We start from the raw sequence: 1,153,433 nt of genomic DNA on the forward strand, positions 1-1,153,433 counted from the left end.
ATCGCTTGAACCCAGGAGGCAGAGGCTACAGTAAGCCAAGATGGCACCACTGAACTCCAGCCTGGACGACAGAGCTAGGCTCTGTCTCTAAATAAACAAATAAATAAATACAAACTCCCTAGGTTCTCTGTAATATGCAGTATATGAGCTGAAAGATTTGGGAATCTAAAACACATCTATCTCAGGGTTTCAAATGAGAGATTGAGAACTGGCAAGTAAATGTAGGCTCAGAGAGGTTCAGTAATTTGCCCAAGGTCAGCTAGTAATGGTAATGCTAGAATTAGAAATATATGTGAGGCTGGGCAGCTAGTCAATGGTAATGCTAGGATTAGAAATACATATGATGCTGGACACGGTGGCTCACGCCTGTAATCCTACCACTTTGGGAGGCCCAGCCAGGCAGATCACCTGAGGTCAGGAGTTGGAGACCAGTCTGGTCAACATGGTGAAACCCCATCTCTACTAAAAATACAAAAAAACAAAAAATTAGCTGGGCATGGTGGTGCATGCCTGTAATCCCAGCTACTTGGGAGGCTGAGGCAGGAGAATCGCTTGAACCTGGGAGGTGGAGGTTGCAGTGAACGGAGATTGCACCATTGCCCTCCAGCCTGGGTGACAAGAGCAAAAACTCTATCTCAAAAAAACAGAAAAGAAAAGAAATAAATATATTTGAAACTGAAAAAAAAAATATTTGGAGCACATATGACAGACTAAGGATTAATTTTTCTGAAGGCAAAAATATGAAGTGACAGTTCATGGTGGAAGTAAAAGAAATAACTTGTAAAGATATGGAAAAAGCGTTAAATCTTATAACAAGAAAAATTAAAATTACAATGAGGTGATATTTTAATCTGTCAAAATTGGCAAGTAATGGCCGGACATGGTGGCGGGCACCTGTAGTCCCAGCTACTCGGGAGGCTGAGGCAGGAGAATCGCTTAAACCCATGAGGTAGAGGTTGTAGTGAGACAAGATCGGGCCATTGCACTCCAGCCTGGGGTACATAGCGAGACTCTGTCTCAAAAAAAAAAAAAAAAATTGGCAAGTAGTATAACAGTTCAGTAACACTGCTTTGGAGAAGATGTGAAAAAACAGCCAGTCGGCCGGGCGCGGTGGCTCAAGCCTGTAATCCCAGCACTTTGGGAGGCCGAGACAGGCGGATCACGAGGCCAGGAGATCGAGAGACGATCCCGGCTAACACGGTGAAACCCAGCCTCTACTAAAAAATACAAAAAAAATAGCCGGGCGAGGTGGCGGGCGCCTGTAGTCCCAGCTACTCGGGAGGCTGAGGCAGGAGAACGGCGTAAAACCCGGGAGGCGGAGCTTGCAGTGAGCTGAGATCCGGCCACTGCACTCCAGCCTGGGTGACAGAGCAAGACTCCGTCTCAAAAAAAAAAAAAAAAAAAAAAAAAGAAAAAACAGCCAGTCATATATTGTTAGCAGTAAGGTAAATTGGAATAATTTATTTCTATAGAGGACAACAATTTGGTAATCTCTCTCAAAATTAGAGATTAAAATCTCTCAAAAGTCTCAAGATTAGTATACTCAGAAATTTCACTTCTAGGAATTTATTTATTTTAATTTATTTTTATTTTATATATTTTTTAGAGACACGGGGGTTCCCTATGTCACCCAGGCTGGTCTTGAGCTCCTAGGCTCAAGCAATCCTCCCACCTACCTCAGTCTCCCAAAGTTCTGAGCCACCACACTGGCTAGGCATGAGCCACCACATCGGCTAGGAATTTTTTAAAGCATTTTTTTGGAAACAGGCTCTTGCTATGTTGCCCAGGCTGGCCTCCAACTCCTGGACTCAAGCAAGCCTTCTACCTGTCTTTCCAGTCACTGGAATTATAGGCAGGTACCACCATGCCTGGCTAGGAGTTTATTTATTTATTTATTATTTTTATTTTTTGAGACAGAGTTTCACTCTTGTCGCCCAGGATGGAGTGCAATGGCGCAATCTCTGCTCACTGCAGCCTCCACCCCCCTCGGCCTCCCAAAGTGCTGGGATTACAGGCTTGAGCCACCACGCCCAGCCAGAATTTATTTTTAAAATAACTCACACACAGTGCTGGGCGCAGTGGCTCACACCTGTAATCCCAGCACTTTGGGAGGCTGAGGCGGGTGGATTCCATGAGACCAGGTGTTGAAGACCAGCCTGACCAAACCCGGCCTCTACTAAAAATACAAAAATTAGCCAGGCGTGGTAGTGTGGGCCTGTAATCCCAGCTGCTAGGGAGTCTGAGGCACTAGAATCACTTGAACTGCAGAGGGTTTCAGTGAGCCGAGATCGCGTCACTGTACTCTAGCCTGGATGACAGAGGGAGACTATCTCCAAAAAAAAAAAAAAAAAAAAAGAAAAAAAAGATAACACACATGTGCACAAAGATGTATGTAAATGGATATTGTAAAATTGTTAGTATTATCAGATGACTGACTCTCTAGGGATGTAACTTTGCAATTGCTAAAGCCCATTTTACAGCTCTCTAACACTGATAATGGTGGATGATTATTTTTCTGTCCAGCAGAAGAGAACCTGAAAGGTTATTATTTTTACCGTGTGGAACATTAACTAGTTTTGTATCAAGCTTAGCAATTCAGAATTTCTTTTTTAAAAAATCAGATATCAGATTACAAGCTTCAACAAAATTTCTTTTTATCCATTGACTTTACTCATCTCAATTTTTTTTTTTTTTTTTTTTTTTTTTGAGACAGTCTTGCTCGGTCGCCCAGGCTGGAGTGCCGTCGTGTGATCTCGGCTCACTGCAAACTTCACCTCCCAGGTTCAACAATTCTCTTGCCTCAGCCTCCCGAGTAGCTGGGACTACAGATGTGTGCCACCACGCCCAGCTAATTTTTGTGTGTGTGTATGTGTGGTTTTTTTGTTTTGTTTTGTTTTGTTTTTTGTTTTTTAGCAGAAATGGGGTTTTACCATGTTGGCCAGGCTGGTCTTGAACTCCTGGTCTTAAGTGATCTGCCTGCCTTGGCCTCCCAAAGTGTTGGGATTACAGGAATGAGCCACTTCTCCCAGCCTTATCTCAATTTTCATATTCTCTTTTGAAATGACAATTTCTCTTTTGAAACAACAATTCTACCCACAGTCCATTGGTCAAAGAAAATCATATGGTCGGCCGGGCGCGGTGGCTCAAGCCTGTAATCCCAGCACTTTGGGAGGCCGAGACGGGCGGATCACGAGGTCAGGAGATCGAGACCATCCTGGCTAACACGGCGAAACCCCGTCTCTACTAAAAACACAAAAAATTAGCCGGGCCAGGTGGCGGCGCCTGTGGTCCCAGCTACTCGGGAGGCTGAGGCAGGAGAATGGCGGGAACCCGGGAGGCGGAGCTTGCAGTGAGCTGAGATCTGGCCACTGCACTCCAGCCTGGGCGACAGAGCGAGACTCCGTCTCAAAAAAAAAAAAAAGTAAAAAAAAAAGAAAATCATATGGCCAACCACAAAGTCAAGAGTGAAAGGAAGTCATACTCTATCTTCTTTACTGATAGAGTATCCAAAGTTACAGAGCAGAGAGCATGATATATAACCTACCATAAGGAGTAGCAAACAACAATCCAGTCTATTATAGTGCTCGGTAAATATGTGTTGAATGAATGAATGAAGAGTAAACAAACTCTAGGATTTAAATGCAAGAAAAACATGCTACACAACAATTGTACAAAGTATGCCATCATTTGTTTTAAAATATACACTTATGGCCAGGCGCGGTGGCTCACGCCTGTAATCCCAGCACTTTGGGAGGCTGAGATGGGCAGACCGCCTGAGGTCAGGAGTTCGAGACTAGCCTGACCAGCATGGTAAAACCCGTCTCTACTAAAAATACAAAAATTACCCAGTCGTGGTGGTGGGCGTCTGTAATAACTGTGGTTGCTGCTGGAGAAGAAAACGGGGAGACTGGAGGTTAAGGATGAAAGGGAGCCTTTCCATTTAGTATCATGTGTATGCATTGCTATTAAACAATAAATTCTCTAAGGAGAGAATAGAAAGAACAACCAAAGACTGATTATAGGGTCCACGCCCTAAAACCCTCTTCTATACACTATTTTGATTAAGTATGGATTTCTTCTTCTTTTTGTTATTAATTCATTGCAGACACACTGAGCATAGGATCTCTTCTGTCTCTAGTTCCTCCAGACTTACTTTTTTTTTTTTTTTTTTGAGACGGAGTCTCACGCTGTTGCCCAGGCTGGAGTGCAGTGGCGCGATCTCGGCTCACTGCAAGCTCCGCCTCCCGGGTTCCCGCCATTCTCCTGCCTCAGCCTCCTGAGTAGCCGGGACTACAGGCGCCCGCCACCGCGCCCGGCTAATTTTTTTTTTTTTGTATTTTTAGTAGAGACAGGGTTTCACTGTGGTCTCGATCTCCTGACCTTGTGATCCGCCCGCCTCGGCCTCCCAAAGTGCTGGGATTACAGGCTTGAGCCACCGCGCCCGGCCTAAGAGTAAATTTGTTTCCCATGATTCCTTCAACCAGATTAGCTCTTTTAGCTATGCTGCTCCTGAGTAAATAAAACCATTCTTTTAGGCCAGGCTTGGTGGCTCACACCTATAATCCCAACACTTGGGGAGGCCGAGGTGAGCAGACCTCCTGAGGTCAGGAGTTCAACACAAGCCTGGCCAAGATAGAGAAACCCCGTCTCTACCAAAAATACAAAAATTAGCCAGGCGTGGTGGCGCACACCTGTAATCCCAGCTACTCAGGAGGCTGAGGCAGGAGAATCGCTTGAATCCAGGAGGCAGAGGTTGCAGTGGAGCCGAGATCATGCTACTGCACTCCAGCTGGGGAGACAGAGTGAGACTCCCTCTCAAAAGAAAACAAAAAACAACAACAACAAAAAACCCGTTCTTTTAATAGTGAAACATGGCAATGACTGTGGCTTCCTCATACTTTGTGGGTGTGTATAGTCAAGTGTAGTCCATGGGCACTCCCAGAACTTCAGATATAGTACCTCTCAGAGAGTAGCAATAAGGAAAATCAAAATATGATGGAAGAGATTAAACATCTACACAAAAGATTCACCTTGTCAGCAAGTAGGTGGCTAGAGATTTGGAGCCATCTATATCCAGTCACAGGGATTAGGGCATAATTTTTAGGCCCTAATTTAAGAACAATTGTATATGCTATTGTATCCAAAGCTGTAAAATATTCTAGTCTCTGAGTGAATCCATTGTATTGTATATTGTCTGAAGAATAGCCTCATGAACTACTGAGGTATCCCAGGGAAGAATAAAAACATCACAGCTGGCCGGGCGCGGTGGCTCACACCTGTAATCCTAGCGCTTTGGGAGGCCGTGGCAGGCGGATCACAAGGTCAGGAGATTGAGACTATCCTGGCTAACATGGTGAAACCCCGTCTGTACTAAAAATACAGAAAAATTAACCGGGCGTGGTGGTGGGCGCCTGTAGTCCCAGCTACTCGGGAGGCTGAGACAGAATGGCGTGAACCCAGGAGGGGGAGCTTGCAGTGAGCCAAGATCGCAGGCGTTAGCCACCACACCGAGCTGAAAAAAGTGATTTCTGCAGAGCAAGAATTTCAGCCAGGTGCAGTGGCTCACACCTGTAATCCCAGCACTTTGGGAGGTCAAGGCGGGTGAATCATCTGAGGTCAGGAGTTCAAGACCAACCTGGCCAATATGGCAAAACCCCATCTCTACTAAAAATACAGAAATTATCTGGGTGTGGTGGCTTCCACCTGTAGTCCCAGCTACTTGGGGGCTGAGGCAGGAGAATTGCTTGAAACCAGGAGGCAGAGGTTGCAGTGAGTTGAGATTGTGCCACTGCACTCCAGCCTGGACGACAGAGCAAGACTTTGTCTCAAAAAAAAAAAAAAAATTATCTGGGCATGGTGGCATGACCCTGTGGTCCCAGCTACTCCAGAGGCTGAGGTGGGAGGATCTGTCACTTGAGCCTGGGAGGCTGAGGTTGCAGCGAGCCAAGATCATGCCACTATACTCCAACCAACCTGGGCTGACAGAGTGAGACCCCATCTGAAAAACAAAAAAAATTTAAAAAAATAAAACAGAGCAAGAATTTCTCCAACATGGCAGAAAATATCCTGCCACAGTCTCAGGTATTTCATTTGGCTTAACTGGTTATCCCTACAGAGGAACTGAACAAATCCAGCTAGGTACTATCTTTTAAGGTCATCCAACTCACGTCTTTATTATACCCTTGATTTTCAAGTGTAACTTAAGGTTCTAACTGGGCTCACCAACATGTATTTCTTTTTTATTTTTATTTTTTGAGACAGTCTCTCTCGTTCACCCAGGCTGGAGTTCAGTGGTGCAATCTCGGCTCATTGCAACCTCCACCTCCCGGGTTCTAGTGATTCTCATGCCTCAGCCTCCTGAGTAGCTGGGATTTCAGGCGCCTGCCACCATGGCCAGCTAATTTTTGTATTTTTAGTAGAGATGCGGTTTCGTCATGTTGGCCAGGTTGTTCTTGAACTCCTGACCTCAGATGATCCGATTGCTTCAGCCTCCCAAAGTACTGGGATTACAGACGTGAGCCACCATGCCCGGCCTCTGTGACCTGTTTTTGAACAGTGTTGATTTACTAATTTGTAAGCTTAATTGTTGCTTTGGTCTGCCCAGCACTGAGGCCCAGGCTCCCAACAGAGGTTCATCAGACAACATGACACACAAGATCAACTGAGATGCAGAGGTGAGAGTTTAAACAACAGCTCAGACCAGTGTTCTACCACGGCAGAGTGCAGACTCATTGCATGGCCAGCTACTTCTCCTTTCTGCTGCATTCTCCTTCCCTTGACTGGGCTCTTCCTTCTTTGAATGAAACATAAATAGGTCCATTTCATTTAGTCAAATGACAATATCATCTGCTGTCCTAGCAGCTTGACTGACCAGACTTTTATTTTAGCTTCGCTGCCTGGTGGGACTATTCCACCTCCATCAGTTTTGCAGGGTGATGAGCAGTCTATGCAGGCAGGGTAACATTGGGCCCCCACGGAATTGGGCAGACTTTAGATCAATTAGGACAGCAGTTCTCAGCCTTGGTTGTATATGAGAATCACCTGGAAAGCTTTTGCAAACTACCAGTGCCACGCATGCCCTACTCCTAGGCAATTCTAATTGCCTTAATTGGTCCAGGATAGATTCTGGTCATGGATGCCTTTATTATTATTTTATTTTTTGAGACAGAGTCTTGCTCTGTCACACAGGATGGAGTGCAGTGGCATGATCTCGTCTCACTGCAACCTCTACCTCCTGGGTCCAAGGGATTCTCCTGCCTCAGCCTCCCAATTATCTGGGACTACAGGCACCCACCACCAAGCCTGGCTAATTTTTGTATTTTTAGTAGAAATGGGGTTTCACCATATTGGCCAGGCTGGTCTCAAACTCCTGATCTTGTGATCCGCCCACCTTAGCCTCCCACAGGGCTGGGATTACGTGAGCCACCACGCCCAGCCATGGATCCCTTTAAAAACTCCACAAGTGTCCAGGCACAGTGGCTCATGCCTGTAATCCCAGCACTTTGGGAGACTGAGGGAGGAGGATCACTTGAGGTCAGGAGTTTGGTACCAGCCTGGCCAACATGGTGAAACCCTATTTCTACCCAAAATACAAAAAAAAAAAAAAAAAAAAAAAAAAAAAAAAAATTAGCTGCTTGCAATGATGCACACCTGTAACCCCAGCTACTCAGGAGGCTGAGGCAGGAGAATCATTTGAACCTGTGAGGCAAAGATTGTAGTGAGCCAAGATTGTGCCATTGCACTCCAGCCTGGGTGACTGAGCCAGACTCTGTCTCAAAAAAAAAAAAAAAAAAAAAAAAAAAAGCTCCACAAGTAATCAGTGATGAGGACCATGGGCTTGGGATCTTCTATTCAAAGGGCAAATTTAAAGCTGACAAAATTTTCTTCTAAGCCTTCTGGTCTGAAGTGCACTTCAATCATCTGCACACGTTCCATTTTGCAATTAACCTACACACATATTTGCAGAAAGCTGGAAAGTAAAAATGTGTTCATGATACAATGCCATGCTCCATGGAGTGCAAGACATTTTCTCATATATTCTCTCATTTAACCCTTAAAATAACTCATTGAGGTAAGAAGGGCAAGGTATTATTATCCATAATTTTCTGGTAAGGAAATTAGTATCGTGAGTCAAAGGAGGATCCAGACTTCTGGTTTTTGTTCAGTGCCATTTAATTATATCATACCTACTCTACAGTGACAGTGAATAACCTCGACTGTCACTGTCACACGTGGGAGGAAATATTGCCAAAGAGTTAAGAGCGAATATTTTGATTTTATTTTAAGACAGAGTTAAGCCGGGCGCGGTGGCTCAAGCCTGTAATCCCAGCACTTTGGGAGGCTGAGACGGGTGGATCACGAGGTCAGGAGATCGAGACCATCCTGGCTAACACGGTGAAACCCCGTCTCTAATAAAAAATACAAAAAACTAGCCGGGCGAGGTGGTGGGCGCCTGTAGTCCCAGCTACTCGGGAGGCTGAGGCCGGAGAATGGCGTGAACCCGGAAGGCGGAGCTTGCAGTGAGCTGAGATCCGGCCACTGCACTCCAGCCTGGGTGACAGAGCGAGACTCCATCTCAAAAAAAAAAAAAGACAGAGTTTTGCTTTTATTGCCCAGGCTGGAGTGCAATGGCATGGTATCAGCTCACTGCAAACTCTGCCTCCCGGGTTCAAGCAATTCTCCTGCCTCACCCTCCCAAGTAGCTAGGATTACAGGTACCCACCACTATACTTGACTAATTTTTGTATTTTTAGTAGAGACAGGGTTTTGCCTCCCTGTTGGCCAGGCTAGTCTCAAACACCTGACTGCAGGTGATCCTCCTACCTTGACTTCCCAAAGTGCTGAGATGACAGGCGGGAGTCACTGTACCCAGCCAAAACCCAGGTCTTAATGTCTCATTTAAAAATATTCTCTCTTGGCCGGGCACGGTGGCTCACGCCTGTAATCCCAGCCGTTTGGGAGGCTGAGCAGGCAGATCACCTGAGGTCAGGAGTTCGAGACCAGTCTGGCCAACAGGGTGAAACCCCGTCTCTACTAAAAATACAAAATTAGGTGGGCGTGGTGGCCGGCACCTATAATCCCAGCTACTCAGGAGGCTGAGACAGGAGAATCCCTTGAACCCGGGAGGCAGAGGTTTCAGTCAAGATCGCACCACTGCACTCTAGCCTGAGCAACAGAGCAAGACTCTGTCTCAAAAAAAAAAAAGAAGACCTGGGTTTGAATTTTAGTTTTATCACTTGCTGGCTCTGTGATCTTGGCAGATTCATAATCTCTTCGAGACTCAATTTTCCTCATCTGAATATGGTACTGGGATATAGTATCAACTTTGAAGGGATAGCAATGAGATACAATACTTGTTACTCACCTCATTCACCTCATATGATCATGCCACTTTTACACACCTGTTAGAATAGAAAGAATTATTTAAAGTAGTTAAGCCAGGCATGGTGGCTCATGCCTGTAATTCCAGCACTTTGGGAGGCCAAGGTGGGCAGATCACTTGAGGTCAGGAATTCAAAACCAGCCTAGCCAACATGGTGAAACCCCATCCCTACTAAAAATACAAAACTTAGCCAGGTGTGGTGGTGTGTGTCCCTAATCCCAGTTACTCAGGAGGCTGAGGCAGGAGAATCGCTTGAACATGGGAGGTGGAGGTTGCAGTGAGCCAGATGGAGCCATTGCACTACAGCCTGGGCAACAGAGCAAGACCCCATCTAAAAAAAAAAAAAAAAGGCCAGGTGTGGTGGCTCACACCTGTAATCCCAGCACTTTGGGAGGCCGACACGGGCGGATCACCTAAGGTTGGGGGTTTGAGACCAGCCTGACCAACATGGAGAAACCCCATCTCTACTAAAAATACAAAATTAGCTAGGCATGGTGGTGTATGCCTGTAATCCCAGCTACTCGGGAGGCTGAGGCAGGAAAATCGCTTGAACCCGGGAGGCAGAGGCTTCGGTGAGCTGAGAATGCACCATTGCACTCCAGCCTGGGCAAGAAGAGTGAAATTCTGTCTCAAAAAAAAAAAAAAAAAAAAAGAATTATTTAAAGTAGTTGGACTTCTTTATTCTATTTGTGGGGAAAACAGAGATCAGACTGTTACTGTGTCTATATAGAAAGAAGTAGACATAAGAGACTCCATTTTGTTCTGTATTTGAGATGCTGTTAATCTGTGACCTGTCCCCAACCCTGTCCTTGCAAGAGACATGTGCTGTGGTGACTCAAGGTTTAACGGATTTTGGGTTGTGCAGGGTGTGCTTTATTAAACAAGTGACTGAAGGCAGCTTGCTAGTTAAAAGTCATCACCATTCTCTTAATCTCAAGTACCCAGGAACACATACACTGCAGAAGGTCGCAGGGACCTCTGCCTAGGAAAGCTAGGTTTTGTCCAAGGTTTCTCCCCCATGTGACAGTCTGAAATATGGCCTCGAGGGAAGGGAAAGACCTGATCGTCCCCCAGCCTGACACCCGTGAAGGGTCTGTGCTGAGGAGGATTAGTAATAGAGGAAAGAAGGCCTCTTGGTGGTTGAGATAGAGAAAAGCATCTGTCTCCTGCCCGTCCCTGAGCAATGTAAAACCCGATTGTATGTTCTATTTACTGAGATGGGAGAAAACCACCTTAGGGCTGAAGGTGGGACACGCTAGCGGCAATGCTGCTCTTTATGTGCTAAAAAGGTTTAAGGAGATGTTTGCATGTGCATGTCAAGGCACAGCACTTTTCCTTAAACTTATTCATGTCACAGAGATCTTTATTCATATGTCTTACTGCTGACTTTCTCCCTACCATGATCCTATTATCCTGCCACTTCCCCTTTTCTGAGATGGTAAAGATAATGATCAATAAATACTGAGGGAACTCAGAGACCGGTGCGGATGCCAGCGCGGGTCCTCTGTATGCTGAGCGCCAGTCCCCTGGGCCCACTTTTTCTTTCTGTATACTTTGTCTCTGTGTCTCATTTCTTTTCTCAAGTCTCTCGTTCCACCTAATGAGGAATGCCCACAGGTGTGGAGGGGCAGGCCACCCCTTCACTGTTTAAAGTTTTTTTTCTTTAGTGTCAATCTTTGCTTTTCCTAACTGATACTGCTGCATAAAGTGAAAAGATGGATTCGTTTGTGAAGGTGGCGTTTCCCATGACAGTCACCAAATGATTCCCTTTAGATCACCAATCAGATTCTAAGGCTGGGTATGGTGGTTCACACTTGTAATCCCAACACTTTGTGCAGCCAAGATGGGGGGAATCCCTTGAAGCCAGACTGGGCAACATAGCAAGATCCCATCTCTACACAAAATAAAAATAAGAAAATTAGCTAAGTGTGGTGGCACACACCTATAGTCCCAGCTATTTGGGAGGCTGAGGTGGGAGAATTACTTGAGCCCAGGAATGCGAGGCTATGTGAACTATGATCATACCACTGCACTCGAGCCTGGGTGATGTAATGAGACGTGAGTAAAAAAAAAAAAATCAGAATTCTAGGAAATGCATCATTTTAAAGCCTTCTTTGCTTATTTTACCAAGGCAATACTTGATCAGATGCTTTAAAAAAATTAATAGACAATTTTAGGCCAGGCGCAGTGGCTCATGTGTGTAATCCCAGCACTTTGGGAGGCCGAGGCGGGCAGAACACCTGAGATCAGGAGTTCAAGACCAGCCTGGTCAACATGATGAAACACCATTTCTACTAAAAATACAAAAATCAGCCAGGCGTGGTGGCGGGCGCCTGTAATCCCAGCTACTCGGGAGGCTGAGGCAGGAGAATTGCTTGAACCCGGGAGGCAGAGGTTGCAGTGAGCCGAGATCATGCCAGCCTGGGTGAAGAGTGAGACTCTGTCTCAAAATAAAATAAAATTTGAAGGGTGGCCTGCCCCTCCACACCTGTGGGTGTTCCTCATTAGGTGGAACGAGAGACTTGAGAAAAGAAATGAGACACAGAGACAAAGTATACAGAAAGAAAAAGTGGGCCCAGGGGACTGGCGCTCAGCATACAGAGGACCCGCGCTGGCATCCGCACCGGTCTCTGAGTTCCCTCAGTATTTATTGATCATTATCTTTACCATCTCGGAAAAGGGGAAGTGGCAGGATAATAGGATCATGGTAGGGAGAAAGTCAGCAGTAAGACATATGAATAAAGATCTCTGTGACATGAATAAGTTTAAGGAAAAGTGCTGTGCCTTGATATGCATATGTAAACATCTCCGTAAACCTTTTTAGTGCATAAAGAGCAGCATTGCCGCTAGCGTGTCCCACCTTCAGCCCTAAGGCGGTTTTCTCCCATCTCAGTAAATAGAACATACAATCGGGTTTTACATTGCTCAGGGACGGGCAGGAGACAGATGCTTTTCTCTATCTCAACCACCAAGAGGCCTTCTTTCCTCTATTACTAATCCTCCTCAGCACAGACCCTTCACGGGTGTCAGGCTGGGGGACGATCAGGTCTTTCCCTTCCCTCGAGGCCATATTTCAGACTGTCACATGGGGGAGAAACCTTGGACAAAACCTAGCTTTCCTAGGCAGAGGTCCCTGCGACCTTCTGCAGTGTATGTGTTCCTGGGTACTTGAAATTAAGAGAATGGTGATAACTTTTACCAAGCATACTGTCTTCAAGCATACTGCCTTCAGTTAAACAAAGCACACCCTGCACAACCCAAAATCCGTTAAATCTTGAGTCACCACAGCACATGTCTCTTGCAAGGACAGGGTTGGGGGTAGGGTCACAGATTAACAGCATCTCAAATACAGAACAAAATGGAATCTTTTTTTTTTTTTTTTTTTTTTTTTTGAGACGGAGTCTCGCTCTGTCGCCCAGGCTGGAGTGTAGTGGCCAGATCTCAGCTCACTGCAAGCTCCGCCTCCCGGGTTCGGGCCATTCTCCTGTCTCAGCCTCCTGAGTAGCTGGGACTACAGGCGCCCGCCACCTCGCCCGGCTAGTTTTTGCCACCTCGCCCGGCTAGTTTTTTGTATTTTTTAGTAGAGACGGGGTTTCACCGTGTTAGCCAGGATGGTCTCGATCTCCTGACCTAGTGATCCACCCGTCTCGGCCTCCCAAAGTGCTGGGATTACAGGCTTGAGCCACCGCGCCCGGCCCAAAATGGAATCTCTTATGTCTACTTCTTTCTATATAGACACAGTAACAGTCTGATCTCTCTTCGTTTTCCCCACAAAATTAAATTTAAATTAATAGACAAATTTTAGAGCAGTTTTAGATTTACAGAAAATCTAAACAGCATATAGAGTTCTCATATAACCCTGCCCTTGACATAGTTTCCCCTATTATTAATACTGTATATTAGTGTAGCACATTTGCTGTAATTATGCAGATTTCTTTAGTTTTTACCTAATGTCCTTTTTTCTGCTCTATTATTCCAGCCATGAGATAACTTTACATTTAGTTGCCATGTGTCCTTGGGCTTCTCTTGGTTATCATAGTTCCTCAGACATTCCTTGGTTTTGATGCTGGTGTTTTGTTTTTGTTTTTTGTTTTGTTTTGTTTTTTTGAGACAGAGGCTCGCCCTGTCCCCCAGGCTGGAGTGCAGTGGCATGATCTCGGCTCAATGCAACCTCCGCCTTCTGGGTTCAAGTGATTCTGCTGCCTCAGCCTCTTGAGTAGCTGGGACCACAGGCACTCGCCACCACGCCCAGCTAATTTTTGTATTTTTAGTAGAGATGGGGTTTACCATGTTGGCCAGGCTGGTCTTGAACACCTGATCTCAGGTGATCCGTCCGCCTCGGCCTCCCAAAGTGCTGGTATTACAGACGTGAGCCACCGCGCCCGGCCAGTTTTGATGGTCCTGACAGTGTTGAGAAGTTCTCATCAGGTATATTGCAGGCTGCGCCTCTCTTAGGCTTTGATGCTTTTCTCATGACTAGACTGGGGTCATGTGTGTTTTGGGGGGATGACACAGAGGTAAGGTGCCATTTTCATGACATCATATCAAGTGTACATACTATCAATATGATATATCAGTGTTGATGTTCTCCTGGATCACATGGCTGATTGTCAGGTTCCCCCACTGTAGTGACTCCTCCCACTCCTTGTCATACTCTTTGGGCAGAGGTCACCATGCACAGCTTACACTTAAGGAGAGAGGAGTTATACTCCCCTCCTTTGCAGTATAGTAGTTACATAATTTATTCGGAATTCTTCTGCATGGGAGATTGATCAACTGCTTTAGTGTGTAAACCTGCTGTCAGCATCCACCAAGTCATAACAATCTATTTGGTGGCGCCCGTAGCCCTGTATTTTCAAGATTAGAACCATAATGGGGTCTAGGGAGACCTCTCGTGGTAAAATAAGGGCATAACAAGCCAGCTACATGCTCTCATTTTATGCCATTGACTTTCCTTTAGTGCAGTGCTTCTCAATCAGGGGCAATTTTGCCCGCCCAGCCCCAGGGAATATTTGACAATATGTGGAGACATTTTTGGTTGCTGCAACTTTTGGAAAACCATGTTATTGGCACCTGGCAAGCAGAGACCAGAGATCCTGCTAAACATACAGTGCTTAAGACACAAACAACAAAAAATTCTCTGAGTCAAGATGTCAATAGTGCTGAGGTTTAGAAACTCTGCGGTGAACAGCTTTATAAGTTACAGATAATGTTCAAAGGGACACATTATAATGAGAAGGAGGAAAAGACCTTATTTTGTGAAAAAGGATGAATTCTTAAAAAAAAAAAAAAAAAAAAAAAAAAAAGCCGGGCGCGGTGGCTCAAGCCTGTAATCCTAGCACTTTGGGAGGCCGAAACGGGCGGATCACGAGGTCAGGAGATGGAGACCATCCTGGCTAACACGATGAAACCCCGTCTCTACTAAAAAAAAAATACAAAAAACTAGCTGGGCGAGGTGGCGGGCGCCTGTAGTCCCAGCTACTCGGGAGGCTGAGGCAGGAGAATGGCGTGAACCCGGGAGGCGGAGCTTGCAGTGAGCTGAGATCCGGCCACTGCACTCCAGCCTGGGCGACAGAGCGAGACTCCGTCTCAAAAAAGAAAAAAAAAAAAAAAAAAAAGAAGTACATCTGGAAGGGTAGCAGAATATGTTACACCAAAATATGCCATTTCAGCATATTAACTATTTTGAGCTGAAGACAACTCAGAAGAAGCAAATACAAGGAAAATTCTCTGCTCTCCCCATATTTGTCTAGAAGCAGATCATAAATTTGTAAAGGTGGCCCCTCTCGTGAGACAGAGTCTCTCTCTATTGCCCAGGCTGGAGCACAGTGGCATCATCATAGCTCACTGCAGCCTTGATCCGCCAGGCTCAAGCGATCTTCCCACCTCAGCCTCCTGAGTCACTGGGCCTACAGGTGTGCACCACCAAGCTGGGCTAATCTTTCTATGTCTTGTAGTGACTGGGTCTCCCTATATTGCCCAGGCTGGTCTCGAACTCCTGGACCCAAGTGATCCGCCTGCCTTGACCTCCCAAGGTGCTGTGATTACAGGCATGAACAACTGCACCTGGCCAATTTATTTTTGAGTCAGGGCCTCACTCTGTCAATGGGGCTGGAGTGCAGTAGCATGATCATAGCTCATAGCAGCCTTGAACTTCCAGGCTCAAGGAATCCTCTCTCCTCAGCCTACCAAGTTGCTAGGGGCTACAGGCACTTGCCATCACACATGGCTAATTTTTATTTTATTTTATTTTATTTTATTTTTGAGTCGGACTTTCGCCGGTTTTTTGTTTTTTGAGACGGAGTTTCGCTCTTGTTGCTCAGGCCGGAGTACAATGGCGCAATCTCGGCTCTCTTCAACCTCCACTTTCCGGGTTCAAGCGATTCTCCTGCCTCAGCATCCCGAGTAGCTGGGATTACAGGCATGCGCCACCATCCTGGCTAATTTTGTACTTTTAGTAGAGATGGGGTTTCACCATGTTGGCCAGGCTGGTCTTGAGCTCCTGACCTCAGGTGATCCACCCACATTGGCCTCCCAAAGTGCTGGGATTACAGGCCTGAGCCACCACACCTAGCCTGGAGTTCCGCTCTTGTTGCCTAGGCTGGAGTGCAATGGTGCAATGTCATGCGATTATTGGCCGCATGTATGTTTTCTTTTGAAAAGTATCTGCTCATGTCCTTTGCCCACTTTTTAATGGAGTTTTTTTCCCGTAAATTTGTATAAACATTATTTTTAACCATACCAAGCTCCTATCCTGATTAGGTTTATAGTTGAGAAGTTTACATTTTTATTTATCACTGTTTTATGCTCCTGTACTTCTCAAAATCCTCCACCCATTTCGCTTTCCCCATCTTTATTGAGGCATAACTGACAAAAAGTACATACGTTTAAGGTGTACAACTTGATGTTTTGATATATGTACATCCAAATTATCACCATAATTAAGCTAATTAATGGACCTATCACCTCTCATAGTTACCATTTCCTTTTTCTTTTGTGGTGAGAATACTTAAGATCTATCCCTTTAGCAAATTGCAAGTATACAATGCACTATGGTTAACTACAGTCATGTTGCTATACATTAGACTTCCAGAACTTATTCATCTTGCATAACTGAAACTTCGTATCCTTTGACCAACATCTCCTCAATTTCCCCTCCCCACAGCCCCTGGCAACCACCATTGCACTCTCTTCTATTATTTTCACTATCTATTTTATTTTATTATTTTTTAATTGTTTTAGAACCAAAGTCTCACTGTGTTGCCCAGGTTGGACTCGAACTCTTGGGCTCAAGGGATTCTCCTGCCTCAGTCACTGGAGTAGCTGGAACTATAGGTGTGTCCCACCACACCTGGCTATTTTATTTTATTTTATAGTAGGAAAAATATGGTGTTTTTTGTTGTTGTTTTGTTCTGTGAGATGGAGTCTCGCTCTGTGGCCCAGGCTGGGGTGCAGTGGCACGATCTCGGCTCACTGCAAGCTTCGCCTCCCTTGTTCACGCCATTCTCCTGCCTCAGCCTCCCGAATAGCTGGGACTACAGGTGCCCGCCACCATGCCCGGCTAATTTCTTTTTGTATTTTTAGTAGGGACGAGGTTTCACTGTGTTAGCCAGGATGGCCTCCATCTCCTGACCTCGTGACCCGCCCTCCTTGGCCTCCCAAAGTGCTGGGATTACAGGCCTGAGCCACTGCACCCAGCCTGTTTCCTTCTTTTTAAAGGCTCAGTAATATTCCACTGTATATGTATACCACATTTTCTTTATCGATTTGTCTGTTGATGGACATCTAGGTTGTTCCCATATCTTGGCTATTTTGATAGTGCTGCAATCAACATGGGAGTGCAGCTATCTCTTTGACATGCTGATTTCATTTCCTTTGGATATATATACCCAGAAGTGGGACTGCTGGATCATAAGATATCCTATTTTTAATTTTTTTAGGAACCTCCTTACTATTTTCTGTACTGTTGGCTGTACCTACCCATTTCATTTTTCACATCTACATTCTTGCATTTAAATTCCACCTTAAACATGATGTTAAGGAATAAGCCAGGAACAGAAAGTTAAACAATGTGTGATCTCACTCATATGTGGAAGCTAAAAAAAAAAAAGGTGATCTCATAAAAGTAAAAAGTAGAACAGAGGATGCTATAGGCCAGATAAGGTAGGAGGAAGGAAGGGATAGAAAGCTAGATAGGAGGAACAAGTTCTAGTGTACCACTATAGGATGACTATAGTTAACAGTAATATGTAGTTTCGAGTAGTTAGGAGAAGGATATTGACCAGCCTGGGCAACACAGTGAGAAGAAAAGAAAAGAGTATAAGAGAAGAGAAGGGAAGAGAAGAGAAGGAAAGGAAGGCGGGAGGGAGGGAGAGAGAGAGGGGGGAGGGAAGGGGAAGGGAGGGGAGGGAAGAAAAGAAAAAGAAAAAGAAAAAAAAAAATTAGCCAGGTATGGTGGCACACACCTGTGGTCCGAGAGGCTGAGGCCAGAGGATCGCTTGAGCCTGGGAGATCGAGACTGCAATTGGCTATGATTATGCCACTGCACTGCAGCCTGGGAGACAAAGTAAGATCAGGTCTCACAAAGAAGGATATTGAGCATTCTCAACACAAAGAAAGGATAACCGTTTGAGATGCTGGATATGCTAATTATTCTCACCTGTGCGCTATACATTATATGTATTGAAACATCACTATGTCCTGTGCAAAACACAAGTGATAGAAAACAATGTTTTAAAAAGGAAAAAAGGTAACATTACTATGTGCTGTATGAATATGTACAATTATTGTCAATTAAACACATACATAAAATAAATTCCACCTTAAGAAAAATTTCTTTTTGTTGTATATTCCTTATCCTCTCCTTGTGTTTTACCTTTCAAATCAAAAAGAGCATTTTAGATCTGGAGGGACCATTTCCTCTACCTGTATATGTCACCCTATAAATATCACATTTCTCTTTTTTTTTTTTTTTTGAGACGGATTCTTGCTCTTGTTGCCCAGCCTGGAGTGCGATGGTACAATCTCGGCTCACCACAACCTCTGCCTCCCGGGTTCAAGAGATCCTCCTGCCTCAGCCTCCTGAGTAACTGAGATTACAGGCATGCACCACCATGCCTGACTAATTTTGTAGTGTTAATAGAGACAGAGTTTCTCCATGTTGGTCAAGCTGGTCTCGGACTCCTGACCCTGTCAGGTGACCTGTCTGCCTTGGCCTCCTAAAGTGCTGGTATTACAGGTGTGAGCCACCACGCCCAGCAATATCACATTTCTTAAGATTTGCTTTCCTAATTCTGTCTGATTCCAGGGTCAAAGTCCTTGACTATAGCACAAGCAGTTTAGCTTAGGAAGACCGTGGCTTATTCATTTTCCTCTTTCTCCACTCTATTGCCTTCTTAGATTTGGGTTCAGAAGTCAACCATTTAAATCTCAGTGCCTGCAACACATGAATTGATATCATTGTCCCCAAACCCATTTTGCAATCTGTGATCAACTGTTAAATTAGTCATAGTGCTTATTATCAGGAAAGGGGAGTATTTCATGTCCAGACAAAAACTAATTTGTAAGTGGATCTAGAGCTGAAGCTGCAATATAACAATTCATTTATTTAACAAATATTTATTGAGACCTTCTATGTGCAAGCATTGTTCTAAGCTCTGAGATAAGGCAGTAGCCAAAACAAATTCCTTACGGTTATGGACTTATATCCTGGTGAGAAGAGACAGATAATAAACTAGCAAATATATCAATATATAAAAAATATGTCAGCTAGTGATATGTGCTATGGATAAAAATAAAACCAGATAAGGGTGAGAGATAATGAGAAGGTATACAGGGCTATTTCAGATGAGTACGTTTGTTTTGTTTCTTCCTTCCTTTCCTTCCTTCCCTTCCCTTCCTTCCCTTCCCTTCCTTCCCTTCCTTCCTTCCCTCCCTTCCCTCCCTTCTTTTCTTTTCCTCTTCTCCTCTCTTCTCTTCTCTTGTCTTCTCTTCTCTTCTCTTTTTCTTTCTTTTTTGAGACAGAGTTTCATTCTTGTTGCTCAGGCTATAGTGCAACGGCCGGATCTTGGCTCACTGCTGCCTCCGCCTCCTGGGTTCAAGTGATTCTCCTGCCTCAGCCTCCTGAGCAGCTGGGATTACAGGAACCCATCACCATGCCTGCTAATTTGTTAAATATTTTTAGTAGAGACGGGGTTTCACCATGTTGGCCAGGCTGATCTCCAACTCCTGACCTCAGGTGATCCGCCTGCCTCTGCCTCCCAAAGTGCTGGGATTACAGGTGTGAGCCACTGCACCTGGCCTTCTTTCTTTTATTTTTCATTTCTTAGTTATCAAGGGTTGTGGCATTGTAGGAAGTAAGAAGATGCTGGGCGAGGTGTTAGAGCCCCGGCATCGAAAAGTGGTCAACCCGCCGGTTGGTAAGAAGAATTGACAGACAACAGTACAGGTTTGATAAAGGAACGTTGTATTAGAAACAAAGAACACTGCAGAAGAGGCCAATGAGGTGCCTCAGCAAGAAAGGACTTGGATTTTCCTTAGAAACATTTATGGACCTTAAGGCAGAAGCTCGAGGGTAATTTGGACCATATTAGCCATGTAGGCCATGATAAATGATTACGTTTGTAGCTATTTTGGTGCCTTAATGTCAGCAACGATTGTATAATGAGTTTCCACATGGCATTCTGGAGATGTATAGAAATTCTGGCTACTTAGAAATTGTTTGAAAGACACCTGAAACCAGATGCAGACTTTAGATACAAGGGAAGTTTAATTACTTCTAAATTCTCCAGGTAAGGAATGTTTGTCCCCAGTGCCTGCTTGATCACCAGGTGATCTTTGCTCTCCTCAGAAGGGATCGCATTCTGGATACATTTTGAAGGTAGAGCTGACAGGGTTCTTTGATGGCATTGAAGTATAAGAAAAAGGGAGTATCGGCCAGGCGTGGTGGCTCACACCTGTAATCCCAGCACTTTGGGAGGCCAAAGTGGACGGATCATGAAGTCAGGAACAAGAAAAAAAAGAAAAAAAAAAAAAAAAAAAAAAGCCGGGGGTGGTGCGGGGTGGAAGGAGTATCAGGCATGATTCTAAGTTTTCAGACTTCAGCAGGATGTGATTGAACCCAGGAATTCTTTTGTTTTATTTTGTTATTTTATTTTATTATTTATTTTAGACAGACTCTCACCCTGTCGCCCAGGCTGGAAGTGCAGTGGCACGATCTCAATTCACTGCAACCTCCGCCTCCCAGGTTCAGGCGATTCTCATGCCTCAGCCTCATGAGTAGCTGGGATTACAGGTGCCTGCCACCATGCCCAGCTAATTTTTGTATTTTTTTGTAGAGACGGGGTTTCACCATGTTGACTAGACTGGTCTCGAACTCCTGACCTCAAATGATCCACCCAGCGCCTGGCCTTATTTTGCTATTTTATTTATTTATTTACTTATTTATTTTTAGAGATGGGGTCTCACTATATCGGCCAGGGTGGCCTTGAACTCCTGGCCTCAAGCAATTCTCCTGCCTCAGCCTCCCAAAGTACTGGGATTACAGACGTGAACCACCATGACTGGCCTTTTTCAATTTTTAATTTTTATTTCTTTTTTTGAACCCAGGTCTTCTGTACAAACTTTTTGTTACTGTCGATCACACAGAGAAACAAGCAGGAATCACTCCTCCAAACCTCAATTCCATAACATCCAGTTTAGGAACTATTCCATGTGACAAGGCTTTGCCAACCTTGAACCTACTTCTACCTGTAACCAAAAAGTCACTTCTACTGGAGGAATGCCAGTTTACAAAGATAAGTGACGAAGAGTGGCTGTGTTTACAAATCTCCCCCAAGGGCTCTACACATTTCACAAATCTCCCATGGCCAGTTACTTGCCTGGAAAACAAAGTCATATCAAAAGCAGATAATTAAGAGGTGTGAAAGAAGCAAAAGAATCTAGATCAGAAAAGCTAAAACCTTCTCATATGAAAACAGCACAGAGCTATCTTGCAATTCTTACTTAAGGTAAATAGAGCTCTGGGTCTTTCAAAAGCGCACAGAAATGATCCAGACAGGAAACAAAAGTACTCCTCTTGCTCCCAGAGCAAATCTACCGGAATTGCTTAGGGCGTTCACAGAATGATATGATCTTGGTCAATAAAATGTTCAAGATGAATATTAAATTTGCACAACAAATTTACTGTTTTACTTTCTTGGAGAATTATCCGAAATGCTTATGAGTCAGTTTTCCTATAACTGCCCTAATTATGGGGGTGAGGAGCATGTTACAATTTGTGTTACCCTGCTCCGAAAAAGTGGAATTCAAAAACTTTCCAGTGGCCGGGTGCGATGGCTCATGCCTGTAATCCTAGCACTTTGGGAGGCCGAGGTGGGCGGATCACTTGAAGTCAGGAGTTCAAGACCAGCCTGGCCAACATGGTGAAACCCCGTCTCTACTAAAAATACCAAAAACTTATCCAGAAATATCTTGAACCCCGGAGGTGAAGGTTGCAGTGAGCCAAGATTGCACCACTGCACTCCAACCTGAGCAACAGAGCGAGGTTGTCTAAAATAATAATAATAATAATAATAATAAACTTGCCAGTGACTGAATGTGGATAATCATCAGTAAGCTATACTAGAAATGGAAGCATGAGGAAATGGCATCTTTCATTGGCTTCTTCTGGTGACAATAATGGCCCACATCTTCAAGTTACCAGCAAGAAATGAGGGCAGAATTTGATATTGCAACAGGTTCACCTGTGCAAAGGTAACTTGATCTTTCACATGAGGATTAAATCCACAGCCTCGGCCTCATCACCAGGTCCGGATTAACTGAACTAACCAGTCCTTTGTAGCAGGGATTGTCAAACTATGGCTCACAGGCCAAATCCAACCTGTCTGTAAGAATGGATGTTATATTTTTTAGATGGTTAGAAAAAATCAAAAGAAGAATAATATTTTGTGACACATGAAAAGTATATGAAATGCAAATATACACTGGAACACAGCCCCACTTATCTATTTAGGCAAGATCTATGGTTGCTTTTGTACTGTAATGGCAGAGTTCAGTAGTTGTGACAAAGACCCTATAGCCTGCCAGACCTGATACATTTGCTATCTAGCTCTTTACAGAAAAAGTTAGCCAACTCCCATCTCAAGGCTTGGCTCGGTGGCTCACACCTATAATCCCAACACTTTGGGAGGCTGAGGTGGGAGGATAGCTTGAGCTCTGGAGTTCGAGGCAAGCCTAGGCAACATAGTGGGACCTTCTCTCTAATATTTCCAGCTCAACATTATAAATATTATACTATGTATAAAAGGCAGAAATAACAGTTGAAAGAACTTATATTTCCAAAATGCAGTTAAGGACACATCCTGGAAATGGAAAAGCACAGAGATAAAATTGGTTAATGTTGCATGTGTATAGCTTCCACTTTCAGCACTTGGCATTCATTCTTGCCAGGCAAGAGAAAGGAGAATGATTGCTTTTCCAAAAAGGAAAGGAATACTAATCCGTTTAATAAATTAGAATCAGATACCATTCATGTTTTCTGCTGTTAGATTGTTCTTTTCTGTGGGGACTTAATAAAAAAAGGGTGCTGAGGCCAGGCATGGTGGCTCATGCCTGTAATCCCAGCACTTTGGGAAGCCAAGGCGGGCGGATCATTTGAGGTCACAAGTTTGAGACCAGCCTGGCCAACATGGTGAAATCCTGTCTCTACTAAAAATTCAAAAATTAGCCAGGCGTGGTGGCACATGCCTGTTACTTAGGAGGCTGAGCAGGAGAATCCCTTGAAGCTGGCAAGCAGAGGTTGCAGTGAGCCGAGATCGTGCCACTGCACTCCAGCCTGTGCAACAGAGTGAGACTCTGCTTCAAAACAAACAAAAAACGTGCTGAGTCAGATAAAATACAATGGTGGTTTAGTCAACCTGCACACAAGTTGGATTAAAATTTCAGAATGGACTTTCAGAACAGGGACCTTGTCTACCTTTTTCACTACTGTATCCATAGAACCTAGCACATTGTAAATACTAAAATATATAGATATTTTAGGAGACGGGGTCCCACTATGTTGCCCAGGCAGGTCTCAAACTCCTGGGCTCAAGCAGTCCTCCCACATCACCTTCCCAAAGTGCTGGGATTACAGGTGTAAGCCACCATGCCCAGCCTCAAATAATTTTTTTTTTTTTTAATTGGGAGAGAGTCTCACCCTGTCGCCCAGGCTGGTGTGCAGTGGCTTGATCCTGGCTCACTGCAACCTCTGCCTCCTGGGTTCAAGCAATCCTCATGCCTCAACCTCCAGAGTAGCTGGAACTACAGGTGCCCACCACCACGCCTGGTTACTTTTTGTATTCTTAGTAGAGACGGGGTTTCACCAGGCTGGCCAGGCTGGTCTCAAACTCCTGACCTCAAGTGATCTGCCCACCTCAGCCTCCTACAGTGCTGGGATTACATGTGTGAGCTACCGTGCCCAGCCAAATGTGTGTGTGTGTGTGTGTGTGTGTGTGTGTGTGTGTGTGTGTGTGTCTGACAGAGTCTTGCTCTGTCCCCAGGTTGGAGTGCAGTGGCGCCATTTCAGCTCACTGTAACCGTGACCTCCAGGGTTAAAGCAATTCTCCAACCTCAGTCTCACAAGTAGCTGGGATTACAGGCACCCACCATCACGCCCAGCTAATTTTTGCATTTTTGGTAAAGGTGGGGTTTCACCATGTTGGCCAGGGTGGTCTTAAACTCCTGACCACAGGTGATCTGCCCCACTCAGCCTCCTAAAGTGTTGGGATTACAGGCGTGAGCCCTGCGCCGGGTCCTGGCCAAATTTTTAAACTAAAAAATGGGCCGGGCGCGGTGGCTCACGCCTGTAATCCCAGCACTTTGGGAGGCCGAGATGGGCAGATCACGAGGTCAGGAGATCGAGACCATCCTGGCTCACCCGGTGAAACCCCGTCTCTACTAAAAAATACAAAAAAACTAGCCGGGCGAGGTGGCGGGCGCCTGTAGTCCCAGCTACTCCGGAGGCTGAGGCAGGAGAATGGCGTGAACCCGGGAGGCGGAGCTTGCAGTGAGCTGAGATCCGGCCACTGCACTCCAGCCTGGGTGACAGAGCGAGACTCCGTCTCAAAAAAAAAAAAATAAATAAATAAATAAATAAATAAATAAACTAAAAAATGATAAAAAGCTTTCTGCACCACCTCTGAAGAAAGTCATCTACCCCAGATTAGGTCTTCTTCAAGCTGTATCACAGAACCATTGTGGTCTTGGCCTCTTATTACCTTGAGGAAACTGAAGCAGCAACCCTTGATAGCTCTGGTCAACCTCAGGATTAGAGACCTGAAAAATCTAGGGGCCCTAGGTCCCCTCTTTGTACTTGTATCTAAGGGCAAATACAGCTCTTATTTAGTGAAGTCGCAACTGGAAGATCTGGAAGATTCTTGGGTTGGACAACATCAGCTAGGACTGGACCTGTATGAGCAGAGTCATGTTTACAACCTTGCTCTCCTCCCCTGGAGTCAAAGTTCTTTCCTCCTTGAAGTGTGTTTCAAAGACTGCTGATTATTTTATTGATTGATTGATTGATTGATTTTGAGACGGAGTTTTGTTGTGTTGCCCAGGCTAGAGGGCAGCGGCATGATCTCAGCTCACTGCAACCTCCGCCTCCTGGGTTCAAGCGATTCTGCTGCCTCAGTGTCCCGAGTAGCTGGGACTACAGGTATGTGCCACCACGTCCGGTTAATTTTTGTATATTTTAGTAGAGACAGGGTTTCACCATGTTGGTCAGGCTGTCTCAAACTCTTGACCTCAGGTGATCCTCCTGCCTCGGCCTCCCAAAGTGTAAGGATTACAGGTGTGAGCCACTGCGCCCGGCCAATTGAATGTTTGGTTTTTTTTTCTTTTTTGAGACAGAGTCTAGCTCTGTCACCCAGGCTGGAGTGCAGTGGCATGATCTCGGCTCACTGCAACGTCCGCCTCTAGAGTTCAAGCAATTCTCCTACCTCAGCCTCCCGAGTAGCTGGGATAACAGGTGTGCACTGCCACATCCAGCTAATATTTGTATTTTTAGTATAGACAGGATTTCACTACATTTGCCAGGCTGCTCTTGAACTCCCAACCTCAAGTGATCCTCCTGCCTCGGCCTCCCAAAGTTTTGGGATTACGGGAGTGAGCCACCACACCCAGCCTTCAGCATTTTTTTTCTTTTTTCTTTTTTGAAACGGAGTCTTGCTCTGTCTCCCAGGCTGGAGTGCGGTGGCGTGATCTCGGCTCACTGCAAACTCCGCCTCCCGGGTTCATGTCATTCTCCTGCCTCAGTCTCCCGAGTAGCTGGGACTACAGGCGCCCGCCACAATGCCCGGCTAATGTTTTGTGTTTTTAGTAGAGACAGGGTTTCCCCGTGTTAGCCAGGATGGTCTCGATCTCCTGACCTTGTGATCCACCCGCCTTGGCCTTCCAAAGTGCTGGGATTACAGGCATGTGCCACTGCGCCCGGCCTTTTTTTTTTTTTTTTTTTTAGTCAGAGTCTCACTCTGTTGGCCAGGCTGGAGTGCAGTGGCACTATCTTGGTTCACTGCAACCTCCGTCTTCTGGTCTCAAGCAATTCTCCTGCCTCAGCCTCCGAGTAGCTTGGATTACAGGTGTGTGCCACTATGCCTGGCTAATTTTTGTATTTTTAGTAGAGACGGGGTTTCACCATGTTGGCCAGGCTGGTCTCCAACCTTCTGACCTCAAGTGATCTGCCCACACTGGCCTCACAAAGTGTTGGATTACAGGCGTGAGCCACCTCGCCTAGCCCATCAGCCTCTTTTTTAAAAGAATTTTTATTGTTTCATTTTCTTGATATTTAAATCTTTGTTCCATTTGAGATTTGTTTTGTTTTGTTTGTAGAGATGGGGTCTCCTTATGTCACACAGGCCAGTCTCGAACTGCTAGGCTCGAGCCATCTTCCTGCCTTGGCATCTCAAAGTTCTGGGATTACATGCCTGAGCCACTTCGTCCAACTAGGTGTAGTTTTAATATCAATGTTGGCCGGGTGGGGTGGCTCATGCCTGTAATCCCAGCACTTTGGGAGGCCGAGGAAGGAGGATCGCTTGAGGCCAGGATTTCTAGCCTGGCCAACATTGTGAAACCCTTGTCTCTACTAAAAATACAAAAATTAGCCCAGTGTGGTGACACGTGCCTGTTAATTCCAGCTACTTGGGAGGCTGAGGCATGAGGATTGCTTGAATCCAGGAAGCAGAGGTTGCAGTGAGCCAAGATTGCACCACTGCACTCCAGCCTAGGAAACAGAGTCTGTCTCCAAAAAAAAAAAATATATATGTAAATATCAGTTGGCCAGTTTATACATAAGTTTATCAAATTTATTTTGACCTTTTGTTTTTCTTTTGGGGACAGCATCTCTGTTGCCCAGGCCAGAGTTTAGTGGCATAATCATGACTCACTGTAGATGACTGGCTAATAAAAAAAAAATTGGTAAGACCTGGGGTCTCGCTGTGTTGCCCAGGCTGTTCTGGAACTCCTGGCCTTGAGCCTTAGCCTCGTAAAGCACTGGGATTACAGGCATGAACCATCGAGCCTGGCCTATTTTTTGTATTTTTAAAATAGTGGCCATTCTTACAGGTGTGAGTGGTTCTAATAACTTTAAAAAAATGTTATTTGGGAGAAGTTATTCCGAAGATGAATGAATTTAGAAAACTATAACATTTTCCCTAGGGAAGTGTCATACTTCTCAGCTTTCCTCATCTGAGTCAAGAGGTTTCTTTCTTCTAAGGGGATATCGTTTATCTTAAGTTTCTGATACGTTAAATTTGGATTGTTGTTAGTGATCAGTAGGACCAGGTGCATCCTGTTATATTTTGCAAAAGTGCCTAAATGTTTCTTATTTCAGAATCACAAGACCTAGAAAATGATGACTGCAGGCATATCCATCAAAAAGGGAAATGAATCAGCTACAGAGGAGAAGGGTGTTTATCAGGCATGGTGGCTCGTGCCTCTAATCCCAGCACTTTGGGAGGCCGAGACAGGCAGATTGCTTGAGCCCAGGAGTTTGAGACCAGCCCGGACAACATAGGGAGACCCTGTCTCTACAAAAACAAAACAAAACAAAACAAAACAAAACAAAAAACCAACAAAAAATTAGCCTGGGTATAGTGGCACATGCACCTCCCAATACTTGGGAGGCCAAGGCAGGAGGATCACTTGGGCCTGGGAGGTCAAGGTTGCCGTGAGCTATGATGGTGCCACTGCACTCCAACCTGGGTGACAGAGTGAGATCCTGTTTAAAAACATTAAAAATAAAAAAAGAGAAAGAGAAGGGTTAGGAAAGAACTTCTGAAGGATTATATAGTTCATCTGTACTTTCTGCATAAGTAGACACAACTATAGACTCATCATCGGTAAATTTTACTATTTGACCTCAAAGAGAGCAGAAGACAGAAAAGGTGAAATGCCTGTATTTTAAAAAATTCAAATTTCTTTCTTTCATAAGTATGATGAAAATGGTTAGAATGAAGAAGTGAAAAAAATTCCATAACACCATACAGCAGTTGTATTAGACATCAACGTTAATACTAAACATTAAGCATCAGACGTTAGTGTATTTAATACAAAATCTTACTTGGAAGAGAAAAGAAAACAATCACATGTTTTTAAAGAGAGTTGTCCAGGCTGGACATGATCATAGCTGACTGCAGCCTCAAACTCCTTGACTCAAGTGATCCTCCTTCCTCAGCCTCCCGAGTAGCTCTGACAACAGGTGTGCACCACCATGCCCTGATAATTAAAAACAAATTTTTTTGTAGAAAGGCTGGGCACAGTGACTTACGCCTTTAATCCTAGCACTTTGGGAGGCCGAGGCAGGTGGATCACGAGGTCAGGAGTTCGACACCAGCCTGACTTATATGATGAAACCCCTTCTCTACTAAAAATACAAAATTAGCCAGGCATGGTGGCATGTGCCTATAGTCCCAGCTACTTGGGAGGCTGAGGCAGGAGAATAACTTGAACCTGGGAGGTGGAAATTGCCGTGAGCCGAGATCGTCCCACTGCACTCCAGCCTGGGTGACACAGAGAGACTCTGTCTCAAAAAAAAAAAGAGTTTTGTAGAGATGGAGTTTTGCTGTGTTGCCTAAGCTGGCCTCGAACTCCTGGCCTTAAGCAGTCCTCCTGCCTCGGCCTTCCAAAGTACTGGGATTATAGGCATAAACCACTGCATTCAGTCAAATTTTATTTCTTTTACGTCACTCTTTCCATAGTATTATTTAAGAAGTTTAGTGATAAAGGTTATGGAGAAAGAATAGCAGTCCTTATGGTGAAAACAGCTTTGATCTTGCTCTCTCAAGATTTAGCATTAAAGGCTAGGGACGGTGGCTCATGCCGGTAATCCCAGCACTTTGGGAAGCTGAGGTGGGCAGATCACTTGAGGTCAGGAATTTGAGATAAGCCTGGCCAACATGGTGAAACCCCGTCTCTACTAAAAATACAAAAATTATCCAGGCATGATGGCGAGCACCTGTAATCCTAGCAACTCAGGAGGCTGAGGCAGGAGAATCACCTGAATCCGAGAGGTGGAGGTTACAGTGAACCGAGATTGTGCCACCGCGCCCCAGCCTTGGCGACAAGAGCAAAAACTCCGTCTTGAAAAAAAAAAAAAAAAAGGACAGGTTTGAACACCAGGTTTGTCACCTTACTATCTGTGCAATTCTGTGTGTCACTCAACCCATCTGAGCTTCTATTTCCCCATCTGTAAATCAGAAATACTACTACTTATCTCACAAGACTGTGGTGAAGATTAAATAAGATGATGAGTGTGATAGCCACCTGGCATACAAAAGGTACTAAATAAATGTTAACTGAATTCCTTCCTTCAAAGTAGGGTTGAAGTTTTCTAGTCATTTTGTAGAGCCTAAGGTATGCATACTTGGGCTTGGGATGTCTCTTACTTGATCTTAGCCAAAAGGCTGAGAAGCGATGGATAATGTTTCTCAAAATGTGAATTGAATCAGAATGTTTCACATTCCCATTGGAAATCTGTTTCCTTCTCAGTTTTCTCCATCTCAGTAAGTGACCCCACCATTCATCTATCTAGTTGTATAAGCCAAACCAATTCTGGGTGTTTAATGACAAATGTTTAATATTACTTTGTTCTTACCTGGGATTTCTTAATTTCTCAAAAAGGTAGTGGTATAGTTTTCCATCTGTTCCCACAGGCAGTGGTTTCCGTTATTCATGGGAATAGCAGCTTGATTCCCATCTCCACAAATGCTATTAATAGTGTTTAAATTAGGGAACAAGGGAACAGTAAGTACATTTGGCACATGGGACTCTTCTGTTTTGTAGCTTTCATTTGGAAAGTTCACTTTCTATAGCGTAACATTGCAACTGCCCTTTCTCCCAGCTGTTTACATTTCTCTCAGCATTGAATGGTGAATGGAAAACAAATCAGAAAAGTCAGAGTGGGTGGGAAGGTTAAGGAGACCCAACCACACCGATTCTAGCCAGGTGACCCTGTACATTCCCTTTGAAGTCATCATGTAACTTACAGTTTCATATAAAAAACAGGAAGGTGGGCCGGGTGCGGTGGCTCATGCCTGTAATCCCAGCACTTTGGGAGGCCAAGGCGGGCAGATCACGAGGTCAGGAGGTCGAGACCATCCGGGCAAACACGGTGAAACCCCGTCTCTATTAAAAATAAAAAATAAAAAAAAATTAGCCGGGTGTGGTGGCGGGCACCTGTAGTCCCAGCTACTCTGGAGGCTGAGGCAGAAGAATGGCGTGAACCTGGCAGGCGGAGCTTGCAGTGAGCCGAGATTGCACCACTGCACTCTAGCCTGGGTGACAGAGCGAGACTCCGTCTCAAAAAACAAAAACAAAAACAAAAACAAAAACAAAACCAGAAAGGTGATCATCTCAACTACTCTGCCAGGTTGTCATAAGAAACACAGGAATACATGTAAATGTGAATAAAAATTTAAACTTCACATAAATGTAACATTTACCATTATTTAACAATGCCCAAACTTTCAAACTCACTATTCCTCAAATTAATCAGAATTTAAACGTTTGAGACTGGGTGCGGTTGCTCATGTCTGTAATCCCAGCACTTTGGGAGGCCGAGGTGGGTAGATCACTTGAGGTCAGAAGTTTGAGACCAGCCTGGCCAACATGGTGAAACCCATCTCTACTAAAAATACAAAAATTAGCAGGGCGTGGTGGCACATGCCTGTAACTCCAGCTACTCGGGAGGCTAAGGCAGGACAATCACTTGAACGTGGGAGGTGGGGGTTGCAGTGAACCGAGATCATGCCACTGCACTCCAGCCTGGGTGACAGAGTGAGACTATGTCTCGAAATAATTTAAACCTTTGAAAAGTTTATTTCCTCTCCCTAGTGATCTAGATTGTTATCAATACTCCAAATCTCCAAGTAGGTATCCTAGGAAACGAAGAAATACACAACTTCTTTCTGACAATCCTTGGCTACACTAGACTTCTTCTCTCTCGTAACCCTTCTGTGGTCAGCTGCCAAGGGCTTCCTTTTCCCTCCTTCCTTTTCCTTCCTTTTCTGCCTCCTCTCGCACATAACCAATCTCCAGCTCTCCACTTTGACCCCCATCCCCACCTGTTATGAACTAAATTGTGCCCCCCACGCCCCCCTCCCCCACCAAATTCATATGTGTAAGCCCCGACCCCCAGTGTGACTGTATTTGAAGACTGGGCCTTCAGCAGGTAATTAAGGTTAAGTGAAGTCATAACGGCGGGCCCTAATCCTATAGGACTGATGTCCTATAAGAAGAGTAACAGACCACACTAGTCGGCTTTGCTACTGTATCCTCTTTCAAGTGCAAATCATCCCAGTTTTTTTTTTGTTTTGTTTTGTTTTTTTTGAGATGGAGTTTTGCTCTTTTTGCCCAGGCTGGAGTGCAGTGGCACAATCTTGGCTCACTGCAACCTCCACCTCCCAGGTTCAAGCAATTCTCCTGCCTCAGGCTCCCAAGTAGCTGGGATTACAAGCCTGCACCACTACACCTGGCTAATTTTGTATTTGTAGCAGAAACAGGGTTTCACCATGTTGGCCAGGCTGGTCTCGAACTCCTTCCTGACCTCAGGTGATCTGCCCGCCTTGGTCTCCCAAAGTGCTGGGATCACAGGCGTGAGCCACCGTGCCTGGCCCATCCCAGTCTTTCATACTTAGCTTCCCATCCTTTCTTGAAGTATATATATAAAAAGATACTTCTTCCTTCTCTTCTCTCTGGTCTGGATTGCTTAACTAGACCATAAGAACCAAGGGCAGGAAATGTTTGGTATGATTCACAGCTGTGACTCAGGTGCTTGGCAAGGCAGGCATTCAACGAATCTACTGATTCGTTGAATAAATTACAAGCCACACAGTCTTGAAGAGATCATTGATCACATGTCCTCTCTCTCCAATATCTCCAATCTCTCCACTAGCGCCTTCTTGTTTTCACACATTTATAAGCCTCCCACATAGAACACAACTCACTTGATACCGCTGCCCTTTCAAATGTCTTGATTTTCTAATTCCTGTGAATAAGTGGCTGATTTTTACTAGCCTCATTTAGTATAACTCAGTCCTCTTGATTCCTTTGCAATATCATATCAGTTCCATCAACTATAGAGATAAATGAACCATAGTTACAGAGGCCTCCTTTTGAAACAAATGCAGGCCAGGTGCGGTGGCTCACGCCTGTAAACCCAGCACTTTGGGAGGCCAAGGAGTGTGGATTGCTCAGGAGTTTGAGACCAACCTGGGCAGCATGGCGAAGCCTCATCTCTACAAACAATACAAAAATCAGCCAAGCGTCCTGGCGCACACCTGTAGTCTCAGCTACTGTAAAGGTTGAAGTGGGAGGGTCGCTTAAGCCTAGGAGGTCAAGGCTGTAGTAAGCCATGAGGATGGCACTGCACTCCAGCCTGGGTGACAGAGAGAAACTGTCTCAAAAAAAAAAAAAAAAAAAAAAATGCAGTTATCTCTTTTCTGGCCCTTGCCTTCTTTGATCTTAGTATTCTATTTTGGGCACTGATGATAATCACCTTCTTTCTTTCTTTTTTTGAGATGGAGTCTTGCTCTGTTGCCCAGGCTGGAGTGCAGTGGCACGATCTCAGCTCACTGCAACCTCCTGAGTTCAAGCAATTCTCGTGCTGCAGCCTCCCAAGAAGCTGGGATTACAGATATGTACCACCACACCCAGCTAATTTTTTGTATTTGCAGTAGAGACCAGGTTTCACCATGTTGGTCAGGCTGGTCTTGAACTCCTGATCTCAAATGATCCGCCCACTTCAACCTCTCCAAGTGCTGCGATTACAGGCTTGAGCCACCGCGCCCAGCCTACCTTTTCTCTTAAATTCTGTTTTCGTGGGGTTGAAGACGTACTCTCCCTTGCTTCTATTTCTCAGACCACACTTTCTCTTCCTTGGACATATTTTAAACTTGACTTTCTGGGTCATTCTTTTTCCTTCTGAACTCTTCCTTCAGCTTTTTCTCTTAATTTCAATGATCAACTCTTTTGTTGATGACTTGTGAAATCACAACTGAGTTGAATGATTTCATCATATTTATTTCTGTATTTATATATTTATTTTTTTGAGACAGAGTCTTGCTCTGTTGCCCAGGTTGGAGTGCAGTGGTGCAATCTTGGCTCACTGCAAACTCCGCCTCCTGGGTTCAAGCGATTCTCCCACCTCAGCCTCCCGAGTAGCTGGGACTACAGGCACCCACCATCATGCCCGGCTAATTCTTCTATTTTTGTAAACACAGCATTTCACCACATTGGCCAGGCTAGTCTCAAACTCCTGACCCCAGGTGATCCACCCGCCTCTGCCTCCCAAATTGCTGGAATTACAGGCGTGAGCCTTCTTACCGCAATTTTGAAAAAACACTATTAACACTGGCAGATAGCATTTCAGACCTTTAAGATGAATATTTTTTATTTACACAATACACAATTTTGTGGCTTAGTGTTTACACTTAATTTTCTCATATCAGTAGATATAGAACAGTCATATTTTATAAGGATCTGTCACAATTTATTTAACCAGTCCCTTGTTTTTGGGTTTTGTTGTTGTTGTTGTTGTTGACTATTATGAAAGTTTGTTTAACAAAATGTCTAATGTGAAAATGTACGTGACCTAATTTTTACATCATAGTAAAACAGGCCCTATGGAGAGAGGGCATGGGTTTCCCTGCTGAACAGCCATTATTTTTACTCATTCCAAGGCTTCTAACATGGTACTATTTCCTCATATTACCACCGTTCCATTATTGTTCTGTTGCCCACTAGTCACCATCTCCACACATTCATCTATCACAAGATTCATAAAGGGATCAAATCTCCACAATATTTCTTGGACATGTCTGCCACCATTTAATTTCAATGATAATTTCTTGTTCATAAATTTTTTCAACTGGGGAGGGTGAGCTTTTCTCATGGTGTCTGCTCTGTGGGCTCACAGATGCCTTGGAATGGAATGCACTGCCTCTCTCACTGTTTTGTTTCTGTTTTTTGTTTGTTTGTTTGTTTTGAGACAGAGCCTCGCTGTGTTGGCCAGGCTGGAGGACAGTGGTGCGATCTCGGCTCACTGCAACCTCCACCTCCCAGGTTCAAGCAATTCTCCTGCCTCAGCCTCCCAAGTAGCTACAGGAGCCCGCCACCACGCACGGCTAATTTTTTTGTTTTGTATTTTTAGTAGAGACAGGGTTTCACTATGTTGACCAGGCTGGTCTTCAACTCCTGACCTCATGATCCGCCTGCCTTGGCCTCCCAAAGTGCTGGGATTATAGGCATGAGCCACCATGCCCGGCCTTCCTCACTGTTTTTTGTTTTGTTTTGTTTTGTTTTGTTTGAGATGAAGTCTCATTCTGTCACCCAGGCTGGAGTGCACTGGTGTGATCTTGGCTCACTGCAACCTCCGCCTCCCAGGAGGTTCAAGCGATTCTCATGCCTCAGCCTCCCAAGGAGCTGGGACTACAGGCCTGTACCACCACACCCATCTGAATTGTTTTTGTATGTTTAGTAGAGATGGGGTTTCACCATGTTGGCTGGTCTGGAACTCCTGGCTTCAAGTGATTTGCCCGCCTCAGCCTCCCAAAGTGCTGGGATTACAGGTGTGACCCACCATGCCTGGCGTAACCAGTCCTTCAATGTTGTATATTTAGGTTGTTTCCAATTTTTCATTCTGCATGTGTATCTTTGGACATTCATCCTGTTTTTTTCTTGGAATATTATTCCTGGCAGTGGAATTTCTGATGAAAGGATGTGTTTGAAGGTACTGTCAAATCTATCCTCTAAGTGTTCTGCCAAGGCCGGGTGTTGTAGCTCACACCTATAATCCCAACACTTTGTGAGGCTGAGGTGGGCAGATGACTTGAGTCCAGGAGTTTAAGACCAGCCTCGGCAACATAGCAAAACCCTGTCTCTACAAAAAAAAAAATACAAAAATTAGCCGGCATGGTGGTACATACCTGTAGTCCCAGCTACTCGTGGGTCTGAGGTGGAAGGATTGCTTGATTCCAGGAGGCAGAGGTTGCAGTGAGCTGTGATCATGCCACTGCACTTCAGTCTGGGCAACAGAGCAAGACTCTGTCTTAAAAAAAAAAGGGGGGGGGCGGGTGGAGGGGTGGGCTCTGTCGATTTATATTCCTACCAACAGTTTATGAGTGCTTGTTCTCCTATCCTCTCACCAACACTCATTCTTGCCTACCTGAGAGTCGGGAATTGGTATCATATTCATTATCATTTCATTTTGTAAGTCTTTTATTATGAAGGAGGTTAAACATTTTTCATGTTTCTTGGCTATCGACACTTGTGAATTAGCTGTTATATCCTATGCCTGTCTCTCACCTCTCCTTCCCCACCCATTGGTTGTTCTTGAGAAGTTTCTGACCAGAAAAAAAAAAATAAATCATAAACCATTAAGGGAACTGACTGACTTTTTTAAAGGCTTAGAGTGAGTTATCAGGGAAGGAAGGGAGGGAAGAAGAAAGAGAGGAAGAGGAGGGGAGAGAGGGAGGTTCTAAAGTCCAGAGGGGAAAAATCTTAGATCAAAGATTACAAACGCAAAAAAGGTTTTTTTTTTTTGCAGAAAATTCCTATTTCAAATCAATTTTATGTGGAACTCATATACAAAACAGAAAAAAATGGAGCAGCTTTCATCAAAGTGAGAATGGGTAACCTGCTACACCTGCTCAGCCTCCTCTTGCCTGGGAGAGGCTATCCAGGACCTGCCTTGTTATTTTAAGACTTTAAAAAACTAAATTTTAAAACTACTCAACAAACAAGACTAATGTACTTGTATTCTTTTCATAAATAATGCGATGAGTTAAAATTATGCCTGTTTTGGCTGGGCGCAGTGGTTCATGCCTGTAATCCCAGCACTTTGGGAGTCTGAGGCAGGTGCATCACTTGAGGTCAAGAGTTCGAGACCAGCCTGGCCAACATGGTGAAAGCGCATCTTCACTAAAAGTACAAAAATTAGCCAGGTGTGGTGCTGTGTGCCTGTAGTCCCAGCTACTTGGGAGTCTGAAGCAAGAGAATCGCTTGAATACAGGAGCAGAGGTTGCAGTGAGCCAAGATCGTACCATTGCACTCCAGCCTGGGAGACAGAGTAAGACTCCATCTCAAAAAAAAATAAAAAAAATTATGTCTGTTTTGATAGAGCTCTCTACTTTTGAAAGAAAAAGGCATAAATGAGATCATTTGTTATGTTGTACATTATCATTCCATCTCACTAGGGTATGAACCCATGCTATTCACAACCTAGGCATCTGGTGGCATGGTACTATTCAAATTGCAAGTAGAATACTGAGAAGCAACTAATATCACCTCTAAAGAGCAACTTTGCAAATTCATACCTATGAAGTACAGGAAATTCCTAAATCTATTCCTCCAGATTTAGCCTTTCAGCCAAGGACTAATATGTCTAAAGCATAGCCACTCAAACTTCTTTTTGCTCTTTCAAACTCAAGTGCACCCACATTCATCATCTTTACCACCACATTGTTTCCCTTCTCCAGTTCCCCATTTTTTTTTTTTTTTGCAGCTTTGTGACTTTCCCTTCTTCTTTTAAGCTTATCCAGTCACTAGCTCTTATTATTTTTTCCCTTTTTATTTATTTATTTATTTTTTTGAGACGGAGTCTCGCTCTGTCGCCCAGGCTGGAGTGCAGTGGCCGGATCTCAGCTCACTGCAAGCTCCGCCTCCCGGGTTTACGCCATTCTCCTGCCTCAGCCTCCTGAGTAGCTGGGACTACAGGCGCCCGCCACCTCGCCTGGCTAGTTTTTTGTATTTTTTTTAGTAGAGACGGGGTTTCACCGTGTTAGCCAGGATGGTCTCGATCTCCTGACCTTGTGATCCGCCCGTCTCGGCCTCCCAAAGTGCTGGGATTACAGGCTTAAGCCACCGCGCCCGGCCTATTTTTTCCCTTTTTAAATTTTTATTTATTGAGATGGAGTTTCGCTCTTGTTGCCCAAGCTGGAGTGCAATGCCATGGTCTTGGCTCACTGCAACCTCCGCTTCCCGGGTTCAAGTGATTCTCCTACCTCAGCCTCCAGAGTAGCTGGGATTACAGGCGCCCACCACCATGCCCTGATAATTTTTATATTTTTAGTACAGACAGGGTTTCACCATGTTGGTCAACCTGGCCTCGAACTCCTGACCTCAGATGATCCACCTGTCTTGGCCTCCCAAAGTGCTGGGATTACAGGCGTGAGCCACTGTGCCTGGCCAAATTTTTCCTTTACAGAGACACATAGATTTATTGTTTTCCTACTTATGTTACCATGTCTGTCTGTCTTTCTTTTTCTTTCTTTTCTTTCTTTCTTTCTTTCTTTCTTTCTTTCTTTCTTTCTTTCTTTCTTTCTTTCTTTCTTTCTTTCTTTCTCTCTCTCTCTCTCTCTCTCTCTTTCCTTCCTTCCTTCCCTCCCTTCCCTCCCTCCTTTCTTCTTTTCCTTTTCTTTCCCTCCCTCCCTCCCTCCCTTCCTTCCTTCCTTCCTTTGTTTCGAGATGGAGCCTTGCTCTGTCGCCCAGGCTGCAGTGCAGCAGCGTCATCTTGGCTCACTGCAACCTCCACCTCCTGGGTTCAAGTGATTCTCCTGCCTCAGCCTCCCAAGTAGCTGGGACTACAGGCGCGTGCCACCACGCCTGGCTACTTTTTTGTATTTTTAGTAGAGACGGAGTTTTACTGTGTTAGCTGGGATGGTCTCCATCTCCTGACCTCAGCCTCCCAAAATGCTGGGATTACAGGAGTGAGCCACCATGCCTGGCCTTTTTTCCTTTTTGAGACAGAGTCTCACTCTATTGCCCAGGCTGGAGTGCAGCAGTGCCATCTCAATTCACTGCAACTTCCGCCTCCAGGGTTCAAGCAATTCTTGTGCCTCAATTCTTGTGTAATCCTGAGTAGTTGGGATTACAGGTATGCGCCACCACACCTGGCTAATTTTTTTTTTTTTTTCAGTAGAGACGGGGTTTTGCCATGTTGGCCAGGCTGGTCTTGAACTCCTGGCCTCAAGTTATCTCCCTGCCTCGGCCTCCCAAAGTGCTGGAATTACAGATGTGAGCCACTGCACCTGGCCACCAAATTTTTATGCAATCTAATGGCAATTTAGATTTATATGAACCTGTTTAGACTTCTGACCTGGTTTCTGGACTGTTCTCTGCTCTAGGCTTGTATTTTTCTTTCAGATTATAGGATGATCAACTTTCCAAACATTAATTTTTCAATGCTATCTAAATGAGGCACAGAAAATGTCTTAGTATGCTCCCAGCATTTTGATTTCCTCTCTGACGCTTGCAACTGACTTCTTTAGTTCTGCTTTTGTTTTGGGGCCTGGTTACAGACTGTTCTTTACATTTTTCTTTTGGGACTGAAATCATTATGTCGTATTATTGCCTAGCAGTTTTGGTTCTTGTTTTTATTGCCTCAAGTTTAGCCATCTACTTGAGTTTTATGACTTTCAGTTTAGAACAAACTCTTCAACCTGGCATTCATGGCCACCCTTGACTTGTCACTCTTATCTATTGCAGAATCTCTTTTGATTTTTTTTTCAATGGATTTTTTCTGGGGTCACCATGTTGCATAACTTTAGGCAAAATCATTGATTATATTATATGTTAATGGTTTCCCATACTGGAGCATACTATGATTTATGATTTATGTTCTGTTTTCTCAACCCATCACAGCCATTCTTTTTTCACAGTGTGGCCATGAGATGACTCCCTATAGTCCTGCCCCACTCCTCAATTTCTAGAACTGACCCTTGCCAGAAATTAGAGCTTTAAGAAATTCTGAGGCCGGGCACATTGGCTTGTGCCTGTAATCCCAGCACTTTGGGAGGCCAAGGTGGGCAGATTGCTTGAGCCATGGGCAACATGGCTCAACCTCGTCTTTACAAAAAAACACAAAAATTAGCAGGGTGTGGTGGTGTACTCCTGTAGTGGCAGCTATTCAGGAGGCTGAGGTGGCTGAGGTAGGAAGATCACCGGAGCCAGGGAGATTGGGGCTACAGTGAGTGGAGACTGAGCGACTGCACTCCAGCTGGGGTGGCAGAGCAAAACCCTGTCTCTCTTTTTTTGTTTGGTTTTTTTTTTTGAGATGGAGCTTTGCTCTTGTTGCTCAGGCTGGAGTGCAATGGCATGATCTTGGCTCACTGCAACCTCTGCCTCCCAGTTTCAAGCGATTCTCCTGCCTCAGCCTCCTGAGTAGCTGGGATTACAGGCATGTGCCACCACGCCTGGCTAATTTTGTATTTTTAGAAGAGACAGGGTTTCTCCATGTTGGTCAGGCTGATCTCAAACTTCTGATCTCAGGTGATCCGCCCACTTCAGCCTCCCAAAGTGCTGAGATGACAGGCATGAGCCATGGTGCCTGACTGTGTCTCTAAAAACAAACAAACATGATGCCCCTATCAGAAAGCAGAATTCAGATGTTAACTGAATGATGATCAACTTCCTTGTTATAAATTACTATGTTTTTATTAAGAAAATTAAAGTCACCTTGACTATAAAATCACCAAACTTTTGAAACATTATTTTCCAAACATCTTTACCTTGTTGGGTACTTTATCTTCTACTGGTTTACGTAAGATATAAGCTGGCCCTTTAATATGATCTCCTCTGAATCATAACAAAGCAAAATTTAGAAAGGAGAAATAACAAAAAGAATTCCATCAAAGATGATCAAAATGATCCCTAGCAGCTATAACCATAAGTTACAATAAGTGAAATTGAAAATGACTGATTCAATGGATTATCCGCCCAAGTTATTTGTTCAAATGCCAAGAAGTAACTTTCTTACCATAAAAGTGTTTCCATATTTTCTTTTATTTTTACTAGAGCGAAATCTCAGGTGCATTTATTATTCATATGATTAAAGCATCACCTCATTAAATTCTGCAAAAAAAAAAATCTACAAAGCATATTTGGAACTAAAACTGAAAAAAAAAATGAAGAACCCTTACTTTGTTCTTGGAAAATTTATTTGAGTTTAAACAACAAAGCAAATGATATTTATGTCATCTAGGGACAGATGGGGGAGTACAGTCATTCTTCATAGCTGTTTCATTGCCAAACTCCAAATGAGAGACGTAATCTAGGTAAAAGACACTTATTATTCCAGGTTACATTTACCTCACAATCTGAGATCATGAAAATTAGTCAAATATATTAGAAACAGATGTACACGAAGTCTCTTCAGATAAACTGAGAAAGCGATGTCTAATGCTTTGGAAAATTCTGTTTCTACTTAGTACTCAGATTAATGAATTTTAAAGATCAGGAACATCTTTATGGGGGTTCATAAGTGTTAGGAACAATCATATGCAGTTTCATCAGTTTAATATAATTATTAGGATTCAAGATGGTATTTAAAATCTAGATGTAGGCTCAGTTAGTCAATGCCAAAAGTGAAAATCTTACATTTTTTTAGAGGAAACACAAAAATAGAACTATTTGGATCTTGTCTTAATTTATAACTGATAAGTTCATTTTTAATGCTTAAAAAAATGGACATGGTAGAATTGTTACACACCTGAATAAAGGTCTCAAATAGAATGTTCCATTAACAACATCAACTCAGAAATCTAATTCACTCTACAGATTTTATTTCTGATCAACTAATCAACTTTTATTTTCTTGAGCCTGACTGCTGCTAATTATGTATAACTTGCCAGATAACTACACATCACTGATTTCCAAGCTTTTTCCATTTTATTTTTCCCCTTTAACTAAGATGCACCTAGAAATAACAAGACACTAACAAATAGCTGCAGTGGCCTTCAAAATTTCTTTTACTGGCCAGACGCAGTGGTTCACACCTGTAATCCCAGCACTCTGAGAGGCCGAGGTGGGTGGATCACCTGAGGTCAGGAGTTCGAGACCAGTCTGGCCAACATGGCAAAACCCTGTCTCTACTAAAAATACAAAAATTAGCTGGGCATGGTAGTGGGCACCTGTAATCCCAGCTACTCAGGAGGCAGAGGCAGGAGAATAGCTGGAACCTGGGAGGCAGAGGTTGCAGTGAGCCAAGATGGTGCCACTGCACTCCAGCCTCGGCAACAGAGGAAGACTCCATGTCAAAAAAAAAAAAATTCTTTTACTAACTAACTGATTGTATTCCAGTGAAGGCTAATGCCATTTTTGTGTGTGTGTGTGTGACAGAGTCTCACTCTGTCTCCCAGGTTGGAGTGCAGTGGTGCTATCTTGGCTCACTACAGCCTCTGCCTCCCAGGTTCAAGCAATTCTCGTGCCTCAGCCTTAAGAGCTGCTGGGATGACAGACATGTACCACCACGCCTGGCTAATTTTTGTATTTTTGGTAGAGATGGGGTTTTGCCATGTTGGTCAGGCTGGTCTTAAACTCCTGACTTCAGATGATCTGCCTGCCTCAGTCTTCCAAAGTGCTGGGATTACAGGCGTGAGCCACCCACTCAGCCCAATGCCAAATGTATCCAACAGTCTTTGATTCCAGAATTACTTATAATAGAACACTACATCATCTACAGAAATCTTGATCAATAACCTAGATAACCTAGTTTCTAGATTATTGATCAAGATTTCTATAGATGATGTAGTATGTACATTTCTGTGTATGTTATTAATCAAGATTTCTGTGTAAGATCTAGAAACTAAAATGCATATTAAGAAATTAAAACTTACATCTCATAACCAATTATCTTTCTAAACAATTTACAAACATAAAATATATAATATTATTTAAAATAAATATACATATAATATATAGTTTCTACATTCTCATACAGGCTTAAAAATGAGGTAATAAAAACTGATTAAACCTTTTACCATTCTGGAAATGGCTTAGGGAAATGATGATGAAATTTTTTTTCTTAGGTCTTCATTTTTTCCTTCAATACTTCTAAGTACCTCTTTTTCTATGCTGAAAAGTTATGCAAAAAATCCTTAAGCTTTGTTGGATAGTCTGTCATCACCCCAGTTGCTCCCAAATCAAAAGCTCTTTTGTATTCTTGTTCTTCATTTAATACCCAAATATACACCTGAAAATTAGAAGTGTGAGAAGGATGAGAAGAAATGTTAAAATAGAAAATTATTTTTATAACAGTATTTATCCACTACAATCTTGGTACATTTAGAAATAACCTTTTAAAGCTATCATTTAAATAAATCATTAGATCCTTTTTTAAAAGTTCACTTTGTTCCTTACAGGAATGAGGGGTGTTAAAAAAAAATTCACAGTGCTTATTAAATATACACTCTCCTGGCTGGGCACAGTGGCTCACGCCTGTAATTCCAGCACTTTGGGAGGTCAAGGCGGGTGGATCATCTGAGGTCAGGAGTTCGAGATATGCCTGGCCAACATGGCAAAACCCAGTCTCTACTAAAAATACAAAAATTAGCCAGGTGTGGTGGTGCGCGCCTATAATCCCAGCTACTTAGTAGGCTGAGGCATGAGAATCACTTGAACCGGGGAGGTGGAGGTTGCAGTGAGTCAAGACTGCACCACTGCACTCTAGCCTGGGTGACACAGCGAGACTCCATCTCAAAAAAAATAAAATAAAATAAAATAAATATATATATATACACACACACACACACACACAAACACTGGCCCACCTCTCTGGCAACAGCTATTCTGTACATAAGAGGAATCTAGATCCAGAAATGCCAATGCTTTATTGCTAACTGTATAGGAAGAGCTTAAGGTCCTCATTTGTGGATCAGTAAAGCAGCAGTATCAGAGTCAAGGGCCAAACTAAGTCAGTTAAAAGTTCTTGCCCTTTATATTTGTGTTAAACTGGTGAGCTATGCTGCTTCCAAAATGCATCATTCCAGAAACTTACTTGAATGCCTCGAGCAGTTAGGTGGTCAAACAAAGCTTTCCTCATTAGTAAGCTAGAAAAGAAAAAGCATAAATGATTTAGGAATCTAGTCTTTAGTCCTAATTTAGTCAATTTAGAGTTTAGTAATTCCTAGTTAATTTAATCCCAATGCTTCAGCAATAAAAGAAATGGTCTCAAGTAATAATGGCTGTTGGGAATTAATTTATGTCTTAATTGCTGGATCTCCTTTCATTGCAGGCTGCTGGTTGGTGGACAACCAGAACCTCCTTTCTACTCCTTACTGCTACCAGATCTGTCGGAGACCCATTCTTGTTGACATAGCTCAATAGAAAAGAGGCTGCCTCATTTTCACTGCTGAAGAAGGAGAAAGAGCTGGCTTTCCTTTCTTACTATTAATATGTGTTCCTAACTTTCCAAGTTAAAATAAGTCAACAAATGCAGGTCAATTTCTATAGCATCATAGTTCATTACACAATGGATTAGTCTTTTGTAAGCTATGTTAGAAGCATTATGTCCATTAATTACACTATCCTATGTCTAGGGAAAAAAACATTTTTTTGTTCCAAGTGACTCACTGATAAGTGAACTTTCAAAATACAAATCTCTTGAGCAAGATAGGAATTCACTGCGCTGGAAAGACATTATTTCTATTCTGTTATGTCTATTAGAATGATTAAATAACAGAAACTAGAAATCATGTGCTTTTGACACAAATTAAAAATGCATCTTGTCAGTTAATAGGGTTGAAAAAAGAAAAAAAATGCATCCTGGTTTTACATGAGCACAAAAAAAAGGCATCCTTGAAAAACTAGAGCTTAAATCAAGAATAAAGCAAAAAAGAATAAACACTGACACAGAGAAAAGATAAAACTAATTGTTTAGGACTCTTTGAAAAAGGTGTTAAGGCTGGGCGCGGTGGCTCACACCTGCAATCCCAGCACTTTGGGAGGCTGAGGTGGGCAGATCACTTGAGGTCAGGAGTTCAAAACCAACCTGGCCAACATGGTGAAACCTTGTCTCTACTAAAAAATACAAAAGTTAGCCAGGCATGGTGGCAGGAGCCTATGGTTCCAGCTACTCGGGAAGCTGAGGCAGAAGAATCACTTGAACCCCGGAAGCGGTGAGCCAAGATCACACCACTGCACTCCCTGGATGACAGAGCAAGACTCTGTCTCAAAAAATAATAATAATAATTAAAAAAAATAATAAATAAGAAAAGAAAAGAAAAAGGCATTAAATAATAAAAAGTTGTGATTTGGGACTATTAAAATATTTAAGCATGCCGGGCGCGGTGGCTCAAGCCTGTAATCCCAGCACTTTGGGAGGCCGAGACGGGCGGATCACGAGGTCAGGAGGTCAGGAGATCGAGACCATCCTGGCTAACACGGTGAAACCCCGTCTCTACTAAAAAATACAAAAAACTAGCCAGGCGAGGTGGCGGGCGCCTGTATTCCCAGCTACATGGGAGGCTGAGGCAGGAGAATGGCGTAAACCCGGGAGGCGGTGCTTGCAGTGAGCCGAGATCCGGTCACTGCACTCCAGCCCGGGTGACAGAGCGAGACTCCATCTCAAAAAAAAAAAAAAAAAAAAAAAAAAAAATTTTTAAGCATTCAAGGTTCCATCTTAAAGCAAAATATAGTACAATTATTTTGTGATTTTTACTAAAATTAAACTCAACATGTCTAAATTAAGGCATTTTCTTTAAAGTTGATATCCACTCTATAGGTGAGATTTCCTTTCTGCTAAGTCTTGGTGCAGAGCAGATTTTTCTGAGAAACGTGCTGTAGGCAACATATACTTTTATATATATGGTGTTGTTACACGTCTTTTCACCATGCTTGGTGGAAACAGCAAGTAAGAAAAAGGGAATGGTTCTTTAACCTAGTTCTGCTACTAACTAGCTAGACAACCCCAAGTAAATAATTTAACTGGGTATATGGTGGCTCAGTTTTCTCATGAAGTTGGACAAGATTATCTCTCAAGATTCTTCCTAAGGTTTTGTGATTAGTAATTAAGATATTTCTAAATGATTCATACACATTTTACATAGCAGGTACTCAATTTGCCCTTGTTATAAATTACATGTGGAAAGCTTGCACTAAATTTTAAGGGTAGTATTTAATAGCTGAAGCAATAACTTGCATATTAAGAAATTAAAATTCTTACAGATCAGAAAGCCAGATGAGAAATTTCTGACTTCTGGACATGGTGTGTGGTTCTTTTAGCCTAGGGTAAAATAAAGTTTGAATTACAAATTAGAAACACAGAAATATATCAGTGTGATGAAACAGATTCGAAAATGAAAACAGTGCCTTGTACTTTGTATATTCTCAAAAATATTTGTAAAAAGGACAAAAATAAAACAAAGGCCAGTTGGGTTCTGTTTGCACTGGTCTCAAGCTAACTTTTTGCCATCCCTATTCAAAAGTTAAAAATAAATAAATAAATACATAAATAAATACATAAATAAATAAACAAATACTGTCTTTCCAGAGACCCTGGTGCCCTAAGCTCATATCTCCTTTCTTTTTTGGTGAAATCTTTCTCCTGCTTTGTCTGCTACAATTTAGTATGTGGCAGATTTAAACATATAACAGAACTGTATTATAGATTAAAGTAAGCTGTTTACCATGTGTTTTCCTTTCCTTTAAAATATCTGTAGGCCGGCCGGGCGCGGTAGCTCACGCCTGTAATCCCAGCACTTTGGGAGGCCAAGATGGGCAGATCACGAGGTCAGGAGATCAAGACTATCCCGGCTAACACGGTGAAACCCCGTCTCTACTAAAAATACAAAAAATTAGCCAGGCATGGTGACGGGTGCCTGTAGTCCCAGCTACTTGGGAAACTGAGGCAGGAGAATGGAGTGAACCTGGGAGGCAGAGCTTGCAGTAAGCCAAGATCGCGCCACTGCACTCCAGCCTGGGCGACAGAGTGAGACTCTGTCTCAAAAAAAAAAAAAAAAAAAAAAAAAAAATTCTGTAGGCCAGGCACGGTGGCTCATGTGTGTAATCCCAGCACTTTGGGAGGCTGAGGCTGGTGCATCACCTGAGGTCAGAAGTTCCAGACCAGCCTGGCCAACATGGCGAAACCCCGTCTCTACTAAAAACATAAAAATTAGCCAGGCATGGTGGCATACGCCTGTAACCCCAGTTACTTAGGAGCCTGAGGCAGGAGAATCGCTTGAACCCAGCAGGCAGAGGTTGCAGTGAACCAAGATTGTGCCACTGCACTCCAGCCTGGGCGACAAAGTGAAACACTGTCTCAAAAAAAAAAAATGTACTAAATAAAGTACAAGTCCTTTTTTCCATAACTCTGGCCCCAGTGGAAAGTCCTGGTTGCAATTTCAGGAATCTTAGGGATTTAGTAGCTCAAATACTGACTACCTCATTAAACAATCACTATATTGTCTTAGAAAATATCCACTGTCTTCCATAGAAGTATTAAAACACACAAAAGATATCCTACTTGTGTCTTAATCCATAATCAGTTTCTCTAAAAACTTTTAGAGAAAATATTAATTCCATGGAGTTTGTTCTTAGGTCTGTATTTCAGCAATATTTGCTTCTAAAAGGAACACATGAAGATAAATACAGAGCAAACAGTCCACTCCAGGCCAGATGAAAGCTAAGTACTTTAGGAATAAATGTTTTATTTATTTATTTAGAGGCAAAGTCTTGCTCTGTCGCCCAGTCTGGAGTGCAATGGTGCAATCTCGGCTCACTGCAACCCCCACCTCCCGGGTTCAAGCGATTCTCCTGCCTCAGACTCCTGAGCAGCTGGGATTACAGATGTGCGCCACCATGCCCAGCTAATTTTGTATTTTTAGTAGAGATGGAGTTTCACCATGTTGGCCAGGCTGGTATGGAACTCCTGACCTCAGATGATCCTCCTGCCTCCGCTTCCCAAAGTGCTGAGATTACAGGCAGGAGCCCCTGGCCCGGCCAGGAATAAATGTTTAGGGATAATTTTAATCTAGCAAATAAAATAGGGTTTTGTTTTTTTTTTTTTTTTTTTGGTAGACAAGAAGTGTTTTCTATTGTTTTGTCTGAGAAACAGCCACAAAGACTGTTCATAAATATAATTTAGGAATAAATAAACATGTTCATCACTAAGATACTGAAATTGGAAAACAGGCATGAAATAGAAGTTGAGCACAAGAGTACTGACTAAATTGTTTTTCTTTTTGTTTTTTTTTTGAGATGCAGTCTTGCTCTGTCGCCCAGGTTACAGTGCAGCGATCTTGACTCATTGCAACCTCCGCCTCTGGGGTTTAAGTGACTCTCCTGCCTCAGCCTCCTGAGTAACTGGGATTCTAGGTGCCCACCACCCTGCCCGGCTAATTTTTGTATTTTTAGTAGAGAAGGGGTTTCACCATGTTGGCCAGGCTGGTCTCGAACTCCTGACCTCCCATAGTGCTGGGATTACAAGCATGAGCCACCACGCCCAGCCAATTGTTTTTATTTTTTTTTCTTTTCTTTTTTTTTTTTTGAGAAGGAGTCTCGCTCTGTTGCCCAGGCTGGAGTGCAGTGGCGCAATCTCGGCTCACTGCAACTTCCGTCTCCCAGGTTCAGGCAAGCCTGGCTAATTTTTATATTTTCAGTAAAGACGGGGTTTCACCATGTTGGCCAGGCTGGTCTCAAACTCCTGACCTCATGATCTGCCCACCTCGGCCTCCCAAAGTGTTGGGATTACAGGTGTGATTGCACCTGTAATCCCAACATTGCACCTGGCCTGCTTTTCTTACCAATATTGTTTGATGACTGCTACACTAACGATCAGCTTGATGTTTTCCCCCAAGTAATTAGCTTTATTGAGACATGCTATAAAAGAGGAAAGCTCTTCAGCTCGATTTTTTAAAGTTCTGTTGGATATGAAAAGTGTTTTCATACAAGTAAAATCACATTTAAATGATCTCCCCAACAATTCCAAATTCCTTTGTCATAATTCAGTTATGAATCTACAGCTAGAAATCACATTCTAAGTGTGTAGAATTTTGAGATGAAGCTATCATTCTTTATAATAACAAAGATAACAATAAAAGCTATCACTTATGAGTGCTTAGTATTTATCAGGCAATCTAAGTGTTTTTATGTACCTATGTATTTTTACAATCTATGTATTTTTATCTTTCTAGTAAATTAGCAAGTGAAATGCAAGGCTTTTCTGGTAGAGGAATTATGTAAATATAAAAGGATCCTGGCTGGGCAAGGTGGGTCACGCCTATAATCCCAGCACTTTGGGAGGAGGTGGGTGGATCACCTGAGGTCAGGAGTTCGAGACCAGTCTGACCAACATGGTGAAGCCCCCGTCTCCACTAAAAATACAAAAATTAGCCAGGTGACGTGGTAGGTGCCTGTAATCCCAGCTACTCAGGAGGCTGAGGCAGGAGAATCACTAAACCTGGGAGGTGGAGGTTGCAGTGAGTCGAGATCACACCTTTGTACTCCAGCCTAGGCCACAACAGTGAAACTCCATCTCAAAAAAAAACAAAACAAAACAAAACAAAACAGTATCCTATATAAGCTAACTGTACCCTTTTATTTTCCTATCTCCAGAGGCTTTTATGGTGGTGGTAGTTTTTCTTCCTAAATGTATTACAGTAATACCATTGTTTAATTTGGAGTTTAATGGAATTTCAGCTGGGTAGAGCTGTCAATGAAGTAGAAAGAAGGGAAAGTGGAGGGCAACTGCTATTTGATGTGAGAATAAAAGAATTATTGACCTTCTGTAATTAAACTAAATTCCTTTTATCTGATTTCTGACTATACAGGCACAGAAAATCATTATAATCTGAGATGGGTCCTGATTATTTGTTTTAGAGAATGTGTCTTATATAAAAATGCATAATATAGATCAGGTAATAGAACATGGAAATCACTACAGAAATCTCTTCTTCATCATTGATGTTGATATTAGTGAGCTTTCATCTTAGTCTTTCTATAATTGATAATTTTAAAATAAAAGGGTAATCACTTACTTCAGTATAATAGAAGGCATTGGGATTTCAAAAAACTGTTCTCGAATGGGCACAAAGGGCAAGAGGCCAGTGAAGAAAAGGCCAAGAATGAGCAGGACACGTTGTAGACTAAAAAGTATAGGAATATCTGAATTCTAAAAGACACAAGCAATATTACATGTTACTTTTACAACCGCTCAAATAAAGAGGATTACTTCACAACTCTCAATATTTCCCAAGACAATATTTTGAAATCTATTACAAGCATTCCCAGGATTATGAATATTTATTTGCAAATAACACTACACTTAATAGTGGTTAGTCCTTGACAAATGGGTCAGGATTGATCGTGGAGCCTCATAGTGTAATAATGTTACTAAAATTTCTCTATTGCCATCTCTGCTTTTGCAATACCACTTCTGTCTGTTGGTTAGGGTACCTACAGCTAAAGACTAAACATGTCAGAATCCAATGGAACAAAATGAAAAGATGAAAAGATGGAATATTCAGTAACTTTACTCCTGTTTAAAAAATATGTAGCTATATATCTCTATATATGAGTATATATAGATACACATCAATACTGTTGCAAATGTGTCATCTTTTAGCTATGTTATGAATCAAATATAAAATACAAATAGGATTTTGTAAACTAATTCAAGAATCTAACCACCATTTTAAGTTTCTATTGGAAAAAATGCTCAATATCCCAAAAGTTTAAAAATACAAGATAGACATACATATATATATATAATTTTAATTGTGCTAAAATACACATAACATAAAATTTAAGATTTTTTTTTTTTTGAGATGGAGTCTCACTCTGTCACCCAGGCTGGAGTGCAGTGGCACAATATCGGCTCACTGAAACCTCTGCCTCCCGGGTTCAAGCAATTCTCCTACCTCAGCCCCCCAAGTAGCTAAGATTACAGGCACACACCACTATGCCCGGCTAATTTTTTTTTTTTTTTTTTTTTTTTTTTGAGACGGAGTCTTGCTCTGTCGCCCAGGCTGGAGTGCAGTGGTCGTATCTCAGCTCACTGCAAGCTCCGCCTCCCGGGTTCACGCCATTCTCCTGCCTCAGCCTCCCGAGTAGCTGGGACTACAGGCGCCCGCCACCTCGCCCGGCTAGTTTTTTGTATTTTTTAGTAGAGACGGGGTTTCACCGTGTCAGCCAGGATGGTCTCGATCTCCTGACCTCGTGATCCACCCGTCTCGGCCTCCCGAAGTGCTGGGATTACAGGCTTGAGCCACCGCGCCCGGCCGCCCGGCTAATTTTTTGTATTTTTAGTAGAGATGTGGTTTCACCATGTTGGCCAGGCTGGTCTCAAACTCCTGACCTCAAATGATCTGCCTGCCTTGACCTCCCAAAGTGCTGGGATTACAGGTGTGAGCCACCACGCCAGCCAAAACTTAAGATCTTAATCATTTTTAAAATTTATTTTTTCACCACCCCCACCACCCACCACCCAGCAAAATTGAATGTCAATCATTTTTAAATGTACAGTTTGGTGGTTTTAAGTATATTCACACTGTTGTGCAACCAAAGTCCAGAAGTCTTTTCATTTTGCAAAACTGAAAACAACTCTATGCCCCCGCCCCCCAACTTCTTTTTTTTTTTTTTTTTTTGAGACAAGGTCTCACTGTCACCTAGGCTGGAGTGCAGTGGCACAACCAAAGCTCACTGCATCCTCGACCCTGGCTCAGGTAATACTCCCACCTCAGTCTCCTGAGTTATAATAGATGGGACTACAGGCTTGTGCCACCATGCCCAGCTAATTTTTGTATTTTTTGTAGAGATGAGGTTTCACCATGTCACCCAGGCTGGTCTCGAACTCCTGGGCTCAAGCAATCCACCTGCCTCAGCCTCACAAAGTGCTGGGATTATAGGCGTGAGCCACCTTGCCTGGCTAACTTTATACCATTAAACAACAAATCTCCATTCCCTCTCTCCTTGCCCTTCTATGTGTATATATGTATGTGTGTGTGTGTGTGTGTGTGTGTGTGTGTGTGTGTGTGTGTGTGTGTGTATTAGACAGGGTCTTGCTCTGTCACCCAGGCTAGAGTACAGTGGCTGGATCATGGCTCATTGTAGCCTAGACCTCCCAGGCTCAAGTGATCCCACACCTTAGCCTCCCACACAGCTGGGACTACAGACACACACTACCATGCCGAACTAATTTTTCAAAAATTTTTTGTAGAGACAGAATTTCATCATATTGCCTAGGCTGGTCGTGAACTCCTGGGCTCAAGCATTTCTCCTACTTCAGCCTCCCAAAGTGCTGGAATGACAAGCGTGAGCTACCATGCCAGGCCCTGTTATATTTACTGAGAGAAAAAAAATTACGCTTACAGGGAACTTTTAATAAAAACATAACGTATTTTTTTAATCACATAAAAGTAATTTATTTTAAATAGTTCTAGGCTGGGCACAGTTGCTCACGCCTGTAATCCCAGCACTTTGGGAAGCCAAGGTGGGTGGATTCACTTGAGGTCACGAGTCCGAGACCAGCCTGGCCAACATGGTGAAACCCTGCCTCTACTAAAAATACAAAAATTAGCCGGGCCTGGTGGCATACACCTGTAACCCCAGCTACTCGGGAGGCTGAGGCAGGAGAATCTCTTGAACCCGGGAGGTGGAGTTTGCAGTGAGCCAAGATTGAACCACTGCATTACAGCCTGGGTGACAGAGTGAGACTCTGTCTCAAATTTAAAAATTATATAAATAAATAAATAGTTCTAAATTATCTACTTCTTTATTTTTATTTTTATTTTTTTTTGAGACGGAGTCTTGCTCTGTCACCCAGGCTGGAGTGCAGTGGCCGGATCTCAGCTCACTGCAAGCTCCTCCTCTCGGGTTCACACCATTCTCCTGCCTCAGCCTCCCGAGTAGCTGGGACTACAGGCACCCGCCACTTCACCCGGCTAGTTTTTTGTATTTTTTAGTAGAGACGGGGTTTCACCGTATTAGCCAGGATGGTCTCGATCTCCTGACCTCATGATCCGCCCGTCTCGGCCTCCCAAAGTGCTGGGATTACAGGCTTGAGCCACCGCGCCCGGCCTACTTCTTTATTTTTAAAAAAACAGAGTAAATAAGTTTGAGAATTTATTTTGCCCCTTTGTTTACATGGTGCTTTGTAATGTTTTTGGCTTACTTATATATAGGTGTTTCAGCTGTAAGAAAATATACAAGTCACTGCAACATCTTGAGTTCTGCAAATTCATACACTAAGGATAACAGAGCTTATAGGGAAAACAGGGTTAGGGGCTGACCCTCAAAACTTACAGCCAGGTGCGGTGACTCACACCTGTAATCCCAGCACTTTGGGAGGTTGAGGAGGGTGGATCACTTGAGGTCAGGAGTTCGAGATCAGCCTGGCCAACACGATGAAACTCTCTCTACTAAGAATACAAAAATTAGCCGGGCATGATGGCAGGCACCTGTAATCCCAGCTACTCTGGAGGCTGAAGCAGGAGAATTGCTTGAACTCAGGAGGTGGAGGTTGCAGTGAGCTAAGATCGTGTCACTGCACTCCAGTGTGGGCAAGAGTGAGACTCTGTCTCAAAAAAAAAACTTGGCTGGGCACAGTGGCTCACGCCTGTAATCTCAACACTTTGGGAGGCCGAGGCGGGTGGATCATCTGAGGTCAGGAGTTCAAGACCAGCCTGACCAACATGGAGAAACCCCATCTCTACTAAAAAATACAAAAATTAGCTGGGCATGGTGCCGTGCACCTGTAATCTCAGCTACTCAGGAGGCTGAGACAGGAGAATTGCTTGAACCCACGAGGCGGAGGTTGCAGTGAGCCAAGATTGTGCCACTGCACTCCAGCCTGGGTGACAGAGCGACGCTCCATCTCAAAACATAAAATAAAATAAAATTAAATTAAAAATACTTATGCAACTTTGGAACCAGAGCACTAAAAGAAAGAACCATTGCATTAAGTGTGAAAGAGTGAAAAATCATTAAGTGCCACATTTTCCCACTACCACTATGTGCCCCAATTCCTTTAATGTTTCTATTTTGAGTTTACATCTGGAAATTAAAGGACTAATGTAAAATTCTTATAAGTCATACTGTAAGAATTGCAAAAGTAGGCTGGCCGTGGTGGCTCACACCTGTAATCCCAGCACTTTGGGAGGCCGAGGCTGGTGGATCACCTGAGGCTGGGAGTTCAAGACCAGCCTGACCAACATTGAGAAACCCCATCTCTACTAAAAATACAAAAAATTAGCCAGGCGTGGTGGTGCATGCCTGTAATCCCAGCTACTCGGGAGGCTGAGGGAGGAGAATCATTTGACCCGGGAGGCAGAGGTTGTGGTGAGCTGAGATCGTGCCATTGCACTCCAGCCAGGGCAACAAGAGCAAAACTCCATCTCAAAAAAAAAAAAAAAAGAAAAAAAAAAAAGAAAAGGAAGAAAAGAATTACAAAAGTTGTGTCAATTATATAGCATGTTGGTAATATGAATGACAAATTTTATTGAGACATTTTTACTGTGATGTTTGGAAATTGCTGCTGAAAGGTTTTTGGAGTTTTTAAATTAAAAAATGACAGAAAGCCAGAGGCTTCTGGAAAAATATGGGAATCAAGGGAAAAGTTCTGTGATTACAGGCCAAAAGTGAGCCTTTTATTTTGAAAGAATTATAGACTTAATCTCAGCACTTTGGGAGAACGAAACAAGATGATTGCTTGAGCTTAGAAAAATTTAAAAATTAGCCAGGCATGGTGGTACACACCTGTAGTATAGTATAGTCCCATGCAGCCTTCACCCAGCTTCCCCAAAAGGTGACATTGATGTAACTATAGTATAGTATCAAAACCTGGAATTGACATTGGTACCTTACTGTTCATTAGACTACAAACTTTATTCAATTTTCATCAGTTTTTAAACACCACATTCATTTGTTTGTGTGTAGTTCTATGCAATTTTAACCCATGTATAGATTCATGTAACCACTACCACAATCAAGATACAAAGCTATGGCCGAGCACGGTGGCTCACACCTGTAATCCCAGAACTGTGGGAGGCTGAGGCGGGTGGATCACCTGAGGTAGGGAGTTTGTGACCAGCCTGACCAACAAGGTGAAACCCCATCTCTACTAAAAATACAAAAATTAGCCAGTGTAGTGGCGGGCACCTGTAATCCCAGCTACTCGGGAGGCTGAAGCAGGAGAATCGCTTGAACCTGGGAGGCGGAGGTTGCAGTGAACCAAGATCGCACCATTGCACTCCAGCCTGGGTGATAGAGTGAGTCTCAAAAAAAAAAAAAAAAGAAGAAGAGAGAGAGATACAAAGCTGTTTCATCACCACACAAGAACTTTTTCTTGTATTGGTGCCCACTCTCTACCCTACCCTAAGTCCCTGTCCCCTAATCTGCTCTTCCAGGCTACAGTTAATGGAACCTACAATACAGTTTGAGGTTGATTTTTCACTAAGCATAATGTCTTTGAGGACCATCCAGGTCGTTGCATGTATCAATAGTTCATTCCCTTTTACTGCTGAATAGTATTCCATTGTATGGAAATGTCAGAGTTTGTTCAGTCATTTACCCACTGAAGGTCATTTAGGCTATTTTCAGGATTTTGCTTTTATGAATAAAGTTGCTATAAACATTCATGTATAGGTTTTAGGGACTGTGCCTTCATTTTACATGGAAGGCTGCATCTCCCTGGTAACATATTTTTATTAAAAAAAAAAAATGCCTGTAATCTCAGCATTTTGGGAGAACAAGACAAGAGGATTGCTTGAGCCTAGGAGTTTGAGACCAGCCTGGCCAATACAGTGAGACTCCATCTCCACTAACAATTTAAAAATTAGCCAGGCATGGTGGTACACACCTCTAGTCCCAGCTACTCAAGAGACTGAGGTGGGAGGATCACTTGAGGCCAAGAATTCAAGATCAACCTGGGCAACAAAGTGAGACCTTGTCTCTGCAGAAAAAATCGAAAAATTAGCCAGGCATGGTGGCATGCACCTGTGGTCCAAGCTACACAGGAGGCTGAGACAGGAGACCATCTGAACCCAGGAAGTCAAGGCTGCAGTGAACCAAGATCACACCACTGCACTCCAGCCTCAGTGACAGAGCAAGACCTTGTTTTAAATAATAATAATAAAATAAACCATTAAATTAAAAAAAATTCATTTACAGGTTTTTGTAATCATATATTTCATTTTTCCGGGATAAATGTCTAAGATTGCTGGGAGTTATGGAAGAGTCTAAATTCTAAGTTCTTTTTTTTTTTTTTTTTTTTTTTAGACGGAGTCTTGCTCTGTCACCCAGGCTGGAGTACAGTGGCCGGATCTCAGCTCACTGCAAGCTCCTCCTCCTCTCGGGTTCATGCCATTCTCCTGCCTCAGCCTCCCGAGTAGCTGGGACTACAGGCACCCGCCACTTCGCCCGGCTAGTTTTTTGTATTTTTTAGTAGAGACGGGGTTTCACCGTGTTAGCCAGGATGGTCTCGGTCTCCTGACCTCGTGATCCGCCCGTCTCGGCCTCCCAAAGTGCTGGGATTACAGGCTTGAGCCACCGCGCCCGGCCTAAATTCTAAGTTCTTAGGAATCTAAAGCCACTCAGCCCAGTGATTACTGTGTTCTCTCCTTTTGTACACAGTTACCTTGGGATCTCTCAGGCCATGCTGCACATAAAACTTACTTGCTTTAGGCCAGGTATGGTGGCTCACACTTGTAATCCCAGCACTTTGGGAGGCTGAGGCAGGCAGATCACTTGAGGTCAGGAGTTCGAGACCAGCCTGGCCAGCATGGCAAAACCCCATCTCTACTAAAGATACAAAAATTAGCTGGGCATGGTGGCACGCCCCTGCAGTCCCAGCTAGTCGGGAAGCTGAGGCAGGATAACTGCTTGAACCCAGGAGACGGAGGTTGCAGTGAGCCTAAATCATGCAACTGCACTCCAGCCTGAGCTAGAGTCTCCAAAACAACAACAACAACAACAACCTTACTTGCTTTAGTGGGAATCTCAATTATACTCTGAATTGTAATGATGCTGACTGTGCATGTTTTTGCCTTCTCTGCTAGGAAGGAAGGCCTGCCCAAAGAGGTTTTTTGTTTTGTTTTGTTTGTTTTTTAAGGCTAGTCAAATGAAGCAGTGGGAGTGGAGAAATAAATAAATCTGTAACTGGTTGTAATCAATTAATTGTAAACACCATTACACTCAGATCAGCCACCAAAGAGTTCTTTGTATTTGAAAATTGCTACTTATATCATGATATTTCTTCTATATTACAGATTATTTCAGCATCTTCAATGCTCAAGATTTTTTAACATCTTAAATTTCAAATTCTCTTAGCTGATGATGTATGTAAATTTGCTTATGAAGGTTTAACTATACTTTTAAAACATATAAAATTAATTTTTATCCACTTTGGTTTTTTTTTTGAGACAGAGTTTCAGTCTGTTGACCAGGCTGGAGTGCAGTGGTGCGATCCCAGTTCATTGCAACCTCTGCCTCCTGGGTTCCAGCCATTCTCCTGCCTCAGCCTCCTGAGTTCCTGGGATTACAGGTGCGCGCCACCATGCCCAGCTAATGTTTGTATTTTTAGTAGAGATGGGGTTTCACCATGTTGGCCAGACTGGTCTTGAACTCCTGACCTCAGGTGATCCACCTGCCTTGGCCTCCCAAAGTGCTGGGATTACAGATGTGAGCCACTGCGCCCGGCCGACGTATTTTTTTAACCAGAAAATTTTCAGTGGGTAGATGGTCCTGCTTTTATATCTTGCTTAATAATCATGATCTTGCATGATCTTGGCTTAACTTGCTTAAATCTATTTGGAAGTTATAGAGTTGAGGAACCGAATTTTTTTCTATATTTTTTTTCTTAAAGATAACAGGATTTTTTTTTGAGACAGGGTCTGGCTTTGTCACCCAGGCTGGAGTACAGTGGCAGGATCTTGGCTTACTGCAACCTCTGTCTACCAAGCTCAAGCCATCGTTCCACCTCAGCTTCCCAAGTAGCTGAGACCACAGGCACGTGCCACCATGCCTCGCTAGTTTTTGTATTTTTAGTAGAGACAGGGTTTCCTCATGTTCCCTAGGCTGGTCTCGAACTCCTGAGCTCAAAGTGATCTGTCCGCCTTGGCCTCCCGAAGTGCTGGGATTACAGGGGTGTGAGCCACTTAGCCTGACCCTAAATAATTTCTTTTCCTTTCTTTCTTTATTTTTTTTTTTTGAGATGGAGTCTTGCTCTGTCCCTCAGGCTGGAGTGCAGTGGCGCCATCTCAGCTCACTGCAGTCTCTGCTTCCCAGGTTCAAGCAATTCTCCTGCCTCAGCCTCCCTAGAAGCTGGGATTACAGGAGCACGCCACCACGCCCAGCTATTTTTTGTATTTTTAATAGAGACAGGGTTTCACCATGTTCGCCAGGCTGGTCTTGAACTCCTGACCTCAGGTGATCCGCCTGCCTCGGCCTCCCAAAGTGCTGGGATTACAGGGGCGAGCCACCGTGCCCAGCACTTTTTTTTTTTTTTTTTAATAGAGTTGGAAGTCTTACTATGTTGCCCAGGCTGGTCTCGAATTCCTGGTCTCAAGCGATCTTCACCCCTTAACTAATTTCTTTCTTTAAAAAAAAAAAATAGGGCACGTGTTCTCAGGATTTCCTAAGGGCTGTGTCACAGGCAAAAGAAAATTAAAAATAATTAATAATAATAATAACAGACAGGGGGTCTGACTATGTTGTCCAGGCTGGTCTCAAACACCTGGGCTCAAGCAATCCTCCCACTTTGGCCTCCCAAAGTGCTGAGATTACAGGCATGAGCCACCGTGCCCAGCTAAATAATTTAACTCAAAATTACACAAAAAATTTCAGTTACCTAACACAAGACAGTGATTAAAAGATAGAAACCATATTTTTTCCTTTAATACACATAATGAAATATTGGTAAGCAACTAACACTAACATGTGAAAATAATAATTCCTTGAACCAGTTCAACTGCATTGATCTTATATTGCTAGGTCCAAATCCATTACCTCTACTATATTAAACTTCTGGCTAGTTGCTTCCACCCAGTACCATCTACCTGTGTATGAAGGTTATGAAATAAGATAAGTTTTTTTTTGTTTTTGGAGACAGAGTCTGGCTCTGTCACCCAGCTTCCCGGGTTCAAGCGATTCTTCTGCCTCAGCCTCACGAGTAGGTGGGACTACAGGCACGTGCCACCATGCCCAGCTAATTTTTGTATTTTTAATAGAGACGTGGTTTTGCCATGTTGGCCAGGCTAATCTCAAACTCCTGACCTCAGGTGATCTGCCCGCCTTGGCCTCCCAAAGTGTTGGGATTACAGGCGTGAGCCACTGTGCCCAGTCTGAAATAAGGTAAGTTTTAAAAATTATTACTGTAATAGGGGCCGGGCACAGTGGCTCACACCTGTAATCCCAGCACTTTGGGAAGCCAAGGTAGGAGGATTGCTTGAGTCCAAGAGTTTGAGATCAGAGTGTGTAACATAGTGAGACCTCATCTCTACTAAAGATTTAAAAATTAGCTAGGTGCAGTGGTGTGTGCCTGGAGTCCCAGTTACTTGGGAGGCTGAGGCAGGAGGATCACTTGAGCCCAGGAGTTTGAGGCTACAGTAAGCTATGACTGCACCACTGCACTCTAGCCTGGGTGACAGAGTGAGACCCTATCTCTAAAAATGAGAAAAAGAAAAAAAAATTATTAGTATAATAACTTATCATTTATAGATACAAAAACAACAACAAAAATAGATAATTCTGTATAATTTTTGAAGCTTACCTCTTTGTAGCACTTTTCTACAATTTCATAATTGGCATTACCCCACACTGTTATGTGTTCGCGATTATACTGCTTCACCAACTCTGAAACCTACATGTGAAAATTCAAAATTTTATGCATGTGCCTATTTGCAAATCCACTAACATTTCACTTAAAAAATGAATTAGGATTGACTCTCTGTCAATGAATAGCATAATATTTTAGAAGAATATTATGTAAATTTAGAATATTTTATAAAATGCAAAATTTATTCACATTATATCATTATATAATTTATTTAACAGAATACAGTTATTTAGTAATTTGACATAAACTAACCACGAATGAAACAAGTTAAACTAGAAGATAATTATATAAATGCCAGAATGACTGGTTCATACAAGCATACTTTATCCATGACACGCCAACTCTCTCTGAAAATAGGCTCTCCTACAGTAACATGATCTCTTCTGCTAGGGCATTATTTAAAACAATGCTGATCCCTAGGGTATCACATTTCCTTGAGCATTATCAATCTATGCAGTCACCTACTCTAACCTTATTTAGTTTGTGAAATAGGATGCAACACACCCAGAGGAGGCAATGCCTTGAGTACCTTCTTAATCAGCACATTGTTGTTGACTTTGATATCGATGTTAATGGGAGTGTTAGGAAAGGCCTCAAAAACTTCCTTCAGTAATGGAATTCGGTTATCTTTTCCTTCACATTGGCATGCTGAGAAAGCAAGATTTTTAAATGTATTTTTAAAATACAAGTTTTGCTTTTTGATGACTAGAAAAGGTATAGAATATATTCATTAAAGGACATTTACAAAATAAGAAAAAGTATAGAGAAGAAAAAAATCATGTAAATCCAACAACTTAGATATAAACGCTATGACCATTTGGTGTACTTTCTCTACTCTTTTTTCCTATGCATGATTTAATATAGTAATAATATGATATGCTACAGATTTTAACTTGATATTTTCACATAAAAATAAGTATTTTCCTGTTGATTTACTGTGCTTATGATTATGATTTATTTTTTATTAATTTTTTATTTTGAGATAACTACAGACTCACAATCAATTGTAAGAAATAATAGGGTCCATGTACCCTTTATCCAGACTTCCCAGTGGTAACTTTCTTGCAGATCTATAGAACGATATCACAACCATGATACTGACATTGATACAATCCACCGATCTGATTCTATCATAATTTTTTAAAAGGTGTCAGAATACTCCATTGAGTAGCTATACAATAATTTATTTTAATTTAACCATTTCCCTACTAGTAGATACTGAGATTGTTTCTAAAGTTTTGCTATATCATCATTGACTTTTTCAGAGATTAAAAATAACATTCAGGCAAGGGAAGTATACACTAAATCAGTAATGTGTTGAAGAATTACATGAATGCAGTTATTCAAAGAAAATTCAAGTAATGAGAAAATTAGAAGGGGACTTTAATTGTTGTTTATATTTCCTGAGGATTATTTTCTTTAGTCTTTCTCTAGTCCCTTTGGTTGGTTGGTTGGTTGTTTGTTTGAGACAGGGTCTCACTCGGTCACCCAGACTGGAGTGCAGTGACACAATCTCGGCTCACTGCAACCTCTGCCTTCTGGGCTCAAGTGATCCTCCCACTTTAGCCTCCTGAGTAGCTGGAACTACAGGAACACCACCATGCTCGGCTAATTTTTTTGTAGTTTTTGTAGAGATGGGGTTTTGGATTTGGCCAGGCTGGTCTCAAAATCCTGTGTTCAAGTGATATGCCCACCTCGGCCTCCCAAAGGGCTGCGATTACAGGCATGAACCACGTACTCAGCCCTTTTTTGTTGTGTTTTTGAGACAGGATCTTGCTCATAGCCAAGGTTGGGGTGCAGTAGCATGATGACTCACTGCAGCCTCCCACACTCCAGCAATCCTTTGGGACGACAGGCACGCACCACCACGCCCATCTCTCTCTCTCTCTATATATATATACACACACACATATTATATATATAATATATAATATATATACTGTATATAATATATATACTATATACTCTCTCTATATAGAGTATATATACATATCTCTCTCTCTCTCTCTCTCTATATATATATATATATACACACTTTTTTTTTTTTTGAGATGGATTTTCGATGTTGTTGCCCAGGCTGGAGTGCAGTGGTGTGATCTCGGCTCACTGCAACCTCCGCCTCCCGGGTTCAAGCAATTCTGCTTCAGCCTCCTGAGTAGCTGGGATTACAGGTGCCTGGCACCACAACTGGCTACATTTTTGTAATTTTAGTAGAGGCGGGGTTTCACCATGTTGGCCAGGCTGGTCTCAAACTCCTGGCCTCCAGTGATCTAGCAGCCTCGGCCTCCCAAAGTGCTGGGATTACAAGCGTGAGCCACTGCACCTGGCCTATTTTTTGTTTTTTTGTTTTTTAATTTTTAATTTTTTTTTTTTTTGAGACAGAAAAAAAAGATTGTCATCCAGGCTGGAGGGCAGTGGCCGGATCTCAGCTCACTGCAAGCTCCATCTCCCGGGTTTACGCCATTCTCCTGCCTCAGCCTCCCGAGTAGCCGGGACTACAGGCGCCCACCACCTCGCCCGGCTAGTTTTTTTTTTTTTGTATTTTTTAGTAGAGACGGGGTTTCACTGTGTCAGCCAGGATGGTCTCGATCTCCTGACCTTGTGATCCGCCCATCTCGGCCTCCCAAAGTGCTGGGATTACAGGCTTGAGCCACCGCGCCCGGCCTTGTTTTATTTTTTGTAGCAACAGGGTCTCATTGTATTTTGCCCAGGCTGGTCTTGAACTCCTGATCTCAAGCAAACCTGCCACCTCAGCCTCCCTAAGTGCTGGGATTACAGGTGTGAGCCACCACACCTGGCTCTCTAGTCCCTTTTGACTCTAATGACTCTAATCATTTATATAATTTACTATACATACTATACAACTATTGTAAAAATTGTTCTGCTTCCACCCAAAACTTCAATTCCGCTAATCTGCAAATAACAAACTGGTGAAAAATCCTTTATTCCATCTTATTATACAGCAAATCAAAAAAATGCATTATCAAAAAGTAAATGAAATCCATGTCAGAAAATTAAATTATTTATAATTAGAACCTATGTGAAAAGCAGCATGTACATTAAAGAGGAAAAAAGGAAGTCTGTTACTATACTTCTTGTAATTCTGACGGGGGTCTGGGTTACTCTGATAGGACTGGCAATTATTGGCTCTGCCTCTCTGACCACAGACTAAATATATGACCAGTCTAACCTGTTAAGCATAACAATATGGACACTGGGAGAGAAGGCCTCTTGAAATCCTTTGCTGAATGGATCATGTACAAGCTGCCAAGAGTTCATCTCTGTGGAAAGGGTGTCCCTAAAAGCAAAGCTAACACAAATGAAAGCAAAAGCAAGAAACGGAGATAGAGAGAGACCAATTATTGCTTGAGCAACTGGAATCAGTCATGTCTGAGGGCATATAACCCCTGGACTTTCTAATTATGAAAGCCAATACATTCTTTTTAAAATTTTTTTCTTAAGCTATCTTGAGATGTATATCTAACACTTATAACTGAAAGAGTTTGAACTTATCATAGGCTACATAACTAAACTTTAAAAATTATGTTTATAGTAGATAGCTTGTATACATATACATACATATATATATATATATTTATATATATATATTTTTTGAGACAGGGTCTCAATCTGTCACCCAGGCTGGAGTGCAGTGGCATGACCACAGCTCACAGCAGCCTTGAACTCAGCTCCAGTGATCCTCCTGCCTCAGCCTCCGAATAGCTGAGATTAGAGGCATGTGCCAACATACCCGGCTTTTTCTTTTCTTCTTTTTTTTTTTTGGAGACGGAGTCTCGCTCTGTTGCCCAGCCTGTAGTGCAGCGGTGCCATCTCGGCTCACCACAACCTCCGCCTCCAGGGTTCAAGCAATTCTCCTGCCTTAGTCTCTGGAGTACCTGGGATTACAGGCATCTGCCCCACGACGCCTGGCTAATTTTGTATTTTTAGTAAAGATAGGGTTTCTCCATGTTGGTCAGGCTGGTCTTGAACTCCCAACCTCAGGTGATCTGCCCACCTTGGCCTCCCAAAGTGTTGGGATTACAGGCGTGAGCCACCATGCCTGGCTCCCCCACCCCCCTTTATTTTTTAAGTAGAGATGAAGTCTTGCTTTATTTACCACGTTGGCCTTGAATTCCTGGCCTCAAGGGATCCTCTCACCATGGCCTCCTTGAATGCTGGGATTATAGGCATTAGCCACCAATATTCTTCCTTCCTTTGGAAACCTGTATTTCACATCGTATCTCCTTATCTCACATTGTTCCGATAGGGCTGTCAACACACTACCCACTGCCCATTCACCCTCGGGGGTGGGCATATAATCATAATAGCCCACTTCTTTTCTTCAAGATGGCCACATGACCCAAGGTGGGCCAATCAGTGTCTTTCTCTGGGACTTCATGCTTGAAGCTCATAAGGAAGACTGCCTTTTTGTCACGGTGTGGGCAAATTAAAAAATTAATTTAGCAGTCAAGTACGATGCATGTAAGAATCAGTTTACAAAAAAGGTCAAACAGATGAAACTAACTTTGGAACAGCAAAATAACACATAAGAATATTCTATCTAACAGCGAGGGAATGAGAAAACTAAAATGCGTGCTGAGAAAAAAAAAAAGTGCTACAGTGATGTAAAGATACAAATATTAGGCCAGGTGCAGTGGCTCACTCCTGGAATCTCAGCACTTTGTAAGGTTGAGGCAGGAAGATTGCTTGAGGCCAAGAATTCAAGACCCATCGGACCAACAATATCGAGACCCGATCTCTACTTAAAAATAATAATGCGGCCGGGCGCGGTGGCTCAAGCCTGTAATCCCAGCACTTTGGGAGGCCAAGACGGGTGGATCACAAGGTCAGGAGATCGAGACCATCCTGGCTAACACGGTGAAACCCCATCTCTACTAAAAAATACAAAAAACTAGCCGGGCGAGGTGGCGGGCGCCTGTAATTCCAGCTACTCGGGAGGCTGAGGCAGGAGAATGGCGTGAACCCGGGAGGCGGAGCTTGCAGTGAGCCGAGATCCAGCCACTGCACTCCAGCCTGGGCGACAGAGCGAGACTCCGTCTCAAAAAAAAAAAAAAAAAATGCATAAATTAGATGCCTCAGCCAGTTTAGAATGTAGAAAAACATGTGGAAAAAGAGAAGTTTGCCCCAGTATTTTTCTAGGCAGAAGGTAACCAGCTAGGAAGTGGTGGACTATAAAAAGAAAAGAGGAAAATAATAGGAAATAGGAAAAATAGACAAGGAGTATGCCATAGGATGTGTTGGTTGATGGAATAGTGGCCCCTATGCAAGTTAGGGGCCACTAAATAGTTTTCACTATTTGGGGAACTCTAAAATGATAATTATAGTCAACTCTAGATTATCCAAATTATGCGTTTTCCGTGAAAAAAAAAAAAAAGGTTACTTTCAACTAATTGGGATAGATAATAACAAACCCTTTGGTTAACACTTTTTTTTTGTTTTGTTTTTTTTGAGACAAAGTCTCGTTCTGTTGCCCAGGCTGAAGTGCAGTGGCATGATCTCAGCTCACTGCAATCTCCATCTCCCAGTTCAAGCGATTCTCCTGCCTCAGTCTCCGAAGTAGCTGGGAGAACAGGCACATGCCACCATGTCCAGCTAATTTTTGTATTTTTAGTAGAGATGGGGTTTCACCACATTGGCCAGGCTGGTCTCGAGCTCCTGACCTCAGGGATCTTCCTGCCTCGACCTCCCAAAGTTTGAGGATTACAGGTGTGAGCCACTGTGTCAGGCCAATTCAGCATTTTTTATTTATTTATTTTTTTTTTTGAGACAGTCTTGCTCTGTTGCCCAGGCTGGAGTGCAATGGCATGATCTTGGCTCACTGCAACCTCTGCCTCCCGGGTTCAAGTGATTCTCCAGCCTCAGCCTCCCAAGTAGCTGGGACTACAGGTGTGCAGCACCACACCTGGCTAATTTTTGTATTTTGGCTAGGCATGGTGGCTCATGACTAATCCCAGCCCTTTGGGACAAAGAGGTAGGCGGATCACCTGAGGTCAGGAATTCAAGACCAGCCTGGCCAACGTGGTGAAACCTCGTCTCTACTAAAAATACAAAAATTAGTTGGGAGTGGTGGAGGGCATCTGTAATCCCAACTATACGGGAGGCTGAGGCAGGAGGATCGCTTGAACCTGGGAGGCAGCGGTTGCAGTGAGCTGAGATTGTGCCACTGGGCGACAGAAGCAAAAGTTCATCTCAAAAAACAAAAATAAAAATTTTAAAATTTTTGTATTTTTAGTAGAGACAGGGTTTCGCCATGTTGGCCAAGCTGGTCTCAAACTCCTAACCTCAAGTGGTCCACCTGCCTCGGCCTCCCAAAGTGCTGGGATTACAGGTGTGAGCCACTGTGCCCGGCCTGGTAAGCAAGAATTCTATGCAAGGGAATAGGATAGAAAAAACGGAACCACTTTTTGACAAATCTGAGTCAAGTTTCTTGTTTTCTTTTCTCTTTTTCTTTTTTCTTTTTTTTCTGAGACAGAATCTCACTTTGTGCAGTGACACAATCAAGGCTCACTGCAGCCTCCACCTCCTGGGCTCAGCAATCCCCCCACCTCAGCCTCCCTAGCTAGGACCACAGGTGCATACCACCATGCCTGGCTAATATTATTTTTATTATCTTTGTAAAGATGGAGTCTCTGTATGTGGCCCAGGCCGGTCTCGAACTCCTGGGATCAAGTGATCCTCCTGCCTTAGCCTCCCAAAGTGCTGGGATTACAGATGTGAGCCACTGCCATGGTTCTGAGTCAAATTTTTACACACAGTTTATTAGTCTGTTCCAAATGCAGTCAACTCCACATCTGAGGATCAGTCTAAAGTCAATTATGATATGAGATGAATGCAATATAAAAGGAAAGCTAATTATTATTATTCCTTTCAGATATCTGAAACTTGACAGTACACAGTGTTGTTCTTTTTTTTTTTCCCACAGCATTGTTCCTTTTTTTTTTTTTTTGAGACAGAGTCTTGCTCTTGTTGTCCAGGTTGGAGTACAATGGCGCGATCTCAGCTCACTGCAACCTCTGCCTCCCAGGTTCAAGTGCTTCTCCTGCCTCAGCCTCCCAAGTAGCTGGAATTACAGGTGCACGTCACCAAGCCCGGCTAATTTTTGTATTTTTAGTAGAAATAGGGTTTCACCATGTTGGCCAGGCTGGTCTCAAACTCCTAACCTCAGGTGATCCACCTGCCTCGGCCTCCCAAAGTGCTGGGATTACAGGTGTGAGCCACTGCACCGGACCCACAGCATTGTTCTTAATACAACATTTGAGAATAGTGTTCCAATGGAGAGGCAGTATGGTACAGTTGAACACTGGTCTGCTAAGAGAGAGACCTAGTTCAAGTTCTAGCATTGTTATTTCCTTATTATATGAACTTGATTAAGTTAGTTTACATCTTTAGACTTCAATTTCCTTATCTATAACAGAAGACAAGATTAGACAGTCTCAAAGGTCTCTTCACATTCAAAAACCGGCCGGGTGTGGTGGCTCATGCTTGTAATCCTAGCATTCTGGGAGGCCGAGGGGGGTCAGGTAAATCAATTGAGGCCAGGAATTCCAGACCAGCCTGGCCAACATGGTGAAACCTCATCTCTACTAAAAATAAAAAAATTAGCCGGGTGTGGTGGCAGGCACCTGTATCTCAGCTATTCAGGTGGCTGAGGCATGAGAATCTCTTGAACCCAGGAGGTGGAGGTTGCAGTGAGCTGAGATTGAGCTACTTCACTCCAGCCTGGGCAACAGAGCAAGACTCTGTCTCAAAAAAAAGAAGAAACAGTTTCATGACTTTATGAGGGACATACAAAACCAGGAAAAATTTTAAACTTTTTTTTCCCTCAAAGGTTTTTTTTTTTTTTTTGAGACAAGGTCTCACTCTGTCACCCAGGCTGGAGCATAGTGGTGTGAGCATAGCTCACTATAGCCTTCAACTCCCAGGCTCAAGGGATCCTCCCACCTCAAGTCTCTTCAATAGCTGGGACTATAGGCACATGCCACCATGACTGGCTAATATTTTTTTTAGAGATGGGGTCTCGCTATGTTGCCCAGGCTGGTTTCAAACTGTTGGTCTCAAGCAACCCTCCCGCCTTGGCCTCTCAAAGTGCTGAGATTATAGGTGTGAGCTACCACATCTGCTGGATTTTTAAATTTTTATGGGGCTTTCTTTGGCTTTGCTCTACAAAGGGAAAAATAGGAAAAACTTCATTTCTGAAATTTTCTTAACTTTCACAAGTCCAAAATTGACACAAATATTACAATAGCTTGGCAAGTATAATTCTATAAACTACAAGAATGAAGAAAGGTTTCCTCAAACCAACAACTTCAACTTACCTAGAAATTGAAATCAAACACATCTGAGGTTTAAATATCCCTTAGAAATAACTAATGTTAAACTTTTTCTGATTTTTATTTCCTTTTCAAAAATTCCCCTATCCGTGGTCAATTTTTTTTTTTTTTTTTAAATTTTAGAGACAGGGTCTTGCTATGTAGCCCAAGCTAGACTCCCAACTCTTGGGCTCAAACAAGCCTCCCAACTCAGTCTCCCAAGTAGCTGGGACTAGAGGTGTACGTCACCACACCTGGCTTGGCCAATTTTAAATCTAGTTCGTGGAGCAGTTACAGTTCTTTTAAAAAATTAATATAAATGGAGCTGACATTTAACCAAGGTTTCAACTAAATCATACCAAGATTCATGAGATGTGGCCGGGCGCGGTGGCTCAAGCCTGTAATCCCAGCACTTTGGGAGGCCGAGACGGGCGGATCACGAGGTCAGGACATCGAGACCATCCTGGCAAACACGGTGAAACCCCGTCTCTACTAAAAAAATACAAAAAACTAGCCGGGCGAGGTGGCGGGCGCCTGTAGTCCCAGCTACACAGGAGGCTGAGGCAGGAGAATGGCGTAAACCCGGGAGGCGGAGCTTGCAGTGAGCTGAGATCCGGCCACTGCGCTCCAGCCCCGGCGACAGAGCGAGACTCCGTCTCAAAAAAAAAAAAAAAAAAAAAAAAAAAAAAAAAAAAAGATTCATGAGATGTAACATCTTATGGTTTTATTGAGTTATACATTTGAATCACTAAAAAATGTGAGACAACGTCCCTTGTGACAATGAGGGAGGCTGTATCTGTTCAGTACATATCTTAAGGTGGTATATTTTCCATTCTAACATCTGCAGTAACTAACAAGGTGGGTCAAGGGACATGTTTCTTTGTGAGAAATGTTCCCTCAGAAGAAAACTGCTAAGTGAAGATGACTAGAAAATGGTTTATTTGAACGACAGAAGTCTGTTTAATCATTTAAAATATGGAGCAGCTAAAAGACAGAATTAAATATTATGGAACCAGAAAGGATTTGAAAGGGGTCCTTTCCATTTCTTTTTATTTATTTATTTATTATTTATTTTATTTTCATTATTATTATTATCATTTTAGACAGAGTTTCGCTCTCATTGCCAGGCTGGAGTGCAATGGCGCGATCTCGGCTCACTGCAACCTCCGCCTCCCGGGTTCAAATGATTGTTCTGCCTCAGCCTCCCAAGTAGGTGGGATTACAGGTGCACATCATCATGCCTGGCTAATATTTTTTGTATTTTTAGTAGAGATGGGGTTTTGCCATGTTGGCTAGGCTGGTCTCAAACTCTTGACCTAAAGTGATCTGCCTGCCTCAGCCTCCCAAAGTGCTGGGATTACAGTCGTGAGCCACCGTGCCCAGCCCTTTTCATTTATTTTTTATTATATTTTTTTGATGGATGACTACTATAAGTTGCAGCAATATTCTAGAATTTGAACCTTTAGAAGTGAAATGTTTCTTGCAATCAGTATTCAGGTTTAAATTAACTGTATGTGAATTTAAGTAGCATGAATCAGTTAACTCTTTGGACCTGATAATTTCACGTCAGATAATTTTCAAGGCTTCAGATTTGTAGGCCTGAGGGAACAAGCTTAGAGGCCAGTTACTTTTAGTAAGAACTTACTATGACAAGAAAACACACATATGCTTCTCAACACGAATGTTTAAGCTACAAACAAAAAATATTACCTCTTTGAAAGGAGACATCCAGTTTGCCAAGGTAAGGTGGGAGCTCCTTTAAAAGACATGATCAAAAAAAAAGTTAACTCTCAAAAAATAATAAGATTTTAATGTCTTACATTAAGACACAAAGATACGCTTTTTCAACATATAGAAGAGTAAAACACTACAAAACATGTTTACATAGGCACCCTTTATCAGAACATCCCCAACAGCAAATTAACCATATTACTTACGTATGCCATCTACAAAAAATATATCTGTACTATTTAATATAGACCTTTTCACAATAATATACAAAGATTTCAGTAGAAAAATGTCAAGAATACACAATTCAATGAAAATAAAAGAAAAATAACTAACAATTAAATAGATCTTTAAACTCATTAATAATTAATGAAATGTTAATTAAAATTTAATTAGCAAATTTGGTATTATTATAATGCTCAATACTAGTAAATATTATTTTTATTTTATTTTATTTTATTTTTGAGACAGGGTCTCACTCTATTGCCTGGGCTGGAGTGCAGTAGCGCAATTATACCTCGCTGTAGCCTTGATCGTCTGAGCTCAGTGGATCTTCAGAAGGATCTGTCCTTTTGGGAGGCCTTCTTTTGGAAGGCCTCAGACTCCAAAAGCACTGGGACTACAGGCATGAGCCACCGCACCCAGCTGGCAAATGTTCTTTTACCCAATAATTTCCCTTCTGGGAGTATATTTAGAGAAATAATCTTAAAATAGAGAAAACGTTATATAAATAACTTTTATAAATACAAATATTTATATATCTTTAAAAATAAAAAGCTAAAGATAGAGAAAGCTTTAATCTTTATGCATAAAGCTGTGCAGTGCAGGCCGGGCACAGTGGCTCACCCCTATAATCCCAGCGCTTTGGGAGGCTGAGGCGGGCAGATCATCTGAGGTCAGGAGTTCGAGACCAGCCTGACCAACATGGTGAAACCCTGTCTCTACTAAATACAAAAAATTAGGCAGGTGTGGTGGCGCATGCCTGTAATCCCAGCTACTTGGGGGGCTGAGGCAGGAGAATTGCTTGAACCTGGGAGGTGGAGGCTGCAGTGAGCCGAGATTGCACCATTGTACTCCAGCCTGGGTGGCAAGAGCGAATCTCTGTCTCAAAAGAAAAAAAATAAAATAAAATAAATTCAGTGCAGTGTTATCTATAATGGTGAAAACTTAGAGCTAATCCAATGTCCAACAATAGAAGAATGGTTAAAAATAACTATATATCCACACAATGGAATGGCTATAGTCATTTGAAATGTTTATGAAAGATAAGCATGGAATCTGAAAGGTCAAATACAGTATGATTCCAACTATATGACACTCTGGAAAAGACAAAACTATGGAAACAGTAAAAAGATCAGTGGTTGGCAGGGGATGAGGGAAGGGGGACTGAATAGGCAGAACACAGAATTTTTAGAGCAGTGGAAACATTTTGTATAATAGTATAATTACTGGATACATATCATTATAAATTTGTCCAAAACCACAGAATGTACAAGAGTGAACCCTAATGTAAACTATGGACTATGAGCAATAATATTGTGTCAATGTATGTACCACTCTGGTGCAGCTGTTAAAAGCGGGGGACCCTGTGTCTGTGTGGTAACTGTGCAGGTATGTGGGAACTCTGTATTTTCCACTCAATTTTGCTATAAACCTGAAACTTATCTAAAAAATAAAGTCTAATTTCTTTAAAGCATGGAAAAGGCTGGGCACGGTGGCTCACACCTGTAATCCCAGCACTTTGGGAAGCCAAGGCAGGAGGATCACCTGAGGTCAGGAGTTCAAGACCAGCCTGGCCAACATGGTGAAACCCCGTCTCTACTAAAAACACAAAAATTAGCCAGGTGTGGTGGTGCACGCTTGTAATCCCAGCTACTCTCGCTCTGGTTGAAAAGAGTGAGACTCCGTCTTAAAAAAAAAAAAAGAAAGAAAGAAAGACAAAAAGAGAAACATTATAATAAAAAAAAGAAAAAGGAAACATTATAAATGATAAACATTTTTCCATGCTTTCCATTGCCCAGGCTGGAGTGCAATGGCATGATCTCGGTCACTGCAACCTCTGCCTCCTGGGTTTAAGCGATTCTCCTACCTCAGCCTCCTGAATAGCTAGGATTACAGACGCACGCCAACACACCCAGCTAATTTTTGTATTTTTAGTAGAGATGGGGTTTCACCATGTTGGCCAGGGCGGTCCCCAACTCCTGACCTCAGGTGATCTGTCTGCCCAGCTAATTTTTGTATTTTTAGTAGAGACGGGGTTTTGCCATGTTGGCCAGGCTAGTCTCGAATTCCTGACCCCTGGTGATCCGCCCGCCTCACCCTCCCAAAGTACTGAGATTACAGATGTGAGCCACTGAGGCCGGCCATTATCATGTTATAATGTTAAAGTGTCTAAAATTCTACATACATGATGCGCAGTGAGAATACAAATCTAAAAAACATAAAAGGTAGAATCCTTCTACATAAGGTAGAATCCTGTTAACATAAGTGTTTTTTTGGTAGTAACTTTATGCATGATTTTTCCTTCCATTCATCAGTATTTACTATAATTAATATGTACATTATAATGATCTTTTTTTTTTTTTTTTCTTGAGACAGAGGCTCACTCTTGCCCAGGCTGGAGTGCAGTGGCGCAATCTTGGCTCACTGCAACCTCCGCCTCCCAGGTTCAAGCGATTCTCCTGCCTCAGCCTCCCAAGTATCTGGGATTACAGAGGCACCACCACGCCCAGCTAATTTTTGTATTTTTTAGTAGAGATGGGGTTTCGCCATGTTGGCCAGGCTGGTCTCGAACTCCTGACCTCAGGTGATCCGCCCGCCTCGGTCTCCCACAGTGTTGGGATTATAGGCGTGAGCCACTGTGCCCTGCCTCATTTCGTTTTTGAGACAGGGTCTCACTCTTTCACCCAGGCTGGAGTGCAGTGGTACAATCTTGGCCCACTGTAGCCTCAACTTCCTGGGATCAAGTGATCTTCCCACCTCGGCCTCCTGAGTAGCTGGGACCATAGGTATATGCCACCATACCTAAACAATTTCCCCCCCCTTCTTTTTTTTTTTTTTTTAAGATGGAGTCTTGCTCTGTTGCTGAGGCTGGAGTGCAGTGGCATCATCTCAGCTCACTGCAACCTCCACCTCCTGGGTTCAAGCGATTCTCCTGCCTCAGCCTCCTGAGTAGCTGGGATTACAGGTGTGCAACATCATGCCTGGCTAATTTTTGTATTTTTAGTAGAGATGAGGTTTCACCATGTTGGCCAGGCTGATCTTGAACTCCTGACCTTGGGTGATCCACCCGACTCAGCCTCCCAAAGTGCCGGGATTACAGGCGGAGCCACCGTGTCCAGCCAATTTTCCTATATTTTAATAAAGATGGAGTCTTGCTATGTTGCCCAGCCTGATCTCAAACTCCTGGCCTCAAACAATCCTCCCACCTCAGCCTCCCAAAGTGCTGGAATTACAGGCATGAGCCAGCACACTTGGCCTCAAAATAGTTTTTAAAAATTTCCTTTGACATTTAGTATTTAATCAGTATTTAAATAATATTAGAAATTTTTTACTGAAGCAATATCTGATATTCACTATTTTTTAAAAAAATATTACAGGCCGTGACACCTATTAGCTCTTAGTTTATCATGCATTTTTACTTACACAGTATTTGAGATCAGAGATGTTTACATTGACCCCAGTTGCTCTCTTTAGATTCTCATCATGTGACACTACAACTTGTTCATCTTTTGTGATATGGCAGTCCAATTCTAGCATATCAGTTCCGATTTTAACCGCACTGAAGAAATAAAAGAAGAATGACATTCTGACACTTAAGTATACATTTAGGTTACACACATCAGATCTAACAATTCAGAGTTACAAATCCAAAATCCTATAATATTAAAATATCTCACTACCATCACCTAGTATGACTTATTCACATGAAAATATTCTAAGTGAACTGAGAATAAAAGAATCATGTTGCCTCCTTTCCATAACCAGTTATCCTTAATTCTTCAACTGAATATAACAGAATACTGAATCTGAAGTTAAGAGATTTGATATTAACTCCTGCTTTGCTGTGAACTTGCATAACTTTGGGCAAATAAATTCTTCTCTCAGGGACTACATTTTCACTTCTATAAAATGAAAGGATTAAATAACAAGACAAGGATGCTTGCTTTTATTTTTATTTATTTTATTTTTTTGAGACAGAGTCTTGCTCTGTTGCCCAGGCTGGAGTGCAATGGCATGATCATGGCTCATTGCATCCTCAAACTCCTGGGCTTAAGTGATCCTCCTGTCTCAGCCTACTGAGTAGCTAGAACTACAAATGGATGCCACTGTGCCCAGCTAATTTTTTACTGGGCTCATGTGATCCTCCTGCTGCAGCCTCCCAAAGTGCTAGGTTTAAAAGTATGAGCCACTGCACCTGGCCACTTTTATTACTTTGATTTAACGTAGTATTGAAAGCTCTAGCAATTAGGCAAGAAAAAATTAATAAAAGCATCCAAATTGGCCAGCCGCAGTGGCTTACACCTGTAATCCCAGCACTTTGGGAGGCCAAGGCGAGCGGATCACCTGAGGTCAGGAGTTTTGAGACTTGCCTGGCCAACAAGGTGAAATCCCATCTCTACTAAAAATACAAAAAAATTGTCCGGGCACGGTGTCTCAGGCCTGTAATCCCAGCACTTTGGGAGGCCAAGGTGGGTGGATCACAAGGTCAAGAGATTGAAACTATCCTGGTCAACATGGTGAAACTTTGTCCCTACTAAAATACAAAAAATTAGCCGGGCGTGGTGGAACACGCCAGTGGTCCCAGCTACTCCGGAGGCTGAGGCAGGAGAATCGCTTGAATCTGGGAGGCAGAGGTTGCAGTGAGCCAAGATCACGCCACTGCACTCCAGCCTGGTGACAGAGCGAGACTCCATCTCAAAAAGAAAAAAAAACCACACACACACACACACACACACACACACACACATTGGCAGGGCACTGTGGCTCAGGCCTGTAGTCCCAGTTAGTCGGGAGGCTGAGGCAGAAGAATCGCTTGAACCCAGGAGGCGGAGGCTGTGGTGAGCCGAGATCATACCACTGCACTCCAGCCTGGGCAACACAGCGAGACTCCATCTCAAAAAACGTAACAAACAAACAGAAAAAAACCCAGCCTCCAAGCTTTCAAAAAGGCAAATTGGAGAAATATCTCCTGTCTTTCTGCTTGGCTGGCCCTGCAATAATTAAACTTTCTTTACTGTAAAACCATTGTCTCAGTGAACTGGTTTTATCTATGCAGAAGAACCCGTTGGGCATTAAGAATCGGTCAACTTGGCCTGGCGCGGTGGCTCAAGCCTGCAATCCCAGCACTTTGGGAGGCCGAGACGGGCGGATCACAAGGTCAGGAGATTGAGACCATCCTGGCTAACACGGTGAAACCCCGTCTCTACAAGAAATACAAAAAAAAAAAAAAAAAAAAAAAAACAGCCGGGCGAGGTGGCGGGTGCCTGTAGTCCCAGTTACTCGGGAGGCTGAGGCAGGAGAATTGCGTGAACCCGGGGGGCGGAGCTTGTAGTGAGCTGAGATCCCGCTACTGCACTCCAGTCTAGGCGACAGAGCGAGACCCCGTCTCAAAAAAAAAAAAAAAAAAAGAATCAGTCAACTTTATATTACGTATATTTTAACATGACAAAACAAAATTTAAAAAATAAACAAAATAAAGACTGGCCAGGCACAGTGGCTCACCCCTCTAATTCAAGCCCTTTGGGAGGCCAAGGCGGGCAGTTCACTTGGGGCCAGGAGTTCAAGACCAGCATGGAAAACGTGGTGAAACCCTATCTCAACCAAAAATACAAAAATTTTTGGGGCTTGGTGGTACATGCCTGTTATCCCAGCTACTCAAAAGGCTGAGGCATGAGAATCGCTTGAGCTCAGGAGGCGGAGATTGAAGTGAGCCAAGATTGCACCACCGCACCCCAGCCTGGGTGACAGAGTGAGACCCTGTCTGGGAAACAACAACAACAACAAAAAAAGACTGTACTCCCAGCTAAGCAAGAGGCTGAGGTGGGAGGATCGTTTGAGGCCAGGAGTTGGAGGCTGTATTGTGCAATAATCATGCCTGTGAATAGCCCCTACACTCCAGCCTGGGCAACATAGTAAGACCCCATCTCTAAAAGAATGAATAAATAAATAAATAAAAGGATTAGTCCAGACCAGATAATCTTGTAAGGTTCCTTTCACCCCTATGTATTTTAGAGACAGCGTATTGCAGTGGTTAAGAGCACAGACACTGGAGCCTAAATTTAAATACTGGCTCTCCCACTTATTCAAGTGAGTTATTTAGCTTCTTTATGTTGCAGTTTCTTATGTATAAATCAGTGATAATAATATTAGCTCTCTACACCTCCTCCCCACCTTACAGTTTACATTTCAAGCCACTCCATGCCGTCTCACTACTTCCTCTGCCTGAAATGTCTTTCTCAGAAACACAATACACAAAATAATAGACAAAAACTTGAAAAGTCACTTCACAGGCCGGGCGCGGTGGCTCACGCCTGTAATCCCAGCACTTTGGGAGGCCGAGACAGGCGGATCTCGAGGTCAGGAGATTGAGACCATCATGGCTAACATGGTGAAACCCCGTCTCTACTAAAAATACAAAAAACTAGCCGGGTGTGGTGGCGGGCGCCTGTAGTCCCAGCTACTTGGGAGGCTGAGGCAGGAGAATGGCGAGAACCCAGGAGGCGGAGCTTGCAGTGAGCCGAGATCGGGCCACCGCACTCCAGCCTGGGCGACTGAGCAAGACTCCGTCTCAAAAAAAAAAAAAAAAAAAAAGAAAAAAAGAAAAGTCACTTCACAAATGAAGATTTCCAAATGTCCAATAAGCATATGAAATAGATATTCAACATCAAAATTCATTAGAGAAATGTATATGAAAACCACAGTGAGGCTGAACATGGTAGCTCATGCCTGTAAACCTAGCACTTTGGGAGGTTGAGGTGAGTGGATCACCTGAGGTCAGGAGTTGAAGACCAGCCTGGCCAACCTGGCAAAATCTCATCTCTACTAAAAAATGTAAAAATTAGCTGGGCATGGTGGTGCCTGCCTGTAATCCCAGCTACTTGGGAGGCTGAGGCAGGAGAATTGCTTGAACCATGGGAGGCAGAGGTCACAGTGAGTCGAGATTGCTCCACTGTACTCCAGCCTGGGCTACAGAGCGAGACCCTGTCTCACACACACACACACAAACACACACACACACACACACACACACGAAAAAAAGAAAAAGAGAGGGAGGGAGGAAGGAAGGAAGGGAAGGAAGGGAAGGAAAAGAAATTAGAACAATGGTTATCTAGGGGCAAGGAGTGAGTATTGCCTGCAAAAGGTAACACTGATGCCCTCCGCGGTGCTAGAAATATTCTAAATCTTTATCTGGGTGGTACAAAGGTGTACCCATATGTTAAAATTCACTGGGTTATAAACTTAAGATTTGAGAGGCTTGTCATGGTGGCTCATGCCTGTAATTCCAGCACTTTGGGTGGCCAAGGCGGGCAGATCACCTGAGGTCAGGAGTTTGAGATTAGCCTGGCCAACATGGCAAAACCACGTCTCTATTAAAAATACAAAAATTAGCCAGGTGTGGTGGTGTGTGCCTGTAATCCCAGCTACTCAGGAGGCTGAGGCAGGAGAATCGCTTAAACCTGGGAGGCAGTGGTTGCAGTGTGCCGAGATCACACCACTGCACTCTAGCCTGGGCAACAGAGCAACACTCTGTCTCAAAAAGTAATAATAATAATAATAAGTTGCAGTGGGCACCAGGAAAAGGCAGTCTCCCAGTAGATATAATAGAAAAAACTGAAACTGGGGATCAGCTTCCTAAGATCTCAGGAGTTGGGCAAGTGGGCTCAAGCATGCACACTAAAGAGGCAAAATGGCGGAGTTTTACTGGTATGTGATCTTCTAGGAGCATTCAACTGGTAAGGGAAGAATGCCTCAAGAGAGCATGCGTACAACTCCAGTAAACACACTGCACATGTGGCCCCTCCCAAGTAGCGGCAGGCTACTGTGCAAGCAGACAGCCCATCCCAAGGGAAGAATCAAGGGAGAAGGGACACAAAACCCCGGAAGTATGCCAAAATATAATACCCTAAGTCAAAGGTCAAACTGGGCACTTGATCTCTCAAGTCACCACTTGGCCCTCTTCCAAATGTACTTTACTTCTTTTCATTCCTGCTCTAAAGCTTTTTAATAACCTTTCACTCTTGCTGTAAAACTCGCCTTGGTCTCTCCTTATGCCTTATGCCCTCAGTCAAATTTTTTCTTCTGCGGCAAGAAATGAGGTTGCTGCAGACCCCTATGGATTCACTGCCACTAATAGAAGGGACTATGTCTATTCCATATTTTCTAATGTTTATGGTGTTGGGCACATTGTAGGTACTCAATATATTTCTAAATGAGGGGAATGGAGCCATGTTATCGTTATCAACATCTATTAATATTTTAAATGTTAATTAATTCTAACTCAGAAGGCACCTAAGTGTTTATCAATCATGATCCAAATCCATAGTATGTAATATGTAGTCATTTCAAAGAATAGAATTCACATGGAATAGCATTGTTGGGGTATATCTGAAATTTTTTTTTTTTTTTTTTTTTTTTTTTGAGACGGAGTCTCGGTCTGTCGCCCAGGCTGGAGTGCAGTGGCCGGATCTCAGCTCACTGCAAGCTCCGCCTCCCGGGTTCACGCCATTCTCCTGCCTCGGCCTCCCAAGTAGCTGGGACTACAGGCGCCCGCCGCCTCGCCCGGCTAGTTTTTTGTATTTTTTTAGTAGAGACGGGGTTTACACTGGGTTAGCCAGGATGGTCTCGATCTCCTGACCTCGTGATCCGCTGGTCTCGGCCTCCCAAAGTGCTGGGATTACAGGCTTGAGCCACCGCGCCTGGCCATCTGAATTTTAAAATAGGTATGATGATAGAGACAGGAGACAGCCAAGGATCCCTGGTGGAACCCCACCTTCAAGCCTAAAACAGCCTGGTGGCTGAAAGACTGAACTGTTGGTCCAGGACAAAACTGCAGCCCAGAGGGAGAACTGCCCCTGTTTGCTCACATTTTTTTTTTTTTTGGGGGGGGATTGAGTTTCGTTCTTGTTGCCCAGGCTGGAATGCAATGGCACAGTCTCGGCTCACCACAACCTCCACCTCCTGGGTTCAAGCGATTTTCCTGCCTCAACCTCTCAAGTAGTTGGGATTACAGGCGCCCCACTATGCCCACCTAATTTTTGTATTTTTGGTAGAGACAGGGTTTTACCACGTAGGCCAGGCTTGTCTCAAACTCCTGACCTCGGGTGATCCACCTTCTTTGGCCTCCCAAAATGCTGGGATTACAGACAAGAGCTACCGCGCCCGGCCTGCCCACCTTTTCCTAACTAATTTTTTTTTTTTTTTTTTTCTTGTAGACAGAGTCTCACTCTGTCACCTGGCCTGAAGTGCAGTGGCACGATCTTGGGTCAATGCAACTTCTGCCTTCCGGGTTCAAGCAGTTCCCACACCTCAGCCTCTCAAGTAGCTGAGATTACAGGTGCCTGCCACCACGCCTGGCTAATTTTTGTATTTTGAGTACAGAAGGGGTTTCACCATGTTGCCCAAGCTGGTCTCAAACTCCTGACCTCAGGTGATCCGCTTCCCAAAGTGCTGGGATCACAGGTGTGAGCCACCATGCCCAGCCTCTCGACGGATTCTTTCTGAATAATGCCCACATGTGCGCTGCAGGGAGGGGGTGGAGCATTCGTCCCTCGTGCAGGGGTGAGGAGCCTCTTCAGCTCTTCAGCTCACGTGTGGTGACCTGGTGATCAGTCTATGAGGTGGGAGCCTGTTAGCAGGACTCCTTTTTTTTTGCTGAGAGCTTTCTTTTAATAAATTCCTGCTCTCCTCATCTTTGAATGTGTCTGTGTGCCTAATCTTTCCTGGTTGTGTGACAAGAACCTGGTTTTAGCTGAACTAAGGAGCAAAAACTTCTGCATCAATCATGATTCTACTGATGTAAAATAAAGTTTTGTTAAAAAAGTTTATGTGTAAATTTTTTAAATAATAAAAGATATAAGGCCAAATCATGACAGGGGTTACCTCTTATAAGTGAGATGAGTCAGAATGGGAGTAAGAAAGTGAGCAGGCCAATTTTTTACTTCACATAGATTATTTGAGTTGTTTGAATTTTTAGAATATAAAATTTTATAATGGAAAAACAAATATACTGCCATTAAGAATATATCTCTTAGCCAGGAATGGTGGCTCACACCTGTAATTCCAGCACTTTGGGAGGCCAAGGCAGGTCAATCACCTGAGGTCAGTAGTTCAAGGCCAGCCTGGCCAACATGGGAAAACCCAGTCTCTACTAAAAATACAAAAATTAGTTGGATGTGGTGGCACACGCCTGTAATCCCAGCTACTCGGCAGGCTGAGGCAGAAGAATCTCATGAACCCAGGAGGCGGAGGTTGCAGTGAGCCAAGATCACGCCACTGCACTCTAGCCTGGGTGACAGAGCAAGATTCTGTCTCAAAAACAAAAAAACGAACAAACAAACCCAGAATATATTATCTCTTATCTACAAGATAATATTCTTGACATCAATTTATTCAACATCAACAATAAATTACAGCAGGAATTTAATCTAATAAACACTGAGCATTCTTTTATTTTTATCTTTTGAGACAGAGTTTTGTTCTTGTTGCCCAGGCTAGAGACCAGTGGCACAATCTCGGCTCACTCAACCTCTGTCTCCCAGGTTCAAGCGATTCTCCTGTCTCAGCCTCCCGAGTAGCTGGGATTACAGGCACCTGCCACCACGCCCAGCTAATTTTTGTATTTTTAGTAGAGATGAAGTTTCACCATGTGGCCAGGGTGGTCTCGAACTCCTGAACTCAGGTGATCCGTCTGCCTCGGCCTCCCAAAGTGCTGGGATTACAGGCATGAGCCACAGCACCCAACTGAGCTAGTGTATTTAAAAGGATGCTCAGAGGCCAGGCACAGTGGCTAATGCCTGTAATCCCAGCACTTTGGGAGGCCAAGGCAGCAGATCACCTGAGGTCATGAGTTCGAGACCACCCTGGCTAATATGATGAAACCCCGTTTCTACTAAAAATACAAATAATTAGCCAGGCATAGTGGTGCATGCCTGTAATCTCAGCTACTCGGGAGGCTGAGGCAGGAGAATTGCTTGAACCCGGGAGGCAGAGACTGCAGTGAGCCGAGATTGCACCATTGCACTCCAGCTTGGGCGACAAGAGCGAAACTCTGTCTCAAATAAATAAATAAATAAATAAATACACTAGCTCACATGATTCTTATTTTATCTGTGAATCACCTATGTGGGCTAAATGTATATTTCTGTTTATACTTACAACACATAATATAAAAATATTATAAAGTCATGCACCACTTAACAATGGGCGTATGTTCTGAGAAATGTATGGTCAATTTTGTCATTGTGTGAACATCACAGAGTGCACTTACACAAATCTAGATGGTATTTATACATCTATGTTATAGAGTATAGCCTATTGTTCCGTGGTTACAAATCTGTACAGCACATTACTGTACTGAATACTACAGGCAAATGTAACACAATGTTAAGTACTTGTGAATCTGTCTAAACACAGAAAAGGTACAGTTAAAATATGATATAAAAGATTAAAATGGTACACGTGCATTAGGGTACTTATCATGAATGGAGCTTGCAGGACTGGAAGTTGCTTTTGGTGTCAGTGAGTGAGTGGTGAGTGAATGGAAGGTGTAGGACATTACTAATACAGTACTGTAGACCTTATGAACACTGTATACTTAGGCAACATGAAATATATTTTAAAAATAGACCTGGCACGGTGGCTCATGCCTGTAATCCTAGCACTTTGGGAGGCTGAACCAGGAGGACTGCTTGAGGTCAGGAGTTGGAGACAAGCCTGGGCAACATGGAGAGACCTCATCTTTACGAAAAAATTTAAAAATTAGGGAGGTACAGTGGCACATCCCCATAGTTCTAGTTACTTGAGATGCTGAGGCAGGAGGATTGCTTGAGCCCAGGAGCTCAGAGTTGCAGTGAGCTAGGATCATGCCACTGTACTCCAGCCTAGCAGAGAAAGTGAGACCCTGTCTCTTAAAAATATAATAAAAATTAAAAAAAAAAAAACCTATTTAACTTTAGCTTACTGTAACTTCTTTATAAACTTTTAAATTTTAAAAAACTTTTTGACTCTTTCATAATAACACCTTAAAACACAAACATTTTACAGCTGTACAAACATATTTTCTTTCTTTATATCCTTATTATGCAAGTTTTTTCTATTTAACATTTTTTTAACCTTTTAAAATTTTTTTTTTTTTGAGATGGAGTCTCACTCTGTCACCCAGGCTGGAGTGCAGTGGCACGATCTCAGCTCACTGCAACCTGCGCCCCCCAGGTTCAAGCGATTCTCCTGCCTCAGCCTCCTGAGTAGCTGGGACTACAAGAGCGGTCACCACGCCAACTAATTTTTGTATTTTTTAGTAGAGATAGAGTTTCACCATATTGGACAGGCTGGCCTTGAACTCCTGACGTCGTGATTCGCCCGCCTCAGCCTCCCAAAGTGCTGGGATTACAGGCATGAGGCACCGCACCCGGCCAAAGTGTAAAATTAAAGGTGCAGTTGCTCAGGGCTGTAATCTCAGCATTTTGGGAGGCCAAGGTGGGTGAATCATCTCTACAAAACCCGGTCTCTACAAAAAAATATGAAAAATTAGCTGGGCATGGAGGCATGCACCTGTAGTCCCAGCTATCAGGGAGGCTGAGATGGGAGGGTCGCTTGAGCCGGAGGGGGAAGATTAAAAAAAAAGTGTGTCCTATGCTGGCAATAAAAAAAAAAAACCTGTACATGTTACCTCAGAAATCTTTCTAAGTTTGAAGTTTGTCTCTAGATGAAATACTGGCTATTTTTAGAAATGTTTAGGAATTATTTGAAAAATATTTCCTATGTATGTTTATTGTTATTGACAAACTAATAGATAAAAAAGTTAGAACAATAGTAAGTGTATCTAGGACAACTTGCAAATTATTCTAGTAAAATTACCCCAAATTTGATATGTAAATAGCTAGAACACAGTGAGAAAATAAAATTTTTAAATCACTTTTGCCTTGAAAATTTTTCATGAATAACAGCATGCACCTACTTCCATTGAAATATCAGATATTTTATAGCTGAATTTCTGACAAGCTGTTGACAAATTAAAAAAAATATATACAAAAAAGAAGTTGGAGGCCGGGCGCGGTGGCTCAAGCCTGTAATCCCAGCACTTTGGGAGGCCGAGACGGGCGGATCACGAGGTCAGGAGATCGAGACCATCCTGGCTAACACAGTGAAACCCGTCTCTACTAAAAAATACAAAAAAATAGCCGGGCGAGGTGGTGGGCGCCTGTAGTCCCAGCTACTGGGGAGGCTGAGGCAGGAGAATGGCGCAAACCCGGGAGGCGGAGCTTGCAGTGAGTGAGCTGAGATCCGGCCACTGCACTCCAGCCTGGGCGACAGCGGGAGACTCTGTCTCAAAAAAAAAAAAAAAAAAAAAAAAAGAAGTTGGAAATGCCAAGGTTTCAACATTTCCAGAAAAAGAAATAAAAACTCTAGCTCTAAAACAAAATGTGAAACTCCACAGAAACAATGCATAACAATTAAAATAGGCATCATGTTAAAAGAATTTATCTGAATCTCATTTACTCTTCACAACACTGAGGTTGTATCACTATTCCCATTTCATAGATAGTCATATTAAGTAGATATTCTAAAATATTTATCATGAGAACCAGGTCACTGATTAATTACCTTGACTGTCTGCCAACTTACACTTCTAGCTATTGCTAATACAATTTGCTTCTTTCTCCTTACCATTCCAGCTAATACCATAGGGATCACATTGTCCTACAGGTATTTCCTAAGGCGGCCTGTTTAATAACCTAGTTTTATTAGCCCTTGAGAACCACATCTTACATACTCAAGGGTTTAGTGGCTCTGTGTGTGTGTATGTGTATAGCACAATTTCTTAGTTTTTGCTTCTATGCTTTACTATGAAGGAGGCTCTGTCTCCTTCATCAGTCTTTTGCTAATGTTCTGCTTTATTCCTGAATGTCCCATTCCATATTTCATTCAGTAAGCAACTAGTGAGTGTCTATTTATGTCAGAGCCTGAGCTAGGTATTAAGGATTTTGAAATTAGTAAGAAAAGATTCCTGCTCCTAACAAAATAATAGAAGGCTGGGTGTGGTGGCTCACGCCTGTAATCCTGGCACTTTGGGAGGCTGAGGCAGGCGGATCATGAGGTCAGAAGATCAAGGTCATCCTGGCTAACACGGCGAAACCCTATCTCTACTAAAAGTACAAAACATTAGACGGGCATGGTGGCACGCGCCTGTAGTCCCAGCTACTTCGGAGGCTGAGGCAGGAGAATCACTTGAACCTGGGAGGCAGAGGTTGCAGTGAGCCGAGATCTTGCCACTGCACTCCAGCCTAGGCAACAGAGTGAGACTCCATCTCGGAAAATAAATAAATAAATAAAAGAAATAATAGAAGAGCCATATTCATAACCTAAGGAAGATGGTGTTTGTGAAAGCATTTTATAAACCACATTAAAGGACATTTCATACATTGTTAGACACAATTATTTCTCTTTGTCAGTTTTAATTATTACTTTTTTTTTTTTGAGATGGAGTTTCACTCTTGTTGCCCAGGCTGGAGTGCAATGGTGCAATCTTGGCTCGCTGCAACCTCTGCCTCCTGGGTTCAAGTGATTCTCCTGCCTCAGCCTCCCTAGTAGCTCAGATTACAAGCATGCGCTACCATGCCCAGCTAATTTTGTATTTTTAGTAGAGAAGGGGTTTCTCCACGTTGTGCAGGCTGGTCTCAAACTCCTGGCCTCAGGTGATCCACTTGACTCAGCCTCCCACAGTGCTGGGATTACAGGTGTGAGCCACCATCATGACTGGCCTTTTTTTTTTTTTTTTTTTTTGAGACAGAGTCTCGCTCTGTTACCCAGGCTGTGCCCAGCTAATTTTTTAATTTTTAGTAGAGATGAGGTTTCGCCATGTTGGCCAAGCTGGTCTCGAACTCCTCATCTCAAGTGATCCGCCTGCCTTGGTCCCCCAAAGTGCTGGGATTACAGGTGTGAGCCACTGCACCCAGCTGATCCTACATTTTCAAAATAGCTCCTTCTTGTCTTCAAATGATAGCCCTTTTAGTCTTAATACCTTTTGATTTTCTGGTTAATTTTAATCAGGCTTCCCACACCAACTATTTATATTGTCATTAATATCTCCTCATCTTCACCTCCACTTTGAAATTTATATGCTTTGTGAAATGTGTATTCAAATATGTACATAAATAAGGTCTAAGTTTTAGCTGGTCATTTTATTTTTACTATCTCTCCCTCAACTACCCATCCTATCAAGAATATATCATACTTAAGCATAGTATGTATCTTTTCCTGAGTGTATATTACAACTTTTTAGTATTTTAATATACAGTACCTTAAAAATAGTATGTTTATTTATTTTTTGGAGACAGGGTCTGGCTCTGTCACTCAGGCTGGAGTACAGTGGAGCCATCTCGGGTCACTGCAACCTTTACCTTCCAGGCTCAAGTCATCCTCTCCCACCTCAACCTCTGGAGTAGCTATGACTACAGGCTGCACCATGATGCCCGATTAATTTTTTTTGTACGTTTTCTAGAGACAGGGTTTTACTCTGTTGCCCTGGCTGGTCTTGAACTCGTGACCACCAGTGACCCACCAGCCTTGGCCTCCCAAAGTGCTGAGATTACAGATGTGAGCCACCGCGATGGGCCAAAATAGTATGTTTAAACAGTGTTTTCTTGTTATTCAATGAAACAAGTATGAAAACAAAACAAAACAAAAAAACCTTCTAAGATTCCTAGCAGTTAACAGTAAAATATTTGTAATTTTTTCAAGTATAATAAAAAAAAAGTATGTATTCATAGCAAGGGCACTAATGTGTAACACACACACACAAACCACCACCACTAATAACGAAAAACTCAAAAAAAGGGGTTTTATATAAATTTCTAAGTCAGTTGATAAGCAGCCTTATAAATAAATACATCTAACAAACATTAACAATAACATATGAAAGGTTGGGTGCAGTGGCTGATGCCTGTAAACCCAGCACTTTGGGAGGCCGAAGTGAGCAGATCACTTGAGGTCAGTAGTTCGAGACCAGCCTCGGCAGCATAGCAAAACCTCGTCTCTATTTAAAAAATAAATAAATAAAACTAAAAACTAGCCAGGAGAGGTGGCAGGTGCCTGTAATCCCAGGTACTCGGGAAGCTGAGGCAGAGGAATCATTTGAACCTAGGAGGTAGAGATTGCAGTGAGCTGAGATTGCGCCATTGCACTCCAGCCTCCAGCAACACTCTGTCTCAAACAAACAAACAACAAACAACAACAAAAGTAGCATGTGAAAGAGGTGTTCCCTTCTTCTGAAGTACTAGAAAAATCTCCAAAAAAATTTTTTTAAGTTATAGAAAGCTTCCACATGATACAGAAGGCTGTGGTACTTTTCAGTAGTTACTATTTGAACAAAACTATATAAAAACTGTTGAAGATGAAAAATATGTTGTATTTTGCAAGTAAAAACCATTTAAATTAGATATCCTTTAAATATCAAAAAAAATGTTAAGAGGATCAAAATTTTCAAAGGTTAGAAAAAACTGTGATTTTTTTCAAATGCATCATCCTTTAAAATAATTTATTCTATAACCCAGTGTTTTAATTTCATAAATAATGGTGGTTGGTAAAAATTTAGCAAAAAATATGGAGGAAAACATAAAATAATGTGCCTTAAGTGTGAAGAATGCTAAAATCACTCAAAGTTATGAGTAGTTTTTTTCTCAAGTTATACGTATCACCTACCTCATGGGCAACAAATGATATATGATAGTGTGTGTATATGTTGTAGAATTTGTACACACAAAATTATATATCTAGGCTGGGGTGGCTCAAGCCTGTAATTCCAGCACTTTGGGAGGCCGAGACGGGCGGATCACGAGGTCAGGAGATCGAGACCATCCTGGCTAACACAGTGAAACCCCGTCTCTACTAAAAATACAAAAAACTAGCTGGGCGAGGTGGCGGGCACCTGTAGTCCCAGCTACTCGGGAGGCTGAGGCAGGAGAATGGCGTAAACCCAGGAGGCGGAGCTTGCAGCGAGCTGAGATCTGGCCACTGCACTCCAGCCTGGGCGACAGAGCGAGACTCTGTCTCAAAAAAAAAAAAAAAAAAAATTATACATCTATATTTAGTTATGGCTAGCTAGCCAGATATGTAATCTAAGTAGAGAAAATAAATAAAGTATTTAAATTAAAATAGTCCATTTCATGGTCTGTGATAGGAGGAAAAATTTTACTTTTTTTTTTAAGACAGAGTCTCACTCTATTGCCCAGGCTGGAGTGCAGCAGTGCAATCTCCGCTCAGTGCAACCTCTGCCTCTCGGATTCAAGCAATTCTCATGCCCCAGACTCCCAAGTAGCTGGGATTACAGGCATGCACCACCATGCCCAGCTAATTTTTGTATTTTTAGTAGAGACAGGGTTTCGCCATGTTGGCCAGGCTGATCTCGAACTCCGGACTTCAGGTGATTCACCTGCCTCGCCTTGGCCTCCCAAAGTGTTGAGATTACAGGTGTGAGCCACCATGCCCGGCCAAAATTTTACATTTTTGTAAGAGGCTCTTGAGATCATAAACAAAAGGCATCATAGTATAGAACAGGAAGAGTAAGAGATGACAAATACAAGGAAGATAGGATTTAGGTGAAACTAGAACATGAAAAAACAATAGCTTTGTATCTAATAACAATAAGAAAAATAATCTCTAAGGTGTCTTTGAACGACGAGAAGCAGAACAAAAAGTGAAGTCAAATTTTCCAAATTTCTTAGTCCCAATTATATACATTAAAATGGCTCCACAATTATATAAGAAAATATTTATCTTACTAAATATGGATCTTACTAATTATGGATCGGTAATGTCTTTCATTGGGTTTAACTTTTCACATTCTCTGCTTTATTTTTCAGGGAAAACAGTGTTCTCACGATTACCACAGACTGATGATAACCATTGACTCTAAGACAAAGAACGAGGTATTAATTAGTTTTCATTCCTGTTTCTCCTGCTGCTTCTCTGTGAGTTGCTCTAAAAGACACTTATATGAAATAATTTATAAATAGGAATTTTAAAAATGTATTTTATTTGGTAAAAAAGATCAACACTCATGAGGCTTCCAAGAAGAAACCAGATTGCAGGTTCAGTTCTGTACAAAAATTACTGGGTACAAAGACACATAATCCTATTCATAAATAGCAGCCACTGTAACAGTTGTTTCATTTTCTCTTTCTCTCCAAGACTAATTAGCATTATACACAGAACATTCCTTGTTACAAATGTCTTATTTCAGCTTTGTAACTATAGTATCTTTTGATTACCCTAAACTCCCATCTGCTTTTTCAGTAATACAGAAGCCAAACACTCTTTGCAACACTTCTGACCAACTAATTTAAAAAAAAAAAAAATTTAACAAAATAGAAACAACTATCACAAACTGATGCCACACTTACACTATCCTCACTTTGTGAATCATCATCACTTTAAAGAAAGCCTGCAAACTGTAAAAGAAAAGAGTACTTTTTACCTTTTTTACATACTTACTGCTGAAAGGCTGCCATTGTATTCTCCAAATTTTCTCCAGCACCTGTGAAAATTTGAACTTTACTTATTTTGAACATTTTAATTTTCCTGAAGTTATTTTTAATAAGATACACCTAATGAATCCTGACTTTTTTATCTTTTTTTTTGAGACAGAGTCTCGCTCTGTCACCCAGACTGGATGCAGCGGCACCATCTCAGCTCACTGCAAGCTCCGCCTCCCAGGTTCACGCCATTCTCCTGCCTCAGCCTCCCAAACAGCTGGGACTACAGGCGCCCACCACCACGCCAGGCTAATTTTTTTGGTATTTTTAGTGAAGACGGGGTTTCACCGTGTTAGCCAGGATGGTCTCAATCTCCTGACCTCGTGATCCGCCCGTCTCGGCCTCCCAAAGTGTACAAGTGTTTTAAAGAGTGTAATGGTACAGGTTCAGTATTCCTTATCCAAAATGCTTGGGCCCGGAAGTGTTTTGTAGTTCTGACTTCTTTAGATTTTGGAATATTTGCATATATATAAAATGAGAGATTTTGGGGATAGGACCCAAGTCTAAACAAAATTTATTTCGTTTTCATATACTCCTCATACAGATAGATTGAAAGTAATTTTACACAATATTTTAAATAATTTTATGCATGAAACAGAGTTTGTGTACACTGAACCATCAGAAAGCAAAGGAGCCACTCTCTTAGTCATTCATGAGCACAATCTGTGGTTGTTTGGCATCACCATCATTCTTGACTGAATTTATAGGCTACCAATAAGCATTTTCTTACACTTACTCATACATAAATACGTAACAGTAAAAAATATGAAATACCACTAATGCAATGAAAAAATAATATGTTCAGGGTAACTAAGTAACATAGTAGCATCATCAGAATACCTATATCAGTTGTTAAAAACAGCAACAAAAAAGGCAGGTGTTCAGTCTCCACCTGTCTCATTGTTTTGTTTTGTTTTTTTCTGGAGACAGATCATCACTCTGTTGCTCAGGCTGAAGTGCAGTGGCATGATCTGGGCTCACTGCAACCTCCACCTCAAAGGTTCAAGTGATTCTTGTGCCCTAGCATTCTAAGTAGCTGGGATTACAAGTGTGCGCCACCACACCTGGCTAATTTTTATACTTTTAGTAGAGATGGGGTTTTGCCATGATGGCCAGGCTGGTCTTGAACTCCTGGCCTCAAGTGATCCGCCCACCTCGGCCTCCTAAAGTGCTGGGATTATGGGTGTGAGCCACTGCATCCAGTCTCACTGTGTTTTGATTAAAAAATTACCATACACTGTATTTTTTTTCAAGTGAGAAGAAACATCAGAAGCAGCTGAAGGACCAGGAAGTGGGTCCTCTAGGGGTGAGGGGGCATTCTGCTAGATGGCTTTTTAAAATGTTTTCTCCAGAGTCATGTGCCTTACTAACAAGTTTTTGTCTTAAAAGTCTCTTTGATTTTATAAACAAACAGGATTTATTGTCCTGTTATGAATGCACCCTGCTCTAGCCCTTCAATAAGCTCATCATGTATTTTCATCACGTTGTCTATGGGCACTTTTTCTGCCATGTTAACATCATCTTCATTGTTATAATGTCTATTATCATAATAACCTTGATTCAGAACCATTTCGGCTATTTCATCATTGGTCAATTAATGAACAACTAGAACCTCATGATCAATGTTAAAAACTTCTTTGATATCCACTTCTTTCTGTTTACTGACAAATTCTGAAGGCAATTTTTTGTATATGTAAAGAGGTCAGACATCATTTTTTTCTCACTTTGTCGACATATGGAATCCTTAAAAGTCACCAACTTGTTCATTATCATCACTAAACATAGTCAAAGGCCAGAGTTGTGCCAAGCATGCACAAATTTGTCTTTATTCACTGATTTCCAAGCACTGGCAACAGTATACAAGACATTCTTCATGCTAAACTCCTTTTGAAAACTTTCTGGCAGGACATGGTGGCTCATGCCTATAATCCTAGCACTTTGGGAAGCTGAGGTAGAAAGATCGCTTGAGCCCAGGAGTTTGAGACCAGCCCGGGCAACACAGCAAAAATAATTTTAAATAATTTTATGCATGAAACAAAGTTTGTGTTCCCTGAACCATCAGAAAGCAAAGGAGTCACTATGTTAGTCATCCATGGGGACAATTTGCAGTTGTCTTAATTTTAAATAAAAAAACTTAAAAAAGAAAAAATATTTCACACTCACACCTCTGTTCATTACTGCTAGCACAAGCAAATGTTTTTATATTTACTCTCATTGATCCAAGCATAGCCTGCTCACATGGAATTAATAAAGTCATGTTTAGGGGAAAGTACATGGCATAAACATTATATTTGATGAGAAAGACAGCTGGTGGATTAGCAGAACAGTTGTCAAGGAGTAACAAAATCTTGCAGTTGTCATCCAGTCCAACTTCCCAGCAGTGAGCATGAGCCGCTGGTACAAAATGTTTGTGAAACCAATCAGAAAAGATGTCCCTGGTGATCCGTGCATGCCTTTTTGGTAGCATAACGGACTGGTAAGAAATTCACTCCTTGAAGACAGTGAGGAAGGAAGCTTTTGCCTACCACAGCAAGTTTACACTTATGCATTCCTGCTGCATCAGCATATCCTAACACAGTTATTCTGTCATTGGCATCCTTAATTTGCATCTCATCAGCAACAGTCAGTGTCTTTCTGGAGCAATAATCCAAAAGAGTGTTGTTTCATCAGGATTATAGACTTGTTCTTGTGTCAGATTTTCAACAGCAATGACCCTGGCAAACTTGTCAATAAATTTCTTTGCTGCTTCATGACCAGCGGATGCTAATCACCATTAGTCTTTAAAAATGTAATGCCATGTCTTCTCTTAAATTTCTGCAACTGGGCCAGGCATGGTGGCTCACACCTGTAATCCCAGCACTTTGGCAGACTAAGGCAGGCGGATCACCTGAGGTTGGGAGTTCAAGACCAGCCTGACGAACATGGAGAAACCCCGTCTCTACTAAAAATACAAAATTAGCCAGGCATGGTGGCGCATGCCGGTAATCCCAGCTACTCGGGAGGCTAAGGCAGGAGAATTGCTTGAACCCGGGAGGTGGAGGTTGCAGTGAGCCAAGATCGTGCCATTGCACTCCAGCCTGGGCAACAAGAGTGAAATTCCGTCTAAAAAAAAAAAATTCTGCAACTGGCCTGTTCAATATTCACAGTTCCCGTCATTTTAACTTCATCGCTTGAGATCTTCATTTTAGCTTTATGCAGTGTTTTTCTATTTTTAATTAACTTCTGTTCATCACTTCCACTTTATATATACTACTTCTGATATATATAAAACTTCAACAGTTTATCCTTCTTTTTCTTCAGGTCATATATAGTGGTCATTCTAATACCATATTCCTCTGTAAGGTATTTCATACTTACACCACTGTTCAGTTTCTATAACACCTTGACTTTCCGTGCTATAGATAAACATAAATGTTACTTCTTTTTCTTATCACTATGACCCATAGGGGTATCTGTGGGCCTTTTTGATATTTTCAACGTCTTTATACCAAAGAGCAGAGAATAATCAAGCAAGCAAGCAAGCAAACAAACAAACAAAAACACACACTGAACAATGCATATAGGTCTTCGCACCATGTAGGGCATCGTGGGGAATCTGCTGTTGGTGTGACCAGTCAGAACATGTGCCATTTTATTACCCTTTGTGGGCATGCTTGCATAAGGAAATCTGGGCATACTCAGAAAAGATATATTGTAACTGAAGGGAGCTGGAAGGGTCTTTTTTTCCTTGGGGATGCTGAATAAGTTGTGTGTTACTTCGTTTTGTTTTGACTGCAACCTGTCACATGAGGTCAGGTGTGGAATTTGTTATATATATATTTTTCTTTTTTAAAACTTTATGGCTGGGTGTGGTGGCTCATGCCTGTAATTGCAGCACTTTGGGAGGCCGAGGTGGGCAGATAACCTGAGGTCAGGAGTTCGAGACCAACCTAGCCAATATGATGAAATCCCCATCTCTACTAAAAATACAAAAATTAGGCCAGGCACAGTGGCTCACGCCTGTAATTCCAGCACTTTGGGAGGCCGAGGCAGGTGGATCACCTGGGGTCAGGAGTTCGAGACCAGTCTGGCCAACATGAGGAAACCTCATCTCTACTAAAAATACAAAAATTAGCCAGGTATGGTGGCTGGTGCCCGTAATTCCAGCTACTCGGGAGGTTGAGGCAGGGAGAATGGCTCGAACCGGGGAGGCAGAGGTTGCAGTGAGCCAAGATTGAGCCATTGCACTCCAGCCTGGGCGACAGAGCGAGACTCTGTGTCAAAAAAAAAAAAAAAAAAAATTTAGCCAGGCGTGATGGCGGGCATCTGTAATCTCAGCTACTCAGGAGGCTGAGGCAGGAGAATCACTTGAACCCAGGAGGTAGAGTTTGCAGTGAGCTGAAATTGCACCACTGCACTCCAGCCTGGGCAACAGAGCGAAACTCTGTCTCAAAATAGTAATAATAATAATAATAATAATGGTGAAAAATATTTTTTTTTTCCTCAAATTATTTTTTACCAGGAATTTTCTACTTGTGGAGTTATGTCTGTGCTCAAAAAGTTTCAGATTTTGGAGCATTTCAGGTTTTCAGATTAGGGAAGCTTAATCTGTATTTTGAATTTTTTTTTACCTGCAACAGTAGAAATCAGAAATCAAAACACAGCCACAGCAACACAGGAGGGTTCGAACAGAACCTAAACTGATTTTTTTTTTTTTCCCTGAGACAGGGTCTCACACTGTCTCCCAGGCTGGAGTTCAGTGGCATGGTCAGAGCTCACTGTAGCCTCAAACTCCTAGCTCAAGCAATCCTCCGGTCTCAGCCTCCCAAGTAGCTAGGACTACAGGCACATGCCACCACGGTCAGCTAATTTTCTTTTTAGAGGCAGGGTCTTACTATGTTGCCCAGGCTGGTCTCAAACTCCTGGACTCAAGCAATCCTCCTGCCTCAGTTTCGCAGTGCTGGGATTATAGGCATGAGCCACTGTGCCTGGCTAGCCTAACCATGATTTTTAAGCTATAATATGTGCTTATTTGTCAAAGGAAAAACAGAAGAGGATTTGGTACACATACATCTCCTCAGACAGAGTTAAACAGTCTCTCCTCTGTATCCCCGTAGTCTCTTATGCATAGCTCTACTAAGGCATTTATCATATTATGGCATAAATTATTTACCTGTTTCTCTCCTCCCATTCCCATGAATTGCTTAAAAGAAGTGACTGTCTTTTAATCACCTTGACTGAAGGCAGTATACTGTAGTGGTTAAGGGTGAGACTCTGGAGTTTTAGGATGCTTGGTCTCCAATCTGTTTAATAATTGTGCGACCTCAGGAAAACTACCTAAGAAACTTTCATAGAATTGGTATAATCAAATGAGTTAATATTTAAACTGCTGTATGTTATCATTTTTTTTTTTTTTTTTTTTTTGAGATGGAGTCTTTCTCTGTCGCCCAGGCTAAAGTGCAGTGGCGCAATCTCGGCTCACTGCAACCTCCGCCTCCTGGGTTCAAGCAATTCTCCTGCCTCAGCCTCCTGAGTAGCTGAAACTACAGGTGTGTGCCACCACACCAGGCTAATTCTTTTGTGTTTTTTTTTTGTTTGTTTGTTTTTGTTTTTTTTTTTGAGACGGAGTCTTGCTCTGTCACCCAGGCTGGAGTGCGAAGGTCGGATTTCAGCTCACTGCAAGCTCCGCCTCCTGGGTTCATGCCATTCTCCTGCCTCAGCCTCCCGAGTAGCTGAGACTACAGGCGCCTGCCACCGCGCCCGGCTAGGTTTTTTTGTATTTTTTAGTAGAGACGGGGTTTCACTGTGTTAGCCAGGATGGTCTCGATCTCCTGACCTCATGATCCGCCCATCTCGGCCTCCCAAAGTGCTGGGATTACAGGCTTGAGCCACCGCGCCTGGCCTCTTTTGTATTTTTAGTAGAGATAGGGTTTCACTGTGTAGGCCAGGCTGATCTCAAACTCCTGAGCTCAAGTAATCCTCCCGCCTCGGCCTCCCAAAGTGCTGTGATTACAGGCGTGAGCCAATATGCCCAGCCATTCAATTCTAAAATGATAGCTTTTCATTTTTTAACATCTCTGAAGTTAAGATGTATTTTACAATTAGTGCTGTATAATGAACAGTTTAATTGGCAAGCTTTTCTCTCTTTTTTTAAATCAACTTTTATACGGGTCTCTTTCTTAACGGTATGTAAAAATTGTTTACTTTATAACCAATGGCATTAGATTCAATGAAATACTATAGTAAACATTCTGTGAAAGTAAAGGATTATTGCTATTATTAGTATATTATTACTATTGCCATTATCATAGTAACTGGTAAAGAATAGGTACTTGGTAAATGTCCATTAACTGCAATAATAAATAATATTGTAATTTTTAGAAAAGGACACAGATTTTGATGTGAACATATTGAATTACAAAAAATTGTCTAATAGTATATACTATGTAAAAAGAGTTAACTAACTTTATGCATGCTACCCAATTTTTTTTTTTTTTTTTTTTTAGACGGGATCTTGCTCTGTTGCTCAGGCTGGAGTGCAGTGGCACAATCTCAGCTCACTCCACCTCCCAGGTTCAAGTGATTCTCCTGCCTTAGCCTCCCAAGTAGCCAGGACTATAAGCACATGCCACCATGCCCAGATAATTTTTATATTGTTAGTAGAGACGGGGTTTTGACACGTTGGCCAGGCTGGTCTCAAACTCCTGACCTCAGGTGATCCTCGGCCTCCCAAAGTGCTGGGATTACAGGTGTGTGCCACCATCCCCAGCCTAAAATGTTTTAAAACTAAAACATTTCAGTATTACCAAATAATTTATGAAATATACAGAAAAATACTTTGGAAATAATTTTCCATACACTTTGGAAAAACAGCCAATTTCTTCTTAATAGAAAGAGACAATTCAATAAACTCTCAATAAAAAGAGGGTTTAAGGTACTGCTCAGGGTGGGCATGGTGGTTCATGCCTGTAATCCCAACACTTTGGGAGGCTGAGGTGGGTGGATCACCTGAGGTCAGGAGTTCAAGACCAGCCTGGCCAACATGGTGAAACCCTGTCTCTAGTAAAAATACAAAAAAAAAAAAAAAAAAAAAAAAAAAAAATAGCCAGGTATGGTGGCAGACACCTGTAATACCAGCTACTCAGGAGGCTGAGACAGAGAATCGATTGAACCCAGGAAGTGGAAGTTGCAGTGAGCTGAGGTTGCGCCACAGCACTCCAGCCTGGGCAACAAGATCAAAACTCCGTCTCACACACACACACACACACACACACACACACAAAAAAAGGTACCGCTCAAAGTACCTAAAGGACTTAAGTATTAGCATTAAAATGTTTTATATACAATACCATCTGAACATATCTGTATTAAATGCTGCTTCTTTTATATTGTTAGATTGTATTTTTATGATGACCTAATTAATCAACAGAAATACAAGATATGCAGAAACAAATATATTAGCTTTAATATGCTAAAAGTTTATCACTTTAGCAGAGGGAAGATACCGATGTAAAAAAAAAACTACTAGTTTGATTTTAGGTTCACTTGGTTACTAGAGTTAATGCATGATAGAAAACAGATGCAGTAAATGTGAAGGTTATAGGTTTTTTTTTAAGTCCCCTTTCAAGGTTAGATGACCCTTTATTGGATGAGGCTAGTTGGCCCTTGTTTTGATCAAAAACTACGGAAATACATTATATTCAGATAATATTAAAAAACAAAGTACCATAGAATATTTCTAAAAAAGACAAGAGTGCTAAAGGAGTTACCAGTAAGTTAAGTTAAACTACTGACCACTTGTACCAAAAAGCAAAGAAATTAAAAGAACACAAAAGCCAGCTTGAAGGACCTTTCACTGGACAAATCTGGGACAGTGCTAGCATCAAAATAATGATAGTGAGCAGATTTTTAAGTCAGTGAATAAGAAATTCTGAATCCAGGCTGGACACGGTGGCTCATGCCTGTAATCCCAGCACTTTGAGAGGCTGAGGCTGGTGGATCATCTGAGGTCAGGAGTTCCAGACCAGCCTGGCCAACATGGTGAAACCCCATCTTTACTAAAAGTACAAAAATTAGCCGGGCATGGTGGTAGGTACCTGTAGTCTCAGCTACTTGGGAGGTAGAGGCAGGAGAATCGCTTGAACCCTAGAGGCAGAAGTTGCTGTGAGCTGAGATCGTACCACTGCACTCCAGCCTGGGAGACAAAGCAAGACTTCATCTCAAAAAAAATAAAATAAAATAAAATAAATTCTGAATCCATTTTAATAAATGGATTGATAATTTGTTAAGGAGTTGGGTATTTGTATAGTTAGTTTTAAAGTATCTCCCTCCAAAAATTGGCCGAGCACAATGGCTCATGCCTGTAATCCCAGCACTTTGGGAGGCTGTGGTGGGTGGCGTCTTATTAATTATGAGCCTTTTCTCTTATTAATTATAAAGAGAAAAAGTAACCTCACAGTGGAAAAGCTTGGCAGACACCACCTCATCAAGCGATCAAAGTCAACTTCATTAGTTCCTTCGGGCTGATTTCTGCATCCTTTTAACTACCGTGCTTTGAAAATAGGCCAGGTGTGGTGGCTCATGCCTGTAATCCTAGCACTGTGGGAGGTGAGGCAGACTAATTGCCTGAGCTCAGGAGATCGATACTAGCCTGGGCAACATGGCAAAACCCCATCTCTACTAAAAATACAAAAAAAAAAAAAAAATTAGCTGGGCGTGGTGGCACCACCTGTAATCCCAGCTATTCAGGAGGCTGAGGCACAAGGATTGCTTGAACCTGGGAGGCAGAGGTTGCAGTGAGCCGAGATCATACTATTGGACTCCAACCTGGGCAACACAGCAAGACTCTGTTTCCAAAAAAAAGAAAGAAAGAAAGAAAGAAAGAAAATAATAAACACACTGTATGTTAAAATAACATTTTTATGAAAAGCAACTGTTTTTCAAAATAAAATAATACATGAAAAGAGTGGTATTGTTTTATATTTTTGCAAATCTCTTTAATATCTGGCTTAATAGAAAGCAGCAAGATTCTCATATCTGCTTCATATATACCCATCGTCACACAGATATGTATTTGGAAATGAAAGAGTCTTCTTTGATATGGCATCGAAATTCACTAAGTGGTAATTTGTTTGTTTACTTTAGAGACAGGGTCTTGCTGTCCCCCAGGCTGAAGTTCAGTGGCTATTCACAGGCACGATCATAGCAACAACCTCAAATTCCTGGGCTCAAGTGATCCTCCTGCCTCAGCCTCTCAAATAGCCGAGACTACAGGTAGGCACCACCACACCCGGCTCAACAAGTGGTAGTTTCTTAAAAGTTCATTGCAATGTGGAATCTGAACCATATGAGTAATCACTTCATACTCTATTATGTGAAAATCCATTGGCCCATCTTGAACTTTGAATGATCTTTCACCCATGCATGATTTTATAATAGCACGCATAGGTCATTTGGAAACTATTGATTCACTGAATCATACTGGTCTTCTAAATGTTGACACAGTATGCAATATTTTAAAAATCACATTTGTTAACATCCGAGTTCATTAGGAAAATCTTTCAGAATTAAATGATGTCAAGCTCATCATGATGGCAGTGATTGCATCACTGCACTCTAGCCTGGGTGACAGAGTGAGGACTTGTCTCAAAAAAAAAAAAAAAAAAAAAAAAAGGGGAGAGAGAAAGACCCATCTGTCCATGTGTAATTCAACCCCTCGGAGTGCCCTGATAGAGTCTCGCACTGTCTCTCAGGCTGGAGTGCAGTAGTGCGATCTCGGGTCACTGCAACCTCTGCCTCCCAGGTTCAAGTGATTCTCCTGCCTCAGTCTCTTGAATAGCTGGGATTACAGGCATGTGTTTTTGCAGTAGACCAATTCAGGTGCATGTACTTTATACACATAACATGATTAATGTTTCAATGGTCATATATCTAATTTACAAGAAATAGCACTGTTTCCTTACTTATGGGGAAAAATAAGTAAATATCAGGTATTTGCTGTTATGGCAATAGAGAATAAGCCCAAATACTAGTAATTTGCACAGAGAGACCAGTGATTGCTATTATTCGTGTCCAAGACAAAAATTAAAGGCAATCAAGGGAGTGACTCCTTCCTAGTTACATTGTCTCTTTTTTGTTTTGTTTTGTGTGTGTTTTTTGTTTTTTTTTTTTTTTTTGAGACGGAGTCTCGCTTTGTCACCCAGGCTAGAGTGCAGTGGCCGGATCTCAGCTCACTGCAAGCTCCGCCTCCCAGGTTCACGTTTTTTTTTTTTTTTGAGACGGAGTCTCGCTCTGTCGCCCAGGCTGGAGTGCAGTGGCGCGATCCTGGCTCACTGCAAGTTCCGCCACCTCCCGGGTTCAAGCCATTCTCCTGCCTCAGCCTCCCTAGAAGCTGGGACTACAGGCGCCCGCCACCACACCTGGCTAATTTTTTTGTATTTTTAGTAGAGACAGAGTTTCACCGTGTTCACCAGGATGGTCTTGATCTCCTGACCTCGTGATCCGCCCACCTCGGCCTCCCAAAGTGCTGGGATTACAGGCTTGAGCCACCGCGCCCGGCCTACATTGTCTCTTATTTGCCAGAGAGGTAGATCTTGAATTACAAAGTGCTTTATCTCCTCATCACTCTGGATTCAACTGTAGTATTGAGTGTACATATTCAACAAAAGCCTATGACGCACTGACATGGGAACTTACCACAGTGCTTGTAGGACCATTATATAGGTAAAACAGATTTTGAGTCTGCAGATATTTAATAAGATTATCACAAAAAGTTCCATTACATCTTTAAATATATAAATACTGATACCACATTTACAAATAATGAATGGACATTTTTATATAAGAGGTAATATTGAAATGACCTAACATCTAGGAAGAAAATAGTTTAAAAGTATCTTCAACAGTAAACAAAAATTTGAGATCTAGCTTATCCTGGCTTTTATACTTGCTGTGATGAACTAGCACACAGTCTTTAATGCCTATGGAGTGTTGGCTTTTTTCACCTGCAGAGTGTTACAAAATTTCAAAGATGTGACCTGTATTTCTTCTAAAATAAAATTTTGATCATTCACAATGACAGTTTAGAGAGCTTTTAAGGATCTGGTTTTGTTTCGTTTTGGAGTTTTTAGTAAGCATACATTTTGCAAATCAGTAAACACAACACACAAAAAAGTAATGTGTACTGCCTATCCCCAGAATAGAACTACTATCATTGAAAATTGCTTCTGGCCGGGCGCGGTGTCTCACACCTGTAATCCCAGAACTTTGGGAGGCCAAGGCGGGTGGATCACCTGAGGTCAGGAGTTTGAGACCAGCCTGGCCAACATGGTGAAACCTCGTCTCTACTAAAAATACAAAAAAATAGCTGTGCGTAGTGGCAGGAGCCTGTAATTACAGCTACTCAGGAGGCTGAGGCAGGAGAATCGCTTGAACCTAGGAGGCGGAGGCTGCAGTGATCCAAGATGGCGCCACTGCACTGCAGCCTGGGCGACAACTCTGTCTTTTTTTTTTTTTTTTTTTTTTAAAGTGCCCAGCACTGTGGCTCACACCTGTAATCCCAGCACTTTCGGAGGCCGAGGCGGGCGGATCACGAGATCAGGAGATGGAGACCATCCTGGCTAACACGGTGAAACCCCGTCTCTACTAAAAATACAAAAAAATTAGCTGGGAGTGGTGGCGGGCGGGCGCCTGTAGTCCCAGCTACTCAGGAGGCTGAGGCGGGAGAATGGCGTGAACCCGGGAGGAGGAGCTTGCAGTGAGCCGAGATCGCGCCACTGTACTCCAGCCTGGGCGACAGAGCGAGACTCCGTCTCAAAAAAAAAAAAAAAAGAAAAAGAAAAAAAGAAAAAAGAAAAGAAAATTGCTTCTGTGACAACAACTTGAATACTAAAAGTTGGTCCCTGGTTCCAATGGTTGAAGGCACCTTAATAGTTAAATGTCATCATACAGTTTAACCAGGTAGCTGTTAAAACAGATAACCCAAATAAACAATAACACGGCATTTGGCTGACCACCCTTTAAAACCTCTGAGGCTTTTCATGAGTGGGAAGGCTAGAATACTACTGAAGTCACTCATTAGACTAACAAAATTACATAGAAGAATGATAATGTATTTCCGTATTTATATTTCTTTTTTTTTTTTTTTTTTTTTTTTTTTTTTTTTTTGAGACGGAGTCTCGCTCTGTTGCCCAGGCTAGAGTGCAGTGGCGCGATCTCGGCTCACTGCAAGCTCCGCCCCCCGGGTTCCCGCCATTCTCCTGCCTCAGCCTCCGAGTAGCTGGGACTACAGGCGCCCACCACCTCGCCCGGCTAGTTTTTTGTATTTTTAGTAGAGACGGGGTTTCACCGTATTAGCCAGGATGGTCTCGATCTCCTGACCTCGTGATCCACCCGCCTCGGCCTCCCAAAGTGCTGGGATTACAGGCTTGAGCCACCGCGCCCGGCCTTATATTTCAAAACCTTATTCCTTGGCCAATACTTGTTAGTAAAGTGATTATGGTACGAAACCAAGTTTTAGACTGTAAACTCCTAGAAATTATCATTTCAAGTGTGTATTAAATTTCAAGCAAATTTTAAACCAGTTTAAGATTCATCCTTAAAGAACAGTTAAAACTGATTGAAAATAATCCAATTTCACCGCACTTTATACATCATACCTGAAATGCAATGAAGACACAATATTATACAATAATGAAGAAGCAAAGATTTGGCCTCTTATCTGGGAAATCAGAGGGTGGACTACCTGGGCTCCTTTTAGCAAAACACTTTTCCAAAAGAAATTTATTTTTGTTTTCTTTAAACAATACTGTCCTGTCCTAAAATAAATCATTTCTAGTCTTTTGAAAATCCACATGTCTTTGCGTGTTTATTTATTTTTAAATTTTTTATTTTTTGCAGTGCTAAAAAAAAAAAAAAAAAAAAAAAAGATGCAAGGTTTCCAGCCCTGGGGACCAGGACGCTCTAGCTCCTGTCTCAGTTCAGCCCTAGCTCTAATTGTGACCTTGGGAAATGTCCCTGGCTCGGAGGACTCGGTTTCCCTCTCTTCTCAATTATAAGTGCTTGGAACATGGGGGTGGGACGGGCCCCCAGCACCGCAGACAAGGGGCTACAGCTTGTCCAGTTTCACGCAAATCCCCAGCCCTCCTCGTCGCCTCGGCTCTTCCCATCCACTCAGCCACTGGCTCGCTCGGAGCAGTGTGTTCCCGGTGCCCCCCGCGGGGTACCCTCGGTTCTACACGGCGCTCCCCTTTTGTGTCTTGCTGCTAGGAAGGGACCTTGCGATCATCCTTCCATCCGCCGAGAAACGCTCCACCTACCCTTCATTCTCGACCGGGTCTTTCCCGTTTCAGAGAACCCCTCACATTGCTGCCCTCGAGAGACCCCCGCCGTGGATCTGACTGGGAATCCCTCTCCTTCTTTCGTCTCAGGAGACCTTCCCTTCACACAGCCTTCACCTCCGGAGGAGCCCTCAATTCACACAACCCCATTCTTCCTCAAACTCTCAGGGATTGGCACCTGGCTGCCTTTTGCGGAGCCGCAAAGGACTCTCAGCCTCCCCCACCTCCGCCATCGGTTCTGGGGACCCCTCTCACCTCCGCGGTGAGAGATGTGTTTACTGAGGAATCGCTGCTTCTTTCTCTGATGCAGCAGGGTCGGGTATTTAAGCAACAAGAATGAGGTCACCAAGTACCCTCCTAGCGTAGACAGAAGGTAAAAAGCCGCAGTGGACGACATCTCAGTCACCGTGTGGGAAGTCTCCCACCTCCGGGCCCTCTGAACTCCGCTGCGGCAGTAGCAACGACGGCGGCGGCGGCGGCGGCTGCTCGAGGTCTGCTCGCCCCCAGCCGGTGCCAGTGGTGCAGCGCACTTGTCAGTGCCGGTCTAGTGCGCATGCGCAGCTGGACCCCAGCGCCCCAGCAACAAAGGGGCTCCGACGCGCAGGCGCGCTCCGGTTCTCGAGTAGGAGCCTGCAGAGATCCTGGAGTGAGCGTTTGTCACCTAGCTCTGTGGACCGACCCTCATGAAGAGAAAGCTTGCAAACCTGCCAGTGTGTTGGCCATCACTCAAGCAGAAAAGACTATTCACGGATAGCCTTTCCTAATTGGAAAATCCACATCAAAAAGGAAAGATTCCAGGGCGCGTCTTAGCCCCTAGTCTAGGAAATGCAAATAATTTTTACCTATGGAGGCAATAAAGCTTGCTAAAAACTAAAAACTAAATAAACTCATCCATTTATCTAGCCTAGAGAGAATTTCCCCTATGGTCACATATACTAGAAAAGGTACCGGTTTACCAGTCAACTATCTGAGAGATGGACCCCTCTCCTCTCATTTCATTGTGGAAGTGCAATCCTCATTCTTTGTACACAATAGGCACTGTAGAAGTATTTGCTGGCTTACAAGTCCGTATAAAATAAGGAAACTTTGTCAAGGTTATAAAGTATTACCTAAAAGTCCTAGAAAGACAGATAACTAAGTTCCAGAAGGCCCTACTAGTTTTCCTTTCACCAGACAAATTACAAACTGCTAACACACGAAGAGCCACACTTCAATGCAAAAGAAATAAATCATCCAGGACTGAGGGAGAAATTTTACGGAAAAGACCATGTCTCCCATAGGACTAGAAAAGCAGAGTGAGTATTTAAAATCCTGTGATTCAGTTGGGCGCGGTGGTTCACGCCTGTAATCCCAGCACTTAGGGAGGCTGGGAAAGGTGGATTGCTTGAGCCCGGGAGTTCGAGACCAGCCTGGGCAACATGGCGAAACCCCATCTCTACGAAAAATAAAACAAAAATAAGCCCGGCGTGGTGGCGTGCACCTGTAGTCACGCTACTCGGGAGGCTGAAGTGGGAGTATTGCTTGAGCCTGGAAAATCGAGGCTGCAGTGAGCTATGACTGCACCACTGCACCCCAGCCTGGGCAACAGAGCAAGACCCTATCTCAACTATAAAAAGAAAATTAGAAGAAAACAGGGGGTGGCCGGGCACGGTGGCTCAAGCCTGTAATCCCAGCACTTTAGGAGGCTGAGGCGGGCAGATCATTTGAAGTCAGGGGTTCAAGACGAGCCTGGCCAACATGGCGAAACCCCATCTCTACTAAAAATACAAAAATTTGCCAGGGATGGTGGCACCCACCTGTAGTGCCAGCTACTCGGGAGGCTGAGGCAGGAGAATCTCTTGGACCCGGGAGGCAGAGGTTGCAGTGAGCGGAGATCGCACCACCGCACTCCAGCCTGGGCGACAGAGCAAGACTCCGTCTCAAAAAAAAAAAAGAAAAAAGAAAATCCTTTAGTCGAGGTTGAAGTGAGCCTTGATGGTGCCACTGCACTCCAGTCTGGGCAACAGAGCAACATTTGAGGAAACTCACAGATTAAAAAATTGTGTCTTCTGTTTAGGGTTGTTAAACTATTTCCTGTAGATCAACTGAGGCACCTGGTTCTATTTTTCAAAATATCACCTGACGGCAATGGAAGGGTCTAGAATAAACCACTGTGGCATAAAAATTATTTTGAGGCTGGGCATGGTGGCTCATGCCTGCCTGTAGTCCCAGCACTTTGGGAGGCCGAGACAGGCAGATCACCTGAGGTCGGGAATTTAAGACCAGCCTGGCCAACGTGGTGAAACCCCGTATCTACTAAAAATACAAAAATAACCCAGGCATAGTGGTGCATGCCTGTAATCCCAGCTACTAGGGAGGCTGAGGCAGGAGAATGGCTTAAACCCGGGAGGTGGAGCTTACAGTGAGCAGAGAGCATGCCACTGCACCCCAGCCTGGGCGACAGAGCAAGACTCTGTCTCTAAAAAAAAAAATTAAAAAAAATATATAATATATATATATATATATCTTTTTTTGAGCTGAAGGCATTTAAATTCCTGGAATCCCTTATTTGCCTAAAATCAAAGGCTCCCAAAAGAACTTAACTGTCATAAATCTCCTCCCTGGGAACAACTCTAATCTTGTCAGAGATGAGAGAGAGACACTGTCACAAAAGTATGATATCACATGGGTATTCTCCTAAGGACACATTTATGTTTCCAAAAAATCATTTCTTTTCCAAAACATGCTTTCTCCCCAGCTTCTAAGAAGTCATTTGTTCTTCTGGAAGTACTTCTACCCCTTCCTACCCAGTAAATTTTAGATGATATATAAACCTCACATTCTAACTGCTTTTTTTTTTTTTTTTTTTTTTTTTTGGTCTCTGTGAGACCACAGAGTCTCACTCTGTGGCCCAGGCTGGAGTTCAGCGGCGACATCTTGGCTCACTGCAACCTCTGCCTCCGCAGGGTTCAAGTGATTCTCCTGCTTTATATATATATAATATATATATTTAAATATATATATATATATTTTTTTTTTTGAAAAGGAGTTTCGCTCTTGTTGTCTAGGCTGGAGTGCAATGGCATGATCTCAGCTCACTGCAACCTCTGCCTCCCAGGTTCCAGCGATTCCTCTGCCTCAGCCTCCCGAATAGCTGGGATTACAGGCATACACCACCTGGCCTGGCTAATTTTGTATTTTTAGTAGAGACGGGGTTTAGCCATGTTGGTCAAGCTGGTCTTGAACTCCTGACCTCAGGTGATCCACCTGCCTCAGACTCAAAGTGCTGGGATTACAGGCGTGAGCCACTGTGCCCCAATAATTTTGTATTTTTAGTAGAGATGGGGTTTCACCATGTTGTCTGGGCTGGTCTCGAACTCCTGACCTCAAGTGATCTGCCCACCTAGGCCTCCCAAAGTCCTGGGATTACAGGCTCATTCTCACATTTTCTAAGAAGACAGAACAACAGGAAAAGTATGAATTCAAAATCAGAGTTCTGAATTTTTTTTATTATTTTATATAATATTATTCTAATGAAGGTAAGAGAAGAAAGAGGAGCATTTATCCTTTTTTTTTTTTTTTTTTTTTTTTCCTGAGATGGAATCTCACTCTGTCACCCAGGCTGGAGTGCAGTGGCAAGATCTCAGCTCACTGCAACCTCCGCCTCCCAGGTTCAAGTGATTCTCCTGCCTCAGCCTCCCGAGTAGCTGGGATCACAGGCACATGCCACCAGGCCTGGCTAATTTTTGTATTTTTAGTAGAGATGGGGTTTTACCATGTTGGTCAGGCTGGTCTCAATCTCCTGCCTTGGCCTCCCAAAGTGCTAGGATTACAGGCATGAGCCACCGCACCCAGCCTCTGTATATTTTTAAGTAAAAAAACACTGGCTTTAAATGTAGCAAGATGGGCCGGGCGCGGTGGCTCAAGCCTGTAATCCCAGCACTTTGGGAGGCCGAGGCGGGCGGATCACAAGGTCAGGAGATCGAGACCACAGTGAAACCCCGTCTCTACTAAAAATACAAAAAATTAGCCGGGCGCTGTGGCGGGCGCCTGTAGTCCCAGCTACTAAGGAGGCTGAGGCAGGAGAATGGCGGGAACCCGGGAGGCGGAGCTTGCAGTGAGCCGAGATCGCGCCACTGCACTCCAGCCTGGGCAACAGCGTGAGACTCCGTCTCAAAAAAAAAAAAAAAAAAAAAAAAAAAAAAAAAAAAATAAATGTAGCAAGATGTGTTAAATACATATTTCCTATATATTGAGACTAAAATCTACAATTCTATTTGTCCAACATTTCAAAATTAGTGTGTCTATGGAAACATAATCAATTACACAAGAGTTTAGGTATGTTAACTTACTTTGTACTTACCTAATTGGTGATATATATCTAATTGGTGATAAAGCACAATATACCACTATATCTCCATCTGATTGGTGATAACTAGGTGGTGATTAAAATTAGATGGTGATATAGTGGCATATTGTCATGTTGATGCTGGTGAATTACCATAGATTGGTAAAATATTTTTACATTTTTTTTTTTTTGAGAAGAAGCCTCACTCTGTCACCAGGCTGGACTGCAGTGGTGCCATCTCAGCTCACTGCAACCTCTGCCTCCCAGATTCAAGCGATTCTCCTGCCTCAGCCTCCCAAGTAGCTGGGACTACAGGGGTGTGCCACTACACCCGGCTAGGTTTTGTATTTTTAGTAGAGATGCGGTTTCACCATGTTGGCCAGGATGGTCTCGATCTCTTGACCTCGTGATCTGCTCGCCTTGGCCTCCCATAGTGCTGGGATTACAGGTATGAGCCACCGTGCCTGGCACAAGATTTTTTTTTTTGAGACAGGGTTTTGCTCTGTTGGGGTGGTATGATCACAGCTCACTGCAGCCTAGACCCACTGGTGTCAAGCCATCCTCCCACTTCAGCCTCCTGAGTAGCTGGGACTACAGGCATGCACCACCACATCTATATTTTCTTTTTTTTTTTTGTAGAAACAAGGTCTCACTATGTCTTCCAGGCTGGTCTTAAGGGATCCTCCTGCCGCCTAAGCCTCCCAAAGTGCTGCAATTAAAGGCACGAGCCATTGTGCCCAGACTGATAAGATTTGGATCACTTAGCAAATTGTTTCACAGTACAGGAATTTTAAAAGAATAGTCTGCATTGACCGGGCAAGGTGGCTTACACCTGTAATCCCAACACTTTGGGAGGCCAAGGCAGGTGGATCACCTGAGGTCAGGAGTTCAAAAACAGCCTGGGCAACATGGCGAAATCCTGTCTCTATTAAAAATGCAAAAATTAGCTAGGCGTCGTGGCATGCGCCTGTAATCCCAGCTACTCAGGAGGCTGAGGCAGGAGAATCACTTGAACCCAGGAGGCGGAGGTTGCAGTGAGCCAAGATCACGCTATTGCACTCCAGCCTGGGTGACAGAGTGACGCTCCGTCTCAAAAAAAAAAAAAAAGAAAAAGAAAAAAGAAAAAAAGAATAATCCACATTAATATACTGGATTAAAAAGTTTAGTTCAGATAATATTCATTTAAAATATGATATCTCATCAGGCCAAGATAAGAACAAAACAGTTTAAAGTACCAGAATTGTGAGTCAACCAATTGTGCTTTTTTTGGAATTAAGTCAAATATCTTCATATTATTACCAGATAACCTAATCTCCCAACTTGTTTCGAAGATAATTTCAAGACTAGCATCTTTTTTTTTTTTTTTTTTTTTTTTTGAGACGGAGTCATGCTCTGTCGCCCAGGCTGGAGTGCAGTGGCTGGATCTCAGCTCACTGCAAGCTCCGCCTCCCGGGTTCACGCCATTCTCCTTCCTCAGCCTCCCAAGTAGCTGGGACTACAGGCGCCCGCCACTTCGCCCAGCTAGTTTTTTGTATTTTTTAGTAGAGACGGGGTTTCACCGTGTTAGCCAGGATGGTCTCGATCTCCTGACCTCGTGATCCGCCCGTCTCGGCCTCCCAAAGTGCTGGGATTACAGGCTTGAGCCACCGCGCCCGGCCAAGACTAGCATCTTAATAAAAATCCCAGCTAGGCTGGGTGTGGTAGTTCACACCTGTAATCCCAGCACTTTGAGAGGACGAAGTGAGCTGATCACCTGAGGTCAGGAGTTCGAGATCAGCCTGACCAACATGGAGAAACCCTGTCTCTACTAAAAGTACAAAATTAACCGGGTGTGGAGGCACATGCCTATAATCCCAGCTACTCAGGAGGCTGAGGCAGGAGAATGGCTTGAACCTGGGAGGTGGAGGCTGCGGTGAGCCATGATTGCACCATTGCACTGCAACCTGGGAAACAAGAGTGTAACTCTGTCTCAAAAAAAAAACAAAAAATGAAAAACAAAACAAAAAAACCTCCACCACCAACCAAAAAAAAAAAAACCAGCTAAAACATTATTTTAACAAAAACAAGACTTTGGCTCAACATGGTTATGCAATATTCAGTTATAATAGAAACATGTTTAATTATGGAGAGTAAAACAGAAACGAGAAACAACAGGTATCATCCATGTATTTTATATTCTTTTCTAGAACAATCAATCTGTATTAGAAAGTTGTAGCCACGTTTACAATAAATATCAACAATAAAATAGTGGAACAAATTAGTTTCCAAATACTCAACTCCTGTAACCAAAACACATTTTGGATTTGGGAAAACACAGTAAACACATACCAAAAACACAGCCACACATACCAAAAACAAAAACCAGCTCAAGCATAGGATTGAACTGGCTGGAAAACACTTATTGTGTTACTGCCTTAAGAACTCCTCGGAGCACCTTGTAGCTCATTAACTGCACATTTTCCTTTGGGGGGAAACAAGGTCCTCTCTCAGTCACATATGCATAAGGAAATCTCAAAACCCAAAGGCCATCAGGTGGAAGCGTGATTTCTTGTTTTTCTGGGTAGAATACCGGACATGGTGGTGGGCCTGGTTGAACCTGAAAAACACAGGTAGTATAATTATTTTCATATTTCTCAATATGAAACAACTGAAAGATAAATGCCTAAACAAACGATAGATTCAAAGAACATGTAAGGCCAGACGTGGTGGCTCATGCCAGTAATCCAAGCACTTTCGGAGGCTGAGGCCGGTGAATCACGAGGTCAGGAGTTAGAGACCAGCCTGGTTAACATGGTGAAACCCCATCTCTACTAAAAATAGAAAAAATTAGTCGGGTGTGGTGGCATGTGCCTGTAATCCGTTACTAAGGAGGCTGGGGCAAGAGAACAGCTTGAACCCAGGAGGCGGAGGTGCAGTTTGCTGAGATAGTGCCATTGCCCTCCAGCCTGTGCGACAGAGCGAGACTCTGTCTCAAAAAAACAAACAAAAAAAATAAATAAAAGAGCATATAAGATTAAGCAGATATGGGTATACTCCTAACTCTAATTGTATCCAATATATTATTTAGTCTCAAATATTATTCTGCTTTCCTCCAGAATTTTTTTTTTGGTGGGGGAATGGAGTCTCAGTCTGTCACCCAGGCTGGAGTGCAATGGTGCAATTTCAGCTCACTGCAACCTCCGCCTACCAGGTTCAAGTGATTCTCCTGCCTCAGCCTCCCAAGTAACTGGGATTACAGGCACCTTCCACCATGCCTGGCAAATTTTTTGTATTTTTAGTAGAGACGGGGTTTCACCATGTTGCCCAGGCTGGTCTCAAACTCCTGACTTCAGGTGATCTGCCTGCCTCGGCCTCCCAAAGTGCAGGAATTACAGGAGTGACTCACCGCGCCCAGCCTTTTCTCCAGAATTTTAACTTCAAGCTCTGCCTTTGAATGAAATGATGTGAATTGATGGTGTGAATGGATTAAAATACCCACAATGTATTTTTTTAAAAAATAGAATATTAGGTATAGAAGGTATTTAAATTTAAGACCTGTTTAATTAAATAGTTCATTTTTTAATTTAATTTTTTGTAGAGATACAAGTCTCACTATGTTGCTCAGGCTGGTCTTAAACTCCTGGGCTCAAGCAATCCTCCCATCTTGGCCTCCCAAAGTTCTGGGATTACAAGCATGAGCCACTGCCCTCAGCCTGAAATAATTAGTTTTGATGCTAACTTGTACTTTTTAAAATCAATCAAAACAAACATCAGCATTTTTTACTTGTTTGGGGCGGCAGAGGGTTATATTTCTTACCTGAGGCATTAGTATTATCTGCAAAGGAGCATCAGGAACCACAACAAAAAGCCTCATAAGTTGAGCATAATGAGGTTTCAGCCCTCTACCTTGAGAGGATGACAGAATATATAAAGGCATGTCACTATTTAGGGCTTTTAAAGCTGATTCTTTTGGCCCACTTCCCATTACTTTCATTACTTTGTCAGGCCCAGAGCACATGAATCTCCGACCTCGAGAGTCTTCGTATTCAAAGCCCACAAAAGCTCGAGCTATGTCATCTCGCCGTCTTCCTCTTCCCATTACAACTGCACTTCTCTTTCCAGGAATAGCTTTATTTGGAGCAGGCCAAGAGTTTGTGTCTAAGTCTCCTTCGTCTTCAGCTCTAGTCCTGATGACAATGTCCCAAGGCATAAGATAATTTGTTCCTGGAATGAAGCCCTGTTGGTCCAAACCTGTATGAAAGTTATAAGACTTAGCAGGGCCTAGTTTAACCAAAGACCAGCTGGAGAATTTGGGTAGGAGACCTTTAGGGCAATTTGAATGTAGCATGCCTGGGAGATACTCAACTGTGGATGCCTGTCGATCAACCAAGTTTGGTCTCTTCTCAGTTTTCACTTCTACTTGACCATGAACTTCTGGATTATCTCCTCCTGCTTGTGGATCAGCTGGATAGGTACCTAAGCTATCTGTGGATTGGCCCAAACTCAAAGCTAAACTCAGGCTTGTGCTCTCTCCTTGGGTTTGGGGTTCTTTTTCTTTAAGTTTATCAGCATCTGAATCTGGAGGAGCAGGAGAGGATTCATTCTTAGCAGGAGCAGGATCTGGAGTACTTGGTTCAAATACTGGGAAATTGATATGATCCAATTTTCCACAACACTTTTCTTCCAGAAGCTATAGAGGGGAAGAAAAAAATTCAGTAAGTTTTTCATTTTAAATAATATATTCTTCACTCTAACAAGATCAATAATTGATGTGTAAGTAAGTATGTACACATAAAGAACTTGCTCTTGTTTATATATTATACTGCAGTTGCATTTGTTTTCTACTTATTCTGCTATTGAAAATATGTTTTTACTCAGATGATATTTAACAAAAAAAGAAGGAAGAAGAAAAAATTCAGAGTCTACCTGATAAAAGTCATAATTGGCTGCTTTGATATCAAAGGGATCATCTCGAGGTGCTTGTTTCCTTCCACAGTTGCAAGCACCAGTAGATCGAGCTCGGCTATTGTGATATAGCACAGGGGGATTTCTATCGGCCTCTGGTTTTTCTCCTGGAAAATATAACAGCCACTATTAATTTCACAAACACAATGTGCAGTCAAATTTACTTTGCATTCTACATCTAACCCCACAAATACTCCCAAAAATCCTTTGGAAAGAAAAACAAACAAAAACCTTACCTAAATACACATAACAGAAGAAGCAAGTGAAAATATATAAAATAATTTATATTATAAATCTAAAGTTTAGAGTTTTTAAGTGAATTTTTCCTCCTGCTATCATCATCACGTACCATCATCTAACATAACATTCATTTTAGTTCAACAAATCCTCCAAGGCAGAAATGTTAATATGAAATGTCTGAAATTTTATACTACTTAATAATTCTTTTACCAATTCACTGGGACTTATTCTTTAAATGAAAAAAAATAAGAAAGTAGTCATAGCTGGTATTTTTCTTTTGCAGCAGGAGAGAAAACGTATAGCTGATGCACCTAAATTTCTGTAGGGCTCTTTCTAAAATATCAATACGTAGTGAACAGACTATCTTAAAACAAGAATGAGAACACAGCTCAAAAGTTTTTATTTCAAAATGCTGAAAAAATTTTAGCTACCTGATTTAGGTAATGAGTGAAATTTGTGTACACAGTGTTGATCAGTTAAACTCCTCTCCTCACAGAGCTGATGGCCATTGCTCCAAAATTTGTAGCAGTCCTCATGCAACTGCATGGCATATTTATGAAATGCTGGACCTCTAGCATGTTGACTGTACACTCGAAGAGCCTGGGCAAGCTGATTCTTATGGACAGTCATTGTGTAATTATGAGGCAAATTTGACTGGTAGGCACTGTGGGCCATGGGTAAAGCTTTTTGGCATCGATTTTCTGAGAATTTTGTGTCAATATCCAAAAACCCTTCCAAGACTTTAATACTGCTTAAAATCTTAGATGTTAGCTCTCCAGTGGGCGACCCCAAGTCCTCCTCTTTCCCATCAATAGCCACTTCATACAGTTTTGAAGCTGCTGAGATCCACTTCTGATAAGTAGGAAGTTCAAAATGGGAAGGCTGTGGGTTCCTGCCCACACTGTCATCGAAACCTTTCTTGCTTAGGACTAGCTCCACATGCTGCCATAGGAATTCCCGAAGAGTGAAATCCACTAGCTGGCCTGAAGAACTGGAACTGCTGCTGTCAATGTGAAAGGAAAGTTGTTGTCGGCTGTGCTGCCTCATTACCTGGTATCGCCTAGGCCCAGAAAGGGGTGCAGGCACCAGTAAAGATTCCGGGTCCTTCACAGTACAATGACTCCTAAGTTGGTCCAGCAACATACCTACTGGGTCCTCCTCCTGGCTTCCGGGTACTATGTACACGAAAGCTTGGTTGGCAGGCACAGTAAAGAGGCAGTTGATGCTCTGATTAGTCAAGACACGACTCTTCCGGAAGATTCTATAGATCTGGTCCTCCAGGGCATGCTGCAGCCTCCTTTTGGGAGAATGTTTCTTGGGCTTGTCTGGATGAGCTGGGTCTTGGTTCCGAGGAGGTTCTACCTTGAGCGCTCCATTGAGTTGAAAGAGGAAAAGGAGTCTAGGTGGGCAAGGTCGGCAGTTTAGCTTCCAGTCTTTGCCAACTGGACAATCCTTAATGGCTGTTTTAAGGAGTGGCAGGACCTTCTGTCTCAGCCCATCTAGGGCTCTGAATACTCGATCATAAGTGATATCAAAGGAACAAGTGGGATGGACCAGAAGCAAGATATGACAGACAGAGAATAGGTAAAGGAGACTGAGGCACTGCAGCTTCTCTTGATGCTTCCAGAACTCGTGTGCTTCTGCATGAGGTAAAGAGAGTCCACCTCCAGCTTCCCCGCTCTGAAGAGCCCGACAAGCCCGTAGAAGCTGTGAATTGTCACAGATGGAGGTGAGGAGAAGATAGAGAACTTTGCTTTCCTGATTGTAGTAGGCCTGCAGAAGGCTGTAGTCCTGGGAGCCTGCCTCCGTTCGGTTACCTTCCGCGGCAGTTCCACTTCCCCGAACTGAATCCCCGGCTGCAGCCCCAGGGTCTTCGGCTCCACCGGCCTCACCCATGGCGCCAGCCTCAGTCCTGATTACAGGCCCTGGATCCCCAGGATCTTGGTGGCGAAAGACTGGAAAGACCTGTCGGTCGCACACCGTATTCACAAGAGAGAACTTCTCGGAATTCAGGCGTAGAGCCGTCTTGCCGAAGATTCCCACAACACAGATCTCATCCTCCCGCCATGGAGGCTCCGGTCCGCCAGCCGCGCTCCCTCCGCCCTCGGTAGGGGACCCTCCGAGACTTTCAGAGCCCATCCAGGCTGACGCTCCCATTAGAAGCTCTCGCAAGCTCACGGGACCCGCCATAGTGCAAAGCCTTCTCTAGAGTCCTTCCGGTCCGTTAGTAAAACCTACCGGCTTTCCTCCAATTTTGAAATCCTTCCTCCGCTTCTTCAGTTCCTGCTTTCCCGTCACTTGGGTTCCGCCTCCTCTTCTCTCCTAGTTTAAGAGTTTCCTCCAATTTTGAAATCCTTCCTCCGCTTCTTCAGTTCCTGCTTTCCCGTCACTTGGGTTCCGCCTCCTCTTCTCTCCTAGTTTAAGAGTTTCCTCAGCTGTAGGAACTGAGATATCAAAACAAACAAACAAAAACAACACAACACACACACACACACACACACACACACACACACACACACACACACACACACACACACACACACACACACACACACACACACCCCCACACACACACACACACACACACCCCCGGGGACGAGGGCGGTGGCGCGCTAGGACGAGGGGCGGTGGCTCACGCCTGTAATCCCAGCACTTTGGGTTCCGCCTCCTCTTCTCTCCTAGTTTAAGAGTTTCCTCAGCTGTAGGAACTGAGATATCAAAACAAACAAAAACAAAACAACACAACACACACACACACACACCCTGGGGACGAGGGCGGTGGCTCACGCCTGTAATCCTAGCACTTTGGGAGGCCGAGGCGGGCAGATAACTAAAGTCAGGAGTTTGAGACCAGCCTGGCCAACATGGTGAAACCCCATCTCTACTAAAAATACAAAAATTAGCCGGGCGTGGTGGCGGGCGCCTGTAATCCCATCTACTCGGGAGGCTGAGGCAGGAGAATCGATTGAACCCGGGAGGCGGAAGTTGCAGTGAAACGCGATCACACCATTGCACTCCAGCCTGGGCAACAAGAGCGAAAATCCGTCTCAAAAAAAAAAAAAAAGTAAAAATTAGGGGTGGTGGCGGGCGCCTGTAGTTCCAGTTGCTCAGGAGACTGACGCAGGAGAATTGCTCGAACCGGGAGGTGGAGGTTGCCGTGAACCGAGATCGCGCCACTGCACTCCAGCCTGGGCGACAGAGTGAGACACCTTGTCTCAAAAAAAAAAAAAAAAAAATTGTGAAATATCTTTGTGTGTAAATTATAACTTGCAGAACCTCTTTAACTAGCAGGCATATTGACAAATAGCTGCCAGGATAAAACTTACAACCAGATTTAAATGTATAATTATAACATGTTTATTATTCTGGGGTTTCGTAAAAAAAAATCTTTGAATCTAAAAAAATTATAGCACTATACAATAACATGACTGAATCTTTAAAATAAATGTTGACTGAAAGAAATCAGAAACATATATACCCTATAATTCTATTTCTTTCTTTTTTTTTTTTTTTTTGAGATGGAGTCTCACTCTGTGGCCAGGCTAGAGTTCAGTGGCACGATCTTGACTCACTGCAACCTCCGGGTCCCGGGTTCAAGTGATTATCTTGCCTCAGTCTCCCGAGTAGCTGGGATTACAGGTGCGTGAGACCACACCCAGCTAATTTTTGTATTTAGAGACAGGATTTCACCATGTTGGCCAGGATCTGGTGATCTGCCCGCCTCAGCTTCCCAAAGTGGTAGGATTACAGGTGAGAGCCGCTGCGCCAGACCTGATTCTATTTCTATAGGGTTCAAAAGCAAGCAAAATAAACCATAGCATTTAGGGGTGGGTTCTTACTAAAAGCAAGGAAATATTTATTGTACCAAGCAGGTCAGTGATTACTTAGTGAGGGAAGGGATTATGATATGATAGAAGAAGGAGACATGTAGGGCTTCTGAGGATACTAATCATACGTATTTTTTGGTGGTTATGTGTGTTTTTGTTATATATATGTAAAACATATATATTGAAAAAAATGCATATATATATAGAGAGAGACAGAGTCTTGCTCTGTTGCCCAGAGTGGAGTGCAGTGGCGCAATCTAGGCTCACTGCAAACTCCACCTCCCAGGTTCAAGCGATTCTACCGCCTCAGCCTCCCAAGGAGCTGGGATTACAGGCACACCGCCAGGCTCGGCTAATTTTTGTATTTTTAGTAGAGATAGGGTTTTGCCTTGTTGGCCAGGCTGGTCTCGAACTCCTGACCTCAAGTGATCTGCCAGCCTCAGCCTCTCAAAGTGCTGGGATTACAGGAGTGAGCCACTGCCTCCCGCCCCAGGCCTTTTTTTATTCTTCAGAAAGAGTCTTGCTCTGTCACCCAGGATGGAGTGTAGTGGCGCGATCTTGGCTCACTATAACCTCTGCCTCCCAGGCTCAAGTGATTCTCATGCCTCAGCCTCCTGAGTAGCTGGGATTACAGGCATGTGCCACCATGCCTGGCTAATTTTCTTTTGTACTTTTGGTAGAGATGGTGTTTCACCATGTTGGCCAGGCTGGTCTCGAATGCCTGACCTCATGTCATCCACCCACCTCGGCCTCCCAAAGTGCTGGGATCACAGGTGTCAGCCACCGCACCTGGCCCCCGGCCTGTATATATATATATATATATATATATATATATTTTTTTTTTTTTTCTTTTTTTGAGACAGAGTCTCACTGTGTCATCCAGGCTGGAGTGCAGTGGTGCTATCTGGGCTCACTGCAACCTCTGTCTCTTGGGTTCAAGCAATTCTGCCTCAGCCTCCCAAATAGCTGGGATTACAAGCGCGCACCACCATGCCCAGCTAAATTTGTATTTTTAGCAGAGATGGGGTTTCACCATGTTAGCCAGACTGGTCTCGAACTTCCAACCCCAGGTGATCTGCCCACCTCGGCCTCCCAAAGTGCTGGGATTATAGGTGTGAGCCACCACACTCGGTCTTGATCTTTAAATTCACATATATTTTCTATACTTAATATATGCTTTTTTATAGGTATTATTTCTAGTTAAAAAAGGTTAAAAAGAGAAAAACTAAAACTTTTATTAATCTTTATTTAAAGATGCAAGGTAGAACATATTTTAACACTGGTACAATGGCAGTAGCAGCTTTGCAAATGTTTATCTATATGGACTTTTTTTTTCCCTGCCTGGCTTCATTATATAGTAAAGCATTTTTCTTTCTTTTCTTTTCTTTTTTTTTTTTTTTTAAAGACAGAGTCTTGCTCTGTCACCCAGCAGGCTGGAGTACAGGTGGTATGAACACGGCTTACTGCAGCCTCAACCTCCTGGACTTAAGTGATTCCCCACCTCAGTCTCCCAAGTAGCTGGGACTACAGGCACACGCCACCATGCCTGGCTAATTTTTTGTTTTTTGTTGAGACAGGGTCTTGCAACGTTGCCCAGGCTTGTTTTGAACTCTTGACCTCAAGTGGTCCTCCTGCCTCAGCCTCCCAAAGTGCTAGGATTATAGGTGTGAGCCACTGCACTGGGCCATAAAGCATTTTTCTTTCTTTTCTTTCTTTTTTTTGAGACAAAGTCTCACTCTGTTGCCCAGACTGTAGTGCAGTGGTGTGATCTTGGCTCACTGCAACTCCCACCTCCATGGTTCAAGTGATTGTCGTGCCTCAGCCTCCTGAGAAGCTGGAACTATAGGCACATGCAACCATGCCCAGATAATTTTCATATATTTTTTTGGTGGAGAGGGGGGTTTCACCATGTTGGCCAGGCTGGTCTCGAACTTGTGACCTCAAGTGATCCACCCACCTTGGCCTCCCAAAGTGCTGGGATTACAGGTGTGAGCAACTGTGCCTGATCCCCAGCCTATGATTTTTAAATTTGATATATTTTTTCTATACTTAACATATACTTTTTGAGACAGTTTCGCTCTTGTTGCCCAAGCTGGAGTGCAATGGGGTGATCTCAGCTCACTGCAACCTCTGTCTCCCAGGTTCAAGAAATTCTCCTGGCTCAGCCTTCCCAGTAGCTGGGATTACAGGCGCCTGACACTACGCCCGGCTAATTTATGTATTTTTAGTAGAGACAGGGTTTCACTATGTTGGCCAGACTGGTCTTGAACTCCTGACCTCAGGTGATCCACCTGCCTCCGCCTCTCCAAGTGCTGGGATTATAGGCGTGAGCCACTGCACCCGGCCAACATACACTTTTCTATAGGTATTATATTTCTAATTAAAAAAAAAAAAGGTTAGAAAGAGAAAAACCAAAACTTTTATTAATCTTTATTTAAAAACATTTTACCAGATGCACCTTGGTTGTTTACATTCTCTGGTTGCCATTCAGTCTCAAAGTAAGCACTGGGAGCATATGATAAATAGTAGTTTAAGGAAGCCATAGCACTTACAGAATTCTCAAATGGTTACAATATAAAATCTGTCATAAAAATCAGTAAAAGATATAAGGTGGAACACATTTTAACACTGTACAATGGCAGTGGCAGCTTTGCAAATGTTTATCTATATGATTTCCATAGGACTTTTTTTTTTTTTTTTTTTTTTTTTTTGCCTGGTCTCATTAAGTAGCAAAGCATTTTTTCTTTTCTTTTTGAGATGGAGTCTTGCTCTGTTATCCAGCAGGCTGGAGTGTAGTGGTATAAACACGGCTCACTGCAGCCTCAACCTCCCGGGCTCAAGTGATTCTCCCACCTCAGTCTCCTGAGTAGCTGGGACTACAGGCACATGTCACCGCGCCCGGCTAATTTTTTGGTTTTTTTGTAGAGATGGAGTCTTGCAATGTTGCCCAGGCTTGTTTTGAACTCTTGGCCTCAAGTGATCCTCCCACCTCAGCCTCCCGAAGTGCTAGGATTATAGGTGTGAGCCACTGCACTGGGCCATAAAGCATTTTTTTTCTTTCTTTTCTTCTTCTTTTTTTTTTTTTTGACACAGGGTCTCACTCTTGTTGTCCAGACTGGAATGCAGTGATGTGATCTTGGCTTACTGCAACCTTTACCTCCAGGGTTCATGTAATTCTCGTGCTTTAGCTTCCTGAGTAGCTGGGACTATAGGCACATGCCACCATGCCTGGATAATATTTATTTTTATTTTTGGTAGAGATGGGGTTTCACCATGTTGGCCAGGCTGGTCTCAAATGCCTGACCTCAAGTGATTTGCCCACCTCAGCCTCCTAAAGTGCTGGGATTACAGACATGAGCCACTGTAACTGGCCTTTTTTTTTGAGACCGTCTGGCTCTGTTGCCCAGGCTGGAATACAGTGGCATGATCTCAGCTCACTATAACCTCTACCTCCCGGGTCTAAACCATCCTCCCACCTCAGCCTCACAAGTAGCTGGGACTACAGGCGTGCAACATCACACCTGGCTAATTTTTTGATTTTTGGAAGAGACGGAGTTTTCATTACGTTGCCCAGGCTGGTCTCAAACTCCTGAGCTCAAGGCATCCACCTGCCTTGGCCTCCTAAAGCCCTGGGATTACAGGCATGAACCATGATGCCCGGCCCTAGCATTTTTCTTATGATCTCTTATCCCACAAGAATGGTCAAGTCGGCCGGGCGCGGTGGCTCAAGCCTGTAATCCCAGCACTTTGGGAGGCCGAGACAGGCGGATCACGAGGTCAGGAGATCGAGACCATCCTAGCTAACACGGTGAAACCCCGTCTCTACTAAAAAATACAAAAAACTAGCCGGGCGCGGTGGCGGGCGCCTGTAGTCCCAACTACTCGGGAGGCTGAGGCAGGAGAATGGCGTGAACCCGGGAGGTGGAGCTTGCAGTGAGCTGAGATCCGGCCACTGCACTCCAGCCTGGGCGGCAGAGCGAGACTCCGTCTCAAAAAAAAAAAAAAAAAAAAAGAATGGTCAAGTCATTTAGCATTAAATGAATAGAGTACACAGTGGTTTACAATATTATAAACATTGTAAGTGCCCCCTAAAATATTATTGTTATAAATACTCAACTGCTTTATTCTCAGTGATTATTCCCTTTAATTTTACATAATGTAAATGTAGCTAGCAGGTTTTTTTTGTTTTTGTTTTTTTAACTTTTACTAGAAGCTGATATATCTCTTCACTACCTATTTAATTTTTTTTTTTTTCAAGACAGAGTCTCTTGCTGTCACCCACGCTGGAGTGGCGGTGGTGTGATCTTGGCTCACTGCAACCTCTGCCTCCCAGGTTCAAGCGATTCTCCGGCCTCAGCCTCCCAAGTAACTGGGACTACAGGCGCATGACATCACACCTGGCTAATTTTGTATTTTTAGTAGAGATGGGGTTTCACCATGTTACCCAGACTGGTTTTGAAGTCCTGACCTCCCCACTTGCCTCGGCCTCCCAAAGTGCTGGGATTACGGGCATGAGCCACTGTTCCCGGCTACCTGTTTAATTTTCATCCATAAATGTGTTATAAATATAGATGTGGATCTCTGGCCAGGTGTGGTGGCTCATGCCTGTAATCTCAGCACTTTGGGAGGCTGAGGTGGGTGGATCACCTGAGGTGAGGAGTTCGAGACCAGCCTGGTCAACATAATGAAACCCCGTCTCTACTAGAAATACAAAAATTAGTCAGGCATGGCAGTGTGCACCTGTAATCCCAGCTACTCGGGAGGCTGAAGCAGAAGAATTGCTTGAACCCAGGAGGTGGAGGTTGCAGTGAGCCAAGAGTGCGCCACTGCACTCCAGCCTGGGTGACAGAGTGAGACTCCATCTCAAAACAAAACAAAACAAACAAACAAAACATATATATCTATAAAGATGTGGGTCTCAAAAACAGGACTGCCTCTTAGGTGGTAAACATTGCCCCCAGGTTTGCTTTCTAGTCTGGTGACTTTACAACACTCTATTTGGCATCTTAATGCAATATTTATCTATAGAAATCCAGTCTTTCTGGGGAGTTGCCTTTTAGTTTTAGAGATGGGTTCTTGCTCTGTTGCCCATTCTGGAGTATAGTGGAACAATCATAGCTCACCATAGCTTCGAACTCTTGGGCTCAAGTGATCCTCCCACCTCAGCTTCCCAAGTAACTAGGACACTTAGACTACAGGTATGCGTCACCATGCCTGGCTAATTTTAAATTTTTGATACAGATGGGGTCTCTCTATGTTTCCCAGGCTGTATTACTGTCTTTGAATATATAGGTCAGTGACAACAGGGAACTAGGTCTCACAGTGACCTGCTATGGACTTGAGAATCCTTGGTAAGGCATTGTCAAAAACTATAAGGTTCATGTTGAAGTTGTCATAAAATTTTTATGTAGCTGTATAAATGTGGAAAACAGATATAAAAATAAGGAATACCTCAGACTTCTGTGAGCCAGATATAAGTACCTACCTAAGATGCGAGAAATGATATTCTAATTTAATTTTTTTTAAATTTTTAGAGATGGAGTCTTGCTATGTGGTCCAGGCTGGAGTAGAGTGGCTATTCACAGGCATAATTATAGTGCACTACAGCTTCAAGTGATCCTCCCATCTCAGCCTCCTAAGTAGCTGGGACTATAGGCAGGTGTCACCATAGCTGGCTGATTTTGTATTTTTAATAGGGATGGGGTCTCCCTATATTGCCCAGGCTAGTCTTGAATTCCTGGGCTCAAGCAATCCTCCCACCTTAGCCTCCCAAAGTGCTGGGATTACAGGTATGAGCCAAGAGGCTATTTTATTACTGTCATAACTGCACCTATACAGTATATACTGAGTTATCTAGTTAAATTTGAACAACCTCTCCAACCTAAATTGGGTAATTCCAGGATAAACATCACTTTGGAGACTGTATTTTCCCATCCGGTTCTCTTGATGATCATGCAAACTAGAAAATATCCAAATATCTGTATCCACTTTATATCACAGTATATGTGCGCTCCATACATACTCTAATTCTCCAAATGGAATTATATTAGTATATCTATATATATACCCTACTACATTAAAAAAAAGGATTTGGGTTTTTTTTTTTTCCTTGATGGAGTTTCGCTCTTGTTGCCCAGGTTGGGATGCAGTGACGCTATCTTGGCTCACTGCAACCTCTGCCTCCTGGGTTCAAGCGATTCTCCTGCCTCAGCCTCCCGGATAGCTGGGATTATATGCACCCACCACCATGCCCAGCTAATTTTTGTATTTTTAGGAGAGATGGGATTCCACCATGTTGGCCAGGCTGGTCTCGAACCCTAACCTCAGTTGATCCACCCACCTCAGCCTCCCAAAGTGCTGGGATTACAGTTGTGAGCCACTGTGCCTGGCTGGGTGTTTTTATCTGCATTTTTTATGGATCATCACATGGAGTCAGGCAGAGTTGGCATCAGTTTTGTTCATCAAAGCTGCTTGTAGAAAGTGGCAGAGTTGGAGTTGGGCTTCTAGGGTGAGCCAGCTATATAAAAAAAAAAAAAGTCCCAAATATACTATCAGTTATATTCCTGTGATAAATACAACTCTCCTCCTTTCTCAACAGAACCCAGAATTTTTGCAGGGCAACACTGCATTCAGATTCCAAAAACCACTTTTCCCAGTTTCCCTGATGCAATCAGAAGTTCCTGGATAGGGCATCTTTGAAGAAATGAGGCATAGCTTACCTAACATTTGCCTGTCTCCTTCTCTTACCTAGAATGTGGACATGAGGCTTCAGGAAATGTAGCCATTTTGTATTAAGAGGATAAAAACCACACATTAAGGATGGAAGAACAGTGATTATATTGTGAAACCACTGTATTATAGTTGTGGACTTCCTACTTCCCAAAGAAATATTTAAATAAAAAAAATAAGTCCGGGAGCTAAGCTATGAGGATGCAAAGGCATAAGAATGATACAGTGGACTTTGGGGACTTGGGGGAAAGGGTGGGGTGGGGTGAGGGATTAAAGACTATACATTGGGAACAGTGTACACTGCCTGGGTGATGGGTGCGCCAAAATCTCAGAAATCACCACTAAAGAACTAATTAGTATAATCAAACACTTTCTGTTCCCCAAAAACCTATTGAAATAAAAAATAAATTAAAAAAAAAAAGACAGTTGTAGGCCGAGCACGGTGGCTCACGCTTATAATCCCAGCATTTTAGGAGGCTGAGACAAGGGGATCACATGAACCCAGGAGTTTGAGACCAGCCTGGGAGATATAGTGAGACCTTGTCTGTAAATTCTAAAAAAACAAAAAGGAGTTAGTTGTATATATTAAACAAAAAGTCCCAATTTATTTATTTATTTGTCAAGGCAGAGTCTTGCTATATCACCCTTGGCCTTCCAAAGTGCTGGGATTATAGGCGTGAGCCACCGTGCCCGGCCATTTTTGTATTTTTTTGGTGGAGGCAGGGTTTCGTCATGTTGACCAGGCAGGTCTCGAACTTCTGGTCTCATGTAATCTGCCCACCTCGGCCTCCCAAAGTGCTGAGATTACAGGCATGTGCCACTCACTGTGCCTGGCCAATCCTACCTACATTTTATAGAATTTTATGAAGCCTAAATATGAAAGTACTTTGCAAAATACAGTACCATGTAAAAATTATTATTACTAAGAAAGCTGCTTTAAATTATGATCATAAATCATGATTATGATTATTTATTTGAGACACAGTCTTTCTTTGTCACCCAGGCTGGAGTGCAGTGGTGCAATCACAGCTCGCTGCAGCCTTGACCTCCTGGGCTCAAGTGATCCTCCCACATCAGCCTCCCAAGTAGGTGGAACTACAGGCATGCACCACCAGGCCTGGCTAATTTTTTGTAGAGACAGAGTTTCACCATGTTGCCCATCTTGAACTGCTAGGCTCAAGCAATCCCCCCACCTCAGCCTCCCAAAGTGTTAGGATTACAGTCATGAGCCACCACACCAGGCCAATTTATTTTCAAGCAAAGGAACCAATATTCTTTTCCTAAAGGGTTACCTGAAACTTTCTCCTTAAGGCCTGAGTCATCACTGGAGTCAGTCCTGTTCCTGTTTCCATATTTTCTTTGTTGGTAAGAGGGGTTCCACCTGGGCTCCTACAAAGGTTTTGAAAATAAAAATAGCTGTGTTTTATGCCAACTTTTAAAATGGACTTAGAAGGCATAAAGATATGAGAGTGTATTACCTCTCTACATCGACTTTTCTAAGCAGTTTCCGCAGATCCATCTGACTTTTTCCAGGAGTACTGATAAAACAAAGATATAAAAATTAGAACTTGCCAGATTTTATTATTTTTTCCCAAAGGAAAGCAATCATTTCTATAGGCAACATCCGAGAAAGTAGTTCTATGTGTTACATTAAAAAATTGTAGTAGAGGCTGGGTGTGGTAGCTCACGCCTGTAATCCCAGCACTTTAGGAGGCCGAGGCAGGTGGATCATGAGGTCAGGAGTTCATGACCAGCCTGGCCAAGATGATGAAACCCCATCTCTACTAAAAATATGAAAATTAGCTGGGCATGGTGGCGGGCACCTGTCATCCCAGCTACTCGGGAGGCTGAGGCAGAGAATTGCTTGAACCTGGGAGGCAGAGGTTGCAGTGAGCCGAGATTGTGCCACTACTCTAGCCTGGGTGACAGAGCAAGATTCCTCAAAAAAAAAAAAAAAATAGCAGAAGATGCCGATGGGAACATAAGGTGATATAGCCATTCCAATACATAATACTTCTTGACCCAGGAGTTACATGTATAAAAATCCATCCTAGGGAAAAACTCAGCCATGTACAGAGTTGATAGGCACGGATGTCTAATGAAGACTTACAGAAATTAAATGTCATAACCTAAGCCAGGCACAGTGACTCACCCCTGTAATGCCAGCACTTTGGGAGGCTGAGGGGGGGTGGGTCACTTAAGGTCAGGAGTTTGAGACCACCCTGACCAACATGGTGAAACCCTATCCCTATTAAAACATATAAAAATTAGCCAGGCATTGTGGCACACGCCTGTAATCCCTGCTACTCAGGAGGCTGAAGCAGGAGAATCGCCGGAACCCGGGAGGTGGAGGTTGCTGTGAGCTGATATCGCATCACTGCACTCCAGCCTGGGCGACAGAGCGAGACTCCATCTCAAAAAATAAAACAATACAAAAAATAAAAAATAAAACAGGTTGCTTTCAGAAATTATATAATATGAAAACTAGTATGTCTTGGAATCAAGTAAATATGGTATATGTGTGTATCTGTCTGTGTATAATCATATTGTAGATACAGTTTTGTCCATTCAATATACCATGAACTCTTCCCATCTTTTTGAAAATTAACTTAAAGTTTCATTTTGACATCTTCAAAATATGCAGTTCATTGCATGTAAATTTCACAGATAAAATCCTGTCTTGAGACATTTAGGTTATCATTTTTTTTTTTTTTGAGATGGAGTCTCTCTCTGTTGCCCAGGCTGGGGTACAGTGGCACAATCACTTCTCACTGCAGCCTTGATCTCCTGAGCTCAAGTGATCCTCTTTCTTCAGCCTTCCAAGTAGCTGGGACCACAGGCACACACCACTGCATCAGGCTAATTTTTAATTTAATTAATTTTTTTAGAGATGGGACTCTCACTATGTTGCCCAGGCTGGTCTTAAACTCCTGGCCTCAAGTAATCCTCCCACTTCGGCTTCCCAAAGTGGTGGGATTACAGACATAACCCACCACACCCAGCCTAAAATTCTTGATAGTATATCTTTTTATCCCAAAATCTGTCATTAAATCAATGGCATATCTTATAATAAACAGCATCTTTAAATGGGGCAATAAAGCATATGCCCAGAAAAAGACTAGAATGATAAACCGCAGTATGTTAACAGTGGCTATCTCCAATGATAGGACTATTTAGATAATTTTTGTTTTCTTTTTTAAACTTTTCTGTAGATTTCAATTTTTCTATAATGAGCATATATAACTTTTAACATTAGAAATACACACAAAAATCTTGTTTTCCCTTTTTTTAGGCCCTTGTACGACAATATCATTCTTTTAAGAAGTAGTAGAGCATAGTACTGTGCAGTTCCTTACATTAAGACATTTGTAACTCGAGTTGATAACACTTTGGAGTTAGGTTTCAGGGTAACACGCTGCAAATCAGAGACAGTAACTAGTGGATTCCGTGCTTTCGGCGATGGTATAAGCTTTAATTAAAAAATGAGACATTATTAAAACAAATTTTAAAATATCACTCAAAATGTAAACATGCAAAAATGGCAAATATCTGAGTGCTGAGTATGTGTAAGATACATCCACTATTCTACCCAATTTTTATTCCAAAGCTTCAAAGGATGTCTCTACCTCTTCAGACTAACGGTTGGGAGATAAAAATTGCCTAATTAAATCATTTTCTTTTTTTTTTTTTTTTGTGAGACGGAGTCTCGCTCTGTCGCCCAGGCTGGAGTGCAGTGGCCGGATCTCAGCTCACCGCAAGCTCCGCCTCCCGGGTTCCCGCCATTCTCCTGCCTCAGCCTCCCAAGTAGCTGGGACTACAGGCACCCGCCACCTCGCCTGGCTAGATTTTTGTATTTTTCAGTAGAGACGGGGTTTCACCGTGTTAGCCAGGATGGTCTCGATCTCCTGACCTCGTGATCCGCCCGTCTCGGCCTCCCAAAGTGCTGGGATTACAGGCTTGAGCCACCGTGCCCGGCCTATCATTTTCTAATATACACATTTTGTTGGGAAATCCAAAACTACTAAAATAAAAACATAACAAACTTAACTTGAAATGAAATGACTTCTCCCCCCAGCCCTGCCCCACCCCCCTAGTTGTATACAAATTGAGATGAGGTCTTGCCATGTTCCCCAGGCTGGTCTTGAACTCCTGGGCTCAGGTGATCCTCCCACCTTGGTCTCCCAAAGTGCTGGGATTATAGGCACGAGCCACTCACCCTGCCTGGAATGACTTCTATACATAAGGCTTATGCTTATTTTCCAGAATGGGACAACAAGGTTAAAAGCAAAAAAGAACATGTATATGGTCAATGACATCTTACCTTCCTCCTTTCATCTACACTCTGTGTCTTCTTTAATTTTACAGTCAGCAGATCTTTAACTGTTATCTGCATGGGTCCATCTTTTTTTAATGGTCCAGCCTTGAAATACATGGTGAGGTAAGAATTCAAATTGGAACCAGCACAACTGGTGAAATGCAAATCCAAATCTAGTTTTTAAAGACTCAGAGTTAAGAGGTAACTCTTATTTACCCTAGGAACCTTTCATATTCTTTCCACTCAACCAAGAATAATCCTGTTTTTATCACCCATTGAAAAGTATTCATCAAAATGTAAGGCTTCCCACCCCTCCCCCAATTTGGTTTTTTTTTTTTTTTTTTTTTTTTTTTTTTGAGACGGAGTCTTGCTCTGTTGCCCAGGCCGGAGTGCAGTGGCCGGATCTCAGCTCACTGCAAGCTCCGCCTCCCGGGTTTACGCCATTCTCCTGCCTCAGCCTCTCGAGTAGCTGGGACTACAGGCGCCTGCCACCTCGCCCGGCTAGTTTTTTTGTATTTTTAGTAGAGACGGGGTTTCACCATGTTAGCCAGGATGGTCTCGATCTCCTGACCTTGTGATCCGCCCGTCTCGGCCTCCCAAAGTGCTGGGATTACAGGCTTGAGCCACCGCGCCCGGCCTCCAATTTCGTTTTTATAAGCTAAGGCTTTGCTAACAAATAAGAGATGGACCAGTTTCCTGCAATAATGCATTTTCCGTAAGAGTCATTACAATAAGACAAGAGTTGAAGGAGTTAATCGGGTTAAAGTGAAGTTTTCCTTGAATTACCTAGAAAGATGACTCAGTTTCCATAGAGCAAGAATGTATACAATAACAGAGGTGTAATTAGGGCAAATATAACGATAGGCTCTGGGTTTTTTGTTTTTTGTTTTTTTTTGGTGTCAAGATTGGGAAGACTCTGGATTTAATTCAGCTACATTAAACCAAATGTATCCTAGTGAAAATTCAGCAGATTTTAAAACAGGGTCATGCCTGTCTTAGTGATTCACAAATTTTCTGGTCCCCTTGGTAAATAAGTAACTGAAATAGAGATTGATTCTCCAGCCTAACGACATGAAACTTTGGAATCCACTAACTCTTTGTTCTGACTTCACTCACTAAGCAATCTTCTATTTTTAATTTGGTTTCCTAGGGAGGTTTTCTTCCCTAGGAAAAAGCCATGCTGAGAAGCGAATAGGAATCTTCCACTCTACTGGGTTTCACACACATCACTTTCATTTCTCAATCCAGCTTCTAGGAATTCCTCAGGGACTGAGATTTTAAAAACATAATAATTAAGATATGGAATCAGAACAAAATATAGCCTTCCGGCCCAAGCCCTGATTAGCCTGGTCTTAAAAGGCTACTTGGCTTTACTGCTATATTACACACTGACCAAAACATATCATTACTAGATTGTTACCTACCTGAAGTGCTTTAGCAAGACTGGGTTTTCTGAGCAACACAGGTGCTACTGGTGGTCGAGGAGGTGGCGGAGGTGGAAGTGGAGGTGGAGGAGGAGGAGGAGGAAGATGGCTGGCTGGCTGTGGCAGCGTGGGAGGAAGCACAGCTTTGGAGTCTCCAGGGGTGATGAGAACACAGGCAGGCACATTTGTAAGTTTACCACTCATGTGACATGTTTGACCACAGCTTGGACAGGAAGAACTTTCTGAGATGGTCTGGAAGAAGACATCACATGTGGCAAATAAATAACAAGTTACTTTGATTCTTGAGGGTGACAGTCATCAAAATAATAGCTACCATGTATTGAATGCTTTCTCAGTGTACCATGTGCTTCATGATATTTTCTCATTTATAATCATAAGTTTCTTCATTTCATTCATTCGTTTATTTTGTATGTACTATATGCCAGGCACCATAAGTACAGTGTGAGCCCTGTGTGTCACCTCATGGAGCTGACAGTCCGGTGAGGGAAGACAGACATTAAACATGCACAGAAGGCCGGGAATGGTGGTGCACACCTGTAATCCCAGCACTTTGGAAGGCTGAATCCAGCGAATTGCTTGAGTCCAGGAGTTCGAGACCAGTCTGGACAACATAGTGAGATCTCATCTCAAACAAAGATGCACAAACACACTCAAAACAAAACAATACTTCAATAAGATCAATGAAGTGTGCTATGAGCATGAACAGCTGGAGGCTTGGGAAGTGATATTTAGCCATGATCTCAAGAATAAATTGAGACTTAGCAGATGAAGGGAGATAAAGACTAGGGGAAGAGTTCCTTGCAGAGGAAAAAATACTTAATGCAGCCAAGAATATAGTACATTCAAGAAACTGATAAAGGCCAAGGATCTGGAACATGACTACTGTGGACTGAATTGTGTCCCAGAATTCGTATGTTGAAATCTTAACATCCAGAACCTCAGAATGTGACTAGTGACTATATTTGGAGATAGGGTCTTTAAAGAGGTGATTAAGTTAAAATGAGGACGTTAGGGTGGGTCCTAATCCATTCTAGCTGGTGTTCTTATAGTAAGAGGAAATCAGACATGCAGAGAGACATCAGGAATGTACTCACACAGAGGAAAGACTGTGTGAAGATAGAGCGAAGATAGATCTACAAGCCCAGGAGGAGCCTCAGAATAAACTAACCAAGAAGCCACAGACTTCTTGCTTCCAGACTGTGAGAAAATAAATTTCTGTTGTATAAGCCACCCAGCCTGTGGTATTTTGTTATGGCAGCTCTAGCAAACAAACACAATGACCCTATGCAGTAAAACAGTGTATTAATTCCCTGTGCCTGCTGTAACAAATTATCCCAAACTTGGTGGCTGAAAACAATTGAAGTTTATTTTCTCACAGTGCTAGAGGCATAAAGTCTGACATCAAGGTGTCAGTGGAGCTTCACTGCCTCCCATGCCTCTGGGGAAGAATTGGTTCCTTGCCTCTTTCGGCTTCTGGTAGCTGTCAGCACTCCTTGGTTTGTGGCTACAGCACTCCAATCTCTATCTCTGTGGTCACATTGCTTCTCTTCTCTGTATGCATTCTCTATGTGTCTCTCTCATAAGGGCACTTGTCCTGGGACTTAGGGTCCACCTAGATAATCCAGGAAGATCTCCTCATTTCAAAATCCTTACCCTAATTACATTTGTAAAGCCCTTTGTCCAAATAAGGCTGTATTTACAGGGTCTGGGGATTAGGACTTGAATATACCTTTTGGAGGCTGCCATGCATTCAGTCCCCCACAAATGGTATCATCCCCAATGTATAGATGAGGAAACTGAGGCCCAGAGGAGTTAAATGACTTGCCTTTTTCTCCTTTGGCTAATTCATCGTGAGGCACAAATTCTGGGAGCAGGAATGGAATTCCAGAAGCTTCTCTCCAGACCAATGAGCACAATGTTGAGACACAGGGGCCTTTCTTAGGGGAGTTTGGAGTGGATATTTTCCTGCACATATCCGTCAGGAAAATAGAAACCACTCTGGATATTGAAAAGAGGGGTCGTGTAATACAGGCACTTGGTTACATTCATAACGGAAGAGCTGAGAGGCCCACTGGGTACCGTGAGGCAATCAGAGATTAGCAACAGCAGGAAGCCATTAACATCCTGAGGCTGGAGAAACAAAAGGTGGAGGCAGTGTATCCAGAGGTCTGGAGGTAGGTTTACCCAGAGAATCAGGAAACATTGGCTGGGTGCGGTAGCTCACATCTGTAATCCCAGCACTTTGTGAGGCCGAGGCAGGTGGGTCACCTGAGGTCAGGAGTTCGAGACTAGCCTAGACAACATAGTGAAACCTCGTCTCTACTAAAAACACAAAAATTAGCCAGGCGTGGTGGCAGGCACCTGTAATCCCAGCTACTTGGGAGGCTGAGGCAGTAGAATCGCTTGAACCTGGGAGGTGGAGATTGCAGTGAGCCGAGATCGTGCCACTCACTACACTCCAGCCTGGACGAGAGTGAAATTCTGTCTCAAAAAAAAAAAAAAAAAAAAAAAGAAGAAGAAGAAGAAACATGGAGTATTTATCCAGTGGGAGATGGGGCCAGAAGGCAACAACTACCATTGCTGGAGAAATCATGCAGTAAAGAGGAGGGGAAGAAACTCCTTGTCTTGTCCCTCCCTATAGTCTCTCATCAATGTCTTGCAATAGGCCATCATAACCAGGAACCAGGTGACCTGGAACTTGAGGAATGTATCCTGTAGGAGCCAGCCCTCCCAGCAATATAGAGCAGAGCTTCTGAAGTGGGGTAAACAGGCCCAGGGACTAGCCCTCACCTGTAGCCATTCCTACTTCTGGTAAAAGCACCTGGGTTTTCCTTCTCTCCCTCAGTCCACCTGATCTGGTCAGGATACTCACTCAAGGACTAGACACTTGACCCAGGGCAAGTTCTCTCAGCTGAGATTGTTCTGTTATGAGAATAAGAATCTAAGGCTGCCAGCAACCATGTTGCTAGTGCAAGGGGAGAGTCTGTCTGAGAAATAAACTTATTCTAAAGAAGGCAGAACTGAAAGATGAGACAGAGCCAGGATGCTGACAATATCATTCGAGTCCCCGAATCCAGTCATACCTTAGACTTACTGGTTTTATGGGCTTAAGCCGGGTTCTGTCACTTGTGGCTAAAAAGAATTTTGACTGATACAGCCTTCTAGGCGCTTTCTTAGTGAAGGAAATAACATAAGCTTCATTGTTAGTTCACATTTTTTTTTTTTGAGATGGAGTCTTGCTATGTCGCCCAGGCTGGAGGGCTGGAGTGCTGGAGTGCAGTGGCATGATCTTGGCTCACTGCAACCTCTACCTCCTGGGTTCAAGTGATTCTCCTGCCTCAGCCTCCTGAGTAGCTGGGACTACAAGTGTGTGACACCACGCCCAGCTAATTTTTTTGTATTTTTAGTAGAGACGGGGTTTCACCTTGTTGGCCAGGATGGTCTCGATCTTCTGACCTTGGGATCTGCCTGCCTCAGCCTCCCAAAGTGCTGGGATTACAGGTGTGAGCCACCATGCCTGGCCCATTCTTAGTTCTATATCATCATCCTCCCTGGTACATTGGGATTAATGATTTGGGGTTAAAATATAAGAAGAGCTGAAATAGGAGAAAAGTCATGAAACGTAGAGTGTGTACACCAGAGGTGAAGAAGAGAAGGAAAGGTTTATAGAATTATTTCACACATACACACACACATTCATTCTAGACTTTTTAAATTAAAAGAACTTTTTTTTAGAGACAGGGTCTCACTATGTTGCCCAGGCTAGAATGCAATGGGCTGGAGTGTCCTAAGGCTCAAGGAATCCTCCCACCTCAGTCCCCTGAGTAATTGGGACCATAGGTGTGTATGCCACGCCCAGCTATAAAATTTAATTTTTAAGGTCTGTTTGAATACTGCCTTGCCACCCACAGTAAACTGCTCTGACAAAGTTATAAAATTATAGGAATTCAAAAAAGCAATGAATTTACTTCTAGAACCAAAATCTCAACTGGTCAATTAGTTTTATTTTATGTTTAATTTTTTTGCTATTTATTTTTGGAGTCCCACCTAGTCTCAATAATTTTATTTAGGCCTGGTGTGGTGGCTCATGTCTAGAATCCCAGCACTTTGGGAGGCCAAGGCAGGCAGATCACTTGAGGTCAGGAGTTCAAGACCAGCCTGGGCAACATGGTGAAATCCCGTCTCTACTAAAAATACAAAAATTAGCCAGGTGTGGTGGCAGGAACCTGTAGTCCCGACTACTCAGGAGGTTGAGGCAGAAGAATTGCTTGAACCCAGAAGGCAGAGGTTGCAGTGAGCTTAGATCATGCCACTATACTTTAGCCTGGGTGACAGAGCGAGACTTCGTTTCAAACAAACAAAAACAATTATTCTATTCTTTTTTTGGTCTCAAATAATATTTTTTTGAGACAGAGTCTCGCTTTGTCACCCAGATTGGGGTGCAGTGGCATGATCATGGTTCACTGCAACCTCCGCCTCCTGGTTCAAACGATTCTCCTGCCTCAGCCTCCTGAGTAGCTAGGACTACGGGCATGCGCCACCATGCCTGGCTATTTTTTTTAGTAGAGAGGAGGTTTCATCATGTTGGCCAGGATGGTCTTGAACTGCTGACCTCAAGTTATCCAACCACCTTGGCCTCCCAAAGATATATTTTAATAATACATGGGAACATCCGATAAACACTGTTCTGAATATACCTTTACATTTAATTTAATAGTGTATTATTATTGTTATTATTATTTTGAGACACAGTCATGCTCTGTTGCCCAGGCTGGAGCGCTGTGGCGTGATCTCAGCTCACTGCAACATCTGTCTCCCAGGTTCCAGTGATTCTCCTGCCTCAGCCTGTGGAGCAGCTGGGATTACAGGAGCGTGTCACCATGCCAGGCTAATTTTTTGTACTTTTAGTAGAGATGGGGTTTTGCCATGTTGGCCAGGCTGGTCTCAAATTCCTGGCCTCAAGTGATCCATCCACCTTGGCCTCTCAAAGTGCTGGATTACAGGCGTGAGCCACCATGCCTGGCCATTAGTGTATTCTTTTAAAAAAAGTTTTCCTAGGGGGTAGGGGACTGATGGTATATTCTTGAGATCATACCTCATTAGTACATACAGAACTACCTCATTCTTTTTAACAGCTACATAGTATTCCACTGAATGAATGGATTATAATTCAGTCAATTAATCCCATATTCTTTGACACTTAGTTTTGTTTTTTGTTTTCACTATTTTTCAAATCACACTGCAATAAATCACTTTGTACATATGTGCAAAATTTGGTTGCATCAAATGATATATATTTTAAAAATGTTGATAGATGTTAACTAATTATAGCCCATAGAGGTTTTATCAATTTATGGCATTCTCAATAACAAGAAAGCACCTGTTTCTCCAAAACTTTTGGTCTTTGATTTGTTTGTTCTGTCAATCTGATAGGCTAAAGGCATTACTCATTGAAGTTTATTTTGCATTTCTGTTTTTTGTGTGTGGCAGAGACTACTAATTGCCTCCCAATATACATTTTTGCCTTCTTCTTTAGTAATAGGAAACCTGACTTTTAGCTGGACACACTGTAATCCAGATGATAGATTACATTCCTCAGGTTCCCTAGTGACTAGGTATAATTAAATACATGACTATGTTTTAGCGAAATGAGAGATAAGTAAAAGTTCTGTAAATGAGTTTGGGAAGTTGCCTTAATGGGGGTAGTAGGATAACTTTTTCTTTCTGCTGCCTAAAATAAAGACATTTTGTTTATGCAAATATTCTTTGAGGCTTGTCACTGGTACCACACCTAGTCCTGATTCACTTTTTTTTTTTTTTTTTTTGAAATAGAGTCTCATTCTGTCACCCTGGCTGGAGTGCAGCGGCGCAATCTCGGCTCACTGTAACCTCTACCTCCCGGGTTCAAGTGCTTCTCCTGCCTCAGCCTCCTGAGTAGCTGGGATTACTGGTGCCCGCCATCACACCTGGCTAATTTTTGTATTTTTAGTAGTGACAGGATTTCACCATGTTGGCCAGGCTGGTCTCAAACTCCTGACCTCAAGTGATCTGCCCACCTTGGCCTCCCAAGGTGCTGGGATTACAAGCGTGAGCCACAGCACCCAGCCCTGATTTACTCTTGAGATGGAGTCTCGCTCTGTTGCCCAGGCTGGAGTGCAGTGGTGCGATCTCAGCTCACTGCAACCTCCGCTTCCCGGGTTCAAGCAATTCACCTGCCTCAGCCCTCCGAGTAGCTGGGATTATAGGCATGCACTACCACATCCAGCTAATTTTTGTATTTTAGTAGAGAGGGGGTTTCACATTGGCTAGGCTGGTCTTGAACTCCTGACTTCAAGTGATCCACCCACCTCGGCCTTCCAAAGTGGTGGGATTACAGGGGTAAGCCACTGTGCCCGGCCCCTGATTCACTCTTAAGTGAAGTTGAGTACCTACTCATGTATTTATTTATTTTATTTTTATTTTATTTTATTTTTGAGACAGAGTCTAGCTCTGTCACCCAGGCTGGAGAGCAGTGGCACGATCTTGGCTCACAGCAGTCTCCACTTCCCGGGTTCAAGTGATTTTCCTGATCTCAGATGATCTGCCCGTTTTGGCCTCCCAAACTGCTGGGATTACAAGCATGAGTCACCGTGCCCAGCCCTACTCATGTATTTAAGAACCATTTGTATTCCTTTTCTTTCTGCCCAGGATGGCCTCAAAATTCTGTGCTCAAGTGATTCTCCCATCTCAGTTTCTTGAGTAGCTGGGATGATAAGTGTGCACCACTGTACCTGGCTTGTATTCCTATATTTAGGTGAATGCTGTATTCATATAATTTCCTCATTTTACTGCTAAGTTATTGGTCTTTTTTGTATTGATTTGTATTGGTTCTTTATATATTCAATAATTAATTGTTTTCCTCATATTTGAGCAAATATTTTTGCATCTTATTTTATTTTATTTGAGACATGGTCTCGCTGTGTCGCCCAAGCTGGACTGCAGTGGCATGATCTCTGGTTACTGCAATTTGTGCCTCCTGGGTTCAAGCGATTCTCCTGCCTCAGCCTCCCCAGTAGCTGAGATTACAGGCATGCACCACTATGCCTGGCTAATTTTTTTTTTTTTTGTATTTTTAGTGGAGACAGGGTTTCACCATCTTGGCTAGCTGGTCTCGAACTCCTGACCTCAGGCAATCCACCTGCCTCAGCCTCCCAAAGTGCTGGGATTACAGACGTGAGCCACTGTGCCCAGCCTTTTGCATCTTATTTTGCTGTGCATAAATTTTTATTTTTATGTCTGATTATTTAAATTTACAAACAAGCCAGGTGCCATGGCTCATGCCTGCAATCCCAACACGTTGGGAGGCTGAGGTAGGGGGATCACTTGAGGCCAGGAGTTTGAGAGCAGCCTGGGCAACAAAGTGAGACCCCCATCCCTACAAAAAATAAAAAAATTCGCTGGGTAGGTGGCACACACTTCTGGTCCCAGCTATAAGGGAGGCTGAGGCAGGAAGATCCCTTGAGCCAGGAGGTCAAGGTTGCAGTGAGCCATGATCATGCCACTGCACACTAGACTGGGTGACAGAGTGAGACCCTGTCTATTTAAAAAAAAAAAAAAAAGCAAACAGCAGGCAATATTTTTTTCAGATCTTCTGCTTTAATACTGACAATATTGAACTTTACCTGAGCTCTGCAATTCTGGAAAATAAGGATGGCCAAAAAACTCCCCATCCAAGCCTGCAGTCCCAGCTACTAAAGGAGGCTGAGGTAGGAGGATCACTTGAGCCTAGGAGTTAGGAGTTGGAGTCTAGCCTGGGCAACATAATTTGTTTCAATCTCTAGAAACAAACAAAAAAATCTCCCTACAGTTTTATGTCTAGGAAATAATTTATTATTTTGGAAGCGATGTGGAACCAACTTTTCCCACATCAGTTAGATAAGACTTATGGATGGCTCCCTTGTTTATCTGACAAAGCCAGACACAGACCCTCCAAATTCCCATTCTTTGTCTCATAAGTGATTAGCTGAACTGCTCACTGCCACTGACCAATCTGGACAAAGTATCTACTAACTTGACCAAACTTTAGTCAGGATTTAGCCCTCCCCACAGGCCCTAGAACCTTGACCTATTCTTGGGCTTAAGCAAGCATTGGTATGCTGAACAACCTTCAGGAAAAGATGTTCCCTGATCTAATCAGCTGTCTAATCAGATTATCCCAACTCTTCATCTTACTTCCCCATAACCCAATTTGTTCTACCCTTTTATGCCTTGCTAACAAAGAAAACTTTTTTGCTTAATGTTTGAGATATAAATCTTATGACTTGAGCATTTTCCCTATTGCAATAGTCTTTTCAAATAAAGTGTCTTCTTACCTAATTCCAGATTTGCTTTTTTATTTGACAATACCAACCTTCAGTGCTTCCTGGAGCTTGCATAATTTACTTTCCAAAATGCAAAACTGTTGTTTTAGACTGTAAAGTTGTCGGTGGTAGATACGAGATGGAAAGATGGTGTCTTTCAATACTTCTAAACTCTGAAATTAATAATAAACAATTCTGAGTCCTATGAGTAATATGATAAGGACAAGAAAACAGGAACCAGAAAGTGACTTGATGTATGTTTTATAGAAGCAAAGGCAGGCATGACTCAATAATTTCATCTTATCTGAGTTTAGCTTGAGGGTTGGACTGACTTGAGCACATATGTATATAAACACCAAGTGTGTAGAGGAACTATAGTGCTGAAAACAGGGATGTCACATCCATACCAGGGTTATGCAGTTCTGGCACCAGCTGTATATAAACCACACTCTATTTGTCCAAAGTTCTATCGCATCTCTGATGTTAGGAAATTTGAAGTTCCAGGATGATCTTAGCCAGCTTCTGCTTTGAGATATATCTATTGAAGAAATAATGACTCTGTAGGAAAAACAAAATGAAACAAACAAAAACCCCTAAGTCAGAATAATAGCCTTGGCCTGGCGTGGTGGCTCGTGCCTCTAATCCTAGCACTTTGGGAGGCTGAGGTGAGCAGATTGCTTGAGACCAGGAGTTCGAGACTAGCCTCGGCAACATGGCGAAACGCTGTCCCTATCAAAAAAATACAAAATTGAACCAGGCATGGTGGTGTGCCAGAAGAGAAAGGAATATGCAAAGCAGGCTTGAAGACGGGTTAAATCAGAGCTTTTCATTCCACAAGAGAAATTTTAATGGGGTCAGAACATTGATCTTCTAATATTTGAAAGCCTGCTAACTAGGAGAGAGATAGCAAACTGTTTTGTTGTAGGAGGACCCACCCAGCTCTGACGGGTTAAAGCATCATGAATGCAAATTTGAACTCCAGAAAAGCAGAGCTGCCTCGTTCAGTCTGTGCCTTTCCCATGAGCAAGAGACTCCTAGGAGAGCCGGAGCCCATTAGGAAACCATGTGGGAACTTACTCACAGGTTCCTTATTTTTTTTGAGATGGAGTTTTGCTCTTGTTGCCCAGGCTGGAGTGCAATGATGTGATCTTGGCTCGCTGCAACCTCCGCACCCCGAGTTTAAGTGATTCTCCAGCCCCTCCTCCCGAGTAGCTGGGATTACAGGCACCTGCCACCATGCCTGGTTAATTTTTTGTATATTTAGTAGAGATGGCCAGTCTGGTCTCAAACTCCTGACCTCAAGTGATCCACTCTCTTTGGCCTCCCAAAGTGCTGGGATTATAGGCACGAGCCACTGAGCCCGGCCGGGAACCCACAGGTTTTTTGGATAGTCTCTGAATATCATGCAACTCTTTTATTTTTTATCCAAGAAAAAAAAATGTTTTTGACACAACGTCTTGCTGTGTTGCCCAGACTCGAGTGCAGTGGCAAGATCATAGCTCACTGCAGCTTCTAACTCCTGGGCTCAAGTGATCTTCCTGTCGCATGAGTCTCCCAAGTAGTTGGAACACAGGTGCCAGCCACCACACCTGTCTAATTTGGTTTGGTTTTGTTTTTTTAGAGATGGGATCTTGCTATGTTGCCTACACTGGTTTTGAACTGCTGGCCTCAGGCAATCTTCCTCCCTTGGCCATTCAAAGTGCTGGGATTACAAGCATGAGCCACTGTGCACAGTTGAGATTTTTCGATTTAGTCTTTTTGTACATGGGATATTTTATTCATAGAATCCATAAATGGTAGGGAAATTTCTGAGTTCAGAGCAATACATATGATACAAAACTTGATATACAGACTAGTTTCTTAGCCAAACTGGAGGGGCTGGCTTTAGGTAATCCATGGACTACCTGAAATTGGGGACACCATTGGAAACATGTGTGAGCTCAAGGGCAGTTTCCTATGATTTTCAGGCCTCAAAATGTCTCTTGGACTCAAAGATGCCTTAGGGCAGAGGACATATGTACCCCCAGTATAGAATCTCAGACAGTGAAAGTCAGTAAACATTCGGCAGAAAAGTGACAAATTGAGTGCTCTGATGTGACTTTTTCATCAAGTCAATGTTCTTGGGATCTCTTGTACATGATAATCTCACTCTTGTAAAGTTTCATAGTTTCTGCTTACCCTAGTTTTCTTTCCCACCCTGTTCCCTCTCCTACCAGACTGGTCTCTGAAATGGGCATGTACAGAGGAGACCCCAACATGCTTTGCGTGGAGAGGACACAGCCTCTGCTGGGACAGGGAACAGAGGGATGCGGAGACCCTGATGATGCTTTTGGACAGTGGTCTGAGGTTGGGACAGTGGCAGGAGGTACCATCCATTCACCCAGGATCTCCAGGACAAGAGATCAGCTTGACAGTTACATGTGTTTTTCTTCAAACTGGTTGCCAGGTTGGAAAGACCGATGACATCAGAGATTCCAACCTTCCTGATTGGAAGGACCGGCCTCCGTTGGCGCCTGGGAGCTCAGGTGGACAACAGCATCTTCTCAGAGCTGTTCTCCACTCCTGACTTCTCCTAGCCTCAATAATTGATAATACACTCTTCCGGGTCCTAGCAGAATCCAGAAGGCGGCTTTGGACAGAACAGAGACTAGGTTCCGTGGGTTGGGACAGATTTTGGAAAGATCATGACCAGTTGTCAACCGCACCCCCAGGATGAGGAGCAGAGCCCCCAGCTGAGCACCTCGGGGTACCCCCGCCAGGAGGTGGTAGATAATGAAGTGTCAGGACCATCAGGTGAGGTGACTGGAGGAAGAAGAGGTGGGATAGGGTTGACTAAGATGAAGGAAGGGGGCTGGGTGCAGTGGCTCACACCTGTAACCCCAACACTTTGGGAGGCTGAGGCGGGCGGATCACCTGAGGTCAGGAGTTCAAGACCAGCCTGGCCAACATGGTGAAACCTCATCTCTACTGAAAGTACAAAAATTAGCCAGGCGGTAGTGGTGCACGCCTGTAATCCCAGCCACTTGGGAGGCTGAGACAGGAGAATCGCTTGAGCCTGGGAGGAAGAGGTTGCAGTGACCCGAGATTGCGCTACTGCACTCCAGTCTGGGTGAGAGAGTTGGACACTGTCTCCAAAAAAGAAAGAAGGGTCAGAGGTCAGGAAGTCTCCACACACCTGAGGAGGGTGTGTGGGAAGAATGGAGAAATTCAGGCCAGGTGCAGTGGCTCACACCTGTAATCCCAGCACTTTGGGAGGCCCAAGGCAAGCGGATCACTTGAGGCCAGGAGTTTGAGAGCAGCCTGGCCAAAATGGTGAAACCCCGTCTCTACTAAAAGTACAAAAATGGGCATTATGGCAGGCACCTGTAATCCCAGCTACCTGAGAGGCTGAGGCAGGAGAATAACTGGACTCCGGGAGATAGATGTTGCAGTGAGCTGAGATTGCACCACTACACTCCAGCCTGGGTGACAAAGCAAGATTCTGTCTCAAAACAAAAAACACAACAAAACAAAAACAAAAAACAAAAAACAAAGGAGGGGCTCAGAGAGCCAGGGATCAGGGAAGGACATGAGGAAGTGTTCTGAGGACACAGAGTCGGAATAATGGGGAGGGGAAGGAGCAGGACATGGGGTTGAGCAGAGGAGAAAGTCAGAAAGATGCCTTGGAGAAGCTAACAGTCTCTGAGGCTGGGGAGGATGGAGAGTGGTTTGGGGTTTGGGGTCAGGGTCTAAGGTGATCAGTTGCAGAAGCATTACACGGTGGCCTGGTTTCTTCACTCAGCCTCTGGGGTAGATCCCAGCCCCCCATGTAGGTCCCTTTGCTGGAAAAGGAAGAGGGAGTGGTCGGACAAATCTGAGGAGTCATCGGAGGAGGAGCCAGAGAAGGAGCTCGCCCATGAGCCTGAGGAGACCTGGGTGGTGGAGACGCTGTGTGGGCTCAAGATGAAGCTGAAGTTGAAGCTGAAGCAACAGCTAGTGTCGTCCGTGCTCCCTGAGCACCACGAGGACTTCAACAGGCTGCTTGGTAGGAGGACACCCCAGAGAGCACCTCCAATCCTGTTCTTCTAAAAAAGAGGCAACTTCCAATAACCACACTTTTCCAATGGGAAAAATATGCCCCCAGTGGGTGAGCTCTCCATGCGGGAGGACTCAGAAGTGATCACTCATGAGGGACACTTAGGAGATGATAGAGGATTAGGCTGGACTTGATAAAGGTTGGCGCTTGGGACAAGAAAGCTTGGTTTTGGGCTGGGCGCTGTGGCTCACGCCTGTAATCCCAGCACTTTGGGAGGCCGAGGTGGGCGGATTATAAGGTCAGGAGATCAAGACCATCCTGGCTAACATGGTGAAACCCAGTCTCCACTAAAAATACAAAAAATTAGCCGGGCATGGTGGCGGGTGCCTGTAGTCCCAGCTACTCGGGAGGCTGAGGCAGGAGAATGGCATGAACCCCGGAGGTGTTGCTTGCAGTGAGCCGAGATCGCATCACTGCACTCTAGCCTGGGTGACAGAGCGAGACTCCGTCTCAAAACAACAACAACAACAACAACAAAAAAAAAAAAAAAGAGAGAAAGTTTGGTTTTGGGCCAGGTGTGGTGGCTGATGCCTGAGATCCCAGCACACTGGGAGGCTGAGGCAAGAGGATTGCTTGAACTCAGGACTTTGAGGCTGCAGTGAGCTATGACTGCACCACTGCACTCCAGCCTGCATGACAGAGCAAAACCCTGTTTCAAAAGAAAACCAAAGGCCGGGTGCGGTAGCTCACGCCTGTAATCCCAGCACTTTGGGAGGCTGAGGCGGGTGGATCACCTGAGGTCAGTTGTTCGAGACCAGCCTGACCAATATACAGAAACCTCGTCAATACCAAAAATACAAAACTTAGCTGGGCGTGGTGGTGCACACCTGTATTCCCAGCTACTTGGGAGGCTGAGACAGGATAATCACTAGAACCCGGGAGGTGGAGGTTGCTTTGAGCCAAGATAGCACCACTGCACTCCAGTCTGAGGGAGAGATTGAGACCCTGTGGCAAAAAAAAAGAGAAAAGGACAGGTCCAGAAGTCAGGAAGGAGCACCTGAGGAGGTGTGTGGGAAGAATGGAGGGACTGAGGCAGGGTGCTGTAGCTCACACCTGTAATCCCAGTACTTTGGGAGGCCAAGGCAGGCAGATCACTTGAGGCCAGGAGTTAGAGACCAGCCTGGCCAACATGGCGAAACCCTGTCTCTACTAAAAGTACAAAAATGAGCTGGGCGTTATGACAAGCACCTGTAATCCCAGCTACTTGGGAGGCTGAGGCAGGAGAGTCACTGGAACCTGGGAGACGGAGGTTGCAGTGAGAAGCCAGCAGTCTGTAAGGCTGGGGAGGATGAAGAGTGGTTTGGCGTTTTGGAGAGGGGAAGGTGCGGCTCATGGGGTTCAGCAAAGGAGAAAGACAGAAAGATGCCTTGGAGAAGCCAGCAGTCTGGGGGCTGGGGAGGATGGAGAGTGGTTTGGCATTTTGGGTCAGGCTCTAAGGTGATCAATTGCAGAAGCATTACACAGTGGCATGGTTTCTTTACTCAGCCCCTGGGGTAGATCCCAGTCCCCCGTGTAGGTCCCTTTGCTGGAAAAGGAAGAGGGAGTGGTCGGACGAATCTGAGGAGTCATCGGAGGAGGAGCCAGAGAAGGAGCTCGCCCCTGAGCCTGAGGAGACCTGGGCGGCGGAGACGCTGTGTGGGCTCAAGATGAAGCTGAAGCGACGGCGAGTGTCATGCGTGCTCCCTGAGCACCACGAGACTTTCAACAGGCTGCTTGGTAGGAGGACACCCCAGAGAGCACCTCCAGTCCTGATATTCTAAAAAAGAGGCAACTTCCAATAACCACACTTTTCCAATGGGAAAAATATGCCCCCAGTGGGTGAGCTCTCCATGCGGGAGGACTCAGAAGTGATCACTCATAAGGGACGCTTAGGAGACAATAGAAGATTAGGATTAGGTCAGCGCTTGGGATAAGAAATCTTGGTTTTGGGCCAAGTGCGGTGGCTCACGCCTGAGATCCCACCATGTTGGGAGGCTGAGGCAAGAGGATTGCTTGAACTCAGGACTTTTGAGGCTGCAGTGAGCTATGATGGCACCACTGCACTCCAGCCTGGGTGACAGAGCAAAACTCTGTCTCAAAAGAAAAAGCAAGGCCGGGTGCAGTAGCTCATACCTGTAATCCTAGCACTTTGGGAGGCCGAGGCTGGTGGATCACCTGAGGTCAGGAGTTAGAGACCAGCCTGACCAACATAGTAAAACCTGATCTCTACTAAAAATACAAAATTAGCTAGGCATGGTAGCACACGCTTGTAATCCCAGCTACTCAGGGGACTGAGATGGGAGAATCGCTTGAACCCGGGAGGCTGAGGTTGCAGTGAGCTGAGATCGTGCCACTGCGTTCCAGCCTGGCCCACAGAGCGAGACTCCAGCTCAAAAAAAAAAAACCAAAAAATAAATTTATAAAACAAAATCAAAAATCAAAGAAAGTGGCTTCAGCTGTGCCCTCTAAAACTTATTGTCTCTTGCTGACTTTTCTAAACCTAAGTGTCTCCATCCGTAGAGGGGGATACCTAGGCCATGGTCACACCCTGATGTGACTGTCTCATGAGGAAATGATGGGAATTCCTTTATGACTGTGCAGTGGTCCCTCTGTGTCTGCTGGGAGGGCGTTCTGGTTTATTGCCAGCTCTACATCCTGTAGATTCTCACACCCAAGGCCTCCTTCGGCCTCTTCTCAGGCGAGTCTCAGAGCAGGAGCCTCTCTCCCTTGCCCAGTGAAAGTCATTCTCCCCTCTCCCATCCACCTCACTTGTGGCAGCAATCCTGAGATTTCCCCCAGGGAGACACACTTCTCCTTGCTGCCCTGCTGCTCCCACAGAAACCCTGTCCTGCTTCTCATGCTGACATCTGCTCTCTAATCACAGAGGATCCTGTCGTTAAAAGATTCCTGGCCTGGGACAAAGATCTGAGGGTGTCCGACAAGGTAAGGTTGTTCTCCACAGAACTGTGTTCCTGCTTCAGTGCACTGCCGGGGGGAGGGCGCAGCTTCCAAACCCACAGTTCCTCTCCTCTCTCCCTCCAGCACTTCCCACCAGATGCTCCCACAGTCTTTTTCTTTTCTTTTTGTGAGATAGTCTCGCTCTGTTGCCCTGGCTGGAGGCAGTGTCTCAAACTTGGCTCACTGCAGCAGACGCCTCCTAGGTTCAAGGCATTCTCCTGCCTCAGTCTTCCAAGCAGCTGGGATTACAATTAACCATGGCTGGCTAATTTTTGTGTTTTTAGTAGAGACGAGGTTTTGCCATGTTGACCTGGTTGGTCTTGAACACCTGACCTCAGGTGTTCCGCTCGCCTTGGCCTCCCAAAATGCTGGGATTACAGAAGTGAGCCACTGTGCCCCTCCAGCTCCCACAGTCTTGAGTCTTGGTGCCCACTTTTTTTTTTTTTTTTTTTTTTGAGACAGTATCCAGCTGTGTTCCCCAGGATGGAGTAGAGTGGCATGATCGCAGCTCACTGCAGCCTCTAATTCCTGGGCTCATGCAATCCTCCTGCCTCAGCCTCCTGAGTAGCTGGGAGTACAGGCACATGCCATCATGCTTGAATAATTTTATACAAATGGTCTTGCTAAGTTGCCCAGGTTGTTCTCGAACTGTTGGGCTCATGTGATCCTCCTGTCTCAGCCTCTCAAACTACTGGGATCACAGGCTTGAGCTGCCACTCCCAGCTATTCTTGGTCTTTTTTTTTTATTTTGAGACGGAGTCTCGCTCTGTCGCCCAGGCTGGAGTGCAGTGGCGCAATCTCTGCTCACTGCAAGCTCTGCCTCCTGGGTTCACGCCATTCTCCTGCCTCAACCTCCCCAGCAGCTGGGACTATAGGCGCCCGCCACCACGCCCGGCTAATTTTTTGTGTTTTTAGTAGAGACGGGGTTTCACTGCGTAAGCCAAGATGGTCGAGATCTCCTGACCTTGTGATCCGCCCGCCTCGGCCTCCCAAAGTGCTGGGATTACAGGCGTGAGCCACTGCGCCCCGCTATTCTTGGTCTTTTTATGATTTGTCAGCATCTCCCTCAGGACACTGCTGGTCTCTTGCCGAGTGAATGAGTGGCCCCTGCCTCTCCTACAGGTCGTTTGGCAGTCAGGCCGCACCCTGAAGCTCCTGGCCCCTCTACTCTCAGCTCTTTGAGACAGTTCTCTGCCTGGCACACAAAAGACCCTCCTGACACCAGCCGACCTAGACACACCCGTTAAAAGATCCCATTGGAGCCCACCATCCTGGGAGCATCACCGACATCCCTTCCTCCGGTGATGGGAGGAATACTCCTCCACCCTGCAATTTCCACATGAGCACAGTCATGCCAACACTGAGGTCCCTTCTCTGATGGGCAGCCCCTCCCCACACCCCCATTCTACTATCTCCATGATCGTCCTCTCTCAAGATGTGACCTCTCCCTCTCTCTGTTTCTTTCTCTCCACCAGTATCTCCTGGCTATGGTCATAGCATATTTTAGCCGTGCTGGCCTCTTCTCCTGGCAATACCAACGCATTCATTTCTTCCTGGCTCTGTGAGTGGTTTGCTTCCTCCTATCCGTCAATATCCAATGCCCTGGGACAGCAGGGAAAGTGGGATTCCAGCCTTTCATTTATTCTTTCACCTATTTGTCCTCTTTACTCTGTGTACAGAAAAAAGAGGATTATACTATCTTGTTCTTAGACTGTTGTTTCTAAAAAGAAACTCAGCCTGGACGCGGTGGCTCATGCCTGTAATCCCAGCACTTTGGGAGGCTGAGGCAAACGGATCACTTGAGGTCAGGAGTTCAATACTAGCCTGGCCAACATGGCAAAACCCCATCTCTACTAAAAGTAGAAAAATTAGCTGGGCATGGTGGTGTGCACCTGTAATCCAAGCTACTTGGGAGGCTGAGGCAAGAGAACCCCTTGAACCCAGGAGGCAGAGGTTGCAGTGAGCTAAGATTGAGCCACTGCACTCCAGCCTGGGCAATAGAGCGAGACTTTTTCTCAAAAAAAAAAAAGAAAGCCAAAAAAACAAATTCCAATGCCAGTGTACAAATAAAAGAATAAAACAAAAGGAACCATCAACCGCTAAGGGGAGAAGAAAAGGAGCAGAGGAGTGGACACGACGCTCCCCCCAGCAAGCAGACGTTTCTGGTTCTTCTCTCTCTCTCCTTCCATCAACTGCAAATGCCATCGACCTCCTCGAGGTTCCCATGACAGAGGCCACAGTTCAGGTCCCTCTTGCATCACTCTAATCCACTGTCAAATGCTCCCTGCTGGGGTCTCCTGGAGTCTCTCTCCAAGCCTTGGGGCTTCCTAGTGCAGCCTGAGCATCTTTCCAAAGCACAACGCCCTCACTGCCCACCTGAACAACTTCCTTAGCTGATGTCTTTCAAAATCGAGGCCGGGGTCCACAGTGCAAATTCCACCCTCTCTACAATCTCTACAACCAAACTGGCTCGCCATCTTGGTGTTTCCTGGCGTGGCTTCACCGCTCCTTCCAAATGCCCTCTACTCGACTTTGCATTTGTGTTTTCTGTCTGGGTGTTCCACACCCATGTGGTTCTGAAGTGAAGGACCCATTCCTTAAAGTCAGTTCACCCCATGGCCTCTGTGATGCCTTCCTTCATCTTCCAACTTTTGCATGCTCGTAGCTCTCCAGTTACATCCTATTACCATGTGACATTGGGATTAGGTCATCTGCCCTGATTACTCCCAGTCCCATTAGACTAGATGCCTGTAGAAGGCAGGGTTTGGCAAAATATCAATGTATTCAATTTATTTTACTTTTTTAGACAGACTTGCTCTGTCCCCCAAGCTGGAGTGCAGTGGTGAGATCATAGCTCACTGCAGCCTCCATATCCTGTACTCAAGTGATCCTACCACCTCAGCCTCCAGATTAGCTTTGACCACAGGGCTGTGCCACCACACCTGGACAGTTATTTATTTATTTATTTATTTATTTATTTATTGATTGATTGATACAGAGACTTGCTCTGCCTCTTAGGCTAGAATGGAGTGGCCCAATCTTGGCTCACTGTAACCTCCTCCTCCTGGGTTCATGTAATTCTTGTGCCTCAGCCTTTTGAGTAGCTAGGACTAAAGGGTGCCTGTGCCACCACACCAGGCTGATTTTTGTATTTTTAGTAGGGATGGGGTTTCACCGTGTTGACCAGGATGGTGTCGCTGGTGTTGAACTCCTGGCCTCAAGCGATCCACCTGGTTCAGCCTCCCAAAGTGCTGGGATTACAGGCATGAGTCACCACGTCCAGCGTGTTTTTTACATTTTTTATAGAGATGAGGGTCTTGCTATGTTGCCCAGGTTCATCTCAAACTCCTGGCCTCAAATGATCCTGCTTCAGCCTCCCAATGTGCTGGGATTCCAGGAGTAGGCCACCACTCTTGGCCACCAGTTGGGTTTTTGTCTCCATCCTGAAGGAGTGGGAGATGCCCTTCAGCAGGTCTCTGTCCATCAGGGCCCTCCTGAGGAAGGCATAGCTCTGCAGGGTGGGTGCCAGTCCTGAGCTGAGGGCAGTCCCCTGCCCTCCTCTCTGGGAAGCTGACCTCGGCTGGAGGTCTCTCCTGGTGGTGCCCCTGAGCAGCAACCTGATTTCTGTCCCCAGCTACCTGGCCAATGACATGGAGGAGGACAACGAGGCCTCCAAACGAAACATCTTCTACTTCCTGTATGGGAAGAACCGATCCCAGATACCCTTGTTCCATAAGCTTCGGTTCCAGTTCTTCTGTTCCATGCGCTGCAGGGCTTGGGTTTCCCTGGAGGAGTTGGAGGAGGTGGGTGGGGCGTGGGGAGGTGGAGGAGGTAGGGAGGAATCGGGTGGGCTGGAGGCTGGAAGCGGGGGGAGGGGTATCCTGGGGAGTCCCCATCTTCTTAAGGGGCATTTGTTTTTCCAGATCCAGGCTTATGACCCAGAGCACTGGGTGTGGGCACGAGATCGCGCCCGCCTTTCCTAGAGCACCAGGGACCATGGAGGCCTGAGGTCATCGGCCTGAGGGAAGGTACATCTGCATCCTTCAGGGTAAAGGCAGAATATTGGGGTCTATTTCGGAAATCCAAGGAACCCAATTGCTTGATCCGGCTTCGAGCCTGGGCAACATGGCGAGATTCCCTCTCCACAAAAATACAAAAATTAGTCAGGCGATGTGGGAGGATCACTGGAGCCTGGGAGGTCGGGGCTGCACGGAGCCCTGATCCTGCCACTGCACTCCAGCCCAGGCAACAGAGTGAGACCCTGACTCAAAAATAATCATAAATACTGAGTTTGGGGAGGTTCATTATGATTGACGCACTTGAGTTACCGATTTGGGTCGAGGGTTCAGTGAAGCTTTGGTTTACATCTTACGCAGCTAACCACGGTGAGCAGAGCATGAGACTTCATTATGAGGAGGTAGGATTATGGATTAGGCTTCTGGACTCGGGGTTCGTGATGTTGTCACATTAGAAATGGATCTAGCGTGGTTACAAGTTTAGCTCTTAAGTGACACAAAAGGCCCCAGCTGTGATGAAGTCCAAAGCCACACTCTCTGAGGGTGCCCGACTCCCTGGGGAGACCCACCCAAAGTCCTTGCTATGAAGCAGATCACTGGGACTGACCTTGGGTGTATTAAATGAGTTTTGGAATCAGGGTCACCTAAGTGTGAGTTTCACAGTTGAACACAATGGTTCAGAAGCAGGCTACAGAATGAAGGACAGATGATAAAACTGGATTTCTCAATGGCTCTGAATTCTTGTTAGACTTGACGTGGGACGTGAATAACCTTCCTGTCTAGAGAGCTGCCTCCTTGAAGTGTGACATCCTCTCTCTCACTTCCAGAACACCGGGCCCAGGGGAGATGCGGATTTTCTTTTTTTTTTTTTTTTGAGACGGAGTCTCGCTCTGTCGCCCAGGCTGGAGTGCAGTGGCGCCATCTCGGCTCACTGCAAGCTCCGCCTCCCGGGTTCACGCCATTCTCCTGCCTCAGCCTCCCGAGTAGCTGGGACTACAGGCGCCCACAACCGCGCCCGGCTAATTTTTTGTATTTTTAGTAGAGACGGGGTTTCACCGTGGTCTCGATCTCCTGACCTTGTGATCCGCCCGCCTCGGCCTCCCAAAGTGCTGGGATTACAGGCGTGAGCCACCGCGCCCGGCTGAGATGCGGATTTTCAGCAGGAACTTTATTCCAATGCTAATGGCAGACACCAGGAAGGAGGAGAGGAGCCATTTGTGCAGATCATCTAGAAGAACCTGGACTGTTCTAGATGGAGCTGAATAGAGTGATCACCGTTGTCCTCCTAAGACAAAGCGGGTACTTCTAGGAATCCACAGAGAACAGTGAGAAACCAGGGGTGTTCCTGGTTCCACCCCGTCCTGCAGCACCACCTCTCTTTTTTTATATTGCTGAATTCCAACCTCCCCGGGGCGGAACCTGGAGGTCTTGTTTCCTATGGACTTGGTTGCCACAGTCCAGGAGCATTTGAAGGCACAGTGCAGACGCTCAGATTGGCACAGAATTCTTTGTAAAATATGAGTGCCATAGACTGTAACAGATAGCTTCATGCACACTATGCATTTATTGGTTTGTTTGGAAAATGTTGTCCATCGAATTATTAATAGGTTTATTTCAAATAGTTTGGAAATTGTACTTTTGAAAATATGCTGTTCCTGTAGATTTTTTGATGAGAGTTATAGCTGTTATATATATATAATTTTCTTTTCATTTTAAGAGAGAATCTTTTTTATCCTAAATCTTTTATTATCTTTAAATTGTTTTCTGTATTATTACATGTGCCTCTAAAGCAAGTATACTTTTTAATCTAGGATACTTACATAATAATCCCTTCTATTTATAGCTATTGGTAGTTCTCCTAAGTTCCTGTCACAGAAATTTTTATTTGCTGTTTAGATTTGTGACTGAATTGTGAGAATTCAGTTGTGATTTTTAACATGTCTTAGATATATACTAACATGTCTAATATATACTATATATTTTATTGGTTTATTTTGAAAAAGATGGGCATAGAATTATTACATTTATTTTAAATATTTTGAAAATACTGATATTTTTGAATAGACACTGTTCCTATAAAGTTGTGAGATGGGTGTTATAGTTGCTATATATACATAAATATAATTTTGTTTTCCTTTTTAAGAGAGGATTCTTTTTATCCTAAAGCTTTTATCTTTAAATCTTTGTATCTGTTACTACATGTGCTGCTGAAGGGAGCACTCTTTTTATCTATGATACTTAATATATCTATTACACTTACAGCTACATGATAGTTCCTCTAAATTCTTATAAAAATAAATTTTTATTTGATGTTTACTGTATGTTTTTGAAATGTGAGAAATCAGATGTAATTTTTTACCTTGTATTGGCATGTCTGTATGTTACTTTAAAGAGGATGTGTGTTTTAAAGGAGGACATGAGCTGTGTGTTTTCAAGAGAACAATGCAGTGCGTCTCTTGGGGAAATGTAATAAAGATGAAGTTTTCTCACCTTCACAGTGAGTGTGATCATATTGGTCTGGATTGATTATTTGCTGTCATGTGACATTTTTCCTTAATGGGGTTTTGGTTATTTGAACATATTAATTAGCTCTAGAAGATAATCCTGCATTATTTTTTATGTAGAAAAAAACATAACGGTGGGTGCAGTGCTCACACCTACATTTCCAGCACTTTTGGAAGTCATGGCGGGAGGATCACTTGAGGCCAAGAGTTTGAGGACAGCCTGGACAACATAGTATCGACATCTATTTTCAAAAAAAAATTTTTAAAAAGAAAAATAATAGACGAGAAGGCCAATCCCAAGCTAGAGGTTTTGTCTGTTTTGGAGACAGAGTGGGAGGATCTCTTGAGCCCAGGAAGTCAAGGCTGCAGTGAGCCTTGATCATGCTACTGCACTCCAGCTTAGGTGACAGAGTAAGACTCAGTCTTAAAAGTAAATAAACAAATAAATAAAAATTAAAATAAATTAATTTCAGATAAAGCATGCATAATTATAGTATAAATATATTCCAAATGTCACATAGAACACAATTATATGAAAGAATTATTCATTGTTTATCTGAAATTCAAATTTAACTGGGCCTCCTTTTGTTTTTTTTTGAGAGGCACTTTCACTCTTGTTGCCCAGGCTTGAGTGCAATGGCGCGATCTCGGCTCACTGCAAGCTCCGCCTCCCGGGTTCAACAATTCTCCTGCCTAAGTCTCCCGAGTAGCTGGGATTACAGGTTCCCACCACCACACAGGCTAATTTTTGTAGTTTTAGTAGAGACAGGGTTTCAGCATATTGGCCAGGCTGGTCTCAAACTCCTGACCTCAGGTAATCCACCAGCCTTGGCCTCCCAAAGTGCTGGGATTACAGGCATGAGTGACTGCCCCCAGCCCTGCCTTCTATTTTTATCTGCTAAATCTGGAAACTCTATCTTAAATTGATCAGATCTCTCTAGCATTTTCTCTGTTCCACATTATGCCTTACCTTTCTGGCGAGAGTGGTGGAGGAGGAGATGTAATTAGCTTGGACTGAAAGTGGGAGGCTTCTTTTTTTTTGAATAATCTTTTGGCTTTGGCTTTTAGCTTTCGTCTTCGTTGTTTGAACTTGGGCATGATTTCTGCAGAGAAATATTTTTACATTTTTAGTTGAGGAATAATATATACATATAGAAAGTACACAAATCTTAAGTGTATAGTTCAATGAATTATCATACCATGAACACACCCTTGTAACCACCATCTTGATTAAGAAATAGGTCACTACCAGCATCCCAGAAGAGCCTTGAAGTAGGGGAAAATGTAAACCCAGATTTAAACTATCTCTGGAGAGATCTTGGTCTTGGCATTATATTATTCTCTAAGTTTGTTCTGCTTGTGTTGCTTTTCTTAAGTTAAATGAATTTTCCTTTCTTGATAGTAGCGAATATGGCTGTAGTTGGGTTATAGTCAGTTATTAAAATAATATGTTGGTCAGGCATGGTGGCTCATGCCTGTAATCTCAGCACTTTGGGAGGCCAAGGTGGGCGAATCACCTCAGGTCAGGAGTTCAAGACCAGCCTGACCAACATGGAGAAACCCTGTCTCTACTAAAAATACAAAATTAGCCGGGCGTGGTGGTGCATGTCTGTAAATCCCAGCTACTCGGGAGGCTGAGGTAGGAGAATCGCTTGAATTCGGGAGGCAGAGGTTGTGGTGAGCCAAGATCGCGCCATTGCACTCCTGCCTGGGCAACAAGAGTGAAAACTCCATCTCAAAAAAAAAAAAAAAGATGATTTTTACCGGCAGCATCTACTGAGCTGTGACAGGTGGAATTGGTAGTGAGATGAGGAAACAACATTAGCCATTTATTCAATACCCCTTTACTGTTAGGTATCTTCACATACATCTTTTTAGTTAACCCTTACTATCCTGCAAGGTATTATCCCTGACAAGGAGGATTTTTATTCCCGTTTTTACAGAAGAATAAACTGAGGATAAAAAAGATTAGACAATCTATCAATGCAATGCAATAAGTCCAGACCTATAAGTCTTCCATGTTCTTTCTAATACGCTGTGGTGTGACACTAGATTAAATAGGCAATATACTGTAAAATGAAATAACAATTACCCCAAATCAAAGACATGGGTATTTTAAAACAGTTATTTTATTTTTTGAGGCACAGTCTAGCTCTGTCACCCAGGCTGAAGTGCAGTGGCGTGATCTCGGCTCACTGCAACCTCCACCTCCCAGGTTCAAATGATTCTCCCGCCTCAGCCTCCCAAGTAGTTGGGACCACAGGCACTTGCCACCACACCTGGTGGCATAATCCCAAAGTGCTGGGATTACAGGCGTGGGCCTTAAAACAGTTATTTTAAAGCATTTAAAAACATCACTGGCTGGGTGCGGTGGCTCACATCTGTAATCCCGGAAGTTTGGGAGGCCGAGGTGGGCAGATCGCTTGAGGCCAGGAGTTCGAGACCAGCCTGGCCAACATGGCAAAATCATGTCTCTATTAAAAATACAAAAATTAGCTGGGCATGGTGGCATGTGCCTGTGGTCCCAGCTACTGGGGAGGCTGAGGTGGGAGAATCACTTGAACCCGGGAGGCAGAGGTTGCAGTGAGACGAGATCACGCCACTGCACTCCAGCCTGGGTGACAAAACAAGACTCCATCTGATGAATAAATAAATAAATAAAATAAAATAAAATAAAATAAAAACATTACCTAGTAGAACAGAGGATACTAGAGGCTGGGAAAGGTGGGGAGGAAGGAGGGATAGGGAAAGATTTGTTAAAGGATACAAAATAGAGGCATTTGAAGCAGAGCAACTCCATCTTGAATAGGGGTTGGGTAAAATGAGGCTAAGACCTACTGCGCTGCATTCCCAGGAGGTTAGGCATTCTTAGTCACAGGATGAGATAGGAGGTTGGCACAAGATATAGGTCACAAAGACCCTTCTGATAAAACATGATGCAGTAAAGAACCTGGCCAAAACCAAGAGAGCAATGAAAGTGGCCTCTGATAGTCCTTACTGCTCATTATACACTAGTTATAATACATTTGCATGCTAAAAGACACTCCCACCAGCACCAAGACAGTTTAAAAATGCCATGGTAATGTCTAGAAGTTACCCTATATAGTCTAAAGAGGGAAGGAACCCTCAGTTCTGGGAAATTCCTACCCTTTCCCCAGAAAACGCACGAATAATCCACCCCTTGTTTAGCATATAATCAAGATATAAGTATACTTAGTTGAGCAGACCATGCCACTGCTCTGCCTATGGAATAGCCGTTCTTTTATTCCTTTACCTTCTTAATAAACACGCTTGCACTTTATGGACTTGTCCTGAATTTTTTCTTGCATGAGGTCTAAGAGTCGTCTCTTGGGGTCTGGATTGGGACCCCTTTCCAGTAATAAAATTACAGCTAGATAGGAGGAATAAGTTCTAGTGTTCTATGGCACCATAGGATGACTATAGTTAACAATAATGTATTATCTAGTTTCAAATAGCTGGAAGGAGGGTATTGAATTTTACTAACATAAATAAATGATACATGTTGCAGATAATGGATATACTAACTACCCTGATCTATTCATACACATTACATGTATCAAAACTTCACCATGTACCCCACAAATATGTGTAATTATTATTGGTCAATTTAAAAATAATCAAAATAAAATTTAAAAAAATGGCAAGGCCACTTGATACAGTAACAGCAAATTAGGATCTGTCGAAATAAAGTGAATTTTTTATACAAATGTCGGGATATAATCAATAATTATCAAGAGAATAAAAGCTGCTTTGCACTTAAGAATGCAACAAATATTTTAATATAAATATATCTGTTCTTTCTAAGATGCTATACACACTAATATGCTATACACTAACATATATCTATATAAGTATATATCATAATGATCAATTTAAATATATTACCATTAAATATATGTTACGATTATCTTGATTGTGACCAAGTGAATATTTTGGAAACCTTTAATAAAAGGGTCCTTCTTGCTATGGTACAAAATGAAAAAACAAAACAAAAACATTATCTAGTATATTCACATTTCAATCTGGATCCCTTTCTGAAGAAAATTAAGTCACAGCTTAATTTTGAGCTGAAGTTCTAGAAAGGCTTTGCTGCTTTTAGTTGTTGCTACTTGAGGAACAAAGATGTTGTTATTCAAGTAGCAGAACTGAAAATGATCCCAAGGCCTGGGCCTCCTTCCCTTCAAACTCAGATTTGAATGGGAACAATTGGCCTTTAAAATACACATTCATTCCACTTCTGTTCACTCAGTAACCTTTCAGCACTTGGTATGCAGTGCTATACTTGCTCAGCTCTCAGATTCCACTGGCCCACGAACCCCGACTACCCTGCTGCAGGTTGTAAAAACTGAGCACTGGCTTGGTTCCATGACTTGCAGAGGGCACCCCTAATGGCAAATGGCGGCAATGCATACATGGACAGCCCTTCTAGGAATAGAGATTCCTTATAACATCTAATTGGACTAACTATCAGGTCCCAATTTGACAAGGTGCTTTTCTTAATTGTCCTTAGGGGCTTAGAAAACACACCAAAACATAGTTGGCTGCCTTCACCTTTATTATATCACTTTTTCTTCCTGCTGAAATAATGAAGGAAGGTGAAGCAGGGATTATTAAACACAAGGGATGTCTAAAGGATTTTTTTTTTTTTTTGAGACAGAGTTTTGCTCTTGTTGCCCAGGCTGTAGTACAAGAGTGCGATCTTGGCTCACTGCAACCTCGGCCTCCCGGGTTCAAGCGATTCTCCTGCCTCAGCCTCCTGAGTAGCTGGGATTACAGGCATGCACTACCACGCCCAGCTAATTTTGTATTTTTAGTAGAGACTGGGTTTCTCCATGCTAGTCAGGCTGGTCTCGAACTCCCGACCTCAAGTGATCTGCCTGCCTTGACCTCCCAAAGTGCCGGGATTACAGGTGTCAGCCACTGCGCCCAGCCCTGACTTTTTCTTTAACTTAAAACAACACAAGCCTGTAGTCCCAGCTATTCAGGAGCTGAGCTGGGAGGATCACATGAGCCTAGGAGTTTGAGGCTGCAGTGAACTATTATTGTGCCACTGCACTCCAGCCTAGGCAACAGAGCGAGACCTTGTCTCCAAAACAAACAAACACATAAACAAACAAAACAAAACCAGGCCGGACGTGGTGGCTCATGCCGGTAATCCCAGCACTTTGGGAGGCCAAGACGGGCAGATTACGAGGTCAGGAGATCAAGACCATCCTGACTAACACGGTGAAATCCTGTCTCTACTAAAAATACAAAAAAATTAGCTGGGCGTGGTGGCGGGCGCCTGTAGTCCCAGCTACTCGGGAGGCTGAGGCAGGAGAATGGTGTGAACCTGGGAGGCAGAGCTTGCAGTGAGCTGAGATTGCGCCACTGTACTCCAGCCTGGGTGACAGAGCGAGACTCCGTCTCAAAAACAAAATAAAAAAAAAACAAAACAGAAAACAAAACAAAAACCACAAGATAAAAATACTCTGATGAAGATACTTAGGAGAGCCTCCTAGAAAGGAGCGATCTTGTGGCTGCCTGAAGAAAAAAGGTTACATTTCATCAAATCTATGGTCAGGGACTTCTTTTTTTTTTTTTTTTTTTGAGACAGGTCTTGCTCTGTGGTGCGGGCTGGAGTGCAGTGGCATGATCTTGGCTCACTGCAGCCTCCTCCTCCCAGTTCAAGCGATTCTCCTGCCTCGGCTTCCAGAGTAGCTGGGATTACAGGCGTGCGGCACCATGCCCGGCTAATTTTTAAAATTTATTTATTTTTAGTAGAGATGGGGTTTCATTATGTTGGCCAGGCTAGTCTTGAAGTCCTGTATGGTCAGGACCTTCTATAGACAAATGCCACTGGAAACTTCTATCTAAGGCTGAGTCCACTGGTTGGGAGCCCTAGAATCTGAAATTTCCCTAGCATCCTCCTTTTCTTTGGCTTCCATCTGACCCTTCACAGTCCTTCCCTATTCTGTTTCTGTTGCCCAGGCTGGTCTTAAACTCCTGTGCTCAAGCAGTCCTCCTACCTCAGCCCCTCAAAGTGCTGGGATTACAGAAATGAGCCACCATACCTGACCCCATCATAGAATTCTATATTAGGTCAAACTTTCAGTCAGGTGTGAGAAAAGAATTAAGACAAAAGATAAGAATTTTCAGGATAATGGTGATAAAAAATCTAGGGGAAACAGCTTTGCAGCAAGCTTAGGACGGGGGTCAACAAACCTTTTTTGTAAAGAGCCAGAAAGTAAGTATTTCAGGTTTTGCAGGCCATATGGTCTCTGCTGCAACTGCTCAACCCTGCCAGGGTAGCACCAAGGGAGTCATAGACAATACTCAAGCAAAGGAGCTGTGTCCAGTAAAATTTTATTTATGACTGAAATTTGAATTTCATATACTTTTCTTTTTTTCTTTTTTTTAAGACGGAGTCTCACTCTGTCGCCCAGGCTGGAGTGCAGTGCATGATCTCGGCTCACTGCAGCCTTCACCCACCCCCCGAGTTCAACTGACTCTCCTGCCTCAGCCTCCTGAGTAGTTGGGATTACAGGCACCTGCCACCGTGCCAGGCTAAGTTTTGTATTTTTAGTAGAGACAGGGTTTCACCATCTTGGCCAGGCTGGTCTGGATCTCCTGACCTCGTGATCCATTTCCCTTGGCCTCCCAAAGTGCTAGGATTATAGGCATGAGCCACCGTGCCCGGTTGAATTTCATATACTTTTCATGTGTCACAAAATATTGTTCCTCTTTTGATTTTTTTAACTGTTAAAAGTTATAAATCATTCTTAGCTCACAAGCTCTACAAAAACAGTAATTTGCTGACCTGAGGCTCACAGCCAATGAAGACTGGCGCAGGAGGACAGGACAGAGAGCTTCAGCAACAATGTCTCTAAGGAAAAACGGAAATAGATAAACTACCTAGTGTGTTGGACCATTCTGAGCAGAGTTTTACTGTTCTGGAAACTTGTGGCCAAATTGCTGGTAAGTGCTTAAAAAAAATAAGCATATAAAAAATAGCTAGGAAAAAAGTTGTATAAGGAAGGAAATGTAATCTTAGTAGCACTAAATGTTAAGCTGTTAAACAATATTTAAACTATAAGCATCCCCTGGGCTTGGTGGCTCACACCTATAATCCTAGCACTTTGGGCGGCCGGGAGGCAGGAGGATCACCTGAGGTCCTGAGTTTGAGACCAGCCTGGCCAACAGGGTGAAAGCCTGTCTCTAACAAAAATATAAAATTTAGCCAGGTGTGATGGCATGTGGCTGTAGTCCCAGCTATCTGGGAGGCTGAGCCAGAAGAATCTCTTGAACCAGGGAGGCGGAGCTTGCAGTGAGCCGAGATTGTGCCACTGCACTCCAGCCTGGGCAACAGAATGAGACTCCATCTAAAAAAAAAAAAAAGTATAAGCATTGACTATTTATTTAACCAAAAACGATGATGTAGGTATACTGGGAAGAAGGAGAGAACGTGGACCAGGTGTGGTGGCTCATGCCTGTAATCCCAGCACTTTGGGAGGCTGAGGCAGGCAGATCACCTGAGGTCGGGAGTTCGAGACCAGCCTGACCAACATGGAGAAACGCCGTCTCTACTAAAAAATACAAAAATTAGCCAGGCGTGGTGGCACATGCCTGTAATCCCAGCTACTCGGAGGCTGAGGCAGGAGAATCGCTTGAACCCAGGTGGCAGAGGTTGCAGTGAGTCAAGATCGTGCCATTGCACTCTAGCCTGGGTAACAAGAGTGAAACTCTATCTCAAAAAAAAAAAAAAAAAAAAAAAAAAGAAGAAGAGAAAGTGAGTGGAAGTCAGTATTTGTCTAAATTTATATAGTGTCTAAACTTGAAAAAAAATCATGAAATAATAGTATGGGCCGGGCGTAGTGGCTCAAGCCTGTAATCCCAGCACTTTGGGAGGCCGAGAGGGGCGGATCACGAGGTCAGGAGATCGAGACCATCCTGGCTAACCCGGTGAAACCCCGTCTCTACTAAAAGAACACAAAAAACTAGCTGGGCGAGGTGGCGGGTGCCTGTAGTCCCAGCTACTCGGAGGCTGAGGCAGGAGAATGGCGTAAACCCGGGAGGCGGCGCTTGCAGTGAGCTGAGATCCGGCCACTGCACTCCAGCCTGGGCGACAGATCGAGACTCCGTCTCAAAAAAAAAAAGAAATAATAGTATGAATGTTACTTAGAAATATAGAGGTAAATACCAGAAGAAATAATTACAAGACTTAATAGTGTTGCCTCTGACAATTGGGAGTCAGGATTACAGAGGGGTGGTTTAAACTGGACTGCCATTTTTTTTCATTGTTTCTTTCTAATTATAATAAGGCTTGTATTGTATTTGACTTTTAAACTTTGGTATGTACCATTAGCTGGAAAGGTTGAGTACCACCATTCTGAAACAGGGCCATCTCTTTCTAGTCCTTTCCTGGCGGTTGTTCCAGTGTCTATGCATTCAAATTTCTAAAGAGTCCTACACAAGCCAACGTTTGTCAGTTTGGGAATTATTTTTCAATGAAAAAAATGTCTAGGAACTAAATCATGTTTTCTTCTCTCTCTCTCTCTCTCTCTCTGTGTGTGTGTGTGTGTGTCTGACTTGGGTTATTAGTGCTTCTATCTAATCTCCTATCTAATCTCCTTCTAATTAAATACAGTAATTGGCACATGCAGAGGATTAAGGAACTATGCCAAATCTGTCAGGGTAGAAAGATGCAGTCTGAGATAATTCCTAGATAGTTAGTTGTTCCATCCAAAAATAATCACAGGTCTTGCGAAAGTGGAGAATAGCAAATTTCTACCTTAGTCAGAACAAGAACACAAAAAAGTAAGATTTGTTTTAGTATTATTACTTAATTAAAAGCATTAGGTACTTTCCAGAGGATAATTGCCTAAATTGAAAGAGTATATAGCAATCTTCCTTTAGTTTAAAATACATAGCCCTTTCCAAAGTGGTAATGAGACCTACAAATTCTTTCTGCTGGATTAGGTGGGATTTTAATTGTTAACACTGAATACAAGCTCATTCTTTTGTGATTCCTTAAAGCATTTTTCCTTTTGTTTTCAGACAGGGTGTTGCTCTGTTGTCCAAGCTGGATTGCAGTGGTGTGATCTCAGCTCACTGCAGCTTTGACCTCCTGGACTCAAGCAATCCTCCTGCCTCAGCCTCCTGAGTAGCTGGAACTATAAAGGCGCACCACCATGCCCAGCCGGTTTTTGTATTTTTAGTAGAGACAGGGTTTCACTATGTTGCCCAAGCTGGTCTTGAACTCCTGAGCTCAAGCAATTTACTGGCCTTGGCCTCCCAGAGTGGTGAAATTATAAGTGTGAACCACTGTACCCGGCCCCCTGTTTTGTGTGTGTGTGTTTTTGTGTGTGTGTGTGTGTTTTTTTTTTTTTTTGAAACGGAGTCTCACTCTGTTGCCTGGCCGGCCTGGAGTGCAATGGCATGATCTCAGCTCACGGCAACATCTGTCTCCTGAGTTCAAGCGATTCACTTGCTTCAGTCTCCCGAGTAGCTGGGACTACAGGCACACACTACCACGCCCAACTAATTTTTGTATTTTTAGTAGAGATGGGGTTACTAATTTTTGTATTTTTAGTAGAGATGGGGTTTCCCCATGTTGGCCCAGCTGGTCTTGAACTCCTGACCTCAGGTTATCAGCTGCCTAAGCCGCCCAAAGTACTAGGATTATAGGCATGAGCCACCGTGCCTGACCTATGTATTTTTTAAACTAATTTTTTTCTTACACTGCTTTCTCAAATAATCTGAAAAACCATTAGAAACATAAACATATAGGCCAAGGGCGGAGGTTCATGCCTGTAATCCCCCACACTTTGGGAGGCTGAGGTGGAGGTGGGAGGACCCCTTTAGCCCAGGAGTTTGAGACCACTCTGGGTAACATAGTGAGAGTCCCAACTCTACGACAAAAAAAAAGAAAAAGCCTGGCATGGTGGCCCACCTATAGTCCTAGACACTCTGAAGGCTGAGGCGGGAGGCTCATGTGAGCACAGGAGTTTGAGGCTACACTAGTGACCCATGATTGCGCCACTGTACTCCAGCCTGGAAGACGGAGCCAGAAACTGTTTCCAAAAAAAAAAAAAAAAGAAAAAAAAAAACATAAATATCCTAAATAGTTCTATGATCTCTAGAAATTACTCTCATTTTTGCTTACATCCTCTTTCATTAAGAAAAGATTTCTAGGCTAAGGAACCAGAAAACTGGTACATCTGGAGCTCTTGATAACAAATCAAACAATAATAAAGGACATATTATAGGCCAGGCACGGTGGCTCACGCCTGTAATCCCAGCACTTTGGGAGGCCGAGGCTGGCGGATCACTTGAGGTCGAGTTCGAGACCAGCCTGGCCAACACAGTGAAACCCTGTTTCTACTAAAAATATAAAAATTAGAATGAGGCTCAGTCTTAAGAAAACCCCCCAAACCAAAACCAAAACCAAAACCAAAACCAAAACCAAAACCAACAAAAAACAAGAGAAATTATACTGTAGGTGTTAAGGATGAGGACCAGGGAGTTATACTGCATAGGTTCAAATCATGGCTGTACTATACTGTCGTAAGTTATTATTTATGACCTTCAAGAGATTCTTAGTCTTTCTGTGTCAGTTTCCTCCCCTGTGAAATAATAATATTAACAGGAACTTGCTTCAGAGTTTTGAGGAGTACATGAGTAAATCATGTAAAGTATTTACAGTGCCTGGCAGGCAATAAGTTTTATTGTTATCATTATTATTCCTTGATTCTTTTTTTTTTTTTTTGCTGCTTGAGATTACTATATCAGATTTTTTAAAATACAGAAGTTTAATTCAACAACATATAGTGATAACTTGCTATGAAGATGAATAAGACACATATCTGCTCTCCAAGAGTTTATAGTGGGAAGAGATGGGTAAGCAGAAAGTAAACAGGTATACAATATGATATGGGTTATGATGGGATATGTATATGATATTAATGGAGAAATAAAGCAAGGGTACATAATTCTCCTATAAGGGTTGAGGTTTTTGGAAAATGTTTTGCCTAAGCTGAGCTTTGATGAAGGGGCTAGGTTAAGGTGGGCCTGGGAAGGAGTCATTCCATCAGAGGGAATAACATGGAAACATTTCACAGAAAGGTATGTCAGGGGATTCAGACAAGACTCAGTGTGACTAAAGTGTATCCTGTAACATAAAGTTTTGTGAGGGAGCAATGAGTGATGAAGCTGGAGGGTGGATAAGGACCAAGACATCAAAAACAATAATGGATTTTAAGCAGATAACTGTCATGCTCATATTTGCTCTTTAGAAAGAACGGTTTGGCAGCATTGTGGAAGCTGGATTTATGGGACCATGACTGAAGGCAAAAAGTCCACTTACAAACCTATTGCAACTGTGTAGGGGATAAGGACCTGATTATAGGAGTGACAGTAGGGTATATAAAGACATCTAACTGCTTGTGTTCTATGTTCAAAGTCAGAAGTTCAGGGGAAAGATACTAGAGAAATACTGTACTCATAAGAGTATAGATGGCTAGAGAAAATAACAACACTAGAAATGGGTGAAATTACCCAGAGAAATATGTGGAGTGAAAAGATCTGTGAGCTGACTACCAAACTTTAAGAAACACCATGTATAAGGAGTGGGTAGAGAAAGAAATAGAAAAGACAAGGCCAGGAAGGTGAAAAGACTGCAGAGACAATGGAGCTCCTACTGGAGTAGAGGCTTATAAAAAAAAAAAAAAGAGGGTGTGGGAGGCTGGGCGCAATGCCTCACACCTGTAATCCCAGCACTTTGGGAGACTGAGGTGGGTGGATCATCTGAGGTCAGGAGTTTGAGACGAGCCTGACCAACAGGGTGAAACCCTGACTCTACCGAAAATACAAAAATTAGCCAGGCGTGGTGGAGTGTGCCATAATCCCAGCTACTCCGGAGGCTGAGGCAGAAGAATCACTTGAACCTAGGAGGTGGAGGTTGCAGTAAGCCAAGATCATGCCACTACGCTGGGTGCACGCCACACCTGGGTGTGGGCCAATGTGAGTATGAATCAGAGATATTTCTCTGATTAATTTACCCTGTCTCTTCTCCTTACCATCCCCCTCCTTTCTGTCCTCTAACTTCAGTTGCCTTCACCATTTTTGTCTTTCACTATTGTCTATTTTCCTTTACTGTTTTTTTTTTTTTTTTTTTTGAGACGGAGTCTCGCTCTGTCGCCCAGGCTGGAGTGCAGTGGCGCGATCTCGGCTCACTGCAAGCTCTACCTCCCGGGTTCACGCCATTCTCCCGCCTCAGCCTCCGAGTAGCTGGGACTACAGGCGCCCGCCACCACGCCCAGCTAGTTTTTTGTATTTTTAGTAGAGACGGGGTTTCACCATGTTAGCCAGGATGGTCTCGATCTCCTGACCTCGTGATCCACCCGCCTCGGCCTCCCAAAGTGCTGGGATTACAGGCTTGAGCCACTGCGCCCGGCCTCCTTTACTGTTTTTACTTAGAAAAATTTCAAGCTTTCAGGAAATAAAAAATTTACAATAGTATAATAAGCACTCATATACAATTCACCTAGATTTACCAATTGTCAATTGCCGTCTTTGTACACACACTCTTTCTGTATGTATGTACAGATATATACATATATAAATTTTTTAAGGTTTTGATTGAATAGATTTAGTTGCAGACATCATGATACTTTACTCTTAGATACTTTAGCTTTTGTTTTCTAATATAAACATGGAAATTTTCTGACAAAACCACAATCACAGTCAGGAAATTTAACCTTGTTATGATATGATCTAATGAACAGCCCATATTAGGATTGCCCCAGTTGTCTCATTATCCCTTATAGATTCTCCCACCGTGGTTCCACAACACATTTAGCTGTAGTATCTAGTATCTCTTTAGTCCCCTTTAATTCATAACAATTCTCCAGCTTTTTTTATTTATGTATTTGCTTCTTCATATTTATAATTTTGAAGAGTCCAAGTCAGTCGTTTTGGAGAATGTGCCTTAGTTTGGGTTTGTCTGAGTGTTCCTTCAATGATTCTCCTGCCTTCAGTCTTTCTCCTTGCCAGTTCATTTTCCACATTGTTACCAGAGCTGATACTTTAAAACGAAATGAGATCTAGATATTCCCTTGCTTAAAAGTATTTGAAGGTTCCTTTACTCACAAAATTAAATTCCTTAGCACGCCTTTCAAAGCTTTTCACAACTTACCTGTAATAGCCCTCTGCCATTAGAGCCTTCATCTCTTCTAGTGACTAGCGGTTAGTACTTCCAGGTATACTAAACACCAAATACTTTCTGTTTCTTTCTATCAGCCTTTCCTTCTGTTTGGAGTATCCTCCTCCAAGTCAACTTATACCTATCCTTCAAGATTCTGTTACTTTATCTTATAGATACTAGTTGAGTGCTTATAATCCACCAAGTACTATGCTAGGTGCTGGCATACAATCCTGAACAATACCAACATAATCTTTGTCCTTCTGGATTTTTTTTTTTTTTTTTTTTTTGGGATAGAGTCTTGCTCTATCACCTGGGCTGGAATGCAGTAGCTTGATCTCGGGTCAATGCCACCTCCGCCTCCTGGTTCAAGCGATTATCCTGCCTCAGCCTCTTGAGTAGCTGGGATTACAGGGGCGTGCCACCACACCTGGCTAAGTTTTGTATTTTTAGTAGACATGCGATTTTGCCATATTGGCCAGGCTGGTCTTGAACTCCTTACCTCAAGTGATCCGCCCGCTTTGTCCTCCCAGAGTGCTGGGATTACAGGTGTGAGGCACCGTGCCCAGCCACCTTACAGAATTTATACTGGCTGAAATGTCATCTCTTTTGCACTTCTATAGCACTTTATACACACCTTTATTATAAAATGTATTACATTTCATTGTAATTTTTGCTTGTATGTTTTTCATCCTGCTGGACTGTTATCCCAGCATCTTGAATACAGCAGGAGCTAAATAATGTTTCATTCAATAAAGAATGAAAAGAAGCATTCCTGCTAAGTGTTAGTTAGCAAGTGTTATTTTAGTTAAGGAATATGTTCTAATATTGTCAAATTCTCTTGGTTAGGGAGGTTTTTATTTCTTCATATCATACCACATCTTCATATGGCTAAAAGATGGGTCTAAAGCTATTTTCCAATAGGAAGATGCAGTAAATAATACAGTAAGAATTACAGTCTTTTGCAGGAGTTGGCGCTGCTGCTTCTGTTACAACTCCTCCCAATGATATGAAAAGTTGTTTGCGGCCGGGCGTGGTGGCTCAGGAAATCGAGACCATCCTGGCCAACAGGGTGAAACCCCGTCTCTACTAAAAATACAAAAATTAGCCAGGCGTGGTGGCGGGCGCCTGTAGTCCCAGCTACTTGGGAGGCTGAGGCAGGAGAATCGCTTGGACCCGGGAGGCGGAGGTTACAGTGGGCCGAGATTGCGCCACTGCACTCCAGCCTAGGCCACAGAGTGAGACTTCGTTACAAAAAAAGAAAAAAAAAAAAAGAAAGAAAAGTTCTTTGTTCTGGGGTACTTTCAAAGCTGTGGCAGCAACGGAAGTGGCTGTTGCATTTCATTGCCATCTTCCTAAAACACATTTTTATGGAGGTCTCTTGCGCTCCTCCACACATAGCCTTCAATTACTTAATTTCCATTACCAGTTCAACTGATTCTTCTTGAACACCCATAGCACTATTTCTGGGTACTTGCTTTTTAAAAATTTTATGTTTTATGCTGTTTTTGTTTGTTTTGTTTTGTTTTCTGTTTTTTTTTTTTTTTTTTTTTAAGCATTGCTTTTTTTGTTCCTGTCTTGTTTCTCCAAAGAGACTGCAGTTCCCTAAAGTCTCATCCCACACAGCATTAGGCACTCAGTAAACAGGACACACATTTAAAATGAACACTCTAACAGAATGCCAGACAATATCAAGTAACATAGTAATATTCCCAGTCAAGAAATGTACCAACTTAAACTTTAATGTGCATAGAAATCACTGAGGGAAATCTTGTTAAAATGTATATTCTGATTTAGTAAATTTGGCTGGAGCCCGATAACTTGCGTTTGTAACAAGCAACCAAGAGATGCGGATGCCGCTGATCTGTGGACTTACATTGAGCAGCAAATATGTAAAGAAATATTCAAAAGGAAGGCATATGCTTTGCTCCAAAACATATCTTGCGAAGTGTTAATTAAACAGATGTATGGTTAAGATGAAGCCAGGCGAGCACTTCTTCCCCAGCCCCAAATCTACCCTTCCCTTTTCCATTTCCCCTTCGTGTCCAGCCAAGGTCTCCCCCTCCTCAAAACCATAAAAACACACAAGCAGCAACAAGCCCAGCTACTCAAGACGCGAACTCAGATAACAAAGACATAATCGTTCCAGCACTTACTAGTCTAAGAGCCGGGGCAGTCGATGGAGTCCGGGCTGTGGCCTCTCTCACGCCATAAAGAAAAATTCAAAATTAAATCCTTGTCAAGGAGAGACCAATCGTAGACACGGTCTCTGCACGATTCGCTCTTTACATAGCGTAGGAGCACAGCCCGGCTTGTGATTGGCTGAGATAGACAGAGCTCCAGCCAATCAGAGCTGAGGCGCTTCTGGTATGAATAAGGGGAAGGCGGGAGAGAAGGGGAAGGAAAGCAGGAGCGGAAAGAAGGTGTGTTACGTCCCCTCTGCCGTCGGTGGAAGCTCTGGTGTGATTGGTTGGCTCTTCTTCCGATTGCACCAATCTCAAGCTCTTCTCTGCAGAGCCCTAACTATAAAATTGAAAGTAGAGAGCAGGGGGCAGCCAATGGAAAAAAAAATGTGCACAGCAGCCAATCCTCCTGCGGCGTTTTGTGTCTTTGCCCAACAGGAAAATGTGTCTCATGCAGAGGGGCGTTACCCAGTCTCCGATGGGCGGGAGCCGGTGGAACGGAGGAACCAATGGGTGCGAGACGTTGAGTGACAGCTGTCCAATGGAGGCCCTCCGTGCTAGTACGGCTTGCGGCTTAAGCGCCGCCGCGGTCTGAGGAATGTCAACTATTCAACATGGAGGCGGAGGTCGATAAGCTGGAACTGATGGTGAGTGCAAAGTGAAGGAGATCTACTGTGTAGTTTATTTTTCCCCCACGGCCTCGAAGGTGGGGCACAATTTGGAGTCGCCGGAAACTCCGGGCGGCGGAGGCTGGACCAGAGTCGAGTTCCCTCCTCCTGCACCAAAGGGAGCCGCCACCGTCTGGTGTCTAAACCGCTGCGGGGAAGGGGTTACATCCGGGAAACTCGTCAGGGAAATGGCGGGAGATGCTGAGGGTGCGGGGCCTTTGGAATTCCTTGTTCCTTGCCCTCACCTTTACACCCCTTACGGAACTGCGCCCGGTGCATACCGCATTCTGTGTTTGTACCAAAAAAGATGTGAATGGAACGGTCCCTAAGCGTCCCAAGAAGGGAGGGGTGGTTTACACTCCAAGAAAGGGGAACGGAGGGTGGGGTGGGGAATAAACCGACGGGGGCGAGGAGAAATCCCTGTAGGGCCGACCCGCCCACGTTTTAAAAGGCGGGCCGAGAAAGTCTGAGAAAGGATCCTAGACTTGTATGCACAACTTCCTAACGGCCAAGGAAGCATCTAGACCCATTTCTGTTTGGTCCGGGGGTGGCAAACCTTGGGTGAGGGAAGAGGTGTGAGCGAAGGGGATCGGAACCGCGAGCTCCTCTCCTGGAGCGCGGGCGGGATTGAGACAGGAAAGGCATCCTGCTCTTGAGTTGTGCACTTTCATTCATCTGTGAAAGTAGAGAATGGGTGCGAAGAACCGCAAAGTACTCCCGTTGTTGCTGGCGTATTTGGCCTGCTCGGGGGCGCCCAGCTGAGGGGCTGTCCTAGTTTTCTTTAAGGATCCGTCCTTCACTTGTTCTCTTTATTCCCTCCCTCCCATTCTTAGATTACCAGCTTGATCGCCCGCGCTTTTTTCCTCTTCGTTCCCTTGTTATGTCTTCAGCCCTTTTCGTCCAGCATTATCTTTTTTTTTTTTTCTTTTTTCTTTTTTTTTCCAGGTTGGGCTGCTTTCCTTAAAAACCTGGACTTTGGAGGAAGCGCCTGCCACTGAGCTCCTGTTTTTTTTTGTTTGTTTGCTTGTCTGTTAAATAAGATTGGCCGGGCGCAGTGGCTCATGCCTCTAATCCCAGCACTTTGGGAAGCCGAGGCGGGAGGATCATGAGGTCAAGAGATCGAGACTCTCCTGGCCAACATGGTGAAACTCCGTCTATACTAAAAATACAAAAATTAGCTAGGTGTGGTGGCACGCGCCTGTAGTCCCAGCTACTCGGGAGGCTGAGGCAGGAGGATCGCTTCAACCTGGGAGACGGAGGTTGCATTGAGCCGAGATCGCGTCACTGTACTCTGGCCTGGCGACAGAGTAAGACTCCGTCTCAAAAAAAAAAAATTAAGTTTAAAAAAAGTAAAAAACTTATTTATTCGTTTGTAATCCGTCCTTCCTTCCCACGCCATTCCCTGGCATTAGGGCTTAGGTATTTGTGCCTGCCCTGCTTTCTCCAAGCTGAATCTTGGGCCTCTAACTTCTTCCTTGGAAAGGATGGGTGGTGATCCTGGAAGAAACCACCCACCCCCCATTCCCACTCCAGAAAAACAGGACTTGATATATCTTATTTTCTTCTGATGTTCAAATGAATTGGAGTGCCTCATATACAAATTTAATTTGAAGGCTTTCAATTACTTTTAGCATTTTGTGTTTAAATTTTCTTTGTGCAGTGTGTGTGGGATTGGAGAAGTGTAGGGAGAAATGGGAGGGAAGAAGGAATAATTTCCTGCAGATTTTCAAACCTGTAATAATGAACTTTTAGTTCTAAGTTTTATTATTTTTATCATTCTTTTTAAAAACAAAATGTTAAGCATTGTAATTTGATTCTGTCAACAGGCTTAAATGTTAAGACTATCTTGCCCTTCTCCCATTCTGAATTCTTCCCTACTGATACAGATATTTCTGCCTAAATTCGTAATTCATTTCTGCAAAATGATGCTAATTCTGCTTTTAACAGGTTGTTTGCTTCTCAAGTTGGCTGTTTTTAATTTTTAAACTTGTCTGGCTTTTGCAATAGAGTCAGTGTTCTCACAGGACTTCTTTAGATTGAACAAATTCTCTTTTAAGTGAACAATGATGAAGTAAACATTTTGAAAAAGTAGGTTTTAGAAAATTATAAGGTAGCCAGACATTTAAACTTTTAGATATTGTTTGAATGATGAGGTAGTATTTAAATTATATTTGAAGACAGGAAACAAAGAAATGAGGGTTTTTTCCTTTCTTACATCCTTGCAAGTAAATTAGTGGTAGCTTTTTTTTTCCCTTTCAGGTTATTAGTTTGTTTCCATAATTATTAGGGTTTAGAAATGAATTTTTATCATGGCTTTAATTATTACTGCTTTATATTGACTAAATAATAAAAGACAGTGCATCTCATCTTCAGATTTACCATACACTTCTAGAAAAAAATGTTATACTTGTGGACCAGTTTATTTTATAAGGTTTTAAGCGTAAATGATTTCCTGTGCTATCTTCTGATTTTTGGTTTTACATCAGTTAAATAAAGGATTTGTCAAGGAACTAGCATTGACTATTTAATTTGTGAAAAGAGAATGCATAATATTTAATTTGAAAAGAAAGTGTTTATCCTAATTTTGTTGATACCTTTAATTTTTTTCATATTTTTCTTGTTTGTAACAACTTCCAATTCAGAAAGTTAAACACTTATCTTTTAAACAATTGTCTTTAAAACCTGAAACTTGACTACCAGCGTTAAATATTCTAATATTTTAGTTATGTGGCCCAGGATTTGACACCAAGACACTTAAATTTCAGCTGTCCTTTGTATGAATCCGTTTCCTTAGTAGGCTCAATCCGACTAAGTAGTTGAACTGGACTGTTTAAAAAGTGAGGTTGGTGAAAATAATGAAAATATATTTTTGCATCAATCAACATTACTAATGGGGGAATAAGCTTATTGTAGGCCAATCTTTGTTTTCTGACTTTTTCCCCTTCACTTATTGATAGGGTGGGATTTGTTTAGCTTCGTTCTTTCGTTCTTTCGTGGTACTACTAGTGACTGTACACAAAAGGTAATGCAGTGTGATACTATGATACTATTTCTGTTTCTGGGTTTACATCTGACTTCTGATTGGGTTCTTATCCGTTAAAAAAGTTAGAATGTTAATTAGCTTGGAACTAAGGAAACTTGTTATTTAAATCTCAGTCCCACCTCCCCCTATCATTATTTTCTCTTTGATATTTCTAAGTTTGAAGGAAATGGAGATGCTTTCTGCCCATATTTAAGATTTCAGGAGTTAACTGAAATTTTGAAATCCCCTTGGATAGTATTCAGTTAGATAGAGTTAATGTTCTATTTACAGCACATTGATTCCCTTCTGTTGTTATAATAGCCCTTAGTAAACTCAAGATAAAAAGCTGTAAGATGGTAAGTGCTTTTGTGTTTTCTTTGTATAGTGGTTTAGATTCCAGAGTGATAAGAATGAGTATGTAGAGATTGAGAAATTTATTATTTTACTTTTCATTTGTTTTCTTTGATACTTGTATTCAAAGGGCTTGTTTTATGTGGTGGTTAATCAGTAAATTGCCTTGAAAGAAGGAGCTAACCAACATCTCTGCAGAGAACAAAAATATTTTTCACAACTTTGTCTTAGTAGTAATTATAACTGGTTTTGTTAATAACAATCCTAAAGTATTAACAATACCCATTCTAATTACTATTAAGGCTTAGGGCATATTTACAAAATTCCTTTCTACATCTATGCATGTTTCTGTTTGAATGTTAATTTGTGTATTAGTCATCAATAAGCAACATCACTTTGATATTTAAGTCTTATCCTTTTTTTAAAAAACATTGATATAAATGTTTTTTGGTTTTGGATGTTTTTCTGTCCAAAATGGCAACCCTACTTTAAATTCTTTTCACACTGAAGCTTCAACTGATGCAAGATGCTTTTGTGTTCCTTTCCTACTTATTACTGCTAACGAATGCTCTGACTTTATTGCACTACTGTACTTTACAGCTAGCAGTGCAATAGTATTGTCAAAGCATCTGAAAGCAGGATGCACGCCAGAATTTTGATTCTTACCTTACATCTTCCTTCAGTATCAGGAAATAATTTACCACAACCTTTGTTGCTGAAAACTATAATGTTGTTACTAACAGTGTATCTTTTAGAAAGTCATAATTTGGGAAAAAAAACCTTTTAACTAATTAAAAACTTACTATTTTACTGCATTATGAAACACATCTAGAGAATTTTTTTATATCTAAGTTGTTATGGTTTGTCTAAATGAGTAATACTTTATAATTTATTGCTTTCTGTTACATATTTGTATAGGTTCTTTCAAACTTTAGGTTTTATTTGAGTTTTATGATGAATTGGTAGTGATGAAAACAATTTCTGCTCTATATTTTTCTTGCAGTTACTTGCCCCAAGTCATCTTTTTTGTTGTTGTTTTTTCCAGAGACAGAGTCTTGCTCTGTTGCCCAGGCTGGAGCGCAGTGGCCCACTCATGCCTCACTGCAGCCTCATCCTCCTGGGCTTAGGCAATCCTCCCTCCTCAGCCTCCTGAGTAGCTGGGACCACAGGTGTGTCCTAGCATGCCTGGCTAATATTTTCTTGAAATTTTTTGTGGAGACAGGGTCTCACTGTATTGCTGAGGTTGGTCTTGAACCCCTGGGCTCAAACAGTCCTCTTGCCTTGGCCTCCCAGAGTGCTGGGATTATAGGTGTGAGCCACTGTGCCTAGTCCTCCAAATGTTAATTGGTGTTAATTTTGTGTATTGTCTAGGAAATGGTTGAATTTAGAACCTAAGAGTGCTTGTTTTACAGTTTATTCTTATGAGATAATAGTGTGGATTCATCACTTTTAAAAAATAATGAATTGTATTGAGATACAATTATATAAAATAAAAGTAAGTAAGCTATTCGTTAAGCAAAGCCTAAGTCTTACTGTGTTGCCCAGGCTGGAGGGCAGTGACCATTCACAGGGCAATCATAATGCAGCACAGCCTAGAACTCCTGGCTTCAAGCAATCCTCCCACTTCAGCCTCCTGAGTAGACTACAAGGGTGTGGCATGCCCAGTGAACTGATGAGTTTTGACAAATGTATACAGTCATGTAACCACCACCACAGCCATGATATAGAACATTTCTGTTACTTTACAAAAAACTCCTTTGTGGCCAGGCACAGTGGTGCACCTGTAGACCCAGCTACTCAGGTGGCTGAGGTGGGAAGATCACTCGAGCCCAGTAGTTCTAGACCAGACTGAGCAACAGAGTGAGACCCCTACATTCCTTTGTGCCTCTTTGTGGTCAATCTCTTCTTCCCCAACTCCCTGGCAACCACTGATCTCTAGTTTAACTTTTCCTAGAATTTCATATAAATGGAATCATACATTATACAGTCTTTTGTGTCTGGCTTCTTGCACTTAGCATAATGCTTGGAGATTCATCCATGTTGTATGTATTCGTAGTTGGACAGTTTTTATTGCTGAGTAGTATTCATTGTATAGAATATCACAAACTCTATCTACCAACTTACGGACATGGGGTCATTTCCACATTTTGCATATTATGAATAAAATGGCTATGGTTGGTCTCGAACTCTTGAGCTCAAGTGATCCTCCTGTGTTGCCCTCCCAAATGTCTTTAATTTTTTTTAACAATATTTTTTTCTTTTTCTTTAGACACAGGGTCTCATGCTGTCACCCAGGCTGGAGTGCGGTGGTGTGATCATAGCTTACTGTAACATCAAACTCCTAGGCTCAAGCAATCCCACCTCAGCTTCCTGAGTAGCTGGAACTACAGGTGTGCATCACCATGCCCGGCTAGTTTAAAAATTTTTTTGTAGAGATGAAGTCTGACTATGTTGCCAGGCTGGTCTCTAACTCCTGGGCTCAAATGATCTTCCCACTTCAGCCTCCCAAAATGCTGGGTTCTGGGAGTGAGCCACCATGAGTATGTCTTTGTGTGGACATAATGTTTTCATTTCTCTGGGGTAAATACTGAAATGGGATTTCTGGTAGCATGATAAGTGTATCTTTGTGGAGGGGAAAAAAGTATGCTTGATCTTATAAGCAACTGCTAAAATATTTTTCAAAGTGGCTGTACTATTTTGCATTCCCAAAGCTACTGATTAGGGTTCTAGTTTTTCCATAACTTTATCAACACTTGGTATTAGGTTGATGCAAAAATATCAGTTTTAATTTTAACCCTTCTAACAGGTGTGTGGTGGTGCCCCATTATAGTTTCAGTTTGCATTTCCTTAACTAATGACATTGAACCTTTTTTCATATGCTTATTTGTAGTTGGTATATCTCTTTAGTGAAATGTCCTACAATCTTTTGCCTATTTTCTTTTCTTTCTTTTTTTTTTTTTGAGACAGGGTCTTGTTCTATTACCCAGGTTGCAGTAGAGTGGTGATCATAGCTTACTGCAGCCTTGACCTCCCAAGATTCAGATTATACTCTCCCGCCTCAGCCTTCCAAGTAGGTGAGACCACAGGCACGTGCCACCACTCCCAGCTAATTAAAAAAAATTTTTTTGTACTAGTCTGGGCAACATGGCCAAACCCCTCCTCTCCACAAAAAAATAGAAAAATTACCTGGGTGTGGTGGCGCAAGACTGTAGTGCCACATACTTGAGAGGCTGAGATGGGAGGATCACCTGAGCCTGAGGAGGTTAAAGCTGCAGTGAGCCGTGATTGTGCGACTGCACTCCAGCCTATTGACAGTGACACCTTATCTCAAAAAAAAAAAAAAATTTATTTTTTTAAAGATGGGTTCTTGCTATGTTGCGTTGCTCAGGCTGGTCTCAAACTTCTGGGCTCAAGCCATCCTCCCACCTCAGCCTTCCAAAGTACTAGAACTACAGGAGTGAGCCACTGTGCACGGTAGAGAATAGTTATCTTAACAATATTGAGCCCTCTGGTGCACAAACATATCTTTCCATTTATTAGGTCTCTAAAATTTTCTTTCGACAGTTTTGCAGTTTTCAGTGTATAGGTCTGCTTATAATTTTTTAAAACTAAAATTTTTTTTTTTTTTTTGGCCAGGCGTGGTGGCTTACACCTGTAATCCTAGCACTTCGGGAGGCCGAGGTGGGCAATTTACCTGAGGTCAGGAGCTCAAGACCAGCCTGGCCAACATGGTGAAACCCCATCTCTACTAAAAATACAAAAAATTCACCTAGCGCAGTGGCGTGTCCCTGTAATCCCAGCTACTTGGGAGGCTAAGGCAGGAGAATTGCTTGAACCCGGGAGGCGGAGATTGCAGTGAGCCAAGATCGCGTCACCGCACTCCAGCCTGGGCAACAGAGTGAGACTTCGTCTCAAAAAAAAAAAAATTTTTTTTCTTAAAAAAATATTTAATAGTCTTTTCAGTGTGATTTCTACTAGTGCTTTTAAAAATAGACCAAAGACCAGGCATGGTGACTCATATCTGTAATCCCAACACTTTGGGAGGCTGAGGCAGAAGGATCACTTGAATCCAGTAGTGCAAGACCAGCCTGGGCAACATAGCCAGACTCCATCTCTAAAAAAAAAGTAGATCAAGAACAGTTACAACATGGGTTCTAAATGCATTGAATTTCAGAAGAAAGTAAGCTATTTGTTAAGCAAAAGTCCTTTAAAAATGGTTGGGAAAATACAGATACCAGAGGGAAGAAAGATACCTAAAATGTTAGGCATGAACTCAAGGACATCATTTGTAGAGAATGAAGAACATAAATCCTCATCATAAAGCCATTTTATTCCAAATTTGTGTGTGTGTATGCGTGTGTGTGTGTGTGATACATAAAATTTCTTTCTTAATTACCAGCCCTAGCCTTAAGTGCAGCTGCTTTCCTCTTTAGCTTTTAATTACAAATTACAATTTCTTTTTTTTTTTTTTTTTTTGAGACGGAGTCTCGCTCTGTCGCCCAGGCTGGAGTGCAGTGGCCGGATCTCAGCTCACTGCAAGCTCCGCCTCCCGGGTTCACGCCATTCTCCTGCCTCAGCCTCCCGAGTAGCTGGGACTACAGGCGGCCGCCACCGCGCCCGGCTAGTTTTTTGTATTTTTTAATAGAGACGGGGTTTCACCGTGTTAGCCAGGATGGTCTTGATCTCCTGACCTCGTGATCCACCCGTCTCGGCCTCCCAAAGTGCTGGGATTACAGGCTTGAGCCACCACGCCCGGCCACAAATTACAATTTCTTACTATTCTCTGGTGGGCTGTTAGAGCAGTGGGTAGGATTATTATTTTTTTTTCCTTTTAATAACCTAGAGGAGGGGCCAAGGGGTTCATCTGAGGATTTTTTTTTTTTTTTTTTTTTTTTTTGAGATGGAGTTTTGCTCTTGTTGCCCAGGCTGGGGTGCAGTGGTGTGATCTCAGCTCACCGCCACCTCCACCTCCCAGGTTCAAGCGATTCTCCTGCCTCAGCCTCCCTAGTAGCTGGGATTACAGGCATGTGCCACCACACCCATCTCAAAAAAAAAAAAAAAAAAGAAAAAACTATCCCAGATCGGCCAGGTACAGTGGCTCAGGCCTGTAATGCCAGCGCTCTGGGAGGCCGAGATGAGAGGATTGCTTGAGCTCAGGAGTTTGAGACCAGCCTGGGCAACATAACAAGACCTCGTCTCTACTAAAAATAAAAGTAAAAACATTAGCTGGGTGTGGTGGCAGGTGCCTGTAGTCCCCACCTACTTGGGAGGCTGTGGCAGGAGGATCATTAGAGCTCGGAAGATCAAGACTGCAATGAGCTATGATTGTGCTGCCACTGCACTCCACCCTGGGTTACAGAATAAGACCCTGTCTCAAAAACAAAAACAAAGAAAGAAACAATATCCCAGATAAGTAAAATAACTAGTCTTAGATTTTATAAGCTCGTCCTTCTAATTCATCTCAATATATAACATTTTTAAAGTTAGAACCAGTCCTTGATTCAAGTTCAATATTTTAATTCTCATTTTATTATTTATTTTTTTGAGACAGAGTCTCACTCCGTCACTCAGGTTGGAGTGCAGTGGCACCATCTTGGCTCACTGCAACCTCCGCCTCCTGGGTTCAAGCTATTTGCCTGCCTCAGCCTCCCGAGTAGCTGGGATTGCAAGCGTGCACCACCACGCCCAGCTAATTTTTGTATTTTTAATAGTGATGGGGTTTCACAATGTTGGCCAGGCTGGTCTCAAACTCCTAGCCTCATGTGTTCCGCCCACCTTGGCCTCTCAAAAGTGCTGGGATTACAGGCATGAGCCACCACGCCTGGCGTAGTCTCATTTTATAAATAAGGAAATAATCTTAGCCAATTTTTGCTAAGGTTTCATCTAGTGATTTAGTGACTGCAAAATAAATTTAACTTTTTAAGACATTTTTGTCAGTAAATGTGAGAGCTGTAGTTTTACAAATCCTTTCTCCCCCCACCTAATTTGCCTAATTGTAGATAGAAGTACTTCCTACTTTGTTTCATTATGTATTTCCTTTTTTTCTTTTGAGATAGGGTCTCCCTCTGTCACCCAGGCTGGTATGCAGTGGCTCAATCACAGCTTACTGCAACCTTGACCTCTCGGGCCCAAGTGATCATCCCACCTCAGCCTCACGAGTAGCTGACACCACAAGTGTACACCATGATGCCTGGCTAGTTTAAAAAAGTTTTTTAGAGACATGGTTTCCCTTTGTTGCCCAGACTGGTCTCCAACTCCTAGACTCAAATGATCCTTCTACCTTGGCCTCCCAAAGCGTTGGGATTACAGGCTTGAGCTACCATGCCTGGCCTTATTAAGTGTTTCTAGGTCGGACTAGTAACAGAGGCTAAAGGTATTAAGAAACTTATCTGGGAGACAAAGATAAATACATTGACTAATGTATCTGTGATTAAGTACACAGATACATTAAATACAGATGACATGGTGGGAAAAGTAGATACTAGATATTATGGGGGAACATTGGAAAGAGGAAATTAACCTGGGAAAGGTTTCTTCTTAGAGGTGAGATATAATCTGAGACTTGAAAGATGAGTAGGGATTAGCCAACTGAAGGAGAGGGCAAATATTCCAGGCAGAGGAAATAGTATATGCGAACATCCAGAGATAAGCGTTTATTGTACCAGTGGGGGAAACTGCAAGGGTTACAGTATACTGTTGAGAGGGAGAACTAGGAGTATTGAGAAAGTAAGATCGATATTCTAGCTATTAAGTTTTCTTACCATACTGTTTTTCTTTATTACATTTGTGAACTTTTTTTCCCAATTTTTTTATTGTGTTAAAATACATGTAACATAATGTTTATGATCTCAACCATTTTAAGTGGTATTAAATACATTCATAATGTTGTGCAACCATCACCATCATCCATCTCCATAACTTTTTCATTTTGTAAAACTGAAACTCTCGGCTGGGTGTGGTGGCTCACACCTGTAATCCCAGCACTTTGGGAGGCCAAGGTGGGTGGATCATCTGTGGTCAGGAGTTCCAGACCAGCCTGGGCAACATGGTGAAACCCTGTCTCTACTAAAAATACAAAAAATTAGCTGGGTGTGGTGGCGTGTACCTGTAATCCCAACTACTCGGGAGATTGAAGCAGGAGAATTGCTTGAACCCGGGAGGCAGAGGATGCAGTGTCGCCCTCTAACCTGGGAACCTGGGCGACAGAGTGAGACACCATCTCAAAAAATAAAAAAAGAAACTCTATACTCATTATACAATTACTCTTTTCCCCTCCCCTCAGTGTCTAGCAACTACCATTCTACTATCTGTCTCTATGATTTAGACTACTCTAAATACCTCATTTAAATGAAATCATACAGTATTTGTCTTTATGATTGGCTTATTTCATTCAGCAAAATGTTCTCAAGATTCATCTGTTTTTTTGTTGTAGCATATTGCGGATTTCCTTCAATTTTTAAGGCAGAATAAGATTCCATTGTATGTATATACCACATTTTACTCATCTATCCATCTCTCTATGGACACTCGTGTTGTTTCCTTGTTTTAGCTATTGTGAATAATGCTGCTATTAAAATGGGTGTACACATATCTCTTTAAGACCCTGTTTTTAGTTGTTTTAAGTGTATACCTAGAAGTGGAATTGACGGATAATATGGTAATTCTATTTTTAGTTTTTTGAGGAACCACTGTACTGTTTTCCATAACAGCTATACCATTTTACACATCAGCAGTGGACAAGGGTTCCAGTTTCTCCACATCCTCTCCAACACTTGTCTTTTTTTTTTTTTTTTTTTTTTTATGGTGACTATCCTAATGACTGTGAGTTGGTTCTTAAACATTTTTTTCCCTTAAGAGGGAGTCTCGCTCTGTCATCAGGCTGGAGTGCAGTGGCGCGATCTTGGCTTACTGCAACCTTGGCCTCTGAGGTTCAAGCGATTGTCCTGACTCAGCCTCCCGAGTAGCTGGGACTACAGGCGTGTGCCACCAAGCCTGGCTAATTTTTGTATTTTTAGTAGAGATGGGGTTTCACGATGTTGGCCAGGATGGTCTCAATCTCTTGACATCATGATCTGCCCGCCCCAGCCTCCTAAAGTGCTGGGATTACAGACATGAGCCACTGTGCCCGCACTCCTAAACATTTTTAATCATTTTAAATTCATATTCTATAGTTATCATGAACCTATATTCCTTAATTTAAAACATTTACATATAAACATCCAGTTAAAGTTTTGGGGTTGGGCGTGGTGACTCACGCCTGTAATCGTAGCACTTTGGGAGCCCGAGGCGGGAGGATCACCTGAGGTCGGGAGTTTGAGAAAAATACAAAAATTATGCCAGGAGCAGTGGCTCATGCCTGTAATCCCAGCACATTTGGAGGCCAAGGTGAGCGGATCACCTGAGGTCAGGAGCTCGAGACCAGCCTGGCCAGCATGGTGAAACCCCGTCTCTACTTAAAATACAAAAAAATTAGCTGGGCATGGTGGTGCATGTCTGTAATCCCAGCTACTAGAGAGGCTGAGGCAAGAGAATCACTTGAACTCCAGAGGCGAAGGTTGCAGTGAACTGAGATGGCGCTTTTGCACTCCAGCGTGGACAGCAGAGTAAGACTCTGACTCAAATAAAAAAAAACAAAAAACAACGAAAATTAGCCGGGTATGGTGGTAGGGGCCTGTAATCTCAGCTACTTGGGAGACTGAGGCAGGAGAATTGCTTGAACCTGGGAGGCGGAGGTTGCCGTGAGCTGAGATCGTACCACTGTACTCCAGCCTGGGTGACAGAGTGAGACTCTGTCTCAAAAAAAAAAAGAAAGAAGTTTTGGATAAAATACAGGGAAATTTAACAACTCTTGATTAAAACCATTATATATTGATTATGCTACACTTGTTATTGCTCTATTTATTTACTACAAGATGCCATAAATAAGAGAGACATCTTTTAAAAATAAACCTGGCTGGGCATAGTGGCTCACACCTATAATCCTAGCACTTTGGGAGGCCGAGGCAGGAGGATTGTTTGATTCCAGGAGTTCAGGACCAGCCTTGGGCCACATAGTGAGACACTGTCTCTCTCTCTTTTTTTTTTTTGTTTTGAGATGGGGTTACGCTGTTGTTGCCCAGGCTAGAGTGCAGTGGCACAATCTTGGCTCACTGCAACCTCCGCCTCGCAAGTTCAAGCGATTCTCCTGCCTCAGCCTCCCGAGTAGCTGGGATTATAGGTGCCCACCACCACGCCTGGCTAATTTTTGTATTTTTAGTAGAGATGGGATTTCACCACATTGGCCAGGCTGGCCTTGAACTTCTGACCTCAAGTGATCCACCCACCTTGGCCTCCCAGAGTGCTGGTATTACAGGCATGAGCCACTGCACCCAGCCCTGTCTCTTTTTAAAAAAATATTAAAAAACAAAAATTAAAAAAAAAATACTTATATAAGGCCGGGCGCGGTGGCTCAAGCCTGTAATCCCAGCACTTTGGGAGGCCGAGATGGGCGGATCACGAGGTCAGGAGATTGAGACCATCCTGGCTAACACAGTGAAACCCCGTCTTTACTAAAAAATACAAAAAATTAGCCGGACGAGGTGGCAGGCGCCTGTAGTCCCAGCTACTCGGGAGGCTGAGGCAGGAGAATGGCGTGAACCCAGGAGGCGGAGCTTGCAGTGAGCTGAGATCCGGCCACTGCACTCCAGCCTAGGCAACAGAGCGAGACTCCATCTCAAAAAAAAAAAAAAAAAAAAAAAAAAAAAAAAAAAAAAAACATATATAGGCTGGGCATGGAGACTCAACGCGTGTAATCCTAGCACTTCGGGAGGCTGAGGTGGGTAGATCACCTGAGGTCGAGAGTTCGAGACCAGCCTGACCAAGATAGAGAAACTCCATCTCTACTAAAAATACAAAATAAACTGGGTGTGGTGGCACATGCCTGTAATCCCAGCTACTTGGGAGGCTGAGGCAGGAGAATCGCTTGAACCCGGGATGCAGAGGTTGTGGTGAATCGAGATCATATCATTGCACTCTATCCTGGGCAACAAGAGCAAAACGCCATCTCAAAACAAAACGAGACAAAACAAAACAAACAATCATATATAAACTAAAGAATTTATCTGAATATGCTTGCAATAACACCATCCCTGTCATTTACATGTACTACCTGATTTTTCTCAAAGAAAATAGAAGTATTGTAGTAAAGTGAATAATTCACCCCATTTCTTTACTTCTGCCTGTATCCACATGTTTGTCATGATTTCATGGTGGGCAGAGCACATTTTTCTTCTCTTGATGTGCTTTAGCCAACGGCATATGGGTAGAATTGACAGTGTGCATCTCTGAACTTGGGCCTTTAAGAGACCTTGAATCTTTCTGCTTAATCTTATGTTTCCTCTAGCTTCATGAGAATACCTCATGGGTTCAAAGAGGGTGAGAGACACCAGTAGCAAAGGTCCTACCAGGCATCCTCCAGAATTGCTGTGTGAAGCAAAGCCGCCAAATTCAGCCTAGCCTAGAGTACCTGAACTGGTTCAATGTGCAGGTCCATGAAAATAAATGATCAGTTTTTAAGCCACTGAGTTTCTTGGTATCATGTGCCATAATTTTGAAGTATGTCTAGGCTCTCTCTTTTTGTTTTTTTTTTCTTCTTGAAACAAGGTCTTGTTCTGTTACCCCAGTTGGAGTGCAGTGATGTGATCACCACTCAATCCAGCCTGGACCTCCCGAGCTCAAGCCATCCTCCTACTTCAGCCTTCTGCGTAGCTGGGACTATAGGTGCATGCCACGACACTGGCTAGTTTTTGTATTTTTTGTAGAGATGAGGTTTCACCATGTTGTCTAGGCTGGTCTTGAACTCCTGGGCTCAAGTGATCTACCTGCCTCAGCCTCCCAAAGTGCTAAGATTACAGGCCTGAGCCACTGTGCACAGCCATGGCTGTCATTTGAATTACAGAATTTATCTATTTGTTTATTTATTTAGAGACAGAGTCTTACTCTGTTGCCAGGCTGGAATGCAGTGGCGTGATCTCGGCACATTGCAACGTCTGCTTCCCGGGTTCAAGCCATTTCCTGCCTCAGCCTCCCTAGTAACTGGGACTACAGGCACACACCAGTGTAATACACCCAGCCAATTTTTGTGTTTTTAGTAGAAACGGGGTTTCACCATGTTAGCCAGGATAGTCTCAATCTCTTGACCTCGTGATCCACCTGCCTTGGCATCCCCAAGTGCTGGGATTACAGGCATGAGCCACCATGCCTGGCCGAATTACATAAATTATTTAAGGCTTGGATCTGTGGCTCACACCTGTAATCCTAGCAGTTTGGGAGGCAGAGGCAGGAGGATCACTTAAAGTCAGGAGTTCGAGACCAGCCTGGGCAACAAAACGAGACTCTGTCTCTACAAAGAAAAAAAAAAAGTTGAGTAGACTACTTTGACTGATAAAACTAGCCTTTTAGGCCGGGCGCGGTGGCTCACGCCTGTAATCCCAGCACTTTGGGAGGCCAAGGTGGGCGGATCACAAGGTCAGGAGATCGAGATCATCCTGGCTAATACAGTGAAACCCGTCTCTACTAAAAAATACAAAAAAAAAAAAAATTAGCTGGCTGTGGTGGCGGGTGCCTGTAGTCCTAGCTACTTGGGAGGCTGAGGCAGGAGAATGGCTTGAACCCAGGAGGCGGAGCTTGCAGTGAGCCGAGATTGCGCCACTGCACTCCAACCTGGGTGACTGAGCGAGTCTGTCTCAAATAAGTAAGTAAATAAAAAAAATAAATAAAACTAGCCTTTTAGAGGCAGGGGCTCATGTATATATCCTAGCAATTGTTCCATGAAAACCTGCAGATTGGGCCAGGAGCAGTGGCTCACACCTGTAATCCCAGCACTTTGGGAGGCTGAGGCGGGCAGATCACCTGAGGTCAGGAGTTCGAGACCAGCCTGGCCAACATGATGAAACCCCATCTCTACTAAAAATACAAAAATTAGCCAGGCATGGTGGTGCGTGCCTGTAATCCCAGCTATTCAGGAGGCTGAGGCAGGAGAATTGCTTGAACCAGGGAGGCAGAGGTTGCAGTGAGCTGAGATCGCACCATTGTACTCCAGCCTGGGGGACAAGAGCGAGACTGCGTCTCAAAAAAAAAAAAAAAAAAAAAAAAGCCTGCAGATTGGGAACTGATGAACCTGAAGCCCTTGCCCACTTTCATCCCCTCTGGTTGCCAGTTGCTTGAAATAACACGTCTGTGACCTGGTGTTAGGGCATATTACTGCTTATCTGTTTTGGACAAGCATAGTCATGCATTTGTTCTGTTTGGAAGAGAGAATGAGTAATAGTCAGTACTCTCTCCAGCAGAAAAAGGCAAAAACCAATTTTGATTGTGGAGACATGAAATAAGTGGTCCTTTGCTTGCTGGGAACTTGAAATATTTCCCTTAAAACGTGTTTTAAAGAGTAGTTGGGTTCCCAGGTGGTTTGTTCTTTCAAATGAATGAATGCTTGTTCTTTCATCTATTCCCTTTTGTCACTGCACATTAGGCTGTATATTAAAAACTAAGGATACAAAAAAGAAGAGATTTCTTGCCAGGAAGATGTTTGAAACCATGTCGTGACATTACCATGTAAATATGTGTTTAAAATATAATACAGAAGATGGTAAACCAAAGCCATGAACAAAGTAAAAGGAGAGTAGATAAAGGTGATTCTAAATGTACACTAAGAGAAGATAATGTACAAAAGTAGATTCTGGCGGGGTGCGGTGGCTCACACCTGTAATCCTAGGACTTTGGGAGGCCAAGGCGGGCGGATTGTGTGAGCTCAGGATTTCAAGACTAGCCTGGGCTCATGAACTCATCTCAAAAATAAAAAAAATTAAAAATAAAAATAAAAGTAGGTTTTTTGATTATAGCCTAATTAGTTCCATTAAGATGCTTAATTCTCCCTTAAAATGTTTCTATGGAAAATGCATTTCTTTTTTTTTTTGAGTTGGAGTCTTGCTGTGTCGCACAGGCTGGAGTGCAGTGGCGCGATCTTGGCTCACTGCAAGCTCCGCCTCCCGGGTTCACGCCATTCTCCTGCTTCAGCCTCCCAAGTATCTGGGACTACAGGCGCCCGCCACCACGCCTGGCTAATTTTTTGTATTTTAAGTAGAGACGGGGTTTCACTGTGTTAGCCAGGATGGTCTCCATCTCCTGACCTCATGATCTGCCCACCTCGGCCTCCCAAAGTGCTGGGATTACAGGCGTAGCCACTGCACCCAGCTGGAAAATGCATTTCTAAGCCTATTTAGTGAGTCCAGAACACACCTGTCTACCAACTCTTCTCTCTATGCCTAGCCCACCGTAGGTGAGCCTGAAATACTTTTTTTCACTTTATGTAATTTAATGCTGTTGAGAAAAGGTCTCTCACAAGAGGATATGTTGGGAGCTTTAAGGGCACTGGTCCTTTGTAGGAGAGCATACTGTGGCAATGATAATCTATGGGTTGTTTGGGGACCACACAGTATATTGTGACAAACACAACATATTCTTTTTTCCTTGCTGCCTAATAGTTGAGTAATATGGAATACCTTGTGCCACTTACTGAAAGCCTTAAACTGGTCATATTAAAAACTAGTACAGGCTGGGTGTGGTGGCTCATGCCTGTAATCCCAGCACTTCGGGAGGCCAAAGCGGGCAGATCACTTGAGCTCAGGAGGTCAAGACTAGTCTGGGCAAAATGGTGAAACCCCATCTCTACCAAAAATACAAAAAATTAGCCAGGTGTTGTGTCGTGTGCCTGTAGTTCCAGCTACTTGGGAGGCTGAGGCATAGGAATACCTTGAGCCTGGAAGGCAGAGGTTGCAGTGAGCAGAGATTGCACCCCTGCCCTCCAGCCTAGCCAACAGAGTGAGACACTGTCTCAAAAAACAACAAACAAACAAAACAACTGATTGAGCATCCCTAAACCAAAATTCCAAAATCTGAAATGCTCCAAAATCCAAAATTCATTGGACCATTTCAGATTTTGAATTTTCAGATTATGGATGCTCAACCATAATTATAATGCAAATATTGCAAAATAGGGGCAAAAATCAGAAATCTAATTGGCAGAATGTAACCTGGTTTCCCTTGGGGTGCTTTCATGATTTCCATAGACTTTTTTTCAGCTAAATCTTGTATTTTATATACCACTTTTCAGATAAGTATAAAACTTTTCCCCTTTATTACTGATGTTAGAGAAAACTGGTTTCTGAAATATGAATGTCTTTGGCTTTACAAAAATCACTAGTTTTATTTTAAATATTCCAGTGTCCCTAAAAAGTTAAACAATAACCTCACTGATTTACAAGGCTTCCAGGAGGCTGATTTATAACTGAAAGGTCTGTGAATGATGTTTATCAGTATCAATTTGCACTATTAATCAGACACTCATGAGTTTTAGATTATCATAATTGCTTAGTAAATTTCTGCCATCTAACTAAAAAAAATTCTGTTTATCACCAGATCCTAGAACCCTATCAATATTGTCTCTGCTGTGTAAATAGTTCTGAGTAGTGCAATATTGCTTATAGGGTTTTGGTGTTTGGGAAGAACAATGGGCAGGCTGCAGAAACTATGTAGCTGAAACAAGCAAAAGTCATCTTTGTTTAGGAAGAAAACAAGGAACTAGATTTCACTATAAACATTAAAATCTGAGGCTTAAATGTAAATTTTTAATTTATTAGAAGAAGGTAACATTTTTCTTTTTTACAAATGGGTTTATTTGTAGTATAAAGAAATAACGGAGTTTTAGTATTGAAAAGGATCTTAGATTCCAACTCATTTGATAGGAGAGACCCAAAGAAATGAGGGACTTAACCTAGGGCCACATAGCTGGTTAGTGATACTAGGACTAGACTTTCTACCATGTACCCCAATTCTTTTATTTTTCTGTACCATACTACCATATTGTGTTCAGAGGGAATTTTTAGTTGACTAGTTTTATAACTTTAGTGATATTAATGTAAAACATAAAAAAACCTTTAATTTTAGGTGAAAAATGTACATTTTTGGATGGGCGTGGTGGCTTATATCTGTAGTTCCAGCACTTTGGGAGGCTAAGGCGGGAGGATCGTTTGAGCTCAGGAGTTCAAGTCCAGCCTGGGTAACATAGCGAGATCTTGTCTGTACAAAAAAATACAAAAATTAGCTCGGTTTGGTAGTGGACATCTGTAGTCCCAGCTACTCAGGAGACTAAGGCAGGAGAATCTCTTGAGTCCAGGAGGTTGAGCCTGCAGTGAGCTGTGATCGTGCCACTGCACTCACCTGGGCAACAAAGCAAGACCCTGTCTCAAAAAGAAAAATAAAAAAGAATTTACATTTTTTCCACATGTGTGACTCTTAATGGCTTAAATATCATATATAACTTTGTCTAACTACATTAAGAAAACAGTAATGGAAATAGAACTAGAGGCAAGTTATTTTGCTATTTCCTCATTTATAAATTGAAGGGTTCAGAGCAGAGACATTTAAGATTATTTTTCGGCTGAGCATGGTGGCTCACACCTGTAATCCCAGCATTTTTGGAGGCTGAGGTGGGCGGATCACAAGGTTAGAAGATCAAGACCAGCCTGGCCAACATGGTGAAACCCCGTCTCTACTAAAAATACAAAACTTAGCTGGGTATGTCGTATGCCTGTAGTCCCAGCTACTCGGGAGGGTGAGGCATGAGAATCGCTTGAACCCGGGAAGCAGAGGTTGCAGTCAGCCAAGATTGTGCCACTGCACTCCAGCCTGGCAATAGAGAGAGACTCCGTCTAAAAAAAAAAAAGAAAAAAAAAAAGATTATTTTTCTATCAGCATTTCTTTGGCATCTTTTTTGCCCCCTGCTTACACCCTAGCCCACTGACTTCACTAATAAGCCAGTACTGGCCAGGTGCAGTGGTTCACACCTGTAATCCTAGCACTTTGGGAGGCCGAGGCCGATGGATCACCTGAGGTGAGGAATTCGAGACCAGCCTGCCCAACATGGCGAAACCCTGTCTCTACTAAAAATACAAAAAATGAGCTGGGCGTGGTAGCAGGCGCCTGTAATTCCAGCTACCTGGAAGGCTGAGGCAGGAGAATCACTTGAACCTGGGAGTTGGAGGTTGCAGTGAGCCCCGAGATCGTGCCATTGCACTCCAGCCGGGGAGACAAGAGTGAAATTCGGTCTAAAAAATAATAATAATAAGTCAGTACTGTCCCTGTGTATTATTACAAGATATTCTCTACAATTTTCCACAGAGGATAACATTCTACCCACAAGCTGTTTTTCTTTTCTTCCTTCCTCCCTTCATTTTGGAGATGGGGTCTCACTATATTGCCCAGGCTGTTGTACAGTGACTATTTACAGAAGAGATTATAACACACTGCAGCCTTGAACTCCTGGGCTCAAGCAATCCTCCTGCTTCAGCTTTTTCAGTAACTGGGACTACAGGTACACATCAAACCTAGCACAAGCTGTTTTTCTTGTCTTTTTAAAAAATATTTAAAAAATTATTTTATATTTTTAAAAAATGTATTTTTTTAGGCTGAGCGTGGTGGCTCACGCCTGTATTGCCCGCACTTTGGGAAGCCAAGGCGGATCACAAGGTCAGGAGATCGAGACCATCCTGGCTAACACGGTGAAACCCCATCTCTACTAAAAATACAAAAAATTAGCTGGCGTGGTGGCTGGCGCCTGTAGTCCCAGCTATTCGGGAGGCTGAAGCAGGAGAATGGTGTGAACCTGGGAGGCAGAGCTTGCAGTGAGCTGAGATCACACCACTGCACTCCAACCTGGGGGACAGCAAGACTCCATCTCAAAAATATTTTTTAAACATAAATAAATACACAAGATAAAATTTTAAAAAATATTTTAAAAATTATTTTATATTTTTAAAAAATGTAATTTAAAAAAATATTTTTTCAGGCCGGGCACCGTGGAAAATATTTTTTCAGCCACCTTGCCTGGCTAATTTATATAATTTAATTTGTAATGATGGCTATGTTTAATAATTGTCTTGCAAAAAATCTTGACAGTTTAGGCTGGGGGCAATGGCCCGCGCCTAAATCCCAGCACTTTGGGAGGCCAAGGATGGCAGATCACTCGAGGTCAAGAGTTTGAGACCAGCCTGGGCAACATGGTGAAACCCCATTTTACGAAAATGAGTAAAAATTAGCTGGGTGTGGTGGCAGGTGCCTGTAATCCCAGCTACTCAGAGGCTGAGGCAGGAGAATTGCCTGAACCTGGAAGGTGGAGGTTGCAGTGATCGCACCACTATACTATAGCCTGGATGACAGAAGACAGAGACTCTCTCAAAAAAAAAAATAAAATAAAATAAAATAAAAAATGACAGTTTAGTTGATTTCATCATACCATTGATTAGAAGGGTACTCTTTGGTATCTTCCTAAAATAGAAGTTATTTAAAAGTAGAAACCGCCTCTTTTTGGTACCATTTGATGATTAACACATTTTGGGCCCCTAGGCATTACAGGAAACCAGAGCAGAAACCTCTCTTAAAAAGATGCCGGGCCGGTGACTCACACCTGTAATCCCAGAACTTTGGGAGGCTGAGGCAGGCCGCTCGCCTGAGGTCAGGAGTTAGAGACCAGTCTGGCCAATATGGTGAAACCCTGTCTCTACTAAAAATACAAAAATCAGCTGGGCGTAGTGGCATGTGCCTATAGTCCCAGCTACTTGGGAGGCTGAGGTGGGAAGATCTCTTCAGCCTGGGAGGTTGGGGCTGTAGTGAGCCGAGATGTTGCCACTGTACTCCAGCATGTGTGACAGAGCGAGACCTTGTCTCAAAAAAATAAATAAATGAAAAAAATATATATATAATATTTATATATATGAATATAGTCTACATTTTGGAGTTTTGTGTCCCCCAAACTCATCATGTTTTGTGACATATATGTTAGATTATTGTAAAGATCTTTCAGACCTTGGAGGTCTTACTTGCCAAATTTAGGACAATTTAGGCCTGTGGTCCCAGCTCTCAGGAGGCTGAGGGAGAATTGCTTAAACCCTGGACGCAGAGGTTGTAGTGAGCCAAGACTGTGCCACTGCACTCCAGCCTGGGCGACAGAGCAAAACTCTTCTCAAAAAAAAATAAAAATAAAAAAAGGAAATTTACTGTTCAAGGAACTACATGAGATTATGCTAAACTTCAAGCACAACTAAAATATCAAGTTAAAAAATATGTAAGCTTAATAATTTGTTTCATAAACATGTTAAGGGTTCCTAGAATAGAGATTGTCTTAGGAATCTCTGGAGCCACAAATTCCATAATTTATGGTAAACTAAATGACTAAAACAAGCTTTAAAGACTCGTATTTAAAGTTGTGCTTAAGAATGTTATATAACTCATTGAAAAAAGCTATGGAATTGTGGTCTGTTTAGTAATTAAGACAAACAAGAAAATCAGGTCTTGAGTGCTCACAGTCTTTGTTAACTTTGATTTGCTCTGGCTCCTGGTGTCTCCTCATTCTCTCCATCCACATGTTTGATGGGTTAGTGTACTTTTCTTATTTATAGGAAAAGATAATCCCTAAGTATGTCTTAGTAAGAGAAATTATGCTAATAGGAATTTCTTAATACATACACAAACACAAACATTAGTATTTTTAAGGAGGGGTAATTATTGATTAATTTAATCATGGCATCTCATCTGACAAATATATAGGATAAATGAAAAGCTTCCACTTTTTGGAAATCATTTTAAACCCACTTTGTAATTATGTACCCAACATTAATTTTTCTGGCTTAGAACGACTCCCTGATGTTAGAGATAGAAATCAGATATTGACGTGGAAAATATGTTTAAAAACAAAAACTTTCTCTTTTATCTGTACCCTCCCCCCCAAGTTTTTGCTATAAAGATAGAATTTTGGTCATTACAGAGTTTTCCATTCCAATTTAGGTCAATGATAAGAGAAATTATTAGTGATGGAAACTAGTTTATTTCTGAAATTCTGTTCAGTGATAACAGCTTCTGACCTTAGAAGCATTTGAATTTCTGACAGCCATTTTGTCTTACTCTACATTTGAAAGTAAGGTCTTAATAGAACCTTTTTTTTTTTTTTTTAGACAGAGTCTTGCTCTGTCACCGAGGCTGGAGTGCAGTGGTGTGATCTCGGCTCACTGCAAGCTCTGTCTCCCGGATTCATGCCTTTCTCCTGCCTCAGCCTCCTGAGTAGCTGGGACTACAGGCGCCTGCCACCACGCCCGGCTAATTATTTTGTATTTTTAGTAGAGACAGGGTTTCACCATGTTAGCCAGGATGGTCTCGATCTCCTGACCTCGTGATCTGCCCGCCTCGGCCTCCCAAAGTGCTGGGATTACAGGCATGAGCCACCGCACCCGGCCCCTAATAGAACCTTTTATATACTAAAAATAACTGTACATCATTTCTTGTTAGACCTGAGAACTGCTTTTAACAGTTTTTCTCCTTCCACTTAGGCTTCACAATTTCGAGAATCAATCTTTAGTTCAGTAATAAAGTTCATAATAAGAGTAGCACCCTCCCAGCAAACAGCCTCCTATGTTTTGGGCTAGAAATAGGAGACCATGCCTGTGGAAATCATGTTTTCCTTTCTGTAGTAAACTCTAAGGACCATGGTTATATCCCTGATAAACTCAAGGCAGTATATGCTTTAAGGTCCTGTAAAAGATGCTGAATTTCAAGAAGTTACGAATAATTCATTGATTATACCACTTGCAGAAATAAACTACTTTTAGGCTGGACACGGTGGCTCACACCTGCAATCCCAGCACTTTGGGAGGCTGAGGCAGGAGGACTGCTTGAGCCCAGCATGGGCAACATAATGAGATCCTGTCTCTACAAAAAATCAAAAATTAGCCGGGTGCCATGGCATGTGCCTGTAGTCCCAGGTGCACTCGGAAGGGCTAGGATCCCATGAGCCCAGGAGTTTGAGACTGCAGTGAGCTCTGATGGTGCCACAATACTTCAGCCTGGGCTACAGAGCAAACCCTGTCTCATAAAAAAGAAAAAGAAACTTCTTTTTAACACTGTCACGTATCTGTCTCAACTTTCTATATGTATACACCTCTTTTACAAAAAGAGGCCATAACATACTTAAGGCTGTTTTTGTATTTAACAAGTCATAAATATAGTGTCATGTCAAATCTGTCTATATATTATCATTTTAAAAACTGATGGCCTTTTAAAAGGTTAAATAGCTGTTCATTACAAATACTACAGAAAGAATAAAATGTGAAAGCCCCCCCGTAAGTATTTTGTTGTATACCATCATTTTCATTACAAATCCTACAGAAATAGAGCAAAATGTGAAAGCTCCCCCTTAAGTATTTTTTGTATACCATCATATTCAATAACAGCATGGTATTCCAAATATTGATGTCTATTTATTTACTTATTTATGAGATAGAGTCTTGCTCTGTCACCCAGGCAGGAGTGCAGTGGCCGATCTTGGCTCACTGCAACTTCCGCCTGCTCAGTTCAACCGATTCTAGTGCCTCAGCTCTACCCAAATAGCTGGGACCACAGGCACATGCCACTATGCCCAGCTAATTTTAGTATTTTTAGTAGAGATGGGTTTTTGCCATGTTGACCAGGCTAGCCTTGAACTCCTGGGCTCAAGTGACCTGCCCGCCTCAGCTGCCCAAGTGCTGGGATTACAGGGATGAGCCACCATGCCTGGCCCCAAATACTTAATATTATTTTTTTTTTATGGAGACGGAGTTTCACGCTTGTCGCCCAGGCTGGAGTGCAGTGTCACAATCTTGGCTCACTGTAGCCTCCACCTCCAGGGTTCAAGCAATTCTCCTGCCTCAGTCCCCCGAGTAACTGGGATTACAGGCTCCTGCCACCACGCACAGCTAATTTTTGTATTTTTAGTAGAGACGAGGTTTCGCCATGTCAGCCAGGCTGGTCTCAAACTCCTGACCTCAGGTGATCCACCTGCCTTGGCCTCCCAAAGTGCTGGGATTACAGGAATGAACCACTGTGCCCGGCAGATATTGATATTTTTAAATGTAACTTTTCACTTAAATTCAGGCATCCTATATCCATAATGGCCTCAGGGTGGTAGTTCTCCCCTTTTTTCTTCCTTGGAGGTTTACTACAGATCAAGTTCCCATGCTGGCACCCAGGTTCAGTAAATTGGGGTTATTCAGACTATTACTCCTATATCGTATGTAGCTTTTCTTGTGAAATTTGTGACTTTTTAAGCCCTCTTAATTTTCGTGGCACATAGCTGTAGCTCTTTGATCAATGGGATTGCAAATAAAGGTAACAATATGAGTATTCCTGAAATAAATTTGTTCTGTGTTTTAACTTGAAACTGTATTTTCTGCCAGAGGCAGAAAAACACTGCCTAACTGATGAGAGTATCAGTGACCCTAGGAAATTCTTGAAGTTTTTTATATTAATTATAAAAAACTTTTTTATATTAGTTTATTAGTTTTTTGTATTAATATCTGACAGTGACTACTCAGTATCTTGATTTTGGCTCAAAATGTAAGACAGAGGCATACAGAAATGACTTTAAAATGTTAACTACTTTTTAAATTTTTAATAGAGCATAGTTATTATGGATAATGGATATTTTATATACTTTTTATTTCTACATTTTCAAATGAGTATGTATCACTTATTGAAATACTAACAAATGTAAAGAGAAAAAATAAAGTATCATGTTTACTATTACTCTTTTGGTTTATACAATAATGATTTGTGGTGATCTTTAGTTCCAGAAAGCTGAGTCTGATCTGGATTACATTCAATACAGGTTGGAATATGAAATCAAGACTAATCATCCTGATTCAGCAAGCGAGGTAATCTCCGAAATAAATAAGCTTAAAAAAAAAAAAAAAGCCTTAACTGAATACTTTAGAATTTTCTCATAGCATTCCTAATAGTAATAGATCATAAGAATTATATTACTAAGTTTATAGAATCTTAAAATCTTGTCATTGTGTTGGAAGCTTGGTTATAGCATACTGGAGAAATAGTATCAATAGTCCATGAAATTTGTGGCTACTTTTTTCCCCCTAACCTTTAAAAAATAATCATTGAGTTCAGAGGTACAAGCCACTGTGGCAGCCCCTGAAATTCCAAGAGAGAATATAGGTACCTCTAGGGCAGTTGTTCTTTAGTAAGTTTGAGGGGAGAAGTCCTGGCATTCAGCATATTCTCTGAGGAAGGTAATGATACACTATTAGATTTTTTAGTTGTATTTTATGAATAGTGATTTCCACATAAAGCTATGTATTTAATTATTCTAAGTTTAGGTTGATTAGAAACATTAACTCTGCTTTATGTCATAAAATCGTATACATATATGTCCATGGGGGTGAAAGCAAGTAATATCCAAGCATCATCTGTTAACATTAACACTAAAATCACTAATTTAATAATGTGTATCTTTTTTTCCCCCAAAGCCCAGGTATGAGGCTTATTATCTTTTTTTTTTTTTTTTTGAGACGGATCACTCTGTCACCCAGGCTGGAAGTGCAGTGGTGCAATCTCAGCTCACCACAACCTCCACTTCCTGGGTTCAAGCGATTCTCTTGCCTCAGTCTCCCAAGTAGCTGGGATTACAGGTGTGCGCCACAATGCTTGGCTAATTTTTTTTTTTTTTTTTTTTTGTATCTTTAGTAGAGACGGGGTTTTACCATGTTGGCCAGGCTGGTCTCGAACTCCTGACCTCAAGTGATCCGCCTACCTCAGCCTCTCAAAGTGTGGGGATTACAGACATGAGCCACCACGCCCAACCAATATTTGTCTTTGATAGCACTTGCCAGCAGACGAGAAATATTGCGTTTTACAGTTTAAAAAAATTCCATAAAATTAAAAAAATTTTTTTGGATTGGGTAGAAGTACAAGTTAAACTAACATTTTATACAAAATTGGGAAAATTTCATGAATGTTTAGTTTTTACTGTTTATTTCATGGAATGCTAGAATTCTATGGGAGTGTAGTTTGTACTGTTCTAGCTCCCTATTCTTTTCTCTCTCTTTCTCTTTTTTCTTCCTTTTCTTTTCTTTTTCTTTCTCTCTCCCCCTCCCTTTCTCTCTCTTCCTCCCTCCCTCCCTCCCTCTCTTTCTCTCTTCCTTCCCTTCCCCTTACCCTCTTTTCCTCCCTTCCTCCTTTCCTTCCTTCCTTCCCTCCTTCCCTCTTTCTCTCCTTCCTTCCTTCCTTCCCTCCCTCCCTCTTTTCCTTCCTCCCGTCCTTCTTCTCCCTCCCTTTCCTCTCTTCCCTTCCTTTTCCTTCCTTCTGTTGCCCAGGCTGGAGTTCAGTGGTACGATCTTGGGTCACTGCAGCCTCGGCCTCCCAGGTTCAAGGGATTCTCCCTCCTCAGCCTCCCAAGTAGCTGGGATTACAGGCTCAGGCCACCATGCTTGGCTAATTTTTGTATTTTTTAGTAGAGATGGGGTTTCACCATGTTAGTCAGGCTGGTCTCGAACTCCTGACCTCAAGTGATCCACCTGCCTCAGCCTCCTAAAATGCTGGGATTACAGTCGTGAGCCACCACACCTGGCCCCTTCCTTCCTTTTCTTCCTTTCTTTCCTCCCTTCCCTTCCATTCCTTTGTTCCTTTCCTTTCCTCCCCCTGCCTCCCCTTCCTTCCTTTCTTTCTTTTGTCTTAAAGATTGGTGTGACATTGCTTCTCAGCCTTTTGGCTAAGATCAAGTGTAGTATCTGTTCTTATCAGTTTAAAGACTCTGTATGTGTGTGTGTATGTGTGTGTTTTTAAGACAGGGTCTCACTCTGTCACCAGGCTGGAGTGCAGTGACAAAATCTCAGCTCACTTCAGCCTTGACTTCCTGGGTTCAAGCAATCCTCCCACCTCAGTCTGCCACGTGGAACTATAGGCACATACCACCACACCCAGCTAAAAAAAAAAGTGTTGAGATTACAGGTGTGAGCCACCTTGTCCAACCATTCTTGTAACCTTTTATCATCCACTTATGATAAGTAAAACCCTAAATTGGAAGTATTATAGGCACAAAATTAACTAAAGTGCAGCAAACACTAATAAAAGTTTATGAACACTACAGTTTACAAACACGAATAAAAGAATATAGAGGCTCCTGGCCAGGCACGGTGGCTCATACCTGTAATCCCAGCACTTTGGGAGGCCAAGGCAGGTGGATGACCTGAGGTCAGGAGTTCAAGACCAGCCTGACCAACATGGAGAAACCCCATCTTTACTAAAAAAAAAAAAAAAAAAAAAAAAAAAATACAAAATTAGCCGGGCGTGGTGGCACATATGCCTGTAATCCCAGCTACTCGGGAGGCTGAGGCAAGAGAATTGCTTGAACCTGGGAAGCAAAGGTTGCGGTGAGCTGAGATCCCGCCATTGCACTCCAGCCTGGGCAACAAGAGCAAAACTCCATCTCAAAAAAAAAAAAAAAAAAAAAAAAAAAAAGGATGTAGTGGTTCCCAAGAGCCAGTTACTCAAATAAAACAGGCTATGTGCACAACAGTTTTTTCCTTTGTGGTATGTTGCTAAGTCCTAACCACAGTCCTAACCTGTCATAAACAGGCCATAAATGCAAATCATGTTGTCCTGAATTACTCACTGCCATGTCAGTCTTATTGATTTAGCTGATGTCATAAACACATGTATTATGGGTAGCTGCCTGACTACCCTGTCCTCTTTTAGCTCTATGGCCATTTATTTCTTATGCTTGATTTATCAAGCATATGCTTTCCTTTCCTAGTTTTGTGAGATCCTCAAGGATTAGTTCTTGCCACTTTTATTTTTTCCTGTATGAATCTGTATTTGGGGAACTCATCATTCTCCTGAGTTATATTAATATGTACAGATCTCTGCATATTTTACTACTGAGCTACATTCCAGTTACCTAAAGATCATTTATAATTAAGTTATGTAATTCATTATCACCTCATGAGGAAGATGATTTCTTCCCTCCTACCAATTTCCCTCCCAGTGTTAAACTTTTTTTTTTCCCCCCCCCAGATAAAGTCTCACTCTGTTGCCCAGACTGGAGTGCAGTGGCATGATCACGGCTGACTGCAGCCTCAACCTCCTGGGCTCAGGTGATCCTCCCACCTCAGTCTCCTGAGTAGGTGGGAATACAGGTGTGTGCCAACACACCTGGTTCTAATTTTTTGCATTTTAGTAGGGATGGGGTTTTGCCATGTTTACTAGGCTGGTCTCGCCTGGGCTCAAGTGATCCTCCTGTCTCAGCCTCCCAAAGTGTTGGGATTATAGGTGTGAGTCATCACCCCTGGCCTAAACTTTTATTTTTGTCAAATTAATTCTTGAATATATTTGAAGAGTTACAGAAATATAAAGCTTATAATTACAAAGAATAATGCTTCACATTCCCACCTTGGAGGATACCACTTCATCTCAGTGTCTTATGGTATTTCCTTTATATTTCTAAATAGTTTGCTTGTACTGCATTTTAATTTTTCCTCATCTGAAACATCTACTAATTTCCTGGATACGAACTGTTATACTTCACATCCTGGCTTTGCCTCTTACTAGCATTGTGATTTTAGCCAAGTCAGTCAACCTTTCTGTACTTTAATTTCCTCATCTGTAAAATGGAAATATTACTACCTACCTCAGAGGTTGAAAGAGAATTAGTTAACATATATAACTGTTTAGTCCAGAGTAAGTGCTATATGTTAGCTGTTATCACTAATAATAATCTCCTACTATAGCCCTGTTGTAGTAGCTCACACTTGTAGTCCCAGCTACTTGGGAGGCTGAGGTGGGAGGATCACTTGAGCCCAGCAGTTCAAGTGAGCTATGATTGCACCACTGCACTCCAGCCTAGGTGACAGTGAGATTCTAACTCTTTTTTAAAATTTTTTTCCAAGACAGAGTCTTGCTCTGTCGCCCAGGCTGGAGTGCAGTGAACATGATCTTGGCTCACTGCAACCTCTGCCTCCCGGGTTCAAGCGATTCTCCTGCCTCAGCCTCCTGAGTAGCTGGGATTACAGGCACGTGCCACCCTGCCCAGCTAATTTTTGTATTTTTAGTAGAGACAGGGTTTCACCATGTTGGCCAGGCTGGTTTCGAACTCCTGACCTCATGATCCACCCGCCTGGGCCTCCCAAAGTGCTCAGATTAGAGGCATGAGCCATCACACCGAGCTGATTCTAACTCTTAAAAAAAAAGAAGAATTTTGTACTATGGAAGATAAAGTTTAAATACTTTACTACTCATATTTATTCCTATCTTCACAATTTCTATAACTATTGCTTTTATATAAACCCTGTTGAATACTATGTCTGCTTTCCTTTCTTCACAACCTGTTTTTCTAGAGCTAATAATTGTTTTCTTTTTTCCCTTCCATTTGCTTAGTTTTTTTTTTTTTTTTTTGAGACAAGGTTTTGCTCTGTCGCCCAGGCTGGAGAGCAGGAGTTTGAGACCAGCCTGGGCAACATAGGGAAACCCCATCTCCACAAAAAAATAATTTAAAGCTTGGGTAAAGTGGTTCACGCCTGTAATTCCAGCACTTTGGGAGGCCGAGGTAGGCAGATCACCTGAGGTGAGGAGTTCTAGACCAGCCTGGCCAACATGGCAAAACTTCATCTCTACTAAAAATACAAAAATTAGCTGGGTGTGGTGGCACACACCTTTAGTCCCAGCTACTCTGTGACCATGGCTTACGGCAGTATCTACCTCCCAGGCCCAAGTGATCCTCCCTGCTTAGCCGCCCGAGTAGCACTATAGGCATGTGCCACCACACCCAGCTAATTTAAAAAATAATAATTATTATTACATATAATATATAATAATATATAATTATATAAATGTTATATTTATAAATTATATATGTTATATTTATAAATTATATAAATATATAATAAATTTATAATATGTAATTTATATATAATTATATATAATTATTATTATTATTATTTTTTGAGATGGAGTCTTGCTCTGTCACCCAGGCTGGAGTGCAGTGGCATGATCTTGGTTCACTGCAACCTCTGCCTCCCAGGCTCAAGTGATCCACCCACCTCAGCCTCCTGAGTAGCGGGGACTACAGGCGTGTGCCACCACACACGGCTAATTTTTGTAGTATTAGTAGAGATGAGGTTTCGCCATGTTGGCCATTCTGTTCTAGAACTCCTGACCTCAAGTGATCTGCCCCCCTTGGTCTCCCAAAGTGCTGGGACTTGCAGGCGGCCTTTAAATTATTTTTCGTAGGGATGAGGTTTCACGCTATGTTGCCCAGGCTGATATTGAACTCCTGGTCAGGAGTCAAGCGATCCTCCCACCTTGGCCTCCCAAAGTGCTAGAATTACAAGTATGAGCCACCAAGGCCCAGCCTGCTTAGTTTTTCTATATACTTATCACTAATTCAGCCTCCGACATTTCTAATGACTGTAAAACTCTTCTCAATATTGTCAGACACACTACATGTTCCTTTAGTTTCATTTTCTCCCATGGAAACATCCTGTCCTTTCTGGTGTCTCTGTCCTGCTCCCATCTGACCTCCTGCTCTATAGGCTTCTTGCATGGCTGTCTTTCTGGGTGGTTTTTTTTTTTTTTTTTTTTTTTGAGATATTATCGCACTCTGTGGTTAGGCTGGAGTGCAGTGGCGTGATCTCGGATCACTGCAACCTCTGCCTCCCGGGTTCAAGCAATTCTCCCACCTCAGCCTCCCGAGTAGCTGGGACTACAGGCGTACGCCCACATGCCCGGCTAGTTATTATTATTATTATTTGTTTTGGTATTTTAGTAGAGACGGCATTTCACCATGTTGCCCAGGCTGGTCTCGAACTCTTGAGCTCAGGCAATCCGCCCACCTCAGCCTCCCAAAGTGCTAGGCTAGGATTACAGGTGTGAGCCACTGTTCCCGGCCTCTTTTTTTTTGTTTGTTTGTTTTTTGAGAGGGAGTTTCGCTGTTGTCACCCAGGCTGGAGTGCAATGGCGCCATCTCGGCTCACTGCCTCCCAGGCTCAAGTGATTCTCCTGCCTCAGCCTACTGAGCAGCAAGGACTACAGGTGCCCACCACAATGCCTGGCTAATTTTTGTATTTTTAGTAGAGACGGGGTTTCACCACGTTGGCCAGGCTGGTCTCGAACTCCTAACCTCATGTGATCCACCCATCTTGACCTCCCAAAGTGTTGAGATTATAGTCATGAGCCACCGCGCCTGGCATTTCTGGGATTTCTTCACCATTATTTTGGTATTTCCCTTTGTTTTACTCCTGTGTTGGATCATATGTTTCACTTTTTGGTGGTTTATTTCTTTGATCTGGAAGTATATCCTTTAGATGCTTCCCAAGGAAGATTACACAGAAAGTTAACTTTTTGAGATGCTGAATGTTTGAAAAAGTCTTTATTGCACCCTTTAACCCTTTATTTGATGAATGGTTTTGTTGAATACAGAATTCTAGATTGGAGATTTTCTCTTAATTTTAACATCATCACTTCGTGGCTTTCTAGCTTCTATTGTTGCTGTTGAAAAATAGATGCCATTCTCATTCCTGATCCTTTGTCTGTGCTTTCCTTCTCAGCCTACCCCAGTCCCTTACCTATCACCTGGAAGTTTCAGAATATTTTTTCTATCCTGCGAAAATTTACAGTTATGGTATAGATCTTTTTATTAATTGTGCTGTCACTTGGTGGGCCTGAAAATACATGAATCTTACCTAATCATAAAAAAAGAAATCTGACAGGGTGCAGTGGCTCACACCTGTAATTCTAGCACTTTGGGAGACTGATGCAGAAGGATCGCTTAAGGCCAGGAGTTTAAGACCAGCCTGGGCGACAGAGTGAGATTCCTGTTTCTATTAAAAAAAAAAAAAAAAAAAAATTAAAAGAAAGAAAAGAATTACCAAGTGGCAGAAGGGGCCCAATTGAAATGTCTTTTATGGAATAGTGGTAATTTATATTGCAAAATAAATCTGGGAAACCAATATAGTTTATAAATACAGTTGGGTTGGCATGAATTTTATATTTTGTATATATATAAATAAATTGATATTTATACATACTTTATCCCCATGATAGTATGTTTACGAATTTTGGCCGGGCGCGGTGGCTCACGCCTGTAATCCCAGCACTTTGGGAGGCCGAGGCATGCGGATCACGAGGTCAGGAAATCAAGACCATCCTGGCTAACATGGTGAAACCCCGTCTCTACTAAAAATGTAAAAAAATTAGCCGGGCATAGTGGCAGGCACCTGTAGTCCCAGCTACTCCAGAGGCTGAGGCAGGAGAATGACGTGAACTCAGGAGACCGAACTTGCAGTGAGCCAAGATCGCGCCACTGCACTCCAGCCTGGGCAATAAGAGTGAGACTCTGTCTCAAAAAAAAAAAAAAAAGTTTTATAAGTAGTTTCATGTTGTCTTATTCTTTAAGAACAAGTATAAATAGTGCCTTTTATTGCCTTCCGAATAGCATTTAGAATTGTATTTTAGAAATATATAATTGTATTTTAGAAATATATAATTTATTATTGTGAACTATGCATCAAATGTTATATATTTAAGGTGACCCTTAATTGCTGTTTAATAGTGCTGATTTTTTTGGTGGGTTATTTCTGTACCTAGGCTATAAATTTCTTGAGAATAGGATCTAGGTCTTATACTTTTCTCGCTTCCCCATCGCCCATCTGATGTCATGTGGCTGCATAATTAAATACTCAACAGTGTTCAATTAAATGGATGGTAGAATGTGTTGTATGTATACAGTATTTTAATTCTTAAAAAGCTTAATCTTTCATAATTTAATACATGTTAATTTTTTTCCTGATGTAGAAAAATCCAGTTACACTCTTAAAGGAATTGTCAGCAATAAAGTCTCGATATCAAACTTTGTATGCCCGCTTTAAACCAGTTGCTGTTGAGCAGAAAGAGACTAAGAGCCGCATATGTGCTACTGTGAATAAAACTATGAATGTGATACAAAAACTACAGAAGCAAACAGACCTGGAGGTAATGCTTTCAATTGACAGGTTAGATTTGTATAAATTTAGCTCTGAGTGTTGCCTTGAAAAATACACTTGCTGTAACTTAAACTTTGAAACTCAGCAGTCAGTTTGAACTATTGAAAGATTTTCCTGATACCCTGAAGTATAATAGCTCTTATTTCTGTTTATTCAAAAATAAGCATTTGGACTTGACATGGTTAATAAAGAAGTGTGCCGTCTTGAATTATGTAACCATGGCAGAAAACTTGGTAATACTTACTAAATCTAGCAGCTTAGCTGGTTCCTGCAAGTACTAGTGAGAATGAGATGTCTAGAAAATGGTTGGTTAGAGTGCTGTATTAAGGAGCTGTGTCTGGGCATGGCAGAATAATAGCACTGTCTGCCATGAGCATGGGAAGGAGGAAGGCATATGTGATATTTATTTGCCAACTTTGCACTAAATTTTGGCTTAAGATACTTTGAATTATGGGCTTATAGCTAGAGTAAATCAGAAAGGTTAATTACCCAGGTCAGTTTGATCAAGAATACTTTATATTGCAAATGGAGGGGAAAAAATAGAATAACATCTGCTTAGAACGATAAAATGATACCTAAGATGTATCTATTATAATCACAAGGAGATGAATGGCAGAGGAAGAAAGGGCAAATTAAACAGGGAATAGAGGTAATGGGGAGATGGAATTTAAAACAGTAAGGGTTGTGTTACATCCTAGTAAATTAAATGCAAAAAAAGTATGTATATAAGCTTTTATAAATCATCTCAGATCACACATTCTTCATTATATGTGCCTGACAATAGAGCACATAACCTTGTTCTTAGGAAACAAATAGCTGATTAAGTATAGTTCCAGATGTACATGACAACATATCTGTATAGAACCATAAATTTTTTGAAGCACAGAATAAACATGGGTGAGAGGGCAAAGAGAAAATGGTATTTTGAATATCTACAGATTTCCCCCACTGGATATAATAAATCGATGGTGTATTTTTGAGACTACAAATTGGTACATAAAAGTAGTTGTATAGTGATAGAAGATTTCTTTTTTTTTTTTTTTTTCTTTTTTTGAGATGAAGTTTTACTCGTTTCCCAGGCTGGAGTGCAATGGCACGACCTCGGCTCACTGCAACCTCTGCCTACCGGGTTCAAGTGATTCTCCTGCCTTAGCCTCCAGAATAGCTGGAATTACAGGTGCCTGCCACAATGCCCGGCTAATTTTTTGCAGTTTTAGTAGACACAGGGTTTCACCGTGTTAGCGAGGATGGTCTTGATTTCCTGACCTCGTGATCCGCATGCCTCGGCCTCCCAAAGTGCTGGGATTACAGGCGTGAGCCACCATATCCAGCCAGTGATGGAAGATTTCAATCATCTGACTATCTGTAAAGGTTTTCAGTTGAAGAAATACCTGAAATGAACAATACTTATGTCAAAGGCTGAAAACTAAGGGAGCTTTTACTTTGGATCACGTTATGGCAAATAAGAAGAAATGATTTAAAAGTTATAAAACTTGAAAGAGGTGGTCATATTTTAGAATCAATGATGACCAAATTGGGAAATGTTGGCTATAGTAAGTCTTGTACCTACTACTTTAAAAATGAGATAGTATGCTGGGCACAGTGGCTCATGCCTATAATCTCGGCACTTTGGGAGGTCAAGGCAGGAGGCTCAGTTGAGGCCAGGAGTTTGAGACTAGCCTGGACAACATAGTGAGACCCTATCTCTACTAAGAAAAAAGAAAAAAATATTTTAAAATTACTGGGCATGGGAGTGCATGCTGGTAGTTCCATCTATTTGGGGCAGAAGGATCCTTTGACTCTAGGAGTTTGAGGCTGCAGTGAGCTATGATTGCACCACTGAATTCCAGCCTGGGTGATGTGAGACTGTCCAAAACATTTTTTTTGAATAAACTAAAATAAAAATGAGATAGTATTAGAAAGTTCAGAGGGAATAGAGATATGATACTTAATCTTCTGAGAGATGTTTAAAAGGGGGGCTTAATAAACCATAATACTGATAAAATTTTTATGATCCAAATGTGAATGGGAATGACATCTGTAGAGCTGATAACCAAAAACAGTTATATGAGCCCAGAGTTTAAAGGACTTGCAAGGTACAATTTGTAAATAAATTTCAAATATTAAAAGGTCATAGGGAGAAACCTGCAAAATCAGTTAGGAAAGCCAAAGGGGCCGGGTGTGGTGGCTCACGTCTGTAATCCCAGCACTTTGGGAGGCCAAGGCGGGAGGATCAAGAGGCCAGGAGATCCGAGACCATCCTGGCTGATATGGTGAAACCTCGTCTCTACTAAAATAACTAAAAATTAGCCAGGCCTGGTGTTGCATGCCTGTGGTCCCAGCTACTCGGGAGGCTGAGACAGGGGAATTGCTTGAACCTAGGGGGTGGAGGTTGCAGTGAGCCGAAATCGTGCCACTGCACTCCAGCCTGGCAACAGAGTGGGACTCTTTCTCAAAAAAAAAAAAAAAAGAAAAAAAAAGAAAGAAAAAGCCAAAGGCAGATTGAGCTAAGGCCTCTGAAATTTTCTAAAATAAGGAAAAGGTTATTTTAAAGGGGCTTTAAAATTATTTGGAGAACAAGAAGGACAAGAAAAGGATAAATTCTCCTTGGAACCAATAGTGCTTTGTTTATAGATAACAAAATGTATATCTTTTCAGGTATTATCTTGCTATAATCTTTATCAATGAGTGGTTTTTCATTTGGAAGGGTAGAAAATATATTTGAATTTATAATATTCAAAAAGAACACTTGAACTGATAATACTAAATAATAAATACAGAACAGAAAAGGAGGTAGGAGAAAGGAAATACCATACTAATTTTGTAGTCTTTCTTAGGGGATATTAAGACTGACGAAGAAAAAAAGAGAAAAAACACTGAGGTTTATTTATTTATTTATTTATTTATTTTTTGTTTTTTGAGATGGAGTCTCCCTCTGTTGCCCAGGCTGGAGTACAATGTCACGATCTTGGCTCACAGCAACTTCGGCCTCCCGGATTCAAGCAATTCTCCTGCCTCAGCCTCCCAAGTGGCTGGGACTACAGGCACATGCCACCATGCCCAGCTGATTTTTTTGTATTTTTAGTAGAGATGGGGTTTCACCAAGTTGGCCAGGCTGGTCTCGATCCCCTGACCGCAAGTGATCCACCTGTCTTGGCCTCTCAAAGTGCTGGGATTACAGATGTGAGCCTCCGTGCCCTCATATTTAAACTGAGGTTTAAATATGCTCAATTATAAAGGTGGTCTCATCAAAAGAGAAAAGGGACTAAACTTACACCCAAACAAAAAATAGCAAAACAAACGCCCCAAACATATATAACAATAAATAGAAAATTAAAAAGGCATTAAAAGTAGAATATGTAGTATTCCATGATCTTCCAAAATATGTGTGATAAAGAAGAAAAATTTCTACAAACTTTAGACTGGTTAACTTGACTTTAATTCCTGGAAAAATTATTTGAGAATTTATTAAACAGATGGTCTGAAAAGTTTTGTAGTGATCACAAGGAGCAACATGGATTCATCAGTCTTACAGCTGGGTGTGGCAGTGTGCATCTGTAGTCGCAGCTACTTGGGAGGCTGAGGTGGGACGATTGCTTGAGCCCAGGAGTTAGAGGTTGCAGTGAGCTATGACCACACCACTGCACTCTAGCCTGGGCGATTGAACAAGACCCTGTCTCTAAAACAAAAACAAAACGAAAAACCAAGTCTTGTCAGAATAACATTTCCTTTTTTTGAGGCAGAAGAAGGAAATCCTGTAACTGTTTGGGTTGTAGTAAGACATATGATTGTTTTTCATTTTATCCTTGTGAACATGTTGGGCAAATGTTGGTCTGATCAGTGGAACCAGCTGCATATCAGAATCATATAGGTTCTGTGGCTGTTCTAGATCTGGGCTGTCTTATTTGCATAACCTAATGTGGCTATATAAATTTAAATTTAGGCTGGGCACAGTGGCTTATGCCTGTAATCCCAGCACTTTGGGAGGCTGAGGCAGGTGGATCACCTGAGGTCAGTAGTTCCAGACCAGCCTGGCCAACATGGTGAAACCCCCATCTCTACTAAAGAAATACAAAAAATTAGCCAGGCGTGGTGGCGGGTGCCTGTAATCCCAGCTTCTTGGGAGGCTGAGGCAGGAGAATCTCCTGAATCTGGGAGGTGGAGGTTGCAGTGAGCTGAGATTGCACTCCAGCCTGGGCAACAAGAGTGAAACTCCATTTCAAATAAAAAAAAAGAAAAAAGAAAAAGAAATGAAATTTACATTTAAGGTGGTTAAATGAAAAATAAGCATTAAGTTCTTCACCTACTGATTGGACAGTGCCGATATAGAATATTTCCAGCATCATGGAAAGTTTTATTGGACAATGTCGCCCTAGAGATTCTGATTCTGTAGGTCTGGGGTGTTCCAGATTTGGCAGTCTCTCTAGAGATGACCTATATAGTTGGCAGAATTGTAACTACTTAATTCTTCAGGTTGTACCTCCTATTAATTCCCCACATAACCCTTTGTTTCAGGCAGGCTGTCTGTTGGTGCTCTGTGAAAGTCCCTTACAACTTCCCTTCAGCCTCCCTTCTTCTTTTGCTGCTACCTGCTTTTGGTGAATGCTATTGGCTGTTTTTCTTTCTCAGCATCTGTTCTCCTTTCCTGCCTACCAGAGTGTAGACATGCAGTGCATAATTATGTTTTGGTCAACAATGGACCAAATATATATGGCAGTGGTCCCAGAAGATTATAATAGCATATTTTTACGTACTCTTATGTTCAGATGTTTAGATATAAAAATACCATGTGTTACCACTGCCTACAGTATTCAGCACAGTAACATGCTGTACAGATTTGTAGCCCAGGAGCAGTAGGCTATACCATATAGCCTGAGTGTATATATACAATCTCTGTGTAAGTACACTGTGATGTTCACATATGAAACTGCCTAACCATGTATTTCTCAGAACGTATTCCTGTCATTAAGTGACACATGACTATACTGACTTTCTTGAGATGTGTGTTGTCCCTCATAGCCATGTGCCTGAGATGAAGCTGGCCTCATCCTCGGCTCCAGGGGTGCATCTGATTGGCATAGGGAATGGACTTTATTTTTTAACTAACAGTGGTTGAGGAATGGGTTTGTAACCCAAATGACATGTGAGTAAGGATAGTCTGGAAGTAGGTAACCAGGAAGACTTTACTCACTGCTAAGACAACCCTGAGAAGAGAAGGCTTCTTCTGGACACTGTGTAGAATTGTGATACCTAGAACCGTTAAAGCCATTTGCTGTCAGCTTGAGGGTAAAGGTACCATCCAGGAATATTAGAGCTGTCAGATGGAAAAAACTGAGTCCTTACATTGTTCAGTTGCTGAATAAATCAGCCCGGAAGTCTTTCCTTTTTCTGAAGTTATTGTGGAATGATAATACATTTTCTTTTCTTTATCTTTTTTTTTTTTTTTTGAGACAGAGTTTCACTCTTATTGCCCAGGCTGGAGTACAGTGGTGCAATCTCAGCTCACTGCAACCTCCGCCTCCCAGGTTCAAGCAGTTCTCCTGCCTCAACCTCCCGAGTAGCTAGGATTACAAGTGCTCGCCACCATGCCCAGCTAATATTTTGTATTTTTAGTAGAGATGAGGTTTCACCATGTTGGTCAGGCCGGTTTCAAACTCCTGACCTCAGGTGATCCACCCACCTCGGCCTTCCAAAGTGCTGGGATTACAGGCATGAGACACCGCATCCAGCCTGTTTTTTCTTTTTTTAAGATGAGGTCTTGCTCTGCTGCCCAGGCTAGAGTGCAGTGACACCATCATGGCTGACTGCAGTCTCGACCTCTCAGGCTCAAGCGTCCTCCCACCACAGCCTCCCGAGCAGCTGGGACCACAGGTGTGTGCCACCATGCCCAGCTAAAAATTTGTGTACTAATAAGTTAAAAATTAGCTACTCAGGAGGCTGAGGTGGGAGGATTGCTTGAGCCCGGGAGGCTGCGGCTGCAGGGAGCCGTGATTGCACCACTGCACTCCAGCCTGGGCAACAGAGTGACCCTGTTTCAAAAATAAAAAAAAATTTTTTGGAAAAAAATTAGATGGTTGCATCTGTACTGAACAACTGTAGACTTTTTTCCTTATCATTTATTCCTTCTACAATATAGTGTAACAACTATGTACATAGCATTTACATTGTATTAGGTATTATAAGTAATCTAGAGATGACTTAAAGTATATAGGAGGATGTGTACAGTTTCTATGCAAATACTACACAATTTCATATAAGGGACTTGAGCATCTGTGGATTTTGTTATCCTGGAACCAATCTCCCACAAATACTGAGGGTTGACTGTACTTTTAGAATATGGCATCCAAACATGACTTCTTTGGTTCTACTATAATCCTTAAATTGTTTGATTTCTTGGTCTTGTTTCTTCAACTTAATTGCAAGTTCTTTAGAAGCTCAAACATCATAGGACCTTGTATATAAATAGCCAAGTATCTGTTTTTTCCCTTGCCCTTCTAAATCTGTGATTACATATATAGTATAAGCTTAGGGAAACATTTATTGGTCGACAATGCAGAAGTTAACTAAACTGATTTAACAGTCTTTGAAGATGTTTGAAATAAAAATTTTATCATTTATTTTCTAGCTGTCACCACTGACTAAAGAAGAGAAAACTGCGGCAGAGCAATTCAAATCTCACATGCCAGATTTATGAAGAAATGGATCTGGAAAGGAAACTAACAGAGAAGAGCTTAATTCCAGAGAAATTTAGGAAGATGTTTTGTTAACCCTTGATGTCTAGAGATTGGGGGCTGGTGAAGGAGGTTTGGCTTCAATGACTGGATAATGATGTCTTTCATGAGAGAGACTATAAGGGCAGATAATATATGAATAAAGTTCAGCCAAAAGGGTCAAAGGAGAATAAAATGATTTAAATATATGTATACACGCATGCACACACACACTTAGTCTTGCAATTTCAGGCAACACTATTTTGCATCTGTTTTCTTTTTCTAAGTCATGATAATGTAGATGTTCTGGTCTATCATAAAAGAATGTTTATGTACATTTCAGTCATTCAATATGTGGCTTTGGAAATTAAAGTATAGCTAAAATATTTGTATTACACATTATATATAATTTCATTTTGTAAATGTTGATTGCGCATGTGGCCACATTATTGTTGAGACTGCTTTTATGTGACCTGTAGTCTTCCACAAAACCTAAAGTAATAACCTGGCTTTTCTGTGATAGCCACTTTTGCGTATTTTTTTTCCCTATTTCCCTTGCCTGCTAATGTTGAGCAGCATGAACTTGCTTTCTGATGCTGTTTTAGACTGTCCCTGTTGTATTTCAATAATACCTTTGTTTTCCTTCAGCCTTTATTACTGTAATTGTTCATTCTACATGAAAGCTAAGAAACTGAAATTAGAAGAGCACTTACCTGCTACTTGCCAATTTTGTGTGAGTGTGTTATATGTGTCAATTTCCCTTTAAAATAACTATGTATTTTAAAATAACTATTGGCAATAAGGAAACTGTTCAAAGTAGAGGCAGATCTTGATACAAAGATGTTAATCACAGGGTTGTTTATGATAGCAATGTACATACACATTTGGCTAGTACTAGGTGAATAGGAAAATAAATCATGTTGTATGTATACAATAAGAGGTCAAGTTGTCAATAAATTATTACTGTTAATGTTCTGGGAAATGCTGAAACTATGCTAAGTGGGGGAGAGGGAAAGCAGGTATTGCAGTTTTGTAATGAAGATTGGGCTTTGGAGTCATATCTGAGATGTAAGTAGCAGGTTTTAAATTCTAGCTATGACCCTGGGCAGATCACTTAACTTTTGAGTGTCAGAATGTTTGGAAGGCAAGACAGTAAAGTGTTTTAATACAGGGTTCAGTATTTAGTAAGCCTTCAATAAGTGATACTACATACATGTAATAAAAACTAAGCATTGAAAGGACTAGGAAAAATGTATCAAATGTTAGTTCTCTGCAGGTTATAGAATTATACTTTTACATAATTTTAAAATTTCAGTTATGAGCATGTTTGTCCATTAACAAACTTACAATAACTGAAAAACAGGGTTGTGAGAACAGCTTCACTTAAAATTGTCTTGTCTAGTTTGAGTATTTCAAGAACAGAAAGCTTCCTTTTTTTTTTTTTTTTTTTTTTGAGACGGAGTCTCACTCTGTCGCTCAGGCTGGAGTGCAGTGGTACGCTCTTAGTTCAATGCAACCTCCGCCTCCCAGGTTCAAGCAGTTCTCTGCCCCACCCTCCCGAGTAGCTGGAATTACAGGTGCCTGCCACCATGCCTGGCTAATTTTTTGTATTTTTAGTACAGATGGGTTTTCACCATCTTGGCCAGGCTCGTCTTGAACTCCTGATGGTGATTCACCCACCTCAGCCTCGCAAAGTGCTGGGATTACAGGCGTAAGCTACCATGCCCAGCCGCTTTTTTTTAATTACAGAGAAGTAAGTTACACCTTAGTATCAGATATTAATTTTCTTCAGTGTTCAGGCAATTAGTATTTAGAAAGTTCTTGTCATGAGATGGCTCTGGGATGTGATAATGATTGTTGGGATTGAAAAAATGGTAGTATCATGGAGAGATCATAATAAATTCTTATTATAATAGTATTAAAAGTGGTTTTGCTTTCAGTTAGGGAGAAAAATTAGATTGTACTATTTTTCCTCTATGATTTCCTTCAGTTATCTTCCAAATGTTATTTTCCCCCCACAGCCCCCTTAACATTGTTCTCTATGCACTTCTCAATACATTTTCATTTGTTTTTCAAGCCTCTTTGTGGATGACTCCTAAATACAACTTCTTCCTCTAGCTCTAGATCCATATTTCCAATAAAATCCCCTACCTGAATATTGAAATTAAACATGTCCAGAATACTTACTGATTTTACTGTTAATAGCCACTATTCTGTTGTTTGGAATTAAAATCTGTATAACTAATTTGCATCCCTTTATCTTCTTAGTCAATAAAACCTACAATTCTCTCTCTAAAATGGTCATAGTATACAACCTCCACATTATCTTCACACCTCCTTAATTTAGATCTTTTGTTTCTCATCTGGATTATAATTGTTTTATCCTATGTGACTATAGTGTTTTTATGTCTTAAGTTATAAATAATACATGTTTAAGAATTTAAAAATCACAGGGATGGCCGGGTGTGGTGGTTCACGCCTGTAACCCCAGCACTTTGGGAGGTCGAGGCGGGAGGATCACAAGGTCAAGAGATCGAGACCATCCTGGCCAACATGGTGAAACCCCGTCGCTACTAAAAATACAAAAATTAGCTGGGCGTGGTGGCATGTGCCTGTAGTCCCAGCTACTTGGGAGGCTGAGGCAGGGGAATCACTTGAACCCGGGAGGTGGAGGTTGCAGTGAGCTGAGATCGCACCATTGTACGCTGGCTTGGTGACAGAGTGAGACTCTGTCTCAAAAAAAACCCCCAAAAAACAACAACAACAACAAACAGGCATGTAAATTCTCTGGAGGTAATCTGCAAATAATTTCTTCAGGCATTTCTACATGTATACAAATTTAAAAAAATTTTTTCAACAAAAGTAGGTTGATACTGTGCCTTGTACTGCTGCTGTACTTAATTTTTTTTCATTTCATTATTTTATTTGAGACAGTGTCTCACTCTGTCACCCACGCTATAGTGCAGTGACGCTATCATGGCTCACTGTAGCCTCTAGGGCTCAAGCAATCCTTCGGCCTCAGCCTGCCAAGTAGCTGGGACCACAGGTACATGCCAACAACCCCTGCTAATTTTTGTATATTTTGTAGAGACTGGGTTTCATCATGTTGCCCAGGCTGGTCTCCAACTCCTGAGCTCAAGAGATCTGCCAGCCTCAGCTTCCCAAAGTCCTGGGATACGTGAGCCACTGCGCCCGGTCTTCAATTCTAATATATTTTTGTTACGTCACATATCCACCCTTCTTTTTAATAGCTGTAATCTATTATATGGCTATACCATACCTTTTTTTTTTTTTTTTTTTTTTAGACAGGATCTGGCTCTGTTGCCCAGGTCATACTGCAGTGGTGTGATCTTGGATCACTGCAGCCTCAAAACTCCTGGGCTCAAGTGGTTCTTCCATCTCAGCCTCCAGAGTAGCTGGGACCATAGGTGTGCACCACCATGCCCCCAGCTAAATATATAATTTTTATCAGTTCCTTATTGATAGACATTTAAACTCTATAACAGCAAGTTATACAAATAATATAACAAGTTGTAAAACATTAAGTTATTTAGGGATATATATGAAGTTAGGAGATTTTTCTTGTGGGGAGGGCAGCAAGGTCAGCCTTTAAGAGATTCTGATGGAGCAGACCATTGGCTCCCAAACCCCAGGGCTTGGCAATCCATGTGAGTTTAGCATCTTGCCAACTAAATTATTTATTTTGCTCAAGTTATCCTTTTTGCTTGCAATCAGTTGTACAGGTTTCTAACTGTTCGATATTATGAACTAGTGCAGTAAGTCCTTCAACATTTTTGGATTCTTCGGCAAACATACAAGAATCTATCTTACTATTTACCATATAAGTATTGCAATTTGTCTTATTTGTCTTCTACACTGCGCCTTGAGAGCAAGGCCCACTCACTTCTCATTACTCTGAATCCTAAGTACAGCACTGCATTCTTTTTTTTTTTTTTTTTTTTGAGACGGAGTTTCACTCTTGTTGCCCAGGCTGGAGTTCAATGGCGCCATCTCAGCTCATCGCAACCTCCGCCTCCCAGGTTCAAGCGATTCTCCTGCCTCAGCCTCTCTAGTAGCTGGGATTACAGGCATGCGCCACCACACTCGGCTAATTTTGTATTTTTAGTAGAGACGGGGTTTCTCCATGTTGGTCAGGCTGGTCTTGAACTCCCGACCTCAGGTGATCCGCCCGCCTTGGCCTCCCAAAGTGCTGGGATTACAGGCATGAGCCACCACGCCCGGCCTAGCACTGCATTCTATAATTATTTTAAGTAAAATTGTCATAACATAAAATTAACCATCAACCATTTAAAAATGTACAACTGAGGGCATTTTCGTAAAAATAGCGTTATACAACCATCAGCTCCATGTAGTTCAAAGACCACAAATAATTCTTACTGAAAGCATTTTTCAGTCTCAGATTAATCTTTCTAAATTATATCTTGTTCATGACCCACGTAGTTAAAATAAATTGTTGCTACCCACCACCTATAAGCCTAAATGCCTGATATTCAAGAACTTGTTTCTAGATTATTAGTGATTCTCTACATGTGCACTCCAGGTCGATTAAGTATAATTAGTTGTTTGCAATAAATACAGGAAAAATTAAACTCAAATTATGAATTTGATGTGCCCTCTTTGTCTCACACACCTTCAATTCTTGCAATCTTTACACATCTCTTCTGGCAAGAAATTGTAGAAAGCAGATCCCATTTATAGGAAAGATGAATATCGCTGATACCCTTTCAATAGTCCCACTGCGACAACTTATGCGGCAAGAATGAAGTGTGGGATGTGGGAATGAAGTCTTCACAGTGTGTGGTCCCGTCCACTCAGCACCTGAATGAGAAATGACACCTCTTCAGGCTTCACAGTCTGGAGCCTTCTAACTCAATTTGCTTTGGTAGGTGGAACCCAAGTCCTACAAACCTTAGACTCTTTCTTCCAGAGAGAACCACTAACCACTAACCCTGTGCACCAGGGTTTCTCAAAGTGCGGGCCACAGGCCACCTGCTACCGAATCACACACAATGTTGGGTGAAAACGTGGATGGCCTGGGCCCCACCCTAAAAATCTCAGAGTCCGAATACCTAAGGGTGTGGCTCCGAAGACCGCTTTCCACTAGCGCGCCAGGTGGCTCCGTCTTTGGCGCGCAAGTTTGAGAGCCGTGGGTCCCCGCCCTCCGCCGAGGTGGGCGGGGCGTAGCGGAGCCCCACGCTCAGACCGCCTACGCAGGCTGGGGCCGGAGGCACGCAACCCTGAGGCAGCGAGTCGCCAAGTCTCGTGTGCGCCCCGCAACGCGGGAACTAGGCGAACCTTTCACGCTTCTCCCCTCCTTTCTCCTCCCGCAGCGTCCTGCGCGCATGCGCTTCGCGCCTTCTCTCGCCGCCGCGCCCCCAGCTGTCCTGGTTACAGTTGGTGTTTGCGAATTCTCTGCGGCGCCTTCTTTGCCGAACTCCAGCGGCGGTTCCATACGCGCGCGCCCGCGTCACGTGGGCCGAGATTTCCCTCGCGGCTGCTGGCCGGCGGGTGAGCCCGGAGAAAGGAGCCGCGGCCACTGCTCGCCCTACCTCTGCGCCCCGGGGCGGGCGCGCCGGTAAAAATGGCGAAATGGGGGTAGTCGGCGCTGGACCTGAAGCGATGGGGCACGCAGGTGGGGCTGTTGTCGGAGCCCCCTGACGTGGGCGCCGGGCTTCTCTAGGTGATTTGATCTGGCGACCTCAGGCCGGCGCCTGAGGTCAGACTACGGAGCCCGCGGGTCGCCAACGGCCTCGCCGAGAGCCGGAGGCAATGGATGAACAGAGCGTGGAGGTGAGGGGGTTGTGAGGGTGGTGGTTAGTCCCCGCCCCCACCCGATGAGCGGTTTTTATTCGGGGAGCCGTGCCCATGTCCTCCCTCCGGTAGGGCACCCCTACCCCACACCCTACACCCCTGCCGCTGTGGAGAGGGCTGGCCCTGTACCAAGGACGCCGTTCTCATTCTGCAGCGCTCCGGGTGTCTTGTGCTCACTGTTCCGCAGTCAGGTGGTGCGTATCCTGGAGTTTTCAAGGATGTCTTGGCACAGGTACTCTTCCCCACCGGGTATTTACAAACTGCATCCTGTTCCGAGCAAAACTGCAGATTCATCAAATGGACGTACCCTGCCACTCGCCACCAGACCTTAAGAGTTCTTGAGCTGATCTAAATCTCCTTCCAAATGGATAATCATCTTTCCCTCTCAGTGGCACATTTTGCAAGCTTCTGCCTTTCCTTCCTAGATTGAATCAGTATATATTATCTCATGTGTAGTTTCCAGAACAAACTGTTCTTTTTATAACTGATTCTTGTAAGCTGTGAGTTAAAATAGTTGGGATATGTAGGATATGTAAGTAAAGGCTAGGAATATTTTTTAAAAGATTGTTTATTGAACTTAATTGTATAATCATTATCAAATTTTGAACCTTTCAGATACTGAACTAGGAAATCCTTGCTTTTTAGTAAGAGGTAACTGTGTTATGGATATTCCACTTGAAACTAGTCATTCTGTAGTCTTGTTGTCCACCCCGTTGCAGGTTACAGAATCTGCATCTCCCAGGTTCTTTCTGGCCCTACAGAGTCATGATGAGATTCATGAGTAATTTTCTCCTTAATTCCTCATGTAAAGTATTATAAAGGTTTTGTAAACTTATCTTGGTTTTAGGAGGGTTTAATTCTAGAATGGAGTGAAAGTAAATGTCAGTACTATAAAAACAAAGTATACAATACAATAACAGTACGTTTAATTGTATCTTTTTTCTTGTTAAAAACTTTTCAGTTACTTCCTAAATTGATTAAACTGAGACTTGCAAAGATAATACTGTTTCTTGTATTTACATATTTTTGTTGTTGTTGTTCCCAAGATTGCTTTGAACTACCGTCAGCATTTTCATTTGGGGCAGAATCTCAGGTTCAAATAAGTAGCTAGTCGGTTTTAACATCAGGGCAGCAATTCAGATTTCTGGATTCTTAATTCATTTTTTTCTGGGTCACAGTACACTGCCTTTAGGATAAGTGTCTTTTTAAACTTCTTTTTCCTCTAAATTATAAAATCAGCTTATACCTTTTGGGGAAATTGCAGAAAAAGTTAAAAAGTTCATGTGTATTCAGTCATATAGTCTGCCTTTTTTCCTTTTTTTTTTTTTTGAGACAGAGTCTCACTCTGTCACCCAGTCTGGAGTGCAGTGGCACCCTCTCGGCTCAATGCAACCTCCGCCTCACAGGTTCAAGCGATTCTCCTGCCTCAGCCTCCTGAGTAGCTGGGATTACAGGCGCACACCACCACGCCTGGCTAATTTTTGTATTTTCAGTAGAGACGGGATTTCACCATTTTGGCCAGGCTGGTTTCGAACTCCCGACCTCAAGTGATCCACCTGCCTCAGCCTTCCAAAGTGCTGGGATTACAGTCATGAACCATTGTGCCTGGGCCTTTTTTCCTTGCTGTCGTACATTATATGCATTTTTCTGTTATCATTAGATGAAGAACTATTTCTAGTGACTAATCTTTGTGTAACTGCCGTAATTTACTTAATATTCGGACATTCGGGCTGTACCTAGATTCTTGCCATTATAATTACTGCTTCAGTGAAAATTTTTCTACATAAGTCTGTGTTTGCATTTCCTGTATTTTCCTTAGAATAGTATCATCATGAAGCTTAGAAAAATGGAAGTACATTTTCCAGATATTTTAAGGTACTCTGGACCTTGACCAACCAAATCCTGATATGGAATATAGTTAAAATAGAGATATCAGCCCAAAATAAATGTAAATGTTGAGTTGTTTTGAGCTTGCCTTTTACTCTTGATTCAGTAGCCTAAACTGGTGGATCTTACATCTTTTATTGTTTTCAGAGCATTGCTGAGGTTTTCCGATGTTTCATTTGTATGGAGAAATTGCGGGATGCACGCCTGTGTCCTCATTGCTCCAAGCTGTGTTGTTTCAGCTGTATTAGGGTAAGTTGTATTTCTTTTTACATGTAGCTAGTATATATAGTGTATATTGTAAGGATTAACCATTTCCCTTATCTTTTTATTTTACATTTTTTTGCCCTAAAGTGCTTGCTTGCATTGTGCTTGGGGTTGAGGAATACTAAGGTAAATGACAAATTGCCTGCCTTGAAGGAGCCTAAATCTAATTGAGGGAATGGAGTTTAGAATGTTTATATTGAAGAATGTGTGGTATCATAAAGAGACACTAAAGAAGTGCTGTGGGGCTCAGAAGAGGATTAGTTTATATGCGTTTGGTGAGTAAGATGGAGAAAAAGTGTTTAATCTTAAATAGTTGCAAGACACTGTAGAGATAAATATAATCTAGGGGCTTTAAAACTTGAGTGTTGGCACTTTGGGAGGCTGAGATGGGTGGATGACAAGGTCAAGAGATCGAGACCATCCTGGCCAACATGGTGAAACCCTGTCTCTACTAAAAATACAAAAATTAGCTGGGCGTGGTGGCATGCGCCTGTGTCCCAGCTACCCAGGGGGCTGAGGCAGGAGAATCACTTGAACCTGGGAGGGCAGAGGTTGCAGTGAGCCGAGATAGCGCCACCGCACTCTAGCCTGGTGACAAAGTGAGACTCCATCTCAAAAAACAAAAGAAAACAAAAAACAAAATTTGAATGTTGGCTGGGAGCGGTGGCCCAGGCCTGTAATCTCAGCACTTTAGGAGGGCGAGGCGGGCGGATCACGGGGTCAGGAGTTCGAGACCAGCCTGACCAACATGGTGAAACCCCGTCTCTACTAAAAATACAAAAATTAACTGAGTGTGGTGGTGTGTGCCTGTAATCCCAGCTACTGAGGAGGCTGAGGCAGGAGAATTGCTTGAACCCAGGAGGCAGAGGTTGCAGTGAGCTGAGATCACGTCAGTGCACTCCAGCCTGGGCGACAGAGCGAGACTGTGTCTCAAAAAACCAAAAAAACATTATGAGGAAGTTTGGTTGTGTGTGCCAGTGTCCAATAGCACATCTACAGAGCATAGTTGAAAACTGCCTTGTTCACATTCCTCTTCAATTATTTATTTTCCTGAGAAAATCAAAGAGGTCACATGCTCTTCACCTCAAACTTCCTGTTTCGGCTGGGCGCGGTAGCTCACGCCTGTAATCCCAGAATTTTGGGAGGGTGAGGTGGGTGGATCACCTGAGGTCAGGAGTTCGAGACCAGCCTGACCAATATGGTGAAACCCTGTCTCTACTAAAAATACAAAAATTAGCCAGGCATGGTGGCTTGTGCCTGTAACCCCAGCTACTCAAGAGGCTGAGACAGGGGAATCACTTGAACCCGGGAGGCAGAGGTTGCAGTGACCCACTGCACTCCAACCTGGCGACAGAGCGAGACTTCATCTCAAAAAAAAAAAAAAAAGAAAAAGAAAATTTCTGTTTCCTTATTCTTGCCTAAGGAAGATAAATATGCCTTTGTCAAGAGTAGTATTGGTAACACTTAAATCATTTTTTCCTAGTCACACAGCTCACAATTGATGGTACTGGATTTGAACCCATTAAGTTCAAGAACTCTATAGCCTTTTCTTTGTCACTGCACCATGTGCAGAAGACCAAGTTAAATATGATGTTGGTTCTCATACTCCTAAAACTAAGAGATTCAATCTTTCTTGGCCTTCTTTCCTCAGCTGTAGAATTCAGATAGGATTTGCTTTACAGGGTGGTTGTGGCATTAAATGAGATAAGCTAAGAAGTAATTAAGAAATTATAAAATACTGTATCTACTTATTTGTAAGGTATTTAGTTGTTAAAATAGCAACTAATACACATTAACACTTACCTATGTTTTAATAAACAGTGAAACTGATGCTAGAGAAATTAAGTAATTGGCCTCCATTACTATAGTTAATTAAGTGGTAGAATCTGGATCTGGGCTGATTTTTTTGATGAAGGTCCCATATGCTTATGGTGTTTGGTTGTTACCTTATGCCTCATTGATTCTGTATTTTTTCATTGTTACATCTTCTTCCTCCTGCCCCTTAAATGCATTTATTTCTTAATTTCTTAAGATCTTGTTGCTTCGTTCTCTACTCTGAGGTTTCTGGGAGTGTTCATCTACTTTGGGAAATTTGATTTACTTTAGCAGCTTTAGCTATCATCTCTCTGCATGGCTCCTAAATCTATTCCTTCAGCACTAACTTGTGGATGTCTTGTCTTGTTGTCCTTCTAGCATCTTGAACTTTGTTGAAGATCAAATTATTCGTGTTATTTTCTCAAACCAACTCTTAAGTTCATACTTTTTGTTCTGTTCTGCCAGTCAAACTGGAAACTTTATACCAGTGATTTTTTTATTTTCTATTTTTATTTTTTTGAGATGGAGTCTCGCTGTGTTGCCCAGGCTAAAGTGCAGTGGCGTGATCTCGGGTCACTGCAACCTCCGCCTCCCAGGTTCAAGCGATTCTCCTGCCTCAGACTCTCAAGTTGCTGGGAGTATAGGCGCACTCCACCATGCCCAGCTATTTGTGTGTGTGTGTGTGTGTGTGTGTGTGTGTGTGTGTGTGTGTATATATATATATATATTTTTTTTTTGTAGAGATGGGGTTTCACTGTGTTGCCCAGGCTGGTCTTGAACTCCTGACCTCAACTGATCTGCCCTCGGCCTCCCAAAGTGCTGGAATTACTGGCATGAGCCACCGCGCCTGGCCTATACCAATGATTTTTAAGTGCAATTAGTTATTATCTCCCGGTTTCACTTATATTTGTCTTACCTTTCTATTTTTATCATTAGCGTGCTAATAGAGAAGTATGAACATTGGTTACCTCATGCTTAGATTATTTAATTACTTTCTATCTGATCTCTCAGGTTTGAGTCTTTTCTTATCTCCAGTCCATTTTCTGTCCTGCTGTTATATTAATATTTTTCATTGGTGTCTTTTTTTTCCCAGAAGCCTCAGAAATTTATTACATAAAGGATAAAGTCCAAGAATGTTAGCCTTGTGTTCAGACCGTCCAGATCTGATTCTGACCTTTCTTTCTAGGGCTGTCTTGGTTCCTGAATGCACTGATCATTTGTTCATTCATTCAGCAAATATTAATTGCTTGCCTACTTGTTTTCAAGCCAGTCATTTTTTATTAGGTATAATTGACATACAATAAACTACACATGTTTAAAGTGTACAGTTTTTTATTTGTTTTGTTCTTTTTTTAATTTTTTTTTGAGCTGTTGTTTCGCTCTTGTTGCCCAGCCTGGAATGCAATGATGCGATCTCCCCTCACTGCAACCTCCATCTCCTGGGTTCAAGTGATTCTCCTGCCTCAGCCTTCCAAGCAGCTGGGATTATAGGCATGCATCACCATGCCTGGCTAATTTTGTATTTTTAGCAGAAACAGGGTTTTACCATGTTGGTCAGGTTGGTCTCAAACTCCTGACCTCAGGTAATCTACCCACCTCAGCCTCCCAAAGTGCTAGGATTATAGATGTGAGTCACTGCGCCTGGCCAAGTGTACAGTTTTGACATATATATCCTCTTGTGAGACTATCACTGCAGCCAAGTTAGTGAATGTATCTGTCATCCCCAAAACTTTCCTTGTGCCTCTTGGTAATTCCTCCCTCTACTTACCTTGTCCCCAGGCAACCACTGATCTGTTTTCTGTCACAATAGATAGGTTTGCTTCAGAGATAGGGGGGATGGAAAAAGAGGAAAAAGATAAGTTTGCATGCTCTGGAATTTTACACAAATGAAAATCATACAATATGTACTCTTAGGGATCTGGCTTTTTTCACTCAGCAAAAATACTGTGTGTATCAGTAGTATTCCTTTTTATTGCTAAGTAGTATTCCATTGTATGTATTTACCACAATTTGTTTATGCATTCACCTATTGATGAACATATGGCATGTTTACAGTTTTTGCTATTACAATGAAAATTGCTGCGACATTCGTGTACAAGAAGCTTTCTTTTCTCTTGGGTAAATAATTAGGAATGGAATGGATAGAGATTATATGGTAGATGTGTGTTTAACATTTTGAAAATTGCCCAGCTATCTTCTAAAATACTTGTATCTGAGAGCTAAACAATGAGCATACGTGGACATAAAGGGGGAAATGCTAGACACCAGGGACTTCAAAAGAGGGAGAGGAGAAGAGGGATGAAGGTTAAATTAAAAAAGGATTGGGAGACCAAAGCGGGCGGATCACCTGAATTCGAGAGTTCGAGACCAGCTTGACCAACATGGAAAACCCCGTCTCTAATAAAAATAGAAAATTAGCCAGGCGTGGTGGTGCGTGCCTGTTAATCCCAGCTACTCGGGAGGCTGAGGCAGGAGAATCTCTTTAATCTGGAAGGTGGAGGTTGCAGTGAGCCGAGATCGTGCCATTGTACTCCAGCCTGGGCAACAAGAGCAAAACTCTTGTCTCAAAGAAAAAAAGGAAATAGTTTTATAATTTTACATTCTCACCAGCAGTGAATGAGAGTTCCAATTCCTCCACGTTAATGCTAGCAGTTGGTATGTTTGGTTTTGTGAATTTTAGCCATTCTCGGGGTATGTAGCCATTCTTAGAGGTATCTCCTTGTTTTAGTTAGCGTTTCTCTGTTGAGTGATGATGTTAGCATCTTTTCCAGGAGTTATTTACCATCCATATGTTGTCTTTGGTAAGGGGTCTGTTCAGTGCCCCCCGTTTTGTGCTAAATAAATATAACAAAATTTCCATTTTACCCATATTTAAGGGTACAGTTCAGTGTCTTTAATTACATCCATGATGTTGTATAACCATATCACTGTTTCCAAAACCTTTCATCACCCCAAACAGAAAGTCCGTACCCATTAAAAAAAAAGAAAAAAGAAAATAAACATAAGTAAACATAGGAAAAGTATTTTAAAAATACAGTATAAAAGATAAAAAAATGGTACACCTATGTAGGGCAGCTCCATTCTAATCTTATGAGACTACTGTAGTATATGCGGTCCATCATTTACCCATACATCTTTATGTGACACATGACTATATACCACCTTTCGTTTATCCTTTTTTTTTTTTTTTCAGACAGAGTCTTGCTCTGTCGCCAGGCTGGAACTGGAGTGCAGTGACGTGATCTCGGCTCACTGCACCCTCCGCCTCCCAGGTTCAAGCGAGTCTCCGGCCTCAGCCTCCTGAGTAGCTGGGACTACAGGCGCGTGCCACCACACCCAGCTAATTTTTGTGTTTTTAGTAGAGTTGGGGTTTCACCATGTTGGCCAGGATGGTGTTGATCTCTTGACCTGTGATCCACCCTCCTTGACCTCCCAAAGTGCTGAGATTACAGGCATTGAGCCACTGTGCCCAGCCTATTTATCCATTTTTATCTCTTGATACACACTTGGGTTGTTTTCACCTTTTGGGTATTGTTAATAGTTCTGTTGTTAACAATTATCTGTTTGAGTTCCTGCTTTCATTTCTTTTGAATATATATCTAGGAGTGAAATTGCTAGATCATATGGTGTTCTGTTTAACTTTATTATTTTTTTAAATTGTGGTAAAATATACCTAATGTAAGATTAGCCTTTTTTTTTTTTTTTTTTTTTTAAATGAGACAGTGTCTCACTCTGTTACCCACGTTGGAGCGCAGTGACACAGTCATGGCTCACTGCAGCCTCAATCTCTTGGGCTTGAGCAGTTGGCCTGCTTCACACTCTTGAGTAGCTGGGACCACAAACGTGTGCCATTGTGCCTGGTTAATTTTTTTATTTTTTGTAGAGACAGGGTTTTACTTTGTTGACCAAGTTGGCCTCAAACTCCTGGACTCAAGTGATCTGCCTGCCTTGGCCTCCCAAGTGCTAGGATTACAGATGTGAGCCACTTGGCTCAGTCAAATTTACGATTTTAACTGTATTTTTAAGAGTACAGTTTAGTGGCATTAAGTACATTCACATTGTTGTGCAGCCATCACCGTTATCCATCTTTAGTACCTTTTCATCATCCCAAACTGAAACTCTGTACTTGATAAACAATAAATTCTCATTATTCTCTTCCCTCTAGCCCCTTTAACCACTATTCTACCTTCTATCTTTACACTGACTATTCTAAGTACCTCATATAAATGGAATCATAAAATATTTGTGTTTATTTCTACCTCTGTATTCTGTTCTGTTAGTCTCTATTTCTGTTCTTATGGTAGTACCACACTGCTTTGATTACTGTAGCTTTGTAGTAAGTTTTGAAATTAGTGTGAGTCCTCCAACTTTTTCTTTTTTAAGGTAGTTTTAGCTATTTGGCATCCCTTGAGATTCCATGTGAATTTTAAATGCAGTTTTCTACCAATATAAAAAAGCACCATTGAAGTTTTAGTAGGGATTACATTGATTCTGTACATGCCTTTGAGTAATATTGCTGTCCTAAAAATATTAAATCTTATGATCCTTGAACATGGGTGTCTTTCCATTTATTTAGGACTTCCCTAACTTCTTTCAGCAGTGTATTGTAGTTTTGCATGTATAAGTCTTTCTTTCTTTTTCTTTTTTATTTTTTTGAGACGGTATCTCGCTGTCACCCAGGCTGGAGTGCAGTGATGTGATCATGGCTCACTGCAGCCTCAACTACCTGGGTTCAAGCAATCCTCTTGTCTTGGCCTCCCAGTGCTGGGATTATAGGTGTGAGCCACCACAGTCAGCCTCCGTGTATGTCTTTCAAATTCTTGGTTCGTTTTTTTCCTAAGCATTTTATTCTTTTTGATGCTGTTGCAAATGTGTTATTTTCTTAATTTCCTTTTTTGATTGTTCATTGCAAGCTTATAGAAATGCCAGTGTTTTTTGTGTGTTTATTTTGTATCCTGTAACTGCCGCATTTATTAGCTTTAACAATATTTTGTGGACTCTTTAGGGATTTTTACAGATAAGATCATGTCATCTGCAAAAAGATAATTTCACTTCTTTTATTTGCCTAAGTACTATGGCTGGAATTTTTAGTACCTGTATTATGTTGAATAGAGATTGTAAAAGCTGGCATCCTTGTCTTTTTCTTGATCTTAAGGGGAATTTTTCCTGATCTTAAGGGGAAGAGTTAAAGCCTTTGAATCGTTGACTATGATTTTTATGAGTTTTTATATATGGCCTTTATCAAGTTGAGGAAGTTCCCTTCTATTTCTGTCTATTGAGTATTTTTGTCATGAAAGGATATTGGATTTTGTCAGATGCCTTTTCTGCATAATTGAGATGATCATAGTGGGAGTTTTCCATGAAGTGGTTTATCACATTGAATGATTTTTACAGTTGAACCATCTTTGTATTCTAGGAATAAATCCCATTTGGCCACAGTGTATAATCTTTTAAATATTCTGTTGAATTAGTTTTATTAGGATTTTGTTGAGGATTTCCCTAGCACAATTTCTCTAGTAAATGTCTTAAACTCCCAGAGCAATACATATACATTAAAATTTTTCACATAGCATTATGAATGAGAATACACGGTGCATGTCAATAGTGATATCTCTGAGTATATTCTGAAGAAATGGAAGGAATTTAATAAATATTTATATTTTAAATTAATTTCAAATGCAGGATTAGGTGTTGGAAGTAGTATTTAATCAATCATGAACCCATGATCTAAGATTTTTAATGATTGCTGTAATTAATGTTTCTCAAAGAGCTTGTTTTCTGTAACAAAGTTGATTTTTTTTTTTTTTTTTTTGAGACAGAGTCTCACTGTCACCCAGGCTGTAGTGGAGTGGCACAGTCTTGGCTCACTGTAACCTCCGCCTCCCGGGTTCAAGCGATTGTCCTGCCTCAGCCTCCTGAGTAGCTGGGATTGTAGGCACCCACCACCATGCCCGACTAATTTTTATATTTTTAGTAGAGATGGGGTTTCACCATGTTGCCCAGGCTGGTCTCGAACTCCAGACCCCAGGTGATCCACCCACCTCAGCCTCCCAAAGTGTTGGGATTACAGGCGTGAGCCACCACGCCCGGCTGATGTTTTTTTTAAAACTCTCTCTTTTTGGTCTGCTGTTACACTAACAGTAATTTTATTTACCATCTGGCTTATTTAGTTCTGTATACTAGATAATTAATATATACAATCTTTATGATAATTACTCATTCTTACAAGTTTTTGGAAATGAACAAAGGGACTGCTTTTCCCTTTCTCTGGTAGACACATCGTAAGAAGTGGACTTTGGTTGTAGTTTAGTGGTGTAGATGTTTGTAAGAAACTATTTTAGGTTGGGCGCCGTGGCTCATCCCTGTAGTCCCAGCACTTTGGGAGGCCAAAGGCAGAGGATTGTTTGAGCCCAGGACTTCAAGACCAGCCTGAGCAACATGGCAGGATCCCATCTCTGCAAAAATTAAAAAATTAGCTGGATGTAATGGGCACATCTGTAGCCCCAGCTACTTCTGAGGGTCAGGTGGGAGGACCTCTTGAGACCAAGAAGTTGAGGCTGCAGTGAATTGTGTTTGGGCCACTGCACTCCTGCCTGAGCGACAGAGTGTGACTTGTCTCAAAAATAAAAAACCCAGACAGTATTTAGCATGTTTTTGTATGTATATATAGTTTGCCTCAAACAATGCATCAGGGGATGTAGGAAATTTTGTATGCTTTCACAAGGCATCTGAGATCCTCTGTGATCTGCCTCCTAGTTTCCTTGCAATTTTGAGCTATTTGGGAATAAAGGTTCTTTGTTAACAAATTTCCTATTTACTGCCTGTTTTCTCTTATAGCTAAAACTATTTAAATGAGTGTTTTCCACTCCATATCTCTGCAACCTCGCTGTCTACTTACCCTTCAGCCCATTCTAACTTGATTTTAGTTCCCTCACATAGCTACTCACATAGCTCCTGCAAGGTATAGACTCAATTTTGCTAAATCCAGTGAACATTTCGTTGGCCTTATCTTTCCTTCTCAGAGCATTCAGCACAAATTACTTTATCTGTTTTTCTTGAAACATTATCTTCTTTGGTATTTTTGCCATAATAGCTATACCATCTTCCTAGTAACTTCATAGTCTATGGATTTTTTTTTTTTTTTTTTTTTTTTTTTTTTTTTTTTTTTTTTTTAGAGACTGAGTCTTGCTCTGTTATCCAGGCTAGAGACAGTGGCATGATCATGGCTCACTGCAGCCCCGACCTCTGGATTCAATTGATCCTCCCACCTCAGTCTCCTGAGGAATAGCTGGGACTACAGGCATGCGCACCATACCTGGTTAATTTTTAAGTTTATTGTAGAGATGGTATCTTGCTGTGTGACCTAGACTGGTCTGGACCTCCTGGCCTTAAGCAATCCTCCCACCTTGGCCTGCCAAAGTGCTAGGATTAAAGGTGTGAGCCACCATATTCGACTGGTCCATGACTTTTAACACTACCTCTAGACTTATACTTCACAACTTTATCTTTTCAGTCCTGGCCTTTTCCCTGCCTCTAGTATCTAACTACCCTCGTTTGGACTTGTAGTATGCATTTCAAATATATTATCTCTATAAGAGGTGTTTTTTTTTTTTTTTTTTTTTTTTTTTTTTTTTCCATGCCAAATCTGTTTCTTTTCCAGTCAGGAACCCAGTTTTTTATCCAAAAACCTAGTTCACCTTAATCGTCCTTATTCCTCACATCCAGTAGTAATTGAACTATAAATGTTAGCAGCCATTTTTTTTTAAGATTATCTTATATACTTAGTATTTATTACTAACAGCTTCTCTAACCGTTACAGCAGTTTTGCAGGGTAGGTATGTTGATTCTCTTGTTGCATATGAGGAGACGAGCTCAGTCACTTGTCCAATGTCATGTGGTCCGTAAGTGCCAGAGCTGGGAATCAGACACAGATCTAAAGATTGTGATTCTTCCAGTTTAATAATGGAGAGAAAATAATTTTTAAATTTTATTTTATTTTATGTTTATAATTTTTAAATTGAATGGGGGGAATGCTCTAAACATATTTAACATTATGCATTAATATTGTATCACTGGTTGGTTGGTTTTGGTTTGAAAGAAACATTGTTTTTCTCAGAGTATTAACATTGTCATATTTATTTTGTAATTAAATTAGATTGTGGAGACTGAGTAATCTCATGCATGTATGCCTGTAATCCCAGCACTTTGGGAGGCTCAGGTGGGCGGATCACTTGAGGTCAGAGCTGGAGACCAGCCTAGCCAACGTAGGAAAACCCTGTCTCTAATAAAAATGCAGAAACCATCTGGGTGCGGTGATGCATGCCTGTAATCCCAGCTACTCGGGAGGCTGAGGCACGAGAATTGCTTGAACCTGGGAGGCAGAGGTTGCAGTGAGTTGAGATGGCACTACTGCACTTGAGCCTGGGTGAGGGAGTGAGACTCTGTCTCAAAAAATAAATAAATAAATTAGATTGTGAAATACAAGATAAATATGCCACAAATATTCAGAGAATGTAAAGCTCAATGAGCCTGGGAAAGGCAGGAAATTTTATGGACATGATCCAGTGACATTTCCATGATCCAGAGACAGGACATGGAGGGAGGGCCAAGCACATATATGTCAACAGTGTTATATAGTGCAGCAATAAGCCTGTTTTGACTGGGAGGGAGGGGGACATTTAAACATATGATCTGGTTACTCCCTATCATAGTCCCAGTCTTTGTTAAGGTTTATAATCTAGCAGGACAAAGAAGATCAACAAATAAGTCGTCATAATAAAGTTTCTGAAGGGGGAAGTATAGTGGTAGAGCATGGCAATTGTATCTAAAACAGTCTGCAGAGTGTCAGGGAATGCTTTTTGGAGAAAGCAGCTTATGAACTGAAATCTAAACAATGAGTAGGAGTAACCCAGATGAAGAAAGGTTTTGAAGAATATCTTAGGCGGAGAGAGGAAACATGTAAAGATATAACCTTGCTGGGTCATAGGGCCAGTTCTGGAGAGGAGTTCATGAGACCAGTTCTGGAGAGGAGTTCATGAGACCGGTTCTGGAGAGGAGCTATGACTTTAACAGAAGAGTGGCATGGTCATGTCATTGTTTCAGGGGAAGAAACCTGACCCAAATTTCGTTTTTGCCTAGAGACCAAGGTAATAATAATGTTCAAGGTTATTAAGAATGGAGGAATCCTTTTCCGTAGGATTTTTACTTTATTTTTATTTTTATTTTTATTTTTTGAGACAGAGTCACGCTCTGTCACCCAGGCTGTACAGTGCAGTGGCGCGATCTCGGCACCCTGCAGCCTCTACCTCCTGGTTCAAGCAATTCTCCTGCCTCAGCCTCCCGAGTAGCTGGGGCTACAGGTTCACACCACCACACCTGGCTAAATTTGTATTTTTTTTTTTTTTTTTGAGACGGAGTCTCGCTGTGTCTTCCAGGCTGGAGTGCAGTGGCGTGATCTTGGCTCACTGCAAGCTCCGCCTCCCGGGTTCACGCCATTCTCCCGTCTCAGCCTCCCAAGTAGCTGAGACTACAGGCGCCCGCCACCACGCCCGGCTAGTTTTTTGTATTTTTAGTAGAGACGGGGTTTCACCATGTTAGCCAGGATAGTCTCGATCTCCTGACCTCGTGATCCACCCGCCTCGGCCTCCCAAAGTGCTGGGATTACAGGCTTGAGCCACGGCGCCCGGCCAATTTGTATTTTTAGTAGAGACAAGATTTCACTATGTTGGCCAGGCTGGTCTCGAACTCCTGACCTCATGATCTGCCCGCCTCAGCCTCCCAAAGTGCTGGGATTACAGGTGTGCTCTGTATGCTTTTTCTTTCAGCTTTATTTTCTTTGCTCTGAAGTACCTTGCTTCCTTTCATTTTAAGTCTTTTACTGTCCTTTAAGGTTTCCTTGGGAATTTTATTTCTAAATTAATTATTTGGCATCAAGTTAAAGCTCATGTTCATTTTAAAAAGTAGAAAGAGATAAACAAATAACAGATATTGGGAGTACGTTGGTGTAGGATCATAGTTATTTACCTCTGAACCTATTTATCAGACAACTAAAACATAAAGTTTTTTGTTTTATTATAAACCTGTTGTTTCCTGAAAACTAGTCAGAAAATCTTAACATCTCCTTCCATATGGTATAAGATTGCTCTCAGTTTCCTAATAAATTATTAACATAATTTTTGGTTTAGTAGAGACATTATTCTCTTCTAAAACCTTTTTGTAATTATGAGGAAACCAAGATATCTAGAAGCTTCAATTACTGAACTATGAAACCTTTTTGTTTTGTTTTGTTTTGTTTTGAGACAGAGTCTTGCTGTCGCCCAGGCTAGCGTGCAGTGGCAGGATCTCAGCTCACTGCAACCTCCGCCTCCCTGGTTCAAGCGATTCTCCTGCCTCAGCCTCCCGAGTAGCTGGGATTACAGGCGCCTGCCACCATTCCTGGCTAATTTTTGTATTTTTAGTAGAGACAGGGTTTCACCATGTTGGCCAGGCTGGTTTCCATCTGCTGACCTCAGGTGATCTGCCCACCTTGGCCGCCCAAAGTGCTGGGATTACAGGCATGAGACACCACGCCTGGCCCTATGAAACTGTTTTAAGGCTTAAAAGTTGTGCTCTATTGCTTATTCATTTTTTTTAGGTTTAATTTACATGTCTATAATGTATGTAACTCAGAATTAGCTTCCCTTTTTTTGAATTAGCTTTTCAAAAACTAAATTCAGTAGTAAACTAGATAGAAATAAATCATCACTATGGTTTATTTTTTAGTGCAAAGGAGACAGTCATTATTATAAGACAATAGTAAGATTATATACACATTCCCTGTGAGAATCAGCTAGTCCTGGAATCATTCCTTTTCCTGCATGAGAGTAGCCTTTTAACAGCTATTTTGCACTGAGTTCTGTCCCTTTAAAAGTTTATCCCTATGAGGATGATAGTGTGAAGGAGACAGTAGATTGCCTATTATTTCTGTAAGTATCTCTAAAATTAAGCACTAGACAGTGCTTAAAACTCATTAGATTTGTATTATTTTATATATATATATATAAATAAAGTAATGGTGTTTTCTAATCAAAATCTAATCTTTTGACCCCTTAGCGCTGGCTGACAGAGCAGAGAGCTCAATGTCCTCATTGCCGGTAAGTGTTTCGCTATGATTATTTGTGAATTTGGAAAATAGTAAGGTCAGAATGTGCCTTGGGATTCATAAAGGCAGTTTTCCTGCAGTCAGCCCATTGCTCTTCTTCTTGAAGATAGTTGAGTAGAAATAAGCAATCTGACTAGAAAAAGAAATGCAGGGACTAATTCATGTGACTTAAAATTATGTTTACTATGTTGTACTCTGCCTCTCTTAGAAAATACTTGTGTAAGGTCAGGAGATCGAGACCATCCTGGCTAACATGGTGAAACCCCGTCTCTACTAAAAATACAAAAAACTAGCCGGGCGAGGTGGCGGGCGCCTGTAGTCCCAGCTACTCCGGAGGCTGAGGCAGGAGAATGGTGTGAACCCGGGAGGCGGAGCTTGCAGTGAGCTGAGACCCGGCCACTGCACTCCAGCCTGGGCGACAGAGCGAGACTCCGTCTCAAAAAAAAAAAAAAAAAGAAAAGAAAATACTTGTGTAAGTTCTTAATTTACCTTTCATAATTAAGCAACAAATTTTTCATGTTTCTGGTTAAAAAATCCAGATAGTTAGGCCATAACTTATCTTTTATAATTAAGCAAAAAATTTTAATGTTTCTGGTTTAAAAAATCCAGATAGTTTGGCCGGGCACAGTGGCTCACACCTGTAATCCCAGCACTTTGGGAGGCCAAGGTGGCTGGATAACCTGAGGTCGGGAATTCAAGACCAGCCTGGCCAACATAGTGAAACCTTGTCTCTACTAAAAATACAAAAATTAGCCGGGCATGGTGGCACGCACCTATAGTCCCAGCTACTCAGGAGGCTGAAACATGAGAATCGCTTGAACCTAGGAGGTGGAGGTTGGAGTGAGCTGAGATCGCACTGCTGCACTTGAGCCAACGTCGCGCCATTGTACTCCAGCCTGAGTGACAGAGCGAGAGTCTGTCTCAAAAAAAAAAAAAAAATCCATATGGTAGAGATAAATATAAAATAAAAAGGCTTCTGATTCTGATACTCCCTGCCCTGTCTTCTCACTTAATAACACTTGCAAAAGAAATTGTTGGATTTGGTATCTATTCTTCTAGACTATTTTTTGTGCATGTATTTTGTAATGCCCTAATCCAGTATAATTGTGCCTATATTTAAATATATGCGTATGTGATTCCCATATGCGTTTTCTTAAAATGTACCAATGATATAATATTGTTTTGCAGTTTGCTTTTTCATGTAAAATATGGTAGGTATGTTTTCTTGATTGTATGTATATATAAGTCATTTTTTTTAAAAGTGACTAATCAATGTTATGACTATACCTTGATTTATTTATCCCCATATTGAGAGACATTTAGGTTATCTCTACTTTTGGTTTCAAAAAATAATGCTGGAGTGCCATCTGTTGCCCATTTTTTCGTTTTGTATTCACTTTTCTTTACTTTTTATTTTTTTGAGACAAGGTCTCGCTCTGTCGTCCAGGCTGCAGTGCAGTGGCGCGATCTCAGCTCACTGCAGCCTCGACCTCCTGGGCTCAGGTGATCCTCCTACGTCAACCTGCCTCCTAACTGGGACCACTGGTGTGTGCTACCATGCCAAGCTAATTTCGTTTATTTTTTGTAGAGATGAGATGTCACTGTTTTTGCCAAACTGGTCTTGACTTCCTGGGCTCAAGGGATCCTACCACCTTGACCTCCCAAAGTGCTAGGATTGTAGGTGTGAACCAGTGTGCCCAGTCCCACCTTTCTTATATTATCTTATAAGACCAGCACTGTCAAGTAGAACTTTTTATAATGATGAAAGTGTTCTATGTCTACACTGTCTGGTATGGTAGCCACTAGCTACGTGTGGTTGTTGATCACTTGAAATGTGTCTAGTGTGGCTATATGATGAAATTTTATTTAGTTATTTATTTTTGAAATGGAGTCTCACTCTTTCTCCAGGCTGGGGTGCAATGGCGCAATCTTGGCTCACTGCATCCTCAATCTCCCTGGCTCAGGTGGTCCTCCTACCTCAGCTTCACGGGTAGCTGGGACTATAGGCACATGCCACGACGCTTGGCTAATTATTTGTAGAGACAGGGTTTCATCATGTTGTCCAGGCTGGTCTCGAACACCTCGGTTCAAGCAATCTACCTGCCTCAGCCTCCCAAAGTGTTGGGATTACAGGCATGAGCCACCATGCCAACAGTACAGCATTAGACTCAGAAGTTGAGAATTCAGTCCATATTCTGAATCATATGTTTTTGTTTAGTTTTTTTGTTTGTTTTTGTAAATGACGTGTTAATATGGTGAAAATAAGTTGCAAAGAGTATTTTTCATTGTGTCTTTTTCTTTTTTCTTTTTTTTTAGTTTTAATAGTGTTATGGGGCCAGGTAGTGGCTCATACCTGTAATCCCAGTACTTTGGGAGGATCACTGGAGGCCAGGAGTTCAAGACCAGCCTGGGAAATATAGCGAGATCCCTGTCTTTACAAAAAATTTTAAAATTACCTGGATTTGATGGTGTGCTGCTGTAGTCCCAGCCACTCAGGAGGCTGAGGCAGGAGGATCGCTTGAGCCCGGGAGGTCAAGGCTGCAGTGAACCATGATCATGCATGCTGCTGCATTCCACCCTGGGTCATAGAGTGAAACTGTATCTCTTAAAAAAAAATAGTGTTATGGTATGAGTATTATTGTGCTCTCTATTTTGAGAAATGTGTTTATTTTATAAAATAATCTGAAATTCATGAATTAGTGTATGTGTATGGATTTTCTCCCCAGTGCTCCACTCCAGCTACGAGAACTAGTAAATTGTCGTTGGGCAGAAGAAGTAACACAACAGCTTGATACTCTTCAACTCTGCAGTCTCACCAAACATGAAGAAAATGAAAAGGACAAGTATGTCCTCAATTTCTTTGTTCAATATGGAATGGATTTTGCCTTTGTGTTGTTTAATGACACTATATTGGTAGTTGCCATTTAGTTATTTATGAATAAGTAGTGTTAAATTTCTTAAGTTTTTAATTCTTTCAATCATGTGCTGTTGCTGTTAAGTAACATATTCTTATTATGTTTATTTAACAGCGGTTATTTCATGCCATGTATATACACAGACACCCCTTGCCCTCTCCTCCCCCCATACAGAAAGTGCTTTGCTAGATGATAGGCATACAGAGGTAAATGAGACATAATTTCTGTTAACTGCTTAATGGGGACACAGTGATAATACTGTGTTAAGTCATTTGAGGGACAAGAGTGAATAAATGGTCTTATGTTCCATGATTGAAGAATTTTGAACGTATCTGGAGAGTTGTTATGGGGAGCAGATAAAGAAAGGAAAGAATGATGTGGCAGTGATTTGTTTTTATAGATGAAGAAGCTACAACATGGTTAATTGTAAGGCTTCACTGTCCAGCAATAGTAAAATAACTTGAATTAGGTGAGAGTCCAGGAGGACCCTTGAATGTTTAGAAATAAAACCTGGTCACTTTCTGTAGAGTCACAACATGGTAAAGCAAGAGGTTGAAACCTCACAGGTCATTAGAAAAAATTTTATCTGTTTCTTCATTATACTGAGGAACTAGAACCATAGAAATAAGAGAACAGGGCATGGTGGTGTGCACCTATAGTCTCAGCTACTTGGGAGGCTCAGGCAGGAGGATCTCTTGAGCCCAGAGGATGGCTTAGGTAACATAGCAAGACCCCCATCTCTTAAAAAAAGAAAAAGAAAAAAAAAGAGGCTTAATTATGGTAGTATATGGTAGTATAACACCATATTCTGATAATTATGGTAGTATAACACCATATTCTGATGCATAATCAGAATTAAAACCTATTATTCGGGCGGGTGTGGTGGCTCATGCCTATAATCCCAGCACTTTGGGAAGCCGAGACGGGTGGATTACCTGTGGTCAGGAGTTCAAGACCAGCCTAGCCAATGTGGAGAACCCCGTCCCTACTAAAAATACAAAAATTAGCTGGGTGTGGTGGTGGACACCTGTAATCCCAGCTACTTGGCAGGCTGAGGCAGGAGAATCACTTGAGCCCAGGAGGCATAGGTTGCAGTGAGCTGAGATGGTGTCATTGCACTCCAGCCTGGGTGACAGAGCAAGACTCCGTCTCCCCCAAAAAAAACTAAAACTAAAACTAAAAAGCTGCTATTCAGGTTTAACTGGACTTTTAAGGAATTCTGTCATTTGTAGCATTGTGGAGGTCTCACCAAAAATAGTTATTTAATTTCTTTTCTATATAATAACACATTTCTTAGGTGAACACTTAGGTGTTTTTCCTCTGAAGTGGTGGGTATTACTATTTGGAAAGACCCTTTACCTCTTGTTGGGCCTGTTCTATTAGAGCCTCTCAAAAGGAATGGACTGCTACAGTTTGCTAACCTGCTAGTCTTTCTTATTTGCTGTTTGATGCCTACTGGCCTCCCCTTTTTGCAGGTGAATACGGGCTGTTGATTAAGAGGAGTTTTGGCAAATTTTCTATATTGTAAAAGCTATATTATAAATTTGGTATTTTGGAAGTCTTGCTATGTGAGCTTCCAAACAGTATCTGATATATTTTTTCTAACCTTTATTAATTTCCCATTTGATACTCTGATTACTTATGAATTAGAAATATAAAATATAAACCTATGTAAGTATTTTCTCTAAGATCGGTGTCCTTCATCAATGAAATGCTTTTTTAAAAATGCGTGAGTGGGTCAGGCGCAGTGGCTCATGCTTGTAATCCCAGCGCTTTGGGAGGCCGAGGCAGGTGGATCACCTAAGGTCAGGAGTTCAAGACCAGCCTGGCCAACATGGTGAAACCCTGTCTGTACTAAGAATACAAAAATTAGCTGAGCGTGGTGGTGGGTGCCTGTAATCCCAACTACTTGGGAGGCTGAGGCAGCAAGAATTGGTTGAACCCAGAAAGTGTAGGTTGTAGTGGGCCAAAATCACACCACTGCATTCCAGCCTGGATGACAGAGCTAGACTCCGTCTCAAAAAAAAAAAAATTGCAAGAGTGTATCTACTTTATAAACAATAGAATACTTAAAACATTTTAATTATGGTAAAATACACATAAAATTACCATCTTAATCATTTTTTTTTTTTTTTTTTGAGACGGAGTCTCGCTCTGTCGCCCAGGCTGGAGTGCAGTGGCGCGATCTCAGCTCACTGTAAGCCCCGCCTCCCGGGTTCACGCCATTCTCCTGCCTCAGCCTCCTGAGTAGCTGGGACTACAGGCGCCCGCCACTGCGCCCGGCTAATTTTTTGTATTTTTAGTAGAGACGAGATTTCACCGTGTTTGCCAGGATGATCTCGATCTCCTGACCTTGTTATCCGCCCGCCTCGGCCTCCCAAAGTGCTGGGATTACAGGTGTGAGCCACCACGCCCGGCAATCATTTTTAAATGTACAATTCAGTTATGTTAAGCATGTTCACATGTTCAACCAATCTCCAAAACTTTTTAAACTTGCAAATCTGAAACTGTACCTATTAAACCACTCCCCATTCCCTCTTCCCACCAGCCCCTGGCAGCCACCATCATACTTTCTGTTTCTATCAGTTTGAGTACTCTGGATACCGCATATAAGTAAAACCATACGGTACCTATCTTTTTGTAACTGGTTTATTTTACTTAGCATAATGTCCTCAAGGTTTATCCATGTGTCAAAATTTCCTACCTTTTTAAGGCTGAGTAATATTATATTGTATGTATATGTCACATTTTGTTTATCCATTCATCTGTCAGTGAAAATGGCGTTGCTTCCACCTTTGGGCTGTAGTGAATAATGTTGCTATGAACATGGATATTCATGTCTTTGAGACTCTACTTTCAGTTCTTTTGGTTATGTAATCAGAAGTAGCATTGCTAGATCGCATGGTAATTCTATTTTTAATTTAAGTTTTTAAGGAATCTCCATACTGTTTTCCATAGTGACTGTACCATTTTACAGTCCCACCAACACTGCACAAGGGTTCCAGTTTCTCCACATCCTGGCCAACACTTGCTTTTTTTTTTGTTTTTTTATAGCAACCATCCTACTATGGTATGAGGTTAGGATTCACATTTCTGTAATGATTAGTAGTGATGAGCACCTTTTCATATGCTTACTGGAGATCTTTTGCTCATGTTTAAATGGGAGTTTTAAAAATTTATTTGTTGAATTATAGGTGTTATTTATATATTCTGGATATTAAACCTTCATTCTTCTCTCTCTCTCTTTTTTTTTTTTTTTTTTTGAGGCAAAGTCTTTCTCTGTTGCCCAGGCTGGAGTGCAGTGGTGTGATTATCAGCTCACTGCAACCTCTGCCTCCCAGGTTCAAGTGATTCTCGTGCCTCAGCCTTTTGAGTAGCTGGGATTACAGGCGTGTACCACCATGCCTAGCTAATTTTTTGTGTTTCTAGTAGAGAAGGCGTTTTCACTATTTTGGCCAGGCTGGTCTCAAACTCCTGGCCTCAAGTGATCCATCCGCCTTTGCCTCCCAAAGTGCTGGGATTACAGGCATGAGCCACCACCACACCGGCCTGTAGTCTATTTGTGTATATGGTGTAAAGTAAGGGTCTGTGCTAGTCTGCTAGGTCTTCCATAACAATACTGCTGAGTAGCTTAAACAATAGAAATTTATTTTCTCACAGTTCTGATAGGTGTTAAGTCCCAGATTAAATGCTGGTAGTGTTGGTTTCTGGTGAGGCCTCCCTTTCTCCTTGACTTATAGATGGCCACCACCTAGCTCTGTCCTCACATGATCTTTGCTATGTGCATGTGCACGCCTGGTGTCTCCTCTTATAAAGGACACCAGTGCTGTTGGATTTGGGTCCTGCCCTTATGATCCTTACTTAACCTTAATTACTTTCTTAAAGGTTCTGTCTGCTAATACATTCACACTGGGGGTTAAGGCTTTACCCTATGAATTTGAGGGGGGACATAGTCAATCCATAACAGAGCTAACTTTATTGTTTTCCATGTGAATATCCAGTTTAAAAGAAAGTTTAAAATTGAGTTGTTCATTTTCCAGGGGGGTCTAGTATTAACTCGTGCAGTTAATCATGTGTCTTGATTATTGTTATCATTGACCACATGTAGGAAAAGTACTTGTGCATGCTCATGTAGGTATAAATGCATAATCAATATTATTAAGCACATGCCCAGAATGTAGTAGTACAATAGAATTTACCATCTGTAGTGCTGCTTGGAAATGATGCAATATATATGATGTCTTTAAGAAGCAAATCTGTATTTTGCATGTGATTATAAAGTCCAGATCAATGAAAACAGTACTTTAAAAAAATTGTCCACATAAACTTCTTTAGCTTACTTTACAGAAGCCATGGAGTACATTTTATACTGTGTTTCTTGAGACATAATCATTTAAAATTGACCTGTTTGCTCAAGCTTAAGAATTTGTGGAGGTGATAATGTTCCAATTTTATTTAATTTATAACTTTATTTTCTTTTCATAATGTATAGATGTGAAAATCACCATGAAAAACTTAGTGTATTTTGCTGGACTTGTAAGAAGTGTATCTGCCATCAGTGTGCACTTTGGGGAGGAATGGTAAGCAGAACAAATTCAGTATTTTTTTTTTAGTTAGAGACTAGAAGGCACTGAAATACTTATTCAGATAGAAAATAGTGTCATTATGCTCTCGTAGAATGAAAATTAAAATGCATCTGCTTTATAGATGCTTTATTAAAGGTTTCATACTTTTATTCTAGAGAATCTTGTTTGTGCGGTTTAATGTAGGACATGGGCCCCCTACATAAATATTTTAACCTCTAACACCTCTGCAACATATCCTCTATTCATTTGCAAATCTTTTTGTTGTAGGATCCAGGTCACTTTTTTCATTAAAGGTCAGTTGATCGATGTACTGGCCAGGGTTTCCAATTTTAGTTCCTTTAAAATGGAGCAAGAACTTAGACACTTGTGAAACAACATTGAGTGCACATATCTAGATCTTATAATTATTTTCTGTTTTTTAGATTCTTTTTTCCAATTGAATTCAAGAGCAGTTTTTAAAGACAGTCTGCCATTATTGAGCTTGAAGCATTGAAGTTAGTTTTCTTAGAAGCAGCTTTTTTATTTTAAAGTCATGTTCTGTTGTTTACTGAATACTTTTTTTTCTTGAGAAAAAATTTTGCACTCATTGCTGAGGCTGGAGTGCAATGGTGGGATCTCGGCTCACCACAACCTCTGCCTCCCGGGTTCAAGTGATTCTCCTGCCTCGGCCTCCCTAGTAGCTGGGATTACAGGCATGCGCCACCACCACGCCTGGCTAATTTTGTCTTTTCAGTAGAGACAGGGTTTCTCCATGTTGGTCAGGCTGGTCTTGAACTCCCGACCTCGGGTGATCCACCTGCCTCAGGCCCCCAAAGTGCTGGGATTACAGGCGTGAGCCACCGTGCCTGGCCTCTGAATACTTAATTAAATGATCTCCTTACAATATTAAGTACAATTGGCCTAAATAGGTTGAGAATAAATACAATAGATTCTCAGTGAGGAAAGATAAGTGATGGGGGAAATGGAAGTGGGTAGTTATCTAGAGTTCCCATGAGAATTGATCATTCTGTGGACATCAGTCAGTATGTTTTACCTAGAAAGTGAAAGGCCAGATTGGTTGAGTGGAGCTCAATTCAGAGAGCTTTCTGTTAGAATTTGAATATTAATGCGCTGACTAGAAAAAATTAAGAAGTTCTTACATTTAATACTTTAAATACATAGGTTTTGTAAGATAATAAGTACAGACTTTTTTTCTATACTTAAAGTGAACATGTAAAAATCTACATCTTTTTTGGAGACAATAATGGGATACTTTGGCTAAATAAGACAATTCTAGTAAGAACTTATAGGAGGCTTCTTATATTAAAAATTTAATAATTCTGGTTACCAATCAAAATTATTTTTAGGTAGTTAGCTATAAAAATTGTTCTTTGAGTTGAATGCAACTGAATTTGTGAGGTTACTACAGAACTAGCCTTCTATCTCTGTAGTAATTCTGTGGGATGGAAAATGGGTTCATTGCTTTTGTTAATTTTGTATCCTGGGCTTTTTCTTCGAGCATCTTTCTAATTCATTCACCTGTGGTAAAGACTAGGGATTTGGTGATGAACATATCAAACAATTAATTACATATTTAATTGGTGTGATAAATTGGAGGAATAAATACAGAGAGCTGATGAGGATGCATAACTATAGCAGCTGATCCTGTAAATCTGAGCTGCAAAGGATGAGTAGGATTAAGACAAACTAAGATGGGAGAGGGAAGATGGAGAATTATTATTATTTGCTTTGTTTTGTTTTTTCGAGATAGAGTCTCACTCTGTCACCCAGGCTGGAGTGCAGTGGCATGATCTCAGCTCACTCCAACCTCCGCCTTCTGGGTTCAAGTGGTTCTCCAGCCTCAGCCTCCTGAGTAGCTGGGATTACAGGCGTGTGCCACCATGCCCAGCTAATTTTTATATTTTTTAGTAGAGATGGGGTTTCACTATATTGGCCAGGCTGATCTCGAACTCCTGACCTCAGGTGATCCACCCGCCTCAACCTCCCAAATTGCTAGTATTGCAGGCATGAGCCACTGTGCCTGGCATTGTTATTATTTTTGGTTTTTATTTTTAAATAATTATTATAATTTTTTGGTACAAAGTCTCTCTCTGTCACCTGGGCTGGAGTACAGTGACCCAATCACAGCTCACTGTAAGCTCTGCCTCCCAGGTTCAAGCAATTCTCATGTCTCAGCCTCTTGAGTAGCTGAGATTACAGGTATGTGCCACCATCCGTGGCTACTTTTTGTATTTCAGTAGAGACGTGTTTTCGCCATGTTGGCCAGGCCAGTATTGAATTCCTTGGTTCAAGCGATCTGCCCTCCTTGGCCTCCCAAAGTACCAGGATTATAGGCATGAGCCACTCCCCCCAGCTGAGAATTATTTTTTAATAAGAGGGAGTAATTTTTGTAAAGTCCTGGTGTAAAGAAGTTTGAGGACGTGGAAGAAAACTAGTGTTGCCTTAGAGAAGAGTGAGTGACTGATAAGGTTGTAGCAGATGATTTGGGCTGTGGCTAAAGATTTTGGTTCTTTTTAGTAAGTTAATTTCTAGTTAAATGAGTATTTTGCTAAAGCCCTTTATGTACAATGTTGAAAGAGTTCCTGCATGGACTAAGTGATTTTAAGCAGGCACTGGCCTGCTTCAACAAAATTAATTAGCTAATAAGATAAAGTTCATTTGAAATATTTACCAGTTTATTAGTGTCCATAGAGTGTTACACAGGAATGTAAATGCAGATGAGATATGTGAAAGTATTCTAAAGCTACTCTAATTTAAATAGCATGGCGGACATACCTTTAAACCTTTGGCAGAAATTTATGAGCAACATGTCACTAAAGTGAATGAAGAGGTAGCCAAACTTCGTCGGCGTCTCATGGAACTGATCAGCTTAGTTCAAGAAGTGGTAAGACTACTACTAAAATATAATTATTTTGTTTTTAATCTGTAATGTATAATAATATATTTATATAATATAAGTTAATCAGATGTTGAAATCAAGATTTTCAAGATTTGTAAATTTGATAGGCTGTACCTATAGTCAAATCCCATAAATTTCAGAGTATCTGAGAAATTTCCATACAAAACCCCTGGCTTGTAAGGAAGCAGTTGGAGTCAGAGAATTACCACCTATGCAGAATTAGAAAATCAGTGAAATTAAAAAGTCCATTTGTTACAGAGTCATTAATTAACTTATTTTTTCTTTTTTTTGAGACGGAGTTTCACTCTTGTCCCCCAGGCTGGAGTGCAGTGGCAAGATCTCAGCTCACTGCAACCTCCACCTCCCGGGCTCAAGTGATTCTTCTGCCTCACCCTCCCCAGTGGCTGGGATTACAGTTACCTGCCACCATGCCTGGCTAATTTTTGTATTTTTAGTAGAGACAGGGTTTCACCATATTGGCCAGGCTGGTTTCAAACTCCTGACCTCATGATCCACCTGCCTTGGCCTCCCAAAGTGCTAGGATTACAGGCGTGAGCCACTGTGCCTGGCCCTAATAATTGACTTCTAAACAGAATCAATATTGACTTTTACAGTCATTCATTAAGTTATACACTCTTTGGATCTCCAGCTTTTGGGTGAGTTTCTTTTGCTAAGGAATGAACTATTTGTGATGTCCTGATTTAGAACTCCACAGAGTTGAAAGTGTAATATTTAACATTACTCTTTAGATATTGTATAGGTCAAACAGCTTTAGTGGGCTATTTATAATGTTATTTCTGTGAAAAAGTGTGATAAGCCCCAAAGAATGAAATACTAAGCATATTTTTAGAATACATTTTGTTTCAAGTTGGCAGAATGACAGTCATAAGTGAGGTTTATGGACCATTTCCTAACTTAAAGTGAAGTTTGTGGACCATATGCTAAATTAAAAACATGCCTTCTTTGTTTTACCCCTTTAGGAATCAAGAACCAAGTGATCATTTATAACATTCTTTATGCGGAAAATTTGTGTTTTTGATTGCATGTCTGCCGTTTTGAAATATAAGCGAGTTGGGTCATTTCCATTTGACCTTCCTCTACCTTTTTCCTATTATCTATTCTAGGCAATATTATAATGTGGTGCTTCTGTTTTTAAAATCTACCCCCTTAAAATTATTCTTACCTGTTTATCTTCTAGGAAAGGAACGTAGAAGCTGTAAGAAATGCAAAAGATGAGCGTGTTCGGGAAATTAGGAATGCAGTGGAGATGATGATTGCACGATTAGACACACAGCTGAAGAATAAACTTATAACACTGATGGGTAAGTGTTTTTGTATGCTGTTGGAGTACCTGGTGCTTTCAGCTTCTTTGAGATTCAGTCTTTGAAGAGGAAGGGTGGTGATCCTAGTAAGGAATCTTGAAATTTTAAGCAACTCCATGTTGTTAAAGTTTAGACAGATAAATGTTTGCCTTGTATTTAGAAATGGTAGGAGATAAAAGTTTTCATAGCCATTTGGATGAAAATCCAAGTTTTCATAGCCATTTGGATGAAAATCCTAATGGCCACTGGGCATTATTGTTAGGTAGCTTTTTCTCCAAATCTAACAGAATTCCTTCTACTAATGTTCCATATCCTTTCCATCCGTTTTCATTGAGGATGAAGAAACTGACATTTGTAAATACCAGCGTCATCCCCTGCCAGTTTTTTCTTAGAGATTTAAAGTCTCAGCTTTTGATTTCTAGTAGGGTTCATTTTACATATGTTTAATTATATTTATTGGTGATCTTTTGCTTTTCAAAGATTCCTTCATTCTTCTTTGATTGTGGAGCCTGGTATTAAACTTAAAATTTAAGTAAAAATTTGATCCAATGCTATAGTTTGTTTTGTTTGATTTGTTTTGGTGATCTTAGTCTTTCCAGTGTTTTGCTGACTGAAACCAGCTTTGCATTTTTTTTAGCATAGTCCAAAGTGAAATATATATACTTTAAATAAGGTGTGAACAAAGAATTTTTTTTTTGGCTCTCTTGATTCTCCGAAGAGTTTAGCCATGTCTTTGTGTCATCCAAAATAATGATTTTATCCATTTTATTTTTAACATTTAAAAAACGAGATGTAAATATCTTTGAGTTTGTATATTTGTATATCATTTCATAAATTGCTTTTCTATTATAATACTATACTATTTAATATCTGATTTTTAGTTTTTTTCCCACAGACCAGGCAATTAGACAAAACCTGTAGGTATTGATTATACTGGTCACAATGCCACTTAAAGATTTCATGTAAATGAAAATCGTAATTGTGCTTAGGTCCTCAGTTGCAGTCATACATGTAGGTGATCTTAGTTTTTCAGAACTTTAGATAATATTTGAGATCCCTTTAAGTTCATTAAGCCATGTAGAGTGCTGGATGTTGATACATATTAGGACTTTAAAATTGAGGGGATCTTGAATGTTGATGTAATCTTCAGTAGTAGCCAGATACACATTTGCATATGGTGTTGTTTTTCTTGAGTGAATTTGTTCATTGCTTCATTTATTTAATTGAATCAACTAAAAGCTAAATAATACCACAGTACAGATCTCATAAGTTTATTAATTTTGCTACCTGTATAACTCCGTGAAATAACTTCCCTTTACAGTAACTGAACTTGCCCTGCTTTTGTGGCTTTCAAATTATTTTTCATTATGAAAAATTATAATTTGTGATTTCCAAGATAGCTTTTATGATTAAATAGGATTCTTTCTAAGGATAAGAGGTGGGGAGAAGGATATTTTCAGGGTTAGTATATCTTTAGAATAGTCTCATAAGCCTCAGATTTTTAATTCATACTGTAATATCTGCCACTAATTTATTATTAGTAGTATTAGTATTATTATTATTGAGATGGAGTCTCGCTCTGTCATCCGGGCTGGAGTGCAGTGGCACTATCTCAGCTCACTGCAACCTCCGCCTCCCGGGTTCAAGCAATTCTCCTGCCTCAGCCTCCCGAGTAGCTGGGACTACAGGCACGTGCCACTACCCCTGGCTAATTTTCTTTATTTTTAGTAGAGATGGGGGTTTCACCATGTTGGCCAGGCTGGTCTTGAACTCCTGACCTGAAGTGATCCACCTGCCCCCACTTCCCAAAGTGCTGGGATTACAAGTGTGAGCCACCACACCTGGCCTCTGCCACTAATTTTTTTTTTTTTTTTGAGATGGAGTCTCACTCTGTTGCCCAGGCTAGAGTGCAGTGGCAAGATCTCAACTCACTGCAACCTCTGCTTCCCAGGTTCAAGCGATTCTTCTGCTTCAGCCTCCCAAGTAGCTGGAACTACAGGCACATGCCACCACACCCTGCTAATTTTTGTATTTTTAGTAGAGGCAGGATTTTACTATATTGGCCAGGCTGGTCTCCAACTCCTGACCTTGTGATCCGCCTGCCTTGGCCTCCCAGAGTGCTAGGATTACAGGCGTGAGCCACCACCCCTGGCCTCTGCCCCTCATTTTTAAGTTTAATTATGTACTGTAATGTGGTCCATAGGCTAATGTTTTAGGATTGTGGGATGTGGAGATAGTAGAATTTATGTCTGATAATACTAGATTCTAGCTAATACTTTATTTTAACTCTTTTTGCAATCTAGAAATTCTGAGTTTTATTTCAAAAATAAAAGTTCTAGGCTGAGGCAGGTGGATCTCTTGAGCCCAGGGGTTCAAGACCAGCCTGGGCAATGTGGCGAAACCCCATCTCTACCAAAAAAAAAAAAAAGAAAAAAGAAGAAAAATTAGCGAGGTGCGATAGCATGCTCCTGTAGTCCCAGCTACTCGGGAGGCTGAGGTGGGAAGCTCACTTGAGCCTGAGAGATGGAGGTTGCAGTGAGCCAAGATCGCGCCACTACAATCCAGCCTGGGCGACAGAATCAGACCCTGTCTCAAAAAATAAATAAAGTCCGGGCTCCTTGGCTCATGCCTGTAATCCCAGCACTTTGGGAGGTCGAGGCAGGCAGATCATTCTCAGGTTGGGAGTTCGAGATCAGCCTGACCAACATGGAGAAACCCCATCTCTACTAAAAATACAAAATTAACCGGTCATGGTGGCACATGCCTGTAATCTCAGCTACTCAGGAGGCTGAGGCAGGAGAATCACTTGAACCCGAGAGGCGGAGGTTGCGGTGAGCTGAGTTGGCGCCATTGCATTCCAGCCTGGGCAACAAGAGTGAAACCCCATCTCAAAAAATAAATAAAATAAAAGTTCTACCTGTTAAATGTTTTTTCTTATCAAATAACACAACAGATTGATAAAACTTTTGCTATCCTCATGGATATACTTCCAGTTTTTCAAATTTTGGGTTTATAAAGAAAATGGCCTGATTTGGTAAGCATACCTATCTTCTTTTTGTTTAAAAACATGTAAAGCATTTTCTTCCTTTTCTGTAATGATAATTTCTGTAATGATAATTTTTTTGTTTGTAATTTGAGACAGGGTCTCACTCTGTTGCCCAGGCAGGACTGCAGTGGTGCGATCAAGGCTCACTGCATGACTACATGCAGCCTTGACCACCTGGACTCAAGCGATTCTCATGCCTCAGCCTCTGAGTAACTGGGACTGCAGGCATGCACCGCCACTCTTGGCTAATTTTAATTTTTTTTGTAGGGACTGAGTCTTACCATGTTGCCTAGGCTGGTCTCAAATACCTAGGCTCAAGTATCCTCTTGCTTTGGCCTCCCAAAGTGCTGGGATTACAGGCATGAGCCACTGACCCCCGGCAGTAATAATTTGTTTATCCTTTTCTGTCTCCAACTCTTTGAGATTATTCACCTCTCTGGGAATTTTTTTTTTTTAAACAGGTCCTTGTATATTCACAGGACAGACCTTTTGCTGACATTTAACCTAAAACTCTGGCCCACTTTGTATTCTCTGTTAAGCCACAGTTAAATTTGGTGAAAAATTATTTCAGAATAACTGACTGAATGAAATTCATGTTATTGCTTCTTCCCAAGGGAATATGAAAATCTAGAAAAGTAAATTTTTTGCGTAAACTATATTGTCATTGCACATTTCATTTCTTAGATAAATTCAGTCTAAGTGATAATCTTCTCTAAAACTAATTAGAATTGGTTCTGAAGTTCCATTTTCAAGGCTACTATAATATTCAACCTCTGAAAGTTGAATGAGAATTTTTAGGGTAGCTGTAATGAGGAATTTTTGCTTACTTGAAGTGTATTTCTTGTTATTAAATATGTTTATTGGAAGTTAATTTCATTCTTAAACCAGTAATGAGCCCAAGTGTTGATGATTCACTATTTTTAATCAGGTCAGAAGACATCTCTAACCCAAGAAACAGAACTCTTGGAATCCCTTCTTCAGGAGGTGGAGCACCAGGTGATGAAATATTAAATGTAATGAAATAGTCTTTATCCTTTTTTCTCTGTATACTATAAAAGTTTTGTTTTTTTTTTTTTGACAGAGATTATCTGTTTGAGATCAAAAGATCTGTTGATCTTTGTGTTATAATGGAGATTTTTATGAAATAGGAATCAGCTGATTCTTCTCAAGTTTTTTCTTCATGTTTGGGAACCGCATTAGAACTATATTCTGCTTTGTAAGAACAGAATTGTTTCCATAGAAATCTGAATGTATAAGAGGTTAAAATCTCCCCACACTGTGGGGATATTATTGCCAGTTACTTTACATCTAGTGATTATTACGCTAAAGTTTAGCATTTTTATTTATTGAGGAAATATTAAGTCCTAAATAGATAGAGGCATCATTGTAAATATTGGTGATACAGCAGTGAACAAAATGGCAAAATTCTGTCCTCATAGAGTTTATATTTTAGATTAGGGTGGGTGAATATGAAGTATATAGTAAATGAGTACATAAAATATATAGTGTTGCATAAGTATTTGATATATTCACTTGTCTGGAATTTGCTTTTTGTAATTTCTGTCTATGCCTTATACACAGCTGTCTCCTGAGATTTTTATCTTAATCATTCTGGGGACTCCCTTGACATCTTTCTTGTGTTGAATCCCATGTTTCCTGATTCCTCTGGTATCTACTTTCTTGGTTTACTTGTTTTGTTTTAATATCCCACTTCCCTCAGTAGCTTTCCAGGAAGGGTAATCAGAACACATTTTTCTTGACTACATTGTCTGGAAATATTTTTATTTTATTTTTGTACTTGATTGACAATTTAGCTGGTAGAATTCAGCACATAAATATTTACTAAATACTCTTATTTTTCTTCATTATCCCCAATCTTTTTTCCTTTTCCTTTTTACACACATACATGTATATCTGTGTGGTATTGGCCCCAGGACCTTAATGGATACCAAAATCCTTAGATACTCAAGTCCCTTATATAAAATGGCATAGTATTTGCATGTAACCTATACACATCTCCCATATACAGAGTGTCAAATTATGACCTTTTGGTCAATGACAGACTGCATATGTGACAATGGTCCCATAAGATTAAAATGGAGCTGAAATATTTCTGTTGCCTAGTGGTGATGTCTAATGACATCATAGCCATTGTAATGTAGTAGCACAAAGCATTAATCACGTGTTTATGGTAATTCTGGTGTAAACAAACATACTGCGCTGCTAGTTGTATAAAAATATAACACATAATTATGTATAGTATGTAATACTTGATAAGTATGATAAACAACTATGCTACTGGTTTATGTATTTACTATACCATACCATTCATTATTCTAGAATATATTCTAGCGTTTACTCCTACTTTTTAAAAAAATGTTGTCTATATTCCAGAAGAAGACATTGTTAGCATTGTAGATCCATAGATGGTAGTACCCCTGAAGACCTTTCAATGGGACAAGATGTGGAGGTGGAAGGTGGTGATACTGATGATCCTGACCATGTGTAGGCCTAGGCCATTGTCTTAGTTTTTAACAAAACAGTATTAGGATTGGGTGTACGCCTGTAGTCCCAGCTACTCAGGAAGCTGAGGTGGGACAATTGCCTTAGCCCAGGAATTCAAGGCTGCAGTGTGCTATGATTGTACCTGTGAAAAGTCACTGCACTCGCCTAAGAAGTATAGCAAGACCTATCTGTTTAAAAAAGTAAACAAATAGGCCGGGCGTGGTGACTCATGCCTGTAATCTCTGTACTTTCAGAGGCCAAGGTGGGCAGATAATTGAGTGAGTTCAAGATCAGCCTGGGCAACATGGCGAAACTCCGTCTCTACTAAAAATACAAAACTTAGCTGGGTGGGGTGGCACATGCCTGTAGTCCCAGCCACTTGGGAGATTGAGACATGAAAATCACTTGAACCCGGGAGGCGGAGGCTTGCATTGAGCCGAGATCGTGTCACCGCACTCCAGCCTGGGCGACAGAGTGAGACCCTGTCTCAAAAAAAAAAAAAAAAAAGTAAATAATATTAACTGAAAAATGTAGGCTACATGGTGATATAGCCTGTTAGTGTTTATGTAAAGTTTGAAAACATTCAAAACATTGTTTATGGATATATGTACACACATAGTAATTGCAGAACCACATGTATGGTGATAATAAACTTCTGTTGAAGGGAGCAAGTTGCTTTTGGAAGAAATGGTGTCAAGGAAGGATATACACAGTAAGCATTCAATTAATATAAGTTAAAATTTTTTGTATTATGTGTGTATGTATGTACATATACACAGTGATTTTAAGCATACCTTAAAAATCTTAAGCAAACAGTTCAAATAACTTTAGATCACTTTATGTAAATTGTTCAAAAAACCGTAATGTCTTGGGCAATGCCTGACACATAATAATATGAATGACAAAATATGTAGCTGTTTGTTGTTTACTGCTGTTACCACTTACCGTTACATCATTGATTGATGCAGTAACTCAAACATGATATCATTATTCTTTGTAACTTTAAACTTTGATATATAGCATATGATATATGATACTTTTTTTTTTTCTTAAGACAGAGTTTTGCCCTGTCGCCCAGGCTGGAGTGCAGTGGTGTGATCTCAGCTCACTGTAACCTCCACCTCCTGGGTTCAAGCAATTCTTGTGCCTCAGCCTCCTGAGTAGCTGGGACTACAGGCACACGCCACCACGCTGAGCTAATTGTTGTATTTTTAGTAGAGATGGAGTTTCACCGTGTTGGCCAGGCCTTGAAGTCGCCAGGTCATGAGGTCTTGAACTCCTGACCTCAAGTGATCCACTTGCCTCAGCCTCCCAAAGTCCTGGGATTACAGGTGTGAGCCACTGTGCCCAGCCATATGATACATTATTTTTGATGAGCCATAAGCAACTGTTATTTAAAAGATATAAACTCAACTGTAGGTGGGTTTTATGAATATCATTCGTATGGCATTTGATAGTATATTAGTTTGCTAGACCTGTCATAACAAAATACCAGTGACTGTGGGACTTAAATGTAGAAATTTGTTTTCTCATTATTGTAGGAGCTGGAAGTGTAAGATTCAGGTGTTGGCAGGTTTTGTTTCTTCTGAGGTCTGTCTCCTTGACCTGTAAACGACTGCCTTCTTACTGTGTCCTCATGTGGACTTTTCTGTGTGATTGTGCAGCCCTAGAGTCTCTTCTTCTTAATAAGGACACCAGTAATGTTAGATTAAGGCCCTACCCCAGTGGCCTCATTTTAACATAATCACCTCTTTAAAGATTATCTGCAAATAGATTGAGGTACTGGAGGTTGAGCCTGCAGCATATAAATTAATGGAGGAAAGGGGTACAAAATTCAGCACATGACAGATAGTTTACAAAGCTTTTTCACTATAGCTTCATAATCCTTATAACAAACTTAATGAAGTAAGCAGTGGTGGATATTACTATTTTATTTTCGTATGTAAACAGACTCAGAGTCGTGTAATTAGTGGCAGAACTAGGACTTAACTTCAAACTGGTTTTTTTGAAGAAAAAATTAGTAGTCTTGTCTTTTATCTACCATGATTGTTACTGAAGTGAGATTTGTTACTTTTTCCCAAAGTAGTGTTTCCCAAATTAGTATCAGATGGTTTGTGTGTGTGCGTGTGTGTGTGTGTACACACGGGTGTATGTGTGTACGTTTTGTATTCTGTTACCTAGAATACAACCTGAGAAATGATTGCTTTTAAAAGCTTTCAACTTGGCCGGGCACGGTTGGCTCACGCCTGTAATCCCAGCAGTTTGGGAGGCTGAGGCGGGTGGATCACGAGGTCAGGAGTTCAAGACCAGCATGACCAACATGGAGAAACCCAGTCTCTACTAAAAAATACAAAAATTAACTGGGTGTGGTGGCACACACCTGTAATCCCAGCTATTCAAGAGGCTGAGGCAGGAGAATCGCTTGAACCCAGGAGGCGGAGATTGCAGTGAGCCGAGATTGTGCCACTGCACTCCAGCCTGGGTGACAGCGAGACTCTGTCTCAAAAAAAAAAAAAAAAAAAAAGAAAAGCTTTCAACTTACAGGTTTGTTCATTAATATATTCATAAGAACTTAACTGTACCAGCCTGAAAATACATTTGTACTTGCTTAAAACCTCACTTATCCTAGAATGTAAGGAGAGAAAAATGCATTAATATTAAGTATATTCAGTGACTTTACTAAAATGTAAGGAGAGAAAATGCATTAATATTAAGTATACTTATTCAGTGACTTTACTGTTAGAATATTATAGAAATAAACCTAGATTCTTTGTAGATTCTTAATTCTCAAGCTCACTTTGAGTTATTTTTCTCAGTGTTTTCAGTTTATAATCAGAATAATTTGTAATTAAGAATTTTGAGGTGGCAGTGAATAGCGATTTTGTTTGTTCAGATAATTTTTTTCTTCACACAGTTACGGTCTTGTAGTAAGAGTGAGTTGATATCTAAGAGCTCAGAGATCCTTATGATGTTTCAGCAAGTTCATCGGAAGCCCATGGCATCTTTTGTTACCACTCCTGTTCCACCAGACTTTACCAGGTATGACACAGTTTTTAATTTCATTTTCATTTGAAATTTATGTGGAAATGCATATACTTTTTTCAAAAGAATTTTTTTTTTTTTTAAAATGCCATCTCTCTGTCTCTCTTTTCTTTTATAGCTAGGGTCTCACTTGTTGCCCAGGCTGGTCTCAAACTCCTGGACTCAAGTAATCTTCCCACCTTGACCTCTCAAGTTACCAGGGATCATAGACATGAGCCACCACACTTGGCTACTCCATAGCTTTTTAAGGTCTTGTTATAATGGAGTGGTCTGGTGAGCTCTGTTTTATACATACAAATCTAGTTCTCCTGAAAAGTCTCACAGACTTATACTTTTGACTGTTAAGAGAAAATGATAATGAACTAGGAATCATTTTTTTTCCAAGAGCTCTATCTTCCATAGTGTAGAAAAAAATAATTGATTACATTAGCTTCATCAGTGTACCTTTTAAATTAAACTATATCTTCTAACACAAAACTCAGAAACTGATGAAATGCCAAAAGAATTTGAAGGTGATGCCATGTTACCTCCAGATCCTAAAAGATAGAGGAAATAATTATGGCAAAAAGTATCCTAGTTTTCATCTTGGGCTAAACATTAAGAGTTTTTCTGAACAGCATACTCCTTCAAGCATGTTTGTAATTATTCTGTGGTATTAGACTGGTGGTTTCTGACTAGCTGTTGGAATCACTTGGGATTTGGCTGAAAATTAATCAGTGCTGGGTCATACCATACCCTAGGCCATTTGAAAGAAAATCTTTGGGTGTATATTAGTCTACTTGGGCTGCCATAACAAAATACCACATACTGGGTGCCTTAAACAACAGAAATGTGTTTTCTCACAGTTTGGGAGACAAGAATTCCAAGATCAGGGTGTCAGAAAATTCACTTTTTTGCTTCAGCTTGCAGACAGCTGCCTTCTTTCTGTGTCCTCACCTGACCTTTTCTCTGTTCTTGCTTGGAGAGAGATCAGTCTCTGGTGTCTCTTTCTCTTTTTATGAGGCCACGAGCCTTATTGTATTAGACCCACTATTATCAACTCATTTAGCCTTAATTATCTTCCTACAGGCCCTATCTATAGACACAGTCACATTGGGGGTTAAGGCTTTAACATGGGAATTTTGGGAGAGACAATTAAGCCTGTGACATTGGGTTCAAATGGACATATCAGTTTGTTCTTTTAAAATCTCCTTAGCTTATTCTAAGATGAGGGGTGAAGCCACTGCTTCAGATAAATATTTTGGTGTGACAGGCTTTATCTTATAGAGATGACTTATGGAATACTATCAAGTTTTCCTACCATGGTGAGGGCTGTGGCACATTTAGAAAACAGCCTTTGTTATAAAAATGTTTATATGTTGAGCTGCCTTTTCTTTTTCTTCTGATATGTGATGCCCTCTGATGACCACAGAGCATTCATTGTACCATTTTATTTTTTATTTTTTTAATTTATTATTTTATTTACTTATTATTATTTATACTCTGTCACACTCTGTTGTCCAGGCTGGAATGCAGTGGCGTGATCTCGGCTCACTGCAACCTCCACCTCCCGGATTCAAGCAGTTCTTACACCTCAGCCTCCTGGGTAGCTGGAAATATAGGCATGCACCAACATGCCTGGCTAAGTTTTGTATTTTTAGTAGAGACGGGGTTTCTCCATGTTGGCCAGGCTGGTCTCAAACTCCTGACCTCAAGTGTTTTGCCTGCCTCAACCTCCCAAAGTGCTGGAGATTATAGGTGTGAGCCACCATGCCTGGCTGCATTCATTGTACTAGAGTATATCGTTTAAGCCAGGGCTTTTCAATCTTGGCATTGTTGACATTTTGAGCAGAATAATTATTTGTGGGGTGGGATGAGCTTTCCTGTGTTTCACAGGATGTTTAGCAGTATCCCAGTAGCACTCCCCACCCCACCACCTTGCAGTTATGACAAAAATGTTTCCAGACAGTGCCAAATGTCCATGGGGACAAAATCACCCCTGGTTGAGAATCACTGTTATAAGCCCTTCTTACTCGTTATAGATGCCACAGTCCTATAAACAGAAGGACAAACTTTTTCTGACAGCTAGAACTCCGGTGGTTCTCATTGACCAGTAGAAGTCTTCCTTTCTTTCTGATTAACAACCTTATAAAATATTCATATATTTTTAAAGCACTGACTTTTTTGTTTAAATCTCTATTTCTGAATGAAAGCACTCAATATTATTAAAAGGACTAGGTTTTTGCTGTCATTAAGTAGACTTGGTTGGAGAATGTTCATTAAAATCCCTAGGATGCCTCACTGATAATGTGGCCAGCTATTTCAGTTTTCAAGATATGTTTTCTGAACCATTTCATCACTTGTGGAATGAAACAGATTTTGACCTAAGGGTCATATATAAAAATTAGTGTTTTTCAATTCAAAGTGTAGTGCATGGATGACCTAAGTCACAGCTATGTGTGGCATTTGTCTGAAATGCAAATTCCCAGGCCAACTTTCCCAGAATCTTTAGAGGTGGTATTCAGAAATGTGTCTTGAGCACTGTAAGTAATAATAATGCACTAAAGTTTGGGAACCATTGGTGGATGTAAATTCCCATTCTTATACCACTTTCAGCAGCTCATCAGGCAGGCAACAATGCTCACTAGTCTGTTAATTAAGCACTTTTAGGGCCTTCTCTCTTTCTCCAGTAATGCTCCCTACCTTATTGGAAACTTTGGCTTTTAGTTAATTCTCATTAGAAACCCATTTTATTAGTTGCAACATACAGGAAAAGAGGGCCAAATAAGAAAGGCCAGCATTCGTGACGTTAAGTTACACACCAAAGTTTAGATGTGCAAAGCAGTGGTATTTCTATTGCTTTTAGTTCCATCAGTTAGTAATTGGTGATGGAGCCACAATGGAGAAGAAAAGGTCACTAAATCAGTGAAGTGTTGTTTATTAAAGACCATGTGCCCAGTATCGTTGCAGGTGCTGCATGGGAGAAGAGGAACTAAAAATCTTACTGTGGGCCGGGCGCAGTGGCTCACACCTGTAACCACAGCATTTTGAGAGGCTGAGGCAGGCAGATCACCTGAGGTCAGGAGTTTGAGACCAGCCCGACCAACATGGAGAAACCCCGTCTCTACTAATAATACAAAATTAGCCAGGCGTGGTGGCACATGCCTGTGATCCCAGCTACTCAGGAGGCAGAGGCAGAAAAGAAAAAAAAAAAAAGATAAAATAGTATAGCTCTTGGTTCGTAGAGAGTTTTATGTTTCAGGGAGAAATAGTCAAGTTGGTAAGGAGAACCAGTTTTTATATAGCTCAGGAGTCTTATTTCCTTAAGGAAAAAATGGATACTTGTGGTTCTCCCTTTTTTCCCTTTGTTCATGAAGTTATGATGAGGTTACTGGTCTGAAGATTTGCAGATCAGTGACTTCCAGATTACTGGGCTAGAGATGGTTTGAGGCTAGTTTCCCGTATTCTTTGAAGACAAAGATTCACTGACACCATCATGAGATGAATCCAGTCATCATAAAGACCAGAGCAGTCTACACTTCTGAAAGAGGAGGAGAAAATTTTAAAACTATGAAAAGATAAAGCAGTGCCTCATCTGCAGCCACAGAATGGTAACATCAGTATGACTGAAGATAACCTCTAAATGAATGAGCATAATATGGAGAGGTGGTGGTAGAATTAGATGGCCTAGCAGTAGCAATAGCTTTGTGTGTAAATATAAAGAATGCAAAATCGGTGAGCCAAGATCACGCCACTGCACTCCAGCCTGTGTCACAGAGCAGGACTCCGTCTCAAAAAAAAAAAAAAAAAAAAAAGCAAGATAATTTCTTTTGCGAAAGAAATTTTTGAGCAAACATTTCCAACTCTGAATCTGCCAGCAAGTATTTGTAAATATTCATTCAGTGAATATATATGCCAGCTATATTTTAGGCATGTGTTAAGTGCTAGCAGTAAGCATAATACAGACCTCTTTGGATTTATAATTATGATTTAGAAAAACAGATTATTGGAACATTAATAAAATTAATGTGGTAACTGGTGATAGGGGAAGTAAGTATCCTGTTTAATGCTGCCCATACCACTAATTTGTCATTATACTATTTGTGTCCAAAAGGTTTTCCATAGGAAAATGTACATATGTGAAAGTATATCACAGTACCAGTTTTCTGTGCTCTGAATATGGTCATTTTCTCTTAGCAAGTGAGACTAGGGTAAACTGGACTGTACCCTCTTGGTTCATGAGTATTAGTAACTTGTGCTTTTTAGCCTGAAAGCTTTCTACTTCACCATTCTGAGTTGAAAATGGCATCTCCTGTTCTTTATTTTGTGTTCTGCTGAACTCTTTTGACCCTTAATGGCCAATAAAATATGATAATGATAGTCTGGACTTAGAGCAGAAATAACAGTAACAACAACACAGGAAATAAATCACACTGAACGTGGCAGAAGAAATAGTATGCAGATTAGCAGGCAACTGGGGATTGATTAAAGTCTTTGCATGTGGAGGATATTCTGTACTTGGTAAGAGACGTGATTGAAAGTTGCACAAAATTACAAAAGCATGTCAAATTTGAAGACTATACTGGGAAAGCTCCCTTAGAGCTCTTACTATGTTTATGGTTCTAGAAAGGCTTCCTAGGCACTAATTGCATTGGCCCTGCTAAATGGGGTTTGTGTATATTGAGTGCTAGGAGATCATACAATGGGAAGACCTTAGAGTAAACCTCCAAGAGCATGTGACTTCTAATCTGTTATCTGAAAAGATAGTAAGGGTTAACCAGGCAAAAGGATATGGGGATGAGGAATGTGAGTCTTCTAAGGAAGGATAACAACTGACTTAGAGATATCATAGGGATTCTTGACATAGTCAATTTGGATAGTAGCTATACAGTTAATCACATGGCAAAGTACATCTACTTACCGTTTAAAAGATGTGACCTATTTAGCTATACGTACTTACACTAAAATAAAGAATTATTTATCTATATTGTATTGCAAGCCACTAATTTCTTTAGACACTATCACAGTGTGGCAGTGCTGTAGGTGTATCTTTTATCTTGTTTTGATAATAACCAAAATTATGATGAATTGAACTTTAGAAAATATACCTGAAGATGTGGTGAAATGGTTTGCAGTTTATTGTTTTGGTAAATTTGTAATTTTATATATCAAATTCATAACACTGTATTAAAACTGTATGATAGTCTTTTTCATAGTGTTTTAATGAATTTTGAGGTGTTCTAATGACAGTGTACAAACCATCCACATGATTAAAGGTAGTTAGCAGCAAAGTGACGTTTAGTCCATACTGTGATTATAATGCATTTCTCTTTGAAGAAGATTGGATGGGACTAAAGTTGCTTGAAGTAGTTTTGACTTGCCGAGAAAGTGTTAGTGTGCTAGTCCCTCACAGTTGCCCCTTAGGTAATGAGGTGTTCATCCTATAAAAATGTATAGATTTATTTACTAGTAAATAGTTTCAAAGTATTTGAAGTCTGTTAGTATTTCCCATAATTCATTCCAAAAAAGGAACTTTGGGGATTAACTGTGATATCGCTGACTGTTGGTTCTTTTCATTTTTTAAAGCATGTTTATATCTGTTTCATAATTCAGATACACACCCTAAGTGTCAATTTCTTTTTCCCATTTCCATGAGTACTTTTAAAGTGTATTTCTAGTACTTACTTTAATAATTAATTACATAATGTATTGCCTTTTTTAAGGGAAAAAAACTTTTATAAAATATTTCTTGATTTATTGATTGAGACAGAGTTTGGCTCTGTTGCCTTTGTTGGAGTGTGGTAGTGCAATCTCGATTCACCGCAACCTCCGCCTCTAGGGTTCAAGCGATTCTCGTGCCTCAGCCTCCCGAGTAGCTGGGATTGCAGGGGCGCACCACTACATCTGGGTAATTTTTGTGTATTTTTAATAGAGATGGGGTTTCACCATGTTGGCCATGCTGGTCTTGAGCTCCCGACCTCAGGTGATCCACCCACCTTGGCCTCCCAGAGTGCTGGGATTATAGGCGTGAGCCACCTTGCACAGCCAAAAAACTTTTATGAAGTATTTGTATTTCTGATTTAATTGCATACATGATGGTTTTATGAAGTCATTTGATTTAATGTTATGTTCAATAAAGATTTAAAAATATTTCTTAGATTTTAGTTTAATAAAGTTTTTAAGATACTACTGAGGGACTTGGTTTTTTTAGGTAAATGGAATTTTAAACATATAAGCTAAATAATTATTTTTGTCTTTGCTTTCTTTTAGTGAATTAGTGCCATCTTATGATTCAGCTACTTTTGTTTTAGAGAATTTCAGGTAAGAGTTTTTGACAATTCTGGTTTTTTGTAGGTGTATATAAGGAAGAGCCAGGAAGGTATTCTTTGTCTAGTGAATTGTGTCACTCACTTTAGAAGTCTTAGAAGAATAAGTTTCGTATTAGAAACATAGAGATTATTTGTGCTGGATTTTATTGTATCTTTAGACTGACTGCTTCTCTAGTCTGGGAAAAGGAACCTTTTCTTTTTATTTTGAGACAGGATTTTGCTCTGTCACCCAGGCTGGAGTGCAGTGGCATGATCATTGTTCACTGCAGCCTCAACCTCCTGGGCTGCAGCAATCCTCACACCTCAGCCTCCCAAGTAACTGGGACTACAAGCATGTGCCACCACACAGATGGGGTCTCACTGTTTCCTAGGCTGGTCTCAAACTCCTGGGCTCCAGTGATTCTGATTCTCCCAACTCAGCCTCTCAAAGTGCTGAATTATAGACATTAGCTGTGGTGGCCAAAGTGATTATACTGCCCAAAGTGAGGAACCGTTTTAAATAAGAGAGATCACTTAGCTTTGGCTAAGGTGAGGGGCCGAACAGTTAGAGGTTGATGAGCCCCCACTTACCCATTGTCAGAAATAAAAGTAGTGGGAAGAAATCCATTGAGATCCATTTATCTCAGCTCAAAGTGAAGAATTGTGGATAGGGGCCATTATTGTAAGAAATTTGTCAGTTATGTGTTAATTTTGTTTGCTTTTACTACTTTTTCTCTAAGATCAGAAGTGAAGATCATAACATGCAAAGGTTCTTAGCAATTTGTCTTTGAGGGCAGCATGGAAATGGAAACAAGTAATATAAGGTCTTCAGGAGAGAAACTCCAAATAATAGGCAAAGGCCATCAAAATAAGGCCACACTGGGCAGGGCATGGTGGCTCACGCTTGTAATTCCAGCACTTTGGGAGGCCGAGGCAGGTGGATCATCTGAGGTCAGGAGTTCAAGACCAGCCTGGCCAACATGATGAAACCCCGTCTCTACTAAAAATACAAAAATAAGTTGGGCGTGGTGGTGGGCGTCTGTAATCCCAGCTACTTGGGAGGCTGAGGCAGGAGAATCGCTTGAAACCGGGAGGTGGAGGTTGCAGTGAGCCGAGATTGTGCCACTGTGCTTCAGCCTGGGCAACAAGAGCAAAACTCTGTCTCAAAAAAAAAAAAAAAAAAGCCACACAGAATTTATCCCTCTTCCCATTTAATTTGTCTTTTCTCATGGGATACTTTTGTGGCTAAAACATAGTCTTTCTGAGGTTTTTCCCACATTTATTAAGGTTTAGTGTACTCTCGTTTTTCAATGTTAAAAGATGATTATACTGCAGAGAAGTGAGGAAGAAACCTTCTGGGTTTTATTTTTAATGGTGAAAGACTGCTTGTTGAAGCATTAATTAAATTTGGGAGACTTAGTGATATATTCCTTTTCCCTTAAATGTCACAATTTTGAGGGTTTTTTTTTCCCCTGAAACTTAAAAGATATTGCTGAATATTTCAGTATTTTTAAATTCTCTTTATTTCAGAATGTAAGCATATCTAAACTTTTACAGTGGAATTTTGACCTCATCAGTCACCTTGTTATTTGTCTAAGATTTCAAATATGTAGCAAAGAAACTGGTTGGTCTTTCTTTTTGCCTGTTGCCATTTCACAACAGTTTTGATCTTGGTATTTGGTTGGTTTTCTTTTTCGTTAGCACTTTGCGTCAGAGAGCAGATCCTGTTTACAGTCCACCTCTTCAAGTTTCAGGACTTTGCTGGAGATTAAAAGTTTACCCAGTAAGTTTTTGATGTTTCTAATAAAGTTTGAAACCAATGTCTTTCTTTCAGAGTTCTGTAGTACACTAGTTTGATTACTGAGACTGTTAACTCTTCTTATTTTTTGTTCCATATGCTGTCCTCGTTCCCTGTTCCCCTTCTCCCTCCATGTTAGACAACTGTTTGTCCTCACCTAGTTCTCTAATATATTCTGCTGGAAGGCCTGTTGGAAACAATATTCCCTGAGTTCTCATATGTTGAAAACAGTTTTTGCCCTTTATATTCTAAGGCTAGTATTGCTGGGTATAAAATCCTTGGCTCATATTTTCTTTCATTGGGTATCTTCAATATGCAATTCCATTTTCTTTAGGAAAAGTGTTATAATAAACTATTTTTCTTTACTTTTAAAGATGTTTGGTGATATTACCTAGATGCTAAATAATCTTTTTGAGTCCAGTAATTTACTATTACACATTTTAGTCCTCCTGGGTTAGTATGCTTAGTTACACACTAAAGTCTTTCAATATGTAGTTTCAGATTTTTTTTTTTTTTAAGAAAAGTTTTATATAATGGGATTATACAATAATATATAATCTTTTGTGTCTGGCTTTATTCACCTAGCTGATGATTCATTTATTCATTGATATCTATTGAGTGATTATCATGTCAAGCCTCAAAAGTTGCCTCAGGTCGTTTCAAGCAAGGTAGACCAAAAATGAAGGGGTTAATAGTACTTGTACCCCTCTGTAGTCATGCCCCAGTAGACACTGTAGATGTATAAGGATCTCTGTTCTCAGCCTTCATTGTCTCATTGGGGGAATAGATGTTTAAACAAGTAGTTATAATAAATGTGATTCTTTTAAAACATAGACACCTGAAGTACTAGGGCAATACATAGGAAGTAATTATCTCTTTTTTTAAAAGAGTCTTGCCCAATTAAACAAAAAGGGAGTAATTATCTTTATAAAAATAAAATCTATAGTAGAGACTTAAACACTTCTCAATCTCTAGACAGAATCTTATATGGAATTCTGACATTAAAATCATACAGAAATTGTATTTAATTACTTTCAGCATAGGGTATTACCTTTTTGTATGTTGGTCTTAAAAATTAATTTTTGGTTTAAAATTTCTTTTTGCCTCATTTCTAATGAAATTATTTTTCCCATTAGGGTCTTGGTTTTTTGTTAAAGTTGATTTGTAAGAGTTCTATATATGTTAAGACTCTTAACCTTTCTCATGGTTGTTGATATTTCCCTTCATTTCTGTGCCTTAGTAGTTTCGCTTTTTTTTAAATACACAGAAGTTTAAAGTTGTTAAGAACTCAAATCTATTGGTGTTTGGTTTTTTTTTTTTTATTTCTTCCATTGCTTTGAGGCTTAGAAGTATTTCTCAATCTAGATATCAGATGTTAATCTGCATTTTGTTTTATTGTGGCTTAATTTTTTTTACACTTCAACTGATTATTCTTCTTTTAGGATGGAAATGGAGTTGTGCGAGGTTACTACTTATCTGTGTTTCTGGAACTCTCAGCTGGCTTGCCTGAAACTTCTAAGTAAGAAGTGTAATTAAATAACAACCTTACTGTGCGTTTACATACATTCCCCCTAGCAATTTTTGCTAATTTTTATTTTTGTTAATTACTGTATTGGTATATCTGTTAAGATGTAGAGTAATATGAAATTATTGACATCATAGGATGGTATAGATTGGCAGTTCTCAAACTGTTTGGTCTCATACTCTTAAAATTATTGGGAACCCCAAAGAGTTTTTGTTTATATGGATTACATATATTGTTATTTTCTGAGTTAGAACTTAAAACTGAAAAAAAATTATATAAAATTTTAATTCACTTTTGAGGTAACAACAAGCCTGTTGCCTACTAACATAAATAACATTTTTAAATGAAAAGTAACTATTTTCCTAAAAAAATATATTTTTAAGAAAACTTGTATTGCTTTGTGTTTTTGGAAATCTCTTTACTATCTGGCTTAAAAGAAGACAACTGGATTCTCATCTGTCTTTATATTCAATTTTTTAAAAATATCATTTTGATTGAAATACATGTATAAAATTTGGCTGCAGAGTTCTACAACCATCACCAACATCTAATTTTATAACATTCTATTTACGCCACAAGGAATCCCTGTACTCATTATCTGTCACTTCCCATTCCCCCTTTCCTTCAGTCCCTGAGAACCACAAATGTACTTTTTGTCAAGGAGGAATATTTTTTAAAGTGGTTTTAGATAATTGTGGATCTTCTTTGATATTACATCCAAACTGAACAAGTAGTAGGTTGTTAAATGTTATTTATAATGTGGGATCTGGAATCATATTAATGATTTTTTTTTTAACTCTGTTACATGAAATCTCTTAGTTTGGTATGGAATGTCTGCTTTCAGCTAACATGAATCAAGAGGGATGAGATCTATGCATTTTCTTGCAACAACCAAAAAAAAACTTGATGAAACATTTTCTAGATACTGGACATGGTGGTAACAAATGAAAACAGTCCCTGAGAGATGAAAAACACAAACCAGCTCTGTGATTTCTCCAGCTTACAGCCTTGAGAGAGTTTTCAGGCTGCAACACAGGGAGGAGCTGGGTTCTACTGAGGTAGAACCTGGCAGACTTAGTTGAGGGGATAGTGCTGAGAGTCTAGAAAGGACAATGTAGCTAGAGCGCATTGGACAAAATACCAGAGAGGAGAAAGCTGCAGAGACTGAAGTCTAGAGATCTGTAATAGGTTCCCCTTGAGTATTCAGCAGAGTACTTATCAGGGCATATGTGTGAGGAAACTACCTGAGATTGGGGAAAGAACTGCCTGACAGGATTAGAGGGGATAGTGATTGCCTGGTGTTCACACGGGGCCAGGAACTGTGTCTGTTGCAACCAACCACGGTGGAGAAATTTGTAATTCATGGGTCATTGGGTATAACGCTAAGGAAGTTTTTGCCTTGATAGCAGAAATTAGCCCTAGACTGAACACTGCTCTGGACCCGCCTAACAAAAGTGAGACCTGAAAGGATCAAATTGTTTTCAAGTAACTTAACTGCATCCCGGAAGGAATCTCAAGAAAATTTATAAGGTTGCTGAAGTATCTAACATCCAACAAAGTAAAATTTACAGTGTCTTTTGTTCAGTCAAAGGTTAATATGCCAGACTGGCTGGCACATACCTGTAATCCCAGCACTTTGGGAGGCCAAGGCGGGCGGATTGCTGAAGACCGGGAATTTGAGACCAGCCTGGGCAATATGGTGAGACCTTGCACACGTCTCAGCTACTCAGGAGGTTGAGGCAGGAGGATTGCTTGAGCCCAGGAAGTTGAGGCTGCAGTGAGCTGTGTCTGCACCACTGCACTCCAGCCTGAATGACAGAGTGAGACCATGTCTCAATTTATTTATTTACGTAATATATTTTGAGTCTCACTTTATCACCCAGCTTGGAGTACAGTGGCATGATCTCAGCTCACTGCAACCTCTGCCTCCCAAGTTCAAGCAATTCTCCTGCCTCAGCCCCCCAAAATAGCTGGGATTACGGGCATGCAACACCACGCCCAGCCAATTTTTGTATTTTTAGTAGAAACGGGGTTTCAGCATATTGGCCAGGCTGGTCTTGAACTCTTGACCTCAGGTGATCCGCCCACGTCAGCCTCCCAAAGTGCTGGGATTACAGGTGTGAGCCGCTCTGCCTGGTCAAGAATTCTTTATATATTTTGGATACCAAACCTTTATCAGACATGTGATTTGCAGATAGTTTCTCCCATTTGGTAGGTTGTCTTTTTACTTTCTTGATAATGTCCATTAATGCACAAAAGTTTATAAACTGTATCTTTGTCTTTTTGTAAACCTGAAAATTTTACAAGATTGGATATATAAATCAGAATATATTGGCTTTCCCAGTGTATACTTCTTTTCTTTTTGAGACAGGGTCTTGCTGTGTCACTGAGGCTGGAGCACAGTGGCACAATTATGGCTCAATGCAGCCTCAGCCTCCTGGGCCCAGGTGATCCTCCTGCCTCAGACTCCCAAGTAGCTGGGACTACGGGAATGCACTACCATACCCAGCTAATTTTTTTGTTTTTTGTTTTTATAGAGACGGGGTTTCACCATGTTGCCCAGACTAGTCTCAGACTCCTGGGCTCAGGCGATCCACCCACCTCGGCCTCCTAAAGTGCTGGGATTACAGGTGTTAGCCACTGTGTCCAGCGTGCTTATTTTCTTTCTCTTTTTCTTTTCTTTTTAACTTTATTTTAGGTTTGGCGTTACGTATGAAGGTTTGTTACATAGGTAAACTCATGTCATGGGGGTTTGTTGTACAGATTATTTCATCACCCAGGAATTAAGCCCAGTACCTGATAGTTATCTTTTCTGTTCCTCTCCCTTTTTCCACCCTCTACCCTCAAGTATACCCCAGTGTCTGTTGTTTCCTTCTTTGTGTTCATAAGTTCTCATCATTTAGCTCCCACTGTGTAAGTGAGAACATGTGGTATTTGGTTTTCTGTTCCTGCATTAGTTTGCTAAGGATAATAGCCTCCAGCTCCATCCTTCCATGTTGCACAAAAAACATGATCTCGTTCTTTTTTATGGCTGCATACTTATTTTCTATTAGGAAATTTTATAGCCTTTGATTTTCTGAATACACAATAATTTACTTTGCTATAACTTGTGCTGGAAAAATACAGTAGAGTATTTCAAAATTTGTATTTTAAAATTGCAAGGTGATAAACCTCAAAGGATAATAGAAATAACAGAATATTTATGTATGAGGAAACATGTAGTGAATATAAGGAAAAAATATTGCATTAATAAAACAAAAGCAACTTTGAATTACTTCTTTATTCAAAATTTATTTATGTTTTGAGGTGTTGTTTTATACCTAATATATTGGTAAACATCTTTATGAGGAAAAAAGGACCTAGTACCATTCATGTTTTGGTGGTTCATTCAAAATACTGCTGTTTTGGCCGGGTGCAGTGGCTCACGCCTGTAATCCCAGCACTTTGAGAGGCCAAGGAGGGTGGATCATCTGAGGTCAGGAGTTTGAGACCAGCCTGGCCAACATTACGAAACCATGTCTCTACTAAAAATACAAAAAATTAGCTGAGTGTGGTGGCGTGCGCCTGTAATCTCAACTACTTGGGAGGCGGAGGCAGGAGAATCACTTGAACCAGGGGGCAGAGATTGCAGTGAGCTGAGACCCTGCCACTGCCCTCTAGCCTGGGCGACAGTGAGACTCCATCTCAAAAATAAATAAATAAATAAATAAATAAATAAAAACTGCTCTTTTTCTGATTGGGCGTGGTGGCTCACACCTGTAATCCCAGCACACTGGGAGGCCAAGGTGGGTGGATCACCTGAGGTCAGGAGTTCAAGACCAGCCTGGCCAACATGAACCACCGTCTCTACTAAAAATACAAAATTAGCCAAGCATGATACACACCTGTAATCCCAGCTACTCTGGAGGCCGAGACAGGAGAATCACTTGAACCTGGAGCCAGAGGATGCAGTGAGCTGAAATCGCACCACTGTACTCCAGCCTGGGCAACAAGAGTGAAACTCCATCTCAAAAAAAAAGCCCAAAATACTGCTGTTTTTATAAATGATAAAAGAAATGTAATTGCATATATCAATAAGGTTTCCTCTCAGGTGATTACTTAGTGACCTTAATGTTTAGATGAGTTTGTCTTTTATTCTTATTTTACTAACTGTATAGTAATGGTCTGTTTTTCAATTTTAGATATGAATATCGTGTAGAGATGGTTCACCAGTCCTGTAATGATCCTACAAAAAATATCATTCGAGAATTTGCATCTGACTTTGAAGTTGGAGAATGCTGGGGCTATAATAGATTTTTCCGTTTGGACTTACTTGCAAATGAAGGATACTTGAATCCACAAAATGATACCGTGATTTTAAGGTAATAGGAAAAATTTAATGTTGTGGTTTTTATTGTGGGGAAATAATATCATTGGAACTGTATTTCAAAGATCATTTGGTTAACAAAGATGAATATTGAAATTCATACTAACTATAACCTTATCACTTTCTTAACTGTTTTATTTAAGTGGATAATAATCAAAAATTTGTAGTCAAAAAGTCAAACTTTTTTTTTGACATCTAGTTAGTAATTTCATTAAAGATATGCCGGGTGCGGTGGTGCGCTGGTGTTTCCATCTACTCTGGAGGCCGAGATGGAAGGATAGATTGGGCCCAGGAGTTTGAGACCAGCTTAGGAAACATAATGAGACCCCCATCTCTTTAAAAAGAAAAAAAAAATGTGTGTAGGGAGGAAACTACAACTTCCAGTAAATATAGTAATGTTCCATTTATCTGTTGAACTTCTAGTGACCTCACCGTTTGGAAATCTAAGAATAGTGAGAGATAAAGTGTTGATTTTTTTCACTTCACAGTGCATTTTATATTTGAGTGACTGGTTTTACAACTTAATTTTATAAAGCAGCTATCAGTTCTTTGTGAATAACAGAAAATTAAAAGAAGAATCAAGATGAAAGTTGATGAAAATGAGCAATTTTCTACTTTTTTCTTAAACTTTTATTTTAGGTTCAGGGATACTTATGTAGGTTTGTTATACAGGTAAACTCACATCGTGGTGATTTGCTGTACAGATTACTTCGTCACCCAGATACTAAGCCTAGTACCCAGTAGTTATTTTTTCTGATCCTCTCCCTTCCATCCTCAAGTAGGCCCCAGTGTCTATTGTCTCCCCTCTTTATATCCCTGAGTTCTCATCATTTAGCGCCTTTTTTTTTTTTTTGAGATGGAGTCTCCCTCTGTCTCCCAGGCTGGAGTGCAGTGGCGCAATCTCGGCTCACTGCAAGCTCCGCCTCCCGGGTTCACGCCATTCTTCTGCCTCAGCCTCCTGAGTAGCTGAGACTACAGGTGCCCGCCACTGCATCCGGCTAATTTTGTTTTTGTATTTTTAGTAGAGACGGGGTTTCACCGTGTTAGCCAGGATGGTCTCAATCTCCTGACCTCTTGAGCCACCCGCCTCGGCCTCCCAAAGTGCTGGGATTACAGTCCTGAGCCACCGTGCCTGGCCCATTTAGCTCTTAAATAATAAGTGAGAACATGTGGTATTTGGGAAAACCATCAATTTTTTTTTTTTTTTTTTTGAGACAGTTTTTCTCTAGTTGCCCAGGTTGGAATGGAGTGCAGTGGTACGATCTTGGCTCCCTGCAGCATTCGCCTCCCAGGTTCAGGCGATTCTCCTGCCTCGGCCTCCTGAGTAGCTGGGATTGCAGGCATGGGCCACCACGCCCGGCTAATTTTGTACTTTTATTAGAGACGGGGTTTCTCCCTATTGGTCAGGCTGGTCTCGAACTCCCGACCTCAGGTGATCCACCCACCTCGGTCTCCCAAAGTGCTCTGATAACAGACGTGAGCCACCACGTCCAGCCAAAACCATCAATTTTTTATTGTTGATTGTTGGTTTAGTATTTACAAGAAAGGACAGAATATAAATACTGACTATAAAACAACAGCCCTATTTAGCCAGGCATGGTGGCTCACGCCTGTAATCCCAGCACTTTGGGAGGCTGAGGTAGGTAGATCACCTGGGGTCAGGAGTTTGAGACCAGCCTGGCCTATATGGTGAAATCCTATCTTTACTAAAAATACAAAAATTAGCCAGCCTGTGGTGGCACGCACCTGTAACCCCAGCTACTCAGGATGCCGAGGCAGGAGAATCGCTTGAACCTGGCAGGTGGAGGTTGCAGTGAACCGAGATTATGCCACTGTACCCCAGCCTGGGCGACATAGCAAGACCCCATCTCAAAAAAAATAATAATAAAGTAAATAAAAACAACAGCCCTGTTTAACGTGGGGTAGTCTTTACACAGGTCAGAAGTTTTTGGGCATCAGCTGGGCGCCGTGGCTCATACCTGTAATCCCAGCACTTTGGGAGGCTGAAGTGGGTGGATCACCTGAGGTCAGGAGTTCAAGACCAGCCTGGGCAACATGGTGAAACCCTGTCTCTACTAAAAATACAAAAATTATTTGGGCGTGGTGGTGGGCGCTTGTAATCCCAGCTACTTGGGAAGCTGAGGCAGTTGAATCGCTTGAGCCCAGAAGGCAGATGTTGCAGTGACCCGAGATTTCACTAGTGCACTGCAGCCTGGACAACAAGAGTGAAACTCTGTCTTAAAAAAACAAAAAACAAACAAAAAAAGATGTTTGGGTATCATTACATGATGTTATAATTTGATGATTAAAATGAGAACTTGAATATTTAAAAAAGAGATTAAAATACGTTCGTAACTGAGAAGTTTCAGAGTATTTAGCAGTTTAAGAAGTTCTCATCACAATTTGAAACTTTTTTTTTCTTGAGAGTGATTTAATGTACTCCTAAATTTCCCTTATTCAGAGCTCTTTGTTCTTGAGCATACTGGACAGATCATATCAGCATTTACTCTTAGGTGTTTTCCATAGCTTTTCTGGAAGTGTAAAGAAGTTTAACAAGGGATATGATTTTCAGTGTAGGGAAAAAGATTCATGTTTTTGTTATTGTTTTGTTTTGTTTTGTTTAGAGGCAGTGTCTTGCTATATTGCCCAGTCTAGTCTAGAATTCTTGGGCTCAAGTGATCCTCCTGCCTCAACTTCCCAAGTAGGTGGGATTACAGGTGCATGCCACTGTGCCTGGAATCATGTTTTTTGAAGGGAGGGATTATTTTAGTTATCTTCATATAGCTTTTCAGACTTTTGGGGTTTAATGTTCGCCAAGAGAAGTAATTTATTGCTTTTCATGCTTCAGCCATAGAGAGAATTACAAAATTATTCAACTATCAATTTTACCAACCTACAAAAGACCCATTTTCTTATAGTCTTAGTTTCATCCTTATTACTGTTATATATTAGTACAGAAACAAATTCTTGTTAGGACATCATTTTTTTAAAGCAACATTGAGTCTGTACCATATGCCTGACACTGAGTTGCTAATAAGAAAAATATAGACATGGTTTTTGTCCACAGGGAACTCAAGATGAAATTGGCAGATAAAAAAAGAGTTTACTACACTCTTATTATAAAATAATGCTATAGTAGCACCATAAGTAAATTGCTATGAAATTCGTGGATAGGGAGCTTCTCATTATCGTATTATATTTATTTATTTAATGAAACATTGCTCAAACTTTAAACCTCATTTAGTTCAAGATTCTGGTGGAACTTTATTAGAAAGTTATTTAAGGCTTTTCTGTAACTATGAATATATATTTCATTCTTTCATTAAAACAGAAAGTTAAGAAAATTTACCTGCTGCTTGGTTTTGTTTTAATGGCAAAATATTATAATGCTCAGGGTTAACCACTGGTTTAAGTCATTCAAAGAAAATAATAGTGTTCAGACGATCTTACTTTAATGTCTTACCAATGGGTGCTTCCTAGACTGTGAATCATCTCTGCTCAGTTCAGTTCAGAACATACTTTAATCTGTTTATTTTATTTTATTTTTATTTTGTATTATATTATATTATATTAGAGACGGAGTTTCGCTCTGTTGCCCAGGCTAGAGTGCAGTGACATGATCTCGGCTCACTGCAACCTTTGCCTCCCAGATTCAAGTGATTCTCCTGCCTCAGCCTCCTGAGTAGCTGGGATTACAGGCGCCCACCACCATACCCAGCTAATTTTTGTACTTTTAATGGAGATGGGGTTTCACCATGTTGGCGAGACTGGTCTTGAACTCCTGACCACAGGTGATCTGCCCGCCTCGGCCTCCCAGAGTGCTAGGATTACAGGCGTGAGCCACTGTGCCCAGCCAATCTCTTTTTTTTAAAAAAAATACTCAAGTTCTCATTTTGATAATCCAAATATAGCATATAATGATGCCCAAAAACTTCTGACCTATCAAGACTACCCCAACATTAAATAGGACTGTTGTTTTATAGTTGGTGTTTATGTTCTGTCCTTTCTTGCATGAGTATTCTTGACTGAAACTAGGTATATACTGCCAGATAACTGTTAAATGGTCAGTAGGTTCTTACACTAAGGTGTAAAATCCTAGAAAAAAATGGACAGCTAACATTGTGTAACTGGGTAAAAGGCTGGAAGGAATGAAAGAGAGGTAGATATCCAAATTAATCTTGCCTTGTGGTGTTTCCTTTCTTCAAAAACACCTTCACACATGCACTGCAATTTTTTCACTATAAATATAGTTACGTAAGGCTATGTAACAAAGGTAGAGGTTTGCTTTAGTAAGTATTAGTTTTTTTAAAAATTAAAACAACTGGATAGATTAAGTTTCTGTCATTTATATATTAATATGATTTTATGTAGATGCAGTACTTTTTTTTCCTAATCTAAGCTGAAATAATGCCATATTGTAATAAGGGCAATTTTGATTGCTATCTTGAAGGGTTCGGGATATAGTTTATTTAGAGCATGTAACTCTTTGGGGGACAGTAAAGCAATCCTGGGTGGTTGACCCAGTAAATGATTTTTTTCTGAGGGGCAGGAAATATGGGAATGTGAGATGGAATAGAGAAATATAAAGAGCAGCATTTAAAACTTTGTATTTTGCTAGGGCCTGATTTAGGGAAGAAAGGGATAAGAGTTATCTTTCTCCTTATAGGAGGGAACTGCATGGTATATGGCTCTCTTCTTCCCAACTCATGATCATCATCATATTTTAGTTGCATTATTATAATATGCCTTAGTAGGTTAGTTTGGGGAGCTTAACTACAATGTACAATGTACTTTAGAAAGGTAGTTTGAGGACAACTGGATTTTCAGAATCTTGTGTCATAATCTGTGGATTACGTCTATAAACAACAAATACTAGCAGCTCTAAGTTTACGTGAATTTTGGCCTTATAATCAAGTTAACCAAAATTACAGAATTCAAAGCTAGACTCATAATATTTTACCATTTGAATTTTTTTTTTTTTTTTAATGTGGCACGATTCTTTTAAGGTTTCAGGTACGTTCACCAACTTTCTTTCAAAAATCCCGGGACCAGCATTGGTACATTACTCAGTTGGAAGCTGCACAGACTAGTTATATCCAACAAATAAACAACCTTAAAGAGGTAAGGAAATATATATTTCTGGTTTAGTGTTTCCTATTGTCCTTTTGGCTTGTTATATTTGTAATTAGATTTAATATATTTATTGCTATTTGTAATTTTGTAGTTTATAATTGGAAAAAAAATCTAGTTATCCTGTTCCCCATCCTTACTGGTTCTGCAGTGTCCAGTTTAGTAACCACTAGTCACATATGGCTATGTAAATTTTTGTTTTACTTTATTTATTTTTTATTTTGGAGACAGGGTCACACTCACTCTCGTTGCCAGGAACAGTTTCCACTAACTGCAGCTTCAGCTTCCCAAGCTTGGGTGGTCCTCCCACCCTAGCCTCCCAGGTAGCTCTGACTTTGAGCAGGTGTCATGGCTAGTTTTTGTATTTTTTATGGAGACAGGGGCTTCTCCGTATTGCCCAAGCTGGTCTTGAACTCCTGGGCTCAAGCACTCTGCCTGCCTTGGCCTCCTAAAGTGCTGAGGTTACAGGTGTGAGCCACTGTGCCTGGTCTGTAAATTTAACTTGATTAAAATTAAAAATTTAATTCCTTAGTTGCAGTAGCCACATTTCAAGTGCTTGCATTGGGTACTGCAAATCTAGAGCATTTCCGTCATTGCATAAAGTTGTTTTGAACAGTGTGGCTGTAGTTTGAGGTAAGCTGTTTGTGTTTCTGTCAGTGACTTAGTTTCTCTTCCACAAGTTATCTTGGATTTAGAGGATTCTAGGCTATAGCACAATTAAAAGTTGTCCCATCTTGAACTCTTAACTATTATTGAATGAGCACTAGAGAAGATTAATTGATGAATTTTTATTTTACAATGATAAACTGAGGAATGTTTCATTTCCCTTAGGAACTTAGGATGTGGCGGAAGGTTTGGAGTGCTGAGACTCGTTAATAGGTCAGGGAGGAAAATATGAATAAATACATGCTTTCAGAGATTTTCATGTTAAATGTACTATTTAAAACTACCTGTATTCACTTACTGTTTGCTATTTGTATGTTTAGCTTAGGCTGGATATGAAAGAAGGAAGATGAGCATATATGGGGCAGTTTATCTTTGTCATCAATTTTTTTCATAAATAAAAGGCAGTAGGGATTCAGAGAAATAGTTTAAGAAATGGTGCCAAGTGAGGTGGCTCACTCCTGTAATCCCAGCATGTTGGGAGGCCGAGACCAGAAGATCATTTGAGCCCAGGAGTTCAAAACCAGCCTGAGCAACGTAGCAAGATAAATAAAAAATGAAATTAGCTAAGCATGGTGGCACATGCCTCCAGTCCCAGCCACTTGAGAGGCTGAGGCAGTAGGATCTCTTGAGCCCAGTAGTTCAAGGCTTGCAGTGAGCTGTGATGGCACCACTGCACTTCAGCCTGGGCAACAGAGTGAGACAGTTCTCAAAAAATAAATAAGGAAAGAAAGAAATGGTTTTAGGAGCGTCTGGATGCATTTTTTTTTAGCTAGAAACATCTTTTACTGTGCCAGTGAGCTATGGCTAATATTTGTGCTTTTCTTGTTTTAAAAGAGACTTACTATTGAGCTATCTCGAACTCAGAAGTCAAGAGATTTGTCACCACCAGATAACCATCTTAGCCCCCAAAATGATGATGTTCCGGAGACACGAGCTAAGAAGTCTGCGTGCTCTGACATGCTTCTTGAGGGTGGTCCTACTACAGCTTCTATAAGAGAGGCCAAAGAGGATGAAGAAGAGGAGGAGAAGATTCAGAATGAAGATTATCATGTAATAATGAGGCCAGTTTTAGATTTTTGTGTTTGATAAAAGAAACAGTAGAATCATGGCTTTTAACGTATTATGCGCTGAAACAGTAGGCTAAAAATATTGTCCATTGATTTCCATTAGTAATGTATATATGCCCTTATGTAAATGTTAATAAGTCAGAAGTTGTTGAATCAAAGCATTTCAAGATTCTGAAATAATACATTCTATAAAACAAACTGTGATGTACATTTTAAAAACTAAACTACCATAAATTGTGGATTTTAAAAGTGTGTTCTGGCCGGGTGCGGTGGCTCACACTGTAATCCCAGCACTTTGGGAGGCCAAGGTGGGCAGATCACATGAGGTCAGGAGTTCGAGACCACCCTGGCCAACATGGTGAAACCCTGTCTCTACTAAAAATACAAAAATTAGCTGGGTGTGGTGATGCTTGCCTGTAATCCCAGCTACTTGGGAGGCTGAGGTAGGAGAATCACTTGAACCTGGGAGGTGGAGGTTGCTGTGCGCCAAGATTGTGCCACTGCACTCCAGCCTGGGAGACAGAGCAAGACTCCATCTCAAAGAAAAAGAAAAAAAACCAGGTGTTCTATTTTCATTCACTGAAACTAGTACATACCTTGTCATTACTTATGTAGGTAGAATGATTTAGGATTTAGTAGATAACCAGGCTCTATCCCAGCTAAACAACAGCCAGAATCCAGAATAAGAATTTAAGAAGTAGATATTTTTACATAAGAAGGGATGCCTAGATAGTTGTTTTTTTTTGTAGTAATTTTTAAGATGAGATACTTCAGTTTTAAGTTACGTTGAAGGACCCAGTGGGTCGAGAGAATGCACAGATTAAGTGCTTTGATAAACTAGAGATAATAGGGTTTGGAATGGAGCAGTCAGGTAAAGCAGTTAGTCTTTGACAAACTGAGTTAAAGGAAGGGTGGAGTTTGCAGGTAAGGCAGCTGAAAGTTGGGGAAGTTTTTGCTTAATAGTGGGTATTTTTTTTCTGTGCAGATAGGTGACAGTGTTAATTAATGACCTTGATAATGGTAAAATTAGGTAGAACTGAGGAGTGATGGTTTGAAACATAGCTCTGTGAGGAAGCTGATGTGGAATATGTGAAGGATTCCAGTCACACTGAGGGCCCAGCTGAAGGCGGCACGCATAAGTTAGTAAAATGATGTCACTGTGGTTGTGTGATTTTTCTCCACAGGGCTCAGCAGCTGAGGCACAGAAGCAGAAAATAGCTTTTTGATAACTATATTATTCTTTGGTGCTTGGTTTATGGGGTGGATGGGGTGATCAACTGAGTAGAAACATTTGGAATAGATGTCTTGTTTTCTTGGCATTGATCTAGCACGAGCTTTCAGATGGAGATCTGGATCTGGATCTTGTTTATGAGGATGAAGTAAATCAGCTAGATGGCAGCAGTTCCTCTGCTAGTTCCACAGCAACAAGTAATACAGAAGAAAATGATATTGATGAAGAAACTATGTGAGTGTCCCACTTTACTACTGTAAAGCATTTAAGTGGTAATTATTAGAAGCATATTAACTAACTCACCCTTAAAAGTAGGGACATTCAGCACTTTTTTGAAAGGTTGAATCAATAGCCAGTTTTCTCCCTCTAATCTCTGGGCTCTTAGCCAATAATTTTTGTTTTTGTTTTACCTTTTAAATTTGAATTTTGAAATTATTTTATGCCTAAGAAAAGTTCAGAATTCCATATTTCCTTCACACAGATTCATTCACTATTAATATTTTGCTTTATATTTCTCTGTAATTTTTTTCTGAAACACTTGAGATTGAATATACTTCTCATTGTCTACTTTTCTAAAAACAAGGATATTCTTACATAACTATAGAATAGTTATCAAGATCTGGAAATTAACATTGATGTAATACTGTAACCTTCTAAAAATTTGCCAGTAATGTCCTTTGTCAGGATCACATTGCATTTAGTTGTTAAATCGATTTAGTTATCTTCCATCTGGGTTACTTTTTTAGAAATTTGTTTTTCGGCTGGGCGCGGTGGCTCACACCTGTAATCCCAGCACTTTGGGAGACCAAGGCAGGTGGATCACGAGGTCAGGAGATCGAGACCATCCTGGCTAACACGGTGAAACCCCGTCTCTACTAAAAATACAAAAAGAAATTAGCCGGGCGTGGTGGCGGGTGCCTGTAGTCCCAGCTACTTGGGAGGCTGAGGCAGGAGAATGGCATGAACTCAGGAGGCGGAGCTTGCAGTGAGCCAAGATCGCACCACTACACTCCAGCATGGGCAACAGAGCGAGACTGTCTCAAAAAAAAAAAAAAAATTGTTTTTTATGACTAATACTTTTTGAGAAATACAGAATAGTTTATTTTGTAGAAAGTCCCTCAATTTGGATTAGTCTGAAGTTTCCTCATGATTAGATAGAGATTACACAGTTTTGGCAGGGATACTACGGAAATGATAATGTATCCTTTTCATTGCATCATGTGGGAGTGGAGCATGATGTCAATATGTCCCATTACTTGTTAATTTTGATCACTTGGTTGAGGTAGCATCCGCCAGATTTCTGCACTCCAAAATTACTACTTTTTCCTTTATAATTAATAAGTATCTTGTGTATGGGACTGTAAATATCATATTTTTCTTCCTACTTTTTCCTGTGAATTTTGACACCCCTTGATGAGTGTTGCTTGAAAAAGGTTACTGTGTTGATTGCCAAGTGGTGTTTTTCTAATTCCATTATTTCTTATTCATTAGTTGCAATTTAAGGAAGAGCTTTCCCTTCTGCCCTATTGATGAACTAATTAATGAATATCATTAATGTGGATAAATTTTTTTTCTTGAGATGGAGTCTTGCTCTGTCACCCAGGCTGGCATGCAGTGTCACGATCTTGGCTCACTGCAACCTCCACCTCCTGGGTTCAGGTGATCCTTCCACCTCAGCCTCCCGAGTAGCAAGGATTACGGGCACATACCACCACGCCTGGCTATTTTTTTTTGTATTTTTAGTGGAGATGGGGTTTCACCACGTTGGCCAGGCTGGTCTTGAACTCCTGACTTCAGGTGATCTTCCCACCTCAGCCTTCCAAAGTGCTGGGATTACAGGTGTGAGCCACTGCGCCTGGTGATTTTTGGATTTTTAAACCAAGCTTGCCTTCCTGGGACACATCCCACTTGGTCATAGTGTGTAATTTTTTTTTTTTTTTTTTTTTTTGAGACAGAGTCTCACACTGTCACCCAGGCTGAAGTGCAATGGCATGATCTCGGTTCACTGCAACCTCCGCCTCCCAGGTTCAAGCGATTCTCCTGTCTCAGCCTCCTGAGTAGCTGGGATTATAGGCACCCACCACTACGCCTGGCTAATTTTTTGTATTTGTAGTAGAGATGAGGTTTCACTATGTTGGTCAGGCTGGTCTCAAACACCTGACCTCGTGATCCACCGTCTCGTCCTCCCAGAGTGCTGGAATTACAAGTGTGATCCACCTTGCCTGGCCATCCTTTTTTTTTTTCTTTTTTTAATTTGAGACGGTGTCTCTCTCTGTCACCCAGGCTGGAGTGCAGTGGCGCGATACCCACTCTCTGCAAGCTCCGCCTCCCGATTCACACCATTCTCCTGCCACAGCCTCCCGAGTAGTTGGGACTACAGGCTCCCACCACCTGGCCTGGCTAAGCTTTTTTTGTATTTTTAATAGAGATGGGGTTTCACCGTGTTAGCCAGGATGGTCTCGATCTTCTGACCTCGTGATCCGCCTGCCTTGGCCTGGGAGCCATTACACCCAGAAATTTTTTTTTTTTCCAAAGAAAATCTTGCTTTGTGGCCGGGCTGGAGTACTGTGGCATGATTATAGCTCCCCGTAACTTTGAACTCTGGCCTCAAGTGATCCACCTGCTTCAGCCTTCCTAGTAGCTAGGACTACTGGTGTGCATCATCACGCTTGGCTCATGATTCTTTTTATATGTTGCTGGATTCTGTTTGCTAGTACAGTTGTCCCTCAGTATCCTTGTGGTATTGGTTCTAGGACCCCTCCTTGGATACTAAAATCTGAGGATGCTCAAGTCTCTTATATAAAATGGCAGAGTAGTTGCATATAACCTATACACATCCTCCCCTATACTTTAAATCATTTCTAGATTACTTATAATACCTAATACAATGTAAATGCTATGTTGTTATGCTCTATAGTATACAGAATAATGACAAGGGGAAAAAGTCTGTGCATGGCTTTATTTTGTTTTGTTTTATTTATTTTTTTTGAGATGGAGTTTCGCTCTTGTCGCCCAGGCTGGAACGCAATGGCACAATCTCAGCTCACTGCAGCCTCCACCTCCCGGGTTCAAGCGGTTTTCCTGCCTCAGTCTGCTGAGTAGCTGGGATTATACACACCTGCCACCATGCCTGACTAATTTTTTGTATTTTTAGTAGAGACAGGGTTTTGCCATGTTGGCCAAGCTGGTTTCAAACTCCTGGTCTCAGGTGATCCACCTGCCTCGGCCTCCCAAAGTGCTGGGATTACAGGCGTGAGCCCCTGCACCCGGCCAACTTTATTTTTTGAGACAGGGTCTTGGCCTGTCACCCAAGCTGGAGTGCAGTGGTGTTGTGATCACAGCTCACTGCAACCTCGACCTCCTGGGCTCAAGTGATCCTCCCACCTTGGTTTTCCAAGTAGCTAGGACTACAGGTGCTTGCCAACACACCTGGCTAATTTTTAAATTTTTTGTAGAGATGGGGTCTCACTATGGCCTTACTATGTTGTTCTAGGCTGGCCCCGAACTCCTAGGCTCAAGCAGTCCTCCAGCCTCGGCTTCCCCAAGTGCTGAGATTACAGGCATGAACCACCGCACCAGGCCTTAAAAAATATTTTTGATCCACAGTTGGTTGAATGTGCAGATGCAGAGCCCACAGATATAGAAGGCCAACTGTATTTTGTTGATGCTGTTAATAGTGTTGTATGTTTCTCTGAGTGTTGTATGTGTCTCTGCTTCTCCCTGTAGGCAAAATCTCTGAGCCAAAGCTTTGAAGTTGCAGTGAGGATAAAAGTATACCTCCCTTACTTTAGAAGCTGAGTTAACTGGATGTTGGGGACAGTAGCCTTAGTTCTTTCCTTTTCAGGCTTGGGACCTCCACCTTATGAATAAGCTGGGACAGGGATGATCTGGGCCCCAGTATTCTCATCATGCTGCATCCAAGTAGAGCCTCTATTCCACAAGTGGGTCTCAGCAGAAGGGAGTCTCCATGTCTTGGCGGTGTGTGCCTGTACTATAGCATCAGCAATAGGTAGCTGGGGGCAGAATGAGAAATGGAGATATCTTGCCACTCCTAGGAATATAGCCCTCCTCTTGGAAGCTTGGGAAGTGGGAGGCCTATGTTCTTCATTGCACCAATCTGGAGTGGAATTTCTGTAACGCCAAGTTAGGAAGCGGAGTGGTCTTGGTTCAAATCCTGCGGATACCCACTTGTCTTACCCAGGTTTTATAGATTTTTTTAAGTAGATGTTTCTTCATTTGCTGTATACCCTTGGGACCATTTCCAGAGTCGTTAAGTGGTTGTTTTTAAAATAATTGTCACCAGTTTGACTAACGAGCAGATCTGCAGAGCTCCTTACATTGTCAAGCTGGATGCTTATCTTGAGATTTCCTTAAATATCCAAGACTATCATTGATTGGTACTGTTTCAAATAGTACTTTGTTGTTTAAAATAAAGTAATAGTGAGTGTTTTTTAATATGAGAGACTTTGTATGGCCTAGTCAGTACCCTCTTTTCTGAAATTTTATTTTTGGAAAAATAGTATTTAGTCATAAACAGTAATTTGGGCCTTTTTTTTTTGGATATTAAATTGTAATATTTTAAGCCTAATTTATTACCATTAAGCTACCAGTTCTCAGAAGCTGGAATTTCTTCTAACAGTGGTTCTTAGATTTATTAGTGTTTCATTTATTTCTTTTTTTTTTTTTTGCCTGACACAGTTCTTTTTGTTTTAATCTTCTTTTCCTTTCCTGTCTTGTCCTGTCCTGTCCTTCTTGAGACAGAGTCTCGCTCTGTTGCCCAGGCTGGAGTGCGGTAGTGCAATCTTGGGCTCACTGCAACCTCCACCTCCCAGGTTCAACCGATTCTCCTGCCTCAGGCTCCTGAGGAGCTGGGATTACAGGCACCCACCACAACACCCAGCTAATTTTTGTATTTTTAGGAGAGACAGGGTTTTGCCATGTTGGCCAGGCTGGTCTCGAAATCCTGACCTCAGGTGATCCGCCCACCTTAGCCTCCCAAAGTGCTGGGATTTCAGGTGTGAGCCACCGCGCCCGGCCTGATATATATATTTTTTAATTCCTTTTTTTTCTTAGCTTTGTAAGAAGAAATGGCTGATTTTTTTTTTTTTCTTTTTTTTTTTTGAGATGGAGTCTCGCTCTGTCCCCCAGGCTGGAGTGCAGTGGCGCAATCTTGGCTCACTGCAAGCTCTGCCTCCTGGGTTCACGCCATTCTCCTGATTCAGCCTCCTGAGTAGGTGGGACTACAGGTGTCCGCCACCAAGCCCAGCTAATTTTTAGTATTTTTAGCAGAGACGGGAATTTCACTGTGTTAGCCAGGATGGTCTCAATCTCCTGACCTTGTGATCCGCCCGCCTCAGCCTCCCAAAGTGCTGGGATTGTAGGCGTGAGCCACCGTGCCTGGCCGATATTTTTTGAAGGTTGTTTAAACAATAACATTACCACTACTTAAATTTGGATAGTGACAAAAAATCTTTCTTCTTTTTGTATTTAGAAATATCTTATTTCACAGAAAAATCTGCATATCATAAAATTTGTTGAGGTGTGAAAAATGTTTATTGTATCGCTCTATATGAATGATGGGTTTTGCATATTCTTAGGTCTGGAGAAAATGATGTGGAATATAACAACATGGAATTAGAAGAGGGAGAACTCATGGAAGATGCAGCTGCAGGACCTGCAGGTAATGAGGTCACCCACTGCCTCCAAGCCATTCTATTTTCTCCCTGCTCTTCTCTGACCGTATTATATTTTAAATAGGTGGTAGCCACTGCTTGTACATGGTTCATGGTGTTGGAAGTGCTACATCTTGTAATACGGATTTTTTAGAGTTCATTACTAAAGATACTTAATAATAATAGCTACCATTTAAAAAATGTTCTTATGTACCAGGCACTGTGAGAAGCACTTTATATGCCTTATATTAATAAAATTCTGGTGGTACATTCACCGATGGATAGAGAAATTACAGCAACTTGCCAACTTTTAGCAATTTAGTAAATGAGAGTAACTGAATCCCCAGTTTTGTCTGTATCCCATGCTTATATTTTATACTGTTTTCTGATATAAAGTCTTATTTGTATATCTTCCTGGACTATAGAATGATCTCAATGGAATAATTGACTCTTAGACTTACAAAGGATCTTAAAGAGCTCATTTTATGGTTTTTAGTTGCCTGGTCATATAGCTGGTTGTTAGTACAACCAGACTAGAACTCCAGATTGTCCTGGGTTTGTGGACCCAGCATTTTTCTCCCAAACTACACTGCTTCTCCTGGGAAGAACTGACTTATATAATGAGTACTTTTTTTGTGTGTTCTCGGATCTATTTAATTAAGTAGTGAATCTTGGCTAGAGTAATTAAAAGTTAGCTTTCTACTGTTTCTGTTTTACCCATGTTCTCCTCAGTGTGAACACTGGCATATTCTTCTTTTTTTTTTTTTTTTTTTTTTTGAGACGGAGTCTCGCTCTGTTGCCCAGGCTGGAGTACAGTGGTGTGATCTCGGCTCACTGCAAGCTCCGCCTCCCAGGCTCACGCTGTTCTCCTGCCTCAGCCTCCGGAGTAGCTAGGACTACAGGCACCCGCCACCACGCCCGGAGAACTTTTTGTATTTTTGGTGAAGATGGGGTTTCACTGTGTTAGCCAGGATGGTCTCGATCTCCTGACCTCATGATCCGCCTGCCTTGGCCTCCCAAAGTGCTGGGATTACAGGCGTGAGCCACTGCGCCTGGCCAACACTGGCATACTCTTAATATGCTTGGATAACTAAAGACTTCTAAATACTAGTCCTCACCATTTCAACTCCAACCTAAGCCCTATATTCTTTCTACTCCTGACTTTAATCCTGGGTAATCGTATCCACACCTGTATTTCAGTTACTATCTATATACTGATTACTCTTCAAGTTCTTTCTTTAGCCTTTGACTTTCCAGTAATTTCCAAACCCTTATCTTGGTGTGACTCAGCACCTCCCAAACACAAATTACTGTCTTTTCATCTGCCAGCTTGCCTGTCAGCAGTAGCTACCCTGATTGATAGTGCTATACATTCTTTACTTCTTCCTCTCCCTAAAAGTTTACCTTTAGTGTATTACCAAGATCTGTTGGTTCTGTCTCCTAAATCGTGCGTAAATTCATTTGATACTCCCACTCCTTTGCCATTCCTAGTCTAGGCCTCTGTCTTTCACAACAGCCTTTCACCTGGGTTCTTTGTATTTATTATTGTTCCCCTCCATTTTTACAGCATGAATCCATTTTTACAGCATGGATTCAGAATGAGGGTGTTTTTTTCTTTCTGATTAATATCTAATCGTGTTACTTCTCTGCCAGACTTGGTGACTCACACCTGTAATCTCAGCACTTTGGGAGGCTGATGTGGGTGCATTGCTTGAGTCCAGGAGTTTGAGACCAGCCTGGGCAACGTGGTGAAACCCTGTCTCTACAAAAAATACAAAAAAAGTTAGCCAGATGTGGTGGCAAAATTGCTGCCTGTGGTCCCAGCTATTTGGGTGGCTGAGGTGGGAGGATCACCTGAGCCAGAAAGCGGAGCCTGCAGTAAGCTGAGATAGCACCACTGTACTCCAGCCTAGGCAACAAAGTGAGACCCTGTCTCAAAAAAAGAAATAAAAATAATGAAAAATAATATCTAATCATGTTATTTCTCTACTTAAAAACTCTTTAAGGATTATATTTATTATAGGATAAAGTCCAAACTTGTTAACATGGCACATAAATTCCTTTATGTCTGGATTCCTGTTTGTTTCCTTAGTCTTACTTCTCTCATTCCTCTGTGTCATTCTTTAGTCAGGAGGAACTTCAAAGAATCACAAGATCTACAAATTTAGAGAGAAAGCTTTAATTCTTATAAAGACTGGCCATCCTGACAAGCTGTGAAGTATAGCCTCTGGTAAAGACTAAAAGCAGGCACTTTGCAGGAGGGAAGGGTAACATAGGAATTGATAATGAATAAGTTGTCCAAGTACAACTAAATGGATTCAACAGGGTATAGGAGGAGCTGTGAATATCATGAAGAGGGGAACACATGCATGCATAGTAGACAAACATGCATGTTACATGCATTTCATGTTTACTTTGGACTGGGGATTGAACATTTAAATGCATTACAATTAGGCCCTGTTGTCAAAAGGTAAAACCAACGACACAAAGGTAAAACCAACGACACAACGACTCAATGCTCAACCTCTGTATACGGGCCAGAACCAGTCCATGGTTGGGGACTCTTAACAGGAGAAAGTTACTGAAATCAGTCTTTTGTCCAATGAAAGCTCTGTAGTTATGGCTTGTAGAACGGGGAGTGAGTCAGTCAGCATCTGGCAGTCAGTAAGTTACAATTGTTTCAATATTGCTTATCTTGAGGCCAGTGCTTGCTTAGCTTCTAGAAAAAAGAAGAAACCCTGTTTGGAGTTAGAATGTAGTTTATTTTTAAGTATAGGGAGCATGTGACTTAATCCCTGTCTGGCATAGCATTAAGTCTTACTGACTGACTGACTTTTCAGCTTTGTGTGTTTTCTTTTAGTTAGGTCCATTCTTTCCTCTCTTAAACTGTGTGGTAGGGAAATTCTTGTATATAACATTTATATACACTTAGGGTAAAGAAGAGTTTACATTTTTGAATTATATATTCATAAAATATTTACTGAGCACTTGAACTGTGTACAGTTTTACTATCTAGAGATACAATATTGAATAACAAGATATTCCTGTTCTTATGGAACCTGTGTTATAATTCTGAATGTTCTTTAATAATTCAGGCACTGAATTCTAGATGTTGAAGACATAATAATGAACCAGTTTATTTTTATTATATGCTTTGGGAAATTTATATATTTGGCACAAATTTGTTAAATATCATGCCTACCTGGAAAATACAACACTAAGTAATTTATAACATAAAGGTGAGTGGATTTATGAACAATTAGCTAGAATATGACAGTATACATACAAAAGAATTCCAAATTATTTAAATACTCCCTCCTCAAGGAGATGAAATATAACTTCTACTCCTTAACTGTAGGCTATGCTTAGTTACTTGCTTCTGAAGAGTACAGTTTCAAAAGGGGGAAACAACTTCAAAGTAGAGAAACTTGGCAAACATTACCTACCCAGGTGATTAAATTTAGTATTGTAAGTGATAGGTCATGTTGATAGCATGTTGATAGTATTTTAAGTGATAAGTCATGTTGATATGTTGAGAATGGTACTTTATATCTGTAGTATCTTCCCTCTCTAAAAACCCACAGACAATCTAATCATGAGGGAAAAAGTCATACCCTTAATTGAGGAACATTCTACAAAATATTTGACATACTTTTCAGATATAAAGAAAATCTGAGAGACTGTCATAGACCAGAAGAGTCTAAAAAGACAGGAGCAACTAAATGTATTTCAATACTCTAGGTGAGACTCTGAACAGAAAAAGAACATTAGGGGAAAACTACTAAAATCTCAATAGGATTTAGTTAATAATATATCAGTATTGGTTCATTAATTGTGACAAATATACCATAGTAATGAAAGGTATTAACATTGGGGAAATTGGGTCTGGGTTTTATAGGAACTGTCTGTATTTTTATCTTTCCTGTAAACCTAAAACTATACTAAAATAAAAGCTTTTTTTTTCTTTTGAGATGGCGTCTCGCTCCGTAGCCTAGGCTGGAGTGCAGTGGCATGATCTTGGCTCACTGCAAGCTCTGCCTCCTGGGTTCACACCATTCTGCTGCCTCAGCCTCCCGAGTAGCTGGGACTATAGGCGCACGCCACGACGCCTAGCTAATTTTTTGTATTTTTAGCAGAGACGGGGTTTCACTGTGTTAGCCAGGATAGTCTTGATCTCCTGACCTCGTGATCTGCCCTCCTTGACCTTCCAAAGTACTGGGATTACAGGCGTGAGCCACCACGCCTGGCCAGTAAAAAGCTTTTTAAACCAAGGCAATGAAAAAGCTAGATCGGGGTGACAGTGGGCAGAGTGTGGAAATGCTTTTTTGGTTTTTTTTTGGTTTTAGTTTTGGTTTTTTTTGAGACGGAATCTCGCTCTGTCGCCCAGGCTGGAATGCAGTGGCCTGATCTCAGCTCACTGCAAGCTCCGCCTCCCGGGTTTATGCCATTTTCCTGCCTCAGCCTCCCGAGTAGCTGGGACTACAGGCACCCGTCACCTCTCCTGGCTAGTTTTTTGTATTTTTTTAGTAGAGACGGGGTTTCACCGTGTTAGCCAGGATGGTCTCGATCTCCTGACCTCGTGATCCGCCCGTCTCGGCCTCCCAAAGTGCTGGGATTACAGGCTTGAGCCACCGTGCCCGGCCTGCTTTTTTGTTATATGCTTATTATGAAGGTCCATTTCAAGCCTTGAATGGTTTATGTGTTTTTTGTTTTTTGTTTTTTGAGACGGAGTCTTGCTCTGTTGCCCAGGGTGGAGTGCAGTGGCACGATCTCAGCTCACTGCAACCTCTGCCTCCTGGGTTCAGGCCATTCTCCTACCTCAGCCTACCAGATAGCTGGGACTACAGGCATGCATCACCATTCCCTCCCGGCTTTTTTGTATTTTTAGTAGAGATGGGGTTTCACCATGCTGGCCAGCTGGTCTCAAACTCCTGACCTCAAGTGATCCACCCACCTCTGCCTCCCAAAGCGCTGGGATTACAGATGTGAGCCACTGTGCCAGGCCTGGTTAATGTTTTAGAACTATACAATTGTCTAAAAAGTTATGTCATCTAGAGAATTACGATGTTATGTTATGCGTTAAAAAGGAGGTGGTTGGGCTTATATAAAAGCTAGGTATAAAGTTAAATGTTTACTTAATAATCTCATTTTATAGACCATATTAAATAAGGAGATAGCTTGAAACAAGAAATATTTATTGACTCAGGTGGCTGTAGTCCTGGCTACTTGGGAGACTGGCAGGAGGATCGCTTGAGCCTAGGAGTTCGAGGGTACAGTGAGCCATGATTGTGCCACCGTACTCCAGTGTGGGTGACAGAGCAAGACCCTGTCTCTTAACACACACACACACACGTGCACAACCAGCAAATACAAACTGGATTTTTCCTACTCACTGGATTCAGTGAGGCAATAATCTGGATTAGAATGATATTTACAACCTTTTCAGAACAAATGTTTTTTGACATACATTTTTTTTTTTTTTTTTTTTGAGACAGAGTCTCGCTCTGTTGCCCAGGCTGGAGTGCAGTGGCCTGATCTCAGCTCACTGCAAGCTCCGCCTCCTGGGTTTACGCCATTCTCCTGCCTCAGCCTCCCAAGTAGCTGGGACTACAGGCGCCCGCCATCATGCCCGGCTAGTTTTTTGTATTTTTTTTAGTAGAGACGGGGTTTCACCATGTTAGCCAGGATGGTCTCGATCTCCTGACCTCATGATCCGCCCGTCTTGGCCTCCCAAAGTGCTGGGATTACAGGCTTGAGCCACCGCGCCTGGCCAACATAAATTATCTTTCACTTAAATTCAAATAACTGAATAAACTAAAAGCAGTTCTCATAAGAAGACGTCTGCAGATGCCACCACACCCAACTAATTATTTTTTGTAGAGACGGAGTCTTTCTCTCTTGCCCTGGCTGGTCTCCAACTTCTGGCCTCAATCCTCCTGCCTCAGCCTCCCAAAGTGTTGGGATTACAGGCGTGAGCTATTGCACCTGGCCCACAGATGTTAGAAAAATGAATGAGCATAATTTTTAAATGAAAATCCAGCACTGATCATTACAAGATTTTGTGATTGTAAATATCAGTATGTAATTTATAACAAAATAAAGGATGTGAAAATGTAGAATATTCTGGAAAGGTAGTTGAGGACTAGACTGTAATAGGGCCTTGAGTGTCATGATAATGTATACAGGCAGTATGCTGTAATGAACTCAAGTATATCAGTGTGACATTTTAGCAAGATTCATATCGCTTGGCACAAATGGAGAAGAACCTGTCACTGATCCGTTTGTCTTTTTATGAGGTTTTTTTTTTTCCTATGTGAACTTCAGAAGCATAGTTGTTTTTTTTTTTTTTTTGAATCTCACTCTGTCGCCCAAGCTAGAATGCAGTGGCATGATCTCAGCTCACTGCAACCTCTGCTCCCGGGTTCAAGCAGTTCTACCCCAGCCTCCCAAGTAACTGGGATTACAGGCGCCCTCCACCACGGCTGGCTAATTTTTGTATTTTTAGTAGAGATGGGGTTTCACCATCGTGGCCAGGCTGGTCTTGAACTCCTGACCTCGTGATCCACCTGCCTCGGCCTCTGAAAGTGCTGGGATTACAGGCGTGAGCCACTGTGCCTGGCTGCATAGCTTTATTCTTAATAGCCAAAAGCTAGAAGCAACCCAAATTGTTTTCTAATAGAATAGAGAAATAAATTGGATATATTCATAAACTGATGCTGCACAGTAATAATGAAGATGAGGCAGTGGCTCATGCCTGTAATCCCAGCACTTTGGGAGGCTGAGTCATGTGGGTCACTTGAGGCCAGGAGTTCAAGACCAGCCTGGCCAATATGGCAAAACCTGATTTCTACTAAAAATAGAAAAAATTAGCTGGGTGAAATGACGCATGCCTGTAATCCCAGCTACTCGGGAGGCTGAGGCATAAGAATCATTTGAACCTGGGAGGTGGAAGTTGTGGTGAGCCAAGATTGCACTACTGTATTCCAGCCTGAGTGACAAAGCAAGACTCTGTCTCAAAAAAAAAAAAAAAAAAAAAGAGAAAAATGTTTAAAAAGAATATTAAAAAAAAATTTTTTTTTAAAGAAAATGAATAAGCTACTCCTATATACAGCCATATAGATGAATCTCATGAATAATGTTGACCAAAGAAGAAGAGCATAAGAGCATACTCTGTTACTTTTACATAAATACAAACAGGCAAAACCAATCTGTAAATTAAGTTAGAATGAAGATTACTTTTGTAGAGTAAGAGTAGTGAGCAATTTTAGTAGGCATAGGAGGGGGTTCTGGGGTACTGATGATCTATTTCTTCATCTGGGTGTGATCACTTTATGAGTATTCATTGGGCTGTACATTTATATATGAGACACACAGAATAGCTTGGAAAGAGAGAAACTGAAATCGATGCCAACCCAGTCTTTGATGCCTGTGGGGAAATTTGATAGTGGGTAGAAAGGTGGGAACATAGGCCGGGCACACTGGCTCCTCCCTGTAATCCCAGCACTTTGGGAGGCCAAGGCGGGCTGATCACCTGAGGTCGGGAGTTCTAAGACCAGCCTGACCAACATGGAGAAACCACCGTCTCTACTAAAAATACAAAATTAGCCAGGCGTGGTGCCGCATGCCTGTAATCCCAGCTACGAGGGAGGCTGAGACAGGAGAATCACTTGAATCTGGGAGGCGAGACTGTCTCAAAAAAAAAAAAAAAAAAGAAAAGAAAGGTGGGAACATTTGAAAGGGGAGTAGCCAAAGGTCATACCCACAGGGGGAAAAAAAAAGTTATTGTTCAGTCGTGAGAATAATGGCCTGAAAAAGCAGTGAGAAACAGGAGACACTGCTTTCTCTACTGTAAGTGCATTTAACATGGAAGAATGAGCAACTTCTGTTTTTAAAGGAGAACCAGATATTAGGGCGGTAAACTCCATTCACTGGGCTACTGGGCTTGCTATACGTAAGAATAGTCTGACTAGCTTTTTGGGAATAAGTCCTGGATCTCACCCCCGTATCCTTTTTTTTTTTTTTGAGATGGAGCCTCACTCTGTCACTCACATTAGAGTGCAGTGGTGTGATCTTGGCTCACTGTAACCTCTGCCTCTCAGGTTCAAGCAATTCTCCTGCCTCAGCCTCCTGAGTAGCTGGGATTACAGGTGCCTGCCACCACACCTGGCTATTTTTTTGTACTTTTAGTGGAGATGGGGTTTCTCCATGTTGGCAAGGCTGGTCTCGAACTCCTGACCTCAGGTGATCCACACACCTCGGCCTCCCAAAGTGCTGGGATAACAGGCGTGAGCCATTGCACCCAGCCTCTTACCCCCAGTATTCTTATTCGGTAGATCTAGGATGTAATTTTAAAAACTCCTTCAGGTGACTGACATACAACCCAATTTGGGAATTCCTTAGTAAAAGAAAAGAGGTAAAAACAGTTTTCAGCTGGGTGCGGTGACTCACGCCTGTAATCCCAGCACTTTGGGAGGCTGAGGCGGGTGGATCACTAGGTCAGGAGATCCAGACCATCCATGAAACCCTGTCTCTACTGAAAATACAAAAATTAGCCGGGTGTGGTGGTGCATGTCTGTAGTCTCCGCCACGGGAGTCTGAGGCAGGAGAATCGCTTGAACCCGGGAGGCGGAGGTTGCTGTGAGCGGAGATCGGGCCACTGCACTCCAACCTGGGCAACAGTGAGACTGTATCTCAAAAAAAAAATGAAGTGTTTTGTTTTTGTTTTTGTTCAATGTGAAGGGGAAATCGTTTTCTGTTATTTAATAGGAATTGCAGTGTTTACGGAGGCTGGGAAGAAAAACTGTCAGTGAGATAATAATCCTTAGAAGAGGAGATAGAAGTGGGAGACAGTGAGAACATGAGGATGTGAAAAGCATAAATTATTAATTGGCTTGAAGCTTCTGAATAATGGAGCTTTCCTCCTAAGTTATATCCTTCTGGATCTCTCTGAAATACTCATGAGTAGTCAGAACCTGACTTTTTAATATTTTATATTATCTACTTTCCTGCATGTAGCATTTTTTAAAAATGTTCTCGTTAGAATATATTTAAACAGCTTTATTGAAGAAGGTCAGTTTTAAGCAACATTTCCATACCTGGTATTTGCTATGCATTATAACTAGGTGCTAGAGAAAAGTCAGATGCTTTTCTTGGCTTAAAGAGCATAGTCCAGTATAGGGGTATAGGCATAATATCTGCTTACAGATGTCTGTAATATGCATCAGTCATTAACATGACAGTCCGAAAACTTCAAATTGTACCCCATTATTTAATCAAAGTAGAAAAAGTCTACCAAACCGTCATGACCTGTACATTTTGCTGTCCAGAGACTTGGATGAGATTCCTATTTTGGTGTCTAATACTCTGTAATCTGTTATACTATGGGAATTTGTCGTCTTTCGTCTAAAACCAGGTGGTCACGGGATATAATCTCCTCCTCACCCTCACCCCTCATCCCTCCGATTGTGCACATTGTACACATTGTCATCTTTTTTTTTCTAGGGCTCAGGATGGGGTTGATGCTTGCTTCTGAGTTCTAAGTACTAATGAGGCCACCACTCAATCACTGTGCTAGTGTACAACTCTCTGGCCATCTGGTTCCTTCTTTCTGCTTCTTATCATGAACCTGAACTCCTAAGAGATAGGTCCATAGACAAGTATTCATATAATGTTAACCAGTTCATTTTTTCATTTAAATATAGCTAAATTTGTGCAGATACGTATATCATACATTTTCTACACCTCTTTTGCAGGTAGTAACCATGGCTATGTGGGTTCCAGTAGTAGAATATCAAGAAGAACACATTTATGCTCTGCTGCTACCAGTAGTTTACTAGACATTGATCCATTAATTTTAATACATTTGTTGGACCTTAAGGACCGGAGCAGTATAGAAAATTTGTGGGGCTTACAACCTCGCCCACCTGCTTCACTTCTGCAGCCCACAGGTAAAATAATACCAGTGATAATTTCCTTTTTTTCTGTGGCTGTCTGAAAGAACTCTTGGATTTTCATTTAAGTATTTCAGCTATGTGTGGAACATGGTATATTTCTGTGTTTTTCATTGTATACCCTAAAAATGATATTTATATCAACTAAATTAATTTTTAAATTACTGTTCAAAGGTGATTTGTGCAAAAACAAAGTAAAAATGCCCACAAGAAGGTTTTTTATGATTTTGCTACTCAGATTTTGCCTGATAGTTTGATCCATATGAAATACAGTTATCTTCTTTGTGAATGGACTTTTTTTGGTCAGGCTTCATGAATTCCCTTACTTCCAAGTGGAACTGTATCTAAATTGAACATAGAAAAAGTGACTTACTCATTCTTCAATGTTCAATAGCCTAAAAATGTACACCAGTTGGCAGCAATGCTTTCTGTGCAAAGGTTATTTGTTAAATGGAAATTACATTTACTATAATAAAATGGAGATTTGTATAGTCAAACATGGGCTTTTTAAAACTCAGGGATAGAGTCATTTTGGACAACTAAGGATTTGCCTTTAAAAACTACATTTTAAAAACCATTTTTGTTGGAATGCTTTCTAAAGTATATTCAGTATATTCAAAAATATATGACAAATATTTTTCTACCTTCTTAAACAATAGTATTATATACATCAAATCAATGATTTAGAACTCTGATTTTGATGCAGTTTTAAGGCAAGAGAACTCATTTTTCAATCAAAGTCCAAGGCAGAACCTCTGTGTAAGTAACAGAGAAATAGAGCTCCTCTACTGGTGTAGAGACATGGAGTCCAGATTATTTAGGCTTCTTCATTCCTAGGAGCCAGATATACTTCCTGAAAGTCTGGATCCTCAGTTTAAAAGACTGTCTTCAGGTTATGAAATAGTTGCCTTTTACGTGTGCGCCAAGTATGCTTTATATAAAGTTTTACTTAAATGACAAGTAGTGTTTGCAAAGGCCCAGTGAAACAGACAGGTTCTGATTCCATAGGTGGATATGTAAGTTGGTTTAACCTTTTTGAAGGACAATTTTGCAGTAGTTTTAAAATATCTATATCCTTTAAACCTGGAATTTAACTTTGAGGAGTATATTCCAAAGAGAAAACAATCAGATGTTTAAAAATATTCAACAATACAGTTATAGCTGAATAAATTACAGCATAACCATACAATGGTATATTTTATAGACAGGTAAAATCGTGTTTTTGAAAATATTCAGTCTCATTGGGAAAAATGCAAACTAAACAGTAAGATTTCTGTTTAAAACTAATTTTTGGCCGGGCGCAGTGGCTCACACCTGTAATCCCAGCACTTTGGGGGGCCGAGGCGGGCGGATCACGAGATCAGGAGATCAAGACCATCCTGGCTAACCCAGTGAAACCCCATCTCTACCAAGGACACAGAAAATTGGCTGGGTATTGTGGCAGGCGCCTGTAGTCCCAGCTACTCAGCAGGAGAATGGAGTGAACCCGGGAGGCGGAGGTTGCAGTGAGTCGAGATCGCACCACTGCACTCCGGCCTGGGCAACAGATATAGGCTCCGTCTCCAAAAAAAAAAAAAAAACAAAAAACTAGTTTTCTGTGTAAAAATAATACAAATGAGATTATCTGCATTTCAAATATAGATAAAATGCTGATGATAATGAGGGTGGGGAAAATAGTAGAAAGAAAAAGCAAGTTTTTGATTTAAACATCTTGAGTTGGGCATAACAGTGTGACATCAAATTAGAGAGGACCAGTAGACAGCTAAAAATTAAGAACTGGAGCTGGGTGCAGTGGCTCACGCCTGTAGTCTCAGCACTTTGGGAGGCTGAGGCTGGTGGATCACCTGAGGTCAGGAGTTCGAGACCAGCCTGGCCAACATGGTGAAACCCTGTCTCTACTAAAAATACAAAAAATTAGCCCACCATTGTGGCAGGTGCCTGTAATCCCAGCTACTTAGGAGGCTGAGGCAGGAAAATGGCTTGAACCTGGGAGTCGGAGGTTGCAGTAAGCCGAGATTGCACCATTGCACTCCAGCTTGGGCAACAAGAGTGAAACTCTGTCTCAAAAAACAAACAAACAAAAAACTGGAATACAGACAGTTATTCTTCTGGAGGTGATACTGGATAATTAAAACCAAGGGTGTGAGATTGCAAAAGAATTTTGAGAATATTTTAAAAGAAGAGAGCCAGGAACATAATCCTGATGAACATCTGTTTTTAGTGAGTGTGAGGAAGATGGGCCAGATAAAGAGCTTTTAGAAAGGAGAAAAACCAAGAGAAACACTCATGGAAGCCAAATGAAAATACCTTTCAGCGAAGGGATGTTGGTAAGCTAGTGTGCAGAAAGATAATGACTTTCTTTTTATTGAAAAGGCTTGCTTGGGTCCTTTTTTGTTTGTTTGCTTTTGTTGTTGTTGTTGTTGTTGTTGTTGTTGTTTTTGAGACAGAGTCTCACTCTGTTGCCCAGGCTGGAGTGCAATGGCGGGATTTCAGCTCACTGCAACCTCTGTTTCATGGGTTCAGGTGATTCTTATACCTCAGCCACCTGAGTAGCTGGGATTATAGGCGTGAATCCCTGTAATCCCAGCTAATTTTTTGTAGAGACAGGTTTCACGATGTTGGCCAGGCTTTTCTCAAAACTCCTGAGCTCAAGTGATCCACCTGCCTCGGCCTCCCGGAGTGTGCTGGGATTACAGGTGTGAGCCACTGCACCTGGCCTGCTTAGGTTTTGATGTTTATTTTTTTCTGTGTGTTTATTTCAACACGTATTTAGTGAACATTTGTCAGATTAACTTCAAATTCATGTTCTTAACCATGTAAAGGAGTATTAAAAGGTATCAGGTAATCTAGTTGAACCAGATTTTAAGGTACATATAGTGGTAAGTAGAACTAGAAAGTCGTGTTGGGTCCATTCTATGAAAGGACTTGCATGCTAGCCAGAGGAATTTATTCATAGTAGGCATGGAGAGCCATTGTTTTATTTTAGAGGTGGTTAGATTCAGACTGTATTTCAGAAAACTGACAATTCTGAGAAAATTATCAGAAATGGAAGTTCAGTCAGGGTATTACCAAGCCTAGCTAACAAAAAAATTTTTTTTGTACAGATAGGGTGTCATATGCTCCCCAGGCTGACGTTGAACTTCTGGCCTCAAGCAATTCTCTCACCTCAGCCTCCTGAAGTGCTGGGATTACAGGCGTAAGCCACTGTGCCTGGCCAGCAATACATATTTTTAATATAATGTTATATATGGCAGATTTGACAAAGTATTTGGCTTCTAGATTTTCTTTGTCGTTTTTTTCAATTATAAACATAATAAAAGCTCTGCAGAAAGTTTTAGAAAAGTGGAGAAGTTTAAAGAAGAAAGCACAAGGCAGTAGGGCAGCTTTTAAACTTTTAGAATTAAATGTGTAATTCAAATTTGAGTATGATGTGACTCAGATTCTAACTGAAGGTGTGAATAAGTTAAGATTCTTTATTTTCATCAACGGAATTTAGTGCATGTTTTATTGTTGATATCAAGTAAAGCACCCTAGCTTATTTTACACATCAAATTTGCATATATTCGTATACAAATGATTTCATGAATATTAACGTTTGTTAACATGACTTGTCAATTTCTCCGAAGCATCATATTCTCGAAAAGATAAAGACCAAAGGAAGCAGCAGGCAATGTGGCGAGTGCCCTCTGATTTAAAGATGTTAAAAAGACTCAAAACTCAAATGGCCGAAGTTCGATGTATGAAAACTGATGTAAAGAATACACTTTCAGAAATAAAAAGCAGCATTGCCGCTTCTGGAGACATACAGACAAGCCTTTTTTCTACTGACCAGGCAGCTCTGGCTGCATGTGGAACTGAAAACTCTGGCAGATTACAGGATTTGGGAATGGAACTCCTGGCAAAATCATCAGTTGCCAGTTGTTACATACGAAACTGTAAGTAATATGTTCCTAGTGTCATTTCTCCACATGTTATTTGGGAAACTAGATGACTGTTTTTTTCAAAAGAATAATATTTAAATACCTCTATTCCAGTGAATTAAGACTACAAATACATGTGACTTTTTTCCTCATCCAAAATTGATTCCGTATATTTTTACTATATAGTAGAGCTAACATTTCTTGATTGCTTACTCTGTATTTGGCAATGAACACGACAAAATTCTTACTATCATAGATCTTGTATTCTAGTAATGAGAATCAGACATTAAAATGTGTAAACAAATCAAGATCATTTCAGTGGGTAAAAGGTGCTGTGAAGGAAACAACCGAGGAGTGGGATGGGAGGAGCATATGAGACATGTTCTATTGGGGTAGTCAGAGAAAGTCTCTGTGAGGAGGCAGCCCTTGACCTGAGACCTGAAGGTTAGGAAGGTGGCAGCTATTTAGAGATCTAAGGCAAGCAGTGTTCTGGGTAAACAGAACGGAAAATGCAGAGTCACTGACACAGTATTTATTTTGCGTATTTGAAGGATTGAAGGAAAACCAGTATAGCAACGAAAGCAGAGAGAGGAGACTAGCAGGAGATGAAGTCAGAGAGAGGTAGGCAGAATTTAGATCAGGCAGAGTCTTGTAAAACCTCCAAAAGGAGTTCAAGTTTTATGATGTAAGGAGGAAGCCTCTGGAGAATAAAAATAGGGGATGTTTATAATCTGATTTACACTTTATAAAATGACTTTGCTTGTTGTGTGGAGAAGGGTCTGAAAAGGGTTGAGGACAGGAGTTGTGAGACCAGGAACAGCCTATTACATTATCTTGTGTGAAATATGATGGCATTTTCTGGAGTTATAATAGTGGATAGAAGACTTACTCACAGGCCAGCAGCCTTTCTGACTGAGGTTTCCATCTTTCTTAGTTCTCTTAAGGATGTGCTATTCTCTTCTAGATGCATAGGAGGGGAGTTAATCCAGTCTTAGATCAGCAGGGCTGAGTTCTCTCTCAGAACAATAGTTGAAAAAGCCTAAATAGAGTTTTAGGAAAAGTAAGAAACTAAGAATTATGATTAAGTTTTGGCCTAAGCAACTTAGTAGCCAGTGGTATCATTTATTGAGAAGCAAATAAGATAAGAAGCAGGTTGTGGGGCTTGGGAGGAGGTAAGGGCAGAAAGTGGGTATTCTTTTTTAAACATGTTAAATTTGAGACACCTGCTAGATATCCTAGTAAAATGTCATAGACACACGAATGGTACACAAGTTTGAAACTCAGAGAGGTCAGTGCTGGATATAAACAGTTGGGAGTCAGTAGTATTTTCTATTATTTAAATCCAGAGGACTGAATAGGTCAAGTTTGGAGGGAGTTTCAATGGAGAAGCAAAATTTTGACTCTGTGGCACTTAAACATTTAAAGGGCTGATAAATAGGAGAGGCCAGCAAGGGAAGTTGAAAGAGCAATCATTAGGGTAGGAGAAAAACTAGAAGGGATAATATGTCAAAAATCAAAAATAATGCATCTCAAGAAGTAGAGTGGTTACCCCTGTGTTAAATATCATTGAGAAGTGTCAAGGCAAGAGGCCAAGTGGCCCTTTTAAGAACCATTCCCATGGAGTAGTGTAGCAGAAGAGTGAATGAGGTCAGGGACCAGAGCGCAAATGTACAACTTCTTTAAAAGAAGTTTCACAATGAAGTAGGTAGAAGCTGGAGGAGGTGTGGGGTCAATAGTTTCTTGTTGGCAGGGGTGTCCTTTTTTGTGTCCTCTTCAATTTTTTTCATCTGTGAATTAAACCCATTTTAAAATTGGGTTGGGTTGTTTATTTGTAGTTGACTTTTAGGAGTTCTGTATATATTTTAAATATTAATCTTTTATCAATTATATGATTTGCAAATGTTTTCTCCCAGTGTGGAGGTTGCCTTTTCCCTCTGTGGATTGTGTCATTTGACATTTAAAGTTTTTAATTTAAAGAAGCACATTTTATGTGTTTTTCCTTTTGTTCCCTGTGCTTTTGGTGTCATAACCAAGAAAACATTGCCTGAATCCATTGTCATGAAGCTTTCTCCTGTTTTCTTCCAAAAGTTTTAGTTCTTGCTTTTAGTCTTACTTTTAGTCTTTCATCCATCAGGAATTAAGTTTTGTTTATGGTGTCAGGGAAGGGTCTGACTTGCCCATGGATATCCAGTTTTCCCAGCGCTATTTGTTGAAAAGACTTTTCTTTCCTCATTGAATGGTTTCAGCACCATTGTCTAAATCATTTGACCATATAGATGAGGGTCTGTTTCTAGGTTCTCTTTGTGTGTGTTGTTTATTAAAATTGGCTGTATTAGGCCGGGCGCGGTGGCTCAAGCCTGTAATCCCAGCACTTTGGGAGGCCGAGACGGGCGGATCATGAGGTCAGGAGATCAAGACCATCCTGGCTAACACGGTGAAACCCCGTCTCTACTAAAAAATACAAAAAACTAGCCAGGCGAGGTGGCGGGTGCCTGTAGTCCCAGCTACTTGGGAGGCTGAGGCAGGAGAATGGCGTGAACCCAGGAGGCGGAGCTTGCAGTGAGCTGAGATCCGGCCACTGCACTCCAGTCTGGGCGACAAAGCGAGACTCTGTCTCAAAAAAAAAAAAAAAAAAAGTTGGCTGTATTAATGTTTGATACTGATGTGAATAATCCAGTAAAGATGGGTTGGCGAGGAGATAATTGCAAAATTTATAGAATTCTCTTAATATAAGGAAGACAATTTAGTAGAATGAATAAAGGTTATGAATAGGCCATTAACATAAAAAATACAAATGTACAATAAAAATATGAAAAGATATTTGGCCTCACCTGCTATTCAAGGAAATGGTATATTAAACCAAATGGTATATTAAAACCAAAAGTAGCCGGACGCGGTGGCTCAAGCCTGTAATCCCAGCACTTTGGGAGGCCGAGACGGGCGGATCACGAGGTCAGGAGATCGAGACCATCCTGGCTAACACGGTGAAACCCCGTCTCTACTAAAAAATACAAAAATCTAGCCGGGCGAGGTGGCGGGCGCCTGTAGTCCCAGCTGCTCGGGAGGCTGAGGCAGGAGAATGGCGTAAACCCGGGAGGTGGAGCTTGCAGTGAGCTGAGATCCGGCCACTGCAGTCCAGCCTGGGCAACAGAGCAAGACTCCGTCTCAAAAAAAAAAAAAAAAAAAGTACAGCTTTTTGAGTGAACTTTCTCAAAAAGCCTTTGTTACATATTTTGCAGATACAGTCGACCCTTGAACAGCACAGGCTTGTTGTACTGTACAGGTCCACTTAATATTCGAATTTTTTTCAACCAGAGGAAGATTGAAAATACAATATTCGGGTGATGCCAAACATGCATATAGGAAGGCCAACTTTCATATAGGCAGATTCTGTAGATCTTACGGTGGGACTTCAGTTGAGGATTTTGGTGCAGGGGTCCTGGAACCAACCCCCACGTATTCCAAGGGACAGCTGTCTCTTCCCCATTGCCACCTTTTTTTCCTGCTAATCACAGAGGTTTAAAATTTTATCTTAGACATCTGTATTAATAATATTCATGGCGGCCGGGCGCGGTGGCTCAAGCCTGTAATCCCAGCACTTTGGGAGGCCGAGACGGGCGGATCACGAGGTCAGGAGATCGAGACCATCCTGGCTAACATGGTGAAACCCCGTCTCTACTAAAAAATACAAAAAACTAGCCGGGCGAGGTGGCGGGCGCCTGTAGTCCCAGCTACTCGGGAGGCTGAGGCAGGAGAATGGCGTGAACCCGGGAGGCAGAGCTTGCAGTGAGCTGAGATCCGGCCACTGCACTCCAGCCTGGGTGACAGAGCGAGACTCCGTCTCAAAAAAATAAATAAATAAATAAATAAAATAATAATAATAATATTCATGGCATTGGGGGTCTTACTGTTTTTATTTGGAAGGCTTTTTAACTCCCAAGTTAATAAAAATAACCCTTAATTTCTTCTGGTACTTTTTGTTTTCTAACTTTTTTACATATAGGTCATTAATTCATGTGAAGTTAATTTTATATGATGCTGTGTGAGGTAAGTGGAATGATGTTTTCCCCAAATGAATGAAACATGTTTTTTGAAATATGCTGCAATATGAAATCCATTCTTTATTATAGAGCAGATTCCCAAACATGGTTCTGTTTTTGAACTCATAGAGGCTGAAACAAATGAAATTGCCAGTACTCAAGTTTTGGACATACAGAAACAGCAATTTGGTATTGTTTAACCCACTATTTGTCATGTCCTCTACCAGACTAACACTTTTTTTTAACTACTGTAGTTTTATAGTTTGTAATACTATGATAGGATATGTTTATTCTGTTTTTGTTTTTCAAAATGTTATTGGTAGTTCTTGCACATTTAATCCTCCTCCAAAGTATTTTGACTGGAATTGCTTTACATTTAAAAACTAGTTTGGGGATGCTAGGCACTGTGGCTCATGCCTGTTCATCCCAGCATGATGGAATGCTGTTGGGAGAGGATGGCTTCTTGAGCCCAGGAGTTCAAGATCACATGGCAATACCTTAATCTCTACAAAAGTAAATTGTTTTGATAAGCCAGTCATGGTAGTATGTACCTGTAATCCCAGCTACTTGGGAGGCTGAGGTGGGAGGATTGCTTGAGGTCAGGAATTTCAGGTGCAGTGAGCCATGATCGTGCCACTACACTCCAATCTGGGCAAGAGTCTTTCTCTCTTAAAGAGAGAGAGATTAATTTGGGCAGTTGATACCTTTTCAGCATCAAAGCATTCATGTCTAGGAATGTGGTGCTTCTCCATTTATTCAGGTCATCTATTATATTCATATCCTTTTTTAGAATTTTCAGTTTTTTTCATGTAAGTTCTATATATGTCTTGTTGAATTCATTTCTCAACATATTATATTTCAGGTAGCTATTGTGAGTGGAATCTCTTTTTCTCTCATAGTATTTTCTAATTGTTACTGACATAAAAGACAAAAATACTGATTTTTATGTTTATTCTGTATTCAACCAATGTAACAATTTTTTTTTTGTGCGGTGGGGGATGGAGTTTCACTCTTGTTGCCCAGGCTGGAGTGCAATGGCACGATCTTGGCTCACTGCAACCTCTGCCTCTTGGGTTCAAGTGATTCTCCTTTGTCAGCCTCTCGAGTAGCTGGAATTACAGGCGCATGCCACCACGCCTGGCTAATTTTTGTATTTTTAGTAGAGACAGGGTTTCATCATATTGGTCAAACTGGTCTTGAACTCCTGACCTCAGGTGACCCTCCCATCCATCGAGCCTCCCAAAGTGCTGGAATTACAAGCATGAGCCACCGCACCTGGCCTGGTGAATTTGTTTTATTAACAGTTTTTCAATCAGTTATCTTGATTTTCTGAATATTTATATCATCAGCAGATAATCATAATTTGTTCATTCCTTTTCTGCTTACTTTTTGTATTGCATTGTCTAGGCAGCTACCTCAACAGTTTCCTAGTAACAGTGGTAGGATTTTTATAATTTTTCAACTTTATTTAGGAATTCCTTTAGTTTTTTTTCTCATTAAATTTGAGGTTTGCTATATGTTTCAATAGGTAGTTTTTTGTTTTTGTTTCTCTTTTATTTATTTATTTTTTTTGAGACAGAGTCTTGCTCCATCACCCAGGCTGGGGTGCAGTGGCCATCTCGGCTCACTGCAAGCTCTGCCTCCTGGGTTCATGCCGTTCTCCTGCCTCAGCCTCCCGAGTAGCTGGGACTACAGGTGCCCATCACCACGCCTGGCTAATTTTTTTGTATTTTTTAGTAGAGACTGGGTTTCGCCGTGTTAGCCAGGATGCTCTTGATCTTCTCACCTTATGATCTACCCACCTCGGCCTCCCAAAGTGCTGGGATTACAGGCCTGTTTCTATCAAGTTTAAAAAACTGTGTGCAATAGCTTACGCATGTAATCCCAGCACTTTGGGAGGCCGAGTCGGGCAGATCACTTGAGGCCAGGAGTTGGAGACCAGCCTGGCCAACATGGAGAAACCCCTTCTCTACTAAAAATACAAAAAAATTAGCTGGGCATTATGGCACATGCCTGTAATCCCAGCTACTCAGGAGGCCAAGGCATGAGAATCGCTTGAACCCAGGAGGTGGAGGTTGCAGTGAGCCAAGATTGTGCCACTACACTCCAGCCTGGGTGACGAGTGAGACTGCCTCAAAAAAAGGCCGGGCGCGGTGGCTCAAGCCTGTAATCCCAGCACTTTGGGAGGCCGAGACGGGCGGATCACGAGGTCAGGAGATCGAGACCATCCTGGCTAACACAGTGAAACCCTGTCTCTACTAAAAAATACAAAAAACTAGCCAGGCGAGGTGGCGGGCGCCTGTAGTCCCAGCTACTGGGGAGGCTGAGGCAGGAGAATGGCGTAAACCCGGGAGGCGGAGCTTGCAGTGAGCTGAGATCCGGCCACTGCACTCCAGCCTAGGCGACAGAGCGAGACTCCGTCCCCCCCCCCCCAAAAAAAAAAAGAAGTTAAAAAGGTACATCCTTGGCTGGGCGCGGTGGCTCACGCCTGTAATCCCAGCACTTTGGGAGGCCGAGGCGGGCGGATCACGAGGTCAGGAGATCGAGACCATCCTGGCTAACACAGTGAAACCCCGTCTCTACTAAAAATGCAAAAAATTAGCCGGGCGAGGCGGCGGGCGCCTGTAGTCCCAGCTACTCGGGAGGCTGAGGCAGGAGAATGGCGTGAACCCGGGAGGCGGAGCTTGCAGTGAGCCGAGATCGTGCCATTGCACTCCAGCCTGGGCGACTAAGCGAGACTCTGTCTCAAAAAAAAAAAAAAAAAAAAAGGTACATCCTTCTATTTCTAGTAACAACAATACCAATAATGGCTAACATTTACTGTTAACTGTGTGCCAGATATTATTCTAACTATTCTAAATCACATGCATTGACTCACTTAATCTTAACAAGAAGTCTAAGAGGTAAGGTAAGTCAGTTTCATTCCCAGTTTACAGACGAGGAAACCAAGGCAGCAGGCATTGAATAATGTTGCTAGTTTCACATTGGTAATTGGCATAGCCAAAAACTTGAACCTCAGAGCCTATACCCTTCACCCTAACACCAAACTGCCTCTTTTCTTACCACGAGAATTTCCTTTCTTTTTAAACTAAAGCTGTATAGAATTATATCAAACGTTTTGACATTTGTTAAAATGATTTACTATTTTGTTCCATTACTTTATTATCATAAAATATATTATTTTTCTAATGTTGACCATTCTTGAAATACTGGAATGTATCGTATTTAGTTTGGGCCTATAATTTAAAAAAAAATCAAAACACTGCTATATTCAGTTTGCTAATATTTTACTTAGGATCCTTGACTACATAGTCATAAGTGAAATTGATCTATTTCATTACATTATCCTTAATCCACTTTAGTTCTAATTCTGTGCTTGTTTTACAGATTAAATTCAGATGTTTTTGTTCTTTTCTATGCTATAAAATTATTTTAACTGTATGTAGTTTGCTCCTATGCTGTATTAAACTTTATGTCTGATAAATAGCATTCATAAAACTAGTATAATAACTCCTTCAGAGTTAGAACTTTAACAGCCTTTTTAATTTCTGTTGCATTTATTGATTTCCTCCTATTTTTAATTTTTTTAAAATTTTTGTGGGTACATTTTAGGTATATATATTTATAGGATATATGAGATATTTTGATACAGGCTTACAATGCATAATAATCACATCAGGGTAAATAGAGTATCCATCATCTCAAGCATTTATCCTTTGTGTTGAAACAATCCAATTGTACTCTTTTAGTTATTTTTAGAAGTACAATAAATTATTGTAGACTGTAGTCACCCTGTTGTACTAACAAATACTAGATCTTATTCATTCTATCTAACTATATTTTTGTGCCCATTAACCATCCTCCCCAGTCACCCGCTACACTCCCTAGTCTCTGGTAACCATTGCTTTATTATCTTGAGTTGAGTTGTTTTAATTTTTAGCCCCCACAAATAAGTGAGAATGTGTGAAGTTTGTCTTTCTGTGCCTACTTATTTCACTTAACATAATGATTCTAGTTCCACCCACGTTGTTGCAAATGACAGGATCTCATTCCTTTTTTATGGCTGAATAGTATTCCATGTGTATATGTACCACATTTTCTTTTTTCTTTTTTTTTTTTTGAGATGGAGTCTCACTCTGTTGCCCAGGCTGGAGTGCAGTGGCACAATCTCGGTTCACTGCAACCTCTGCCTCCTGGGTTCAAGTGATTCTCCTGCCTCAGCCTCCCAAGTAGCTGGGACTACAGGCATGTGCCACCATATCCAGCTAATTTTTTTGTATTTTTTAGTATAGATGGGGTTTTATCATGTTGGTCAGGCTGGTCTCGAACTCCTGACCTCAAATGATCCACCTGCCTCGGGCTTCCAAAGTGCTAGGATTACAGGCGTGAGCTACCATGCCCAACCCACATTTTCTTTATCCATTTGTCTATGGATCTTAGGTTGCCTCCAAACCGTGGTTATTGTGAATAGTGCTGTAGTAAACATGGGACAGCAGATATCTCTTTGATATACTAATTTGCTTTCTTTTGGGTATATAATCAGCAGTGGGATTGCTGGATCATATGGTAGATCTATTTTTAATTTTTTTGAGGAACCTCCAAACTGTTTTCCGTAGTGGTTTTACTAACTTGCATTCCCATCAATGGTGTATGAGAGTTGCCTTTTCTCTACATCTTCACCAGCATTTGTTATTGCCTGTGTTTTGAATAAAAGCCATTTTAACTCGGATGAGATGGTATCTTATTGTAGTTTTGATTTGAATTTCTCTGATGATAAGTGATGTTGAGCACTTTTTTCATATGCCTGTTTGCTATTTGTATGTCTTCTTTTGAGAAATATCTATTAAGATTTTTTGCCCATTTTTAATCAGATTATTAAATTTTTTCCTGTAGAGTTGTTTTAGATCCTGGTCATTAATCTCTTGTCAGATGTGGTTTTCTCATACTTCTGCTGCTACCTAAGTCAGTTACTATAGTTTTTCAAGAAAAACTGATTATATTTGGGTCTTTAAATTTATTGACGTACAGTCATTTATTCTGTTTTCTGAAATTTTTAAAACTTCTCGTGCATGTGGGGTGTTAACTTCTTTTTCACTTATTTTATTGCTTACTTGTGGTTTTTTTTTTTCTCCTTTGATTTCACCTGCTCAAGGGGTTTGCTAATTTTGTTCATTTCCTCAAAGACTAAGTTCTTAGATTCATTTCATACATTCTCTTTTACCATTTCATTATATTTCTGCTTTTGTCTTTGTTAATACTTTTTTTGAGACAGAGTCTCACTCTGTCCGCCAGGCTGGAGTATAGTGACGCAATCTTGGCTCACTGCAACCTCCATCTCCTGGGCTCAAGCAATTCTCTTGCCTCAGCCTCCCGAATAGCTGGGATTACAGGTGTGTGCCACCATGCCTGGCTAATTTTTGCATTTTTAGTAGAGACGGGATTTCACCATGCTGGCCAGGCTGGTCTCAAACTCCTGACCTCAGGTAATCCACCCACTTTGGCCTCCCAACGTTCTGGGATTACTGGCACGAGCCACTGCGCCTGGCCTATTAACGCTTTTTTCCTTAACTGATAATTCATTTATCCTTTTAGTGGAGAAACTGGTCGTCATTTTTCCTAAGTCTAGAACATTTATCTAAGTCTAAGAACATTTTCATTAACTCTCTCCCTAGAGCTCCAAACCCAAAGAGTCATTCCCCATCTTCCCCTCCTCCTATCTTCTGGTGACCACTAATCTACTTATTCTCTATGGATTTTTCTTCTTCTGGATTTTTTTTTGAGATGGAGTCTCGCTCTGTCGCCCAGGCTGGAGTGCAGTGGCACAATCTTGGCTCACTGCAAGCTCCGCCTTCTGGGTTCATGCCATTCTCCTGCCTCAGCCTCCCGAGGAGCTGGGACTACGGGTGTGCACCACCAGGTCCAGCTAATTTTTGTATTTTTAGTAGAGACGAGGTTTCACCATGTTGGCCAGGATGGTCTTGATCTCTTGACTTCATGCTCCGCCCACCTTGGCCTCCCAAAGTGCTGGGATTACAGATGTGAGCCACCGCGCCCAGCCTGGACTTTTCATATAAATAGACTCATAACATATGAGGTCTTATGTCTGGCTTATTTCACTTAACACAGCCCTTTCAAGGTTCATCCATATTGTGACATATATTTATTCCTTTTTATGGCTGCATGATATTTTATTGTATGGCTGTACTACATACTATTTATCCACTCATTAGTTGATGGATATTTGGGTTGTTTCTACTTTTTGGTCATTATCAGTAGTGCTGCTATGAACATTCATGTACGGGTTTTTGTTTGGACATATGGTTTTGTTTGAGTATATACTTAGAAGTGGAATTAATGGGTTACATGGCAACTGTGTTTAACTTTTTGAGGAACTACCAGTGCCAGAATATTTTCCAAAGTAGCTACATCATTTTATATTCCCAGCAACAGTATATGAGGGCTCCAGGTTTTCCACACCATTGGCAGCACTCGTTATTGTCCCCTTTTTTTCTTTGCCCATTGCATTGTCTTGGCATCCTTGTCAAAAATCAGTGGACCATAAATGTAAGGGTTTGTTTCTAGACTCTCAGTTCCGTTTTGATGATATATATGTGTACATGGCAGTACCACAGTCTTGATTACTGTAGTTACAGTAACTTTTGAAATCAGAAGTGAGTGTTCCATTTAAGACTATTTTGGGTATTGTGGGTCTCTTACATTTTCAAATAGATTTTAGGATTAGCTTGTCAATTTCTGCAAAAAAAAAAAAAAAAAAGAAACAACTATGATTTTTATAGAAATTGTGTTGAATCTGTAGATCAATTTTAAGAATATTGCTTTGTTAACAGTATTAAGTGTTCCAATCAGGATGAACACAGGATGTCTTTGCTGTTGTCTCTATTTTCTTTCAACAATGTGTGGTGGTTTTCAGTGAACAAGTCTCACATTTCTTTTGTTAAATAAATTCCTAAGTATTTTAATTGTATTTTATGCTATTAAAAATGAAATTGTTTTGTTAACTTCATTCTCACATTATCTGCTAGTGCAGAGAAATACAGTAAGTTATTTTGTCTTATATCCTGCAACCTTGCTAAACCTGTTTATTATCTATTAATGGATTTCTTCTGCTTTTTTTAAATTCTTTTTTACAATTTTATTTTTGTTCTTTTTTAAAAATTTATTTTTAAAAGAGATTTATTTAACTCACAGATTTGCAGGCTGAATTCAAGGGCAGGTCCCTGCCTTCTGGCAATAGCATTCTTGCTTGTTTATTTTTATTGTTTTCCTGGCTTTTGAATCTATGCATATTAGGTCATATAGTCCCTTTTTTTTGCTAATTAATTCATTTTAAGGCTATACATTTTCTTTTCACTACTGGTTGGGCGACAGACATTTTGATTTGAAGTACCGTGATTGTAATTTGTTTCTAACTCAGCATTGATTTTCTTTTTAATCCAATAATACTTAACAATTTCTGGCTGGGCGCGGTGGCTCAAGCCTGTAATCCCAGCACTTTGGGAGGCCAAGATGGGTGGATCACGAGGTCAGGAGATCGAGACCATCCTGGCTAACACGGTGAAACCCCGTCTCTACTAAAAAAATACAAAAAACTAGCCAGGCGAGGTGGCGGGCGCCTGTAGTCCCAGCTACTCGGAAGGCTGAGGCAGGAGAACGGCGTAAACCCGGGAGGCGGAGCTTGCAGTGAGCTGAGATCGCGCCACCGCACTCCATCCTGGGCGACGGAGCGAGACTCTGTCTCAAAAAAAAAAAAAAAAAAAAAACAATTTCCATATGTTTGATGGGTTATATTTTTGTTTAACTGCATTGAAATTTGTATGATTTTTCTTATGGAGCTCACAGATAATCTTTTAAGTTAAGATTTTACGGGCTGGGTGTGGTTGGCGCATGTCTGTAATCCCAGCACTTTGGGAGGCTGAGGCAGGTGGATCACCTGAGGTCAGGTGTTCGAGACCAGCCTGGCCAACATGACAAAACTCTGTCTCTGCTAAAAATACAAAAATTAGCTGGGCATGGTGACAGCTGCCTGTAATCTCAGCTACTCGGGAGGCTGAGGCAGGAGAATTGCTTGAACCCAGGAGGTGGAGGTTGTAGTGAGCCAAGATTGCTCCATTGCACTCCAGCCTAGGCAACAAGAGCAAGACTCCGTCTGAAAAAACAAAGATTCTGCTCCACAAGCAACAAGATGGGAATGTTTTATAACCAGTTGGGGCTACAGAATGTTTTTTATTTTTAGACAGTAGAGAGAACAGCTTCCATGCAAGGTAAGATTAAAACTTTTTCTGACGGACTAAATAGTAAGTTTTATGCTGTTGTATCCTATTCAGAGGTGTTCTTAAATGTCTTTGCAGCCACAAATAAGAAGAGTAATTCGCCCAAGCCAGCTCGATCCAGTGTAGCAGGTAGTCTATCACTTCGAAGAGCAGTGGACCCTGGAGAGAGTAGTCGTTCAAAGGGAGACTGTCAGACTCTGTCTGAAGGTAAATTTGAGGGATTCAGAATGTACTTTTAGTGGGGTAGATATTTATTACCTGAAATTGATGTTATCATGGAGCTTTAGATCTTGAAGGGTACCAAAAATGCTAACGTTGGATTTGAAAGTTTCTTTTTTTGAAACAGGGTCTCACTTTGTCACCCAGGCGGGAGTGCAGTGGTGCGATCTTGGCTCACCGCGGCCTCGACCGGTGGTTTAAGCGATCCTCCTGCCTCAGCCCCACCAAGTAGCTGGGACTACAGGTGTGCACCACTATGCCTGGCTAATTTTTGTGTTTTTTATAGAGACAGGTTGCCCCGGTTGGTCTTAAACTCCTGAGCTCAAGCAATCCTCCTACCTCAACCTCCCAAAGTGCTAGGATTACAGGAATGAGCCCCACCACACCTGGCCCGAAAGTTTCTTGATCTCACAACAGAACAGACCCTTAACATACAGCCATTAGACTATGTATTCTAAACTCCTTGATTTTATTTATTTTTTATTTTTGTTGTTTTCCTGAGATAGAGTCTTGCTCTGTTTTCTAGGCTAGGGATGCAGTGGTGCAATCATAGCTCACTACAGCCTTGACCTCCCAGACAAAAGTGATCCTTCCACCTCAGCCTCCCAAGTAGCTGGGACCACAGACACAGATACATGCAGCCGTACCTGGCTTTTTTTTTTTTTTTTTTTTTTTAATTTTTTTTTTTTACCAAGACAGGGTTTCGCTACATTGCCCAGGCTGGTCTTGAACTTCTGAGCTCAAACAGTCTTCCTGTCTCAGCCTGCCAAAGTGTAAAATTACAGGTATGAGCCACAACACTTGGCCTGGACTCCTTAATTTTAAATGCCTGGCATAAAAATAAATGGGATATGTTTCAAAATTATTTTTGAAGTGTTTTTTTCTTGTTTGAGATGGAGTTTTTTGCTCTTGTTGCCTAGGCTGGAGTGCAATGGTACAATCTTGGCTCACCACAACCTCCGCCCCCCGTGTTCAAGTGATTCTCCTGCCTCAGTCTCCCGAGTAACTGGGACTACAAGTACACGCCACCACGCCCAGCTAATTTTTGTATTTTTAGTAGAGACAGGGTTTCACCACGTTGGCCAGGCTGACCTTGAACTCCTGACCTTAGGTGATCCATCCGCCTTGGCCTCCCAGAGTGCCAGGATTACAGGCATGAGCCACCACGCCCGGCCTATTTTTGAAGTTTTTATGTAGTTTTAAAATTAACATATATAGTGAGATTTTCTAATATAACTGAGAGAGACCTTCCATGTTTATTTGCCTTCTTTCTGATTATCCCTCCTTTTTTTTTTTTTTTTTTTTTTTTTTGAGTCTTGCTCTGTTGTCTAGGCTGGAGTGTAGTACAATCTCAGCTCACCGCAACCTCCGCCTCCCAGGTTCAAGTGATCCTCGTGTCTCAGCCTCCCAAGTAGCTGAGATTACAGGTGCACACCATCATACCCAGTTAATTTTTGTATTCCCTCTTCCTTTTTTTGAAGGCTCCCCAGGAAGCTCTCAGTCTGGGAGCAGGCACAGTTCTCCCCGAGCCTTGATACATGGCAGTATTGGTGATATTCTGCCAAAAACTGAAGACCGGCAGTGTAAAGCTTTGGATTCAGATGCTGTTGTGGTTGCAGTTTTCAGTGGCTTGCCTGCTGTTGAGAAAAGGAGAAAAATGGTCACCTTGGGGTAAATTAAGTTGTTTTGTATATGTAATGGTATAATAGCTAATAGCTTTGTTTGGAACTTTAAGTTTGCATCATGATGAACAAATTAATTTCTACCTTGTTAATTTTTTAGTGGACAGAAAATACATTTATTGCACTAAATTTTAACTTTTTTTTTTTTTTTTTTTTTTTAACAGAGCCTCGCTCTGTCACCCAGGCTGAAGTGCAGTGGCGTTATCTCAGCTCACTGCAACCTCTGCCTCCCGGGTTTGAGCGATTCTCCTGCATCAGCCTCCCAAGTAGCTGGGATTACAGGTGCCCACCACCACACCTTGCTAATTTTTGTACTTTTAGTAGAGACAAAGTTTCGCCATGTTGGCCAAGCTGGTCTTGAACTCCTGAGACCTCAAGTGATATGCCCACCTTGGCCTCCCAGAGTGTTGGGATTACAGGCCTGAGCCACTGCACCTGCCCTAAATTTTAACTTTTTAAAATATCAGAGATTTCACTTTTTTTTTTAACGGGATGAGATAGTACTTTTTTTAAATGGGATGAGATAGTACTGGAAGTTTAGTTTAGATATGTTGGAGCTCATTTTCAGAGTTAGAGCTCATTTTCACAATGATACGTAACCTTATCTGAACTCTGCCTTGTAAATTTGTGTGTGGGGGGGGAAGGTTGTCAGCTGTTTTTGGTTTTTATTTTTTTTTTTCAGTCTACACTTGTCAAAAATGTTAGTGTTGGGCTATATTACATGTCACAGGCATTTATATATATTTTGTATGAAACAAAGCACTTACAGCAACTTTAACACTGCTTTTCTGCTTTTATCTCACCTTTCTTCTCTCCTCTTATCAAAGTATCCTCAAAACTTATAGTTGGAATTTTCCAAAAGGATATATAGTAGTTAACACCTTTATCTCTCCCCTAAGAGACATAAACTCAAATCCCAGGCATGGCAATTAAACTTCCATCTATTCAAAAGATAGAGTGATTATGGATATTGGCTATGGATGTGGCAGATCATGAGCCATTAATATCCATCTGCTTATCTATTTTATGGATATTAAACCTATTTCTAAATTTAAACAATGAAATAGTTCTATTTTGGAGACTCTGAAAAGAATTTTACCTCAATTGGAGAAAGATTAACACCCTTTAATTTCACTTAATTTTATATAGTCAAGGTGTCTGGCTCATTACCAAAACTACAAGATTGGCTGGTGGTTTAGCTTTCCTTTGTGGCTCAAGTTTCAGTAGTAGAAAGATGTTAAAATCACTGGAGATTATCTTGTCTTCCCTACCTACTACCTAGCCTGATGTTTTATACATTTCTTCAAATTAAAGCTGCAACTAGCTTTTATATTGTATTTGCTATGGAGATATTTTTATCTGCCTTTAGTCATCACAGTTAAATATACATGAACTTAGTTTTTTTTTTCTAGAGTGTAAAATCCTGTACAAGTGTCTGCAGCTCTTAGCCATGATCCTCATTTTGCAGTTGATTTTATCTGCCAGATTGGTTCATGTGGATGCTGTCCAGCTCATGTCTTTTTTTTCCCTGCCTGATTTAAAGTAGTGTAAGCAAAAAGTTTAAATACTGATGAAAGGCTGGGCACAGTGGCACACACCTGTAATCTCAGCACTTTTGGAGGCTAAGGTGGGAGGATTGCCTGAGCCCAGGAATTTGAGAACAGCCTTGGCAACATAGCAAGACCTTGCCTCTGTTTATTTTTTAAATAAAAATAAATATTAAATACTAATGATAAGTGTTTCAAAATGAAAGGAAAAAAGAATAAGTGAAAAGTTTCCCATCCTTATCTCCCACAACCTAGTTTTCCAACCCCTTGCCCCACACACATTCATGCTGTTCTTTATTTTTCATGTATGCTGTGTCTTCTCAGTTTTTGTGTATATTTAAGGAACTGTGACTATGTAGCTTTTTTAATACAAAAGGTGTACTTTGATTTCTCATTCAATAATATCTCTCAGGCCAGGCACCGTGGCTCACACCTGTAAACCCCAACACTTTGGGAGGCTGAGGTGGTCAGATCACTTGAGGTCAGGAGTTCGAGACCAGCCTGGCCATGATGGTAAAACACTGTCTCTACTAAAAACAAAGTACAAAAATTGTCGGCGTCATGCTGGGCACCTGTAATCCCAGCTACTTGCAAGGCTGAGGCAGGAGAATCGCTTAAGCCCAGGAGGCAGAGGTTGCAGTGAGCTGAGATCACATCACTACACGCTAGCCTGGGTGACCGACTGAGACTCCATCTCAAATAATAGTAATAATAATATATCTTAAAAGTCTTTCCCTCTTAGAACATATTATTTAAAACTTCCATTTATATTTATAAGTTAAAATTTTATTGAGCTAATTATAGATTCACATGCAGTTGTAAGAAATAATGCAGAGACATCTTGTGTACTTTTCTCCCCAGTAACATTTTGCAAAACTGTAGTACAGTGTCACAACCAGGATACTAACATTGATACAATCCACCATTTCATAACTTTTTTTGTGAATGTTAAGTGACATTTTTTTATTTAATTTTATTTTTTATTTATTTTTTTTGAGACAGAGTCTTGCTCTGTCGCCCAGGCTGCAGTGCAGCAGTGCAATCTCGGCTCACTGCAACCTCTGCCTCCTGGGTTCAAGCAGTTCTCTGCCTCAGCCTCCCAAGTAGCTGGGATTACAGGCGCCCACCACCACACCTGGCTAATTTTTGTATTTTTAGTAGAGACAGAGCTTCACCATCTTGTCCAGGCTGGTCTTGAACTCTTACCTCAGGTGATCCACCCGCCTTGGCCTCCCAAGGTGCTGGGATTACAGGCATGAGCCACTGCGCCCGGCCCTTAATGAAATATTTTAAGATAAAATTTGAAATTTATTGTTAAACACCAGAGACGTACCCTACTTAGTTTGGTGCTCAGTTCAAAAAGAAAATATAGATTATTGTGTCACTTACTAGTTACATAAAAATACCAAGTTGTTTTCTTCTTTGAGGGCTAATGCTAAAGGAGGTCATCTGGAAGGACTGCAGATGACTGATTTGGAAAATAATTCTGAAACTGGAGAGTTACAGCCTGTACTACCTGAAGGAGCTTCAGCTGCCCCTGAAGAAGGTAAGGAATGATAAACTTACAAGTAAGCAGGAAATGAGAATTCTGTCCCTTTTTTGGTGGTGGGTGGTGGTGGTGGTGGTGGTGGTGGTGGTAGTCGTAGTGGTAGTGATAGGGATAGGGAGTGGTTGGTTTAATGGAAACATTACTGAGATCTGCTATTCGACATGCTTGATCTGAACACAACATTCCTTGTACCACTGAATTTGATTTGCTAAGATGTTAAATACAGAGGAAGGCAAAATGAGTAAGTTACTACATAAAAGGACAGGCCTTACTAGAACAGGCATTTGTATGGGGAAAATATCTGCATATAGTTCATCTGTTCAGTCAATAAATATATTAAGGCACCTACATACCATGCATTGAATTTTTGCTAGATTTATTAATATAAAGTTGAATTAGATCTGTTCACAATCTAATGGGGAAGATGTGCCCCAGAACGACTAATTAGAATAGTAAATGTTAAGTATTTTTTAGTCAGTCTTAATTAGTGTCTGCAGATTGCTTTTTTTCTTCTTAAAGAAGCATTCCAGGTTTTGACCATTTTTTAAATCCCATATGATGACTGACTTCAGCTTTTTCTCAGATATACTTTCTAATGTTTCCTTTGAATATTCTTCCAAGTTCATTATTGTTTATCTAAAAGCATAGAAGACATTTTGCAATTTGGGGCAACAGAGGTGCTTGGAACAAGGCTATGTGTATTGCCCTTGCTGTGTCCTGTATAAATTGGTAGAAAAGAATGTCCTCTCTTAATGATATTTGGCCTTGTAATTTTTTCATTTCTTAGTGAAACTCTGCCACCTTCCACCTCTGCACTCATTTGAATTTCAATGATTGATGAATTGTAGCTCAAAGCATACGTGCAGGTGCCAGCATCTACTCAGCTGCCCTAAGAAGAGGGTGTGTGGGTGGTGGCATTTTCAGGTTTCTCAGTTAAAGAACACTAAACATTTTGGTTTTCTTAGTTGGTGCTCCTGTAGTGGGCAGCATTATTTCAGTAGAAGAGATTAAATAGAAAAGATTTTTGTAAATGATGTGTTTATTGTTAAAACATCAGGAAAGAAATATTATGATTGATGATCTTTATAGAACAGGCCTGTGGGGAATAACTTTCTGTTGTTTTTTGTTTCCCCCAAGACGGAGTCTAGCTCTGTCACACAGGCTGGAGTGCAGTGGCGCAATCTTGGCTCACTGCAATCTCCAACTCCCGGGTTCAAGTGATTCTCCTTTCTCAGCCTCTGTGTAGCGGGGATTACAGGTCCTGCCAACATGCCCGGCTAATTTTTGTATTTTTAGTAAGAGACGGTATTTCACTGTGTTGGCCAGGCTGGTCTCAAACTCCTGACCTCATGATCCACTCGCCTTGGCCTCCCAAAGTGCTGGCATTACAGGCGTGAGCCACTGTGCCCGACCGGGGAATAGTTTCTGTGTGTCTCCATACATACTGGATTGTAGTAGCTTAAATTACTACAGAATATACTGGAATTACATTTTTCTTCCACCAAGCGCAGTGGCTCATGCCTGTAATCCCAGTACTTTGGGAGGCTGAGGCAGGCAGATTACTTGAAGTCGGGAGTTCGAGACCAGCCTGGCAAAAATAGTGACACCTCATCTCTACTACATATACAAAAATTAGCCAGGTGTGGTAGCAGACACCTGTAATCTCAGCTAGTCGGGAGGCTAACGCAGGAGAATTGCTTGAACCAGGAGGCAGAGGTTGCAGTGAGCCAAGATCACGCCACTGCACTCCAGCCTGGATGACAGGGTGAGACTCTATCTCAAATGACAATAATAAGCTCATTTTTTTCATGCAACATTTATGAAATGCTTCTCATTTACCGGATGTTGTATTTGATGCCAGTGATAAAATTCCTGAACTTACCTATCTAGTTCAGACTCTCCACCTTGGCACCAATTGCCATTTAGACCACGTAATTCTTTATTTTACAGGGGCTGTTCTCTGCATTGTGGAATGTTTAGCAGCATCCTCAGCTTTTAACCGCTAGATACCAGTAGTGTTTCCCTCCTGTTACAACAACCAAAAATGTCTCCAGACATTGCCAAATGTTTCCTGGGAGGCAAAATCATCCCCAGTCACGAACCAATAGTTAAACTAAATAATTCTCAACCAGAGGTGACCACTCCTTGAGAATCACTTGCCAGAGTGGGCCACAGTTACTAATAGAAATAAGTTATAGCTCTCAGGTGTGCTAGTATGTGTGGTGGTAGTGGTAGGAGGGTGGCAAGGAGAGCAGTTGAAAACCAGTTGTTAGGTGTGGGAGGAGACTGATAGCCAGTTATAATTTAGGATGATGAGTGCTGTGATAAGGTATTTAGGCAGCTCAAAAATGAGATATGTAATAAAAATAATAGATAATACTAAGTTCTTAATATGTTAAAGACTTTACCAGTATTGTGTTATTCTCAAAATAACTCTACATGGTAGTTGCTTTTGTTAACCTAGTTTTACAGGTGAGTGAGTAAGGTGAGTAACCTTACTCAGAGTCACAGGGTTATAAATTGAAAGGCTGGGGCCGGGCGCAGTGGCTCATGCCTGTAATCCCAGCACTTTGGGAGGCTGAGGAGGGTGGATCACCTGAGGTCAGAAGTTCAAGACCAGCCTGATCAACATGGTGAAACCCTGTCTCTACTAAATATACAAAAATTAGACAGGCGTGGTGGCGGTCACCTGTAATCCCAGCTACTTGGGAGGCTGAGGCAGGAGAATCGCTTGATCCAGGGAGGCAGAGGTTGCAGTGAGCCGAGATCGCATCATTGTGCTCCAGCCTGGGCAACAAGAGCGAAACTTCGTCCCCCCCCCAAAAAAAAGAAAAGAAATTGGAAGGCTGAGCACGTTGGCTCATGCCTGCAAATCCCAGCACTTTGGGAAGGCCGATCACCTGAGGTCAGGAGTTTGAGACTAGCCTGGCCAACATGGTGAAACTCCATCTCTACTAAAAATAGAAAAATCAGCCGGGCATGGTAGCACGCTCCTATAATCCCAGCTACTCAAGAGGCTGAGGCAGGAGAATCGCTTGAACCCGGGAGGCGGAGGTTTCAGTGAGCCAAGATTGTGACCGTTGCATGTCAGCCTGGGCGACAGAGCGAGACTGTCTCAAAAAAAAAAAAAATAGAAAAGAAAAAAAAGAAATTAGAAGAGCTAGAATTTGAACCTAGAGCCAGTGCTCTTAACTGTCGCCTCTCGCTGCTAACCTAGTCCCTAATTCACCCTTGGAAAGATCATCCTAAGGGATGAGTAGAAGTTAGCCAGATGAAGACTGGTGAAAGAGAGACCCAGAAGGGAGACAGAGGCCAGATCATGAAGAGTTACTTGGAATATCCCAGCTAGAATTTGAACTTTGTCATTTGAATAGGATCTAAGTTAGAAGTGACACTTTAACATTTCTACTGTAGCTGCATTGTGGAGAATGGATTTGGGGGTGGGAATAGCGTATGTGGAACTAGGGGCAGGAAAATTGGTAAGAAGCATGGTTAATTTAAATGAAATGATTTGGACTTCTTTATTTTTAATTTTTTATAGAGACTTGTTCTTGCTCTGTTGCTCAGACTGGTCTTAAACTCCTGGGCTCAAATGATCCTTCTGCCTCAGCTTCTCAGAGTGCTGGGTTACAGGCATAAGCCATCACACCCGGCCGATTTGGACTTAATTTCAGCCTCCAATTTATCGATTTACATTATCTCAGCACGAATTTTTGTATGTAAAATGGCCGGTCAGCACAGAAAACACCGGAACTTTTTGACACCAGTTTCATTTCTTATTTAAAGCAATTGACAGCTTGTCCTAAACTGAAGAAGGGCATTTGCTTGGCCATAGTGAAGATCAGTACATTTTCCAAGTCTTAGAAAGAATGGAGTTATTCATACGGGATTTAGAGTTAAGTGGTCAGTGTTACTCAGTAACACATTTTATCTTTATATATGGGGTGTTGTGCTATAAAGCACCTAGAACTCAATAAGAAAAGTTGCTGTGAATGTGCAACAATGACAGAGAAGTACACCCTTGTAATTTGTTGGTATCTGAACAGCTTGTTTACCTCCAGAGTCCCAGGATAGACTGTGAGAAGCAGACTAACTGATGAGGCTGAGAGAAGGTAGTACAGGAGACAAAGGAAGCCCTGTGCCTCCTGTAATCAGCTTTGTTTCTCGAGGAGAATGTGGCCTTGCTCACTGTTGCCAGTATTATTCTATCATCAGCAAGAGCAAGTTCTCAGGAAACCCTTATATACCTATAAGCTTTAGTAGACAGTTGAATGGGTTTGTCTTGTATCCATGCTTAGGAAAAACAAGACTCTTTATTTTAGCCAAATACAAAAAGACATTCTGTGTCAGATCACTGTGGGGTTCTCTCTCTCTCTCAGAGAAGGTTGTCTGAAGGACTTTAAGCCATTGTTTGTGGTACTGGTTGGGAATTTGGGACTACTAAAGTGTCTCTTAACTGCTCTTAAGCATCAGTTTAAAAATAACTTTTTTCTTAGTTATAAACGTAAATAAGCCTTTTCCTTTTTACTGGAACCATATGGGGTAACCTTTGGTTGTATTAGTCTTTGGTTTAATGACCTGATGCTGAAAAGGTTGACTTATTTTTTCTTTCAATTGATAACCTGCACAACTGTAGGTAGGCCAGTTTATTTCTTGTTCTTTGTAAAACTGAAGGCTTTGCTCTCTCAGTTCTTGCTGAAGTAGCACAAACCCCCTTCAGTTAAATCAGGGGTACTCAAAATACCATCCAGGGAAAAGCCTTGGCATGCCTGTTAAAAACCTTGCTGGTGGCCTCTTTAAGAGGAATACAAAGTCTGATGGCCTGCCATTGCTGATCATTTAGGGTAATGATTAAGATGCCTTTAACAAAATTCATCAAAAAATTAACTGACTTGAACAAAAAGGAAAGTTAACTCTTTTATATTAACTAGTCTCTCAATAATAAGAAGGTACACCTAACTCTGGTTAGAGCAGTTTCAGGATTAGAAAATTTAGCTGCTCAGAGTCATCAGGAACTTGTTTTGTGTGTGTGTGTGTGTTGGAGGGCAGGGGTTGGGGTTGTTTTATCTTTTGCCCTGCCATTCTGAGTGAGAGGCTTAGCTCTTCTCAGGGCGGTAAGATGTTGGCTGCAGTTCTAGACATCAGAGTCAGAACAGCATTCTGGGAGTAGGAGAGGATTGATTTACTCTATAATCTCTAGCAACAAGGAAAACCTTTCTCAAAGCACCTCGACAACTTCCTCTTCGATCTCGTCAACCACTGTCAAGGAAAATTGGCCAAGTCCATTTATTTATTTATTGGAGATGGAGTTTCACTCTTGTCGCCCAGGGTGGAGTGCAGTGGCATGATCTCTGCTCACTGCAACCTCCACCTTCCAGGTTCAAACGATTCTCCTGCCTCAGCCTCCCAAGTAGCTGGGATTACAGGTGTCTGCCACCATGCTTGGCTAATTTTTGTATTTTTAGTAGAGACGGGGTTTTGCCATGTTAGCCAGACTGGTCTCGAACTCCTGACCTCGGGCAGTCTGCCTGCCTTGGCCACCCAAAGTGCTGGGATTACAGGCATGAGCCACCACGCGCCCAGCCAGCCAAGTCCAGTTATTTGGTCTCCCTCCCCAACTCATTCCACATGGCTATGTGGAAGAGGGAAAATACCTGAACAATATCAGGGTCCTCTTGGAAAGGAGAAAGGAGAAAGGCAGATAAATTGTTAGTGACTAGAATACAAAGTGTCATCTGTACCAGGTGGTTCATATATTTTCCATAGCATCTGAAATTTGAGCAACTTGATTTAAGGGAGTTATAACTCAAGTTAGCTTTACTGAGCACATACATAGTAGGTACTCAAAAATACGGTAGATGATGGATAGAGTAATAAGATGCAGATTTCTTTTGCATTAACAATCTCTGAAGCTTCTTAACAATTAATAGTATGTTACAATTAATAGTAATTGCTGTCATTGACATCCAGCAGTTTGTCTTTTTCTTTACATTCACAAAGGTAGGAAACTTCCAGATCTTAGTACTTGATAAAAGACCAGGTGTTTTCATGCATGAACTTCTTCCTAGCATTTCTTGGGAAATGTACGTTTTTTTTGAATTCTGAGAAAAAGTACTCAAGAAGTTTAATAAATGGAAAGCATTATTCTAATTGTCTTATTAGAATTAGTTTTAACAACACAGAAACGTTACTGATTTGAAGGAATCTACTTAGGGCAAGTTGAAAGTAAAAACTAGAAATACTGATACCTGGAATCAAAGGTTAAGGTCAACAGTAGCTCCTTGGAAAGAAGTGATTACAAATCAGTCTTCATTATAAATATTGCCATTTTATGTGTGTTCATGGCCCTGTCTGCTAAGTAAATATTAATGAGTTTACACATGGTATACTTAATAAAAATTAAGTGGTGTTCCAAGAAATAGAATTTGAAGCAAAATCCTTATATTGGCATTTTGTGATTCTGCACAGTACTATAAACCTTACTGAGTTCTAAATGTTACATTATTCACATACTAGCCAGTAATACCCACATGCAGTCTAGCATTTGAATATTCACTATAGGCCTCAGTTCTTACAAATACTAATTAAATGATTTTTTTTAAAGATAACACATGTAGGCTGGATGCGGTGGATCACAAGGTCAGGAGTTCGAGACCAGCCTGGCCAATATGGTGAAGCCCATCTCTACTAAAAGTACAAAAAAATTAGCTGGGCGTGGTGGCACATGCCTGTAATCCCAGCTACTCGGGAGGCTAAGGCAGGAGAATTGCTTGAACCTGGGAGGTGGAGGTTGCAGTGAGCAGAGATGGCGCCACTGCACTCCAGCATGGGTGACAGAAGGAGACTCCGTCTCAAAAACAAAAAAAAGAAAAAAGATACACATGTAATGAATAAAGAGTTTGAAAAATATATTTAATAACTTCTTTTAAAGAATAATGTAGATTTTGGGAATTCCAGAGAGTTCCAATTCATTGTGTTTGAATCCTGAAGATTGGTGTTTGTCAGGAATTCAGAAACACTAGGAGATCAAATTTGTGCCTTGAAGTTCAACTCTGTGTGTTTTAGTGTTTTCAGCAACAGTTCCATGAAGGGCCACAAGGTGGAGGTGGTACGTCACAGAACTAGCTAGTTTTGGCCTCTTAATGAAAAGCCTCTTTAATGGTCTCTGCTCTTTTTCTTTTTCATCTACTTCATTAAATTGTTGTAAACTCTTCACTTTTAGAACAGGAAAGTTTTTTTTTTTTTCTTTGCTGAAGATGGAGACAATTTCTAAATATTTAAGGCAGAAATAATGCTAACCAAACTCTTCTTGAGAACAGAAAAGGAAGAGTGCACCACTGAAGCCATGAGGGGCCACAGTTGCCTTCGTTGGAAGCTTTTTTAACTAAAGCAGATTTTATTTCTTTAAAAGTTAAAATACCCATCTATTTTTCCTTGAGTAAGCTTTGGTAGTTTATAGCAATGAAAGAATTTGCTCATTTCATCTGTTTTTGGTTTCATGAGCATACAGTTATAGTATTTTATTATATTTTACTGTTTATAGAATCTGTAGTTGATGTCCTCTTTCATTCCTGATATTGGAAATTTTGTTTGCTCTTTTTTTTGTTAGTGAATCTACCTAGAGGCTTTTTTAACTTTATTGATTTTTTCAAAGAAACACCATTTTGTTTCATTGTGGCTTTTTTGTTTTTCTGCTGATTTTATTATTTTTTTTTATTATTTCCTTCCTTTTACTTGCTTTGGGTTTAATTTCCTTTTTCTAGTTTCTTAAAGTAGTAGTTTAGATTATTGATTTGGGATATTTTCTCTTCTAATATAAACACTTAATGGCATACTTTTCATTTTAAGCACTGCTATAGTCACATCCCACAAATTTTGGTATATTTTTATTTAATTCAGAATGTTTTTTATAATTCTACAAAATTTTCATCTTTTTTCCTTTTTTTTCTTTTTAATTATACTTTAAGTTCTAACTTTTTTCCTGTTATCTGTTGTCTCTTCTTTGTTATTTTTGCTATCTCTACGGCACTCTATTTGACACAGTTTAGACCAGTCCCTTTATCCCCTTGTTTCTTAATTCTTCCTTCCTTCCTCTGTTCCTCAGGGTATTGTGTTCTGTTGCCCAGGCTGGAGTACAATGGTACAATCACAGCTCACTGCAGCCTTGAACTCCTGGGCTCGAGTGGGCCTCCCTCCTCAGCCTCCCTAGAAACTAGGACAATCACAGGTGCGCACCACTGTGTGCCTGGCTAATTTTTAATTTTCTTTTTTTTTTTCTTTTTTTTTGGTAGAGTTGGGGCTTTGCTAAGTTGCCCAGGCTAGGCTCAACCTCCTGGGCTCAAGTGATCCTCCTGCCTCAGCCTTTCAAGTAGCTGGGACTACAGGCATGTGCCACCAGGCCTGGCTGATGAGCATTTTATCTGGCTTTAAAGCCCTTAAATCCAAACATTTGTGTCATCTTATCATTGATGTTTGTTGGCTGTCTTTTCCTGGTTTTTCATATGCTGAGTTATTTGGGGTTGTATCCTGGACATTTTCATTAGGATTTTTTTTTTTTTTTTTTTTTCAAATAAGACTCTGGGTCTTATATTAATCTGCCAGTTTTGTTGTCATTCAAATTCCGGCTTCATCAGTATGCCTGTTTCTATTTACTTTTCAAAGTAAATAACTATGAACATCCTTAAATAACTATGCCACCCATCTCTCTAGGTTTTATTGCTACTTTCAGTGGGAAAGATAGAGTGGAATGTGCTTACTCCATTGTACCTAGAACCTTCCTTCCAGAGAGGATTTTACTTTTGCTTTATTCAAATAACACTAGCTCCTGAACAATTTTTATGTCAATTTCTTGAAATTTGAACCTCAACCTTAAATCCCAAACCTAAATTAGGCACGTAAATCTTACTTTGAATTTTGAGGTAAGACTTTTTTCCCCCTCTTCAGAGCCCAGTAGAAACAGACAAAATTCCTTGCTGTTTTCCTATGCCAGTAGGCAGACATTTTTCTGGTCTATTCTTTAATAGAAATTTTAGCATTGGCCAAGCATGGTGGCTCATTCCTGTAATGCCACCATTTTAGGAGGCCAAAGCGGGTGGGTCACTTTAGCTCAGGAGTTGAAGACCAGTCTGGGCAACATGGCAAAATCCCATCTCTACTAAAAAATTACAAAAACTAGCCAGATGTGATGGCACAGACCTGTTGGGAGGCTGAGGTGGGAGGATCACCTGAGCCCTGGGAGGTTAAGGCTTCAGTGAGCCATGGTTGCACCACTGTTATTCAGCCTGGGTAACAGAGTGAGACCCTGTCTTAAGAAAACAAAAATTTTAACATTATGCAGGGGGTGGAGTTTTAGTCTCACTTTCAATTCCCTTTCTGTAGGGGTTTCATTTTTCTATCCTAAGGCAGTGTTTAAAAATCCTCATATGAAACTCTCCAGGGCAACCGTGGGCCCTGATCCACTAATGAAAGTTCCTTATCCTTCTTTGTTTCTGACACTTGGGGATTTCCTTTCTGCCTTTTAATGTGCTTATTCATTAAAATAATGTTTTACATTTATATTTTATCTGGCTATTTGTAAGGATTTGTAGCAGAAAGATTTTCAGGTTTTCTTGATTGCTATCTTGCTGAAACAAATACTTTTTATAGAATTGTTCTTTTAAAAATCAACTGATGTGGCCAGGCACAGTGGCCTGTAATCTCAGCATTTTAAGAGGCTGAAGTGGGAGGATCTCTTCTCAAGTCAGGAGTTCGAGACCAGCCTGGGCAACATATTATAGCAAGACCCTATCCCTCTAAAAAATGTTTAAATTAGCAGGGCATGCCCTGCTATGTACATACATGACACAGGTATGTGTCATGTACCTGTGGACCTATCTACTTGGGAGGCTAAGGCAGGAGTATCCCTTGAGCTCAGGAGTTTGAGGCTGCAGTGAGCTATGATCAGGCCACTGCAGCCCAGCCTACGGTAACAGAGCGAGACCCTGTCTCTCAAAAAATAAAAATAAATAAAAATCAACCGGCATACACAAAAAAATTAGATGCCCAATTAATACAAACTAATTTATTATCAGAACTGCCAGAATTTCTAATATTCATCTAACATGTGGATTTGTATAACACATTTATATTTATGTTTTAGGCTAGGGACTATAATTATGTCTATAATGAATCAGGATTAAAAGAGTTCCTGTTATCTCTTGTGACTGAAAAAATAAACAGTGTTTGATTTGGAAAAAAAATATTATCAGTATAATGAAATTAATGCTGGTTTCAAATGATAACTTTCAGGTACTATGGAAAGGGCAATTTTAAACTTTGAGAACAAAAATAAAACCACCGCTCTAAATAGCTAAAGAGAATCGAGGTTTGTGTGGTTACTTTTGTCTTTGTTTTGTTGTGTTTAGTTTGTTGAATTCTTGGCATTCTATGTAAAATTCAATAGGAATCTCAGTTTAGTAGTTAAGGAGATCTGTTTCCTTTCACTTACGGTGGTTTCTTTTCAGAAACATGTTCTCCTTCCTTCCTGCCAGGAATGAGTAGCGACAGTGACATTGAATGTGACACTGAGAATGAGGAGCAGGAAGAGCACACCAGCGTGGGCGGGTTTCACGACTCTTTCATGGCCATGACACAGCCCCCGGATGAAGGTGCAGCACATGATGTCATTTTACACAGATTAATAAAACCGCCGCTGCTGCTTCTCTTTCTTCTTCTGCTGCTACTTCTGCTTCTTCCGCTCTGCTGCTTTTGCTTCTTCTGCTTCTACTTCTTTTTTTTTTTTTTTTTAAATTATTGTCATTTACGAGACAATATTCTTTGGTAAACTATTATGGTGAGTACTGAAAAAACACAGCTGGTAATATTTGGCTGAGTTGCACCTAATGAGTGCTACTTACTGGGTAGAGAAGGGGTCCACAACCTGCTTTTGTGTAGTCTGTGACCTGAGAATGGTTTTTACTTTGTAAAGAGTCTTAAAAAAACAAGCAAAAGAAAGAAGAGTTTTGTGTGTTTTTTTGCCCTGAGACAGAGTCTTGTTTTGTTGCCAAGCTATAGTGCCGTGGCATGATCTTGGCTCACTGCAACCTCCGCCTCCTGGGTTCAAGTGATTCTCCTGCCTCAGCCTCCCGAGTAGCTGGGATTATAGGCACACACCACCACGCCTGGCTAATTTTTTTGTATTTTTAATAGAGATGGAGTTTCACCATGTTGGCCAGGCTGGTCTCAAACTCCTAACCTCATGAATCATCTGCCTTGGCCTCCCAAAGTGCTGATATTACAGGCATGAGCCACCACGCCCGGCCCAAAGAATTTTCAACAGAGTCCGTTTGTGGTCTACAATGCCTAAATATTTACTATCTACCCTTCACAGGAAATGATTGCCAACCCTGGGGAGATTTCAGATGTTTGGATTTTTTTCCTTTTCAGAGATTTTTCTAGCCTACTGTAGGATAACTTTAACCTTTTAAAACAAACATAACTTAGAAATACATGCAGATTGTGAAATCAATTTTTATTCCCTCCTACCTCCAAAAAAGTTATTAGGAAAAAACTCAACAAGAGAAACCTAATGTTAGCATTTTACCTTGTTTTCTTCTGTTCTTATTTGCATTTCTTCTTCTTTTTTTTTTTTTAGGTAGAGTCTTGCTTTGTCTCCCAGGCTGAAGTGCAGTGGCACAATCTTAACTCACTGCAACTTCTGCCTCCCAGGTTCAAGCAATTCTCCCACCTCGGCCTCCTGAGTAGCTGGGACTACAGGCACGTGCTACCACATCCAGCTAGTTTTTGTAATTTTTAGTAGAGACAGGGTTTTGCCATGTTGGCCAGCCTGGTCTCGAACTCCTGACCTCAGGTGATCTGCCCACCTTGGCCTCCCAAAGTACTGGGGTTACAGGTGTGAGCTACTGTGCCAGCCCTACCTAAATATTTTATAAATAGTGTTGTATTCTGCTTTTTTCACTTAAATATATTTGTATGTTATTTAAAATTTCATAAACTTCATTTTTTATGGCAACCTAATATTCTGTCATGTGGATATACCATACACATTCTGCTGTGAAGCAGTTTTCTGGAATACAGATTAATCAAGAAAAGGATATCCTGTCAAGTTAGAGAAATACACATTTAAAGTTACCCAGAGGCCTTAATAATCAATCTGAGCATTCCTCTGCAAGATATCCTGGAGTGACAACATTATCAAGCCTTTGCTAATTGTCTGCTTTATATTTTACATATTTTCCTGGTGTTCTGGTATCTTTTTCAATACAGAACCAAGCATTTGGAATATGTTTTAATACAGAATATGTTTGGAATATGTTTCAATACAGAACCAGTTATTTGGAGTGCTGGTGGTTTTGTAGTGATATTTGCATGCATAGTTTAATTGGCTTTGAAATATGTTTTATGTTTATAAGGTCTTGAATCTTGAGAATATACATCATTGCTTCTTGTTCCCTTCTTAAACTCCCCAGATTGTCCCCAGGAGGACAAAATGAGACAATTCCTGTCATCTTTTAATTGTGGGTCTATTACACATTTTGTTTTTTCTCCTTTATTTTTCCTTTGTGTTTGATTATACCTGACTCAGATCACAAATTCTCTGAAGACAGAGATTTGTTCACAACTCAGCACATCTTTTTTTTTTTTTTTTTTTTTTTGAGACGGAGTCTCGCTCTGCCGCCCAGGCTGGAGTGCAGTGGCCGGATCTCAGCTCACTGCAAGCTCCGCCTCCCGGGTTCACACCATTCTCCTGCCTCAGCCTCCTGAGTAGTTGGGACTACAGGCGCCCGCCACCGCGCCCGGCTAGTTTTTTGTATTTTTTAGTAGAGACGGGGTTTCACCGTGTTAGCCAGGATGGTCTCGATCTCCTGACCTCGTGATCCGCCCGTCTCGGCCTCCCAAAGTGCTGGGATTACAGGCTTGAGCCACCGCGCCCGGCCAACTCAGCACATCTTTATCGCTTAAATAACGTATTTGGTAAGATCATTTAAAGACTTGAGAAGGAAAATACTCCCCTTGTTATATTATATGCTTTTAAATTTAAAATGGTTTATTTATCTATTTTTCAATCATAGATACACATTCCAGTTTTCCTGATGGTGAACAAATAGGCCCTGAAGATCTCAGCTTCAATCCAGATGAAAACAGTGGAAGGTAATTGCCAAATCAAGAGAACTGACTTGCAAGCTACCTTGACCCTGAATTTTGCTGTAGTTGGTGCTCAAATTTGTCATCAGTCAGATAATCAGATTTGGTCTTATTTTTTCATTATCTCGACCTGAAATAGTAATTTGGAAACTGTTGGAAGGTGGCACAGTTTAGTCTAAGACAGCAGTAGCACATGGCAAAAACAGTATGGGAAGAGTTCTTTGTAATGTGAGGAAATAGCAATGTAGTTCTCTATTAATTTAGCAAATTTGTACATTCACAAAAGGCAGTTTGTCTATTACAGCAGAAGGCTGATTAACTGCCAGAAAATGTACCTCTAGGCCCTGCATGCCGTCAGTAACCTGCCTGGCATTGGTGCTCTTCTGTCTTTGGCTAGAGCTTAGTTGTGTTTAAATAATCACCTTTATATTTGGGGTTTTAATTACAGTTTAATTACAGTTCCATTAGTTCCTGTAGATTAGTGAACAGAACAGTTGCTTATGAAGAGATTCTGCCCTGTAGACACTTTATGTGAATAACTGAAGTAACACTAGACTGAATCTCCTTTTTGGAGTGTGTATCTTCTCTCACTTGTTCAGGCACAGGCACACTGTTTAATGGCATGGAATCTTTCTGTTGTGTGACTTCTGCACATGTAATTTTCAATGAATTAAGTTCACCTGGATTCGTTAACGTTCCTGGACCTGTAGACACATGTAAGATTATTTAAAATCCTTTCATTTTTTCTGCCTCTTACCATACGACTATAGTGCAGCAAATATTTTAAAGCCCCTTGTTTATTTTCATTAGTTGTACATTGATTTCAGTGTCAGCACCTTTAAAGACTCATTCATGTTGCACAGTGGCTTACATGAATGTGAAACTGTGGTATAAGGTTTTCTTTCGTACTCATAATTAGCCCAAAACAGTTGCCACACTTTGCATTGTGCTCCTGCATTTGTGTTTGAGTTGCTATATATTTGTGAAAATTACACTGAAAGTTGACTAAGAGACTATTGAAAAAGCATGAATAATTAAATATACATGTGGGCAACATCTCATCTGCTGTATTTTACTTAGTGAATATTGTTCACTATTCCGTGTCTTATGTCTTGCTGAATGCTGTGACTCATAGTTTACTTTTGTTCAAAATAGTTTGCACTTTTTGTTAATAAAATCAACTTGAGAAAATATGCCTCTGCTATTTATTAAATTGGGACCAGAAACCCCTTTTTTCTACTCATTGACTGTGGCTGTTTAGTAGTGTAGAGAAGATCCAAACATTTGATTAGTTTGTTTTGTGTTTAGTCTCATGGTGAGGAGTGATGCCTAGCATCCATCCCAGTCATTCTAAAATTAGAATAAACCTGAAAGACCAAAAGGTTTCTTCAGAGATGATAGCTTTTAGTTCAGACCTGTTCACTTTAGGACAGGACAGTAGTTTCTCCCTCGTTGCCCAGCTGTCTTATATACTAAGGCTGCTCCGAGTTCCTCGGTGATGCCGGGAACACCGCTGTTTCCTCTCTTGCTTGATGTAGTTTGCTGTGCTAACATTTAGGTAGCAGAGAGGGAAGGAAAAGGCACAGGAAAAGAACCAGTTACTCCACTCTCTGCTTGTCCTACTTTTTTGCTCTTTCTGTACCATGATAGAGCCCTCAGCATGTTTTTTTATTTTTAATTTTGTAACCTTTCCTTTTTTGCCGAAGAACTGTCTACTGTTACCTTGCTTCTGTATTTAGTGTTTTATCTCAAGTTCATTCCTGGAAAATCTCCCCTGAATAGAGTTTTCTCTTAGGGCTAGAGATATATTAATGCTTGTGTTGTCCATGAACATGTCCTTTCTGGACAACTTTAACTACTTGTGTCATTGATCCTTAAGTAACCTTTGAGGTAGATGAGTTGTATATCAAACCTGTTTGGCCGTGGAGCCTGAGTTTCGGGGAGGTTGTATGATTCTCTTAAGGTTCAATACCACTGGCAGGGATGGGGTGAACTGCTGGTCTAGTGCCTTTTCCACTTTATCTCGCTTGCACCAAACCCAACATTCTGATACCAAATAATTTAAAACCTAAAGATTATTCTTTGTTTTTAGCTTTTAATTTTGAGATAATTTTAGATTTGCAAAAGAGTTGCAAAAATTGTACAAGAGTTTCCATATACCCTCTGCCCAGCTTCTCCTTTTGTTAATGCCTTACATAATTACAGAATGGTGATCAAAACTAAGAAGTTAATCCTGGTTATAATATTGTTAACCAAATTACAGAATTTGTTCAGATTCCACCATTATTTCACAAATGTTCTTTTTCTGTTCTAGGATCCGGTCTAGGATCCCACGTTGTATTTTGTTGCCATGTTTCCTTGGGATCCTTCAGTATGTGACAGCTCCTCCGCCTTTCCTTGCTTTCATGACCTTGATATTTTTGAAGAGGATGTGTTATTTTCTTAAATGTTCTTCTTATTTGGGTTTGTCAGATGCTTTCTTATATTAAATTGAGGTTATGCATTATTGAGAAGGCCCTTCTCAGTGCATCACATCAGGGGGGATATGATGTTGATATATCAATATACATATATATATATATATATATATTTTTTTTTTTTTTTTTTTGACGGAGTCTCACTGTGTCACTCAGGCTATAATGCAGTGGCACCAGCTTGGCTCACTGCAGCCTCTGCTTCCCAGGCTCAAGTGATCCTCCCACCTAAGCCTCCTGAGTAGCTGGGACTATAGGTGTCCACCACCACACCTGGCTAATTTTCCTATTTTTTGTGGAGATGGGGTTTCACCATGTTGCCCAGGCTGGTCTCCAACTCCTGAGCTCAAAACAATCCCCCTGCCTCAGCCTTCCAAAGTGCTAGGTTGATTGCAGGCTAGATTGCAGGTGTGCTCCTGGCCTGATGTTGATATGTTGGGTTTTTTTTTTTTTTTTTGAGATAGGGTCTCACTGTGTCGGCCAGGCTGGAGTGCAGTGGCATGATCTTGACTCACAGCAACCTCTGCCTCCCTGATTCAATTCATTCTCCTGCCTCAGCCTCCCAAGGAGCTGGAATTACAGGCACGCACCACCACGCCCAGCTAATTTTTGTGTTTTAGTAGAGACGGAGTTTCACCATGTTGGCCAGGCTGGTCGCGAACTCTGACCTCAAGTGATCCACTTGCCTTGGCCTCCCAAAGTGCTAGATTAGAGGCATGAGCCACTGTGCCCAGCCCTGATGTTGATATTTTTTATTGGTGAACTAAACGGTGAGATTACTTGGTTAAGGTGGTGTTTGTGAGGATTTCTTTTTTTTTTTTTTTTTTTGAGAGGATTTCTTTTTTTTTTTTTTTTTTGAGACGGAGTCTCGCTCTGTCGCCCAGGCTGGAGTGCAGTGGCCGGATCTCAGCTCACTGCAAGCTCTGCCTCCCAGGTTCACGCCATTCTCCTGCCTCAGCCTCCCGAGTAGCTGGGACTACAGGCGCCCGCCACCACTCCTAGCTAATTTTTTTTGTATTTTTAGTAGAGATGGGGTTTCACCATGTTTGCCAGGATGATCTCAATCTCCTGACCTTGTGATCCGCCCACCTTGGCCTCCCAAAGTGCTGGGATTACAGGCGTGAGCCACCGTGCCCAGCCTTTGTGAGGATTTCTTACTATAGATTTACGTTTTTACCCCTTTGTAATTACTAAATATTTGGGGCAGATACTTTGAAACTATGCAGATACCTTGTTTCTATTAAACTTTTTTTTTTTTTTTTGGAAGACAGAGTCTGGCTTTGTTACCTATTCTGTGGTGGCGCGATGTCGGCTCACTAAGCCTCAAACCCCTGGGCTTAAGCGATCCTCCCACTTCAGCCTCCTGAGTAGCTGGGACTACAGGCATGCGCAGTCACACCGGGAGAATTTTTGTGTTTTTTGTAGAGATGGGGTTCTTGAGCTCTTGGGCTCAAGCGACCCTCCCGCCTCAGCCTCCCAAAGTGCTGTGATACAGGCATGTGCCACTGCGCCCGGCACCCGGCCAAAACTCTCACTTACTAATTTTAGCACCTAGTAGTTGATCTTGCATATGGAAATTGTTACTGTAATGTTTTAATGGTAATTTTCTAATTCCTTAATTTCTTCTATGTTTTTTGTTAGAATGCTGTAAGGACAAGTCCTTTCTTCCCCGTTTTTGTAATTTCAGCTACTTATTTATATCAGCTACTTTATATATCTATATATGATGGATATTTATTTTGTTTTTGAGTTAATATTTTGTAGCTTGGCTTGTTCTGGTTTCAGCCATTGGAAACTCTTCCAGATTGGCTCCTGTGCCCTTTTCATATGTCTCATTCTTGTTGTTGTTGTTGTTAAGCATTTCTTTGCTTTCTGACATCACAAGATACCTACCCTAGCCATGGAATTAACCACTTCCTGGAGAACCATGGTTCTTATTATTGGAGAATGCTATTTAGAAACAAAGATTTGGATGCCACGTATTTATTATTATTAGACTGTCACTGCTTCTAGTCCCACTCGGGATACATAGAAAATGTAAATTGGCTGAGTGTAGTGGTGCGCACCTGTGGTCCCAGCTACTTGGGAGGCTGAGGTAGGAGGATCACTTGAGCTTGGGAGGTAGAGATTGCAGTGAGCCAAGATCGTGCCACTGCGCTTCAGCCTGTGTGACAGAGTGAGACCCTGTCTCAAAAAAGAGAAAATGTATGACTGGGCACAGCAACTCATGCCTCTAACCCCACTACTCAGGGAGGCCAAGACAGGTGGATCACCTGAGGTCAGGAGTTCAAGACCAGCCTGACCAACATGGAGAAACCCCATCTCTACTAAAAATACAAAATTAGCCAGATGTGGTGGCACACGCCTGTAAACGCAGCTACTCGGGAGGTTGAGAAAGAATTGCTTGAACCTGGGAGGTGGAGGTTACGGTAAGCCGAGATCTTACCATTGCACTTCAGCCTGGGCAACAAGAGCAAAACTCCATCTCAAAAAAGAAAAAAAAAAAAAGAAAGAAAGAAAATGCATATAGACAGCTGTTCCTCAGTATCTGTGAGGAATTGGTTCCAAGACCCTCTGTGGATACCAAAGTCCACAGATGCTTAAGTCCCTTGTATAAAATGGCATAGTGTTTGCATATAACCTATGCACATCCTCCTGGATACTTTGTTTTGGTTTTGAGACAGGGTCTCATTCTGTTGCCCAGGCTGGGGTGCAGCTGTGCATAGCTCACTGCAGCAATGAACTCTTGGGCTCAAGCAATCCTCCCACCTCAGCCTGTCAGGTAGCTGGGACTACAGGTGTGAGCCACCACACCTGATCTCCCAGATACACTAAATCATCTCTGGATTACCTATAATACCTAATACAATGTAAATAAATACAATGTAAATTATTGTTGTGCTATTTTTTTAAAAACAAATTCTGTCCATTGTTGGTTGACTCCATGGATGCAGAAAGCAAAGATATAGAGGGCCAACTGTATAGTTACTCATGCAAATACACACATTTATATGTATTTCTGTACATATCTGTGTGTGTGTGTCACTATGACTGTGAGTCTACACTGGTAACAGTTCAACTCCAGAGGCCTCATTCTGGTCTTCCCTCTTATTTAGAATGCCTTTCTCTGACAGGAGCCTAGCTCTCATTAGCTATGATGCATGTATGCACTTGCTCAACTCGAATATACAAGTAGCTTCAGAACCGTTGGCCTCCTGTGGATTCCAGGCTGTGCCCTACAAAAAACAAATTTACCACCTAAAATACAGTGCTTGTATACAGTTCTTTTAGTCTTTAGCTTTTCAGTATCGTGTCATAACATTTTTTTCAAAGATATTTAGGTCCTTAGATTCAAATTACATTAATTCTTTTCTTTCCCATTCCCTTCATTGTGATATTGTGCCTCGTTGGTGTAACAGTTAGGTTCATCTGTTATGGTCTACATTCTGTCCTCCCCCACATATCCTGGTTAATTTGTAAATTTACATACATTAAAATTCAGTCTTTCTGGCATACAGTTCTGTGGGTTTCAACAAATGTCATGTATTCGCCACCAAAATACTATACAGAACATTTCAGTCACCCCCAAAATTCCCCTGTGCTGGCCCTTTACAGGTAACCACCTTCCTCCCCCGCAGCTCCTGGCTACCACTGATCTGATCTGATCTGTTCTCTGCCCTTTTAGTTTTTGCTTTTCCACAGAGTCATGTAAATGGGATCACAGTTTGGCCTCTTGCTTCACAAAGTGCAGTTAAGTTTCACTCATCTTGTGTGAATCAGCACTTCATTCTTTTTTATTGCTGAGTAGTAGTAGTCCACTGTGTGGATACACCACTGTTTATTCCTTTGCCCATTTGGGTTATTTCTAGTTTAGGATGATTAGACTCTTGTAAACATTTGGGTACAGGTTTTTGTGTGAGTGTAAGCTTTTATTCTCTAGTGTTACATGCTGTATTCTGTTTTCATGCTGCTGATAAAGGCATACTCGAGACTGGGCATTTTACAAAAGAAAGAGGTTTATTGGACTTACAGTTCCACGTGGCTGGGGAGGCCTCACAATCATGGCAAAAGGTAAAAGGCACATCTCACATGGTGGCAGACAAGAGAGCTTGTGCAGGGAAACTCCGCCTTATAAAACCATCAGATCTCATGAGACATTCAGTATCATGAGAACAGCACAGGAAAGTCTTGCCCCCGTGATTCATTTACCTCCCACTGGGTCCCTTCCACTGGGTCCCTCCCACTGGGTCCCTCCCACGATACGTGGGAATTCAAGATGAGATTTGGGTGGGGACACAGCCAAACCATACATGCCTAGGGGCGGGATTGCTGGGTATGTAATAGAGAATCTGGCCTTTGTCCTAGTTCCTGGGAAGTGCCCTCTAAATCCTTGGCATTCCCCAAGTGATAGGAGTTATTTATGGTGGCCCTTGCTAGTTTATGTTAATGAGATGACCCAGGATTGGGGCTGGCTACACCAGAAATGCTGTGGGTGTCATTAGAGAGCTGGGCTCTGAACCATGTGATAGTCCAGTCCGACTCACTGCCAGTGATGGTTACACCTACATAAGGAAGTTCCAGTAAAAATCTGGATACTTACCAGGCACGGGGGCTCACGCCTGTAATCCCAGCACTTCAGGAGGCCAAGGCAGGCGGGTTACCTGAGGTCGGAAGTTTGAGACCAACCTGACCAACATGGAGAAACCCCATCTTTACAAAAAATACAAAATTAGCTGGGCGTGGTGGTGCATGCCTGTAATCCCAACTACTTGGGAGACTGAGGCAGAAAAATCACTTGAACCTGGTAGACAGAGGTTGCCGTGAACCGAGATCGTGCCATTGCACTCCAGCCTGGGCAAAAGGAGTGAAACTCCATCTCAAAACAAAACAAAAAAAAACTGGACACTAAAGCTTGAGTGAGTTTCCCTCTTATTTATACAAGCTACTTGTATATTAGAGTTGAACAAGTACATACATATAGCTAATGAGAGCTAGGCTTCTGTCAGAGAAAGGCATTCTAAATAAGAGGGAAACTCTTACATATTTTTATAAAATATGTAAGTACAGAGCACTGTCAACCAGGGAAATGTATCAGTGTGCCTGGAGAGTAAGTTGTCCTGAAGTCAAGGGGCCTTCACATTTGGGACTCTCCCAGGCCTCACCCTATGTATTTCTCCCTTTAGCTGGCTTATTTGTAACCTTTTGTCATAATGAAACTCTGATCATAAGTGCATTTCTGAGTTCTGTGAGTTGTTCTAGTCAATTATCAAACCTGAGTAGGATAGCAAAAATGCCCAAATTTGTAATCAGCTGGTCAAAAGTGAGGGTCGCCTCAGGATCCCGGAACTCGGAGCTAGTGTCTGGAATGAGGGCAGTCTTGTGGAAAACTTCGCCCATAACCTGTACAGTTTGACCGAACTCCGGGTAGTTGGTATCAGCACTCATTGCACTGAGTCATATGGTAAGTAGAGTCTTTACTGAGGCGCTGCCCAGTCTCCACAGTGACATACCATTCTGCATTCCCATCAGTAGCACATGAAAGTACCAGTTGCATCTCACAAACATTTGGCACTGCCAGAAGTTTTCTAGCCATTCGTTTTGGTTTTTCTTCTAACCAACTGAGCTAACCAGCTATTTTTTAGCCATTCTAATAGGTGTGTAATGGTATTTGTTTTGCTAATATTTTGCCTAGAACTTTTCCATCTATATTCAGAGCGATACTGGTCTGAAATTTTCTGTCTTCATCTGATTTGGTGTCAGAGTAATGCTGACCTAATAAAGTGAGTGTTCTGTTTTCTGGAAAAGAAGGCGTAGATTTGGTGTTATTTATTATTATTATTATTTTTATCTCAGCTCACTGCAACCTCCACCTCCCAGGTTCAAGCGATTCTCCTGTCTCAGCATCCCAAGTAGCTGGGATTACAGGCACCTGCCACCACATCCAGCTAATTTTTGTATTTTTAGTAGAGACAAGGTTTCACCATGTTGGCCAGGCTGGTCTTGAACTCCTGACCTCAGTTGATCCACCCACCTTAGCCTCCCAAGTTGCTGGGATTATAGGCATGAGCCACCGTGCCTGGCCTTATTCTTTAACTGTTTAGTAGAATTCACCAGTGTAACCAACTAGAAGGAAACTTTTTTCTTTTTTTGAGACAGAGTTTTGCTCTTGTTGCTCAAGCTGGAGTGCAATAGCGCGATTTCAGCTCACTGCAACCTCCGCGTCCCGGGTGCAAGTGATTCTTCTACCTCAGCCTTCCAAGTAGCTGGGATTACAGGCGTGCGCCACCACACCCAGCTCATCTTCTTTATTTTTAGTAGAAATGGGGTTTCACCGTGTTAGCCAGGCTGATCTTGAACTCCTAACCTCAAGTGATCTGCCCGCCTCAACCTCCCAAAGTGCTGGGATTACAGCTGTGAGCCACCACGCCTGGCCAGGAAACTTCTTTTTCTTAGGTGTGGTGTGGTTGGTATTTACCTTGCTTGGTGTGGTCTGATTTTTTTTCTTTTTTTTTTTTTTTTTTGAGACAGAGTTTCGCTCTGTTGCCCAGGCTGGAGTGCAGTGGCGCAATCTCGGCTCACTGCAACCTCTGCCTCCCAGGTTCAAGTGATTCTCCTGCCTCAGCCACCTGAGTAGCTGGGATTACAGGCATGCGCCCCCACGCCCAAAAATTTTTTGTATTTTTAGTAGAGAAAGAATTTCACCATGTTGGTCAGGTTGGTCTCGAACTCCTGACCTTGTGATCCGCCAGCCTCAGCCTCCCAAAATGCTGGGATTACAGGCGTGAGCCACCAGGCCCGGTCTTGATTTTGTTTTTTCTTTTGAGACAGAGTCCTGCTCTGTCACCTGGGCTGGAGTGCAGTGGCTCGATCTCAGCTCACTGTGAACTCCACCTCCCAGGTTCACACGATTCTTGTGCCTCAACCTCCCTAGTAGCTGGGATTACAGGCGTGCACCACCATGCTTAGCTAATTTTTGTATTTTTAGTAGAGACAGGGTTTCTCCATGTTGCCCAAGCTGGTTTCAAACTCCTGGCCTCTAGTGATCCACTTGCCTCGGCCTCCTAAAGTGCTAGGATTACAGGTGTGAGCTACTATGGCTAGCCCTTTTTTTTTTTTTTTTTTTTTTGAGACAAGGTCTTGCTCTGTCACCCAGGCTGGAGAGCAGTGGCACAATCACAGCTCACTGCATCCTCAGCCCTCCTGGTCTCAAGCAATCCTCCCACCTCAGCCTCCCGAGTAGCTGGGACTGCAAGCCACACACCATGTCCAGCTAATTTTTTTTTTTTTCAGAGAGGGTCTCACTGCATTGCCCATACTGGTCTTGAACTCCTAAGTTTAAGCTATCCTCCCACCTCAGCCAAGCAAAGTGCTGGGATTACAGGTGTGACCCACCTCGCCTAGCTTTGCTTGGTGTTCTCTGAGTTTCTTGTATCTGTGGTTTTGTGTCTGTCATTAATTTTGGAAAACTCTAAGCCATTATTTCTTCAAATATTTCTTCTGCTCATTATCTTCTGCCCAAAATTAGCCAGGCGTGGTGGTGCATGCCTGTAATCCTAACTAGTTGGGAGACTGAGGCATTATCTTTCTCTTCTCCTTCTAGGATTCTAGTTGTGCATATTTTACACAGATACTGTCCCACAGCTTTTGGATGTTATGTTCTGGGTTGATTTTATTTTTCCTTCATTTTTTTCTGTTGTGTTTCAGTTAAGGTAATTTTTGTTAACTTATCTTCAAGTTTTACTGATTTTCTTTTCAGCAGTTTAGAGCCTACTGATTAGCCAACTAAAAGCATTCATCATCTCTGTTGTGGTATTTTTCATGTCTTACGTTTCTATTATTATTTAATTATAGGTTCCATCGCTTTGCTGTAATCACCCATATGATCTTGCATAGTATCCACCATTTTTCTTGACATATTAACTTTTTTTTTTTTTTTTTTTTTGAGAGAGTCTCGCTCTGTCACCCAGGCTGGAGGGCAGTGGTGCGATGTTGGCTCACTGCAACCTCCATCTTCTGGGTTCGAGCAATTCTCCTGCCTCAGCCTCCCAAATAGCTGGGACTACAGGCTTGCACCACCACGCCTGGCTAATTTTTGTATTTTCAGTAAAGATGGGGTTTCGCCATGTTGACCAGGCTGGACTTGAACTCCAGACCTCAGGCGATCCTCCTGCCTTGGCCTCCCAAAACCTTAATTTTTTAAAGTTCTCTCTCACTTCCAAAATCTGTTACCTGAGTCTGGTTCTGATGATTGTTTCATGTCTTCAGAATGTTTTCTTCGTGGCTTTTCATATAGCTCTATATATTTTGTTAAAAGCGACACGTCTCACATAGGACAAGATACTTTGGTGAATAGTGTCTACACCTGAAAGTGAGGAGGCCTTTCCTGCTGCTAAGACCTTTGTTGCAGAGGTTGAATTAGTGTATTATGGCTGGTGGAAAAGTAATTGCGGTTTTCGCATTTTTTAATGGCAAGAACCAAAATTACTTTTGTTCCAACCTAATAGTAGTTAGGAGTTGTGCACGGTTCAAGATTGGATTTGCTGTGATTTTCCTTAGTGGTCTCGAGTTCCTGTGATGATACGTTGTATTTCTGATTGGGGTTGGATACCAGAGCACTGTGTTTCTGACCCTGAGTTTCCAGGCTCAGAAGCTTTGTGCTGTGTCTCTGAGAGGGTCTCTCTCTGTGCTTCCGTTGCTCTGCTGTCCTTCTCCTGGAAATACTCTGCTGTTACTTGAAGTGTAACGGGGGCTGGGGAGGGGCTGGCGTTCTTGGATTAAGTTGCAGTTTTAGGCACTGTGTCCTTAGGTTTGGGAGGGTCTCCGTTTACTTGCCCCCTCCCAGCTAATTACTGCCCCAGCCACGCATCCTCCAGATGAGGTGTGTCCTCACCATCACCACCAGTGGTATTTCTGCCCCCTCCTCCGGGATGGGGCTTTTCTTCCCTCTGCCACAGTGACTTTTCACCAGTGTCCAGATGGCAACAGTATTTGTGCCCCTTTTCCCTCATAGAATGCTTTTGTTCTGTGAGATGAGAGAAAGCGTACGGTAAGTTCCTTTACCCATGACCAAGGCCGCTGTATACTTCCCTGGGTGTGTGCGTCACAGCTGACACTTCTTAGGGCTCTTTCCAGTGTTTTCTCTGAGCCCCTGGTAGAGATTGTGAAGAAAAAGCCTGGAAGATAGGGCGACTCCCTCAGTTTCTGCAGGCCCCTGAGTCTTCACACTCTTGCAGCCCATATTCTGCCTTCACTAATCATCACTTTTAGGAAGGCTGTTCTTTTCAGTGTCTGTTTACAATGACCCTACCGAAACTAGTGCTAATGTCTTCTCTCCCCTTGCAGGCAACTGCCCCTCTCCGTTTGGGGCCATTTGGTTACTCTGCAACCTCAACTTTCCAATGGATTCGAAAAAAAGTCCTAATTTATAATTCATCTGGCTTATTTGCATTGTAAGAGTGGAAGAAATGCTCCTTCTACCCCTACATCCCAGAGTGGAAGCTGGAAGTGCTGTGATATATATATATATATGTAAAATACATATTTTATTGAATGTAAAACATGAGTGTAATTCTAAAATCAGAATTCAGAAAATCATGAGCCATTTTTAATTTTTTATCTAAATTTTTTAATGTTTAAATTATAAAGGTGATAAGATGAGAGAAATTTGGGAAATAGAAAACCCCAAGAGCTATTTTCTTTTTTGCATATTCATTTGAATCTTTATGTGGTACTATTTTTAGATTTCTCCTCATTCTACCTCTCATTCTCACATCTACCAATACATGCCTTCATAGTCTAGATTTATAGAAGTTTTAGAACTCTGCCTAGGGATGCTTAAGAGCAGATGATAAGATTAACCACAGTGTAGTTTGGGACATCAACTGTACGGGCTGCTCTCTTTCTAAAATCCTTTTCTCTGGCTGGCATGTTGACCAGGAGTCTCCCTTCCCGCTCTGCCGACCCTGCTGGCCAGAGTCCTTGCCCGAGACCTTCAGGTCAGTCAGTGTCTCCTGGTGTGCATTTGGGAAAGACTGCTCCATAGGCTCACCTCCCACTGGGTTTCATTTGACCTGGTGAGCCCATAGCAATTCGATTTGGCTTAACTGGCCACCCCTAATCCTGTAGCTGTCATACTACTCAATGTAATGACTAGCAGGGACAACTTTTTCATCTTTAGTTAAACTCCAGTTACTCATTTGGAAAATGGCTTCTCCAAATGTGTATCATTCTTGACAGTTTTTCACATTTGTTTCCCTGGTCCTAAAGCAAGATTATAAAAATCAAATAGAACCTGTGTGTGAGGGCCCTTGTTTGCACAATGAGGAGAGGACACCCCTCATCTGGAGGTTGCACGACTGGGGCAGCATCCTACAGCTCAGCATAAGAGGCGAGGCAGGCTCAACCAACTGCCCAGGGAAGAGCGCTTCTTCCTAAAGCCAACAGTTGGGGCTCTCAGAAAAGAATGTGACATTTGAAATGTAAATAAGGGATCTTCCATAAGGTTATTCCTAGGCCAAGCAAAGGGAGGTTCCCTAAAGCATAATAGAAAAAGTGTTCTTTACTAATTGCTGTTAAGATGACAGATGGGGCCGGGCATGGTGGCTCAGGCCTGTAAATCCCAGCACTTTGGGAGGCCAAGGCAGGCAGATCACTTGAGGTCAGGTGTTCAAGACCAGTCTGGCCAACATGGCAAAACCCGGTCTCTACTAAAAATACAAAAGCCAGGCGTGGTAGCCCGCGCCTGTAATCCCAGCATCTTGGGAGACTGAGGCACAAGAATTGCTTGAACCTGGGAGGCAGAGGTTGCAGTGAGCTGAGATTGCACCACTGCACTCTAGCCAGGGTGACAGAGCAGGACTTTTGTCTCAAAAAAAAAAACAAAAAAAAAAACAGATGGAACCTTGCAATGATAAAGAAAATGATGCACTTTGGGAGGCCAAGGTGGGCGGGTGGATCACCTGAAGTCAGGAGTTCGACACCAGCCTGGCCGACACGGTGAAAACCCCGCCTCTACCATGAGCCGGGCGCGGTGGCGGGCGCCTGTAGTCCCAGATACTCGGGAGACTGAGGCAGGAGAATGGCGGGAACCCGGGAGGCGGAGCTTGCAGTGAGCCGAGATCGCGCCACTGCACTCCAGCCTGGGCAACAGCGTGAGACTCCGTCTCAAAAAAAAAACAAAAACAAAAACAAAAAAAAACAGAAAGAGGTGTTCCTTTTGATCTAAGTAATACTATATTTTAGGGAATTTTTTCAAATGTAACACTTATTAATCAAAATGTTCTTTTTCTGTCATTCCCTGCTTTAGTAAACCCCTTCAAATATGTCATTCTTTCAAAACTTCACCTTTTATTTTTTCCTCAATTGTTGCTTCATTTGGTTCTATATAAAGTCATGCCAAGGACTAAATGAATTTAGGGAATTAGGAATTGAAGATTTTTGAAACTATGTAAAATTAATTGTAAAGGCCTTACTGGTAGAGAGGAGGAGAACAGTGCAGTGTATTGACAAGGTCGACTCGTTTGTAAGGTCAGTTCCCTCCCTTCAGATGCAGGTGTCGTAAGTGACTTCCCTTCCCCACATGCTCCTTTTTGACTCTATCTCCTTTACTCACCCATCAGCAATCCTTGGGAGGCTTTCCACCACAGCTCACCTGGTTATTTCCTTACTTTCTTCTAGCTTGAAACTCAAAGAGGCTATGCGAAAGGGGAAAGCTTGGTTAGATGCAGAGTTCTAAGAATGAAGTAGTTGGGAGATTTGATGACCCACCGCTTAGTCCTTGGCAGATCCAGTTCCTCTTCTCTTTTAGGATTCTAACACCACTCCCTCTCCTCGCATTTCAGCTAATGAAGAGAATATGTATAAGGCTAAATACCTCTCTTCTGGGGTAAAATAATGTTACAGCAGCATTTAGCAAATCTTTTTAAATGTTCCAAGCTTAAGAAAACGTCCATCCAAGGATTTTATTTCCCAGTTCTGAAGGAATCTGCACAAATTTAAACACTAAATAACTTACCTTTCCTTTAAATAAAAAGACAAATGACTAGTGGTTTTAAATTGCTGGGTTTTATTAAGATAATTGGCAAAATTTCAACATACTTCTTACCTGAATGAACAGTTTTAATAAAATATGAAGGATCACTCATGACTACAACTGAACTCAAAAGTGAGTTGTAGAGCAGATCTGTGAATTGATAAATTTACTTGGTAAGAAATAATTCACTTCATTCGCTTCACTCCATAGAGAATTCTTTGCAGAGAAATGTTATGAACAAGAGAACAAAGCCTGTCTCTCACCAAAGAGCACCTAGAGTAAGAGTTTACAATGATGTATCTGGATTATCTACTTCATCAAAGTTTATTTCCTTTTCAAAAACAACTGCTGTGTCAGTCTGGAGTTCCCTGTCCTATTTCATGTTTTCTAATTAGTACAATAAATAGTCTTCAAAATAGAAGATAAAATGCTGCTACGGGAGGTAACAATTGTTTTTCAACACCATACCATTTGTCTGGAAAATCATTGTGTTATAATACTGGCAGTATCTTACTTTGTTTTGCAAGAGACATTTAAGCTATTTGCAGATCAGAATAGAAGAGTGGGCATTTGTCCTTTAACATCACGTGATTTTCAAAGGTGAAAAAAATTTCTTTTGCTAACGTACGATTCAAAGAAAAATTGTATCAAAGTATGGACAAAACTATAGTATTCCCTTTTATAGCCTTGCTTAGTTAAGAATGTTCACTGAGTGAATAAATTAGGTTTAAAAATTAAAACAATAATTTAGATCATTTTCCCACAAAGCCTTAGCAAGGATTTGATGGGGAAGGAAGTACTTGAACCATAGCAGTTTTATCTGTAAACACTGAACTTGGCCATGCATCATTTTCATCTGCCCACTGGATGTTGCACTTCTCATGGCACAGTGTTCAACAGTGGAGTGTGGTTGTCATGAAAATGCAGTATTGACACTATACCACTATAAATGTGGTCAAAATTAGACTCAGTGTTGACATTGACATTGTTGCCATTGTCCTTGGAAAAGGTGTTACTTTCAAGGAGCCTCCTAAATGCAACAGTAACTTTAATCATAATAATTCAAGGACAATGGATGGCACTTCTAGGTAAAGAAAAGGTATATACATAAGAGTTTCTACCCATCCTCTTTAGAACAGACCTAAATGGGATTAGTAGCCCCAGTGTGTGTTGCTGTAATGTTGCCTAACCTCATATCCCTCAGAAGTACACATCTAGAAATTGAACAAAGGAAACCTTTAAATTGGGGACCGAGTCCCTTTGAAACTCACAGTGAATGTACAAGGAGTTTGTAATGACTTCAGTTGGTGACCTGAAGTCTGTTTCCCTAACCAGTACTACACTCTTGTTTGGATTTATTTTACTATTTCCTATTCTAACAAAACTTGTTTAGCAGGCAAACAGATTGATGCAGACCATGTTAAATTGAAAAAGTGATACTGCCACTCTTTAAGGATTGAGTGTAGAACTTTCACCACCACTAAATTACACAATGAATAAAAATACAAAACACATAATTCACAGACTATACCTCAGCATTAACAGTTTATATATATTATATAGATACTTTTATATCTGTCTAATATTTTTACAATCACCAGATACACCATCATTAAATACAAGTTACAGAAATATGTAGATACCATTAGTTAGAGGGTTACTTATTGCTTACGTCAGCAAGCAGCAAATAAGGGCACAGGATTTGAACTGAAGGGAACTACTTCCTATCACCAGTGGCGTTAAGATACAACACTGCATTTCACAAAGCACTGCTTTTTATCTAGTTTGTAGAACCAAGAGCAGCATATATCAGACCAATAACCACTATTTTAGTATGTATTATAGAATTTTAAAGGATTTACCTTACAAATGGTACCTAACTACTCTATAAATATGCATGTTGTGAACAAATGAATAGTTGCTATTTTTTACAATATTGGTTTATAACGACCACACTAGAACTACTTTGCTTTATTTTCTAGAGAGCTAATGGCATGAGAAATGAGTTAACACTGCTGTGTAGTCGGACCTACAAAATCCACACCTTTAAAAATGGGTCTGTGTTTGTCCCAGTTTTACCCAGCCATATTTTTCCCCACTGAGAAAGCCTAGCATGTGAAACTTTTCCCCTTTACCTTCTTTATTCTGATCAAAAGCATTACCAATAGACAACAATCGAAATTTTAAAAAGCTTTTTTTTTTACTTCACTAAGCACTTTGGACTATAATGTGTACCAATAGTCTGCTGCCTCTGTTTTCTTGTTTTCTTAGATAATTTGATTTGAAACTGACACTGCACCTGATGGGTTAACAAGATTCAGGCTTCAGAAAGTGACAGCTATGAGTGAGGACCATGTGTGGGGCAAAGCCTCAGAATGATGAAGGTTCCAGTGCTATAGTTGGGGCCATGTTGACTCCTTTTCAACCATTTGTCACAGACTTGAGAAGAAGAAATGACTTCAAAATCAAGAGAAAACAAATACTGAAAGTCTCTACTTACATCCGAATTTTTAAAAATAAAATCTGTAGATTAACAATGTGATCATTGCTAAAGTGAAACTGTTTTTGTCTATTTGATATAGCTCTACTGGTACCCAAAATATGCCAGTCATCTATGTGTTTAAAATTCAGGGATTTTAGTTCTGTTATGGGCCTGGGGAGCGTGTCCTATCCTATAAACACATGATTAGGTGGGGGACACTTCTTAGCGAGAGCACTCACCCTTGTGAGTGAGCACTCCAGAGGTGCCACCCGTGGGCATTGGCCGGGCTGGTCTGCAGTTGACTAGGGCAGGGTAACACCAAGATATTCGTGACTCTCAGAGGATCAGAGGCTGCTTCACTGAATGAATGAATCTTGATAGTTTATTTGTTGTCTTTAGTTGACAACATGCTCCTAGCTTGAAACTGCAGAAGTAGCAAAAAGACAGTTTCAATATCAAATACAATATTGAAATGAGAAGCACGTGTCCTCTCTGCGGTCTGAAGCTACATGTAAGCAGGACACTGATGTGTCTTCCAGTTACAACTAAACAGACCTGGCTGTCAGTCATCTGCATTCTCAGTGGCTTCTGGGCTCACTTTAGGCAATACTTTCAGCCTCCTCCATGCCGATTACTTCACTCCCTTGGGGGAAATACTTTTAGAGAAGATAAAAGTAGCATTTCTCATTCTCTAAAATCACTTTTTATTTTATAGTGCTACATGCCTTTGCTGTCTGAACTAAAAAAAGTCAAAATACAGAAATGCTTTTGATTTTCTTTGTAAATGGCATTTTGACTCTATAGTGTATTTGTACCTGACATCATCTCCGTTAAATCAGTTTTATTCCTGAGATGAGGGTACAGTGGAAAACATATTAGCATCATAGATTAAAACCAGTTGACAGCGGTCTCCTAAAATGCTAAATAATAAAAATTCCACCAAAAGCACCATAACAGGTTATGAAACTCCCAAGTAACTACAGCCCTAGGAAATATTTTTTAATTAAAAAAAAGTTCATAGTCTTTTATGTTATAGGAAAAAAATCCATAAATCTTTCTGACTATAAACCACCTCACAAGTCTGAGAATATGACACTTTTACACTGATTTACCACTTTCATTATTGTCAGTTAAAATCCATATGGCTTTTAGTCTTCTACCTACCCAAAAAGGTTAGGGGGCAGGGGGTTCCTTCATAGTGCCCAGGATTTTGAGGGACATTTCCCAACCAAATTTAATTTAGCATTAAATTTTCCATAGACATATTAGGCACATCAGACCAGATTTCAACCACATTGAGATTTCAACACTGTATATCCTGACTGAAATAACTAACTCGAAAGCCTCCACTAGTGACATGAAGGGATGGTGGGAAGGGGGTTGTATATAGGTGTCGAGACACATCACAGGGACCAGTTGTGTAATTTTGCAAGTGAAACTGCCAATACTTTTTTTTAGATTGAAAACACTGTACTTTGAGTTTCCTAGAGATCTATTTACATTGAAGAATTGAGCCATCCATGGATTCATAATGAAGCACATATGTTTTAGAAATGTCTACCTTGTTTCTACTCTGATAGTGGTGTTTTTATTGGGGGAGAGCTAGCTAACCTACTTGAAAGAAAAATTACTCTATTTTATAGCTCCAAGGAAGATCTGGGCATGGAATATCATGAGTCTTTCTGAGCTTCCTCATGTTTTCACTGTACCCTTTCCAACTATTTTGCCTCCATGGCAGAGAACTTCTTATCCTATTTCTCTTCCCACTTCCAGTAAGTGAGGACAGGCTAGTGCCTATTTTGTGGGAAGGCTCTTGAGCAGAGAGAAATGAATAAAACTTTGGATTAAACCTGAATCTGTGCCACTTCTTTGAGTAGTGGTGGCGTAAATGAGACAATCTAGAAACTCTGTTTCCCGGGAATTTGAACTGTTCATTTTCCAACCCTGAACAGACAAGAGACAAGCGCTCCATTCTGTATATCTGCTCCCCTGTTGAACCCAAATTGAAAGCAGCGGGAAACTCTCCAGCACCACTCCATTCAGGCAATGATGACTGAACTGATTTTTTCTCCATCATTAACTCATTAATAAGATTGGCTTTCTTTGGTGCACCAGGACCAAACATTTCAACTGGTGGCAAAAACTGGGCACTGTGAGGTTTGCTTGCTTCTATTTGTGTGAGATCTAGGTAGCCTGGGTCTTCCAGCACGTTGATTTGGGACCCTGGGCTCAGACTAGTTCTATCAGTGAATGAATCCACACGCCCATCATAGCCTAGATCGGCTGGTGCTGAGCACTGGTGCTGAGGCCAAGGGCGTTTGCACTCTCCATGATTCTCCTTATCATCCCCACCATCTTCTTGCCCTCCTTGAAAAGAGTTCTCTGTCCAATCTGATTCCTCACTAACATTTACAGCTTTGTTCATGTCCCTCAGGAATACCACAATAACCGTGATGTTATCACTTGACCCAGCATCACGAGCTGATGCCACTAACTTGTGGGCAACCATGCTGCTGTCTCCGTTATTCTCTTTCAGGTGGTCGGACACAACTTTCACTGCCTCATCAGGGTTCACGGTGTCATAGAAGCCATCACAGGCCAGAATGAGGTAGTCTTCGGTCCCATCCAGAACAGTGGAGGCAGAATCTGCATCCCCACAGATATATGGCTTATGTTCAGCATCTCCTGCGGGAAGCAGAGTGTAGGAGCATCATTAGCCTTTGCTTTACCTTGCATGCTAAGAATGTTTATGACCAATGCCATGACTCTGATCACAACTTACTGGATTGTGAACTGAATTGACTGGAAAGAATTTATAAAATAGTTTTTGACAAAATACTTAAATTCTCTGGTAATCAGATCTGCTTACTCCTTACTCCCAGTTAAATAATTGCTAAGTTACTGGGCATAAGTCCTTACCTAGCTTAGACTCTGAATCTGCTCCTCTGGCTATGATTTAGGCTTAGCTGAGTGTAACAACAATGTCAGATCTAAGTTTGTTGCTGTACTGAAAAATTCAGTACACTATGTAGGAAAACATGGTTGATTTAGTGGATATGTTCTTTTGCAGGTGGTTTTGATTTAGTTGAAATTTGAAAACAAGTCCACATTGAAAGAAACAAACCAAAGCTCTGATCATTCTCTTCATTAAATCATTTTTGTTCTATTCTTGTTTAGAAATCAATAAATAGCTTCATGCTGCGAGCACAAAGGAAGATTTGAGTTACACGAGATTATATAAATCAAGTCTTAACTCCCTTAAGCCAGGAAGAGTTTTGTGGCTGACCAAGGCCTCACACATGGGAGCTGAATGCAGTTTCCCTGATTCCCAACCCACTTGACTTTCTATTTTTTAATGGTGCTTTTTACCCGTAACTTCTAAAGAACAGACAAAATGTATGACCATTTTTTCTCTTATATTTAGAGATTGCCATATTCTTCATCTGGCTCTGATCATCACCCCACTTCTGTCTTTATTGTTATTGTGCATTTCCCCGCTTATTAACAACTGTGAGAATTCAAGGTCTTTCTGGGCCTTTCTGTCTTCCTTTTCTTGCTTAGCTCGTCCTGTTACAGAATGACATCTGAGCTGGTCCTGAAGGGTAAGTTAGTTGTCACCAGGCAGAGAAGTTGTCTCAATTGAGGGAACAGGATAAGCAAAGGCAGAGGTAACTGTTAGGGAGTAATGTGCAGTTGGAGAGTAGGGTGCTTGGGGTAGGAGCGAGACTGCAGACCTTGGGCCCACACTAAACTAAGTTTCTATCACCAGACTACTGAGATAATTGATCATTTAGGATTTTCACATCCACAGCACTTCCAAATCTATTCCTTCTTTACATTGATTACATTCCTTTAGGTACTTTGTGAGAGCATAGCCAAAGAGTCCTTAGCCTATGAGGTAACTAAATAGCTTATGACTACAACAAGGGACTCTCATTCACTTTTTTTTTTTTTTTTTTTTGAGGCAGGGTCTTACTCTGTCACCCAGGCCGGAGTGCAGCGGCGCAATCAGGGCTCACTGCAGCCTCAATCTTCCAGGCTCAGGTGATCCACCTACTTCAGCCTCCCAAGTAGCTGGGACTACAGGCGCACACCACCACGCCCAGCTAATTTTTCTTTTTTTTTGTAGAGATAGGATCACGCTATCTTGCCCAGGCTGGTCTTGAACTCCTGGCCTCAAATGATCCATCTGCCCACCTTGGCCTCCCAAAGTGCTGGAATTACGGGCATGAGCCACCACACCCGGCTCTCATTCACTTCTTTTTTTTTTTTTTTTTTTTTGAGACAGAGTCTTGCTCTGTTGCCCAGGCTGGAGTGCAGTGGCACAATCTTGGCTCACTGCAGCCTCTGCCTCCCAGGTTCCAGCAGTTCTCCTGCCTCAGCCTCCTGGGTAGCTGGGATTACAGGTGTATACCACCACACCTGGCTAATTTTTGTATTTTTAGTAGAGACGGGGTTTCGCCATATTGGCCAGGCTGGTCTCGAACTCCTGATCTCAGTTGATCTGCCTGCGTTGGCCTCCCAAAGTGCTGGGATTACAGGCGTGAGTCACCGCATCTGGCCTCTCATTCACTTCTTTACAAAAAATAAAAACAAAACAACACAGGGTACTGAGCAATAATTCCTACAGTAGGGTATCATAAATCATCATTACATAGTATTATAAAAACAAGAACTAAACTCCAGATATTTGCAAAGGGCTTTACTGTACAGCAGTGGCATACTGCTTAGTGGTTAACGACACCAGCACTAGAGTCAGACTGCCTGGGTCCAGATCCTAGCTCTTCTATTTGTCACCTACACAACTCTCATCAATTACTATCCTTTCCATTGCACTAAAACCAAACTTTTTGACTCAGGGAAGATTAAAATGAAGATAAACTCACTTGAGTGATCTGACTATATATTCATTATTTCTAGTATCTGGTATGGGTTCTCTGACCCAAGAAAGTTGGCCAGGCACAGTGGCTCACGCCTGTAATCCCAGCACTTTGGGAGGCCAAGGCGGGAGGATACTTGAGGTCGGGAGTCCGAAGCCAGTCTGGCCATCATAGTGAAACCTTGTCTCTACTAAAAATACAAAAATTAGTCAGGCCTGGTGGCGTGCATGTGAAGTCCCAACTACTCAAGAGGCTGAGGCAAGAGAATCGTTTGAACCCAGGAGGCAGAGGTTGCAGTGAGCCCAGATTGCGCCATTGCACTCCAGCCTGGACGACAGAGGGAGACTGTCTCAAAAAAAAAAAAGTTTCTTTCCAACATTTTACATTTCTGTTTAATCCTCAAATAGGCTAGAAAGCTCATTAGGAACTCTATGGATAACTCTGCTAGAACCAGTGTGGGCACATGCCCTATCCAGCAGGTTGCGTGATTAGATACACAGAGCAACAAATAATTACTTAATATAATTACCTGGGTTAATATATCTATGAGGTAAGAAATTAGTCTTCGATGTTATAAACGTTCATTTCACTCCTTCCATTCACAAACATATAACCCTCTCATCTTACTCATATCTAGGCTCTTCTCCATTCATTCATTCATTATTTTTATTTTTTTATTTTGAGACGGAGTCTCGCTGTGTCACCCAGGCTGGAATGCAGTGGTGCGATCTCAGCTCACTGCAACCTCCACCTCCTGGATTCAAGCGATTCTCCTGCCTCAGCCTCCCAAGTAGCTGGGATTACAGGCACGCACCACCATGCCCAGCTAATTTTTGTATTTTTAGTAGACAAGGGGTTTCACCATGTTGGTCAGGCTGGTCTTGAACTCCTGACCTTGTGATCTGTCCACCTCGGCCTCCCAAAGTGCTGGGATTAGAGGCATGAGCCACCGTGCCCAGCCCTCATTGATTATTTCTTACAGGAGTCAAGACCATCTTTCCAAGGCCGGGCGCGGTGGCTCAAGCCTGTAATCCCAGCACTTTGGGAGGCCGAGACGGGCGGATCACGAGGTCAGGAGATCGAGACCATCCTGGCTAACACAGTGAAACCCCGTCTCTACTAAAAAAAAATACAAAAAACTAGCCGGGCGAGGTGGCGGGCGCCTGTAGTCCCAGCTACTCGGGAGGCTGAGGCAGGAGAATGGCGTAAACCCGGGAGGCGGAGCTTGCAGTGAGCCGAGATTGCACCACTGCACTCCAGCCTGGGCGACAGAGCAAGACTCCGTCTCAAAAAAAAAAAAAAAAAGACCATCTTTCCCAAGTATGCTTTTGATTTAGTCAACTTCACTTCTATGCTATGGTGCCTCCATAGCCTGTTAGAGCTCATCAAAACTCAATCTATTTAAGCAGAAAATGCAAAAATTTAAAAGAGATATTTAAAAATAAATAAAATCCAACATGGATTCAGTGTCCTTCATCAATTTACTAAAGTTCCCATCCCCTACTCTACCTGACTATATGATTATCATCATTATTATTTTCTGAATTCCACCTCTAAAAATAAATGTGATCTGAGTCACACTGTTCCCAAAAATCTTGTTTTAGTGCTTCAATTAAAAGACTACTGCAACTGTTAGTTTGGAACAGAACATACAAAGATTTGCACAGAGAAAATGTTGCCAAAGTTCTGGCTTTTCACCTGCTCTACTGTTGGGTGTCACATTCATGACATTTCGCCCCCAAATTTGGTAGGAGGGCATGAATATCCATTTCATGGTAGAAATGGCAACATCCTTTTGTCTTCAGCCTCCTCTCTCCATATGTTAGGAAACATATCATGCTTCTGTCAACTTTGGATCATAAGTCTGAAGGGCTCATGGGGAGAAACTGTTGAAAATCTTTTCATTTTTTAAGTATCATTTCTTTCCTGAGTAGAGCTGAACTCTGCCCAGGAGTCCTTTTTCTTGTCCTTTTGCAGCCCCCTATTTTATTCCATGTGGTTTCCAATTCTTTCTCAAATTCTTCAACTTCCTCATGGTTTCCAATTCTTTCTCAAATTCTTCAACTTCCTCATCCACTTAAGCTACTGTTTTTTGGTAAATGGCCTAATTTCCTACTTCAAAGACAAGTTGATCAGGCTTGAATTTTCTCAATTCCCCTCCCACTCCTGCCACACACACTCTCTTTGTTTAATCTGTAGCGATTCCCCCATATCAGCTACCATTTTCTCGGGGTAAGCAGTGTCCTTTTCCCGTCCTAACAGTGAGCCTGTGCAGCTGGTCCTGTCTCCCTAGGACTCTAGCTTCTCTACTCTCTCGTCTTCAATTTCTCCTCTACTTGCTGTCTTCCTTTTCCTACAAACATGCTTAAATCTAAAATCTCCTCATCCTAAAAATAGAAACAATAAAAGGGAACCCTTTCCTGAATCAGCTTTTGCCTTAAACCACCACACTATTTCCTTTCTCCCCTTCACCATCAAACTGCCCAAGAAATTAAATCTACACTTGCTCCTTTATGTTACTGCCTTTTCCCGCGTGCCAGATTGTTTGTTGATTAGTAGGTTTTCCCACCTACCAATCCGTCTCATCAGTTAAATTGATACCCTCCTCCATATCCCTTTTTAGCTCTCCTCATCTCTGTAACAAACTCTATGAATGTCTCCCAGCCGCCTGTTTCTACTCTAGCCCAGCTTCCACACAAATATCTTTATAAATACAAATCTGACCCTGTGGCCCCTCTGCATATTCACCTGGTAAAGTCCAGACTACTTAGCCTTGCACATAAGGCCCTTCGCAGTCTGGCAACACTGCTAATCTCTTACCACTCCCATCTCTGCTCTAACCTATACTTGTTGTTTTTCCTAAAACATGCCATGCCCTTTCAAACCCCTGTATATTTATGCTCTCTACCTGTGTAGGGATTTCCTTCCCAGCACATTATCCTCCACATTCAACTCAAAAGTCACTCCATGTATGAAGTCTCCCTTATCCATTCTTAGATTATTTTTTATTATTAAAATAGAGATGAGGTCTCACTATGTTGCCCAGGTTGGTCTCAAAATCCCGGGCTCAAGCACTCCTCCCACCTTGGCCTCCCACAGTGCTGGCTGCCACACCCAGCCTTCTGTCTGAGATTGTCACTTATTAAGGGACATTCTTCCCATCTTTAGTTTTACCTTTTAGAAGAAGAGGCTGGTATCCTCTAGTAAGTTAGTTCTGTAACAAGCATTAAAGATGATCCTCAGTCCTCTGACAAAGACAGGTCAGCTCAGGCGAAACAGGTGTTTGGTTTGAGCTGCCAACCTAATTCACTGGCCACTCAAGCACCCATATAATGATTATTAATGTAAATTGGTTCCACAAATAGTATAGTCCTCTGGTTCAGTGATTTTCAGTCAAGGATAGCATTTGATGGGTGTTGGGTCCTGTTAAACCTACAATGTGCATGATAAAGACTTTTCCCCACCAAGAATAATAATAATAATTCCATAGAAGGGTATATTTTAGAAATGAGAAATTTCCCCTTTTTGGCCTTATTCTAGAGTTCCTAATAAATAACTCCCTCCAGTCTAAGGTCAAGCCAACTCTCAATTTTTCAGGAGGTATTTGTAGACTCTTTTAGCTCTCTATTTCTCTTTCAGCTTTCTGCTCATATTTGGGCCACTTCACAGCTTGCCAGCACCTTCCCAAAGAGTGGGAGGAACTCAAATCAGTGGTGAAAGCTAAATCCTTTCAGATTTTCTTCAGGTTCTGGAATTTTTTGGTGATGATTAAATTTTGAGACTAGATGTGGATTTCAACCAAGTCTAATTACTTCATTTGTTTAGGGAAGCAGAGATTAAAAGCTGCAGTATACATGTAATGTACATATCACCCATATAGATATACATATTGATTTATTCTTTTTTAAAAAAATAGGAAGTGAAGCTAAGCCATGAAGCCTAAAATAATAAACCCAGGGCCCAAAGTGAGACAAAGATAGAAATAGCTTAATTCTTTGAACTAACACCCTTGCATTTTGTCCAGCCAACTTAGCTGTTTAATCTCTATGTTTTAGACTGAGTTTCATTGACTTTCCCCTTCTTTTGAAAAATTTAAGTCCCAGGGATATACGGTTCTTTGAAACCCCAGGGTTATCTGACAAATGACTGTATTCCACATACAGAAAGTAGTTTTCATATAAAAAGCACAATGTTTTTCCTATCAACTTATTCTGTTATTTATGTCATTTTAAAATTCATTGAAATAATTTAGAGGCATAAACAAAATAAATGTGGATAAAATATGGAGAAAGGCTTCCATTCTCTGGAAAATACTGATTTGACCCAAAATGCAGTGAAATAAGAAACACTGTCATTTTTTGTTTTTAAGACAGAATCTTTCTCCCTTGGCCCAGGCTGGAGTGCAGTGGCACAATCTTGGTTCACTGCAGCCTCAAACTCCTGGACTCAAGCAATCCTTCCACCTCAGCCTCCTGTGTACTAGGATTACAGGCACAAGCCACTATGCCCAGCTTTTTTTTTTTTGAGATGGAGTCTCGCTGTGTCGCCCAGGCTGGGGTGCAGTGGCGCGATCTCGACTCACTGCACGCTCTGCCTCCCGGGTTCACACCATTCTCCTGCCTCAGCCTCCTGAGCAGCTGGGACTACAGGCGTCCGCCACCACACCCAGCTAATGTTTTGTATTTTTAGTAGAGACGGGGTTTCACCATGTTAGCCAGGATGGTCTCCATCTCCTGACCTCATGATCTGCCCGCCTTGGCCTCCCAAAGTGCTGGGATTACAGGCGTGACCCACTGTGCCCTGCCTTTGTTGTTGTTGTTGTTGTTTTTTAAGAGATGAAGTCTTACTATGTTGCCCAGGCTGGTCTTGAACTCCTGGGCTCAAGGGGTCTGCCCGCTTCAACCTCCCACAATGCTGGGATTACAGGTGTGAGCCACTGTGCCTGCCCCAACTGTAGTTTGAAGCAGATTTGTGTACTAATGTTTAAAGGCTTCCATAAAATTTAAAATGTATAGAAACTAGGAAATTCTGCATTTCTTGATATGGTTCTCTTTCTTTTTTGTTTGTTTTGTTTTGTTTTTTTTGAGACGGAGTCTCGCACGGTCACCCAGGCTGGAGTGCAATGGTGCGATCTCCACTAGCTGCAACCTCCGCCTCCCACGTTCAAGCAATTCTCCTGCCTCAGCCTCCCAAGTAGCTGGGATTACAGGTGCCCGCCACCATGCCCGGCTCATTTTTTCTATTTTTAATAGAGACGGGGTTTCACTATGTTGGCCAGACTGGTCTTAAACTCCTGACCTCGTGATCCACCCGCCTCGGCCTCCCAAAGTGCTGGGATTACAGGCCTGAGTCACTGCGCCCTGGCAGTTCTCTTTCAATAATGGAATTTAAGTATATAAATGTACAGGTTTAACTAAATCAAACAATTAAAAGAGACATCCAATTATTATTTTAAAGAATAGTGAGCATTCTGGTAATATAAATTATCATCTCAGGTTCCCTGTATCAGAGTTAATACAGGACAATGAGCTAGAAGAGGACAGTTTGGGGAAACAAAAATTTGTTTTTCCTACCAATAGCTCTGGAGACTGACAGACTTCCATTCACCCTCCAGGCACCAAACCAGACTACGCAACCTCCAAGGGCCTCAATTCGCTGCTTTTCATCCTAAACAGCAATGCAATAAAAAGAAGCAAATAACTGTTTTCAGGATTTATTCCTTTACTTTAACAGTAAACAACAGATATAATACTCATCAGCTCATGAAAAGGTTCTCCTTGTTTCTCCATTGGAGGGTGAGCACAGTTGCTGATGTAATAGCAATAACTGTAATAATTAAGGGAATCCTGGCCGGGTGCGGTGGCTTACGCCTGTAATCCCAACACTTCGGGAGGCCGAAGCGGATGGATCACCTGAGGTCAGGAGTCCAAGACCAGCCTGGCCAACATGGTGAAACCCCGTCTCTACTAAAAATATAAAAATTAGTCAGGCATGGTGGCGCAAGCCTGTAGTCCCAGCTACTCAGGCGGCTGAGGCAGGAGAATCGCCTGAACCCAGGAGGCAGAGGTTGCAGTGAGCCAAGATCACGCCATTGCACTCCAGCCTGAGCAACAGAGCGAGACTCCGTCTCAAAAAAAATAAATAAATAGTAAGTGAATCCTAATCAATAACTAGAAAATCTAAAGTAATAACTAGAGCATGGGCTCTATTAAAACAGACCATACTTACCTCTCTGTCTGGTTTGTGTGGCTTCATTAGTTCAACAGCTTGACCCTTTCTCACAAGCATAACCTGGGAATCACCCACCCAGGCCACATGTAGCATGTTGCCTCTGATGAAAGTCACCACTCCTGTGGTCCCACATCTTAAGCTCTGAAAATAGTTTAAATAAAACTAGACTCAGTGAAAAGAAATAGATACAACATTCTTATTGAGAAGCAATTTATAATTAATATAAGCTTTTCAGCTGGGAGCTATACTATTAATGGAATTTCACACATATACAATAATTCATTGTCTCAATGCATTTTTATATGCATGTATGTATTTATATATATATACACACATAAGTCCACCTGATCTGTGATATGCAGTGCAGGGATGATTATTAATTCTACTTTAAATACAGATATGAAAACTATGGCAGGTTATGTGACTTGCCCAAGGGCAGGTAACTATTAGTACATAAAACAGAATTGAAATTATTTTTCCTCCCAGTCAAGCACCAAATCCTCTATACCAATCCTCAGAGTAAAAATTCTGCTCTCCATTTCATTACTGACATTGTATTTGTTCAGTGGGAGAGTCCTAGCTGTACGAAATGATATATAAAGCATGATTGGTACACAACAGATGCTCTAATCTCTGGAAATTAAGCTAAGGAGCCAAGAGACAGCTTACGTTCCCTGGAGTACTAAGATGCTTATACCTTTAAAAAATATCCTCCCGACAGTATTTTTAGAGGCCTTTGCTTTTGGAACATTGCATAAAGAACTAACAGCCTGGAATTTCACCGCAGTAGCTACCACTGTACTTAAAGCTCTTGATCCTACTATACGAAAATGACATCCCCATTTGACATGAGTCACCACCAAATGAGCATGACTTTCTGTTACTAAGGACCTGGCCTAAATTAGAACCAATGCGTCAGGGGTGGTAAAAGGCCTCTTGTATCCAATGAGAAAAACAACTTCTCATTTCCCCTATATAGGGAAAGTTTGTTATAAATCCTCACCCACCGATAAAATATCTTCCCACACAGAATGTTCAAAAACTCAGCCCCCTAGAACACATGATAAACACACTTCAGTGCATATGCCCTGGAGAGAACAGGAGGCAGGGCTGCTTCACAACAGGAATAGCTGCTTTCTTCCCAGTGGTTAGCGGCACACGGAAGCATACGAAGGAGAAAAGGGGCTGCTGAGACAAACCTAAATTATTCAGAACTATTGACAGAACTGAGAGACGCCATGGTCATTGACAAAACAAATGAGGTAAACATGGTCAGAAAAAAAAAAAAAAAACCAATTTTGAGAAGACAGAGGAAAAAGAATAGAATAGAGGATAAAGAAGACAGAGTGATTCTCTTTGTTTCATATTGGTGATTACAGGTCACCTCTCAGGGGCCCGCCGTTGTCCTCAAATCAGATGATAAAAGCCTGCAGCTTCAAGAGAGGCAGAGCCAAGCAGAACACAGGTCCTCAAGAGACTGGGAGCTCTGAGGTCAAGAGCAGCTTGATTCTCCAGCACCACCTCTTTGTGTGGACTCTACTGGTTACTGTTGGATTTGCATATTAATCCAAATTTAGGGGAGGGGAGAGATTAAGAATAATTCTCTTTCTTAATACCAAATAGGTCTGAATTATTGTTTCATTAATTCCAAGCCCCATTATTGCTTGTAGCATAACTATGCTATCAAAAAAATGGATTAAATGATTACCCTGATCTCTTCAAGCCTATTTTAAAAAAGAGTTAATGTGCCGGGCGCGGTGGCTCACGCCTGTAATCCCAACACTTTGGGAGGCCGAGGCGGGCGGATCACGAGGTCAGGAGATCGAGACCATCCTGGCTAACATGGTGAAACCCTGTCTCTACTAAAAATACAAAAAATTAGCCGGGCGAGGTGGCGGGTGCCTATAGTCCCAGCTACTCGGAGGCTGAGGCAGGAGAATGGCGTGAACCCAGGAGGCGGAGCTTGCAGTGAGCCGAGATTGCGCCACTGCACTCCAGCCTGGGCTACAAAGCGAGACTCCATCTCAAAAAAAAAAAAAAAAAATTAACTCTTTTTTTTTTTTTTGACTTAAACATTAACTCTTTTTTAAGTCACAGTGCAGGAGTCTTATTTTTTGTCTATCTACTTCTGTAATTACTTTTAAAAATTAAAAATTATTTTCTTTCTATTCACCCCCAGTTAAAAATTCAATATAGAACACTGTAGTTAATTATGTACCAATACCCAGAACAATAATTAGATTTTTTTTATTTTATTTTTTTTACTTTTAGACCTTAATATAGAGTCCTTGCCATTTATTCAAAGTAAAAAAACTTAGGTCTGATTAACCTTCGCAATGTAGGACATGAGCTCTGACTTTTCTCCCTTATTAAGAGAAAAATCAGCTCAAGGATCATTTAAGGATTCACCCTTTCCAAGCGAATTTTCCCTCAAGAGATACACAGCAAAACACTGCCTACCCATTTAGAACCAAATGTATGGAAGTAATCCCAGTTTCTGTTTCTTTTTTAGACCATTGTTTTATTCACCATATCCAGATCTTGTCAGCAAGAGTCTGCTTAGAGAGATGGTCCTGGTGTGAACCTGACAGGCAATGGTGAATAAAAGAAAGATGAAACTCACCTGCCAAATCCAGCAATTATTACAGAAATGAATCCAGAAAATTACAGCTTGAGAGTTTCTATACAGTACATCATTGTACCCCCTGAAACTATTCCTGAGGAGGGATTTAGAACTACAACAGAATCCAATACTATGAGTCAAGAATACAGTTTGGATAATGTCTGCCCAGAAAGAGAAAATCTAAATAGCCCTTTAACCACACAGACCAAATTGAGCTCAGCTAGTGCATTTCTAGCTGGAATTTGTGAGAAAGGGGCATACCTCCCTGGCTGCTTTCTGCACAAACCGCTCATCAGTGACCCGGAAGGCCCTGCACAGGGCCTCAGCAGGATCATGGGGGAACATCTCCTGGCGGACTAAGTTAACGTGGAGGTGAATGGAGGCATAAATAGCAGCATCTACTCCCCCATGGCCATCAAACACTGCAAAGTAAGCTTGTTCTTCCTGGTCCTGTCAACGGAAACACAGAACAGTTAAGGGAGTTGGGTACAGCATGATTCAAATGAACCAATCTCCTGGCATCATTGTTGCCCATCCTTTCTCCTCCACTGCATTTGTCATTTGGAATAATGAGACTAAATGTTTTCCTTCTCTAACATGCCTGATCAACTGCTGAAATACCTACAATATTAGGGCATCTGTGTTTACACACCAGAACACTGGAACACGTCATGCCCAATTAGTTCAAGCTGAAGTGCCCTCTCTCTGTGAAAGTTGTTGTCTTGTACCATGGAAACCACCCACGTACATTTGCTTCAAAATTGCTGTTACAAGTTGGGGGAGGGGGAATAGGTAGGGTGTGAGAAGGAACTGAACAAAAGCAGCTCCAGATTGAGTGATTTTTTTCAAAATGAAAGTACTTGAATAGCAAAATTAGAACCTGAGAACAATAGAAAATATCTGGTCTTCCAACACAAGGCCAATTAAATTCAAGTTTAAAATATATAAAGATATGAAAGCATAAACATACTTCTAAACCATAATACCTTCCTCATAAATCATTCCCAGTCACACTGCATTCTCACCATAAATAGCACAGCATCTCTAAACTAGTTTACCAAACTTGAACCACATCAGATGCTCAAATGCCCTGTGTGGCTGACCACTTTGCCTCACCCCATGGTCTAAGATTTTAGTTTCACGTTTCCTTGCAAAGGCAACTGCCAGAGGAGGATCTTCCAACTCTGTGCTTTGTCTTGACAAAAGAAGCCTAATCATAAGATTCCACATCAACAATTAAGCAGTTTGCTGCTTTATCATCTGCTCAAGTGTTTAAATCTCAGATCTGTCTCACTTATAAGATCTGCGACGCACTGAACTCACACTGAGTCCTGAGCTCCCTTCAGGCAAACAGTATGTAATAATTTTCATTTGCAAGTCTTTTGACTTCTTTTTCCTAGGCTCTAAGAGCCTTAGAAGAGTCCAGGCCTGTCATTGATTCTTAAGCGAATCATGTAGTTTTCTCATCTGTTAGGCAGGGACGAGTTGCTGTCTCATGGGGATTTGGAAGGGCTACTAATATAACAAGTATATCTGTACTTTGAAAAAGTTATTTTTATTTATTTATTTTTAGAATCAGGGTCTCACTTTGTCACCCAGGCTAGGGTAGAGTGGCATGATCACAGATCATTGTAACTTCGAATTCCTGGGCTCAAAAGATCATCCCGCCTCAGCCTCCCAAGTAGCTGGGATTACAGGCAAGAGCCACTGTGCCCGGCCGGCTGAAAAAGTTACTTTTAAAAGGGTATATTACATTCACAAAAGTATCAAATATAAATGTCCATAGAATAGTAACCAAAATATTATGAAACCTTTCTCTAACACACACATTACAATTAGTTCATTTAGCAACTTTAGTGCCATTAAGAAAGGATTAAACAACTCTCTAGAAATAATACTGGCTGGGCGTGGTGGCTCACACCTGTAATTCCAGCACTTTGGGAGGCCGAGGCGGGCAGATCACAAGGTCAAGAGATCAAGACCATCCTGGCCAACATAGTGAAACCCCTTCTCTACTAAAAATACAAAAATTAGCTGGGTGTGGTGGCACACGCCTGTACTCCCAGCTACTCGGGAGGCAGGAGAATCTCTTGAACCTGGGAGGCGGAGGTTGCAGTGAGCCGAGATCGCGCCACTTCACTCCAGCCTGGTGACAGAGCAAACGAGACTCCGTCTCAAAAAAAAAAAAAAAGAAATAATCCTGACAGGTAGTATTTCTATCTCTACTAAAGCAGTACTCATTTTTAAATAATTCGAAATAGCACCAGAAGAAACAAAAGGAAGCCAAATGGATTTCTTTAAAAAATAAAAAATGTATAGCTTCTTTTTAAAAAAACAAAAAAGGCCGGGCGCGGTGGCTCACGCCTGTAATCCCAGTGCTTTGGGAGGCCGAGGCGGGCGGATCACAAGGTCAGGAGATCGAGACCACGGTGAAACCCCGTCTCTACTAAAAATACAAAAAATTAGCCGGGCGCGGTTGTGGGCGCCTGTAGTCCCAGCTACTCGGGAGGCTGAGGCAGGAGAATGGCGTGAACCCGGGAGGCGGAGCTTGCAGTGAGCCGAGATCGCGCCACTGCACTCCAGCCTGGGCGACAGAGCGAGACTCCGTCTCAAAAAAAAAAAAAAAAAAAAAAAAAAAAAGCAATAAATAAAATTATAATAAAAAAACAAAAAACATTCACTGATGTTTTTCCTATTACAATAATGTATGACAATTCAGACTAATAACAAAGGAAAATCACCAATAATTCCACTATACACAGATAACCAGTCTTCTCTATCTCTATATATATACATACATATATATATAAATGAAATTAGGATCAGAATGTGCATGATATTTTATAGCCTACTTTTTGTCTTTTTTTTTTTTAATTTTATATTTTATATTTTGAGACGGGGTCTCGCTCTGTCACTCAGGCTGGAGTGCGGTGGTGCGATCTCGGCTCGCTGCAAGCTCCGCCTCACAGGTTCACACCATTCTCCTGCCTCAGCTTCCCAAGTAGCTGGGACTACAGGTGCCCGCCACCACGCCCGGCTAATTTTTTGTATTTTCAGTAGAGATGGGGTTTCACCGTGTTAGCCAGGATGGTCTTGATCTCCTGACCTCGTGCTCCGCCCACCTCGGCCTCCCAAAGTGCTGGGATTACAGGTGTGAGCCACTGCACCTGGCCTGTCATTTTTATTATTGGCATTTCCTCATCTCACAAATATTTACTTAAAGACATTGTTATAAATGGCTTAAAATATGCATCTTATATGAGCATATCATAGTTATTCCCTTTCATGATTTAGATAATTTTCAATTTATTATAAACAATGTTGTAAAAACATTTATGTCAAACAAAACATATGCCTAAGACTTTTCTGTATTTGTTTTCTCATAATAAAGAATTAAAAGTGAAATGACCAGATCAAAGAGTGTGAAAATTTATTAGGTTCTAAATATGTGTTGCCGTATTGCTCCCACAATCTGTTTCACTATAGCAAGGTGCTCCTTTCTGAGTTAAGTCCTCTGGGTTAATTTTGAAATTAGGAGGCAAAATAGAAACCAATCAAGTCAACAAACAACAATAATGCCCTTAAATATGAGTATAATCTTCAAATAGGTATAGTGATATAAGGATTGTTTATCACACAATCCTTCTGGGTTACATTTGCATGGCCATGTTACTAGAAACAAAGACATCAGTTGATCTATCTTTATAACATAAGCACCAATTACCAACTTGCCATCATTGCTGATTAGACCTTGACAGTAAGCTAAAATTTAAATTTAGCTGCTAAATAGAGGAAATATTGTGCTTTGTATAAATTACTACATTGTAATTTTTAAGTTATGGACTGAGTGAAGAAAAGAGGCAAGTGACAGGCAAAGGAAACAAACCTACTTCTGTTTGCATTAACATAATACATTTAATAGAAAAAGAAAAAGATAACAAGAAAATAGTTATTAAGCTGCCAAGGCTCATATGGATCCAATTTGTCAGATACAGAGATTCATGAAATATAATTTCAGCTACTTTCCTATCTCAGAGACCAAGATTTTAAAAAGAAAATCACATGAAATAAACTGCATCAGTCTTAAATCTTCCTTTTGTGTTTGTGTTGCTTTAGCAACATAGTAATGTGAGAACTTAATACACCATTTGATTATACTATAGAAATAGTTTGGGTTTTTTGGTTTGGTTTACAAAACAGCTTCATTGAGATGTAATTTAAAAAAATTTTTTTTTTTTTTTTTTTTTTTAAGAGACAGTCTCACTATGTCTGTCACCCAGGCTGGTCTCAAACTCCTGGTCTCAAGGAAAGTGACACAAAAGACTACCTTGCCTCCATGGAAGGGAACTGAGTACCTGGGAGGCAAGGATAAGAGAGACATTTTTATTTTCCCAGTTTTGAACCATGTGAATGCATTACCTATTCAAAAGAACATAAAATAGTTCCTTTTCTGTTGCAAATTTGTGCCACTTTGCATTTAGCGCTACTCTAATCTACCAAAGATACAATTAGAAATATATCAGAAGTTTTCCTTTTCTAACAGGACCATGAAGGTGTTTGTTTTGTCTTTAAAATCTCACTGACTCTCCGGAAGTGCCCTTTACCTCTAGGTTGAAGAGCATATTAAAGTCAGGAATGCAGACATGTTTGTCCTCCATTTTCCTGCGCATGTTTTTGATGGCATGGATTGATGTCTCATAATAAAGCTGGGGTCTCCTGCGGAGGGGGAAGTCTTTCACCCAGCTGCAGCAAATCTCGTGTAGTTTGCTGAAGACAGAACGGGCCAATTTCACTGTCTCAATCTCTGTGAAAGAAACACAGAAACCCCCAATGAAGAGCCTTGTAAAACTGCTTTTCACTTCTCTGCTTGGTAAAGACAGAAGTAGGTCACCTTAGTCAAGTTCCTCCTTAATAGAAGAAATTCATCCTTCTCAAGAAAAATGAAATGCTGCTTCTGAAGAGAGAAAATCACAACCTATCTAGTAGAAAATCATCAGCCTGCAGCTGCCACTAAATATTCTTATGTCATGAGGAGAAAACCTTTGGCCAGGGCTGGACCTATTCCTGGCTTGATTTCTTCCAGCTGGAGAAGTGCTCTCACCACACTGCTCCCTAGTTCCCAGCGCCGGTTCCTTTTTGGTTGTTTGCTATGGTTATCACCAGGAGAGCCAAGCCTCCTATGCTTAGAAAAATAAGCAGTGATTAACACTACTTCCATAGTCCAATTAGCTGGATAAATACTGTGTTTATTGGAATATGGAAGGCCTATGAAAACAGCCCACTAACTACAGAAATAAGAAGGGTGTATGTTGCTTACCATTTGTCTTTGTCCTCTTTCTCCCTGACTTCTTCCTTTACATCCAATTCCTTTTTCTCCTATAAATGATCATTTGTAACTGAATTGTGTGTATATATATATACATATATATATATATTTTAAATTATTACTATTATTATTATTATTTTTTTTTGAGACAGAGTCTTGCTCTTGTTGCCCAGGATGGAGTGCAATGGCGCTCTCTCTCAGCTCACTGCAACCTCCGCCTCCCAGGTTCAAGTTATTCTCCTGCCTCAGCCTCCCAAGTAGCTGGGATTACAGGTGCCTGCCATCACGCCCGGCTAATTTTTTGTATTTTTAGTAGAGTCGGGGTTTCACCATGTTGGCCAGGCTGGTCTTGAACTCCTGACCTCAGGTGATCCACCCGCCTTGGCCTCCCAAAGTGCTGGGATTACAGGCATGAGCCACCACACCCGGCCTGTTTTTTCTGTTTGATATATTTGTTTATTAAAGTTTTAGGCCATAGTTTAAATAGTTTAGCCAATAGGTTAGCAAATGAGCTAAAACTTTTATACGACTCTAAGGAAAATGTACTTAAACTCTGTCTATGCGTGTGATCCTAGATAGAAAAAGACAGAGAGCAGCCAGAGGAGCAATACTAACAGGTCTCTTGACCCTAAGCCTACCGCTTCACCTGTGTTTACCGCTTCACCTATTGGGTAGAATTGGCAAGCTGACTTCTGAGGTAGACATGTACCCTCAGTAGATGGACAGATGTGTAAGCCTTTTAAGCAACACTGAATGATACTGAAGAGATTGTATTTCCTATCATTGAACCCTCCACTCAAGTTGTCCTCCACTTAAGTTGAGCTACGGAAATAACCCAAGAGAGATTAGGTTTTCTCAGGCCAGTATTTTAGAAGTTCCTCTTACATCTCAGGTGAAAAAAAAAAAAATCGAACTTAAATTTTCTTTTTACTGAACTAAATCAGATACAGCTTGACAGCCTGAGAAAATAAGTGCCAGATGGCAATGGCTACACATGCCTCCTCCAATCTAGAATACAAATCCCAAAGAAGAGAGAGACTATATGTTCTAGAACAGCCTGGGACCTGGACTACCAATTTGATTCTCAGTACTGTCTTTGCCTTAATCTGTGACTACATTTACCTCTTTTCTTATTCAAAATTATTTTTTAAATGACTGTATTAAAAAAGCTGACCTCAAGTTTTTGTCCTTTTTTTCCTCATTAACATAGCACAGGGTAGTAAATCCTGTCTTGTGGTTTTGTCTCTTTTATTTTTATTTTTTATTTTTTCTGAGACAGAGTCTTGCTCTGTGGTCCAGGCTAGAGAGCAGTGGCGCAATCTCGGCTCACTGCAATCTCCACTTCCTGGGCTCAAGCTATTCTCCTGCCTCAGCCTCTTGAGTAGCTGGGATTACAGGCCCCCACCAACACGCCTGGCTAATTTTTAAATTTTTTTTTTTTGGACAGAGTCTCCCTCCATCACCCAGGCTGGAATGCAGTGGCGGGATCTTGGCTCACTGTAAGCTCTGCCTCCCGGGTTCACGCCATTCTCCTGCCTCAGCCTCCCAAGTAGCTGGGACTACAGGTGCCCGCCACCACGCCCGGCTAATATTTTGCATTTTTAGTAGAGACAGGTTTTCACCATGTTGGCTAGGATGGTCTCCAACTGGCTGGCCTTGAACTCCTGACCTCGTGATCCACCCGCCTCAGCCTCCCAAAGTGCTAGGATTACAGGTGTGAGCCACTGCGCCTGGCCAATTTTTTTTTTTTTTTGAGACAGAGTTTCACTCTTGTCACCTAGGCTGGAGTGCAATGGCACATTCTCAGCTCCCTGCAACCTCCGCCTCTCAGGTTCAAGCGATTCTCCTGCCTCAGCCTCCCAAGTAACTGGGATTACAGGCGCCCGCCACCACACTCAGCTAATTTTGTTGTATTTTTAGTAGAGATGGGGTTTCACCATATTGGCCAGGCTAGTCTTGAACTCCTGATCTCAGGTGATCCAACCACCTCAGCCTCCCAAAGTGCTGGGATTACATGAGTCACCATGCCCGGCCTTTTTTTTTTTTTTTTTGAGACGGAGTCTCGCTTTGTCGCCCAGGCTGGAGTGCAGTGGCCGGATCTCAGCTCACTGCAAGCTCCGCCTCCTGGGTTTATGCCATTCTCCTGCCTCAGCCTCCCAAGTAGCTGGGACTACAGGCGCCGGCCACCTCACCTGGCTAGTTTTTTGTATTTTTTAGTAGAGACAGGGTTTCACCATGTTAGCCAGGATGGTCTCGATCTCCTGACCTCGTGATCTGCCCGTCTCGGCCTCCCAAAGTGTAGGGATTACAGGCTTGAGCCACCACGCCCAGACTTTTTTTTTTTTTTTTAAATAAGAGTGTCTCTCTCTGTTGCCTAGGCTGGAGTGGGGTGATGCAATCACAGCTCACTGCAGCCTCAAATTCCTGGGATCAAGCAATCCTTCTGCTTCAGCCTCTCAAGTAGCTGGGATCACAGGTACATGCCACCATGCCTGGCTAATTTAAAAAAAAAAAACAAACTTTTTTTTTGTTAAGATGGGGGTCTTACTATATTGCTCAGGCTCATCTCAAACTCCTGGTCTCAAGTGATCCTCCTACCTTGGCCTCCCAAAGTACTGGGATTACAGGCATGAGCTACCATGCCTGTCCCTACTGTTAGCATTTTTATATAACTGAAAACCAAGGGTGAATTTAAAAGAGAAAAGATAAAGAGCAAAGACAGCCTGTGGAGGTATATACAAGAAGGAAATTGAGGTCAATAGACAATCCAATATTTTGATTGTTTTAAGCAACTACAAGTTTTATTTAAGCACTAGCTTGCCAGAGACTATTTCTTCCAGCCAGCAATTACTTGCTTGTATGACTGCCACCTATCTGGTCTCTGCAGCAGTATAGGGCCCCAGATGCAGACCCTGAGATGGACATGTCCTCATCTGACATAGCTATTAACAGAGGATTACAAAACAATCAAGTGAATTTAGAAACTTTGAGGGAGAATTGGGTAGGGTGAAACAACATATTAACTATCAGGATAGTTCCCAGATAACAATATAAACTATTATATCATTCTTTGGCTTGTATATTACTCTTATATAGATCTGCATTGTCAAGTACAGTACCTACTAACTACATGCGGTTATTTACATTTCTTTTTTTTTTTGAGATGGAGTTTCACTCTTGTTGCCCAGGCTGGAGTGCAATGGCATGATCTCAGCTCACCGCAACCTCCGCCTCCCAGGTTCAAGCAGTTCTCCAGCCTCAGCCTCCCAAATAGCTGGCATTACAGCCCAGCTAATTTTATATTTTTAGTAGAGATGGGGTTTCTCCATGTTAGTCAGGCTGGTCTCAAAATCCTGACCTCAGGTGATCTATCTGCCTTGGCCTCCCAAAGTGCTGGGATTACAGGTGTGAGCCACCACGCCCAGCCATGGTTATTTAAATTAATCAGTAGGGTGCAGCGGTCCCAATGTGCCAACAGCTCCAGCTACCTGGGAGGCTGAGGTGGGAGAATTGCTTGAGCCCAGGAATTTGAGGCTATAGGATGACGTGATAGCTCCTGTGAATAGCCACTGCACTCCGGCCTGGCCAACATAGCAAGACCCCATCTCTTAAAAAGTAAGTTAAAATTAAATAAAATTTAAAATTCAGTTTTTCGGTCACATTAGCTCTATTTCAATTGCTTGATAACCACATGTGGCTAATGGCTCCTACATAGGGCAACACAGGCAGGGAACATTTCCATCATTGCACTGTCTATTGGACAGAGCTGGTATAGACAGATTAAACTGATTAGAGGAAGTAATATCAGTTTCCTCTAACATTTGGTAAATCACTAGATATGTTCATACCACTCCCAGTTGCTCCTTCCCCTGTGTCCCCATTATACTTTGTTCACGCTGTCTATTAAAGCTCTTAACTACTTTTGGTAATAATAAATAACATTTATTGAGTATCTGCTACATTCCATGCCTCTAGAACATTTCACAAATAGGTAACATCATTCTCAATCCTAGGTTTATCTGACTCAAAAGTCCATGTTCTTCATCTCCAAATTAGACTGCAGATAGCGACTGTCTTAATTGCCCTTGACAAGCCATAATATAGTACCTAGCAGACAGCAGGGTATATATTAGATGCTTGTTGAAAAAATAAATATGCAAACTGTCACATAAATTGAATAACCATTAAAATATTAAACATTTATATGCTTCTTGATTGTGTTCTGCTTCACTCATCTCAGCATCTATTTCTATAATGCTACCATTCTCTTTAAGTTACCATAACTTTAAAATTTTTTAATATCAGGAGGTCTAGTTTTCCTATCTATTACTCTTAATTTTAAAGGATGTCACTTGGTTTTTGTGTTTATTTTTCCAGGTGAACTTTCTAAACATTTTGACAAGTTTGGTCAGAAAAACCTGTTGCTATTGTGTTTGGGATCACATTAAATTTAAAGATTTGGAAAAAATATATATCATTTTCATATTAAGTCTATTCCAGGAAAAAATTGTATTTTTTTAAAAGTTAAATCCTTTTTATGTTGCTCAATAGAGTTTTAATGTAAGTCCTTCATATTTCTTAATCACTTTATTCCTACTTATTTATTTGCCATTTTGAATCAGACTTTGCTTTATTATAATTATTTTTCTTTTCATACCGAGCTAATTTTTGTATTTTTAATAGAGACGGAATTTCACCATGTTGGCCAGACTGGTCTTGAGCTCCTGACCTCAAGTGATCCACCCTCCTTGGCCTCCCAAAGTGCTGGGATTACAGGCATGAGCCATGTCCCGGCCAGAACTTTGCATTTCTTTTTTTTTTTTGAGACGGAGTCTCGCTCTGTCGCCCAGGCTGGAGTGCAGTGGCGCGATCTCGGCTCACTGCAAGCTCTGCCTCCCGGGTTCACACTATTCTCCTGCCTCAGCCTCCCGAGTAGCTGGGACTACAGGCGTCCGCCACCACGCCCAGCTAATTTTTTGTATTTTTAGTAGAGACGGGGTTTCACCGTGTAGCCAGGATGGTCTCAATCTCCTGACCTCGTGATCCGCCCACCTCAGCCTCCCAAAGTGCTGGGATTACAGGCGTGAGGCTTTAATTGTTATTTAAAACTACCAAACATTGCTCTTTCTTCCAATAACATTTCCTTCTTTCTTTATCTGAAACCCTGTGATTCGGGTTTAGCCAGTTAGAGAATCCCATCCTTTGGCCACAGTGATTAGTTCAGGAATGGGAAACCATCCAAGTTGGACCAATTAGAGTAAATCCTGTGGCTTCTGTAAGAACAACTGAGAAAATCTACTCTTGTTTTCCTGCTCAACTTGAGTTTGGACAGATGAAGACCTGGATTCCCAGCAAGTCATACTGCCACCTCATGGAACCTGAAGACAAAATCAAAATGAAAGAAAGTACAGCTGAGAGTTGGAGAAATGCCAGGTTCTGTTGAGATCATTTGAAGCCTTGAATCTGCCTGTGTATCCCTTATCCTGGAAGGTAGTCAATGCATTCTGTTTTGCTGAAGACAACTGAAGCTGTGTTTGTAATCATGTACAACTGACAAATTCCAGAATACACATTAAGCATAAACGTGACATCCAAGATATATCCATCTAGGCCTACTTTATAAAGAATATTTTAAAAATTAGGAATGATATTAAATTTTATCAAATGTTTCTTTTGGCATCTTTAGAGATTACTGCTTATTTTTATTTTCCCCTATTAATATATAAGTTGTGCTATAGACTTCCCAATATTTTGTTCTTGAAGTTTTGCTCACTGTTGTTTCCCCAGTATTATTCATATATAGTAGCATATATAGTAGACCCTCAATAAAATATTCAGTGAATGAATTAACTGCTATACTCAATATACAAATATTTTACTTAATTTTTTTTTTTTTTTTTAAGGCTGGGCACAGTGGCTCATGCCTGTAATCCTAGCACTTTGGGAGGTCAAGGCCTTTTTTTTTTATTTTTATTTTTTGAGACAGAGTCTCGCTCTGTCACCCAGGCTGGAGTGCAGTGGCTCAATCTCAGCTTGCTGCAAGCTCCGCCTCCCGGGTTCACGCCATTCTCCCGCCTCAGCCTCCCAAGTAGCTGGGACTACAGGCATCGGCCACCACTCCTGGCTAATTTTTGTATTTTTAGTAGAGAGGGGGTTTCACCGTGTTAGCCAGGATGGTCTCGATCTCCTGATCTTGTGATCCGCCCACATTGGCCTCCCAAAGTGCTGGGATTACAGGTGTGAGCCACACACTCAGCCTTTTTTTTTTTTTTTTTTTTTGAGATGGAGTCTCACTCTCGTTGCCCAGGCTGGAGTACAATGGCACAATCTCGGCTCACCGCAACCTCCACCTTCTAGGTTCAAGCAATTCTCCTGCTTCGGCCTCCCAAGTAGCTGGGACTGCAGGTGCATGCCACCACTCCTGTCTAATTTTTGTATTTTTAGTAGAGAAGGGGTTTCACTATGTTGGGCAGTCTGGTCTCGAACTCCTGACCTCAGGTGATCCACCTGCCTTGCCCTCCCAAAGTGCTGGGATTACAGGCATAGCCACCACACCCAGCCTACTTAAGATTTTTTTATGTTGACAACTAAGACTGGTCTCTCATTTCCTTTTTTAGTCTTGGGTGGGTTCTGGTATCAGTGTTATATTATGCAAATTTTCCTTCTTTTCCTGTGCAATTGGAGCATTCATTTTAAAAAGGATTGGGACTGGGCACAGTGGTTCATGCCTGTAATCCCAGCACTTTGGGAGGAAGATTCTTGAAGGAAGAGCAAGACTCTGTCTCAAAAAATAATAAATAACTATACAATAAAAAAATAAAAACCATTGGAATTATCCACCTTTGATCATTTGAAAATGTTCACCTTACTTGTAGAGTCACCTACTCCATGGCCTTTTGTGGGGATTGTTCCTTGATAACTTTCTCAATCTCTTTCTTCTTAGGTAACCTTTGTTAATTTTTTTTTTTTTCTAGAAAACATCCAGGTTTTCAAATTTATTTACAAAAACTTTTTATTATTCTTTAATTTCCTCTGTATTAGTGATCATTTTCCCTTCTTGTTTTTAATTTTTATAGTGGGCTGGGCTTAGTGGCTCACCACTGTAAACCCAGCACTTTAGGAGGCCAAGGCAGGAGGATCACTTGAGCCCAGGAGTTCAAGACCAGCCTGGGCAACATGGCGAGACCCTGTCTCTACAAAAAATACAAACATTAGCTGAGTGTGGTGTGCATGCCTGTAGTCCCAGCTACTCATGAGGCTGAGGTGCGAGGATCACTTGAGCCTGGAAGGTAGAGGCTTCAGCGAGCCGTGATCATACCACGGCCCTCCAGCCTGGGTAACAGAGGGAGACCCTCTCTCTCTCTCAAAAAATAAATAAATAAATAAATAAATAAAAATAATAATTTTTACACTGTGATATTTCAAATTGGTTTTTGGGTTCTTGTTGTCATTGTTTGAGACAGGGTCTCACTCTGTTGACCGGGCTGTAGTACATAGCTCACTGTAACCTTGAACTCCTGGGCTCAAGTGATTCTCCTACCTCAGCCTCCCAAGTGGCTGGGATTACGGGTGCATGCCACCATGCCCAGCTAATTTTTAAATTTTTTGTAGAAATAGTGCCTCACTATATTGCCCAGGCTGGTCTCAAACTCCTGGTCTCAAGTGATCCTCTTGCCTTGGCCTCCCAAATCACTGGCATTACAGGCATGAGCCACCATACCTGGCCCTCAAATTGGTTTTAGGTTGTCTGGACAAAAGGTGTATCTACCAAACTAAATGTGTACCAAGTGAGATATCCAAGGTCACTTAGCAAACATTCTGTCAGGGATAATGAAAACATGAAAAGAACTTTAAGGATTTTTTTTTTTAAGTCTGTTTTTGGAAACAACCAAGAGGAGAGACAAAAGGCACTTCAGTGAGGACTTTAAGCCAGTGACAGCAGGCCTTATTCAGTATGCTCATTTCCTTCTCTGATGTTTGGATAAACACAATATGCCCCATAGAGATTCTGTGTGGTGCAGTTCACCCTGAGTGATTGGGGCTAAATAAATACAGGATTTCCAAATAGTTTAGAATAATAGTAGATCAGTCTGAATCACAGCAGTCGCATGGAGACAGTACTAGGTAATCTCTTGGAAAAATAAAAAATCAGAATAACCAATTATGTCCACCAAAAGAAAATGCTTCATTTCACTTTTTCTATCTTACAGGGATCAAAAAATTCTTCCAAAGTGGGCATGTAGGACAACACTCCAATCTTTCTAGATTAAGTATTCTCCTTCTGCAGGGAGTAGTGTAAGACATCAGTATATAAATAATTGCTGCTTGAAATGGAAAAATAAAGTAAAAAAAGGGATGCGAAAAAGTGAAAATTGTCCGAAGTAGCAGTCCACCCCCTCACAGCTGTAAATTACTCATCAGTCATTAATGTCATTGTTCTGAGCTGGAGCTGAATCAGCTGTTACCCTGGCTGGAGTGAAGCAGAATTTAATCTATCTTTTCATCATAAGGCTTTTATTCTATGCATCAGTAGCAGAGGAAAGACCAATGCTTTATAGCAAAAATTCTATCCAACTTGACTCTGGAACAATTTGGTTCTAGGTGAATCAGTTACTGTCAGTAAAAACAAGAAGAGTGATTCCTTCCTTGCCAATATTCTGTCACAATCTACAGAGATAAAGGAAGAACAGAAATGTTTACTTTTATATCTGCCTCACATTCTCTGGAATCCAGCTACTCAGATTCATTAATATATGCTTTGCTCCATATATATCATGTTTAAAGGCAAATGCTTTAAATAGAACAAATCTGAAATATTAAACTTTCTTAACAATTTTGAGTAGTAATTCTCTAATTTTTATAAAAATATTTTCTTTGATCCTGTCAAATATGTATAAGCCTAAGACATTAATAAACATGACTTCGTTAAGAAATAGAGCCTCGGCTGGGCACGGTGGCTCAAGCCTGTAATCCCAGCACTTTAGGAGGCCGAGACGGGTGGATCACGAGGTCAGGAGATCAAGACCATCCTGGCTAACACGGTGAAACCCCATCTCTACTAAAAAATACAAAAAACTAGCCAGGCGAGGTGGCGGGCGCCTGTAGTCCCAGCTACTCGGGAGGCTGAGGCAGGAGAATGGCGTGAACCCGGGAGGCGGAGCTTGCAGTGACCTGAGATCCGGCCACTGCACTCCAGCCTGGGCGACAGAGCGAGACTCCATCTCAAAAAAAAAAAAAAAGAAAGAAAAAAGAAATAGAGCCTCATAATTTATCTGGAAAAAAAGGTACAATGATCTATGCAATTAAATCACATTTGCATATCTATCATAAAGAGTTCTGTTTATTGGTAGATATAAAATTTAATATAATTAGTGAGAAGTTGTGTTACAACTGATTTCTTGGATTTTTGTATCTTTTAACTTGATACAAAGTGAAGGTGTTTTTTTTTTTTTTCTCTTTCTCCCAGGCTAGAGTGCAGCAGCACGATCTCAGCTCACTGCAACCTCTGCCTCCTAGGTTCAACCAATTCACTTGCCTCAGCCTCTCGAATAGCTGGGACCACATGTGTGCACCACCACGCTGGCTAATTTTTGTATTCTTTTTAGTAGAGATGGGGTTTCACCACGTTGGCCAGGCTGGTCTCAAACTCCTGACCTCAGGGGATCTGCTCGCCTCGGCCTCTCACGCTGGGATTACAGGCATGAGCCACTGCACCTGGCCTAACTTGGATTTTTAAAGGTAAGCTAAACATTTCTCAGGTTTTGCTCAAATTCTCCCTCACCCACTCATCTTTTTTGTTATATCTTCACATTCTTCACTTTAATCTTTCCATTCATGTAGGTATTACTTATGACAATCTCCTGTTGCTCCAGTTACCTTCTAAATACTACTCTACCTTTTTCAAAATACACTTGTATTTTTCTCTTCTCCCTCCTTTTATTGATTTATTTGAAAAAAGTTGCATTTTTTTTTCTCCTGCTACCACTATATAAACAACCAGCAAATGTAATTAGATTTAGTATTTTGCAGATATTTTCTGTGGACCACTACACATAGAAGATTCTAATATTTTTAAACAAATAATGTAGAAATGTACTCACCCACAGTCCCTTCTGTGCCATCCGTTTCCTTTGGGATATAATGTGCAGAAAGATCACTCTGAAGGACTTCATCCGATGTGGCTCTGGCTAAAGCAGCAGCCAAAAAGGAAGGGCAATTACTGAAAGAAAAAAAGGCTATTTTCAGCAAAAGAATTAGGAGGTAATACATTTAACATTACTAATAATTACATATTAATTAGAACATTGTCTCAAAACAAAATTATACCTTTAAACAATATTCAATAAATATTTATTGAGTAGGCACTCTGGGCACTGGGTATATATTGATACATAACACAGACATGGCTCCTTACCTATAGGAGCTACAGGCAGATGACAAACTAATAGGATATAACTTAAAAGTGGGATACGCTTTTTTTTGGTTTTTTTTGTTTGTTGTTTGTTTTTTAGATGGAGTTTTGCTCTGTCGCCAGACGGAGTTTTGCTCTGTCGCCCAGGGCTATGGTGTGATCTCGGCTCACTGCAACCTCCGCCTCCTGGGTTCAAGCAATTCTCCTGCTTCAGCCTCCCGAGTAGCTGGGACTACAGGCATGTGTCACCACGCCCAGCTAATTTTTGTATTTTTTTTTTTAATTTCAAAATGAATGTATAATTTAAGAATTACACATACACTTTTAAATCCAATTTCCAGTAAACTTTAAATTTTTAAAGTCATAAAAGTATGGATTCTTAACAGTTAACACAAAGTCATTTACAGGATTGGCAAAGGTTTCATTGACAGAACAGATATCATTCTACATTTGCAAAATGCCTTTTTTTTTCATACAACACTTAGATATCTAACTCTAGTGCTTGTCTTCTGCCTGGAAGTAAATAGTTTAATTACTGATAAACCATAAAACAATGGAGTCTTATTTTGGCAATTTTAATTTTTGTATTTTTAGTAGAGACAGGGTTTCTCCATGTTGGTCAGGCTGGTCTTGAACTCCCAACCTCAGGTGATCTGTCCACCTTGGCCTCCCAAAGTGATGGGATTACTGGCATGAGCCACTGCACCCAGCCCAGGATAAGTTTTATAGAGGAAACAAACAGGATACAATGACAGAGAATAATAAAGAGGGGTATGTACTTAGATGGAATGGTCAGGAAAGCAACACCTTAAAGGATGAAAAAGACTCAGTTACGTGGGAGTGGGAAGTTAGGAGAGAATACTCCGGGCAGAGGGAATACAATTTATACAGAACCTTTTTTTTTTTTTTTTTTTTTTTGAGACAGAGTCTTGCTCTGTTGCCCAAACTGGAGTGCAGTGGTGCAATCTTGGCTCACTGCAATCTCTGCTTCCCAGGTTCAAGCTATTTTCTCTTGCCTTAGCCTCCCAAGTAGTTGGGACTACAGGCGTGCATCACCATGCCTGGCTAATTTTTGTATTTTTAGTAGAGATGGGGTTTTACTATGTTGGCCAGGCTGATCTCGAACTCCTGACCTCAGGTGATCCATCCTCCTCAGTAGTCCCAACTACTCAGGAGGCTGAGGCAGGAGAATCACTGGAACCCGAGATGTGGAGGTTGCAGTGAGCCGAGATCGTGCCATTGCACTCCAGCCTGGGCAACAAGAGTGAAAACTCTGTCTCAAAAAAAAAAAAAGAAAAAAAAAAAAACTATGGAAATATCTGAGATGTCCTAGTCAAGGTGTCAAATGGTTAACTGGATATTCTAGTCTGGCATTTGAGATGTTAGGAAATTTGGAACTTGCAAATGTATGAATGATATTTAAAGCTACAGCAATAGAAAAGACCACTGATACAGTTTCGATATTTCAAATTTCATGTTAAAATCTGATCCCCAATGTTCAAGGTGGGGCCTGGTTTGGGTCATGGAAGCAGATCCCTCATGAATGGCTTGGTGTAGTCCTTGTGGTAATGAGTTAATTTTTGTGCCATTAGTTCCTGTGAGATCTGATTATTAAATTAAAAAGAGCTGGGCACCTCCTACCCTCTCTCTCTCATTTCCCAACGTGTGATCTCCACATGAGGGCTCCCTTTTGCCGTCTGCAATGAGCGGAAGCTTCTTAAGCCCTCACCAGAAGCAGATGCTGGTGCTGTGCTTCTTGTGCAGCCGCAGAACTGTGAGCCAAATAAACCTCTTTTCATTATAATTTACCCAGCTTCAGGTATTCCTTTATAGCAATTCAAAGCAGACTAAGACAATCATATAGGAAGAAAACATAAAAAGAGAATTGCTCTAGATCAGTGATCTCTATGTGCCTCCTGGCTTCCCCCTCTGGGAACGAGAAGATTATCCTATGCCACACCATTGTATATTGGGTTATAGTGGGAAAGGGAGTAGATAAATTGCCTCTTTAGTTCACAGGTTTTCAGTCAAGTGGAACAATAGTTAAGGAGCTGTCATTAAGAAACTAGCACTCCAGGCCAGGGGTGGTGGCTCACACCTGTAATCCCAGCACTCTGGGAGGCTGACTGAGGTGGGCGGGTCACAAAGTCAGGAATTTGAGACCAGCCTGGTCAACAGGGTGAAACCCTGTCTCTACTAAAAATTAAAAAAAAAAATTAGCTGGGTGTGGTGGCGGGAACCTGTAATCTCAGCTACTAGGGAGGCTGAGGCAGAAGAATCATTTGAACCTGGGAGGTGGAGGTTGCAGTGAGCTGAGATCATGCCACTGCACTCCAGCCCAGGCGACAGTGCAAGACTCTGTCTCAAAACAAACGAACAAACAAACATACAAAAAGAAAACAAAAAACTAGTACTCCAGCCCCACAGGCTACCCTTGGCAGATATCCCCCTAGGCCATCCAAGCAGCCATGTGCCTGTGTCCTGGGCCTGAGAAGCAGCTCTGTGAGCCACCACCAGCAGGCACACCCCCAAGCAGTAACATTCGCATGCCCATAACCTGATAAACAGCCTTACAGGCCCATTCCTGGAGGACATGACCCTAGGCCTGCCCATGCCCAGGGCCTCAGAAACAGGCTGGCAGGTCTTCTTCCAGTGGATATGACCCCATGCTAGCCAAGAAACTGTGTGCCTGCACCCAGAAGAGGAACAGCCTGGAGGTCCCACCCCAGGCTGTCATACCTCCAAGCTGGGCAGCCATGCACATGTGCCCCCAGCCAGAGTAACAGTCCATGGCCACAGCCTCAGCAAGCTAGACCCCAAGCTGGTCAACCCATGATGTGCATACACATGTCCCTGACCTAAGAAATAGTCCAATGGTCCCAACCCCAGTAAAGCTACATGACTGCTGCCATAAACTCTAACAGCCTAGGCCATTGGGACACTCACAAACATCGCTAGTGCAGATTACAGCAAAAGAAATTACACCACCGTGTCCACCTAGAACCATAGCCACTGCAGCCATCCAAATGACACCCCAAGACCCATCCACATGACTAAATCTTTACCTATGAAAGCTACTCCATAACATTGGAAGAGGTGACTGTTCCACCAGATGTGTAGAAATCAACATAGGGACACATCAAATGTGAAAAACTGAGGAAACATGACTCCTCCAAATGCACACAATAATTTTCCAGGAACAAACTCCAATCATAAGGAATATGTAAAATGCCAGAAAAAGAATTCAAAATAATAATCTTTTCTTAAAAATTTGAGATGAAGGTCTCACAATGTTGCACAGGCTGGAGTGCAGTGGCTATTCACAGGCATGATCCTACTATTATTCGGCATAGGTGTTTTGATCTGCTCCATTTATCTTTCTTTCTTTTCTTTTTTTTTTTTTTAAGAGAGTCTCACTCTGTTGCCCAGGCTGGAGTGCAGTGGTACAATCTCGGCTCCCTGCAACATCCACCTCCTGGGCTTAAGCAATCCTCCCACCTCAGCCCCCCAAGTAGCTGGAACTACAGGCATGAGCCACCAGCTTAATTTTCATATTTTTTATAGAGATGAGGTTTCACCATGTTGCCCAGGCTGGTCTCGAACTCCCAAGCTCCAGCAATTCACCCATCTCAGCCTCCCAAATTGCTGAAATTATAGGTGTGAGCCACCACACCTGGCTGACCGGCTCTATTTCTGACCTGAGCTGGTTCATCCCTCCCTAAGCAACCTGATAGTTCTCTGCTTCCACAAGGTCACCATATTGATGCCAAACTTAGTGTAGACACCAGATTAGCATAGTACACTACAGGCCAGAACTCTTGGACTCAGGTAATCCTCCTGCTGCAGCCTCCCAAGGAGCCAGGACTATAGGCATGAGCCATCACATGTGGCTCAAAATAATCATCTTAAGGAAACGCAGTGAGATACAAGATAATACATATAGAACAGTTAACAAAAATCAGAGAAATTCAACAAAGAGATATCATAAAAAAACAACCAACTAGGAATCTTAGAGCTGAAGAATTCAATGAATGAAATAAAAAATACAATAAAGAGCTTCAACAGCAGACTAGACTAAACAGAAGAAAAAATTTTTGAACTTGAAGACAAATCTTTTGAAAAAATTCAGGCAGAAAAAAAAAAGAAAGAAAAGAAAAAAGAATGCAAAAAGCATATAGGATTTATGGAACACCATTAAGCAAACAAATAATTGCGTTATGGGCATTGCAGAAGGAGAAGAAAAGAGAGATGGTGTAGAAAATATATTTAATGACATAATAGCTGAAAACTTCCTAGGTCTTGGGAGAGACATGGATATTCAGATTCAGGAAGCTGGAAAGTTCCCAAATAAATTCAACCCAAACAAGTCTTCTCTAAGGCACATTATAGTCAAAAAATACTTTTTTTTTTTTGAGATGGAGTTTCATTCTTGTAGCCCAGGCTAGAGTGCAATGGTGTAATTTTCGGCTCACTGCAACCTCTGTCTCCCGGGTTCAAGCAATTCTCCTGCCTCAGCCTCCAGAGTAGCTTGGATTACACGCACCCACCATCATGCCCAGCTAATTTTTGTATTTTTAGTAGAGACAGGGTTTCACCATGTTGGTCAGGCTGGTCTCAAACTCTTAACTTTAGGTGATCCACCTGCCTTGGCCTCCCAAAGTGCTGGGAATACAGGCATGAGCCACCACACCCAGCTGTCAAATCATCAAAAGGCAAAGACAAAGAAATAATTCTTTTTTTTTTTTTTTTGAGACGGAGTCTTGCTCTGTCACCCAGGCTGGAGTGTAGTGGCCAGATCTCGGCTCACTGCAAGCTCCGCCTCCTGGGTTCCCGCCATTCTCCCGCCTCAGCCTCCCGAGTAGCTGGGACTACAGGCGCCCGCCACCTCGCCCGGCTAGTTTTTTGTATTTTTTAGTAGAGACGGGGTTTCACGGTGTTAGCCAGGATGGTCTCGATCTCCTGACCTCGTGATCCACCCGTCTCAGCCTCCCAAAGTGCTGGGATTACAGGCTTGAGCCACCGCGCCCGGCCAGACAAAGAAATAATTCTAAAAGAGAATTCCTTTTCAAAAGAAAAGCATCAAGTCACATATAAGGGAATTTCCAGTAGACTAGCAGCAGATTTCTCAGCAGAAACCTCACAGGCCAGGAGAGAAAGGGATGATATAGTCAAAGTATAGAAGGAAAAAAACCCCAGCTAGCCAAGAATATTATACCCAGGAAAGCTATTCTTCAAAAATGAAGGAGAAATAAAATCTTTCCTGGACAAGCAAAAAATAAGAGAACATCACCACTAGTCCAGTCCAGGAGAAACATTCAAGGGAGTCTTACACCTGGAAGTAAAAAGATGATAACTGCCCCCATGAAAATATGCGAAATTATAAAATTCACCAGGAGAGCCAACAGACAAAGGAGAAAGAGAAAGGAATAAATAATCTTATCACTACAGAAAACTACCCAACTACAAAAATAAATAATAAGAGAGGAAGGAACAAAGGTTACACAAAATAATCAGAAAACAATCAATAAATGTCTGGAATAAGTCCTCATCTATTAATAATAATCTTGAATGTAAAATGGATAAAATACCCAATTAAAAGAAACTGGCTGAATGAATTTAAACAACAACAAAACAAACAAAAGCAAAACAAACAAAAACAAAAACAAGACCCAATTATATGCTGTCTACAAGAAACTCACCTCATCTGTAAGGACATACACAGACTGAAAGTGAAGGGATGGAAAGAGATATTCCACACAAATGGAAACCAAAAGCAAGCAGGAATAGCTATATTTACATCAGCTAAAACAGACTTTAAGTCAAAAGCTATAAAAAGAGACAAAGGAGGACATTATATAGTAATAAAGGGATCAAATCAAGAAGCTATAACAATTGTAAATTGTTATACATGCACCTAAGACCAGCACACCCATATTCATAAAGAAAATACTATTAGATCTAAAGGAAGAGACAGATGCCAATACAATAACTGTTGGGGACTTCAACCCCAACTCAGCATTGGAGAAATCATCTAGGCAGAAAATCAACAAAGAAACATCAGATAAACCATAGCATAGCCCTAACAGACATTTACAGAACATTTCACGCAACAGCTGCAGAATATGCATTCTCTTTATTAGCACATGGAACATTCTCCAGGATTGACTATATGTTAGGACACAGAACAAGGCTAAATACATTTTTTTTAATTGAAGTCATATCAAGTATCTTATCTGACCACAATGGAATAAAACTGGAAACCAACAAGTGAAACATTCAAAATTACACAAATACATGGAAATCAAAAAACATGCTCCTAAACAACCAATGGGTGAAGGAAGAAATTAAGAAGGAAATTGACTAATTCCTTGAAACAAATGAAAACAGAAACACAACATACTAAAACTTATGGCACTCAGCCAAAGCAGTATATAATATGTCTCTGCAGTAAAAATATCTATGAAAATTGAAGTTAAATTTTTAAAAACTTCCTGTGACCATAAGGCTCCAATGTTAAACATTTTCTTTTTCATTGCATTATCAGTATAATTATTGATACACAAATGATCTAATATAGTATAAATTTTGATAAACATAAAAATTAAACTTTTATGGGAGGTTTTTTTTTTTTTTTTTTTTTTTTTAAGGGAAGAAACCTTACCTAAGAAATCTTATCTGCCACGGTCTTGGCCTCAATGAGATCTTGGATCTCAAGCCTGAGCCTAATGCCATCATGGGATTAGACTTTGGGAAATCTTAGGGGATGTGGGTGAGTGTACTTAGCACATGGGAAGGATGTGAATTGTGTGGCCAGAAAAGACTGTGGCAGATTATTTTTTAAAAGGCCACAACAACATTCCTGGTCCCACATGCTATTTTAGAACTTTGCCATTCCCCATAAAAAAACAGAGTCTGTTTCCCTTCCTAACCTAAACATGGGTGAGGTGTGGTGACTACTCAGATGAAAACAATGTAGCAACAGTGATACTGTATGACTTTTAAAGTTTGTTCATAAAAGGCATGGCTTCCTCTTTCTTCCTCTGTCTCCCTCTGGATACTTGCTCTTGATACTCAGCCAAGCCATCAAGCCACGAGGAATCCCAAACTAGCTCACGTGAGAAACCACATGAACAGGTTCATGTGGATGTAGCCTGAGGTCCCCCGGCAGTAGCCATTATCAATTGCTTGACATGTAAGTTCACAAGCCTTCAGATGATTCCAGTGCCTCAGCCTGAGTCTTCCAACTGAGGCCCCAGTTGGAACAGAGATAAGGTGACCTTGCTTTACCCAGTTTTAATTTCTGATTGAAAGACACTGTGAACATAATAAATAATTGTTTTATGCCACTAAGTTTTGTGGTAACTCACAATACAGTGACAATAACTGAAAACCCAATATTTAGAAGCTTAGTAGAAGATAAGGGACCTATAAAAACTAAAGAGAAATGGCAAAATCTGTAAAAGGAGAACCGAGATAGTAGAGAGTATTTGAAGGAGAGAGTAGTGAACTCTGTCAATTGCTGAGAGGTCAAATAAGTGAAAAAAAAAAAAAAGGCCAGGTGCAGTGGCTCATACCTGTAATCCCAGCCCCTTGGGAGGCCAAGGTGGGTGGATCACCTGAGACCAGGACTTCAAGATCAGCCTGGCCAACATGGCGAAACCCTGTCTGTACCAAAAATACAAAAATTAGCTGGGTGTGGTGGTGCACGCCTATAATCCCAGCTACTTGGGTGGCTGAGGCCTGAGAATTGCATGAACCCAAGAGGCAGAGGTTGCAGAGAGCTGAGATCACGCCACTGTACTCCAGCCTGGGTGACAGAGTGAGACTGTCTCAAAAAAAAAAAAAAAAAAAAAAAAAAAAAAGGCCAGGCGCGTGGCTCACGTCTGTAATCCCAGCACTTTGGGAGACTGAAGCAGGCAGATCACGAGATCAGGAGTTCAAGACCAGCCTGACCAACATGGTGAAACACTGTCTCTACTAAAAATACAAAAATTAGCTGGCACGGTGGCACACATCTGTAATCCCAGCTACTCGGGAGGCTGAGGCAGAAGAATTGCTTGAACCCAGGAGGCGGAGGTTGTGGTGAGCTGAGATCATGCCACTGCACTCCACACTCAAGCCTGGGCACCAGAGCAAGACTCTATCTAAAAAGAAAAAAAACAAAACAAAACAAAAGAAAACACAAAAACAGAAAAATAACTATCTTTTCAAGAAATGGTCAAATGGTGCTGGAAAAATTGGATATCCACATGCAAAATAATCAAGTTGGATCCCTTCCTTACACTATAAACAAAAATTAACGCCAAATGCATCACAGACCTAAATGTAAAGCTAAAACTACATAAAACTCCTAAAAGAAAACGTTGGAGTAAATCTTCATGACCTTGGATTAGGCAATGGTTTTCTTAGATCTGACACCAAAAGCACAAGCAGAAAAGAAAAAAATGTTAAATTGGACTACATCAAAATTTAAAACTTTTGTATCACAAATCAGTAAAGTGAAAAGACAACCTACAGACTGGTAGAAAATATTTGCAAATCTGCCAGGCATAGTGGCTTATGTTTGTAATTTTGGCACTTTGCAACAGTAAGGTTGGGGCCAGGAGTTTGAGACCAGCCTGGGCAACTTAACAAGATCCTGTCTCAAAAACAAACAACAAAAAAATAGCTGGGTATGGTGGGCACACCTGTAGTCCCAGCTACTTGGGAGGCTGAGGCAGGAAAGGCAGGAAGATCGCTTAAGCCCAGGAGTCTGAGGCTGCAGTGAGCCATAATCATCGTTATATTACAGCCCAAGAGATAGTGAGACCCTATCTCAAAACAAAAAAAAATTGCAAATCATGTATCTAATGAGACTAGTATCCTGAATATGTAATGAATCTTTATATTTCAATAATAAAAAGACAACCCAAAGGGACTGAATAGGCTTTTTTCCAAAGAAGATATACAAATGGCCGCCAATAGGCACATGAAAAGATGTGCAATATCTGTGACAATAATTGGAAATATATATTTGTCCTCTGCCTTGATTCCTGACACAGAGCCCCTAAAACCCTTTTGATTTCCTGAATGATAGGGGTACTGGAAGCATCTTCTAATATTTAGTCTTTGAACCTGGTTTCTGACATACAGCTTCTATGTCAGAGCTTGGAATTTCCTGTATAGTCTATGAATGCCTTTTGGTCTTACGAAGCAGTTCTTGGTGGGCTACTGGATAGCTTCAGGATGGGAATTGGTCATCAGAAAGACCAACCCATAACAAGAGGCCTGCAATATTCAACCCTATTCCCATTTTCTAGAGAAGGGAGAGAGATGGGAGATTGACTTAATTATTTGAACATGCCTACATGATGAAGCCTCCATGCAAATCCCTAAAAGGTGGGATTTTGGGAGCTTCTGGTTTGGTGAACGTAACTATGTGCCACCTGCAACAGAACCTCTTATGTTTGGGATCCTTCCCCTTCAGGACCTCACACTGTGTATCTCTCTTTATCTGGCCGTTCATTTGTATCCTTTATAATATCTTTTCACAAACCAGTAAACATAAGTGAATGTTTCCCTGAATTTTTAAGACATTATAGCAAATTATTTAACTTGGGAGAAGGTTGTATGAACCCTTGATTTATAACCAGTTGGTCAGAAGTTGAGGAGGTCCAGACTTTTAACTGGCATCTTGCAGGACTGAGCCTGTATCCTGTGGGGTCTGTTGTAACTCCAGGCAATTAGTGTCAGAATTGAGTTAAATTGTAAGACACCTAATTGATGTCCAGGAAGGAACAGAGAATTGGTTGGTGGGAAAACCCCACACACATTAACTGTCAGAAGTGTGTGAGGCTGGGCAAGGTGGCTCACGTCTGTAATCCCAACACTTTGGGATCACAGGATCACCTGAGGTCAGGAGTTCGAGACCAGCCTGGCCAACATGGTGAAACCCCGTCTCTACTAAAAATACATAAATTAACTGGGTGTGGTGGCACACCTATAATCCCAGCTACTTGGGAGGCTGAGGCAGTAGAATCGCTTGAACCCGGGAGGTGGAGGTTGCAGTAAGCAGAGATCATGCCACTGCACTCCAGACTGTATGAGAGTGAGACTCAGTCTTGAAAAAAAAAAAAGAAGTGTGTGATTGTATAGAAAAACAGGTTTTTTCTTCCCCTTTTCACATCCACTAGGATAGCTATAATAAAATAGCTATAACAAAAAAGACAATTAGTAATAACAGGTGTTGGCAACTATATGGATACATGGAACTCTGGTACATTGCTAGTGGAGATGTAAAGTGGTACAGTTGTAGGCCGGGGGCGGTGGCTCAAGCCTGTAATCCCAGTACTTTGGGAGGCCGAGGTGGGCGGATCATGAGGTCAGGAGATCGAGACCATCCTGGCTAACATGGTGAAACCCCGTCTCTACTAAAAAATACAAAAAACTAGCCGGGCGAGGTGGCGGGTGCCTGTAGTCCCAGCTACTTGGGAGGCTGAGGCAGGAGAATGGCGTAAACCCGGGAGGTGGAGCTTGCAGTGAGCCGAGATCGCACCACTGCACTCCAGCCTGGGTGACAGAGCGAGACTCCGTCTCAAAAAAACAAAAAAGAGTGGTACAGCTGCTTTGGCAGTTCCTTAACATTTTAAACATAAAGTTACCATATGGCCGGCCCAGCAATTCCACTTCTAGGTATATATGCATGAGAAATAAAAACATGTATCCACAAAAAACTCATACATTAATGTGCATAGCAGCATTGTTTATAATCGCCAAATAGTAAAAACAACCAAGTGTCAATCAATTGATGGATAAATAAAATGCAATATATTCATACAATGGAATATTAGCCATAAAAAGGAATGAAGCACTTATACCTTCTACAATGTGGATGAACCTTGAAAACACTATGGATAGCAATAGAAGCCACTCACAAAGACCACTTATTATAGAATTTATAATTCTATAACATGAATTATATGAAAAGCCCAGAATAGGAAATTTATAGAAGCAGAGAGTAGTGGTAGCTTAGGGCTGGAGGGGTGGTGGGAATGAGGAGTGACTGCTAATAGGTAGGGGGTTTCTTTCTGGGGTGATGAAAATTTTCTGGAACTTAGGGTGATGGATGAACAACTGTGACTATATTAAAATCCTTGAATTGTATACTTTTTTAAAAAGGCGAGTCATGTGAAGCAGTGGGAGTAGAGAAGGAACAAAGAAAACTATGACCAGTTGTGATCAGTTAGTTGTAAACTTTAAATGGGTAACTTTTATATTATGTGAATTATATCTCAGTAAAGACAATAAAAAAATTACTGACTTTGTCAAGAACCATTGAATAGTAAAAGTGAAAATCAGGCTAGAATGGGTTCCGGAGTGGGGGGCAGGGAGGTTTGGCACAGAGGGGAAACAGAGATATGGGGCAGTAACTGATAGGGGATGGGAGAAAGGGAAAGTCTTTGTTGTTTTAGGATGGTGTGGAATTTGACTGTAGGATGAGGCACATTTCCTTAGTTGGAAAAAGAAGAAAATCAATACAGACGCAGGTACATTTTTAGATGTTAGCAGGAAATGACGGGTATTCCCATTTAATGATTTGAAACAACAAATATTTATTGAGGCCTACCAGGCACTGTTCTAGTGCTCAGGATATATATAAACCAAAAAGAAAAAAAAAATGCCCTCTTAGAGCTTACATTCTAAAGAAGGACTTCTCAATGAAGTATGAGGCAAGATCCATTTTCAAAACTTTCTCATGTATCAGAATCACCTGCAGGGCTTCTTAGAACACAGATTGCTGGGCCCCATCCACAGAGTTTCTCACTCAGTAAGCCTGATGTGAGGCCTGTGAATTTTCATATTTAACAAGTTAAACATGAACTCATGCTGCTGGTCTGGGAACCAAATTTTGAGAGCCACTGTATTAAATCACAAACTAGGTCATGAGGGTAGAAAGGGAGGAGGAGGGATGAAGTCAATGTAGATATGAAATAGTCATATCAGAAAGTAGTAGGACTGTCACACAGTGCTAAGAGACTGTGGGAAGTTTGAGATAATTTTTAAATAAAACCAGTTTTTCTGATGGCATGACTTTTTCATCTATGTTGGCACATGCATAGGTAGAAAGAACCATCTAGTTCATCAAGAGTTGCAAGATTGGCGGTTTATTCGAGGTTCGTTTTTGGTTTTTATTTGTGTGTTTTCTTTTTTGTTGTTTTGTTTTTTATTTCAGTTTTAGAGAAATGTCTCTGACAAGAAGGATTTGGGGTTTTGCAAGGTAGCACTATAAAGTGAAGGAGAGAAATGGAGATTTGGAATTTTCATTTTTGATTTTTGAGACAGGGTCTCACTGTATCACCCAGGCTGGAGCATAGTGGCACGATCTCGGCTCACTGCAATTTCTGCCCCCTGCCAGATTTGTTATCTTTTTTTTATTCACTTTTTATTTTATTCAATCATCTTTGGCTAGAGATTTGGTATCTTTAAAAAAAAATTTTTTTTAACTTATTTTTAGAGACAGAATATTGCTCTGTTTTCCAGGCTGGAGTGCAGTGGCACAATCATAGCTCAGTGCAGCCTTGAACTCCTGGGCTAAAGAGATCCTCCTACCTCAACCTCCTGAGTAACTGGGATTACAGAGAGCCACTGCATCAGGCAGAATTGAATATGTTTTTAAGATACTAAAATCTTAAAGAACAGACTTGAGTTGTAAATCAATGTAGTCTAAATGTAATTAAAGAATTGTAAGTGGGAGTACTTGGGCACAAAATCTAGGGCAGAATGTTGTAGTTTGAGAGCAGGATGCTTGTGTACAAGATTTTTGAGCCAATGCAATTTTTGATAAGGAGGTCTAGATAAGTCCAAATAAGTCAGTGGTTCAGGAATACATAAAATGGCAATGCTTACATTCTATGTCTTCGAGGAAAAAAATGAGAAAATTATTTGATTATTCATTAATATTTCTTTTTCTTTTTTGAGACAAGAGTCTTGCTGTGTTGCCCAGACTGGAGTGTAGTGGTGCAATCACAGCTCATTGCAGCCTCAAACTCCTGGGCTCAAGTAATCCTCCCACCTCAGCCTCCTGTGGAGCTACGACTACAGGTGCAAGCCACCATGACCCATGCCCCCTTTTTTGGTTTTTAGAGACATAGTCTCACTATGTTGCCCAGTCTAGTCTTGAATTCCTGCTCTCAAGCGATCTTCCCACCTCAGCCTCCCAAAGTACTTACAGGTGTGAGCCATTGCACCCAGCTATTCATCAGTATTTTTCAAATTGCAGTTTATGATCCATTAGTGGGTAATTAAATAAATGTATGAATTGTGACCAGCATTTTTTTTTTTTTTTTGAGATAAAGTCTCGCTCTTGTCCCCCAGGCTGGAGTGCAATGGCACGATCTTGGCTCACTACAACCTCTGCCTCCCGGGTTCAAGCAATTCTCCTGCCTCAGCCTTCTGAGCACCTGGGATTACAGGCGCGTGCCACCACGCCCAGCCAATTTTTGTATTTTTAGTAGAGACGGGGTTTCACCATGTTGGCCAGGTTGGACTTGAACTCCTGACCTAAGGTGATCTGCCCACCTCGGCCTCTCAAAGTGCTGGGATTACAGGCGTGAGCCACCGTGCCCGGCCTATGACTAACATTTTTTTTTTTTTTTTTTTTTTTTGAGATGGAGTCTTACTCTGTCACCAGGCTGGAGTACAGTGACACGATCTCAGCTCACTGCAACCTCTGCCTCCCGGGTTCAAGCAATTCTCCTACCTCAGCCTCCGGAGTAGCTGGGACTACAGGCACATGCCACCACGCCCAGCTAATTTTTGTATTTTTAGTAGAGACGGAGTTTCACCATGTTGGCCAGAATGGTCTCGATTGCTTGACCTCATGATCCGCCCGCCTCAGCCTCCCAAAGTGCTGGGATTACAGGCGCGAGTCACTGCACCTGGCATGACCAGTATTTTTCAAAGAAAATAGAATAAGGTGCATGAGGTAAAGTATTGTTTCACATATATATATGTAGGTAAGTATATACTGAATTATGATGAAAAAAATTTAAAAGCTACTACCCTTTAACAATTATGAAATAAATTGATGGGATCCCTTTACAATTCAAATGCTTTATAAACAATGTTACCATGTCTCCTTCCATGCTATGGAGATTAACTGAATTTTTCTTGATGAGTCAAAATGTTTCTTCACAGACCTAGTCTCTTTGTAAAAATTGCTTATCTTTACATTTCTGTCATGTCTTACTCTGATTAACTGGATGCATTCCAAATGTTTTACCTATGTGAACTTTTAGTATATAGTTATGGAATTTACTGGGTTGTTTTTAAATTTACATTAAAAATTATCTGGGCCGGGTGTGGTGGCACATGCCTGTAATCCCAGCACTTTGGGAGGCCGAGGTGGGTGGATCACCTGTGGTCAGGAGTTTGAGACCAGCCTGGCCAATGTGGCAAAACCCTGTCTCTACTAAAAATACAAAAATTAGCCAGGCGTAGTGGCACATACCTGTAACCCCAGCTACGTGGGAGGCTGAGGCACGAGAATCGCTTGAATCTGGGAGGTGTAGGTTGCAATGAGCCCCGATCACACCACTGCACTCCAGTCTGGGTGATGGAGTGAGGCTGTCTCAAAAAAAACCCCAAAAAACAAAAATGATCTGAAAACCTTTATTGTAATCTTGTTTCATCAGAGTTCCAAAAGAAAAGGATAACTTCTGTGTAATTATTAAACTATCTGGATGTAGATTCACCAAATATAAGAAATGAAAAGTTTAGAGAATAAGGCAAGAAACATTAGTCTCATTAATGTGTCATCTGCAATACATTTTTAGTTACAGTTAATATAATTTTTTTTACCTTTTGTCAGACAGAATGAAAATATTTTCAGTGAAGTAGGGAGGAGGATTAGCTGACTAATAGCTAGATATAAAACATCAAGCTAGATGCTTCACCCACATCAGTTATTCCTACATGTCAGAAAGCTGAACACTTAGCATGAATAACTTCGTACGGTTTTGACTTTGAGTTGGAAGTGATTTCTGAAAAATCAGAATTGCAAATATATTTTAAAGCAGTCACATCAGAGAATGTTTGATACACCTCAAATAAAAGCTTATCATTAATGCCTGTCATTTTAAGAGAATCACTAGGAGTGACTAACATCATAATAACATAGCAAGTTGCTTTCTTTCATCATTTCTCTTAAAATGCTTGAAAGATCCTGATACAGAAAGTTTTAAAGTTTGGCAAATGTAATAAGCATAGCAAATATCAAAAGAGAGCCAATACTCATGGCAGTTTGGAGTACTAGGCTTATAAATGTCATTGTGTTGAGAACACTGTGGAACTGCAATATGATTAGAAATTCCTTAATATTTATAGTATCATTTTGGGGCACTCTGTGTCCAAGTCAAATTAATCTTGTTAGGACTCTCAAATATAGTCTAAGAATAATGCTTTTCTTTTTATGTATATAAACAGATATTTTGAAGTGCTTTCCATTTTTATCTTCAAGCAATTCACATCCCAAGAACAGAAGGAAATTTTTTCCATACATACCAATTTGATGCTTTCTTGTTTGTTTTAGGTATCAAAGTATAAATTTTCTATATTCATAGATAGAAATAAAATCTTTGCCTATTTTATGTCTAAGGCATATAAAAATTATATACATACTTTTTAAACAATGTTGAAAATCATTAATGAGGGGCCCATTTAGTTTTAATTTTTAAGTTTAGTCACATAAGTAACACATTCCACTTAATTAAAGCTATTCATGTTCATGAATACATATCCGAATTTCTGTGTATACTGACTTTCTTGATGTTATAAATTGTAAAGCAAAAATCCAGGCTTTATTAAAACTTCATAAATTGAGCTTTGTAAACAAAGCATGGGGTCTTGCTTGCTTTAAGCTAACAATAAGTGTTCTACAAACACACATAAAACCCCCACAAAACTTATAGTCATGAATGTTCTGACTGTTCTTTCCTGCAGCTCATATTGGTTAGCATCATCTTTATCCTCCAGATATTTATCTTGCTTCCTCAATTCTACTTCAAAAATAGCCACAGCTGAAAACATGCTTGGTGGAAGATTTTGAATTATAAAAATGTAACTGCATTCTAATAACCTTTAATAGTTCAGTACTTTACTTACATAAATTATTTCAGTTTGTTTTAGTATCTGGGGACCGGGTTGAAGCAGGAGACAGATGTTAAATCATTATGGGAACCATTTAAGTCATTATCAGAATTAGTGGGCCAGGCGTGGTGGCGAATGCCTGTAATCCCAGCACTTTGGGAGGCCGAGGTGGGTGATCACCTGAGGTCAGGAATTCGAGACCAGCCTGACCAACATGGTGAAACCCCCTCTCTACTAAATACAAAAAATTAGCCAGGCGTGGTGGCACACACCTGTAATCCCAGCTACTCTGGAGGCTGAGGCAGAAGAATTGCTTGAATCCAGGAGGTGGAGGTTGCAGTGAACCAAGATGGTGCTATTGCACTCCAGCCTGGGCAACAAGAGCAAAACTCCTCTCAAAAAAAAAAAAAAAAAAAAAAGATTTAGTGTATCAGCATAGACAGCCTATGAGTACTGGGCATGTTCATTTCTTATGCTCTAGGTAAGTACTGATTTCTTTAAATTTCATAACGGGGCCCAGTCATAGGAGAACCTTTAGCATTTCATTCACCTATAGTGCTTGCAGGACTTAATCATATATGGGTCCTTGTTACCTATATATTAAAGACTATTATTTATATATTCATAGATATCTCAGATACTCAGAAATCACTTTAACTTATAATTTAAACACTGTGATTTCTCCATGTAACTACAAAGATAAAAACATATATATGAAGAATAATTACAGACCACTATTGACTTTGGAGCCTGAAAAGATATAGTTACACACACACGAGAGAGACCTAAAACTTCTGCCAACTTACCATTTAATTACTATTTGACTATAGTAGCAGAAATTATAAGGAGTTAGAAATTATAGCAGAACTATAAGGAGTTAGAAAGGTGGGTTCTAGTTATAGCTGGGTAACCTTAGAAAAGGTGCTTAAAGTCCCTGGGTTTCGATTTCCTCAACTAGAAAATTAAGAAGTTAGAATAAAGTAACTCTAAAGTCAATTCCAGGTCTAAAATTCTACTTCTATAATTCTATTCCAAATAAGGATTTTTAATTTCAAAGATGGGACAAAGGCAGCTTAAAAGTATAAACACACTTCAGATCCAAAAAAAGGTTTTCACATAGTCCATTAGAGTGGAAACAAATGCTATATATTCTTACTATAAATAATTAGGAATACTCTGCTTTATGCTGTGGGTGTATTCTGAAACATTAAATATATATTTATTTTGATAAATGCAATCAATCTTTGCAGTGAATCCATTAGGAAAGAATCCTTCACATTTTGTATTATTTGTTTTCTTCCTTTCTTTCGTTTGAGATGGAGTCTCACTCTGTTGCCCAGACTGGAGTGCAGTGGCGCCATATCAGCTCACTGCAACCTCCAACTCCCAGGTTCAAGCAATTCTGCTGCCTCAGCCCCTCGAGTAGCTGGGATTACAGGTGCCCGTCACCACGCCCAGCTAATTTTTGTGTTTTTAGTACAGACAGGGTTTCACCATGTTGGCCAGGCTGTTCTTGAGCTCCTGACCTCAGGTGATCCACCCGCCTCAGCCTCCCAAAGTGCTGGGATTACAGGCGTGAGTCACACGCCTGGCCAGTATTATTTGTTTTCTTAAAGAGACATGCCTATGGCCGGGCGCAGTGGCTCACACCTGTAATCTCAGCACTTTGGGAGGCCGAGGTGGGTGGATCACGAGGTCAGGAGTTTGAGACCAGCCTGGTCAAGGTGGTGAAACGTCATCTCTACTAAAAATATAAAACTTAGATGGGCGTGGTGGTGGGCACCTGTAATCCCAGCTACTGGGAAGGCTGAGGTAGGAGAATCACTTGAACCGGGGAGGTGGAGGTTGGAGTGAGCCAAGATGGCACCACTGCACTCCAGCCTGGGTGACAGAGTGAGACTCCATCTCAAAAAAACAAAAAAAAAAGAGACAGGCCTACATGATAAATGTCATATAAAACAATATTGTTACTATAAAATGTTATATTTGAAACAAGAAAGTGCTATTCCCTACCTCTTTTAAAATATTTATTTACAAGAGCTTATTATTCCATCTCCACTATATAGGCTGACATCAATCCAATCAATTCATATTTTCCATTAGAGAATAGGAAAGGAGTCAGATTAGATTGAATATGAAAGCTGGCTCTCTTTCAGCACTGAATATTGCCATCTTGTTATAAAGCAGGAACCACAACAGATAAATAGATTATTACAGAATAAAAACATTTAATTTGCATTCATTTTCAAATACCATGGGTGGATAATAAGTTCCTTCAGATGGACAGGATAGTATTTTAGTCAGATCTTTTTGTAAGTTGACTTGTTAGTATCTTCCACATGCATATTAAGACAATATACATTTTAAGACTGCAAACTGAATTCTTGTTATAAACCAAGACAGGAAGCATTTTCATCACAATGCCAAACCTACACAAATCACTAACGACATTATTAGGTAAATTAGAGGTTTAAAAGTACATCCTTCCTGACATTGGCAATGTGGGCGTCTGCACAGCACCCACAGCTGTGTTTCAGCAGTCTTGGCATAGCATTACTAAGGTAATAAAAATTCTTGAAGGTGGGAAGTTCCATCAATTAACTTTGAGAGAGACTCGTCTGGAGCAGCCTCATCTCAGCCCACATATTATGATGATGCTGTCTACTCAGTATGCCCTTGCTAGGATGACAGCAGTTAAATATTGAATTTCTGATTATCCCCTCACCCCAGTTAATCATATGTATTCTAAATCTAGAATAACACATTAAGCTAAAAATAATGAAGGCAAGTTCTCCACCTGACTTAGTATTCTTTTTCTTAGTGGACTATATAGAATTAAAATCGGGACTGAATTTAAGCTATTTTCTTTCTTTCTATAGCAACCTCTAGGAATGCCACCTGGAGTCAACTGATTGCAATGCCCACACACCACTGATTCTCTTCATTAGCTTTTCTATACCTAAATAATGTAACCTACCAAAGGACTAGTTCCTGCAGTTCTGGGTTTGGGGTTCACAACAGAAATCTCATTCCCTACTGCTGCTAACAGTATAATCTTACCAACCATTTGGTCACACTGATCAGGTTGACATGCAAGCAAAACCAGTTATCCTAAGTCTTCTGTGAATAGCAATCTAGATATTACAAATTTACCAAAGATTAAACTACCACTACTGCTATAAGATCACAAAAATAAGAGGTCTTAGTGGTAACTATCTTTCTTGTCATCCTTTCTTCATGACGAGAAGAAATTAGATAGCACATCTTTACTGAAACAGCTCTTGTCAACATCACATAAGTGACCTTCCTTTTGCTAAATCCAATAGTCTATTCTCAGGTCCACTTCACTCAGGAGCATTTGACTACTGATCATGTCGTCTACCTTGGTACACTTTATTCTCTAAGCTTCTATAACGTCACATTCTCCTATATTACTCCCAGGGTTCTGTCTTCTCAGTCTCCTTTGATGGTTCCCCCTCTTCTCCCTGCATTTCCGAATCCTCTTATGCCATATGTCTTTTTCTTTTTGCATAGACATCATCAACTTCTAATACAGCCTAGCCATTTATTTATTTATTTATTTATTTATTTTTTGAGATGGAGTCTAGTTCTGTCACCCAGGCTGCAGTGCAGTGGCATGATCTCGGCTCACTGCAACCTCCCTCTCTCGGGTTCAAGCGATTCTCCTGCCTCAGCTTCCTGAGTAGCTGGGATTACAGGCACCTGTCACCGCACCCAGCTAATTTTTGTATGTTTAGTAGAGACGGGGTTCCACTGTGTTGGCCAGGCTGGTCGTGAACTCCTGACCTTGTGATCCGCCCGCCTCAGCCTCCCAAAGTGCTGGGATTACAGCCGTGAGCCACTGCACCTGGCCCAGTCTAGCCATTTTTTTAAATTTTTCTTTTCTTTTTTTTTTTTGAGATGGAGTCTTGCTCTGTCGCCCAGGCTGGAGTGCAATGGCATGATCTCGACTCACTGCAACCTCTGCCTCCGGGGTTCAAGTGATTCTCCTGCCTCAGCCTCCCAAGTAGCTGGGATTACAGGTGCCCACAACCATGCCCAGCTAATTTTTGTATTTTTAGTAGATATAGGGTTTCACCATGTTGGCCAGGCTGTTCTTGAACTCCTGACCTCAAGCGATCCACCTGCCTTGGCCTCTGAAAGTGCTGGGATTATAGGTTGAGCCATCGCGCCCAGTCACGCCATTTTGTTTACTGTTTATGTCTCCACTGCTCCTCCACTAGACTGCAGATGCTTTTGTCTCTTTTTGATGCCTAGTGCCCAGATCAGTGCCTGGCACACAGTGCTCAATACATATTTGCTGAATGGGTAAACTACTATTTTTCTGATTTATGTATGTTTAAGCCATTCCCTAACTCCTTAGAATGAATGTTCCTTAAGAGTAGAAAATCAATATATTTATAAAACAGTGTACCATATAACATAATCTTGAGTTGTTACCTATAGGATATAATTTGTAATTAATACCAAATAAATAATGCTTCAGTAAATAGCTTTACATAACTTTTTGTGCACATTACACAGAGAAATAATCCCTCATTGGTTAAATTATTTTTATTTTTGTCAAAATATTGTAGTCACCTCCTTTAAAAAGTCAAATTGTACTATTACAAGACTTATAATGAAAGACACTTCCCCATTCTTCTCTAAGCTCCAGAGGCTACCAACTTCAACTCTTCTAGTCATTCTCCCTGTTTCCATCTTTCTCTTTTTTTTTTTTTGTTTTGAGACAGGGTTTCGCTCTTGTCGCCCAGGCTGGAGTGCAATGGTGCGATCTTGGCTCATTGAAACCTCCGCCTCCCAGGTTCAAGCGATTCTCCTGCCTCAGCCTCCTGAGTAGGTGGGATTATTGGCACCCGCCTCCATGCCCAGCTAATTTTTGTATTGTTAGTAGAGATGGGGTTTTCCCATGTTGGCCAGGCTGGTCTCGAACTCCTGATTTCAGGTGATTCACCCACCTTGGCCTCCCAAAGTGCTGGGATTACAGGTGTGAGCCACCATGCCCAGCCTGTTTCCATCTTTCTAAATTAAATGTTTATATTGATATTTCTTAATTTATCAATATTAAATATCAGATTTATTATCTTCCCCCCATGGTAGAAGACATCTTAGTTCTTTTTAATTTCTTGCTTTATCAATATTAACAATATCATTTCACCAACATGAAGTTTTAGCAATTGTTCTCACATACACAACTCTCCTCTCCCTCAATTCTCCCAATATTTGGTTAAATCAGTGAGTGTTAAAAAAATATTATTTACAAAGCTGGAGGCATCACGCTACCTGACTTCAAACTATACTACAAGGCTACAGTAACCAAAACAGCATGGTACTGGTGCCAAAACAGAGATATAGACCAATGGAACAGAACAGAGTCCTCAGAAATAATACCACACATCTACAGCCATCTGATCTTTGACAAACCTGAGAGAAACAAGAAATGGGGAAAGGATTCCCTATTTAATAAATGGTGCTGGGAAAATTGGCTAGCCATAAGTAGAAAGCTGAAACTGGATCCTTTCCTTACTCCTTATATGAAAATTAATTCAAGATGGATTAGAGACTTAAATGTTAGACCTAATACCATAAAAACCCTAGAGGAAAACCTAGGTAGTACCATTCAGGACATAGGCATGGGCAAAGACCTCATGTCTAAAACACCAAAAGCAATGGCAACAAAAGCCAAAATTGACAAATGGGATCTCATTAAACTAAAGAGCTTCTGCACAGCAAAAGAAACTACCATCAAAGTGAACAGGCAACCTACAGAATGGGAGAAAATTTTTGCAATCTACTCATCTGACAAAGGGCTAATATCCAGAACCTACAAAGAACTCAAACAAATTTACAAGAAAAAAACAAACAGCCCCATCAAAAAGTGGGCAAAGGATATGAACAGACATTTCTCAAAAGAAGACATTCAAACAGCCAACAGACACATGAAAAAATGCTCATCATCACTCACCATCAGAGAAATGCAAATCAAAACCACAATGAGGTACCATCTCACACCAGTTAGAATGGCGATCATTAAAAAGTCAGGAAACAACAGGTGCTGGAGAGGATGTGGAGAAATAGGAACACTCTTACACTGTTGGTGGGATTGTAAACTAGTTCAACCATTATGGAAAACAGTATGGCGATTCCTCAAGGATCTAGAACTAGATGTACCATATGACCCAGCCATCCCATTACTGGGTGTATACCCAAAGGATTATAAATCATGCTGCTATAAAGACACATGCACACATATGTTTATTGCGGCACTATTCACAATAGCAAAGACTTGGAATCAACCCAAATGTCCATCAGTGACAGACTGGATTAAGAAAATGTGGCACATATACACCATGGAATACTATGCAGCCATAAAAAAGGATGAGTTTGTGTCCTTTGTAGGGACATGGATGCAGCTGGAAACCATCATTCTTAGCAAACTATCACAAGAACAGAAAACCAAACACCGCATGTTCTCACTCATACGTGGGAACTGAACAATGAGATCACTTGGACTCGGGAAGGGGAACATCACACACCGGGGCCTATCTTGGGGAGGGGGGCAGGGGGAGGGGGGAGGGATAGCACTGGGAGTTATAACTGATGTAAATGACGAGTTGATGGGTGCAGCACAGCAACATGGCACAAGTATACATATGTAACAAACCTGCACGTTATGCACATGTACCCTAGAACTTAAAGTATAATAATAATAAAAAAAAAAAGAAAAAAGATGTTAAGTGGATGAAAGCAGGATACAAAACAGCAATACTATTAAATGTGTGCAGTTTTATTTCAAAAAAATATTATTATAGCCATACAAATAGCGTGAACTGCTGAACAGCAGACTAATTGTACAAGAAAGGAGTTCTTAAGTGACAGTCATGTGTCACTTAATGGGGATACGTTCTGAGAAGTGCATCGTTAGGCAATTTTGTCATTGTGCAAACATCACAGAGCATACTCATATAAACCCAGATGGTATAGTCTACTACACACATAGGCTATAGGGTACAGCCTATTGTTCCTAGAGACAAACATGCACAGTGTGTTACTGTACTGAGTACTGTATGCAGTTTTAACACAACGGTAAGTATTTGTGCAACTAAACATAGAAAAAGTACAGTAAAAATATGGTATAACAGATAAAAATGGTACATCTGTATAGGGCAGGGTAGCTCTATTATAATTTTATGGGACTACCATTGTATGTGCGGCCTGCTATTGACTAAAACGTTGTTGTGGGGTGCCTGACTGTATTTTGCTTTTCCTAGAGTTGTTAACTGCTTTATTTTTTTCATTTGCTTTGTTTCCAACATACCTATCAGTATTCTTTTTCCAAAAGCTCCAACATCATTGTGGCATGCCATTCAATAATAACGTTTTTCATATGCTCATATAAACCAGTCCTTATTTTTTTCCTAGAAAACTCCCTGGTCTAGGCCTGCTTCTTTTTTTTTCCTAGAAAACTCCCTGGCCTAGGCCTGGTATAAAAATGATATCCTGGAACTTCCTTATGGAGCCCTTCTGTGCTAGATCACCTGTTCCCAGATCCCATGTTTTTTTGTTTTTGTTTTTGTTTTTTTAAATTTATTTTAATAAATTAGTTCTTAGATTTTACTAGAGTATATCCTCCTGCTAGTTGTTTGTTTATTTGTTTATTTATTTGTTTGTTTTTGTGACAGAGTCTTGCTCTGTTGCCTAGGCTGGAGTGCAGTGGTGTGATCTTGGCTCAGTGCAACCTCCACTTCCCAAGTTCAAGTGATTATTCTGCCTCAGCCTCCTGAGTAGCTGGGATTACAGGTGTCCACCACCATCCCCGGCTAATTTTTGTATTTTTAGTAGAGACGAGGTTTCACTATGTTGGCCAGGCTGGTCTTGAACTCCTGATCTCAAGTGATTCATCCACCTCGGCCTCCCAAAGTGCTGAGATTACAGGTGTGAGCCACTGCGCCCGGCCCTCCTGCTAGTTTTAGCAACTTCTACTATCTCTCTTCCTTATCCTTCCAATCCTTTATTTTTATTTATTTTTGAATACAGACAGGATCTTGCTTTGTTGCCCAGGCTGGTCTCAAACTACTGGCCTCAAGTATTCTTCATGCTGTGGCCTCCCAAAATGCTGAAATTACAGGCATGAGCTACCATACCCAGCCCTCCCAATTCTTTAGGGTCATTTAATATCTACACTGTCAGAGCTTATAACATGTAAATTCTCTTCTGGAATAGTAAGCCCCACATGAATCTTATGGATTGCATGCTCACATAAGGTCTTTTGGGACATTTTCTTTATCACTTGTTTGGCTGGCTGGGCATGGTACAGGTATCAGGGAAATTATATTTTCTGAGTTCTTGAATGTTCAAAAACATGTTGCCTTTTTACCTAAATAACAGGTAAGCTAGATATAAAACCTTGGATTACACGTCATTTTCTTGAAGACTATAGATAAAGTCTATAAAGCCTACAGTCTTCTGGCACTGAAATTTACTGAGGAGAATTCTGAAGTCAGTCCAGATCTTTTTCCCTCTCATATGTTTTTTTCTTTTTTTTTCTGGAGTCATTCTTTAATTTTTGGAGTCCAATAACATGACTAGGTTGTGCCTTATAATTGTTCTATGTACATTTTCCCTGGCTCATGATGTACGCTCTCAATCTATAGATTCAAGTCTGCCTGACTTACTCCCTTCCTTCCTTCCTTCCTTCCTTCCTTCCTTCCTTCCTTCCTTCCTTCCTTCCTTCTTTCCTTCCTTCCTCCCTTCCCTTCCCTTCCTTCACTTCCTTCCCTTCCCTTCCCTTCCCTTCCCTTCCTTCACTTCCTTCCCTTCCCTTCCCTTCCCTTCCCTTCCCTTCCCTTCCCTTCCCTTCCTTTCCCTTCCCTTCCCTTCCCTTCTCTTCCTTCCCTTCCTTCCTTTTTTTGAGACGTAGTTTTGCTCTTGTCGCTCAGGCTGGAGTGCAATGGCATGATCTCAGCTCACTGCAACCTCTGCCTCCTGGGTTCAAGTGATTCTCCTGCCTTAGTCTCCTGAGTAGCTGGGATTACAGGCATGCGCCACTGTGCTAATTTTTTTTTTTTTTTTTTTGAGACAGAGTCTCGCTCTTATTGCCCAGGCTGGAATGCAATGGCACGATCTCAGCTCACCGCAACCTCCGCCTCCCGGGTTCAAGTGATACTCCTGCCTCATCCTCCCAGGTAGCTGGGATTACAGGCATGCACCACCATGCCTGGTTAATTTTGTATTTTTAGTAGAGACGGGGTTTCTCCACGTTGGTCAGGCTGGTTTCGAACTCCCGACCTCAGGTGATCTGCCCGTCTTGGCCTCCCAAAGTGCTGGCATTACAGGCGTGAGCCACTGCACCCGGCTTTTTTCTTTTCTTTCTTTTTTTTAAATTTTTTATTTTTAGTAGAGATAGGGTTTCACCATGTTGGCCAGGCTGATCCTGAACTGACCTCAGGTGATCCATCCACCTCAGCCTCCCAAAGTGCTGGGATTCCAGGAATATGCCACCACGCCTGGCCTCAAGTCTGCATTTGTTTCTGAATAGTTTCCTTTAAAAATATCTTTAAATGTTATTTTCTATTGAGCTTTATTCTTCAGAGACAATTATTCTACTTTATCCATGTTCTACATCTTACATTGGGTTCTCTATTCCTTTTAAACACTTGGTTAATTTGCATTTCATTTTGCTCATTTTTTTTCTCTAGTTTCCTACATCCCTTACTATGTTTTCTAGAAGTGTGTATTCTCCTTTTGCACTTCCAATATGCCCATTATTTCATTGACAATTTTTTTTCTCTTTAGCTTATTTCCTAAGCTCTGTTACCTAAGGCTTTATATTCTGCACCAAATCTTCCTTGACCTATCTCTGCTTTGTGTTCTAGTTTTACCAAAGTGTTTATAAGATTACGTTTTTCTGTCATTCAAGGCAATGTATTTTATTACAACTTTCATCAGCTCTGTTTTTTTTTTGTTTTTTTTTTTTTGAGACGGAGTCTCGCTCTGTCACCCAGCCCAGGCTGGAGTGCAGTGGCGCGATCTCGGCTCACTGCAAGCTCCGCCTCCCGGGTTCACGCCATTCTCCTGCCTCAGCCTCCCGAGTAGCTGGGACTACAGGCGCCCACAACCGCGCCCGGCTAATTTTTTGTATTTTTAGTAGAGACGGGGTTTCACCGTGGTCTCGATCTCCTGACCTTGTGATCCGCCCGCCTCGGCCTCCCAAAGTGCTGGGATTACAGGCGTGAGCCACCGCGCCCGGCCAGCTCTGTTTTTTATTATTCAGTTTTTCTTTTCTTTTTTTTGAGACAGGGTCTTACTCTGTCTCCCAAGATGGAGAGCAGTGGTACAATCACAGATCACTACAGACGACCTCCTGGGCTCAAGTGATCCTCCTGCCTCAGCCTCCAGAGTAGCTAGGACTACAGGCGTGTGCCACCATATCCAGCTAATTCTTTGTATTTATTTATTTATTTAATTTATTGTAGAGGTGGGGTTTTCCCATGTTGCCCAGGCTGGTCTTGAACTCCTGGACTTAAGCGATCCACTTGCCCCAGCCTTTCAAAGTGCTAGGATTACAGACGTGAACCACTGCGCCCAGTCCAGATACTTGATTCTTTTTTTTTTTTTTTTTTTTTTTTGAGACGGAGTCTCACGCTGTTGCCCAGGCTGGAGTGCAGTGGCGCGATCTCGGCTCACTGCAAGCTCCGCCTCCCGGGTTCCCGCCATTCTCCTGCCTCAGCCTCCTGAGTAGCTGGGACTACAGGCGCCCGCCACCGCGCCCGGCTAATTTTTTGTATTTTTAGTAGAGACAGGGTTTCACTGTGGTCTCGATCTCCTGACCTTGTGATCCGCCCGCCTCGGCCTCCCAAAGTGCTGGGATTACAGGCTTGAGCCACCGCGCCCGGCCACTTGATTCTTATAAATTGTGATAGAACAAGTAAATTTTCAGGCGAGATCAGGCACGTTCAGGGTGGTACGGCCATAGACAAAACAAGTCAATTTTCAAAACAGAGATAGCAGGAAGAATTTCTGATACTGGAAATAATGACAGTGTATCTCATTTTTAAGACCTTCCAAAGCTAACAGAATTTTACATGATGAGTTGAGAATAAATAATCTAACTTCCCAAATATGTATGTAAAACAAGATAACATGATAACATAAAGAAACCCAGTTGTATCTCAGACTGGTTCTGTGAAAACTTATATCCAGCCAGAAACATAATAAGCAGGTAACTTAACTTTCAGGGGTTATTGCTGACTCTACTTCTCTTCATGGAATACATAAGGAAAAAAATTGCTTCTGAGGGTATCGAATGCTTTTTTTCTCCTTCTCAGTATTCTATTATACAAATGTTCAAATGTACAGAAAAATGGAAATGATTTTACAGTAAACATTCATATACCCACTACTTAGATTCTACTGTTAATATTTTGCTATCTATTGATCAATCCATCAATGCATCTTATTTCTCATGCATATTAAAGCACCCTGCAGATATCAGTACATTTCCCCCTGCAAATATGCATGTTATTAACTAGAATTCAAAATTTTGTACAGGCTTTAGTAAAATTTACATATAATAAAATACATATTCTATGTGCATGTATTGAATTTTGGCAAATGCATTTATCTATGTAACCCCAAACCCTACCAAGATATAGGACATCATAATTACTCCAGAAAGTTCCATCATCCTCCTTTCCAGTCAGTCCTCACTTTCAATCTCCCACTGTTCTCATTTTTTCATCATAGATTAATGTGTCTTTTCTTGAACTTCACATAAATGGATTCATATAGCCTGTTTTCTTTTATGTAAGGCTCCTTTTACTCAGCAAAATATTTTTGAGATTCATCATATTATTGCATCCCAATAATAATTACTTTTTATTGCTGATTAGTTTTCCAGTTTATTAACATACTGCAGTTCAATTATTCTCCTATCCTATTGATGAATACTTGGGCTGTATCTAGTTTGGGACTATGATGAATAAAACTATATTAAAATTCATGTGTGAGTAATTTTGTAGACATATGTTTTCATTTTTCTTGGGCAAATACCAAGAAATGAAATTGCTGGGTCACAGGGAAGGTACGTGTTTAGTTTTACACAAAACGGCCAGCCCTTTTTCCAAAGTGGTTATATCCTTTTTACATGCCCATTGACAATGTATAGAGTTTTGGTTGTTCCACATCTTCACCAGCATTTGGTGGTGTCAGTCTTTTTAATTTTAGCAACTCTGAGGGTGTATAGTAGTATCTTGTTGTGATTTTAGGTAGTAACCAAATACCTTCTTTAAGAGTTTGGATAACATAATAGTAATATAACTTATAATACATATAATGATTTCTTTCGAATGTCAAGTAGTCCTGACAACAGTGTAAGAATGCTAGAGTAGTACATTTTTCCATAGTGAGAAGCTTTTTTGTTTCTGGTTGTATCTGCCAGATAAAGCAAATCTTTTTTTTTCTCTTTTGGAAGCAGGGTCTCGCTCTGTCACCCAGCCTAGAGTGCAGTGGTGCGAACACAGCTTGCTGCAGTCTCAACCTTCTAGGCTCAAGTGATCCTCCTGCCTCAGCCTCTCCTATAGCTGGGACCACAGGTAGGCACCACCATGCCTGGCTACTTTTTATTTTTATTTTTGAGATGGGGTCTTGCTCTGCTGCCCAGGCTGGAATGCAGTCGTGTGATCCCGGCTCACTGCAACCTCTGCCTCCCAGGTTCAAGCGATTTTCCTGCCTCAGCCTCCAGAGTAGCTGGGACTACAGGTGCCTGCCACCACGCCCAGCTCATTTTTGTGTTTTTTAGTGGTTTCACCATCTTGGCCAAGCTGGTCTCGAACTCCTGACCTCAGGTGATCCACCTGCCTCGGGCTCTCAAAGTGCTGGGATTACAGGCATGAGCCACTGCACCTGGCCACCTGGCTAATTTTTAAATTTTTAAAATGCTTTGTACATCCTTGCTAACACGGTGAAACCCCGTCTCTACTAAAAATACAAAAAATTAGCTGGGCATGGTGGTGCGGGCCTGTAGTCCCAGCTACTTGGAGGCTGAGGCAGGAGAATGGCGTAAACCCGGGAGGCGGAGCTTGCAGTGAGCCAAGATGGCGCCACTGCACTCCAGCCTGGGCGACAAAGCTAGACTCTGTCTCAAAAAACAAACAAACAAACAAACAAATGCTTTGTGGAGACAGGGTCTCACTTTGTTGCCCATGCTGGTCTTGAACTGGGCTCAAGTAATCTGCCTGCCTCAGCCTCCCAAAGTACTGGGATTACAGGAGTGAGCCAACACACCTGGCCTTAAATGAATTTATTCGAGGTAACACTGCTATAGTAACAAAGGCCCCTGATTGATACATCTATTTTGGGTAACTGGTAACAGTAAAGGAAACTGCAACCAAAACACTTAACTAAGATTCCACTATTTTTTTGGAAAGGTAGCTGCAGAAGGCCAAAACACTGAAAATACTCTATCACTAGTTAAAAAGTTTAAAAGTCGGCCAGGTGCAGTGGCTCACGCCTGTAATCCCAGCACTTTGGGAGGCCGAGGCAGGCGGATCACGAGGTCAGGAGATCGAGACCATCCTGCCTAACATGGTGAAATCCCCTCTCTACTAAAAAAATACAAAAAAAATTAGCCCAGCGTGGTGGCGGGCGCCGGTAGTCCCAGCTACTTGGGAGGCTGAGGCAGGAGAATGGCGTGAACCCAGGAGGCGGTGCTTGCCGTGAGTCAAGATCGTGCCACTGCACTACAGCCTGGGCGACAGAGAGAGACTCTGACTCAAAAAAAAAAAAAAAAAAAAAGTTTAAAAGTCAGTAATATATCTCTGAAGTATAAAAATGAATATATTTTAAAGCAAAGACATTTATTACAAGTCCATTATGTTCTGACAAATTTCTATCAGATTTAAAAAAATAGTGAGTTAAAATGAAAACACAAAGTCTCTGAATTCAATGTTAGTCAATATTTGTGTTTATTTATTTGAGACACAGTCTCGCTCTGTCGCCCAGGCTGGAGTGCAGTGGCCGGATCTCAGCTCACTGCAAGCTCCGCCTCCCGGATTCACGCCATTCTCCTGCCTCAACCTCCAGAGGAGCTGGGACTACGGGCGCCCGCCACCTCGCCCGGCTAGTTTTTTGTATTTTTTAGTAGAGACGGGGTTTCACCGTGTTAGCCAGGATGGTCTCGATCTCCTGACCTCGTGATCCACCCGTCTCGGCCTCCCAAAGTGCTGGGATTACAGGCTTGAGCCACCGCGCCCGGCTAGTCAATATTTTTTAAATCAAGAGTTTAATTTTCATGTTATAATAACTTGTTTTTAGGTGCACATTTATTTTATGTATTTGAGTTTATAACATTTACATATTATAGTCAATTCAGTTAGAAAAGTTAGGTTTTAATGAATGCAAACATATTAACTCTGAAGTTGCAGATACCATTGCAGTTTTATATTAGCCCCAATAGCTAATTGTTTTTGTTATATTACACTGAAGACAATCCAGTTTCCACAAATGCCATACAAACAGTAATTTTTTTAAAAAAAACAGCTTCTCTTAAAATCTCAAGCTACTTTTAAATAGAAATGGCAAAGTTTATTAGGAAATGAACACACACATGGAAAATAATCTGGCAGCACAGCACAATTAATTGGTTGTGGACGCTAAGAGTATCATATTATTTGACTACGCTTCTTTACATATACACACTATAACACACACACACATGCACACACACATATTTTAAATGATTCATATAACCAGCACATAATTAAAAATTAAAATATACAAAGGGAGTTATAATGAAAAGCAATACTACCCCTTCCTTCCTCTTTCAGTGCTATTCATCAGAGACAACCAATAAACCAATTAGAATACTTTGCCTTTTTTTTTTTTTTTTTTTTAATTTAGACAGAGCCTCGCTCTGTCACCCAGGCTAGAGTGCAGTGGTGCAACCTCGGCTCACTGCAGACTCCACCTCCTGGATTCAAGAGATTCTCCTGCCTCAGCCTCCTGAGTAGCTGGGACTATAGGCATGTGTACCACACCCAGCTAATTTTTGTATTTTTATAAAAGTGGGGTTTCACCACGTTGGCCATGCTGGTCTCAAACTCTTGACCTCAAGTGATTCACCCATCTCAGCCTCCCAGAAGTGCTGGGATTACAGGCATGAGCCATTGCACCCAGCCAATACTTTGCAATTTAGCTTAACACAAACCACTTAACATTAACGCACAATTCCCAGTTGGAGGAGGGGAGGAGGAACAGTATAGAGAAATTAGGACATCCATACACTGTTCATGAGAATGCAAGGTAATAAAATCATTTATTTATTTATTTATTTTTTAGGGACTTGCTCCTTATTGCCACCTACAGATCAGTGTCCCTTCTTTCTCCCTCAAAACTCTTTGAAACCCATGCTATACCTACAGAATGGGAGAAAATTTTTGCAATCTACCCATCTGACAAAGGTCCAATATCCAGAATCTACAAAGAACTTAAACAAATTTACAAGAAAAAAGCCCCACGCCTGTAATCCCAGCACTTTGGGAGGCTGAGGTGGGTGGATCACGAGGTCAGCAGATCTAGACCATCCTGGCTGACATGGTGAAACCCCGTCTCTACTAAAATACAAAAAATTAGCCAGGCGTGGTGGCGGGCGCCTGTAGTCCCAGCTACTCGGGAGGCTGAGGCAGGAGAATGGTGTGAACCCAGGAGGTGGAGGATCCGGGAGGTGGAGGTTGCAGTGAGCTGAGATCATGCCACTGTACTCCAGCCTGGGTGACAGAGTGAGACTCCATCTCAAAAAAAAAAAAAAAAAAAAAAAGAGAGAGAGAGAGAAAGAAAGAAAAAAACAGCCCCTTCAAAAAATGGGCAAAGGATATGAACAAACACTTCTCAAGAGAAGACATTTATGCCGCCAAAAAAATACGAAAAAAAGCTCAACATCACTGATGATTAGAGAAATGCAAATAAAAACTATAATGAGATACCATCCCACACCAGTCAGAATGGCAATTATTAAAATGTCAAGAAACAATAGATGCTGGTGAGGCTGTGGAGAAATAGGAATGCTTTTACACTGTTGGTGGGAATGTAAATTAGTTAAACCATTGTGGAGGACAGTGTAGCAATTCCTCAAGGATCTAGAACCAGAAATACCATTTGACCCAGCAATCCCATTACTGGGTATATACCCAAAGGAATATAAATAATTTTACTATAAAGACACATGCACACGTATGTTTACTGCAGCACTATTTACAATAGCAAAGACATGGAACCAACCCAAATGCCCAAAAATGATACACTAAATAAAGCAAATGAGGTACATATACACCATGGAATACCATGCAACCATAAAAACGAATGAGATCATGTTCTTTGCAGGGACATGGATGAAGCTGGATGCCATCATCCTCAGCAAACTAACACAGGAAGAGAAAACCAAATACCGCATGTTCTTACTCATAAGTGAGAGTTGAACAATGAGAACACATGGACACGGAGGGGAACAACACATACCGGGGCCAGTTGGGGGGTGGGTGGCAAGGGGAGGGAGAGCATTAGGACAAATAGCTAACACGTGTGGGGCTTAAAATCTAGATGAGGGGTTGATAGGTGCAGCAACCACCACGGCACACGTATGCCTATGTAACAAACCTACACGTTCTTCACGTGTATCCCGAAACTTAAAGTAAAAAAGAAAAAGAAAAAGAAACCCATGCTATTGGACTAAACTCTGTTGCCTAGGTTAGAGTGCAGTGGTGTGATCATAGCTAACTGTAACCTTGAACTCCTGGGCTCAAGCAATCCTCTCAGCTCAGTCTCTTGAGCAGCTGGAGCTACAGGCATGTGCCACCATACCCAGCTACTTGGGATAAAATACAGAAAATGTTTAATTTTCTGTAGAGCCACAGCACTCAGACAAATAATTTTAAAGAAAAATTTGGTATACCTAATTTTTCCTTCCATCTTTCCTTTCATTCTTCCTTCCCTCTGTCCCTTTGTTCTTCCCTCCCTCCTTTCCTTCCTTTTTTTCTTTTTTTAAAAGATGGGGTCTTGGCCAGGCACGGTGGCCCACGCCGGTAATCCCAGCACTTTGGGAGGCCGAGGCAGGCAGATCATTTGAGGTCAGGAGTTCGAGACCAGCCTGGCCAACATGATAAAACACTGTCTCTACTAAAATATACAAAAATTAGCCAGGCATGGTGGTGCACGCCTGTAATCCCAGCTACTTGGGAGGCTGAGGCAACAAAATTGCTTGAACCCAGGAGATGGAGGTTGCAATGAGCCGAAATCATTCCACTGCACTCCAGCCTGGGTGACAAGAGACTCTGTCTCAAAAACAACAAAAAAAGAGGGAGTCTTGCTCTGTTACCCGGGCTGGAGTAAAGTGATGCAATCATAGCTCCCTGCAACCTTGAATTCCTGGGCTCAAACAATCCTCCCTCCTCAGCCTCCTGAGTAGCTGGGACTATGGTGCAAGTCACCATGTCCAAATGACTTTCTTTTTTTTTTTTTTTTTTTGAGACAAAGTCTCACTCTATCACCCAGGCTGGAGTGCAGTAGTGCGATCTCAGTTCACTGCAACCTCCACCTCCCAGGTTCAAGCAATTCTCCTGCCTCAAACTCCCAAGTAGCTGGGACTATAGGCGCATGCCACCACACCCGGCTAATTTTTTATTTTTAGTAGAGACAGGGTTTCACCATGTTGGCCAGGCTGGTCTCAAACTCCTGACCTCAGGTGATCTGTCTACCTCGGCCTCCCAAAGTGCTGGGATTACAGATGTGAGCCACCATGCCCAGTCCAAATGACTTTTTTTAGGAATGGGATCCCACTATGTTGCCCAGGTTGGTCTCAAACTCCTGGCCTCAAGTGATCCTCCAGCCTCTGCCTCCCAAAGCTTTGGGATTATAAGTGGCGCCACCACATCGTTTATCCACCTAATCTTTTCTTTTCTTTTCTTTCTTTTTTTTTTTTTTTTTTGAGATAGGGTCTCACTCTGTCACCCAGATTGGAGTACAATGGTGCAATCTCGGCTCACTGCAACCTCTGCCTCCTGGGCTCAAGTGATCCTTCCATGTCAGCCTTCCAAGTAGCTGGAACTACAGGTGTGCACCACCATGCCCGGCTAATTTTTGTATTTATAGTAGAGATGGGGTTTTGCCATGTTGGACAGGCTGGTCTTGAACTCCAGGCCTCAAGTGATCCAGCTGCCTTGGCATCCCAAAGTCTTGGGATTACAAGTGTGAGCCATTACACCTGGCCCTAATATTTTTCAAAATTCACATTTATTTCAACCTAACATTAGAAATTTATTCTATTTATATAGCTGTAAAAGTATTTCAATCACTAGGTCAGGAGATCAAGACCATCCTGGCCAACATGGTGAAACCCTGTCTCTTCTAAAAATACAAAAATTAGCTGGGTGTGGTGGTGTGCACATGTAGTCCCAGCTACTCAGGAGGCTGAGGCAGGAGAATCACTTGAACCCGGGAGGCAGAGGTTGCAGTGAACCAAGATCACGCCACTGCACTCCAGCCTAGGCAACAGAGCGAGACTCTGTCTTAAAAAAAAAAAAAAGGACTTCAAGACATATATTTAAAGATGTTCACTACAATGAAAACTTAGAAATAATAATAATAAAAAAAATTCTCAATAGGGCACTGGTGAAATACAATGGAATACAATGCAGCCATTAAAAAGAATAAGGTAAGAGGCTGGGCTCAATGACTCACATCTGCAATCCCAGCACTTTAGGAGACCAAGGTAGGAGGATTGCTTGAAGCCAGGAGTTCAAGACCAGTCTTGGCAACATAGCAATATCCCATCTCTACAAAAAAAATACAAAAATTAGCCTGATGTGGTGGCACACACCTGTAATCCTAGCTATATGGGAGGCTGAGGTGGGAGGATCCCTTGAGCCCAGGAGTTCGAGGTTGCAGTGAGCTATGATCGTGCCACTGCAGCATTCAAACAGCTGAATGTGACCAAAGTAAAATTCAAACATAATGACTTGGCTTCCTTTAATTCATTACTACTAACTTTAAGGAGCCTTTAGTGTTACTTAACTTATTGTATTTAAAAAAAAAATCAACTCTTCTCCCTCCCTCTCCTCATTGAAAAAATAGAAATTATAACTCACATAAGCTCTCATCATATTAAATATATACTAAAATATGTGCATCTGTACCCATACACTCTTTTCTTTTTTTCTTTTTTTTTTTTGAGATGGAGTCTCACTCTGTCACCCAAGCTGGAGTACAGTGGTACAATCTCAGCTCACTGCAACCTCTGCCTCCTGGGTTCAAGCGATTCCCCTGCCTCAGCCTCCCAAGTAGCTGGGACTACAGGTGCATCCCACCACACGTGGCTACTTTTTTATTTTTAGTAGAGATGGGGTTTTACCATGTTGGCCAGGCTGGTCTTGAACTCCCGACCTCAGGCAATCCACCCGCCTCCACCTCCCAAAGTGCTGGGATTACAGGCATGAACCACCGTGCCCGGCCACACTCTTTCTTCCTATACAATGGTAAAATTGTCCATAATCCTATCTAAGGCCATCTCTTCTGCTGATTCACTGAATTTTTTTTTTTTTTTTTGAGATAGAGTCTCACTCTGTCACCCAAGCCTGGAGTGCAGTGGCATGATCACGGCTCACTGTAGCCTCAACCAGGCAGGTTCAAGCGATCCTCCTACCTCACAGGTACCCAGCTGTTGCTTTTTGTTTGTTTGTTTGTAGAGATGGCATCTCACTATGTTTCCTAGCCTGGTCTCAAATTCCTGGGGTCAAGCGATCCATCCACCTCAGCCTCCCAAAGTGCTAGGACTACAGACGTGAGCCACTGCACCTAGCCACATCTACTGGATTCTATCCCCTCTCACCAACCTACAAATGTCTTTCTCTCTTACATTATCAATTATCCCTCTCTACTAGACATTTCCCATCAGCAAAGAATGTTTCCAATGTTAAAATACAGGTTTCTTGACCAACATTTCACCTCCCCAGTCAAAGTCCCATGTCTCTGCTGCCCTTTACAATCAGACATGAAAGAGCAATCTGTACTTGCTGTCTCTACCTTCTTTATTCCCATTGTCTCTGAAACTCATTCCATTCAGACTCTAATTCTCAGTTCTTTTCTGAAACTGTTCTTATTAAAGTCACAATGGCTTCTATGCTGCCAAATCCAACGGTCAATTCTCATCTTCATTTTATTTGCACCATCAGCAGTATACGACAGAAATGATTTTTCTCCACCTTGAAACCTTTTTGTTTCACTTTTAGGTCACCACTTCTCTTGGTTCTCTTTCTACTTTATTAGATGCTTCTTTTGATCTCGTTCACTGGTTTCTCTTTTCCTGACCTCTAAAAATGATAATGCCCAGAGTTCAGTCCTTGACCTCTTCTCTATCTCTATCCATTTAATAGGTTTCATCATGTCTCATATCTTTATATATTATCTATATGCTGATGACTCCCAATGTATGTTTCTGGTCCAAACCTCTGATTCAAACACCAGGCTCTTATACTCAAGTAACTGCTCTTGGATATCTAATGCTCATTTCAAACTTGTTAAACTTATTTGTCCTAAAACAAAATCCTAATTCTCAACCTCCTTTTCACCAAACCCATTTCTCCTATAAACTTCCTTATTTCAATAAATAGTAGTAACTCTATTTTTCCATTTGCCTCCTTTTAATAATGAGCCAAGGAAGGAGGGTAGTGAAGATCACAGGGAAAATGGATCTAAGGTCCTGTTGCAGTTAAAATTGTTGAAGTCCATATACTACAGGGAGAGGGCTGGAAAGACAGGAGTTGTGGGAGGAGAGTACAATGCTTAAAATGAAGGTTTAGTTATTAGTAATGACATGGCCTAGAGGATGATTTTATGAGCGGGTGACTAAATTGAGGGGGAAGACAAGATCATTGGAGGTGAGGAGGTCAAGAAACATAGATATCTGAGCATTGAAGGATTGCCTGTGTAGATACTGAAATAACTAAAAGTTTTAAAGAGTTGTGGAGGGAAAGACAGTAAGGTTGGTGTGGAGGGAAGGACAGTAAGGTTGGTGTGGAGGGAAGGACAGTAAGGTTGGTGTGTAGGGAAGGACAGTAAATGTTGGTGCTAAAACTCATTTTCCATTTTTAATGACTCCTTTCCAAAAATCTTGGAGTCATTTTGATTCCTCCGTATCTCACATCCCAAATCCAATCCATCAGCAAATCGTCTTGGTTCTATCTTCAAAATCCGACTACCTGTTACCACTTTTATAGATAGCCCCCTAGTCTAAACCATCATTACTATGCTTCCCCTGGATTAATGTCATCAACTACTAACTGATCTTCCTGCTTCTCCCCTGCCCTCTCCTGATGCCATAGTTTATTCTGCCAGCAAGAGCCAGATATGTCCTTTAAAAAATGTCAGTACCAATGGTAGTTTTGATTAATGTACAAAAATCATGTAGCACCTGGGAGAAAGAACTCTCTTTTTTTTTTTTTTTTTTTTCTTTTTTTCTTTTGAGACAGAGTTTCATTCTTGTTGTCCAGGCTGGAGTGCAATGGTGCGATGTCAGCTCACCGCAACCTCTGCCTCCCCGGTTCAAGTGATTCTCCTGCCTCAGCCTCCTGAATAGCTGGAATTACAGGCATACGCCACCACGCCCAGCTAATTTTTTGTGTTTTTAGTAGAGACGGGGTTTCTCCATGTGGGTCAGCTGGTCTTGAACTCCCGACCTCAGGCGATCCTCCCACCTCAGCTTCCCAAAGTGCTGGGATTACAGGCGTGAGCCACCACGCCCAGCCTCTATCTTTTCAACTTGCTGTAAATCTAAAATGGTTTCAAAACAAAAAGTTTAAAATTAGTTATGTCATTGACACTTATCTGCTTAAAACCACGGTGCCAAAAACCACACAGAAGGTACTCAGTAAATATTTATTAAATGAATAGATGAAAGCTGAATGTTAACTATTCAAGAACTTTCAAGTTCAATGACTGCATATTTTCCTGCATTACCTCTTTCCATCTATCAGTTTCTATTCTTCCACGAGGTTTAGTACATGTTTCTAAATGCCACATTTCTCTTATGGTTTTCTTCCTTCTCTCACATACAATGACTATTCCTATCCATTATCTTCTGAGAGCCATAAAAAACCTTAAGGCATTTCTCCCTTTCAAATTTAAATTCAAATTTAAATTACCTTTTCAAAGCACTCTGAATCAAACCACTGTGAAAATTATAAATCTGAAGACTATAGCTCTGCTTCCATTTATGGTTCAGTACAGAATGCTTGGGGTTTTAAACATGTCAACATCCCAGTTTATGTAGATAAAATTTTAGACCTCATAACTGTCGCCCTTTTCTGCATTTTATCTAGATTTAGATTTTGAGTTCAAGAAGCAAAGATTTGGCTAATTCTGCATCTTTAAAAGTAACTGAATAAACATTTCTTATTCAGTTTTTTAGAAGCCTGTTTTTTAATTTTTTTTATTTATTTATTTATTTATTTATTTATTTATTTATTTACTGAGACGGAATCTCCCTCTGTTGCACACCCTGGAGTGCACTGGCGCGATCTTGGCTCACTGCAACCTCTAGCCTCCTGAGTAGCTAGGACTACAGGTGCATGCCGCCATGCCCAGCTAATTTTTTGTATTTTAGTAGCCCAGCTAATTTTTTGTATTTTAGTAGAGATGGGGTTTCACCATGTTGTCCAGGTTGGTCTCAAACTCCTGAGCTCAGGCAATCCGCCAGCCTCAGCCTCCCAAAGTGCTAGGATTACAAGATGCATGTATTTTTAAAGCATACATTATTTTAAAAAGCTATATTTGGGGGTTTATGGTAGGTAAAAAGCACCCTACTAAAGATCATAAATTACCATTACAAATCAGAATGAGATAGTACAGCATTAGACTTAGCCTTATATGAAAGAGGAAATCTATTTGACACAAATTCCAGTAATCTAAGTAATCTCTACCTGATAAAAAGGATATGCCCTTAGGAATTCTACTGGTTAAATGTTCAGCTTCTGAAAGAACTATTTTTAAATAAGCCTTAAATGTACACCAAACCTCCAATACAGTTGGCAGCTTCAGAAAAGTTTAATTACCCTCTTATTTCTTTAACCATCCAAAGAAACCAATCCACTGTCTACCATAGTACTTACTACCTGCTGTGAGCACAGTCAAATGGATTCCCCACTGTTAAACTCAGAAAATAAACCAAAAGAATTTAAAAAATTAAAAGAAATGGGAATGCTGATGGGGGAAGTAACAAAATTACAGCAACGAGGGACAAAATGAGAATCTCAGCCTGACATTTAATACTGAGAAAGATCTGAGAAACTATTTTCAGGAATTCCTTGGAAAATATCTAGGAAAATGCTTTTATTTATAGTTGTAAAATAAACTTCCCACTAAGAATACAGTAATTTACCATGATTTTCTTTAAATGCTACTCCATAGGGAACTAAAGAATAAAATTATAGTTTGACTTTGAAAAGATCTGATCTCGTCAGTAAATGAAAAATGTCAAAACTAAAAAAAAAAAAAAGGGTAATAAAACTTTTTTCCATGCAGAAGAATCACAACAGTACAAAGTATGTATTATCCATAATGAGGAGAAGAAATAGTTGGCAGTAGATACTATAGAAGGGCCCAAAGTCATTTTACTTTCCAGCAATAGCTTCTCTTCTGAATTCACCATAAAATTGGTACTGTGTTGCTTAAGTTAAACCAACAGTAGTGGCATCAAGCTGTGTGAATTTGATTGCAGAGAGCTATTGTCTATTTCCAAATAGTTTTCAAAAAGATGTCTCCTTGATGGAAATGCTGAATTATAACCTTAACCACAACAACACATCTGGGCATTGCCTTAGGAAAAACTGTCACAGAGTAGTAAATGGAGTGGAAGAAATAGGAGAATGTATGCTATATAAAAAAGTGCTACAATCCTCTTAGCTAAGAAAACAAACATAAATAGATAACAAACAATGGCAACAATTATAATAAATTCTAGGCCTCACCAAAAAACAAACAAACAAACAAAAACCTCAATACATTATGTGTATCTTTTAATTTTCAATGAATACAGATAGTTTTTTTTTTCTTTTTTCTTTTTTTTTTTTTGAGACAGAGTCTCGCTCTGTTCCCCAGGCTGGAGTGCAGTGGTGCAATCTCAGCTCACTGCAACCTCTGCCTCCCAGGTTCGAGTGATTCTCATGCCTCAGCCTCCAGAGTAGCTGGGATTATAGGCATGCACAACCACGCCCGGATACTTTTTGTATTTTTAGTAGAGACGGGGGTTTTTTTACCATGTTGGCTCGGTTGGTCTCACACTCCTGGCCTCAAGCAATCCACCCACCTTGGCCTCCCAAAGAGCTGAGATTACAGGTGTGAGCCACCATGCCCTGCCACAGATAGTTCTTATAGTTACTGAGGGAATCTCTGTTGACTAGTTTACTAGTCTTATATAATAATAGCACATATTTATATAGTACTTTATGTTTACAAATGGTTTTCACATATACTATCTCAGTTAGTCCTTAGTTAAAGCTCTCAGTTAAACCCTGAGAGATAGGTACTAATTGCATTAAAGCAAAATCATATAATTGGAAGGAACCACAGAAGTCATCTAGCCAACTTTCAGTTTCAGGTAGGAATTCTCTCTATAGTATCCCCAACATCTGATTAGTTAGCTTCTGTCATAATTTCTTTCTTTTTTGAAACAGGGTCTCGCTCTGTCACTGAGGTTGGAGTGGAGTGGTGTGATCATGGCTCACTGCAGCCTCAACCTCTCAGGCTCAAGTGATCTTCCTGCCTCAGCCTCCTTAGTAGCTGGGATTACAGGTGTGAGCCACTGTGCAAGGCCATACTTTCTTTTTTTTTTTTTTTTTTTTTTTTGAGACGGAGTCTTGCTCTGTCGCCCAAGCTGGAGTGCAGTGGCGCGATCTCGGCTCACTGCAAGCTCTGCCTCCCGGGTTCACGCCATTCTCCTGCCTCAGCCTCCCGAGTAGCTGGGACTACAGGCGCCCACAACCGCGCCCGGCTAATTTTTTGTATTTTTAGTAGAGACGGGGTTTCACCGTGGTCTCGATCTCCTGACCTTGTGATCCGCCCGCCTCGGCCTCCCAAAGTGCTGGGATTATAGGCGTGAGCCACCGCGCCCGGCCTCATACTTTCTTTTTTTTTAATGACAGCAAGCTCATCCTTAAGCTATAATTTCTTTTTTTTTTTTTTTTTTGGAGACGGAGTCTTGCTCTGTCTCCCAGGCTGGAGTACTGGAGTACAGTGGCCGGATCTCGGCTCACTGCAAGCTCCGCCTCCTGGGTTCATGCCATTCTCCTGCCTCAGCCTCTACAGGCGCCTGCCACTACACCCAGCTACTTTTTTGTATTTTTTAGTAGAGACGGGGTTTCACTGTGTTAGCCAGGATGGTCTTGATCTCCTGACCTCATGATCTGCCCGCCTCAGCCTCCCAGAGTGCTGGGATTACAGGCGTGAGCCACCGTGCCCGGCCAAGCTATAATTTCTTATTGACAGGAATTCATAAGCAAAGGCCTATGAAGAATGAACAAGGATTAATTATATATTTACTTAAATGGGATCAGGGAAACAGGACAACAGAAAATTCTACCTCTATCCTATTAGTTTCTGTTTATTCAAAATTTATTATGTGCCAGACATTGTCTTTATGTACACGTTCTCTTTTAAACTTTACAACAACCTGTAAGGAGCAGCTAATAGCAGCTTAGTTGTTAGGAATGCTATGCTTGAAATTATTTTTTTCCAAATTATTTAATGGCCTTTAAAATCTATTTAAATGCAGTGGAATGTGTCTGTAGTCCCAGCTACTTGGGAGGCTGAGGTGAGAGGATCACCTGAGAGCAGGAGTTTGAGTCTAGCCTGGGCAACATAGCGAGAAACCCTGTTTCAAACAAACAAGAAAAAACACAACACAATTTAAATGGAAAAACTCTGAGAATGCATGCTGAATAGTAGGCATAGCTAAAGATGAAGTATGATTATGTCCATCTTATAGATAAGAAAATTGAGTTAAGTGAATTAGCCCTAGTTATATTTAGGAAGTAATGGGGTGGGACTTAGAAAACAAATCTTCTAACTACTAATTGATCATTAATTCTATTCCACATGGCAAAGTACAAGGTAAGCTACAATGCATTTTTTTTTTTTTGAGACGGAGTCTCGCTCTGTCACCCAGGCTGGAGTACAGTGGTCGGATCTCAGCTCACTGCAAGCTCCACCTCCCGGGTTTACGCCATTCTCCTGCCTTAGCCTCCCGAGTAGCTGGGACTACGGACGGCCGCCACCACACCCGGCTAATTTTTTTTTTTTTTTGTATTTTTAGTAGAGATGGGGTTTCACCGTGTTAGCCCGGATGGTCTCAATCTCCTGACCTCGTGATCCGCCCATCTCGGCCTCCCAAAGTGCTGGGATTACAGGCTTGAGCCACCACACCCGGCTGAGCTACAATGCATTTTAATAGAGATAAACATTTGAAAAATCCCTTAAATTTGCAACAAAAATAAAACTATTTGGCTATAAAAATGGCACGTAATATACCCAGCTCTGAGTTAAATGGGAATTATAAAGATGTAAGATTCAGGGCTTTCACAAACTAACAATCTACTGACCATACGTGATTCAATACAGTCTTTGGTCATTGTGTCAGAGGCATTTGAACCAGAGCAACTCCATCTTGAATAGGGGTTGGGTAAAATAAAGCTGAGACCCACTGGGCTGCATTCCCAGACAGTTAGGCATTCTAAGCCATAGGATGAGAGAGGAGATTGGCACAAGACACAGGTCTTAAAGACCTTGCTGATAAAACAGGACGCAGTAAAGAAGGTGGCTAAAACCCATCAAAACCAAGATTGCAACAAGAGTAACCTCTGGTCATCCTCATTGCTACATTCCCATCAGTGCCATGACAGTTTACAAATGCCATGGTAACATGAGAAAGTTATCCTATAGGATTTAAAAGGGGAGGCATGAATAATCTACCCCTTGTTTAGCATATAATCAAGAAATAGCCATAAAAATGGGCAACCAGCAGCCCTCGGGGCTGCTCTGTCTATGGGGCAGTCATTCTTTTATTCCTTTACTTTCTTAATAAACTTTCTTTATCTTTGCACAGTGGACTTGCCCTGAATTCTTGCACAAAATCCAAGAATTCTCTCTTGGGGTCTGCATTGGGACCCCTTACGGGTAACAATTACAACCACTGATATGATGTATTTGTGGATTACTAGAAAAGCAGCAAAACAACCAAAGTCTGCCCCTTCCTTCTCTCTTCCTCTCTTTTTTCCTCTCCCCCATATGGACACTACAAAATGACAACAACCTTGGGTACTAAGTAATAAATAATTATGGAAGATAAGGAGAAATGTCAAAAATCTTGACTTAAAATAACTTTGCTATAGATTATGTGTACTTTTTAATGAGTTTAGTCTATGGAAAATTGTAAAGTGGGCAAAGATTTCTCTAAAATCAGGTCCTGTTCACATGTTATCTCTACATCAAAATTTGCTGGACTCATCACATCATATCAACATAATACCACTGGTGGTGATACTAACTTTGATCACTTGGTTATGGTAGTATTTGCCAGCTTTCTCCACTTTCTTTTTTAGAAAGTGAGTTAGCCCACACTGAAGACTGGGGATAGGGGTTAACACTACCTCCTGGAGAAGGGCATATTACTTCTGTGGTATTCTTTCCAGAAGCCCATAACCCCAGTCTAGTCTTTTGGAAAACATTATCAGATAAGCCCAAATTGAAAAACATCGTATAAAGCATACAGCTAGAGCTTCTTAAGACTGTTATGCTCATAGAAAACAAGGAAAGATTGAGCAACTGTCATAGACTGCAAAAGAATAAATAAACATGATGCAATGTCGTATCTTGGATTGGATCCTGGAACAGAAAAAGAACATTAGTGGAAAAGTTGCTGAAATACAAGGTAAGTCTGGAATGTAGTTAACAGTAATGAACAAATGCTGGTTGGCTTCTTAGTTTTGTCAAACACACCAGGATAATGTAAGATGTTAAAATTAGGGGAAATGGTAAGAGGTAGATGGTAATATTGAAACCACCTTTGCATAAATTATGACAGTGAGAAAAATCTGACATGGAAAAATTATGATGGTGAAAGAAATTATGAGCCGAGATCATGTGATTGCACTCCTGGCTTGGACAACAAGAGCAAAACCCCGCCTTAAAAAAAAAAAAGTATAAAAAGAAGCATAATTTATATGCTATAAAAGAGGAAACTGAAGCATAAAATATTAAACTGAAACAACAGGCCGGGTGCAGTGGCTCATGCCTGTAATCCCAGCACTTTGGGAGGCTAAGGCAGGCAGATCACAAGGTGAGGAGTTCCAGACCAACCTGGCCAACATGGTGAAACCCTATCTCTACTAAAATACAAAAATTAGCCAGGAATGGTGGGCGGTTGCCTATAATCCCAGCTACTCAGGAGAGGCAGGAGAATTGCTTGAACCTGGGAAGTGGAGGTTGCAGTGAGCCAAGATCATGCCATTGCACTCCAGTCTGGACGACAGAGTGAGACTGTTTCAAAAAAAAAAAAAAGGCAGAAAAAGAGAAGAAGACAAAAATAGAAACAAAGAACAAGGCAACAGATAGAAACAGTAACAGATATGGTAAATAATCGAGTATATCAATAATCACTTTGAACATTAATAGTCTAAATGGACAAATTAAATGAAAAAATAAGACCCAACTATATGTTGTCTACAAGAAAACCACTTTAAAGACACATATAGATAAAAGAAAATGGAGAGAAATACCATGATAACACTAATCAAAAGAAAGCAGTAGATACTTAATTCAAAGCAACGAATGTTATCAAGGCTGAAGAAGGGCATTACATAATGATAAAGGAGTCAATTCCCCAAGAAAACATGATAATCCTTTAAGTGTGTGTGTCTAATAAGAATGCATCAGAATAGGTGAGGCAAAAACCGGTAGAACAGCAAGGACAAAGAGATGAATCCACTACTATAGTTGGAGACTTCAACATCCCTCTATCAGAAATGGACAAAATGTAGCAGGCAGAAAATTAGTAAGGACGTAGTTGAACTCAACACCACCATCCATCAACTGAATATAATTTACATCTACAGACTACTTCATCCAACAGCAGAATACACACTCTTCTCTTTTTTTTTTTTTTTTGAGACGGAGTCTCGCTCTGTGCCCCAGGCTGGAGTGCAGTGGCGCAATCTCGGCTCACTGCAAGCTCCGCCTCCCAGGTTCACGCCATTCTCCTGCCTCAGCCTCCTGAGTAGCTGGACTACAGGCACCCGCCACCGCGCCCGGCTAATTTTTTGTATTTTTAGTAGAGACAGGGTTTCACCGTGTTAGCCAGGATGGTCTCGATCTCCTGACCTCGTGATCCGCCCGTTTCGGCCTCCCAAAGTGCTGGGATTACAGGCGTGAGACACCACGCCCGGCCCGCACTCTTCTCAAACTCATATGGAACATTCATCCAGATAGACCACATTCTGGGCCATAAAACATACATTAACAAATTTAAATGAATAAAAATTATACAATGTCTTATTCAGATCACAGCAGAATTAATCTAGAAATCAATAACAGAAAGATAATTGGAAAATCCCCAAATACATGGAGATTAAACAATTCACTTCTTTTTTTTTTTTTTTTTTTTTAGATGGAGGCTCACTTTGTCTCCCAGTCTGGAGTACAGTGTCGCGATCCTGGCTCACTGCAGCCTCCGCCTCCTGGGTTCAAGGGATTCTCCTGCCTCAGCCTCCCAAGTAGCTGAGACTACAGGCATGTGCCACCACACTTGACTAATTTTTTTTTTTTTTTTTTTTTTTTTAGTAGACACAGGGTTTCACTGTGTTAGCCAGGACAATCTCGATCTCCTGACCTCATGATCCACTCACTTTGGTCTCTCAAAGTGCTGGGATTACAGGCGTGAGCCCCTGCGCCTGGCCAACAATTCACTTCTAAATAACACATGGATCAAAGAAAAATTTTCAAGAGAAATTTAAAATATTTCGAACGAAATGAAAATGAAAGCACAACTTATTAAAATCTGTGGAATACAGTGAAAGCAGTGCTTAAAGGGAAATTGGTAACATTAAGTGCATATATTAGAAAAAAATATTTAAAATAAATAATTTAAGCTTCCACATTAGGAAATTGGAAAAAGAAGAGTAAATTAAACCCAAAATAAGCAGAAGAAAATAAATAATAAAAATTAATATACCTACTATGTACCCATAAAAATTAAAAATTAAAAAAGGGAAATCTGTTGGGCACAGTGGCTCATACCTGTAATCCCAGCACTTTGAGAGACTGAGGCAGACAGATCACTTGAGCCCAGGAGTTTGAGAACAGACTGGCCAACATGGCAAAACCCTGTCTATATGAAAAATACAAAAATTAGCTGGACATGGTGGCACACGCCTGTAGTCCCAGGTACTTGGGAGGTTGAGGTGAGAGGATCACTTGAGCCTGGGAGATTGAGGCTGCACCGAGCCCTGATGGTGCCACTGCACTCCAGCCTGGGTGAAGGAAATAATAAAAATTAGAGCAGAAATCAATGAAATTGAAAATAGGAAATCAATAGAGAAAATCAATGGAACTAAAAGCTGGTTCCTTGAAAGGGTCAATAAAATCAATAAGAATCAATAAGCCTCTAGCCAGGCTAACTAAGAAAAAAGGAGAAGATGCAAGTTACTACTGTCAGGAATGAAAGATGAGACATCACTACAGACCCCATGGACACTGAAAGGATAATAAAATGAATACTATGAACAACTCTATGCATACAAATTTGATAACTTAGATGAAACGAATCAATTCCTTGCAAGACTCAATCTGCCAAAAGTCACACAGAAGAATTAAACTATCCAAATAGGCATATATTGATTACAGAAATTGAATCAATAATTAATAACTTTCCAAAATATAAAGCACCAGAACCAGATAGGTTTGCTGGAGAATTCTACCAAATATTTAAGGCATAAATTGTACTATTTCTCTACAATCTCTTTCAGAAGATAGAAATCATTCTATGAGACAACCATTACTCATTCTATTAATACAAATTAATATACCTATTAATTAATTTATATGCCTATTAACCCACAAAAATTGAAAATTAAAAAAGGGAAATAGGTGGTGCAGTGGCTAACTTAATTCATTCTATGAGACTACCATTACTTTAATGCCCAACAAAGACGTTACAAGAAAAAAAAACTACAGACCAATATCTTCAGGAACGAAGAGGTAATAATCTTCATCTAAATATTAGCAAACCAAATCCAACAACGTATAAAAAGACTTATACATCACAAAAAGTGGGATTTATCTCAGGTTTGCAAAATTGATGCAACATTAAAAAATCAATTAATGCATCATTTAAAAATTAATGTAATCTATCATATCAAAAGGCTAAAAAAGAAAAATCACATGATCATATCAAAAGATGCAGAAAAAGCACTTAATAAAATTCAACAACAATTAATGATAACAATTCTCAGTTAACCAGAAATAGAGGGCAACTTATTTAACTTGATAAAGAATATCTATAAAAGACTTACAGCTAGCTTCACACTTAATGGTAAACAACTAGAAGCTTTCCTACTAAGATCAGGAACAAGGCAAGGATGTTCCCTCTCACTACTCTTTTTTGACATCATAATTGAAATCCTAGTTAATGCAATAAGACAAGAAAAAGAATTAAAAGGTATACTGATTAGGAAGGAAGAAATAAAACTGTAACATGTAGAAAACTAACATAACTATGTAGAAAATCTGAAAGAGTCAAAAAACACCTAGAATTAACAAGGAATTATAACAAAATTATAGGAGAAATTGTTAATAAAACAATCACTTTTCTATACACCAGCAATAAATAAGTGGGGAATGTGAAATTAAAAATACAACACCATTTACATTAACACCCCCCAAAATGAAATATGTAGGTATAAAGCTAACAAAATATATATGAGATGTAATATAAGGAAAACTACAAAACTCTGTTGAAAGAAATCAAAGAACTAACTTAGTGGAGAAATATTTCATATTCATGGATTGGGAGACTCAATATTGTCAAGATGCCAGTTCTTCCCATTTGATCCATAAATTCAACACAACCCCAACCAAAATCCCAGCAAGTTATTTTGCAGATATCTTCTAGACAAGCAGATAATTTAAGAGAAGGATAGTAGTTTACCTATGAGAAGACCTTTCAAATTCTCTGCAGAATCAAGTAGGTTGAAAGATAATCTTATAAATCAGATTCAAAGTGTAAAAATGTCAGGCAGTATTATAAAAATTATTACCCTTGTTAGAAATAATTTCTGCAGCCTCTGATCACTTATACATTAGGAATGTACTACTATACCACTTATTCTGTATAACTGAGCAAGATAATCTCTTTCAACTCAAATTTCTTCATCTGGCAAATAAAGATGATAGTACATGCCAACCCTGCTAAGCAAAATGTTAAATAAGAAAGACTTCAACTTCTTTTCTTCCACTTCTATACTTTCATAGCACATTTTTAATTTATGTCATAATTATAAATTTATTTACATATTTTTCACTATCTGCAAGATCCTTGAGGGTAGGGACATATATTCAACTTTCTTCTCTATCTCAGCTTTCAGAATAGTATAGATCTCAATATAATTTTTGGCTCTTTTTGAAATTATTTCAAATTCAAGTAAAAGTCATAATACTATCAGATCTGGTTTCATTATAGATTTGTGCTACTTTGCTATCCTTTAGTGTCTACTGAAAGTCCTCCACAATTATATATTTATTTGGAAAATATTAGATTACTTTTCTAATAATTGGCAGGGGAAGAGGGGAGAACCCTAGGTAACACAAAGCTTTACTCTGTTTTTTACAACAAGAAGTAAACATAATATCCAAGTTGCCCATTTTATTAGTCAGTTCTCAATTATTCACAAATACAGATTAATCTATAATACTCTAGGCCCTCTTCCTACTAAGTGCTCAATAAAAACTGAACAACCCAGATGCTGGGACTAGGCAGAAAAGTGGTACGTTTATGTCTGTGTGTGTGTGTGTCAGTGTGGCAGGACAATATAAGATTTTAATTTTCATGTGTTCTCCAATTCTTTTTCCCTTTCCTCATTCTAAACAGGTAACCAGGTCTTCAGGTTCCATTATCTACGGAAGATCTATGGAAGATCTCAAAGCAAAAGCTTTGAGAACTGTGAGGGAGACTGGGAAATAGCCTGCTAAACCCAACTTGCCCAAATTGGAAAAATGTTCAGCAACACCAAGGATAGTTGTGATCTGAATCCTACTTCCTGGCTATTCTCCAAGGAAATGGCAAGACCTCAAAGAAGAATGGCTACGTGGAGTACCTTGGGAGGCTGGACTGTAGTTACTGGGGGTTCACAATCAACAGAGACTCTCATGCCTAAGCTTGACCAGAAAAGTAGTAATGTCATAGGACTTGAAGCATGAACTTATTCAATAAGGGTATCAGTCCATGATGGTGATAACTGCAGACAGGTGGGCCCATCTCCTATTTGTTTTCTTTTTTCTTAAAAGATTCTTAGGTTTTTGTGCTACTCATGGGTTGGAGAGGACCAAGGAAGGAAAGGAAGAAACATATTCGTTTCTATGTGTTCCCATAATGACTGATATGAATCTATATTTTACCAGATTGGGCAATTCAAAGTTAAATTTAATTTAATTTATAGGAAGTAAAATAATTTTATATATATTGCACATAAAATTTGTGATGTTATCCAACTAAACATGACAATATGGATCTATATATTTCTAATATACTTTAGTAAACATTTTCCATTGTTCGTTATTTATATTTTTGTGCTTCAAAACCTCTATATCTGAATGATTAAAATTTCTGTATTTTGAAAGACTAAGTTTTTCTTTGGAGGCAAAACAATGACGGCAGTTGATTGTTACTGTCAGTAAGAAGTTCATCATCATAAAAAGTATAATATTGCAAGATAAATTTATAATTTGGATTCAGGAACTGCAAACAAAACATTAAAGGAGTCAGGAGAAAACCAATCTCATTAAGTGTTCCCTAGGAAGGCCTATTCATAGACAGAGACAAATGACTTCTGTGGCAAATGCTTCACATCCCACATGTTAGACTAAATAAATGATACTTAATGGGTGTATTTTATTTTAAAAAAATGATGAGGGATCCCTAGCATCCTAAATCCACCCATACAGTGCAGCATAGCTGGTTTAGCTGAAGAACTTACAGAAGGAAAAAAAAACCACATTTATCTTCCTTCATTTTTCCCCCACAAAGATCTATAACAAACTTTAAATTAATTTGACTGCAACCCTATTTTAGCAGTAAGAATGAAAAAAATTCTTACACTCTTATAACACTCTGAAATTTCCAACCAGCATTAAACTATGCACAGAAATAAGAGCTTACTTCTATAACTCTGTATACAGATCTATTATTTTTTCATATTTTCTCCTTTACCTCACTTTCCATAATTTAGAACATTTTTTAAATCTTTATTACTAATGTATGATACAATCAGTAGTCTGAAATATTAAGCTACATTCCAGAGCAGGAATTTTTAGCAATTATAAAATAATTATATTTTAGATTCATTTTTGATATTTTATTTTATTTTATTTATTTATTTTTGATATGGAGTTTCACTCTTGTTGCCCAGGCTGGAGTGCAATGGCGCAATCCTGGCTCACTGCAACCTCCGCCTCCTGGGTTCAAGCAATTCTCCTGCCTCAGCCTCCCGAGTAGCTGGGATTATAGGCATGTAATGTAACACGCCTGGCTAATTTTGTATTTTTAGTAGAGACAGAGTTTCTCTATGTTGGTCAGGCTGGCCTCAAACTCCCAACCTCAGGTGATCCGCCCACCTCGGCCTCCCAAAGTGCTGGGATTACGGGCGTGAGCCACCATGCCCGGCCTTATTTTATTATTTTTTGAGACAGAGTCTCGCTCTGTTGTCCAGGCTGGAGTACAGCAGGGCAATCTTGGCTCACTGCAACCTCTGCCTCCTGGGTTAAAGTGATCCTGTCTCAGCCCCCCAGGTAGTTGAGACTACAGGCACACACCACCATGCCCGGCTAATTTTTGTATTTTTAGTAGACACGAGGTTTCACCATGTTGGCCAGACTGGTCTCAAAATCCTAACCTCAGGTGATCCGCCTGCCTCAGCCTCCAAACGTGCTGGGATTACAATCGTGAGCCACCACACCCAGCCCATTTTTTATTTTTTAATAGAAAACCCTCAGTAGTTATATGATCAAAAAATGCAATATAATTTCTTCAAAAGGGGAAGAACATTGATAGTTTCCTGACTATTGATCAAAGTCAAGGTGGTGGCTTACATTGATCATATTCACATTTTTTATAATGATAATATTTCTAGTGAATATTTTCCTCCTTGATTTAACCACATCAAACTTTGAAAAAGAACCAAGAATTCAAGAGATTAGATAAGCATACAGCAGGAAAATACATGCATTCATTTCCAAAATGTAAAGCATCTGACGTGGTGGTAAAAGCCTGGATTTTGGAAATTGCTTGGATCTGCTACTTACTAGCTATGTGATTTGGGCAGGTGACTTAATCTCTCTGTGTCTTAGTTTCCCAATCTGTAAAATAGGGAAAATAATATTTATCTCAAAGGATAGTAATGAGGTACATATTTATATTTATATTTTATACTTAGAATTATGTCTGGCACATTGTATACCCTATAGAATAAAGTTCAAGATGAGCATAACCTAGATCCAGCAATCTACTCCCAAGCGTAACTAAAGAAAATTTACAGGTGCATAAGAAAACATTAACAAGAGTATTCATTGCAACGTTGTTTGTAATAGCTCCAAACTGGAACAAAATTACATCAATAAGGAAACAGGTTAAAGAAACTATAGTACAAGCACACCTCAAAGCTACTGTGGGTTCAGCTCCAGGTTACCACAATAAAGCAAGTATTGCTTTATTGCAAAGTAAAAATATTGCAATAAAGTGAGCTGCATGAAATTTTTTGTTTCCCAGAGCATATAAAAGTTATGTTTACATTATACTGTAGTCTATTAAGTGTACAATAGCATGATGTCTAAAAAATATTCATACCTTAATTTAAAAATACTTTATGGCTAAAAAATGCTCACGATCATCTGAGACTTCAGAGTGTGATAAATTTTTTTTTTGTTTTTTTTTTTTTGAGACAGAGTCTCGCTCTGTCCCCCAGGCTGGAGTGCAGTGGCGCGATCTCCACTCACTGCAACCTCTGCCTCCCGCGTTCACGCCATTCTCCTGCCTCAGCCTCCCAAGTAGCTGAGACTACAGGCGCCCGCCACTAGGCCCAGCTAATTTTTTTGTATTTTTAGTAGAGACGGGGTTTCACCGTGTTAGCCAGCACGGTCTCGATCTCCTGACCTCGTGATCCACCTGCCTCGGCCTCCCAAAGTGCTGGGATTACAGGTGTGAGCCACCGCGCCCGCCCTGTGATAAGCTTTTCGCTGGTGGAAGGTCTTGCTTCCACGTTGATGGCTGCTGACTGATCAAGGTGGTGGTTGCTGAAAGTTGGAGTGACTGCGGCAATTTCTTTCTTTCTTTCTTTTTTTTTTTTTTTCCTGAGATGGAGTCTTGCTTTGTCTCCCAGGCTGGAGTGCATGGAGTGCAGTGGTGTGATCTCCGCTCTCTGCAAGCTCCATCCCCCGGGTTCATGCCATTCTCCTGCCTCAGCCTCCTGAGTAGCTGGGACTACAGGCACCCACCACTACACGCGGCTAATTTTTGTATTGTTAGTAGAGAGGGGGTTTCACCGTGTTAGCCAGGATAGTCTCGATCTCCTGACCTCGTGATTCACCCACCTCGGCCTCCCAAAGTGCTGGGATTACAGGCAGTGAGTCACCACGCCCGACCAGGGCAATTTCTTAAAATAAGACAACAGTAAGGTTTCCCACATCTATTGACTCTTCCTTTCACAAAATATTTCTCTGCAGCATACAGTGCTGGTTGACAACATTTTACCCACAGTAGAACTTCTTTCAAATTGGAGTCAATCCTCTCAAATACTGCCACTGCTTTATCAACTAACTTTATGTGATATTCTAAATCCTTTGTTATTACTTCAACAATGCTCACATCACCTACACTAGTAGATTCCATGTTAAGAAACCACTTTCTCTGTTCATCCATAAGAAGCAACTCCTCATCCCTTTTTTTTTTTTTTAGAGACTGTGTCTCACTATGTTGCCCAGGTTGGTCTTGAACTCCTGGCCTCAAGTGATCCTCCTACCTCAGCCTCCTGTGTAGGTGGGACTACAGGTGCCCACCACTGTATCCTGTTTAGGGTAGAACTATTAATTCTCTCTCTTTTAGTTATCTTGCTATTTCTACCAAATCTGCAGTTACTTCCTCCAATAATGTCTTGAACCCCTCAAAGTCATCCATGAGAGTTGGAATCAACTTCTTCCAAATTTCTGTTAATGTTGATATTTTAACCTCCTCTCATGGATCATGAATTTTCTTTTTTTTCTTGAGGACCATGAGCTGTAGTTTTATGGGTTCATTTCTTGCATTTGAAGTACTCTTCGATGACACCTTTGGCTTGAGATTCTTTGCCATAGTCCTTACCTACTACACAACTGCAACCAACCACTTTACAGGTTTTTCCCCCTCTGTCAATTTTACAGAAGCCTACCTTTTCCCCTACTTTCTGGTCAACCTTAATTAGGGTGATACAGTGTTCAGCACGAAGTGCCTCCGCCAACGTGACATACACAGGCTCATCACAGATGGATGCAAGCACACAAAGCCTTATCTAAGGTTTTGGCAGCTTTGCAAATTCTATGTGATAGGTCATCATGCTTGAGGGCGGTCTTCAGCACCTCTTATGAAATAGTTTTTTTTTTTTTTTTTTTTTTTTTTGGAGACAGGCTCTGTCACCAAACTGGGGTGTAATGGCACAATTATAATTCACTGCAGCCTCAAATTCCTGGGCTCAAGTAATCCTCCCACCTCAGCCTCCTGAGTAGCTGGAACTATAGATGCACACCATGACACCTCTCTAATTTTTTTTTCATTCTTTTTTGTTTTTACTTTATTTTCTTTTTATATTATACTTCAAGTTCTGGGGTACATGTGCACAACATGCAGGCTTGTTACATATGTATACATGTGCCGTGTTGGTTTGCTGCACCCATTAACTCGTCATTTACATTAGGTATTTCTCCTAATGCTATCCCTCCCCCATCCTCCCACCCCACAACAGGCCCTAGTGTGTAATGTTCCCCGCCCTGTGTCCAAGTGTTCTCATTGTTCAATTCCCACCTATGAGTGAGAACATGCAGTGTTTGATTTTCTGTCCTTGCGATAGTCTGCTCAGAATGATGGTTTCCAGCTTCATCCAGGTCGCTACAAAGGACATGAACTCATCCTTTTTTATGGCTGCATAGTATTCCATGGTGTATATGTGCCACATTTTCTTAATCCAGTGTATCATTGATGGACATTTGGGTTGGTTCCAAGTCTTTGCTGTTGTGAACAGTGCTGCAATAAACATACGTGTGCATGTGTCTTTATAGTAGTATGATTTATAATCCTTTGGGTATATACTCAGTAATGGGATTGCTGGGTCAAATGGTATTTCTAGTTCTAGATCCTTGAGGAATAGCCACACTGTCTTCCACAACGGTTGAACTAGTATACACTCCCACCAACAGTGTAAAAGCATTCCTATTTCTCCACATCCTCTCCAGCACCTATTGTTTCCTGACTTTTTAATGATCGCCATTCTAACTGGTATGAGATGGTATCTCATTGTGGTTTTGATTTGCATTTCTCTGATGACCATTGATGATGAGCATTTTTTCATGTGTCTGTTGGCTGCATAAATGTCTTCTTTTGAAAAGTGTCTGTTCATATCCTTTGCCCACTTTTTGATGGGGTTGTTTGATTTTTTCTTGTAAATTTGTTTAAGTTCTTTGTAGATTCTTTGTAGATTTTTTCTTTTGAGATGGAGTCTCGCTCTGTCACCCCTAGGCTGGAGTGCAGTGTCACAATCTCAGCTCACTGCAACCTCTGCCTCCCAGGTTCAAGTGATTCTCCTGCCTCAGCCTCCTAAGTAGCTGGGATTACAGGCGTGTACCACCACACCTGGCTAATCCTTGTGTTTTTTTAGTAGAGACAGAGTTTCACCACATTGGTCAGGCTGGTCTCGAACTCCTGAACCCACGATTCACCTGCCTCAGCCTCCTAAAGTGCTGGGATTACAGGCATGAGCCACCGTGCCCAGCTGACACCTCGCTAATTTTTTAATTTTCTGTAGCAACAAGGTCTTGCTGTGTTGTCCAGGTTGGTTGGGAACTCTTAGGCTCAAATGATCCTCCTGCCTCCGCCTCCCAAAATGCTAGGATTACAGTTATGAGCCACTGTCCTCAACCTTGTATTCTTAACATCCATTACATCTTCAGCAGCAATGACTTTCTCAGCCATGGTGGTGGGCTACAGGTGAAGCCTAATCTTGAACATAGCTGAGCCCCTGCCTGTGCATGACTCAGCAGTGGCAAAGCACAAATGTACTTAATGGCATCTAGAATGGTGAATCCTTTCCAGAAAGTTTTCAACTTATTTGCCTATATCCATTAGAGAAATCACTATGGCAAATATAGCCTTATAAAATGTTTTTCTTAAAACATGACTTAAACATCAAAATTACTCTTTGATCCATGGTCTGCAGAATGGGGATGTTGTGTTAATAGACATGAAAAGATTAATTTCCCTGTACATCTCCATCAGAGCTCTTGGGTGACCAGGTGCATTATCAACTGGCAGTAGCATTTTCTTTTTTTCTTTTTTCTTTTTTTTTTGAGATGGAATCTTGCTCTGTTGCCCGGGCTGGAGTGCAGTGGCCAGATCTCAGCTCACTGCAAGCTCCGCCTCCCGGGTTTATGCCATTCTCCTGCCTCAGCCTCCTGAGTAGCTAGGACTACAGGTGCCCGCCACCTCGCCCGGCTAGTTTTTTTTTTTGGTATTTGTTAGTAGAGATGAGGTTTCACCGTGTTAGCCAGGATGGTCTCAATCTCCTGACCTCATGATCTGCCCGTCTCAGCCTCCCAAAGTGCTGGGATTACAGGCTTGAGCCACCGTGCCCAGCTGGCAGTAGCATTTTCAAAGGAATCTTTTTTTTCTGAGCAGTAGGTCTCAACAGTGGGTTTAAAATATTCAGTAAAACATGCTATAAACAGATGTGCTGTCATCCAGGCCTTTCAGTTCCATTTACAGAGCACAAGCAGAGTAGATTTAGTGTAATTCTTAAGGGCCCTAGGAATTTCAGAGTGTTAAATGAGGATGAACTTCAATTTAAAGTTACCAGCTGCATTAGCCCCTGATAAGAGAGGCAGCCTGTCCTTTGAAGCTTTGAAGTCAAGCACTGACTTATCCTCTCTAGCTATGAAAGTCCTAGATAGCATCTTCTTTTAATAGAAGGCTGTTCTGCCTACATTGAAAGTCTGTTGCCTAGTGTAGCCACCTTCATAAATGATCTTAGCTAGATCTTTTGGATAATGCTGCAGGGTCTACCTCAGCACTTACTGCTTCACTGTGCACTTTTAAGTTATGGAGCTGGCTTCTTTCCTTAAACTCACGTACCAACCTCTGCTGGCTTTAGACTTCTGCAGCTTCTTTTTATTTTATTTATTTATTTGAGATGGAGTCTAGCTCTGTTGCCCAGGCTGGAGTGCAGTGGTGCAATCTCGGCTCACTGCAACCTCCACCTCCCAAGTTCAAGCAATTCTCCTGCCTCAGCCTCCCGAGTAGCTGGGACTACAGGCGTGCACCACCATGCCTGGCTAATTTTTGTATTTTTAGTAGAGACGGGGTTTTACCATATTGGTCAGGCTGGTCTTGAACTCCTGACCTCAAGTGATCCACCCACCTCGGCCTCCCAACGTGTTGGGATTACAAACATGAGCTACCGCGCCTGGCCAGACTTTTGAAACTTCTGACCTCATACTTTGTACAATTGAAGAGAGTTAGAGCCTTGCTCTGGATTAGGCTTTGGCTTAAGGGAATGTTGCTTCTGGTTCAATCTTCTCTTCAGACCACTAAAACTTTATATCATCAATAAAGCTGTTTCGCTTTCTTTTTCTTTTTTGAGACAGGGTCTCGCTCTGTCACTGAAGTGCAGTGGTGTGGCTATGGTTCACTTCAGTCTCCATCTCCCAGCTCAGGCAGTACCCCCACCTAAGCCTCCTGAGTAGCTGAGAGTACAGGTGCGTGTTGCCATGCTCAGCTGTTTTTTTTTTTTTTTTTAATTTTTTGTAGAGATGGGGGTCTCACTGTTGCCAGCATTGGTCACAAACTCCTGGGCTCAAGTGATCTTCCCACTTTAGCCTCCCAAAATTTTGGAATTACAGGCATGAGCCACCACACGTGGCCTGTTTCACTTTCTTATCATTCATGAGCTCACTGGAGTAATTTTTTTGAACAACTTTTCCTTTGCATTCACAACTTATGTAACTTTAGTGCAAGAGCCCTTGCATTTGGCCTATTTTGGATTTTGACGTTTTCCTCACTAAGCTTAATCATTTCTAGCTTTTGAATTAAAGTGAGAGACTTTACTCTTCCTTTCACTTGAACACAGCCCATTGTAGGGTTATTGATTGGCCTAATTTCAATAGTGTTGTGTCTCAGAGAACAGAGAGGCCCAGGGAAAGGGGAGAAAAGGATGGGGAAATAGCCAGTTGGTGAAATAGTCAGAACACACAGTATTTATAAAGTTCGCTGCCTTATATGTGTGCAGTTTGTGGTGCCACTCCCCAAAATTACAATAATAACATCAAAGATCACCGACTACAGATGGCCATAACAGATATAATAATAATAAAAAGTTTGATATATTGCAAGAATTACCAAAATGTGACAGAGGCATGAAGGGATCACATACTGTTGAAAAAATGGTGCCAACGGACTTGTTGAACACAGGGTTGCCACAGACCTTGAATCTGTGAAAAAATGTAGCATCTGTGAAGAGCAATAAAGCAAAGCACAATAAAATGAGGAATGTCTGTATTATCAAACAATGGTTTACTCCACAACAGTTGAAATGAATGATCTAGAGCTAAATATATCAACTCAAATAAATTTCAAATACAGAAAATATAAGTTGTAAAAAGAATATGGGGTATACTTTTTTCAAAAACACATTGAACAATTATAATGGTTTAATGTATTTAAATAATGTGTGTATGTGTGTTTGTGTGTTTATGTATGTGTGTGTGTTTATACACTCACATGTGGAAAATATGCATGGGAAGGCTCAATGAAGCTCTTGAAGGAAGCTCTATGGGTCCCTAAGATCCTTCTTGAAAACAGTCAAAACTATTTTCATAATAGTACTAAGAAGTTATTGTGGTGACACTTTCACTGATGGTGCAAAATCAGTTATGGGTAAAACTGCTGGCACCTGAACACAAATCCAAATCCATGCAGTGTCACCAAACTATACTAGTAGTCATGACACTTTTTACTATCATTCACTTGCAGGAAAAATAAATGCTTTAAATCCAGCGTCACTTAAGAATGTTCTTGATAAAATGGTAATAATCACTAATTTTATTAAGTTTGCCTCTTGAATCAATTTTTTTAAATAGACTTTATTAAAATTAGCCAGGTGTGGTGGCACACACCTGTTGATCCCAGCTACTTGGGAGGCTGAGGCACGAGAATTGCTTGAACCCAGGAGCTTGAGGTTGCAGGGAGCTGAGATTGCACCACTGCACTCCAGCCTGGGCAACAAAGCGAGACTCCGTCTCAAAATAAATAAATACATAGACTTTATTTTTGTTTTTTGGTGATTTTTCTGGTTTTTTTGAGACAGGGTCTTGATTTGTTGCCCAAGTTGGAGTGCAGTGGTGTGATCATGGTTCACTGCAACTTGAACTCTTGAGCTCAAGGGATCCTACCACTTCAGTCTCCCAAGTAGCTGGGGCTACAGGTGTTTGCCACCACATCTGGCTAATTTTTAAAATTATTTTTGTAGAAACAGGATTTCACTATGTTGCCTAAGCAGGTCTTGAACTCCTGGTCTCAGGAGTTCTTCCACCTCAGCCTCCCAAAGTGCTGTGATTATAGGCATGAGCCACCATGCCTGGCCAAAAACAGACTTTAAGAGCAGTCTTAGGTTCACAGCAAAATTAAGCATAAAGTACAGAGAGTTCCCATATATCCCCTGTGCCCATACACCCACCAGCCTCCCTCCCTATCAACATCCCATATCAGAGTGGTACATTTGTTATAATCAATGAACCACATTGACACATTATTACCCAAAGTCCATAGTTTACACTAAGTTTCACTCTTGATGTACATTCTCTGGGTTTTGATAAATGTATAACATATATCCATCTTTATAGCATTGTACAGAATAGTTTCACTGCCCTAAAAATCCTCTGGGTTCTGTCTACTCATCCGTTTCCTCAATCCCTGAAAACCACTCATCTGTTTGCTGTCTCCAAAGTTTCGCCTTTTTCCAGAATGTTATATAGTTGCAATCATACATAGGCATCCTTTTCATATTGGCTTCTTTCACTTGAATATGCATTCAAGCTTACTCCATGTCTTTCATGGCTCGATGACTCATTTCTTTTCAGAGCTAAATAATATTCCATTGTCTGGACGCACCACCATTTGTTTATCCATTCACCTCCTAAGGACATCTTGGTTCCTTCCAAGTTGTGATAATTATGCATAAAGTTGCTATAAACATTTCTGTGCGGTATTTTTTGTGGGCATAAGTTTTTAAATCACTTGGGTAAAAACCAATGAATATGATTGCTGGATCATATGGTAAGAGTACATTTCATTTTGTGAGAAATTGCCAAACTTCTTCCAAAAGTGGCTGTACTTTTTGTCTTCCAACCAGCAATGAATGAGAGTTTTTGTTGCTCCACATCCTTGCCAGCATTTGGTGGTGTCAGGGTTTTGGATTTTTATCATTCTAATAGGTGTGTAGTGTTATCTCATTATTCTTTCAATTTGCTAAGACGTATTGATGTTGAGCGTTGTTTTTTTTTTTTTTTTTTTTTTTGAGACGTTGTCTCACTCTGTCGCCCAGGCTGGAGTGCAGTGGCGCAATCTCAGCTCACTGCAAGCTCCGCCTCCCGGGTTCACGCCATTCTTCTGCCTCAGCCTCCGAATAGCTGGGACTACAGGCGCCTGCCACCACGCTGGACTAATTTTTTTTTTTTTTTTTTTTTTTTTTTTTTAGTAGAGATGGGGTTTCACCGTGTTAACCAGGATGGTCCCAGTCTCCTGACCTCATGATCCGCCCGCCTCGGCCTTCCAAAGTGCTGGGATTACAGGCGTGAGCCACCGTGCCGGTCGATGTTGAGCATTTTTTCACATGTTTATTTGCCATACAAAAATCTGTTTTGTGCCGGGCGCGGTGGCTCAAGCCTGTAATCCCAGCACTTTGGGAGGCCGAGATGGGCGGGATCACGAGGTCAGGAGATCGAGACCATCCTGGCTAACACTGTGAAACCCCGTCTCTACTAAAAAATACAAAAAAAACTAGCCGGGAGAGGTGGCGGGAGCCTGTAGTCCCAGCTACTGGGGAGGCTGAGGCAGGAGAATGGCGTGAACCCCGGAGGCGGAGCTTGCAGTGAGCTGAGATCCGGCCACTGCACTCCAGCCTGGGCGACAGCGCGAGACTCCGTCTCAAAAAAAAGAAAAATAAATAAATAAATAAAATAAAAAATAAAATAAAAAATTCTGTTTTGGTAAAGTGTCTGTACTTCTTTGGTAAAGTGTGTGTTCAGATCTTTTGCCCATGTTTAAATTGGGTTGTCCATTTTCTTATTGTTTTAAGAGTTCTTTGTATATTTTGGCTAACATGTTTTTATCAGATATGTCTTTTGCAAATATTTTCTCCAGTCTGTAGCTTGCCTTCTCAGTTTCCTGACAGTGTCCTTTGCAGTGCATAAATTTATTTATTATCATTTTATTATTATTATTTTTTGAAACAGGGTTTCTCTTGCTCTGTCACCCAGGCTGGAGTGCAGTGGTGTGATCATGGCTCACTGCAACCTCCAATCATTGGGCTCAGGCAATCTTCTTGCCTCAGCCTCCTGAGTAGCTGGGACTATAGGCATGCACCAACATTCCTAGCTATTTTACATTTTTTATAGAGATGGGGGTCTTGCTATGTTTACCAGGCTGGTCTCAAACTCATGGCCTCAAGCAATCCTCCCGCTTCAGCCTCCCAAATTGCTAGGATTATAGGCATGAGCCACCATGCCGGCCTTGAAATATTTCAAAATTAAAATATAACACAAGCATGTATCCTAATTTTTACCTAAGTATAAATTTTCCCCTCTGCAGTTTAGAATCTGTATAGTTTGGCACAGAGCCTAGTGCATTTCTGTGCTCAGTCTTTGTTTTATAGAAAGATGTAAAACATGGCCAGGCACGGTGGCTCACACCTGTAATCCCAGCACTTTGGGAGGCCAAGGCAGGCAGATCACTTGAATCCAGGAGTTTGAGACCAGCTTGGCCAACATGGCAAAACCCTGTCTCAACTAAAAATACAAAAATTAGCCAGGCATGGTGGCACATGCCTGTGATCCCAGTTATTTGGGTGGCTGAGGCATGAAAATCACTTGCACCTGGGAGGTGCAGGTTGCAGTGAACTGAGATCTCGCCACTGCCTCTCCAGCCTGGGTGACAGAGCAAGACTCTGTCTCAAAAAAAAAAAAAAAAAAAAAAAAAAAAAAAAAAAAGAAAGAAAGAAAAAGAAAAAAGAAAAAAATGTAAAATATAATAGAAAAACTGATTATATGGTTCAATATATGTTCCTTTCCAAATAGAGCAGCTTCATCCAAAGGAAAAAGAACCAACAAAAATAGAGATCATGAGTATAAAATGTGGTATAAAATGTGTAACTATTTCCATTTCGTATAGTCTGCAATTTTTAATTAAGAAAGACTCATTAAAATGATATATATCTGGCCAGGTGCAGTGGCTCACGCCTGTAATCCCAGCACTTTGGGAGGTTGAGATGGGTGGGTCACAAGGTCATGAGTTTGAGACCAGTCTGGCCAATATGGTGAAACCCCGTCTCTACTAAAAAAATACAAAAATTAGCTGGGCATGGTGGCATGCACCTGTAATCCCAGCTACTCAGGAGGCTGAGGCAGGAAAACTGCTTGAACCCGGGAGGTGGAAGTTGCAGTGAGCCAAGGTTGCATCACTGCACTCCAGCCTGGGCAACAGAGCAAGACTCCATCTCAAAATAATAATAATAATAATAATAATAATAAATCCATTTGCAGAGAGGCTTACTGATTCATTCGTTTAAAATTTATTTAATTTCACCGGGCGCGAGTGGCTCATGCCTGTAATCCCAACACTTCAGAAGGCTGAGGTGGGCAGATCACCTGAGGTCGGGGGTTTGAGACCAGCCTGACCAACATGGAGAAACCCCATCTCTACTAAAAATACAAAATTAGCTGGGCGTGGTGGTGCATGTAATCCCAGTTGCTCGGGAGGCTAACACAGGAGAATCACTTGAACTGGGGAGGCAGAGGTTGCGGAAAGCCGAGATCACGCCATTGCACTCCAGCCTAGGCAACAAGAGCAAAATTCCGTCTCAAAAAAAGAAAAGAAATTATTCAATTTTAACTACGTGTTAGTCCCTGTGTTAAGTACTAAGGATACAGAGGTAAATGAGAAAAGGTCCTTGCCATTATGGAGCTCACAGTTTAAAGAATCTTGGTAAAGAATTAACACAAAATGTGAAAAATATTATACAAGGCATGTACAAAGGGATATGAGATAATACTCAAAGAGTATTTAAGAGAGCTGGGAAAGGTTTCTGAGATAGGATAACATCCAAGCTGGGAGCTGAATAGTGAGAATACAACAGATAGAAAAGAGATTAAAATGCATTCCAGGCAGGAATGAAAAAACATTCATGTATATATATATATGTATGTATGTTTATATACACACATACATACAGTTGATCCTCATTATATGCAGGGTCTGTATTTTCTAATCCACATAGTCACTAAAATTTATTTGTAACCCCTAAGTCAATACTTTCACAGTAATTCATGGACATGTACAGAGTGGCAAAAACTCGAGTTAACTGAAGCATAACACATTCCCAGCTCAGGTCAAAGTGATGTTTGTTTCGCCTTCTTGTTTTAGCTCTCATAGTATCCTTTTCTCCGTCTCTTTCACGCTATGTTTTTCATATTTTTATGGTTTGTGCTGATAACTTTGCTGTTTACAACATTCCCCATGCATAATGCTGATATGCTATCTAGTGTTCCGATGCATAACAAGGTTATGAGGTGCCTTATGAAAAAAAATAGTTGTGTTAAATAACCTTAACTCTTGGCCTTGAGTTCAGTGTTAATGAATCAACAATAGATATTTAATAAGGTATCTTTAAGCAGAAACACACATAAAACAAGGTTGTATTGACCAGTTGATAAAAACGTCATGAACAGAGGCTCACAGGAACCTAACCCTCTATTTCCTCTAGGAGCAATGCTTCTATATTCACTGATTCAGTGTTTGTGGTAACTTTATAGAACATAACTACTGTAAATTGAGAAGCAACTGTGTGTTTATTTACTAATTAACACGTTTCGTCAAATACAATTTATTTACAGAAACCACTGATTACTTTGATTAGATACACATAGCATATTACCTCATCCTGAATAAGTAATGAATAACCAACTATACTGAAGATAACTGACATCTTATCATGCATAGCCTTTAAAACCATCACTTTAAAAATAAGCACGGTATTATGAGGTATTTTGAGGTTTCTAGTAAGGGCAATAATATCTCACATAAAGATAGTTATATACTTGCAACCATATAAGAGTAGAGTAGAAATATACAGAAGCAGATGTGGCACAATTTTAACAATTTAGTATTTCTACTAAGTATAATTGTGGATAGTGGCAAAAGCAGTATGGTAAATTACAACTGCAGTAGAAAAAAATCTAAAATGATTATTTTTGTTTTGTTTTGTTTTGTTTTGAGATGGACTCTCACTCTGTTGCCAGGCTGGAGTGCAGTGGCACGGTTTCGGCTCACTGCAACTTCCGCCTCCTGGGTTCAAGCAATTCTCCTGCCTCAGCCTCCCAAGTAGCTGGGACTACAGGCACATGCCACCACGCCCGGCTAATTTTTATATTTTTAGTAGAGATGGAGTTTCACCATGTCGGCCAAGCTGGTCTTGAACTCTTGACCTCGTGATCCGCCCGCCTCAGCCTCCCAGAGTGCTGGGATTACAGGCATGAGCCACTGCGCCCGGCCTAAAATGATTTTTAAAAAGCTTTCCTCAATCAATTAACAGAACTGAACTGTGATTTTCTGAAAGTGATTCCAATGAACAAATACCATATAAACTCCCACACACAGACTTGCTCATTATAATAAAAAAGAAGCAAGTAATATCCTTAAGAAGTTAAGCTGGTATAAGGTTAATCTTTATAGAAAAGTAGAACAAGCAAGTTATACAATTTAATATTAGGTCTTGATAAAGACTTTTTAATATTAACACTTCCTGTTATAATGATTCTAATAACTTCGAAGAACATAATTCACAATTTCACATTTCCTTTATATTAAAGAAAATTAAAAAAAGAAACAAATCTAAGAAAACACATAGACCCTGAAGTCATGATTGAGAATGATGCCATAAACCCATACCTGTCTAAAATGTTACATTTTAAATTCATAATGACACTTCTTCTATCTCTTGCTGAATGGCCCGTACCTCTTAAATGACATTCAACTATCTAATAATAAAGAGCTACATATTATGAATTTTAAATATCCATTTGCAGTTTTGGAAGATAATTGGCAGAAACTGATGAGGTTGACAATGCCAAAAGTTTTCTGCTGATTTCAAATACTATTTTAAAACAGGAAATAAATGAGGGTGAAAATCATTGTTTAAAGAGAAGAGTCCTGACTGAGTGTGGTGGCTCACACATGTAATCCCAGCATTTTGGGAGGCTGAGGCAGGTAGATCTCAAGGTAAGGAGTTTGAGACCAGCCTGGTCAAGATGGTGAAACTCCGTCTCTACTAAAAATACAAAAATTAGCTGGGAGCGGTGGCGGGTGCCTGTAATCCCAGCTACTCGGGAGGCTGAGGCAGGAGAATCACTTGAACCCAGGAGGTGGAGGTTGCAGTGCACCGAGATTACACTACTGCACTCTAGCCTGGGTGACAGAGCAAGACTCTGTCTCAAAAAAAAAAAAAAAAAAAAAAAAAGAGAGAAGAGTCCAAAAGGGAACAAGACATCAATATTCCCTAATGCAAGGAAAAAAAAAAAAAACAGAAGAAGTTTTCATTGTATGTATAGTGTGTAATTGTAAAGCCAGTTCCATGGATACCATTTACTTATAGCCAATGCTTAAATTTGTATCTTCCAGTCATACCGCTCTTCTGAACTTCAGGTTCTTATATCCAATCATACATGCTCAATATTTCCACTTGAATAGGCAATTTTAAGGGTCTAAAACCAATCTCTTGATTTTTCCCTTTAAGCTTGCTCTTCTCCATCTTAGTAAGTGGCAATTCCATTCTTCCAGTTGCTCAAGTCAGAATCATTGAATTTATCCTTCCTTGATTCTTCCCTTCACATACACCACATAAACAAATCCTATTGTTTCTTCTCTCAAAATATATCCAGAACCTGACCACTTATCACTGTCTCCAAGACTACCTCCCTGGTCTAAGCCATCATTATTTCTCACCTGGACAACTAACTACTACTAATTCTTTCCCCTTTTCTACCTTCTTTCCTCCTACTCTAGTCTCCACACAGCACCCAGAGTGATCCATTAAAAATGCAAATCAGATCATGTCCTTCCTCTGCTCAAATCCTCTATTGCCTTCCCATCTCACTCAGGGAAAAATTCAAAATCCTGACCATGGCTTACCAGACCCTACTTGATCTAATACACTGCCAGCTCTCTGATTTTGTTTTCTAATACTATTCTTTCACTTTTGTTCCAAGTCACACAAATCTCTCTGTCATTCCTCAAACCTGCTGAGCCTTCTCTTACCTAACTGTCTCTACACTTATTGATTCCTCTGCCTAGAAAGCTTTTCACCCAGATAGCCACATCATTCATGTGTTCACTTATTTCAGATCTCTACTTTTAAGAATAAAAATCAGGCTGGGTGCGGTGGCACACGCCTGTAATCCCAGCACTTTGGGAGGCCGAGGTGGGCAGATCACCTGAGGTCAGGAGTTCGAGACCAGCCTGGCCAACGTGGCGAAACTCCGTCACTACTAAAAATACAAAAATTAGCCGGGCATGGTGGTGTGCACCTATGATCCCAGCTACTTGGGAGGCTGAGACAGGAAAATCACTTGAACCCAGGAGGTGGAGGTTGCAGTGAGCCAAGACTGCACCATTGCACTCCAGCCTGGGCAACAGAGTGAGACTACATCTCAAAAAAAAAAAAAAAAGGCCTCACCTCACTTAGGAGGTATGAGGTCAATAAGCCTAAATCCCAATAATTTAATAATTAATGCTATAGTAATTGTGTTTAAATTTGCTACCTAGGATGCACAGAGCTTTATATATGCAGTGGTAACATTTTTATAATTTAAAGTGTAATTCCTATTTGAGGACATTTAAAAATATATTTTTAATAGACTTTTTAAGAGCAGTTTTAGGTTCACAGCAAAATTGAAGGAGAAGTACAGAGCGTTCCCATATACCCTTTGCCCCCACACATGCACAGCCTCCCCACCACTAGGCATCCCAGCCTCAGGCAACTACTAACTTGCTTTCTATCTCTATAGATATGCTCGTTCTGAACCTTTCATATGTAATCTTTTGCATGTGGCTCTTTCACTTAGCATAATGTTTTTGAAGTTCATAGATGTTGAAGCATGCATCATTTGTTCTTTTTAATTGCTTAGTAATATTCCACTGTATGGATGTTTAGAGTGTACCAAATGGACCTTATCTTTCTTGTGTGTCAGAAAAGAGGAAACCTCAATTAATGCCAGTAATTGAAGCTAGTAAAGGCAAAAGAGGAAATAAAAAAAAATGGAATTGTGGCTGAGTAAAGTCTGTTTCTAGCAGAGATGGGGAAAGTCAAGCTCTAGAACATTAACCATAGGTAGAGGAACCTGCCCTGGCTGTGGGAATTCAAACTCTTTCCACAGGATCCTGTGACCTGAGTTTGTTCACTACCACTTGGCTTGTTATAAAGAGGAGGGTGTGGTCATGGCAGCCAGACTCTACATCTATATGAACAAATCTGGCCTACTTTTTCCAGGCGTACTAGGGAAAGACAGCTCCTTATATAATTAAATAGTATAGTTAAATGCAATAATATTTTAAAGCAACATTCATCTGATGACTTCTGTCAAAAAGAAAAGGAAGATCAAGCATATGTGTTTCTCCACTCCCCTAATAAAATGATGCAACATAATTTAAAAGGTTTAAATTCTCAAGGACAATCAAACAGAAGATAGAGTACATAGCATGTTTTACAGTGGATAACATATTTTTGGGAAAGGGAGAACAAATGGAGGAGTGGTATCTGACTTATTACAGTGGAGGAAGCTATAATCTCAGGAAATTACAAAGGGGGACACTGGTGAGAAGAAAGCCAATTTGTCCCCAAAGAATCTAGGAAAGCCTCTGACCTTGGAAGTACCAAGTGGGTGAAGAGGAAGCACAAAGTGAAAAACCAAGATAAGAGTCTGTGTATGTGAACAGTTGATTCTCCTCCCTACTCCCATGTGTAGAATGCCAGCAGCTAAGTGTACACACCCCTGACTTGGTTGGAGAATGGCAGTTTATCCTCTAGAGAAATTGAAGAGGCATGTTGCAGACTTGAGGACACTAGGCAGAATAGAGAGTAGACGTAGGACAGATAGATAGAAAACAAAGGGATTTCTTTAAATACCAAGGCGTGGGACTTAATTCCCCTACCCACTCTCCCACTCCACCCCACCAATGACCCCAAACACTTGCACTTTATTGCCCAGGCCAGAAATTGTAAGTCTTTTTGGAGGCACTGCACAATCTGAGAGAAAAGATCCTCTTCATAATAATAATAATGTCCATCCTAACACCCAAAAGTAAGGCTTATTCCTTACTTACTCCACAATTAGTTTTATTCCTAAAGAGCTTTTAATCTATTTAAAATAAATATGCACAAACTACCAAAGGTCATCCGACATGTGAGAAAATCCTTTAACATGAAAGATTAAAATCAGATGTCAAAAGAGCTATTTGCTATTTAAAATAAGATTGTTGGCTGGGTGCAGTGGCTCACGCCTATAATCCCAACACTTTGGGAGGCCGAGGCAGGCAGATCACCTGAGGTCAGGAGTGTGAGACCAGCCTGGCCAAAATGGTGAAACCCCGTCTGTACTAAAAATACAAAAATTAGCCAGGCGTGGTGGCACGTGCCTTTATTCCCAACTACTCAGGAGGCTGAGGCAAGAGAATTGCTTGAACCTGGGAGCCAGAGGTTGTAGTGAGCTGAGATCATGCCATTGCACTCGAGCCCGGGTGACAGAGCAAGACTCCGTCTCAAAATAAATAAATAAATAAATAAAATAATATTGTTAAAATGAGACATTAAGCAGAGGTTACAAGAATTCCCAAGAAAGTATAACTACACATGAGATGAAAAATATGAAAGAAAAATAAGATACTTCAAGGAAAATCTAAGGAGATTAATATTTCACTAACTGGAGTTCTAGGAAAATAAGACAGAGAAAAGAGAGGGAAGATAATATTAATAATGAATATTCATTAAGGGTATACTATGTGTAAGGCATTGCTCTAAGTCCTTTACATAAGTTAATTTTAATTAACTAATTAATTAATTATCTGGTCACCCAACAAAGTAGGTATTATCCCCCATGTTACAGATGAGGAAAATAGGAATGTAGAGGTTAATCTAATAGCTAGTAAGTGGCAGAGTCAGAGGTCAAACCCAAGCAGTCTGGTGCTATAACTCATACTCTCAACTACTATGTATTGCAGCCTCTCTATCAAAGAAATAACATAAGAGACTCCCAGGGTAAGAGGGCAGATTTAATATGTACATTCAATGTACTCCTTTCAGAAACCCTACTAAAACAAAAATTAAGGCAAATTTTAAAATACATAATCCCAAAGGATGAGGAGGAAAGGAGAAGAAGAAAAAAAGCAACAGATTTTTGTAAATCAGAAAGTAGATGACAGAGTGGTAACTGACTTAGCAGACCAAAGAGAGCCAAGTCCTAAACTGGCAGTGAGGAAAGCTGAGTGAGCCAAGTTCTAAACTGGCAGTGAGGAAAGCAATATATACCACAGAATTTTCTAAAGGCATAAGAATTGGCAAGACTATGGACCTGTAGAACTGGGGGTAAGTGGGGAGTGGAATGGATAAAATAAGAAAAATTGGATGAAAGATATTTAAGAAGCTGTTAGATCCTTAGATTTCCTTCCTCCATTCCACATCTCCAGGTGAGCATCTCTCCCTAACCAATCAATCATAGCAGAAGTCTGCAGCTTATTCCCTGGAGAGGATAAAACAGGGCATCTCTTGATTAGAGGACACCAGGTACAGTAGAGGATGCAGGTGTCATTCTGAAAAACAAGGAGACTAAGTGACCTTATGCATAGGTCAATGCTGAATTCTAAGATCAGAAGCCCTCTTCCCCCACTCTATTGAGCCCAGTAGATTAGAAAACTTTTTTTTTGGTAAATTTGGGTTGAAGCCAGAAGGTTCCCTAACAAATGTGTTCTAAGCAGGTCATCCTACAGTAAAACTGAAAATCTACAAGCCCCATCCATGAAGTACATGGCTTCCCAATCGGCTTTTATTAACCTATTCTTACTTAAGAACAGGCAGCTAAGAATTACCAGATACCTAAAGAAAGCCTGTTATTTGGAAAATAGAGACGAAAATTATCAAAAGAAAAGAAAGCAATCTGGTAGAAAGAAACTATGCAGGCAAAAGAAAACATTAGGAAAAAAATTATTTCTAAGAGATATCTGTAACAAACAAAATTTTTTAAAAAATTCAGCACACAAAGAAAAACTTTTATAAATTAAAAATGTAATAACAGGCCGGGCACAGTGGCTCATGCCTGTAATCCCAGCACTCTGGGAGGCCAAGGCAGGTGGATCACCTGAGATCACGAGTTCAAGACCAGCCCTGGCCAACATGGTGAAACCCTGTATCAACTAAAAATACAAAAAAATTAGCTGGGCATGGTGGCCGGCACCTGTAATCCCAGCTACTTGGGGAGGCTGAGGCAGAAGAATTGCTTGAACCCGTGAGGTGGAGGTTGCAGTGAGCCGAGATCACACCAATGCACTCCAGCCTGGGTGACAACAGTGAAACTCCATTTCAAAAATAAAGAATAAAAATAACAAAAACGGAAATCTTAAGAGAAGGACAAAGTTGAGGAAATCTCAGAAAGAACAGAATAAAACAGAAAAAGAGAAAAAATAGATAGGAGAGGAGAAAATCTGAGAATTGTGATGACAAACAGAAAACCTTAACTGTCCATCAGTTCAGTATGGTTAAATAAACCTCTGTGGAACATTATGAAGTGGTTATTATAGTTAAATAGCAGTATTGCTATGGAAACACCTCTACATTTCATTAACTGAAAAACAATGCAGGCCAGGCTCAGTGGCTCACACCTGTAATCCCAGCACTTTGGGAGGCTGAGGCGGGCGGATCACTTGAGGTCAGGAGTTTGAGACCAGCCTGGCCAACATGGTGAAACCCTGTCTCTACTAAAAATACAAAAATCAGCCAGGCGTGGTGGCATGCACTTGTAATCCTGGCTACTCGAGAGGCTGAGGCAGAAGAATCATTTGAACCCAGGAGGCAGGAGTTGCAGTGAGCCAAGATCGCACCACTGCACTCCAGCCTGGGCGACAAGTGCAAAACGTCGTCTTCAAAAAAAAAAAAATGCAAGTTGCTGAAAATATAGACAGTATGACCCCACTTACATAAAAGGAGGAAAAACCCCTGCAAACCATGTTTCTTTATATGGAAATAGTATGTAAATAAACAGAAAAAGATTTTGAATGAAACATATCAAAGTAGTGATTTCTGGAGAGGGGAATAAGATAGAAGAAGAAAGGAAAAAGGTAACACTGCTTTTTATTATAATTCTTTCTTTTCTTTTTTTTGCTTTGAGACTGAGTCTCACTGTGTCACTCTGGCCATAGTGCAGTGACATGATAATGGCTCACTGCAGGCTCAACCTCCCTGGGATCGGGTGATCCTTCCACCTCAGCCTCCCAAGTAGCTGGGACTACAGGCACAGGCCACCAAGCCCAGCTAATTTTTTATTTTTTGTAGGGACAGTGTTTCACTATTTTGCCCAGGCTGGTCTCAAACTCCTGGGGCTAAAGTCATCCAACTGCCTCAGTCTTCCAAAGTACTGGGATTACAAGCATGAGCCACCATGCCTGGCCTATATTTCTTTTCTTTTCTTTCCTTTTCTTTTTTGAGACAGGGTCTGGCTCTGTCACCCAGGCTGGAATGCAGTGGCACAATCTCAGCTCACTGCAACCTCCGTCTCTGGGCTCAAGTCACCCTCCCACCTCAGCCTCCTGAGTAGCTAAGACTAGACTATAGGTGCACACTATCATGCCTGGCTAATTTTTCTTTTTTTGTTTGTTTTTGAGATGGAGTCTCACTCTGTCACCAGGCTGGAGTGCAGTGGCGCGATCTTGGCTCACTGCAACTTCCACCTCCCGGGTTCAGGCAATTTTCTGCCTCAGCCTCCCAAGCGGCTGGGATTACAGGCACTCGCCACAATGCCCAGCTAATTTTTTGTATTTTTAGTAGAGACAGGGTTTCACCATCTTGGCCAGGTTGGTCTTGAACCCCTGACCTTGTGATCCACTCATCTCAGCCTTCCAAAGTGCTGGGATTACAGGTGTGAGCCACCGCACCTGGCCAATTTTTGTATTTTTTATAGAGACAGGATTTTGCCATGTTGCCTGGACTGGTCTCAAACTCCTGAGCTCAAGGCGATCCACCTGCCTCGGCCTCCAAAGTGCTGAGATGACAGGGATGAGCCACTGCGCCCAGCCTTCTGTATTTGGAAGTTTTTGCAATGACAGGGTTTTCATGTATGACTGTGTAAGTTTTAAAAGAGAAAGAAAAAGAAGGAAACGGGAAAGTGAAAAGCAGAATAAAAAGGATTGGTATCATCTCTGGATAGGAAGTGAATATTATCCTTAATTAGGATTACAAAAACAAAGCAAGACTAAACTAAACGAAACAATAATGACTTTACTTGCTGTGTAACACTCTACTTGCTGAGTAGACAAAGTTACCTCCAAAAAACTTAACATAGAATAAAATATATGGGAAATGAATATTGCATGTTGTTTATATACATTATTGATATATACACAAACTTAGGTATCACAAGTTGTGAACCATCACCAGCTTAAAAAAAAAAAATTGCTTAACCTCAGGAGTTTGAGACCAGCCTGGGCAATATGGCAAAACCCCATCTCTACAAAATATACCAAAAAAAATTAGCCAGGAGTGGTGGCATGTGCCTGTGGTCCCAGCTACTCAAGAGACTGAGGTGGGATGATCACTTGAGCCCTGGATGTCAAGGCTGCAGTGAGCCGAGATCGTGCCACTGCACTCCAGCCTGGGTGACAGAGGAAGATCCTCTCTCAAAAGAAAACGAACAAACAAACAAACAAACTCTTTTACAACAGAATCAGAAGAAAAATTTTTCTCCTTACCATCATACTTTTTAAGAAGTCTGTGAGTCTAGCCAAAAGATTACATACATGTTCAGGAGATATCGTCAGATTTTCCCTGAAAGATTGTTTCAGACTCTCACTGCCCTATTCTGATAAAGTTCATATGTTTATACATCTTTGTAGAATTCTGCGGGAAACTTCATATTCCCAATTGTTTCAAGAAAACATGAATCTTCCATTTAAGCTGAAGGAGTTAAAAACATACCACTCTGACATATTGACTATTTTGAATTAAATGCACTTGAAAAGCAGCAGGTGCAAAAAGATCCTTCTAGCCTCTTTTCTGTTTCTTAAAAGCAGGAGATGAAATTCCATGTGAAAGACACCCTTCCTATACCAAAAGGAATAAAATATCCTTATCCTCTAGGATGAAGTTGAGACCAAAAGAATTCTGTACAGACCTTGTTAAAATAACTCTTATCTTTTAAGCCTCCCCACACAATTTAGCTGCTTTTTCACAGCTACTATTTTGTACAATTCAGTATACCAGTGATTGACTCTAACTGCTTCTTTGGGTCTTCACTTCCTTACGAGGGCTCCCATGCCATGTAAAATTTGTATTAAGTATATTTGTATGTTTTTCTCCAGTTAATGTCTTATGTCTTATGTCAATTTAATTATCAGACCCAGCTGGGACCCTAAAAGGATGGAAGTGGAGTTTTGCCACTCCTACAAAGCCCAAGGGTTCTGGAAATGTGTGTGGGAATAAAGTTGAAGCCAAAATATTTTAAAAGTAAATCTCAGCACCTGATCTTTTGTTCCTAAATGATATCCTCATTTTAGGTTTTAACTTCATGGGGAAAAATACAGAGTAAACAATTAGCAAGCACAGTGGTACATACCTGTAGTTCAAGCTACTCTAGAAGCTGAAGTAGTAGGATTGCTTGAGTCCAGGAGTTTGATCAAGTTCAGTCTGGAAACATAGTGAGACCATGTCTTTTATATACATAAATTATTATAAATATTACATATATATGTATGTGGAGATAATGACGCACTACAAGTAGCCTTTTGCTTCAAAGTTATTAAAAATAATGTGTTCCTAATTCTGTGAGCAAACGCTGTGATGTACATTTTGTGAAACAGAATATGAGATTAAGATCCTTCACTAAAAATTCTATTCAATATAGAGTAAATTGAGTAGTCTAAAGACTAAAATGCCTCCTAACTGCCAAATTCCAGTGTCTGGATTATTGCAGAGACATCCTACTGTCATCTCTAGCAAAAGTCCTGAACGACAAAAGGAGGAAAAATAAGTGGCAAGGTGAGGAAAATAAAATCATTGAAGTTTGGCATATCTTTTAGAAGAGCAAAAGTTAGTTTTCTTTTCTTTTTTTTTTTTTTAGAGATGCAGTTTCACTCTTGTTGCCCAGGCTGGAGTGTCCGCCTCCCGGGTTCAAGCAATTCTCCTGCCTCAGTCTTCCGAGTAGCTGGGACTACAGGCATGAGCCACCACACCCGGCTAATCTTGTATTTTTAGTAGAGATTGGGTTTCTCCATGTTGGTCAGGCTGGTCTCAAACTCCCCACCTCAGGTGATCCGCCCACCTCAGCCTCCCAAAGTGCTGGGATTACAGGCGTGAGCCACTGCACCTGGCCAGCAAAAGTTAGTTTTCTTCATAATTTTCTAGGCTATATTTTATAATACTCTAAACTAATCTTCCAATTCATAAAATATTCTTAGCTTTTAAATGATCATCTATTCCGGTTAGGCGTGGTGGCTCACACCTGTAATTCCAGCACTTTGGGAGGCCGAGGTGGGCGGATCACCTGAGGTCAGGAGTTCAAGACCAGCCTGGCTAACATGGTGAAACCCCATTTCTACTAAAAATACAAAAAATTAGCCAGGTGTGATGGCACGTGCCTGTAATCCCAGCTACTCGGGAGGCTGAGGCAGGAGAATCGCTTGAACCCAGGAGGAAGAGGTTGCAGTGAACCGAGATCGCGCCACTGCACTCCAGCTTGGGCAACAAGAGCAAAACTTCGTCTCACAAAAAGAAAAAACAAAAAAAAGATCATCTGCTCTATATTTGCCATTTGTTTCTTTCTCTAGCTGTTAGATTAAGGTTTTTTACTGAATTTAGTAAACTAATGGCTTACTTGACATTTATCAAAACAAATACAAACAAGTAAGTAATGCAAAGCCACTCTTTTGTTATTTGGAAGTTTAGTCACAAGAAGCTATTTCCCCTTTCACGCTTTTATTTTTTATTTTCTTATTTTTATTTTTTACTTTTTTTCTTTTTAAACAGAACCATAGCTTATAATATTTTTTACTTTTTAAATAACAGCTTCACTGAGATATAACTCACATTATCAAATTCTTATTATTTATGGATCCTCTTACCATAATCCCTCTTTCAGCTGTACCTAACCACTCAAAGAAAATTTCTCTCATTGTTCCATTTGTGAGCTATTAATCCCAAGAACAGTAGTGCATTTGCAAAAGATAGTGGGGAGTTTTGACAAAAAATTAGAAGTAGTTTCTGAAGCCAATTTTAATGTATCCAGAAGTCCTCTTTAGAATTTCCATACAAGTTTCCCAATCCTGTGATCTAAATTACCTACTTTCCTTAAATTGCCAGCATTAAATTCAATATAAAAATCTTTAAAACAAATCTTTATTCCTCACTACTTTATGGGTTAAAAATACTTTTGTGGACTTGCCTAGGAACCTACCATTTATAATTCTTTCTGTGGAAAAAATATATCAAAAATTCTAAAATACATTTTAAAACAAACGTTTAGAATACAATTTGTTTAGAAATTGAGGTTTTTTTTGTAAATATGGACCAGAAAACTCCTAGCAACCTATAAATCACTGTAAAGATGTATTTGCTTCTTTGGCAGGGAACTGATAAATTTAGAAACATAATATGTGAGCCAGCTATCCTCTGAAAAATAGGAATTAAATAAGATAATTTTAAAAGCAGTATCTTATTTTCCTTTTTGCTCTTTTCTAGGGAAACTTATCCTTTTCATTAACAATGAGGAAAAAACTCCACTTTACCTAATGAGGTACCAAGGCTACATGTGTTGGCTATGCAAATAGTTTTGTTACAGTGTAAAATCTTAAAACAAAACATTTTATGTATATTTGAAACATCATCTTAAATTCAAATGCCATAGATTTTAGAAATAATAAGTAACTATTTAATTCAACATGCACATTTGTCATCTCACAGGTATATTTTATACAACCACTTCCTGAAGACATCTAATAATAATTTTCCAAGGTCTTCTTTAGCTACTTTCCCAATATTATAATGTTTTAATTATCTTCAGTCTTCTGATTTACTATCAGTTTCTAATTTACCACTCCATAAATAAAATGTTTAAGTTTTAATTCCTTACATTTCAGGAAGAGGATCAGAAATAACAAGTAGCCATAAACAAGTATTTTTAGTTTGCCAGTATTTCCATTTCCTATAAAAATATCAAAAAATACATCTTTATGTCATTATAGCAGATTTCAAAATATCACTCTCGGGTTGCAGAATTCCCTAGTAATTGACATTTTGGTTACCTTCAAGAAAGCCAAAAACTGAAAGCAATATAGAGATTAAATACAGGAAAATGCTTCCTAATCTACTGATAAAATTAAGGCTATAGTCTTCTGCCTATTAACACAAAGAAAATACTCTAAAATCCAATTTAAAAGTTAAGGATAACAAAAGTATAACTCCTTTAAAAATTAATCAAGATCATAAAAGTTTTACTTATGTACAAATATAAGAAAATTTTTATCCTTGGAGATGAAATTTTATAGAACATGCTAAAATCACAGATATACTACCAGTGAATGAATAGCATTTTAGGTTCCTCCTTAAGCCAAAAACAAAATTTTAGATGCAAAGAAAAAATTACGTTCATAATACATTTAAATCACAAACCATAGTACTCATTATGCAGTCAACCTAACAAGATAAAACATTCAGACACCAGAAAAACATAAACTCTTTTTATCCTTTGAAGAGATGTAAAGCCATTGATACTCCATGAAGTCATCCTTTTCAGACGAAGTCTCTGTACTATATCTCTCATTAATGATAGTACAGATGTGTCAACATCCTTGGGATTTTTTTTACTATGATTAAACTAGCTATATCCATCTCATGGGTCTCTTCTTTGATGAGCTGTATTTTTCCCCTTTCCTGCATTATCCACAATGTTAGTAATGATTAGAACTAAAACAGACTTAATTACAGTACCTTTCAAATAGTTACTAAATATAGGTTTTTGTTCATAGACTGTGATTGTCCGTGAATCATAGGAGTATTTAAAACAAGATGCATAGGATTCTATTAAATTATTGCTGGGACTTAAGCTTTTTATGTAGGTATCTATGAAACAGAAGCAACTTATATTTGGAGAATAAATTAAACTTTTAACAAACTGAACTTTGTTTTGCCACACTGGTGTCAAATTGGCAATACTTAAAACACTGAGATTGACAAGTATAGTATATATATTTGCCCATTCATTTTGAAACAAAGAAAAAGCATTGCTTCTGTAGGGGCCAGGCAAAAAAAGATCAAAGCAAACTTGAGACGTAGCTATACTTTCAGTCAAGATCAAGAGGAAACTCTCTGACTCACTTTTACACATTTCACAAAGTGTCAATCTGTGCTTTCTTTCATTGGTTCTTTTCCCAAAATTCTCCTTCTTCCTTCCTTGAGAGACCTAGATGCCTGCCACTAATTAGATCTATTAATACCAATACAAAGACAATATGCTATTTGACATAGAATATATGTTACTTGGTTGAATTACTTGGTGAATAATGTTATGTTTTTCAGGCTTATTATCATAATTCACTAATCTAAAAGAATCTAGAAAGTAAGTCTTTCAAACCTTCCACATTTGTGTTTATAATTAGTCAAGTAAGGGCAATTACATTGTTTTTAGAAATAATGATTTTATGAGTTAAAAGGACATACACCAAATTCATGAGAGGTTGCCTCTTACAGGAAGAAAGGGGATAGAAAATGGGGCAGGAGGGGAGAGGATAAACGATACTTCAGCTTTATCTATTGATGCTGTATAATTTTTATATAAAATACTTGTATTTGAAAATTTCTCAAAATAAAAATTTAATTTAAAAAACTGTAGAAACTTAAATATAATCTTCATCACTGCCAACCAATTTTCTCTATAGAAAATTGCAATGTGAGGACTTTCCAATGGTGATATACTAGTAACTTTCTTTCTTACATCTTTAAAAGTCCCAATTATCCAGTAAGTCATGGAGAAAATGCCCAATCTTTCTGAGGTAGTCCAAATCAGGTTATAATTTCTCAAAAGACCCCATAAGTACGTATTATTTATTATAACTGATATATCTTTGAGGTCCAGAATCCACTTCTACCTGTATAACAAGAACTTTGCAAAGATACCTTACAGTATTAACATAATTCATCTTATATTCCCAGACATGAAATATTATTTCCATCTGGGAAGATTTCTGTAACTATTAGAATTTTAAATCTCTCAAAACTACATGAATATATTCTTCCATTAAATTATAAAACACAAATCATTTTTATTTGTTCTTCAGTAGTGAGATATTAGAGGACATATAAATGGACAATGACCAGACCATACATGAAGACAGAACTCTGACCTACAATCTCTTCAGCAACCAGCCTGGAAATCCAAATTACAATCTTGGCAGCAATCACCCCAGGACAGGGAGGATTGGAGCAACGACTGCCAGCTTCTCTATTTTTGTGCCCCAACTCCTACATGCTTTCAACTCAAGGCCAACCAGAGAAAGCCAACTATGTTTCCTGAATTAATTCCCTTAGATGCTCTGCTTTTAGATAGTTGGCCTTCAACTTCCCCATGCCAACAACCTCCAATTAGAGCATGCTTTAACATCTTTTTTTTCACTCTAAAACTTGCCTACTCCTTTTTGAGTCTGCCCAATGAAAGTGATATTGGCTGACTTCCTTGTTATTGCATGATTTGAATAAATGAATTCTGTTGATTCTCATTTGGGTGGCCTTTGCTTATTTTCATAGTAGTGTAAAAATCATGCAAAAAGAAAATTAACGCTAGGCTGGGCATGGTGGTTCACTCCTATAATCTTAGCACTTTCAGGGGCTAAGGTGGGCAGATCCCTTAAGCTAAGAGTTCAAGACCAGCCTGGGCACCATGGCGAAATTCCATCTCTACCAAAAAAAAAATTAGCTGGGCATGGTGATGCGGACCTGTAGTCCCAGTTACTTGGGGGTGCTGAGGCAGGAGGATCACCTAAGCCTGGTAGATCAAGGCTGCAGTGAGCTATGATTGTGCCACTGCACTTCAGCTTGGGTGACAAAGTGAGACCTTGACTCAAAAAAAAAAAAAAAATTGTAATAATACTATGAGCATTTTGAGCATTTTGTTCCACTCCAACCAAGATCAAGTTTCAGTCTGGCTACCTCTACATAGCTCTTGTTCTGTTTGCCAGCTACCCCATCTGAACCAACTTGCTTCATTAGATACACGGTTTTCCACTGCTTAGAAAATAAATTCTATTTTCTTCAATGTTTGATATTTCAGACTCAAATTGGTGTAATTTCTTCCTTGGGAACTGAGATCATTTTAAAACAAAGAAAAGATTCTGCTTTATTTTAGAAAAACAGTAATGTTGATAGTATAATATAGAACTAAATAGTGCAATAAAATATTTGCCATCAATCTGTGTGTATATATATGCAGCAAACATCAGGAGGTAATTCCTAAATTTCGTTAATAATAAAGAGATAAATCATATCAACTTACAAAGAGTTATGAAAATTTATCTATACTACATTGAAGTTGTTTTGAATAAAATGTGAACTTAGGCCTATGATGGTGTGAAATTGAATAATTCAAATTTAAAGCTGGCAGAATTTTAGATTATTTTGAGCCTTGAGAGGAATGTGGTTACATGACCTGAGTCAGTAGCATGCAGCCGCAAGTTCTGCTTTTTCCTGTAAGTGACTAGGAAAAGCCTTGCAGCTTAAGGTCTCTTCACATTATCACCCCTGCTCACTGAATGTTAAAGCAGTATTCCCTGAAATGTAACAAACTGTAACTAATACTTCCTTGAAATGTAACAAACTATAACATATAACATATGGACTGACCTTGCATGGAAAAATGTTACAACCCTGTTAACTGCCTATATAAATGCAACCTCAACTTCCCCACTTTGGAACACTTGCTCCCTTGCGTTTGGGGTCTGTGTTTCCCAGGTGGCTGTCATTTTTTATTTGTTTTTAGTAGCAAGGGACTGGAGGATATACAAATGGACAATGACCAGACTATACATGAAGACAGAACTCTGACTCTTCAGCAACCAGCCCACAAAAACAAACGGATAGTGATCAGACCATACTTTGTGTTTAAATAAACTCTATACTTTATCATATTTTCTGAATCTCATTATTTAAGGTTGACATTTTGGTCACCACGAAGGGACTCAAAGCAGACCTCCAGTGATATCTGTCACTTTGCTGACAACCGGAATGCTGGTACCAACACAAATGACTTTCATTCACCCAATCTCGCTGGAGTCAACGGAAATCTCTGGTAAGGCATCTCTCAGGGTCTGAACCTCCCAGCTTGGTAGAGTTTCAAACATTATTTTTAAATTTATTTATTTTTCTTTCACTTATTTTTTGAGACAGATTCTCACTTTGTGGCCCAGGCTGGAGTGCAGTGTTGCAATCTTGGCTTACTGCAACCTCCACCTCCTGGGTTCAAGCAATTCTCCTGCCTCGGCCTATGGAGTAGCTGGGATTACAGGTGCGTGCCACCATGCCCAGCTAAATTTGTATTTTTAGTAGAGACGGGGTTTCACTGTGTTGGCCAGGCTGGTCTCAAACTCCTGACCTCAGGTGATCTGCCTGCCTCAGCCTCCCAAAGTGCTGGGATTATAGGTGTGAACCACCATGCCTGGCTTCATTAGAATTTCTATAACTTTTTATTTCATTTGAAACTTTGGTCAGGGAGAAAACAGTTTATCTTTGAAAAGAGGAAATGAATCTTTGTGACTTAAGCAAAATTTGTAATTTTAAAACTAACCAGATTCTGAAGCTCGGTTCAACTGACAACTGACAAATATATTCTTCTTCCTCTTTTTTTTTTTTGAGACAGGATCTCCCTTTGTTGCCCAGGCTGGAGTGCAGTAACGGTGATCATGGCTCACTGAAGCCTCAACTTTCCAGGTCCAGATGATTCACTCACCTCAGTCTCCCAAATAGGTGGAACTACAAGTGTGCGCCCCCACACCTGGCTAATTTTTTGTATTGTTTGTAAAGACAGAGTTTTGCCATATTGTCCAGTCTGATCTCAAACTCCTAGGCTCAAGCAATCCACCCGTCTCAGCCTCCCAAAGTGCTGAGATTACAGGTGTGAGCCACTGTGCCTGGCCTAAAGTTTCTTCTTGAGTAACTAAAATTACAAAAGGCTCTTTTTGAGGACAAAATAAGTCCCAAAGATGAAAGACACAGTTCTTGCAAACTGGAAGGCACCTTAGGCTACTGAGGTCTTTGTGGGAGTGTTGGAGCTCATTGTTCACGATATGAAACAGTCTTACAGGAAATCCCTTAAGAAGAGCATACAGAGCCAGGCACAGTGGCTCATGCCTGTATCAATCCCAGCACTTTGGGAGGCTAAGGCAGAAGGATCACTTGAGCCCTGAAGTTTAGTATTAACCTGGGCAATAGAGTGAAACTCCATCTCTACAAAAAATAAATAAGAAATTACCCAGGTGTGGTGGTGTGCACCTGTAGTCCCAGCTACTTGGGAGGCTGAAACAAGAGAGGATCACTTGAGACCAGGAATTCAAGGCTGCGGTAAGCTGTGATCACATCACTGCACTCCAGCCTGGGTGACACAGCAAGACTCTGTCTAAAAACAAACGAACAAAAACCATAAAGGGAACCTTGCATAGTTAAATGAGCACACATAACAGCTGATCACCTACTGCCTTAAGCACCCAAGCCTCTTGGGATCACCAAAACACATAAAAAGGAAAAACCAACTCAAGGGTGCCACCTGGAGGGGCTATTCCCACAGGCAGCACACTTAATCCAAAATATCTCCCACCTAAGTTTGGTCATTCAAGAGGAAAATCTAAAGTCTGGGTAATCATGCATCTAAAACCAAGTATTCCTCCTGATGAAGAGATCCACCACTAGAAACGTAAGCTGGATTCATGTTTAATACTTACGGCACATCTTCATGTAAATATTTAGAACATTGGTCATGCATAATTTGCAATGACCCCAAATTACAGTGGCCAAAATGGGGGTGCCTTTGAAATACCTAAACTAGTTTTTCCGCATACTCAATTTTTAAAAAGCCAGCTCTCATTATCCTAAGTGAATTAACACAGGAATAGAAAACTAAATACTTCATGTTCTCACTTATAAGTGGGAGCTAAGCATCAGGTACACATGAACCTAACAAGAGGAAAATTAACACTGGGAACTATTTGGGGGTGGGCAAGGGCTAAAAAACTACGTATTGGGTACTATGCTCACTACCTGGGTAATGGGATCATTTGCACCCACAAACTTCAGCATCACACAGTATACCCATATAACAGGTACTCCCTGAATCCAAAATAAAAGCTGGCTCTAAAATAAAACAAAATAACTGGGAGAGCTATTTTCAATGGTACTTAGAAGCTTGATAAAGTCATTTCTTTGCAAGAGGAAATGAAAAAGTTGTCTAAAATAATTTTGAATTGAAAAACTCTGCTGACATTTCTTCTTCTCCTTCAGCTCCTTCTTCTCTTTGTCCCTCATTGTCAGAACTTCCTTGTCTGTCAGACTACCTTCCCTTCCTCCTCCTCCTGCTGTACTGGCTCCATTTAGGGAATACCCTGTGTCTAGTAGAAGACAACCTACTTCTTTTATCAACCACGCTCAAAGGTAGAACTTAAAGGTATAATTAAATAATTTCCTGATCCTCTTCAGGATTCTACTGGATTTGCTAGAGAATTTGAATTAAACATTTAAACTTTCAATCCCAGATTCTCTGACTTATATCAATTCGTTCATCTTTGATAAAGCCAAATAGGATAGCAAAGGCACATTAGAGAAATCCTTTAGAGAACTTCCACAGATTTTGAAGCAGATTGTGAATGGGCCTGCAACACTGCCAAAGCTTTACTAGATGCTATCACCTTAGTTTTTCAAAAAGTGGTTGATTGGGACAAAATACAACATCAACAAAATTTTCATGAGCCTTGTCTTAGTCTGTCTTTGTGTTGCTATAAAGGAATACCTAAGGCTGGGTAATTTATAAGAAACGAGGTTTATTTGGTTCACAGTTCTGAAGACTGTACAAGAAGCATGGTGCCAACATTTGCCTCTGGTGAAGGCCTCCAGCTGCTTCCACCCATGGCAGAAGGAGAAGGGGAGCTGGTGTGCAGAGATCACATGGCAAGAGAGGAAGCAATTGAGGGGAAGTGCCAGGCTCTTTTTAACAATCAGCTCTTCAGAATGAGAACTCATTCATCACTGTGAGGATGGCACCAAGCCATTCATGAGTGATCTGCCCCCATGAGCCAAACATCTCCCAAGTCCCTCCAACATTGGGGATCAAATTTCAACATGAAATTCGAACGGGACAAATATCCAAACTATATCAAACCTTTGATGTCATACTATGAAAGATTTGGGGAAAAAACATTAAAAAATATTCAGGTCTATCTGAATAAAGTTATGCTAACCACCAAAATGATACTTTCTGAAACTTAAACTTTTGTTGTTGAGACGGAGTCTCACTCTGTCACCCAGGTTGGTGTGCAATGGCACAATCTTGGCTCACCACAACCTCTGCCTCTTGGATTCATGTGATTCTCATGCCTCAGCCTCCTGAGTAGCTGGGACTACAGCTGGCACGCCACCATGCCTGGCTAATTTTTTTTGTATTTTTAGTAGAGACAAGGTTTCACTGTGTTGGCCAGGCTTGTCTTGAACTCCTGACCTCAGGTGATCTGCCCGCCTTGGCCTCCCAAAGTGCTGGGATTACAGATGTGAGCCATAGTGCCTGGCCTTGTAACTCAAACTGTATAAATGGATTAAATTAAGAATTAGCAGGCCAGGCGCGGTGGCTCAAGCCTGTAATCCCAGCACTTGGGAGGCCGAGACGGGCGGATCACTAGGTCAGGAGATTGAGACCATCCTGGCTAACACGGCGAAACCCCGTCTCTACTAAAAACACAAAAAATTAGCCGGGCGAGGTGGCGGCGCCTGTGGTCCCAGCTACTCGGGAGGCTGAGGCAGGAGAATGGCGGGAACCCGGGAGGCGGAGCTTGCAGTGAGCTGAGATCTGGCCACTGCACTCCAGCCTGGGTGACAGAGCAAGACTCCGTCTCAAAAAAAAAAAAAAAAAAAGAATTAGCAATTATAAAAAAGAAACAATGCACCAGTTAGTTATCCTTCAAACTCATTATCTAGTTTATTTTGCTGAATATATGTCCCATACCCTAACCAAGGAAGAAAAGGAAAGGGAAGTTAAACAGGGAAGGAAAGCAAGTAAGGTCATGAGTTTACAATTAAAACAACTGTCCAACCAATTATAAACCCTAAAAAGCCTTTTTAAACTCCAAAACTACCCAATCTCCTGCACTGCAATGACTGCAAAAAAAAAAAGCCGGGACATTTCACAAAGGATTGTAGAAAATTAAAATGGAAAGAATGAAAACAGGCCAAAGAAAAGGAAGAATAGGAGTGCCCTGAGGAAATCAAAAGAGGGAACTTCCCTCTTCTCCTCACTAATACCTTAGGAGTAACTGAAATAATTTTAAGTGGAAAACAAACCAAGTTCTTTAAAAATTTAAAAAAAAAAGTTTTTTGAAAAATATTGTTAGCGAGGGCCTACATTGTTTTTGTTTTTATTTGTTTTGTTTTGTTTTGTATTGAGACAAGGTCTCATTCTCTCACCCAGGCTGAATTGCAGTAGTGCAATCTTGGCTCACTGCAACCTCCACCTCCCTAACTCAAGCCTGAGCCTCCTGAGTTGCTGGGACTGCAGGTGTGCACCACCATGGCTGGTGTATTTTTTGTAGAGACAGGGTTTTGCCTTTTGTATTTTTTGTAGAGACAGGGTTTTGCCTTGTTGCCCAGGCTGGCCTTAAACTCTTGAACTCAAGCGATCGACCCACCTTGGCCTCCCAAAGTGCTGGGATTACAGGCATGAGCCACTGTGCCTGGCCCCAAACACAAGCTCTTAATGACACCAGAGCTACATTATCAATAATAAATCCCACCTTCTTACAAAGTCTCATTCCTTGGAGTCAAAAACCAATACAGATGTGGGTATAACAAATACTCCTATAACAGCATATAAATCTCAACCTATAGTTTTTCAGTTAGGTTCCCTAGAGGGAACACATGTTTTCCTCTTAGTTCCCTCAGCCCCCATGCATTTGATAAGGATAAATATTTTAAATTATATAATATCCGTATCTCTTCTCAAAAGGGGGAAGTGTATTTAGAATTAGAAGGTAAAACAAAATTGTGAGACACAAAAATTTTTCCAAATCTGATCCTTTCAATTGCAATTTGTATTGCCATAGAGGATACTAAATTGTTAAATAATAAAGAAATAGAAGCACTGTTAAAAGTAGTGCCTGATTAGTTGTAGTCAAAATTCTCCACTGATACCAGGAAAATTATCTTAGCTCCTCCAATCAAAATTCAGATAGAGCCATCAAAATCTTTCCCAAACCTTAAGCAATACCCTCTAAGATTGAAGGCCTTAAAGGGAGTAAGATCTGTAGTTTTGGATTATATAAAAAGAGGCTTGATTATTCCTTGTACAAGCCCATGTAACACTCTAATCCTTCCCATAAGAAAATCTAATGGTAGAGGTTAGAAATTTGTACAGAATCTAATAGCAATTAATAATATAGCTATTCTTCAACATCTGGTAGTAATAATTTTGAGTAATATGATTTCTGCCTTTTGAAAAGCTTAAAATCCAGGCAGGGCATGGTAGCTCATGCCTGTAATCCCAGCACTTTGGGAGGCCAAGGTGGGCGGATTACAAGGTCAGGAGTTCAACAGCAGCCTGACCAACATGGTGAAACCCTGTCTCTACTAAAAATACAAACATTAGCCGGGTGTGCTGGCACATGCCTGTAATCCCAGCTACTCAGGAGGCTGAGGCAGGAGAAGTACTTGAGCCCAGGAGATGGAGGTTGCAGGGAGCCGAGATCACGCCACTGCACTCCAGCCTGGGTGACAGAACAAGACTCCATCTCAAAAAAGAAAAAATAAAATCCCCCCAATTTGGCTCCTCTAAGATTTATTTATCAATTTCCTTCTACTTCTGTTCCTCCTTCCTTTTGTCATCTTTGATATCAAATGAAGAAATCTAGAGGAGACTTCTAGTGGTCCTGAAACCCCTTAAGGAACATAGAAAAAGGTACCGCACACCCACCTTTTGGGGTCTTTTGCTTTCTTTGTGGAGTCCCAAGACCCACAGAAGGTTTTTCTCAGGTCTAAAAAGTTGCTCTCTCTCCCTTGTCTCTTTGGCTTTTGGGGATACCAGGGATTATTTTGTACTATGAGAGAACATGACCTTTGAGTATGCAATAGCTGAAAGTCACTGGTGAGGACTGCAGCTACGGAGGTAGCTGAGCAGCTGACAGCATTTACAATGAGTGGTTATTACTGCAGGAGACTACTCATTTCTTCCTGCATATAGATAAGAAAAGAGTGATTTTGACCCTTAGGGTCTATGGAAATAGTTGCCACTAAGGCGTAAGACTCCCATGGAGGATGGGCTGATCACAGAGTAGCTGATTAATGTTGGGCTACCCACCAGTCTTGGGGGAATGTCCTTGCAGCAAGGGGCACTGTAGAAGCATTGCACTGTCCAATCCTGTGGCATTTCCCTAGTTTTGAAGACCTAGGATTCAATGTAAAAATGAGTTCCTTGATTTGAGGGGATCTACATGTTCTGCCTTCCAGCTGTGTCTAATTTTCACATATTTAAATATATGTCCTATAAACTGCATGCTTTCTTTGACCTATTCATTTAAGGGCTCCACCCTGAAGTTAGTAATCTAATCAAGAAAAAAGCTAAGTTGAAAGGGCTACCTATCTAACTAGATTGGTTTCCAAAATACAACTTTCTGGCATTTAGCTGGCTATTTAGAAACTCTTTGTGAAAGAGATCTGCATTTATAAAGAAAATCTCCACGTGTAAGGATATCTCCCTCTCTGCATCTAAACCACAAGAAATATGATGGGGAAGACATTGGCTTAAAGTTTACATAAGAAACCTTACCTCTGTTTAAAACTACCTGGCAATCTTGTCTTGTCTGGCCCTTTACCTATGGCCTTCTTTGTTTCAGCAAATAATGGTGTTTAGATCTAAGTTCTGTGCCCTAGGGATGTAAATTTTCACCTAACAATCATGCCTTTGAAAGTGCACATTTGCTGTTGTCTAGCTAACAACTATTTACCACAATATAATAGGCAATTAAGAGACTGATAGTCTAAAAAGGGGAGATAAACTATTTGAAAACTGACAAAGAATCTTTGTTATTTTTGTTTGTTTGTTTTTTGAGACAGGGTCTCCTTCTGTCACCCAGGCTGGAGTGCAGTGGCTGCAATCACGGCTCACTGCAGCCTCAACCTCCCAGGCTTAAGCAATCCTCCTGCCTCAGCCTTCTGAGTAAATGGGACTACAGGTGTGCACCACCATACCCGGCGAATTTTTGTAGAGACGGGTTTCACCATGTGCCCAGGCTGGTCTGAAACTCTGGGCTCAAATGATCTTCCTGCCTCACCTCTGCCTCCCCAAGTGCTGGGAATACAGGCACAAGCCACCATGGCTGGCCCAGGATTGCATAATCTTTTTTTTTTTTTGAGACAGAGTCTCGGTCTATCTCCCAGACTGGAGTGCAGTGGCACAATCTCAAGTCACTGCAACCTCCGCCTCCCTGGTTCAAGCAATTCTCCTGCCTCAGCTTCCCGAGTAGCTGGGACTGCAGACACCTGCCACTACGCTCAGTTAATTTTTGTATTTTTAGTAGAGATGGGTTTTCACCATGTTAGCCAGGCTGGTCTCAAACTCCTGACCTCAGGTGATCCACCCACCTCAGTCTCCCAAAGTGATGGGATTACAGGTGTGAGCCACCGCACCCAACCATATTATGCTATCGTATCTTAACTGAGGAAACAGAAAGTTCTCATCTTCCAAAAGCAACCTCAGCTCAATAAACAGAGTTAATAGCATTAGTTAGAGCTTGTCATGGACAAAAGGAATAACTGCAAATATTTATACAGGCAGCAGATATGCTGTCAGAGTAGCTCATGACTTTGGAGTGGTATGCAAACAAAGATAATTTTTTTTTGAGACAGGGTCTCACTATGTTGCCCAGACTGGTCTTGAATTCCTGGGCTCAAGTGATCCTTCTGTTGATATGCACAGGAGGCAGGGAAATACTAGATAGAAAAGGGTGGGGTCCCTGGCAAGGGTTTCACCCTCAAGCCTGGACCTGCAGCCCTAAATGAGAACTTCACATCCCCATTTTCCCACCTGAATGTTCCCTTTTAGCCCATCACACCCCCTATCCTGCGTCCACAAGAACCCCAGACCCCAAACTTAGCAGACACACAGAAGAGAGAAGCATCTGAACATTGAGAGTGGAAGAAGCAGCTGGACATCAGAGACTACAGTCAGAGAGGAGTTCAGCTGGGGATGGTGGGAGAGGAGTTTGGTCAGGATGCCTGAACTCCAGGGGAAGACCACTTTCCCACTCCATCCCCTTTCCAGCTCCCCAGCCCACTAAGAGCCACTTTCTATGCTCAATAAAATATCTGCATTCACCATCCTCAAGTCTGTGACCTCATTCCTCTTGGGCACTGGACAAGATCTTGGGACACACTGGGTGCAGGAACCCAAAAAGGCTGTCACACTGGCCCTTTGCCCTCACTGGCAGAGGGCAGCTGCCCCTCACAATGAGGCAAAAAGCCTACTGAGCTAGTGACATGCCCTCTGGGGCTCTAGGGGTTGCCGGCACTCCCTCCCAGATGGCAGAGCTAAAAGAGCAATGAACACGCTTGGATCCTGCTGTGGGGCCTGCACAGGGCCTGCTCCCACTGGAGAGAAGTGGCCGGCTGGTACCAGCATTCGTTTGCCCTGGCTCCTGCATCCATTCACCTGCATGCTCTTACTCCCATGAAGGGCTCAGAGCTGCAGGCTGAGAAAACAAGCCACCCCTTCATGAGTCTCACAAAGTTGTCAAGGGAACTCTTGTGTTTCATTGCCTCGGCCTCCCAAAGTGTTGGGATTACAGGCGTGAGCCATCATGCCCAGAAAACAAAGAGGATTTTTAACCTCTTCTGATCTGTCCATTAAAAATGGACACCATGTTTCAGAATTATTAGAAGCCATATTATTGCCCAAATCATTAGCCATTATCAAGATCTGAAGCCATTCAAAGTCAGACATTCCGGAAAGTAAAGTACATCATTTAGCAGATAATATAGTAAAAAGGGCTACTCTAAGTGTATTTGAATAAGAAAATCAACCCATTTTTAGCTTTTAAGAAAGCATTTGATTTTGACATAAAATTAGCTCAACATAAAGCTCCAAAAAAGAACAAGAAAATTGGGAAACAAAAGGGGAAACATACTCCTCCAAGACTGGGCTATGGTATGGACCAAATGATCTACCCATACTTCCAACCAAATTACAGTCAACTTTCTGAACTTATGTACATGATTTAACTCATTGGTGCCCTAATAAAATGATTATTTGGGGAAAACAGTATTATTGGAGGCCTTCCCCAACTGTGGATTGGTATCTAGTTATATAATCATTGCCACATCTGCCCAAAACATAATCCAGGGAAACCTTTACATAGCAATCAAAGTCATTTTCTTCTACCTGAAAGCCCCTTCAAGGTAGGACAACTATATTTTATTCAGCTACCACCATCACAAGGATACAAACATATTCTAGTAATGAATTATATGTTTTCTCCTTGGATAGAAGCATTTCTATGCAGAAGAGCAACAGTATTAGCAGTAAGTAAAATTCTTAGGGAAAATTATTTCAAATTGGGGAGTTTTCTCTAGAATTTCATAGCAACAGGGGTACTCATCTTACCGGACAAATAATCCAGTCAATATATAAAATCTAACCTATTCTCCAACATTTCCATTATGCATATTGCCCCCAGTAATCTGGGTTAGTGGAACACACAAACAGAATAATCAAAACTAAATTGGCAAAATTAACTGAGGCTTTTAAAATTCCTTCGCCAAAAGCTCTTCCATTGGTTTTGCTTAGCCTAAGATCAATCCCTTTTGATAAATACTAGCTGTCTCCATTTGAAACAGGCAGACCTATGAAATTGACTCCAGGAAACTGTGAATCTATTGTATTAAAAGGATATATATATTTTTTATTGTAATGGCCTTGTAAGGCAGCTAACTAAAAACTGTAATTGAGTAAAAGTTTCCACTGCGAGCTCCTGGAAGACAAAGAACCCAAGGACCAAGGGCTTCAACCAGGAGTCTTTGTCTATTGGAAACAGCAGCTTTTTATTTATGTATTTTTTTTAAGCATCTCACTTTGTCACCCAGGCTGGAGTGCAGTGGTGCAATCTAGGCTCACTACAGCCTCAACCTCCTGAGTTCAAGCGATTCTACTGCCTCAGCTCCCTAAAAGTAGCTGGAACTACAGGCACATGCCACCATGCCTGGCTAATTTTTTGTATTTTTTATAGAGATGAGGTTTCGCTATGTTGCCCAGGCTGGTCTCGAACTCCTGGGCTTAAGTGATCCACCCACCTCGGCCTCACCAAGTGCTGGGATTACCGGCGTGAGCCACTGTGCCCAGTCAGAAACAGCATCTTTTAAAGGACTCCCTCCAACCAAGGTGAAATGATCTTATCAAGTGCACCTAACTAACCCTTGTGCTGCTAAACTAAAAGGAATCAATTCTTGGATACTCGTCACCCATTTAAAGGAAGTCACTTTGTCAATTTGGACTTCATCTCAAGCCAGTGATCTAAAATTGAAATTCTCCAGAGCCAACAAGGACAAGAAAAAGACAGCATCTGAGGTAGTCAGCTTTCCCAAGACACTGAACCAGGCCAGTATCTAAATGAACTCTTAATATTAATAATCATAATAGATGGAGAAGATCATCCTTTGCAAGTTCCCACTAAATTTATTTTCATCCCTTGTTCTTATGTTTTGTTGTTGCTATCACCAGCTCTTGTCTATGAAGCAAATGTCTTCTTGCAGTGGGCTCAAGACCATGCTGATAGATTACAGGAAAACATTTGTTGGATACGTAGCCTCATGCACCTTTCCAGTGGATCTGGTCAACCATGGTGGGTATTGCCTTTCCAAAGACAAGACGTAATAGAAGACCAGAAATATATCCGTGCTTCTCAAAAGCAATCATCAGTGCTTAATACTTAGTATGACTAAGGATAACGTACATCACTGGCCTATTGATAATACTTTATAAAGCAAGGGGCATGGGAAGAGATTTTTCAGTAGATAAAACCAGTATGTTAGCTTTTCGTTTTTGTTTTTGTTTTTTAAGACGGAGTCTCCCTCTGTCGCCCAGGCTGGAGTGCAGTGGCGTGATCTCGGCTCACTGCAACCTCCACTTCCCTGGTTCAAGCAATTCCCCTGCCTCAGCTTCCTGAGTAGCTGGGATTACATGCACACCATGCCTGGCTAATTTTTGTATTTTTGGTAGAGACAGGGTTTCACCATGTTGGTCAAACTGGTCATGAACTCCTGACCTCAGGCTGTCTGCCTGCCTCAGCCTCCCAAAGTGCTGGGATTACAGGCATGAGCCACCGCGTGTGGCCTAAAGCCAGTATGTTAGCTTTAATGCTAGTGCTGCCCCAACTGAAATCAAGTTGTTAACTGAAAAATGAGACAACTTGAATTGGGGATGATACAACACAAATTTGGGACTGTTTTATCTGGCATAACCCTCTCTTTTGGTCAGCTTCATCAGCTTTCTCCCTTATGTTGAGAACAAAAGGAACAAACTGAAGATACATGGCCCAATAATGAAACCACCTTTGCCACTAGAAATATGGGATGGAAAACTAAGGAACACTGTATGCACATCATTATATTACAAATAACTGATTGGCATGCCACTGAATGGGCATTGTGTATTTACTGGCTAGCTCCAAATGGACTATATTGGCTGTGTGACATCAATCCATGGCCATGGTTACTCTCAGGATGGTTAGGACAGTATTCTTTGAGCTATGCCTGGGCATAAGGTCTAATAGTTCATACCCTTTCAAAGTCTGCAAATCTTCCTTATTTACAATCTCATTGAATTGTTCTGAATTCTACTGTTAAGATTATTTAGTTTCCATCTTTCTGCCACAACTGGGTATTGAGGATGCCATCTGGCATGTAGAGACCCTAACCAATTACACACACCAAAAGGCCCTAAATGAGAGCCACACAAGTATCTCATTATTGAACAATGAAGTTGGTCCTATGAGAAAAGCTGTATTGTGGAACCATATGGCTTTAGATATACTGCAGCCCAAGGGGAAGCCTGAGCTATCATAAAAATTGAGTCTTATGTCTATAACACAGATGAATCAGAAAACATCACTAAATTAATGGCTGATATGAAAACCCAAAAAACCAACCTTTGAGATCCAACACTTCTCTGACCTATTGGCCAGGCAGCTGGTTTGGATCTTGGGAAACATGGTAGCAGAAGTTGTTACTTATTCTAGGAATTATCATTTGTTGTGTTTTGTCCTGTTTTTGTCTTACTGCTACTTTGGCATTTGTTTGTAATGGAGTCAACACACAACTGAAAAGACTAAAAAAAAGGTTGCTCAATGAATTACTTTAATTGAAGATGCAGCTGTGTAGCCTGACTCAAGTCACAAAGTCACCTCCTTGCTCTACATGTGGCCTATACTCCATTTGCTTTATAGTCTGACAAATTCTCCTTGCCATGGGACATGACTGTCTAGCAATAAGCCTTCCTAGCAATGGAAGACTGAGCACCTGAAAATAAAAGAAGCCAAAACCATTTGAGTTTACCTATGATGGTTTCTTCAAATGATACTGATCAAAAGGGGAAAATGCAAATAATTTAAACTTAAAGCTGTTGTAACTTTAAATTATTTTGAGCCTTGAAAGGATTGTGGCTATGTGGCCTGAGTCATGTAGCATGCAGTTGCATCTTCTGTTTTTTCCTGTAAATGATCAGGAAAGGTCTTGTGGCACCAGAGATAAGATCCCCTCAGATCATCACCCCTTCTCACAGAATACAGAACTGATCTTCTTTGAAACGTAGCAAATTGTAACCAATCAAGTTGCCATAACATAGGTACTGACCCTGTATGAAAAATGTTGCAACCCTGTTAACTGCCTATATAAGTGAAACCTCAACTTTCCCACTTTGGAACACTAACCCCATTTCTTTGAAGCCTGTGTTTCCTATGTGACTATCCTCAAGTTTCACACTTGAATAAATGCTATACTTAATCACATTTTCTGAATCTCATTATTTAAAGTTGACAATGACATAACTAATGCAAATAAAAAATGTAATGGCTTTTCAGCCAATCTGGACAACAATATGGAGGTTCCTCAAAAAGTTACAAATACAACTACCATATGATCCAGCAATCATATTATTGGGCATTTATCCAAAGGAAACAAAATCAGTATGTCAAAGAGGTATCTGCACCCCATGTTCATTCCAGCACTATTCACAATAGCCAACATATGGAAATACATAATAGCCAACATATGTTGTTGCGTCCAACAATAGATAATAAAGAAAATGTGGTATATATACACAATGAAATACTATTCAGCCTGAAAAAGAATAAAATCCTGTCATTTTTGGCAACATGGATGGAACTGGAAGACATTATGTTATGTGAAGTAAGCCAGGAACAGAAAGTTAAACACTGCATATACTCACTTATATTTGGATGCTAAAAAAAAATCGATCTCATGGAAGTAAAAAGTGGGACAGAAAATATTAAAAGTTGAGAAGGGGAGGAGAAAGAGAGGGATAGAGAGAGATTTCTTAAAGGCTACTAAATTACAGCTATATAGGAGGAGTAAGTTCTAGTGTTCTATATCACTGCAGGATGACTATAGTTAACAATAACATATAGTTTCAAATAACTAGAAGGAGGATATTGAATGTTTCCAACACAAAGAAATGATAAATGTTTGAAATGATAGGTACACTAATTACCCTGGTAAGATCACTATATATTATATGTATCAAAACATCACTATGTATCCCATAAATATGGACAATTATATGCTGATTAAAAAGCTAAACTAAAATAAAAAGTATAAAAAAATAAGGATTCTGCAAAATACTCTAAAAACATTTAGTGGCTTTATAAAGAAGGTTAAGGAGGAATCAAGAGCATTATATTCTCAATCACATCTATTGAATTTAGTAACAGTGATATTTTTTATGGAAGTGAAAACACTCCAAAACATTCTCAATTCTTTGGGTGACATTGTTTATATGCCTGAGAAAAGAATGAAAAAATTTTCAAAATATTTGTTAGTGAACAAAGTATAATATGTAGGGAGTAGCAGTTTACAGTAAACACATTGGACGGAATTTTACCTATATTATCTGCTTTGACAGACTAGTTTCCTGCAACTATTAAAATAATGGAAGTTTTATGAATTAATTTTTTTAAACCAAAGGTGGCTAGAGAATTGAATGATCTGCTGACATCATCTCTAATTTATTTATCTTTTTAAAATCGTCTGTTGTGTGCTGTTCCAGGAAGTTTCACTAGAGAGCTTCAAAGTAGAACTTTAGGTATTGTTTTCTGACGGCAAAAGAAAGCAGCAACATTTCACTGTTAAGCCTATAGGAAAAATTACTGCCTAAAAAAGGATTTGGATAGATAATAAAAATCCTTAATTTATGGCAAGTACTTTACTAAAAGCTGTTACATATTTTTTCATTTAATTCTCTCAGTAACCCTATTAACCTTACAGGTGACGAAACTGAAGCACAGAGAGGTTAAATAATTTTTCCCAAGATCAATCAACCAAGCAAGTAAAGGCAGAATTTAAACTCAGTCTGATAAAACTGCTACCCACATAGTACTGCCACTGAGCCATTATGCCCCAGGAAAACAAATTAAAACAAAGAAACAAACAAAAACCACTATGTTATTGTAGCAAACAAAATGAAACAAAAACAACCTCAGTGATTCAAAGTAAAAAAACAAAACAACAACAAAAAAACTTCCATTCAATGTGGACAACAGATTTAAAGTACTTTATCAATGTTACATTTTCTGAAATTAATAAATGTACTGTGGTTATGTAAAAGCATGTCCCTATTTTTAGGAAGTGTGTAGTGAAGTATTTAGGGATAATAGGGCATAGTGTATTTAACTTATTCTCAAATGGTTCAAATTATATATATATATATATATATATATATATATATGAATAAGCAGAGAGACAAAGTATAAAGCAAATGGGGCAAAAAATAGGTTAAACTGAGTAAAGAGTATACGGGTGTTCTCTGGACTATTGTTGCAACTTTTCTGTAAATTTAAAATTATTTCCAAATTTTTAATCTTAAAAAAACTTCCATATAGAGAAGAAAATTTCCCTATGGGGAAAATTACTATCATTACTGTATTAGTTTGCTAGGGCTGCAATAACAAAGTACCACAGACTGGGTGACTTAACAACAGAACATTTTCTCACAGTTCTGGAGATGAGAAGTGCCAGATCCAGATGTCATCAGGATTGATTTATTGAGGCCTCTATGTTTGGCTTATAAATTGCTATCTTTTCCCTCTGTCTTCATGTGGTCTTTTCTCTATTTGTGCCCTAATCTTTTCTTCTTGTAATGAGACCAGTCATAATGGATTAGGACTCACCTTAATGACTTCACTTAACGTTAATTACCTCCTTAAGGGTCCTATATCATTCTGAGGTGCTGGGGATTAAAACCTCAATATATGAATTTTGTGGAGACAATTCAGCCCATAACAATTACCATTCAGGTAATTTTCTCTTAATTGTTGGAAGACACAAAATGAACATATATCGTGACCAGCCTGACCAACATGGAGAAATCCTGTCTCTACTGAAAATACGAAATTAGCCAGGCGTGGTGGTACATGCCTGTAGTCCCAGCTTCTAGGAGGGTGAGGCAGGAGAACTGCTTGAACCCGGGAGGTGGGGACTGCAGTGAGCCGAGATCGCACCATTGCATGACAGCCTGGGCAACAAGAGCAAAACTCCATCTCAAAAAAATAAAATAAATAAAATGAACACACATTACTAAACATTAGAATACAGAACTCAAGATTAATTATTTTCCAGAGAATTATTAGCAAAATGAAAAAATATTTCACAATTACCACTTAAATGGAGTAAGTTTTTAGATACTGCGATATCTAAATACATACAAGTTCACAGATAAGATATACCTCAAAAGTTTGATTTCACTGGAAATACCAAAGTTCAATTTCCATGACCATATTAAGTACATTATTGATTTTGGCTATTTGTTTATTCAGCATGCTATTCATAACAATTTTCCCTATATATCTTCTACATATTGCTTTGGTAAACCTGTATAGCAATAAACATCTAGTCTGTGTTGTCTAAAAGAATTCATACTGCACCATAGGAGAAGACTCACTGGGCTGGTACTAATGTCCATCAAGCAAGAATTAGTAACCAAAAAGATTAATTCTAAAGGACTCGGTAATACTGCAGATAATTTGCTTCATAAGCTGAGAAATGTAGGATGCTTTCTTACTATTATGAACTAAAATTCATCTATAATTGAAATTTCTCTATATATTTAAAAAATTTATCTTTAAGGTCCTAACTTATAAGTAGGTCCTAAAACTTGCTACAAAATTTCTGGTCTGATAATTCCAACATCCCTGCCATATCTAGTTATGATACTTGCTCTCTCTCTTCAAACTGTGTTTTTGCCTTTTAGTATGTCTTGTAATTTTTCTTAATAGCCAGACATGATGTACTGGGTAAAAGGAATTGCTATAAATAGGCCTTTAGTAATGTGGTAGCAAGATGTGGAGGAAGGAAAAGCATTCTATAGTCCTATCATTAGGTTTCTGTCTTTCACTGAGCCTGTAACTCCAGACTGTGAACTTCATGTTGCTTCTCAGTCTACCCCACTCCTTAGCCCTTTGTTGGGGCAGGATGTATAGAGTGGGCTGGAGTTGGGTATGCAGCTTATCCCAGGTCAGTTAGGCTCTAACAAAACCCTAGCAGGTTAGATTCTATTTAATTAACTAGCTTCTCCCTAGGGGAGACCTTGTTAAGAAGAGCAAAGTGTTCTGGTGTATTTCCACATGGTTCCTTTTCCCCTTTCCCTTCCAGAAGCACATGGGGATTTTTCTTTGATATTCACTGTGAGAATTTGATAGAGCTCTTGGAGGTAAAACTCACAAAAGTGTCAGAGCACCCATATGACTGGGTTCCCCTAAAGTTTTAACTCTCAGAGTTGTCTGCACTTGAGTTTCCAGGAATACATCAATTACAATTCAGATTTCCCTACCTTGATACTGGTACCTGCAGAGGTTGCTACTTGTGGGTTTCTGCTTTACTAAGCTGTGATTCTCTATTTTCACCTGTTGGTATCTCCAATTTTGTGAGCAGCAGTTTGCCCTGTGACCTCATGTTATACCATTTTAAATAATTTATCTCACTTGGTTGAAAATCGTGAACCATGAGACAAAATACTAGAAACAGAATTCAGCAGCATATTAAAATAATTATACACCATGACTCAATGGGACTTATTCCTGAACTGTAAGGATGGCTCAACACATGAAAAATCAAACAATGTAATGCACCACATTAACAAAATGAAGGAAAAAACCCATATGATCATCTCAATTGATGTTTGACAAAATTCAAAAAACCCTGTAATGATAAAAACACTAAAAAAAACTAAGAATAGAAGGAAACTGCCTCACTATAATAAAAGTCATATATAAAAAAGCCACAAAAAGCACTACATTCGATGATGAAAAGACTAAAAGCTTTTCCTCTACGATTGGGAACAAGGCAAGGTTGCCTGCTTGTCTACTTCTATTCTACAGAGTGCTGGAAGTAATAGAGAAATTAGGCAAGAAAAAGAAGTAAAAGGCATCCAAATTAGTAAGAAAAAAGTAAAATTATCTCTTTACAGATAATATGATCCTATATGTAGAAAATCCTAAAGATTACAAACACACACACACGTTAGAACTAACAAATTCGGCCGGGTGTGGTGGCTCACACTTGTCATCCCAGCACTTTGGGAGGCCGAGGCGGGCGGATCACCTGAAGTTGAGAGTTCAAGACCAGCCTGACCAACGTGGAGAAACCCCGTCTCTACTAAAAATACAAAATTAGCTGGGCATGGTGGCTCATGCCTGTAATCTCAGCTACTCGGGAGGCGGAGGCAGGAGAATCGCTTAAACCTGGGAGGCGAGGTTGTGGTGAGCAGAGATCATGCCATTGCACTCCAGCCTGGGCAACAAGAGTGAAACTCCATCTTAAAAAAAAAAAAACTAACAAATTCATCAAAGTGGCAGGATACAAAGTCAACACACAAAAATCAGTTGCATTTCTATTCACTAAATGTGAACAATCTGAAAAGGAAATTAAGAAAACAATTCTATTTATAGCAGCACCAAAAAGAATAAAATACTCAGGTATTAACCAGAGAAGCAATACAATGAAAACCACTACAACATTTTTGAAAGACATTAAAGAGGACATAAACAAAAGACATTCCATGTTCATGAATTGAAGGGGTTAATATTGTTCAGATGTCAATACTATCCAAAGTGATATGCTGATTTAATGCAATCTCTATCAATATCCAAATAATGGTTTTTGTAGAAATAGACAAACTCATCCTAATATTTATATGGAATTTCAAGGGACTCCAAATAGCCAAAATAATCCTGAAAAGGAAAAACAATGCTGGAGGAGTCACACTTCACATTTCTTTTCTTTTTTTGGGACGGAGTCTCACTCTGTCATCCAGGCTGGAGTGCAGTGGTGCGATTCGGCTCACTGCAACCTCTGCCTTCCAGGTTCAAGTGATTCTAGTGCCTCAGCCTCCTGAGGAATAGCTGGGATTACAGACGTGTGCCATCATACCCAACTAATTTTTGTATTTTCAGTAGACATGGCGTTTCACCATGTTGGACAGGCTGGTCTTAAACCCCTGACCTCAGGTGATCCACCCACCTCAGCCTCCCAAAGTGCTGGGATTACAGGGGTGAGCCACCATGCCTGGACACACTTTCTGATTTCAAAAGTTACTACAAAGCTACAGTAATCAAAGCAGAATAGTACTGACATAAAGACAGACACATACGTAGAACAACGAAATACAATAGGGAGTCCAGAAATGCATCCTTGCATATACGGTTAAGTGATTTTTGACAAGGGTGTCAAGACCATTCAGTGGAGAAAAAGACAGTCTTTTCAACAAACGGATCTGGGAAAACTGGATATCCACATGCAAAAGAATGAAATTGGACCTTACCTAATACTATATGCTAAAATTAACCCCAAATGGCTCCATGACCTAAATGTAATACCTAATACTATAAAATTATTATTTAAAAAAACATAAGTCAAGAAAGAAGAAAGCAAAACCTTGGATGCAGCAATGCTTTCTTAGATATGACACCAAAGATACAGGCAACAACAAAAAAATAGACAAACTGGACTTTATGAAAATTTAAAAATTTTGTGCATCAAAAGACACTATCAACAGAGGAGAAAGACAACCCACAAAATCAGAGAACATATTTGCAAATCATATACATGACAAGGAGTTAATACAGAACTCAACAATATAAAAACCAAACCACCCGATTAAAAACTGGGCAAATGACTTGAATAGACATTTCTCCAAAGAAGATATACAAATGGTAGGCTGAGCGTGGTGGCTCATGCCTGTAATCCCAGCACTTTGGGAGGCCAAGGCAGGCGAATCACAAGGTCAAGATATCAAGACCATCCTGGCCAACATGGTGAAACCCCATCTCTATTAAAAATATAAAAATTACCTGGGTGTGGTGGCATGCACCTGTAGTCCCAGATACTCAGGAGGCTGAGCCAGGAGAATCGCTTGAACCCAGGAGGTGGAAGTTGCAGTGAGCCAAGATCATGCCACTGCACTCCAGCCTGGTGACAGAGTGAGACTCTGTCTCAAAAAAAAAAAAAAAGATGTACAAATGGTCATAAAGCACATTTAAAAAAAAGTTCAATATCACTAATCATTAGGAAAACACAAATCAAAATTATAATGAGGTACATACTAACTAGGATGGCTACTATCAGAAAAACAGAAAATAACAATCATTGGCAAGGATGTGGAGAAATCAGAACCCTGTGCACTGCTGAAAATGTAAAATAGGGGTTCCAAGATGACCAAATAGGAACAGCTCCAGGCTGCAGCTCCCAGCATGAGCAACACAGAAGATGGGTGATTTCTGCATTTCCAACTGAGGTACTGGGTTCATCTCACTGGGGCTTATCAGACAGTAGGTGCAGCCCACAGAGCAGGACAGGGCATCGCCTCACCCAGGAAATGCATGGGGTCAGGGAATGCCCTTTCCTAGCAAAGGGAAGCCGTGGGGACACTCCCAGCCTAATACTGCGCATTTCCAATGGCGTTAGCAAATGGCACACCAGGAGATCATATATCATGCCTGGCTTGGAGGGTCCCACGTGCATGGAGCCTCACCCACTGCAGCACAGCAGTCTGAGATTGAACTGCAAGGCAGCAGCAAGGCTGGGGGAGGGGTGTCCGCCACTGCTGAGGCTTGAGTAGGTAAACAAAGTGGTTGGGAAGTTTGACCTGGGTGGAGCCCACAATAGCTCAAGGAGGCCTGCCTGCCTCTATAGGCTCCACCTCTGGGGGCAGGGCATAGCTGAACAAAAGGCAGCAGAAACTTCTGTAGACTTAAACGTCCCTGTCTGACAGCTTTGAAGAGAGTAGTGGTTCTCCCAGCATGGAGTTTGAGATCTGAGAACAGACAGACTGCCTCCTCAAGTGGGTCCCTGACCCCTGAGTAGCCTAACTGGGAGACACCTCCCAGTAGGGGCCGACTGACACCTCATACAGCCGGGTGCCCCTCTGAGATGAAGCTTCCAGAGGAAGGATCAGGCAGCAACATCTGCCATTCTGCAATATTTGCTGTTCTGCAGCCTCCGCTGATGATACCCAGACAAACAGGGTCTGGAGTGGACCTCCAGCAAACTCCAACAGACCTGCAACTGAGGGTTCTGACTGTTAGAAGGAAAACTAACAGAAAGGACATCCACACCAAAACCCCATCTGTACATCACCATCGTCAAAGACCAAAGGTAGATAAAATCACAAAGATGGGGAGAAACCAGAGCAGAAAAGCTGAAAATTCTAAAAATCAGAGTGCCTCTTCTCCTCCAAAGGAACGCAGCTCCTCGCCAGCAACAGAACAAAGCTGGACGGAGAATGACTTTGACAAGTTAAGAGAGGAAGGCTTCAGATGATTGGTAATAACAAACTACTCTGAGCTAAAGGAGGATGTTTGAACCCATCGCAAAGAAGCTAAAAACCTTGAAAAAAGATTAGATGAATAGCTAACTAGAATAAACAGTATAGAGAAGTCCTTAAATGACCTGATGGAGCTGAAAACCATGGCACGAGAACTACGTGATGAATGCACAAGCTTCAGTAGCTGATTTGATCAAGTGGAAGAAACGGTATCAGTGATTGAAGATCAAATGAATGAAATGAAGCGAGAAGTTTAGAGAAAAAACAGTAAAAAGAAATGAACAAAGCCTCCAAGTAATATAGGACTACATGAAAAGACCAAATCTACGTCTGATTGGTGTACCTGAAAATGATGGGGAGAATGGAACCAAGTTGGAAAACACTCTTCAGGATATTATCCAGGAATACTTCCCCAACCTAGCGAGGCAGGCCAACATTCAAATTCAGGAATACAGAGAATGCCACAAAGATAATCCTTGAGAAGAGCAACTCTGAGACACATAATTGTCAGATTTACCAAAGTTGATATGAAGGAAAACATGTTAAGGGCAGCCAGAGAGAAAGATTGGGTTACCCACAAAGGGAAGCCCATCAGACTAACAGCGGATCTCTTGGCAGAAACTCTCCAAGCCAGAAGAGAGTAGGGGCCAATATTCAACATTCTTAAAGAAAAGAATTTTCAACCTGGAATTTCATATCCAGCCAAACTAAGCTTCCTAAGTGAAGGAAAAATAAAATTCTTTACAGACAAACAAATGCTGAGAGATTCTGTCACCACCAGACCTGCCTTACAAGAGCTCCTGAAGGAAGCAGTAAACATGGAAAGGAACAACTGGTACCAGCGACCACAAAAATATGCCAAATTGTAAAGATCATCAATGTGAGGAAGAAACTGCATCAACTAACGAGCAAAATATCCAGCTAACATCATAATGACAGGATCAACTTCACACATAATGATATTAACCTTAAATGTAAATGGGCTAAGTGCTCCAATTAAAAGACACAGAGTGGCAAAATGGATAAAGAGTAAAGACCCATCAGTGTGCTGTATTCAGGAGACCCATCTCACATGCAGAGACACACATAGGCTCAAAATAAAGGGATGGAGGAAGATCTACCAAGCAAATGGAAAACAAAACAAAACAAAAAAGCAGGGGTTGCAATCCTAGTCTCTAATAAAACAGACTTTAAACCAACAAAGATCAAAAGAGACAAACAAGGCCATTACATAATGGTAAAGGGATCAATTCAACAAGAAGAGCTAACTATCCTAAATATATATGCACCTAATACAGAAGCACCCAGATTCATAAAGCAAGTCCTTGGAGACCTACAAAGAGACTTAGACTCCCACAGAATAATAATGGGAGACTCTAACACCCCACTGTCAACATTAGACAGATCAACGAGACAGAAAGTTAACACGGATATCCAGAAATTGAACTCAGCTCTGCACCAAGCAGACCTAAAAGACATCTACAGAACTCTCCACCCCAAATCAACAGAATATACACTCTTCTCAGCACCACATCACACTTATTCCAAAATTGACCACATAGTTGGAAGTAAAGCACTCCTCAGCAAATGTAAAAGAACAGAAATTATAACAAACTGTCTTTCAGACCACAGTGCAATCAAACTAGAACTCAGGATTAAGAAACTCCCTCAAGGCCGGGCGCGGTGGCTCAAGCCTGTAATCCCAGCACTTTGGGAGGCCGAGACGGGCGGATCATGAGGTCAGGAGATCGAAACCATCCTGGCTAACACGGTGAAACCCCGTCTCTACTAAAAAATACAAAAAAAAACTAGCCGGGCGTGGTGGCGGGCGCCTGTAGTCCCAGCTACTTGGGAGGCTGAGGCAGGAGAATGGCGTAAACCCGGGAGGCGGAGCTTGCAGTGAGCTGAGATCCGGCCACTGCACTCCAGCCTGGGTGACAGAGCAAGACTCCGTCTCAAAAAAAAAAAAAAAAAAAAAAGAAACTCCCTCAAAACCACTCAACTACATGGAAACTGAACAGCCTGCTCCTGAATGACTACTGGGTACATAACGAAATGAAGGCAGAAATAAAGATGTTCTTTGAAACCAATGAGAACAAAGACACAACATACCAGAGTATCTGGCACACATTTAAAGCAGTGTGTAGAGGGAAATTTATAGCACTAAATGCCCACAAGAGAAAGCAGGAAAGATCTAAAATTGACACCCTAACATCACAATTAAAAGAACTAGAGAAACAACAGCAAACACATTCAAAAGCTAGCAGAAGGCAAGAAATAACTAAGATCAGAGCAGGACTGAAGGAGATAGAGATACAAAAAACCCTTCAAAAAATCAATGAATCCAGGAGCTGGTTTTTAAAAAGATCAACAAAATTTACAGACTGCTAGTAAGACTAATGAAGAAAAGAGAGAAGAATCAAATAGATGCAATAAAAAATAATAAAGGGGATATCACCACCAATCCCACAGAAATACAAACTACCATCGGAGAATACTGTAAACACCTCTATGCAAATAATCTAGAAGAAATGGGTAAATTCCTGGACACATACACCCTCCCAAGACTAAACCAGGAAGAAGCTGAATCCCTGAATAGACCAATACAGGTTCTGAAATTGAGGCAATAATTAATAGCCTACCAACCAAAAAAAGTTCAGGACCAGACGGATTCACAGCCGAATTCTACCAGAGGTACAAACAGGAGCTGGTACCATTCCTTCTGAAACTATTTCAATCAATAGAAAAAGAGGGAATCCTCCCTAATTCATTTTATGAGCCCAACATCATCCTGATACCAAAGCCTGGCAGAGACACAACAAAAAATGTTAGACAATATTCCTGATGAACATCAATGCAAAAATCCTCAATAAAATACTGGCAAACTGAATCCAGAAGCACATCAAAAAGCTTATCCACCATGATCAAGTGGGCTTCATCCCTGGGATGCAAGGCTGGTTCAACATACGCAAATCAATAAACGTAATCCATCACATAAACAGAACCAAAGACAAAAACCACATGATTGGCCAGGCGCAGTGGCTCAAGCCTGTAACCCCAGCACTTTGGGAGGCCGAGATGGGCAGATCATGAGTTCAGGAGATCAAGACCATCCTGGCTAACACGGTGAAACCCCATCTCTACTAAAAAATACAAAAAACTAGCTGGGCGAGGTGGCGGGTGCCTGGAGTCCCAGCTACTCGGGAGGCTGAGGAGAATGGCGGGAACCCGGGAGGCAGAGTTTGCAGTGAGCTGAGATCCGGCCACAGCACTCCAGCCTGGGCAACAGAGCGAGACTCTGTCTCAAAAAAAAAAAAACAAAAAAAAAAACAAAAACAAAAAAAAACCACATGATTATCTCAATACACACAGAAAAGACCTTTGACAAAATTCAACAGCCCTTCATGCTAAAAACTCTCAATAAGCTAGGTATTGGTGGGATGTATCTCAAAATAATAAGAGCTATTTATAACAAACCCACAGCCAGTATCATACTGAATGGGCAAAAAATGGAAGCATTCCCTTTGAAAACTTGCACAAGACAGGGATGCCCTCTCTCACCACTCCTTTTTTTTTTTTTTTTTTTTTTTTTAAGTATAAATGCTTTTATATTCAGCTCCTGTAAAGCCATTAGATGTTGTTGGAAAGTTTTTAAACACGAACCAAATGGTTTAATTTTAACAACTTAGCTAGGAATGGGTGAAATCCTACCCATTTAATAGAGTTCTGCAAATTAGTAACAAAGTGTAAAATGAAAGGAAGGGTCCCTTGGAGATGTGAAATTCTTCTGTTGAGAGTCTTGTCTTCTTTATTCAAGAAGTTTGTAGCCATTTTCAGAATTCACTCAAGAACCAACTTCTTAATTTAGATATCAGCAAACGAGTCATGGCAAAAAATACACAAAGAGAAACACCACCACATCGAAAAGGATGAAGAGCCAGAGGTCCAACCAGTAGGAGTGTTTGGGAAGCCCGTTTGCCCCAGACCGAGGCCGCACATCGAGGTTCTGCCCTGCTCCCTCGCTCAAGCCTCGCCGCTCCCGGAGATCATCTCGACCATCAACACCCGGTGCGTCCACCTCCATCTCGCTTCTGCAGCTTCCTAACAATCCCAGAAACTGAAAATGCTTAGATTCCTGGACTTTGGTGTTCGCCGGACCGGAAACTGAGTCTCACCACTCCTATTCAACATAGTGTTAGAAGTTCTGGCCAGGGCAATCAGGCAAGAGAAAGAAACAAAGGGTATTTGATTAGGAAAAGAGGAAGTCAAATTGTCCTGTTTGCTGATGACATGATTGTATATTTAGAAAATCCCATCGTCTCAGCCCAGAACCTTCTTAAGCTGATAAGCAACTTCAGCAAAGTCTCAGCATACAAAATCAATGTGCAAAAATCACAAGCATTCCTATACATCAATAACAGAGAGCCAAATCATGAGCGAGCTCCAATTCACAACTGCTTCAAAGAGAATAAAATACCTAGAAATCCAACTTACAAGGGATGTGAAGGACCTCTTCAAGGAGAACTACAAACCACTGCTCAACGAAATAAAAGAGGATACAAACAAATGGAAGAACATTCCATGCTCATGGATAGGAAGAATCAATATTGTGAAAATGGCCATACAGCCCAAGGTAATTTATAGATTCAATGCCATACCCATTAAGCTACCAATGACTTTCTTCACAGAATTGGAAAAAACTACTTAAAATTCATATGGAAACAAGAAAGAGCTCACATTGCCAAGACAATCCTAAGCCAAAAGAACAAAGCTGGAGGCATCACGCTACCTGACTTCAAACTATACTACAAGGCTACAGTAACCAAAATAGCATGGTATTGGTACCAAAACAGAGATATAGACCAATAGAACAGAATAGAGCCCTCGGAAATAATACCACACATCTACAACCATCTGATCTTTGACAAACCTGAGAGAAACAAGAAATGGGGAAAGGATTCCCTATTTAATAAATGGTGCTGGGAAAATTGGCTAGCCATATGTAGAAAGCTGAAATCAGATCCCTTCCTTACACCTTATACAAAAATTAATTCAAGATGGATTAAAGGCTTAAAGGTTAGACCTAAAACCATAAAAAGCCTAGAAGAAAATCTAGGCAATACCATTCAGGCCATAGGCATGGGCAAGGACTTCATGACTAAAACACCAAAAGCAATGGCAACAAAAGCCAAAACAGACAAATGGGATCTAATTAAACTAAAGAGCTTTGCACAGCAAAAGAAACTACCACCAGAGTGAATAGGCAACCTACAGAATGGGAGAAAATTTTTATAATCTACCCATCTGACAAAGGGCTAATATCCAGAATCTACAAAGAACTGAAACAAATTTACAAGAAAAAAATCAAACCCCATCAAAAAGTGGGCAAAGGATATGAACAGACACTTTTCAAAAGAAGACATTTATGCAGCCAACAGACACATGAAAAAACGCTCATCATCACTGGCCATCAGAGAAATGCAAAGCAAAACCACAATGAGATACCATCTCACACCAGTTAGAATGGCGATCATTAAAAAGTCAGGAAACTACAGGTGCTGGAGATGATGTGGAGAAATAGGAACGCTTTTACACTGCTGGTGGGACTGTAAACTAGTTCAACCATCATGGAAGACTGTGTGCCAATTCCTCAAGGATCTAGAACTAGAAATACCATTTGACCCAGCAATCCCATTACTGGGCATATACCCAAAGGATTATAAATCATGCTGCTATAAAGGCACATGCACATGTATGTTTATTGCGGGACTATTCACAACAGCAAAGACTTGGAACCAACCCAAATGTCCATCAATGATATAGACCGGATTAAGAAAATGTGGCACATATATACCATGGAAACTATGCAGTCATAAAAAAGGATGAGTTCATGTCCTTTATAGGGACATGGATGAAGCTGGAAACCATCATTCTGAGGAAACTATCACAAGGACAGAAAACCAAACACTGCATATTCTCACTCATAGGTGGGAACTGAACAGTGAAAACACTTGGACACAGGTTGGGGAACATCATACACCAGGGCCTGTCATAGGGTGGGGGGAGGTGGGAGGGATAGCATTAGGAGATATACCTAATGTAAATGACAAGTTAACGGGTGCAGCACACCAACATGGCACATGTATACATATGTAACAAACCTGCATGCTGTGCACATGTACCCTAGAACTTAAATTAGGCCGGGCGCGGTGGCTCAAGCCTGTAATCCCAGCACTTTGGGAGGCCGAGACGGGCGGATCACGAGGTCAGGAGATCGAGACCATCCTGGCTAATATGGTGAAACCCCGTCTCTACTAAAAATACAAAAAACTAGCCGGGCGAGGTGGTGGGCGCCTGTAGTCCCAGCTACTCGGGAGGCTGAGGCAGGAGAATGGCGTAAACCCGCGAGGCGGAGCTTGCAGTGAGCTGAGATCCGGCCACTGCACTCCAGCCTGGGCGACAAAGCGAGACTCCGTCTCAAAAAAAAAAAAAAAAAAAAAAAAAGAACTTAAATTATAATAATAGAAAAAAGAAAAGAAAATGTAAAATAGTACAGCCACTGTGGAAACAGTTTCCTCAAAGAGTTAAAAACAGAATTAGCAAATGACCCAGCAATTCTATGGGTATACACTCAAAAGAATTGGGTCCCAAAGAGATACTTATACATTTATAATCATAACATTTGTTATCATAGCAGCATTATTCACAGTAGCTAAAACATGGAAACAACCCAGGTATCAATTGACTGATGAATGGATAAGCAAAATGTGGTACATATATACAACAGAATATTATTCAGCCTTAAAAAGGAAATAAATTTTGGCCGGGCACGGTGGCTCACGCCTGTAATACCAACACTTTGGGAGGCCGAGGTCAGCAGATCACCTGAGGTCAGGAGTTCGAGACCAGCCTGGCCAACACGGAGAAGCCCCATCTCTACTAAAATTACAAAAGTTAGCTAGGTGTGATAGCGCACACCTGTAGTCCCAGTTACTCGGGAGGCTGAGCTAGGAGAATCGCATGAACCTGGGAGGAGGAGCATGCAGTGAGCCAAGTTCGCGCCACTGCATTCCACCCTAGCAACAGAGCGAGACTCTGTCTCAAAAACAAACAAACAAACAAACAAAAATAAATTCTAATATATGCCACAATATGAGTGAACCTTGATGAGGACATCATGTTAACTGAAATAAACTGGTCACAAAAAGATAAATACTGTATAATTCCACTTAAATTAGTTATTTATTGTAGTCAAAATCATAGAGTCAAAAAGCAGAATGATGGTTGCCAGGGGTTAGAAGGAGAAAGGAATGAGAAGTTACTGTTTAATTGATAGAAAGTTTCAGTTTTGCAAAATGAAAAGAGTTCTGGAGATGAATGGTGGTGATAGTTGTGCAATAATATTAATGTACTTAATACCTTAATACCAATAAATTGTATACTTAAAAATGGGTAAGACAGAACATTTTGTTATGTATATTTTACCACAATAAAAGAAACTGGAAAAAAAAAAAAACCCATGAACCATGAACAGAATTATAGAGGAATGAATCTGTAAAAGTAAATCCACTTGCTAGGTTGCTATATGTTACCCCTGGTTCCTTCCTGAAAATACTAATTGATGATTACAACAATATATCCAAATATTTACAATGTCAGAAATTTCCAGCAAATGTAGACTTGGTCACACATTTCGCATAAGTGATTAGCAACACTGTTAAGACTGGGCATTCAGACACAGGTAGAGCTTACTCTAATGGAGGAAAGTGACTGCAATTCCCAGACTGCAATACTATATGCAATATATATGAGAAGCCAGTGCCATTATCTAATGAAAATAACACTCAATAATACTTGAATAAAAGGTTATCGATAGAAATATTTTAACTTTAAAAATTTGGTCTCTATGTCTCTTTAGTCTCTTAGTTCAAAACAAATTTTCTGTAAGCTCTTGTGATGTTCTTTGCTAGAAGACTGCTAGATTTCTTATTAGGGTACAAATACAATAGCAATCATGTTTTTACAAAAGTCTACTACTCTAAAGATTGATTGCTTATATCTTTCTCCATGCAGTTTTATAAAATATATTGCCTCTACAAAAGACTCTAGGTAGAAGTAAGACTCAACCGTGAAATTCCATTAACACATTTTCATGGAAATAATTAGTTTAGTGACAACCTTCCAAAGCCCCATGTAGGGAGGTGGTAAATTGTCTTTGAACGCCCACCTCGGCTATTTACACTTGCCATTAATGAGGGAAACAGTCACTATTTCTTTACAAACTAAATAAGAGGCTGAAGAATGTACTCATAAAATCCAGCAGTCACACAATGTATATTATATTATTCTAGATAGTTTTTAATCTCTTCTGAAAAGTTATCCCTTTATATCATTTTTAATCTGTAAGCATTATGTTCTCTTCTTTATTATAATTTTATTTTCTTCCTTTTACTGTTACCTTTATTATTCACTTTCACACTCATTTTAAATATAAATTACAATTAGCTATTGTATTTTTTATACCAGAAATCCTTGGTAACTTTTAAAATCAACTCATCATATTAGAAAATCTTCACAATAAATTCAGATAATAATTCAATATATTTGTAAATATTTATCATGTTTGCTTTTAATCTTTGTAATAAGTGAAATTCTCTAATATCCCAGGACCTCCAGTCCTTCAGTAAAATGACAGTTGAAATACATTTCTCAAAAAATAGTATTATAATTCTTAAGAACTTAATTCCCAAAATAATATATCTCTGTATTTAACTCTATATGACGTATAGAAAGGTATGTGACAAAATTATAATGCTCTGCCTAAAGACTTGCAAAGCATACTCTGTACCCTCCTTTGAAGGTCAGATATTTGTTTACATTGTATGCTTAGGGGATCCCATTTATGACAAATCACTTTTTCATACGTCATTTCCCCTACAACCATTGTTTCACAATTTTTTTTTTCTTTTTTTTTTTTTTTGAGACAGAGTCTAGCTCTGTGCCCAGGCTGGAGTGCACTGGCATGATCATGGCTCAGTGCATCCTCAACCTTCAGGGCTCAGTTGATCCTCCCATCTCAACCTCCTGAGCAGCTGGGACTCTAGGCACACACCACCACGCCCAGCTAAATTATGCATATATATATAATATATATATACACACATATATATTATATATATACACATTTTTATTATTTTTTTAGACACAGAGTTTCACCATGTTGCCCAGGTTTGTCTCAGATTCGTGGGCTCAAGCAATCCGCTTGCTTCGGCCTCCCAAAGTGCTAGGATTACAGGTGTGAGCCACTGTGCCCAACCTTATTCTACAGTTTTATTTTTATTTTTTAGACAGGGTCTCTCTCTGTCGCCCAGGCTAAGTGGTGCGATCTCGGCTCACTGCAACCTCTACCTCCCGGGTTCAAGCAATTCTCCTGCCTCAGCCTTCCGAGTATAGCTGGGACTACAGATGTGCACCACCAAGCCCAGTTAGTTTTTTATTTTAAATTTTATTTATTTATTTATTTATTTTGAGAGGGAGTCTCGCTCTGTCGCCCAGGCTGGAGAGCAATGGCGCAATCGCAGTTCACTGCAAGCTCTGCCTCCCAGGTTCACGCCTCCCAGGTTCTCCACCTCCCAGGTTCACGCCATTCTCCATCCTGGGACTACAGGCGCCTGCCACCATGCCCAACTAATTTTTTCTGTGTTTTTAGTAGACAGTTTCACCGTGTAGCCAGGATGGTCTCGATCTTCTGACCTTGTGATCCGCCTGCCTCGGCCTCCCAAAGTGCTAGGATTACAGGCGGGAGTCACTGCACTTGGCCTGTTCTACAGTTTTTAAAATTATAATTATTTTTAAAATCAAAACAAAACATTCTAAACAGTTTTTTGTTTTGTTTTGTTTTTGTTTTTTTGAGACAGAGTTTTTGCTCTTGTTGCCCAGGCTGGAGTGCAATGGTGTGATCTCGGCTCGCTGCAACCTCTACCCCCAAGAGTCAAGAGATTCTTCTGCCTCAGACTCCGGAGTAGCTAGGATTACAGGCATGCACCACCAAACCTGGCTAATTTTGTATTTTCAATAGAGACGGGGTTTCACCATGTTGATCAGGCTGGTCTCAAACTTTTGACCTCAAGTGATCCACCTGCCTTGGCTTCCCAAAGTGCTGGGATTACAGGCATGAGCCACTGCGCCTGGCAAATGGGATTTTGATTTACAAATTGAGCAGATAGTATAGCATTTTCATATACCCCCAACATACACACACATTTTCCATTTTCCCCTATTATTAACAGCTTACGTTAGTATGGCTCACTCATTACAATTAATGAATGAATACTGAAAAGTTATTATTAACTGGTCCATAGTTTGATTTCCTTAGTTTTTACTTAACGTCCTTTTTCTGTTCCAATATCCCATTCAGGATGCCGCTATATTACGTTTACTTGTCGCGTCTCCTTAGTTATCTCTTAGCTGTGACTGTTTCTCAGACTCTCTTTCTGAGGATCTTGACAGTTTTAAAGAGTTCTGGTCAGGTATACTGTAGGATGGCCCTCTATTAGAATTTATTTTTCTCAGGCCGGACATGGTGGCTCACGGCTGTAGTCCCAGTACTTTGGGAGGCCAAGGTGGGTGGATCACTTAAGGTCAGGAGTTTGAGACCAGCCTACCCAACATGGGGAAACCCCGTCTCTATTAAAAATACAAAAATTGGCCAGGCACGGCCGCTCATGCCTGTAATCTCAGCACTTTGGGAGGCCGAGGAGGGCGGATCACGAGGTCAGGAGTTCAAGACCAGCCTGGCCAATATGGTGAAACCCCATCTTTACTAAAAAATAGAAAAATTAGCCAGGCGTGGTGGCGCACATCTGTAGTTCTAGCTACTCAGGAGGCTGAGGCAGGAGAATCGCTTGAACCCAGGAGGCAAAGGCTGCAGTAAGCCGAGGTCATGCCACTGCACTCCAGCCTGGGCAACAGAGTTAAGACTATGTCTCAAAACAAAAAACAAATCAACAAACAAACAAACACAAACATTAGCTGGTTACGGTGGCGTGCACCTGTAATCCCAGCTACTCGGGAGGCTGAGGCAGGAGAATTGTTTGAACCTGGGAGGTGGAGGCTGCAGTGAGTCAAGGTTGTACCACTGAACTGCACTCCAGTCTGGGTGACAAAGCAAGACTCTGCCTCAAAAAAAAAAAAAAAAAGAATTTGTTTTTCTCATGGTTAGATTGGTGTTACAGACTTTTGTGACAAAGATCACAGAGATAAATTGCCATTTTAAAGTGCCATTTTTCATCATAGCATATTGAGGGTATATATGATATCAACATGATTTATGTCTGTTTATATTGACCATGATCACTTGGTTTGAAGGTGTGTTTGTCAGGTCTCTCCCATCAAGTTATTTCTTTCCTCCCATTCCCCACTTTTCATAAGGGACTCTTCAGAAGGAAGTCACTATGCACAGTGCACACTTAAGAAGTGGGGAATTATGCTCCCTGTCCTTAGGATGGAGTATCTACATAATTTAATTAGCATTATTCCATACGGAAAGATTTGTCTATTCACTTCCATTTATTAATGTATCCAATTATTTATATATCAGTATGAACTCATTGTGGAGTCTGATAAGTTAGCAACAACAAGTGGGGTGCCCCAGGGTGGAGGAGAACAATTGTTCTGAGAAACAGCTAACTACAAACACCCTGTTTGCACAATATCCTGTTCCCAAATAACTCGTTCTACATGTAGTCCCTCCAGCTCCATCCTATAAAACTTTCCTCCAGCCCCACCTCTTTGCAGGCAGCTTCTTCTCTGCTGTGCTGCCCAGTGCTTCCTTGCAATATACTTTCTCTCTAATACACTTACTTTCTTTAACTCACGGCTGTTTCAGCAAATTATGTTACCACCAATGACGCTGGCCCAAATTAGCTGCAATCCACCACAATCATGAATATTTACGTTATACTTCAGGTTATAATACAATAGTATGGTATTCATTCATTTATTTTGCTCAAATATTTCTAAATTTTCCCATTGGGTGCTCTTTCATTTGGCTTCTTTTATATACCTCTCACAGTGATTTTTTTTTTTTCTTTAGCACTTTCTTACTTTCTGCCACTACAAGATGCCCAGGCTGGTTTTGTACATTTTCTACCCCATCCCTGGAATCAGCCATTTCTCCAAGGAGTCCTGGTTACTCTTACTGAAGAATCATATTAGAAACCAAGATCTGAGCACTAGGTGTACTTGTTACTACTGAATTGGTCTGGCTTTTGCCCTTGGCTCCAGGGGTGTATTCTCTAAGCCCCTATAATGCCTAACTGAAAAGTGGGTCCTTGTGAACCTGGGAGCTTTAGGCCATGCCAGATAGCCTATCCTAACAATGTAATTAATGGTGGAGGTTTTGAGCCATGTGGTATCTGTAACAAAAAACAGCCATGTGAGTGGTCAATCACGTCTATGTGACCAAGCCCCAACAAAAACTCTGGACACCAGGGCTTGATGATCTTACCTGGTTGGTAATACTTCTAGCGTGTTGTCACAAATTGTTGCTGGGGGAAGTTACCACTGTCTATTACTCCACGAGGAGAAGAAACTGGAAGCTTCACATGAGGAATTCTCCTGTACTCTTCTCCCCTTGGCTGGTTTTATTATCCTTTTACTGTAATAAACCATAACTGTAAATATAACAGCTTTCAGTGAGTTCTGTGAGTACTTCTAGGGAATTATTCAACCTGAGGGTGATCTTGGGGACCCCTAAACTTACAATTGGAGTCAAAAGTGGTGGTGGTGTTGTAAACTTCCAAACTTTATAGTATGTATATACTAACTTCTGCACATACCCATCTATAAAAATTTCCACATGCAACTATCTAACTATATATGAGCTCTTGTAGTACCTTCAATGCTAATCCATTACCATGGGTCATTCTAGCTTCCTCCCTTGTTGATCTGTAAAATTTCCACTTCAACAGTGAGAAACCTGGCTCCCACTATCTGCTGTCTATTTTCTTAGTTGTTCAATGTTAGTGTACAAGTATAGCAATAATGCATTTATTAACCTATAAACCCATGCAGAAAAATTGTATCAACTTGAGTAAGTACTCTTATACAGTTCCTTTAGCCTTTAGTTTTACAGACTCCAGTCATTTTCAAAGTTATGGGAGCACTTTTCTCCCCATCCGTTTTGGTGAGGTTGTTTCATATATTTGTAATATAGTTAGATGCTCTTGTCACAGTCTGCTTTCTTTCCCAAATCCCATGACCTCCTGAATTATATTATTTTTTCTTAAAAATTTTTTTTTCTTTTTTTAGAGACAAGGTCTTGCCATGTTGCTGGACTTGAACTCAAGTCCCAAGCTGGACTTGAACTCTTGGCCTCAAGTGATCTTCTTACCTCAGCCTCCCAAGTAGCTGGGATTGCAGGCACAAGCCACCATGCCTACCTCCGACAGCTATTGTTAAATTTGTACACACTGAGGTTGACTTTTTGTGCTGTAAAGTTCTACAGACTTTAACAAATGCATAATATCATGTATCCATCATTACAGTGCATACAGAATAGTTTCACCACCCTAAAATGCCACTCTGCTTCACCTATTCATCCCTCCCTTACTACTGTCCACAACCCCTGACAACCACTGATCTTTTTAGTGCCATCATAATTTTCCTCCTCCAGAATGTTATATAATTGGAATTGTTAGAGTATATAGGTTTTTCAATTACTTAACAATATGCATCTATGTTTTCTCCATGTCTGTTCCTGGTTTAATATCTCCTTTCTTTTGATCACTTAATAACATTCCATTGTATGAATGTACCACAATAGTTTGGTCATCCATTCGCCTATTGAGGGACAATTTATTGCGTCCAGTTTGGGTGCAGTTATGAATAAAGCTGCTGTAAACATTCCTTTGCAGGTTTCTGTGTGGACTTAAGTTTACAACTCAACTGGGTATGTCTATTGCGCCTAGAAATGTGATTAATTGCTAGATCATATGGTAAGAATATGTTTATCTTTCTTGTAAACCACTGCCAAACTGTTTTCCAAAGCGGCTGTATCATTTTGCATTTCCAGCAGCAAAGATTAGAGTTTCTTTTGTTTTTCATCCTCACCGGCATTTCATCCTCACCAGCTTTTCAGTTTTTAAATTTGGCCATTCTAACAGACTTTAATGGTATCTCATTGTTTCAATCTGCAATTCCCTAAAGACAAATGATGTTGAGCATCTTTTTATGTATTTATTTGCTGTCTCTACATCTTCTTTATTGAGGTATCTGTTCAGATCTTTTGCTCATTTTTTAATTGGGTTGTTCACTTTCTTATTGTTGAATTTTAAGTGTTTTTTGTATATTTTGGATACTAGTCCTTTATCAGACAAGTGTTTTATAAAGATTTTCTCCCAGTTTGTGACTTACCTTTTAACTCCCTTTACTGTCTTTCCCAGAACACAAGTTTAAAGTCAATTTTATCAATGTTTTTCCTCCACGCTATTTGAGTTGTATCTAAAACTCATCGCCAAATTCAAGGTCACTAGATTCCTCCTATGTTATCTTCTAGAAGTCTTATAAGTTATGCATTTTACATTTATGTGTATGATCCATTTTAAGTTAATTTTTGTGACAGGTATAAGATCTATGTTTAGATTCCACAGGACTCTCTTAGTTGAAAGGCTTCAAAGATTTATCAACATGTTATTGTCAGTGATCATCACCTTCTCTGGGACAGTCTAAGAGCCCTGGCTGGAGATGAGACAGAGTCAAGACTAACTTCTCCAATGCTGTCAACTTCTATAAACAGCATACTACATTGTCTAAATTAGCAAATGTGTAGCATATATAATTTATAAAAGCCTCATGGGCCGGTCGCGGTGGCTCACGCCTGTAATCCCAGCATTTTGGGAGGCCGAGGCGGGTGGATCACCTGAGGTCAGGAGATTGAGACCATCCTGGCTAACACAGTGAAACCCCGTCTCTACTAAAAAATACAAAAAATTAGCAGGGCACCTACAGGTGGTGGGCACCTGTAATCCCAGCGACTCAGGAGGCTGAGGTAGGAGAATCACTTGAACCTGGGAGGCAGAGGTTGCAGTGAGCAGAGATTGTACCACTGCACTCCAGTCAAGGTGACAGTGCAAGACTCTGTCTAAAAAAAAAAAAAAAAAGCCTCATGATTTTAATAGAATTTCTGATGGCCTTTTAAAACAATTTCTTAACATAAATTAAAAGTCCAATACATTTTTTCTGAGTAATCTTAAATAGAAATAAAATCAGTTTGTAACTATTAGGGATAATGAGAGGTTTAATGTGTGTGTGTGTTTATTCTCATTCTATGACAGTTGTATATCTTGGGAATTCTTTTTTTATTTTTTAAAATTTTTTTAAGAGACAGAGTTTTACTCTGTTGCCCAGGCTGGAATGCAGTGGGACCATCATGGCCCACCATAACCTCCAACTCCTGGGCTCAAGTGATCCTCCCATCTCAGCCTCTGGAGTAGCTAAGACTAAAGGCATGCACCAACAAACCCAGTTGATCTTAATTTTTTTTGTGGCCAGGCATGGTGGCTCACGCCTTGTAATCCCAGCACTTTAGGAGGCTGAGGCGGGCAGATCTCAAGGTCAGGAGCTCAAGACCAGCCTGACCAACATGGTGAAACCCCGTCTCTACTAAAAATACACAAATTAGCCAGGTGTGGTGGCGTGTGCCTGTAATCCCGGCTACTCAGGAGGCTGAGGCAAGAGAATTGCTTGGGCCTGAGAGGCAGAGGTTGCAGTGAGCCAAGATCGTACCACCGCACTCCCAGCCTGGGCGACAGAGTGAGACTCGGTCTTAAGAAAAAAAAAAATGTTTTTCGTAAAGACAGGATCTCACTCTGTCGCCCAGGCTGGTCTTGAACTCCTGGCCTCATTAAATCCTCATACCTTGGCCTCCCAAAGTGCGGGTGTGAGCCACCACGCCAGGCCCCCTGGGAATTCTTTGACTTAGATAAGAAGGCAGATGATGAAATATATTAATCTTAATATTTTATATAGTTCATTTTTTACTGAAAGAATTTTAATCTGGGTAACATAAAAGATAAAGTTAGTAGTCTTGTCACTTTTTGAGCAAAAATATATACCCAAAACTTAAAAAACAGTTGCCACTAGAGTATATCAGGATGGTTTTGCTCTGGGCAGCATAGTATAGTGATTAACATCATGTTAGAGATTCTAAAGCCACACCTGGGTTTGAATCCCAGCTCTACTGTTTACCAGTTTTGTAACCTTAGGCAATTAATTACTTGACTGTTCTAAGTCTCAGTTTCTCCTTTTTTTTTTAAACTATAATATGTAATATTTGAGTGTCGTCCCTGTGCAGGGACCAAGCTAATCTTTTCTGTATCATTTTTAGTATATGTGCTGCTAAAGCGAGCGCCCCATTTGTTTTTGTTTCATTTTGTTGTTTGAGACAGGATCTTGTTCTGTTACCCAGCTGGAATGCAGTAGCATGATCATAGCTCACTGCAGCCTCAAACTCTGGGGCTCAAGCAATCCTCCTGCCCAGCCTCCTGAGTAGCTGGGACTGCAGGCATGCACCACCATGCACAGCTAATTTTTAAAAATTTTTTGTAGAGATAGAGGTTTCACTATATTGCCTGGGCTAGTCTTGAACTCCTGGGCTCAAGCGATCCTCCTACCTCAGCCTCCTAAATGCTGGGATTACAGGTGCGAGCCACTGCACTCAGTCAAAACTATATGTTTTAATAAAATATAAAGCTATAGTGGGAAGGTCCAAAAATATCACAGGTAATACAATTTCCCAGATCATTTACAATAACACTAAAAAAAAATAAAATAAAATTTGGGTATAAATCTAACAAAACATGCACAGGATCTTTGTGCTAAAAACTACAAAATACTGATTATTTTATTTTATTTCATTTTATTTTATTTGAGACAGGGTCTTGCTCTGTCACCAAGGCTAAAGTGCAGTGGCACAATCATGGCTTACTATACCCTTGACCTCTCAGACTCAATGTGGCACAATCATGGCTTACTATATATCCTTGACCTCCCAGACTCAATGTGGCACAATCATGGCTTACTATACCCTTGACCTCCTAGACTCAATCAATCACCTCGCCTCAGCCTCCCCAGTAGCTGGGACTACAGGCACGCACCACCACAGCTGGCGAATTTTTCTATTTTTTGTAGAGATGAGGTCTCACTATGTTGCTGAGGCTGGTCTCGAACTCCTGTGCTCAAGTGATCCTCCCACCTCAACCTCTCAAAGTGCTGGGATTACAGGCATGAGTCACTGTGTCTGACCAAAAAAAGGTTTTAACGACCTAAATAACTGGAGAGATGCGGCATGCTCATGGATTCGGAGGCTTTACAGAGCAAAGACGTCAATTCTCTCAAAATTGATCTGCAGTTGGTTTAATGCAATTCCTATAAAAATTCTAACAGATTTTTATATATGAACAAACTGATTCTAAAATTTATATGGAAAGGCAAAGGAACTAGAATAGCTAAAAGAATTTTGAAAAAAAAGAATAAAATAAGGGTAATCACATTAGCTTTTTAAAGACTTACTATAGACACATAGATCAATAGAACAAAAAAGAGTAAAAATAAACTCACATTTGTACAGATAACTAATTTTTGACAAAGGTATAAAAGCAATTTAATGAAGCAAGGATAGTCTTTTTAACAAGTGGTGATGGCACAACTAGTCTCCTGTAGGAGACAAAATGGACCTTGATCTAAACCTCACAATTTATGCCAAAATTAACAAACTTCAAATGCATAATTTTATCAAATGTTGAACTATAAGACTCTTAGGGAAAAAACAAGAGAAATTCTGTGTGACCTAAATTTAGGGAAAATGTTCTTAGATATGACACCAAAAGTACCACCCAAAAAGAAAAAGTTAATAAATTAGACTTCATCATAATTAAAACTTTTCCTCTGTGAAAGATATTAAGAAAATGAGAAAAGAAGCCACAGATTGGGAGAAAATATTTGCAAATCACATATATTTGACATAGAATTTATATCTAGAATAAATAAGAAATCCCTAACCTCAACTGTAAATAAGTAAGCAGTCCAATTAAAAAGTGGACAAACAAGTCAACAATGCAATCCCATTTACAATAGTCATACCCCCCATCCCACCAAAAAATAAAAATAAAACAAACAAAATCATGACATCTAAGCAAGGAGGGGAAATGTCTCTACAAGAACCACAAAACACTTGCAAATGGGCAAAAGACATGAACAGACACTTCTCAAAAGAAGACATACAAGTGGCCAATAAACATGAAGAAATGCTCCACATCACTAATCATCAGAGAAATGCAAATCAAAATCACAATGAGATGCCATCTCACATCAGTCAGATGCCAGAATGGCTATTATTAAAAAGTCAAAAAACAACAGATGTTGGAAAGGCTGTGGAGAAAAGGGAACACTTACACACTGTTGGTGAGAATGCAAATTAGCTTATCCACTATGAAGAGCAGTTTGAAGATTTCTCAAAGAACTTAAAACAGAACTGTGGCCGGGCGCGGTGGCTCACGCCTGTAATCCCAGCACTTTGGGAGGCCGAGGCGGGCGGATCACGAGGTCAGGAGATCGAGACCATCCTGGCTAACACGGTGAAACCCCATCTCTACTAAAAATGCAAAAAAAATTAGCCGGGCGAGGCGGCGGGTGCCTGTAGTCCCAGCTACTCAGGAGGCTGAGGCAGGAGAATGGCGTGAACCCGGGAGGCGGAGCTTGCAGTGAGCCGAGATCGCGCCATTGCACTCCAGCCTGGGCGACTAAGCGAGACTCTGTCTCAAAAACAAAAAAAAAACAAAAAAAAAACAGAACTACCATTCGACCCAGGAATCCCATTACTGTGTATCTATCCAAAAGAAAACAAATAGTTCTATCAAAAAGACATATGCACTCACATGTTCATTGCAGCACTATTCACAGTAGCAAAGACATGAAATCAACCTAGATGCCCATCAAATGTGGCCTGGGTAAAGAAAATCTGGTACATATACACCAGCCATAAAAAAAGAACAAAATCATGTCCCTTGCAGCAACATGGGTGCAGCTGGAGGCCATTATCCTAAGTGAATTAATGCAAGAACAGAAAGCCAAATACCACATATTCTCACTTATAAGTGGGAGCTAAACATGGGGTACTCATGAACATAAAGATGGCAACAATAGAAACTAAAGACTTCTGTAGGGGGCGGTGAGGTAACTGTTGAAAAACTATTGGGTTTCAAAAGGTCACATACTAGATGATTCCACTTATATAACATTCTCAAAGTAACAAAAGTATGGTGATGGAGAACAGATCAGTGGTTGCCAGGGGTTAGGATTGGGGTGTGACTATAAATGGCTAGCACATGGGAGTTTCTTCTGGAGTTCTATACCCCAAACGTGATAATGATCATATGAATTTATATATGTGATAAAATCCTGTAGAACTACATACAACTCCCGTTTTTTTTTTAAAGGATTGTATGTAATAACTGGTGAAATCTTGTGAGGCTGAGGCAGGTGAATCACTTGAGGCTGGGAGTTCAAGACCAGCCTGACCAACATGGTGAAACCCCATCTCTACTAAAAGAAAAAAATACAAAAATTAGCCATAGCCAGGAGTAGTGATGTATGCCTGTGATCCCAGCTACTCAGATGGCTGAGGAAGGAGAATCACTTGGACCTGGGAGGCGAGTGTGCAGTCCTGGGAGGCGAGGGTGCAGTGAGCTAAGATCACGCCACTGCACTCCAACCTGCGTAACAGAGTGAGGCTCCATCTCAAAAAACAAACAAACAAACACCTGGTGAAATCCAAATAAGGTCAGTAGTTTAGTTAATAAATAGTATTGTACCAATGTCAGTTTTCTGATTTTGATAATTATACTGTGGTTATATAAGATGTCATTGGGGGAAGCTGGGTGAAGAGTACATCTGAACTCTTTGTACTATTTTTGCAACTTCTACATGAGTCTAAAAAATTTCAAAATTAAACTTTAAAAATTCCTGTTATGTTATTATGCAGAACATCTTAATTCTCAACCTACACTCCAGATTATTTTTAAAAAGGAGCACCAATTGTTCTAATAAAAAAAAAAAACCAAATCATTGTATGTTTCATGTCTCTCTATATATAGAAGTAGTAGAAGCTTTACATTTTTTCTTTAATTTCAAGCAGATAAAATTGAGAAACTCTTCCCTTTGCAGAACATACCAGTAGTGCTGGGTTTATTTATTTTTTTATCACAACAATATTTCAAAAGAAAATGATAATAATTTATTCTAGTCTGTGCTGGTTAGATTCTACCTGGAATATTGCTCTCAATTCTAGGTATCATACTTTAGAACAGTTAATTCAGAAGTGAGTGACCAGGATAGTGAAGAAATTTGAAACTATATTTTCTGAGGATCAAATAGAGGAACTAGGTTATGTCTACGCTAGAGAAGAAAAAATACTGAAGTTCTAATACTGTCTTTAAGTCTATGAAAGGTTACCATGTGGAAGACAACAGATTTATTTGGAATACTCTAAGGTGTAAGAATTAGGATCAATAGTCCTACAGAGAAAAAGACTTTCAAGCAAGATAAGCAGACACTAAAAAACAGTGCTTACCAAAGAGGAAATGAGCTACCTTGGAACACAGTGCCTATCACAGAAACAATAAAAGCACTGGCAATAACGTTCTTTCAGGACTTCTGATTTAAAATAGCAGACTGCACACATGCATTTATCTCAGAAACCTCCTGAAATGTGAAATTAAAATAACAGAAAGACATGGAAGAAACGATAGTGGACAAAAAAGATTAACAAATATTTGAAAGCAAGAAAGGGAATGAAGGAGTAGCAACCTTAACATACCAGAACAGAGAAAGTTGAATCCAAACTGTCCAATGGGGGGATGACACCAATAATCTAGCTGGTTCTCATCAGAGAACTCCAGGAATCTAAGGAACTGGAGATACTAGCTATCTCAGACAGCAGGTATAAGGAGAAGTGTTGGAAACATTGCAGCAATTCATTGAAATTATATAGAAGAAATACCTAAGATACTCTTCTTCTAAATTCCCATGCAACCAAACAAAGGCACCTCCCTCACATGGCAGGAAAGAAAATGTTTATTTTCTGATTAATTGAAACAGAATAGCCTTATATTCAAATATGCAAGGTATATAGTGAGGGACTGAAGTAAATCACCTTACTGAAATTAAGAATACTATGTGAAAAATTACATATAAACAGCTGTATTCCCTTACTCAGTTCCCAAAATGCTGGCTAAAAGAGAAGAGACTAAAAGCTTTAAGATAATGTACGTCTGCGGTGGGTCACGCCTGTAATCCTAGCGCTTTGGGAGGCCGAGGCGGGTGGATCACGAGGTCAGGAGATTAAGACCATCCTGGCTAACACGGTGCAACGCCGTCTCTACTAAAAATACAAAAAATTAGCCGGACATGGTGGCACACGCCTGTAATCCCAGCTAATTGGGAGGCTGTGGCAGGAGAATCACTTGAACCCAAGAGGTGGGGGTTGCAGTTGAGCCGAGATTGCACCACTGCACTCCAGCCTGGGTGACAAGAGTGAGACTCCATCTCAAAAAAAAAAAAAAAAGAAAGATAAAGTTAGTCACATACAGGTCAGGTGCGGTGGCAAACACCTGTAATCCCAGCCCTTTGGGAGGCCAAGGCAGGTAGATCACCTGAGGGTAAGAGTTTGAGACCAACCTGGCCAACATGGTGAAACCCTGTCTCTACTAAAAATACAAAAATTAGCCAGGCATGGTGGCACGCATCTATAGTCCTAACTACTTGGGAGGCTGAGGCAGGAGTATTGCTTGAACCCAGAGGCAGAGGTTGCAGCGAGCCAAGATTGTGCCACTGCACTCCAGCCTGGGTGACAGAGCAAGACTCTGTCTCAAAAAATAATAATGATAAATAAAGTAAACCACATACAAATAGGATCAGGAATCAGAATGCTATCATCTTTCTCAATAATAGCAGTGAAGGCTGGGCGCAGTGGCTCACGCCTGCAATCCCAGCACTTTGGGAGGCTGAGGTGGGCAGATCACGAGGTGAGGAGATTGAGACCATCCTGGCTAACACGGTGAAACTCCGTTTCTACTAAAAATACAAAAATTAGCCGGGTGTGGTGGTGGGCACCTGTAGTCCCAGCTACTCAGGTGGCTGAGGCAGGAGAATGGCGTGAACCCAGGAGGCAGAGCTTGCAGTGAACAGAGACTGCACCACTGCACTATAGCCTGGGTGACAGAGCAAGACTCCATCTCAAATAACAATAATAATAATACTACTAACAGTGAAAGCTGAGGGACAATAGCCTAATGCCTTTGAAATTCTGTGGGAAAACAATTTTCTAACATAATTTTTTTGTTTGTTTATTTTTTGTTTTTTTAGACAGTGTCTTGCTCTGATTTCCAGGCTAGAGTGCAGTGGTTCAATCAGAGTTCACTGCAGCCTCAAACTCCTGGGCTCAAGTGATCCTCCTGCCTTAGCCTCCCAAGTAGCTAGGACTATAGGCATGGGCCACCATGCCTGGCTAATTTTTCTTTTTAGAGACAGGGTCTTACTATGTTGACCAGGCAGTCCTCAAACTCCTGGGCCTTAAGCAATTCCCCTGCCTTGGCCTCCCAAGGTACTGGGATTATAGGTATGACCCACCAGGCTTGGCCTTTAACCTGAAATTCTGTACCCAACTAGACTAACAATCAAGTGGAGAAGTGGAATAAAGATATTTCAGGTTAACAAAACCTGAAAAAAATTAACTTCCATGAATCTTATTTGTTTTTTTAAGAGAACTAATCCTGCTTTCTAACCATGAATCTTTTATAAGAAGACTAGTAAAGGATGTCCACCAGCAAAATGAGAAAAGAAACCCAGAAAGAAATGAAAACCAGAAAACTGAGGCTTTAATGAAAAAGAAGCATCAGGAACCACAAGGATCATGGTAGAGCTCCTGAATGTCAGCTGTACATAAGGTCTAGAGTGCGTACAGTCTGGATTGGAATAGGTAGATGCAAAGTTCCAAGATGAAAGCCTTATAAAAAAAGATTATCCAAGATGTTTAACTATACTGATAGTGGTTTTTATGTTTCTACTGCAGAGTTCAGAAAATAAAGGACAATAGATACATAGAAAACTAAACAAATGGAAAACAGTAAATTATTAACTCCAGGAAAAACAAAAGGTTATACAAGAAAGAAAATGTAAACATGGGCCAGGCACAGTGGCTCATGCCTGTAATCCCAGCTACACAGGAGACTGAGGCAGGAGAATCACTTGAACCCAGGAGGTGGAGGTTGCAGTGAGCTGAGATCGCACCATTGCACTCTAGCCTGGGCAACTAGAGTGAAACTCCATCTCAAGAAAAAAAAAAAAAAAGAAAGGAAAGAAAAGAAAATGTAAACACAGTATATAGTGGCTCAGTTGTAAACAATATATGCATAATTCAAACAATGTAAACATTATTTTGCCTAAAGTTATGGTATGATTATACTGGGAGTTAGTGAGGAAAAGTAAGTGGTAGCAGGAGTTGTATAAGACTGTTAAATCTTTATCTTCTAAAATAAAAAACAGAGTTACTGTCTATAATTTAAAAAACAACAAACAGCAAATGAAATATTTTTTAGAGACAGGTAAATCCCAGAAGAAACAAAGAATTAAAAATAGGCCAGACACAGTGGCTCATGCCTGTAATCCCACCACTTTGGGAGGCCAAGGCAGGAGAATCACCAGAGGTCAGGAGGTCGAGACCAGGCTGACTAACATGGAGAAACCCTGTCTCTATTAAAAATACAAAATTAGCTGGGCATAGTGGTACATGCCTGTAATCTCAGCTACTAGGGAGGCTGAGACAGGAGAATCGCTTGAACCCAGGAGGCAGAGGTTGCAGTGAGGCAAGATCGTGGCATTGCACTCCAGCCTGGGCAACAAGAGTGAAATTCTGTCTCAAAAAGACAAACAAACAAACAAAAGAATTAAAAACAGTTGCTTCCTGTGCTGTTGCAGTCCCAATGTAAAAAAAGACAAAAGAGAAGAAGAGAGAGAAAAAGAAAGAAAAGAAAATTAAAATAGTTGTAATGAAGAAGAAAAGTAAGAGACTGTTCTTAGTATACGCTTTACAGTACACTATTTCACTTAAAAAAATTATATACATATTACATTGAATAAAAATAAATATTATTATTATTGTTATTATTATTTGAGACTGAGACTCTATTGCCCAGGCTGGAGTATAGTGGCGTGATCTCAGCTCACTGCAAGCTCTGCCTCCCAGGTTCAAGTAATTCTTCTGCCTTAGCCTCCTGAGTAGCTGAGATTACAGGCACCCGCCACCATACCTGGCTAATTTTTGTATTTTTAGAAGACACGGGGTTTCACCATGTTGGCCAAGCTGGTCTTGAACTCCTGACCTCGAGTGATCTGCCCGCCTTCCCAAAGTGCTGGGACTACAGACATGAGCCACGGCACCCGGCCAATTATTTTTAAAACTTACAGGTTCTCATGTCCCATTCCTAGACCCACTGTAACAGAATATCTGAATAGATCTACATATTTGAATGGCTTAAAAGATTATAACCGGGTAGTTAAGTTGGATAAAACACTGGGGTGAGATCACAGACTTTGGCCAGGTGTAGTGGCTCATGCTTGTAATCCCAGCACTTGGTATGGTGGCTCATGCGTGTAATCCCAGCACTTTGGGAGGCTGAGGCAGGTGGATCACCTAAGGTCAGGAGTTCGAGAGCAGGCTGGCCAACATAGTGAAACCCCATCTCTACTAAAAATACTAAAATTAGCTGTGCATGGTGGCAGGTGCCTATAATCCCAGCTACTTGGGAGGCTGCAGCAGGAGAATCGCTTGAACCCAGGAGGCGGAGACTGCAGTGAGCCAAGATCGTGACATTGCATTCCAGCCTGGGTGACAGAGCAAGACTCTGTCTCAAAAAAAAAAAAAAAAAAAAAAAAAATCACGGACTTAAAGCTGAATGCAGGCTTTTCTATATTCCACTGACTCAAAAATGTACCCTCAACCCTAGCCAGCAAATCTAAATAAGCATGCAACTCATTACAAAGAAGACCGAGAAAGAGAGTTTAAATGGGTCAGCATGATCCATCATTCCTATAAGTAAAGCTCCTTAAAAGTATATAAAACCCACACAGATAAATTAGTAACAAAACTTTTGTACATCACGCCTGTAACCCCAGCACTCTGGGAGGCTAAGGAGGGCGGATCACGAGGTCAGGGGATTGAGAACATCCTGGCTAACACGGTGAAACTCCGTCTCTACTAAAAATACAAAAAAAAAAAAAATTAGCCAGGTGTGGTGGCACGCACCTGTAGTCCCAGCTACTCAGGAGGCTGAGGCAGAAGAATCACTTGAATCTGGGAGGCAGAGGTTGCAGTGAGCTGAGATCGTGGCACTGCACTCTAGCCTGGGCGACAGAGCCAGGTTCCATCTAAAAAAAATAAAAAATAAAAAAAAATCTTTGTACATTAAAAATAGTAAGTTACATTGACATGTTAAACTAATTTATTGCTATCTAAAATGATATAAGCAACAATTTTATTGTATAATTTGATTAAATGTACAGTTAATGTACCTCTTCCTTCAATATAGTTTATCTTTGAAGTTCTGCTGAATTTTAGTTGCCATAACAACTTGAATAAACCCTTTATTGGTGGAGATATCTGAAGCTATTTATAAATGCAACAGCTGTATCTGTCCAGCTAAATTTCTTTCATAATATAAGACATCAAAGCAGTTTTCTTTTTTTTTTTTTTGAGATGGAGTCTGTCTCTATTGCCCAGGCTGCCAGGCTGGAATGCAATGGCACCATCTTGGCTTACTGCAACTTCCGCCTCCTAGGTTCAAGCAATTCTCCCTGCCTCAGCCTCCCAAGTAGCTGGCATTACAGATGCCCGCTGCCCACCACCACGCCCAGCTAATTTTTGTATTTTTAGTAGACAATGGGGTTTCGCCATGTTGGCCAGGCTGATCTGGAACTTCTGACCTCAGGTGATCCGCCTGACTCAGCCTCCCAAAGGTGCTGGGATTACAGGCATGAGCCACACTGTGCCTGGCATAAAAGCAGTTTTCATTTGCTCTGAATAAATTTAAGAAAAATATCATGAACCATTAAAACTAAAACTATAATTTCTACATTTATATCTAAAATATTAAAATGTAGTAAAACTATATAGAATAAGGTAGAGAATGTGGCTGGGTGTGGTGGCTCATGCCTGTAATCCCGTCAGTTTGGGAGGCCATGGTGGGTGGATCACTTGAGGTCAGGAGTTTGAGATCAGCCTGGCCAACATGGTGAAACCACGTCTCTACTAAAAATACAAAAATTAACCAGGCATGGTGGTAGATGCCTGTAATTGCAGCTACTTGGGAGGCTGAGGCTGAAGAATCAGGTTGAGGCTGGGCTTGAACCCAGGAGGTGGAAGTTGCAGTGAGCTGAGATCGTACCATTGCACCACAGCCGGGGCAACAAAGTGAGACTGTTTCCAAACAACAACAACAACAACAAAAACAGAGAATTAAAAAAATACATTTTCATTTCATTGTTTCCTGAAAAAAAAAAACCAGCAATATTAACACAAAGCTTTCTAAACTGTTAAGTTTTTTCAAAATTGAAAAACGCTTAGATATTTTATTCAGAAGTTTTTGTCTGTTTTTAACTTTTTGTAGAGACAGTCTCACTAATATTGTCCAGGCTGGTCTTGAACTCCTGAGCTCAAAGGATCCTCCTGTCTCAGCCTTCCAAAGTGTTGGGATTACAGGTATGAGCCACTGCACTCAGCCAGATATTTCATTCTATTTATTTGTGTGTGTGTGTATGTGTGTGTGTGTGTGTCTGTGTGTGTGTGAATCGATAGGTCAAGCCTTCATTTTTTTTTAATTTTAGTTTTACATAAGTTATTGGGGTACAGGTGGTATTTGGTTATATGAGTAAGTTCTTTAGTGGTGATTTGGGAGATTTTGATGCACTCATCACCCAAGCAGTATACACTGCACCATATTTGTAGTCTTCTATTCCTCGCCCCACTCCCACTCTTCCCCACAAGTCCCCAAAGTCCACTGTATCAGTCTTATGCCTTTGCATCAGCCAGATATTTTAAATCAATTGCTTCTCTCCACAGTAACACAATGCAAGATAAAACACAAAGAAGCAGGCTGGGTGCAGTGGCTCACATCTGTAATCCTAGCACTCTGGGAGGCCATGGCGGATGGATCACGGGGTCAGGAGACCGAGACCATCCTGGCTAACACAGTGAAACCCCGTCTCCACTAAAAAAAAAAAAAATACAAAAAATTAGCCAGGCGTGGTGGTGGGCACCTGTAGTCCCAGCTACCCGGGAGGCTGAGGCAGGAGAATGGCGTGAACCCGGGAGGCAGAGGTTGCAGTGAGCCGAGATAGCGCCACTGCACTCCAGCCTGGGTGACACAGCGAGACTCCATCTCAAAAAAAAAAAAAAAAAAAAAGCAAAAAAAAACCCCACATACACAAAAAGAAGGAAACAACAACATTACATAAAACAACATTTATTAACAGTTAAAGCAACCTAAATTCATTAATAAAAGTAGAATAAAGATTTTACAACTGAACCTTTCCTCTTTTCAAAGTGATTATTTGATTCCATTAAAATAATTAATAGTAATTAGACTGAAGAAATATCTATCTTCACTGATATAAGCTTTTGAGTACACAAAATTATAAAAATAAAAGGTTTATTCTGCAGTAGTGTAGCAGTTGATTAGCAGCTTCTCAGATAGGATCTGTGCCTATGTAGAGTCTCAGAAAGTATTGGTTCAATAGATTATTTAGATTAAGACTGCTATATTTAGGACAACCTACAGATTTTTTCTCATAGGAAAAAAGTTTTAAATTATATATAAATACACGTATTGACTGGTAATTGTTACATACATTTTCTACCTTGAATTGAGATACTCATCTTTGTGCTCATCTTTCAAACCCTTTCTCCAACCCTTCCTCTAACTCATGTTTTAAAAACATATATAATATCCTATACATCCATATATTTGGGGATAGTCCATTAAACTTGTATTAAATTTAAATTTTGCACCTCGTCCATATTTAATTTAATCAACGTTTAATTTTGCAGATGTTTTTCTTTTTTATCTTTCCTGTGGTACAGATTAATTTTGCAGATATTTTACAATAATTAAAAATATACAAAACACAATTTCCTAAGGGAAAAAAAATAACTAAACAACAGGTGATTCAGACAGCAGCCAGCAATGTTATTTTCAAAGAATAACTATAGATGCATAAGATCCATTCTTCTATATTCATTGCTGTTATATTTTGATATAAAACATATCTAATCATAAATAAGGTCTTTGCCCTTTCACTTAAATCTTTCAGAGAATAGCATAATCACAATCCTGAGAAACCATTCCTGTGCCTAGAATTTCAAGTAAGTCTGTCTTTCATGTAAATACCCACATGATTCTTTTCCTATTACTTTCACAGTTCCTTTCCTGCCCATTCCATTCCTTGAAAAATTTATGAGAAATGCCTACATGACAGGAATATGTCCATTTCAGCCTCTCTTAAACTAGAAACAATTCTTAGGTTATAGAAATGAAAACCTCATTTTCATATGTTGTCTTTATAGTTTAAAAAGTGCTGGCCGGGCGCGGAGGCTCACGCCTGTAATCCCAGCACTTTGGGAGGCCGAGGCGGGCGGATCACAAGGTCAGGAGATCGAGACCATGGTGAAACCCCGTCTCTACTAAAAATACAAAAAAAAAATTAGCCGGGCGCGGTTGTGGGCGCCTGTAGTCCCAGCTACTCGGGAGGCTGAGGCAGGAGAATGGCGTGAACCCGGGAGGCGGAGCTTGCAGTGAGCTGAGATCGCGCCACTGCACTCCAGCCTGGGCGACAGAGCCAGACTCCGTCTCAAAAAAAAAAAAAAAAAAAAAAAAAAGTGCTCACATACACTATAATGTCTGACCCTACAATAATGCTTCCACTTGGATAAAATAGGTATTATTCTCATTTTGAAAATTTAAAAAAAAAAATTATGCTCAGAAGGGCTTGCCCCAGGTCAAACAAGAAGAGCAATAATCATCATATAAGTCAGCTCTCTTGACATATTTTTTTCACAATACTTTGCTGCCTCACTTACATATGACAAAGAGGAGAGAGTGGGGCAACTGACTTTGGCAGCCTTCAGTTGTCACCGACCCTGAACAACAGAATCTATTACAATCTATTCTCTCTCCAATAGCAAGTCCTGGCAGTATGGTAGACCTGACTGATAGCATAACTTTAATTATCAGCCAGAGGCTTAAACCTATGCTTGTTGTAATTAGAATTTCCCCACAGAAAAAAAGCATATCATCTATTCCAGAAAAGACCTACCTATTAAATCCTAATCTTTACATTTTCAATTCACGGCCAACCAGTGTTTAAAACATGAATTATCTTAATAAAAGAGCAAGTTTACAAATGCCTATGGAGTACACCTTTGGGAATGTTACCCCATTCTATTTTTAGTAAACATTTAATCCTAGTATAAGACCAGAACAGATGGGCAACAGAAACTGGCTCCAATTTTCCAGCATTCTACATACTAGCTAACAATATAGCAAACACCTAGAGGTTGTTCTAACCATAATTATCAGCTCAACCCGTAACAGAATCAGAAGTCGGCTTGTATTCCCTCTTGTTTTGGAGAAAGATACTTGGGACTCGTCAAAAAAAAAAAAAAAATCAGACTTAGCAATTTTACTTCTAAGTAAACAACCCACACTGATGCTCATATTTTATAATGCTTGCTCCTAGTCGCATGCTTATTTCATTCAATGCTATGCTTCACTGCCTCCTTTTCTTTGGTCTCTTTTCACTTTTTTGGCTGTTGTTACTTGTTCAACTCCTTTACTATATTCTTCTTTCCATCTCTCGTTTTGGTAATCCTCATCACTATCTGGGCTATCTTGTTGTTCTTCCTGCCAGATTCCTTCCTGAAGCTGCCAACTCCCACTTAAAGCTTTGTGTTCATCAACAATTTATGCTTTAAAACGATCTCCTGCTTTTTCCTTGATCGCCTTTCAAAATCTCATTACCTTGATATATCTCAGTTAGTTATTAGAAAAGCTACTTGATTAAACTAGTTTATACTGAAAGGAGCATAAGTGTTGAATAATTGGTCATTTTAGACAAGATGGGGGAGAAATTTGGGAAAGAATAGTTTTCATACTTTCAGCCCACTCCCCTCCCAGCCTTTAGCAAATAACAATAGAGTTGTAAGCCCAGGAAAGCCCTTACCCCAACCCCCTGGAGTCTCAAAATAAGTTTCTTCATTGTTAAAGAAGACTTCGGTTATTACTCTATTCCTGTGTCTTCTACTAGTTTTCCAGGGTCCTTGCTATCCAGTATTTGCTTCTCAATGAAAGGAATTGTTTCTATTATATTGGGCAAGTTCCTGCCCTGCCATAAGCTAACATAAACAACCAGAGTGTGTGTATCTATACCAAAGAATGTGTCATTATTCTGATCTCTGACTGGCGCCTGTTGGAAAAGGGACTTGAATGTAGGAATCTTCATATTGAAATGAAAACACTTTCTTCTTTTTCTAGTAAACTCCTATCTCCTCTCCAGATAATCAGAAAAATACGAAGTTAAACTGAAGGTTTATAATATTATTTATATATAATAATAATCACATGAACAACTTATCATTTATACTTTAAACATCATACATTATAACTGGAATTAGGTCCATGATTAAATGTTTCAGATCCAGTTATGTTTTACTTTATTATAACTGAATTTGGTATCTATTCAGTCTTCATAGTTAGTTGGTTAGTTGTTCATATAACACAGCAATCTGTTTATCTAAAATTAGTAGGACCATTGCTACTATAATCCTTAATTATGACTCACTCTCACAAGTAATTTATTTATGATATAATTTAAATACATTTATTTAAAAATATTTGTTTGCATATCTAAATAAGATCACAGCACATGGACAATAATTATGTTGAGCTTCTAGCACCATTTGGACACTATAATGAAATAATAGTCATTGATGTATATTCAATCTCTACCTTATTCATTTTAACTTATTCATATAGTCTGTCAGTGTTTTAAAGTCATTTATGCACATATTTTCTATTTGTAGGTCCAAAAAGCACACTCCTTTAGGACTTCAATCATGTCTTTTACAGTTGAATCTCAACTAATTTGAAATCAAAAAACCAAAAATTCATTGTACCTTAATGGGTCCTGCACATGGCTTAGCACATCACATATATTATTATTATCTTCTTTAATCCTGGCAGCAATCCTGTGAGAGAGTACTATTATCAGCTGCATTTTCCTGAGGAGAAACTTAAGGTTGGAGAGGTTTCGTACCTTGCCCAAGGTCACACAAAATTAGTAAGTGGAGCCAGGATCAATTCTGGCTCTGTCTGATATAAATCAGTCTGATATAAATCAGGATCTGTCTGATATAAAAATCCATGCCCTTTATCATTGTTATTGATAGGTTTGGAACTCTGACCCCACCCGAATTTCATGTCCAATTGTAATCCCCAATGTTGGAGGTGGGGCCTGGTGGGGATGGATTTTTGTGAATGGTTTAGCACCATCCCCTCGGTTCTCTCCTCACACTAGTGAGGGCTCGCTTAAGATATGCCCTTTATTTATTTTTCTTATTTATTTATTTTTTGTTTGAGACGGAGTCCGTCTCTGTCTCCCAGGCTGGAGTGCAGTGGTGCCATCTCGGCTCACTGCAACCTCTGCCTTCCAGGTTCAAGCCATCCTCCTCTGCCTCAGACTCCCGAGCAGCTGGGATTACGTGTGCCCACCACCACGCCCGGCTAATTTTTGTAGTTTACTTAGTAGAGACAGGGTTTCACCATGTTGGCCAGGCTGGTCTCAAACTCCCGACATCAGGTGATCCACCCACCTCTGTCTCCCAAAGTGCTGGGATTACAGGCATGAGCCACTGCACCTGGCCCCGACGTGTCCTTTAAAAGCGTGTAGCACCTCCCTCCTGCCCTCTCTCTAACTTGCACCACGCCAGAAGCCTTACTCCCCCTTTGCCTTCCACCATGATTGTACATTTCCTGAGGCCTCCCCAGAAGCAGAAGCCACTATGCTTTCTGTACAATCTATAGAACCATAAACCAATTAAACCTCTTTTGTTTATAAATTACCCAGTCTCAGGTATTTCTTCATAGCAATGCAAGCATGGATTAATACAGTTATAGTACTTCTTGTATATTCAAGAAAAAAAAATGTAATTAGAAATATGGCTATGGTGGGCTGGGCACAGTGGCTCATGCTTGTAATCCCAGCACTTTGGGAGGCTGAGGCAGGTGGATCACTTGAGGTCACGCGTTCAAGACCAGCCTGGCCTACATGGTGAAACCCCGTCTCTACTAAAAATACAAAAAAAATTAGCCTGGCATGGTGGCACTTGCCTGTAATCCCAGCTACTCCAGAGGCTGAGGCAGGAGAATCACTTGAACGTGGGACGTGGAGGTTGCAGTGAGCCGAGATCGCACCACTGCATTCCAGCCTGGGCGACAGAGTGAGACTCTTATCTCTAAAAAAATAAATAAATAGAAATACGGCTGTGGAAAATTGGGGGGCAGAGATCAACAACCATATCAACAGTTATAATTTTGGATTTCATCATGTTATTTGATAAAGATTTATAAAGAGAAACAATATATGTATTCATCAAAATTTTTTCTTATTTTAGCCACAGAGCCCATGTTGTCCAGGCTGGAGTATAGTGGCTATTCACATCACTATCATAGAGCACTGCAGCCTGAAATGTCTGACCTCAGGTGATCCTTCCACCTTAGCTTCCTGACTTAGTTGCAGCTACTGGCACGTGCCACTGCACCTGGCTATTCAGCAAATACGTATTGAGTACTAGTTATGTACCAAGCACTATCATAGACTCTTGCCCTTAAGGAGCTTACATAAAGAGATTTTTCCAGAAAGCAAGAGCATTTCAAGAAAGTAGGGGAGAAGCACTTAAAAATAATAAACAACAAAAAGTATGTGGTGTCAGTAATAAATTTAAACCAAGATCTAGGTGATCTAATTATCATTGGTTCATATGTGGGTTTCCAGTACCTGAAATACCAAGCAAATAATGAACTTGGGGTCTATATTAAAAGTTTACACTAAGTAAAGCTTACATATGGGAATAAGTAGCCCTCAAATCTCTATAATTAAGGTCCAATTACCATTTTTTAGCTATGCCCTTACAACAGTAATATTAAGTGTTTTGGGCTCATCTTTATTCTAAACTCCAAAAGATAGGGATAAAGATCTATTTATTATTTTCATCAGTGCCAACATGTAGTCACTAAAATATGCTTGTAGACAGATAAAGATGTTCTGAATTAAATATGAATCTACTATCTGTTACTTGTGTGACCATAGGCAACTTATTTAACCTCTCTGTTAAACCTCTGTTGTGTGCCTCAAGTTTCATACTTGTTAAATAAAGACAATGAGAGCTCCTATCCAATACGCATTGTTGTGAGGTTAAATTAATGTGCTTACTTAGCAGGGAGTCTGGCATATAGTAAATACTCCATAATGCTTAACTGCTATTAAGCACTGTCTCATTTTTTTCCTGTTGAATATTGTTTACTTTTCAAGTAAGGTACCCATAATGAACTAGATACAGTACAGATTTAACTTTAGAAAAAAACTAGAGTGTATTCTTTTTGAGAAATGCAAGCATTTTCTAGATACATAAGGAAAGTCTAGTGTTTTGTTACTATACAAGTTTCAGAATGCTTGGGAATCCCAAGTGTTAACTATTAATAGTTACAGAAGTAGCATGATTTATTTATAGCACATTTCACTCGCTTAATGCAAGGATCTTTTTAACTTCTCAGTGAATGTATGCCCAAGAAATCAGTATTTATTATTTCAAATTTGGAAAAATTAAAAAGTACTAAAAAGGCAAATATAGAAACGTCATTACCCCCAAATAACAATTTATGAAATTCCAAGACATTTTCTTATTTTAAAATGAAACAGTAAACATTTTAAATATAAGGCAATAAAAAGTCTTCCCAAACTATCTGTTAAAGCACAATGCATACCACTGTGAAAAAGTTTGGCAGTTCCTCAAAAGATTAGACATAGAATTACCATATGATCCAGCAATTCCACTCCTAGGCATATACCCAAAAGAACTGTAAGCAGGGACTCAACAGACACTTTGTATATCAATTTCTACAGCGGCATTATTCACAATAGTCAAAAAGGTGAAAATGTCCAAGTGTCCTTTGACAGATAAATGGATAAATCACATGTGGTATATACATACAATGGAAAATATTCAGTAATTAAAAAATGAAATTCTGAGGCTGGACATGGTGGCTCACACCTGTAATCCCAGCACCTTGGGAGGCCAAGGCAGGCAGATGGCTTCCACTCAGGAGTTCCAGCCCAGCCTGGGCAATATGGCAAAATCCTCTCTCTACCAAAAATACAAAAAAATTAGCCAGGCATGGTGGTCGTGTGCCCTAGGCCCAGCTAGTCAGGAGGCTGAGGTGGGAGGATCACTTGGGCCTAAGAGGTGGGGGCTGCAGTGAGCTGAGATCGTGCCACTGCACTCCAACCTGGCTGACAGAGTGAGACCTTGTCTCAAAAAGAAAAAAAGATTCTGATACATGCTACAACATGCATGAACCTTGAAAACATTATGCTATGTAAAATAAGACAGGCACAGAAGGACACATGTTATATGGTTACACTTACATGCAGTACCTAGACCAAAAATAGGCAAATTCATAGACATGAAAAGTTGAACAGAGGTTACTAGGGGATGGGGGAAGGAGGAAATGGAAAGTTATTGTTTAGTGGGTATGAAGTTTGATTTGGGCTGATGAAAAAGTTTTGGAGATGGATGGTGGTGATGATTATACAACATTGTGAGTATACCTAATGTCACTGAATTGTATACTCAAAAATGATTAAAATGATAAATCTTATGTTATATATATTTTATGGTTTCATATTTGAAAGTATTTCCTTCTCTTTACTCCATATAGAAATATTATATACAGGCTGGGCATGGTGGCTCACGCCTATAATCCCAGCACTTTGGGAGGCCAAGGCAGGCAGATCACAAGGTCAGGAGTTTGAGACCAGCCTGGCCAATATGGAGAAACCCCATTTCTACTAAAAATACAAAAATTAGCTGGGCATGGTGGCATGAGCCTGTAGTTCCAGCTACTCAGGAGGCTGAGGCAGGAGAACTGCTTGAACTCAGGAGGCGGAGGTTGCAGTGAACTGAGTTCATGCTACTGCACTCCAGCCTGGGTCACAGAGTGAGACTCCAAACTCCAAAAAAAAAAAAAAAAAAAAAAAGAAAGAAAGAAATATTATACACATTCTACCTGCATTATAATTAAAATTTTTTATTGTATCAAAAAGTTTATTGTAACAATATTTTTATTTTATATTTTTTATCATAATGCAGGTAGAATGTATGTAATATTTCTATATGGAGTAAGGGGAAGGAAATATTTTCAAATATGAAAATAGGAAATCCTTTATTCCACAGTTAAAATGACAACTGTAAAAAATTTATCTTATCATTAAGAGTAGGAGAACAGAATTATGTATGGCAGTTCAATATCATAATCTTCTCACAATAATGATTAGCATATAATATCCTAAAACTTGCAATTAGTTTGTTATTCCTAAACTAAGACTGAAAAGCAATGTCAAAATCAGCTCGAGTACATAATCAACATTTGATTTACGTAATCTGATATGAAAACTTCAAAGCACTGAGGGAAAAAACACCTTAGAAAATATTCTTTGAAAGGAACAGCAGTAACAGAGGTATAATAAGTAAGAGCAAAAGAATGTTCACATCCTCCTCACTCTTTCTAGGTATCTGTAAGAGAATGCATACTTTTTCTTTTCAATTATTAGCTATATTTCAAGAATGATGCAATGACAGTCTGACAAAAACTATGTGGTGGGTACCAAAATCAGGACCATATGCTAATTATGCTGAAATCCAAAACAATAAATATTCTCCAGGCAAAAATTTTAGCTTACAAATAGCAGCAAATCACATAAGACACCAAATAGTGCCATCAGTTTAGGCTTCAGGTTCGCTGTTACGTTGTAGTTAAGATTGCTAATACAATGGCACTCAGCTATAACAATGTCTTATAATTTCTAGTTAACATTGACTTTAAGGAATTCAAAACAACATTCAGCTATTATCACTCTAACTCATACACCTAATTACAGTTAATCCAGTAAAAGGTAGTTTTATTTCCCTACTGAGAATTCTGAAGTAAATAGAAGCCAAAATTTTAAGTGGTTTACCCAAGAATTCAATGGCAATAACTTTAAAAAGGAAAGAAAGAAAAGTATATAGACTTTTATCATTGAGGATTCACATGTACTAAGCTAGAAATATTTCTGTGCTATAAGTAATTTATTCCTTAAAACAACCTGTGTCACAGAATTGCACAACTCAAGGGTTCACCATTCACATCCTGGCGTATGTAGTCAGCAAACTTCAAACTGTAGGCCAAATCTGGCCCAGAATCTATTTTTATAAATGAAGTTTTATTAGAATACAGCCATACCCATTTGTTTACATATTGCCTATGGCTGTTTTTGTGCTATAACAGCAAGGTTGAGTCGCTGTGAGAGCTATCTTATGGTTTATGGCCAGCAATGCCTAAAATATTTTCTATCTGGCTCTTTCCAGAAAAAAAATTGTCAACCCCTGGTCTGTGTGAACACCACTCCTGGAATAATGCACTGTACAGTCTTCGCAGCAGCCCTGAAATGATTTACTGAAAAAGGTATTATCTGTATCTGGTAGATGAGAAAACTGAGACTCAGTAATATCAAATAATACTCAAGGTCATATAGCTTTTAAGTGACAAGGTTAGCCTTCAAATCTAGAGCCTTCCATTAAATTACACAGGACCATGTATATATTGGGGGTAGTAATACATAGCTCCCTTAGCTGTTGTTAGAAGTCTCAAATGTGTACATAAAAATATTACAGAAATGTTAATTATTATTACAGAGTAAATATTAAACACGGATAGTTTGACCTTACGTTCTCCTTTATCCTTCAATAAAATTGGTATCTTGGCAATGCATACCTCCATACTTACCAGTTCCTCCAAAAAGACCTTCACACTCCTATTCCCATCTTCCATCTAACAAAATACTACTCTTTTTCTAGAATCAACTTAAAAGCCATATTCTTAATATCTTCTCTGATTCCCTAATCAATATTCAGTGCTTTTTCCTGTGTTCTTCTTTAGCATGTTATTGGAAACTCTGTTTAACATGTTTCATTCTATTTTCTATTATTTACTTATCTAATTCCATTTCCATTACATTATTATTTTACATTATTTAGGAGACTATTTCTTATTCATGCTTATATCCACCTCAACCACCCTCTCCCACTATAATGCCTGCCAAAGTTCCTTGTGCATAACAAATACCCACCGAGTTGGACTTCCTGACACTGTACACCTAGTTCTGCTCTGTGTTCCAATCTGTTGCTCATCACACCAAGCTAGGTTGCCTCCAGTACATCTGTCTACTTCTCAAAAAGGCAAGAAGAAAGTTAGAAACTCTTCAAAATGAAATATAGACAGAATTTTCAATTTCTACAATGTTCAATATATTTAATGCTTTCAATGTAAACTCCTCTGTATAACTCAGTAATTTTTAATCAAATATTTCATCAGTTTTATCAATATAATTTATTCCCCCATTTAATCTTTAAACCAAATTGTTCATGCTCAAATTCCCTCACAAATAAACACAATGTTCTAACTCAGCTGTTGTGGCAGAATATGTTCACAATGAACAACCCCTACTATCTTGGCAAGAATTACAGAATTAGCTAATTACAGTACAACCTCCTTTATCTGTTTTCATTAGGATAACGAGCAATCTGGATATATCAAAAAGCAAATGATCCAGAAAGACATCTTAGGGTCTTTCCCTAAATATGGAAGTCCTATGAAGTCAAGTTAGATTGAGCTTTTTTCCACCATGTGCATACTTTTTCTATGAATAGTAAGAGAAATTCCAAGGTGTGAGGTTTTCATGAGAAAGAGGCTAAAAAGATCCCATTGTACAAGGTAGCCAAGGCAAAAATGTTTTAAACAAGCTGTAAATTTATAGGGGCCTGAAGTTTGACAAAAAGAGGATAGAGATACATAAAAGTAGAAGACAGTCCCTGCCATAAAAGATCTTGGGTTTTCTTTAGGGGAGAAAAAATAAACATATGAAATAATTTGAGAACAACAATGAACATCATATTTTGTAGGCAGTGATTCAAAATATTTCTCTCATCTCTCACTACCACATCACAAATTATTATGACTACTGTCATAAAACAAACATGTATCACTGTTTGGGCCTTAAGACTGAGCCACAGAGATTGAAGGGAGGAAGAAGGATATTCTTTTTCATTTTTCATGATTTGTATTTCACTTGCTTCTGAAAAGACTTGAGGAAATCTACCAAATAAAACAGTGTGTGGCTGGGCATGGTGCTCCCACCTGTAATCCCAGCACTTTGGGAGGCTGAGGCGGGTGGATCATTTGAGGTCAGGAGTTCAAGACCAGCCTGGCCAACATGGCAAAACCTGATCTCTACTAAAAAACACCAAAAAAAAAAAAAAAAAAATTAGCTGGGCATGGTGGTGTAGGCCTGTAATCCCAGCTCCTCAGGAGGCTGAGACAGGAGAATTGCTTGAACCTGGGAGGAGTAGGTTGCAATGAACTGAGATCATGCCCCAGCATGGGTGACAGAGCAGGACTCCATCTCAAAAATAAATAAATAAATAAAATAAAACAGTGTGTGCTATTCATGGTTAAAACAAAAATATATCCCTCAAACAATGTAAGAAAGTAAATACCTCTAGGCATCTGAGGTGATCGGATGACATTTGGACTAAAATTATGTGCAAAGACTTCAATCTCCTACCATTTTCTTATGACAGAACTACTATTAGACATATCTTCTGCTATGGATTCTATTATACAGTTGTTGAACAGACTATATTAGAAATCTCTATTCTTATTAGAGAATAAAAAAATAAAATGGAACTCTGAGACATCTGTCCTGCGTTTATTTTTAGTTCCTTATCTTTTAGGATTTAATGAGTAAGGTCTTATTTTTTTTTTTTCTTTTCTAGCTAAGGATATGAATTGCAAACACAAAATTATCATTAGAGAAACAGCACAAATTGGCCGGGAGCAGTGAGTGGCTCACACCTGTAATCCCAGCACTTTGGGAGGCCAAGGTGGATGGATCACGAGGTCAAGAGATCGAGATCATCCTGGTCAACATAGTCAAACACCGTCTCTACTAAAAATACAAAAATTATTTGGGCGTGGTGGCGCGCGCCTGTAGTCCCACCTACTCGGGAGGCTGAGGCAGGAGAATCACTTGAACCTGGGCGACGGAGGTTGCAGTGAGCTAAGATCCCGCCACCACATTCTGGCCTGGTGACAGAGTGAGACTCTGTCTCAAAAAAAAAAAAAAAAAAGAAAGAAAAGAAAAAAGAAAAACAGCACAAATTAATTCACTTTGTACCTGTTAATAATTAGTAACATTTTATTGAAGCAGGTAAAAGGATACTTCACAGTCACATAGACGTCTACAGTTTAACATAACAGTTAACAATACAAAAGAAAAAAGTCTCCATTTTTTTCTACCACTTCTGTTCAGATTGCACAATGCATACAAATTAATAACAAATTTTGAAGATGTAATTTGGTTGCCAAGAAGATTGTCACTTTTGAGGCAATAGTGCAAAGAATAAATTCCAAACTTTCTTTTTTTTTTTTTGAGACGGAGTCTGGCTCTGTCTCCCAGGCTGGAGTGCGGTGGCCGGATCTCAGCTCACCGCAAGCTCCGCCTCCCGGGTTCACGCCATTCTCCTGCCTCAGCCTCCCCAGTAGCTGGGACTACAGGCGCCCGCCACCTCGCCTGGCTAGTTTTTTGTATTTTTTTAGTGGAGACGGAGTTTCACTGTGTTAGCCAGGCTGGTCTCGATCTCCTGACCTCGTGATCCGCCCGTCTCGGCCTCCCAAAGTGCTGGGATTACAGGCTTGAGCCACCGCGCCCGGCCCAAATTCCAAACTTTCTACGTTAAAAGGCAGAGTCTTATTTTATGGTATTTTAGATATATTAGTTCACCCATTTTTCCCTAATGAATTAAATAAAAATATTAATATTTAACACCGTCCATTCCAGGCAAATAGAACACTAATGTACCCTGAATACCTTGCAACATGTCACCTAAAAATGCTAGCTAAAATATGAAAATCATCTTGAGATAAAGTACCAATGAACATAAAAAATGCACAATCCAAATTCACAAAACAAGGCTGGGTGAGGTGGCTCACACCTGTAATCCTAGCATTTTGGGAGGCCCAGGCAGGTGGATCACTTGAGGTCAGGAATTCGAGAACAGCCTGGTAAACATGGCGAAACCCCGTCTCTACCAAAAATACAAAAATTTTCCAGGCATGGTGGTGCACGCCTGTAATCCCAGCTACTCGGGAGGCTGAAGCAGGAGAATCGCTTGAACTCAGGAGGTGGAAGTTGCAGGGAGCCAAGATTGTGCCACTGTACTCCAGCCTGGGTGAGAGAGTAAGTAAGGCTCTGTCTCAAAAAAAAAGAAAAGAGTAGAAAACCAACCATACAGTGGGCCATAACAATTCATAACAAAAAGAATAACTATGACAGAAAATGCTTCAGTAGAACAACAACTGATGAGAGAAAATTTTTCTTCATAGAACAGTTCAGCTATTAGATGCAGAAGAAATGAAAGAATTACACAGTCACTATTGTGAATCACTAATGAAATATAAATCTAGCCAAAGACCATCAAAGGCAGCTAAAACCATAAGGTGAAAGGCTGGGGCAGGTACTGAATGATTAGGCTGACGGCACTTGAACTTTTGGACCAATCTTAACATCACAAAAAAGGAAATATATTATTTGCTTCCTGTTGAAATGCAATATAAAGTACACAGCGGCTGGGCACGGTAGCTCACGCCTGTAATCCCAGCACTTTGGGAGGCTGAGGCAGGCGGATCACAAGGTGAGGAGATCGAGACCATCCTGGCCAACATGGTGAAACCCGTCTCTACTAAAAATACAAAAATTAGTTGGGTGTGGTGGCATGTGCCTGTAATCCCAGCTACTCGGGAGGCTAAGGCAGGAGAATCACTTGAACCCAAAGGTGGAGGTTGCAGTGAGCTGAGATCGTGCCACTGTACTCCAGCCTAGTGACAGAGTAAGACTCCGTCTCAAAAAAAAAAAAAAAAAAAGTACACAGCACCATATATGAATTACTCTTGACAAAAACTCAAACCTAAAATCAGAGCGCTAGATCTCTGCTATCCAATATGGCAGCCACACACAGCTACTGAGCACCTGAAATGTAGCTACTTTGAATTGAGATATGTTGTAAATGTAAAATACACAACAGATTTCAAAGAGTTGGTACAAAAAAAAGACTGTAAAATATCTTACTAATAATTATGTACATTACGTGGTGAAATAATATTTTTAATATCTGGGATGAATAAAATGTGTCATTAAGATAATTTCACCTTTTTCTTTTTACTTTTGTTAATGCAGCTACCAGAAAATTTTAAATTATGTGACTTGCATTTGTAATTTGTATTTCTAACTGCACAGCATGTGCTGCTCTAGAACTAATCACCTTTTTACAGAAGATATGATATAAAAGCATATTAAATGATATCACAAGAATGCAACTAGCCAAGTCCAGAATGTAAGAAAGTCTACCAACAAATGATCTGGTTTCTTCAACAGACACGTAGCAATGAAAAAAACGAAGGGGGCTGGGCACAGTCTATAATCCCAGCACTTTGGAAGTCTGAGCCAGAGCACTGCTTGCAGGAGTTTGAGACCAGTCTGGGAAACACAGTAAGACTGTGGGAAAAAAAATAAACAAAAATTAGCCCAGCCTTGTGGAGCATGTCTATAGTCTTAGCTACCTGGGAGGCTGAGTGGGAGGATTGAGTCTGGGAGGTAAGGCTGCAGTAAGCCGAGATTACGCCACCACACTCCTGCCTGGGCAACAAAGCGAGACCCTATCTCCAAAAAAAAAAAAAAAAAAAATTGTTGTTAATTTGGCCAGGTACAGTGGCTTACACTTGTAATCCCAACACTTTGGGAGGCTAAGGTGGGAGGATCGCTTGAGGCCAGGAGTTCAAGACCAGCCTGGGCAACATAGTAAGATCCTTCTGTATTAAAAAATATATATATTTTTAATTAGCTAGATGTGGTGGTTTGCACCTATAGTTCTAGCTACTCAGGAAGCTGAAGCAGGCTTGAGCCCAGAAATTCAAGGCTGCAGTAAGTTATGATATCACCACTGCACTTACAGCCTGAGTGACAGAGCAAGTCCCTATCTCTTAAAAAAAAAAATTGTTAATCTTTTTAGGTGTGATAATGAAAATAAAATTATACTTCAATTTAAGAAGAAATCGTCATACCTTGGAGACACATATTGACATACTTATGGAAGAAATGAGACTTGTTTTAAAACAATCCAGGTGAGAAGTTAGAAGATTGTCCTTATTGGTTGTTTGAGAGTCACTGTTCTATTTTGTCAACTTGTATTCATACTAAAAAGGCTTAAAAGAAGTTTTTTTTAACTACATTGGTGGTTTCCTGAGGCTAGGGAATGGGAACAAGGAGTGACTGCCAACAAGTGTGCCAAGAGTGACTGGCACCAGCTTTCTTTTTAGGGTGACAGAAATGTTCTAAAATTAGATTGTAGTGATCATTGCACAACTCTGAAGATTTACTAAAAATTATTGAACTGTACACATAAAATGAGTAAATTTTATGGTATGTAAATTGTACCTCAATAAAGCTGTTTTTTTAGTTGATGTTTAATTTTATACACTTTTTCTCTCTCCTCCCTCCACTCCCCCTTTCCTCCCTCCCTCTCTCTATCTCACGAACACACAGACACACATACACATAAATACACAGGAAGAAATCTAACAAAAGACTATGAGAAGTTTATAAAGAAAATTGTAAAATTAGATTGAAAGATATTAAGATAGACCTAAACAAATGGAGAAACACATTCAGGAAAATTATTTTCAAAATGACCTATCAATTCAAAGTAATTCAATATAATTTCAATAACAATCCCGAAAAGACAAAAGAATTGACAAATTGATCCTAAAGGTTATATGGAAGAGCAAAGGACCAGAAATAGCCAAACATCCCTGAAGAACATTCTGAAAGAAGATGACCCTACTAGGCATTAAAACTTATTTTAAAATTATAGTTATTAAGCCAGCATAAAATTGCTGCATGGATAAACAAATCATCAATTTAACATACTAGAGAGCCTAGAAATGGACCTATGAAAATATAACTTGATAATGGTGGTATTAACAATCAATAGGGAAAGGACAGATTACATACACATATAAACACACATATGCACTGCTAGTAGTAGAACTGCTTGATCAAAGGGCATTTGCATCCTCAGTTTTACCAGATAACACCAAAACATCTTTCCAAAGTGGTTGCACCAGTTAAAGAATCTCATTAGCAGTATATTAGTGTTCATGTTCCTTCACATTTTGTCTACTTGGGATGATCCAATTCTTTAATTTCTGTAAGTCTGGTATGTGTAAATGCTTGTTTCATCGAGGTTATAATTTGCATCTCTCTATCTCAAATGAGGTTAAGCATCTTTTAAAATGTATCTTGCCTATTTGTGTTTTCTCTTTGTGAAATGTCCATTAGTTTTATTTGTCTGCTTATCTATAGGGCTGTCTTTTCCTTATCCATTTGTGAGAGTTCTTTTATGAGTCATTTGTGTTATAAGTATCTTCTCCCAGTTTATGACTTGTCTTTGTATTTTTTTACACTACCTTTTAAAAAATTGATATGTAATTCACATACCACACAGCTTACTTTTTTAAAGTACACAATTCAACGGTTTTTAGTACAGAGTTGCACAACCACCACTGTTATCTAATTCCAGAACATTTTCTCACCTTTATAGAATTCACTAAAAAGCACATTTTTCACTTTACATACTAACTGCTACTTAAGTATAACTTACATTTAAAATTAAGCAACTAAATATTATATTCAATTCAACTCAGATGTTTATTTAGTGAATGAGCATTATGTTAGGCACCCTGAAATACACAATAGTAATATACAAGATATAGTTCTGATATTCCAGGAATAAAGAAACTAGCAATCAAGAATGTTCACTAAAACATTTTCTTTTTAAAAACTCCCCAAAATCATTTTATTATGGAAAGTATCAAATATACACAAAAGTAAAGAGAATAGCATATTACATCTCATGTATCCAAGTTCAACAGTTATCATAAGACATTTTCTAATGCTGCTACAATTAGGAGGTATCAGCATTCACTGTAAGATTTGAAGACCTCTACTAAAAATTTTTTTTAATGTAACCATGACAGAGTATGAAGTAGAAAACACAAAACAAGGCCAGGCACAGTGGCTCAGGCATGGAATCCCAGCATTTGGGAGGCTGAGGCAGGTGGATCACGAGGTCAGAAGTTCAAGACCAGCCTGGTCAATATGGTGAAACCCTGTATCTACTAAAAATACAAAAAAAAAACGAGCCGGGCCGGGCGCGGTGGCTCAAGCCTGTAATCCCAGCACTTTGGGAGGCCGAGACGGGCGGATCACGAGGTCAGGAGATCGAGACCATCCTGGCTAACACGGTGAAACCCCGTCTCTACTAAAAAATACAAAAAACTAGCCAGGCGAAGTGGCGGGCGCCTGTAGTCCCAGCTACTTGGGAGGCTGAGGCAGGAGAATGGCGTGAACCCGGGAGGCGGAGCTTGCAGTGAGCTGAGATCCGGCCACTGCACTCCAGCCCGGGCGACAGAGCATGAGTCCGTCTCAAAAAAAAAAAAAAAAAAAAAAAAAAAAAAAACCAAAAAAAAACGAGCCGGACGTGATGGCACACATATGTAGTCCCAGCTACTCTGGAGGCTGAGGCAGGAGAATTGCTTGAACCCAGGAGGCGGAGGTTACAGTGAGCCGAGATTGCGCCACTGCACTCCAACCTGGGCAATAGCAGGAGGCTCCATTTAAACAAAACAAAACAAAACAAGATAATTAGGTTATCCTGTTATCCTGTAGCAGCCACTTTCATATTCCTTCCACCTCATCCCTCTCTCTCAAGTCAGGTCTGTATTACAAATCCCCAAAGATCTAGTCTGACAAATGCTGAGCCCTTGTTGGAGAGAGGAGAAAGGGAAAAAATTGAATTATTAAAGGTAGAACTATCATTAGCACATAGAGGAAGAGCAGAAGGCTGGAAACTCTCACACATTAAGTTTTTTACTATCACTTTTTTTTTTTTTTTTTTTTACCATTTATTGGTTAGAAAACAGATCTAATTATTCTTTCAACTCAATCCTTATACTGTTGACAACTAACTTTTTACATTCATCCCTTTCCCACATAGCTTACCCTTCTAATCATACTAATTTTCTCAGCAAAATGATAGGTAATAATAGACTTTATATTCTCGCATTGATAAGAAAGAAAAAAAACATAGACTTTGGAGTCAAAAGACCTAGGTTTGCTCCTACAAACTGCACAACCTTAAGCAAGTTATTTTAATTCCAGATGTTTGCTTATTTGTAAAACTGAGATCTCCCTACTTTCAGAAGAAAGTCTTCTTTTTATATAAATTGATCAAGTTAAGTTCCACAAGACAGGACACAGAGGAAAGGAGAATTGACAGTACTTACTACATTTAAGTATCAAATGCTACATATATATATATATATATATATTTATATATTTATATATATATATTAGCAGAAGAGCCTGAACCTCATATTAAAAAGCTACCAGAACTGGTCTGGATCCATATTGAAGTAAATCATACATTTTAGGTTTTCTATTCTTAACTATAAGTGAGATGATTTTAGATAGATACAAGGAAACATACTTGCTTTCTTCATATTACAGAAAAACAGTATTTCCAGATCCTTGATGATCAGAAAAGGAAACAACACATTGTTTTCTAATTCCTATAATGCTACTAGTATGATGACTTTTTTTCCATTTAGGGCTATTTTAGTGAGGTCACATATTATTATTATGAAATATCTGAAAAAAATGATAGTACATACAAGTGAATCTGTGTATCTATTTAATGATAATGGCATCACTCAGTAATAATGGGCGATGAGGGATAAAAGAGTACACATTCGGGCCGGGCGTGGTGGCTCATGCCTGTAATCCCAGCACTTTGGGAGGCCAAGGCGGGTGGATCACCTGAGGTCGGGAGTTCAAGATCAGCCTAACCAACATGGAGAGACCCTGTCTCTACTAAAAATACGAAATTAGCTGGGTGTGGTGGCGCATGCCTGTAATCCCAGCTACTCAAGAGGCTGAGGCAGGAGAATCGCTTGAACCCGGGAGGCGGAGTATGTGGTGAACCGAGATTGCGCCATTGCACTCCAACCTGGGCAACAGGAGTAAAACTACGTCTCAAAATAAATAAATAAATAAAAGACTACACACTGGGTACAGTGTATACTGCTCAGGTGATTGGTGCAGCAAAATCTCAGAAATCACCACTAAAGAACTTATTCATGTAACCAAACACCACCTGTTCTCAAAAATCTATTGAAATTTAAAAAAATCCATAAAAAAATAAAATTTTTTAAATGGCAATCTCAGGGAGGTAGAAAGTAGGATGATAGATACCAGAGGCTGGGCAGGGTATGGTCGGGGTGGGAGGGAGATAGAGATGAAGAGAGACTGGTCAATGGGTACAAAAATACTGTCAGAAGGCATAGCAGAGTAGGTGACTATAGTTAGCAACAATGTATTATATACTTCAAAGCAGCTAAAAGAGAGAATTTGAAATGTTCCCAACATATAGAAATGATAAATACTCAAGATGGATACCCCAAATACCCTGACTTGATCATTACATATCCTATGTATGCAACAAAATATGATATGTACCCCATTAAATTAGTAAAATGTTATATATCAATAAAATGCAGTGAACTTAATTAAAAAAATAATGGCAGGAAGATTCTGTGACAGAGTATATTTTAAATAATATTTTCTCAAATTTATTCATATCAAATAACTATTACACCTGATCAAATGATTCAGAAACTATAAAAAATAGATGGAATATCTTTAACATTTATTATAATAATGAAACTTAAGTGAGTCACAACATGTAAAGTGAAAACTATTTTTATGCACTTGAATTGCCATCCCCCTTCCCTGACTATCTCCATGTCTTCCAAAAGTGTATGAAAATATTGAGAATCTATACTTATAATTCACTAAGAGCTGGGTGACATCTAGTTAGAGAATAATGTTTTGGCAAGAAGAAAAAAAAGAGCACATTCCATTATCTGTTTTAATGTATTACTTTTATGAGTATAATAAAAACAAGGTTCAAAAATACCTTATGATAGATATCACTTATAATGATGAAAACATTAAAAATTTTTCAAAACCAATGACTTTAACATTTTAAATAGTAAAAGCAGCTTCATTTAAAGTAATATTGGGAGGCCAGGCATGGTGGCTTATGCCTGTAATCCCAGCACTTTGGGAAGCTAAGGCAGGAGGATTGCTTGAGGCCAGGAGTTCATGACCAGCCTGGGCAACATAGTGAGACCGAGTCTCTTCAAAATATTAAAAAATTAGCTGGGCATGGTGTCACAGGCCTGTAGTCTCAGCTACTTGAGAGGCTGAGACAGGAGGATTGCTTCAGCCAAAGAGTTCAAGGTCACAGTGAGCTATGATTATGCCAGTACACTCCAACCTGGGTGACAGAATAAGACTGTCCCTAAAAAATATATATATAAAATAAAAAATTAGGAATATTTGGATTACATATTTTAAAACACTACTATTAAACTTAAATTCACATTTACTTCTGAACAAAATGGCGAGGTAGTACTAGACTACCCTATTAAAAGCATAAATCCTGGCAGCCTAGAAGACAGTGATAGCAGAACACACTGATCTAGGAATCCATAAAGTTACTTCTACTCTTCAGTATACTTTTGTCCTACAGGCTACTGCTAAACAGTGGTTCTGAGTGAAAATGATTTTGCCCTCCAGACATCTGTCTGGAGACATTTTAGGTTGTTAGAAGTAGGGAAAGGTACTACTAGTATTTAGTGGTGTAGGCCAGGTAGGCTGCTAAATATCCTACAAGGCCTCCAACAATCAAGAATTATCTGGCTTGAAATGTTAGTAGTGCCAATATCCTTGATGAACATAAATGCAAAAACCCTCAACAAAATTCCAGCAAACCAAATTCACTAGCACATTAAAAAGATTATGCACCATGATCAAGTGGGATTTATCCCTGAGATGCAAGAATTGTTCATCATATACAAATCAATAAATGTGATATACCACAATAACAGAATAATGGATAAAAATCATATGCTCATCTCAAGAGATGCAGGAAAAAAACTGAACAAAACTTAACATCCTCTTTTTGATAAAAACTTTCAACAAATTAGGTATATAAGGAATGTACCTTCATATAATACAGGCCATATATGACAAGCCCACAGCTAAACATCATACTCAAAGGTGAAAAGCTAAAAGCTTTTCCTTTAAGATCAGGAAGAAGACAATGGTCCTCAGTTTTGCCATCTCTTCTCAACATAGTACAAAACTAGAACGTAGTTCTTTTTTTTTTTTTTTTTTTTTTGAGACGGAGTCTCGCTGTGTCTCCCAGGCTGGAGTGCAGTGGCATGATCTCGGCTCACTGCAAGCTCCGCCTCCCGGGTTCACGCCATTCTCCCGCCTCAGCCTCCCAAGTAGCTGAGACTACAGGCGCCCGCCACCACGCCCGGCTAGTTTTTTGTATTTTTAGTAGAGACGGGGTTTCACCATGTTAACCAGGATAGTCTCGATCTCCTGACCTCGTGATCCACCTGCCTCGGCCTCCCAAAGTGCTGGGATTACAGGCTTGAGCCACCGCGCCCGGCCAGAACGTAGTTCTATTCAACATAGAACAAAACTAGAACTAGGAAGTCCTATTTAGAACAATCAGGCAAGAAAAAGAAATAAAAGCTATCCAGACGAGGAAAGAGGAAGTAAAATTGACTCTGTCTGCAGATGGCATGATCTTACATATACGAAACCCTAAAGACGCCGCAAAAGAATTATTAGAACTAATAAATGATTCTGCAAATTTGTAGGATTAAAAAAACACACAAAAATCAGCTGCATTACTATACACTAACAATGAACTACATGAAAACAATGAAGATAAAAATCCCACTTATGGTAACATGAAAAGTAATAAAACAGTTTTAGGAACGAATTTAACCAAGGAAGTGAATATCTGAATTTCAAAAAACTATAAAACATTGATTTAAAAAACGGAGAACACAAATGGAAAGATATCCTGTGTTCATGGATTGGAAGAATTAATATTGTTAAAATATCTATACAATCCAATGTGATCTACAGATTCAATGCAATCTCTATCAAAATTCCAATGGTATTTTTCACAAAAAATAGAAAAAACCAACCCTAACACTTGTATATTAATAGTACAACAAAAGATCCCAAGTAGCTAAAGCAATCTAGAGAAAGAAGACACAGCTGGAGGCATCATACTTCCTGATTCCAAATTATATTATAGAACTACAGTAACCAACGCAGTATGGCACTGGCATAAAAACAGACATAGAAACCAATGGAACAGAATAGAAAGCCCAGAAAGAAACCCACACATATATGGTCAACAAATCTTCAACAAAGGCACTAAGAAGATACAATGGGGGAAAGGATAGTGTCTTTAATAAATGGTACTAGGAAAACTGGTATCCCTATGCAAAAAACCATACATGAAAATCTACTCAAAATGGATTAAAAATTTAAACATAAGACCTGAAACTATAAAACTACAGTTGAAAACACAGGGGAAAGTTCTTTGACAAACGGCCTTGGCAATAATTTTTTGTCAATCATACCTCAATAAAACTGAAGGGGAGGCCAGGTATGATGGCTTATGCCTGTAATTCCAGGACTTTGGGAGGCCAAGGTGGGTGGATCACTTGGGGTCAGTTCAGGACCAGCCTGGCAAACATGGTGAAACCCTGTCTCTATCGAAAATACAAAAAATTAGCTGGAGGTGGTGGCACGTGCCTGTAATCCCAGTGATTCAGGAGGCTGAGACACGAGAATAGCTTGAACCCATGCCACTGCACTCCAGCCAGCCTCCATCTCAAAAAAAAAAAAAATTAAAAAAAAACTGAAGTGGGGCCGGGCACAGTGGCTCACACCTGTAATCCCAACACTTTGGGAGGCTGAGGCAGATAGATCACGAGGTCAAGAGATCAAGACCATCCTGGCTAACACAATGAAACCCCGTCTCTACTAAAAAAAAAAAACAAAAAATTAGCCAGGCCTGGTGGCACGTGCCTGTAGTCCCAGCTACTCAGGAGGTTGAGGCAAGAGAATCACTTGAACCCAGGAGGCGGAAGTTGCAGTGAGCCGAGATCGTGCCACTGCATTGCAGCCTGGGCAACAGAGCAAGACTCCATCTCAAAAAAAGAAAAAGAAAAACTGAAGGGGAAAAAGACAATATTATCAGAGATAAAGAGGGACATTTATCTAAAAGTAAAATGATTAATTCATAAGGAACAAACAAACAACAATCATAAATATGTATGTTTGTCAAATAACAGTTTCAAAGTATGTGAAGCATATTGACAGAATTAAAGGAAAAAGTGGACAAAATTACAATCATAATTGGAGATTTCAACACTCTTCTCTCACTTAACAATATCAATGAAATCACATACGATCTGAAAAACTCTAACAACCAACATGACCTAATCAACATTTATAGAACACTACATCCAGCAAGGCCAGAATACACATTCTTTTCAAGTGCACATGGCATGTTCACCAAGATAGAATATATTGTGAAATAAAATAAACTTTAGTCAAAATAAAATAATTGAAATAATATAGGGTATGTTCTCTGACCCCAGTAGAATTAAATTAGAAATCAAGAAGAGCAGAGTAAACCCAGAGTAAATAAAAGGAAAGAAATGATAAAGAAGTGCAATCAATGAAGGAGAAATCAGGCAAACAACAGAAAAAATTAATAAAGCCAAAAAAGTTGGTTCTTTGAAAAGATCAGCGAAACTGATAAAGTCAACAAAATTTATAATATTCTAGCTAGACAGGTCAAGAAAAAGAACAGAGACCATCACCCAGGTGAGGAATAAAAGAGAATATCACCTAAGATCCTACAGACCTTAAAAGGATAATAAAAGACTATTATAAACAATTTTATCTCAATATGTTTGACAAATTAGATGAAATAGACAAATTCCTTACAATACACCGTTTACAAAGACTTGGATAAGATGAAAGAGAAAGTCTCAACAGCCCCTTGCTTATTAAAGAAATTGACTTTGTTATCAAAAACCTCCCCACAAAGAAAACCCATGCCAAGGTAGTTTTACTGGGAATTATGTCAAACACTTAAAGAAATAACATCAATCTTATACAACCTCAGAAAATAGAAGAGACACTTTTCAGTATTTCTTGAGGCCAAAATAACCCAATATCAAAGCCAGAGAAATTACAAAAAGAAAAAAAGGAAGAAAGAGAGAAGGAAAGAAAAATATTATAGGCTAATATCCTTCATGAACAAAGATGTAAATATGTACAACAAAATAGTACCAAATTGAATCTAGCAGTATATAAAAAGGATAACACATCATGACCAAATGAGGTTTATTCCAGAAATGCAATGTTGGTTTAATGTTTGAAAAAACAATTAAGGTAATTACCACATTAACAGATAAAGGACAAAAACCATATACTCATCCAAATAAACAGACGCAGGAAAAAAAAAATTTGACAAAGTTCAACATCCATCTATATGTGTACATACATATTTATAATGTTCATGGATTGAAAGATATTTCAATAAGATTTACTTTCTTTGCTAATTGATTTATATACATAGTCAATGTAAACCTATTCATATTCCTACCAGGAATATTGTAGAAGCAGAAAACTTGATTTTAAAATTTATATGGAAATGCAAAAGATCTACAAAATCCAAAACAATTTGGAGAAACAAGGTTGGATAATTTGCATTACCTAATTTCAAGACTTAATGTGAGGCCAGGCATGGTAGCTCACACCTGTAATCCTAGCACTTTGAGAGGCCAAGGCCGGCAGATCGCTTGAGCTCAGGAATTGGAGACCAGCCTGAACAACATGGTGAAACCCCATCTCTATCAAAATACAAAAAATCTGGCTTAGCGTGGTGGCTCATGCCTGTAATCCCAGCACTTTGGGAGGCTGAGGCGGGCAGATCACCTGAGATGAGGAGTTCAAGGCCAGCCTGGCCAACACAGTGAAACCCCATCTCTACTAAAAATACAAAAAAGTAGCCAGGCGTGGTGGCACATGCCTGTAGTCCCAGCTACTTGGGAGGCTGAGGCAGAAGAATCGCTCAAGCCCAGGAGGCAGAGGTTGCAGTGAGCCAAGATCGTGCCACTGCACTCCAGCCTGGGTGACAGAGCAAGACTCCATCTCAAAACAAAACAAAACATGTAACTGGGTGTGGTGGCACACGCCTGTGGTCCCAGCTGCTCAGGCGGGACCGAGGTGAGAGTATAGCTTGAGTTCTGGAGGTGGAGGCTGCGGTGAGCCCTGACGGCACCACTGCACTCCAGCCTGGGTGACAGAACAAGACCTCGTCTCAAAAAGAAAAAAGACAAGACTTAATATGAAACTATAGTAATTAAAACAGCATGATTCTGTCATAAATAGACAAGTATATCAACAAAACAGAGAACACTGAAAAGACCCACACTTGCACTATCAACAGATTTTCAACAAATGAACCAAAGCAATCCAATGGGAAATTGTCTTTTCAACAAATAGTGCCAGAACAACTGGATATCTAGATGGGGAAAAAAATGAACTTTAATCTTTATCTCATACTATACACAAAAATTAATTTGCAATGGATCAGAGACCTAAATATAAAATTTCTATAAGAAAACACAGGGCCAAGCACAGTGGCTCACACTTGTAAGTACAACACTTTGGGAGCTGAGGCGGGCAGATTACTTGAGGTCAGGAGTTCGACACCAGCCTGGCCAACACAGTGAAACCCCATCTCTACTAAAAATACAAAAATTAGCCACGCAAGGTGGCGTGCATTTCTAATCTCAGCTACTCAAGAGGCTGAGATACAAGTATCACTTGAACCCGGGAGGCAGAGGGTGCAGTGAGCCAAGATCACGCCACTGCACTCCAGCTCAGATGACAGAGTGAGACTCCATCTCAAACAAAAAAAAAGAAAACAGAAAACACAGGAAAACATCTTTGCAATTTGGGGATAGGCAAAAGTTTAGTGGGGCAGGAAAGCAATAACAATAGAATAAAAAAATTGATATTCATCAAATTTTTAAAATTCTGCTGACTTAAGACACTATTGTGTAAAAAGAAAAAAAAAAAAAAGGGCCGGTGCGGTGGATCACGCCTGAATCCCAGCAATTTGGGAGGCCAAGGCGGGTGGATCACAAGGTCAGAAGTTTGAAACCAGCCTGACCAACATGGTGAAACCCCGTCTCTACTAAAAATACAAAAATTACCGGGCATGGTGGTGCCTACCTGTAATATTACCCAGCCACTCAGGAGGCTGAGGCAGGAAAATCGCTTGAACCCGGGAGATGGAGGTTGCAGCAAGCTGAGATTGCATCACTGCACTCCAGCCCGGGCAACAGAGCAAGACTTTGTCTCAAAAAAAAAAAAAAAAAAAAAAATGAGGTAATTCACACAGTAGAAGAAAATATTTGCAAAACACATATCCAACAATGACTGATATTCAGAATGTGTTAGGAACTCCTATAACTCAGTAAGGAAAAATACAAACAATTTAAAAATGGGCAAAATAGTTGGACACTTTACAAATGAAGTTATATAAATGGCTAATAAGCACATGAAAAGATCCTCAAAATCGTAAGTCATCAGGGAAATGCAGATTAAAAGTACAAGATACTATTACATGCCCATGAGATGAGCCATATTTTATTTATTTTTACATTTGTCCTCAATACACAAGTGCCACTTGCCAAGAGAATAGCCAAAAATTAAAAGACTGATCACATCAAACATTGGTGAAGAGATGGAACAACTGAAATTCCCATACATTTTTGATGGCCATATAAAATGGTATAACAAGTTTGGAAAACATCAGGTAGTTTCTTAAAAACTACATGTATATCTACCTACCTAATGATCCAGCATTTCTATTCCCAGATATTTACCTTACATAAATACAAGCCATGTCCACAAAAAGACTTGCACAAGAATGTTCATAGCAGCTTTATTAATAGTATCCAAAAAAATGGGAAATGGCTCAGATGTTCATCAACAGGCGAACAAATGAAAAAGCTGTGGTACATTCACACAATCAAATACTACTCAGCAATAAAAAGAAATAACTGAACACATGCAATGACATGAATGAATCTCAAAAACCATGCTGCCTGAAAGAAGCTTTCCACAAAAGTGTCTATACTATATGATTCTGTTTACATGGGATTCTAGAATAGGCAAAATTAATATATGGTGAAAAAAGAAGTAATGGTTCCCCTGGGCAGCATGGGTGAAGACTGACTGGGAAAGGGTTTGAGGAAACCTTCTGGAATAGCAGTAATGTTCTAATTCTGATAGGGATATTAGTTAGCAGACACATGCGTCTGTCAAAATTCATCAAATGGCACAATTAAGATTTACGCATTGTATTGTACATAAATTTTACTTTTTAAAAAGTAAACAATTACTTGTTGGAAACTTGAAAAAAATAAACAAACATTGAACTATAATAAATTATTTGTTTTTCAGGGGCAAATTTGCAACTTACTTTATTGATTTATTTTTTGAGATGGAGTTTCGCTCTTGCCCAGCCTGGAGTGAAGTGGCGTGATCTCAGCTCACTGCAACCTCTGCTTCCCGAGTTCAAGCGATTCTCCTGCCTCAGCCTTCCAAGTATAGCTGGGGTTATAGGCACCCATCACCACATCTAGCTAATTTTTGTATTTTTAGTAGAGACGGTGTTTCAACATGTTGGCCAGGCTAGTCTCAAACTCCTGACCTCAGGTGATGCACCTGCCTCGGCCTCCCAAAATGCTAGGATTACAGGTGTGAGCCACCGCGCCTGGCCACAACTTACTTTAAAATGCAACCAAAAACAAAACGGATAGAATGATGTATAAATGTATAGAAGATGTGACAAAGCAAATACAGTAAAACATCAATTGTAGAATCAAAGTTGTGGGTATATGGGTGTTCACTGTTCAATACCTTCAATTTTTCCATATACCTCAAAAATTTTATATAAATGCTGTAGAATAAAAACAAAAGTAAATAATACTTAATTAAAAGATAAAGGTCAATGTCAAATTTAAGAGAAATAGAGGCTGAGCACAGTGGCTCACGCCTGTAATCTTAACATTTGGGGAGGCCAAGGCAAGCAGATTGCTTGGGCCCAGGAGTTTGAGACCAGCCGGGGCAACACGGCAAAATGTCGTCTCTACAAAAATACAAGAATTAGCCAGGCTTGGTGGCACATGCCTGTAGTCCCAGCTACTGAGTGAGACCCTGTCTCTAAATAAATAAATAAAGTGCCATGGGAAAAAAAAATCAAGCCAGGCAGGATGGCTCACACGTATAATCCTAGCAGTTTGGAAGGCTAAGGAGGGAGGATCGTGGGAGGCCAGGAATTCTACACTAGCCTGGGGAACCATAATAAGATGCTGTCTCTCAAAAAATTTTAGAATTAGCCAGGAATGGTGGCATGCACCTGTAGTCTTAGCCAGTTCAGAGGCTAAAGGAAGAGGCTCACTTAGCTCAAGGCTGCAGTGAGCCATGATTGTGCCACTGCACTCCAGCCTGGGTGACAGTATCAGACTCCAAAAACAATTGCAACAGAAAAAATTGACAAAAGGGATCTAAGTAAACTGAAGAGCTTCTTCACAGCAAAAGAAACTGTCAACAGAGTAAACAGACAAACTATGGAATGGGAGAAAATATTTGCAAACTATGCGTCTGACAAAGGTCTAATACTCAAAATCTATAAGAAACATAAACAAGTTCACAAACAAAAAACAAACAACATTTAAAAGTGGGTAAAGGATATGAACAGACACTTTTCAAAAGAAGACATACATGTACCCAACGAACATATGAAAAAATACTCAACATCACTAATCATTAGAGAAATGCAAGTCAAAACCCCAATGAGATATCATCTCACACCAGTCGGAATAGCTGTTTTTGTTTTTTGGGTTTTTTGTTTTTCGTTTTTTTTCAAACAGGGTCTCACTCTGTCTCCCAAGTTAGGGTGCAGTGGCACAAACATAGTTCACTGCAACCTCCACCTCCTGGACTTGAGCAATCCTCCTGCCTCAGCCTCCCGAGTAACTGGGACCACAGGTGTGTGCCACTACATCCAGTTAACTTTTTGATTTTTTGGTAGAGATAGTGTCTGACTTTGTTGCCCAGGCTGGTCTCAAACTCCTAGGCTCAAGAGATCCTCCTGCCTCAACTTCCCAAAGTGCTGGGATTACAGACATGAGCCCCCATGCCCAGTCAGAATAGTTATTATTAAAAAGTCAAAAAATAAAAGATGCTAGCAAGGTTGTGGCAAAAAGGGAACATTTACACACTGCTAGCAGGAATCTAAGTGAATTCACCCATTGTGAAAAGCAGTTTGGTGATTTCTGAAAGAACTTAAAACAGAATTACCATTCAACCCAGCAATCCCAGTATTGAGTATATACCCCCCAAAACAGAAAACATTCTACCATAAAGACACATATAGGTCAGGTGCGGTGGCTCATGAGTGTAATCTCAGCACTTTGGGAGGCCAACGCAGGCAGATCACTTGAGGTCAGGAGTTCAAGATCAGCCTGGCCAACATGGTGAAACCGTCTCTACTGTAAATACAAAGAAAATTAGCTGGGCATGGGGGTGGGCTCCTGTAATCCCAGCTACTTGGGAGGCTGAGGCACAAGATTCGCTTGAACCTGGGAGGCGGAAGTTGCAGTGAGCCAAGATCGCACCATTGCACTCTAGCCTGGGTGACAGAGTAAGACTCTGCCTCAAAAAAAAAAAAAAAAAAAGACACATGTACATATATGTTCATCACAATACCATTCAGAATATCAAAGACATGGGATCAAATAAATGCCCATCAACAGTAGACTGGATAAAGAAAATGTGGTGTATATACACTATGGAATACTATGCAGCCATAAAAAATAATGAGATCTGGCCGGGCGCGGTGGCTCAAGCCTGTAATCCCAGTACTTTGGGAGGCCGAGACGGGCGGATCACGAGGCCAGGAGATCGAGAGACGATCCCGGCTAACACGGTGAAACCCCGTCTCTACTAAAAAATACAAAAAAAAAAAAAAACTAGCCGGGCGAGGTGGCGGGCGCCTGTAGTCCCAGCTACTCGGGAGGCTGAGGCAGGAGAACGGCGTAAACCCGGGAGGCGGAGCTTGCAGTGAGCTGAGATCCGGCCACTGCACTCCAGCCTGGGTGACAGAGCAAGACTCCGTCTCAAAAAAAAAAAAAAAAAAAATAATGAGATCATGTCCTTTGCAGCAACATGGATGGAGCTAAGGCTATTATCCTAAGCAAACTAACACAGGAACAGAAAACCAAATATTGCATTTCTCACTTATAAGTGGGAGCTAAACATCAAGTACACATGGACACGAAGAAGGAAACAACAGACACTGGGGCCTACCAGAAGATGAAGAGTGGGAACAGAGTGAGGACTGAAAAACTACCTATTGGGTACTATGCTTATTACCTGGGTGATGAAATAATCTGTACATCAAACTACACAACACGCAATTTATCTATATAACAAACCTGCACATGCACCCCTGAACCTAAAAGTTAAAAATAACATAAAATACTTCAAACAATAAATAATAATAAATTGGGCCAGGCATGGTGGCCCACACTTGTAATCCCAGCACTTTGGGAGGCCGAGGCAGGAGGATTTCAAGCCCAGGAGTTTGAGATCAGCCTGGGCAACACATGGAGACCTTGTCTCTATAAAAAAATTAAAAATTGGCCAGTCACAGTGGCTCCCACCTGTAATCCCAGCACTTTGGGAGGCTGAAGCAGGCCGTGAAGTCAGGAGTTCATGACCAGCCTGGCCAATATGGCGAAACCCCATCTCTACTAAAAAATACAAAAATCAGCCAGGCATGGTGGCAGGTACCTGTAATCCCAGTTACTCAGGAGGCTGAGGCAGGGAGAATTGCTTGAACCCGGGAGGTGGAGGTTGTAGTGAGCTGAGATCGGGCCACAGTGGTACATACCTGTAGTCCCAGCTACTCAGGACGCTGAGGTGGGAGAATCGCTTGAACCCAGGAGACAGAGGTTGCAGTGAACCAAGATTGTGCTGCTGCACTGCAGCTTGGGCAACAGGGTAAGACCCTGTCCCAAAATAAAATAAAAGTGGTATATACACAGTTTATATAGAAGTATTAAATTCTACTTATCAATGTGAATAAAATAGATGTTGAGACCTTATAAATATAGAATTGTTCAGATATAAACAAGTAATATTGTATTTAATGTAAAATTTATATTCCAGATCTCAGGTGTAGTTTAACTTTATCACTATATAAACATAATAATATTTTACAAAGGCATTAATAATATACTTTAAAATGTGATGTTAGTGTATTATATATAGTAGTATATATCTTTGTGTGCATATATTACATTTACATATAGTAGAGACAGAAAGATCATCGGAATCAGCAAACAAGGAAATAACAAAGATTCAAGGTTAAAAGATGAAGAAGGGAGTATAACAAATCAGGAAAGTTCAAGAGGAATTAGAGAATCAAGTTCAAATGGAACAAAAAAGAAAAGCAGAGCATCTATCAAGCCAACATAATTATTAAACACCCACTTAAAAAGTAGTAAGATTCAGCTGGGTGCAGTGGCTCTCACGCCTGTAATCTCAGCACTTTGGGAGGCCGAAGCAGGCGGATCACGAGGTCAAGAGATTGAGACCTGGCCAACATGGTGAAACCCCGTATCTACTAAAAATACAAAAATTAGCTGGGCGTGGTGGCAAGTGCCTATAATCCCAGCTGCTTGGGAGGCTGAGGCAGGAGAATCACTTGAACCCAGGAGGAGGAGGTTGCAGTGAGCTGAGATCGTGCCACTGCACTCCAGCCTGGTGACAGAGTAAGACTCCGTCTCAAAAAAGAGTAAAATTCTTATAAAATAAAATGATCACTGTTCCAAGTATTTACAGCCATGTTACATAGGAAAGAGTTGAAAAATTATATAATTATGATATGGGCCAGGCACGGTGGCTCACACTTGTAGTCCCAGCACTCAGTACTTTAGGAGCCCAAGGTGGGCAGATCGCTTGGGCTCAGAAGTTCAAGACCGGCCTGGGCAACACGGTGAAACCCTGTCGCTAAAAAGAAACACAAAAATTAGCAGGGCATGGTGGTGCACACCTGTAGTCCTAGCTACTCAGGAGGTTGAGGTGGGAGGATGGCTTGACCCCGGAAGGCACAGATTGCAGTGAGGTGAGATCACACCATTGCACTCCAGCTTTGGTGGCAGAATCAGACTCTGTCTCAAAAATAATAGTAATCATTATTGCAGTAATAACAATTAGTTACAATATATTATACTTATTATTACTATAATAATAATTATTGTATAAGGCAAGATACAGTGAAAGTCATGTCTTGGGAACAAATAAGTAAAATAAAAGCTCAGGAAAGAGAGGCATATTTAACTTGAATTCTTCAAGGAAAGTTTCAGTGAAGTAGACTTAAAATGCCCCCAAAAGATTAAATTTACATGAGCAGAAAGAAAGAAAAATACCCTAGAAAATGGGAGAAACACATAATAAGAAAGACACAGAGATGGGAATAAGGATGGTGTATAGGGAAGAAATGGGCAAGGAAGAAAAGTGTTAGGTGTAACCTTGGAGGAGAATTACTCCCTGAAACACATTAAAATGAAAGAAATTAAGCAGAAAGTTCATGTGAGGAGTAACGGGAAAAAGGGTTAAGGAATACAGGGGCTATTTATAGAATAACAGACTTCATCTGAGGCTTAGTTTTCTTTCACTAAGTAGACTCACCTGTGTGCTCCTTAGCCCCAGTCCCTCTCATTACCTGCATAACCTCCATACATGTGATGTGGCCCATTATGATTAAATCCCCAAAACTCAAAGGCATCACCTATAACCTCTGGCAGAAAAATACTGCCCTATTCACATGGATCCTGGGTGTAGGTATTCAGTCCAGAAAACCTGGAATTTTGTGCTTGGGTAGGATGTGGTATTCCTATATAAGTGGATAAAGAGGAAAGTTTTGCTGTTAATAGTGTAATTCTTAACCTTTTTGGAGTTACAGACTTCTCTGAGACACTAACAAAGGTCTTCAATATTACTTCAGAAGATATTGAGCATATATGCCATGTGCTGGGGATAGAGTTAAAAATAGGACAGTATCTGCTCTCACCAAATGCAGAGTTGCGCAGAAAGACAAAACATTATTAAACAAGTGTAGGTTGCCATCTCTGAATCATCTAAATTAGGTTTTCCTTTTATTTCTGTTCATATCCATTATAGCATTTATCATAATCTGATAATTTACATTCTGGTTAGATAACCAAAATGTGTTATACTGCTGCATAATAAATCACTCACATTTAGTAGCTTAGAACAATTCATTCTCAGGCCGGGCGTGATGGCTCACACCTGTAATCCCTGCACTTTGGGAGGCTGAGGTGGGTGGATCACTTGAGGTCAGGAGTTTGAGACCAGCCTGGCCAACATGGTGAAACCCCATCTCTACTAAAAATACAGAAAAATTAGCCGTGCAGGGTGGTGGGCACCTGTAGTCCCAGCTACTCGGGAGGCTGAGGCAGGAGAATCACTTGAACCCAGGAGGCGGAGGTTGCAGTGAACCAAGGCGGCGCCACCGCACTCCAGCCTGGGCAACAGAGTTAGATACTGTCTCAAAAAAAAAAAAAAAAAAAAAAAAAAATTCATTCTCTCTCAAGATTTTGTGGATTGGCAAAGCTTAGCTCTATAGTTCTAGATCGTCTCACACATGGATGCAGTAAGGTATTGGGGGGATGAAGTCATCTAAAGGCTGGACTGGACTGGAGGTACACAATGGCTCACTCACAGGACCAGTTGATTCTGGCCACTGAAGTTCAGCTGGGGCTATTGATAGGCATTACTTACACAAGGCCTCTCCATGTGGCTTGGGCTTCTTATAACAGAGTGACTGGGTTTTAAGAGGGATTATCTCAAGAAAAGTATTCCCAGAGACGCAGACACAAGCTTTACAGCTTTAAGGTCTAGCCTCAAAAGTTCCAAAATGTTTATTTCTGCCATATTCTATTGATCAGCCCAGATTCAAGGAGAGGGGAATTAGACTCTCTTTCTAGACATGAAAAATAGCATGCATATACATAAAGAGAAGGAACTGATGATGTCCATTATAGACCATCATAACTGGCCATGTATTTGTTTAATACCTGCCTTTCCCACTAGATCATAAACTCAAGACAGGAGCTGTGCTGGGCACGGTGGCTCATGCCACCAGTTTTGGAAGGCCACAGTGGGAGGATTGCTTGAGGCCAGAAGTTCCAGATCAGCCTGGGCAACATAGTGAGACCCTGGCTCTACCAAAAAAAAAAAAATTTAATTAGCTGGGCATGGTGGCATATACCTGTAGTCCTAGCTACTCAGGCAGCTGAGGCAAGAGGATCCCTTGAGCCCAAGAATTTGAAGCTGTAATGAACTATGATCACGCTAAGGAACCATATCTGCTCCTTTTCAGTGCTACTTACGTCACCACAGTGGCTGGAACAGAGTAAGCCCTCAATAAATGCAATAAATGTTTGCTCAACTAACTTATTTATTCAATAAAAATTTCAAAAATACATAAAAACTGCCAAAAATTGTGCTAGAATGAAAATGCTATAGTGCCTGCCTTCAAGAAATTTACTTTCTGGTGGCAGAACGAGATAACCGAAGCCTGATAAAATTAGGCTTCTTGATAAAATGAGATTATGGGACTAAACTACAATGCTTGCTGAATGTCTGAAACGGGCAACAGTGTTCTTGTGTGTCCCATCAAAAGGTAATAATAGGCAGGTATTTGCATTTTATAGATAGATAGATAGATAGATAGATAGATAGATAGATAGATAGATAGATAGATGACTCTCAGATGTGATCCATATATATGTGCAAAGGATCACATCTGAGAGTCATCCAAGAAAGAATGAAAATAAAGATGCCTTTTGTTCAAATAGCAGGCAGCTGTCAAGTGAGCAAGAAAAGCACTAGTGGATCATAGCTGATTCTTCTGATACTACATCCTATGTTAAGACAGAGATTAGCTAGTGAATTTTGCAGAGTTCCTGGGATTACCTCATGGAGACATGTGATGAAAGCAATGTAAATTTAACCTACTACTAGAAAGAAGAATGTAATCAGAAAAACAAGTTAGAAGGCAATGAGTAATGAAGACTGAACTGGGATGGCTGCAACAAGAATGAAGACTAAATCTGAGACAAGTTTCAAAGGAAAAAGTGACAAAAATGGATGAATAACTAAATAGGGGTGGAATGGAAAAGAATGAGGTATGAGCCTGAAGAAACCTAAAGAGGTGCTATTTGATGTGGAACAAGGCAGAATATTTATTGGATATACTGAAATGAAAAGTAAAATGTTTCCTATGTTCTTAGAATTATGAGCTCTGGTAACAGTGTGGAGCTGGAGGTGTAGAAGTCAGTATAAACAAACTTCTAGAGAAAAGGTCACTTAACTGCTTTTATTAGTCAATCTTTCAGTCCAAAACAGATGTACGTTTTATGTGTTAGGCTTGATAGTCCATTTTGTGATGTGCCATTATGAATATTCTCAATTTTGAGGATCTGAAGGCAATGTAACTGAAGCATCTGTCAATTCATTATTAGGATTAATTCAGCTGATCTGGCTGCTTAGGTGAGTTCTGGGTCACTGACTAAATTTATCAAAAATCATTTTAAGTAAAGGTCAAGTCACTGAATTCACTTATTTAACTCTTTAGTTGATCAGTTTCAATCTGCATAATAGCATGAAAAGGAATATTCAATTTGTCTGCCCTAACTCCCTGCTATTGTTGCTAGAGACTGAGGGGCAGAAAAAGGAAGAGGACCAGACTTAACGTCTTTAAATTCTGCACTGATAAAAAATACGTTCATTGCTATTATATTCTTGACTATGAGAAATTATTTTCTGTCCACCTCCTCCTAAACAGCAGCAGGTAATTGGAGCAGAAACAAATTGAACATTCTTTTAAATGTTACCAAGAAGATGAAAACTGATCAACTAAAACTAGTTTAAATAAGTAAATTCAGGGACTTGGCATTTGGTAAAATGGATGGCTTCTGCTAAGTAAATGTACCTTCTTCCCTCACAATTGTATGTGAAACTATACCCATAGTGAAAGAGTACTGTTGTAGCAGACTGAAGTGACTCTTCTGTCTAGGGCATACAAATACCTCCAGGCACCTTGTTAATCTGTATAAACTCTAACTCTTTGGATGAAAATCAAGGAAAGAGTTTATACAGGCCCAGTACTTGGGAGGCCGAGGCAGGTGGATCACTTGAGGTCAGGAGTTCGAGACCAGCCTTGCCAACATGGTGAAACCCTGTCTCTAGTAAAAGTACAAAAATTATCTGGGTGTGGTGCCGAGCGCCTGTAATCCCAACTACTTGGGAGGCTGAGGCAAGAGAATCGCTTGAACCTAGGAGGTGGAGATGGCAGTGAACTGAGATCGGGCTACTGCACTCCAGCCTGGGCAACAGAGTCAGACTCTGTTTCAGGGGGAAAAAAAAAAAAAGAGTTTATACAGTTCGATGTGCTGAAAGACTGCAAAAATAGAAACCTGCAACAGGAATTTGTATAGAACTGGCATTTTCATGTTTTAAAGAAAACTCTGAACATGGCCAAAACCGTTTTTTTCTAGGCCATTACATTTCAAAATTACCATTTCTTTTTAGGCATCATTTTATAATTGTGATTTTTCTCTTCATATTTCAGGCTGTGGCAATAATTATGAGTTGTAGATAATTACTTCAGGCTGGGCATAGTGGCTCATACCTGTAATTCCAGCACTGTGGGAAGCCAAGATGGGAGGAGCGCTTGAGGCCAGGAGTTTGAGACCAGCCTGGTCAACACAGCAAGATCCCCCATCTCTATTTTCCTAAATTTTAAAAAAGATAATTATTTCAAATACTAAACACAGTTAGTAATTCTACAATTGAAATAGCTACTAAGTGCTGAACAGTATTAACTGAATATACATTTATAGGACCTAGATGTCTGGATCAGAAATGCTACTATTATGTATATTCTTCCCAACATACTAAAATTTATATCTTTAAGACATCAAGAAATTTAGAATTACATGTTGATATTAAAGACTCCTAATTCATTTTCCATTTCTTTTTTTTTTTTTTTGAGACAGAGTCTCGCTCTATTGCCCAGGCTGGAGTGCACTAGCGCGATCTCCGCTCACCGCAAGCTCCACCTCCCGGGTTCACGCCATTCTCCTGCCTCAGCCTCCCGAGTAGCTGGGACTACAGACGCCCGCCACCACGCCTGGCTAATTTTTTGTATTTTCAGTAGAGACGGGGTTTCACCGTGTTAGCCAGGATGGTCTGGATCTCCCGACCTGGTGATCCGCCTGCCTCGGCCTCCCAAAGTGCTGGGATTACAGGTGTGAGCCACCATGCCCGGCCCCATTTCTTTACTAAAGTACTCGTAAGTGAAATAACTTCTGCATTGGTTATGTATACTCTCTAGACTCTTTGGAATGGTAAGTGCTACACATATGGAAATAATACAAAATGATTAGTCCATGGGGTCCAAGAATAACAAATTATTAAATCTCCAGAGAAATATCCATTTTTAGATTTCCATTTTTACCAAACAAATATTAAGCCTACCATGTTGGCTATGGGTTAAAAAAAAGAATAAGAGGCCAGGCACAGTGACTCACGCCTGTAATCCCAGCACTTTGGGAGGCCGAGGCAGGCGGATCACGAGGTCAGGAGATCGAGACCATCCTGGCTAACACGGTGAAACTCCCTCTCTACTAAAAATACAAAAAAAAAATTAGCCGGGCGTGGTGGCGGGTGCCTGTAGTCCCAACTACTCGGGAGGCTGAGGCAGGAGAACGGCGTGAACTCGGGAGGCGGAGCTTGCAGTGAGCCGAGATCGCACCACTGCACTCCAGCCTGGGAGGCAGAGGGAGACTCCGTCTCAAAATAAATAAATAAATAAATAAATAAATAAATAAAGAAGAAGAAGAAGAAGAAAAAAGAAAAATTTGGGCCAATAATGCATTAGTACTTCAGTCATGTGTATTCAGAGAACTTCTGCACAAAATATTTAATCTAATGTATTACTGTAGGAACCTTGCCATCATAACTATTTACGGCCAGTATGGGAGCCAGTGAGGTTTGGTAGTCACACAGCCCTGTATGCCATCTTTACCATTTACTAGTTATATGACTTTGGACAAGTTATCAAACTTTTCTGAGCCTTGAATTCCTTATCCAATACAATTTGAGTAAGAACTAAATATGATTATACTCACAGCTATTTGGCACATTGCCTGACCCACAGCCAGAGGTCAGTATCAGCTGCTGTTGTAATGTTAAATGGGCCAATTTATTCAACACCCCCTACTTCAGAATTTTCTTTTCTTTTTTTTCTTTTTGAGACGGAGTCCCGCTGTGTCGCCCAGGCTGGAGTGCAGTGGCCGGATCTCGGCTCACTGCAAGCTCCGCCTCCCGGGTTTACGCCATTCTCCTGCCTCAGCCTCCCGAGTAACTGGGACTACAGGCGCCCCACCTCGCCCGGCTAGTTTTTTTGTATTTTTTTTTAGTAGAGACGGGGTTTCACCGTGTTAGCCAGGATGGTCTCGATCTCCTGACCTCATGATCCACCCGTCTCGGCCTCCCAAAGTGCTGGGATTACAGGCTTGAGCCACCGCGCCCGGCCAGAATTTTCAAAATCAAAATTATGTAACTAGTACCTAGTGGTTTTCAATGTAAGTTTAGAAGAAATCCTTTCAGAAATGTATCAAAGAAAATTACACAATAGAAAGCTAATCACTCATGCACAAAGATTATGATTGCAATGTTATTTAAGTAATAAATATTAAACTCAAATATTCAAAATAAGGGACTTATTAAATTATGTATAACCTGCAGATGGAACATTAGGCAACAACAAAAACAATAATATGGAAGTTGTGTAAGGGTGGCAGAATTATGCATTACAGTAGTCTCTCTTTATTCATGGTTTTACTTTTTGAAGTTTTAGTTACCCATGGTCAACTGCAATCCAAAAATATTTAATGGAAAATTCTACAAATAAACAATTGATAAGTTTTAAACTGCACACCATTCTGAGTACCCGATGAAATCTTGCATCATCCCACTCCATCCTGCCCTTTGTCCAGTGTATCTATGCTGTGCATGCTACCGGCTCTGCTAGTAATTTAGCAGCCAGGTTGGCTATCAGATCAACTGTCAGGCAGCACTATAGCAATGTCTATATTCAAGGAATTCTTATTTTACTTAAGAACGGTCCCAAATTGCAAAAATAGTGATGCTGGCAATTCTAATATGCTAAAGAGAAGCCATAAAGTGCTTCCTTAAAAGTGAAAAGGTGGCCGGGCGCAGTGGCTCACGCCTGTAATCCTAGCACTTTGGGAGGCCGAGACGGGCGAATCACGAGGTCAGGAGATCGAGACCATCCTGGCTAACACAGTGAAACCCCATCTCTACTAAAAATACAAAACATTAGCCAGGCCTGGTGGCACATGCCTGCAGTCCCAGCTACTCGGGAGGCTGAGGCAGGAGAATGACATGAACCCGGGAGGCGGAGCTTGCAGTGAGCGGAGATTGCGCCACTGTACTCCAGCCCGGGCCACAGAGTGAGACTCAGTCTCAAAAAAAAAAAAAGTGAAAAGGTGAAAGTTCTTGATTTCAAGAAAGAAAAACATCATATGCTGAGGTTGCTGAGATTTATGGTAAGAATGAATCTTCCCCACTACCCCGTGAAATTGTGAAGGAAAAAGAGATTTGTGTTAGTTTTGCTGTCACACCTCAAACTGCAAAAGTTATAGCCACAGTCTGTGATAAGTGCTTAGTTAAGATAGAAAAGGCAGTAAATTTGTGGGTGGAAGACACGAACTGAAAGGTGTTTCAATGGATACAATCAGCAACTGGGTCTGGTACTATCTGTAGTTCAGACATCCACTGGGAGCCTTGCAACACATCCCCCTAAGATTGGGGGCAGGGGTTACTGTACTTTCTCTCCTATCTTCCATAGTTTTATTATATTTTTTATAAAAAATAAAAGTTATGGCTGGGCAAGGTGGCTCATGCCTGTAATCCCAGCACTTTGGGAGGCTGAGGCAGGAAGATCACTAGAGGTCAGGAGTTCAAGACCAGCATGGGCAACATAAAGAGATCCTGGTTCTACTATATATATATGTGTATACATATATATATATATATATAATTTATATATATATAAAATTTAGCCAGGTGTGGTACATCTAGCTACCCTGGGAGGCTGAGGCAGGAGAATTGAACCTGGGAGTTCAAGATTGCAGTGAACTATGATTATACCACTGCACTCTTGCCTGGGCAACAGAGCAAGACTGTCTCAAAATAAATAAATAATAAATAAATAAACAACAGTTATACTATTCTTTTAAAAATTTGAGTGCCAGGACAATTCAATGAGGGAAAAAACACTTTTTCTAACATATGGTGCTAGGATAACTAGATGTCCACTTGCAAAAGAATCAAATTGGACCCAAACTCCTCTATATACATAAATTATCTCAAAATAAATCTCAGACCTAAATGAAAAGCTAAAACTATAAAACTCTTAAGAGGACACATAGTAAATCTTCATGACCTTGGATTAGGCAACACCAAAGCACATGTGACAAAAGAAAAAATATATAAATTGGACTATATCAAAATTGAAAATCTTTGGTTGCAAATGATACCATCAAGAAAGTGAAGAACTCACAGAATGGGAGAAAATACTTGCTAAGCATATATGATAAGGGACTTCTGCCCAGAATATACAGAGAACTCTTACCATTCAAATAATAAAAGATAACCCAATTTAAAAAATGGATATGGCTGGGCATGGTGGATCACGCCTGTAATCCCAGCACTTTGGGAGGCTGAGGCGGGCAGATCACCTGAGGACAAGAGTTTCAGACCAGCCTGGCCAGCATGGTGAAACTTCGTCTCTTCTAAAATTACAAAAAAAAGCAGCCGGGCGTGATGGTAGTCACCTGTAATCCCAGCTACTCAGGAGGCTGAGGCAAGAGAATCACTTGAACCTGGGGGTAGGAGGTTGCAGTGAGCCGAGATCACACCATTGTACTCCAGCCTACGTGACAGAGCGGGACTCCATTTCAAAAAAACAGACAAACAAACAAACAAAACCACTATACAAATATACTACTGCCTCTCGAAGCATCCTGTTTATTCTCTAGGCAGTTCTAATCACTAGAAAAGTCTTCCTTCTTTTGGGCTTATGTCTTCCTGTAATCATTGGTCCCAGAGCTGCTTTATGGCTAGATTAAGTTTAATTCTTTTGCCACATGAGAAAGGGCTGATACTGCTGTCATTTGGACATACGCCAATTTTCTCAAAGGTAGTACCTAAATCTGGATACATGCCAGGTCCAGGCCTAACCAACCTCCCTTATTCAGAAAACTACAATAATTGAATTTTGGCAATTCAATTATTCAAAATCTTATGGCTGATTCCTAATTAATTTTATCAACAATAAAATTCCCTTTGTCATAAATGTTCCTATTAGGCTATTTATCCTTCATCAATTCTTCTTTCAACTGGTTTTTTCCAACCCAAATGCAGGATTATATATTTAGTTATACTTATTTAAACCAATCTGTTAACTCCTTGTTGCTACAGACTTTCAAATTATTTTTACTGTTTGCATGAAGGTCCAACAAGCTTTGCCGTTTCTGAATGTGATCAACATGTTGTCAAAGTCCTTACTCATTGCTTACCTCCAATTCTCTGGCATTTTTCTATTCTCAATAATTCCTCAAAGTTGAACTTTCTTACCTACAAGTTCATAGCAATCTCAGATATAATTAGTTCAGGTTAGGAAACAAAGTCATATTGAGTAGTTAAGATGCTTTCTTAATTTCACCTATATTGGACTTTAATTCTACTTTACTAAGTGATTTGTTGTTGTTTTTACAGAATAAAGATTATTCTCCTTGATGGAAAATATGGAAACAAAATAGGAGCTGTTAATATTTAAAAAGCATATATTTTCCATATTCCTGTTTCTGAAAATAATTGTAAAATATTTAAAATGAGCTTTAATATATTCCTCACATCTGTTAATTCTTAATTTTAATTATTCTGCCACACTTATATGTTTGTCACTTTTCTATATTCAACTTTTATAAATATCCTTTTAAAACCTGAGTTAAGGCCAGGTACGGTGGCTCATGCCTGTAATCCCAGCACTTTGGGAGGCCAGGCAGACAGATCACCTGAGGTCAGGTGTTTGAGACCAGCCTGGTCAACTTGGTGAAACCCCGTCTCTAATAATAAAAAAAAAATTAGCCAGGCATGGTGGCACGCACCTGTAATCCCAGCTACTTGGGAAGTTGAGGCAGGAAGATCACTTGAACCTGGGAGGCAGAATTTGCAGTGAGCTGAGATCGCACCAGTGCACTCCAGCCTGGGTGACACACCAAGACTCCATCACAAAAAAAAAAACAAAAACTTGAGTTAAGATTGTTGCAAGTGGAGTCACAGTAGTTTTAGTTGCACTTGCCTTTTAAAAAACACTGATTTCTATAATTTGTAACTGCATAATTATATAATTATGTTTTAATGTTTTCCAACTTTCCTAGTTTTAGCTCATAAGATCATGACTACTAATTTTTGGACAATTTCTTTTAAAGCCTCTTCCTACCATCTAGACAATATATGCATGTGGCTACTTCTAGAATTCTCCATCATAGCTATCATAAACTTTAATAATATGGTCACTTTGTCTCCAGACGTTTCTATCATTCCTACCCACCAAGCAATTCTTCCTCATTGGCTATAAATAGATCCAGAGCAGCAGTACCCTTCATTAAATCCTTTATCTGTTCTATATTTACTAAACAATATTTTTTGTTAGAAAAGAAACTTAAAGCATAGTAAGTTAAAAAGTTTTTAAAAATCTGAAATCTTACCATCCCAAGAAAAAGTCACTGTTTTTTATTTTATTTATTTATTTATTTATTTATTTATTTATTTACTGAGATGGAGTCTTGCTCTGTTGCCCAGGCTGGAGTGCAGAGGTGTGATCTTGGCTCACTGCAACCTCTACCTCCTGTGTTCAAGTGATTCTCCTGCCTCAGTCTCCCGAGTACCTGGGATTACAGGTGTGTACCACCATGCCCAGCTAATGTTTGTATTTTCAGTAGGGATGTGGTTTCGCCAGTATCGAACTCCTGACCTCAGGTGATCCGCCTACCTCAGCCTCCCAAAGTGCTGGGATTACAGGCGTCAGCCACCGTGCCCGGTCCCAAGAAAATAATTGTTAATAATTTGGTGTATATTCCTCAAGACTTCTCATACAAATATATTTTTTCCCTTATAATCTAAGACGAAAATGTCAGCAAGGTAAGAATTTGTGAAATACCCATAGTTAAATTCAAATGAATCTGATTGGCCATGAAGACTGCTTAGAAATCTGCACTTTTCGGCCAGGCATGGTGGCTGACACCTGTAATCCCAGCACTTTGGGAGGCTGAGGCGGGTGGATCATCTGAGGTCAGGAGTTCGAGACCAGCCTGGACAATGTGGCAAAACCCTGTCTCTACTAGAAATACAAAAATTAGCCTGGTGTGGTGGCGGATGCCTGCAATCCCAGCTACTCAGGAGGCTGGGGCAGGAGAATCGCTTGAAACCAGAAGGTAGAGGTTGCAGTGAGCTGAGGTCACGACACTGTACTCCAGCCTGGGCAACAGAGTGAGATTCCGTTTCAAAAAAAAAAAAAAAGAAAGAAATCTGTACTTTTATTTAAATATTTTCCTATCCAAAAAATATCTACCATTATACCAATCATTTATAAATCTTATATTCATGCGTTAGCCAACTACATTTACCATTATAGATTTCCAGGTTTCGATTTAAGCATTTTGACAAAATTAGAACTCCTTTCACAAACTTTTCAATCTTTCTAATTAAAAGAATTATTTACTTATCAGAAGTAATAGATATGTCAATTTGAACTATTTATACATGGTGGTATCTAGTACAAAAATTCCCAATAAACATAGAAAGCTATAAATATCTAGAGGAACACAGAAGACAGTAGGTAGGCAAGCTCATTTAGACCCTCCCTTTAAACATAATACGAATCCCAGAAGCCATAAAGAAAAAAATTAGCCAATGTGACCAAGTACAAAAATTTTAACTTCTATATAGAAAAAGATTCTCTTGTAAAGTTTTAAGACATCTTATAGACTGGGAGAAGCCATTTGTAACACATAATACTCAGGTGGCTAATATCCATAATACATAAAGATTTCCTACAAATCAATAACAAAAATACAAAAGTTCATAAAAGATATAAACAAGTAATTCACAGAAGAAATATAAAACACCAATAAGCATATGTAAAGATGCCAAGCCAATACATTCAAATCAAACACATTTTTTTTGCTCATCAGATTGGCAAAAATTAAAATGGAAAGTATCTACTGCTTGACCTCCCCAGGCTCAGGTGATCCTCCCACCTCAGCCTCCTGAGTAGCTAGGAAAACAGGTGTGTGCCACTACACCTGGCTAATTTTTGTGGAGACGGGGTTTCACCATGTTGCCCAGGCTGGTCTCGAACTACTGGGCTCAAGCAATCTACCTGCCTCGGCCTCCCAAAGTGCTGGGATTACAGGCATGAGCCACAGCATCCAGCCTTTTTCTTATATTATACTATTGGAGTTGGAGTGAACTGATATAAATGTTCTGAACGATAAGTTGAAGAATTTAAGAAAAAAATTTTAAGCATGCATACCCTGTATTTCAACAACCTCAATTCCAGGAAAATCTATTCTACTAAAATATATGCAGGTATGCACAAAGATCTACATATATGAATGGCCACTGCAGCACTCTTTGTAATACAAAAAAATGGAAGCAACACAATCTTCATTAATAATCGGAAAGTTAAATTATGATCCACCTGTAATGGAGTACTATGCAGCAGACAAAAGAATGGGGTAAATCTTTACACGTTGATCTGAAAAGACAGCCATGATACCCTTTTAAAAAATGTAAAGTTGTAAAATAATCACATTATGTTTAGGGAAAAAAATGTGTAAAGATAGATATTGACATAGAGAGTGAATGAATGCATACAAAAATCTGAAAAAATATACAACAAACCGATAAGACTTACATTTTAGTACTTTGGGAATAATTTATTACAGTCAGCCTTCATTACTTTTGTAAATACGGTCACATACACTTTTAAATACATCTACTGGCAAAAATCTGAACCAAATTTGTCCAATAAAAGGGTCATAATTGAATCACAGAATATTCATACAAGAGACATTTTTCCAACTTCAGGCTGCAATCCATTAGTGAAATGCAAAATCAATTCAAAGGGATGGAACAAGCATATTTTAAAGAATAAAATACAACAGATAATATCAGAATGCACGCTGGGCTTGATGGCTCACATCTGTAATCCCAGCACTTTGGGAGGCCGAGGCGGGCAGATCACCTGAGGTCAGGAGTTCGAGACCAGCCTGGCAAACATCGTGAAACCCTGTTTCTACTAAAAATACAAAAAATTAGCTGGGTGTGGTGGTGCATGCCTGTAATCCCAGCTACTCAGAAGGAGCAGAATTGCTTGAACCCGGGAAGTGGAGGTTGCAGTGAGCCGAGATTGCACCTTTGCACTCCAGCTTAGGCAACAAGAGCGAAACTCCAACTCAAAAAAAAAAAAAAAAAAAAAAATCAGAATGCATTACCTATAATACTGTTTTAAACAATTACGTATGTGTGTGTGGCCTTAATCACAAAATAAAATATACCTCCTACTGTGAATTTTGAGCAAAATCACACTAACAACATTTCAACATTATGTTTTCAAGGAATGTTTAATGATTTACAAAAGTGCTCACTTGAAAGTGTTGAAGGGAAAAAGCAGGGCACAATACTACATGTATATATATGTATCATCTCAATTTAGTTATATTTGCATAGAAAAAAGAAAGAGAGAAAACTATTCCTAAAAGATGGCTATTTGGAGTGGCAAAATACAAGTAATTTTTGTTCTTTTTACCCATAGTTTCAAAAATTCCTATAATGAGCATATGGCTTCCATCTAATCAGAACAAAATGCTACTTAAAACATAAATTAGGGCCAGGAGCTGTGGCTCAGGCCTGTAATCTCAGCCTGAGAATCAGAGTTGTAATTTCAGCTCTGGGAAGCTGAGGCGGGCAGACTGCTTGAGCCCAGGAGTTTGAGACCAGTCTGGGCAACATGGTGAAACCCCATCTCTACAAAGAATATAAAAATTAGCCAGGCATGGTGGCACATGCCTGTAGTCCCAGCTACTTTGGAGTCTGAGGCACGAGAACTGCTTGAACCTGACAGGCAGAAGTTGCCAAGATTGCGCCACTGCACTCCAGCCTGGGCAACAAAGCAAGATTCCATCTCAAAAAACAAAAAAAAAAAACAAAAAACAGATAGCCAGCCATGGTGGCTGATGTCTGTAATCCCAACACTTTGGGAGGCCAAGACAAGTGGATCATCTGAGGTCAGGAGTTTAGGACCAGCCTGGCCAACATGGTGAAACCCCGTCTCTACTAAAAATGCAAAAATGAGCCAGGGTTGGTGGTGCGTGCCTGTAATTCCAGCTGCTCAGGAGGCTGAGGCAGGAGAATTGTTTGAACCTGCCAGGCGGAGGCTGCAGTGAGCCAATATCAGGCCACTGCACTCCAGCCTGGGCAACAGAGCAAGACTCCATCTCAGAAAAAAAAAATAAAATAGCTGGGTGTACTGGCATACTGAGTCCCAGCCAGCTACTCAGGAGGCTAAGATGGGAAGATTGATTGCAATTGGGAGGCCGAGGCTGCAGTGAGCCATGATCATGCCACCGTACTCCAGCCTGGGTGATAGAGCAAAATCTTGGTTCAAAACAACAACAATATCAAACCCATAAGTGATGTATATTTTGCCACTATAAAAAATGTGTTAAGCATATATTTAATCATTAAGTACTTTCTGAAAACCTTCTATGTCCTAAGCATTCAGTATTCTAGGTACTGAGGATAGGATGGTGAGCTAAAGAAAGTCTCTGCCTCGTGGAGCTTATATTCTAGTAGGAAACTCTATAGAATAAATTGGATTAAATTCCTTGTGTAGTAAGATAAAATTCTGTTTGAGAAACAGGACACTATCATTCTTTCAACAGTTATTAGTTGCCCTATGTACACTTTTAGGTACTTGTTACCCACTCCCTCGCACTATGCTGAATCCTCGCAGTCATCAGGTAAAATGGTACTTTAATAACAATAAAATCTTCAGTTTACATTTTAAAAACTTAAACACCTTGGGTAAGTTTCATACTGGTGTCAAATTAAGAAAAGAAAAATATTTTGTTTGTAAAAAGTGATTCATTCTTTCTCTACTCTCAATGAAATGACAAAATATAGATCAAAGCAAAACAGTTCAAATCTTTTCTTATGTAAAATATAAAATTACAGCGATCCTTTTTCCTTTGAGTTCCACAGATAATTCAATGTTCATAAAGTTTTTCAATTTACTAGATTACAAATTTGCAGTGAAAATAAAAATATCTTAATTATGCTATTAAGAGCAAAATGTTTGGGCATACCTATGGTTTTTTTGAGGTGGGGGAACAAGGTCTCACTCTGTCACCCAAGCTGGGGTTCAGTGGTGATTGAATGGCTCACTGCAGCCTTCAAGTTCTGAGCTTAAGGGATCCTCCTTCCTCAGCCTGCCAAGTAGCTAGGAGTACAGGCAGGCACTACCATACCTGGCTGATTTTTTTTGTAAAGCCAGGGTCTTGCTATGTTGCCCAGGCTGGTCTCAAACTCCAGGGCTCAAGCAATCTTCCTGCTTCATCCTCCAAAGTGTTGCGATTACAGTCATGAGCCACTGCACCCAGTCCTATAATCTTCTTATTAAAGATTCCTATAGCCCATCTCCTCTTTTTCTAACCCTTTATTCTAAGGGTTAAACTCTCCCTTATTTTTCATTCTGGGTTTCTCTCTCTAATTTAGCTCTCTTCTTCTGAGCTGTCCTGATTATAACATAGTCTGATAGTATTCAATTAAACCACTTAGGCAAGTCAATGTTTTGAAGAAACAGATTAATTTTTAAACATAATTTACATATTAAAACATAGCCCAATATTCATGAGTTCCTAAGTTGGGTATTTCTACAACGTGGTTAATCATTTTCAGTATTTATTAAAATAAAGCAATAAATGACACCTAAAATGACCTATTTGGTGAATTTAAAATGAGGAAATGACACAGATCAAGGACAAATATTTTATTCCTGTGTACCACAGAGACATTAATTTCAAAATGCATTTTTGTAGAGAAAAACTAGTGCCTTTTATCAGAAAGAAATACACATTACTAAACATTTTATATATAATTTTTCAAAATTGGTATGCAAATTTATCTAGATTTTGTCATTAAGAATCCATCATGTGTTCTAATAGCTTCTGAAAATTAAAATTACTATATTTTCATTTGGGTCAATCAATGCTCCCTCTGCTTTTTTTTGGAGACAGGTTCTCCTCTGTCATCCAGGCTGGAGTGCAGTGGTGCAATCATGACTCACTGCAACCACAAACTCCTGGGCTCAAGGGATCCTCCTATCTCAGCCTCCTAAGTAGCTGGGACCATGTCTGGCTAATTTTTAAAATGTTTTTGTAGAGACAGGGTTTCACTATGTTGTCCAGGCTAGTCTCAAATTCCTGGGCTCAAGCAATCCTCACAGCTTCGGCCTCCCAAAGTGCGTGAGCCACCATGTCTGACATTTTTTTTTTTTTTTTAAAGTTAAATGACCATCTATTACCATCACAAACACCAAAAATGGCAGGCTAAAACAATTCTCTGAAATCCAATTATTTTTAAGAAATCTCAATATTATTACATATAGTCAGTAAAAGTAAGAATAGCATTAAAAACAATTTTTTTTTTTTTTTTTTGAGATGGAGTCTTGCTCTGTCGCCCAGGCTGGAGTGCAGTGGCTGGATCTCAGCTCACTGCAAGCTCTGCCTCCCGGGTTTACGCCATTCTCCTGCCTCAGCCCCCCGAGTAGCTGGGACTACAGGCGCCTGCCACCTCGCCCGGCTAGTTTTTTGTATTTTTTAGTAGAGACGGGGTTTCACTGTGTTAGCCAGGATGATCTCGATCTCCTGACCTCGTGATCCGCCTGTCTCGGCCTCCCAAAGTGCTGGGATTACAGGCTTGAGCCACCGCGCCCAGCCTACAATGTTTCTTTTGGGGGCGGGGTGGGGGATGGAGTTTTCCTCTTGTCACCCAGGCTGGAGTGCAATGGCGTGATCTCAGCTCACTACAACCTCTACCTCCCTGGTTCAAGTGATTCTCCTGCTTCAGCCTCCTGAGTAGCTGAGATTTCAGGCATGCATCACCACGCCCAGCTAATTTTTGCATTTTTAGTAGAGACAGGGTTTCACCATGTTGGCCAGGCTGGTCTCGAACTCCTGACCTCAAATGATCCGCCTGCCTCAGTCTCCCAAAGTGTTGTGATTACAGGCATGAGCCACCGCACCCAGCCAATTACCGACAATTTTTATTCAAAACAGATTCCCGGAACCCATAGAAATTTTTGTTCAGTAGGTGTGGGCAGGAGCACAGGAATTTGCATTTTTAACAAAACATTCGAGATAATTTTGATGTAGGTAATTCATGTTCAACACTTAAGAAACACTGCTCTAATAATTTAGTTTATAATATATGTGCTATGCTTTAATTCATTAAATATTAACTCAGTGCCTCATATGTACAAGGTTTAAGTGCTGTGGATCAAACATGAATTCGGCTTCAAGGAAGGTAGAATTTAATAAAAGAGATAAGAAATGCATATAAATGACTTACAATAAAAAGGAAGGAATTACCAAATGTCTTTTGGTACAATACTGGGGTAGTTCATGGGAGGGAATGATACTTCCACCTGACCTCAGGGAAATTCTTCTAGTGAGACATAGCATTTGAAATGAGTGTTAAAGCCTGTCTCTTTAGACTATAAGGATGGAAAAAATAAACTAATAAAAACTTATCTCACTGAATGATAAATGTATCCATGAACATCACCCCTTCAAACCCCTTCAAACTCAGAGAAGTTATTCTCTACCTCCTAAGCTTTATATGTTGATTTATGGGTCATGGTCTTGTGTAGTCCTGTATACTACTCAGCAGCTCAGTATGCTTCTATCTCTCCAGACACGTCCTTGAAAGGATCTGTTTTAGTACTTTTAGTACATTTATCCACTGTGTGATAAGGTCACACAGTGAATGCTGATAAACAGAAACATACCTATCCTTTTACAAATCTTTAGGAAGTAAATAGGATTTAAGCATAGTTGAAATGGGAACAGTTTAGGCCGTCTTCAAGTTCTAAAATATCCACACAGCTTGGCATCAGGTAGCATGATGAGAGAAATGATCAGGGGAAAAAAAAAGAGACAGAGAAAGAGATTTTACAATTTATAAGGCATTGTTCTAAAAGCCAAATAAAACAAACTACAGGGCGGAAGTTTTTAAGGCTCTTCTGCTTCCTGATTATGTTGTATGTTGTTTAACATGTGTGACATGTCTGTGACTTTTAGTTTAAAAATTCCAGTATCTTCCTAGAAATATAGCAAATACAGTCTACAGTGCCCAACAGTAACTGAATAAATGAATGAATGAATTACTTTCAGGTTATTCTCTGGTTTTCCTTGCAGGTTTACCCTCCTTTATTAAGAGAAATAAAAGTGAGACAAGTACCAAATGTGCTATGCTTTCTCATCTCCATGCCTTTGCACATGGTAATGTCTCTGGTGGAATGCTTTTCAGCTCCCTCTTCCTCTTGGCTAATTCTTATTGAGTCTTCTAAACCTAAGTTAAGTGTCCCCTTCCAAAATCCAATGGACTACTTTGACATCCGTGTCTCAGTGTCCCCATAAAATCCTCTGCATCGCTATATCTTTTTTTTTTTTTTTTTTTTTTTTTTTTAGATGGAGTATCACTCTACCACCAGGCTGGAGTGCAGCAGCACGATCTCGGCTCACTGCAACCTCTGCCTCCCAGGTTCAAGCAATTCTCCTGCCTCAGTCTCCCGAGTAGCTGGGACTACAGGTGCACGCCACCACACCCAGCTAATTTTTGTATTTTTAGTAGAGACAGGGTTTCACCATATTGGCCAGGATGGTCATGATCTCTTGACCTTGTGATCTGCCCGCCTTGGCCTCCCAAAGTCCTGGGATTACAGATGTGAGCCACTGTGCCCGGCCTGCATCGCTGTATCTTAACTCTAATCAGTATATTGTACAGAGGCAGCAAGATAACAAGCTTTGGAGTCAGACACATCTGAGTTCAAATTCTGATTCTAACACTTACTGTGTGACCTTGGACAAGTTACCTAATGTCTCTAAGAATTTCCTTACCTGAAAAACAGAGAATAACAGTGTGTAAGGTGCTCAATATATCACTTCATACATAATATTGAGTTAATAGTAACATGCTCACATTATATTGTACTTGCTGGTTAAGTTGTCTGACTTTTTCTCTAAACCGCACACTTCTTGAGGAAAGAAACACATTTATCTCTGAATAAGTAGCATTTAGCACAGTGTCTGGCATATGGTAAGTACTTAATTTTTGATGAGTAAATAAATATTACTTCCATTATAAAAAATTAATTTGCCACTTGAAATTCGTTCTGTAATGAGGTGGAAAACAAGTGAATAAAAAAATAAACTCATTGATGTCAGTGTTTTGTTTTTTTTTTTTAAGAATACTGTCTGTCTTTTTTTTGTGTGTGTGTGAGATGGAGTCTCGCTCTGTGGCGCAGGCTGGAGTGCAGTGGCGCGATCTCGGCTCACTGTAAGCTCCACCTCCCGGGTTCACGCCACTCTCCTGTCTCAGCCTCCCGCGTAGTTGGGACTACAGGCGCCCGCCACCACGCCCTGACAATTTTTGTATTTTTAGTAGAGACGGGGTTTCAACATGTTAGCCAGGATGGTCTCAATCTACTGACCTCGTGATCTGCCTGCCTCAGCTTCCCAAAGTGCTGGGATTACAGGCGTAAGCCACCGTGCCCGGCCCTTACTGTCTTTAATCATATATTTTTCTTTTCTTTTCTTTTCTTTTCTTTTTTTTTTTTTTGAGATGTAGTCTCGCTTTGTTGCCAGGCTGGAGTGCAATGGCGCGATCTCGTCTCACTGCAAGCTCCGCCTCCTGGGTTCCAGCGATTCTGCTGCCTCAGCCTCCCGAGTAGCTGGGACAACAGGCACCCGCCACCACACCTGGCTAATTTTTGTATTTTTAGTAGAGACGGGGTTTCACCACATTGGCCAGGATGGTCTCAATCTCCCGACCGTGTGATCCACCCGCCTTGGCCTCCCAAAGTGCTAGGAGCCACCGTGCCTGATCTTACCATTTTTTTTTTTTAGAATTTACTTTTAACTATACATATTATGAAATGCCAAACAACTCAATACTTGCTTTGACATGGCTGATCATATATGCATAGAACTGCATACCTATAATTTTTTCATAGTATATATTAACCACAAAAATTACCAAGCCACACATAAGACTACCTTTATTTGACAACCACTTAGAAAAGTTACAGTAAAATAGCTGGGCATGGTGGCTCACGCCTGTAATCCCAGCACTTTGGGAGGCCAAGGCGGGCGGATCACAAGGTCAAGAGATTGAGACCATCCTGGCCAACATAGTGAAACCCCGTCTCTACTAAAAATACAAAAATCAGCTGGGCGTGGTGGCATGCACCTGTAGTCCCACCTACTTGGGAGACTGAGGCAGGAGAATCACTTGAACCCCGGAGGCAGAGGTTGCAGCATGCTGAGATTGCGCCACTGCACTCCAGCCTGGTGACAAAACGAGACTCCGTCTAATAAAAAAAAAAAAAGTTACAGTAAAATAAAAAGCTTCTTAAAACCAAGGGAATTCTGAATACAGAAAGCTTAATTAAAAATCTTTTACAGTCCTTGGGGAAGTGAGAAAAAATTCAGTTTCATGGTTTGATAATTTTGACCTATGTAAGAACATAAAAATATCCTAATTACTTAATATAATATTTAATAGATTTTTCCATTGTGATGTTTAATTAGCTGGTTTGAACAACACCGAAGTACTAATTTTTGCTATTCATTTGTAAGGTCTCAATCTGAGAGAATGTTTTTATTTTATATTTGATAATCAATATATTTTACCTGTTTAATTTTAAAATGGGGTCTCACTATGTTGCCCAGGCTGGAGTGCAGTGGCTATTCACAGGTGCAGTCATAGCATATTACGGCCTTGATCTCCTGGGTTCAAGTGATCCTCTTGCTCCTCCTCTGGAGTAGCTGGAACTAAAGGAGTATGCTAACATGCCCAGCTCAATTATATTTTAATCTTCAATGTATTTTTTACAGGCCTGCACTAAAGCTAATATCATTAGTCTTATTTCCTCCTCTTTTCCTTCATAGCCAAGGATAGTTTTACTTTAATATTATACTTAAACATAAATTGGGTATTTTAATATATAAAATGGAATTCTGCCTCTGAAAGATAATCTTTACTTTGAGCCATTTTTTAATTCATTATGCAAAGGAATAATGATTTTATAATGAGGATTCCAAAACTACGTTACAGTATATGGATACAATGGTGAGAGTTATAATCCATGACTCTTATAGAATACAAGCGATCAGTGCTTTATGTCAATTTATAATCCACTGTTTTTTTGTGTGTTTTTGTTTTGTTTTGTTTTGTTTTTATTTTTATTTTTATTTATTTATTTTTTTTGAGACGGAGTCTCGCTCTGTCGCCCAGGCTGGAGTGCAGTGGCCCGATCTCAGCTCACTGCAAGCTCCGCCTCCTGGGTTCACGCCATTCTCCTGCCTCAGCCTCCCGAGTAGCTGGGACCACAGGCGCCCGCCACCTCGCCCGGCTAATTTTTTGTATTTTTTAGTAGAGACGGGGTTTCACCGTGTTAGCCAGCATGGTCTCGATCTCCTGACCTCGTGATCCGCCCGTCTCGGCCTCCCAAAGTGCTGGGATTACAGGCTTGAGCCACCGCGCCCGGCCTTGTTTTGTTTTTAGATAGAGTTTTGCTCTGTTACCCAGGCCGGAGTGCAGTGGCACAATCTCAGTTCACTACAACGTCCACCTCTTGGGCTCAAGCAATTCTCCTGCCTCAACCTCCCAAATAGCTGGGACTACAAGTGTGTACCACCATGCCCATCTAATTTTTGTATTTTTAGTAGAGATGGGGTTTTGCCACGTTGGCCAGGCTGGTCTCGAACTCCTGACCTCAAGTGATCTGCCTGCCTGTCTCCCAAAGTGCTGGGATTACAGGCGTGAGCCACCACGCCCAGCCAATCCACTGCTTATATGACCCATATGTGTTTTATTGCTTCTAAAAGAGCAGATACTTAATATATGACATTAATACAGATTGCAAACTAAACAAAAATATTTCTTTTCATTTATATATGTATTTTTTGAGACAAGGTCTGGCTGTGTCACTCAGGCTGGAGTGTAGTGGTGCAATCTTGATTCACTGCAACCTCCACCTCCCGGGCTCAGGGCAGCCTCCCGGGTTCAGATCATCCTCCCACCTCAGCCTCCCGAGTAGCTGGGACTACAGGCATGCACCGCCATGCCCAGCTAATTTTTGTATTTTTTTGTAAAGACAGGGTTTTGTCATGTTGCCCAGGTTGGTCTCAAACTTGGTAGCTCTAGCAATCCGCCGCCCACCTTGACCTCCCAAAGTGCTGGAATTACAGGCGGGAGCCACTGAGCCCAGTCTCTCTTTTTACTTAAAGGGAAAAAAAAAGATACAGGATTTCTTTCCAAAGGAGACATTTGTTGAGTAGATGACGGCTGCATTAGGAATTAAAATTATATAGAAGATAGGTATCTTCAGTTATTTAAATAATAGTGAAAATGAAAAATTTAAACAGATTGCAAGATTAGTCAAGTACTAAATGGAAAAAAATATCTCCAGGCATCTTAGTAAGTGAAAAATAATGTATTTTTAAATTTTTGCCATTGTTATAAGCCATATACCAAGTTGTGAACCATTTTTTTCAGTCTATTGTTTAAAGAATTTCTGGATTCTAAATTATGTTTTTAATAAACAGCAATAGGCTGGGCGCATTGGCTCACACCTGTAATCCCAGTACTTTGGGAGGCCGAGGCAGGCAGAACACCTGAGGTCGAGAGTTCAAGACCAGCCTGACCAACATGGAGAAACCCCATCTCTACTGAAAATACAAAATTAGCCAGGCATAGTGGCATATGCCTGTAATCTCAGCTACGTGGGAGGCTGAGGCAGGAGAATCGCTTGAACCCAGGAGGCAGAGGTTGTGGTGAGCTGATACTGTGCCATTGCACTCCAGTCTGGGCAACAAGAGTGAAACTCTGTCTCAAAAAATAAAATAAAATAAAAATAAAAATAAACAGCAATAATTGTTAACTTTTTCTTTTCTTTCATTAGGGATAAAGAGTTTAGAGAAATATTTGGTGCAAAACCCTTAGACGGCTCTTTATCTACAGGTAATGCCTGAACAAGATACTTTTTTGAGTGGAAGATAAAATAAAAATCCAACCACCCTATCCGCCTCCAAAGGAAGGTTTATTCTAGTTAGTCAAGGAAGCGGATGCTCCTTGGAGAAGAAACAGCATCTACAAAGGCAGAAAGACAGGAAATAACATGATATCTTTAGAGAATCAGGGTAAGGGCCAGGCAAGGTAGCTCATACCTACAATCCTAGCACTTTGGGAGGCCAAGGTGGGTGGATCACTTGAGCCCAGGAATTTGAGACCAGCCTGGGTAACATAGGGAGACCCCATCTCTATTTAAAAAAATAGCAGGGCACAGTGGCTCATGCTTGTAGTCCTAGCACTTTCGGAGGCTGAGGTGGGCGGATCACTTGAGGCCAGGAGTTCGAGACCAGCCTGGCCAACATGGTAAAACCCTGTGTCTACTAAAAATACAAAATATTAGCTGGGCATGGTGGCAGGCACCTATAATCCCAGCTACTTGGGAGGCTGAGGCAGGAGAATCGTTTGAACCTGGGAGGTAGAGGCTGCAGTGAGCCAAGATCACACCACTGCACTCCAGCCTGGGTAACAGAGTGAAACTCTATCTATAAGTAAATAAATAGGTATAAATTTTAGGCTGGGCATGGTGGCTCACGCCTGTAATCCCAACACTTTGGGAGGCCGAGGCAGGTGGATCACCTGAGGTCATGAGTTCAAGACCAGCCTGACCAACATGGAGAAACACCGTCTCTACTAAAAATACAAAATTAGCCTGGTGTGTTGGCATATGCCTGTAATCCCAGCTACTCGGGAGCCTGAGGCAGGAGAATCGCTTGAACCTGGGAGGCGGAGGTTGTGGTGAGCCAAGATCGTGCCATTGTACTCCAGCCTGAGCAATAAGAGCAAAACTCCATCTCTAAATAAATAAATAAATAAATAATTTATAGAAAGAACCACAGTGAGTTCAATAATGCTGGAAAATCCAGTGAAGCTAGATTAAAAGGAAAAAAGACCAGTGGCAGGGAAATTTGTTGGGAGGCTACTAAAGTAAGCAAGGCAAGAAGTGATAAAAGCCTGAGCTAAGCAAATGGCAGTAATCAAAATTCAATTTCTACATTTGCATTGAAATTTTTCCCTGTAGGAAATGTTTGTAATGTAGCATAAGAATCATAAAAATGAACATCATAATTATAATCTCTCAAGTCTGACTGCCTAGTCTTAATGTCCTGGTGACACTGCTGATGGTGAAAACTTGTTCTTTAAACAATTCTATGTGCCTCAGCTTTTTCATCTGCAAAACAGGTTAATGATAAAAAATCTTTATCATATATTTTTATGGTGATTAAAAGAGGTAATAAATATAAAACAATGCCTAAACAAGTTTATATAGTTTAGTACAATATAGTACACAGCAGCAAGAGAAACAGGAACAGTTATGTACTATTCACACTTGTACAATTGTTATTTTGAGTGTAGACAATGCTGACCTTCTGCAAGTTTACATTGTTAACTACTACAGAAAGATATATATCAATCCAAGATCAGAAAATACCCTGGGCAAAGGGTTTTTATTATAGATGCAAAACTGTTTTTGTTTTAAAACACTGAAAATTTTTTCTAGACGTATAGTTAACTTCCACGTGACTCCGAAAAAGTTGAAAATATTTTTGTTTCTGTGATTATATATAAGTATATTGTGAATAATAGGACCAATATCTTTCCAAGTAATAAACGAAACTATTTATAAGCTGCCTTAAACCAGTTTGAACTAATAAATATTCAGAGTTGCCAGAAATCAAATCCCAGAACTTAAGAGATCATTCCTTTTGCAAAATCAGTGATAGCTTAATTTAATGATTGTCATCTCATATTTATGTAATAACATGTTAGAGTCCATAAAGAACGTGTTTACAACCTAATTATTGCCCTTTAGCATTTTAGCCTTTTAGTATTTTTACTATGTGTGTGTATATAGATACACGCATACACACAAATATATATACATATATTATTTTTTTCTAAAAACACATATCACCTTAAGGACTTATATTTTATTTTTTGTTTGTTTTTCTTATGCAGAGGTGGAGGTTAGCTACAATATACTTCTCAAAAAAAAAAAAACAGGCTTATTAGTATTTTAGTTTTTGTATTTAGATTCACAACATAGAAAAAATGTGAATAAGAAATTACAGGCCGGGCACAGTGGCTCACGCCTGTAATCCCAGCACTTTGGGAGGCTGAGGCGGGCAGAACATGAGGTCGGGAGTTTGAGACCAGCCTGACCAACATGGTGAAACCCTGTCTCTACTAAAAATACAAAAATTAGCCAGGCGTGGTGGCTCAGATCTGTAATCCAAGCTACTCAGGAGGCTGAGTCAGGAGAATCACTTGAACCTGGGAGGCGGAGGCTGCAGTGAGCCAAGATCGTGCCACTGCACTTCAGCCTGGGCAGCAGAGTGAGACTCCATCTCAAAAACAAAAACAAAACAGAAATTACAAAAATAGGCTGGGTGCAGTGGTTCGTGCCTGTAATCTCAGCACTTTGGGAGGCCAAGGCGGGTGGATGACGTGAGGTCAGGAGTTCTAGACCAGCCTGGCCAACATGGTGAAACTTCGCTTCTACTAAAACACAAAAATTAGCCAGGCATGGTAGCGCACACCTGTAATCCCAGCTACATGGGAGGCTGAGGTGGGAGGATCACTTGAACTTGGGAGGTGGAGGTTGCAGTGAGCCGAGATTGGGCCACTGCACTCCAGCCTGGGTAACAGGATATTCCATCTCGGAAAAAAAAAAAAAAAAAGAAATTACAAAAATATCAAAAACCAGAGGTTGTCCTTTGTGGTAAAGAGCAGTTTAAATACTTTAATCCATAAAAGACGATAATAGTAATGTTTCTATAGTTATCTTAAAAATCATTATGGAATCAAGTCACCAGGAAAAAAACTATCTTTGATACTTCTAACCAGGCAATTATTGTTTTGGTTCTTTTTCTTTCTTAAACTACGGTAGGTAGTAATGAACCAGTCTTTCTCAGAGCTATACACCAGAGAGTATTAAGTGAAAATATACATGAAAAATTAAGGATACTCTCAATCTTTTAAACAATTCATTACTCTTCATATCGTATTATTCTTCAAACTAGTCAGTCATTGTTCACAATATTCTCAAAGAATTCACATGAGGATACTCTTTTAAATCCATGAAAAATGGCCAGGCGTGGTGTCTCACACCTGTAATTCCAGCACTTTGGGAGGTCAAGGCAGGAGGATCACAAGGTCAAGAGTTCGAGACCATCCTGGGCAACATGGTGAAAACTTGTCTCTACTAAAAATACAAAAATTAGCTGGGCATGGTGACACATGCCTGTAATCCCAGCTACTCAGGAGACTGAGGCAAAAGGATCACTTGAACCCGGAAGTCGGAGGTTGCAGTGAGCAGAGATCGTGTCACTGCACTCCAGCTTGGTGATAGAGCGAGACTCTGTCTCAAAAAAAAAAAAAAAAAAAAGTTCATTACAAAGTTTTGGAATGCTAATCAGTAATAAGAATTGCAAACATTTCTATAGCTAATTGAAAATGTTAACAAAGCAAAACAAATGCACAAACAAAAACATAAAATAAGAAGCCAACCTAAAGGGATGTGGGAATGGAATACTTTCTTCTCTTTCTTCCCTTATCCTCTACCTTTCATGGGAGAGCAGAAAAGGAAAATAATAATAAAGAGAAAGAAGATGATGAGAATAGGCCTATAAAAACCTGGAAAGAAAACAACCAGTAGGCTGGGCGTGGTGGCTCACACCTGCAATTCTAGCACTTTGGGAGGCTGAGGTGGACAGATCACTTGAGGCCAGGAGTTCAAAACCAGCCTGGCTAACACAGTGAACCCTCATCTCTACAAAAAAATAGAAAAATTAGCCGAGCATGGTGGCATGTGCTTGTAGTCCCAGCGACTCGGGAGCCTGGGAAGTCAAGGATGCAATGAGCCATGATTGAGCCACTGCATTCCAGCCCAGGTGACAGAGCAAGAATCTGTTTCAAAAACAAAAAAAAAAAAACAAAATAGAAGAAACTAGCCAGGCATGACAGCACACACCTGTAGTGCCAGCTACTTGAAAGGCTGAGGCAGGACGACCCCTTGAGCCCAGAAGTTTGAGGCTGCAGTGAGCTGTGTTCACGCCACTGCACTCCAGCCTGGGCAACAGGCTGGCTCCCAAAGTGCTGGGACTACAGGGGTGAGGCACTGTGCCCAGCTAAGTGGCTCTGATGTCAATATGAAATGCCAGTCTCTGATGCAATAATGAAATGTTGTATTTCCTCATTAATTTTAAATATTAATTAAAAATTGTTAGATATGTGTTATGGAATTAAAGTTTTTGTTGTTGTAATTGTGGTTTTCTTAAAAAATAGCAAATCTAAACCTAAATTGTTTGTTGTGGTAGCCATTAGCCCCATATAATTATTAAGTATTTGAAATGTGATACACCAAATTGGGATGTCCTGTAAGTGTAAAGTACATACAGGATTTTTAAAACTTGGTATAAAAATATAAAATATTTTATTAATAATATTTTAGGCCGGGCGCGGTGGCTCAGGCCTGTAATCCCAGCACTTTGGGAGGCCGAGACGGGCGGATCACGAGGTCAGGAGATCGCGACCATCCTGGCTAACACGGTGAAACCCCGTCTCTACTAAAAAAAAAAAATTACAAAAAACTAGCCGGGCGAGGTGGCGGGCGCCTGTAGTCTCAGCTACTCGGGAGGCTGAGGCAGGAGAATGGTGTGAACCCGGGAGGCGGAGCTTGCAGTGAGCTGAGATCCGGCCACTGCACTCCAGCCTGGGTGACAGAGCGAGACTCTGTCTCAAAAAAAAAAAAAAAAAAAAAAATTTTAATATGGATTATATGTTGCAATAATAATATTTTGGATATATTGAGTTAAAATACATTTTAAAATTAAATTAACCTGTTTCTTTTTAATTTTTAAAAGGTGGTTAACAGAAAATTTTAAACTATATGTGGCTCATATTATATTCCTACTGGACTTTAGGCAGTTTAGACCTTTAGGCAGTTTCCCCTCTTCTAAAATGCCCTAAATCAAGATTACACTCAGCTATAAGCATTCTTTCCTACATGGTTCAGTAGCAATAATGGCACACAACTGGGTTAAAATACAAGCTTCACAGTATGGCAGTTCAAATGGTAGCAAGAACTTAGAGGAATCAGACTCCTCATACAGTACTGCTGGACAAAACAATCTGGCAATGCCTAATAAATTTAAAATGTACTTATATCAATCTGACATTTCCACTTCTAGAAACATATCCAAGAAACCTATGAACATACGCACAAGGAGACATGTCCAAACTAGCATTATCTGTAGGGCAGAGGCCACCAAGCCACCCACCAAGATTTTGTACTCTTTTTCCATAATGTAGAGTTGTTTCTTGGAATTAACTGCCAAGTCAGCAATTCATTTCCCAGCCCCCTTTTTTAGGAAATGTAGGTCCCAGGTTGTGTCATATGACTTGAATTATAGCCAATGGAAAATGAACAGAAGTGATATATGCTACTTCTAAGGACTGGCCCTTAAAAACCTCCAAACACCATTCTCCACTCTCTTATGTTCACTGGATGAATGTTGATACCTAGAGCAACGTTGGAAACCACAGGTTAAAAATGACAGAGTCTCCATCAGCCTGGGTTCCTTAATGACTTCACAGAACACAGCTCCTCCTTCTCCACTGAAGGAACTCTATATGGGCAAGAAATAAACTAAAATTATGTTAAGCCTTTGAGATTTTGGGATGTATCCATTAGAGCAGTCAGTATTAACTTAATATACGTGTAAAAATTAAAAACAGCCAGGCGCAGTGGCTCAAGCCTGTAATCCCAGCACTTTGGGAGGCTGAGGCGGGCGGATCACGAGGTCAGGAGATCAAGACCATCCTGGCTAACACAGTGAAACCCTGTCTCTACTAAAAAATACAAAAAATTAGCCGGGTGTGGTGGTGGGCACCTGTAGTCCCAGCTACGCAGGAGGCTGAGGCAGGAGAATGGCGTGAACCTGGGAAGTGGAGCTTGCAGTGAGCCAAGATCACACCACTGCACTCCAGTCTGGGCAAGAGAGCGAGACTCCGTCTCAAAAAGAAAATAAATAAATAAATACAAAAAAATAAAAATAAAAAATAAAATAAAAAAAATTAAAAACAACTGACATGTCCATCAATAGGAGATTGGATAAATCATAGTATAATCATACTATAGAATGATATATAGTAGCTACAATGAAAGAACTAGATCTACATCTATCAACATGAGTTTTTTTTTTAAGTTTAACCTCAAAATAGCTAGTTACCAAAACCAATTTTTAAAACACATATGTTGACCATACAAATTAATATGTAATAAGTAAGGGTGGGAGAATTATAAGCTCTTAACTTTTATGTTTCTTACACTTGCATTATCAATATTATGTTTAACCCATGATTTTGTCATAGAAACTTTTTTTTTTAAACAAGGTCTCACTCTGTTACCCAGGCTGGAGTGCAGTGACATGATCATGGTTCACTGCAACCTCAACCTCCTGGGCTCAAGCAGTCCTCCCATCTCAGCCTCCTGAGTAGCTGAGCTAAGTTTTATACTTTATTTGTAAAGATGAGGTTTTGTCATGTTGCCCAGTCTGGTCTCAAACTCCAAGACTCAAGCAATCTGCCTGCCTCAGCCTCCCAAAGTGCTGGGGTTAGAGGAATGAGTCACCAAGCCTGGCCATCTTCACAGGAACTTTTAAAGCCAATTTTCCATTTCATGAGGGTTAATTTTGTTAAAACCGCAAAATATAATCCATAAATCCATTACTCAGGTACAGATAAACTATAATAATAATGGCCTAAAAATTGGAGAAAGGATGCCACAGTCAACCCCCATGAGCTGTGGAATTTGCACTCCCTCAGAATACCTCACTTACTATGCTTCACATGAAATCAGTCATCATACAGAACAAGTTGCCAATCTCAATAAATATGTCAAATATTAATAGCACTTAATTTCATATGTTATATACAAATAAACAGATTCTAAAGTTTTCTTCCTTTGCCCCAATGAAGTATTTTAGGTGCAATTCACTTTGGAGACCTCTGGTCTAGTGACAAGAGATATAAATATTTGTTGACAAAAAATAATAAAATAAACCAAGTACTTCCAAGAAGAATGGCATTGGGTATTACGGAAAGGAACACAGAAGGGACCCCTAACTCATTATGAGTGTGAGGATGGTAAACAAAGGCTTCCTCAAGGAAGAGTGTTAAACAGAGAACTAAAAAATGGGTAAGAGATTGGATTGTGTTGGGAGTGGCTTTTGGGGGAACACAGTATTCCAAGCAGAGGGAAAAATATACTATGTGCAAAGGTACAGAGGCAAAAGAGAACACAATACATTCAAACAAATACATTCGTTTAATATAGCTGAAGTGGAGTTTCTGGAGGAGTAGAATTGGGATGAAGTGGGTGGATAGTGATTCCAGAAATAAGATTAATGAAGTAAGATTATAAGTCCTTACTTTTGGATTTTATCTAGAGGGCAAAGGAGAGATAGGTGATGAAGGATACGTAGTAAAAAATTTAACCTTGTCCAAAGAGAGGTCCAGATGTTGCCTCCAGCTCCTGGGAGGTAGCCTCTAAACCCCTGGAATTTCTGGAGTAATATGAGTACTCTTACTATTCATGATGGGTCTCTTGAACCACATAGTATGAGCCTAACCTCTGGAGAGGGTAGACTGGAAACTGAGTTCAACCATGCAATCAATCAATAAATCTCAATGAAAACTCTGCTGAGGTAAGAGGATCATTTGAGCCAGGAGTTTGAATCCAGTGTAGGCAATACAGTGAGACCCCATCTCTTTAAAAAACAAAACACAAACTCTATACACACCAAAGTTTAGGTGAATTTCTTGGGTGGGCAATACCCTGTATATATTTCCATACATCCATACATTCATGCTGGGAGGGTATGGAAGGTATGTTCCCTGAGAAAAATGGAAGTTTCATATCTCCAACAACTCTCTTCGACTATACCCTAGGCATCTTTCTTCCTTTGGTTCTAATTTGTAGCTTGTCTTTGTAATGAACTGTATCCCTAAGTATAATAGCTTTCAGTGACTTCTATGAGTTTTTCTAGTGCATTACTGAATCTGAGGATGGTTTGGGGAAACCCCCAAACAGGAAGTTGATGTCAGAAGGGAGGATGGTCTTGTGTAGCCTCTTCATTTGAAATTTGTAGTTGCACCCTAACCCCTTACAATAGGATCAGAAGTCTTGGGCAGACTTGGCAGTATGGAAGACTGTGCCCTTAACCTTACAGTTTGGCTAACTCTGGGTAAAGGGTAAAAATGTTTAACCAGTGTGACAATTAAGCATTTTGTCTACACTGGGGAAAATATATTGCAGAAGGGTAAGACTGGCAAGAGACGACAATGACAGTGGGAATGGAGAAAGACATATTTAAGAGATATTTACAAGGTAGAATTAACAAGATTTGACTGAATGTGAGAGATGAAAGGAGAAGTCAGGGATGGACCTACCAGAAAGAGTATCAGGTTTTAGTTTTGTTTGTTTTGGGGGCAGTAAAGAGGGTTGGAGGACGGAATTCTGTTTTAGACAGTTTAATCTGAGGAAATTTTGACATCTAGGTAAAGCTGTTCCAGCAATCAAAGCAAGGATGAAGATAGAGTCAGGAGCCTTTAGCATAACTACAATAACTGAAGTCATGTGAGAGACTGATATTGACTAGGGACAAATAAGTCAACCAGACAAGAGAAGGTCAAGGACAGAACACCAACATTAAAGGGGTAGGCAGAATATTAAAAGCTCACAGAGAAGAAGTGGGGTAGCCTGAGAAGCAGGAGAAAAACCTGGAAAGCATGATTAACAATGAGTGGTATTTTTCCTCTTTTTGCTTATGTGAATGTTCTCCACTCCTTTATTTAAATGTGAATGTTTATTATTTTTGAATGAGAAAAAATGTGCAATTTAAAAATAGGTATTATATAACATGCATCCATATATTTTCCCATTTATATATTTGTAAATTAGATACAGTTTAATGATTTTCTGACCTAATCCAAAGTCATTAATGATTCACACAATTCAATGTAACTGAATTATTAGCCTCTATAACCAGCGATTTTCTTTTCCAAGACATGTTTAAAGTGTCCACCCTCATTATTACTGCAAGCCATCTGGAACTACTTAACTTTGCCAGACTCTTGGGATACTGGTTTCCCCCTTGGGAAATCCAACTCAGACTAAATGAATAACTGAGGAAACAACTGTTCTGAAAATATGATGACAATATAGCTCTAATAACGACTTCATCTTCGTCTCATAGTCTACTGGTAAAAAATGGAAAGAAAAAAGACTTCAGGGCCGGGCGCAGTGGCTCACACCTGTAATCCCAGCACTTTGGGAGGCCAAGGCGGCTGGATCACAAGGACAGAAGATCGAGACCATCCTGGCTAACATGGTGAAATCCTGTCTCTACTAAAAATACAAAAAATTAGCCGGGCGTGGTGGCGGGCACCTGTAGTCCCAGCTACTGGGGAGGCTGAGGCAGGAGAATGGCGTGAACCCAGGAGGCAGAGCTTGCAGTGAGCTGAGATCAAGCCACTGCACTCCAGCCTGGATGACAGGGCGAGATTCCGTCTCAAAAAAAAAAGACTTCAGAATATTTGTTTCTTCTGGATTAAAACAAATATGTTATCTCTAGTATTGTACAGAGCAATTAAATACAAAATATTGACCTATATAAACTAGACAGATAGCCCTATATTCACATCTCCTGTAAGATCAGTTATACCCTTATTTACAAATTATCTCAAAGTTATAAAATCTCTTGCTTCCACCTTTTCAAAGGATAGTCTCTCCTTAACCTCAGAAATTCTCAGATTGTCATTGAAATTATTTTAATCTCTTGGGGGATTTAAATTTGGAGAAAGGAGTAAAACATAGGTACCTTTTTTTTTTTTTTTTTTTGAGACAAAGTCTCACTGTCACCCAGGCTGGAGTACAGTGGCTCACTGCAGCCTCAACCTCCTGTGCTCAGGCAAGCCTCCCACTTCAGCTCCCCAAGTAGCTGGGACTACAGGTGCATGCCACCATGCCCAGCTAAATGTGTTTTTATTTTTTATTTTATTTTGGTGGGGGAGTGGAAGGTGAGGGGACAAGGTCTTGTTCTGTCACCCAGGCTGGAATGGACAGCAGTAGGATCTTGGCTCACTGCAACCTCCGCCTCCTGGGTTCAAGCGATTGTTGTGGCTCAGCCTTTTGAGTAGCTGGGATTACAGGCATGCGCCACCAGGTCCAGCTAATTTTTATGTTTTTAGTAGAGACAGGGTTTTGCCATGTTGGACAGGCTGGTCTCAAACAGGTGATCGGCCCGCCTCAGCCTCCCAAACTGCTAGGATTACAGGCATGAGCCACCGCGTCCAGCAAAAACTGTTTTTTTTAACCTGTTAAAGACCTTAAAGATACTTTACATGAACAAGCCAACCATTTTATATCTAAATAAAAATACATTAACAGCGTCTGTACAAAACACAATATAAATGATGAAATCTCTGATTTAAGGTGAAATGTTTTCCAACTTTAATTTTGCTAGTTTTATTTCAAATCCAAACTTCTGTTCTCAACTAGATGGCCATTTTATCATTTCAGTTTTTTCTAGTTTATACCTATATCAAAATTATCTTGCTTTTTTTTTTTTTTTTTTTTTTGAGACAGAGTCTCGCTGTGTCACCCGGGCTGGAGTGCACTGGCTCAATCTAGGCTCACTGCAACCTCCACCTCTCCGGTTCAAGCGATTCTCATACCTCAGCCTCCTGAGTAGCTGGGATTACAGGCGCGCGACACCACGCCCAGCTAATTTTTGTATTTTCAGTAGAGACACAGTTTCACCATGTTGGTCAGGCTGGTCTCGAACTCTTGACCTCATGATCTGCCACTTCGGCCTCCCAAAAAGCTGGAATTACAGGAGTGAGCTACCGCTCCGGCCACTTACCCCTTCTATATGAAAAAACACGTATCCCCTTGCCACCATCTTTAAATTTAAGTTTCATTAAAAACAAAACAAAACAAAACCTTCTTACATGGCAAATGTTCAGGGTTGTACTAAACTAATGACCTTATTTGGACATTCTCTAAAGTTTGCATTGTGTTTAATTCTGCAAACTGCATTTGTAAAGGTAAGAATTAACTGTCAAGATAGAGCTAGTCTGCTGCTAAGATAAATTCCTTTAATAAACATTTCCATTTTATTTTAAGCAGGAAGCTTTATCTTTAAATAGTGTAAAAAATTACATCTCAGAAGCCCTTTTCTATGATAGTTTACAAAGACCAGATATACTCTAAAATGTTAATACTGTTTATCTCTGGGTGGTGGTATTACACGCCATTTTATATTTTACGTTTCTCAAAAAGCATTATTACCTTTCTAATTGAAGGTAAAACTGTAATTGAACAGTATTTAGAAATTAAATTTTAGATACCTTATATTCTGAGACATCAACACAGTCCATTTCTATAGAAGATTTGTTAAATGATTTTCCCCTATTGATAAACTGCTGCTTTAACAGGAGAATGATTTGATCAGGTGTCTATTAGCTTGGATGAAGACAAAACAGGTTTATTTTCCAGGCCCTTCTTTTATTTAGGCTTTTGAGAAAATCCCAAAAGTGAGTTTGAACTTAATTACAGTGAATCTTGCAGTAGTAAACTTTCTGGGTGGCCAGAGTAACACCTTTCATTACAACTATCAGCTGAATGGCAAAAGACTTCTCAGGTTTACCAATGTTTTCAGAGACTTACTAGTATTCTCCTCTGTCATTATTTAACAATTCCATTAAAAAACGCAATTGTAAACCGTTTCTATTTCAGGCCTATAAAAACCAGAACTGGGATGAAAGGCAAAGCCTTGACCTTTCTATTTTAGACTTTCATCTGTGTAGCTAAGCCATCTGCTTTCTCCCCACCCCACCCCATCTACTTAATGGACTGAAAATACTGCACCTAATTGCAGTTTAATCAAAACAGCCTGACTTTTCCACTTTAATGAATTACGGCTCTTTCACCCGAAGGCTCGCTTGCAAAATTTTGCTTACCCTTCCCTCTCAACTCCTTCCCACCTCCCTCAATTATGAAATGTCAAATGTCTAAACTAAGAGACTAGGCTCCCCTGTATGGAAACATCTAAAAAGCCCTTCGCTTTCAACATTGAGCACCTGACGGAAAATCTACTCCAGTCTCTCATCTGGATATGGGGCCGGGAAAATCATCATTGTTGTTGCAGTTACGCAGGAAGCACCTCGCAGCTCAGACTAGAAAGGAGTCGCGTCTCTGCCGCCAAACAACAAGGCACTCTGCCCGGGAAAAGACAGACTGGGGTGGGAGGAAACCTCCGGGAGAAAGAAGGGAGCTGGGAAGAAGAGGGAGCTCAAGCCTGGGAGGAAGGACCTTTCCAGTCAGGAAAGGGAAAGGTTGTGTGAAGTGGAGCTAGACGCTGGGGGCCGAGGTGAAGGGGGATGAGGGGCCCGGGCCCAGCGGGAAGGCGCGGGGGCTCAGGAGAGCGGCTCCAGGGCCAGGCAGGAGGCGTGGGGGCCGAGGCGGGCGTGGGCAGCTCTCAGCCGACCGCCCGGGTCCGAGCAGCGGGGGCGCTTTTAGCGGCGGCGGGCGCGGGTGCGGGGGAGACAAGCAGAAAAGAGAGCAGTTTGAGGGGCCGAGGGAGCCGCGTCCGAGGCCGGCGCGGTGGGGACCGCGGGCCCACCCCCAGCCGAGCCCAGCTACTTAACTATTTGTAGAGCTGCTGCAGGCACAGGTCCAGGCTCTCGCCCTCCACCTCCTCGCGGGTGATGCGCTCTGACAGCGGCCGCGGGAGCGGGGGCAAAGGCGGTAGCTGGGGCTGCGGCGGCGGCGGCGGCACGGCCGAGTGCCCCGGGGCTGCCGCCGCCGTCGCCGCTGCCTCCTCCTCCACCTCACCCTCAACCGCCGCCACCGCCTCCTCTTCCACCGCTTCCTCCTCGGGCTCCGGGTCTTGCTCCTGGTCCCCCTCTTCCGACGCGGCTACCGTGGCCGCCTCCTCCCCGGGTTCCTCTACCGAAGCCTCGGCCGCCTCAGCTTCTACCAGTTCAGGTTCGGGCTCAGGCTCGGACTCGGGTTCGGGTTCGGGTTCGGGTTCGGGTTCGGGTTCCGGCTCCGGCTCGCCGCCGCCGCACGGTCCGCGAAACTCGCCCAGGAATAGCTCCAGGAAGCGCCGGTAAGTTTTCTCCTCAGGGATGCAGCCGGCCATCGCTGCTCATGCCCCGGGACAGACCGGGAAAGGGGTTGGGGGAAGCTCAGGAAGGGTAAGGGGCTGCTTTTGAGCCTCGGGCTCCTGCAAGGGCGGTTAACGGCCGCACCGGCACGAGCGATCAGCACTAGGTTGCCTGGAGAGGGCTCCCGCAAGCGTGCGCGCCGCCGAGCACGGACGTGCGCGGCCCGGGGGTGGAGCGCGCCGCCCCTCTGGGATCTGGAGGGAAAGTTGGTGGCGGGCGCGCGCAGGGTCCAGCGGCGGCCCACCCTTTATTCCTACCGAGAGCTCAGCCCACGCTGCCTAGAGACTGTCGCCATGGCAACCGGTTCTAATTAAGCATTGCAGGGTCCCTCCCGTCGAGTCCGCGGAGTCGAAAGGACACTCCACTCGCCCGCTCTCCAACTCTGAATGTCTTTATTGGCTGGATACCCTACCCTCACGTGGTTAAGAGTGAGCTAAGACATCTCCAAGTCTAGCTGTTGGTTCCCACTTGGGTTGCTTGGATCCCAGTTGGATGTACTTCCGTTTCCTTATCTGTTCCTTGCCTTAGCGTATGTTTTGAAAGACACCACACTGTGAACACCTTTCGTTGTAGACAGTCTTTGAATAAGTAGTTTTCGGGCAGAGGGAGCCTCAAATACCTACCAAGTGATAAGTTCCTTTGCATACGTTCTCTCACTTGATTCTGTGAAGAAAGTGGTGTTACTCTCATTTCTTAAAAGGGAACTGAAAATTATGATATTAATAGTAATTTACTTGTTTCAAGCTCTCCAAACTTCCAGCCTTGGCGTTGGAGAACTCAGGTCGTTAGTCGCCAAAGCTTTCTGAAAGTGCATTTTTCCTTAACTCTGTCTCTAGAGATTCAACAGTGCAATTGTCTGTATAACACCTTATTTCTACTGGGCTAGTTTACACATGGATTTCACCCCTTTAATCCTTACCACAGTTCCTTGAGGTATAGGACATTACCGTTATGATTCCTTTTTTTTTTTTTTTTTTTCTTTTAAGACAGTCTCGCTCTTGTCACCCGGGCTGTAGTGCAGTGGCGCAATCTCAGCTCACTGCAACCTCTACCTCCTGAGTTCAAGCGATTCTCCTGCGTCAGCCTCCCAAGTAGCTGGGATTACAGGCGCCTGCCACCACCCCCGGTTAACTTTTGTATTTTTAGTAGAGACGGAGTTTCACCATATTGGCCAGGCTGGTCTCAAACTCCTGACCTCAGGTGATCTGCCCGCCTCAGCCTCCCAAAGTGCTGAGATTACAGGCGTGACCCACCACACCGGCCAATTATTCCATTTTATAGGTGAGAAAACTGAGCCTTAAAGACATGGTGACTTTGCTCAAGGTCACATGCAAGTGATGCAACAAGGACTCAATCCAGGTCTTTTCACTGGATTCACCCACTTCAATGGATTTTACCCATTAGTTTTCAGGTAACCAAGACTCCCCTCTTTAGTCTCTGCATAATGCATATTATACTTTTTTATATATTATGTATTTTTTTTTTTTTTTTTGAGACGGAGTTTCACTCTTGTTGCCCAGGCTGTAGTGCAATGGCACAATCTTGGCTAAATGCAACCTCTGCCTCCTGGGTTCAAGCGATTCTACTGTCTCACCCTCCCGAGTAGCTGGGATTACAGGTGTGTGCCACCACGCCTGGCTAATTTTTTTGTCTTTTTAGTAGTGACACGGTTTCACCATGTTGGTCAGGTTGATCTCGAACTCCTGACCTCAGATGATCCGCCTGCCTCGGCCTCCCAAAGTGCTGGGATTACAGGCATGAGCCACTGTGCCCAGCCAATAATATGTACTTTTTCTACATTTTGTTTGCTCTTCTTCTCCATCCCCCCAAGTCTCTTTTTTTCTTTCTTGGGTTGGAATTGAAATGACTTTAAGTGATTCTAATTTTCTTACCAAACTACACACAAACCTATTATTTTTAAGCCTTACTGAGGGAGTGGGAGAGAAAGAAGCTGTGTTGTTATACAGCTGTATAGATGATAGCATCATTACTGCAAACTGCCATGTCCATGGCAACATATAATTCAGTAAAAACATAGTGATTCTTTCTCTACTTTGAAAAACATGTTCTCACAAATTATCCACCCCATCCTCTCCATGTATTGCTTCTGGGTTTCAGTTGGATTTAGGGTCTGAAATATTGTTTCTAGTTATTAATGGCAGAAGAGGGAGTCTCTCTGCCAACTGTTTTCATATAATACTGTATTCTAAATCCCTGACCTGATACTGTTATTTTAAGATTAAGTGGGTTGAGCTCACTGATGTACATTATGGCATCATGTAAAACAGAGTTCCTCTCCTAGTTTGAGATTAAATAATACATGATAGAAAGAATATAGTAATTGTCTTGAGTCCTCTATATTTTTTTCCCAAAGATAAATGGAAAGATCCAATAAATCTGTTTCCAGAAATGCTGAATGTATTTATATGTGTTTTGTTTAAAACATAACCAGTGTAGAGCAACTTCTCTATGAGGTGCCAAGAAAGTCTTTAAACTCCTCATTTGTCTTTGTTTTCAATCCACCTGTTCATTTCCATTTCAGAATGTCTAGAAAAGATTGACAAAACTCTTTAGACTGCAAACCTAAATGTCCACAATTTTACATTTCAACAACTGTTTAATATCTCAGAATTTGACATAATGACATTTAGTTCAAGAGTACTTAGCTGTCAACTGTAACAATTCATATCAAGCTACGCCCTCCTACTTTGTAACATAGTTGCCTCCCTCATCTAGATGACATTTATTTGTGACATTAATTTATGACTCAGCCCACATTTCAAAGGAAAGTGATATATGTTGGGGAAACAATACTACTAAGAGCAAAAGAAAAAGCCCACACCTCTACATTACTATAAATGAGAGGCGTGTTTGCTTATATTAATAAAGATATTCCTTCACAAAGATCAATATGGATCCTATTGCATCCATTTGACAAAGTAGCTTTGCCAGAAGGTAGCTGACAGCAGTGCTGAGATCTCAGAGCAGGTGTGTAGGATGATTTTGCACTGTCAAGAAGTCTTTAGTAATTATTTTGCATCAGTTTGCTTTCTTTTTCAGCTCCTTTCCTATTACTTTCCTAATCCCCTTTCATACTACTAAAAAAAATATTGAGGGCTGGGCATGGTGGCTCACGCCTGTAATCCCAGCACTTTGTGAGGCTGAGGCAGGAGGATAGCTTGAACTCAAGAGTTCAAGACCAGCCTGGGCAACAAAGGAAAACCCTGTCCCTTAAATATATTTTTTAAAAAGGAAAGAAAATGGCCGGGCGCGGTGGCTCAAGCCTGTAATCCCAGCACTTTGGGAGGCCGAGACGGGCGGATCACGAGGTCAGGAGATCGAGACCATCCTGGCTGACACGGTGAAACCCCGTCTCTACTAAAAAAAATACAAAAACTTAGCCGGGCGAGGTGGCGGGCGCCTGTAGTCCCAGCTACTCGGGAGGCTGAGGCAGGAGAATGGCGTAAACCCGGGAGGCGGAGCTTGCAGTGAGCTGAGATCCGGCCAGTGCACTCCAGCCTGGGCGACAGAGCGAGACTCCGTCTCAAAAAAAAAAAAAAAAAAAAAAAAGGAAAGAAAATACTGTTATGAAAAGCTTAATATATTTTTAAGGTATCAAATTTTTTTAGTTTTTTAAATTTTTTTTCTCATAAAAATTATTCTCCCTCTAACCCTTTGCTCTTTGGAGGAAATGTACAGTGTCCTTTTGTGGACATTTATAGTAATGATATTTATAAGGTTAAAAAGAATTGTTGAGTTTGGCAGTTTCTTATATGAAACAAGAATTCCTCTCCCAGATATTTTATTCATGAGAAATAAAACATGTCCACCAAACACACATGTACTTGCACATACCCCAAACACAAAAAAACTTGTACATAACTATTCACGTAAGTTTCATTCATAATAGCTCAAATCTGGAAGCAACCCAGATGTCCATCAACAAGTGAACAGATAAAGTAGTGTATTCATACAATGGAATACTACTCAGCAACAAAAATAAATGAACTGCTGATAAACACAACATGGATGAATTTCAAAAATATACTGAGCCAAAAAAAATCCAGGCACAGGCCGGGCGCGGTGGCTCACGCCTGTAATCCCAGCACTTTGGGAGGCCGAGGCGGGTGGATCACAAGGTCAGGAGATCGAGACCATCCTGGCTAACACGGTGAAACCCCATCTCTACTAAAAATACAAAAAAATTAGCCGGGCGTGGTGGCGGACGCCTGTAGTCCCAGCTGCTGGAGAGGCTGAGGCAGGAGAATGGCGTGAACCCAGGAGGTGGAACTTGCAGTGAGCCAAGACTGCGCCACTGCACTCCAGCCTGGGTGACAGAGGGAGACTCTGTCTCAAAAAAAAAAAAAAAAAAAATCCAGGCACAAAAGAGTACATACTATATAATTCCATTTGCATAAAATTCCTAAAGAGGGAAAATAAACCTATATAGTGAGAGAAAGCAGATTCCTGGTGGCCTGGGACTGAGATGGGATGGGAGATTTGTGGCAAAGGAGTAAGCGGGAACTTTGTGAAGTGATTAAAATGTTCTGTATCTTGACTGGTTGGTCATATGGGTGTACTCATTTGTCAAAAATTATTGCCAGGCGGGGTGGGATGTGCTTATAGACCCAGCTACTCTGGAGGCTGAGGCAAGAGGATCGTTTGAGCCTAGGAGTTCAAGGCTACGGTGTAATATGATTGCACCTGTGAATAGCCACCGCACCCCAGCCTGGGCAACATAGCAGAATCCATCTCAAAAAAAATTAAGTCTGCATTTAAAATAAGTATATTGCATATAAATTACACCTCAATAAAATTGATTTTTAAAGTTAAAAAGAATTGATTACTGTGTCAGTCCTTGTCCATTTTGCCCTCATACTGATTTCCTTCTCCTCTCTAGCCCTGCTCTGTATTGTAGGAGAGCTGACCCTTTCAGGCTGTATTCACTAGGCTACTGTGACAGCTGACTTTCACCTGGGATGTGTCCAGTGGTAGGCACTGTCAAGAAATTGGAAGACGGGAGGAAAGGAGAAAAGCTCTGTTCCCTAGCTCAGTCCTGAGGCCTGATGCATTTCCTTTGTAGCTTTCCTCCCCGTGAATATGTTCATTGGGATTCTAGCTTTTGCCAGTGACCCTGTCCCCTGAGCTCCAGAACAACATCTTCCCCCATTTGTCCTTTAGCCTAGGGATGGTAGCAGCTTCCAGCTTTCTAATATTTTAGGACTTAGAGAAGTGAATCTTCCCTTTCTGGCTTTTTAGCTCTTTCCATAATTTGTGTAACCAATGTCCTGGATTCTCTTTTTTTGTTTTTGTTTTTTGAGACGGAGTCTCATTCTGTCGCCAGGCTGGAGTGCAGTGGCGCGATCTCAGCTCACTGCAACCTCTGATTCCCTGGTTCAAGCGATTCTCCTGCCTCAGCCTACCAAGTACTGGGATTACAGGCACACACCACCATGCCTAGCTAATTTTCGTATTTTTAGTAGAGATGGGGTTTCACCATGTTGGCCAGGATGGTCTCAATCTCCTAGCCTCATGATCCACCCACCTCGGCCTCCCAAAGTGCTGGGATTACAGGTGTGAGCCACTGCACCCCATTCTCTGTTTCCTTAACTAGATCCTGACTGACATAGTAACAAATAATACTTTAAGGAATGATAAAATGGACTGTATATATAAAAGAACTATAAATGAGTTAAAGTTAAAGCAAGCTTATGTCTCCAAAGGGGCTACTGGAACACTGAGTTTACTTAAGTTAGCAGTAAACAATTTCCTGGAATTAGAAGAATAGGTTGCCAGGGGTTCCGGGGGAGGGAGGGAAGAATGAATAGGTAGTGAACAGGGGATTTTTAGGGCAGTGAAAATTATTCTGTATGATACTGTAATGGTAGCTACATATCATTATACATTTATCAAAACCTATGGAATGTTCAAGAGTGAATCCTACTGTAAACTGCGGACTTTAGTTAATAATAGTGTATCAATATTGGCTTATCAATTGTAACTAGTGTACTGCAATAATGCAAGATGTTAATAATAGGAGAAAACATGTAAGTGAGGGGAGAAGGCATATATTGGAACTGTCCTTTCTACTTTTCTGTAAGCCTAAAAACTGCTCTAAAAAGTCTATAAATTTTTTTAAGTTAATAAAATATTTGAGACATGGGGCCAGGCGCGGTGGCTCAAGCCTGTAATCCCAGCACTTTGGGAGGCCAAGACGGGTGGATCACGAGGTCAGGAGATCGAGACCATCCTGGCTAACACGGTGAAACCCCGTCTCTACTGAAAAATACAAAAAAAAAAAACTAGCCGGGCGAGGTGGCGGGCGCCTGTAGTCCCAGCTACTCCGGAGACTGAGGCAAGAGAATGGCGTGGACCCGGGAGGCAGAGCTTGCAGTGAGCTGAGATCCGGCCACTGCACTCCAGCCTGGGCGACAGAGCGAGACTCCGTCTCAAAAAAAAAAAAAAAAAATATATATATATATATATATATATATATATTTGAGACATAAATAATTGCTTCTTATAACTAAGAAGTATATCAAAGCTGATTTTAAAAAAACCAGTCTATAACTTTTCAGTTTATCTTCAATTAATATTAGCTTGGGGCCAGACACAGTGGCTCATGCCTGTAATCGCAGCACTTTGGGAGGCTGAAGGGGGAGGATTGCTTGAGCCCAGGAGTTTGAGACCAGCCTGGGCAACACAGTGAGACTTCACCTCTACAAAAAATAAACAAAATTAGTCGAGCATAGTGGCACATGCCTGTAGTCCCAGCTACTTGGGAGGTTGAGGTAGGAGGATCGCTTGAGCCTGGGAGATCAAGGCTGCAGTGAGCCATGTTCACACCACTGCACTCTGGCCTGGGCCACAGAACAAGACCCTGTCTCAAGAAAAAAATTAGCTTGATTATGCAAGTCTGGAATATTCTGTCTATTCCATTCTAAAGTGTGCCTGTTTTATCTATAGGCAGAAATAGAAATACTATTTCCAGAAAACCCTCAATTTTGATTTGCTAGTTGTAAAAAACAATTGATTTGAAGCTAATATCATATCTCAAATAGTAAAACATAGTTTACGTTAACGTAAAATATTGGCATTTTATATTTCAGAGAGAGTATTATAACAAATTATATATAGCTCATATCCCAAGGCCTAAAAATTAATGCTTATGTAAATGTTTAACGCTAGGCCTAATAAGTTGCAAATATTGATAAGTTGCAAATATTAAAATGTATATTTTAAATTTATATTTTAAAAACTGAATGGAAGGATAACTAATATATAAATCAGGGGTGTGCAGTCTTTTGGTTTCCCCAGGCCACATTGGAAGAAGAATTGCCTTGGGCCACACATAAAATATACTAATGATAGCTGATGAGCTAAAAAAAAAAAAAAAAGTCCATGCATAAACCTCATGTTTCAAGAAAGTTTATGAATTTGTGTTGGGCTGCATTCAAAGCCGTCCTGGGTTGCATGTGGCCCATGGGCCACAGGTTGAACAAGCTTGATATAAAGAGTTTTATTTATTTATTTATTTTTTGAGATGGAGTCTCACTCTGTTACCTAGGCTAGAGTGCAGTGGCGTGATCTCAGCTCACTGCAACCTCAGCCTCCCGGGTTCAGGCGATTCTTCTGCCTCAGCCTCCTGAGTAGCTGGGACTACAAGTGTGTATCACCATGCCTGGCTAATTTCTGTATTTTTAGTAGATACGGGGTTTCATCATATTGGTCAGGTTGATTTCGAACTCCTAACCTCGTGATCTGCCTGCCTTGGCCTCCCAAAGTACTGGGATTACAGGCCTGAGCCACCACACCCAGCCAATAGTTTTTAAAATATTAATTTGACTATGTTGTCAAATTGACTAGTAGGAAGCAACAGAACATCTGACAACTGAAAAAACTGAGTAACATAGAAACGTTTTCAAAGAGAAACTTCTTCCTCTTCTACATCCCAGATCAATGATATAAAAATCATCCCCATTTGCTGCCAAAAATACTACTGCTATAATAATTTTTTATTTCTTTTTTGTTGCTGGCTAATATGGTCATGTTGCAGCAATAATTCAAAGCTGTCAAAATTAAAATTCACATCAGGTAATAACTGGTCCACATGCACTATATTTTACTAGTTTTAAAAAACAAAGAAGTAAATCCCCAAAACAGATTCTAACCTTTATTCTTGTTTTAACCATTAATAAAAATCTTTTTATCTAGCATGGTTCTTTGAGGAACCAAAATTATTTATTATGATATACTTACAAAAGAGGGCAGTGCTTGATGGTAATTTGATGATGGTGCTATAAATGGCTAACATGTGGTATGTTCCTTCTATAATAAATGGTTCTTCCAAAATAAATTGACACTGTTTTAAAAATCCACTTCAACCTTTTGCTACTAGTTTTCACTTTACAAAAGAAAAATGCTTTATGGTGGTAAAAACTTTACCTTTATTATCATCTAATTTTTAACTATCTTTATATGTTTATTTTAAATAAATACATGCAAGAATTCAGAGTGATACTGATCATGTCCTATTTTAGTCAGCAGATGCCCAATCTTCACTCTGGAACATGCATCAAAAAAAAACTAGCTTTTAAAAATGAAAATCAAACAGTCAACTAAATATGAAAACTTCACAAAGGTGTGTTCTTTGCTTAGATAGTACGGAATATTTTATTCTTAGTTGAGCTGATGGAATTGAGCCACAATGACATTTGTGACTAGAAGGGAAGATGGAAATGATTCCATTAACCTAGAGTGCTGTAGCATATGGTAATCATAGGTGGTAGAATAGCTGTGCCGGACAAGGGTAGAAGTAAGCCATGTGGCACAGACATTATCAATTACCACACATGGTAACCATGCTGACACAATGTATCTTTTCCAGAAAGAAAATGATTTGGGCATAGGAAGTAGTTTGCTGCCTTATGAAAGAGTGATCTATAAATGACATATCTGGCACCGATATAGCACACACATGGTTTCCAGTAATTCTGCAAGCTAAGGATTAAGATTTGGTGAACCTCCATATACCTAAGTAATAATACAATACATTGCAGTTATTTGCACAAAGGCAGCAAATCAAAATATATATGCAAACTGAAGTTGGGTCCTTCACACATGAAATTATTAATTTATAAAATATCCTTTTAAATTGTCATATAAAATTCTGGAATTTTGTATAGCTGGAAATACATGCCAATAATTTCAGGACTCTTTAAGGTTATAAAGCCTATGGGCAAAAGTTCAAGATTAGATCTAGGCTGTAGTGGGAAATGGAACTGCAATTATTTGTTCTAAGTATTGACAAAAATACTGAATTTAGAAAGAAATATAACCAAAACTGTGTTTTAAGAAAATTTAATATGCAGACATTCTTTCAGATGAATGCAGGATGGACTGAAGAAAATTGAAGGCTGGAATCAGTTGGGCAATTGGAGATTATGAGAGTACAGAAAAGAATGGTGTCAGTAGAAATGAAGATGAACAGAAAAAGCTAAAATGGACATTGGACAGGAAGATCTGAAATTCTAAGAAGGCACCTAAAGACACAACTTGGGAAGATCTTGTAACTCACCCAGAGAGGCTCTCAGGCAGCTGTTTCAGTTATCTGTTGCTATAAAACAAACTACCCCAAAACTTAGTGGCTAGAAGAAAAACCATTTTACTATATCTCACAGCTCTGTAGGTTGACAGGACTCAGCTAAGTGGTTCTCACTTGAAGGTCTGAGGAAGCGGCAATAAGGTAGCAGTTGGGGAGAGTATCTGAAGGCTCCACTGGGCTAGATGTCCAAGATGACTTACATTATATCTTTTCATCTATATTGAAAAAAATTGAGTTGATAATTAATATGTAAATATTTTTCAAGATATTAATTTGATTGTGTTGCCAAACTGGCCATTGATGCTGGCTGTTGACTGTTAGTTCAGTTAGGGCTGTCAACTGTAATGCCTACACATAATATCTCCCGCATGATGGCTTTAGGGTAGTCAGACTTTTTTTTTTTTTTTTTGAGACGGAGTCTTGCCCTGTCATCCAGGCTAGAGTGCAGTGGTGCGATCTTAGCTTACTACAACATCCACCTCCCGGATTCAAGCGATTCTCCTGCCTCAGCCTCCTGAGTAGCTGGGACTACAGGTGCCTGCCACCAAGCCCGGCTAATTTTTGTATTTTTAGTAAAGACGAGGTTTCACCATGTTGGCCAGGCTGGTCTCAAACTCCTGACCTTGTGATCTGCCCACCTCAACCTCCCAAAGTGTTGGGATTACAGGCACCTGCCACCAAGCTCGGCTAATTTTTGTATTTTTAGTAAAGACGAGGTTTCACCATGTTGGCCAGGCTGGTCTCAAACTCCTGACCTCGTGATCTGCTCGCCTCAACCTCCCAAAGTGTTGGGATTACAAACGTGAACCACTGTACACAGCCTAGGGTAGTCAAACTTCTTATATAGTAGCTTAGAGCTTTAAGAGTGAATGTTCTAGTGAATAAGAAGATGCATAGCCTTTTATGACCTAGTCTCAATAGCATTACTTTTATGGTACTCTATTGATCAAAGCAGTAATAGGCCCATTTTAGATTCAAGAGAAGGGGACATAATACACATAATACACCCCACCTCCTGATGGGAAAAGTGTCAAATAATTTGTTTTAAATTACCATAATGACATTTACCTTCATGAATTTATGACAATTTCAGCAACTTGAACTTGAAGGCTCAGAAATATGAGTGCTCCAAATTTAATTAAATGGAGGGATATTAACTAATGTAAATCTCACAAGAGTATATCAAAATCACAATAACAAAGGAATTTACAGTGAGAACTATTAATTCCAAGGAGACCAGACATTTGTATTGATCTGGCTATACCCAAAGTATCTGGGGAAATCCAATTATCAATTGGTTGATAATTGGTATGCATAGAACCAGATGAGTTCATTACGATTCAAATACTTAATGGCAGCCAGGCACAGTGGCTCATGCCTGTAATCCCAGTACTTTGGGAGGCCGAAGTGGGAAGATCACACGAGCCCAGGGGTTCGAGACCAGCCTGGGCAACAAAGTGAAACCCTGTCTCTACAAAAAATAAAATAATTAGCTGGGCATGGTGGTACATGCCTGTAGTCCCAGCTACTCGAGAGGCTAAGGTGGGAGGATTGCTTGAACCTGGGAGATCGAGGCTGCAGTGAGCTATGATTGTACCACTGCACTCCAGCCTGAGTGACACAGACCCTCTCAAAAAAAAAAAAAAAATTTAATGGCATGAAGCTGACATAGCCTGATGCAACCAAGAAAAATATAAAATAGGCCAGGCGCGGTGGCTCAAGCCTGTAATCCCAGCACTTTGGGAGGCCGAGACGGGCGGATCACGAGGTCAGCAGATCGAGACCATCCTGGCTAACACGGTGAAACCCCGTCTCTACTAAAAAACACAAAAAACTAGCCGGGCGAGGTGGCGGGCGCCTGTAGTCCCGGCTACTGGGGGGGCTGAGGCAGGAGAATGGCGGGAACCCAGGAGGTGGAGCTTGCAGTGAGCTGAGATCCGGCCACAGCACTCCAGCCTGGGCGACAGAGCGAGACTCCGTCTCAAAAAAAAAATAAAAAAAATAAAAAAAAAAAAAAGAAAAATATAAAATCATACTATGAGATGTCATTATAGAAAAAATTTATCAAATTGTTAAAAAAAAAAAAAGATAAAATACAGTGTTGTCAGAAATGTGAGAAATACCACTCTCAAACATCACTGGTGGGCTGGAACAGTGGTGTACATCTGTAGTCCCAGCACCTGGGGAGGCCCTGGGAGGCAGATCACTTGAGCCCAGGAGTTCAAGTCCAATCTGGGCAACACGGTGAAACCCTGTCTGTACCAAAAATACAAAAGATTAGCCATACACGTAATAACGTTTGCTTCCTAAAAAGAAATTAAGGAGGGCCAGGCGCGGTGGCTCACGCCTGTGATCCCAGCATTTTGGGAGGCTGAGGCGGGCGGATCACGAGGTCAGGAGATCGAGAACATCCTGGCTAACATGGTGAAACCCCGTCTCTACTGAAAATACAAAAAAATTAGCCAGGCGCGGTGGCGGGCACCTGTAGTCCCAGCTACTCGGGAGGCTGAGGCAGGAGGATGGCGTGAACCCAGGAGGCAGAGCTTGCAGTGAGCCGAGATCACACCACTGTGCTCCAGCTTGGGCAACAGAGAGAGACTCAGTCTCAAAAACAAACAAACAAACAAAAAAAGAAATTAAGGAAAGTGACTCAGAAACAGGAGACAAAATAAAACATACTTTTCATTGAATTTTAAATCCTGTGCTTTTAAAATTTAAATCCTGTACAAATATTACTTAGGAAAAAAATTTAATTAAAACACAAAAAAACAACAGCCAGAAAAAACCTTTTTTCTTGAAAAACTGACATACTTCCTATTAGACCAAGACTACTATATAACCAATTTTTTATTCTTTGAGTTGGTTTGTAAGAATTCCTGATACAAATTCTCATTAATTGGCTCCTCAGCTTTTGTCTTTTATCTTAATTTTTTATTTTCAAAGTGAGTAGAACATAATTTCTGTAAAATTTCTCAAGCCCTTCTGAAGTGAGCCCAACTTTTAAATCATCATAAAATAAACTACACATGAAATCACTCTCAGAGTCATGGTAGCTAAAAACTTACATCTTAACTACACATAATTGGAGTCAAATGGATAATTGAAACATAAAAGGACATCATCAGATATCAATGGTACACAAAAACTGACAACAAGCAAAGGAATATACTGTGGTCAAAAATACGTAAAATCTTGTCAACATATTTTATGCCAAAATCAGTTTTGAGGGAGCAAAATGTTCTGTAAATTTTGACAGTAACAGTAAATTTAGGCACTGACGTTAACTAAAAATACGTATTATGAACAGCCAGCCTCTCTTCTGCAACTCAATGTTGTTATTTTTTAAAGCAATATAACATTTCAACATTAGTCTCAAAACTGAAATGCAATGTATTATATTGGGATCCCTAATATTATTGATTTTGAAAATAAAAGTGTATAAATGTCACTCCTTTCCATGTTTCCAGTACTGATCATTTAAAGTGAATATTTAATATTGCCTCTACAAAAGCAAAACCCATAAAATTTAGACCAATGAATTTAGCAATCATTTAGTCTTATCTTGTTTGAGAAATAAGGTAAAGGCATGAAAAAATAAAGGTGCCCAAACTGGCATGGCTTGGTAATGTCTCACATGCAACTAAAATGCATATCTTCCAACTCTAGTCCCACGTTCTTTCTACCACATTATACTGTAATTTTATCACTAGTTGCAAACAGTTTACTAAGAAGGTTATCAACAAGAAAAGTAAAATACAATAGAGAGAAAAATAAGAATAGCTAATATACGAGCCAGGTGCAGTGGCTCATGACTGTAATCCCAGCACTTTGGGAGGCCAAGATGGGGGATCACTTGAGGTCAGGAGTTCAAGATCAGCCTAGCCAATATGGCAAAACCCCGTCTCTACTAAAAATACAAAAAATAGCTGGGTGTGGTGGTGCGTGCCTGTAATCCTAGCTACACGGGAGGCTGAGGCATGAGAACCACTTGAGCCCGAGAGATAGAGGTTGCAGTGAGCCGAGATCGAGCCATTGCACTCCAGCCTGGGTGACAGAGTAAGACTCTGTCTCAAAAAAAAAAAAAAAAAAAAAAAGTGGCTCACGCCTGTAATCCCAGCACTTTAGGAGGCCAAGGTGGGCAGATCACCAGATCACCCAAGGTCAGGAGTTCAAACCAGCCTGGTGAAACCCCATCTCTACTTAAAATACAAAAATTAACCAGGCATAATGGCAGGCACCTGTAGTCCCAGCTGCTCTGGAGGCTGAGGCAGAATTGCTTTAACCCGGGAAGTGGAGGTTGCAGTGACTCGAGATTGTGCCACTGCACTCCACTCTGGGAGACAGACCGAGACTCTGTCTCAAAAAAAAAAAAAAAAAAAAAAAAAAAAAAGTGGTGATGTGCATTTGGGAGGCTACTCTGGGAGGACGGCTACAGCCCAAGTATTGAAGGTTGCAGTGAGCTAGGATCACACTATTGCACTCCAGCCTGGTGGCTCATGTCTGTAATCCCAGCACTTTGGGAGGCCCAGGCAGGGGCACTGCTTGAGCCCAGGAGTTCCATACCAACCTGGGCAACATGACGGAACCCCATCTCTACAAAGAATAAAAAAATTAGCCAGATATGGTGTCATGTGCCTATAGTCCCAACTAGTTGGGAGGCTGAGGTGGGAGGATTGCCTAAGCCTGGGAGGCTGCAATGAGCCATAGTTGTGCCACTGCACTCCAGCCTGGGTGGCAGAGCAAGACCCTGTGTCAAAAAACAAACAAGGCTGGACCTGGTGGCTCGCGCCTGTAATCCCAGCACTTTGGGAGGCCGAGGCAGGCAGATCACAAGGTCAGGAGTTTGAGCCCAGCCTGGCCAACACGGTGAAACCCCTTCTTTACTAAAAATACAAAAATTAGCCGGGCATACTGGTGGGTGCCTGTAATCACAGCTACTTGGGAGGGTGAGGCAGAACTGCTTGAACCCAGGAGGCGGAGGTTGTAGTAAGCTGAGATCACGCCACTGCACTTCAGCCTGGGCAAAAGAGCAAAACTCTGTCTCCAACACAAAACAAAACAAAACCAATCTAAATGTCCACCAAATGTCCATTAACACAGTGGTCCCCAACGTTTTTGGCATCAGGGACTGGTTTCATGGAAGATAATTTTTCCACTGACCAGGGGCAGGGGGGATGCTTTTGGGATGATTCAAGCACATTACATTTATTGTACACTTTATTTCTATTATGACATTGTAATATATATGAAATAATTACACAACAATCAGTGGGAGCCCTGAACTTGTTTTTCTCCAACTAGATGGACACATCTTGGGGTGATGGGAGACAGTCACAGATCATTAGGCATTAGATTATTATAAGGAGCACGCAACCTAGATTCCTTGCATGCGCAGTTCACGATAGGGTTCAGGCTATGAGAATCTAATGGCACTGCTAATATGACAGGAGGCGGAGCTTGAGCAATGAAGGGTGGCTATTAAATGCTGACCAAGCTTTACTTTCTCCCCCAAAACTCACCTCCTGCTCTGCAGCCCAGTTTCTAATAGGCCACTGACCAGCATCAGTGTGTGCCCTGGCGGTTGGGGTCACGTGCATTAACAGAAGAATGGATAAACAAAATGTACAGTAGTAGTCTCTCCTTACCTGTGATTTCACTTTCCACAGTTTCAATTACCTGAGGTCAACCGATGTTTAAAAATATTCAGTGGAGAATTCCAGAAATAAACAATTCCTAAGTTGTAAATTGTGCAATATTCTGAGTAGCATGATGAAATCTTGCACCATCCTGCTCTGTCCTGCCTGGGACATGAATCATCCGTCTGTATATGCTACCTGCCCCATTAGTCACTGAATAGCTGACTCGGTTATCAGATCAACTGTCAGGTGTCAGTATGGCAGTGTTTCAGTTTAAATAGGCCTTATTTTACTTAATAATGGTGCCAAATTGCAAGAGTAGTGATGCTGGCGAATAGGATATGCTAACGAGATGGCATAAATTTCTTCTTTTTAGTGAAAAGGTAAAAATTGTAGATTTAATAAGAAAAAAATGTTATGCCAACATCGCTAAGAGCTATGGTGAGAACAAGTCTTCTGGCCGGGCGCAGTGGCTCACGCCTGTAATCCCAGCACTTTGGGAGAATGAGGCAAGTGAATCACCTGAGGTCAGGAGTTCAAGACCAGCCTGGCCAACATGGTGAAACCTTGACTCTACTAAAAATACAAAAATGAGCTGGGTGTGGTGGTACATACCTGTAATCCCACTACTTGGGAGACTGAGGCAGGAGAATCGCTTGAACGTGGGAGGCGGAGGTTGCAGTGAGCCAACCTGTGCGAGAGAGAGTGAAACTCCACCTCAAAAAACAAAAACAAAAAACGAGTCTTGACTGGGCGCGGTGGCTCACGCCTGTAATCCCAACACTTTGGGAGGCCAAGGTGGGCAGATCATGAGGCCAGGAGATGGAGACCATCCTGGCTAACACGATGAAACTCCATCTCTACTAAAAATACAAAAAATTAGCCGGGCGCGGTGGCAGGCGCCTGAAGTCCCAGCTACTCAGGAGGCTGAGGCAGGAGAATAGCATGAACCCAGGAGGCGGAGCTTGTAGTGAGCTGAGATAGCGCCACTGCACTCCAGCCTGGGCGACAGAGCAAGACTCCATCTCAAAAAAACCAAACAAACGAACAAAAAAAACACGAGTCTTCTATCCATGAAATTGTGAGGAAAAATATTCATGCATCATACATATAGAAGTGCAGTACTGGCCGGGCGCAGTGGCTCAAGCCTGTAATCCCAGCACTTTGGGAGGCCGAGATGGGCGGATCACGAGGTCAGGAGATCGAGACCATCCTGGCTAACACGGTGAAACCCCGTCTCTACTAAAAAATACAAAAAACTAGCCGGGCGAGGTGGCGGGCGCCTGTAGTCCCAGCTACTCGGGAGGCTGAGGCAGGAGAATGGTCTAAACCCGGGAGGCGGAGCTTGCAGTGAGCTGAGATCCGGCCACTGCACCCCAGCCTGGGCGACAGAGCAAGACTCTGTCTCAAAAAAAAAAAAAAAAAAAAAAAAGTGCAGTACTACCTTTGGTTTCAGGTATCCACTGGAGGGTCTTAGAATGTATCCCCCTTAGATAAAGGGGGACTACCGTGATATATACATGCAAGGAATATTATTTAGCAATAAAAAGAAATGAAGTTTATATATGCTACAACATGGATAAATACTAAAAACATGCTAAGGCTAGGTGTGGTAGCTTATGCCTATAATCCCAGCACTTTGGTAGGCTGAAGCAGGCAGATCAACTGAATGTAGTTCAAGACCAGCCTAGGCAACATGGGAAACCCCATCTGTACAAAAGATACAAAATTAGCTGGGCGGTGGCCTGCGCCTGTAGACCCAGTTACACAGGTGGCTTATAAACACCATCCTAGTCATGACCAAATAGTATTTCCATCTGACCATTTGAAAAACAGAATTTGTTCATATCACGTCAGGGTCACCAAAAAAAATACCAAACAAACAAACAAACAAAAAAAACGGAAAAAAGAAAAAAAAAAACACAATGTGGCCGGGCGCGGTGGCTCAAGCCTGTAATCCCAGCACTTTGGGAGGCCAAGGCGGGCGGATCACAAGGTCAGGAGATCGAGACCACAGTGAAACCCCGTCTCTACCGAAAATACAAAAAATTAGCCAGGCGCGGTGGCGGGCGCCTGTAGTCCCAGCTACTCAGGAGGCTGAGGCAGGAGAATGGCGGGAACCCGGGAGGCGGAGCTTGCAGTGAGCCGAGATCGCGCCACTGCACTCCAGCCTGGGCAACAGCGTGAGACTTCGTCTCAAAAAAAAAAAAAAAAACAAAAAAAACAAAAAAAAAACACAATGTATTCAAAATCTTATTTGAAATATTATTTCAACAAGTGGTTAAATGTGTGTTAGGCACTGAATGGATGGAAGGAAAGATGAAAAGCAGACAGGCTAGCCTATCACATCCACCTTACAGAGCTGCTAGAAGGATCAAATAAAATGATGTAGAAGTGTTTTTTTTTGTTGTTGTTGTTGTTGTTTTTTTTTTTGGGATGGAGTCTCGCTCTGTCACCCAGGCTGGAGTTCAGTGGCGTGATCTCAGCTTACTGCAACCTCTGACTCCCAGGTTCAAGAGATTCTCCTGCCTCAGCCTCCCAAGCAGCTGGGTCTACAGGCATGTGCCACCACACCCAGTTAATTTTTGTAGTTTTAGTAGAGTAGGGGTTTCACTATATTGACCAGGCTGGTGTTGAACTCCTGATCTCAGGTGATCCACCCGCTTTGGCCTCCCAAAGTGCTGGGATTACAGGCATGAGCCACTGTGCCCGGCCAAAGTGTGTCATAAATAATAAAGAACTATATAAATATGTTTTAAGTTACATATCACAAAAATTGAAGCTAAAAATACAATTTATTTTATTTTTTTTGAGACAGAGTCTCACTGTGTCGCCCAGGCTGGAGTACAGTGGCGCGATCTCGGCTCACTGCAACCTCCGCCCCCCAGGTTCACACCATTCTCCTGCCTCAGCCTCCCGAGTAGCTGGGACTACAGGCGCCCGCCACTGCGCCCGGCTAATTTTTTGTATTTTCAGTAGAGACGGGGTTTCACTGTGTTAGCCAGGATGGTCTCGATCTCCTGACCTTGTGATCCGCCCGTCTCGGCCTCCCAAAGTGCTGGGATTACAGGCGTGAGCCACCGCGCCCGGCCACAATTTATTTTTTCTAAGAAAAAATACTTCTGAGATGATTTGCCAAACTAACCACAAGATGAAAACTGGATGCAATCATTGGTTTGCCAGAAAGTTGAGACTTTAACCAATTTACTGGTGTAGCATTAGATGGCAAGCCTATATAAAGTGTGGGACATAGGTGTACTATCATATCCTCAGTTAAAACCAAGTAACAAAAAATTCTAAGGGGCCTGGGCACGGTGGCTTAAGCCTGTAATCCCAGCACTTTGGGAGGCCAACGCGGGCGGATCATGTGAGATCAGGAGTTCGAGAACAGCCTGGACAATATGGTGAAACCCCGTCTCTACTAAAAATACAAAAATTAGCCAGGCGTGGTGGCATGTGCCTGTAGTTCCAGCTACTCAGGATGCTGAGGCAGGAGAATCACCTGAACCCAGGAGGCGGAGGTTTCAGTGAGCCAAGATGGTGCCACTGCACTCCGGGCCAGGTGACACAGCAAAAAGAGCGAAAGTCCATCTCAAAAAAACAAAAAAAATAGCTGGGCATGGTTGTGCATGTCTGTAGTCCCAGGAACTCAGGAGGCTGCATAAGAATCACGTGAACCCCGGAGGTGGAGGTTGCAGTGAGCTGAGATTGCACCACTGCACTCCAGCCTGGGCAACAGAGCAAGACTGTCTCAAAATAAATAAATAAATACATAAAATACAGTACAGTGTTATGATACTTTATAAAAAGACATTCTGGAGGCCAGGCCAAATGGCTCACATCTGTAATCCCAGCACTCTGGAAAGTTGAGGCAGGAGGATCACTTGAGCCCAAGAGTTTGAGACCAGCCCAGGCAATATCGTGAGACCCTGTCTCTACAAAATAATAAATTAATTAGCTGGGCGTGGTGGTGCATGCCTGTACTTTCCAGTCTGAAGTGGAAAGATTATCACTTGAGACTGGGAGGTCAAGGCTACAGTGAGCAGTGATCGTGCCACTGCACTGCAGTCTGGGTGACAAAGACTCTGTCTCAAAAAAAAAAAAGAGATCCTACATTATTTTATTTCATCTGATGCTTGGTAACACTGATATTTATCACTTATAACGCCCTCATACTCCTGATTTTATGATTTCAGAAGACAGAATATAAAGTGATGGGTATTTGTTAAAATGATGGCATCAATTATAATAAATTATATGCTTTGAGGCCCACAAAAGAGAGTCACAATTAGTCATTCTATGTCAGAGAAGTGATTTGAAGTTAGTCTTTGTTTATAGCCTCTGTATTGGCATAATTGTTAGCAGTGCCTGCTTTCACTCTCAAGTCCTGGTAGATGATGGCTATTCTATATAATCAATTGCAGAAAAGAATTACACTGACGTAATTTTATAAATTTACTGTTTAATCTGGGATAGGAAATAACACCTATCACTAAAATTTGGAAAATATTGCTGCTACAGTATTTAATATTCAATTATTCAAATAATTTTGCAGTCATAAAAAAGAACAAGATCATGTCTTTTGCAGGAACATGGATGGAACTAGAGGCTATTAGCAAACTAATGCAAGAACAGAAAACCAAATACCGCATGTCTCACCCACAAGTGGGAGCTAAATGATGAGAACTTATGAAAACAAAAGAAAAAACAGGCCAGGCACGGTGGGTCATGCCTGTAATCCCAGCACTTTGGGAGGCCAAGGTGGGTGGATCATGAGGTCAGGAGTTCGAGACCAGCCTGGACAACATGATGAAACCCCGTCTCTACTAAAAATACAAAAAATTAGCTGGGTGTGGTGGCGTGTGCCTGTAATCCCAGCAACTCTGGAGGCTGAGGTGGGATAATCGCTTGAACCCGGTAAGTGGAGGTTGTAGTGAACCAAGATCCTGCCACTGCACTGCAACCTGGGTGATAGAGCAAGATTCCATTTCAAAAATAAAAATTTAAAAAAAAAAAAACAAAAAAAAAAAAACAACCAGACACACACTGGGGTCTACTACCTAAGGGTGGAAGGTGGGAGGAAGGAGAGAAGCAGAAAAGGTAACTATTGGGTACTGAGTTTAATTCCTGGGTGATGAAATAATCTGTACAATAAACCCCTGTGACATGAGTTTATCTATGTAACAAACCTTCACATGTACCCCTGAACCTAAAACAAAAGTTTAAAAATAAATATATAAATATGGTTGGGCACGCAGGCTCACACCTGTAATTCCAGCACTTTGGGAGGCAGAGGTGGGCGGGTCACTTGAGCCCCAGGAGTTCAAGACCACCCTAGCCAACACAGAGAAACCTGTCTCTACTAAAAATACAAACTATTAGCTTGGCATGGTGGTGCATGCCTGTAATCCTAGCTACTTGGGAGGTTGAGGCACAAGAATCACTTGAATCCTGGAGGTGGAGGTTGCGGTGAGCCAAGATTGTGCCTCTGCACTGCAGCCTCGGTGACAGAGCGAGATTCTGTCTCAAAAGAGACAGAAAAATTAATTAACTAATTAATTAATTTTTTTCCCCCACAGGGAACCAAAGTAAATTTTGTGAGTAAGTTGAAAAGTACGAAGAGCCAGGTGCCAAAATATTTTTAGGTGATTTTGAAACCATCAATAATTGAAATCTTTAACTTATTTAAGCAAAGTTAAGATTATTCAAAGAAAAATCTCAATGTAACAACTAGAATTCTAAAATGGATCATACCGTGTTTCAAAATATAGAAATAAGGCCAGGTGTGGTGGCTCACATCTGCAGTCCCAGCACTTTGGAAGGACAAGGCAAGAGGATCGCTTGAGCCCAGGAGTTTGAGACCAGCCTGGGCAACCTTGTTTCTACAAAAAAAATCCAAAAATTAGCAGGGCATGGTAGTGCCTACCTGTAGTTCCAGCTACTCAGGAGGCTGAAGTGAGAGGATTGCTTGAGCCCAGGTCAAGGTTGCAGTGAGCTGTGATCATGCCACTGCACTCTAGCCTGGGAGTGAGACCTTGTCTCAAAACAAAACAAAACAAAAAACGTAGCAGTAAATGATTGTGAGCTTATCAACCTATTCTGGAAGATATATGTTCCAAACAATCTCTAGAGAGAGATAACAGCTCCAAAGTCCTCCCTTTAACATTATAAAACATCATTAAATGCTAAACAAATGGCTTAGATTTTAGGATTGAGGTCACTAAAATCAGTGTGGTCACCTAAAATTTGTATCTTACCTAATAAAACTGAACAGAATGATATGCTGACTCATGGTGCTGCAGGTCATTTTAAAGAATTATCAAACTTACATTTAAAAAGAACATGGCTGGGCACAGTGGCTCACGCCTGTAATCCCAGCACTTTGGGAGGTAGGGGCAGGCAGATCACCTGAGGTCAGGAGTTCAAGACCAGCTTGGCCAACATGGTAAAATTCCGTCTCTACAAAAATACAAAAAAATTAGCGGGGCATGATGGCGGGTGCCTGCAACCCCAGCTACTCGGGAGGCTGAGGCGGGTGAATTGCTTGAACCTGGGAGGTGGAGGTTGCAGTGAGCCGAGATTGCGCCATTGCACTGCAGCCTGGACTACAGAGTGAGACTACATCTCCAAAAAAACCAAAAAACAAAAAACAAAAAAAAAACCACAATAAGAATATGAAAAAATCTTTTCTTCCTAAGATTTTCTAGGCAACTAGGAAAGAAAGGGGTAAAAACAGTCTGAATGGTAAATTCAGACTAGCCACATGAGATCAGCTTTCCACATTTGTGAAATATAATCATCATCTCTACTGAATGTTACTGAAAATGAAAACAGGGTAAAATATAATTGCAGAATACTGCTTTAGAAAAACTTTCACAGAATCATATTTAGGTATTTTTCCCATTCACTTCATATAATCTGGATTCATTCATGCCATAGTGTTTATTTATACTTTAAAGTAACAAGTCCACTTGTACACACTGGTTTCACAGCATCAATAAATTTGTACACTTTGAGATTTGTTTCTGGGTTATAATTCTTCCTCTGGTTCTCGTGACCGTTTGCGAGTGCTCAAGGAACCTTCTGTTTGCAATGAACATGCAGAAGTAACAACAGTATCTCTAAATCCCTGAGGCTGAAAGATAAAAAATACATATACAAATATGATTTAAGAACAGTTGAAGACTGATCTTAGAAATATTTTTAAGTAATTAATAAGAAAGTTACTTTATTCTAGGGCCAGGTGCGGTGGCTCACACCTGTAATCCCAGCACTTTGGGAGGCCGAGGTGGGTGGATCACAAGGTCAGGAGTTCAAGACCAGCCTGGCCAACATGGTGACCCCCATCTCTACCAAAAATATGAAAATTAGCTGGGCGTGGTGGCGCACACCTCTAGTCTCAGCTACTCTGGAGACTGAGGCAGGAGAATTGCTTGAACCTGGGAGGCGGAGGTTGCAGTGAGCCGAGATTGTGCCACTGCACTCTAGCCTGGGCAAAAGGGCGAGACTTCGTCTCCAAAAAAAAAAGAAAGTTCCTGAGATAGAAATTTATCAACCACTGTGAATGAAGAGGATAAATCTCAAGGATAGGTGCCTAAGCCCGGATTATATTAAGAGTATTTTATATATACTTATTTATACACTTTCATACACACACATAGAAATAACATTGCATTATAAAAATGTTCTGTAAAGGACAATCCTAACAAACTTTATGATAGCTTTGTTAGAAGAAGTAAAAGGAAATAACCTAAGTCTTAGGTACTTTACAGATTTATTTTCATAATTAAATACTCTAAAGTTTTCCAACTAGGATATTTCTCTCTTTTTTTTTTCCAACTAGGCTATTTCAAAGACACCTGGGCAGTGCAAAACTAAGTGGATAATTCCATTTCAGAATCTCTATTTCTGTTTATGTCCTTATAAAAATGAGATAAAGCCTGGCCCAGTGGCTCACGCCTGTAATCCTAGAACTTTGGAAGACTGAGGAGGGCGAATCACTTGAGGTCAGGAGTTTGAGACTAGTCTGGCCAACATTGCGAAACTCCATCTCTACTAAAAACACAAAAATTAGCCAGGCGTGGTAGCATACGCCTATAATCCCAGCTACTAGGGAGGCTGAGGCAGGAGAATTGCTTAAATCAGTAGGGCAGAGGTTGCAGTGAGCCAAGATTGCGCCACTGCACTCCAGCCTGTGCAACACAGAGAGACTCCATCTCAAAAACAAAAAGAGATGCCAAAAATACATTTGGCTCAACACTATTGATAAATATGTATATTTCAGCCAAAAAATGTGTGTTCTATGATGTAAATTCACAGAAAAATTAACATCTTAAAGTGGGCTATATTTGGTGGCTACAATAGATCTATAATACCTACAGACCAAAATAAATAATGTTAGTATTTTTTCTTTTCTGGAAATCTTCAACAACTTTCACTTTAAAGATGTTTAATATCCTGACATTACATATGGCATGGAACACACTACCCCAAAATAAGTATTTCCTCTGTTCTTAAGAATAAATTTCAGTCCATTTGTGACTACAATATTCTGTATACACTACTATTTTGGGGACAATGTTCTAAGCATCAAAAGCTGTCCTCAAATATGCTTGCTGCCTACAGAAGTTAACAGAAGCAAGTTGTAAATTCTCTCTTTAGATAATTACTGCCCATCAATATCAAAATCCCACTCTAATCAAATAACACTGACTTTGATTTGAAACAGTACTGTGGATTCCTTCTGGCTGGGTGACTTGTACAATGTTGCCAACCTGCTTAAAAAAAAAGAATAAATACATACAAACACATGAACTTAATTAATTAAAAGTTCAGATGACCAAACTCATAATTTAAATGTTTAGGTTTATTATATTAATAATTCTATTATTTTTTCTCTAAGAACACAAAAACGAGAGAAATATTAAATATACACCCTTCAAATACCCGTATGTATATGAGTTATAAGAAATTTTAAAGCAACGTAAAAGTCCAATGACTGATTCAAATAAATTATTTTATATATGATGAGATATTACTTATGCTAAAAACTAAAGGTGGGAGAAAATATTCAAAGAGATAGGAAAGTATTAATAATATACTAAATAACAGTTATACCATATAATCCCATATTTGTAAGTATGTATACACACATCTCAAAAAATTGATAGAAGACTACAATCAAAAAGTTAATAGTTGTTATCACAAAGTAAAGGTTGCTTGCTTATATTTTCCAAACTGTCTGCAGTAATCATGTTTTTTTCATTATTGCTGAAGAACGATGTTAATTTCTTATACTACAAATGAGAAACACTTACTCATATTACACCAATAAAAATAGCTAGGAAGACATTGTTTTAAATGATGCAGCCAGGCATGGTGGCTCATGTCTGTAGTCCCACCTCTTTAGGAGGGCAAGGCAGGAGGATCACTTGAGACCAGGAGTTTGAAGCCATCCTGGGCAACATAGTGAGACCCTCATCTCTGTAATAATAATATAAAATGATTATGTCCCAAAAATAAGTCATGACAGAACAAGATCTGCTTAGGTGGGATTTTACTATATATATATATATATATATATATAAAATTTATTTATTTATTTATTTATTTTTGAGACGGAGTCTCGCTCTGTCACCCAGGCTGGAGTGCAGCGGCGCAATCTCGGCTCACTGCAAGCTCCGCCTCCCAGGTTCACGCCATTCTCCTGCCTCAGCCTCCCGAGTAGCTGGGACTACAGGCGCCTGCCACCATGCCCGGCTAATTTTTTGTATTTTTAATAGAGACGGGGTTTCACCGTGTTAGCCAAGATGGTCTCAATCTCCTGACCTCATGATCCGCCCACCTCAGCCTCCCAAAGTGCTGGGATTACAGGCGTGAGCCACCACGCTCGGCCGATTTTACTATGTTTTATACAAAGTAATATAAAACTGAAAGCTAAAAGTAGCTGAGAAATAAAATTCTAAGCTCTTATTAACTATATTCAAGTACTGTAACAGCAACAAATATAAACAAAAACCTTTAAAACTGCTTTTTGGCTGGGCGCGGTGGCTCACGCCTATAATCCCGGCACTTTGGGAGGCCAAGGCAGGCAGATCACCTGAGGTCAGGAGTTTGACACCAGCCTGACCAACATGGAGAAACCCTGTCTCTACTGAAAATACAAAATTAGCAGGGCATGGTGGCGCATGCCTGTAATCCCAGCTACTCGGGAGGCTGCGGCAGGAGAAACCGCTTGAACCTGAGAGGCGGAGGTTGTGGTGAGCCGAGATCGCACCATTGCACTCCAGCCTGCGGAAAAAGAGTGAAACTCCATCTCAAAAAAAAAAAAAAAAAACAAAAAACAAACAAAAAAAAAAACCCCACAAAAAACTGCTTTTAAGAATTACTTTAAAACTGATACACTGTAACTTATTCACAATAGCCAGAGGTAGAAGCACCCAAGTGTGCATCCACAGATGAATAAAAAAAATGTGGTATGTACCTACAATAGAATATTCAGACTTAAGGAAGAAAATTCTGACACATGCTACAACATAAATGAGCCTTGAAGACATTATACTAAGTGAAATAAGCGAGTCACACCAGAACAAATATTATATGATTCCAATTATATGGGGTAGATAGAGGAGTCAAATTCAGAGACAGAAGGTAGAATGGTTGGTGATTGTCAGGGCCTGGGGGTAAAAAAGAACGAGAGTTAACATTTAATGGATATAGAGTTTCAGTATGGGAAGATGAAAAAGTTCTGAAAATGGATGGTGATGGTTGCACAATATGAATGTACTTAATGCCAGTGAACTGTATGTAAACATAAAGTGGTAAATTTTATATTGTACATATATTTTAGCACAATGTGATAAAACTGAAATAAAAAATACAGATTCTAACGTAGAGGAAAGTAAGATTCTCAGAGTTATAAGTGTCATTTATTTACACAAAATAGAATGATTTGTTTTCAAAGACAATTCAAAAAGGACATTTTGGCTTTATTTGTTACTCTCTTAATTTTGAAATTGCCCCTCTTCTCAGACACAATTCAAAAGAAAAACAGAGACCAAAATACAGCCGAATCCAAAATGTCCTATAATCCACAATTGCAACTTTAAACATAAACAAAGTAACTGCTAATATGTAATAAAAGAATAGCTATGTTGAGGCTGGGCGCAGTGGCTCACGCCTCTAATCTCAGCACTTTGGGAGGCCACGGCAGGCAGATCACGAGATCAGGAGTTCAAGACCAGCCTGGCCAATATGGTGAAACCCCGTCTCTACTAAAGATACAAAAAAAAAAAAAAAAAAAAATTAGCCAGGCCTGGTGGCATGCACCTGTAATACCAGCTACTCAGGAGGCTGAGGTAAGAGAATCACTTGAATTGGGGAGGCGGAGATTGCAGTGAGCCAAGATCGTGCCTGTGCACTCCAGCCTGGGCGACAGGCCGAGACTCAGTCTCACAAAAAAAAAAAAAAAAAAAAGAATAGCTGTGTCGAGTAGAATTACAAACTTTTATAATTCTTTAGGGTTGATAATCTATCTTTAATGGAAAAATTCACAGAAAAAGAGAGGCAAGGTGTATTTTAACCTGCCTTAATAGGAAATGATTTTTTGAATGACAAAAATCAGCTAACTTTCTGAAAAACTGGTATCTAAATCACCTCATATCAACGGTATGTCCAAATAAGGTACCTAGTACATTTATCCTGAGGAAATTATTAAAAAGTGATAAGCTTTTAAGAAGCATTTACATGCTTATTAAGAATCCTAAAGTCGGCTGGGTGCAGCGGCTCATATCTATAATCCAGCACTTTGGGAGGCTGAGGTGGGCAGGTCACTTGAGGTCAGGCATTCGAGACCAGCCTGGTCAAAATGGTGAAACCCTGTCTCTACTAAAAATACAAAAGTTAGCCAAGTGTGGTGGCGCATGTCTATAATCCCAGCTACTTGGGAGGCTGAGGCAGGAGAATTGCTTGAATCAGGGAGGCGGATGTTGCAGGGAGCCGGTATCGCGCCACTGCACTCCAGCCTGGGTGACAGAGTGAGACTCCATCTCAAAAAACAAAAAAAGAATCCTAAAGTCAAAGGGGCATTAATTATTCAGGTTGAAAATCATCCTCAGGCCGGGCGCAGTGGCTCACACTTGTAATCCCAGCCCTTTGGGAGACCAAGGTGGATCACCTGAGGTCGGGAGTTGGAGACCAGACTGACCAACATGGAGAAACCTCGTCTCTACTAAAATTACAAAAAATTAGCCAGGCATGGTGGTGCATGCCTGTAATCCCAGCTACTTGGGAGGCTGAGGCAGAAGAATTGATTGATGAACCCAGGAGGCCGAGGTTGTGGTAAGCTGAGATCGCGCCATTGCACTCCAGCCTGGGCAACAAGAGCGAAACTCCATCTCAAAAAAAAAAAAAAAAAAAGTCCTCAAATTTCTAGGTAAAAATACCATTTTTATGCATCATGCCTCTTTAGAGATCTTTTTAAATGAAAACTAAACCAAAGAATCACTTGGCTCATGGCCCCAGTTGAGATGTAGCTTAACATATGGCTGAACTACATAGCTTGGGTCAGGAAGAAATAAGACAGAAGCACAATTTGTGCTCTAAAACTGAGCACACATATGAAACACTGTGTGGGGGTGTTGATTTATTACTCCACTCTACCACCAGATCATCTTGGCAAAGAGTAGTGTAATTCTGAATAATCTTGGCCTCGTATAATCATGAATATGCAAATTGGAGGAAAACCCACATAATATAAGGACACAGACAAAAGTATTTCTTTTAATAACTGTTGGAATATTATTCCATCATTAGTCTAAGGGTAAAAATCAGGTATTACTGGTGAAGGACAGGAGCTGGGGCATGAAACAGTACACCTAAGTTCAATTCCTAATATAAATTTGGCTATTCAAGATTTTTAGTTTCTGGATGGGTGCTGTGGCTCACACCTATAATCTCAGCACTTTGGGAGGCCAAGGTAGGTGGACTGCCTGAGCTTACGAGTTTGAGACCAGCCTGGGCAACATGGCGAAACCCCATCTCTACAAAAATTAGCTGGGTGTGGTGGTACATGCCTGTGGTCCCAGCTACTTGGGAGGCTGAGGTGGGAGGACTGCTTGAGCCCAGGAGGTTGAGGCTACAGTGAGCTGACATCGCACCACTGCACTCTAGCCTGGGCAACAGAGTAAAACCCAGTCTCAAAAAAAAAAAAAAAAGATTTTTAGTCTTCCTCTCCAAATGAAAAATGTTCATTTTTATAACTATTTTTCACTGATAATGAATTTCTATTTCCATCCTTTTAAAATAAACTAAAATTTAAAAAGCATAAAAGCATACAAAATTTCATCCAACTTTTTTTTTTTTTTTTTGAGACAGAGTCTCACTTTGCTGTCCAGGCTGGAGTGCAGTGGTTCAATCTTGGCTCACTGCAACCTCTGCCTCCCAGGTTCAAGCGGTTCTCCTACCTCAGCCTCCCGAGTAGCTGGGATTACAGGTGCCTGCCACCATGCCTGGCTAATTTTTTTGTATTTTTAGTAGAGACAGGATTTCCCCATATTGGCCAGGCTGGTCTCGAACTCTCAACCTCAAGTGATCCACCTGCCTCGGCCTCCCAAAGTGCTGGGATTATAGGTGTCAGCCACCATGCCTGGCCTCATTTTTTTTTTTTTAAATATCTTAGAGATGGGGTCCCATTTTGTGGCCCAGCCTGGAGTGTAATAGCACAATCATAGCTCACTGCCACCCTGACTTCCTGGGCTCAAGCGGTTTTCCCAACCCTGGCCTCCCAAATAGCTAGAATTATAGGTGCCCACCACCACGCCCGGCTAATTTTTTATTTATCTATAGAGGTGATGTCTTGCCATTTTGGCCAGACTGTTCTCCAACTTTTGGGCTCAAGCTCATGCAACTTCAACAACTTAAAGATGCCAGGTTTCAAATGATAAAGAGCAAAACTACTTCAATTCTAATAAATGATGTCAATTTATTTTGATTACATAAAGTATGTACATTATTTATCATATATCCACAGGCTGGGAAAAAAAAAGTTTGAAGAAAAAAGATTTTACTTAAAAAAAGGAATAAGCTACATATTCAGATTGGCTAGCAATCAACGCAATACTACAATTACCTTCTAGAAACAGTCATCATAGAAGAAAAGAAATGAACTCTATTATAAAGTCAGCTATGGCTGGGTGTGGTGGCTCACACCTGTAATCCCAGCACTTTGGGAGGCCAAGGTGGGAAGGTCACTTGAGGTCAAGAGTTCAAGACCAGCCTGGCCAAAATAGAGAAAGCCCGTCTCTACTAAAAATACAAAATTAGCAAGGCGTGGTGGCAGGCGCCTATAATACCAGCTACTCAGGAGGCTGAGACAAGAGAATCACTTGACCCCAGGAGGTGGAGGTTGAAGTGAGCCGAGATCTCACCATAGCACCTCAGCCTGGGCAAAAAGAGCGAAACTCCCTCTCAAAAAAAAAAAAGTTTATAAAGTCAGCTATAAAATGTAGATAATACTATTTCAGCCTATAGCCATACCACCCTGAATGTGCCCGATCTCATCTGGTAATACTATTTCAAAGAATTATGTGGAAAATAAAATAAAATATATATACATACACATACATACATGTATGTACACATACACATATATATGTATATACATGTGTATATATACATCTATATGTATACATATATATACATACATGTATATATACGTATACATACAGTGCTTTGCACAATAAAGGACAGTTAATAAATATTCAATAAATAGTAGCTATTATTTAATACTTATTCAGTTAACCTTTCTGGGCCTTGGTTTTCTGACTTTTAATAATAATCGGTATAGGTTCTGCAAATAATTATTGAAAAGATTATCTGAAATGTTGTAAAGTGCCTAGTAAAATACCTAGTACAAGCAAGCACTAAAATGACAGTATGAAAAATAAAAATTAAAATTAAAAAAGATCTTATGAGATGTAGAAAAAATATTATAGAACAGCAGATTTCCCCCAATCTATCTATATTCAATGTTGGTGTTGTACGTCATTTTCTTTTTTTGGGGGGGACAGAGTCTCACTCTGCCACCAGGCTGGAGGGCAGTGGCACAATCTTGGCTCACTGCAACCTCCACCTCCCAGGTTCAAGTGATTCTCCTGCCTCAGCCTCCTGAGTAGCTGGGACTAAAGGCATGTGCCACCATACCCAGCTAACTTTTTATTTTTAATAGAGACAGGGTTTCACCACGTTGGCCAGGATGGTCTTGATCTCCTGACCTCATGATCCACCTACCTCAGCCTCCCAAAGTGCTCGGATTACAGGTGTGACCCACTGCGTCCGGCCATGTATTTTATTTTCTAATTTCTTGGGAAGGATTTGTAAGAAGGTGAATTCATAAAAGGTTAACTCATGGTAAGCAAGATTTTCTGATCTCTTGGGTACCTTATCAATGCTAACTTCTAGAACTTGACAAAGAAGTCAAAGTTTTCCTCCTGATGAGTTCATAAAAAGATGAAATATCTTGCTCTGCTCCTATTATTTTTCTTCTTTTTTTTTTTTTTTTTTTTTTTTTTTTGAGACGGAGTCTCGCTCTGTCGCCCAGGCTGGAGTGCAGTGGCCAGATCTCAGCTCACTGCAAGCTCCGCCTCCCGGGTTCCCGCCATTCTCCTGCCTCAGCCTCCCGAGTAGCTGGGACCACAGGCGCCGCCACCTCGCCCGGCTAATTTTTTGTGTTTTTAGTAGAGACGGGGTTTCGCCGTGTTAGCCAGGATGGTCTCGATCTCCTGACCTTGTGATCCGCCCGTCTCGGCCTCCCAAAGTACTGGGATTACAGGCTTGAGCCACCGCGCCCGGCCTATTTTTCTTCTTAAATGCATTTTATTAGTGAATATTTAATTATAGTCTGAAGAAGACTACTGTATACTAGCTCAGGCGTAATTCCTATGAAAAAATAAATGATGGAATGTGCTTTACAGAATAACCTAAAACTGGGAAAGTATAAACAATATGTTCAAAAGACTCTCAGCTGGAGAACTGTTGCCAAATCTTTACAATAAGGTTTGGTGCCAAGAAAAGAACTCCTTTTGTGGCTCTAGTATACAGCCACGTAACTTACAAAACTAGGGGAACTATCTCAAATTGTGATCATAGAAAAAAAATTAGGGGGAGGATTTACCAGACATATTGGTTTAAAGTAAAAAATTTGTTTAAATTAGGGGGAGACAGTCAATAGTAAAGCACTATGTATTGTGGGGAAAAAAACGTTACCTGAGCTCTTCGCAAATACCATTTTTAAAGAAGACACAAACTGCACGATCAGTTGCAAAAGATACATACAGAAGTGTAATCGATTCTGTTATGAGCTTCGGGTCCGAAAAACCTAACTTGGTCAGGCAAGATTTTTTTCAGTTTGTAAAACAACAAAGAAATATAGATTAAAAAATAGACGATTTCACTGGCTAGGCCCAATATGTATTTAAGTGACCCTTTATTCCATCTTTACCCGCATGCCTTTTAATTTCTCCCTTTATTAGAGCATTTCCAAACCAAGACCTCTAGGTTATACCAATTAATCACAAAGCAGAGAGGCTAGTATAAATCTGACATTTTCTAGAAGTATAGAAAAGACTTCACTGCTTTCAATGGCCTATTTTCAAGAAAATAAAAGCTGGTTTGTTCACTTGCTCAGCAGCTTTAAAAACAAATACAAAGATTTCATGCTGCCATACTTTTAAAGAACAATACTTGTGAAATGCAGGTAACTGGATAATAAAAGCCGGAGAGCAAAATACAAAATGAAAAAAAAAGACACAATTTTATACAAGAAATACACTAAGGAACTAAGAAAAACCATTGTATGTTCCAAATAAATTAATTTTAAAGCTAACCTCAACAATTTTCCTTTTGTCCTGATTTTGTTCTTTTTTTTCAATCTCTTTCAGGAACACAGAGTACTCACCTCCTTCTACATGGCTAATAAATTATTTCAAAGAGCTTTAGAAAATGGCATTCCTTGGCCACCTACTCATTTCGGGTGCATGCGCCCCATCATTTAAATATTCCAGAGAATTTCCTATGTAGCTAAATATGCAGTAATAACAGCACATTTCTATGTTTGCTCTAGGTGATATCAGACAAGGCAACAAAAGTGTTACTTCATGGGTCATTGTATATCTCATCCACAGGACTAGCTCTAAGAAATCTGTAAGTGTTCATTCAGTGTAATTAACCCAATATTCAGAATTATTAACTTGTTTCTATACTGACCTTTGCTTTCGGTCCCAATGAAAGATTAGCCGTATTGTAGCAGCATGTCCCCAACTTTCCCCTAAGAGTAAAGAACATAATAACTGTATATTGCCTTACTGACTTGGTTATACATTTCTCAGAACCCCTCTGATCAAACATAATCTTACTTTATTTAACATAACAAAAGTTTACTTGCTTTCAAAAAACCTGGAAAATGAGTAATATCCTGAGATTACAAGATTTTTACCAATCTAGGGAAATAATGCAAATCATTATTCTCTATTTGCTTTTAGAAAACTTTATTGTCTGAGTCCATATGTGTGTCAATTTTCCATATCATCAAGCCTAACATATTTCTTTTTTTTTTTTTGAGGCGGAGTCTCGCTCTGTCGCCCAGGCTGGAGTGCAGTGGCGCGATCTCGGCTCACTGCAAGCTCCGCCTCCCGGGTTCCCGCCATTCTCCTGCCTCAGCCTCCCGAGTAGCTGGGACTACAGGCGCCGCCACCATGCCCGGCTAATTTTTTTGTATTTTTAGTGGAGACGGGGTTTCATTGTGTTAGCCAGGATGGTCTCGATCTCCTGACCTCGTGATCCGCCCGTCTCGGCCTCCCAAAGTGCTGGGATTACAGGCTTGAGCCACCGCGCCCGGCCAAGCCTAACATATTTCTGACCTCCAGAAGAAAAGTAAAACTCTGGTAAAATATTCTTTTTTTTTTTTTGACATCAACAGAATATGTAATTAAGTTGTGGCATATTCATGTCATGGAAATGAACTACACTGTCATACAACAACATGGATGAATCCAAAAATAATAATGAGCAAAAGTTGTCAGTCATATACAGTATAATTCTATTTATATAAAAGCTATAAATAAGCGACTGTTGGGGATATACAGACAGTAAAATCTATAAAAGCTAGGTGACAATTATACAAAATTCAGGACAGTGGTTGCCTCTTTGGGGGAGAGTACACGAGGTTCCTGGGGTGTGGTAATGTTCCATTTGTCAAGCAATGGGCACCTGGACATTTATTATTGCTCTTCTAAATACACATTTTCATTTGTATATTCTATTTCACATTAAAAAGAAAAAAAGACCCAAAAAAAGCATTAGGTGTAACTCAAGATTTAAGCAATGGTGCTTGGGAGTACTATCGTATCATGTAGACATAGTGCAAGGAAATGAAAAGGTGGATATAATTTGTGAGGTAGAGATGATGGGCTCAGGATTGGACAAACTGAGCTCCTGAAATACAAGACTTTTATTATTAGTCATATTAGGTGTGAAACTGCCCTGAGATCACCATTTGCTTTTATGCTGGATTTGGAGGGCAAAGAGGGCAGTTGAACTCAGCAATTTACGTGTCCAGCACTGAAAATCTTCATGGTAAATAGGTTATATGTTAGGTTACTTCTCAGTCCCACTCAGCTCAAAGGGTTTGTCATTACCCTACTGATTTGCACTTCTAAGTCTTCTGCCTGTTGCATTCTGATGATCCATTTCTACGCAAGACACAGAATCTAAAGCTGAGACATAGCAATAGAAGACCAAAGAACAGACACAGCAACAAAGTTTGTATGAAACAAATCAGGAGGGTAGGAATGAGATTTTGATGTGCATCCTGGCCAAATTCCAGAACTAGCAAAGAGAGGTCCGGTTTCTAATTCCAATCACAGCAAATTCAGCCATCTTATTTTCACACAGAAGTGGTCTACATTGATTTTTAAATCTCTTTAAGGGATTAGGGAGCCTCTTAAATATAAAGGAAACTAAACTGATAGTAATGTAAAATGAGCAGTGACCTATCATACCAGCAAACACTGTCAAAAACAGAAAGCTAATAGTGGGACTGAAGTCTAGAACACAGGAGTTATGTTTATCCAGTGCTGCACTGTACAACAGGGCAGTCACTTGCCACATGTGGCAATTTAAATTTAAGTAAAATTCAATTAAACATTCCATTCCACAGCTGCACTAGCCACATTTTAAATGCCTCAATAGCCACATGTAGCAAGGGCTACTGCACTGAAGAGCACAGACATAGAACATTTCTATCATAACTGAAAGTTATATTGAACAATATCCTAGCAATATCCAAGATAAAGGGTGTTCTGCTAGTAAAGTAAGGTCGGCATCAGAATTATTACAACTTAAGCATAACATTCCTGAGGGCATCCATTTCCATTTATTTGCTTCTCTGCTCACCAACTCTGAACCCCTGCTTTCCCAACTTTCTGGTATCTGGGAAGAAAATAAACTGACTAGAAAACATAAATTTCACTGTTTGACAATTGTAATTCTCACTAAATTTATAAATTTGCTTTCTGATTTATCATGGCGTGCTGAAAGAATGAGTTTGAGAAAGGCTGAGTTTGATTACCCCTGAGTGGATCCAAACATTAGGAAGCTCTTAATTAAATGGGTGATAGAAAGTGACAAAAAGAGGTGGAAGAAACATGAGACTATTACACTCCCTTCCCTAACCTTCCTCCTTTTCATCCTGCTCACCTGGGCCAGGTTAGAATCGGTCCTTTGTACAGTACCCTGTACCTTTCTATTGTAACCTTTACGACATTATCTGTTTATAGAATGATCTATGCCATTAGTTGAAAACTAGTCCAGGGCAGAAACTTTTTTTTTTGAGACAGAGTTTTGCTCTTGTTGCCCAGGCTGGAGTGCAATGGCGCAATCTCAGCTTACTGCAACCTCTGCCTCCCAGGTTCAAGCGCTTCTCCTGCCTCAGCCTCCCGAGTAGCTGGGATCACAGGAATGTGCCACCGCACCCAGCTAATTTTGTATTTTTAGTAGAGACTGAGTTCTCCATGTTGGTCAGGCTGGTCTCAAACTCCCGAGCTCAGGTGATCCACCTACCTCGGCCTCCCAAAGTGCTGGGATTACAGGCATAAGCCACCGTGCCTGGCCAAAACTCTGGTAGAATACTCTTTAAGATTTTAGTGGAAATAAACCTTGAAGCATTGCATTCTAACAAAACCACGATATTCACTGTAATGTGATTTGTATTTAAGTGTATTCACCCTTCCTTCTCTCTAACACTGTGAACTCCCTGGGGGCAAGAATTTTGACACTATAGTTGCCAGACAGTAGATACGCACTTTTTTAAGAGTCTTACTCTGTCCCCCAGGTTGGAGTGCAGTGGCACGATCCCAGCACACTGCAGCCTGTGCCTCCCAGGTTCAAGCAATTCTCATTCCTCAGCCTCCCAAGTAGGGGGGATTACAAGTGTGCGCCACCATGTCCGGCTAATTTTTTGTATTTTTAGGAGAGACAGGGTTTCACCATGTTGACCAGGCCAGTCTTGAACTCCTGGTCTCAAGTGATCCGCCTCGGCCTCCCAAGGTGTTGGGATTACAGGTGTGAGAGGCTGTGTCTGGCCACTCAATAAATGTTAAATAACTAAAAGGAACAGCCAGTATTTAAGGGTACTGTGCTTAGTGCTAAGATTAACCAGTGAACAAGACAAATACAGTCTGCTTTCATGAAGCTATAGTATTCAATGAGAATCAAATGAAAGAAATAAGAAAAACTGTGATTAACTAAAATGTTTATCTGGAAAATCAAATGAAAGAGATAAGAAAAACTGTGATTAACTAAAATGTTTATCTGATTAATTACCCACCTAATGCAGGAACGAGCAAGGCCTGATTTTTATCAATCTTTGTTGTCATCTGATTGGTTAAAATTACCTACAAAAACAAAATGTAAGAAAATTAGGTGAGTCTCCTTAAAAATTATCAAGTAGACCAGCCCGGCCAAGATTGTGAAACCCCATCTCTTACTAAAAATACAAAAATTAGCCAGGCATGGTGGCATGCACCTGTAATCCCAGCTACTCGGGAGGCTGAGGCAGGAGAATAACTTGAACCTGGGGCAGGCAGAGGTTGCTGTGAGCCAAGATCAGTCCACTTCACTCCAGCCTGAACAAAAGAGCGAAACTCTGTCTCACTAAATAAATAAATAAATACATACATAAATAATTAATCAAGCAAACAGTCTTGTGATTTTAGTAATCTGAAAATAATCTACCTATTACAGATAGCCATTTAAGTAATACAAATTTTTCTGATAAAAAATTTTTAAAATATACTCATAAAAAGATGGAGTTATCTGAAAATATGATTCTACTGATCATAAAATATTTTATTTTCATACTTTAGAGATGAGGTCTTGCTATGTTGCCCAGGTTGTCCTTGAAGTCCTAGACTCACATGATCTTCCCACCTCAGCCTCTTGAATAGCTGGGACTAAAGGTGTTTGCCAAATCTAGCTCATAAAACTCTTTTTTTTTTTTTTTTAAAGACACAGGGTCTTGCTGTGTTACCCAGGCTGATCTTGAACTCTGAACTCCTGGACTCACACAATCCTCCTGCCTCAGCCTCCCAAAGTGCTGGGATTACAGGCATAAGCCACTGTACTTGACCTATAAAAAACTTTTAAAAAAATTAGCTGGGCATGGTGGTGCACAACTGTAGTCCCAGTTACTCAGGAGGCTGAGGTAAGAGAATTGCTTGAGCCCAGGAGGTTGAGGCAGCAGTGAGCCATGATCCTGTCACCGTACTCCAGCCTGGCGAACAAGTAAGACCTTGTCTCAAAAAAGAAAGATTGAGTCTCGCTCTGTTGCCCAGACTGGAGTGCAATGGTGCGATCTCAGCTCACTTCAATCTCCACCTCCCAGGTTCAAGCAATTCTCCTGCCTCAGCCTCCCAAGTAGCTACGATTACAGGTGCCTGCCACCATGCCTGGCTAATTTTTGCATTTTTAGTAAAGACGGGGTTTTAATATGTTGGCCAGCCTGTTCTAGAACTCCTGACCTCAAGTGATCCACCCACCTCAGCCTCCCAAAGGGCTGGGATTATAAGCATGAGTCACTGTGCCTGGCCTGAGTCCATGTTCTTTATCATTATTGCCTCCCTAGAATATTTTTATTGAAAGGAATATGAAATCCTTAATAAATACCTCAGTTTTTATACTTTTAGGAAGGAGGCAAATATAGTATTACTGTTTATAATTTTATAGGAAAAAAGGAAACTGAGGCAACAAATTATGAGAAGAGACTTAAAACTCATTTTAAAAAGTACAATATAAGTAGATGAACTAGGAAAAAAAAAATCCTAGTAGTCAGGTCAAATGACTCCAAATTATGATTATGCTAGTTGGCTAGTAACAGCCACAGGTGTTGCTTTGCAACTCACAGATGGCCCTCCAGGTTTCATATTGCTAATTCTCTTTGTATAAATACTGACCTACAAAAAAGGTTCCAGGTTTTGAAAGACAGTAATTTTAAATAAAAGCAAGGAAAACAAAAGTGTTTAAGGTTGACTTAACATAGAAGTCAGATCTGTTATCTTTCCACCCAAAAATCTCCAGAAATGGTTACTTTATATACTCTTCTAATACATATCTTCCCTCCAGAAAAAAGAGTTAATATTGCAAACTAAAACTGATAACGAAATTCTTTGAAAAGCAGTAAGAAAAAGGTGTCTGCTCTGAAAATGAGTATTTTACATAAGAAAACTGAAAAACAGCCCAGGAGCGGTGGCTCAGGCCTATAATTCCAGCACTTTGGGAGGCCAAGGCAGGCAGATCACCTGAGGTCAGGAGTTCGAGACCAGTCTGGCCAACATGGCGATACCCCATCTCTACCAAAAACACAAAAAATTAGCCGGACATTGGGGCAGGCACCTGTAACCCCAGCTACTTGGGAGGCTGAGGCACGAGAATCGCTTAAATCCAGGAGGCAGAGGTTGCAGTGAGCCAAGACTGTACCACTGCACTCCAGCCTGGGCAACGAGAGCAAGACTCCATCGCAAAAAAAAAGAAAAAGAAAAAGAAAAAGAAAAAGAAAACTGAGAAAGAAACAAAAGGTTGTTTGGCTGTTCCCATTGCAGTGGTAACACCCTAACATTTCTGTCCGGCCACAAAGGAGAAATCTGTGATCCACCTAGATCTCAATTAGAAACCAAGTGAATGACAAGATTTTCTTCCAGTTCCCCTCCCCTTACATGCCACAGGGCATTCTCCATTTGTTACCTCTCACTAGGCACCTTAGAAAAAGCTAAGCAGGAATTTAAATTGGAAGCTTTTCTTTCTTTTCTTTCTTTTTTTTTTTTGAGACAAGGTCTCATTCTGTTGCTCAGGCTGGAGTACAATGGCATGATCTTGGCTCACTGCAACCTCCGCCTCCTGGGTTCAAGTGATTCCCCTGCCTCAGCCTCCTGAGTAGCTGGGATTACAGGTGTGAGCCACCACGCCTGGTTAAGTTTGTATTTTTAGTAGAGGTGGGGTTTCTCCATGTTGGTCAGGCTGATCTTGAACTCCCGACCTCAGGTGATCTGCCCACCTCGGCCTCCCAAAGTGGTAGGATTAAAGGCATGAGCCACCACACCCGGCCGGCAGCTTTTCTTAAGAGTATTTTTTAGAAATGGGGTCTCGCCGGGCGCAGTGGCTCAAGCCTGTAATCCCAGCACTTTGGGAGGCCGAGACGGGCGGATCACGAGGTCAGGAGATCGAGACCATCCTGGCTAACACGGTGAAACCCCGTCTCTACTAAAAAATACAAAAAACTAGCCGGGCACAGTGGCGGGCGCCTGTAGTCCCAGCTACTCGGGAGGCTAAGGCAGGAGAATGGCGGGAACCCAGGAGGCGGAGTTTGCAGTGAGCTGAGATCTGGCCACTGCACTCCAGCCTGGGCGGCAGAGCGAGACTCCGTCTCAAAAAAAAAAAAAAAAAAAAAAAAAAATTGAAATGGGGTCTCACTCTGTCACCCAGGCTGGGGTGCAACGACACAATCATAGCTTACTGCGGCCTTGAAGTCCTGGGCTCAAACAATCTTCCTGCCTCAGCTTCCCTAGTAGCTAGAACTATAGGCAAGCACCACCATGCCTAACTAATTTTTAAATTATTTGTAGAGACAGGGTTTGGCTATGTTGCCCAGACTAACCTTGAACTCCTGGCCTCAAGTGATCCTCCCACCTTGGCCTCCCAAAGTGCTGGGATTATAGGCATGAGCCACTGTGCCTGGCCCACATGTAGCTTTTAAAAGTTAAATTAGCCGGGTGTGGTGGCTCACGCCTGTAATCCCAACACTTTGGGAGCCGAGGTGGGCAGATCATGAGATCAGGAGATCGAGACCATCCTGGCTAATACGGTGAAACCCCGTCTCTACTAAAAATACAAAAAATTAGCCAGGCGTGGTGGCATGTGCCTATAGTCCCAGCTACTCGGGAGGCTGAGGCAGAAGAATGGTGTGAACCCAGGAGGCAGAGCTTGTAGTGAGCTGAGATCGCACCACTGCACTCCACCACTGCACTCCAGCCTGGGCGACAGAGCGAGACTCAATCTCAAAAAAAAAAGGTAAATTAGAGGCCAGGCGTGGTGGTTTATGCCTGTAATTCCAGCACTTTGGGAGGCTGAGGCGGGCAGATCACAAGGTCAGGATATCGAAGCCATGCTGGCTAACACAGTGAAACCCCGTCTCAACTAAAAATACAAAAAGTTAGCCGGGCGTGATGGCAAGCACCTGTAGTCCCAGCTACTCGGGAGGCTGAGGCAGGAGAATCGCATGAACCTGAGAGGAGGCTGCAGTGAGCCAAGATGGTGCCACTGTACTCCAGCCTGGGCGAGAGAGTGAGACTCCATCTCAAGAAAGAAATAAATAAATAAGTTAAATTAAAACTATAAAGTCAGCAGCTCAGTAGTATTAGCTATATTTCAAGTGCTGAACAGTCATGCAGCTACTGTACTAGACTGTACATTTTCATCTTTCCATCAGATCTACTGGACAGTGCTGGTTTAGACAGAGTAGTTTACCCATTATGTACCTTCAGGAAAATATAAATCAAACTACTGATTTACCAGGTATTCAACCTACCAAAATTAGAATTTCCGATTATTAGCAAATATTTATATAGTAATTATATTACTTTTGCAAAACGATTGGCCTCCGTGATACAACTGAAAATTATTATGTGATTATGCCAAGCTTCTAAAAAATAGTGTTTTTTTTTTTTTTTTTTTTTTTAAGACAGAGTCTTGCTCTGTTGCCCAGGCTCAAGTGCAGTAGCACAACCTCGGCTCACTGCAACCTCTGCCTCCTGGGTTCAAGTGATTTTCCTGCCTCAGCCTCCCAAGTAGCTAGGATTTCAGGTGCCCGCCACCAGGCTTGGCTAAATTTTGTATTTTTAGTAAAGACAGGGTTTCACTATGTTGGCCAGGCTGGTCTCGAACTCCTGACCTCAGGTGATCCACCCAGCTCGGCCTCCCAAAGTGCTGTGATTACAAGAGTGAGCCACCATACCGGGCCAAAAATTTAAAACGTAAAGTAACAATCACTTGAAATTATGAACTTCAGGCCGGGCACGGTGGCTCAAGCCTGTAATCCCAGCACTTTGGGAGGCCGAGGCGGGCGGATCACGAGGTCAGGAGATCGAGACCATCCTGGCTGACACGGTGAAACCCCGTCTCTACTAAAAAATACAAAAAACTAGCCGGGCGAGGTGGCGGGCGCCTGTAGTCCCAGCTACTGGGGAGGCTGAGGCAGGAGAATGGCGTGAACCTGGGAGGCGGAGCTTGCAGTGAGCTGAGATCCGGCCACTGCACTCCAGCCTGGGCGGCAGAGCGAGACTCCGTCTCAAAAAAAAAAAAAAGCAATTATGAACTTCAGAGCTTTAAAAATATTTCTGCCATCCAATGTCCTTCAACCAATGAACAGATAAACAAAATGTGATATATCCATAAAATGCAAAATTATTCAGTCATTAAAAAGACATTGATAGGTGCTAAAATACAGATAAACCTTGAAAACATGTTAAGTGAAAGAAGTCAGACATAAAAGGCCACATACTGTCTGATCTGCTTATATAAAATGTCAAGAAAAGACAAATTCACAGAAACACAAAGCATACTAATGGTTATGAGGGACTGAGGGAGGGTAGAATGGAGAATGACAGTTAATGAAAAAGGTTTTGGTTTTTTTTGAGACAAGAGTTTCACTCTTGTTGTCCAAGCTGGAGTGCAATGGCGCCGTCTTGGCTCGCTGCAACCTCCGCCTCCCAGTTTCAAGCGATTTTCCTGCCTCAGCCTCCAGAGTAGCTGAGTAGTACGTGGGCACCCACCACCACAACCGGCTAATTTTTTTGTAGTTTTAGTAGAGAAAGGGTTTCACCACGTTGGCCAGGCAGGTTGCAAACTCCTGACCTCAGGTGATCCACCCACCTTGGCCTCCCAAAGTGCTGGAATTACAGGGGTGAACCATTGCACCCAGTCGAAAAGAGGGTTTTTTTTTTTTTTTTAAATCTGGAACTGTGAGTTTCCCAGAACCAGAATTACTTTCTCCATAGGGTACAAAGTTATAGTTGACCATAAGAAAAATTTGCATGAGATTTGAAAAGTGAGTCAAGGAGCAAACACTAAATATTCTGAAATTCATTGTGAGGTGGTTTCTTTTTTGGGGTGATGGAAATATTCTAAAATTATACAGTGGTGATGTTTGCAAAACTCTGTGGATACACTGAAAATCACTGAATTGTACATGTTGCAAGGATGAATTTTATAGTATATGGATTATGTCATTAAAGCTGTTTAAAAAATTATGCCAATAATAAAAAAAACATATATATATATATATGTTTTTTTTTTTTTTTTTGAGACGGAGTCTTGCTCTGTCACCCAGGCTGGAGTGCAGTGGCCGGATCTCAGCTCACTGCAAGCTCCGCCTCCCGGGTTTAGGCCATTCTCCTGCCTCAGCCTCCCGAGTAGCTGGGACTACAGGCGCCCGCCACCTCGCCCGGCTATTTTTTTGTATTTTTTAGTAGAGACGGGGTTTCACCGTGTTAGCCGGGATCGTCTCTCGATCTCCTGACCTCGTGATCCACCCATCTCGGCCTCCCAAAGTGCTGGGATTACAGGCTTGAGCCACCGCGCCCGGCCAAAAAAAACATATTTTTAAAGGACGTTCCCTATATCGATTTGGCAAAGATTTAAAAGACTAGTACCTGGCGGGGCGTGGTGGCTCACGCCTATAATCCCAGCACTTTGGGAGGCCAAGGCGGGCGGATCACCAGGTCAGGAGATTCAGACCATTCTGGCTAACACGGTGAAACCCGTTTCTACTAAAAATATAAAAAATTAGCCAGGTATGGTGGCAGGCGCCTGTAGTCCCAGCTACCCAGGAGGCTGAGGCAGGAGAATCTCTTGAACCCAGGAGGCACAGGTTGCAGTAAGCCGAGATCGAGCCACAGCACTCCAACCGGGGCAACAGAGCAAGACTCCATTTCAAAGACATAAATAAATTAAACGACTGGTACCCAAAGTTGGTAAAGATATGGGAAAACAAGAGTTCCCATTCATTGCCGTAGAGACATACTTTGGAGCATAGTTTCTGAGGGTAATTTTATAATATAAAACAAAATGTTCAAAAATCTATTCCTTTGGCTTAATATTTTCACTTTAAGAAATTTATTCTAGGCTAGGTGTGGTGGCTCATGCCTGTAATCCCAGCACTTTGGGAGGCAGAGGAGGGTGGATCACTTGAGGCCAGGAGTTTGAGACCAGCCTGGCCAACATGGTGAAACCCCACCTCTACTAAAAATACAAAAACCAGCCAGGTGTGGTGGTGCATGCCTGTAATCCCAGCTATTCGGGAGACTGTGGAATGAGAAGCTCTTGAACCTGGGAGGGGGAGACTGCAGTGAGCCAAGAGTGTGACGCTGTACTCCAACCTGGGTGACAGAGGAAGACTCTGTCTAAAACAGGAAAAAAAAAAAAGAGACAATCAATAAGGAGGTGGTTAAAAAAACTACACTACAGGCTGTGCACAGTGGCTCATGCCTAGGGAAGGTTGAAGCAGGAGGATCCCTTAAGCCCAGGAGTTCAAGAACAGCCTAGGCAACATAGTGGGACCTCATCTCTACAAAAAACTTATTTATTTATTTATTTTGGAGATAGAGTCTCACTGTGTCTCCCCAGCTGGAGTGCAATGGTATGATCTTGGCTCACTGCAACCTCCACCTCCTGAGTTCAAGTGATTCTCCTGCCTCAGCCTCCCAAGTAGCTAGGACTACAGGTAAGCACCACCATGTCCAGCTAATTTTGGTATTATTAGTAGAGACAAGGTTTCAACATGTTGGCCAGGCTGGTCTTGAACTCCTGACCTCAAGTGATCTGCTCGCCCCGGCCTCCCATAGTGGCGGGGTTACAGGTGTGAGCTTCCACACCCAGCCTCTACAAAAAATTTTAAAAATGACTGGGTGTGGTGGTGTGTGCCTGTAGTCTCAGTTACTCAGGAGGCTGAAGTGAAAGGATTGCTTAAGCCCAGGAGATTGAGGCTACAGTGAACCAAGATCATGCCACTGCACTCTAGCCTGGGTGACAGAGCGAGACTCTGTTTCAAAAAAAAAACCCAGCCGGGCGCGGTGGCTCACGCCTGTAATCCCAGCACTTTGGGAGGCCGAGGCGGGCGGATCACAAGGTCAGGAGATCGAGACCACGGTGAAACCCCGTCTCTACTAAAAATACAAAAAATTAGCCGGGCGCGGTGGCGGGCGCCTGTAGTCCCAGCTACTCAGGAGGCTGAGGCAGGAGAATGGCGTAAACCCAGGAGGCAGAGCTTGCAGTGAGCCGAGATCGCGCCACTGCACTCCAGCCTGGGCGACAGAGCGAGACTCCGTCTCAAAAAAAAAAAAAAAAACCCAAAAACAAATACAAATACAAAAAAAACCTATGCTACAGTCAAACAACAAAATACTATGCAGTTATTAGCGCAAAGCAGACTTATTAGTGTACATAGAAGAAAAAAAGTAGTGTACGTGGAAAGATGTTCACAATATATTAAGTGAAAAACAGAAAACTGCTTTGCACAATAGCATGTATAATATGACCTCATTTTCATTTCTTTTTGTGTTTTTGAAGACAGGGTCTTGCTCTGCTGCCTAGGCTGGAATGCAGTGGTGCGATCTCAGCTCACTGCAACCTTTGCCTCCCAGCCTCAAGCAATCCTCCTCCCACCTCAGCCTCTCAAGTAGCTAGGACTATGGGTGCGTGCCACTATGCTTGGCTAACTTTTTTTTTTAAATTTGTAGCAATGAGGTCTCACTATATTTCCCAGGCTGGTCTCAAATTCATGGGCTCAAGTGATCCTCCCACCTTGGCCTCCCCAAGTGCTGGGATTACAGGCCTAAGCCACTGCAGTGGCATGACCTCTTTTTCTTTTTTTTTTGAGATGGAGTCTTGCTCTGTCGCCCAGGCTGGAGTGCAGTGGCGCGATCTCAGAACACTGCAAGCTCTGCCTCCCAGGTTCATGCCATTCTCCTGCCTCAGTCTCCCAAGTAACTGAAATTACAGGTGCCCACCACCACACCCGGCTAATTTTTTGTATTTTTAGTAGAGACGGGGTTTCACCGTGTTAGCCAGGACAGTCTTGATCTCCTGACGTCATGATCCACCTGCCTCAGCCTCCCAAAGTGCTGGGATTACAGGCCTGAGCTACCACGCCTGGTCTATGACCTCATTTTCTAAAAAGTAAGTTTGTGGGACGGGCGCGGTGGCTCACGCCTGTAATCCCAGCACTTTGGGAGGCCGAGGCGGGAGGATCACGAGGTCAGAAGATTGAGACCGTCCTGGCTAACACGGTGAAACCCCGTCTCTACTAAAAATACAAAAAATTAGCCGGGCCTGGTGGTGCATGCCTGTAGTCCCAGCTACTCGGAGGCTGAGGCAGGAGAATGGTGTGAACCCAGGAGGCAGAGCTTGCAGTAAGCCGAGATGGTGCCACTGCATTCCAGCCTGGGCGACAAAGCGAGACTCCGTCTCAAAAAAAAATAAAATAAAATAAAAAGTAAGTTTGTATATGTGTAAATTCTGCAAAAATATTTACACCAGACAACAATATTTACACCATCTCTGAGTAATGAATAATCGCTTTCTACATTTCTTATTGTTTAGATCTTTTTTTTTTTTTACAAAAAGCATACATAACTTAAAATTTTTCTTTTGTTTTTTCTTTGAGACGGAGTCTTACTCTCTCACCCAGGCTGGAGTGCAGTGGCGCGCTCTCGGCTCACTGCAACCTCCGCCTTCTGGGTTCAAACAATTCTCTTGCCTCAGCCTGAGTAGCTGGGATTACAGGTGCGCACCACCAAGCCTGACTAATTTTTGTATTTTTAGTAGAGATGGTTTCACCACGTTGGTCAGGCTGGTCTCGAACTCCTGACCTCATGATCCACCCACCTCAGTCTCCCAAAGTGCTGGGATTACAGACGTGAGCTGCTGTGCCTGGCCAATTATTCTTATTTTATGTAATTTTTTTTTTAGAGATGGGATCAGGCTTTGTTGTCCAGGCTGGCCTCAAACTCCTGGCTTCAGGCGATCCTCCCACTTTGGCCTTCCAAAAGTATTGGGATTACAGGTATGAGCTACCACATCTGGCCTTAAAATTATAAAATACATTATCAAAAGCCATACATGTTATATATAAGCTAATTGGGAAAAAAACCTTCAAGCAAAGAAATTATAAAGTAAGAAAGGGAAAGTGTGTCCTTAACCCTACAAAATTCCATCCTTTGAAGTAGCCAAGGCCGGGCACAGTGGCTCATGCATGTAATCCTAGCACTTTAGGAAGCTGAGGCCGGCAGATGATCGCTTGAGCCGAAGAGTTCATGACCAGCTGGGCAACATGGTGAAACCCCATCTCTACAAAAAAAAAAAAAAAAAAAAAAATACAAAGTGGGAGAATCACTTGAGCCCGGGATGTCGAGGCTGCAATGAGCCCTCACTGCACCACTGCATTTCAGTAAGATTCTGTCTCCAAAAAAAAAATAAAAAAGAAGTAGCCAATGTTAATGTTTTGGTCCTTTCATATCATTCTCTTCATATATACAAATATAAATGCATACATATAATTTTGTTTTCTCTAAACTGAGATTACACTAAATATATTTTATATACAACCTAAATTTCTTCTCAGTAACCTATATGTAAATATCTTCTTCCATGTTAGGACGTTTATATTTACATCACTCTTTTTTTTTTTTTTTTTTTTTTTGAGACGGAGTCTCGCTCTGTCTCCCAGGCTGGAGTGCAGTGGCGCTATCTCGGCTCACTGCAAGCTCCGCCTCCCGGGTTCACGCCATTCTCCTGCCTCAGCCTCCCCAGTAGCTGGGACTACAGGCGCCCACAACCGCGCCCGGCTAATTTTTTGTATTTTTAGTAGAGACAGGGTTTCACCGTGGTCTCGATCTCCTGACCTTGTGATCCGCCCGCCTCGGCCTCCCAAAGTGCTGGGATTACAGGCGTGAGCCACCGCGCCCGGCCTACATCACTCTTCTTAAACACTACCTACTATTTGATGTTATTGTTTGGATTGCTTTTTTAGTCAGAAAAGGTGAAGCTATTTCTGTTAAAATAAAAACATAACTATGCAACCCATTAGTCTTGAGTGCCCCCTACTGGAGGCTCTTCACTGATATTAACAAAAGGCTAAATTACGATTAATTTAAGCAAGAAGTAATTCAAACACAGGGCACTATGCTTTTCAGCACATGGCAAAAAATCTGGAAATTAAAAGAAAAAAGTATGCTTTAAAATTATTTTACTGAGAAAGTTCTTTATTTACTTATGATGCATTATAGGTATGTGCTAAAGTCTCTCCAATTAAGGCAAAGACAAAGAAACCAAATTTAGCAGTTTGACCTTACATCTTACTACCAGACAAATGTGTGTATTTGTGTCAGTGGTGAGTGAGATGGGGATTCAGGGTGGGAAGTAATGGCGAACAGGTAGTTAAAGAGGAGTGAGGTAAAACTTTAAAAAAAAAATCTCTTCCCTTCTGAACTGATATATACTTCTCTCCTCACATTTCAAATCTTCAAGAGGTATTTGGCTCTACCTCAAAGCACCTCGGTTGTTTACACTAGGTAATGTTTCGATCCATCTGAATCTGTGATTACATACCACATAATAATCAAAGACTCAGAGTAGAAGAAAACCAGCGATATTGGAAGAGTTAACCTGAAAAACATCCAAAGTATATTTAAACAAAGAAGACACTGCAATTAACAAAGGTGGCACTTCTTTATCAAACAAAATCCTTTTTTTTCTCTCGAGACGGAGTCTTGCTGTTGCCCAGGCTGGAGTGCGATGGTGCGTTCTCCGCCCACTGCAACCTCTGCCTCCTGGGTTCAAACGATTCTCCTGCCTCAGCCTCCCGAGTAGCTGAGATTACAGGGGCATGCCACCACGCCCGGATAATTTTTTGTATTTTTTTTTTTCAGTAGACACAGAGTTTCACCATGTTGGCCAGGCTAGTCTCAAACTCCTGACCTCATGATTCACCTGCCTTTGCCTCCCAAAGTGCTAGGATTACAAGCGTGAGCCACTGCGCCCAACCACAAAGTCCATTTTTAAAAATGACATATTAATTATGCTTGTTTTCCAGAAAAACTGACACTTATGACCAGAATTTTTTAATAGAAACCAAAACCAAACTGAAACTTTACTCAAAACTGCATGTCTATATTATTTGTCAGACAAATGCTATTTTGATATTTCTAGACATTAACATTTTATACAGTCTTGACTTTGTTCTAAAATTCTCTTCACTAGTTAATACTTACAGCTAATCTGTGATTATTTGCAAGGCTGATCATTTGCTGGGCTAGGCCATTTAATAACCGAGTACGAAGAGACAGGTCATCTAGGTCATGACGAAACGGAAAAGCAATACCATCCACTATCACTAGTCGAACCTAAATACAGAAGAGATAATATTAGATTTGGTATCAAAAATAAAATAATAAAAATGACATCCAAAAACCATAGTCCGTTACAGGAAAAAATCTTAAAACCCAGGGCTTTATTTCCAACTGTCTAAAAAATGGCTTTCTTTTGAAAAGTTACAAAGCTATTCACCCAATACTTTCTGCGGTAATCACTAAAAGTTAAAATGGACTCTGCTTTGATAATTTCTCAACTTTAAAAAAGTAATTCAAAGGCCAGTCACGACGGCTCACACCTGTAATCCCAACACTTTGGCAGGCCGAGGCAGGTGGATCACGAGGTCAGGAGTTCAAGACCAGCCTGGCCAAGATGGTGAAACTCCATCTCTACTAAAACTACAAAAATTAGCTAGGCGCAGTGGCAGGCACCTGTAACCCCAGCTACTCGGGAGGCTGAGGCAGGAGAATCGCTTGAACCCTGGCAGCAGAGGTTGTGCCACTGCACTCCTGTCTGGGCAACAGAGTAAGACTTTGTCTCAAAAAAAAAAAAAAAAAAAGAAATTCAAAAAGAAAAAGGAATAATTATAATTTTCTTTTTTCTTTTTTTTGAGACAGAGTCTCGCTCTGTAACACAGGCTGGAGTGCAGTGGCGTGATCTCGGCTCACTGCAAGCTCCACCTCCCGGGTTCACACCATTCTCCTGCCTCAGCCTCCTGAGTAGCTGGGACTACAGGCGCCTGCCACCACACCCGGCTAATTTTTTTGTATTTTTTAGTGGAAACGGCGTTTCACTGTGTTAACCAGGATGGTCTCAATCTCCTGACCTCGTGATCCGCCCACCTTGGCCTTCCAAAGTGCTGGGATTACAGGCATGAGCCACTGCGCCCAGCCGAATAATTATAATTTTCTTATAACTTGCCACTGTACACAGTCTTTACTGATAAAAAGCACATTTAAAGTATTTACAAAACATTCGGAAAAGGGGTAAAGAAAAAGTCTTGGTAAAACAACAAATTTGTCAATTAAACACACCAATTTTACCTTCAGGGTTCCTTTTATGTTTCTTGAAAAAAAAAAAAAACACCCCTTCAGGCTGGGTGCAGTGGCTCAAACCTGTAATCCCAGCACTTTGGGAGGCCGAGGCAGGTGGATCATGAGGTCAGGAGTTTGAGACCAGCCTGGCCAACATGGTGAAGCCTTGCCATGTACTTCAGCGTGGGGGACAGAGTAAAACCCTTTCAAAAGAAAGCCCTCCCAAAGCAAAACATAAACAGCGAGGTTAGAAGAATAAACCAATATATAAACCTTAAGATCACAAAATCAAAAAGCATCTAGAAACTAATCGAAATGTAAACAAACAAAAAACCCCAATGCTGTTTTTTTTTTCTATCTAGTGAGGGCTAGATTAAAGAAGAGGTTTTTATGAAGCTATGTCTAAGTCAGTCATTTTTTTTAAAGTATTTGTTTCTTCATTTAGAAGTATTAACTGACACATCCTTTCCTATATGCTAGTTACTGTTCCAGGCATTGGGGATGATATAGTAAATAAGAGAGAAGAATATAGTAAATAAAAGAGAAGGTCCCTGCTCTCTTGGAGTTTATGTTTTAGTGGAGTAAGGTACCATTAAATATGCAAACAAACACACGAATAAGGTAATTTCCAATAATTATAACAAAATAAAACCGGACGAAGTGATGAAGAATAGTTTAACACTAATAAAAAGCACAAAAATGCAAAAAAAAGTGGCATTATAAAGATGGTGAAAAGGACACTTATTTACAGTATGACAGCTGATATAAAAAGGCAGAACATGACCTTGTTCATCCTTAGCTGGGAATGTGTGCACAGGTTGATTCGACTTTTCATGACTCCACACATGACCAATGCTCTGTGTCCCCCCAATATTCGTAAGTTGAAGCCCTATCTCCCAGTGTGACAGTATTCGGAGAGAGGGCCTCTAAGGTAGTAATTAATGTAAAATGAGGTCATGAGAATAACATCCTGATTTGAGAGGATTCATGTCCTTGAAGAACAAGACACCAAAGAGCTCACTCCTCTTCCTTCCTCCCCATGAGGACACAGCAAGAAGGTGGCCATCTACAAGCCAGGGAGAGAGCTCTCACCAGAGACCAATCAGCCAGAACCTTGATCTTGAGGTTCTAGTCTCCAGAACTGTAAGAAAATAAAATTTCTGTTGTTCAAGCCACTCGAGACTATAGTATTTTTGTTATGGTAGCCTGAGGTGACCACAACAGATTTTAGTATAAAGATATGAGGTATGGTGGGTTGAGGGGTGAGAGAAGTGAGATACTACTATAACAAATACCTAAAATGTGGAAGTGATTTTGAAATTGGGTAATAAGCAAAGGCTGGAAAAGTTTTGGGGCACATACTGAAAATATGGACATTAAGGGCAATTCTAGTGAGGCTTTTTTTTTTTTTGAGATGGAGTCTTGCTCTGTTGCCCAGGCTGGAGTACAGTGGCATCATTCTCAGTTCACTGCAACCTCCATCTCCCTGGTTCAAGCAATTCCCCCGCCTCAGCCTCCCCAGTAGCTGGGATTACAGGTGCCCGCCACCACGCCCAGCTAATTTTTTTGTATTTTTAGTAGAGATGGGGTTTCACCATGTTGGCCAGACTGGTCTTGAACTCCTGACCTCAGGCACTCTGCCCGCCTCAGCCTCCCAAAGTGCTGGGATTACAGGCGTGAGCCACCACGCCCGGCTATTCTGGTGAGACTTTATACAGAAATGAGGAACACGTTATTGAAAACTGAAGGAAAGCTGGTGCTTAGTATAAAGTGGCAAATAACTTGGCTGACTGTGTTCTAGTATTTTATGGAAGGTAAAACTTGTGAGAAATGAAATTGGCTATTTATCTCAGGAGATTTCTAAGCAAAGTGTACAGGAAGTGGCTTGGTTCCTCCTAGATCACTTACAGTAAAAATGAAAGAGGAGACAGATGAATTGAAGAAGGAATTGTTCAGCAAGAAGGAACCAGAACTTAGAGATGTGGAAAATTCTCAGCTTATCCATATGGCTAAAAATAAGAAAGCTTGCTCTAGAGAGAAGACCAAAGGTAGGGTTGAACAATCACTCTATAAATAGATTATCCATGATGTTAATCAGCCATCTCAGCAGATGCCAGTGACAGATAAGGGATTATAACAGCAGAAACACTGCTAGTTTGAAGTAAAGACAGAGAAAGTGGGAAAGAATGAAAGAAGACTGTTGGACTTCCTTGATTCCACAAGACAAAACCATTAGCTACTTGACTGTGAATGTGCCCTATTCCTCAAGAAAAGGAAAGAATGATGCCAAAGGGGATCACAGATCCTCAGAGCTGCCACTCTTTACATATGCCCAGGGGGCAATGCTATGTTTTTCTTGGTTTCAGAGGGTGGGGCCCTTGCAGAGAGAGGAAGGGACAGGGTCACCCCACAGAGCAGTAGGGTGACTCTGCTACTGCAGTGGGCCTAGAAGGCAGAGCATCAAAGCAAAGGATGATTCTTTTTATTATTATTTTTTTGAGACAGAGTCTCACTGTTACCCAGGCTGGAGTGCAGTGGAATGATCTCATGTCACTGCAACCTCCTCTGCCTCTTGGGTTCAAGTGATTCTTCTGCCTCAGCCTCCCGAGTAGCTGGGACTACAGGCACGTGCCACCATGCCTGGCTAATTTTTGTATTTTTAGTAGAGATGGGGTTTCACCATATTGGCCAGTGTGGTCTCAAACTCCTGACTTTGTGATCCGCCTGCCTCAGCCTACCGAAGTGCTGGGATTACAGGCATGAGCCACCGTGCCTGGCCAGCAAAAGATTATTCTTGAGCCTTATGGTCTAATGAAATTTGCCTTGCTAGGGACCCATAATCCTTTAGGGAATGTTCATCCTATGCCTGTCCTACTATTGTATTTTGAAAGCATATAAGTTGCCTGATTTCAAACGTTCACAGCTGGAAGGGAATTTCACCTCAGGATGAATTATAACTTGAGTCTCACCAATCTCAGATTTAGATAATATTTAGATGAGGCCTGGGACTTTTAAGAGTTGATGATGGAACCAGTTAAGACCTTTGGGACTGTGTGGATGGAATGGATACAAGAAAAACATAAATGTGGTGGGTGGGGGGGCAAGGGGCCAGGGGCAAACTTCTGGGAACTCAATTGTGTCCACTTAAAATTCGTATGTTGAATCCCTAAACCCCAACGTGAATGTATGAGGAGAAAGGACTTCTAAGGAAGTAATCAAAGTTAAATAAGTTCATAAACATGGGACCCTAATAGCCTCCTTGTAAGAAGAAACATCAGGGTCCGGCACGGTGGCTCACGCCTATAATCCCAGCACTTTGGGAGGCCGAGGCGGGCGGATCACAAGGTCAGGATATTGAGAACATCTTGGCCAACATGGGGAAACTCCGTCTCTACTAAAAATACAAAAATTAGCCAGGCACGGTGGCACGCACCTGTAGTCCCAGCTACTCTGGAGGCTGAGACAGGAGAATCGCTTGAATCCGGGAGGCGGAGGTTGTAGTGAGCTGAGATCACACCATTGCACTCCAGCTTGGGCGACAAAAGCAAAACTCTGTCTCAAAAAAAAAAAAATTAAGAAAAAAAAAAAAGAAGAAACACCAGGGAATTCACTCTCTCCTTCTTTTCCTCCCTATCATATGAGGACACAGAGAAAAGATGGCTGTCTGCAAGCCAGGAAGAAAGCCCTTGCCAGAAACTGAATGAGTTAGAACTTTGATCTTGAACTTCCAGGCTCCAGAACACCAAGAAAATTAATTTCTATTGTATTTATTTATTTAATTTTTATTTATTTATTTTGAGACAGTTTCTCTGTTGCCCAGGCTGGAGTGCAGTGGCACGATCTCGGCACACTGCAACCTCTGCTTCCCAGGTTCAAGAGATTCTCCTGTCTCAGCCTCCCAAGTAGCTGGGATCACAGGTGCATGCCACCACACCAGGCTAATTTTTGTGTTTTTAGGTAGAGATGGGGTTTTGCCATGTTAGCCAGACTGGGTGACAGAGCAAGACTCTGTCTCAAAAAAATTAATTAATTAATTTAAATAAATAAATAACAAAGAGATGGCATTTTCCATGCAGAATCCTGGCAAAAATATTCATAAGGTCAGGATGATGGGTAACAGGCATTCTCATATATTATCAGTAAGAGTAGAAATTGGTGCAATCTTTCTGAAGGGCGATTTGTGCTCAAGAAAAAATGATTCTAACACTTCTTAAAACAGTAAGGAGACCATATTCAAGACTATTCCAATAGGGGTATCACAATAGGGGAGAGAGATTGGGTTCAAATCAGAATACAAAGACAAGTGGGGATTCACAACCAAGAGCAAGGTGAAGGGGTCAGTGAATGAACAATTACTAACAGTGAGACATCAAGGGTAGGAAAATTCTTGCTAAACTGACCGAACAGGATTCTTACTAAAGGCAGGCCAGCCAGGTGAGCAGCCTGGCCAACATGCAAAACCCTGTTTCTACTAAAAATACAAAAAAAAAAAAAAAAAAAAATTAGGCGGGCATAATGGCGCATGCCTGTCATCCCAGCTACTTGGGGGGCTGAGGCAGGAGAACTGCCTGAACCCGGGAAGCAGAGGTTGCAGTGAGCCAAGATCGCGCCACTGCACTCCAGCCTGGGTGACAGAGCAAGACTCCATCAAATCAAAAAAAATAAACAAACAAAATAAAGGCAGGCCAAGGATTTAAATATCAAAGGTGGGGAATGAGGAACGTGATCAGATATCAAAGGTGCTCAGACTATCAAATGTGAGAGATTCTCTATGAAGCTTAGCAGGTTTCTTTGCTAAGACTGGGCTGGGTAGGCCAAAGACAGGATGGGGCCAAGTTCAGTCAAAGACAATCTTTGTCACTGACAATGTTTATCAAAATTAAAGGGCCAGGCACAGTGGCTCATGCCTGTAATCCCAGCACTTTGGGAGGCCGAGGTGGGAGAATCGCTTAACCCTAGGAGTTGACTCCATTTCTACCAAAAAAAAAAAAAGGTGATACATGATGGCATGGTAGCTCAATGTAGCCTTGAACTGCTGGGCTCAAGCAATCCTCCCACCTCAGCCCTGCTCCACCCAGCCCTTGGTAGCTGAGACTACAGCTACACCACACACAGTTAATTTTTTTTTGGTAAAGACAATGTCTTACTATGTTGCCCAGGCTGGTTTTGAACTACTGGGCTCAAGTGATCCTCCCACCGTGGCCTCCCTAAGTGCTGGGATTACAAATATGAGCCACTGCACCTGGCCAATAGTGATCAACTTTGGGGGGAGGCACTAGAAAACAGTAGCAGAAGGAAGTTTTTATTCTTCATTTCATACTTTTCTATACAATATGGTTTGACAGGAGCTATTCCACTATTACTGGAAATGAAACTTCTATATTATTTCAATGTCTTACTCTGGGCATAAACTATATATACATATACATATACATACACAAAACAAATATAAATATAAATAAATTGTAGGTCAAGGAAGGAAGAGGTCTTCTCAATTGGCTTTGACTTTGATTTTATGCTATTGTACTGGTTATTTTTTCATGCTTATCAAACACCTCAAAAAACTGTTGTTTAGTTACATTTCAGTAGTCTGACTCATACCTTTGAGTGTTCTGAAAGGAAATCTGGAAGAAGATAAACTTGTGCCAGTAACTCTGTGTAGTCACGACAGCGAAAATAATAAATATGGGAAAGAATATTATCAAGAGTGAAATCCTCCAAAGCTTTTCGGTGTTCTGAAACAACAAAACAATCTTAATTAGTTTTACCTGTTTGGATGTGCTGGCAATTGTAAGAAAACAATACTTTTTAATAACAAAATGTTCTCATTTGTATAACAAAATTCTTTAACAGAAAGATGACAAACTGTAGCAAAATTACCATAAACTATCAGTTCACAATTTCTGATCTCTCTCTTAATTTGTTTAGAGGTAAGGTCTCACTCTGACGCCCAGGTTAGAGCACAGTGGCACAATCATAGCTCACCACAACCTTGAATTCCTAGGCTCAAGGGATCCTCCTGCCCTAGCCTCCCAAAGCACTGGAATTACAGGCATAAAGCACTGTGTCCAGCCCCTTGAATTTTTTTTTTTTTTTCCAGATAAAGTCTTACTCTGTTGCCCAGGCTGGAGTGCAGTGACATGATCTCAGCACACTGCAACCTCTGCCTCTTGGGCTCAAGCGATTGTCCTGCCTCAGCCTCTTGAGTAGCTGGGATTATAGCCACTCCCCACCACACCTAGATAATTTTTGTATTTTTAGTAGAGACGGGGTTTCACCATGTTGGCCAGGCTGGTCTTGAACTCCTGACCTCAAGTGATCAGAGCCACTTCAGCTTCCCAAAGTGCTGGGATTACAGGCATGAGCCACCACACCCAACCTGATCTTTTACTTTCACATTTTCCACTGTTTCCTATTAGGCAATGTAAAATTATTTATAAACATATATAACCAGTATTTTAATGCCTGCCTTTTCATATTTCTAGTCACTGGCTTCATTGAACAGAAGTAACATAATGGAAGTTTCTCTTTCTTGTTTTTTTCTATAGGACTACAAATTAAGAGTTAATGGCAGCCTGGACAACATGGCAAAATCCCATCTCTGCAAAAAATACAAAAATTAGTCAGGTGTGGTAGTGTGCAACTGTGGTCATAGCTACTCAGGAGGTTAAGGTGAGAGGATCGCTTGAGCCTGGGAGGTCAAGGCTGCAGTAAGCTGTGATAGCCACGCTGTACTCCAACCTGGGTGACAGAATGAAACTCCGTCTCAAAAAAAAGAAAAAGAAAAGTTAGGAAAAAATGTTCAAATGAAGCATTTTTTCTCTTGAATGCTGTAGTACAATTTGATATTTAATAGCAACAATTATATAAAATCTTTCTTAGCTTTGATGTTTAAAACAAACAGTTTGAGGCCGGGAGCAGTGGCTCACACCTGTAATCACAGCACTTTGGGAGGCTGGGTGGGTGGATCACTAGGTCAGGAGTTCAAGACCAGCCTAGTCAACATGGTGAAACTCCATCTCTACTAAAAATATAAAAATTAGCCTGGTGTGGTGGTGCACACCTGTAATCTCAGCTACTCAGGAGGCTGAGGCAGGAGACTTGCTTGAACCCAGGAGACGGAGGTTGTAGTGAGTCAAGATCTCACCATTGCACTCCAGCCTGGGCGACAGAACAAGACTCTGTCTCAGAAAAAAAGAAAAACAAACAAACAAAACAGTTTGGTTTTACATCTATTTCAGAGAAAAACCAATAGAGTTACTGCATTTTCTCTTATCTTTTTTCTTTTTTTTTGAGACAGAGTCTCCCTCTATCCCCCAGGCTAGAGTGCAGTGACACAATCTCAGCTCACTGCAAGCTCTGCCTCCCGGGTTCATGCTATTCTCCTGCCTCAGCCTCCCAAGCAGCTGGGACTACAGGCACCAGCCACCACGCCCAGCTAATTTTTTGTATTTTTAGTAGAGACGGGGTTTCACTGTGTTAGCCAGGATGGTCTCCACCTCCTGATCTCGTGATCTGCCTGCCTCGACCTCCCAAAGTGCTGGGATTGCAGGCATGAGCCACCGTGCCCGGCCAGTTACTGCATTTTAAAATGTACTTAGCCAGGCACGGTGAAACCCCGTCTCTACACGGTGAAACATGCCTGTAATTCTAACACTTTAGGATGCCAAGGCAGGCAGATCTCTTGAGCCCATGAATTCAAGACCAGTCTGGGCAACATGGCAAAATTCCGTCTCTATAAAAAATGCAAAAAAAAGTAGCTAGGCATGGTGGTGCCCACCTGTAGCCCCAGCTACTTAGGGGGCTAAAGTCAGAGGATCATCTGAGCCCAGGGAGGTCAAAGCTGCAGTGAATTGTGATCATGCCACTGCATTTCGGCCTGGGTGACAAAGTGAGACCATTTCAAAAAAAGTAAAATATTAAAAATAAAATGTACTTAAATTTTAACTCTCAAAAAACAAGAAGCTGTATTTTAGAATCGAAAATATTTCCGGCCGGGCACGGTGGCTCAAGCCTGTAATCCCAGCACTTTGGGAGGCCGAGACGGGTGGATCACGAGGTCAGGAGATCGAGACCATCCTGGCTAACACGGTGAAACCCCGTCTCTACTAAGAAATACAAAAAACTAGCCGGGCGAGGTGGCGGGCGCCTGTAGTCCCAGCTACTTGGGAGGCTGAGGCCGGAGAATGGCGTGAACCCGGGAGGCGGAGCTTGCAGTGAGCTGAGATCCGGCCACTGCACTCCAGCCTGGGCTACAGAGTGAGACTCCGTCTCAAAAAAAAAAAAAAAAAAAAAAAAAGAAAATATTTCCTATTGCAAATATACACGTAACAAGAGTCAAATTTTCACCAAAACAATGCCAACTTAATCAATCTCATATCAATCATTTAAAAACTTTAGGCCAAGTGTGGTGGTTCACGCCTGTAATCCAGCACTTTGGGAGGCCAAGGCAGGTGGATCACGAGGTCAAGAGATCGAGACCATTCTGCCTAACACGGTGAAACCCCATCTCTACTAAAAATACAAAAAATTAGCCAGGCATGGTGGCAGGCACCTGTAGTCCCAGTTACTCGGGAGGCTAAGGCAGGAGAATGGCGTGAACCCGTGAGGCGGAGCTTGCAGTGAACTGAGATTGCGCCACTGCATTCCAGCCTGGGCAACAGAGTGAGACTCTGTCTTAAAAAATAAATAAGTAAATAAATAAATAAAAATTAAAACTTTACATCCCAGTGCTATACCTACTCTATTTACGGTAAGGTTTTAAGACACTAATACAAACACACATAGTGGCATGAGTAGCTTTAAGGTATAGGGGAAGAAAAATTTTTTTCCTGCCACCCTCTTAGGTTTCTTGGCTGGAGCCCTGTAAATCGGACTGACAAAAGATGGATTAACAAGAGAAAAACAGTTTTTTAATCATGCATAGTGCATGTAACAACACAGGGAAGTCCAGAGATTAGTAACTCAAAAGTTTGGTTAGATTTGGGGCCGGGCACAGGTGTTCACACCCATAATCCAAGCACTTAGGGAAGCCAAGGTAGGAGGATCACTTGAGGTCAGAAGTTTGAGACGAGTCTGGCCAACATGATGAAACTCTGTCTCTACTAAAAATACAAAAATTAGCCAGGTATGGTGGCATGCGCCTGTATTTGCAGCTCCCAGCTACTTGGGAGGCTGAGTCAGGAGAATCACTTGAACCTGGGAGGTGAAGGTTGCAGCAAGTCAAGATTGCGCCACTGCACTCCAGCCTGGGCAGCAGAGCCAGATTCCATCTCAAAAAAAAAAAAAATTTGAGCTTATCTTCCCGAAGGTACAATAAATTTTTAGAGAAGTAACAAGACAAAGGAAAAGAACCATGAGTCTCTAAAGGCAGCAAATATTGAAACTAATTGGAGATAAAAGATAGCTAGTAAAATTTGTTATGTACGCTGATAACGGTCAAAAGTTGTCTGCGGTGATTAACTTTTGTCTTCCTGGTAAGAGAGGGAAGATGGGACTCTTCTGTACATTTATATCCTGTATTTAGGAAGGGTAGACAGATTTATCTGTTTCTTCTCAATTGCCTTCAGCTCAAAATAATCCTTATGCCAAAGTGGCTTATTTTGGGGTAGCATATTCTGCTAGGGCCCAAAGGGCTTTCAGTAAGCATGCCGGTCATCAGCAAAATGGGACACTTAGTACCTTCATTAAAAAAAAAAAAATCCAGCTGATTACACTCATTTAAAGGAAATCTTACGAAAAGCATTTTTTTTTAAACTTCTAGAGGAAAGAATAAAGACCGCACATCCAAAAAATAAATAAAACAAAGAAAAAGAAAACCCGTAGCTCACGCCTGTAATCCCAGCACTTTGGGAGGCTAAGGCAGGCAGATCATGAGGTCAGGAGTTTGAGACCAGCCTGGTCAGCATGGCGAAACCCCACCTCTACTAAAAACACAAAAAATTAGCCAGGCATTGTGGCACACGCCCGTAGTCCCAGCTACTCAGGAGGCTGAGGCAGAATTGCTTGAACCCAGTAGGCAGAAGTTGCAGTGAGCCGAGATTGTGCCACTGCACTCCAGCCTGGGTAATAGAGCGCGACTCCATCTCAAAATAAATAAATAAAAAAGAAAACAGTCACTCCGTAAGCCATTTAATTTATAAGTAATTGAAAGGGTAAGAACTTGAATATAAATTTCCTTTCTTTTCTTTTGAGAAGGAGTTTCACTTTGGTCGCCCAGAATGGAGTGCAGTGACGCCATCTCGGCTCACTGCAACTTCCACCTCCTGGGTTCAAGCGATTTTCCTGCCTCAGACTCCTGAGTAGTCGGGATTATAGGCACTCACCACCATGCCCAGCTAATTGTTTGTATTTTTAGTAGAGATGGGGTTTCACCATGGCTCCTGACTTCAGGTGATCCGCCCACCTAGGCCTCCCAAAGTGTTGGGTTTACAGGAATGAGACACTGCACCCGGCCTACAAATTACCTTTCAAAAATTGTTTTAGGCTGGGCACAGTGGCTCACGCCTGTAATCCCAGCACTTTGGGAGGCCAAGGTGGGCAGATCACCTGAGGTCAGGAGTTCAAGACCTGACTTGCCTACATGGTGAAACCCTGTCTCTACAAAAAATATAAAAATTAGCTGGGCGTGGCCGGGTGTGGTGGCTCATGCCTGTAATTCCAGCACTTTGGCAGGCAGATCACAAGGTCAGGAGATCAAGACCATCCTAGCTAACGTGGTGAAACTCTGTCTCTCCTAAAAATACAAAAAAAATTAGCCAAGCGTGGTGGTGGGTGCCTGTAGTACCAGCTACTTGGGAGGCTGATGCAGGAGAATAGCGTGAACCCAGGAAGTGGAGCCTGCAGTCAGCCAAGATTGCGCCACTACGCTCCAGCCTGGGCGACAGAGCGAGACTTTGTCTCAAAAAAAAAAAAAAAAAAAACTAGCTGGCCTTGGTGACACATACCTGTAATCCCAGCTACTCAGGAAGAGGCTAAGGCAGGAGAATCGCTTGAACCTGGAAGGTGGAGGTTGCAGTGAACCGAGAGCATGCCACTGCACTCTAAACTGGGCGACAGAGCAAGACTCTGCCTTGAAAAAGAAAAAAAAGACTGGCCGGGTGCAGTGGCTCACGCCCGTAATCCCAGCACTTTGGGAGGCTGAGGCGAGAGGATCACCTGAGATCAGGAGTTCGAGACCAGCCTGATCAACATGGAGAAACTCTGTCTCTACTAAAAATACAAAATTAGCTGGGCATGGTGGCACATGCCTGTAATCCCAGCTTCTCAGGAGGCTGAGGCAGGAGAATCCCTTGAACCTGGGAGGTGGAGGTTGCGGTGAGCTGAGATTGTGCCACTGCACTCCAGCCTGGGCAGCAAGAGTGAAACTTCGTCTCAAAAAACAACAAAAAATTGTTTTACAGTCACTTTATTTTCACATAACTGAAGGGGTGGCCTGCCCCTTCACACCTGTGGGTGTTTCTCGTTAGGTGGAATGAGAGACTTGAGAAAAGAAATGAGACACAGAGACAAAGTATAGAGAAAGAAAAAGTGGGCCCAGGGGACCGGCGCTCAGCTTACAGAGGACCCACGCCAGCACCGGTCTCTGAGTTCCCTTAGTATTTGTTGATAATTATCTTTACCATCTTAAAGATAAGGGAGTGGCTGGACAATAGGATCATTGTAGGGAGGAAATCAGCAGTAGACATATGAACAAAAATCTCTGTGACATGAATAAGTTTAAAGGAAAATGCTGTGCCTTGAGATGCATATGCAAACATCTCCATAAACCTTTTAGCAGCATTGTTTCAGCCTATCACATGGGGAGAAACCTTGGACAATACCTAGCTTTCCAAGCAGAGGTCCCTGGGTAGTCGAAATTAAGAGAATGGTGATGACTTTTAACCAGCAAGCTGCCTTCAGGCACTTGTTTAACAAAGACACATCCTGCACAGCCCAAAATCCATTAAACCTTGAGTCACCACAGCACATGTCTCTTGCACGGACAAGGTTGGGGGTAGGGTCACAGATTAACAGCATCTCAAATACAGAACAAAATGGAGTCTCTTATGCCTACTTCTTTCTATATAGACACAGTAAGAGGCTGATCTCTGTTTCTTTTCCCACACATAACAAGCACCAAAAAACACCTCCCAAACACTTTAACAATTAGTGCAGTTATGAAATCAGCTATATAATCAAAGCCCCCAAGTCAATCTGCTTAACAATTCAAACATTTCAGACGTGGTTTTTTTTTTTTTTCTTTTTTTAAGAGACAGAGTAGTCTCACTGCTGCCTAGGCTGGAGTGCAGTGGCGCAATCTGGGCTCACTGCAACCTCCGACTCCCGAGTTCAAGTGATTCTCCCGCCTCAGCCTCCTGAGTAGCTGAGATTACAGGCATGTGCCACCACACCTGGCTAACTTTGGTATTTTTAGTACAGACAGAATTTCATCGTGTTGGCCAGGCTGGTCTCGAACTCCTGACCTCAGGTGAGTCACCCGCCTCAGCCTCCCAAAGTCCTGGGATTATAGGCATAAGCCACTGCACCTGGCCTCAGACGTGGTTTTCAAAGCTACTTTGGTTTTTGGAAAACCAATATGGAAGCTATTATACATTGAAACGCTTTTAACAACAGCTGCTTATATTAAGGTGTCCAAAACCATTAAATTACACCTGATAAGATGCAGTATGATGACTGAAATACATACATAGGTTTTGTCCCAAAGCTCCTACAAGAAGTAGTGAGGGCCATAAAAGGGGAAGAAAAAAAAGCCAGTCCAGGCTGTGGCATTTCTCATTTTGCAACAGTAGTAAAAGAGTTTAACACTAGTTCATGGTCAAGTCATTAGGCTTCACATCCAAATGGTCTGTTGCTGAGGTCTGAGATGGGCACAAATGCAAATTGCTTTTACTAATACAGAAAAAAAGAGGATCATTTGCTAACTTACCCTCTCCCTTGTGTTTTTCTGCTATAAGCTGAAGGTGCTGAATGCAGGCAGTAGCAAGGTCTACCACTCTATCAACCATAAAACTTCCCTCTGTATCAATAAAAACTGCTTCACCTGCCACTCCTCCAAAACATTCTGGTATCTGCACATCTACTGCCAATTGCATACTGTCAATAAAAAGATGACAAATAACCAAATCATCATCATGATCTAAGGCAGTGTTTTTGAAACTCTAGATAATAACAAGTTAGGTACCACTAAAGTTTTATAAATGCAAATATGTTCCCCAAGGCAACAGAAATGTCTAACTCTTCATGACTCCAGATATAATGTGAACCAATCGACCATATGTGAATCAACTGGATTGGGGGACAGCATGCCTATAAAACCAAGATTAAGGACATTTTATTTTATTTATTTTTATTATTATTATTTTTTTAGACGCAGTCTCGCTCTGTTGCCCAGGCTGGAGTTCAGTGGTGTGATCCCGGCTCACTGCAAGCTCCACCTCTTAGGTTCATGCCATTCTCCTGCCTCAGCCTCCCAAGTAGCTGGGACTACAGGTGCCCGCCACCACGTCCGGCTAATTTTTTGTATTTTTTAGTAGAGACAGGGTTTCACCGTGTTAGCCAGGATGGTCTCGATCTCCTGACCTCGTGATCCACCTGTCTCGGCCTCCCAAAGTGCTGGGATTACAGGCATGAGCCACCACGCCTGGCCGATTAAGGATATTTTAATTATTTCCAGGCCTCTCAAAATGGAGCTCCTTATTATACATAAATCTACTTACAGAGTCTTGCTCTGTCACCCAAGTTGGAGTACAGTGGCATGATCTCAGCTCACTGCAACCTCTGCCTCCTAGGTTCAAGCAATTCTCCTGCCTCAGCCTCCCGAGCAGCTGAGACTACAGGTGTGCACCACCATGCCTGGCTAATTTTTTGTATTTTTAGTAGAGACGGGGTTTTGCCATGTTGGCCAGGCTGGTCTCGAACTCCTGATCTCAGGTGATCCGCCCGCCTCAGCCTCCCAAAGTGCTGGGATTACAGGTGTGAGCCACCACCCTCAGCCTCTTTTTTTTTTTTTTGGAGATAGGGTCTCACTCTGCTGCCCAGACAGTGATGTGATCAAGGCTCACTGCAGTTTCGACCTCCCCAGCTCAAGCAATCCTCCTGCCTCAGCCTCCCAAGTAGCTAAGATCACAGGCACACCACTCTTGGCTAATTTTTCATTTTTAGTAGAGTCGAGGTCTCACTATGCTGCCCAGACGGGCCTCAGACTCCTGGACTCAAGTGATCTTCCTGCCTCAGCCTCCCAAAGTGCTGGGATTATAGGCATGAGCCACTACCCCAGCCATAAATCTACTTTCTTTTTTTTTTTTTTTTTTTTTTGAGACGGAGTCTCGCTCTGCCGCCCAGGCTGGAGTGCAGTGGCCGGATCTCAGCTCACTGCAGGCTCCGCCTCCCGGGTTCACGCAATTCTCCTGCCTCAGCCTCCCCAGTAGCTGGGACTACAGGCGCCCGCCACCTCGCCCGGCTAGTTTTTTGTATTTTTTAGTAGAGACGGGGTTTCACCGTGTCAGCCAGGATGGTCTCGATCTCCTGACCTCGTGATCCGCCCGTCTCGGCCTCCCAAAGTGCTGGGATTACAGGCGTGAGCCACCGCGCCCGGCCTCATAAATCTACTTTCAAACATCTGACTTTCAAATATCGTCTCAGGAATGAATAAAGCAGAAACTTACCGTTTAACCTTAAGACTGCACTACAATTTGCAAAAGAAACATTTTTTCACATCAAAATAATTGCATCAATTTATCAAGAAGGGATACTGAAGTAACACAAATAGTAAGTTAATTTTTGTTTAATGCACATATACACTTAAAATTAACAGCACATATATACCTTATTTGGTTTCCTGACTGTAAACCAACAGTACAAAATACTGCTTTCATAATATGTTATTAAACCCACCCTTAAAAGGAGAACACTTTATTTTACCATAATTGTGTTTTTCCAACACCTGGTGCACCACAAATTTCTGTTGTTTTCATTAAGGGTACTCCACCCCCAAGAATATCATCTAGTGCTGAACAGAAGGTAATTATGAAGCCCTGGGTATGCTCCTGCTCAAGAAGTTCCAGTGCTGTACACTTCTTGCCTGACTCAGATGTACCAGCATATCTTGGTTTATTTGTGAGACTTTCTCTTCTGATAATCTGCAGAGTTTCTAAGGCTTCCGCTTTAGATATCCCAACTTCTGAAAGTAAAATAAGAAAAAAAGAACCCTAATTTCAGAGATTTAAAAGTGTAACATGATAATGGCTTGTCTTCATTAATTTTAATTTTTAGACAAGAGTGATGCTAGGAGTAGAGAAACATAAAAATGCAACATTCTATCAACATTTAATTTTTCAGTTTGGCCGGACACAGTGGCTCATTCCTATAATCCCAGTACTTTAGGAGGCTGAGTCAGCTGGATCACCTGAGGTCAGGAGTTCAAGACCAGCCTGGCCAACATAGTGAAACCCCGTCTCTACTAAACATACAAAAATTAGCCAGGTGTGGTGGCATGCATTATAATCCCAGCTACTTGGGAGGCTGAGGCAGGACAATTGCTTGAACCCAGAAGGTGGAGGTTACAGTGAGCAGAGATCGCACCATTGCACTCCAGCCTGGATGACAGTGTGAGACTTCGGTTCAAAAAAAAAAAAAAAAATATTCAGCTTAATAAAGGCATTTGTTGCCTTAGTCATCACATAAAGAATTACCTATTACCTCAGAAACAATTCAACTAAAGCATTTCTGAGTACCTACAAGTGTCTCAGGAAGCAGAAATAAAAATGTACTCACTATTACCACACTTTTACTATCTCTTTTGGTCTTATGAAGCCATAATTATCTTGCTCTCATAAGGTATACAAATTATTTTTCAGATGAGAATGAAAACAGATTTTTTAACTGCCTACAACAAGGTACAACTTTAAGAAGCAAATATGCATATATTATTTATAATAAAAACTTTTCATGGAAATAACTGATGTAAAAAATTCATGTATCACTCCAAACTAATGAGAATATCCAATGCATAAGCATTTTAAAGAATACATTTATGCGTCCTCGACTACACAATTTCACCCATCTGACAGTATGGCCTGAGAAGAGAATATGGCAATTACAAAACAAGCTGGTAAAGAAATAATGGTGAGGATGACATCACGTATCAGTTTATCAGTGCTTGATCTGGTAAGAATATGAGCCATAAATACGGGGCTAATAAAAGACAATGGTGATGAGAGCATTTAGGAAATGAAAATCCTATCCAGTTCAAGAGCCTGAATGCTGGAATCAGATTGCCTGGGTTTGTAAATCCTGGCACCACTTACTGCGTGACTTTGGGCAAGTTACTTCACTTTTTCTTTTTTGCTCAGATTTTTTTCTTCTATAAAATGGGAATGAGACGATACATGTAAAAAGCTTGGTAGAATATCAAGGCTGTCTAAAATGGTCAACAGTTGTTAGTGATTATTATTATTCAGAGTCTCATATTTCTTCTTTGAAAAACCAACTTGAAGAAAAAAGAGCCCATCAAATTTTGGGGGACACAGTCTGCGTGCGGTATGGCTTAAACAGTTAAGATTGGCCGGGCGCGGTGGCTCACGCCTGTAATCCCAGCACTTTGGGAGGCCGAGGCGGGCGGATCACAAGGTCAGGAGATCGAGACCACGGTGAAACCCCGTCTCTACTAAAAATACAAAAAATTAGCCGGGCGCGGTTGTGGGCGCCTGTAGTCCCAGCTACTCGGGAGGCTGAGGCAGGAGAATGGCGTGAACCCGGGAGGCGGAGCTTGCAGTGAGCCGAGATCGCGCCACTGCACTCCAGCCTGGGCGACAGAGCGAGACTCCATCTCAAAAAAAAAAAAAAAAAAACAAAAAAACAGTTAAGATTGGGTCTACAAGACTTATTCTTTAGAGGTGAATCGAAACCTCCGTATTTTCCACCATTAAGGGCAGTAATTTAAAATTCTGTTCCATCTTCTTCAGTGAATAGCACAGGTCTGGACATGTCATAGTGTAACGTGCACGAGTGACCACGCCAGCTTCATATTTGTATACCTCGGGATGCAGTGGTTCCCATCTGCAGTGCTCTGGAATATGAGGTTTTGGGTGTTTCAGTGAATTACGCAAAAGGAGAATATTACCGCTTCCTCAAGATTCCGGGCATTCTACTCCCTTTCCCATTCTTAGTGTCTCTAGTCCTACACAAATCCTGCATTTCTGAAATTTAACCCTTACCCCTTGGATCTTGGAACAGCAAAAATTAGACAACCAATTCTGACTCCACCATTTCCTAACCCACTTAGCATGAACAGTTACCTAACCTCCGCAAGATACCAGTTCTCTCATCCATATACTGAATAAAATACATATACTGAATAAAATAATCTACGTAAGCAGGTTGAGGGTTAAATGAGACAATCTTCAAAGCATTCAGCAGGCATTGCCAGAGGAAACGCAATTAGTAAATGTTTTCACGACCACAGTTCTCCTAACCATTCAGACAACTTGTAAGTGGAGTCAAGTAGCTGTTTCACGTTGTAAACGCGGACGTGGGAGGCAGCAGAATCTAACAGAGACTGGGCTGAAGCCCGAGACGAGAGAGCGAAGACTGAGGCGGCGCTGACGGCGGCCGGTGTGCCTCAGCTTGCCATCAAGAGTCGTTACCTTTGCTAAGCTCGGAGGGTTTCACCTCTAGGAGTTCCTCAGCAGTCTGGAAACCCGCAGACACCAGCTTCACCCGCACCGCTGGAGACAGCGGGAAACTCACCAAATCCCGCTGCATTTCAAAGCCAAACGTCTTGCCGCACAGTCGCGCGAGCTCAGGGACCAACCCCGGAGCAGCCAAACTGCGCACGCCCTCAGAAGGGCGTGCGGCGTGACGTCAGACGTAAAGCGGAAGGGGCCGGCTTTGTGGCCTCGCTGCACGCGGCTCTGGGCCTTGCAGCTCTGCGCAGGCTTGTAAATTTTCACACTTGTGCACTATTCCGTTATGATTCCCCAAAGTCCCATTTAGAGATTCCCCATCAAATGTACACCCTGACTGTAAAACGATGGACGGAGACCATAGGATGGACAGCCAGGCCCAGTGGGTTCTCCACACAACATTTCCTTGCCTCCACTGTGGCCTGTTAGGTGAAGCCTCAGAGTTACTAATAGGAATGATCTCGAGTGGGAGTAGTGAGTGTAACGAGCACACACTGGCCAGTTTCCATTATTTTGGTGTGAAAAGCTCAGGGAATTAGGAGTAATCTGCGTCTTCATTGTAGAGTTGCAGTCTCTTGGCTCTTCCCGCTGACCGTCCCCCTTTTGTGACCCCCGCCCCCCCGCGCCCTCCCCCCCCGCGCCCTCCCCCCCCGTGCCCTCACCCCCCCGCGCCCTCACCCCCCCCCGCGCCATTGCTTTTCCCGCTCTCGCGAGGGATTGTGGGCCAGCCCCCAACGGCCGTTGGGAGGGATCGCTTCCCATTCCGCGCACCCACCCACACCTACCCGGGAGTCGAATGTCTAGCATGGGGGTTTCTGAGACCGTTATTTCTTCATGGCCTGCCTAACTTAAGCAGTATCTGGAAAAGTAAGCAACTAACGTCCCTATTAGTAGGTCTGGGGTCCTGAGAGGGAGGGGCTGGGCTACACAAGAGCTCCATTTGTGGTACAGAGTTGGGAAGGGGCGTTCAAACCGTGGTAGTGGCCACTTCTAAATTACAGAACTTTGGGGAGGAAAGGAAGCAGTTTAGAAGGTGGTTTATGAGATCTTTCCTTGTCTCAGTGAGTGTAACTTATTTAGCAGGGGGTAACTTATTTCCTACCTATTGGCGAAGATTTTTTTTTTTTTTTTTTTTTTTTTTTTTTGAGACAGAGTCTCACTGTGTTGCCCATGCTGGAGTGCAGTGGCGCTGTCTCAACTCACTGCAACTTTTGCCCCCCGGGTTCAAGTGAGTCTCCTGCCTCAGCCTTTCGAGTACCTGGGATTACAGGTGCATGCCACCATGCCCGGATAATTTTTGTATTATTATTAGAGAAGAGGTTTCACCATGTTGGCCAGGCTGATCTTGAACTCCTGACCTCGTGATCCGCCTGCCTCGACCTCCCAAAGTGCTGGGAGTACAGGCGTGAGCCACCGTGCCCGGCCCTGTTGGCAATGATTCTTAGTCTTGACTTTTCTTCCTAGCTTAGAGAAACTTTCTAAATATTGCAAATCAGAGTCCTCTACATACTTACATCTAAAAAAGGAAACAACGTATGTTGAGCACTTTAGCAAATCCCACACATTTCAAATGGGCATAGCCATGCCAAAAGGAAGATAAGGACATAGAAGCTCAGCATATAGTTTGATATCAATTCTGATGAAAGAAAGCTGGCCGGGCGCAGTGGCTCATGCCTGTAATCCCAGAACTTTGGGAGGTCGAGGCGGGTGGATCACCTTGAGTTCATGAGTTTGAGACCAGCCTCAACAACATGGCTAAACACCGTCTCTACCAAAAGTACAAAAAATTAGCCAGGCATGCTAGCATGTACTGGTGGTCCCAGCTACTCAGGGGTCTGAGGTGGGAGGATCCCTTCGGCCTGGGAGTGAGCCGTGATCGCACCACTGCACTCCAGCCTGGGTGACGGAGTGAGACCCTCTCTCAAACAAACAAAACACCTCAGCACGGTTTTCTTAAAGCCAAGATTCAAACCTAGCATCCGTTTTACTACCCTGATCTATTAAAATTTTGAGTCCCTACTGGTGGGGAGAATACAAGAAGCATTTATACCCCATTTGGTAGGTCAGAGTAAGTCTTGTAGGACTGACCAAAATCTGGTTGGCCACTCAACCCATTGCTTAACTTCTAATATGGTCTATATTTGAGCACTCAGCACATAAATACTATCCTCAGGGAGAATTCACGCTTATGCTTATAAACCACCCAGATTCTCGGGTAAAGAAAAAAATGGTATTACCACATTCAACAATAAGTCTTCAGTTAGTTTGGTCAAACTCAGTGGAATCGGTCGTGTTTAGAATTTCTTTCATTGACAGTGGAAAGTTCAGAACTACTCTGGCCTGGCACAGTGGCTTAAGCCTGGAATCCAAGCACATTGGGAGGCCTAGGAGGGCAGATCGCTTGATCTCAGGAGTTTGAGATGAGCCTGAGCAACAGAGCAAAACCCCATCTCTATAAAAAATACAAAAATTAGCCAGCATGGTGGTGCATGCCTCTAGTCCCAGCTACTTGGGAGGCTGAGGTGGGAGAACTGATTGAGCCTGGGAGGCCGAGGTTGCAGTGAGCTGAGATCGCATAACTCCACTCCAATCTGGGTGACAGTGAGATTCCATCTCAAAAACAAAACAAAACAAAAACACACTCAACTCTATAGCTATACAATTAAGTGCTGTTAATATCTTTTGCGGATCATAAGGTCAGGAGATCAAGACCATCCTGGCTAACATGGTGAAACCCCATCTCTACTAAAAATAGAAAAAATTAGCCGGGCATGGTGGCGGGCACTGGTAGTCCCAGCTACTTGGGAGGCTGAGGCAGGAGAATGGCCTGAACCCAGGAGGCGGAGCTTGCAGTGAGCCTAGATCGCGCCACTGCACTCCAGCCTGGGTGATAGAGTGAGACTCAGTCTCAAAAAAACAAAAATCTTCTGGCCCTTGCCTATAATAATAATTTTCATCATCATTCTTAAGAGGTCTTTAATGCAATTTGCTTTGTAGTCATGCTTTCAAACTGGGATCCAGGTTTTTGAAGCCAGGCACTAGGAACTAAACAAAGCTATGGGATAAATATGGAAGGTGCACCTTCTTATATTATCACTTTTCTCAAAAAAATATTTCAGGGAGGGAAGAGTTAAATGATTTACCTGGTAAGTCATTTGAAATGGTTTATATTAAGCAAACATTACGTCTGTGTAGTATGGATAAATCATTAAAAATTTTGAAAAAGAAAATAAACATTAATAAAATGTGGGGTAGGCCGGGCACGGTGGCTCACTCCTGTAATCCTAGCACTTTGGGAGGCTGAGGTGGGTGGATCATGAGGTCAAGAGATCAAGACCATCCTGGCCAACATAGTAAAACCGTTTGTCTACTAAAAACACAGAAATTAGCTGACGCGTGCCTGTAGTCCCAGCTACTCAGGAGGCTGAGGCAGGAGAATAGCTTGAACCCGGGAGGTGGAGGTTGCAGTTAGCTGAGATCGGGCCACTGCACTCCAGCCTGGCAACAGAGAGAGAGTCCTTCTAAAAATAAATAAATTGGCCAGGCACAGTGGCTCACGCCTGTAATCTCAGCACTTTGGGAGGTTGAGGTGGGTGGATCACGAAGTCAGGAGATTGATACCATCCTGGCTAACACGGTGAAACCCCATCTCTACTAAAAATACAAAAAATTAGCTTGGCGTGGTGGTGGGCACCTGTGGTCCCAGCTATTTGGGAGGCTGAGGCAGGAGAATGGCGTGAACCTGGGAGGCAGAGCTTGCAGTGAGTCGAGATCACGCCACTGCACTCCAGCCTGGGTGACAGAGCGAGACTCCATCTCAAAAAAAATAAATAAAATATACATATATAAATAAATGTGGGGGTAAAATGCAAATATAAAAATAAAATTTAAGCCGGGTGCAGTAGCTCACGCCTGTAATCCCAGCACTTTGGGAGGCCGAGGTGGGTGGATCACGAGGTCGGGAGATCGAGACCATCCTGGCTAACACAGTGAAACCCCATCTCTACTAAAAAATATAAAAAATTAGCTGGGTGTGGTAGCATGTGCCTGTAGTCCCAGCTACTCGGGAGGTTGAGGCAGGAGAATCGCTTGAACCCGGGAGGCGGAGGTTGCAGTAAGCTGAGATTGCGCCACCACACTCCAGTCTGGGCGACAGAGCTAGACTCCGTCTCAAAAATAAATAAATAAATAAAAAATGAAAAAAAATAAAATTTAAGAGAAAAGTATGAGCTTAGAGACACATCAGGCTTAAACTGGATACTTCAGTAATCTCCCAAACCCCCCTGGGAATATGTTTTGGTTTTTCTTGCAACTTGAGGTTACCTCAAAAAAATTTGAGAGACATTCCTATGGGCAAACCAGCATGGGCTGCGGAGTCATACAGATTTGGATTTGTATCACGTGTTTGGAAGTTACCAACCATGTGACCTTCAGCAAGTTACTCAGTCTCCTCAACTGCAAGTAGAAAGTATTATTTCCTGGGGTTTGGTCAAGATTAAATTAACACATATACAGTACTTATCACAAAAAAAAGGTACATAATCTGAGTCTGTTTCTCAGTTTTTACAGTATTCTAATGCGCATATTCAGTTGGAATAAATCCTTATAGAATACCTAGCTCAGCAGAATGCTAATGCTAAGATGTTTTTTAAAAATGTTTACAATTAGGCCAGACACAGTGGCCCACACCTATAATCCCAGTACTTTAAGAGGCTGAGGCCGGCAGATCACTTGAGGTCAGGAGTTCAAGACCAGCCTGGGCGATGTGGTAAAACCCCATGTGTACTAAAAACACAAGGTTAACTGAGGGTGGTGAAGGGTGCCTGTAATCCCAGCTATTCGGAAGGCTGAGGCAGGAGAATCACTGGAACATGAGAGGCAGAGATCGCAGTGAGCTGATATCACGGCACTGTACTCCAGCCTGGGCAGCAAGAGGAAAACTCAGTCTCAAAAACAGAACAAAACAAAGTCTACAATTGTAAAAGTGCCGAAGTAGAGTACTTTTATATATTTTATTTTCTTTGACTTGATCCACAGTAGTCCTATGACTGGGGTCTCCATTCAGGATTAGCACTCTGAAGATTGGATCACTAAAACAAGATTAAATACTTATTAATTGCTAGTTTTGTGCCAGATGACAGGGTAAACAGGACAGATTCTCTGCCCTCGTGGAGCTTATAATCTATCAGGATCTTTATTATTTCTGGCATGTTGCATTTCTGACTTGTGTAGCTATCTTGATGTAATTCTAAGGGTAGGAAGGAGCTATTGCTGCTAATATCTATAGTTAACCTGCCAGAGTATTCCAATAACAAGACATTTTCAGGTTGACTGGGCTGTTTCTGGAGATGTAGGAGAGGAATAATATGAATACTTTTGTTATAGCTGGGGAGAAGTTTATTTTTTTTTTAGCCTAAGAACATAGAACTTTAAAAAATGGTAACCACGGCCGGATGCAGTGGCACACGTCTGTAATCCCAGCGTTTTGGGAGGCTTAGGTGGGTGGATCACTTGAGGTCAGAAGTTCAAGACCAGCCTGGCCAACATGGTGAAACCGTGTCTGTACTGAAAATACAAAACTTAGGCGGGTCTGTGTAGAGCACCTGATTGTGTCGCTGATCAGGGCACCACTATGTAACCCACACGGACCTATGGGCTGAATAAAGGAGGGCGAACGTGGGAATAAAAGACAAGAGACAAAAGAGTATATTTGGAAGAAGGGGTCAGGGGGCACCTTGCCTGTAGTGGACAAGGGCCCTGAGCTTTACACAGCCCTCTGTATTTATTAGGTAAAAGAGATAGTGAGAAGGCGGGTGGAAGAAGGGGTCAGCTGCTCAGTCCAGAGTAGGCTTGCAAGACGTATTCTCTAGATGTTACAGTAGATAACCTCAGTGCCAGGGAGTGATTGCTTCCAGCAAATCTTCTGTCAGCAGGAGCAGTCATGAGTTTGTTCACATCCTGCATTCATGATTAACAGTTTGCTGTTTGATCATAGAGCCTCCAGTGGAATGCTGAGTTGGTCACATCCCACGGACCTTCAGCTCCCTACAGGTGTGGTGGCGGGCGTCTGTAATCCCAGCTACTCAGGAGGTTAAGGCAGGAGAATCTCTTGAACCCCAGAGATGGAGGTTGCTGTGAGCTGAAATTCCGCCACTGCACTCTAGTCTGGGTGATTAAGCGAGACTGCATCTCAAAAGAAAAGGTAACCTTTCTTGTTCAAGTGGATTTGGGAATAGGAGAAAGAAGTGAATGTTGTTCAGACTGAGGGGGAAAAAAAAAAAAAAACCTCTGAATCAAGGCATAGCTTTAGAGGTGGTTATGATAAAGCTTCCTTCTTTAAGGCCTCAGCCATATATAGTAGCAGTATCAATTTTACAAGACCTTATACATAATAGAAGCACAATATGTATTTGTTGTCCATAGACTCCTTGAAACATTCTTCTTAGTTGGCTTTTGTAATGCCACACTTCTGATTTCTTTTCTACATGTTGGGCTTTTCTGTTTCTTTTGCAAGCACATCCTCCATAACCTGGGCATGGCAGTGACTCTCAAATTTGTATTTCTAGCCCTGACCCTCTGTCCTCTAGATACAAAAATCTAATTGCCTACCGGACAATTCAAAGTCTCCTCCAACTCAGCCTATCTTAAATCTAACTCATTATCTTCACCCCACTCCCAGAACCTTGCCCTCTTCCTGCATTTCCTGCCTCCATGAACCACATATCCATCCTTCCATCTGCATAAACCATAAACCTAGAATCATCCTTGACACCTCCTTACCTTTCACTCTGCATGTTCACTGCACTCCAGTCATGGAGTGCAGTGGCATGATCATATCTCATTGCAACCTTTAACTCCTGGGCTCAAGGAAGAGGTACTTCTGCCTTTGCCTCCTAAGAAGCTGAGACTAACAGGCACATGCCACTGTGCCTAGCTAATTTTTAAAATTTTTTGTAAAGACAAGGTATTGCCCAGACTGGTTTTACAAGTCATCCTTCTGCCTCAGCCTCCCAAAGTTCTGGGATTACAGGTGCAAGACACCATGGTCGTCCTGGCATGATCTTTTTACAGTACATTTCAGTTATGTCACTCCTTATTTTGCTCTTTTTTTTTTTTTTTTTTTGAGACGGAGTCTTGCCCTGTCGCCCAGGCAGGAGTGCAGTGGTGTGACCTCAGCTCACTGCAACCTCGACCTCCCAGGTTCAAGTGATTGTCCTGCCTCAGCCTACTGAGTAGCTGGGATTACAGGTGCACACCACCACACCCAGCTAATTTTTATATATTTTTTAGTAGAGACAGTGTTTCCCCATGTTGGTCAGCCTGATCTTGAACTCCTGACCTCAGGTGATCCACCCACCTCAGCCTCCCAAAGTGCTGGGATTACAGGCATGAGGCACTGCACCGCATCTTATTTTGCTCTTAGGATAAAGACCAAATTTCCTAATAAGGCTTAAAAAAAGCCTTGCATGTTTTGGCCCCTGTTTTTCCTCTTTAGCTTCTTCCTTTTCCTCTCTCCCATTTGCTTCCTATACTCCTGCTACTTTGCCCTTTTCTTAGTTCCTTGTGTATGCTAGGCCTCATCCCTCAACAGTGTTTGCAGATGTCTATAATATTACCTCTCCCTCCTTCACCTAATTAACTATTTATCTGTCAAATCTGAAATTCCTTTTTTTTTTTTTTTTTTTTGACACCGAATCTTGCTCTGTTGCCCAGGCTGGAGTGCAGTGGTGCAATCTCGGCTCACTGCAATCTCCGCCTCCCAGGCTCAAGCGATTCTCCTGCCCAGCCTCCCAAGTAGCTGGGATTACAGGCGCCTGCCACCACGCCTGGCTAATTTTTGTATTTTTAGTAGAGACATGGTTTTGCCGTGTTGGCTAGTCTAGTCTTGAACTCCTGACCTCAAGTGATCCACCCACCTTGGCCTCCCAAAGTGCTTCAAAACAGGTCCTTCAAAACTAGGCCAAATCTAAAGTATTCAATTTTTGTATTCTGACTTTGGTAACATGTTTAGAAGGTCTATACAAAATTATAAATGGATTTTTCATTTGTATTATTTCTACATATGGTTTAGATCTACATGTGAATCTTTTTTATTTTTTTATTTTATTTTCTAACGACCCATTCCTTCAACATTTGAAATTTTAATTTATATGATTTTTTTTTTAGATTGAGTTTTGCTCTGTCACCTAGGCATGATTTCTGCTTGCTGCAACCTCTGTCTTGAGGGTTCAAGCAATTCTCATGCCACGGCCTCTTGAGTAGCTGAGATTACAGGCGTGAGACACCAGCTTATTTTTGTATTTTTAGTAGAGACAGGGTTTTGCCATATTGGCCAGGCTGGTCTCGAACTCCTGACCTCAGGTGATCTGCTCACCTCTGCCCCCCTATTAATCTATATGATTTTTTAAAAAATAAATGGTAGGAGGAAGGAAACTTTTTATTTATTTATTTATTTTTGAGACAGGGTCTCACTCTGTCACCCAGGCTTGAGTGCAATGGCACGATCTCTGCTCACTGCCACCATTGCCTCCCTGGTTCAAGTGATTCTTCTGCCTCAGCCTCCAGAGTAGCTGGGATTCCAGGCCTGTGTCACCATGCCTGGCTAATATGGAAGCAATTTTTTTTTTTTTTTTTTAGACCGAGTTGCACTCTTGTTGCCCACGCTGGAGTGCAATGGTGTGATCTCAGTTCACTCCAACCTCTACCTCCCATGTTCAAGCGATTCTCCTGTATCAGCCTCCTGGGTAGCTGGGATTACAGGCACCTACCACCACGCCTAGGTAATTTTTGTATTTTTAGTAGACAGGATTTCATCATATTGCTCAGGCTGGTCTCATGCTCCTGACCTCAGGTGATCCACCCACCTTGGCCACCATGCCCAGCAGAAGCATTTTTTTTTTTTCTTTCCAGTTGTGACCTAATTTTTGGAGCAGTCTTTGAAATAATCAGTTCCTTCCCTATCTATATGAAATGCTACCCTTATCATATACTTTTATATATGTAGGTCCTATAGTCCTGGAATAAAACCTCTTGAGTAATTGTGTCTCATTTATTTAATTTTTTTTTTTTTTTTTTTTTTTTGGAGACGGAGTCTCGCTCTGTCACCAGGCTGGAGTGCAGGGGTGCCATCTCGGCTCACTGCAGCCTCCACCTCCCGGCTTCAAGCAGTTCTCCTGCCTCAGCCTCCTGAGTAGCTGGGATGACAGGGATGCGCCACCACGTCCAACTAATTTTTGTATTTTTAGTAGAGATGGGGTTTCACCATGTTGGCCAGGATAGTCTCAATCTCTTGACCTCGTGATCTGCCTGCTTCGGCTTCCCAAAGTGCTGGGATTACAGGCGGGAGCCACTCCACACGGCCAAGTGTCTCTCTTTTTTTTTTTTTGAGCCAGAGTCTTGCTCTGTTGCCCAGGCTGGAGTGCAGTGGCATGATCTCAGCTCACTGCAACCTCCACCTTCCAGGTTCAAGCAATTCTCCTGCCTCAGCCTCCTGAGTAGCTGGGATTACCGGCATGAGCCACTATACCCGGCTAATTTTTGTATTTTTAGTAGAGACAGGGTTTCACCATGTTGACCAGGCTGGTCTCGAACTCCTGACCTCAGGTGATCCGCCTGCCTCAGCCTCCCAAAGTGCTGGGATTAGAGGTGTAAACCACCGCGCCTGGCCAACTGTGTCTCTTAATAATGTACTAGATGCAGTTTATAAAGATTTTATATGTTTACTTATATTAGTATTAAACATATTTCCTCTTTTTTTTTTTTTTGAGACGGAGTCTTGCTTTGTCACTCAAGCTGGTGTGCAGTGGCATGATCTCAGCTCACTGCAACCTCCACCTCCCAGGTTCAAGCAATTCTCCTGCCTCAGCCTCCCCAGTAGCTGGGATTACAGACATGTGCCACCATGCCTGGCTTATTTTTATATCTTTAGTAGAGATGGGGTTCCGCTATGTTGTCCAGGCTGGTCTTGAACTCTTGTCCAGGCTGGTCTTGAACTCCTGACCTCAAGTGATCCAGCAGCCTCAGCCTCCCAAAGTGCTGGGATTACAGGCATAAGCCACCGTGCTGTCTTTCCTCATTTTTGTCTTTTTTTTTCTTTTTTTTGAGACGGAGTCTCGCCCTGTCGCCCAGGCTGGAGTGCAATGGTGTGATCTCAGCACGCTGCAAACTTGGCCTCTCAAAGTGCTGGGATTATAGGTGTGAGCTACGACACCCAGCTCCTCATTTTTTTCTAATCAAAGAAATGTGGCTCTTCTCAAAGGGTATTATGGTATGCAGGGCCTCTGTGAGGATTGTAACAGTAGCATTTTTTGTAACTTGCTTAGAGTTACAAGACAGTGGAGGACAGACATCTTTTTGCCTAAGGCTGACTCCCCTAAATAGATATTTTGATAACTAGGCCAGTAACAGTGAAATTTTTGTGAAATATTGAAACTGGGACTTGTGAGGATTCACAGGCCACTTAAGACTCTGTAGGCTGGGCAGCCGGGCATGGTGGCTCACGCCTGTAATCCCGGCACTTTGGGAGGCTGAGGTGGGCCTATAAATTATCAACATTTTGTTTTGTGAAATAAAACACACTTTGAAATCTGGTTGGAGGAGTGGTCGCGGTGGCTCACACCTGTAATCCCAGTACTTTGGGAGGCTGAGGCAGGTGGATCATTTGAGGTCAGGAGTTCAAGACCAGCCTCGCCAATGTGGCAAAAACCCGTCTCTACCAAAAATATAAAAACTAGCTGGGCATCGTGGCACATACTTGTAATCCCAGCTACTCAGGAGGCTGAGGCAGGAGAACTGTTTGAACCCGGGAGGCAGATGTTGCAGTGAGCCAAGATGGTGCCACTGCACTCTATAGACGACACAGCAAGACTCTGTCTCAAAAAAGAAAGAAAGAAAGGAAGGAAGGAAGGAAGGAAAAGAAAGAAAGAAGGAAAGAAGGAAAGAAAGGAAAGAAAGGAAGAGAGAAAGAGAGAGAGAGAGAGAGAAAGAAAGAAAGAAAGAAAGAGAGAGAGAGAGAAAGAAAGAAAGAAAGAAACACTCCGTGGCCTGGGCATGGTGGTTCCATGCCTCTCATCCCACCTGTTTGGGAGGCAGAGATGGGTCAACTGCTTGAGCCCAGGAGTTTGAGCCTGGCCTGGGCAACATGGTGAAACTCCCTCTCTACAAAAAGTACAAAAATTAGCCAGACATGGTAGTGTGTGTCTGCAGTCCCAGCTACTCAGGACGCTCAGGTGGGAGGATCACTTGACCCCTGGGGATCAAGGCTGCAGTAAGCTGTGATGGTGCCGCTGTACAATAGCCTGAAGAAGGCACTGCTAGTCACAAATCTTCTGAAACTGGCATTTTGGTTGTTTAAGAACTGTTTAGTGGTAACAGCAGTATAGTTCACATACATCACCTTTTCCCTTACATGAGTTGTTCCACCAGATTTCTTTTTGCTTTTCTGTTTGAGACAAGAGTTTCCCACTATCACCCAGGCTGGCGTTCAATGGCATGATCTTAGCTCACTGCAACCTCTGCCTCCCGGGTTCAAGCGATTCTCTTGCCTCAGCCTCCTGAGTAGCTAGGATGACAGACGCGCACCACCAGATATTTTTGTGTTTTTAGTAGAGACAGGGTTTCACCATGTTTGCCAGGCTAGTCTTGAACTCCTGGCCTCAAATGATCCACCTGCCTCGGCCTCCCACAGTACTGGGATTACAGGTGTGAGCCACCACGACCAGCCCTCCAACCAGATTTCAAAGTGTGTTTTATTTGACAAAACAAAATGTTGATCATTTATAGAGCATACATATACATATATGTGTACATATATATTACATAATACTTCTTTGAAATATATATAAAAATTGATAGACTGTCAGAACATCAGACTTGAGAACACGTGTCTGCTTGCATCACAGAATCCCCTACCTCCTTGTCCCAATATTATTTTTCTCCCCATCTAAGACACCTCTATGTTCTCAGTTGTTGCTTGTTTATCAAGATTTTTATTTATTTATCATTAGAGACAGAGTTTCTTGTCACTCAGGCTGGAGTTCAATGGCACGATCTCGGCTCACTGCAGCCTCTGCCTCCTGGGTTCAAGCAATTCTCCTGTCTCAGCCTCCTGAGTACCTGGGATTACAGGCGCCCACCACCATGCCTGGCTAATTTTTTTTATTTTTAGTAGAGGGTTTCGCCATGTTGGCTAGGCTGGTCTTGAACTCCTGACCTCAGGTGATCCACCCACCTCAGCCTCCCAAAGTGCTGGGATTACAGGTGTGAGCCACTGTGCCCGGCCCAAGATTTTTTAAAACAGCATTATTTCTTCCTGTTGTAAAGATGGAAAACTGTGAGCTTGAAGTCAGAGACAAGGGAAAAGAAGTTGTAAACTCTGGCTAATTTATTTTGGCAGAGGAGAAGATACCAGAAGAGTCATTCTGTAAGATAAAAGATGTGGGAAATTAGGGTGATTCTAGTGTGATCTTGGAAAGACAATTGAAGAACACTGTTAACTCTGAAACTCCAATTCTAATTTGGTTTTTTGTTTTTGTTTTTGTTTTTGTGGGGTTTTTTTTGAGATGGCGTCTCGCTCTGTCGCCCAGGCAAGAGTGCAGTGGCGTGATCTCGGCTCACTGCAACCTCCACCTCCTAGGTTCAATAGATTCTCCTGCCTCCTGAGTAGCTGGGATTACAGGTGCCTGCCATCACTCCCGGCTGACTTTTGTATTTTTATTAGAGATAGGGTTGTACCATGTTGGCCAGGCTGGTCTCGAATTTCTGACCTCAAGTGATCCGCCAGCATCAGCCTCCCAAAGTGCTGGGATTACAGGCAGGAGCCACAGCTTCCAGCCTGCTTCATTCAAAATTAGAATTAGCGTTGTGCAATTGATCTTTCAAGTAAGATTGATCCTTTGCTGTATGTTTGAAAGACAGCATTTTGTACGTAAGCATGACAATTTGGACTGGTAGGTAACCTATACGGAGATTGGATTTTCAGATATGTAGACTGGATTTTCAGAAATAATTTTACCAAATTTCATGTTTTCAAACTTATTCAGGTTACGTGCATAGGAACTTGTTTAACTGTGCAAGAAACCAGTGCACGCCTGTTTTCACAGCTGCTGGGGAAGGCTGAAGCTGGAGGATCCCCTGAGGCCAGAAGTTCGATAATTACTGCACCCCAGCCTGGGCAACAAAGCAAGACTTTGTCTCTGGGAGGGGAAAAAAAAAGAGAAAAGACGCCATAGTGACATCATTAGCGCCAAACCCTTAAAGGCAGGAGCTAGTTTACGTTATTTATCTTTTAATCTGTAGAGCATTTTTGAGTTTTATGTCAGTTATGTCACCAAGCATACTAGGAAAGGACATGCTGAATAAGATCATCAAAAGGGGTGTGGAGTGCCGGGCGCGGTGGCTCAAGGCTGTAATCCCAGCACTTTGGGAGGCCGAGACGGGCGGATCACAAGGTCAGGAGATCGAGACCATCCTGGCTAACCCGGTGAAACCCCGTCTCTACTAAAAAATACAAAAAACTAGCCGGGCGAGGTGGCGGGCGCCTGTAGTCCCAGCTACTCGGGAGGCTAAGGCAGGAGAATGGCGGAGCTTGCAGTGAGCTGAGATCCGGCCACTGCACTCCAGCCTGGGCGACAGAGCGAGACTCCGTCTCAAAAAAAAAAAAAAAAAAAAAAAAAAAAGGGGTGTGGAGTATGTAGATAAGCGCAGTGACTGCTGGCTATTTGTACCCTAGGCTTATATTTCCTAAGATTTTGAATAGCCAGATATTAAAAATATAGCTGCTGGATTATTGTAATTTGGAAAAAAATCTTTATTTCAGAAATTAGGGGGTCTGAAGAGCACATGAGAAAAATGACCCTATATTTAGAGTGGTTTGAATCTAAGGGTTAGCTCCCAGGCAGGTCGCAGGACTTACGTTTACCCAGCAGAGCAACTACCATGATTACAAAAGTGGTTTTCCCGAAATGATTGCTTGTGTGTTGTACCGTGGATGTGTGTCTAACTTGTGGTAGTGAGGACTGTATTTGTACTCTTTCGTGTTCTGGCTTGTTTGTGAAAAACGTTCCTTGTATCTTTACTTCTTAGGTTCTCCTGTATTGTGTTGTAATCTCGTGTTATGTCATAATTCTTGTTTTGGAATACCCAGAGATTGATGTCTGAATGGCCAATTTTCTGGAGGCTCTAAGGGAGTGTTACCTTCACATTTTTCTTGTTTGTAGCCCTTTCCTTTTCAAAGCTAACAATTTAGCATCTTCTGACTTTTCTTCTGTCTTTATATATTTTCGTGAACCCCCAGAGTCCTGCTTTTTTTTTTTTCTTGGAGACCGAGTTTTGCTCTCGTAGCCCAGGCTGGAGTGCAATGGAGTGATCTCAGCTCACAGCAACCTCAGCCTCAAGGGTTCAAGGGATTCTCCTGCCTCAGCCTCCTGAGTAGCTCTCATAGCCCAGGCTGGAGTGCAATGGAGTGATCTCAGCTCACAGCAACCTCAGCCTCAAGGGTTCAAGGGATTCTCCTGCCTCAGCCTCCTGAGTAGCTGGGATTACAGGCATGCGCCACCACGCCCAGCTAATTTTTGTATTTTTAGTAGAGATGGGGTTTCACCATGTTGGCCAGGCTGGTCTCGCACTCCTAACCTCAGGTGATTTACCTGCCTCAGCCTCCCAAAGTGCTGGGATTACAGGTGTGAGCCACGGTGCCCGGCTGCAGTGTCCTTCTCTTTTTATTATTATTATTATTATTATTATTATACTTTAAGTTCTAGGGTACATGTGCACAATGTGCTGGTTTGTTACATATGTATATATGTGCCATGTTGATTTGCTGCATCCATTAATTCGTCATTTACGTTAAGTATTTCTCCTAATTCTATCCTTCCCCCATTCCCCCACCCCATGACAGGCCCCAGTGTGTGATGTTCCCTGCCCTGTGTCCAGTGTTCTCATTGTTCTGTTCCCACCTATCAGAACGTGCGGTGTTTGGTTTTCTGTCCTTGCGATAGTTTGCTCAGAATTATGGTTTCTGGTTTCATCCATGTCCCTACAAAGGACATGAACTCATCCTTTTTTTGTGGCTGCATAGTATTCCATGTTGTATATGTGTCACATTTTCTTATCCAGTCTATCGTTGATGGACATTTGGGTTGGTTCCAAGTCTTTGCTATTGTGAATAGTGCCACAGTAAACATACATGTGCATGTGTCTTTAAAGTAGCACGATTTATAATCCTATGGGTATATACCCAGTAATGGGATTAGCAGGTCAAATCATATTTCTAGTTCTAGATCCTTGAGGAATCGCCACACTGTCTTCCCAGTGTCCTTCTGTTAAGGACCCTGTGATTACATTAGGCCCATCTGGATAAGCTTTTCATCTTAAATCAATCACATCTGAAAACTTCCTTTTTTTTTTTTTTTTTTTTTTTTCTTGAGTTGGAGTCTCGCTGTGTCACCCAGACTGGAATGCAATGGCGCGATATCTGCTCACTGCAAGCTCTGCCTACCAGGTTCAAGCAATTCTCCTGCCTTAGGCTCCTGAGTAGCTGGGCTTACAGGCACCGCCACCATACCAGGCTAATTTTTGTATTTTTAGTAGAGATGAGGTTTCACCATATTGGCCAGGCTAGTCTCAGATCACTCCTGACCTTGTGATCTGCCCGTTTCAGCCTCCCAAAGTGCTGGGATTACAGGTGTGAGCCACTGCGCCCGGCCATTTCTGGCTCTTAAACTTTGGAAAAGTCTCTATCTTCTAAGTGGCAGGCTAGAACTTATGCAAGGAGAGTGACCCTATGTGAAGAGTGTTTTGAATCTGAGGGTGAGATGTCAGGCAACAACCATGCCTTCCACTTACCCATCAGGGAAGATACCCTGACCACAAAGGTGGTTTTCCCAGGGCGAGTTTCACTCATTGCATTCTGTTTGCTGGCCCCTGTGATTTCCCCAAATGTGGGAGACTCAGCTGCCTAATTTGTGGTAGTGGGCGACTGTGTTCACGCTTTCCCCTGTGTTATTCTTTGTCAAATGGGAAGTAGCCAGTGTGATTGTCAAGTGGCCGATTTTGGCTTCTCCTTGCTTGTTTCTTGTGAACTGTGTCTTTAAATTTCCATGGAAGTGAGAAGCTGTACTACTGTTTAGTCTATGATAGTAACAGGCTTCCTTGGTGTTTTCTCTTGTCTGTGTTCCCTTAATCCAGCATAAACTTTGTACACAGTGAGTACCACATATATGTTGACTGAGTCAAATGAACTGGAAATCAAACTCAGGAAGGATTTCCTCTAAGCAATTTTATTTTTAGAGACGGGGTCTTGCTCTTGTCTCCCAGACTGGAGTACAGTAGTGCTTGATCATGGCTCAAAGCAGCCTTGACCTCCTGGACTCAAACAGTCCTTCTATCTCAGCCTTCCAAGTAGCTATGCAGGCACGTGCCACCATGGCTGGCTAATTTTTTTTTTTTTGAGACGGAGTTTCCCTCTTGTTGCCCAGGTTGGAGTGCAATGGTTTGATCTCGGCTCATAGCAGCCTCTACCTCCTGAGTTCAAGCAATTTTCCTGCCTCAGCCTCCTGAGTAGCTGGGATTACAGGTGCCCGCCACAATGCCTGGCTACTTTTTTGTATTTTTTAGTAGAGACAGGGTTTCGCCATGTTGGCCAGACTGGTCTTGAACTTGGCCTCGGGTGATCCACCTGCCTCGTCCTCCCAAAGTACTGGGATTACAGGTGTGAGCCACCACACATGGTCAGCTGGCTAATTTAAAAAAAAAACAACACTTTTTGTAGTGATAGGGTCTCGCTACGTTGTCCAGGCTGGTCTGAACTGTTGGCCTCAAGTGATCCTCCCACCTCGGCCTCTCAAGGTGCTGGGATTACAAGCATGAGTACCATATCTGGCCCCTAAAGGATTTTAACCTGCTTTTAACATGACTATAGAATTGAAATTCATTTACTGCATTCTAAAATGACTGTTTTGAATGGATCAGCTTTAGGTTCTGACATAGTAGTAGTTTTTTTTGTTTTTTTGTTTTGTTTTGTTTTTTTGAGATGAAGTTTTGCTCTTGTTGCTCAGTCTGTAGTGCAATGGCATGATCTTGGCTCACTACAACCTCTGCCTCCCAGGTTCAAGTGATTCTCTTGCCTCAGCCTCCTTAGTAGCTGAGATTACAGATGCCTGCCACCAAGCCTGGGTTTTTTGTTTTGTTTTGTTTTGTTTTTTTTGAGATGGAGTTTCTCTCTTGTTATCCAAGCTGGAGTGCAATGCTGTGATCTTGGCTCACTGCAACCTCCGTCCGCTGGGTTCAAGTGATTCTCCTGCCTCAGCCTCCTGAGTAGCTGGGATTACAGGCACCTGCCACCACGCCTGGCTAATATTTATATTTTTAGTAGAGATGGGGTTTCACCATTTTGGCCAGGCTAGGCTTGAACTCCTGACCTCAGATAATCTGCCCTCTTTGGCCTCCCAAAGTGCTGAGATCACAGGCGTGAGCCACTGCTCCCGGCCGACTAATTTTTGTATTTTAGTAGAGATGGGGTTTCACTGTATTGGTCAGGCTGGTCTTGAACTCGTGACTTCAGGTGATCCATTAACCTCAGCCTCCCAGTGTGCTGGGATTACATGTGTGAGCCACGGCCCATAGTAGTTTTAAAAAGGGAAAAAGTTACATATTACTGTGATCTATCAATTTAAAAATGCAGAAAGTCCAGGCTCAGTGGCTTGTGCTTGTATTGTAATCCCAGTACTTTTGGAGGCCCAGGTGACAGAACAAGACCCTATCTCTAAAAATTAAAAACATGTTTAAAGGAAATCCTTTTGGAAATGCTTCCTGAGTTTGATTTCCAGTTCATTCAATTCAGCCAATATATAATGGGGTACTTATTGTGGATAAAGGTTATTCTGGGTGAGGGGAATGCAGATACCCTTGGAACGTAGTCCTTGTCATAATCGGGAGTCTGTCTGGGGAAGGGAGATGGGGAAGCCATCTATTAATATTATACCATACAATTCACCCATTTAAAAGATAGTTTGATTTTTAGAAAGAGCCAGAGATTGTCTGGAGACTTTTTTTTTTATGTGAACATAACCTCAATATTTTATTGTCTTCATTATAAAACAAAAGATGACACTTAGAACTGTATATCATTTGGCCCTTTCTCTTCTCATCTCCTCCCACTTCAAAATGCTTACATCTCTTAATACCCAGCATTCTCTTTGTTCTGCAGTTGGACTCAGCACACTCAAGGCTTGGCACAATCTTCTTCGTAGTTTTAGCCTTTTTCAGGAAAATCAACTAGTTTGCCCACTCATAGCCAGATACTTGTCATTTCGATTCTAGCAATCATAGTGAGGGTGAAGTGGTATTTCATGGTGATTTTGATTTGCATTATCCTGATGGCTAAGGATATTGAGCATATTTTCGTGTGCTTATTGGCTATTTGCATCTTTTTTTTTTTTTTTTTTTTTTGAGATAATTTCCCTCTGTCACCCACGCTGGAGTGCAGTGGCACAATGTCAGCTCACTGCAACTTCTGCCTCCCAGGCTCAAGCGATTCTCATGCCTCAGCCTCCCGAGAAGCTGGGATTATAGGCATGCACTACCATGTCCAGCTGATTTTTGTGTTTTTTGTAGAGATGGGGTTTCGTCATGTTGGCCAGGCTGGTCTGGTCTCGAACTCCTGGCTTCAAGTGATGCGCCCACCTCTGCCTCCCACAGTGCTGGGATTACAGGTGTGAGCCACCGCGCCCAGCCTACCTGCCTTTTTTTCTCCAAAGGCCTCACTGAAGAGAAATCTTTTTTTTTTAACCACTTTATTGAAGGATGATTGACATTCTATACTTGTGCTTTTGATGTCATGTAAGAAATCATTCCCTAATTGGAGGTCAAGAAGATTTACACCTATGTTTTCTTGTTAGTGTTTCCTTTTGTTTTTTGAGATGGAGTCTTCCTCTGTCACCCAGGCTGGAGTGTAGTGGCACAATCTCGGCTCACTGCGACCTCCACCTCCCAGGTTCAAGCAATTCTTGTGCCTCTGCCTCTCAAGTAGCTGGGATTACATGCCTGAGCCACCATGCCCAGCTAATTTTTATATTTTAGTAGAGACGGGGTTTCGCCATGTTGGTCAGGCTGGTCTCGAACTCCTGACCTCACGTGATCTGCCTGCCTTGGCCTCCCATAGTGCTAGGATTACAGGCGTGAGCCACTGTGCCTGGCCGGACTTTCATCGTAAAGAAGTTATTCTCACTCCTGTGAAAATGATGTGGATGCAATAGGATTCGTTTGTGGTTGTCAATTCTGTCAAATCAAGTGTTTCTAAGTGTTTCTTTTTTTTTTTTTTTGAGACAGGGTCTAGCTCTGTTACTCAGGCTGGAGTGCAGTGGTGCGATCTCGGCTCACTACAGCCTCCACCTCCCTGATTCAAGCAATTCCCCTGCATCAGCCTCCCAAGTAGCTGGGATTAGAGGCGCATGCCACCATGCCCAGCTAAATATTTGTATTTTTAGTAAAGACAGGGTTTCACCATGTTGGCCAGACTGGTCTCAAACTCCTGATCTCAGGTATTCTGCCTGCCTTGGCCTCCCAAAGTGCCAGGATTACAGGTGGGAGACACCGTGCCTGGCCCAGGGTTTCCTTTTATAACAACTAGTAACATTCCACTTACTACCCTGAAGATATTCATAGAAAATACAAACTACATATAGTTACCCCACAGATAATATGTTCTAACTATAATATGAGGGAGAGAAGCCACGTGGGGTGGCACACATCTATAATCCCAGGACTTTGGGAGGCCAAGGCAGGAGGATCGCCTGAGTCCAGAAGTTCGAGACCAAGCTGGGCAACATGGCTTAACCCCAACTGTACAAAAGAAAAGAAAAGAAAAAATTAGCTGGGCATGGTGGTGCATGCCTGTGGTCCCAGCTACTCAGGAGGGTGAGGTGGAAGATCACCAGAGCCCAAGAGGTTGAGGCTACAGTGAGCTGAAATTGCGTGACTGCACTCCATCCAGCCTGGGTTACAGAGCAAGACCCTGTCTTAAAAACAAAACAACACAAATATAAAAGAGAGAGAAAAATAAAATAAGTTACAATACATTTATTTATTTATTTGTTTTTGAGACAGAGTCTTACTCTGTCACCCAGGCTGGAGTGCAGTGGCACAATCTTGGCTCACTGCAACCTTTGCCTCCCGGGTTCAAGTGATATTCCTGCCTCAGCCTCCCGAGTAGCTGATACTACAGGTGTGCACCACCACACCTGGCTAATTTTTTATATTTGTTATTTTTTTTTATGGTTTCACCATATTGGCCAGGCTGGTCTCGAACTCCTGACCGTATGTACCGCCCGCCTCAGCCTCCCAAAGTGCTGGGAATACAGGCATAAGCCACCGCGCCCTGCCCTACAGTACCATATTTTAATATGTAAAGGTTTGGCATGACTACACAGGGAAACAAAAACATCCCCACAGAATTTCAAAATTTCCCTTTGGGAGTGGCTCCACTGTCACGGAGAACCACTCAATTGTGGAGAACATTTGAAACAGCTGGGTAGAAGAAATTGAAAGAAAAAAAAAAGTATGTATAAAAGGAATGCCGGCCGGGCGTGGTGGCCCACCCCTGTAATCCCAGCACTTTGGGAGGCCGAGGCTGGCAGATCACTTGAGGTCAGGAGTTCAAGACCAGCCTGGCCAACATGGAGAAAACCCGTCTCTAGTAAAAATACAAAACTTAGGCATGGTGGCGTGCATCTGTAATCCCAGCTACTCAGGAGGCTGAAGCAGGAGAATCGCTTGAACTCGGGAGGCAAAGGTTGCAGTGAGCCGAGATCATACCATTGCACTCAAGCCTGGGTGACAGAGCGAGACTCCGTCTCAAAAAACAAACAAACAAAAAAAGGAATGCCAACTGGGTGTGGTGGCTCAGGCTTGTAATCCCAGCACTTTGGGAGGCCAAGGAGTTTGAGGCCAGCCTAGCCAACATGGTGAAACCCCATCTCTACTAAAAATAAAAAAAATTAGCTGGGCCTGGTAGCGCCTGCCTATAATCCCAGCTACTCCGGAGGCTGAGGCAGGAGAATCGTTTGAACCTAGGAGGCAGAGATTGCAGTGATCTGAGATTGCACCTCTGAACTGCAGCCTGGGTGATAGAGTGAGACTCCAGCTCAAAAAAAAAAAAAAAGGAATGCCAAGCAGCAGTGAGGATGTAGTTGCAGTTTGCATAAATTTGGAGTATTTGGAGTAAGAGTGCTGGAAGATTCTGCAACTTTCTTTCTCCAGCAGTGCTGGGGAAATGGGAGTAGAGGAGATGACTGTTGGTTGGCTCTAGGACCAGTTAGAGCAAGGGATTCCAAACCCCCGGACCGTGCATGGTACCAGTTGGTGGCCTGTTAGGAACTAGGCCACACAGCAGGAGGTGAGTGTCATTACCACCTGAGCTCCGCCTCCTGTTAGATCAGCAGCCACATTAGATTCTCATAGGAGCGTGAACCCTATTGTGAACTGAGCATGCCGGGGATCTAGGTTGCACACTCCTTATGAGAATCTAACTAATGCCTGATCAGCTAAGGTGGAACAGTTTCATCCTGAAACCATTCCCACCCACCCCCTATTATCCGTGGAAAAATGGAAAATTTGTCTTCCATAAAACTGGTCTCTGGTGCCAAAAAAGTTGGGGACCCATGAGATAGAGGAAATACGCTGTGGTGCAGCATGAAGTAGGTGAGAGATTGGGCTAGGGGCCTAGTGAGTGAAACGGCGTGAAAGTCTGAAGGATCAGATGAATTGAGGGATAAGCTTCTCTGGCAGTGAGTAGACCTGAGGTCCAGGGAAGGCTTTTCTAAGCTCAAAATATGTAAAATGTTGAGAAAATAGAACAAGAAAATGAGTTTTTAAAATAAATTCCTGATCTAGCAAAAAGAGAAATCCACAGAGACCCAGAGAAAGAAAACAAATCCAGAAAGGAAAGGCAGGGATGGACCCTGTGTATTTCCTGAGGACATTGGCCATCCTCAGAAGCTCTGGATCTGGCTTTTAATGGACCACAGGCAGGAGACAAAGCCTGGGGCCTGATCCAGGTGGGAGGTCTGACTAGAGAGCCCCTCCCTATTCTATAAAGCGACCACCCCAGGAGAAGAACACCCTCAGTTCTGAGGAATGCCCCCTCCCCAAGAGAAAGATGTTAGAGATATGTGCCTGTCTCAGCCTCAGCCTGAGAATGGGAAGGGGCAGAGAAATCTTTACCACTATCTCACAACTCACAGTCCCTCAAAATGGGCCAGAATTCATACTGCTATATGTATATGTTAGGGGATGGGACAAAAAGTTACTTTAAATTAGCCTGGCTTGGTAATGCCCCAGGCACCAGGCAGAAGCAAAAGGAAACCCTCTCTAGTCTATTCATTTCTCAAAATGAAAGTACAATAATTGGAATAATAATCGTAGTGAATGGGTTAAGCAGCAGACACTGCCAAAGAGAGAATTAGTGAAGACATATCTGAAAAATTACCCAGGATGTAGCTCAAAGAAATGCAGAGATGGGAAAATGCAAGAAAGTTTCAAAGAGATAGAGAATAGAATGAGAGGGGTCAATATAAATGCAATGGGAGTTCCAGAAGGTGGAGTGAAAGCAATATTTGGAAAGGTAATGGTAATCAGTGTCCCAATTGTATATATTTATTGTGTACATGTTGTTTTGAAGTATTATACATTGTGGAATGGCTACAGGGAGCTAATTAACATATGCATTACCATATGTACTTGTATCATTTTATTGTTGTAAAGATGCTTAACATATGCTCTCAGGAATTTTCAAGAATATATTAAGTATAGTCACTTTTTTTTTTTTTTTTTTTTGAGAGGGAGTCTCACTCTGTAGCCCAGGCTGGAGTGCAGTGGCGCAATCTCAGCTTACTGCAACCTCTGCCTCCTGGGTTCAAGCAATTCTCCTGTCTCGGCCTCTCGAGTAGCTGGGATTACAGGTGCCTGCCACCACACCCGGCTAATTTTTATATTTTTAGTAGAGACGGATTTCTCCATATTGGCCAGGCTGGTCTCAAACACCTGACCTCAAGTAATCCACCTGCCTCAGCCTCCCAAAGTGCTGGGATTACAGGCGTGAGCCACAGCGCCTGGCTGAATTTAGTATCTTGGTCCTTGATCCTTATTCTTACCTTCCCAATTTTTTTTTTTTTTAATCTTTTCAAAGTTTATTCAGGCTTCCCACACTCCTTTTCTATCACATTTCTCAGCTTTCTAATCATTATACACATGCATCCTATAGACAGATGGACAGGCAGAAATATAGGTAGATAGGTATAGATATCTTCCATGCAAGGTACTTTGCTAGCCTAAGACTCCAGCAGTGACAGATGAAAACTCTCAGGTCCTTGGACAGTCTGTAGTCTAGCCCAGGAAACTGACTGATAATCACACAGTGGAATAATGAATGGATTGGAGATGTGATAAGGACTAAAAGAGAAATTAAAGGACTCTTACTATGATAACAGAGGGAACTCAGCATGAGAAGTTAGATTTAGCAGGAGAGGCAGGGTAAAAACATTTTAAGCAAGGGGAACTACACAGGCAAAAGCTCTAAGGCTGGAAGGAGGCTGCAGCTGTAGCTGTGGCTGCCACTGCAGCATGGTGGACAGTACAGGCAGGCTGGAAAAGCTGTGGAGCCAGCCCATGCAGAGCCTCAAGGAGCATGGGATGGAGTTGGGGCTTTATCCAGAGGACAATAAGGAGTATTGAAGGGCTTTGGGCAAGGGAGTAACATCAGATTAGAGCAGCACCAGTGCTCCTTCCTGACATCTCGTTAACACGTATTCACATGAGGGTGCTTCTTGCTAAACCTCAATCAAGTCTCAAGCTGTTGCTGGCTTTTTTTTTTTTTTTTTTTTTTTGAGATGGAGTATCTCTATCGCCCAGGCTGGAGTGCAGTAGCCTGATCTAATCTCACTGCAACCTCTGCCTCCCAGGTTCAAGCGATTCACCTGCCTCAGCCTCCCGAGTAGCTGGGATTACTGGCATGCGCCACCACACCTGGCTAATTTTTGTATTTTTAGTAGACACGGGGTTTCACCATGTTGATCGGGCTGGTTTCGAACTCCTGACCTCAAGTGATCCACTTACCTTGGCCTCCCAAAGTGTTAGGATTACAGGCGTGAGCCACCATGCCCAGCAGCTGGCTTGTTACATTCTATAGCCATCGTGTGGTGACTTTCAGCAAATGTGACAAACTCCTCTCCACGGCTCCTCCTTTTTTTTGGTGGTTTTTTTTTTCTATTGCTTTTTTTGGTGGTTTTTTTGGTGGTGTTTTTGTTTTTGTTTTGAGACAGAGTCTTGCTCTTTTGCCCAGGCTGGAGTGCAGTGGCATGATCTCAGCTCACTGCAACCTCTGCCTCCTGGGTTCAAGCCATTCTTCTGCCTCAGCCTCCCCAGTAGCTGGAATTACAGGCATGCCCCACCATACCTGGCTAATTTTTGTATTTTTAGTAGAGACAGGGTTTCACCATGTTGGTCGGGCTGGTCTTGAACTCCTGACCTCAAGTGATCTGCCCCCCTCAGCCTCCCAAAGTGCTGAGATTACAGGGGTGAGCCACTGCGCCTGGCATTGTCTCTCCCTTTTTTACACAATATAGATGTATCCCTAATCCTCCATTCATACAGTGTTGATAATTGCCAGTTTCCATTTTTTATGCTTGCCTTAGAACAGTGGTTCTCAGCCTTTTTTTCTAATTTGACATATACCCGGAACAAATGATACTCACTTGCCAGAAAGTTTCCATCCTACAGCTTCTCAAACTGTGTGATGTAATATATTGACCCCCCAGTCCTCAGGGTCTTTGGGTGGGATGTTAGGGTGGGTGACTAGAGCCCTTGGGCCAGTTACCTAACATAGCAGTTCACCTGGGATGCCACATGCTTTCTGGGTGATCCAGATTGTTTTCTATAGATGTCACCCTTGTCTATGTGTGCATAAAAATAAAAAAGGAAGTCCTCTCTGGGGATGTCTATGTGGATTTTAATTCCTTCTCTGCCACTTGGGCATATATCAGCCTCTCTTGGCCTCAGTTTTCTCATCTGCAAAATGGAGATATTGTCTACTCTGTAGAATTATTGAGTGGATTAAATGAGTTAAGGTGTGTGAAGTTCTTCTCCCTGTGCTGGGAGCACCATGAGCCTTCAGTGAGCATTGGCTAAGATGATTCAGTAGACAGTCATGACTGGACCCAGGCTCTAGTTACTTCCTCCACATTTGCAGGGGTTTATAGTTACTGTAGCTCCTCCAGGCACATCAGTAGAAGAGGCTTTGGTAACTGGGAGAGGTGAATTTTTTGCTGTAAGGATGACTTTGTTTAGGACCATCAGGATAGGTATAGGGACCACTGCAATGGGGTCTTATAGTAGAGGAGAAAGATTGGGCACAAGTCCAAAGTACAGCATGGGCAAATGGGAATTTATAGCCAAGGAGCAGTGTGGAGGTCAGTGGATGGAAAATTACCAAGAGGAAACATCAGGGGTAAGAGGAATTCTGGCTAAACTGATCTAACAGGATTCTTGCTGAAGACAGGCTGGGGTGATCAGATATCACCTGGGGGGTGGTGCAGGATGAGGAACCTGATCAGATTTGGAGAATTTGGGTTTCAGCTAAATTGAATTAGTAGGGTTCCTTTACTAAAACTAGATTTTACAAGAACATGCACAGACTGGCCTATGAGAAGATTCAGAAGCCTGACTAAGGTTTCGCCAAGCAAACAAGAAAAGAATTTTTTTTTTTGAACCAGAGTCTCGCTCTGTCGCCCAGGCTGGAGTGTGGTGGCGTGATCACGGCTCATTGGCTCACTGCAACCTCCGCCTCCCAGATTCAAGCAATTCTCCTGCCTCAGCCTCCCAAATAGCTGGGATTACAGGCGCGTGCCACCACACCCAGCTAATTTTTGTATTTTTAGTAGAGACGGGGTTTCATCATGTTGGCCAGGCTGGTCTCGAACCCCTGACCTCAGGTGATCCGCCCGCCTGGGCCTCCTAAATGTATTGGGATTACAGGCATGAGCCACCTCAGCCGGCCAGCAAAGAATCTTCATCATGCCTCAGGTTCTTTATCCATGAAATGGGGATGATTCCATTTCCTACTTCAACGTTGTGAGGATTAACCATAAATTTAGTCCAGGTGCATGGTAAACAGTAGATGTTAGCTGTTAGTATTTCTTGGTTTGCTTTAGGGTTTTTATTGGATTGCGTGACTCACATGTTATAATTATGCTTTAAGGTTTAAGCTATTCGTTAATTTATTTGGTTTAGTCTTTACAAGAACTCCTCCAAGGACAGTAATGCAGGTTTTACAAACTGAGGAACAAGTTGAGGCCATAAGCTCATCGAAAGTCTTGCATTGTGAACACTAGATTGCAGTCCAGATCTTGGATTCCAAAACCCTCCACTCTGCAATACAACCTGCTAGCATGCCCTATTCCCCTTCTTGGAATAAGAGAAAATGATGCTCGGCTGGTGCATAGCGTGGGTATCCCGCGACTAAAAGTTCATTCACGTCTGTTTGCTCAAGGAAACTCTCCATACTGGGAGATCCGAAGGCCTTAGGCTACGCCAAAAGTAGGGAGGTGGTGCGTTTTTGTCAGGAAAATGGCCTGACAGACGTCACTTGCATTGATGCGAGCGGGAGGAGGAACTGGTGGTTGGAAGCGGGCCCAGATGAGAGCGCAGCTGTGCTCTCTGACCAGCCAGGCCTACGCATGACGTGACGCCGGGAGGGGGAGTAAATTAAAGACTGCATTTTGGAAGGGCGTTCCTTTTTGCACAACTCTGTCGCCAACACTAAGATATAGTATAAAAATCTATTTTGTTCACGATATGTGGACAGAGTACAATTAGAGTCGTTTCAGGAGTTACACGCAGTTTACAATGATGTGGGTGGCACCGGGGATTGCTGGGGTCTGGCAAGTACCTCATACTTACCTGGCTGGGGAGATACCATGATCACGAAGGTGGTTTTCCCAGGGCGAGGCTCATCCATTACACTCCAATTATGCTGACCCCCGCTGCTTTCCCAGATGTGGGAAACTCGACCGCATAATTTGTGATAGTGGGGGCTGCGTACGCGCTCTTCCCTGGTTGTGGTGGTTGAAATGAGAGTTTTGTTGTGTATTTGCTTTTGCTTTGTTTTTTGCCGGTGGAAGGATTGTTTGGCTTTGTTTACCTAGGCTGGAGTGCAATGGTGCCCAGATTCATGCGCCCAGCTTCTTTGGTTGTTTTAGGTTTTTGCCTTATTTTGGGGGGGCACAGTCTTGCTGTTTCCCAGGCTGGAGTGCACTGGAGCAATCTCGGCTCACTGCAGCCTCCATCTCCCGAGTTCCAGCTATTCTCGTGTCTCAGCTTCCCGAGAAACTGGGATTACATTACAGGAGTGTACCACATGCCCGGCTAATTTTTGTATTTTCAGTAGAGATGGGGTCTTACCATGTTGGCAAGGCTGGTCTGGAACTCCTGTCCTCAAGTGATCCACACCTTTGGCCTTTCATAATGCTGGAATTACAGGCGTGAGCCATGGCACCTGGCTTTTTTTTTTTTTTTTTTCTTTTGAGACAGCGTTTTGCTTTTTGTCACCCAGGCTGGAGTGCAATGGTGCAATCTCAGCTCACTGCAACCTCCGCCTCCTGAGTAGAGCTGGGAATACAGGCACCCGCCACCACGCTTGGCTAATTTTTTGTATTTTTAGTGGAGACAGGGTTTCACCATGTTGGTCAGGCTGGTCTCTTGATGTCAGGTGATCCACCCTCTTCCGCCTCCCAAAGTGCTGGGATTACAGGCGAGAGCCACCGCGCCCTGGGTTTTTTTTTTTTTTTTCATTGTTTCTTTTGGTTCTTAATGCTTTTGGGGTTGCAGGGTTGTTACCGTTGCTTACTGTTTAAAGCTGTACCTTGCTATCGTTTAATGCTTAGGAACTTTAGTAAGGTAAATGCAATGATTTGTGGATTTTTTTGGTTTTTATTTTTTGTTTTTTATAAGACAGAGTCTCACCCTGTTGCCCAGGCTGGAGTGCAGTAGTGTAATCTCAGCTCACTGCAACCTCCGCCTCCCAGGTTCAAGCAATTCTCATGCCTCAACCTCAGAGTAGCTGGACTGCAGCCATGCATGACCACAATAAGCTAATTGTATTTTTGGTACAGGCAGGGTTTAGGCAAGTTGGTCAGGCTAATTGTCAACTGCTGGCCTCAAGCCATCCGGCCTCAGCCTCCCAAAGTGCTGGGATTTTAGGCATGAGTCATCGTGCCCAGTCAAAACATGATAATAAAGTTAATTTCATGTGGGCCCGGCCTGATGACTCACACTTGTAATCCCAGTACTTTGGGAGGCTGAGGCAGGAGGATGGCTTGAGACCAGGAGCTCAAGACCAGACTGGGCAGCATAGCGAGACCCTCATCTCTATAAATAAAAAATAATAAAAATAATAATATAGCTACTAAAAATGTTCAATTGAATATGTTGAATGTTGCCCACACCATATTCCACTGGAGAAGCATTGCTCTACTTAATCTGTTTCCTTACTTTAAAGTTTCCAGACAGCCTTACTGTATTACTTCCATAAACTTATATGCCTGCTCTTCCTGGAATGCACTTCCCTGCCCTGCCGTTCTTCATCTACCTGGAAAACTTGTACTTCAGCCCTTCCAAACTGCCTGGGATCCACTCAGTGCCACTGAACCCACCTAACCTTATCTGTTAGGTACCATAGGCACAGGGCCTAGGGGCACTTCTTTTAAAAATCAGAAGAAAAAAATGAATTTTTAGCTGGAAGAAAATGTCATATATAATAATATATTCATGTTTTAATGCAGTCATAAGATAGCATTTTTAATATACATTTTAATGGAAATATGTATATTTTAACAGAGGAGGCAGGCACACAAAGGCAAAAGTATGGGCCCTTCAAAATCGTAATGTGGCTCTGACTGAACTTTTTATAGTCTGGCAAGTCTGTTTTCCCTACAGACTATGATCTTATTTATTGCAGGCAGACTCGGTCTTTGCATTATTCCTCTTAGTATCCCCAGAGGCCAGGCCAGTGGACTGGACCTTGAACATTTAAGTGGCTGTGAGTAAATGAAAAGTATGCACTACGTGTAAGTAATGACTTGAGAACAGGTGTTTTTCATCATTAGCAGCACTCAAAGAAATTCAATAATACTTTATGAATGGTGAAAATACTGGAGTAGACAATGTGGTCATCAGAAATGAAGTTCTCCCAGCATAGCAAAAAGGGTCTGTTAGTACCTGTGATATCAGAGCCATGGGGGGCACAAATAATCATAGAGGCCTCAGAGCTGTTGTCAGCCTGGCATTCCTGGATACCATTGAAAGCAGCCAAAGTATTACTTTCCTGATGTGAAATCAAACCTTCTGGAATAAAATTAGGAAGATAGTTCAATAATGAGATTATATAGTATAACTGAGGTGGGCTGGGTCACACTTTGTGGATGAAGGTAATCCAGCAATTGTCCTAAATCAGCAATTGTACTAAATAGTGTGGAGTTGGTTTTTTGCTGCTGTTGTTGTTTTTTGTTGATTGGGGAGCGGTTAAGACAGGGTCTTACTCTCACTAGGCTGGAGTGTAGTGGCACAACACAGCCTCAATCTCCCCAAGCTCAGGTGATATCAGCACCTCGGCCTCCCAAAGTGATGGGATTACAGGCATGAGCTACCGCCCCTGGCCTAAACAGAGTTAGTATGGTTTTTATTGCAGAGCTTTGTGGCTGAGAAATGCAGCTTCAGGGCCAGTGTGTTTCAGGAGTGAATGGATTTGGCTCTCCACAACTCAGAGTGTTGAGTAAGACATTTAGTGGCCGGGCACAGTGGCTCATGCCTGTAATCCCAGCACTTCGGGAGGCTGAGGCAGGCAGATCACCTGAGGTCAGGGGTTCGAGACCAGCCTGGCCAACATGGCGAAACCCTGTCTCTACCAAAAACACAAAAAATTAGCCAGATGTGGTGATGCATGCCTATAGTTCCAGCTACTCAGGAGGCTGAGGCAGGAGAATTGCTTGAATTCAAGAGATGGAGGTTGCAGTGAGCCAAGATCATGTCACTGCACTCCAGCCTGGGTGACAGAGTGAGACTCTGTCTTAAAAATAATAATAATAATAATAAATTAGATTCAGTGACATTGGCATTAATGACTTTTTTTTTTTTTTTTTTTGAGACAGAGTTCTGCTCTTGTTGCCCAGGCTAGAGTGCAATAGCGTGATCTCGGCTTACTGCAACCTCCGCCTCCCACGTTCAAGCAATTATCCTGCCTCAGCCTCCTAAGTAGTTGGGGTTACAGGCATGTGCCACCACAACTGGCTAATTTGGTATTTTTAGTAGAGACAGGGTTTCTCCAAGTCAGGATGGTCTCAAACTCCTGACCTCAGGTGATCCAGCTGCCTCGGCCTCCCAAAGTGCTGGGATTACAGGTGTGAGCCACCACGCCTGGCCAACATTAATGACGTTTTAACAGTCACAATTGCTCTGTGAACTTATATGACAAAACTCAGCTTTTAAAAACTACTGAGTATATATGTCAATCTCATATTTCTGAGCATCAGCCCTTCCTTCCTTGACCCCCATGAGGCTAAGGGATGGTTGGAAATTCAGAGATGAGGTGAGACTCACAAACTGAGGGGCATGTCTTAGGACAGCACACCTGAGTTGGCAGGAACAGCCATGATCTGAGATTAATAGGTGTGCGCGTGTTGCCCTTCCCCACGTGTGAGGGAACTCTCCAAATAACATTCTGTATTGAGGGGCTGTGTTTCTCCATCTCAACTTATTTGGGGCCTTTGATTTAGTCATGATTTGGTCATGTAGTTGGTTTGATTCTGTGTATGTGTGTGTGTGTAATATGTGTGCTATATATCTGTACACACATAATATGTATTATGTACAAGCAATTCTCCTGCCTCAGCCTCCTGAGTAGCTGGGATTACAGGCACCTGCCACCACGCCCAGCTAATTGTTTGTATTTCTAGTAGAGACGGGGTTTCACTGTGTTAGCCAGGATGGTCTCAGTCTCCTGACCTCGTAGTCCGCCCGCCTCGGCCTCCCAAAGTGGTGGGATTACAGGTGTGAGCCACCGCGCCCGGCCGCTCAGTAATTTTTAAAAACTGAGTTTTAGGCCAGGCGTGGTGGCTCACGCCTGTAATCCCAGTACTTTGTACATCATACATACACAGATATACACATATAAGCGCACTCAGTTTGTTACCAAATCCAGGCCTGATGCTACTTGCCTGTGTGGCAGGAACTGCAGATACTTGAATCTTGGCAAAGTCAGTTTGGGGGTTCCAAAGTACAGGGGGCAGCAGTCGAGGGGCAGAATAGCCTGGGTTGGGGGTAGCCGCATTTTAAATGCATTCTCTTATTCAGTCCTCACAGAAATCTTGTGAGCCAGGCAGGCAGTATTATTCCCACTTTACAATTTTAGGAAACGAAAACAGAGAGACAAAGTTTGACGAAGACCCAGAGTGGAGCAGCGATTCAGACCCGGCACAACCGACTCTGTTGCTTTCCCCTATGTCTCCCCATCGCCACCGCCTCCCTGACTGCCCTGCTCGGCAGCGCCCGATTGAGACTGGTTGTTAGAAATCCGCGCCAGAATCTTTACGTGTGTCCAGAAAGGGAAGGAATCAACATTACACGTCAGCCTTCCCAAGATGGCAGCTGCTGAAGACGAGTTTCTGCCGCCGCCGCGGCTCCCCGAGCTGTTCGATTCCAGCAAACAGCTTCTGGAAGAAGTCGAAGGAGCGACTGAACCCACCGGTTCCCGGATAGTCCAGGAAAAGGTGTTAAAGGGCCTCGACCTCCTTCAGAAGGTTGCCAAAATGTTATCGCAGCTCGACTTGTTTAGCCGAAATGAAGATTTGGAGGAGATTACTTCCACCGACCTGAAGTACCTGATGGTGCCAGCGTTTCAAGGAGCCCTCACCATGAAACAAGTCAACCCCAGTAAGCGTCTAGATCATTTGCAGCAGGCTCGCGAACACTTTATAAAATACTTAACTCAGTGTCATTACTATCGTGTGGCCGAGTTTGAGCTACCCCAAACCAAGACCAACTCAGCTGAAAATAACACTGCTATTACTTCCACGGTTTATCCTAGCCTCGTTGCTATGGCATCTCAAAGACAGGCTAAAATAGAGAGATACAAGCAGAAGAAGGAGTTGGAGCATAGGTTGTCTACAATGAAATCTGCTGTGGAAAGTGGTCAAGCAGATGATGAGCGTGTTCGTGAATATTATCTTCTTCACCTTCAGAGGTGGATTGATACCAGCTTAGAAGAGATTGAGAGCATTGATCAGGAAATAAAGATCCTGGGAGAGAAAGACTTTTCAAGAGAGGCATCCACTTCGAACTCATCTGGCCATGAGAGGCCTCTAATAAAACCCTTCATTCTCACTCGGAACATGGCGCAAGCCAAAGTATTTGGCGCTGGTTATCCAAGTCTGGCTTCTATGACAGTGAGTGACTGGTATGATCAACATCAGAAACATGCAGTGTTACCAGATCAGGGAATAGCTAAGGCAACACCAGAAGAATTCAGAAAAGCCACTCAGCAACAGAAAGATCAAGAAAAGGAGGAAGAGGATGATGAACAAACACTCCAAAGAGCTCGAGAGTGGGATGACTGGAAGGACACCCACCCTAGGGGTTACGGCAACCGACAGAACATGGGCTAATCTTCCCACAACACGGCAGGACTTCAGGGTGCACACCTTCCCCGCCAAGCAAAACCATGCAGCCTTCCCCTCCCTGGGCTCCTGTTCAGCTGTGTACAACGAAGGCAAAGATGCTTAATGTTGCTTTGAGTTCAATAAAGTGTTAATTATTATTATTGTTACTATTATTTTTTGAGATGGAGTTTTTTACTTGTCGCCTAGGTTGGAGTGCAATGGTGCGATCTTGGCTCACTGCAACCTCCACCTCCTGGTTCAAGCGATTCTCCTGCCTCAGCCTCCTGAGTAGCTGGGATTACAGGCGCCTGCCACCACACCCAGCTAATTTTTTGTATTTTGAGATGGGGTTTCACCATGTTGGTCAGGCTGGTCTTGAACTCCTGACCTCAGGTGATCCACCCACCTTGGTCTCCCAAAGTGCTGGGATTACAAACGTGAGCCACCGTGCCTGGCCTAAAGTGTTAAATTATTAAGCATGTATTTGTACTGTAGATGATGTGAGCCATCAATCTAGTTTTGGCATCATCATCCTCATCGTGGTGTGTTCCAATTTCTTAAGTGGAATGAAAAGAACACTGAGGGCCAGGCGCGGTGGCTTATGTCTGTAATCCCAGCACTTTGGGAGGCCGACGTTGGCGGGTCACCTGAGGTCAGGAGTTCGACCCCAGCCTGGCCAACGTGGTGAAACCCCATCTCTACTAAAACTACAACAATTAGCTGGGCGTGGTGGCAGGCACCTGTAATCCCAGCTACTCGGGAGGCTGAGGCAGGAGAATTGCTTGAACCTGAGAGGCGGAGGTTGCAGTGAGCCGAGATCACGCCATTGCACTCCAGCCTGGGCAACAAGAGCGAAACTCCGTCAAGAAAAAAAGAAAGAGAAAGAGAGAGGGAGAGAGGGATAAAAGGGAGGGAGGGAGGGAGAAAGGGAGGGAAGGAGGGAGGGAAAGAAAGAGAAAAGGAAGGGAGGGAGGGAGGGAAAAAAAAAACACTGAGAAATAGGTCTGGATAATTAATGGCTGTATGAATTATCTGAAAAAGTAACAAAGGTTCCTTCTATTATATGAGCCTGTGCAGAAAAAAGGAAAAGAAAATTTCTTATCACACAATGCGATTTCTTTTGAATCTTTGGGAGCGGTAGCTAAGAGTGAACCGATCTGGAAGGGAATTCAGTCAAAGCGTAAAGAAGCAGATGGTGACGTCACTATTAGAGGCGGGCATATGTAGATAGAGGCGCAGTGATTGCCGGTTCTAGTGCGTTCTTCGCGCGGAAGAATTTTTCTAGCGAATATCAAAGAAGGTGTAGTCTGAGTTGTGTCATACGAAGAAGTGGTGGTTTCGAAATGATGCCTAAAAACTCACAATACAATTTGCCATGACTAAGTAGTGTGTTGAGGACGGTGGTGAGGTAGCTAGTAGTAACTAACAACTCGTACTTATCTAGCAGGGGAGATATCATGATCACGAAGGTGGTTTTTTTTTTGTTTTTGTTTTTTTATTATTAAAGGCGAGGCTTTTTCGTTGCACTTTGGATGTGTGTATTGATCCTTGTGATATCCGCAAATGTGGGAAACTTGACTGCGTAATTTGTGGTAGGGGCGACTGCGTTCGCGCTTTCTTCTGATTGCACGATGTGTTTGGAAAGATAGCATGTGTGCCGTTGTTGTCATAGTGTCGTGGGTTTGGAATTGTTGCGAGCTTAGGTTTTATCCGGCTATGTCTTTTTTCTGTTTCAAGTTTAATTAGGCGCTTTTTTATGCACTTTCTATGAAAGGTGGAAAAATAAGTCAGATTCTCGGGTGGTGGTGTGCACCGGTGCTAGCTCCTCAGGAGACTGCGGTCATTTGATCCCAGAGGGAGACTTTAATGAGCCAATATCGTGCCACTGCACTCCTGTCTGAGGGACAGAGACCCAATCTCAATGAAGAAAGAAAGAAAAAAAATTCCTGGGTCTTCAGGTGGGAAGTTAAGTACCTCATCCCTTGTAGTTCAGTTTTTCTGTGCAGATAAATTTACCAGTTTCCTGTGCAGATAAATTTACCTTAGCCTTTTCTTCTGGTGGGATGAATTGCTGAGGGTGGCTCAAGCCTACAGTCCCAGCACTTTGGGAGGCCGAGTCGGGTGTCTCACTTGAAGTCAGGAATTCCAGACCAGTCTGGCCAACATGATGAAACCCTGTCTCTACTGAAAATACAAAAAATTAGCCAGGCATGGTGGTGCACATCTGTAATCCCAGCTACTCGGGAGGCTGAAGCAGGAGAATCACTTGAACCCAGGAGGCAGAGGTTGCAGTGAGCCAAGATCACACTACTGCACTCCAGCCCAGGTGACAGAGTGAGTCTCGGTCTCCAAAAAAAAAAAAAAAAAAAACCGCCGGTGCACAGCTGGTACACACCAGGAGGTACAGGCTGAGGCATGAGAATAGTGTAACCACCCAAGGGGTTCACCTTGCCTGCTGCCTAGACAGAGCCAATTCATCAAGACAGGGGAATTGCAATAGAGAAAGAGTAATTCACACAGAGCCAGCTGTGAGGGAGACCGGAGTTTTATTATTACTCAAATCAGCATTCGAGGAACACAGTTTTTAAGGATAACTTGGTGGGTGAAGGGAAACCAGTGAGCCAGGAGTGCTAATTGGTCAGGGAAGAAATCATAGGGAGTCAAAGCTGTCTTCTTGTGCTGAGTCAGTTCCTGGGTGGGGACCACAAGATCAGATGAGCCAGTTTATTGATCTGGGTGGTGCCAGCTGAAGTGCAAGGTCTGCAAAATATATCAAGCATTGATTTTAGGAGCAGTTTAGGAAGGGTCAGAATCTTGTAGCATCCAGCTGCATGACTCCTAAACCATAATTTCTAATCTTGTGGCTAATGTTAGTCCTACAAAGGCAATCTAGTCCCCAGACAAGAAGGAGGTCTGCTTTGGGAAAAGGCTGTTACTGTCTTTGTTTAAACTATAAACTGTAAACCAAGTTTCTCCCAAAGTTAGTTCAGTCTACACCCAGGAATGAACAAGGACAGCTTGGAAGTTAGAAGCAAGATGGAGTCAGTTAAGTTAGATCTCTTTCACTATCTCAGTCATAATTTTGCAAAGGCTGTTTCAATTGCTTGAACCCGGGAGGCAGAGGCTGCTGTGAGCCGAGATCGCACAACTGCACTCTAACTTGGGTGACAGAGCAAGACTCTGTCTCAAAAAAAAAAAAAAAAAAAAGAAAGGCATTTCCCGTATTGCTCAGATGAAATTATACACACGACAAAGACACAAACACCAGTTACTCCACTCAGTATCTGAGTTTTAATGTGGCAAAACAGACAAGAGGTTCCCTCTGAGTGAGGCCTGCTGAGCTTCTGCTAGTGATTCCTTCAGGATTCCACCCCCGACACACAGACAAGAACAAGCACAAGCCTTCACAAATCAGAATTCTAAAATCAGATTTGGGCCCAGCGTGGTGGCTCATGACTGTAATTCTAGCCCTTTGGGAGGCTGAGGTAGGAGATCACTTGAGCCCAGGAGTTCAAGATCAGCCTGGGCAACATAGTGAGACCTCATCTCTATTTTTAAAAAATAATAATAAAAAAATAAAAATAAAACCAGACTTGGCCAGCATGGTGGCTCACACCTATAATCCCAGAACTTTGGGAGCCTGAGGCAGGAGGATTGTTTGAGGCCAGGAGTTGAAGACCAGCTTAGGCAACATAGCAAGATCCCACATCTAAAAAAATTAAATAAAACCCGATTTCTTTTCCTTTTTTTTTTTTTTTGAGATGGAGTTTTGCTCAGTTGCCCAGGCTGGAGTGCAATGGCATGATCTCAGCTCACTGCAACCTCCACCTCCCAGGTTCAAGTGATTCTTGTGCCTCCGCCTCTTGAGTAGCTGGGACTACAGGTGCTCGCCACCACGCCTGGCCAATTTTTTTTGAAACGGAGTCTTGCTCTGTCACCCAGGCTGGAGTGCAATGGCATGATCTCGGCTCACTGCAACCTCCGCCTCCCAGGTTCACGCAATTCTCCTGCCTCAGCCTCCTGAGTAGCTGGGATTACAGGTGCCCGCCACCACACCCAGCTAATTTTTGTAGTTTTAGTAGAGATGGGGTTTCACCATGTTGGGCAGGCTGGTCTAGAACTCCTGACCTTGTGATCCACCAGCCTCACCCTCCTAAAGTGTTGGGATTACAGGCGTGAGCCATGCACCTAGACTTTTGTTTTTTGTTTTGTTTTGTTGAGACAGAGTCTCGCTCTGTTGCCCAGGCTGGAGTGCAGTGGCATGATCTTGGCTCACTGCAACCTCCACCTCCCAGGTTCAAGTGATTCTTGTGCCTCCGCCTCTTGAGTAGCTGGGACTACAGGTGCTCGCCACCACGCCTGGCCAACTTTTTTTGAAACGGAGTCTTGCTCTGTCACCCAGGCTGGAGTGCAATGGCATGATCTCGGCTCACTGCAACCTCCGCCTCCCAGGTTCACGCAATTCTCCTGCCTCAGCCTCCTGAGTAGCTGGGATTACAGGTGCCCGCCACCACACCCAGCTAATTTTTGTAGTTTTAGTAGAGATGGGGTTTCACCATGTTGGGCAGGCTGGTCTAGAACTCCTGACCTTGTGATCCACCAGCCTCACCCTCCTAAAGTGTTGGGATTACAGGCGTGAGCCATGCACCTAGACTTTTGTTTTTTGTTTTGTTTTGTTGAGACAGAGTCTCGCTCTGTTGCCCAGGCTGGAGTGCAGTGGCATGATCTTGGCTCACTGCAACCTCCACCTCCCAGGTTCAAACGATTCTCCTGCCTTAGCCTCCTGAGTAGCTGGGATTACAGGTGCCCGCCACCACACCCAGCTAATTTTTGTAGTTTTAGTAGAGATGGGGTTTCACCATGTTGGGCAGGCTGTTCTAGAACTCCTGACCTTGTGATCCACCAGCGTCACCCTCCCAAAGTGTTGGGATTACAGGCATGAGCCATGCACCCAGACGTTTGTTTTTTGTTTTGTTTTGTTGAGACAGAGTCTCGCTCTGTTGCCCAGGCTGGAGTGCAGTGGCATGATCTCGGCTCACTGCAACCTCCACCTCCCAGGTTCAAACGATTGTCCTGTCTCAGCCTCCTAAGTAGCTGGGACTACAGGCGCCCGCCACGACACCCAGCTAATTTTTGTATTTTTAGTAGAGGTGGGGGTTTCACCATATCAGTCAAGCTGGTCTTGAACTCCTGACCTCAGGTGATTCACCCGCCTTGACCTCCCAAAGTGTTAGGATTACAGGCGTGGGCCACTGTGCCTGACTGCCCGGCCAATTTTTGTATTTTTTGTAGAGACAGCATTTTGCCGTGTTGTCCAGGCTAGTCTCAAACTCGTGACCTCAGGTGATCCACCCTCCTCAGCCTCTCAAAGTGCTAGGATTACAGGTGTGAGCCATTACGCCCAACCAAAACCAGGTTTCTGAACTGAGACTTGAAGGGTCCAGGAGTACTTCCCCAAAACAGTGCCCTTTATTCTTCCAGTGTGGAAAAATGCCTTTAACAGGTCCCTTTCTATAGGTTAGGGAGAGTTAATAGGACCCTCGAAGAGTTTACATGGCCTCTGAGGAGGCCAACAGATCAGGAGAAGGGAAAGGGAGGATGGATTATGCTTGGGAATAATCATCAGAGACTTCTTCCAGAATCAGAAACCATTTCTCTGCTGCAAGCCAGTTTACGCGCCTAAAGTCAGCAATGTCCCTGCCTACAAGGGAGGTGCCAGACATGGCCCCTGGCTTAAAGGAGGGCTCGTCTCAGGGTGTCGAAATGTCAGGGTGTCCCAGAACAGAATGAGGTCCAGCTGCTTGTTCTCACAGTCCAATAATGAGATCCAGACTGGGAAAGAAGGGAGTTTATTGGCCAGGCGCGGTGGCTCACTTCTGTAATCCCAGCACTTTGGGAGGCCGAGGCAGGCAGACCACCTGAGGTCAGGAGTTTGAGACCAGCTTGGCCAACATTGTGAAACCCTGTCTCTACTAAAAATACAAAAATTAGTCAGCCAGATGCAGAGGCTTATGCCTGTAATCCCAGCACTTTGGGAGGCTGAGTCGGGTGCATCACGAGGTCAAGAGATCGAGACCATCCTGGCCAACATGGTGAGAACCCATCTTTACTAAAAATGCAAAAATTAGCTGGGCGTTGTGGTGCATGCATGTAGGCCTAGCTACTCGGGAGGCTGAGGCAGGAGAATCGCTTGAACCCAGGAAGCAGAGGTTGCAGTGAGCTGAGATTACGCCCCTGCACTCTAGCCTGGCGACAGAGCAAGACTCTGTCTCAAAAAAAAAAAAAAAAGAAAAGAAAAAATTAGCTGGACGTGGTGGCGGGTGCCTGTAATCCCAGTTACCCAAGAAGCTGAGGCAGGAGAATGACTGGAACCCAGGAGGCAGAGGCTGCAATGAGCCAAGATCACACCACTGTACTTCAGCCTGGGCGACAGAGCAAGACTGTCTCAAAAAAAAGACTAAAAGAAGGGAGTTTATTTCTGCAACTGGTTACAGGGAGAAGGTCAGAGTAACTCACCAGACCAACTAAAAAAGTTAAAAGTTTTGGCCCAGCGCAGTGGTTCATGCCTGTAATCTCAACACTTTGGGAGGCCTAGGTGGGCAGATCACCTGAGGTCAGAAGTTCGAGACCACCCTGGCCGACATGATGAAACTCCGACTCTATTAAAACTACAAAAATTAGCTGGTAATGATGGTGGGCACCTGTAATCCCAACTACTCGGGAGCCTGAGGCAGGAGAATCGTTTGAAGTCGGGAGGCGGAGATTGCAGTGAGCTGAGATCATGCCACTATACTGCAGCCTGGGCAACAAAGTAAGACTGTCTCAAAAAAAAAAAAAAAAAAAGTTACAAGTTTTTTTTTTTTTTCCCCAAAGCTTATATACATTCAAGGTCCATGCCGATATGCGGGAGTGCACCTACAAGGTGGGATGTTTCATTCAATCTATATCGAATCTTTTTTTTTTTTTTTTTGAGATGGAGTCTCGCTCTGTCTCCCAGGCTGGAGTGCAGTGGCACGATCATGGCTCACTGCAAGCTCCGCCTCCCGGGTTCAGGCCATTCTCCTGCCTCAATCTCCTAAGTAGCTGGGACTACAGGTGCCTGCCATCATGCCTGGCTAATTATTTTTTATATATATTTTTAGTAGAGACGGAGTTTCACCGTGTCAGCAAGGATGGTCTCGATCTCCTGATCTCGTGATCCGCCCGCCTCGGCCTCCCAAAGTGCTGGGATTACAGGCGTGAGCCACCACACCAGACCTATATCTAATCTTTAACTAGGATCTAGGGTCTGAAAAGCTTTCTCTAGAGTCTTGGAAAGTTTCTTAATCTTAAATGGTTCCCTGGTACAAGGTGTATGTGTAAAAATGCTATTATTATTTGATCAGACTTTAGGACCTGAGAAAGGCCAGATGGTGTCTTAATGGGTTTTTTTTGCATTCCAGCCCTTGTACTCAGGCACCAGTTTCTCCAGTTCTTTAATGTTTAACATATGCATTCATCAAAATTATAGTAAAGGGTTGGTGGAACCAGATTGTTCTGGCTGCTGATGAAAACCTGGACTGCCACAAAGGGGTCACTGAGCCATGGTTAAATGCCCACAAAGGGCATCTTTTCATAGGATCACTGTTAAATTGTAATCCCACGTGGCAAATCAGTGTAGTGAGACACTGGGTTGCAGCAGAGAAAAAGGTTTAATCATAGGACCGCAGAACAAGGAGATGGAAAGAAACCTCAAATGTCTCCCAAACTCATCGTTTTATAAGGAACCCACTCCTGCCATAACGACCTACTTCCTTTATAATGACAATAGCAGTAATCCATTCATGAGGGTGGTGCCCGCATGACCTAAACACATCTTAAAGGTTCTACCTCCCAACACCTCCATATTGGGGATCAAGTTTTCAACATATGGATTTTGGGGGACACGTTCAAACCATACCAGTAGGTACACCACAGACACTTGATTGTAAGAATGATGGTCAGATGTGGCTGCCACGTATGGAAAGTTAAAATTTCTCTGCATGGGTCTTATGCACAGTAACAGCTAACAACTATAGTGAACTTGTTTGGTGCCAGGTACTATGCTAAGCACTGCACACAAATTAGCTCCTTTGAAACTCTCAGGCTGGGCGCAGTGGCTCACGTCTGTAATCCCAACACTTTGGGAGGCTAAGGCAGGCGGATCACAAGGTCAAGAGATCAAGACCATCCTGTCCAACATGGTCAAACCTCATCTCTACTAAAAATACAAAAAATTAGCTGGGCATGGTGGCGCGCACCTGTAGTCCCAGCTACTCAGGAGGCTGAGGCAGGAGCATCGCTTGAACCCAGGAGGCAGAGGTTACAGTGAGCCAAGATTGCGCCACTGCACTCCAGCCTGACGACAGAGTGAGACTCCGTCACATACACAAAAAAAGAAACTGAAACTCTCAGCAACCCTCTGGTTATTATTATTCCCATGTTACAGATGAAGAAATTGAGGCCTATCAATGTTAAATAATTCCTCCAAGATCACACAGGGAGGTGACAGAGCCAAGACAGTTTCAGAGTCTGAACTATGAACCTAAACCACTATGTTATACTATCTAGCTTTACATAATGACTGCATTTGTGTTCTAACCTTTCAAAGTCAATACTCTCCAAGTTATCTTAATGACACAATAAACACATGTATTTAGAATTTTACTTCCTAGAAGTCCTCACTTTTTCAGTCCTGGGAATTAGTGACAAATATTGTATTTGTCTGTTCTTGTTCTGCTAATAAAGACATACCCAAGACTGAGTAATTTATAAAGAAAAGAGGTTTAATTGACTCATAGTTCTGCAGGGCTGGGGAGGCCTCAGGAAACTTACAATCATGGCAGATGGGAAGCAAACATGTCCTTCTTCACGTGATGGCAGGAAGGAGAAGTACTGAGTAAAAGAGGGAAAAAACCCTTTTAAAACCATCAGATCTCATGAGAACTCACTCACTGGTCACAAGAACAGCATGAGGGTAACCACCCCCATGATTAAATTACCTCCCACTGGGTCCCTCCCATGACTTGTGGGGATTATGGGAACTACAATTCAAGGTGAGATTTGGGTGGGGACATAGAGCCAAACCATATAAAGTATATTCAAATATATATATTTTTACTTGTCTCTTCTCATCATTCCTATATTCAACAGTATATTGAAGTTCTTTAATTTCAGCGATAACACTGAGGAAAAACATTAATTCAGAGTTTCAATAATTGTTCCCTAATCTTCATTATTAATGAGGGTGGCTGTACAGGTTTCTAAATGTGAAAGAATTAAGTTGTTTCCTTGCATTTCTGGTTCAGTTAAAATAAGCATACTGCTCTCTTTTGGAACAGGATGTCTCGGGCTGTTCCTCTTCCACTCCCCTGTCCTGTTCAACTTGGTACCTTAAGAAATGACTCCCTGGAAGCTCAGCTTCATGAGTATGTCAAACAAGGGAACTATCTGAAAGTGAAGAAAATTCTTAAGAAAGGTAAGCACCATATTGAGATGGCAGATGCACCTTGGTACACATTTCTGAATAGCGTTCAGAGAAAAAGGAATGTCATAAAGCTATGAATGAGTCCTTGGGGAAATCCAGAAATTAAATATAGAAATTAGATGTTCTCTAGCAGTGCAGTCAAGAGAGGTGTTAAATTCTTATTTTGAGGATGTTTTGCTTTGTTTTGTTTTGTGCTGGGGAAGCAACCACAAGCGCATCCAACTGCTACTGCTAGGCTCCTAAGGTTTCTCTGAAGTCACCCACCTTTGATTCTGCCTGATTCCTTTCCTTCAAATCTGCTCCATCCATTGAGTTCTCTGACACCTGTGGTTGACTGAGGAGACCAGTGTTCACAGCTGTCCCCTTCCTTGCTCCTTACTTCCACTTGGTGCCCTTTTTCCAGGGTTTTCTTGCTGAAGAATACAGGCAGACGTGGCTCAATGGCTGAAGCAGTCTTCAAAAGAACCAACAAACATGCCATGTGAATTTGGTCTGAGGAAACAAACCAAAGAACCAACGAACAAAAACCCATACACAAACAGAACCTTTTCTGGTGTTTGGCTCCTGATCTAGGGACCCAGACCTGCTTTTTTTTTTTTTTTATTGAGATAGAGTCTCACTCTGTTGCCAAATGCAGTGCAGTAGCATGATCACAGCTCATTGCATCCTCGACCTCCATGGGCTCAGGTGAATCTCCTGCCTCAGCTTTTCCAAATAGCTGGGACTATAGGCGTAAGCCACCATGTCTGGCTAATTTTTGTGTTTTTTGTTTGTTTGTTTCTTTGTTTCTTTGTTTGTTTTTTGTAGCGATGCTTTTGCCTTGTTGCCCAGGCTGGTCTAGAACTTCTGGGCTCAAGTGATCTGCCCATCTCAGCCTCTCAAGGTGCTAGGATTACAGGCATCAATCCAGACCTGCTATTTTCAATGTGAGCAGAGGTCCTGCTGGATCCCCCCTCTCTTTTCTTAGTATTGAAGGGGAGGCTTCTGAAACTTCTCTTTGCTGATTTGTGGAATAGTCAGGGTGACCTGGTTTTTCTCCACTTGCTTCAACAGCATTCCTGAAGATGTCCAGAAGGGTAACCCCAATTTTCCAACTATCCCACTGAATAGTTCCCTCATGAAGTTCTCATGGCTGGCACAGCGAATCCCATCTATCTGTAAACCCAGCACTTTGGGAGGCTGAGGCAGGAGAATTGCTTGAGGCCAGGAGTTCAAGACCAGTCTGAGACCAGCCTGGGCAACACTGTGAGACCCTGTCTCTACAAAAAATAAAAAAAAAATTAATCACTAGTTGATACTACAAGCATGGTAGTGCATGCCTGTAGTCCACCACACCAGGAGGCTGAGGCGAGACCCCATCTCAACAACAAAAAAATAAGTTCTCAAACCTTTTCATGTACTACCCCTAGGGTCCATAAGTGAAGTAGCTCACACTGAGCTCAATCATTTATGTGAAAGGTCCTGGGCTTTTTTTTTTTTCCCCTCAAAATTTTGCATTTTACTCCATAACTATCCACATATGTTTTAAAATAAAACGTTGTAAAACTCTGCTTCTCGGGCCAGGTGTGGTGACTCACACCTGTAATCCCAGCACTATGGGAGGCCAAGAGGGGTGGATCACCTGAGGTCAGGATTTGAGACCTGCCTGGCCAACATGGTGAAACCCCGTCTCTACTAAAAATAATTAGCTGGGCATGGTGGCGGGCGCCTGTAATCCCAGCTACTTGGGAGGCTGAGGCAGAAGAATCGCTTGAACTCGGGAGGCAGAGGTTGCAGTGAGCCTAGATCGCACCATTGCACTCCAGCCTGGGCAACAAGAGTGAGATTCTGTCTCAGAAAAAATAAAAAATAAAAAATAAATAAAACTCTGGGCTAGGCACAATGGCTCAAGCCTGTAATCCTAGCACTTTGGGAGGCCGAGGTGGGTGGATCACCTGAGGTCAGGAGTTTGAGACCAGCCCAGCCAACACAGTGAAACCCCGTCTCTACTGAAAATACAAAAATTAGGCCGGGTGCGCTGGCTCACGCCTGTAATCCCACCACTTTGGGAGGCCGAGGCGGGCGGATCACAAGGTCAGGAGATTGAGACCATCCTGGCTAACACGGTGAAACCCCGTCTCTACTAAAAATACAAAAAATCAGCCAGGCGTAGTGGCAGGCGCCTGTAGTTCCAGCTACTCAGGAGGCTGAGGCAGGAGAATGGCGTGAACCTGGGAGGCGGAGCTTGCAGTGAGCCGAGAACGCGCCACTGTACTCCAGCCTGGGTGACAAAGTGAGACTCCGTCTCAAAAAAAAAAAAAAACCAAAACTTAACTTAGCTGGGCGTGGTGGCGGGCACCTGTAGTCCCAGCTATTCAGGAGTCTGAGGCAGGAGAATCACTTGAACCTGGGAGGTGGAGGTTGCAGTGAGCTGAGATCAAGACAGAGTGAGATTACTCTGTCTAAAAAATAAATAAAACTCTGCTTCTCACAGTGAATGGTATGGATAGACAGTCACTAGAAGTCATAGCATACTTATATTGAACATCAATTTTTTTAGTGAATATCAGAGTATTATGACATTTATTATCTCCTAGACATCTCCTGAATATTCTGCATCTTCAAATGCTTGATATTCAGTTAGAGTAAGGGATGGGGTTAACAAGTGTACCTGGATATAGAACAGGACTTCATCTGCATCTGGGAATTCAATCTGAAGCCTCAGATTGAAGAATAAGGGGCAGTAAGTTCTCCCAAAGTCTGATAGAGGGCTTCTTAGGAGATGATCTAAATGATCACTAGATTCTTTAAAAGGTATTCACAGGGCCAGGTGTGATGACTCACTCCTGTAATCCCAGCACTTTGGGAGGCTGAGGTGGGTGGGTCACCTGCGGTCAGGAGTTTGAGACTAGCCTGGCCAACATGGTGAAACCCAGTCTCTACTAAAAATACAAAAATTAGCTGGGTGTGGTGGTGGGTGCCTGTAATTTCAGCTAATTGGGAGGCTGAGGCAGGAGAATTGCTTGAACCTGGGAGGCAGAGGTTGCAGTGAACCAAGATTGCGCCATTACACTCCAGCCTGGGCAACAAGAGCAAAACTCCACCTCAAAGGAAAAAAAAAAAAAAGAAGCCAGGCGTGGTGGCTCACGGCTGTAATCCCGGCACTTCGGGAGGCTGAGGTGGGCAGATCACTTGAGGTCAGGAGTTCGAGACCAGCTGGCCAACATGTTAAAACCCTGTCTCTACTAAAAATACAAAAATTAGCTGGGCGTGGTGGCCCATGCCTGTAGTCCCAGCTACTTGGGAGGCTGAGGAAGGAGAATTGCTTGAACCCGGGAGGCGGAGGTTGCAGTGAACCAAGATCATACCACTTCACTCCAACCTGGCGACAGAGCAAGACTCTGTCTCAAAAAAAGAAAAAAAAGAAAAGAAAAAGAAAAAAGGATAGTCACAGGATTAGAAAGCTGTGGCTTTCCCCATCCTTGCCAGTCTCAAGACAAGAGGCCCTTCAGACAAACCTCGGAGAGAATTGTAGTGCTTGCAGGCAGGAGAGATGAGACCTGAGTCCCAGCCTGCTATACAGTTGAAGTATGTCAGCCTACCCAAGCTGCCACCAAAGTGACATGCCAAGAAGCTGCAGTGTTCCCTGGAGTTGAGGAGGCAGGAAGACTGCTATCTGTCTCTTACTTGGAGCAGTCCTTGATGGGTGGGTGAGCATAGAAGGCTAGCAGTAATTAGTCACACTTGCACCAGCTGGTGGAACAAGTAGACTCCACAGTGGGTAGCTGAGCCATCTAAGGGGATTCTACCTGTGAAGGAAGAAAGAATCCCAACAGAGAGGCTGCAGGTAGGGCTCTAGAAGGAGGGAGTTGGGTGGCGGGCAAGAAGTCAGCAGAAGAGAGCACTGGCCTGTGTGGGGTTCTGCACAGTGTGGTGGAGGCACTTGAAGGACCCACTGGCACCTTCCACAACAGGACAGGCTTTAGGATAAAGCCAGAAGCTACACAGGGCATCAGCTGAGTATGAAGGCCATTGCCTCATTTTGTTTCATTGGTTCTCCCCCTTGCCTCAGCTCTGGAGTTGCCACAAACAGCGTTGAGATCAGAGGAAGAGTGGAGAAGCAAGGAGAAGGACAGTTAACAGAGCATTGCTGCATCCTGCAGTGTAGAGGAGGGAAGAAATTGGAATTGGCCTGGGCACGGTGGCTCACGCCTGTAATCCCAGCACTTTGGGAGGCCTAGGCAGGTGGATCATTTGAGCTCAGGAGTTTGAGAACAGCCTGGCCAACATGGTGAAACTCTGTCTCTACTAAAAATACAAAACTTAGCTGGACTTGGTGGCACATGCCCGTAGTCCCAGCTACTTGGGAGGCTGAGGCAGGAGAATTGCTTGAACTTGGGAGATGGAGGTTGCAGTGAGCCAAGGTTGCACCACTGCACTCCAGCCTGGGCGACAGCAAGACTCTGTCTCAAAAAAAAAAAAAAAAAGAAAGAAAAGAAATTGGAATTGGATGAGAGATTAAGATTTTGATTTTAGTGGAACAACAATTTTTGTGTTTTTTTTTTGCCTGACCTCATGCACACGCTTCATTGGCTCTTCCTTCCCCTCCTTGATAGGCATCTCAGGCAGAATCCTTTTTTTTTCCTTTTTTTTGAGACGGAGTCTCGCTCAATCGCCCAGGCTGGAGTGCAGAGGCGCAATCTCGGCTCACTGCAAGCTCCACCTCCTGGGTTCACGCCATTCTCCTGCCTCAGCCTCCCGAGTAGCTGGGACTACAGACGCCCGCCACTAAGCCCGGCTAATTTTTTTGTATTTTTAGTCGAGACGGGGTTTCACCATGTTAGCCAGGATGGTCTTGATCTCCTGAGCTCGTGATCCGCCCGTCTCGGCCTCCCAAAGTGCACCTGGCTGCAGAATCTATTTTTTCTGTCACTTTAATTGTGCCGTTCCAGGCTGGGCGCAGTGGCTCACGTCTGTAATCCCAACACTTTGGGAGGCTGGGATTTGGGAGGCTGACGTGGGCGGATCACCTGAGGTCAGGAGTTCCAGACCATCCTGGCCAACATGGTGAAACCCCGTCTCTACTTAAAACATAAAATAGGCGTGGTGGCGCAAACCTGTAATCCTAGCTACTCGGGAGGCTGAGGCAGGAGAATCGCTTGAACTCGGGAGGCGGAGGTTGCAGTGAGCCGAGATGGTGCCATTGCACTCCAGCCTGGGCAACAAGAGCGAAGCTCTGTCTCAAAAAAAAAAAAAAGAGTGTGCCTGAGGCTAAGTTGTCTCCTGATTGTATCCTACTCAGTTTAGCTCATTCAGAAAACCGATTGTTAGAGATTATGACTGTGCCCTTTGGGACCATAATCTAACAGAAGAAACAGACATAAATTGGGAGCTGAAGTGTACTGACAAGGGCAGGAAGTGAAGTGAGCACACAAGATTCATCTGAGCCTCCTTTTCTATGGGATAATCAAGAGAAACTTCTCAGAAGAAGTGTTGTTTAGGCCAGGACCTCAAGGAAGAAGAGTTGACCAAGCCGGGTGCCTTGGCACACACCTGTGGTCCTAGCTACTTGGCTGACTGAGGTGGGAGGATCACCTGACCCGGGGAGTCCAACCTGGGCAACAGAGTGAGATTCCATCTCTGAAAAAAAGGAAAAGAAAACGTAAAGGAGTTGATCAGGCAGGAGTTGAGCTCAGGATGGAGAGGAGCTAGAAAATAAAAGGGTCTGGTTGACATGAGTTGAGGGGAAAACCAGTGGGGTGGAGAGAGAGATGTGAGATGAAACTGGCGAGGGAGGCCTGGGCTGGACCAGTCAGAGCCTTGTGGGCTATTGGAAGGATTTTGGTTCGATTTAAGAACTCCCATTTTATATTGTTTTGTGTTTTACCCTCTATTTTTGTTTCGTCTCTTTCCTGCGTTCTTTTGTGTTAATGAAATGTTTTAGAATTCCATTTTAACTTATGATAGCGATTGGCTTTTAAGCTATACCTCTTTACATTTTTTTTTTTTTTTTAGTGATTGCTCTAGTTATTTCAATACAGTTGACACTACTTATCTGTGGGTTCCACATTTGTGGATTCAACCAACCAAGCATCAAAAATATTAGGAAAAAGGAAACAATTAAAAAATAACAGTACAATAAAAAATACAAACAAAAATGAAGACTAACAACTATTAACATAGCATTTACATTGTACTAGATATTATAAGTAATCTAGAGATGATTTAAAATATACAGGAAGATTAGATAGGTAGGTAGGTAGGTAGATAGATAAGATAGATTATATGCAAATACTATGTTATTTTATATAAGGGACTTGAGCATCTGTGGATTTTACTGGTATGGGAGGGTCCTGAAACCAGTTTCCCATAGGTACCGAGGGATGACTGTCTATATCTTTAACTTTTAACAGTTTACTTACAGTTAATGTACCACTTCACATAAAAGATACAAACTTAAAGGTGCATTTCTCCCTTTCTCTTATCCTTTATATTATAGAAGCCATAATATATCTATGAGTTATGAATCCTACAATATAATTTTATAATTTTGTTTTAAAGACTAATATAGGCTGGGCACGGTGGCTCACGCCTGTAATCCCAGCACTTTGGGAGGCCAAGGTGGGTAGATCACTTGAGGTCAGGAGTTGGAGGCCATCTTGGCCAACATGGTGAAATCTCGTCTCTACTAAAAATATTTTTAAAAATAGCTGGATATAGTGACGCGGGCCTGTAGTCCCAGCTACTCTGGAGGCTGAGGCAAGAGAATCGCTAGAACCTGGGAGGTGGAGGTTGCAGTGAGCTGAGATCACACCACTGCACTCCAGCCTGGGTGACAGAGTGAGACTCCGTCTCAAAAAAAAAAAAAAAAAAGTTAAAAAAAAAAGAATACAACTCAAGAACAGCCAAGGCTGGGCGCAGTGGCTCACACCTGTAATCCCAGCACTTTGGGAGGCTGAGGTGGGTGGATCATCTGAGGTCAGGAGTTCAAGACCAGCCTGGCCAACATGGTGAAACCCTGTCTCTACTAAAAATTCAAACATTAGCCAGGCGTGGTGGCGGGTGCCTATAATCCCATAATCCCATAATCCCAGCTACTTGGGAGACTGAGGCAGGAGAATCGCTTGAATCCGGGTGGCGGAGGTGGCAGTGAGCCAAGATCTTGCCACTCTAGCCTGGGCAAAAGAGCACAATTCCGTCAGAAAAAAAAAGTCCGGGTGCAGTGGCTCATGCCTGTAATCCCAGCACTTTGGAAGGCCAAGGTGGGTGGATCACCTGAGGTCAGGAGTTCACAGCTTGACAGCTTGACTAACATGGTGAAACCCCGTCTCTACAAAAATACAAGAACTAGCTGGGCTGGGTGGCATGCGCCTGTAATCCCAGCTACTTGGGAGGCCGAAGTGGAAGAAGTGCTTGAACCCAGAAGGCTGAGTTTGCAGTAAGCCGAGATCGTGCCATTGCACTCTAGCCTGGGTTACAGAGCGAGACTCCATCTCAAAAAAACAAAAACAAAAACAGCCAAAAGTAAGAGATACCCAGGGTTTTGTGTAGGTATAAGGGGAGGGGCTTCCATTCCCTCTGGTGGCATTCCACCCTCCCAGTTCTTCAGTGTGTTCACCATCCCAGAAGCTCTCCAAACCCTATTTGTGGATTTTTATGGAGGTCTCATTATGTAGGCACGATTGATTAAATCATTGGTCATTGGTGATTAAATTCAATTTCCCACCCTGCTCCTCTCCCTAGAGGTTAATGGTAGGGTATGGTATTAAAGGTCCTAAACCTCTATCATAGCTTGGTCTTTTTGGTGACCTACCTCCATCGTGTAACAGAGGTATGAATAGATTTGCATGTCCAAATGGCTGCTCTGGCTATAGGAGGCTATGAGGTAGGTGGGGGGAGAGATAAAGCACTAAGATGACTTAGGCTCCTTTTTTTTTTTTCTTTTTTTGAGACAGAGTCTTCCTCTGTCGCCCAGGCTGGTAGAGTGCAGTGGTACGATCTCGGCACACTGCAACCTCCACCTCCTGGGTTCAAGCGATTCTCCTGCCTCAGCCTCCCTGTTAGCTGGGATTACAGCATGCATCACCACACCTGGCTAAATTTTGTGTTTTTTTAGTAGAGATGGGGTTTCACCATGTTGGCCAGGCTGGTCTCAAACTCCTGACCTCAGGTGATCCGCCTGCCTGAGCCTCCCAAAGTGCTGGGATTACAGTTGTAAGCCACTGTACCCGGCCCTAGGTTACTTTTTTTTCATTTTTGAGACAGGGTCTTACTATGTTGCCCCAGACTGGACTTGAACTCCTGGGCTTAAGTGATCCTCTCACACAGATGGGAGGACAGACTCATGTGCCACTGCAACTTTAGGCTAGGTTTTTGTTTTGAGCAACATGGTTGAGAGTGATATTATTCCCTAAAAGAGAAATATGTTTGGGAGGAAGCTGATCTAAGTCAACTTGGGTAGGCTGAATTTGAGATATCTGTGATTCACCTAAATGCAATGTCAAGTAGAAGCTGGATATTTGAGCCAGAAGCTCAGAGGAGTGATATGGACTGCACAGACATATTTTGAAATCAAGGATAGGCAAGAGGAGAAGGCCAGGAACCCTGCTGACATGTTCCTCACTGTATTTCAGACAGGCCAGCTTTATTGGGGGAGGAGTAGAATAAGAAGGAAGGGAAAACCAGGTGGTTCCCAACAGGTCAGTAGCAGGACTTGAGGGAAGGAACAATACATTCACGAATTCATCATTCATTCAGTTAGTCAGCATTTACTGGACATCTGCTGTGCCACGCAATGTGCCGGAGATACAGAGATAAATAAGACATGTTCCTGCTTTTAAAGAGCTCACAGTTTAGTAAGGGGAAGTAAATGTATTTGGAATTCCAGAGTGAGCTATGTAGAAACCTATACAAGGATGACTAAGGACACAAAACACAGAGTGGGCTGTGTTATTTGCAGAGGTCAAGGAAGACTTCCAGAAGAGGTGATATGAGCTAAGTCAGAATTTACTGGAGTGATGGTCACACCCACGTGAAGTTGGAGAAACTGCTCAGAGGAGGCCAAGGGATGGCATGGTTGGTGAGAGGTTTCCAGAAAGATTGGAGGAATAGAGAATGGAGAATGGAAGACAGATATAGAAGGGCCCAGACCAGAGATAGGACCCTGGATGAAAGTGACTGGAAAGTACTTTATAAATTCAAAATATACTAGGTGGGAGGCTGAGGCAGGAGAATTGCTTGAACATGGGAGGCACAAATTGCATTGAGCCCAGATGGTGCCATTAACATTCCAGCCTGGGCAACAAGAGCAAAACTCCATTTAAAAAAAGAGTATATATATATAAATATATATAAATAAATGTATATTTATATATAAATATAAATAATATATTTATAAATAAATATATTTATATTTCTATAATATATAAATATATTTAATATATAATATACAAATATATTAAATATATTTATGTTATATTTATATATTTATATATAAATACATATATTTATAAATATTTAAAATATTTATATATTTATTTATAGTTATATATTTATATATATATGGAACTGCTCTGAAACCAAAAGATACGTCCCAGACCGGCCAGATTGCCCCAACATTGTCCCTTTTTCTGAAAAAAATTAAGTACGGAGCATTTGGCTGTCTGTAAAGAGAACTGTCTGTGAGGAGATTCTATTAGGAGAGGCGGTTGAATAAGATGACTGACTGCTAAGCATCTTTACAACCTGATGGTCATATTTGTGATGCTGCTATAATGCAATTAAAAGTGTGGTTGAGGCCGGGCGTGGTGGCTCAAGCCTGTAATCCCATTACTTTGGGAGGCCGAGACGGGCAGATCACGAGGTCAGGAGATCGAGACCATCCTGGCTAACACGGTGAAACCCCGTCTCTACTAAAAATACAAAAAACTAGCCGGGCGAGGTGGCAGGCGCCTGTAGTCCCAGCTACTTGGGAGGCTGAGGCAGGAAAATGGCGTAAACCCAGGAGGCGGAGCTTGCAGTGAGCTGAGATCCGGCCACTGCACTCCAGCCCGGGCGACACAGCGAGACTCCATCTCAAAAAATAAATAAATAAATAAAAGTGTGGTTGATTAGAATACTGTGCCATGTGAATGTTCATGTGACCCTGTGCTTCCTGGCATGAAATTTACAGCAGGAAGTTAAGTGACTAAAACAGTTGCACATCATCTATCTGAGATGTGTTAACTGAGGTGAAATTGAGGCTAACTTTTCCTAGAAGTAAATGGGTAGGCTTCCTCAGGGATTTAGAAGCCAGGAAGATGAGTCATTCAGACCTAACTTTGAAAGATTATATATTTAATGCTTCATCAGAGAACTGAATTGATTGGAGACTAGACTTCTGAAGAAGACCCCTTCAGCTTACCAGAAAGAACAGGGACTTGATTTAGTGCCAGACAGGCTTAGGTTCCAACAGTGGTTCCTTCAGGAGTGTGACAGATGCTATACCCAGCATCTGTGAAAGGAGAAATAATCACCTATTCTCCTTCAGTTGTTTAAAGGATTAAATGAGATAAAGGATTAAAACATCTATCACCGCTGGGTGTGGTGACTCACGCCTGTAATCCCAGTACTTTGGGAGGCCAAGGTGGGCGGATCACGAGGTCAGGAGATCAAGACCATCCTGGCTAACACGGTGAAACCCTGTCTCTACTAAAAATACAAAAAAATTAGCCTGGCGTTGTGGCAGGAGCGTGTAGTCCCAGCTACTCCGGAGGCTGAGGCAGGAGAATGGCGTGAACCCAGGAGGCAGAACTTGCAGTGAGCCGAGATCGTGCCACTGCACTCCAGCCTGGGCTACAGAGTGAGACTCCGTCTCAAAAAAAAAAAAAAAAACAACAACAACAACAAAAAACATCTATCACTTGGCTGGGCGCAGTGGCTCACGCCTGTAATCCCAGCACTTTGGGAGGCCGAGGAAGGCGGATCGATCACAAGGTCAGGAGTTACAGACCAGCCTGGCCAACATGGAGAAACCCTAAAAATACAAAAATTAGCTGGGTGTGGTGGTGCATACCTATAATCCCAGCTATTCGGGAGGCCAAGGCGGGAGAATCACTTGAACCTGGGAATGGGAGGTTGCAACGAGCAGAGATCAAGCTGCTGCACTCCAGCCTGGAGAGAATGAGACTCCATCTCAAAAATAAAAATAATAATAATAATAAATAAAAGAGAAAGAAAGAAAAGAATGGCTACTCCATAGGCACAGCTGCCTGGTTGGCTACTTTTTTACTTTTTTTTTTTTTTTTTTTTTTTGAGATGGAGTTTCGCTCTTGTTGCCCAGGCTGGAGTACAGTGGTCAATCTCGGCTCACCGCAACCTCCGACTCCCAGGTTCAAGCGATTCTCCTGCCTCAGTCACCCAAGTAACTGGGATTACAGGCATGTGCCACTATGCCTGGCTAATTTTGTATTTTTAGTGGAGCTGCAGGTTGTGACTGGCCCTCATTCAGTATTATGTTATTTATTTATTTAATTAATTCATTTTTTGAGACGGAGTCTCGCTCTGTCGCCCAGGCTGGAGTGCAGTAGCGCAATCTCAGCTCACTGCAAGCTCCGCCTCCCGGGTTCACACCATTCTCCTGCCTCAGCCTCCCGAGTAGCTGGGACTACAGACGCCCGCCACCGTGCCTGCTAATTTTTTTTGTATTTTTAGTAGAGACGGGGTTTCACCGTGTTAGCCAGGATGGTCTCGATCTTCTGACTTTGTGATCCGCCCGCCTCGGCCTCCCAAAGTGCTGGGATTACAGGCGTGAGCCACTGCGCCCTGCAATATTACGTTATTTAAACGTAGCCGCTTAGATGTTTATGATTAAGCCATTTTTTAAAATTACATTTCCACTTGAAACAGTAAATGCGTTAAGTGATAGTATTCGAAAAGACTGTATGGCAGAGCTGGGTTTTTTTTCCCCCTAGTGGAACCAAAATGGGGAAATCTATAATAACTAGCCATCAGGTAAAAGTGTGCGGCCGCAATAGACCCAGCAGAGGCAGCCGATAGACGGTTAAGACTATACTTTTAGGAATCATTTCTATAGCTTGCCACTAGAGAAGCTTTTCTGGACATGTGGAGCACTGGCAACTGCGAGGAGACGCAGTGTTCTCTCCTGAGCCTGAAACCTGCAGTTGGTGTTGCTTTGCTGCAGCTACTGTTTGCCATTGATGGATGATTCTTCTTTTCCTCTGAGAGAGCAAGCGGGAGAGGACGCAGTCTGAGTGGTTTCTCTTGTTCTTCCGCTTAATGGAAGAGGAAGCTGCTTCACGCAGTTGTCATTTCTAGTATTTCTGTGCTTATGTTAATTATTGCTTTACGGGTCTTTTCTTTTCTTTCTTTTCTTGAGATGGAGTCTTTCTTTGTCGTCCAGACTGGAATGCATTGGCCCCATCTTGCCTCACTGCACTCTCCACTTCCCAGGTTCAAGTGATTTTCCTGCCTCAGCTTCCCGAGTAGCTGGGATTACAGGCGCCACCACAACGCTCGGTTAGTTTCTGTACTTTTAGTAGAGAGGGCGTTTCACCAAGTTGGTCAGGGTGGTCACGAATTCGTGACCTCAAGTGTTCCACCTGCTTCAGCCTCCGAAAGTGCTGGGATGACAGGCATGAGCCACCACGCACGGCCAATTTTGTGTTTAATGAAGTGATTTGGTTGTCAAATAGCAGCCTGCGTTTTGGTGTTGGGGATAGGATTTATGTAGTTTTGCTCTCCACCTAATGTCAATACGTATCTGACCTATTTTTCAAGCATTTGCCATGTTCTGTTCTGCTTTTTGAGTAATGGGAGTTGGAGCCTACATTCTGAGTTACTTAGGAAAGCAGTTGGAAGTGGTTTTAAATGTGCTTTTAATATTTTCTTGCCAGGTACGGTGACTCATGCCTGTAATCCCATCACTTTAGGAGGTGGAGGTGGGAGGATCACTTGAGGCCAGGAGTTTGAGACCAGCCTGGGCAATATAGCCAGACCCTATGTCTACAAAAAAATTGTAAAAGTAGGCCAGAGTGGCGGCGACTGCCTGTAGTCCCAGCTACTCAAGAGGCTTCAATGGGAGGATGGCTTGAGCTTCTGGGAGTTCAAGGCTTCAGTGAGCCCTGATGGCACCACTGTTCTGCAGCCTGGGCAACAGAATGAGACCCTGCCTGAAAACAAAAGTTTTCTTTTTTTTTTTTTTGAGACGGAGTCTTGCTCTGTTATTTATTTATTCATTTATTTTTGAGACGAAGTCTCACTCTGTCACCCAGGCTGGAGTGCAGTGGCGCGATCTCAGCTCACTGCAAGCTCCGCCTCCCGGGTTCACGCCATTCTCCTGCCTCAGCCTCCCGAGTAGCTGGGACTACAGGCGCCCGCCACCTCGCCCGGCTAGTTTTTTGTATTTTTTTAATAGAGACGGGGTTTCACCGTGTTAGCCAGGATGGTCTCGATCTCCTGACCTCGTGATCCGCCCGTCTCGGCCTCCCAAAGTGCTGGGATTACAGGCTTGAGCCACCGCGCCTGGCCCCTTTTGGGTTTTTATGGAAACTTCATTACGTAGGCATGGTAGATTAAATCACTAGCCATTGGTGATCAATTTAACCTTCAGCCCCTCTCCCCTCCCCAAAGGTTGGGGGGCAGGGCTAAGAGTCCCAACCCTCTCATCATGCTTTGGTCTTTCCAGTGACCAGCTGTCATCCTGATGCCATCTGGATGGGCCCAGTCACTAGCTACAGTCAGCATCAGCATACAAAAGATACTCATCATTCCAGAGGTTCAAAGAGTTTTAGAATCTCCATATCAGGAAACAGGCATGAAGACCAAATATATATTTCTTGGTTTTTTTTTGGTTGTTTGTTTGTTTGTTTGTTTGTTTTTTGAGACAGAGTCTCACTCTGTCACCTAGGCTGGAGTGCAATGGCACACTCACTGCAACCTCTGCCTCCTGGGCTTCAAGCAATTCTCATGACTCAGCCTCCCAAGTAGCTAGGATTACAGGCGCCCACCACCATGCCCAACTAATTTTTGTATTTTTAGTAGAGACGGGGTTTCACCATGTTCGCCAGACTGGTCTCGAACTCCTGACCTCAAGTGATCCATGTGCTTCTGCCTCCCAAAGTATTGGGATTACAGGCTTGAGCCACCATGCCCAGCCCCAAATAAATCTTTTTTTTTTTTTTTTTTGAGACAGAGTCTCGCTCTGTCACCCAGGCTGGAGTGTACTGGCATGATCTCAGCTCACTGCAACCTCTGCTTCCCCAGTTCAAGCAATTCTCCTGCCTCAGCCTCCCAAGTAGCTGGGACTACAGGCGCATGCCACCATGCCCCGCTAATTTATGTAATTTACTAGTAGATACGGGGTTTCACCATATTGGTCAGGCTGGTCTCCAACTCCTGACCGCAGGTGATCCACCTGCCTCGGCCTCCCAAAGTGCTGGGATGACAGGCATGAGCCACCGCGCCCAGCCCCAAATATATGTTGCACAATATCACAGAGACAGTGGTATAGTGCATGGACTTTAGAACCAGACTGGTTTGTGACCTCTGGCAAATTGATCTCTCTCCATTTCTCCATCTACAAAATAGTGATAATAATAGTTTCTTCTTCGTGTTGTAGAGTTGTGAGGATTAAGTGAATTAAAAGAATGATGCCTGGCATACATTATTGTTAATATCAGATATTACCTCGTAGGAGGCCCAGAGGTTAGGTGACTGACCCATCTCGAGGCCCTGGGCTAATGAGGGTGGTATTAGGATGTCAACATTTGAATCCAGGTCTTTTAACCTTTTTGGTCAGTCTTTGTCATAGCTGTCTCTGGTCACTTCTTGTGGGACTGTTTTTAGTTACCTTTACAGCAGCCACAACATGGGTACAATGCTGGCCTAAAATAATTATTTGTTGAATGAATAAGTGTTATTTTTTATTAGGAAATCTCCAAAGGGCATGTTTGCTTAAGTTGTAGGGACAGAGGTTTTCACCTATTTTTCTTTCCAGCCACCTGTATCCCCTCAAGATTTGTTGCTCAGTGCCTTCCCCTAAGTGTTTTCTGATCCTTAGAGAAGCCCTTGGAGGGCTGGGCGCGGTGGCTCACGCCTGTCATTCCAGCACTTTCGGAGGCCAAGGCAGGTGGATCTCTTGATGTCAGGAGTTTGCGACCAGCCTGGCCAACATGGTAAAACCCCATATCTACTAAAAATACAAAAATTAGCTGGGCATGGTGGTGCGTGCCTGTAATCGCAGCTATTCGGGAGGCTGAGGCAGGTGAATCACTTGAATCTGGGAGGCAGAGGATGCAGTGGGCCAAGATCATGCCACTGCACTCTAGCGTGGGCTACAGAGGGAGACTCTGTCTCAAAAAAAAAAAAAAAAAAAGAGAGAAGCCCTTGGAGGCCTTGGTTGATTTAATTTTTTTGCCTCCTGAGCCCCAGGAGGGGCTTCCCTAGACTGTAATTTCTTCTTGTCAATAACTATAACTTCTTGTCAGCCTGCTTCACTTGACTGTAATTTCTTCTTGTCAATAACTATAAATAGTTTCAGATTTGATAAATTAGACTGCTACAGGTGTGTGGATGAGATTCTTGGGGTCATAGATGAATGATGGTTTATAACTCATAGCAATAGCAGTAGCCAGAATATCAGTATTTTTTCCTTTTAACCTTTTTTTTTTTTTTTTTTTGAGACAGAGTTTCGCTTTGTCAACCTAGGCTGGAGTGCAATGTTGAGATCTCAGCTCACTGCAACTTCCACCTTCTGGGTTCCAGCAATTCTCCTCCCTCAGCCTCCTGAGTAGCTGGTATTACAGGCATCCGCCACCATGCCCAGCTACTTTTTGTAGTTTTAGTAAAGGTGGAGTTTTACCATGTTGGCCAGGCTGGTCTCGAACTTCTGATCTCAGGTGATCCGCCTGCCTCGGTCTCCCAAAGTGTTGGGATTACAGGCATGAGCCACCGCGCCCGGCTGGAGACATTGTTTTTATTATACTGGATGATAAGCATGTATTCAATTTGCTATGAATGTAGATACTATGTGTCTTCCAAAGTTCATTATACAAATATCTTCAAAGAGGTGCCCTGAACAGGTTAGTGCCTTGCCCCCGTAACACGCATAACTGAGAGATCCATGCAGAATTGTCCTTTTTCTATTCTCTGCTGCTCTTTTCTACTCTTAGGCTGGCTTGTGTTGGGCAGATAAGTGAACAAGGCACTGAAGATAGGGGAGATACACTGGGCAGTTCCTACCCTCTAGTGTAGGAAAGACAGTCTGGTAGAGGACACAAACATACCACAAATTTTTGTAACACAGCAAGTCCTGAGCAGTAAGACATGTGAACCCCTCTAGTAATGCTCTCACCATGAACACTGTTTCTTTTTCTTTTTTTCTTTTATTTGAGACAGGTTCTCACTCTGTTGCCCAGGTTGGAGTGCAGTAGCACAATCTCAGCTCACTGCAACCTCCACCTCCTGCCTCAGCCTCCCGAGTAGCTGGCATTACAGGCGCCTGCCACCAAGCCCGGCTAATTTTTGTGTATTTTTGTATTTTTATTAGAGACAGGGTTTCACCATGTTGGCCAGGCTGGTCTTGAACTCTTGGCCTCAAGTGATCCACCCACCTCAGCTTCCCAAAGTGCTGGGATTACAGGTGTGAGCCCCCACACCCAGCCCAATTTCTTCTTACTAGATGTCTCAGGCTTTGATACTGTTGACTGATCCTTCTTTTTGAAACTTTTAACCTTCCTTGTCACTTGTGACCCATGTCTTCCAGGTTTTCCTCTAATCTCTGCCTACTTTTTGGCTTTTTTTGTTATTTGCTTTTTTTTTTTTTTTTTCCCCTGAGACGGAGTCTTGCTCTGTCACCAGGCTGGAGGGCAATGGCGTGATCTTGGCTCACTGCAACCTCTGCCTCCTGTGTTCAAGTGATTCTCCTGCCTCAGCCTCCTGAGTAGCTGGGACTACAAGCACGTGCCACCATGCCCAGCTGATTTTTGTAGTTTTTAGTAGAGACGAGGTTTCACCATGTTGGCTAGGCAGGTCTCAATCTCCTGACCTTGTGATTCACCCGCCTCAGCCTCTCAAAGTGCTGGGATTACAGGCGTAAGCCACCGCGCCCAGCCCCCGGCTGATTTTTCTATTTTTATGGTAGAGATGGGGTTCCTCCACGTTAGCCAGGCTGGTCTCAAACTCCCGACCTCAAGTGATCTGCCTGGCCTGCCAAAGTGCTGGGAGTACAGCGGGGAACTACCATCTCTGGCCCTAGCTTGCCTCAAGATGGTAGTGGACCTCAGGGTTGCAGCTGTAACCCTCTGCTTTAATTTTCGATTTCCCAATAAAGAAACTTTCTTCCCTTTTATGGGCTGACCCTTCCTCTACATTCTGTTCGCTTATTGTGACCTTCTAGGTGCATGAGCTGTGCGGTTTGTTACGTTTGCAGGCTGGCTGCCAGTACTTAGATTTATCTATTATGCCTTGAAAATGGACCATTTAAAATATTTTCTCACAGAAGTATGTAGAGAAGTTTTGTTTCTACCTCAAGAAATGGGAAGCTACTGAAGCTTAAACCAGGGGAATATGTTGTCCTGCTTGTTTAAACACAGCAGTGACTGGGTGTGATGGCTAACGCCTGTAATCCCAGCATTTTGGAAGGCTGAAGTGGGAGGATCGCTTGAATCCAGGAGTTCAGGACCATCCTGGGCAAGAGTGCGAGAACCAGAAAAAAATAAACACAGCAATGCCATGTAGAATAAAAACTCCCTGGTTTGGGGGGAAGAAATCCAAAGTATTTATGTGTCTGGAATTTTGATCACAGTATAAAATATAATAGGGCGCGATATGCGAATATCAAAGTCTTTGGCTTTGAATTATCGCTTTCTCCTTCACTCTTTGGTTGTTCTCGAAGGGCCTCCTCGCTTCCGATTATAGGTCCAAACTGGGCAGCGTCGTTGAAGGTTTCTGGAGCTCCGGCGCGCTTTATAGTCGTCCGCGTTACGTGTGGAGGAAAATGGGGCGGGGTTAGAAAGTATCTAGCGAGTGATTGGCTGTTTTGCTACCATATGTTAATTACCGTGATTGCCTAAAGTATCTTCGAAATTTTGAGTTTATTTTAAATGTTTTGTCGAACTTTGGTAATGGAAAGATCGTTTTTGGAAAAAAGCACATACTAATATTTTCTAGGAGAAAATGGTGCTCACGAAAAACTCACCATCAACGAAATATGTGTGAGTTTCTTTCGCATGGGGGAGGCGTGGTATGGTCGAGTAAGACTCTACTTTGAGGGATCGTTTCTAAAGTTTGTTACTAGAGAAGTTTCTTTGAACGTGTAGAATACCGGAAACCACGAGAATAGAGATGCAGTGGTTTTTTTCCTGAGCGTGAGATTGCCGCTTGGTATTGTTTTATCGCGTTTGCCTTTTGGCATTGATGATCGTTCTTCTTTCCTTTTGGGAGAGTAAGAGGGAGAGAGCACAATCTGAGTGATTCCGGATGTTTTACTTGTGTATTAAAGGTAGTTCGTGTGTCAACTAGTCAGCGATTTTTTCAATTAGTTGTGGTTTAAGGGAATGCTCATTTTTCTTTTGTTTTTTGGAGACTGGTTAAGTGTGTACATGTGCTGTTGTTTTTTACTTTTTTGAGTTAGGGCATTGTTCTGTTATCTTAGGCCGGAGTGAAATGGCCCGATTTCGGGTCATTGCAGCTTCCGTCTCTTAAGCATTTCTCCTGCTTCCGTCTTCTAAGTAGGTGGGATTGCAGGTTCGCCTCTATTCCCTGCTAGTTTTTATATATTTAGTAGAGAGGTGATTTCGCTTTGTTGGCCAGGGTGGGTTCGAGCTCTTAGCCTTAGGTGATCCAGTCGCCTCCGCTTCCCAAAGAGCTGGGATTACAGGCGTGCGCGATTAATTTTTTCTTGGTAGGTAAGACGTGTTTTATTTTTTTTCTTGGTCGTGTTACTACTTTGGCCTTTTTCTTTTTTTTCAGTCCCTTTTAATTATTCACAGCCTCATTGTTTGATAGTACTGGAAATTGGTCTGTTTTGTGTATTTTGTTTTCCCTTGTCTAATTAGTCTTTATACTTTAGTAAGATCTTTTAGGTGAGGACTTGTAATTCCAGTGAGCTCTTTTTATGTTATAGCCTTCCTCCCAACACACACAGTATCTTTAGTCCCTCCCTCATCCCTTCCCATGATTGAGAACCATTTTAATCCATTTTGTAATACACCAGAGTGTGGTGAACTAAATGCTTCAATGCAACTTTCTGTAAATATTTTTGATGAATAAACACTGAGTTTGCCTTCCAGTATATCTATGTGTGACTAATGAAGGCCTTCTTTAATCCCCCCCCCACCACCCAGTTCCATCTCAGGAAATTTTCTGATATTTGCATTGATTCTGATATTTCCTTTGCAGGAATTTATGTTGATGCAGTTAACAACTTGGGCCAAACAGCACTTTTTGTTGCGGCATTATTGGGCCTTAGGAAATTAGTTGATGTTCTGGTGGATTATGGATCAGATCCAAATCAGTAAGTACAATAATACTGATGTCTAGAAAATAGGGGTTGTGCTATTAAGATGAGTTGGGGTGTTTAGAAACTAATTTGAAGAACCATTGGCCGGGCGCGGTGGCTCACGCCTGTAATGCCAGCACTTTGGGGGGCCAAGGCGGGCGGATCACAAAGTCAGGAGTTCGAGACTAGCATGACCAACATGGTGAAACCCTGCCTCTACTAAAAATATAAAAAATTAGCCGGGCGTGGTGGCGCATTGCCTGTAATCCCAGCTACATGGGAGGCTGAGACAGGAGAATCATTTTAACCCTGGAGGCGGAGGTTGCAGTGAGCCAAGATCGTGCCATTGCACCCCAGCCTGGGCAACAAGAGTGACACTCCATCTCAGAAAAAAAAAAAAAAAAAAGGGGTGACTTTTGCCTGACTCTTATAGCTGTGGTTTAAAAGAATCGGAGTTTAGGCCAGGCATGGTGGCTCACGCCTGTAATCCGTGAGCCACTTTGGGAGGCCGAGGTGGGAGGATCACCTGAGGTCAGGAGTTTGAGACCAGCCTGACCAACATGGAGAAACCCTGTCTCTACTAAAAATACAATGCTGGGCGTGATTGCGCATGCCTGTAATCCCAGCCACGCCGGAGGCTTAGGCGGGAGAATCGCTTGACACGGGAGGAGGAGGTTGTGGTGAGCTGAGATCTCACCATTGCATTCCAGCCTGGGCAACAAGAGCGAAACTCCATCTTAAAAAAACAAACAAACAAAAAAAAACACACTAAAAGAATTGAAGTTTAATAGTTGGTCTAAATTTTAATATGGAACAGCAACACAATGAATTAGTGACAGGTAAACATCTACTTTTTTTTTTTTTTTTTTTTCTGACACACGATCTGGCTCTGTCACCCAGGCTGGAGTGCAGTGGCATGATCTTGGCTCACTGCAGCCTCCACCACCCGGCTTCAAGCAATTCTCCTGCCTTAGCCTCCTGAGTGGCTGGGATTACAAGTGCGCACCACCATGCTTGGCCAATTTTTTGTATTTTTAGTAGAGACAGGGTTTTGCCATGTTGGCCAGGCTGGTCTCGAACTCCTGGCCTCCATCCACCTTGGCCTCCCATAGTGCTGGCATTACAGGTGTGAGCCACTGCACTTGGCCGAACATCTCTTTTTGTGAAGCACTTCGGCTTTTCCTCGGGCCTTCCCAAATGTTAGCTTACTTGACACCTTGACAGAGAAGGGAGAGTGGTGGTGGATATTTTTTCAGTTCCCATTAAACAGAACCAGAAACTGGGGTTTTGAGCACTTAAGTGATTCTAGCTGATTTTCACAGGAACGCCAGAATATGAATAATCATAAGTCTTTCCCATCTTACTTAAAGAGGCTGTGTTTAATGTACCTACTTAAATTATTGATATTGGAAGTTTTTGTACTTTTTTTTTTTTTTCTTGTGATGGAGTCTTGGTCTGTCACCCAGGCTGGAGTGCAGTGGCGCTATTATGGCTCACTGCAAACTCCACCTCCTGGGTTCAAGTGATTCTCCTGCCTCAGTCTCTCAAGTAGCTGGAATTACAGGCACCTGCCACCATGCCTGGCTAATTTTTGTATTTTTAGTAGAGACGGGGTTTCGCTATGTTGGCCAGGCTGGCCTCGAACTCCTGACCTCAGGTGATCCGCCCACCTCGGCCTCCCAAAGTGCTGGGATTACAGGTGTGAGCCACCGCGCCCAGCCCGTTTTACCATCTAATCATTCCTCCCACAAACAATAAGAAATCTGGATTGGGAGAGAGATGATATTATTTCTCATTTCTCATGAATGCTAAGAAGGAAAGGAATAATGATTTATACCCAGCTAAGCTTACAAGAAAATCCAGGTCTACCTGGTATCAAAATGTGTACTATCATATTTATTTATCGTAAAGCCTAAAAACTGGAGTCTCTGGCTAGCCAACTCAGAAGTTTATGTGGTACACACAGTGTTCAAAAAAAATTGAAATAGGGAGATTTTCTTTCTTTCTTTCTTTTCTTTTCTTTTCTTTTCTTTTCTTTTCTTTCTTTTCTTTCTTTCTTTCTTCATTTTGAGACAGTGTCTTGGTCTGTCGCCCAGGCTGGAGTGCAGTGGCACGATCTTGGCTCACTGCAACCTCCGCCTCCTGGGTTGAAGAGATTCTCCTGCCTGAGCCTCCTGAGTAACTGGGACTACAGCACCCGCCACCGTGGCCGGCTAAATTTTTTTGTATTTTTAGTAGAGGCAGGGTTTCACCATGTTGACAATGATGGTCTTGATCTCCTGACCTCGTGATCCACCCACCTTGGCCTTCCAAAGTGCTGGGATTACAGGCGTGAGCCACTGCGCCCGGCAACATTTGGGAGATTTCAAATTAAAAACTGGGATTTCTGGCTCTTGGAAATTCGGAATATCTGGCTTTCCTGGCTCCCTTTCCTGGCTCCCTTTCCTGCCCAACAGCAATAGATCCCTGACCCTCCTCAGAGAAAGCCTAAACCCAGTTACTTGGTCCAGCAGGCATCTGATTTGTGACTTCAATAGGTCCAGTCCATCACAGCATTTCCACTGCGCGTATAATAGGAATAAAACCTCCTGGCTGGGTGCGGTGGCTCACACCTATAATCCTAGCACATCGGGAGGCTGACGCAGGTGGATCATCTGAGGTCGGGCGTTCGAGACCAGCCTGGCCAACATGGTGAAACCCCATCTCTACAAAAAATACAAAAACTAGCCAGGCATAGTGGCGTGTGCCTGTAATCCTAGTTATCTGGAAGGCTGAGGCAGGAGAATTGCTGCTGGAACCCTGGAAGCAGAGGCTGCAGTGAGCCAAGACTGCGCCACTGCACTCCAGCCTGGGTGACAGAGCGAGACTCCATCTCAAAAAAAAAAAAAAAAAAAAAAAGAAGCCTCCTGGCTGGGTGTGGTGGCTCATACCTAAAATCCCATCACTTTGAGAGGCTGAGGCAGATGGATCACCTGAGGTCAGGAATTCAACACCAGCCTGGACAACATGGCAAAACTAAAAATACAAAAATCAGTCAGGTGTGGTGGCGTGCGCCTGTAGTCCCAGGTACTCAGGAGGGTGAGGCAGGAGAATCGCTTGAACTCAGGAAGCAGAAGTTGCAGTGAGCCAAGATCGCACCACTGTACTCCACCTAGGAAACAGAGCAAGACTTCATCAAAAACAAAAAAAGGAATAAAGCCTCCTCCCAGAAATTCCCCTTCACCTTGATCAGATAAAAAAAAATTTTAAACTTTTTTTTTCCTGGTACCTCTATGCAGCTAATCATCAGATATTTTCTAAGTCACATGAAAATGTTCCTAACAACAAAATAACAAAGCCATAGGGGTTTGCCATCCTCTCTTGTTCTTGTCCATTTCCACTTCCTTCCTGGCACTGCCTGGCATTACAAGTGGCCTTCCTGGATACTTGAAAGAGGGAACTTCTTTAAACTCTGAGGTCTTCAGAAGCTGAGCTCCTTCCTGGTCTCAGCTGTGTCATTACTACTATGCACCATATCATGGGCTAGTCTCAATTCCCTGATCTTGAAAATTAAAGGTTTGAATGGTTTGATCTTTAAAGAAATCAGCTTTAAGCCTGGACAAAGCAGTTGTAAATGCAGATGACTATAAAATATTTCAATTTTTATCTGTATTTTTTTATACAGGCTTTTAAAAAACAGTTTATGTTTTCTGAACACAGTTATACTGTCATACAGAATATGAAAGTGGTGATGGTCATGACTATTTCACTCAAGGCATTGTTTATACACCTTGTTCCAGTAATTAAAAGAAGTGGGAAATAGCGGGGCTTGGTGGCTCATGCCTGTAATCCCAGCACTTTGGGAGGCCGAGGTGGGTGGATCACCTGAGGTCAAGTTTGAGATCAGCCTGGCCAACAAGGTGAAACCCCATCTCTACTAAAAATACAAAAATTAGCCAGCCGTGGTGGTGGGCACCTGTAATGCTAGCTACTCAGGAGGATGAGGCAGGAGAATTGCTTGCACCCAAGAGGCGGAGGTCACAGTGAGCCAAGATCATGCCACTGCACTCCAGCCTGGGTGACTAGAGCGAGACTATCTCAAAAAAAAAAGTGGGAAAAACTGAAGAAAAAAGAAGATGTTGCATTTTTGCTGAAGAACTGCAGGCTGTCCCAATATGGCCTCCATACAACACGGGTATATGCAACTATCAGCTGAGCCAGTCCCCATGCTGCTTTTTTTTTTTTTTTTTTTTTTTGGTATAGACAGGGTCTCTGTTGCCCAGGCTGGTCTCAAAACTCCTGGGCTCAAACAATCCTCCCACCTCACCTCCCAAAGTGCTGGGATTACAGGTGTGAGCTACTGCATCTGGCTGACCCATTTCCTTCCGGGCTTTGAAATTAAACAACACAGTAGAGACAGTAGAGCATGTGTGAGTCAAGAAAAATTCTGGAAGGAAACGCAACAAAATGTTCATTGTTTTAAGTTACCTCTGGTTACTTAATTCTCATACTAATTGGCTTTTTTCTTTGTACTTTTCTAAGCTTCCAACTTTTCCTCCCCTAAGCAATCTTATAACCAACCCCTCTACAACACACACACATAAAATACAAAAGCTGCCAGGCGCAGTGGCTCACGTCTATAATCCCAGCACTTTGGGAGACTGAGGCGGGTGGACCATGAGGTCAATAGTTCGAGACCAGCCTGGCCAACATAGTAAAACCTCGCCTCTACTAAGAATACAAAAATTAGGGCGGGTGCGGTGGCTCACGCCTGTAATCCCAGCACTTTGGGAGGCTGAGGGGGGCGGATCATGAGGTCAGGAGATGGAGACCATCCTAGCTAACACGGTGAAACCCATCTCTACTAAAAATACAAAAAATTAGCTGGGTGCAGTGGCACACGCTTGTAGTCCCAGCTACTAGGGAGGCTGAGGCAGGAGAATCACTTGAACCCGGGAGGTGCAGATTGCAGTGAGCCGAGATTGTGCCACTGCACTCCAGCCTGGGCGACAGAGTGAGACTCCGTCTCAAAAAAAAAAAAAAAAAAAAAAAATACAAAAATTAGCTGGGTGTGGTGGTGCGTACCTGTAATCCCAGCTACTTGGCAGGCTGAGGCAGGAGAATCTCTTGAACCCAGGAGGTGGAGGTTGCAGTGAGCCGAGATCGCACTATTGCACTGCAGCCTGGGGAACAAGAACGAGACTTCGTCTCAAAAAAAAAAACCCAAAAAACAAAAAAGAAGATGGTAAGACATTATACAAAGCTGTTTTTGCAGCAAGGAGGATATTGTGGTTCCCACAATGCACTGTGCTGAACTGCTTCTCTGCCCAGCAGTGGGAGAGAGCCTGCCCAGCAGTGGGAGAGAACCAATGGGATCAGTGGTTCCTATATGCCTGGGTGCAGGCAAGCCTCATTAATATCACCAGGGGAATTTGAAAAATAAAACAAAACCAAACCACATTCCTGGGTCCTGTGCTTGCAAGTTTTGTTTCAGTCAGTGTAAGGTATAGTCTGAGAATCTGTGCTTTTGACAGATATCCCAGCGGCTTATTTTATTTATTTATTCATTTATTTTTGAGACGGAGTCTCGCTCTGTCACCCAGGCTGGAGTGCAGTGGCTGGATCTCAGCTCACTGCAAGCTCCGCCTCCCGGGTTCATGCCATTCTCCTGCCTCAGTCTCCCGAGTAGCTGGGACTATAGGCGCCCGCCACCTCGCCCGGCTAGTTTTTGTATTTTTTAGTAGAGACGGGGTTTCACCATGTTACCCAGGATGGTCTCGATCTCCTGACCTCGTGATCCACCCATCTCAGCCTCCCAAAGTGCTGGGATTATAGGCTTGAGCCACCGCGCCCGGCTGCGGCTTATTAACTAAATTATGATACACCCATTCATTGGCATACTATGCAGCTGTTAAAAAGAATGGAGGTGCCTTGTAGTTTCTCATATGGCAATTTCTCCAGGATAGATTCTTAAATGAAAATACATAGGCCGGGCGCAGTGGGTCACGCTTATAATCCCAGCACTTTGGGAAGCTGAGGCGGGTGGATCACCTGGAGTTCGAGACCAGCCTGGCCAACATGGTGAAACCATGTCTCTATGTCTCTACTAAAAATACAAAAAGTTACTGGGCGTGGGTGGCGGGCACCTGTAATCCCAGCTACTTGGGAGGCTGAGGCAGAAGAACCACTTGAGCCTGGGAGGCGGAGGTTGCAGTGAGCTGAGATCGTGCCTCTAGCCTGGGTGACAAGAGCGGAACTCTGCCTCCAAAAAAAAAAAAAAGAGAAAAGAAAATATGTAGATACAGAAGAGTTTGTATAGTGTATTCTTATCTATACTTGTATATACCTAGAACATTTCCAGAAGGATACAAAAACTTGTAATAGTAATTGCATCTTGGTAAGAGAACTGGGTGTCTGGAGTTGGAGGACTTTTTTCTTATCTTCTCTTCGTCATCCTTTTATTTTCTTTCTTCCTCCGCTTTTTCTTCTTCCTCTTCTTCCTCTTCCTCTTCATCCTCTTCCTCCTCTTCCTCTTCTTCTTTTTTTTTTCCCTTCCCCCCTCCTCTTATTTGTGTTTCTTTTTCAGTTAAAGAGAGAGTTCCCCGGTGATTCTCATGTGTAGCCAGGTTAGGAAACTAAGGCTATACATCATATCCTCACTGTATCCTGGACACATTAAAGGCTGTCACTTCATGCCTCAGAGAGTTTACTGGCTTTGGTGAAATTTTTCTGAGGTGAAATTTTTCTGAGGTGTAGATCCTTGACTGCGTTGCTAATGCCAAGATTTTGTGGGCCTCTACCACAGGATCTTTTTGGGGGACTGTGGGGAGACATTCTCAAATGAGAGAGCTGGCACCTTGTTAGGCTGTGCTTGACTAGCCTGATCCCAGGACACTGCAGATGTGAAGACATTGTTTCCGTGCAGCCAATATCAGGGTACTGGGGAAAGAAAATTGGATTTGGAACCAGGTCTATGCCTGGGAATGAACCTCAGCTTTGCCATTTTGTTTCCTCATCTGTAAATTGGGAAATGATACTTCCTTGAAGGGTTGAGTGAAGGAGGGAAAAAAAGGTGTGTGTGTGTAGAAAGTTCCTCTGGTCACAGATGGGCTTCACAAATTATGATGTTATATTCCTCGTCATCAAGGTTGCCTTGTAGAGGCCGAGCGCGGTGGCTCAAGCCTGTAATCCCAGCACTTTGGGAGGCCGAGACGGGCGGATCACGAGGTCGGGAGATCGAGACCATCCTGGCTAACCCGGTGAAACCCCGTCTCTACTAAAAAATACAAAAAATTAGCCGGGCGAGGTGGCGGGCGCCTGTAGTCCCAGCTACTTGGGAGGCTGAGGCCGGAGAATGGCGTGAACCCGGGAGGCGGAGCTTGCAGTGAGCTGAGATCTGGCCACTGCACTCCAGCCTGGGCGACAGAGTGAGACTCCGTCTCAAAAAAAGAAAAAAAAAAAAAAAAAAAGGTTGCCTTGTAGAATAGGAGCCATGTGTTGCACACTGAGCCCTGCTCCATGGAATGCAGGAGCATTGCCATGGACATCCATTGTACCCATCTCCCTCCCCAGCCGCTGCTTTGATGGGAGCACCCCTGTCCACGCAGCAGCATTTTCAGGCAATCAGTGGATCCTTAGTAAACTGCTGGATGCAGGAGGTGACCTGCGACTCCACGATGAGAGGGGTCAAAACCCGAAGACTTGGGCTTTGACAGCAGGAAAGGAGCGTAGCACCCAGGTAAGGGTGGGTCCCACTCTGTAGCCATGCCCAGTAGAAGAGCACTGGACTGAGAGTCAGGCTCCCAGTGGTCAGCACAGAGCGTGCAGTGGCCTTAGCTTTGGCACTGGACTCTCAAGCTTGGATCAAAGCAAGTTAGCCAGCTGCGAAACTTCCGGCAGTTCTAGTGAACCTTTCTACTCATCCATTCTGTGGGAAAGGCAAACAACTGTAACTTTGACCTATTTAACTAGCACTTACCATGACTCAGATGTTGTTTTAAATGTTTTTTATATATTAAGTCACTTTAATCTTCACAACAGCCTCTCAGGTAAGTACTATTATTGTCCTTATTGTACAGGTGGGGAAACTGAGGCCCACTGACATTAAGTAACTTTGCTTGGCAGGTGGAAATTGTTTTTTTTTGGGGGGGGGGTGGTGGGGGGAAGGAGTCTGTTGCCCAGGCTGGAGTGCAGTGGCATGAGCTCAGCATGAGCACACCAACACACTCAGCTTTTTTTTTTTTTTTTTTGAGATGGCATGTTGCTCTGTCACCCAGACTAGAGTGCAGTGGTACGATCTCGGCTCACTGCAACCTCTGCCTCCTGGGTTCAAGCAGTTCTTCTGCCTCAGCCTCCTGAGTAGCTCGGATTACAGGCATGCACCACCACACTCAGCTAACTTTTGTATTTTCAGTAGAGACGGGGTTTCTCCATGTTGGCAAGGCTGGTCTTGAACTCCTGACTCACGTGATTCGCCCGCCTCGGCCTCCCAAAGTGCTGTGATTACAGTCATGAGCCATCGCGCCTGGCTGGTGTGATGTGTTTTAATGAAGACTAAATAACATAAATGTAAAACTCAAAGGGCAGGTACAGTGCCAGGCCCCTCTGTGTGCAGTCTCCTTTCTGGGGCTCCTGCTTATTAGCTGTTGGGCCTTGGACCAGCAGTTTTACTCCTCTTGGCCTTGGTTTCCTCATCTATTGAAGGAGGGAGTTGGAGGAAATTGTTGCCCTAAATCCTGTCCCTGAAAACATTCCATACCTTTAGAAAATCACCTGGGCCCTTTCCTTTTGAGAGATTTTTCTATTGGGGGCTCTCAGTTCCTCGGACCATTTGTCTTCACACCCAGGCTTCCATTCCATTGAGAACTGGTGTGCCCGCATTGGGCATCTCTGATGTTTTGCAGATAGTGGAGTTCATGCAGCGCTGTGCCTTACACATGCAGGCCATCATCCAGGGCTTCTCTTATGACCTCCTGAAGAAGATAGACTCCCCGCAGCGGCTTGTCTACAGCCCACCCTGGTTTGGGAGCCTTGTGCAGGGGTGAGTACTGCCTCAAGCAGAGTGGGATATTCTCCATCACCCAGCCTTCCTTGTGGGAGCCCTGCAGCATGGGTTGCTTCGGCTCCTCCACATCAGTGCCCTCTGGCATCTGGCCCATCCAAAGGGGCGTGCTTGGAAAGAAAAGGCTTGCCCCTGATGAAGGAAGGCCAGAGGATCACCTTTGGCCCTCTCTTCCCTCTCCCCAGAAGGTCTGAGAGGAATGAGTGTGGGCTCCAGTGGAAACTACCCTGTGTTTAGCAGAAGGGGAACATCTCAGGTCTGAGGAGCCCAGCAGAAAACCCTTACCCAGCAGGACACCTTTCTGGCTTTTTCGTCATCTCCTGAAAACAATAGAAAGAGTGTTCCTTTATTACTAAGGTTGCAAAAGACCACAAATGCTTAACTTACAGTTTCTTCGGCTATTTTCAGCTGATATGAGAGACTTGCTGCCAGCTGGATGGGCAGCCCCCTCCTTCTTCCATCACAGCTGCAGGAGGTGGGCTCTGTGCTTCTCTCCGTGCTCAGGGTTAAGCTTGGAAGGGAGGAGTGTCATTTCAACTTCTCTGGGATTGGTTGACTTAGGGTTTGTATGTACAAAGTCCTTCCCGTTTGGCTTTTCTCTGATGGCATCTCTTTCTGTAAGCAGGGTAGGTGGGCTCACCACACTTTTGCAGGCTTCCTTGTCCTGTCATTCATGCACTTCAAGTCCTGACTTTCCTCTGATGATTGGATACTCCTGGCTCCTCAGGCGAGATGAGTTCATGATCCCGTTAACTCCTAGCTGCTGTGCTGCCTGCCACTCTGACCAGTTTTGGCTCTTTACTCAGTATCCAGAATGACCTTTTAAAAATGGAAATCAGGTAGCTGAGTGCAGTGGCTCACACCTGTAATCACTTTGGGAGGCTGAGGTGGGCGGATCACCTGAGGTCAGGAGTTTGAGACTAGCCTGGCCAACGTGAGGAAACCCTGTCTCTACTAAAAATACAAAAATTAGCGGGGTGTGGTGGCATGCACCTGTAATCCCAGCTACTCAGGAGGCTGAGGCAGGAGAATCACTTGAACCCAGGAGGCGGAAGTTGCAGTGAGCCAAGATCGCACCACTGCACTCCAACCTGGGTGACAGAGCAACACACCGTCTCAAAAAAAAAAAGCCTAGTGTGTTGGTGTGCTCCTCATAGTTCCAGCTACTCTGGAGGCTGAGGTGAGAGAATCGCTTGAATCTGGGAGGTGGAGGTTGCAGCAAGCCAATATCATGCAACTGCACTCCAGACTGGGTGACAGAGCGAGATCCTGTCTCAAAAAATTAAAATAAAATAAAGTAATCAAACAAAAAATAAAATAATAGAAATCAGGTTGTACCACTCTGCTAAAACTCCTTAAGGACCTTCCCTGTGGCTATTAGGTTAAGTTCAGAAATCCCTTATCTGGCCTTGGAGGCCCTGCCTCATCCAAGCCCTCCCACTTCATCTCCTCCCTCTGCCCCTGGTGCTTGTATGGAGACCCCTTCTTCAGAGTTTAGAGAATTGTCATAGTTTGCAATTATTTTATTTGTATATGTTCTTCTCCAGTTTTCCAATTAAATTGTGAATTCCAAGAGGGCAGGGGCTGTGTCTGTCCTCTTCATTGCTACTAACCCTTAGCTGCTTGGTGCATGGTAGGGCTCTGTAGAAGGAGAAGAAGCTCATGAGTGAGCCTGAAAGGAAAACCCAAGTGTAAGAGTGGGTGAGCTTTTACAGTCTTACTTATCTAGATACAGCATCGAGTTTAGAATTAGATGAAGCATTCTTATGGGGTTAATGGAATGTTTACATGGAAATACACTCCTCTTCCCCCACCTTTTTTTTTTTTTTTTTTTTTTTTTGAGACTGAGTCTTACTCTGTCGCCCAGGCAGGAGTCCGTGCAATCTTGGCTCACTGCAACCTCTGTCTCCTGGGTTCAAGCAATTCTCCTGCCTCGGCCTCCTGAGTAGCTGGGATTAATATAAAATTAGCACACCTGGCTAATTTTATATTTTCAGTAGAGATGGGGTTTCACCATGGCCAGGCTGGTCTGGAATTCCTGACCTCAAGTGATCCACCCACCTCTGCCTCCTGAAATGCTGGGATTACAGGCGTGAGCCACCGTGCCTGCCCCCCTTCTCTTAATGTAAAAAACCACACAAATTCTTGAAATTAGAGTTAGCCTTTGAGATTTGTGAGTGGTACTATGTCAGATAAGATTCCTCACACGTGTGTTTGCACAGAGCTTGTACTGGGAAAAGAAGAAAAGCACTGAGTTGAGGACCAATGGCTGTAGATGACTGGAGTTAGTTTTTTCTCCCCTTAACCCAAGCCGAGTTTAGTTATATAGATGTGTGCTGAGAAATTTAGGTAGGAGAGCAGGAAATGTTGATCTGAACTGCAGTTGTTGTCCAGGTCACTGTTTGAGAACACTCGGCTCTTTTGCTTAAAAAGAACTCTCCGCTCCAAAGAGCCACGTACTGCCCAGAGATCCCAGAGTGGAAGGCAGGAGGCCTTGTCACTGGTTACCCCCAGTTCCACTGCTGCTGGAGGCTGACATCGTCACTGTCAGCACAAGTTCTGTTCCCCTGGGCAAGAAACGGTTCACTGTCTCTTAGATCTTCTGAGGCCTAAGCACATAAGCCTTATTTTAAGAAGAGGCTGATGATTTGGTGTAGAAAAGTGGCCTTTTTCTTAGGGCCTGTCTACTCAAGTGAGAGTGACCATATAGCTTATTATCTGTTGGCTGTTTCCAGAGTGAAAGGGAGACTATCAATAATGGTGCTGAGATACCAGGTGTAAACTGGGATGCTCAGTTTATCTCAGTCTAAACTTCAGAGTCTTCTCAATAGCATAGCAGCTTAAAGCAGATACGGGACAGCTTGGCACTGATGAGTTGCTGAGGAAATAGAAAAGAAGTAAAGCGTTTACATGTGTTCTCTAGTAGTGGCATGTGGGGCCTCACAGACCTGAGGTAGGCTGGCCCTGAATATGCACCGTCCCCCAGCTCCTTTGCCATTTGCCAAGAAAAGGAAAGTGCCTCTGGTGGTGGTAGGTTGTTTTTTCCTTCAGTCTGAGCTGAAAGTACTCAACTGGCAAGCATTAACTGAGCACTTACTGCATGGCACCATGCCAGATTCTGGGAACCAAAGAAATACGAGGCATCACCCCTTCTTCCAAGACAACTTCAGTGAAGGGGTACCCTGATGCACAGGTGATGGTTTGGGTGTGGAATGTGAGAAGAACAGTGGCTGGAATGAGCAACATCAGGGTCTGGTCACTGCTGCATTTTATGACCTCAGGCCAGCAAGTTTCCTGTTCCTGGGCTTCATTTTTTTGCCTATAAAATGAAAAAACTGAACACGATGTGCTTATGGTTATTTCCAACTCTGACCATCTGTATTTGTTATCTATTGCTGTATAATGAATCACCCCCAAACTTAGCAGCCTCAAACAACATTTTTATCTCACACAATTTCTGTAGGTCAGGAATCAGGGAATGGTTTAACTAGGTTGTTCTGGCTCAGAGTTTCTAAAGAAGTTGCAGTTAAGATGTTAGTTAGGGCTGTATTCATCTGAAGGCTTGACTGAGGATGGACAGTTCAGTTCCAAGATGGCTCGTTTACATGGCTGGCAAATTGGTGCTGGGCATTGAGCCTCCCCCTAGGGCTGCTCATATCATGTCCTCATATCATGGCAGCTGGCAGAGCAAATGATCCAAGAGAGATCAGGGCCAAAGACTTGGTAGATTTAGCCTCAGAGTGACAGACCATCACTGTTTTGCACTGTTAACAGTCAAAAATGAGTTAACAGGTCAACCCCGTCTGACCTGTGAGCGCCTACACAAGGTTATGCATACTGGTAAGTGAGAATCATAGAGGCCCTCTCAGAGGCTGGCTATTACATCATCTCTAGTTTTGTAACAAAAAGTCTAGCAGTAAAGACAAAATCAACTATACCTTCTGAAAACTTGGCTCAGCATTATTCTTCTGGATATGAGTGGTTAATTGAGTTTTTTTTTTTTCCTCTTTTAAATATTTCTAGAAACCCCAATGGCTCTCCTAACCGACTGCTTAAAGCTGGAGTCATTTCTGCTCAAAATATCTACAGCTTTGGTTTTGGGAAGGTAAGAGGTTGCCACTGACAGCCAGTGTTTGCAGGACTAACTGGAGAATCATCGGGCCCCATCTCCTACCTTTGTCCAACTCCTGCCTCCTTATCCTTACCAAAGTGGTGTTCTTTTCTTTTCTTTTTTTTTTTTTTTTTTTTTTTTTTTTTTTTTTTTTTTTTGAGACGGAGTCTCGCTCTGCCGCCCAGGCTGGAGTGCAGTGGCCGGATCTCAGCTCACTGCAAACTCCGCCTCCCAGGTTCACGCCATTCTCCTGCCTCAGCCTCCCGAGTAGTTGGGACTACAGGCACCCGCCACCGCGCCCGGCTAGTTTTTTTGTATTTTTTAGTAGAGACGGGGTTTCACCGTGTTAGCCAGGATGGTCTCGATCTCCTGACCTTGTGATCCGCCCGTCTCGGCCTCCCAAAGTGCTGGGATTACAGGCTTGAGCCACCGCGCCCGGCCGTTCTTTTCTTTTTTGTCCCTATTGAGGGAAAGGTATCTCTTAGTGTTGCTGTCTTACTAACAAATTGTGAAACCCCCAGAGAATTCCCTTGGATGACCCTGGGCTAGACTTAAGTTTAGAAAATGATCTTTTAATTAATTAATTAATTTTTAGTTTTAAATTAAAAAAATTTTTTTTTTTTTTTGAGACAGAGTCTGGCTCTGTTGCCCAGGGTGGAGTGCAGTGGCACGATCTCGGCTCACTGCTGCAACCTCTGCCTACTGGGTTCAAACAATTCTTGTGCCTCAATCCTCCCAAGTAGGTGGGATCACAGGCATGTGCCACCATGCCTGGTTACTTGTATTTTTAGTAGAGATGGGATTTCACCATGTTGCCCAGGCTGGTGTCAATCTTCTGGACTCAAGCAATCCACCCACCTTGGCCTCTCAAAGTGCTGGGATTACAGGCATGAGCCAACTCGCCTAGCCCTACTGCGCGTTCTGTTTGTTGTGCTGAGGCAGCCTTGGGGGGGCGGGGAGGAGGAATATCTGATTTGGCCGCACACAATCCTGGGTGCTGTGGGGGCCACAATGGGCTTCTCAGTCCCAGCCATGGCACTTGAGGCATCTGACTTCTTTCTATGAGCCTCAGTTTCTTCACAGAAAAGAATAAAAGGGAAATAACATACAACCTTGAAAGTTTTTAGAAAGATTAAAGATAATATAAAGAATTGTGGTGAGGCCTGGTGGCTTACGTCTATAATCTTAGCACTTTGGGAGACCAAGGTGGGTGGATCACTTGGGCCCAGGAGTTTGACACCAGCCAACATGGCAAAAGCCCATCTCTATTAAAAAAAAAAAAAAATTAGCCAGGTGTGGTGGTGCATGCTTGTAATCCCAGCTGCTTGGGAGGGTGGAGTGAGAGGATCGCTTGAGCCCAGGAGGTCAAGGCTGCAGTGAGCCAAGATCATGTCATATGCCACAGCCTGGGTGACAGAGTGATACCCTGTCTCAAAAAAAAAAAAAAAAAAAAGGGCCTAGTGCACAGGGGTGTTCAGAAAGTTGATAAATAGCAATTATCATTCTTTTAGCTGGTTGATAGGATTCCGGATGTGTTCTGCTTTTCCTCCCTTCTCCCCCTAATTTGAGGCTATGCCTTGGTTTCAGTTTTATCTCACAGGGGCAACACAGATCGCCTATCTAGGATCTCTTCTGGTCATTGGAGAAAAGGAAGTGATTCAAGCTGATGATGAGCCCACCTTCTCTTTCTTCAGCGGTCCCTACATGGTCATGACCAAGTAAGTGGGGGCTGGCCAGTGGGAGGTCTGATTGAGTTTCAAGGGAAGAGTGTGGGCTGCATGTGACTTCCTTATATGTGGGGAGTTTCTACTCAAACACAGGGAACACATTAGAACATCTGTCTAAATCAGGGTTTCTCAGCCAGGACACTATTACCATTTTTGGCCAGATGATCCTTTGTTGTTGGGAGTAGTCCTGTGCATTGTAGGATGTTTAGAAGCCCCTGGTCTCTACCCATTAGTGCCAGTTACAGTCCCTTACAGCCCCCACAGCTGTGACAACCAAACTGTCTTACAGACATTGCCAAATGTCCTCTGGGGGAGAACCACTGCTCTGAAAGATTACTCATTACAATATTTTAATGTCTTTGCTTGCTAAAGAATTAGAGGCAGCTTGGTAGTGACTATCTTGCCTCTGATACAGGCCAAGGGTAACGAAGCCCCTATAGAAGCTGTGTTATTGCTACTGTCTTTGCCCAAGTCTTTACCATCCCTCACCTGGACTGGTCTCCTAACTGGCTTCCCATTCTCTGGACCACCCCTCCCCTACCCATTCCCCACACTGCCGGTACCATTGTGCTTTTGAATACAAACCTGATCAAGTCACTCCCTCCCTTGCATTCAGTGACGACTTCCCACCACCTATACCTAAGTTCTCCAAGGTGCTTTAGTAGCTGGGGGTAGTGGGAGGGAGGACCCAGTAGTGCCCAGTGGGCATTGCAAGTTCTGTGTAGAGACCATTTCTCTGGTCCTTGCTTAGGAAAGCTCATTCATTGAAGGAGTAAGTGGCTGCTCACTCCCTTCTGCTGAAACTCTTTCCTGTCCTTGTAGCCTGGTATGGAACGGGAGCAGGGTCACAGTGAAAGAGCTAAATCTCCCCACCCACCCACACTGCAGCAAGCTGCGGCTGGCCGACTTGTTAATTGCTGAGCAGGAACACAGCAGGTGAGAAGGAAGCCCAAGGCCCAGGCCCCTTATAGGTCTAGGTCTCTCTACAGACCCAGGTTCTGGGCTATTCAGCTCTGTGCCTGGGATAGGGAGCTCCAACCCCTCTCAGTCTCAGCATTTCCTGACTGTTGAAATTGATTGACTTGACTTACAAGGGCTGCCAAGAAAGAGGAAGAGAAATTAATGAGTAGCCTGAGCAGTGGGGACAGTGGTGGTGAGGGCCTGTGTCTGTCAGCTGCCCTGTAACCCATGTCTCTGAATGCGGCAGCCTCCGTGCAGGCCCTTCTGGTTATTATGCTACAATCCCTGAGTCCCACCCTCTTTGGGCCCTGTACCCATCAGGACAACATGTGGCTATCCTGTTTTCATAGAGAAATGGCTTGCTTAAGATCCAGATGTCTGAGGACACATTGAGGACAGGCTCATGGATCTCTGGACCTTAGGGCTCCTGTGGCTCCAGAGTTAGGTCCTTCTGCTCTTGCTAGGACAGGGTCTTGATTCATTCATTCAGTGGACCCAGAGTTAGGTCATTCTGCACTTGCTAGGACAGGTTCTTGATTCATTCGTTCAGTGGACCCAGGCTCATCGAGCTTTCTCCTGAGAAGGCTCCTCAACTCCTGCAGGAGGCATGTAGAGGGGCTACATTCTTTTTTTTGTGGAAATCGACTTGAAGGGACCAAAGGAAGCTTTAAGAAGGAGCCTGGGCATCATAGACTTTGACATGAGACTGAGTCGGGTGTGCAAACTTGGATGAATTCCTGACATATTTCTTCCTCTTTTTTGGGGGGGGTGGCGGTGGGGATTGAGTCTCACTCCGTCACCCAGGCTGGAGTGCAGTGGTACGATCTAGGCTCACTGCAACCTCCACCTCCTGGGCTCAAGCGATTCCCGGGCCTCAGCCTCCTGAGTAGCTGGGACTACTGGCATGTGCCACTACACCTGGCTAACTTTTGTATTTTCAGTAGAGACAGGGTTTCATCATTTTGGCCAGGCTGGCCTCAAACTCCTGATTTCAAGTGATCTGCCCACCTTGGCCTCCCAAAGTGCTGGCATTACAGATATGAGCCACTGCACCAGGCCCTGACATTTCCTTGATGTTGGTCTCCTCATTTATAAAATGAGTATAATGATACATTTCTTGCAGGTGGTTGTTAGGATCTGAGATGATATATGCAAAGAATACAGGAGCTCTTAGCCACATTGCCATTGTTGTCATTGATGGCTCTAAGCTCCCAGGGTCTCATCAGTTAGGACCACAGATTCCAACAGAAACCCTTACCAACACCTCATCCTATTTTCTTAGAAAACATTGTATACAAAAGGCTGGGTGCAATGGCTTATGCCTGTAATCCCAGCACTTTGGGAGGCCAAGGTGGGTGGATCACCTGAGGTCAGGAGTTCAAGACCAGCCTGGCCAACATGGCGAAACCCCATTTTTACTAGAAATACAAAAATTAGCTGTACATGGTGGTGGTCACCCATAATCCCAGCTACTTGGAAGGCTGAGGCAGTAGAATTGCTTGAACCCAAGAGGCGGAGGTTGCAGTGAGCCGAGATCACGCCACTGTACTCCAGACTGGGCAATAGAGTGAGACTCAGTCTCAAAAAAAAAAAACAAAAAAAAAAAGCCGGGCGCGGTGGCTCAAGCCTGTAATCCCAGCACTTTGGGAGGCCGAGACGGGCGGATCACGAGGTCAGGAGATCGAGACCATCCTGGCTGACAAGGTGAAACCCTGTCTCTACTAAAAAATATAAAAAAAAAAAAAAACTAGCCGGGCGAGGTGACGGGCGCCTGTAGTCCCAGCTACTCGGGAGGCTGAGGCAGGAGAATGGCATAAACCCGGGAGGCGGAGCTTGCAGTGAGCTGAGATCCAGCCACTGCACTCCAGCCTGGGCGACAGAGTGAGACTCCGTCTCAAAAAAAAAAAAAAAAGAAAAGGAAACATCGTATACAAATGGTATTTGTTTAGAATGTGTTCAAAAGGCCTATGCCCATTTTTTCATTATGTCCTCCTCTCCCCTGCCTTTTCTGAAGCTTCTTTTCTTTTGCAGCAAGCTACGGCACCCCTACCTGCTACAGATGATGGCTGTGTGTCTGTCCCAGGACCTGGAGAAAACTCGCCTTGTATATGAGCGCATCACTATTGGCACATTGTTCAGTGTCCTTCATGAACGAGTAAACTGCTGTTTCCATGGATTTTCCATTGCTGCCCTCCCAATTTCTTCCTTCCTTACCCTCTTGCCCCAGCTGTGGCGATCCCATTGCTGTATGCATGGAAGATAAATATCTTTATTCTTTTGCTTTATAGGGGCTGTGTAACATGCTATTTAAGGCTGATAAGCACATGGTCAGAACTAGTATGGTTGTATTATTGTCAGTTCTACTTTTTTTGTTTTTTGAGGGACAGAGAGTCCCTCTGTTGCCTAGGCTGGAGTACAGTGGCGCAATCTTGGCTCATTGCAACCTCCACCTCCTGGGTTCAAGTGATTCTCCTGCCTCAGCCTCCTGAGTAGCTGGGATTACAGGTGCCCAACACCGTGCCCAGCTAATTTTTGTATTTTTTGTAAAGACGGGGTTTCACCCTGTTGGCCAGGCTGTTCTCAAACTCCTGACCTCAGATAATCCACCCACCTCAGCCTCCCAAAGTGCTGGGATTACAGGCTTGAGCCACTGTGCCCGGCCTGTCCTGCTTTTTTTTGAGACGGGGTCTTGCTCTATTGCCCAGGCTGGAGTACAGTAGTGAGATCATAGCTCACTGTAACCTCCAGCTCCTGGGCTCAAATGATCCTCCTGCATCAGCCTCCAATGTAGCTGGGACTACAGGTGCATGCCACCATGCCCAGCTAATTTTTTTTTTTCGAGACAGAGTCTCCTTCTGTCTGCCAGGCTGGAGTACAGTGGCATGATCTCTGCTCACTGCAACTTCTGTCTCCCTGGTTCAAGCAATTCTCATGCCTCAGCCTCCGAAGTAGCTGGGATTACAGGCACCCCCCACCACACCCAGCTAATTTTTGTATTTTTAGTAGAGACGGGGTTTCACCATGTTGGCCAGGATCATCTTGAACTCCTGACCTCAGGTGATCCACCCGCCTCAGCCTCCTGAAGTGCTGGGATTGTAGGCTTGAGTCACTGCACCCAACCCCCACCCAGCTAATTTTTTAAATTTTAGTAGAATCATGGTCCCACTATGTTGCTTTCCCAGGCTGGTCTTGAACTCCTGCCTTAGCTTCCCAAAGTGTTGGGATTACAGGTACGAGCCACTGAGGCCAGCCTAGTCCTGCTTCTTTATCAGACATCTAAGAGTGCAATGGACCCAGAGAACACAGACACCTTTTGACTAACTATAATCCAGCAACCACTGGCTTTATTTTCCTACATTTTCATTTGTGCTCTGCCAGTTTTTTCTTTAGAGGCCTGTATCACTCCCCTCTCACCTCTCAAGTTTCCTTGGGGTTGGGAGACATCTTTCCTGGCTTGTATAGAGTCCCTGGGAAGGGTGCTTCGGCCTGAGATGTGGGTTTAGAGAGCTCTTGGAGTATTTAGGTTTTTTCCTCCGTAACTTTGCTCTAAAGATTCTAGATATAAATAAGGAGACCCCAAGAAGGGCCCTTCCCCCAAATGGCTTGCCATTCTTTCTGCCTGAGGACATCCTATTCTGTTTTTTTGTTTTTCCCCCTTGAGTGAGGGTATTACCTTAAAGACCATTTCTCTGGGGGAGAGACCCATTAAGACTTTAGTCAGCCAGGTGCATTGATGTGAGTGACTTTCTGTCCCCTTAGAAAGCACTTTCTGGCTCATCTGACTGGGGTAGGACTTAATTGGTTATCTGCATCCTGCAGGGTCCTTTGAGCTTCTAGGTTCTCCCCAGCAGCTTGGGCTTGGACAGGGAGGGGACAGGGCAGGTTTACTGGTGGTATGGGGGGACCTCCCCTGTCAGTTTTCCCCTGGCCAATCCTGGATGCACATAACAGACTTTGAGAAATTTATTTTCATTTTTTGTGGTATGAAGCAGCTCAGCTAAGGGAAAGGAATCCAGGTTTGGATCCAGGGGGCCTGAGTCATTGGGACGTCAGGCCTTTCACTTAGCCTCACTGAGCTTTAGGTTCTCCATCTCTAAAATGGGGATCCTTGGTAGCCGTGAGGATCATATGGAAAGACTGGAAATCACAAAATGCTACAGTGTCAGAGCCCCAGTCCTTTTTTTTTTTTCCTTGACATTTTATCTCTTGCTTGCAGCGATCCCAGTTCCCAGTGCTGCACATGGAGGTGATCGTGCACCTGCTGCTCCAGATATCTGACGCCCTGAGATACCTGCATTCCCAGGGGTTTATCCACCGCTCCCTCAGCTCCTATGCTGTCCATATCGTCTCCCCAGGTGAAGCGAGGCTGACCAACCTGGAGTACATGTTGGAAAGGTGGGCACAACATGGAGTGGAACTTTGTCCTGAAGGCAATCTCCCTTGGGGACCTCTCCTGTAGAGATAGAATCTGATCTGGGTGGGACTCCTCATTGGTGAGATGAACCTGCCCATCAGTTGATGAACCTGTCCCAAATGCCTTACCCTGTCTGCCAAGGCTAGAGGAATTTGGAGACATTTTAATAAACATTTAACAAGTATGATCTCGTATTAGCTAATGTGTATAAATGCTATAATTATCCACTCCAACATTTTTAGTGGCTTTTCTTTATTTATTATTATTATTATTTTTTTTTTTTTGACGAGTCTTGCCCTGTTGCCCAGGCTGGAGTGCAGTGTCACAATCTCTGCTCACTGCAACCTCCACCTCCCGGGTTCGAGCAATTCTCTTGCCTCAGCCTCCCGAGTAGCTGGGATTACAGGTCCTCACCACCACACCTGGCTAATTTTTGTGTTTTTAGTAGAGATGCAGTTTCACCATGTTGGCCAGGCTGGTCTTGAACTACTGACCTCAGGTGATTCTCCCACTTCGGCCTCCCAAAGTGCTAGGATTACAGGTATGAGCCACTGCGCCCAGCACTTTCAGCAACTTTTAACACAACAAGGTATATTTCTCACTCACATTGCAATCCAGTGTGTGTTGGAGGCAGGGACAGTGTTCCCTGTCACTCTAATCTGTAGCTTCACCACCTTTCAGACCTTGATCCCCCACTGCATTCTTTGCATTGCCAGTCAACAAGCAAGAAAGAACATGGAGGGGACACAGTGGGGTTTGGGGCCAGTCTGAAATGGGTATGTTACTGCCTCCCACTTTGCAGTGGCCAGAGACCAGTTAGCTTCTACTGGAGGGAAGCTGAACTGTCCCTTAGCTGTGCATCCTGGAAGGAGAGAAGGTGATGGGTGCTGATGAGCCTAATGGTCTGTCACACCTACATCTGGGTCAGGCACTGGCCTGGATAGACGGAGGTCACTCTCTGCCCTCAAGGGGCTCAGCACAGTGAGAGAGGCAGTCAAAATTCAGGAATTGGTAAGGGGGCTTAGTTTCCTGTTGGCAAGAGTCAAAGTCCTCCTGAGAGCCTCCAAGCTTTGAGAGGCAGAGGCTCTCCCCTGTACTTCCTTACTGCCATCCACAGCTCTGAGCCTTTGGGCCAGTATTGGTTCTGCTCTTCTGTGAGGCCTTGGCCACTGGGCAGACCCCTTGCCTAGACTCACCTACTTCCTTTTACCCTTGTCTGCCACCTACCCATCACTGATGCTTTGCTTCTGGTCTCTTACCAGATCTTTGCTTGTCACATACTCTGTAACTTCTCTCAAAGATGAAAAGCTCCATGAGGCAGGGATTTCTGTTTTATTTACTGCTATATCTCAGATGCCCAGAACAGGCCTTTGCATTTGTGCCCTGAACATACGTTTTTTGAACAAATGAAACAAAAAGGCTTTCACTTCCCCAGACCTGGAGTGCCTCTTGTCCCTCTGCATGGAGAGGAGGCAGAGGTCAGGCTGTGCTTGGCCTTGTGGGCCCTGGTGAGGAGTTTGAATTTTATCTTAAGAACACTGGGATGTGTTCTTAGGATAGGCATTTTTGAGCATTATAGTGTCACGGATGATTTGTAGGTTAAGATCCTTCCTCTTGGCTGGGCATGGTGGCTCATGCCTATAATCCCAGCCCTTTGGGAGGCTGAGGTGTGTGGATCACCTGAGGTTGGAAGTTTGAGACCAGCCTGACCAACATGGAGAAACTCCATCTCTATTAAAAATGCAAAATTAGCCAGGCGTGGTGGTGCATGCCTGTAATCCCAGCTACTCGGGAGGCTGAGGCAAGAGAATCTCTTGAACCCGGGAGGCAGAGGTTGCGATGAGCCAAGATTACACCATTGCACTCCAGCGTAAGCAACAAGAGCAAAACTCCGTCTCAAAAAGAAAAAAAAAAAAAATCCTCCCTCTTGCTCCTGTGTATGGAGAAGGGGCTGTGATGGGGCAAGAGAAAGCAGGGGAGCCGTTAGGGTATGACTGGAGCCATGGCACTTTTCTGGATGAGAACAGGCAAAGGCCAGATAACTGTCACTAGTTGAGCTGCTCAGCTTCATATCTGGTCCATTTTTTTTTTTTTTTTTTTTTTTTTTTGAGACGGAGTCTCGCTCTGTCGCCCAGCCCAGGCTGGAGTGCAGTGGCGCGATCTCGGCTCACTGCAAGCTCCGCCTCCCGGGTTCACGCCATTCTCCTGCCTCAGCCTCCCGAGTAGCTGGGACTACAGGCGCCCACAACCGCGCCCGGCTAATTTTTTGTATTTTTAGTAGAGACGGGGTTTCACCGTGGTCTCGATCTCCTGACCTTGTGATCCGCCCGCCTCGGCCTCCCAAAGTGCTGGGATTACAGGCGTGAGCCACCGCGCCCGGCCATCTGGTCCATTTTTAATCTGAGTTAAAAGCTTTCAGGGTCTCATTATTGCCTGCAAGATTAAGTCCAGACCCCTTTTCAGGGAGCAGAAGCCTTCCCAAGTGGGACTCCACCCATAGTGCCAATCTCCTAACTGCCCCTCTCCCTCCTGACCATCTGAAGGCACTTTCACTACACTGCTGTCTGCATCTGGAATACCTGGCACACGCCAGTTTAGCCTTTTAAACTCACTTCAGAAACAGTCTCCCAACACTCTCTGTGTAGTCTATACTGATGCCCTTATCCCCTGAGGCACTTTGCATATTCCTCTCCTCACTTGCTTCACGCAAATGTACCACAGTCATTTCTATACAAGTGTGTCTGCCCCACCAGATGGGGAGTTCATCACCAGCTCTGGGCCTGCCACATGTGGTAAGTGCTCAGTAAATATTTTTCATTTTTTATTTATTTATTTTTATTTATTTTTTATTTTTTTATTTTTTTTTGAGACGGAGTCTCGCTCTGTCGCCCAGGCTGGAGTGCAGTGACCAGATCTCAGCTCCCTGCAAGCTCCGCCTCCCGGGTTCCCGCCATTCTCCTGCCTCAGCCTCCCGAGTAGCTGGGACCACAGGCGCCGCCACCTCGCCCGGCTAATTTTTTTGTGTGTGTTTTTAGTAGAGACGGGGTTTCGCCGTGTTAGCCAGGATGGTCTCGATCTCCTGACCTTGTGATCCGCCCGTCTCGGCCTCCCAAAGTGCTGGGATTACAGGCTTGAGCCACCGCGCCCGGCCTCATTTTTTATTTTTTTGAGACAAGATCTTGCTCTATCGCCCAGGCTGGAGTGCAGTGGCACGATCTCAGCTCAGTGCAACTTCCCAGCGTCAAGCGATCTTCCTACCTCAGCCTCATGAGTAGCTGGGACTACAGGCACATGCCATCATATCTGGCTAATTTTTGTATTATTATTATTATTATTATTATTTGAGACAGAGTCTTGCTCTGTTGCCCAGGCTGTAGTGCAGTGGTGAGATCTCGGCTCACTGCAAGCTACACCTCCCAGGTTTACGCCATTCTCCTGCCTCAGCCTCCCGAGTAGCTGGGACTACAGGTGCCCACCACCATGCCCGGCTAATTTTTTGTATTTTTAGTAGAGATGGGGTTTCACCATGTTAGCCAGGATAGTTTCAAACTCCTGACCTTGTGATCCGCCTGCCTCTGCCTCCCAAAGTGCTGGGATTACAGGCGTTAGCCACCGCGCCCGGCCAATTTCTGTATTTTTTATAGAGATGGGGTCATGCCGTGTTGCCCAGCCTGGACTTGAACTCCTGGACTCATGCGATCTGCCTCCCAAAGTACTGGGATTACAAGTGCGAGCCACCACACCCAGCCTTCTTTTTTGGGGGTGGGGGACACAGGATCTCTCTCTTTTGCCCAGACAATAGTATAGTGACTCACTACAATCTCAATCTGCTGGGCTCAGGCAGTCCTCCTGCCTTGGCCTCCCAAAGTACTGGGATTACAGGCGTGAGCCACTATACCTGACCAGTAAATGTTTCTTAAATGATTGGATGACCTAGTTGAAGGAAGAATTTGAAATGGTTCAGAGCAGGGTTGACCTCTCTGGCTATGTGTGTTGAGGAGCAGTGGAAGCTAAGGGGTGTGCACTTTTGTCAGTGATGGAGCGCCATCTGATGTAGAGAGAAAGGTCCCACAGTTTCTTCTCCTTTTGCTCTTCAATAGAAATGTGAATCCTAGAATGAAATGGAACTTTGGAAATGGCCCAGCCCAATGCTGTCCTTATATAGTTGAGGAAACTGAGCCACCCAGGGGTGAAGCAATAGTGTGAAGTTACCCAATTGATTGGTTAGAGACATAGATGGGCCTTAACCAGTTGGCAGAGGATGTCTCCAGGACATAGGGGCAGAATGGATTGGAGGTTGAGGACAGGAACACCAGCCAGGAGACCATGAGACAGGGCCTAGTGGTGACCATGGAGCCAAAATGGGAGGGAATAAAGTGAAATGCATGGAGTTGCTGGGGTCAACAACTGGCCAAGTGAGGGGGTAGGAGGTAACCAAGGGTCTGTGAATGTCTAGGAGTGACCTCAGGATGGAACTTCAGGTAGAAGTGTCAGAAATGTCAGTCAGCAAGCCATTGCAGGTGAAACAACATACCCTTCTTTGAAAGCTGATAACATGAGTTGATTATTCACCAACCCAAAATAGCCTTCAATCCCACATTTATTTTTGGTAACACTCTACTAGGGCATATCAGTTTGTTGAATGTCATTGTCAAGGACGGTGTTCCATCTCTTGGTATAAAAGTGATACAACAGTTTCTCCTACCCTTCAGCTCCTTTTTTTTTTTTTTTTTGTGACAGAGTCTTGCTCTGTCTCCCAGTCTGGAATGCAGTGGTGCAATCTCGGCTCACAGCAACCTCCACCTCCCGGATTCAAGTAATTCTACCTGAGCATCCTGAGTAGCTGAGATTACAGGCGTGTGCCACCATGCCTGGCTAATTTTTGTGTTTTTAGTAGAGATGGGGTTTCTCCATGTTGGCCAGGCTGGTCTTGAATTCATGACCTCAAGTGATCCACCCGCCTTGGCCTCCCAAAGTGCTGGGATTACAGGCATGAGCCACCACACCTGGCCTTTTTTTTTTTTTTTTTTTTTTTTTTGAGACGGAGTATCGCTCTGTTACCCAGGCTGGAGTGCAGTGGCTCAGTCTTGGCTCACTGCAACCTCTGCCTCCCGGGTTCAATATAAAAATATTTATGTATTAAATTTGTATGCATATCCACACTGTTCACACTATACCAGGCCATAGGTGACTTTTCAGCAATACAACTAAAGTCAATACTAGCTTTTACACCTTCATGACTTCATGAACTGACTGCCCTCTATCCAAAGATTTACTGGAAGAAACTTTATTTAGGGAAGTTTGCTCAAATCTGAGAAGCCCATCTCATCCTCTAAAATCTGTCCTTTTTCCAGACTAACAAAAAACTTGCTGTCACTTGCTTTTTAAAAGCTTAATTCTTAGTTATCAACTGCCAGTCATTAAGTCTTGACTGAATGCCTCCCATAATATTCATACTAATTCTTTACATGAAAGAGCGCTTTATGGCTCACCAAGTGTTTCTACATCCATGATCTCATTTGATTGTCATGACAGCTGTAGGCTGAAGTCAGTGCTGAGTTTACCCTGAGGACTCTTGCTGGGCCAGAAGACATTTAGGATGCTCTGACTTAGCTCTTAAGGAGTCTGGTTGGGAAGATGAGTTATTTAAGCCTATGAGTGAACCCTTGAATGCTAAACTGAGAGGGCGCATTCTCAAAAGGGCAGGAGTTCAGAAAAGAAATCATGAGGAGTTGGAGAAGTCCCAGATGGCTTTGATAAAGCAGATGGGGGTTGAGGGGGCTCTTGAAAGAGTTTGCATTCATTTATTCAACAGCAAGCATCAAGGCCCTGGTGTAAGCCCAGGAGTACAGTGATAAAGGCAGATGAGGTGCTTACTCTCATGGAGCTGACTCTCTAGAATGGAGGGGAGACATAATAAACTAAATAAATGAACACAAATTCAGATAATAAGTGCTCTGAAACCAATAAAACAGGACTACTTTTGGCAGTCAGGGAGGGCCTCCTTGAGGAAGTGACTTTCAGACAAATAGTCACAAAAAGTAGCTAGTCACCCTAGGATCTGTGGGCAGGGCATACCTGGCAGAAGCTGCCAGTGCAAAGACTTGAAGGGCTAATGTGCTAGGTATGTTGGAGGAACTGAAAGAAGGCCCCTGTGACTTGAGTGGAGTGGGCGAGCAGTAGAGTTGCCAGATGAAGTTGGGGGAGAGGGCCTAGGTGGAACAGTAAGGAATTGCAGGTGTTGGAACAGCTCTGAAGCAGTGTGGATTAGCTCATTGTCTAGCTAGGTTTCCAGGAGCTCAAAGAGGTTGTCGGCCTTCAGAGGCAAAGTTTTCACAAATGCAGTATGTTGATTAAAAGACCCACGAGCCTGGCCAACATGGCGAAACCTCATCTCTACTAAAATACAAAAATTAGCTGGACCTGGTGACACACACCTGTAATCCTAGCTACTTGGGAGGCTGAGCAGGATATTCGCTTTAACCTGGGAGGCAGCAGAGGTTGCAGTGAGCCGAGATCACGCTGCTGCTCTCCAGCCTGGGTGACATGACAAGACTTTGAATGAATGAATGAATGAATGAATGAATGAATGAATGAATGAATGACCCTTTAAGGCATGAGCCCTGACTTGTGTGTTTCCTTCCCTAGCAAGGACAGAGGTGAACAGAGGGACCTGACTCGAGTGCCCCTTCCTACCCAGCTGTACAACTGGGCCGCACCAGAAGTGATCTTACAGAAGGCAGCCACAGTGAAGTCGGACATCTACAGCTTTTCTATGATCATTCAGGAGATTTTAACAGGTAGATCAAGATCATTAATGGTTGACCAAAGTCCCTATTCTTAGATTGTATTTTTCTCCCCCAACAGGAGTTACTTACTTGTATGAAAATAACAGACTTACTAAAAAGAGATTTCTTGGCTGGGAGCAGTGGCTCACGCCTGTAATCCCGGCACTTTGGGAGGTTGAGGCGGGTGGATCACCTGAGATCAGGAGTTCAAGACCAGCCTGGCCAACATGGTGAAACCCCATCTCTACTAAAAATACAAAAATTAGCTGGGCATGGTGGTGCATGCCTGTAGTCCCAGCTATTTGGGAGGCTGAGGCAGGAGAATCTCTTGAACCTGGAAGGCAGAGGTTGCAGTGAACTGAGATAGCGCCACTACACTCCAGCCTGGGTAATGAAGTAAGACTGTGTCTCAAAAGAAAAAAAAAAAGGACTCAGCAAAGCCCATCCCATCTGCTTATCAGTGACAATGCATTTAATCCAAACAAAATATTTATTTTTATTTTTAAAATTTTTTTATTTTTTACTTTTTTTTTGAGACAGAGTCTTGCTCTGTCACCCAGGCTGACATGCAGTGGCTCGATCTTGGCTCACTGCAACCACTGCCTCCCGGGTCTGAGCGATTCTTCTGCCTCAGCCTCCCGAGTAGCTGAGATTACAGGTGCACACCACCACACCCAACTAATTTTTATATTTTTAGTAGAGATGGGGTTTTAAAATATTGGCCAGGCTGATCTCGATCGCTTGACCTTGTGATCCACCCGCCTCGGCCTCCCGAAGTGCTGGGATTACAGGTGTGAGCCACCACGCCCAGCTGAACCAAACTTTTTAACCTGAATATTGGTATCAGTACTTATGATCTTTGTGAGGTATCCCTTGAGAACTTGTAAATTAGGGGGAAAGACTAGCCTCTGAGAAGTAAACTATGAAATTAAACACACCCTGGGTCCATTAGATGTATGAACAGTGTCACTTGAAAGAAATGGATGTACTTCCAAACCCACTGCTCTGATGTGGAGAAAGTAGTCACATATCTGAAGATGGAAAGAATCCCTCAAGAGGAAGACGTACACACACAGTAAAATCACATTCATTAAGGGCTCCTTTTTTTTTTTTTTGACAGAGTCTTGCTCTGTCGCCCAGGCTGGAGTACAGTGGCGGGATCTCGGCTCACTGCAACTTCTGCCTCCCAGGTTCAAGCGATTCTCCTGCCTCAGCCTCCCAAGTAACTGGGACTACAGGCGCATGCCACCATGCCCGGCTAATTTTTTGTATTTTTAGTACAGACGAGGTTTCACCATGTTAGCCAGGATGGTCTGGATCTCCTGACCTCGTGATCCACCCACCTCAGCCTCCCAAAGTGCTGGGATTACAGGCGTGAGCCACCACGCAATACTTTTTATTTATTTATTTATTTATTATTTTTTTTTTTTTTTTGAGACGGAGTCTCGTTCTGTCGCCCAGGCTGGAGTGCAGTGGCCGGATCTCAGCTCACTGCAAGCTCCGCCTCCCGGGTTCACGCCATTCTCCTGCCTCAGCCTCCCGAGTAGCTGGGACTACAGGCGCCCGCCACCGCGCCCGGCTAGTTTTTTGTATTTTTTAGTAGAGACGGGGTTTCACCGTGTTAGCCAGGATGGTCTCGATCTCCTGACCTCGTGATCCGCCCGTCTCGGCCTCCCAAAGTGCTGGGATTACAGGCGTGAGCCACCGCGCCCGGCCAAGACTTTTTTTTTTTTTTTTTTTAAGATGGAGTCTTACTCTGTTGCCCAGGCTGGAGTGCAGTGGTGCGATCTCAGCTCACTGCAACCTCCGCCTCCTGGGTTGAAGCAATTCTCCTGTGTCAGCCTCCCAAAATAGCTGAGATTACATGTGCTCGCCACCACACCCAGCTAATTTTTGTATTTTTAGTAGAGATGGGATTTCACTGTGTTGGCCAGGCTGGTTTCAAACTCCTGACCTCAGGTAATCCACCCGCCTCAGCCTCCCGAAGTGCTAGGATTACAGGTGTGAGCCACCGTGCCCGGCCAAGGTCTGCTTTTGTATGGTGTTTGCAGTCCCAGAGGCAAAATGACAATATATGTGAGATGAGTATTGGGCTCCCGTGCCAGCGGGGAGCCCATATGTACGTGTTGCCGACACTGTTGTTTCCTATCTCTGTGGCAGGGATCTCCCTGGTAAATGGGTAAAGTGGCTTCTCACTTATGAATTGACCTTCCAGGTAGTTTTTTTGTTTGTTTGTTTTTTGTTTTCTGTTTTTGTTGCCAGGCTGGAGTGCAGTGGCACAATCTCAGCTCACTACAACCTCTGCCTCCCAGGTTCAAGTGATTCTCCTGCCTCAGCCTCCCGAGTAGCTGGGAGTATAGGCACCGGCCACCATGCCCGGCTAATTTTTGTATTTTTAGTAGAGAGGGAGTTTCACCATGTTGGCCAGGATGGTCTCAATCTCTTGACCTCGTGATCAACCCACCTCGGCCTCCAAAAGTGCTGGGACTACAGGCGTGAGCCATCGTGCCCGGCCCCTCTGGGTAGTTTTCCTACAGAAAGAAATTAATATATAAAGCAATGAATTGTTTCTAAAGTACAGTGGGTTAGAAAAAAAAAATAAAGGAGTTAAGTAACTTGCCTAAGGTTACCCAGCTTCATCTAATTTCTTTTCCCCCCACTCTACTCTCTGATTTTCTAATGTTACTCCTTTGTATGACTTTTTCCTTACAGATGACATACCCTGGAATGGCTTAGATGGCTCAGTTATTAAAGAAGCCATAGTGTTGGGGAATTATTTAGAAGCTGATGTGAGGCTTCCGAAACCTTATTATGATATTGTTAAGTTGGGCATCCACATCAAGCAGAAAGACCGAACTATGAACCTTCAAGATATCCGGTATATTCTGAAGAATGATTTAAAGGCAAGCCCTGAAGTTGTTGGGAGTTTATTTCTGCTTACCTAACTCAGGAAAGTAGGGAGTTAGAGACTAAGAAGAAGCTGGAGACCAGGTTATAAGAAATTTTCGAAATTCTCATTTTATTACACTATTTCTGTGTTCTTGAGAATAGCCTAACTGCTTAACTTGGTGAAAGCAGCATGGAACTGAGGAAGGGAGCTAGGGAGGTTCAACACATAGGCATAGTAGGGGCACACTGCAGGCACTTAGTGGAGATTCTATGAATGGTAGCTATTATTATTGCTTTTAAGGTACTGGCAATTACAATAAACTAGTTAATTAGGACTAAAGTCAGTCTACCCAACAGGACTAAGAGGGAGTTTATCAGATACTTAGATGGTTTCTAAAGCACCAGTGACATTCAGGATGACTGAGACTATGTCCTTGACAATATTCCCTGTGTTACAGGATTTTACTGGAACCCAGAGAACTCAACCAACCGAGAGCCCCAGAGTGCAGAGATATGGACTCCATCCTGATGTCAATGTCTATCTAGGACTGACTTCAGAACATACCAGAGAGACCCCTGACATGGAAATCATAGAGCTAAAGGAAATGGGTATGGCCTTAATTCACAGGTTGTGTTACTTTGACACAAATGTGTTCTGAGAGTCACATGAGCTACAACTAATTGACTCCTCTAAACTGTAGATATAACTTGTTTGTTTGTTTTGTGAGATAAAGTCTAGCTCTGTTGCCCAGGCTGGAGCGCAGTGACACAATCTCAGCTCACTGCAACCTCCACTTCCTGGGTTCAAGAGATTCTTATGCCTCAGCCTCCTGAGTAGCTGGGATTACAGGTGTGTACCAGCTTGCCTGGCTAATTTTTGTTTTGTTTTTGTTTTTGTTTTTGTTTTTTTGAGAGGGAATCTTGCTCTGTCACCCAGGCTAGAGTGTAGTGGCAGGGTCTCCGCTCACTACAACCTCTGCCTCCCAGGTTCAAGCAATTCTCCTGCCTCAGCCTCCTGGGTAGCTGGGATGACAGGGGCATGCCACCACGTCTGGCTAATTTTTGTATTTTTAGTAGAGGCAGGGTTTCTCCATGTTGGCCAGGCTGGTCTCGAACTGACCTCAGGTGATTTGCCTGCCTCGGCCTCCCAATATGCTAGGATTACAGATGTGAGCCACTGCACCTGGCCTAATTTTTGTATTTTTAGTAGGGACAGGGTTTCACCATATTGGCCAGGCTGGTCTTGAACTCCTGGCCTCAAGTGATCTGCTTGTCTTGGCTTCCCAAAGTGCTAGGATTACAAGCATGAGCCACCGTGCCTGGCCACTGTAGATGCAACTTATACTGGGAAAAGATGGATGCCTTAGGAAGAAAATCAAGATCCTTGGAATTATTAAGGTAAACTTTTTGGGCTCCATATATATATACCTAGTGTGGATCTAGAACTAAGTCATAATAATTGAGTTTATTTCTAGCATGATTACTCTTAAAATTTTATCTAATTGTTTCACAAATAAAAATGCTCATTATAGAGAATTTGGAATAGTTTAAAGAAGAAAATTACCATTTTTTTTTTTTTTTTTTTTTAAGAGACAGGATCTTACTCTGTCGCCCAGACTGGAGTATGAGGCACAGTTATACCTTACTGCAGCCTCCAATTCCTGGGCTCAAGCCTCTCGAGTAGGCAGGACTATAGGTACATGCCACCATATCCTGCTAATTTTTTTTAAGGTTTTTTTTTTTTTTTTGAGACATGGTTTTACTCTGTTTCTCAGGCTGGAGTGCAGTGGTACAATCATAGCTCACTGCAGCCTCAATCTCCCAGGCTCAAGTAATCCTCCTGCCTTGGCCTCCCAAGTAGCTGGGACTACAGGTGTGTACTACCACACCTAGCTAATTGTTTTAATTTTTTTTTTTTTTTTTTTGAGATGAGTCTCGCTCTGTCGCCAGGCTGGAGTGCAGTGGCATGATCTCAGCTCATTGCAACCTCTGCCTCCCTCGTTTAAGCGATTCTCCTGCCTCAGCCTCCCAAGTAGCTGGGATTACAGGCACGCACCACCATGCCCAGCTAATTTTTGTATTTTTAGTACAGATGGGGTTTCACCATGTTGGCCAGGATGGTCTCGATCTCCTGACCTCGTGATCCACCCACCTCGGCCTCCCAAAGTGCTGGGATTACAGTCATGAGCCACTGCGCCCAGCCTAATTTTTAAAATTTTTAGTAGAGACAAGGTCTCACGATGTTGCCCAGACTGGTCTTGAACTCCTGAACTCAAGCAATCCTCCTACCTGGTCCTCCCAAAGTGCTGGAATTACAGGCATGAGCCACCACACCTGGCCTAAAAAAGTTTTTTTTTTAGAAATGAGGTCTCATTACGTTGCCCAGGTTGGTCTTGAACTCCTGGCCTCAAGCAGCCCTCCCACTTCATCCTCCCAAAGCATTTGGATTACAGGTGTGAGCCACTTTGCCCAAGCAGTTTTACTACATTTTAGTACATTTGAAAACCTTAGAATTTAGAACTGGAAAGGACCTTGCAGTCGTCAGGCTTAATTCCTTCATATTACAGATGAGAAAACTAAGGGTCAGACAGGTTGTAACCTGTTCAGGATCACAGAGAACTTGTTATAGAACTGGAACCCAGGCCTTCCAATTCCAGCCAAATGACCATTCACTCTGACTCTCTGTCAGCAGTGCTGGAGGCCTCCAGGGTGGCCCCGTAACCTCATTACTTGGGCTGCTTCATCCCATTCTCTGTAAGCTGTACACCTGTAAACCAGGGGTGGTGGGTGGTCAATCCTAGCATTATTTTTTTAGTTTTTTTATTACTCCCATAATGTAATGGCTCCTTGGGTGGTATCTAGGCTACTTTTTTTTTTTTTTTTTTTTGAGACAGAGTTTCACTCTTGTTGCTCAGGCTGGAGTGCAATGGCGCAATCTTGGCTTACTGTAGCCTCTGCCTCCCAGGTTCAAGCAATTCTCCTGCCTCAGCCTCCCAGGTAGCTGGGACTACAGGCATGCACCACCATGCCTGGCTAATTTTTTGTATTTAGTAGAGGTGGGGTTTCACCATGTTGGTCAGGCTGGTCTTGAACTCCTGACCTCAGGTGATCCACCCGCCTTGGCCTCCCAAAGTGTTGGGATTGCAGGCGTGAACCACTGCGCCCTGCCCTAGGCTACTTTTATCAGATGCTCACCAAGAGCATAACTTTAACTGAGAAATAGTCAAACTCTTTTGTGTGGAAAGAAGGCTATGAATGTGGTCCTTAAGATTCAGGGGAGCTGGGCACGGTGGCTCACACCTGTAATCCCAGCACTTTGGGAGAGTTAGATGGGAGGATCACTTAAAGCCAGACATTTGAGAGCAATCCAGGCAACATAGCAAGACCCTATCTCTATAAAACAAAACAAAACAAGATTCAGGGGCCTATAATTCGCATGTCCTGGCAGTTACGCATGTTTGGGCACACAATAAAGTTTAGAATATTTCTTCCATGGATAGACCCCTGCCCTGACAACAATTTCTGCCTCATTCCATGTCAAAATAGGAGCTTTCACCTAGGTGACACATACTCCCTCACCTTTTGTGAGTGTATCCAGTAGTCTTCCACAACTGGGAAGGGTATGGGAAAATAAAAAGCTTTTTTTTTTTTTTTTGACAATCTTTGCCTTTTGAACAAACCAAGGCTGCTTAGCGGCCAAATATGTTCATTTTAATGAGTTGAATTTTGCTGTTCTTTTCAATAGGCAGTCAACCTCATTCACCAAGGGTTCACTCTTTATTCACCGAGGGGACACTAGATCCTCAGGCCCCAGATCCATGTCTGATGGCCAGGGAGACTCAGAATCAAGATGCTCCTTGCCCTACTCCATTTATGGCAGAAGAGGCCAGCAGCCCCAGCACAGGTCAGGCAAGCCTCTGCAGTTTTGAAATCAACGAGATCTACTCAGGCTGCTTGACTTTGGAAGATGACATAGAAGAGCCCCCAGGAGCTGCTTCATCTTTGGAGGCAGACGGACCTAACCAGGTAGATGAATTGCAATCCATGGAAGAAGAGTTGGATAAGATGGAGAGAGAGGCGTGTTGTTTTTGCAGTGAGGATGAGAGCTCTTCAAAAGCTGAGACAGAGTACTCTTTTGAGGACTGGGACTGGCAAAATGGTTCACTCAGTTCACTTAGCCTTCCCGAGTCAACCAGAGAAGCCAAGAGCAATTTGAACAACAGGTCCATGGCTGAGGAGTATCTCATCAGTAAGTGTGTGCTGGATCTAAAGATTATGCAGACAATAATGCATGAGAACGATGATAGGCTGAGGAATATCGAGCAGATATTAGATGAAGTTGAGATGAAACAGAAGGAGCAGGAAGAGCGCATGTCTTTATGGGCCACTTCAAGAGAGTTTACGGATGTCTACAACTTACCTCCAGCTGTGGGCCCTCCATCTTTAAACTATATTCCTCCTGTCCTACAGCTTTCAGGGGGTCAGCAGCCAGACACCAGTGGCAAGTGCCCAACCCTACCAAGATTTCCAAGAATGGTAAGAGACTTTCAAGGGGGACATTGTGGCAAAAGATCCAGGAAAAGAAATGGTTATGGCTGGAAACCTTTCACCCAAGTCTCCGAAGTAAGCACTGGGGATCAGTCAGAGATGAGCCATCAGGTAACCTAAGTGGGAGGAAGGGGCAGCCTAAGCAGGAACCCAGTGCTGGTTTGACATTGCCCCTAACCTGTGTGGAGGGACTGACGTATATATGCAACCGACTCATAGCAAGGTGCTCTTAGCTTTAGGAAATCAGTCCTCCATGATGGAATTTCAAGGTAGATACTCTCTGCCTCCCAGTCCAGACCCAACACACAGCCCATGTCCTTCTCTGTAAATTCATATGTATCAAATTGACCCATATTAAATTGCTGTTTTATTAGTTAAAATGGTCAAGTATTGGCAATTTTGCGTGGCTCAATTTACTGAATAAAGTATCTTGGATAGGTATTAATCTCCATTCTAAGTTGCTTATTCGTTCATTCATTCATTCACTCATTCAACAAACACCTGCGGAGCCAGAGGCTATCTAGACTCTGGGTTTTTTTTTTTTTTTTTTTTTTGAGACAGAGTTTGTTGCCCAAGCTGGAGTGCAATGGTGTGATCTCGGCTCACCATAACCTCCACCTCCGGGGTTCAAGTGATTCTTCTGCCTCAGTCTCCTGAGTAGCTGGGATTACAGGCTTGAACCACCATGCCCGGCTAATTTTGTATTTTTAGTAGATACGGGGTTTCTTCATGTTGGTCAGGCTGGTCTCAAACTCCTGACCTCAGGTGATCCGCCCGCCTCGGCCTCCCAAAGTGTTGGGATTATAGGCTTGAGCCATTGCACCTTGCCTAGACTCTGGATTCTGATGATGAATAAGCCACAAACTCTGCCCATAAGTAGCTCAAATACCAGTTGGGGACTGAGGGACCTGGTGGATCAAAGAAAACCCCTCAGAGGAGGTGAGCAGACACCATAGGAGCTGGCTGGGAAGTATAGCCTGCAGAGAGGCTCCTCCTTAAGGACAGGGCTGTCGTCTGACTCCTCCTGTGTCCCAGCACCTAGCATGATGACCAGTACATAGAAGGAAATCAATAAATGGTCAGTGAAGGAATGAGGGGATGAATGAATTAATGAATTTAAACAAGTTCACACTCAGAGAGCTGGCTGCCTCTTGAATTATAGAATCTTAGAGTTGGAAGATCCCTTAGACATGGATTAGCCTGTCAATTTACAGAGTGTGACGCTTAAGCCCAGTGATGTAAACTTCCTGAGGCCCAGCGATGTCAAGATGCGAGTGGGGTAGGAGAGGTCTGCCCCATTGGAAGGCGGATGTTATTACTGGTATTATTTAGAATATCTGGCCCATGATGATAAAATGCAGGCCAGCTTTTACTGGGTTTTGTTACTGTTTTAAAATTCTCTGCTTAACAGTTATCCTCTTTTTTCATTTTTTATTTTATTTTATTTATTTTGAGATGGGGTCTCACTCTGTTGCCCAGGCTGGAGTACAGTGGCACAATCTCTGCTCACTGCAACCTCTGCCTCCCAGGTTCAAGCAGTTCTCCTGCCTCAGCCTCCCGAGTAGCTGGGACTACAGTCACGTGCCACCATGCCCAGCTAATTTTTTGTATTTTTAGTAGAGACAGGGTTTCACCATGTTGGCCCAGCTGGTCTTGAACTCCTGACCATAGGTGATCCACCTGCCTCGGCCCCCCGAAGTGCTAGGATTATAGGTGTGAGCCACCGTGCCTGGCCATATCACCCTTTTATTGCCTATACAGGACAGATAGCTCTCCCTGCCACCCCTCAACTTGTTGTGCTACAACCAAGGGCCAAGTTGGTTAGGGGCAGGTCTCCTGATTCCTGGTCTGTTGTTCTTTCATTGTACAATGCTGAATCTTAGTGAGGCTTCAGTCCTCACTTAGAACATTTGGAAAAGCATTGGCATTTATTTTTGCTGGAGTGAAGTGGCACTATCATGGCTCACAGCAGCCTCAATCTTCTGGACTCAAGCGATCCTCCCGCCACAGACCCCTGAGTAGCTGGGACTACAGGCTGTACCAGTATACCCAGCTAATTTTGTGAATTGTAGAGATGGGGTCTCAGCACGCCCAGCCAGTATTTATTTCTTTATCTTTTTTTTTTTTTTTTTCCCCATAGAGATGGGGTTTCATTATGTTGCCCAGACTGCTCTCAAACTCTTGAGCTCAAGCAGTCCACCTGCCTTGGCCTCCCAAAGTGTTGGGATTACAGGCAAGAGCCACCATGTCCAGCTGTCATTTGTTTTTATATAAAGAGAAGACACAGCCAGGTGCAGTGGTTTACGCCTGTAATCCCAGCACTTCGGGAGGCCAAGACGGGTTAATCGCTTGAGCCCAGGAGTTCGAGACCAGCCTGGGCAACACAGCGAAACCCTGTCTCTATAAAAGATATCAAAATTAGCTAGGCATGGTGGCGTGTGCCTGTAGTCCCCACTACTCGGGAGGCTGAGGTGGGAGGATCACCTGAGCTCAGGAAGTTGAGATTACAGTGAGCTGAAATCATGTGACGGTACTCTAGCATGGGCAACAGAGTGAGACCCTGCCTCAAAAACAAAAAAGGCACAAAAAATTTACTTATATCCTAATATTTCTGTTTCCATAGAAAATTAGAGTTTGCTAGAAAACTATTAGAAATCACTTTTTTTTTTTTTTTTTTTTAAAGATAGAATCTTATTCTGTCACCCAGGCTGGAGTACAGTGGCACCATCTCAGCTTACTGCAACCTCCGCCTCCCGGGTTCAAGTGATTCTTCTGCCTTAGCCCCCCGAGTAGCTGGGACTACAGGTGCACGCCACCATGCCCGGCTAATTTTTGTATTTACTCCTGATCTCGTGATCCGCCCACCTTGGCCTCCCAAAGTGTTGGGATTACAGGTGTGAGCTACCATACCCGGCCTGAAATAACTTTTTTATGTATTATGTTTTATTATCTATTGCTGCATAACAACAACAACAAAGCCCAAAACCTAATGGCTTAAAATAACAATAGTTTATTATTTCTCGCAATTCTGTGGGTCAGGAATTTGACAGGGTTCCCCTGAGTGAATCTTCTGTTCCACATGGCCACTGGCTAGCATCACTCACTTGTTTGCAGTCAGCTGGAGGTTGGACTGGGCAAGAAGGTCCAAGAAGCCTCTACTTACATGTCTTGTACCTTGAGCTCCTCCAGGTGGCCTCTCTTTGCACTTGACTTGTCATCATTCAATAAATAGTCTCACCCAAGCTTCTCTACAGCATAGCAGCTGACTTTGCAAGTGAAAGGTAAAACTACCAGACCTCTTAAAAGTTAGTCCTGACCCTAGGATTGTATCACTTTTCGCTGCTTTCTGTTGATCAAAGAAAGTCACGAGGCCAGCCCAGATTCATTGGGCGGGAAAATAGACTCCAGCTCCTTATAGGAGGTGTGTCAAGGTGGACAGAAGGGAGGGAATTGATGGTGGCCACTGCTGGAAACCATCTATTAGTACATAGGATATAAAACAATGATACCATATTTATTTTTTCCTTAAAAACGTCACCATCCTTTTTTAGCATTAGAGAAAAAGCCATCTCTATCTAAATGAATTTTTCAGACAATTGAAGTTTATTTCTTTAATTTCTTAGTTCTTAAAATTTTAATTATATTGAATGAAAACATTACAGACTTCATGATATTCTAAATATCTATTTTGATTATATTCTAAACATATTCTAACCTTGGTGACAGTGGTATTTTTCTGAACACCTGTTATGGTGAAGCATCATGATACAGTGCTATCTTAAGCTTCTGCTAAGGAGTGTTTGCCCATACAAAGGCCTCTGGATCTTATACTTCAGGGAGCATGTAGTAAATTTTTGTGCCTCCTTCTCACTTTTACACATCTTGCTCCCATCTCCAAACTCCACATTTGTTGCTTTAATTTGCTGTAGGCTAGGAAATATAATTAACTAAGTTTGTTAGAATTATGTTAAACTTGGGATAAGTAGAGCCAATAGTCTCTTGAATAAAGAGCATAGACTTTCACTTGTTTTACTTTTGCTATTTCCTAAGTATTGTAACCTTTGTTGTAATCTATTTTATTTTCATAGCATCCCCAGTGGTAGGTATTATCGTTCTTATTTTATGGATGAGGAAACTGAAGTGCAAGGTTCTCTTAGTGTTAGGGCGCAGTGTCTCACACCTGTAATCCCAGCACCTTGGGAGATCGAGGAGGGTGGATCATTTGAGGTCAGGGGTTCATGACCAGCCTGGCCAACATGGTGAAACCCCGTCTCTACTAGAAATACAAAAATTAGCCCAGTGGTAGTGACACACATCTGTAATCCCAGCTACTCAGGAGGCTGAGTCACAAGCATCTCTTGAGCCTGGGAAGCAGAGGTTGCGGTGAGTCGAGACCATGCTACCACACTCCAGTCTGGGCAACACGGTGAGGCCCTGTCTCAAAAAAAAGAAAGAAAGAAAAAAGAAAAAGATTCTCTTAGGTTAGTCTGAATAACACTTAGACTGGAACCCAAGGGCCATGACTCCTGCCACAAAGATCTGCTGTCTTCATATTCATATAGGACGGGGAGAGTGGATATTTTAAAAATTTCTATCTTGTCTGCTTACTCTCCACTTGTACCCTGTCTGGGGTAGGTTCCTGGAGACCAACATTTTTGGGTAAAGACCTCAGATAAGCTGGGCACAGTGGCTCACACCTGTAATCCCAGCACTTTGGGAGGCTGAGGCGGGTGGATCACCAAGTCAAAAGATCGAGACCATCCTGGCCAACATGGTGAAACCCTGTCTCTACTAAAAATACAAAAATTAGCTGGGTGTGGTGGTGCACGCCTGTAGTGCCAGCTACTCAGGAGGCTGAGGCAGGAGAATCTCTTGAAGCCAAGAGGCAGAGGTTGCTGTGAGCCAGGATCTCGCCACTGCATTCCAGCCTGGTGAGAGAGCCAGACTCTGTCTCAAAATAAAAACAAAACAAGAAACAAAACAAAAAAAAAGACCTCCAGATAAGAGATGGGTTAGCAGATAGGAAACATGTAAAGGGAAATCCTGGTAGGTCTGGTTATTTCTATATATTTAGCAGGAATAGCTTTGAAAATAGTGTGAGAGTGAAGAGAATGGGAATTCTCTCATCAAAGTACTGAAACATGTTTATTGCTTTTTAAGCTGCTGACTCTTTGTGACCCTGGAAAACAGAACACAGATGAACAATTTCAGGGCACTCAAGGAGTCAAGGACAGTTTGGAAAGAAGCAGGATCCAAAATACCAGTAGGTGGGTCAACATTTTGTTGTTCTTAATGTCACTATGCCTTTAGACTTCTGCGTGTCTCTGAGGCCACTCGGTGATCTTCATATGTCTAGTGACAAAAGGGGACTGTGAGTGATGAAAAAGAGCAGCATCATAGGAAGTTGAGGAGACATCAAAGCCCAAGTGACTGACAGGTTAATCAGACAGAACTCATCAGTTGTTAGAAGCAAAGTATCTTGCCTTTCCACAACTGCCCAGATAGTTTTTCTTATAAAAACAAACACCAGTTATTCCATTTACCAGTGCTCCAGAAACCAAACTTATTGGAAACCAAGGTTGTTTAAAGTGTCACTGGCTCCAGAGGGAGAGTTGAACAATGTCACTATCACCCTGGGGTGTGTGATTTCCAGCCAAATGAATGAAATGAATTGACTTTAGCACAAATTACTGGAAGAAGAGTGTGTGTATGTTTGTATATATATTCATACACATATGTGTATATAATATATTCATATATGTATATATATTCATGCACACATATATGTATCTATTCATGCAAATATATGTATATACACATATTTATGTGTATGTATACATACATATATTCATACATACACACACACACACACGCTGAGTTTTAAAGAACTTAATTAAAACAGGCCGAGTGTGGTGGATCACGCCTGTAATCCTAGCACTTTGGGAGGCCAAGGTGAGCAGATCACTTGAGGTCAGGAGTTCGAGAGCAGCCTGGGCAACATGGTGAAACCCCGTCTCTACTAATACAAACATTAGCTGGGTGTGGTGGCGGGCACCTGTAATCCTACTTGGGGGATGGAGGCTCAATAATCGCTTGAACAGCCAGGCGCAGTGGCTCATGCCTGTAATTCCAGCACTTTGGGAGGCCGAGGTAGGTGGATCACAAGGTCAGGAGATCAAGACCATCCTGACTAACATGGTGAAACCCCGTCTCTACTAAAAATAGAAAAAATTAGCCGGGCGTGGTGGCAGGTGCCTGTAGTCCCAGCCACTCGGGAGGCTGAGGCAGGTGAATGGCGTGAACCCAGGAGGCGGAGAGCTTGCAGTGAGTGGAGATCAACTGCACTCCAGCCTGGGTGACAGAACAAGACTCCATCTCAAAAAAAAAAAAAAAAAAGAATCGCTTGAACCCGGGAGGCAGAAGTTGCAGTGAGCTGAGATGGCACCACTGCACTCCAGCCTCAGCAACAGAGCGAGACTCTGACTCAAAAAATAAATAAATAAATAAAGAACGAACTTAAGTAAAACAAATTTATTTGGTGTGTGGGAATTCTTTTTTAATTTTAAAAAAATTTATTAAAATTTTTTTTTGGTTTAAATTTAGTTAAGTATTATAAGTAAGGGAATTACTAAAGGGGCAATAAATGTTTTTTTTCTTTCTTTCTTTTTTTTTTTTGAGACGAAGTTTCACTCTTGTTGCCCAGGCTAGAGTGCAGTGACGTGATCTTGGTTCACTGCAACCTCCGCCTCCCAGGTTCAAGCGATTCTACTGTCTCAGCCTCCCAAGTAGCTGAGATTACAGGTGCCCACCACCACGCCCAGCTAATTTTTTGTATTTTTAGTAGAGGTGGGGTTTCATCATGTTGGCCTGGCTCGTCTTGAACTCCTGACCTCAGGTGATCCACCCACCTTGGCCTCCCAAAGTACTGGTGGGATCATAGGTGTGAGCCACCACGCCCAGCCAGTACATGTTTTTCAAGGCAGACTAGTATATCAGTTTTAGGGTTTTTTTTCCTATGGATAAATGGTAGCACTCATCCACAACTTTGAAGTCAGTTCTGGAAAAAAAAAAAAAAAACTTTTTATTCCTCCCCCTAGTGGTGATTGAGACTAATGACGAGTTTGCTGTTTCATGTTGGCAAATATGTACATAAGGGAGAATGAAGGAAAATGTCCAGAGATTTTATTTATTTATTTTTTATATTTTTGTAGTGGAGTTTCACTCTTGTTCTCCAGGCTGGAGTGCAATGGCGTGATCTCGGCTCACTGCAACCTTCGCCTCCCAGGTTCAAGTGATTCTCCTGCCTCTGCCTCCCAAGTGGCTGGGATTACAGACATGCACCACCATGTCTGGCTAATTTTGTATTTGTTAGTAGAGACAGAGTTTCTCCGTGTTGGTCAGGCTGGTCTCAAACTCCCGACCTCAGGTGATCTGCCTACCTCAGCCTCCCAAAGTATTACAGGCGTGAGCCACCGCATTCAGCCAGATATTTTAGATCAGTGTATTTTATTCTTATGAAGGGAATAATGAAGAACTACCTAGCTGGCATCAGAGTGTTTGGCACTTACACCACTTATAGAAGCAGATGGGATGACATAGCCATTAGATGACAAAGAAAAACCCGTAATTGTTGTGGCTTCCCCTGCTTGGCACCCTCTTCCCTCAGAAGTACAAAAAACAGACCAAAGAAAAGTTTGACATTTTTCTACCTGTTCATCTAGTCTTTTTGTATGCTTAAAAAAAGTGACAATTATGATATGTGTAGGCAATTTTATATCCTGATTTTTCACTTTACATTAGAATGTAAGCATTACTCTATGTTATTAAAAAAAAGCAACAACAACAACCTGTAAACTTATTTTGAAATTGATGGGCTGGGCAAGTTGGCTCCCACCTGGAATCCCAGCACTTTGGGAGGCCAAGGCAGGCAGATCACTTGAGCCCAGGAATTGGAGACCACCCTGGGAAACATGGCAAAACACCATCTCTACAAAAAATTAGCCAGGCATGGTGGTAAGCGGCTGTAGACCCATACCCTCCCCTACTTGGGAGGCTGAGGTGGGAGGATCACCTGATCCTGGGGATGTCAAGGCTGCAGTGCCATGATTATGCCACTGCATTCCAGTTTGGGTGACAGAACGAGACTCTGTCTCAAACAACAACAACAAAAATAGTTGGATTTCACCTATGGTTGAATTTTAGGTTGCTTCATTCTTTATTCTATTATGAATAGGGACACAGTTACTTGTAAATAATGCTTTGTTTTTGCATTTTGGATTATTTCCTCAGGATAGATTCTCAGAAGCAGAATTACTTGGTCAAAGGTTTTGAAGATTTTAAGGATAAGGATTCTTTTTTTTACCCCCCTTTTTAAGACAGGGTCTCACTCTGTCGCCCAGGCTTCCTTGCAGTGGCGCAATCTCAGTTCATGTTTTGTTTTGTTTTGTTTTGACACAGAGTCTTGCTATGTCGCCAGGCTGGAGTGCAGTGGCGCAAACTCGGCTCACTGCAACCTCCGCCTCCGGGGTTCAAGTGATTCTCCTGCCTCAGCCTCCTGAGTAGCTGGGATTACAGGCGTGCACCACCATGCCCAGCTAATTTTTGTATTTTTAGTAGAGATGATATTTCACCACGTTGGCCAGAATGGTCTCAATCTCTTGACCTTGTGATTTGCCTGCCATGGCCTCCCAAAGTGGTGGATTACAGGAATGAGCCACCATGCCCGGCCAATCTCAGTTCACTTTACGGGGCCAATGTGGGAGGGTCGCTTGAAGTCTGGGAGTTTGAGACCACCCTGGGCAACAAACTTAGTGTGACTTCATCCCTACCAAAAATATAAAAATTAGCTGGCTGTGGTGGCAGGTGCCTGTGGTCCCAGCTACTTGGGAGGCTGAGGTGGGAGGATCTCTGGAGCCCGGGAAGTTGAGCTGTAGTGATCTGTGGTTGTGCCACTGCATTCCGGCCTAGGTGACAGAGTCAGACCCTGTCTCTGAAAAAAATTTATTTTTTAAAAAGGAAGCTGATCAGATCTGCCCTCTCTGATTCAGCAGTCTCTCTGCTTTCTGGTCCAGCTGGGGAATAGGACATTCTGGATAACAGGGAATTCATATCTGTGCCACAGAGCACACACTCTTTTTTCTTTTTTCTTTTTTTTGTTTTTTGAGATGAGTCTCGCACTGTCACCCAAGCTGGAGTGCAGTAGCCTGATCTTGGCTCAGTGCAACCTCTGCCTCCTGGGTTCAAGAGATTCTCCTGCCTCAGCCTCCTGAGTAGCTGGGATTACAGGCGCTCGCCACTACACCCAGCGTGTTTTTGTTTTGTGGGGTTTTTGTTTGTTTGTTTGTTTTTTTGTATTTTTGTATTTTTAGTAGAGACGGGGATTTCACCATGTTGGCCAGGCTAGTCTTGAACTCCTGACCTCGTGATTCACCTGTCTTGGTCTTCCAAAGTGCTGGGATTACAGGTGTGAACCACTGCACCCAGCCTACACTTTTTTTTCTTTGGAGATAGAGTCTTGCTCTGTTACCTAGGCTGGAGTATGGTGGTGTGATCTCAGCTCACTGCAACCTCCGCCTCCCGATTTCAAGCAATTCTCATGCCTCAGCCACCTGAGTAGTTGGTATTACAGGCATGCACCACCATGCCCAGCTAATTTTTGTTTTTGTAGTATAGAGTTTTCCCCATGTTGGCCAGGCTCACCTCAACTCCTGGCCTCCGCCTACCCTGGCCTCCCAAAGTGCTGGGATTACAGGCCTGAGCTACCGCACCCAGCCAGATCATGCATTTTTGAAAAGTTAATTGAATAGATGATAAAATGTACATGTTCATGAGGTATTTATAAACTTTATTTTTTTTCTGGAGACAGGGTTTCACTATGTTTCACAAGCTGGCCTTGACCTCCTGGGCTCAAGTAATCCTCCTGCCTCAGCCTCCCAAATGGCTGAGACTACAGACCTGAGCCACCATGCCTGGCTAGTTATGGGATATTTAGAGGAAAAAAAGACTCCCTTATGTTGCAAATGAGGAAGCCTTGGCCTAGACAGATTGATGTTTGCCAAAGTCAGATAGTAACCTAGTGGTAGGTCAGGTTCTAGAATTCAGTAGGACTAGATTGAAGGTTTCTGAATGTTCTTCAGGATCTCTGATGCCTTAAGACTGTTTTTAACAAATCAGCCGGGCATGGTGGCTCACACCTGTAATCCTAGCACTTTGGGAGGCCGGGGTGGGTGGATCACTCAAGATAAGGGGTTCAAGACCAGCCTGGGCAACATGATTTTCTACTAAAAATGCAAAAATTAGTCAGGCATGGTGGTGTGCACGTGTAATTCCAGCTACTTGGGAAGCTGAGGCATGAGAATCGCTTGAACCCAGGAGGCGGAGGTTGCAGTGAGCTGAGGTCGCACCACTGCACTCCTGGGCAACAGACTGAGACTCTGTCTCAACAACTACAGATGTTAATTGTGTTGTCACAGATATGAAGGTGGGCCTGTTACCAGAGAATTCTGATGGAAGGGCAGGAGCAGAACCCTCACCTGAACCATCATCTGTGATTTGTGGCATTTGCAGGGGAGGCTCTGCAACAGCCCAGGGATTGTCTTGTGAAACTGCGCTTCAACTGTGGGTTTCTTCTACCTCTGAAAATCTCCCAAGAGCACTTTTATAATCACAAAATCTAAACTTAGAAACTAAAAATACTCTTAGAGATCTTATAGCTCAGTCCTTTCATTTCTTAGCCGAGGAAAACCTAGAGAGTCCACTGCCCAAGCCAAAGCCACACAGTTTGATAGTGCACTCTTCACTCTGTCAAGCCACTGGCAGGGACCTTCTGCATCACCCAACTCTCACTGGGATTCTACCAGGTAAGGATCCTTGCAGGCTGGAAACTGGTGGTGGGGCAGGGATGGGGGCGGGTTCTGGCACCCTCTGCTGGTGCAAAGGGGTCAGTGCAACTCTAGGAATGGCTCGGAGAGTAGGAACAGGTCCTCTGGATGGGCTAGTGGGCTTTCAGTTCTGTCAGGAACTTGAGCAAACTGATGTGTTTGTGTCCACCCTGCTCCCCCTACCTCCAAAAAACCCATGCAATTCAGGATGAGTGTGGATCCTGTTTCTTCTGAAATCTATAATGCAGAGTCCAGAAATAAAGATGATGGAGAGGTACACTTAAAATGGAAAAGTGAGTATAAAGTCATGGGTTTTGTTAGACAAAATGAAATTTAAAGTATATTTCTAATGTGGTTGATATTTCTAAGTATACAACCTATGTTGCACATTTAGAACCATAGCAATGTCCTTCTGAATTTTTTTTCTTTTATTATATTTCATTTTAAAAGCAGGGCCCTTCTGACTATAGACTTCAGAAGGGAAATGCTTTTTTTTTTTTAATTTCTAGACTTTATAGGAAATATTCTTATTATATAAATGTATATTGTATAAGAAATGTAATAAAACAGTACACAATACAATAAGTCCTATTAATACTGTTAATAGGAAACAACAATGACTTTAAGCAAACTATGACTTTAAGCAAAACGATGTATAACAAAACCAATTTTACCATGGGCTAATTGATATAAACAAGAGTTAAGTTCCTACAGCATATTTCTGGTCACAAATACATCACCATACTTCCAAATAAAGACCAGAACACTTCTAATATTAAACATTGAAATAAATGTGAGCTATGTACACATTTAAGAGAGATTAATAAAAACAGGTAAGATAAGTAATTACCCATTTATTCTAGTTCAGGGTCACAGGTGGCTAGAACCTATCCTGGCAGCTCAGGGTACAAGGAGGGAACCAGCCCTAGACAGACACCATTCCATTGCAGACTACTCACACACTCCCACTCACACAGACCGGGGCCATTTCGACACACTAGTTCACCTAACGTGCACATCTTTGGGATGTGGGAGGAAACTGGACTACCTGGAAAAATCCCATGCAGATATGGGGAGAATACTCAGGTGCCACACAGACAGTGGCCTCAGCTGGGAATTTTTTTTTTTCTCATCAGAGTTACAATGAAACAATATTGAATAAAATGACATTATTTGAGGAACTGCTACATAGATATTTACTGTATAGCATTATTAAAGTGGAGAGTATGCAGTGTCACTCTCATATCCTGTGGGCATTATCCTTTGTATCAGTTTTCTCTTATAGGCTTAAAGGATATAATGTCTATTTTTAATACTAGTCGTAAGTGACATTAGCAGAAGTGTTCCACAACTTTTGAAATGAAAACATGCATGTATGTATGCACTCCAAAAATATGAGCTCAGTGTAGTCTGGAAAGACTAGACAAACTCAAATAGAATCCTTTCTATTATTACACACTGGGAACTTTAGATGTCATTTTTCCTGTTAAAATTTCACAGGAAGAGGGTCTATCTGTAAGTTTTTTGCTATCTTTCACCCTGGAAGTCAGCAACAAGGGTTGTTGTTTGGGATGACTAACTGAAATTCCCTTCTCTCTGTCATCAGTTCTCCCCTCACCTCCCATTCAAGCCAAACAGGGCAAGCTAAGGATGATACAACTGTAAAAAGGCAATTATTGTTACAGTATGAGTTATAATAGTATTGTGTATTTCTTTTAGATGAAAGCCTGTGTTTCCAGTATTTACAGTGATGTTTTAAATGCTATTTTCTCTTGTGCCCAGTGGAGGTGAAAGAAATGGCAGAGAAAGCAGCTACTGGACAGCTCACCGTACCTCCTTGGCATCCTCAGAGTAGTTTGACTTTAGAAAGTGAGGCTGAAAATGAGCCCGATGCCCTGCTGCAGCCACCCATTGGGAGCCCTGAAAACACGGATTGGCAGCGAGTTATTGAGTATCATAGGGAAAATGATGAGCCCAGAGGAAATGCCAAGTTTGACAACATGGGCAACAATGACTGTGACAGTGATCAGCATGACAGACAGCCCAGGCCTGGAAGCTTCACCAGTAAGTTCACTTGCGGGAATCAGGATAGGTGAACTCAATCAAGTATCAGTCTGCGAGGTGGCTCAGCCTGTAATTCCAGCACTTTGGGAGGTGAGGCGAGCAGATCGCTTGAGCCCAAGAATTTGGGACCAGCCTGGCCAACATGATGAAACCTGGTATCTACCAAAAAAAAAAAAAAAGAAAAAAAAAAAGCTGGGCATGGTGGCACACGCCTGTAGTTCCAGGTACCCAGGAGGCTGAGGTGGGAAGATCACATGGACCTAAGAGGTGGAGGTTGCAGTGAGCTGTGATCACGCCACTGCACTCCAGCTTGGGTGACAGTGAGACCCTGTCTCAAAATAAAAATAAAAGTTATCAGCTCTCAAAAAAGTAAACCTTCCAGCATATTTTTTTGGTTTGGTCCTCTCTACTTTCCTACTTTTCTGGAAACCTTGAATTCCAGGGGAAGGCAGTATAGCCATATATCTCATTGCATTTCCCACAGGCAAACAGATTCAGATACTGATCAGTTTTTATATTACTGAAACAGGCCCCTTTGTCCAAAGGAAGTAAAATAATCACGTACTGACCCTGGTTTTGGCAAGGAATTGAGCCTTCTTTACCTGGGGATAGAGGTGGGCCACCACTGCCTACTGCCCATGTCTCTGCATTGTATTCTAAGCTGGAAATAAATTCTCCCAGAATTTATTTAGAATGTATTCTAAGCTGGCATTAAATTTTCCCTCCAGAGAGTCTATGCTGGAGGAACCTAGAGACACATGACATTTATTGTCATCGGTTTATAGATTTACAGGTTAAAAAAAATGAAGGCCATATATTTTCAGTTGATAATTTGCTTACAATCAGGGCATGGGATATTGTTTCACAGTTGTTTATAAGTTAAAGAAAGATACATCTGGCCGGGCGCGGTGGCTCACACCTGTAATCCCAGCACTTTGGGAGGCTGACACGGGCAGATCACGAGGTCAGGAGATCGAGACCATCCTGGCTAACACGGTGAAACCCTGTCTCTACTAAAAATACAAAAATTAGCCGGGCACAGTGGCGGGTGCCTGTAGTCCCAGCTATATGGGAGGCTGAGGCAGGAGAATGGCGTGAACCCGAGAGCCTGAGCTTGCAGTGAGTGGAGATCGCGCCACTGCACTCCAACCTGGGTGACAGAGCGAGACTCTGTCTCAAAAAAAAAAAAAGAAAGATACATCTAAAATTGTCATTTGTCTTAGGCAGAAAATCTATTGACTTGGGTATTGTTTGTATTTAGAATCTCTTTCTTGTCAAGCGTCACTCGCGAATGGGTGGGCAGATGATCCAGGGCTGCATTTTGAGGTCAGGCTAAACTAACAGTCTCTACTCTCTGGACTGAATGTAAGGTATGGGACATGGCCACTCTTGGCAGAATATGTATACATCTCTTCTCTCATGCCACCTTTATGCTCTTCCATGTTGTCTGAATATCACTGAATAACTTTGGCCCTGACTGTGTTACAATCATTAGATATCAGGCACCCATCTCCCAGACAAAAGGAACAACCAGAGTATAGTGAAGCCTTTCAAGCAAGTTCTGACGCATTGGTGGCTGTTGAGAAATCTTACAGTGTAAGTAATACTGCCTGGAAAGCCAAGTCGAACCCAAGGATCTAATAAGATAGATCTGAGTTGTTATGTGTTATGACACCAAAATAATATCTATAGTAGTTATTTTTGGCTGGAGCATGTGCCTTCATGTCACTGACATGAATAAAATAATCTTTCCTCCTGTCTGATACTTTTTAAAAAGTCAGTTCAACTCAGTGAATTGTGTATCCTGGAGATTGGGAGAGTACAGAAAAGTGTCAGATTCAGCTTTTGCACGTGAGTTTCTGATATAGTTGGGTAAACAAAACTGGAGCAAAGCTCCTTCCCCAGCAGATGACTGAGGTCAGTTAGGAGTAGGAAAAGCAAGGGCAGGGTTGCTATGAGAGTACCTTCACCTGGAATATCCTCTGAGGGCCAGACTCAGCTCCCAGCTCAGTGGAAGTGATGTGTTTGTGCCTGACAACTGCACCTCAGCAGGATCCATTTGCATTTCCACTGCAGTTACAGCCTTGCTTCAGGGGTTTAACACACTCTAGGCCATAGCGCAGCCAGACTAAGAAACCAAAAGTTTTTTATTGTCATTGATGTGGGATTGCAATCATTTAAAGAATATAGACAGCAATTGAGAATGATACAATATATGAATACAACAGTGATAAAATGTAAGGTCTTTTGACCTATTATATTTAATCATGGCATACGAACCATTCATAAGATCAGCTTATTCTTTCTCTGACTTGAGGGCTGGAAGAACAGTCATATTAAGCATACTGGCTGAGCTGGAGAAGCAGGCCTAGGCAGAAAAGTGGGGAATGTCTGCAGGAGGCCAGGACTCAAATTCAGTTTGGTGAGAGGTAAAGAGGAGCAGCTGTTAAGTGCACAGGAAGGGAAGCGTGTGGCAAAAAGCAGTGTCCGAGGAAATTAGTCACAAAATCTCTGCCAAGAGATCACTGAAGATTGGGTGTAGTGGCTCACACCTATAATTCCAGCACACTGGGAGGCTGAAGCAGGAGGATCGCTTAAAGCCGGGAGGTCAAGACCAGGCTGGGCACCATAATATGACCCTGCCTACAAAAAATGTAAAAATCAGCTGAGCACAGTGGCTCACTCCTATAATCCCAGCACTTTGGGAGGCCAAGGTGGGCAGATTGCTTGAGTCCAGGAGTGCGAGACCAGCCTTGGCAACATGGCGAGACCCCATCTCTACCAAAGATAGAAAGGTTAGCTGGATATGGTGCATGCCTGTAGTCCCAGCTACTTGGGAGGCTGAAGTGGGAGGATCACCTGAGCTTGGGGAGGTTGAGGCTGCAGTGAGCCATGATCACGCCACTGCACTCCAGCCTAGGGGACAGAGTGAGACCCTGTCTAAATAAAATAAAATAAAAATTAACCAGGCATGATAGTGTGCTCCTGTAGTCTCAGCTACTCAGGAGGCTGAGGCAGGAGGATCACTTGAGCCTAGGAGTTCGAGGCTGCAGCGAGCTGTCATTGCGCCACTGTACTCCAGCCTGGGTGACCAAATGAGACCCTGTCTCAAAAAAAAAAAAAAAAAGACTGAAGTGAGCCGTTTGTTTGGCCACATGGTAATCAGGTCCTGAATATTGCAAAATAAGCAGGAAAAAAGGGATGGAACAGAGATGCTATAGAAATAAATTTGCAGGCAGGTCGCGGTGGCTCACCCCTATAATCCCAGCACTTTGGGAGGCCGAGGTGGGAGGATCATTTGAGATCAGGAGTTTGAGACCAGCCATGCCAACATGGTGAAACCCCATCTCTACTAAAAATACAGAAAGTAGCCAGGCGTGCTGGCATACACCTGTAATCCCAGCTACTTGGGAGGCTGAGGCAGGAGAATCACTGGAACCCCAGAGGCGGAGGCTGCAGTGAGCCGAGATCATGCCACTGCACTCCAGCCTGGTTGACAGAGGAAGACTCTGTCTCAAAAAGACACAGAAATTTGCAGGCTGGGCATGGTGGCTCACGCCTGTAATCCCAGCACTTTGGGAGGCTGAGGCAGGCAGATCACAAAGTCAGGAGTTCAAGACCAGCTTCGCCAACATAGTGAAACCCGTCTCTACTAAAAATACAAAAATTAGCCGGGCATGGTGGCACACACCTGTAGTCCCAGCTACCCAGGAGGCTGAAGCAGGAGAATCACTTGAACCTGGGAGGTGGAGGTTGCAGTGAGCCGAGATCATGCCTCTGCACTCCAGCCTGAGTGATAGAGCGAGACTCCGTCTCGGAAAAATAAATAAACAAATATAAATTTGCTGCTTTTTACTATTTTATTATTGAGAGTACATTGCTGTTTTTAAAATGCTTCTTCATTTGCCTTTAACCTACAATACGCGAGGGACTCACAGGTTCTGAGTAGCCGCAGCCTCTTCATCTGTAAGATGATGCCAACACACGGGCTATGTCTCTGCCTATGAGGGATCAGGGTGTTTAAATTCAGTACTCAACTTGAGTTGACTAGGGCCTTTCTCCTTATTTAGAATATTAGAATAGGACGGTCACTTCATCTCCACCCATTCTGCAGATGATGCTGCTGAGGCTCAGGATTAGCATTCCTTCATGCTACTCCAGGCAGTTCACAGCTGCTTTTCCCCACCAGGAAGGGAAGGCAGAGGCACATGCACAAAGAGGTAGGGAGAGTCAGCTCAGAGTGTCAAACTGACTGCTGGGTAGTGTTAGGTAACCCCGTTGTTAACACTGCATCCAACTATAAAGCGATTTGGTTACAATGAACAGCAACTTAAAAGTGATTTCCTACATTATTAATAGCATCAGTCCATGCAATCAACTTGTTCACCAGAGTCTTCTGAGGACATAACAGATGAATTTTTAACTCCAGACGATGAATATTTTTACTCCTCGACTGCTCAAGAAAACTTAGCTCTAGAGGTAAAAAACGCAGTTCAGGGTAAAGTACATTTTCACCTTTCTCCATTGCCTTATTTCTTTTATTGAGAAAAATAGCTTACATATCAAAGTATATAATGTGTACCAGGGTTTTTTATACCTTTTTTGGTGTCAGGAGTGTGATATGAACCTATGCACTCATATGTGTTTTGAAAAAACGTCTGAAAGATTTTTTATTTTTGAGGATGGGAGGTCATGTGCAGTTTCTCCCCAAATTTGGTTACTGCATTTATACAGCACTTTGTACTTTTTTTTCAAAACATTTATTTATTTTTTAAAATTTTTTGAGACAGTCTCACTCCATCATCCAGGCTGGAGTGCAGTGGTGTAATCTTGGCTCGCTGCAACCTCTGCCTCCCAGGTTCAAGCGATTCTCCTGCCTCAGCCTCCTGAGTAGCTGGGATTACAGGTGTGCGCCATCACACCCAGCTAATTTTTGTATTTTTAGCAGAGATGGGGTTTCACCATGTTGGTCGGACTGGTCTTGAACTCCTGACCTCGTGATCCGCCCGCCTCGGCCTCCCAAAATGCTGGGATTACAGGTGTGAGCCACCGTGCCTAGATCAAAACATTTTTATTCATGCTACCTAATTCACATATTCTTCCTATTGGGAATGGGCAAGGCTATCATTCCTGTCTCTGAGGAAGACTGGTGTTCTGCAGATGTACGGAATTAATTAACTCCAGCCTGACAAGCTTTAGTGATGGGAGAGCCAAGATTGAGGCAAGGGTTCAGCAACAAATATGAGACTGTCCAATATACCAAGTTTTCTTGGGAATCTGCCTAGCTTTTACAAGAACCTGCTGTACAGAGTATTTTCATTTCTAAAATGAATTTTGTTGGATTCTCTTATTTACTTATTTTCTACCCTACCTCCCTGCTAACCTGGCACCTTTTTGGGATCTTTTACCAATATGAAAGGTGGGGTGGAGGAAAGGGAGGATTGTATGTGTCAATCACAGTATTTGACTGATAAGAATTCTAGGATGCATCAAAGATACAATTTCAGGCCAGGCGCAGTAGCTCACGCCTGTAATCCCAGCACTTTGGGAGGCAAAGGTGGGTGGATCGTGAGGTCAGAAGTTCAAGACCATCCTGGCCAAGATGGTGAAACCCCATCTCTACTAAAAATACAAAAATTAGCTGGGCGCAGTGGCAGGTGCCTGTATTCCCAGCTACTCGGGGGGAGGCTGAGGCAGGAGAATTGCTTGAACCCGGAGGTCAGAGGTTGCAGTGAGCTGAGATCATGCCACTGCACTCCAGCCTGGGCAACAGAGTGAGACTCCATCTCAAAAAATATATGTATAATTTCAGCTTGGTGTGGTGGCTCATGTCTATAATCACAACACTTTAGGAGGCTGAGGTGGGAGTATTGCTTGAGCTCACGAGTTTGAGAACAGCTTGAGCAACATAGCAGAACCTTGTTTGAAAAAAAGGAAATGAAACATTACTAGTCCCCAAAAGACCTCTTGTGCTTCCCCCATCCAGTCACTGCCTCTTCCAAAAGGAACCATCGTTCCGACTTCTTACCTCATAGAGTAGTTTTGCATACCAGGCCAGCTTTTAAACCTTATTTAGCTCTTTTGATAAAGCTCCCAAGAACCAAAACATCTTTGTTGGAAGATTGGGATGAACAGGGATAGTGATATAAGGTGGGGGAGTCACATAATTCCTCTTCACAATGGGAGGTGAGGGAGGACTTACTGAGGAGGGACATATGGTACAAATAAGTACTTAATGTCTAGGAAGCAAGTTTGTACTTTTTCTATAAAGACGCAGGGATCTTATGAAGATTTTCAAGATTTAAGAACATCAAGAAATTATTGACCTTTTAATATGTCTGCCTCCAGTGAACCTCCTTTCTTTTGTTCATTTTTAGACCTCGAGTCCCATAGAAGAGGAGTTTGAAGGAATACAAGGTGCATTTGCCCAACCTCAAGTCTCTGGTACTAAGCCCTTACAGAAGATTCCTTGAGAATCACTTCCCTTCACTTTCTTCTGTTGGATCACAGATGTTTAGAGCTGGGGGGATCCTGAGGGACAGCCTCGTCCAAACCTTTCATTATATGGTTGAGAAAACCAAGGTTCAATGATTTCTCCTCAATAGAACAAATCCCTTGCTCCTCACCAACCTCATGACATCCATGTGTTGTATTATTTATACCTCCCCTTGCGTTTTTATAGCATATGTTGTTGTAGTCACTGCTTTTCCCCCCTTTGGTCTCTCAAGCTTTCAGGCTCCTTAGTGTGCCACATAACAAGTGCACAGTTATCTTTGCTAAGCTGACCTGGGGGATTTGCCCAAGCTACATAGCTAGTTTTTGACATAACAAAATTAGAACTAGGTTTCCATGTATTTCTTCTCCCTAGAAGGCAGTGTCACCAGCATTTTCCTTTGCTTGCTTAGCATCTTAGCAAAGAGTTAGTAACAGCTAACAATGCAGATTCAACTTAACATCTACCACTTGGGAGGCCTTGGGTTCTGTATAACTTAGCAGGGGCTTTCTATTAGGTGAGAAGGTAACCTTGGATGCGTAGCCAGGGGTGTGTCACCAGACAGACATAAGTTAACTGTTGGCTTTGTTACATTTTTAGAATTGTGTACTCTTGTTCTTTTAAGGTATGCACTCATCTATTTTAAAACTAGGGTTATCCACCTACCAACCTGTGTAACTGTCCATGGTCATGTCTCAACCCTGTAAGCCCAAAGAAGGTGGGGTTATGAACTTACTCGCTTCCTCCGCTGCATACTCCAGCTTCCAACTGTAACCTTGTGTAGGCCCCTGCCAGAGTTGGAAGTGTTTTAAGAAGCTGTAAGCTTTTAGATGAACAGTTAAAGTCTCAGCATAATATGTATTGAAAGTCTCCAGAGCCTTGGGCCACCCACCTCTTCCTGCAGAGCCTTTTTTGGACCTGCCTTGTATGTGGCCACTTAACTTGTATTTGGAGGTGAGTTGAGTGGGATGGAAAAGTTTAGAGCAGACAGGTCAGATAACCAGAGTTAGTTTGATACAGACATCTGAAGTATGTGAAAAAGTCTCTGATTTCTACTCCATTCACTTCTTTCTGCCCCTCTCTACCCCCTTTTCCATCTAGTGCTCTGATGTATATCGCCTTCCACATCAGAGGATACAACAGGGGTACAGGATGCAGTGTGCTAGGTTCCAAGCCCCATTCTGCCGCTGACTTTTTCTGCATAAACTTCAGCAAGTCACTTCACCCCAGGGCCCCACTTTCGCCTGGTATAAAGTAAAGGAGAGGGTCTGACTCTAAAGTCTCTAAGCTCTAAATGTTGCTTATTAGGAATTAGTTTATGCTTTCTGGATATTTATCATTTTAAAAGAGGGTCAGAGGAAGAGGAACCCCTAATGTCTCTCCACTGGTGGAGTTTCAGAGCTACTTGGTAGCTGTGAAAGGTGGCATTGTTCTGGTGGGCCTTTATAGTGTCTACCAGACCACCTGGACCTAAGGAATGGGATGGGGGTGGGGGAGTCATGGGCATTTGGAAACAGGGCTGGATGCTCCATCTGCCCCCTTCTTTATTAACTAGGACAGTACAGTGGTGGAAAGGAAAATGGATACTGACCCTGCCTGCCTGGAGGTCTGCAAAGCAAAGGATGCTCCGTCTGCCCCCTTCTCTATAAGCTAGGACAGTACAGTGGTGGGAAGGAAAATAGATACTGGCCCCGCCTGCCTGGAATAAAGCATCTTACTGAGAATTGGGGAGGAGTAACTTCAAATAACTTGATGCCAAGGAGAACAGAAGACTGTTGAATTAGCTCCTCAGTACTCAAGACTCCACCCCCGCCCCTACTCTTTAGGTGGTGTTTGATGGCCAAGTGGCATAGTTAAAGTTCGGGACTGTTTAGTTAACAAACAGTTCTTGTTTTCAACGCCCCCTGCTGTCTGTTCACAGGAACCCGGTCAGTTTGCCTTCTTAAAAGGACAAAACAACGTTTGTCTCCAGAAATAACTGTGGTTATAACTGAAAGGCCAGTAAATAACTTGATTGTATTCTGAGTGTCAGAATATAGTTCTGTGCTCTGAGCAAGGAAAATAAACTTTCAGAGCAAAAACCTCTTCTATAGCACTCAATCCAAACCCAATTAGGGCAGCACTTTGCTTATCCGGATTATTTCTAATTCTGGACCAGACAAAGGGACATTCTAGGGAATGATGATAATAATTTGGCTTGACAAAGATCAGTTAAAAAAAAATTATTTTATGCTTTCAGGTGAGGAAAAGTTCCAGATGAGAAAAATTCTTGGAAAGAATGCTGAGATTTTGCCCAGGTCTCAATTTCAACCTATACGAAGGTATGGGCTGTTTTATCTTATGCGGTTTCAGACTCATAGATGTGGTGTTAAATGGTGATAATGCCCCGTGCTTATATATTGCTTGTCTTCAAATGTATTAGCTACTATCTTATCAAAGTTAGCTTTGGGCAGCTTAGCTTTGTTAGGACTTGTGCAGTACAATTTGAGGGGTAGAGTCATCACCTTTACTTAGATCCTGACTCTGACTTTCTGTTCATGTGACCTTGTCAAGGTTCTCAGCCACTCTATTCTATTTTCCCATCTGTGAAGTAGGGATAAGAATCCTTACTGAGAATGTTGACAATAGGAACTTAAAGTAATAATATAACTCCTGGGCATTTATCCCAGAGAGATGAAAATTTACATTTACGCAGAAATACATATGGGAACATTTATAACAAATTTATCCATAATATCTCCACACTGGAAACCCAGATGTCCTTCACCAAGTAAATGATTAAACAGACTTTGGTACATCCATACCATTGAGTGCTACTCAGCAGTGAAAAGGAATAAACTATTGATACATGCAACAACTTGGCTAAATTTCCAGAGAATTATGCTGAGTAGGAAAAGCAATCCCCAAAAGTTATTTACTTTGTGATTCCATTAATATAACATTCTTGAAATGATGAAATTATAAAAATAAAGAACAAATGAGTGGTTGCCAGCGGTTAAGGAAGGGGTGGGGAAAGGAGGGAGGTAAGTATAGCTGTAAACCAGAAATATGAGGGTGGTAGAAATGTTCTGTATCTTGACTGTATCAATGTCAATATCCTGGTTGTGATACTGTCCTATAGATTTGCAAGATGTTACCATTGGGATAAAGTGGGTAAAGTGTTTTTGTTTTTGTTTTTGTTTTGAGATGGAGTTTCACTCTTGTTGCATGATCTCAGCTCACTGCAACCTCCACCTCCCGGGTTCAAGCGATTCTCCTGCCTCAGCCTCCCAAGTAGCTGGAATTATAGGTGCATGCCACCACACCTGGCTAATTTTGTATTTTTAGTAGAGATGGGGTTTCACCATGTTGGCCAGGCTGGCCTCAAACTCTTGACCTCAGGTGATCCACCTGCCTCAGTCTCCCACAGTGCTGGGATTACAGGCGTGAGCCACCACACTCAGCCGGTAAAGTGTATTTCTTGCCTGTGACTCTACAATTACCTCAAAAGAAAAGTTTAAATTAAAAAATTCATAGTTGATATAAAGTATCTGGCACAATAACATTCAATTTATTTTCTTCTCTCTGGGCCTCAATTTCCTTAATTATAATTATTACAGCTAGTATTTCCTAAATATCTAGCATATGCCAGGCATTGTTTCATTGTCTAATTTAATCCACATTAACAACCCCGTGAGGCACATACTATTGCCTCCATTTTGTCAATAAGGAAAGCAAAGTTCAGAGAGTTTAAATATTTTTTTCTAAGGTCACACAGCTAGTCAGTCAGGATAGACTAGATTATGCTATATATAGTAAACAACTCCCAAATTTTAGTGGTTTAAAACAGGTTTCTTCTTTGCTCCTGCTTCATTTCCGTGGCTCATGGCTTGGCCAGGAATGTTCTGTGCTGTATTACCTTCTATCAGACTTAGGCTGAGGGAGGCCCCGTTTTTGTGCTTCCTTCATTGCTAAGGCAGGAAAAATGGAAAATGGTGAGTTGTGCACTGGCTGTTAAAGTTTCTGCCCAGAAATGACTCATCGCTTTCACTCGTATTTTATTGGTTAAAACAAGTCCTGTGGTCATTTATGTAAATCAAGAGGGCCAAAAAGTGCTGTTCTATTATGTGCTTAGAAGGAGAAACAAACATTTTTGGAAACAGAATAAAGTCACAACTCAACCCCAAATCCGTGATCTTTCATTTATATCATTGGTCTCACAGGATTTTTGCAAGGATTAAAAATGTGAAGGTCAGGCACGGGGGCTCACGCCTGTAATCCCAGCACTTTGGGAGGCCAAGGCAGGCGGATCATCTGAGGTCAGGAGTTTGAGATCAGCCTGATCAACATGGAGAAACCCCGTCTCTACTAAAAATACAAAAAATTAGCTGGGAGTAGTGGCGCATGCCTGTAATCCCAGCTACTTGGGAGGCTGAGGCAGGAGAATCGCTTGAACCCAGGAGGTGAAGGTTGCTGTGAGCCGAGATCGTGCCACTGCACTCCAGCCTGGGCAACAAGAGCGAGACTCTGTCCCAAAAAAAAAAAAAAATGCGAAAACATATGGAAGGATTTAGCATGGGATCTGCCTTATAGTTAATGTTCAGTGAGTACTGAAATTGAATCTTAAGTATTGGTTAAAGTAGAAACGGGTCAAGTTTATCTTCACTATTCTGGCCATTTTTTGGTACAAGCCTCTCTGGCCTCTCCTAGTACACTATACCAGGAAGCTTCTTACAGGTGCTAAGGCCTCGTGGCTGTGCCCCTTTGCTCCAATATCTCACCTCCCAGCAAAGTTCCTGTGCTCTGTTGATTTTCTCATGAACTTGCTCATGGTCATATAGAGTCTTTAACTGATTTCAGAGCTGACCCTTAGAGAGTATTTATTCAATCTCTGGAGAGAAAATTGAGGCCCAGGCCCAGACACTCAGAGAACTTACAGCTAGTAGTATAGCCAGAACCAGAACTCACACTTTTTTTTTTTTTTTCTTTTTCTTTGGAGATGGAGTCTCACTCTTGTTGCCCAGGCTGGAGTGCAATGGCGCGATCTCGGCTCACTGCAACCTCTGCCTCCCGGGTTCAAGCGATTCTCCTGCCTTAGCCTCCTGAGTAGCTGGAATTACAGGTGCATGCCACCACGCCCAGCTAATTTTTGTATTTTTAGTAGAGACGGGGTTTCACTATGTTGGCCAGGATGGTCTCAATCTCTTGACCTCGTGACCCACCTGCCTTAGTCTCCCAAAGTGCTGGGATTACAGGCATGAGCCACTGTGCCCAGTACAGAACTCACACTTTCTACTCCTGAGCTTAGTGCCCTTTCCTCTGCGTCTCACACTGGGCTGATCAACTGGTTCCTTGTACCAAGTTAGTGTACTTTGTTCACAGAGGGGATTTATGTAATTTTCTTACTTTCTTTCTCACAGTACTGAAGATGAACAAGAAGAGACATCAAAAGAGTCACTAAAGGAACTGAAAGAGAAAGACATGTACGATCACCAAAGAGAGTGTCTAGGGATGCTTGTGTAAAGTCTTGGTTTTAAGGGAATAGTATATTCTTGTTTGTAAGAATCTTTCCATTTTTATGTGTAGACTTAATGTGAGTATGCTGCTTCTTTCACCAAAAAGTTGTTATCAAATTGGTGATGTGATTTATAACTAATAGCAGCTTACATTCAAGGAAATGTAGTGACGATAATAATAAGTTTATGCTTAAGGTAGGTTAAATCTGTTTTCCACATAAATATCCTGGAAATATGGAATATTTCATCTATGTAAATAGTTTATTTTAAGCTGCTGATATGTTTAAAGTTACAATATCTGGCAAAAAAAGTCTCTATGGTGCCAGGTGTGGTGGCTCACGCCTGTAATCCCAGCACCTTGGGAGGCCAAGGCGGGCTGATCACCTGAGGTCAGGAGTTTGTGACCAGCCTGGCCAACATGGTGAAATCCCATCTCTACTAAAAATACTAAAATTAGCCAGGCGTGGTGGCACATGCTTGTAGTCCCAGCTACCCGGGAGGCTGAGGCAGAAGAATCACTTGAACCCAGGAGGTGGAGGTTGCAGTGAGCCAAGATCGTGCCATTGCACTCCATCCTGGGTGACAAGAGCAAAACTCCGTCTCAAAAAAAAAAAAAAAAAAAAATCTCTGTGGTAATAAAGAATATTTTTTAAAAAGTTACAATCTCTTTTATATATGTTCTCTAATATTCTCTTTCAGATATATAAGATGTTCTAAGATATTCTCTAATTCTGGCCTATTGCCACATACAAATTTTGCTAAGAATATACTTAAAAAATACCTGTCAGGAATATATTGTTTGATTTTTCTAGCCATCTTCTCATCATTATTGTGTGCTCTTAATTCTTTAGATCATTGACAGACATTCAAGACCTGTCTAGTATCTCCTATGAACCAGACAGCTCTTTTAAGGAAGCTTCATGCAAAACACCCAGAATAAACCATGCACCTACCAGTGTCAGCACTCCACTCAGCCCAGGTAATCACAGGGAAAAGAAGTGTTTGGGGAGAAGAACTTACAGCCCCAGCCCATTGGCTCTGGGAAGCCAAGCTGTGGGATCACAGCTGATGGCTGTGTTGTCACAGTGCAAAGGTTTTTCCTTAGGGCCAAAGCTGGGTAATCCCATTGTAGGCCAAGGGGGCAGGGTGATGGTGGTGGTGATTATTGGGCAGCCATTAGGAGGTTTTGGTTAGAACTGCAGTGGTAAAGCCATGCAAATACTAGGTCTCCTCTAAGCGCTACTGAATTTAGAACAAAAACATTGAGTTTTGTAGAGTTTGCAACTTAAAACAGTACCTTGTGCTTAAATTTTATATAGTTCTTAAGTCCTGCAACCATATGCAACCAGCATCAAATATCCTGTCTTTAGTGGCCTTACTTCCAATATATTTGTGGTTTAAAAAATCTCCCTTTATTTTATTTTGATAAAGTTTAGAGGACAAGTTTAGAGACTATTATTTTTTATACCATGAGGAGCTGTGTCAATGATTATTTCAGTAATTTTTTTTTTTTTTTTTTTTTTTTAAGACAGAGTCTCATTCTGTCGCCCAGGCTGGAGTGCAGTGGTGCAACCTCGGCTCACTGCAAGCTCTGCCTCCCGGGTTCACGTCATTCTTCTGCCTCAGCCTCCTGAGTAACTGGGACTACAGGCGCCCGCCACCACACCCGGCTAATGTTTTGTATTTTTAGTAGAGACGGGGTTTCACCGTGTTAGCCAGGATGGTCTCAATCTCCTGACCTCATGATCCGCCCCCCTTGGCCTCCCAAAGTGCTGGGATTACAGGTGTGAGCCACCGCACCTGGCCTTATTTTAGTTATTAGCAATTTGGAAAATCCTTAGTATAGGTGTAAGTTTGTGGGTTTGGATGTTTTCTTTTGTTTTTTTTTAATATAAAGGATTCATTTCTGCACATCATATTGGGGCAGAAAAAAACAAAAACGAATGGAAAAAGGGAAAAAAGAGAAATAATATAAAGGATTCAGACAGTAACCTCCTGCTTTTCTCCAACAGGGTCAGTTTCTTCAGCTGCCAGTCAGTATAAAGACTGCATTGAAAGTATCACATTTCAGGTTAAGACAGAGTCTGCCTCTTGCTGGAACAGTCAAGAATTTATTCAAACTTTGTCTGATGAATTTATAAGTGTCCGAGAGAGAGCAAAGAAACTGGATTCTCTCCTTACTGCCTCTGAAACTTGCCCTTCAAGACTGCCTGGTCTTGTAAGTATATCAATTCCACATTACAAACTCATGGAGTCAGCCCAAAGGGCCAGTGACCCAAACTGCCAAAATTTCTCCAAATTCATTAAGAAGGGAAGAAATAAGCTGGGTCCTCTCCTGGGTTCCCTGGGACTCCTCTCTTGAGTCTATATTATGGGAGGCTTAAGTTTTGCTTCCTCCTTAAAGCCTCTCCTGGTTACTTCCCTGAGAGTTTTGATCGATCTCTACTGTTCCCTGAACTCCTGAACTGATAACCTGCAGGAAAAACACTTAATGGTATACTGCCTTCTTCTCCTCTTCTACTTCTTCCTCCTTTTTTTTTTTTTTTTTTTTTTTTCTTTTCCTCTCCCTTTCTCATATGTGTAGCCTCTTCAGGAAAACTACAAGTTCTGGCCAGGCACGGTGGCTCAAGCCTATAATCCCAGCACTTTGGGAGACCAAGGCAGGCAGATCCCTTGATTTCAGGAGTTTGAGACCAGCCTGGGCAGCATGATGAAATCCTATCTCTACGAAAGATACAGAGAATTAGCCGGGACATGGTGCCATGTGCCTGTAGTTTCAGCTACACAGGAGGCTGAGGTGGGAGGATTACCTGAGCCCAGGAGGTCGAGGTTGCAGTGAACTGTGATTGCACCACTACACTCCAGCCTGGGCAACAGAGTGAGACCCTGTCTCAAAAAAAAAAAAAAGAAAGAAAGAAAAGTACAAGTTCCTTTATGAAAAATTGTCAACTTTTTTGGCATTTGGCTCAAAAAAGGTCTCACTTTGAAGTAGGGAAATGACAAGGAATTTTATGTGTTCATTTAACAAACCGTTAATTGGGGAGATTCTAAGTGCCGGGCACCATGTCAGGCCCTCTTCAAGGCATCCCAGTGTCAATAAGACATAATCCCTACCTCTAAGGAACTCACTGTCTAGTGAGAAAGACAGGCCTGATGTAATACAGCGGTAAGTACTGAGTGCTGAGGAGGCAGTCAGGGATAAGAAGGCTTCCCAGGCTGGATGTGGTGGCTCACACCTGTAATCCCACCACTTTGGGAGGCTGAAGTGGGTGGATCATTTGAGGTCAGGAGTTTGAGACCAGCCTGGCCAACATGGTGAAACCCCGTCTCTACTAAAAATACAAAAAAAAAAATTGGCTGGGCGTGGTGGTACACACCTGTATTCCCAGCTACTTGGGAGGCTGAGGCAGGAGAATTGCATGAACCCGGGAGGCGAAGGTTGCAGTGAGCTGAGATTGTGCCACTGCACTCCAGCCTGGGCAACAGAGTGAGACTCCATCTCAAAAAAAAAAAAAGGAAGGCTTCCCAGAGGAGGTGACATGTGAGTGAGTTTGACTTTATCAACAAAACAACTAGAAATGACTGAGCTGCATGCATATGCCTTTTTAGCTCAACACACATGACAGTTACCATGTTTATCTCTTATAGAAAAGATTGTCTTCATTTATTGGGGCTGGATCCTCCAGCCTTGTTAAGGCATGTGACTCATCACCACCCCATGCCACCCAGAGAAGGAGCCTGCCTAAAGGTACCCTGTGTTTAATATCAAAATAGAAGTTTATAATCTAGGAGGCTTAAATTGATGCTTATCAATCTTTGATGCCACAATAGGTTCAGACAGAAATGCTGTTTTCCCCATGATTATAAAAGTAAAACACACTCATTGTAGAAAACTTGGAGAATAAATAAAAGCTTAAAAAAGAAGGTGACTATACTTTTTTAACCTCATGTACTTTTTTTGCATATCTTTTAAATATTTTTATAAATATATAATAATGTGTTTTAGCATAGTGAGATCATATTGTGTATCAGTTCTGGACTGCTTTATTCCCTTGATATATTTTGAGGCTTTTCCCTTGTTATTAAAAATTGCTCATAAATATATTTAGTAGTTATAGTCCATTCTACTTGTTGCTTAACCATTTTCTTACGTGTAAGATTTATATCATTTTCCACTTTTTGCTCTTTGTACATAATTTTTTATCTGTACCTCCGATCCTTTCCTTAGGATAGATTCTTAGAAGACAGTTTCCAAATCACGAGGTCTGAGAATATTAGCAGTCTTGAGGCATATTACCTTTATTACTTTAATTTTAACGTCTTCTGTCTTTGGTATAACTCTTGGAATTTCCCTCAGGGGGATAGAGATTTTGTAAATTATGTTGAGGTTTGGTTAATGTTATAATTGAGCACTTGGGGCAAGACCCAAAGTATGATTGCCTCTAAATCCCCTGGCCTGATAATATTTAGTTAAAGGCCTCCTACTTTGTGCTTTTGTTCATTTTGGCTGGTCCAGAACCTCTGTATTCCTCCAGCAGCCCTGGTCCAGATTGAGCCACTTAGTAAGAATTTGTAAAATATCCTTAGGAAGAGAGGGGCATCGATCAAGCAGTACCAGGGTAAGGGCTGATGTAGGAAAGGAAAGGGATTGGGGTAAAAGTGGGGAGTAAAGACCATTCACATGTTAGGAGGTCTCTACTGGAACTATTATGTAAGAGGTTTCCTTCCTCCTTAGTTTGTTTCGTCATTGAGAGAAATCCTCAGTCAAGTCTATGTGAGAGCCTAGAAAAATTCAGTTCAGGTCCAGAGAGGTGTTAAGACATTTTCCCTTTTGCCTTTTTTAAGAACTAGTAGAAGCCTTCTCACAGCATCACATTGATGAGCTGCCGCCACCATCTCAGGAACTACTTGATGAAATTGGTAAGAGACGTTCAACACAGAATATACTTCTCGGCCCTGTTAGTTATGTCACTGACCACAATATGGTGTCTTTGTCTCAAGTATGAACACTAGTATCAAAGGCTCTGTGACAGCTTGGTTGAATATAGGAAGGGGCAGTTTTCCAAAATTTAGGAAGGGGCAATTTTCCAATAAAATGAGCCACAGCCTGGCCAGGATGATTGGCTTGTGTCAGTTGTCATTTTGTTACTTAAAGGACTTATGTTGATGAATCTAAGGGGAAATAACATTCAAGGGGTTTATTATGATGAATTTCTTTTATTAAAGGAGTTCTTATCTCCTTTTCAGACCAAACCAGCCATTCCTTTGAGGCCTGAGGTCTGGCTGCCCAGGCCAAGACACCTGTGCTTTCAGTTTTGCCATTAGCTGTAGGTATTAAAGGTATTGAAATTGTGAATAAATCCCCCTCCTAAGAACAGGGAAGTCAGTGGCACAAAACCTAAAGATACCAGAATTTTCAGGCAGAGACTGAGCAGTACCAACCAAATTTTTTTTGCAGCTGATTGGCTGGCCCTGTCCAGCTGGTCTGATGCTGAAAGTAAATGTTGCATGGTTATGGAAACTGGGGGCAGGTGGTCTGTTTTCCTAGGAAAGACCTGACTGCTCCTTTTTGACAGCCTGGCCAACCAGCCCTTCACCCTCAGAAAATGCATCTCATCAGACTCTGGATAGTCCAGTTCTTGTTATGGGACCTATAGAGAATTTCCTGAGGGGCACCCCTTGGTTTTCAGGGTCTCTGAGGTTTTGTGTTTCATAAAGGAGGAGGTAAATCAGAATTTTCCGGTCTGACTCAGTGGACAGCTCTCTCCAGGCTTATTGTCATAACCCTTAGCTCCTGTCCCTTGGCCTGATGAATGTGGGTGGAGCCAGTCAGTGCTGTCAGACCTTCCTTGGTTTCTTTCTTTTTCCATGGTCATAGGACCTTTCTTGCTTCACTTTACCCTTCCCCCAGTGCCACAGTGTTGTAGAGTCACAGAGTTGTTGGGTCAGGCTCTTAGAGCCCACACTCCCACCCCTGCTTTCCATATCTGGAATTCCCCAGGCAGTCCTTGCGAATTCCTCCTTTCTGGTTGCTCTCCTTAAAATAACAGTACTGCTGAGAGTGGAGGTCACTCCACACGTGTTCTGCTCAGGTAGATTCTTAGTATTATTTGTTCTTGGTCGTAGTTTAAGGCAGTATTGTAGGCTCCTTTGCAGTTTGACCATAGCTGATACTTTTTCTCTGGATCCTGCTGTCTTCCCTCTGTAGTTGCTGTGTAAACCTTCCATTCACCTCCTCCATTTCAGCAGCTGTGTTACCAGACTTTGTCCTGGACTCTGGCCTCATGGTGCTGCTGCACCCCAGCACAGTTTGCAGAAGCCTTCCCTCATTTCACTTATGGGAATTATCTGGGCCTCATTTAGCTTATGGGTTTCTAGGTGATGTCTGCACTTTGAGATGGGTCGGTAATTTTGCAGAAAGACAAAGGGCAGAGGGCACTTGAGTAGTTTCTTCTGATAATGGGCTTGCCCGCCCAATTACTATGTATCATCACTCTGTTGTTTCCCCTAAAGAGACATTTGGGAAGTTACTGGAACTCTCAACTGCTATTTTGGAGGGCTTACATCCAAAGCACCTGACAGGTGCACAAAGTGGAAGGTTCTTTGGAACTAGGATACAGATGATCGTTTAAGATCTCCACTACTTTTAACAAGGACAAAAATGGATTTTTAAAATTTCAAATTATATTAAATGATCTTATGGGGACCCTTGACACCCATGGCTGCCAGGTAGGGCTGCTTCCTGCACTGCAGGAAGGGAGAAGACCTGCACCAGCACAGAAGAGGACCATGCCAACGAGCTCAGGGTGGCTTGTCTATGCTGCCTCCCAGCTTGCTCTGCTTCGCAGAGCACTTTGAGGATAAAGCAGCATACTGAGTTAGCAGATGCTTGTCTTAGTCTAGTGAGTATTCCTTGCTTTGCCTTGCCTTGCCTTTTGCCTTGCCTTGCCTTTTTCCTTTTTCCTTTCCTTTGACAGGGTTTCACTCTTGTTGCCCAGACTAGAGCGCAATGGAGCGATCTCAGCTCACTGCAACCTTCATTCACCTCCAGGGTTCAAGCAATTCTTCTGCCTCAGCCTCCCGAGTAGCTGGGATTACAGGCATGAGCCACCATGCCCGGCTAATGTTTTGTATTTTTAGTAGAGATGGGGTTCACCATGTTGGTCAGACTGATCTCAAATTCCTGACCTCAGGTGATCCACCTACCTCAGCCTCCCAAAGTGCTGGGATTACAGGTGTGAGCTACTGCTCCTGGCCAGACTGAGTATTTCTTTAGGAACTGGAAATGATGGATATTCTTTGCTTTCCATCTTTTCTGTTTCTTTTCTTTTTTTTTGAGACAGAGTTTTACCCTGTCGCCCAGGCTGGAATGCAGTGGCATCATCTCAGCTCACTGCAACCTCCACCTCCTGGGTTCAAGCAATTCTTGTGCCTCAGCCTCCTGAGTAGCTGGGATTACAGATGTGTGGCACCATGCCTGACTAATTTTTGTGTTTTTAGTAGAGACAGGGTTTTACTATGTTGGCCAGGCTGGTCTTGAACTCCTGACCTCAAGTGATCCACCTGCCTCGGCCTCCCAAAATGCTGGGATTATAGGCATGAGCCACCATGCTCAGCCTGCCTTCTGTCTTTTCATAAACCAGGTAAAAAATATGAAATGTAGGCGAATAGAGATGGGAAAACATTTAGATTGTTTTGATGTTACTTTTTGAGAGACTATAAAATAGAGATTAAGAGCGTAAACCTTAGAGCTAGACTGCCTGGATTCAGTTCCCAATTTTACCACTTACTGTCTGTGTGATTTTTAGGCAAGTTCCTTAACCTGAATTTCCTCATCTGCTAAATAGGAGTAACAATAACACAGTCTATCTCAGAGGGTTGTTGTGAAGATTAATTGTGAACATTCATCCTGAATTAATGTACGTGAGTGCTTAGAAACAGAACCTGACACCTAGGGTTCTGCAAGTGTTATGTATGATCATCATCATTTCTATTTTGAGTGTCGTGTGGGATTTTGTCATGCTTGAAGAATTCCTTTCAAACCTGGAATGCCCTAAAGCAGTGGTTCTCAAATTTTATTAGGCATCAGAATCACCTGAAGGGCTAGTTAAAACACACATTGCTAGACCCCCAGAGTTTCTGATTCAGCAGGTCTGAGAAGAGGCCTGAGAATGAGAATTCCTAACAAGTTTCCAGGTTATGTTAATACTGCTAGTCTAAGGATCACCCTTCGAGAACCACTGCTCTAGAGAATGGCAGGACATGCAAGGGAGGAAATGTTTCCTTTGGCTTTTGTGTTGTGACAGAGCTCTTGAAACAGCAGCAGGGCTCATCCACGGTGTTGCATGAGAACACAGCAAGTGATGCAGGAGGCACTGCAAATGGTAAGCGAACTACCTAGATCCTTTTCATCAGGTTCTTGTAACGCTGTCCCTGGCAACACAGTGGTACTTATAGGGAAGTGTGACCTTGAGGTCAGGCACAACTCCACCTCAAGTCTGACTTTATAGTTACTTGTATGGCAAGCTGTTTTACTGTTTCTGAGCCTCAGTTGTCTTAATCTGTAAAATGGGGACAATAATTTCTGTCTCATGAAGTACATATTAGCTCCATGTACAGAGCCATGTACAAGTACTAACATTTTCAAATACTTAGCAAATGTTAGTCCTCTTCCCTTTATAGGACTGCTGGCAGGATGGAATGAGATAGCATATGTAAAATGCTTGGCATACATTAAAGGGTACATCCCTTCCCCACCCAAATTCCTTTCCTAGAACTCCAACTTAGAAACATCTAACAAGTGGAGAACAAGATGGTCCCCAAAGTAAATTTGTGCGTTTTGTTTTCATGGTTGCTTGCCTCCTATTTTATGTGCCCTTTCTTTCTTCTGCTTCCTCTGTCTCCCTTGAGCCTTGGCACAAGCAAGGTTTCCTGTAGCTTCATCTGGCACTGAAAAGCTTCCAAGACCCCAGAAGCAGCTGTTGCAAATACAGGTGGCCTGCAGACTGCCACCTGGCCCCCTGCTCTCGTGGGAACAGGGGAGCTAATGCATTGCACACTTCAGGGACCACTGATTGGCCTTAATTTTTGAACTCTATTTTAAAGGCAACCTTTCTCAAATTTTTTTTTCATTCTAATAAAGTTAATTCTTTCAACTGCTTTTAGATCAAAGGCACTTAGAAGAACAAGAAACTGACAGTAAAAAAGAAGATAGTAGTATGCTTTTGTCCAAAGAAACTGGAGATCTGGGAGAGGACACAGAGAGGTAACAGGAAAAGCTGGACTTCTGAAAGGATTTTAAAAATTGTATTAGTTTATATTAGTTTTTTTTCTAATATTGACAAATAAGAAATGAAAAAAGTGGTCCTCTTTCATACTATCCTAGTGGCCCCTATTCCTAAAGGGTTGCTTTTTTTTGGCTTTAAAAATGTTTAATTGTGATACAATGTATATAACAAAATTTACCATCTTAACCATTTTTAAGTGCAAGGTCCAATCACATTAATAAGTATATTCACATTGTTGTGCAAGTAATGTCCCAAACCTTTTCATCTTGCAAACTGAAACTCTATACCCATTTAAAAACTCCCCATTTTCACCGGGCGCAGTGGCTCACACCTGTAATCCCAGCACTTTGGGAGGCCGAGGCAGGCGAATCACAAGGTCAGGAGATTGAGACCATCCTGGCTAATACGGTGAAACCCCGTCTCTACTAAAAATACAAAAAATTAGCCAGGCGTGGTGGTGCGTGCCTGTAGTCCCAGCTACTCGGAGGCTGAGGCAGGAGAATGGCGTGAACCCAGGAGGCAGAGCTTGCAGTGAGCCGAGACGGTGCCACTGCACTCCAGCCTGGGCGACAAAGTGAGACTCTGTCACAAAAAAAAAAAAAACAGAAAAAAACCCTCCCCATTTTCTCTTCTTCCCACACCCTGGCCACCACCATTTTGCTTTTTGTTTCTGAGTTTCACTACTGTTGATACTTTACATAAGTGAAATCATACAGTATTTGTCTTTTTGTGACTGGCTTATTTTAACTTAGCATAATGTCCTCAAAGTTCATCCATGTTGTAGCATGTGTCAGCGTTTCCTTCCTTTTTAAGGTTGAGTAATATGTTTCATTTATCCAGTCATCTGTTGATGGATATTTAGGTTGATTCCACCTTTTGTTATGGTGAAGAATTCTACTGTGAACATGAGTGTACGGATATCTCTTTGAGATCCTGCTTTCAATTCTTTTGGATATATACCCAGAAATGGTATTACTGGATCATATGGTAATTCTATTTTTAATTTTTTGAGAACTGCCACACTATTTTCCATAGCAGCTGCCTCACTTTACAGTCCCACCAACAGTGCCCAAGGGTTTCAGTTTCTCCATATCCTTGCCAACACTTGTTATTTTCTCTCTCTTTTTGTGGGGGTGGAAGCTCTTTTTTTTTTTTAAATATAGTAGCCATCCTAATGGGTGTGAGGTGGTGCCTCACTGCAGTTTTGATTTTCCCTTCCCTAATGATTAGTGATTTTGAACATCTTTTCATATGCTTCTTGGCCATTTGTATATCTTCTTTGGAGAAATGTCTGAGTTCTTTGCTGTGTGTGTGTATGTATGTATGCATATGTGTGTGTGTATACATATATATGTATATATATGTATGATCTATATATATACAGGTATATATGTATACATATATGTATGATATCTATATATACATATGTATGATCTCTCTCTCTCGCTCTCTCTCGCTCTCTCTCTCTCTCTCTCTCTCTCTCTCTCTATATATATATATATATATATAAATTAGAGATGGGCTCTATGTTGCCCAGGGTGAACTTGAAGTCCTAGGCTCAAGTGATCTTCCTGCCCCATCCTCCCAAGTTGCTGGGATTACAGGTGCAAGCCACCATGCCTGGCTCTTTGCCTATTTTTTAATAGGGTTATTTGTTGTTATTTTCTCTTGAGTTGTTTTTAGGGTTTTGTTTGTTTATTTTTACTTCATTTTGTTAGGCAAACACAGTTTCAGTCTCTTTCAAAACATTTTAGTTAGAGGCCTTAGAAGAGAAAATGGGGGCAGTCATCCAGACAATTCAGTCTAAAAGTACAAGGTTGCCTCAAGAAACCTGACTTTGTTCCTGATTTGGAGCTCTCTTTTTACCTGTGTTGTAGGGTAAACTACTTCAGCTCACCTCCTCTGCCTTATTATTCGGGGCCAGGACTAGGTTAAGGTGAGCTCAGGAGATACACTCCTTGGATACAAAATTGAAGGGAGCAACAAAAAAACTCAGTAGTCAAGATAAGTAATATTTTAGTGCAATTTTTTTTTTTTTTTTTTTTGAGACAGAGTCCCACATTGTTGCCCAGGCTGGAGTGCAATAGGGCATGAACACCGCTCACTGCAGCCTTGACCTCCTGGCCTCAAGTGATCCTCCTGCCTCAGCCGCCAAGTAGTTGGGTCTACAGGCTCATGCCAACATGCCTAGCTAATTTTTGTATTTTTGTAGAGATGGGGTTTTTGCCATGTTGCCCAGACTGGCCTTAAACTCCTGAACTCAAGTGATCCACACACCTTGAACTCCCAAAGTGCTGGCATTACAGGGGCCGGGCACAGTGGCTCACACCTATAATCCCAGCCCTTTGGGAGGCCGAGGTGGGTGGATCACTTGAAACCAGGAGTTCGAGGCCAGCCTGGCCAACATGGCAAAACAGCGTCTCTACTAAAATTATATTTTAAAAAAATTAGCCAGGCATGGTGGCACACACCTGTAGTCCCAGCTACTCAGGAGGTTGAGGCAGGAGAATCGCTTGAACCTGGAAGGCAGAGGTTGCAATGAGCTGAGATGGTGCCAGGGCACTTCAGCCTGGGCAACAGAGCGAGATTCTGTCTCAAAAAAAAAAAATTAAGCTCTTTTTACGTGATCAAAAGTTAGCTACTGTTATTGTTGTCTCTTCCTTTTCCAAAAGGGCCAGCAGTGCTGACCACAGATAGATGCTCCACAGATGCTCAGTCATCTCAGTGCTGTGAATGATCAATCTAGGCACCAAGCCAGAGTGGAAGATATTTTTTCAGATGGGCAGGATTTTCAGGCCTTCTTAAAATACTCTACCTTGCATCTTCTAGCCTTTTCTTGGGAAAACATGTAGGAAAGCATGTGTAGTTCTAGCCTCAGGTAGAAAACTGACTCAGTGATCTAGAATTGAGAACAGAGTCTACCATCAGACTTCGGGAAGCAGTGATCTTAATAGGTGCTGAGGCTTTTTGTCAAGGGGTTAAAGGACTGTTTTAGTGCATATTTCTTCTTTCTTTCTTTTTTCTTTTTTTCTTTCTTTCTTTCTTTTTCTTTCTTTCTTTCTTTCTTTTTTTTTTTTTTTTTTTGAGACAGAGTCTTGCTCTGTTGACCAGGCTAGAGTGCAGATCTCAGCTCACTGCAGCTGCCACCTCCTAGGCTCAAGCTATTCCCCTGCCTCAGCCTCCCAGGTAGCTGGGATTACAGGTGCATGCGACCATGCCCAGCTGATTTTTGTATTTATAGTAGAGATGGGGTTTGACCATGCTGGCCAGGGTGGTCTCAAACTCCTAACCTCAGGTGATCCACCCACCTCGGCCTCCCAAAGTTCTGGGATTACAGGTGTGAGCCACCGCGCCCTACCAGTGCATATTTCAGTCAGATCTAAGTGACCTCTGTGACTCCAGACACAATCTCACTGAACTCTCGTTTTTTCATACGTATAGTGAAAGCACAGGTTTTAAGGTCCCTTTCTACTCTAAAGTGTTATGCATCTTTGTCAAGGGAGATGGGAAATGACTGTTGTCTCCATTCTCTTCACTTGTCCTTAAACAGAGCTCACTCTACTCTGGATGAGGACCTGGAAAGATGGCTGCAGCCACCTGAGGAGAGCATGAAGCTACAAGACCTTCCCAAGGGCTCTGAAAGGTTATTGTTCCCCAAGAGAGAATCCTTTTTTTCTTTTTCGGGAAGTGGGGCTAAGTTTTAGACTTCTTGGAGAATGAATACCTGGTGATGGCATTACATTGATTTAGATAAGCCAGTCCTGACTCCACCTGTCTGCACTCATATTTGCCCTTCTTCCTCTGACCACCCACAGTACTCAAGATATTGATTAGCAGATTCATGTCAGTATAGACAGAGGCTTCTAAGTTTGCTGTATCTTGGCCCTGCTACCTTTGACATTTTCATCAGTCATTTGAATTAAATCAGAAAAGGCATGCTTATCAAATTTTTAGATAACACAAATTTAGGAATGAATGCTGATGTGATGAGTAATAGTCTGAGGATTCAAAATCATCTTGACAGGTGGAAATGTTAGATTCTGTAAAAGATAAAGGTCAAAGATCCAAAATTACAGAATGTGTGAGACCTGGTCTAATTGAAGTTTTCATCAGAAGCTTCTGCTCACTATAATTTTACTGAGGGCAAGAAGTATGTCTTATTTTTGTGTGCCCAGTACTGAGCCGTCAATTTCTTGACGATGAGAAGTCAAGAAATTCTTCCTGAGAAGGCATGGGCAATGACTCTGTGAGGCCTGTTTGATGAAGTGCTGAAAAGGTCAATGCAGCATTGATGCTGGATATATAGAAACGTACTGTCCAGATTATGGTAATGTGCTGCTTAGAGGAGTCCTAGGACCCGTGTGGGGCTCCATTCTGGGCATCACATTTTAAAAGGGATATTAACAAACACAAGAGTGTGGCCACAAATCAGTCAGAGATCTGGAAACCATGTCATACGAGAACAGCTGAAGGAGCTGAGAAGCTCAGCCTGAGAAGAGGAGATGGAATGGAGAATTTGATAGCTGCCCTCAAATACCTGAAATATTGTGAAGTAAAGAGAGTCAGCTTACTTTTCTGCCCCAGAAGACTGATTAGTGACTAGAAATTGCAGAGTAACAGATTTTTATTCAGTAAAGCACAAACCTAATAGCCACAGCTATCTGATAAAGGGAACAGCTGCCTGCCTTTACACTTACTTTAGTAATGGTTACTGCTGCTCAGGCAGTGGCTAGATGATTCCCTGTCTCGGGCATTTGAACGGGGGTGGAAGATAACCCAAAGGCCTCCTCCAACTCTTGGGCCTGTGATTCTATTAGTGGGAAAATATTAAGAGGGGAAAAATTCTTTTGACTGTAGCTGGCTTTATTTTCTCTCTCATTTGACATATTTTGTTTTGACTATCCACCACATGAAAACAGAATAATCCCTAAACAATGTTATTTTGGTTCAACCAGCATCCACCGAGCACTGACAATGTCCAAAGCACTGTGCTAGGGGCTGGAGGTACCACGAAGAGGGATAAGATGGCTCCGCCTATAAGGAGTTTCCAGTTGGGTCAAGGGGATGGTCTCTGCTTAATAGATTGACAAACGTGGTCTTAAATTTTGAGGTACTTAAATTATTTACATATTTCACTTAGGAGAGAGTTTCAGGAAATGAAGATGATAAAATAAATGATGGTTTTGAAAAGGACACCCATGAAAATTTAAGTAAAATGCCTTGTTTTTCCTTTGAGGCAATGTAGCATAGTGGTTGAAAGCAGAGTCTAGGGCAGAGTGAGTCTGAGGTCAGATTCCAGCTCTAGGAATTATTAGGTGTGTAATTTAACTTCTGTGTGCCTCAGTTTCCTCATTGCTTAATGGGGATGGCAGTGGTAACTACCTTATATACTTATGATAATTAAATGAGTTAAATTATAGCACTTAAACCAATGCCTGGTCCATAGAGAACACTTTTGTTAGTGCTAGCTATTATATGGGTTTTTTTTGTTTGTTTGTTTTGTTTTGAGTACAGTCCTATTTTCTTGGCTGTTGTGCATATGTTTTGATTCCCCAAATCGTTGTTACAGGGAGATAAATATCAAAGATCAAGAAGTTGGTGAAGACAAGAGAAAAAGGGAAGATAGCATCACGCCAGAGAGAAGGAAATCAGAGAGTGTTTTAGGGACTTCTGAAGAAGGTATGAATTAATGAGTATTTATAATGTAGTCTGTAGTCCTTAGGCTTTGATGTGCATCAAAGTTATTTAGAAATGTTTCCCAGATGCTACACATAATCCTCCTGCCTTTGATAATTTATTTTTCCCTGCAGTTCAGCCCAGGTATTCTGTTAATTGCCAATCATAGCTTTATCACAAAAACAGTAATAACATCCAATTCTATTTCCAAAGCAAGCTTTTGCCCAGTCTCATCATCATTATCTTGCACATTGCCTGGAGAGACATTTGCTTCTTTTTTTTTTTTTTTTTAGACAGTTTCACTCTTGTTGCCCAGGCTGGAGTGCAGTGGCACGATCTCAGCTCATCGCAACCTCCGCCTCCTGGGTTCAAGTGATTCCCCTGCCTCAGCCTCCCCAGTAGCTGAGATTGTAGGTGCGCGCCACCACGCCCAGCTAATTTTTGTGTTTTTAGTAGAGACGGGGTTTCACCATGTTGGCCAAGATGTTCTCAATCTCTTGACCTCAGGTGATCTGCCCACCTCGGCCTCTCAAAGTGCTGGGATTACAGGCGTGAGCCACTGCATCCAGCCGATGTTTTGCTTCTAATTGTCCAACGTCTTCAAAAGAGTTTTAAATTTAGCTCATATAGATGCTTCAAAATCCAATAAGAAATCACATTTATGGACTTTAAATGGAGTCTACAAGTAATGTAAAAATTATAAATTAACCTTAATTTTAAAACTATTTTGATAGAGCTTGAAGGCTTCTGATATGCCCTTTACAGTGATGCTTTCCCATATTTAAGTTCTTCCTACTTAGGGAAGTAAGAGACATTAACTCTTTCAGAGCATCTGGTATTCCTTTCATCCCTTCCTGATTTCCTACTCATTCTCTCCATCTCTGCCCTGCTTTGTGCCCCAGAATGCTGACCCTAGTGGACTGTATCTCCTGGACTTCCTGTTTGCCAATGACAGGCCCCAGCAGAAGATTAAGGGGGCTAGAGAGAAGTTGGGGTATTACTTTGCCTCCCTGCTTACTTCAGCACCTTGTACCTGGTAGAAGTGGTGTCCCTCCACAAGTGCGGCTTCTGTAGGCAGCCCATTCATCCCAATTCCAGCTCTCATTAGGCTCTGGTAACTGACCTCTTATCTCCAACACTCAGTTCCTTCAGACTTAGGCTTCCCACTGCTGCTAATCACTGGATGCCTTGACATTCCTTGTTCGTTCCCTTAACTCTAAATAAACCTCTGTATGTAGTCACTTCATTAAGGATCTTTATTTGAACCAGCCATGGGTACATTCTGTTTCCTCCAGAACCCTGACTGCAACAGGGCCTAGAGCGTGTAGACATTTAGCTATTAATAGTATTGATTTCACTGAGAAGATAATACAGGGACTTTGTGAATTAGTGTCATTAGTGTCCATTGCTGTGGCAGAAAACTATAGAATGTTAGGAGGGGAACCCATTAACTGTGTTTTTAGAAAGAGTCTATCTGGCAGAATATAACAACCACTGTAGGTAAAACAGTCTACCCTAAATGAGAGGGAGCACTAATATGAATACTGGCACCCTTTGACCTAGAAAATAATCATGTTGTTTTTTCCTTCCTCTTATATTTCATCAAGATGAACTAAAACCTTGTTTTTGGAAGCGACTAGGTTGGTCCGAATCATCCAGGTAATGAGATACGAGATGTTTGTAGATCAAAAGTCATATTTATAGACAACAGAAGCAGAATTAAAAACATTTACCAGTGTCTAAATACACATTAATGACAAAGACTTGAATTTAGACAAACTCGCTCAATGTTTAAAATGTTAGTGTTTATAGGCCGGGCGCGGTGGCTCAAGCCTGTAATCCCAGCACTTTGGGAGGCCGAGGCGGGTGGATCACGAGGTCAGGAGATCGAGACCATCCTGGCTAACATGGTGAAACCCCGTCTCTACTAAAAATACAAAAAACTAGCCGGGCGTGGTGGCGGGCGCCTGTAGTCCCAGCTACTCGGAGGCTGAGGCAGGAGAATGGCGTGAACCTGGGAGGCGGAGCTTGCAGTGAGCCGAGATCGCGCCACTGCACTCCAGCCTGGGTGACACAGCGCGAGACTCCGTCTCAAAAAAAATAAATAAATAAAATGTTAGTGTTTATAGTTAATTAAAATGTAAAGTGAAATTAATGCCAACTTTGATTAAATAAGTGATAGAGTCAGCATAAGAACAGTTTTAGGCCGGGCACGGTGGCTCACGCCTGTAATTCCAACACTTTGGGAGGCCTAGGTGGGCAGATCACCTGAGGTCAGGAGTTCAAGACCAGCCTGGCCAACATGGTGAAACCCCGTCTCTACTACAAATACAAAAATTAGCCGGGCATAGTGGCAGGTGCCTGTAATCCCAGCTACTTGGGAGGCTGAGGCAGGAGAATCACTTGAATCCAGGAGGCAGAGGTTGCAGTGAGCCGAGATCAAGCCATTACACTCCACCTGGGGAACAAGAGCAAGACTCTGTCTCAAAAAAAAAGAACAGTTTTAATATGGAGAGAATACAGAAGATGCTGCTGTGAATTGCTTTTTCGTCATTTTGCCTTTCCATGACACACTGTTGGTCATAATCGCCCTTGATTATAAAGACCAAAATCCCTTTCCCTTGAATTTAATTGAGTAGAAAGATGTGGTTTGTGTCTTTAAAAAACATACACACCAACTTGAAACTTCCTTTTTTGTTCTTTAAAAAACATGTGCATAGGATAATCGTGCTGGATCAGAGTGACTTGTCAGACTGACTGTAATTGGATCGTAGATGGACTCCTGGCCTGAGTTTTAAGTGTCCTGGTTGTGAGCTCCTTTCTTCTCTTTCTGCTTCAGTTGCTATCAGGGCAGCAGTTCCAGTTCTGTAAGTCTCCCTTTGTTCAGCTGCCACAATGGACATCATCATTTGGCCCTCTCTGTTAGCAGCACATTCAACCATTTGTTTTCAGTCAGATTTCTGAAAAGTGAGAGGTAGTTTTGATTGTAAAAATTTTTGGTTGTGCCTAGAATGGCTTTGGTTTTGTTGATGTTAATTTTCAAAAACTTTAACTCTTGTTATATAATAAAATGTTTACTTTTAATAACAGATTTCGCTGTGTAAGATGTATTTCTGAATTTGAGTTGTTGGGAGTTGTGGGGAGAACTGCCACCCAAAGAGGCTTCAATTTCTGACAAATATGCAACTACTGCTACCACCCATTATACATACTGGTACCAGTCATCTGTGTCTCATAACAGAACTACAGCTGAGAGTGCCATATTCCCATTCCAGCTAGAATTGGCTCACACAATCAAAGTATAGGTAGTGGCCAGATGTGGTGGTTCACGTCTATAATCCCAGCACTTTGGGAGGCCAAGGCAGGAGGATTGCTTGAGCCCAGGAATTCGAGACTGGCCTAGGTAACAGAGGGAGTTCCCTGTCACTATAAAAAATTAAAAAATTAGGCAGACATGATGGTGCTGTCTATAGTCCTAGCTACTTACAAGGCTGAGGTGGGACGATCACTTGAGCCCAGGAGGTTGAGGCTGCAGTGAGCTGTGATTATACCACTGCACTCCAGCTTGGGTGCAGAGTGAGACCCTGTCTCAAAAAAAAAAAAAAAAAAAAAAAAAGTAAGTACAGGTAGCAATAAAGTCCTAAGATAGTTTGAACTCGTTAAGGTGAACAAATATTATCTCCATCTATTTTGTATTGTACCACTAAGATCATAGCATTGTCTCTAATTTAGCCTGTTGTGACCACTGGCCAGAGGCACATGTGCAGTTTTTTTTTGTTTTTATTTTTGTTTGGAGACACAGTCGCTCTGTCACCCAGGCTTGAGTACAGTGGTGCGATCTTGGCTCACTGCAACCACCAATTCCCGGATTCAAGCGATTCCCCTGCCTCAGCCTCTTGAGTACCTGGGACTACAGGCGCCCGCCACCACACTCGGCTAATTTTTTGTATTTTTAGTAGAGATGGGGTTTCACCGTGTTAGGCAGGATGGTCTCAATCTCCTGACCTCATGATCCACCTCCCTCGGCCTCGCAAAGTGCTGGGATTACCGGCGTGAGGCCTGGCCATGCAGATTTTTTATATACCTTCACCAACCTCCAGTTTGGAATCTTCATGATGAATAAAAACATTTTACTTTCTTTTTTTTTGAGACAGAGTCTCACTCTGTTGCCCAGGCTGGAGTACAGTGGTACCGTCTTAGCTCACTACAACCTCTACCTCCTGGGTTCAAGTGATTCTTGTGCCTCAGCTTCCCGGGTAGCTGGGATTACAGGTGTGCACTCCCACAGTACACACTATCACACCCAGCTAATTTTTGTATTTTCAGTAGAGACGGAGTTTCACCACATTGGCCAGGCTGGTCTCGAACTTCTGACCTCAAATGATCCGCCTGCCTTGGCCTCCCAAAGTGCTGGGATTACAAGCGTGAGCCACTGTGCCTGGCCATGAATAAAAACATTTTCTTAGAAGCTATGTGCTGTTGTGCAGTACTAGTCAGCTAACATTTTATTATTCTGTCTTGGTGAGTAAATAGTAGGTCTTTTGTTTGTGAAAACTGAATAGTTCTTATTGTAGATGGTTATATTCATACTTCTTTGCACTCAGAAATTTTAGCCTGCACAGATAAAATGAGAAGGTATAAATCTATCTGACCATTTTAAAGTAAGGAAACAGTTGCTTGCTGTTGTAACCAGAGAAAAAACACCCAAAAATGAATTAGTTTATAAATAATACGAGGTGAAGAAAAGTTTGGTTTTCTTTTTTTTTTTTTTTTTTTTTTGAGACGGAGTCTCGCTCTGTCGCCCAGGCTGGAGTGCAGTGGCTGGATCTCAGCTCACTGCAAGCTCCGCCTCCCGGGTTCACGCCATTCTCCTGCCTTAGCCTCCGGAGTAGCTGGGACTACAGGCGCCCGCCACCTCGCCCGGCTAGTTTTTTGTATTTTTTAGTAGAGACGGGGTTTCACCGGGTTAGCCAGGATGGTCTCGATCTCCTGACCTTGTGATCCGCCCGTCTCGGCCTCCCAAAGTGCTGGGATTACAGGCTTGAGCCACCGCGCCCGGCAAAAGTTTGGTTTTCTTAGAGGCAGGATCTCACTTTGTTGCCTAGGCTGGAGTGCAGTGGCACAATCATGGCTCACTGCAGCCTTGAACTCCTGGACTCAAGCGATCCTTCCACCTCAGCCTCCCAAGTAGCTCGGACTACAGACATGGGCCACCACACCTGACTTTTTTTTTTTTTTTTTTTGAGACGGAATCTCTCTGTTATCACCTGGTCTGGAGTGCAATGGCATGATCTCGGCTCACTGCAACCTGTGCCTCCCAGGTTCTAGCAATTCTCCTGCCTCAGCCTCCCAAGTACCTGGGATTACAGGTGCCTGCTACCACGCCTGGCGAATTTTTGTATTTTTAGTAGAGATGGGGTTTCACCATGTTGGTCAGGCTGATCTCAAACTCCTGACCTCAGGTGATCCACCTGCCTTGGCCTCCCAAAGTGCTGGGATTACAGGTGTGAGCCACTGTGTGCGCCTGGATTTTTTAAAACAATTTTTAGGAGAGATTAAGTCTCCCTACGTTGCCAGGTTGGTCTCAAACTCCTGGGTCAAGTGATCCTCCTGCCTCAGCTTCCCAAAGTGCTGGGATTACAGGTGCGAGCCACTGCTCCTGGCCTGGATGAAGAAAATTTAAAGGATACAAGGATTTAAAATACACCATCTTCCTCTCATAAAACGTATTCTAATCGATGAGACAAAACCAACATATGTACAAATGTAAGGACCAATAATAGACATATCAGGATAAATGATGAGCTATATTATGATGGCATTAATTATTAGTATTCATAAAGGCTACAAGTCCTAGTATACAAGTTCCTGCTGATAAGGACTGTAATCTCCTTTATTCAGAGTAGACTCTTCTGTCTGGCCAGTGACTGTAATATTGGCCAATATTAACATTTATAATATTGGCAGGTATTATTTATTGGTTATAGAGCAACTGTGATGTGCCAGTTACCTTATAAACATTAATCCTTTTCTTGCACACAGCAGTCCCACTGTGTTTTCTTTTCTTTTCTTTTTTCTTTTCTTTCAGATGGAGTCTCACTCTGTCACCCAGGCTGGAGTATAATGGCACAATCTCGGCTCACTGCAACCTCTGCCTCCTGGATTCAAGCAGTTCTCTCACCTCAGCCTCTGGAGTAGTTGGGATTACAGGTGCATGCCAGCACACCCAGCTAATTTTTGTATTTTTAGTAGAGATGGGGTTTCACCATGTTGACCAGGCTGGTCTTGAACTCCTGACCTCAAGTGATCCACCTGCCTGGGCCTCCCAAAGTGCTGGGATTACAGGCGTGAGCCACCGTGCCCAGCTACTGTGTTTCTTTAGTATGCGTCTTCTCCCACTCTCATCATCTATTTCAGACTTCCATCCTTCACTTTGCATAAACTCTTAACAGATGACTTTACCTCCAACTTTACAGAAAAAATAGAAGCCATCAGATGGGAATGAACTCAGCTGCCTGCCACCAAACCAAAACTACTAACATGGCCACATCTATCTGTGTAGAACAAAACAACAGTTGTAGGTGAAGCAGTCTGCCCTGCACTAGAGATGGACTTATTCTACACCTATTCTTTTCACTTTCCTTCCTGTTATACTGAAGGAGGTGTCTCTCTTCCTGTCCTTGGCCAATATCATCTTTTTTCCACTCAGGGTTATCTTTCCCAGGTTATTATTTCTCTTTTTAGTAGCTTCAACCCACCCCTCATTTTTTTTGAGACAGAGTTTCACCATGTTGCCCAAGCTGGACTCAAACTCCTGAGGTCGAGTAATCCTCCTACCTCAGTTTCCCAAGGTGCTGGGACTACAGGCTCTTGTCACTGAGCCTGGCTTCTTCTTTTCTTTTCATCAGCATTAACACACTTGGATTTTCCTATCTTTAAAAAGCATTTCCTGGATCTCACTTAGTTTTCCAGCTACTGTCTCATCTCTCTCCTCCCATTGCAACAAGAGTTCTTGAGAGAGTTGTCTACACCTGCTATCTTTAGTGCCTTACCTCCCACTACCTCCTCAGCCCATTAGAATCTGAATTCTACTTCCATTCTCTAGCAGTCATTTAAGATCACAGTGACACAGAGCTGGGCGCCGTGGCTCACGCCTGTAATCCCAGCACTTTGGGAGACCAAGGCAGGTAAATCACCTGAGGTCAGGAGTTTGAGATCAGCCTGGCCAACATGGCAAAACCCTGTTTCTACCAAAAATACAAAAAAATGAGCTGGGTGTGGTTGTGCATACCTGTAATCCCAGCTACTCAGGAGGCTGAGGCAGGAGGATCGCTTGAACCCAGGAGGTGGAGGTTGCAGTGAGCTGAGATCCTGCCACTGCACTCCAGCCTGGGCAACAGAGCTTGACGGTGTCTAAAAGAAAAAGAAAAAATGAAAGAAATCACAGTGACTCTTACTCCTAAATCTGATGGACACTTTGGCCTCCTTGTCATTTGCTCTTTACCTATTGCCTTGGCTTTCCTGATGTCACACTCTGGTTTTCCTTCTATCTCTGTTGATTACTCCACCTCAGCCTCCTTTGGAGGTTCCACCTCTATCTTTTCTCACTGCAAGTTCTTCTCCTAAGAGACCTTGTTCACTCCCATGGCTTCAGTTACTGTCTATATATATATACTGACAGCTCCCAGATTTGTGTTGTAGTCTAGGACTAGATTTCTCTTCTTAGCTCATATTACTACCCATATATTTGATGTCTCCATTTGAACTGAACTCATAGTCTTAACTTTCTCCACCTCCAGCATTCCCCTTCCAATCAGTGGTATTGCTGTTCAGTCAGCCACTCAAACCAGAAACCCAGGAGTCATCCTTGACTCTTCTCCCATTCCTTTACTCCTTACATTAAAAAAAAAAAAAATCGGGTGCTTTGGCTCATATCTGTAATCCTAGCACTTTGAGGGGCCAAGGTGGGGGGATTGCTTGAGGCCAGGAGTTTGAGACCAACCTGGTCAACATAGCAAGGCCCTGTTTCTATAAAATATTTAAAAATTAGCCAGGTGTGGTGGCATGCGCCTGTAGTCCTAGCTACTCGAGAGTCTGAGACAGGGGGATTGCCTGACCCTAGGAGTTCAATGCTGCAGTGACCCATGATTGTGCTACTGTACTCTAGCCTTGGCAACAGAGCAGGACACTGTCTCAAAAAAAAAAAAAAATCAATCATTGGCAATGCATAGTGGTGCACACCTGTAGTCCCAGCTATTCAAGAGGCCTCCAAAATCTATGTCCTTTATGCCCATTTCTTTCCATTTCTATTGCCGCTGCACTAATCCAGACTATAATTAATTCCTCCCTGGACTATTGCAACAGCCTCCTGAAGTGGCTGCTTCCATTCAGTCTCACATTCAACAGATATTTTTTGAATGACTCCTATGTTCCACGTACTACTTTAGGTGCCGGGGTGATAGCGAACAAAGCAGAGTTCCTGCTGTCCTGGAGTTAAATGAACAAATGGTAAAAGCTATGAAGAAAACAAATAGGTTAAAGTGATAATTGGGTCGGGGAGCAACTTAACATTAGCTAGGGCTATTCAAGGGAAAGTTGCTCTTAAGAAGTGACCCTTGGCCGGGCGCGGTGGCTCAAGCCTGTAATCCCAGCACTTTGGGAGACCGAGACAGGCGGATCACGAGGTCAGGAGATTGAGACCATCCTGGCTAACACGGTGAAACCCCGTCTCTACTAAAAAAATACAAAAAACTAGCCGGGCGAGGTGGCGGGCGCCTGTAGTCCCAGCTACTCCGGAGGCTAAGGCAGGAGAATGGCGTGAACCCGGGAGGCGGAGCTTGCTATGAGCTGAGATCCGGCCACTGCACTCCAGCCTGGGTGACAGAGCGAGACTCCGTCTCAAAAAAAAGAATTAAAAAAAAAAAAAAGAAGTGACCCTTGAGCGTTGATTGGAATGATGACAAGGAGCCAGTCTTGTGACTCTGGGAGATGAACATGCCAGCAAGGGAATGGCAAGTGCAAAGGCCCCACAGGAAACACCGAATTAGAGCAGCAGAAGGCCGGTGTGGTGGTGGAGGGTAATCCGGGGGGAGGCTGGTAGAGTAGAATAACCTGTAGGGAGGCTGATAGGAGACGAAGTGAGTCTGGAGACTGAGGAGGGTAATTATAGACCATGGCAAAAAGTGGAAATCCAGTGGAAGGTTCTAAGTAAGGGGACGGAGTGGGGTAAAACAAACTGAGCTACATTTTTTAAAGATTTCTTTAATCCTCTCTCTTCTCTACTTTTTCTCTACAATGATCTTTTTATCATGAAAAAATAATTGTTTTATTTCCTTGTTAAGATCTTTGCCCATAGCTCTTAGACATAACTGGATTCCTCTCAGTTCTTCAAATACATCATGGCACATGCTGTTCTCCCTGCCCAGAATGTCCTTCCTCATAGGGACCTCATTTTTCAGTTCATAAGTTATTTACACTTCACTTCCTCGGGGAGTTTTCCTGAAGTCTATGAACCTTAGAGTAGGTTAGGGCCCTCTGTAAGATACTCCCATTTTTCGTTGCCTGCCCTCTCCCTGCCAACACACATAACCACTTTTTTTTTTGTTTATTTCTGAGATGGAGTCTTGCTCTGCCATCCAGGCTTGAGTGCAGTGCCACAATCTCGACTCACTGCAACCTCCACCTCCTGGGTTCAAGCGATTCTTCTGTCTTAGCCTCCCAAGTAGCTGGAACCACAGGCGCGTGCCACCACACCCGGCTAATTTTTCGTATTTTTAGTAGAGACAGGGCTTCACCATGTTAGCCAGGATAGTCTCGATCTCCTGACCTCGTGATCCACTAGCCTTGACCTCCCAAAGTGCTGGGATTACAGGCATGAGCCACTGCGCCCAGCCCATAACCACATTTTTATTTCATAGCATATAGCACACTTAAAAGCCAATAGAATGTTCTACCACCACCTGTGGAACTTACATACAACTGTAAGTTCCACAAGGCCAGGGATCATGTCTGGGTTGTTCATTGAGGTATCCCCAGCTCCTGGCACAGAACCTGCACATATTAGGTGCTCAACAAATATTTGTTAACTGAGTATTTTTAATCTTCACAATAACACTGAAAGTTGGATATTATTATCACTACTTACAAAAGAAGAGACTACCCAAAGAGGGTTCCATGACCTTCCCAAGATCATACTAAACATTAATTTGCATACTTACAGTAAAACACAGTAGCTTATGTTGGGGTGTCAGACAAGCAAACCCTGCCTCAGCCCTTCCACCAAGAGCTTACCCTGAGATTATAGTTTAAGAGTGCCCTAAGCAAAGTTTCAGGATTGTGAAAGTGAACCAAGGGCCAACTTCAAGTTAAAACTTACTGCTATGGTTTGAATGTTTATCCTCTTGAAACTCAGGTTGAAATTGAATCCCAGTGCAACAGTATTAGGAAGTGGGCCTTCAAGAGGTGACTGGGTCATGAGCACTCAATCCTCTTGAATGTATTAACCCATTAATGGATTAATGGGTTATCATGGAAGTTGACTAGTTATAAAAGCCACTTTGGTTCTCTCTTGTGACCCCCTTTTGCCCTGTGATGCCTTCTGCCATGTTATGATGCAACAAAAAGGCCCTCACCAGATGTGGCCTCTTGACCTTGGACTTCCCAGCATCCAGAATTGTAAGAAATACAATTTTTTCTTTTTTTTTTTGAGACAGAGTCTCACTCTGTCACCCAGGCTGGAGTGCAGTGGCGCTATCTCGGCTCACTGCAACCTCCACCTCCCAGGTTCAAGTGATTCTCCTACCTCAGCCTCGTAAGTAGCTGGGATTACAGATGTGTGCCATCATGCCTGGCTAGTTTTTGTATTTTTAGTAGAGATGGGGTTTCACTATACTGGCCAGGCTGGTCTCAAACTCCTGACCTCAAGTGATCCGCTTGCCTTGGCCTCCCAAAGTGCTGGGATTACAGGCATGAGGCACCGTACCTGGTCAAATGCACCTTTTTATTGCCTATACAGGGCAGATAGCTCTCCCTGCCATCCCCCAACTGGATGTGCTACTGCCAAGGTCCAAGTTGGTTAGGGGCAGGTCTCCTGACTCCTACATTTCTTCTTCTTCTTCTTCTTCTTCTTCTTCTTCTTTTAATAAATAACCCAGTCTTAGGTTTCTATTATAGCAACAGAAAGCAGACTGACACTGTCATGACACGTCCTTTATGAACTTCACCCCAATCTCCGTATCTATTCTATGGGTTTTGTGCCAAGTTTTTAGAATGTACTAAGTCCTTCAAGATGAGAAAGCAGAGAGAATATGTAGCAAGTTCTAGACCCACAGATGATTTATAAACATTGGTTCACTGTTGAATGAAATTACTAGAGTACCCTTGGAAAGTTTGCATTATTAGAAATTTTCAGAATAAGGCCGGGCACAGTGGCTCACGCCTGTAATCCCAGCACTCTGGGAGGCCAAGTCAGGTGGATCACCTGAGGTCGGGAGTTCAAAACCAGACTAGTCAACAGGGTGAAACCCCATCTCTACTAAAAATACAAAAATCAACCGGGCATGGTGGTGCATGTTTGTATCCTACCTACTCAGGAGGCTGAGGCAGGAGAATTGCTTGAACCTGGAAGACAGACGTTGCAGTGAGCCTAGATCATGCCACTGCACTCCAGCCTGGGCAATAGACTGAGGCTCCGTCTCAAAAAAAAAAAAAAAGGAAATTTTTGGAATAAATTTCAATTGCTCTTTTCCAAATACATTACTTTTGGCTCCTTTCTGAATGCTAATGGTAATGTTATGTACTCGTATATGTTGGTATTGGAAGTGGGTTATAGTGAGGTGCCCCCCAAGAGCTCAGAAATAAGTTGCTCCTGTGGGAGTTAAGTAAGTAAAATCCACTCTCCTACTGAATATTACTAATTGTATAGTGGAGTAAAATTAAAGGACTTTTAATAAATGCATGGATGGAACAATGCTGTAAAAGAAGTCAGGAGGAAGGACTTGTCCTACCATATATTAAGGTATAGTATAAAGCTGTAATAAACAGAGTATGGCATTGGCATAAGAATGGAAAGAATTATAGAACATAATAGAAAGTTTCGGCCGGGCGCGGTGGCTCAAGCCTGTAATCCCAGCACTTTGGGAGGCCGAGACGGGCGGATCACAAGGTCAGGAGATCGAGACCATCCTGGCTAACATGGTGAAACCCCGTCTCTACTAAAAATACAAAAAATTAGCCGGGCGAGGTGGCGGGCGCCTGTAGTCCCAGCTACTCGGGAGGCTGAGGCAGGAGAATGGCGTAAACCCGGGAGGCGGAGCTTGCAGTGAGCTGAGATCCGGCCACTGCACTCCAGCCTGGGCGACAGAGCGAGACTCCGTCTCAAAAAAAAAAAAAAAAAAAAAAAAAAAAAAAAAAAAGAAAGTTTCTAGCCTGGGCAACATAGTGAGACCACATCTCTACAAAAAATTTAAAAATTAGCTGGGTGCAGTGGCACATACCTGTGGTCCCAGCTACTCAGGAGGCTGAGGTGGGAGGATCATTTGAGCCCAGGAGGTTGAGGCCACAGTGAGCTGTGTTCACACCATCACACTCCAGCCTGGGTGACAGAGCAAGATCCTGTCTCAAAAAACAAAAAATCCCGAATAGTCCAAAAAACATACCAAAGCATAAAGTTTGGGAATTAAGAATGTAAAACTTATTTACTACAAACAATGCCTGAACAAGGATAAAGTCAACAAACCAGGTGGAAATAATTGCAATATATTGTATAAACAAAAAGTTTATATACCTAATATACAGAGAGTTCTAATAACCTGTAAGAAAAAGACAAACACCTTAATAGAAAAATAGACAAAGAACAATTCACAAAAGAAGCTGTACAGATGGTCAATTAGCATATTAAAAGATGTTCAGTTTAACTTGTAATCAAAGAAATGCAAATTAAAACACGGTTGTTTTTCACCTCACTGCGGAGGACAAGTATTGATAATATCTAAGGTTGCTGAGAGTATGGAGAAACAGACATCTTCATTCTCTATGTTGGGTATAAATTGGTACTACCTCTCTGGAGGATATTTGTCAGTATGTATTTTAAATGTGATTATTTTTTGACCCAGAAACTCCATTTAGACCAGTATGACATAGATTTTATTGTACATATGAATCACCTGAGGGTCTTGTTAAACTACTAATTCTGACTAAGTAGGTCCAAGGTGGGGCCCAAGCTCCTGCAGGTCTAACAAGCTCCCAGGTGGTTCTGATGACGCTGGTCCATGGACCACACTTTGAGTAGAGAGGATTTAGAGAACTTTATACCCTGGTTGCACATTAGAACCATCTGAGGCATTTTAAAAAAATACCGATGCTCAAGCCTTACCCCCAAATTATTTGATTCATTTTGTCTGAGGTGGAGGCATGGGCTTTGAAAGATCTCCAGGTGATTCTAATGTGCAGCCAGGATTTAGAGCTATTATCCTGAGGAGAAAATTGAACTATACACAAATATATATTTATAGAAATGTATGTTTATTGCAACGTTGTTTATAATATTGAAAAATTAGAAACAACCCAAATGAGGTGGGCTACTCAGTAGGCTGAGGCAGGAGAATCACTTGAGCTCAGAAGCTTTGAGGCTTTAGTGTGCTGTGCTCAGGCCTGTGAGTAGACACTGCACTCCAGCCTGGGCACCATAGCAAGAAAAAAAAGAAACAACCTAACGTCCAGCAGTAAAGGACTCATTTAAAACATTCTGGAACAACCGTAAGTAGGTTAATTAGAAATTACATCATAGATATAGACTTATTGACAGAAAGGTATTCATAACATGTTATGGAATAATGCTAGTACTAGGATGCTGGGAAGTTTATAATAGGACTATGTAAATTTATAAATAAATGTCTATGTACTGTAAATGCATAGAAAGATATGTGGAAAGATGCTTATTAAAATAGTAAAGGGGTCCTCTTAGGTGATTTCAACTTTTTATAATTATTTATAAAGCTGTCTAATTTTTAAAACTATTTATTTATTTATTTGATAGAGATGGGGGCTCACCATGTTGCCCAGGCTGGTCTCGAACTCTTGAGCTAAAGTGATCCACCCACCTCAGCCTCCCAAAGTGTTGGGGTTACAGGCTGGGCCACCGCACCTAGCCAAAGCTGTTTTCATTTTGGGGAATAGAAAGGGTTTAGAAATACTTAAAACTGGCTGGGCACTGTGGCTCACACCTGTAATCCCAGCACTTTAGGAGGCCAAGGTGGGTGGATTATCTGAGGTCACGAGTTTGACACGAGCCTGACTAACATGGTGAAACTCCATCTCTACTAAAATACAAGAAAATTAGCTAGGCGTGGTGGTACGCACCTGTAATCCCAGCTACTTGGGAGGCTGAGGCAGGAGAATCGCTTGAACCCAGGAGGCAGAGGTTGCAGTGAGCTGAATCGTGCCACTGCACTCCAGCCTGGGCGACAGAGTGAGACTCTATCTCAAAAAAAAAAAAAAAAGGAAAAAGAAATACTTATAACTTAGGCCAAGTGCAGTGGTTTACACCTGTAATCCCAGCACTTTGGGAGGCCGAGGTGGGTGGATCACTTGAGGTTAAGAGTTTGAGACTAGCGGCCGGGCGCGGTGGCTCAAGCCTGTAATCCCAGCACTTTGGGAGGCTGAGACGGGTGGATCACGAGGTCAGGAGATCGAGACCATCCTGGTGAACACAGTGAAACCCCGTCTCTACTAAAACTACAAAAAACTAGCCGGGCGAGGTGGCGGGCGCCTGTAGTCCCAGCTACTCAGGAGGCTGAGGCAGGAGAATGGCGTGAACCCGGGAGGCGGAGCTTGCAGTGAGCTGAGATCAGGCCACTGCACTCCAGCCTGGGCGACAGAGCGAGACTCCGTCTCAAAAAAAAAAAAAAAAAAAAAAAGAGTTTGAGACTAGCTTGGCCAACATGGCGAAATCCCATCTCTACTAAAAATAACAAAAATTAGCCAGGCATGGTGGTGTGTGCCTGTAATCCCAGCTACCTGGGAGGCTAAGGCATGAAAATTGCTTGAACCCAAGGAGGTGGAGGCTGCAGTGAGCCAAGGTCGTGTCACTGCACTATAGCCTGGGCAACAGAGCAAGATTCTGTCTAAACAAAAATAAAACATTTAAAACGTAAATCAACAGGAGGCAGGACTAGAATATCACAATTAATAGCTAAACCTAATCAATTTTATTATAGCTCATTTGAGGAAAAACTGTTAACAGAAGAGAATGGGTCAGTGTAGAGCATAGAAAAATGAAGCTGGGGCCGAGATTACAGGATACAGGCTCATCCCTGTAATCCCAACACTTTGGGAGGCCAAGGCAGGCAGATCGCCTGAAGTCGGGAGTTTGAGACCAGCCTGACCAACATGGAGAAACCTCGTCTCTACTAAAAATACAAAATTAACCAGGTGTGGTGGCACATGCCTGTAATCCCAGCTACTTGGGAGGCTGAGGCAGGAGAATTGCTTGAACCCAGGAGGCAGAGGTTGCAGTGAGCCAAGATCGCGCCATTGCACTCCAGCCTGGACAACAGCCTAGGCGGAGTTTATTTGAAACTCCATCTCAAATAAAGAAACAAACAAAAAAAGACATAAGAAAAATAAAAAAAGAAATAAGAAAAATGAAGCTGACCATCCTATAATCTCAATGACCCTTCAGAGTTCATAATAGAATATTGAATATGGCAGAGTCTATGTCTAAAAGAGAGAGCGAGAGAAAGAGCATGTGAAAGGGAGAGAAGTTGACAGAGTCTCCTCCAAAATGGTCATCCAAATTGGAAAGTCACTCTTCAAGAGAGAACCGGAGTCCAGCTGATTGGACAGGTGACAGAATCATGAGAAAGGACATTAACATTTGTTGTGTGACACCCATGTACCAGGCAGTGGTTTCCAGGTGAAGAAACCAAGTCCCATGAAAGTCAGGTAATTTCTCCTAGGTACATCACTAGTCATTTATGATGAAAACCAATGACTAACTCCAAATTCCTTCTTTCTTTCTTTTCTTTCCTTCCTTCCTTTCTTCCTTTCTTTCTTTTTCTTTCTTTCTCTCTCTCTTTCTTTTTCTTTCTTTCTTTCTTTTCCTTCTTTCTCTTTCTTTCTTTCTCTTTCTTTCTTTCTTTCTTTCCTTCTCTTTTTTTTTTTTTGAGATGGAGTCTTGCTCTGTTGCCCAGGCTGGAGTGCAGTGGCACAATCTCAGCTCACTGCAGCCTCCATCTCCCAGGTTCCAGCGATTCTCCTGCCTCAGCCTCGGGGGTAGCTGGGATTACAGGCACGTACCACCACGCCGGGCTAATATTTGTATTGTTAGTAGAGTCAGGGTTTCACCATGTTGGCCAGGCTGGTCTCAAACTCCTGACCTCCGCCCACCTCAGCCTCCCAAAGTGCTGGGATTACAAACGTGAGCCACTGCACCCAGCCCAAATCCCTTTTATTTTCTTTTTATTTATATATTTTTTTTGAGATGGAGTTTTGCTCTTGTCACCCAGGCTGGAGTGCAATAGTGCAATCTCAACTCACTGCAACCTCCACCTCCCGGGTTCAAGCGATTCTCCTGCCTCAGCCTCCCGAGTAGCTGGGATTACAGGCACCTGCCACCATGCCTGGCTAATTTTTTGTATTTTTAGTAAAGACGGGGTATCACCTTGCTGGCCAGGCTGGCCTCAAACTCCTGACCTCAGGCAATCCACCCGCCTCGGTCTCCCAAAGTGCTGGTATTATAGGCGTGAGCCACATTGCCCGGCCCCAAATCACTTTTGTTTATTTATTTATTTATTGTTTATTTATTTGAGATGGAGTTTCGCTCTTATTGCCCGGGCTGGATTACAATGGCGCAATCTTTACTTAATGAAACTTCCGCCTTCCGGGTTCAAGCGATTCTCCTGCCTCAGCCTCCCAAGTAGCTGGGATTACAGGCATGCGCCACAACACCCAGCTAATTTTGTATTTTTAGTAGAGATGGGGTTTCACTATGTTGGTCAGGCCATCTCAGACTCATGACCTCAGGTGATCCACCCACCTCGGCCTCCCAAAAGTGTTGGGATTACAGGTGTGAGCCACTGCACCTGGCAAATCCCTTTATTAATAAAACACCAAACTCTCCTGGACCAAGAATGTGAGAATTTTATTATTTGAGCAACCTGGATTTTTACCCCAGGAGCAATGAAACCATCCATGAGACCTGGAAAAAGCTGAAGCTCTCTTTTTTTTCTTTTTTTTTTTTTTAACTTGTATACAGTACAGTTTCAAACAAAATTGGGGCAACTTTGTACTTTGTACCTTATTAAAACTGGGGCTTACACAGTGTGTTTGGTTTGACCTTGTCTTCATAGGATCTTCTGGCTGATTCCTTCTCTGGATGAGTCCCTGAGAATTTCTAGAATCTGGGGAGAGTAAAGGAGGGTCTGGAGCCTTCTCTATATACAAGGAAATCCCAGTTTTGTTAAAAACTTGCCAAAGGCTTGGTGATATAACTCCAAAGAGAAATCCACAGATTCCTTTCAGGTACTTCTTTGGGATTCTGTAAAGAATTGTGACTGTACACTAGGATGTTTAATAGGAAGGAAACTCCCTCCTTTATGACATCACCAGACAGAGAGGTAGCTAAGGGGACTAGTTGAGACACTCTTAGAACAACAGCCACTTTTGTGGGAGCCCAAGAACAGCAGCTTTAAAACGGGGTAAATATTCAGGCATCATTAGGATCCTGAATACAAGCGAGCCAGTAAAATATGGGATCTACTCAGAAAGGCACAATCTATCAGATGGTCAAGACAAATAAACCTGGGGCCAAGGTAGCAGTTTCAGCACAGAGAGGGTCTGAGGTTACTACTAACACATCCCCTCAGCGGGGACATGGGTACATTCTTGCCTCAAGCCATCGAAGTGCTGCAGTCTCCCTGAACCCTTCCCACCGAAGATCAGAAGCTGCACATCCCACCACTCCCCATTCGGCATCAGACTATCCTCAATCTGTCTCCCTCCAGTCAGGGCCTGGACACTATGCGGTACCCACTCCTCGGGTAACCGAGACTGGACCAAGAACAGAATCATCCCGCCATTCCTCTCCTCCTAGAAAGAACCAGCAAACTCAGACACTGGCTTCCCATGCTTCAAGCAGACTACGGAATGTTAGTCCACCTGGAGAGGAAGCAGCACGAAGAGGCGGTGAGAGCAAGTCAGGGCGCGAGGTCGGCCATCATGCCTCATCAATCCCAGATGCCAAATCTACTCGTCGGTTGAGTTTTCAAGATCAGAAGGATAACTTACAATCACAAATCTTACAAGATGACCCACCATCCAAGGTCCAGAACCCCCAAGGAGTCAGAGTTCCCCGTAGGATTTTGACTTACCCAAAGGATGAAGCAGTACAAACTGAGCCCATCCAAAGGATTACAACTGCTAGCGAGATCAGATCTCCAAGGAGTCCCTCTCGCCCAGAGCACAGAAGCAGCTGTGTCTCTGCAGACTATCAGACAGCCCAGAGAAAGGTACCTGTAGAAGAATCAGAAACAGGTCCTTACAGTTCAATTCCTTCAAAACCCAAGGCCTTGTATAGGAATATGAACTTGGACTCATCACTCAAACTCTCTGTCCTTAAAGATTCTGATGGTGTACACCGAGTTTCTACACGGGTAGACCCTGAGTCTCTTCACAAGTATTCTGTCTATCCTGAAACCAAGCCCTCCGCAAAGGTCTTAATATCATCACAGGTGGAGTCCAATGTGAGGGCCCCAATCCGAGGAAACAACGAGGTTGGCCGCAGGGTCACCATCTCCCCAGGGGTACAGTCAGTAGAGCCAACTCACCGTGTGACAGCTCAATCAGTGTCTGAGGGCTCCCACAAGTCATCCATGTTTGTCACTCCAGAGCCCATCTATAAACAGCAAACCCCAAAACCCCCAGAAACTACCTACATGTCCCAAGGACCTACACCCAGGTATCCAGAACTCTCGCAAAAGCCCTCCATCCATGCAGAACTGGAACTGACCCCTCGGCCCTTGCCTCCTCGGTCCTTACCTAGGTACGGACCTGACTCCTCATGGTGGCCCTTGCTGAATCCTGAAGTTGAAACACCCCAAAGCCAGCCGACAACACCTGATTTTGAGCTTAAGTGTTCTCCTTCCCTAGATCCTTTATTGTCCGGTTTTAAAATAGACTCTAGCCCTTTCTGTGAGGATCTGAAGTTCCAGAGAGAGAAGGCAAGCCTATCACCACCGTCACCACCAAAGGAGTTTCCAAGTTGGGCACCACTGAATAAAGTGCCACAGACCCCCAAGCACACCTGCAAACAACCCATTCAAAGGTTTAGTGCTTTCTTCCTGGGTATGTGAAGAAGCAGACTGCCCAGGTGCAGCCCCAATTTAGTGAGATGGGATGTTGGGGTGGGCAGGAAAGACCACCTCTTCATTCTGGGAATAAGGGCTGCTCTCCTGCCAGTGCCAAAGCTAGTCCTATCCTTGAGCCTATTGCTCCATTCCTTCCCTGCCAGCTTCTCTGTGCTCCAAGCTAATGACATCGATGATGATGCTTGGGCCGGGCGACAGGCATTGACTCCTCCAGGCAACACTGCTTACCTTTTCAATTGAAGGTAGTAGAGAGGGCTTGCAGGGTTGAAAGCTGCTTCCTGAGTGGGGATGAAGAACTGAGCTGGGGTGAGGGCCGGTAAGGGCTGTTAAATAGAATAAGGGCCTCAGGTAAATACTCTGACTACAAAGTGGAGAGGGTGGGGTGCAGATGAGCTGGGATTCCAGGAGGGGAAAGGCATTCACAGTGGCACAGAGAGAGGGTGTAAAAAAGGGAAAGGGAGAATGGGTATATGATATATAGTTCTAGGCTGGAGGAGCTTCTTGGAGAGGACCAAGGGCTGAGGGCACCTTTGGGTGGAGAAATGTGGAGCTAGAAAGGGAGCTGCAAGTAGTGGAGGGTGGGATGTGCATCCCACAGAGAGAAGAAAAGCAACCATCTCTCTGTTACTTTCAGATGTCTCAGAGGAAATGTACAATCGTGTCATCTGGTGGCTGAAAGGTCTGTGCTTTTCCCTCCTATGGGTCCACTGTGGGAGCTTGGGGGATGGGAGGACAGGTGAGGAGTGGCATCTATGTATCTACAGAGTTGGGTCGTTTAGGAGGTAAATGCTGGGATTTTGACCTGAAGAAGCAGAGGAACTTCTCATCTTGCTGAAAATTTCACCGTTAGAGTCATTTCTTTGGGGGCTTGGGATCTTTTCCATTTTCAAGAGTCTCCTTTTAACAGGAAGTTACTTCTGGAATGGAGAATAATTTAAGCCTCATGGCCTTTTCAGCTTAGTTGGTCACCTATCACATGATTTAAAAAAAATACACCAAAGCAAACCGCCTGCTTCACAGTCTTGCTCAGAGTTGACTTCACCCTAATTCAGGCTGGGGACTCTTCTCATGTGTTTCTCGGATTCCTCAGAACCCTCCTCATGCCCCCACTCTACCACCTGGGGTACTTATTGGTGCTGCCCAGGCAGGATCTTCAGAGATGTCTGGGCCTCCCCCTTGAGACCGTCAGTGTGTCTTGCAGCTCTAGAATACTTAAGAGAAGTGTCCCCAGACCTTGTGACCCTCCGCTCCCTTTATACTCTTGGCTTCTCTGGGGGCAGGGGAGGGTGGGGACCAGCCCTCAAGGAGTAAATCTTGGCAGCAGGGACCTCTTGCTGTGAGCATTTTGGCCCAAAATATACTCCAGCCCTATGAGCATGACAGAGGGCAGGGCTATGGATAAAGCAGTTCCTGGGGAGGAGAGAGCCCTGGGAATGCCGTCCAATCCCAACCAGCATGAGCCCTCCTAGTGATGGTCAGCAAAGAGCAGAGAAGGGCAGTCCTCCTCAGAGGGAGCAAAGCTCTATAGAGTAGCAGCACAGTAAAGTACGAACTCGAGTTATCTAAGGATTTGGGCCCTGGGTCCACTATTTTCTGACTGTGACCTTGGGTAAGTTATTTTACCTCTCCAAGCATCAGTTTCCTCATCTGTTAATGAGAATAATGGCTCCCTCTTAGGGTTATTGTGAGGATTATTACAAGCTATTACCGAAAAAACACTTAGCACAGTGCTTGGCAACAGTGAGCATTCAGTAAATACTAGCTGCTGTTATTTGGGCCACTTGCACTTGGAAGGGATTGGGCCAGGTTTGCCCAAGTCCACTGGGCGTCTTTAGTAAATTTCTCTTTTTCCCCTCCTATTGGCACTCTCTGAATTCCATTTGCTGCCCCCTGGGAATGCCTGGCTTCTACTCTGTTATGACAGATGAGGAGGTAAGAATGCCCCTGGGAGGTTACTCCCAGTCTTCCTGGGCCCACCCTACAATCCAAATCCATCTCCTGTCCTGTAATGGGAGAAGGCATGGAGGGAGACAGAGCTGCTCCCTATGGTTGAGCAGATTGTTCACTGCACAAGAGCACTGGGTGGAGGGGGTAAGTGGGGGGCCGAAATCTAACCTGTGTTCCATTTGCCAAGCTGTGCACCTGTGGGGCTGCATCTCCCCAGAGGGGGATTTGCACAAAAGCACTGTATGAGCTAGTTGCAGTCCTAGAAAGAACAGACCTTTTGGCAGATGATGAATCTTGCCAAGTGCTCTGTGGGAAGGCTGTCTAGGTAGCCGTTGGATCAGTCCCCACCTGGTTCTCCTCTTTTCAGCCTGGGGCATTCTAGAAAGGGGTCGCTTTTTTGGGTTACACACTATTTGGGTCCTCAACTTGGAAAAACTCAAGGTGGACTCTGCTCTCAGCAGTCCTGTGTCCTCATTTTGGCAGTGTCCTGATTTCACTGCATTGTTCCCATAAGTACTTTGGCTATTCTTGGCCCATGTTTGATAAGATGGTCAAAGCTCTTCCTACTTCCATTATTTTCTCTTGCCGTATTTCTCTATTACCCAAAGCCTAACAATGGCCTCTAATGGGTCCCATTCATGGGCTGACTCAGGATGCACAGTTGGCCACAGATAGAAAGCAAACCAGTGCATAGTGGGGGTCAGCCTAAGCTCAGATAATGGAACAGCTGAAGGGGAGGTGACCAGAAACAAGGCTGCCACCTCCCACTGCCATGGGTTCTTATCCAACCCTGAGCTCAGCTGTAGGTGGGAGTGGCTACTTTCAGAGATTATCTCCATGCAAGACAGTAAGTCCCTCCCTCCCTTTCTCCCTTCCTTCCTTCGTTCCTCCCTCCCTTCTTTCAATGAACAATTTTTATTCAGATGCCTAGCACTCTACTAGGCACTTTTAGGGGAAGCATTGAAGTTTCACAGCACACACATTCCTTGGCCTTGAGAAACTTGCCATGATATGGTTGGGGAGATAAAACACAAACAGGAAACATTTAAACAACAATATGAAATAGTTGGTGCTGAAATGTCAAAATAGATGGAACAGACTGAGTAAGTGCTCTTGGAGGGTCTTAGGAGAGAGGGAGTTCGCAGGGATATGGGTAGGGGGTCAGGGATATGGGTAGGCCCTCCTTCCCAAAGCCAAGGGATGGTGGTGTCTTAGCTAGCCTTTTGCTCACCCCTAGATGCAAATCTGTACCTTTGGGAAGGGGTTAATATTTTCCTTCAGTCAAGATTTGATGTTTTTGACTGAGCAAGCTCCTCCCTGTTCTCCCCCATCCTCACCCCCTTTTTCTGTGCATCATGTTTTAGTTTAGTAAGTCAAAAGCCTTGGCAACAGGATGGCTCCTTCCTAAAATAGCTCTTATCCTGTCTCAATAATTACAGCTCTCCAGCCCTGTTCAGCAACAGAGTTGCTCCCCAGAAGCCGAGAAGAGAAGGCTCCCAGGCAGCTGGGCTGCTGATCTTCTCTGACATTCTGGAGGTAGGATGGCATGGAGGTGGGCCAGGTGCTCTCTAATGCATGAGAGAGCTAGGCTCTCCCCAGCCTGTCCCCCAGCCAGCATGGCCCCATGCAGACTCAGGATGGAGATGCTGTGGTGCTGGTGTCCAAGGCCTCTGATTCCTCTAATCTGGGAATGGTTGACCATAGAGTCTGTTCCAGATTCCATTCCTGGCTGGGATTCTCTGGTGGCCTGGCCACGATGCCTGGCTTGTGGAAGGCATCATGTTTGTTGTTGAGCTTCACAAGCTTCTCTGGGTGAACAGCTGGGGATGGCACCTGATTCAGCCCATCTCTTTCTCCTAAGTGTCAGTCCCTTCCCAAATGGCCCTTCAAGGCCCTTTTGTCTAAGGAATGGGGTGGACAGATGCTTCTCATCCTTGGATTGGGACATTAGGGGCTGGAGTCTCCCTAGAGGAGTTTGTGCTGGACTGAGGGAAGCATTCCTGATGGGGTTTTTTTGGGATCAGAACTAGCAAAAGCTCAACAGGAAGGTCCTGAGGGTGCCCTAATGGGTCACTGGGGGCTGTCTTCTCACATAGCCCTGGGGAGTTCCTGAAAATAAAGCAGTTCTGATGGGAGGGACTGCAATGCCTTTGATGGACAGGGTGTGTTAGCCCCAAGATCCTGTTTCCTCAAGGCATCTGACCTGCTCATCCTTAAATGTGACTTCTCAGGCTGTCATAGGGCAAGGTGGTTTACTCTCTGCTCTATCAATTATGCAAGAAACCAACTCTGGAAAATAGGCCAGGAATCAGAGGAGGCCATCTCACTGATACTTAAGGCAGACCTCAGTGTCTTTTGGATGACATGTCATGTGACCCCTGAGGGATAGGATGATCAGCCTCCTGTTGTCTTCTGAATCACAGGAACATTTTGCTCAGGTTGGCTTCCTTTACAAAGAGAAATCCAAAGCCTTTGAGGAACTCAGGGAGTTTCCACATTCATGAGGATGTTCACAGAATCCTAGGTCATGGGCTATCTGGAAGAAACCCTCTCTCACTTTTTTTTAAAGTGCTCTGTTGCCCAGGCTGGAGTGCAGTGGTGCGATCCATAGCTCATTGTAATCTTGAACTCCTGGGCTCAAGTGATTCTCCTGCCTCAGCCTCCTGAGCAGCTGGGACTATGGGCACCAGCCACTGTACCTGGCATTTCTCTTGCTTCGGGTAGAGGTTCATAGTTGAGAAGAAAGAGAATCGTTGAAAGAATGGAGCAGAACTGCTGAAAATGGGGCAAGGCATCTCGGGAGGCTTTTTTTTTTTTTGAGACGGAGTCTCGCTCTGTCGCCCAGGCTGGGAGTGCAGTGGCATGATCTCGGCTCACTGCAACCCATGCCTCCCGGGTTCAAATGATTCTCCTGCCTCAGCCTCCTGAGTAGCTGGGATTACAGGCACCCACCACCACGCCCAGCTAGTTTTTGTATTTTTAGTAGAGACGGGGTTTCACCAAATTGGTCAGGCTGGTCTCAAACTCCTGACTTTGTGATCTGCCTGCCTCAGCCTCCCAAAGTGCTGAGATTACAGGCATGAGTCCCCACGCCTGGCCTTGGGAGGATTTTTATAGCAGTTTGACCATTGTTCCACAGCTTCTTAGGAAGCAAGCATCTTACCCCATCAGATGGCACTCTGTTCATTTCCAGCTACCATGGGCAGCCAATTCCAGAGCAGGATGGAAGGCTGGTGACCTCTGGCTAAAATTTGCTAATTTGGGGACAGGCTAAGTTGACCAGCTCATCAGGGTTTGCCTGGGACTTTGCTGGTTTTAGCACTGAAAGTCCCATGTCTCAAGAACCCCCTCAGTCCTGGGCAGACCAGGACAGTTGGTCACCTAGTACAAGCTGTGGTGCAGTCTGCCTGGAAGCACAGAGTGAGGGGACAATGTCCTGGCTTCACAGTGATACATGGGCAGGTTACTCCCTCTGCCTATAAAATGGGGGCAGGAAAATACGATGCTTTTCTCTCAGACTTGATAGCAGAGCTGAGGGCAGACTCTCTTCTTAGTTCTTTGTTTTGCCCAGAATAATCCCACATAGGGAAAAATCTGCCACATCCATCGTGGACTTTTTGGTGTATTTTCAGAAGCTGTGTGGTGACTGGAACCAATCTCCAACATCACATCTTTCTGCAGAGTAGTTTGGTGCTGTTTGAAATGGTGGATTTTCCAAGTAACAGAAACAGTGGGCCTGGGTAGAGTAGGGAGCTTGGCTTCACAGGCCAGGGTGCATACTCGGGTGAGGAAGTAAATCTGTAACCAAGGAGCCACCCTGACAGGTGCTCAGCCAGAGGCAGGCTGTCCTGAGAAGCAGAAATGGCCGTGTCCCTCACCCTCCTCTGCTCAGCTGCCTTTGGCTCAGCTGCTGTTAGGGGAGCAGCAGGAGACAGCTGCACCTTGAGGGCTGAATGAAGCCTGGAGGAGGGGGACAGAATGTGAAGCAGTTCCTGAGGGAAGCTCAGGCTGACACTGTGGGTGTCGCTTCCTTGGCACACCCACTGCCGGCAAAGCCATCTAGTTCCAGGGGTCTCCACAGTGGCTGTTTCCGGGAACTTGGGTGGGTAGGTCTGAGACCAAGCACTAGCTTTCTAGAGATGGTGTCTAGCTGGAGAAGCTGACTCCACAGATGGTGGTGGCTTGGTCATTCCAATGTCACTTTAATTTAAGGCATTACTCTGGTATTCTCTGTCCTCCCATCTCTTTACCCCTATTACATGTGCACACTCCAAATCCTTTGGAGGGAAGGCATTTGAAATAGTCACAGTTGACAGTTACTGGTTTGATGTTGATAATTTTCTTATTAGTGGAGATAATAGCTACCATTCATTTAGTGATCACATTAAGTGCATTAGTGGGTTTTCATAGTAACCTATGAGTGGATTTATGCTCCCTGTTTCACAGATGAAGAAACTGAGGCTCAGAGTTTGTTCATCAAAGCTGGAAGCATTTTAAGGAGCAGTCTGTCCCAGGGAGTCAACTATATGGTATAGAAACCCTTCTTCTATAGCCACGTCTCCCTGGAAAATACTTTTCAATATTTCAGCAGCACCTTTAGGTATCAAGAATTGTGAAGGGAAAGGTTTTAGTGGGAGTAACATCTGTGTCCTTGCATGTGAACCATGAGGCTGGGAGGTGGGTGTGAGCTTGTGAGCAGCCAAGATGAAGGGCAAGTGAAGGGTCAATGAAGCCCAGAGCCTCAAGGCTTGTCTGGGCTCTAAAATCAGAATGGAAAACTAATCAATGAGTCCTTTTAGTCAATCCATATTGATCAGCCATCTCCTGGGGGCAGAGGCCTGGACACCCAGACAAACATCACATCACATGTTTGCTGATTTGAAGTGAGCAGAGGTTAAAAGAGAAGACATACTCCCTGCCCTTGAGGAGCTTGTGGTTAATTCGGTAGAGAAAAGTATACAGATGGGTCACTTGAAAGGGTGTGTACATCAAAGGACAAAGCAAAGTCCAATGAAATGAGTCAGCAAAGCTTCCAGCATGGAGGCATATGGAGGGTAAAAGCCAGGGAGACACAGATATTGGCACAGTATAGTGAAGACTTTGGTAACTTGGCTGCCCAAAGGTTGAAGGGCAGTTGTTTAGAATCAGTGAGTTTTTGGCCGTTGGAGGTAGGTATTCGAGCAGAGGCTGGGAAGGTAGGGGAGCCTTCAGACATCTGGTGAGTAGTCACATCAGGAGGTTTGTAAGTCCTTTCCAACCCTGAGCTCCTATAGCCCTGCCCTGCTCGTGGAGGGTGTTGGAAGGACTGTCTGGCTTCTAGCACTCCACCAGCTCCGGAACTGCCCCTCTTTGCAGTCATTCGGCAGGTGCCAGGAAACACAGTGTTCCCCAGCCTTGCCACCCACACCTTATGCCTGCCTCCAGGATCATGGGACACGTGGCAGCAGCTGGGGGAAGATTTGGGCTTAATGTATTTTGGTTTATTGCCTTTGTCCACCACAGACCTAGTTGGACAGACTTGCTGAGGTTTCCTTGAAAGACACAACCCAGTGATAGCCTTTGGTCCGAGGGCTCTCTGACTGTATCATCAGTGACTCATCTATCTCACTGGGGAAGGGATGTATGATTAGTTCTTGCACCACTTTAGGGAAACTTAGCTACTGAGAGGCAGAAATGGCCATTGCTAGTTATGCAGATCTGAAATCCTGATTTCCTATGGTAATTGCTGTTTATTATCGGCTTTAAACCTGGGCCCTGGGATGGCCCACATGCAGCCTCCTTGCTTAGGTCCTGTGCCACACAACCTGTACCTATGGGTGGGCAGGAAAGACCTAGTGGAGGGGGCCAGGACATACCATGTTGGCCTGACCTAAGCAATGGAGCCCAGGACAGCAGGCTAGAGCTATGGTAGCTGAGCTGAGTTTCCCAGCTAGACACTCCCCTAGACACTTGGCTCAGATACCGTGCCCTAGCAGTGCCTGGGGAGTTGTACTCTAGTCAAGGCCATCAATGCTTGGTGGGATATTGAATTTTGAGGGAGAGCTAGCGCTGCAAGAGCTGAGCCATGCTGAAGCAGAGTTGGCCAGGCCACCTGCTGGCTGGAGATGAGGAAGAGCACTCAGTAAATTGCCAGTGACTCACGCAAGGGCTGCTGTATTAGACTCTAACTCCCTCACACAGAATGTAAGAGCTAGAGTTGAGAGAAGTCCAGTCTTCTCTTTCAGTGGGGGAAAGAGAGGCCCAGAGAGGGCAAGGGACTTTCAGGCAGTAAGACAGCCAAGTTAGCATAGGACTTGTGGCCAGGCCAGGTTCTCTCAGAGTCCTCCGAATGCTGTGGTAGGTTAGCATGCAGGGCTTGTGCAGGGGGGATGGCTCAAAGTCAGTCTTCAGCTTTTATTTCACCCAGCATGCCTCATGTTAGGCCTGTGGTACAGTGATTAGAAAGAGATTAGACCAATATTCTTGGCTTAGAGCTAAGTTCCGTGGTCCCAGGACTTGCTTGGGGCCTCACTTTCCTCAAGGCAAGCTGGTACCAACCTTCCTCAGGACACACAGGGCCCTCTGGCGCCTGGGCAGCAGGTGCCAGAGAAGAACTGGGATTCCAGCCACAGCTGAGGATGAGCTGGCTGGGCTGCCTTTTGAGATGTGTATGTGTCCACACTTGGAATTCAGCTGAGATCAGGGGAAGGGGCATGTTATAATAGTGGAAAGTAAGGGTTTCTGCTGGGTCCTGTCTTCCCTGATGTAGGCTTTCTCCTCACCCCAGGCTACAGGACTCTGGAAGCATGTAAGAGGTATTCTTAGAGTGCATACATGAGTACTGGAGGCCCAGGGCTTTGAACAGTGGGGCTTTGTATAGCCCAAGCTTGACATTTGGGGCTGATGGTAGCAGCAGCTGCTGCTTCTGCAGACTTCCAACTGCCATTGGTTTCTCTCTTTATGTCTTTGTTTTCCTGAGTACAGCTTCGGATGCTCTGATCTACCCCAGACCTTTTCTGGGAGCCTCTCTTTACCTTTAGAGGTTCCCTTTCAGGGGAGCCAAGCTGCTGCCCCCATTCTATACATTCTCCCCCTTTTCTCAGATCCTGGGCCCTCTCCTGAATCACTGCATGGCCAACCTTTCTCCAGCACCTCCTGCTGCTGCCTTGTTCTCTTATCTTCCTCCAAGGCCTATAGTAGCATACAGCATATCCTCCTTCCCCCACTCCATCCACTTTTAGAAGGCCAGAGCTGCAAGGAAGCTTAGAAATCATCTAGTTTAATCCCCTCATTTTCAGCTATGGAAACTGAGACCCTGACGGGTGAAGCAAGGCCACCCAACTAGGAAGGTTTCTCCTCAACCTGCTGGCTCGTGAACACCCTGCCATCTTCCAGTCCACCAGTGCCAAACAGCCAATAACAGCTCCAGTAGCAGCCCCATTGTTTTTCTCAGCTTGATCTTACCTGCTGCCTCAGGCCCTCTTCCCTCCTCTGGCTGAGTTCTAACTGGTCCCGACCACTGCTACTGGTTCACAGATCAGACTGAAATACAGCAGGCAGGCCTCTGGCACTTCTACCAACAGGGAGGGCCGTGCCTGTGGGTCTCAGTTTTGTCCAGAGTGTATTCAGGCAGAAGCCAGTCAGCCTGCCATTGAGAGAGGAGTCTTGGGGGTCAGGACGGAACATGCTTCTGGAAACTTCCACAGGAGCCTGACCAGCTCAGACCCTACTTAGCTCAGGGAATCCCTCACCAACACCCCACTCACCAAGCATCTGCCTTCCCCTAGCTGCTGCTCTGACCCTTCTGAGCCTCTAATGCCTCTAAAGCTTCAGGGGCATCTGTCCCCTCAGCATCTCACCTGCTTGTGGGAGGAAGAGTGGCCCAGCTGGGCCTGGGTCACGCCTGGGTTGGCCTCTCCTGAGGCCCTCCCCACTATCCTCAGCCACAGGCAAGGCTCCACCGCCCTGTTAAAGCCACTCAGCCTCTCCCTTCCATCCTTCCGGCAGATGATCCCTGCAGCAAATCCTCTTTAATCTGTAATCTGCAGTACTGCACGAAGGGAACCTGTCTCTAACCTGCCCCTTCACAGCTCGGGTGGAGGTGGAGAATATCTGACATTCCCCTTTAGGAGGGGTGGTGATCAGTAACTTGGGCATCAGCCGGCTTCACTTTGTGAAAACCTTGCTGAATCCGTGCGCTAACTAACGGTTTCTCTCCAACTCATAGAGCAACTCCCCCTCCCTTCCAAAGGCGTCTTCTTCTGGGGATGCCAGGTGGGGCGTTCGGTTTTCTTTGGGAACTGGCTCAAGCCCCCGCGGTACTTCTGGAGCTGAGTAAAAAAGAGCCAGGTGTCCAGTGCTGCCCGGGGACGAGGAGCTGAGGCTCCCCGCTCTGTCCTGGGTGACCCTATGCTCTGCGCCTCCGGGGGTCGCGGGCTGCGAGGCCGGCCCTAAGGTGGGCACCCCGACCCGGCTCGCGCCGGCACCCCTAGCAGCTGAGGTACAGGCCCCGCCCCGGGGACGACTCGCTCCGCCCCCGCCGCCGGGCCCCTCCCCCAGCTGTCCGCACTCGAGTAGGCGGGAGGGGGACAGCGGTGCTGCGAGGTCGGCGCGCAGCTCCGCAGCGGGTCGCTCGGGCGCTGTCCAGGCGGAGCCGGCCCCGCCCGGGCTGCAGCCATGGTAAGGCAGGCAGGCAGGCAGGCAGGAGGACGGGCGGGCGCGGGTCAGGGCCGGGGTGCGCAGGGCGGGTCGCTCCCGGGCGGCTCCAAAGGGACCCGCGGCGCCGCAGCCGCGGCTGTGCAGGGTGGGAGGCGCCGTCGCCGGCCGCGGGCACAGGCTGGCACTGCTGTCGAGCGGCGGTGCGTCGTTGCTCCCAAGTTTTTCCCTCTGAGCAGCCACGGAGTGGGCCCCGACCCCTAGATAATGCCTGCGGTCTAGGATGAAGGGGTGGGTCCGTGCTGAGGGAGGTGCCCGCTGGTGGAGACGCGCATGTTGGGGTGGCGAAGGCGCATCAGTGGTGAGCGGAGGTGAGGGTCCCCATCCTCGCCTGGGTCAGCTTTTACCTGAGTAACCCCTCCTCACCCACCTACCCTGGGCACAGGGGCCAGTACCAACTTCATTTGGAAAACACAGAGGAGGCCCACAAACACTGCCTGCCTCCCCAGGAGGGATGGTGAGACGCTTGGCCCCTCCTTGCCTCAGCCTGACAAGGGGCAGTCTCTGGGCCTTTCTCAAAGGGACCCCTGAGAGAGAGAGAGGCCCAGTCCACCATCCTGCCCGGTGGGATTAGCTATATCCTTCTGCCCCCGGGGACAGGAACCATGGGAAAGCTTCCTCCTGCTGCATCTACCCCCTCCCTGCCCACCAGCCAGGTCCCTCTGCAGTGTGTGGGGGTGGGGGCACCCATCCCTGCCACCTGCCTGTAGTGGGAAGAGAAACAGTAACCCCAGCCAGCCTCCCTGGAGGTGCCCAGGTAGGAAGTTTTGATGCTTGGCTCTGAAGATGTCATCTCTTCTCCTGACATTGTTGCCAGAGCCTGCCACAAATAACATAAGGATGTCAGGACCTCCAGGCCACACACCGTCCTCTCCTCCCAGTCTGGAAGCCCCACAGCCTTTGCCCTCTGCATTGGGGAACACGAACTCTTTACAGCAGTGGGGGATCCCTGACTAGCCTGTGGGGCGGGATGGTGGCTGTGGGCAGCCTCCAGAAGGGAACTCCCTGGGCCCCCTGGGATCAGAAGCTTTCAGGACTGGTAGGGCCAATCTTTTGGGCTCTTGTCTTTCAAGCTGTGTCCAGGCAGAGGCCCAAGCCTTGGCCAGGAAGTCTTGGTGACCCTGTGACCTTCCCCAAAGGGGGGTTCCTGGGAGAGGCCTGTCCTTATTCCTGTCCCCCACTTCTCCCCACATGGTGGATGGATGGACTGATTGTTCTAGGGATGGAAGCCTAGGGAAGTACTGATTATCCCCAGTGCCAAGTCCAGCAGGGGCTAGAGGGGCTTTTTCTGCCACATACTAAGTTCAGTTCAGCTGAGGTCTTGATGCTTTCAGCTTGTCTGAGGCCACCCTGTTCTCTAATTAAAGACACCCCCCCACCCCAACCACCACCACCAAAGTCCCCATCCTCAGGCCCCTGCCCTCAAGCCAGCCAAGTTCTTAGGCTGACTGGTTCAGACCAAACTCCTCTATGAGGGTCTCTTTGTCAAAGGAGGTCAGTGTCCCAGCTGCTTTGGGAATCAGTGGGGGAGACCTCCCCAACCCAGGTGCCCCAGGGGGTTTAAATTTACATGTGAAAAGAAAAACAGGCCAACATTAATGACTATCCTGTGACTTGGGATGCACCTTCTCTTCTCAGGTTCAAAGCAGTTTAAGGAATCTATCATTTGGGAGTGCTTTCTCTCCCCGGCCTCCCTGGGAGGCAAGGAAGGGCCATTCACAACTGAACATTAAGGTCCTCAAATTAAGACACTATCCAGACTCACAAAAGATGTTTCCACCCAACCAGAAACAGTGGCCCCCTGACTCCTAGTTGAGTGTACACTTCCAACCAGGCCCCTTAATTTGTCTCCCACCTAAATGGCAGCTCTGAAGCTTCTGGGCTTCCAGCCTCCCCATTGCGTTGAACCCATGCTCCTTAGAGACCAAGTGCTAACAGCTCCCCTGTTGATGCTATGGAAGTCATGGAGTGATGGAATTGATACAGGTTGCCATGAGTCAGAGGTCAGGTGTCCTAGGGTAAGGGGAGTCCCTGGAGCAAAGTACCCTCTGTGGCTGGTGCTCCCTGCAGGGAAATCTAGGAGCATATTTCTGAAGACAGTGACGTTCCCCACTGGGGAAAAAAAAAATGAACGCTTGGGAAGAAGTGTGGGACCATTCCCATGAAAACCTATATGGGGAAGTATAGGACATCTCATCCTACTCCAGCACTGCTTAAAGTTAAGATGAAAGAGAGAGATTGGGGGATTCAATTCCTTTGGGAATGGGTATCCTGGGTGACTGTCCTCATGTGCTGATGGGCCAGGTCACTTGGGGACAGCTCATAGTCCTCAGGCAAACCACAGTGTCCTTGGGGGTTAACAGGAGAGGTCAAATGGATCAAGAGCCTGTGCTGCAAACAGACATTGGGAGGTTGGTGCTGTGCCCACCAGGGTAGGCAGCAGGCAGGCGTCATGGGGCAGCCAATCAGAGGAGGAGGGGACTGCAGAGGAACCAAGTGATCCTGCTGCAGCTGAGCTGTCCTTGGAGGGTGGGAGCCAAGGGAAGGGGAGGAGAAGAGGGGTGGGGAAGGACATTCCACAGGCTTTTTTGGCCCCTGCCAGAGACAGAAGGAGGTCAAAGAGAAAGGGAAAGGAGCAAGCCAGGAAGCCAGACAAGAGCATCAAAACAAGACGGTTTCTGTGTGTGAGGAACTTTGCCTGGGAGATAAAATTAGACCTAGAGCTTGCTGACAGGGAGTCTGAAGCGTGGGACATGGACCGTTCACTGGGATGGCAAGGGAATTCTGTCCCTGAGGACAGGACTGAAGCTGGGATAAGGTGCTGCTCTGGGAGATGGGTGGACATGACCTGTCTTCCCCCTGCCTTGGCTGGGATTGGGGCTGAAAGTCAGAAAATGATTTGGTCACTGGCAGAGCTGGGAGTGGGCATGGACAGGCAGAAGGCGGGGACCCTGGTGTCCTGACTCCTTGTCTAGAGCCCCTGTGGCCCCCTCCATGCGGATGAGCAGCCAGGGCTGGCAGAGATGAGGATGGTGCTGGGTTCCTGGAGGCTCTGCTGGAAGATCGTGGGGGCTAGGGATCTTCATTAGGGCCTTCCTTTCTCCCATCCCTGCCCCTCCACTCAGTGCCCCTGGGAAATCAGGTGAAGCACAGCTTTCTCTGTCCCACCCTTGTCCTGACCCGCAGACCAACTGCTGGGTCATTGTGGATTTGTGCAGAGAGGCAGGATTTCCTGGAATTCCCCAGACTTACTAGCTGCCAGACAACAAGTCCTGCTGCCCCCCAGTCCCACCCCTTCTCTGTTGCCATGTAATTAATTGTCCAAGCTGGGACACTTTGAGAGTGAAAGGGCACAATTAATCACGATGCCAGGACAACAGGCATAGAATGGGATGTATGGTCACCACTGGACCTCACAAATATCATGGGTGAGAAAAGCCTTGGGTTAGGCTTGCCTCAGGATAGCCTCTTCTGGTCACCCAGCCTCTACCTGCTGGTTCCAGTTTTGGGCTGAGGGGCCTCTTTTCCTCCCCTCTGTCCAGGCAAGCACTGGAGACTATAGCTATAAGCAGGTGTGAAGACTTGAGAGGCAACAGCCTGGCAGTAGCTCCTAGCAGACTTTTCCCTCTAACTTCCCTATCCCAACCTCTTCCCTCTGGCATACACCTGGCAGTATGCATATCTGCCTCCCTCAATTCTTCCCTTTGCAGGAAGACTGTGGCCATCTTATCTCCCCCACTCTAGCTGGGACTCCACAGTGGTCTGGGGTAGTCCCCACTGGCTTGGCTAATCCCCAGAGAGTGAGTCAGCCTCTGCAGCCGGCCCTTGTCTATTGTCTGGGGGTGGCACGTGGGTATTGTGAGGCAAAGCTGAGCCCAGCACTGCCAGGCACCCCACAAAGGAGGCTGACCCCAAAGAAGAGGAGAATCTTTAGGGTCTAGAGCTGACAATGAGAGTTGGGGGAAACAGTCCCTCTTCTGAACTGGGGATGGGGTAGAACAGGCTTCTACAGAGCAGTCAATCCATTCTCTGCCTTCCACTCCCTGTGGGTCATGGTTTAGGCCAGCCCCTCTCCTGTACTGCTGGCTCTGGGCAAAGGGGGTAAGGAGATAACTGAGGGTGCTTCCCCTTGTATGTCCGTCACAGTTGGGGGCTGTCACAAGCTCTGGAGGCCCAGCCGTCCTTCAGCCTTCCCCGGGCTCTTCCATCCTCCCTCACCTGGTCTCTCCCAGCTGCCTTCCACCCACAGTCAGCATCCACTGGCAGGTTTACTTTTCTCTTCCAGGGCCCAGGGTCAGATTTGGGTGTGGCTCAGTGTCTGGAGTAAGGGGTAGGATCAGTTATACTGAACGCTGGTCTGTGAACCCTGGGAATTGAGCACTGGCAGTAGAATCTGTACCCCAGTCCCCCAGCTCACTGACCAGTAGTGACAGGAGGTACAGAACCCCCCACTGGTTGACCTGCCTGATGCAGGCAGCTTTCTTCTCCCCTATCTACTTTCCTCATGTCCCTGCCCCATTCTGATGCACTGTACTCTCCTTCTGGGTTTAATGCCTCTGTCTGTTCTATCTTAATCAGTCCAGCCTTACTTCCTGGCCTGAGACAGTCCCTGGCTAGGCCAGAACCCCAGGAAAGGCAGCCCCAAAAAAACATGCTGCTGAGAAGGAGACCAGAACTGGAGTTCCTCAGTTCCCTAGAGCAGTTTCCAGGACTCTGGGGGTGCCCAGGGCTCTTCTTAGACCCTGGGGCCCTGCCTGGCATCTTGGATTGGGGAGACTTGTGAGCAGGTGAGGGAGGGATGGTGAGCACTTCCTCTGGCTTGGCTGCAGTTTCTTTCTCTTCTAACCACAAGTGCTTTCCCTTTCCCTCTTGCCTTCTCTTGTCTTCTGTCTCCTTCCTCATTCTTCCCTTCCGGCTCCCTTCCTGGCACCACCCATCTATTCCACCCTCCTCGCTTCCCCCAGATCAAGCGTTTCCTGGAGGACACCACGGATGATGGAGAACTGAGCAAGTTCGTGAAGGATTTCTCAGGAAATGAGAGCTGCCACCCACCAGAGGCTAAGACCTGGGCATCCAGGCCCCAAGTCCTGGAGCCAAGGCCCCAGGCCCCAGACCTCTATGATGATGACCTGGAGTTCAGACCCCCTTCGTGGCCCCAGTCCGCTGACAACCAGCAGTACTTCTGTGCCCCAGCCCCTCTCAGCCCATCTGCCAGGCCCCGCAGCCCATGGGGCAAGCTTGATCCCTATGATTCCTCTGAGGTAGAGCCTCCAGCCCTGCCTTTACCTTTCAGTGGGCTGCTGCAGGAAGATCAGGGGGCAGGGGGCAGTGTGTGTGTGTGTGTGTGTGTGTGTGTGTGTGTGTGTGTGTGTGTGTGTTTATCTGGGACCTCTTTCAGTCCTGTGTAAGCCCTATCTCCATGACATCTGCCCCTAAGGGCACTGGAAATTAGCAGTTTCAGCAAGGGCAGGAGGCCCAGCTGGTGGCCTCAGATGGGAACCCAGAGAAGTCTGGCACTGCTTCTTTAAGGCTGGGGCAAAGGCCTGAAAGGGAGAGAAGATCAGCGCTGGGTGCCAGGGCCCCTTTGGCTTCTCACCCTGATGCATTCTGCCTTCCTGTCTACTAGGATGACAAGGAGTATGTGGGCTTTGCAACCCTCCCCAACCAAGTCCACCGAAAGTCCGTGAAGAAAGGCTTTGACTTTACCCTCATGGTGGCAGGTAGAAAAGGGGCAGGGCTGGGTTGGGCAGGGTGTGTTTCAGGTGGGGATAGTGTGTGTGTCCATGAGTGGGAAGGGAGTATAGGTCGGAGGGAGCAAGCAGTGAGTGGCTGTACTGTTTTGCAAAAAAGCCAGGAGTCATTGGTCTATGAAAGTGTATGTGTGTGGGGTGGGGTGGGGGTGGGTGTACGAATTGGTTGCAAAGAGCATCTGACCAACAGTTCCCTAGCATTTGCCTCTTTTTGTGTGACCTTGGGCAATCTCTTGCTCCCCCAAGCCAATCTCTGTGCTTCCTCCCAGCTCTAAAATGCTATAGTTTGGTTAGTCTAGTTCCGATTAGATAAGAAAGCAGTTCCCCCTAAACCTTGATCCAGTGGAGTTGCTTTTTGGCTATAGATCTTACCTTCTGATTTGGTGCCTCTGTCCTCTCTCCTCTCAGGAGAGTCTGGCCTGGGCAAATCCACACTTGTCAATAGCCTCTTCCTCACTGATCTGTACCGGGACCGGAAACTCCTTGGTGCTGAAGGTAAGGAAAGGAGAGAACAATCAGGCAGACTTGCCTTGGGAAATTAAACTCACTCTAGAGTCTGGGGGATGGGGCTCTCCCCGACATGCAGGAAACCATGGCTTCCTAGAGAGACTGACAGCAGCTCTCCATAGGCCTATCTGCCTGGCAGCCCACCAGCCAGCTCCCTAAAGATTTGGGTGCTGAAGCAGGGCAGGGACCAGAGTCTTGCTCTCTGAATGAGTCTCTGACCCCCAAGGATTCCAGGAATCCAAGAAAAAACCGGGAGCAGAGAAGAGGCTGGGGCCAGAGCCAACAGCCACCGGCATTTCCTGTGTTGGGAAATGTACTCCTTGCTGGTTCCCAGAGAACAGTCCCCCAGGCAGCTTGGGGGTGGAGAAGGGGGCAGTGTGGATGAGGCAGTCTGGGCAATGAGGCTGGTTGGGGTGGGCAGTTCATCCTGACTGGGCAGGTCCCTGCCCTTGCCCTGGCCTCAGTTTCCCCCTTCTCCAGAGCGGATCATGCAAACCGTGGAGATCACTAAGCATGCAGTGGACATAGAAGAGAAGGGTGTGAGGCTGCGGCTCACCATTGTGGACACACCAGGTTTTGGGGATGCAGTCAACAACACAGAGTGGTATGTCTGACTAAGTGCAATCCCAGCTGCCCCTGAGCCACCCTTCTCCATACACAGGTACACACATAGGCCCAGATATATCCATACTTATCAGGAGGAAGCTGTCTATGACCTTGAGCATGTGACTTCCCTTACTGGACAGCCATCTTCTCCTTTATAAAGTAAGAGGGAAAGGATTGGAATAGATTATTTTTAATGTTCCTTCCAATTCTGCCCCATGATTCTATAATGGGGTAGGGACATAAGAAAGAAGAGGCTGAGGCAGAAGGATCACTTGAGGCCAGGAGTTCAAGGCCAGCCTCGGCAACATAGTGAGATCCCATCTCTACAAAAAGTTTTAAAAATTAGCTGGGCATGGTGGCATAGGCCTGTAGTCTCAGCTACTGGGGAGGCTGAGGCAGAAGAATCACTTGAGCTCAGGAGGTCGAGGCTGCAGTGAGCCGTGATTGCACCACTGCACTCTAGCCTGGAAGACAGAGTGAAACCTTCCAAAAAAAAAAAGATGAGAAGAGCCTCAAAAAGCAAACACATGTGAAGTGTGAAAACATGTAGCACAGAGTTTGATTACATAGTAGTTGCCCAATAAACTGTCACCCTTTTTCCTTTCACTAGCAACATTTTAGGTGTCACAAGCAAGTCTTGTTGAAGGGCTGGGCATGCATGGAGGGAGGGTAAAGGTGAGGAAGAATAGGCAAAGGGGAAAAATGGTAGAACTTTGTTTAAACTCCAGGCACCCTCTAGGCTACCTGCAGAAAGAAAAGTTGGCTTTTCCACAACCCCCTATCATTCAGGCTTGAAGGACCTCCCTCCAGCTAATGGTCAGTAAGTCTGACCATTACCTCCAGCTTAGGTAATGGTCAGACCTAAGTGAGTAGATGAAGAGGGGAATGGATGAGATTGACAGGAGAAAAGGTGGTAGCTTTGATGAAGAAGTTAGGCAGGCAGTGCTAAGAGCGCTAGACAGAGAGTTCAAATCTTGATTGGCATTTAGTAACTTCATGATCTTAAGCAAATGATCCCCTTCAATCAATTTACCTACTGTCTCTTACCTTCCATAATACTAATAATTTCATTTGCCAGGCACCTCACAGTTTAAAGTGCACCTCCATATATACTCATTTTGTCAGACATTTATTTAATTAAAATATACCAGCACTTACCACCTCTCCAATTGATCTGAACATCACCCAACATGACGCATGCGCTCTGAAAAGTGTAAAGGGCTATTTACAGCATACTCAGGGATTTTAACAATGATAATTGCAGGACCAGCAACATAATTTGTTGGGCCCAGTGCAAATGAAAATGGAGGGCCCATTTTTCAAAATTTTTAAGAATTTCAACATGGCAACAGCAGAGCATCAAATCAGGTAGAATGTATTGAGCACATACTAGATGTCCAGCCTGTGCTGGACATTTTAAGGGATTCAGAACAAACATGAATGATTCCTATCCCTGAGAGGCTTATAGTCAAGTGGCAACAGGGAAGCAGGGGAGGTGGGGGCAGTTTTCTAACATGTTTCAATCAGATAGCAACTTAAATTAGTAAATGGGTCAGGCAAGGTGTAGTGGCAAGTGCACTGAGCTGTAGGGGCTCAGGTGGGTAGAGAATTTACTAGCTAAATGACCTACAGAAAGTCCTTTTCCTTTCCCTTTCCTTTCCCTCTCCTTCCTCCTTTCTTTCTTTTCTTTTCTTTTTTTTTTCTTTTTGAGACAGGTTCTCACTCTGTTGCCCAGGCTGGAGTGCAGTGAGCTGATCACCCGCCTCCCGGGGCTCCCTGGGCTCAGGTTATCCTCCCACTTCAACCTCCCAAATAGCTGGAACTATAGGTGTATGCCACCACACCCAGCTAACTTTTTTGTATTTTTTGTAGAGATGGGGGTCTCACTACATTGCCCAGTCTGGTCTTGAACTCCTGGGCTCAAGTAATCCACCTACCTTGGCCTCCTAAAGTGTTAGGATTACAGACGTGAACTACCACACCTGGCCTGGAGCAAATCTGTTAGCTGCTCTGCATCTAGTTTCTTCATGTATGAAATGATAGTGATGATGATCATAATGCATAATGTCGACCTGTCAGGGCAGTGAGGATTAAACAAGATAATAGAAGAACAAAGGATATGAAAATTGAGGTTCTTGGGGGAAATTTATTTATTTGTTTTGCTCTGTAGTGAAGACAAGGGGGGAGCAGTGTGTATTGGTATAGTAAAAGGAGCCTTCATGGAAGAGATGGTTCTTAGGGCCTTGAAGGATGGAGTGGGTTTGGAGGTAGAGGAAAGGGTAGAAACACATGAGCAAAGAGGTTCTGAGGTTACACTGGAAACCTGAATTAGAGTTTCCCTGGCTTCCAGTTGGTATTTGCCTGCAGCCACCTTGCTATTCTTTTTTTTTTTTTTTTTTTTTTTTTGAGACAGTCTGGCTGCATCACCCAGGCTGGAGTGGTATGATCTTGGCTCACTGCAACCTCCACCTGCTGGGTTCAAGCAATTCTCCTGCCTCAGACTCCCGAGTAGCTGGGACTACAGGTGCACACCACCACGCCCAGCTAATTTTTGTATTTTTAGTGGAGACGGGGTTTCACCATGTTGTTCAGGGTGGTCTCAAACTCCTGATCTTAAGTGATCCACCCGCCTCAGCCTTCCAAAGTGCTGGGATTACAGAGGTGAGCCACCGTGTCCAGCCTATTCTTACTGCTTTGTTTGATCACCTGGGCCCTTTCCCTCTCATCAAGCTAGCATTTATTAAACTTGCCTGAGTTTTGTATCAGGACATGTGAGATACACCCCATCCCATTCAGGAATTTCCCTAAAGATTTAGTAAAGTAAGCCAGGGAATAACAATGTCTTAAAAACACTGCTCAGAGAGTGGGCTACTACTTCTCTGTAGTCCCAGAGCTCACTAGGTGGCTCCCACTCTCACAGTTTCTCTGCTTGTCTGTCCCTGCCCCAGCTGGAAGCCTGTGGCAGAATACATTGATCAGCAGTTTGAGCAGTATTTCCGAGATGAGAGTGGCCTGAACCGAAAGAACATCCAAGACAACAGGGTGCACTGCTGCCTGTACTTCATCTCACCCTTCGGCCACGGGTATGGTCCAAGCCTGAGGCTCCTGGCACCACCGGGTGCTGTCAAGGGAACAGGCCAAGAGCACCAAGGGCAGGGCTGCCATTAGCAGGTGGTCACAGATTCCTGTTCCCCAGGCTCCGGCCATTGGATGTTGAATTCATGAAGGCCCTGCATCAGCGGGTCAACATCGTGCCTATCCTGGCTAAGGCAGACACACTGACACCTCCAGAAGTGGACCGAAAGAAACGCAAAGTGAGGGAAGCTGGTGGTGGGAGGGGATCAGGTGGGCTTCTAGAAAGGACGTGGTCCCCAGAACTTTGGGCCCCTCATCTGTTTGTCAGATCCGGGAGGAGATTGAGCATTTTGGAATCAAGATCTATCAGTTCCCAGACTGTGACTCTGACGAGGATGAGGACTTCAAATTGCAGGACCAAGCCCTAAAGGTGGGGCCACTCTAGGGCATCCCCTTCCCATCTTGTTTCTTCTGGGTAGAAAAAGGGAGTAGAATTCTATATTCAGGCTATCAGGGTGGAAAGGACCCTGGCTTCCTAGAGTGAAGCAGAGAAGATGACGATACAGGTGGAAAGAAAGAGGTGAGAACAGAGGGTGCTGACAGGCACCCCTAACCTCTTCCAGGAAAGCATCCCATTTGCAGTAATTGGCAGCAACACTGTAGTAGAGGCCAGAGGGCGGCGAGTTCGGGGTCGACTCTACCCCTGGGGCATTGTGGAAGGTAAAGCACTGAGCCTGTAACCAGGGTATCTCCTTGCCCTCTGTGGCTCTCCCCTACCTATGCCTCTGGCTGACCCCTAGCCTTGCTATGCAGTGGAAAACCCAGGGCACTGCGACTTTGTGAAGCTGAGGACAATGCTGGTACGTACCCACATGCAGGACCTGAAGGATGTGACGCGGGAGACACATTATGAGAACTACCGGGCACAGTGCATCCAGAGCATGACCCGCCTGGTGGTAAAGGAACGCAATCGCAAGTATGACCAGAAGCCAGGACAAAGCTGGCAGGGGGAGATCCCAAGCCTAGCCTTGGGTGAGACCAAGCCCTACTTTTGTTCTTCTATAGGCCCTGGGCTTAATCTAAGTGGGTGCTGGAGTCCTCCTAGCCTTATCAACCCTTTTCTCCCCTTAGCAAACTGACTCGAGAGAGTGGTACCGACTTCCCCATCCCTGCTGTCCCACCAGGGACAGATCCAGAAACTGAGAAGCTTATCCGAGAGAAAGATGAGGAGGTGAGAGCAGTATGGGTAGGGGAGGTCCCCTGTTTGATCACCAACGTTGGTATCTCTTTGTTTGGTAATAGAAAGATCCCTGGCTCTGGTGCATATTTCGGTCCTAGATAGGTCAATAGGTGGTTCTGTCCAGAGTCTCTATCACACCTCACGGCTACCAAGGTTCTGGCTTAAGGGATTAGAAATTTGGGGCACTTCCCCAACACTAAAGGACTCTTCAGAAGGCCGCATTTTGATGCCTGTGCCTATTCCAGCTGCGGCGGATGCAGGAGATGCTACACAAAATACAAAAACAGATGAAGGAGACCTATTAACTGGCTTTCAGCCCTGGATATTTAAATCTCCTCCTGTTCTTCCTGTCCATGCCAGCCCCTCCCAGCACCAGCTCTGCTCAGGCCCCTTCAGCTACTGCCACTTCGCCTTACATCCCTGCTGACTGCCCAGAGACTCAGAGGAAATAAAGTTTAATAAATCTGTAGGTGGCTTCTGGTGTCCCTGTGTGTATTTTTATGACCTCCTGGAGATCAAGACCCTGGGACCCAGTTTTGAAAGGCTAATGGGAGAAGATGTTGGTTTCTGGCTTTTAGTAGGGAAGGGAGAGTGGGGAAACTTTCCACTTCGTTTCCCCTTCTAAGTCCCTGCTTAGAATCCAGGCTGGCTTCTCCATCTTAACGATCATATCTATCATGCCTCTATTATCTGGGGTCTGGGTCTCTCTCCATCTTTCACACATACAGTACCTTTGGTAACAGAAATATCCCTGGCTCTGGTGCATATTTGGGTCCTGGATAGGTCAACAGGTGGTTCTGTCCAGAGTCTCCATCACACCTTAGGGGCTACCAAAGTCCTGGCTTAACGGATTAGAAATTTGGGGCACTTCTCCTGGCTAACACAGTGAAACCCCATCTCTACTAAAAATACAGACGGGCGAGGTGGCGGGCGCCTGTAGTCCCAGCTACTCGGGAGGCTGAGGCAGGAGAATGGCGTGAACCCGGAAGGCGGAGCTTGCAGAGAGCCGAGATTGCGCCACTGCACTCCAGCCTGGGCGACAGGGTGAGACTCCGTCTCAAAAAAAAAGAAAGAAAGAAAAATAAATTTGAGGCACTTCCCCAATACTAAAGGACTCTCCAAAAGGCCCCATGCCCGGCTAATTTTTTGTATTTTTAGTAGAGACGGGGTTTCACCATGTTAGCCAGGATGACCTCGATTTCCTGACCTTGTGATCCGCCCGCCTCAGCCTCCCAAAGTGCTGGGATTACAGGCGTGAGCCACCGCGCCCGGCCCAAAAGGCCCCATTTTGATGCCTGTGCCTATTCCAGCTTCGGCGGAAGCAGTTTTGGATTTGATACCCGCCCTTGGGAAAACACAAGGTATTAACTGCGTGCAACCTCCTGACTTTCTATTTCCCCTCATCTGGGAAAAGGGATAGGCAGGCTAAGCTCTACACTGTAGAAAGCCTGTGATAGAGCTTTGAACAAATGCTGCAGGCATTGTAATCACCAAACACTATAGTAAGTGTTCGGAATGAATAAAAACACAATCACCGCCCTACAGGAGTTCAGTAATTTAAAAAATTACAGCATCTGCTAGGTTGCAGGCTGTTCTGGACCCTGGAGTTAAAGTAGTGCAAAGTTCCTGTCTTCCTGGAACTTACCAACTGTACTGAAGTTTCAATGTTCTATAAACAAAGATAGGTAAGGACCCATTGGCCCCGGGGCTTGGTATTAAAGCGCTCAGGCCCACTCCAGACCTGAGAATATCAGCTGAATCTGAATCAACTGTTCTCCATTTCTGTCGGTTGGTGGTATAGCGGGGCCACAGCGACCTCCAGCGGCCACCCTCCGTTTTGTGGTCTGTTCTGGGTCCCCGGGAAAGAAAGGCAGGGGCGATAAGCCGGGTCCTCGGGAGCGCCCTGGTCTCCCTTCCCTTTACAGACTAGGAGGCCGCAGCTAGCTGGCAGTCTCAGATCCAGGTTTCCCATATCTGGGATGAGAGTTCTTCACTCAGGACTGGCAGCACAATGCAGGTCGTGAAGAACGGCAGGGTCGTTTATCCGTACAAAGTGAGTGTTGGAGGAACCCATCAAGACACACGAAGGCTGGGAAATCCCAGCGCTGCCAGTCGGAGACGACCAAGACTGAACCTCAGGCCCAGCCCTCCCTTCTCTCCTAGCCTGCAGGTTTTTCTCCTATTCTGGCGTTGGGACCGGATGACAGCTGCGAAACCAAAACGGGAATGGATAAACTGAGGTGCCACTGGGGATCCGTTTGAGAAGTACCTCCAGGGCGGGGCCATCACCGGAAGTGGCTTAAGGCTTGTACCCTACAATGCCCGCCTCTAATTGCGCTACCAGTAGGCGACGAGCCGCCTCCACTTCCGGTCCCCAGAGCAGTAGCCAGCAGCCCCCTCTTTACTGCTCTCCTACTGGCTGCCGCAAGGACGCGCTGTGATTTCCCATTGGTCGCGTCTCCTCTCCGGCGCCGCGCCTCCTTCCTCCAGGTATAGTCTTGTCTTCCGGTATCCGATTGGCTAAAGGCTGGGAGGGCGTTTGCCCGAGTCGACCAATGAGTGGGGTCGAGAGTGAGGGCGGCGGCTGCGTGATGGGGGCAGGGCGGGACTTGGCGTGGCCATTGGCCAGGGCGGGTACAGGCTAGGGATATGATTGGTTCAGAAGAGGGGCACCGTGGTGGGGTCGGGACTGCGCGGCCTCAGCAGCTGCGGGAGACGGAAGTGGCAAGAGCGCGGCCTCAGAGGGTCGGGCGGACACCGCCTGGGTGAGTCACCGTGCCCCCTGCACTGCGAGCCTGGGAACCGCAACGACCGCGTCCTGCCCGGCCCCGCCCTGGTCCCCACCGGCTTTCCTGAGTCCCGCCTTCTGTCATTTGGGGCTCCGCCTCCCAGTCTTTAGGCTCCGCCCCTAGAACCTGGGCACCTGGGCTCCCCTGCCAACCTGGCCCGCCCTCCGGGACCAGATCCCCTAGGTCTGAAAACCCTGGGCCTCCCAGGCCTGATCCTTGTCCCTCCTTCCCTCCCTTCGTTCCCTGGGGCTGCTGCCAGTGGGCGGTGAGGCAGCACCTCTGGCTTGTCTCTTGCGGGTTTCCCCATGAGGGAGAATGGCCTAGGGAAGAGGATACTGTGAACAGGGAGGTGGGCAGGACGACAGATGGAGGCTTTTATCCCCGCAGCCTCCCGTAGGGCTCTGCTGCACTGCCCGAGGATAGCAGGCATGAAGGAAAGTGTCAGTGAAACCTGGGCCTGGCTCGCTAAGTGAGCCTAGGAGGCCCCATCCTGAAATCCCTGTTACTTGGACTCATTGGACAGCTGCTGACTCCAAGGCCTGGATTGGCCTGATTCTGTCCCTGTTGTGTGGCCTCCTCTCCATAACCTCCACCCCACTTGGTGTCAAATATACTCAGCAGGACCTGTGCAGCCCTGCTGCCCTCTGATCACAGGTTGTGGTCCCCTCCCTCTTGTCCCACTCTGGACTCTGCCCCCAGTAAACAGGTCAGGTGGGTACTACTCCCAGACTCAGAAACTGGCAAAACATTCCTGTGGACTCATGCTCCTTCCGCTACTGCCACTTGACCCAAAGATTCAGGGCCCAAAATGAGCCCCAGTTGGGCAGCCTGTGTCTCTTCAGAGTTGGCAGTTCTGCTCCCCCACAAAGAAGTGTTCTCCCTCTGCGTCTGGAAATCAGGACTCCTGAATTCTGCCGAATAATCTTGGATGACACTCATTCCTGCTCCAGAACTTCGTGGCTGACTTCATGCCCTGCAGGATCACTTGTTGCTTTCTCCCCATGTAGCTCCCATTGCCTCTCTCTGGCATGGTGACTTGTGGAGAGACTGGAGTCTCTGCGAGGGAGAAGAATAAGAGTTGTAGAGAAGGTCAGGGGTAGATGTGTGGCATTTGTTGATTCTATGGTAGTGTTAATGGGGCCCTTTACTTTTATGTTCCCTGTCTCCTTACAGTGAGAAGCAGGCAGCCAGGACCCTTGCCACGGTAGAATGGTGAGTACCCTGTCTTTCCTCAGGCCATTGTGTTTTCTGTAATCCTTGTGTCTTTCTCTGCGAAGCTGCCCCACCTCTCCTAGACCTTGAGCTCCAGGCTACCCTGTTCAGCTCCTAAACATGTTCATCTGCCCTGGAGATAAATTAGGGTTTCTTTAGATTACACAACATCAGCCAGAATACAGCACTAGGACTGGAAGCTTCTAGAAATCATTTTCTGCATGTGCTATGCCCCATACTTTCCTCATACTCCCTACCCACCACTGGCTCTATTAACCCTTCATAACAGCCCTCTTCTTGCTTTTCTTGGGTGCCCAGTAGAATCTCTGTGTTCTGGTCTGAAAAGCCAGGCCTTCTTTATCTCAAGATCCTTGGACTTCTGGTGGGTCCTTTGAATACTGTGGATGCTATATCAGGAGTGACTCCACCAAAACTGTGGGGCTTCTCCAGTTCCAGGGTGCTGCTGTTAAGCCACTACAGATGACAGCTGACTGAATATCTAGCAGGATAGCATCTTCCAGGGTGCCCAGAATATCACCAGAGGTGGTTTACAATGATCCTATTAATTTTCCATTAACTGTAACGGCCCTTCTCTCACCCCAAGTCCAGGGAAGCCCTTAACTCCTGAGAGCTAGGAGGAGGCAGTGAGATGGGAAAGGCCTAGAGAGCTGCAGGCCCTGGCCCAGACCAGGCCCTTAACCTGGTGGTATCTCTTCAGTTTCTTTTAGGTGTCCCTTGTGCTTAGGGGCAGGTTAAAGAATTCAGTAGATGAGAGGATTTTCTCCTTCCCTCCCTTCCTTCCATAGACATGTGGATTTGGTGTGTGCACTATGGGTTCAGTCTCTTCTCAGAAAGCCTGCTGGGTTTGGCCCCCACCGACAGATAGCTCCTCTTTTTCTCTTCTGGGCTACCCTGAAAAGAGCATGGGCTTCAGAGTCAGCTTCATCTAATTTCAAATCCTAGCACCATCACTTAGGTAAATTACATACTTTCTCTCTAAGCTTGAGTCTCACCAGTAAGACAAGATAAGGTTTACTTCTTGGGGGTTGAAAGGTTTTAGTGAGATAATGTTAGAAACTAGCGAGTTCATTGTAGGTGCTTAATAAAATGTCAGGTTTTCTTTTATTACTCCCTTCTCCCCCAAACAAGACAAAAGCCCTGGTGTCTGAAAGTTACCAGGTGCAGGAAGTTTGGGGTTCCAGTCAGCTCCCTCTGTGACTCTTGGTGACATTTTGAGCCCCTTATTCCTGCTCCCCTTGGCCCTCTACCCAACTCTCTACTCCGCTGCTCCTGGGTTTCAAGTTTCATTTTTTTGTATACCTTCTGTGGTCCATACTTCTAGCTCTTCTGTTTCCTAGACTGAGAAATCCCTTCTCCTCCAAGAAGGACTTTATTACGCAGAGATCAGAATGTGAAACAAGGGAGAGATGGAGCTGAAGGACTAGGGTTGGGTAGGGGTGTTGGATAAAAAGCTCATTTCCCTTTCCAGGAGCGTGGAATGACTAACCTGGCACCATTCTAAGGGGAAAGAAGGGTTTAACGAAGTCACAGGATTGAAGGGCCCTGATGGGCAGGGGCATGGTAGGTAGTGGTTTTGGAGGGAAAGGAGGAAGCAAATGGGTAGCGGGCAGGTGAGCTCCACCTTGGGATCCGGAGCAGGCGTCGGGGGAGCTTAGGAGGGGAGGGCGTAGGGATGGTTTTGTAAGAGGGCACGGGGTGGCTCACCTGGGAAGAAGGGAAATGAGAAGATGTGGGCGGTCCCGTAGCCCATGTTCCTGAAAGCTCCTAAAGGTCCCTGGTGTAGGGTACGCCCTCCTACGAGGCCCAGGGTCAGCGGGGAGGGAGGAGGCTGGACTTGTGGGCGGGGCCCGCGGAGCCGCCCCGCCCCTGCCTCCGCCTTCCCGCCGCGGTCCCGGGCTCTCCTCGCGCCTGGCTCCCATCCCTTCTGCGCTCGTGCGGGAGGGCGGAGCTGGGCCCGCTCCATTGTGGAGAGGAGGGGAGAGGCGCGCGGGAGCCGCACGGAGGCCCCGCCACCAGCGCCCTACCCTCTTGGCCTCCGCGGCTGCACCTGGCGAGCCCCGCAGCCGGGATGCGGCCGGCGCTCGGGGCTGGCGGGCAGCGCAGCGGCTCCGGGGACATGTACGCTCGCCCAGACCGCCCGCGACCATGAGCCTGACCGCCCGCGTCTCCTGCTCCATGCTTAGCTGCTTCGTAAGTGCCCACCCTGCCTTTGGGGGCCTAGGAGGCACCCGCAGCCCCGCCCTGGGTCAGCCTTCGATTTCAGCCCATCCCCCTTCCCGAGGCCCCTGGCCCGGCTCCGAACGTTTGGGGCGGGGAAGGTGGGTTAACCCGTTTATTTCTTGGACTTGCTTCTATCTTTGGGTGCCGGAGATGGTCGAAGGCCAGGAATGGAAATTCTGTGGTCCATCCTGGCCCCGCAGCCGCTGCCCTTGACTGCAGATCTCTAGGCCCCGCCCTGCAGGGGTACATCTCTTTACCTCCGCCTCTCCATCTTGGTCCCACCCGCTGAATCCTTGCTTGGAGATGTGGGATGTGGCCAGTAGGCTGAATGGGATGTTAGGGAGCTGGTCGGGGAGCACAGGATGTCTGTGAGCTGGCTCGGGGCTCCAGTCCCTTCCCTCTTCCACCACTCCATCCCTCACCTGACATGCCAGCCTTTTCTCCTTGACTGTCCCCCAGACAGCCTCTCTTTTCCATCTTCCCTGTCTCTGCAGGGTTCCGTACCTCTGCATCATTCCCGGTCCTCCCCTCCTCCCGCTCTGGCTGATGCTCCTTCCCAGCTTCCCCCATCTGTCCTCTCAGCTGTCCCCCCCACCTTCCCCGTGGGTGTCTGCCAGGCCTCCTCTCTCTCTCTCCTGGCTGTCCTTGGGTCTCCTGGCTCCTCCCAGGCGCGTGGATCCCCTCAGGTCCCCTCCCTGGTGGTTGGGAGGGGAGTTCCTTCTGTTTGCTGTGGGTATTCCTCAGGAATTCCCCTCTGATTAGCAGGCAGGGCAGGTTACTTGGCAGGTAATGGGGGCTTGTCAGCAGTGTGGGTCTAACAAGAAGATAAGCCCAGCTCCCAAACACGTCTTCCTTTTGAAAGCATCGGTGAAGGCCCTCTAGAGGCGTGGGACTGAATCCCCCCACCCACTCCTCTTTGTCTCCTTCACCCACCAGATTGAAGCTTCAGTGGCTGTAGGCGCCTGATTTCCCTCCTCTCTAAAACTAGCTGCCACACCTGGCTCCTTTTCCTCAGGACAGCACTTTCCCATCCCCACTCCTGCCTTACCCTTACACGAGTCTAAGGAAAATAGTCTTTCTTTTCCTTAGTTTTCTCTCCTCCATTTTTGAAATGTTGGTTCTGTAGGACAGTCTCTCTTTGAAGAGTACAGATTCCCAATTCCTCCTGGGGCCTCACTCTTTCCTTAGGCTTAATAGGCTGATACTCTCTCCATTTCACCCTTCCCTGTGTCCAGCCAAGTCAGATCTCTTTTCCCTTCTCTGGTGACCAGAACCTTTAGAGGTGTGTTTGTGGTTATCTGTGGATTTCTTGGTGGGGAGGGAAGCAGAATGAGCCTGATGGGCTAAGTGGAGCTTGGTGACTTAGGACTGTGGCCTTCCTACAGGGTGAGGAGGGGCCCCCCAGCCTGGAGTACATCCAAGCCAAGGATCTGTTCCCCCCCAAGGAACTAGTGAAGGAGGAGGAGAATCTTCAGGTAAGGAGGATTTGGGGGCCAGGGTAGATGTGGCTCCCTGCCTAGTTAAAAAACACCCTCCCTTCTCCCAAAAATCCTCAAGGGGATCTGGTACCAAAGCTCTGGCTTCCTGTTCCCGGGTCTCTGGAGGAGGAGGGTTTGTCTGTGTATCCTGGAGCCTTTGAGCCTGGGGAAGGAAAGGGAGCTTTCCTGTACGGCTGTTGCCTGGTGCTGTTACTGTGGAGAGAACTCTCCTCTCCGGCCTTGGTCCGCCTTTTCCAGAGGGGATCCCACAGATCAGGGGCTATAGAGGAAGATAAGGTGGTCACTCACTTTGGACTGAAGGTTTCTCTGCCCCTTGACAGGTCCCCTTCACAGTGCTGCAGGGTGAGGGAGTAGAGTTCCTGGGCCGGGCAGCCGATGCCCTCATTGCCATCTCTAACTACCGGCTGCATATCAAATTCAAGGACTCTGTCATCAACGTGAGTTTCTGTATTGTTCTTCTACCCCTAAGCTAGAATCCCTATGAGGTTCTAGCCTGGTGGAACAAGGTGGGATTGTTCCAAAGCTCTCCTTGATCATGTCGTTAAAAAAGTTGGAGGCCGGGCGCAGTGGTTCACACCTGTAATCCCAGCACTTTGGGAGGCCAAGGTGGGCAGTTCACTTGAGGTCAGGAGTTTGAGACCAGCCTGGCCAACATGGTGAAACTCTATTTCTACTAACAATACAAAAATTAGCCGGACTTGGTGGTACGCACCTGTAATCCCACCTACCCGGGAGGCTGAGGTGCGGGAATCTCTTGAACCGGGAGGTGAAGGTTGCAGTGAACCAAAATTGTGCCACTGCTATCCAGCTTGAGTGACAGAGTGAGACTACATCTCAAAAAAAAAAAAACTTGGGGATCCCTTCTCTTTCTCTCTGACCTCATGTTTTCCTGCCTCATTTTCCTAGCTATAGCTCTGTTTCTGGCTCATTCTCCTTTCTCCTCTTCTCTCTTTCCATTATTCTATTACTGGCCCTTCTAAGGAGCACAGTGGCATTGTTGGAAGAACACAGGCTTTGGAGTCAGACAAACCTGGGCTCTTTTCCTGTGTTGCCACTGACCAGCTGGGTGACCTTGGTCAAGTCACCTAACTGAGGCTTGATTTTTCTCCTCAATAATATGGGCTGAAAACACCTGCCGTGCAGGGTTATTGGGATCATTAATTGGGATCACATATGCAGAGGACTCCGTACAGTTACCAGGTGCTTAACAGACCCTCAGTAATTGTTGGTTTCCTTCCTGCTATTGATACATCAGTGCCTAGGCTAGGGTGAGGGTAAGGAGTGATACCCAGTGGGGAGTCTGAGCTTCAGTTTGCCCTTCCTCTAAAGGTCCCCCTCCGGATGATTGACAGTGTGGAGAGCCGTGATATGTTCCAGTTGCACATTTCCTGCAAGGACTCCAAAGTGGTGAGGTGAGAACAACGGGGCCTCACTCAGGTCCCCTGGCCCTCGTTTTGTCCAGATCTCTGTGCTGCAGGGTTTCTCTGGTGCGAGAGAGGAAAGATCCTGCCTCACTTTCCCCAGTTGGAAGAAAAGGTGAAGACCATGTTCTGGGTTGGGAGGTCAGTGTACTGACCCATAGTATCTTGACCTGAAAAAATGGGGGTAATGCTTGGTCCATGGAGTCATCGTAAGGATTAAGTGAGATAATGTGTATGTGTATGAAAGCACCGAGGACAGTATCTGGCACAGAGCATTCCCATTATTGTTGGTTTATTTATTTATTCGTTTGATATACATGTATTGAGTACCCTACTCAATGCCAGACTGTTTTAAGCCCTGGGGATATAGCAGGGAACAAATAGACAAAATTTTCCCTTCTCAGAGAGCTTACATCCCAATGAAGAGATACCAACCGTAAGTAATAAGTAAAATTTGTGAAATGATAGTAAATGTAAAGGAAAAAAAATAAAGCAGTGAAAGGGAATATGGAGTGCTATGAGGGTGAAGATTGTAGAACAATTAGGCTGGGCGCGGTGGTTCACGCCTGTAATCCCAGCACTTCGGGTGACCAAGGTGGAAAGATCGCTTCAGCTTAGGAGTTCAAGATCAGCCTGGGCAACATAGTGAGACCCTGTCTCTACTAAAAATAGAAAAAAATAGCCGGGTGTGGTGATGCGTGGGAAGATTGCTTCAGCTTAGGAGTTCAAGATCAGCTTGGGCAACATGGCGAGACCCCATCTCTACTGAAAATATAAAAAATTAGCCAGGTGTGGTGATGTGTGCCTGAAGTCCCAGCTACTCAAGAGGCTGAGATGGGAGGACCTCTTGAGCCTGAGAAGTTGAGGCTGCAGTGAACTGTGATGACAGTACTGCACTCTGGCCTGGGTGACAGAGTGAGACCCTGTCTCAAAAAAACAAAACGAAAGTGATCAGAGAAGCTGCACCAAAAAGGTAGCAGTTGAGTCAAGACTTGAAGAAAGTGGCCATGTGGGTATTTGGGGAAAGAATGTGCCAGAGAGAGAGAATGGCAAGTGCAAAGGCCCTGAGGTGGGTGTGTGCCTGCATATTGGAAGACTGGCAGGGAGGCTGGTGTGGTTGGAGTAGAGTGCCTGTGGGTGAGAGTAGTGGGTTACAAGATCTGAGAACAAAGTGGGGTGTCAGACATTTTGTCATGAAGACTGGCTTTTACTTTGAGGGAACTGAAAAACCACTGGAGGATTTTGAGCAAAGGCGTGATGTGATCTGATTAATGTTTCACAGAATCACGCTGGCTGCTCTATTGAGACTAGATGAAAGAATGGGGGCAAGAGCAAAAGCAAAAACTGGGAGGCTAGTTAGGAAGCTATTGCAGTTGCCCAGATGAGAGATCATGGCGGCCTGTCTGAGGTGGTAGCAGCCAAAGCAGTGAGAAGCAATCAGATTCTGGGTGTATTTTGAAGGTGGAGATGACAAGATTTGCTGACAGATTTGAAATGAAAGAAAGAGGAATCTGGGATGACTCCAAGGTTTATTAAAAGGATACCCACTTTAGAGCCTACCATGTGCTCAGGTCGGTGGGGCATTCAGAGGAACATTCACATTGCTCTTTCCCTCAAGGAGGCTAAACTCTAGCTGCTGGAAGACCTAACATGTGGCAATGCTATGGGAAAATGTGGTGCTTAGTACTCCAAGCAGGCCAGGCACAGTGGCACATACCTGTAATCCCAGTATTTTGGGAGGCTGAGGCAGGAGGATCGCTTGAGCCCAGGAGTTCAAGAATCAGTCTGGGCAACATAGAGAGACCCTGTCCCTACGAAGAATTTAAAAAGGTATTGCACAATTATGGTCTCAACTACTCAGGGGACTGAGTTGGGAGGATTGCCTGAGCTCAGGAGGTCAAGGCTGCAGGGAGCTGTGATTGCGCCACTACACTCCAGCCTGGGTGACAGAGCAAGAGCAAGACCCTCTCTCAAAAAAAAAAAAAAAAAAAGGTGTATATATATATTCCAAGCACATTAAGAATCAAGAGAGGAAGGAGTTTCTGGCATAGAGTAGGCTGGGAAGTCTTCAAGGAAGAGGTGAGACCGAAACTATCTTCAAAGCATCAGTAGGATGTGGCTAGGCAGAGAGGAGACATTATCAAGCAGAAGATAAACCAAGGAGATGGGAAGGATGTGAGCAGGACTTCCCGCCTGAAGCAGAAGGTTTGAGTTAGGGAGTCATGGGAGATAACACTGGTCCATTAGGGTAGGGACAAGGAGTGCAGACTTTCAGGGCCATGTGGTAGCATTTAGATTTGACACAAGAAACAGTAGGGCCCCATTCGAGAGGATAAGTATGCCTCAAACACAGGAGTTCCTGGGAAGAGAATTATCACGAGAGACAACTTCTGTTGGGTGTTGGTCAGTGTCCCTCATTCCCCCACCCCGGGTCCCCACTGCTTTACCTCTTGCTTTGCAGCCTCTCTTCACAGCCTTCCTGTGGCTGTGTTTTTGACCCTGATAGCTCCATGGCACAACTGCACTTTGCCTCACCCAGGCCTGTGGCTTCTTGCCTGGCAGGTGTCACTTCTCCACTTTCAAGCAGTGCCAAGAGTGGCTCTCACGGCTAAGCCGAGCCACAGCAAGACCTGCCAAGCCTGAGGACCTCTTTGCCTTTGCCTACCATGCCTGGTGCCTGGGGCTGACTGAGGAGGACCAGCACACTCACCTATGTCAGCCAGGTGAGGCCAGTCTATTTTCTTTGGGAGGCTGCTTCTTACCCCTTGGTTCTCATCCCTCCTCCACTCCTGCACATCGGTGCTCTGGGAAGCTAACCATCATGGGGCCTCTGTTGCAGGTGAGCACATACGTTGTCGGCAGGAGGCGGAGCTTGCAAGGATGGGCTTTGACCTGCAGAACGTCTGGAGAGTCTCACACATCAACAGCAACTACAAGTGAGAGGGTTGGGGACCAAAACTCCTTCCACACCAAACGGCTTCCGTGTTTGGATAAAGCGTGGTGGGCACAGCTTCTTAGTCTGTGAGGGAGGAAGGCTTCTGGTTTCTCTTCCCACAAGGCCATCTCCAGGGATCCTGTCGTCACATGTTTTAGACCCAGTGCGGTGACCCCCACCTGGTCTCTTTTCAGATTGTGCCCCAGTTACCCCCAGAAGCTGCTGGTTCCTGTGTGGATCACTGACAAAGAGCTGGAGAATGTGGCTTCCTTCCGCTCCTGGAAGCGGATCCCCGTGGTTGTGTATAGGTGAGGCAGTGGGGCCGGGAAGTAGGGAGGCCATTTCTTATGCAACAAGGAAAGAGTCAGTATTGGAGGTTTTGGGTAACCTGGTTGACTGGGAATTGACACTATGGGGAAGTATAAAATAATTTTAAAACAAAAAACTATCTTAGTTTTTTCTCCTAAGAATAAGGCTGTTAGGGAGTTTATTCATTCCCCCCCTTTTTTTAGAGAGAGAGAGAGAGAGAGAGAGAGAGTGTGTGTGTGTGTGTGTGTGTGTAAACATTGGTACACGAGTTGGCAAACTGGCCTGCAGACAAAATCTGGCTCATAGTCTATTATATAAAACGGCTTGTAAGCTGTGAATGATTTTTACAATTTTAAAGGGCTATTTTTAAAAAAACAAAGAAGAAATACATGACAGAAACTGGTTGTGACCCACAAGGCCAAAAATTTGTTGTCTGACTTTTTACTGAAAATGTTTGCTGATCTCTGCACTAGAATATTGTAGCTAAAATAGAGTGAGACAGGAAGTAACCCTGAAGTTTGGAATTGTTCCTGTTCTTGGCTCAGCCAGGCCTTGTTCTCCTGCTGGGTGTCTGTACCTGGAGCAGTTGCTGTGCATATTTGATGAGTCAAGGTCACTTTGGGCGTACAGAGCCCATTTGAGAAAATATGTGTGATGGTGCTTTGTAAACTGTGAAGCCTGCTAGAGATGCTGGGGCTTTTGGTTGCTGTTATGGCCTGGATGAGTGGGTAGCCCCTGCTGGCTCTAGAGACTTTGGTCTAACCCCCTGAGGTAGGCCTCTGGAGGCTTCGAATGCCAAGGGCATTACGGTTTCTTCTGTTTTGTCAGACACTTGCGCAATGGGGCTGCCATTGCCCGCTGCAGCCAGCCAGAGATCAGCTGGTGGGGCTGGCGCAATGCTGATGATGAGTATCTGGTCACGTCCATCGCTAAAGCCTGTGCCCTGGACCCGGGGACAAGGGCCACTGGGGGCTCCCTCAGCACCGGGAATAATGATACCAGCGAGGCGTGTGATGCAGACTTTGGTAAGGTGTGGATGATGCTAACCCCCCAGGGAGCAGGCCCCCTCCTTGGCTTGATTGGCTCCCAGGGAGTCCTCAGTGAGAGTCTGGGAAGATGATCGCACATGGGGTGCTGGGGTCCCTGCCTTGTCAGAAGCTGTGGAGTGTGAGGGGTCTGTAGTTGCATGTTCTGCCTTCTGAGAGGGAGTGCCAGAGGGCCAGCAGGAGGCTGGGTGGCTGGCTGACTCAGGGGCTCCTTGCTGCTATGTGTTTAGATTCCTCTCTGACTGCATGCTCTGGAGTGGAGAGCACAGCAGCCCCCCAGAAGCTGCTGATCCTGGATGCGCGATCCTACACAGCAGCAGTGGCCAACCGGGCCAAGGGTGGAGGCTGTGAATGCGAAGGTATTGCTCTTATCCTGGTGTCTGTAACCAGCCTGTGCTGTGGGTGGCTTTGGTGAGGAGGGGTTGGGGGCCGTTTGTATAGTGGAAAGAGCCCAAACAAACCTGGCTTGGAATCATAACTTTGCTACCTACTAGCTATGGCTATGACTATGACTATGCTGAAGTTGCTTAATCTGCCCAAGCTTTATTTTCAGTTTTACAAGAAGGGGGTGTTACAAACTTTGCAAAATTGTTGGGATGGTTAGAAGTTGCCTATGTAGGCTGTGCCCAGTGGCTCACACCTGTAATCCTAGCACTTTGGGAGGCAGAGGCAGGCGGATGACTTGAGCTTAGGAGTTCGAGACCAGCCTGGGCAACATGGTGAAACCCCGCCTCTATCAAAAATACAAACCATTAGCTGGGCATGGTGGTGCACTCCTGTGGTCCCATCCCAGCCACTCAGGTGACTGAGGCATGAGAATCGCTTGAAGAGGCAGAGGGTGCAGTGAGCTGATATCATGCCACTGTACTGTAGCCTGAGTGACCATGAGACCCCGTCTCAAAAAAGAAAAAGAAGTTGTATATATAAAAGTATTGCTGCAGAGCAGCTACTATTTATTGAGAATTTAGCATATATTGTCTTTCTTTTTTTTTTTTTTTTTTTTTTGAGACGGAGTCTCGCTCTGTCGCCCAGGCTGGAGTGCAGTGGCGCGATCTCGGCTCACTGCAAGCTCCGCCTCCCGGGTTCACGCCATTCTCCTGCCTCAGCCTCCCGAGTAGCTGGGACTACAGGCGCCCACAACCGCGCCCGGCTAATTTTTTGTATTTTTAGTAGAGACGGGGTTTCACCGTGGTCTTGATCTCCTGACCTTGTGATCCGCCCGCCTCGGCCTCCCAAAGTGCTGGGATTACAGGCGTGAGCCACCGCGCCCGGCTATATTGTCTTTCTAAGTACTACTATCATCTGTCATTACTGTTACTATTATTAGTATATGGCACCTGAGTCTCCAGAGATATAAGTGTGATTCAGATTTCAAAACTGTATTTAGTTCCCATGCTGGAGTGCTCTGCCTGGCCAGGGAAGCTTTGCCCACCAGGGACCACTCTTGTCCTGGATGCCTGTTTCCAGGACGTGCTTTTTTTTTTTTTTTTTTTTTTTTTGAGACGGAGTCTCGCTCTGTCACCCAGGCTGGAGTGTAGTGGCGCGGTCTCGGCTCACTGCAACCTCCACCTCCCAGGTTCAAGCAATTCTCCTGCCTCAGCCTCCCAAGTAGCTGGGATTACAGGTGTCCACCACTATGCCCAGCTCATTTTTGTATTTTTAGTAGAGACGGGATTTCACTGTGTTAGTCAGGCTGTTCTCGAACTCCTGACCTCAGGTGATCCACCTGCTTTGGCCTCCCAAAGTGTTGGGATTACAGGTGTGAGCCACCGCGCCCAGCCTAGGACGTGCTTTTACGTCCCACTCTCCTGTCATGTCTACAGAGTACTATCCCAACTGTGAGGTCGTGTTCATGGGAATGGCCAACATCCATGCCATCCGGAACAGCTTTCAGTACCTCCGGGCTGTGTGTAGCCAGATGCCGGATCCTAGCAAGTAGGTGTTCCCTGCTCGGATTCCTTCCAGTCTCATTCCTTACCCAGTACCTCTTATTCTTGGAAGATTAGATGGGGAGATGAGAAGTTCGGAGAGCAGGAGACCTGAGGGCCTGGGTGGAGTTGGGTGCCATGGGCTAGTTCCAAGAACCCTTCCACTTCTCAGCCAACACTTTGGCGTGGTCACAGGACATTGAATTCCTTTAGTTTGGATCAGTTGTTCTACTCAAAGAACACAGAGAACTGGGGAGAGAAAATGGCTGAGTGCGCATGTGATGCTTCCCAGTTCCTCTTTTGAGCCTCATAAGCTCTTATCTGCTGCAGGTCCTGTCTTCCCTACCTTCCTGCTAGATACCTCTTGTCCAAAAGGCCCTGGGTTGTACCTCTTTGTTTCAGTTCTCACTGGGGACTTTGTTGGGTAGGGCTGGCTGTGGATGGAGGAGAGACTGTTGTGGCCTCAGCTCCCTTTGTGACCGACTTGATTTCTGCTCTTGTGTAGCTGGTTGTCGGCATTGGAGAGTACCAAATGGCTGCAGCACTTGTCGGTAATGCTAAAAGCAGCTGTGCTGGTGGCAAATACAGTAGACCGGGAAGGCCGGCCTGTGCTGGTACACTGCTCCGACGGCTGGGACCGCACACCACAGATCGTAGCCCTGGCCAAAATATTACTGGACCCATATTACAGGACGTTGGAGGTATTGAGAGGAATTGGGTGGGAAGACCAGAGGGAATGTGGGAGGAGGGAAGGTGTTGAGCCCTCTGGATCTGTCCTAGGAATCTTTCAGTAGAGGACATTGGTGGCTCTTTTTTTTTCCCTTTTTTTTCAACTCCCAAAGCTTTGGAAAATTGGTGGCTTTTAGTCCTCTTCTAGGTCCAGTCCTAGTTTTCTTTGAAGCTGCCAGCTCCCTGCTTTGGGCAGTTCCCGGGAGAGCAGCACGTCAGCGTTTCCAGAGAGGCCCTATGTTTGAATAGTTTCTTTTTTTGCAGGGCTTCCAAGTGTTAGTGGAGTCTGACTGGCTGGATTTTGGGCACAAGTTTGGAGATCGCTGTGGCCACCAAGAGAATGTGGAGGACCAAAACGAACAATGCCCTGTGTTCCTCCAGTGGCTTGATTCTGTTCATCAGTTGCTTAAGCAGTTCCCCTGCCTGTTTGAATTTAATGAAGCATTCCTGGTAAGTCCTAAACCCTGTGACAAGAGGGATGGGGGGAATGACAGCTCAAGGCCCCCAGGTGCAAGCTCTCTCTGCCTTCTAGGTAAAACTGGTGCAACACACATACTCCTGCCTCTATGGCACCTTCCTGGCCAACAACCCCTGTGAGCGAGAGAAGCGCAACATCTACAAGCGGACCTGCTCTGTGTGGGCGCTCCTTCGAGCTGGCAATAAAAACTTTCATAACTTCCTCTACACACCCAGCTCAGACATGGTGAGTCTCAGCCCTTTTCCTATAGGTGCTATTTAGAAACCTATAGGGAGAAGGAGCTGAATCAGTAGGGAAAATGTAGAGTCAAGGGCTTAGGGAAAGAAAAGGGACCAGAGACTCTTGACAAAGCACTCGTATTGGGCTGCTTCCCTAGGTCCTGCATCCTGTTTGTCATGTCCGGGCCCTGCACCTCTGGACGGCTGTTTATCTGCCAGCATCATCTCCATGCACACTTGGGGAGGAAAACATGGATCTTTACCTTTCCCCAGTGGCCCAGAGCCAGGAGTTCTCTGGCCGCTCTCTGGACAGGTAAGAAAAGCCCTTCTTTCTTTCTCCTCTCTCCACTAGGAAAGCAATAACTGTTTCCCATCTCATCTAAATGTTCTCTATCTTTCTTTCTTTTTTTTTGAGACGGAATCTAGCTTTGTCCCCCAGGCTGGAGTGCACTGGCGCAATCTCAACTCACTGCAACCTCCATTTCCCGGGTTCAAACGATTCTCCTGCCTTAGCCTTCCGAGTAGCTGGGATTACAGGCGCCAACCACTACACCCAGCGAATTTTTGTATTTTCAATAGAGACGGGGTTTCACCATGTTGGCCAGGTTGGTCTCGAACTCCTGACCTCAGATGATCCACCTGCTCCGGCCTCCCAAAGTGCTGGGATTACAGGTGTGAGCCACCGTGCCCGGCCTCTTTCTGAGGTATTTAAAAGCAACTTCTTGAGTCATTTGCAGGAAAAGCTTGGCCAAGACTTGTAGCCAGCCTGGAGTACACTCTGTGTATTTTCAAGGTCCTCTGAAGATAAGGTTGGATACTTTTTTTCCTGAAGGAGCTGCTATCACCCTGTATGATATACCCAAGCAGGAGAGAGAACAAAACAGAAAGGACTGTTTTAGGAAGGTTTGTGAGAATGGTCTTGATTTTTGTTCACTGGTACAGGGCACGGAGAGCTTGCTATATTAGTAGCAACCTTTGTTGTGTCCAGCATTAGCTTCTAGAAACATCTGACTCTCAGGGAAATGGGTTCCCAGCAGGGGGATGGCCTTATATTACTCCGTCAGAAAAAGGCCAGAATTTAAAAGGGAGACATAAAATTAGTTATCTTCTGGCTGAATGTTTTGGGGGGAAGTGAGATGGTGTTGGTTAAATTATGAGAGTAGTACCTGTTTCTTGTTTTTAAAAAAATAGTCAGTATAAAAGTAGAAAATCCCTTAGGATCCTTGTCCCCACAGGTGTCCACTATTAACATTTGTTATGTGTCTTTCCAGATGTTTATCTCTACATAGGTAAATCCACACTCATGCTCTCATGTGGAAACATTTTTATAAATAAAATCAGAATATTTTTACATACCCTTTTTACTTTTTTGCATATTCTGCAACTTGTTTTTCCCACTTTGTATTAGATTGTCTTCTCATAACAGCACATCTAAATTTCTTTTCTTGTTTTTATTGGCTTCAGAGTAGTCCACAATTTATATAACCAGATTCCTATTCATCATTTAGGTAATTTCCATTTTTTTTTAAATCATTACAGGGAGTGCTTTTGTGAACATCCTTGTATGTGTAACTTTTTAAAAAATTGTAAAATACAGGCTGGGCATGGTGACTCACGCCTGTAATCCCAGCATTTTGGGAGGTCGAGGCGGGCAGATCACTTGAGGTCAGGAGTTCAAGGCCAGCCTGGCCAACATGGTGAAACCCTGTCTCTACTAAAAATACAAAAATTAGCCGGGCATGGTGGCAGGCACCTGTAATCCCAGCTACTTGGGAGGCTGAGGCATGAAAGTCGCTTGAATCTGAGGGGCGGAGATTGCGGTGAGCCAAGATTGCGCCACTGCACTCCAACCTGGACAACAGAGCGAGACTGCGTCTCAAAAAAAAAAAAAAATTGTGAAATACACATGCTATTTACCATCCACACCATTTTTAAGTACATAGTTTAGTAGGGTTACTTTGTAGTTTTGTTTTGTTTTGTTTTGTTTTTTTAAAGACAGAGTTGCGCTCTGTTGCCCAGGCTGGACTTCAGTAGCACAATCTCAACTCATTGCAACCTCTACCTCCTAGGTTCAAGTGATTCCCCTGCCCCGGCCTCCCGAGTAGCTGGGATTACAGGCATGCGCCACCATGCCCGGCTAATTTTTGTATTTGTAGTAGAGACGGGGTTTTACTATGTTGGTCATACTGGTCTCAAACTCCTGACCTCAAGTTACCCACCCACCTCGGCCTCCCAAAGTGTTGAGATTACATGTGTGAGCTCCTGCGCCTGGCCAGTGGGGTTACTTTGTATGCATATTTTTGCATTTGTGCTAGTATTTTTGCCAGATAAATGAAAATACTATGCTCAAAGGATATATATCTCTCTCTCAAATTTTGATATTTGCTTATTGGCTGAGAGCTTTTTTTTTTTTTTAAGAGACAGGGTCTTGTTCTGTCATTTACGTTGGAGTACAGTGGCACAATTATAGCTTACTGTAACCTCAAACTCCTGAGCTCAAGTAATCCTTATGTTTCAGCCTCCCAGGTAGCTAATTAGCTCATTAGGCACGTGCCAATTTTTATTTTTTGTAGAGACAGGGTCTGTTGCCCACGTTAGTCTTAAACTCCTGGCCTTGAGTGATCTTCCTGCCTTGGCCTCCCAAAACACTGGAATTACAGGTGTGAGCTACCATGTCCATCCTGGCTAAAAGTTTTTCAAATATGACATATGTTATTGATTGAGTATTATAAAGGAAAACAAAAAACCCAGCATCCCAAATTACTGGTTTGAGGGTCTTTTGAACTAAGTCATTGTGAGGGGACCATGATAGGTTTCAGGAATTCAGTGATTTTTTTTCCTTCCCCAAACTATGCAAACCTATGAATAGGTTCATAGGTTTACTTTTCCTGGGAGAGGGGTCATAACTTTTAATCAAATTTTGAATAAGCTCTGTGACTCATTTAATAATCATTTCATTAACTTAGTATCTGACTTATCAATTCAACAAATGTTTCTTTAATACCTACAAGTTGCCTATTACTGTACTAGGTTTTGTGGGCTACACCAAATAAATAGAAGATATTGGTTCTACTTTCAAGATAATTTTAAGCTCTAAGGTAAGACACAGAGCAACTAGAGAACAATTCCTTTTTTTTTTTTTTTTGTGATGGAGTCTCACTCTGTCACCAGGCTGCAGTACAGTTACGCAATCTTGGCTCACTGCAACCTCCACCTCCTGGGTTCAAGTGATTCTCCTGCCTTAGCCTCCAGGGTAGCTGGTACTACAGGCATCCGCCACCACACCCTCATTTTTCGTATTTTTAGTAGAGACAGGGTTTCACCATGTTGGCCAGGATGGTCTCAATCTCTTGACCTCGTGATCTACCCGCCTCGGCCTCTCGAAGTGCTGGGATTACAGGCGTGAGCCACTGCACCCGGCCAACTAGAGAACAATTCTAAGCCAGCATCTAAGCAGATAAGAATGTGTGTAGTTTAGGCTGGGCGCAGTGGCTTATGCCTGTAATCCCAGTACTTTGGGAGGCCAAGGTGCACAGGTTGCTTGAGCCCAGGAGTTTGAGACCAGCCTGGACAACGTGGCAAAACTCCACCTCTACAAAAAATACAAAAATTAGCCAGGCATGGTGGCGTGCGCCGTGATCCCAGCTACTTGGCGGGCTGAGGCAGGAGGATGGTTTGCGCCCAGGAGGTCGAGGCTGCAGTGAGCTGTGATTGTGCTATGGCACTCCAGCCTGGGTGATAGAGCGAGACCTTATCTCAAAAAAAAAAAAAAAAAAAAAAGTGTATAGTTCAAAGCTTTAGAGAAATGATGTGTGTTTTAAAAGGGTCATTTGGTGGCTGTTTTACTCAGGAAATTTTCATGAAGGACCAGACAAGAACTGTGGGTCTGTTTGTGTTCTCTGTGTCTGGCTTAGAATCTGGCACATAAGTAAATTTAAATAAATTTACTCAAGTAAAAATTTACTTAAAACTGGACAAACGGCTGGGTGTGGTGGCTCATGCTTGTAATCCCAGCACTTTGGGAGGCCAAGGTGGGCGAATCACAAGGTCAGGAGATCAAGACCATCCTGGCTAACATGGTGAAACCACATCTCTATTAAAAATACAAAAAAAAAAAAAAAATTAGCTGGGCGTGGTGGCGGGCGCCTGTAGTCCTAACTACTCAGGAGGCTGAGGCAGGAGAATGGCGTGAACCTGGGAAGGCGGAGGTTACAGTGAGCCGAGATGGTGCCACTGCACTCCAGCCCAGGTGACAGAGCGAGACTCTGTCTCAAAAAAAAAAAAAAAAAAAAACTGGACAAATGAATGAAATAAAGGTAGTTGTGAGCTTAGTAACAAGGTTAGTGGAGAGGGGTCCAAAGGAAGTAGATACATGAGAGGTAGGGTTTCTTTTTGAAAAGGAGCCTTGCTCCATTGCCCAGGCTGGAGTGCGGTCACATGATCTTCTCAGCTCACTGCAACCTCCGCCCACCGTGTTCAACTGATTCTCCTGCCTCAGCCTCCTGAGTAGCTGGGATTACTAATTTTGTATTAGTAATAGTAGCTGGGCTAATTTTTGTATTTTTAATACGGGATTTCACCATGTTGGTCAAGGTGGTCTCGAACTCCTGACCTCAAGTGATCTGCTCACCTTGGCCTCCCAAAGTGCCGGGATTATAGGAGTGAGCCACTACGCCTGGGCGAGAGGTAGTTTTTTTTTTAAAAAAGAACTTCTGTGGCTGGCAGGGGTTGAGAAGGGGCTATTTTAAGGAATAGAAGGAAATATAAGACAGGTCATTGAGGGCATTGAAGGCTTTAAACATTACAGTAAAGAGTTTATTTTGATTCGGTTGTCAATAGGAAGTCACTATAGGAAGTCACTGTGATCTTCTGACAGTGGGATCCTTGGAGAACTAATCAGTGAGTACAGGGTAGCTGGAGGCACAGAGACCAGCCAGCACTGCTGTAGTAGTTTAGGTATGAGGGGAAGAGTCCCTGGCAAAGAGGAAGGATTAAATTTAGAAGCACTATAGAGAACCATTGGCAGGCTACAGAATTGATTGAAAGTTGAAGAGTAGAAGTGAAAAGTACTTTGGGTCCCAAGTATCTGAGCTTAGAAAGTAGGAGAATATTAGTACCGCTAATAGACATTGAAAAGTCGAGAAGACAAGCCAGTTTGGGGAGAAAGCGGAGATACAGGGAAATTGGGATTGAAATATTAGTTGACAGCAAAGAAGGAGGTGTGTTGTAGGCAGCTCAAGATGGAGAGTGGATTTGGAGAAATAACTGGTATAAAGATTTTAAAGGGAATGGTCTCTGTAACAACTGACCTGACTTACCTTTGATTCTACCTTTCCCTAGATCAAAAATGTCCTACTGTCTTTTTTCTTATCCTTCCATTAAAGTCATAAACACATTCTTCTATACCCATCTCAAATCCTACCCTCTCTGTGTAGCCTTCCTTGACCACCTAGCTGGATGAGCTCTCTCTCCTTGTTCTAAACTCAGGTATTATTATCTCTGTCAACATTGCTGATTAACCTTTGGTACACATAGAATGAGTTGTGGAGGATGGCAGTTATTTGAATTGGGACGAAGAACACATCGGAGTTAATTATAGGCTTCTATTTGTTGTTGTTGTTTGAGACAGTCTTGCTCTGTCACCCAGGCTGGAATGTAGTGGTACGATCTCGGCTCACTGCAACCTCTGCCTCTTGCCTCCCAGGCTCAAGCGATTCTCATGTCTCAGCTTCCCAAGTAGGAGCTGGGTTTACAGGTGTGCACCACGACGCCCAGCTAGTTTTTGTATTTTTAGTAGAGATGGGATTTCACCATGTTGGCCAGGCTGGTCTTGAACTCCTGGCCTCAAGAGATCTGCCTGCCTTGACCTCCCAAAGTGTTGAGATTACGGGAGTGAGCCACTGTGCCCGGCATATTCTTTACTTCTTTTGTATGCTTGAAAGTTTCCATAATAAAATGAAAAGAAAGAAGTCAGCTGTGGCACTTAAAAGAATACAGATCACTGGGCCTCACTCTTGGCCGTTCTTATGCATTAGGTCTTGGGTGGACCCTGGTTGTCTGGATGTCTAAGAAGATCCACCAAGATGCCTGATGTATATCACACATTCAATTGGCACCTAGCAGTGGAAAGTTGATGTGGTATTTTGAGCTTATTCATTCATTTCTCAAGTCATTTGCCCCTGGTAGTGTGCTAGGTGCTGGGGATTCAAATAAGACAGAGTCCTGCCATCAGCACACTTCAGCAGAGGGAGTTAAACAAGTAAACAATGATGTGCAATAATGTGTTATAGGAAGTACTGAGCAATGTGCTTTGATGTGGATTCTTTTGTTTAATCTTCATAATAGCTTTAAGAGCTAGGTACTTTAACCTTTATTCCATAGATGAGGGATCTGAGGCTTAGAGAAGTTAAAGTCACACAGCAAAGATGTTGTTAAATTGGGATTTGAGCCCTGCCTATGGGACTCCAGGAACTCTAATTATAACGACTGTTTTTGCCTTCCTGGAATTTCATACCATTAAAAAAAAATCAAAATTGGTCATAAAAGTTATATCAAATATGTATAAAACATTTAAGTTTCAAAAATCAATTACTTAAAATAAGCTGCGTTGTAACTCTGCCTTTGGGGGATTTTTCCGCATGGGCTGAACTGACTGAGCCATCTAAAAATAGGAGGCCAGTGAAGTCTCTACTGTTTCCCTGGTGAATTTCCCTCAAGTTTTCATTGCTCTAAGGACTTTGAACTGCATTAATAATCAGGATGGCCATTCTTGAAAATGTCCCTTAACACGTCTGGTATATATGAATGCCTCTAGAACTCTGAGTGCTATATACCAGGGGAAGTTTCCATGGGGCCTTGGGAATCAGAGGAGCACACCGCTGCTAAGTGGTTATAAAGAGCAGTGCTGAGGGAGTTGTGTTGTCTTAATAAAGTTTGTGGTTATTATGTTTGTGGTTGGTTGCCTATGTTTTGAATTCTCGTAGCATCTCTACAAGGTATGATTTATTATCATCATTGTATAAAGGGAGAGACCAAGTATCTGGGAGGTTAATTTACTTATTTGTAGTCATGTAGCTAATTAGTGTCAGAGCCAATATGTTCTAGCTCCAAAACCCGTCTTCTTTCTGTTTTATTGTGATGGAGGCAGTGAGATATTGGGTTTGAGTCTCGGGTATAGTCCTGGCTGGAACAATAGATTCAGAAGGCATTGGCATAGAAGGCAGCTGAAACCATTGTAGTGGTTGAGATTGCCCAGGGAGACTGGTAGGTTGAGTGCTGACAAAAGCTGAGGATAGATTTTTGGGTTCCAGAGGACAGGGTCCATGTCTTACACTTTTTTTACAGAGTAAACTTTCAGTGAACATTGGTTATTTGTGATCTTAAGGGTCATTATTGTTAAACTTAAGTGTTCTTAAGTGTCATTTTTTCTAAACTCTCGCTTTGATATTGCTCCATTGATTCAGCTCCATATATTGTATTGCAAGTGCCCATCTCCTGACCCGGAGGTGTTATATTTGTCATTCCAGATTACCTAAAACCAGATCCATGGATGATCTTCTTTCTGCCTGTGACACAAGCAGCCCCCTGACTCGTACATCCAGTGACCCTAACCTGAATAACCACTGTCAGGAGGTCAGGGTAGGCCTGGAGCCCTGGCACAGCAATCCTGAGGGATCAGAGACAACCTTTGTGGACTCTGGGGTAGGAGGTCCTCAGCAGACTGTGGGAGAAGTGGGTCTTCCTCCTCCTCTGCCCAGCAGCCAGAAAGACTACTTGAGCAATAAACCTTTCAAGAGTCACAAAAACTGTTCTCCAAGTTACAAATTGCTTAATACCGCAGTGCCTCGGGAAATGAAGAGCAACACCTCTGATCCTGAGATCAAAGTCCTGGAAGAGACTAAGGGACCAGCTCCCAACCCTTCTGCCCAGAATGAGGTGGGTAGGACTTTAGATGGCACAGGGGAGCCACCTGAACATTGTCCTGAAACAGAAGCTGTCAGTGCACTCTCCAAGGTCATTTCTAATAAGTGTGATGGAGTTTGTAATTTTCCTGAGTCTTCCCAGGACTCTTCTACAGGTGCGCCCCAACAGGCCCAGCCAGACTCCTTGCTAGGTGTGCCCTACAAATGTGTTCTCGATCACAGCCTCAGCACCCTTTGCAACCCACCAAGTGCTGCCTGCCAAACTCCTCTAGGCCCAAGGGCTGACTTCCTCAACCAAGATCCCTCAGGGTCTGTGGCAAGTATCTCCCACCAGGAGCAACCGAGTTCTGTGCCAGATCTGACTCATGGGGAGGAAGACATTGGTAAAAGAGGAAGTAATAGGAATGGGCAGTTATTGGAAAATCCTCGCTTTGGGAAAATGCCATTGGAATTGGTCCGGAAGCCAATTTCTCAGAGCCAGATTAGTGAGTTCTCTTTTCTAGGGTCCAACTGGGACAGCTTCCAAGGGATGGTGACTTCATTCCCAAGTGGGGAGGCCACCCCTCGGCGGCTGCTTTCCTATGGCTGTTGTAGCAAGAGGCCAAACAGTAAGCAGATGCGGGCCACGGGGCCCTGCTTTGGGGGCCAGTGGGCTCAGAGAGAAGGTATGAAGTCACCTGTCTGTTCTAGTCATTCCAATGGACATTGTACTGGCCCAGGAGGAAAGAACCGGATGTGGTTGTCCAGTCACCCAAAGCAAGTCTCTAGCACAAAGCCTGTTCCACTGACCTGTCCTTCTCCAGTGCCTCCTCTCTATTTGGATGATGATGGACTCCCCTTTCCCACGGATGTGATCCAGCATAGGTTACGGCAAATCGAAGCAGGGTACAAGCAAGAGGTAGAGCAGCTACGTCGACAGGTGCGTGAGCTTCAGATGAGGCTGGATATCCGTCACTGCTGTGCCCCTCCAGCAGAGCCTCCCATGGACTATGAGGATGATTTTGTAAGTAGTCACCAACTGCCATACACCCATTATTTAGTCTGTTCATCCAGCCTTCCCTCCATTCAGCATTTATTCGTTGGGTACTTGCTGTGTGCCACTGAGTTAGGTGCCTGGACTATAGGATGAAAAACAAGTAAGCAATTAGAATGATGTTTTTAAGTGCTATGATTGAGGAGGCATCGGGTGTTAGAGGGCTGGAATGGAGTGAAACATCAAGGAAGGCTTTCTTGAGAAGGTAATGCTTGAGCTGAGTGCTGAAGAATGTGTGATATTTAGCTAGGTAGACAGTGAAAAGGAAACACCATTTGCAGAAGCATCGTGGCAATAGGTACTCCAATGATATGGCTTAAAAGGATGGGACATGCGAGTGTATATGTGTACATGCATGCATACACACTTACACTGGGGCTGTAAGAGACAGATAGGGTGGTGGGAGCTGACATTGGAGAAGTAGGTGGAGATTAGAAGGGTCAGCTTGAGTGCCCTTCTTGTTTGGATTTTACCCTTAAGGCAATAAAATTTTAGGCCAGTGTATAATATGATCAGAGTTGTACTTTAAGAAAATGACTCTTACACTCTTGCAACAGTGTACAATTTTTTTTTTTTTTTTTTTTTTTTTGAGATGGAGTCTCGCTCTGTCACCCAGGCTGGAGTGCAGTGGCGCGATCTCAGCTCACTGCAACCTCCGCCTTCCCGGGTTCACACCATTCTCCTGCCTCAGCCTCCTAAGTAGCTGGGACTACAGGTGCCTGCCACCACGGCCGGCTAATTTTTTTTTTTTTTTTTTTTTGTATTTTTAGTAGAGACAGGGTTTCACCGTGTTAGCCAGGATGGTCTCAATCTCCTTACCTCGTGATCCACCCACCTCAGCCTCCCAAAGTGCTGGGATTACAGGTGTGAGCCACTGTGCGTGGCCCAACAGTGTACAATTTTAATGAGTCAGTTGAGACCCAGATTGGGAGGCTGGTAAGGTCATTTTGGAATAATCCAGGTGAGAGATGAAGACTATGTAGGCTGTGCAGTGTTGGGCAGCCTCAGGTTCTGGCACCATAGTGCTTGGGGAGCTTCTAGGAGCCAGCTTCCTCCCCATGGTATCTTGCCATTTTCAGACACTTTCCTTTCTTCTGTTAAGGTGCTCCCCACTTGCCTGCTTCTCACTTCTCTGGTGCTTTAAACAGTAATCAACAAACCTTTTTTTTTTTTGTAAAGGGCCAAATAATAACTATTTTAGGTTTTGTGGGCCATACAGTCTATGTTGCAACTACTCAGCTCTGGTGTTGTGCAAAAGCAGCCATAGGCCAGGCACAGTGGGTCATGCCTGTAGTCTTAGGACTTTGTGAGGCCGAGGTGGGTGGATCGCTTGAGCCAAGGAGTTTGAGACCAGCCTAGGCAACATGGTAAAACCCCATCTCTACAGGAATTACAAAAAAATTAGCTGGACATGGTGGCGGATGCTTGTGGTCCCAACTACTCGGGAGGCTGAGGTCGGAGGATCTCTTGAACCCAGGATGTTGAGGCTACAGTGAGCCGTGATCATGCCGCTGCATTCCAGCCTGGGCAAAAGAGCGAGACCTTGTCTCAAAAACAAAACAAAAAGCAGCCATAGACAGTATGTAAATGAATGAATGCAGCTGTGTTCCAACAAAACCTGATTTACAAAAACAGGCAGTGGGCTAGTTTGGCCTGTGGGCCGTAGCTTGCCAACCCCTGGTTGAGAACGTAACAAGAGAGTCTTTCTATGCTGTAGTGTAGCATATTGGTAAGAGTATAAGTCTGAAGCCACAATACTAGGTTCAAATCCCAGTTTTACCACATATCAGCTCTTAACTTTCTCTGTGGCTTCATTTTCTTATTTGTAAAAGGGGGATATTAGTAGTATACGTTGTAAGACTGTCATGAGAAATAAGTTCATGTATGTAATGCACTTAGCACAGTGCCTGACACATGGTAAACACTAAGTGTTAATGATGATGAAGATAATGTTGTTGTCTTTGCCTTTTCATCAGACATGTTTGAAGGAGTCAGATGGCAGCGATACTGAGGATTTTGGCTCTGATCACAGTGAAGACTGCCTTTCAGAAGCAAGCTGGGAACCTGTTGATAAGAAAGAGACTGAGGTATGTTTAGGCACATATGTGGTGGGTACTTATGTGAGCCAGTGAGTCGTCATACTTCCCAGAGATGAATGACATGCTGTAGACTGAGCTGTCTCCCAGTGGAGTGTCAACCTGGTAGGCAAGTGGTAGCCAGTTATGAAGATAAGCCTTGTCACTTTCTCCTGGGATGCTTTCCTTATTGCAGTGTTGCTCTTCCAGTCTGTCAGCAAGGACCAGGAATTTTTCCTTGTGCCTTCTATTAGGTGACTCGCTGGGTTCCAGACCATATGGCATCACACTGCTATAACTGTGACTGTGAATTCTGGTTGGCCAAACGAAGACACCATTGCAGGTAAGATGTTTTGTATGATTTAGTATGACTTAAAAAACAGTGCAGGCTGGGCGCAGTGGCTCACGCCTGTAATCCCAGCACTTTGGGAGGCTAAGGCAGGCGGATCACGAGGTCAGGAGATCAAGACCATCCTGGCCAACATGGTGAAACCTGTCTCCACTAAAAATATAAAAATTAGCTGGGTGTGGTGGCGTGTGCCTGTAATCCCAGCTACTCTGGAGGCTGAGGCAGGAGAACAACTTGAACCAGGGAGTTGGAGATTGCAGTGAGCTGAGATCACACCACTGCACTCCATCCTGGCAACAGAGCGAGACTCTGTCTCAAAAACAAAAACAAAAACAGTGCAATACATATGTATAGAACTAAATGGAATCCATTTGGAAGTGGATACCTCTTTATAGAAACTATTTTTGTTTGTCCCCAACTTTTCATTTAGTATCACTCATTCTCAGTATATTGGCATTTCTTAATATTAATTAATTTTTTTTTATTAGTGATGAGGTCTTGCTATGTTGCTCAGGCAAGTCTCAAACTCCTGGCCTCAAGCAATTCTACTGCCTCAGCCTAGCAAAGTGCAGGGATTACTGGTGTGAGTCACCCTGCCTGGCTAGTATATTGGCATTTCTGATGAACTCTTCCCTCTTCGTGCTTTGGCAGAAATTGTGGGAATGTATTTTGTGCTGGATGCTGCCACCTGAAGCTGCCCATTCCTGATCAGCAACTCTATGACCCAGTTCTCGTCTGTAACTCCTGTTACGAACACATTCAAGTCTCTCGTGCCAGGGAACTCATGAGCCAACAGCTGAAGAAACCCATTGCTACAGCTTCCAGTTGAATGCCGGGGAGACGACCTGTCCAACTTTAGCAGGTTTGAAGGGAGGATCTGCTTCAGTTGTAGTTTGGAAGGTTCGTTGGTGTGGCTCATGAAATCACAGAGCTCAGAGATACCATCTTGAGAAATCCTCCTTGGTATCATGAAACTGGAGCAGAGGAATTGCAATTTGGCAGGAGGTCCTCTACTGGTGAGACCCTCACCTTGGGGTAATGGTCCTAACCCAGACCCAGGGTCTGGAAGCTTAATGTTGAGTTGGTGACTCCAGCCTCTTTCTCCTGGAGGTCACAAGATGATGATTGCATAGATGTTACCTGGTGCAAAGTGCCCCAAACAGCAATAGAATGGCATACGTATAACCAAACTCCAAGTGATAACCAGACCCATCTCTCCTCCACCTTGACAAAAGCAGATTATAGTATACAAGATAGGAATTCCTGTCCTATTTGAGATGAACTATATCCTGTACCTCTGTGCTCTGTGTCTGTGCATGAAGGCTCAGTCTTTAGAGGCACTCCCTCTAGTTGCATTAGTACTGTCTTTCTGTGGAGTTTGGTTTGAAGACTGGTTCAGCAAGTGGAGGTTTCAATGTATTTTTCAGTTGGCTCATTAGCCAGCGTTGGTGAATATTCAGTTTAGGGGGACAGTTCTAGGGAGCAAGCCATTTTTGGGAGCAGAGGAAAACTCTGCTGATTGAGTTATTTTGAGCTGTGAAGGCAGTCGTCTCTGTTACACAGTGGCAGCTCTTGAGTTACTCACTGTGAAGAATGAGAAGGGAAAAGTAAAAATTATCCTTGTGAAACATCTGCTGATTGTGCCCTACCCTTTGCGCCTGACTTTTCCTAGTTGTCCTGGTGCTAACACAGGAGCTACACCTTGATCCTCTCCTGGCATGAAAATAAAACAAAGGTTTTCGTTGTTGTTCCATTGCCCGTTTCCCCCATGTTGTCTTTCCCTTGGCTGCTGCCTCCTCTGGGTCACATTGCTTCTTATCCTGAACACTTGACACCTTGAGGGTAGAATTTAGCGTTTGGTTTTTACCTCCTAGCATATGCTGTTTGGTATGTGAGGGTTTCAGTACAAATGCTGCTGTCTATTTCTGTGCACTTAACAATGGAACCCAAACAGAAGAGAATAAAGCCTTGATACCAAAATCGGGAGAGAACATGTGTCCATTTGGACCAAACGTTGTTGGTTTTTTAAAACTTTTATTTTGTTGGTTTTTTTTTTTTTTTTTCATCTTAATATGTACCAGTGGCACTTAACCAAAAGATACAGTGATATAGCCATGTACTGTGGGTGGGACAGATACAGTCTCCTTGGCCTATAATGAAACCACTAGGACTTTATACATTTTCCTTAATTTGTTGACATATAAATGGTAAATTACATTTAGGCTTATCCTGTTTTGAAATGATGGTAGTCATCTTTCTCACTGCTACTTTCATGTTGCTTTCTAGAAAACAGCATTTCATTCCAAAATAACTAGGATCTGCATTTAGAACAAGAATCATTATTTCCCTGACCTTTTCAGTCCTACAGAGAAGCATCTGTGGTTCTTTTGTACTTGCCATAGATGTAACCTAAAAAGTTTTGGCGTATTTAGGTCAGCCTAGCGGAACTTTTTTTTCATTTAAATGGAGCTGAATAATGGATATTTTGTGTCTGCAAAATTCCTGAGATCATTGAAAAAGTAACAAGGTATTCCTTGTTTCTGATACATAAAATTATTTTAAGCATTTTATCAATCATTAAAATTTACTGCCAGTTGTGAGTGGCTTTTTAATTAACTTGACTTTCATTGCACTTCACTCTGCCTGTTTTCAAGGGGAGTAAGATTGGTAACATTTGGGGAGACTGTATCTGTCTACTTAGTGTGGCTGTTTTGAGGGACTGTCCCATCAGTGAACAAACTGCATGGCCTTGGAGAGAGACTCTGGGCTCTTGGCTCAGATGTGTTCATTAAATACTCCTTTAAGAGCTGTTGTGGGTGTAAGTGACATGATGTGGCCAAAAATCCAAACTGTGCAGTTGCGTTGTGACAAAAATGCAATGTGCTGTAAAAATTCAATACAATTTAAATAAAATCTCTATATTAGTGCTGCTTTGTTGGGTTGTTTTATTTTCATTTCTAAAAAACCTTAATATTCACTTATTCTTTGACTATGAGAAGAGTAGAACATTGTACCCCTTTCTCCCAGCAATTTCCAATTTATTTATTTCGAGATGGAGTCTCCCTCTGTTCCCCAGGCTGGAGTGCAGTGGTGCGATCTCGGCTCACTGCAACCTCCGCCTTCTGGGTTCAAGCGATTCTTCTGCCTCAGCCTCCCAAGTAGCTAGGACTACAGATACGCTACCACGCTGGCTAATTTTTGTATTTTTAGTAGAGTCGCGGTTTCACCATGTTGGCCAGGCTGGTCTCAAATTCCTGGGTTCGAGCAGTGCACCCCGCTTGGCCTCCCAAAGTGTTGGGATTACAGACGTGAGCCACTGTGCCCGGCCAATTTCCATTTTCAAATGAACCTCTCTTTTTGAATCAGCACAGCTCTTGTTACATTCTTATTTATTGATTGGCTAGGGATCGATTCTTATGGATTCCGTAGAATTCTATCCCATCTTATCTTTAATGTCTAAAATGCCACCAGCTGTTTGGGCAGGCACACAAGATAGTACTTAGATTCTTGTGATTCCCTCTTCCCAGGGACCTCAGTTCTCGTCTAACCTTGGGTAAATTGTCTTGAACAAAATACTGGCTTAAAAGAGTGTATCTTAAAAAGATACAAAAGGCTACTATCTAAAAGGTGAATTCGTTTACTCAAGATATTATACCTCCAGTAGCATCATTTTTGTTTGAGAGGTGGGCAGTTCCACTTAGAAAGATTACAGACCAGACCCTTTGGTCCCCAGAATGACCGACTCTGCTGCCTAACGCACACTTTCTCTGCATTCCAAGTCCCCACTAGTTGGCTGGACCGAAACACACGCCTCTTGGTATTCCACGGTGGATAACTGGGCTTCTCTCTTCGCAGGACTTAGAACTCCCCGGCGGGCAGCCTTCCCGGCCTCAAGTCTGGGAACGCCTGGGGAAGGGGCGCCTGCCCGGGTCCCGCAGGCGTCTGGCGGGCCTGGCCGGGGCACGCGGCCGCCGAGGGGGAGGTGCCCACGCCGCGTGGCGGGAACTCGAGGCCCCATTGGCCGTGCTGGGAGGCACCGCGGGGCCTCGTGCGCCAACGGTCCCTGGTACGCGGCGGACGGGCGCCGGCAGGAGCGGGCAGGGCGAGGCGAAGGCCGGGGAGGGATCGAGAACGGGGTGGGAGAGCTAGGCTCGGGGGGCGAGGCCCGGGCCCGTCGGGGCGATGGAGGAGGCGCTTCTCTCCACCCCCATCAACCCCAACAACTTCCCTGCCAAGCTGTGGCGCCTGGTGAACAGCCCGCGCTACCGCTCCATCCGCTGGGACGGCCGCGGCGAGGGGCTGCTCATCGACCAGCCGCTCTTCGAGGCCGAGCTGCTCAGCCCGCCCGGGCCGGGGGGAGGCGGCGGCGGGGCTGCGGGGGCCGGGGCGGAGCCCGAGCTCTTCAAAACCACCAACTTCACCAGCTTCATCCGCCAGCTCAACCTCTACGGCTTCCGCAAGGTGGTGCTGGGCGGGCCGGGCGCGGCGGGGCCGGGGCCGGGGCCGGGGGGCGGCGGGCCGGCAGGGGACGGGCCGCTCCATCACTTCCACAGCCCGCACTTCCGCCGCGACCAGCCGCAGCTGCTCGTGCACCTCAAGCGCCTGACTAGCGCCAACAAGGCCAAGCTGGCGGCCGGCCTGGAGGTGCCCTGCCGCCCGCCTAACCGCTTCCAGCGGCTGCTCATCACCTCGGCCTCCGCCTCCGCCGCCGCTGCCTCGGCCGCCGCCGCCGCCCCGTTGCAGCACCAGGAGCCGCCGCCACCCGCGGGGCCCCGGCCGGAGCCTCACGGTGAGTGTGAGCTGCCCGCGCCCTCGCCCACAGCGGGCACATGGGCGGCGGGGAGCAACCGCCCTTCGAGGGCGCGTTTTCGCACGTCCTCACGCTGGGGGAGTCCGAAAGGCGCCCAGGACCCATTGTCCACTGTGCTCCCAGAGACTGAAAGTCCCGCCACTGCCACCGCCACCATTCTCGGCACCAGCACGGTGGCCACCGGCCCTCCCCTGGAGGGTCCGTAAGCATTCAGCCCCTTCTGAGCCCACTGGCAGCAAAAGGGACCTCCGCCTCTTAGGCTCCCTTCTACTTGTCCCCAGTTTGAACCCCAGGAGTTACCTGGTTGTAAGCCTCCGTTTACCTTCCTGAGACCCACACTGTCCACTGCAAACATGTAGACTAAAGAGTCCTTCGTTGAAACATTGGGTCTGCAAGAAACACAGAAGGGGCTCCTTTGCTCCGGTGGGAAGCAGAGTGGAGTCACCCTACAGGTTAAGGCGGGACGGAACAAAATAGTCAAGAGAACCTAAAACATTACGGTTGGGCATGGTGGCTCACGCCTGTAATCCCAGCACTTTGGGAGGCCGAGGCGGGTGGATCACGAGGTCAGGAGTTCAAGACTGGCCTGACCAACAGGGTGAAACCTCGTCTCTACTAAAAATACAAAAATTAGCCGGGCGTGGTTGTGGCGCACGCCTGTAATCCCAGCTACTCAGGAGGCTCAGGCAGGAGAATCGCTTGAACCCAGGAGGCAGAGGTTGCAGTGAGCCGAGATAGTGCCACTGCACTCCAGTCTGAGCAACAGAGCGAGACTCCGTCTCAAAAAAAAAAAAAAAAAAAAAAAAGAACCTAGAACATTACAATAGCAGCCAAGGGAAAGTTTTGGAAAAGGTGCCTGCAGTGGAAATTTGTCCTTGAAGAGGGCTACCACCTTCCACCTATTGGCACATCTAAGAAATCTTAGAAGAAATGTTAAGACAATCATCAGATTTAGGGTTCTGGGTGATGTGTAGAATGGTAGGCATTGTTTATATACCTTAAGATCAAAAATACAAGGATACATCGTGGCTTACAAGATATAGTTCCTATGTAGAATGAATTGGCTACACATTTCTTTCATTGTAGCGAATTAGAGCTTGATGCTTCCTTAAAGGGTTATGATTAGACATACATAAGGCAAAAATGGTTTTCTTTACGGCTGTCAAGTTTTAGTTTAAAAATAATTTTAGAAAGCTCACATTTACAGACTTTGAAGTTTTCTCTATTGGCTACAATCTTTCAGTATTGAAAAAACTTTTTGGTGTACATCTGTATTTAGTAAAAGTTCAGAAACCCTCTGTGATAGTGAATTGTTTATTTTTTATTATTTGTTTATTTTTTTGAGACGGAGTTTTGCTCTTGTCACCCAGGCTGGAGTGCAATGGCGTGATCTCGGCTCACCACAACCTCCGCCTCTCGGGTTCAAGCGATTCTCATTCCTCAGCCTCCTGAGCAGCTGGGAATACAGGCGTGCGCCACCATGCCTGGCTAATTTATGTATTTTTAGTAGACAGTGTTTGACCACGTTGGCCAGGCTGGTCTTGAACTCCTGACCTCAGGTGATCTGCCCGCCTCAGCCTCCCAAAGTGCTGGAATTACAGGCCTGTGAGCCACTGCGCCCCGCCTATTTTATTTTTTGAGATGACGTCTCACTCTGTTGCCCAGGCTGGCATGCAATGGCAAGATCTCGTCTCACCGGGAGGTGAACCCTCTGCCTCCCGGGTTCAAGCGATTCTCCTGCCTCAGCCTCCAGAGTAGCTGGGATTTTACAGGTGCATGCCACCACATCTAGCTAATTTTTGTATTGTTAGTAAAGATGGGGTTTCACTATGTTGGCCAGGCTGGTTTTGAACTCCTGACCTCAGGTGATCTGCCTGCCTCGGCCTCCCAAAGTGCTGAGATTACAGGTGTGAGCCACTGCACGTGGCCAAATTATTTTATAGACTTGATTTTTTTTTTTTTTTTTTGAGATAGGGTCTCACTCTGTCCCCCAGGCTGGAGTGCAGTGGCAAGATCTTGGCTCACTGCAACCTCCACCTCTCGGGCTCAAGGGATCCTCTCACCTCAGCCTCCCGAGTAGCTGGGACTATAGGTGTGGCCACCACACCCAGCTAATTTTTTGTATTTTTGGTGGATACAGGGTTTCACTCTGTTTCCCAGGCTGGTCTGGAACTCCTGGGCTCAAGTAATCTGCCCACCTTGGCCTCTGGAAGTACTGGGATTACAGGCGTGAGCCACCACCACACCAGGCCTGTAGACTTGATTTTTGATGCTCTTCCTCCTCTTCCAGGAAGGCGAGGGTGGCGGTATTCCATTTCTCTGTTTAAAGAGTCCATGATATGCAGCAGTATACCAAGAAACCGACAGGATATAATAATGATTCATTCTTTACCTTCAACTAGGAGAGTAATAAAAACACTTTCAGCATGTTAACATGGATTTACTATAAAGTAAATGTAATCCCATGGGGCCGGGCGTGGTGGCTCATGCCTGTAATCACAGCACTTTGGGAGGCCGAGGCGGGTGAATCACGAGGTCAAGAGATTGAGACCATCCTGGCCAACATGGTGAAACCCTGTCTCTATTAAAATATAAAAATTTGCTGGGTGTGGTGGCGGGCGCCTGTAGTCCCAGCTACTCAGGAGGCTGAGGCAGGAGAATCTCTTGAACCCGGGAGGCAGAGGTTGCAGTGAGCCGAGATCATGCCATTGCCCTCCAGCCTGGGCGACAGAGCGAGACACCGTCTCAAAAGAAAAAAAGAAATCTGGGTTATTTTTGAGTTAATGAAAAGTTTAAATATACAAATAAAATAACACTATGTTCAACTTAACCTTCGCCCAGGGTTATGAGTGACAACAGTACTTGGTTCATTTGGAATTTAGAAGATAAGGAACTAGGTTATGTGTCCACTGTGGAGTTTAGAAGATAATGGATTAGGTTAAAGTTCCAACAATAAGTTGAAAAAGCAGCAGTGGCATAAGAATGTCCTAAAGGAATATTAGCGCACTTCCATGTGATGGCCATTGATTTTGGTAGGGAATGGTAAGGGGCAAGGCAATGGAGACAATACCATGGCATACATTTGGCAGAATCTCTGACATGGATTTTTTTTTTTTCAGGTTGCATGTTTGGTGGGCATAAGGAGAAAAGACTAGAAAATGTGTTTTTTGGGAGAAATGGGATAACCACTTCAAACAAAGAAACATACATACATACGCACACACATGAAAACCAACACTTGCTCTTTTCTCTGATCTTTTTCCCTCAACTATCTTAAACCCAGTTATATTTTAAGGATAGAGTCCGTTTTAATTAAAGAAATTCAGGGCCATCTGGAATCTGATTTTATTCACTTATAGTTCAGTTGGTCAGCATTTAAAGACTACTATTTGTTGAAAAACATACATTCATGGTGTTTCAGTATAGATTATATGTCAATCCATGTATAACTAAGTTATTGTTTTGATGCCTTTCCTGTTTGGTGTTTTTTGTTTGTTTGTTTGTTTGTTTGTTTTCCTTACCATTCTACCTGTTGGTGTGTGCAGAAGGTATGTCAGGTGTGGACTGTCTATACCATAGGTTTGGTTCACCAGGGAATTGTGTTACTGGTTCAGGTGGAATGTAATTCTGCTATAAGTTCAAGCATACTAGAACTTGAATAACTGAACAGAGTTGTTGAAGAATACAACTTTGTTTTGTCCTCATTCCATGTTCTAAGTCCTTGGCTCTTCTGTTTTTCCTCATCTCATTTTTCTTCTCGAATCTTGCCTTGGTTGTGTGCCTGACTACACTGCTACTGCTTAGTCTCCATTTTTTCTGTGTTCTATTTCTGTGTATGGGTTGAATACTTCTCTGCCTATAATAGAATCCTCTGTTTTAGGACCTAGTTCTTTTATTTAGAGCCACTGAACCAACTGTACTGTTCACCTTCCAAGAGTCTACTTGATAAGAAACGTGAGATTGCCTGTTTTTCCTTTGTGCACTTTTGTTATTTTGTTTTTAGGAACAGTTTATTTTACGATATTGGTTAAAATATTCTAAACTAAGTAACAGGTCTGAGAAATGGATAACCTGTTTTTGCCTGGGGATACCATGCTCTCAAGAGGCAAGTTTTTGGATTCTTTCCTGGGAATTGATTAACTCAGATGCACTTCCATAAAAGAAATAGAATTTTTAAGAACACAATTTCATCCTGCCCTCTATTTCCAGAATTCTGGATTAAAACTTTGCCAAATATATCTTAAAGATATTTTGAGGACATATAGGTGATGTAATGTTGATCTGAATTGACCACTATGAGGTAACCCTTAACAGAAGAATAAATAAGGGCTGAACATGTCTTGGTTCTTTATTTTAAAAAACAGACTTAAAAGAATGCCCTTCTAATCTTGACTGTGTTCTAATTTTAACAGCATCTAAAATAGTTAATTGGCCATCACTCCAAGTTTATCATGATAGAAGTAGACAGATATAAAACAATTTAAGGTCGAGAATTCTTTAATTAGCTGCTGAAGTTATTGACAGCCTGAAAATTCGCCAACAGTTTATCCCCAAAGAGGGCAGAGCTGTTGTACTCTGTAGGCAGTATGTAGTGTTGGCATGTGAGCATCCCAGGAGAAATCAAGCAATGGGTAGTTTTGGACATGGAGAAACACCTCTTGTGAAGAGCAAAAAAAAAAAAAAAAAAAAGGAGGGGTTGTCAGTGGTAGGTTCAAAGTGTGTGTACCTGCGAAATTGGTAGTCAAGCAGCATAAAAACTGTTTTATGCTTCTTCTTTTTTTTTTTTTTTTTTAAAGACAGAGTCTCCCTCTCTCACCAAGGCTGGAGTTCAGTGGCATGAACATGGCTCACTGCAGCCTTGACCTCCCAGGATCAAGTCATCCTCCCACCTCAGTCTCCTAGCTGGGACTATTGGGGCATGCCACCACACCTGGCTGATTTTTTTATTTTTTGTAAAGACAAGATCTCACCTTTTTTTCTTTTTTCTTTCTTTCTTTTTTTTTGAATCAGAGTCTTGGTGTGTTGCCCAGGCTGGAGTGCAGTGGCGCAATCTCGGCGCACTGCAACTTCCGCCTCCCAGGTTCAAGCTATTCTCCTTCATTAGCCTCCCGAGTAGCTGGGACTACAAGGTGTGCGCCACCATGCCCAGCTAATTTTTGTATTTGTAGTAGAGACAGGGTTTCTCCATGTTAGTCAGGCTGGTCTCGAACTCCTAACCTCAAGCGATCTGCCTTCCTCAGCCTCCCAAAACGCTGGTATTACAAGCGTGAGCCACCATACCTGGCCAGGATCTCACCATTTTGCCTGTGCTGGTCTGAAATTCCTGAGCTCAAGCAATCCTCGCACCTTGGCCTCCCAAAGTGCTGGGGTTAGAAGGATGAGACAGGGTTAGAAAAAATAGACAGGGTCTATTTTTTGTACTTTAAAGGAAGAAAGGAAAAATAGTTTTTAAGAGATCTGTCATTTGAATACATTTAATCTTCTGAAATAGGATTTTTTTCCCTGCATCAGATAAAGCCTCTTGATTTCCAGGGCTCCAGAATTTGTGTTGTTCATATGTATGTATTTTTTTCTTTTTGGCATTAATGCTTTATTTACTTGTTTAAGTATTTATTTTTAAAAGACAGGATCTCACTCTGTCACCCAGGCTGGAGTGCAGTGTCATGATCATAGTTCACTGTAACCTTGAACTCCTGGACTCAATAATGCTTTATTCTCTCTTTTTAAAACAGGGTCTCACTGTGTCACCCAGGCTAGAGTACAGTGGCTCAATCTCAGCTCACTGCAACCTCCACCTCCTTGGTTCAAGCAATTCGCCTGCCTCAGCTTCCCAAGTAGCTGGGATTACAGGCATACACCACCATGCCCAGCTGATTTTTGTATGTTTTGTAGAGATGGGGTTTCACCATGTTGCTCAGGCTGGTCTCGAACTCCTGGACTCAAGTGATCTGCCCGCCTCAGCCTCCCAAAGTGCTGGGATTACAGGCATGAGCCACCATGGCTGGCCTGCTTTATTCTTTAAAGGAAATTAAACCACAGAAATAGAATGACAGATTTGTAACTTGTTGAATGGGTTTACAATCTAATTATTTGGAAAAGCAGATATTTGAGTGTCAGCTTTCAACGTGTAGTTTAATACTTGAGTAGCACATAATAGGTTTTCCCTCTGTTTTACAGATTAGCTTAATAAATTGAAAGGAACTTGTGAATCAGTCACATGATTTAATGCAAAACTTTCCTTAGGAATAAATTAGGCTAGCTTTATGTTCAAGAATCGTAATTTATAGTTCTGCACCATTTATATTCTCTTGTCCTTCATTACATACTGTTGCCCTTTCTCTGTCTTCCTTATCTCCATTTTTTATTCCTTTTTACATTGCTAATGAAGAGAAGACAAGTATCAGAATCTCTGGGCCTGGATTTGTGGATTTTTAACATACCCTTCAGGTGATTCAGATGTAAACCAATGTTTGAGAGCCACTGACATCTGGGAAAGGATACTACTGGAAAGACTCTGAAGAAAGAAAAATCATGGAAAATGATTGATTGATTTAAGGAATGAAGGAGGAAACTAAGTCAAACTTTTCAAGCTTGACTTTTCTACAAAGATTATCATTTTTAAAAATTTGAAAGGGAGGGCAAGACATGGTGGCTTATGCCTGTAATCCCAGTACTTTGGGAGGCAAAGGCAGGAGGATGCTTGAGCCCAGGGGTTCAAGACCAGCCTGGGCAACATAGGGAGGCTCCTGCCTACAAAACAAATTTAGCCAGGTGTGGTGGTGCATGTCTGAACTCCAGCTATTCAGGAGGTTGAGGTGAGAGGATTGCTTGAGCCCAGGAGTTCGAGGCTGCAGTGAGCCATGTTCACACCACTGCACTCCAGCCTGAGCAACAAAGCAAGAATCTGTTTCTAAGAAAAAAAAAGAATAAAACATTAATGCCAAAAATAAACACATACACACAACACAAATTCTGGATCCCTGAAATCAAGAGGTCTTTAGTAGGGGGGAAAAATCCTACTTCAGGAGATTGAATGTATTCAAATAATAGGCCTCTTAAAAATGATTTTTCTTGTTTTCCTTTAAAGTACAAAAAACAGGCCAGGTACAATGGCTCATTTCTGTAATCCTAGCACATTGGGAGGCCAAGGCAGGAGGATCGCTTGAGCCCAGGAGTTCCAGACCACCCTGGGAACGTGGCAAGACCTTGTCTCTACAAAAAGTAAAATAAACAGTGCTGGGTGGTGTGCACCTATAGTTCCAGCTACTCAGGAGGCTGAAGTGGGAGGATTGCTTGAGCCTGGAAGTTTGAGGCTAGAGTGAGCCGAGATCACGTCACTGCACTGCAGCCTGGGCGACAGAGTGAGATCCGGTTGGTTGGTTGGTAGGTAGGTAGGTAGATAGATAGATAGATAGCAAAGAACGTTACATTTATAAAAATCTTGTTATATGTTCCATACCCATTTCTTTTATTTTTTGGTGGACAGCTTATTTTTATGTCTATTATTAATGTTACAAAATTGTTTGAAAGACTGAATGGAAAACTTTTAGGAAGTAGCTTACACGTTGGAAAAATCTGGGTCAGGCAAATAAAGCGAAAGGTAAGATGGCCAAATCATGTATAAAAGGCTTTTAATGTTGAATATTTGATTTAACATTTGATTTAATGTTAGAATTTAGGCACTTTATCTTTTATGACTATTACACTGAGAAAACAAAGGTTTATTCAATTCTTCTTTCAGCATTATATGTCTCATATTCTTGATTCTGAATTTTTTACCAAAACTAAACTTCTGTTGTGTTAAAAATGGCTGATAGGTGAAGAGTAGTATATTTTATGACCTTTGGTTTACTATGTCTGGTGGTGTAATGCAAAATTAGTAAATGTGCTCTTCCTCTTTTATGCAGGACCAGTGGCTGTAGGACAATTTCACCGGTCATTTCGGCGAGATAGTTTGTCTCCTTACTCCTACGTATCAACTCCGTCCCATGACCACAGTACTTTCCCTCTGAAAGGTTTAGATCGGACCCCAGTTCCTCACAGGATATGGCAGAACTCCCTTGGAATGCACCCTGGACAAGTGGAGACATCTCCCACATTTTCAGATAAAGGGGTTCCATTTCCTGTACTCCAGAGGTTTCCAGCTGAGGTTACCTATACGCTGCAGCCCAGCACCACATCTGTCCATGTTCAACAAGGTCCTCAAACAATGGTCAGCTCCTCCCAAAAATACACTAACTACACACCCTCAGCACAGTACTCGCAAGCCTACTATCCAACAGGTATGACAAATTCAGGTTCATGGCCTTCTATTTAAGGTTGTTTATAATGAGCATATATATATTTTAAATGCATTTTATTGTCTCTGTGCTTTAACACAAACAGTAGGAATGTGCATCTAAGAAATGGCAAAGATTTCTTAGCAGGAGATATTTTTAAACAATATATAAAATTTCATTGTGCTTTTAAGGGTTGTGAAAATTTCGTTGGGTGTATAAAGGTGTGTATTGTTAGTGAAACTTGTATATTCAAAATGTGTCCTAGTTATGAAATTAAGACTTAGTACCCCAAGGGCGGATGTGGTGGCCCATGCCTGTAATCCCAGCACTTTGGGAATGTGAGGTGGGTGGATCATTTCAGGTCGAGTTCGAGACCAGACTAGCCAACATGGTGAAACCCCAGCTCTACTAAAAATACAAAAATTAGCCAGGCACGGTGGCAGTCGCCTGTAATCCCAGCTATTCAGAAGGCTGAGGCAAGAAAATTGCTTGAACCTGGGAGGCAGAAGTTGCAGTGAGCGGAGATCACTCCACAGCATTCCACCCTGGACGACAGAGTGAGACTGTCTTAAAAACAAAAAAACAAAAAACAAAAAACCTTAGTACCCCAGAACCTTATTTTAACTCTGTCCTTGGTGCCGCAGTTCTTTTAAAATATGTCTATTATATATTTAATATGGTTTAATCTTAAGGTGAGATTACCTCATAATGAAATGATTTATCTCAGTAATGATATTTAATTAAAAAAAACATACTCTCTGAACATTAAATTCTTTAGTAAAAACCTGGTGAACAGTGGGATCTCCACAGTGTTATTCCTAGGCAGCTAAGAACTGGGGAGTAGCAGAGAGAAGGAGAAACCTGACAATGACAACTGACCTGGAACTCAACCAAGGGCATTGAGAACATGCTGGTAGATCCCAAGCCACTAACTGGGAATGCTTATGATAGTTATCATCTGTTTTGCTTCTTGGGGAAAAAAAAAAAAAAGTTGTGGTTTTTTTCCTTTCTTTTTTCTTTTTTTTTTTTTTTTTTTTTTTTGAGATGGAGTTTCACTCTTGTTGCCCAGGCTGGAGTGCAATGGCACAATCGTGCCTCACTGCAACCTCCGCCTCCCGGGTTCAAGCAATTCTCCTGCCTCAGCCTCCTGAGTAGCTGGGATTACAGGTGTGTGCCACCACCACACCCAGCTAATTTTTTGTATTTTTAGTAGAAACGAGATCTTGCCATGTTGGAAGGGCTGGTCTTGAACTCCTGACCTCAGGTGATCCACCCGCCTTGACCTCCCAAAGTGCTGGGATTACGGGAGTGAGCCACCCGGCCTGGCCATTTTTTTTCTTTTTTAATAGAAAACGTTTTGCAATATAATCTTACCATTTCACTCAAATGTATTTTCTTCTTTTTTTTTTTTTTTTTTTTTGAGACAGAGTCTCACTCTGTTGTCAGGCTGGAATGCAGTAGTGCAATTTCGGCTCACTGCAACTTCCACCTCCTGGGTTCAAGTGATTCTCCTGCCTCAGCCTCCCACCTAGCTGGGACTACAGGTGCCTGCCACCACGCCTGGCTAATTTTTTTTTTTTAGTAGAGACAGGGTTTCACCATGTTGGCCAGGCTGGTCTTGAACTCCTGACCTCGTGATCCACCCACCTCGGCCTCCCAAAGTGCTGGAATTAAAGGTGTGAGTCACTGCGCCTGGCCTCAAATGTATTTTCAATTTTGCAAAAACACGATAGCAAAAACACATGATGATGTATTTCATCATGTGGTATGCTTTTTACACAATGATGAAATGAGGCAATAGAAATAAGACAAGCGTCAAAGCTTTGAGAAAAGACCAGAAAGAGAAGAAAGGGGGCATTCCAGAAAAGACCAGAAAGAGAAGAAAGGGGGCATTCCTTACCCTGTGAATTAATAATCTAGGATCTTTAATTTTTTCAGTTATGTAAATCTGGAAGCAATTTCTGGAAGTCTTTTGTTAGACCATTTCTCCCAGGTGGCACTAAAGGGAAAGCTAAAATATTTTTTCATTTTAAATATTTTTTAAAAAACATATTTACTTAAAGTAGAAGAAATGTAAATTAGAAAAGGGAATGGAGTGGCCCGGCGCGGTGGCTTACGCCTGTAATCCCAGCACTTTGGGAGGCTGAGGTGGGCGGATCACGAGGTCGGGAGATCGAGACCGTCCTGGCTAACACGGTGAAACCCCCGTCTCTACTAAAAATACAAAAAAATGAGCCGGGCGTGGTGGCAGCGCCTGTAGTCCCAGCTACTCGGGAGGCTGAGGCAGGAGAATGGCGTGAACCTGGGAGGCGGAGCTTGCAGTAAGCCGAGATCGCGCCACTGCACTCTAGCCTGGGGAACAGAGCGAGACTCCGTCTCAAAAAAAAGAAAAGGGAATGGCGTAATTTGTTGCCATTTAAAAATTATAAATCTGGGCCTGGCGTGGTGGCTTACACCTGTAATCCTAGCGCTTTGGGAGGCCGAGGCGGGTGGTTCACGAGGTCAGGAGTTCGAGACCAGGCTGGCCAACATAGTGAAACCCCGTCTCTACCAAAAAAATTACAAAAATTAGCCAGGCATGGTGGCGGGTGCCTGTAATCCCAGCTACTCGGGAGGATGAGGCAGGAGAATCACTCGAACCCGGGAGGCGGAGGTTGTGGTGAGCCAAGATGGCGCCATTGCACTCCAGCCTGGGCGACAGAGCGGGACTCCGTTTCAAAAAAAAAAAAAATTATAAATCTGGGCGAGGGAGGTGAGCCGCTGCCGCGCCGCTGCCGCCGCATCCCCTCCGCGAGCAGGAGCCCGGACCGGGTCCCGCATGCAGCCCTAGCCGGTACCTTGTAGTCAGGCCGCTAGGGCAGCGCAGGGAGGAGGCGGCTGGACCCAGCGAGCGCCCGCGCGTGTGCCGTGACTGGGAAGCCGCCTGCCAGTCCCCTTCGCCTTCCCTTCCCCCGCCCCCACCTTCCAACCGCGCCAGATCGGCATCCGCTGCCAAAGTCAGTAAAAAGGAGCTCAACTCCAGCCACTACAGGGCTGACGAGACCTCAGGAAAACAGCAGGAAGCAATTGAACACATTGATGAAATCCAAAATGAAACAAACAGACTTAATGAACAAGCCAGTGAGGAGATTTTGAAAGCAGAACAGAAATGTAACAAACTCCGCTAACCATTTTTTTCAGAAGAGATCAGAATTGATCACCAAAATCCCACATTTGGGGATAACAACATTTATCAACCATCCACAGGTGTCTGCACTGCTTGGGGAGGAGGAAGAAGCGGCACTGCATTATTTGAGCAGAGTTGAAGTGACAGAATTTGAATATATTTAATCAGGTTACGGAATAGATTTTTATTTTGATCAAAATCCTTACTTTGAAAATAAAGTTCTGTCCAAAGAATTTCATCTGAATGAGAGTGGTGATCCATCTTTAAAGTCCACTGCAATCAAATGGAAATCTGGAAAGGATTTGACAAAGCGTTCAAGTCAAACGCAGAATAAAGCCGGCAGGAAGAAGCAGCATGAGGAACCAGGGAGCTTCTTTACCTGGTTTACTGACCATTCTGATGCAGGTGCTGATGAGTTAGGAGAGGTCATCAAAGATGATATTTGGCCAAGCCCATTACAGTACTACTTGGTTCCCGATGTGGATGATGAAGAAGGAGAAGAAGATGATGATGATGAAGAGGAGGACGGATTAGAAGATACTGATTAGAAGGGGATGAAGAGGAAAATGAAGAAGATGAAGATGATGATGAAGGGGAGGAAGGAGAGAAGGATGAAGGAGAAGATGACTAATAGAACACTGATGGATTCCGACCTTCCTTTTTAAAAATTTTCTCCAGTCCCTGGGAGCAAGTTGCAGGGTTTGTTTTTTGTTTGTTTTCCTCTTGTGCTCAGTCGCCCTGTTCTTGAGATCTCTTTTCTCTGTATCATGGTTCTCACCTTATTTGGGGGAAATACCTAGAGCAGAATACAGTGGGAAAAGAGTCTCTACCCCTTTCTGTTCATTTTTATCCCTTCCTGTCTGAACAAAAACTGTGTGGAATCAACACCGCTGAGCTCTGTCGAAAAAAAGAAAAACCTGCTCCCTTGTCTCTGCTGGAAGCTGGAAGGTGTGAGGCCCCTGTGTGGCAGTGCCCAGAATTCTAGCTTTTTTACTCCTTTCTCTGTATATTCAGCTCAGAGAGTACACTGTGTCTCTGTGTGAATATGGACATTTGGCATTTACCAACATGTATCTGTCTACTTTCTCTTGTTTAAAAAAAACAAACAGAAAACAAAACCTTAAAAAAATGGGTTTACAGAAGGTCAGCACAGGGTGGGTTTGAGATGTTCGGGTGGGTTAAGTGGGCATTTTGACAACATGGCTTCTCCTTTTGCATGTTTAATTGTCATATTTGACAGACATCCTTTGCAGTTTAAGATGACACTTTTTAAAATAAATTCTCTCCTAATGATGACTTGAGCCCTGCCACTCAATGGGAGAATCAGCAAAGCCTGTAGGATCTTATTTGAAATTGACATTCTCTATTGTAATTTTTTTCCTGTTTATTTTTAAATTTTCTTTTTGTTTCACTGGAAAGATGAGGTTCAGTTTTTAAAGGTTAAAAGTGGACAAGTTGCTTTGTTACAATAAAACTAAATGTGTACACACAAAACAAAGTTATAAATCTGGTGACTGTTTGTAGTAGTACTCACTATTTTCTAGCTGTATTAATATCCAACTGTATACTTGTATCATTGGCTCATTGCACCTAAATATAGCAGTGAAAGGGATTATTTTCCCAAAATGCTTTAATGATATTAAAATCATCTAGATTGGGTTTTATAGATTTTCAGAGCTGTTACTCTTTTGGTGAATGGAGTTAAAAAAAAAAGGAGGGAATTACATGAAGTAAGGATGATTTTGCACTTTTAATCATTTTGCCTATTAGAAATTTAAAAAAAATTTTTTTACCATGTTACATAGAAAATGGTTAAGGCCTAATTTTTCCCCCCATATTTGCCCAGCTACTTCTTTGAAGAACCAAAATATCTGTACAATCTTTGAAAACAAGATGGCCGGGTATGGTGGCTAACACGTGTAATCCCAGCAACTTGGGAGGCTGAGGTGGAGGATTGCTTGAGCCTAGGAGTTTGAGGCTGCAGTGAGCCATGATTGTGCCACTGCATTCCAGCCTGGAAAATGTATTCCAAGTTTCAAGCAATCCTCATGGAAACTACTAGCTCTAAATTTTATGAGAAGTACTCATATATTATTCACTAACACCGCTACAAATATTATAGTTAATATTCATTATAGAACTGTTATTTGTTAAATTATTATAATTTTGGACATGGTGTTTTTAAAATATTTTATTTTAGCTTGATGTAAATTATAAATTGGGAGTTGTCTCCAAGTGTTTAAGGTAAGAATTAGGAAGGAGGCATTAAAAAAAGAACAAGTAAGTGTCACTGATATTTTTATAGTATACAGTATATAGATAACTTTATGTTAGCTGAATTTTTGTTTTGTCTTCTTTAATAGGGATAATTGACATGACTGTAAAGTTTCTGAGATTATGAGAATAAGAAATTTCATGATGACTTCTAGTACATAATGTAGGCAAAACTGCTTTGAACATTGTGAAGCACTTTATAAATGAAAAGTTTTATTATTAAATATGAAAAACTTGCAATGGAAAAGAAAGTGCCATAAAAATACCCTACAAGTGCTTAATTCCTCCAACTTATGGGCGAAGGAAATAAAAAGTAGTGAACAATTTAACCAATATTTAGTGAGTACTTATTTATTAAGAGTATTACAAATGACTTTACCGAAATTAAATAGAGTATCATTCTCATGAGGCAGGTGGATCACTTAAGGCCAGGAGTTCCAGAACAGCCTGGCCAACATGGTGAAACCCAGTCTCTACTAAAAATAGAAAAATTAGCTGGGTGTGGTAGCAACACCTATAGTCCCAGCTACTTGGGGGTTGAGGTGGGAAGATTGCTTGAGTTCAGGAGTTGAGGCTGCAGTGAGCCGTGATTGTGCCTTTGCACTCCAGCCTGGCCAACAGAGCAAGACCTTGTCTCAAAAAAAAAAAAAAAAAAAAGTTATAAAAATAAACTTGGATCTGGTCTTCAGATAGTATAACCAGTAAATGTTGAATTTTATAACATTTCATAAATTATTAATTTCTCTAGTAAAGTCAAACACTGCAACTAAAAAGTTGCCATCAGACTAACTCCTAAAATGACTCATTGGAATCATTTTTTTTCTTTCTCACGTTAGAAGCAGACTGGAGTTACTTTTTATGTTTGTTGTTCCTCCCTTTAAGTGTCAGTTTTCCATTCTTACCACTTCTTCAAAGGCAAAATTTTGTAGATCTAGCATTAGTTGACTCTTTTTATTCTTGCCTTATCTAGAATTCAGTTTTTCCTCTGATGTTATTTTTGGTCTACAACTGTGATTTAATTTTCCTCTTTTATGAAAATCTTCATTTTAAACCTTTTAATTTTACTTGTTCTCCACTATATATTTGAACATACATCATCTTTATATATAGAATCCTATATTGAGAATTGTTTTTCTTTAACACTGAATAGACTCAAAATCAACTTTGCCTTTTTTTCAAAGTTTTAAACTCAAGGCAATGATTAGTAAATTTGTAGCTGCCCTTCATCTCTTTTTTTATTTAACACGTATTTATGTAGTAATCACTATGACCAGGCACTGTTCTTAGTACTCTTTAAATATTCACTCATTTAATCCTTAAAATACTCTTATAAAATAGTGTAATGAGCCTCACTTTATAGATGAGGAAACTGAGGCACAGCTAGGAAGCTGTGGGCTTGGAAACAAATCCAGACAATCTGACTCAAGAGTCTGTTCTTTTGGCCACTGTGCTCGCCTGCCTGCCTGCCTGTCTGCCTGCCTCTCATGAAGAGAGTCTTTTGTTTTTTAGCTTTGTTTTTCTTCTGAGACAATTTTTGTCTGGTATATCTCTTCCTCAGAGTTAGTTCTAGGGTAGACAACAGCAATTGGTAGGGGAATCTACCTTTGTATGCTGCTGGTGGCATTGTGATTGCTCTGGGTTATTGACTCACCCTGTCCAAGTAGAGAGAATGTACTTCAATTGCTAGAGTGGGAGGTTCAGTCTGGGGGCTCTGTGGGGTGGGGCTGCTTCTAACTCATTTCTGTATCCCCCTACACCTACCATAGTTCTTGCTGTAATGGGCCCTAAGTACATAATTTATTGAGTGGAATGAACTAGTTCTAGTCCCAGCTTTGCGGTTAATCATTGGATATGAACTTCAGTGGATTATATCATGTTATGTGGCCTCAATTTCCCTTTCTATAAAGTGGCCATAATAGTTTGAGTGAGAGCCGGGCGCGGTGGCTCACGCCTGTAATCCCAGCACTTTGGGAGGCCGAGGCGGGCGGATCACAAGGTCAGGAGATCGAGACCACGGTGAAACCCCGTCTCTACTAAAAATACAAAAAATTAGCCGGGCGCGGTGGCGGGCGCCTGTAGTCCCAGCTACTCAGGAGGCTGAGGCAGGAGAATGGCGTAAACCCAGGAGGCGGAGCTTGCAGTGAGCCGAGATCGCGCCACTGCACTCCAGCCTGGGTGACAGAGCGAGACTCCGTCTCAAAAAAAAAAAAAAAAAAAAAAAAAAAAAATAGTTTGAGTGAGGAATTAAATAATATATGTGAATTGACTTTGTAAAATTTAAACACTATTTACATGTAAAGGATCAAGTGTTTTAAAAGCTGTGCTTAATTTTATTTTTATTATTTTTTAAGAGACAAGGTCTCACTTTCTCACCAGACTGGATTGCAGTAGCATGATCATAGCTCACTGCAGCCTGAACTCCTGGGCTCAAGCTATCCTCCCACTTCAGCTTCCCAAGTAGCTAGGACTACAGGCACACACCACCACACCCAGCTAATTAAAACACATTATTTAATTTTTTTGGTACAGCTAGGGTCTTGCTTTGTTGCCCAGACTGGTCTCAAGCTCTTGGCCTCAAGTGATCCCACTGCTTAGCCTCCTGAGTTGCTGGGATTACAGGCCTGAGCTACTGTACCTGTCCAACAGCTGTCTTTTAAATGGTCCTAGAAGGCTGGGCACGGTGGCTCAAGCCTGTACTTCCAGCACTTTGGGAGGCGGAGGCAGACAGGATCACTGGAGGTCAGGAGTTTGAGACCAGCCTGGCCAACGTGGTGAAACCCCATCTCTACTAAAAATACAAAAAATATTAGCCAGGCATGGTGGCGCACACCTGTAGTCCCAGCTACTTGGGAGGCTGAGGCAGGACGATCACTTGAACCTGGGAGGCTGAGGCTGCAGTGAGCCAAGATTGCGCCACTGTACTCCAGCCTGGGCAACGGATCAAGACCCTGTCTCAAAAAAGTAAATAAGCCTAGACATTAACACTTTAAAGGCTAAATAAGAGAATTTATAAGAATATAAGCTTTCCCCCAAGATACGCGTGATATTTTTAATTTTTATTAGAACATATATATCTGGCCAGGTGTGGTGGCTCATGCCTGCAAACCCTGCACCTTCAGAGGCCGAGAGGCAAGAGGATTGCTTGAAGCCTGGAGTTTGAGACCAATCTGGGCAACAGAGCAAGATTGTGTCTCAAAAAAAAAAAAAAGAAAAGAAAAAGAAAAGAAAAGAAAGAAAAGGAAAAAAAAAAAGAAAATATCTATCTTGGCATGCAGTTCTAGGTTAAAAAATATATATATGTGTGTGTGTACATATGTGTGTGTGTGTGTGTGTGTATCTCCTATCATTTAAGATTTTTCTGAATTGGCCCTTGGGCAAAAAGAGTTACTGATTGTTGTTTTAAAGTACCTTTAAATTCTATAAGTGTGATCTTTAGGCTTCTAATCCTACATTAATGTACATAAATATAGAATATAGAATTATAAGAGGTTTTTGGTGCTGTTCCTCTTGTTCTCAGGCAGTCTGTATTGCTCCTCTGAAAGTACTTCATTTTGTGCTTATGGGAAAGAGGCACTTAGCACCAGGAATCTCTCTCTGTCCTCTGCCAGAAGAAACTAAGCAAAAATACAATCATATTTACCTTTTTAAAAAATTGTGAAACAATATACGTAACATAAAACTTAACCACTTTAACTATTTTTCAGGATACTGTTTTGAGGCATTAAGTACATTCACCATCACCACTGTCTATCTCCAGAACTTTTTCATCTTCCCCAGCTGAAACTCTGTACCTGTTAACCACTAACTGCCCATTAGAGAATGCCAACCTGTCCCTGAGGTGGAGAGGTTGTCCCTAGCAACCACTGTTCTGTTTTCTGTCTCTGTGAATTTGACCGTTCTAAATATCTAATATAAGTGGAATCATATATTTAATATGTAAATTTACCATCTTTTTTTTTTTGAGATGGAGTCTCACTCTGTCACCCAGACTGGAGTGCAGTGGTGCGATCTTGGCTCACTGCAACCTCTGCTTCCCAGGTTCAAGCGATTCTCCTGCCCCAGCCTCCTGAGTAGCTGGGATTACAGGCGTGTGCTACCACGCCCAGCTAATTTTTGTATTTTGAGTAGAGGCAGGGTTTCACCATCTTGGTCAGGCTGGTCTCAAACTCCTGACCTTGTGATCTGCCCGCCTTGGCCTCCCAACGTGCTGGGATTACAGATGTGAGCTACTGCGCCCGGCCAAATTTACCATCTTAACCATTTTTAAATATACAATTCATTGACACTACTTACATTCACAATATCGTGCAACCCTCACCATCGTTTCCTAAACTTTTTATCACCCAAATGAAACTCGGTACCCATTAATCAATAGTTTCTCCCAACCCCTGGTAATCTCTAATTTATTTTTTGTATATATGAATTTGACTATTCTAGGAACCTTACATGAGGAATCGTATAATATTTATCCTTTTGTGACTGGCTTATTTCACTTAATGTCTTTAAGATTCATCTATATTATAGTATGTGTCAGAATTTTCTTCCTTTTAAAGGCTGGATAATATTCCATTGTATATATATAACACATTTTGTTCATCCACTCATCTGTTGATGGATACTGAGTTGCTTCTATCTTTTGGCTGTTGTAAATTCTGCTATGGTGAACATGGGTGTACAGATATCTTTTCAAATGCCTGCTTTCACTTTGAGGTATAAACTCAGAAGACCTTTTCTTTACCTCACCATAAATGAGGAGATACTGGGGTTCTAGTTGCTGTAGGAACTTATCTTGAAATTAAATATACTATTATGATGTTTTTTTTCTTTTGAGCATTTATATTAATGGGGTATTTTCTCACTGTTGACATTATACTATTCTGGAGTAGATTCAAATTCGAAATATTTTGATTCTATATTTGAATCACTTCCGTAGGATAAAGTACATTAACTTGTTTGCCTCACCTATAGCAGGAGCAATAATTCTTAGTAACTCTGACTTAACATTTTTATTACTTAGAAATTTTTTGAAAATGTCATTAATGCCTATATTTATATCTGAAATGGAATTCTTTTAATTATTTTCAGTTTTTCTTTCTACACGGAATTTAATGCCTCAACTGAACACTGCCTTCAGGAAGACACTGAAAGTTCTTTATGCAGATGAATGTATCTTAAGACATAGTGATAAACTAAGTTTTATAAATGTCAGTGCTTTCATAATGCACAGTAGATTATTTTTTCATATACTAGGCACATAGTCAAATTTCTATGCCTAAGTTTTCATATTCAGTAAACTTACTAATACCTTTGTTCTATTTTGTTGACTATACAAAATAGGACTACAGTGGTAAGGAATAGCCATTGAGGAATCTTTTTGGAGTGTAATCTATTGAAGTCCTCATTTTCTTCATACAGGTACTGTTTTGCTTTCCATTTGTTACTGGATACTTTAAAGAACATTTACTTTTTTGCTGTTTCCTGAGAAACCAACTCAGCTATCAAGCTATCAAAAATATATTAACATATTCTCTGTTATATATTGTAGTTTATTTCTCTGAGAAATTTATTTTAAAGTACATTTTTATACCTATTCAAAATGTGTAACCAATGGAGTCAGAAACTTCCAAACAATAAAACTAACACCTTTTATTGATTTATTTGTAACAAAACACTGCTTTTTGGTACCCTGATGGAATGGACCTGCAGCTCCCAACTCTTTCTCTACCGCTAGGTGGCTAGATTTTCCTTAGCTGCTGTAACTCTAGGGGAAAAAGAATTTTTTTTTTCCCTTCTGCAGTTTTGGCAAGCTCTGCAGATCTTGCTTGGTGTTTAGCTATTTGGATTCAGTTGATTTCCTAGGATATTTGTGCTGTCAGACACTTTGGGAAATCTAATTCAAATCCAAAACATTTAATATATATATTTGAATAACCTTCAAAGGATCAAGTCTAAGAACCTGTTCTGCTAACCTATATTGGAAATGATAACAACTTGAATTTTATGAGGCAATCTTAGTAATATATGGCTTTTTAAAGTCACCAAAATTGTTAAAAAATATGTCATCCAAAAAATAACCTTTATATTTATGTCTGAACTATAATTTTGCCCATTATTTCAAGTTTTCTTTCTGTGTGCAAAATTTAGTGGTTAAATTCCTCATGATACAAAGAGAAAATATTTATTTCTACTGTATCTTCATGAACTTCTGATGTTTTAAAAATCAATATTCATGGAGAAATAGGGAAGCATTTTGGTTACTTTTTTTATAATCCTTAGGTCAATTTACCTTTAAAGATTAAATAATGAGATTAGTAATTTTATTAGCACACTCAAAATATGAAAAATGTGGACATAAAAAGGGAGAGTTGCCACCTTATTGATAAAGACACCTTTAAAGATATTTGGCAAGTAGAATTCTAGTAAAACTACAAATGTTACATTTCAGGAAGAGGGTTTAGCTTAGGGAATTATTGTGAGATATATACAATTTTTTTTTTGGACATAGGGTCTTACTCTGTCACCCAGGCTGGAGTGAGGGGCACAATCACAGCTCACTGCAGCCTCTGCCGCCTGGGCTCAAATGATCCTCCCACCTCAGCCTCCCGAGTAGCTGGGACTACAGACATTTGCCGCCATGCCTGGCTGATTTTTGTATTTTTTGTAGACATGGGGTTTCACCATGTTGCCCAGGCTGGTCTCAAACTCCCGGGCTGAAGGGATTCGCCTGCTTCAGCCTCCCAAAGTGCCGGGACTACAGGAGTGAGCCACCATGCCTGGCTGTATTGTGGTATATTAAAGAGCGTGTGCTTTGGAGTTTAATTACTGACTCTGTCACTTCCCGCTTTGTGACTTTTGGCAAATTACTTAATATCACTGAGCTTTAGTTTACTTGTTTTGTAAAGGCAATATATGTAAAGCATTTACTACTGTGCCTGAAACAGGGTAGGTGCTCAACATACGTCATCCTCCGTTTAATCCACAGTTGTGCTATTAATAACTGATTCTCACTTATACTGGAGAGTCTCTACAAAAAAGCAGACTCAACCTATTATTAAGACTGCATCTGTAAGTAACTTTGCTAATACCAAGAGTTCAGGCTTTTCACAGTGTCCTGACTATAAAGGGAAAGTTTTGAAAATGTGTTTCTTCTGTTAAAATAATAGCAGCTAACACTTATTGATTGCTTACTGTGTACTAGTACTCTTCTAAGTTCTTTATGGATATTAGCTCATTTATTGCTCATAACAACCATATTTGGTAGGTCCCATTATTCTGTTGTTATCTCTTTTAATAGGATGCAGAAACTGAGGCACACAGAGATTAACCTTGCTCAAATTTACACTGGGCTGTAAAGCCAGGCTGGTGGAGCTGGGCTCCAAAACCAGGCAGTCTGGCTCAATGATCTGCATTCCTAACCAGTTGCCTAAATGATTAAAACATTTTTGTATACATTTCTACTCGATGCATTGTTTAATGGTGGAACACTTGGAGAATATTTTGTACTTATTTTACTCTTTTAAAACACTCCACCCTCCAAATAGTGGTTACTGTTGAAATGATTGAAATACTTATTTTGGAATTTCAATATATTCCTCTACTTTCAATAAAATGAAATTACTTTCAATAAAAATATATGGTTAGAAAGATAACAAAATGCTTAGGTGTTAAATCATTTACAAAAATAGACATTAGACATGAACCTTTTAAAGGCCTTTAAAATTATTTTGTTACTGTGTTGTTTTCAATAAATAACACCACCTAATTGGACTAAATATTTTGTTAGACATACAAAGGAAGTTCTTCAAATTTGGATTTCTTTCCAGGTTGAAAGAGGGGAGCTCCTTGAATGCTATAGAAGTGTATTGTGGTTGATGGCTTTTCTGTGTTTGAATTTGTTCCAGCTGTGCTACAGTGCTGTTCTCCTACCCACATGGATGCTCTAAGTAGTTGTGTCACTCCCACTGCCTCTTCCTATGCACACTGCAACTACTTCCAGGTAGGAGTCTTGCAACCGTGGCCATGCTCTGCACTTCATGTGCGATTTTATCAACCTTGCAAAATTTCAAAGTGTAATTTTATATTAATGAGTAACCAGAAGTAAGCTGTGGATTAATGGGCTTTGTTTTCTCAGTTCTTAAAAAAAAAAGGAGAGAGAATTGATATAAATAATATCTCAGAATTCTTCTAGGCCAGATCTGTTCAGTATAGTAGCTACTAGCCACATGTGGCTATTTAAGCTAATTAAAATTACATGAAATTTAAAAATTCCTCAGTTATACTAGCCACATTTCAAGTACTCAATAGTTTCATATGGTTATTTAAATTAAAATTAAATAGATTTAAAAATTATTCCATACTTAAAGTAGACATATTTTGAGTGCTCAGTAGTTTCATATGGCTTATGGCTACTGAATTATACAGCACAGATCTAGAACATTCCCATTATTGCTGCAAGTTGTTTTAAAAAGTGCTGTTCTGGATTTTTCCAAGGTAAAATGAATACCAGATAAACTATACAAGTACATAAGTCATCAAATGACAGATTCTTCCAAGTTGATACAGATAATTAGACTTTTCTTTTTAAGGAGAAAGGAGAAAAATGTCAAAAATGAGAAATTTAAACGGTGGCCCCCTTTATCCATAGCCCATATGTTGTAAACACCAAAGTGGTTCAGCATCCCGTATTCAAAATGCTTGGGACTAGAAGTGTTTCAGATTTTGGATTTTTTCAGATTTTGGAATATTTGCAAAAACATAATGAGATATCTTAGGGTATGACCTGAGTCACATAGTTTAAAGGTAATTTCATACAATATTTTTTGTAACTTTGTTCATGAAACAAAGTTTGTGTTAAGTGCTTTTGTGCTGGAATTTTCCACTTGTGGTGTCATGCCAGCACTCAAAAAGTTTCAGGTTTTGGAGTATTTGGGATTTTGGAATTTTGGATTAAGGATGCTCAACTTTTACTCCAAGTATCTTCTCATTATTTCTTAGGAGACACTTGCTTGGAGTTAAATGTTTTATATAGCTATTTTAAGGATACTTTTAAATTCCATGCTTTGTATTTTTATGCTATAACTGCTAAAGATTGGAATTGCGTGTTTGCCTTGGATAAGCATCTAGCCAAGATAGTTTCAGTTCTTAAGAGAATATCTTACTAGTGGCATTAGGGTACTCAAAAGAACATTCCTTTTTTTTTTTTTTTTGGAGAAAAATCTACATAGGAAGTCAAATTATAATCAGGTTGTTGTTTGAAAAGTATAGGATGAGGTCAAGGGGACTTAGCTGGCCCTTTTCATGGCTGATATGATCAAGCATGATATCCCAGTCCATTCATCTTCACTGGAGGGACACACCTATCCCACAGTTAGATGCTCTTGTTTGTGGGTCCAGGCACTCTCTTCTCTGGATCATACTGGAGATACTATGACAGTGTTTATATCTTGATTATGTTGTATGCTAAATGAAACATTTTAATAAAGGCCTTTTCTTGTTATAGAGACAATATATGGCCATGTGTGGTGGGTCATGCCTTAAAATCCCAGCTCTTTGGGAGGCCATGGTGGGAGGATTGTTTGAGGCCAGGAAATTGAGATGAGCTTGGGTAACATAGTGAGAGCCTATCTCTAAAAAAAAAAAAGAAAGAAAGAAAGAAAAAGGAGGGAGGGAGGGAGAGAGAGAGGGTGGGTTAGTTGGGTGTAGTGGCGTGTGTACCTTTCATCCTAGCTTGGGAGGCTGAGGTGGAAGGATCAAGCGATCCTCCCACCTTGAGGAGTTTGAAGAGTTTGAGGCTATAGTGAGCTATGATTGTGCCACTGTATTCCAGTCAGTGCAACACAGTGAGACCCTGTCTCCAAAAAAAAAAAAAAAAATCTGCCAGGCGCAGTGGCTCATGCCTGTACTCGCAGCACCACTTTGGGAGGCTGAGGTGGGTGGATCACTTGAGGTCAGGAGTTCAAGACCAGCCTGGCCAACATGGCAAAATCCTGTCTCTACTAAAAATACAAAAATTAGCTGGGCGTGGTGGTGGGCACTTGTAATCCCAGCTACTCAGGAGGCTGAGGCAGGGGAATCGCCTGAATCTGGGAGGCGGAGGTTGCAGTGAGCCAAGATTGTGTCATTGCACTGCAGCCTGAGTGACAAAAGTGAAACTCTGTCTCAAAAACAAAACAAAAAATTTAAAAAAGAAGACAATACATGTTCATCATAGGAAAATAGAGATAAGCACACATAAAATTTTGAAATAGAAAAATGGGAAGGTGTTTCAGATTCCAACCTGAAAATAAATGCAATTAGTTTAGTTGGACTGTAGGTATGGGTGAGAGCGTGCGTGCACGGTCAGTACGTTGTAATGTTTAAGAGCAAGAGTTCTTGAGTATGGCAAACCTAGGCTTGAAACCTGGCTCTGTCAGTTATTTCATTGTAACTTTGGGTAAATTAGGAAGTTTCTGGACCTCAGTTTTATCATTTGAAATGGAGATTATCACATTTCACCAGGCTCTTTTGAAGGTTGGATGAAATCTATATAAAGCACTTTGCGTGTGCTTGGCACATAGTAATAACTCAATAAATGCTGCTATTGGCTATAGTCACTTAGTGCTTATACCATTTGAATTTACATTATTTGGCATTAGTGGCCTTCCAAAAATCATTGACAATCTTTGTTAATGAGTGTGTTTAGCAACATCAACTCACTGCATACTTTCTTTAATCATAGCTCTTCTGTATTTTAAGTTTATAATCTGATGTATCAGATATAATCTGTTTATAATCTGATATAATCAACAAACATTTATTGAATGCCTACTCTGTGCGAAGCTCTTCATTGGGCAACATCAATTCATTTCATGTTTTATTTAATCATTCTTCTGTATTTTATGTTCACAGATCTTTATCACCAAACATGTATTAAATGCCTACTCTCTGCAAAGTAGTATATGTAAGAGAATATATCTTAAAGATGTAAATCTAAAAGCAACAGCCATTTTAGTCTATTGCTTTATTATTATTATTATTATTATTTTTTTTTTTTTTTTTTTTTTGAGACGGAGTCTCGCTCTGTCGCGTAGGCTGGAGTGCAGTGGCCGGATCTCAGCTCACTGCAAGCTCCGCCTCCCGGGTTCACGCCATTCTCCTGCCTCAGCCTCCCGAGTAGCTGGGACTACAGGCGCCCGCCACCTCGCCCGGCTAGTTTTTTTGTACTTTTTAGTAGAGACGGGGTTTCACCATGTTCGCCAGGATGGTCTCCATCTCCTGACCTCGTGATCCGCCCGTCTCGGCCTCCCAAAGTGCTGGGATTACAGGCTTGAGCCACTGCGCCCGGCCTGCTTTATTATTAAAAATAAATAATCCCAGGAAACAAAGGGCATTTGATACTCCATCCATTTTTCCCCATATTATTTGGAACAGAATATTAGTACCACTCCCTGAATCCGTAGAAGGATTGGTAGACTTTTGAGCATCCTGTGTTTGAAATTTCCTTACTGCATTCCTAAAACAGTATATGATAGATACAAATTATGTTTTTGTCTGTCAGCTTTTATGGAAGAATTTGGTGTATAGTAGCTTTCTCAGCAAATAGGTATTTGGGTACTATAGCTTTTGATTTTGTATAGTTTAACCCTAAGAATTATTGACCCATTGAAGTGTTAAACTTAGCAGAGTGGTTGACATGTAGTACATACTAAGTAAATGCTAACAGTAGATTTGAAGCTACTATTGCTGAAAAGTAGATTCGTGTCTAGGTTTTCTTAGTGATCTTTAAGTTTAATCTATTTATGTTTAGCACTCATCAGCCTAAATATTGTAGCTTTCCTCCTTAATCTCATATTTGATTTTCTATCCAAACAGTTATATTTTTTCTTTTCCCAGAATCCTTCAATGCAATCCTCCTATCCAGTTGAATTTTTGCCTTCCAATTGGCCCTGCAGTACTACTGATGAAAATAAAAAGACAGAAGTAAACCTAGAGGCTGTCTTTCAGATAGTAGATGAGTTGCATTCCTCCCCTAAATTGGAGATGGTAAAGGTGGAGCCTGTTGAGAATCAGTGCCCAACATCTCAATCTAACAGAGGCCAACACATTCTAGCTAATTCTAACAACAGCAATCCATGTTCTGCAAGTCAGGCTAGCCAGCTGGAGCCACTTACTCCTGTAGGCTCAGATATTATGTCTTTTGTGGTTGGAACAGAACAAGCAATTGCCTGCTCTCTACCACAGTCACCTGAGTACATCTATACCATCCACACAGCTCAGCCTGTTGAAAATAGCACAATACAGGAATCTGCAGCCATCCAGCAAGCTCATGTCAAACTGAAGGAGCACCTAAATCATAATCCATCTCCATCTTCAGTAGTATTTGTGCAGGAAGGGCCACCATTCAGCACACACCAGGTAAGGGGGCAAAGAAAAAATCCTAATAAAGCTCAAAGTACCTAGTACTTCTGCTAAAGATTATTCTAGTGGAGAGTTTGTTCAGATTTTATTTGAGTTTAATACTAGTTCATTATGGTTTCCAGGAGGATCATGTCCCAGTGCTTCTGCACAAAAGATTCAGAAAGAAGTTACCTTAACCCTTAAGCATCCTCTCATTGTATTATGCATGGTCTGAAGTCAACCTCTAAAGAGAGGTTGTCTCATTGAGCATTGTGGTATGAAGCTTATTTTCATGTTATAAGCATCCCTTGAGTTTTTGCTTCCTATCTTAATTCGAATAGATTAGATATGCCTGGCCGATAATTCTGTTACCCAGGAGGGATGGTTTATTTGACAGACATTATGAGGACTTTCCTAGCCATTTGTAGCACAGAGGTAAGGAGACGGTTGGAGGTCTTTTCTAACTTTATTACAGCATCATTGAACTGTAACTTGTGAGCATACTGTGTTTGAATTTCCTTACTAATATCTGCACTCCTAAAGCAGAAGGTAAAGGCTAATTCCTTTATTGCCACTAGTTTATTACAAGAAAATGAATAAACTTTAATTCTCAATAATTAGTAAGAATAATTCATCAAAAGTATATCCACAGAAACAACGTCAAATAGCACCTGTTGTCATTTTATAAGAGGAAGCTAAATAATGTGTACACACTGGACATATAATGTGGAATAGACATTGGAGACATTGAAGATGTGGAAGGGTGGGAGAGTGGGAGGGGGAACAGAGATGAGAAATTACTTAGTGGGTACACTGTACACTATTTACTCAAAGCCCAGACTTCACCACTATGCAGTATATCCATGTAACAAAATTGTACCTGTACCCCTTAAAATAATACCCAAAAAAATCCAAATTAAAAAAATTTTTTTTTTTTGAGATGGAGTCTCTCTCTGTCACCTAGCCTGGAGTGCAGTAGTGCAATCTTGGCTCACTGCAGCCTCCACCTCCTGGGTTCAAACGATTCTTCTGCTTCAGCCTCCTGAGTAGCTGGGACTACAGGTGCCCACCACCACGCCCAGCTAATTTTTTGTATTTTTAGTAGAGACGGGGTTTCACCATGTTGGCCAGGCTGGTCTCAAGCTCCTGACCTTGTGATCCACCCACTTCAGCCTCCTAAAGTGCTGGAAGTACAAGTATAAGCCACCACGCCCAGCCTACAAAAAAACTTTTTAAAAATTAACTAGCACCTGTAGTCCTAGCTACTCAGGAGGATCACTTGAGCCCAAGAGCTTGAGGTTACAGTGAGCTATGATTGTACCACTGTACTCTCACCTGGACAACAATGTGAGACCCTGCCTTAAAACAAACAAACAAACAAAAAAACACAAAAAAAACCCAAAAAAAACCCTGCACTTTTGTAAGTTAAAAAAAAAAATCAACAAGCTTCATGGTAGATATTCCTCTGATCATAAGTAAATGTTTTAGCTCCATATACAGTTTAGTAGTTTGTGTATGGAGAAAGGTATAGTATCATTTATAAGAATGAAAAGCCTTATAAGCTTGTTTGTTGGATCATGTTCCTATAATAGAACTCCTCTGATAAAATATCTTAACTTTTAGCAGATATTTGGAGGAAATCTCAATTAATGAATGGGTTTAATATTTTAGGTGGATGCCAATATAAAATGCCAGACCAGTTCACGTGAGAATATCTTGCCTTCAGAACAGATGGGATTCCTCATTTCAGAAATGGGGCCTGCTAGCAAGCCTAGCAAAGACACAGGTTTAGCCACTCCAGCCAGATACAGAGAGCACAGAAGCAACTCACAACAAGGAAAGTCCCCTGGTAAGGATTATTGTGCTCTAGAATGCCAGAAGTAGAATCACGCTGTAGAATTAATATATGAATGACAGTTTTTCTGGGTCTCCATTTATTATTCATAATTGTATTATACCTGTCACATTGCTATTTTTACATAGCTATAATTTTAACTCTATATTTGTTCTTAATTATCTTTGTAAAGTATGTAATAGTTATTTTCCTAGTATTACATATAATGATTTGGGCTTTGAAAAATATAGAACATATTAAGAATAAGCAAAGGAATTTAGATTATTTAACTTGGAGAAGGCAGGGATGAAGGATGATTTAATAACTATCCTAGATGCCAGACTTCGAAATTGTAGTTGGACTTGTTCTGTTATTAACAGACTCTAGGACAAGAGGGCATGTACTTGTATTGTGACAGGAGAAAATTAGATGGAAATTTAGGATATTATCCTGAGCGTATTATAAAGGTACTGTAAAGTATGACCCTATACCAATGGTTTGTTATTCTTGCAGTTTGTAAGAACTCAGTAAGTGATTGTTTTAGGGACATATAGTTGCTTCTAATATGACAAAATCATGTTTTTTGAAGAAAATAGTAACATCTAATAAAACGTGTATTTTATATGATCCAAAAATCAGGTTACCAAAGTCTGCAATGCACAATTTTAATATTCTAGAATTACGTGCATGTCAGGGGCATGCAGTGCAGGAATTAACCAGGACAAACAATCATTTTAACCTACAGTAATTTGAAAAATGTTGAGAACTTCTGTGAGAACTTTTCCAAAAAGTTAATTAATAGTGATATGATCATAGGTCATAGTGTAGCTCAGATTCATAGGGTTCTTTCTGCAAAATGTCTTTTAGGCTAAAAACTATCCATCATTTGTTCACTAAACTTAGCTTGCATGCTTTTAGTTGACGATATTTTCCAATCCATCATTAAAGATTAAAGATTTCTCACCACTGAAGATGTTTAACACAATGGCATGAGCTTTGAAGGCAATTTAGATGAGAGAAGGGCAGGAACTAATATTTACTGTACCCATTTTTATGCCATACGACAAACTTGATGGAAGTGGTATTGTCATTTTAAACTTCAGGAAATTTAGGCTTAGAGTAAGTAACTTGTTCAAGGTCACATATAAATTTGTTTTCGTTTTTCATTTTTTTGAGACAGAGTCTTGCTCTGTTGCCCGGGCTAGAGCACAGTGGCACGATCTTGGCTCACTGCAGCCTCCTCACCTCATGGGTTCCAGTGATTCTTGTGCCTCAGCCTCCCAAGTAGCTGGGACTACAGGCGTGTGCTACCACACCCGGCTAATTTTTGTATTTTTAGTAGAGATGGGGTTTCACCATGTTGGCCAGGCTGGTCTTGAACTCCTGGCCTCAAGTGATCCGCCCACCTCAGCTTCCTAAAGTGCTGGGATTACAGGTGTGAGCCACCACGACTGGCCCTTTTTTCTTTTCTTTTCTTTTCTTTTCCTTTCCTTTTTTTTTTTTTTTTTGAGACAGAGTCTTGCTCTGTTGCCCAGGCTGCAGTACAATGGCACCATCTCGGCTCACTGCAACTTCCACCTCCCACATTCAAGGGATTCTCCTGCTTCAGCCTCTTGAGTAGCTGGGATTACAGGCACACTCCACCACGCCTGGCTAATTTTTTAATTTTTAGTAGAGACAGGGTTTCTGCCATGTTGGCCAGGCTGATCTCAAACTCCTGCCCTCAGGTGATCTGCCTGCCTTGGCCTTCCACAGTGCTGGGATTGCAGGCATGAGTCACTGCGCCCAGCTGCCTTTTTTCATTTTTTATGGAGACAGGGTCTCACTATGTTGCCCAGGCTGGTCTTGCATTCCTACACTCAAGCAGTCCTCCTGCCTTGACCTTTCAAAGTGCTGGAATTAACAGGCATGAGCTACAATGCATGGCTAGTCTTGTATAAATTAATATTGCTAATATGCTACCCTAAGTTGTCTGCCTGTAGAGCACATATTCTTTCCTTTTCATTTTTTATTGTGTTGAAGAACACATAATATAAAATTTATCATTTTAACCATTTTTATTTTTAATTTATAATTTAAATGTAATTGTACATATTTATGAGGTACAATGTGATTTTTTGACACATATATACATAGTGTAATAATCAAACTGAGATAATTACCATATCCATTACTTTAAACATTTATCATTTCTTTGTGGTGATAACTCTCTAAACCTTTTCTTCTAGCTGTCTTGAAATATACACTACATTGTTATTTGCTACAATTATTCTACTGTGTAATAGAATACCAAAACTTACTCTTCCTATCTAACTACAACTTTTGACCAACTTCTCCCAATCCCCCCTTTCCTACCTTCCCCAGCCTCTGGTATTTACTATTCTACTCTCTTCTGTGAAATTAGCTTTTTTAGCTTCTGTATATGAGTAATATTATGCAGTATTTGTCTTTCTGTGCCTGACTTATTTCACTTAACGTAATGTTCTCCAGGTTCACCTATGCTGCCAAAAATGACAAGATTTCATTCTGTTTTATGGTTGAATCATATTCCATTGTATATGTGAATACACACACACACACACACACACATACATATACAGTGGAATACTATTCAGCCATAAAACAGAATGAAATCTTGTATGTTGAAGAGACATCTCCACACCAGTGTTTACCACAGCACTATTCACAATAGCCAAGATATATATACACACACATATATACATACACATATATGTATATACACATGTATATATTTATGTATATATACATATATGTATGATATATGTATATATGTGTATATATGGATGCATACACATATATATATCACATTTTCTTCACCTGTAGATGCATATTTAGGTTGATCCATATCTTGGCTATTGTGAATAGTGCTGTGGTAAACATCGGTGTGGAGATGTCTCTTTAACATACTGATTTCATTTGCTTTGGAGATGCAACCAGTAGTGGAACTGCTAAATTATATAGTGGTTCTATTTTTAATTTTTTAAGGAAACTTCATACTGTTTTCTATAATGTTATCCTAACTTACATTCCTACAAATAGTATATGAGTCCCCTTTTCTCTGCATCTTTGCCAGCGTTTGTTATTTTTTGTCTTTTTGATAATAGGCATTTTAACTGGGATGAGGTGATACTGTGGTTTTGATTTGCATTTCTCTGATGATTGGTGATATTGAACATTTTTCCATATATCTGTTGGTCATTTGTGTATCTTCTTTTGAGAAATGTCTATTCAGGTCTTTTGCCCATTTTTAAAATTAGACTGTTTTTGTCTTTGTTTTGCTTCTGAGTTGCTTAAATTCCTTATGTATTCTGCATATTAACCTTTTGTCAAATGTATAGTTTGCAAATACTTTCTCTCTTTTTGTAGGTTGTCTCTTCATTGTATTGTGTCTTTTGCTATGCAGAAGATTTTTAGTTTGATATAATCCCATTTGTCCATTTTTGGTTTTGTTGCCTGTGCTTTTGAGGTCTTATCCAAAAAGTCCTCAGCCTCCCAAGTAGCTGGGATTACAGGCGCCCACCATCATGCCCGGCTAACTTTTGTATTTTTAGTAGAGACAGGGTTTCACCATGTTGGCCAAACTGATCTCAAACTCCTGACCTCAAGTGATCCGCCCACCTCGGACTCCCAAAGTGCTGGGATTACAGGCGTGAGCCACTGTGCCTGGTCTCCTTTATCATTTTTTATTGTTTTTTACTTAAAGTCCTTTTTTTAAATTTTATTTTTTGAGATGGAGTTTCACTTTTGTTGCCCAGGCTGGAGTGCAATGGTGTGATCTTGGCCCACTGCAACCTCTGCCTTCCAGGTTTGAGCGATTCTCCTGCTGCAGCCTCCCGAGTAGCTGAGATTACAGGCATGTACCACCACGCTCTGCTAATTTTATATTTTTAGTAGAGACAGGGTTTCTCCATGTTGGTCAGGCTGGTCTTGACCTCCTGACCTCAGGTGATCCACCTGCCTCAGCCTCCCAAAGTGCTGGGATTATAGGCGTGAGCCATTGCGCCTGGCCTTAAAGTCCGTTTTATCTGATGCAAATATAGCTACTGCTGTTCTTGTTTGGATGATGGAAAAGATGGAACACTCTTTTCCATCCCTTCACTTTCATTCTATGCATATCTTTTTTTTTTTTTTTTTTTTTTTTTTTGAGACAAAGTCTCACTCTGTCACCCATGCTGGAGTGCAATGGTGAGATCTCAGCTCACTGCAAACTCCGCCTCCTGGGGTCAAACGATTCTCGTGCCTCAGTCTCCCGAGTAGCTGGGATTACAGGTGCATGCCACCAAGCCCAGGTATTTTTTTTGTATTTTTTGGTAGAAACGGAGTTTCACCATGTTGGCCAGGCCAGTCTGGAACTCCTGACCTCTAGTGATCTGCCTGCCTTGGCCTCCCAAATTGCTGAGATTACAGGTATGAGCCACCACGCCCAGCCCCATTTTAACCATTTTTAAGTGCATAGTTCAGTAGTATATTCACATTGTTTGAAACAGATCTCTAGAACATTTTTATCTTGCAAATCTGAAACTCTATATCCATTAAACACAATTTTCCTTTTCCCTCTTCACTTGCCCCTAGTAACCACCATTCTACTTTCTGTTCCTATGCATTTAACTATTCCAGGTACCTCATTTAAGTGGAATCACGCAGCATTTGTATTTTTGTGACTGGGTTATGTTTTCAAGGTTCATTCATGTTGTAGCATGTGAAAAGATTTCCTTTCTAAGGCTGAATAATATTCCCTTGTATGTACATATGACATTTTGTTTATTCATTTCTTAATAGACATTTAGGTTGCTTCTGCCCCTTGACTATTGTGAATAGTGCCACTATGAACTTGGGGGTGGAAATATCTGTTTTGTTTCTCTTTTTAAGAGATGAGGCCTCTGGCCGGGCGCGGTGGCTCAAGCCTGTAATCCCAGCACTTTGGGAGGCCGAGACGGGCGGATCACGAGGTCAGGAGTTCGAGACCACCCTGGCTAACACGGTGAAACACCGTCTCTACTAAAAAATACAAAAAACTAGCCGGGCGAGGTGGCGGGCGCCTGTAGTCCCGGCTACTCGGGAGGCTGAGGCAGGAGAATGGCGTAAAAACCCGGGAGGCAGAGCTTGCAGTGAGCTGAGATCCGGCCACTGCACTCCAGCCTGGGCGACACAGCGAGACTCCGTCTCAAAAAAAAAAAAAAAAAAAAAAAGAGATGAGGCCTCACAATGTTGCTCAGGCTAGACTCAAACTCCTGGACTCAAATGATCTTCCTTCCTCAGCCTCCCAAGTACTGGGACTACAGGCATGTGCCACCATGCCTGGCTCCAACTATCTCTTTGAGGCCCTGATTTCATTTGCATATATCCAGTAATGGATTGCTGGATCATATGGTTAATCCAATTTTTAATTTTTTGAGGAACCTCCATACTATTTTTCATAGCTGCCATACCATTTTATAATCCCACCAACATTGCAAAAGAGTTCTAATTTCTCCACATCCCCACCAACACTTATTATTTCCTGGATTTTTTAAAGGATGGCTTCTATAAGTAGCCATCTTAATGAGCATGAGCTGGTAGATACTTCATTGTAGGTTTGATTTTTTTTACATTTCTGTGATAATTAGTGATACTTAGTATCATTTGTATACTTACTGGCCATTTGTATATCATCTTTGGAAAAATGTATATTCAAGTCTTTTGCCAGTTTTTCAGTTGGTTCGTTTGATTTTTGGTGTTGTTCAGTTGTAGGAGTTTTTAAAATATATTCTGAATATTAACCCTTTAGTGGATATGATTTACAAATATTTTCTCCCATTCTGTGAGTTGCCTTTCATGATGTTTTGTCCTTTGATGAGCAGACACTTTTAAGTTTGTTGTAGTCCCATCTGTCTATTTTGCTTTTTTTTTTTTTTTTTTTACCTTGTGCTTTGGGTGTCATATCCAGGAAAGCATTGCCAAGTCCAGTGTCATAAAGTTATCTCTCTGTGTTTTCTTCTAGGATTGTTATAGTCTTAAGTCTTACGTTTAGGTCTTTAATCCATTTTGAGTTAGTTTTCATATATGGTGTAAGAGTTTAACTTCATTCTTTTGCATATGGATACCCAGTTTTCCCAATACCATTTGTTAAACAGAGAGATTGTCCTTTCCCCAATGAGTGGGCTTGGCACCTTTGTTGAAGGTCATTTAATAATATATGTGAGATTTATTCTATTGAATATTCATTGATATATTTGGCTGAATTTATGCCAGTAGCACTCTGTTTTGATTACTGTAGCTTTGTAATATGTTTTGAAATCAAGAAGTGTAAGTCCCTTAACTTTGTTCTTTTTCAAAATTGTTTTGACTATTTGGGATCCCTTGAGATTCCATATGAATTTTAGGATGAAGTTTTCTATTTCTGTAAAAAAAAATTAACTGAGATTTTGAAAGGCATTGTGTTGAACTGTAGATTGCTTTGCATGGTATAGATATCTTAACAATATTTCCAGTCCATGAACATGGAATGTGTTCTACTTATTAGTGTCATCTTTAATTTATTTCAGCAGTGTTTTGTAATTTTCAGTGTAAAAGTGTTTTGCCTCTTTTGTTAGATTTATTCCTATTTTATTCTCTCTGATGCTATTGTAAATGAAATCTTTCCTTTTAAGTTTTAATCTCACAAACAGTGCACAAATACATTCTCCTTGTAAGAACTACTAAGGCTAGAATTCCCTTTGACTACTACCTCCCCATACTGTTCCCTTTATGTCTTCCCCAGATGTAACCACATGTTTTTTCTACATCATCTTAGTAATGGCACAGTCACTCAAATAAGCAGATAACCTTTTCAGATAATACTCTGGTGGGAAAGGTTTCTCTTATATAAGCTTGGGTATATTTGTTAAAAATTATTCTCATTACTTTATGGTTACACATACTAGACTATTGAACTAATATAACAAGAGAAACTAAAAAGAAAGTTAAATGATAGATACCTCTGATTATGATTTAAGAACAGTATATTCAAGGGTCCAGAAACAAGATGATTTATTGAGTGTATACAAAGGAAGAGATGCTTGAGACTGAGGGATGGGGTTGTTTGGTAGGGGATAGGTTGAGGCAGAGGGCTTGAGAGCAGGCAAGTTGATTAACAGGTCATTTATAGAGTAGTTAACACATCCACATATCCTTGCCTCCTTCTGAAGAGTGTTGGTAGCTAGAAATTGGAGGTTTCTCCTTTTAAAAAAAAATTGAAAGACAGGTGTGGGACTTAGAAATCTCTGTTTCAGCAATTGGCACCTTGGGGAACTAAGAATGAAAGGACTGGCCGGGTGCAGTGGCTCACACCTGTAATCCCAGCACTTTGGGAGGCTGAGGCAGGCGGATCACAAGGTCAGGAGTTCAAAACCAGCCTGGCCAATATGGTGAAACCCCATCTCTACTAAAAAATACAAAAATTAGCTGGGCGTGGTGGTGCATGCTTGTAGTCCCAGCTACTCAGGAGGTTGAGGCAGGAGAATCGCTTGAACCTGGGAGGCGGAGGTTGCAGTGAGTGGAGATCGCACCACTGCACTCCAACCTGGGCGACAGAGACTCCATCTCAAAAAAAAAAAAAGAATGAAAGGACTAACTAAGTCTAGCCCATCTCTTCCACCTGTGAGGCAAACTCTACTTGGTTTGTCTGAGAAATACAAGGCTTATTTTTCAAATGTCAAACAATGTTATTCACCATGTTAACAATATAAACAAGAAAAACTATGACCATTTAATAGATGCAGGGAAAGCATTGGACAAAATTTTTACACTATTTTATAGTAAAAACTCTCAACAAACTAGGAATGGTAGAAAATTCCTCAAACCAATAAAAGAGTATCTATAAAGTATGTACACTAAAGATCATAATGGTAAAAAACTAAACCGTTTACCCCAGAGACTGGGAACAAGGCAAGGATGGCCACTTTCCCCACTTTTCTTCAACACTGTACTGGAGGGCCTCACCCTTGAAATAAGGTGAAAAGTTACATACATCATGTATGTTTACCACCCTTTGGCTTTGATCACATAGCCACAGCCAATTAATTGTAGGGTAGTTTTGGAAAAGAAATCTTTGGCTAGGTGACCATGTACCCACCTACGCATTCCACCACCATGGAAGAAGAGGTGAATGACTTCTGGGGGACAGCCTCTGCCAGATCCATTGCTTTGACTACCCAAGTATCAGAGCACACCCATGTTAGTATACATAGAACATGCTCACATTCTCCCCAAGAGAGACAATGCCAAAGACCCATACAATTACGGCATCCTGCTTAGTCAAGATCTCTAAATATTATAAAATTCTTTTCTGTTAGATGGCTCTTCTTTGTCTCGTAACATAAAAAACAAGTTATCCATCCTCCCCCCTCACTCACACATACCCAAATTAGAGTATTAGAATAGGATATGTAACAAGTAAAACTTTCACTCAAAAAAGAGAAAAATAGGAAACATACAACTGTTGCTGTTTCACAGCATTTATCAAATCCTGCTGGACGAAAACTGCAAAGATTTTCTGCCTTGACAGTGGGATAAATTCCTTGGTTAGCCCATCAGTGAGGCCCTGCTTTTGCGTTCTGGGAGTATTTTTCTGTGTGTTGCCTCCATCACCTCTGGCGTTCCCTTCCAAGAGGGCTTTTCCTGGTTCACTATCCTTCATGGACTCATCTGAAGTGGTCCTCAGGGGTAAGCATTTTTTTTTGGAATGATCGAGTTTTTGTTGCCTCTTTTCAAAGCCAACTTTTGTATTTGTTAATTTTTTCCATTGATTTCTACTCTTATCTATATTATTTGCTTTCTTGTATCACTTTGGGTTTACTTTCCTCTTCCTTTTCTGGTTTTTTAAGGTGGAACTTCAGGTCACTGATTTTAGATCTTCTTTTCTAAGATTAGCATTTAAAACTACACATTTCCCTTTAAACATCGCTTCAGCTGCATCCAGCAAAGTTTGGTGTTGTATTTCCATTATCACTCAGTTAAAAATATTTTCTTTTTCATTGTGATTTTGTCTTTGATTCATGCATTTTTAGATTTATTCCCAGATATTTAAATACATTTATATTTATTTCCAGATATTTGAGATTTTCCTACTTTATTGTTATTGACTTCTAATTTAATTCTGTTGTGGTCAGAGAATACATTTTGTGTAATTTTGATCCTTTATGTTTATTGAGACTTGTTTCATGGCCCAGTGTATGGTCTATCTTGGTGAACATACCATTTGCACTTGAAAGTAATGTATATTCTGCAGTTGTTAAATATAGTGTTCTATATCTGTCAATTAGATTAAGTGTTGATTATGATGTTCACATCTTTCCTACTCCCTGAATCCCCTATGTCTTAATTTTTTTTTTTTTTTTTTTTTTTTTTGAGACAGAGTTTCACTCTTGTTGCCCAGGCTGGAGTGCAATGGCATAATCTTGGCTCACTGCAACCTCCGCCTCCTGGGTTCAGACGATTCTCCTGCCTTAGCCTTCTGAGTAGCTGGGATTACAGGCACCCACCACCACGCCTGGCTAATTTTTTGTATTTTTAATAGAGATGGGGTTTCACCATGTTGGCCAGGCTGGCCTCGAACTCCTGACCTCAGGTGATCCACCCACTTCAGCCTCCCAAAGTGCTGGGATTACAGGCGTGAGCCACCTCATCCGGCTTGTCTTAATTTTTTTAAACCTCTCATATTTTTTTTCCTCCACATTTCTTTTTTGAGTTATTTCTTCTACCTTCTTGTTCACTCTTTCTTTTATACTAGGTCTAATGTGCTGTTTGACTCATCCACTGAGTTATTAATTTGATTATTTTTCAATTCTAGGATTTCTGTTTGTTCTTTTCTCCAGACCTTCTGGTCACATTTTTGAGTTTCTAGTTACCTGCCAAAATTTTTCAAGCTTGGAATTTGCCTCCTTGAAATAGTAAGCATGGTTGTTTTCTTGCTGGATTCTGGTAATTCCAGTATATGGTGTTTCCATAGGTCTCTTTCAGTTGTCTCATTTGTGTTGGTTCTCAACCATAGTGGCTAATCCCTCATGTAACTGGTTGTTTTCACTGTATGCTGAACATAGTATTTGAAGAATAGTATTTGAAAAATTTCTTGTAAAAATAATTTAAGGCCTAGGATGACATTATCTTCCTCAAATAAGATTTGTTTCTACCAGGTAATTGGGGTCACTGGCAATTAGGGATCACCTTAATCCAGTTCAGAGCTTGAGATTTTTCTGACCACAAACTGTGCAGGGGCTTGTTTCATCCTCTCCTGGGTGCAGCCTATAGAGATCCTAGCCATCAAAGTGGGAATCTCATCAGAACTCAACCTTTGACAAGCCCAGTCTCTGACATTTGTCCCTCTAGACCCAGAAGGCAAAGCTCAGCCTCTCAATCTCCTACAGATGGCAAATGTCACAAAGGCAAAAGTAGCCTCAAGTACCAGGCTTACCTCTCTGGATCCCCACGCTCACCTGACACTCAGCCCAGTCATTGTTTACTATCTCATTACCTTTTGAGACTCTTAAAGAATATTGTTTCTATAGTCTGTCCAGGTTTTTTAGTTGTCTTCAGTGGGAACACTGGTCTTAATTACCAGTCCTGACATTACCAGAAGTGGTCATATCATTTAAAAAAAAAAATTCTTACCTCTTTACCCCTCTATTTTTCCTATTTTTTCTTTAGTCCAGTATTGGATATGCTGAGTTGAATTTCTCTCTCTGTTTTTTTCTTTCAAATTTTTTATACCTTTGTCTTTTTTCTATTTTGTGGAATGTTCCTCAGATGAAACTTTCAACTATTTAGTTTTAAAAATTTGGCTATTAAATTTATAATTTCCGACCAGACGCGGTGGCTCGTGACTGTAATCCCAGCACTTTGGGAAGTGAGGCGGGCGGATCACCTGAGGTCGGGAGTTCGAGACCAGTCTGACCAATATGGTGAAGCCCTGTCACTAGTGAAAATACAGAATTAGCCGGGCGTGGTGGTGCCTGCTTGTAATCCCAGCTACTCAGGAGGCTGAGGCAGGACAATCGCTTGAATCCGGGAGGGGGAGGTTGCAGTGAGCCTAGATGGCACCATTGCACTCTAGCCTGGGCAACAAGAGCAAAACTCCATCTCAAAGAAAAAAATATATATAACTTCTAACAGTTCTTTTTTTATTCTATAATCATTCCTTTTTTGGGGAACTTTCTGTTCTTTTATATGGATGCAATATCTTCTCATAGCTGTCTGAGGATACTAAATGGAAGGGCTGGTTTTGAAGTTGTTTTCCCATAGCATGTGTCAGTTTCCTCTACGTTCTGTTTTTTTTTTTTTTTCATTGGCTTTCTTCCCTATTCAAGAGCGGAGCATTAAAAAGTTTATCAGAAGCTCTGTTGACAAGATTCGTCAACTGTTGGGCTTAGCTTAATATTAATCAGCATGTACCACCAATTTTTTTTTTTTTTTTTTGAGGCAGAGTCTCACTCTGTTGCCCAGTCTGGCACGATCATAGCTCACTGCAGCCTTGATCTCTGGGGTAAAGTGATCCTCCTGCGTCAGTCAACCAACCCCTAGCCCCCAAAGAAGTAGCTGGGACTATAGGAGCATGCCGCCATGCCTAGCTGATTTTATTTTACTTTTCAAAGAGATGGAGTCTCACTGTGTTGCCCAAGCTGATCTCCAACTCCTGGCCTCAAGCAATCCTCCCAACTTAGCCTCCCAAAGTGCTGGGATTACAGGTGTGAGCCACCATGCCTGGCCTAAAGGCACTTCTTAGTGCAACTTCGGGTTGGGATATTGAAGCATTTGGATTCATGACCCAGTTACTGAACTCTAGTCAATAAGTTGTCAACCACAGGCAGACAAATACTCCCTTCCATCTCTGCTTGCACACTACGTACCTCTAGCCTGAGTTTCTCTCTTCTTTCAGGGCTTTGCTGAATGTGTCAAGAAATAGTCAACACATTGTGATTTTTGTCAATCTTTTTCCCCATGGTTGTATGTTCACTTGGTGCCTGTGATCTGACTTCCATGGTATCACAGGTGATGATTTTACCAAATGTGTTGGCGTGGATAACAAAGATCACCAACATTCTAGCTTGCTGTGTCCTAACCATGTGCTGCCTGACTGCAAAGCCAGTAGCACGTATAATCATGCATCCCTGAATGACAGGAATATATTCTGAGAACTATGTCATTAAGTAATGTTATTGTTGTGTAAACATAGTGGATTGTACTTACACAAACCGAGATGGTGTAGCCTACTACATACCTAGGCTGTGTAGTATAGCCTATTGCTTCTAGGTTACAAACCCTTACAGCATGTTACTGTATTGAATATTGTAAGCAATTATAATACAGTGGTATTTGTGTATCTAAACATAGCTAAGCATAGAAATGGTACAGTAAAAATAGAGTACAATCTTACGGAATCATCATCATCTGTGTGGTCTGTCATAGACCAAAATCAACCAATTATTATTTTTTTTTGGCAATTTGATTGGCAAAACTTTAACTGTTGATAATATCCAGCTTTGATAAAGATATGGAGAAAAAGGAACCTTCTCTACGCTGTAACTGGAATGTAAATTTGTATAGCCCTATAAAGGACAACTTGGCATTATTATTATTTTTTTATTATTATTATACTTTAAGTTCTAGGGTACATGTGCACAACGTGCAGGTTTGTTACATATGTATACATGTGCCGTGTTGGTGTGCTGCACCCATTAACTTGTCATTTACATTAGGTATATCCCCTAATGCTATCCTTATCCCCTACCCCCTACCCCCTCCCCACAATAGGACCTGGTGTGTGATGCTCCCCTTCCTGTGTCCAAGTGATCTCATTGTTCAATTCCCACCTATGAGTGAGAACATGTGGTATTTGGTTTTCTGTTCTTGCGATAGTTTGCCGAGAATGATGGTTTCCAGCTGCATCCATGTCCCTACAAAGGATATGAACTCATCCTTTTTTATGGCTGCATAGTATTCCATGTTGTATATGTGCCACATTTTCTTAATCCAGTCTGTCACTGATGGACATTTGGGTTGATTCCAAGTCTTTGCTATTGTGAATAGTGCTGCAATAAACATACGTGTGCATGTGTCTTTATAGCAGCATGACTTATAATCCTTTGGGTATATCTCCAGTAATGGGATGGCTGGGTCAAATGGTATTTCTAGTTCTAGATTCTTGAGGAATCGCCACACTGTTTTCCACAATGGTTGAACTAGTTTACAGTCCCACCAACAGTGTAAAAGTGTTCCTATTTCTCCACATCCTTTCCAGCACCTGTTGTTTCCTGATTTTTTTTGATGATTGTCATGCTAACTGGTGTGAGATGGTATCTCATTGTGGTTTTGATTTGCATTTCTCTGATGGCGAGTGTTGATGAACATTTTTTCATGTGTCTGTTGGCTGCATAAATGTCTTCTTTTGAGAAGTGTCTGTTCATATTCTTTGCCCACTTTTTGATGGGGTTGTTTGTTTTTTTCTTGTAAATTTGATTGAGTTCTTTATAGGTTCTGGATATTAGCCCTTTGTCAGATGAGTAGAAGCATTATAAATAACTAAAATGCTTATGAGTTTTGACTCAGGAACTCTACTCCTGAGAATCTCCCCTGTAGAAATGTGTATGTTCCCAATGGTACTAAAAATAAGTTTGCTATAGTGTTATTTATAATAGCAAAAATTTGGAAAAAGCGTAAATGCCTGACAGTGGGGAACCAGATACGTTATGACAAATCTACATGATAAAATACTGTGCAACCATTTAAGAAACTAAAGTAGCTTGATGTGTTGTAACCTGGAAAGACAGTAAGTGTTCATAATGTGTTAAGCAAATGGGTAAGTTCCAATACAATATGTCTAGCACAACTCCCTTTCTAGAAAGAAAGAAAAGAAAGTATATGCTGTAAAACTGTAGAAAAAAGTCTGGAAGTATATGATATAGCTGATAAATATAACACTAGTTACCTCTCAGAAGATAGAATGTGCAGGTGCAGGGGTATGTTTAACTTCTTAATTTGTGTATGTATATGTACTAGGATTATGGGAAATTTTCACTGTCTGTATTCTTCTGTGTTTTTAAAATTTAAAAAAATCTAAAAATACTAAAAGTAGTTTAAATACTTGAAGTGTTCCTGTAGCGTGAATATAAAAGCCTTAAAGTAATGGAAATGAATGATTTCAGAATGTTTTTAAAAAATATTTATATCCCAGATAGTAAACTGACTTTTGAGGTTTAGACATGATTGACTCAAGATAAACTTACTTTATACCAAGAATGCCTTTCCAGGATTTCTGAGAATTTCTAGGGTTCACAGTAGCTTTTATTTTTGAGTTTCTGCTTAAATGTAATTCCAGACTTGTCCATATCTGACTTCTCAGGGCTGTTCTCATCTGTCTGATCCATGCCATACCAGATGCAGAACTTGGCCCACTTTCTTTGACCTCTTCCTCCCTTTAAGCATTATGCTAGGCATTTGTATGTGTAGCACACTTTTATGAAGATACCGGGAGGTAGAAAGGGTTTACATTTAGAACACTGCAAAAATGGAATTAAAAGGCCCCCAGTCACTTTACAGCATCTTTCCTTGTCACTAGTCAATATGGTCCTCTGCCATGTTGCTTTCTTTCCTTGTACTAGCGCCAGACCTTCATTTCTCTGTTTTGTTGTTGTTGTTATTGTTGGGTTGTTTTTTTTTTTGTTTTTTTTTTTCCTGCTCTTTCCCCAGGTGCTGAATTTCTGTGTTTTACTTAGGCAAAGAAGGTTAGGCATCTCTTCTATTTTCTGATGTTTTTAAGGCCTCATTTTTCCCAACCAGAACAATCTATCAAGATATATTCCTCAACAAAGACAATTACCTCCCTGAGAGGAACTCTGGTGCCTGCTGTTAAAATAATAATTTCCTCTCTTTCACTACATGTTATGGTTGTAAGTGTAACTGATAAAATAATTAGCACATTGATTACCTTTGTTAACTCTTCCTGTTGTTTTTTTTCCTAAGTAAAGCCTTATCCTTTGGTCAGTGCAGTTAATAGATGAGTCTTAATTGATGTTGGCTTCCTGCTGTGAAACGTAAGAGTTGTGAAATCTTGGCATCATTATGACATTAATCACATTTTCATTTTATTAGGGACAAGAGGAAAATGAGTTATGAATAAGCTAGAACCTCTCTGCTAAAAAATAAAAAAAATAAAAATAAAGTTAGTTTAATTAAAGTGTGAGCAGAAATACAATTCATGAAGTTGTAAATGCTTCCTCTCTGATAGACCTTGGCCTGACAGTTGGTCTGTGGAAACATGGCTGTATGTAAGATTGCATGGCATTAAGAGGCCTTAACCAAGGTCAATGTGTGAGATTAATATACTGCTCATTAGAAACAGTACAGCATAACAGATAGAAAGAAAGCTTTTGGTGTTAGAAAAACCTACATTAAAACCTGGATTCTACTCTTTACTGTGTGACCTTGGACATGTTTACCTAACTGAGCTTTGGTTTCCTCATCTGCAAAATGAGGGATATGGATTATAATGATATAAATCATAGAACTGGCTTAGTATTATGCTGGGTTACATAGTAAGTAGTCGGTACACAGTAGCAATAGAATTTTAGCAATAATTACTATTATCTTTATAACATTTACTATTCTTATGTTTATTACCACTGGTCACTTTTCAGATGGCTAGTCTCTATTTATTTATTTATTTGTTTATTTATTGAGCTGGAGTCTCGCTCTGTTGCCTAGGCAGCGGTGTGATCTCGGCTCACTGCAACCTCCCCCTCCTGGGTTCAAGCGACTCTCGTGCTTCAGCCTCCCAAGTAGCTGGGACTACAGGCATGAGCCACCACACACAATTAATTTTTGTATTTTTAGTAGAGATGGGGTCTTGTCATGTTGGCCAGGTTGGTCTTGAACTCCTGACCTCAGGTGATCCACCCACCTTGGCCTCCCAAAGTGCTGGGATTACAGGCATGAGCTACTGCACCCGGCCTTAGTCTCACTTTAAATTCACATAGGCTCTCAGTGTTGCAGTAGTCCTATAATATTTTTCTAGTCAATATATTCCCCATTCTCCAAAGCCACTCTATTATATCCTGTCCTCTCTGCTCCATTTCCAGTACTTCTCCTCTCTCTTCATTCATGGCTGTGACCCTGTTTGTATCTTACTGAGAAAATAGAAGCAGCTAGAATAAAGATTTCATATCTTCCCACCAACATATCTATCAGTCTACTTCCAGTTGTAACCCTACACTCTCCCTTTCCTCCTGTTATAATGGAAAAGGGTCAGTCCTTTCATTTGTATACAGAATCCTGTCCCCTTTTGTGTACTCACAGACTTAGGGCCTACTGCTATCGCTCTTACTCTTCAGTAATCACATTGTATCTTTGTTTTTGCTTTCCCACTGAGACAGGGTCTTCCTCTGTCATCCAGGCTGGAGTGTAGTGCTGTGAATACAGCTCACTGCAGCCTCAACTTCCCGGCTCAAGCAATCCTCCTACCTCAGCCTCCCGAGTAACTGGGACCACAGGCTCATGCCACCAGGCCCAGCTAAATTTTTAAAATTTTTATAGAGACAGGGTCTTGCCATGTTGCCCAGGTTGTCTTGATTTCTTGGTCTCAAGTGATCCTCCTGCCTTGGCCTCCAAAGTGCTGGGATTATAGGAGTGAGCCACCATGCCTGGCCACGTTCTATCTTTTCTTTTCTTTTCTTTTTTTTTTTTTTGAGACAGAGTCTAGCTCTGTTGCCAGGCTGGAGTTCAGTGGCACGATCTCGGCTCACTGCAACCTCCGCCTCCCAGGTTCAAGCGATTCTTCTGCCTCGGCCTCCCAAGTAGCTGGGATTACAGGCATGTGCTGCCATGCCCAGCTAATTTTTGTATTTTTAGTAGAGATAGGGTTTCACCATGTTGGCCAGGATCATCTCGATCTTCTCCCAAATTGCTGGGATTACAGGCATAAGCCACCACGCCCGGCCTAACATTTTATCTTTTATGTTAGATAATTCCCATCAGCAAGCAAACATGTCATCATAGGGTCTGTGTTTAAAATATCCCTTTGGGCCAGGCGCGGTGGCTCACGCCTGTAATCCCAGCACTTTGGGAGGCTAAGGCGGGTGGAACACCTGAGGTCAGGAGTTCTTGACCAGCCTGGCCAACATGGTGAAACCCCATCTCTACTAAAAATACAAAATTAACCAGGCGTGGTGGTATGCACCTGTAATCCCAGCTACTTGGGAGGCTGAGGCAGGAGAATCACTTGAACCCAGGAGGCAGAGGTTGCAGTGAGCCAAGAACGTGCCACTGCACTCCAGCCTGGGCAACAGAGCGAAGCTCCGTCTCAAAAAAAAAAAAAAAAAGAAAAAGAAAAAAAAATTTCCTTTGACCTTTCCTTCATATTTCCAGGTAGCTATTCCTGTGCTTTTTCTGCTTTCCTTAGAGCAAAGCTCCTTGGAAGCATATCCTTACCTCAACTACTCCAAGCAGATTTTTCTTTCTTCTGCTCAACTGAAACTGCATTTGTCAAGGTTTCCAATGACTGCCACACTGCCAAATCCAGTAGCCAATTATCAGTCCCTGTTTTACTTGACCTTAGCACCGTTTGAACAGATTATTTCAACCTTCCTGAAATGCTTTCTTCTGGCTTATGGAACATCTCCCTTTCCTAGTTTTCACTGGCCAACTCTGTAGTTTCTTTTACTGAATGCTCTTCAACTTTCCTGATTTCTAAATATTTATGAACCCCAGAGCTCAATTCTTTCTCTCTCTCGGTTCAATTCCTAGGTAATCTCAACAAGTCTCATGCTTTTATTATCATCTTTGTAGTGGTGTCTCCAAAACCTGTATCTAAAGTCTCAATCTTCTCTGACCCTCACTTGCATACCCTACTGCCTACACTACGTCTTTGGATGTCCTGTAAGTGTCCCAAGCTTAATATATTCTACCTTTTCCCCAATTTTACTTATTTACTTATAAATAAATAGTATTAGGCCGGGCGTGGTGGCTCAAGCCTGTAATCCCAGCACTTTGGGAGGCCGAGACGGGCGGATCATGAGGTCAGGAGATCGAGACCATCCTGGCTAACAAGGTGAAACCCCATCTCTACTAAAAATACAAAAAATTAGCCGGGCATGGTGGCAGGCGCCTGTAGTCCCAGCTACTCGGGAGGCTGAGGCAGGAGAATGGCGTGAACCCGGGAGCTGGAGCTTGCAGTGAGCTGAGATCACTCCACTGCACTCCAGCCTGGGCCACAGAGCCAGACTCGGTCTCAAAAAAACAAACAAACAAACAAATAAATAAATAGTATTGGCCAGGCATGGTGGCTCACACCTGTAATCCCAGCACTTTAGGAGGCCAAGGCGGGCAGGTCACTTGGGCTCAAGCAAGACTAGCCTGGCCAACATGGTGAAACCCCAACTCTACAAAAAACATGTGTGGTGGCACGTGCTTGTGGTACCAGCTACTTGGAAGGCTGAGGTGGGAGAATCGCTTGAGCCCAGGAGGCAGAGGTTGCAGTGAGCTGTGATTGTGCCACCACACTCCAGCCTGGGCAACAGAGCAAGACCTTGTCTCAGATGAATGAATGAATGAATGGTACTTCTAGTCATCTGGTCCGCCACAGCTCTTGGAGTCTCCCTTGACTCCCTTCTCTCACATGTCCAGTCCATCAGCAAATCTTATCTGCTCACTGTAGATGCACATTCAGAATCTGACCATTTCTCACCTCCTTTACTTGGTGTTACCATAGTCCAAGCTACTACTTTCTCTTGCCTGGATGACTGCATAGCTTCTTAAGGTTTTTCTGCTTCTACTCTTGGCCCCTACAGTCTTTTTCTGCCAGAGTGATCCTTTTAAATCAGTAATTATTTTTCTTGCCTAAATTTCTTTAATAGTTTTCTATATATATGTAGAAGAAAATCTGAAAATCCTTACTGTGGTCTTCAAGATGCTGAATGATTTGGTGCCTGGCAACTGTTCTGACTTCATCTCCTACTACCTTCCATCTCCCTCATCTAGTCCAGCCCCAGCAGTTTCTTCACTATTGTTTGAGTATACCAAGAATTCTCCAGCCTTTATACTTGGTATTCTCTCTGCCAGAAATGTTTTTCACCCATATTTTCACATGGCGTGTTCCTTCATTTCATTCAGTCCTCTGCTCAGATGCCAGCTCATCATAGAAATCTTCCTGACCATGCCATCTGAAATGGCACCCTGTTCCCCATGTCCTGCCTTCCTTCAGTCCCTTTATTCTTCTTTGTTTTTCTTCTGCAGTGCTTGTTACTACTTGCTATTTTTCTATAATTCCCACCCCCACTCTTTCTAGAAGGTTAGTTCTCTGAAGGCAAGGACTTTGTTTTGTTCATTGTTGTATCCCCAGAACCTAGAATATTACCTGTGGCACTCCTTGTTGGATAAATAAATGAATGAGTTGCTTTTTTTCTCCATATACATTCTTTTTTTTTTTTTTTTTTTTTTTTTTTTTTTGAGACGGAGTCTCGCTGTGTCTCCCAGACTGGAGTGCAGTGGGTGATCTCAGCTCACTGCAAGCTCCGCCTCCCGGGTTCACGCCATTCTCCCGCCTCAGCCTCCCAAGTAGCTGAGACTACAGGCGCCCGCCACCACGCCCGGCTAGTTTTTTGTATTTTTAGTAGAGACGGGGTTTCACCATGTTAGCCAGGATAGTCTCGATCTCCTGACCTCGTGATCCACCCGCCTCGGCCTCCCAAAGTGCTGGGATTACAGGCTTGAGCCACCGCGCCCGGCCTTTTTCTCCATATACATTCTTATCTTACTAATGTACTTTTTAAAAAATTTATGGAAAAATGCAGTCTTTTAAAAAATTGTGATAAATACTCATAAAATTTACCATCTTAACCATTTTAAAATGTACAATTCAGTTAATGCCACTGCTACCATCATCACTATCTCTCTCCAGAACTCTTTTCATCTTGCAGAACTGAAACTCTGTACCCATTAAACAGTAAGTCTCCATTTCCTCTGTCCCCTAAATGCTGGTAGCCACCATTCTACTTTCTGTGTCTGTGTCTATGTCTGTGTTTTATCTCTATGAGCAGTCTTTTAGTTAACCACTAAGAGGTAAGGTTTGAATATATGGGGAGTCAAACCACCCTCAGGTTTCTTTTAACAAGCACTTATTGAATACCTGCCTTGGGCTTGGTACTGTGCTAGGTTCAATATGGTTACACAAGGGTTGTCCTCTACAGGTCTCTTCTGCTGGAAACAAGAATTGTGTATGTTTTACAAAAGATACCATTCCATATCTCATTACCATGCTCTGATACTGAAAACTAAGATATGTTTTGGTATGTGTATTAGTCAGGGTCTTCCAGAGAGATAGAACCAATAGGATATATATGGTCAAGCATGGCATAATGACATTTCAGTCAGTAACGGACCATATATATGGAACAGTGGTCCCATAAGATTGTAACACTGTAGTTTTACCATACCTTTTCTATGTTTAGATACATAAATACTCACCATTGTGTTACAGTTGCCTACAGTGTTCAGTATAGTAACTTGCTGTACTGGTTTGTATCCTAAGAGCAATAGGCTATGCCACATAGCCTTGGTATGTGTATAAGTCCATTTTCACACTGGTGATAAAGACATACCCGAGACTGGGCAATTTACAAAAGAAAGAGGTTTAATGGACTTATAGTTCCACATGACTGGGAGGCCTCACAATCATGGTGGAAGGTGAAAGGCACATTTCACATGGCAACAGACAAGAGAAGAGAGAGAAGAGAGCTTCTGCAGGGAAACTCCCCCTTATAAAACCATCAGATCTCATGAGACTATTCACTGTCATGAGAACAGCACGGGAAAACCTCAGCCCATGATTCAATTACCTCCCACCAGGTTCCTCCAACATGTGGGAATTTAAGATGAGATTTGGGTTGGGGACAGCCAAACCATATCAGTATGTAGTAGGCTATACCATCTAGGTTTATGTAAATATACAATATGATATTTGTGCAGTGACAAAATAACCTGATGACACATTTTTCAGAACATATCCCCATTGTTAAGTGACTCATGACTGAATATAGACATATGAGAGGGGATTTATTAGGGAAATTGGCGTATACTGTTATGGAGGCTGAGAAGTCCCACACAAGCTGTCTGTAAGCCGGAGACCCTGGTAGTGTAGCTCAGTCCAAGTGTAAAGGCCTCAGAACCAGGGAAACCAATGGTGTGACTTGTCCAAGACTAGAGCCTGAGAGCCCAGGGGACTCCTGGTGTAAGTCCCAGAGTACAAAGGCTGGGGAGTCTAGAGTTTTGATGTGCAAGGACAGGAGAGGAAGAGTGTACCCCAGCTGCAGCACACACTTGCCTTTTCTCTGTTTTTGTTCTCTCTGGGCCCCTGGCTGACTGGATGGTGGTGTCTACCCATGTTGAGAGCAGATCTTCCCCACCTAGTCCACTCAGACTCACATGCTCATCTCCTCTAGAAACACAGAGACATATCCAAAGATAATGCTTTCCCAGGCCAGGTACAGTGGCTCACACCAGTAATCCTAGTACTTTGGGAGGCTGAGGTGGACAGATAATCTGAGGTCAGGAGTTCGAGACCAGCCTGGCCAACATAAAAATATAACAATGAGCTAGGCATGGTGGTGGGCGCCTATAATCCCAGCTACTCGGGAGGCTGAGGCAGGAGAATTGCTTGAACCTGGGAGGCAGAGATTACAGTGAGCCGAGATCATGCCACTGCACTCCAGCCTGAGAGACAGAGTGAGTGAGACTCCGTCTCAAAAAACAAAACAAAACAAAAACAGTAAAAAAAAAAAAAAAAAAAAAAAAAAAAAAAGATAATGCTCTACCAGATTTCTAGGTATTTCTTAATCCAATGAGGTTGACAAAGTCAACCATAACTATGAATTTTGTGCTTTATAGCCATATCCAGCTTTCCCCTTCTTTTTGTCTGGTCATTTCAAATTGACAGGAAAATATACCTTTTTTTTTTTGTAAGGTGAAATTAACATAGAATTAAACATTTAATTTTTTTTTTTTTTTCCTGACAGAGTCTTGCTTTGTCGCCCAGGCTGGAGTGCAGTGGTGCGATCTCGGCTCACTGCCCTCCACCTCCCGGGCTCAAGTGAGTCTCCTGCCTCAGCCTCCTAAGCAGCTGGAATTACAGCTGCCTGCCACCATGCCCGGCTGATTTTGTATTTTTAGTAGAGATCAGGTTTCACCATGTTGACCAGGCTGGTCTCAAACTCCTGACCTCAGGTGATCCACCCATTTCGGCCTTCCCAAAGTGCTGGGATTACAGGTGTGAGCCACCATGCCTGGACAAACATTTAATTTCTTAGTTTTTATTTTTTTAGACAGGACCTTGCTCCGTTGCCCAAGCTGGGGTGCAGTGGTATGATCTTGGCTCGTTGCAACCTCTGCCTCCTGGGCTCAAGCAATCCTCCTGCCTCAGCCTCCTGAGCATCTGGGACTACAGGCATGGGCCACCATGCCCTGCTATAAATTAAACATTTTAAAGTGAACAATTAAGTGGCATATAGTACCTTCATAATGATGTACAACCTCCACCTCTATTTAGTTCCAAAACATTTTCAGCACCCCAAAAGAAAACCCCATAACCATTAAACAGTTGTTCCATATTCCCACCTTTCCCCAGCCCCTGGCAACTATCAGTCTGTTTTCTGTCTCTATGGATTTACTTATTCTTAATATTTTATATAAATGAAATAATGCAATATGTGCGTGACATTTGTGTCTAGCTTATTTTACTTAGCATGTTTTTTAAGGTTCATCCACATTATAGCATATAAATCAGTACTTCATTTCTTATTATGACTGAATAATGTTATATGTATATGCCACAATTTGTTTATCCATTTATTTGCCGATGGATGTTTGGGCTGTTTCTATATTTCACCTATTGTGAATAGTGCTATGAACATGCATGTACAAGTATTTGTTTGAGTACCTGTTTTCAGTTCTTCGGGGTGTATACCTAGGAGTGGAATTGCCAGGTCACATGGTAATTCCATGTTTAACTTTTTGAGGAACTGTTAAACTATTTTCCATAATGGCTGAACTGTTTTACATTTCTGCCAGCAATGCACAAGGGTTCTAGTTTCTCTACATCCTCGCCAACACTTGATATTTTCCTTTTTAAAACATTGTTATTAGAGCCATCCTTGTGGTGTGAGGTGGTACTTCATTGTGGTTTTTTTTTTTTTTTGAGACGGAGTCTCGCTCTGTCACCCAGGCTGGAGTGCAGTGGCACAATCTGGGCTCACTGCAAGCTCCGCCTCCCTGGCTCGCGCCATTCTCCTGCCTCAGCCTCCCGAGTAGCTGGGACTACAGGCGCCCGCCACCATGCCCAGCTAATTTTTTGTATTTTCAGTAGAGACGGGGTTTCATCATGTTAGCCAGGATGGTCTCGATCTCCTGGCCTTGTGATCCGCCCACCTCGGCCTCCCAAAGTGCTGGGATTACAGGGGTGAGCCACCACGCCTGGCCTTCATTGTGGTTTTGATTTGCATTTCCCTGATGACTAATCTTTTCATGTGCTCGTTGGCCATTTTTATATCTTCTTTGGAGAAAATATATTGTTTTGAGAACCATAATAACAATATTCAACTTGATGAAATCTTTTTCCTGTTTTCCTTAAATTTATCTTGATTATACCCATAGTGTGTGCTATTAGAAGAGGAGTTAGTAAACTAAGTCCTGTGGATCAAATCTGGTTTGCTGACAGTTTTTATATGGCCTACATGCTAAGCATGGTTTTTACATTTTTTAATTGTTGGAGGAAAAAAATCCAAAGAATATTTCATGATACATGAAAATTATATGAAACTCAGATTTCAGTGTCCATAAGGTTTTATTGGAACACACAGTCACACCCATGCATTTATGTGTTGTCTATGACTACTGTCATGCTACAATAGCAGAGTTGAGCAATTGCATAGGGACCATATGGGTCATAAAGCCTAAAATATTTATAATCTGGCTCTTTATAGGAAAAACTTTGCCAACCCTGTATTAGATGTTCTTGTTTCTTGTTCTTAGCTTCTGATATTTTTGCAGCCCTGATCATTGATGGGCAGAGAAGGCTTTAAGAGAGTAAGGAAGTACCGCTTGTGGGGAGAGCTCAAAATGGAATAGCATTCAGTTTAGTTCTCATAGATGACCAAATGTTTTCTAGCTTGATAGATACTAAATTCCAAGGTTAAAATATTAATGATAGGAACCAGATACAAAATTCCTAAAATATCATTTAAATGTCATCTGTCATTATCGTTAAGAGTATCTCCCATCAATAATGTTCCAGCTCTCAACATACATTATTTATGATGAATGTAAGAGAATTTCATGAAATCCTCCTCTAAAGACTCCTTTAGCCCCAAATTCTGAAATACTGTAATTCTAACATTAACTATTGGAATATCATTATGTTGCTCAATATCACATTGAACAGGGACATCTTACATTCCAGAACTTATCAGTGCCCTTCTGTAACTAAATTATAAAAATTTAAAAACTAAATTAAAATTTTCTTTAACCTGTGTAAGAAGGGACATCTCACACTTGAAGCTTTATTTGACATTTGTGGTTTTTTTATTTTACTTTATTTTGAGATAGTATCTCACTCTGTTGCCTAGTCTGAGTGCAGTCGTGTGATCAGCTCATTGCAGCCCTGACTGCTTGGGCTCAAGCTATCCTCCCTCCTCAGCCTCCTGAGTAGCGGGGACTATAGGCACATGCCACCACACTTGGCTTATTTATTTATTTATTTATTTATTTATTTATTTTGTAGAGACAGGGTTTCACCATGTTGCCTAGGCTGGTCTCAAACTCCTGGATGCAAGCAGTTCACCCACCTCAGCCTCCCAAAGTGCTAGGATTATAGGCATGAGCCACCGCACCTGGCCAACATTTTTTTTTTTAATAATAGACTTCTAATTGATTAGGTGTCCAAACTGTAGTGATTTCAGTGATGTGTATTTTGTTAGGAGGAGGTTGTTCATTCCAGCCACTGGCATGCTTTGTGTAGGTCTTTTGAGTACATGCTGACTTAAGGAAATACCTTTTAAATAAAAAATACCAAGAGGTAAAGAATATTAGACTGAATCATGTTCTTCTGATTTCTACAATGGGTATTACCCTAAACCACATGTACCCAAATATTAATCTTACTGTGGAAACTATGCTCTTATATTCTGATAGTATGTTTAGTTTTACAGTCAAAGGAAACTGAAAGTTTAAGAGCAAAGTTCACTTCATTCCTGAAGAAAAAACTTCCCATTTTATAGCTATTGGATTATAGATGAGATTTCATTAAGGTAATAGCCCCAAAACCTTAGAGGATGCTCTTGGTAGGAATGATCATTCCCAAACAAGTAGATGCAATGCTCTTGTCTCTTGGGGCCTTTCACCTCTCAAGCCTGTGATTCCCAAATACTTATCTTCTCTGATCAGTATGCAAGTTTATCTTTTGAGTGAAGTCTTATAAACCTCTAGCAACACCAGGCTAGTCTATGTCTTTTTGTATTTTTATTGATTTCTGTACTCCTTAGCTCCTTGATTGGCAACTTTGTTAATGAAGGAAGCTTGCTTTAATAAAATTATGTTTAGATGCTTGTTATTAGAAGCTGTGTGCCAAACGATATTTTAACGCCCAATCATTAAAATTCAGTGGGTTTGTTGCTACTGTTCTTCAGTCTACCTCCCCATTTGAGATCTGTAGTTGCTTTAACAGTCATTTCCTTTGTCCTTATCAACAATTCCTACTCTGCTTTCAAAGTAGGGTTACAACTAGGTCTATTCATATTCCAAATCTTATTTTAGTGTTTTCTACCATCATATGGCCTGTCCTTTAGGGAGCTGGTATGTCTCTATAGGTTTAGAAAATGATCATAGTTAGGTGTTATTCTTTTTGGTCAGCTTTCAAAAATCTTGATGCCTGGGTTGCATTCCACACCAATTAAATTAAAATGTCTGAGGGTGGGGGGCCCCAAGCATCAGTATTTTTTAAAAAGTCCCAGGTAATTCCAGTATGCAGCAAGGTTTGGAAACCATTGGCTTTACCAATTGGCCAAATGGCTTAGAGGCTCTTCCTCCTAGTTATCTACTCACTACCCAGGATTAATTAGATGACCTTAACACAATGCATTTAGCTACCTGAAAAAGAGATGTTATGTAAATGTATTACTGTTATCATTATTATCATTATTATTTAAACTTCAGAGAAGCCATTTTGTGGTAAAATGTGCATAACATAAAAGTTACCATTTTAACCTTTTTTTTTTTTTTTTTTGAGATGGGGTCTTACTATGTTGCCCAGGCTGGAGTGCAGTGGCTATTCACAGAAGCAATCATAGCACACTGCAGTCTCAAATTCCTGGGCTCAAGTAATTCTCCTGCTTCAGCCTCCCAAGTAGCTAGGACTACAGGTGTGCATCACCATACCTGGCTCATTGTAACTTTTTGTTTGGGGGGTGGAGTTTCACTCTTGTTGTCCAGGCTGGAGTGTAATGGTGCAATCTCATCTCACTGCAACCTCCACCTCCCAGATTCAAGCGATTCTTCAGTTCTCCTGCCTCAGCCTCCTGAGTAGCTGGGATTACAGGCATGTGCCACTACACCCAGCTAATTTTGTATTTTTATTAGAGACAGGGTTTCACCATGTTGGTCAGGCTGGTCTTGAACTCCTGACCTCAGGTGATCCATCTGCCTCAGCCTCCCAAAATGCTGGGATTACAGGCGTGAGCCACCGCACCTGGCCTCATTGTAACCATTTTTAAGTGTACAGTCCAGTGGCATGAAATACATTCACATTTGTGTAACCATCACTACCATTCATCTACAGAACTCCTTTCATCTTCCCAAACTGAAACTCCATACCTATTAAACAACAGCCCCTGGCACCTACCATTCTATTTTTTGTCTCTGAATTTGACTATTCCAGCTACCTCATATACCTGGAATCATATAGTATTTTGTCTTTTTGCGATTAGTTTATTTCATTTATCCTAATACCTATTGTTGTAGCATGTGCTAGAATTTCTTCCTTGTTTGTTTGTTTGAGACAGGGTTTTGCTCTGTCATCCACACTGGAGTGCAGTGGTGCCATCATAGCTTACTGCAGCCTCGAATTCCCGGGTTCAAGCAATCCTCCTGCCTCAGCCTTCTGAGTGAGTAGCTGGAGCTACAGGCATGTGCCACCACTCCTGGCTTTCTTCCTCTTTTTTTTTTTTTTTTTGAGATGGAGTCTCACTCTGTTGCCCAGGCTGGAGTGCAGTGGCGCCATCTCGGCTCACTGCAACCTCCACCTCCCGGGTTCAAGCGATTCTCCTGCCTCAGCCTCCTGGGTGGCTGGGACTACAGGCACGTGCCACCATACCCGGCTAATTTTTTGTATTTTTAGTAGAGATGGGATTTCACTGTATTAGCCAGGATGGTCTCAATCTCCTGACCTTGTGATCTGCCCACCTCGGCCTCCCAAGTGCTGGGATTACAGGCGTGAGCCACCACTCCTAGCCCCGCTTTATTCCTTTTTAAGGCTAAATAACATTCCATTATATGTGTATACCACATTTTGTTTATCCATTCATCTGTTGATTTCTTCTCCCTTTTGCCTATTGTGAAAAATACTGCTGATTATACTACTATGATCATGGATGTATGAGAAACTCATTTTAAGTGATAAACTGATAAACTCTCCTTCCACAAAATGCTTATGTGGCTAAATTACTTGCTCTATATGGCTAGATTATAGTTCACCAGATGAGTAAGCACCTGCCCCTGGTGACTAGTCTATCTTTTACAAAATATGGCAAAAATTAGGTACTATTTCAAATACTTTCCAGATTTTCTACCAAGTAGTAATAGAATTCCATTTTATTTGAGTCAGCTATCCTGCTCGGGCTGTGGATCAATCCTGTAGAGGCTGTGTTCCAAAAATGTAGTGACAAAAGTCTTTGTATGTTGAGAATGAAATAAAGGGTTTGTGCTGTATACTTTAACTCACAAATGCTAAGGCAAAGTTGTAAGCTTCAAAACCAACCTAAAAATGCTCCCTGGGCTGGGCACAGTGGCTCACGCCTCTAATCCTAGCACTTTGGGAGGCCAAGGCAGGCAGATCACGAGATCAGGAGTTTGAGACCAGCCTGACCAACATAGTGAAACCCCGTCTCTACTAAAAATACAAAAAATTAGCCAGGTATGGTGGTGTGTGCCTGTCATCCCAGCTACTTGGGAGGCTGAGGCAGGAGAATCACCTGAACCCAGGAGGTGGAGGTTGCTGTGAGCTGAGATCGCGCCACTGCACTCCAACCCGGGTGACAGTGCGAGACTCTGTCTCAAAAAAAAAAAAAATCTCCCTGCATGTTGCTGTAAAAATTGTAAGCTCATTAGGTTGAAGCTAGAAGCCACGTTAAGATCCTTTTATTGCTGCCTGTGTTCCTCTGATAGACGTTTTAGCTCAACTTCTACACATGATCTTAGCTTTTTTGTATTACAGAACCTAATACCTAATTCGCATTTTTACTTCTTTCATTCTTAATGAACCACTGTGTGAGGATATGCTTTCTTTTTTATGGACAGTTGAGCTAGGTGTTTTTATAAGAATTCAGCTGTGTTAGTCAATAAGTGGGAATTTTACAGAGTCAATCAACTTTGGAAAAATGGTGATTACTTATTTTAACATTGTTTTTCCTGAGGCATTGCCTTTTCATGTTCCCACAACCTACCCACCTACTCTTACAGCATGAAGAAAATGAATTTTTATTTGTATGTGTATATTCACTTTGATCCCTTTGACACTTTTCCTTACTTTTTCACTTATAATAAAAGGCAATTGAAGGCCAGGCACCATGGCTCACACCTGTAATTCCAGCACTTTGGGAGGCCAAGGTGGGTGGGTCCTGAGGTCAGGAGTTCGAGACCAGCTTGGCCAACATGGTGAAACCCCGTCTCTACTAAAAATATAAAAATTAGCCATGCGTGGTAGTGCATGCCTGTAATCCTAGCTACTTGGGAGGCTGAGGCAGGATAATCACTTGAACCCAGGAGGCAGAGGTTACAGTGAGCCGAGATTGTGCCACCATACTCCAGCCTAGACAACAAGAGCAAAAGTCCGTCAAAAAAAAAAAAAAAAAAAAAAAAAGGCAACTGAGATGAAAAGAGTCTTGGCCATACTGCTGAAAAGGAGAGGTACTAAAATTTGTTGGTCTCTTTGGGTTAACAACTAGGCTGCATCAGTATGCTTTAGAGTTATAGGAATACCCCAAAATTGAGAATCCGATGGGACTATATAATTTTAGAGCCAGTTCTACAGGTGAGACATAGACAACTTGTTCTGCTTTTCTGAAAACTTGTCTATAGAACTCTACAGAGAGGCTAAGAGGGAGTAAACAATCCTTTCTTTCTAGATCTTCATCTGCTGGTGGACGTGGCCTGCAAGCAGGAGCACTTTCCAAAGGAGGAAGAATTAAAAGAGTGAGGCATGGATGACAAATGTGACATTGTGCACTAGCTGTAGCTGGAGGCAGACTAGCCTTGCACGTGACAAAATGTTGGGATTTTTTCAGTTCTGTTAAGGAAAAAAAGTATTTTTTGTTTCGTTAATTGAGAATTTTGTTAATTGAGAATTGGGAATTTGCTATGTACTACAGCGGTTCAGTTCACATTATCTGCCTTGACAAACTACCGAACATCTAGCAGCCATGTTTTTTGGCTGCCCAGATCCCTTTTAAATGAAAAGTTCTGACCTTCTGTTATAGTCAAGGAGCATCTAAAAACTGCTCCATCTATGGTACTAGAGAATAATCTGTGTGTGTGCTGATTTGTCGTCTTGCCACTCAAACTGTAGTCAGCACAACTTTAGTGGGGAATTCAGTCTCTCTGATTCAAGTCACAGTGTGATCCTTTTAGAGGAGATCGTGTGAGAAACAAAGGCATGTGAGGTCACCAACATCACAGGTCTAAATGCATCAGGAATTCCAGGGAAGAAACTCTGGAGAAGAGCTAATTTTCTAAGTGATTAACCAGGAAATTCTCTTACTTCCTAACCTAGCATTCTGTTTTAAGAGCAAGGCATCCGGACTTGGACCATCTATCACACTTAACACTCCCTGATTCTTTTATATTAATGGAAGCATTCTTCTATTTTCGTATCTTTCTTTCATTTTAATGATATATTATCATAAATGGTAAAAAGGTTTTATTAATATATCACTTACTTAAATGTCTTTAAAGAAAGTATTTAACTTGTTTTATATAATTGTATTTATAAATGCTGATAGATTTAAAGGTTTTAAAGTTTTATATTTTTATTATTGCAGGATAGAAGGATAAAGGATGCATGTGTAGTATTTTTATTTTGAAGGGAAAATGTACAATGTGTGAACAAAAACATTAAGAGATTTAATACACTATTTTCTTATTTTAGATTTTTACATTCAATAAGTATAAATTCTCATCTATATAAGGTATTGTGTGCAAATGTGGGGAAAACTGATTAGTAGTCATTTAGCAGAAGCTATGCCTCTGATTTTTAAAAAATGGTTTCGATCTAGTTTAAGCTTCTGAGAGAATTTTGGATAGTGGGATAGATGGTAACATTTTTTTCTTATCCCTGTTATAGGATTCTAGATTTGTGCAGTAGGATTGTGGGACTTTGTTTTAGGAGAGAAGGATGTCTTGGATGTCCAGTTTCTGTGGTTGATCCCTTACTTTCTTACCCAGTGACAGCAAGAAACTTTCTGATTTAAAGTCTTTCGATTGACCAGAACTTTCTTATTGGATTCTGCTTCAGTTCTCCTATTAAGCACTGCAGAAACAAAAGGAAAGCCTAGGAATATGAAACTAATTAAAAAGGCACTTGGTGATATGACATAGTACTATGCTAGCCACTGTGGATGTGACAGTTCATTTCTTATACTGCACTGTGCCTTCCCAATGATGTCAAACCCTAGAAATATTACAGAGATCTACTTTTCTGGAAAAGGGTGAGCTCTGTGTTGATCTGCAGTGACTCTGTTTAGATATTAAAGTAGATTCTGAAAAGCGACCTGTGTGGTCCATCTGATTAGACTAGATAATGTCTATGTGATGGGCATTTATTTAATCTTTATTAGCAAGGTTTAAAAGAGCAAATTATCAAGACACCTGTATCTTTTGGCCAGACTATATAATATTTTGTCAGAGTATGTGAAGAGGAGACCCAATTTCCAAATGAAGGAACTTTGCTTTTTCTCTGTCATGTTGAAGAGCTAATATACTGTGTAGATGATATTTTCCCCTAAATATGGCTTTCTTAGCTTTATATATGTTGAGATAGTATCTTTTGAGGAACACATGTCAAGCAGGAACCTTGGCATAGATTTGGTTTCAGTTGTTTTAAGGCTTAATTAATGAAATGCCTTATTCAGCTTTCCAAACATTTTTATATATGAATACAGCAGACCAAGGAGCTGGATCTCCTGCTATCCTTACATGCCTTGTATTTATCAACTAAAGCTGTCATTAATGACTTGGGCAAAATGGCAAGAGGTATAATAAAATCTTCCTGTGAATTAGCCAGTAGGGTCTGACACAGCTAGTCAACTAACAAGGTTCCTGACTAGTACCTCAGTATTTCAGTACCTTAAGCACTGATAAATTTCACTCAGTCAACAATAAAGTGAGTGTTCCAACTAGACTTGTTGTCTTGCCTGTTCTTACTGTTTGATTGGTGATTAATAGAAAACTCAGTCATTATGACAGTTAATAGCATAATTCAAATGAGATTGTACTTTGTTTTTCAAATAATCTGAATTTTAAAAGTTTTTTTTTTTTTTTCCATTTAAATAGCAATGGAATTGTTTAAATGCCATTAAGGATAAGGACAATTCTTAGACATGTTTTACAGAAACCTACATTTTTGGAAAAGGATGAATGATCTTTAATAAATTTAATCAATCCAGAGGTGAAAGTAGACCCTGAAGGATGATCTGTCTCATGTATAAGATTAGCTAGTAGATGTCATTGAGACTTAGGCATTTCATTACAATAGTGATGGCATCTTTATGACATGTCTAGGAAAATGTTGTAGTATATCAAACCCAGAGGGTAACTCCAAAACTTTGAAGCTGAAGAGTAATTGCTCTTGCAATTCTGGTGACCTAAAACAGTGAACTAAACTACATAGAACTGTTTGGTTTGATTCTGAGTTTCTCCAGGTCTCCAGGTTCATGATGCATATCATCATCATTTCCAAATCTCAGAGTTTCCTCAAGAGAGGGCAACCACATTTGTATCTGTCTTCTTTCTGTCAATTAAGTGTGTGTGTTAATTACTAGGGCTAGGTCTCTTCATTCCTTTGCACATTTTAAGCAGGAATAGATGAGGCAAAGCCCATTTGTAGGTTTTTTTTTTTTGTTTAGTTTAACTTTAAAGGTATTTTTGCATATATCATGTATAACAATGTATATGTTGCATTATTTATGCTATACAATTACATGGCATACACAGAATAAAATCGTAAACCATGACAGATTTCAAAAAATTATCTCCAGCAGAATTAGAACTCTTCCTATCTTTTAGGAAAGGAGCCACAAAGGGTTTATATAGTTGGCCTTCCATATCAGTGGGTTCCACATCCATGGTTTCAGTTAACCTCAGATTGAAAAAGTTTGGGAAAAAAGATTCCAAAAGTTCCGAAAAGCAAAACTTGAATATGCCACAGGCCATACACTTTAAATCCATGAGAATTAAGGAATGTATAAGCATTGTTTTAGGTATTACAAGTAATCCAGAGATGATTTAAAGTATACAGGAGGATGTGCATAGGTAACATGCAAATACTAAGCCATTTTAATAAAGGCCATGAGCATCCTTGGATTTTGGTACTCACTGGGTACTAGAACCAGTCTTCCATGGATACCAAGGGATTACTGTAGTACCTGCATTCTATTCCTTTTTTTTTTTTTTTTTTTTTTTTTTGAGGCAAAGTCTTGCTCTGTCGCCCAGACTGGAGTGCAGTGGCACCATCTCAGCTCATTGCAACCTCCACCTCCCAGGTTCAAGAGAATCTCCCACCTCAGCATCCCAAGTAGCTGGGATTATAGGGGCATGCCACTGATGCCCGGCTAATTTTTTGTATTTTTAGTAGAGATGGGGTTTCGTCATGTTGGCCAGGCTGGTCTCGAACTCTCAAGTGATTCACCCACCTCGGCCTCCCAAAGTACTGGGATTACAGGCGTGAGCCACCATGCCCAGCCAGCTGTACCTGCATTATATTCTTAAAGTCCAAACAAGACAGAAAAAGTGCTACATTAAGAATTTATTTTAGGCCTGGCATGGTGGGTCATGCCTGTAATCCCAGCACTTTAGGAGGCCTAGATGGGAGGATTGCTAGGGCCCTGGAGTTCAAGTTCAACCTGGGCAACATAGGGAGACTCCATCCCTACAAAAACGTTCGTTTTATTTTATTTTATTTTATTTTATTTTATTTTATTTATTTATTTATTTATTGAGATGGAGTTTCGCTCTTGTTGCCCAGGCTGGAGTGCAATGGCACAATCTCAGCTCACCGCAACCTCTACCTCCCAGGTTCAAGCAATTCTCCTGCCTCAGCTTCCCAAGTAACTGGAATTACAGGCATGCGCCACCATGCCAGGCTAATTTTTTTTTTTTATTTTTCGGGTTTCTCCATGTTGGTCAGGCTGGTCTCAAATTCCCGACCTCAGGTGATCCCCAAACTCGGCCTCCCAAAGTGCTGGGATTATAGGCGTGAGTCACCATTCCTGGCCCAACAAAAAATTTTTTAAAATTTGCAGGGTGTTGGCTGGGCATGGTGGATCACGCCTGTAATCCCAGCACTTTGGGAGGCTGAGGTGAGTGGATCACAAGGTCAGAAGATCAAGACCATCCTGGCTAACACGGTGAAACACCGTCTCTACTAAAAATACAAAAAATCAGCTGGGCGTGGTGGCAGGCGCCTGCAGTCCCAGCTACTTGGGAGGCTGAGGCAGGAGAATGGTGTGAACCCGGGAGGCGGAGCTTGCAGTGAGCCAAGATAGCGCTACTGCACTCCAGCCTGGGCAAAAGAGCAAGACTCTGTCTCAAAAAAAAAAAAAAAAGAAGAAACAGTTTGCAGGGTGTGGTGGCACGCACCTGTGGTCCCAGCTACTCTGGAGGCTGAGGTGGGAAGCCATGAAGGTCAAGGCTGCAGTGAGCCATGATGGCACAACTGTGCTCCAGCGTGGGTGACATAAGACCCTGTTTCAAACAACAAAAATAAACAAAAAAATTATTTTCAAATTTGTCTTTGATCTTGGTTAGTTATTAGGTCTGAAATTCTGAAACTACTCTCATAAACCTTATCTACAGGGAAAACAATGTTGAAGGTCAGTAGACTACTCATCCTTTTTGCTTTCAGAGGCATTATGTCATTTAATCTTTACAACAGACCTATCGTAATTATTATCATCGGCATTTTACAGATGATCAGAGATTCATTTGTACATGAGGTAAGAAACACGTAAAATTTACTACCATAACCATTTTTAAGTGTACAGTTCACTAGATTTAACTATATCCACATTGTTGTTCATTTGTATAATTTTGAAAGTTTATGGCAGCAGTTCAGAAATAAAATGTCTCACCACGTCAAATATAATCTGGTAATTTGAAACTTCAAATGTTATAAATGTATTAGAAACTGTTGTATTATTTCTAGTGGCAAGGTAGTAATAAGGATTGTAGTTCATGAATGTGGTAATTAGCCACAAATTCATTTTCTTTTTGCCTATGCTTTTCTCATTAATCATATTTTACCCTTTTGCTTGTATTTATGACATGGACTTATTTGGAGTCTTACATTGAAGGCATAGGTCTGATCCATAGTATTATTTCACCTCTCAAAGATTGAAAAGAATGTAACAGTTGGATTCCAGACCTCTGATATGACCCTGATTTGAAAGTTCCATATAGGCACAGTTTAGACAGAGCTACTGAATTTAAATTAGTAAGAGCTGAAGAAAAGCTAAGCATAAAATGGACAGAGCCCTTCCCAGGGTAGCAGACATAAGTAGCAGTAAATCAGTAAGTACTAAAGCACAGGATCACTTCATTCTGGCTTTCTGCCATTTATAGACACTCAAACTTGGAATGAGCAGAAATCCTTTTGAATTTATATTTGCAAAACCTTGTGTCCATTCTTTTCTGGATTACCTTTATTTTTTTCTGTTTATTTCCTCATACCATCATCTATGCTCTGTTGGGTGCAGAGTCTGCTTAGATATGTTTGAGTGGCCCTGATTTGCATGTGGTAGCTTGCGTACCAGAGAGAGGTACTGGGGATCAAATTGGATGCAGTTTAGCTGTGGCTCAATAGAGGGAGTAGAGGAGCTGAGGGAGGGGAGAGAGCAAAAGAACATGTCTGGTTAAGTAAGTGTTGTGTGTGCGCACCAGGAGGAGGGGGGCAGGGTGGGGGGTGGTTGCCTCTAGCAGCTCCACCCTCACTTTGTCAGCAGGTAGAGAGCGTGATTGCTGTCCCAGGGGAGGGAGTCAGAGCTAGAACACCAATTACAAACCACAGGCTTCCTGCTCTAGGGAGTTGATCCAGAATTGTCTTTCTGAAAGGAAGCACTCGAATCCTTCCGAACTTTCCAAGTCCATCCATGATTCAGAGATACTGCCTTCTCTCTCTGGGATTTTCTGTGTTTCTGATAGTGAATTGTTGATGTATTTGCTACTTTGCTCCTTTTCTCTTTCAAGACTTGGTCATTTTATATGCTGTTTGGAGAAAAAAAGAACTTTTATTAGAAAGGAGGTTTCAGAAATGATTTTGGATTTTCTGTAAGTGTTTAATCTAGTTCTTGGGGACAGCATCTCTCATCCTGGAGTAAATTTCTGCCTTTGACCTGCATGGATTATTTTTTCAGGCTGCGGAATTTCTCGGCACCTACCTGTAGTATGGGGCACTTTGTTTGGTTGCAGAGTAAGAAGGTGGAAGAATGAGCTGTACTTGGTTAAGCAGTTGAAACCTTTTTTGAGCAGGATCTGTAAAAGCATAATTGAATTTGTTTCACCCCCGTGGATTCCAGTGGGCCCGACAGCGCAACAGGTTTGCAGATTTCTTTTGAAATTCTTTTTTTCTCCCCTCCCTCTGCCTCAGCAAAAGAAACGAATCTATATAACAGGTTCATGTTGTTCAATTGCTTGGCTTTTCAGCACTTGTTCTGAAGACTTTATAATATTTTTAAACTTGACCTTGGAACACAGAGGGCTTTGTGGGTGAAGTGTATTTCTATTTACTTAAGGGTGCACATTTTAAAAATCTTATTCTGTGTTTGTACAAAGACCCAAATTTTCATAGTGCCTGGAAATAGCACAGATTTATTCTACTCAAGCTTATTTGTATTTTTTCAGGGTATTCTACCTAGAGCCTGTGGTTAATCGCCTCCCTGCTCTCCCTACCTTTTATTCCCCACCCCCTCAAGGAAAACATGTTAGGAATAGTCCTTTGTTTTTCTTATGAACCTAGAAAATTACAGATCATAAAATCTGGATATTAAAGTAGTTTCCAAAAGCATCTCATGGGAAATCAAAGTGTTCGGCATTTCCGAGCTGGAGAATAAAATCAAGAATCCTTAAGAGAGAAAAGAAAACGGAGATAGAAATATGAATTTTAACTGGAAAAATAATTGGAAAGCTAACCTTTTCAAATACTCTAATTATGAAAGTTGGAAAAGGTTGTGATGCCCAGGATTATCCTGTAATGTGTGAAGATACATAAATTAGCACCTAATTTATAGGCAAATTTTGGTAAAACATAAAAAATTATGGTATGTCTAAGTTCATGAAAAGTATGTAAATGCAGTGGGCCTAGAACCCTGGCTACACCGAAATACAGTTTAATGTGGAAATTTTTCTAATACATGTTGTAGCATCTTTGGACATCAACGTGTGGCCTGAAATTTTTATTGTTCCCTCTTCTCCTCCATTAAAAAAAAAAAAATCTCCTTGTGGTTTTTAGTCATTTACCATTGACACATATTATGGCTTAAAAAGGGCCATCTCTTCCTTTTCTGAGCTGGAGTTCTTCACTCTCACCTTTGATGCATGGCCGTAGCTGTTTACTTTGCCTTGTTTTGTTCATGAACATTGGGTTTAGTGCCTGGCAACTTGATGCATATGGAAGAGCAATGCCAAGTGATCTGACATAATACAAATTCACGATGTGACATTCAATCACGAGCAAAGTTGGAAATTCCAAAGAAAAGTGGTGAGATCTTTACTAGTCACAGTGAAGATGGGAGAAAATGACATACCTGCCGCAGATGTGGGCTGAAAATATCCTCTTCTCTGCCCAATCAGGAATGCCACCTGCTCTTGGGAATAAACTTTAGAGAAAGGAAGGGCCAAAACTACGACTTGGCTTTCTGAAACTGAAGCATAAATGTTCTTTTCCTCCATTTGTCTGGATCTGAGAACCTGCATTTGGTATTAGCTAGTGGAAGCAGTATGTATGGTTGAAGTGCATTGCTGCAGCTGGTAGCATGAGTGGTGGCCACCAGCTGCAGCTGGCTGCCCTCTGGCCCTGGCTGCTGATGGCTACCCTGCAGGCAGGCTTTGGACGCACAGGACTGGTGCTGGCAGCAGCGGTGGAGTCTGAAAGATCAGCAGAACAGAAAGCTATTATCAGAGTGATCCCCTTGAAAATGGACCCCACAGGAAAACTGAATCTCACTTTGGAAGGTGTGTTTGCTGGTGTTGCTGAAATAACTCCAGCAGAAGGAAAATTAATGCAGGCAAGTATAACTTTATTATATTTCACTTTCCATCTGTTTGAAATATGCCTTTCTTCTTTTGTCTCCCAAATGAAATACCATACATGGGCTTCTACTGCTTAGCTTTCTATTTCATAGAAAGAGTAGATACTGCCTTATTGGCATTCTAAAGCAAATTCTTATTTTATACTCTGGAAGAAATACATAAATCCTATATTTTAGAAGATTATCTGCTTATTTTTAACTGGTATTGCATAACTACTTAGATACACATAATACCTTTTTTTAAGTGATATATTCTGGGCTCTAATTTTTGATAGATGAAGTATATGAGCTTGTATTTAATTGACGTGAGGATTGTACTTTACATCCTGTTTAAATTGAAGTAAGCACTAAGAAGGTTGATTTTAATGGTCAGCAGCACCTGAAATTCTGGAATGCCCTTGGAGCATATTTGATTACTGTGTCACTTTTAAAATTCAGTCAAGCTTGAATGCTATGGCTGGCCTTACACCACGTGTGGCACCCTATTGCTAAGCCCAAAATGGAGAGGATTGGATTACAAAATGGACACAAGGTGTAAACCTGCCTCCTGATCACTTTGGCCTCATCCACACATAATTTTATCATTTTCAAGAATTTAAATTTAACATATTTTTTACTGATCTGCCAAGTTTTTCAGACACAAATTCTTAGGCTTTCAGGCTGTGAATGTTGCCTGTAACTCATTCATACATGAAATGACTGGGGCCATAGCATTTCATAGACCAATTGCTCATTCCCCATAGTAAAGACAGAACCTAGAGGGCTGTACCTTTTTAATGGTCTTTCCACTGTCTTACTCCATAAAATGATGTTGCTTATTGATTGAAATTTATCATATAAAAGAACAATTCTTGCTGTAGCTACTGGACACAGGTTAAAATATTCTTAAATGTGATCCATCTTAGCATCCAAACTCAAATTTTAATTTTGTGATATGAACAGACTATGAACAGAACCAATTTATTGTATGAATTTTAATTTTTGTCTACTTAGAGAAGATAGGAAAATTTAACAAATTATAGAACTTATTCCCAAACATGTATTCTTTAATATATGGTTTAGTGTTTATTCATTATCACTTCTTAGGCAATATTTTGAAGCTGGGATAAATGAAGTAGAAGGAGAATTAGGTGAAAATGGAAGGCTTTGCTATTTAGAAAAATAGGAAAGAAGAGTATATCTGGAAAAATGGCATAAGATTTTTTTGAATAAGATAACTTGGACTCTAAAATGGAATTAGCAATACTTAAAAGCTAAAATCATAAATCATCTTGAATACTACAGCAATTGGAAAGGAAACTTCCTTCCTGGCCTTGCCTAGTTAATACCCTAAAGCATGAATTGTGTGCTCCATTTTAGTTTTTACCATATTTACTAGTCATATTTTGGTATCACTGAAGTTTTTGAGAGCCATACGTGCCTTATTGATATCCTGTGATAGCATGTTCAGTGGGCTAATTATGTGGTCCATAAAATGTATTCTTTTAAGTTCTAATCTTATTATCATAAAGCTCTACATAAAGTTTGTGTTTTCATAAAGGAAAAAGTAAACAAACAGCACCAGTTGGCATTCTCTTTGCCATTCATTATTTTATCAATCTTTATCATATCTTCTCTTATTCTATCCTTTTTCTCACTCTGGCAAATCTTACCAATCTTTTTTGTTTTTTAAACTATTAACTTTGATCCTATCATTATACATTAAGTATTGTTTTTACTTTGTGAAGAGGGAATTTCATCATACCTTAGCAAAGACTTTCAGGCTTTACAGTGGATAGTTTTATGTCACTGGCAATTTTTTAGTCTTCACCTTTCTGTCCACATATGCTTCTTTTAGGTCTTTAAGCTTTTTCACTAGCTTAGTATTAATTTCTGGATACTTTCCATATTGGTTTTGGTTTATTGTCTGTTAATCAATTTTTAATCTATAACAGTTATTAAAGTTTCTCAGTAGCTTCTTATGAGAAACTTTATTTTTAAAAAACAAGCTTCTGAATTATATATATGGTTTTCTTTATCCATTTTTTTGATTAATTCTTTCAAAGAACTCTAGTGTGTTAGGGACACATGGTTTACACTTCTGGAATCCATGCTGTTTGTTCCTTATCAGATTACACTGCAACTCAGGTTTACTGAACTGTGGTTAGCCAAGCCTTCCATTTAACTGAAGTTCTGTTTATATCTTCTAGAGATGTGCTTTGCTGTACTTTAACGTTCTTAGTGGAGAGCTGTACCCTGGTGTCACAAATCTAAAAGGAGTCTTCTCTTTGGTTTTGAGGAATTCTGGATAATTCTGTGAATCCTTCTACCTACGAATTATTCTAGTTGCCTGTTAAGATTAGTTGTCTCCAAAGATTGCAGTCAAATCTTTTTAAACTTGAGTATGCTATGTGCCAAAAAATGTACAGTTATGAGAACAGCGATTTAAAAAAAAATGTTGTTATTTCTGGAATTCTCAGATAATTTCTGAAAAGCAGACATTTCTTTACATTTTGCTCAATTAATTCAGCATATAGACAATTTCATAAGGACCAAACTAACTGAATTTTCATTTGTATTATGATTTTAATTTTTCTTAGATAAAAGGAGACCCCTCCTTGACAATGTGCCCCCAATTTGTTAAATAGTAAAATAGATCGTAGAATTGCCTCTAAAAGAATTTTGTCTCAACTTTGTCTGATGGCTGTATGTACAAGGGCATTGAAAGTCAAGTTTTGATGATTTTTGTTCTAATTCTTATCCCTCACTGTTTGTGTTTAGGTTTTTCCTTGCCAATAGTAATGATCTATTTTACAAGGTATGTTCAAAATTATAAATTGTAATATTCTTCTAAAAGCGCTAGAATAAAGTCAAAATAGAAGAGGAAGTGTTGTTGCCTTTGCCCTTGTATTTCTCAAGTCCTCTCTTTTCGATTTCAGAACATCTCATTTTAGTACCGTCCAAATTTTATTATTTTCCTTTCTATTTTGCCCAAGAGTTGCTTCTGTATATTACTCTATCATTCCAACTCTTTGTCATTGTCTTTAAATTGTCTAATTCTTAGGTTTCCCCTACATTTGCCAAAATATTTGTCTCTTCCTCTTCCACTCTTTTATTTTTCTTTTGTTTTCCACTGAATTTGTACATTTAGGATTACCTTCCACTGCTATTCTGGATCCGTATTTTAATAACCATCAAAAATCCAGGTCAAGGAAACTTTTCAGATCTCCTAATTACCTGGCGGTGACTGATAAAAAGGACTAAATGATAGTGATTACTTCTTACTGTTTTTATTCACATTGGAATATATTCTTTCTCTCCTGTTTTATACCATTATAGAAGGAAAAGTGTTGGAGCTGATTCATTGTCTAATTTTCACTTTTCTGGTTTGGTTACCTCTTATCAATGTTTGTTTCTATTATTTCAAGGAATATTATTGCCACCACTTCTAAAAATGATTACAGTCATATTTTATTTCTCAATCCTGTTTATTATTTATAAATATTATTTCAAGGGACAACTCAAAATTATTCTTTCTTCTCAGAGCAAAAGAGTAAGAGGATCTTAGTGTAGCACAAGAGATGTCACCAATTCTCTAACTATCACACTCTTCCTGCTCAGCTGGTTGTCCTGGATTTTCTTAGACTCCAGGATAAAGTTATGATCAAGATTAAAATGTATTCCCCTGAGGCTTCAGACCTACCATGGGAGCAGCGGTAGTTTAGCACGTGGCCAGTAGCAGTGAACACTTCCTGGAGAAATTCCCCTTTGCACAATGTCTCTGCTTGCCTCTTAATTTTACCTGTTAGTCAGCACATAGTTATCCCATCCTTGCATTTTTACATTATCTGTAGGCAGGGCCTGAAACTTTAAGTTTTTGGCCAAAGCTAGAGAGACAGTCCTATGTTGCAAACTATAGTTGGCAAAGTATCTAAACTGTGACTTGGAGGACTTGACTTTTAGTTCCACACACAGAGGAATATGCTGCCACTATAAATATTAATAGTTGTGTGATTTGGGACAAAATAGTTTTTACCTTTCTAGGCTTCAGATTTCCAGTCTGTGAAATTGAGGAATTAAAATATAATACTGCCAAACTTCTGCTATGCACTTTACATGTATTAGCACATTGAATTCTCATAATAATTTCATGAGAGAAGAAATTCAGTACCTTTATTTTTTACATTTTACAGATAAGCAAACTGAGGATTAAAATGTTAATATCTGTCAAAGTATTAACTATTATTATCTAATAAGTGGTGTTGCTGGAACTTGAACTGCAGAGCCCATGCTTTACCAGCTCTAAAATACTGTATATGTAAGAATGCCACAGATGAAGAGAACATCAATCTAGAGTTTGTATAAAAAATTTATTTCCAGAGTAGAAAGGAATGAAAATGATGAGTACTATTATCTGAGATTGATGCAGAATGCATCATATCCTGCTACCTTCTAATAATCTCTGTATTTCTTCTATTTCTCTCATTTTGTGTTTCATTTGCAAAGATATCAGTAAATCACAATGTCTGTTTACTCAGTATCTCCCTTATAATGTAACATATTTTGTCATCTTTCTCTTCATTTTAAAAGTCTAGGTTAAGTTATCTAATATAGGAACCTGAAATAATAAACATTGAAATAGCATGCATTTAACTGACATTGCTCAAGTTAGAGTTCCTTCCATGCAGAAATTTTAAAATAGAAATTTTGTGATTTTGTTTGATGCCAGCCTTTAAAAGAAGTATAGAGTAGATATTCAAAGTATGGTCAACTCTGTTATTTATGTAAATGAAGGTGCAGAAAATCCAATTAATTAGTAATTGACTTTGGAATGTAGTCAAGAGTATACCATCAGACACAGTTCCTCTGTGCTCACAAACATTCTTAGGTGCTTGCCTCCTATGATCCCAGCTCAGTGCCTTCCTGACATGGCTTTCGAGTCTTCTATTCTAGACTTGGCTTTGTTGTTAGAAGCCTGGCACCCAGGAAAGAGAAAGAAGCTGCAGAATATTTTAAATGATAATTTTTAATAAGTTCTCATCAAACAGATTTGTATATATAACAGTTCTGTACTTCAACAAAAATTTGTATCCAACAAAAATTTGTAAGTTCAGGCCGGGCGCGGTGGCTCAAGCCTGTAATCCCAGCACTTTGGGAGGCCGAGACGGGCGGATCACGAGGTCAGGAGATCGAGACCATCCTGGCTAACACGGTGAAACCCCGTCTCTACTAAAAAATACAAAAAGCTAGCCGGGCGAGGTGGCGGGCACCTGTAGTCCCAGCTACTTGGGAGGCTGAGGCAGGAGAATGGCGTAAACCCAGGAGGCGGAGCTTGCAGTGAGCTGAGATCGCGCCGCTGCACTCCAGCCTGGGCGACAGAGCGAGACTCCGTCTCAAAAAAAAAAAAAAAAAAAAAAATTGTAAGTTCAGCTTCATACATATCTGGTTAATAGGAGGTAGTGAATGAAGTATGTCCCTGGCTATTGCTCCCATCAGGCTATTTAGTGTTCATTTGGCAGACTCTTGGTTGGCAGGGGGTAGGGGGCGGGGGGAGGGGGTAGGTATTTCCTTGGGTTTTGTATTATAGTAAAGTGTGTATGTAAATATGTGTGTGTATTATAATTATCCCAAAACTAGCCATAATTTACTTTACTTTTTTTGTTTCTTTGTTTTTTGAGATAGGGTCTTGTTCTGTCTTCCAGGCTGGAGTGCAGTGACGCAGACACAGCTCACCGCAGCCTCTATCTCCTGGGATCAAGCGATCTGCCCACCTCAGCACCACAAGTAGCTGGGACCACAAGCACGGAGCACTATGCCCAGCTAATTTTTAAATTTTTTGTAGAGACAGGGTTTTGCCATGTTGTCTGCATTATTGAAGGTATTCCCGGACCAGGTGTGGTGGCTCACGCCTGTAATCCCAGCACCGTGAGAGGCTAAGGTGGGAGGATCACTTGAGCCCAGGATTTCAAGACCAGCCTGGGCAACATAGTGAGACCCTGTCTAAGAAACAAGGTATTCCTGGAGGTCATGGTTTTGCTTGTTTGTTTTTGTTTTATTAAAAAGCCTTTACATTTTGTTAATTGGAAAGAGTTTATTGGATTTTTTAAATGTTTTTTTCCCTTTTATCACTTTCAAATTGCTAATTACAGTAGATTTTTTAAAATGTTATAAATGAGTAATATCCTGTTAGGAACCAGAATCTGTAGCAGGGTATTGTTAGAGAAGACTGTGAGAATGATATTCCATTAAATTTATGTAGAAATTTTCTTCCAAGAAGCTTAAAATGATTCACCATACCTGGAGCCAGGTAAGAACAGGTGCTATTAACTCCATTTTACAGAAAAGGAAATATACTGGGAAAGAGAAAGAAAGTAAATCATCTAAGAACAAAGTTGCACAGAGACTGAGCCAGTCTGGTTTGCAGGAGATAGGAGAGTAATCAACTTTTAAGGAATCTGAAGATGTGGATTTCTCAGAGGTCAGTTCTACTGAGTGGAAATCCTAAAGGCCTTTTCCTATTTACCCAAGGACTCCTATTCTCCTTTCCTGCTGTATTTTTCTTTACAAAATTATTGATGTGGCATGCTATAATGTTTTAGTTTTGTAGTTGTCTCTCTCCCCACAGTAGAATATGAGTTCTGTGAAAGCAAGGATTTTTGTCTCCTTTGTTCAAAGCTGTATACTTAGCATCTAAGTATACTTAGTCCTTGGACATGGTGGGTACTCAGTAAATATTTATTAATGAATATAAGGAATATTGTAGTACCAAGTAACTCTGATGGCTGGGAGATCACTCTAGAATAAAACATGCTTGTCACATTTTTAAAGTATGTTATAAGGTAGATTATTTTGAGTGTGTGTGGTTTGATATAGCAGGCTATGTTCCTTTACTCTTCTGACTTCTTGTTAGTTCAAAAATCATAAATGTGGCTGTAATCGATATGTTTAAGGTGCTCCTTTACATAGGATTTTAGAATTTTTTCTTTAGTTCGATAGCTTAAACCTTGCTGTTTAGGATATTCTGGTTTTCCAAGAAAGATTATTCAGGTCCTGATTTTAAACCTTTGATTTTAAGATATTAGCGTGCATCCCAAGGACCTTACCTTCTTAGTACTTAAATTTGTGATTACCAATTCTGGTTTTTAGATACCCTAAAGCAGTTTTTAATCTTGTCTGTGTGTGCCACAGGCCCTTTTGAGAATGTGATAATCATTATTGACCATAGGCACAAAATACACACAAATACTTAACATACACAATTTTGCATAAAATCTCAGTGAGTTGAGAGAGTCTGTAAGACATATCTAGAGATCTAAGGACTCCAAAGAAGAGCAGCTATCCTAACATAATCCCAATTATTTCAAGAAATTAAACCAAATTCTCAAAACAAATTTACCTTCAGTTTACTTAATTTGAAAAGTACTTGTATATATTACTTGAAGTCAGACAAACAACAATATTATGATGCAGTTATAAGAAAGTGGCCTGACCTTAGGTGAAGGAACTCCAGAACTAAAAAATGATGTCTGACAAAGATCTTCTTATGTGTAATAAGTGAATTCTGCTCTCCAAATATGAAGTGGAACTGCATCAATTCAAGAAATGCTTACAATCCCTTCAGCATGGCAGTTCCACTGAAAGGCCCTTAAGAATAATAGATATTTTACTCACATGTTTTCTATTTAGTTACTACATTCAGTAAAACTGAGGGTATAAAACAAACTGTAGCTTTTTGTTTTCTTCTCATGTCTTTAGTTTCCACTCTTTAAGCTCCATTGCTTTCCATAGGGCAGGGTTCTTTGGGCCCTTAAATTTCTATTTGCTCTAATGGAAAACTTTATATATTTTTTAAAGCCAAGATTTGTTGTTGCTTGCTTGTTTTGAATGACAGATAAGCTACTTTACATACCCTTTTTATCTGGGTTCTAAACTTTACAGTTCATAGATAAATTTTATTTTGTGCTATACTTTTTAATATATTGGAATCTGTGTTTAATTTACAAACTTGGAAACACCAGAGCAACCAAAATGATTTAAAAACCAAGGTTTTTAAAAAATTGTAAGCACAAAGACCTGGCACATTATTCCTCAAGATAAGAAGTTAGACTACAATATTTAGAAATTCTCATCTCTAGGCCAGGTGCAGTGGCTCATGCCTGTAATCCCAGCACTTTGGGAGGCTGGGGCAGGTGGATCACTTGAAGTCAGGAGTTTGAGACCAGCCTGGCCAACATAGTGAAACCCTGTCTCTGCCAAAAAATTAAAAAATTAGCTAGGGCCGGGCGCGGTGGCTCAAGCCTGTAATCCCAGCACTTTGGGAGGCCGAGACGGGTGGATCACGAGGTCAGGAGATCGAGACCATCCTGGCTAATATGGTGAAACCCCGTCTCTACTAAAAATACAAAAAACTAGCCGGGCGAGGTGGTGGGCGCCTGTAGTCCCAGCTACTCGGGAGGCTGAGGCAGGAGAATGGCGTAAACCCGGGAGGCGGAGCTTGCAGTGAGCTGAGATCCGGCCACTGCACTCCAGCCTGGGCAACAAAGCGAGACTCAGTCTCAAAAAAAAAAAAAAAAAAAAAAAAAGAAATTAGCTAAGTGTGATATTGCACGTCTGTAGTCCCAGCTACTCGGGAGGCTGAGGCAGGAGAATCGCTTGAATCTGGGAGGCAGAGGTTGCAGTGAGCCAAGATTGTGCCACTGCACTCCCACCTGGGTGACAGAATGAGACCCTGTCTCAAAAAAGAAAAAATAAAAAAATTCCGGTCTCTGAATCTAAAGCAGAGGCAGCATAACTATCTTCAAGACTCCTGTTTGTTGTTGTTGCTTTAAATCTAGAATACCCTGTCATGATGGAAACTGACTATAATACAACTATAATTTTAAATAGCACATTAAATTATTATGTACTTTTGTGCATGCTAGTATATCAAAAAGGTATTGTTGTACATACATAAATATATGACATTTGAGAAACACTGTTGGTATTTTACTTCTGTAGAATAATTTGGATGAGACTAAAGGCCTTATGTTTTAAGTCTACTTATTTTGCTATTTTCTAAAAATACAAAACAAAAAAATGTATAGATTTCTATTCGTTTTTTCCCCCCAAACCATTTTCTACAGTCTTATGTATTATCTACTCTAAAACAACGAAAAACATCTTTTATATGATCTGGGCTTTGTGTTCCCTTATTTTAATATCTTATACCTAGAATTATATTGATGATCTGACTTTAAAATTCTTGTGGTCAAGTTTCTTTAACTTTTGAAGGAGTATATTGGCCCTATATTGGAATTAAGTCCTATTCAGTTTTCCATTCCTAGAGTAAAATACAGTTTTGATGGAGGGGAGGGAAAAGTAGCAGAATATTCCATTTGTGAAATATAATCATCAAATTTCAAGCCAGAAAAAAACAGTCAGTCCAGTCTTCTCATTTTATATATGAAGAATTGAACTCAGATTAGTGCTTATCAAAGAATTCCAGTCTGTTGCTGTATCTTACTGGCCAATATTTTTAGCATTGTTTATTTATTTATTATAAACCTTTTGGGGTCACTGCAGGGAAATTAAAAAGCAGATGTCAGCAGAGATTTTCCCCTGAACATTCCATTAAGAAGATATAGACTGCCGCAGGGCCTCTTTCCTCTTTGATCCCTAGTCAACTACAAGGCATACTTTAAAACAAGTGAGCAGACAAAAAATACCTCACCGCACTCTAGCAATACTTTTATGTGGTGCTGTGTCATTTATTCTGCCACAGAATCACTGCACATCAGGTGGTCTGTAGTCCTGGATCTTCGCAGAGCAATATCACGTCTTTATAAAGTCTAGGCTGAGAATCTTACCAAGACTGGAAGATGTGCTGGATTCCCTAGATGCCTTATAATGTGGTTTTCCTATTTGTACCAAATTCTGTGACAGATACTATAGTAATTCAAAGAACAGCACCTTAGCCTAGTCCACCTGAGGAGAATCAACTTAAATAGCAGGAGGCATTATGTATTGAATGCCAGATGTAGTTGTAGGCATAAATGCATTAGAGTGCTGATTTATTTTCTCTTTCTTCCTTTCTTTTCTTTTCTTTTCTCTTTCCTTTTCTCGTTTCTTTCCTTCCTTCCTTCCTTCCTTCCTTCCTTCCTTCCTTCCTTCCTTCCTTCCTTCCTTCCTTCCTTCCTTCCTTCCTTCCTTCTTGTCATTAGAGACAGAGTCTTTCCCTGTCACCTCTCTCTGTCACCCAGGCTGGAGTGCAGTAGTACCATCAGAGCTTACTATAACCTTGAACTCCTGGGCTCAAGCCATCCTCCCACTTCTGCCTCCCAAAGCTCTGGGATTACAGGCATGACTACCGTTTCTGGCCTAGGGTGCTGATTTTCATTTTTTCAGGAGTCATTCAAGTGATTATGGTAATTCTGTCTCAGATTCCCTATGATTAAAGAAAAAACAAATGACAAAATATTAAATTTTAACCCAGGCAACTTCAAGTAGCTTAAAGTTAGAGAAAAAAGTACTACAACCCAGTCATACCTTCTAACCTTTTACTGTTATCAGTTAATTACAGGTTGTTATATTCCTATGTGTATAATACTCATCTTTATAGCATTGTCTTTAGGAGTCTAGAATGATGAGACACCATGGCTTTTTTTTTAGGTTGCAATCTGACTTTCTACAATGTGCCAATCAGTCCCTGTTAAATTTTAGTTAAAACAGTAAATTTAGCTTTAAACAGAATTCAACATATTGGAAGTTTTGTTTGACTTTATCTCAACTAGCTTGATTTTAATTCTTTGCAAACTACATTCCATAAGGGAAGAAATAAATACTAAGACCCTTTATGTAGAAGGTGAAGAGTATTTGAATATAATCTCTATTTAACAAAAATTGTTTTCAGCACCTTTTTTTTATTATTGACTTTAGTCATAAATGTGTTATTCATGTTCCCTAAAATGTGTTGATTTTAGTATAATGTGAGGCGTATAGAGAACCATTTAAGAAGAATGTACCCATCCACTATGACATTAGGTTATTTTACTCTAAAGTTAGTGAACTCTATGACACACATTAAACATTTAAAAATTATCATGAGTATTTGGGATTACTGGATTGCCCCCTTGGGGTGTATGAAAAGTCCATAGGCACCTTATGATCATTTTAAGTAAAAGCAAGTCACTTAATCTTTCATCTGTTGGTGTAGGGTTGGGGGAGAACTAAATAATCTTTAAGATCCTTTCCAGCTCTAAACTTTTAGAGTTTATGCTTATTCTAGAAATAGATTTCATATATTAAAGGGACATGTATCTTGCCTATTTAGTTCTTTTTCTTTGTCCTTAGTTGTTGGACATCAAAGACAAAATTTGTTTGGTAGGTGATATCTGACTAAATTAATGTCTTACAATAAATAGGTAGCAGAACTAAGCATGAGACTCAGTTGTACTCCCAGTCTTCTGGTCCTGTACTGTCTTTACATTCCAGTTAACGCACACAAAAAAGGAGCCTTTCTCTGGAGTTTCATATTTTAAAATATCTGTAGTGGATTGAGGACCCTTATTGTAAATCCTTCGTTAAGGCTGTCCCAATGATCAGAGCACACTGACTTCAATCACTAACCTGCACCTAAGTGAATCTAACCTTTGGAAAAACCGGAAAGAGCCGGAGACAACCTAGAACCAGCCTGGACCATGAAAGTAAAAGGAGTAGGATGCTTCTGATCCTAAGTACTCTGTGAAGTGAATTGTTAGAGATAAGCTGAATAATTATACTAAAAATAAGATTTCAGAGCAGCTAGTGGGTGTTCACCCATGGGGCAAGGGGGATAGAGCTCTAGTATGTAAGCATCTGGAGGCAACTAGGAGGAGTGGAAATGGGGCCATCTGATTAGTAACTATGCCTTGTTATTAAACCGTGACTTTCTGCATTGTGTATTCCCAGAGTTGGAAAACTTCCGCTGGCAAAAAAAAAGAGAAGGGCCGCCGTGCTGTTGCTGAGGGCCATACAGTAGACACAAAAGCGCCTTCTTAGAGGCCTTCAGCAGAGGCAGCTTGTACAGGCAGGCCTGTTCCTCTCAAAGACTGGGAATCAGATTCTTTCCCCAGGGGGTTTCCAACTAGTTTGCACTTCAGAAAAACCTTTTCTTTCTCCTGCTGTTCACGCCCTGCAAAGAATTTTCTTCCAACCAAAGAAATTGTTTTATAATCAAAGATCCTTGTCCTTAGTTGTTGGACATCAAAGAAAGTTTGGAGGAGACTGGGGGATTATGTGAGTGCCTAGAATTTATTTTGAATGCAAACTTGCAACATTAGCAAGTCCCCCAAAGAATATACTCATCTCAGAGCTGGGAGAGAGCCTAATATAACTAAATCTTTATTCTTCCTTAGTTGGATGTGCCCTGGTAAGATACAAATGACTTGAATTGCCCTGTCTGGACTTGATTCATGTAAGTTTGGTTCTTGAGGTACACACTTACCAGAAGAGGTCCCCCTAACTTATCTTCCCTTTTAAAACTGATATTTGGAAACATCAAACACTATTAATAAACTCAAAACAACAACCTTCCCCCTCTGCCCCCCACAAAAAAACTTTTTTAAACCAGTGTTTGACTCTTGGGAGTTTGGGGTTTCTCCCAGGACAGTTGATGGTATCACCAAATGTTGGGAGCCACATTCCCTGCATTCCCTACTGTCGCTGAGGTGTTGATGATGTCATTTTCTCCCACAAAGGAAAACCTTAGCACCCTGAGGGCCTGAACTCAGGTCTTGGCAGGTAAATCAAGGAAGAACTTACTTTTGGATTTCAACTGATTGAGTCAGGCATGAAGAGACACAACCACCACGTTAAGTATTAGCGTCACAGCCTCATCTCTGGGGCCTGAATAGACAATTTATCATTCCAAGAAAATTAAGACTATAACTTTAAGAAATTATCTTCTTGGGTAAGAACGATTCATTTAATATTTTGGTTCTTACACTTTGGGACATTTATAGGGCATTGTTCTCAGCGATTTTGGCTCCCTCTTAAATAACTTTCTTTGAATCCACAAATTTTCCAAGCCTTTCCGGAACCTGTTTGTAGATTATCTAGCTTTCCTTCCTCGAGCAGATTAACAACAACATAAACAAGAATTAGGGGAGAAAAAATGATGGATAGGGCAGATTTAGGCAGAATTATGCCTTGGGCAAAGTACATTCTTGTTATTTTATCTTGGTTCTGTGGTTATGAACTGAAGAGAGCATTTGCTCTAGAAGATTTCCAATCTCTTCCTATCCCTTCATCACAACCACAGAGTAGTGGTTGGAAATAGATTCCAGGAACACCAGAAACGCTCAGTATTTCCAGTGGTGACAGCTAACAGTGCCCTCACAGGGATCCTTTGAGCGTTCTTCCTCTGAGTCTTCTCGTGGTGTCCTTGTGGTCAGGAGACATATCAATAAATCACAAAGACTTGCCCTGGAGACAAACCTGGTAAAAATAATCAATTGTCTGTCTTTGCCACTAGAAACAATCCTTTTGTTTTTACCTGGTTCTGAACAAACATGCTATAGTTTTTTAGAGAAAGACCATCTATTTCACGGAATCATCAACTGACTATTCTCAAAAATTTGAGATGTGCTAGTTTGTACTAGGAAGGTAAGGTAGGATCTGGGAAGTAAGTAGGATTTGCCAAAGGTTTTTATTCTACTCAGCAGTGCTAACTTGCCTGTGTTACTCCTATGCAGGTATTAGATTATAGGGTTTGGTTTTTTTTGTTTGTTTGTTTTGTTTTGTTTTTTACGCTAGGAATGTATGAATAAAATTCACTGAAATGAAAGTGTCCCTTAGGTTATTTAGGGGAACAGGGAATTGAATTTATAAGGAAAGAGCCCAGCCTGCAACTGACTTTTCATTTTCATAGTCTTATTTCTCTTGAGTTGATGTAGGCTTAAAACAAATGAATGTATTATATAAAATGCCCTAGTTTTTCAAGCAATGTCAATCTTCAGGGTATGGAATAGGATTTGGCATTTTGTTTCCATTTTTATTGTTTTGTTTTCTAAAGGGAGGTTTGAGTTAGAGCCTGTCTGGCAAGATTCCATACTTCTAATATACCACCTGTCCTGGCAGAGACAATGGAATCAAAAGTCAAGTTCTTTATGACTGCACCTGCCTTGTAAGTGCTGCCAGAAGATCTGATTTTCTCTTGTAGTTAAACTCTACACAGAAGCTAGTGCTTGGCACCCAAACAGTGGGTGCATACCCAAACACTTGGGTGTCCCAACATCAGGAGGACTAGTACCACTAGTTCTCCAGTTGAGTTGTAAAATAGTCTTTGGCATGACATTCAACAATTATTTAATTTAACAAATGGAGGAGAAGTAACTTTCTGGTTTACCTGGTTTTCAAGACTTTTGTGAGGATCTGTTAATAAGCATGAATCATTTGATAATTATTATTTGAAAATTACCTGTACAGTTCTGCATCTAGTGAACATGAAGGAGAGTATATTTTCCCCAAAATAGATCAGGAACATATCTCTGAAGTCAGACCACCATGCAAAGTTCCTAAGGTGAGAAACTACCATTTCTCCCAGTTGCTTTTTCCTTTTCCAGAAATGTAGGTTACCCTACGGTCACCAGCATTCGCTCTGTGATTAGGCAGTTGTTTTGTAGGCAATCTGACATCCTAGATAAGAACTTCTTTCCTTTTAAATATCGGAGTGTTTCTTGGGTTCCCTCAGGGCAGAGTTACTTCATTATCTTCTAACTTATGTATAACTGGATGCCTTCTAACCTAGGAACATAATTTCTATCATCAATCAAATAATTAAGACAATATGCCCACCAAATGGTGCTCTTTGCACAGGATTCATATGTAATGATATAATATGATAATAAGGCATAAAAGGTATTCTAAAATGAGGAGCAACATCCTACAGTGAAAAGTGTTCTCAGTAGACTTGTATTTTAATCTCAGTGCTGATCCTTCTTAGCTTTATGACCTAAAGGAAAATTGCTTAACCTCTTTGAGCTTGTGGCTTCCTGAGTAAAATGGGAATAATAGTAATAAATGGCCTGACTACCTGAAATGAAATAATGTGTGAGTGTTGTCTTTGAAAATGGCAAATGTTAGGTATTATTAATAATAATAATAATAAATAATTAAACTTGAGCTATTCCTTATTCACCTAATTACTATCAGAAATATTACTAAGTGTGAAGGTTATTGATTTAGGCTCAGTCAACCTATTTGCATTCAATTTGGCATCAGCTTAACACAACTAAGCAAGGCTATATTTTTAATGTAGCCAAAAGGACAAGGCTTTAGCTTCAAAATTTTGTGGGTCAAGGATGTTGATTAAATATTACCATAATGTAGTACAGGTAGCCTTAGTGGTTTTTTTTTTTTTTTTTTTTTGAGACGGAGTCTCGCTCTGTCGCCCAGGCTGGAGTGCAGTGGCCGGATCTCAGCTCACTGCAAGCTCCGCCTCCCGGGTTCACGCCATTCTCCTGCCTCAGCCTCCCGAGTAGCTGGGACTACAGGCGCCCGCCACCTCGCCCGGCTAGTTTTTTGTATTTCTTAATAGAGACGGGGTTTCACCGTGTTAGCCAGGATGGTCTCGATCTCCTGACCTCGTGATCCGCCCGTCTCGGCCTCCCAAAGTGCTGGGATTACAGGCTTGAGCCACCGCGCCCGGCCGCCTTAGTGGTTTAAAGAATGACTAATAGTGTATGAGTTCTGGGGTGAGAACTTAAGACCTGTTACTGCCTTGCTTGTGGTACGGTGAATCACTTATCTGCCCTGGACCTTTGTATGAGTGCCTATTCCATATCGGTAACCCCATTAGCTTCCTTTCATGATCAGTGAGGTGATCACTGACACAAAGCAGCTGCTGTCTAAGTTTTTATTTATCAGATTCTGAGGGATCCTAGAATCACATTATATATCACTCTTACATCTTCCCTTTTTGAAATTTTAGAGTATTTTAAAAATTGCTGCTATTGGCCGGGTGCGGTGGCTCATACCTGTAATCCTACTACTATGGGAGGCCAAGGTGGGTGGATCATGAGGTCAGCAGTTAGTTCGATACCAGTCTGACCAGCATGGTGAAACCCAGTCTCTACTAAAAATACAAAAATTAGCCGGGCGTGGTAGTGCGCAACTGTAATCCCAGCTACTCAGGAGGCTGAGGCAGGAGAATCACTTGAACCTGGGAGGCGGAGGTTGCAGTGAGCTGAGATGGCGCCACTGTACTCCAGCCTGGGCAACAGAGTGAGACTTTGTCTCAAAAAAAAAAAAGAAAAGAAATTGCTGCTACTCTGGTACAGTTGCTCAGAATGCTGATGCTTCAACTTCTGGTGTGTAGCTTGAAGCCATGTTTTTAAGGACCAGAAGGGAAGGAGTTCAGGATTGTGAAGGGGACTACTTTACCCAGTTCATTATACTATGCTGGTCCCAACATGTTTTTTGAAACTCAGCAGATACGATTCTATAGCCTGCTTGGAAATTATCCCACAAGTCTCTGAGACTCTCAATTCCCTATCTGAGAAGAATCGGATCAAAGTAAGAATAAGCAGAGTTTTTGTCATAGCATCTATCAAATATTTGTGTCCCTGAAAAAATTTTCAGGTAAAGACCATCCTTTGAGCCTTCTCAGAGACTAACAGTCTGCAGTATAAAAAAAATCTGTGTTCAGTGTTTTGTAACTTTACCAATTTGAAGTCTCTTCCCAAAATAAGTAAATAATGGGATAAAGGTAATTACGGGTTTCCTCATCTTTTCTACTTACCTGTTCCCTGTTATGATTAAACACACACAGCTTATAACTCTTTTGGAAACAAACTGAATTACCATTATTATCCTTTCAACACTTGCATGGTATTATAATTCATTTCAATCACCAGTACAACACAGTGGGAGTTAGGAGACCAGTGGGGTGGCAGGCGGGGGTGGGGGAAGACCTGGAGAAGGGCAGACATTTTCCTTTTTATTGGCTTTGGGAAGCCGCCTTCCTCTCCGAAGGCACTTCTTGGGGAAAACTGTTTTCTTCCCAAAGCCTAATAAAGATTAGTAAGAGATGTCTGCAAAGAATTAGAAGCTTTTTGAAATGAAGGCAAGGATAAACATTCAGTATCACTGTTATTATCATTAAAAAGGAAAGCCCAGCATGTGATGTTTTGGGTCACTTCCAGCGGCCTTGTTTGATGTTCATGGTTCCTTTTTTGACCTTTACCTCTTGATATCTTTATACATTTATTGAGGCTATTGGACAAAGTCTTGAGATACTAAGCAATACAGTGCTAAGAATGAATGATTGCTAGACTCCATTTCTATGGGTGGAATTTCTGAAAATGTGTTTTTGTCCTCAGATACCCCGTTGTTCCAGTTTGGCAATATTGGTGGCAAAGTTAATTTAATATCTGATCACTTGAGTTTTTATTTCCTATTTTGTACCTTAGCCCAGAACCAAAGTTCTATAGGATACTTTTCATTAAATAAATAACTGGAATTTTTCTGTACTGTGCTTATTAACCAGAGATACATCAAAAAAGAAGCAGATGTAATGAACCTAAAAAGCAAATAAGAACTTCCCAGGGACATTGTAAGTTTAGCCCAGTCTCTTATACTTTAGAACATAAATTATTTCATGCCAAAAATGACCATAATGATATCCTTGTAGTGTAGACACCAAGTAAAGGCTAACTTTTGTTCAACATGATGTATTTAGGCAGGAAAGTGTACCAATACATTGAAGAAAGGATTTCAACAGTACAGATTGAATTTATAAGGACTTCCTGGTCTTCAGAAAGGTAAATAAATCACTGTCAACCTAAAAGGAAGAAGCTGAGGCAAAATTAATATAAGTGGAGAGCTTATTTGAGCCAAGTTTAAGGATTGCAACCCCAGAGCCTAGATTCAAGTTGCCCTGAATATACACTCTGATTAGCAGCAGTTACAAGTGGATTTTTAGTTTTATTTTATTTTTTATTTTTATTTTTCCGTGAGGCATTTTATTTGTAAATATATATATTACATCCCTAGAAAAAGAATCCCAGGATTTTCCCTCCTGTGTGTTTTCATCTCGCTTCTTCATGGTCCATGATGCCAGCTGAGGTTGTCAGTAGAATGAAACCAAACTGGCGGGATGGAAGCAGATTATTCTGCCATTTTTCTAGATCTTTGAGTTGCACATCAAATCTGGGGCTGATCACTCCACACTTGTTTAGCCTGCCTGTGAGGTTCACAACAATTTTCCCAGCTCTGTGATCAATGATTTCAAATTCGCCAATGTAACCATGCTTCATCATCAGTGAGAAACCGGACGATGACTTTGGAGCACGGCCTAATAAGCACCTGGCGTTTGCCTCTCTTTTCGGCATTGTTGATGCTCTTGAGAGCATCGGCTAGGACATTCATGCGCACCGTTGTGGCGGCGCGGAAAGATGGCGGAAAGGGCACAAGTGGATTTTTAAAAGCAAAAAAGAGGGATAGGGAGTGGGCTAATACCAAGTTGTTTGTCAGGAATTCTCATTGGTTTACAGAAATAACATTGATTAGTAATTGGCTATACATTGTTAAGCTATAGGGCATGGGTTATAGTGTCTGGTGTGGCATTATTAGATTAATCTATAGCTACTTGTGGCAATAGCAAGCAGTTTCAAGAGATGAATAACATAGCCTAAAGTGAGAAGTAGGACTTGATTGCGGTCTCATTTTAATGTCTCTCTGGGCCTGATAATTAAAAGGACTTGCATTCCTCATATAAAAGCTATTTTCTTTTCTCATCACAAGCTTTTTGTTTTGTTGTTGTTGTTTTTTGAGACAGAGTCTCAGTCTTGTCACCCAGGCTGGAATGCAATGGCACGATCTCAGCTCACTGCAACCTCCGCCTCCCAGGTTCAAGTGATTCTCCTGCCTCAGCCTCCTGAGTAGCTGGGATTACAGGCACCTGCCATCATGCCCAGCTGATTTTTGTATTTTTTTAGTAGAGACAGGGTTTCACCATGTTGGCCTGGCTGGTCTCGAACTCCTGACCTCAGTTGATTCTCCCGCCTCGGCCTCCCAAAGTGCTGGCATTACAGGCATGAGCCACCATGCCTGGCCAAAAACTTTTATTATTACTTAACGACCTGTGCTAATCAGAATATCCTATTCTGTAATTGGCAGTTGTATTTGAGAATTAGGTAGAATTATCTCGTTTCTTTTAATGTTTTTGGTCTTTCCTTCTGAGTTTGTGGGGTTGCTGTGTTTCATAAAAAATGGCACATTCTTCATAATCCTAGTTGATGAGTTGTTTCACATTTTAAATGTTTATCCTGTAATAAAGTTTGCTTGTACACACACATTTATTTTTCACCCTCTAGGTTTTCAGTGTTTTTTTTTTCTTTCTTTCAATCTCTACCCTGATTTCTGCATTCCTGCATACACACAGTGTTTTGTTTTTTGTTTGTTTTTTAATTTCTAAGCTTAGCTATCATCAAATAAAGGTAAGCTAGAAAATCAAAACCCTGAATCTTTCCATCAGAACCAAAGGAACTCAGCAAGTTCTGAAGGAAATTGAAGTTGAAGATTGTGTATGTCATACCAACCACTGATAGAGAATTATTTGAAATTAACATCATATTTGATTTTATACAAAAGCAACTACTATGGTAGGATAATGTGTGTGTGTGTGTGTATGTGTGTGTGTACATAAAGGATAAAAAATGTTTAGGTTAGAATGAATATATCTATATATTGTATAGATGTATTCCATACATATATACATATTCCACATTGTATATAGTCTATAGAGAGAATATTCTAAATCCTCATTTTCAGTCCTTTAGAGGAAGCTGCTAACTCTAAGCAAACCTCAGACCAGTCTCTAAAAATAGCTTGCTTTGAAGACCCTGAAGCCAAATTAAATATGTAACCTTTGAAATTTTGTCTGTTGAGAGCATGGTTACAAATAAAATGGATAACCTTAGGACTGTACCCGCTCTGTTTTTTCCCCCCTCAAGTCCGCTCTTCCGCTCATTATTTTAGTTAATTGTACTTAGTGGAAAACAGTTAAGTTTGACCTCCTCACAGACTGACCTCTTTCCCTTTGTTTCAGCCTTGTCTGAGGCTTGTCTGTTTCAGCATGTGGGATCTGAGTTTTTTTCCTGTTAAATGGTTGCGGGCTCATCTCTCCTCAGTTGTGTTGACTATGTTGCCCCTTAAGAATTTTAATCTGGCCGGGCGCGGTGGCTCAAGCCTGTAATCCCAGCACTTTGGGAGGCCGAGACGGGCGGATCACCAGGTCAGGAGATCGAGACCATCCTGGCTAACATGGTGAAACCCCGTCTCTACTAAAAAAATACAAAAAACTAGCCGGGCGAGGTGGCGGGCGCCTGTAGTCCCAGCTACTCGGGAGGCTGAGGCAGGAGAATGGCGTGAACCCGGGAGGTGGAGCTTGCAGTGAGCTGAGATCCGGTCACTGCACTCCAGCCTGGGCGACAGAGCGAGACTCTGTCTCAAAACAAAACAAAAAAAATTTTAATCTACATGATGGTCCTTCTGTTTTTTGTCTCTCATTTTCATTTTTGGGTTATTTGAAAATCCATGCCCACTATCAAGTCAAACGTTTCTTCTATCAACAGTTGTTATCATTTCCATACCCTCCATATCATGTCAGTCTTTTTTAGGTTGGGATTTTGATGAGCAGGCCTGTTCCCTCCTATGTCATATGCTACACCAGGTTCACTGTCTATATTTCAATAAGTGTGATAAAATAATCATCATTTTGTTGAATAAGTTGGTGTATTGCTGCTGTTGTTCCTCTGAAGACAGTTTTCTGCAGGCTACATTAACAGGCAGTGGAAATACATGCCAGGCTACATCCTAACGGTTGTGTCTTCCCATCAGAAAAAGATCCTTTTTTCCCCTCCCTGTCAAATGAAGGCTTAGATTTTAGAGACAATTACAAATTACAGAAAATGAAAGAGAAGAACTGAAATCACAGCATCTGTGGTTTTTCTCTATCCTTAATAGTGAAGCAGCTTCTTAGACAATTTTATTGTAATATGTTGATAAAATGTTTATAGTCATCCCTTTGCAGTTTGTTTAGAAAGTAGTTTCTAAGCAGCAGTTCCTGCATCATCTATAAACTTTTAGCTAGAGAAACCACCTTTCTTTTTCTCAGGCTGCAAAAGCAGTCTACTCTTTTCTTTTAGTTTAACACCTGATCTTTATAGTGAGGGACTAAGTTACATGATCTTTCTTCCAAAAGAATATTTCTCAGATTTTTGTGTTCTATAGCTTTCTGATTAAATTGCCATAATAATAGAATTACTTATTACTCAGTCACAGGGAACTCAGTCACAGGGAACTGTGAGTATTTCTAGGAGTTCAAGTATACACAATAATAAACTGTCCCTCATAAAGGGGCGTAAGGGGTAACTTCATAGCTATTGCTATGGTAGTGGATTTGGATACATCTGACTATGGAACCAGATCTCTGATCAGAAATAGTTTGAGTTGTATATACATTTAAAGCTAGGGAACTTAACATCACATTATATTGCCTTGTATTGACAATCATGTTTCCATTATCTTTGGATAAGTAAGACATGCTTTGACAGACTATTTGGCTGTCTCAAAGTCATTCCCTTATATTTTTTTCCCAAAGGAATTTCAGATCCTGTTTAATATTTGCTAGTTTTGCTAGGTACTGAAGGCAGAAAGGGATTGTAGTGATATCTTGTGAGGAAGGAAATCAGTGTTTCTTATCCATTTTCCATATACTGTCAATCTGTCCAAACAGACTTATTATATGGCAAACTGATAAAGAACTTCATTTTCCTCTCTATATACTTGCCTGCACAGCACCATGTTCCACTTTGGAGAGCTCTGTGATGGAGTTTCAACTCTCTAGATAAGGTGGAATAGCTGAACCATTGTGCCTCCATAGATTTTCACAACCCTGAAAGTAACAGCAGTTGGGAGGATGAAAGAGGCTATTTCCCACCCACCCCAAGAGTCCTAAAGTTCAAAGACACAGCTGGTGTTTCAATGGAGCCAGTGCATCTGGAGCAGCCCAGTTACTAGAGAGGTAACTATTGCGGGTACCCTTGTTGTTATTCTCGAAAGTATTCATCTAGGTGGCCCTTGCCCTTCCCTGTGAATCATCTCCTCAAGTCCCTCTACCCTTTTGTTGGCCTGCTTTGAACTTCTTGTGTGTTAATCTCTTTTACAAAGTAAGACCTCTAAGCATAGGATAGGAAGTGCTCCAGGTGTACTCTCACCCACGCTGTGTGAGGATTGTTGAACGATCTGGTTTCTGCATATTTCAGAAGTGCAGTGATATCTAAGTTCTTACTTTACTTGATTTCTTCTGTTTCTCTAATCACCTTCTAGATTATTTCTCTTCATGTGGATAATATTCAATGCTTTACTTTTCTTCATTATTCTACTTGATATCAAGTCATAGATAAGCCAAAGACATGTTATCTTCTTTTTCTAAGGCTATCTTCTAGACGAGCATGCGGCCACATTCTAAGAGATTCTCTGGAATTTCTTCTAAAATTCACCATCAACGGATAGGGTTTCCTTTTGTAGTTTTACCTTTCAAAGCTTACCACTGACTCACATTCTTTCTTTCATTTTATTGCAACCAAGATTTCTAATTGTGTTCTAAAAATCAAACTGAACTCTTGTCTTTCCTCAGGAGAGAAGGGTATCCCCAGTAGAGAGGAGTCTAGGGAATGCTGGGAGCACTTCTCTGAAACAACCCAACCACATCCAATTCTGTTTCTTTTGGAGATGGAGTCTTGTTCTGTCGCCCAGGCTGGAGTGCAGTGGTGCGATCTCGGCTCACTGCAAGCTCTGCCTCCCAGGTTCACGCCATTCTCCTGCCTCAGCCTCCCCTCCCGAGTAGCTGGGGCTACAGGCGCCCGCCACCACGGCCGGCTAATTTCTTTGTATTTTTAGTAGAGATGGGATTTCACTATGTTAGCCAGGATGGTCTCGATCTCCTGACCTCATGATTCACCAGCCTCAGCCTCCCAAAGCGCTGGTATTACAGGTGTGAGCCACCACGCCCGGCCCTCCAGTTGTGTTTCTATTTAGGGCACTGCCCAAGTAAAATGCACATGAGTTATGATCTGTTGTAGAAAGCATTACAATGAATCTCAAATATTAAATTAGTCAGTTTCTTGACCTACATTGTAATCAAAATAGTGCAGTTGACTCTTGAACAACACAGGGATTGGGGCACTGACTTCCTGCACGTCAAAAATCTGCATATAACATATGATACCCCCAAAACCTAACTATTAATAAGCTACTGTTAACTAGAATCCTTACTAATAACAGTAGACTAGCATATTTTGCATGTTTTGTGTATCATATACTATGTTACAATAACGTAAGTTAGAAAAAAGAAAATATTACTAAAAAAATCATAAGGAAGAGAATTTCTTTTTTTGAGATGGGGTTTTGCTCTAGATGCCCAGGCTGGAGTGCAGTGGCACCATATTGGCTCACTGCAACCTCCACCTCCTGCTTTCAAGTGATTCTCCTGCCTCAGCTTCCCAGGTAGCTGGGACTACAGGCATCTGCCACAATGCTGGCTAATTTTTGTATTTTTAGTAGAGATGGGGTTTCACCATTTTGGTTAGGCTGGTCTCGAAATCCTGACCTGAGGTGATCCACCCGCCTCGGCCTTCCAAAGTGTTGGGATTACAGGCATGAGCCACTGCGCCTGGCCCAAGGAAATGTATTTGCTATTCATTAAGTGAAAGTGGATCATCATAAAGGTCTTCCTTCTCCTTGTCTTCACCTTACTAGGTTAAGGAGGGAGACAAGGGGTTGTTCTTGCTGTTTCAGGGGTGTCAGAGGCAGAAGAAGATACACGCAGTTCAAACCCGTGTTGTTTAAGGGTCAACTGGAATGTCAAGTGTACCTCCTCCTCAAGGTAGATAACCCAAAGAAGAGTCTTTTAACACGAGGGCCTATCCCCTACTACACAGGGTGGGTCACCAGCTGCTCCATAATAGCAACATTAACCAGCAAGTTAGGACAAGAGAATGAAACAACCATATCCAATTGAAGCTTCAAGGAAACACAAGGTACTAATGATTATTATATTCACATATGGATGAAAGAGCATGAATTACATCCATTGTTGCCAGAGTTTCTTGTGAGAGCATTTTGTGCTAAGTTATATGCTGTTCTCTACATTAGGCCATGTATGGAGATAAAGAAGCCATATAACCCCTCCCTAGGTTTTGAAGACAGGTATTCCGCTTTGAGAGAGCTGTTGTAGTGATAATAGTTTTGGAATGAGTGTGTAACTGTCTTACATGTTGACTTTAGATTTATATGTCTTAGTTGTAGGGACTGCCATTTATTTCCCTTCCATATGTATTCCAGAGGTCAATGGGTACTTAATCAATAAGAAGTAAAAATTACTATTTTCCTAAGCTTTTCCAGCATTATTTGATGATAAGTTCATTTTTTGGTCATTAACTAGCTGGCTTCCCGTTATATCTCATGATTAATATGAAGTATGTATTTGTGCGAAAAACATTTTGATAGTTCTTAAACAGATGCCGTTTAGTCTCTTGGGATTCACCCCAAAAAAGAGGTATTTTCTTAGCTCTCCCTACTTTATTTACTATTATTTTTGAAGTTTCCTACTCTGGTCCTGCTCTGTCCTGTCCTTAAGGTGATATTCTTTTACAAATTGTGTGCATATCCCTTGGGGGGAAGATATACTTTCCTCCCTCCTCTGATCACTGCCCCATAATAGTTAGTCCATTCTTCCAGATCCACTGTCTTAGGGGCTGCTTGTTCTATTATGTGGTATAGATTTCTGTTTCATCTTGAAGGTCGTTTTTCTACCCCCATCCTTTAGCTACCAGCTGCAAAGACTCTTACATACACCTCCTAAATTGCTTCGAAAGGAATCTGGTTCTGCTGGCCCCAGTTCTGACCTTGACCCTCTCCCCAGTCCTGCGTGGTCCTGGAAACTCAGTGTCCCCAGCACCTAATTCATGCTGATCCTCTGACTTTCTTGCTTGGCCTCTGGAGAGACAGAGAGCACATTCTGAACACTCCTCCTTTTGTGTCGGCATCTCTGTGAGGTGCTTTGGAAGGACTCCAGCCAGGCATGGAAGGGCTCTTTGATAATATCTGACGGGTGGGTAAGAATTTCGGGCACCTGGCCAAGATACACATTGCCTGTAATCGTTAACTCAGCCTGTAAACAGTTCAAACGGCACTGAGAGGCCGTCAGTTATTACATTAGAAGAAGCCTTTCATCTCTCTTGCTCAGAAGCCAGGGCGTCCAGCATTGGCCCCCACTGTGGTGATTGGAGCCATGGTACTCTGTGCACAGCCACCAAAGCCCAAGACATGCAGGGACACACAATGGAACCTGCTCCGAATGACTGACTTTCAAACTTTCAGCATTGGAGCAATAACTAAATCATTAATTTCCTTTTGTTCTGCACCTGGCTGATGCTGGAAGGAAAAAAATGTGTTGGACGGTGGGGAATGGGGGTGGTGGTGGAGAGGTGGGACCCCTGACCAGGAATAAACAGTGGCGAAGGAATTTTCTGAATTGGAAATTTAATTTTTCAGCTCAGTTTTCCAGCACACACTCATGTCTGAAAGCTCACCCTTCACCCTTTTTATTTGTCCCTCTGCTTTACGATCTTTCTAGGTTTGGTCCTTACTGTACTCCGTATCTCCAGTTGGCTTCACAATTACTCAGTATTACTAAACCCTGGTGCAGGGCACAATGCTGGGCCCCGGAGAGGGCCTGAAGGGGAGCATAAGATAACAAACATTCCTGCCCTCAAGGTGCTTACTAACGGAGCCCTTCAGATACTCTAGATACATACTAGAGAACTCTACCTTGAGAGTATACAGTGAGTTTCTACAGAACTTTACAATGAGAAAGAACAGCAGCGTGGACAGAAGTGATCAGGGAAACTTCATTCCACAAAAAACAAAAAGTTTCAGTCCTTTGTTTAAAATTTGCTTCTTTTCTTTCATGTTTCTCACCCATTTTCTTTTGCCTTTTTCATTAAATTCCTACTTTTGCTAAGCAATATTGAGTATTCTAGGCACTTAGTAAATGGGATCATTAAACCTCTTTTAGAATTTAGCTGAGGAGCTAGAATTTGAGTGTTCTGGTATCAAAGGATGGTGCAGGAAAGCCAAGTGCAACTTATTGTAAGCATCTTAATTTCAGAAGACCGTTTCCTGGTTACTATTTCTAAAGATGTTCATATGGTTTTAAGGCTACTGTTGCTGAAACAGTGTAGATTAGGCCATAGGTTTTAAATAGCAGGTGAAATAAAATCCTACACTCACCAGTATTCAAGGTGAGCATCAAAGTTGCAGGTTTTACCCTTTACACCAGAATCTCAAGTGTAAAGCAGCTAGAGTTTTTTGCTCTACAAAACAATATCTTAACATTTGCCTCACTTTCTTCAACTAAAGAAAAATGATAGGGCCATGTGACATTCTTCTAGAAAATTAAAAAAAGAAAAAAAAAGGATCTGCCTTTTATAACTTGACTGGGGCCCTCATAACTTATTAGTTAGAAAGCTCTGACCTCATGCGTTCTGTTTTCTTTGTTTTATATTCCGTTTTGCTCAGCTTTCGGGGGCACTGTTTTATTCCCTTTACATATTCTGGATTTGGGGTTTGTCTCGTTCCCACCATTCACATTTTCTTTGCTGATTCTGAATGTAGCTTTGGAGGAGCATGGATAAAATAAAAGAGTGCAGAGCTTGAGGATGAGGACATGCCGCCCTGCAGCCCGTTATGTGCTCTACTTCTGATTTACCAACTGCAGAGATGAGCAGTGTATCCTTTTTTTCGTCTAAGACAAGTAATACTTTCTTCCATGGAAAAAGCAGTAGTTCAATCTTAAAAAGAAATTAGGTCCTTTAGAAGAATTGAAGCACTAAGGCAAACTAAATCAAATTTTGTTACCATTTTGTCCAGCATTGTTATTTGTTCATGGTAAACAGGAGAGTAGTAATTTGAAAGCATGTGTTAGATCATATTTATGTAGTAGAATTATAGACATACAGAATTTATAAGATACAAGAAAGCTTTGAAGCTTCTGCAGATGTTTCAGATCCACTCAATTCAATGCCCTGGTTAATACTGAGATCATATGTAAATTTAATAGGATGGGGAAATAATGGAGGAAGCCTCTGTTCTTCTACCTGAATGTAGAGCCTATCTTTTGGGAAATGACCAGTTTTGCATATTGGCCTCCCACTCTGGTGGCTTTCATTCTACATGTAGTAAGGAAACTGCCTAGAATTGTTTTGAACCCTGTTGATCAATAGTTAGCAAATTTTAGCATATACCAGAATCAGTTTCAGAAGGCTTGTCACTCAAATTCCAATTCCTATTTCAAACTGCCTTTAAGATTTAAATGTTCATTCCTCATTTAGTATATCAAGACTGACTTAAATTTTCCCTACCCTAACTTCTTTTTCTAATTTCCCCATTTTGTTAATGCAACATCTCTTTTCCAGTTCTCCAGGTTTAGAACTTTTAACTTCTCCATTTCCTTCATCCTTGTACTCCAATCTGTCAAGTACTTTTAACACTTCCTTCGTAATTTCTGTGATTCATTCCGTCTCCTTTTAACTATTACTACCAGAGTTCAAGCTCTCATCATGCCAGTACTAGATTACTGGAACTCTCTAACTGATTTTCCTACCACTAATTTTCTCTTCATTGCACTGGTTTACTCTGCTATTAAATTGTTCTTCTTACAGTACTGTTTTGATAATGAGATCCTCTTACGAATTTAGGATGATTCCTTTTCTGCGTATGAGAGCAAGCTTTAACTCTCATCTTGGCATGCAGTAGCCTTTGTAATTTGATCCTACCTCAGCTATCCAAACTATCTTTGCAGATCTATTTTTTCAGTCAGACAAGTCTTCCTGTACCTTGAAGACTTGAGAGAAACTGCTCAAGAACCTTACTTTTTCTCTCACCTGGCTCCTGGTTTCTTCTCAAGTAAGCTCAGAAGTTTGAAAAATCCATTTGACAGATGCCAATGGACTAGATCCTGTGGCTATTTTTCTCCTGTCCAAATTCTGTCCTCTTTAAGGGTGAGCTTAAGATCCATCTCCTCGACAAATCCTGTAGGTCCTACTGGCTTTACCACACAATGTGGCCTTTGATACAATGTCATTTTGTACCACCATTTACTTTATGAATATGTTATCTTCCCAATGAGACTGTACCGCCTGAGTTGGACCTAACAGTTTTGGGAAGAAGATAGGTGCTCATCAAATACTTGCCAACTAAGAGGCAATATTTCAGATCCATTCTGATGTACCTATGAGGGAAATCTCTGTGCATGCCCATCCAGCATTGCACTCAGTGGTCACATGAAGTGAGTCTCTGTTTCTTGACAGGGATCACTTGGGAGCCATTGATCTGCCCTGTCACAAAGGGTTTGGGGGAAACTATTGCGGCTGTCATTTTAGGGAGAAAGATGGCTCCAGAAACAAGTCCGATAATGCCCAGGCAAGGAATCAACTTAGTAACAGACAGCAACTCTAGTAGTTAGGTATTTGGCTAGGAAAGGGGCTTAGCCTCTGAAGTATTTCAGGTAGGTGTTGGCTTAGCAATTACATATGCTGCTACTTTCTGAGTTAAACCTGCCTAAAAACAAAAGTATGGCCTGATGACTGGGTGGTTACTCCTGTACCCTAAGAACTCATTTATAGGCATCTGCACAGAGGTACCCACCCGAACAAACATTAAGAAGAAGCAAAGGAAAGTGCCTGAAGCATAGTCACTGTGTCAACAGAAATATCAGATAAGGTGGTTTTATGGAGGGGGTGTGTGTGGTGCGGGGAAGAATTGATGCACCTGTGGTTGGTGATTCAGACACTTGGTGCCACATTATATGGCACCATGAAGCCACCTTATGTCCCAGCCACCCCATGGTGGCTGATGTCATATAATTACCCATTTGCTAACTGGGCCAAGAGGAAATGTATTGGATGAAAGCCAGAGTAAGATAGTTATATCTTAGCTGAGCCATATTCAGAACTTTTTGGATCTCCTTTTGTTTCCAGTGAAGCCATTGTCATTGTCAATCTAATAGTAGTTGACTTTTATAGGTGTCTTGCACTTTTTTTTTTGTTGTTGTTGTTGTTTTGTTTTGTTTTTAAGACGGAGTCTGTCTCTGTCGCCCAGGCTGGAGTGCAGTGGCACAATCTTGGCTCACTGCAACCTCCGTCTCCCAGGTTCAAGCGATTCTCCTGATTCTCCTGCCTCAGCCTCTTGAGTACCTGGGATTACAGGCACCTGCCACCATGCCTGGCTAATTTTTGTATTTTTAGTAGAGACAGGGTTTCACCGTGTTGGCCAGGCTGGTCTCAAGCATCCAACCTCAAGTGATCTGCCTGCCTCGGCCTCCCAAAGTGCTGGGATTACAAGTGTGAGCCACCGCACCCAGCCAGGTGTCATGCACTTTGGTGTACCCATTCCTAAGACAAATACATTCTCGTGTAAATGTATTCAAATGAGTTCCCATGGCTCACACAAGCTGCCAAATTATGATATCTCCTCAAGCAGGAACAGAGTCCAGACAATTCCTTTTGGCTGAACTAGGACTAAACTTAATCCCAGACTGACTCAGCTTCTCTGTTAACATTGTTTGAAATTCTGATATCCCTCCAGAGGTTGTTTCTAAAGAGTGCTTAGTGTGAAGTACGAATCACAAAGAAATGGACCAAAATGGACCTGGGAGACCAAATATTTTCAATATTAATTTAGCACACATTTATTAACTGCCTTTTACGTTAGAGCATTGTGCTATGCGGGATTATAAAGAAACCCCTGCCCTCAATTTAGTAAGTAAGAGTATAGGCCAGGCATGGTGGCTCACACCTGTAATCTCAGCACTTTGGGAGGCCAAGACAGGAAGATCACTTGAGGCCAGAAGTTTGAGACCAGTCTGGGCAACATAGCAAGACCCCATCTCTGTTTATTAAAAAAAGAAAAGAATATAAAGCAGAAGGTGAAAATTACTATATGTAGATACAAACAAGATGTTTGGGGCATTTCAGATGAAGAAGAAGAGATTCTTCATGGAAGAGGTAGCATATGAACTTGCCGTTGAAGGATATATAGGATTTTAATAAGTCACAGAACAGAAATAATAGGCATTCCAAGAGAATGTGAGAGAATAGTGAGTAATCCAATTTATTTTGGACTAGTATGGTGCATTGAGGAGAGAGGTGGGGATGAAACTGAAAAGGTAGAGAAGGGAAGAAACACATACTTCTGAGTGATTACTATGTGCAGGAACTGCTGGTACTTTAAATATGTTACTTCATTTTATTTCTGCAATGATCTTCTTGCATGGTGTTTTTTGTTGTTTTTGTTTCGTTTCTTGTTTTTTTTAGGGACAAGGTCTTGCACAAGCTGGAGTGCAGTGGCACAGTCATAGCTTGCTGTAGCCTCGACCTCCTGGGCTCAAGCAATCCTGCAGCCTCAACCTCCTGAGTAGCTGGGATTACCGACATCTACTAGCGTGCACAGCTAATTTTTAAAACATTTTTTGTAGAGATGGGGTCTTGCTATGTTTCCCAGGCTGGTCTTGAACTTGTGGACTCAAGTAATTTGCCCATTTTGGCCTCTCAAAGTCAGGGGATTACAAGCATGAGCCACTGTGCCCAGCCTCCATTTTTAAAAGGAGACTTAGAGAGATTAGGTTACCCACAGCTTGGAAGTGATAGAGTTGAAATGCAAAACTGAGTTGAAATTTAAAACCAACTTGTCTGATTCCAAAACCAGTACTGAGCACCGAGGCCTTGATGTGACAGGCTATGGAGTTTGAATTTAATTCAGAAGACAGTGGACAGCCACTGATAGTATTTGAACAGGGCAATGATAGATAGGATCAGTGCTGTGTCTAGGAAGATTGTTCTTGAAATGACAGAGAGCTTTAGAATGGTGAGGGACTAAAGACTAGTTAGAAGTCTGTTGTAATGGTTCCGACTCCAGAGACATAGAAAAGGTAGATCTCCAAAGACAAGTGATGGCATAGTCTTTGCAATTACTAGGAGGAGGAATCATAATGACTGTGAGGTGCTCAGCCTGAGTCTCTAGGAAAATGGTGGTGCCGTTACCTGAAATAGGTAAGTTAAGAGAGGTTATTGGCTTAGGATGGAGTGTAGGGAGAATGTGATATTTAGGTTTGGTATATTTAAGTTTGAGGTATCAGGAGGACTACAAAGAAATAATGTTTAACAAGCATTTTGAAGTACAGAAGATTTGACTTCAGATACCAATTTGGGAGTCATAATTAAAGATACTGGAGTGAATAAGAACTTCAGAAGAGAGATAATAGAGATCAGAGAATACATCTTTAGGAAACATATATATTTAAACAAGAAGGAGAGGAAGAATAGTAAGAGGAAGAGGCAATAAGTGAGGACAATCAGAGAAGTGGAAGAACTAGAATAGCATTATGTCATGAGCAACCTGTGAAGAGTCAAGAAGCGCGGATTCATTGGGTCAGAAGTAATTTAGGGCTCTTTGCCTTGCTATAGTATCAGTCCCTTTCTTAGGAAACAACTGACACCATTAAGTTCAAACACATTTATTTTTCTATGTCAACTCTGTTAGGGAGGAAATTCAGCAATCAAGAAAACTGTTTTCCTGTTAAAGATGTGTTTGGTGGTCATATTTTTCATTTAAGTAGTGAGAGCTCTCAATTTTACTACCAGCAAAAGAAAGCAACATTTTGAAGTATTTCACTATGTCATCGGAGATTTAGTTCCCAAGAAAGTTCTTCTTATGTCCGTGCTTCTGCCCTTTTACTCTGTGCTTCTTCCTGGGGTCTGTCAAGTCTCCCTTCATTAGATTTAGTACCTGAAATCAATGCCCAGAAGTCAGGTCACAAGCCCAATATGCATTGCATTGTCTCTTCAAGCCTCAGTTACCTAATTTGTGAAATGAGTGGTATTAATAAAGAGAGTAAAATTGCTAATGAAGGATTATAAAGCACTTTGCTAATATAAAATGCAACATCAAAGCTGAATAATAATCTTAATTTAGGGTGAATGGTTCCATTAGCAGAGTAAAAATAAAAAGGACAAAGGGTAGTGTTGCTTTGTACCTTGATAACAGTGTACAAATCAAAAGTGCTGCTATTGATCCTCATTGCCCTGTGAACTCTCAACCCAGGAATTTGGCTCCCCTCCCTAACTCTCTAAGTACTTCCCTTACCCACTCAGTGTGGTGATGGTACCTCCCTGAATCTTCTGACAGATGTGAACAGGAAATTCTATTCAGCAGAGCCAACTTGATAACTGAGAAGATTCCTCTCTCATTTATCAGTACTTTGATTATCTTTTTGTGTCTCTTACTATTTGTGCTTAGCAAGAAAAATAAAGAGGTTTGAACAATTAAGAAGTAACAGGCCGGGCGCGGTGGTTCAAGCCTGTAATCCCAGCACTTTGGGAGGCCGAGACGGGTGGATCATGAGGTCAGGAGATCGAGACCATCCTGGCTAACATGGTGAAACCCCGTCTCTACTAAAAAATACAAAAAAAAAAAAAAAAAAAAAAAAAAAACTAGCTGGGCAAGGTGGCGGGCGCCTGTAGTCCCAGCTACTCGGGAGGCTGAGACAGGAGAATGGCGGGAACCCGGGAGACGGAGCTTGCAATGAGCTGAGATCCGGCCACTGCACTCCAGCCTGGGCGACAGAGCAAGACTCCGTCTCAAAAAAAAAAAAAAAAAAAAAGAAGTAACAAAGAGCTCATAGTTCATAAAGAGCAAGTCAAAGGATGTCTGGAATATTTGAACATACAACTGCCTTTGGCATGAGGTGGCCTACATACGTTCTCAGAGGCAGGATAGGCTGGAGAGCTGATCAAGCTGCTGGGAAGCGGAAACAAAGGCGGGGTGGTGGAATCAAATGTCTCTTTAACTGAAGTCTTTAAAACTTGGGCTTTAGCTGGGCACGGTAGCTCACACCTATAATCCCAGCACTTTGGGAGGTCAAGTCAGGTAGATCACTTGAGGTCAGGAGTTCAAGACCAGCCTGACCAACATGGTGAAACCTTGTCTCTACTAAAAGTACAACAATTAGCCAGGCATGGTGGCACATGCCTGTAATCCCAGCTACTCAGGAGACTGAGGCAGGAGAATCGCTTGAATGCGGGAGGCAGAGGTTGCAGTGAGCCGAGATCATGCCATTGCACTCCAGCCTGGGCAACAGGAAAAAAAAAAAAAAAAACCTCCAAAAAACAAAAAAACTTGGGCTTCAGCTGGATGCAGTGGCTTATGCTTATAGTCCTAGCCCTTTGGGAGGCTGAGGCAGGAGGATAGCTTGAGGCCAGGATTTTGAGACCAGCCTGGGCAACACAGGGAGACCCTGTCTCTACCAAAAATGGAAATCAAAAACATTAGCCAAGCTTGGTGGTATGCTCCTGTATTCCCAGCCACTTGGGGTACTGAGGTGTGATCCTTCCAGGTTTGGGCCCGGGAGGTCGAGGCAGCAGTGAGCCATGATTACAGCACCACACTCCAGCCTGGGTGATGGAGTGAGACTCTGTCTCAAAGACAAACAAATAAACAAACAAAAAAACTTGGGCTTCAGATACATCCACTTTTCAAGGAATAAAGGACAGAGAAAAAAATGTAATTCATCTCTCATCCCACCAAAGGTAAGAAAAACCCACTCAGAAAAAAATATGGAATATTATCGGGAGTGAACTGCTTCTAAGTTTTCCCAGAACTTTTCTTTGCAGATCTCTGGGCCAAGTCCTCATAAAATTTTGGTAGGGACTGAAGTTCACTGCAGACAGCTGACACTATGGCCTGAAGCCAGTGGGGAGCAAGAGTTTCTTTCTGTCAATACTGCAGGGATTTTTTTTTTTAATTGTTTGTAATAGTCTCTAAATGGCTTCTCTCAAAAAATAACCTCTCAATAAATCTGGGAGAGAGACTGAAGGGCCCAAAATGACAAGAGAGTACTTCCAAAGCCATACAGCAAGAGCAAGTTAGTCCATTCATTCCACATTCCCCCAGTGTTTATGTTCTGTGCGCTGTGCATTCCCATGCCCTGCGTATTGTCTAACGAATGGCCTTAAGACCCTGTGCATTCAGCATGTGTATACACTGCTGTAGCCTACAGTCAGGTGTTACTCTCCTGAGAGCAAGACTCATTCCTTTGGGGTGGGAGACTGTTGCTTTCTTCCCCATTCAGGGTTATGCATAACTTAGCAATACATTGATACTGAGAGGAGACAATAAAAGAGTAATGGGATGGGTTATTAAACAGGAAGATTCTCCAGAAACAAGTGAGTTTTGTTCAGGGTTGTGGAGGAGAGCTAGGCATGATGGTGGAAGGGAAAGAAGAGAACTCCACCTTGTGATGAGGTCAAGATACTCTAAAGCTGACTTTGAAACTGAAACTTACAGGGAGTATGCAGAAAGTTTCTGAAGAGAAAGCAGAAATCTGAAAATAATCATATCCTGATAAAATGACAAGGCAACCACCAAATTATTTTACATCTGTTTATTAAAACGGATGATTCAACATGCATTTTTCTTAACATCTACTGTGTGCATGGCATGATGTAAGTGATGAATAAGACCTAGTCCCTGACCTCAAGGAGCTCAGATTCTACTTTGCAGGAAGGAGGAAAGAACTAATGTTTCATTGCCCTAAGAATCAGGCATTCTGCTGGAGGAAATAGGTAAGAGGGTGGGTCTCAATGGAGCACTGACCTACAGTAAGAGGTAAGTGTCATTTAAGAATTTTGAATAGATGGCTTTAGGGGAATATATGAGGGAAAGTATTTAGTTCTGGGGACTGAGGGCTGGTCAAAGGATTAGAGAAGGGCCCAATTTGGACTGGCATGTGGAGTCAAGGGCAAAAAGAAGTAGAGAGCTATCGGATTGGAGTTCTCACAGTCTTTGGCTCACAGGGGATAGGAGAGGTGCCATTTTTTTTCTCTATAGAACCAAAGAAATAGGGAAACGTCCATGGGAAGAGAAAGGAAAAAGAATTTGTCAGAGAACCAAACTATCTTCCCGTCATACGTTTTCTGTAAAAGACTTCTTAGGAGCTAAGACAGTGTTTTTCTGCTTTCATTCTCTTTAATGCCTAGAATTCTGCCATAAAAGGCTATTTATATATCTTACTTTTTAGCTCCTAGGAGCGCAAGAGATGCTACTATTGGGAATTTCTAAGATATTCAGAGGATGGAAATACCAGCTGGCACCAATGCTGAGATATCCAGGCACCATCCATAGAGACCCAGTGAAATGCTCAGCCCCAAATGGCAATCCCTCCCAGACTCTCCCAGAGCCATCTCACTTTTTCTTTTATCCCCTGCCTGGAAGGCTACACTGTGGGTGGGAATAAAAATCCACTCTCCTGTTGCATCTAGGCAGCTGCCAGCAGTCTGTTTGCCTAGTTCTTTGCTGGCAAATCATTAAACAGTCCCCCCAAAGCAGGCCTCTTCCCTAGGGCCACCCCATGGACAGAGATCCAGAGCTGTGGTCAAAGGGCTGTCAGCAGTCAGGCTGGAGCCCTTGGGCTATCTCCAACACAAGCCCTTCCTGGCTGTTGCCTCTTCTGAACAGAAACCTCCTTGGCCTAATGTCAACCCCCCAATGGCTTCTAAGGAGAGACTCTGGGCATCTGAGTTGGCTGGTGACTTGAATAATTTTGTCCTTTTCCTCCTGATGTAATTTCTGAGTGCAACTACCCCTGTGATCCCTTTATTGTTTCTTTATTGAACCCCAGGCCCATCCTCCACATTTTTCCCACTTTGCAATGTAAATACAATATTGTGTGTTACTGCCTAGGAACCGGGGACTGGGACCAGCCGAGCAAGCTTCATAGCTTCATTCCATCCCCACTTAACATGGTGCCAACGCAAATCTGAGCATAGAAGATTTCATTGAGCCAGCCCTTTTGGAGATAGTATCTGCCCTCAAAGGGCTTCTAAGCCCCAGGGCAAGCCAGTTGTGGAAGACAGCAGTATGGAGCAGAGTTTGCAGGACACCTTGAAATCCCTACAGCCTCTGAGCAGGAGACTAAGCCTGAAAGACCTGGAATATGTGTGAAGTAACCATGTTAATGAAGCTCTTTCACACCCTTGCACTGAAATCACCAAATTTAGCAATGCTTGAGTAGCTCTGCCGGTAGTCCAGATGGGCCTCTGGCTTATTGAAACAAATGATCTGGTTTCCTTAAGTTTCATTTCTTTGGTGTTTTTCACAGGGACTGTCTGGCTTTAGTCTTTGGCCTTTTAAGCATTGAAATCTTAACCTAAATAATTACTCAAAAATAAACACTTATCTGCTTCTAGTAGGTTTTCAGATTCCTGCCATCTCTGGCCTGAGTTTGGCTGGAACAGGAACCGCAAAATCAAATCATAAAGCAAACTCTGTCAAGGCTGTTTGCAAGTAGCACATTGGGTTAGGTGTGAGAGTTCAGTTAACTACTTTGTTGTGGCAAGAGTTAAGACCATGCCTCAGAAGGGCCCTGGACAAAGCCTCTATAGACCTTATCCTGGGCATGTGGGAATTAGATATTACCCCTAGCAATACTTGCCATCTGTGTCAAGACCTCAGCCTTTCAGCAGACGACTTCTTTGAATAAGACCTAGCTAAACAAGGGGCCTCAGTGGTACTCCCTATAAGATGGAGGTCAGTGAGGGTCACAAGATCTTTCCTGGGACAGTGATCAGAAGTCAGCTGACTTCCCAGGACCAATTAGTATGATTTTTGGATGGTTGAGCCCTGAGTTCCTCACCTGGTGGAGAAAAGGAGTCCAGAACACATGACTGGGTTATCTTTTAAGGTCTTGATCTTCATAGGCTTCAGAACTTGGTATTCTATTTCATGGCCTTGCTTCTAAAGATCCCTGATGTAACTAAAATGATATTTGATGGGCTCCCTCTTCTTTGCTTCTAACTTCATGAGTAGCTTCCTAGTACCTTTGTAGCTAGGGGTCATTCTGACTGAGTCAGGACCAACCCTGTTTCTGTGTGAGAATATAATGATATAAAAGTTCTACTTCTTGGGTGGCTGGGATTTTTCCTCCTTCTCTCTGTCTGATTAGTGCCAAATAAACTTTCTTCTCTGATATCACTTTATTTCAAAAGCAGCTCAGATAAGTAGCTCTTCTCCTTACCTTCTTCCACTTCCTTAGGAGTGCACTCATGATCTGTGAATCACCATACAAAGATGCTAGGCAGAGTGTGGGGTCAGGAAAACCCCACCATGGGGGCTGTTTTCATGTAAAGAAGTCCAGTTGCATCATGGAGCTCCAGCACAGTCTGAAATAAGGATAGGTGAATTTGGAAATTGAAGAACAGCATCTGTAATGTGGGGCGAGGGAGTGAGGAAAATGGCAGTCTGGCTGAATGACCATTATTTGGGTCTGAGCTTCTATGTCCTCTAATTTCAGGACACACCTTTCTCATACTAAACCAACAGGGACGTTTCACTGGGAAAGTGTCTCTGAGCAGCGTCTGGGTCTGGCTGCCTTTGTTTTTTGTTTGTTTGTTTGTTTGTTTGTTTTGAGACGGTGTCGCCCAGGCTGGAGTGCAGTGGCCGGATCTCAGCTCACTGCAAGCTCCGCCTCCCGGGTTCACGCCATTCTCCTGCCTCAGCCTCCCGAGTAGCTGGGACTACAGGCGCCCGCCACCTCGCCCGGCTAGTTTTTTGTATTTTTTAGTAGAGACGGGGTTTCACCGTGTTAGCCAGGATGGTCTCAATTTCCTGACCTTGTGACCTGCCCGTCTCGGCCTCCCAAAGTGCTGGGATTACAGGCTTGAGCCACCGCGCCCGGCCTGGCTGCCTTTGTTGTGGCTAGGAGAGGAGATGAGATAAACCCTAGAGGAGAGGAAGGAAGCCGAGGCTTGGAGGCAGAGCACAAGGAACAGACAGATCCTGCTTCTGTCTTGTTAAGAATGATTCAGGTTTGAAAATTCTAGAAATGGGGACCCTGAAGCCTTCCACTGTGATCCCAGGCATTATATTACAGTACTCACCTAATGTTTACCATGCCACAGAACACCTCCCCAGCGTGCATACCCGGAGGCAGTGTGGGGTTGAATTTAGGGGACCTCAACCTCCTTTAACTAGGTGTTAACTAGGTTAACTAACTTCAACTAGGTGGGCAATCTGTTACTTTAGTCTTGCTTTCTTCAGCTGTAAAAGACAAATTCTGAAGGTCCATTATGGGTGTGAACCAGGCTCAGCTGTTAGCAATTTACATCTCTTTTTATAAACCACATGGCAACTGGATTCAAATCAAGTTTTACTCATTCTTTCACCAAACGCTAAGGGCCTATGATACGCAGAGCCCCAAACCGGAGTTTCAGTGAGCTCAGTTTTTCCCTCAGATTTTGCCACCCTGCTTCCTATTAGATTCTGGAACATCATTTCAGTTCTATCTTGTCAGCTCTCTTGCTCACCAGCACCCCTGTGTCACCAGGGAGGTTTCCTGAATCAAGTGAGAAATCATGGCGGCCTCTTCATCCATGCCCTGCTAGTGTGCACTACCATCAGGTGGCCCAAGGTTATGCTTCACCCTCCCCACCAACATTATTTTCTTTCGTAGCTTAAAAAAATTACAGGAAGCAGGAATACACTTTTCTTGTAGAATAATTTTTTAAAAATAGATAGCATGCTTGTAATCCCAGCACTTTGGGACGCCAAGGCAGGAGGATCACTTGAGCCCAGGAGTCCGAGACCAGCTTGGGCAGTATGGTGAAACCTTGTCTCTACAAAAAATATAAAAATTAGCCAGGCTGGTGAGGCATGCCTGTAGTCCCAGCACCTTGGGAGGCTGAGACAGGAAGATTGCTTGAGCCCAGGAGGTTGAGGCTGCAGTGAGCTGAGACTGTGCCACTGCACTCCAGCTTGGGTGACAGAGCAAGACCCTGTCTCAAAAATAAATAGAGTAAAATAAAATAAATAGACAAAGAGAAACTCCTCTTGACAATTCCCCAGCCTCCCAACTTGATTCATGGAAAGACTCAGTCATCCCGAAGAGATAGTGACAAGTTTATATAAGGTTTTGAAAGAGGTCTTGAGGTTCCCAAATCTAAGCCCTGAACAATAACCATTAGGATCTAACCTGTAGATGTGAGCCTTGACTCCCTTCAATACAAGGCAAGGTGACTAAGCTGGGCCTCAGTGGTGGGCCTGTTCTGGTGCTGGGATTCGGAAGCAGCAACTTCAGGCCAACCTGTTTTTTTCCCACCCCCATATCTGCAGGAGCTTTACTTTATGATGCCGGTGTGTCCTCCTACCTAAGATAAAAGTTCAGGTAATGGAGGTTGTACAGGAAAGGATGATTGTAAAATCTGAAAAGAGGAAATGGGGAGAATGATGCCTTTGATGCCTGGCCAATGTTCTTGATTACAAAGGCAAAATTGTAGCAAGCAGTAAAGTTACCTGTCCAAGGCCTAGTTGAAGGTCTGTACGTGGAATCAGAGAACTAAGAGAGGATTGCAGCAGAGGTCGGTGGCAGGGAGGGGGAGGAGAGTGCCCGGGAAACAGGAGACAGTAAAGAATTGCTTGCAGAAGCACACACCCAAAGAGGAGGAGATGCCATGGATAAAGGGAGACCAGCATTAAGTTCCAGGCCCAGTTGAGCCCTGAAATGCCCTTTGTGAGGAGGTAATGAGATCACATGGCTTCCTTCATGGGAAGGAGGCAGGCTGAGAACTGGAAGAGCTTGTTCAGTGGGGTTTGGAGGTCTGAGAACAGGAGGGAAGTGACTGTGAATAATGAGCTGTCCCAGACTGTGCCTTGCCGAACACTGGCATTTAGAGGCACTGTTGATTACCAAAGAAGGGGGAAGTTCAGAAAAGGCCTTGTCCCTTCCAGGAATAAGAAGGGACTTTATTATTATAGATGCAGCAATAAAAACAGCTGCCATTAAGTGAGCACTTACTAAGCATCAGGCTTTGTGCTAGGCACTTCTATCCATTATCTCCTGTCTACACGAAGCATTTTTGTTCCCATTCCAAAGATGAGCAATATGAGGCTCAGAAAGATTAACATGCCCAAGGTCACACAAGTAAATTATGGGGTCAGAATTTGAACCCTAGGTCTGTCTTGGGAGGGAGGGGAAAAAATCAGAACAAATAAGGAGGACAGAGGGAGAATAGACTCAGGAATATGAAATACAACACATACCACCAAAGGACAGTTCACGTATCTTTACACAGAGGGTAAAAAATGTGTATGCAAAGCTGAATTCTGAGTCAGAATGACCTAACTCATGCTTGAAAGCAAGTGCCTCTTAATTTGCCCCACATGGCAGCCTGTGAGACAGGGGTGTCCTAACTCCTGGCCTTTGAGGAAGTCAAATTCACCAAGTTTCTCTAAGCCCTCCACAACCACACCCTTCTCAAATCAGGCAAGCTCATTTCTCTTGACCCCCTGGTGTCACTGAGGGGACAGGTGGCCCAGTGTAGAAATCATGTTTGCATCTTCGTGATTAGGAGACCTTGCATTCCAAGGAAACAAATGTATTTGCATCTGTTTTCTCAAGAACCCGCCTCCTGGCTAAAAATTCCTTGGAGGAAGGGCAAAGACAGCCCCTGTGTTATACCCAAGGAATGCCGATGCTGTCTTTCTTGCTAGGTGCTGAACTGAGTCCTAGTTCAAATGGCTATTATTTGTTTTTAATTTGAGAATACTTGAACAGCTGTCATTGTAAAAGAGTCAAACCATACAAAAATATAATGAGTGTGATTGTCATGCCACAGATATGATTGTACTAGAAAGATCATGTTACTTTATTTTCTTTTTATCAAATCTAACACCAAGGTCCTATCCCATTAGCTGTGTAGACATTTGTTTTCAGAGGCACTTCTCCTCCCAGAGTAGAACAAAAGTCCCAGAGTTTTAAGAAAACCAAGATATCCAAGGGACCCCTCTGACATTTATCCATGCTGGCCACCACAAATACGTTCCTTGTCCAATCACAGGCATTCCCTTGAAATCCACGCAGGCACATCATCTCTCCCAGGGCCCAGCCTCCTGGGGTCTAGTACTCAGTCCTTCTCCAGGGACCCACTGCTTCTGGGGCACAGGCTGCAGCTTCCCACTACTCAGCCTGGCTTCAGACCCCTCACACTGGCTCCAGACCCCTCCTTCCTGCCCTCCCGGTTCTGAGACTTTGACCCCTCCCTTCACCACAGGCCCTTCTGCCTTCAGGACACTCACACTTCCTCAGTGAGTTCAGTTTTTTCTGCAAAAGCCAGGAAGGGAGGACTTTAAACAACATTTGCTTTTGGCAAATGCCCCTGAGGCAAGGAAATAGAAGGTGAAGCCATCTCCTTGGAAGGGAAGGAGGGAAAAGACATGGAACAAAATATAAATAGCTGTCATTCCTTTTTATTCTACAACAGCAAAAAACAAAACTCAAATCTCATGTATTATCCTGTGATCAAAGTATTCAAAGCAAAACACCAAAGTCCCTCTTTACTACCCCCTCTCAAATTCCTTTCCCAGAGCAACCATTATCAGGATTTGGGTGTGCTCTGTCTTGTCTTCATAGTTAACTATCATCAATTATCTGGTTGTAGACTTTCAACATTTAATCAACAAATATTGAGTGCCCACAAAGTAACAGGCAGTTTGGGGCAGGCTAGACTCAAGTAAGCTGACAATTACAATGCCGTGGGGTAAGTGTGTGATTAGGGAAATGCCGGACAGAGCAGCAAGTGTCAAAGGTGTTTAGGGAAAAGAAACAAGTTATTATTTCTGGAACATAGGTCACAAGGCGGGAAGAGATATAGGAAGGGAACGTTAAGCCATGCGGCAGGGCCCAGACCAGGCAGAGCCTTTTAAGCTATGTTTAAGAGTACAGACTTTATATCAGGAGCTCTGAGGAGCCTTGTAAGAGCTGTAAGTAGAAGAGTAACATGCTCAAGTTAGCATTTTAGACCACTTTGGCTGCAATATAGAGAATTGAATGGGATGAAGTGACCCTAGGGAGTAGGTTATGTCAGTAAATAGGGTTGGCAGTGATGGTGGCCTGGAATAGAATAGCGGTAGTAAGAATGGAAGAAAGAATAAAATAAGACAAATATTTAGGGGGTAGAATTGTTAGAATTTGGTGATTGATTGGATATTGGTGGTTGGAGTGGGGGTGAAGGAGATGGAGGCTAGGAGGACAACAACTCGCTTGGGTAATAGATGGATGGTGGTTCCAATCCCTAAGACAGCAAACACTGGAGGAGCAGTTTTGGGGATAGAATGATTTCAGTCTTGAACATGCCGAGTTTGAGGTGTTCTATTTAAGATTATTAAGGTAGAAATGTCTAGGGGGCTGTTAGACTTAAGGGTCTGGAACTCAAGAGAAGACCAAGACATATGTAATCACTGACCTCTGTGTGGGCACCGTGGCCATGGGATTGGCTGCAGTCACCCAGAGAAGGCATCAAGAGTGAAAAGAGGGGGACGGGCGCGGTGGCTCATGCCTGTAATCCCAGCACTTTAGGAGGCCGAGGCGGGCAGACCATGAGGTCAGGAGACCAACCTAACCAATATAATGAAACCCCATCTCTACTAAAAATACAAAATCAGCCAGACATGGTGGCAGGCACCTGTAGTCCCAGCTACTTGGGAGGCTGAGGCAGGAGAATCACTTGAACCCAGGAGGTGGAGGTTGCAGTGAGACGAGATTGCGCCACTGCACTCCAACCTGGGCGACACAGTGAGACTCTGTCTCAAAAAAAAAAAAAAGGAAGAAGAGTGAAAAGAGAAGAGGGTCCAAGAATCCCAGGGGTCACCACCAACATTTTAGGGACTTGTATTTGGGCCCTTATGCTTTAGTAAGATAAATTTTCTTAGTAAATGAGTTCAGGGAAGGTATCATGTTTTCAAAATAAAATGTAAATTGTTCTTAAATATTTTTTTAACCTTATCCTACTACTACTTTCCTTTTTTTTCTAATCTCTACCACTTACTAGCTGTGTAATCTTGGGCATGTTATTTAACCTTCTAGTGCCTCAGTTTCCTCATCTTTAAAACAGGGGCAATAAAAATCTCTACCTGATAGTGTTGTTATGAGGATGAAAAGAGTTAATATGAAAAAGTGCATAGAACAATCACTGGCTCACAGTATTTACCCAATAAATATAAACTGTACCGCCCTCATCCTGACTATCATTAGCATGGAGATGGATGGAGGGTTGATGCTGTGTTCATTTGGAGCTCCATGGCTCCAACAATGGAGTCAGACAGAGTTGAGTTCAAATCTTACGTGACTTTGATTTCTCCCAGCCTCAAGCTTCTCTTCAAGTGGCTGTGATGGGGTAGTGGGGAGATGGAGATGGTTAATGGGTTAAAAAAAAAAAAAAAAGTTACAATGAATGAATAAGGCCTAGTATTTGATAGTACAACAGGGTGACTATAGTCAACAATAATTTTATTGTACATTTAAAACTAACTAAAAGACTGTAATTGAATTGTCTGTAATACAAAGGATTAATGCTTGAGGAGATGGATATTCCGTTCTCCATGATATGATTAGTACCCATTGCATGCCTGTATCAAAACATCTCATGTATCCCATAAATATATACACCTACTGTGTGCTCATAAAAATTAAATAATTATTTTTAAAAATGGCTATCACACCTACCTTATAGTGAAATAATGTCCAAACGCCCTGGCACACAAGAGGCCTTTAATGGTGGTTAATTTCCTTCCATTCCTTCTTCCGTAGTTGTCAATTCAGAACCAGGCAAGTTTGGCGACTCACACCAGGTCTTTTTTCCCTTCCATCTTGTCAGAGGTGTCCTACAATGCAGCACTGAGCTGTAGATGCTGGTTCCCTGTTAAAACCTGGGGAAGAGTGCTAGTTAAATATCTGCAGACACACTGGAGGAGCTTCTCCAAAGTGACTTTCCTCTCCCAGGTGGCCCTCTGGTCAGTGAGTGGCATCTTGGAGTCATCAGGAGAAGGCTGGACCATGTGGGGAGGGTGGAGGAGCAAGCAGAGCAGAGCCTTCTGTGGCTGCGACTTGTCCTTCCTCAGGGAAGGCCTCCATCTTCTGCTTTGGTGGAGCAGCTGCCTTCGGACTCCCCACCACACCAGACTGTCCTCCACAGTCTTCAGAGAAATTGGTCTCCAGTGCAAATCTATGGTCCCAGCTCTGTGGCCTGACTCTTGCGGATCCTTCCAGCCTCATGTCCTGCCTTCCCTTTCATGCCAGACCTCACTGCCCACAGTCTACCTCAGCCTCATGCCAGGCCTCCGTTCCTTGGTGCAGTGGCTTCCTCTGCCAGGAATGTGCCTCCCCAACCCTACTCCCTTTTGTTGGTCCCTGAGGTGAACACATACCTAGTTAGCTTTTCAAGGTAGCTCTCCAGTCACCTCTTGTGAAAACTGCTCTGCTTCCCATATGTATTGTTAGCTGTCCCCCTTTGTGCCCTCCCGTAGGCCCTTGTGTTGTAACATCACAATGTGGTTGCATGCTTGTCTTTTGAGCTGCTTTAAGGCAGGGAGCCTCTCTTACTCATCATTAGCTCCTCACTGCGTTGGACAGAGCCTGATACCAAGGGGGCCTTCCGTGTTGGCAGAACAAAGAAATGAATGGACGCATGGACAGACGGAGAGACTAATGCAGCTTGTTGAGATAGGGGCTACAGCTTCACTGATGTGAGAACAACTCCACCCTCATGCCCCAGCCTTTTTCTGGGGGCAGGGGCACATAATAACCTTTTTTCCACACTAAACCTTGCTCACTACCAGACTAGTAGGCCTTAAACTCTGGGGGCAAGTATGGAAATCCCTCCTATTTCAACACCCACTGCCCAGAGATTTTGATTCAAAGCAAGGTAGTACATATTTATTGAGAACCTACTATGTTCAAGGGACCACGGTGACACAGTGAGAGGAAATAGCCTCACAGTACTTTCAGAAAGTGCACTTTTAAGTCCATCATTGACATTATCTTCATAAACATCTTTATAAATTCAAGATTCTCTGTGGTTCCTCTGACGGTTCTTTCTGAAAGTCCTCCAGACTTCAACAGTAGTAGAGGGGGAAGTGTGGGCAGCTCTCTAATAAGAAATCTCTTTCTTGCCAGGATACATGGGGTTTCTACTATATAGGAGGCCCTGGCCCATAGGATTCTTCAGGGCCAAATAAATCATACTTTGTTCTCATCGCACTCTGACATTTTGTTTAGGGAAAATTAGATTCGAATGGGTGTACGAATCGCCATGAATGAAAAGAGACAGTAAGGCAATCTCATCCCTTTGATGAGGAGAGCCTCAGATTTCTGTCGGCACATTCTCCTTTGGTCATTGTTCAGCACCAGCTGGGCTCAGAGGCACAGGGTCTTGGACAGGATCTGCCATACCCTTAGAGCAAATGGGCTGGGCTGGCTCCACCTCCATGGCATCATTCCTGGGACCAGAGTGAGCTGTTAAGGCTTATGTCTTAGCCAAGCCTCAATGCAAGATAGTCTCACCTCTCTGTCAACACCATGCTTGATCCCAGGATGGGCACAGGGCAGAGGCAAAAAGGGGGCTAGTGAGATAAAGCAAGGCAGCACCGAGTGAGAAGACCCAGCCTCCTAAGAAATGGGAATCTACAGGGCAACAGTTGCCCGGGGGCATCCCGAGGAGGGCAGGAGGCACCAGCAGCACCCAGGACTGTCCATGGGGATTCTGAAAGCACCAATACAGACACACATGGATATTCTCTTAGCCTGGGGCTTGGGAAGCAGGTAGGAGGATCAGGAGGTAGAGAGTCTGGGGCCAGGAGAGGAGCCCTCTGCATCTGGCTAGTTTAGAAAAGTAGGATTGTTGGAGTTGAAGGTTGTTAGAGTTGCTTTGCAGCAAGCTCTTCATTTAGGCCCCCTCTGGGACACCCTCTCCCTCCTGTCTGCCTCCACTACCTGTGTCCTTGGCCCCACCATCTCTGAAGTGACAAACAGTGGTCACTAGCTTACTATGAGGCAATCCAATCATAAGGCATACTCTTTTGTGGCACCAAGAGACCTGCCTGGTACCTCCCTAGAACAATGGAGAGGTGTGTGGCTCTCACAGCTCACTCCTGCTGCCTAAAGCCTCCCTAACCCAAATCTGTCTCTCTCTGCAGTCCCACCCCCTGTACCTGTGCAATGCCAGTGATGACGACAATCTGGAGCCTGGATTCATCAGCATCGTCAAGCTGGAGAGTCCTCGACGGGCCCCCCGCCCCTGCCTGTCACTGGCCAGCAAGGTAGACTCATACTTTACCCTACACACACCCAGAACTTCACCCAGCTCTGGGCTGTGAGAAGACCCTGTGCTCTCTTGTTCCCATGTTTCCTAAGAGTGATATACCTGATTCCCTTGGGTTTCCCTAACCCATGACTGGTCTGAGAGAAGTGGAAATTCACACCTCTGTCCTTTCTCCTCTGACTAGCACCAGCAGGACTTTTTGACCTTCATCCCAGCATGTTCCCCATCCCACCTCCTTCCCATCACTTGGGAGTTCCTGAGTCCCTTCCCCTGCTCTGCACCAGAGCAAAGAAGGGGTCAATTGAAGGGATTTCCTCTTTTAGAAATATACACTGAGCATGTGCAAGAACAGCAGAGATAGGCCGGGCGCGGTGGCTCACGCCTGTAATCCCAGCACTTTGGGAGGCCGAGGCGGGCGGATCACAAAGTCAGGAGATCGAGACCACGGTGAAACCCCGTCTCTATTAAAAATACAAAAAATTAGCCGGCGCGGTTGTGGGCGCCTGTAGTCCCAGCTACTCGGGAGGCTGAGGCAGGAGAATGGCGTGAACCCGGGAGGCGGAGCTTGCAGTGAGCCGAGATCGCGCCACTGCACTCCAGCCTGGGCTGGGCGACAGAGCGAGACTCCGTCTCAAAAAAAAAAAAAAAAAAAAAAAAAAAAAAAAAAGAACAGCAGAGATAGAAATCATTGCCCCACTCTTAAAAAGTTCACAATTTTCCCCTGAGATTGCAAACTGGTGGCCCATAAGCTGGGTTTGGCTTGCAGACACGTTGTGTTTAACCCTCACAGTGACTTTTCAATGTGTAACTTAATTGCCACATTTAAAAATTAAAAATGTTTATATAAAAGCTCAGTTTTTGCCAGGCACGGTGACTCATGCCTATAATCCCAGCACTTTAGGAAGCCGAGGCGGGTGAATCACGAGGTCAGGAGATCGAGACCATCCTGGCTAATACAGTGGAACTCCGTCTCTACTAAAAATACAAAAAATTAGCCAGGCGTGTTGGCAGGCACCTGTAGTCCCAGCTACTGGGGAGGCTGAGGCAGGAGAATGGCGTGAACCCGGAAAGTGGAGCTTGCAGTGAGCAGAGATCGCACCACTGTACTCCAGCATGGGCAACAGAGCGGGACTTCGTCTCAAAAAATAAAAAACCTCAGATTTTCAGTTTCTCTAGAAGAAAGCTGCAAAGTACATTGCTGCAGGCCATGGTTGGTAGGAGCTGGGCTGGGGCTGCCCCTTTTCCACAGCTGTGGGCCTTCTCTTTTGCTATGCTCCACCCTGGTCTGCTACCTCACAGGACCTTTAGACCTTTGCCTGTGACTCCTGCTTTAACTAATAATAGCAGTTACTGTTTTCTGTGTGCTCACAATGTGCCATGTGGACGTGGGACAGATTCTTTGTATGTATGATCTCATTCACTTTTCAGAACAATCCCAGGAAAGGTAGGCATTATTATTCTCAATTTGACGTATGAGACAAGTGAAGATCAGAAAAGTCAAGTAACTTGCTGGATGACACAATTAGGAAGGAATGGAGCTGAGCTTTGAATCCAACCCTGTCTGTTTCTCCAAACTAGGCTTAATCTATCTGTGGCCTCCCTTCTAACTGGAAAACTGAATATATGTGTGGAGTGTAGTTAGATTGTATGTGGCACACATGGGTATGCCCTCAAGGGTGGTAAGAGAGGAGAGTGACACTCCTGGCCTTTGTGCTAGCTTGTTGTCTCAGGCCCAGATCCCTTGTGGATATCCTGGTTCTTCTGGGGGCAAGGAAACAACCTGGATTCTTACCTCATCCCATGGAAGGCAGGGATGTGGGCAGGATTCTGAATGTGGGTGAAGATATTCACCTGGCCTGGCCATGCTGACAAGGAAGGGGACTCCAGAGGTAGTGGGAAGCAGGGGGTCAGGATGCACTTAGAGCTCTGAGCTGGGGAGTGTGGCATCTCTGCAAGGCCGTGAGCCTTCATGGCAGCAGAGTTGTTAGGCTGCAGCACCTGCCCTACTTCTGGATGTTTCATTTCTCTTAACTTACAAAATATGGGCAAATGGCACTCATTTATTCATTTGGTAAACAAGTTCCCAGTGCCTGTACTACATTACATAGTGAGTGTGTGTGTATGTGTGTATGGTGGGGGGAGAAGAAGGGTTCTGAGAAGCTTTGCTGCTATTGGTGGGAGCTGGGCTGGGGCTGCCCCCTTTCCACAGCTGTGGGCCTTCTCTTTTGCCTGCTGCACCCTGGCCTGCTACCTCCCAGGACCTCTAGACCTTTGCCTGTGAGTCTTTGAGCTACCTCCAATATTTCAGAGGTTCCACAGGCTTACCTCAAATAGTTGGTTTTGTTTTGGCGGGAATTCTATTAGTTTAACATGTTAATACAAGTTATCTCATAAGAAAATAAATTGTAAGTAATAAATGCAGTTAGTTTGGTAGAACATCTGTTCTTCTTTTGAGACAGAGTCTTGCTCTGTCGCCCAGGCTGGAGTGCAGTGGCTCCATCTCAGCTCACTGCATCCTCCGCCTCCCAGGTTCAAGTGATTCTCCTGCCTCAGCCTCTCGAATAGCTAGGATTTCAGTTGTGTGCCACCATGCCTGGGTAATTTTTTTTTTTTTTTTTTTTTTTTTTTTGAGACGGAGTCTCGCTCTGTCGCACAGGCTGGAGTGCAGTGGCGCAGTCTCAGCTCATTGCAACCTCCGCCTCTGGGGTTCAAGCCGTTCTCTACCTCAGCCTCCCAAGTAGCTGGGATTACAGGTGCCTGCCACCACACCCAGCTAATTTTTTTTTTTTTTTTTTTTTTTGAGACAGAGTCTCGCTCTGTCGCCCAGGCTGGAGTGCAGTGGCCGGATCTCAGCTCACTGCAAGCTCCGCCTTTCGGGTTTACACCATTCTACTGCCTCAGCCTCCGGAGTAGCTGGGACTACAGGCGCCCGCCACCTCGCCCGGCTAGTTTTTTGTATTTTTTAGTAGAGACGGGGTTTCACCGTGTTAGCCAGGATGGTCTCGATCTCCTGACCTCGTGATCCACCCGTCTCGGCCTCCCAAAGTGCTGGGATTACAGGCTTGAGCCACCGCGCCCGGCCTAATTTTTGTATTTTTAGTAGAGACGAGGTTTCACCATGTTGGCCAGGCTGGTCTCAAACTCCTGACTTTGTGATCTGCCTGCCTCAGCCTCCCAAAGTGCTGGGATTACAGGCATGAGCCACCATGCCCAGCCTAATTTTTGTATTTTTAGTAGAGACAGGGTTTCACCATGTTGGCCAGGCTGGTCTCAAACTCCTGACCTCCAGAGTTCTGCCTACCTTGGCCTCCCAAAGTGCTGGGATTACAGGCATGAGCCACTGCTCCCAGCCGAACATCTGTTTTTCTTAAAATGTGACTCATGAGAGGTATAAGGGAAAGATGGGGTCTTAGGGGAGGAAGAATTTGGAAACCACTGATCCCCTGCAGCTCTGCTTTGGCTTTTCCTATTCGTGCCAATGGTATTGTCACCAGTGACAGAGCTGGGGCTCTCAAGCCAGATAGCCCTGAGCTTGGAGCCTGGCTCCTCCACTTCCCCTCAGTGTGACCTGGACTTTTTTAGCTCACCTCTCTAAGCCTCTATTTCCTTATCTGTAAAAGGGGAATAATAATGGGACTTATAAGTAGTTAGGAGGATTTAATGAGACAGTACAGATGGAAGCTTTTAGCCCCATGCCACGTACATGGTAACCACTCAATAAATGATTACAATTATCATTACCGTCATCATCATTGGCATCATCATTCCGTGCTTTTGTAGTTAACAAGGTTGGGGTATTTTTCCTTCCATTTGTTTTCTCGCTTACTCTTTTCTGAAACCCTCACCATAATTCTTCTGGAGGCTTCCATTCTTGTCACCACCCCACTACCCCCTCCACCCTCTGTCCAGTCACCCAGATTGGTTTCTGTTTCTTTATTAGCAGCTCCACAGCCATCCTGGTGATAAGCCGGAGTCTTATCACCTTATGCCTGAACTCGTGCACTGGCCTTTTGCCTGCTAGAAGGAGCTAGATCTGGAGAAAAGCAGATGGGTGCAAGCCCTGCCTCTCTTACCATGGAGGCCACTACCTGGTAGTAAAGAACAGGCATTCTGAAGGCTGAGGTCCTGGGTACAAATTCTGCCTCCACTGCTTCTCAGTTGGTAACCCTGGGGAAATTATTCAGTTTCTCTGAGGCTCAGTTTCCCAACTCAGAAGTGGGGCTGATGACTGTCTTATAGAGTTGAGGAGTAAATGAAATCACATGTAGGAAACATGTAGTATTAATAATAGTTGACATAAGAGCTGGGTGTGGTGGCTCATGCCTGTAATCCCAGCACTTTGGGAGGCTGAGGCAGGCAGATCACAAAGTCAGGAGTTTGAGACCAGCCTGGCCAACATGGTGAAACCTCGTCTCTACTAAAAATACAAAAATTAGCTGGGTGTGGTGGCGCACACCTGTAGTCCCAGCTACTCGGGAGGCTGAGACAAGTGAATCACTTGAACCCATGAGGCGGAGGTTGCAGTGAGCCGAGATCACACCACACATCACTGTATTCCTGCCTGGCGACAGAACAAGACTGTCTGAAAAAAAAAAAAAAAAAAATTAGTCAGGCCTTGTGGCGTATGCCTGTAATCCCCGCTACTTGGGAGGCTGAGGCAGGAGAATCTCTTGAACCTGGGAGGTGGAGATTGCAGTGAGCCAAGATTGCGCCACTGCACTCCAGCCTGGGCAACAGGGTGAGACTCTATCTCAACAATAATAACAATAATGATAATAGTTGATATAATAGTAACTAATAGTTAAGCAACACCATGTGCCAGGCACTATTATAAATGCTTTGTGTGGATTCGTTTATGTAGTCCTCATAACAACCCTATGGATTAGGTCCTGTTATTATCCCAGTTTACAGAAAAAAAAAACAACAACAACACAGAGTAGTGAAGTGACTTGCCCCAAGTCTCACAGTTAATAGTTGGTATCAGAGCCAGGATTCAACCCTAGGCAATCTGGCCACTGGATCTCAACAAAGGTTATATTCCTTCCCCTTCCTTTCATCCTTCACTTTCAAGCCCAGAGGAATCTCACCTTTGCTACCGAATCTTTCCTGACCAGCCCAGGCCCAGCCAGCCCAGTAGGAGCAGAAATCCCTCCCTGGGGGCATGCCTCCAGCAGGTAGGGTGTCTGTGCATGCTTTCAACACCATCTAATGCTAAGTCTAGGTTTCAGGGAGGCACATGATGGGTGGAGGGAGAGGCCAAAGGTCCTTCCTGTCCCCACCCCTACCTCAAAGTAAGCAGCCTCACTTTTATCTGCTTTCTATATTGAACATTTGTGCCAGATTGTGTGTGTGTGTGTTGGTGGAGGGGATAGTAGAGGGGAGAGCCTTCTGGAGTGAAAAAAGGTGTGGAAACCTCTGTTTCTATTCCTTTGTGCTCTAGAATATTATTATCAGCGTTATAGCTTTATGTATTTGCCTTGTCTCCACAACTATATTATGAGCTGTTTTGGAGGGCCTGGCTTTTCCTGGCTTGGTGGCCTGGACACGGTAGGTGTTTCAGTTTTGATGAGCAGAAAATATATAGGGACTCTTGTCTGGAGAGGAAAATCTAAGGCCCAGAGAAATGCAGCAGCTGACCAGTGAGTCCTGCAAGTAAGAGGCAGAATTGCCAACTCACTCACATTGTTCTCTCTGTAATGGCTCCTGTTGCTAGAGGCTGTGGCAGCCTTGCCTGCTGCCCCTAGGGCTGGCCAACTCTGAAGCTTCCAAAGAGCTCTCTGGATTCTTTCTAAAACTGCCTTCCTGTCCTGAGGGCCTGCCTATCCTCTCTCTGCTTTCCAAATTCCAGTCCTCAAAGAAGTACTTTTTTTCCTTTTTGCCTCCACTTACTTTCTCCTGCAGGTGGACAGGAGGCATAGATAGCCCTAGATTGGACTGCTACCTGTCCCAAATCTTGCTTTTTATTCCTAGAATTCTGGACACAGGGACCCACTGCCTGAAAGTCCTGTTTGTTTTCCCCTGTTGGCCAATGCTCTGGGCTCTTTGATCACTTTTACAACTTTGTAATTATGGGCTGTAATGGGCTGGAGTGTTTGAATGTCACAGTAATTGCCTTCCACTGTTCCTACCCCAATTCTTCAAAGAGAGAGGGGAAGGGAAATAACAAAATCTCCAAAGAAGAAAATCTTTGCCCTTCCTCATGCTCTTCCAGGCCAGGGTGCGTCCAGGGTCTTGTTCTAGGGATGTGAAAACCGAGGCCTGGGAGTCCCAATTCTGTGACTACTGGGGTGACCTCTCCTGTCCTTTGGCCAAATCCCTGGAATAGGAGATCACCAGTAGGGTTCCCTATCAGGGATTCCTTTTCCCCTGGTACTTCTCCCATACCCTTGTTAGGAGGGTTCTGAAGACTGGAAAGTCTCTACCTGCCTGGAGTAGCTTAGATGGGGTGGACTTCCTGGGAGGAAGTGAGTAGGGAAGACGGAAGCCACGAACCTCTCAACTCCTTCAGCACTTCCATTCTGGAATTGACGGGTCCTGTGAATTTCCAGTCAATTAGCCTGGTAAGCCTGGGCCCTAGGCTGGGCCTAGCTCCTGGGGGAGGAAGGAAAGTTACCCTCCTGACTAAAATGGGGCCCCACTTGAGTGTCTCCTCTGCCTGCAGGCCGTGGGCTCTGAGTGGCCCCCTGGGCCCTGCCACTGTCTGGGGAGTGGAGAGCAGGGAGCTGGAGCAAGGAGAGGAGCTGCTCCTACCTAGCCTGCCTGGCAGGAGACCTGCCCTGACAGGCTCTCCCTGGGAAGACAGGCAGAGATCAAAGTGCTGAGCCTGTGAGTAAGTCCCAGCACTGGCTCTTCTTGCTGCCACCACTACTTGCAGGAGGGTTAACTCCTTCAATGCCTGTGGGAAGACCCCAGAGACTTTGGAGGGTGGGGGCAGTGCCCAGGGATGTAAAATCACAGCCTGACCATTAGAAGATGAACCTTTGCCCTAGGGAGGAAGGCTGGAGGGTGGCTGTGCTGGGCTGGGAGGCCCCAGGCCAAGGCCAGGAGCAACTCCTCACAGTGCCTGTTAGTTGTTTGCTGTTGTGTCTCCCCCCTCCCCCCACCTTTAGCTCTTATCTTCCTTTCCTTACTCCCCTCCCCACGCACACCCCCTGGATTCCTGCTTTTTGTTCTCTTTCTGGCGCTGCTATCTGTTCTGCCTGGTTGGCTAGATTCTGCTTCCTCAAGCTGGCTCTTGGAGCCTTTAGTGAACATGCAGGTGTGCCTGTGGGCACTTTCCCCTGTAGCTGCAGCAGCCGCTGGGGCTGACCTGACCAGTGGTGTTGATCTGGGACTAGCCCTTCGAGTCCCTCCCCACTTTTGTCTCTAATGCTGCCCTAAGGGAGAGGACAAAAGATAAACCACTGGACAGGGACTCCTCTAAGTCCTTGAATTGGAGCCAGAGAAGGACTCGGCAAAGTAGAGTGTGGCAGGGAGAGGGAGCCCATGAGATGGGCTGAGACTGGGGCTTTGTGATGGCGGCCTTGGGTGAGAGTGCTGTCCCAGGCTCTTAGACCTTTGCCTGAGCTGGGGAGATGCCCTGCAGGCAGGGCTGGGCCCTGGAAAGCCCAGCTCCCTCTGAAGGAGAGCTCTACTTCTCTGCTGTCCCCTTCTTCCTCTCTCTTCTCCTTCTAAGGGGTGCAGGTCACTCCTGCTCTTGGTGCTCACACCTCTTAGTGAAGGCAGGCTGATTGTACCCTGAGGACAGGAGCTGTGTCTTATTTGTCTTTTGTCCTAGAGCCAGGTCCACCACCTGGCACCCTGTAAACCCCCCTTAAGGATTTGTTCTATTACAAAAGGAAAAACTAGATATTATCCCTTGAAGGCAGTGGGGACCTGAGTGAGCTCAGGAGGCAGAAGAGGAGATCCTAGACCCACTGATGCCTTGCATAGGTAGATATGAGTGTGCAGAGGTGTGGTGTGGGCAAAATCCTAGGAAGGGATAGATGTGTGAGGGGTGAGGCTAGACCGTGGGTGGGCTCTATCCTTCCCTGACCTTAGCCCAACCTCTACTGTGTGCCTCTGCAGGCCCGGATGGCGGGTGAGCGAGGAGCCAGTGCTGTCCTCTTTGACATCACTGAGGATCGAGCTGCTGCTGAGCAGGTACCCAGGGACATTTGCGTGTTCAAGGAGGGGGCTGGATGGAGGAAGATAAAGCTCTCAGGGGAGAGGGAAGGGCAGGGAGAAGTCACAGCAGTCCTGTGGGCACTTTCCCCCTGTAGCTGCAGCAGCCGCTGGGGCTGACCTGGCCAGTGGTGTTGATCTGGGGTAATGATGCTGAGAAGCTGATGGAGTTTGTATACAAGAACCAAAAGGCCCATGTGAGGATCGAGCTGAAGGAGCCCCCAGCCTGGGTAAGCACACTAGACCTCCAGACCTTGCCCTGCGCTATCCCTACTTTGTCCTGTGGCAACTCCCACCAAAAGCCCTTAGACTCCTGGAGCTGAGAGAGATCCTGGAAACCCTCCAGTCCAACTTCATCCATCAGCTGTGTGCCTCTGGGCAAGTTTTCCCCATCTTTGGGCCTCACCTACAGAATGAACAGATCAGGACAGATGAGTTCTAAAGTTCTTTACAGCTCTGTGGCTTCATGGCATGGAATAGCAGAGCCAGAATGAAACCCTGGTCCCCTGATCCACGAGCCCTGGTTGGGGCTTCTCTACTGGCCAAGAACCTCTTCCAGCTGCTCACTGGCAAGAAACTCCCACCTTGCAGAGGGGTCCCTTTCTCTTTTTTCCCCAAGCACATGGGTTTTGAGATAGTACTTCTCCCAGCTGACATCCGGAAGACACTCTGAGTGCCCTTGGGTAGGGAGGGCCCACCTAATCCCACTTGCAGGTTCCTCCCTATCCCCTCAGATGGAGGACTCAAGGGAACCTCCAGCTAGCTATGTGCCTCCCGGGCCTCTGTGTTTCCTCCCGAATTGGAAGTACGACCCTCTCTTCTCCTCCTGGAAGTAAGGCCCTTTCCCTCTCTGCTCACTCCCCAGCCAGATTATGATGTGTGGATCCTTCTGACAGTGGTGGGCACCATCTTTGTGATCATCCTGGCTTCGGTGCTGCGCATCCGGTGCCGCCCCCGCCACAGCAGGCCGGTGAGCAGTGTGGGGTCTTTGGTGGTGGTGAACGTCTGCGCGTGTGTGGGTGGGTGGGGAGAAGGAAGGAGTACGTGAGGAAGGCACCTTTATACCTGTGAAACCATTTACATTGAAATACCCCAGCATCTGTCTTTGTTGATTTCCAGCAGCCTCTCCTTATATTACTCAAACATTCAAAAAGTACACCAGGTGCTGAGGGTAGTACAGTGAACAAGATGACAAAAAACCCTACCCTCAAAGAGCTTTTATTCTAGAGGGAGAAAACAGACAATAAACAAACTAAATAAGTAAAATCTATAATGTTTTAGATGGTGGTGTGTACTATGGAGAAAAAATGATAATGCTGACAGCAAAGTGGGAAGGGAATGTAAGGGAATAGGGTTAATTTTTTTTTTTTTTTTTGAGACAGAGTCTTGCTCTATCGCCCAGGCTGGAGTGCAGTGGCATGATCTCGGCTCACTGCAACCTCCACCTCCTGGGTTCAAGCAATTCTCCTGCCTCAGTCTTGTGAGTAGCTGGGACTACAGGTGTGCGCCACCATGCCCAGCTAATTTTTGTATTTTTAGTGGAGATGGGGTTTTACCATGTTGGCCAGGCTGTTCTCAATCTCTTGACCTCGTGATCCACCCGCCTCGGCCTCCCAAAGTGCTGGGATTACAGGCGTGAGCCTCCGCGCTCGGCCTGAACAGGGTTCATTTTTAAAATCAAGTCCAGGGAAGGCCACATTGAGAAGATGGCATTGCAGCAAAGATCCTAAATGGGAGAGGGAGTGATCTGTGCAGGTATCTGAGGAGAAAGGGATCCAGGCAGAGAGAACAGTAAATGCAAAGGCCTTAAGGCAGAAATGTGTCTGGTGTATCTGAGGAACAGCATGAAGGCTGTGACTGGAACAGAGTGAGACGGCAGAGTAGCTGATGGGGGCCCAGTTATATTGGACTGTTGAGGCCATTTATTTTTTACTGTGGGTGAAACAGGAGCCACTGGAGTGTTGTGAGAGAAGGGGCATCACGATCTGACTGAAGTTTTAATATGATCATTCTTGCTGTTGTAATGAGAATAGACTACAGGGAAGCAAAGCTGGAAACAGAGACACCAGCTAAGAGGCTATTGCAGGAATCCAGGTGACAATAATGGTAGCTTGGATTAGGAAGGTGGCAGTTAAGGTGATGAGCAATAGTTAGGTTCTAGGTACATTTTGAAGGCCAAGCCAACAGATTTAGTAATGGATTGATTGTGGGTTGTGAAAGGACTCAAGGATGGCACCAAGATTTTTGGCCTGAGCAATTAAAAGAATGGAATTGCTATTTGCTGTAATGGGGAAGACGGGGAAGACAGGTATGTGGTCAGAGATTAACCCATGGTTAAGAGGATGAGGCATGTAAGTTTGAAATGCCTATTAGATATCCAAGTTGAAATGTCAAGCAGCAGTTGGATAAAAAGTTTCTCATGGGTCATCAAAGGAAGAAAAGCTAATGGTATAAGCAGGTGGGTGGCCTGCACCACCATACCCGGCTAGTTTTGGGAGGGCTTGGCATGCTTGGCAGAGCCACATATGAGCTCCGAGGAGACGAACTCCCAAGGATGTTCAACTGGCCATGTAATCTACCTGAGTGACTGGGAACGGAGTCCAAGCTGGGGTCTAGAGAGGGAGGGAAGGGGAGCCCATGCCCCAATCTGACATGCCCCAATCTGAGCCTCATTCCTCTTCCCAGGATCCACTTCAGCAGAGAACAGCCTGGGCCATCAGCCAGCTGGCCACCAGGAGGTACCAGGCCAGCTGCAGACAGGCCCAGGGTGAGTGGCCAGACTCAGGGAGCAGCTGCAGCTCAGCCCCTGTGTGTGCCATCTGTCTGGAGGAGTTCTCTGAGGGGCAGGTAAGGCAGGTCTTGTGATTCACCTCCATGACCAGCCTGGGGAGATTGAAGCTGGGGGAGGGGTGGGCAGGCCTAGGGTCTGGTATGGGTACCCTGACTACATCTGTTTCCCCATGTATCCTGCATGAGGCAGAGATCAGGGACCAGCCTGAGGTTTGGTCACTTTTCTGACCTTCCAGTGAAAGAGCACTATTTTTTGTTTAGAGTGTACCACGTGCCAGGCTGCAGTGGTGCTTTGGATGCATTATCTCATTTTAGACCCATGGCAATGAAGGGTGGGGTTCGATTCATTTATCTTCATTTTACAGCAGAAAACTGTCTGTTACGAAATTTGCCCAAAGTCATGCAGCTAAGTGCAAAATCCAGGTCTATGTGATACCAAAGCTCATACCATTCCTATTCTACTGTGAGGTCTTTTACAAGTAGATAATAGCAAGAACGAGAGGCCTAAGGGAGTTGGGGAATGTTCTGATTCCTGGCAATTCCTATGGCTACAGAAACCTTTGGTTTGGACCCCCTCTTTTTCTCCAGGAGCTACGGGTCATTTCCTGCCTCCATGAGTTCCATCGTAACTGCGTGGACCCGTGGTTACATCAGCATCGGACTTGCCCCCTCTGCATGTTCAACATCATAGGTAGGAGGTGGGCCAAGGGCTCCCCCATGTGTAGGCAGACAGATCTAGAATGTGGCTTCCCTTTGGGAAAGGGTTGCAGCCGTGAAGCTGGCGAGAAAGCAGAACTGCCACCATAGCTGTATAGGCTGTACACTGCTCCAGAGTGCCTCACTTGAGGTGAAGGGTCATTCACAATGTAAATTTATTTGTTTGTTTGTTTGTTTATATTTTTTGAGACGGAGTTTCGCTCTCATTGCCTAGGTTGGAGTGCAAGTGTGAGTGCAGTCTCGGCTCACTGCAACCTCCTCCTCCTGGGTTCAAGCGATTCTCCTGCCTCAGCCTCCCAAGTAGCTGAGATTACAGGCATGCACCACCATACCCCGCTAATTTTGTAGTTTTAGTAGAGATGGGGTTTCTTCATGTTGGTCAGGCTGGTCTCAAACTCCTGACCTCAGGTGATCTGCCCACCTTGGCCTCCCAAAGTGCTGGGATTACAGGCATGAGCCACCACGCCTGGCATGTAGATATCTTTATTATTGTAAAAATTATTTGTATTTCATGGCAAGTTTGTTGATTCTAAATCTGGCGATTTGTATGTTTATTATTCCAATTTTCTGGCAATAAAATATCATATTCTAACAAAATCAGTATGTTAAGATAATTTTATAAAAGATGAAAGTGAAATAAATATCTTGAGAAAAGAGACCCTTTTTCTAAGGTACCCATGGGTGCCCTATGGGCTAGCAGTGGCCCTGGGTGAAAGAGCTCCAAATGGCTGATGGGAGGATGAGGGATTGATGCGCACAGTGGCCCTCCCCGGGCAGACAGCCTGACTGGAGGGAACGAAGGAGTCCCAGAGCACAGGCAGGTTAGGCACGTCCTTAGTCCCCCAAACTCTGAGCTCACAGGCTACCCAGGGTCAAATAGATTAGCTACAGCCATGTCTTTCTGTAGGTTTGTAGAGTTAAACATCTGTGCTCTTGGTTCTTTTTTCCAGAGGGAGATTCATTTTCCCAGTCCCTGGGACCCTCTCGATCTTACCAAGAGCCAGGTCGAAGACTCCACCTCATTCGCCAGCATCCTGGCCATGCCCACTACCACCTCCCTGCTGCCTACCTGTTGGGCCCTTCCCAGAGTACAGTGGCTTGGCCTCCACAACCTGGTCCCTTCCTGCCATCCCAGGAGCCAGGCATGGGCCCTCGGCATCACCGCCTCCCCAGAGCTGCACATCCCCGGGCTCCAGGAGAGCAGCAGCGCCTGGCAGGGGCCCAGCACCCCTATGCACAAGGCTGGGGACTGAGCCACCTCCAATCCACCTCACAGCACCCTGCTGCTCGCCCAGTGCCCCTACGCCGGGCCAGGCCCCCTGACAGCAGCGGATCTGGAGAAAGCTATTGCACAGAACGCAGTGGGTACCTGGCAGATGGGCCAGCCAGTGACTCCAGCTCAGGGCCTTGTCATGGCTCTTCGAGTGACTCCGTGGTCAACTGCACGGACATCAGCCTACAGGGTGTCCATGGAAGCAGTTCTACTTTCTGCAGCTCCCTAAGCAGTGACTTCGACTCCCTAGTGTACTGCAGCCCTGAAGGGGATCCCCAGCGAGTGGACATGCACCCTAGCGTGACCTCTCGGCCTCGTTCCTTGGACTCGGTGGTGCCCACAGGGGAAACCCAGGTTTCCAGCCATGTCCACTACCACCGCCACCGGCACCACCACTACAAAAAGCGGTTCCAGTGGCATGGCAGGAAGCCTGGCCCAGAAACTGGGGTCCCCTCGTCCAGGCCTCCTATTCCTCGGACACAGCCCCAGCCGGAGCCAGCTTCTCCTGATCAGCATGTCACCAGATCCAACTCAGCAGTCCCTTCGGGGCGGCTCTCTAACCCACAGCGCCCCAGGGCCCTCCCTGAGCCAGCCCCTGGCCCAGTTGAAGCCTCCAGCATCTGCCTCAGTACCAGCAGTCTTTTCAACTTGCAAAAATCCAGCCTGTCTGCCCGACACCCACAGAGGAAAAGGCGGGGGTGTCCCTCCGAGCCCACCCCTGGTTCTCGGCCCCAGGATGCAACTGTGCACCCAGCTTGCCAGATTTTTCCCCATTTCACCCCCAGCGTGGCATATTCTTGGTCCCCAGAGGCACACCCCTTGATCTTTGGACCTCCAGGCCTAGACAGGAGGCTACTACCAGAAACTCCAGGCCCCTGTTACTCAAATTCACAGCCAGTGTGGTTGTGTCTGACTCCTCACCGGTCCCCGGAACCACATCCACCTGGGGAGGGGCCTTCTGAATGGAGTTCTGACACCGCAGAGGGCAGACCATGCCCTCATCCACACTGCCAGGTGCTGTCGGCCCAGCCTGGTGAGTTTTCAGGGGGAAGTGGATGTGGTAAGGAGAGGAGACTAGAGCTGCATATTTCAGGACAGGTGAAGTCAGCCAACAAAGGGTTGATGGAAGCTGAGAAGGATACAGCAGAGGTGACAACCAAAATACTTAACCATCAGGACAGCATATCATGCTGACTAGAGTGCAGGAACATCCCAGCTCTGCCAGGTGCTACCCCTTTAGTTGGCAGATCACAGAGAAGTCCCAGGGAGGTGCTGGTGTGGCTGAGGCATCAGAAAGGCACTTGGAAGGCTGGGTGTGATGGCTCATGCCTTTAATCCAAGAACTTTGGGAGGCTGAGGTGGGTGGATCCCTTGAGGCTGGGAGCTCAAGACCAACCTAGCCAACATGGTGAAACCCGGTCTGTACTCAAAATACAAAAATTAGCCGGGCATGGTGGTGGGCACTTATAATCCCAGCTACTCGGGAGGCTGAGGCAGGAGAATCGCGTGAACCTGAGAGGCGGAAGTTGCAGTGAGCCAAGATGGTGCCACTGCACTCCAGCCTGGGTAACAGAGTGAGACTCTGTCTCAAAAAAAAAAAAAAGAGGCACTTGGAGTGGTCTGGGGTAGCAGCTCAAACGTAAGTGTTTCTATATTTTAATAACTGGTTTAGTTCTACCAATGCTCACAGCTCAGTATTAGTTCTAAATACAAAGAAGGCCAAGAAGTGTTCCTTGGGGAGAGCTATAGTAGAAATAATTACACATAACCATAATACGAGGCTATATAGGAAGAGCTACGTGAGTAACGAGAAAAAAGAGAGAGAGAAACCACAGGTGGTCCCCAGCAGCCCTGTATGGCCTTAGGTTTTCTTCTCTTCCCCTGTGGTAAAACAACAGGAGGACTTCCCTTTGACGCATCATGATTAATAAGACTGACCTTAATTTCTTGGGGATTCAGTGCATCCCTATACTATAACAAATGGTGATCATGTAAATTCTCAACTTTAACATGGTATTTACTTGCCCACATATCTCTCTTTTCCACCCAGGACCTTCCACCTTCTACTCTTCCCCATCTTCCCCCATTGTGCAGATGACACAGTTCTTTGTATACAGCCTTCACTAGAGCCCTTCCACCCCAGGAGGTGACCCAGAGGTCCTGAAATATTCTTCAGTGTAGGAATTCTTCATGCAGGACCTGGGAGCTGCTCTCATCCATTCATGCATTTATTTGTTTCCTTCCTCTTTCCCTCCTTTTTTTTCTTCTGACTATATGCCTGCTTTGTGCTAGGTTCCAGACTAGGCTCTGGGGACATAGAACTTGCCAATCAGGACATCCAGGTCCATGGGGAGAGAGCCATGTACTGCAAGCTTTGGCTATGTGTTTGTGGTTCCATTCAGACCCTATCGTGTGTGTACTTCGAGTGCTGCCAGTACCACACCACTATCTCCCTTTTCTCTCAAACTCAGAACTAGTTTCAGTGCCTCTCTTTTTCTTGCCTCTTACATCTAATCAGTGCCAGATTCTGTTAACTGTATCTTAGCTAGCATTATCATGTTTTTTCAAGTCCAGTACTTACGGCCCTGCCAGTGTCTTAGGTATACCCTAAAGATCCATGCAGGAGCCTCCCAGCTCTTTCCTTCCCTCTTACAGGGCCTCGAAGACTGAGTGCTGCCCATCCAGTATGTCCCATAGAGTTATGCGCCACAGCTCCACTGCTCACCTACCCTCCCTATTGCTGCCAGCGTCATCTGCCTTACAGTAAACTGTCCAGAAATCTTCAAATGTTCTGTTTTGCCCACAGAGAGGAAAAATCCAACCTGCTTTGGCCTCAAAGGTTCCTGCACCAGCCAGCCCCCAGCTTCCTTCTCAACCTTATTTTCTACTCTCTTCCCTACCTTCCCCAGGCCCATGCTTTAGCCAAACTGGGTAAACGATTCTTGTAGTTCCTGTAGCCCAGAATATACTCCTGCCTCCTCTATTCCCATAAATCTAATTCTTACCTATTCCTACAGAATCAGCTCATTTATCCCCACTTCCAAGAAGCCTTTCCTGATCGCTGCACTTGGACCTGGTCTCTCTCCTTCCTTAATGCATCTCTCATGACTCCTGTCCTGTCCCACTGGCGTAATGGCCATTTGCTTTCATACTTTCTCTCCAAAAAGGTTACCAGGTCCCTGCTTATTCTTTTTGGTCTTCTGTTTGGCACATGGTAGCAGACCAAATTCACAACGAATGCTTAATAAATATTTATTGGGTGAATAAATGAATAGTAAGTATTGGTAACACACTGTTGCTATATATATTTCTTTAGATTTGTTTTTCTCTCCCCTGTGTCCCAACTGGGGCCCCCTTAGCTTTCAATCTAACGACCCTTTCCAGACACAGTCTCTCCTCCTCCCTCCCTGTAGTCCCCTCCCAGCCACACTCTGCTGCAGGTGAGAGAAGCAGGTGCCTGACCTGACCCTCAATGACCTCTTTCCTCCCCTCTCTCTAAATACAGGCTCAGAGGAGGAACTCGAGGAGCTGTGTGAACAGGCTGTGTGAGATGCTCAGGCCTAGCTCCAACCAAGAGTGCGCTCCAGATGCGTTTGGGCCCTACCTGGCACAGAGTCCTGCTCCCAGGAGAAGAAAGGACCACAGCAAACACCATTCTTTTTGCCATACTTCCTAGAAGCACTGGAAGAGGACTGGTGATGATGGAGGGCGGGAGGGTACCGTTTCCTGCTCCAGCTCCAGACCTTGTCTGCAGAACACATCTGCAGTGCAGCAAATCCATGTCCAGCCAGGCAACCAGCTGCTGCCTGTGGCGTGTATGCGCTGGATCCCTTGAAGGCAGAAAGCTAGCTATGGGTAGCCAGGTGTTACAAAGGTGCTGCTCCTTCCCCGAACCCTACTTGGTCTCCCTCACCCCAGGCCTCATGTTCATACCAGCCAGTGGGTTCAGCAGAACTCATGACACCTTATCACCTCCCTCCTCGGGTGAACTCTGCACACCAGCTTTGGCCCCTCCACAGTAAGGCTGCTACATCATGGGCAACCCTGGTTCTATCATTTTCCTTTTTGCCAAAAGGACCAGGACCATAGGTGAGCCCTGAGCACTAAAAGGAGGGGTCCCTGAAACTTTCCCACTATAGTGTGGAGTTCTATCCCTGAGGTGGGTACAGCAGCCTTGGTTCCTCTGGGGGTTGAGAGTAAGAACAGTTGGGAGGGGAAAACTCCTCCTTGAAGATTTCCTGTCTCAGAGTCCCAGAGCAGGTGGAAAGGAGAAATTTCTGCTGGACTTCCTCTGGGCAGAGGAAGGATGGAATGAAGGTAGAAAAGGCAGAATTACACCTGAGCGGGGACAACAAAGAGTTCTTCTCTGGGAGAAGTTTTGTCTCAGAGCAAGGATGGAGAATGGGGACAACAAAGGAAAAGTAAAGTATGACCCTTGGGTTTGGACAGCCTAGAGGCCCAGCTCCCCAGTATAAGCCATATAGGCCAGGGACCCACAGGAGAGTGGATTAGAGCACAAGTCTGGCCTAGGCCACTTACAGAGTGGACAAGAGCTGAGGGGCCTCCTCAGGGTGACATTCACCCCAGGGCAGCCTGACCACTGTTGGACCCTCAGGCATTATCCCATTTGGAATGTGAATATGGGGGCAAAGTGGGCACAGGACCCCACCTGGGAACCTTCTTCCCTCAGTTAGTGGGGAGACTAGCACCTAGGCACCCACATGGGTATTTATATCTGAACCAGACAGACGCTTGAATCAGGCACTATGTTGAGAAATGTATTTATTTGCTAATATATTTATCCACAAATGTGGTCTGGTCTTGTGGTTTTCTTCTGTCATGACTGTCACTCAGGGTAACAACTTCATCTCTTTCTACATCAAGAGAAATAAATTATTTCTGTTATGAGAGGCTAGGCTCCGATTTATGAAAGGATAGGGTAGAGTAGAGGGCTTGGCAATAAGAACTGGTTTGTAAGCCCCTAAAAGTGTGACTTAGTGAGATCAGGGAAGGAGAAAGCATGACTTGATTCTCACTGTGATTCAGTCATAATTATACTGTTCACTTCACACATTATGATGCTTCAGTGACTTAGACCTTGGGCAAATACTCTGTGCCTCGCTTTTTCAGTCCATAAAATGGGCCTACTTCATGGTTGTTGCAGGACTTACATGAGATAATCGAGTATAGAAAACATGTTCCAAAGTGTAAAGTTTTATTCAGTGATAGAAAACATCCAAACCTGTCACAGAGCCCATCTGAACACAGCATGGGACCGGCAACAAGAAGCAAGCCTGCCCGGAAGCAGCTCAGTTTCAATCAGGAGGCTGGGCTGGAAGGATAGAACAGCGGGGCCTAAAACTATTTATATCCCAAAGCTCCTCTCAGATAAACACAAATGACTGCGTTCTGCCTGCACTCGGGCTATGGCGAGGACAGAGAGAGCTGGTGCTCTGCTGGCATGAAGTCCCCAGGGCCAGAAGGGGCCTCTGTCGCTTCCTCACACGGCACAAGTTCCCGTTCTGCTTCCCCGAGAAAGGTTTGGTAGGGGTGGTGGTTTGGTGCCTGTAGAACAAGGCATTTCGCTTCCTATACGGTGAAATGAAAGGGAAAAAAAGGACACCTAATCTCCTACAAATGTTCTTTAGTAAAGGAACCGTGTCTAAGTGCTAAGAACTGCGCAAAGTATAAATTATCAGCCGGAACGAGCAAACAGACGGAGTTTTAAAAGATAAATACGCATGTTTTCCGCCGTAGCTCGCAGGCCAGCATTCCTGTGGGAAGCAAGTGGAAACCCTATAGGGCTCTGGCAGTTAGGAAGGAGGGGTGGGGCTGTCCCTGGATTTGTTACGGGTCTCTGCAGAGATAATCCAGAGGGAGACAGTGGATTCACTGCTCCCAGTGCTTCTAAAACGGGAAGACAAAACAAAACAAAACAAAACAAAAAACTTCGGGTTACCATCGGGAACGGGACCAGCGCCGCAGTGCCAGCAGCCCAGATCAAACGGCCCGCGTCGCGTCGCTGAGGCTCAAGCCGACGAACTCCCGCGCAAGCGCAGCCACCCACCCCGCCCCGCCCCGCCCCTCGGGGGCCCGCTAACTACCCTACACAGCCTCCGCCGCGCCCTTGGCGGCCTCAGGTGGCGGGGACGCGCCCCAGCCCAGGTGGCGGCCAACCGCCCCGCCTCCCCGCCTGCCGGTGGGAGAAACCATCTCCTCTGGCGGGGGTAGGGGCGGAGCAGGCGCCCGCCCACACCGGAAGAGGAAGTCTGAGCGCCAGAAGTGGCGGGCATTCTGGGTAACGAGCTATTTACTTCCTGCGGGTGCGCAGCCTGTGGCAGTGTATCTCACTGTTGCTCTTCCCATCGGAGAAGATGGCCCTGGAGACAGTGCCGAAGGACCTGCGGCATCTGCGGGCCTGTTTGCTGTGTTCGCTGGTCAAGGTGTCAGTCGGGGACTTGGTTGTAGGGACCATGGGGGACCAAGGTCGGGGAAAGAGGGCGGAACCGGGCTGTGGGACAGTAAAGTGAAAAGTAAGGCCCAGGACTCAGAGGTGGCAGGGGGAGTGAGAAGCCGAAGGAGGCCATCGTTTACCTCGTAGGATCGCGGGCAGGTCTTGCAGCTGAGGGCACGGGGGGGTCTTACATGCCTTTGAATCCTCAGCTCTTAGACATTTGGTGAACTTACGTTGGAGCCGAAAGACGCTGGGAGTCAGAGGCGGGTGGGGATTCGCAGCTGAGTGAGTAGTCGGAAAGGGTGCCTGACCGTGAGCAGAGTAGAGAAAGGAATAGATAAAACGGAATTGGGAACAAGAGAGGACGGAGTGGGAGGGTGGGACTTAGGAATGGAGCTTTGAAAGTAGTAGGTGGGGAACCTTGGGAGACAAAGTCAACATAGGGAAACAAGAAACTGAGCAGGTCGAAGTATTGAGAAAGCTACTTTGTCTCTTGGTCTTGTTCATGCTTATCTCTCCTTTTCCTTTATTTTTCTTCACTCCTAGACTATAGACCAGTTTGAATATGATGGTTGTGACAATTGTGATGCATATCTACAAATGAAGGGTAACCGAGAGATGGTATATGACTGCACCAGCTCTTCCTTTGATGGGTAAGCCGCTTCAGATTCCGTCATTCCCTTCTGCATTACCCAACCCGCACCCAGAGAAGTAAATGCAGGGCAAGTGTTAATCCTAGTTGGTCCCAGCCGTTCGTTTTTGGGGGTTATCTTGTGTGGGGGTTTTTTTTTTTTTTTTTGAGTCAGGGTTTTGCCCTGTGGCTCAGGCTGGAGTACAGTGGCATGATCATGGCTCACTGCAGCGTGGAACGATCCTCCCACTTCAACCTCCCAAAGTGCTGGGATTATAGGTGTAAGCCACTGTGTCCAGCCTCAACAGTTATTTTGAGACATACTAGTGCTAGGCATCTAATACAGTAACCACTAGCCACATGTAGCTACTGAGCACTTGAAATGTGTCTAGTCCAAATTAAGACATGCTTTTAAGTATAAAATACACCCCATATTTCAAAGACTTAACATGAGAAGAAAGAATGTAATCTTAATAATGTTTGTTAAATGCATGAAAATTTCTTTTGAAAATGAAGGGAAGGGAGGTATAGTAATGGTAGATCATTGCCCAAAAGCTGTTGCTTTTTTGGGGGGGGGACAGACTTTTCGCTCCTGTCACTCAGGCTGGAGTGCAAAGACGCAATCTTGGCTCACTGCAACCTCTGCCTCCTGGGTTCAAGCAATTCTCCTGCTTCAGCCTCCTGAGTAGCTGGGATTACAGGCGCCCGCCATCATGCCCAGCTAATTTTTGTATTTTTAGTAGAGATGGAGTTTCACCATGTTGGCCAGACTGATCTCAAACTCCTGATCTCAGGTGATCTGCCCACCTGGGCCTCTCATAGTGCTGGGATTACATGTGTGAGTCACCACGCCCAGCCCATTTTAGTCATTTTACTTATTTATTTATTTGAGATGGAGGCTCGCTCTGTCGCCCAGGCTGGAGTGCAGTGGCACAATCTCAGCTCACTGCAACTCCACCTCTCAGGTTCAAGCAGTTCTCTGCCTCAGCCTCCTGAGTAGCTGGGATTACAGGTGCCTGCCACCACACCCAGCTAATTTTTGTATTTTTAGTAGAGACGGGGTTTCACCATGATGGTCAGACTGGTCTTGAACTCCTGACCTCATGATCCACTCACCTCGGCCTCCCAAAGTGCTGGGATTACAGGAGTGAGCCACTGCACCCGGCTGCATTGGCGTGGTTTCAGCTCACTACAACCTCCACCTCCCAGGTTCAAGCGATTCTCCTGCCTCAGCCTCCTGAGTAGCTGGGATTACAGGCACCCACACCATGCCCAGCTAATTTTTATCCTTTTTCAGTAGGGATGGGGTTTTGCCATGTTGGCCAGGCTGGTCTCGAACTCCTGACCTTAGGTGATTCTCCTGTCTCAGCCTCCCAAAGTGCTGGGATTACAGGCGTGAGCCACTGTGCCCGGCTGCCATTTCTAAATACACATTTCAGTGACATTAGTGCATACTCGTTGTGCAGCCATCACCACCATCCATCTCCAGAACTTTTTTCATCTGTACCCATTAAACACTAGCTCCTCATTCTCTCCTCCCTCTGATCCCTCACAACCGCCATGCTTTGTCTTTATGAATTTGGCCACCTTAGGCACCCTTAGGTACCTATGGGCTCATTCAGTAGCATTTTGTAGCTTCTTTCACTTAGCATAATGTCTTCAAGGTTCATTCATATCATAGCATGCAACAGAATTTCCCTCCTTTTTTTGAGCTGAATAATATTCTCTTGTATGTGTATAGCATGTTCTGTTGCCCATTCATCCATCAGTGATATCTTGGGTTGCTTCTGCCTTTTGGCTATTTGTGAATAATACTGCTGTGAACGTTGGCATATAAATATGTGTTCAGGTCCCTCCTTTTATTATGTTCAGTGCAGATGCTCAACTCAAGTACAGAGTTACAACCTAATAAGCCCATCATAAGTTGAAAATATAAGCCAAAAGTGCATTTAACACACCTAACCTAATGAATATCTTAACTTAGCCTACTTCAAATGTGCTCAAAACGTTTATGTTACAGTGGCTGACCAGAAGCTGTGGCTCACGGCTGCTGCACAGCATCATGACAGAATATTGTACTGAATTGCTAGCCTGGAAAATAACAAAATTTAAAATTTGAAAACGGTTTCTACTGAATGCATGTCACTTTTGCACAATCATAAATTTGAAAAATCATAAGTTGAACTAAGGTAAGTCAGGGATCGTCTGTATATCCACAAGTGAAATTGCTAGATACACGATAATTGAGTGTTTAATTTTTTGAGGAACTGTCATACTGTTTAGCAACTGCACCATTTTCCGTTCCCACCAACAGTGCCCAAAGGTTCTAATTTCTCCCCATCCTTACCAACACTTATTATTTATTAATAATAGCCATCCTAATGGGTGTGACTTTGGTGTCCCATTTCCCCAATGAAGGGTGATGTTGAGCCTCTTACGTGCTTATAGCCATTTGTATATCTTTGGAGAAATGCCTATTCAAGGCCTTTACTCATTTTTGACTTCAGTTTGTTTTTTTGGTTGTTGGGTTGTAGGAATTATTTGTATATTCTAGTGCATATTAGGTCTTAAAGAGTGGGCAAATTGAAGATCGGAGGAGGGCTAGATGACCTCAACCAAAATTGGAAGAGGTAGTACTTTCCTCTTAAAGAAAAGAAGCTTGGGATTTTTGAGGAAGTTGAGGTGAGAGAGAGATAGAACATTCCAAATAAAGGGAGTGACTAGAGCAAAGGCATAGGTTGGGGAAAACCAGGATGTGTTTGGAGAACAGTGGGAATTCTGTTTAGGTTAAATCATATGGTTGGGCTATAGGGACCCTAAGGCTAAAAAGATAGATTGCGAAGGACAGAGAAGAATATACTTGTGGTCAGGAGGATGGCCTGCATCGTGCCTATCTCCCATCAGGCTGCAGGGCTAAGGGCTAGTGTTCTTCTGCTTGTCAGCCCTGGAGGGAGGGTCGGTTCCACTTACAGCGCATGGCTGATAATGTAGGATTTGGATGGGAAGGGAATCTTCTCAAATAAGAATCCAGGAGTGTTACTGAGAGAAGAGGGGAGGCATATTGAGGAGGCAGTCAACAAATGTCAGTGCTTAGACCCAACACAATAGGCAGGCAGTAAGCATTTGATTGAATGCTTTGAATGACAAAAATGCTTATCCATCTTGCTCAAGCAGCATCTTCTAGCCCTTGAATAGCCTTACCATTCTTCTGGAATCACAGCTACCTGGGAAGGACGAGTAGGATAATGAGGAGAGCTAATGCTTATTTAGCACTCTGTGCTAGTCTTTGTGCTAAGGTGTTTTTCATGTATTATCTCAACCTTTGAGTCTCAGCTTACTGATGAGGTTCTGAGAAGGGAACCCCACATGTATAGGTCATTAGAGGGGTCCCTATATGTATAGGTCATTAGAGGAAGAGCTTAGCCAATTTGAACTCATTTCTAGTAGGAGGATCCATTGTTCTGACTCACCCTCCTCTTTGCACTAGGCGCTAGACCCCTTGTAGTTGTGTTAGTTGTAACTATTGGCCCTCTAGTCCTAAAGCCGTCTCATTTTCTAGGGATTCTGTAGGCTAAGGATGTTTGTGAGCTGAGTGAGAGTCTTTTGGGGATGGAAACTAACCTGTGGCTGGCGGGCCAAGGACATAAGAACAAAGAACGTTTGTCGTCCTAGCTTTGAGTCAGCCTCATCCCAACATCAGAAGGCAGTTTTCCTAACTTTGCAGTGGAGACTCAGTACTTGGCTTTTTCCTAGATTTCTCTCTCAGAATTGAGCTCAGGCCCAGGGGAGGCTCAGGCTGACTCTCCATTTCTTTTCCCTCCCTAGAATCATTGCGATGATGAGTCCAGAGGACAGCTGGGTCTCCAAGTGGCAGCGAGTCAGTAAGTGTCGGCCTTTCTCCTTTTGGCTTAGTTGTAGTATTGTTACTGTTCCTCAGGTCCATTAGGGAGTCTGAAAATCAGCAAGGTGAGTGACCTCAGGGTGGAAAGATCAGGTTGTAGGGAAGACAAGGAAGCAGTGTCCTGTGCCTTATCATTTAACACTTGTAGCCGAAAGAGGGGATAGCTCTTCTGTTGGAGTTGCATCACTTCTTTAATGTTTAGCTTTAGCTTCCATTTGATCTTCAGTCTTAACTCACTTCACTGTAATCTTGTATCTTTTTTCTTCTCTCTCAGGTAACTTTAAGCCAGGTGTATATGCGGTGTCAGTCACTGGTCGCCTGCCCCAAGGTAATAATCATAACAGCCAATGTTCATTTACTCTAAAGCTCTGCAGAAGTTTTTTTATCTGAATTAATGCCAATTCTCACAACTCTTGAGGTTCAGCATTTTACAGATGGGGGGAACCAGGCACAGAGAGGTTAAATCACTTGCTGGAGGTCAGCTAGTAAATGAGGAGCTAGTAAATGAGGAGCCAGGACTGGAATCCAGGCATTCTGGCTCCAGAATTTTTGCTATTTCTGTTTTTTATTTTTTTAGAGACAAGGTCTCATGTGTTGCCCAGGCTGGACTCTAACTCCTGGGCTCATGTGTTCCTCCCACCTCTGCCTCTTGAGTAGCTGGGACTACAGGTGCCTGGCCTAGAACCTTTGCTTTTGATGACTACATGTATCCCTCTTTTTCTTCTCATTCTTACCAAACACTTACCTGGGTCTTCACTGGTAATGAGTCAACTAAGCAGGACCTTTTTTTTTGTTTTTTTTTTTTTAGTTTTTTGGAGACAGGGTCTCACTCTGTCACCCAGGCTGAAGTGTAGTGGTGTGATCATAGCTCAGTGCAGCCTTGAACTCATGGACTCAAGAGATCTTCCCGCCTCAGCCTCCCAAATAGCCGGGACTACGGGTGCAAGCTCCTACGCCTGGCTAATTTTAAAAAATTTTTGTAGAAATGGAGCCTTGCTCTGTAGCCCAGGCTGGTCTTGAACTCCTGACCTCAAGTGATCCACCTTGACTTCCCAAAGTGCTGAGATTACAGGCATGAGCCACCATGCCTGGCCAAGGATGACTATTGATAAGTGGTCTAGGAACTCCAGTTTACTTATAGTACCCCCTCAGGGTGGCAGCTGAGTGGCCTATCTTACCCTTCTGAATCTTACCTCACAAAACTATTTCTTTTCCTGCTTCAGGAATCGTGCGGGAGCTGAAAAGTCGAGGAGTGGCCTACAAATCCAGAGACACAGCTATAAAGACGTAGCAAGATGCAGGGCTGCCAGCATCTTTGCTCTCCTGCCTCTGCTTATTTCTTGTTCTGGAACTAAATGAGCAGAACTTCAAATACGTCCTACCCTCCAATTCAGACTCAGCTCACTGTTGAGAAAGCAGCACATCATTTTATCTTCTTTGGACTACAAGTGGGGTGGGAGGGATTTGGGTTGGTGGATTAACAGATGGAATTGAGAGAGTAGGATACTGATTTTCCTACCCATGGCCCAGGGCTGTGCCTTCCCCATGCTGAGGACTCTAGGTCAAATGTCAATAAATATGAACCTCCTCTAGAAAGTTCTGAAGGCCATGACACCTGCCTTGCCTCCCTCTTCCATTCTCTTAGGCACAGTAATAGCTTATTTTGCCCTATAAGAAGCTTCCCAGAGCAGCAGAGGCCCTTCTACTCCCTTTTGACTGTCTTAGCCTCTGGGATTGCAGCCTTTCTAGTGTGCTTCCTTGCTTCCTATCAGAAGGTGGTGTCCAGAGGCTTGGTAACCCCATCAGCTTGGTGGCCCTGGTGTCTCGCGGATGTGTCCTTCTGCCCTTGAGACCTGGCACAGCAGTACCCCTTGAAGAAATCCTGCGGCTTTGTAGTGCTCCTTGACCATGTTTAATAATTCTTCCCTCCCCTGCTCTTCCTATACCTTAGGCCAGTCTCAAGCACTTAGTGGAGGCCCTTGGGCCTTGGGCGACCACTGGGTCCTAGTCTGCCTTGTTTGTGCCCCTGTAGGAGGTAGGTCCTTTTCTCCTCTGGCCTAGTAGGGGACCTTGGGTAACATCCCATTTTTCGGCCAAGGTGAGTTACTTGTTTTAGGATAAAAAAATTTACCACGAATTCTCATTTATTTAAATTTCCACAGAAATCCCCATTTTGATTTCCCTAAGTTCCTTGTTCTCCCTCTAAAAAGAGAATGATTACACTCGGCCTGTTTACCTCAGGATTGTTGTGATTGTAGAAACGAGGCTATGTGAAAATTATATAAGTATTATAAAGGTGAAATCCTTTTGCTGTCCTTTTTGGGCCATTTTTCAATACATAGAATATGTGCACGATCAGCCAAAAGAGTGGGGGAAATGCTGAGATCCACGACTGCAGGGTGAGCTGTGGGTCATTAGCAGAGCTGCCTGTGCTAGGGCTTTGTGTCTCAGCCACCTGGTGTTGCTCTTGAGTTGATTTTGCTTATTACCTGTGGGCTGGAGTGTGTGGGAAGGAGGAGAGACGCTGACCTGACTCTGATTAGTTTGATTAGTTTGTCTACTCCCCTTCCTTGTCTTCGCCTAGGCCTACGGGAGGGAAACGGACTGGCCGGGCTGCTCATGTCCACTCATGGTCTTCAAACTAGAACCATTTTCTCTGGTGCCTTCAAGCTCTGAGGGAATGGTCGGATAACCCCAACTCCAAACTGCGTTTCTCAAGGATTTCCCCAGCCCAGCAAACAGAAAGCTCCATGAGTGGTGATTTCTGTTCAATTTCAACCTGAAAGCACCCCTGCCAGCTAGAGCTTACATCCTGGATGGAAGAAGTGCGTTTCAGCAAGAGTACCCAGGCTGTGCAGCCAACACCCAACTTTCACTAGCTTCTCAAAAAACCCCTTGGAAAGCCCCAGCTGCTGTCCTGGGTGTCTGACCCGGACGTGGCTGCTTGGTGAGAATGGAAACAGTTGTGGGGAGGGGAGGCAAGAGAAGCTTGCACAAATAACCACACTTGGGCTGCCTCAGCCTCACACTGAACTGAGCCCTAACTGACAGTCTCACAGGAAGCCAAAGACATAGCATAGGCATTGATGCTTGTGGGGGAAGGGTGGCCTGTTTTCCTTCCTGGATTCTACAGACTGTGCCAAGTGGGCTCTCCCTGGGAGCTGCTGCTGAATTAGCTTTCTTGCCTTCTCTGGTACTTGAACATGCAGGTGGTGCCACTCAGCAACCCAGACAGACAGACAGGTGCTGGAGTCCCATCCTCTACTGGGAACCCAAAGAAACTAAGACAAGGACTTGGTTCACAGCTCCCTGGGAGGGCGCGGTCCGGTCTTGGTACCACTGCCCTGCTTTCCATGGCTATGAGGGTGGCCGTGAGAGCTGTGTCCTGCCCACTGGCCCATGTGTCTGTCAAAGGTTCAGTCCCATTCTGGCTGCCAAAGTTCTGAGTGCACAGCATCTTAAGATCTCTCCTTGTCTTGCTCAGTGGTGTGGCTTCTCTCCTGAAGAGCAGGCCTCCTCCCTAGCTCAACAAGGACAGATGCAAGTCAGACGGAGACTAGGAATCGTAGCCAGGCTGCCTTCCTCTTGCCTGCCTGTGCCTCATTCTCTGCTTCCTCCCCGCCACATGCTGTGGAATTAGGGTCTCCCAGAGCACTGAGGAGCTCAGTGGCAGTGCATTGATAATGCAGCCTCCAGCTCGAGAAAGGACTGGTGGCTGATAGAGCAAGGGTCAGGATGGTCTGGTTTTGGAGGGGAGCAGTTTCACCAGGGTCCGGACTGAGGCTTTGCTCTTGGTGTGGCTTATGCCTTGTCACTCCTAGTTTGTCTGCAGCCTGCTACTTGTTCCTCAGGTCCCCTCCCTAACATCTGGTCTCTTATCAAAGAGGCAGGTAGGTCATGTTTAAGAACAGACTAATAATAACTTTGGAAGTCTGGTTCATGTTTAGTGTCAGTAAAGCCTTTCATGTAAATATTTTTACAGTTGACAAAGGTGCTGGGTGCTGTGGCTCACGCCTATAATACCAGCACTTACGGGAGGTCAAAGCGGGCAGATCACTTTGAACCCAGGAGTGTGAGACCAGCCTGGGCAACATGGCAAAAGCCCATCTCTACAAAAAAATACAAAAAATTAGCCAGGCATGGTAGTGTACACCTGTAGTCCCAGCTACTTGGTAGGCTGAGGTGGGAGGATCCCTTGAATCCGGGAGTTTGAGGCTGCAGTGAGCCATTATAGCACCACTGCACTCCAGCCTGGGTGACAGAGCGAGACCGTGTCTCATAAAACAACAAAACAAACCCAAATACAGTTGACAAAGGGCTTTCACATCCACTATCTCATTTGATTCTCACAAAAACCCTGGAACTAATTAACATCCTTATTTGGTGATGAGGAGACTGAGGCTCAAAGAGTTACAGTGTCTTGACTGGGCGCAGTGGCTCATGCCTATAATCCCAGCACTTTGGGAGGCCAGTGTGGGTGGATCACGAGATCAGGAGTTCAAGATTAGCCTGGGCAAGATGGTGAAACCCCATCTCTACTAAAAATACAAAAATTAGCCAGGTGTGGTGGCATACGCCTGTAATCCCAGCTACGTGGGAGGCTGAGGCAGGAGAATTACTTGAACCCAGGAGGCGGAGGTTGCAGCAAGCCAAGATCGCACAACTGCACTCCAGCCTTGGCGACGGAGCAAGACTCTGTCTCGGGGAGGATTAAAAAAAAAGAGTTAAAAGTGTTTTAGCCACAATCAAGTAGTGGAGCCCCAGCTCAAGAAATATAATGCCCACACCAAGTTTAGGGCTACTAACTGCGACATAGTTTTCCACAAACACAGCAAGTTTTTTTCCCTCCGTAAGTGTTCCACAGAACCAGTATGAGGCATTAGCTTTCTTCTGAGTGAAGTTATTGCAACACATTGTCCTTATATGTTGAGCCCACCAACCACTCTAATCCCACCACTCTAGTCCCTAAGTCTAAAATTAGCCAAAGAGATGGAGGCAGTGGGGCAATGGCCCGGGGAGGGGATCCTTGGGATTTACTCAAGGATCCCTGTGCAGGGTGTTGGGAAACCAGTCTAGCCCTTCATGAGTTACCCCTGGCTGCATTTACTGTTCCACTCCAGCAGCTCTTATACACCTGCTGACCTCTGCCTCACACCTCCCAACCTCTCTTTTTCCTCCTCACCTCCCTTTATCTGCAGACTGATGATGGCACCGTCACACCCCACTGGAACACTGAGAGACTTGTGTGATGAAAATGCATGTATCTAACTAAGGGCAGAGTCTTGGCCCTGCTGCCTCCACCAACCACCAACTCTGTGACTTTCCCAAGTCGCCTCTAAAATGAAGTTTCTTGTCTGTGAAGTGCAGTTGACAAAACTATGATCTTAAGTGGTAGGATCGTGGTGAGCTGTGATAGGTGGGGGTGGAGGAGGGCATGAGAAGCACCTAAGGTGCTGGTTATATTTTGTTTCTTTTTCTTTTTCTTTTCTTTTGTTTTCCTTTCCTTTTCTTTTCTTTTTTTTTTTTTTTTTTTTTTGAGACAGGGTCTCACTCTGTCGCCCAGACTGCAGTGCAGTGGCATCATCATGGCTCACTGCAGCCTCAACCTCCTGGGGTCAGTTGATCCTCCCACCTCGGTGCCTCAAGTAGCTGGGTCTACAGGCATCCACCAGCACATCCAGCTAATTTTTGTATTTTGGTAGAGATGGGGTTTCGTCATGCTGCCCAGGCTGGTCTCGAACTCCTGGGCTCAAGCGATCCACCCACCTCGGCCTCCCAAACTGCTGGGACTACAGGCATGAGCCACCACGTCTGGCCTTTTATCTTGATCTTGATGCTAGTTATGTAGGTCAGTTCACTTTCTGAAAATATATTGTTATATACTTAGGATTTGTTCACTGTTATACTTCAAATAAAAAGTTTGCTTTGGCTGGGTGTGGTGGCTCACGCCTGTAATCCCAGCACTTTGGGAGGCTAAGGCAGGTGGATTGCTTGAGCTCAGGAGTTTGAGATCAGCCTGGGCAAAATGGCGACACCCTGCCTCTACTAAAAATTTTTTAAAAATTAACCGGGTGTGGTGGCACATGCCTGTAGTCCCAACTGGGAGGCTGAGGCAGGAGGATCACTTGAGCCCAGGAGGTCAAGGATGCAGTGAGTCCTGATTGTGCCACTGCACTCTGGCCTGGGCAACAGAGCAAGACCCTGTCTCAAAAAAAAAAAAAAAAAAAAATCAAATACAACAATTTAGGGAAAAGCAATTTGAGAGTTGTAAACTAAGTATGTAAGGAATTCTCATTATCCAAGGTTGTCTATCTCTAGGTAAGTTCTAGATAGGTGTGACAAGAATTTCATCCTTCCAGCATTGTTGGGTAATAGGTGTTCCACTACATATATCATACATAAATACATCAAAATTGAATCAAAACAGAAACATTTTCCTTCAAGCACTAGGGCTTTTCCCCCTGCGCCCCAAAGACAGGGTCTTGTTCTCTTGTTCTGTTTCCCAGGCAGGAGTGCAGTGGCACGATCGTAGCTCTCCGAAGCCTCCAACTCCTGGGCTCAGTCAATCCTCTCACTTCAGCCCCCAGAGTATCTAACAATACAGGTGCACACCACTCCACACAGCTAATTTTGGTTTTTTTTTTTTTTTTTGTATTTTTTGTAGAGACAGGGTTTCAAATTCCTGGCCTCAAGTGTTCTTTTGGCCTCAGCCTCCTAAAAGGCTAGGATTATATGAGTGAGCCACTGTGCCTGGCCAAGGTTTTTTTTTTCCATTTTAATCTTTATGTTCTCGTTTTTTATAAGATAAAGTTTTGGTTTGGGTTTTTGTTGTTGTTGTTTTGTTTGTTTTTCTGTGGTTCTTTTTTTTTTTAGACAGGGACTCACTGTGTTGCCCAGACTGGCCTTGAATTCCTGGGCTGAAGAGATTCTCCCGCCTCAGCCTCACAAGTAGCTGGGACTACATGCATGTGCCACTAACACCTAGCTTAAATTTTTAAAAATGTGTTATAATACTTCCTCGCTATTTGGATACAAGATTCTGAATGTGATTTAACCTGATTTGGCTCAAAGTCGTTGTAAACCTCCATTTTTGTATCATGTGGTGAAATGGTTCCGGGACTCTTTTTCTGCCTCTTGGATTCATAGCAACCTGTCAGCTGTCACTTCTGTTGCTCATGTGTGGCTGTCCCCCTTCCAGTCTTGTCTGAACTAGGAGAACAGGCAGCCACACTTGGTAAAAATTGCTGTAGGTTGTGCCAGTAAGGTTTAGACTGGAGAGAAGAGCACATGGCTGCCTGCCTCAGTCTTGGGGTTTCAAGGCCTTCGCCAGTGGGAAGGTGAGATGCTGAGTCTACAGAAGAGTGAAGGCAGACCACAGAACATTAGGACTGGGGGAGTCATGACTTAGGCCAGCCCCTCACTTTATAGGGGAGAGGACTGAGCCCCAGAGACTGGTCAGCTTGACTTCAGGAGCGGGTCACTGCTACTCTGTATGTCCTATACTGCCTAGCTCAGTACCTCTTGTCTAAAGATGCTGTGTTTCTCTGCCATAAGATCCCAGGAAGCAGGAACTGAGTGCAGAGAACACTCTGCCTTGTGCTGCTGGTAGATCCTCTGAAAAATAGGATGGAAAACATTTCCCCTCTATGCCTTGGCACTCCCCCATTCTCAACCCTCTGCCTTCCGGGTAGAGGGCAGACATTATGTTGTCCCAGATAGGGAACTTGAAGTCCAAGGAGCTTTCCTTGGGGGTCTATCTATGGCGGATAGAGGCCTGGGCCTCTGAGAAGTCAGGGAGCTGGACTAGCCCATTTCAAAAGCTCCTGTGTGCTGCTCCCGGCCTATGCATTCTTCCTGCAAACTGAGCTCTTGTGTTACAGAGTGAGCGTGAGGGAAGGGAAGGAGCAACTTCAGACAGCAGGGTAGGGGGACCTCAGTTTCTCTCCAAAATGGATCCCTCATCCCCTTTCAACCCCTTCCACCGTTTCAACCCCTTCCCCCATCCCGGAAAATACCTGGAAGGAAGTGAGCGCTCTGGGGCCACTAGCAGGAAGTGGGGGGTTAACTGTCACCTCATCCCTGGGGGCTTGAGTAGCAGAAGGCAGAGGGGGGAAATGCAAATCCATGCTTGGGAGGGAGGAGAACTCCTGAGAGGAAGCAGGTGGCAGCCAGAGCCCAGCCTTCCTCCTGGGCCAGTGGTCCCAGCAGGGGCTGGGGAGGCCTGAGGCAAGGGAGTTATCACAGGCCCTCAACAAGCCAGCGGCCGGCGCACCCTGTGCAGGCAGCTGCAGCACTTTCTCTGGTCAGCTGAGTAGACTCACTTCCTCTGCCCTGCACCCCAGAGAGGCCGGGAGATGGAGGGCGGGGTCTCAGGAGGAGGGGTGGGGCATGGTCTGGATTCATGGAAGGTGAGGAGATGCAGGAGAAATGAAGCAGGGGATATGTCCCTGGGGAATCAGCTGGAGGCGGGCAGGGATCAGTCTCTTCTGCTTTTGCCTAGAGACTAAGATTCAGGAATCCCTGTGGCATCTGCACCTCCCCCTACCTTGTTCTAGACACCAGGGGCCAAAATTGAGAACCACATGGTGTCCTTGCAAAGGGATATTTTATAGCAACTGGAAACAAGAATCTAAGAAGCAGCCTTTGGCCTTGTGCCTCTACACTAATCATCTATTACATCCCTATGACAATTTCCAGATTCAAAATGGGCCACTTCTATTATTGCCTTTGGCCCTCAGTGCCATCCCACGAGGCAATATTATTCCCCTTTCACAGATGAGAAAACTGAGTTTCCATTACATCTCTTGCCCACAGTGGCCTGGTGAGGCTGCACTGGTGCTTCAGCCTTTCCCCCTTGCACAACACTGCTGTCCCTATGGCCTCCCTTCAGTTCTGCATGGCAGATGGGGATCCAGGGCCAGTAACTGGGGCAGGGGCATGGGGGGTCCTCCAGGTTTTCCTTTTTCTCCCTTGAGCCCCACCCAGCCTGCAGGTGGGCTCTGCGGTTGCAGGTCCACTGACCTTAGTGTCAAAGCCTCTTTGGGGGTGAGGGCTTCCATGCCTCCTGTATTCACCCACCCTGGGACCCCTTAGAGAGGGACTGGGCCCCCTGACGCCCGCCCCCATTTTGGCCCAGGCGTCTCACCTCCCCCTCCCCAGAGCCACAGCCCCATGACGCAGCCAGCCGCTGGTGCCCCATTGGCCCGCCCTAGTGCATTTGCCCTTATTTGGCCAGGCCGGCTCCAGGCTGGGTCTCCACCCCGGCCCAGCCCCCGCAGGCCTGTCTCTCTCACTTCGTCTTTTTGAGGTTTGGCTCTGGGGCTCTGGGGCCCTGGCGGGCGTCACTTCAAACGCACTTTCTGGTTGAGTCACTTTTTAACGGCTCCAGTGCTGTGAGCTGCTGCTGCTGCTGAGTCCCTGGCCTTGGGGGCCAACCCTCCCCCATCTGACTGCTTAATAGGCTCTGAAGGAGAGGGCTGGGGAGGCCATCTGCTGCTGGAGAGACTCTGCAGACCACCTGGCCACCCATTTAGGCCCTTCTGGCCCCCCCCACCACCACAAGCCTGGGCCAGAGGGTCCGCCTGGGTCGCTCCCACTGCTTTTTCCAATGGGGTTTTGAGGGGAGAACAGGTCCTCACAGAAGACCTATTCCTTTGGGGACTTTGAATTGAGCTCCCTTGGGGGAACAGAAACGGGCTACCCGATTTTCAGGAAGGTGAAACTTAACCTCGCTGAGTTTCCGGTTCCTCATCTCTGAGATGGGGATACCATCACTTACCTCACTGGGTCAGCATGACGATCAAGCGAGATTCAGATTGAGTGTGTTTCATCAAGTTCTCTGGCTGCCTGGGCTGCCTCCCTTCCCCCTGCCCCGTGTGCAGAACGTGGAGGTGGATGGGATGAATCCAAGCAGGTTGACAGGGCAGTCCTCACTGAGCAGTCTCTTTCCAACTCTCACCGCCTTTTCCAGCTGGGCCTGGGATGTGAGGAATCCTGTTGGGGGCAGGAGGATGGCAGGAGGAAATAGATAGCCCTTTGCCCCTTGTTTCCAGACAAGATAAGGGGAGAATTCTACTAGAGCCCTTCCTAGCCACCCTGCCTTCTCTGCATTTTGGGAGGTGTGACCTCAAGCCAGCTGGGAAGATTCCATGGCTGCCCCGGGGGCTGGGCAGGATTTGGAACACAGATACTGCTGCTTCCTCCTGCGAGGTCCCTGGCCTCCTATACTCTTGGGGACTTCCTAGAGCACAAACAGGTGTTTTGGTCAACTCCCGATTTTTATAGGTGAAGAAACAGGCTGGGTTTAGGGGTCGATTCAGTGACCGGCCCAGAATTGTACCACATATAATCACAGGGTGAGGACTAGACCCCTAGTTTCTTGACACTGAGTTTTATCCTCTGCTTGGTGATCCTGATGTTGGGATAGGGAGCTGGGCTGATGAGGGATCGTAGTGGGTTTCAGGCAGAAAACCAGCTCTTGGACCCCCTCCCCGCCCCCGCCACACACACACAATTTATTTGCAGCAGTTGGAACTGGAGCAGATGCAGCTATGCAAGTTAAAGCCGGCACCTGTGTGTGGAGAGTCCAGAGGGAGCTTTCTCTCATTTCTCCACTTGTGTCCCTAGGAGATCCCAGAGGAGAAAGCTTCTGGTTTCATGGCCACTCCCACAGCAATGGTCAGGGTAGCCTTCCTCACACCCACACCCCCTTTCCACCCAGCCCATCCTGCCTTTTCCCAGATGTTGTGGAAAGAACCCAACTTGGCCCTAACTTGTTTTCTGACCGCAGGCTGCTTTCTGCCTCTCTCTGGGCTTGCAGCTCTGTTTCCTGACTTGGGACCAGTTGCTGCCTAACCTTGCTGCTTAAAAGTCCTTGGATCTTATGATCCCAGGAGACCTGAGCCAGAACCCTGTCCCAGTGCAAAGTGACCTCCTAGTGTGGGCCACTGTGCACTGGAGCTGCCCCTTGCCAGACAGAGTAGAGCAGGAGAGTGTGAAATTAAACCTAGGGGAGTCTGGGCCGACCTGGTAGGAGCTGAGAGCCAGCCACCTTGTCCGCCCTCCTTGCCTGGAGGCCCTTCAGCACTCCTTGTGCTCCCAAGGCTCTGAGATGAGACAGAGATCTTCTGAGGTGCTGAGATGACCTCTGTAGGGGACATGGGCTGTCTTAGGTTCTTAAGGCACTTCCCTCTCTTGGCACCTGCTTCCCTTGGTTGCCCCTCCAGGGAGATGGGGAAGGGTCTCGACATTTAGGACTATTAACTCCAATTTGCTCTAGCCCCATTTTGCAATGCTAGGGGCTCAGTTTCCCTCCTTTGTGGCCAGGCCTGTCCCCAACCGTAGCTTACTGGAGGGCGGGCCTGCTCCGCCTTCTGGACTTCCTGTTTGTGAGTGGTTAAGTCTGTGGCTTCTCTCTTGTTGTCTCTTCACAAGGCAGGTTATCTGGGCTGCCATCTCCCACTGGCTGCTTGCCTGCCTGCCTGTGAGTGAGGGCCCCAGGCCCATGCAGATGGCGGGGAAGGGTTGGTTTTCTTTTCTGCCTTCATGTGGGGACAATGAGCTCGTGTCATTTCTTCCACCCTCTGGGCCTGTTCTCCTTACAGGCATTAGGCCTTCAAAAGACCGTTTTCTCCCTGTTTCTCCTCCTTGCCCAATCTCTCCTTCTAAACCCTTTTCCACCTGTACTCACATTCTCCAGGAAGCCTTCTCTGATGGGACTCCTGTGACTCTAAGGTTGCCATTGCAGCATCCAACATCCCAACCCCCTGGGCCCTGGCAACCCCCACCTGGGATGGCCCTGTGCCTGTTGCTGTTACTCTGTTAAATATAGATGTGTGTGTCTACTTTACCCTCAGATTGGCTCACTGGAAGTAGGAGCCAAGTGTCCCCATCAGACCTGAAGCTCTGCCCCTGCTTTGGGTACAAGACACTCACTTGCACTGACACATACACTCTTACACACTGCCTGTCAGGCTGGGAGTGCCCAAGGACGGGTCCTGTGTCCTTTTCTCTGCTGGCTCACCTTTGCCTACCCACAGCCTCAGCTTGGCACACAGAGACGGTTGTCCCCGAGGTCAGTAAGGTGGGGGTGGGAGTGAGGGACCGTGAGCCTGGAGCCCTCCAGGATTCCAAGCTCAGATCCCTCTATCCTGGTGAAGGGCTGTTCCCACCTTGTTCCTGCCGCCCCCACCCCTACTTCCTCTGAGCAGGAATCTGTCAGAACCAGAGAGTGCCATGGGGGACTTTTGACAGCAAGTCCAAGTGAGCCGAGGTTGCCCAGTGACAGCCTACTTGAAACTGCACTGGCCGCCAAGTGGGCAGAGTCTGAAGTATCAACTTGAATTCCTCTCTCCTGCGCAAAGACGTCAAGGGTCTGGTTTTTCGCATCCTGGGGAACTCAGGCAACAGGTGGCTTTGGGGGCAGGAGTGGGAGCCAGGCCACTGTCACAGAGGTACCTATGTTCTGAATCCACCCCCAACTCCTTCCAGTCACCCTGCCGAGCACTGGCGCCAGAGTCCCAGGTGAGCCTCCCTGTGTCTCTTGGGGAGGAGGCAGGTGTGTCCAGGAGCGTGGATAGGCCTTCCTCTAGGTGTGTGTGCAGGCCTGCGGCGTGTGTCAACGACAGCGTGTCTGTGTCTGAACGTTTTGGGCCGCTGTGTGTGCACGCGTGTTTCCACGCAGGCACTGGCTGCTCTTCCCTCAGGCACCTGCTGGTCAGTCACACAGGCCACGCATCTGGGTGGTGGCAGCCTGCATCAGGCTTGCAGTCCAGCAGCCTTCTTCCACTCACAGGTGGATGGCCCATTCCATGTATCAGGCATTCTCACAAAGTTTCTTATTGTCTCTGTATTCTTATTTTAGACTCTGCCCCTTCCCCTGTCCTTGATTTTGTCTCTGGCCCTGTCCCATTTCTTCTGGTTTGAGGCCCAGCAAAGCTGGGAGTCATCACTGGGCTGGGGAAAGTCCAGGTGCAGGGACCCCGAACCTCTCCTCATTCCATCCTTCTTCAGCCCCAGCCTCGGGATGGGAACCAGCAGAGGGCCCAGACTCTCCAGAAACCCCCTGACCCCAGAAGCGCCATCGACAGAGAAGCTGGGTCCTAAGCTTTCTTCTCAAAAAAAGAAAATAGATAAATAAAAATAAAAACTATTGGTGATCTTTGGGCATTGAGGTTGTACAGAGAAAATCAGCCTCTGTTGTCACAGGGCAGTAGGCATCAGGGACACCTCAGTCTGCTCAGGACAGGAGAAGGGCTAGATTGGAGACTGTTGGAGCAATGTGTGTCCCTGGGAACCTCAGCTCTGACTTGCCGCAGGTCACAAGCTGAGAAGTCTATGGCATAGCTGGGCCCAGAAACCGGGGGCCCTGGGTCCCATTCTGTGACTCTCTTTTGCGGGGACAGGACGCCTCTGAAGTGAGGGCTATGGAGGCATCAGAAGCAGGAGAAGGAGTAAGATGCTCTCAGGGGAGGAGCCCTGAAGAATGGGGGTCCAGGAACCCAGGTTACTGCACAACTTTGATATTCTTATCCTCTTATCGCCCGGGGCAGCTACTTCCCCTCCACCCAGGTCGGAGGCAGCGGTGGTCTCTTAAAGGAGTATCGCCTCATTTCTGGCCAGCTGGGCCTACAAGGCAACCCTCCTCACCACTTTCTCTTTAGACTCAAGGGGGTGAAAGGCCCTGTTTCCCCTTTCTCTGTCCCATTTTAGGGACCCGGGAGTGGGGCAACTTTCCAGGTTGAAGGACCCCCTTCCTGGAGGGAAGGATGTGGGGCTGTCTCCCTCCCCGCTGCCCCCATGCCAATTCTCTTCTAGGCCCTGAATCTGACAGCTCCCTAAGGTCTGTGTGGGCCTAAATGGAGGACCCAGAGAAGAGGTCCATGGCCTTCTGGGAAGGAGTCACTGGGTGGTTTTCTCTCTGCTGCTCCTACCTCCCCAAACCCATTCCTCTTGCTTCCAGAACCAAGCCCATCGAGAGGCTTGGAGAATGCTGGGGGAAGATGGTGTGGGCCGGGCTCAGCCCACCCTGCCCCCTGCCCACCCCCACGCCCTACTCCCCTCCCCCAGCCAGGGGCCCTGGGCTGGGCAGCTTCCTGCCTTCCCCATGGGGAAATCGGGGGTGGCATGCAGGTGGGTGGGCCCCATGCCCACATCCGGTGGCCGCCAGAACCTTCCCTCGAGCCTCTTTCCCTCCAGTCCTCCAAGCCCCCTTCTGTCCCCGTAGCACCTGTGCCCCACCTTAGGACCTGGTCCTCACCCAGCTCTGCCCTGCTCTCTTGTCCTCACAGGCCCCAAGGAGAGCATGAACACCTAGCCTAGTGTCATCAGGCCCACTGGGCCTGAGAGTGCCCCCCGCACTGTGCCCTGCAGGCTGAGGCTGCAGGAGGGGTGCCTTTGCGGGGTGCTGAAAACAACAGCCTCCATGGAGGGTGTGCTGGCCCCAGTGCCCTTCATGCATCGGCACCTCCACGGCCCCATGGGAGCACACACAGAGCAGCCAGGCTTTGGCCTGAGTGTTGGGAAGGGAAGGGAGTTTTCTGGGCTGGGGTCAGCAGCGGTGAGGCTCAGAGAGAAGGTCCTTTTCTTGTGCTGGAATTCTGGACTCCCTGTTTTGAGCACTCACTGAGAGCCCTGTCGAGGAGCCCTGTTCTTCTGGGGACACCCTCAATGCCCTGAGTCAGTCCCAGGCTCTTGAGCCATCCCTTGGAGCTGGTGCCATGGGGGGAAGGGCAGCTGGGGCCGGAAGCCACCTGCCCAGGGCATGAGAGAGGGTCCCCAGCCCTCCCGCGGGCCCACCCTCTGTTTCCTGTCAGTCTGTCCTCCCCAGGGAGGGAGGGAGGGCGCTCATCCCCTGCGGGCGGGGGCGGGGCGGGCTCTGAGACCGTTGGGCGCCCTGAGATCTGGCCCACGTGGCCTCGGGGTTATAAGCCCTGCCCTCCCTGAAGGGAACCCCACTTCGGAGCCTGGAGCACAGGGCGAGCCCTCCTCTGCTCTGCAGCCTCAGGTAAGGACCCGGACCTTCACTGCTGCCCCAACTGGAGCTCCTCAGCTCGGGGCCTGTAGGGGCTTGGGCTGCTGGTCTGGGTGGAGGCGCAATGCGGGTGTCGAGGAGCTTGGGTGGGAACCCCATGCAGGAAGCTCAGGGCAAAGCGCCTTGAAACCTTCTCTAGTGAAGGAAGGTAAAATGGCTCCTGGACCCCAGTGGGGGAAAGAGGTGTCCAAGGAGGAGGGCTGGAGAGTAGGGTGGGGATGGCAGAGGGTGGGCAGAGACTGAGAAGTGAGTCCGTGTCTCAAGGGGCACCAAGCTCTTCCTCCGCCCAACATGGCCACCATTTTTGTTGCGATAGCCTTGGGCTCCTGCCAGGGGAACAGCAGGGCAGTGAGGGGTTCAGGACTTTGGGTTGGTGGGGAGCTGAGAATCAAGGCCCTGGGGAGTCAGGACTTTGGGGCTGGTGGAGAGGCTGAGGACTGAGGCCCTGGGGGGTCAGGACCTTGGGCTGCTATGGAGGCCGGGACTCAGGCCCTGGCGGGGTCAGGACCTTGGACTGGTAGGGAGGCTGGGAATTGAGGCCCTGGTGTGTTCAAGACCTTGGGCTGGTGGGAAGGCCAGGGCCTGAGGCCCTGGGGGGTGAGGCCCCTGGGCTGGTGGGGAGGCTGGGGACTTAGGCCCTGGGGGGTCAGGACCTTGGGCTGGAGGGGAGGGCCGAGGGTGGGGACTGAGGCTCTGGGCAGTCAGGACCTCAGGGTTGGGGTAGGCTGGAGGCCAAGACCTTGGCGGGGGAGCTGTGGCTGCCACGTTTGGACGCTGGAGGGTGGGTGGCATGGCTGGGAGCGGCCAGCCAAGGGGTCACAGAACTGGAGGTGAGTCCTCCAGAGGCCCTGGTCTCTACCTGAGTGTCCCTAAAACTGGGGGGATGGGGTGGAGCCTTTAGGGGGAAGGGAAGAGGGAACCAAAGAGGAAGTGGGGGAGGGAGGTAGAGGAGGCAAGTCTGGCGCCATGCTGAGTCACCGCCCACAGGCCCAGTAGGGGCCCTGGCAGGGTTGGGGTGATCTTAGGAAGCCACGAGGAGGGCTGGGGGGCTCTTGGAGCAGAAGTGAGGAGGCCCGGGCGGCCTGAAGAGTACACGCCGACGGACAGACAGACAGTGCAGTCACCCATAAAGTAGAAAGCACTACTAACAGCACTGGAGGGTGTAGTGTTTCCTACTTTATGGATGAGTGTACTGTGGGCTTCGGAGATCACGCCACCGCCGCCGCCCGCTGCCCGCCACCATCTTCCTCGGCGCTCCGGGACCTCTTGTGACAGGTGAGCACCTCACAGCCCCTCCCTACTCTGCCCAGATGCCTGAAATACCTCCATGGCTCTCCCGCCCTTCCTGGTTCTGGACAGCTGGGGAAAGGCCACAGCCGCTCCTCTGCTGCCCTGCAGTCTTTGGGGGCGGGGAGGGCTGGACGTGTGGAACCCTGATGCAGCCGCAGCCGCAAGGACGAGGAAGGGGTGGGAAGGGAGGGTACATGGAGGGGAATGGGTGGTGGTGCCAGGGACCCAATGCTAATAAAGACTGGACTGTGCTTCTCTTTTGTCTGAGACTCTGTTGCTGGGGTGGGGAGCTGAATGCGGGCGGCAGGCACACAGACAGTATGGACACACTGAAGGGCTGAGAGGGAGAACCTCTGTCACTCCTCTGAGAGATATGGATTTGGCCCTGCCTGTGAGATTAGAAGAGGGCTCTGGGCCTGGCCAGGCCACAGCTGGAGGAGAGAAGGGCCTGGGCTATCTGCAGAAAGGGGCAGGGATGTAAGGCATCCTCTCACCTTCTACCCTAGCTCTGGCCCTATCCTGCCCCCCACTCACTCTCTACACGCCCAAACTGAAAGCTGCCTACATCCAGTTGTAATCTAAGAAAGTCTAGGGGGTCCTGGTCCTATAAAAATTGGGCAAAATCGACTGTGGCACATACACAGCATCTTAGACAAGGGTGCAGACACTCATATACAAAGCACACACTGAGATGCAAATGCATTTACACATAGAGGCCTCATGCAGGGTGCCACTAACACACACACAGACACATGTGACATGACTGGTATGACACACAGGGATTACACACACCCAGGGCACATACATATTCAGTAGTCCACACATGCAATGATAGAAACATAGGACGTGTCTTACACATAGAAGAGCACACACATACAGTGACATTCGCATAATAAACACAGTGGCTCCATACACATACATAGAGGTACGTTCATAGACCATGATAAATACAGAATACATAAATAGATACATGGTGATATATATACATACACAAATCAAACCAAGTCATTATGCATATTTACATGACTATATGAGCATATCATATATTGTGTAATCAATTACTATATTGTGCCATATAGTAGCATCCATATCTATATATATCATGATGTGTTGCAATTTATAAACTCACGCAATGATTGCCTCCCATGCACATAACATAGACACAGTAGCAAACAGACATAGACGCAATGACACAGAAACATACAAATACACCCAATGTGTTTTTCTTGTTTTATTATGTGACCCATAGACACATAATAGCACACACATATACACACAATGGCCCCTTCACATATGCAGAAATAGAGATATGTCTATTCTCTATATGCATACTATACACATGCATGTGCATAACGGCATGCATATATACTCTGACCTAAACATCAGCAACACATCATGCAGTGGCGTGCGTGTCGACCCACACACTGCTTTAGGGAAGTGAATATGTCCACTCCTCCCCATGCACCCGCTACCTCCAGCTCCATTGGCTCTTGCCTGGGTGGAGCCCACAGTCAGTCAGGGTTCAGTATCACTGCTGCTATTCTGTGGGGGTGCCACACGAGGGCCTCCGACCATGGCTGAAACTGGCTTGTCTAATGAGTCCCGGGTTCAGAGGGGAGAGGGGCTGCCTCTCGGGGCTTCTCCCAACACCCCTGTCTCTGGGGACTCTGTCTAGACCCCTGCCCCTGGATATAGGCTGACTCCTGGCTGGGGGGATTCTCACGTCCTTGTCCCCCAAATTATTTTTTCAAAGCAACAAGGTCTAAGGCTACACAGAAGGTGAACTTCCAGGCAATTCAGGGCAAAGCCAACCCAACAGGCCATGTGGGATTCCCTGGTGGCCTGGGACAGTCAGGTTGCCCACCAAGTGCAATCTGCCAGGAGGAAGCGGAAGCAATTCTCTCCGTCTATTTCTACCTGTCTCTTTGCTTGTCGTCCTGGTTTCTTTCTCTTGGTTTCTCTCTCTCTCTTTGTTTCATCTCAAGTCCCATCTTTTCTAGTTCTGCCCTTCTCTGTGGCTGGATCTCTGTCATACCCTCCCCCGTTCTGTCTCACCCGATGTGGGGAGGACCATCTGCACCCCGCTCGCCTCTGTACTCCGGAAGGTGTGAAAATGTGTGAAGATGAGGGTGGGAGGCCACATGTGGGAGCCCTGGGCTGACATCCCGTGAGAAACCTGCTCTTCCTTCTGTCCCCCGACCCTGTCAGCCGGTTCAACCCACCAGTCCAGCGCCATCACCATGGAAACCAGCAGCCGACTTCCTATTGGTGGGTGGGAGGGGAGGAGGAGGAGGAGGGGAAGGCTGGTTCTCCCCGGCTCACCCCCCCCAGTTCTGAGGCTCAGCCCTCCTCGGAGCCCACCATCTCGAGGCTCCCGGACTGTAAGGGACCCCTGCAGTCCCCAGAGCTGAGGCCAGCAGGGGCTGAGACTATGAGGCAAGCAGCCCATCGACCCAGACCTCCTTAGGACCAGCCCAGTCACCCAGCAAGCGAGAGAGCAGCAGCGGAGAGCAGAGCCGGAGATAAAGGACCACAGAGGACCACTGGGGATCACCCCCAGCAGCTCCTGAAGACCCTGGCCAGGCTGAGGGGTTGCGACGGAAGGCCAGACCCACAGACACTGACAGACACACAACGACAACGATGCACACAGCTGCACGACACTGACACACTCAGATACAACCAGTGACAGCATCACATACTGCCACAGCCCTGCAATACAGACACCCACACACACACAGAAACAACTGGCAACTCTGAAATGGGCAGACAGTGACACACAGCACCACCCCCCTCAACACACAGAAGTGGGGGCACCCATCTTCCCAACACACGAGACAACATTGACCTGCACGGACAGACCTGGAGACACACACACGCACCCTCACCCAGGCGCAGCTGTCAGTGGCCTCTGCACATCCTCCCCACCCCCACGGGGACACCCTCGCTCCTCCACACACTCGCGCACACACACAGAGCCACCAGCAAACATAGCTCACATACCCCTGGCTCCAGCTCCAGCAGCCCTGGCGCCTTCTGCAGCCTCCTTTGTAGGTGGGGAAGAGCTCAGCCAACCCTGGATGGAGTGTCGGTGAAGCAAGAGCTCAGAGGGGAGCGGGGCTGGCCTGGCATGACCCTCGCCAGTCCCCCCACCTGGCTGGGTGATGTCCCCTGGCCCAGGTTCTGGGGACCCTTGGCAGTACCATGGAGCAACTGACAACCCTCCCACGGCCTGGGAACCCTGGAGCCATGGAGCCATGGGCACTGCCCACCTGGCAGAGCTGGACTCCAGGTCGAGGGGGTGAACCTGGCGATGCAGTCCCAAGTGTCGCTGATACTCCTCCAGCAGCTCTGCAGCTTCCAGAACTGAGGTCTGAGGAGAGTTCCGAGCCCAAAGGAGCCAGGAGCTCTGGGCCCATTGGGGGCACTGACCCTGAAGAAGCAGAGGCTTGTCTGCCCAGCCTGGGCCAGCAAGCATCGAGCTCTGGACCTGCCTGCCAGAGGCCAGAGGATGAGGAAGTAGAGGCTTTCCCGAAGGTAAGGGATCTGTGGATGGCTGGGGTCTGCAAGGTGGGGTCTCTCACCGTGTCCTCCAGCCTGGCCAGGAGGTGAGGCGAGGTGTGGATCCCTACTGCCCACCTCTCCTCTCTTGGCCTGTCTGTGGGTCTGTCTCTGTGGCTATCTGTCCTCTCTTCATCAAGCAGGAATCTCAGGGGCTCCATTTCTTTCGTCATTTGCCTGTCCTTCTGACCCTCTTTGCCTGTCTGTCTAGATCTGGCCCTGCTGCTGCCCCGTCCCTCTCTGTGCCTCCCCCTGACAGTGTGTCTGTCTGTCTGTGTCTCTTCCTCCATGAGTTTGTCTGTCCTTGGGGGCTGGGGGGTACAGGGAGAGTGTGGAGGTGCACGGAGAATCAGTGCAGAGGAAGTAGAATGAAGGGAGGGGGCTTGGTGCTGGGCTGAGCCAGGGTTGGGGTGGGTGTGAGCAGGCTCCTGTAGAAGAGGGAAGGAACAGGACTTTGGGGGTGGGCAGGGGAGTCTGGAGGGATGGGAGTGGGAGCTCTAGCTGGCACGTCCCTGGAGGAGAAGATGGGCAGGAGTGGGACGAAAAAGGGAGGAGCAGGAGGGTGCCAGGGTTGGGGGCGCCTATGTGGACAGGAAGGACTGGACAGTTCCTTCTCCTAGGCCTCCTCTGCTCCTCTCTGAAGACCTGGGATGTGGGGCAAAACCGTTTCATCTCCACGTCTCCTTGGACCATGGATGGGGGATGCTTCCACATGGAAGGTTCTGGCTGGGTGACATGGGTTTCTGAGGTGCTGTCCTTGGTCCTTTCCCATGCCAGGCCAAGCTGAATATGGGCTTTGGGGACAGGCCCAATCTGGAGCTGCTGAGGGCCCTGGGGGAGCTGCGGCAGCGCTGTGCCATCCTTAAGGAGGAAAACCAGATGCTGGTGAGGCTTGGAGACTGGGGTGCTGCATTCTGGTTGGAGCCAGGCCCTCTGCCTCAGTGTCCTCCTCACCCCATGAACATCTCTCCAAGTGGGGGCTCCATGGAGGTGACAAAATGCTGAGACCTAGAGAGGGTGAACCCCTGCCTAAAGTTGCCAAGGACCCCACTGTGAGCCTAGGGCTCTAACCCAAGACCTGGGTCATTAGGACTGGGTCTGTGGGGTGCTCCCTACATGCCCCAATTCTGCCTGACCCCTTGTCAGAGGAAGAGCAGCTTCCCTGAGACGGAAGAGAAGGTGCGGAGGCTGAAGAGGAAGAACGCAGAGCTGGCGGTCATTGCCAAGCGCCTGGAGGAGAGGGCCCGAAAGCTGCAGGAAACGAACCTGAGGGTGGTGAGGACAGGAGGCTGCTGGGCGGAGGCTGGGCGACCAAGGAAGAGGGGAGCCAGGGCTGGGCTTGAGGGCTATCTGAAGCTTGGGAGTCACAGACTCAGCACCCAGGAAAGCAAGAATCTAAGGGATAAGGTGCAGGAAGGGCAGAGGCTGGCCAGGCAAGGAGGCCAAAGGTTTCTGGAGCTGTAGTGGGGAGGTTCCTGAGCAGGCAGGGAGCAGGGTTCTGGATTACCATGTGCTGGTGCTGGCGGCAGCTCCTGCTGAGCTCATCTCAGGGTATAGAGCTGGAGTGGGGGCAGGGATGAGACCCATCACAGTGGCAGCCCCAAATTAGCAGCATCCTTTGATCCTAAACTCAGATGTAGAGTTAATCCTTTCCGACTGCTGGGATGGGGGAGAGTGAGGCTGCTGGCTTTCTGAGACCCCAGTCAAGGTGGAAGCAGGTGGCCACCCCGCTAGGTTTTCATGCTAACTCCTCCTTTGGGAGGAAGGAGATGAAGAGTGGGAGAAGTGCCCCAGCCCTCAGGTGACCATTGGCCTTACCCCTCCTCTGGCTAGGTGAGTGCCCCCTTGCCCCGGCCGGGGGCCAGCTTGGAGTTGTGTCGGAAGGCCCTAGCCCGCCAGCGAGCCCGGGACCTCAGTGAGACAGCCAGTGCACTGCTGGCCAAGGACAAGCAGATTGCTGCCTTGCAGCGGGAGTGCAGGGAGCTGCAGGCCAGGCTCACCCTGGTGGGCAAGGTGCGAGGAGGCCCTGGTCACCTCTTCCAGCTCAGCCCTGCACAGGGCTATCTGCCTGTTGTGGGATGCGGACAAGATGTTAATAAGATGCAAATGAAACGGGAGGGTGGAGGTTGCTGGGAGTAGGTTCCCCTGGCAACGGCCCAGGTGGGAGAGGGGAGAAGGGGGTGGAGCCATGACTCCCAGACCTGGGCATTTCTGTGCTCCAGGCTTGAGGCTGTGTGCCAGTGGGTCTGGCTGTATGCATCCACACATCCCCTGTAAATGTTCACAAGGCATTTAGCACAGTGCTGGGCACATTGAGAGCACCCAAGAAATAAGTTACTCAGAATGTCCGCACAGGGGCTCGCGGGAGCATGTGGCCACACATGCATGCACATGTAACCAGGCATGTACGCTTGTGAGGGTGTGCACACTCCCGCGCATTGGAGTCCCTCCAGCAAGGCGAAGGGCTCTCCAGGGGATGGCATGGGGCGGGCAAGGGTTAGGCCTGACTCCCCTCCCTGTCCCTGTCCCCCAACCTCAGGAGGGTCCCCAGTGGCTCCACGTGCGGGACTTCGATCGGTTGCTGCGCGAGTCCCAGCGGGAGGTGCTGCGGCTGCAGAGGCAGATCGCGCTGCGCAACCAGCGGGAGACGCCCCCGCGCCCGCCGTCCCGGCCCCCGGGCCCTGCTCTCCCGGCCAGAGCAGAGGCGCCGGCTCCCGGGGCCCCGGGAGAGGTGAGCGCCGGCGCAAGGGCAGGTGTGTGGGTGCGTGCAGATGGCGGCGGGGAGCGACCACCGGGATCTCCCCTGCACCGTGCTCAGAACCCCAAGGACCCAGTGGTGGTGTGCGCACTCCCAGGGACTGGGGAGCTTTCCCGTCCTGGTCAGGGTCCACCTCCAAGCCTCCCGCGCTCGTACCTGCGCCGTGCCCTCCCCTGGGGGCTCCAGGGTTCCGCCCTCCATAGGCCTGCGCCCAGCGGGGCCCGGCCGGCCGCCCCTGCCGCGCTGCCAGTGGTACGGCCCAGCCGCAAATCCCTGGTTGCCCTGGCAGCCGCCCGGGGCCCAGCCCGCGCCGCCTCCTCCAGCCGCCGCCGTAGAGCGGGGACGCCCCAGTCAGCGTCCGCCTGGCTGGCCAGGCCTGGCCCCGGCTACCCGGGGGCGGCGGTGCGTCCGCCTCGGCTCCAGGTACAGGCAACCCTCACTCAGCGGGGGACTTAGGCAGCCCCTGATTCGAGGGCCAGGGACCTGCTCCGGACCCCCAGAACTTAGGGGTCTGGCTTCTCTCCATCATCCTAGGTGGGCAGCAAATAGGTCCTCCTCCTTCTGGGAAGAGAGCTGGGAGGAGAGACCGGGTAGTGATCTGATAGTGACCAAGACCTCCGGGTGGGGGGAGGCTTCTTGCTCAGATTTTGTCCCTCTGGCTGGCCCTGGAAGGGAGATGCACCTCCCATTAAGACCTGTCCTCCCCAAAGTTTGTATGGATAAACGGAAGGTGTGGCAGGGTGGGCTTTGGGGAAGCCAGGAGAAGGGTCTGGCCGGGCTTGCGCTGCTCTAGGCCAAGCCCAGATTTGGATGATATAGAACTCCTGTCTTGGGGAACACCACTTCCCTGGGGACCCAAGCAGCCTCCTAATTCTCTGCCGGTCGCTGAAGGACACCCAGGACAGTTATTGAGTGCAGAGCAGGGCTGCTGCTGGAAGCTAAAAAGGGAAAGCTTTGGCCTGGATAAAGGACCCATCTCCCAGGGCACACGTGGGTCCCAGGATCTCAAAGCACTTACAGCTCCAGGACACAGGGGTGCAGCCTTTGTACTTATACATCAGCTGGAGACAATGGGAGGGGATGGGCAGACAGTACCCCTCTGTGCTCTTCCTAGGCAGGGATCTCTTGCTGGCTGAATGATGGGGTGGGAACCTGCTCTGGGCAGGCTGGGCTGGGGCAGGCTGCCCTGGGGCCCTGTTCTCAGGTGCCAGCCCCTTGCCCCTGGGCATTTCCAGGCCACACCCCAGGAGGATGCAGACAACCTACCCGTGATTCTAGGGGAGCCAGAGAAAGAGCAGAGGGTGCAGCAGCTGGTAAGTCCTAGGTCAAGGGCTGGAGGCAGCCTGCTGTGGGCAGATGTACCTTCCCGCATGAGGAGCCCTTGGTTCTGACCCAACAGGAATCGGAGCTCAGCAAGAAGCGGAAGAAATGCGAGAGCCTGGAGCAGGAAGCCCGGAAAAAACAGAGGCGATGTGAGGAGCTGGTGAGCTCTTGAGGGCAACCCAGAGGCCAGCTCCTCCCTTTGCCCTGGCCAGCCAGGTGGTGGGCTCCCTCTCAGCTCTGCTCCCGCCCCTCCTGCCCTCAAGAACACATTTTCCCTCCTGCTCCTCGGTGCTTTCCTTTCCTGGCTGGTGCAGGTTCCAGCAGGGGAGGAAGGCCTTGCCTGGGAGGAGGGCAGGGTCCTCTGTGCGGGGAGAGGGGAAATGTGGGTGCTGGGCCCCCTCCTGAGAGCTCCTCTGCCTGCTCAGGAACTGCAGCTGAGAGAAGCGCAGAATGAGAATGCCCGCCTGGTGGAGGAGAACTCCCGGCTCAGTGGGAGAGTCACAGAGAAGGAGCAGGTACCATTTCCACCCAAGTGCTGTGGAGACCTGTGCTCCCACCAGAGCCCCAGTCCCCAGCCAAGGGGCTTTCTCCCCGACCCCTGAGCAGAGGTAGGGGACTGTTCCCGCTGTGAGGGCTCTGGTGGGTCAAGGCTCACCCACCCAACTCCCTGCCATTGCCCCCTCACTAGGTGGAGTGGGAGAATGCGGAGCTGAGGGGCCAGCTCCTGGGGGTGACACAGGAGAGGGACTCAGCCCTTCGCAAGAGCCAGGGCCTGCAAAGCAAGCTGGAGAGCCTGGAGCAAGTGCTGAAGGTGAGGGGATGGTGCAGGTTGGGTAGGGTGCTGGGCCCTGGCACAGGGAGCAAGTGGGACAGCAGAATATGCTTAGGGAGGGGCACTAGCTCTGAGGGCTGGGCCTGGAGCTGCAGCCCCTTGCCGTCTCCAGACTCAGTTTCCTTTGTAATAGAGGAATCTGGAGCAGACGGTGTTTGAGGCTTTCTCATCTTAGATCTTCTCTAGAAATGGCCAAGTGGGGGCTCTGGCCTTGACTCGGATCTTGTGTTTCAGCACATGCGGGAGGTGGCCCAGCGGCGACAGCAGCTGGAGGTGGAGCATGAACAGGCTCGGCTCAGCCTGCGGGAGAAGCAGGAGGAGGTCCGGAGGTTGCAGCAGGTGGGGCGGCAGTGAGGGAAACTGGCAGGCTGCCGGACACCGGCTTTGCTACTCACTCATCCCACAAGCATTTACTGTGTGCCTGGCACGGTGCTAGGCATTGGGGAGACTGTGGGGAACAAAGACCAGGTCCCTGAGCAGTCAGCAAATTAGCAGATCCATGAGTGAGCTGATTTCAGACACTGATGTGCACAGTGGTGGAGAAGAACAGGGTAATGTGACAGAATGACTGGGATGGGGTGAGGAGCCACTTCAGAGGTCATCAGGGAAGGCCTCCCTGAGGAGGTGACAATTGAGCTTGCCAGGCAGGAGGCATAGATATGTACATGCTCTGTGGCAGGGAAGAGCTGGAGAAGCCTGAGACCAGTGTGGCTAGAATACAGCAAGGGATGGGCAGCATGGTGGGAGTAGGCAAGAACCGGATCCTGTCGGGCCTTAACGGCCATGTGAAGAGTTTGGGTGTTTTGCTTTGTGAGTAGTTAGAAGCTCCTGAACGATCCTAAGTTGGGGAGTGGCATGATCTGAGTCACAGGATCACAAAGACCAGGTCCCTGAGCAGTCAGCAAATTAGCAGATCCATGAGTGAGCTGATTTCAGACACTGATGAGCACAGTGGTGGAGAAGAACAGGGTAATGTGACAGAGTGACTGGGATGGGGTGAGGAGCCACTTTAGAGGTCATCAGGGAAGGCCTCCCTGAGGAGGTGACAATTGTGGCATTGTGGAGGGTGGACTATGGGAGTGGGCGTGGAGCAGGGCCTGGGCAGTGGCCTGGGAGGGAGATAGTGGCTGTCTGGACAGGGATGCATGCAGCGAAGGGGGAGACAAGTGCCCAGGTTTGAGTTATGTTTTAGAGATAGAACTGACAAGCTTCTAGCTGGGCATGGTGGCTCACGCCTGTTATCCCAGCACTTTGGGAGGCCAAGGCGGGTGGATTACTTGAGGTCCGGAGTTCGAGGCCAGCCTGGCCAATATGGTGAATCCCCATCTCTACCAAAAATACAAAAATTAACCTGACATGGTGGCATGTGCCTGTAATCCCAGCTACTCAGGAGGCTGAGGCAGGAGAATCATTTGAAGCCAGGAGGCAGAGCTTGCAGTGAGCTGAGATTGCACCACTGCACTCCAGCCTGGGCGACAGAGCAAGACTCCATCTCAAAAAAAAAAAAAAAGAATTGACAAGGCTCCCCGTGGGATTCCAGTTGAACCCCTTCTCTGTCAGCCATTTGCTGTATAAACTCTGGTGGAGGTGGGGCTCTTCCCGCTCTGCGAGGTGAAGGATGAAGGGGCAGCGGATCAGAGAGGTAGGGCATCCCAAGTGCTAAGTTCCATTCGGGTCATGTCTGAGCTACGTGTTAAACATTCAAGGGGAACTGTCCACAGGCACCTGGATACATGAGCCTGGGGTTATGGGTAAGTTGGTCTTGGACATATTTGGAGCCATCAGCGTGTTCAGTTGCATGAGTAGATGGGAGCCCTAGGGAGAAAGTAGACAATATAAACTGGGCCCAGCACTGGGTCCAGGGGAACCCTAACATTCAAAATGGAGGGCAGGAAGCAGGCAAAAGAGGCTGAGAAGGAGCATCCAGAAAGGTAGGAGGGAAACCGGGAGGATGGTTGCTCAGGAAAGAGGGGAGCAGACTCAGCCACGCTCCTCCTGGACCCCTTTGCCTTCTGGTCTAAGGTATGGTTCAGGGTGGGTGTTCAGGAGGGAGAAACTCTTCAGCCTCCCCCTTCCCTATCCCTCTTCCCTCTCTCCCTACTCTTTTCTTTCTACTGGCTTCTTCCTCCCCTGCCTCTGTCCTTTCTACCCTCCCTCTTTTGCATCCCTCTCTACTCCACCCCATTCCTTCTCCTTCCCTCCAGCATTTTGGTTCCTTCCACCTGTAGGCCCAGGCAGAAGCCAAGAAGGAACATGAAGGAGCCGTGCAGCTGCTGGAGGTAGGGCGCCTGGAAGTGGCCCCCAGTTCCACCGTCTTGGGAGGAAGGCAGGGGAGCTCCAGATAGAGCTGGAATGGACTATGGTGGTGGGGAGAGGGGTTGCAAGAGGGGCCCTTAAATGCTCCAGGGCCTGGGGGAGTCCCCTTCACCACTGGCCTATTTCTCAGGGTGGGCATGGCTGGGCAGGGGGCTCCTAAGTCTGGTGGCAGCAGTCTCCCATTGCTGCCACCCCCAGGTGCCTTTACCCTGAGATATCCTTCTGCTTAGGAACTGCTAGTCAGTCCAGGGAGCTGACTGGGTGATGTCCACTTAGGCCCCCTTCTCCCCCTCCCTCTCTGGGTTAGCAACCCACAGTGCTCAGGGTGCTAACCTGTTCTCTGCTTCCTTTTCCTGCAACAGTCTACCTTGGATTCCATGCAGGTAGCGCCTCGTTCTCTGCTTCCCCACACTTCTCTAGGCTGGCTGGGTTGCATCTCCTCCCTCAGGGCCTAGGCAGTCCCACTCTCTCATCCAGCAGAGGGGGTGTCACTGGGAGCAGACCTGAGAATCCAGAGGGGATGGGGTTCCCACAGGACATGTGCAGCTGTCCCCTCGTCCCAGGCCTGCCGCTGTGTCTGTCAGACACTGGGCCTCCCCTCTCTAGACACCCTGATCACGAGGAAGGTCATCGCCAGTCTAACTTAGGAGCCTCGCCATAGAGGCCGGAGAGAGCCCCTGCTATTGGGACTCTCCTCAGACCTGAGAAAACTTCCCGGGCATTGGCCCATTCCCATCATGAAGACATCCCTGGCTCTCCTGTGGCATTTCCTGCCCACCTGTCTCAGGGAAGGGGTTTGGGTTGCTGACTATGGGAGGGTGATGAGCGGTGGAGCTGAGAAAACTCCTGCGGTGATGGTGGTGATGATGGGGTGGGAATGATCCCTGTTGGCCTAGAAAGCAGCCAGAGGCAGAAGTGCCATTGCCTAGGGCCTGAGGGTTGGTGACTGTGTGGCAGGCCCCGGCCTTGGCTCTGGAGGGGGCTGGGGTGAAGATGTCCCAGGACACAGCCCAGGACTTCACCCTCAGCTCTCATGCGTTAAGGGCCGTGGGGTGGCCAAGGCAAGGCTGGTGCCTAGGTCTGGGGCGGGGTGGATGGATTTGACCTGAAACCCAGTGTAGGGCTGTGTAGAGATGGCACAGGCTGGCACTGGGCAGCTTTGAGGGGCCTGGTGGCTCATGGTGGGTCTTGGCCCAGGCCCGGGTTCGAGAGCTCGAGGAACAGTGCCGCAGCCAAACCGAGCAGTTCAGCCTCCTGGCACAGGAACTCCAGGCCTTCCGCCTGCACCCGGGCCCCTTGGATCTGCTCACATCTGCCCTGGACTGCGGGACCCTTGGAGACCGCCCGCCACCCCCCTGCTGCTGCTCCACTCCCCGGCCTTGCCGGGGGTCTGGCCCCAAAGGTAAGGTGGACCCTAGTGGCATTGGCCTGGAATCCCCAGGCCTGGGCTTTTGTATAGAGCAGAGAGTTCAGGATCAGAGAAGGCCAGCAACTCATCCAAAGTCCACAGCAGGTTGGGGCTGTGCCTGGCTAGAACCAGGTTCTGATGGGGGAAAACAAAGCCCGGGGGAGTGACTGTCCCAGAGTCTGGCCCAGGCATCGTGGGCCGCTGCTCCTCTCCTTCCAAAAGGACCTGAATGATCAGGGCTGAGGGCTGGGCACTAGGAGTCAGTAGCAGGCAGTGTGGTCTTGTGAAGAGTGGGGGCTTGGGGGTCAGTCAGATCTGGTGGTCCCAGCTCCACTTACTTGCCAGTCACTGTGAATTGAGAATGCTGCTTAACCTCTCTGGGCCATAGTTTCGTAAGCTGTAAGACAGGAATAATTAAATGCATCTTATCAAGCTGTTTTGACGATCATGTGAAATAGTATTTGTAAATCAGCTATACTCTATTTAGTAAGTTTCTCTCTAAACATTTCCCTTTTGGTAAGGAAGCCCGGCTATGGAGGGCCTGGCCCCCATATCCAAGAAGCACCACCCTATCTCCTGGTCCCTCCTCAGGCCACAGACCCCAAGCCCACGTGCCATCTTCTCTTTAGACCTTGACCTCCCGCCGGGCTCCCCTGGGCGCTGCACCCCAAAGTCTTCCGAGCCTGCCCCTGCCACCCTCACTGGGGTCCCTCGAAGGACAGCCAAGAAGGCAGAGTCTCTCTCCAACTCCTCCCACTCCGAGTCCATCCACAACAGCCCCAAGTCATGCCCTACACCTGAGGTAAGTGCTAGGGTGGGGCCTGAAGTTCTGGCTTTGGTTTTGGGCAGGGTGCAGGGCAGGTGGCCCTGACCTCTTCTGGGGTCCCCAGGAGTTGGGTGGCGATTTTTGGGGTCCCACGTTGGGAGGTGGGAGGCCTGTGGATTCCTCCTGTGGGCGAGGGGCTCGGGTGGAGCCGTTCCCGCCCTCCGCCGCCTGCCCGCAAGCCGCACCTGGGGCCACCCCAGCCCACTCCCGGGAGGCCCAGGGAGGCTGTGGAGTGCTGCGCTGGATGGAGGAGACACTTGGGCACCAGGATCTGCATAAAGAGACTGTTCCTAAGAGTGTCTGTAGTGAAAGCAGGTGGTTGTGTGAGAAAGCACATGTTTCAGGATTCAAATCCCAGCTTTGACTTAGGCAAGTCGCTGAGCCTTTCTGAGCTTCGGTTTCCTTATCTGAATCCTGGAGCTAATAAAACCTGCCTTCTAAGCTTGTTGTGAGAGTTAAATGAAGAAGGAACATGCCTGTCTCAGTGCAGGGCACAGAGGATGTGTGCTCAACAGGGGGCAGCTGTTATTATTACTAAGTTCCTGGGCATCACTCATAGCTCTGGTTGTCAACTCATCCTTCTTTCTACCCACAAACCCCAGAAGGTGGAGGGGGCAGGTCAGGAGCAGCTCTGTAAGCCAAACATTCAGAAAGTGGTAGAATGAAGCCCCGGGCCTCTACTGCCCCCTCGTGGGATAGAAGGGTGGTGCCGGCTTTGGATGTGGTCGTGGAGAGGTTGCCCACTTGGTCCCCTTCTCCCAGGCACTGGCAGAGAAGAGAAGGCAGCCTGTTCCCCAGGCTATCCCAGCAACCTCAATGAGGGTCAGAGAATCGGGGTGCCCTGAGGTTGGGGTGCCCTGGGCTGTGGGCCAGGCAAGTAGACAGGAAGTTCTGAGTTCCAGAGCTGAACGGCAGACACACTGTCACTCAGCTAGAAGCAGGGACCTCTCAAGCTCCTTCTGCCTCCTTGCTTCCAGCGATTTACAGTTGGGGTGCTTTGCTGAGGTGTTTCTTTTTTCTTTCTTTCTTTTTTAAAGACAAGGTCTTGCTCTATCACCCAGGCCGCAGGGCAGTGGCACAATCTTGGCTCACTGCAACCTGCACCTCCTGGGCCCAAGCGATCCTCCCACCTCTGTCTCCCAAGTAGCTGGGACCACAGGGGTGCACCACCACACCCAGCTAATTTTTTTATTTTTAGTAGGGATGGGGTTTTGTTATGCTTCTCAGGCTGGTCTCAAACTCCTGGCTCAAGCAGTCTGCCCTCCTCAGCCTCTCAAAGTGCTGGGATTATAGGCGTGAGCCACTGCACCTGGCAACTTTGCTGAGTTTTTACTTTAAGGAACCAAACCAAATTTCTATTGACACCCACGCCCCACACCAGCATGGCCTGCGCCCCTCTGAGATGAGGCAAGTGGCTTTATTTCCTGTCGGGTGCAGTAGAGGCTCACGGAGGGATCTGGGTTATCCCCACTGCCCCTGCCCAGGGTAGCTGGGCTCTGCCAGGACCTGTCTCAGGTACGGATTTAGAGAGCATCAGGGGGTTCTTGCCACTGGTCTTGTGCAGCAGGTATGTGCTCACTTTCCCTCCTCAAAGCCATAGGTCCTCTGGCTCAGCCTGGAAACCTGCCTGCTTGGCGTTTGGTCCCAGGCCCTGAAGAGGAGCCAGCCCTTTCTGTTTGCCCCCAGGTGGACACAGCCAGTGAGGTAGAGGAGCTGGAGGCGGACAGTGTCTCCCTGCTCCCAGCCACGCCAGAGGGCAGCCGGGGAGGAGCCAGGATCCAGGTCTTCCTAGCGCGTTATAGGTGGGTACCTCACCCTCACTGCCCTCGAGCCCAGCCCCATCATTTGGGGTGTATGAGGAGGCCGAGAGGAGATAGAGACCTCTGGAAGTGGTGGGGGCGGCACAGGACACAATGGACCTATTCTCATAACCTAGTTGGGCCAAGGTGGGTGCAGTGAGGGCTGTGCTTTGCTAGTGGTGGACAACCACAGCCAAGTCTCCATAAAGGCTTAGTGCAGTGGGAGAGAGAAGACGGGACATGGAAGTGGAGTGTAGGTCACTCTCCTCCTCCTCCTCCTCTGTGCCTCCCCCAACAGCTACAACCCCTTTGAGGGCCCCAATGAGAATCCAGAAGCAGAGCTTCCGCTGACAGCTGGCGAGTACATCTACGTCTATGGCAACATGGATGAGGATGGCTTTTTTGAAGGTAGGAAGGTAGTAGGGGGTCATTCTGTCCATTCCCCTGCCTTTGAGTCCATGTTCCCAAAGACATCCATCCATCCATCCATCCATCCATCCCCTCTGCCCAGCGTGCTCAGCCCACCTTAACTTTTTGGTCTCAGCGAAAAGGCATACAGAGACCTAGTGGCCATTGGGGAAAGAGAAAGAAAGGGGTCTGGCTCCAAGCAGGACAGGACAGCATAGTCCAGATGGTGGACAGAGTGTCACAGGAGATTTTGGCTAGATTCATTTTTGTGCGGATGGTCAGGGCATGGCAGTGTTTCACGCTAGTGACACCTGAGGTCAGGCATGCAGCATAGATTTGATGCTGGACTCCAGTCAGGTACGCGAAGGAGGAATCAGGGTAAAGATTCCAGGGGAAGGTGTTTGCAAGCGGTTAGCAGCTGTCAGGGCCCAGGCAGGGTGTCCGCTTCAGGGAGGTTCTGCAGCTCCTGTGGGTAGTCAGAGGGCTGACCAGGCAACTAAAGGCAGATGCCTCATTGAGACTGGGCACCATGGGCCTGCGGAAGACATGGCCTTGGGAGACTCTCTCAGGGTGGCTCTGGCCTGGGCACCACCAGGCTGAGTCCATCAGCAGCAGAGAGCTTGGCACTGTGTAGGGAATTGGATGGGGCATGGACAGGGCAGGGCGAGAGCCACAACTGTGTATAGAGATTCAGGAATGGGCTTAGCTCTGAATCTGTAACCCTGGAAGCTTGGGTGCCTGTTCAGATTCTTTTCCCTGGGTCCTCTGCCTGTGATTTGAGGAGCTGCTGGGACCCATGGTACCTGGCTTTGTGGCCTAAACAGTTAAGCTTCCTGCAGGGGTACATTACGAAGATCAGAATTAATAAAAAGATTTCAGAAAAACAATACTTTATAAATGAAGAAAGAAAAAAAAAAACCACCCAAATCAAAAACCCAAACCCAAACACCCTTTTTTTAGAGGCAGGCAGCAAAGGCATAAGTATTAACTAACCACAAATGACTAGAATTTGAACTCTGCGATCTGGGATAAATTGGGATAGATGTAGAGGCACGTAGACCACCGGGGGCAAGATGCCATATTCCCTGTCCAACCGTAGCTAAAGGGCTGCTTCCTCTACGTCTGGGCCACCTAGGCTGTTCTCAGCTGTGTGGGCTTCTGGAGCATGTGCCTGACTCTGGCCCAGGCTCCAGCTTCAGCCCTGCAGGCTGGAGATCCTCTTACTGTGAAGATTCCTGCCTTTGTCTCCCACTCCACGGTGCTGGAGCTTATGATCGTTTCCTAGGGCTGCAGGAACAATTACATGGAGTGACTTGAAATGATAGACATTTATTCTCTCACTGGCCTCTTCTGGAGGCCAGAAGTCTGAAGTCAAGGTATTTACAGAACTGCATCCCCCGTGGGGGCTCTAGGGGAGGTTCCGTTCCTTGTCCCTTTCAGCTTCCGGTGGCTCCAGTTGTTCCTTGGCTTATGGCCACCTCACTCCAGTCTCTGTGTCTGTGGTCACCATCGCCTCCTCCTCTTAGTGTTTCTCCTCTGCATGTCTCTTATAAAAACACTTGGTCATTAGATTTAGGACCCACCCGGATAATCTAGGATGATCTCCTCTCAAGATCCTTAACTTAATTACATCTGCAAAGACTCTTTTTCCAAATAAGGCCATGTTCACAAGTTCCAGGGATTAGAACATGGACATGTCTTTGGGTGGCCACCTTTCAACCCTCTACGGTGCTTATTCTATCAGCGAATTTATTGACAGTCCCTCTTGTTTCTTAAAGTTCCTTACTGTTTTTTTTTTTTTTTTTTTTCCTAGCATAGGCAGAGAGAGAGAGGGTGGAGGTGGGGGGCACAGATGACTGTTGGGGGAAACTCCAGGCCCCACTGCAGCTCAGACCTGCCTACACTCACCCATCTCCCCTAAGCCCTGGCTCGTGCTCCCCCTTCCTCCCAATAAAGCACACTAGCTGCCAGCTGTCTGTTTCCTGAGAACTTTTTTCTTCTTTAAATTGGCCGTGACATGACATGTTAGGTGCCCAGCTTCCTTGACATCCCTCAATCAAACAACAACAGCAAATGTTTTAAAATACTCTCTTGTCAAGTCTTCAGGAGAACCGACGCAGGTAACAAAACATAACCATTTGGTAACAAAACATAACCATTGGTGGCTGCCTGGATTGATTGCTGTCAGTCATGCTCCTAGGCGCAGGCCTGCTGGGGGTCCTGATCCTTCTAGAACTTACAAGTGACTCTTTTCACTAGCACTTACTTCATTTGTGTCTAAAGATTCCTTCCCTTACTCTGCTGAGTTGGTTCTCTCTCTCTCCCTCTGTGGATGTCTGCTGTTCACAAAGGGAAGTTGAGGGGCACCCTGGCCCCTGTTCCTCAGGCCCAGGTAAAATCCAATCAGCAGAATTTTTTTATTTTTGGATACAGCATCTTGCTTTGTCGCCCAGGCTGGAGTGCGGTGGCGCGATTACAGCTTGTAGCTTCTGCCTCCCGGGCTCAAGCAATCCTTCCACCTCAGGCTCCTGAGTAGCTGCAACTATAGGCGTGCCACCACTCCCAGCTAATTTTTGCATTTTTTGTAGAGATGGGGTTTTGCCATGTTGCCCAGACTCGTCACAAACTCCTGGGCTCAAGCAATCTGCCTGCCTCTGCCTCTTGAAGTGCTGGGATTACAGGCATAAGTCACCATGCCTGGCCAGTTTTCTCATCTTGGCCTGCTTATTTTTTAAAACTTTAATATGAAATTATGAAATTATTACTGCAATTTTTTTTTTTTTTTTTTGAGACGGAGTCTCGCTCTGTCGCCCAGGCTGGAGTGCTGTGGCCGGATCTCAGCTCACTGCAAGCTCCGCCTCCCAGGTTCCCGCCATTCTCCTGCCTCAGCCTCCCGAGTAGCTGGGACTACAGGCGCCTGCCACCTTGCCCGGCTAGTTTTTTTTTTTTTTGTATTTTTTAGTAGAGATGGGGTTTCACCATGTTAGCCAGGATGGTCTCGATCTCCTGACCTCGTGATCCGCCCGTCTCGGCCTCCCAAAGTGCTGGGATTACAGGCTTGAGCCACCGCGCCCGGCCCTATTACTGCAATTTTTAACACAAAAGTGTTCAAATGTACAGAATACGTTTGAATACTTATATACCCAGCACCTAGATTCAACAATTGTTAAAACGTGGGCATATTTGCTTTATCTGTATGTAGGTTAAAAATGATTTTAAAAGCATTATGATATTTTACTTTGAAATACTCAACGTGCTTATTTAGAACATGATATTCTCCTCCGTCCTCGCAGTCCGAGTGTCACCTGGTAGCTTATTAGAATCACAGGATCTCAGCCCCATCCAGAGAGTTAGAATCTGCATTTTAACAAATATCCAGGTGATTCATATCCAAGTTAAAATTGAAGAAGCACTGTCCTGTAGAACCAAAATACTATTATCAGACCTATCTCTAATCCAGATCTTTACAGCTCTTGTCTTTTAAAAGAATTGACAGTTAAATGTTGATTTGAATCAAATGCTGAAGATCACCCACTAGCAGTTGCTAAAATACATTTACTATACCATTTTTTCTTTATCTCCTCTCTGTCTTCCCCTGCCCTGCCCTTTCCTGCCCTCCTCCTGCCAGGAGAGCTCATGGATGGCCGAAGGGGCCTGGTCCCTTCCAATTTTGTAGAGCGTGTGTCGGATGACGACCTCCTGACCTCCCTCCCTCCGGAGCTGGCCGATTTGTCCCACAGCTCAGGCCCTGAACTCAGTTTCCTGAGTGTGGGTGGGGGTGGCAGCAGTAGCGGGGGCCAAAGCAGCGGGGGACGGAGCCAGCCCAGACCTGAGGAGGAGGATGCAGGGGACGACCTCAGTGTGAGCCCATCACCGGAGGGCCTGGGCGAGCCTCCTGCTGTGCCTTACCCCCGCTGTCTGGTGGTCCTCAAGCAGCTGGCCCACAGTGTAGTGCTGGCCTGGGAACCCCCTCCTGAGCGAGTGGAGCTACACGGCTTCCATATCTGTGTGAATGGGGAGCTGCGGCAGGCCCTGGGGCCTGGGGCGCCACCCAAGGCTGTGCTGGAGAACCTGGACCTGCGGGCCGGGCCCCTTCACATTTCTGTCCAGGCCCTGACCAGCCGGGGCAGCTCCGACCCACTGCGCTGTTGCTTGGCGGTGGGTGCCCGGGCTGGAGTGGTGCCCAGCCAGCTGCGGGTCCATCGGTTGACAGCCACATCTGCTGAGATCACCTGGGTGCCCGGCAATAGCAACTTGGCCCATGCCATCTACCTCAATGGGGAAGAGTGCCCACCTGCCAGCCCCAGTACCTACTGGGCCACCTTCTGCCACTTACGGCCTGGCACACCCTATCAGGCCCAAGTGGAGGCTCAGCTCCCACCCCAAGGGCCCTGGGAACCAGGCTGGGAGAGGCTGGAGCAGCGGGCTGCCACCCTGCAGTTCACCACACTCCCAGCAGGTATGTGGGCTTGGGCTCTGTTGTCCAGAACACCCAGGAGGCCAGGCCATGGGTGATGGAAGAAGGGGACCCTGATCTTATTTGCATTATCAGAGAAATGGCAAATTGGGCAGGTATCTCTGATAGGGAGCATCCTGCATCACTGGGTCTTGTGCCTCCCTGCCCCCAGGCCCGCCTGATGCCCCTCTGGATGTGCAGATCGAGCCTGGGCCCTCCCCTGGAATCTTGATCATCAGTTGGCTCCCAGTCACCATCGATGCTGCTGGCACATCCAACGGTGTCCGGGTCACAGGCTATGCCATCTATGCTGATGGGCAGAAGGTATGGCCCTGCCCACTGTACCCTGGGAGTGGAGGTGGATCCCTTCTTGCTATGCTCAGAGACCAAGGCTCTCTGACCTGGCACAGAGATGCCCAGCCCCTGGCATTTGGGCACCATGAGGCAGATGGGTTAAGAGCATGGGCTTTGGCAGCACATGACGGATTTTAGAACTGTTCCACCACTGAAGCCATGTGGCCAGGAGGATGAAATGAGATAGGCCATGCAGAGGGCTTAGCACAGTACCTGGCATAATGCTAGCTGCCACTGCTGTCAGTACATCCTCACACTTGGCTGTCTCAGCCTCTGCTTCCCATCCTGTGCCCCCTCCACCCTACAGATCATGGAGGTGGCCTCGCCCACGGCAGGCAGTGTGCTGGTGGAGTTGTCCCAGCTGCAGCTGCTGCAGGTGTGTCGTGAGGTGGTCGTGCGTACCATGTCGCCCCACGGGGAGTCGGCGGACTCCATCCCGGCTCCTATCACTCCTGCCCTGGCTCCAGCCAGCCTGCCGGCCCGAGTCTCCTGCCCCTCACCGCGACCAAGCCCAGAGGCCAGAGCACCCCTTGCTTCAGCCTCCCCAGCGCCTGGAGACCCCAGCTCTCCTCTCCAGCACCCTGCTCCCCTTGGAACTCAAGAGCCCCCAGGAGCACCCCCTGCAAGCCCTTCCAGAGAGATGCCAAAAGGGTCCCATGAGGATCCTCCAGCACCTTGCTCCCAGGTACCCTGTTCGGGGAGAGGGGAGCAGGTGCATGCTGGGAGAGGGACCTGGGCTTGGGTCCTTCCTCAGCGCTCTCTGTTCCAGGAGGAGGCTGGGGCAGCAGTGCTGGGCACCTCAGAGGAGAGGACAGCCAGCACATCCACCCTGGGTGAGAAGGACCCTAGCCCCGCAGCTCCCTCACTGGCCAAGCAGGAGGCCGAGTGGACTGCAGGAGAGGCCTGCCCGGCCCCCAGCTCCGCCCAGGGAGCACTGGCCCAGCAGGCGCCAAATACCGAGGCGTGCCAAGGAGGAGACCCAGGGTCTGGGCTGAGGCCCAGGGCTGAGGTAGGGTTTGGGGACACACTGTCACTTCAGAGAATTGGGGCCTGCCTCCCTACCTTCTGCCAGCCCAAATCCAGTTGCCCTCTCTGCCTGTCCTCTGCTCTGGTCCTGCTCTCACACCTTTGGCTGTGCTGTGTGTCTGTCTTTCTTCTAGGATTTCTCTGTCCCATGTGGCTCCCATCTCCCTTCTCCCACCTGCCCCCGACCCATGGTGTACCTCCCCCATTTAGGGCATGGCTCTTTCTCCCTCTGCCAAAGGACCCTTGTTATTGTGGCTGGGGCTGACCCTGCCTGGATCCCCCTGTGCCCCTCACTGTCCTTATCTCTCCTGCCTTGCCTCACCTCTTGCAGAAGGAGGACGCGGCAGAGCTCGGGGTTCATCTGGTGAACTCCCTCGTGGACCACGGCCGCAACTCAGACCTGTCAGACATCCAGGAGGAAGAGGAGGAGGAGGAGGAGGAGGAGGAGGAGGAGGAGCTGGGTTCCAGGACTTGCTCCTTCCAGAAGCAGGTTGCTGGCAACAGCATCAGGGAGAATGGGGCCAAGGTAACAGGGTACGGATGGGCTACTGGGCCCCAGGCCTCAGTCTCTGGGGCCTCCCAACTGTGTATCAGCAGCTGCTCTGACTGCCACTGAGTGCCAGTAACATTCTAGGTCTGTGGCATGGGCCTTGTCCTAAGCAGAAGATAGTAAGTGGCCCAGGATTGGCCTCTGCCCTCCTGGAAAGAAAGGGGAAGACGAGGAACTCATTTCTGCACCTTCTCTCCCTCCAGCCCACCAGATACAGCATCCTGGCCAAGGGAGGCTGGTGCCACCTAAGATTCTTGTGCTGGTAGCTTCTGGGGAAGGGATGGGGAGGTCTTCTCCTCAATGCTCCTGTTCCACGGGGCTGGTGACAGTTCCTAGAGTGTGTTCCCTAATTCTTCCTTTGGCTCTCACTGGATATGTGTGCGACTTTGGGCCAGCCACTGTCCCTCTGGTTCCTTCCTCTCGGAGGAAGCTGTGGGAGGGCTGTGGGGTTGTCCGTAACCCCTGCCTTCGTTTGAGGGCAAAGATCACAGCTCTCTCTCCTCTTCCCCACACATCTCTCTTCCCTGCTGCATTCTACTCCCACCTCCCCACCTCCACCAGTCCCAGCCCGACCCCTTTTGTGAGACTGACAGCGATGAGGAGATCTTGGAGCAGATCCTGGAGCTGCCCCTCCAGCAGTTCTGCAGCAAGAAGCTCTTTAGCATCCCCGAGGAGGAGGAGGAGGAAGAGGAGGACGAGGAGAAGGAGAAGCCAGGGGCAGGCTGTTCTTCCCAAGACCCTGGCCCGCCTGAACCTGCATTGCTGGGGCTGGGCTGTGACAGTGGTCAGCCCCGAAGACCTGGCCAGTGTCCCTTGTCTCCTGAGCCCTCCAGGGCTGGAGACTGCCTGGAGGACATGCCTGGATTAGTTGGTGGAAGCAGTCGGAGGAGAGGAGGGGGCTCCCCTGAGAAGCCCCCAAGCCGCAGGCGGCCTCCAGATCCCCGTGAACACTGCAGCCGACTTCTCAGCAACAATGGGCCCCAGGCCTCTGGACGACCCGGCCCCACGCGGGAGAGGGGTGGCCTCCCTGTAATTGAGGGCCCCAGGACTGGACTAGAGGCTAGCGGGAGAGGGCGGCTGGGCCCTTCCCGGAGGTGCTCCCGTGGCCGGGCGCTGGAGCCTGGCCTGGCCAGCTGCCTTTCCCCCAAGTGCTTGGAAATCAGCATTGAATATGACTCGGAGGAGGAGCAGGAGGCGGGCAGCGGGGGCATCAGCATCACCAGCTCCTGCTACCCTGGAGATGGGGAGGCCTGGGGCACAGCAACCGTAGGAAGGCCCAGGGGGCCTCCGAAGGCCAATTCAGGCCCCAAACCCTACCCACCCCTCCCAGCCTGGGAGAAAGGGGAGCCAGAGCGGAGAGGCCGCAGTGCGACGGGCAGAGCCAAGGAGCCACTCTCCCGGGTCCGTGCTCACTCCCCGCCCTGGGCAGCCCCTGCCTGCTGCTGCCTGGTGGCCCTGCTTGCTGCCCACTAGCAGCTCCCATTCCACGCTGCCGCCTCCATCAGCAGAGGTGGGGCCGGGCCTCCGGGCTCCCTCACCTGCCTCCTCCCACCCACATTCCACTGCTTTGCTGCTTCTGCTGATCAGAACTGGGATGCACAATATTCTATCACTAGTCACCTGTTGCGGCCTTTGGGCAGGGTCGCCCTTTCCTCTGCATAGCTAGTTATGGCTTCAGGACGCTGACTGTGATGCCATGTCCAGGGTCACCTGCCCTGATGCTGATGGGAGGCCCTCCTCTCACAGGCTCCTCAGCCAACTCTAGTCCCCTCTACTCCACTCATCTACTTGGGGGCAGGGGCTGGGGCCTCCCCTCCTGCCCGCCCTCCCACTGTGGGAGTGTCTGAGGTCTCCAGCAGGCCGGGCGAGACTCCAGGAGAGGACTGCTGTGCTCCTGCGCTGCTGTGCTGCTTACGCTGATGGGGCAGAGCTGGGGAGCACGGGCCCACCGGAGGGATGGTGTGTTACTTCTGCCATCTGTTGTCCTCTTTTTGCAGACAACAGAGACTAGGGAAGCCAGAGGGCAGGACAGCTCTGGGCGGAGAGGCCCCCAGAAGAGAGGTGCCCGAGTCCCCAGGCCAAGCACTGCAGAGCTAGGTGAGCATCTGATGGGGGTTGAGCTAGAACCCCTCGGCCAGAACTCGCTGCATCACCGCCCTCTCCACTGTCTCCACAGTCCCTGTGAGGAGCCCGTCAGAAGCATTGGCTTACCAGCACCTACCCGTCAGGATCTTTGTGGCTCTGTTTGACTACGACCCCGTGTCAATGTCGCCCAATCCTGATGCTGGAGAAGAAGAGCTTCCCTTCCGAGAGGGTCAGATCCTGAAGGTGACTGATTTGCCATCAGGGCTCAGAGCTCCAAACACCAGCTAGGTCTTCCCTCCTCCCTCCTTTCCTCCACTGGAGGTAGCACAGATGGGCGGAGAACACAGCTTCTAGAGCAGATGACGTGGGTTTGGACTCTGACTCTGCCGCTTCTAGCTGTGTAACCTTGAGTAGATTACCTAGGCCCTCTGGGCCTCAGTTTTCTTATTGGTAAAATGGGGATAATATTAGTGTCTACCTCACAGGGTGGTTTGTGGATTAAATGATCCAATGTACATAAAGAGCTTAAACTGCCTGACACATAGGCAGCACAGTCTAACTATCTGCTGCTGACATTGCTATTTTTATTATTCCTCCAAGTATTGATTGAAGGCATTTTGCTATTGCTCTGAGATTAAGGAGATCCACTCTGGGGTGGGCAAAGGGCATGACCGTGTAGACAGTGAATGGGGTAATACAGAAAGGGCTGTTTTCTCCTATTCCTCTGATCCTGTTCGTTTCTGTTTTTCCCCTTTTCCCATTCCATGGCCTACGAAAGGGAGAAGATTCTTCTGCATTTCCAAGTGGGGTGTTGCTGGGGTTCGGGGCCTGGGGCACAGGGAGCGAGCAGAACTGGCTCAGACCACTGTTCTTTGCCTCCAGGTGTTTGGGGACAAGGATGCCGACGGCTTCTACCGGGGCGAAGGTGGGGGCCGGACAGGCTACATTCCCTGCAACATGGTGGCTGAGGTGGCTGTGGACAGCCCTGCCGGGAGACAGCAGCTGCTCCAGCGGGGTTATTTGTCCCCAGATATTCTCCTCGAGGGCTCAGGTATGACCTGCTGCTGTCCCTCACCCCCCTCCTACCAGCCCTCTTCCAACTCCACCTGACCCTGAGCGATTGTTGTGTCTGGGGTGCCCCCACTTACCCAGACTCTAGCAGAGCCTTGGAGCCTTGAGAACCCTGTGGCTGGTGGTCAGACTGCACGTGGGCTGGCCACATGGAGTGGGCGTCTGTTGCGGAGGGGAGTACAGCCACGCGGCCAGGAATTTTGGGTCCTGGAGGTTGGGTGGGGCTCTTGTCAGGGATGGGAGATGAATGCCCTCATGAAACAAGCTCAGTAAGCCAGCACGGCCCTGAGAGGAAACTCCAGAGTCCCAGTCCTGTCTCTCCCACCTCCCCTGCCTCGCTTTCTCTCTGCTTTCCTGGATCAGGGAATGGTCCCTTTGTGTACTCCACAGCCCGCACAACTGGGCCTCCTCCCAAGCCCCGCCGCTCCAAGAAAGGTGGGTAGGACCCCATTCTCTCTCAGGTGCTGGGAGGGTGTGTGTGCGGGTGGGGTGGCGCTGCTTGGCTGGCTGGGGAGGCACCTCTGGAGTTTTGAGCAGGTAAAGGGAATCAGGGCAGACCACCCACATCCCCTGCCTCCCGCTGTGGGGGGCTTTTTTCCGGTGGGGATGAGGGATGGTTTGTGGAGCTCTCTGTCCCCACAGGCACCTGACTGTAAAATCCACGAACCCCGGACATGCCATTTAGCCTTTCTGGGTGTTAGTTCACCGCCACACCAAAGGGCTGGGGAGATGCGCCCTCAGCAGCCTTCCCTGCCTGCCTCCTTGTGTGTGTGTCTGGCCTGCGCTGCAGCACCTGCAGCCTGGGCGGGCAGGGCGGGGTGGGGCTCACAGGCACATTCTCTCCACAGCTGAGTCGGAAGGCCCTGCCCAGCCCTGTCCAGGTGAAGGAACATCCCTGGGCCCGGGAGGCTGGGGAAGGAGATAGGGTGGGTGGCCCCTCTGGCCTCGCCCCAGGGGCTACAACTAGTGGGGAGGTGGTGACAGGGGTTCGGCAGGGGTCCAGGGCAGAAGACAGGATGGAGTATAGGGCTCTCCAGAGAGTCCAGAGTCTTCTCCTTCTCCCGCTGCAGGCCCCCCTAAGCTGGTCCCCTCCGCTGAGCTGAAAACTCCCCACTCCATGGTGGCTGCATTTGACTACAACCCCCAGGAGAGTTCCCCCAATATGGACGTCGAGGTGAGGACCCTCAGACAGAGCCCAGCAAAGGGGGCGGTGGCAGAGCCTTCCTGGGCCTGATGCCCTCCTCTTGTTTTCCACAGGCAGAGCTGCCCTTCCGGGCAGGGGATGTCATTACTGTGTTTGGGGGCATGGACGATGACGGTTTCTACTATGTGAGAACATTGTTGGGGAGGGTGTACCACACCCCAGCCCCCCAGACTTCCCAGGGAGGGCTCTCCCAGAGCTGGGCAGGGGGATGGGCAAGGAACCCTCAGGAAGTCTGGTGGAATGGAACGGGTCACCTCCCTGGACAGTGGTTTTGGCCCCAGCTATTCCCCAGGGGCATCAGGGTCGAGGGGCAGAGCTAGAGCCTGTTTCCTGATCTCAGCCTCACCAGCCTCTCCTCTCCAGGGGGAATTAAATGGACAAAGGGGCCTGGTTCCATCCAACTTCCTGGAGGGCCCTGGGCCTGAGGCAGGAGGCCTGGACAGGGAACCCAGGACACCCCAGGCTGAGAGTCAGGTCAGTGAGGAGCTGGGCTCCCAGCCTGGCAGGGCGGTCTACCCTACTGGTGGGGTGGTAGGGCCAGGGCAGTGTTGCAGCAGGGGTGCAGCTGGGGTGGTCATGCAGGTAAGCACTGTGTCCAGTGCAGAGCCACTAAGTGACCACCAGAGGGGAGCCCCACCAGGCAGCTGCCCCCAAATATGTGCCCCTCTCTGCAGAGGGGTGATAGCTGTGACCCTGACCCCCAGGCCATCTGACCGGCTGCCAACACCTGGGGGCTGACACAGGTGAGGGGCCCTGTGGAAAAGGACCCCTCTGCCTCATGCCTGTAGCCAATCAAAGTCCCTGTTTCAGGATACTCCCACCCTGGGGGGGGGGTCTCCCTACCTCCCAGGTGCCTTTGGAAGCCAGTTGCCCAGCCAGGCCCAGCTTCCTGGGTTCTCATTCCTAGAGCTTACCTCTCCTTGGGGTGGGTGGAATACAACTAAGCCTCCACCCTCAGAGGGCAGGGAGAGAGGGTGAAGAGGCCAAGCCCCAGTCAGAAAACTCAGGGCTTCCATGTGTAAACACAAAGGCCTTGGAGAGCAGGGCCCACCAATGTACAGGGCCACCTGGCGGCCGGGCGGAGAAGATGCGGGTCTGTCTGTAACCCATCTCCTCTCTTTGTTCCCTGTCCTCAGAGAACGAGGAGGAGAAGAGTCCAGTGCTAGATGGAGATAGATATATGTAGAGAGAGCAACATGTAAGTGGGGGGACTGCACCGCTATGTGACCCCTCACGCCCACTTGACCATAATCAGACAGCACTCCTTTGTCTCAAATACTGGAGCTGACCCAGCTTTCCCACTGTTGTCCAGGGAATGGCAAAGGAGAGCTTGCCATGAGCCAGATTTGCATAGAGTCATCCCTCCCCCTCCATGCTCCCCTTGCCTTGCCTTTACCCAGGGCAGTGCCAGCTGTCATAGGATTACATGTCATCTTAGTGTGTGATGTCCCATATTAGCTGATGCCTCCTATTCTATAACACATATGGTTTATAGAACATGACGTGGCATCCATAGTAGGACTCATCAGTGGTATTATGATACTGTGCAGCTACGGTATTATAATATTGTAATTATTACTGGTGCCAGGGTGACACTGTAATGCCACCAGTAATAATAGGCTTCCCACCCTTGTCTCTGCATTGTGACCTGTTAGGGTGATCAGATGCATGATTTACCTCAAACTCTCAGTTTTCTCTATTTGGGGGATAAAAGGGGAAGTTTGGCCAGGTGCGGTGCCTCATGCCTGTAACACTAGCTACTTGGGAGGCTGAGGTGGGAGTCACTTTAGCCCAGGAGGTCGAGGCTGCAGTGAGTGGTGATCACGCCACTTCACTCCAGCCTGGGAGAAAAATAAAGGGGAAGTTTGAGTAGTTCAAATCCATAAATAACCCCAAATCATTATTCTCTGGAGCCCAGAAACCTCGTTCTTTTGTTTCCCTGACAACCTCTCCCTCCTGGATGTTGCGGAAGGAGCCCTAAGAGGGAGTGGGAAGGGTCTGGGGCTCCCCAACTGGCTCTCAGCTCTGGCTGATTGGGGGTAGATGCTTTGGCCTCTGTGGGCAGCCCTGCCACATCACCACAGGCCTGGGGCAGGGGTGGGGCCTCGGCTGTGCACCCACTTTCCTTGCCTCTGGCCTCGGCTCTATAGTTGGTTCTGGCTGGGAGCCTGCCAGGCTCTGGGCAGCGAGTGGGAGTTTGAGGAAGGGAAGACATGCAGGCTGGCAAGAGCTGACAGAGCTGTGCCAGGTCCTGGAGGTGAAGGTGGGAACAGAGGTGTGGGGGGCTTTCTGGTGGCTTCTCTGTTCCCCCAGCTTCCTGGCCTTAGATCGCTAAGGAGCGCCGTCTGGGTGGGCTCGAGGCAAAGGGAGTGGAGTTAGGAGATTCAGTAAGGGAGAAGATGCTGCAGCCTCCAGGGCCTGTGGTGGGGGCTGAGTGATGCCCCCAGCTGTGAGTCTCTCTGGGTCCTTGGCTTCCCCGCAGTCCTCTTAGGGCCCTTAAGGTAGAGTCCCAATCTTCCTCCCCATGGAGTGGGTACTGGCTCCATTCCCTGAAGGCCTGGGGGGGCCACACCTGCTGAGTTTGGGGAGACGCTCCTGTCTACGAGGGGCTGTGGAAGCTACCTTCCTTGGCAGTGACAGCTGCTTCTAAGCAGTCCTTGTCCTTGCGGTCTGTTTTTTGGGAGAGAGGTGACATGTGAGAAGTTGGGGGCACCCATCCTGAGGGGCAGCTTCCAAGAACTCTTGGGCCTTGTCAGCCCTGCATCCTGGAGGGAGAAGGCAAGGGACCTGCGCAGGGTCACAGGTGAGCAATCCAGAACCAAGACTGCATCCCCTGGGACTCCCAGCTCAGTGCTCCCTCGGCATCACCCTCCCCATTCGCCGCCTGTGCTGTGTGTGTCTGGCAGTGAGTGGTGGGAGGTGAGGCCCTGGTTCTCACCCATGGTTCCATGACATGGGACGCTGCAGGCCGCTGAGGCTGTGGAGAAAAGTGGTGGGGGGTCGGGAGGGAATCAGGCCTTGACCTTGCTCCTTCTGTCTCACATTTCAGGACTGGGGCTGCACCACACAAGGGCCCCCCGGGCCCCCAGGTGGGCCCTGTGCTCCCAGCCCTGACAGCGCCCCCAGGATCGAACGTGGGGAGCCCCAGGGCAGAAGCGAGAAGGTGTGGGGTTTCTTCTCCAAGGGGAAACAGCTCCTCAGGAGGCTGGGCTCTGGGAAGAAGGAGTGAAGCTGTGGCCCATCCTGCAGGCAGAAGAGGCCCTGAGAGGCCCCCAGACCACCGTCTCCGCTGAGCAGGGAAGGCTCAGACTGGGCCCAGAGCCCCCGTTCTTCTGCATTAACACTGCGGCACTCAGAGAGGATCAAAGAGCCTCCGTGAAGGTCAGAGCTAGATGGCTCCTTAAGGATGAACTCTCTAGAGAAGCACCTTCCTCCTACAGTAGGGGAAACTGAGCCCACAGTGAGTATGTAACTCGACCAAGGTCACTGAGCCAGGACTGGACCCAGGACCCTCGCATCCTGGTCCACCCACCTCGTCTACTAGTGTCCCACAGTGCTGCGCTAGTCCCTTCTGCCACCCTCCCCAGTCCCAGGACGGGCCCTGGGGGGAGAAAGGAGCCTGTGCCCCCTGATGGCTTTGGCTGTCCTGATCTTGTCTTCCCTCCCCTGAAGGAAAGTTTGCACTGGATTTTCTTGGAGCCCCACCTCCCCAGCGGGCAGGCGGGCGGAGCCGTGTATATATGTACATACTCAGTGCCTCAGTTCAGCTTCTTCCACCTCGCTTCCACTGCAAGGCCCGGGAAGGAGAAAGGCCAAGCCAAAGCAGGCCCCACCCCGCCCCCGTCGTGCTCCACCCCTCCCTGCCGCGGCCTCCTGGCCCCTGTATGGTCCCGCCCCCAAAGACCCTGGGGCCCGCGGGGCCGAAAGCGGAGTTGGGTTTGCCTTATTTTGCTCATTGGATTCAAGTTCTTTTGCATAGTTTTCTTTTAACCCCTGTTGGAGTCCAGGGGCTGGAGAAAAGGACAGATTTATGCAGCTATTTTCATACATTCCCCGTTCAGAGTGGGGTAGGGGGTTCTCCACCCTTACCCTATCCACTCCATTCCCCACCCTCTGCCGGGTGAGTGTCTCTTTGCATGTTTCCTTTGCTGTGGTGGGAGATTGTTTGACTGAACCCCCATCCCCACCTTGGTCTCCAGGGGTGTGGAATGGTAGGGGAATTTGTTTAAAAAGACATTTTATTATAATAAAGTCTATTTTCACAAAATCTATGCTGGACTCTACGTGGGCAAAGGACTCCTTGGAGGGGGTGGGGCAGCTGGAGTTTGGACTCTCGACTTCAGACCCCAGAAGTTATATCCTAGGGGTAACAGGGGCAAAAACCAATCAACACCACGAACTTTCGAATTCTTTTCCTAAGAAAAAGATTTGGTAGCTTCCTGAGCCCTTGGTCACAGGGCCAGGTATTTGCTACTGGGCGGGGTTGTGGAGGGAGATGGGACAGAGGGAAAACATCAGTTTCAAGATGGTGGACCGAACACACAGTGCAGTCTATCTCCTCTATACCAAATGCATAGAAATAATAGACGTGAGAGAAACAGAACAAACAAACACTATACACAGTTCCATTTGAAAGCAAGAAAGGGGGCTCTCAGTAGACTAGAAACAACAGGATTCCGGAAAAGACAGAGAACAGATGGCAGATTATACGGATGAAACTCGAGAGTAGGGTATATATATGTGGGAGAGCTCTGCACATTGCCTCTGGACTAGAGGCGGTGCAAACAGGGCAGCAAAGACCCTAGGGGCTACCAATGGTGTGGTTAGTTGGGGTTTTTCTTTAATTGATTGTTGCACATTCTCCTGCCATGGGCCAAGGGCAAAGGTGAAGATGTCTGCCTTTAGATGACAGACTTAGAGAACAGTAGGGGTTGCAGCTTGGATCAGAGACCAGGTGGTACTTTAGGTAACTGGCCACACCTGGCAGAAACAAGATGTATCACTGCCCAGGTGAGAAGGCACCAATCTGCAGCATACTGTGGCTCTTCCCTCTCAACCGAAACCCTCAGAATCACGGCAGCAGTTCCCACCCAGCCATCCAGCAGAGACTCCCAACCACAATGGCAAGGACACAGTAAAGACTCGAAAAATATTGGAGGAAAGCCAACTTCACTAAGAGAGATAACACATGGAAATGGAAAAATATACACAAGTCAATAAAGCATTAGGAGAAAACTTTAAAAAGTCTGCAGTTATTGTTGGAGAGATAAAGGAAGGAATTACATATGGGAAACAAGAACAAATAGTTATGAAAAAGATCCTAATAGAGATCTTGCAAAAAATACATCTTTTCTTGTTAAAAAGGACCCAATATATGGGTGAAGAGCATATAATTCATAGTTGGATAAAATTAGTAAGCTTGAAATTTGAGGTCGTTCCTCAGAGTGCTATACAAAGGGATAGAGAGATGAGCAAAATGAAAGAAAAGTTATACATGGAGGATGGGGCCAAATGTTTCAGGATCTATTCATAAGAATACCCCGGGGTTGGGAAGATGTGGGGAGCAATAGAGACCATGAGTGATAGAACAAATGATGGCTATAAATTTTGTAGGACTGAAGAAAGACACAGATACTTCGATTCAAAGGACTTACTGCATGTGAAGCTGATAAATAAATTACAAGTACAGAAAAAAAGAGAAGCAACCCAATTCAATTTTTGAGACTTGTATAATCTTGTCACCCAAACTAGAACAGGACAAGAAAACATTATGACAGATCTATCTTGTTTATGAACACAGAATATCCTAAATATAGATTTAGGAAACTAAATATACATCATGGCTGCTGCATTTAAAAAAATTTTTTTTTTTTTTTGAGACAGGGTCTTGCTCTGTCACCTAGGCTGGAGTACAGTGGCATGATCACAGCTCACTGTAGCCTTGACTTCCTGGGCACAAATGACCCTCTCACTTCAGCCTCCTGAGTAGCTGGGAGTATAGGCACATGCCACCATGCCCAACTAATTTAAAAACGATTTTTAAGAGACAGGGTCTTGCTATATTGCCCAGGCTGGTCTTGAACTCCTGGCCTCAAGTGATTCTCTTGCCTTGGCCTCCTAAAGTGTTGGGATTACAGATATGAGCCACTGTGCCTGGCTTGTAGCATTTGTTTTAATAAGGCAAAAGTGTTTCACCATTTTATTATTAAACTGATTAATTCTATTACTCTATATTAATAGAATTCATTACTGTAACAGATTAGAGGAGAAAAACCACATGCTCACTTCAAGATGTTGAAAAATCTTTTGATAAGTGAAAGCATCCCTTCATAGTTTCTAAATATATAGCAGATAAGAAAAATAAGGAAATTGGGTGGAATCTTATCTGCACGTACCCCATTTGCACTGCAGCTATGGGACCCTGGAAGACAGCCTGCTCTGGGTTTTATACCTTAGGAGCATCAGGACTCTCTGGGATAAAGCCTTGAAGGACATCTGTCTTCTGTAGGGGGACTGGAAGAGAGCCCAGGCTGTTCTGGTCAGTTCCTCCCTGTCTCAGGGTGTTGTATTCCCAGCAAGTTTTACAGTCATTCTTGATAACTACAAACAACAAAGAGGGAGAACTAGGTTGGTCTAAGGCTACCTAGAGAACTGTCCTGCAAAGAAAAAATCTAGGATGAAGAAATACAATTGAGTTTTGTATACTGATTTTGTATGCTGCAGCCTTGCTAAACTCACTTATTAGTTCTAGTAGCTTTTTTCTTGGTCGCTTTTTGGAATTTTTTAAGCAAGTTGTCATCTGGGAATGGAGACAGTTTTATTTCTTCCTTTACAATTTGTATGGCACTAATTTTTTTCCTTGCCTATTGCACTGGCCAGGACCTCCAGTACAATGTTGACTAGGAGTGGTGAAAACAGATATCCTTGCTTTGTTTCTAATCTTAGGGGGAAGGCATTCAGTTGTTCACCATTAAGAATGATTTTCATTGAGTTTTTCTGTTTTGTTTTTATAGATGCCCTTTGTCAGGCAGAGAAAGTTCCTTTTGTTTTTTCCTAGATTGCAGAGAGATTTTATCAAGAATGGATGTTAAATTTTGTCAAATGTTTGTTCTGCATCTATTAAGACGATCAAATGTCTTTTTTTTTTTTTCTTTAGGCTGTTGATAAGCTGAATCAAATTGATTTTTCAAAAGTTGAAATAGGTTTTCATTCCCAGGATAAACACCACTTGTTTTGATTTTTTTTATATTGCTGAATTCAATTTGCTCCTATTTTGTTGAGGAATTTTGCATGTGTTTTCATGAGTTATCTTATTCTGTAGTATTCTTTTATTGTAATGTCCATGTCAGGTTTTAATATCAGTACAGTTAGCCTCATAAAATTAGGTGGAAAGTTTAAAGTTTCTATCACATTCTATATCATGTAAGAGATTGTGTAGAACTAGCATTATATCTTTCTTTTTTATTTATTTATTTTTTTGAGACAGAGTTTTGCTCTGGTCGCCCAGGCTGGAGTGCAATGGTGTGGTCTCAGCTCATTGCAACCTCCACCTCCCGGGTTCAAGCAATTCTCCTGCCTCAGCCTCCTGAGTAGCTGGGATTACAGGCACCCAGCCACCACACCCAGCTAATTTTTGTATTTTTGGTAGAGACAGGGTTTCGCCATGTTGACCAGGCTGGTCTCAGAACTCCCAACCTCAGGTGATCTGCCTGCCTCGGCCTCCCAAAGTGCTGGGATTATAGCCATGAACCACTGCGCCCAGACCGCAATATATCTTTCTTAAATGTTTGATAAAATTTGCCAGTGAAAGCATCTAGGGCTGGAGTTTTCTTTTTGTGAGGCTTTTACTATGAATTTAATGTCACTAATAGATACAGGACTTATATATAACTATTTCTTCTGGAGTGAGCTTTTGTAATTTGTTTCAAGGTATTTTTTATCCTAGTTGTCACATTTATATTCATAATGTATGTAGGGTCTGTGGTAATGTTCCTTCTTTTATTACTGATGTTTGTAAGTTGTCTTCTTTTTTTATTGGTCAGTTTAACTAGAGGTTCATCAATAAAATCGATCTTTCAAAGAATCATCTTCTTGGTTTCATTATTTTTTCTCTATTATTTTTCTGTGTTAAATTTCATTGATTTCTGACATTTATTTTATTATTTAATTAATTTCTAGCCTTTATTATTTTTTCCTTCTGCTTGTTTTGTTTACTGTAGTCTTCTTTTTCTTGTTTAACAAAGCATAAGCTTAGATCACTGATTGAGACATTTCTTTCTTTTCTAATATAAGCAGTTAATGCTATAAATTTCCCTCTATGCATTGTTTTAGCTGTATTCCACAAATTTTGATATATTGTGTTTCAATTTTCATTCAGTTCTACTTATTTACTTATTTTGAAACAGATTCTCACTCTGTCACCCAGACCGGAATGCAGTGATGCAATCTCTGCCCACTGCAATCTCTGCCTGCTGAGTTCAAGTGATTCTCCTGCCTCGGTCTCCCAAGTGGCTGGGATAACAAGCATGCGCCACCACACCTGGCTAATTTTTGTATTTTTAGTAGAGATGGGGTTTTACCACCTTGGCCAGGCTGGTTTCGAACTCCTGACCTCAAGTGATCTGCCCACCTTGGCCTCCCAAAGTACTGGGATTACAGGTGTGAGCCACCGGCCCTGCCTTAGTTCTCATGTTTTAAAAAACATTTCTTGACTTGGGTTATTTAGAAGTGTGTTTTCTTAGTTTCCAAGTGTTTGGATGTTTTCCTGTTATCTTTCTCTTATTGTTTTCTAGTTTGATCCCATTATGCTTAAAGAACATACTTTGTATGATTTTAATTCTCTTAAATTTGTAGAGACTTGATTTATGGCCCAGAATGTGGCCTGTTTTTATGAGTGTTCCATGTGCACTTGGAAATAATGTTTATTCTGCTATTATTAGGTAGCATTTTGTATACATATAAATTGTTTCCATTTGGTTGATGGTGTTATTCAGTTCTACATCTTTGCTGATTTTCTCTCCATTAGTTCTTTTTTTTTTCTTTTCTGGCAGCACAACTTTTATTTATTAATCACAATGTTGGAAATGTTGTATGAGGTAAAATCATCCACAATAAAATAATCACTACATTTTCTTTTATTTTCTTTTTTTTTTTTTTGAGACAGAATCTCACTCTGTTGCCCAGGCTGGAGTGCAGTGGTGCGATCTCGGCTCACTGCAACCTCTGCCTCCTGGGTTCAAGTGATTCTCCTGCCTCAGCCTCCCGAGTAGCTGGGACTACAGGCATGCGCCACCACTCCCTGCTAATTTTTGTATTTTTAGTAGAGACAGGGTTTCACCATATTGGCCAGGCTGGTCTTGAACTCCTGACCTCCTCCTGATCCACCGCCTCAGCCTCCCAAAGTGCTGGGATTACAGGCTTGAGCCACTGTGCCCAGCCAATGACTACATTTTCTAAAACAATATAAATGTTAGCTCTTGGTTGAACAGTGATGCCAGGCTTCTTCTCATTGCAGTTTCTGTCTTCACTCTTTAAATAGATAAATAAAGTCAATTTCATTCTTTCTTGCTTCTGCTGTAGCAACTAGAAAAATTGTTTATTTCAGTTATTCTACTGCCCAGGTGTTCACAAGAGGTTTCTATCTACTTTCAATGCACAGTGGGTTAGACTACTTTATATCCCCCATTCATTACTTACTTACAAGCCAGAGAGGCTGGTGTGCTAGCCTTTTACCTTCATAACACTGTAAAAAGACAGCATTTAATAAACAAAGGGACACAAAACTGGTGGATAGGCAGCCAGAGTTCTCCAGCCACTTGTTGCGGGTAGTATTCTGTGTTACCTTGACAAGTTTCTTACGATGCTCTAACTTCATCTTTCCAGTCTGTGAAGTGAGATTGTTTAGCTAAACTGTCTCTAAGGTCACTGACATTCCTAAAATCTTTGATTCGAATAATAATTTTTTTGATTCTATTGCTTATCAATAGAGCAGACAAAGGAATATTAGGTTTTCTATTTTAGTTTGTATTACAAGAATATTTTTATTGCCATAACTAAGCTTTTCTTTCTGAGTAAAATAAAAGTTCCATGTCCTAGTTAGTTAGTTATTATTTATGAGGGATAATAAACAGTAATGAATAATTTTAAATATTTGTATTTAGTTTTAGAGTACATTTGCCTTTTGATCTGTTGACACTACAAATAGGAAGGAGAAGAAGAAATTAAGCATCTGTTTCACTAGGCTGACTTTGGGATGAGATATTATAATCTAAGAGATCTTTCCTTACTTGACATTAATCTTTTTTGAAGATTGGATGAAACTTTTTTATTTCTTCTCTTTACTTAGAGATCTGTGTCTGTAGAAGATGCAGTATGGAGAATTGGAACAGTATGGATGCTGACGCTCAGTTGCAGAGGTATCATCAGAATGCACTAGACACAATCAGGTTGATGCTCAGCCTGCGCTCCACGCTTGTTGCCCCACTTCTGGATCTGGGTGATTGGTATTGACTATCAGTCTCTTTACTTCTTTAAGATATGCTTGACTTCAAATCCTTTCTATGCTTTTCAAAAAGGCTAATGAATTGCACTATACCACAGTATTTAAAATAAGAAGCATATTCAGGGCTTAATGTTAATATGCTTCAAAACGTTGCAGCTGACAGGAATCACTGGGGAAACTGGGTCTGTCTTTGCATGACTGAGATTCTGATTCTTCTTATAATTCATCTGATTGGTGTTGCTTCCTCTTTCATAGCCTGTAAAAGAAATTGGGCCAGGCATGGTGGCTCATCCCTGTAATCCCAGCACTTTGGGAGGCCAAGGTGGGAGGATTGCTTGACGCCAGGAGTTTGAGACCAGCCTGGGCGACATGGCAAGACCCTTATCTCTACAAACATAAATAAATAAATAAATTAGCTGGGCTTAGTGATGTTCCCCTATAATTCCAGCTACTCGGGAAGCTGAGGTGGGAGGATTGTGTGAGTCCATGTTTGGAGTATCAGAGGAAAGGAAATGGAATCTCCATTGGTTCTGTTAATTACTGAGGGAGGAGTGTAAAAGCCTCCAACTACAATTGTGAATTTATTTATTTTCCCTTTTAATTTTGTCAGTTTTGCTTTGTTCTTCAAAGGCCTGTTGTTAAATACATATAAATCTAGAATTGTTATGTCTTCTTGGAGAATTAACTCTTTCCTGCTTTACCATTAATTATTTTCTTTACTTTGAAGTATTTTTGTTTGATACTAGTATAGCCACCCTAGCTCTCTTTTGATTTATGTTAGCATGGTATATCTTTTTCTATCCTTTTGCCTTTAACCTACTTATATCATTATATTTGAAGTGGGCTTCTTTTAGACAATATATAGTTGAGTCATTTAAAAAATGATTCTGGGCTGAGCATGGTGGCTCACGCCTGTAATCCCAGCACTTTGGGAAACTGAGGCAGGTGGATCATTTGAGGTCAGGAGTTCAAGACCAGCCTGGTCAACATGGTGAAACACCATCTCTACTAAAAATACAAAAATTATCCGGGCGGTAGTGGCGTGTGCCTGTAATCCCAGCTACTTGGGAGGGTGAGGCAGGAGAATCGCTTGAGCCTGGGAGGAGGAGGTTGTAGTGAGCTGAGATTGCACCGCTGTGCTCCAAATTGGGTGACAGAGTGAGGCCCTGTCTAAAAAAAAATAATAATAATAATAATTCTGGCAATCTGTGTTTTAACTGATGTGTTTAGACCATTCACTTACATTCAGTGTGATTATTTATATTTTGGTTTACAATTATATTGTTTTCTGCTTGTTCCCTCTGTTTTCTCTTTCTTGCTTTCTTCTGGGTTGTTTGAACAATTTTTGGTATTTTTTTAAATGTTATTGCATTTATATATACATGCACACACATTATATGTATATATATACATATATATGACTTTTTTAGTAGTTGCTTTAGGTACAATAGCATATACGTTTGACTTTTCATTACTTAAATCAATATTTTAGCACTTTAAGTGGGATTTAGAGATTTTACCACCAAATATTTTCCTTAGTCTTTCTCCCTAGTTACCTTGTGTCTCTATATACATGAAAAATTTCATTGGGCAGCATTATAATTTTTGCTTTCAACCAGAAAATAGGTTTTAAAAAACTCAAAGGAGAGAAATAGTCTATTATATTTAACCCAGATATTTAACATTTTTGTTGCTCTTTCCTTTCTTTATTTCTGATGTCCCAAGTTTCCTTCTGGGGTCATTTCAGATAAATGGTGACAGTGAATTATCTTAGTTTTTCTTCAACTGAAAATGTCTTTATTTCACCTTCATTCTTGAAGGATATTTTCATTGGATAGAGAATTATGGGTTGAAAGTTCCTTATTTCAACACTTAAAAAATATTGTTTCCCTTCCTGCTGTCTTATAATCTCTGATAAGAAAGTCACAGTCATGCAAATTGTTGATTCTCTATAGTAATGTATCTTTCTTTGGTTTCTTGCAAGATTTTTGTCTTTGTCCTTTGTTTTCAGCAGTTTGTGTTGAATATGGGTTCCTTTATGTTTATTTATGTTTATTCTATTTGGGGTTTGCTGAGCTTCTTGATTCTATAGGTCTTTGCCAACTTTGGGGAGGTTGGCCAAATTTGAAGTTTTCTTCAAATATGTTTCTATACCACATTTTTCTCCCTCTCCTACTGAGACTTGGATGATGCAAATATTAGACCTTTTGGTATTGTCCTACAGATTCTTTATAGGATTGCTTTCCTGAGCTCCTCCCTTTCTGTCATCTCCCTGATGCATTCTGATTCCTTGAGATTCTTGATCCCTCGGCCAAAAAGCTTATTTACCTTGAACTCTGTGATGTACTTCCTGTGACCATGCCTGCACTGGGGTGGGGCAATGGGAAGACAGAGAGAAGAAAGAGTATCAGGGATTCATTCCACCTTCCTGGGAGCATAGCTCCTCTGACTGGAGAGGAAGGTTGCCCTCCCTCAGAGTTCTAGGGTCTCTCTGGCCCCTTCTCCTGCTGCTGCCGCTATTACCAAGGATTGCTTGGAACTGGGGTGCAAGATAATGGAGAAAAGAAAAAGAGAAAAGTGGGACATCTCTGTACTCTCTGAACATTAGGAGATCTCTTTCCTGCAACTTAAGCCAGACCCAGAGAGTTTTCTCCTGGAGCCCCCTCTGTCCCCATAGATTCCCATATTGGGTTTTGGGCTGCATTGAATTCAGGTTGGGGGATACCTTAGGAACAAATACAGTAAACTCACTGCTACTTGGGTGGTGTGTTCAAGTATATTATTCTTCTCGAATCTGCCTGCGTTGATTTACTTTCAGAGTCTTTATATAGTCGCTCCATGCACTCTGTACAAAATTTATAGCTGCATTCATTGTGACACAGACAGACAGTGTGGAATGTGTTTATTCTATCTTACCTAGAACTGGAACTTCTTATTAATATCTTGATTGTGATTGCATTGAATTATAGATCAATCTGGGAAGAATTGACATTTTCACAAGATAGAGTCTGCTGACCTATCAAAAAGCATATCCTTCCATTTATTTAGGTCTCCTTTAATTTCTCTTAGCAATGTTTTATTGTTTTCAGTATCAATCTTGTATCTCTTTTGTCAGATTTATCCCGGTTTCATATTTTTGATGCTGTTCGAAGTGGTATTATTATTTTTATTTCAATTTCTGATTTTTTTTTTTTTTGCTAGTATATAGAAACACAGCTAATTTTTGTATTTTGGCCTTGTAGATTCCTTTACGTAGATTCCTTAGAATCACATATATACGTGTGTGTGTGTATCTCTGTGTGTGTATGTATATATGTGATCATATTGTATATAGGCAAAGACAGAATTCAAATTCTGATCCCTTTAATTTCCTTTTCTTGTCTCATTGTACAGCACAGACTCTTCAATACAATGCTGAATAGAAATGGCAGAAGCAGACATCCTTGCTTCATTCCCAGTCTTAGGGAGAACGCATTCAGTCTTTCACTATTAAGTATCAAGCTAGTGATATCTTTGTTTGTAGATATCCTTTGTCAGACTTGAAGAAGTTCCTTTTCTTCTTAGTTTGCAAAGAATGTTTTAGTTGGTTTGTTTTTGGTTCTGGTGTTTTGAGACAGAGTCTTACTCTGTCACCCAGGCTAGAGTGCAGTGGTTCAATTTCAGCTCACTGCAACCTCTGCCTTCCAGGTTCAAGCAATTCTCATGCCTCAGCCTCCTAACTGCGGTTACAAGTGTGCGCCAGCATGCCAGGCTAATTTTTATATTTTTAGTAAAGACGGAGGTCCAGGCACGGTAGCTCATGCCTGTAGACCCAGCACTTTGGGAGGCTGAGACGGACGGATCACCTGAGGTTGGGAGTTCGAGACCAGCCTGACCAACATAGAGAAACCCCATCTCTACTAAAAATAGAGAAAAATTAGCTGGGCATGGTGGTGTGCACCTGTAATCCCAGCTACTTGGGAGGCTGAGGCAGGAGAACCACTTAAACCCGGGAAGCGGAGGTTGTGGTGAGCCGAGATGGCACCATTGCACTCCAGCATAGGCAACAAGAGTGAAACTCTGTCTCAAAAAAAAAAAAAAAAAAAGGAGTTTGCCATGTTGACCAGCCTGGTCTCGAACTCCTGACCTCAAGTGATCTGCCTGCCTTGGCCTCTCAAAGTGCTGGGATTACAAGATTGAGCCACCGTGCCTGGCCCAATGCTACCATTTCAATCTTTGTTAGTGTCTGGCTTCATATCAGTAAACCAAACCTACTGATTAAGTAAAACCAAAGTTTGCTACTTTGCGGGATTGTGGTGGAGGGAGAGATTTTTAGTTCTTTCATGATAAAATTATTTATATTTTCCTTGTAAAACTTTCGGAAGAGCACTGAGTATGAAGCAAAAGGCTCTTGTTCCTCAGCCCTTTCAGTTCATTCCCCAGATGTAACCACTGTTAATAGGCTTTTGTGCCTGCTCTCAGAATCTTTATGTGTATGTAAACACGTGTGCATGTGTGTGGTGCCTGTGCACATGTGTGTGGGTGTGTTTTGTATGAATTGCAACATGCTGTATATAATGTTTTGTAACTAGTTATTTTATTTTGGCAACATTTCCTGCCATTTTGTTCCTTTTCTTTTTTTCCAATCAGTTTTCTCAGGTTGAATCTTGCTATTTTGCTACAAATAGATCTCCCTTTGTTATAAAACGGGCATAAAACACATTTACCAGGATATACCACAACCTGGCAAAACTTTTCTGATGGACATTTGGCTTGCTTCCAGTCTTCAGGTTGTTGCAAATGAGGCAGACATGAACACACTTGGGTAGGTATCTTTATGCTTTCGTAAGAATGTGTCTGAAAGATAAATTCCTACCTGGAAGTAGAATTGCTGGGTCAGAGCGTTTTGGAGTTTGACTGACATCGTTAGATTGCCATCCCATGGCATGGGGCCAAGCTACACTTATTTTTTTTCACATCCTGACTGGCGCTGGGGTTTTCAGTCTTTTCTATTTTAACTAATCTTATTGGTGAAGACGCTGTTTAATTCTTGTTCTTTGAGTTTAATGTTGCTTGTTTTTAGTGTCTTTTGTAGAACTTTGATTAATGGAAGCTTACCCCCTCCCCAAATAGCCACAAATATAAAGGGTGGAATAACTGAAAAACCATTAAGCATTTGTAAAAGCACAGAATTTAACTTGTCTTAACTTTTACAGTACTGACCTAAGCATATTTGAAAACCGAATTTGAAACTAAAAAATTTTGAAAATTCACTCTTTTTTTTTTTTTTTCCTTTTTGAGATGGAGTCTTGCTCTGTCACCCAGGCTGGAGTGCAGTGGCACAATCTCAGCTCACTTCAACCTCTGCCTCCTGGGTTCAAGCAATTCTCCCTCCTCAGTCTCCCGAGTAGCTGGGATTACAGGTGCGCACCACTATGCCAGGCTAATTTTTGTATTTTTTCAGTAGAAATGGGGTTTCGCCATGTTGGCCAGGCTGCTCTCAAACTCCTGACCTTGTGATCAGCCTGCCTCAGCCTCCCAAAGTGCTGGGATTACAGGTGTGAGCCAGCACGCCTGGCCGAAAATTCACTCTTTAAAAAAAATATATCTTGGTCAGGCGCAGTGGCTTATGCCTGTAATCCCAGCACTTTGGGAGGCCGAGGCAGGTGGATCACGAGGTCAGGAGTTCAAGACCAGCCTGACCAACATGGTGAAACCATGCCTCTGCTAAAAATATGAAAATTAGCATGGTGTGGTGGCATATGCTTGTAATCGCAGCTACTCGGGAGGCTGAGGCAGAAGAATTGCTTGAACCTGGGAGGTGGAGGTTGCAGTGAGCTGAAATCATGCCACTGCACTCCAGCCTAGGTGACAGAGCAAAACTCTGTCTCAAAACGAGAAATGTACAGTGCTTTTCACATAAATGAATCTACCTTCTATATAAAACTAAACGAATAGAATCCCATTGCATTTCGTTTTCTTTAAGAATACTTACCTTAGCTAGGAACAGTGCACACACCTGTAGTCTCAGCTACTCAGGAGGCTGAAGCAGGAAGATCGCTTGAGCTGAGGAGTTCAAGGTTGTAGTGTGCAATGGCTGTGCCTGTGAATAGCCACTGTACCTCCAGCCTGGGCAACATAGTGAGATCTCGTCTCTATAAAAAAAAATAAGGGCCGGGCGCGGTGGTTCACGCCTGTAATCCCAGCACTTTGGGCGGCCAAGGTGGGTGGATCACGAAGTCAGGAGATAGAGACCATCCTGGCTATCATGGTGAAACACCATCTCTACTAAAAATACAAAAAATTAGCCGGGCGTGGTAGCGAGCACCTGTAGTCCCAGCTACTTGGGAGGCTGAGGCAGGAGAATGGCGTGAACCTGGGAGGCGGAGCTTGCAGTGAGCCAAGATTGCGCAACTGCACTCCAGACTGGGCGACAAAGAGAGACTCTATCTCAAAAAAAAAAAAAAAAAAAAAAAAAAAAAAGTAAAGAAAGAAAAGAAAAAAACTTCCTTTGAATGTTTTTTAAGGTTAAACAAAAATACTTGTAAGATGTTGCAAGTTCTGTAGAGAAACTTAATGACCAAATTTTCGTTTTTCAAAAAGGAAGTGCTTAGGAACAAACTTAACAATAAACCAGCAAGCCCTATATGGGTAAAACAATAACATTTAAAGGAAAGATACAAAAGAAGACAAATGGAATGACACATTAAACTACTCAAGAATGTAAACTCCATGGGAGCAAGTAATTGGTTAATTGCTGTATCCCTAGGACCCAGAACAGTGCTGGTGCATGGTAGGTGCTCAGTACATATATGTTTAGTGAATGAATGAATGTACAGGGATAAGAAGACAATATCATACAGATATCAATTGTTACCAAATTTATGTATAAATTGAATGCAATATCATTAAAAATCTCAACAGGATTTTTTATGGAAATAGACAAACATTCAGAAATTCTTAAGCAAGAGTCAATATGCTAAAATGCTAAAGATTGTTTTTAAAAAGAATGAGGAAGGATAATTTATCTCACCAGTAATGAAAACATATTAGAAAGTTATAGTAATTGTAATGATTAGGTATTGACATAGGAATAGATAGACTACTAGGAAGGTAGAGTAGAACAATCAGAAATACACACACATTTATGGCCAGTGACAAAACTAGTATCTGAATTCAGTGGAGACATGGCAGATTATTCAATTAAACGCATTGGGACAACTGATTATCTGTTTGGGAGAAAAAAAAGAGATGGCTCCCTACCTCATACGCCTCATACCATTCACACACACAAAATTCCAGATGGATTTCAGACCTAAGTGTAAAAAGCAAAGTGTTAAAATATTATAGGGATGTACAGGAAAATATGTTTGTAATCTTGAAGAAAGGAAGAGCCCCTTTAAAAAAAAAGCTGAAAGAGCGAAATACAAAATAAATAAAACAAAAGCAAAATCCTTAAAAAAAGATTGACGCATTTGACCACCTCAAAATTAAGACACTATAAAAAACATAAATGAAAAGCGACGCACTAAAAAGAAATTTGGAATATACGTAACAACTGAAGGATTTTAGTGCTTACCCAGAATATGGAATACTTGTTACAAATCAATAAAAAGAGTGACAACACCATAGAAAAATTAACAAAACAAAACACAGGAAAGTTGCAGAAGATATAATTCAAATAAAAATATGCTCAACCTCACTGTTAACCAAAGAAATAAAAATTGAACCAATAATATGATTCCATTCTTTGCCCATGAGATTTTTACAAAGTTTGGAGGACAGTTTAGCAATATGTTTCTGTTAATATTTTATTTATTAGATACAGGATCTTGCTTTGTCGCCCAGGCTGGAGTGCACTGGTGTGATCATAGCTCACTGTAACCTTGAACTCCTGGGCTGAAGTGATCCTCCTGCCTCAACCTCCCAAGTCATTGGGACCACAGGAGCATCACCATGCCCAGCTAATTTTTATTTTTTTTTTTTAGAGACAGAGCCTCATTATGTTGCTCAGGTTGATCCCAAACTCCTAGGCTCAAGTGATCCTCCCACCTCAGCCTCCCAAAATGTTGGGATTATAGGTGTGAGCTACTGTGCCAGGACTTAAATTTTTTTTTTTTGAGATGGAGTCTCACACTATCGCCCAAGCTGGGGTACAGTGGTGCCATCTTAGCTCACTGCAACCTCCACCTTCCGAGTTCAAGCAATCCTTGTGCCTCAGCCTCCCAAGTAAGCTGGGATTACAGGTGTGCACCACCACACCTGGCTAATTTTTGTATTTTTAGTAGAGATGAGGTTTCATCATGTTGGCCAGGCTGGTCTTGAACTTCCAACCTCAGGTGATCTGCCCACCTCGGCCCCCCAAAGTGCTGGGATTATAGGAGTGAGCCACAGCGCCCAATGCTTTTATTATTATTTTTTTTCAGACAGAGTCTCACTCTGTCGCCCAGGCTGGAGTGCAGTTGTGCAATCTCAGCTCACTGCAGCCTCGACCTCCCAGATTCAAATGATTTTCCCACCTCAGCCCCATGAGTAGCTGGGACTACAGGTGTGTACCACCATGCCCAGCTAATTTTTGTATTTTTTGTAGAGATGGGGTTTTACCATGTTGGCCAGGCTGGTCTTGAACTCCTGACCTGAGGTGATCTGCCTGCCTTGGCCTCCCAAAGTGCTGGGGTTACAGGCATGAGCCACTGCATCTGGCTTTAAAAATTGTAAATAAACAAAACCTGTGGTCCACTTCTTCATTTTTACCACAGAGAACACTTGTGTATATGTACAACAAGGCCTCTCGAGGCATTGTTGTTGTCGTCGTTGTTGTTTTTTTTTGAGACGGAGTTTTGCCCTCTGTTGCCCAGGCTGGAGTGCAGTGGCAGTGGCACGGTCTTGTCTCACTGCAACCTCTGCCTCCCAGGTTCAAGTGATTCTCCTGTCTCAGCCCCCCGAGTAGCTGGGATTACAGGTGCCCACCACCATGCCTGGCTAATTTTTGTATTTTTAGTAGAGATGGGGTTTCACCATGTTGGCCAGGCTGGTCTCGAACGCCTGACCTCACGTGATTTGCCCGCCTTGGCCTCCCAAAGTGTTGGGATTATAGGCGTGAGCCACCATGCCCAGCCGAGGGATTGTTTTTAATAGTGAAAAAAATAATGTTAAAATGTCAGCTTCCATTAATAGAGGAATGGTCACAAAATGGAGAGACAGGCCAACTAAAGAATATCATGCAAGTTAAAAAAGTGTGATCCTACTCACGAGGCTGAGTCAGGAGGATGGCTTGTGTCCAAGAGTTCCAGGCTGCAGTGTGCCACTGCACTCCAGCCTGGGCAACAGAGAGAGGCCCTGTCTCTAAAAAACACCAAAAACCAAAAAACTTAAAGAAAGTGAGATCACGCTCTAAGTGATACATGATAGATCTAAAGATGTACTGAGTGAAAGAAACACATAGCAAAACAATATATATAATGTGATATCATTTATGGAGAAAAACCAGGAAAAAGAATATTTCTCACAGATCCATAAATATGAATGAATGTAAAGTATCACTAAAAGATTTGGAAGGTCAAATACAAAAATGTCAACAGTGTTTACATCTAAAGAGTGGAGGAAGGGGACTGGAATTGGGAATGACGCAATAACCTAATCTAAAAGGAGATTTAGCCTGGTCTGTAACTTTACATTTTATTCCAAATCTATCCAGGTATTACCTGTCGAATTCAAAATTAATTAAAACCGTTATAAAAAGAGATAAAACAAGATCTATGGGCTGAGTAAAACTGGTGTGTCTAAGCAGCCGCTGCCTCTCCCCTCTCCTCAGCTTCCATAGCCTTCTGGGGGTGCCTCTTTCTTTCCAACCACACACACAGGAAATCTGGCTGAAATCCCAACTGAATTGTTTCCTAAACAGCATTAAGAAAGAACAAGCTGTTTTGCAAGCAGTAGCAGAAGAGGGTCCGTTATCCCACCAGCAGTTGGGCTTCACCCTGGGGGTGGGGATATTTGGGAAACCTAAGTGGGCAGAAGAGAGGGCAGCGGGGTGTGTGTGTGTGTTGGACGCGGGGAGCTCCTTCAAATGACTATAGTCTTGAGATGTAGCAGTTCCAGCAGTGCCCTCCAGAGGCTACCCCCAGGAAGGGGAGCTGGCGGGTAACTTACAGGGGGCAAGGCTTATTTGAAATCCCTCCCACCCCCTGGAGCTGCATTCTGCTGGTTACTCTGCCTGCTGAGAAGCGCTTTGAGCCTCAGGCACACCCGGCCCGACAAATAGGGCCTAGATGAGGGAACGACAGAGGTGCAGACAGGAGAGGTTGACCACCATGGGGTGACCCAGGTGGGTCATTATCAATTGGTTGGAAACATGTCAAGTCACAGAACATCTCTAGCCCTGGCACACACTTGTGCACCCCCAGACCCACCCCCGGGCCAAAGGCAGTGGCTTTGGGGAATCTACACCTTGAGAGTGTTCTCACCTCTATATGTGGGTGGAGCACTCAGGGAGTTTAAATGTCATTGTTGGAAAAGTATTTTCAAACATCCCTGGCCTGATTGCTGCCTGTGAGGAAGCAGAGCAAGCCTCTTAACAGGCGAATCACTGACATGCTGCCTGCCAGGTCTCCGTGTTTGGGCCTGCCTTTCCAGTGCACTGTCCACACTGCTGCCCGAGCGGGTGAGCTCTCTAAAGTAACTTGGACCATGCACTCCCGCTTCACACACCTCATGACTCCCTGGGGCTTTGGGACAATAATTCCTCAGTAGGTCTGCGAATATGTTGTATCCTGGGCCTCTGCCTGGCCCACCAGCCTCACCCTGTCCACCCTCTCCCTGTGTTGGAACTGAGTGAGGCCGACAGTGTCATTCTCTGGGCCCAGAATGCTGTTCCCTCTCTGTGTCTACTTGGTCAGCTTTGAGACATTCTTCAAGACAGTCTCCAGAATCAACTCCTCAAGAAAGCCTTCCTTGACCTCCCCCAGTTGATCCAAGGCTCTTTGCTGCTCCCTAAGATCCCTGCATGGGCTCTTGGGGTGCCATTTGTTTGCCTTTCTGCCCCCCTCTGTGAGCTCCTTGAGGATAAGGCTCGCGCTCTGCTCAGTGGAGAATGCGCAGTGCCCGGTGCAGCACCTGACAAGGGCTCAGTAAATACTTGTTGAAGAAATCATTGAATGAAAGGTCAGGAACAGGTGTCCTGGGGCTACTGAGTAAAGAGCACTGGTTTGGAAGTCAGGGGACCTGGCATGGAGGTTATTCTGAACTGTGCCACACTGTTGACCTTGGTCAAGCCGTTTCCTTCCCTGGGCTCCTTCTTTCTCAGCTCTGCAATAAGGAGCTTGCATTAAATGTCTCTCCCCTCTTGAGACTTGACAATTCCCTTAGAAGAGGAAAAGGACACTCAAGGTTGACAAGGGTGACAGGGAACAGGCACTCTCATGCATGGCTGATGGGAGGATGAGGTATAATCTTCAGCAGGCTATTTGACTATCAATATTAAAAAGCCCTAAAACACGCATACCCAAATATGCAGGAATTTTACTTCTTGCCTAAGGAAATAATTGAAGATGTGGTTAGAGATTTAACTCCATGGATACTTATCCTAGTACTACTTATAATAATGAAAATCAGAACCCTAAGAATCTAACGAGATAGAATTAGTGAATAAATCATATAAAATAGTTATATGAAACATTATACAGATATAAAAATGAAGCAAACCTATGTTTATTGACACAGGGAGATGCCCAGACTAAAATTGTTAAGTACCAAAAGAAGATGGTAAAACAATATTTAAAGTTCTTATCAATATTTAAAAATATATGTCTACATATAGGATATCAAAATCTTAAAAGAGGTATTGGTGAGTGGTGAGATTATGGGCAATTATTTTCCTTCCTACTGTTTATTTATGTGAAGACAATGATAAACCTTGAAAGAAAAAAAAGTACCCACAATCTCACTTGATGTTAAGTAATTTTGATTTATTTTTATTTTTGCATACTCATATTCTCAAACTTTTCATCAATGAAAATTATATTACTTAAAGGATTGAAAAATCATTTCCAAAAGCCTATAAAATTCTAGAGCCTGATTCACAAAGAGCCACTTGACCAACTGCACACACAGCAAGTCACTGGCAGGGCAAAAACGGGGTTCCCCTTCCTAGCAGGGGACAGAATCCCTGGACACACTGGGAAGATGTTCTGGGTGTTGCTGTCTCTTGTCCCTTGGCCAAGAGGTGGTCTGGGCATAGAAGACAAGAGTGGGCTGGTTGCGGTGGCTCATGCCTGTAATCCCAGCACTTTGGGAGGCCGAGGTGGGCAGATCACAAGGTCAGGAGTTTGAGACCAGCCTGGCCAACGTGGTGAAACCCCATCTCTACTAAAAACACAAAATATTAGCTGGGCGTGGTGGCAGGCACCTGTAATCCCAGCTACTTGGGAGGCTGAGGCAGGAGAATTGCTTGAACCCGGGAGGCAGAGGTTGCAGTGAGCCGAGATCGCACCACTGTACTCCAGCTCAGCTGACAGTACAAGACTCCGTCTCAAAAAAAAAAAAAAAAAAGTGGGTGGCATGTTGCAGGAAGCCAGGGACCCCAAACAAAGGGACCGGATGAAGCCATGGCAGAAGAACATAAATTGTGAAGATTTCATGGACATTTATTAGTCACCCAAATTAATACTTTTATAATTTCTTACTCCTATCTTTACTGCAATCTCCGAACATAAATTGTGAAGATTTCATGGACACTTATCACTTCCCCAATCAATACCCTTGTAATTTCCTATGCCTGTTTTTACTTTAATCTCTTAATCCTGTCATCTTCTTTGTAAGCTGAGGAGGATATATGTTGCCTCAGGACTCTGTGATGATTGTGTTAACTGCACAAATTGTTTATAGGGCATGTGTGTTTGAACAATATGAAATCTGGGCATCTTGAAAAAAGAACAGGATAACAGCAATCTTCAGGGAACAAGGGAGATAAGACTTGGAGCCTGACTGCCGGTGAGCCAGGTGGAACAGAGCCATATTTCTCTTCTTTCAAAAGCAAATAGGAGAAATATCTCTGAATTCTTTTTCTCAGCAAGGAGCATCCCTGAGAAAGAGAATGCACCCTGAGGGTAGGTCTATAGACAGCCCCTTAAGGTGACCACCTTTTACGGTCGAAGCTGAAGGGATGAAAGGAGCCCTGGTCTCCTGTAGCGCTCCCAGGCTTATTAGGACGAGGAAATTCCCGCGTAATAAATTTTGGTCAGACAGGTTGTCTGCTCTCAAACCCTGTCTCCTGATAAGATGTTATCAATGACAATGCATGCCCAAAACTTCATTAGCAATTTTAATTTCGCCCCATCCTGTGGTTCTGTGATGTCTCCCTGCCTCCACTTGCTTGGTGATATTTTTACCTTGTGAAGTATGTGATTTCTGTGACCCACACCCTATTCATGCACTCCCTCCCCTTTTGAAAATCGCTAATAAAAACTTACTAGTTTTACAGCTTGGGGAGCATCACGGAACCTGCTGACAAGTGATATCTCCTCCGGACACCCAGCTTTAAATTTCTCTCTCTTGTACCCTTTCCCTTTATTTCTCAAACAAGCTGAGACACTTAGGAAATAGAAAAGAACCCATGATAAATATCGGGGATGGGGTTTTCCCCGACAGTGGCAGGAAGGTGGCTGAAGGTAGGAGGGGGAACCTAAATGGGACATAGGAGGCATGGTTGGCACGAGCTCAGCCTGACCAGGACTCAGAGAGGTACACTGATTTGGTCAAAAGTCGTAGTACTTTTCCTGCCTGAGATTGGTGGCCCTTTTGCTGGGCTTTCTCAAGCAAGAAATATCCTCTTCTATTTCAGAATGATTCTGAATCATTAACCCAAGTCCTCCCAACTGCACTGATCTTGTCCCAGGGAGGCCCTGGGCTGCATTACCCAACTGATCACTAACCACAACCAGCTCTGCTCTCTCCTGGTTCCTGAAATCCAGGAGCAGATGGTGGTGGGGAGGAGGAGTTTGGAGACAACCCTCTACCAGAAGCCAAGAAAAAAGGGGAGTGAGGAGGAATAGAGGAAGTTATCTTGGTCCTGCGCCCACAGCCCCCAGGGTCCTCTTTCCTGTGAAGTCCAACGGTCTCCAGCCAGATTTCCTGTTCCCTTAGCCCCACCAAGAACCAGAGGCTGCCCACCGGGGTTGGCTGTAGAATGCAGGTTACTGTTGGAGTGGGGGATGGCCAACTGAGGCCCATTGGGTCATTTTTACTCCAGGTCTCCCTTTCATCCTCCTGTCTTCACTGGGGGCACTCTATTCCCCGCAGTTCCTGGGCTACCAGTTCCTGACTTTTGTTCCTTTCAAAGGAACCCTGGATAACCAATGTAACCAGAATTTCAGAGGGGTTAGTTGTGTGTATCCCCTGGGGACAGCACTGGTATAGGCACACAATGGTGAGCTGATAAACTTGGGTTGGAAGTGCTAAATTCAAAGGCTGGGGACAGGCTGAGCCCAGTGGCTCACACCTGTAATTCCAGCACTTTGGGAGGCTGAGGCGGGTGGATTGCTTGAGGTCAGGAGTTCAAGACCAGCCTGGTCAACATGGTGAAACCCTGTATCTACTAAAAATACAAAAATTAGCTGGGCATGGTAGTGGGCACCTGTAATCCCAGCTACTTGGGAGGCTGAGGCAGGAGAATCGCTTGAACGATTGCACACCAGCCTGGGCAACAGATCAAGATAACGTCTCCAAAAAAAAAAAAAAAGACGGAACAATGCTGGTCCCTCCTTTCCTGCCCCTTCCCCCCATTTCAGAGGCCCCTCTGTGTGTACCTTCCAACCCCAGTGGGGGAGGAGAGAGAGTTCAGTCTCCAGGATCAGACCTTCCTCTCCCTCACCCCGCCCCCAGCTTACAGGACATAAAAGCGCAGATTGAGCTAAGAGGAGCTGCCAATATCAGGTGACCTGTGGAGGTGGGGTCCTTGGAGACTGGATGACAGCAGCTGGAAGGGGATAAGGGTGCAGTGAGCCCCTCCCTCAAGGAGGTCTGGCTTTATCCAGAGACAGAGCCCTCTGAGGTGGGGCTGAGGTACAAAGGGGGATTGAGCAGCCCAGGAGAAGAGAGATGGGGGTTCCCTTCTTCCCTTCTCTCAGATGCACAGTGGACTCAGGACCTTGCTGGGCTGGGGGTATCACTGCAGAGATGAAGCTGCTTCTGGCCTTAGCAGGGCTCCTGGCCATTCTGGCCATGCCCCAACCCTCTGAAAGTGCTTCTCCAGGTAATAGTTCCCAAGGTGGGAGAAGATGGTGTGTTGGGGTGGTTGTGTTCCAGAGACCCCTTTTCTCAGAGCAGGACTTCTTAGCTCTGGGGCCTGATAGGGGGTTGGGGCCCATTCCTGACTTTGTGATCCCTGCTCTGGGCAGCTGTCCTGGGGGAGGTGGATACCTCGTTGGTGCTGAGCTGTATGGAGGAGGCCAAGCAGCTGGTGGACAAGGCCTACAAGGAGCGGCGGGAAAGGTGGGGCACGAGGCACTGCCCAGCTCTGGGCAAGGCTGTCCCAGGCCTTGCAGAGAAGGAGCAGGCAGCAGGGAACTTGATGGTGGGAGAGGGAGATTACGGGGACCCATGTGGACTCCCTTTCTGTATGTCTGTCCCTGTGTCTCTGGATGGGAGAAAAGCTTAAACGCCATCCTTCCCAAAGCCTTGCCTGTCTGGACACCCAGGTCCATATCCTTTTTATAAAAGGAAGCCTTCCTCCCACCCGTGGGCCTGTCTGCATGGTCCTGCATGTCTGCCCCTGGGCTGGGGCTCTGCTGGGTGGGTCTGCACCCCTTCTCTGGCCCTCACTCCTCCTTTCTCTAAGCAGCATCAAGCAGCGGCTTCGCAGTGGCTCAGCCAGCCCCATGGAACTCCTATCCTACTTCAAGCAGCCCGTGGCAGCCACCAGGACGGCGGTGAGGGCTGCTGACTACCTGCACGTGGCTCTAGACCTGCTGGAGAGGAAACTGAGGTCCCTGTGGCGAAGGTCATTCAACGTCACTGGTACTGTTGCCCATCCCACCCCAGGCCCCTGCTCCACTAGTGACTCCTCCTAGGGACCACAGCCGTCTCCCAGTGATCCCCTCAACTTCTTCCTCCAGGGAGTCTCAGGGGTCTCCAGGGCTCCTCAGCCTCAGGTTGCCTGGGATAGGAAGTGAGGCGGCTCAGCTTCCCCATTGCTCTTTCCCTCGGCAGATGTGCTGACGCCGGCCCAGCTGAATTTGTTGTCCAAGTCAAGCGGCTGCGCCTACCAGAACGTGGGGGTGACTTGCCCAGAGCAGGACAAATACCGCACCATTACCGGGATGTGCAACAACAGGTGCGGCTGGCAGGGGGTGGCTGCAGGACCCGGGCTCAGAGAGGCGTCCCGGATGCCTCAGGCCTCCCGGTGTCAGCGCCCTGTCATCCCCTTGCAGACGCAGCCCCACGCTGGGGGCCTCCAACCGTGAGTTTGTGCGCTGGCTGCCGGCGGAGTATGAGGACGGCTTCTCGCTTCCCTACGGGTGGACGCCAGGGGTCAAGCGCAACGGCTTCCCGGTGGCTCTGGTGAGCGCGGGGTGGGGGGGTGGGGGCAGATGAGATGGGGCGAGGCCCAGCCACGCGGTGCGCGGACCCAGGCGCCAGCTGACTCCGTGTCCCGTAGGCTCGCGCTGTCTCCAACGCGATCGTGCGCTTCCCCACGGATCAGCTGACCCCGGACCAGGAGCGCTCACTCATGTTCATGCAATGGGGCCAGCTGTTGGACCACGACCTCGACTTCACCCCTGAGCCGGCTGCCCGGGCCTCCTTCCTCACTGGCGTCAACTGCGAGACCAGCTGCGTGCAGCAGCCGCCCTGCTTCCCACTCAAGGTGGCCCTGCTTCCCGCCCACTGCCTGGGTGGGGAGAGGGGAGATTGTTTCTGGAAGGGGCCATCTCCTTTCTGTGCCCAGGTTTCCTTTCCCAGCCGCTGAGGAAGGCTCGCCCTGCCTTCCCTGTGTGCAGAAGCACTGGCTGCTCAGCTGTGACCTGTCTCCTTCCTGTGCCTGGGCTCAGCCAGCTGGCAGCCAGGGCCGTCCATTTGCTCACTGCCTCTTGCAGGCCAAGGGAGAGACGGTTGTTCCTCCCTGGCTGACAGCAGTCCTGTTGGTGGAATCACTGGCTTTTTGTTAGGTTGGGAGAGGGTTCTGGGAGGAGGACCTTCCCAGTGCCCCCCAAGCCTCCATGCTCAGTCCTGTTTCCTCCCCACGGAGGGGGCAGCCCCAACCCCCATCACAAAGAAGGAGAGAGTCTGGGGGTCTGGTGGGTGCCGTGGGATAGGGCTGGGAGTGGGCAAGGTAGTCGAGGCACTGCTGGGTACGGAAGGAGGAGGAGAGAAAGGAGAGAGCGCCTGAGAGAGGGAGAGAGACGGACAGGAGAATGTCAAGGCCAGAGGGAGAGCAGGCCCAGCAGAGAGAAGGGGAGAGAGAGAGGCGAAGCTTTAGTGAGGAAGGGTCGGAGGCCTGGTGGTGCCCAGACCCAGGGGCTGCCCAGGTTCCCAGTTCAGTGTTCTGCTCATTAACGCTGCGGCTCAGAGGCTGCTGCTGGTGGCGCCCTAGGCAGCGATCCCGTTCGGGCCTCCAGAGGCCTCTGCAGCTTGAGGTTACCAGAGGTCCTGAGGGCAGGGGAAGAGCCACTTCTGCCTGGGCACCTTCCCTGCCCTCGGTGAGCCAGTCTAGCCTCTCTCTGTGCCTCAGATCCCGCCCAACGACCCCCGCATCAAGAACCAAGCCGACTGCATCCCATTCTTCCGCTCCTGCCCGGCCTGCCCCAACAACAACATCACCATCCGCAACCAGATCAACGCGCTCACCTCCTTCGTGGACGCCAGCATGGTATACGGCAGCGAGGAGCCCCTGGCCAGGAACCTGCGCAACACGTCCAACCAGCTGGGGCTGCTGGCCGTCAACCAGCGCTTCCAAGACAACGGCCGGGCCCTGCTGCCCTTTGACAAGCTGCACGATGACCCCTGTCTCCTTACCAACCGCTCAGCGAGCATCCCCTGCTTCCTGGCAGGTCAGCGTTGGGGTGGGGACCAGGGGTGGCATAGGAGGTACTCCCTGTTGGAGCCACAGTGAGTCTGTTTGTGAGCAGCTAGTGGGTTTGTTCTTAGAGAGACTGTCCTCACCAGCCATTACTATCAACTTCGTGATATTAATCCAGTTGCCTTGGTAACAAGTCAGATGGAGCCAGAAAAGCAGAAAAGCAAACAACCTCTCCAACCCTAAGATGGAGACCCAGGGATGGATGAGGAGCCTCTGTCCATCAGTCCGTTGCTTTCTCTGTCCCTCTTTACCCTTCTGGACTCTGGAAGAGAGGACAGTTGAGTCCCTCAGGAGCGGGGAACTAAAGGACAGAGAGGGCTGTGGTGCCCTTGCCCTCTAGAGCAACACTATCCAATGTGGTAGCCACTAGCTGCATGTGGCTATTTTAATTTTAGCTATTTTAAGTTAAATAAACCCCGTTTCTCAGCGGTGCTAGCCACATTTCAAATGCTCAATTGCCTTACAGTCTAGTGGCTCCCCCTAATGGGTGGCACAGATGTAAAATATTTTCATCATCTCAGAAGGTTGAATTGGACCACACTGCTCCAAAATATCCCCTCCTGCGCACCTTAATTGCCCATAATAAGAGATGATGGGATTTTAAATGTAAACAATTGGCAGTTTTGGAGACATGATTGGGGCAGTGATGGCAGCCATGACCAGACATTTTCCAGCGTTTTTTTTTTTTTTTTTTTTTCCCCCTAAGACGGAGTCTCACTCTGTCACCCAGGCTGGAGTACGGTGGCACAATCTTGGCTCACTGCAACCTCTGCCTCCTGGGTTCAAGCGATTCTTCTGCCTCAGCCTCCTAAGTAGCTGAGACTACAGGCGCCTGCCACCATGCTTGGCTAATTTTTTGTATTTTTAGTAGAGACGGGGGTTTTACCATGTTAGCCAGGCTGGTCTCAAACTCCTGACCTTGCGATCCACCCGCCTTGGCCTCCCAAAGTGCTGGGATTACAGGTGGGAGCCATTGCGCCTGGCCATTTTCCAGCATTTTTAAATGTAAGCCCAATAGTGGACCTCAGGCCCTTTCCTCTGGCCTCCCTCTGCCTCCTCCTAATGGTTCCTGCTGGTCTCTCCCTGGCTGGGACCGTGGGAGGAGGATCCAGGTCGGACTTTCTACAAGAGAGGCCGACCTCTTCTGGGCTAGTTAGGCAAGGGCAGCCCTCCTTAGCCAGACTCAGCTGCCCCCAGCCTGGCTTTGATGAGCCTCATGTCCCAAGCCTGGGTCATTTTGACCTCTAGCTGCCCATGGATGGAGATGCTGCTCTCAGAGAATTTCCTTTCCACCAGCTTCTAGAGTTGACAAGGACTAACGCTAGTGTCCTGACCCTAGCCCTCTGGGCCCTGCAGAGAAGAGTTGTGGGAAGACTAGGGGAACCAAGGGGGATCTGCTTAGTTTTCTTGAACAGTCTCAGGTGTGGACGCCACACATCTCATGTCCTAGCCCCCTCCCCTGGAGCAGGCTGCACCATTGGCATGTAGTAAAGGGCAGGGCTGACAACTCTGTTGAAATGGTAGTGGCTTTCTGGAGTCCTGTGTTGAGAAGGATTCTGAGGTGGCATCCAATTTTAGCAGGAAAGAGTGCTGTGATCATTAGCTGCATCAGACATGGGCGTGGACGTAGGCTGTGCTGAAAGGCATGCTTCTTCCCAGACACTCCTTGGAATCAAGAGAATCAATGAACCAAGCAGTGTTCATAAGTCTCATACTTTGTACCAGGCACTGTGTTAAGTCCCATGTATCCATATGTGTGCTAGGAGGGAGGGTAAAATATAAAAAGGCACAAGCCTTAGTCCTGTGCTCAAGGAGCTCCCTGTCTCAGGTACAGGAAAATGGCACATCATGTGTTGGAAGTGATGCCTATTGAATGAACATCCCCAACCAGCAGTGCCCCTGAGCTGAGGCAGAAGCTATTATTGTGGACTGGGGCATCAGGGCAGGCCTCCTAGAGGAGTGTAAATTGGGGACGGTGTGAAAAGATGGATGGGGAGGAGGGTTGAGTAGGAGGCATTTCAGGCCTTGGCTGGGGAGGGGGTGTCAGTGGAGCAAATCTTTTCTGGGATGGAGGACTTAGGAATGACAGTGGCTTTTGCCTCCCTAAGGGGACACCCGTTCCAGTGAGATGCCTGAGCTCACCTCCATGCACACTCTCTTACTTCGGGAGCACAACCGGCTGGCCACAGAACTCAAGCGCCTGAACCCTAGGTGGGATGGGGAGAGGCTCTACCAGGAGGCCCGGAAGATTGTGGGGGCCATGGTCCAGGTAGGCTGTCTTGAGCACCGGGCACACGGGATCCAGATGTGCCCCTGCAACATCCTAGCTGTGTGACCTTGAGCAAGTTCCTAACCCTCCTGAGCCTTGCCTTCTTCATCCATGAGGCTATAAGGATTATAATACATATATGAAAACACCTTTCAGACAGTAAGTGCTTGACAAAGGCTTCTTCCCTTCCCTCTGCTTCGCAGGTTTGCTCCCTGCAGTCTTCTTTCCTGTGGGTCTGTTGTTGGTGTTGGGAGGGTTGAATGTTTGACTTAGTGCCTGAGTAGCTGTTCAGTAAATTCTTCTTCTTTCCATCTCACTGTCACTCTTAGCTCCTTTACCCACTCACATCTTCTTTCTAAAATTAAAAAAATTATAGGGCCAGGCGCGGTGGCTCATGCCTGCAATTCCAGCACTTTGGGAGGCCAAGGCAGGTGGATCACGAGGTCAAGAGATCGAGACCATCCTGGCTAACACGGTGAAACCCGGTCTCTACTAAAAATACAAAAAATTAGCCGGGCGTGGTGGCGGGTGCTTGTAGTTCCAGCTACTTGGGAGGCTGAGGCAGGAGAATGGCATGAACCCAGGAGGTGGAGCTTGCAGTGAGCTGAGATGGTGCCACTGCACTCCAGCCTGGGCAACAGAGAGAAACTCTGTCTCAAAAAAATAAATAAATAAATAAATAAAATTTTAAAATTATTATTATTATTTTATTTTTATTTTTTGATACAGGGTCTTACCCTGTTGCCCAGGTTGGAGTGCAGTGGTGCGATCTTGGCTCAATGCAATCTCCACCTGTCAGGCTCAAGCCATTCTCCCATCTCAGCTTCCTGAGTAGCTGGGATTTCAGGCACGCGCCACCATGCCCGGCTAATTTTTGTATTTTTTGTAGAGACGGGATTTCGACATGTTACCCAGGGTGGTCTCAAACTCCTAGGCTCAATTGATTCGCCCTCTTCGACCTCCCAAAGTGCTGGGATTACAGGCATGAGTCACTGCGTCCGGCCCACTCACCTCTTCTTTTTGGCTCTGTCATAATCCACCCAACGTCCTTAGCCTCATTTACTCCTGGGGCAATGTTCCCGGTTCTGTCTCTCAACATCTGGTGCTTCATTGCCCCCACCCTCTCCCTCAGAGGCAGATGCAGACACACACACACACACACACACACACACACACACTCCTAGATTCTGGAGGAGAGAGTTTCCGGTGCTAAGGGTGAGTTTTTGATTTGCACTAAGAACTCAAGTGAAATTCATTTACACTCCAAAAGAACTTCTAGAAGCTAGAATGTAGAGTGAGACTGTTCCATGTCTTCACTTTTCACGGGGAAAATCATGCCAGATGGTCCTTCATTCCTTCCTGCCTCCCTGCTTTCCACACACCTAAACTGAGCCTTACTGTGGGCAGGCACTTGGTGGGCACTGTGAAGAATTTCAACAACTTCAATTTCCCTTGCTCTCAAGGACTTTATAAGATAGTTGCAGAAATGACAGATTAATAACGTGCAGACAAGGAAGTTATCACAATGACAAAAAAAGTGATTTGCTATTTAGTCCTCTAAGGCAGAGGGCAATATAATTATCCTTAATGTACATTTGAGGAACTCAGACTCAGAGAGGTTAATGACTGGTCCAAGGTCACCCAGCTAGCAAGCAGTAGAACTCTATTTATGCCTCTCAGTGCCACTCTGTTAGGCCCAGTTCCAGTATTGTGGGAGGTTATTCCCTGACCGTAGAGGGATGGGAGGGATTCCCCAAGCCAAGAGCAGGCAGAGACTCTGGCCCTCCTGTGCTGCCAGGCGGCATTTGCAGTGGAGGAGTGGGTAGAGAGGCCATTCCAAATGACTTGTCTTTAGATCATCACTTACCGGGACTACCTGCCCCTGGTGTTGGGGCCAGCGGCCATGAGGAAGTACCTGCCCAGGTACCGTTCCTACAATGACTCAGTGGACCCACGCATCGCCAACGTCTTCACCAATGCCTTCCGCTACGGCCACACCCTCATCCAACCCTTCATGTTCCGCCTGGACAATCGGTACCAGCCCATGGAACCCAACTCCCGTGTCCCCCTCAGCAGGGTCTTTTTTGCCTCCTGGAGAGTAGTGCTGGAAGGTAAGCGGGACCTAGGCCAGGAGCGAGTGGGCTGGCAGCTAAAGGTGGGGTAGGGGTCACCTTGGCTCTAGGGAGCTAGGGTGGGGAGCAATCTGCTTTCCTCCCATCTTGGAGATCTGGTCTGACTCTCCAGCCTCAGTTCCCCTGACTCTGCTTCCATATCTGATAATAAAGAGTGGGGGTGGGGATGGCTCTCAGAGGTAACTGGCTACTTCCTATGTGTTGTGGCTTGCTGTGACCCAGGATGCCAGGGCCTGGGAGCATCGCAATCTTGCAAGTCTGAATGGCATAATCTCCTGAGACCTATATGCCCCTGGATCATGTAGTGACTGGTGAGGACCTGCTCACTGGAGCCACCTTGGTACCAGGCACTGCATGTGCCCAGCCCTCTTCTCGAATACTCCTGACCTTACCTGGACTTGTCCCTGACTCCAATCTGAGCTCTGATACTGATCCAGATACTTCCTTCCCCTGAGCTGGCTCCTCTGGTCCCCAGGTGGCATTGACCCCATCCTCCGGGGCCTCATGGCCACCCCTGCCAAGCTGAATCGTCAGAACCAAATTGCAGTGGATGAGATCCGGGAGCGATTGTTTGAGCAGGTCATGAGGATTGGGCTGGACCTGCCTGCTTTGAACATGCAGCGCAGCAGGGACCACGGCCTCCCAGGTGAGGGGCTGCAAGAGTCTCCCCTGACACTCTCCTCCCCTGAGCTGCCTCCTAGGTAGCCCATCACTCCTCTTCCCACTCTAGGGCCCCTGCCCTCTCCAGAGTATATTAGAGGCACTTTGCTCTCAGGAAGTAGTCTGAGACCCGGCCCCTGCCTTTCCCTGGACCCATCTGATCAATTTCCAGCTCCTCTCAGCCTCCTTTGCATGCTGTAATTCTCATCTGAGGGGCATCATCATCAATGATAACCCACAGTCTGAAAATCTGTCTCTGTCATCATTTCGTTTTGCTTCATTGTATGTTAACTCTGGGGGAAGAGATTATTGTTGCCTTCATTTTACTGATGAGGCAACTGAGGCTTGATGAGATTCAGAAGCTGGACAGGTTCTTTAGTCAAGTCAGTGGCAAAGCTGACATTTGAAGCCAGATTAGCCTAACCCCAAAGCCTGTGCCTATGTCGTGGGGTAGCCCATGTGGCTGAGGCTCCTAGACACACTTCACCTCTCATGGGTCAGAGACAGACACGTTGTGCTGCTCTGGAGGGGGACAAGGAGATGTCCCTATTCTTGGACCAGCAGGAACTGTGGCAATTTAGGGTTTGCCTTATGGTAGGCGGGCAAGAGAAAGACAGAGATGGTTCCAGAGAGGCCCAGTTGTGTTCCTTGGTCTGAGCCAAAGGTTCAGGGTTCCCTGATGTGAGGTCCTTCCCTCCCTCTATGACCTTGGTTGTGTTGGGAAGGTGAGTTTTCTGGGCTGCTGGCAGATATGTGAATCTTCCCGGCTGTCTCCAACGACCTCCCCACCTTGAGGCAGAGGGACCTGCCCACAGCCACCTGTCCCCTCCCCTACGCAGGGTACAATGCCTGGAGGCGCTTCTGTGGGCTCCCGCAGCCCAACACGGTAGGCGAGCTGGGCACGGTGCTGAGGAACCTGGAATTGGCGAGGAAGCTGATGGAGCAGTATGGCACGCCCAACAACATCGACATCTGGATGGGCGGCGTGTCTGAGCCCCTGGAGAGCAATGGCCGCGTGGGCCCACTCCTCGCCTGCATCATCGGCATCCAGTTCAGGAAGCTCCGGGATGGTGATCGGTGAGGAGGGGCAGGCGGCGTGGGCCGCTGGGTGGCTGTGGACCTATCCCTGACTCTCTGGGAGCCCAAATTTCCTCCCGTCAGGTGAAGGACTGGAGGAGTCAGTGATTTTCCAGTGTGTTCCAGGAATCCTCCAGATGCCCTGGAGTGCCTCTAATGTGCCCTGAACCTGTTGGGGGTGCAGCAAGGACAGACCTGGACCCCTGGTTGTAAAGGGAGGAAGATAGAAAAATGCCACCCTTAGCTACTTATTCCCGTGGGTTTCACTGTGCAACCATGGGCGTGTCAGCCACCAGTGGGCAGTCCCCTCCCAGCTTTCCCACAGCTCCCCTTAGTGTCATTTCGTCGTGGTCCTGACGTCTTCATGTCTAGTTCTTGCTTAGCCTGTATTGCACTTTTGGGAAAATTAGAAAAAGGTGCCCCTCTCTGGGTGGACGAATTATAAACCACCCCCAAGATTCTCTCTCACTCCTATGGATGCAACTCCTGGCCAGGGCACAGGGCTTCAAGAGTGTGTGTGGGCCCCAGTCCCCCTCCAGCGTGGTGCCCTGGAGGCCGCCGGGCTAGGGATAAGGGACAGGCCACTGGGCAGCTGTGCTTTACTCTGCACAATGAGTGGAACATCACTTGTGTGAAAGCCCCTGGACTGCCCAAGGGCCTGGGGCCCTCCTGTGCTGCCAGGTGGCATTTGGTGTGACCTTGTTATATCCAGGGAGCAGCACAAGCCCACCGATGCCCTGCCAGCCCAGAATATCCTCAGGCACAGTGTCCACGGGTGTTCCCCATGCAGGTTTTGGTGGGAGAACGAGGGTGTGTTCAGCATGCAGCAGCGACAGGCCCTGGCCCAGATCTCCTTGCCCCGGATCATCTGCGACAACACGGGCATCACCACCGTGTCTAAGAACAACATCTTCATGTCCAACTCGTATCCCCGGGACTTTGTCAACTGCAGTACACTTCCTGCATTGAACCTGGCTTCCTGGAGGGAAGCCTCCTAGAGGCTAGGTAAGGGGGTGCAGCAGTGAGGGGTATATCTTGGCTGGCCGATTGGAACCACGGAGATCTCCTTGCCCTAGGTGAGCCCAGCCCTGTTCTGGGTGCAGCTGAGAAAATGAATGACTAGACATTCATTTGTGTGCTCATGTATCTGCAAAGTATATAAATTGGCATTTCATGTGTGTGTGTTGTCTGAACATGGGGAGTGTTTCATGGGTTATGTGTATGTGCCATTTATGTGAGTGTGTGTTTGTGCCGATGAGAATACTGAGTATGTGGAAGGCAGCAGAACGGACTGGTGAGGCGCACAGCTCAGGAATTAGACTGCCTGGGTTCCAATCCTGGCTCTGTGGCTTGCTAGCTATGTGAACTTGAGCAAATTACCCTCATTAAACAAGAGTTTTCTTCCTTGTAAATTACATCTGTCATGGTTTCTTGGAGGGCCCACTTGTATCCTCTTGTTCTTCATTTATTGAGCACCTACTACATTCAAGGCACTGTACTGGGCATGAGAAACATATAGAGGCAAGAAAGAGATACCAAGATGCCATCTGTGTCTTGGTTAGCAGAGCTGGACCAGTGGTGCCCTGGAGGGATGAGCCAGCTGCAGCTGGGCTCTGTGGTTGACTTATGGGCCCAGCCAGCCAGACTCAGGCCATGGCTCCCCTTTTTCTTCCTCACCCTGATTTCTTGCTTATTCACTGGAGTCCTCCTGAAGAGGAACTGGGCCTGTTGTACTTTCTGTACCATTTATTTGTTCCCAGTGTTTATAGTAATAAAGGCACCACTGATGGGGACCTCCACTCTGTCCATGTCTGAGGAGGAACTGGCGCTTTTGCAGAGGCTTACTCTGGGCTCTGAACTTGAACCAGTGTGGTCTGTGCTCAGGGCCCTGTGTTTCTGAACTGAGGGTGAGGGTGTCGGGGAGTTTTCCTTTGAGATCTGTATGTGGAGGGCAGTCATCTCTTGGAAACATGGAGGGCAGGGCATGCGGTGCAGACCCTCCTCCCTCACCTCCGCCCCTGCCACCCTGCAGTGAACTGTGGTCACCAAGCTCTTATGTTTGTTAATTGCTCTAGCAAACGTTTGCTATGTGTTCATTCTGTGTCAGGCCCGTGCCAGGGGCTAGGAAGTGGAGGGGACAAAATGCTGTGTGGTAGGAGAGAAAGTGCAGGGACCTGGTGAGGAGGCAGGCCCTTTCCCGACGAGAGGGGCCTCTGCATCCTGCATCCTGGCAGCCTGGCACAGGGGTTCAGAGGCCCTCAAGACAGTGGACTCCTTCTCACTCATGGTGCACATGGCCCCTGGAGCAGTGAGAGCAGATGGCTGGGCCCAGAGAACAGGGCCAGCACTGAGGGAGGGGAAGGAGTGTATTTCCCTAGTAGTCTTGCCTGGAGCTTGAACCCTGCATCTGATTGGAGGACTCCCTCCCTCTCCCCTTCCTTCTCAAGTGTGGGGAGGGGCCGGAAGTGGTGTAGGATGGTGGAGTCTAATGTACTCAGGGGGCCCTTGGTAATGTTAGGACCTCACCATGGTAAGCAGCAGCATAAATACTGCTTGTCCTCATTTCCACGATGAGGAGAGGGCTGCTCAGAGGGGTGAAGCAACTTGTCTGAGGCCTTGAAGAAGTGGGGGGCAGTGCCAGGCTGCAGTCGAGGTCATCTGGCTCCTGGGCTCTTCCCACAGGATGACTGGGTGTCTCCCACTCCCATCCCACCAGTCAGGGGATCTGGAGGCCCTGGTTGGGCTAATCTTTCCCAGGGGGTCATTTTAAAAGAAGAACATATGAATATGTATTGGGCAGAAGCTCAAGGAATGTTCTGGAAGTGCTCCTTCAGAGACATCACAGGATCCAAGGATCACTCTAGAAGAGAGTATTTCTCAGAAGGGCCACTGGAAGTGATATTAGCTTCAGCTGTGGGGGACCCAGGCTTGGTTTTCCTTCCTGTTTTATCCCTTGGCACCGCCACCTACCATCCCCCCCACGCCCTCTCTCTTGCTACTCCACAGCCAGTGCTTCTTTTCCCCAGGAGCCCCCTGCCCCTCCCCTTTCTTTGAGAGCTCTTAGAAATCCCACCAAACCATCCCCTCTTACCCCAAGACCCATACACGCACCATCTCAGTGGTAAGACGTGTATGGCCTATAAACATCTAGTTACTTATTTGGCAGTGATTCCAAAGTCCGCTTTGCATCTTTAGTCAGTCATCAGGTGTTTTTGAGCACTTCTAATGTGCTGTGCACCGTGCTAGGTGCCACGGGGAACCCTCGGAGGCAGGCTGACATCCTGGACTAGGGAGCTTACAATCTAGGTGAGAGGACAGGAGGAAAGATAAAGGTCAAGGGCCAAGACTTGTGGAGGGAAGAGGACAGGTAACATCCAGCAAGCTGGAGCAGAAGCGCACCTCAGAGGGGCTAAGTCTTGACAGAAAGGAGAAGCCGCAGGAGCTGAGTATAAGAGCTGGGCGGGCTGAGGCAGCCACCCTGGGGCCTGAGCAAGCTGTTCACCCAGGGGTGTAGAGAAGCCCAGCTGCAAAGAAGGGCTGGGACTTGGGTGTGGAGCTCTAAGGGACCAGATCATTGAACTTGCTTGAAATGACCGTGTGGACCACAGGAAACTTTCCTGTGCAGCGCAGGCTGTATTGGAGCCCAGGCCCCTAATTCTTCACTGAGGCCCAGGGTGACAGGTCCAGCTTGTCAATGGCTGAGCAATCCACGAAGTCATAGGGGTAGCTGTTGGCCCGGAATGGGTCCCGTGGGACCTTGGTGATGCGGGTGTTGTCACAGACAAGGCGTGAGAAGGACATTTTCCATAAAGAGTCCTTCTGCTCCTTCGTGAAGACCCCAGGGTTTTCCCACCAGAACCTGCAGAGATAGAAGTAGAGTCGCTCCACAGTCTGGCCGCTGGCCCCTCCCCACCCTGTCACAGGGGAAGGAAAGGGTCACAGGAACCATGAAAAGCCCTACTCACGCTGAGATCTGGAATCAGTGCTCATGCAGGACATTGGGATACCCCTCTTGGAGAAGGGACCTGCCCTTCCCTCCCTGGCTGAGGACGCACTTGCCTGTCTCCATCGCGGATCTGCTGGAACTGCTTGCCCAAGAGGCAGGCCAGGAGAGGCCCCACCCGACCCCTTTCCACCAGCGGCTCAGCAATGGCCCCTATCCAGATGTCGATGTTGTCAGGGGTCCCGTAGAGACCCAGTAACTTCTTGGCCAGCATCTTGTTCTTCAGCACTGTGTTCAACTCCTCTAGTGTCTGCGGCTGTGAGAGGTCGCAGAAGGCTCTCCAGGAATTGTACCCTAGGTTGGAGAGGCTGAGGCTGTCTCATCCCAGGGACTTCCTGTTCACAGCCCCCTTTGGAGCCATGTCCACTCCAGCTCTATCAGCCCTGGAAAGTCTGGTCTTATAGCCTTTGGGATGGGGAAGGAGGCAATCCATTGTTTTTTATTTGCACTTCAATCTTGAAGGGGCTAGTTGGTTAAGTCCTATGTAACCACTAAGTAATCGTGAAACCTATGTGGTACTTACTATGAGTCCAGGCACCATTCTAAGCACTGTGCAAATATGTAACTGAAGAACAGAAATGTTAACTAATTTGCCCAAAGTCCTGTAACTAGTAAATGACATAGGTGGGATTTGAACTCAGGCAGTCTGGTTCTTAATTAAATTGCCTTTCATGGGGACAAAAGAAAGGTCCAATAGTCACTGGTTTCTCTCTACTGTTTTCTTAATGTTTTTAGGGCTTTTAAACTGTTTTTAAAGTTAGTTGGTGATCTCTTTTTCATTTAAGGAATGCCAAGATAGTACCAGATATATCCTCTTTTCTCTGCATTAGGGGAAATGGAAGATTCTGCTTCATAGAGAAACAAAGTGGGTTTTAGAAATGGCCTGGGGCTGGACATGGTGGCTTGCACCTGTAATTTCAGTGCTTTGGGAGGCCAAGGTGGGAGATTGTTTGAGGCCAGGAGTTCGAGACCAGCCTGGGCAAAATAGCAAGACTATGTCTATATTAAAAAAAAAAAAAAAGGCTGGGCATGTGGCACACCTGTAGTCCCACCTACTTGGTAGTCTTAAGCAGGAGGATTACTTGAAGCTAGGAGTTTGAGGCTACTGTGAGCTATGATCGCACCACTGTACTCTAGCCTGGGCAACAGAGCAAGACCCTGTCTAAAAAAAAAAACAACAAAAAAAAACCAAACAAAAAAACTGGCCTGACTTTTGTTTCAGAATTGATCTGATGATCAGATCCTCAGGGTTATAGAAGAGAGTCTCCAGGAGCCCTAGGAAGTTAGCTAAAATTTCCCCGGCGCAGGCCAGACTTCAGACCCACTCACCAGGTTGCCCATGGTCCCGGCAACGCTGTGTGTTGATGGCAGCCAGGTCAAAGCCATGGATCCTGTGAGTTGGCTGGAAAAGCTTGTTGCGCAGCTCTCCAGTCATCATTTTATTCTGTTTCATCAGCTTGGATTTCTTGGCCAGCAGGCCCCGCACCAGAGGATCAATTCCACCTGTCAAGGGAGACCCAGAAGCCATGCTTAGGATGGGGGTAGGGTGGGAACATCATCCATGGCTTGCCTGTGCCTCCACCAGACATTTTCTCTTGGTTGAATGCGGGTCAGCTGGACATCCCAGGCTGGAAGGAGGGAGAGAAGAGCACAGTGCAGCCTGAAGGGTATGCTCAGGGAGACAGGGGCATCCAGATTTTCTACTCTGGGGGTGGGCAGAAAGGGGCATTCATGCGATGATGGCATGACTATAAACATTGAGATATGTTTTGGCCATGCATGGTGGCTCATGCCTGCAATCCCAACACTTTGGGAGGCCAAGGTGGGAAGATTGCTTGAGCCCAGGAGTTTGGGATCAGCCTGGACAACATGGCAAAACCCTGTCTCTAAAAAGAAGGCAAAAAAATTGGCCGGGTATGAGGGTGTGTGACTTGTAGTCCCAGCTACAAGGGAGGCTGAGGGAGGAGGATCACGTGAGCCCAGGAGTTCAAGGCTGCAGTGAGCCGAGATTGTGCCATTGCACTCCAGCCTGGATGACAGAATGAGACCCTGTCTCAAAAAAAAAAAAAAAAAAAAAAAAAAAAAAAAGATATTTTTAAAGCTCTAGTTCATGGAGTCAGCTTTTTCTTCCATATGTTCTGCTGAGGAACATTGCATAATGGGAAAAGGCTGCATAAATCTCAAGGAAATGGCCTTGACTTGTTAGGCTTTAAGTAAAGTTAATTTCAACACAACATAGCCTAGGGATAAAGGAAAGTTGGGTCCAACCTCTGGCACCTCTATGAAGTAAAAAACTCTAGAGGAGATAAAAGAGCAATGTATTTACCAAATCCATGAACTCTTTCTGTAGGAGTCAGAGAAGCCTACGGCAGGGGAAGGAAGTAGGGAAATCCCAGTCACCTTAGAAGCCAAGAGGAAAGAAAGAATAACTAATACTTATTGGTCACCTCCTGTGTGCCAGGAACCATTGTAGGGTGCTCCACATGTATATCTCATTTAATGTTTTGCATAGCCTTGTGGATGGGTGCTATTATTGTCCCCATTTTATAAATGAGGAAACTGAGGCTCAGTGAGGTGAATTCACTCGCCCAAGGTCATGTAAAAGTGCTTGGAATCTGACTTCCAAGAGAAGTTTCCCTACAATAAACTGCATAGTGGGAGACCAAGGTGACAGCACTTCCCTGAAAGGGCATACCATCTTTGACCATCCTCCAAGTGTTGAAGAAGAGGGTGTGGAGAGGGAGTTCTGGTTCTGGCCCCCATGGCTGATAATTCTCATCCAGGCGGAACACAGAAGAGGGGACCTCCAAATGGCCAAAGCGGAAGGCGAAGGTGAAGACATTGGAAATTCTGGGATCCACAGATTCATTGTAGCCTTGATATGGGGGTATCCACTTCTGCATGTGGTCACCTAGCAAAATGGGTAGGTAGTCCCTAAAGGTGATAATCTGGAGGGAGAATAAAATCAAGAGGAAATGGTGTAAGAAGGCTGAAACCTCTGCAGAGGGAGCTGTGAAAGAGCTGCAGCCAAGAGTGATGAGCTGTTGAAAATCAAGGATGGCAAATGGATAGCATATGTGCCCAGTTCCCATTCCTATGACCATAGTAGACATTGCTAATCAATCATGACATTTTTTCTGTTGATCTCTTACGATTTGTCTCAGCATAGGCTCTACTAATCAGTCATTTAAATTTGGCATATGAAACATACTCTCTTTGTCATCTTTGCACTAAGTTTATGACCTTGATGCTAAAGTGACAGTCTTTGTGTGTCACTTTAATGTAACAATGTCAGGGCAAAAGGAATGATAAACCACAGGAATGATTCAGGGGCAACTGAGGAAAGTTCATCCAGTCTCCAGTTCTGAAAGAAATACAGCAGAATGGAAAGACTGGTTTCTGGTTTTCTTTTACATAAAAACACAATGAACTAACACAAATAAAAAATCTTCGGAAAAGAAAAATGCCTCCGCATAACCTAATAATTATATTAATTTTTATTCTTGTAGTCTTTGCCTATATGTTACCCACTTTTACATAGTTACAATCCTACAGAATGCATACCTGTGCATTCTGCTTTTTCACTTCACGTTTTCCACGTTTCTGTCTAGCTTTCACAGTGAAGCCCTGTGTCTCTTTGCTCTTAACCCAGTGCCATAAGGAGCTCAGGTGCAGTAGTTCCTGTTCCCCTAGAAGGTTGCTCAGCAACAGCAGGCAGTCAGGGAAGTACTTTCCTGCCTTGCAGACAGCACCAGCAGGGATTGAGTGGGAAGCCCCCAAACACCAAAAGAGTGAAGTAGACAAGAATAGCATTGCAAGGCTTAGGAAACTAAGGTTTGGTGGACCTAAAGCCCACAAAAGCAGTCCAGAACCTACATGCTAAATCTAAACAGGGTAACTATGTGCTAAAATAGAAGTGCTTTTTTCTTTCTTTCTTTTTTTTTTTTTTGACAGGGTCTCACTTTGTCACCCAGGCTGGAATGCAGTGGTGCCATCTTGGCTCACTGTAGCCTTGACCTCCCATGTTTAAGTGATCTTGCCTCAGCACCCCCAACTAGCTGAGACTACAGCTGCATGCCACCAAGCCCTGCTAATTTTTGTATTTTTAGTAGAGACGGGATTTCACCATGTTAGCCAAGCTGGTCTTGAACTCCCGACCTCAGGTGATCCACCCGCCTGGGCCTCCCAAAGTGCTGGAATGACAGGTGTGAGCCACTGTGCCTGGCCTAAAATAGAAAATTTAAATAGGATCAAGGGTCTCCTAATATAGTAACCAAAATGTCTAAGATACAAATGAAAATCACTCATAATACCAAGAACCAGAAATGCCACGTTTTGAGTAAAAAGGACAATCAACTGATGCCAAGGCTGACATGAATCACATGCTATAATTATCTAATAAAAAATTTAAAGGCAGCCATTATAAAAATGCTTCAATAATTAATTACAGATTATCCTGAAACAAATACAATATCACAGCAAAGAAATAGAAATTATAAAAAAGAAACAAATCAAAATTACAGAACTGAAAATACACTAACTGAAATTTTTAAAAAGCTTGAATAGACTCAGTAACAGAGTGGGAATGACAGAGGATAGAATTGGAGACAGATCAACAGAATTTACTCAATCTGAACAACAGAAAGAAAATAGACTTTAAAAATTGCTCAAACAAACCAGAGCCTCCGGGTTCTGTGAGACCGTAACAAAAGATCTGGCATTCTTATCAATGGAGTCCCAGAAATAGAGGAGAAAGGGGGTGAAACTGAAAAAGCATTTGAATAAATAATGCCTGAAAATTTCTCAAAATTGGTGAGAGGCACACATTTACAGATTCAAGAAGATGAATGAATCCCAAACAGGATAAACATAGTGAAATTCACTCCAAGGCATATAATTAAATTTCTGAAAACTAAACATAAAGTATTAAAATAGTCAAAGAGAAATGACACAGTACCTATAAAGAAACACCAATTCAAATAATGGTAAATGGCTGGGCGCAGTGACTCACGCCTGCAATCCCAGCACTTTGGGAGGCCGAGTTGGGTGGATCACCTGAGGTCAGGAGTTTGAGACCAGCCTTGCCAACATGGCAAAATCCTGTCTCTACTAAAAATACAAAAAGAATTATCCAGGTGTGGTGGTGTGCATCTGTAATCCCAGCTATGCGGGAGGCTGACGCAAGAGAATCGCTTGAGCCCGGGAGGCGGAGGTTGCAGTGAGCTGAGATGTCACCACCGCACTCCAGCCTGGGTGACAGAGTGAGACTCCGTCTCAAAGAAACAAAAACAAAACAAAACAAAACAAAAAAACAAATATCAGTGAAGTTCTCATCTGAAACCATGGAAGCCAGAGGAAGTGGTGCCACATTTTTCATGTGCTGAAAGGCAAAATCTGTCAACCCTGAATCCAATAGCTGGTGAAATGATTCTTCAGGAATAAAGAGGAAATAAAGACGTTCTCACACAAAGGAAGACTCAGAGAATTTGCTGCACACAGACCTATCCTTAAACAATGGCTAAAGAAAACTCTCTAAACACGAAGAACGGTAACAGAAGAAGGAAAGGACCCTCAGAAAGGAAAGAAGAACAATGTAATGGGTAAAAATAGAAGTAAACATAAACTCTTTTCCACCTCATGATTTTTTTTTCATTATATTTTATGGTTGACGCACCATCTGATGTGGTATAAAATGTACGTAGAAGAAATGCTTCAGACAATTATATTTCAAAAGTGGGGAAGGTGAAGGGACCAAATGGAAGTAGGTTTTCTACATGTCACTTGAAATGATAAAGCACGACACCAATAGGTTGATACGTCGTAAATCCATATCTCTATCTCTATCTTTATTTCTATATCTGTCTACCTATCTATCCTGAGAACAACCACTAAGAAAATTATACAAAGCAATATGTGATCAACTGGACCTTTAAAAAATGTTCAATTAACCCACAGGAAGGCAAGAAAAGCAATATTAGAGGAACAAGAAACAGAAGGAACAAACAGAAAACAAATAATAAAATGAGAGATATGGGAAATTTAATACCTAACATGTTAATAATTACTTTAAAGATAATTTAAAAGTAATGATTACTAAAGGTCAGAGATTGGGAGAGTATATTTCTTTTCCTTTTTTTTTTAAGTGACCCAACAATATGCTGTCTAAAAGAAACTCACTTCAAACATAATGACATAGGTAGGTTGAAATTGACGGAATAAGAAAGATCATGGAGACATCCATTTTTAAAAGCAGGGGTGACTATATTAATATCAGATAAAATTGACTTCAGAGGACAAAAGTGGAAATTACATAATGAGAAAAGGATCTATCCATCAAGAAGATGAAGCAATCCTAAATGATACGGATCAAACAACAGAGCTTTAAAGCTTTAAAATACATGAAGCAAAACCTGACAGGACTGGAAGAAGAAATAGGCAAATTCTCATTTATAGCGAGGGATTTCAACACCTGACTCTTAGTAAATGGGAGAATTACTAGACAGAAAATTAGCTGGAGTACAGAACTGAATAGCACCATCAACCAACAGATCCAATCGACATTTACAGAACATTGCATTCAACAACAGCAAGATACACATTATTTTTAAGAACTCATAGAATAGTCATCAAGATAGTCCACAGCAGGGTTTTATAAAACAAATCTTAACAAATTTAAAATAATTGAAATCATACAGAGTATAGTTTCTGATCATGATGGAATCAAACTAGAAATCAATAACAGGAAGGCAACAAGAAAATCTACAAACACTTGGAAATTAAATAACACACTTCTAAATTATACATAGGTTAAAGATGAAGTCTGAAAGGAAATTTAAAAAATACATACAAATGAAAATGAAAACGCAATATATCAAAATTTGTGGGAGGCAGTCAACTCAGTGCTAAGAGGGAACGTTATAGCACTAAATACATTAGAAAATAGAAAAGATTGCAAATCAGTCATCTAAGTTTCTACTTCAAGAAACTCAAAAAAGAAGAGCAAAATAAATCCAAAGCAAGCAGAATAGTCTAAAGGATAAAAATCATATGATCCTATCAATTGATGCAGAAAAACCATCTGATAAAGTTCAACATCTATTCATGATAAAAACTCTCAGTACACTAGGAATGGAGCAGAACTTCCTCAATCTCATAAAGGGCAACTACAAAACATTTATAACTAATATTATACTTAATGGTGAAAGATTGAATACTTTCTTGATTGGGAAGACAAGGATGCCTGCTTTCTTACTATGTGCATTTAATATATTATTGGAAGTTTGAGCCACTAGGAAGTTCTAGGAATTGACACGTAATAAGGCAAGAAAAAGGAAGAAAAATCATATAGATTAGAAAATAAGAAATACAACTGTCTTTATTGGCATATTACATGATTACCTGTGTAGAAAATGCAAGCAATCTCTAGCAGAATGCCTAGAACTAATTGAGTTTAGCAAGGTCACAGGATACAAAATCAACACATAAAAAAAATAAATTATATTTTCATACACTGATAAAATAAGTAGAAACTGCAATAAAGCTGTAATACCATTTATAATTCCTCCAAAGAAAATGAAATACTGGACTGGGTGCGGTGGCTCACGCCTGTAATCTCAGCACTTGGGGAGGCTGAGGTGGGCGGATCATGAGGTCGAGATTGAGACCATCCTGGCCTCAGAGATGGTGAAACCCCATCTCTACTAAAAATACAGAAATTAGCTGGGCTTGGTGACAGGCGGCTGTAATCCCAGCTACTCAGGAGACTGAAGCAGGAGAATCACTTGACCCTGGGAGGTTGCAGTGAGCCGAGATCGCGTCACTGCACTCCAGCCTGGTGACAGAGCGAGATTCTGTCTCAAAACAAAACAAAACGAAAATGAAATGCTGAGGTATAAATCTAACAAAACATGTACAGAATCTGTGTGATAAAACTACAAAATATTGATTAAAGAAATAAAAAAATCTAAAGATTGGGGAGACATACTGAGTTTATGGATTGGAAAACTCAACATTGTAAAGATGTCAACTCTCCCTAAATTTATATATAGTTTTAATGCAATTCCTATCAAAATTTCAGTAAGGTTTTTTGGTAGACATACACAAACTTACTTAATAATATGTATGGAAAGGGAAAGATCCTAGAATATCCAAAACAATTTTGAAAAAGAAGAATAAAGTGTTTTAAGGCTGACTGGATAGCTACAGTAATTGAGCACTGTGGTATTGGTAGAGGAACAGACATACGTGCAAACCAGTGGAAGAGAATAGACAACCCAGAAATAGATCCATGTAAATATGCCCAAATAATTTTTGCCAAAGAAACAAAAGCAATTCAATGGAGAAACAATAGCCTTTCAATAAGTGGTGCTGGAGCAATCTGACATCCATAGGCCAGAAAAAATAAAAAAAGCATCTTGACCTAAACCTCACACTTTATGCAAAAAATTTACCCAAAATGGATCATAGACTTAAATGTAAAGCATAAAACTATAAAACTTCTAGAAGGAAAAAGCAGGAGAAAGTCTTTGGGACCTAGGACTAGGAGAAAAGTCCTGAGACTTGACACCGCATGCACAATCCAGGAAAGGAAAATTTGGTTAAAAGGACTTCATTAAAATTAAAAGGTTTTGCTCTACAAAAGACCTTCTTAAGAGGATAAAACAAAAAGCCCACCAAATTATAGACTGGGAGAAAATCTCTGCAAATCACATATCTGACAAAGGACTTGTGTCTAGAATACATAAAGAACTCTCAAAACTCAACATTACAATTCAAATAGTCCAGTTTGAAAATAGCCAAAATATATGAACAAGTATTTTATTGAAGAGGATACAGAAGTGGCAAATGAGCACAGGAAAAGATGTTCAACATTACTAGCCATTAGAGAAATGCAAATTAAAACAATGAGCTATTACTACACACCTATCAGAAAGGATAAAACAAAAAATGGTGATGACACCACCAGGACGCTAAGAAATTGGATCATGCATACATTGCTGATAGGAATGTAAAATGGTACAGCCACTCTAAAAAATGGTTTGGCAGTTCCTTTTAAAATTAAAAGTAGAAGACTCAGAGTAGCCAAAGCTATGCTAAGCAAAAAGGACAAAACTGGAGGAATCACATTACCTGACTTCAAGTTATACTACAGAGCTATAGTAACCAAAACAGCATGGTACTGGCATAGAAACAGACACAGAGACCAATGTAACAGAATAGAGAACCCAGAAACAAATCCACACACCTATGGTGAACTCACTTTCAACAAAGATGCCAAGAACATATACTGGGGAAAAGACAGCCTTTTCAATAAATGGTCCTGGGAAAACTGGATATTCACATGTGGGAGAATAAAACTAGATCCCTATCTTTTACCCATATATAAAAATCAAATCAAAATGGATTAAAGACAAATCTAAGACCTCAAACTGTGAAACTACTACAAGAAAACATTGGGGAAAGTCTCCAGGACATTGGTCTAGGCAAAAATTTCTTGAGCACTATTCCACAAGCATAGGCCACCAAAGCAAAAATGGACAAATGGGATCACACCAAGTTAAAAAGCTGCCGCACAACAAAGGATACAATCAACAAAGTGAAGAGACAATGGAATGGGAGAAAATATTGATATTTGCAAACTACCCTTCTGACAAGGGATTAATAACCAGAATATATAAGAAGCTCAAACAACTCTATAGGAAAAAAAATCTAATAATCCAATCAAAAGATAGGAAAAGATTTGAATAGACATTTCTCAAAAGAAAACATACAAATGGCAAACAGGCATATGAAAAGATGCTCAACATCACTGATCATCAGAGAAATGCAAATCAAAACTACAATGAGATATTATGTCACCCCAGTTAAAATAACTTATATAAAGAAGACAGGCAATAACAAATGCTGGCAAGAATGTGGAGAACAGGGAATCCTTGTACACTGTTGGCAGGAATGTAAATTAGTACAACCACTATGGAGAACAGTTTGGAGATTCCTCAGAAAACTAAAAATTGAGCTGCCATATGATCCAGCAATCTCACTACTGGGTGTATACCCAAAAGAAATAAAATCAGCATATCAAAGCGATATCCGCACTCTTATGTTTGTTACAGCACTATTTACAATAGCTAAGATTTGAAAGCAACTCGTGTCCATCAACAGATGAATGGATAAAGAAAATATGATACATATACACAATAGTGTACTATTCAGCCATAAAAAAGAATGAAATCTAGTCAATTGCAACAACATGGATGGAAGTGGAAATCATTATGTTATGTGAAATATGCCAGGCACAGAAAGACAAACATGGCATGTTCTCACTTATTTGTGGGATTTAAATATCAAAACAATTAAACTCATGGACATAGAAAGTAGAAGATGGTTACTAGAGGCCGGCAAGGGTAGTGAGGGGCTGTGGGGGGTGGAGGTGGAGATGATTAGTGGGTACCAAAAAATACAATGATGGCTGGGCGCTGTGGCTCATGCCTGTAATCCCAGCACTTTGGGAGGCCGAGGTGGGTGGATCACTTGAGGTCAGGAGTTCAAGACCAGCCTGGCCAACATGGTGAAACCCCATCTCTACTAAAAATACAAAAATCAGCAGGACATTGTGGCAGGCGCCTGTAACCCCAGCTACTCAGGAGGCTAAGGAAGCCTGGGCGACAGAGCAAGACTGTCTCAAAAAAAAAAAAAATTAAAAATAAATAAATAAATAAAAGAGTAAGACCTACTAGTTGATAGCACAACAGTGTGACTATAGTTAAGAATAACTTAATTGTACATTTTAAAATAAGAGTGTAACTGGATTGTTTGCAACTCAATGTATAAATGCCTGGAAGGATGGATAACTCTTTTTTTTTTTTTGAAATGGAGTCTCACTCTGTTGCCCAGGCTGGAGTGCAGTGGTGCGATCCTGGCTCACTGCAACCTCCACCTCCTGGGTTCAAGCGATTCTTCTGCCTCAGCTTCCTGAGTAGCTGGGACTACAGGCACGTGCCACCACGCCCAGCTAATTTTTGTATTTTAGTAGAGATGAGGTTTCACCATGTTGGCCAGGATGGTCTCGATCTCTTGACCTCATGATCTGCCCACCTCGGCCTCCCAAAGTGCTGGGATTACAGGCATGAGCCACCGCACCCGGCGGGATACCCCATTCTTCATGAAGTGCTTATTTCACATTGTATGCCCTTATCAAACCATGCAATGTACCCCATACATATAGACGCTTACTATGTACCCACAAAATTAAAAACATTAAACAATTTTTAAAAAACCCTAAAAATGGACTTAGCATGTGACCTAACAATTGCACTCTTAGGCATGTATCTCAAAGAAATAAACATTTATTTTCATGTAGAAACTTATGTTTGAATGTTTATAGTAGCTTTTTTCATAACAATCTCAAACTGCAAACTATCCAAATGCCCTTCAAAAGTTGAATGGTTAAACAAACTGTAGTTCATTCATACCATGGAATACTACTCAGCAACAAAAAGGAATGAACTACTGATATACACAACAGCATGGATGAACCTCAAAGATACTGTGCTTAATGAAAAAAGCCCATCTCAGATGGACACATGTCGCATAATTCCATATATATAACATCTGTGAAATAACATAATTATAGAGATGAAGAACAGATCAGTGGTTGCCAGGGGTTACGGATAAAGGGGTGAGGATGGATGTGGCTATGAAGAGATAGCATGAGGGAGTTTTGGGGGGACAGTACAGTTAAGAGTCTTTATTGTGGTGGTTACTTGAAGCTACATATGTGATAAAACTGCATAGAGCTGTGCAGACACACACACACAGAGATGATTACATTTATAACTGGTGAGATCTGAGTAAGCTCTATGGTTTATATGAATGTTAACTTCCTGGTTTTGCCACTGTATCTTGGTTATGTAAGACATTAGCACTGGAGGAGACCGGGTGAGGGGTGCATGGGACCTCCTTGTATATTTTTTAAGATTCCTGTATAATTCTTAGAATCTAATCATCTGCAGGGAGGGAGGCCCAAAAGCCCTGCCACCGGGGCCCACCTGGCTCCCACTCCTGGCTCTGCCCTCTGCTCGCTGTTGCGCCTCCAGCTACCTTTTCTCTTCCCAAACCTCTGTTTCCCCCGGCCTCTCTGCTGCTTCTCTCCTATTGTCTCATCCTTTGAAACCCCCCTCCTGTTGCAATATGTTAGAATCTATAATTATTTCAAAATAAAATGTTTAAAAAATATATGCATGGTTAACATCAACACATCAACTTTGTCTCTTCTAGTTAGTTGATCAGCCAATCAACAATATCTGTTGAGTATGCCCATGAGATGGGCTTAGATGTAGACAATTAAAAAGGAAGACAATCAAATCAAAATAACCCAAATCACTGCGGTGTAGCAGTCCCGGGAGTGAAGGAGCCTACAGTCCAGTGATGGCACCGGGCAGGCACACTGAAGGGACCAACGCACAATTGACTTTCCAACACTCCCAATCCAGAGATTCATTTTGAGACAGAGAAGCTGAAGAAATGAAAGGAGGGGGATTTCAAAGGATGAGACAACAGGAGAGAAGCAGCAGAGAGGCCGGGGAAACGGTGTGGGAACAGAAGAGGGAGCCGGAGGCGCAGCAGTAAGCAGAGGGCAGAGTCAGGAGTGGGAGCCAGGTGGGTCGGGATGACAGTGCTCCTGGGCCTCCCTACCTGCACGAAGGCTCCCAGGATTTTCCGGGCTTCCTGGTAGAGCTTCTCTCCATCCCACTGAGGGTTGAGTCTCTTTAGTTCCCTGGCCAGCCGGTTATGCTCGCGGAGAAAGAGGGTGTGGGACGTGGCCAGCAGAATATGCTCTGAAGCTCGAGAATCTCCTGAAAGCCCAGAAGACAGGAAGGCAGATTCTCCCTAACAGCCCCAGGACCCAGTAACCTGCACAAAGAAATGATGGTGCCCCACAGGACCCCCCCATCAACAAGCTCTCCTTCCTGTCAGGTGGAGAGGGATGGGGAGGGGGTGCTGAATCATAGGTTTGACTCTCAGTTCTATATACACACTTTTTAGCTGTGTGACCTTGGACAAGTTACTTAACACTTCTGAGCCTCAGTCTTCTTACCTATGAACATGAGAATGAGGACTGTGACAAAGGCTAGTGGTGACACACTACACAGTAACATTTTGCTAATTATAACCCAATTGCCTTCTAGGAAGGGGGGCTTCGAATGAATGAGGAGCTTTTTACTTCACAGAGCAACTTTGAAGGTTTTAGGAATGCAGGTTTGAGGTGAGGAGCTTGGGTAGGGCTGAGTTCCTCTGGGTAATAAAGGGAGAATAATCTGGAGATGGGGGTCTATAGTGGGAGGGAGAGAGGAGTAAGGATGGAGGAGCAGTTAAATGGCCAAAGACCAGGTGTCTCATAAGGGAATAAGGAACTTCTCCCTGTGCCCGCTAATCTTTAGGGGAGTCTATCTATTATCTATCTATCTATCTATCTATCTATCTATCTATCTATCTATTATCTATCTATCTATCTACCTATCTGTCATTATCTATCTATCTATCTATCTATCTATCTATCTATCTATCTATCTATCTATCTATCTGTCTATCTATCTATCTAGACAGTCTTGCTCTGTTGTCCAGGCTGGAGTGCAATGGCATCATCTTGGCTAACTGCAGCCTCAACCTCCTGGGCTCAAGTGATCCTCCTGCTTCAGCCTCCAGAATAGCTGGGACTACAGGCATGTGCCACGATGTGTTGCTAGTTTTTAAATTTATTGTAGAGACAGGGGTCTTGCTATATTGCCCAGGCTGGTCTTGAACTTGTAGTCTCAAGCAATCCTCCCACCTAAGCCTCCCAAAGTGTTGGGATTACAGGTGTGAGCCACTGCACCAGGCCAGGAAAGTCTATTTAAAATTGCAAATTCTTGGTGTCAGTGCATATTTTTATGAAGAACAAAAAAGAACTCAGTTTTGTGTCTGGATTGGTGTGGAGTATATGTGAACGCAAAATCCAAAACATCTATAAAGGTATCTTGGCCTATGAGCTGGCCTTCTGCAATGTCAGGGTGGCCAGGGGGTTTGTCCTAAGAGAGAGGATGTTTGAGGGTGAGATGGCCTCTAGAAGCCGGAAACAGAGAGGACCAGGAGGGCACCTGGAATGAACAGAATTGGCAGGGCTTTGGTCATGCACAGGCTGTATGAGTGGGGGTTTTGTGCCCAGGTTATAAAAAGCTTTAAAAATATACATTCCTCTTCATCTAGAACTTCCTCTTCTGGGAAATTATCTTAATAAATGTATCAAAAATGAGAACAAAGATTTATCAGTGAAGATATTCCTTACCTAAACAGCAGCAACAAAACACAGAAAAACTGGAAATAACCCCCAAGTAGGGTTGAGAAAATGAATGATGGTAATATGTGTCATGCAATGCTAGGCAGCCATTAAAAACCATGTCATAGAAGAACAGTTAATGGCATGAAGTAGATTAAGTGAAGACGTCAGGTTTTGGAGCATTATTTATAGTAGGACCCAATTATGTAAAACAATGTAGAACTGTATCTGTGATAGGAAAAACACTGGAAAATAAGCATTAAAATGTTAATGATGATTATTGGTGGGTAGTGGGATTGTGTGAATTTTTTTGTTTTCTTTTTTTTTTTTTTTTTTTTTTTTGAGACGGAGTCTCACTCTGTCGCCCAGGCTGGAGTGCAGTGGGGCGATCTCGGTTCACTGCAAGCTCCGCCTCCTGGGCTCAAGTGATTCTTCTACGTCAGCCTTCCAAGTAGCTGGGACTACAGGCACCCGCCACCACGCCCGGCTAATTTTTTGTATTTTTAGAAGAGATGGGGTTTCACCGTGTTAACCAGCATGGTCTCGATCTCCTGACCTCATGATCTGCCCACCTCGGCCTCCCAAAGTGCTGGAATTACAGGCATGAGCCACCAGGCCTGGTACTTTCTATTTATTTTCTTTGTTACTTTTCTGGACTTCCTGATGTTGTTTTACAGTGAATACATGTTCTTGAATTCTTTATTCATCTGGGCCTTTCTGCTAGTCCTGGACCGGGACCTGGCTAGGGACAGCGATGGCTCAGTGTGCATTTTTCAGAAAGATGACAAGAAGGGGGCAGTGGTAAAGCTTCCCTGGATAATCCCCTTGTCCTTGGGCCCTTCTGTTCCCAGGCTAGAGACTCACCTGCCAGGAAGCAGGGCACACGGGCTGTGGTGTTGATGAACTCACAGGGGCTTGGCTTCTTGCTGTCATAGGGTAGGTAGGGTAGCCCATGGTCTGAGACCTCCTGGTTGACAGCCATGAGGCCCAGGGGGCTGCTGAGGTTGCGGAGGCGGCTGGCCAGGCTTGGCTCGGAGCTGTACACAAAGCTGGCATCCAGGAAGGAAGTCAGAGCATTGATCTGCTCTCGGGCCAGGGACTTGTAGGGTGGAGTGGGGCAGACAAATCCAGCTCGGAAGAAAGGCATGCATTTCCCTTGAGTCCTCGCCTTGGGGTCATTGGGTGGGAACTGCAGAGAGATTGGGCAGAAGTGACTGGGCACGGGTGGAACAGCTGGGCCCTGGCAACCTCTCCCCAGGGCAAGTCTGGATGCAAAGATGCTGATGGTGCCTTCCTGGGACCCTGGTACTGGACACTGACCCCAGACACTTCTTGCTGACATTACTCACCCTGGGCTCATAATATCCTGAAGTTCATTACATCCTGTTGTGTGAAAGAGCTGAGGGTAATCATTCAGTCCTCACAGTGAGGACTCCAAATTTTTGGTGGGGAGGGAGTCCTGAGCTCCCTGGACAGGAAAGCAGGACATGAGGTGGGAACAGATTTGTTAATAATTACTACTAACAACAGCTGCCATGTATTTATTTTGGGCTTACTGTGTGCCAGGAATTATGCATACTTTAACTCACCTCAGTCCTCGAAAAAACCCTGTAAGGTGGACAATTCAGTTCCATTTTATAGATGAGAAAACTGGGGCTCAGAAAAGTTAAGTAAGTTACCTAAGAACTTACACACTGGAAGGGAAAGATGTAGGATTCAGATCATTGGCTTCATTCCACAGTTTATGCTCTTTATACCACAGCACATAGCCTCGATTTATTCTGTGAGTGAATAAATGACTCTCCAACTGTAACACCCACGAATAATAGGAAAAGATGCATTGCTGCAAGCTCCTCTCCCTTCCAGATAGAAATTCCTACAAATCCCTGCTGCTCACTCGTATTCATCCAGGTTTCAGGTCCTTCTGAGTGGAGTTGAAGTCATCCTCTACAATGATGTACGGCAGCATAAACTTTAACATGCATAAAATGAATCTCTGGGGATCTTGGTAAAAATGTAGAATCTATTTCCTAACATCTTGGGTGAGACTTGAGATTTTGCATCTCTTTTTTTTTTTCTTTTTCTTTTTTATGTTTTGATATGGAGTCTCTCTCTGTCACCCAGGCTGGAGTGCAGTGGCGGGATCTCGGCTCACTGCAACCTCTGCCTCCCAGTTTCAAGCAGTTCTCCTGCCTCAACCTCATGAGTAGCTGGGATTACAGGCATGTACCACCACGCCAGGCTAATTTTTGTATTTTTAGTAGAGACGGGGTTTCACCATGTTGGCCAGGCTGGTCTCAAACTCTTGACCTCAGGTGATCTGTCCACCTCAGCCTCCCAAAGTGCTGGGATTACAGGCGTAGGCCACCTCTCCCAACTGAGATTTTACATTTCTGATAAGCTCCCAGGTGTTACCAATGCTGCTAGGTCGGGGATGTAGACAACCTTCGCCAGTGTTCCCATTCTGCTATCAGTAGTTTACTTGTCCAATTCCCACGCTGGCCCTTTGTTCTTGAGAGCCGGAGCAGTGTCCTGTTCCCTTTGGAATCCTCAGCATTTAGTGCATTGCCTGGTATGGGGTGGTCAATGTCTGTTTACTGAATAAATGAATGAGTGAGGCTTGGGAAACTACCAAATCAGTACCCACGATCTATCCAGAGATCCTAGCTGATGAGCTGGGAATGTCTGCTACATCAGGGTGTGCAAGGGGCTAGCTAGTCAGAGATGCCCAGCTGCAGGGCCTTACCATGATGGGGAAGCAGTTGTCTCCCTGGATACAGTACTCATCACACTGGGCTTTGGAGTACTCACTACTCCCCAGCTCGGTGTCAGGGGCAAAATCCAGGTCGTGATCTACAATCTGACCCCACTGCATGAAGAACAGGGACCTGTTTTGGTCCAGAACACCCTCCTCGTTCAGATAGCCAACAATCTTGTTAGATACCTCCCGGGCCTACAGATGGAGACAGAAGGGGAGGGCAGATTAGAGGAAAAAGTGCTTTGAGGATTCAGATGCAACTACACCTCATTAACTACCTACCATGTTACAAATACACTTAATCCCTACAAGGAGTTTGTGAGGTGAGTGGCATTAGCCTCTTCTGTAGAGGGGGAGATTGAATCCTGGACAGGTAAAGTCAGTTCTCCAAGGTCCTGCTGCTACAAACAGACAGGGATGGGATTGAACCCAGATCCGTATGACTTGATGACTTGCCAGGCCAGTGCCCTTTCCACTAAGAGAGGGAAAACAAAGACAGGCTGCCTCTGAAATACGAGCTACGGAGGTGCCGGGTGTCCGGGAATAGAGAGGGGCTCTGGGTAGGGGCTGTCAGCTCCCACAAGGCCAACAAATAGGACCTCCAGGCAAACAACAGCTGATGCACTCCAGGAGCGAGGGTTGGGGTAAGCGCGAGCGGGATGGAGCAGGGAGGCCATCTGCCCGGGAGACCCCAGGGTATCTGGCCTGCGGCGACCGGGACGTGACCACCACGTGGCTGAGCTCCGGGCTCCGAGCTCTGCTGCCCTCTAGCGGCAGATGGGGGTCTGTGCAGATCTCCATCGCGCACCCCTGCTGCCCGCACCGATTTCTCCTCCTCCTTTCCCTGCGAGCATCCCGTCCCCTCTGACTCCCATCCTTCACCCCCGCCCGGCCTGCCCTCACCAGCGGGAGAGGGAAGCCGTTGCGCGTCTTCCCCGGCGTCCAGCCGAAGGGCAGGGAGAGCCCGTCCTCGTACTCCGCGGGCAGCCAGCGCGCCAGAGCCCTGTTGGCGGCGCCCAGCGCAGGCTTCCTCCTGAAACCAGCACAATCCTCGCTGAGCTTCTGCAGGCCGGCTCCGGGGCTTCATAAGCCCAGGACCTCATGGGGGAAGGAGCCTCTGCTCGAGGCGGAGGGGACGCAGAGAAGGGAGACTCTCAAATGTGCGGTCTCTGAACTGCGCCCACCCCCTGAAGGCGCGGGGCTCCCCCGCCCCCGGGAAAGGTGCCGCTTCCAGAGACACACAGTGGGCTAGCGGGAGAAGGCTGGAGGTGCGCGATCTTGAGAAGGTGGGGAAGGTGGGAACGCCAGCCCAGGTGGGCAAGGCAGTGGCAGATCTGCCTGGAGTGCCCAAGGAGCAAAAGTCTTGGAGGGGCGGGGCGGGGTGGCTGGAACTGTCGGTCCCCACACCCCAAGCCCTGCCACCTGTTGTTGCAGTCTCCGGTAATGGTGCGGTAAGGGCTGCACGGGTCGCATCTCACCACGGGAGCAGGGGCACCACAGCCCACCTCCAGAGACAGCGAAGTCAAGTCCAGGCTGGGGTCTGAAACAGAAGGGACTCCAAAGGGACTGAGTTCTTTTTCCATTCACAGGCACCCGTGGGAGGCAGAAAATGGAGACCAGAGGTGAACCTGCATGTTTTGGAATGCATTCCGTTGTAAGTAAGCGTTTCTCAATTAATCTGACAGCACATTAAGGTAATAAATTTTATTCCCATTTTACAGGGAAGAAAATGAGACTACAGTGTTCAAGAGACTTGCCCAAGGCCACACAGAGTAACTGGTAATGTTCCCAGAATTGCTAGTAATTCCTGATATACCAGGTCCAGATTCATTTGAATTGACAGATCTTTCTTTTAGAATGGAAATACCCCTGGGAGGTTAAGCATATGTTAGCATGAGTTAGTGTGATAAGACCACTTTCTTCTAAAGCTTCATTTACATCTAAAGTACCAAGCGAGCAGGGACATAGCGAGGACAGATGTTGGGAAGGGATAGGTAATTTTTCAGTGAGGGGCAGGGGTTGTGGGAGGAGTGACAGAGTAGAGGGGCTTTAGGCATCAGAGGGTTCAGTGGGGGCACAGAGTGGAGAACACATACCCTCATGTGCATACCTCATCCACCCTGGCGTCTGCAAGAACAGGGAGGTGAGGGAATCTGGCTCATGGGGGCTTCTTTGGGGGCCATCTCTGAAAGGTGGCAGGATTTCAACTCTCAGAACCTTTTGGATTTCAGAGGTCAAAGTGCTTCCTACTTCTTACCCTGTCCCAGTTTCCTTTTTTTGGAGCTTTGGAATTTGCCCAACTCCTAGGCTAGGTTTTCCCCCTCACTTGATGTTTTCCCAGGGAGAACCTGCAGCCTCTTCCTCATGTCAGGACCAAACCTCTTCCTCATGACCCTCTGTGGGCTGTGGCATTTGGTTGGGGGTGAGAATGGAGGGGATGGAGGAGGCCATGACCAAGCCATCAGTTAAGTTCATTTACTGATAGCGCCATCTTACCCAGAACAAGATGGAAATCTTAGCTCCTGTGACATTATCCCAGTAAATTCCCCTGACACAAGTGGCTTAAATATCCCTTCTACTAGAGGAAGTGGTGACACTGTGGTTTAGGACAAGGAACCCATGTTTATTGACTTTAGCACTTCCTTTGGGCAGAGGCCTTACAGATAGTGTTATACAAAGAGCACCAATGTCCCCTCACTTGGAGTTGGCAATGTGAGCTTGCTAGGTCTCAGTTCCTTCCTCTGCAAAAAGAGCATTGCCCTGGCTGTCCTCTCAGCCCCTCCTTGCTCTGCCAGTCTCGTCTACTGGTCTAAGAAGGGAGAGACGGGAGTGTTTCTCTGAGTAGATAGCTCTCAACAGGAAGTGCAGCTTTGGGTGGCCTCTGCTCTCTCCTGTGGGGAGATGACCCCTTCCTGCCACAGAGGGCTGGTGAGTTTTCTGTACCTGTGACATTGGTCAAGGACGCCTTCTGCCCCAGTCTCTTTAAAGACTCCTCCCACACCTGTCCGTTGCGGATGGCTGTACGCGTCCGGCCTTTGGCATGCTTGAGGTACTCTGAGAGCTGTCGGCTGGTGGGAGTCTCAGAGCTCATGGCGGTCTTCAGCCTACAGTAGAGGGAGATGGGGATCATGGACTGGACCCTGTAGGAAGGGGGCTGGGGGCCGCTGGAGGGGTGGGAGGGGATGTGTGTACAACATGGCCTCATAACCCAGGCTGCTGCACTGTCCACTACAGTAGCCACTAACCACATGTGGCTATTTAAATTGAAACTTATTAAAATGAAAATTAAAAATTCAGTTCCTCAGCAGCACTAGACACACCTCAAGTGCTCAATAGCCAGGTGTGGTTAGTGATGACTCTGTTGGACAGTGCAGATAGAGGACATTTCATCATCTTAGAAAGTTATCTTGGACCCTGCTAGCCTAAAGTGGGCTTAGAGCTGATCGGACACAGGGGTGGATCTGGGTTCCACCAGGATTGGCTTAATTATATGACCTCTGAGTGACTTCCCCTCATTTATGAACTGGGAATCACAGTTTTCTCCCATCAGAGACTTATGTATGGACTTTGGGATAGACTGACTGGGATTGGCTCCTGACTGCCACTTTCCAGTTGTGTGCCTTTGAGGCAAATTACTTACACTCTTTGTACTCAGTTTCCTTATTGGTATAATGAAAATAATGATAGTAACCTTAGGTTGAACCATGCTGTTTCATCATTTTTGACCTTGAAAATAGCTGTTTTCTACAGTTTGATTCAGTACTTCCTAGGATTTTGGGGAGGAATGAATGTAGAGCCCCCAGAGCTGTATCTGCACAGAGCACACACTCGCACGTGCGAGCATCACTGTTACCATCAGCCGGGTCCCACAAGGGGTTCCTGCAAGGTATTAGAGTCCCTGCCTCACACCATGAACAAAGGCAGGCAGGCCTCTGGGCCCCCATGGGCTTAGCCTGTAAGATCCCATCCAAGGTTCCAGATGTTCCTTCCTTTCCCGCCCCGCCCCGGGCTCTGCATGCTTCCCCTGCCTGGACACAGATTCACCAGGGACTCACCTCCTGCTCTGCCCTGGGGTTGGGCTCTGTTGGGGGCAGGCAGGTCTTGGAAGGACCTCTTTGCCATCTCCACAGTCTCTACCCCAGTCCTAGCCGTCATCCTCTCCCATCTAGACAGCTCTTACTTCCACTCCTGTCCTCTTCCCATTCGTTCTCCACAGGGCTGCTGGAGTGATGTTTTTAGCATAAAAATCAGACCGTGTCACTGCTGATTCAAGTGTTCTAATGGCTTGCCCTGGGGCAACACACCTCTGCTCTCACCTTATGCGTGATCTTCCTTGCCTCCTGCCTCCACTGGCCTTCCTTTTCCTGAGCACCCCACGGGCTTTCCTGCCTCAGACCCTATGCTGTTGCAGTGCCTGGAACGCCACCCCCATGCCCTCTGCCTGGGTGGCTCCTTACCATTCTCCAACAGGCTTCCCTGATCCCTGTGCCTAGAGTGGTATCCCTTGCCCTGTTTATTTCCTTCATTTTCCTTATAAATTGTGAGTCACTGCACTGTGTGTATACTTGGGTAACAGAATGTTTAAATGTGACTCGTTCTGTCTCTGTGAGGCCCCTGAGTCCAAGGACTAACAAGCGGGGAAGGGCTCCTCCACATTTCAAAGCAAGGCACTGGTTTGCCTGTGCAGGACTTGCAAAGGAGGTGTATGAACCCCGGTTTTGTGGCTTTTATGTTGTCCCCCATCATGCGGCTATAAAGGGAATGAATTTGAGGAGGGAGAGAGAATTTTCCTTTGGAGACATTTGCAGAAATACTGGTCACTTCCCTCCCACCACCATGAGGCTCCTCCTTTGCCAGTTTAATTCTAGAGAGAAAGGTCTTAGGAGGAGAGCTTGACTGTGTGTCCTGGAGTACTGGCTGGGGTTTGACACCTGCCTGAAAAGCAGTGTCCTGACAGCACAGAGAGAGGGGCAGGGCAGCCCCGTGCAGAATCCGGAATCTGCACGGCCCCAACAGCAGGGCGAAGCTGCTAGTATTCTGGAGGCTGCTTAAAAGGGACCTGCCCCAAGACAGGGTGGGGAGGGGTGAAGGAGTGGGCCCAATTCTCCCAGGCAGAGAGGGTTAGAGCTGGGAGTCACTGGCCAGAGAATTTTCCAGATCACAGAGTTGGCAGCAGAATCTCTCTCTGAAACCAGGGAAGTACCCAAGGGGAGACAGAGAGAGAGCTTCCGGCCCCTTGAGGACTGAGCTGTTCAGGGGATGTAGACTCACCACCCCTTTTTCCTCCTTCCCTCAGCTTAACCAAGGAGCAGAAACCCAGGCTGGGAAGGAGGAGCCCCAGAAAGAGGGAGAAGGAGACTGCACTCTCTTCTCCCGCCAGAGGCCTCAAGCAGTTCTGAGCTGAAGGAAGAGAACAGGTCTGGGCTTTATCTTCTTATGCTGACATTTTAATTCCTGAGATAATCCTGGTCTGGGGACTAGAAGTGTCCAGAGCATGTTTTATCATCTAAGTCACCAAAAAAGTTATCTGAAGGCTTGAGAGTTCATTCAAGGGCCAAGGAGGAGTGAGTGGTGGCCCAGGTCCAGTGCAAAGGGACAGCGAGAGGAAAGAATAAGGTTACATTTTTTTCTCAATGTCTGCCTTTTCCCTGGAGTATGCGTTTCCTGAGGGAAGGCGCCCACGTTGCCCCTGCACAGGATTGGAGGGTGGTTGACTCTATGGGTGCTCTGTGGGCCCTGGGCTCTTCCCCTTGCTGCCACGGGTGCATCTGCTGCAAGCTCACTCCAGTAACCTTGTTGGGCGCCTGCTTCTGAGCCACTGGAGGGGCCTGGTTGGGGGTGCCAGGGAATTCCACAGGTGTGCCGCAACACCTCTCAGCCACCTGCAAGCCTGCAGCCATGTCTGACTGACGTGGGCAGATGAGGGCTCTGCTCCCTTGCTCCAAGATGGGACAGGCTCTGAGGAGCAACTTCTGCTCCAGGTTTCCCTGTAGGGTCAGGCTGAGGCTAGACCTGAAGTCACTTTATTTGTCCAACCTCCCCCTTTGCTTCTCCTGCTTCTTCACCCCGTCACAGCTTCCCTGTGAGCACTTGTGTAATATGTCACCTGCATCTGAATGCAGGGCTCGGATTTGGCTTCTGGTGGACCTGGCCTCAATTAGTCAATATCAGTTGGATGAATGAAGAACTTTTACTGAGAGGCTTTCTGGGACTCTGGAATGCATGACCCAAGGAAATATTGGGCCACGTGGAAGAAAGTCCTTCTAGGCCAGGTGCGGTGGTTCACGCCTGTAATGCCAGCACTTTGGGAAGTCGAGGCGGGCAGATCATGAGGTCAGGAGATCGAGACCATCCTGGCTAACACAGTGAAACCCCATCTCTACTAAAAATACAAAAAAATTAGCCAGGCGAGGTGGCGGGCACCTGTAGTCCCAGCTACTCGGGAGGCTGAGGCAGGAGAATGGTGTGAACCTGGGAGGTGGAGCTTGCAGTGAGCCGAGATCTCACCACTGCACTCTAGCCTGGGCGACAGAGCAAGACTCTGTCTCAAAAAAAAAAAAAAAAAAAAAAAAAAAAAGGTCCTTCTAGGGTTAGATTAGATGTCTTCTTCCAGGTGATGCACAGGCTGGGGACTTTAGGAATGTGGGCTATTGCTCCTACTTGTCATGTACTTGGAAGGCTGGGAGGATGGAAAGGCAAGTTTTATCATTGTTCGCCTCACTGGCTCATCGGGGCTGGCCTAGATGTGCTTGTCATGAACAGGAAGCCTGTGAAGGGAAGTGTGTGTGTGTGTGTGTGTGTGTGTGTGTGTGTGTGTGTGTGTGTATGTGTGTCTCACGTACCTGGTTCGGGAGTCCAGGAAGGCCTTGTTGACTTGGACCTTGGCCTGACTCACAGCATCAGAGATGGCAGAGGTTCTGGTGGTCTGTGCTTGGGGTTGGAGTGGGGAGCAGGAAGTAGGTTGTCAGACACCACTCCTTTGCAATGTCTTCTACTTTTGTCTCCCTCTTTCTCAGCCATCACCCCCACCCCGCAAATCTGGGCAGGCAGGAGATCAAGATTAGGAAAGTTTCATAAGAGTCCTTAAGGGGAAAAAGCACAGAATGGGAAGAATACTCTTGGATCTTCAATAAGATGTCAAAACTGCTCTTCGGGATCTCACTAGAATGCCCAGAGATGGGATGAAGAGGGAGTGTGGCCACTCAGGGTGGCGTGGGTTACTGGGCTGTAGGGACTTTTCTGGTTCCTGGTGAGATGGTCTCGTGGACTATCACAAGTTCATTAAGGAGGACCCACTGATCACCAGGACCCTGACGTAGAGAAGGGGATGGCATGATAGCAATGGGATTCCCTGTTCGCTCTTGTATTGGTGTCTGGAGCATGGAGGACAGGATCTGTTTTCTCAACAAGGAGAGCGTAGTGGGTTAAATAATGGCCCTCCCAAAATTCACATATGAATGGAACTTCAGAATGTGACCTTATTTGGAAGTAGGGTCTTTGTAGATGTTATGAATTAAAATGAGGTCATACTGCCTTAGCATGGGCCCTAAATCCAATGAATGATGGTTTTTTGAGAAGAGGAGAGGACACACAAAGAAAAAGGCCATGCAAAGACTGAGGCGGAGATTGGAGTGTTGCAGCTACAAGCCAGGGAACACCAAGGATACCAGGACCACCAGAAGCTAGAAGAAGAAAGGAAGCATTCTTCCCTAGAGCCTTCAGAGGGAGCACAGGCCTGCCAAGACCTTGATTTTGGACTTCTATCTCCTGGACTGTGAAAGAATACATTTCCGTTGTTTTAGGCCACCCAGTTGGTGTGCTTTGTGACAGTAGCCCCAGAAAACCCATAAAGGGAGACACTCACCTCTTGTGGCAGATGCTGCAGCCTGAAGCAAGATGAAAGAAGCCAGGAGGGCTGGGAGATGGAGAAGGATCCTCATCGCTGAAACGAGATGCAGGATCACTCTGTGAGCCTCTCTACAGCCCAAGTGGGAGGGTTTGAATCACAGAAAGCAGAGAAAGCCCAAGGAACGCCAGACACCCTAACACTGGAACAGAGGAGGAGAAGCCACATTAACGAATGAAACATCTACTTTATGCACAGGCCTGTGCTAGGTGCTGGGAGCGATGGAAAGAGGAGAAGCCGTGGTGGAAGGGAAAGAACTCAGGCTTCGGGATCGAAGGCCCTGATTTATCATTCTGCATTTGTTCCAAATAGCTCTGTGACCTTAGGCAGGTTACTTAACATCTCTGGGGTCCTGGCTTGCTATGGGAGGAGGTGAGACCAAGTGATCCAGAATGTCCAATTCTGTCCTGACAGCCTGTGGTCCTGAGACGCTGTGCCTGTCTTGTCACAGGTGTGAGAAATGCTGTTACCAAGCCTGGAGCCTGCCTTTGAGTTCTCCTCCTTCCTTCCCTCCAGGATGCACGGCTCCCTGCGAGCCAGTTTCCTCTGGCCCAGCCCCAGGGGAGAGTGCCTGAGAGGTAGACACTCAGCCCCTCCCTTCGGAAACCTGGCAGGGGCTTCCCCATCCCTCAAAGTGCCAACTTGATGGCAATACTGAAAGAAAGTTATGACAAAGCTCAGAGCTCCCCTGAGCCCACAGCTGTGCCCCAGCCTGCCTGGGAAGATTCCAGCTCATGGATTAACCCCTTCGCCATGAGCTTTAACTCTGAACGAAAGTCTTTAGACTAAATTTTGTGCAGCTTTGTTTTCTGATGAGGGTCTTCATTGGGCTTAGTGGAACAGACCCCGTATGTCTTCTGAGGAGATTCTGGCTCCAGCCCGGGGAGGCAGCCACAGTGTACAGATGGAATGATTGTGTGTTTAGAGCATGGTCCTGAGAGGCTCCTCAGTTTTCACAAGAGCGCATGGGCTCTCCCTGCAGCACGGCATTCACTGGTGGAATCCAGAAGCACACCAGGGAGAGCAGCCTCAGGTTGCCCCCCAGCCATGTCTCCCTGAGGCTCAGCTCCCAGAGAGAAATTCTGGAGCTCTGCCTGACAGATTTCCCCACCTGTCTTGCACACCCTCTCCAAATCATCTCCACTTGGAATAGGCCAGACCAGGAGAACTCTGTATCTGGATCAGGTCATTTCAGCCTCTTTCACCCCTGTCCGCCTCCAATTTTTCCCTCGAATAATTTGTATCTTGTTGGATATACTTTTTGTAAGCTAACTCTAGAGAAAAGGCAAGGCATGAATAAATACCTCTCTGGCCAAGATTCTCTCTGTTACTTCCCCCTTCCCCAAGATGAGTTCTCAAACAGCTTGACCTCTCAGTGGGCTCTTGTCCTTAGAGTCGCATGGCCCCAAGGAGGAAGAGATTCTGTGACCTCCTATCCCTCTGTCACCATATTTTGCAACTTCAGGGGACCCATTGCAGGGTTCATTGAGTTAGCAGAAATCTGCCCTTCAGACAAACAGAGATGATGGTTTTGGAGGAAAAGGTATCATTGACTTTAAAAAACAATTGTGGTAAAAAAAAAAAAACATGGTCAAGTGTGGTGGTTCATGCCTGTAATCCCAGCACTTTGGGAGGCCAAGGTACCAGATCACTTGAGATCGGGGTTGGAGACCAGCCTGGCCAACATGGTAAAACCCTGTCTCTACTAAAAATACAAAAATTAGCCAGGCGTGGTGGCATACACTGGCAATTCCAGCTACTGGGGAGACTGAGGCAGGAGAATTGCTTGAACCTGGGAGGTGGAGGTTGCAGTGAGCCAAGATTGCACCACTGCACCCCAGCCTGGGTGACAGAGTGAGACTCCGTCTCCAAAAAAAAAAAAAAAGAAAAGAAAAGAAAAAACCAAAACCCAAAAAAACTACATAGCATAAAATTTAGCATCCTAGTCACTTAAACTATGTAGTACTATAATGTCAGGTATATTCACATGTTGTACAATGGATCTCTAGAACATTTTCATCCTGTAAAAACTGAAACCCTATACCCATTGAACACCAACTCCCTATTTCCCCTTCCCCCCAGCTCCTGGCAACCACCACATCATTGATTTTTTTAAGAGGGCTGTGAGCACAAGCATTCATTATGTTGTTCTTTGAATGACTAATGCATTTCATAATAAATGACAAACACAAGGTAAAAGATTAGTCCATTTTTTAAAGAGGCATCATCTGAGACAGCCTGAGGAAGACAAGATCATAGAAGAAGACATGAAAGTTGAGAAAATTAAACAGGAAATAATACTTAAGTACTCATTTCTCCTCTCCTCTTCTTTGGGACCCCCTTCATGCTCTCCTCACTGGAAAGTGGAGGAGTGGGGACTTCAAGGCCACAGATAAATTATTTTCCCATGTCTTTGGCAATGTTCTTGGTGGGTGTGAAGGAAGGGTGTGAATAAAAATCAGAGCCAGGTAAATACAAGGTCATGTCACTGAAAAGGGGGTGTGCAAAAAGATTCTAAAGGGACACTATCTGCAGCCAGAACCACGCAGGGCAAGAGGGCATGGGGCTTTAGAGTGTAAACGGCCAACAAGAGGCTTCTGTGATGTGTGGATATTTATCTGCATTCTTATCAACATGGTGAGTGCAGAAACCATTTCCCTAACCCTTTGGTTTGCAGCAAAGCCTGGAGCCTTCCCTGGGACATGAAGCACTATCTGGAGACAGAGCCACAGCCTTTGCCCCTCAAATGCCAGGCTGATCCACAATCCCATGCCTCCGCTCATGCTCTTTCCCATACAATACCCTCTCTGCCAAATAAACTCCTATTCATCCTTCAAAACCCAGACCAAATGCCACCTTCTCTGTGAAGTTTACCAGTTTTCTCCAGGAAAAGTTAGATTGTTCTTTTTTCTGTCCTCCCACAGTATTTCATCCATATCTCATATTACTGTCTTCACATCTGTTTCCCCTATCAGACCATGAACTCCTGAAGGGTTCCATCTTATGTATTTGTTTTCCAGGACCTAAGTATGTCAATATATAATAGGTGTTGGGTGCATGCTGAATGAATGAAACTCCTAGAGCAGAGAAGTTCGGCATCTGGAGGTTGCAGAGGGAGAGGGCAGAGATGGTCTCTCAGCAAGCCTCTCACACTGTAATGTGCCTACTAATCACCTAGAGTAGAGTAAATGCAGATTCTGACTCAGAAAGTCATAGAAGGGGCCTGAAAATCTGCACTTCCCGTAAGCTCCAGGTGATGATGATGTTGCTGGTCTGCAGACCACACTCTGAGTACCAAGGCCTTCCAGACTTTGGTTCTCAACGTTGCTGAGCAGTCACCAAAGAGATGGGGGAAGGCCCGAGAAGGGATGAAGTCAGTGAGATTCTCTTCCATGACTGGAAAGAGCCCTGTGGAGGGTGGTGGAGTGAGCCAACAGGAAAGCCATAATTCTTGCCCCATCACCCACAGGAACACTCTCTTGATCTTTTGAGTGACTCCAAGATCAGGATGAGAATGAAGAGATAGCTCTTATCAAGCCCTCTAGAGCAGAAATAATCTACTTCAACCAAAAGATTTGAGGCACACAATTGCATCAAAAACAAATATGATTTAACCATCCCATTCTCCCAAAATGAAGCCTGCCTAGCACTGCTGCAAACAGGTCACACACCTGCTTGACAGCCAGGTGTCCACAGGGCACTTCAGACAGCTAGGACCAGGCAAACTAGATGGACAGATCTGCTGCAGATGGCAGGCATGAGACGCTGGAAATAAGATGAAGACTTGACAGCTCCGGCTTAGGGAACGCTTTAAAACACTGCAAAATTTCCACTATAGTGGAGAGGCCAGATTTCATCACACTGTCTCAAGAATAGCACAGGGAGCACCATTGTGTCAATGTTTTTCCCCAAATTCCGATATGATTCTGGACACATTAAATTGCTTAGATCTCAGTTCCTAAGCAGGGTGGATAAGAGAGGTCTATGGTACCTTCCAGCCCTAAGAGTCTATGATTCTGTGACATAGTTTTCAGACACAGAAAAGCCTTTTTCCCCCACAGTGGTTGGGGGAGGCTTAATTACATTCTCTCATATACCAAACAAGGGGAGTGTGCCATGGGGTGGCTAAAGCTGGCACCAGAAAATGCCTGATAGAGACAAGTCCAAATCCAGTGCTAAGCTTCCTGAGAAGACATTAGGAAATTTCATCATCAACTTTGCAGAAACCAGGAAAGATGAAAGTTGAAGAGTCTTACCTGCCCAGTGCCTTGTCTTTTCGCAGCAGCCAGGGAGTTGCTTTGCTTGGAGGAGCTGGTCTTTTATACCTTCCAGCAAGAATGTATTTCTGGGAAAGGCCCAGAAGGAAAGATTTTAGTGTGGCTTGGAGGAGACGCTGAGGCTTAGCAGGAAACACCATGTGACTCTGGGCACATGCACCAGGAAACTGCAGAATGGCAGGGATTGGTTGATGCAATACCACTGACTGTGGGTGAAGCAACTCCTCTTTCCATCTTTCAACTTAAGTGCATGATCCTGATCTAGTCCTGGAAGGCAAAGCTGCACGCCCTGAGCACATTTGTCCCTCTTAAACTCCTAATGGGATCCGAATAGCTCTTAGAATTATGAACAATTATTAGGTAGATGCAAAAGTAATTGCAGTTTTTGCAATTACTTTTGCATCAACCTAAATGGTTCTCCTCCCCTTTCATATATTCGCTGCCCTTTGATCCCTCCCTTACTTTCCACCCCGTTTACTGTGGAATCCAATGGATTCATCTTTTGGATTTAAAATGATTAATAAACATTAATTTTTTTTGGTCAAAATTTCAAAATACTTTGGCCACCAAAGGATGAGAAGAGCCCTAAGCTTGTCATTAGGATAGTGGGTTGCAGTCCCCGCCTCTGCCATTGTATGGCTCTAGGCAAGTCACTTCACCTTCTGGTGTCTCAAATTTTCTAGTAGTGAAATCAGTGGTTGGTTTTGGTGATTATTATGATTCTATGACTTCATGCCTTCTATAGGGTGGCCCATTAAAAAACTCCAGTATCTGGGAGGCTGAGGTGGGTGGATCACTTGAGTTCGAGACCAGCCTGGTCAACATGGTGAAACCCCGTCTCTTCAAAAATTAGCTAGGCATGGTGGTGCATGCCTGTAATATTTTAGCAATAGCTACCTGGGAGGCTGAGGTGGGAGAATCACTTGAACCTGGGAGGCACGGGTTGCAGTGAGCCAAGATCATGCCATTGCACTCCAGCCTGGGTGACAGGACGAGACTCTGTCTCAACAAAACAAAACAAAACAAAACCACCACTATCCTATAAATTATTGACCTAAAGCTCAAGTATAATGCTACATACCTTTCCTACCTCAATGACTTTGGAAATTCAAGCTCATTAGATTCATACAAGAAGGAAATAGGAAGATTCTGAGAAAACAAAATTTCATGAGAGTGTATTTTACAGACAGACAATTTAAAACATAATAAGCCTCTTTACGAAATCATACTCTGAGTTGAAAATACTCTGGGAGCAACTGTCAAAAATGTATCAACCCCAAACCAGACTTCTTGGTTCACCTTCAAAAAAGTGATATTTCCTTTCTCTAGATGATGGAATATATCTAAAAACTGCTTCTCTTGTGATGAATCCAGGCAAATGAGCTGGGCATCTCAGAAGAAGGCAGGTGTCCAGGAGAGGTGAGTGGGACATCAGGTTCTTCTTGTTTTCTTTGAAACACACTTCATCTCCTTAGCCAAGCATTGTTTCTTTGTCTGACCATTCCCTGAACTTTGGCACATGCTTCTCAAGGTTCTTCCCTCTGAATTTTATGCTTAATATGTTCAGGAAGTTGTGTCATTAGGCAGATCTTGACCTAGTTGGTTCTGAATAATTTGAAGATGGAACTTCCTTTTAGAAGACCCTATGGGATAACATTGCTTCCTATGTACAAAATGCAGTGAGTTATGGAGTCAGGGTAACAGCAAAATACAGGTCTGATCATTCCTGGGTTTTATCATGTTATGACATGATATGATATGTCCTAGATTTGGTCTTTCTGTAATGGGTCAAATAGGATGGGGCAGTGTCAACTCCAGCCCAGTAAGATCCTTCCTTGATATTGGCGTGAAGCACACCTGGAGGCAGTCAATCTGACAGTGACATGCCTATTGTACTATAGCTAATTTTTATTTTAGAGCTTTGCTGACATGTGATGACATGTTGTCATGGGTTTATCTCAGTCTAGTCAAATCTGTAGCACAGGTAGATGTCTTCCCATGTGGGAATGGCAAATTGGCCTGAGAAATGGAGAGTGGAAGGCAGAAAGTCTGGGAAAAAGCTAAAAAGGCCAATAGCTTCTCATATGACAGTGCAGAGTCCAAGATATTTTAGCAATAGCAGCAGCAGCAGGGAGTACCCAATGAAGATAAGGTCTATTGCTGGCACATGGCAGTACACACACCCACACACATACACAAACATGCATGCACACTTCCCAGAAATACACAGTTTATCAATGAGACTGATTTTGGACATAGCTGGCTCACCTCTGTCGCCTTCTAGAATTAGAATGCTGCATGCTGCATACACAACCTTTGGTTGATCCAAAGGATTCTCATGGTCAGTAACAAAGTGACCAATCTGTTTGTGTAAGGTGATTGTAGCTCTCACACTGGGTCCATGTCAGGTGCCGTCTCCCATGGGCGCGCAGCTAGTCCCTTCCTTAGCTGTCTGTTTTCACCCTTGTCTGCTGGCTTGGCTGTCATTCATAGCTGGGCAGGGTTGTTTTTTTTTTTTTCTTTCCTGACTCAAATGCATTTCCTTTTGTTGGTTTCCTAGAACACCAAACAAACAGACTTCTTGTCCCAAGGATGGCTTTATATGCCCATGTTTACCCCTTTTGGGATTCATCCACTATTTCTACCCCAGAGAAGGGTGGAACCCAGGCACTCTGGCTTAAGCTGTCCCTGGCCTCTGGAGGGGTGTGCAGATGGCAGAGCTTCTCTGAATGGTGTCCTGGGGCAGCATGAGCTGTTGGAAGGAATGGGGACATTGCCAGGCAGCCCCTTTTGGAGAGAGGAGGGATTTGTAGATGAGAAAAAGAAATACTTGGGATGGGTTGTATGTCTCCCTAGCAGACAGGAGGAGGCTCTGTTACCTTCTCCTAGCAGTTTTTTCTTTCTTTTTTTTTCTTTTTTGAGACAAGGTCTCCCTCTGTCACCCAGGCTGGAGTGCAGTAGCGTGATCACCAATCAGTGCAAGGGCTCAAGCCATCCTCCCACTTCAGCCTCCCAAGTAGCTGGGACTACAGGTATGTGCCACCATTCCCTACTAGTTTTTAATTTTTTGTAGAGACAGATGTTCTCTACTAGTCCCTATGTTGCCCAGGCTAGTCTAGAACTCCTGAGCTCAAGTGATCCTCCTGCCTGGGCCTCCCAAAGTGCTAGGATTGCAGGCATGAGCCACCAAGCCCAGCCTCCTGGTATTTTTTAGTGGGAGAATTGATCTGATGATTGGTGGTTTCTGAGATTGGCATAACATAAGGTTTCCAACTGGCAAACCTATGATCAATGCATTTTTCCAATTAGCCACAGCATGCCGGGACTGAAGGGCTTCCCTGGGAACCAGCCTGGTGGGTGGGCAGAATGCTGTCTCTTCCTTCTCTTCATTAATGGAAAATCTTTTTTTTTTTTTTTCAGTTAACGCCATTCACCCATTTCCCCTCAGTGTTCCCTCTTTCCCTGTTCCTCTTAAACATTCACTGAGCACCTAATAGTATGTGCTTCTGATTTTTTTCTTACTCCTAATCCTCTCTCTTCCTAATTAGTTGATAAATTATGAATTTTAATAAGTTTGCTTAAGCAAAAAAGCTGTCAGATCTGTTCCCTGCCTTGGCAGGGTAATGTAGGCATAGGGCTGGGAAAGGGGACAGACCTCAATGGAGCAAGACAATCTGACCCTGAATAAATCCTGAGTTGCTCAGAGTAGAGATGGGGCAATAAACCAACTCCCACTTAAGCCACAAATAAAGAAACACAGTATTTTAAACAAAAAACAATCTTGATTGCTATTGTTATTCTGTGAGCGGTCTGATGATATGCTTTGTGATAAGTCCATAAAGAAAATATCATGCCAATAAATGCCCTGTTTCTCAAGCAAGCAAGCATGTATATGTGTGTGTATGTGTTTGCACATGCACGTGAATACAGATGTGACAAAGCGACTAGTGAAAATGCAAGGAGCACTGGATTATTAAAACTCAGCAAGCCTGGCTCTAGTCCTAGCTTGCTAGTCAGCAGCATGTGACATTGGGGAAATTACTCTTTATTCAGAGGCCTCAGTTTCCTTCTCTGGAAAGAGAAATGGGTCCACTAAGTAATTGTGTTGGGTCCCTTGGGTTGTGATGTTTAGAATTCAATTGTGAATCAGTAGATCTTGTAGGTCCCAGTGCCGGTCAGCTTCTGCCTCATTGTACAGTCTTGTACACATTACACACCCTCAGGTTCTCTTCATATAAAAGGGGGATGAGAATCCTATGTTCTCACTCTTAGGACCAGCTGGGATGGGGTAGGAGGACAACTATCCCAAAGGCTGTTTCTCCTTAGTTCTGAGGGACAACCAGAAACAAAAGAACAGGAAAAATCTTGTTGAGAAAGAAGAAAAATTCTGCTGGGAATGTGATCATTCTCTCAGTCACTCAAGTTGGAAACCAGGGAGACACGCTGGGTACTTTTCTTTTTTCTTTTCCTCTTTTCTCTTCCTTCCTCCCATCTTCTTGGTCACCAAATCCTGTCCATTTTTCCTTCATAAATCTCTTGCAACTGTGGCTTCCTTGACTTCCCCACATTCTGGTTCTGCCCTGCCCTGAATTACCCCCATTTTTTTTTGAGACAGAGTGTCACTCTATTGCCCAGGCTGGAGTGCAGTGGAAATATCTTGGCTCACTGCAGCCTCTGCCTCCTGAGTTCAAGTGATTCTTCTGCCTCAGCCTCCCAAGTAGCTGAGACTACAGACTTGCGCCACCATGCCCGGCTAATTTTTTCTATTTTTAGTAGAAACAGCGTTTTACCGTGTTGGCCAGACTGGTCTTGAATTCCTGACCTCAACTGACCCACCCACCTTGGCCTCCCGAAGTGCTGGGATTATAGGTGTGAGCCATTGCGCCCGGCCCCAATTTCTGTAATTGCAAAAAAATTACAATTATTTTGCTCCAATGTCATAGCCTTCTCACTGGTCTTCCTGAGTCTGCCCCAAAACCGCATGTCCCTTTACGGTAGTTTTCTGTACACAGTACCCCACTATCCATAGGACAAGGTCTTAGGTATTAGCCAAGGCCCTATACTGCCTAAGCCTGTATCTATCCCAGCCTATCACATATTGCGCCTTTACCCAAGCTTTTTGTTGCAGCCAAGTAAACTATTCATTCCCTGACATGCCATGCACATTCCTGACCCTCTGTCTGTTCATCTGCCATTCTCCATACCTGACTCGTTTGCTCCCTTCTTGCCCAAGTCCAATATCTAGCTCAAGCCTTCTCTTCTCCATGAGGCTATCATTGTCTGCCAAGCTCCAGAAAGCATTGCACACTAATTCTTTTTCTCCCCTTTGCTTTTCCTATTTATTGTCTCTATGCATCTTTCCTCTTGCCCAAATTAAATCAGAAACTTCTCAAGAGCTGTAAATTACATTGTGCAATCAATAAGATTTGCTTTGATGATAAAGATGATGACACTGGTGTAAAAATTACCTTGGCTTAATTCAGTCATTCAAGTCCAAGTTCTTGACTGTCAGTTCTAAAGCTGTCTCTGAAGACCGTTTTCTAGCCTGAATGAAATACTGCACTAAAGTGTAGCTAGGGCTGGGTGTGGTGGCTCACACCTATAATCCCAGTATTTTCAGAGACTGAAGCAGGAGGATCCCCTGAGGCCAGGAGTTCAAGGTTACAGTGGGCCATGATAGTGCCACTGTACTCCAGCCTGGGTGACAGAGCAATATCCTGTCTCTTAAAAAACCTTAAAAATAAAAATTTTAAAAATGTAGCTAGAAGGAATAATTTCTGAATTTTTCTCTTTTCTCTTCTATTTTCCTTGATTTAGAGCCCCCACTGCCCATCACAAGCTGGAAAGGAACAGAGAGAGCCAAGAGATCATAATGAACGACTGAATCTTGTCTCATTTACAGTTGGGAGAAAATAGCAGTTCAAGCCCCCTTTTCCAAACCTAAGATGGAACTTCAATGCCTATTTCCCAGATGCTGAAAGAATCTTTCAGAAGCAACAGAACTCATGCTTGCTTCGCGCCCAGGCTTGCGAAGCTGCCTTCTTAGGTGTCTATGCTGGAGGGAGGCTGGGGTCCTGAGTAGGTGCCCCGAGAAGGCGTCCTGCCCTGCTTGCTGACTAACCCACAGGTTGGGGGGCAGAGTGCAGGGTGTGTGCTCCCTAGGACTTACTGTAAATGGCTGAATTCTCACTACTTCCCTCCTGGGGCTCCGCCCTGATGATTTTGGGGTACATGAGGATAATACATGCTCTGGAAGATTGTGGTGGAGGCTGGAATGGGGTGAAACGCTCCAACAGTCTCTGTCTGTGATGGAATTCCTTCCACTCTGGTGGGAACCTGGGGAGGGTGAAGTGGTTATTGCCTCTCACTCTTCTCACAATGCTAAGAAGGGGACAGAGGCCGGGGAGAGGAAGTGAAAGAATCTTCGCCGTCCTACTCTCTTTAAATGAATACAGGCTTTCCAAGAGGCCGGAAGAGTGCACCGTAGAATGTGCTTCCACTCAGCGAGCAACACGGCCTCTGATATGCCTCTAACAAAAGATAATCGTGACCAGGTACCCCTGAAGGAAACTGAGATTCTAAAATTTCTTTGATATCTTACTTAAGAGAAAAATTTTTATTTTGGAACAATTTTGGATTTATCATATTATTACAAAGATAATACAGAGTTTCTGTACACTCCACACCCAGTTTCCGTTATGATTATCTTATTTTACAATGGTACGTTTGTCACAATTAATAAAGCAATATTGTTACATTATTATTAAGTAAAAGGTCAATATCCTACATTTTAACTTTCAAATTCATGCTTTTATGTCCCATTCAATAACTTATCTGTTTGCTTTCATATAAAAATTTAAAATTTACTTCACAGCAACCTACAATGGACACTCCAGGAACGTGAGCCAAATGTAACCTGTGCTCTGTGTTTTCTGGGCCACTACGGTGTTCCCTGGGGGAGCTGTCCAGCTTGGGCCACTGAGAGTGAGTTCAGAGCGGAGTCGGAAGGAAATCTCATAGGGCTCTGATGGCCTGCTCGGTGGCTGTAACCCCAAGGGTCACTCAGTCTCTGAGCCTCGGCTTCCTCTTCTGGCAAGTGGGAGTAGGAGCAGCAGCCCGCCTCACAGGGTGCCACGAGGATAAGCTGGGCTCAGGCGTGCAGACACGTAGAGCATGATTCCCACAAAGTGATTAGCATCAGGAGCATCCCTGAGACAGGAAGGTGAGCAGTGACTTCAGCACGAGCTGGTTCTTGAGATGTCATGCTTTCACCCTGCCAGCCTCCTCTGAATCTCCACTTCCAATCCTGAGGAGGGTCAGAAGCTGAAACTGAAAAAGGAAATGGCTTCAACCCCACGTCCTCATGGCTGGGTTGCATGCCACAGACAGGGGAGACAGAAAGGGAAAGTTTCTTTTTTTGGCTTCTGCTGCTGGACATTCTCTCTCTCCTGGTGACTGTGTGGCTCTCCAATGATCTGCTTGCTATCTAATGGGAAGAAAAAAGGAGGTGATGTGGGCCATGGCACCACCCTGTCCCCCAAGGAGCCAGCTCTAGTTTTGCCTCTTTTGGTCACATGGATTTGAAATAGTCCATCTTCAGCCTGAGGACAGCAGCTGGCCCAGGCAGGGTTTCTGCTCTTGAACTCGGCAACCTAGGCTAGTTGCTCTCACCTCTCTGAAGTCCCTGTGGACCCGGCTACTGCATAGCTGATGATGTCTGTCTGCTGAAATAAAGCCTAGCAGAATTTTCTAGCCTGACAGCTGAAAACCAGCCTGCATTGCTTATAGTAACTCATGTTTTCTCTTTTCCCTTCTTGCTACAGATTTTAGGAGGCCCATTTTGACCTCAGTACCTGGCCCCACTTGAGGTGACGGCCCCACTGTTAGCTTTCCATGTCTAAACTCTGAAAATTTGCCCTGAATTTGGATCCAGTGCCTGAGGCACTGCCACTTCTGGCAGTTTAATCATGGTCCTTACTGGATTTCACATCCTACAAATTCAACTGGCCCTTCTAACCCCTGCAGTGGGGTAAAAGTCCAGCCTCTCCCTCCAGCCCCAAGTTCTAAAACCTGGCTCCGGCCCACCTTCATGAACCCTCCCATTTGTGGCTATGTCAAAAGAGAAAATGATGAATGGGCAAGAAAAACAGAAACTGATCAAATCTGCCTGAGATTCTGACCTCCTAGAACTTATAAAATCTGTAGCAATAAAACTTTACAGCCTCAGATTAGGGATCTGCAATTCCCTGCTCACAGCTGCAATGACAGCAAGAGACCATGACCTAACAGACTCAATTGGGACAATTCCCGTTTGTGGGATGTTTTCGATGTGTCACACAATCCTAGATTTCCTTGCTATTTTTATCTTTTGAAACATTCTCCAAGAAATCTAATGTGGAAGTTCCTTTTTTTTAACATAATTATGTTGTTTCACTTCAAGTTGATGGAGTTCTAGAAATCATTAATTAGGCTACTGTAAGAGGGCAATGTAATTCCAATCTGCATAAATACAGGAAATGTTAATTCTCTAGAAATGGAGTTAAGCATAGATCTGGGACTCATAAATAACAGGGCAGTGTTTTGACCCTGGTGATATTTGCCAAGTAAATATAGCAAGGGGATTTTAGTCAGCCTGGCTTTGCCTCATCCTGATTTATATTTGTCTGATTCTTTTAAAAAGTAAGCTTAGAGTTTGAACAACATTTAAGAAGCCTCTGGTTCAGTGATTCCCAAAGGCTAATCTGAATCAGTGGAAAGCTTGGGAAAAATACAGGCATCCAGACTCTGCTCCTGGTCTACAGAATTCTAGCTCTGGCATTGGAGTTGGAGAACCTTTATTTCTAATAAATCTCCTGGGTGAGTCTGACATACAGGCAGATTTGGAAACTACTAATCTAGCTGAACTTTCTACCCTCTGTAGGATTCCCCACTACATCTTTGTTCCTCGAGGTGTGGTCCAAAGTCTTACAGCACTGGAATATTCTGGGAGGTACTAAAAAATACAGAATCTCGGGCCCCACCCAGATGTACCAAATCAGAATCTACATTTTCACAAAATCCCCAGGTCATATTTATTTACATTAAAGCTGACAGATGGTCATCAAGTCACTGCTTGAACACTTCCGGGGTTGGGGAGCTCAGTATTTACATGGCAACCTGCTTCACTGCTGGGAGGCTCTAATTATCCAGCTCTTCCTTATATTAAGTTCACTCACTCATTCATGCATTCATTCTACAAATATGGGCAGACTCTAAAAAGTTGACCAAGATGACATAGTCACATGATCATATTTCAGCCATTTTTAAATTGCAGTTCATAGGCAGAGAGAACCCTTTTTTTTCTTTTTCAGACGGAGTCTTACTCTGTCACCCAGGCTAGAGTGCAGTGGCGTGACCTCGGCTCACTGTAACCTCCGCCCCTTGGTTCAAGCAATTCCCCTGCCTCAGCCTCCCGAGTAGCTGGGATTACAGGCACCTTCCACCACGTCCAGCTAATATTTGTATTTTTAGTACAGACGGGGTTTCACCATCTTGGTGGTCTTGGCTAGGTTGGTCTTGTACTCCTGACCTCGTGATCCACCTGCCTCGGCCTCCCAAAGTGCTGGCATTACAGATGTGAACCACCGTGCCTGGCCAAGAGAGAACCTCTCTTAACAGAGATGTATTTTCTTCTTTATTTTCACATAGGCCAGTGTGAAACTAAGGGCCTGTCTCTTGTAGAACCTTACTGAGGGCTGTAAGAAGTTGGTAACACAATCCAACATCCTGAATTTTCCCCACCACCCTCCTAATGCAACAGCCTGCATAGTATATGGTCCCCATTCCCAGGCACATCAGTGTAACTCCTTGCTATCCGAAGTGTGGTCCACGGCTCAGCAGCAGTGGCATCACCTGGCATCCTAACAAGCCTGCATTCTCTCAGGAATGCAGACTGTTAGGAATGCAGCTCTCAGTTCCCACCAAATCAGGATCTTCATTTGAACAAGATCCCCAGGTGATTTTTTTGCACATTAAATTTCAACAGGCAGAAAAACCGGTTCTATTTCACAATCCTTAAACAGGATCGCTAACTTTCTAGCTCAGGATCAAGCACTATCTCTTCAGCCAATTCCATCAAGTATAAGCCTGTTAATTGCAGGATGCCTACTTCCAGGCACACATTCTGTATTGCTTAGCATGTGTTTGCTGCGTCCAGGTCACCAACAAACTAGCTCAAATTGGCTTAACTAACAAGGCAAATTTCAAATTGAATGCTAGCCACATGGATGGTGATTATACAATTTGTTCCATATTTGTGTTGCTGCTGTTGGTGTAATTTTTTTTAGTCGTGGTAAAATACACATAATATAAAATTTACCATCTTAACCATGTTTAAGTGTACTGTTCACTTTTGCCAGGTATCACATTGCTATGCAACCAATAATTGTTCCATATTTTTTGATCATTTGAAACAAACAAAAAACACCTCTAACAAGAATCCAGGGATAGGATGGACTTCAGGGTTGACTTACTTCAGTGGGCCTGGCTTCCTTCACCCTGCAGTTCTCCTGGCTTTGCCTCCTGTCAGCTTCAACTCCGTCCTTCCCTTGCAGGCAAAATGGCACACAACCCTCTGCAGGGGAAGGCAGAGAATCTCACAGAAGAGAAAGAATAGCTTTCCCAGAAATCCTGGCAAGCCTTTTCTTACATCTCACTGGTCTGAATTGGAACATGTGCCTGTTCCTTAATTGGCAAAGAGATTTTATGGGTCATCAGATTATTGCTCTAGACAGATCACTTGGCTTTAGGGTGGAGAAGAGTTGGAGGGTAGGACTGGAGAGAGGAAGGTCAGGAGGCACCCTGTTGCAATGATGAAGGTAGGAACTAATGGTATCCTGGAACGAGGTAGTCCTGGTGGTCCTGGAGGTGGAGACAACAGCTTGGGGCCCACCAAGTGCGGGTACCCAGAAAGGTTGTCACACTGGCCCTTTGCCCTCACTGGTGGAGGGCAGCTGCCCCATGTGATGAGGCAAGGGGCCAACTGAACTGTTAACACATCACTGTCCATGGACGGTGGAACTAAAGGAGCACTGTAACAACCCTCTGGGCCTTTGGGATTTTGGGCATCCTTAGTTGGGTGCCTCTGTAGGCCCTGCATGGAGGTTGCTCCTGTGTTGTCACTTGGAGTGGCTGATTGGACCCCACACTCACTCACTCATGTGCTCCCTCCTGCAAAAGGTTGAGCATGGTGGGCTGAGTAGAGGGGGTACCCCTGCCGTGAGTCCAGTGAAGGGGCTGAGAAAAATCCTGGGTCAGTTTTAATACATTGAGACAAAATACACCCATGCCCCAGCACGCAGCTTTGCATTTCCTGTTTCATCTGCCTGGAATGCTCATTCTCCAGATATCCACATGGCTAATTTCCTCACCATCTTTGAGTACTTGCTTAAATATCACAGTCTTAGTGTTTCCAGATTTCCCTTTTAAAAAATGTCAAACTCTTCTTTTTCTACAATACTTTTTTTGCTTTTTTGAGACATGGTCTCGCTCTGTTGCACATGCTGGAGTGCAGTGGCACGACCACGGCTCACTGCAGCCTTAAACTCCTGGACTTAAGCAATCCTCCCACCTCAGCCTCCTGAGTAGCTACAACTATAGGCATGCACCACCATGCCTGGCTAATTTTTTTTTTTTTAATTTGTGTAGAGACAAGGTCTTGCCATGTTGCCTAAGCTGGTCTTGGCCTCAAGCAATCCTCTTGCCTGGGCCTCCCAAAGTGCTGGGATTACAGGCATGAGCTACTGTGTCTGGCCTTCCTCCCGTAATTCTTATTATCTTTGTTTTCTGTTGCTTATAACAGAACGCATGAAACTGGGTATCCTTATAAAGAAAAAGAGTTTCTTTCTCACAGTTCTAGAGGCTGAGAAGTCTAAGGTTGAGGGGCCTCACTCTGGTGAGGGCCTTCTTCCTGGAGGGGACTCTCCTTAGAGTGGTGCAGGGTATCACATGGCGAGGGGCTGAGCGTGCATGTGCCAGCTTAGGTCTCTCCTGGTTCCCCTCCCATGATAACCCATTAATCCATCAGTTCATTAATTCATTAATCCACATTGGGGATTAAGTTTCAACATGAGTTTTGGAAGAGACATTCAAACCATAGCATTATTCTTCCTTGCTTTATTTTTCTTCATGGAATTGACCGCCATATATTGTACTATGTTTTACTTTTTTGTTTGTTTACTGTCTACCTACCCCAACCATAATGTAAATTTCATGAGGTCAGAGACTGTTTAGTATACTACATATTCCAAGACCATCAAAAAACAATTTTTTGAATAAATTAAGTGAATTAACTAATGAATTATGGCACTAACTCTTAACTACCACATCATGTAATCTCTGACAGGATTGCTGAGAATTCTTACTCAAAGCAGTTTCAATGAACCACCTAATTTCAGTTCTAATAGCTGGAGCCAAATGATTCTTTTGAGACAAGAGCCAAAATCTTGACTTAATATTATTGGGTAAATATGAATGTATACTTTCAAAATCTCACTGATGATTTAGAAAAAGTCAGTGGGCTATAACGAGATCAAACTTGAAAGAATCTTATAGTTGGTGGAAAGTTCTGGAAAAAGAAAAGGAGAAGACTGGCTTATTAGAATTTGCTGAAGAGATTAATTTCTTTGTGATTTCCAGGAGAATACCCAATAATGGGAGGACCATGGAAGGTGAATTGTAAAATCCCTGCATTTCTAAAAAATTGAATCCTCTTCTTGGAGGGGGAGGAGCCATAGGAGCCAATATTATCAGTGTCCTACTATTTAGAACACTGCTATTGCCCCAAGTCTTGACACGTCACTGGAGACCTGAACTAACCTATTGGACACTGTAGGGAAAACAGGGATGCCCAAGATAAAGCAATTAGTTATCAGAAGCTTAGTATGTTTCTTTGGAAAAGACATTTGAGATCTGGCTAGGATATACAAGTGACCTGCTTCAGAGCCTCAGTTCCTGGGTAATGCTGAACTGTTTTATTCTCCTACTGATTCTGGTAATGTCAACATGGTAGTCTCACTTGTTCTACCTGTTGACACACTGCCTGGAAGGGGCCTGGGAATAAGCAGGGATACTCATGATTTTAGTGCCCTAAGTTGGCCTAAGTTTAGCCCCACTCCCATCCAATTCTCCCTGGGGTCACCTCCCCAAAATGTACTTGTAGCAGATGCTGTTGGTGTCCTGTCAAGATCTTTACCAGCTGCTAAGTATGTTGACTGTTAACAGCACATATGCATACCCATATCAGGATTGTTCTTGGCTAATGGGAGTTACCTAGCCAAGAAGTGTCTAAGAGGTTTCATTTTGCTGCTTCTCTGGGAATCAATCAATTCTCCAAGGAGCCCTGATTCCTTTGTAGTGGAGAATGGTCTTTAGAAACCAAGGTCTGGGTACTAGGTATGCTCATTTCTATTGAGGAGTGACTGCTTCTGGGTTCTCTTAGTAGACAGAGCTAGAAGTTCCATGTGTGGATACTAACTCCTGCATACACACACACACACACGTTTCTGACTCTGTCTTTTACATATATTTTTAAAATTTCGTTTTCTTTTTTTTGTGTGTGATGGAGTCTCGCTCTGTTGCCCAAGCTGGAGTGCAGTGGCACAATCTCAGCTCACTGTAACCTCCACCTCCTGAGTTCAAGTGATTCCTGTGCCTTAGCCTCCCGAGTAGCTGGGATTACAGGCATGTACCCCAAACCTGGCTAATTTTCGTATTTTTAGTAGAGATGAGGTTTCACGATGTTGGCCAGGCTAGTCTTGAACTCCTGACCTCAGGTGATCCACCTGCCTCAGCCTCCCAAAGTGGTGGGATTACAGGCATAAGCCACCATGCCTGGCCTATTTATTATTATTATTTTTATTTCTTAAAAAAAAAAACTCAACCAAGTGGTATTTATACATATATTTTAAAATATCCATGAATTTTTACTGCTACCTCCAACTCTGATCCAGCATCACAGGGCCCATTCTTGCCTTCACCCCTTTCCTTATTTATAACTTCCTTCTGAGACACAGAAATGGTACTCATTATCTACCACATATTTGCTTATTTGTTTAGTGCTAGTACGTACATAAGGTAGCTTTAGAATTGCTCACTCAACTCCTCTGAGGAACAAATTTACCAACTAGAGTACAGTGTTTGTGAACAGACCTTTCTGTCTTCATCCTTCAACTTTCAGCCAAAATAGTTTTCCAAAGTTACTTAGGTTGGCTTTTTGCTTCCTCACTCCCTTCAGCATGGTTAGGTGAGTCATCTATAACAGAGTCATTTGTCATAGTCTGCATTCCATTTTAAGTACCCCTCACAACTGGTAAATAGCTTAAAATTTACATACAGTAAAATTCGCTCACTGATACGTACTTCTGTAGGTTTTTAACAAATGCAACAAGTTGTTTAGCATCACCACAGATATAGAACAGTCTCATCATCCCTAAAATTCCCTTACACTGCCCTTTATACTCAATCCCTATCCCCACACCCAATCCTTGGCAACCACTGATCTATTTTCCATCTCTATAATTTTTCCTTTTTAAAGAATGCCATATCGAATATATTGTATAGTATATAGTCTTTTATGTCTGGTTTCTTTCACTGAGCATAATGATTTTGAGATTCATCCATGTGGTTTTATGTAGCAGTAGTTACTTTGTTTTTATTATGGAGTAGTATTTCATTGTATAAATATTATACAAAGTATACAATTTATTTAAACATTTACACATTGATGGACATTTGGACTGTTTCCCATTTTTACTATTATAAGTTGTTATGCACATTTACATACGGGCCTCTGTGTGGACACATATTGTCATTTTTCTTGAGTAAATACTTAGGAGTGAGATTGTTGGATCATATGGTATGTAAATGTTTCACTTTATAAGAAATTTCCAGTTTCCCAAAGTGGCTGTACTATTTTGCATTCTGATAAGTAATTATGAGAGTTTCAGTTGCTCCACATCCTCACCAGCATTTAGTATGGTCTAACTTTTAAATTTTAGCCATTGTAATAGGTGTGCTGTGGTATCTTATTGTGTTTTTAATATGTAATGTTCTGATGATTAATGATATCAAGGATCTTTTCCTGCGTTAATGTCATTCATATATATTCTCCGGTAAATTGTTCAAATCTTTTGACCATTTAAAAAATAAGATTGTTTGTATTATTATTACTGAGGTGTAAGACTATATGTTCCAGATATAAGTCCTTTATCAGATAGGTGTTTTGCAAATATTTTACAGTGTGTCTTGTCTTTTTATTTTCTTGACAGTGTCATTCGAAGAAAAGAAGTTTTGCATTTTGATGACAATTGATTTTTTCTTCTATAGTTTGTACATTTTGAGTCCTAAGAAAATATTCACCGAACTCAGGATCTCAACGATCTGTCCCTATGTTTCTGTCTAGAAGTTTTATTGTTGTAACTATTACTTTTTAGGTCTATGATCCATTTTGCTTCAATTAATTAAATTGTGTAGGGTAAGGAGTTGAATTTTGTTGATCTTTGTATTTGTTTTGCTTATGGATTTATTATTCCAGCATTATTTGTAGAAAATGCTGTCCTTTCTCCATTGAATTACCTTGGGACCTTTGCCAAAAATTGATAGGCTATCTATGTACAGATCTATTTTGGACTCTTTTGTTTTTTTCTTTGAGACAGTCTTGCTCTGTCACTAGGCTGGTGTGCAGTGGTGTGATCTCGGCTCACTGCAGCCTCCCAGGTTCAAGCAAGTCTCCTGCCTCAGCCTCCGGAGTAGATGGGATTACAGGTGCATGCTGTCACGCCCAGCTAATATTTGTATTTTTAGTAGAGACAGGGTTTCACCATGTTGGCAAGAATGGCCTCGATCTCCTAATCTCTTGATCTTCCCACCTCAGCCTCCCAAAGTGCTGGGATTACAGGTGTGAGCCACATCGCTCAGCCTATTTTGGACTCGTTACACTGTTCCATCAATCTATATGTCTGTGTTTATGACAATACCACATTGTAGTGGTTACTGTACTTTTATATTGTCTAGAAATCAGGTCATATAAGTTCTTTTTTCTTTTTCAAAATTCTTTTAACCATGTAACTCCTTTGGATTTCCATGTAGATGTTGAGTCAGCCTGTCAATTCTACAAAGAAACCTGGTGGGATTTTTACTGAGATTTAGATCACCTTGGGGATAATTATTTTAATGATATAGATTCTTCCAATCCATGGACATGTTATAGTACTCTACTTTATCCAGGTCTTCATCTTACCAATGTTTTGACATTTTAAGTGTACAAGGCTTGCACATGTTTTGTTAATTTTCTGTTTTGTTCTTTTTGATGTTACTGTAAGTGGTTGTGATTTTTAAAATTCAAGTACAAATGGTTTGTTTCTAGCATATAGAAATACCATTGGTTTTTGTAATATTGACCTTGTATTCTGTAACCCTATTAGTTCTGCTGGCATTTTTGTAGATTCTTTAGGATTGTTTAGGTTCATATTGTATGTAGATAAACACAATTTTACTTCTTCCTTTTAAATTATGTTCATTGCAGCCTCAACCTCCTCGGCCCACGTGATCCTCCCACCTCAGCCTCCCAAGTAGCTGGCACCACAGGTATGCACCACCAAACCCGGCGAATTTTTTTATTTTTTATTTTTAGAGACAGGGTCTCCCTGTGTTGCCCCGGTGGGTCTAAACTCTTGGGTCTAAACTCCACTGTGCCTGGCCCAAGCCATTCTTGGTATCAGGGTACAAACTCCTTTGAGAATCTGATAAAAGCTATGAACTCTTTCTAGAAAAATCCCCCATTCAGAATTCTAGGGTAAGGATTCATAGACTTCTTGAATCCCACTCATGGACCTCAGTTTTAAGAATCCTGGTTCATGCAAATCAAGACCACAGTGTGATACCATCTCACACCAGTCAGAATGGCAATCACTAAAAAGTCAGGAAGATTGTGGTGAGGCTGTGGAGAAATAGGAACACTTTTACACTGTTGGTGGGAATATAAATTAGTTCAACCATTGTGGAAGACAGAGTGGGTATTCCTCAAGGATCTAGAACCAGAAATACCATTTGACCCAGCAATCCTATTACTGGGTATATACCCAAAGAAATACAAGTCATTCTACTATAAAGACACATGCACATGTATGTTTATTGGAGCACTAATTACAATATTAAATACATGGAACCAGCCCAAATGCCCATCAGTGATAGACTAGATAAAGAAAATGTGGTACATATATACCATGGAATACTATGCAGCCATGAAAAGGAATGAGATCATGTCCTTTTCAGGGACTTGAATGAAACTGGAAGCCATCATCCTCAGCAAACAAACACAGGAACAGAAAACCAAACACTGCATGTTTTCATTCATAAGTGGGAGTTGAACAATGAGAACACATGGACACAGGGAGGGGAACAACACACACTGGGGCCTGTCGCAGAGTGGGGGGCAAGGGGAGGGAGAGCATTAGGACAAATAACTAATGCATTCGGGGCTTAAAACCTAGGTGATGGGTTGATAGGTGCAGCAAACCACCATGGCACATGTATACCTATGTAACAAACCTGCACTTTCTGTAGATGTATTCTGGAACTTAAAAGTAAAAAAAAAAAAAACAAAAAAAAAACAAAAAACAAAAAAACCATCCTGACACATGCTACAATATGGATTAGGTATCTAAAGTAGTCAAATTTCATAGAGAGAAAATGTAGAATGGTAGTTGCCAGGGGCTGGAAGAGGGAGATCAGGAGTTACTGTTTAATGGGAACAGAGTTTCAATTTTCAAAAATAAGAAAGTAGTGGTAATGGATGGTGATGATGGTTGCAAAACAATGTACTTAAGACCAATAAACTGAATATTTAAACATAAAAGGATCCTGATTCATAGAAATCAGTAAACAAAATATGAAAACTTAGTTTACCTATATAAAAATAATACTAATTATGGTTGCTTACTTGACAAATAGCTTATATCTCCATACCATGTGATATAGAAACTATTTTGCATATAATCATGTCAGATTAGCTTTGTTGTACATTGGATTTGGTTATAAAATTAAACTAGAATCAAGCTCCACTTTATCAGCTGTTGTGCATGTGGCACAGATTGCCTACTCACAAAAGGAAACATTAGAGAGACCATTTCTTAGGAGCTAGAAAGATGCCTTTTTTTTAATCTGTTAAAATTATTATTTTCCAGGTTAGAAATGTGTGCATTTATAGAATAAATTAGTAGGTGAGAAGCCATGAGGCAAAGTGGAAGGTGGTTAGGCTTCAAAAGACAGAAGAACTTGGGCTGGAATCCTAGTACTTTCACCACTTCCAAGTTTAGCAAGTCCTTTAAACCCTGGCCTTCACGAACTTCACTCTTAAAGTGAACAAAAATACCTTCTTGAGAGGCTTCTACAAGGATTTGGGACAATGAAAACAAAGTGCTGAAGCTGTACTAGATCATAAATAAATGGTGCTATTTATGGTGAGTTGGTGTTACACAACTAGTGGCTATGGCACCCAGAGCTTCCAATGCCAAATCATCAAACTGGCATGAGATTCCTGAGTTCAGGGGACAATTGCTTACTTTGTTGGAGGAGGACCAGATGTGAAAAAGCCTGATAAATGTTGACATTCCCAAGGCGCCAGGGCGCCAGACGTGAGGTTACAGCATGTCCTTCCTTTGCTAGTCCAACGAAGCATGACTTCTTAATGTCACTTTTTTGGCTTTTCAGGAAGCCCGTGCAGTATCTAAAGTGGTTTAATGATCCAAAACTAATACACACAAGGTAAGAACTAGTTCAATAATAACATCTTTTCCTTCCTTACTGTTGACTTCCTTGTTTTTTCTTTCTTTGTTCAGTGAATATCAACACAAAGACTAATAAATCTTCTGACACACTTTTTTGTCCTCCAAGAATGTATTTTCTTGTTTGGCTAAGGGCCATCACCTACCCTGACTCCTTTGGGAATAATGGGTGCATTTCTTACAGTTACATCCACCGATTTTCAGGCCAAAGTTTTCATGCGTTCAGTGGAAGGAACTGTGGCATGGTGGAAAAGGTAGAGGGCGAAGACTCAGATCACCTGGTCTCCATCATCATTTCTGCATCTGGCTATATGAGGTGGGCTGATGGCTGTGCCAGTTTCCTCATTTGCACCGCGCACGAGGTCCCGCTTTGGGTGAGCTTTTCTCGCATACATGGTAAGCGGTGATTGGCAGGACCCCGGAGCCCTCTTGGGCGTTAGGCTTGGGCTGCACTTGCACTGGGTGGCCTACTGCGACTGTGGCGCCGTGACGAGAACGGCGGGTTGCGCGCGCAGCACCTCCGTCGCCTCCCGATCCAGAGTCTCTGTTGCCAGGAAAACAGAGCGGCGCGCTTTCCGGCGCAGTCGCGGCGCGTCGCAGCTGTCATGGCGGAGACCGTCTGGAGCACTGACACCGGGGAGGCAGTGTATCGCTCCCGGGACCCCGTGCGCAACTTGCGCCTCCGGTAGTCACACCGCCCCAGCCCCGAGGCCCCATGGTTTTATGTCCTTAGATCATTCCAACCCGAACTCGGTGTTCCGAGGCCCCCACTTCTGCTTACAATCCCGACCACTTCTTCTCCGGGCTCCCCACTTCTTTCACTATCCGTACCCCCATCCACTCACAGTCTCCAAGAACCCCTTACAGACCCACCCAAGTCCATTCACGTCCTTGTTGCTCCCAGTTTCTCAGAGCCCTGTGTCCCCAGTACACCCTCTCACCCTCAGTCTTCCCCATAGGACCGCGCACCCACCCACCTCCTCTCCGTTGTCTGCACCCAGCACACCTTGGCAACCCCACCTCCTCCGTTTTGTTTCCCCAATCCTTGCTTTGTGTTCATCTCCTGGTTGCGTGTCTGGTAACAAATATTTTGGGCTTTTCTTGACAGGGTTCACCTGCAAAGAATCACATCAAGCAACTTTCTTCATTATCAGCCTGCTGCCGAGCTCTGGAAGGACCTCATAGACTTGGCCACTTTTAGGCCTCAGCCAACTGCCAGTGGGTGTTATGGTGATGATGTGCCATCTACTACTAATTCTGATACTAATCAGAATTGTGGCCAAATGTAGTGAGATAACAAGTACTATACTTCTGATACGTTATAGATTTGCCTGGCAATCTACATTCTATTTGTGGCATTTTTAAAAGAGAAAACGTGTCCCAAACTCTAAATACACATATAAACACTTTAAAAAACAATTTTTAAACTGGGGACTGCTTGAAAAATATACATATAATGTGCATATGAAGATCAACTATATTCTTGTGGTTTTCCTTATCTGGGAAACCGAAAGAATGAGGAGGAGAGGACAGAGTGGTTGTGTCAGGTCACTAGTCTGTCTGCCTTTATTGTTTCTCTTTCTGTTCAGAGCTGTTCCTGGGCAAGAGTGTGGGCTTGCGGGTTGTGAAACATGTGTCTCTGAAAAAGGCATACTCAGCCAGCCAAGAGTGTATTAGATTAGATTTGTTTTCTTTGTTTTTGTTTGTGTTTTGTTTTGAGACAGAATCTCATTCTGTTACTCAGGCTGGAGTGCAGTGGTATGATCATAGCTCACTGTAAACCTTGGTCTCCCAGGCTCAAGCCATCCTCCTGCCTCAGCCTCCCAAGTAGCTGGGACTACAGGTTCACACCATTACACTCGGCTGATTTTTTAAAAGTTTTAGTAGAGAAAAGGTCTTGCTCTGTTGTCTAGGCTGGTCTCAAACTCCTGGGCCCAAGTGATCCTTCCACCTTAGCCTCCCAAAATGTTGAGATTACAGGCGCGCGTCACTGCGTCCAGCCAGATTTGGTTCTGTTAAAAAATCATTTATTTGCCTTCACTGTCCTCTCCTGACACTTGGCCTCCTAAATTTCAGTGTTTGTGATACTACATATATGGCTTTAGAAATAGTAAAGATAAAAATGCCAGGGTTATTTTCTAGCAAACGCAGACAGTTTGGACTGCGGAAGGGCTGGCTATTCAGCTTATATCTAAATTTCAGTTTCTTTTTTTTTTTTTCTTTTTGAGACGGAGTCTTGCTCTGTCGCCCAGGCTGGAGTACAGTGGCCGGATCTCAGCTCACTGCAAGCTCCGCCTCCTGGGTTCATGCCATTCTCCTGCCTCAGCCTCCCAAGTAGCTGGGACTACAGGCGCCTGCCACCTCGCCCAGCTAGTTTTTTGTATTTTTTAGTAGAGACGGGGTTTCACCGTGTTAGCCAGGCTGGTCTTGATCTCCTGACCTCGTGATCTGCCCATCTCAGCCTCCCAAAGTGCTGGGATTACAGGCTTGAGCCACTGCGCCCAGCCCCTAAATTTCAATTTCTTATATCCAGTTAGATTAGATATTTCCTGGAGGAGGCTGGGCGCAGTGGCCCACACCTGTAATCCCAGCACTCTGGGCGGCCAGGGCAGGTGGATCACCTGAAGTCAGGAGTTCAAGATCAGCCTGGCTAACATGGCAAAACCCCATCACTACTGAAAATACAAAAATTTGCCAGGTTGGTGGCGTGTGCCTGTAATCCCAGCTACTTGGGAAGCTGAGGCAGGAGAATCGTTAAACCCAGGAGATGGAGGTTGCAGTGAGCTGAAACAGTGCCACTGCACTCCAGCCTGGGTGACAGAGTGAGACTCCATCCCCCCCACCCCCAAAAAAATTCCTGGAGGGTATTTTCTTTTACTCAAATTAGAGTAGTGATTAAGACTTCTTGGGTTCTAATCTTGGCTTCCACTCATACTAACTCTTATATACAGCCTCTCTAGCATTTCTCTAGGTTGAGTGCTTAATAAATTGCTGAATTCCAGCTGGTTTTTGTGGCAAATATAAGAATAGGAACTCTGGTTATAATCAACCACAGAGCAAGAAGTGGTGCTGGTTCGGCTCAAGCATTTGACTCACTCTGTTGTCTTTGGAGGTGGACACCGCCCAGAGGAAGATGAAGAGGAGGAGATTGTGATTGGGTGGCAGGAGAAGCTCTTTAGCCAGGTGAGCCAGTGTCTTTTGTCTGCTCTGTCTGTTCCACCTGGTCTGCCTCCACATGACTGGTGATACATATTGCCAAAGTGATTTCCAGACAGGTTGTAACGGTTTATACTTCGCCCTGTTGTGTTTAAAGGGCAGTGTAACAGGGATTGCCACTACTCAGTTTTATGATTCTGGGTGAGGCACTTTTCATCTCTGGGCTATATGCCATCTGTAATCACAGATTTGGATTAGACTATCAGTCTGGTTCCTTTTAGGGCTAATGTTCTTGGTTCCCCTGCCATCCATTAATTTAGTGTTGGTTATGAAAACGTGTCAGATAGCATCAGCTCTGTAGAACTGATTTGATTAAATAGTTACAGAAGCAAAAGTTTGCTGTATTATAATGATGTACACATCTCTGTTTCCTTATGGTAACCTCAGTTTGAAGTAGATCTGTACCAAAATGAAGCAGCCTGTCAGAGTCCTTTGGATTATCAGTACCGTCAGGAGATCCTGAAGCTGGAGAATTCAGGTGGCAAGAAGAACCGACGAATCTTTACCTACACTGACTCTGATAGATACACCAATTTGGAGGAGGTATTATTCTTTCCAGGGTCTCATAGCTTCCCTCTTTGCTTCCTCTAGCTTTTTTGCCTCACTGGATTCTTGTGTTATGTCAGAAGCCTAGTAAGGGGAGACAGGTAGCCTGTCTAGGAACCGCTGTGAGCTGCTGCTGCTGGCAGCCAGCCTGCAATAGAATGGGCACAGTCTACAGGTGGTGAGGCTGCTGCTCCCTTCTCTGCCTGCTGGAGGGCCTGGAGGAGCTGCCAGTTCTCTGATTATACACTTGCAGAGTGCATACTGGGAGAAGTAACCATTGGGCTTGACTTCCTCCATGCATCATGAAAAAAGACAGGTGGTGGAGTCTGGAACAATCTAGATAAAATTCATCAGGGGATTTGGCCCAAACTCTGAGTATATGGGTTTGAAGAAGAGTTTAGTATAGCTGTGGAAAATGACTTATGTCCTCAATTTGCCAATGACAAAAATACCCTTGTGACCTTGTTTTGCATTTTCTTCAATCACTGCATTTCAGTTGCTTCTGTCTTCTCAGTAAGATTTTAAACTCCTTGAGGGTACAGCCTATATTTTTTTATTTTTTGTCTATGACTCTGTAGGTCTCTGCAAGGAACAGGTATTCAATAAATGTTTTTGAAAGATTGACATGCTTTCATTAGCAGAGCTGTGGATTGATAACATTAGCTGGTCATGGTGGCATGTACCTGTAGTCCTGGCTCCTTGGGAAGCTGAGGTGGGAGGATCACTTGAGCCCAGGAGTTGAAGGTTGCAGTGAGCTATGATAGCAGCACTGCACACTGCAGCCTGGGTGAGACACTGTCTCTTTAAAAAGTAATATCAATTAAATTAACTTTGGGTTGTCTGTTTTGGAAAAGCAGATGAAAATGCAGTTGGTGCTCAGTTACCATGTGAGGATTTCCCACAAAATACTTGTATCCCATTTGGCATTTTCTAACCACCTTGTTTAACTTCAACATCTACCAAGCAAACTAACCCAACGTTTTGTTGGTTTGTGCTCAGAGAATGCAGACTGATTTTAATATTAACATAAATAACTCATTTTTAAAATCCAAAGGCACACCACGATGTGGTAGAAATCTTCTTTGGGTTGTTTGGCCACTGCTTCCTCCGTTAGCATGTATAATTGTGAGGTGGCGGAACCTGCAGGGTTCAGGTCCTGGATGAGGTTTCAGAAGGAAGACTTCCCTTCAGGTACTTGGCCCCATGTGGCGCTGACCAGATGGCTTACGCAGGGCTACTTGCTTTTCCCAGCACTGTCAGAGAATGACCACTGCAGCCAGCGAGGTGCCTTCATTCTTGGTTGAGCGAATGGCAAACGTCAGGCGGCGCCGGCAGGACAGACGAGGGATGTGAGTGCGGGCATGGGATGGGGGGCAAGCTTTTATTTTTTATTTCCTAAAGTTGCGTAGTTTTGCATTTTTATCAGTGGTTATATATAGTATTCAAGTATTACTTTATGATTAATTTAAAAAATAAATATGCTTGGGTGCAATGGCTCACACCTGTAATCCCAGCACTTTGGGAGGCCGAGGTGGGCGGATCACCTGAGGTCGGGAGTTCAAGACCAGCCTGACCAACATGGAGAAACCCCATCTCTACTAAAAATACAAAATTAGCCAGGTGTGGTGGCGCGTGCCTGTAATCCCAGCTACTCGGGAGGCTGAGGCAGGAGAATCGCTTGAACCCAGGAGGTAGAGGTTGCGGTGAGCCGAGATCGCGTCACTGCACTCCAGGCTGGGCAAAAAGAGCAAAACTCCATCTCAAAAAAAATAAATAAATAAAAATAAATAAAAATATAAAATGTCTTCCTCACTCTTCATGTGGACATTTTTCCAAAGTGCCTCAGAGAGAGGGAAGGGATGTCATTTCTGTTTGTCAAATATTTTGACTCTTAAAAAACAAAACAAAGCAGTTTGTCCACCAGCTCAAACTTCCCATTCTGCCGTGGCTCTCCACTGGGGTGTGCTCCATTGGGGTGTGCCGAGGAAGTGACCTTTTTGCGGTGTCTCCCAGGGAGGGCGGCATCCTCAAGTCACGCCTTGTCACCTGGGAGCCCTCAGAGGAGTTCGTCAGGAACAACCACGTCATTAACACCCCTCTTCAGACAATGCACATCATGGCAGACCTGGGGCCCTATAAAAAGTGAGTGGCGCTTCTCACTGCCAGCTTAGAGCCTCATCCTTTTCTCCTCTCACCAGCTCTCCCCTTCCTGTTATTATCATCCTGGGTTATAGGGGAGGGAGGGACTTTTTCTTCGTTTTGTTCTTAGTTGCGAGTGAAACTTCTCGCTGCCACCTCAGATCCTCATCCTCTTCTCTTCTCACCAGCTATCCCCTTCCTCTTATCATCCTGTATTAAAGAAGAGGGAGGACTTTTTCTTCCTTTTTTTCTTAGTTGTACGTGGAAGAAAGTTTTACCATGACAGCTCTCCCTATAGCCTCTGTTCTCTCCCCTGAAGTGGGCTCAGTGTCTCTTCCTCTTTCCCTGGAGGACCATTGACCTCAACCTTAGTGTTTTCCTGATTTCTAGGCTTGGCTATAAGAAGTATGAACACGTCCTGTGTACTCTGAAGGTGGATAGCAATGGTGTGATCACAGTAAAGCCTGATTTCACGGGCCTCAAAGGACCCTACAGGTAAGGAGAGGAAGAAAGGGGTAGTAGAGACTGACATTCCTTCCCTTGGTTGCACTTCTTGTCCCTAGTCAACTAGACTGTCAGAAAGTCCTTCATCCGTTCTAACTTTTACATTCCCAGGCAATGGTTCGTATTCTGTTCCAAGTCATGGGCCTTAGGAAACCGGGAACTCCTTTCTCAGAAAATGTGCAACTGCACCAATTTGAAAGGGATCACTTCAGTGATACATTTAAGTGACAGTGATTCTCCGTGCTGTTGAATGTAGGACCTGACCAGAACAGAGTGGGGTGAACTCAGCCAGGCTTTTCCTGTGGGCTCACTGTTCCTCATATCTGTATCTTGAAAATGACAGAAGTATAAATTAGAAATTATCTGGACCAACCTGTCCATTTTTCAGGTGAAAGAACTGGGTGGCAGGAATGTTGTGCCTTACAGTTTGACTATAACTTCAGGCCAGAAATGGGCCCAGAACCTATACTGTCTGAGTCTAGTCTGGTGCCCTCACTGCTTTATCCTTTTGTTTCTCTTTCCTGGTCATCAATACAGCCATTTTTATCATCATTTACTTCAAGTGAGGTGTATGGCCCCTGATCGCTTTTCCCTGGGCTGGGAGCTATCCCCAGGCCCATCTCTCATTATTAGGTCGCTCCTTTCTGTGGCTTTGACCTTACAGGATCGAGACGGAGGGAGAGAAGCAGGAGCTGTGGAAATATACGATCGACAATGTTTCCCCCCTCGCACAGCCAGAGGAGGAGGAGCGGGAACGGCGTGTGTTCAAGGATGTGAGTGCGAGTTCATTCCAAGTATCGAAGGGACGAGCCTCAGTGCCTGGAGCTGAGACCGTTTCTGGACTTGATGTCAGCAGTTGCTTGGGAAAAGCCTTGCCCTTCATAGCCCCTTCTGACTTAGGCGGCATTGCTGACATATCAGAAGTTTTTGATCATATTATAATAATAACAATAACCATTTATTTGAGCATTTACCATGTTCTGTGCTAGGTACTTTACATACCTTATTTCCTTTAGTCCTTACAACAACCCTTTGAGGTGAACACTTTTCTTATTACTACCTTATAAGTGGGGAAACCGAGATTGAGGAGCTAAGTAGTCTGCCCAAGGTTACATAGCTTGTAAGCGCGAGAGTCAGGATTCTGCCCCAGACCAGCTGACTCCAGGGCCTCTGCTTCACAGTAAAATGGCGGTGGGTCAGGTGCTTGTGCCTCCAGCTCTTGATGATCCTTCCCACTATTGCTTTTCTTCTTCTTCCTGTTCAGAACTGAACTTTGGTCTAGCTTGGGTTACATCTTGAGTTTTGGTTTGGTTTGTTTCCTCAGCTTTATGGCCGGCACAAGGAGTATCTCAGCAGCCTCGTAGGCACTGACTTTGAGATGGTGAGTAGCTTGGCTTCCTGCAGCACTGTGAGCTGTGTTTAGCCGGAGCATTCTGACTGTGGATGGGTTACAGCACTTCTCTTAAAGGCCTCCAAGGTATACTCTACGGTGTGAAAAGGAAGTCAAAGAATAGCACATATAGTCCTTGTTATGTGTTTTGCAACATTGCATGTTGATAGAGAACTGTTAATGCCGAGAAAAAGGCCTGAAAGGCTACGCATATGCTGTGGGTGGCTTTTTTGGGGAGGGTGGGATTAGATGTGGTAGATGGGTAGTGGGTAGTGAGAGGGATATATCAGGGATTTTTGCTTTTTATTCCCTAAACTCAGGTAGTTTTGAATTTTTATCAGTGGTAATGTATTTATGTATTACTTTATAATTAATTTAGAAAATAAATATAAGGATGAAAAATGTCTTCTTCACCTTTCATGTGGATATTTTTTCAAAATACCCCATAGAGAGGCAGGGGTGCCATTTCTGTTTGTCACATATTTTGGCTCTTAAAAAATATAGGCCCGACGTGGTGGCTCATGACTATAATCCCAGCACTTTGTGAGACCAAGGTGGGAGGATCACTTGAGGCCAGGAGTTTGAGACCAGCCTGGGCAACATAGTGAGACCACATCCCTACAAAAATTAAAAAAAAAAAAAAATTAGCAAGTCATGGTGATACATGCCTGTAGTCCCAGCTATGCATGATGCTGAGGCAGCAGGATTGCTTGAGCCCAGAAGTTTGAGTTTGCACTGAGCTATGATCACACCACTGCATTCCAGCCTGGACAACAGATCAAGACCCTGTCTGAAAAAAAAAAGAAAGTGGTTTAGTTCAGCTATTCTGTCGTGCTGTTCTTTGTCTTTTCTCGTTCTAAGTGTTCCATCGCTAGACCTGGAAACAAGGATAGAATTACTGGTCTCCCTCTCTTTCTCTGAAAAATTAACATTCACTGTTTCCATATTGCATAAGCAACAGATATTCAGTATTTAAAAGTTAGATAAGACAGATGCACAAATAATTAAAAAAGAAAACTCCCTGGTTTCTTGACCTCAGCTGTGTAAAGGGAACCGGGCATTCTGGCTTCCTATTGCACACCACAGGGCAGTTGCTGTTGCTTGGCTAATTTCCCATAGTGCATTGTCCTTACTGCCATTTAAATTATGTACTTTCCCCTTACATTATGTATCTTAGGAATGAAGGAAACAGATCTGTGGAGAAGTGTCAGGGTGGGGAGAAAGTGCAGTAGTGACACCCAGGATCTGACCCCCAGTGTCAGGATATCTGCAGATTTGTAGATGAGGCTGGAGGAGAAGTGCCAGTTCCCTTCAGGCCTGCTGATCCTTTCCCACTTCTCTTCACCTTAGACTGTCCCAGGTGCCCTCCGGCTCTTTGTAAATGGAGAGGTAGGTAAGTGTCTTGCTAGCATAGATCTCTTGATGCTAAGGCACGTGCCTAGATGTAGCCGTGAATAGTCTCCTCCACCCTGGTAGAGGTCTTGTCTGCTGTACTTGGGAAACTCAGTGGTGAGTCTTTCCTGGAAATGCAGAGGGTTCCTGGCCCTCAAAAGACTTGCTCTCAGGGTGTGTTGGACCCTCAGGACTGGGTTGGGTGCTAAGGGTGGTAGGATAAAAAGCTAAAATAGCTTCCTGTTTTCTCTCTTAGTTTCAGCCCAAGGCTATGAGTATGACAATCTCTACGTCCACTTCTTTGTGGAATTGCCAACTACTCGTAAGTAATATTCTTAAGTCTCTCTTTTATACCCATTCAGACAGATGTAGAGGCATTTGGTCAGGCTTCCTTTCCCACTCCTCTGCTGAAACTGTTACTGTTCTTTTCAAGGTTGTAGATCACATCCACTTTGCCAAACCCAGTGGGAACTTTCCTGCTTTCACCTCGCTTGACCTTCCTGAAGCATTTGCCAGAGCCCACTGTGCTGCATGACACACTTCTCTGGCTTCTGGCTCCACATTCTCTCTCCTGTCTCACTGGTGGCCCCTCACCTTCCTTGGGTAATGCCTTCTCTTCTGCTGATCTTACACCGTGAGGGTACCCATGGCTAAGCCAAGGCCTTCTGTTACTCTCTGTCTGCAGTCTTCCTGGGTGACCTCATCCATCCCATGGCTTAAATACCATCGATGTGTCTCAGACTCCCAGGTTTCTGCCTCCAGCCTTAGCCTGGACGCCAGACTCGTATCCAGTTACCTCTTTGTCATTTCTGTCTAACATGATCAAAGAGAACTCTGGATTCCTCCTCTTCCCTCAAACCTCTCCTCCCTGGTATTCCCCATCCTAACAGAATGGCAGTATCTGAGTTGCTGATGCCAAAAACCTAGGGGACATCCTTGATCCCTCACTTTCCCTAGCTCCCTATAGCCAGCCAATCTGTCAACAGTTCCTGTGCGTTCTGTCTTCGAAAGCTGTTGTGAACCTGTCTGTTCTCTCCAGCACCCTACACCAAGCCACCACCGTCTCTTGTCTAGGCCAATGCATTCAACTTCTGACTTATCCCCCTGCTTCCTGCCTTGCTCCCATTTGCAGTTCATTTGCCACAGACACCAAAGCCAAGTTGAGTTTTAAAAAATGTAAACAAGTTATGTCCCTTTTGAGCTGAAAACCCCCAAGAGCTTCGCCTCCCACTTAGAATAAAATGTAAACTCAATACCCTGAATGAGCCTCTGCCTATCTCTTCCGTACAACATTTCAGTCGTTCTTCCCAGCCAGGTTCATTCCCCCCTTAGAACCTTTTAAGGGCCGTTTCCTTTGTCTGAAACCCTTTCTGCCATATCTTAGCATGGCTGGTTCTTTCTGAGTTTAGGTCTCAACCTGTGTCACTTCTGAAAGGCCTTCTCTTACCACCCGGCCTAAATGAGCCTCCCAGTCACTCAGTCCCTTCCCGTTTTGTTTGAATAGAGCACTCATCACTACCCAATAGTCTCTTGTTGGTTTGTTTTTTGTCTCCCTGATTCCCCCAGAATGTCAGCTCCATGAGAGATGGGGATCTTTTCTATCTAGTTACCAAGATACCCCTAAGATATACTAGCACATAGCAGGCACTCAGTAAATGATAAATGAATGATAGATTGTGTGAATAAATGAATAAAGAAACTTTGTCTTTTTCTGAACGACTTGCTTTCCTCCCAGGTGAGCTTACTATATTTGTTCTTTGGCTTTCAGACTGGTCAAGCCCAGCATTCCAGCAGCTCTCAGGAGTAACACAGACATGCACCACCAAGTCCCTGGGAGTGGTATGGAGAATGAGAGCGGGTATCTGGAAGGGAATGAGATCTGCTCCTGGGATGGCATTTGAGGTTTTGTCAGGCCAAGTGCTGTGCACCCTGGGGAGGATTCTGAGTTGGGTGACTTGTGTGTGGGTTCTGCAGGGCTACCTGGCCCGGAGGTCCTCTCTGCCTTTTTGAGCATGGCAGCAGCTTGTCTTCGGGTGTCCCTTTGCATCTCAGACTCCTATTTCCCACCTGGGTGATAATTTTTCTTTTTCCCTTGTGAAGATAACCTTGTCATTGGCCACAAGGAGAACAAATTCCAAGGGAGGGCTTGCCCACCCTATGACACTCCTTTTTATAGGACAAGGTGGCTCACTTCTCCTACCCATTCACATTTGAAGCCTTCTTCCTCCATGAGGATGAATCTTCTGGTGAGTAGCTCAGCAGTTGATCCTGGGCCTTGGTTCCCCTCAAGCAGTGCTGTCTTGGTGAAGGCCCGCCTGTGACCTGGCCGCTTCTCTCGTTTCTCCCAGATGCACTCCCGGAGTGGCCTGTGCTCTACTGTGAGGTCCTCTCGCTGGACTTCTGGCAGAGGTACCGTGTGGAAGGCTATGGGGCTGTGGTGCTGCCTGCCACTCCAGGTAACCGCTTGTCCCCGCCCTTCCGTGGCTCACATGCCCTAGGCCCTACGAGCAAGACTAACACTCGAATGCTTCTGGTGAGGGGTGGGGATAGCTGGGAATTAGAAGCATTTGGCTTGAAAGAGTTCCTGTTCCTCTGAGGACTATCTGCCCCACTCCACTAGAGACAATAGCGTGGCCTTGGCGCTGACTTCCTGACAGTCTTGCCATGTGCTTCGTGCTCCTCTGATTGGACTCAGGGTGAGAAGCTGTATGGCAAAATCGGCTCATAGCATGTGTGTATGGAATGAAGCAGCATTCAGTTTGGAATAAAAGCATCTGTCTTCTACTGTGTGCCAGGCATTGTGCCATACTTCTCACTTATTCTCCCAGCCACTCTGTGCGGTGCAGGTGGTATTATTTCCATTTTACTAGATGAGGAGAATGAACTTCAGGGAGGTTAAGAAACCTGTCCTGGGTATGCAGGGAATAACTGGCAGAGCAGAAATTTGAATTTCTCCCTGATTGACTTCCAAACAGGTGCTATGGGTAACCATGACAACCTTCACCAGAGGCCAGGTCATCACCAGACCAGGTGTTTTAGCAAAGTCTAGGCCTGTGTCATTGCTGGGGAGTCAGTGAGGGGCCACATGCCCTTTCTGGACCCGGCCCCAGTCTCCTCTTCCCTTACGCAGGCTCACACACCCTGACAGTCTCCACATGGAGACCTGTGGAGCTTGGCATGGTGGCTGAGCTCAGGAGGTTTTTCATTGGCGGTTCTCTGGAACTGGAGGACCTCTCCTATGTGCGGATACCAGGATCCTTCAAGGTGACTTTTGTCTTTGGAGCGACTTCATGCTGGGAACTGATGGTCCTGTCCTTCTGTTCTGTAGGAGGTGGGATCTGGGTCAACACCCCTTAGTTGTGCATTGCTTCAATATTAGCCGCTTCCTTCCTATGGCTTAAGCTGGAAGTCAGGACCACATTTTGAACCAGGTTCCAATATCTACACTGCTATCATAGGAGGTCTCTGGAAAATAGTATAGTTAGAGATTTCCCTTGGTCCCCATCAGAATAACGGGCTCTTTCTTTCCCCCGTCACTGAAGGCCTCAGTAATCAGATGTGGGAAGGATTCACAGTAAGCATGTAAGACCGCTGCCTCTCAGATGAGGTTGGAATGTTCCCTGGTGTAGTTGGGGGAGCCCAGTAGCCCAGTATTAGCCTTGAGGTAATAGAGTCTGGGTGATGGAATAAGGTTTCCCCAACAGAACTGTGCTTCCTAAGAATGGGAATAAGAACCGGGGCGAGGCCAGCATACTGCGGGGGTGTCTAGAGACGGCAGAAACCTGATGCTCTCCCAATGGCATGCCGCAGGGGGAACGCCTGAGCCGCTTTGGACTCCGCACAGAGACCACAGGCACCGTCACCTTCCGCTTGCACTGTCTGCAGCAGTCCAGGTGAGGGACCTGGCCCTCTGCCTCGGGGCACCTTATCCCTGAGGGGTGGAGAACAGCCGTAACCATGTGGCTGGCCTCCCTGCAGGGCCTTCATGGAATCGAGCTCCCTTCGGAAAAGGATGCGGAGTGTGTTGGACCGTCTGGAAGGGTTCAGCCAGCAGAGTTCCATTCACAATGTGCTGGGTATGTCCCCTCCCCAAGCTGGCCACCCCGGGTCAGCATGGGCCTGTTGGGCAGCCAAATACCATATCTCCTTTCCTTACAGAGGCCTTCCGTCGAGCCCGGCGCCGCATGCAGGAGGCCCGGGAAAGCCTCCCGCAGGACCTAGTGAGCCCCTCTGGAACCCTGGTCTCCTAGCTCACAGCAGCCCTGGGCCACAGTGCAAGAGGACAAGATGGGGGATGTTTGAGGCCAGTGCTCTCCTGCCTCTTCGTCTGTCTGACTAGAGACCACGCTGGTCTGCTGGGAACCAGAAGAGCTGGGAAATTCCCAGCTGGCCCCTCTGCCTAGCCTTCTGCAGGGTTTTCTCCCTACCCTGGGGAAATAAAGCCAGAGACCCTGTGGCCCCCCCTTCATGTTTGCAGTCACTGTAAATGGGCATCACAGCAAGGCAGGCTTTTTGGTCTGAAGCTGTTTGGGGTGACCCCATAGTGAGTATGGCCTTGACTCACTTTTCTGGCTTGTCTCACAGTAGCAGGGGGATGCAGGGATCTGCTGTTCTCCAGCCTTTAAAAATGGAGCCTTCCTTCTTGCAAGACCAAAGAAGGAAGGAAGGAAGGTGGACGGTGAGAGGGGTCTTAAATCCCCAGCCTGTGAGTCTCAGCCTCCTCTTTCCAGGGCAGCCTCATTCTACTGCTTGGGGCTTGCTGAGGTTGAGATATGAGTTATTTCTGAGTAGGTGAAGGTTGAAGGCAGTGCTGAGTCCTTTCTGCTAGCTGGTTGGTATCTTTTACTGTGTTCTTTTTGTTTTTTGGGTTTTTTAAATCCATAAACCCCTTTTATTTTGACTGATGTTCCGTTGGCTGTTTGTCTGCTCAGGTTGCTGGTATGGCTGGGGTGTTCTTCTTAATGTCAGGGCCCTACCATGTCTGCCCTTCCTCTTTTCTGCCTTTCCCTACTCCACAGTGTTTCTTTGGGCTCTCCTAATTCAGCCCCCAGGAGAGGCTTAGATGGTTGTGCCAGCGTGCGTGTTAGCAGCACTTCTCTTCAACACCTGGAGCAAAGCATGGAACTGAGGCCACGTCCTCCCTAGCCCCACACAGAAACAGCAGCCCCTGCCCTTAGCAGTGCTTTATTGGTAGAAGCAGAGCATGCTGCCCAGCCTCAGGCTCAGAGGAGGACTGTGGGGTCTCTGCAGGCTAGGACTGAGTGGTCTCTCAGTCACGGTGAGGGAGGGGAGGGAGGGCTGGGAAACAGTAGAAAGTGCTGTAAACCCTCCAGCTGACTTTTCTTGCCTGGGGTGCAAGACAACATAGCTTGGCTCCCAAGCCTTTGCACGTGGCACTGATTCATAACCTAATACCTAAGAGACTCCCACGGCGGGAAGGTCCATTGCTGCTAGGAGCCCCCAGCTCTCACTCCCGGCTGGGGAACCCAGCTCTGAGCTGTAGCCAGCAGAAGCGTCAGCAGGCGGCAGTTGCTCCAGGGGGACAAGGCAGCTTCATGGTCCTCCCCTTCTCCTTGTCTCCAAAAGTTGGAGGCTTGGGATAGACTCCTGTGGAAGTAACAGAACGGATAAGTGAGGAATTTACTGGACATTTAGAAATGGAGCTGTTTTTGGGTATTAGTGACCAAACTGAGGATAGTTGGATGCTCCTAATTTCCTCACCAAAGTCCTAGGGCCTGGGATTGACTGTCAGCCCAGAAGCTAGTACATTGGGAAGCCACTTGGAAAGAGTACGGTATCCCTCGTGACAAGTTCTGTTTTCTCTGCTTAGAGACCTAAGAGGACTCAGCCATCCATCCAGGGAAGGATATGAGGGCCTAACCCAGCCCAGGGTGCTGGAGGTGGCCTCCCCTTACCTGCAGAAGCCTCATTTCCCCCGCCAGGCTGACAGGTTCAACCTGGGGATACGGCTGCAGCTCACAAAGCCCCGGGGATAGATGTTGGCTCTGAAGATGTCCCTTGAAACCATGGTGATACCGGTATTGTCACATATAATTCGAGACAAGGAAATTCTGCTCAGGGCCTCGCGCTGTCTTTTGGTGAAAACACCTCGTTTCTGCCACCAGAACCTACCAGGCAGTCAAGAGATGTGGGTGAAGGTTGGGGAGGAATTACCTTGTCATGAGCACCTGTTGTGTGCCAGGCACTTTACATACATTATTCCATTCAGTTCTCACAAAATTCCTGCAAGATTGGAATCTTAGAAATGAAACAAATTCAGTGGCCAAATAAATTGCCCAGTATTCAGTGCACAGTAATTTAAGTGGCCAGGGCTGGATTTGAACTCAGGCAATACCAACTCCAAATAAGGAGTCAGGTCTTAAATCACAAACTTATTGGAGGGAAACCAGATTTCGCCCTTTCTGCTCATGTTTTCTGGGATCTACCAACCCAGAACAGCGAGGCTGCCAGGCTACCTCCTGGGTTTAAGATGACTCCGGCTCAGGCAATGTGGGCCTTGCCTGGGTCAGTGTCTCTCTTCCTTTAACCCAGCTTTCCAGAGAAGAGCCTCCTGATTTCAGATCCTGTGAACTTGGAAGAAATGATATTAAAGAGAGCAGTGATCTTCAATGTTTAGTCTTGAAATGCTAGTGTTTTTCCACTCTGCCTCTGGTGCTAATGTCTTTTATGATAGGGTCACTTACCTGTCTCCGTCTCGGGCTCTTCTGAACTGGTTCTCGAACAGACAAGCCAGAAGAGGCCCCACTCGAGCCCCCGGCAAAAGAGGCTCAGCGATGGCCCCAATCCAGATGTCAATGTTGTCAGGGGTTCCATACAGATTCAGGAACTTCCTTGCCAAGTCCTGGTTTTTCAGCACCCGGCTAAGCTGTGCCAAATTCCGGGGCTGGGAGAGCCCACAGAAGCGCCTCCAAGCATTGTACCCTGCAGGGGAACGGGGAGAAGCAGCTTCAGTCTTGCTGACCTCCCATTAGCTTCTGCTTCTCTCCACCAGTCCTCTGGGAGGAAGCTGTGGCCAGTCAATATTGGGCAGACCCAGAAGATCCTGCTGGCAGAAGAGGCCCTAAACCTTCCAAAGACCAGGTTTCTGTCCTCTGATTGAAAATGTGAGTGGACAACCGTGCTCAGTGTGCATCAGACTAAGGAGTGTGTCCTAACTTAAAAAGCTGTTTTAGCCCAAAACACATAACCACAAATCCAACACTTAATGATATTATTACTGGGCTCGAGTGCATTCGTTAGACACAAGTAAGACGGTACCCAGAACATAAAAGACTCTCCATCAGGTTTGTAGAATGAATGAATGAGTGAAAGAATAAATGAATGAACAAACCAACAAATGGAGAGCGTGGATAAAATTCATCTACTCAGAAAAGGACGGCACACTATGATTCCTTTGATATGAGAAGTCCTGCATAGGCCAATATAGAGACACAAAGTAAATTAAGAGGTGATTGGGGCTGGGGTCGGGATGGGGATTGACTGTTCTTACAAGGTTTCTTTGGGGAGTGGTGGAAATGATGTGACATTAGATCATGGTGATGGCTGCATAACTCTAAATACACTAAAATCATTGAATTGTCCATTTCATATGGGTGAATTTTATGGTGTATCTCAATAAAGCAGTTTTTAAAGTTTTCAGAAACTTCCAAAGACCAGCCGTACCAATTTGTCAGCCATCAGGATCCCACACAGGACCAAGCCACATCATAAGATATGACAATCAAGGTAGGAGATAGCTTGGCCATGTCCCAAAGGGACACCAGCCCAACATCATCCATTGAACCACAACTCACACACACCATCCCCCAGCGGAACACATGAAAACCACACAGGGTTTTACCATACTGAGCACTGTTGGGTGAATATCTCAGGACCCTCACAGCACCTTTGTGAGGTACTTTTATGGCATGCTAACTATATCTACTATGTTTACTAAAGTTGAGCAACCATGGACTTCAGGGTCACTTTACTGTTCAGTGGAGCTCAAACCAGGTTGTCCAGTTCCCAGTTTGATGTTGGACTTGGGAAGGGATTAGAGGAGATTGTAAGAGCTAGTGTCAGGATAATATTTCTGGAGGGCACAGCTATTGCGGGGAGCAGAAACTCGCAGTGTGGAAACTTGGGTGGCTAGCGATCTCAGCTCTCCAGCAGGGAGCGCCCACAGCTCCTTAGCTGCCAAGAGCACCCAAGTTTAAGGAAGGAAAGAAGCTCAGGTTTCTCGAGTGCCTGCTGTGCTCTACCAGGCGCCGTGTGAAGTGGGGTGGGCAGTAGGAGGTGCCACCACTGCTTCACACATGGGCACATGGGCCTTCAGGTTCTTTCCAGACAGGGAGGTAGGAGGTGGGAAGGAGAGAGGAGCAAGGCAGTGGCCAAAGCCTTCCCCTACTGGGGTTGAACAGGGAGAAGAAAGGAGAAATTGTAAATTTAAATTCAGATTTTACTACTTATTTATGTGACCTTGGGCAAGTTACTAGCTGTCTCTGAACATAGTTCCTCATCTATAAAATGACTGTAATCATTGCTTCTCAAGGTGATTGGGAAAACAAATTAATGTACATGAAAGTGACTAACAAAGTGCCTACATTTTCTTCTTTCCTGGGATAAAGTCATTTGTGCCCTCACCAAACAGTCACTGCAGCCTTAGTTTTATTCCACCTATTCCCTGCCTCTAAGACTCTGCCTTTGTCCACTTAGAGCAAGGAATGTTTCTGTAGCTCTGAGATTTTAGCCTTCCTCCTTGGATCTTGCCAGAGTGTTGGGAATGGAGCAGTTCTTCCCTGCCTTTGAAGCCTATTGCGTTTTTTTCTACTTGGAAAGTTCAAGCCTCCCTTTTTCAGCTCCTGGGCCTAAGTCCTGGTCCTGTGGTGGACCTAAAGCTGGAGCCCCTACAGTGGATGGGGAACCATGGCAGGACAGCAAGCGGTGTTCCAGGGGTGCTTTGGGAAATCAACCTTGGCCTTGCATGGCTTTGCACCCCTGTACATCCTGTAGATAGTTCCCAGTCAGAAGGGAGGTACTAGGGTCCTCCCAGACCCCTTGAGCAGCCTGGCCTGAGCAAAGCTGGGAGAAGAGGCGGACAGCGCCCTCACCTGGAAGGCCATGGTCCCGGCTTCGTTGCATGTTGAGAGCTGCCAGGTCCAGCCCGATCCTCCTCACTTGCCGAAACAGCCGGTCCCGGAGTTCATCCACTAACATGGCATCCTGACGGTTCAGCTTGGCAGGGGTGGCCATGAGTCCCCGGAGGATGGGGTCGATGCCACCTGGTGGCAGGGAATGTGAGCAGCACAGATTGGACCAGCCTCTGGGAAGCTATTTGGGTTATCACATGATGCCAAACTAGCCCAGAGCTGGACAAGCCAGCTGGGTATGTTCAGTAATGTTTGTCAGGAAACAGAGCTCTGGAGAGGCAGGAAGCAGCTGGAGCTGGGAGACACTTCTTGAGTGGAAGGGGAGCTCCCCATCAATCTGACATTAGCCTCCACCCTTTAAAAAATCCTCTCATTCCACAAAGGATGGGAGGCCTGTGACTGAGGGTCTTGCTGGCACCTGCCTTGTTTCCACTGTCCTGGGGAGATTTTAGCAGTGGCCTCTGCAGCAGTCTGGCTTCCTGGCAGTAAGCTTGTCCCACCTAGGGGAGGGCATGCTCCCCACCCTTCCCCTGGAAAACCTGGTCACCTTCATACACGATCCGCCAGCCGGCAAAGAAGGCAGAGCTAAGTGGGACGTGCGAGTTGGGTGCAGAGGCCCGGTACTGTCTGTCCAAGCGGAACATGAAGGGCTGGAGCATGGTGTGGCCAAAGCGGAAGGCCAGGGTGAAGACATTGGCCACTCGTGGGTCCACATTGGAGCAGTACCCCCTGTAGGGTCCCAGGGTTCTCCTGGCCCGGGCCTTGCCTAGAACCAGGGGCAGAAAGTCTCGGTAGGTGATGATCTGGAAGAGAAGACAGGAGGAACATTCCCTAGAGGCCACTCACCCACACCCTTGCCTTTTCAAAGGGTGGCTCAGACATATTCTTTATTGTCATCATGTCAAATGTGACAATATTAATTTCCTATTAGTGGGTGGAGATACAAAGCCCAGAGAGGGTGAGTGACACAGACAGGGTCACACAGAGTTAGAGGCAGAATCGGGGGAAGAGGACAGATCCAGGCGCACCGCCAGTCACCCAGACCCAGCTGGTTTTAGGCACATCCCCAAGGATGTGTTAAGGACTGCTTCTTATGCCAAGCTTGTCATCTGGGGGATGCTGGGATGCAGAGCTCCTTACCTGGACCATGGCCCCCATGATCTTCCGAGCCTCATTGTACAGCTTGTCTCCAGTCCACCGGGGATTCAGGCGTCTCAGCTCGGTGGCCAGCCGGTTGTGCTCTCGCATAAAGAGAGTGTGCATGGCTGCCAGCTTGGGGGTTTCCGTTGATCGGGTGTCACCTTGAAAACCCCAAGCTCAGATTTACTGCAGCCTTTCCCAGAGCAATGTCTTTCTACTAGGGCAGACCCAGGGCTGGGGACTGGAGAGACGGGGTGGGCCACACTCCTGGCCCTCACTGGACCTCCATCTCTTCAGCTGTGCTGAGGCTCCTCATCGCCACTCTGCTCCCTAACACAACAGGTCAGGAGCAGAAGGACCAGGGGTTCCTAGGAGGCTTGGGTTAGGTGGGAAAGCACAGGGCAGCTGCTGGTCTCAGGCAAGGGCTTCTTTGCCTAAGGATTCTACTCTATAAGACAACCAGATCCATAGCCCGGACCAGCTACGGGCAAGGGCACCTTGACTTTGGGACTGCGAGCCCACCTGTCCATGAGCTGCCTCTGCCTACATGTTCTCTGCCAAGGGCTGGTGTACCTTTTTCCATCTTTGGGCTTCGTATAATACTGCTCTTCCCCGTGAGCCGGAAGGAAAGAGGAAGAGAGGGAGGGTTGGGCAGAGACTGTTCTTAGGAACAGACTTTCTACTCCAGGCAGGGAAGGAAAGTTAATTCCATCATTTGCTTGCTTTTAACTAAACTCTTTTGCACAAGGTCTTAGTTCAGTAGACCTCTCCGGAAGGCACACGCTGTTCTTCCCAGGACACACAAATATACAATCCTTCAAAAGAGGGGCTGGGGCCGACTCCCTGTGAGGAAAACAGTGGAACAGAGTGGACTGGGCAGAGACCTGGAAACAATACCGACTGTGTTCTCAAGTGGACTCTGCCATTTGAAACTAACTGTGTGCTCTTGGGCACATGATTCACCTTCCCTGAGTCTCAGTTTCTTATCGTAAAATAAGACCAATAATATTTCCCTCCTTTCAGGGCTGTTGCAAGGTTTAGAGATGGCATGTTTAAATATCTTAATAAGGTTGGGTGCGGTGGCTCACGCCTGTAATCCCAACACTTTGGGAGGCCAAGGCAGGTCAGTCACCTGAGGTCAGGAGTTCGAGACCAGCCTGGCTAACATGGTGAAACCCTATCTCTACTAAAAATACAAAAATTAGCCATATGTGGTGGCAGGCGCCTGTAATCCCAGCTACTCCGGAGGCTGAGGCAGGGGAATCACTTGAACCCAGGAGGTGGAGGTTGCAGTGAGCTGAGGTCGCACCACTGCACTCCAGCCTGGGCGACAGAGTGAGACCCAGTCTTAAAAAATAATAATAAAATAAATAAATATCTCAATGAGAAATGACTACCATTATTTTTGTAACCATGTACATGGGGCAAAAGACCCTGAAGAGAGTTCAAATTAAGCTTCCAGAAGAAGGTATTAACTGTCTAGCAACAGGTGGGGACAGGGAGGAACTAAGGAAATTTATCCCAGAGAAGAGGAAAAACGTGGAGATGGAAGTAACAGCTACTTTGAGGTATTCCTGTGTGAAAGAGAGACAGGGTCTTTTCTGAGGTTCCAGAAGCATGATTAAGGGGAATAGGTGAATATTTGATCAAAATAAGGAGACCTTTCTAACAGTCGGAGCTGCCTGTGGCTGAGCTGGGGCACCATACAGGTGGTGAGAGCCTTCTCACCAGAGATGGTTAAGCAGTTATCTCTGGGCACACACAGGGAGCTTGGAAAGGGACTCCAGCATTCTGATTCTGTGATGACTGTGCACAGATCTATGCCTATTGTGTGCCTAATACTGAGGTCCCAAACCATGTACCTTCACCACATCCCACCATGACTTCCCAATCGGGACCCCAGGGATGGCTGTTTCCTGGGAAGACACCACCTTCCTCCCAGTCTGACCTGCCAGGAAGCAGGGGATGCGCGCCGAGCGGTTGGTGAGGAGACAGGGGTCGTCACGCAGGTTGTCAAAGGGCAGCAGGGCCCGGCCGTTGTCTTGGAAGCGCTGGTTGACGGCCAGCAGCCCCAGATAGTTGGTCCGGTTGCGGAGCCGCAGCGAGAGGGAGACCTCACTGCCATACACCATGCTGGCGTCCACGAAGGAGGTGAGCGCGTTGATCTGGTTGCGGACTCTGTTTTTGTTTTGGGGGCATGAGGGTGCCGAGCGGAAGAAGGGGATGCAGTCACGCTGGTTCTTGATGCGGGGGTCATTGGGTGGTATCTGAGATGGAAGAGGAGCCAGTGACATGGGGCGCCTTCAATAGTAGACTCACTTCTCTCCCTCGTGTCCCACCTCTCTCAAAACCTTGCTTAAAACTCCCTTCCTCCAGGAAGCCCTCCTTGACTCACCCAGGCTCATGCTGCTCACCCCTTCAGTCTGAGTGTCCTTAGCATTTTGTTTCATAGAGTCTCAAAAGGTTAGGAATGAATGAGGCGTTGGAAACAATCTCGATCCTCATTTTACAGCAAGGAAAACAGCCTCAGAGAAGGGAAGTGACAACTAGTTAGCAGGAAAGGTGGGATTAGAACTTAGTTCTCTTGACTCTTAGGCTTGAGCTTCTTTAATTCTGTTCGGTTCGACAGACCTTTTCTAAGCCCCTTTCTTGCTTGGTGCTTTGGAGACTATGAAGGTCAAAAAACACAGGAAAGGTTGCAGGAAGCTGGCAGTTCAGTGGAAAAAGACACACACATGGAGTTAAGAAACTAGGTTGAAGTGGCATCTGCTGTGCTTGATAGAAAAGCCATATGTGGGCTGGGCGTGGTGGCTCACGCCTGAAATCGTAGCACTTTGGGAGGCCGAGGCAGGTGGATTACATGAGGCCAGAAGTTTGAGATCAGCCTTGTCAACGTGTGAAACCCCATCTCTACTAAAAATACAAAAATTAACCAGACATGGTGGCGCGTGCCTGTAATCCCAGCTACTCAGTAGGCTGAGGCATGAGAATTGCTTGAACCCAGGAGGCAGAGGTTTCAGTGAGCTGAGATTGCACCTCTGAACTCCAGTCTGGACAACAGAGCGAGACTCTGTCTCAGAATAATAGTAATAGAAAGAAGAAAGAGAAAGAAGAAAAGAAAAAGAAACAAAGCAAGAAAGCAAGGAAGGAAGGAAGGAAGGAAGGAAAGGAAGAAAGCAAGAAAGAAGAGAAAGAAGAGAAAGAGGAGAGAGGAGGGGAGGCCATGTGTTAAAAGTATAAAAGGAAGATCTGAGAAGGCTCCCCAGAGGAGGTGCCCCTAAGCCAGGGATTGAGGAATAGATAAGATTGCTACAGGGAGAGGCCATCTAGAGGCCCTCACATGTCATCCCTCATGAATGTGGCCCCACCTATTAAGGGTGACTGTGTGTGTACGTGTGTATATGTGAGAGTGTGTGTGCATGTGTGTCAACCCTATGTCCCTAGCAGAGACTCTGCTCCTTGGATTCTATCTTTTCTTCCCTAGCACCCCACGCTGTCCTTGCCTTCTAGCCTGAAGGTTAGGACCCTACTCACAGCCCAAGCCCAAGAAGTTGGCAAGAGCTGCAGGGCCCTTAGACCACTCTGGGAAGGAGAGAAGGGCAAGAGCTAAAAGGCCCTTAGGTTGCCAAAAGCAGGGGCCCAGAGGCTTCCCCTGTTGGATTCAGACCCATGGGTCAAGACCTGTCTCGAGGGCTTCCCACCCCATGAAGCCTGACCTCAGCCTCCTGGCAGATTGCCCTACCCCCACCTCTCAAACACACACGGTGCGGGCTCTCTGCTCAGCTGTTTCTTGTGTCTCTGTCTCATACCCCAGCTCCTCAGGCAGCTGCTTAAGGATGGTGCTCCAGTCTTCCAGATCCCCACCCCCAGCACCTTGCCTTTTGGGGAGGCCACACAGGGGCGTGGGGGATTGGCTGAGGGTACCTTGATGGGAAAGCAGGGGGGCAGCTGGGCACAGGTCTTCTCACAGTCGACGCCCTCAGTGAAGGCCACTCTGGCCGGGGACTCCGGGGAGAAGTCCAGGTCATGGTCAATGAACTGGCCCCACTGCATGAACATGAGGGCCCGGCCACGGTCGGAGGTCAGTCTCTCGCTGGGGAAGCGCACAATCTGGTTGGAGACAGCCCGGACCTGGGGGGGAAATAACGTCAGCACGGGACATGGGCTCCCTGACCCCACAAGGTATTAGAGCCAACCCAGGACTCAGGGAGCAGCAGCTGCCCTGCTGGAACTGACAGCTTCCCCTCTCTGCCCTCCATGCCCCCTTTGTCCCTGGAGATGTAGCCACCTCCTGCTCTGATTCCTAGAAGGATGGTTTCTGGCTGGGCTCCTGAGGATTCTGGTGATAAAGAGAAGGAGAGGAGCCAGGTTGACTGGCTCAGACCTCACCAGCTCTTCCAGAGGGGAAGGCAGATCAAATAGATAGATCAATTTATAGACTGATAGCTACCCAGATGATAGCACTGATTCACAGGTGCACGGGCTGGTTGCCAGGTGATGGATAATGCATGTAGGGAGTACTGAGTCAGTGGATGGAAGGATGGATAGAAGAAAATTAATTAATAGATGTTGATAGATGGGTAGATGATAGACCGCTATATTGATATATCAGTAAAAAACTGATGACTTGATAAATGTGAAACAGATCAATAGATAAAGTCAGATTAAGGTATAGAGCCATTTATATTTAGCAAGACTTGACACTGATTTTCTCAGAAAAAACTCTACAACACCGTAATGGTTAGCATGAATAGAGCACGTCCTATATAGCTATTGATACCAAGGACTTCCATATTCACACAATATTCTACGAGGTAGGTTTTAGGGCCATTTTACAGATGAGGAAACTAAGCCTCAGAAAGCTGTATTATTTGCCACAAGTCACTGCGCTGGTCAGTGGAAGGGCCTGAGTTCAAGCCCTGCCTGGCTGACTCTGGGCTGTGTTTTACTTCCCACATTTAAGAGATCAAGCAACCTCCCACGCCCTCAGCCCCAACTCACAAGAGGGAGAAGGAAGCCATTGCGCCTCCTGCCGGGGGTCCAGCCAAAGGGCAGCGACAGCCCATCCTCATACTCGGCGGGCAGCCAGCGAGCCAGAGCCTGGTTGGAGGCCCCTAGCCAGGGTCTCCTCCTGCAGCCGTGGGTGGGGTAGGTCAGCAGTGGGCAGAGCCTGGAGATGGCTCAGCATGGAGGGAGAGGGTGGGTGCAGGAAGGGAGGGGTCCCCAAGCAGGAGCAGCCCCCCGCACATACTTGTTGTTGCATCGTCCAGTGATGGTGCGGTACTTGTTGCTGCAGCGTTCGGCCTGGTCCTGGAGAGCACAGCCACTGGCGTGGGACAGCAGCCGCAGCTGTGGTTCTGTTAGCACATCTGTGGGAAGGCAGGTGGGCAGGCCTGAGTTGGCCTGCTCTGTACCTCCCATCCCTTTACCCTCTGTCCTCCCTGCACCCCAAGCCTGTGCACCCTGCCTCCCTCTCCTGGCTTCCTTCTACTCCAGGCCAGGGCAGGCCCAGGGGGCTCAGTGGGGATCAGAGTACCAGTGACATTGAAGGGTCCAGACCGCTGGGGTTGTAACTTCTCTTCAAGCAGCCCCAAGGCCACATGCATATAATCTGCGGCCTGAACAACTGTCCTGGTGGCTGCTACCGGTTGCTTGAAGTAGGACAGGAGGTCCATGGGGCTGGCTGAGCCGCTGCGAAGCCGCTGCTTGATGCTGCCCAGGAGAGGAGAAGTGAGGGCTGGAGAGAGGGTGCAGACCCACCCAGCAGAGGCCCAGTCCTGGGGGACAGTCAGGACAGGGCACGCGGACAGAAGGATGGATGGAAGGGAGGCTCTACCAACAGGAGAGGTTCATAGGGTCCAGAGGTGGGTGATGGGTGAGAGGACCTTGGCTGGCGCCCATGCCCCTCACTGATCCTCCCAGGCCCATGCAGCCCCCAGACCCAAGTCCACCTCTTCTGGGTCCAATTGTAGGCAGCATCCACCCGCAGCTTGGCCTCTGCTATGCAGTCCCGCAGGACCGAGGTCTCCACTGCCCCAAGAGAGTCTGTTCAAAGAGATGGGGACTCAGGGTTCAGCGAGCCACAAGACCTCCATCAAATCCCAAGTGCTTCCCCTTCCATTTCCCTTCCCTCCTCCTTGGCTGTCTAGGGGCTATTACCTGTGTCAGTGCCCTCACAGGGCTGGGCAAGGATGAGTGTGGCCAGGACCCCTGCCAAGGCTGGAAGCAGATGCATGTCTGCAGTGAGGCTTCACCAGCCGGGATGTGAGTGACATTCACAACCTGCGAGGGAGGATCCTCTGTGCCCCTCTCACTGTGAGGACCCCCAGCTGACCTCTCACCTCCTCCTGCTCTTCTCTGGACGTAGCTTGGAAGGGACTTTTATAGCCCATTCTAGGGTGGGGGAGGGCAGCTCTGGGCCCCAGAAACCCAGCCTCTTGGGTGGAGTTCTGGAACTTCCCTCTGGTTTTCAGGGGAGTTTTGAGACTGAAACCTCCCACCCCACCCCCTGCCAGCCTGGGGACATTCTTCTTGCCTACCCTTCACTCCGTCCCTACCCTCTACTACCAAGCCCACTGATGCACTTCTCCCAGGGCCCAGAGCAGCGCCTGGGACACAGGTGTTGCTCAATGGATATTTGTTGGCTGACAGGAGCAGTGCACCTCAGTCACCACCACCTGGCTGCGTGGCCTCGGGCAAGCCACTTTCCCTCTCCAGGCCTCAGTTTTCACATCCCTAGAATAAGAGCTGGGCCAGATCATTGGCAAGGTGCCTCTCCTCCCACAGCAGGGCAGAAACTGAATCTGCCTTACTGTTATACACACCCCCAGACCCAGCTCAAAGCCCAGCATTTAGTAGGTGCTTAGCAGGTGTTTGTTGAGTGAATAAATGATCTGTGATGAATGATTTGGCTCCTCTCCTTATCCCCTAGCCCTACTCACTCCCTCCAAGGTGCCAGGGAAAGTGTGAGGCTGTGGCCGAGGCAGGGCCTGGCAGTGAAATCCCTCATGGGCCATTTTGGGGACACAGTGAGATGTCACAGGTGAAACACCCAGCCGAGTGAGCTGCTGTGGAGCCTAAAAGTAAGCACCCACCGTGGGCTTTATTCTCTTGGCATTTCTTCAGTGCCAATCAGTAGTAGGTTTACTCTGAGAAGTAGGTTTCAATTCTGAGTTCCTACTGGGCTTGGTGAGAAGTAGCTTCTTTAGAGGCAGTGTGCTGCACCAGGGTCTGATTGGCCTGGGTTGAATCCAGCCCTGTCACTAGCTTCATGGCCTTGGGTGAGCCTCCATTTGCACATTAAGTGCAGAATGCATCCCTGTCAGCCTTCTGACAGGGTCCATCCTCTCTGCACCTAAGCCTTCCTCCTGCAGTTCCCTGCCTTGGATGAGCCAAGTTCGTCCTTTGCCTCTGACCTCATCTCGGCTGCCTGGAGAGCGCGTGCTCATCCCTGAGACAGTTCCAGAGTCACCACCAATGCGGCCAGCAGCCTGCGTGTCCTCGCCCCTTCTTCAGGAGGACACGTCCATTCCTTCCTCAATGTGGACCCCATGCCTGCTCCAGACTCCCAGGGAGGCTGTTTCAAGTGTCCTTTCTCCTCCCCGACCCCCACACCCTACTGAAACCCTGCCCAGTGCACTCCACAGCCTCCTCCTCCCACAGCAACGCTACCAGCCCAACAGTTGCTCTTGAAACAACCACTTCGCTTTGGCAACCCCTTTCACAAGCTCCAGTGATGGCCTGAGCCCTCCTAATCTTATCTCCTTATCTTTAGCAGAGGCCCCTCTCCTGTGACAGGGGGCCTGGGTAGAAGTCACTGTGTAGTAGCTGAAAGCACACACTGGGTTCCTTGATGCCGACCCACTGCGTGACTGGGTAAATCACACACCTCCATGGGCCTGTTTCCAAACCTGTGTGATGGGGACAGGGAACCTCATGGAGGAGAGAGATTGTATAAATCACAGAGCGCTCCTCAGCTGTGTGTCACCTCCCGGGCCTCAGGGAGCCAGGTGCTCCCCGGGTGGAGCCAGGTGGAATGCATGTACCCCAGGTTGGAGCTGGATGGGGTGTATGTACCACAGCTTGGAGCCAGGGTAGGGTGTATGTAACCCAGGTTGGAGTTGGGGTGGGGTGTATGTACCCTAGGTTGGAGCCAGGGTAGGGTGTATGTAACCCAGGTTGGAGCTGGATGGGGTGTATGTACCACAGCTTGGAGCCAGGGTAGGGTGCATGTACCCCAGGTTGGAGTTGGGGTAGGGTGTATGTAACCCAGGTTGGAGCCAGGGTGGGGTGCATGTATCCTGGTTGCTGTACTTCCAGGGTCCCCAGCACTCAGAGTGAGCTCTGCTCTCCCTGCAGAGGTTCTTCAGCAATAGTGAGCAGTGCAAAGGTTTCTCCACAGCCATGGGCTGCTGTGGGTTATTGGGACAAGCCTGAGACAGAATCCTGGGCTCTAAGCCCAGCCCTGCCATGCTGGCTGAGCTCTTTATAATTTGGGCCTATTGATTGCTCAGGGTGGTGATGAGAGGCTGCTGCCTGGCTGTCCTGGACTCTGACTCTGGATGTCCCCTTAGTCTACTTTCTGCCACGTTTCCCCCACAGGACCCTGCCCCTAGGCTCCAGTCATCCTAACCTTCCACATACAACCCCCACCTTTTCTCTCCTTCCAAGCAGCTCCTAATTCTGCTGGAAGCTTCCCCTTCCTCATAGGTCCCTCTGGGAAGCCATTTCTGAATCACCCCACAAGCTGGGCTAGGTGCCTAAGCCACAGTACTTAGCAGGCAGGAGCTCCTTGAGAGCAGTACAGGGAGGTGGCCACAAACTGACCTGGGTCCCCATTCCAGCACCGTCATCCACTTGGGCAGACTCCTCAACCTCTGAGCCCACCTCCTCATAGTCAAATCCATTGCACCCACTGCCTCCACCCTTCAAGCCAATGGCAATCGCTGCCCTTGACAGACAGCCTCAAGGGACCTCAATAAAGGAAGCAACAATAGGGCAGAAAAACAAGGTATGTTCAACAACACTTTTGAGCACCTGCTATGTGTTAGGCATGGTGTCTCCGAGGTAGACTAGGAAAACCTCCATTTGACTGTGAGGAGGTGGGCTCAGAGGTTGAGGAGCCTGCCCAAGTGGATGATGGTGCTGGAATGGGGACCCAGGTCAGTTTGTAGCCTGCTACAGTTTGAGGTGATGTAGAGAACGAAGAGCCTTAGGGTGGGCACCAGGTGGGTCCTGAGGCCATCTCCAGTGCAAGGCTGGCCAGGTGGTTGGTTAGAGCGGGTGCTGTCCAAGGGAGGTGAGGAAGGTTAGGATGGACAACCCACTGGACATGGAGGCCACCTGCTGGAGACATCACTAGGGACACCTCCCAGGGCTGGGTGTGTGGGAAGCCTGGCTCCCTTCAAGGTCTGTGGGAGCTCTTCCCTCAATAAGTGGAGTCCAGAACCCGCTGCTGGGCCTGGGCCAGGCTCCCTACAAGCCTGGGACCTGGTTGGACCTCAGAGGCTGGGGAGTTGTATGGGAGAACTCTTCCCCAGAAAGGGAAATGGGCAAAAGAAACGTCCAAGACCGAGCCACGCAGGAGGAAAGGTTTCTATTGAGACCCATCAGAAAGACCGCTCTTGGGGTGACAGGAGAAGACAAGGCTGCTTGGAGACTGGGAATGAAGAGGACAGAGAAAGTAGAGGTGTTTTTGGCAACAGGGCCCTGACCAGCCAGCCCTCTGGTTGCTGCTGTCCTTCCCTCCCTGGTGGCTGTGGGAGTATGAGACCTTGGGAGATTTGGCACCACTGGCCCCGTAAACATCCAGTCTGCTCTGCTGCCGTTGCTCCGAAGGAAAGGGAACCCGCAGGGATTCGCACAGTCTGGCACCTGCCACTTTCCTCTCCAGTGTCCCATCCCCTCACCCTCTATTCCTCTGCCCTCTGAACCCACTGGCTTTTGGTCCCCAAAATAGGCTTATTTACTTTCTGCTTTGGGTCATAACCATGAAGCCTCCTCCTTCTGTTTGCCTGACCAACTCCCATTCATCCTCTGGGTCTCAGCCACAGGGAGCTTTTCTGTCCCACCTCCATAGTCTGGTCCTTCCCATTCCTTACTTTTGTAGCTCCTTTCCTAGACAGTAACATCATTAAACACTTATCTCTAGGGTTGCATTCGACTGAGCTCCAGTCCCTGCAGGTCTGTGAGTGTCACAGAAAAAAGGTGTGTGCCTGTTCTGATGCTCACTGTAACCTCATTACCTAACAGTGCCTGACAGAGGCTGAATATGTATTTGTGGAATGAGTACATTTGCTGTCATCTTGCCTGCCATGGCTCTTGAATCAGGGAATAGATTGTACCTGTACATCCATCAGGATCCAGTGCCTTTTGTCAGGGGCATTCTTCTTCTGGGGCCAGGCCAGCCCTGGGTCAGTGGATGCTGTGGCAGGCCTGGCCCTGCCTGGTCGGTATCCACACCCCAGACCATGAGGGAGCTTTCCTTCCTGGGCATCTTTCAGCTGCAATACCCAAGATCCTCCACACCTGCCTACCCTCCACTGGCCAGCTCAAAACCTCAAGCTTCTGCTTTCACAGGAACCGTCCATGGTGGAGCTGCTGGCCACAGGCCTGATTAGATCTCTTTATCTGCTCAGCTCCAACGGCCCCCACGGAGACAGCAGGGACTGGCCAGAGTGCAGGGCCTGAGGGGCCTGCTTCTGCTCCCAGGGCTTTCTGAGAATGAGGTCCTTGGCCCTATTTTCATGAGAACACTGAGGGTGTGCGGGGAGAAGGGTTCTGGATCAAACTGCGGTGGCCCCACACTGTACCAGAGGCGGAGGCAGGCCAGGAGTTCGTGCACATGTGTGCATGTGTATGTGTGCACATGTGTACATGTGTGGTCCAGAGCTGGGGACTCTCCTGACCAAGGAAGCTCTCAGTCCTCTGCCTTTAGCAAGGCTGAAGAAAACTCAGTTTGGGGACTTGGAGAGCTGACCTGGGAGTCTGGCACCACTTCTGACTGTGTGACATTGAACAAGGGTTTGGCCTCTCTGATCTGCTAGTAAAGTAACTAAAAGCCAAGAAGAAGATTGCAGGGGCAGGAGGGCTTTCTGGTGAGCACTTAGGAGGTGCACAGGTCCACGCTAGAGGGCCAGCTGAGGGCAAGCGCCGGTCCCCTCTCTCCTCCCTCCTGCCTTGGCCTGATGTGAGAGTTTATACCTCACCTCCTCTATCAGACTAGGAGGTCCCAAGGGCAGGGCCTGGGGCATGGAAGGGCCTGGGGCATGGAAGAGAGTTTGTGGGCTTGCAGAAGAGACAGACCTTGCTTTAGATCAATGAAGTAATGAGTGGGAAGGCTCAGTGGGGCATGTGACCCACAGGGCACTGCCAGTGTGACTGGAGCCCTGGTAGTGCTGGACTCTAGCAGGAGGGGACACGGCTGACTGGGGTGATTCCTTGCCCCTTGCCCCTTGCCGTATGCCAGCCTGGTGCCCTGTGCTTTACTGCTGTTACCTAAGTCCTTGTAACAACCCTCTGAGGCGGGAGCTGCCGACTGGGACTTGTTGGATGGTTGAGGCAGAGAGAAAAGAATGTGCCATGATCTTGGAGCCAGGAAGTGGATCGCAACCTGGGACTAATTCTAAACCAAGCTCCCAGATGCGACCCAATGGAGGGAAGCCACCTCCCAGAGGTTGGGAGGATGCCTCAGGCCTGAGCAGGCCAAGGCAGGCCTGGTGTCCCCTGCGTGGATACTGTTCTTGAGTGGAGTCTTACAGGTGGTGTTGGCTGCACCAATTGTACTGACTCTGCAGCTAGCCAAGAGGGGCTTCCTGGGACCCCCTCCTGGGTGAGGCACGTGGGCTGGTTGCTCCTATCCTGAGGAGGATAGAAGCTACTCAGGAGCGGGGGAAGCAGGGAAGGGGAAGGAACACAAAAAACGCAGGGGCTGGCAGATGCCTGGGAGGGAAGGCTGCACCCCCACCCCAACCTCCCTTGACTGGCACACTTTTTTATTTTATTTTATTTTATTTTTTTGGAGAAGGAGTCTCATTCTGTCACCCAGGCTGGAGTGCAGTGGCAAGATCTCAGCTCACTGCAACCTGTGCCTCCCAGGTTCAAGCCATTCTCCTGCCTCAGCCTCCCAAGTAGCTGGGATTACAGGCGTGCACCACCACGCCTGGCTAATTTGTATATTTTTAGTAGAGATAGGGTTTCACCATGTTGGCCAGGCTGGTCTCAAACTCTGGTCTCAAGTGATCTGCCCTCCTCAGCCTCCCAAAGTGCTGGGATTGTAGGCATGAGCCACAGGTCCTGGCCTGACACACTTTAAATACAAACCCAACACAGTCTCTCCATGAGAACAGGCCCATGCTGCTGCATTTTTGCCTCATAGCATCTCAATACACCTAGAAAGAATGAAGGCCTGAAGGTTATAGGGATCTAGACACCCTGTTGAATGAAACAGTCTCTTGCCTGGGCACTCAGAAGGCTCAAAAATGCAAAACAGCAATTTTAAAAAGTATGCAGTGCCCCACCCCCAAGTCCCCAGCCACAGCTTCCTCAATGTCTCTCTGATGGTGGTGGTGAGATGGGGGCGGTGATCTTGGCAGTCTCAACCCCTCGGCAGCCCTGGAGATGGTTGCAGCCAGTGCCCAATGTCAAGGGCAGGAATCCCACTAGCTGGGGCTCTTTGTGCTAGGGAGGGCTGCTCTCTCTCTCCACTCCTCCTATTCTGCCCCCTACGGTGTCATCTTCTGGTAGGTGTCATGGGAAAGGGAGAGGCTCCTCTCGCCCCTCCTCACTGTCTCTGGAGAGCGCATCAGCCAGCCATAAATGTGCCACTTGGTGTTGCCTGTAGTCCCCAGAGCAGGCTCTCCTGGGTCTGCCACCCTTGCTGGGCTCTGGGCAAGAGCTGGCCTTACTTTTCCTTGTGTCTCTCTGGGCAGTGGTGATGGTTCTGAATGAATCAGACCTCACAGACTTGAATTTAAGATGGGGCATGGAATTATTTCAGAAGAGATGGAACCCAGAGCCTCCCCAGTGTTCCTCCCTGATGCTACCCAGTTCCTCAAAGTTTGTTGGGTTGGTGGGTACACTCCAGATCTGGAAGATCAGAGAAGTTTGACCTCAAAGACGAATGCAGGGTTCACAATATTATATGTTTGTTTACTCTTTCAACAAATATTTATGGAAAGCCTCCATATGCCACAGCCCATGCTGGGTACTAGGTACATGGTGGTGAGCAACAACAGGCACCTGATGGAGAAGGACGTGAAACAAACACTTTCCTGCAGGTCTTAGGTAAACCCTCATATAAATGCAAGAGAGTATCCCTGCACCCTCCCGTGTTAGGAGACTTTCCCAGGGTAACATAGCCAGCTAGTGCAGAAACTTGTACTTGAATCAGGTCTCCTTCTCCAAGTCAGATTCTTACCCTGCTTCATTTGGCTTGACCTCTATAACCCATTCTCTGCCTAGCAGCCAACATGACCTTTGTAAAGCATAAATTAGATTATGCCACCACTCACCACCCCAAACCCTTCAATGACTTTCCATTGCACATAGAACAAAATTCAAGTTTTTAAAAATGACCTGGCTCCTGTCTTCATTTATGGTAATTTAAAAATATGTCCACAAATTCTTTGACATGCCTCACTTAAAGTGTGAGGTCTGACTCCTCTTTCTTGAATGTGGGCTGGAGTTGATAACACACTTCTTTCTAACAGAATGTAGTAGAAGTGAGGCTATGTAACTTCTGTGGCTGAGTGGTGGAAAGGATACTGTTGCCACCTGGCTCCTATCTCAGGATACTTGTGCTTGGAATGTGGCTACCATGCAGTGTGGAATCCCAAGCCACATGGAGAGATCAGTTAACAGTCCCATCTAGCACCCAGCCGACATCAACATCAACAGTCAGATTGAATGACCACATGAAACTGCAAATGATTTTATCCCTGGCCTTTGAATCTTCTGACTGGGGCCCAGGAAAGACATCACGAACCAGAAATAAGCTGTCTGCTGTGCCATTGGAGTTGTTGGTCCATGGCATCCATGAATGATGGTAAATGATTACTTTCTTTTAAGCTTCTAGGTTTTGGATTGATTTTTTTCTGCAGTGGCAGATAAATAATGCAATATTAGACTTCACCTCCTCCCAAGATCCTCTTTGCTCATTACACACCCGTTACAACAGCCTCTTTTCTTTTTGCTTTAACACCAAGCTGATTCTCACCTCAGGACCACTGTACTTGGTGTTTCCTCTGTCTGGAATGCTTGCCCTTCTTTCAGATCTTTGCCTGACAGGCTTCTTCTCATTGCCCAGGTCTTTGCTTAAACACCTCCTCCTCAGAGATTGCTTCCCTGACCACCTTTCATGATGCTGCCCACCCTACCAGTCACATGACTCCATGCATCTGCTCCACAGTTCTTGTTAGAAGAAATTATTTTTCCATTTGTTACTTGTCAGTCTCCCCCATAGACCATATACTTTATGAAGGCTGAGCCCTTGTCTGCTCAGTTCAATGCTGTATCCTTGGTATTTAGAGCTGTGCTTGGCACCTAGAAATCGTGCAAACATTGTGGGTAGAACTAACACGGTGGTGTGTGGCCTCAAGGCAGCAGGAGCTGTTACAACTGAGGCCGTCCCCGGAGAGGCTGGCCATGGAGCTCACGTACGAATGGGAAGAAAGATCCTGATGTAGGAAATGTGGCTATGGGAGAAGCAGAGTTGTGTCCATCTAGATGCCAAGACAGAGTTAGAAGAGGGTAATGTCCATGAGAGAAAGAGCAGAGAGGGCAGGCATAGGCAGGGGATGCCTTCAGACTGCAGCACAAGCCCAGCGCTGGCGAACAGGAGGGAAAAGGAGTGAGGAGTGGGCAGGAAGAGTCACAGACCATGGTGGGGCTCTGAGAAAGCTCCAGCCAGACTAGTGAGGAGCCCTGGCACAAAGACAGCCAGAAATGGGGGACCCTTCACCCACTGCCATGCTCAGTCATCAACTGGGGCTGCCTGGGAAGTGTGTGGCCGTAGCTCCAAAGCTGGGGCAGCCCCTGATGTCACCCTGTCAGCTGATCCTGTCAGCTAACTGCCTTCCTTGTGGGGACATCGGAGTGGCACCCCTCCATGCCTGCCACAAGGGTACAGGGAGGGAAGCAGGCTATCCCTTCTCTGGCTGGTGACTTGCCAATCCAAACCAGGAGGGCACTTCTCTGTAGCACCCTGGGCCTGCAAGTACTTGTATGTACACAGGTACAGCTACACGTATTAGGCCACTGCTGTATGCCATTAACTGTATAAAACATGTTATTTACATCATCAGCCCCATTGGCCTCATGAAGACTCCATGACAAAGGGGTCATCATTCTTATTTCACAAATGAGACTTAAGGAAAGATTTAACTAACCAAGGGCTAGTAAGAAGCAGAACTGGAGTTTCAACCTTGGTTGCCTTGTTCTAGAGCCTTGTGTTGTTTCTACTATGCCTGCTTCTTTCCCACGGGGACACAGTGAAGGGATTTGCAAAAAGTAGGACCTCCATAAGCTTTGTTGAATGAAAGGATGAATGAATGAATGAATGAATGAATGAATGAATGAAAGAAACATCTTTTCCTTCAGGGGAAACCAGGACTTTGGACTAAGCTTACACAAAGGCAGAGAAAGAAGGCAGGGGAACGTTTGTCAAGCTTACAGATGTCTCAAAGGTATGAAATAAAAAACTACCTTTCTACATTCCAGCCATGTTGATCTTTTTCTGTGCTGGATTGAACATATTGTTTCTGCAAATTAAGCACTGCCCCAATGAACCTGACTGAGAGCAGGTGTGGGGGCTGAAAGCCAGCCTACCCTATACTCCCCACACTGTGTCCAGGTGTTGGGTTAAATCAGCCTGGTGAAAGGGCTGCCTTTTTCTAGTTCCTATAAAGGCACTGAGTGTGCCATCCATAGCCCTGCCACCATGTTGGGTGACAGAATCAAACTCAAGAAAAGAATTCTGCTTCTGCTTCGGAGGAAGAAAGTCACAAGGACATGCACAGCTCCTAACAGAAGAGTAAGTAAATGCAGGGTAATCTACACAACAAACATTTTACAAGCCTATTGGAGAGATGAGGTCACAAGGCAGCCAAATGAGCTGAATTCTAAAGGGTCACCAGCCCCTTTAAGAGAAACAAGATACACGAACTGCTTCACTCTATGTATTAGTCAGGGTGCTCTAGAGAGACAGGACTAATAGAATAGATGTATATATGAAGGGGAGTTTATTAAGGAATATTGTCTCACACGATCACAAGGTGAAATCCCCCAATAGGCCATCTGCAAGCTGAGGAGCAAGGAAGCCAGTCTGAGTTCCAAAATCTCAAAAGTAGGGAAGCCACCAGTGCAGCCTTCAGTCTGTGGCTGAAGGCCCAAGAGCCCCTGGCAAACCAATGGTGTAGGCCCAAGAGTCCAAAAGCTGAAGAACTTGGAGTCCAATGTTCGAGGGCAGGAAACATCCAGCACAGGAGAAAGATGAAGGCTGGAAGACTCAGCCAGTCTAGTCCTTCCACATTCTTCCACCTGCTTTTATCCTTGTGGTGCTGGCAGCTCATTAGATGGTGCCCACTCAGATTAAGGGTGGGTCTGTGTCTCCCCATCCACTGACTCAAATGTTAATCTCCTTTGGCAACATCCTAACAGACACCCCCAGGAACAATACTTTGCATCCTTCAATCCAATCAAGTTGACACTCAGTATTAACCATCACTCTGGGAGAGCAGGGGAGGACAACCTGGCTGGGTGTTGGCAGGGCCTCAGCGGGACAGACCTGTCCCTGAGGTGGGCATCCTGAAGCCTGCATTCAGAATGGGTGAGGGAATTTCGGTGGCCACCTTCCAGGATGATCCATCCCTCCTGCAGCCTCAGAGCTCTCTAGTTCTTCTCCAGCTGAAGTCACATAGGGTTGGCCTTGAGAAGGGAAAAAATATCCTGGGGGGGTGGGGGTAATATTGGAATAAATTCAGATCTTGGGACTGAGGATGGGATAAAGGAATGTTGGGAGTTGTGAAACAGTGTTCAACTTGTTGCATAAAATCATCCACACCCTTTCAGAGACAAGCTGGAGGCCAAAGTACCATTTACAGAACCAATCATACCACTTCAGAGGAGCCTAGAATTAAAGACTATGATCTAGAAGGAAAGACTCTTATTCCTTAATAAGAATAACATTGGCCTGTAGACAGTGCTTGATCTCGCAGTCCCTTTAATGTGTTCAACTAAGCATAGAAAAATCCAAATAAACAATTGTGTGTGTGTGTGTGTGTGTGTTTTAAACAAGTACAGTCACACAATTTCAGTGTCCAGGTTTGTAGTTGGGTTTACAATACAGCTGGCCTCAAGTAATCCTACCTATTTATTTATTTTGAGATAGAGTCTTGCTCTGTCACCCAGGCTGGAGTGCGATGGTGCGATCTCGGCTCACTGCAGCCTCCGCCCCTGGGTTCAAGTGATTCTCCAGCCTCGGCCTCCCGAGTAGCTGGGATTACAGGCACCTGCCACCATGTCTGGCTAATTTTTGTATTTGTAGTAGAGACGGGGTTTCACCATGTTGCCCAGGGTGGTCTTGAACTCCTGGCCTCAAGTGATCCACCCACCTTGGCCTCCCAATGTGCTGGGATTACAGGCGTCAGCCACTGCGCCCAGCCTAGTCTTGCCTCTTTAAAAAATGCTACACATAATAATGCTTTGCTGCCTTCAGCACTGTTTGAATGAAGGATCATATGCAAAACGAGGTGGTGGGAAAACTGAGTGCAAACACAAGACACGTGGCAGAATGAAAATGCCACATTCAAAAACATTCCCAGATCAGTAGTATAAATCTGTTGTTAGTGAATTGGGTTTTTGTTTGTTTGTTTGTTTGAGATGAGTTTCGCTCTGGTTGTCCAGGCTGGAGTGCAGTGGTGTGATCTTGGCTCACTGCAACCTCCACCTCCTGGGTTCAAGCGATTCTCCTGCCTCAGCCTCCTGAGTAGCTGGGATTACAGGCGTGTGCCACCACGTCTGGCTAATTTTTGCATTTTTAGTAGAGGTGGGGTTTCTTCATATTAGTCAGGCTGATCTCGAATTCCCAACCTTAGGCGATCCACCCGCCTCAGCCTCCCAACTTGCTGGGATTACAGGCGTGAGCCACCGCACCTGGCCTGAATTGTGTTTTTGTGTACATTTATTTGCTTTTGTGGTCCCAGAAGAGAGAAGAATGAGAAACGTGTACATAACTTTGTGTTTGAACATACTTACCATCACAAAAAGATTTTAAGTCAGCAGTAGAAATCCGCAATACATTTTAAATTTGTCTTTCCCCATATTACTCGGGTTTAAGAAACACGATGTAATCCGTTTAACAAGGTGTTGCTACTCACTGAGGAACAAACAAGAAAAAATTCTTGTTTTCTCAAGACTGCTCCCAGTGGTGCCTTGTCACCCCTCTTTCCTGCTAGGTGACTCTCTCCCTTCACAACAGCTCAGTCCAGTCCTATACACTTTTCGTCACTTTTGTTTATTTCAACAGTCACCAGTTTCATTCCAGTTTTTAAGACTGTCCTATTTAGTGATAATGCCCTTCTCACATTTGACTCCAAGTCCTCCTTGTCCCTCAGCTTGGGAGGCCTCCGAGGGTGGAACGTGGTTGGTGGTGCAGGACTCTGCTCTCTGACACTTCCTCCTTCTTTCCAGCACCTCTTGCCTGCTGTCTGTGTGGGGAGGAGGAAAAGAGAAAGCGATGTCTCCTTCCCTCTGAGCTCTCACTGCAAAGCAGCCAGCCTCCAGGTCTTCACGGCTTTTCTATCAGCTGTGGGGTAAGGCCTAAGGGCCCGTGGGCCCCATTTCCGAGTTTCTGGAGGGCTGTCCAGGGGCTTCCCCTATATACTCCCTGTCTTCAGAGGCTGGGCTCCAGCTCAACCTCCTCCCCCTCAACCTTAATCTCAGTGGTCACTCGCAGTCTCGCTGCTCGATTGACACCTGTTCAGTGAGAGGGCACAGAGCCCCTCTCCCCATTGCTCATGCTCCCCTCTATTGGCAGGCCCCTGGGCTTCACCCCTCCAATTCTGATTCTTTCCTTGCTTTCTCAGATCCCCTCTGAATCACACACACACAGCTCGTGAATGGCAGGGCAGTGGGAGCAAATCCACAAGGCAGGGAGGAGTATTTTATCTCTAACATTGCCCGGGCATGGTGATCATAAAAATCCATTCTAAATAATGGTTGTTTTTACATTCACGGAAAAAGAACCCCCCATGGGCTGCACAGAATTTTACAGATGGTGCTATAAAAATGGGTATGGATTAGAAATTGCCCTTGGGGTCTGGTTCGTAAAATTAAAAAAAAAAAAAAAAAGAGGATTTAAGTTTCCAATATAGTATACAAACATTTTCCCACCTATTACATTGCCCAAGTTGAAAATTTTTTTTTTTTTTTTTTTTTTTTTTGAGACGGAGTCTCGCTCTGTCACCCAGGCTGGAGTGCAGTGGCCGGATCTCAGCTCACTGCAAGCTCCGCCTCCCGGGTTCACGCCATTCTCCTGCCTCAGCCTCCCGAGTAGCTGGGACTACAGGCGCCTGCCACCTCGCCCGGCTAAGTTTTTGTATTTTTAGTAGAGACGGGGTTTCACTGTGTTAGCCAGGATGGTCTCGATCTCCTGACCTCGTGATCCGCCCGTCTCGGCCTCCCAAAGGAAAAATTTTTTTTAAAAGAAATCAAACAAGTTGTCTCTGGTGCTGTGTGAGAGAGCTGTCCGTTGTGCTGAAGAACACTGAACAATGAAACTTGAAGTCAGCAGTCTCAAATTGTGGCCCCTAGATAAGCAATATGAGCATCACCCAACAACTTGCTGGAAATGCATATTCTCGGGCTCTACTCAAGACCTACTAAATCTGAAACTCTGCATTGGGTTTCCAAGTTTTAGCAAGCCCTCTTGGTTGATTCTGATGCATGCTCACACATGTGAACCAGTGTTCATTTTCTATAGGTCCTTCCAAAATTTGTTTCTTGTGAGGATAATTTTGTCCTTTCTGATCTTGACCTGCTAATCCTACATTTCATAAATCTCTGTGATTTTCAATGTCTTTGGCAGACCTCTCTAATGGTAAGTGTTTTGAGAGTCTTAGAAACTTCTTAACAAAGTTAAAATAATTAACTGGGCATGGTGGTGTGCACCTGTAGTCCCAGCTATTTCAGAGGCTAAGGTGGGAGGATTACTTGAGTCCAGGAGGTCAAGGCTGCAGTAAGCCATGACTGCACCACTGTACTGCAGCCTGAGTGACAGAGTAAGATCCTGTTTCAAAAAAAAAAAAAAGTGAAGTTTGAAATTTTTTTCCATACATAGAGGTTCAAATCAGCATTTTATTGCCTCACTCTTAAATGTAGCTAACCAAAGATCACTGGGAGTTTAAGAAAGGTCTCCAACACAAAAGAATAAATAAATAAGAAGAAAACAGAAGTGACATAGAAAGCAAAAGAAAACTTGAGAAAAACCTTCAGCTTATGTAATTAGTATCATTTGAGAGAAGCAAGAAAATATAATATCCCCAAAATAAGAATGGAATGGCATAAAAAGGAGAACATGCAAGAGTTCTTGAAAACTAAAATTTGATTTAAAAAATACAAACTTTAATAAAAATATTGGAAATTAGAGTTGAAGAAATCTCCTGTTAATGTAGAACAAAAACACAGTGTGAATAAGGTGTCCACAACATGTGGCCCAGCATGGGTTGCCAGAGCCTGGGCGTCCACTCCTGTGAGCTGCCCATTGTGGGTGTTAAAGCAAGGTGAAGAGGGTATCCCAGCAAGGGCTGACTCACTATGAGGAGTCAGAGCATGGGAGGGCTAAGAAATGCATCCACACAGAGGTACAGTTGAACATCAGGTGTTGGAGCTCAAGCAAAATAAGGAGGAGCATGGAAAGTGTCCTAATGTGGGATGCTGGAGCATGTGTGGGGTAAGAAAAGTGGCTGGAAAGGGTGCTGGCCTGAAGCAGGATATCAGAGCCCAAGTGGAGTGAAGAAAGTATCTGGTGAAGGAATGGAAACAGATATGGAGCTACTAGGAAAGACCGGTTGCAGAGAGAGAAGTGAATTAAGTAAATGAATATGTTAAATATGGTGATGTCATAAAAATAGCAGTCTGGGAATCCAAGGGCTCATCTCTCCATAGAAATGCAAAAAGAAACAAAACAAAACAAAACAAAAAAAGCAGAAGTGATCAGAATCAACCTTGTTTGAATTCTGGAAAATTGTCAAATAAAATAGTCAAATAGCAAATAAATGAACTTTGTTTCAAAAGATGACTGAAACACAATAGGAAAACTTTGAACTTGTAGTTGTTCCACATTCCTCCCAGCTTGGTGGTCTTGAAGATGGCAATGTATGTTCCTGGTGTGAGTCCCTGGTTCCAGAAGGAGCAGAATGAACCTTGTTCCCTAGGATTGTATTGTCTGTTTTGAAATGTTTGGGGGTTCCCTGAAGGACTGATGTGAGAAGTTTGCCTTTGTTTTACCTAACTCAGAATTCACTCTGGCCAGAAAAGGGGCTACATAAAAAAGTATTCCTCAAAAATACTGAAAATCAAATGAACAAGCCTCTGCCACCTGGGCAAAAAATTACAGCTGGGGCAATCAAACACACACCAAAAGCTTGGGAGGAAAAGTTAGGAACAGAGATACTTTGGTGAATAAGAACTTTGGAAAGTTCCTGTATACACTATGAAATCTAGAGTGCCACATTCTGCATATAAGGGCAGGCTGAAAGCACAGACTTGAGACAGTCCTTTGATATAAGTTCTGGCTAATCTTTAGGCTCAATGCAAGCAGAAAGTGAAGGCTAAGGCAGAGCTGTAAACATCCTTGTTAAGTGTTGAGGGAATATCCAAACACAGAGCCAATCTGGAAAAACTGGGAGAATATGTTCTCTTTCTTTTTCTTTTCTTTGTTGTATTAGTTCATTCACACATTGCTGTAAAGAAATACCTGAGACTTAGACTGGGTAATTTATAAAGAAAAGAGGTTTAATTGGCTCATGATTGTGCAGGCTGTACAAGAAGCATGATGCTGGCATCTGTTTGACTTCTGGGGAGGCCTCAGGAAACTTACAATAATGGTGGGAGATGAAGTGGGAGCAGGCACTTCACATGGCTGGAGCAGGAGGAAGAGAGAGTGAGAGGGAGGTACCACACACTTTTAAATGACCAGATCTCATGAGAACTCACACACTATTGTAAGGACAGTACCAAGGGAGGGATGGTGCTAAACCATTCATAAGAAATTCATCCCCATGATCTAATCACCTCCCACCAGGCATCACCTCCAGCACTGGGTATTATAATTCGACATGAGATTTCGTGGGACACAGATCCAAACCATATCATTTGTATCCAGGCACTTAACAAAGTTACTGTAAAATCATTAGCTGACTATGAACTAAGGAAACAGATTTCAGAGGTCATATTTGACAAAAAAAGTTTTACAAGTCACTAAACAAACAACTGCAACTCACAGCAAGGGAAAACAACAAACATTAGGGAGGGGGAAGAAAACTATTTCCACTCCTACCACATTACAATATTTAAAATGTGCAGTTTTCAACAAAATATTATGAGACATGCAAACAAACAAGAGAGTATGGCTCTTTCAAGGGAAGAAAAGAAATTAGCAGAAATCTCCTGAGAAAAAACAGGCATTTGACTTAACTAGACAAAGACTTTACAGCAACTTTCTTGAACATTCTCAAAGAACTAGAGTGAACTATGGATAAAGAATTAAAGGGAAGAAGAAGAATGTTTTACATAGAGAATATCAAAAAAGAGAGAGAAATTGTTTTAAAATAAGAAATAGTCTGGAGCTGAAAAGTACAGTTAAAGTAACTGAAATGAAAATTTCACAAGACAGTTTCAATAGCAGGTTTTGAGTAGGTAGAAGAAAGAATCAGCTAGACTTGGTGGTTCACGCCTGTAATCCCAGCACTTTGGGAGGCCAAGGCAGGTTGATCACGAGTTCAGCAGTTCAAGACCAGCCTGGCCAACATGGTGAAAGCCCATCTCTACTAAATATACAAAAATTAGCTTGGTGTGGTGGTACGTGCCTGTAGTCCCAGCTACTCAGGAGGCTGAGGCAGGAGAATTGCTTGAACCGCGGTTGCAGTGAGCCAACACCACACCATTGTATTCCAGTCTGGGCAACAGAGTGAGACTCTGTCTTAAAAAATAAAAATAAAAATAAAATCAATGAACCTGAAGATAGGTTAATTGAGTTCCAAGATCTCTGTTTGACATTTTGGAATCATTTCGATCTCTTTGTTAAATTTCTAAATTGCTTTTCTGTGTTTTCTTGGAGATTAGTGAGTTTCCTCAAAACTGCTATTTTGAATTCTTGGTCAGAGAGCTCACAAATCACCATTTTGTTAGGATCAGTGACTGGATTTTTGCTTTTTCCTTTTGAGGAAGTCATGATTTCCTGTTTGCTGTTGTTTCTTGTGGGTATGTATCCATCTTTGCACTGAAGGATTATTTATTCCAGTTTTCTCTGTACAGCTTGTTCTGGTTTTTATTGAATACATTTGTTTATTGAATCTTCACTACTAGGTCACTGCCTCCTATTTGGCGCTAGGTGGTGCCTTAAGCCCAGGTTCACCTCAGGACTAGAAAATGGTTGAAGCACTTCCTGTCTCAAGTCAAGGAGATCCCAAAGAGATTATTCTGGCAGTGTGGGAAGGCTGGCTAGGGGTTTGTGCCCAGGGGACTTGGGGAACATGCCTCCTACAGCATGGTGCTGCTGGACAGCAACTCTGAGTTGGTGTCTCCTTTGACTGAGTTACAGAGCAGAATTTCTCTGCCTTTCTTCAGGGACATTTCTTCTTTCAGGCAGTCATGATGCTATATGTGGATTAAGGCAAGAACAGGTCTCTTGCCAGGGAACCCAAGGAGGTAAGGAAGGTAGTGGGCGGCCTCAATTTCAGTTTTTCCAGTGTAGAAACTGTAGTTGGGAGGAGATTTTTTGGCACTTGGTGCTGGACAGAATGGGGAGGAGAGATGTCCCAGATGTGGAAGTCTGATTCTCCTATTAGCTGCTTGGAGTTTTTTCATCTCTCTGTGGCCCCAGGAACTGTCTCACTCTTATATTTGAGCTCTGGGTTGTTTCTGGTGTAGATCTCAGTGCTATATATTTGTTTTTGGCTCTGTGGAAATGCGGGAGTGAATCCAATTTGCTCTATGCTGGCATTTCGGAATCAGAAGTCTAGACATATTATAGGTCAATTGAAATCATCCAGTCTAAGGAGCAAAAAGAAGAATAAAGGAAAATGAACATAGGCTAAGAAGCCTGTGAGACACCATCAAGGATACCAAGACACACACATAATGAGAATCCTGGAAGAAGAGGAGAGAAAGGGGCAGTAAAAATAGTTTAGGCAATAATGGTCACAACTCCCCAAATGTGATAAAATACATGAATCTACACATCCAAGAAGCTCAAGGAACTCTAGTTAGAATAACTCAAAGAGATCCACACTAAGATACATTATAATATACAAGGTGCTGGAAACAAAACACAGAAAGAATCTTGAAAGCAGCAATAGAAAAGTGACTCATCATATGCAAGAGATCCTCACTAAGATTAACAGCTGATTTCTCATCACAGAGATCAGATTCATAAGATGATACATTGAAAGTTCTAGAGGAAAAAAAATTATCCATATAAATTCAATATCTGGCAAAAATGTCATCCAAAATTGAAGAGTAAATTAAGATATTCCCAGATAAATGAATGCTGAGGAAACTCAATATTAGTGAACCAACTCTGTAAAAAAATGGTAGAGGGAATCCTTCAGCTATAATAAAAGACTACTAAATAGTAAGTCAAAACCATATGAAGAAACGAAGAACACTGGTAAAGATTATATAGGTTAATAGAAAATCCAGTATAATTATATTTTAGTTTGTAACTCCTCTTTCCCTTTATGACTTAAAGGACAATGCATAAAGCAATAATGATAATCTATGTTAATGGGCACACAACACATAAAGAAGTAATTTGTGATAATAACAACATAAATGGAAGGGGTTAGAACTGCATAGGAGCAGGGTTTTTTAAAATATTACTGAAACTGAGTTGCTATTCATTCGAACTAGATTGATATGAGTATAAGATGTTAATTTGAATCCACAGGGAAATTATTAAGAGATTTTTAAATCTACTGAAAAGGGAATAAAAATGATATACTACAAAAGCAATTAAACAGAAAGAAATCATTAATGGAAGAATCGAGAAACAGAAAAGAAATAAAACATACAGAAAATAAACAGCAAAATGGCAGAAAGAAGTTCTTTCTTATCAGTAATTATTTTACATATAGATAAATTAAATCCTCAATGTTAAAAGATAGAGAACAGATTGGAAAAAAAAAAAACATGGTACAACTATGTGCTGTCTATAAGAGAGTCACTAGATCCAAAGACACAAATGGGTTGAATGTGGATAGTGGAAAAAGAAATTCCACACACAAAAAAGAGAAAGAGATTGAAAGATTTCCCCTTAAGATCAAGAAAAAGACAAGGATGCCCACTTTTGCCAGTTGTATTCAAGTTCTATTCCATTATACTCAAAGTTCTAGCCAGAGCAATTAAGAAAGAAAAAGATAACAAAGGCATCCACATCAGAAAGGAAGAAGTAAAACTTTATCTATTTGCTGATGACATAATTTTACATGTAGAAAATCCCAAAGAATCCACAAGAAAACAAAAAGCTAATAAAAACATTCTGCAAATATTTAGCATATAAGATCAACATGCTAAAATCAGTTATGTTTCTATACACTAGCCATGAATAATCCAAAAAGGGAAATTTAAAAAGTGATTCAATTTACAGTAGCATAAAAAAATAATAAAACAGTCACAATAAATTTAACCAAGGAGGAGTAAGACTTGTACACTGAAAACTACAAAACAGTGCTGAAAGAAATTAAAGACCTAAACAAATGGAAAGACATCCCATGTTCATTGATTGGAACACTTAATATTGTTAAGATGGCAGGACTCCCTAAAGCAACCTACAGATTCAGTGGAATCACTATCAATTCCCAACAGCATTTTTTTGTTTTGTTTTGTTGCAGAAATTGGAAACATGATCCTAACTCTCATATGGAATTGTAAGGAATTCAGAACAGATAAACTAATCTTAAGAAGAACCACAAAGTTGGAGGACTCACACTTCCCTATTTCAAGGTGTACTGTAATGCTACAGTAATAAAGGCAGTGAGGTACTAGCACAAGGATAGGTATGTAGACCATTAAAATACAATTGACAGTCCAAAAATAAACTCACAAGTCTATGGTTAATTGATATTTGACAAGAGTGACAAAATCATTCAATGGGAGAAAAATGGTCTCTTCAACAAATAGTGCTGGAACAACTGGACATCCACATGCAAAAGAATAAATTTGAGCCACTACCTCACACCACGTACAAAAATTAACTTAAAATGGTTCAAAGGCCTAAATATGAGAACTAAAACTATAAAACTCTTAGAAGAAAGCATAAGGGTATATCTTCATGAACATGGATTTCACAATGAATTCTTAGATATGATATAAAAAGCATGGGCAACAAAATTGATAATAGATAAATTGGACTTCATCAAAATTTAAACTTTTGTTTATCAAAGAACATTATCAAGAAAGTAAAAAGACAACATAAAGAATGGGAGAAAATATTTGTAAATCAATATCCAATAAGGGTTAAATATTCTGAATACATAATTAACACTTCAAATCAACAACTAAAAGACAAACAACCCAATTTTTTTAAATGGGCAAAGGACTAGAACAGACATTTCTCTAAAGAAAGTAGACAAATGCCAACAAACACATGAAAAGATGCTCAACATCATTAGTAATTAGCAAGATGGAAATAAAAACCATAATGAGATACCAACCACTTCACACCCAATAGGGTGGTAATAATAATGATAATGATAATATAGGTTGAGTATCCCTTATCCCAACAAAACAAAACAAAAAAATGCTGTTGGGAATTGATAGTGATTCCACTGAATCTGTAGGTTGCTTTAGGGAGTCCTGCCATCTTAACAATATTAAGTGTTCCAATCAATGAACATGGGATGTCTTTCCATTTGTTTAGGTCTTTAATTTCTTCTGATTCCCTTATTGGGATCAGAAGATCCCAACCATGAAAAGTGTTTTGGATTTAAAGTTTTTCTGGATTTTTGAATATTTGCACATACATAATGAGATATCTTAGGAATAGATATTTAGATTCAAGTCTAAATACAATTTAGATTCAAGTCTAAATACAAAATGTACTTTTCACATATACCTTATACAAATAGCCTGAAGGTAATTTTACAAAGGATTTTTAATAATTTTGTGCACGAAATGAAGTTTTGACTGTGACCCATCACATGAGGCCAGTGGAATTTTCCACTTGGGGTGTCATGTTGGTACTCAAAAAAATTCAAATTCTGGGGCATTTTGGATTTTAGATTTTTGGATTAGGGATGTTCAACCTGTAATAATCATAATAATAATGAAAAATAACAAGTGTTAGCAAGGATGTGAAGAAATCGGAACCTTAATGCATTACTGGTGGTAATGAAACATGGTGCAGCTCATGAGGGAAAAAGTTTGGCACTTCCTCAACAAGTTAACTGCAGAATTACCATATGACTCAGCAGTTCCAGTACCAGATCTATGCCTAAAAGATTTGAAGACAGGCACTCAAACAGTTGTACACAATTGTTAGTAGCAGCACTGTTCACACCAGGTTAAAGATAAAAACAACCCAAATGTCATTCAACAGATGAATGGATAAACCAAATGTGATATATTCATATAGTGGAATATTATTCAGCTATGAAAAGGAATGGAGTATTGATACATGCTACAATGTAGATTAACCTTATTAAACACTATGCAGAGTAAAAAAAAAAAGCCAGGCACAAAATGTCACATACTATATGATTCCATTTACATGAAATGTCCAGAACAGATAAATCCATAAAAATCGAAAGCAAGCAGATTAGTGGCTTCCAGGACCCAAGAAGTGGAGGTAGGGGACTGCTTAAAGAGTATGGGGTTTTCTTTAGAAGTGGCAAAAATGTTTTGGAACTAGATAGGGGTGATGGCTGTACAACATTGTGAAAATACTAAAGGCCACTGAATTATACACTTGAAAGTGGTTATTTTTGCGTGAATTTCATCTAAAAAATAAAGATATTAAGAATTATGGGAGTCAGCTTGCTCACCACCAGAGAAAGGAGTTACGTGTAGAAAGTGGAAAGCAGAATGAATTCTGTGGTGTTGGACTGGAATTGGAAGTATCTCTGTGAACATATGGTTAACACTACATAGAGAGGGTCAGGTGCAGTGGGTCACGCCTGTAATCTGAGCACTTTGGGAGGCCAAGGCGGGCAGATCACCTGAGGTCAGGAGCTCGAGACCAGCCTGGCCAACATGGTGAAACCCTGTCTCTATTAAAAATACAAAAATTAGCTGGGCGTGGTGGCGCACACCTGTCATCCTAACTACTCGGGAGGCTGAGGCAGGAGAATCGCTTGAACCCAGGAGGCAGAGGTTGCAGTGAGCCAAGATCACACCATCGCACTCCAGCCTGGGTGACAAAAGCAAAACTCCATCTCAAAAAAAAAGAAAAAATTACATAGCTAGAGAAAATAAATATAGATTGATCGTGTTAATGTATGTTCATGTGCACACGTGTGTGGATAGATACATAGCAATGAGCACATTCGGCACCTAGATATTGACTTCTAAATATCATTCTCCACTAAAAGGAACCAGGACTGTTTAGAGAAATCATTCATTCCAGACCAGGAGCACAGAAAGTAAGCATGAGACATTTCATTGTGTCACAAAGTAAGGAAGTGTTAAAAGAGTAAAAAGAACACAGAAGCCAAGTTGAAGAGACTCCTACTGGCAACACCTGGGACATATTGGGCAACAAAATAAATAATAATAATGGATTATAACTCGATGACGAAAAGAGGAGCACATGAGTTTGTACAGATATAAGTAAGTAAATAAATAAATGGAAACTGATAAGAAACCAGATAGTCTCCAAGTACTTACCCACAAAACGTTTACTAATATCCAAGGGAAAATGAGTCACCTAACAGGTAAGAAGCCTAACATTTCTTTAGTCTAGTAACCAAAGGGATGAAACATCAGTCATGGCACAAAGCAAAAGCACATACCTCATAGGATGCAATGAGAAAAACACTGCGTAATTTCTGTGATATCCCTGACAAAGATGCATCGGCAAAATCCAATCATCGTAAAACATAAGACAAACGTAAACTGAAGAACATTTTACAAAATAACTTATCTGTAATCTTTGAAAGTGCCAAGGTTATCAAATTTCAAAAGAAACCCTTTCAAGGCTAAATGAATCTAAAGAGTTATGACTACTAAATGCGACAAATAATTCTGAACTAAATTCTCTCTCTGTAAAAGACTTTACTGGGACATTTGACCAAACTAGAATAGGATCTGAAGACTGGATACTAGTAATGTATTGACACTGTAACAATTTTGATGACTACATGGCAGTATTGTAGGAAAAATGTCTTTTCAGAAAATGTACATTAAAGTATTGAGTGGTGGGTGTCAGACTGTTGACTTACCCTCATACCTTCAGGGAAAAAAATGTACTTTATACTATATTTGCAATTTTTTTGTAAATTTGAGATTTTTTAAGTTAAAAAAGTTAAATTTTCTTAAGTAAAATTTAAGAAT

The 1,153,433-nt window shown here is 43.4% G+C and overlaps 21 protein-coding genes, 8 long non-coding RNA genes, 7 other non-coding genes and 6 pseudogenes across 186 annotated transcripts; 24 read left to right on the forward strand and 18 right to left on the reverse strand.

Annotated features, from left to right (window-relative positions):
* Nucleotides 1–33,472: 33,472 nt before the first annotated feature.
* Nucleotides 33,473–33,957, reverse strand: LOC106993986 (small nuclear ribonucleoprotein G pseudogene; annotated as a pseudogene).
* A 5,874-nt stretch (nucleotides 33,958–39,831) lies between these two features.
* Nucleotides 39,832–101,042, reverse strand: GDPD1 (glycerophosphodiester phosphodiesterase domain containing 1). 3 transcript variants are annotated; one of them, XM_015119124.3, is made up of 10 exons: nucleotides 100,839–101,042; nucleotides 87,227–87,269; nucleotides 72,161–72,296; nucleotides 68,498–68,543; nucleotides 58,987–59,105; nucleotides 58,392–58,481; nucleotides 48,664–48,797; nucleotides 44,853–44,912; nucleotides 42,718–42,738; nucleotides 39,832–40,686 (listed from the first exon to the last, which is right to left on the reverse strand). In XM_015119124.3, exons 1-10 carry the CDS (start codon nucleotides 100,978–100,980, stop codon nucleotides 40,608–40,610), a joined length of 870 nt encoding a protein of 289 aa, XP_014974610.1. In that variant the 5' UTR covers nucleotides 100,981–101,042; the 3' UTR covers nucleotides 39,832–40,607. The 3 variants fall into 3 exon arrangements, with proteins under 3 accessions (XP_014974610.1, XP_014974609.1, XP_077827036.1); XM_015119123.3 differs by lacking the exon at nucleotides 39,832–40,686 and adding an exon at nucleotides 41,666–41,882 and having other exon boundaries at nucleotides 42,687–42,738; XM_077970910.1 differs by lacking the exons at nucleotides 39,832–40,686; nucleotides 44,853–44,912 and adding an exon at nucleotides 41,666–41,882 and having other exon boundaries at nucleotides 42,687–42,738.
* On the reverse strand, nucleotides 65,179–66,337 carry LOC144335520 (uncharacterized). Its single transcript, XR_013406430.1, has 2 exons — nucleotides 66,192–66,337; nucleotides 65,179–65,491 (listed from the first exon to the last, which is right to left on the reverse strand). It is a non-coding gene; the product is annotated as an uncharacterized LOC144335520 (long non-coding RNA).
* Nucleotides 101,043–107,011: 5,969 nt separating the features above from the next.
* Nucleotides 107,012–112,326, reverse strand: SMG8 (SMG8 nonsense mediated mRNA decay factor). Of its 3 annotated transcripts, none has more exon segments than NM_001194385.1 (4): nucleotides 107,012–107,506; nucleotides 108,707–109,579; nucleotides 109,816–109,961; nucleotides 110,526–112,326. In NM_001194385.1, coding segments are annotated over 4 exon segments (2,976 nt in total). In that variant the 5' UTR covers nucleotides 112,285–112,326; the 3' UTR covers nucleotides 107,012–107,308.
* A 4,752-nt stretch (nucleotides 112,327–117,078) lies between these two features.
* Nucleotides 117,079–209,594, reverse strand: PRR11 (proline rich 11). Of its 5 annotated transcripts, none has more exons than XR_013406405.1 (11): nucleotides 163,639–164,312; nucleotides 149,252–149,384; nucleotides 135,157–135,307; nucleotides 134,800–134,922; nucleotides 126,390–126,641; nucleotides 124,972–125,070; nucleotides 124,007–124,119; nucleotides 122,129–122,188; nucleotides 121,943–122,039; nucleotides 120,302–120,438; nucleotides 117,079–117,666 (listed from the first exon to the last, which is right to left on the reverse strand). XR_013406405.1 is itself a non-coding variant. In XM_077970906.1 (11 exons), exons 3-11 carry the CDS (start codon nucleotides 149,377–149,379, stop codon nucleotides 120,370–120,372), a joined length of 1,092 nt encoding a protein of 363 aa, XP_077827032.1. In that variant the 5' UTR covers nucleotides 149,380–149,384; nucleotides 208,953–209,140; nucleotides 209,231–209,594; the 3' UTR covers nucleotides 120,181–120,369. The 5 variants fall into 5 exon arrangements, 2 of the variants coding, with proteins under 2 accessions (XP_077827032.1, XP_014974611.2); XR_013406404.1 differs by lacking the exon at nucleotides 117,079–117,666 and adding an exon at nucleotides 118,156–118,550 and having other exon boundaries at nucleotides 120,289–120,438; XR_013406406.1 differs by lacking the exon at nucleotides 117,079–117,666 and adding an exon at nucleotides 118,156–118,540 and having other exon boundaries at nucleotides 120,280–120,438.
* Nucleotides 136,357–139,387, reverse strand: LOC144335507 (uncharacterized). Its single transcript, XR_013406417.1, has 2 exons — nucleotides 139,016–139,387; nucleotides 136,357–137,620 (listed from the first exon to the last, which is right to left on the reverse strand). It is a non-coding gene; the product is annotated as an uncharacterized LOC144335507 (long non-coding RNA).
* LOC144335497 (putative speedy protein-like protein 3) lies at nucleotides 137,384–145,864 on the forward strand. Of its 2 annotated transcripts, XM_077970912.1 has the most exons (7): nucleotides 137,387–137,542; nucleotides 138,531–138,773; nucleotides 140,310–140,540; nucleotides 141,688–141,746; nucleotides 143,237–143,322; nucleotides 145,396–145,564; nucleotides 145,685–145,864. In XM_077970912.1, exons 1-7 carry the CDS (start codon nucleotides 137,434–137,436, stop codon nucleotides 145,742–145,744), a joined length of 957 nt encoding a protein of 318 aa, XP_077827038.1. In that variant the 5' UTR covers nucleotides 137,387–137,433; the 3' UTR covers nucleotides 145,745–145,864. The 2 variants fall into 2 exon arrangements, with proteins under 2 accessions (XP_077827039.1, XP_077827038.1); XM_077970913.1 differs by lacking the exon at nucleotides 138,531–138,773 and having other exon boundaries at nucleotides 137,384–137,542.
* SKA2 (spindle and kinetochore associated complex subunit 2) lies at nucleotides 164,197–269,427 on the forward strand. Of its 5 annotated transcripts, none has more exon segments than NM_001266054.1 (4): nucleotides 164,197–164,312; nucleotides 189,393–189,479; nucleotides 197,404–197,580; nucleotides 204,217–205,762. In NM_001266054.1, coding segments are annotated over 4 exon segments (366 nt in total). In that variant the 5' UTR covers nucleotides 164,197–164,279; the 3' UTR covers nucleotides 204,286–205,762.
* Nucleotides 168,261–168,346, forward strand: MIR301A (microRNA mir-301a). The gene has a single exon (NR_032464.1). It is a non-coding gene; the product is annotated as a microRNA mir-301a (primary transcript).
* LOC144335509 (uncharacterized) lies at nucleotides 175,483–180,245 on the forward strand. The gene is made up of 2 exons (XR_013406419.1): nucleotides 175,483–175,595; nucleotides 179,289–180,245. It is a non-coding gene; the product is annotated as an uncharacterized LOC144335509 (long non-coding RNA).
* On the forward strand, nucleotides 182,146–182,260 carry MIR454 (microRNA mir-454). Its single transcript, NR_032533.1, has one exon. It is a non-coding gene; the product is annotated as a microRNA mir-454 (primary transcript).
* LOC114673350 (U2 spliceosomal RNA) lies at nucleotides 191,307–191,470 on the forward strand (annotated as a pseudogene).
* On the forward strand, nucleotides 209,681–334,684 carry TRIM37 (tripartite motif containing 37). 35 transcript variants are annotated; one of them, XM_015119114.3, is made up of 26 exons: nucleotides 209,681–210,112; nucleotides 210,288–210,365; nucleotides 212,168–212,269; nucleotides 225,191–225,231; nucleotides 227,966–228,082; nucleotides 232,647–232,734; nucleotides 235,502–235,624; nucleotides 236,838–236,961; nucleotides 240,936–241,003; nucleotides 245,427–245,551; nucleotides 251,804–251,854; nucleotides 253,543–253,624; nucleotides 255,082–255,158; nucleotides 259,346–259,525; nucleotides 264,537–264,651; nucleotides 266,161–266,376; nucleotides 267,722–267,858; nucleotides 273,222–273,304; nucleotides 283,049–283,243; nucleotides 286,873–287,181; nucleotides 299,576–299,704; nucleotides 301,198–301,387; nucleotides 304,373–304,491; nucleotides 315,024–315,140; nucleotides 317,565–317,643; nucleotides 334,414–334,684. In XM_015119114.3, exons 1-26 carry the CDS (start codon nucleotides 210,092–210,094, stop codon nucleotides 334,415–334,417), a joined length of 2,970 nt encoding a protein of 989 aa, XP_014974600.2. In that variant the 5' UTR covers nucleotides 209,681–210,091; the 3' UTR covers nucleotides 334,418–334,684.
* Nucleotides 332,159–562,223, reverse strand: PPM1E (protein phosphatase, Mg2+/Mn2+ dependent 1E). Its single transcript, XM_015119127.3, has 7 exons — nucleotides 561,583–562,223; nucleotides 363,785–363,903; nucleotides 352,963–353,162; nucleotides 348,620–348,808; nucleotides 345,733–345,876; nucleotides 345,078–345,171; nucleotides 332,159–337,309 (listed from the first exon to the last, which is right to left on the reverse strand). Exons 1-7 carry the CDS (start codon nucleotides 562,077–562,079, stop codon nucleotides 336,252–336,254), a joined length of 2,301 nt encoding a protein of 766 aa, XP_014974613.3. The 5' UTR covers nucleotides 562,080–562,223; the 3' UTR covers nucleotides 332,159–336,251.
* LOC144335521 (uncharacterized) lies at nucleotides 416,861–432,261 on the reverse strand. Its single transcript, XR_013406431.1, has 3 exons — nucleotides 430,649–432,261; nucleotides 424,311–424,464; nucleotides 416,861–417,194 (listed from the first exon to the last, which is right to left on the reverse strand). It is a non-coding gene; the product is annotated as an uncharacterized LOC144335521 (long non-coding RNA).
* LOC144335498 (small ribosomal subunit protein eS12-like) lies at nucleotides 417,704–419,895 on the reverse strand (annotated as a pseudogene).
* Nucleotides 418,167–420,416, forward strand: LOC144335517 (uncharacterized). Its single transcript, XR_013406427.1, has 2 exons — nucleotides 418,167–419,683; nucleotides 420,258–420,416. It is a non-coding gene; the product is annotated as an uncharacterized LOC144335517 (long non-coding RNA).
* On the reverse strand, nucleotides 469,282–469,799 carry LOC144335500 (sarcoplasmic/endoplasmic reticulum calcium ATPase regulator ARLN). The gene has a single exon (XM_077970916.1). It carries the CDS (start codon nucleotides 469,715–469,717, stop codon nucleotides 469,517–469,519), a length of 201 nt encoding a protein of 66 aa, XP_077827042.1. The 5' UTR covers nucleotides 469,718–469,799; the 3' UTR covers nucleotides 469,282–469,516.
* LOC114673266 (U6 spliceosomal RNA) lies at nucleotides 481,947–482,044 on the reverse strand (annotated as a pseudogene).
* A 23,819-nt stretch (nucleotides 562,224–586,042) lies between the features above and the next one.
* On the reverse strand, nucleotides 586,043–629,183 carry RAD51C (RAD51 paralog C). Its single transcript, XM_001104781.5, has 8 exons — nucleotides 628,994–629,183; nucleotides 626,271–626,529; nucleotides 624,277–624,443; nucleotides 616,950–617,083; nucleotides 610,215–610,346; nucleotides 598,226–598,292; nucleotides 594,607–594,667; nucleotides 586,043–586,118 (listed from the first exon to the last, which is right to left on the reverse strand). The coding sequence occupies exons 1-8, from the start codon at nucleotides 629,109–629,111 to the stop codon at nucleotides 586,043–586,045; spliced, it is 1,014 nt and encodes a 337-aa protein (XP_001104781.4). The 5' UTR covers nucleotides 629,112–629,183.
* Nucleotides 629,184–629,739: 556 nt separating this feature from the next.
* Nucleotides 629,740–768,176, forward strand: TEX14 (testis expressed 14, intercellular bridge forming factor). 13 transcript variants are annotated; one of them, XM_077970850.1, is made up of 33 exons: nucleotides 629,740–629,899; nucleotides 671,091–671,227; nucleotides 690,614–690,728; nucleotides 698,265–698,430; nucleotides 699,596–699,732; nucleotides 703,777–703,858; nucleotides 705,434–705,582; nucleotides 706,414–706,527; nucleotides 708,583–708,706; nucleotides 710,768–710,946; nucleotides 717,614–717,765; nucleotides 720,466–720,656; nucleotides 721,101–721,251; nucleotides 724,388–725,178; nucleotides 730,351–730,457; nucleotides 735,924–736,049; nucleotides 736,278–736,363; nucleotides 737,853–738,134; nucleotides 739,630–739,730; nucleotides 742,494–742,613; nucleotides 744,512–744,578; nucleotides 746,867–746,948; nucleotides 750,027–750,089; nucleotides 750,974–751,101; nucleotides 752,135–752,340; nucleotides 753,771–753,870; nucleotides 754,974–755,042; nucleotides 758,429–758,506; nucleotides 759,288–759,387; nucleotides 762,960–763,052; nucleotides 764,979–765,088; nucleotides 766,693–766,744; nucleotides 767,806–768,176. In XM_077970850.1, exons 2-33 carry the CDS (start codon nucleotides 671,092–671,094, stop codon nucleotides 767,840–767,842), a joined length of 4,494 nt encoding a protein of 1,497 aa, XP_077826976.1. In that variant the 5' UTR covers nucleotides 629,740–629,899; nucleotide 671,091; the 3' UTR covers nucleotides 767,843–768,176. The 13 variants fall into 13 exon arrangements, with proteins under 13 accessions (XP_077826976.1, XP_077826977.1, XP_077826978.1 ...); XM_077970851.1 differs by having other exon boundaries at nucleotides 705,452–705,582; XM_077970849.1 differs by lacking the exon at nucleotides 629,740–629,899 and adding an exon at nucleotides 663,164–663,200 and having other exon boundaries at nucleotides 705,452–705,582; nucleotides 724,388–725,301; nucleotides 754,968–755,042.
* IGBP1C (IGBP1 family member C) lies at nucleotides 629,793–661,908 on the forward strand. 3 transcript variants are annotated; one of them, XM_077970908.1, is made up of 2 exons: nucleotides 629,793–629,899; nucleotides 660,486–661,908. In XM_077970908.1, exon 2 carries the CDS (start codon nucleotides 660,715–660,717, stop codon nucleotides 661,735–661,737), a length of 1,023 nt encoding a protein of 340 aa, XP_077827034.1. In that variant the 5' UTR covers nucleotides 629,793–629,899; nucleotides 660,486–660,714; the 3' UTR covers nucleotides 661,738–661,908. The 3 variants fall into 3 exon arrangements, with proteins under 3 accessions (XP_077827034.1, XP_077827033.1, XP_077827035.1); XM_077970907.1 differs by lacking the exon at nucleotides 629,793–629,899 and adding an exon at nucleotides 660,069–660,330; XM_077970909.1 differs by lacking the exon at nucleotides 629,793–629,899 and having other exon boundaries at nucleotides 660,592–661,202; nucleotides 661,479–661,908.
* On the forward strand, nucleotides 644,868–645,029 carry LOC114673301 (U1 spliceosomal RNA). Its single transcript, XR_003724021.1, has one exon. It is a non-coding gene; the product is annotated as a U1 spliceosomal RNA (small nuclear RNA).
* LOC114673290 (U1 spliceosomal RNA) lies at nucleotides 655,974–656,136 on the forward strand. Its single transcript, XR_003724010.1, has one exon. It is a non-coding gene; the product is annotated as a U1 spliceosomal RNA (small nuclear RNA).
* LOC114673355 (small nucleolar RNA U3) lies at nucleotides 683,258–683,471 on the forward strand. Its single transcript, XR_003724063.1, has one exon. It is a non-coding gene; the product is annotated as a small nucleolar RNA U3 (small nucleolar RNA).
* LOC114673356 (small nucleolar RNA U3) lies at nucleotides 689,469–689,687 on the forward strand. Its single transcript, XR_003724064.2, has one exon. It is a non-coding gene; the product is annotated as a small nucleolar RNA U3 (small nucleolar RNA).
* Nucleotides 768,177–782,724: 14,548 nt separating the features above from the next.
* SEPTIN4 (septin 4) lies at nucleotides 782,725–806,743 on the forward strand. 7 transcript variants are annotated; one of them, XM_015119145.3, is made up of 14 exons: nucleotides 782,725–784,426; nucleotides 785,084–785,128; nucleotides 786,374–786,381; nucleotides 800,055–800,351; nucleotides 800,717–800,810; nucleotides 801,249–801,335; nucleotides 801,828–801,951; nucleotides 804,902–805,036; nucleotides 805,150–805,267; nucleotides 805,357–805,458; nucleotides 805,652–805,748; nucleotides 805,842–806,004; nucleotides 806,160–806,259; nucleotides 806,514–806,743. In XM_015119145.3, exons 1-14 carry the CDS (start codon nucleotides 782,833–782,835, stop codon nucleotides 806,571–806,573), a joined length of 3,024 nt encoding a protein of 1,007 aa, XP_014974631.3. In that variant the 5' UTR covers nucleotides 782,725–782,832; the 3' UTR covers nucleotides 806,574–806,743. The 7 variants fall into 7 exon arrangements, with proteins under 7 accessions (XP_014974631.3, XP_077826998.1, XP_077826996.1 ...); XM_077970872.1 differs by having other exon boundaries at nucleotides 782,725–782,781; XM_077970870.1 differs by lacking the exons at nucleotides 782,725–784,426; nucleotides 785,084–785,128 and adding an exon at nucleotides 787,836–787,932 and having other exon boundaries at nucleotides 786,229–786,381.
* Nucleotides 806,744–808,946: 2,203 nt separating this feature from the next.
* On the forward strand, nucleotides 808,947–837,378 carry MTMR4 (myotubularin related protein 4). Of its 15 annotated transcripts, none has more exons than XR_013406384.1 (21): nucleotides 808,947–809,033; nucleotides 810,231–810,269; nucleotides 811,759–812,480; nucleotides 813,896–813,985; nucleotides 814,330–814,446; nucleotides 815,339–815,421; nucleotides 817,993–818,153; nucleotides 818,270–818,366; nucleotides 818,560–818,673; nucleotides 819,503–819,699; nucleotides 819,951–820,079; nucleotides 821,544–821,655; nucleotides 822,154–822,349; nucleotides 822,642–822,827; nucleotides 822,910–823,080; nucleotides 823,232–823,386; nucleotides 830,600–831,998; nucleotides 834,005–834,115; nucleotides 834,358–834,446; nucleotides 835,104–836,568; nucleotides 837,135–837,378. XR_013406384.1 is itself a non-coding variant. In XM_077970864.1 (20 exons), the coding sequence occupies exons 3-20, from the start codon at nucleotides 812,436–812,438 to the stop codon at nucleotides 835,279–835,281; spliced, it is 3,630 nt and encodes a 1,209-aa protein (XP_077826990.1). In that variant the 5' UTR covers nucleotides 808,947–810,146; nucleotides 810,231–810,269; nucleotides 811,759–812,435; the 3' UTR covers nucleotides 835,282–837,378. The 15 variants fall into 15 exon arrangements, 9 of the variants coding, with proteins under 9 accessions (XP_077826990.1, XP_077826995.1, XP_077826989.1 ...); XR_013406385.1 differs by having other exon boundaries at nucleotides 811,759–811,850; XR_013406388.1 differs by lacking the exon at nucleotides 811,759–812,480 and having other exon boundaries at nucleotides 830,600–831,008; nucleotides 831,855–831,998.
* Nucleotides 837,379–838,634: 1,256 nt separating this feature from the next.
* HSF5 (heat shock transcription factor 5) lies at nucleotides 838,635–896,818 on the forward strand. Its single transcript, XM_015119150.3, has 6 exons — nucleotides 838,635–839,241; nucleotides 847,170–847,544; nucleotides 860,883–860,977; nucleotides 864,853–865,374; nucleotides 867,028–867,205; nucleotides 896,602–896,818. The coding sequence occupies exons 1-6, from the start codon at nucleotides 838,635–838,637 to the stop codon at nucleotides 896,670–896,672; spliced, it is 1,848 nt and encodes a 615-aa protein (XP_014974636.1). The 3' UTR covers nucleotides 896,673–896,818.
* Nucleotides 850,298–851,481, forward strand: LOC106993984 (protein SET-like; annotated as a pseudogene).
* Nucleotides 896,819–901,579: 4,761 nt separating the features above from the next.
* Nucleotides 901,580–985,106, reverse strand: LOC106993976 (uncharacterized). Of its 2 annotated transcripts, XR_013406447.1 has the most exons (6): nucleotides 984,902–985,106; nucleotides 948,602–948,804; nucleotides 942,122–942,266; nucleotides 904,489–904,828; nucleotides 903,124–903,217; nucleotides 901,580–902,950 (listed from the first exon to the last, which is right to left on the reverse strand). It is a non-coding gene; the product is annotated as an uncharacterized LOC106993976 (long non-coding RNA). The 2 variants fall into 2 exon arrangements; XR_013406448.1 differs by lacking the exon at nucleotides 948,602–948,804 and having other exon boundaries at nucleotides 984,902–985,061.
* Nucleotides 902,578–968,946, forward strand: RNF43 (ring finger protein 43). 8 transcript variants are annotated; one of them, XM_077970954.1, is made up of 10 exons: nucleotides 902,578–902,602; nucleotides 903,100–903,281; nucleotides 951,070–951,192; nucleotides 959,262–959,336; nucleotides 959,456–959,587; nucleotides 960,223–960,327; nucleotides 962,043–962,204; nucleotides 962,736–962,838; nucleotides 963,815–965,170; nucleotides 967,643–968,946. In XM_077970954.1, the coding sequence occupies exons 4-10, from the start codon at nucleotides 959,268–959,270 to the stop codon at nucleotides 967,684–967,686; spliced, it is 1,971 nt and encodes a 656-aa protein (XP_077827080.1). In that variant the 5' UTR covers nucleotides 902,578–902,602; nucleotides 903,100–903,281; nucleotides 951,070–951,192; nucleotides 959,262–959,267; the 3' UTR covers nucleotides 967,687–968,946. The 8 variants fall into 8 exon arrangements, with proteins under 8 accessions (XP_077827080.1, XP_077827077.1, XP_014974638.3 ...); XM_077970951.1 differs by lacking the exon at nucleotides 902,578–902,602 and adding an exon at nucleotides 956,266–956,368 and having other exon boundaries at nucleotides 903,151–904,968; XM_077970953.1 differs by lacking the exons at nucleotides 902,578–902,602; nucleotides 903,100–903,281 and adding exons at nucleotides 904,783–904,968; nucleotides 910,674–910,983.
* LOC114673118 (small ribosomal subunit protein uS8 pseudogene) lies at nucleotides 922,845–923,700 on the reverse strand (annotated as a pseudogene).
* Nucleotides 970,458–977,430, forward strand: SUPT4H1 (SPT4 homolog, DSIF elongation factor subunit). The gene is made up of 5 exons (NM_001260659.1): nucleotides 970,458–970,580; nucleotides 971,138–971,244; nucleotides 975,048–975,103; nucleotides 975,398–975,451; nucleotides 976,347–977,430. Exons 1-5 carry the CDS (start codon nucleotides 970,512–970,514, stop codon nucleotides 976,412–976,414), a joined length of 354 nt encoding a protein of 117 aa, NP_001247588.1. The 5' UTR covers nucleotides 970,458–970,511; the 3' UTR covers nucleotides 976,415–977,430.
* A 6,158-nt stretch (nucleotides 985,107–991,264) lies between the features above and the next one.
* Nucleotides 991,265–991,351, forward strand: MIR142 (microRNA mir-142). Its single transcript, NR_032413.1, has one exon. It is a non-coding gene; the product is annotated as a microRNA mir-142 (primary transcript).
* A 1,309-nt stretch (nucleotides 991,352–992,660) lies between these two features.
* Nucleotides 992,661–996,629, reverse strand: LOC114673121 (uncharacterized). Its single transcript, XR_013406449.1, has 3 exons — nucleotides 994,717–996,629; nucleotides 994,448–994,520; nucleotides 992,661–993,706 (listed from the first exon to the last, which is right to left on the reverse strand). It is a non-coding gene; the product is annotated as an uncharacterized LOC114673121 (long non-coding RNA).
* TSPOAP1 (TSPO associated protein 1) lies at nucleotides 993,774–1,021,688 on the forward strand. Of its 50 annotated transcripts, XR_013406434.1 has the most exons (33): nucleotides 993,774–994,981; nucleotides 995,783–995,890; nucleotides 996,152–996,280; nucleotides 996,839–997,018; nucleotides 997,545–997,736; nucleotides 998,999–999,076; nucleotides 999,163–999,246; nucleotides 999,512–999,601; nucleotides 999,775–999,897; nucleotides 1,000,153–1,000,257; nucleotides 1,002,147–1,002,197; nucleotides 1,002,597–1,002,617; nucleotides 1,003,432–1,003,636; nucleotides 1,004,272–1,004,444; nucleotides 1,006,155–1,006,270; nucleotides 1,006,566–1,006,675; nucleotides 1,010,304–1,011,134; nucleotides 1,011,304–1,011,455; nucleotides 1,011,793–1,012,170; nucleotides 1,012,255–1,012,494; nucleotides 1,012,843–1,013,037; nucleotides 1,013,623–1,014,462; nucleotides 1,015,059–1,015,158; nucleotides 1,015,238–1,015,389; nucleotides 1,016,029–1,016,197; nucleotides 1,016,608–1,016,652; nucleotides 1,017,066–1,017,098; nucleotides 1,017,288–1,017,391; nucleotides 1,017,475–1,017,546; nucleotides 1,017,785–1,017,895; nucleotides 1,018,558–1,018,619; nucleotides 1,020,108–1,020,224; nucleotides 1,020,471–1,021,688. XR_013406434.1 is itself a non-coding variant. In XM_028836284.2 (32 exons), the coding sequence occupies exons 1-31, from the start codon at nucleotides 994,649–994,651 to the stop codon at nucleotides 1,018,585–1,018,587; spliced, it is 5,577 nt and encodes a 1,858-aa protein (XP_028692117.2). In that variant the 5' UTR covers nucleotides 993,774–994,648; the 3' UTR covers nucleotides 1,018,588–1,018,619; nucleotides 1,020,471–1,021,688. The 50 variants fall into 50 exon arrangements, 35 of the variants coding, with proteins under 35 accessions (XP_028692117.2, XP_028692118.2, XP_077827061.1 ...); XR_013406432.1 differs by having other exon boundaries at nucleotides 1,011,793–1,012,494; nucleotides 1,016,581–1,016,652; XR_013406433.1 differs by having other exon boundaries at nucleotides 1,011,793–1,012,494.
* Nucleotides 996,824–998,000, reverse strand: LOC144335522 (uncharacterized). The gene is made up of 3 exons (XR_013406450.1): nucleotides 997,920–998,000; nucleotides 997,207–997,276; nucleotides 996,824–997,073 (listed from the first exon to the last, which is right to left on the reverse strand). It is a non-coding gene; the product is annotated as an uncharacterized LOC144335522 (long non-coding RNA).
* Nucleotides 1,021,689–1,023,874: 2,186 nt separating the features above from the next.
* MPO (myeloperoxidase) lies at nucleotides 1,023,875–1,053,524 on the forward strand. The gene is made up of 14 exons (XM_001103896.5): nucleotides 1,023,875–1,023,959; nucleotides 1,027,767–1,027,836; nucleotides 1,043,027–1,043,151; nucleotides 1,043,297–1,043,390; nucleotides 1,043,740–1,043,915; nucleotides 1,044,108–1,044,231; nucleotides 1,044,329–1,044,458; nucleotides 1,044,556–1,044,762; nucleotides 1,045,627–1,045,945; nucleotides 1,048,083–1,048,243; nucleotides 1,050,099–1,050,354; nucleotides 1,050,851–1,051,021; nucleotides 1,051,875–1,052,112; nucleotides 1,052,903–1,053,524. The coding sequence occupies exons 2-14, from the start codon at nucleotides 1,027,793–1,027,795 to the stop codon at nucleotides 1,053,108–1,053,110; spliced, it is 2,253 nt and encodes a 750-aa protein (XP_001103896.5). The 5' UTR covers nucleotides 1,023,875–1,023,959; nucleotides 1,027,767–1,027,792; the 3' UTR covers nucleotides 1,053,111–1,053,524.
* A 1,705-nt stretch (nucleotides 1,053,525–1,055,229) lies between these two features.
* Nucleotides 1,055,230–1,085,525, reverse strand: LPO (lactoperoxidase). 5 transcript variants are annotated; one of them, XM_077970959.1, is made up of 13 exons: nucleotides 1,085,350–1,085,504; nucleotides 1,081,052–1,081,129; nucleotides 1,080,030–1,080,117; nucleotides 1,076,131–1,076,291; nucleotides 1,074,610–1,074,727; nucleotides 1,074,091–1,074,220; nucleotides 1,073,176–1,073,382; nucleotides 1,071,294–1,071,618; nucleotides 1,068,809–1,068,969; nucleotides 1,058,811–1,059,063; nucleotides 1,057,445–1,057,618; nucleotides 1,056,172–1,056,409; nucleotides 1,055,230–1,055,971 (listed from the first exon to the last, which is right to left on the reverse strand). In XM_077970959.1, the coding sequence occupies exons 2-13, from the start codon at nucleotides 1,081,125–1,081,127 to the stop codon at nucleotides 1,055,764–1,055,766; spliced, it is 2,139 nt and encodes a 712-aa protein (XP_077827085.1). In that variant the 5' UTR covers nucleotides 1,081,128–1,081,129; nucleotides 1,085,350–1,085,504; the 3' UTR covers nucleotides 1,055,230–1,055,763. The 5 variants fall into 5 exon arrangements, with proteins under 5 accessions (XP_077827085.1, XP_028692132.2, XP_077827084.1 ...); XM_028836299.2 differs by having other exon boundaries at nucleotides 1,081,052–1,081,235; nucleotides 1,085,350–1,085,489; XM_077970958.1 differs by lacking the exon at nucleotides 1,080,030–1,080,117 and having other exon boundaries at nucleotides 1,085,350–1,085,525.
* An 18,525-nt stretch (nucleotides 1,085,526–1,104,050) lies between these two features.
* Nucleotides 1,104,051–1,118,282, forward strand: MKS1 (MKS transition zone complex subunit 1). 9 transcript variants are annotated; one of them, XM_077970966.1, is made up of 19 exons: nucleotides 1,104,051–1,104,171; nucleotides 1,104,376–1,104,587; nucleotides 1,105,300–1,105,409; nucleotides 1,107,304–1,107,374; nucleotides 1,107,795–1,107,950; nucleotides 1,109,205–1,109,302; nucleotides 1,109,967–1,110,095; nucleotides 1,110,483–1,110,587; nucleotides 1,111,261–1,111,369; nucleotides 1,111,921–1,111,977; nucleotides 1,113,337–1,113,379; nucleotides 1,113,635–1,113,700; nucleotides 1,115,147–1,115,217; nucleotides 1,115,555–1,115,624; nucleotides 1,115,727–1,115,834; nucleotides 1,116,509–1,116,642; nucleotides 1,117,189–1,117,271; nucleotides 1,117,357–1,117,454; nucleotides 1,117,537–1,118,282. In XM_077970966.1, the coding sequence occupies exons 6-19, from the start codon at nucleotides 1,109,217–1,109,219 to the stop codon at nucleotides 1,117,626–1,117,628; spliced, it is 1,251 nt and encodes a 416-aa protein (XP_077827092.1). In that variant the 5' UTR covers nucleotides 1,104,051–1,104,171; nucleotides 1,104,376–1,104,587; nucleotides 1,105,300–1,105,409; nucleotides 1,107,304–1,107,374; nucleotides 1,107,795–1,107,950; nucleotides 1,109,205–1,109,216; the 3' UTR covers nucleotides 1,117,629–1,118,282. The 9 variants fall into 9 exon arrangements, with proteins under 9 accessions (XP_077827092.1, XP_077827093.1, XP_014974645.3 ...); XM_077970967.1 differs by lacking the exon at nucleotides 1,104,051–1,104,171 and having other exon boundaries at nucleotides 1,104,449–1,104,587; nucleotides 1,107,247–1,107,374; XM_015119159.3 differs by lacking the exons at nucleotides 1,104,051–1,104,171; nucleotides 1,104,376–1,104,587 and adding an exon at nucleotides 1,104,774–1,104,876 and having other exon boundaries at nucleotides 1,107,247–1,107,374.
* Nucleotides 1,118,283–1,118,546: 264 nt separating this feature from the next.
* EPX (eosinophil peroxidase) lies at nucleotides 1,118,547–1,130,029 on the reverse strand. Its single transcript, XM_015119158.3, has 13 exons — nucleotides 1,129,827–1,130,029; nucleotides 1,129,619–1,129,712; nucleotides 1,129,204–1,129,379; nucleotides 1,128,919–1,129,036; nucleotides 1,128,669–1,128,798; nucleotides 1,127,592–1,127,798; nucleotides 1,125,616–1,125,934; nucleotides 1,123,668–1,123,828; nucleotides 1,123,075–1,123,330; nucleotides 1,122,489–1,122,659; nucleotides 1,120,083–1,120,320; nucleotides 1,119,294–1,119,506; nucleotides 1,118,547–1,118,985 (listed from the first exon to the last, which is right to left on the reverse strand). The coding sequence occupies exons 1-12, from the start codon at nucleotides 1,129,900–1,129,902 to the stop codon at nucleotides 1,119,305–1,119,307; spliced, it is 2,148 nt and encodes a 715-aa protein (XP_014974644.3). The 5' UTR covers nucleotides 1,129,903–1,130,029; the 3' UTR covers nucleotides 1,118,547–1,118,985; nucleotides 1,119,294–1,119,304.
* Between the last annotated feature and the right edge of the window lie 23,404 nt (nucleotides 1,130,030–1,153,433).

Source organism: Macaca mulatta, chromosome 16, assembly GCF_049350105.2.
Source record: "Macaca mulatta isolate MMU2019108-1 chromosome 16, T2T-MMU8v2.0, whole genome shotgun sequence".
Classification (NCBI taxonomy): Eukaryota; Metazoa; Chordata; class Mammalia; order Primates; family Cercopithecidae; genus Macaca; species Macaca mulatta.

Bases quoted from the DNA above. Each gene is read 5' to 3' on its own strand.
- GDPD1 (XM_015119123.3), bottom strand. From the start codon at position 100,980: ATGTCGTCCACTGCGGCTTTTTACCTTCTGTCTACGCTAGGAGGGTAC. The intron at 72,297-87,226 runs GTAAGTATGTAA...TTATTTCTTCAG, and splicing joins ACAATGGCAGCCTTTCAGCA to TGCGGTTAAAATCGGAACTG. The intron at 59,106-68,497 runs GTAATATTTTTT...TTGCTTTCTCAG, and splicing joins GGATGTCTCCTTTCAAAGAG to CATGCCAATGTGAAGGAAAA.
- LOC144335497 (XM_077970912.1), top strand. From the start codon at position 137,434: ATGACCAGTTGTCAACCGCACCCCCAGGATGAGGAGCAGAGCCCCCAG. The intron at 143,323-145,395 runs GTGAGTGGTTTG...TTCTGTCCCCAG, and splicing joins ATTCATTTCTTCCTGGCTCT to CTACCTGGCCAATGACATGG. The intron at 145,565-145,684 runs GTGGGTGGGGCG...TTGTTTTTCCAG, and splicing joins CCCTGGAGGAGTTGGAGGAG to ATCCAGGCTTATGACCCAGA.
- PRR11 (XM_077970906.1), bottom strand. From the start codon at position 149,379: ATGCCCAAGTTCAAACAACGAAGACGAAAGCTAAAAGCCAAAGCCAAA. The intron at 134,923-135,156 runs GTATGGATGTGA...TATTAATTTCAG, and splicing joins GCCAGAACTGCATAACCCTG to AGTTTAGAAGTATTGAAAGA. The intron at 122,040-122,128 runs GTAATACACTCT...AAACCTTTGTAG, and splicing joins AGAAAAGTCGATGTAGAGAG to GAGCCCAGGTGGAACCCCTC.
- SKA2 (XM_028835574.2), top strand. From the start codon at position 164,280: ATGGAGGCGGAGGTCGATAAGCTGGAACTGATG. The intron at 164,313-189,392 runs GTGAGTGCAAAG...GGTGATCTTTAG, and splicing joins TCGATAAGCTGGAACTGATG to TTCCAGAAAGCTGAGTCTGA. The intron at 189,480-197,403 runs GTAATCTCCGAA...TTCCTGATGTAG, and splicing joins ATCCTGATTCAGCAAGCGAG to AAAAATCCAGTTACACTCTT.
- TRIM37 (XM_015119114.3), top strand. From the start codon at position 210,092: ATGGATGAACAGAGCGTGGAG. The intron at 236,962-240,935 runs GTAAGTGTTTTT...ATTTTTAATCAG, and splicing joins TAAACTTATAACACTGATGG to GTCAGAAGACATCTCTAACC. The intron at 255,159-259,345 runs GTAAGAAGTGTA...TTTCAATTTTAG, and splicing joins GGCTTGCCTGAAACTTCTAA to ATATGAATATCGTGTAGAGA.
- LOC144335500 (XM_077970916.1), bottom strand. From the start codon at position 469,717: ATGGAGGTGGACGCACCGGGTGTTGATGGTCGAGATGATCTCCGGGAG.
- PPM1E (XM_015119127.3), bottom strand. From the start codon at position 562,079: ATGGCCGGCTGCATCCCTGAGGAGAAAACTTACCGGCGCTTCCTGGAG. The intron at 353,163-363,784 runs GTGAGTACATTT...TTTCTTTCACAG, and splicing joins TGGCACAGAAGGGACTGTGG to AGATTGAGACAGTGAAATTG. The intron at 345,877-348,619 runs GTATGCCCCTTT...AACTATTTTCAG, and splicing joins TGCAGAAAGCAGCCAGGGAG to AGCTTAAGATGTGGGACCAC.
- RAD51C (XM_001104781.5), bottom strand. From the start codon at position 629,111: ATGCAGCGGGATTTGGTGAGTTTCCCGCTGTCTCCAGCGGTGCGGGTG. The intron at 624,444-626,270 runs GTAAAATAAAGT...TTTTATTGACAG, and splicing joins GTTGGAAAAACACAATTATG to TATGCAATTGGCAGTAGATG. The intron at 610,347-616,949 runs GTATGAGTCAGA...TTCTGTATTTAG, and splicing joins TCCTTTCAGAACACTCAAAG to GTTCGACTAGTGATAGTGGA.
- IGBP1C (XM_077970908.1), top strand. From the start codon at position 660,715: ATGGCAGCTGCTGAAGACGAGTTTCTGCCGCCGCCGCGGCTCCCCGAG.
- TEX14 (XM_077970849.1), top strand. From the start codon at position 671,092: ATGTCTCGGGCTGTTCCTCTTCCACTCCCCTGTCCTGTTCAACTTGGT. The intron at 725,302-730,350 runs GTAACCTAAGTG...TTGCTTTTTAAG, and splicing joins AGTCAGAGATGAGCCATCAG to CTGCTGACTCTTTGTGACCC. The intron at 765,089-766,692 runs GTATGAATTAAT...TATTTCATCAAG, and splicing joins TTTAGGGACTTCTGAAGAAG to ATGAACTAAAACCTTGTTTT.
- SEPTIN4 (XM_015119145.3), top strand. From the start codon at position 782,833: ATGGGATCTACTCAGAAAGGCACAATCTATCAGATGGTCAAGACAAAT. The intron at 801,952-804,901 runs GTATGTCTGACT...TCCCTGCCCCAG, and splicing joins GCAGTCAACAACACAGAGTG to CTGGAAGCCTGTGGCAGAAT. The intron at 806,260-806,513 runs GTGAGAGCAGTA...TGCCTATTCCAG, and splicing joins TCCGAGAGAAAGATGAGGAG to CTGCGGCGGATGCAGGAGAT.
- MTMR4 (XM_077970862.1), top strand. From the start codon at position 810,086: ATGGTGACTTGTGGAGAGACTGGAGTCTCTGCGAGGGAGAAGAATAAG. The intron at 818,367-818,559 runs GTGAGAGGGTTG...GTCTCTTTTCAG, and splicing joins CACATCAACAGCAACTACAA to ATTGTGCCCCAGTTACCCCC. The intron at 819,700-819,950 runs GTAAGGTGTGGA...CTATGTGTTTAG, and splicing joins GGCGTGTGATGCAGACTTTG to ATTCCTCTCTGACTGCATGC.
- HSF5 (XM_015119150.3), top strand. From the start codon at position 838,635: ATGGAGGAGGCGCTTCTCTCCACCCCCATCAACCCCAACAACTTCCCT. The intron at 865,375-867,027 runs GTAAGGGGGCAA...TTAATATTTTAG, and splicing joins CACCATTCAGCACACACCAG to GTGGATGCCAATATAAAATG. The intron at 867,206-896,601 runs GTAAGGATTATT...CTTTCTTTCTAG, and splicing joins ACAACAAGGAAAGTCCCCTG to ATCTTCATCTGCTGGTGGAC.
- RNF43 (XM_015119152.3), top strand. From the start codon at position 904,717: ATGAGTGGTGGCCACCAGCTGCAGCTGGCTGCCCTCTGGCCCTGGCTG. The intron at 951,193-959,261 runs GTAGACTCATAC...GTGCCTCTGCAG, and splicing joins GCCTGTCACTGGCCAGCAAG to GCCCGGATGGCGGGTGAGCG. The intron at 960,328-962,042 runs GTGAGCAGTGTG...TCCTCTTCCCAG, and splicing joins GCCCCCGCCACAGCAGGCCG to GATCCACTTCAGCAGAGAAC.
- SUPT4H1 (NM_001260659.1), top strand. From the start codon at position 970,512: ATGGCCCTGGAGACAGTGCCGAAGGACCTGCGGCATCTGCGGGCCTGT. The intron at 970,581-971,137 runs GTGTCAGTCGGG...CTTCACTCCTAG, and splicing joins TGCTGTGTTCGCTGGTCAAG to ACTATAGACCAGTTTGAATA. The intron at 971,245-975,047 runs GTAAGCCGCTTC...TTCCCTCCCTAG, and splicing joins ACCAGCTCTTCCTTTGATGG to AATCATTGCGATGATGAGTC.
- TSPOAP1 (XM_028836276.2), top strand. From the start codon at position 994,649: ATGGAGCAACTGACAACCCTCCCACGGCCTGGGAACCCTGGAGCCATG. The intron at 1,002,198-1,002,596 runs GTAGGGCGCCTG...TTCCTGCAACAG, and splicing joins GAGCCGTGCAGCTGCTGGAG to TCTACCTTGGATTCCATGCA. The intron at 1,015,390-1,016,028 runs GTGACTGATTTG...CTTTGCCTCCAG, and splicing joins GAGAGGGTCAGATCCTGAAG to GTGTTTGGGGACAAGGATGC.
- MPO (XM_001103896.5), top strand. From the start codon at position 1,027,793: ATGGAGAATTGGAACAGTATGGATGCTGACGCTCAGTTGCAGAG. The intron at 1,045,946-1,048,082 runs GTCAGCGTTGGG...TGCCTCCCTAAG, and splicing joins CATCCCCTGCTTCCTGGCAG to GGGACACCCGTTCCAGTGAG. The intron at 1,052,113-1,052,902 runs GTGAGGAGGGGC...TTCCCCATGCAG, and splicing joins AAGCTCCGGGATGGTGATCG to GTTTTGGTGGGAGAACGAGG.
- LPO (XM_077970958.1), bottom strand. From the start codon at position 1,085,510: ATGGTGTTTCCTGCTAAGCCTCAGCGTCTCCTCCAAGCCACACTAAAA. The intron at 1,074,728-1,076,130 runs GTACAGAAAACT...CTTCTGTTTCAG, and splicing joins GTCCTTGACCAATGTCACAG to ACCCCAGCCTGGACTTGACT. The intron at 1,059,064-1,068,808 runs GTAGGGAGGCCC...TTCTCCCTCCAG, and splicing joins TCCTGGGAGCCTTCGTGCAG to ATTATCACCTTTAGGGACTA.
- MKS1 (XM_015119159.3), top strand. From the start codon at position 1,104,797: ATGGCGGAGACCGTCTGGAGCACTGACACCGGGGAGGCAGTGTATCGC. The intron at 1,107,951-1,109,204 runs GTATTATTCTTT...TGCTTTTCCCAG, and splicing joins GATACACCAATTTGGAGGAG to CACTGTCAGAGAATGACCAC. The intron at 1,111,370-1,111,920 runs GTGAGTGCGAGT...TTGTTTCCTCAG, and splicing joins AACGGCGTGTGTTCAAGGAT to CTTTATGGCCGGCACAAGGA.
- EPX (XM_015119158.3), bottom strand. From the start codon at position 1,129,902: ATGCATCTGCTTCCAGCCTTGGCAGGGGTCCTGGCCACACTCATCCTT. The intron at 1,129,713-1,129,826 runs GTAATAGCCCCT...CTCTTTGAACAG, and splicing joins CTGTGAGGGCACTGACACAG to ACTCTCTTGGGGCAGTGGAG. The intron at 1,123,829-1,125,615 runs GTCAGACTGGGA...GGGGTTTTCAAG, and splicing joins CATCCCCTGCTTCCTGGCAG to GTGACACCCGATCAACGGAA.